General features: G+C 41.4%; 3 protein-coding genes and 4 long non-coding RNA genes across 17 annotated transcripts; 3 read left to right on the forward strand and 4 right to left on the reverse strand.

The window, feature by feature from the left end:
* Positions 1-230: 230 nt before the first annotated feature.
* On the reverse strand, positions 231-46,967 carry LOC120401570 (citron Rho-interacting kinase-like). The gene is made up of 11 exons (XM_039531684.1): positions 46,872-46,967; positions 40,872-40,962; positions 40,590-40,668; positions 28,998-29,112; positions 17,869-18,053; positions 15,764-15,918; positions 13,615-13,777; positions 8,739-8,897; positions 3,878-4,045; positions 1,557-1,639; positions 231-618 (listed from the first exon to the last, which is right to left on the reverse strand). Exons 2-11 carry the CDS (start codon positions 40,958-40,960, stop codon positions 462-464), a joined length of 1,353 nt encoding a protein of 450 aa, XP_039387618.1. The 5' UTR covers positions 40,961-40,962; positions 46,872-46,967; the 3' UTR covers positions 231-461.
* Positions 46,968-47,371: 404 nt separating this feature from the next.
* LOC120401573 lies at positions 47,372-66,112 on the forward strand. Of its 2 annotated transcripts, XR_005596558.1 has the most exons (4): positions 47,372-47,524; positions 54,298-54,415; positions 57,558-57,661; positions 65,711-66,112. It is a non-coding gene; the product is annotated as an uncharacterized LOC120401573 (long non-coding RNA). The 2 variants fall into 2 exon arrangements; XR_005596557.1 differs by lacking the exon at positions 57,558-57,661.
* Positions 51,092-145,806, reverse strand: RNF217 (ring finger protein 217). 5 transcript variants are annotated; one of them, XR_005596556.1, is made up of 8 exons: positions 145,094-145,806; positions 113,696-113,929; positions 105,773-105,937; positions 89,262-89,463; positions 68,119-68,190; positions 64,284-64,343; positions 55,894-55,998; positions 51,092-51,453 (listed from the first exon to the last, which is right to left on the reverse strand). XR_005596556.1 is itself a non-coding variant. In XM_039531683.1 (7 exons), exons 1-7 carry the CDS (start codon positions 145,688-145,690, stop codon positions 51,443-51,445), a joined length of 1,341 nt encoding a protein of 446 aa, XP_039387617.1. In that variant the 5' UTR covers positions 145,691-145,806; the 3' UTR covers positions 51,092-51,442. The 5 variants fall into 5 exon arrangements, 4 of the variants coding, with proteins under 4 accessions (XP_039387617.1, XP_039387616.1, XP_039387615.1 ...); XM_039531683.1 differs by lacking the exon at positions 55,894-55,998; XM_039531682.1 differs by lacking the exon at positions 55,894-55,998 and having other exon boundaries at positions 64,274-64,343; positions 145,094-145,805.
* Positions 145,807-168,987: 23,181 nt separating this feature from the next.
* Positions 168,988-187,968, reverse strand: LOC120402039. The gene is made up of 3 exons (XR_005596924.1): positions 187,687-187,968; positions 181,385-181,447; positions 168,988-169,471 (listed from the first exon to the last, which is right to left on the reverse strand). It is a non-coding gene; the product is annotated as an uncharacterized LOC120402039 (long non-coding RNA).
* Positions 187,969-227,358: 39,390 nt separating this feature from the next.
* Positions 227,359-973,710, reverse strand: NKAIN2 (sodium/potassium transporting ATPase interacting 2). 4 transcript variants are annotated; one of them, XM_039532696.1, is made up of 14 exons: positions 423,414-423,504; positions 418,651-418,758; positions 386,475-386,608; positions 380,784-380,894; positions 380,062-380,150; positions 374,754-374,811; positions 371,711-371,816; positions 371,435-371,606; positions 364,132-364,215; positions 343,321-343,521; positions 249,256-249,316; positions 235,331-235,412; positions 231,966-232,109; positions 227,359-227,501 (listed from the first exon to the last, which is right to left on the reverse strand). In XM_039532696.1, the coding sequence occupies exons 7-14, from the start codon at positions 371,743-371,745 to the stop codon at positions 227,492-227,494; spliced, it is 789 nt and encodes a 262-aa protein (XP_039388630.1). In that variant the 5' UTR covers positions 371,746-371,816; positions 374,754-374,811; positions 380,062-380,150; positions 380,784-380,894; positions 386,475-386,608; positions 418,651-418,758; positions 423,414-423,504; the 3' UTR covers positions 227,359-227,491. The 4 variants fall into 4 exon arrangements, with proteins under 4 accessions (XP_039388630.1, XP_039388631.1, XP_039388632.1 ...); XM_039532697.1 differs by lacking the exons at positions 386,475-386,608; positions 418,651-418,758 and having other exon boundaries at positions 423,414-423,501; XM_039532698.1 differs by lacking the exons at positions 380,062-380,150; positions 380,784-380,894; positions 386,475-386,608.
* Positions 300,583-305,618, forward strand: LOC120402230. Of its 3 annotated transcripts, none has more exons than XR_005597070.1 (4): positions 300,583-300,712; positions 303,603-303,705; positions 304,663-304,735; positions 305,323-305,618. It is a non-coding gene; the product is annotated as an uncharacterized LOC120402230 (long non-coding RNA). The 3 variants fall into 3 exon arrangements; XR_005597072.1 differs by having other exon boundaries at positions 305,466-305,618; XR_005597071.1 differs by lacking the exon at positions 304,663-304,735.
* On the forward strand, positions 500,574-531,407 carry LOC120402231. The gene is made up of 3 exons (XR_005597073.1): positions 500,574-500,905; positions 521,743-521,888; positions 531,277-531,407. It is a non-coding gene; the product is annotated as an uncharacterized LOC120402231 (long non-coding RNA).
* Positions 973,711-1,073,248: the final 99,538 nt, after the last annotated feature.

Here is a 1,073,248-nt window from a genome sequence, read left to right on the forward strand (position 1 = left end):
AGGCTGGACTTGTTGGAGGCTAAAATGAGAGAGTAAAGATAACAGGGCAATAAGGTAATATGAGGTAAAGAACGTTTTGGACCCTTATTTGTGGACCTAACAACAACATGTAACATGTTAGTTTTAAGAAAAAATAATGGAACTAAATGAAAAAGATTGTAGATAGTCTAAAATGAACATTTATAAGTAAGAAAAATGATTGTTTATTGGAAAATATTTTAGAACATTGCAAAGTACAGATTTCATATTACAGCTCAACTTTGTTTTTAAGACAAAACTTGAAAGTGCCAGATCTGCCCAAGGCAGCCTTAATTTATATACATTTGAAAAAAACGTTCCTTTTAATATGCATAGGCTGCTGCTTTTGAATTTGAATGATTGTAAAATATGAATAGATTTTTTCCGGCAAGCGTGCCCCATTTATGATTTGTACATCTCTTTTGACTGCACAGAAGAGTTTACTACTCATGCAACGGTGACAGCAGTATGCTGAATGTAAGAAAAATTGATTGCAGTGTTTCATATCTTTTCAAATAAGGAGACATTCTTCCATAAGTAGATCTCTGCACAGAAGTACTATTTAAGTCAATATGCAGTAGTGGTGTAGCTGTGTCGATCCTAGGATATTAGAGAGAAGGTGGGTGAGGTAATATCTCAGGACCTGAAGAGGAGCTCTGTGTAAGCTCGAAAGCTTGTCTCTCTTACCAACAGAAGTTGGTCCAATAAAAGCTATTACCTCACCCACCTTGTCTCTCTAATCTAAGTAAATAGATATTTTGGATTAAAAATTTCAAAACATACTAATGGCAGGATATAGTTAAAACTTTGTGAAACAGCAGAGCAACCTCTCTCTATATATAACTGTTTCACTGAATAGAGCACAATTAGTACATTTGCGTTTTAAAAAATATAAGATGAGATTTTCAAAGCTGTCTAAGAGATATGGATTAAATTTAATGGGAATTATGCATCTAAATCCATTAAATCTGCTGAAAAATAGGTTATTTTATTCATATTTTTATGAAGCCCTATTATGGATGAAATCTTTTTCACTCACATATCACTCATTTTTTCACACAAGAAAACATATTCATTACTGTATAAAGAGAAACTGAGTAACATTTTACTGACCAAAATTACAATATTTGGCAATCACCAAAGCTAGATCTACACTTACTAGATTTCAAATACATTTAAGAAACCAAATCTATACTGTTTATTGGCTTCATGAAGACAATCTCATGTCTATGTGGTAGAGTGAAAAAGAAACTGCTCCATTACAAGTATTTTCATAGCATTTTAAATCTCTGAAATCAATTTTGTTAAAAACAAAAGTGATCATAAAGATGAATAGCCCACTGAAATTAAAGTCATGGTGTACTTAAAGGATTAATTTTCCATCTACAGCATAGCATCTCTAACTGCGTCACCCAAGCTAATATTTCCCCATGCTATCAGCTACATCTGTCATTGATTTGGTAAGTTTCCTCATCGAGCTTGCCATTTTGGAGATTTCCTGCCATTTTTCTGTCTGAAGAGACTGACGTAGCACATACTTTGTTTTCAGTGCTGAAATATCCTGATCAAGCTGCAGCATCTTAGTAGATGTTTGCGAGAATTCATTGTCCCTCCCAACAAGCTGTAATGGGGAAAATATTGTCAGTTGAAAAAGAAGGCCAGACAGAACAAAACCAAAAGCAAGTGAATTAAGATTTTTAAAGTCTTATGAGTTATTGGATAGCTATGTACACAGTTGAGATTGCTCTGTTTTTAAAACACAGAGTAATCAAAGACAATAATTCAATTTTGTTGGCGATATTTAGTACATTTCACAGGCTATTTTTTTGCCACCTGATGACACATATACTAAAATGACACCATTCGGTTTAGTGAGAGCCTTAAGTGGTTCTCTGTTTGTCATTTGTGATCAACCTTAAATCCATTCTGCAGAGAGATTAAGGGCAAGATTCTACAGGATGCTGAGTACTCTTAAATCCCATTAAACTGCCCACAGTTAATACTGAGGGATTGCGATGCATGGTTCACAACACAGTCCTAAGGATGGCAATAAAATATCAGCACTGATTGTCAGTCCCCTGGGCTGAAAGATCACATACCAGGATGAAGCTGCAGCATAGGCATGAAGAGACTGCATGAGCAAAATGGCAGTCCACAATGAATTTAGATGAGCCTTAACTCCTGTTAGGATTGCCAAAAATTAGATCTACCACCAACAGGGGGACAAGAGACTCCAAGGGTATGTCTACACAGCAAAGAAAAGCCTGCGGCTGGCCTGTGCAAGTTGTTTCATTGCTGTCTAGGCCTCTGGGCTCAGGCTGGAGCCCAGGCTCTAAGACCCTGTAGGATGGGAGTGTCCGAGAGCTCAGGCTCCAACCTGAGCCAGAAGTCTATACAGCAATGAAACACCCCCACAGCCTGAGCCCGGGCCAGCTGTGATTTTTTTTTTTTTTTTTTTTTGCTGTGTAGACATATCTTTAGTCACATACTTTGGCTGGAAATGCCAAGGTCATGCTTTGATTACTTTTTTTCCCGAATAGGAGATTGGGAAAATATTAAGTTATTCTTTAGGGCACCACACTTATAATTTACTCCCTTTCATTCATATTCAGTGGAATATTCGAAATGAGAATAAAAAACTCAATGTAGTTTTCATTTTCACTTTTTCTAAGTTCTTTTGCTGTTTATTTTTGGATCCAAAGTATACCTGGTGTTTAGCACAGTTCTGAAAAATAAAGAAACACAGGTTCCTAGGAAATGTCTATGTTACAAATTACAACAGACAACAGTCACAGAGTAGTTGATGTAACAGATTCAATTATAATACTAAAGGATAGATTTACCATCTTCTGAACTTAGGGGGGATTTCCCCCAGGAAAAGGGAAAGTAGGGCTTTCAACTTCATCCTAATTTGAAGTTTTAGTCAGGGGGAAGTGTGAACCTCTGCCAGGGGCTTTCCAGAAGCCCTATGAGTAAGGTCCTACCAAATTCACGGTCCATTTTTATCGATTTCACTGGCATAGGATTTTAAAAATAGTAAATTTTATTATTTCAGCTATTAAAATCTGAAATTTCAGTGTTGTAATTTGTAGGGGTCCTGAGCCAAAAAGGAGTTGTGTGTTGGGGGGAGGGTCGCAAGGTTACTGTAGGTGGGGGTTGCAGTACTGCTACCCTTACTTCTGTGCTGCTGATGGCGGCAGTGCTGCCTTCAGTGCTGGGCAGCTGGAGAGCGGTGGCTGCTGGCCGGGAGCCCAGCTCTGAAGGCTGAGCCGCCACCAGCAGCAGTGCAGAAGTAAGGATGGCATGGTATGGCGTTGCCACCCTTCTGCACTGCCTCTGGAGCTGGGTCCTCAGCAGCCACCACTCTCCGGCCACCCAACTCTGAAGGCAGTGCAGAAGTAAGGATGGCATAGTATAGTACTGCCACGCTTACGTCTGCATTGCTGCTGCTGGTGGGGCGCTGCCTTTAGAGCTGGGCATCCGACCAACAGCTGCTGCTCTCCGGCCACCTAGGTCTGAGGGCAGCGCAGAAGTAAGGGTGGCAGTAGTGCAACCCCCCAAAAATAACCTTGTGACCTTCCTGCAACTCTCTTTTGGGTCAGGACCCCCAGTTTGAGAAACTCAGGTCATTCCTGTGACATCTGTATAATATAGGGTAAAAGCACACAAAATAACAGATTTCATGGTCCTTGATGCATTTTTCATGGCCACGAATTTGGTAGGGCCTACCTATCGGGGCAGTGGGAATGCACTGAATCAGTTCATCAGTCTACTACTCACTTCAGTGAAAGTTAGATTGGGCCCTATGTTTATTTTAAGGTTCCTGATTTCATCATATAGATTAGATAAAGCAATTTACCTGGTTTTGTAAACTAGATACAAGATCTACCAACAAAGCTTTATCTCTTTGTAGTTCAATATTATCCTGTTCCTCTTTGTCCAGCATACCCTTCATTTCAGCTATTCGACTAAATATTGTTGCTACATTTAAGTCAAGAGATGTGCTTCCTTGTTCCAAAATATGAATCTGTGAGAAGAACAAGCCAGGGTCAAGCTCATAAAAGACAAAAATGTATATGTATGCTAACTATGTACATGCACAAGCACACACAAGCTGGAATATTTTTCAATTTCAAATACAAGTGACTGCTTACAGAAATGCTTTCTGTTATGTAAGCTTTTGGAACACTTGGGATTACACCACTCCCATAGTTTGTTTATCTAAAAAAATTAATAATAATTCCAATTTAAGTAAAGGGTGATACTGATTTCTGAGTTTGGGATCGCTCTCTGGGATCAGCCATCTGCAATCAAAGTTTGGTCTTCCTCACTTCTGAGACCTAAAGACATTGTTTTTCTCATTATGCACCTACCAACATGCAGCCAGCATCAGCAAATGTTACTTTCAGTCTGTGACCACCTTAGCCTGGTCTACACTAGGCGTTTAAACCGTTTTTAGGAGCGTAAAACCGATTTAACGCCACAACCGTCCACACTAGGAGGCACCATATATCGATTTTAATGGCTCTTTAAACCGGTTTCTGTACTCCTGAGAATCGAGAAGTAAGTATCGGTATTAACATATCGGATTAGGGTTAGTGTGGACGCTGATCGACGGTATTGGCCTCCGGGAGCTATCCCACAGTGCAGCAGTGACCGCTCTGGACCGCAATCTGAACTCGGATGCAGTGGTCAGGTAGACAGGAAAAGCCCCGCGAACTTTTGAATATTTCCTGTTTGCCCAGCGTGGAGCTCCGATCAGCACGGGTGGCGATGCAGTCCGAAATCAAAATAAAAAAAGAGCTCCAGCACGGACCATGCGGATGTGATCGCTGTAAGGGCAGGCAAATCCGTTCTATCAGCGCTCCGTTACAGAAGATGAAATTCAGAATCCTTTTTTAAAAATCTCCAGACAGATACCATAGCAGGGACTCAGCACACTGCAGCGTGACAAGCGTAACGGAAAGCCAAAGAATCAAATGGACGCTCATGGACTGGAGGACTGAAGCTATCCCACAGTTCCTGCAGCCTCCGAAAAGTATTTGCATTCTTGGCTGAGCTCCAAATGCTTCTAGGGTCAAACACAGTGTCCGCGGTGGGTCAGGGCATAGCTTGGCAATCTACTCACACCCCCCCCCACCCCCAGAAGCGAAAGGGAAAACAATTCTCTGACTCTTTTACATGTCACCCTATCTTTACTGAATGCTGCAGATAGACACGATGCTGCAGCCGTCAACACCAACATCCTCACTCCCCCCCTGCCATGGGTGGCTGATGGTACAAAAGGACTGGTAACCATCCTCGTCATCAGCCTATTGGCACATGGGGCAGTAACCATGCTGACTAGCATCCGTCAGGTCGATCAAGGGCGCCTGGCCTAATTTTCTGGTGGATGGTGCAGTATGGCTGGTAACCATCGTCATCATAGCAGCAGGGGGCTGAGCTCCATCAGCCCCCACCCTTCATGTGTAAAGAACAGATTCAGTTGCCCCTGGACTAGCAGAGGGATGCTGGGCTTCTCTCCTACACACTGCTTAATGTCCTGTCTGGACTATCATAGCAGCTGGAGGCTGCCTTCCACTCATTTCTCACTAACAAGTCACCATGTCTTTTTATTCCTGCATTCTTTATTACTTCATCACACAAGTGGGGGGACAATGCTACAGTAGCCCAGAAAGGCTGGGGGAAGAACGGAATCAACAGGTGGGGTTGTTACAGGAGCACCCCCTGTGAATAGCATACAGATCATAGTTTCTGCAGGATCTGACACAGAGCAGCTGTGCTCTCTGGTTCTATGATACAGTGGTTATCTAGTACACTTGCCTATATTCTAGGCAGGACTGATTCTATTTTTAGATACCAAAAAGGAGGGATTGACTCAGGGAGTCATTCCCAATTTGTTTTGCGCCCTGGCTAAGGGCAGCCAGGGGCACTTATGACAGCAGCAAATGGTACAAAAGGACTGGTAGCCATGATCATCTTAGTTCCAATTTATGGAAGGGTTTGGATGGTGCAGTATGGCTGGTAACCATCTCTGCTGTCATGCAAAAGCAAAAGCATGCTTCTGTGTAGCGCTGCTGAATCACCTCTGTGAGCGGCATCTAGTACACATACGGTGAGAGTCACAAAAGGCAAAACAAGCTCCATGATTGCCATGCTATGGCATCTGCCAGGGCAATCCAGGGAAAAAGGCGAAATGCTTGTCTGCCGTTGCTTTCCCAGAGGAAGGAGTGACTAACGACATTTACCCAGAACCACCCGCGACAATGATTTTTGCCCCATCAGGCACTGGGATCTCAACCCGGAAGTTCCAAGGGGCGGGGGAGGCTGCGGGAACGATGGGATAGCTAGGGAATAGCTACCCACAGTGCAACGCTCCAGAAGCCGACGCTAGCCTCAGACCGCGGACGCACACCACCGAATTAATGGGCTTAGTGTGGCCGCGCGCAATCGATTTTATAAAATCTGTTTTACAAAACCGGTTTATGCAAATTCAGAATAGTCCCGTAGTGTAGACGTACCCTTAGGAGCACTGTTTATGGTGAACTACAAATTAAACAGAATGTTAAACTAACTACAGCTTACAACCTCTTTACCAAATAAACCCATCATCTCTGTGACAAGTCTGTGTTCTGCTGGACTGGGGCGTGAGAATCCAGAACTACTTGCCCATTCCAGCTTGGTTTTATACATGACAATTACTTTGCAGTAGTGGGTTTATTTGACAACTAATTACCAAACTCAGGGCCAGTTTAGCCAGTTATCAGAGCTCTATTTTTGTGCTCACACAGACTTGCTGCAGGGTATCCAACTGAGACACTTAGGGGCTTCCTACACAGCTGCTGGAAGCAAATCTTGCAGTCTGAGTCTACAGACTTGTGCTAGTGGGGCCACACTAGCATGCTAAAAACAGCAATGCAGATAGACATTCCAGCTCATGCTGGAGCACAGGCTCTGAAGCCTAGGGAGGGATGTGGGCTTCAGAGCCTGAGCTCCAGCTTGAATGTCAAAGCAATATCTATGCAGCTATTTTTAGCATGCTCGCTCGAGCCCCTCTAGCAAAAGACTGTCAACTAAGGCTGCAAGACTTGCTCCCAGCAACTGTGTAGACATACCCTTAGGATCCCCAGAGAGCTGCTATACCTCCTTTTTATTTTGTGTTTGTACAGTACCTAGCACAATGGGGACTTGGTCCATGACTAGGTACTATGATAATAAAATAAATAATAATAATAATATATCAAAAGGACTAAAGACTTGTTAAGTAATAGTCAAAGCTTCCTTAGAAGTGGTATTTGTTGTTACCCTCATTATAGCAGGGAGCAGTTCTCATAATGCCATTAGCTGCACCAATAATAAATCAACACTGATTTTCTTCAAGAACTATAACTGAGGCTGCGTCTGTCACGGAAGTCATGGATTCTGTGACCTCCGTCACTTCTTCAGCAGCCGGTGCTGGTCCAGGGGCTGCCCGAGCCGGCAGCTCCTGGGCCAGCAGCAGCAATTTGGGTATGTGGGAAGGGGCTCAGGGCTGGGGTTAGGGTACAGGGTAGCGCTTACTTGGGGGGGTCTCCCACCAGCATGTCCTTGCAGCTCCTAGGTGGAAGGGTCAGGGGGCTCCGTGCACTGCGCATGCCTGCAGGAGCCAGCCCTGCAGCTCCCATTGGCAATTCCCGGCCAATGGGAGCTGCGGAGCCGGCGCTTGTGGCAGAAGCAGCGCGTAGAGCCCCCTGGACGCCCCTCCCCCTAGGAGCTGCAGGGTCATGCCGGTTCGAGCCGAGTAGGGAGCCTGCCAGCCCCGCCAACCCTCCCTCCCCAGCACTGGCGGGGGTCCCAGGCTGTGCCCCCCCAGCCCGCCTCCCCAGAGCACCCTCAGCCTCCCGGCCCCAGGTTTAGTTAGGGGTATATAGTAAAAGTCATGGACAGGTCACAGGCTGTATATTTTTGTTTACTGAGCATGACCCGTCCATGACTTGTACTAAAAATACCCATGATTAAAATGTAGCCTTAGCTATAATCAATGAAAATTCAGAGCTAGAAAGAAGATTCAATGCAGGGACTTGGTTATTTTGTATTAATGACTTATTATGTGATCACATAAGAACACCAACGTCTGAGGGGAAAAAAAAGGGGGTGCTATTACTTCAAGGCAAACCCCCCAACTGGCCGAACAAAAAGCCAGTGACAGCGTCCCTGGAGATGTCTGCATAATCTGTCTTTCTGAAAAGTGGGAAAGTGTTGTGATGGTAGCTGCATATAGCAGGAGTCACAGGAAAACTGGGATAAAACACAGTGACTCCAGAATGGCAAAGTCAGCCATGAAGAAATTACTCAACTTCAGATCATGAGAGAGAGTCTGGAGTCATGGCTTCTGGAGGCCCGTGATGTCTGAATAATAAATAAAATGGCTCCAAACAGAACGAACCAGTACACTTTTGATTCATGGTGCTGGGTGAGCAGTACCATAAATGGAAAAAATAAATCTTACCACTAGGCCTTCCTTCAATTAGTAAGGCAGAGCACTATGCATCTGTTCCATTTCCCATTGAAATAAATTAAAAGACTCCTGTTGACTTCAATGGGAGCTGGATCATGTCCTGTGAGCACAAAGTGGAGTATACCTCTTCTTAACAAATGAATCTAATAGAAAAGAATATGATTCCTTATCTTTAGGCGAACAATGAAGATGCATTTAGAAAGTCAGTGTAGTCACAGACAACCTTTTCCGTAAGTTCCTGCAAGTTTTTTTTTTCCTGCTGCAAGAGATCTTGGTGCATCTTGATCTCATGTTTCAGATGCTCTTCTTGGTCTTTCACTTTGAGAAGTTGAGTAAAGCTGGAAGACTGAGATGTATAACTCTCTTCCCTGAGGGCTCTCTCCTGAAATACATCATAAAAGCACAACTGGATCAAAATATATTAAAATGAAGTAAGATTGTTGTGATGCTTCCCAGGAGCCCCCAGGGTTATGAAGGATTTCACTACCACCTGTTCTTAGCATGAGGAAGCCCTGCCTGTGCCTGCCATGCGTCAGCTCCCTGACTCCACTGGCCACAGGTAATGCAAGCACTCCCTTCTTAGCCTATGCAGGGTCCACTACAACCTCTGCAGGTTAGTGACAGGCACTCTCCAAAACCGGAGCCCTCTGAGCATTTCCCTGGACTGTCCAGCCCCATGTCCAATAGACACTCAGATAATTCAGAGATTTGCTGTTCCCAAAAGGAACAGTACCCACAGTTTACCAGTTACACCTTAGGTCACATCTCCTCTTAACACACAGCACTTAGATGTGTTTATAGTGAAAACAAATACGAGTATTTAACAAAAAATAGATTTGAGAAGGTCACAAGTAAAAGTATTGGAAACAACTGGTTACCTGTAAAAAAAAATAAAAAAAAATCATACCACACATTCTACAGCCTAGGATTAATTAACAAGATATTTTCCTGTCTAATGAAGTTTAGCTCACCCAAAGTCATCTCAGCGTTTTCCAGCCAGGTTGGCTATAACCCTCCTTTCATAAGACACAAGACACTGACAGTTCATTCCTCAGTGAAGAATCCAGGGTGTACCTCAGTCAGCCCCAGTTATTCCCCAAAAGTCTTTACTCATAAACAGGATACTCCTTTGTTGTTTCATTTTTTTTCACACAGATTTTCTCTCATGATTTCACAGACTCTTCATTAGCATCAGGCTCAACACAACTAGGCTTCCATTGTGAAGCAGACAATACACAGAAAGAAAAGTTACTATTACTCCTTGCCTGATGGAACCTGTCCAAGGCATGTCACCTCCTGGTGGCCTGGCTTACCTTAAGAACATATTTTTCAATATAGATACATAACTTTTTAATTACACTTACATACATTTTAGAAAAAAAGATTTTGAAGACTAACTAGCAAAAATCTCAAAAACCAACAGCATTTTTTTAAAAAAATACATCAGAAGCAGGAAGCCTGCCAAACAATCAGTGGAGCCACTGGACAATGAAGGTGCTAAAGGATCACTCAAGGAAGACAAGGATGTTGAGGGGAGAAACTAAATGAATTCTTTGCATTGGTCTTTACATACCTAAACCATTTTTTTAGGTGACAAATCTGAGGAACTGTCTGAAGATTGAGGTGTCAACAGAGGTGGTTTTGGAACAAATGGATAAATTAAACAGTAATAAGTTACAAGGACTAGATGATATTCACCCAAGAGTTCTGAAGGAACTCTAATATGAAATTGCAAAGCTACTAACTGTGGTATGTAATCCATCACTTAAATCAGCCTCTACCAGATGACTGGAGGGTAGCTAAGGTAATGCTGATTTTAAAAAAGGCTCCAGAGGTGATCCTGGCAATTACAGGTTGAGGGAAGAGGTTACTATAGCCTTGAGGAACCTCTGAGTGGTTGGGTGTGACAGCACGGAGTACCCTTCCACAGGTTGGTGGAAAGCTGTTATAGCCTCTAGGCGGACCCTAAGAGAGCTTAGAGATAGACCTGACTTTTTTTAGGGTCAAAGAGTAATGTGGAAGATTCGCAGAAGTTGGGGAGATTTATTGGGACATGCACCAAATCTGTAACCTGGAGCATTACTGCAGGTAAGTTACGTCACGTTGAGGACTTTCTACTGTGTAACAGAACCTCTTCTACCTCTTGAACAGGAGCTTTCTAGGTGTTGGAACCAAGCAGTAGCCCAGGGATCGACAACCTTTGGTACGCGGCCCGCCACGGTAAGCACCCTTCCCTGAGGCAGCAAATACACTGAGTGCTTCTCTGCACCTAGGATCGCCTCTTTACAAGTAAGGCATTTTTTGAAGCCTAGCGGACTGGGCATACCCTGTTGGGGAAAAGGGTCCCCAATGGGGAGAAAAAGTGGGAAAGAAATTAAAGGTTTGGGGTGGGGAGTTGTTTTTATTTCCAAGGGTAAAATAAGGAGAAGGAGAAGAATACTATGACTAGAACTATAACTAGGAGACTAACTATAGGTATGTAAAATTAAACAATAGTCTTAATGGACTGCTAATGCCTCTGTCTCTAGTTGGGGCAGTTGAGAAGGAACTGAGGGAGGTTAGCCCGCGTGCGCTGGCTAGCTTTGTGGTGCAGCACAAGGAGAGACTGCGCGTGTGTGGGTCTAATGGACACAGCTACCAAAGTTTTCCAATCAGCAGTGGAGGAACACAAACACACCTACAGTAGAGCACTCATAGGGACACTACTTGAGAAGAGCCGATTTTGTTTCTATAGAATGTAAAAATAAACTACACAACTGGATTTGGAGAAAATACTCTGAGTCCTTTTTAAGGGAGTCAGTCAAGTAAGTTTAGCCAAGATTTATCTTACATATCTGGAAATTTTTACTAACTTGCTGCAAATATTCTCAGATGCTAAAATATTTTTCTTTTAAAAACTAACACACTGGCAATGAAAATGTAAAAAAACTAATAATTATTTATCTAGTACCTTCACATCTGCTTAAGCAGCTGCCATCCCCTCAGTTACTAAGGAGTCCTAGCTACCACTACCTAAATTGTCATTTTAACAATACCCGTCCAAATCTGCCATCTGATTTTGTGGCCAAGTCAAGGAGATTATTCCTAGTGGCTGCCTTGCAGATCTCAGATATGGAGATTTCTGAGGCAGCCTGAGTTCTAGAGGAATGAGCTTTGATATTTGAAGGAACGAGTGTTATTAGCCATGTGATAAAATATTGAAATTTAAATATAATACATTTAAATATTCTCTGGGAAGAAATGGCTCATTGTTTAGAAGCACAATTTTTGGTTTTGGAAAGAAAATGAAGAGATAAATAGATTCATTTAAGTGAAAATCTGAAACAATGTTGTGAATAAACTTGGAATGAGGTCTCTGTTGTCTCTGTTGAAATTTGTGTAAGGAGTGTTGTACGCCTGGCTTGACATGAATATGCACAGCTGTTTGCCCTCCCCAGGTATTAATACATACTCTGAGTTAATAAGTAAAAAGTGATTTTATTAAATACAGAAAGTAGAATTTAAGTGGTTCCAAGTAGTGACAGACAGAACAAAGTGAATTACCAAGTAAAATAAAATAAAACCCGCAAGTCTATGTCTAATCAAACTGACTACAGATAAGATTCTCACCAGTTCCAGAATGCTTCCTTTTACAGACTAATCTCCTTTTAGTCTGGGTCCAGCAATCACTCACACCCCTTGCAGTCACTGTCCTTTGTTCCAGTTTCTTTCAGGTATCTCTGGGGGTGGAGAGGCCTTCTCTTTAGCCAGCGGAAGACAAAATGGAGGGGTCTCCCCTGGGCTTAAATAGACTTTCTCTTGTGGGTGGAGACCCCCTCCTCACCCCTATGCAAAGTCCAGCTACAAAATGGAGTTTTGGAGTCACCTGGGCAAGTCACATGTCCATGCATGACTGAGTTCCTTACCAGCCAAGCCACATGTCTGGGAAAGCCCAGACGTGGATGGGTGTCTCCAAGTTCATTGTTGGCTTAAGTGTTTCTTGATTGGGCACTTACTGAGAATAGTGTTTTCTCAGGAAGCTGACCAACTGCTTCACTACAGCCTACTTAGAATCAAACAAGTATGCAGCCAATATTCATAACTTTGAATTCAAAAATGATACATACATACAAATAGGATTAATAGATTTAGTAGATCATGACCTTTACAGAGATATGTTACATGGCATATGTAACATAAAACACATTCTAGTTATGTTTTTATATATATATACACATACACAAGCATATTTCCATAAAGCCTTATGGGTGGCACCGTCACACCCAGGAGCTGCTTGGTATGGAGTATTTAGGAACCCAGACACAGGCAGAAGAAACGAGAAGTAGGCTCAAAGACGCATCCATGAAACTTTTGATGAATCTGGCCCAAATGTCTCAGGGGTTGAAAAAGAATGCAATGCATCATTTGACAAAGTGCCTTCATCTTTCAGTTATGTTCTACAACCTCTTTCCAATTAATGACTTGAAACTCATTCTATATTTGAGGGCAGGTCAATTCAGCACTTCTTAATGATCTTTGTTTTTTCACACCTATCCCACATATGAAGGATTACTGTAGCATTTTTTGCTTAGGGTTCAGAAGTCACTGCCATCAAATGGAATTTAAAGGCAGAGGGGAGTCTTTAAGCAACATCTCAGGTGAAAATTAGGCCAAAGCATTACAGATCGAAATAGCAAGTGCAAGCTTCAGGAAACTGCTGATTTAATAAGAACATGCATATTTAAATAAAAATGCTAATTTCTGAGTTTGAATTGCATGTTGATGTGTTCATATTTAAAAACCACTAGGAGTTTACCACTCTAGAGAGAGAGGAAAAAAGAAAATTTAATTGCCTACTTTTATCATGTGCCTTCAGAAATTTAAAGATGTTCTCTAATTTGGATCAGATTTCCTTTGTAGTCTCAACTGTTTCTTTTACTAAGAAAAGTGAATTGAATATAGTCTGAACATTACTGAAGTGTAAAAATATAGAATCTTAGATGTTTTAATGAGGCAGTGGAAAAGGATCATCATGTTAATCTATGTTGTCTTAATTGAACTAACTTTGTTTAGTGGTTTTTTTTTATATGTTAATTGGTCATTCCCTATCCCATTCTTACTATGTTCAGTTGCTTGTTAAGTTCCAAGAGTTGGGAACGCAGCACAGCAGTCTCTGTGGTCAGGGATGCATAATCATCCATCATTTTGCTTCTTAAGAAACGATCCTGCTCTGCCAGTAGTTCTTTCTCTCTCAACTGCTGATGAAGAAAACTTATCTCACTTCTGATCAGAAAAAATGCACAGAGAAAATAATATTTATTAATTGTTAAAAATTGTTCCATCTGAAAATGACAAGCCATATTTTTAAAAGATATATATGACATTATTCAGAAAGTTGTATAAATTGTCCTAACATTAAGATCCAATTATAAGGTTTGTATAATAGGATCTTAATGTTAGGACATTTTATACAGCTTTCTGAATTATCTCATTAAAATCAGCCCTTTCCATAAACTTTGTATCCTAAATCTGTCAAAAAGCAACCTAACATTGTTAGTTATATTATACAATCTATCTAGCTCTGTTTATTAAAAATTAATTCTAAAAACAAGGATGAATCACTAGCAAGGCACATCTTGCTTGTAGGAGGGCATACTGTTGTAACAACGGAGAATTAATATAATGCTTGTGCACACACAGATATTCTCTTTTTCTCTCAAAACAAGTAAATCAAGGAAATTAGCACTAGTCAAGTAAAATATATTACACAATTTAAAAGCCCTCAGGACACTCATGTAAAAATGATAAAATCAGTTACAATTATTAAAAATTTCATACCTGAACACTAACAAGAATCCTCCCGAGAATGCTACCATGTGAAATTTCTAAAGATCTGAAAGTATGTATTACCAGCCTTAAATCATTTTTATGTTATATTTTGAGGTTAGATTTGATCTGACTGATTTTGGCCAACTCAAGCTCTGCATAGCAGCAAGAGAATAGTGGTCAATTAAGCTGGTTTACAGCTGTTTTGCATTGCCAGACCAGCACAAAATAGCTGGAATGCACACCCTAGTTTTCCCCTACCACATGTACTCCTCTTTCCCCTGCCCACACACATACCCCCTAGTTTCCCCCTCCCTCCTACACCTCACATTCCCCTGCACACACAGCTCCAGTCTCCCTCTTCCTCCTGTACCTGTTTCCCCACACACACAGAAGTTTCCCTCCCTCATGTTTCCCTGCTCTCTCACACCCCCGTTTCTACATCCTATCCCTCATTTTCCCCAGCTCACATGTACGCCCTTAGTTTACCACATCTCTATTGAGCCAATCAGGTGCAATGATTCATTTTTAGAATAATTATTTAGGATTAATGTTCATTTTTTCATTATTTTTCATAGCTGAGAAGGAAAAATAAAATACTGTCTTTTAGAGAAACTCAAGAAGAATTCCCCCAGCCTCCCCTCTGCTTCGCCTATTCCTGGGGCTCTTCATCCCACTCTCCCAAGCCAGAGGCAGAGGGCTAATGCAGTGTTCTCTTCTCCTTCCTGGCTGAGTGAGCTGGCAGACCCAGGAGTTCTTCATCCCCTCTGCCCTTTCCCAGGCCAGCTGTTAGAGGGAAGGGTGGAAGGTGTGCAGAGAAGAGCTGTCTCTTTGCTCACAGAAATGGAGAGGGGGAGATGGATTGAAGCTGCCCTGAGCTGCTGGGCTCTCTTTTTTCCCTCCTCCCTTCCTGTGAGAATCGTGTCTCCTGAGGGGAGAGGGCAAAAGCTTCACTTGCTTCCTGCAGTAGTTCCAATTGGCTGCTCTTCCCCAGAAGGAACCCTCTCTAATTTTAAAATTAAGCAAATTTTGGAAGGGTGCTAAATTGTTAACTACGGGGACTAAAACTAACCATTTATCCCTTAAAACGCCACAAGTGGAACTACTGTGCAATCTCTCTTACACTTTATGTTAGTCGATCCTGAACTGGAAGGACTACCTCTGTGGATGAGAGAGAGTACCTTTTGTTTCAACATGTCCATTTTCTCTGTTGTGTCTCTGCTGAAAAGTCAACAGAGTGTAACATCTTTTGGTTGATGGGGATGAACTGAAAGCCGTACATCATGACTCCCTGCAATGTGTCAGAAAATGGATGCCAGCTTAAAGTGACCCCGTCCGTAGTGAAGACAGAAACCAGTAAGCTAGAGTTTAATGGGTTAGTAAATCCCAAATCATCAATACCTGACCATCCCTCGAAAAACTGCCAAATACTTTGGCTAATACCTGATGTCATGTGTGATCTGGTCTTGCATCATTGCAGTTTTTTTAAATACTTTGTCTTCCATTTCATGCACAGCAAACTGCACTTTCATAAGTTCCTTTCTCTTTTCAGAAAGCTGCAACTCTATTGCCGTCCGCTGCTCTGACCGTTGCTTCAACTTGGTGTCCACATATATAAAAGGAGACAAAGATAGAGCAGAATGAAGACTGAGGCTCATTTTATGTTTATTTCTAAAATAACTGTAAAACATACATCACTCATTAAGTAGTTACAATAAATAATCTGGTTTTAGTTTAACTACTATAAAACTGTCCAGTAGTCTGATTCCTTGTTTGTCTTACCAGATGATGACTCTTGACCAGGTACATAAAGCTCAAGTGGTAGGGGCTTGTGCTTTTGGTGCTGAAAGTTCTAAATTCAATCCCAGCTGATGAATGTGGTGTCTGTATGTATGTGGTTAGGGTTTATTATATGGATGCTTGAGAAAATTTATTGACAGTGCGAAGATGGAATACATATTTTTACATGTCTATTATTTTAACATTTCCTGATCAACAAACACTTTTTTTTTCAATTCAGGTAAGTGTCTCCATCAAATTTCACCACACACACAAATATTTGATCAATGAACTACTGTTTATTTGAAGTAACCATTTACCAGAATACTGAAAAAACAGATGGGGGGAATGAAGATAAGAAAGGGGTTACTGGCATCCTGCAAACACTTACACATGCCACCAATTTTATGCACAAGTAATCCTATTGAACTCAAGTGGACTATTTGTGTGTGTACACATTTGCTGGACTGGGGTTTCTATAATAATTGTATAGTATATTTGAAATTGCCTTGGCATTATATATAAACTATTAGCAGTTCTTGAAGAAAAAATTGTGCTGGGTCATTCTTCATATTTTCTATACAGTCATTTACAATGTGCAAGTAGTGAACTTCAGACTAGCTGGAGAAATAAAATTTAGACAAAACATTAGTACCTTTTAAACTGCTAATACTACTTTGCATTTTTGTTGCTTTTTTCTTGTTTCTTTGACATCACAAAAGTATCCTAAAATATTTAAATTGTTTGTATTGCCTTATATAAATGCACAGATTGAATTCAAGAAATATATTCCTAGCCAAATATTGTCATTTATTATTATTTAGAATGTGGCAGCACCCAGAAACTTCAACCAAGACTAGTTCCCCATTGTGCTAAGAAATTTACAAACACGTAGGAAGTCTGAGACCCTACCTCAAGGAATTTATACGCTACAGGCTCTATCCTGCCAGCTGAAGTCAATGCAAAATTCCCACTATTTTCAGTGGTGCAGGATTAGGCCTTTAAGGCACCAGGTGGATGCAAAGGTCATTGCAGGATCAAGGTCTAAAACTCAATCCACTCATTTGAACCATATAGTAGTCACCATTACCTCTGCAGGTAATTCATGTTTCTGTGATATTCACAGTATCCCTTTGAATACTAAGTACAGGGAATACTATGGACATTGTGGTATAAATCTACTTGGAAAAGCCTCATAAAACACGTTGTACTGGAAATGTTGAGGGGGCAAGGTGTGGTAGGCTGGTAGGCTGGACTCTCTGCTGATTGTGGGATGACTGCTAATGAAATAAGAAGCAGGGTGTGAATTCATTTCAGGTGTGTGTGTGTGGGGGAAATGGCTGGATTCAGAGGTGATGTGCAAGGTGATACAAATAAATTACCCTGAGGCTCATCTAGACACCCTTGTTCATAGCCTCTGTACCATTTTCAGCAAAATGTCAGTGGAGTTTGAGGACACTCACTACAGTGCAGGATCAGACCCCTAGTCATAGTTAATAGTGATTCCACACAAAGCTCATTGCATGATTTTTCAGTGTATTATGAAAAGATTTTATTATAATAGCCGTAGATTTAACAATGAGAATCTAAACTGCAAATGGACAATAAAAAAAATGTTTTTCTGACCAACTGAATTCCATCTGATATATTAATAGTAATAAATATATCACTGATTCCTATTAAAAACCGCTCCCTTGACATAAAACACAAGAAATCAAAACCCATAAATGCTGCTGACTGATGTAATAAAACAATACCAGGCAGTGTACCTTTGACTGTATCACAAGGATTTTCTGTTCACAATTACTCAGATTGGTTTGTTGCTGTTCTAATTCCTGCCTGGCACGCAATATCTCCATTTCCTTTTCAGAGGCCTGTCTGTCTGTCTGTTCCTTCCTTCTCTTCAGTTGTATGATCTCCTCTACTAAAGCCTGCTTCTCTCTAGAATGAAGTTCTAAAGAAAGGAAAGAGTGATTTTAATGGTTTCAAGTTTTTTTTTCAGGATAGGTCAACATTTTTATTTGTAAGCAAACATTGCTCAAAATTACAAATATTTGCAGGTTAACTACATATTATTTTACCCAATGTGGGTCAATTATTTCTTTAATCAAGTTAACACAACATGCATCCAGATCAGTGCTAACTGAAATGATCATGATGACTGCATTTATTACTCTCCTCTAAATGAGGAATTGGAAATAAGGAGGAACAAAAAGGTATTTAAAAAAAAAATCACACAAATAAAATAGCTTTATATGTTCAGCAACATACTCTCTATTATATTTCTACTTTCCCAGGCTCCTCATAATTGTCTCTTTTGCAGTCTGCCTTCACCCTCAGTCATCCACTTTCAAACACTATTCCTGTGACCAACAGGGAAAAGCTTAGCATTGCCAACAATACAGATTACATCAGGTTCCCACTTTACAAGATGAAGATACTGTATACTTTTGAAGTGTCACATGAGAGGGAGAAGCAGTGAAAAATACCCAGTCTTTTTCAGTTGTTAGCATCTGTCTTCAAGTCTGAGTTACTAAAATGAATTACTTTTGTGATGTTCCTTTCTAAATAAACTAAACAATAAAGATTTTAGACTGATATATATGTATATTGAATTCTTTCATCAGGCCAGACAGATCAAAGATCCATCAGAGTTTGATAGAAAAGACATTAATAGGCAAGAATGTAAAATTTGTGGGTTTTCCAATAAAGCCACAATGTCAATATTGGATATGATTTTTGTTAAAATGGCTGCAAGAAGGTCTCAGGGCACAGAAATCTCCCTCTTTGCTGCGCAAAAAACACAACAAAAGGGAAATTATATTATTCTGTCTTCCATTAAATCTGTTTGTGAACAACAAAAAATTGTTACAAGCTACAGGCAGACCAAATGAGATATGACATGAAGATTAGCATAGAGAACTTGGGGAGGAAAGGAGAGATACGAGAGGACCGGACAAGGGCAAATATAGTACCTATCTATAAAATGGGGAATAAGGACAACCCACGGAATTATAGATAATTAATCTTAACTTTGGTACTCAGAAAGATAATGGAGCAAATAATCAATTTGTAAGCACCTAGAAGATAAGAAGTAACAGTCAACATGGATTTGTCAAGAACAAATCATGTCAAACCAATCTAATATCCTTCTTTGACAGGATAACAAGCCTTGTGGATGGGGGGAGAGGGAGGCAGTACATGTGCTGTATCTTAGATACTGTCTCACGTGACCTCATTAGCTAATTAGGGAAATATAGCATAGACAAACCTAGTATAAGGTGGGTTTACAACTAGTTGCAAAAATGCACTCAGAGAATAGTTATCAATGGTTCATAGTCAAAGTGAAAGGGCATATTGAGTGCGGTCCCACTGGGATCTGCCCTGGGTCCAGTTTTATTCAATATCTTCATAAATAATTTGGATAATGGCATAGAGCGTACACTTATAATGTCTGCTGACTATACCAAGCTAAGAGGGGTTGCAAGTGCTTTGGAGGAAGGGATTAAAATTCAAAACAATCTTAAACTGGATAAATGGTCTGAAATAAACAAGATGAAATTCAGTTAGGACAAATGCAAAGTACTAGTCATAGGAAGAAATAATCAAACAAATATAAAATGGGAAATGATTGCCTAGGTAGTACTGCAGAAAAGGATCTGGGGGTTATAGTGGATCACAAACTAAACATGAGTCAAAAAAACCCCAACCCAAACATCATTCTAGGACGTATTAACAAGAGTGTTGCAAGCAAGACCCAAGAAGTAATTCTATTTTACTCAGCACCGGCAAGACCTCAACTGGAGTACTGTATCCAGTTAAGGGCACCACATTTTGGGAAAGATGTGGACAAATTTGGGAAAGTCCAAAGGAAAGCAACAAAAATTATTAAAGGTCTAGAAAATATGACTTATGAGGAAAGATTGAAAAAATTGTGTTTGTTTAGTCTGGAGAAGAGAAGGCTGGAGGGGGGGGATGACACATAACCGTCTTCAAGTACGTAAAAGGTAGATATAAAGAGAACGGTGATAAATTGTTCTCCAGTCCTTATCAAATGAGGACAGGACAAGATGTAATGGACTTAAAGTGTAGCAAAGGAAATTTAGCTGTGAAATCTCTGTCATTGGCGGTTTTTAAGAAAAGGTTAGAAAAACAGCTCTCTGGGATGGTCTAGTTAATACTTAGTTCTGCCTCAGTGCAGGGGACTGGACTAGATGACCTGTAGAGGACCCTTCCAGTCCTAGATATGATTCTTTTATCTATTTTCTTGTTCAAAGAGAAGAGGGGAACTTGGGGGATATTAAATGCATGTAACAACATGTATAAGAATTACAAACTAATAATGACCAGAGACACTTGGGAATTGGTTACAAGTTTAATAAAATAAAACAATAGGAAAAAGGTATAATGTTTCCCTTTCTCCCACCTTTCAATATATTTATTTTGTCTTTTTAGAACATAAGCTCTTTGAGGCAGGGACAATGCATCTTCATAAGTGTGTCTATAGTGCCTACCACATTCCGGGCACTATTGCAATTCAAACACATTACGAATAATTTGAAAGATCTGGCTCAATTACAGCATGTAACTAAGGTCTTCAGAAGCTAACTGGGACCAGAGAACAGGTGGGGGTAGGGTCACAGGATCCTCAAGTGGTAAGGCCACAGGTTCTGCTTCATTCTCAAGGCTGTAACAGCTAGAACAGCCCATGGCCTGGGGAGAGGTAGAATATCATCCATAGGTGGAAAACTCAGTTGAAGCTGCAGGAAGGGGGGCAAACTCTATGAAAAAAAAGGTGGAAGGGAGTGCATACTGGAGGAACACAGGGGTAGACACTCCTACCTCATGAGCTCTCTGCTTCCCACTGACAGCCAGAGGGAGATGGGAGCTTATCAGCTTCCTCCTCTCCCTTCTCATTAATTTAAACCCTGGCCAACCGTTTTACCATTTTTGGAAACTCCCATTCCAATTTTAGCTTCTCCACCCTGCTCTCTGTTAGGATACTGTGGTTTTTACTGATCACCTGTTTTGGGGTTTCCATTTGAGCCAAACTGTCAGACACATGGTGGATTTTTCACTTTCCTCACAGCATCAAGAACAGCACAGTTAGATTAAATAGAAATAGGGCTTAGAATTTAATATCAGTACTTTGTGTGATTGCGTAACTTGTTGGAACTTGTACACTGTGTTCAGTGCAGATAAAAGGCCAAAATGGCCAGCTACCAGAAGTAAAACAGATCTGGAATTTGGCTAGTGGACCTTAAGAAAAGGCAAAAACAATGAGGAGTCCTTGTGGCACCTTAGAGACTAACAAATTTGGACATAAGCTTTTGTGGGCTAGAGCCCACTTCATCAGATTCATAGAGTGGAAAATACAGGAGCAGGTATAAATACATGAAAAGATGGGAGTTGCCTTGCCAAGTGTGAGGTCAGTCTAATGAGACAATTCAATTAACAGTAGGATACCAAGGGAGGAAAAATCACTTTTGTAGTGGTAATGAGAGTGGCTCATTTCAAACAGTTGACAAGAAGGTGTGAGTAACAGTAGGGGGAAATTAGTATGGGGGAAATTAGGTTTAGGTATCCCCTTAAGAAAAGGGGATACCTAAAGTCTTCACAGATCAAGGTCCCTCTTTTAGTACCCTCTGTCTTCCTTCTGAGGGGGGTGTATGAGATGATTCAGCAGAGTGAATTGAGTCTTAGGGGTAGAGAATTATGAGGCCACTTCCTGCAGCTCCCATTGGCTGGGAACGGCAAACTGTGGCAACTGGGAGCTGAGGGGTTCTGTGCCTGTGAATGTTCCAGGTAAACAAAACGTTCCAGCCTGCCAATGGCTTACCCTGACAGGCCAGGAGCCAAAGTTTTCCAACCCCTGAAATATAGGGTCAGCTTATGAAAGGGTCATACAGTTTTTGCTATTTTTACCTATCCATTTTGGGAGGTTGGCTTATAAACGAATGGGCTAATGAACGAGTATATACGTTACATTTTACATCAGGCAATTTTTCTGTTTGATTTAATAAGAAAATACAGCTGAACAAAACAAAAAGCCTCCATGTATCTATAGTTATGTTGCATATTACTATGAGTAGGGCCCTACCAAATTCATGGTCCATTTTGGTTAATTTCACGGTCATAGTATTTAAAAAAAAACACATAAATTTCATTTATGCTATTTAAATCTGAAATTCCATGGTGTTGTAATTGTAGGGGTCCTGACCCAAAAAGGACTTGGGGGAGGGTCACAAGGTTACTGTGGGGGTAACTACCCTTACTTCTGCACTGCTGCTGGCAGTGGCCCTGCCTTCAGAGCTGGGCAGCTGGAAAGCGGTAGCTGCTGGCCGGGACCCCAACTCTGAAGACAGAGCTGCTGCTGGCAGCAGTGCAAGAAGTAAGAATGGCATGATATGGTACTGCCACCCTTCTACGCTGCTACCTGCACAGCTGGGCACCTGGCCAACAGCTGCTGCTCTTCAGCTGCCCAGTGGCAATACTGCAACTCCCCTAAAATAACCTTGCGACCCCCCTGCAACTTCCTTTTGAGTCAGGACTCTCCATTTGAGAAACACCAGTCTCCTCTATGAAATCTGTATATTACTGTATAGGGTAAAAGCACACAAAAGACCAGATTTCACAGAGGGATACCAGATTTCACGGTCTGTGACATGTTTTTCATAGCCGTGAATTTGGTAGGGCCTATGAGGTTTGATCTGGCTTTTTCCCTGCTTACCACAATGAGCTGTTGATTTGAAGTGGCAATACACAATTTTACCACTTGATGGTGCCAAATATATTTTTTAAAAGCCTTTAAAAAAATAAATCACATTTTGCAATGCTGTTTAAGCTGCATGTGAACCTCTGTGGTTCTATGGAAAAAACAGAGTGTTATAGTTTAATATAACAGATATTTATAGATTAAACTTGCTTGAAATTCACCAACCCACTTTTTTTCTTTACATCTCTATGATCACCTTTCTTCCTTTTTCACATGACTAGAGTTGGATGCAACTAAGAATGCATTAAAACTGCAGTATTCACATCTGTTGTGCAAAACATATACATATTCACTAAAAGAAAAACTAAACGTAAATCTTTTCAACATCATCTTAGCGAGTAGTAAATTGCATACTGTATCTATTTTATTTGATTGCCCTCTTGATTATTACATGAAAGAAATTGTTCAACAATATTCTTGGAACACTTGAGATACAGAACCCACTTAAATACTTCATATATATAGTATAGAAAATTAAAATTATACTCTCGTGATCATGCACAGAAAAGTGACATTAACCTGTATGGTTTCTGCAATATTTACAAATGTTAATGTGCAAACCCAGTAACCTTCATACTTATATACTACCTTTTCATGTCTAAAATCTTTCACAGACATCTAATTAATCACATTACCATTAAGAATTAACACCATTGGCCTAGGGCCACTGCTTATTTCTTTGCATTTGGAATCATCATTCCTTTAAGCAGCCAGGGTTGAAAACATAAACCAAAAAACAAACAACAGCCCTGCCTGTCCCTTCCTCCCAGTGTTTGGGGCTGTTGCAGGTCGAAATTAAAGTCTCAAAATTTCTTTTATGGCTAAGAGACCTAACTAAAGACAGTGAATTATACTAGAGAGGTTCCCCTATCAGCAAGGTAGCCAATCAATTCTAGTCTTAAGTCTAGTTTTGAGCAGTGCTGACAGTTACCATATTGTACTTTATATGTAATTTTAATTGGGTTTATATACCCCATATATATACACAAAAAAGTCCATCCCCAGATGAACCAGGAAGGGGTCAAAGATGTATGTCTCAAAGGCCCTAAGTCTGGCCCTGTGAGCTGAATTTCTGCTTCTCCCTCAGAAGGGAAGGGGGGGAGGGAGGGAGGAGAAAGGAGTAGCTTGTAGTAAGAATCATAGAGAGAATCTCCTACCATTTCTGTCTTTTCACTGTCCTGAGCCTCCTGCCCATATCTGGATTTAGTGAGGGAGCTTTGAAGGGCAGTGAGGTCACTCAGTCCTGGCGGATGGCTGGACAGGGAAACCACAGAGCCACTGCTTGGCTGGACATTTCAGGTGTACCAGCCATCTGACAGACAGATTAAACTTGCTTGAAATTCACCAACCCACTTGAGGGAGTCAGAGTCTGCTTTTCTGAAATCTAGGGTCCGTATTCTGCTGCTTTCCTTTCTTCCTATCTCATGGTCACTGCCTCCCAGGTTCCCAACCACTTTTGCTTCCCCTACTAATTCTTCCCTGTTTGTGAGCAACAGGTCGAGAAGAGCTCTGTCCCTAGTTGGTTCCTCCAGCACTTGCACCAGGAAACTGTCCCCTACACTTCCCAAAAACTTCCTGGATTGTCTGTGCACCTCTGTATTGCTCTCCCAGCAGATATTGGGGTGATTGAAGTCCCCCATGAGAACAAGGGCCTGTGATCAAGTAACTTCTGTTAGTTGCCTGAAGAAAACCTCATCCCCCTGGTCTGGTGGTCTATAGCAGATTCCCACCACGACACCACCATTGTTGCTCACACTTCTAAACTTAATCCAGAGACTCTCAGGTTTTTCTACAGTTTCATACTGGAGCTCTGAGCAATCATACTGCTCTCTTACATACAATGCAACTTCCCCACCTTTTCTGCCCTGCCTGTCCTTCCTGAACAGTTTATATCCATCCATGACATCCACCAAGTCTCTGTTATTCCAATTACATCATAATTTCTTGACTGTTCCAGGACTTCCAGTTCTCTCTGCTTGTTTCCCAAGCTTCTTGAATTTGTGTATAGGCACTTAAGATAACTTGCTGATCATCCTGCTTTCTCAGTATGAGGCAGGAATCCTTGTGCTCTCCTGCTCGTGCTTCCTCCTGGTATCCCACTTCCCCACTTATCTCATGGCTTTGGTCTCCTTCCCCTGGTGAACCTAGTTTAAAGCCCTCCTCACTAGGTTAGCCAGCCTGCTTGTGAAGATGCTCCTCCCTCTCTTCGTTAGGTGGAGCCCGTCTCTGCCTAGCACTCCTTCTTCTTGGAACACCATCCCATGGTCAAAGAATCCAAAGCCTTCTCTCAGACACCACCTGCATAGCCATTCGTTGAGTTCCACGATTTGACGGTCTCTACCCGGGCCTTTTCCTTCCACAGGGAGGATGGACGAGAACACCACTTGCACCCAAACTCCTTTATCCTTCTTCCCAGAGCCATGCAGTCTGCAGTGATATGCTCAAGATCATTCTTGGCAGAATTATTAGTGCCCATGTGTAGAAGCAGGAAGGGGTAGCGATCCGAGGGCTTGATGAGTCTCGGCAGTCTCTCAGTCACATTGTGAATCCTAGCTCCTGGCAAGCAGACTATCACCAGTACTTAGCTACATGAATTAATATAAGGCAACTGCCTGTTTTTCCACCATTCACAGATGATTTGCTATGCATTTCAAAGAGATGAATACAGAGATATCCCATGTTTACAATTCATTTAAATGCTAGGATGTTCTTTTGATCTCTGAATTATCTGTTGATTACATTGTTGACTGCTACTCATATATATGTAAATACACAAAAACACAAACATTATCTCTCTATATGTCTTTAAGGGTTGAATTTCAGTTATTAATTTTGCAGGATGTTTAACCCTTTCTGGCCATGTGACACAGTGGGTTACAGATTGTTGTAATAAGTCATAAATCCAGTGTCTTTATTAAGACCATGATTTTCCCAGGCTCCACTTCTCTGGGAGAAAGTTACTCTCTACTACACTGGAAACGTCAGGTTTTATGGCTTTCCTGACCAGAAGATACAGCTGACAATTCCTCCTCTTAACAGCTTAGTGGGCCACAGGTATCAGCTCCTCTATCCAGGCCTGGCACCTCCAGTAGTCTTTCCCACTCAGCCCAGTCAATGGACCCAAAGAAGAGCTCTATATAGCTCAAAAGCTTGTCTCTCTCACCAAAAGAAGTTGGTCCAATAAAAAAAAATATTACCTCACCTACCTTGTCTTTCAAATATCCTGGGATCAGCACAGCTACAAAAACACTCTCATTGAATAAGCTGACAAATGGTTCATACTGAGAAATGATCTTTAGTTCACAGTTTCAAAGAATCATAGAAGACAGCACAGGCAGAACAGGGTACTGAGGGAGTTGGCTGATGTGATTGCAGAGCCATTGGCAATTATCTTTGAAAACTCCTGGTGACTGGGGGAGGTCCTGGACAATTAGAAAAAGGCAAATACAGTGCCCATCTTTGAAAAAGGGAAGAAGGAGAATCCAGGGAACTACAGGCTGGTCAGTCTCACTTCAGTCCCTGGAAAAATCATGCAGCAGGTCCTCAAGGAATCCATTTTGAAGCACTTGGAGGAGAGGAAGGCAATAAGGAACAGTCAACATGGATTCACCAAGGGCAAGACATGCCTGACCAACCTGACTGCCTTCTGTGATGAGATAACTGGCTCTGTGGATATGGGGAAAGTGATAGACGTGATATACCTTGACTTTAGCAAAACTTTTGATACGGTCTCCCACAGTATTCTTGCCAGCAAGTTAAAGAAGTATGGGCTGAACTAATGGACTGTAAGGTGGATAGAAAGCTAGCTAGATCGTTGGGCTCAATGGGTAGTGATCAATGGCTTCATGTCTAGTTGGCAGCCAGTATCAAGCGGAGTGCCCCAAGGGTTGTTCCTGGGGCCGGTTTCGTTCACTATCCTCATTAATGATCTGGAGAATGGCGTGGATGGCACCCTCAGCAAGTTTGCAGATGACACTAAACTGGGAGGAGTGGTAGATACACTGGAGCGTAGGGATAGGATAAAGAGAGACCTAGACAAATTAGAGGATTGGGCTAAAATAAATCTGATGAGGTTCAATAAGGACAAGTGCAGAGTCCTGCACTTAGGAAGGAAGAATCCCATGCACTGCTACAGACTAGCGACCGAGTGGCTAGTCAGCAGTTCTGCAGAAAAGGACCTAGGGGTTACACTGGGCGAGAAGCTGGATGAGTCAACAGTGTGCCCTTGTTGCCAAGAAGGCTAACGGCATTTTGGGCTGTATAAGCAGGAGCACTGCTAGCAGATCGAGGGACATGATCATTCTCCTCTATTCAGCATTGGTGAGGCCTCATCTGGAGTACTGTGTCCAGTTTTGGGATCCACACTACAAGAAGGATGTGGAAAAATTGGAAAGAGTCCAGTGGAAGGCGACAAAAATGATTAGGGGGCTGGAGCACATGATTTATAAGGAGAGGCTGAGGGAACTGGGATTATTTAGTCTGCAGAAGAGAAGAATGAGGGGGGATTTGATAGCTGCTTTCAATTACTTGAAAGGGGGTTCCAAAGAAGAGGGATCTAGACTGTTCTCAGCAGTACCAGATGATAGAACAAGGATTAATGGTCTCAAGTTACAGTGGGAGAGATTTAGGTTGGATATTAGGAAACTTTTTCACTAGGAGGGTAGTGAAGCACTGGAATGGGTTACCTAGGGAGGTGGTGGTATCTCCTTCCTTAGATGTTTTTAGGGTCAGGCTTGACAAAGCCATGGCTGGGATGATTTAGTTGGGGATTAGGTCCTGCTTTGCGCAGAGGGTTGGACTAGATGACCTCCTGAGGTCCCTTCCAACCCTGATGTTCTATGATTCTAATGGAGAAATTGCCTTATGTTAATCTGTGTGAATGATTAATAATGATACTTAGGAAATGAGGGTCTATTGTTCCCCAAGGGACTCCAACTTGTCAAAGGCCTGAAATTGTGTAAAGATCCTAGGGTCCCAGTCCTTTGTACCTCAGATCTGCTTAAGCTTCATCAGGGGAAGTTTGAATCACCAGATTGAGATCCCGGTTATGCTGGTACTCCCTGAATATGATATTGAACATTGGACTATAACCTATGGACTAGATTGTAAAAGAAGTCTTTGCAACTACAAAGCTCACCATCTCTGTTATGTATCTAAACCTTAAGAATTGAACTCATGTCTGTATGTATATTGATCTTTTAACCATATTCTCTCTCTTTTCTTTTTTAATAAATTTTAGTTTAGTTAATAAGAATTGGCTTTAGCGTGTATTTGGGTAAGATCTGGAATATTCGTTAACCAGGGAGGTAATATGTCCGATCTTTTGGGATTAGTAGAACTTTTTCTTTTATATGAGGAAATAAGATTTTCAGAAATCTTCATAATATTTGACTTGGTACCTGGATGGAGACCTGAGCCTGGGTTACTTTAAGGGAACTGTGTTGCTGGTTTCTCAGTAACCAGTAAAGTATAACAGATTTACAAAGCCAAAACTAAACAGCTTCTAAGTATTGACACATCCACCAGCTTTGGGATTTGTCTGCCCCATTATTTGCAGTTCACCCTAATTGAGGGACCTCAGCTGGCCCCCACTGGGATCCCAGTCACACCCACTGAGCCCCCTTTTTGTCCTGTGACTACAGGTGTGTTAAAAGGCCACTTCACCTCCACCCTCAGAATATGTACTAACTACTTATGCTAAACAATCTAATCAATCTTATATTTAGCTGTGACACTCTGAGTACCTTTTCCAGACGTGAAGAAGGAGTTTGTGTATTTCAAAGGCTTGTCTCTTTCACCAACAGAAGTTGGTCCAATAAAATATATTACCTCACACATCTTCTCTCTCTAATTATTCACTGAGAGACAGAAAGGAACTGGACAACCAGGATACAGAGTGCCTGTAAAGAGCAAGGGATTGGCACCAACTCTCGATTGATCCATTTCTACCTGACACCAAAGGAAAGGACTCACCCGTTGTCCACACTAGTGCCACAGCCACAGAACTTCGGCTACTTTTCTGGAACCTGAAACTCTGCAGTTTGTGCCACTCAAAGTATTAAGGTAAAAAAAAAAACCTACACACATTCAGATGTTGACATTTGATTCCTGAAAAACAATTACCAGCTGCAATATTGATCTGGTTATTAATTCGTTCTCTGTCTGTTTTCAGCATATTTAAACTGGCTTCCTTTCGCTTGAGTTCCAAATGGAGGCCATCAGCTTGGGACTGTAATTCCTGTAAAAATATAAATATTTTTGTGGTGAAAGTATGTTTAATTATTACTAAATATTTCCACAAGTGTCAAATGCTCATTTATTCTGGTCGGCTGCATCTCAATTCAAACCAATAAAATTTAAAAAGAGACTAAACACAGATAGATGCATTCAGATACAAATTGCATATTTACAGTGTCAGCATTCCACACCATCTGTTTCAAATGTCTATTATACTCACACTGAACGCAGTTAAGTTCAGACATGTTAAAATTTTGAATTATGAATGTAAAATGGTGGTTTCATTTGCTATAGTACTTGCAATAATATTGTTTCAATTTAAGCAGTTTTAACCATTTAAATGAATAATAAGCCTTAACATTAAATATAGATGTCCATTTACCAGTTTCATTAGTTTTTTGTTTTTTTTAAAAAACACCATTTTTAAACATAACATCTTAAGAGATCAGTTTAAAAAATACTGGAGAAACAGCCAATTGCTTACAATGTAAACAACCAAACAGTATGTGTTTTTCCTTCCATTTTAAAAACTTTGTGATTCACCATGGCTTAAAATTAAAATTTCTTTAAAAAGAAAATAATCTTTTTCCATGCACTATATTGAGCATGAGCAAGGCAATGAAGGCTTCTCAGAGTGGAAGATTTAGACTGTAACTCTCCTGCTAAGGGACAGATTCAAATGGGAGACCATAAGGGACATGGTCTTTATCAGAGCCAGAGCTATGAGGGCCTGATTCAGGAAGGGAGAAGCCCAGTGCCTTTGTGATGAGGCATCAGCACATCAAGGGCTCTGGATGGCATTGTTGCCTTGGCTCCTTAATGATGAGCCAACACCTTGGCACAGAAACATGGAATTCAGCCACTCTAGGCCCCCACCACTGCACACGATCCTCTTTCTAACAGAACACCCCACTTGCTGGCAAACCCCCCTTCTCATTGAAGGCCCACTCACTCTGTCTTCCTTCCCTCAACGTCTACCTCCAACCCTTTGACTGCGTAAATGGCTTCCTACTGACCAGGAGCATGCATTGAGTATGGCTGGCAATTCTGAGTGTCGGGCTGGCAGCACCAGAAAAAGGAAGCAACTCTCAGATCTGACCAGTCCCTTTGGCTAATCTTGGCATAGTTCAGTGCTTTTATTCTGAATAAATAGAGTAACAGTTTGTGTTTAATTTTTAAAATGCCTGGGTCTGGGATGTTATCAAAACACATGTAGGTGTGAAGTTTGGAATATATGGGAAATACTGAACTAGTTGAACAGTTAGAGGAACCCTAACAAATGCAAGAAAAACAAAGCAAAATTTAAAAAAGAGGAAACATTTTAAAATTTTACTCTGCCAAAATTATCAAATATTTAACTAAAATTATTATGTGGAAAATGTGACAATCCTCTGAAGTTACCATGTCACATTCGAAGGATTTTTGTCTGGCTTTGACTTCTTTGAGAGGTCTCAATGCATCTTTATGAAGTAATTACTGATGGTTTCATTGTATATCTTTATAATTGCACCACAAACCAGCATCCCCAATACACAAAAAGGCGCTTTTCCTCAGCAGGTCCAGCGCATATTAGTTAGTATTATGATGAGAAAACAAAAACTTAGGAACATTTTCAAATAGTCTACAGCGGAGAAATTTTTCAAACACACCTTAACTCAGATGTGGGCAAACTACGGCCCACATCCAGCCCGCGGGACCGTCCTGCCCGGCCCCCGAGCTCCCGGAGAGGGAGCCTAGTCCCCGGCCCCTCCCCCGTTATTCCCCTTTCCCTGCAGCCACACCGCGGCGCAGGCCACACTCTGGCCCACCGCTCCTACTGGCTAGCATGGCGAACACAGCTGGCTCTGGCCGGGTGTCGTGGCTGCGAGCTCCTGCTGCTGGTAAGGGGGCGGAGAGCAGGGGGGTGTAAGGGAGCAGGGGGTCCTGGGAGGCACTCAGGGAGGAGAGGGAGGTTGGATGGGGCGGAGGTTCTGTGGGGGGCGGTCCGGGGAGGGGGAACAGGGAGGGTTGGGAGTGGGAGTCCTGGGGGGCCTGTCGGGGGCAGGGATGTGAATACGGGTCGGGAGGGCAGTCAGGGGACAGGGAGCTGGGGGGCTGGATAAGGGGGTGGGATCCTGGAGGGTAATTAGGAGCGGGGGGTCTCAGGAGGGGGTGGTCAGAGGACAAGGAGCAGGGCGGTTGGATAGGGAGTGGGAGTCCCGGGGGGAAGCTGACAGGGGGCAGGGGTGTGGCTAGAGGGTGCGGCATTCAGGGGACAAGGAGCAGGGGGGTTGGATAGGGGGCAGGGGTCCTGGGAGGGGGCGTTGAATGAGTTGGGAGTTCTAAGGGGGACAGTCAGAGGGCAGGAAGTGGGAGGGGGCGGATAGGGGACAGGGGTCAGGCTGTTTGGGGAGGCACAGCCCTCCATACAGTTGTGCAACCCCCAAGTGGCCCTCGGGCCAAAAAGTTTGCCCACCACTGCCTTAACTCCTTTTCTGATTTTTTCCCCCAAAATTTCCCAGAAAATGTCTACTCTAAGATGAAATATGACATGAGAATTTAGGGAGATTATTTTCTTTTTTGATTATGGCTATGACATGGGCTTCAAGTTTTGGTAGGCCCTAAAGCAAAAAAAGTGGGAAGACCCTCAATAGCAAACATATGCAGAAGACCCCTGAGCCAGTATGACCTGTTTTAAAGAAACTGACATATCTTATATCATGTATACATATTTTATTATTTATTACCAATATGGTTGGTGATGCACAAGGTACAAAAACAGAGACACTCCCAGCCCCAAAGACCTTGCAGCTGATGTACAACAAGGGACATAGTATAGCTAAAATCAACTTCAAATATACCACTGATGAACCTTTATGGTCCACAGTTCTGGGAAAATCTTGAAAAGGATGTAAATTTATATGGCATTAGAAGACTTCACCTCTTTTAAAATGTGGTTTTAGGCTAGCGTTTTTAAAAAAAAAAAAAGCCTAAAATCAGGCTCCTAAATAGGTGGTCAGGTTTTCAAAAGTGCTTAGCATTCATTCCAGCTCCCATTGCAGACCCATGGAGGTCCCACTTCAATATATTTCTGAACTGAACTCTGTAGCTTATGTCTACTAGTGATTTTACTTTCCAATTCATAAGCAAAGAACACAATATCCTTATTCAGTCAAATGGTCGTATTTTTTCCTTTTGCTTATACACAGAATTGTCTCATAAAAATTCCTTAATTTGATTTATAACAACCTATATCTGATGTGCTGTTCCTTTACTAGTTTGTTATTAACTAAAATTAACTCCTCCACAGATTCACTAAGAGCATGATAACAAACCAGCATGTCATATAAAATTACTTAAACATGATGTAACCCACCAACACACAATCAATCAAATGTCAACTCCTTTAACCCACTTGATCATTTCCTTTTTCTGTCATGGTGGGCTATCAATAAAAGATTTATGCATGAACATGACAGATTTAGCAAAGTTGTGAAGCCCTAGGAGACAAAATACCTCCTTTTGCTGACATAAGCTAAGTGAACAAAAATGCTTTTTCCATATTTATTTACATAGAAATATACTGAAGCTTTTAAAAAATGATCTGTTTTGCTCACTAAATGTATTCCCTCACTTAGATTAGAACATGGATTTAGGTGGTGCATGGCTCCTTCCTGCGCCAAGACTTTTCTTAGGCCTGGTCTACACTAGGACTTTAATTCGAATTTAGCAGCGTTAATTCGAACTAACCGCTCAACCGTCCACACCAGGAAGCCATTTAATTCGAACTACAGGGCTCTTTAGTTCGAATTTGGTACTCCACCCCGGCAGGTGGAGTAACGCTAAATTCGACATGGCTAGCTCGAATTAGGCTTGGTGTGGATGCTAATCGAACTTAGTAGCTCCGGGAGCTATCCCACACTGCACCACTCTGTTGACGCTCTGGACAGCAGTCCGAGCTTGGATTCTCTGGCCAGCCACACAGGAAATGACCCGCGAAAATTTGAATTCATTTTCCTGTCTGGGCACTTTGAATCTGACGTCCTGGTTGCACATTGGGGCGAGCTCCGCAGCACCTGCAACGATGCAGAGCTCTCCAGCAGAGGAGTCCGGGCAATCCCAGAATAGAAAGAGGTTCCCAGCATGGACTGACCGGGAAGTCATGGATCTGATCGCTGTGTGGGGCGAGGAGTCTGTGCTCTCGGAGCTGCGCTCCAGCAAGCGGAACGCGAAGACCTTCGAGAAGGTCTCTAAAGCCATGAAAGACAAAGGATACAGCCGGGATGTGATGCAGTGCCGCGTGAAAGTCAAGGACCTAAGACAAGGGTATCAAAAAGTCAGAGCGGCAAACGGACGCTCCGGAGCACAGCCCCAGACATGCCGCTTCTACGAGGCACTGCATGCCATTCTAGGTGGGTCTGCCACCACTGCCCCACCAGTGACGGTGGACTCCGAGGACGGAATAGTGTACCGGGACAGTTCCTCCTCGATGTTCGCCGATGGGGAAGATGAGGAAGGGTCTTTTGAGGATGGCGCAGGCGACAGCGAACACACTCCCGCTTTCCCTGACAGCCAGGATCTCTTCATCACCCTCACAGAGATCCCTACCAACCTCCCCTGCCGTTAACCCGGACTCAGAATCAGGGGAAGGATCAGGCGGTAAGTGCTACACACGTATAAACATTTATTTTTTATAACATTGTTATAGAAAAAATAGAAACAGTATTTACAAAATTCTAAATATTAAACTATATGAAAAGAAGGTCCACACAAATGGGGATAGAATAATAATCCTCTATCGACAATTCCAAGAAGGTGTCATTCAGTTCCTCGCAAAGCCTCCGCAGGAGGTTCGTCGGAAGAGGTGCCTTGTTGGGCGCTCCGTGGAAGCAGACTCTTCCACGCCAGGACATCCGAATATAGAGAGGAATCATCGCCTCTACTAGCATTGCTGCATATGGTCCTGGTCTGTGCAGTGCGTCCCGTAACATCCTGTCTTTCTGGGCACGAGTGACCCGCCTCAGGGTGATCTCGTTCTGCAAATACTGCATCTAAGTAGGGCAATTAGTGTAGTGTTACTATTGTTAATGGTTTAAAATTAGGTTGCATAACAATGACCCTCGCCTAACAGCCACGTGCTACAGGCCACAGAGAACAAGCATCCATTGATCGTTCCTGTGCACTGGCGGGAGGGGTTGCAAAAGGCTCATCCTTTCTGCTTTGCACATTGCCTTTAGCAGGAGAGCACAGCTATCCACTAACTGATAAGCAGTATGTACTGTAAGGCTTACCAGGACTTTGTGCAAGAGGGATGCAGCTGTCTTTCCTCGCTTGTGCGCTCTCCAGTGCAATGGCGCCGCCAATGAGAGCGTATTCCGAAATCTCGAACTAGTTCTGAGATCTCCTGAGACTTGGTGCCCTGTATGGTCTTGTTCACTGAAACTGACTAGACTGTGTTCACTGTTGGCAAACATGTATGTGTTCAAGGAAATCACCTACTTTTTCGCATCACACAGCTTCGGCTCTTTCCCGGACTGCCCCGGCATCCCCCTCGCAGAGGCTGGCTCAGATTAGACGGCGAAAGAAAAAGACTAGGGACGACATGTTCCAGGAACTGATGGCCTGCTCCAGAGCGGAGGCGGCAGAGCAGAGACAGTGGAGGGAGACCCTGTGTCAGCAGCATCGCACACACATCGAACGGGAGGATAGGTGGCGGCAGGAAGACCAGCAGGCGACTCAAACGCTGCTTGGTCTAATGAGGGAGCAAACGGACACGCTCCGGCGCCTTGTAGATGTTCTGCAGGACCGCAGGCAGGAGGAGAGAGCCCCCCTGCACTGCATCTGCAACCGCCCTCCAACGCCAAGAAGTCCTGTCCCCCCCTCACCCAAAGTTACAAGAAGGAGGGGCGGTAGGGGCCGTGAGAACTGTCACTGCACCGCAGCAGAGCGCTAATGTTCAAGACACCTCTCGCGCTGTAAATTTGTACAAGTTCTTTCCTTACAGCATCACCCAGTCCCAACTCCAAGTTTCAACCCCCCACTGTGTACTACATTATTAAAAGCGGTTTGCTGTTACTCACTGTTTCCGTCACGTTTCTCATGTCAGAAGACTTTGTGTGTGGGGGGAATTGTAATTGCAGTGCATAGCCCACAGTACCATGGTACAGACTTGGGGGCAGGGTCAACTGCAGGGCACACACAGACTGCAGTCACTAGGCACCAGGGTCAGTCTGTGTGGTGTATGCTGCCCCGGGTCTTTCGTTGATGTGTATGCTTGTCCAGGGTCCTGGTGCCTGCCATCCCCGAATGTAAAGGCAGGCTTCCCTTAACATGCACTTCGACCGTAGCCACGATCCTCCCCGCTGCCCTGAGCCCCAAAAAGAGCCCTCATCCAGGGACAGATACTCACCCTTCCCCCACACCCCTCACCCCTTCCAACGCCCAAACCCACAGCCCACAGCCGTCATGCAAACCCCTATCCAAAGACGGCACCCCTCGCCCCTTCCTGCAAACCCACCCATTCCTGCAAACCCACCCCTACATGCACAACCACCGTAAACCGTCCCCCACCCCACAGACCTATGTAGGAGCAGGAGGCTGTCCGTCCTGTTTTGGACAAGCGGTCTGTACATCAGTGCACACCGAACCCAGCACAGTATGCTTCCATGTTTCAACCAAGAAACAGAAATGCAAAGTCAACGAAAGATTTATTATTAATTACTGTAACATTTCATTAGTTTTAAAACGTGCTTTGGAAGTGGGGGAAACTTGGAGAACCGGGTTTGTGAGCTCAGATCTAACTCGACACATACAGACACAGGCCCATGATCAGGCTCTCTTAAAATCAAGTGGACAGTCACAGGTTACCCTGCTCTGCGAGGAAACTAGCTTTCAAAGCCTCCCGGATGCACATCGCTTCCCGCTGGGATATTCTCTCGGCACGGGTGTCTGGCTGATCGTAAACAGCAGCCAGGCGATTTGCCTCAACCTCCCAAGCGGCCAAAAAGGTCTCGCCCTTGCTCTCACAGAGATTGTGGAGCACACAGCAAGCAGCAATAACTACGGGGATATTCTTTTCGCTGATGTCCGAGCGAGTCAGTAAGCTCCGCCATCTCCCCTTGAGATGTCCGAAAGCACACTCCACCACCATTCTGCACTTGCTCAGCGGGTAGTTGAAGAGTTCCTTCTCACTGTCCAAGGCGCCTGTATAGGGCTTCATGAGCCAGGGCATTAGCGGGTAGGCCAGGTCCCCGAGGATCACTGTAGGCATCTGCACATCCCCAACCGTTATTTTGTGGTCCGGGAAGAAAGTACCTGCCTGGAGGCGTTTGAACAGACCAGAGTTCCTGAACACACGCGCGTCATGAATCTTGCTCGCCCACCCGACGAAGATGTTGGTAAAACGTCCCCTATGGTCCACCAGAGCTTGCAGCACCATTGAAAAGTAGCCCTTTCGGTTAATGTACTCGCTGGCCTGGTGGGCTGGTGCCAGGATAGGGATGTGAGTCCCATCTATAGCCCCACCGCAGTTTGGGAATCCCATCGCGGCGAAGCCATCTATGATGACCTGGACATTTCCGAGAGTCACTACCTTTGAGAGCAGTTGCTCAACGATTGCGTGGGCTACTTGAATGACAGCAACCCCCACGGTAGATTTGCCCACGCCAAAGTGGTTCGCTACTGACCGGTAGCTGTCTGGCGTTGCTAGTTTCCAGAGAGCTATGGCCACTCGCTTATGCACACTCAGGGCTGCTCACATGCGTGTATCCTGGCGCTTCAGGGCAGGGGACAACAAGTCACAGAGTTCAAGGAAAGTGCCCTTACGCATCCTGAAGTTTCGCAGCCACTCTGTGTCATCCCAGACCTGCAGCACTATGCGGTCCCACCAGTCTGTGCTTGTTTCCCGGGCCCAGAATCGCCGTTCCACACCATGAACGTGACCCATTGCCACCATGATCTCCACTGCGCGGCGTACCCTGCTTTCTGAGAGGTCTGCGCCACTCTCCTCACCGCGCTGCCGGAGCCTCCTCGCCCGGTTTCTCAGCAGCTGACTGTGGAAGAGGTGGACGATAAGGTGTGAGGAGTTGACAACGGCCATAAGTGCAGCGATGATCGCAGCGGGCTCCATGCTCGCAGTGCTGTGGCGTCCGCGCTGTAACCGACCAGACAAGGGCGCGAACAGATTTCCCGCCGGCGCTTTCAGGGAGGGAGGGCGTGATTGACGGTTCAATGACGACAGTAACCCAAAACCACCCTCGACACATTTTTTCACCCAGCAGGCATTGCGAGCTCTACCCAGCATTCCAATGGGCAGCGGGGAGTGCGGGAACTGTGGGATAGCTTCCCACAGTGCACCGCTTCCAAAGTCGACGCCGGCTCCCTTAATGTGGGCTCAGAAGTTCGAATTAGTGTATTTAGTATGGATTTGGGACTGGCTGAGCCTATAAGGGAAGCACTTCTACAAATTTCTAACGTGAGAAGTGCGGGGTACACGGTCGCTCTGCTCTGGTTCAGTGACAGTTCTCACGGCCCCTACCGCCCCTCCGTCTTATACTTTTGGGTGAGGGGGGGCCAGGACCTCTTGGCGGGGGAGGGAGATTGCAGAGACACTGCAGGGGGGCCCTGTCCTCCAGCCTGCGGTCCTGCAGGACATCAACAAGGCGACGAAGCGTGTCCGTTTGTTCCTTCATGAGACCAAGCAGCGTTTGGGTGGTCTGCTGGTCTTCCTGCCGCCACCTATCCTCACGTTCCATGAGTGTGCGATGCTGCTCACATAGGGTCTCCCTCCAGTGTTTCTGCTCTGCAGCCTCTGCTCGGGAGCAGGCCATCAGTTCAGCGAACATCTCGTCCCTAGTCTTCTTCTTTCGCCGTCTAATCATTGCCAGTCTCTGCGAGGGGGATGCCGGGGCAGTCCAGGAAAGAGCCGAAGCTGTGTGATGGGGAAAGTTAGTGATTTCCTTGAACAGATACATTTTTGCGAACAGTGAACACCGTCTAGTCAATTTCTATGAACAAGACCGTACCGGGCAACAAGTCTCACGTGGTCTCAAGAGAAGCACGACATTTTGGGCTACGCTCTGATTGGCTGTGGCATTGCACAGGAGAGCGGAGAAGTCGGGAGAGATAGCTGAATCCGTCTAGCAGACAGTCCTGGTAAGCCTTACAGTACATTATGCTTATCAGTTAACGGATAGCTGTGCCCTCCTGCTAAAGGCAATCTGGAAATCAGATACTATGACCCTTTTCCAGCCACTCCCGACACTGCAGGGGAAAGATCAATGTATGGTTTTCCTCTGTGGCCTACAGCACGTGGCTGCTAAGCGAGGGGCTTTGTTATGCAAAGTATAAGTAAACCATTAAGAACAGTAACTATTCGCTAATTGCCCTAATTAGATGCAGCACTTCATGAACGAGATTACCCTGAGGCGGGTCTCTCAAGTACAGAAAGACAGGATGTTAAGGGAAGCACTTCACCGACCGGGACCCTACGCGGCCATGCTGGTTGAGGCGATGGTTCCCCTGTATCTACGGATGTCGTGGCGTGGAAGAGTGTGCTTCACCGGAGGACCAAATAAGGCACCTCTTCCTAGAAACCTCCTGCGGAGGGTATTTGAGGAACTTTTTAACGAATTTGTGGAATTGTCCATGGAGGACTATTGTTCCATCCCAATCTGTGTGGACCTACTGTTCGTATAGTTTCCCGTTAAAAACTTTTAGATATAGTATTTAGATATAGAATTTCTATTTTTTGTATACATGTTTTCGTACAAATAAATGTTTTCTTGTTTATACGACTTACCGCCTGATCCTTCCCCTGACTCTGAGTCCGGGTTCACGGCCGGGGAGGGTTGGTAGGGGATCTCTGTGAGGGTGAGGAAGAGATCCTGGCTGTCAGGGAAAGCGGCATTGTGTTCGCTGTCGCCTGCGCCGTCCTCAAAAGACCCTTCCTCATCTTCCCCATCGGCGAACATCGAGGAGGAACTGTCCTGGTTCACTATGCCATCCACTGAGTCCACGGTCACTGGTGGGACAGTGGTGGCAGACCCACCGAGAATGGCATGCAGTGCCTCGTAGAAGCGGCATGTCTGGGGCTGTGCTCCGGAGCGTCCGTTTGCCGCTCTGACTTTTTGATAGCCTTGCCTCAGGTCCTTGACTTTCACACGGCACTGCATTGCATCCTGGCTGTATCCTTTCTGTGTCATGGCTTGGGAGACCTTCTCGAAGGTCTTTGCATTACGCTTGTTGGAGCGCAGCTCCGACAGCACAGACTCCTCGCCCCACACAGCGATCAGATCCTGGACTTCCCGGTCTGTCCATGCTGGGGATCTCTTTCTATTCTTCAATTGGGCTGACTCCTCTGCTGGAGAGCTCTGCATCGTTGCAGGTGCCGCGGAGCTCGCCCCGATGTCAAAGCAAGAAATGAGATTCTAACTGTCCAGACAGGAAAAGGAATTCAAATTTTCCCGGGTCATTTCCTGTGTGGCTGCTCAGAAAATCCAAGCTCGGACTGCTGTCCAGAGCGTCAACAGAGTGGTGCAGTGTGGGATAGCTCCCGGAGCTACTAAGTTCGATTTGCATCCACACCTAGCCTAATTCGAGCTAGCAAGTGCGAATTTAGCGTTACTCCACCTGTCGGGGTGGAGTACCAAATTTGAACTAAGGAGCCCCCTAGTTCGAATTAAATGGCTTCCTGGTGTGGACGGTTGAGCGATTAGTTCGAATTAACGCTGCTAAATTCGATTTAAGGTCCTAGTGTAGACCAGGCCTTAAAGGACTTTTGGCAACTACAAGCTCATCTCTGCTGTGTATCTGAACCTCAAGAATTGAATTCAAGTCTGTCTGTAGATTAATCTTTTAACCAACACTCTCCCTCTTTTCTTTTTTAAATAAATTTTAGCTTAGTTGATAAGAATTGGCTATAGCGTGTATTTTGGGTAAGATCTAAGTTGTAATTGGACCTGGGTATGTGGCTGATCCTTTGGGATTGGAAGAACCTTTTCTTTTATATGATGAAGTAAGATTCTTAGGAATCATCATCATATCTGACAGGTGTGTCTGGACGGAGGCCTGAGGCTGGGCACTTTAAGGGAACTGCGTGGTTTGGACTTCTAACTGACCAGTGAGGTACTGTAGAAGCTGTTTTGTGCTGGTTGGTAAATCTAAGTATTGGAATAACCACCAGCATTTGGGGTTTGTCTGCCCCGTTTGGTTTGCAGTTCACCCTGATTGAGTGACCTCAGCTGGCTCCCACGGGCAGCACCGTCACAAAAATCATAACACTAGGCAGGAGGACTCAGAACATGTGCAGTAGCTGAAACTATTTTAACTCATTCTTTGATGCTATGTTTCAAGTTGACACAATATTTCACTTTAATTTACAAAAACACCCCAAAAGACAAAAAAACCCAAAGTGCAAAAAAGCTACAGTACTTGATAGAAACTGAATGGACCACAGAGTTATTCACATGAAAATAAAGTTGTATAACTGGAAAAACGTACCTGTAGCTTTTGAAGCAAGTGTTCAGTTTCAGAGGTAATGCGGGGTTGAAGATCAGTGGCTTTTTTAGTCTGTTCACGCGTAATAATGGAAAGTTAAGGTCAAAAAGTGATTTTAAATTAATTACATAAAGTGCAGAAAAAGTTTTTCTTTAATCAAAATCATAACACTAAACAGTTAAAATGTTTTACTCAGCTTGTGTGATCTTAATTTATTTCCAAGATAAGTTTTTCTTGAGTACGGTATATTTATCTCATTTTTTAGCAAGGTATATTGAAGGATATAGAAAATTGGCTTCCAGTTCAAGGAAGTAGATTTGTTGCTGGAGGTTCTTGATGTATTCAGATTCTATACTTGAAGTTGTATTCTCCATTGCTAGAAAAGATTAATTCAAAACTATATGTACATTGTAATTATCAAGCAACAAAATATTATTGTATTCATAATATATTCTCCCTATGTCTCTATTAAGCCTATATCTTCTACTCATCCTAGTATATTTTCACACTTACTGATGATAGTGGTGTGCAGTACACTGTAATGCACACTTTCCTAAAGGAGATTCAGTTACTACGGCTATGTAGTAATATCAGTGCTAGGAACAAGATGACTTCCAATTCAAATATCAGGAAAAACCTTATACAAGTTTACCCAAGGACCAAAACCTGTTTTTTTCTGAAGAACTTATGCCTAATTTGTAAAACTTATAAACAATGCAGACAGAATTATGAGATTCTGCTTCTCAACAATTAATGAAGCTGAGGTTTAAAGATGCTCACATCTCCTAACATGGTCAGTATTTAACATATATGAGTGTATGCCCCCTACAAAAGGTGCCAATGAAAAGGGCTCTCTTCCTTTCATCCTTCTCAAATCTGCTACTAGTTAAATTATTTTCCCAATGAGCTGAACTTTTCACCACTCTTCTGCCCTCGAATTAGAAGACTGGTAGGGACCTCAAAAGGTCTTCTAGTCCAGTCCGCTACATTCAAGGCAGGATTAAGCATTATCTACACTATTCCTGACAGGTTTTGTCTAACCTGCTCTTAAAAAACCCCAAAAACGGTGATTCCAAAACCTCCCTTGGCAATTTATTCTGGTGTTTAACTACCCGGACAGTTAGGATTTTTTCCCTAATGTCCAACCCAAACCTCCCTTGCTGCAATTTAAGACCATTGCTTCTTGTTCTATCCTCAGAGGTTAACAAGAACAATTTTTTCTCCTTCCTCCTTGTAACAACATCTTACATACTTGAAAACTGTTATCTTGTCCCCCCTCAGCCTTCTCTTCTCCAGACTAAACAAACCCAATTTTTTCAATCTTTCCTCATAGGTCGTTTTCTAGACCTTTAGTCATTTTTGTTGCTCTCCTCTGGATTTTTTCCAATTTGTCCACATCTTTTCTGAAATGTGACACACAAAACTGGACACACTATTCCAGTTGAGGCCTTATCAGCACAGACTAGAGCGGAAGAATTACTCCTTGTGTCTTGCTTATAACACTCCTGTTAATACATCCCAGAATGATTTTTGCTTTAAAAAAAGAAAACAAAAAAACACAAAACCCCACAGCATTACACTGTTGACATATCTAGCTTGTGATCCACTATGACCCCCAGCCTACTCCTTCCTAGCCAGTCATTTCCCATTTTGTATGTGATTTTACCATCCCAAGTTAATCACTTTGCATTTGTCCTTATTGAATTTCACCGTATTGACCCCCATTTGTCCAGTTTATCCAGATCATTTTGAATTTTAATCCTATTCTCCAAAGCACTTGCAACCTATTTCAATCCTTTCATTAATTCTTGTTTCATCCTAAAAACAAACAAACAAACCCCCACCCCAAAATTCCTTGTCCTCACCTTAAAGGCACTTATATAAATTTCACCCCGTACCTATAACTCTGCTCTTATTTATCCAACCTCCAAATCACTTCTATGTTCCTTCCAATCCTTTCTCCCTCTCCTTTCTTTCATACTGCTTTCTAAGAAAGCAAGTCTCCCTCTCAGTTTGCATTTCTCACTCACTCTGTCATATGCCTCCATAAAACACATACACATCAAGGAATGCTTTCTTACTTCTCCCCATATCCTCCCTTTCCTGAAATGCTATGCCATATTTAGTTGTCCATCCATCTTGCCTACCTAAAGGCTAAGACCACTGGGTCTTGGACCACATCTTATTCTGTTTGTAAAAGCACCATATAAACATACATTATTATATACATTGTTTTTACTAATAATAAATGCTCACACAGTATCTATTTCCAAAACAGGAAGAAAATAAAGAGGTATACAATATTTGAAAGTGCATTTCTTCATACAAAATATGTGCTTATGTTTATCAAATTTAATACAATGTTCAATTTCTAGCATTCAGATCAAATAATTATAGGTGTGTACAACTGAATATGCAATTATACTAAAAACTCACAGGTGCCTTTTGTTGGATTCATATTTAGTCACCTGTGGTCAGCTGGAAATGATTCAATGCTTATTTTTTCCATTTTTAACCATTCCTATAGTGCAATGCCTATCAGTATAAATAGATTCAGGAACCACGCAACAGAACCTTATTTTCAATGACATTAAAAATGGCAAATTCAAAACTGATAAAAAGAAACACTTCTCCAAACTATGTGCAATTAGACTGTGGAACCCCTTGCCCTATAATGTCACAGTGAACAAGACTTTGCAAGAATCAAAAAGTTACTGGACATTTATACTGATAACAAGATTACCCAGTTACATACTAAATGCTAACAAACATTTTAGAAAAGATATAAAACCTCATGCTTCAGGTTTTAAACTAATCTGTATTAGGGATTAAGATGAGACCTTTGGGGGTGGGGGGACAGATTACCTCATACCTGCCTATCGCAGGGAAGCATCGGGTGCTGGACACTGTTAAAGACACGATACTAGAAGAGATGGACCATGGAGCCGATCTAAATGATAATTCTTATGTTCCTACTGTTTTTAATGATTCCATACATTTACTCCTGGGAGAATGCTGCACCACTGCGCATGTGCAGAATTTATGTCCCCTATAGATTTCTTTGTTTCCCCGCAGAAAAATGACTCTGACGGGGAAGCAAAGGGAAGCCACAAGAGCAGTCATGTGACCCTCGCCAGCAGTATGTTTCAGGTGCCCAGGGCAGCTGGCAGAGCGGTAAATCACTGTGGGGCAGGGGGCGGGACTGAGGAAGACCTGGCTAGTGGCTCCTACCCTGTGCCGGCCTCGGCTGCTAGTCCTGGCTGGGCTAAGGAAGACAGGACTTCCTCTACCCCTGCACAGCACCCAGGGCTGGCTCAGACCCACCCCCAGATTTCTCCCCCAGCTTCAGGAAGCTCTGCAAGCCCCCCTACCCCACGCCCTGCTGCTTCTTGCACCCATCACTCCTCAGCTGCAGGGGGAGCAGATCCCTGTACAGGGATCTGCTCCCCTATCCGCCCAACCCCCATGCATCCAGATGCCCTCATACCCAGACCTTCCCACCGAGCCTCACACCCCTGCACTCAGAACTCCCCAATAAGCCCCACTGCACCTGGACCACCCTGACAAGCACCCACACCCAGACCACCCCCCGGCAAGCTCTATATTCCACACACCCAGACCCACCCTGCTGAGCCCCAACCACCTTCACCTAGACCCCCCTGCAGTGTCCCATTACTGTTGCACCCAGAACCCCTCAACAAGTCCCTGTGCATTGAGATCCACACATACACACAGATCCCCCACTGAGCTGCTCGCATCCAGATTGTCCCACACAGACCCCTCTCAATCCACATCTGGATCCCCCCACACTAAGTCCCTCCACCCTTGGATCCTGCCCTGCTGAGCCTTCCTGCCCACACCTAGTGCACCTGGCATGAAGGAGCAGGGCTCTGGGTGTTTCTGGGGCAGGCCCGGTCCTTGCACTGTGTCAGGGTTGGATGCAGTCTCACCACTGAGTCCGTGTCCCATGGGCTAGCTGCATAGTGATCTCCCATCTCTGTGCAGCCAGTGGCCTGTGCTCCCCAGTGCCATGCTGGAGCCTCCACTTTTATTTCAGAAATAAAATTTGCAGAATTTTGAAATAATGTTCACTGAACTTTTATTTTTTTGGTGTAGAATTTTTTCAGGAGTAATACATTGTAAAGTACATCTGCCATGGCTCCAAGAGATGGAGTAGTGCCGGTTTTATCATTAAAATATTAATTAAAGAAAAAAGGTACCAAAGTATTATATCATGATATAAGAATACCTTGGCCAAATTACTTCAACATAATTTCAAGTATCAGAGGGGTAGCCGTGTTAGTCTGGATCTGTAAAAGCAACAAAGAATCCTGTGGCACCTTATAGACTAACAGACGTTCTGCAGCATGAGCTTTCATGGGTGAATACCCACTTCTTCAGATGCAAGTTGTTTCACATCATAATATGAGATTGCTTTAGCTACAAGAGAACAGCAAAATAATTTTTAATGAAGAAACTTTTTGTGCAATATTCTGCTTATCCTACTCATATAAGCTAATAGGCTATGCATAAAATTTCATCTTCAGCAATCTGGTCTCAAGAGATCAACAGATGTTAGTATGAAGAAGTGTTTCTAAGACTCAATTTAAGGATACATTTGGTAACAGTGGATATGGGGTCTCTATCCTAGCACAGTCCTCGTGCAAATGAAGATTGCATACTGTGCTTTCTTGGATGCACCCCATACTGACACATAGCCTGATATGCCTTAATCTTGCACTATGATCATAAGTGCTAGAACTAGTGGTGCTGATGCACCTCCTGGCTTGAAGTATGGTTTCCATTATAGACAGGATTTACAGTTTGGTTCAATGGCTCTCAGCACCCACACTATACAAATTGTTCCAGTACCCTTGACTGTGATATACATTACATAGGGGATATGTGAAATCCAGCATAAGAGTTTTCAGTTCTAAAAACATGAGGATTGAGTCCTTATAGTGCAAGATCATAATGACAGAATTATTTCAACCTAGAAAGACTACTTTGTGACAAAAGGAAATCAGTTTTTTAGAACTCTATACCTTTTACCCTTCTGTTACAGCTAAAGAATAGATGGCATTGTTAGATTATACAAATGTTAAAAGACCATTTATAAATTCTAGAATTGCTAAACTGCTCATGAAACAGCTGAATTTTATGAGTCAATTCAGAATGAAGTAATAAGTAAGAGTTTAAAAAATGGTACAGCTTACCTACCCTTGATTTTCAGAAGCAAAATAACCAAGGCTGTCGTATTAGGTACTTGTAAACGTTATTAAGGAATTTGAGGGAAAGGCAACAGCAGATTTATTTGAAAATACAAAACAGCTGAAGGCCTTATTGGAAAGCTGTACTGAATTAATGCTTGTTTAGTCTGGCAAAGGGTTGCTACCTGGTTAGTTTATTACTAGCTCAGGCTGGTGCCTCACCTCATAAAAGCCAGATGAAATTAAGATGAAGCCAACTTTTTTAAAATGATGTTTAATAAATAAAAATAAAGCCACTGTATAGCAGAAAGTGTAAGATTCCCTTCCCTTGCTTTTCTGTTTGGAAAAAAACCCAGGCAAACCCCAAACATCTGAAGCAAGCAGTGATTTCCCTAGTCCCCTCCCCCATGGGGGGGTGAACCCCCCTGAATTTCCCCAACACCCTCCTCCAGCTACATGCAGTGTTGGAAACTTAGTCATTGGTTGGAAATTTGAATTGAAATTGAAACATTAATACACTCTTTAAAAGCATATACAGTATATGAGAAAATACCTGTACCTGAGAAAGCATAATGGTTTGAAAAGTATGAACTAAGAGTGGCTTCCTCATACAGCTGTTATTTATGACAATGTCAGCACATTTGTTTCAGCTATATTGGCCTACTTAATAATGTCAAATGATTATTTATAAGCAAGGTCTGAATGTGTGTGGGGGGGGTGTGGGTGTGTGTACAGAGCAGAAATCTGAAGCTGAGCAGAGACTGGCTCACTTCAGGCTCAGGCGGAGCCCGGTTTCCCTGCAGGTTCGGCTGTGACTCCTCGGCCCGACCGTCTCCCCTCAGGCCGGTTCCCAGAGCCCATCCGTGGCGTCTCCCGGGGAGGCTCAGGGCAGCGCTAGCGCCGTCTGGGCTCCGCGCCTCCCGCCCAGACCCGCAGCGCGCCGGGCTCAGGGACCCGCAGCCGGACCGCCGCGCGGGGCCCGGCTCCCCCCGCTAGCGCTGACGTCACGGCGGGAGCTGCTAACGATGGGAAGCGCCTGCGGCCAGCCGGAGCCGGGTCACGCGCTCTGTCTCACCTCGCTCGCGGCAGGTCCCTTCACGGGGGGCACCACGGCCGGCGGTGGCGGGGGAGACAGGCTGGGCGGCACTGGGCAAGCTGGAGGCGCCGCCGCACGCGGTGTTGGTTGCCAGGGTAACCAGCCCGGCCTATGGAGCCAGCCGTCCACAGACCGTTGCCCGGGGGTGCGGCCACGCGCCGCCCCCGCGCAAGGCGGGGCCGACGGGCCGCGCTGGTTCTGTCCCGCAGCTGCGGAACCGGCCGCTGTGAGTTCCCCGGCGCGGTCCCGCGAGCTGGGCTTGCTCGGTGACAGCGGAAGGCGCTGCCCGCTGGGCACAGGTGGCGGGGGAAGGCGGCAGCATCGGTGCAGGGGCAAACCGAGTGCACGAGGAGGCAGGGGCCGGAAAGGGTCCGAGGGCGACAGGTTAAGAAGACGGAGACGCGCTGCCGCCAGTGGCGGAGGGGAAACCCTGGGAGGGGGCGTAGCGGGGATGGACGCTAACCCACTCGGTGAGCTAGCTGCAGGGGTTGCAAAGACAGGGTGCGGGTGGCCGCGGTGCTCCCCCGCAGGGGGCTACAGCTCAGCACCTGCCGCGCCCCAGGGCTGTGTTCTGAAAGGCCCAGGTGCGGCCCCGTGCCCAGGGAAGGCTACACTTCTCCCTCTCAAAAGAGGTATTGAGCTGCTAAAGGAGACTGGAGTCTGTGAAATATTTTACATACCTACCCCTGAAACACTAGAATTGTCATATACGATTTTTGTGTTGTTAAGATTCCCTTACCCGTTAATGTCTGCCTAAAACTTCTGAGTGGTACACACATTTGCCTTAGGTGATGGTGTTTGCCTGAAGCACCCACTTGTATTTCTCCACTAAGTATAGTTTCACTCCTTTAAATTATTTACTTTTTAAAATGTTTTATTAGTTTTAGCACTGCATCATTTACCTTCATTATCCTTGTGCAGGTGGATGTCATTAATGTACATTTTAATAATCATTGAAAATATTAATAGTTGCTAGTAGCTTCAGCAATCACAGCTGCAGCATTTCTAGTAACATTTCCTCTGTTTTATGATTTTGTAATCTATAATTTTTATTCCTAAATTAGTGTTATTAAAAAATAAAGAAAATGAACAAGTCAGTTCTTCAGGCTCAGATGACTTCAAGGCTGCCTGAGTTCTTGGGTTGGTGCCAAAACTTCTTTGGTTTCCTTTGATCTATCATTGGCCCTTGGCAACTGTTATTTTGCATCTGTACCCAGCACTTGAGGGCATTTTACCACTTCTGTGTAGAACTCATCTCCCAAATATTCAGTGAAGGCCAGATTTTTAAAGGTTGAAAACACCCACCTGCTTCTGAAAAATCTCACTAGTGACGTAAATATCTGATCCTAGGGACACTATGCTATCTTGTATGAAATCTTTTTGAAAGGTAAATTTCTACTGTAATTTTTACTCAACATAAATACACAACTACAAGATTAGCAAACAAGAATTAAAAAATCAGGAGTTATGCACCCAAAAGTCAGATGCACAGAGGCAGGAAGCAGGGCCACTGTTACAGCAGAGCCCCCTACAGGAAGCAGGACAGAACAGCTGATGGCTGGTAGACGAAATGAAGGCTCTTATGGTCAAGTTGACCCATGGGGCTGCCCTCTGAAGAATACAGCTAGTGAGATTCCATTTTGATTTTAGCCTCTATCTGCTCATTAGACACTTGTGATTAAAATCTTATCTTTTACTTTGTGCTCCCAGGAAAATTTAACTTATAAACACCCCAAGTCCCCATCATCTTACACCTTCCTTACACTGATAGTAGCATTAATGAGTCCATGATTGCAGTATCAGCAACGGTGTGAGGGGAGTCTGGTAGACTGCAACAAAAATGTTTAAAGTTAGCTGAAAACATTGTGACGTTGTCTCAGCATACATGTATAGTGCATGCAGGACTCATTATCTGGCCCAGAAATAAGGTGTGGCAGCAACTAGATATACTTTGTATTTGTTTCTGAAGCAGTAGTATGTTTTCATTGTAGGCAAGCCATCTAGCTGGTTTACTTACCCACTGGTTGAGCCAATCAAGCCTCTCTGGGAGAAATGTTAGAAATATGTCTGTTAGGCCAGCTAAGTGTCTTCAGTGGCTCATCAGTGCAAGACCACGCAGGTCATCTCTGAGTAATGGATTTGTTGACAGCATTGGGAAGTGTTTTGAAAAGAAGGCTGATGCTGACATTCTTAAGTAGCCAGGTACATACACTATATATTATGGTCACATAATAGAGATTTATGGCTGGATTAACGAAGGTACCTAGGCAGCTAAATCAGGGGTTTAGGCTCCACAGCATTTCACAGAACTCTCCCTGAACCCTGTAGGTTCCTAAATACACTCACTTGGCACCTACATTTTCAGGAATAAAAGTTCCCTAGACATTGACGTTTTTACTCAAGAACACTCTTGGCCTGTGGATGCCTACTTCCTGCCCAAGACCCAGAGTAAGGAACCAGGGAAGATAGGCAAGCAAATACCTAAATTGCATGTGGGGCCTGATCCAGTACGTATACTCTGAGGCTGCCTACTGGAGCTGGTCTCATTCAAAATCTGCCCAGACAAGGTGGTGCTACTGCTCATCTTATAACTTTGAGCCCCATGGTTAGAGAACTCACCTAGGATGTGGGAAATCCCACATTTAGTTCCCTCCTCAGTAGAGGGGAAAATAGATTTGAACGGGGGTTTCCCACATCCCAACTGAGTGCTCTAATCACTGTGCAAAAAGTTGTAAGATGGACAGCACCACATCCTTCAGCCATTTTGTGTGGAGTGAGGCAGACATCTGCCTATCTCATTCTCCCAAGCAACAGTTTAGATACCTATGCTGCCTGACTTGAAGAGAGGGGTTCCTGGTTGTGAATCATCAGCACAGCTAGGAATCTCCCTGCAGCCCAGACTTAAACTCTGAGAGGGGCAGGGTTTAGAACCCATGCCTCTCCTCACCATCACCCGGCTTAGGGAACTCCCTATCTAGCATGCCATGTCTTACACATGACATTCTTGTTAAGACACCATAGAATGATATTAGCCTTTACTGTAACTACTCAATTTGTGATTCACGATCACCCTCAGATCCTTTTCAGCAATACTGCCATGTAGCCAGTTATTCCCCATTTTGTAGTTAGGAAGAAAAAAAAACAATCAAATTTACAAGTGAAGTACTTTGCACTTATCTTTATAGATTTTCATCTTGATTTCAGACCAATTCTCTAATTTGTCAAGGTTATTTTGAATTCTAATCCTGTCCTCCAAATCACCTCCAACTCCTCCATGCCTGATGTCATCTGCAAATTTTATAAACATACTCACCACTCCATTGTCCAGGTCATTAATGAAAATATTTAGTTTTTCAGATGCTGGAATGACCCCTGAAGGACCCACTTTTTTATGCCCTCCCAGTTTGACAGTGAAGTATTGATAACTGCTTTTTCCGTATGGGCTTTCAAGCAGCTGGACACTCACTTTATAGTAATTTCAGCTAGCCCACATTTTCCTAGTTTGCTTATGAGAATATCATGTAGGACAGCATAAAAAGCCATACTAAAAATAAACTGCTTTCCCCCTATTCATTAGGCCAGTAACCTGTCAAAGGAAGTTAGGTTGGTTTAGCATGATTTGGTCTTGACAAATCCATGCTGGCCCTGCCTTGTAACCCCATTATTAAAAAATTGTTCCAGTATCAAAGTTAGGGAATTATAGACCAATCAGCCTATCAATTATAATTAATTATACCAGTTATAATTAACTGAGAAATGGGCTTCAGCAACGATTATGGACCAAATATTTAGGCCCGAATACAGAGTTACCTTAATTATACAGTCACAAGAACTGTACAAATAAATAGCCATCTAGATGTCCTGCTAACTATTTGTACAAGAAACAGTGTGCACATTCATTAGAAAAGGAAGCCCTTTCAGTTAATCATAGAATTTTGGTCTCCAGGCTCACTTGTCTGTAATAATCACTGTTTAAATGTTGATTTTATTTAGTTAACTTTTCCCTTTTCCTGTCCCCACCAAAATATTTGGGATATTGTACAACATTCTTAAATGCAATAAAAAAAATAGAAATCACCCTTTAAAAAGTAAAGTAAATTGAAGTAGTATTAGATGGATAACTTAAGTCCAAAACTATTTAAGAAGTCAAAAGAAAGCAGGTGCTTTAAACTGCAACTAGTTTATTAGGTACACAGGAATTAGTACTATTCAGGTACAAACTGGCTTACAGACAGATACATCTCATCCAGCTCAAATCTTGGAGCTGAATGACAGGCAAGTTTTTCCTCCTGCTTCTTTTCATAGGGTCTGTCAGCTAGAAGCTCCATGCAATTTTTCTTATTTTCTGACACTAGCTTTCTGATGAAGAAACTGGCTCAATGAGAGAACATTTTGTCCATTAACTGAACTAGTGGCCTAGGACTTCATTATCTCAGTTTCTCTCTCAGCCTAGGATCAAGTTCTTAGATCTTCAGCTCACCCTCTGTGAGGTCCTTTCTGGCAAATCTAAAACAAAGCTATCTATATAAATGTTGTAGGAAGGTGGCAGCTCAGCATTTATCTGTGAAGAGCAATTGCACACATAACCATGATTACACTCATGCATTTAGACACTTTAGGGTCAATTATTAGAGATATACAACACTTTGCATTTAGATAGAGTTTCTGATCCATACAAGCCAATATGCTTTAGTGAGGTGAGTAGGCATTATTATTCCATTTTTACAGACAGAGGAAACTGAAGCACAAACAGATTAAGAAATGTGCCCAAAGTCACTCAGTGGCAAAACTGGGGCTAGAAGGCAAGTCTCCTGACTCCCCTCTGATAAAGTCTGATCCAATTAACAGACTATGCTTAGAGACACCCTAGCATGTGAATTAAAATCACTGAACCCTATTGATACATTTCATTTACAAAATGTAGACAGGCATAGTTCCTTTTTTAACCACAAGTTTCAGTCCCTGAGAAATAGGTATTCTCGATGATGGGCACACTACTGGCTAAGCCTTGTTAACACTTGAGAGCATCCTTACAGTGATTAGAAGAATGGTTCTGGAGAATACTTTTTATTTTCCTATTTCAAAAAGTTATCTAAAGTACTTGTAGACCTTTTGCAAATCAGACAAAAGCACCATTCTGTCAATACTATCAATTCAGTATTGTGAAAGCCAGTACCCCTTTCTCAGAGAAGGTGCCTTGTTTAATTAAAGGGCCAATATGTTTGCATTTGCAGTTACTGCTAATGTTTCAAGTGCAGTAGAGCAGACTTCTATGCAATTTGCTTTTAAAATTTCATCACTGCAAAGGAACAGATCTTTGGAAAGTTGTTCTACAAAAGAAATTAACATTTCAATGCATGTAAGATTTTAATCCTAATCATTTTACCATTCCACAGTAGGATATAGTTTAGCCTTATATGGAATGTGCTAATATTTTTTTAAATAAATAAAGAAGTTTTGAGATATTAACATGGGGAGAGATTAACTATTTAATGTTAAATATAGGGAAGTGAAAATTCAATTTAGTATAGCAAAGATGTTAAAAGTAACAGATTGAAGTGACGTATTTTCACAGAATACTTTTGTTAAAGAATTATAACATTTTAAATATCCTTCAAAGAGATTAAGTTGTATAATGATCAATCTAACATGACCACTGTTAGTCAGAGCTGTTTGCCTAATTTGTACAGCTACAGAAGTTTGGTCCTTTGCTTGCAAAAAAGGATTCAGAAACATCAGTAGTTTTTTCTTCTCCAAAACTTTATTAGGTAGACATTACTAGATGACACTGTACGACCCTCAGCATGCAAGTAAAGAAAAACTCCACTGTGTATACTTTCACACAATCCATATGTTAACACACTCAGAACACGGTTTCCCAAGATTAGGTCTAGAACAGGTGAAGTGCATTCAGATTCTTTTTATAACATCCTCCAATTTCATCATGAGGAAATTTCCTTTTAATTCCTCATAAATAAGGGATATTAGAATAGGATGAAAGTCAAAGGGATGCATTCAAAATCACTGAAGCGCCCTAAGCTTCTGATTTATGAACTTCACCCACAGGATATACACCAGATTCACTGGACACTCTTTACTGAAAATGCCTACAGTAAGTGTGATTGGATTTAGCAAAGTGGAACAGTACAATGACATACTTATACATGAATATTAGTGAGGTACCATTTTGAAAATAAACTGTTAAAAATTTCACTTAATTTCAAAAGGTCCTGTCCAGCAGGATGACGCTTTTCCTTGTTTCCATGTTTTTGTACATGTGCATATACAACCTGTGTTTAAATGTTTTTGAAGAACAGGATTCATTTTAATTATTAGTTATACATTCATTAGAACAATTTTAGTCAGACACTACTATGGCAGATTGTACAGAGGATGATAGAGGACAAACATTGTCTATAGGCCACCTAAAACAAAAGGCACTCAAAAGGAGAGCAAAAAAAATATTCGTTACAAAACATTGACACAAACTGAAGCAATCATGGAGGGAGCATATTCAGTAATAGCCATTGATATAATTCTAAAGTATCAGTTTGGAAGGTAGATTAGTAAAAAAAAAAATACTGCTTAAAATCATCTATTGAGTTTTTTTTGTCAAATTACTGTAGCATAGAGATGTTTAGATTAACATTCACAAATTTAGTATAGACACAATCACTCTTGCTAAAATGTTATCTTAAATAATTTTGCTGTATAATGTAATTTTCAAATAGAAACACAAGGGAAGAATTGTCCATTATCTTTCAGTATTTTGCATGGAAACAGAGAGGAATGTGCTTTTGAGGGAACAATTTGTTACACAAATACTGCATGTTTCTCTTATGATAGCTGAAGTCTTATGATACATGATCTCTCATTCAGTAGGCCGTAGAGTACTTAATTCTGATAAATTTAAGATAATACAAGAATAAAGCTATTGGTCTGAGAGGGTATCAACAAGGGTTATGGCAATTCAATAAGTCTCACTGAAATGAGACTCTCAGTCAAATTCCCTGTTCTTAGTAACTTCAGAATTGTAGTGTGTCTGACTGAATCCTAGTGAAGTACTTGTATGTTTCTTTATAAAAAAAGTCAAACTGCAGGTGGGAATAATAATTTCTTCAAATATTTTCCTTACTGTAATTTAAGCTAACTGCACTGGATGAAACATATTCCAGAATTCTATAATTCAGAAATTTCAGTAACAGGAACAAAATCCCAACAACCTTATTTTTGGTCAAACTAACAGAGTGTAGAAAACAGTTTATAAAGGAAGCCTATTTATGACCATAGTTTCATGAAGAAATAATTTTCCAAAACAAGCATCAGTTTTCATCTAAAAATCAGTTTGCCTACAGTAATTTTCTTTTGACAATTGACATTTTATTGGTCTAATTTTTTTTTTTAGATTTTCAACAGTTCAGAAGAATCTACAAAAATTCAGAAACAGAATATAATCCTTATTCTGACACCAGATTTGAGGAAAGAGACAAAAAAAGGGATCAGTAACTTTTTATGGTACATATGTAAGTACTTCACACGATCTAGAATATAGTGGGTAAATCCTGGCCTTCAATGAAGTCAGTAGGAGCTGGGACTTCACCCAATATTCTCACAGAAGGGAGGAATCACATCCTCCTTTTTGAGACAGAGAGAGGACTAATGCTGCTTACTCAGTATGGCCTGTATCTGTTTCAAATTAATTCAAGTCTCTTCACACAAAAATAAGTAGCAGAACTAATAGAGGGGTAGGGGGCAACTGCCCCTCCCTCCCCCATGGGTCTTTAGGTGTATGTGTGGTGTCTTTTCAAGCATATTATGTAACTGACAAAAGGAGGTGTATGACAACATTTTCAGAGGGAAAAGTTTCAGCCCATCATCATGGAGGGTCAAATATTAGCCAGGATGTCTCTTCAAGCATCCTTGGATGCCACAGACACTGCAAGCCCACCCCAAACTCACCCAGCAGCATCTGCTCCTGTCCCATGTGGCTGGGCCTGGTTGGTCATTTCAGGAATTGCAACATGGCACACAGGTTCAAGTGGTATAGCAATCCCGTGAGCCACATCACAATGACACTCATTCAAATTTGGCCTGGCTGCCCGTCTGTCGTGATGAAAAGGTGACCAGGCCAAACCTAAATGGTGCTCTGATGACCTGTGTGCTAGGTTGTAATACCCAGAGTAGAGAGCTAGGCTCAGCCCTGTGGGTCAGGAGCCACCACTGCTATGTGAGTGTCGGGCAGGCTTACTTTCCAGCCCTCCCCCGGCTCCATCCCCAAAGCCTCCTTCCTGCATTGCGCCAGGATTAGGGTTCTGGTGCCGGGATGGAGGGTGCAGCTGCAGGAAGTAGGTACTCCCTTGGCAGGGCAAAGAGGATGCAGCTACAGAGAAGGAGTACACCCATCGAACAGGGAGTCTCCACAAATGACCCAGTGCCCTCCAAGGTTGTAAAACCTGGCTCCACCACTCTCTCTCATCTAAAATTTGGCCTGAAAGGTTTTGTCAAAACCAACAGGTACTTTTATTAGAAGACAAAATGAACACTGACAACATATATTTAGATGCATTTCTGGAAGGGGTGTGTGTGTGAATAGTAGTTTAAAAAACAGAAAGACAGGATTAAGATCAAGCAAAATTAAACAGATGAGAGTACCTTTCTTGTTCCTAAAATGTATTACGTTGCAATATCCCTGTTTCAGAATAAAAGACTTTTGGCCTAAAGATGTCTATATATAGCAATCAACTTGTCAATACTTCCTATATGGCTTTTTTATAAAGGAAAACTCAACTGATTCAAGCAATAAGGCACCAACATAGGTTAATAAAAACATGCTGTCAATACACAATACACTAAACCAAAACTGAAAAGCAAGTGTTAATATTATACTCACTTTTCCAATTTGTAATGGCCTTTACGTTTCTCTGTTGACTAGCTAAGAGACATATTAGAGTCCTAGTCATGCGTGCATCTTTTCATTTTAAAATTTCTAGAAACTACTTACTTGATGAATCCAAATTCCCTCTTGCCCCAGCATTCCTATCTACTTCATATGAAGGGAGAAAGATTTGTCACTGATTTTGCTGGAAGTAGGATCAGCACCTGTGTTCTGAACCATGTTAGAAGCAGGAGTAATGTTTTTATTTTCTCACCATATATTGTACTTATCTATATCAGATAAAATAGGTTATTTTTTGCATTTCAATGATTTAATTGCCACTAAAGAGAAGAAATTTGGCCCTGAACAGTTCAAGATTGGACAAAAAAAGATTTTGGGCTGTCTAATTTTGGAATTTTTTTAGAAATTTAATTTAAAATGCCAAAGGAGACATTGGGAGTTTGTTTTTAAATTTTCCCAGAAAATATAAGAGGTCAGATCCTCAGCTTTTATAGATCTGCCTAGCTTCACTGAAGTCTATTGAGTTACATTCATTTATACTAGCCTAAGATCGTTCTCTTTTTAGGAGCCATTGCTATTAAACTGAACAATATTATATAATGATAAAATTCTTATACTATAATTCCAAATGTAATACTATTTACACATGCTAAACTGCATTAGCTAATAGTAATACTGTACCAATATTGTCTCAAGTGGTCAATTTTAAATGCAATTATTTCCTTCTTTAGCCACTTTAACAATCAGTTTGTGAGTTGGGAATATGATTAAATAAAATGTGTAACAACTGGCAATAAGGTAAACATTCTATTATGAGATGGCACAAACAGACAAATGTAAATTTACCTCCTTGTACTTGCAATTTCTGGATATGAAGCAGGAGAATGTAGATTGACATGAAAAATTCTTAACTGCAATTCCCATGTAAAAAAAAAAGGGGGAGGGGGGGAAAACATGGCTCAAGATTGAACCTGCTTGGCTTCCCCTGGAGCTTGAATCAGATATGAGCACATTTCTTGACTGCATCAGCAATTTACAAGCATCAGTGTTAGTATTTAACAGCTTGTTTTGACTGTATGTTTTTCATTTAACCTTTTTTCCTTTGTAAAATGAGGCAATCATGGGATCACATTAGTAACTTTATGCTGAGTTAACGACAATAAATAATTTAAAAAAACTGCTAACAAAGTATTATTTTTGTCTCATAGTTTTCCACAAATTTCCTAATTGCTCATGCCAGGTCTTCTGTAACATTATAGTTGGAAATGCACAGGGCTGGCATGCACTGATGTTTAAAAGGATCTTGCATGTACTTTTTGTTCAATTTTTTTTGTAGTGTAAAAGTGGGTCTCTCTCTAATAATTTACAAATAAACCTCTGCCATTTTGACTTTGATCCACACAAGAATTTCAGATTTACTGTTCAGTTTTTCAAATGAGCCAAACAGAAAATGAAAGGTTTTTTGCTGCACTGTATGCAGTACTTTTTTCCCCCTAATTACTATTGAGAACAGGGCCTTTAAATTTTATATAATAAAAGACTTGCAATATTTTTTAAGGGGAAAGATGAGCCGTATTTAGACATTCAGTTTTACTTTTCTAGGAAATAAGTAACTGTACCTTACTTACACACTCATATCTCAAATACATCATGCATTCTATGATCAAGTTCCTAATCTACCGTAGGTACTGGCAAGTATTTTACTGCCATATTAAAAAGAGCATTAATGATTAAATGCCTTTCACTGCTAATGTTTCCACTTTTTATAGGAAGAGACTATAGATCGCTCTAAAGCCTTTACTATCACTTGGAATGACATGGAAGAAGCTAGGCCAGGAAAATTACAGTCCTGCAAACAGAAAGTTATTTTGTTGTAAGTGCTGTTTTTAAGGAATCACAATGTGTTATGGGGACAATTTTGTCAAGTTCAACTCAATGGTATGAAAACTTACAAATACAGTCACACTTTAAACTCACATTCATTCTTTTTATGTATTTTGATTTTTCTTGCCTCGTAACAAGCCAATTACTCCTATGTAAGTGTAGTCAAAATGTTGAATCATGACATCACTGTTTTCCATGTCAGGCTGATTTCTGAATCACAAGACTACTTCACTGCAAAATATAACAAATGATGAAGCTGGGTTCTGAAAGAGTTTCCCTGATGTAAATATCTCTACTAACAATAGGTAAAATGCCAAAAAATATTAGCAACTCAAATTGCTAATTGTATATGAGTACTCTTTTTCAAGTTTGTCCCAGTGTGAAAGTCCCTCTTTAAAAACTCTGGATGTTTGCTGATTGCAGTTCCTAAAACTTACTGATGTGGGTCTGCTGAATAAGGCAGGCTTTAAAAAAAATGCCTAAATTAACACTATAAACTAAGTGGTTTACTAGTATCCCAAAGAGGAAAAATGGCTACATACTATTACAAGTCAACATTCCCTTAGCATGGGACCTTCCAGAGAAAGCAATTTGAGACCAGATCAACTGTTCTTCCACCAGAAAAAAGTTTAGTCTCACTTCCCCGCAAAAAAACAACCAAACAAAAACTGGTGCTATGAAGAAACTGCTCAGAGGTTTTGATAGAAAAAAGATGGGATGCCTTACAAGGATGTAGAGGACAGCACCTTTCTGAAAAATTCTGCTCTTACAGAAGATGTAAAATCCTTAAACATAACTTCATGTAACTTGGTCAAAACATTGTAGGCCAAAGTTACCATTGGCATAAAAATGATGCAACTTCAGTGACTCCAATGGAGTTGTGCCTGCAGCAAACACCAGCAGCAAATTTGGCCCACTGCAACTAAAAGGCTACTGATGAAGAAATCATGAAATTCTCTTCCAACAAAGTGCTCCTTTAGGATGCTTCCCATCAGCAAAATTCAAAGTGATCTAATTTAATATAGATTTAAGTTATGATGGCCCATGGTTCACATCCACAACTTAGAACTACACAGCCATAACCATGGCCAAGAATTATAAATGGTATAAGGTCCACTTCAGAAAGAAATGCCACAAGATTTAAAAGTTCAAAGTCTGGAAAAGTAATCCGTTTGGCCACTGAATTTGAACCAATTTCCCCAGATACACTTGGCAAAAGAAACTATTAAACTCTCTAAGAATCATTTCATCACTACAGATGTAAGCAGAGAATTATTAGTCCTCTACAATACAAAGATATATCTGTCCTGCACTTTTTTTTTTTTTTTTGATGTCACACTGACTGCTGTGACTCTTTGGAAAAACAGACAGCTCACTGACTAAACAAAATTCATAGTGGCAATGCAAATACTTTCAAGTATTATTGGCAATATTCACCTCACATTATAGAAAAATTAAAATGTCATGTTGTCCAACCTTCCAAAAGCAAGGTGAACAGATGCAATAAAAAAAATGCCATGTCATCAAGAGCTGTGCAATAAACAACTACTTATACAGTATCTCAAAAAATGAACGATGGATAGATCCTCAGCCCCTGCTGTCCTAAAGGGAGATCACAGAGGTGATTTGAAAGTGCATTTTTAATTATTTTAAAGATATGACTATACTGTGCTATAAATAAGTGATAAAAATTGGAAACACATTGTAAATATAATTTGTGATACTGAAAAGGAAATGTTATAGTCAACTGGAGGACAGGATTGCTGTGCATTTATTGACTCATAACTGTAGTCCCACCTTTCAGTTGCGTAATTCATTGCCCTCTTATTGGGTAAGGTAATAGGATTTGCACAATAACTAGTTATTTTCCAAACATACAATATGCAATTCCCTGCATAATCACTGCAGTTACACAAATACCTCCACTGTGAAAGGCTACCACACCTAGAACTCCATAACATGCCTGCCATAAATATGGTTGTCTCAGCTTCTGGTCTCCTTCCCACCCTGTAACCTCACCTAGTTGTATTAAACACAATTTAATTACACTTAGTGAAAAAAGGGAGGGGACTAAGCCTTCCCCCAAGGGGCAAAGAGCAGCACGGGAAAGAGAAATTATTGGGAAAACTAGAGTTAGATAGATTGGCAGGTAGCAGTGTTTGTTGTGAACATATGGATGGGAAGTTCCTAGGGCACTAGCCATTCAGAGTAGATATATTCAGAGTAGCCAGTCAGAGTGCAAGTTTAAGAGGATACTTTTCAGTACAATATTAATAATTTCAGGGGACTTTGATAGCCCAGTATATAGTTATTACAGAGTTAACAACTCCTGAGTTTTTGCCCTCAAATGTTATTTCACGCAGGAGCGCTACTACCTTGAAGATAAGTACCTTAAAGTTACAATTTAAGTACACAGGGCAAGATTTCCTCCTCTGATAGGACAATCTGAGAGGGGACAAAGAATGAGGAAGTCTTTGAGATGTCTTGTGGGTGGTAAGTTGTTCCTCTCCATGGAAGAGCAACAAAACTGGCATCCAAAAATCACAGATTCAAGAAGATCAACAGGAGGCCAGAGCCCTCTACACTGAAGTCCTGGACCTCTGCCCAACTTGGTTTTACCAGGTTACACAGTTGGAGCCACTATGATAGGGCTTATACAGCTGGCAGCAGATGTTGGGATCTACTTTTAAGGGAGGCTTCCAATTGCAGAAAGGTGGCTGTAGAAAATCCAAGCTAAGTCTGTATTATCTTTGTACAGGAATCTTTACAGTGGGCAGCAATCATGTCCTCAACTGGCCTGCCCCTCCCCAATTACCCTATGGAATCTCAATCTGAATGTGTCTTTTGGTGTGAAAATGCTTCTCAAATGAAAACCAACCTTTTACTGTCTACTGTAGCTACTTCCCAGTGCCTACTGGATCCATGGGTCCAGCATACAGCAACATGAAACCTGTCTTAAGAATCATTCAAATGGCAAACAACTTAGTGTTTTAATGAAAGTGGTTTACTGATAAAGGCAGAGCAGAACTGTTGTCTTGTAAAGAGTGGTGTAATATAGGTTTTATTCTAAATAATTTACAAATAAAAATATTTTGTAGGAGGATGAATGAAAAACAATTGATCAATTTCCAAATCATAGTAGCTAAATAAATTCTATTCCAGAAATTTTGGTATAGTTTCTGTGTATCAGAAATAATTTAGAAAATATTGACTTTTACTTTCAAATCAAATATTAAATTTATTTCCCAGGAAATTAAAAGACTGTTTAGAAGTCAAAATTTTATCAACAAAAAATAGTTAAAAACTTAAGGATTCACATTTGAATAGCTGTCAATTTACGTGTTTACATATTTAAACAACTGGAATATAAAATAGTCTTTTTTAATATAGTGTTCAAATTTTTAAGGTATTTTTTTATTTAAGAAAAGTGAAGAAAAGAACTACAAAGTAGGCAAGCAATCCAGGACTGAATCTCTCTCCTTTCATACAAGAAAGCACAATCAATTGTTCCTATCATTCTTTTGGAGAGAGAGCATACAAAAGATAAGCATACTCTCTCATCTTTATAAATTAATTAGGTCAAACTTGGCTAATTTTTTATATGTACAAACAAAATGGAAAATAATTTAATCAAAGTAGACAAAATCAAATGAAAATGAACACCCCGGATGACACAGTATTGTAGGAACTGAGAGATGTTATTTTGTATTTTTTTTTTTAAAACCTTAATGGCATGCTTTTTGTGTTAACAATTTTTTTTGATTATAATAAAAAGTGACTGGATCTAATACCCTACCCACACTGATGGCACTAATGTGGAAATGCATGCTATTCATTCCATTCTCTTATCTTAAGATCTTACTTGCATTCCCATAAGAAAATCTGAGGTTATTACCGCAAACCTCCCATAGTGAAAAAGCTACAAAAATAGGTTACACATTGTAAGAATATTTCAAACATTTATAAAGAACCAGGAAGAATAATTGAATCATTCCACTGTGTAACCAACTACAGAAAATCTCAAGTACTAAGATATTCTTAAATGAAATAGTTGATTTGACACTGTTTTACAGACTGCACTGTAAACACCAAAACTCTCTATACATCTCTAAGGTCTGAAACTTTTCTAAATAATACAAAAGTATCCCCAGAAAGTTATTTGACTTTTAAAAGAAAGGAATAAAAATCCCTGAGTAATCCAAAAACAACTGATATGTATGACCTTAGAAAATGGACTCTCTTAAAACAGATTAGTTTCAAGGCAGCTAACAACTTTCAGGTACAACCAAAATAAGGGACAGATGTATCATAGCAGATACGGTTTTAAAGCTACATAATCTATGTATTTTAACTGGAAATACTATACTTTGAAATTAGGTAACTGCCTCAGTTTTTAATATGAAACTCTTAGGACCTTTTCTATTTCCACAATTGCAAGGTCAGCATATCTTTAAACTGAAATGGAAGATGAACTGAGAGGTGCTGTTGCAACGATCTTGGCTACTATTATATACTTGTACACAGTGTTTTGGTAAGAAAAAAAAGCAAGCTGGCTAATGCCTGTAAATAAGCAAACACTAGCCATCTATGGTAAGCTGACATTTGTGTTGCCAGGTAAACAAAATCCACTACAATTTCTTCCACTGAGGCTTTGAAGTTGAAGTACACTCTACTGCTGGGGTAAACATGGATCACTAAATGGCTACTGTTATATTCAGGTTTCAGGGTGGGGTTTTTGTTTTGTTTTTTTTAAAAGGATATCAGTGCAAAATATATACTCTCAAAATTGTATGCTGTATTTGGATGCAATTTACAATACCTACAGGCTTTCAAGGAGACTAAATAAAACCACAGCATATACAAATACCAGTCCCGCCCCTATCCAACCGCTCCTGCTTCTTGCCCCCTGATGCGCCCCCCCCGGGACTCCTGCCCCATCCAACCCCCCCTGTTCCCTGACAGCCCCTGGAACTCCCGCCACCCCCATCCAACGCCCCCCTCTCATTCCTGACTGCCCCCCGCAGTACTCCTGCCCCCATTCCCCGCCCTCTGGCTGCCCCAACTCCTCTCCACATCATGCCCCCTGACCCCGAACTCCCCTGCCCGCTATCCAGCCCACCCTGCTCCCTGCCCCCTTACCGCACTGCCTGGAGCACCAGTGGTTGGCGGCGCTACAGCCATGCTGCCCGGAGCACCAGGACAGGCAGCCGCGCCACCTGGCTGGAGCCAGCCTCACCACCGCGCAGCACAGAGCACTGGGTCAGGCCGGGCTCTGCAGCTGCGCTGCCCCGGGAGCTCGCAGCCTCGCCGCCCAGAGCATTGCGCTAGAGCGAGCTGAGGCTGTGGGGGCGGGGGAATCACAGGGGAGGGACTGGGGGGCTAGCCTCCCCGGGGCAGGAGCTCAGGGGCCAGGCAGGAGGTGCCCACGGGCCGTAGTTTGCCCACCTCTGTCTTAAAACAAAGGTACTGTTGTCACGGTACATCACCAAAACCAAGGAAGAGAAAACAAAGTGTGGAATACTAGTAGGATCGTTTCTAACTCCTTGCCTCCACTCTGTGCCTGCCCCCACCCATGAGACATTGGGTCTTTTGGGAATTGAGCAGTCTACTTAACAACATAAACATGTGCTGTTTGGGTAAATAATATTTCATAGACTGAATCTTCAGAGTGTAGCTAGTTTGTAGTGTATGTGCCAAAATACAATTGAAGATACAAGTTAGTTCTAGCTCCACCATGAAAACAGACTCTCCTACCAATTTCCCCATCTCACTTTCAGTGAGTGCCTGAAGACAGAAAGGGCCAGTAATATTTGTTTGTCTTAGCTAATGAAACATTTCTTTTTTGCTGGGAGGGGCTGAAATGCTGTACTGTCCTACAGAATTAGTCTCCCCAAAATCATTGCTTATATTCCTAACATAATTTAAATACTACAACAAATATAGACTTGGTTCCAATAATTTTACTCCTTACTTCCCTTTGAGGCACTGATATTTTGGCAGTGGCAACCCCTGCCACATAAGTGATTAAACTCCCTAATCCGCTGGTAAAATCGGCAGACAATATAACCAGCCATCATCTTCCAGCATCTGATTTTAGATATTGGTATGTTAGACAGAACACTGTATGTGTGATGAAAAATATTTACAGAATTAGACTCTAAAACCAGACGAGGCTATTCAGTGTACAGTAAAAGTTCAAACACCTTTAGGCATTTCCTCTGAAAGGCCTATACAGAAGCTAAATGGAAAACATGTTGCCAATTAAATGCTTTCTTCACAGGACAATCAGTAGAGTTGTGGCTACAATGCAGACTTTGATTGTCTACGAAAGAAACTTAGACCTAAAACTTTAAAATTAAAATAAAAAACACATTTAAAAAGCAGCAGTTAGGGGGGCCATCTTGTTTGGAGTGCACCAGAGTAGGAGGCATTCTGGTCAGCAGTAGTGTACTGTGTGGAGGGAATATGGCAGAAAGTTCCCATTATTTTTCCAGGATTGTGGCTTCAAAGCTGCTAACCAGTACTATATTGCTCTGTCGCACATATTTTGTGTAGCCCTTACATGACCAGCTCAGTTCAGGTGAGTAAGGTCCATTCTTACCAGGGCATACCTGTCCGTGACCTTTTCCTCTGCTTTTTACAAAGGCAATAGATAGGAAACACAAATAAACCTGCCAAAAAAGAACACACAAAATTAAAAGAAAATAGTATATAGTTATAAATAGTAAATTGTAATTTCTCAATATGTGCACATCTACTCACACACACACCACCCAGTATCCAAATATTGCTCCACAAATTCCTGTGAAACTTAAATGGTTAAGACATTTAGACTAGCACAGAAAATACTGAACTGAAATAGTCTCTTTTTGGTAACTACACTAACATTTCTCTATCTTTCATTAATTTTGGGTTTAAAACTTATATTATACTTCGGAAATTGCATAGTTTAAACTCTCACAATACCTCAAAGGACACAAATAGTACAGAACTGTTGAGCCCTGGCAATCTTAACTCCACATTAAAGTTTTTTGCTGTGAAATTACAAATTATCAGGAAGGTTTCTAAAATACTTCCAGATTTATTCAAAGAAACCTTAACCCTCTGATTTTATCTGGCATAAAGATCCTGTGGGTATAAAAGAAGGATGCCATTCAATTTATGGTTTACTTTTAATTTACTTGCATAACTACTGGCTCGATCATAAAACACAGTGTTTATTTTGTAATTTTACATGATACAATTCCTGCTAATGCCCCTATCTTTCAGGAACAAAAATAAATGTCTATTCCATAGTGTTGATTATACAAGACATGAGAATTCCATCAGATTTAAAGAGAATATTTTAAAAACTTACACACTTTTAAATTCACAACTAAGTTAATAAATCAGTTTTCATACAAATGTAAATCTAAACCCCCCAACACTAAGTTACACTCATTGTTACTTACTTTCAGTTCAGTTTTCTTTTCTATTTGCTCACTTTCCAGAATCCCAATTTCTGACTATAGAAAACCTTACATAGGTGATATAACCTGAACTACCATGCAACATGAAAGTAATGTCTTGGGCCACAAGGATATTGTGATTTATATTATACTAAGTGGTTGTATGCAGTGTTCCTAGAGCCGTGTTGGTCCCAGGATATTAGAGAGACAAGTTGTGTGAGGTAATATCTTATTAGGCCAACTTCTGTTGGTGAGAGAGCAGTTTTCAAGCTCCACAGAGCTCTTCTTCAGGTCTAGGAAAGGTACTCCAAGCGTCACAGCTAAATACAAGCTGCTTTGCACAGATATTAGACTGTTTGTATTGGCTTAGTAAAAAAATCAATTAGTTTTTACCCTCTGCTTACAGCTGTTTTTCCCCCGGTCTCTGCCTTTTTTTGATGGAATGTAGATTTCAAGTATTACATGTCTTCCTCTATTAGTAACTTCACTTCCCTGAACATTTGGTGGAGGGGTATTTTAATGGAAAACTTTTGCTTCCTGGTTAGTTGAGTTTAATTAAGTTTAAAATACAATGTTTTCATTTTCCCTAGTGAAAAAGTATGGTCTCTGGATCACCAGCTGTCTGCATCAAGACACAATGAGTGTACGAAACATCTGCAGTTCACTGGCTTTCCAGTGACACCATTAATTTGAAAAGTGGAGGAGAAACAGCAACACCTTTCAGCTGAATGAGGGCAATAGCCCTTTCTTCTCTTCAAAGGGATGTAGTTCATTAATATTTATAAAGCACTTTGAGTTGGTCAGAGAGAAGGTGCTATGGAAATACAAATATTACTTGGAGTGCTTTTCATGCCTTGTCTAGACTAGGATTTAAAAGTGCAGTGTTTGCCTGTGTTATCCAACATGTTCCAACACATTGATATTTTGCCTTAAGACATGCTAAATTGGTCAGGTTGAAGACCAGGTTCCTCTCTAGGCTTTAAATCAACCAGTTTAGTCTTGCATCTGAAGAAGTGGGTATTCACCCACGAAAGCTCATGCTGCAAAACGTCTGTTAGTCTATAAGGTGCCACAGGATTCTTTGTTGCTTTTACAGTTTAGTATGTGTTGAAGGCAGCATGTCTTATCTTCACATCAGCAAATGTGTGCCAATATTACACTTTTGATCCTAGCCTAAGCAAGATTTGAGTTTATCTTAAAGCCTTTCTGTAAAAAGCAAGCTGTTTAATAAACCTGATTGTGTTTAAGTGAAAATGAACAGTTTGTTAGAAGAGGTACTTTTCAATCCAAATTGAAAGAATAGTCCGTACGGGCTAGTTAGAAAAAATGTGATTTTCAGAGGCCAGGGCCGGCTCTGGCTTTTTTGCTGCCCCAAGCAACAACAACAAAAAAAAACAACCCACAAACCTGCAGGGCAGCTGGAGTGGCGAAGCAAAAAAAAACAACCTGCGGGGCAGCCGGAGCCAGGGTGCAAACTTTTGGCTAGTGGGACTCCCTGCGCTGCAGACGTGCTCCATGGGCAGTGGAGTGCACGCCCCAGCTAGCAGGGGGGAGAGGGGGGGGCGGCCAGGGCCTCCTTCAGCCAGGGTGCTCACCACTTGGCCCCTCCCGCCATGCTGCCTGCCAGGAGGGCTCTATGCCGCTCTGGTTGATGGGGAGGGAAGGATGGGGGCTGCCAGGCTTGCTGCAGACCTGGTACCAGCTGGGGCAGACAGAGCGCGCAGCCGGCTCCCAGCAGGGCGCTCCCCTCGTCCGCACCGCCACCCCCTACAAGGCGGCCAGAGTGGCGAACAGAACAGAACAGAAAAGGGCTGCCGTGCCACCTTAGGATTGGGCGGAATGCCGCCCCTTAGAGTCTGCTGCCCCAAGCACGAGCTAGCTTGGCTGGTGCATGGAGCCTGCCCTGTCAGAGACTGTTGCTCTATCATACCATCAGGAAAGCCTACTGAAGTCATTACTCCAAGCTCAGTATTTAATAATGAACTGTGAAATACAGATGGTGAAATTACTGGTGTAGAGTGGTTTACAACTACCCTATTAAGATTACTTTTACAGCAGACATTGCTATAATTACTTCAATTTCAGAGATTAACTATATATAATCAACATGTCTCTTCTAAACCGCATACACATTACTCTGCAGGATCATCTCAGTGATCTGATCATAGCTAAGGCCTAGTTTTACACTTAGAAGTTTTGCCATTATACCTTGGTGAGCAAAATAAGCTTTACAGGCAAAAGCATTTTTATGTCAGTATTAATGCACTGACAATAGGGCTTCTGCAAGCATAGAAATGTCACAAAAAAGTCAAAACAAAAACACCAAGCACCAAAGCACTTCTCATGTAGGCATGGCCACAGTTATACCAGAATAAAGATGCCTTATATCAGTATATAGCTTATTTTGCTTTCCGACCCAGGATTAAGATGTATTGGTATACGCACTTTCATACTGGCATAACTACATCCATACTAACGGAGGCTTTGTTACTGTAACTATACTCATATAGTTCAGGTGGCAAAATGTTCTAGTGTAGACAAGCCCGAAGTATTGACTCATTGAAAATAATTTGTTCTTTTTAAATAGCTGGTTGGCATCAATCCTGTACAGGAAAAAATAATTATAATGCATTGATATTCTCATATAGAAAGCATTATTAAAATGCAAAGTGCTTTACAAACATCAGTCACAAAAAACACCCCTGTGAGGTAGGTAGGTAGGTATTTGTGCCTCCATTTATCCATCTCTAAAAATGGCATTACTGTGAGACTGAATGAATTGCTCAAGATGACGTGTCATGTCAGTGGCAAAAATCAGGATTAGAACCCAGATCTGCAGCTTCTGATTCCTAGTTTTGTGTTAACCCTTCGGTATGATCACTAAGCTTCAACTGAATTATACTATCAGATTCAAGATATGCTGACTACTTAGACTTAGAAATTCCTTTTTTTTTTTTTTTTAGCAGAATAGTCATTATTATACTGCATGAGTTCTTACCTATTACAACAGCTATAGCTCCCAGTGCCAGTCCCAATACCAGTATTAAGGGTGCAACGAGTAATTTTCCAGCTGAAAAACAAAAATCATTAAAAAAATTAAAACTATTTATTTCACTTCATCATCATCCTGGCTGCCCAAAACCACCTTGAAATAATCTAACCTCATAGGTACTTCTGAAATAAAATTGATTTTTGGAAGTTTTACTGGAGTTCCCCTTTGTAATGATATCCTTCAACTCCAGTGAGAAGCCATTAGTGATAAGCCAATCTGCTGCTCTTCCTGCACTCTAACCACTTTTACAATCTACCTTTGTGTATCTCAGCTTTCAAAGTGAGCTTGCATCTTTTACCAGTTCTCATTTTAAGACATATCAGGATTAGAGCAGAACAATGGGCATATATGCTCAGTACTTTTGGTATCTCCTGGAGAGGTTCTAGGAGTCCCTACTACATCCACCCCACTACCATCCCTAGGAAGATGCCCCACCAATGCATCTATAATTCTGGAGATCTATGGAGTTAGGCCCAGATTCAAAAATGGGATCTCAGTTAACAGTCCGTAGCAGCAGCTCAAAGAGACGTTACCAACTGATAGCTAGCTTATTTACGGTCTGATCCTTTGCCCTTTGAAGGCAATGGTAGTGCTCCCATTGACTTTCATGATGCAGGGCCAATCCCTAAGAGCACCTAAGCCTGTTTCCAATCAATACCTAAAAGAAATGGTGTGGTTCTCACAGGACTGGGTGAGAAGAGCTGTGCGGAGTAGAAGCCATAGGAGCATAGTTACCCTGTATGGGTTGTTCTTTTTAGGTTTGTATTTTTTAGTTTACAGCAGGGGTACGCAACCTGTGGCACACGTGCCAAAGGCAGCATGTGAGCTGATTTTCAGTGGCATTCACACTGCCCGGGTCCTGGCCACAGGTCCAAGGGGCTCTGCATTTTAATTTAATTTTAAATGAAGCTTCTTAAACATTTTAAAAACCTTATATACTTTTACATACAACAATAGTTTAGTTATATATTGTACACTTCTAGAAAGAGACCTTCTAAAAACGTTGAAATGTATTACTGGCATGTGAAACCTTAAATCAGAGTGAATAAATGAAGACTCAGCACACCACTTCTGAAAGGTTGCCGACCCCTGGTTTACAGCTTGTTGAACTGCATGGAAGGACTGAGCAGCCAAAAACTTGCCAAACTGATGCCAATTTGGATTAAACTATAACCCATGCAATACAACTACTTTGTCTTGCTGACACAGACTGAACTCTTGAAACAGGGATCGTTTCTCTCCATGTATTTGTATAGCATGTAGCACAAAAGGGGCTCTGGTCTCAGCTGTTTGAAAGTAAATGCCAAGTATTTTGTTGTTATTAATGGTCCAGTAGTTCAAATGGAGATGTGAATTTCAATAAATTAGGTTGTACCTTTAAAAAGGGAGGAAAATTAAAAATAGATACCCCAGAAATACAGACTTAGATTAGGTTTTAGGGAATGATTAGGTTTTAGGGAATGATTAGGTTTTAGGACCAGTACAGTTACTGTTGTAAATGTTTGTGAAACATCTTGTTTTCCCTTCAAACTGCTCAAATTAGTAGCTCTGGTTAAGCTTCTCCAGAACCAGAGCTACTAATTTGAGCAGTTTGAAGGGAAAACAAGATGTTTCACAAACATTTACAACAGTAACTGTACTGGTCCTTTTCACACTTCTGTGTAATTAAAAAAGCCTTAAAAACAGAGTGTGTTGAGTGGAAGAGAAGGGTTCTGAAATTATAATTAATTATTAAAATAAAAGACTTGGAAAAGTTTATTATTTGTATTACTATAAAACCTAGACGCCTACCCATGGATCAGGATGCCATTGTGCTAAGTGCTGTACAAAGAACAAGACAACAGTCTCTGCCCCAAATAGCTTACAATCTAACACAAGAGACAGCCGATGGATGCAATAGACAAGTAAGGACCACAAGGAAACAAGGCAATCAAGGATAAGCACATAGATAAAACCCATCAATTTTTGTTGTTTAAGTACATTTTTTAAAAAGTAAAAATATTTAAAACGTTTGAAGTTATGACAACCTATACTCAGTCCTAAACTTATGAAATCTATTAAAATAATTACATTAAAAAATACACAAGCAGTACATGTTTGCTATTGAAGTTTCAAAGAACATCAAACCACTGAACTGGTAGAACTTGGACATCACTGGCTAAGCACCTGGAATCAGAATTTGTTGTAGTGCTAAACCAGAAGTAGCCTCTTCTGCAGGTGCAGAGAGAATGTTTTCTTCATTTCAGTTCAATCAACCAGTTTGTTCAAAGATGAGAAACCAGTTGGGAGTTGAAAAAAGTAGGAAAGCTTTTTTTCCTCTTCCAATCTATGAATAAAAACTAGCTGTGAGAGGATGAAATGTAATAGTTCTAAAATCTTGAAGGATGGTGACCAGAAACAAATCAGTTCAATTCAGTGACTACATGTAATCATTTCTTTAATACATATTTTGATAAACTTTCTTATTCTGTAACCAGCATAGTTAGGGTAGTTTATTAAATAAAAACAATATTAAAATGCTGTCTGTGCATTTATAATTGAATTCCAATTACCATGCAAATATAGTTTAACACAAGTCACAAGTAAAAAAATCAATTTAGTAAAGAAATGTGTCATTCACCATTTTATAATAAAAAATGTAAAAATTAAGAATCTGAATAAATGTACGTTAATCTTTTGTGACGGACTGTACCCTTATGTTCACCACTTTTACAAGACTATGATAAATTTTGTATTAACTGTGCATTGTGAGGTACTGTTTGAAAACTCAAAATCTACTAAATATTATTGTTCTGGTAAAATGTGTGCAGCAACATCGTATGTAAAGTTATAAGATTTTACTGTATGACATTGCTGAGACATGCTCCAAGTTAGAAAAACAGCCCAAACCAGTTCCTCAGAGACAAAAGGTTAGCCAGCACCTCAGTCAGGTGTCAACATAATCAAGTGAACTATTACCAGGTTGAGTGGCCATTCTTTAACAGGAAGAAGACTGTGAGGAAGAAATTTATATTTCGGCAGTGGAACAGCTGGGGGTTTCCATGTAAACAGACTGGCTGTCACCTGAACCCCAGCTAGAGAGGATTTTCAAAGAGTAAAGATATAAAAACGAGGAACAGAGGACACAAATCACCTCTTTCCCCTCATCTCCACTCACAGCATTAACCATGTTTGAAAGACAAAGAACGCATCAGTGAACTAAGGGAGTAGTCCTAACTAAAGGAGTTCAGCCAGTGAAAGCATGTGGTGAAAAAAACCTTCGCTTTAAATTCATTTAGCTTCATAAATTAGGTATTCGTTTGCATTTACCTTTTATTTCTCTGTAACCAATTCTAAAATCTATCTTTCTGTAGTTAATAAAAAACTGTTACCTACTTTTTCGTAACTTGTTCTTTGAGATGTGTTGTTCACGTCCATTCCACATTAGGTCTGCGCATGCTGCGTGCACAAGCATCAAAAACTTTTCCCTTAGCGGCACCCATTGGGCCAGCGGGGCCCCCACCTGAGTGGTACCACTGCATTGTGCATATATATCCCTGCTGGCCCGACCCCTTCCAGTTCCTTCTTGCCGGCGACTCTGACAGAGGGGTAGGAGGGCGGGTGGGTGCGTGGAATGGATGTGAACAACACATCTCGAAGAACAACAGTTACGAAAAAGTAGGTAACTTTTCTTCTTCGAGTGCTTGTTCATGTCCATTCCACATTAGATGAATTACAAGCTTACCTTTGGAGGAGGGTAGGAGTCACGGAACAATTGATCAGAGGACCGCACCGCCGACCGCTGTGTCCTCTCAGGCCTGCTGGTTGACCGTGTAGTGGGTCGTGAAGGTATGCACCGACGACCAGGTGGCTGCTCTGCAGATCTCCTGGATCGGGACTTGTGCCAGGAAGGCCACTGAAGCTGCTTGCGCCCTGGTCGAGTGGGCCGTGACCACCAGGGCCGGAACACCTGCGAGGTCATAACACGCTCGAATGCAGTCTGTAATCCAGGAGGAGAGTCACTGCGCTGACACCAGGAGGCCTCATCCTCTCAGCCACGGCCACGAACAGCTGCGTGGATTTATGAAAGGGCTTGGTGCGCTCCAAGTAGAACGCCATCGCTCAACAGACATCCAGGGTGTGCAGGCTGCGGTGATTCAGGTCCGCGTAGGGTTTGGGGAAAAACACCAGACGACAAATGTCCTGGCCTAGATGGAATTGTGAGACCACCTTGGGGTGTGGATGGAGCTGCACTTTGTCTTTATGAAACACTGTATATGGTGGCTCTGAGGTGAGTGCCCTCAGCTCAGATATCCTTCTGGCCGAGGTGATGGCCACTAGGAAAGCCACCTTCCAGGAAAGGTGGAGGAGGGAGCAGGTAGCAAGGGGTTCGAACGGGGACCCCCATGAGCTTAGAAAGGACTAAGCTGAGATTCCATGGAGGGACTGGGGGGCGTGAGTAAGGGAGCACCTTCTCCAGTCCTTTAAGGAACCGCCCCACCATTGGGTCGGAGAACACCGAGCCCCCTGAAAACCCCGGGTGGAAGGCGGAAATGGCCACCACATGCACCCTGACAGAGGATGGGGCCAGCCCCTGCTGCTGCTTGAGGTGCAGTAGATACTCTAGAATGGTCGGCACCGGAGCCTGGCATGGCTGAACCTGCCAGGGCCCACACCGGCACGAGAACCTCTTCCACTTGGCCAGGTAAGTCGCCTCGGTAGAGGGTTTCCTACTACCAAGTAGAACCTGCTACACAGGAAGGGAGCACTGGGTCTCCAGAGCATTCAGCCACAGAGCTTCCATACTGTCAGATGCAGTGATTGCAGGTCAGGGTGGAGGAGCCGCCCTCTGTCCTGCGTGATGAGGTCCCGGTGTAGGGGCAGGGTTACCAGGGCTTCCACCAACAGCTCCAGGAGCATGGTGAACCAGTGCTGGCGGGGCCAGGCTGTGGCGATGAGGATGACCATCACCCAGTCCCTGCACACCTTGAGCAGGACTTTGTGCACCAGAGGAAGTGGGGGAAAGGCGTATTTCAATTCCCCTCCCCACGGGATCGCGAATGCGTCTGCTATTGAGCCCGGGCTGCGGCCCTGGAACGAGCAGAACTGCGGGCATTGGGCATTGCCCTTGGTGGCAAACAGGTCTACTCGGGGAAACCCCCACTTGCGGAAGGGCGAAAACATGACGTCGGCTCTGAGCATCCACTCGTGCATGTGATACGACCTGCTGAGGTGGTCCACCAGTTTGTTCCGCACCCCCGGGAGGTAGGACGCCTCGAGGTGGATGGTGTGGGCTATGCAAAAGTTCCAGAGGAGGAGAGCCTCGTGGCAAGGAACGGGCTCCACCCTGCTTGTTTATATAAACATAGCAGTCGTGTTGTCCGTCAGAACTGTCACACTGTGACAACTCAAAGTGGCGTGAAAGGTCTGGCAGGCTAAATGAACCACCCTGAGCTCCTTCACAGTGATATGGAGCGACCGCTCTGCTCCCGACCACAAGCCCTAAGTCCCCTAGTTGAGCACCCCATCCGAGGTCTGACGTGTCCGTCACAAGCGTCAGGTCCGGCTGTTGTGTGGCAAAGGGGATGCCTTCGCAAACCACTGTCTGGGACCGCCACCACTGCAAGGAGTCTAGCACGTCCCCCAGGGCTGTCACTACCACGTCCAGGGAGTCCCTGCCTGGGTGGTATACACGGGTAAGCCAAGCCTGCAGCGTCCTGAGTTTTAGTCCTGCGTGCTTGACCACATGCATGCATGCTACCATGTGGCCCAGCAGCCTCTGGCCATTGTAGTGGGAAACTGGCACAGGGAGTTCACTGCTTGCTGGATGGCCAGGAATCGTGATACTGGAAGACTCGCCTTTGCCTGTACTGCATCTAGGACCGCCCCTATGAATTCCACTCTCTGCATCGGAATGAGGTGGATTTGGGGACGTTGACCAGGAGCCCCAGCCTGGGGAATAGTCTCAGGGCCACCTGCACGTGGGACCGAACCTCCCCTTCGGACCGGCTTGTCATTGAGGTACAGGTAAACTCGAATTCTCTGCCTCTGTAAGATGACCACCACTACCGCCATGCATTTTGTGAACACTCGTGGGGCCACAGCTAGGCCAAACTGGAGAACCGTGAACTGGTAATGTTCCTGGTTCACGGTGAAACGCAGGAATAGGCGACGCGCTGGGTGGATGGCGATATGAAAATAGTGTCCTTCATGTTGAGGGCAGCGTACCAGTCCCCCGGATCCAGGGAAGGGATGATGGTGCCCAGAGAGACCATGCGGAACCAGGCCTTGACCAGGAACTTGTTGAGCCCGCGTAGGGGGTCTAGAATGGGTCAAAGGCCTCCTTTGGCCTTGGGAATGAGGAAGTATCGGGAGTAGAACCCTTTCCCCTTTAGGTCTTTCGGTACCATCTCTACCACCCCCACATCCAGGAGCGTGCAAACCTCCTTTCCCAGGAGATGCTTGTGAGAGGGGTCCCTGAAGAGGGATGGGGAAGGGGTGTGTGGGTTTGGCAGGGAGTACTGCAGCATGTATCCGTTTCGCACCATGCATAACACCCAACGGTCTGATGTAATGCTGGACCACGCACAGGAGAAACGGGACAGGCAGTTCAGGAAACAAGGGGATGGATCCGGTGGTTGGTCTGGTACGCTGTCCTCGAATGCACCTTCAAAAGCCTGGTTTAGGGCCCGGCTGGGACTTACGTTGGCCTTGGCTCTGTTATTATTACATCGCCTCCTGTTATCCCCGCTTCGCCTGCGGTAGGGCTCGTGCCTACGACGAGGCTGGTAGGGACACTGAGGAGGCGGCTGCGGCTTGAAAGGCTTCCTTTGAGTAGCCGGGGTGTGCATAGCCAGCAACTTGAGTGTAGCCCTTGAGTCCTTGAGGCTATGTAGCTTTGTGTCCGTCTGGCCCGAAAAGAGCCCAGACCCTTCGAAGGGGAGGTCCTAGACTGAGTTCTGGACCTCAGGTGGCAGACCTGACTCCTGAAGCCATGTCAAGCGTTGCATGACCACGCCAGACGCGACTGTCCTGGCCGCCGCATCCGCCGAATCCAAGGATGCCTGGAGAGAAGTCTTCGCTATGGCCTTGCCTTCGTCCACCAGTGCCATGAACTCCTGCGGGATGTTGTCCTTAAACTTCCCCATTGCCGCCCAGGAGTTGAAGTTATGCCTGTTGAGGATGGTCTGCTGGTTAGCAATCTTCAACTGGAGGCCCCCTGAGGAATATACCTTTCTGCCAAACAGGTCCAGGCACTTTGCTTCCTTGGCCTTGTGGGCCAGGGCCTGCTGCCCATGGCTCTCTCATTTACCACTGTGACTACAAAGGAACATGGGCTTGAGTGGCAAAACAAGAAGTCATACCCCTTTGATGGGGCGAAGTACTTGTGCTCCACACCCTTGGCTGTTGGAGCGCTGGAGGCTGGGGTCTGCCATATAGTCTTATAGTTTGACTGTAAGGGCTTAATGAGTGGAAGCACTATTCTGGATGGACCTTCTGAGCTCAGAATGTCCACCATGGGGTCCCCCTGCTCAACCGTCTACTCAGCCTGCAACCCCAAGTTATGAGCAACCTTATGCAATAGCTCTTGATGGGCTCTGTGGTCTATTGGCAGAGGCCCTGATACCTCTGTGCCTGCCACTGCTTCATCCGGGGATGATGAGGAGGTCAGCAGCTGCTCAGCTTCCTCCTGATGGTCCCCTTGGTCTTCCTCCCCCACAGGAGGGGCTTCTGGCTCGGGCCGGGACATCTGACCTTGGGGCAGCACCGGACTCAGTGCCAGTCTCTCGCTTGGTGAAGGTGCAGGTGGTCTGGACACCGTAGCTTCCCACATGGAGGAGCGTCGGCGCAGGGGCCAGGACCGGTGCACCGAGTAGCTGGCCCTGGAGGGAGTCCCTTGCCGCTGGTGGTAGGCCCAGAAGGGCCAGTGTCCTGGTGGTCCCCACTGGGTTTGCCACCCAGCCTGGTGTTCTCTGTTGTCCGGTGCCTGGTGCAGGTAACTGTATTGGCCCGAGTCGGCGCTGGACTCCGGCGACGCCGAATGTGAAGGCCACGGCAGTGCCATTGATCTGTGCCGGCGGGAGGTCAACGAGCGGCTTCTTGCCAATTGGGACCGGTACCGCTGCTCATGGGACCGGGACCGGTGCTCCCGAGATCTGGACCAGGACCGGTGACTTCTGGAAGCCTTCGGTGATGACCGGCTCGCCTTCTCCTGGTGCCGGTCTTTGGGGGGGTGCCGGAGGGCATTGGGTCCCTTGCACTAAACCCGTGCGCTGACTCACCTCCGGTACCAAGACTTCCCTCTGCGTCAGGGGTAACAGAGTCCACAGACTCAAAGCTCGACCAGGACCAACGCAGGAAGCGATGCCGGGACGGTGTCCTTGAACGGCGCACCATTGCTGGCTTTCCCCTCGACAGCACCCCAGGCCCGGGTGCTGGAGGCTTCTTCCTGGTCGGGAGGGGGCTCACCGCCGACAACCCAATGAGGTCCTTCGCTGCCTCAAAGGTGTCAGGCGTGGAGGGTTGATCTATTACTCCCTTGAGCCTGTCGTCCTCACTGAGTTCACTCGGGGCTAGACTCAGTGGGACTTGTGGTGCCGGCGCCACCGGTGCCGGTACAGCATCCATCATGCTCTTCCCGGTGCCCGAGCTCTTAGGTGGCACCAGTCTCCCTTGAGGGGAATGTCAGTGCCCTTCCTTTGGTTTAGCCTTAGGGAGGATGAGCGGTGCCGTGGGCTACTTCGCTCGAGGCCGACGGCTTGCGGTGCTTATCTGGTACCGGGTCTTTTGGAGGAGGCTGGAGCCGGTGTCAGGCGCTCCGACCCGATGGCTGAAGCACAGCCTCCATGAACAACTGCTTCAAATGAAAGTCTCTCTCTTTCTTTGTTCTAGGCTTAAACACCTTGCAAATCTTACACCTCTCTGTTTGGTGTGCTTCCCCTAGGCAATGTAGACAGGAGAAGTGGGGGTCACTAACCAGCATAGGCTTGTGGCACGTGGCGCAAGCCTTAAACCCATGTGTGACGTTGTAGTCTATATAATTTTATAAAAATATGCTAATGAGTGACTATAATGTAACTGGAATATGCTTCATGCAAAAGATCTCTTGTAAGGTATCATTACAAAGCTTATAATCTACTGAGTGTGATCATTCTATTTGTATAAATGTACCACTCTTGTATCCGAAACTAGAAATATGAAACATAACTCTGAGGGTCTATTGTAATTATGCAAAGTGTGGGCCATTAATGGTGGTCTGGAATCTTGATGACTCCCAGTAACCAGGACAATCGTCTGCAGATGGGTGTGTTTTACCTGTAAGTCTCCCTGTATACATGAGTGCTGGCAAGTGGGCAATGAAGTCTTACAGTGACATATGATCATGTCAGCTGAACTGGAATCCATCTTTAACCTGGTGTCTTTTCATTGAGAAGGAGGGGGCGGAAACCCAGAGCGGGACAAAGGATTCCCGCCTTATGCAAAAGATATATAAAGGAGTGGAACAGAACAGAGGGGGGAAGGAGCCATCATGAAGAATCCCCTAGCTACCACCTGAGCTGGAACAAGAGCTGTACCAGGGGAAAGAATTGTTCCCAGGCCTGGAAGGTGTCCAGTCTGAAGAAAAAAAACTTACTGAAGCATCTCTGAGGGTGAGATTATCTGTATTCAGTTTGATTAGACGTAGATTTGTGCATTTTATTTTATTTTGCTTGGTGACTTACTTTGTTCTGTTACTACTTGGAACCACTTAAGTCCTACTTTCTGTATTTAATAAAATCACTTTTTACTTATTAACTCAGAGTATGTATTAATACCTGGGGGAGCAAACAACTGTGCATATCTCTCTATCAGTGTTATAGCTTTATACAGGGTAAAATGGATTTATTGGGGTTTAGACCCATTGGGAGTTGGGCATCGGCGTGTTAAAGACAAGAACACTTCTGTTAGCTGCTTTCAGGTAAACCTGCAGCTTTGGGGCAAGTAATTCAGACCCTCAGTCTGTATTGGAGCAGATGAGAGTGTCTGGCTCAGCAAGACAGGGGGCTGGAGTCCTGAGTTGGCAGGGAAGGCAGGGGTAGAAGTAGTCTTGGCACATTGGGTGGCAGCTCCCAAGGGGGGTTCTGTGATCTAACCCGTCACTCCGTGGGCCTGCGGCATGCCCCGCTGCAGGTGCTGGAAGCCTCCAAGCACCTAATCTATTAAGTATCCACAGCAAGGGAATGCTAACGAACTGATAGCAGTTAAGTACTCTAAGGCTAAGGGATTGCTTCTCCTACGAGGGCAAGAGGTTGTTCCAATGCCGCCACGGAGGGTAAGAAGGAACTGGAGGGGGTTGGGCCAGCAGGGACATATATGCACGGCGCAGGGACATATATAAGGGGCCCCACTGGCTCGATGGGTGCCGCTAAGGGAAAAGTTTCCGACGCTCTTGCATGCGGCGCACACACACCTAATGTGGAATGGACGTGAACAAGCACTCGAAGAAGAACTTGTTTTATCTAAACCAGTGTGTGTTTGGATTGAAGTGTCTGGAACCTGAGATAACAGGGTTTGTGCATATCATTTTCTATTAATGAAACAATGGACTTTCTTTGAGCTTGTACTGCACGGAAAGAAAAAGAGTTGGGCAGTACAAGACACACATTTCTGGGGACAAGTCTGGGACTGAAAAAGTGCTGGTTTCACTCTGCAACATAATTCATAACACATATAATTCCACTAGGAGTGATTTTCCATGCTAGAGGCTGTATGTGAACAGGCAAGGAGTGGTTGTTCTCACAGCAAAGCAGTGTGAAAGGCACCCGAGATTCCGGGAGGGTTGAGAGGACATAGCTGTTCAACTATGCAGATAGTCACATCTATATAGTTACTTTAAATGTGCATAGATGGAATGTATTCTCCTGGTTAACAAAAAGTAGCAAAGGCTATATTTAGTTGCAAATTAAGATTTCACTGGTTACCAACCTATCAGTATCAACCATTCTTTAGGAAGTAACTAAAAGGTAGAAATGCAAAACAAGATTAAAATCAGTTATTTAAATCAGCAAATGGGAAACCTTGATTAAAATAAATTTTAATCAAGGTTTCCCATTTGCTGATTTAAATTATAATTAAATTCAGTGATTTAAATCAATCCACTCCAGATGATATTGGTCAACATGCTTGGCAGCAGTAAAAAAAAAACAAACAAAAAAACAGTTACCGCTTAACACATCACCATTCATGGGATTTAACTGAAGAAACTATTTGTATAAAAATGTATGAAATATCTAAATTAGAACACTAAAAAAAGTGAGGGAAAGCAACAGAACACCTCTGTTTATCAGAATGAACAGAACTCATTAGGGCAAGAAACTTGAGTGATGGGGGGAGGGCAGCAGGAGCATGCTCAGTTATAAACTTCTGAAAGAACAACCATTATGTTTTGTTCAATTACGAACAACCTCCATTCCCAAGGTGTTTATAACTGAACATGGATTTAATACAGCTTTAAAACTTTACTATGCAGAAGAAAAATGCTGTTTTTGACCATCTGAATTTAAATGAAATGAGCACAGAAACAGTTTCCTTGCCAAATCGTTTTTTTAAACTTTTTTTTTTTTTTAGTAATTTACATTTAACACAGTACTGTGCTGTACAGTATTTGGTTTTGGGGGGAGTTTTTGATCTCTGCTGCCTGATTGTGTACATCCAGTTTCAAATTAGGAGTGGCTGACTGGCAGTTCATAACTCTGGTGTTTGTAACACTGAGGTTCTACTGTACCTTTTCATGTTATTTTAGTATATTTCATGATATTTTTCTTCAGGGTGAGAACTCGTACTGCAAATCCACCTCAAAACACTGCAGATCCTCTGTTTACTCCCTCCAAGAAATCTTTTACTCTACATGTGTTATTAAAATTACACTAATTTTTTTTTTAAAAAGCTATTGTTCTGTTGAGTTATTTGGACATTGAATTCAACCACTTGTTTTTGTCCATTTATGCATGAATTCCAATACACTCCTTAACTATGGAGTCATTCCAGTATCTGTATTGATAATATACGTAAACACAAATACAGGCAGATCTAGCTAGTCCACAAACACTAGTCTCAGTTCCCATCTGGATTAAAAAAAATCAAATACATATATGAGGACTTATTATCAGGCCAGTAATCAATAAGCCTGGCATCTGCATGCAGATGTCTAACAAAGACTGGACACTGGGGACATATGCTGGTTTCTGCAGTGCATAAATTGTGTATATATCCTGCTGAATCAGGCACTCAGTCTTGAGAAGGAAGGGGGGAGTAGAAGATAGAATAAACAGGAGTAAAAACATACTATTTCTAAATCTTAGAACTAGAGCAAGTTTTTAAACAGTTATTTCTGATATAAAAGCTTCAGTTGTTATAATGGAATCTGTTTTATGGTTGTTGTTTTGCCCTGCTATGTAGCATGTAATCAGTAATGCAGCACATGATTTACCATTTAATGCACTTAATTGGAGTCAGATGATGCTTTTATAAATTTAAACGAGCTGTGTATTTTTTCCCCTGTTTTCAGTGACCAACAGGATTCATAATCCCTGCCATAATAAACTCTAGTTAGGCTACATCTATGCTACAAACACTACAGCTGCTGCTACATCACTGTAGCACAGCCATGTAGATGCTTGTTACAGCGATGGAAGGGCTCTTTCCATTGCTGTAGTAAATCCACCTCATTAAGAGGTGGAAGTTAGGTCAATGGAGAAATTCTTCCAGTGACCTAGCAATGTCTATCTATACTGTGGCTTAGGGTCAGCTTAACTACACCCCTAAATGACATAGCTAGGTCAAACTAAATTTTAGGTGTAGAGCAGGCCTTAATCTGATCATCCTGTTTTCTACAACTTAGCCGAATGAAGGCTACACAGAGTAGAGATGAAATTCTGCTCATTTTTTTGGACACCGGATGCTTAGTCTTACTGTTTTCCCTGGAAACAGTGGACAAAATCCCTTTTAAAAAATCTGCTGGTTGAAGGCAGGGTGAAAGATAAGGCTAAAGGGAGGAAGGGAACAATCACTTCAGCTGTATGTATTCCCCCTTTTCTCTGATTTCTTTTAATAATTTTTAAATAGATGGTCTGCCTATTATCAGAGACACGTGCAGTTTTTCCTACTGAAACATTTGCTTCTAAACAGCAAGTTTGTCAGCCTGCTGCAAAAAACTTTCCCTTTTTATATAAACACTAAAATTGAAATCAGGATCACATGGTAAAAACCAAATTCAAAACACTTTAAAGCACAGACTTAGTTGTTTCTAAAAACAGATTTTTGTTTAAGATAAGCATTTTCCTTCCAAAAGCGAAATTAAAATGCTGCTGGAGATATTTCACTTTGACCATATGGCATTCCACTTCCTCACTACATCCCCCCAATTCTTTCATGAATCCCAGATCTAAATGCCAATTCATTTTACTATAGGGCTGACAGTCAGGAAATCCCACTTCTCTACACTAAAGGGTTTTAATTTATACTATACTGCAGATATGCTATTTTCCTACAAGTTACATTATGTTGTCTCCCCTTTATAGCCTTCTTCAATCCTGCTCCAAGTAGCGATTGGCCAAGAACTAGCATTATAAGAATCTCTTCAAAATTTTCCATAGTATAATGAGTTCTGGATTCACAACTACAAGAAGCAAACAAACCCTTACAGTTTTAGTTCAAGGCCAGATCCAAAACTGGAATGAAAGTATTTTTTTAGTTCTGGTTCAGAGATACTTGAAAGTTCCCAAGAACAGACTCTCTCCACAAGATGGTGAAAATCTTACAGGTGTAGCTGATCTCACAAGATTTCCACCATTCCACCATATGGCAGAATTCACAAGCTGTGCTGAAATCTCATAAATATCAGCTCAATTTCAGCATCTTCCACCTTCCTAAATGAAGGAATTATCAGGAGACAAGCTCCTAAGAAACTGATGCCGTTTAATACATAATATTCCCCTGATTCAGACAACCAAATTAAACGCTAAATCTACTCTGCAGCCTAATGTTTTCTCCTCAGCAATCTTGAGTCCTAATTAGATTCAAACCATTCTAGTTTTATTTTTCAATTTTCTGCTCTGCGATTTGTTGGAATTCCATGGTATTTTGCTACCCATACATTTTTTGTTTCCACATCTTGTACTAGAGCAACATAAAAAAAGCCTGTTTCCCTTCTGTAACAGCATGGAAGATGTTAGGAACATGTATATCAATGCAGAATTCTCTGATTGAATCATCCTAGGTTCAAGTGCTAAAATCTTACATTAAAATTCAAGGTAATTACTACTCAATTATGCTGGCAGGTGGCTCCAATTAGGCTCCATATTTAGGAGGTCAGAGTGTCACAGGGAAGTAGTGAGCTAAAACAGAGGTTGCCCCAGAGAGAAATCCTACAGTAAAATTCAGTGAGTAAACATAGGCTGAGGTTTTGCATTGTACTACTCCTATCAACTTATCAAGAAAATCTAGCCACAAGAGCACTTACAAACAAGGAAATGAAGAGTTAAGGACATCAAATCTTATGCAGCCCAAACAGGGAGAAATGTATTGTCATCATAACACATCAAATTTAACTCTGATCCAAGGATTACTGTGGCTGTATGTATTTGTTACCTCCACATCAGTATTTAAACAGTATTTCTCAAAAAAAAAATAAAAAAAAAATTGTGGGTTTTTTTTTTTGCTGTAACAATAGAAATGTTGTTTCTTGCAGATACATAACAATACAATACAAGAAAGAGCAGGCCAACAAGAGCCCGCTCACAAATCAATGGATGCCAAAAGACTGGACCTTTTCAGAAGAAAAGTTTATTCTACTGGTGGTCTCTTGCTACGGATCGCAAACCAGCTGGCGATCCTCAGTAGATACAATTTTAATTCCTGGTCTGCAGTCCTTAAGTTCTAAGATCTTCTCCCAGCAGAGGGTCATACAGAACTGGGGGCCATTGCTGAGGAGGGAAAATTAGTAGCTCGAACCTCCCTTCAGGGTTCCCTCGATGCTGCGGACGCGGCTGCATGCACTCTGGCATCCGGCATTGCCATGCGGCAGAATGCCTGGCTCCAGTCTTCGGGACTTCCCCCTGAAGTGCAGCACACCATCCAAGATCTCCCCTTTGATGGTCAGGGCCTGTTTGCAGAGCAAACAGATTCCTGCCTACCTAGTTTATCAAACTAAGATTGCGATTTTACTTTTATATCTTGGGTAACCAACTTTGATCTGTACACTTACTACTTATAATCACTTAAAATCTATCTTTCTGTAGCTAATAAATCTGTTTCATATCTTATCTCAAATAGTGTGTTTTGCTTGAAGTGCTTGGGGAATCTGCCCAGTGTACAAAAGCTGGTGCACGTCCACTTTCCTTTGTGGAAGTAGAGGACTGGGTAATAAACTTACATTGGTCAGGCTTCTGACCAAGCAGGATGGTAAAGCCCTGGGATCCTAGGCTGAGGAGCAGGGGGAACTGGCTGGAGTCTCTCTATTGTTGGTTCATGAGTGGCTGGCAAAAGCGGCTGTGTGTGTCCCTGCCTGTGGATGTTTGTTATGTGCAGGACCTGGAGCATAACAGTGTGAGAGAGAGCCCAGGTTGGTGAGACAGAGGGCTCAGCGGTACCCCAGTTCCAGGTTTCACCCCTGGAAATCCATCACACACTGCCATCAGTTTTTAAACAGATGAAAATTAGACAAAAAGGCCAGGTTTCCAGAAATGTGCGAGCAGTCATGCTCGCAAAGTTTGTGCCCTCAACAAAACATTAATTAGAATAGGGCATTTGTCAGAAAAGTTATTTCTGTTTTGTATTACAATTGCTTTACTGTATTTTAGCACACACAGTATATACCTACACATTTGAAACCTAAAGTCTAGATTTTTCATGACTGCATGTTCTTAGACAGGTTCTTATCAATTGCTTACTTTTAGACCAAAGGACTGCTAGTGATGCTACCACAGAGTATATCTACAAAAGTATATGGGCAATTCTTGATTTAGTGCAAAGCGGAACAACAGGATCTGGTCCAAGAGGTGAGTATAGCTGAACCACTTGGTAATAGTAGCCATATGGAAATTAAATTTAACAGCCTTGTAGAGGAGTTAAAATACCAAAGAAACCCACCACAGTAGCATTTAACTTCAAAAAGGGGAACTACACAAAAATAAGAAATCTAATTAAATGGAAATTAAAAGGAACAGTCACAAGGGTGAAATGCCTGCAAAGTACATGGAGACTATTTAAAAACACCATAATAGAGGCTTAAACTAAATATATACACCACAAAAAACCAGTAAGAGGACCAAAAAATGCCACCATAACTGAACAGCAGAGTAAAAGAACCAGTTGGAGGTGAAAAGGCATCCTCTAAAAATTGGAAGTCAAATCCTACTGAGGAAAATAGGAAGGAGTATAGAAACTCTAGTAAGTCAAGTATAACGAGACAGAACAAGAAAGAATTTGAAAAGTAACTAGTTAAGGACATAAAAACTAACAGCAATTTTTTTTAAGTACATCAGAAGCTTATCAAACAGTCAGTGTGGGCCACTAGACAATCAAGGTGCTAAAGAAACATTTAAAGGAGACCAGGTTGTTGCCGAGTAGCTGAATGAATTCTATGCAGTGGTCTTCACTGCAAAGGATGTTAGGGAGATTCCCACACCTGAGCCATTCATTTTAGGTGAGGAATTGTCCCAGATTGAGATGTCAGTAGAAGAGGTTTTGGAACAAATTGATAAATTAAACAGTAATAAATCACCAAGACCAAATGGTATTCACCCAAGGGTTCTAAAGAAACCCAAATATGAAACTGCAGAACTTCTAACTGTGGTATGTAACTCCGTTAAATGAATGTTTACCAGATGACTGGAGGGTAGTTAAGGTAATGATGATTTTTTAAAAAGGCTTCAGAGGTGATCCTGGCAATTACAGGCCAGTAAGCCTAACTTCAATACCAGGCATTCGGTTGAAACTATAGTAAAGAACAAAATTACCAAACACATAGATGAACATGATATATTGGGGAAGAATCAAAATGGCTTCTGTAAAGAGCAATCATGCCTCACCAATCTATTAGAATTCTTTGAGAGTCAACAAGCATGTGGATAAGGATTATCCTGCTGATAAACTGTACTTGAACTTTCAGAAAACTTTTCACAAGGTGCCTCATCAAAAGGTCTTAAGTAAACTAAGCAGTCATGGGATAAGAGGGAAGGTGTTCTTGTGGATCAGTACTAGCTAAAAGATAGGAAACAAAGGGTAGGAATAAATGGTCAGTTTTCGCACTGGAGAGAAGTAAACAGCAGAGTCCCCAAAGGATCTGTACTGGGACCTATGCTATTCAACAAATTCATACATGATCTGGGAAAAGGGATGAACAGTGAGGTGGCAAAATTTGCAAACAATACAAAATTACTCAAGATAGTTAAGTCCAAAGATGACTGAGAAGAGTTGCAAAGAGATCTCCCTGAACTGGGTGGCTAGGCTACAAAATGGCAGATGAAATTCAATGCTGGTCAGTATAAGAACATAAGAACGGCCATACTGGGTCAGACCAAAGGTCCATCCAGCCCAGTATCCTGTCTACCGACAGTGACCAACGTCAGGTGTCCCAGAGGGAGTGAACCTAACAGGTAATGATCAAGTGATCTCTCTCCTGCCATCCATCTCCACCCTCTGACAAACAGAGGCTAGGGACACCATTCCTTACCCATCCTGGCTAATAGCCATTAATGGACTTATCCTCCATGAATTTATCTTGCTCTCTTTTAAACCCTGTTATAGTCCTAGCCTTCACAACCTCCTCCACAGGTTGACTGTGCCCTGTTTGAAGAAGAACATCCTTTTATTTGTTTTAATCCTGCTGCCCATCAATTTCATTTGATGGCCCCTAGTTCTTATATTCTGGTAACAAGTAAATAACTTTTCCTTATTCACTTTCTCCACATCACTCATGATTTTATATACCTCTATCATATTCCCCCTTAGTCTCCTCTTTTCCAAGATGAAAAGTCCTAGCCTCTTTAATTTCTCCTCATATGGGTCCCGTTCCAAATCCCTAATCATTTTAGTTGTCCCTCTCTGAACCTTTTCTAATGCCAGTATATCTTTTTTGAGATGAGGAGACAACATCTGTACACAGTATTCAAAATAAGCATAAAGTAATGCACATTAGAAAACATAATCCCAACTATACATGCAAAATGATGGGGTCTAAATTAGCTGTTACCACTCTGGAGAGAGATCTTGGATTGTGGATAGTTCCCTGAAAACTTCTGCTCATTGTGCAGAGGCAGTCAAAAAAGATCACAGAATGTTAGGAACCATTAGGAAAGGGATAGAAGATATAATAATGCCACTATATAAAACCATGTTATCTAAATCCATGCCTACACCTTGAATACTGCGTGCAGTTCTGCTTGCCTCATCTCAAAAAATATATATATATTAGAACTGGAAAAGGTGCAGAGAAGGGCAACAAACATGATTAGGGGGTATGGAACAGCTTCTAGAGGAGGAGAGATTAAAAAGACTGTTCATCTTAGAAAAAAGACAACTAAAGAGGGATGTAATAGAGGTGGAAGTGTTATTTACCCCTTCACATAACACAATAACTAGGGGTCACCCAAAGAAATTAATAGGAAACAGATTTAAAACAAACAAAAGGAAGCACTTCTTCATACAATGCATAGCTAACCTATGGAACTCAATGACATGGGATACTGTGAAGGCCAAAATTATAACTGGTTTCTAAAAAGAATTAGTTAAGTTAATGGAAGATAGGTCCATCAAAGACTATTATCCAAAATGGTAAGGGACACAATCCCATGCTCTGGGTGGCCATAAACTTCCCACTGCCAGAAGCTGGGACTGGAGAACAGGATCACTCAAAATTGCCCTGTTCTGTTCATTCCCTCTGAAGCATCTGGCACTGGCCTCTGTCAGAAGACAGGATACTAGGGTTAGATGGACCACTGGTCTGACCCAGTATGGCCACTCTTATGGCAAAAGCAAAGAGCACAACAGCTATCAGAAGACCCTAATATGGTTGCAGAGAGAAGGGGACAGAAAGGAAGAAGAGGCTAGAGCAAAGGGAAAATAAATGTGTGGCAGGGTAGGGTGGGGAGAAAGGGGGGGCAAAAGGAAGGATGATGAGCTAAGCAAAGGGGATCAGAAGCAAGCTGAAAAAGGAAGGGAGGACAACAGTTTTCCCCAAATAAAATCAAAATATATTTTATAGAGTTACAATAGGAGTTAACGATTCACCAGCATCACATGCTAGTTAAACTATGAGTAACAAACTAGAATAATAAGAAAAAAAATTAGCATTTACAAGAGCATCCTCAAACTGATGCAGAAACACTAAGTAAATAATTTACTCCACCCAACAAACCTACAAAATAAAGTAATATTATTCCCTTTTTACAGAATTGGCGAAACAGAGACATTAAAATAACTTGCCCAAGGCCACAAAGAAAGCAGTCAGAAGTCCCCAGACTGGAAGTTAGGAATTCCTCTCACCCAATCTCATAACTTCCTTCTAGTCCATGTTGACTCTCAAAGGTATTATACTGGTTTTGAAAGTTAAAGTTCAATGAGGTGGCTGGCCATGAATGTGATAGCACTGATGATCAAAAACCAAAATTTTTGTCCTGAGGTACATTTTTGATATTTTAACATTTGCTTTCTTCCTCCTTTGGGATGAGACGTTGTAATATCAGAAATTTACCCAGAATGGGAAGTTTACAAAAATGTAAATCCAGAAGTCTTGAAGTGTTTCATTTTGCTGTTTTCAATTGAAACTATTTTGATATTCCTGAATCAAAATGTTTCACTGCTGCTTGTTTGAACTGTGTTTGAAAAGCTGCCATAGAAACTCATGTTCCTCATGCCCCCATTCTCCTCTCTTGGGCAGACAACATCTTCCATGATGCACCACGGTGGTTCAACCAAAGAGGAGATTGTGATTTAGTATGGACTCTAGAATAGGACAGGACAAGCGATGTCAAAACTACAACTCCCATGAGGCTCCATAATAGGCACAGTTCAATGTCAAACTGACAAGAAATGAAATGTTTTAATTCAGGATGACCCAACTAAAATTATTTCATTTAGATAGCAGATCAAAAATAGACAATGCAAATTTGGAAAAAAAAATCAAATTTTTTTTGCAGAAACTGTTTTTTTCATGGAAAAACATTGACAGAAAATTCTCAGTCAGCTGTAGATGAGCATTGTTTTGTATTGGTGCTTCAGAGGGCTAAGTCTGGTAGTGAGACAAACAGAAGGGTAACATCACTGGGATGTCATGTGACTGATGAAGTGGGTATTCACCCACGAAAGCTTATGCTCCAATACATCTGTTGGTCTATAAGGTACCACAGGACTCTTTACTGCTTTTTGCAGATTCAAACTAACATGGCTACCCCTCTGATACTTATCACTGGGACAATGCCCTTGCTTACTAGATAAGACCACCAATGTGGTTTTCACTGCATTATCAAGAAAGCGCTTTCTGATTCTCCGACTAATCAAAACAGAGAGAGAGAGAGAGAGAGAGAGAGAGAAATAATATGGGACCGAATGCAAAAGAGAAATGTAGAATTTCAGTGTTTAAATCTGAGTGTTTCATAAAAGGATGTTTACCACAGCACCCTTGTTTCTTAGGATACAACACGGAACAAAGGATTCATTTAAATGCCCTAAGTCACAACAAAAGAATACTTAGAAAATGTACACACAGGACAACTATAAGTTTATCTTTCTGGAAGTATATGCTTCAGCTCCCCATTAAAATAGTTTTATGTTGGGATGCAAAGTTTTTTCAATTTGCTTGCTACAGTAACACTCTGATTATGAAAAAAGTTCCAATACAAGAGAAGTCCATTAGAAAAGTAAAAGTAAAAAAGAGCTTATTCACCCATAACCTATTGATTAAAAATTCCAAATGCTAAATTTGTTTATATTTTTAATGAAGCATCTTAAAACAACCCAACTTCTTTATAAAGAAGTCTATGATGCATTTTGGACCAATTGTTAATTAGTTAATACTTTTACCACTCATCACTTCATAATGCAGTTCTCTGCAAGGCACATCATCCACTCACCACAGACAGAGCCTCGCACTAATCTCCTTAAATGCGGTCTCTCAGGGAGGTAGCGATATTTGCATCCAAATATACTGAGGTTTGATGTGTGATCTCCAAAGAAACGGAGCTGGCGGTATCTCTCCCCACAGCGGTAACAGAAATTAGTGTTACATTGTGAACAGGTCATGTGGTCACACCCTTCTGTTCTCTGGATGTGGATCTTTATGAGCACAAGAGGAAGAAAAAGAAAATGTTAATTTAATCAAACAAAAAAAAAACATTAAAGCAGGTACTACCTAATAATTATCTGGAACAAAGATCAGATGAAGAGTCACGATGAGTTATTCCCAGAGTAACAGTCACTCTGGTACTGTCCCAGCCATTCCATCAGTAATATGATTGGCTTCAATAAGTGTACAATGACATTCACATTTGTTCATAGAGCAGCAAACCTGAATATTTCCCTTAAATTCACTTCTGGAATTCCACTTAAGGATTACCTCCCCATTTATCTCCCCTCCCCTTCTTTTTTTTTTTTTAAGAGTACAATCTTTTTTGCACCCCAGACAAGATCCCACAGGAGTTCTCCAAATAATCCAAACATTATTGCAGTTTTAAAGTGATAAGAACTCTGGTGATTATTCAGCTACATTATTCAGTACTACAACTATGGTTCAATTAAAAAAGTACTGAAAAACATAACTTAGGAAGGCACCTTTCCCTGCCTGCTGACCTGTCATGATACACTTCCACCTTGAAAATGGAAGTGAGCTCAAGCCCTCCTGGCCCCAAGCATGTTGATCCCTACTGCAACTGCTGAACTCCCCTTTTCTCCACCTTGCCATCCTAATGTACAAGTTACGGATGTCTGCCTGAGGATCCTGCACACTGAGCTTCATGCACAGGGCCCTGAAAAATGTCAAGCTCAGATCTGGTAAAAGTACTTGTAAATTCTTCATTTTAAAGAGTCAACTAACTGACAGACACTCAGAAGCAGCTGAATAGTGCTTTACATGTTCTACCCTTGATACCTTCTCTCTTACCATACATGTTTATGCCTCTGACTGTTGCCCCTTATACTTGGAGCAACCTTCTGAGAATGGTCCAGCCTCTACCTTTACATCACTCAAATCGCTACTGGAAACCCAACTCTGCACCACTGCCCAGTTCTTGCTTTCCCCACCCTCCGCCCCCGAAGTACAGCGAAAACAAGCAACAAAACCCCATGGAAACAACAAGATGTGTTCCTATCTTCACTCAAATTTTAAGTTGTATTTTGTCTCTCCCCCGCACACATTGCTCTCTTCCAATTATCAGCAGTTTAAGGGAGGGACTGTCTTCTTATGTCTGAGCAGAACCTAGCACAGTTCTCAAACTGTGGGTCAGGACCCCAAAGTGGGTCACAACTCCATTTTAATGGTATCACCAGGGCTGGCATTAGACTGGCTGGGGCCACCCAAGGCTCAGGCTTTGGCTTCAGCCCTGGGCAGCGGGGCTCAGGTTACAGGCCTCCTGCCCGAGGATGAAGCCCTTGGGCTTTGGGCCCCTCTGCCCAGAGCGGTGAGGCTCAGTCTTTGGCCCCCCTGCCCAGAGCAGTGGGGCTTCAGTCCCCCCTCTTGGGGTCGTGTAGTAATTTTTATTGTCAGAAGGGGGTCACAGTGCAATGAAGTTTGAGAACCCCCGACTTAGACACCACTATCACATGAACACTAAAAACAAACCCCAACACACTTTTTTTAAAATTGAAGAGTAAAGTATCTCTTCTACATCTCCTTCTCTGATACGAGTTCTCCCATATCATTTGTGGCCATTTTACGTCTCTCTTCATCCGCCAATTCAACTTTTTCTTTATCTCGACAAGCAGGTAGCCACTGGGGCACTTTTCCTCAGAAAAAGACATGGTATCAGCTCAGAAATCCTTGTCAGTGATACAACAACATCAGGGAGCAGAGGGTGCTCAAAATCATCATTAGCATCACATTTTTTCTACACCACCACTTTCAACCACTTACACATTAAAAGAGACCAAAGTATCACTTTTAAAGTGCACCACTTTGCAGAGCCTAGGGTCAAACACGTCTCGCACAACAGAATGATCGTTTCTATCACACTACCACCAGATATACCCCAATTTGTATGTAAAATTTAAAATTGTATAAAAAATACCTCACAAAAGACAAAACATTTCAAGTTCTGGATCCCAGTTCCTAGTGTCTGCAGTCAGAATAGGCCTCAACCTGAAAACTACTAAAGAGTATCCCAAAAAATCTTAGCATGCAAGACTTTGGGTACTATCCCTGAAGATTCATTCTCATATCTTTAAGATCTTTCATCAATATTAAACCCACCCTTAAATAAATCACTAAAACACACACCATGCACATACTTAAACTGAGTCACTGCATGATCTTATTGCTGTCCTTGTCCTTTTCCATCTTCCTCTTCCATAAATATGCATGGAGCAGCACAGCCCCACAGTCAGGAAGGCAGCCTGTCCTGGGCACCCCCAAAGCTCAGCCCCATCATCCTAGCTGTACTCCCGGTGGTAGCCATGAAGTAGCTGCCAGTATTAGCTAGCAAGTTCTGAAGGTGCATGCATCTTCAAATCGGAAATGTTTGCTACACACCACTGATGTGACTTTTTCTAAAGCAAATATATTTCAACCTTGATTATCCAAAGCATCTTTTATCAGCTATCATGACCCTGCTTTGGATGTCTAAACGCAGATAAATAGAGGAGCTCTTCGGTGTCATTCAGATGCTCAATGCTGAACTTACTATGGCCTCTGCAGATGAACAACTAAAATATCCTCACTGAGGGGATCACAGAATTAGAGGATTAGAAGGGACTGCAAGGGTCATCTAGGCTAACCATCTGCCAAGATGCACGATTTGGTGTATCTGAATCATCCAAGCAGATTGGCTATCCCATTGCCTCCTTTTGAAAACCTTGAGTGAAGGAGCTTCCACAACCTCCCAAGGCAGTCTGTTCCATTGTCCTACTGTTCTTAGAGTTAGGAAATTTTTCCTGAGTTTTATTCTAAATCTGCTGTTCTGTAGTTTGAACCCATTTCCTCTTGTCCTGCCCTCTGTGGTAGGAGAGAACAACTTTTCTCTATGTTTTATTGCAGCCTTTCAAGTATTTGAAGACTGCTATCATGATCCCCCCTTAATATCCGCTTTTCCAAACTAAACATACCCAGTTCCTTCAGCCTTTGCTCATATGATTGGCATTCCATCCCTTTGATCATCTTTGTGGCTCACCTCTCAATCCTTTCCAGTTTCTCTACATCCTTTCTACACAGTTACCAAAATTGGACATAGTACTCCAGCTGAGGCCTAACCACCACCATGTAGAGCGATACTATCACCTCCCATGACTTGCATGCTAGGCCTCTGTTAATGCAACCTAAAATTGCATTTGCTTTTTTTGCAACAGCATCATGTTGCTGACTCATGTTGAGGTTGTGCTCCACCACCACTCCCTGATTCTTTACAACAGTGCTGCTGCCAAGTGAGTTATCCCCCATTCTGTATTTGTGCATTTGGCTTTTCTTCCCTTACTGTAGCACTTTACATTTGTCTTTGTTGAATTTCATTTTGTTGTCTATAGCCCAGTTCTCCAATTTATTAATATCCCTCTGAATTTTAGCTCTATCCTCTAAAGCAGAGGTTGGCAAACTACGGCCCGTGGGACCGTCCTGCTCAGCCCCTGAGCTCCCATCCGGGGAGGCTGCCCCCGGCCCCTCCTCTGCTGTCCCGTCCCCCTGCAGTAACAAGCTTCTGCCGCTCTGAGCAGCATGGTGTGTGGGGGGTTGGATAAGGGGCAGAGGGTTGCGGGGGTCAGCTAGGGAACAGGGAGCAGGGGATGGTTGGATGGGGTGGAGGCTTAGGGGGGGCGGTCAGGGGATGAGAAATGGGGTGGATAGGGGTGGGAGTCCCGGGGGGCCTGTCGGGGGCAGAGGTGTGGATAGAGGTTGGGGCAATCAGGGAGCAGGGGGGGCTGAATAGGGGGTGGGGGTCCCAGGAGGGGGCAGTCAGGGGACAAGGAGCAGGGGGGTTTGGATGGGTCGGGGATTCTGAGGGCAGTAGTCAGGGGGCGGCAAGTGGGAGTGGGCGGTGCCAGGCTGTTTGGGGAGGCACAGCCTTCCCTACCTGGCCCTTCATACAGTTTTGCAACCCCAATGTAGCCCTCAGGCCAAAAAGTTTGCTCACCCCTGCTCTAAAGTGTTGGCAACCCCCCCATCCCCCCGCTCCCACTTTGTGGCATCTGCAAATTTGATCAGTATGCTCCCAATTCTTACATCCAGGCCATTAATAAAGATGTTAAACAACACCGGACCCAGAACAGATCCCTGTGGAACCCCACTTGAGACCTCCTTCCAATCTGACATCATTCAATTAATAGTTACACTCTTTCTTTGTGGTTGTTAAACCAATTATGTATTTACTAAATGGTAGTTCCACTGAGCCCACATTTCTCCAGCTCACTTTTCAGAATGTCACGTGGGGCTGTGTCAAAAGCCTTGCTGAAGTCCAGGTATATTATGTCCATTGCATTCCCCCTATCCACCAAACCAGGTACCCAGTCAAAGAAGAAAATCAAGCTGGTTTGGCATGATTTGTTCTTAATAAATCCATGCTGGCTGCTAGTGATTACCCCTTCAACTTGCAAGGTATTTGCAAACTGAATATTTTATACACTGCTTTGGTAGTTTCCCAAGGATTGAAGTCAGGCTGACTGGTCTATAGTTCCCTGGCTGCTCCTTTTTAAAGATAGGCATTACGTTAGCCCTGCTCCAGTCTTTCAGGACCTCTCCTGTCATCCAAAAATTTGCAAATATTATTGCTAGTGGTGCCAAGATTTCTTCAGCTAATTCCTTCAGTAACTGGGATGAACAGCATCAGGCCCTGCTGATTTGAATTAATTCAAATTGGTCAGAAGATCTCTAACATGTTCTTTATCCCAATCTGCATCCCTTCCCCTTTACTGTCTATGGTAACTTCCGGTAACTTGTTATTTTTTGTGAGAAGACTGAAGCAAAGTAGGCATTGAGCAGGTCTGCCTTCCTAACATCTTCTGTTCCCAGCTCATGTTTTCCATTGGGCAGTGGACCCCCACCATTCCTGATCTTCCTTTTTTGTCTGTAGGGATCTTACAACATAAGAAGGAAACTTTCATACTATAACTGTGAGATGTGTTTTCTTATTTCCAGATAAAAGCTAAATATCTCTACATGCAATATATATACACTTGTCCCTAATTTCCAAAGAAAACAGTCTCAGAAATGAACTGAGATTCCTCACTGGAGGCCAACATGGGATAAACCTGCAGAGGCTAGGGAGAACAACAACAAAAATTAAGCATTGACTGACTTCAGTTCCCCAAGTGATGGGATATTGTTCGACCACTCAAGCAACCCAGAGAACTCTTTTCTCCCGTGATTGTATTTTCAATTGTAAAACATTTTCTTCAAAATTTACCACTTTATTGTTATTCTGATTAGTTTCAAAAAATTGCCACACATCTTTAACATTGTTCCTGGTGCTTCATATCACATGCAGAGACTAAAAGTGCCAGATGACGTCTGTATAATTCAGTCAGGATGCTTAGAAATTCAGAAATGACATTTCATTTTATATGAATTCAAAGCTCTGGTTCAGATGGGTATTTCTCCCTCCATCCCTCTATAATCCTCCAGTGGACATGGATCATGCAGCTAAAGGTTGAGGAAAAATGACCGTTAATGGATCACGTCATTTGCATGTTTCTACCCTATTGGGCAAAACAGCAGGAGTATGACATGCAATAGACACCACAAGGAATGTGCAGCCCTAGAAATTCACTTTGCTATAATTAGCAAGGTACATTTCAGTTGCTTGATAAACTTCATTTCTTTGTTATAGAGGAGGACAACACAGAAATGGAAAAAGGAGAATAACCAAATAGAAGACAGTTTGAATCTCTGAAGAATCTATTATTGGCTTAACCCTGCATAGCAACGAGCACCATTAACTCCCACTGAAGTCAAAGAACATTCTTCATATTACAGGATTAGGCCTACATAGCACTTTTATCCAAGAATCCAACAATGCTTTACAAAAGGTGGGAAATTATACCCATTTTACAGATGGGCACATCGCACCATAGAGCTAAATGACTTGGCCAGGATGTCGCATTGAATCAGTGGCAGTGTCTGGAATAGATCTCTAAACTTCTCTAAACATCTATGTGTCTATTTTATAACTATGTAATAAACAAACGACTGCATATTTCTTTACAGTATGTATAAGCTGGCTAACAGGGCTGACTCTAGTTGTGGGGAGGAACTGCCCATCAAAAATGTTTTTGGCACTCTGAACCAGCCTGATCACCTGCTCTGCTGGTGAAATGAGAGTTTCTAGTGAACAATATTTTACAACAAGTTACTTAATGAGCTATCAGCTGGAAAGTTAAGCTTCTTCCCCACCTTTTGTACCACTATAGCTATCTTTCCATTCCAATAAAAATCCTCTCTAAAGAAAGAGCCCTTAAAAAAATCCTCCAGACAAACATTTTCTAGCAACTTTACTATATCATAAATGACTAGCTATTCTCTTAAGGAAACCTGCTGTACATTTAAATCCTTTCATATATCTGCACTAATTTGTTTCCCTCAATAAAAAGGAGCTCAGATAGTTCCTTAAAAGATTCAGCTGGAAATACCCAACAATCAACTTTCTGGATTATTTGATGGTACTCATGTTAATTTGGATATCTCATCCACAAAGAGTGTAAGTATGTCCTGATTTGTACCAGTTTTCTTGTTCACTTAACTTCCTTGGACTATTCAAAGTTCTACAACTGTAACTCACCGGCTTTTTTAAGTTTTCTTCTGTCATCCTAAAATGTGTTTTCTCCTGAAATCCCTGGCATGTTCACATTTTCTACATACGGCACTTCCTTGTTTTATTGTATAGCAACCACCATTTGAGGAAGAAGGGGAATTTTGTGGGGGAGTTTTTAAGCACACTATTTCAAGAATTTTCAAAAACTTTTGGTTGAGGAAACGGGTATACTAATTATATGCCTTTTCATCGGATATGTATACAGGAGATTTTATACTGCTCTAGACATCTCCGACCGAAATAAACCCAGGACTTTTCACCAAAAAGCTGAACTATTCAGAAAGTCACACTGCACTAGGTATCCCAAAACAGAACACACAGGATCTGTTAAAAAAAAGCTAACAAATTATTTAGTAATAAATCATGTAATAAAGAACCCAAAGAACCCCCAATCCTTCCATTTTAGTTATAATTTACAAATGTTAAAAGCAAAATATAACATTGTTGTGTTTTGACAGCACATGTTTTTGCTTGCTTGTGTAAGCATATCCTGTAGGCAGCAGCTACACCTAAATAAATGTTTCAGTCAGACACAGTAAGGTAGTATTCACTTTCAAAAAATTTAAGGGGAGATTAAAACTGTGGCCACACAATGGTGCCTTCTGCTCTGTGCACCCTTCTAGAACTTGGAATTCCAAAACACCTACCTCAAAATGTTGGAAAACAAGAAACACTCTTAGAGATCTCCCCAGATAGTCCCCAAAGGAACATTCTTGTAACACTAAAAACACCCACAAACTTAAGAAAAATCAGAAAAATGCATAAATAAGGTAACAGTTAATTGGTGATATGTTCACTTTACGAAAAGTTGCACCACAACTAACAAATCAGGTGTAATGTTCCACAAGGCTACTGAGGGTTATGAGGTTCCTCACCACCACCTGCCCTGAGCATGAGTAAATCTTGTCTGTGCCTGCTGTGGATCTGTTCCCTGAAACCAACAGCCTCTGGCAACACAAGCACTGCCTTCCAAGCTTCTATGCCTTTTTCTCTCTATACAGATAGTGACAGGCACACAGCAACCCCCAAATACTTGGAACATTGCTACAGTGTCCAGCCCTTTATTCACTGAACACACTCAGAATTATCAGACCCGCTGGTAAAGGAATGGTACACATCAGCTTGTAAAATTCAACTCAGTACCAGCACTTGTTGAAAACCACAGCACTCTGATATATTGAGAATGAAAACAAGAATAAGTTTGCTGCCAAAGAACAGAGATTCAAGTAATAGTGAGTAAGAATATTGGAAACAAATGGTTACATATAACCATATAAAGCAAAATCATAACACACTTCCTAAAAATTAAACCTTAACAAGCTACTCACTTGTCTAAAGTTTATCTTACCCGAAGTTCTCCTCAGTGTTTTCAACCAAGGCTGGCTGAGACCCCTTTTTCCTAAAGAAAAAATGCTGTCCTTTTACTTCCTCAGTGAAAGGCGCCCAGCTGTCTTCTCTGCCTCACAAATATAGCCAAGCAAACCTTTAGAGTGCATCTCTAGATAAAAGTTCTCTCCCCCCAACTCTTATCTTCTTGTTGTTAGCTTCGTTCTGAAATTCTGACAATCCCCATTTGCATTTAGTTCAGACTGGTGATAGGAAGATTATTGCGAATAAGACAACACTCAATTTACATATAAACTAATAGATGGATAAATCTCTCATCTGACAGAAATCCAGTTTTTCACCTTTGTCGGTGACCAGTACCTGGATACAGATTTTAAGAACATATTTTCAGTACGTACACAACTTCTTCCACAATATCTGTACATGCACTTCACAATGGAATTAATGAACAGTGATATACCAGTTTTCATTTGGGAACTTGCATGACCATTCTTTGGTGATCTAGAATGCACACACCAGTCATGACATTCCTGTATTCCCTCTACACCTCCTTTCACAGTTTGCATTAAGAGGTTCTTGGGTCATAGAATCATAGAACTTAAGATCAGAAGGGACCATTATGATCATCTAGTCTGACCTCCCGCAAGATGCAGGCCACAAAAGCTGACCCACCCACTCCTGAAATAATTCTCTCCCTTGACTCAGCTGTTGAAGTCCCCAAATCCTGATTTAAAGACTTCAAGTAGCAGATAATCCTCCAGCAAGCGACCCCTGCCCCATACTGCGGAGGAAGGCGAAAAACCTCCAGGGCCACTGCCAATCTACCCTGGAGGAAAATTCCTTCCCGACCCCAAATATGGCGATCAGCTGAACCCCGAGCATGCGGGCAAGACTCTCCAGCCAGACACTCAGGAAAAAGACTTTCAATATCCCAACATTGACCCTCGGTACTAATTACCAGTGGTTGCACGTTATTGACCTATTGACTAAATCACGTTATCCTATCAAACCATTCCCTCCATAAACTTATCAAGCTTAATCTTAAAGCCAGAGAGGTCCTTCGCCCCCACTGTTTCCCTCGGTAGGCTGTTCCAGAATTTCACTCCCCTGATGGTTAGAAACCTTCGTCTAATTTCAAGCCTAAACTTCCCGACTGCCAATTTATATCCATCAGCATTCCCCCAATACCTACCTGCTCATACAATGAGGCAGAACTTGTAAGATGGTACCCTTTGGAGGCAACCAATAATTTTACATTATGCCTTCCTGATGAGAATAACCAGCTTGTCTCTTCAGGTACATATACACTACACTCTTTACTGTGGCGTGTAGAGTACATACAATGAGAGCCTCCCTAGCACGGGTATAAATACCACTACAGATGGTGAGGCACTGCTTAGGCAAGTATAGACAGGCCTGAACCATGCGGTATGTACCCAACACGGCTCTCTACATGCCCAAGCAGTGCCTTCCCAGTCTACAAAGCTATTTTTAGTAGCATAGTGTCCCGCTGCCTCTGTTGCTAGAATCTCTCCTTGATGCAAGAAAAGGCTCCAGCAGCAGGAAAAGCCTCTGATAGTGGGGAGGCAGCAGGGAAGGGCTCTCTGCTGCTTCTCCTCAGGCCAGAGCCAAAGCTCCAGCAGCAGGGAGCTGCTGAAGCCTTTTCCCACTGCCTCTCCCCTGCCACAGCCTTTCACTGACACCCATACCTACCCCCCAAAGTGTGGATGCAGCCTGCTTTTTGCTAATGCACGTAGCGACATGATCCTTATGTGCTACCACCAGTAGTGTGTAGTTTATACAGAGCCTATGTTACATCAAAAGAAGTCAAACTTACTTCCCTGCTTTGCTACAGTTTTTAGTTTCTGAACAAATGACAAACTATACTTGAGCTTAAAGCTTTAGGCAAAAAATGTACTTTGGGTTTAAAATATATTGCCATAATGAAATACTGAAATTCAAATATTATTAATCAGAAATCCACTCAAATGTCATTCCAACATCACTTGCTGCAATAAGAAATTGTTTAGCTTTTCTTAGTCACAAAAGACCTAGTTCCCTCTCTTGAGAGAGAGAGAGAGAGAGAGAAAACTAAATTTAGTTTTGAAGAAGGTTGGCTCAGTCTCTTTGGTAAAGAGCAATTTTTTTAGACACTTCCTAAGGTATATAAAAAAAGAACTTCTACACGTATAACTATTTGCAAAGCTATACTAGGTAGGATTCATTTAAAGGATCATCTCTTAGAAGCTGTCACAGTTCAGGACAACTACATCTGTATTTCCCCCTCTGGTCCATCCAGGGCACCCACTCTAGCTGTCTAGTTCCCCAGCAGTTGTCTCTTGCGGGTGGAGTCTCGCATCTTTCTGATTAGGGTATTTCCAGGCTCCACAGGCCCCTGCCAATACTGTGACATCTCCAGCAAAAGACAAGCTGGCTAAGCAGGCTTCTTTTGCCTTCTCTTCAAAGATGACACACAATCTAATTGCCACAGTTATAAGTTACCACACAGCTTTTTCTAAGCAAGCACATTTTATTCTTCAAGTAAAAGCATTACAGAGAAAATATGTTAAAAACAATAAAAGACCTACACACATGCTAATAAATTTACCAGAGATCACCCCAACATGGACTCTGGCAGGTGAGCAGTCCAAAAACCCACAAGAACCCTCACATGACACTCAGAGTCACTCATTTATCCAGTTTGGGCCTTTGAAGAGACTGTGAATAAATCAGCCAGATAATGGTTTTCTGCTCAAGGCACAGCTTCAAAAGGATGGATTCGAACCCCAAGTGTTTCCTAGGAGATTCACTTCACACATATTGTCCCCAAAAGTCCTTTGACGCTCATACATAAATAGCACATTTGTATGTTTAATACGAGTTCCTAAAAACAATTAACCATGATTCAACAAGGTTTAACTTAATTAGTTTTGTCCTAGATATTGCAGGATACTGTCATATCTGTACTGAAGCTACTTGTATGCAATACAAGTAATACTGCATCCTCTTTTACATGCTCCTCTAACATTCTCCTAGGTAACAGAAGTTCTTGTGGGTTTGTTCAGGAAGGATCCATTTCTGAAAGTGAAGTTCCTTTCCTGTATCATCAGTTCCTGAAGCCTCAGTTTATCCTTAAACTGGAATTCAGATCTGTCTTCAGCTTCTTGGAATATGAAAATAAAGTTTGTGTTCCATCACATAACAGTATACAAACCATTTTACATTGCTTCTTTGGTCCTAATAGACTATTCAGTCAGCATCAACATGTTCATTGTCCTTCCATATAAAACAAACAAACAAAAAACAATCTAGTAAGTGATTCACAAAAAAGGCCACACTTTTTTGGGGGTGGGGTGGGGGAGCGGGAGAGACAGCATTTTGATTTTTTTGCTGGGAAAGGGAGTTGGTGGAAAACATGAAAACGCAAAACACAGCCATTCAAAAAAGATCCAATGGAAGTACAGAAAAGTATAGCTGTACTTAAAAATAAATCATAATATGTTCTCAGTTTAACGGATAATACTTCAATCTTGTTTGCTTAAAACAAACAGTAATACTCTGCTTCTTTTAATATTTAAGCTTCACTACTTTTTGTAGTATCCTGGTTTAATGGCTGATTTTGACCTTGTCACATTACAAATGCTACTGCTTAAGAGTATGCAAGAAAACTGTTTTAATGAAGTACTTCAAGTGAGAATTCACTGGACCTAGAACAAGTCAGGATAGATCAAATGGAAGCGTACATCAGTTGCAGATTCTTCTTCCCCTCTCCTTTTCTAATTTGCATATGGGATTTCCATCTGCTTCAAGATATCCCACTACTTCATATACAAAAAAAAAAAAAATGTTGTCAAAGTTACAACTGCTATTTCGTGGTGCAGCTCACCTTTCCTGAGATCTTTCTGTGTGCTTTAAGACCTACAAATGAAAAGTGGTAACACTAGGTGGTGGTGTACTTTGTGCTACAACTGTTGAGAAAAAGCAGAAACACAGCAACCTTGCAATCCTTCTAAGCAGTTATTTTGTTATTACTTGCCAGTTGCAGGGACTTGATCTTGCTTAAACAAATAATATTTTGATACAAACTGGTCAGTCTGCGTAAGCTTAGAGAACTCTCTTCTCCTCCAAAGATGAATGCTGAACAACCAGAATTCCCTCTCAGATACTAATGCCACTTTCGTTTAATATTATGTAGTTAGAGGAGAAAGTCACAACCAAAATGAATTAACAAGAGTGACCTACATGAAAGACAGTACAGCCTCAAGAATTCACTTTCAAATCAGAACACAAAATATTCAACTTTGAGACCTACCACATCTATCCTCTGGCACAGTGAACAAAAAATTTGTATAAACAGTCACACTTCCTCATACACAGATTACAACTCAATAGAAACACCAAATTTCTAAACAAACGTCATTGAACTGCTGAAGGTCTTTTATTAACAAAGGTACTTTTCCACACATTGGGCTTGTCTACGTTTCAAATGCTACAGCAGCACAGCTACACTTCAGTGTAGACGCTACTTATGACAACGGCAGGGGTTCTCCTGTTGGCATAGATAATCCACCTCCCTGAGAAGTGGTAGCTAGGACAATGGAATAACTCTTCTGTTGACCTAGAGCTGTCTGTGATGGGGGTTAGGTAGGCTTAACTACGTTACTCAGGGGTGAGGGTGGATTTTTCAAACCCAAGTGATGTAGTTAGGTCAACCTAACTTTTTAGCATGGACCAGGCCTTTTGTTTCATAGCCCAACCCACCAAATTCAGTAGACTGAGGAGTGCAAGATTATTATTTCCTAAACATGGATCCTGAACTCTTTGGCAAAGTTTTTCCATAAACAGGAGCCCTTACTTTAGGCTCCTAGATAAGTGGCCTGATTTTCAGAAGTTCTGAGCATCCAACACTTCCTATGAAAGTCAATGAGAGATGCTGGGTGCCCAGCACACTTGAAAATAAAGTTCTTTATTTAGATGCTGTGACAGACCCAGGCCAGTGGGGTACAGGAGTCTGGTAGAGGGCAAATATACTGGTCACTCGCTGAGTAGTTTTCTGTTTCCTGAGTGACCAGAGCAGGGGCTGCACTAGAGTAATCAGGAACCTGCTAGAACCAATTAAGGCAGACAGGCTGATTAGAACACCTGCAGCCAATCAAGGCAGGCTAATCAGGGCACCTGGGTTTAAAAAGGAGCTCACTCCAGTCAGGGAGGGGGGAGCCAGAGGAGAGGAAGTGTGTGTGAGGAGCTGGGAGCAAGAGGTGCAAGGAGCTGAGAGTGAGAGGGTGTGCTGCTGGAGGACTAAGGAGTACAAGCGTTATCAGACACCAGGAGGAACGTCCTGTAGTAAGGACAAAGGTGGTGTTTGGAGGAGGCCATGGGGAAGTAACCCAGGGAGTTGTAGCTGTCATGCAGCTGTTACAGGAGGCACTATAGACAGCTGCAATCCACAGGGCCCTGGGCTGGAACCCAGAGTAGAGGGTGGGCCAGGGTTCCCCCCAACCTCTCAACTCCTGATCAGACATAGGAGAAGTTGACCCGGACTGTGGGGAAGATCACTCAGGTGAGCAAATCTGCCAAATAAGCGCAGGACCCACCAAGGTAGAGGAGGAACTTTGTCACAATGCCTAGTATAGATTTAGGAAACTAACTTCAAGCTTCTATATTTCTAAAAAAAATCTTGGGCTTTACGTCCAGATGCTCAGATATTATGGTGATGTCGGCCACATAACTACCTAGCTATATTGAAAGATATCAATAAGCAGAGACTTGCAGCTCGTCAAAAACAAATATAAGAGCTTGCAAACAATGTTTTGAAATATTTTACTTTTTTTGGAAATATTTCAAAGTTTTGACCATCTCTGAGAGACTATCACATCACATACTTGGATTTAAGAAAACAAACAGAGAATTTAACAAGTTCACATGCTTTAACTTTTGTTAATGGCTCCCTTTACTACATACAAAAGATACCATGAAAATCAAAGAGAAAGCAGCAAAAGTTATGAGAAGTGGAATTGTCTTTCCCCACTACAAATGAACCCATCCACTGAAAAATGACATCATTAGCATTTCCTTTGCCATAATCAGAACAAACCAGAGTGTATACTGATAAACATCCTCCTCTTATTAAAATACTGTGCAGTTTTCTAGCCAAAGATCTGAATACTTGCCAAAAATGTGCTTTGTTGTACTGGAAGATTTACTTTAAAGTTGATGATCATTGCATAATATGACACTAATGGATGGTGATGTCGATATCATAGAGAGATTTTGGAAAACTTTACCAAAATCAATGTGAGAAGAGATTTTAAAAACCTTAAGGAGACCAAACTGGCACTACTGGCAAAAATCTGGGGTCTCAGACAGATTTAGGAAGGCTGGTAAATAAAGCTCAGTTTTCAGTTACTTTAAACACATTTCTGATTATTATCAATTCCACAACAAAAATGTCAAGGTGGAGTTACAGTTGAAACTACATTAGTCATTTAGAGCAACACACATTAGAGATGCTGTAATTATCCAAAACTAAGCACTATAAGCCCAGGAAATTCAGAGTTAAGATTAACTTTAAAATAAATCCAAACATGTTAAGGTATGGAGATACTCAGCTGGGGGATCCAAACCACCTTGACTCTGTGTTTGTAGTGACATCATGTAAGAAAATAGACAAAACAGTTGTGCTTTTAAACATAAAATTAAGCTAATCTGGGGCCCTGAACACTAAAATGCTTTCATTTTAATCATCCATGTTATTACTTGGTACCACTACAGGGCAGAGTTAAGGTTGTTAGGATGCCCTATCTATGCATTTTCCATTACTTTAAAAGAAACCCAAACATGTTAAAGTAAGGTTAAAGCTGAATTTCAAGCTTTATAAACCCAGAGTTTAGGGACAGTTACAATATCCATATGATGCATTTTACTTAAAGGAAGTGTACTTTGTGAATTGCCCTTTCTTAATTATTAAATTTCATACATGAACAGTAAACAAGAAACCCAATGAAAATGTTACCATAATATTTTTCTAATCATTTGAAAATATGGAGGTATCAACTTTAATTATTTTTTATTTCACACTTGTGGCGAGACTATACAGTATGCTGTATCTACTTTACCCAACCCTAGAACACCACAAAAAGGTACCACTATATTGGCTAGTTGAACTGGGTTTACGGTTGCTTCATGTTGCGGCTGGAGTGTATGTTATAATTTTACCCTCTCTCTCGCCCTGTCAAATCCCTGAGTGCACTTCTCGCCCTTGCCTTATCAGTATCCCCCTTCCTCCTGTCCCTAACATACCTGTACATTCCCGCACCAGATTTCCCCACTCCTTCCTACACACTTCCCCGTGCACAAGGTTTCCCCATCTTAGATTCCCTGGTGAGCAGATCTGGTGCCATGGGTATGCTTATTTTAAAAAGGAAATATTTAGGATAAGTGGTAATTATTGCTGTTATTTTTCTTAACTGAAAGTTATGATGACAGAGACTAGTGCATAAAATCTTTGGAGAAATTCAAAGAGCTGCCTACTTTCATAGTGCCAGCCATCGCCCCTACAAACAATCAAGGGCTGCCCTTCGGTACGATGTCCTCTTTCAGAATAACCCCCACTTTCCATTGTTTATAAATAGGAGTAAAATCACCCTTCCCTAAGGAAAGGTCATGGCATCCTATGCTACTGGAAGTAGGAGAAGCGCAATATATAAATCAAGTGAATAAAGCAGTAGTCATCTCTGCTAAGAACAGCCTGTGGCCTCAATCCCTTCTGAACAGTGGGAAAGGGTGTCCATTTTGAAAGAGGAAAATTAATGAAATTTGCTTAAGTAGAACATTCTTATTAACTGAAAGCTTCTTCTGCATCAGAGACTGAAAAGGATTATGAAAAAGTGACAATTAATCCTAAAAAAACTTCAACCACAAGAGAGAGAGTTTAACTACAAGGGAAATATGTAGAGGGGTACTAAATTTCTTAAAGGACCTATTAGAATAATTTTTAGTTCATATTTACATGTAAATTCCCAGAAATTTTATTCTCAACTCAGAGAATAAAGCAATATCATTTTGTAGAAAATACACTCTTTATACATAAATTAGGGATTCAACCTTTTTGTTAAATTCAAAGCTCAATCTTATTTATGCAGCTGGAGCCCAGCACCAGCTTAATATGCATCTATTCCATTATATATTTGCTGAAGTAACATTAAACAAACAGAAGCCTCAGTTTGGATAATTATTTAGATTATTCAAATGCAATTCTGAAAGCTTATGTTGTGCCCTAATAGAGGATAGCTTACCTTGCATTTTGGACATTTCTGGGCATTCCTTTGCCCATGTTCAATCTCACTGGCCCAGTGACGCAACAGCTTGTCTCCCTTTTTGTATTCTTTACAGTTAACACCTTCATGCCAGGGGGAGTGGCATTTAAAACACCAGACAAATTGGCAAGTTGGACACTGGATCTGCATAAACAAAAGTGAACCAAGAAAATACCAGACAAATTTACAAGTTGGGCATTGAATGTCTGTGGAAAAATCACCACCACCATTATAAACACCTTTATAATTAATTTTAATTGAGATCTCAATTTCGTATGATAGCTAAGGTCAAACAAACCTAAAAGACTGATAATCTTTAAAAAAGTATATAAGAAAGTACCAATTTAATTTATAATTCTATATGTAAGAACTATAGTAAGAAAACGTTAAAGCTTCACAATTAATTACTCAAGATCAGAAGATGTCAAAGGCCCCAAAATAAATTTGTTAGTCTCTAAGGTGCCACAAGTACTCCAATCCTTGAACAGGGGCTTAACTTTAAGCACATGACCAATCCCATTGAATTCACTGACTGGGGCTAAAGTTAGTGTTGAATGCACAATTCTTCACTCTGCCCTTTTGTGAATAAGCAGTTTGGTACAAACCTTCATTATTTGATAGACAATGTGTTTTCAGGTAATATCATAGCTTTTTCTACAAATTTTAATACAATTTAAATGCTTTTAATTAGATGTGTAACATTTAGTATTTTTCCTTCACTATTCTGATTTGCACAATGGTGCATTCACATCTTCAATGATATACAAGACCTCATTTTCACTGCCCTGTACCTAGTGTAATAATTTACATCTGCACAGAGCAAATAGTTTTTGTACTGCGGTAGTACCTAGAGGCCCCAGACCTATTGTGCTAGGCCCTGTACAAACACAAAGGTCTGGTCTGCACAAAGTTGCACCCATTTAATGAGAGCTATGATTCTAAATCAATTTAACTAAACCATTGCAACTTGGTGTTTGACATAGGTTTCCAGAGGCAAGTTCAACTAATTCAGTCAGATTTAAATGTATACAACAGTGTACACCCATGGAGTAACACAACCACTCTAAATGTGTGTGTAGACCAGCTCCCCTAAAAAGCCCTGAAGGGCTTACTCTGTCTTCCTACTGCTCTGATTTAATGGTTTTTTTCATCCACTTTGCACAGGTACAAATGACAACCACAAAGCAAGGAGGTAGAGAATCAGTGCCAGAATTCTGATGCAGGTTCTCCTCTGTAAACTGTGAATTTTAATATTTTAGGCTGCCATATATTACATATTCTCTCTAACAAGTACAGCCTTCCTTATGTGCAATTCAAAGGATGAGACAGTTAACTTTGCTGTCAAGTTACATGGCCTATATGATACCACAATATGAAATAACTTAAATTTTGCTTTCTGTAGTAGGTTGTGTAAATGTCATTTACGTAGTACTTTCAACATATAATTATTTTCCAGTCTTTGACCTCAGTAGTGCTACACAGTACTACAAGATGCTGCATATACACATACAACATTGTAAAAACAGAATATATTGCATTTGACAAGAAGTTGATCATGTAATTAAAGGACTATTGTAGTCTTCAAGGAAGGCAGCACAAAAGTTGTGAAAAAGTTAATATATTAATAGGAATGTTTTCATCACTATTTAGAGGAAAAAATGAAAGCTTGTTTGCATTTAAGTACTTCTCTGCAGCATTTGTAATCCAAATATTGCAGATTGTGACTGTGCATCAGAACATGAAAGTCAAACAGACTGATTTTCAATGTTCAAGATAAATACAAAAAGTAAACAAAGGCAGAAGAGTATATTTAAAAAAAATTCTGCTAGGAATTTGATGTGCTATAAGTAACTACATTTTTGTTTCTTTAATCTCCTGGCCCTAGGTAAAATTTCTAAAGTACTTACATGACAGAGGAGCTTAAGTCCCATTTTTCAAAGAGACTTTGGCACTTAGTTATGGTATCACTACACTTAAAACACTACAGTGACACAGCTGCAGCTTCACTGCTCTGATGCTTCAGTGTAGACTCACTACACAAACGGGAGGGGTTCTACCATCACTGTAGTTAAGTGACCTCCCATGGAGGTAGATTTCCATTGCGCTAGCTACTATCATCCTAGTGCTCTCTACAATGATGGTTAGGTTGGCATAGCTACGTCTCACAGGGGTGTGGATTTTTCACATCCCTCATAGATGTAACTATGCTGATGTAAGTTTTCATTGTAGACCAGACCTCGGTCTCACTGAAAGTCAATGGATCTTTGGCTCTTCTGTCACTTAGGCACTTTTGATGATGATGATGATGATAATAATGTAATGCTTATAATGGAGGTAGTAATGCCATAGTGATAAGATTAGAGCTGAATGTAAAATTGGGGGGTTTTTGGTTCAGTGAATGGTGGACTTTCCAACCTGGTACTTGTGTTTTATTTTGTAAAATAAATCTAGCTAAGTTTCTAAACAAAAACACACAACATTTTGTTTAGAAAAATATTTAAAAAAATGCGGTTACTAACCTTCCGTAACTGTTTTTCTTCAAGATGTGTTGCTCATGTCCATTTCATGCTAGGTGCACATAGGCTGGCCCCCCCAGAGGGAAAAGTCTCCAGCAACTGTGCACATGGTACACACACACCTATCATAGAACTGACATGAGCAAGCACTCAAAGAAGAACAGAATACCAAAAATCACATTTTTCAGCAAATAAACTATTTGAAAAATTTCACTGAGCTCTAAATAAGACCCCTTTAAAAATAACATTAAATATCCCTATTGGGAAAGTAATACCATATAAGACCGTTGCTGCAAGTACAGAAGCTGCTCCAAACAGTCACTTCCAACCCTGTCATTTCATGATTCATCTTTGACAAACATAAAATAACCCACTTAAAGAGCACTTCCTGCCCTAAAATATTACAAAATTTTAAGAGTCAGGTGAAACCCTATCATATTTATTTGAAAGCTTGTGAAATACATTCTCCCGAGTTACAATTTCATAGAATATCCAGATCGTGAACATAGATATGCAAGGATACAAATATGTCCTATTTTAAAAAAGGACGACAAAATTGACAGGCCCCTGTATCTCCCCTATGTTGAAAGTTGCATTTAAAGATTACATTAATCCTTCCCCTTCCAGCTGTGCTCATCTCTTCCCACTACAAACATTCCCCCGATAAAATTCTACAGAATTAAAAATATTGAAGCCTCTGCTGGGTTTCTTGTTGGAGTCAGTCTCATGGTGCCTGGTTTTTAAACAAGCATGCATACGTCCTATTACTCTGCCTGTCAGAAGCATTCCTGTCACCAGACTGCTTTTTAAAGATATGGAAATTTTCAGCTGTTCAAAGAGCTTGCAGAGTAGGATGCTCATTATTTGCAGTATCCTACCTTCTCAGAAGCCGGACATAGGTTTGCATACGTCCCTAGAGGTCAACACACAGAGCTCGTAGCTTTAATTACTGGTCTACCAGCCTAGACAGCGTCCTCCAAACTTGTTTTAAAGTCCTTAAAAACTTTCACTTATCACTGCTAATAGAAGAAGTTACATTACAGTAACCTATGCTGAGCTGGTATTCTACAGTAGATAATGACATTGTGCTGCGTTTGTGATCTCCACTTCAAAATGAATATGTAGCCATAGTTACCTCTTCTAAAAACTGAAAACCTTCAGCAGCTGTAATAGTTATAAAGCCTTCCAAGTTTGGCCAATGGCTGCCGAGTGTTTCTTAGTCTATCTGTAATGCAGTAACTTGTAAACCCTCTAACCAATCAATTCCAAAATTTAAAGGAAACATTCTAGGCACCAGCGGACAGAACTCTATTGATTCTGGGAAAAAATCAGTTAATCCTTTTTACTCCCAGCCCACTGCCTACCTGAATGGGTAATTAGACCCACACCACAAAATGAGTTTGAAACCCCTGAATTAAATTCTAAACTTCAGGGCAGGGACTGTTCCTTCACTCTATGTTCATAGAGTGCTTACTACAATGGGGCCCTGATCTTGATTGATGCCTCTAGTAATCATCACTAGAATACAATCAACAACTGATCTTTAGGCTTTAGTTTGTAGAAGACTCATCTGCAGCAAGGAAAACAAATAATGCCAAGATTAGTCTGAATTTAGGTTTTAGAAGGTATGTGAATAATTTGTAATAATTGTTTTCAAACTGTATTAATTATTTTGAGTATGTGAGTATGCTTTTTTTTTTAATATATCTAGTAAAAGTGTATTCTTACAAAAAATCCTCCCTCCCCCCGAATTACTATTCAGAGTAAAAATGCACTACTGATAGAGTATTTATAGACTTCAGTCCCACTGCTGATGTTCTGTAAGCCTCACATATGTAAGCTGGCTCTTCTGAAGGCAGTATATTTTCTGTTACTTATTCAATGGTGAATAGGAAGAATTTTCTCTGGTGTAATTTACAGATGAAGTGAGGAGCAGGGAAAAGAGGCATTCAGCACAGTAACAGCAGCCCAGGAGGATAATCTTTGTGGGCACAGCAGCAGTGACTGGAGAGCTCTATGTCACACGTTTTAGCAGTGATTGAGATAAATAATTCCAGAAAATCTGATGAGCAGTGATCACATTAACTGCAAACAAAGCAGCCACTATGATATGCACTGAGGCAGATGGCCAGATCTGCAACCAGCCATTTCTCTCAAGTGCAACTAGTAGAAACAAAAGCAGGTGACCTGAATAGCTCATGTGAGCAGGCTGTCCAAAGGCTGCCATTTTCAAGTATTTCCATCTGGAGGACTTTGTCACAGAAAGATTACTGCTTTTTAACAAATTACACAAATGTAGGATAGCCTCAAATGAGCTCGGTTCCACAAGGACAAGTGGACAGGCATTATCTTCAGTCACTCTGAGGGAACACAACCTGGCAAGTCCAGACTTATCAAATGGATCTTAGACCAAGTCTACAAAAAAGAGGAAGAACACTTATCATAAAGCTACAGTAGAACCTCAGAGTTACGGATACCTTGGGAATACCTGTAACTCTGAACAAGACATTATGGACTTCAACCATGGGGGGAGGGGGAGTGCCTTGCCTTGGGGCTGCAGCGGGGGGCAGGGAGGGAGTGGTGTCAGGGCTCTGGGCAGTGGGGGATCATGGCTTCTGACCCTCAGGAGCACCAGGGCTCAGGGCTTTAGATCTGGGTGGGGGAGCTCTGGGACTTGGGGTTTCTACCCTGCAGCTCTGTTCCCGGCCTCTGGCCTGGGGGCAAAGGGGAGTGCCGGGGCTCCCCATGGCTCCGCTCCTGGTTTCTGTATATGTGGGGTGGTGGGCAGCAGGGGGTGCATGCTGGGGCTTGGACCCAGTGCTCCATTTGTAGCTAAAACGCTGAGCCCTGGTGTCCCCTCACGCAGCTGAAACCCCGAGCCTCAGCGTGTCCCCCATCCCCATGTCTAAAGCCCTGGGCCTGATGCTCCCAAGGTAAAGAGAGAGAGAGAGAGAGAGAGAGAGAGTGTGTGTGTCTCTCTCTCTCTCTCTCCCCCCACACTGCTGCCTGATTACGTCTGGTTGCAGAGGTTGATTGGTTGACCAGTAAATCCCGAACTCTGGTGTTCATATCTTTGAGGTTCTACTGTAAATGCAGTGGTCTATCCACAAGGATAAATGGAACAAAAGAACTAATGTTACCATGAAGCTTTATTTCACACAGTCATATTTAATTCTACATTCCTTGGGCAAACACCTACAGTTTCAAAAAAATATATATTAGGCCTCATTCTCCAGTCTGCTCTGGCAGCCCTAGACTGAGCTTAATAGGCCACTTAGTGACTCTCCCTGTCTAGGACGAGACTAGAAGTGTAAGCACTGATCAGTGTGTCCTTCTACCTCAGCGATATTCAGCAGCTGAATCGTCCCTTGGGGATATGGACAGATAGCATAAAATACAACTGTTAGGCTGCTCTAATTTATGCTCTGAAGAGGCCTGATGGCTGGAGTGCCTGAGGATTTTGAGAGGGAGGTGTAAAGATGACATACCTTTACACTACTTCTAACTAAGCTGGTAAGCACAGCTTGGTCACAGCCCAGGAAGCTGTCATTGTGAATTCAGCTTCCCTTGAGCGTGTGTCTATACTGCAGCTGGGAGCGAGCTTCCCAGGCCAGGTGGACAGACCCATGCTAATGGAGCTCGAGCTATCATACTAAAAATAGCAGTATGGACATTGCAGCTCTGGCTGTAAAGCCCACCTGATCCCATAGGCTTGAGAGCCACAATGTCCATGCTGATATGTTTATGACTATAGCTAGTGCCCTGTTAGCATGAGCCTGTCCACTCCTGGCCGCAGTGTAGAACACACCCTGAGTGACCTGAAACCCAATGAGACACCAGCATATTCCACAGACTGGAAAATTTGTAACAATACTGTCATTAAAGCAAGAAGTAAAAACAGTAACTGTGATAGGCAAGTTACAGTATTCTTAATCATGAGCTGGTAGTTTTCTTCTATTTACTAACAAATGTTTCCTAAATTAACTGATAAAATGCAGAGAAGACAAAGGATGACATCTTGAGTGTCATGCCCAGAATCATGTCACCCTTTGAAATAACTCTGCCATTTGCCACCATAGAGGGCTTTCTGTCAGATGGTGGTGACTCAAGGCACAGAACATGCTACACATCTTTGCAGCTTATTTAGAAGTTACCAATAATATGTAAATAGCGGTAAGTAGGCACCAATAAAATAAACTAATAAAAATGTGTTTATATAGTTGAGCCAAGTGCTGTCATCTTTACTATTTTACCATAAAAAAGTAATGGAAAGGGAGAGTGAAGAAAGAGGAAATGAGTAAAATAGTTGTGGAAAATGTGTAATATAACTGCCACCCTACATGTTCCTTCCTCAAAATGGTAACAAAAAAATATCTGAAGCAACAAGGTTTAAATTAAGTAAAAAAAAATTAAAAAGGGAGGGGGCAGTGTTATAGACTAAACTAACACTATTTCTCAGATATGGATTTTTCTTCTCCTCAAAAATATTTAATGCTCAGTTGTAAACATGTTTAAAACTTAATCAATTATCATACATGTACACTTGTACTAGATTTTCGCAAAGTTACTTAACATTCTGAGAGCAAATGACTAAATAATATGACTCGACAGTAGTTACCTATTACTAGTCATTTTTGCATTATGCATGTGAGTTTTAGTCAAACTGTAGGCATAGTGGATTGTCCTTTGCTTTTTTGGCTATGAGCATACGTACCGTCATCATCTTAATATCCAGTATATTCTCTCTCAGAGTATTATGTTCTGGCATGACAGGAAGACAGATAAATATTTTATACATCTTTTTCACCTCTACCTTCCTTGACACTCCGGTATCATACCTCCCTCAATAGAGAATTCTAAGAAACTGATAATCAGATTACCTTTTGGGAATTTTAAAACACTTATCCATTAAAAAAATAAAAAGTTGCACCAATAAGCAACTGATCACAGAGCAACATAGCAGCCCTCAGGAAAAGTGCTTCCCCAACACATAGGGAACACTTTGTTAATTGTGATAATAAGATACTCTGGTTAATTATGAAAGTCAATCTTAGAGCCCCCACCTCTTTTCTGTCCAAACTGGCGTTCAGTTAGTGCAGAGGAAAGTGAAGGGATCAGTCACCTTTCAAGGTACCATGAAAATTTAATGGCCAAAACTGTCCTCCTACCACAAGAAATAAATAACAAGAAAGTTCAAATAGACTGAACTGTTACACAACTTGACCAGTTATTCAGATGTATCATACTATAGATTCATATTCTAAATCACAGCTTACATTAGGCTCCAGTAATGGAGGAAAGCCCATTTAATGCCCAACACATGCTGTCCTACTTTTGCTGCTTACAGCTGTGTCATCTAATCCATAGGTTTGGTGAGCATGCTCACTTTGTATTTGTTCTCCAATTTCGTAGGGGTTGGAATGTGACCTCTCCTCCTGAAAGTGGTAAAGTGTTTGCATTGAGGGCATGGCTTGGTGCTGGAGTCAATACGGCTGAGTTCCAGGAAGTATTTATACTTGATGATGTCATCATGTGGCAGGTTGTAGAGGACAGTTGTTTCATCCAGGTATTCACTGCACTCTGTGATTGGACATTTTATATCTGCCTGTCCCAGTTGCACCTGCACATAAATAGAAGGGTAAAAAATTACCAGGTAAAAGATCAGATAGCTGTAGAGCAAGTATTCCATGTCTACTATGCAAAAAGTAAAGCATTTCCAACACATCTTGTGAACTGCACAAGAAAATGCATTTGTTCTGAATTCTAGCTATCTGTACACTAACAAAACATGCCATTTTATTTTAAGTTTATTTTGAACACATTCTGGAAAATATTTTAAAATATTAAGTTTTGCTTTTCTGTCACATCACATGCCCAAAGCACATGCACGTGTGCCAGGGAGGCTATGTTCAAACATTTTATCTTTTATATTGGCTACTGAGAGAGACAGTCTAGCTGTTCCTCATTTTACATCTTACTAAGATATGCAATATAAACAAGCTAAGGAAGTATTTTTTATTTCATACAGAAAGGATAAAAACATGTACCCAAAGAGAGTGCCCAGTTTTTACCAGGGAAAATAGATTACACTTGCTCCAGAAGCCTTTGGCTGCCTTTGCTAGCTCAATGCTCTTGTGTGCTTCTTACTAGAAGTTGGCATGGGGAAAGCAAATTCTATCTGCTCCTTGAAGAGCACAGAATAAGCTGTTGCCTTCTTATTCTACATCACTCTCAATCAAATGGAAGATAGCCAGGATGGTCAGTAACACAACTGCTTGCTCTGGGTATCCCTAAACCTCTGACTGGCAGAAGCTGGGACTGGAGGACAGGATGGATCATTTGATAATTGCCCTCTTCTGTTCACTCCCCCTGAAGCATCTGGCACTGGCCACTGTCAGAAGACAGGATGCTGGGCTAGATGGACCACTGGTCTGACCCACTAAGGCCATTCTTATGTTCTTAAATACAAATACTTTGTTTAAAACAAAGAGTGCTTATAGTAGATAAATATATTTCATAGATAAAAATTCTACACACCACTTACATCATGCATTAACTGACTATGCAGTGCATAGAGTCTTGTGCAGACAACTCCACAGTGGGGAGAATTTCACTCACACTGAAAGAATAAGAGTACTATCACTACAAAAGATAGCGAGAGCTGCAAGGAATGGAAAGGCAGTATTTTAAAATCTAGAAAGGTTAAAGTTTTGAAGCCACTTCTTCTGTTTGGAGGTTTACCATATAATGGTGCTGCATCTCAGTATGCAACCTACTCTACTCTCATGAACTGAGTATATAAATGCAAACAGGAATTTCTATGGTATTCAATCACTGCAGTACCCTAGAACCACACAAACAGTGAATTAAATCTCACAATTCCCCATTTTACAGAGGAAAAAGGCAGAGAGGTTAAAGCCACAATTTTCAAAGAAGGGGACCTAGTGTTAAGAACCAAAATGGCCTCATATTCCACTCACTTAGATATATCAGTTTCAAAATCAGAGCCTGATTGATTTGCCTAAGGTGACCATATATGACTATGTAAAAATTACACCTTCTTACTGAGAAAGATTGCTGTGTATTCTGAGACTCATGTGCTAACTTTACTGACTAAAATAACCATTTACTGCCTTTTGCTACTATTAGGACTGCAGACAGACATGGAAAAGGGAGCAGGATTACATCTAGACCCCCGTTAGGGGAATAATTTAATTCCTACCACAGGGCCAAATTCTGTCCTCTGATACACGTGAATAAGCCATTTAAGGTGTTACTGAAGAAGTACTGTGGGATTGCACAAATGCAAGTGAAGGGAAAATTCTGGCCTGCAGAACTTTTAATACTGTTGAATATGGAGCTGGAAGAAATAAGTTACCTTCAAATTTCTTATTTTTTCTAGTGTCCCTCATGAACAAAACCCCTCTTAAATTGTGAATCCTCTGCTCACTATAATAATCCAAAACGAAAAGATTGAAGAAAAAAAAAAAGCCTTTATTTTCCATTATATATTTCCCACTATTGCCAACCTCCGGAGATCAAAAATCATTAGTCAGACCACCAGAAACATGAGGTTTTATTTTCTTTTAAAGACTATATATTGTGCTTTTTTGGTCTCTCTTGATTTTTTAATTCCCCCTGTCCATTGTGGGTGAAAGAGAAAAAGGAAGGTGACTTTGGCCCTGTTAAAAGAGTTCTCACCTGCACATATGCCTGTCCCCAGCCCAGTAGTTAATTCATCCCCCATCCAGCTCCCACCCCGTCAGCTCAGTCCACCAAGCTGCCCTCAGTTCTGCACTCAGTCATACAGCCTCACCTCTGCTTCTCCTGAGGTTCTTCATCCCAAACTGCCATGGCTTCCAGACTTTGGGGGGAGGGGAGGGGAGAAGACACTCCACAGGGTCTTTACTCCCCTCCCCCGCCCAGCCCCTGGCCAGGTGTTGCATAGTAGGGAGGGGCAGAGGAACCATCCTGTCCCCATGGCTCACAGAAGGGGAGGGTACAGAGCCACCTCCACTCTCTCCTCCTATCAGAATGGCTTTGGGTTGCTATGGAGTTGGAGGAGTAGGGAGAGACATCTGTCTGCAGCAGCTCTGATTAGTTATTCTGCCCCAAGAGGGAGGCAAGTGGAGCAGACAGCCAATTTGCAGGCTCAAATTCACTACACAGGCACAAGTCACAACCAAAATCACATCATTCCCCCCAAAATTGTGAGTTAGCACCACTAAAATTTCTTATATAACTTTTAGATTTATTTGGGAAGCTCTCAAAGGCCTCAGGATCCCACCACACCAGGTACTGTGCTAACACTATCCAAGTAGACATGAAGTAACAGGTGATAAACCAGAGGAGAAAGACAGAAGACAATGGTACTATAAGAGATTGTACAGTTATTTAAATTTTGTATGTGCAACTTGTGATTCAACAGTAGAAACAGTGATTTTTTATAGAATTTAGCCTCTGTTACAATTCCCCCTCACCACACATACTTGTACCTAAAATACTTGCCCTCTCCCATTTCTTTATACACTATATCCCTTTGTTACATTTCATTTTCACTTTTCCTTTATTCATTCTTTTCCATAGTAGATACATTAAGTTCCTTTCCCAATCTCTGCACCAGATTGTAGGATATTGTTGGTAGGAAAAAGCAGCCTTCTTACTAGAGTCATCATGCTCCTTCCTCTCAAGAGGAAAATCTGTCCCAAGAAAATATGGGTAATTCATCCCTGGCAGAGTTTCAGAAACTGAAGATTTCTCCACACACAAACTTGCATGGCAGTAACTAAATCAGTTCTAATTTACATCTTATTTTAAAATGTGTTCTATTTTGCTTACATATGTAAAAATTCAGTGTATGCTAAATCAGAACAGGACACTTATTCCTACCTAAGAGCATCCACAGAGACTTTCCCTGAAACCCCTTTCCTCCCCTCAGAAGATATCAACTAGAATAGGTTTAATTACTACAGTGCAAGTTTGTATGTAGATCAATCTTGAGAGAGTTCAAGTCATGCTGCTGCATCTCTATGAGCGAAGTCTCTCATTTCCCCTCCCAAGCTCAGACTATGCCTCTGGAAGGAATTCCAGCCCCATGTGATCCTGGAGCGGGGTGAAATAACCTAAGCCAAGAGCCTTTCTTGTTCCAGGCCTCCAGGGGTGGCATGCAGCCTTATAAGTACATAAATATGCAATATTCATTGTCCTCAGACACTTTTGTTGATAAAAATAAAAAGACAAATCTCACAAATTCTGTTGAGGCACTTTGAGAAGAGGATTCTTGAACATTTTAGTATATAGTCTGCTTACAGCAAGGAGTGGGGAGGCAAGTAAAGAAGAAAGTGCTACATATACACCTCTGATACAAAAGTTTGACCTTTTGGACCTAACAGCATGTTTTAAATATTTTATAATGCACATTTAAGTGCACTCATCAGTTTAAATTCCCAAACCTCATCTAGTTTTTATACCTTTATTTATAGTTTGAAATTTAAAATGTAAACCCAATATGCCTTACCTACCACTGGTTATAGCTCCCAAAGGAGAGTTGCAGGTACCGAGTTCAGTAGGACCAGGGAAAGCATTGTTAGTACACAGGGTACTGCAGCCTGAGACCAAGTCTAAGGGTACGTCTTCACTACCCGCCGCATCGGCGGGTAGCAATCGATTTCTCGGAGTTCGATATATCGCGTCTCATCTAGACGCGATATAGCGAACCCCGAACGCGCTCCCGTCGACTCCGGAATTCCACCGGAGTGAGTGGCGGTAGCGGAGTCGACGGGGGAGCCGCGGACATCGATCCCGCGCCGTGAGGACAGGTAAGTAATTCGAGCTAAGGTACTTCGACTTCAGCTACGCTATTCACGTAGCTGAAGTTGCGTACCTTAGATCGACCCCCGCCCCCCCCCACAGTGTAGACCAGGCCTAAGAGTGGTAAAAGGAGTTGTGCAGGTTTTATGGCCCATTACAACAATTTGCAACACATCCTGCTGCCTACTAACCCTCCACTGTCCTATGACTGCAAGGATGTTAACAGTCCACTTCTTTTTAAAATGGTCTCCTACAACATTGTGCTTGATCTGTCCCATCTTGTATTTAGCCTGGACACTCTGGTTACCTTCTCTAGACTTGACAAAGAGCTCTGTGAAGCTCGTAAGCTTGTCCCTTCCACCAAGAGAAGCTGGACCCATCGTGTCTCGTTCATATCCTGGGACCAACAAAGCTACAACACTGCAAACAAATGTATTGCTGGCATTTTTTCTGATGATCTCTTCACCTTTCTGCCTCGGTTTTTCTTTGCATTTGAGCCACAAAGCCACGATAAAGGAAGAAAAGGGGAATGGGTGCACTGATCATTTTACAAATTACTTTTCAAAATTTAATTTTTTAAAATGTTTGTGTGTATATATAGATCAAACTGCTGATGTGTAGGTTGTGGTTCATATTCTACATGCACAAAATTCAGACAGTTCAGTTATGATTTCCACAGAATCCCTAAACGGGACCCCTAAAAAGTGTGTGCTACAAAACTTTGCACTGATGCATCACAGGATTCAAGGTGGCTTGAATACTTGAGAATTTAGCTCTAGTTTGCTTCATAACACTTGGAGCCTGGAACTGAAATTGACAAGCTCCAGAGAAGGGTAGTAGAGAAACAATTAAAGAGGAGCATGGAGAGAGCCCCTGTTCTATGAACTATAAGCATCTCAGAGCAGGATTCCTAATGTGCTTTGGAGTAGAAGTCCCTACTACATGCCTCAAGTGTCTTTTGTTAATTAATCCCTCTATGCTCTAAAACACAGGAGTTTGCAGGGAGGGGGTTTCAAATCTCAAAGTGACTCTTTTCCACAGACTGTCAAATCCAAGTCCAAAACTACCACCAAAGCTGATATGTTCTTCACACTCCATTTAGAAATATGACTGGTTACTGGATCAACTCAGTCTTCTTGGAGGTTAGCCAGAATCAGGTCCCTGTTTAAATCTGAAAATGATAATCTCTTCATTTACAGGGCATTGTAACTCAGTTCAATTCTTTTTATACTATTTAATAGTTATAAGATAGTTCTTATATTTAAATGTTTAGGGGCAAGTGGCATGACATTCCTATTACGTGGCTCTTAACTCTGGAATTTACTTTCTCTTTTTGATCCAACATAAGCTAAATTTAACCCTCAAAGTATGGTTCAAGTTTAGGTTTTTACCTGCGATAACTTGGTGGGGCAGGGTGTTGATTTTGAATGTGCTCCTTATTGGGACAGTTATGCAATGGGGGAATATCTTTGGCTGCATAAAACATGAAATTTATTGTCTTTAAATGCAATTTTCTGAGTAAAGTAACTGTTAAAAGAATATGGGTTTTGGTGTGTATTGTCTCAGTGAATTGCTCTGTTAAAAAGCCACCACTTTGTTTCATTTGTAAACTGCCGCCCTTGTGAACTCAGCCTGGAATCTCGGAACTCAGGCTGTCTTCTTTCTGGTTCACACATAGTTGCCAGGAATAATAAAGATTCTTCAGGTCAAATTCTACTCTCAGTTGCACATATGCAACCCCACTGTCTTTGTATTGGGTTGCACAGGTATAAATGAGGGCAGAATATGTTCTTGATGTTGAAAATTAATAAATCTATTGGTGAATAAGAATATAATACAGCAAACTCTCAGCACTTCACACTTGTCAGACAACAGGACTAAACAGAAGTTGAAAAAAACGGTTACCTTTCGGAACTGTTGTTCTTCTGGATGTGTTGATGTTCATACTGTTGTAGGTGTTTGTGCTCGCCACATGCACAGACGCCAGAAGTTTTCCCTCAGTGGTATCCGTAGAGGACTAGCTCTGGCACCCTCTGGAGTGGCGCATGTATGTGCCGGTATAAGGGGTGCCACCGGATTCGCCCTCCCTCAGTTCCTTCTTGCCAGAACTCCAACAGAGGGGAAGGAGGGTGGGTCATGGACTAGACATGAGCAACACATCTCGAAGAACAACAGTTAAGAACGGTAACCATCTTTTCTTCGAGTGCTTGCTCGTGTCCATTCCATTGTAGGTGACTCCCAAGCAGTTTCATCGGCGGCAGGTGGTAGTTCATGGCTGTGTCGATTGTAACACAGCTTTGCCAAATACAGTATCATCTCTGGCTTGCTGGGTGATGGCGTAACGTGTCGTGAACGTGTGTACTGAAGACCAAGTCACGATCCTGCAGATGTCCTGGATAGAAACATGCACCAGGAGGGCTGCCAAAGATACCTGAGCCCTAGTCGAATGAGCCTTCTCTATCAGTGGAGGCACAGCCTGTGCCAACTCATAACAAGTGCGGATGCAGGTGGTGATCCAATTCGAAATCCTCTGAGAGGACACCAGAAGGCCCTTCATCCTGTCAACTGTCGCAATAAAGAGGTAGGTCAATCTGCGGAAGGGCTTGGTGCTCTCCAGGTAGAAAGCCAGGATGCACCTAACATCTACAATGTGCAGCCGCCACTCCTCATTGGTCATGTGAGGCCTTGGACAAAACACCCGGAGGAAGATATCCTGATTGACATGGAAGTGCAACAACACCTTTGGCAGGAAGGCAGGATGGGGCTGCAGCTAGACCTTGTCCTTGTAGAATACTGTGTATGGGGGCTCCAAAGTGAGGGCTTTAAACTCGGAGACACGTCTTGCTGAGGTAATAGCTACAAGGAATGAAACCTTCCACAACAAGTGGGAAAGGGAACAAGAAGTCACAGTCTCAAAGGGTGGACCCATGAGCCTGGAGAGGACCACGTTGAGGTCCCATTGAGGAACCGGGTCCCAAATCGGCAGAAAGACTCTTCCAGGAACCTGATCAACATCTAATGCGCGAACACCGATCCACATTGGATGCGAGGATGGAAGGCCGATATGGCCAGATGCACCTTGATTGAAGAAGTGGCGAGATCTTGGTGCTTTCAGTGAAGCAGGTAATCCAGGATGGACTGCAGAGATGACTGGGTCGATCAGCTATTCCGCTCAGACGCCCAACAGGAGAAATACTTCCACTTTGACAGGTAAGTTGCTCTGGCTTTCTGCTCTCCAAGAGAACCTGCTGTACCTGACTAGAGCAAGCTTGTTCCTCTGGATTCAGCCACGCAGCATTCAAGCTGTGAGGTGGAGAGAGGCATGGTTCGGTTCCGGAGCCGACCGTGATCCTGCAAGAGTAGGTCCAGGCAGCTAGGAAGTGGCCATAGCGCTGGTACGGCCAGGTCCATGAACATGCCAAACCAATGCTGGTGAAGCCATGCTGGGGTGATCATGATGACTTGTGCTTTGTGTCTCTTGATTTTTGAGAGGACTTTTCTGATGAGCAGAATTGGCGGAAAGGTGTACATCAGGTCTCCTGACCACAACAGGAGAAAGGCATCAGACATCTGCTGAAGCCTTGGAAAAACAAAACTAGTTCACTTTCTGTTCTGTCTGGTGGCAAACAGGTCCACTCGGGGAGCTCCCCTCTTCTGGAAGAGCATTTTGACTTGTGGTGAGAGAAGAACCACCTGCTGAGACGATCCGCCGGTGTGTTCCGGACGCTGGGGAGGTGCAAGGCTTCCAGGTGGTTTGCATGCTGAACGCAGAAGTCCCACAGACAGAAGGCCTCCTGGCACAGACAATCGAGCTGTTGACACAGAACATGGAGGCAGTGTTGTCTGTCAACACCTGCACCACCCAGCCGGACAGTTGGGGAAGGAAGACACCGCAAGCCAGATGAATGGCTCTGAGCTCCCTGATGTTTATATGCAAAAGGAGTGCCTTTCAAGACCATAATCTTGGAGTCCGCAGTGTACCAAGAAGCACTCCCCAACCAAGATCGGACACATCTGAAATCAGGGAGACCATGGGCTCTTGAACGGCACACCTTCCAACACCAGGATGGGGTTGGACCACCACTGCAAAGAGGTAAGTGCCTGCAGAGGGATTGTGATGACCTTGTCTAGGTGATGTCTGGCTGGGGAGTAAACCAACACCAGCCACATCTAGAGGGGACGCAGCCTGAGTCTCGCATGGTGGACAATGTGCATACATGCTGCCATGTGCCCCCATAGTCTGAGACAGATCCAGGCCGTGGTGAGCAGATGGGCAGTGATGCTGGCAACCAGATCTGACATTGCTCTGAACCTGGCCTTTGGCAGAAATTCTCTGGCTTGGGTAGTGTCGAGTACCACTCCAATAAACTATCGATTGGACTGGAATCAATGTTGATTTTTCTTTGTTTATCAACAGGCCCAGAGCTTGACAAGTGACTTGCAAATCTCAACACTGCGCTGGACCTGGACCGGCCCTTGACGAGCCAGTCGTCAAGGTATGGGTAAATCTAGATACCCTGACATCTGAGGGGGCAGTCACAACTATGAAACGTAGGAACTGTCTGTGTCCGTGAAATATCTATGTATAAAAGTAAGTGTCTTTCAGGTCGAGTGTGACATACCAATCTCCTGGATCCAGGGAAGGAATGATGCAGGCCAAGAAGACCATGTGGAACTTCAACTTCTTTAGATACTTGTTGAGGCTCCGCTGGTCAAGGAAGGGGCATGGGCTTTGGGGATCAAAAAATAGCAGGAGTAAAACCCTTTCCCCCTTAAGTGCAGAGGGACTTCCTCCATGGCTCCCACCCACAGAAGGCCCTGCACCTCCCGAGCGAGCAGATGCTTGTGAGAAGGGTCTCTGAAGAGGGACAGGGAAGGAGGGTGGGGACAGAAATAAACTGGAGGGTATTATCCCCCTGCTACTGTGTTGAGGACTCACTGGTCCGATGTTATAGAGGTGCAGGCAGAGAGGAAGGGGGACAAATGGTTGGAAAATAACAGGGGTGCTGGATCCAGGACACAGGCTCGAGAAAGCTTCAAGCACACCCTCAAAATGCCAGCTTGTTACCCGGTTTGTAATGGGTAGAGATCGAGTGAGCTGAGGGTGCCGGCTGATGGCCCTGCCGGCGCTTATAGCCCTTGCCCTTCTTGCGGAAGGGCTCTGATCAAATCTGTGTGGCTGTTGGGGCTTAAACTGCTTCCTTGCCGGTCCTGGCACATAAAGGGCCAGGTAGCCCCAGAGTCTTTCAGGCCATGTAATTTACTGTCTGTCTGTTCCAAAAACAGTGCCAGCCCATCAGATGGGAGGTCACACTTAGAGTGCAGTGCTGCTCCATAGATCAGGAATGGGAGCAAAAAGACCAACATCTCTGAGACCGTCAACGTGCCCGCACTGAGCTGTACTGGCTGTATTGGACGAGCACTGGCGAGGCATCGCCTGCTGCAAGGAGCAGTACTGCACTGATCGAGACCACTGGAAAGGTCCCAAGGCAGGCTTACCTCTCGAACAGGGCACCTCAGTGGCTGGCATGGGCGGCACCAGAAGCAACAGTAAATTGGCAATGACCCATCCACTCCCAATCTTTATTTAAGCCATTGGCCAAAGCGGACAGTCTCTACGCAAAAGAATAAGTGGACACAAATCAGACGTCAAGAATTATAACATTCAAAAGCCAGTCAGAGAACACTTCAACCTCCCTGATCACTCAGTTACAGACTTAAAAGTCATAATTTTTCAACAAAAAAACTTCAAAAATGGACTCCAACAAGAAACTGTAGAATTGGAATTAATTTGCAAACTTGACACCATTAAGTAAGGCTTGAATAAAGACTGGGAGCGGATGGGTCATTACAAAAAGTAAAATGTATTTCCCCATGCTAATTTTCCCCCCTACTGTTACTCACACCTTATTGTAAATTGTTGGAAATGGGACATCCTGATTATCACTACAAAAGTTTTTTTTCTCCTGCTGATAATAGCCCACCTTAACTGACTACTCTCGTTATAGTTAGTATGGCAACACCCATTTTTTCATATCCTCTGTGTGTGTGTATATATGTATATATATATATCTATCTTCCTACTGTATTTTCCACTGCATGCATTCGATGAAGTGGGTTTTAGCCCACAAAAGCTTATGCTCAAATAAATTTGTTAGTCTGTATCAGCAAAAAGAATGAGGAGTATTTGTGGCATTTTAGAGACTAACACAGCTACCACTCTGAAACCTGAAAGAAACAAAGATACCTTCAGGGCTCCATAGGATCAGATTATATGAAGGGGCCTGAACAGTCTCTGGCACACAAATTCACTTTCGCAGCAAAATCCTGATTTCTGTGATATAGGGCTAATTCTGAATCAGAATGAAATTTCTGCAGTAGATTCAGATAAATTCAAGATTTTATTAATGAGTTTTATTTAATATGAAAATAAAAAAAACAACAAAACCATGGATTTTTTCCCCCATATGTGCTGCCTCCAGATTTTCATTGTTTAGTATGCTGCAAGATTTTGAATAAATGCATAAAACCTGCAGGTTTCTGTCAAGATGGGACTTTTGGCAACTTGGAAAGGGCAATAGATGGCTTGGGTTTTTTTTACACTATGAGGATAGTTAAGATTTTTAGTACTTGGGAAAGTATGCATCTCCTCCTTCTGTTCCTCTTGTGAGCAGAGACCACACACACCTGATTTTTTTCCAGGGGAGATGAAGGAAAACCATGGGAAGTGGGCAAGATTTTTGACTCCTTTCCCTGCCCCAGCAATCCAGGTCAGCAGCCAGATGTCCTGTTGTGGCCCCCTCTATTTCTCCACCACTACAGCTAACAAGTGATGGATAAAAAAAAAACACGTTAGCTGGACAGCTTGCCAATACTACCATCAGTGAAATAAGTTAACAAGACCTTTAAAATTGCATGAGTGAATTTCAGACTAACATCTTATTAGGGTGAACAGGAACAAATCATACTACTCTAAAAGCTTTCCTTTCATGCTGTCTGCACAGTAAAGCACACTACATCAATTCACATTTAGGTAGTTATCTTCACAACCATAAAGGGCTAAAAATCAATGTTAAAAGAATAAATAAAAGCTTAGATGTGGCAGCCAAATCCTGCTTCGAGGGTGACATTCTATAGCCAATCCCATAATGTAGAGGAAATTGTGGGACCCTGAAAATAAATCTCTCTCTCTCACACATACACACACACAGTCTACTTCTGGGTTACTCAATTAGTAAATGACAAACATTACAAAGCCACAAGATTACTTTTTAAACCCACAAGCCATTCCCTGCCAAGCAACATTAAGCAGCACCAAGGGAAAATTTAAGAGTGTTTTATGGAATCATTTAGATTTAAATGGAACATTTTATTAAAACAAAATTGATCCTTTGTTGTATTCTCGTGCATGGTGTACCCTAATTATAAATCTGTTTTTAATAATAAAATCTCTGAAGTCTACTTTCCACCTCCACTGAAATCCATTTTATAGAAGTGTATTGAACATGCAAGTGTGCTAAATACTACCACAGACAGTTGTAGAGAAAGTATGAGCTGTATAATTCTACTCTAACTGGGGAAAAAAGTAGTCCTAGTAAGTCAACTGGAACCTCACAGACTTTCACATATATATTATATATAGCCTTTGTTTCAAGTTTTGCACATTGAACTATGGGATACATAAGGAAAAACTTAATCTAATTTTAAAAGATTATGTCTATAATAGCCACACCACTTCAACTAGCTTCCAGTCATATTACTTGCTTTGTACATTGAAGCCCAGATCCTGCAAACAACCAGTTACACCAATGCCTACCTTTACACATGAGAACAGTTCTACTTACTTGTCATTCGCAGGATTGGGGCCTTACTCAAAAAGCAGGTCACCAAACATGGATATCATTCTTAGTAATTTTGGTTAACTGCTACATGTACTCCTTAAAATCACGACAGATTACCATAGTTTATATGTACTTTTAAATTTTGGATAATAAAGTCTTAGATAACGCTCTAGTGTGTGTGTGTGTGTGGGGGGGGTGCTTTTAAAGAGTTACATACTACATGAGTTAAAGGCTACAGATTTTCTAGGATTCTACCCCATATAAGAGTATAAGGGCTTCCCCCCATCACTACACACTGCATTCACTTACATTTAAGTGTGTAAAAATAAATAATATTCTAGAGATGCTGGACCAGAGTCTCTGGTCCGGCAGAACTGAACTTTAAGCAATCTTTATACACTCTTCTTCCTTGGACCAGCCATCTGCGTAAGTTACAGCATTCTCCAAAAGTTGGCTCTTGTGTCCAGGAGCTCATGGTCCCATTCCAGAAGCTAAGGATCAGCCTGACGTGTTTGCGCCCAGGGGAAGGGAACAGAGGAGCTGACATCACCACCTGCACTGGAAAGGATGTAACAAAGACACTGCTACAGCAGACTTACACCCTGTGGTGATTCCCATACATAGGTGGAATCTTTAGGTAGTAAGTGAAGATGGCCCTCTGGCTGCTCAGGAAAACCAGAGCAGGAGACTACTTTGTGAGACATGACATACTACATAATCTATTACACACACACCCCCCTTGTTAGAATGCTAAAGTTACAAAGTCAAGCATTCAAAAATTAGAGAATGCTAGAATTAACATTGCTTGTGCAGACTTAATTTAGCTCTCTTGTGTGTACACAATGATGCAGTCTCTAATTATATCATCACATTTTTCCACAGGATCCCTGCCTCATTCAGTGCTCATGATGGACCTGCTTTTCGGATCACTCAGGGCTGTGTAATAAGAGAGACTTTTGTCTGTAGGATCCCTGCCTCATTTGCTGCACAATTGGGAAGATGTGCAATGAATAAGGCAGGCAACTCCCAGAAGAGAAAGAACAGTCTCATGGTCATGGCACCTGAAGGCTGACCTGGAAGATTGGGAACTCTGAAGTAGAAGCAGGAATAGAATCTGCGTGATGCTAGTCAATCACTTAAACCAAGTATTTCACAGGTGGTCACTGATTGAATGTTCTTCATTTTATGGATGCTCAACTTGAGCACTCACAGCTGCAACTGAAGTAACTGGGAGCTGTGCTATATGATGCTAAGTATTCTGAAAAACAGATCAGACCCTGGGACATCTCAAACTGGACACTCAAGATTAGCAGACAGTGTTGACCTCTCTCTTCCTCGGTTCCCTCATCCACACACCTAGAAAACCACCACCTCAGAGGAATGTTGTGAAAATAGATTCATTAATGTTCATTCCTATAGTGATTAGTGCCATGGAGGAAGTCAATTCTGTCTTCAGAGCTGAGTTTGAATAGAATGCAGTACTTAAAGTCATGGGGCCACGCAGTGAACAATGATGATAAAAATACCAAGCAGTGGCTTGTTCAGTGAGCACCATTCATCCATCCTGTAAACCGAATGAGGCAGCAGTTATGTGGAGAAAATGTGATCATGTAATTAAAGACTTATCATAATGTATACACACAAGCGGGATGAATCAGGGTTGCTAGGCAATCTCAATTTCTGGCATTTCCTAACTTTTCATGCTTCACTTTGCAACCTTAATGTTATTTTAACAGTTTTCCACATGTAAGATCCTTGCTTAAAACAAACAAACAAAAACACACGAAACCCAGAAATTTCATCACATAAAGAAATACTGATTCTCACATGCTTCATTGGCAGAGCTGTAACCTTTACATCCACAGCACAAAACTCTGTCACTTGAGCTAACGGAGTGACTAGAAACAGCAGTAAGTTGTCATCCTCTATGTGGACCAGCCATTAGAGGAGGCTGGAGACAGTAGAAGAATGGTGAGACTGGACTGAAATTGAATGTGGATAAATGTAAAGTAATGCACATTGGAAAAAATAACCCCTACTATACATACAATATGATGGGGGCTAATTTAGCTACAACTAATCAGGAAAGAGATCTTGGAGTCATCGTGGATAGCTCTCTGAAGTCGTCCACGCAGCGTGCAGCAGCAGTCAAAAAAGCAAACAGGATGTTAGGAATCATTAAAAAAGGGATAGAGAATAAGACGGAGAATATCTTATTGCCCTTATATAAATCCATGGTACACCCACATCTTGAATATTGCGTACAGATGTGGTCTCCTCATCTCAAAAAAGATATACTGGCATTAGAAAAGGTTTAGAGAAGGACAACTAAAAGGATTAGGGGTTTGGAACGGGTCCCATATGAGGAGAGATTAAAGAAGCTAAGACTTTTCAGCTTGGAAAAGAGGAAACTAAGGGGAGATATGATAGAGGTATATAGAATCATGAGTGGTGTGGAGAAAGTGGATAAGGAAAAGTTATTTACTTGCTCCCATAATATAAGGACTAGGGACCACCAAATGACATTAATGGTCTGTAGGCTTAAAACAAATAAAAGGAAGTTCTTCTTCACACAGCGCAGTCAACCTCTAGAACTCCTTGCCTGAGGAGGTTGTGAAGACTAGAACTATAACAGGGTTTAAAAGAGAACTAGATAAATTCATGGAGGTTCAGTCCATTAATGGCTAGTAGCCAGGATGGGTAAGGAATGGTGTCCCTAGCCTCTGTTTGTCAGAGGGTGAAGGTTCACTCCCTCTGGGGCACCTGGCATTGGCCACTGTCGGTAGACAGGATACTGCGCTGGATGGAGCTTTGGTCTGACCCAGTATGGCCGTTCTTATGGGTTTATTTGTAGGTTCTGGAGAGGAGTGGGCACAGACCTTTCTGCTCCTTCCCCCCCTCCCCCTACCAAACCCTCTGCACAAGCCTGATCTCTTCTGCCCATTTCACCTCCAGCCTCTCTCTGTGCCAGCCCTGTCCCTCCAGCCCCATCCCACCTCCTCTTCCTAGATTCCTCATCCTATTCCCAGCCTCCTTGTCCATCAAGTTCCCTATCCCCATTCAGTTTTTGTCCCCTCTACATTTCAGTCAGGCCACTCTTCTTCCTCCTCCTCACTACCTGGAAGCCAGCAGGGGAATTATTTAGAGCACAGGAAATCCATGTCTCTCTTATTCTCTGTTCCAGTACCAGATACCACAGCAGCCTAGATCAGCAATTGAAGTGAGTCCTGCTCTATCCCTGTAGCCCTGGGCTGAAGCATATTCCACGCAGACTGAATCTTTGGAGAATTTAGATGCCAAACTAACAAGTCTCTGAGGGTGTGCTAGTGCAATTTTCCAAAGGTTTATAAACTGTTCAAGTTTGGGTGGTTTTTCAAGAGGGAAGGTAAAAGGAACATCCCTGACACAAAGGCAACCCACTACCGAATTTCAAATCCCTGCTCCAAGGCAAGGAGGCACAAAGTGCTTCTCAACCAAATTATTAGAGTTGTTTAAAAAATAAATAAAAAAAAACACCAAAACATGGGCAAAAAAATCTGTTTCCCATAATCCTGTTATCAGAAATGGCTGATCCATTTTTTGCTAAAATTGCCCCCCAAAAATTCAGTCTAAAGCAGACACCCAGCATGGAAAATTTCAGCTCGAATGGTCAAGCTTGCAAAGCTATAAGCAACTGAAAAAAAGGTCTAATAATAGGAAGTGTCAAACAACCTTAAGCATAGGCTGTGCTGCGAGCGCAGACTACACTGAAGGATCTTTTGCCTACAATGAAGCAAATATGCTTCAATTTTCCTCTGACAACAGCTGATGGCTCCATTGACAGAAGGTGGCTGATTTTTGTCCTCTGTAACTTGAACGGCTAAGAGCAGATGTGTAGTGAACAATTAATACTACAGAGCAGCAACAGATTTAAAAAAAGACATCTGACATCAACCTGACTCTGTGGCTAAATATCCCTATAGGCAGCAAATGGAAGTGCAGTACAGTGAAGTCAATTTAACACTCTGCACTAGAAACCACTCTTTTCAGGGGATCTAAATGTAGAAGAGAATATAAGAAATACACTGAACATGAGTGAGAGAGTGAACATAAAACACAACTATACAGGTAGAAAGATTCACAGTTTTTACGTACTAAACTTCCACAGGAAAGGGAATCACAATTCATTTTTCATTAATCTATAGCTGCCCTAACTACAAAAAAAAATGAAGAGGGAAACTGTGAAACAGCTGTTTTAACAGAAGATATAAAAATGATTATGAGCAGGATGAATGAGATGTGCCCAAGATTTATATATTTTCCTCTTCAGGGAAAGTCCTGCAATACTATAATTTAGTTCTATTATAAAACTCTGCTCATGGTTCCACAAATTTTAGATTTGCACTTATATTCAGCCACTTTATACTTAAAGAATACAACATATCCTGCCCAAAATTACAGCATTTGCTTTTTGAGCACAGAATGAATTTTCTAAGATTTTAGAAATTTACAGTTGGCTACAGTTAAAATTTAAAAATTAGTCTTTAAGAAATTTTCCCTTCCTGGTGCTAGAAGAAAAACAAAAATTGAATGTCTTTAAGAGTCAATTTAATCTAATCTGCAGCCAAAACATTACCTTAATTGTAATTACATGATTTTTTTCATAGTGTCACTTTAGGACAGAGTTACGGTTGTTTGGGTGCCATAACCATATTTCCATAACTTAACATGTTTGAATTTCTTTTAAATTTAATCTTAACTCTGAATTTCTTGCTTTTTAACAGTTGGTATTGGTATAATTACAGCATCTCTGGGTTTTTGTTTTTAAACCCTTAATTATGTATGTGTTGTTTCATTCCATATTCTTTATGAAAATATTCTTGTAATATGAATATAACATAACAGATGTACTTTATGCAACATGGGTCTTGTAAGATATCATTGGAAATTTACTGAATGTGATTATGCAATGTGTATGCCTGTATGATTTCTGTATCTGAAGTTAGGACTATTGACTATGTATCTGTATTTCAACGATGCTACTTTGGATGACACCCACTGGTAACCCTTCAGATACAACAATGCAAAAGCCAGACAGGGCTGATGGCCAATCAGCGAGGACAATGGACTGTGAAAAGGCTTGGGGACACTCTGTACTGCCATTGACTCATAGATGCTGTGATACTACAGAGTCAGGAGGGTCTTGTCACCTGATACTAAACATTACCTGGGACTTCTTGTAACTTTCCACTGGATGGAAAGGGGGGTCAAGTTTAGGAAACAAAGGATTCTCACGTTATGTAAATGCTATTTAAGGGTGGGGAGGAAGGCAAACAAAACTCCTCCTCTCTATGGTCTGTCTGACCAAGAAGAAAGACTGCTAAAGCCACCTGAAGGGAAGGCGAGGGGGCTGAGCCAGGGGTCCAGTCTGAAAAGGAATATAACCAGAACTCTGAACCACAGAAACTTTGCAACCTGTCTAAAATGACATTTAGGGTAAGAAATTACATTGTGCAACCTGTTTCTTAAGTATATTGAGCTTAGCTTGCGTACTTTGGTTTTTTTGCTCAGTAATCTGCTTTGTTCTGTCTGTTCTCTCTTATATTCACTTAAAATTCACCTTTTTTAGTTAATAAAAACTTATTTCTTGTTTATAATATAACCTAGTTTATGTAATGTCCAGGGTGGATAAAAATCAATGATTTTTTTTTAATCAGATTTTTTTTATTTAAATCAGTTTTTTGATAGGTTTTTTTCCTCAAAAAACATTTTATCTAAAGATAGCTTTAATTAAGATTAATTATAGCTCAAATATATCTCATCGTGGAATAAGGATAATAAATTCTAATTCTATAGTATGAAACAATATATTAATGTAATGTTTAAGAGAAGTTTTGTAAATGAGTTCCAATAGTTTATGAATTAGGAATCCAATTTGATCAGGTTCCAGGGGCTTCTGTATAGATTTAGGTTAATCTTTCTAACTACCCAATGGGACTCAGTGCTCAGTCTAGAAGATACCATCAGAGATGCTTAGTTTTGCAGTTCTCAAACTATGGATTTGTATCTCCACAGATAACATGCTTCTTAACAGCAAAAATGTTTTTAAATAAATAAATAAAATATATAGGAGGTGAGAAATAACAGACCTCAATCCTACTGTCCCTCTGCAAATTTGTGTACACAGAGTCAATCTCTTACCTCTTTCATTCAAAAAGTTCAATGAATAGAAGGTAGCTGGGGGCGGAATAGATCTCGACAAAGAGAAGAAGTCTGGAGATAAATGTGAGAAGGGAGGGGCAGGCAGTAGAAACAAAAGTGAAACTGTTTGAGCAGCATATTCCAGAAGTCTTGAGGTCTTTCTGAGTGTAGCCTTCATTGATTTGAGATCTACCATACCTTTCTCTCACTAGAAGGGAAAACCTATAATGGCAGCAGGCTGTAAAAGAAACCCAGTTTGGGAATATTTTAATGAAGTTCCTCTACCTGTGGGAAGACAGGCATGCATGCAAAATGCAAACAGTGCAACAAAGAAATGCAAGGCCTGGTTGCTTGAATGAAACATCATGAGAAGTGTTCCTTCTCAGGAGGAAGCTGTGTTGAAGATGATGAAAGGAACATGTCTGAACATGCAGGAACATCAGGTTGGTAAACTTTTTTATTTCATATTTCTTTCTTAAGGACTGCCTGTCTTCCTTCTGGACTATTCTTGAATTCTCATGTTTGAGCAAAAAATATAGTTGTTACTCTACGGTACTATCATTTTAGATGCAGTTGTGATAAAAAATAATTAGCTGAAATAGGCAGATCTTCCTTTTACAATTTCACCTTTAAAGTAGTACTGAGTGTCAGTGAATGCAATGAGTACAGTATGGTGGTAATTGACTTTTGTTTAGGAGAATCCATCCTCAACATACAGGATTCTGAAGACTATCCACCTTCAAGATCACCATCATTTTCTATTGTTTCAGATTTATCTGCCAATGATAGTGTTTCAGTCACATCATGTATGTCACATAGCCATAGTATACCACCTGTAGCCAAAAGAAGAAAAACAAATCTCCATCATGAAGAAACAACCATAGAGAAGTTTGTGATAAGAACCATCAGATTACAAAAAGAGGTAATGGATGAAAAAATTGCCCAGTTTGTTTATGCAACAAACTCTCCTTTCTGTATGATTGAGAACCCACACTTCATTAACATGGTTCAGTCATTAAGACCAGGATAAGTCCACCCAACAGAGCAGATGTCGCAGGCAAATTGCTGGATAAAGTGTATGAAAGAGAAACTGAGCAGTGTGCTAAAGGTTTAGAGGGTAAAATTGTTAACCTGAGTCCTGATGGGTGGAGCAATGTCCACAATGATCTTGTTGTATGTGCCTGTGTGACAACAGAAGAAGGGAATGTAGAAACAATTGATACAAAAGGAAATGCACATACAGGAGAATACTTACAAGAAGTAGCAGTAAATGCTATAACAAACTGTGAAAAAAAAAATTTCAAATGTCTAGTATGCAGTTTGGTCACAGACAATGCTGCAATGTATCCAAGATGAGAAGAAATTTGAGAGAGAGTGAAGAGAGTCCAAAGCGAATAACGTACAGTTGCAGTGCTCATTTGATGCACCTCCTAGCCTAAGAGTTCAGTGTTCCAGAAATAAAGGCTAATGTTGTTGAAATTGCAAAATACTTCCGTAATAACCACTTTGCAGCACCTGCTCTGAAAAAAGTGGGAGGAACCAAGCTAACTCTCCCACAGACGTGCAATGGAACTCAGTAGTGGACTGTTTTGAGCACTATATCAAGAACTGACCTAACTGGATGACAATTTGTGAACAAAATAGTGAAAAAAATAGATGTTGGGCTTAAAAGAAATATTGAACACATGCTGAGTACCCTAAAGCCTATTTCTGTAGCCTTGAACAAAATGCAGGGAAATAGCTGTTTTATTGCTGACGCTGTTGAAATTTGGAAGGAACTGAGTGAGATCTCAAAAAGAGAAATATGCAATGACAGAATTAAATTACAAGCATTAAAAAAACAAATGGGACAAGCACTATCTCCAGCTCATTTTCTTGCAAATATTCTCAATACTTGGTACCAGGGTCAAACCTTAACTGCTGAAGAGGAGGAGTTGGCTCTGACAGACATCCAGCAATCATCCCACCATAATACCAACTATAATAAACTTCAGAGCTAAGGGTGAACAGTTCAAGAAATATATGTTTGCTGATGATGTTTTAAAGAAAGTCACACCAGTGAACTGGTGCAAGTCACTTAAGCACTTTTATTCAGACACTGTTGAAGTGATAATCTCATTTTTAACAACAGTAGCTTCTTCTGCCGGTTTAGAGAGAATATATTCTTCCTTTGGACTAATTCAGTCCAAATTGAAAAATTGTTTGAAACCTGAAAAAGCAGGAAAGCTTGTTTTTCTTTTCCAGATTATGAACAAACAGGAAAATGAAGGTGAAGACGACTGAGTTAGCTGCAGAAGCCAATATTTTAAGTTTCTCACATTGACCTGGCTGACATAGTCGATTTAATTTCTGGGTTTTTTTTTAATATTTAACTATTTTAGTTAAAAACAACTTTAACAAAAACAAACCTGATTTTAAAAAACCTGAATGTTTAACTAAATTCAAAAATTCTTATGCTTGTTTTGTTAAATTATTATGTTTGCTGCTGAAGAAAAAAGTCCAGAATACATAACATTGTTGTTTTAGTTAAATAAAACAAATTCAAATGTCTGTCTGGTGATGTTCTCCTCCTAATACAGCATGGCAAGAAAATCCTCCAAATATTTAATATTAACCTGTTGAATTGGAAATATTTATGTAGTCTTTGGGAGGTGAACTATCTACTTCAGTTACCTTTGGTAAATGAAATAACGGCACAATCATCCATTTTCTGATATAGCTGTAAAACTAATCTGAAAAGTTTTCAAAATAAATCACTTAAAAATTTATAGTGTGTACCTTCTAAAAATGAAACCTACATCGATCTCTGAGTTGTGAAGAATATGTATTAAGGTTATAACAACCAACAAGAATGCACTTTTATGTAGAAATCCATGATTAAATCAAGTCTTCCTGACTTGATTTAAATCGAATTGATTTAAATCAAATTCACCCTGGTGATTTCTAACGGGGGGGGGGGGGGAGAGAGTTGTGCATATCTCCCTCCACATTGAGGGAAGGGGCAAATTTAATAAAACCTTTGGGTTTGTACCCCTTAAAAGTAGGGGCACCAGAGTGTTGGGGCGAGCCCCTAAGGCTGAATTTTTCCAGAGCGGATGGATCTCTGTCTCTCTGTGCAGCTGGGTGTGGCCCTGCCTGCATGCTTGGCTGGAAGAGGCTTGTGAGCCTAGCCAAGCAAGGCCAGGTAAAGGGGACCCAGGCTGGCAGAACAGACTGACTCAGTGGCACCCCAGCACATCAGGTGACACCCCAAAGGGCCCAAACCCGTTACAATGTATTATCAATCTTAACTTCTATTTAATGTAGTTTTTGTCTGGAAATAAAAATAAGAGCATAGAACAGTGGTGTAATACACAACACAGTACTTCCTAGTATTATTTGGTATGTTCCCCCCATGCAGCTGTCAGTCTCAGCCTCACAGGATTGCTAGCCATTCATTTGCCCTGTCCTTCTCAAACTTTCCTCCTGCTTTGTCCTAAGTACACCCCCATCTGCCCTACCCCATTGGTCACTTAATACTTTGTAACCTAGATGATCTCCCTCCACCCCAAATCGAACTTTATCAACATCAGAATATACATTTATGAAACCTACAGCATTCTATCTGAGCATGCTTGCCAAAATTCCATGAGAATGTTGAGTATGAAACAGCATTCCACGTAGCATGGGCCAAATGATTTAAGGGAACTAGATTGCCAAGCCTGATTATAATTCAGACTCACCAATATTTTCTGTTAGTATTTATGGTAATTAATGCAATCATTAGGGCAATTACATACAGAGTTCTATTAATACCTTCTGTTTTTATATGCACATAACTTTCAGAAACATTCTCCTTTAGGGTCAACATTTTTCAAGCCTAATCCCAAACCAGTTATTTCTCCCTTTAAAAATAAATAAATGTGGAAAAATCTCTTTACATATCTGAGAGTGCTATAAAAATACTCAACATTTGGCTTTATTTTGCATATCATTTGACTTTCAAGTTCTTGGGTTTAATCCTCAACCATGTCCAATAAGTACTGGGAACATCTACATTAACAGATCTCTTTGCGGGTTCCCAATCTTGGGATCTATTCTAAGCCACCCCCAAACCCAACATAGTTTAGAGCCGTTTCAAGACTGCTAAAACAGCTCCTAACAGCCCCCAGGACTGTTATGCCAGCCAGCAACCACTGAAGCACAGCACAGTCTGGACACATACTCTCCGGCTCCATATACAGATGAGGGAGGGGCTGTATGGATTAGATCTGGATATGCCAGCTGTACACCTGCTGATGATTTTCCCACATCAGCGTAATTCTCAGCTGTTCATACTGGGTAGCTCTGCATCCACTTTATATCACCAGAGAAGCATAAAGAGGATTTAGCACATAAGGAGTCACGTCTAGCTCATGCAAGCACAACGGAGGCAGCTTTAAATCTAGTCAGTTTTAAAGATCAAGTTAGGCAATATGCCTACTCCCACCTCCCCACCAGCCCACATGGTTTTACAGTCATGTTTTCAGTTTTTTTCCTCCAGTTGTGTGAAAGACCCAGGCGACAGACTGACTCCTTAGAGGAAAAAATTAAACAAAAAGTATTTTTCCTCCATTTTCTTTCACTTACAGAATCTTTAAGGGGTCAACTTACTATATAAAAATATTCAGAATAGAGTATGCCACTTAAGTTGACCTGACAATGTTCCTTTAACATAGGAATGAATACCACAAGCAAACTCAAAGTAAAACACATCACTAACAAATGGGGGACCAAAATATAACTCTCAAAACTTGATGATCCACAAGTAAACAGAGCAATAAAAACAGCAAGGGTCTTGTACCACAAGATTTACTTGGTTCATTTATAAGGAAAATGATAGCATAGATTTAATTATAATACTTCACATATTTACTAGTGTACTGTACTACAATTTATAGAAATAATGAAATCTCACTAATCTCATTTTAATATTTGCTGAAAATTGGGCAATAAGACGACCAGTTTTGTGTGGTAGTCATCAAGTTTACAGATTAATGAGGTGAGAAAAAAGTTAGGTTATACTGTAAATGTAATTCTTCACCTCAGTTTCATTCAGTTCATCCATCCAGAACAAATTTAGCCAAGATTTTGTTTTATGAATGGCTGAACGTTATTCATAAATCTTTGTACCAAATGCTTTCACTGTGTCTGGTTTTGTTTTTAGAGGGAATTCTCAAACAAACAAACACCAAATATTCACTCTGACTCAGATTTACAAACCACTACTAGAGAGGAGGAAGTGAATCATTCATCTGTCAGGCTTGTGTGTATACACAGCTTCTAAAATAAAGAAAGCTGAATGCCATGTAAGAGAAGCAGAATGAATACAATATTGAGGTTGAGAAGTCAAGTACACTAATCTCTCCCTTTTCTTACACTACGCAGAACAAAATTTACAGCCCAAGGGAAGGGTTGTTAACCTAGCTTTCAGCCACCTTTTGCCTCCTGGTCCTGGGGAGCAGCCCTAGGGGTAATTTAATCAGCACTAAGAAGGCTACCCATAGATGGTGCTGCCCAGAAAGAGCACTGCAGTTCCACCCCCTCACTCTCCAGTCCCACCCCAACATGCTACCTATGCTGAGGTTTGCAAGTGGCTGTCTTCTTCAGCTCCCATGCCACGGAATTCCTATGGCCAGATCCATGTTTTCTAGGGTCACCCCCACCTGGCACACAGGCATTGGAATCTTACTCCAATCATCTCCTTCCCATAGCCCCAATGGCTCTGTTTAAAGGCAGTAAACATGATACAGGAAACAGAAGCATTCTCTCAGGCAACTAGTTTCTAATCAACCCTAAAGGATTCCCTGACAGGTCAGTTAAATACCATGCCCAAGTTTTGGATTGGTAAATTGAGGCAGAGAGAAGGTATGAGACTTACCAAAGGTCACATACAATAAGTCAATATCAGGACCATTATTAGAACTCTGGTCTCATCTGCTAAACTTCTAAAGACTAAATCAGTCCCCACCCCACTCCCAGTAAATTAATCTCATCTCATCTTCTGGTTTTTACATCTGTAAAACAGAATACTTTGCAGTTGCAGAGTAATTTTTCCACCTGCAGAAAGTGCTCTGCCACACTGCTTATGCATTAGGTGGCACGTTCCACAGACAGATTTAGGTGGAATTTGATGTATATGTGGTAGGGGGTGGCTGTGATTCTTAAGTCTTGTCCTATGTTAGCAAAATTAAACAAAGCAGAAAACAGTCATTGGCAATGAACCAGTGAACACCATTTAACTGCAATTGTAGGAGGAAAAAAACCCTGTTCAGCACCATTTCAAAAGCCATGATTAAAAACACTTCTGAAAATATGTCACTACAGGCCCCACGCTTGCTCAATAGGAAAATTATGCAGAAACTTTAATACAATTCTGAAGTCTTTAGGCCTTGATATTTCTGCTAATATGTTCTATCGCCTTACAACTTCAAAGACCAGGATTTTCCCACCCGTTGTCCAGGCAAGGACTTACTCAGAGGCAATCAGTATCTTCTGAAGAGAAGGGCAGATTTTATCATCAGAGACTGTCTGTCATTGCCAGTGGTTCAGCTCCTACAACAATTGGACCAAAACACTACATTTCACAGGTCTATTGTATTCTATTCTGTGTAGGTTCTTAAACTGCACTCCTCATGGTAGTGATGATGTCTGTTAAGAGGCTCAAACCAAACTTGATGGAAGACATTTTCCCTTCTTGCCAGCTGCCTTTCCTTTCCCCTTGCTACATGGGGAAGTTAGAAGGAGGTTACACTATTTGAACTGATTTCCAAGACCTATTTCCACTCCATCCTGCCTTCTCTTCTTTCCCAGGAATTCCTCTCACAAGAAAGTGCTATCGAAACAAAACTTTTTTCTATTCCAGATAGAGTCTTAGGAGAGGTCCTTTAACAGTACTTGGAAAAGGAGTACTACTTCTTGTTATTTCCTGAGTCCCAAAAGAGGGAACTGCATCTCACTATGTTTGAGACTTTTCAACAAATTTATCAAGCAGATGAAATTCTATATGGTGATATTAGCATTTGAGATAACATCCTTGTATCCAGAAGACTAGTCTAAGAGTCTTGATTTGAAGATAGCAAATACTTCAGGTTTTGTGTAGCAGAGCAACACAATTGGGGGAGAAGAGGTGTCTGCCATTTGGACTCTGTATAGCCATCCTCAAGACCCATCACAGAGCGTACAGCAGTAACAGCAGCCCTACGGAAGCTTGTGTATGTCCATTTCTTAATGACTAGTCAATACTAGACCTCACACCTCAAAGGGCTGCACACTAGATTCCTAAGATAATTAGCTGTTCTATTTCTTAGGCCTAAGAACCATCCCTCAAAAGCCCACCCTCCTGCAGATGGAGTAGTTAACAGGGACAGCTTCAGACTCCAGATAATGCACCTCCCACTAAACTAGTTACAGGCTATGTTCAAAGTTGCTTTAGCTCAGGACAAATCCTCAGACAACTGAGATTCTGCATCAGACTCCTCAGTTTGAAGGCTTCTTGCTCCTATAATCAAACTCTAGTTGAGATCAATGCAGGATTAGCTAAAAACAGTTCAACCACCTCAATTTGTAGTGTAGACAATCATGGCAAGCACTGAGCACCCTGCAACTTGAATCTCCATGGTTGTGGATAAAAGCACTGCATGGTTGCTGAGGAGTTCCCTTCAACCCAGCCCATCATCAACAGTATAAGTAATAGACACATCAGGGTTAGATTGCAGAGCTCAGCTGAACCATCTCATAATACAAGGTCTCTAGGTTTAGGAAGAGTCCAGCTGTCGTGTTCTTGGTAGCTTGTCATGCTGTCTAGCCTGCCTGGCATTTTTATCTTGCCTCAAAGTGTTCTTTTTCACAACTTTTAGTAACACTATTGCTGTGTGCCAAGTCAACTGTCAGGGTGGGGCTCAGCACCCTGAAGAACTGGAAATTTCCACATTAAAGGCAAAGATAACATCCTGACAGATGACCTCAGCTGTAAGTACAATATCCAGCACAAGTGGCCACTGAAGAGTGCATTGGCAAACCCATGCTCTCAGATAGGTCCACCTGAAGAAGTTTTCTATTTGCCGTAGAACTCAATGCAAAATGAAATCCGTTCTATTCTGAGGATAGGAAGTATCAAGGATCCTTACTGGATACATTTATCTTAGACTGGAAACAAACATACCTGTATGTGCCCCCTTCAAATTCTTCTCATTCTATCGGATGCAACGTGGAGTTTATTACCATCTGAACAAAACGACACTATTCCATGTTTGTCTTGATTTCAGGTTTTTTTTTCCAAATGTCATTTAGCTCTAGCACATTCCAACACTAGCACAGACAAAGCAAACTGTACTTTGGCACACACATTAGCTGGTCGAGTTAAAGCCTAGGAGGGAGCCTATGTTTCAACTCAACCAGCTGGAACATGAAAAAGTCTAAGTTGCCTTTTCTGTGTTAGTGTAAGAACATGCTAGTTAATAAGTTCTAAAACACAAAAACAAAACAAACAAAAACCAATGTCTCCGCTAGGGTAAATCTCTAGACTGTTAATAGCATGGAGGGATAGTTCTAGTTGTCAGTAAACTTCCACAAACTGATACGCTATATCAGGGGTCGGCAATCTTTCATAAGTGGTGTGCCGAGTCTTCATTTATTCACTCTAATTTAAGGTTTTGCATGCCAGTAATACATTTTAAAGTTTTTAGAAGGTCTCTTTCTAGAAGTCTATAATATATAACTAAACTATTGTTGTATGTAAAGTAAATAAGGTTTTTAAAATGTTTAAGAAGTTTCATTTAAATTAAAATGCAGAGTCCCCTGGACTGGTGGCCAAGACCCAGGCAGTGTGAGTGCCACTGAAAATCAGCTTGCGTGCCGCCTTCGGCACGCGTGCCATAGGTTGCCTACCCCTGTGCTATATGAACCAGAAAGGATTCCAGTACCAACAGGTGTTAAAAGTTCCTATTACAAATCTCAGATGTTCCCATTATAGAACTACATAAACCCAATAACCGGATTTTTATCCATACTTTTACACTGCATTACTCCCCGGATTTAGTGAGTGTCTGTACTGAGGTAGACTGCATCAGTGCATGTCACAGTTTACACCACTGTCTATACAAAGAGCCTGCGTTGGTGCAGCTACACCAAAGGCTAAAAACTGCATTGTAGACAAGATCTTAACCTCCAAATCAGATGCTCTCAGACTGATCGGAATAGCAGTGTCACTGTGAAATTGAGACACCTCAACATCTCCTGTGATTATTTTTTAATCACAGTGGGTATCCTAATTACTTGCTATTTACACCGGGCAAGAATTTTATGTTTTAAACAAGGGGAACATTTACTTACTACAGTAAATATTGTTCTTCACAATGACTGACTGCATGGACCCGCACTCCCTGCCTTCCTTATCAGCATTATTTTAGTCTTACAATTGGTTTTTTATTAGGGCTATCAAGCGATTAAACACATTAACTGTGCGATTAAACAATAATAGAATACCATTTATTTAAATGTTTTTGAGTGTTTTCAACATTTTCAAATATATTGATTTCAATTATAACAGAATACAAAGTGTACAGTGCTCAATTTACAGTGCAAATACTTGTAATAAAAAACAAAAGAAACTGTATTTTTCAATTCACCTCATAAAAGTCCTGTCGTGAATCTCTTTATCATGAAAGTTGAACTTACAAATGTAGAATTATGTACAAAAAACTGCATTCAAAAATACAATGATGTAAAATTTTAGAGCCTGCAAGTCCACTCACTCCTACTTCTTGTTCAGCCAATCGCTCGGTCAAACAAGTTTGCAGGAGATAATGCTGCCCACTTCTTGTTCACAATGTCACCTGAAAGTGAGAACAGGTGTCCACATGGCACTGTTGAAGCCGGTATTGCAAAATATTTACATGCCAGATGCGCTAAAGACTCACATATCCCTTCATGCTTCAACCACAGAGGACGTGCATCCATGCTGATGATGGGTTCTGCTCACTAACTATCCAAAGCAGTGCAGACCAATGCATGTTCGTTTTCATCACCTGAGTCAGATGCCACCAGTGGAAGGTTGATTCTCTTTTTTGGTGGTTTAGGTTCTGTAGTTTCTGCATCAGAGTGATGCTCTTTTAAGACTTCTGAAAGCATGCTCCACACCTCATCCCTGTCAGATTTTGGAAGACACTTCAGATTCTTAAATCTTGGGTTGAGTGCTGTAGCTATCTTTAGAAATGTTACATTGGTACCTTCTTTGCGTTTTGTCAAATCTGCAGCTAAAGTGTTCTTAAAATGAACAACATGTGCTGAGTCATCATCTGAGATTACTATAACATGAAATATATTGCAGAATGCAGGTAAAATAGAGCCAGAGACATACAATTCTCCCCTAATGAGTTCAGTCACAAATTTAATGAATGCATTATTTTTTAACAAGCGTCATTAGCATGGAAGCATATCCTCTGGAATGGTGGCCGAAGCATGAAGGGGCATACAAATGTTTAGCATAGCTAGCATGTAAATACCTTGCAATTAGGGATGGAAAATGTTAACTGGTTAACCAGTAAGCATTAGTCTTACTGGTTAATCTGCCTTAACCACTAACCTCATAGCTTGCTTGCCCACCGACTCCAATGGTGCTGTGCCGACCAGAGCAGCCCCAGTCACGCTGCCCAGCCGGAGCAATGCTGCTCGGCCAGTGCAGCCCCAGCCACGCCAGGAGGCCCTTTAATTGGTTCACCATTTAAACAAAATATTTTTTAATCATTTAAATGATTAACTTTTTAAATAGTATTTAAATCCTTACTTGCAATGCAGACTACTAAAATCTCATGCAAACACCTGTTCTCACTTTCTGGTGACATTGTAAATAAGAAGTGGGCAGCATTATCTCCCGTAAATGTAAGGAAACTTGTATGTCTTAGCGACTGGCTGAACGAAAAGTAGGACTGAGTGGACTTGTAGGCTCTAAAGTTTTGCATTGCGCTGTTTTTGAGTGCAGTTATGTAACAAAAAAAATCTACATTTGTAAGTTGCACTTTCACAATAGAGACTGCACTACAGTACTTGTATGAAGTGAATTGAAAAATACTGTTTCTTTTGTTTATCATTTTTACAGTGCAAATATTTGTAATAAAACATAATATAAAGTGAGCAGTGGACACTTTGTATTGTGTTGTAATTGAAATCAATAAATTTGAAAACATAGAAAAACATCCAAAAATATTTAATAAATTTCAATTAGTATTCTGTTGTTTAACAATGCAATTAAAACTGTGATTAATCACAATATTTTAATCACAATTAATTTGAGTTAATTGCGCAAGTTAACTATGATTAACTGACAGCCCTAATTTTTATTTAATAGAAGGAATTGTGCTGTAGTTTGTGTTATAAACACTTTTATATCCACTAATGGGAGTGCAGTGCTGTTGACTTTGCAAGTATGTAAGGGTCTGCAGGATGAGGACCAAAGTTCGGAACTCATGCCTCAACCAGAGTATGTCTATCAGGCAGTCATCTCAAAGAAAAAACCCTATAGTTACTAAGCTAGTTAGCAATTCTGTTAGTTTTAAGGGAAAGTGTTGGGAGAGATTAAGTCAATCATGTCACAGTAAGCAATTTAAATTATAAAGTAACATACTTTTTTTTAAAATTCAGACTGGGAGGCAACAATATGAACATGTAAAAACGGAGGAAGATGGTGTAAGCTCACTAAAATGTGAAGCATGATAAAGAATGTGGTTGTGCATGATACTTCAGCATTTAAGTAATAAACAGTTACTAAAATAAGCCAATAGCTCTCAGATATTAATAAAAAAATCATCAAATTTGGAAGCAGTTTGGTAAATACCTTTGTTTGAACAAGGTGGTACAAAGTGTTTCTATACTGGACTATAAGGCTTCACCTTAGTTTTACATAATTTACTGAAAAATCAACCCTGGTGTGCAATTCAACAGTTGTTTGCAGTATGCTGTATGAAATAAACCTAATAAATCCATTAGTATTGCTGATACATACAGACTAGTTTTAAATCCAGCTATGGAGATTCTTTTTGCCATTAGATTAGAGTAGGAAAACAGTTTTAAATTATATTTTGATCTAAGAATGTAAGAACATAAGAATGGCATACTGGGTCAGACGAAGGGTCCATCCAGCCCAGCATCCTGTCTGCCAGCAGTGGCCAATGCCACGTGCCCAAGAGGGAGTGAACCTAACAAGCAATGATCAAGTGATCTCTCTCTTGTCATCCATCTCCTTCTAAGTGAGATTGGCAGAGATGTTTCCTTTCCCATTTAAACCTAGCCCAGTTCCACTAGTCACTGAAAAGAGTCACAGGGTCCATACAAAATGCCTAATGTACTAGCCAGTGCGGAGAGGAAAGTTTTTATTGGCCTCTGGCAACAGCAGCAGAAGTGAACCTGTCTCTTTCATGTTTTACTGACCTGCTGATATCATCAGGCTGGGATAATTCAAGAGAAATTTAAAGAAAATGAGTTTAAACTTTAGAGCATCTTCAACCTACACACACAAATCCTTCAGCCACTGAGGGGGAAGAGTGTGCACACCTCCATAATGTCCAGCTCCAATGAACAGCAAGTCCTTCTGCTACACATGAAAGAGGGAGTAGCCCTGTAACCAGTCACTTCAGAGAAAAATACTAAGTTTTAACTATGTTTGGGGGTCTAAGAAATGGGATAGGAAAGGGGGCGTGAAGCTTGCCCTAATGGCAGGGCTCTCGCAACGAGGCTGACAGCTTGGATGCTCAGGAGGGCAAGGAAATGTACCTAGGAGCCAAGACGGGATGGGGTAGGGCCATCCATCGAAAGGGTGAGGAGAGCCGAGGTATCTACCTGGGTGCTGGGTGGGATGGGTCAGAGCTCTCCACAGAGGGGGTGAGGCGGGCCGGGGCATTTCTCGCCACAGAGGGGGTGAGGCGGGCCGGGGCATTTACCTGGGCGCCCAGGTAGCGCTTCAGGCACTCCTCGCACACCGCCTTCTTGCAGCAGGGCAGGGGCTTGATGGGCTTCTCCTCCAGGCACACCCGGCAGCAGAGCACCAGCAGGGGCCCGAAGTAGGGCTCGGGCAGCAGGTAAAAGTCCACCTCGATGCTGCCCCCCGAGGTCAAGGGGTCTCCGAGGGCGGCGCGGCGGGCGGGCAGGGCCCCGGGGGCTGTGGCGGGCGGGGGTCCCGGCCCGGCCCCAGCCCGGTCGTTCTCCACGCAGTACACGGTGCAATACACGTGCCGCCGCGGGGGGATGCGGTAGCGGCTGCTGCCCCAGTCCCGCCCCGGCCCCTCCTCGGGCGGCGCCCCGGGCTCCCCGCCAGCCCCCGGCTCCTCCGCAGGAGGCTCAGGGGGCGGCGGCGACTCCTCGCTGCGCTCCGGACTCCCCGGGGCCCCGGTGGGAAGCGGCTCCTGCTCCCCGCTCCGCCGCCTGCTACCGGGCTCCGGCTCCCCCGGCTCGGCCGCCTCCCGGGCCCCGCCGGCCGGGAACGGCGCCTCGGCGGCGGCCGCCCGCAGGGTGCTCAGCGAGCTCTGCTGCTCCCCCATCCCCGCCGCTTCCCATCCAGCCGCCTCCGGCCCCGCTTCTGCTTCCGGGTCCCAGGCCCCGCCGCCCCGCGACCCAGCGGGGAACCGCCGCCGCCGCCGCCTCCCCGGGGCCAGCGGCCGCCGCCGCTCGCCGCCACGCAGGTCAAGGCCGCCCGGGGACTCCGCCGGGCCCCGCTCCCATCCCGCAGCCCCGGTCGCCCCTGCGGCCCCCGGAGAGTCACAGAGCTGGGCTCGGACTGCCCGGCCCTGCCCAGCCTTAGCGCAGCCCCCCAGGAGCCGCACCGGCCCCTGCCCCCCTCTCACATGTAGCCGGGCCGGGCCACGCCACTCTCCGCCCCTTCCTGCCCACACGAGGGACCCACCCATCCACCCTCCGTCCTGCCCCTCACGTACACACACCCTCCTCCACCTCTGAACCCTGCCCCTTTCTCACCCTCCCCTCTGGGGCTTTGCCTGCGGCTCCCTTACACAACGCTGCCCTCCCACCTCTCAACGCTGCACCCACCTACCAACCAACCGCTCTTCCTCGCCTGCATTAATTAGGGTCACTAGACAGTAAGCGTGAAATATCAGAACTTTTTTTGGAGGGGGGACAGGGTATAGTTGCATATATAAGACAATGCCCCTAATATCAGGAAGGTCCCGATAATATTGGGATGTCAGGTCACCCTACTTTACACACACACCCCTATGTACTCACGCACCTTTCACCTTTGCCCCTCACAAACACCCCCCTTCTCTTTCACATCTATCTACTTACCCCTTTATCCTGCCACACACACAAACTCCTACCTACTGCTTAATCTTGCCTCTCTTTCACACACACACACACTGACCCCTTAACATTGCCTCTTTCTCATACCTACTCTTAATTCTGCCCCCCCCCAACACACGCACTCACACACCCATTAAAACTGCCCTTCTCATTCACTCACACATACAATCACACCAGCTTCCCTGGCTCCGCACCACATACTCAAAGTATAGCAGGAGCAGGCTATAAGGACTTTAAACAATCTTTGACATGAACATTGAGGTTTCTTCAGAGTAGTTTCAGCATTTAAATAAAAAGGAAGTGCTCCTTTTGTGTATTTACAGCTTTGTTCACTAAGTCTTCACAAGACAGAGAGTTTGTCATTAAGGTTCTTCACAAGATAGTATTTCCATATTCTTACTCCAGCATATCTGTGTAAATCTAATTTACAGAAAAATCAGATGACCACCTCCGCATCTTTCCATTAAAAAAGTCTCATTTTAGAAAGATGATCTGTCCTCACTCTAAAAAGCAATAGTCATCTATGCACTAGTACACCCCTCCACCCCCAGGTTAACGGATACATTGGTAGAGAAAGTTAGCACACTCATAGGAAGCAAGCACCCTTTTTAATTTCAATGTGATATAAAAATACTTTGAATGTGATATATTTTGAATAAAAATCCCACGTCCAATTAAAAATTACTCCCAAAGAAAACAAACAGTAAAAAATAGAATCATCATCTTTATCCTCTTAGTGTCATAGGTATTTAGGTTTATGGTTGGCACACCAAATCTGAACAATATTATGACATCTTCAAAAGTAATTTAAATAATTAAAATCAGACAAATTGATAAATACACATCCAGTGTGTCTGGTCATTTGCAAGTAAGAAGATTGAAGAAAAAATGCCTGTGCATGCTGTTTACAAAGGCTGTCGAAAAGGAAGGAAAAATATCTTTCAGAACTCAACATCAACACAGATACAGCAGATAACATAAAGCCCATTCTAGGACAGCTGCAGTGTTGGTAGTGGCAAGTACAGCAGGCATTTAATAAAAGGTGCTTATTCTTCCTCTTATATCTTGTCTATGCTAGCGGTTTTGGTCCATTGCCCCAGATGGCTCCTAACTTTCTATTGAAATCAATGGAAGTTAGGAGCCTAAATACCTTTGAGGATCTGGGCCACTGTAATTTCAATTAATTGATTTTGCAATCAACTCAAATTAACTAAGAGTGCTAATACAGTATTGCCATTTGATAATCTTTTAGAGATGTCTACACAAAAATTGGTAAAAGGGTGTGATGCAGGGGCAATGGATTCTTCCTAAAAGTGGGGGCGTCCACACTCCAAACCCTTTGGCCCCAGCCCAGAGTCCCTTCCTGCACCCCAAACCCTTCATCTCCAGCCCTCCACCCCAAAGCCTGCACCCCCAGTCAGAGCCCTCGCCCCCTCCCGCACCCCAACCTCCTGCCCCAGCCTGGTGTAAATGAGCGAGTGAGCAAGAGTTGGGGAGAGTGAGCAATGGAGGGAGGGGGCCTGGAGTAAGCAGAGCCGGGGCCTCAGAGAAGGGATAGGGCCATGGGGAGGGGGGTGGGGGCAAGGGGGTTTGGTTTTGTATGATTAGAAAGTTTGCAACCCTAGTGAAAGAGACACCTGGGCAGCTGTGTGGAACTGCAGACCCTCCACACCTCAGGCTGCTCTTACCTGGGCCAAGCTCCAGCTTCCAGGCTGGCCAGGAAGAGGAGGGACAGGGGGCCGGGCCCATGGCGAAAAGTGGACAGGCCTGGCCCATCCACTTTAAAAAATGGGAGGGCCATGGTGCTTTGGCCCTCCCTGTTCTGGGGTCTCTAATGTGACAGGATCCCTGGGGTACAACTTGGAACTGTGGGACCACTATGCCACCTTAATGCTCCACCCTGGGTTGTCTCACACAATGCTATGCCCTCTAGGTGCTATGATCACTCAGCCACCAGCATGTAGAGCCCCACACCCACCTAAATTGCATGAATGCTCCCAAAGCCACTCATGAATCATACAGAAAGAGGCACCAGCCAATCACCCCAACCCCCAGCTTTGCTCGCCAGAAATATACTGTCTTACACTGCTCAATACTCCCTTGGACAGTGCAAGTTCATCAATTAGATCACCACTTCTTCAAAGGAAAGTGGACATGCCCCAGCCTTTGTAATCTGAGATAAGATTCCCCAAGCACTTCAACCAAATATAAAACAGATTTATTAACTACAGAAAGATTTTAAGTGATTATTAGTAGCAGGTATAGAGATCAAAATTGGTTACTTAAGAAATAAAAATAGAAACACAGTTTAAATTCTAACTTTAACAGATTAAGCAGGATTTGAATGAAGCAGTCTCTCACCATAGTAGATGTTACTGGCAGTTCATAGTTCTCAGTACACTCACTGGACTCCCTTCCAGCTTGGACCAATCTCCCAGGTCAAAGTCTTTGTCTTCCAGGTGAGCTTCCAGGTGTTGAGATAGGGTGTGGAGGAGAGAGAGAGGCCAAGTGATAATGTCACTGTCCCTCTTTTTTATACTTTCTTCCAACTGCTAGAAAAATCCTTGATATGATGCGGGGGTCAGGCAGCCCCCACTGGTGCATGCCCTCTGTGGATAGTGGATTCTTCCTGATGTGCCATTAATACCTGTCTGGCCGGTGGTAGTTGCTCCTTTGTCCCTCCTGAAAGGGCAGATGTGAGCGCCTCCCAACCTCCCAACATATTTCAGTAGCACATATAGCAATACTTCATAACTTCACATACAATGATAGTCCATAGAATCCAACAGGATATTAAGGTTCAACAGACCAAGTCTTTTTAAATGATACTTCACAAGACATACTTTGTATAAAACATATAATAATCATATGAGAGTGGTGAATATGGGGGTTCCATGGTGCTACTTTGAGGTACAGATTGTCACAAAGGGGTATCCTGAATAGATCTGGTGCAACAGGTAGTTTTTAAATATATATATATATATATATATATATATATATATATATATACACATAAACTTCCAGCTATAACCTAAAAAACAGCAAAAAATGATCCTGAATCCTATTATATATATATATATATATATATATATATATATATATATATATATATATATATATAATAGAAAGTTTATGTGCTCTGCACATAAATTTCATTGATAGAAAATAGGTGCACTTAAATATGATTGCCAGATGGGGGCTGGACATAAAACCTTCTGTCAGGAGCTACACTTTTCTATCATATTTTATCCTACACAGAGTTCATGAGCAGCTGCTGGAACATGAGAGTTGATGCACAGCTGCTGACAAATAAGATAATCTCCCCATTAGCAGTTGCACCTTTAACTCTACAGTTCCACCCCTCCCCATTCTATGTTTTCCAATCTTTCTTGTGAAGCAGTTAGGCTTGCTATATGCACCATACCTCACAAATACACATAAGAAAGGAAATTAAAAGTAAAGGTAACTAACAGTATATGTAAAACATTTTGGGGACCACCCAGACCAATAAGGCGTTCTGTCACTGCCTGCCCTCTAGCCTTGGGGGCCTTTGTGTTGTGTAGCTGTGGTTCAGATCCCTGACACCAGTAGCCAGCCCACAAGCATAGGGTCTCATGCTGGCTCTCGTCAGCTCAGTTACTCTTTGTATGGTGACACCAATAGCCCTTCCAGTCCCAAGTCTCCCCAAACATGTCCTCCCCTAGTTCTAAACTATCAGACCCTCAGACCCTGCCTTTCTGGTTTGTCACTCCTGAAGGCATGAAACCAGACCCCCCAGTTATCAGCTCACTTTTCCATACACTCCACACAGTTTGTACACTAGAGACCTTCTTGGGATAAAAATAAACAAAAAACGTATTTCATAGAAAAAAAACAGGTTTAAAGAGGAAATAGTGAGGGAAAGCAAACAAATATAAGTTACACAGAAAATACACATAAAGATACCACCTCAGACTTTACACTTTCATATTACCAGTATATAAACATTGTGGCATTTAATTTCAAAAGGGGGAACTGTGTAAAAATGAGGGGGTTAGTTAAACAGAAGTTAAAAAGTACAGTGACTAAAGTGAAATCCCTGCAAGCTGCATGAGTGCTTTTTAACGACACCATAATAGAGACCCAACTTCAATGTATACCTCAAATTAAGAAACACAGTAAAAGAACTAAAAAAGAGCCACTGTGGCTTAACAACCATGTAAAAGAAGCAGTGAGAGATAAAAAGACTTCCTTTAAAATGTGGAAGTCAAATCCTAGTGAGGCAAATAGAAAGGGGCATAAACACTGCCAAATTAAGTGCAAGAGTGTAATAAGAAAAGCCAAAGAGGAGTTTGAAGAATGAGTAGCCAAAAACTCCAAAGGTAATAACAAAATGTTTTTTAAATACATCAGAAGCAGGAAGCCTGCTAAACAACCAGTGTGGCCCCTTGATGATCGAGATACAAAAGGAGCGCTTAAAGACGATAAAGTCATTGCGGAGAAACTAAATGGATTCTTTGCTTCAGTCTTCACGGCTGAGGATGTTAGGGAGATTCCCAAACCTGAGCTGGCTTTTGTAGGTGACAAATCTGAGGAACTGTCACAGATTGAAGTGTCACTAGAGGAGGTTTTGGAATTAATTGATAAACTCAACATTAACAAGTCACCGGGACCAGATGGCATTCACCCAAGAGTTCTGAAAGAACTCAAATGTGGAGTTGCGGAACTATTAACTAAGGTTTGTAACCTGTCCTTTAAACTGGCTTCTGTACCCAATGACTGGAAGTTAGCTAATGTAACACCAATATTTAAAAAGGGCTCTAGAGGTGATCCCGCCAATTACAGACCGGTAAGTCTAACGTCGGTACAGGGCAAATTAGTCGAAACAATAGTTAAGAATAAAATTGTCAGACACATAGAAAAACATAAACTGTTGAGCAATAGTCAACATGGTTTCTGTAAAGGGAAATCGTGTCTTACTAATCTATTAGAGTTCTTTGAAGGGGTCAACAAACATGTGGACAAGGGAGATCCGGTGGACATAGTGTACTTGGATTTCCAGAAAGCCTTTGACAAGGTCCCTCACCAAAGGCTCTTATGTAAATTAAGCTGTCATGGGATAAAAGGGAAGGTCCTTTCATGGATTGAGAACTGGTTAAAAGACAGGGAACAAAGGGTAGGAATTAATGGTAAATTCTCAGAATGGAGAGGGGTAACTAGTGGTGTTCCCCAAGGGTCAGTCCTCGAACCAATCCTATTCAACTTATTCATAAATGATCTAGAGAAAGGGGTAAACAGTGAGGTGGCAAAGTTTGCAGATGATACTAAACTACTCAAGATAGTTAAGACCAAAGCAGACTGTGAAGAACTTCAAAAAGATCTTAAAAAACTAAGTGATTGGGCAACAAAATGGCAAATGAAATTTAATGTGGATAAATGTAAAGTAATGCACATTGGAAAAAATAACCCCAACTATACATACAATATGATGGGGGCTAATTTAGCTACAACAAGTCAGGAAAAAGATCTTGGAGTCATCGTGGATAGTTGTCTGAAGACGCCCACGCAGTGTGCAAAGGCAGTCAAAAAAGCAAACAGGATGTTAGGAATCATTAAAAAGGGGATAGAGAATAAGACTGAGAATATATTATTGCCCTTATATAAATCCATGGTACGCCCACATCCTGAATAATGTGTACAGATGTGGTCTCCTCATCTCAAAAAAGATATACTGGCATTAGAAAAGGTTCAGAAAAGAGCAACTAAAATGATTAGAGGTTTGGAACGGGTCCCATATGAGGAAAGATTAAAGAGGCTAGGACTCTTCAGCTTGGAAAAGAGGAGACTAAGGGGGGATATGACAGAGGTATATAAAATCATGAGTGATGTGGAGAAAGTGGATAAGGAAAAGTTATTTACTTATTCCCATAATACAAGAACTAGGGGTCACCAAATGAAATTAATAGGAAGCAGGTTTAAAACAAATACAAGGAAGTTCTTCTTCACGCAGCGCACAGTCAACTTGTGGAACTCCTTGCCTGAGGAGGTTGTGAAGGCTAGGCTACAACAGGGTTTAAAAGAGAACTGGATAAATTCATGGTGGTTAAGTCCATTAATGGCTATTAGCCAGGATGGGTAAGGAATGGTGTCCCTAGCTTCTGTTTGTCAGAGGATGGAGATGGATGGCAGGAGAGAGATCACTTGATCACTGCCTGTTAGGTCCACTCCCTCTAGGGCACCTGGCATTGGCCACTGTCGGTAGACAGGATATTGGGCTAGATGGACCTTTGGTCTGACCTGGTACGACCATTCTTATGTTCTTATGATTGAATTAAGCTCTGTAGACATTCAGCTAATTGTAGGGTTCCATTTTGCCCAAAAGTGCTACCGTGTGCAATTCTATGGTTTTTGGAGTTTAAACTCAGAGTTGGGGATTAAAACTCAACTAAAGATAGTTGTGTTTAAACAGCTTGCCCAAACATATCCCTATCAGCTTCAAGGTTAAGTATTAAAGAGACGATCAAATATGCAACTCGATCCTGAGACTGAGACAAAAAATGCACTGAAGAAAACATACCATACTACCCTAAAATAAAATTTCTTTTATCTTTTCTAATAGAAACTCTAAGAATTAAATGTTTTTAGGCATTGATTTTGTTCTCTATAATTTCTGTTGGTCTCTGAGTTAGCCCTTTATTTTATAACTGCTAAATTGGAGATTCTCCAGTTGCTGAAAAGTATGGATTGCTTCTTTTAGTTTTTCTAACAGCTATTCAATTCAGTCACCCATTCATCTAAACAACTGATTTTAGTTGATAAAATAGATGCAATGTTTCCTAATGCAAAGCTGCCATAAGTGTTTGAATCTTCAGGGGATCACAGACCAGATTTTTAAAGATCAATTTTTAAATTTAAATCAATGAGTAGGTTAGTTTTGAAAATCGCCCTAGGCTCCTATCTGCATCTTTGGGCACATAAATACCTTTACAAATCTGGCCCCACAAGGCTAACCCCATCCATCACTACAACTTTATGCTGAGGGCACATGCATATTCCAAGCACAGGAATTACACAGATAACCTACTCCAAGGAGCACAGTTATTGTTATTTCAAGATCCTTTTGACAATCCATAATCCATAACAAAATCAAGGGATGTTTCCTGCATCCAAAAATGAGTAGTTTCCCATGTAATCATTCAAAAGGAAATGCATACCTATGTAATTTTGCTAATGAATGTTAATCATGAATGGAATGCCTATATCCACAACATGTTTTTTGGTAGATTTTCTTTTGGGAATCTGAAGTTATGATCCATTGAAAATAACTGTTATAGAAGTATGAGAACATTCTAAACCTTACCACTATTTCTAGATTCTCCCAAAGAGGGAATCCCTCATTTTTATATCATTGCTGGTAACATTGCTGCTCTTGAACTGATCTTTAAAATAAAAGCTCTCCATAGAATTACCTGACAAATAGCATGGTACAAATACATTGTGCTAAGGAGCAAATACATTTTTACAGAGATTATTACATTAATCAGCTATTCCTAGTAATACACAAAGAGAATGTTTTGTCAAAGTAAGACTAATCAGCTATATTTTCAAAAATATAACATGTAATTCTCTGATGTGTAAATACCTATTACTATCTTTCCACTGGAAACTTGAAAAGCAGCTGAACATTTGTTAAAACAATTGTCTACCCATATTACAGGATTATCAAATTATACTTTTATACTTTGGTGCTTGAGGGTTGTTACAATGTTAATAATTTAGAAGGATTTCAGAATATAATTAAATTATGTACTTAACTTGAGCAGACGATGGAAATACATAAAGCCACTCAAATTAGCTGCTTAATTATAGTTCTTTATTTCTTAAAGAAAAATTCCGGAATGATTTTGGAGACCTTCTTACGCTCATGTCTGTCACTGAACTAAATCTGCTGTCATGAACAAAAGCTAATTTTACTTGATGATTGACCCCATTGAGATTTATTATTTCCGCAAAGGGCCACGATATTACTTTAACAAATATATTAGACGTAGGTAGTGTAACCTACTGGTTAGGGCACTTGACTGGGAGTTGTGTGATCTAGTTCTCAGCCTAATGATGACTTACTCTGTGACCTTGGACAAGTCACTCTACCTCTCTGTGACTCTGTTTCCCCTCTCACTCTTTGCCTGTCTTCTTTATTTGTACTGTAAGCTATTTGGGGACAGAGATTGTTTATATACATACAGAACTTAGTACAATGAAGCCCTGATCTTGGCTGAGATCTCTAGATACTACTGGAATACAAATAATATATAACCACTATCACCTCAGGACATAGTGCTACTATGGTGTCTAAAAGAAATTAGATAATTTATAATGGTTAGGTTGAGGGAGAGATGGACATAGCCCTCTTTATAATTTTATATACATTTACTTTTATTATATATATGTTTCCACACACCCCACAACCTTACCTTGTTAATTTCACTGGGCATGGGACAGTCTGGAAAACCTCTCAGTTGGTCCCAGACCACTACTAAGTAATAATGGTGCATGTTGTAAGGAATTAAACCATACTCTTGGGTATCTAGCATAAAAACATGAAAGTCAACCCCTCCCCCCCCTCCGCCCAGTCCTCGTACAGAAGGAGGAAACACAACATTTTCACTTGCCTATGTAACACTTCTACTTGTCAGACTTCTAAGCAGTAGAATTTTTCACAGCCTGCTAAGAGCAGAATAGGGCCAATAAAATAATTTAATTGACAATTATATTGATGCTGCACAAGCCAGATTATAATCCAGATCACTTTCCCATAACTATGTTAGCTTTCCAGGGCTAACAAGTAAAATGTCATAATCCACCTCCCCCTCACCCCTCCCCACACACCTTATATCAGTCACTGAAGTAAAAACACATGACTGACTATACACAGGAAATCATTCTGCTGAGTAAGAGGATGTGAGAGACAAGGTGGATGAGGTAATATTTTTTATTGGACTAGCTTCTGTTGGGGAAAGAGACAAGTTTTTGAGCTACACAGTGCTCTTCTTCAGGGACCAACATGGCTATAACAACACTGTAAACAATGAGTAAGAGGATGACAGTTTTACATGGTCGCTTTTCAGAGAAGACCTTTGTAGTCTTTGGCACTGCAATGTGTGAGATGATTAGGACTCTTGTACAGTTCTGCAGTGTTTCTCAAACTGAGAGAGAGGTTTTACTGGAGAGGCGTGACACTTTTCAAAGAGAGTCTCAGAAAACCAATGGTAAATGAAGAAAAATGCAAACAAACAAACAGAAACAACCCCCCCCCAAAGGAATTTCTTTCTGTCTTAATAATTTGTGACTTGGCAAAAGCAGAACAACTGTTTATTGATTATAGATAGTTCTGCTTTTGATGCATCCTAGCAGAAATCAAGAAAAATTAGTAAGCAGGAACAGGAAGCAAATGGTCTGACCACATGTTTAACAGTTTGTCTGATGCATTACATGTCCAGCATATGATGCAAAATGCACACAATGACAGATGGTACATCTCTTGTAAGTGCTGCTAAGACTTTAAATAATGACAAACTCTGTCATTGCACATGACAATAACAATCAACAGGGAACAAAGTTAAAATAAATACCAAAAAGCAAATTTTTTCCTTAAGCAAGATGATGCAGTGTTTTGTCAGCAGTTGAAAGTCTGGTTCTCAAATGGTCAGGTGCTAAAGTCCAAACAAAAATCTATGTGCAAATTACCCCCAGTTTGTGTGTGTAGCTCCTGTAATTGCACATACAAATCAGACATTTGTGCATATGAAAATGGGGAGTTAAACAAGTGTCCATTTGTACTTGCAACAGCGATAATTATGCATGTAGCTGCACATGCATTTTTGCATACAGCGCTGGCCATCCTTTAAAAAAAATCATTCCAATAAAGTATTTTTCCAATACTTACTGAATGAAAATATCCTGTATTAATAGAGAACAAAAATCTTAAGTACTAAAAAGTGACCCAGACAGCCTGCAACATGTGGAATCCAAGCACAAGACTCAAAAGTTGGCTTTTGATTGTAGGGATAGTGAGCAAAGCGATTAATGTAAATGGGGAGAGATTGTACTGCAAGGACAGTAGTGATTTCTGTAGTCATTTTGACAGTAACATTAATGTAAAATGCCTCCAAAGAGACAGTTGCTCAGTTTCCACAATGTCGGGGCATTGATGGAATCTGAAGAGGAAAAATAAAAAAAGAACAAGAGATACTGAAGATATATTCTTGCACCTCTGAAAGTGCAGGATACCTTGCCCTAGGGAAAAATAGGGAGCAGTAGAACAAAGAAAGAATACAGAATATAGCAAATGAGAAACACACAATCATGTGTGTGTAATCAGATTTATCGTTTGTTTTAAATTCTTATTGTCTATGCACTTTTCACACCTAAAAAGATTTAATGGTGGGAATGTGCTAGCTAAGTATTTCAGTTGTGATACAACTGTATGCTGCTATGTGCTGATACTGCTAACCAGGCCATTAATTCACTGAGTAGCACTGGGAACCTTTTTTTTGTTTGTTTTTAAATTGGAGAGGGGGCATCCCAGAGCCACAAAAGTGATTCAGTGGCTGGAAAAAATATCTTACAGTAAGAGACTTACAGAACTCAATATGGTTAACTCACCCAAAAGACCACTGAGAGGTGACTTGTTTACAGTGTATAAGTACCTTCATGGGAGGAAAATATCAGATACTAGTAAATTAACGGCTCTTAATCTAGCAGAGGAAGGTGTAGCAAAAACCAGTGGCTGGGAGCTGAAGCCAAACAAATTCACATTAGAAATAAGGCACATATTTTTAACAGTGAGGATAATTAACCATTAGAACAAACTCCCAAGGGAAGTGGTGGATTCACTACCTGTTGGTGTCTTCATATCAAGACTGGATGCCTCCCTGGAAGATATGTTTTAGTCAGACACAAGTTATGCTTTAGTGAAACACATGTTATTGGGCTCAAGACAGGTGTAAATGGGTGGAATTTATTGGCTTATGATGTACAGGAGGTCAGATTAGAACAGTGGTCAGCAACCTTTCAGAAGTGGTGTGCGGAGTCTTCATTTATTCACTCTAATTTAAGGTTTTGCATGCCAGTAATACATTTTAACATTTTTAGAAGGTCTTTTTCTATAAGTCTATAATATATAACTAAACTATTGTTGTATGTAAAGTAAATAAGGTTTTGTAAATGTTTAAGAAGCTTCATTTAAAATTAAATTAAAATACAGAGCCCTCCGGACCGGTGGCCAGGACCTGGGCAGTGTGAAAATCAGAAAATCAGCTTGCGTACCACCTTTGGCACACATGCCATAGGTTGCCCACCCCTGGATTAGATGATCCAATAGTCCCTTTTTGCATTTAACTCTGTGAAATCACACCTTTAGTTAAATCAGTACAACTTGTATGTTTAGGCCAAGCCTAAGAAAAACAGTTAAGTTGGTTCAACTTTTATGTTTAGACAAGGTCCTAGTGAAAGGAAACTAGGCATTTTTTGAGAGTGTAATTAGAATGGGCAGTAGCCACAGCTCTCCCAATGCACTGAGTGACAAATTAAAGCTGTGGGGGAGAATCACAGGTACATCTGCAAGTAGCCCATTAACAGCTAGTCACAGAGAAATGATCAAATCGTGGTCTACATACAAATGTTGTACCAGCATAACTATTTTGGTTAGGGGAGTTTTTAACCAAACTCTTTATACCAGTACAATGCCTAATGTGGGATGTAATTATACCAGTAGAAAAGTGGTATATAGCCTGTTCCCCTCCCATACAGGAATAAGCTACACTGCTATAAGCATAAATAGTTAAAGCAAAAAATAAACAGGAGTACTTGTGGCACCTTAAAGACTAACAAATTTATTTAACAATCCTGCTTCATACCTCTGGAGGGACTTTGCCACAAACTGAAGCTCTGCACAAAGGGACTGACCGACCCATCCCAGCGGGGGATGTTCTCCAGAGACTTAATTTGAACCTGCAGTTTACTCCAGCACTGCTGCAAGCCTGAACTAAGAACTTTGCCATTACTGTATGTAATTGATTCCATTTAACCAATTCTACCTCTCATCTCTACCTTTTTCCCTTTGTAAATAAACCTTTAGATTTTAGATTCTAAAGGATTGGCAACAGCGTGATTTGTGGGTAAGATCTGATGTGTATATTGACCTGGGTCTGGGGCTTGGTCCTTTGGGATCGAGGGAACCTTTTTCTTTTATTGGGGTGTTGGTTTTCATAACCATTCATCCCCAGGACGAGTGCACTGGTGGTGATGCTGGGAGACTGGAGTGTCTAAGGAAATTGCTTGTGTGACTTGTGGTTAGCCAGTGGGGTGAGACCAAAGTCCTTTTTGTCTGGCTGGTTTGGTTTGCCTTAGAGGTGGAAAAACCCCAGCCTAGGGCTGTGACTGCCCAGTTTAAGCAATTGGTCCTGATTTGGCACTCTCAGTTGGGTCCCGCCAGAACCGCTCCGTCACAGTGGTGCCACAAGTACTCCTGTTTTTTTTGCAGATACAGACTAACACGGCTGCTACTCTGAAACCTATAGTTAAAGCAGTACAACTTGTGTGTATAGCCAAGGTTCAAGTCTCCGTAGACAGCTAAAAATGAAGAATACACTCAGCAGTGGGCTGAAAAGATGAAAGAGTCTCTGACAATAGTGAAGTTCAGAAAGATATAGTTGACCAAAACCTTGTCTACACACAAAAATTGCACTGCTTTAACTATACCACAATGTATGTATGTACCACTAACCCCTTAGTATGGAAGCACTTGTAGCAGCCTTATATTAGTATAGCTATTCTCATAGGAAAGAGGAATAAGCTTTAGAGTAATAAAATACCTTTATACTGGTATAACACTGTCTACTAAAGGGTTGTACCAATTTAGCTATTTTGATAGAAAAAAAACAACACCCCTAACTGAAGAAGTTAAATGATACAAGCACTGTGTGTAGACTAGGTCTGAAAGTTTGAAAAGTAATAAAAAATAGATTGGATTTCTAAAACTTTCTTTAAAAAAATTAACTTACCCCATGATGGCAGTAACTCCATGATTGCAGTGTGCAACTACATTGGAGGAGCCAATGGCAACAGGACATAGGAACCAGCCATGCTGTCAAGGGAAAGAACAGTTGGAGGGCAAATAAAAAGAAAACTTCTCCACAGCTTTGTATGGGATATGTATATAGTATGTGTGCAGGCCTATATTTCACGTGAACATCTAGTCTAAGCAGCCCTATCCGCTTCCCACTAGGCTACCATCCCCATTACTCACATTACTCAGTGTGTGAGAGTGGGCGTGTGAGAGAAAAAGATTTCTCACTTCATCTTCCTGCCAAGGTGGCTGCCATCTCAGATAGTGGGACTGAAGGAAGTATTTTTGGATGTGATGGTGGAAGAGTCTGTCTGGTTGGAGACTGATACAGAAGTTACTGTGCATGGCCTGGTGGATTCTGAAGTGCTGTCAGCTGAGCCCTATTCCTGTGGTACTGCTGGGGGTTGTGCCCTGTAACAGAGCAGGCTCCACTCCTGTCTTGAGATCCCACCCAAACAGCCTTGGATGCTTTCTGTTTGCTAGCACCTCCGTGTGTTTTATTTATATTACCTCCCCCAAACAACCATCAAAATGCCACGCAGCAATTCTATTTATAGTTTTCTCTAGTCCCCAGCTCTTTCTTGAGGAAGAGATCTTACCACCCTGAGATCTTATTTCCTCTAGACATCCTTCCAGTGCTATTTAACTACCCTCTCAGCTAATGGGATAATTAACTTCTTAGCTCATCAGCCTTCCCCCCAAGTCTCATTATTTAACTAAGTTCTCCACTCCTTCATCAGGCTTTTTTTTCTGGGGGAACCTATTAATGTTTACGTGATCAGAGCACTAGATCAGCCTGGGGGAGGAGCCTTCAGATGTGGGTGGGCTTGTGCCCCCTCACTTCCCAGAACTCAATAGGTACTGGCTCTCAGCGCTCTGTCATATGCCTCCTGGCTGAAAGTAGCTGTGGGAAAGTTGACTTGGGAACTGTGCTTGGGGGAGGATTTGGGGGAGAGGGCACAGAAAATCAGAGTACATATTGAAAAGGAAAAAGAGTTTGCTTTGTGGCCCCCTGCTGTTGGGGAGCAGCTGCCAGAAGGAGACCAGGGTATGGAGGGGGTGGAACTCAGAGACTTTAAAGGTCAGAAGGTACTATCATGATCATCTAGTCTGACCTCCTGCACATTGTGGGCCACAGAACCTTCCCCACCCACTCCTGAAATAGACCCCAACCTCTGGCTGAGTTACTGAAGTCTTCAAATAATGATTTAAAGACGTCAAGTTACAGAGAATTCATCATTTACACTAATTTAAACCTGCATGTGACCCATGCCCCTGGAAAACTGCGCATCAGATTGATAAAATTATTTTTTTCAGATGCTCTGGGGGCAATAAATGTAACATAGTGAAGAGAAGCATGGCCTACCTGCCAGTTAAAGAAGAGGCTTTGGGGATGGTATGTGCTGAAGCTTTCTAACTGGTGGGTTTTTGTTTTTGTTTTTAATTATCATAGGAGTCACATAACTGGGGGCAAGGGGTGGCCACTCATTTTCCAGTGTTACTGGGAAATGTCACAGGGGAAGACATGGAGTAACTAGTAGGAAAAAGCCCCTAAAAAGGATTTTTTCCTCCCCTGCAACAGCCAGGCAGGCTCCTTCTTACATACAAGTTGTTGTAAGATGGCAGATTCATGCAACAGCATCCCAGCACAGTGACTCACAGGTTAGGAGAATGCTATAGCAGAGGGTGCTTAAGGAATATTGTTTCAGAACACCATTTAGCCATACAGAAGATCATCTCAGGGGGGCTTTGTTGTACCTTTGAAATAATAGAGTTCCCTGTAAGTATAGTGCTATTTGGTGGTGGGTATTTCATAGTAAATTGCATGTTGGAACATAAGCTATGAGGGAAGCACACTGAAGATAAAGGCTGTCCTTGAGAAGCCTAGTCTGGATCAGAGGAGACAATGGAGCACTTTTTATTATTCTGCTCCCTTAATGTCTGCATTTGGGATTTGTTGGCTTCAAAACTGAGAGTCCCACTGTTCTATTGCCACACTTATGCAAGACAATTGGCTTCTAGACTCTTTTAGACACCAGAGGACTCAGCACCTGCCTTGATAAGGAAAGACAGACATTTTCTGCATATTTTCCTTGAGACTGGAAGTTGTTAACATAGTGGGTTTATATTGCCTATAGCAGAGTTGCTGTTTGGCCTGTCTTCAGGCATAGAATGATGTATCTGAAACTCTAACTATTTGTGCAGTCGGTAACCGGCAATGGTGGAGGAAAAAAAAGACTGAGGTCAGTGGAATGGGAGAAAGGGACAAAGAGTCTGGAGGGTGGGATGTTTTCTTTTTGTATCTGTGGTTCATCCAGATTTAGACTGTAATTTCTTGGTTTTGTTTTGAAGATTTTATTTCAAAAAACAAGAACAGAGAGGGAAATGGAGGATGGGGAACGCCTGTAGGACTGTGTTAGGGTACTTGTCCCTTTTTAAAAGACCTTTTTTCTTTTTCCGTGTTTTTGTTTTGTTTTGAGAGTGGGAACAATTGGGCCCATAATCTTTATACCTTGAATGGGCAAACTCAGAGAGGGAACTTTTAAAATCAAGCTACAGGTAGATACTGAATTTCTACTTACTAGCTTGGTACACGGACATCTTGAGATATGTTAATTTCTGCATTGTGCCTCAATGAGAAATGTAAAATAAAGGTGTTTTTTTAAATTTACAAATCCCTATGATTCAGGGGGGGGGGGGGGGAAAGTGTGTGTGTGATAGAAGAGAATTACAGAGCAGCAACAACATTTTCTCCATAATCTTTAGCCTTTTCCTGAGTCAGTGCTATCTGCTGATACAAATCCCCAAGATCCTGACCTCTCTTTTGGCTTCCCTTCCCTGTAAGCATTAGAAAGGAAATGATTCCTGCCACTGAGCCAAAGGGGCCATATTTACATGGCTCCACATGATGTGAGAAGGAAATCCTGTTGTAGAGAATGCAGAGGGAAAACAAGTACTGTATGTTGTCTATTCATTTATTTATTTTTTTAGACTCCCTGCCCTCACCCCTCAACATACCTACTTCCTGAATCACCATTTTTGTGGTGGGAGGTGTCAATACAAATGTCTTTGTCTCTAAATTTTCCTCTTCTGTTCTTGAAAGCAGAGATTCCGGGGACATTATTCTCATTCCTGACTCCATATAATATATTACTTAATTATGTTGTGGTCTGCTGCACATTCCTGCTTTGTAAATTTCACTTGTGGTGGCCACACTCTTCCTGCTCTCCAGCTGATTGTCTTTAAGCTCTGTATCAAAATAAAGAAGTGACATGAGCTTTTTGATCCCAGTTCAGGAGAGAAGGAGCAGGAAGCTTCACTGCAGAGAAGAGGGTACTGCCATTTCAGATCCTAAAGCAGCTTCAGCAGCTGCCTTAGGAAAACAAAACAAAGGGGAGTATGGGGATCCCTTTCAGGATACATCTATGCTACACACCACAGGCAGCAGTGTGTAGGGTATGTGCAAGCTGAATCAATGCTTCAGCGTGTAGCTAATGTCTCAGTGAAAGGCTCCGGCACAGGGGAGGCAGTGGGGAGAAAGGCTCTCTGTGCTGGGGAAAGAGTCTGTCAGTGGGAAGCTGATGGAGCCTTTCCCTGCTGCCTCCGCATTGCCAGGGCCTTTCCCTGCTTCAGGGAAAGGCTCTGGTGGCGAGTCACTTCACTGCTAAAAATAGCAGAGTAGACAGGAGAGGCACTGCTTGGGTGTGTAGAGCCATGTAGGATATATACCACAAGTTTCAGGCCTGTCTTTAGTCTACTCACCAAAGCAGCACCTCGCTATCTACACTGCTATATATACCCATGCTGGGGGGGTATGTAGTGTATGCACTCTACACATTGCCATAGGATTAGTGTGGTGATGCTGTACCTTTAGACTTGCTTGGTATGTATAGTACTGGGGTTGATCATTCCTAGATTATATTAGATACAATATATTAAAAGCCAGTTTTGAGTCTAACAGTGCCCTTTCCCAGGGCTGGCTCTAGGCACCAGCAAACCAAGCATGTGCTTGGGGCGGCACATTTTCAAGGGCAGCATTCTGGCCATCTTTTGTTTTTGCTTTGGGCGGTACAAGCCTAGAGCCGGCCCTGGCAGCAGCAGCGCATTGCACCCTCGGGCCACTGCGGTTCGTGCTGCAGGGGAGCAGTGCCCGCACCTTGTGGCTGGGCCGGGCAGGCTCCTGGGGGGGGACACTTGGGCTAATAATTGGAGATATACCAATCTCCTAGAACTGGAAGGGACCTCGAAAGGTCATCGAGTCCAGCCCCCTGCCTTCACTAGCAGGACCAATTTTTTGCCCCAGATCCCTAAGTGGCCTCCTCAAGGATTGAACTCACAACCCTGGGTTTAGCAGGCCAATGCTCAAACCACTGAGCTATCCCTCCCCCTCGGGGTGCATGGAGCCGTTTGCAGATGCCACAGGGTGGCTGCCCCCCAGCGCTGCAGCCGGGGCTGGGCGAAGCGGCCGGAGCCGCCCAGGGACTGTGGCAGGGTGGCCAGAAGCAGCAGCAGCAGCGGGGCCATAGAGGGCGGGGCGCTGCCATGCGGGGCCCGTGTCCCGCTCTCCGGGGCTCCGCTCCCTCTGCGGCTACTCTGCCCTGGCTCCTCAGCCCCATGTTGGGGCGGTCCCCTGGCTCTGCCCTCCCAGGTCCCAGCCGGTCCTGGAGGCGGGAGCCCTGGCTGGAGGGACCCTGGGCTGAGGCATGGCCCGGGAGCCCTGCTGCTTACCCCAACCCTGCCAGCACCGGACTGGCTAGAGGCGAGGGGGGAGTGGGCGGAGTCAGCACTGGTGGGGGGGAGCCCAGGGCTGGGGCGGTGCAGGTGGAGTGGGGGGAGAGCTCAGTGCTGGGGCGGCAGGCGGTGTGGGTGCGGGGGAGAGGCCAGGGCTGGGGGGGCAGCGGGTGCGGGTGGTGGAGGAGAGCCCAGTGCTGAGGCGGCAGGGGGTGCGGGTGGGGTGGGGTGGGGAGGAGAGCCCAGGGCTGGGGCGGCAGGGGGTGCGGATGGGGGAGGGCACTGGTTGGGGGGGAAGGGGAGAGAGCCCTGGGGTAGCAGGGCAGCCAAAAATTTTTTTGCTTGGGGCGGCAAAAAACCTAGAGCCGGCCCTGCCTTTTCCCCTTCCAACGAATCTTCCTACCTACAAGTCTCCACCCACCACATTTAATTCCCTTCCCCAGAGTTGATAACTTTGTCACTCCTGGCTGAGGTCTCAACTGAAAAGTGTGGTAGTGAACGTCAGTCAATTAGGGACCAAAATCTCACATATACAGCCACACAGAATTTTTCTTTCTGGTCTCTCACGTTGGACATTCAGAAAATGAAAACCGAACAATTAGTGACCACCAGTGAAAAGTTTGGTTTAAGTACCAGGAGGTTCCAGTCAGAAAGGGCCCAGCCAGCCTTTCTTCCCTTTCGTTCTGCTCCCAGTACAGCTGCTCTAGCAGCAACTGGGCTGTCTCATTTGGGTTTCCGGTTAAGTGTGTGGGTTGCAGACGTTGGCAATGTGGGCCTAGCTTAACATGAACTTTCTACAGTTATTATTTTGATACAATATCCAACATATGCTGTCAACACACTTGATGGATGGGAATGGCTATATCAACAGTTTATAACTCAGCTAAACCTGAACGGAACTGCATGGGATGAAGAAGCAGCACATCTCTGGGCTTTCTGAAATCAATGGAGATGTTAGAACACAAGAACATTTTTTGCAAGAATCTTTTATAATGAAAAGTGTTAAGTGACCGAAATGTAGCAGGTCTCTACCAGCTCTTTCTATAATTGTCAGCGTCTGTCCTGATTTATATTCTTCACACATGGTATCCTCTTTACTCCGTTACATCTTTTCTAGGCAATTACATCCCCTTGTGTAGGGTCAGACTAGTCCAGAGGGGTACAGGGAAATCTTTCAGGGAACCCCTCACTGCCAAGCAAGTGTAGCTTTAAAAACAAGCTAAAAATGTTGTGTGTGTGTATTGTTCATGAGAGGCCTAGATCTTTGAAAATGACAAAGCGATTTTTCTTTTTTTCCTTTCCCCCTGGACCCACCCAAGCTACCTATAGGTGCATATATTGAAAGCCAGAGGCCACCTCACTTTCATAGTGCTGGCACTGTAGAATACACCCCCCAGAATGCCCTGTGGATGCCAGAACCATCAAAAGGAAGCAAATGTCAGTGCATCCCCCTCGCTCTGTTCCAAAAGTAGCAGGGGTAGTCTCTTGGAAAGCATACCAATCCCTCTTCCATCCAGCACCGCAGGAAAGAGTAGGATCAGTTCTGTAGCACAACCAGAAATATGTTCAGTCCCCAGCACCCACCGTTCCCATCCAGCTGTTGTCCAGCTTATGTTTCCGTATAGCATATTAAACACTACAGTGATAACGTAGTGGTACCATATAAAATTAAGGCACACAAGCTTGAAAACAAAAGGTGTTTTTCCTTTGCAGAATCCTATAAGGCAGCATTTCTTAATCAGGGGGTTGCAACCCCGCTGCCCTGGAGGGGTGGGGAGTCACAAAAGACAATCATCTTTTCCAGGCATTGAAAATGTTATTACAATTTTAAAGCAAAGAAAATACAATTTCTATTTTAACTTTGGGGTGGCCCAAAGCTTCAAAGTTTGTGAGGTCAAATTCAGTAGTTGTGATATACACTTTTTACTCTTCCCTAAAGTAAGGACATCATGAAAGTGTTTGACTTTGAACAAAGGACTGCCCAGCTGAAAGGGTAGAAAAACACGTCTCTGAGGCCCAGTACACTGACTTTACACCTGGCAGTTCTTCGACATACTGCTGGATCATGGGAGCAATGGCTCCTCTGTCTGGAACATGAGCAGCAGCTGGGCCCCTGCCTGCCTGCCAACACCACTGGTCCTGCATTTAGCATTGCTGCAGCAGCAGGAGGAGGGTTCCCGGCTAGCTCAGAGCACACAGAGTTTAAGCCAGAAGGGACCATTAAATCATCTAGTTTGACCTCCCATATATCACAGGCCATTAACATCAGAGGAGCAAAGAATACTTTACATGCTTTCCAAAAGTTACATTTCTGTGTAGGAAATTGCTGCAGTTGGCACAGGGATGTTATGTAATGGTGAATGGTAAGCCATGTGGTCCAGGGAAAATGTTTGTATTAAAATGTGGTTCACACTGTGAAAAAGTTTGAAAGCCTCTATTATACAGCATTATAGTTTATATACACAGGCACACCCTCAGGTTTTAGATAAAGCTTTTAAATGATATATAACAGTTACAAGGTGTCAAGTATCAGAGGGGTAGCCGTGTTAGTCTGGATCTGTAAAAGCAGCAAAGAGTCCTGTGGCACCTTATAGACTAACAGACGTATTGGAGCATGAGCTTTCGTGGGTGAATGTATGCATCTGACGAAGTGGGTATTCACCCACAAAAGCTCATGCTCCAATATATCTGTTAGTCTATAAGGTGCCACAGGACTCTTAGTTACAAGCTGGGTGAGGTAATAGCTTTTATATAATATATAACAGAGTTGACTTTTTCTACATCAAACCGCTTTAGTGGTGAGCTGCACCATTGTAGTGCTTCAGTGTAGACACTACCTATGCTGACAGGAGGGGTGCTCCCATTGGCTTATGTAATCCACCTGCACTAGGTCAATGGAAGAATTCTTCTGTCAACCAAGAACTGTCTACACCGGGGTTAGGTTAGCATAGCTACATCTCTCAGGCGTGTGATTTTTTCCACAGTCTTGAGAGACATAGCTATGCTGCTGTAAGTTCCCAGTGTAGACCAGCCCTTAGAAACCACACACTTGTTTTTCTTGAATGGAAACTGTGAGAGTTTAGGATAAATCTTAGCCACAAGAATTGTAATGACAGAACTGATTACCAAACAGAAGGCTTCAACACACCTACATGAGGATGTGATTTTGGGACACACAGAGAACAGAAGGTGATGAGTCAATTTAAATTAGAAAAGTTTACAGAAATTCTTCCCTAAACAGTAGGTAACTATTACTGGATTAGCTTCCATTTGCAGGCTACAAAGTCTATATTTTAGAGTGAGAGAACTGGGAGCACCTAGGATTACAGGCTTAAAGTTACATAGGATTTTTCTTTTAAATATATACTCAGAGAAACTATTAAAATACAATTTTCACATCTTTTACTGCTTCTTTGTGGGACCATCAATTTTTTAAGAGAGTTTCATGCAGTCTTGATCCAGCAACCCCAGTTGTTAAATAATTACTATCTAGTATTAAGAGGGAAATAAAATAAAGTAGAAATAATGTAATAAGATAACAATAAAGAAATCCTTAAGGACATTGTGTCAGCCTAGTGAGGATTTTGGATTTCAATTTCTGCTGAAGGAAAGGAAGGGGGGGTCCTCTAAAATTCCAACATAGAACACCCTGGCCTCCATCACTCTTCACTGGCTTAAATTATTATGTTGTTTTGCCCAATATTATTGGAAATTATTCCTGCCTTGACTCTAGATACCATCAATGGGACAGTGAAATGGTTTAAGGTCCCTATGCAGGAAAGTGTTCAGATTTGTAAAAGCACTTCAGCATATGGTTACCTTTACACACATGCTTAAATCATATTCAAAGCAATGGGCTTTAAATACATGCTATTGAGTTCAATGGGCCGTATACATTTCTCTTGAATTCAGCATGTACTAAAGTGCTTTCCTGAAGTGGTTCTGTGCATAAGGCCCTTTGCAGGCTCAGGGTACAAAGGCTATAAGCTCTTGGCTAGAGACTCTTGTTATCCCAGTCCGACACGATTCCTATGGTACAGCAACAAGCACTGAACACAGTTCCTTAGGCTTTGTCTACACTACAGAGTTATGCCGACTTAAGTTACATTGACGTACAGCCACCGCTGTAATTAAACCACTGTTGCATGTCCACACTATGCTTCTTGTGTCGGCAGAGTATGTCCACAGTAGCAGCTCTTGCATCATCACGGAGAGCAGTGCATTCTGCATAGCTAGCCCACTGTGCAACTCGCCACCATCTACTGCAAGGTGTTTGGGGGAAGGTTTTGCATTGCCTCATGGGGGAAGGTTGAGCATCCCATATTGTAGTTTTCCCCATCACATCATTCAATGAGCATCCTAATACATTTTGTGCCACTTTTCAATAGCCCCCGTAACCTGCACTTCTGCCATCTCTGTCAACAAGCATGGATCCTGGGTTGCTCTCCACTATTGTGAAGAGTGTTATAAACACAGCGCACTTTGCTGCATGCCATGGAAAGAACCAAGTCAAGATTGATGTTGGTATTCACGGTCAGCTGCACATGGTGCATGTCTGTGAATGATATCAGTCACCATATTTTGGAGAATAAATAGATATTTATTCCACAGCCATGCAAACATACTTGCATAATGCTGAGGTAAACTTAATTCATACGTGATAAAGTATCTCTAAAGGGGAAGAAACAGGGAATTCACAAGCACAAACAACAAGGCTCTCACATCTGGGTGTATGTGGGGCTGTCAATATATTTAATCTCCCAGGTGGTGAAGTGGCTGGGGTACTGCTGCAGCCCTGGAAGATACAAGGAACGTGTATGTGTGTGTGTGGTGGGGTGGAGTGTAGGGAGGTCCTAGAATGCAGTAGGCTGTTAGGGGAGGGAAGCATGGATGTGTTCAGCCTGAAGTTGAATCAGAGACTGCAGCATGTCTGTTTGCTTCCTGAGCAGCATTATCTCCTGCTGCCTGTTTTTCCTGTCCTCGCTATCCCTCTGCATTTTGTCATTGATTGCTACCCTCCAAGCTCTCTGCTCGCAATCTGATGCGCCAGAGGCTTGCAGCATCTCCAGGAACATGTCTTCTTTATTCCTCTTCTTTGTCCTCCTTATTTGGGTGAGCTGCTCCACCAGTGTTCCGGATGAGATCCTCCAGGCCACATCTGCAGCTGCTAAAGAAACAATGGACAGAGGTTCCATTGTCAGGGCACTTACACTCCTTGAGCCAAATTACAAGCACAACTTTTTCACTTTCCCTTGGGAGACAGAGCAGGGTGGTAGCCCCAGTGAGTACAGCCCGCAGTGGAAGGGGGAAGATGGGACAATAAGAGGGAGTAGCCCTGGTGTATCAGTACAAGTGGATAGGACTATTGTACTGAATACTGGCACCATTTTCCACAGGTGGGAGTGACTGTAGCTGATATCTTACTGCATGGGTAACTGAGACTGCAAGGGAGCAGCTCTTGCCTGTGTCTGGCTGCAGACCAGGTCTGTATGCTGCTCGCCTGAATGGTGCCTGCTGAACATATTGCTGGCATGGGAAAGTCCTACTGCAGGGGAAGAAACAAGGCACTCCTCCCAAGAAACCTTTGGCAGAGGATTAAAGATTACCCCTAGGAAAGTTTCCTAGAGATCTCTATGGAGGATTCATGGGACATCCTGATGTGTCCCCTGTGCCTAGCTGTACAGAGGAATAAAGAGCAGATAGCAACTGTACCTGTATTAGTTATTTCACTACCTTTTCTAGCCTGATTAATAAAGTAATACATGAGCAGATATGTCCATGCAGTATTGAAGCAAAATGAGTACTTACCAGAGGTTCCGTCTTCTGCATCAGGCTCAGCACAACTGAACTGCTGGGAGTGGTTAGAAGCTCAGGAGTCAAAAAAGAGGTCCTAGCTCACCATGCCACTGGATCTCCCTGTTGCCTGTCCCCCATGTGCCTTCTCCTATACTTCTTCATCCAGCACATCATCCTCAGGATTCAGTCCGGTGCCCTGACACTCCATCTTGCCCCAAGTATCCACGGGGCACTTAACAGTGGAGGTGGGGCTGTTGCCGAGGATGGCATGGAGCTCCTTGTAGAAGTGGCATGTCTGCGGCTCTGCACCAGAGTGACTACTTGCCTCTCTTGCCTTCTGGTACACCTGCTGCAGCTCCTTGTTTTTACACAGCACTGCTGTGTGTCCCTGTTGTAGCCCTTCTCCACCATGCCCCCGCAGATGTCAAAGTTCCTGCTGCTGGAACAGAGCTGTATCTGCACAGTCTCCTCTCCCCATAGACCCAGGAGATCCACCCACCTCTGGTGCACTTCAGACAGGAGCACGTTTGCTGCGTGGAACTGGCACAGTTAACTGGGCAGTAGTTATGTTAGCTCTCCATGCTGAGCAAACAGGAAGAACAATTTCAAAACTTCCTGGGGCTTTAAAAGGGAAGGAGCACATACCTATGTAACTTGCTGCAGGGCAGTGAAATTCAAAACGGTGACCAGAGTGGTCACGGTGGGCATTGTGGGACACCGCCTGGAAGCCACTTAGTTAACGTAAGCAATTCAATGTCTACACTGGCACTGCATTGACCTAAGCGCCATGTCTCTCACCAAGGTGGTTTTATTACATTGGCATAGCAGGCAAGTTACAGAGACGGGAGGAGCATTGTAGTGTGTACACCTCTGTAGTTTAGATTGAAGGTGCCTTATGTCGACTTAGTACTGTAGACAAGTGTCTCCCTCTGCTAACGAAACATAAGTGACTTGTTTGCCTCTGGCTTTGCACTGGGCTGGTGGGTTCAATCATTTTTTTCCAGGTAGAGCATTTGTAATATAAATTTACTTCACAGTGTGTTTTTTAAAGGAGAATTCAGCAAGATGGAATTCTTGATAGTCTGATATTTTGATGGGCTTTAATTCTTCTTCAATATACCCTCACCCCATATCATTTTCCTGCACTCTTGATTTTTCATTTATATATTCAATTTAGTATCCTCAAGAGCATACCCAAGTGTAAATGACTCTTGCTGCAGTGGTTTTAAAAGATTTTTCTTTTTTGAAAGCAGCCGCTGCCTCCAGGGCTGAAGTAAACAGTTCCATTTGGTATAACTGGTTGAGTAACATTCCAAGTGTATTAACGTCATTGGGAGTCCCCAGTGACTTTAAAACTTCAAAAAGATTGGCTCCCTCTAAAGTTTATTCAATGACACAGAATGTAGAGATTGAGGAGGAAATAGCTGGTTTTGCCAAAACCATTAGCAGAGACTCTGATGAATGCAGTTTGAATTTTCTGCCATAAAGCATATATTTGATTTCTTGTTCAGTGTGAATGCTGTCTCTGGTACTAAAATAGTATGTACAGTGACACTGATCTGTATCTCATTTAAAAAGGAATTCTAAACAGAGAATAAGTGGAATAATCCAATTTGCAATGAAAATACCTGGATGTGTGCCAAGTATATGGTATACAGGGGAGAGAGTGCATTGCTGTTTACCTTTTATTTTTCATCATTGCCAGGTAAAAAATGTTCTAGTCTGATATCCATCAAGGAAGGAACATAACGTTCAGAATAGGAACATTTCAGAGAAACTTTTGTTTACCCACTACAATTGTGACAGTAAAATAATCTAGATTGATAATGGATTCCAAGATCTAAAATCATCCCAGATTAAAATTAGTAATGGAGTTATATCAGGGATGAATTTGGCCCCAGACATAAGAGTTTTTGGCTTAAATATATAGTATCAAATGTTGTAAAAATTGTTTTGTAATCCAAAAGTTGTAACAACTATTTGACTATACAGTAGAACCTCAGAGTTACGTACACCTCAGGAATGGAGGTTGTTCATAACTCTGAAATGTTCATAACTCTGAACAAAATGTTATGGTTGTTCTTTCAGAAGTTTACAACTGAACATTGACTTATACAGCTTTGAAAGTTTAGTATGCAGAAGAAAAATGCTGCTTTTAACTATCTGAATTTAAATGAAACAAGCACAGAAACAGTTTCCTTACCTTGTCTTTAGTTTTGCGACAAGGTATCCATCCCTCTCAGTATCTACCAAAAAACCTCACTGTGATGGTGAAAGCCTAAAAGACTTTTAGGAATGAATTTATATTTCTGCACAGCCCTCAACATCTTGCTACTATAGAAATCAAAGGAACATAAAACCATGAAGGGGCAGTATTAAAGCTACTGAGTAACATTTATGGACAAGACATTTTCACCTTTTTTCTGATTAAATATTAGTGGTATGTCAAAGAAATTCTATATACTAAAAATGAACATTGTCAGTTTTCCAAAAATAGATCTGGGTGCCATGGATCTAAGAGAAGTAAAGAAATCAAACTGGCTTAATGTAATAGAAATACAGCAATATTGTGGAGCATGGCACCCTGGACCAGAAACCTGGGACACCACCCATGAAACCTTAGAGTAGTTGAACAAACTGTACCTAAGTAAAACAGAGTACACGGCATAGGAAAAATAAAGTCCCACAAGGGTTACACTGTGCCACCACACATGACACTCCAGGCTTTCCAGAAAGACACCATAATTGTCACTATGAGAGGCTGCTGACAAGTTTAGTATTGGCAGTTGGAAGACAACCCGATCTTGTAATAAGAAGATGGTCACTGACTTTGCATAAAGGGCCTTATCCTGTTTCTACTGAAGTCAATGGCAAAATGTCTTATGATTTACATGGGAGTAGATCCTTTATTTTGTAAGGTTATCAGCACTGAAAATGTAGCTTTTCTCTAACACTTAGATGCCTCTGCCACTGAGCTGGCTACATTTCAGCCTCAGCGCGCTGCAGCTGCAGCGCGCAGCCGCTAAGTGTAGTCAAAGCCCAGCGCTGGGAAAAAACTCAAACTCTCCTCCCCGTCCCGTCTCCTCCTCGGGGAAGACAGACAGGACAGCGCAGGCGCGCTCTGGCGGGGGCTGACACACACTGGGCGCGGCGCGCCGCGCGTGCAGCGCTGCAGAGGGTGTGTTTTCACACCCTGCTGCAGCGCTGCAAATTTGCAAGTGTAGCCAAGCCCTGAGTGTTTGCATGTTTCTTCATGATAATGACCTAAACTGGTGAATTTGAAATGCAGTTAAGTGTGGGTCAGGTCTACACTAAAAAGTTAGGCTGAACCAACTATCCACACCCCTGAATGTGGTAGTTAAGCCAATCTAACCCCTGGTATAGACAGTGGAAAGAACTCTTCCATCAACCTAGCTACCACCTCTCAGGAATTAAGGTGGATTAACAACAGTGACAGGAAAACCCCTCCTATCAGCATAGGTAGTGTCTACACTGAAGTGCTAAAGTGCCACTGTAGCATTTTAAGTGTAGACATAGTCATTAGACAATTTAAATCAAATTTCCTGAGAGCGTCTCAGTTTACTGCCCAAGGCCCCAGACAAGCAATGCACCAGGCCAGAGATAAACACTTTACTTCAGTAGTTCTCAACCTATTTACCATTGTGGCTGCATACGCAACTCTGTGTATGTTACGTGGGCTGCATTCACACAATATATATACACACTACCTGTCTGCAGGGCTGGATTAACCTTTTGTGGGCCTGGCACCAAACATATTTGAGGATAATGAAATGATTTAATTCTGCTAAGAATTAAATGGGAATCAATAAAGGCCTAAAAATCTAGGACTATGACTACTAATTTTTAAATAGAATAGGCGACTATTTCTGATCTACTTGAAGCTGGGGTAAAGCGGATAGTTAGAAGAGGGGGCATTATCAAGGGCTTCCGAGGGCTGAAGGAGGCTGCAGCTGTAGTAGTTTTAGACCGAAGAAGCCGAGATGAGCAAGCAGGGGTAGCGAGGAGTGGAGATAGCAAGAGATGGCGGTTTTAAAAAGAATAGAAAAAGGTTTTTTAGCGAAAAGAAAGAAACTAAAAGCAAAGAAATGGGAAGGATAAAAAAAAAAAAATTTAAATGGAATAGATAAAGGGAAAGAAAACAAAAAAAAAGAAAAGATACTTTTTTAAAACTTTAAATGGGTTAAGGAGAAATAATAGAAAGGTGATAATGATAGGGATGAGGGGGAATGAGATGGAGGGCTAAGGAATAGAGAGGAATGATGTAGCTATGGGGATGGAACGAGGGAGGAAAGAGGAAGCGTGAAGTAACATATTAATTACGGTAGCTAAGAATTAGATAGAGAGGATATACAATAGAATATTAATCAAATTGGGATAATAATCGAGAAGGGATTATATTCGGGATTGATAATAATTCCTATTCGAGATTGTATAATATATTCAAAGGGAAAAGAATTGACCTCCTATATTCTATATGCAAAGTCATGTAAAATTATAAAAGATAGAAAAAGTCATGAAAAAAATAGAAAAAGAGGAGCATAACTGAGAAAGATGGCAGAGAGGAGAATGGAGAGCATGCAAATACGAAAAGAAGACAGAAACCAGATGCCAATAGATCTTGACAGAATGTAAGATTTAGATTTGAGATTAAAACCTTTTTTGGAAGATTGGGATTTATCTGGATTTCAGTTATCTGGATTTTCATAAACATTAATGATACGGGTTAAATAAGGAAAAATGGAGATTTTGAAAAAAAGAGAAAAATAAAGGTGCTGAAGAAGAGGGGAAAGAGGAGGGTGGGGGAGGGGAGTGAGGGTAGGGTGGAGGGGAGGGTAGGGGTCGTGGAGGGGGTGTCCGGTTATGGGTCAATTTTATTCAATTTATTCATTTTATTTTATTCAATCTAGAGTAGGAGGGCCTGGGACAAGAGATGGAGTGGGCTGAAAGTGTTTGGGGAGAGACACCAAGGAGGGGGTAATGAGGATGGGGAAGGATAGGAGGAGGAGGAGGGGATGATGTTGTACCAGGAGATTAGGAGTAGTAGATTGATAATTTAGGGTGAGAAGTGTAAAGTGTTAGTTTTAAAATTAAGGATGTCTTAGTTAGAAGTAAGCTGGGGCGGGAGGAGAAGGGGAGGAGGAGAAGGGAGGAGGAGGAGATGAGTCCTAATGCATGAGCAATGTATGGTAGGGAGTAGGCAAATAAAATAAAAAGCTAAAGGTATTCTTGGTAGGGTTTAGGAGGTGCTTTCTAGTAGGGATTAGGTATGCTGTGAGACGTTATTTGCAGTTATGAAGGCAGTTTTGGTCATTTTGATGTTTGTGTTTCTCCCATTAAACTAGAGATAAGCAAAAAAGAAGAGGACTAGAGAAGAGGTAAGAAAGGAATGGAAGGAGAATAGAAGAAGGAATTGAAGAAAAGAAGACTTGAGGAGAGAGGAAAAGAAAGGTTGAGAGGAGATGATTACATGAGGAGAAGATATTAGATATGAAAAATATCAGGGGGATAGAAAAGGAAGAAAGGAGAGAGATTATTTCAGCTCAGTGCTGCTAATGTGGGATATAAACTGTCAGTCAGAAAGTCAGTCAGGAAAGAAGGGAAATTTGAGGTAACCATCAGGGGAGTGCAGAGTGGAACATAGGAACACGGGAGAACAACAGGGCGTGGAAACAGGAGGACGACTTTAAGATTAACGAGATTAATTTAGTGGAGATTATATTATGGGATTATGATGGGGATGCACGGTCAGGGTCAATTATGGTATCAATAGGCTGTATATGTGCCTGGTATGATTTTGGCTTTGGCTTTGCATGCTGCTCAGAGTTCAGGCCAGCTGCCATATTTGGAATTGGATTCTCCTTCCTCCAGGGAAGAAGATGGCCCTGGAGGTTTTTTTTTTTTCGCCTCGCAGGGGGCAGGGGGCACTTGCTAAGGAGGAGGTGGTGGATATGGTATGGGCCTGCATCTTGCAGGAGGTCAGACTAGATGATCATAATGGTCCCTTCTGATCTTGAATTCTATGATTCTATGATTCTATGATATTTGTGGGCCCCCATGTAGTCATTATGAGCCCCTTCCTAGTGTAGGCCCGGTGCAATAGCACCTTTGGTGCCATAGTAAACCTGGTACTGCTGGGATGGGGATGAAAATATTTATTCAAAAACAAAATAAGATATTTGAAGCCACACTTGACTGAGACCTTCACTTAGCCCATAGAGAACAAACTGGGCTAGCACCAATATAGTCAGAATACTCTTGAATTTGGTTTACTTGTGTGGGAAGGGGTTGTTAGTTTTGTCTTTTTTGTTTAAACACTCAGGACCTGTACTTGGGGCATGTGCTTGAGGACCTGAACACAACTGCCTAACTGGCACATTTATGGGCCATGTTAAGCCCAGATGTGGCAATCAGTGGAGTTGCACCTGCATCTCCCCACCACCTCCTCCTCCACCCAAAGTTATGGTTTGTAAATACATTTTTTGAAAGCTGGATTTTCTACTTTTCTACATGTTTAAAAATCTTTTTTTTTTTAAATTAGTTTCTTTAGCCTATTTCTCCCTTTGCCTCACCACTGCTCATGACTTCAAGTGAAACCGAAAAGTTACTGGGGTGAAGTGTGGGGAGGAAAATTGTTGATGCCTGTCTTTTGCAGGGAGAAAGGGCCACTGAGACACACATGCACACACACCTTACCACTACAATCCAGCCTCAGACCCATCCCCCCACCTTCACATAAAGGCTCTCCTCAATTGCCCTGCTATTGCCCACCCTCCATTTTCACCCCAGGGCTGTCACCTCCCTCCCGTCTCGTCTACTGCCCCCCCGACAGAGCCAATCCCCCCCTTCTACCCAGACTCCCCTCCTTCCCTCTGCCCTCCTGCCCCCACATAACTCCCACCCCACCCAGCTTCTCCTACCTCTTCCCCCACCACAGAGTCACCGCTAGCTCCCCTGTTGCACCTGGACTTGCCCCACAACTGCCCCTTCTCCCCAAACCGCGCTCTATCCCTTCTGTGTGTGTGTGTGTGTGTGTGAGAGAGATAGTTAGTTAGTTTCTGGGCATTCCCACTGGCGGTGGGGGTGGCAGCCAGCCCCATTGTCATCACTTGTCCTGCCCTGGCCCTGAGGCCTACAGACAACCAGCCTCCCCTGTGCTGTCCCCGATGGCAGCTGAGGGGACGGGGACGGGGACACACATACACACACACACCCCCACCCACCCACCCCGGCGCAAAGCTACAGGGCCAGCATGGTGCCCAGGAGCCCGCAGCCAGGCATCAGGGTCGCCGGGAGGCCGCACATCGGGAGTCACAGCACTGCTGCTGCCCCAGGAGAGGAGGGGAGACTCGGGAGCAGAGGGGCACAAGCCAGGAGCCCCTACCCTGTGCCCCATGGGGAGGGCAGCATGGTGGGAACCCTCTCCTTGCACCATTTCCCTTTTTTTTTCGTCCACTCCACTGCTACCCACTTCAACTGGGGCAGCTCACAGCCTGATATGGGGCATTCTGGGACTAGTAGTGCAGCTGGCGGTGCAGGTCCAAGGGCCCTGGTGGAAGGCAGTGATGCATGAACTACAACTCCTAGCACACCTTGCATCACATTGCTTGGCTGTGGCCAGGGCTGGATTAACCCTTTGTAGGCCTCCAAGTAGTTATTATGGGCCCCTTCCAAATGTGGGACTGGCACTTGTAAACCCGGTACTGCCTGTCTGGCCCTGAGGATGTCATATAGGCCACAGCTTTGTGCTGATTGGGCCAGAGACAGCCCACATGCCATAGGTTGAGAACCACTGCTTTACTCATTCAAGCATCTCCAACACAGAAAAACAACAACAATACGTGTCTCTCTTATACCATCAGACATTATTTAATCCAGCAGGTTTATGAAACATGGTCCAGGAATATGCCAGGAGCACACTCTATTGCTACAACAGTAAACAAGTTGGTGTTACCAGATTTGCCCCTTACTTTGGGGTATGCTCATTTATTCGGGTTACTTTTCTGGGGAAGGGGATTCTGTAATTCTGTCAATGTACTGTTTGTGTCACGTTGTGTGTTGATATGGAGCTCTACTTCTCCCTTCTACAAGTCCCCTCCCAATGGAGCTATCCTGCAGGACCTAGGTTCCCTAGGGCTGGGTTTCTCCAGCCCAAGAACCGGATGAACACACACACACACCCACCCACACATACATTAACAGAGCAAGTCTGAGCGGACCGGGTCAATCTGCACCGTCAAGCTGACTCTCCTTATATGCCCCTGGGCTCCATGTACTGGGTCAAGCAGCACTTTCAAGCTGTTACCCTTATGTGTCCCAGATTCAGCCCGTCCCTATTCCCACCTTCACAACACAATTGTACTAGCAGTAACCTACTTGATGAGCAAACCCCACAGTATTTTGGGTACTGCAGGGATCTTTAGCTTAGGTAAAAGAAGCGTTGCTGCAGAGTAAATGGGGGAAGCTAAAAACACAAAAGAGTAAGGTTCAGCAAGAGAGAGAGAAGCAACCAGCTTAACCATACAAGTTATTTATTGAATACTGGTGATAACTACACAAGGAGGGCTAAACCAACATAACATACATTATTAAAGGTTAATACCTAAGGTAGACAGGGAGAGAGAGAGAGAGAAGGGGATCTCACCACTCCCTGAAGCTTGAACTGGTCGGGGTTCCCAGATGATGATGGTAGTTGAGGGTCCTAAGGGCAGGAGGCAGGCAGAGTCCCCAGCACGATCAGTAAGGAGAGTATGGAGTCCTAGTGGAACTGATGCAGAGTTTGGATCTAAGCATCAGAACCCTGACTGGAGGGTGAGTAAGGATTTTTGTAGAGAAAATACAATTGTTCAAGGGAGAACAATAGATTTGTTTATAGGTAAGGCTGATAACTCAAGGGTTTTCTTTAGACTAGACAAAAGGAGCTGATCACTCTTGGCTATGGGTGGTGTTTTCTTCCAGGGAGCTCACAATGCAACTAGGCGGCTTCACTATTTGGATATCAATTAAGGATTCATTACTAGAATTGGTCTGGTAACTGCTGAGCTGGGTGTGTGCAGGCGTAGGTTCATTAGCATCTGGAGCAGAGATTCCCATGATGCAGTGCTTCCCTGCTTTTTCTGGTCCCAGAATTCAGCGTGGTTCTTGGTTCTCCATTCTGTATGCGATTTGAGATGTCTTCCTGTCCCATCTTTCATGCAGATGAGGCTAGGGGAGTTGTCTCTGCTCTCCATTCTGTATGCTAATGGAGATGTGTTAATCTTGTCACCCTTGTCAGGAGGGGTCTAGGTGTGTCTCCCAATGCCCTTCACTGCTCTCTGCAAGTTTTTTCCTCTGATGGGTTTTGGTTTAAGCAGAGGCTGTGTGTGTGTGTGTGTGTGTGTGTGTGTGTGTGTGTGTGTGCGTGTGTGCGTGTGTCTTTCATGAGTCGGACTGGATACTGCACCCTGGTTCCCCAAGAACACAGAGGTGTCTGGTATCACTGGTCCGTCTCTTGCTTCAGGATGGTCCTTCAAGTAGTCCCAGATCATCATGGGAGTGAACAGTCAGTCAGACTTTGGCTTGTACAGGGAAAAGTAGGGCTAAGAATCTAAACATCAAGACAAAGAATAAAGTGTTTCAGCTGCATTGGATTCTTTTTAGTTCTTCCATGCTTGAAGTAGCAGCCTTTGATTTTCCTAGATAACCCAAACCTTCTTCCTGCTTCAAGTCCTGTGAAGTAGTATGCATCCCTTTTAGAAAAATACTCTGACATAAATTAGACTAATTTTTATTTCCTTTTTATAGCCATCTACAGCTAGAAGGGCTTCCCTCCAACATTTGTAGTTTGGGTAATTTGTTGTTTTAGATAGATTTTTCCCTCCTTGGTCCCAGTCTTTTAACCTGTTTGGTGTGGGATGTGTATGTCCTATCGCAGGAACAGTTCATTACAGCCAATTTTTATGAAGACCAAATGGATTCATAGAAGTGTTATATAGAATTGATAAATACTCACCTGTGACCCAAATTAGCTAGGAGTCTAATCAAGTAATCAAACCACAATAACCAGTTCAGTGATACCTATCCAAAAGTCATGGGGAGGAAATAACCTTTGCCGGTGCATGATTTACAAATTAAGTTAAAAATGTAAAAAGAGAAGCAACTTGTACAGGCCCACGTACACGTCAAAGTTATGGTAACAGAAGAACTAAGGGAGGGAAATTCTCTTACTTGTAAACTAAGTTTCAGTATTCAATGAGTTTAAGGTTCTACTGAATGCTCTCCAATTCCTATTCTTTCATTCTGACCTGTCCCATCTGTTCCTGGACCTTTATTCTCCACTGTCTTACCCCTTTGGTAGTTATTGACACCTGTGCAAAGATAGTGTGAAACAAAGCCATTCCGATCTGGCAACATTTGCATCCATTTTACAATGTTGCATCAATTTCACTGCAAGGTAATAGAGAATCTTAATATACTACTAAAAATATTAAAATTAAGTATTTCTGAAATTGTGATACATTGATAAACCAGAGAGTGCATTGACCAATATGACCCTACTTCCCTCTGTGTGATTTGTTTTCATTTATAGCAAACTGATGCTAGGTGAACAGTACATAAACCTGAAAGAGTATTGGCTGACACAAGATTTTTTTTTGTTCTGTTTGCCTTTGTTTATCCAAGTATTCCATTTTTCCAGATCTGGTCCATCAATAGAGTTTATTAATTGAAAAATCATGCTGGTCTTAGAGCTCCCTCTTCTGTTTATGTATTGTAAGCTCAAGAAATTGAAGAATCAGCTCAGCTCCATAATATTAGTTAATTGCAGTTGCTTACATGGCTATCACTGTTAGATCTGAGCATCTCATAGGCATGAATAAGTTTATCCTCATCACTATTTTGATTTACAGATATGGAGATGAGGCACAGGGGACCAATTTTTCAAAAGAATTTAGGCTCCTAAAGATGCAGATTGGTGCATAGTGGAGTTTCCAAAAGGGCTTAAGTAGGTTGGATGCCTAACTCCCAATGGTAGTTAGGTGCTTTTGGAAAAAAATAAAAAATAAAAATCACACTAGACAGCTATGTGCATCATTAAATACTTTTGAAAATCTGGCTCTGAGAGGCTACAGGGGAGAGCCAGGCTGTACTGAAGTCAATGGGAATTTGCTATTGACTTCAATAGGGCTAGGATTTCACTCTAAGGCCTGGGCTACTCTAGCAGAGGGGTTCGAACTAAGATATGCAACTATTCGCGTAGCTGAAGTCGAAGTATCTTAGTTTGACTTACATGGCCATCCTCACGGCGGCAAGTCGAGTGCCGTGGCTCCCCCGTCGACTCTGCTTACTCCTCCTGCCGAGGTGGAGTACAGGCATCGATTAGTGGATCGATTTATTGCGTCCAGACGAGATGCAATAAATCAATCCCTGATACATCGAACACTACCCGCCGATCCGGCAGGTAGTATAGACATACTCTAAGTATCTTGCCCAAGATCACACAGGAAGTGCATGGCAGAGCCAGGAATTGACAGACGTTCTCAAGATCCAGTCCTATGCCTTAACCACAAGACCATCCTTTCTTGGGTGGAAGTTGAAGATAACCTAGTGACTATATTTATGGTGACTAAAACTCTATGAAACATTCAGCTTGTTGTTGAGGGAAAAGATAGAATGTGAGCAAGTACCTGTATACACTGAGAATCTGAAGATAAGAAGAGCATGCTGGGCAACAGTAATGTTCAGGAAAAACATGAGAGTTAGAAAATATACTATCCTCTACAGGGTGTCCTAGCCAGCATGGAGTTTATTTCAAAGTTTCTCTCTTTTGACAGTTGTCAGATACAGAGTTATGTCACCATCTAGGGTAATAACATTTGAATCAGAGGTCAAATCAAAGGCTCAGTTACTCTGGGGATGTTTAGGTCCAGATGCGACTGTAGGGCAGGGGTAGGCAACCTAAGGCACACATGCCAAAGGCGGCACGTGAGCTGATTTTCAGTGGCACTCACACTGCCCAGGTCCTGGCCACTGGTCCGGGGGGCTCTGCATTTTAATTTCATTTTAAATGAAGCTTCTTAAACATTTTAAAAACTTTACATACAATAGTTTAGTTATATATTATAGACTTATAAAAAGAGACCTTCTAAAACGTTAAAATGTATTACTGGCACGCGAAACCTTAAATTAGAGTGAATAAATGAAGACTCGGCACACCACTTCTGAAAGGTTGCCGACCCCTGCTGTAGGGGGTCAGATTTCCAGAGGTACCAATGGCAGTTAGTTAACTGTCTCAATCCATAAGTGAACTGCTATTCAATATTTCTTTTGTCCTCCTCAGTCAATGTGTGGCCCCAGGCACAGCATTCAAAACCTGCTTTGAATACAGAATTATCAGTGTCCTCATTGGTTTTTCTATGGTGCTTTCACCATAGTATCTGAGTGCTTCACAAACAGTAATGAAATAATCTTCACACCTGAGAATAGGGGGTATTGTTATCCTCATTTTACAGCTAGGGGACAGAGGCAGGTGGAGATTAAGGCCAAAAGTATCCACTAATTTTCAGTGCTCCATTTGAGACACCCAGGGCTTATTTTCCCAGAGTACTGTAATTAGCATTTTATAGCAGTTTGTATGTTCAAAGCACAGCTGCAATCTGCTGTTGGGAGCACTCAGCACTTCTGCAAATCTGACCCCCATTGTCTCATGTTTGGTATCCAGAAAATGGCACCCACCATTAATAGTCATTTTGAACATTTTGGTTTAAGTGACTTGTCCAGCATCACACAGAAACTCTGGCGAAGGGAAGGATGAAAGCCAGTTCTCCAGGGCAGCCTTCAACTGCCTTAACCATGAGACAATTCTTCCTCTTCCTGCAATCTCCTGCCTCCTTCATTACACACCTTCCAACTTCCATGACAAATGTACACACTAGGGACTCCTAGGCTCAATTCCAGGTTCTGTAGGAGAGTGTGCTCTAAAGACTATAAACCTTTCTATCTCTGTATTCCTAATTTGTCTCTGTCCCCCTCTGTTCCTATTCACCCTCCACCAGCTCCTCTCCCCACTCCCTCTGTTCCTTTCCAACTGCTCATTCATCCCTGGCTCCTGCCCCACCTTCTCCTCTCAACCACCCACACAGCCTTCAGTCCTCATCCCCCTTTGCTCCCCCCACCCTTCTGGCACCTGCAGCTCTCTCTTCCCCTGTCCCTCTCCCACATTTCTCAGCCTCTGCATGCATAGAATCATAGAATATCAGGGTTGGAAGAGACCTCAGGAGGTCATCTAGTCTACCCCCTGCTCAAAGCAGGACCAACACCAACTAAATCATCCCAGCCAGGGCTTTGTCAAGCCCCACCTTAAAAACCTCTAAGGAAGGAGATTCCACCACCTCCCTAGGTAACCTACCCTCCTAGTGAAAAAGATTTTCCTAATATCCAACCTAACCCCCCCCCCCCACTGCAACTTGTTCTGTCATGCAGCTTGAGACCATTACTCCTTGTTATGCAAGTCAGCTGTTTCCTCCTTCTCTTCAATGCAGAGGCACCAGCAGGAGAAGAGGGGGACATTGAGAGCAGAGGAGAGAGTGAGTTTCCCTGCTCTCAGTCTGGTGCCTGGTGCCACAGTGGCCCCTCCAGCTATTGGGACAAGCAGTTGCAAAGGAAGTCCTGCTCAGCCGCTGGATAGAACATACTCAGTCACAAGTGGGGATGGTGCATGTGCAGTCTGGTCACATGTAGGAACTGGGAGTGGTGAGGGGAAGGGAAGGGGACAGCATGTCCAGTACAAAAATCTTCAGAAAAAGTAGCTGCCAAACTCCGAACACACTTGAGCATGTGAGAGCCAAGCTTTTTCAGAGGCTTAAAATTTAGTGAAATTTGAGCTAATTTCACAGGGACAACAAAAGGCCCAGTTTCAAATCCCTGATCCAAAGGCAGTGCTGGAGTTTCTCAGTGAAATGGTTGGAAGAATTTTTCTAACACCGACAAAACATATTTCCCTCTAATTTTGTTTGAGCCATTTTTGCTGAAACTTTAGACAATTTTTTTTTATATAATATGGTTCCAGGAATGTCACCTGTCTGTGTCACTCCGAAGCCTAGAATGTCTGTTGAGTCAGTGTGAAGTCCTGGAAACAGCTACAAGCATGGTTGAAAGCTCTATTTGTTCAGAAGATCACCAGGTTGATTTGTTACTGGGTTTTGCAATCTGTTAATGTCTAGTTTTCAAGTTCTTGACCATTTTGACTTTACAAGTCATACCAATATGATGCACAGTTACAGTAGGGCATATATCTATGCCACACCAAGATTCGTAGACCATTGTGATATCAGAGATAACTCAACCAATCACTACTCATATTCTACAGCATGGGTTTTCATCTACTAGTAAATAAATAAAATTCAGCCTGAGGCAGACACCCAGAATGGAAAATTTTGAGCCATAAAATTAAAGTTTGGCAAAGACATAAGCAATTGAAAACAGAATTTTTGTAATGGTGTGTGTTGGGCAATCTTAATACATTGTGCTACGAGCTCCACCTATGATACTTTACTAATCAACCAACAAACTGCATCAACTGAGCTGCAAACTTTTATTTATAGATTGCTGAATATAATGTATTTTCCAGAATGAACTGAAGACTGTTGATCAAGCTATATATGAGTGCTAACGCACGTACATACTTTTACTGCACATTTCCTCCAGAACATCATGTACTGAAGAGAGATTCTTGTATTAAAATACTAGATTTCCTCTTGTAGGTCAGATTACACACTTTGTAATTCAAGTAACCCAGACTTTCATGAGCAGCTCTGAGTAACACATTGAGACTGTATAACCACATTTGTACTAGAATTTAGAACAGGTGAACCATAAACTTGTTTATATACAATTCTTGCTAGAAATGTCTTTTTTTTTTAAACTGAAAAACTAGGCCTATATTAGCAATATTTTCTTCAGCTTTCTGATCATTGCACTAGCACCAGTGCAGCTGTGACCATGGGAGACCATCCATATTTTTACCGCTGAATCACATTGACCTGTACTGAGCAGGATTGGAGACAGTGGTACAAACACCAATGTCCAGTCTACAAAAGCGTTCCCAGTGTTGCTATTGCAGGGGAGTCTGCATCCGTGGTAGAGTGATAATAGATTATTCAGAAAAGTGCCAAGTTAGATAAAGGAAATAGCAGCATTTCAGTAGGCCACTGTCAGCAATTGGCTAGCTTCACTGGTATTGGCCATGATCTAGCTCAAAGTGTAGTCAAGGACAAATTGTGGTTAGCAATGGCACAGCTTGATGCTGGCAACCTGAAAGAGGGCCCCACAATCAGAAAGTCTGCCATGGAGAGATTGCAGTGGAAAATGACCCTAATCTTCACTCTCCCTAGAAGTCCACAGATGAAAAGTGTAGCCTAAAAGATGGGCAGCACTAGAAGGGAAGGGGGCATTGACAGAACTGCTTGGAGGGTGTAGATTGAGCACAAAACCACAACAGGCTTTACCAGCAGGCTCCTATGGAGTCCCAGACAAAAATCTAAAGCTGCTCCTTCTGGTGGAAAAAACAAGGGAGCATGGTTGCAGTATCACCATCTGCCATCTCTTTAGGGAAAGCCCACCAGTCTTGGGTCAGACAGAGGGCTAAGATGGCACAGAAGCATGGAATGTCTATCTGTCTTCCTATGTGAGTTTCAGCGAATCTGGCACTTCCTTCCTTAGAAGAGCAAACACATGACTATATCTTAAAAAGAGCAAGGGGGGGAAAACCCACTCAATTTTAAGAGAAAAATACTTTCATTTTTAAAAGGGCTGGCTTTAAAACTCTCCCTATCAGGCTGTCAGACCTGCTGTTACTGCTATTGCAGTACGGCCTAGAGGCTCCAACCAGGAATCAAGGCTCCACTATGGTAGGTGCTGTATAAGCACACAACAAATAGAAGGTCCTTGCCCTGGAGTGCTTACAATCTGGCTAAAGACCTGGCAGCCTCACCACCATACTCCAAAAGTGAAATATTTTACCAACTGGACTATTTTACCACCAATTGAAAATTATCTTTACAAGCACGAGGGCTAGAGACTTAATTCCTTTAATGAAAGCTATGATTCTGGAGCACTAGGTGCTGCCAACAGGGAAATAGCACCAGCTTGTTGAGCTGCCATTCCCAAGCCAAGTCAACTCCTGCTTTATTTTTAAAAATTATTTTCTTTATGAGTTTTCCTACGGGTGTCATCAGTGTACATACGACTCCTATTCAGATGTTGAATTTACCCTCATGACAGCCCTATGAGGTAGAAAAGTTTCCTGTTTTCAACTGGTGAGCTGAGGCACAGAGAGCTTAAACAGGTACTTTTCAAAAGGCACTAAGCACTTAAGGCTGTGGGAATGGTGGGTGCTCAGAACTTTGGAAAAATCAGGCGCAGGGTGACAAATGGAGTCTCTGGCAGAGCTCGTAATGCAACCCAGATTGCCTGTCCCAGGTCATTACTGGAATCAGACCATACTTCACCTTGGTTTAGAGCAGGGGTCGGCAACCTTTCAGAAGTGGTGTGCCAAGTCTTCATTTATTCGCTGTAATTTAAGGTTGTGTGTGCCAGTAATACATTTTACATTTACAGGGGCCGGCGGATGGGACCCCAGACTGGCAGCGGGCTGAGCGGGGCCAGCAGCTGGGACCCCGGCTTGCTTCCGGTCTGGGGTCCGTTCCTCAGGCCCTGCCAGCCAGGGTCCCGGCTGCCAGCCTAGGGTTCCATCCATCCAGGCCGACAGTGGTCGGTGTGGGCCGGTGGCCGGGACCCCAGGCTGAGCGGTCTGGGGTTCTGTCTGCTGGCCCCTGCCAGCCGGGATTCCGGCTGCTGGCCCTGCTCAGCCCGCTGCCAGCCCGGGTTTCTGTCCATCCAGGCCAGCACCAGGCTGAGCTGCCAGTCTGGGGTCCCGGCCATCAGCCCCGCTCAGCCACTGGAGCCCGGGATTCCATCCATCCAGGCTGGCAGTGGGATGAGCGGGGCCAGCAGCAGGGACTCCAGGCTGGCAGCAGCGTGCCACGGTAAATCAGCTTGCGTGCCACCTTTGGTTGCCAACCCCTGGTTCAGAGGCTGGGTAGTGGTTTTCTGGGGCACAGTCAAAGGTGTGGCTACTAGATCTGTGGCTGCATTCATTAACAGACTATAAACCCCCATGTAGGGTGTGTAACTCTTCTGCAAGGTGTAGGTGGCAGTGACAATGGCTGGCTTCAATATCTAGGGGTTCCTATTAACCATACAAAACAGAACCCGCTCAAGTCCCCACCCAGTAATTTGGGAAAATTAACCACCACCCTGGGAGCCTCAAAGAGACTATACTTTCTCTCTCACAAGGAGTGAGTCTGTGTATAGCAAAGAAAACTTGTAATAAAAAGGGAAAAGGAACCCAGCATTAATTTTGGAAAACACACAACCACAATTAAAAAGCATATGCCCATGAGCAAACACCTACCACAGAATATGTTGGGCAGTGTCCTTTGCCTCAGGTTCTCACCTTGCAGTGTGAAAGTCTGACAAACAAATGTTCCTTTAACACACCACTCCCCTCTCCCTCCACTGCATCCCACTCACAGTTGCTGTCCTTGGTCAATGAGGACCCAGAGTTCAGAGATATGTTCTCATGAGTTCACCTCCCATCCTGGGCGAAGAGGGTAAGGCATCAAACAATGCCTCAGTTGCTGCAGCTGAGTCACAATTGATGTTTTTCACTCTGCTACTGTTGCCTCCATTGCTCTGCTACCAGTGTCTCTCTGCTGTGACATGTTCTGAGGTTCCACCACTTAATCCAGCTCTCAGTGATTTTAGCAGGTAGTAGGAAACCTCACTGCCAATACAGGCTGTAGAGCCTTTCACTGCACACCAGGTTTAAGGTTCAGCAGCTAGTTATGAATGATTTCACTCTAATGATTACTGAACAAAACAAGAACATTCAATTGAGTCTAATCAACTCTGTCCTTAAAGAGAAGATAATCAAATGGTATCTATAACTCCTTAAAGAGAGCCTACACCCCCACATTAAGATGCCTCTCTCCCCTTCATGGGGATTTAGCATACCTATCCCCCACCCCAGGGAGTGAGGTTCAGTTTAGGGTGACCCCCCTCCTCAATCAGGGCAGGCTAAGTACAGGTCTGCTGCCCTTGACTAATATAATAAAGATAACATTTTATTACCCCTGCACTCAATATCAAGATGATTTGTAACCCAACCCCAGCCAAAATTGACCACTTTGGCAAAGCAGCTTTATCATGCTGCGCACCAGAGCAGAGTAGGTGTGTTTATGCAGATACAGTTTGTTCCTGAAGTCCTTCTCCCCCAGCTCACCACTAGATGTCAGGGGAGAGCTCAGTAAGACCCTTCTTACAGGTGCACAGGTGCTGTGATGACTATAGGAAACCAAAACATAGGTAGTGGCCAATGAGCAGCACTGCTAGTGATACATGACCTGATGGGGGTTTAGAATTCTGTTCCCTATGGAACTCCAATGCTAAGCCCATTTACACAGACATGTTGCTGGTCTGGATAGATTAGACAGGAGGAACACAAGAGAAGATTAGAATAGTGTAATAACTAGAATATGGAAATATTTTTGCAATTAAAAACATTTCCAAAGGCATTCTCATTTTGCGGGTTTCAAAAACCAGTAATTTGTCATTTATTCAACATTTTTCATGAAAATTTTTCAGTTTTGAAAATGTGTTTATTTCTATTTCCTCCTCTTTGTTTGTTTTCCTTCTCTCTTTTCCTTTCGCCCCCAGCTTTTTGCATTTTGTGACTGAAAAGGGGGAAGGAACAAGTGGGGAGAGGAAAGCAAAAATAATAAATCAAAGGACATTTTTTTCCCCAATTGCATTGAAAAACCTGAAATTTTTAAAAACAATTTTACACATACACACACATTGAAAAAAGATCCATTTCCCATATTTTCCCCCACTAAGTCTAATACTAACTCATGAGTATAAAGGATAATGCTTCTGTTTACACATAAATATCCTAGTTAATATTAATACAGAGGAAAAAAGTGCATAGCAATTAAATGAGGTTTTAGTAAAAATGTGTATTTTCCCCCTCATGTATGCGATGTTGCTGTAGCTGTAATGGTCCCAGGTTATTATACAGAAAAGGTGGGGGAGGTAATAACTTTATTGGATCAACTTCTGTTGGTGAGAGAGAGAAGTTTTCAAGCTCCACAGAGCTCTTCTTCACATCTTGGAAAGGTACTAAAAGCGTCACAACTAAGACTATGTCTCCACTGCACTTTTGTCGGTAAAACTTTTGTTGGTCAGGGTGTGGAAAAATAGCCTCCCAACTCAGGGCCGCCCAGAGGATTCCGGGGGCCCGGGGTCTTTGGCGGCGGGGGGCCCTTCCGTTCCGGGACCGCCACCGAAGTGCCCCGAAGACCTGCGGCGGGGCCCCCCCCCGCCGAATTACCGCCGAAGCGGGACCCGCCGCCGAAGCGCCGCGGGACTTCGGGGCACTTCGGCGGCGGGTCCCGGAAGGGAAGGACCCCCCGCCGCCGAAGACCGGGCTGCGCTTCGGCGGCGGGTCCCGCTCAGTCTTCGGCGGTAATTCGCCAGCGGGGGGTCCTTCCGCCCCGGAGCGGAAAGACCCCCCGCTGGCGAAGACCGGGAGCGGCAGAAGCTCCTGCGCCCGGCCGCGCAAGAGTTTGCCGGGCACCCCGGAGCGAGTGAGCGACCCCGCTCCAGGGGCCCCGAAAAACTCTGGTGGGGACCCCTGTGGGGCTCGGGGCCTGGGGCAAATTGCCCCTCTTGCCCCCCCCTCTGGGCGGCCCTGTCCCAACTGACAAAAGTTTTACTGACTAAAAGCACCGGTGTGGACAGTGCTTTGTTGGCAAGGAGATGCTCTCCCACCAACAAATCTACTGTCCCTCATTGCGGGTGGTTTTATTTTGTTGGCAGGAAAGCTCTCTCCCGCTGACAAAGAGCAGCTACACTGCGTACCTTACAACAACGTCTGTAGCGGCACAGCAGTGCTGCTGTAAGATAGGCAGTGCAGATATAGTTTAGCATAAGTAGTTAGCACATATCCTAAGGGATGATTCAAGGTGAAATGGCCTGTTAACACCCCTGTACTCATAGGACAAAAAGTGGTGAGTGGGTTACAGATTGTTGTAATAAATAGGGCCCTACCAAATTCACAGTCTATTTTTGTCAATTTCATGCTCATAGGATTTTTAAAATTGTAAATGTCACGATTTCAGCTATTTAAATCTGAAATTTCATAGTATTGTACTTGTAGGGAACCTGACCCAACAAGGAGTAGGGGGTTGTGGTATAGGGGGTTGTGGTATTGCTACTCAAAATTCTGTGCTGCTGGTAGTGGAGGTGCTGCCTTCAGAGCTGGGCAGCTGGAGAGTGGTGGCTGCTGTCTGGGAGCTCATCTCTGAAGGTAGAACCACCAGCAGCAGCAGCCCAGAAGTAAGGATGGCATGGTATGGTGTTTACTTTACTTCTGCTTGCAGAGCTGGGCCCTCAGTCAGCAGCCACTACTCTCTGGACGCCTAGCTCTGAAGGTAGCAGTGCAGAAGTAACAGTGGTATGGTAATGGTATTGCCTCTCTTACTTCAATGCTGCCTAAAGCTATTTGGAAGTATACATATTAGCAACATGGTTTGCATCCGAAGAAGTGGGTATTCACCCACGAAAGCTCATGCTGCAAAACATCTGTTAGTCTATAAGGTGCCACAGGATTCTTTGCTGCTTCTACAGAACCAGACTAACACGGCTACCCCTCTGATATTAGCAACAAGCACCTTCAATTTTACCCTTTCACCAACAGGTGGCACTAGCAATTTAACAAGAATTAAGGTCCATATTGCTTTTTTATTATTGTGTGGATCTATCATTTTTCAGTGTTCGGTACCATGTAGTTTGTACAGTATTAGATGATATTTAATGGATTCTACTACAAAATTCTAGGTTCCGTTGTTTGTAAAGAGCAACTAGAGCAGCAGCAAGCTCACCATGCTCATAAAGAACCTGATTAACCTTAGGCAGGTGGAACTGTGAAGTATGTTTGACTCGAGCTGCAAACACATTAAAATCAGACTTTGCTTGATTGGGGCAGCAGGTTTGTATAATTTTTGGTGGTGCCCAGAAGAGGTCCAAGTCCCTCCCTCCCCCACCACACACACACACACACATCTGCCTTGTAAGCGGATATATATTTTTTAAAATAATGTAAAAATGTACTGGAAACAGTCAGTGTTTAACAGTTTCCCTATTTTGCACAATGTGGGTGTGTGTGGGGGAGATGAGGGCTCTGGCTCGGGGTGAGGGTCTCTGGGGTGGGGCTGGGGATGAGGGGTTTCGGGTGTAGGAGGGGGCTCAGGGCTAGGGCAGAGGGTTGGGGTGTGGCGGCAAGGGCTGCGGAGTGGGACCGGGGATGAGGGGTTCACAGTGCAGGAGGCGGCTCAGGGCTAGGGCAGAAGGTTGGGGTTTGGAGAGGAGTGAGGGCTCTGGCCAGGAGTGCAGGCTCTGGGGTGGGGCGGGGTTGGGGATGAGGAGCTTAAGGGGCAGGCAAGCTGCCCCGGGACTGGGGCCAGAGAGGAGGACTCCATAGCCCCCCCAGCCCTCTTCCCCCCCCTGGCAGCACACTCATCTGGCACAGTCACTGCACATGCTCCTAGGGGCCGGGCCCTCTCAGGTCCAGGAAGCCCCCTCGCTTCCCCTGTGGTGGGTGCTGGGGTTGGGGGGCTGCCATCATGTGTGCACCTTCTTCCTCCACAGGCAGCGGCTCAGCCTGCTGCTGGCCCCGATCTCTTTTGTAGCCAGCAGCAGCAGCGGCCGGAGAGGGAGTGCAGTGCAGAGCAGCAGGGCAACCGCCCAGGGCGCAAGTAGGGATGCTCTGGGGGAGGTGCGCGGGGAAGGCAGGTGGGGCCGGAGAACACGCGAGGTGGTAGTCGGGGCCAGGGGAGAGACCTGGCTCCGAACATTGGTGGAGCTGGGCCCCCATGCCCTGAATTTGCTGGAGCACGGGCACCACAGTCCCCTATAACTTGCGACCTCTGCTTGAGTTGAAGTTGAATTCATGACCCAGACCTGGTTGTGAATTGTATTCATATCCAGAATTTGTACAAGCTCTTTTGCTCTATGTGGATAGCTAGGAACATTTGGAGGCTCCTGTTCACTGCTGCATTATGTATTTGAACTATGAAGTGTCCCATGAGGCAAGTCACACAGCGTTCCTCATGTGTTACTGCTGGGCTGAGCTTATTTCATGCCATCAGGAGGGTCTGCAGGAACTGTTTCACTTGGTTCCTGAGATGAGAATGCTATTAAAATTTTACCTCCAACTCTATAGCCTTTTACTGCAGGTTGAAGCAATTAATCCTTCAAGGTATTTGTAGCTCTTACACAAGCCATTTATGGAACAAGATTAAGATTTCTTGATGGGCTCAAGATAAACTATATCAAAAGACCAATAGAATGTACAGTAGTAACAATAGAAACAGATGCTTAGATGCTGCGTCCACAGGTTTGGACGATCGCGGATCCCACTGGCTGCAGTTCGCCGCTCCAGGCCAATGTGGGCTGTGGGAAGCGGCGCGGGCCGTGGGATGTGCTGGCCGCTGCTTCCTGCCTCCCGCATTGGCCTGGAGCGGCGAACCACGGCCAGTGGTAGCCACGATCAGCCGAACCTGTGGATGCGCAGGTAAACAAACTGGCCCAGCCCGCCAGGGGCTTTCCCTGAACAAGCGGCGGACCAGCTTTGAGAATCACTGTTGTACAGCACCTAGCACAATAGTTCCTGGTCCATGACTAGGACTCCTAGGTGCTAGTGCAAGACAACTAATAATACATAAACTATTGTATTCAAAGTGATTTACACCTATACAAATGAGTAAGCTAATCAGAGGGTAATCAGTAACTTCTTAAACTATTTTTGTGGCGATGCTGTATACAAATTGAAGAGTCTTAAACCTCTGAAATCCTTTGATTAGGCCTCTAAATACCAGGGTATTTTGGCACTCACCAGTATTTTGGGCCAGGATTTTGCCCCCTTATTCCACTGATTTTGGATGAACCACACATCTACACTGCCTTCTAACCTGGTTAACCTCCATAGCAGCACAGTTCCTGAAGGAATTTCTAGTCTGCTGAAGCCCCGCAAATTTCCCAAGAGGCAAGACATATTCACTGTGTAGTGGGGCAATCTGAGTTCACCTTCAGTCTGCCCTTTCTGCAGGGACTGGGGCCATTCCCAGTAGAGAGCACTTCTCCAGGGCCTGAGGATAAATTGGTGTAGTGTGCTCACAGCTCCTGGTTACAGAGATTCACTGGATCTGGGATTCCTGTCTTGCATCACCCTAGCATTTAAAGGAAGCATTAGCAATAAGCAGCTTGAGTTTATAGAGAATAAATTTTGCTAGACAAAATTTAATTGCTTTAATAGACTTATAGTATTAGTGAGTGAAGGGAAAGGAGTAGATGTCATATATTTGAATTTCAGTACAGCATTTATTACAATGTCTTACAGCATTTTAATTTAAAAACTAACTCAAATTGGCTTGGACAGGAAAACTGCCATATAGATTGAAAACTGACTGAAATACCATAAGTGATTGGTAATAGTCAGTGTAAATGTATCATGTTGGAAGAGGGTTTCTTGTTGGGTACCATGAGGACTGACACCATTTAACATCTTTGTTAATGGTTTGAAATAGAAGGCAAACAATACATTAACAACATTTATAGACACTGGGACTGGATGGCAACACCAGTGAAGGGAAAGAAGTAACACAAAAGGGACCAAGAATCTAATCCAAAATCTACTGAAGACATGGGCAGCAGGTATAATAGGCCAGAGGAGGCTAAACCTCCCATGGTACAGCTGCTACTGACCTGCTGCCAGATGCTTGGGCCGTGGTGGCCCCACTTGCACTCCTCCTCTTCCCCTCCCTGCTCCGCCCCTTCCCCGAGGCCCCCACTGCCTGCCCCTGCCTGGTGAATCCCTCCTCTCCTCCACTCCGCCTCCCGCTCCAGAAGTCCCAGCTGCTCTCCTCTCCTCCATCCCCCCTTCCCTGAGAGGCCCCACTGCCTGCCATTTGCCGGGTCCCTCCTGAGCCCTCCGCCCCCGATGGGGAGGAAGATGGAGGAGAGAAGGGATGAGGGGAGTGGTGGGGCCTCATGGGGGAGGAGAGGAGTGATGTGGCGAGTGGCAGTGGCCCATGGCGGGTAAAGCAGGGAGGGAGCAGAGTGGGGGGATGGAGTAGGGGTGGGGCCTGGGGCAGAGCGGGGTCGGAGTGTGGGCAGGGATGCAGGCAAAAGAGGCAGGACAGGGAGCTAGCCTCCCCCAGGGGAAGCTTCACTCGTCACCCATGACTGAAGACAAAAGAAAGGGTCATTGTTTCACTGGTAACTGCAGTGAAGCCTTTCAGGCTTGGGCTGCAGGTGGAACTCTGGGACTCTCCCACCTTGCAGGGTCCTAGAGCATGAGATCCAGTCAGAGCCCGAAAGGCTCACAATTAAATAGCCCCCCAGCCTGATCCCCACAAGCCCAAGTCAGCTGGCACGGAGGCGCAGGACCAGAGGACCCTCCACAGGCACGCCTGTGGGAGGTCCACTGGAGCCGCGGGACCGGCGAGCGGCAGAGCGCCCCCCGCGGCATGACGCCGTGCTTGGGGCAGCAAAATGTCTAGAGCCGCCCCTGGCCCTGCCACCCAGAACACTGTGCCGGTGCAGGAGCAAGCGAGCTGAGGCTGCGGAAGAGGGGGAACAGCAGGGAAGGGGCCAGGCTGGGCTGGGCCAGGGGCTAGTCTCCCGGGCCAGGAGCTCAGGGGCTGGGCAGGATGGTCCCGCGGGCCAGATGTGGCCCATGGGCCATAGTTTGCCCACCCCTGCACTAGGGACATCTTAGTTTCAGTCCTGCTCCTTCAGAGAGTCATCCTGCAGTGAGCAGGGATCTTCCCTTTTAAGGACCTGCCCAACTCCAGGCTTTGCAGACCTCACAGCTGCACCAATCTGGGGCACAGTATGCTCAGAGGAACCCTAATTCCTTCCTGACTAGGCTGGGGATTTGCCCACCACAGTGGGGTATAAACAGTGACAAAGAAGAGGATTATTTAGCGTGGTACAAGGGAAGTTTAACTAAGGGAGAGGAGATGAAATTAAGAGAGGGAAATGTTGGACTGAACAGAAGGAAAAAATCTGCTGATGATGGGACATATTAGGTTGTGGAATAGTCTCTAAGGGAAGTGGGAGAGGAACAGACGTTGCTGGTAAACAGAAGACTGGACAAAGCACAAGAAATACACATTTGGAAACCATCAAACAATCCTGCCTTTGCAGGCAGTGGTATTGGATGACCCAAAGAAATCTTTCTTTCTCTAATAGCAATAAATCTGCAATTCTAGGAAAGTTCTTCCTTTTTGAAGTCAGAGGCAGCACAAGCTGGCTCTGCATTAGTAGTGACAGTAAGGGACTTAGCGGCTCCAACTCTGAACTGGCCTCAGGCCTCCTTCTGTGGGAAGACCCAGTTAGAAAACTGAGGAGAAAAAAGGTTTGAATGAATTGTACATAAAATTGATTAGTAAGCATGGAAACAGCATTCTGTGCTGCTTCTACTAAATAAGTTTATAGATAAGGATCCAGAATTTATTTTGTGAATCAAGCTCCAGGAGACTAAATAATAAAAACATACTAAAAATATGAAGTAAGGTGACTGTACTGCGTCTTTTGGGAATTAACGGGGCATTTAGCAGTGATGTAGGTTTTAAAGTGGTAATTTACAGGGCTGGTAGTAAGAATGTGTAAGATTCATATGGCAAATAGCAACATAACAGAACTTCATACACACTCTGCATTCTAATTTACCTACTAGATTGCTTGGATTGAAGAAGAACATTTAGCTTTCTTCTGTAAATTCAATTTCAGCATTTTTAAAATGGAATACTTAAACTACAGCAAAGCAATTGCTGTTTACTTTTACACAGACTTTGCTAGTCAAGCAACAGCCTCACTCTCCTTTTTTCTTGCATTTCTGCCTGAAATTAGAAATTGTGTTCGTGGTTTTCTGTTTTTTATAACATTTTCAATTTTTCTGATGTGCATTGCAAAGCTTTAAAAAAATGTACATTGTTTAAAATGCTATTTCAACCACATTGAATGTAGAGTCTAGCAATTTTAATAGTAAGTATAAATAATCAATTTTTCCTCTACTTACTGTACTATATCTGCCAAGAACTAAATTCAGGATTCTGTATTTTCTGTATAGTAGCTGATGATACAGCAACCATCTAATACAGCATTCCCACCATGGTTCATGTATATGTGGCCAGGAAACTGCATATTGCTCCATACATTTAGGAGCTCTGCCTGTGTACAGGGTCAGTAGCCATTTTGGTTTTGAGTCACTGCAACCTGGACGAAAGAGACACACATACTGGGCTCTGATGTACGTACTATACTGTAGTCCTTTACCATGGTTTTTTTAAAAAAGTCATTTGGGCTGACAGTACATGGTTGCACTTTGTGTACAGGAAAACATAATCATGTTGTCATTGTTGCTGATGTTATCAGCTGCTGAAGAGAACGCTCAGTACCCTGAACTCAGAAAGTAGTAGGTAAATGAAGCAACTCATTTTCAAAGAGAGTTTCAGAATAAAAATTGTCATTATTTGTAGATTTTAAGTCTACAAATGTAGGGCCCAGTCCTGAACAGTACTGAGCATCTCCTGACAAGGGCTTAGCACCTGCTCAGTACCACTCAGGATCAGGCCCCTCACTTGGTGAAATCCCCATCTCCTATGTGAAGTCTGTGCAAATAAGTTTGGTTGGGTAATCCATGAAGGGTTGATGCAGGACACAATTCTCTCCCTGTGGGCTGGTGCCCCAGTTCATCAGCAGCTTCCCTTGGTCAGACAGGGTGTTGCACAGAGCCTGCTCAGATTAGTGGGGCAGTCAGTCCACCCTTCTTGTCTGAGTCTCTATTGTCCTATTTTGGAGCCAAGGACATGAATTTCTGTCCCACTGGGGTGTATTGGCTGAGGGGAGATATGATTGCTCTTTATAAATATATCAGAGGGATAAATATCAAGGAGGGAGAGGAATTAGTTAAGCTTAGTACCAATGTGGACACAAGAACAAATGGATATAAACTGGACACTAGCAAGTTTAGACTTGAAATTAGATAAAGGTTTCTAACCATCAGAGGAGTGAAGTTCTGGAACAGCCTTCCAAGGGGAGTAGTGGGGGCAAAAGACATATCTGGCTTCAAGACTAAGCTTGATAAGTTTATGGAGGGGATGGTATGATGGGATAGCCTAATTTTGGCAATTAATTGATCTTTGATTATTAGCAGGTAAATATGCCCAATGGTCTGTGATGAGATGTTAGATGGGGTGAGATCTGAGTTACTACAGAGAATTCTTTCCTGGGTGCTGGCTGGTGAGTCTTGCCCACAGGCTCAGGGTTTAGCTGATTGCCATATTTGGGGTCAGGAAGGAATTTTCCTCCAGGGAAGACTGGCAGAGGCCCTGGAGGTTTTTCACCTTCCTCTGCAGCATGGGGCACGGGTCACTTGCTGGATGATTCTCTGCACCTTGAGGTCTTTAAACCATGATTTGAGGACTTCAATAACTCAGACATAGGTTAGGGGGTTGTTACAGGAGTGGGTGAGTGAGATTCTGTGGCCTGCATTGTGCAGGAGGTCAGACTAGATGATCATAATGGTTCCTTCTGACCTTAAAGTCTATGAGTTTATGAGTCTGGTCCTTGTCCTTGTCCTCAAGGGCCATGGATTCCCTCCCCCCTAGTACGTAAATCTCTGTTAAGGGGTAGGTAGGAATGCCTCACACACTCCATCCCACCATCAACCTCAGCCTGGTCCAGTCTACACAAGAGATCCACTTCCTGGACATTACAGTGCTAATAAGCGATGGTCACAAAAACACCACCCTATACCGGAAACCTACTGACTGCTATACTTACCTACATGCCTCTAGCTTCCATCCAGGACACACCACACAATCAATTGTCTGCAGCCAGCTCTAAGATACAACCGCATTTGCTCCAATCCCTCAGACAGAGACAAACACCTACAAGATCTCTATCAAGCATTTGTAAAACTACAATACCCACCTGCTGAATTGAGGAAACAGATTGACAGAGCCAGAAGAATACCCAGAAGTCACCTACTACAGGACAGGCCCAACAAAGAAAATAACAGAACACCATTAGCCATCACCTTCAGCCAGGGCTGGTGCAACCATTTAGGTGACCTAGGCGGTCGCCTAGGGCACTGGGATTTGTGGGGCGCCATTTTCTTCGGCAGCGACCGTGGCGGCCAGATCTTCAGCCACCCCAGTTGCCACCGGCATTTAGGCAGAGGGAGCTGGGGCAGGGGAGCGCGGGGAGGCCCCCCCTGCAGCAAGTAAGGGAGGGGGCAGCACGCAGGGGAACTCCCTGCCCCAGCTCACCTCTGCCCCGCCTCCTCCCCGAGCACGCCGTGGCTGCTTCACTTCTCCCGTCTCCCAGACTTACGGCGCCTAAGCTGATTGGCGCCGCAAGCCTGGGCGGTGGGAGACGTGACGCAGCCATGGTGTGCTCGGGGAGGAGGCGGGGCAGGAGTGAGCTGCTTCACTTCTCCCGCCTCCCAGGCTGCGGCGCCAATCAGCTTAGGCGCCGCAAGCCTGGGAGGCGGGAGAAGTGAAGCAGCCACGGCGTGCTCAGGGTGCTTGTGCGCGGAGCAGGGGTGGGCTGGGGTGGGGGGGTGCCTCAGGGCGGAGGGTGGGGGTGGGGAGCTGCTGCAAGGGGGGGCGCCTCAGGGTGGAGGTGGGTAGCTGTAGCGGGGGGGTGCCTCAGGGCAGAGGGGCGGAGCCTCAGGGCAGAGGGGTGGGGGGGCGCAAAGAGGAAGTTTCGCCTAGGGTACGAAACATCCTTGCACCTGCCCTGCCTTCAGCCCCCATCCAGAACCTCTCCAGCGCATCATCAAGGCTCTACAACCTATCCTGAAGGACGATCCCTCACTCTCACAGATCTTGGGAGACAGGCCAGTCCTCGCTTACAGACAGCCTCCCCAACCTGAAGCAAATACTCACTAGCAACCACACAGCAAAAACACTAACCCAGGAACATATCCTTGTGACAAAGCCCGTTGCCAACTCTGTCCACATATCTATTCAAGGGACACCATCATAGGACCTAATCACATCAACGACACCATCAGGGGCTCATTCACCTGCACATCTACCAATGTGATATATGCCATCATGTGCCAGCAATACCCCTCTGCCATGTACATTGACAAAACCGGACAGTCTCTACACGAAAGAATAAATGGACATAAATCAGATATCAAGAATTATAACATTCAAAAACCAGTTGAAGAACACTTCAACCTCCCTGGACATTCAATTACAGACCTAAAAGTCACAATTCTTCCACAAAAACAACTTCAAAAACAGACTTCAATGAGAAACTGCAGAACCAGAATTAATTTGCAAACTAGACACCATTAAATTAGGCTTGAATAAAGACTGGGAGTGGATGAGTCATTACACAAAGTAAAAACTATTTCCCCATGCTAATTTTTCTCCTACTGTTACTCACACCTGCTTGTTAACTGTTTGAAATGTTTGAAATGGGCTATCCTGATTATCACTACAAAGGTTTTTTTTTATCCTGCTGATAATAGCCCATCTTAATTGATTAGTCTTGTTAGAGTTGGTATGGCAACCCCAATTTTTTCATGTTCTCTGTGTATCTCTCTCTCTCTCTCTCTCTCTCTCTCTCTCTTCCTACTGTGTTTTTCACTGCATGCATCTGATGAAGTGGGTTTTAGCCCACGAAAGCTTATGCCCAAATAAATTTGTTAGTCTAAGGGGCCACAAGTACTCCTCATTCTTTCCACTCCACTGAGTTTCAGCTTAGGGCCCTTAACCCAGGAAACCAGAATCAGTCCTCCACAATTCTCCTGCTGTACCCTGAGCTCCTTCCTACCTCCCTTAGTTCTGTAGGTTTTGCAGCCTGCAGCTCTTGTTGTCCCTTCCTTGGGTTGTTGTCACCCTGAGGCAGGTTCTCGCCAGCTTGTTGGCAGGTTTTAAAAATGTTTAAGAAGCTTCATTTAAAATGAAATTAAAATGCAGAGCCCCACCGGACTGGTGGCCAGGATCTGGGCAGTGTGTGCCCCACTGAAAATCAGCTTGTGTGCCGCCTTTGGCACGCGTGCCATAGGTTGCCTACTCCTGTTCTAAATAGTCCACCATGGTGGTAGGGAGGTGTGGGAGCAAGCAGGCAATGTGGTGGGAGATGTACGACTTGGTCTGCAATTACATGGATCCAGGGACCACAGATTCTCAGATAGAGGGTGTACAAGGTTTCGTGTCCCTTTTCCAGCCAGGGCTTACTGTAGAGGCCATAGAGTTGCCCTCTGTCATGTACTCTTTCCACAACTTTGGTGGTGGATTCACTCTCCATCACCCTTGCATGTGGTCTGTTTACTTTGGCTTTGTGTAGGGTACAGTTGGGGTTTAGCGTGCAAATTTATACCTTAGATGAACAGGGATCTACAATAATTAGAACAATTTCTTCCCCCAAAAGCACTGCAATTTTCTTTGCATAATAATGTTGTATAAATACCATACTTAATTGGCAGTCCTGCACTGAACTTCTCTAATCATCCATTTATGATTAAAATACCTTAACTGCACCACAAAAGGGTCTAAGTTTTGTTTTCAATTTTTAAAATGCAAATAACAGCTGATGTTTGTGTTTGTTTTAGTGAGTGTCTTTGACCTAGAGCTGGGCTTTTAGCACTCCAAAACATGCACAGTTAAAAACAAATTTAATTAGAATACTGTAGGTTATTCCTAAACTCAGAAGAATGGTACATTTACACAAAATACCTCATGTGAAATGTGTGATGCTTTGTTCTATTTAACACTCATAGTTTGGAGTTGTTCATACATCCATTTCCCACCCCCAGGGAGAGAATAATGGAAGTAGAGAGACAGTTTACAAATTGGTACATGAAACCATAAAGGAAATTCATTACTGAATTGTTTTTCTGCTATTGTAGTTCTATATTTTAGAGTAATAAAGAGTACTGGATTGGCTTCTCTTTCCTCCTTCTTTTTAATTAATTTAATTTATTTCCATGTTTTTCACTCTCTTCCCCCCACGTCCAATTGTTCTTTCCTTTTTGTAATGCTCTTGTTAAGCACTTCCAATCCGGCTGTAATCTGTTGCTGCAGCATTTGTAGAGCTGAAAAGAAAACATTACTGAGTTGTCAGCATGTTTTCAACTTCATTAAAAATGACAACCTAGTAATCAGCTGTACAGACTGCATTACAGCAGTTAAAGGGGAAATCTGTGTTATTTTCTTGCCATTAAATCTCTCTAACAGTAACCAGTGAATTTCAAAGATGAGTTTGCCAGCTAATGTTTTCAGAACAATTTACTAGAGATCATGACAGGACTTGGAATCTGGTTTCATAGGCCTACTCTCCGGTAGAGAATTGAACCACTGTTATTTGAACTGGTGGAGGAGCCTGTGTAAGTGCCATGTGTCTATAATAGCCGTTCTGGCCTGGTGTAGGAAATTGAAACTTGGTAGGGACAAAGTCCTCCTCGAGAAGAAGTGCCTTTGTGTGTTCTGGTGAATTTGGTTTTGATTTCACCAACTTATAGAATATCAGAGTTAGAAGAGACCTCAGGAGGTCATCTAGTCCAACCCCCTGCTCAAAGCAGGACCAATCCCCAGACCGATTTTTGCCCTAGCTCCCTAAAATGGCCTCCTCAAGGACTGAACTCACAAACCTAGGTTTAGAAGGCCAATGGCCCTTTGGAAGTCTTTTTGTCCACAAGAATAGTACATTTTTTTCTTCACTAGCATGGAGAATGAATTTCATCAACACAGAGCATGTTTTAAGCCTGAAAACCCAAGCAAAGGCACAATGCTGGCCCCAAAGAGTACACACTCTATATTTAACTTGACTCAGCAAGGAAGGGCCATAAACAGTCAAGTGGAGGGAGGAAAAGGAGAGGAAATACAAGAGTGACAACATTTGTAGCCAATTATTTTATCTTAGCATCCAGTTATTGCGTGCTGTGTGATGTTAGGATTATAGAAGTATAAGATTGATCAGTAGTCAGACGCAATAACTATACATTAGGTATCTAAAAAAGTGGGGCTGAAACGCAAAGCCTACAGGCTGAGGCCTGTAAGAAGTCAGCTTAGCCATACTAGGCCATAAACTTAAGAACTGCTTGACATAAGTGACCAAAGAATGCCCCGATGCCATGAAAATATGGGAAAAGCTGTGCCAATGGGTAGTATTACAAAAAATTAGCTGCAAGATTCATTTTTGATTACAAGATACCTGATAGTCACATTTTTCTAACACATTCCCTAACCGTAGGGTGCACTATGTGTGTAAAATGCTAATGAGCATAAAAGGAACTATAAACAACTTATGAGAAATGGGGCACCCCAATATTCTTGGGGGACACAATACAAATAAGTAGGGCCCTACCAAATTCACTACCATGAAAAATGCGTCATGGACCCTGAAATCTGGTCTCCCCCTGTGAAATCTTGTCTTTTGTGTGCTTTTACCCTATACTAACAGATTTCATAGGGGAGACCAGCATTTCTGAAATTGAGGGGGGCTGACCCAAAAGGAAGTTAAAGGGAGGTCACAAGGTTATTTTAGGGGGGGGTCATGGTATTGTCACTGTAATCGATCGCGCCGGGGCTCGACCCTCCTGAGGGCAGGAGGGGAGCCACACCGACTCACTCCACGTCTTCTGTGGAACCGGCTGAACAATAGTCAACAGTGTTAGGAAGCTCAGACCCTCTGGTGCGGGGCTGAGCAACAAGGCAGTACACTAAGCTCAGGCCCTTTGGGGCAGGGCTGAGCAGCAAACAGTACAATAAGCTCAGGCCCTTTGTGGCAGGGCTGAGCAGCAGACAAACAGTTTAAAGAGCTCAGGCCCTTTGTGGCAGGGGCTGAGCAGCAGACAGTACAGGAAGCTCAGGCCCTTGGTTGCAGGGGCTGAGCAGAAAACAATCCAGGAAGCTCAGGCTCTTGGTTGCAGGGGCTGAGCAGCAAACAAACAGTTTAAAGAGCTCAGGCCCTTTGTGGCAGGGGCTGAACAGTAAATAGTACAGGAGGCTCAGGCCCCTGGTTGCAGGGGCTGAGCAGCAAACCGTACAGAAAGCTCAGGTCCCTAGACTGGAGCGGTGGGTTGAGGGGGAAGACTGCCACCCATGAGTGGAGTGGCAGGGGGGACACAGGCCCACCCACTCCACTGTGTCCCAGCCCGGGGCCCTGGCAGCGGCGATCACAGCTGCTGGTCAGTGGGGTCCTGACTGCTGTAGGAATATTAAAGAAGGTTTATATTAAACATGGTTTATATGAGAAATGATTTATTAATTTATTGTTAATTAATACTTTATGACTTAAGATTTATGTTAAAAGTAAATTTGTGATTCCCAGCATTTAGCCTCTAACCTGCAAGCCACCAGCTGTGTCTGTGTAAAGCCTGCTCAAAGAGATACTTGGTATAAAACTTGTTAAGCTCAAAGAAATACTTTGTATAAAACTTGCTAAACATTAATTAACTCTAAGTAAGCCAAAACAGTAGCTGTTATAGTGTATAGATAGAGACCCCCACCCTCTGTAAGTTTTCATCTCACTTTATCTTTGCTTGTTAAAAGACAGGGAGTCTCACATAAATTGGTAACACCCCAAAAAGTAAAGAGACAGTGAAATAGATGTGATTAAGATAAAGAATGTATGTGAATGAATGGTTAGGGAGTCACCAGCCTGAAGAATTCAGTGTCAGCTGAAGAAGGTGTCAAGTGGGATCAACCAGATGACCCCCGGAGGGCAAACTGGAATCCACCCACCACACCTCAAAGGAAGGAAAAACAAAACATCTAATAACATGGAGCCAGCCACCTGCTGATTGATTTAGCTACAGCAAAATGAAGCAACTCTCATGAACTGACATAGGAATAAATTCCTATAAAACTGGACTCTAAAGACTGAGGACTTTGAGTCTATGGTTCTGCTGCCAGCCTCCAGGAGCATCAGATGCATCTGACACAGACTCGGCTCCATCCTCATGACCAAGATACCTGGCCAGTAACTTGGCATGAGCAACATCTAGGCTGGTAACTATAACATCTATACAGAACCTGAATGAATGATTGTGTGAATGAATGTGTGTGTGTGTGTGTGTGTGTGTATAAGGAATAAGTAGTAATAGAAACAAGTAGAAAAACATTGTTTTTTGTTTTGTTATGGTATTTACAATAAATGTGGCATCTTTGCCTTATCCCTCTTAATAAGATCCTGCTGGTTTTTATTATATTGGTATAACACCGCAACACACTGACATCGGCACTTCGGTGCCTGCAGCTTGACAGGGGTCGGCTACCCCTGGGCTACTTTCCATTTCCCCCTCAGGGCCTACCTTGTCAGTTGCACTGGGTCCAGGCCAGTCAATAAGCATAGGCTCCTCGGGACCAGGGCTTGGTGGCAGGTCCGGCAGCTCCTCGGGGAAGTCCGGCCAGGCCCGCTCAGGCGGCTCCTCCAGGTAACAGCAGGGGCGGGGAAGCTCTGGTGGCTCCTCTTCGTAGGAGGTGCGGGGGAGTTCCAGCGGCTGCCCCCAGTACCTGTCACGGGGAAGCTCCGGCGGCTCCTCGTTGTAGTGGGCGCGGGGAAGCTCCGGCCAGTCAGGACAGCTGCCTTGGGTCCTGGAGGGTTCCCAGTCAGGAGCTCCCACCGGCACGTCTGCTCCCGGCAGTGGCTGGGCTCTGACTGAGCTCTGGCGGCTGGCTTTTCTACTTCCTGTCCCGCCCCTTGACTTCCGGGGGGCGGGGACTGGTGGTGGTGGCTCCGCCCACTTGGGTGTCTGCAAGGGTGCTCCCTCCTCAGGGCAGGAGGGGAGCCACACCGACTCTCTACAGTCACCTTTACTTCTACGCTGCCTTCAGAGCTGGGTGGCCGGATAATGGTGACTGTTGGACAGGCACCCAGCTCTGAAGGCAGCATCCCTGCCAGCAGCAGCAGCAGCGCAGAAGTCAGGGTGGCAATCCCATCCCAACTTTACAACCCTTATAATTACAACACTATGAGATTTCAGATTTAAGTAGTTGAAATCATGAAATTTATGATTTTTAAAATCCTATGGCTGTGAAATCGACCAAAATGGATGGTGAATTTGGTAGGACCCTACAAATAAGGAAAAATAGGGTGGACACCTTCATGCACATGCGCAGAGTGTTAGGTATAGTCAGAATCACAAGATAAAAGAGGGCTCCCAGATTGGGTAAAATGAGTTCCCTATGGGAAAACTCTAGCAGCAACCATACCTCTATTGAGGATTCATTGGCAAGGTATCCATCAGACCCTCATAACGTTAAGGATGTGAGTACAGGGGCATGCATGAGGGGGGGGGGTAAGCAAGGGCACGGCCTTTCCAATAATCATCTCCACCCCCAACCACAGTTTCTGCCCTGGCTCTCCACCCTGGGATTCCCTCCCCTGAGCCTGTCCTTCCCGCTCTCTGCCAGGGTGGGAGTCTGGCTGAATGTGGCTGAAGGGATGTGCATGGGAAAGGCACTGCAGCTAGAGCTCCCACTGAGCACCACCAGATGGCACCCGGAGCAGGAAAGCTTGGCTGGCATCAGGGGTGCAGGGAAGCTGGCTGAATCCCGTCCCTTCCTCGCCTGGGGTGCACAGAAGGGAGCTCATGACAATGGAGGGTGGAGGCAGTGGCGCCCTGGGGCGCTGTGGGGAGTATGGGGAGGCAGCGGGGACCTGGTGGGTGAGGGAGGCAGTAGGGCCTGGGGGCACTGGATGGGGGAGCAATGTTTAAATTGCTCCTCCAAAAGTAGTCACATTTAAATCCCTGCACACGACCCTGTGCGAGTATATTTGTAACTTGTGCATAGGTCTTTATAGGATTTCAATACGCATGGATAATCATAACTTTAGTAAAACAGAGTAGACCTTGTACTTGTGAATGTGTATGTGTGGGCACTATTCTTGTTCTTTATGTGGTCCTAGAGATTCTAAATCTGAAGCAAGTAGCAGAACTGACTTTTACTCTGTAAAGCCTGAAACTGTAGCCACCAGAGCCGAATCCACAGTGGTGTAATTCAACATTGCTAAATTCTCTTTAAATAAAATAAAAGGCTACACATGATAGAATCGTATAATCAGAGAAATGTAGGTCTGGAAGGGACCTTTAAAAGTTATCAAGTCCAGCCCCTGTGCTGTGTCAGGGCCATGTAAACCTTGACCAGGTGTTTGCCCAACTTGTTTTTTAAGACCCTCCAGTAACAGGGATTGCACAACCTCGCTTGGAAGCCTATTCCAGAGCTTAGCCACCATTATAGATTTTCCTAATATCTAACCTAAATCTCCCTTGCTACAGATTAAGCTCATTATTTCCTGTCCTACCTTCAGTGGACATGGAGAACAACTGATCACCATCTTCTTTATAACAGCCCTTAACATATCTGAAGACTGTTATCAGGTCCCTCCTCAGTCTAAACATCCCAGGTTTTTAAATCTTTCCTCATAGGTCAGGTTTTCTAAACCTTTTATTATTTTTGTTGCTCTCCTCTGGACTCTTGCCAATTTATCCACATCTTTCCTAAAGTGTGGTGCCCAGAGTTGCACACAGTACTTGATCAGAAGCCTCACCAGTGCCAAGCAGAGTGGGACAATTATCTCCCATATCTGACATATGACATTCCTCTTCATACAACCCAGAATAATATTACCCTTTTTTTGGCAACTGTGTGTCACACTGATGTCTTATATTCTTTTTGTGCTCCATTGTAACCCCTCAATCTTTTTTTTTTTTTGGAGTACTACTTTCTAGCCAGTTATTCCTCATTTTGTATTTGTGCATTTGATTTTTTTCCTTCCTAAGTGTACTACTTTGCACTTGTTTTTAGTTAATTTATTCTAGTTGATTTCAGACCAGTTCTCCAATTTATCAAGTGCATTTTGATTTCTAATCCTGTCCTCCAAAGTGCTTGCAACCCCTCCCAACTTGATGCCATCTTCAAATTTTATAAGCATACTTTCTATTCCATTATCTGAGTCATTAATGCAAATATCGAATAGTACCAGACCCAGAACCTGACACCCTGCAGAACCGCACTAGATATATCCTCTCTGTTTCACAGCAAACCATTGATAAGTACACTTTGAGTACAGTCTTTCAACCAGTTGTGTGCCCACCTCATAGTAATTTCATCTAGCCCACATTTCCTTAGTTTTCTTATGAGAATGTCATGTGGGACTGTATCAAAAGCCTTGCTAAAATCAAGATATATCATGTCTATTACTTCCCCTTCCCCTGTCCTCTAGACCAGATAACCTGTCAAAAAAAGAAATTAGCTTGATTTGACATGATTTGTTCTTGACAATGCATGCTGGCCATTTTGTATAACCCTATTGTCCTCTAGGTGCTTACAAATTGATTATTTTATCATTTGTTTCAGTATCTATTTGCCCTTCTCCAGACCTCTGGGACTTCACCTGTCCTCCATGAGTTCTCAAAGATAATCATTAACATTCCCAAGATTGCTCCAGCTACTTCCTTAAGTATGCTAGGATGCATGTCATCAGGCCCTGTTGACTTGAATACATCTAAGGCCTGGTCTACACTGGGGCGGGGGGGGAGACAAACTAAGGTATGCAAGTTCAGCTACGCGAATAGCGTAGCTGAACTTGAACTACCTTAGTTCAAACTACTTACCCGTCCAGACGCCGCGGGATCGAAATCCGCAGCTCCCCCGTCGACTCCGCCACCGCCGTTCGCAGTGGTGGAGTTCCGGAGTTGACGGGAGCGTGTTCAGAGTTCGATATAGCGCGTCTAGATGAGACGCGCTATATCGAACTCCGAGAAGTTGATCGCTACCCGCCGACTCGGGCGGGTAGTATGGACGTACCCTAACTTATTTAAATATTCTTTAACCTGTTCTTTCCCTATTTTGACTTGTGTTCCTTTCTGCTTTTTGTTAACATTAATTGTGCTAAATATCTGCTCACCCTTGACCTTTTTAGAGAAGACTGAAGCAAAATAGGCATTAAACACCTCTGCTTTCTTGATGTGATCAATTATTAGCTCTCCTTCCCCACTAAGTAGAGGACCTACACGTTCCTTCATCTTTCTCTTGCTCCTAATGTATTTAAAGAATCTTTTCTTATTGCCTTTTATGTTTCTTGCTGAGCCTTTCTGATTTTGTCCATACATGCATTGGCTGGTAAATATTTAAATAGATTTTTGAGCTGGGAGGGTGGATTGGTCTTCTTACCATATGCACAATGTGCCTTAGGTGGCATGTGAACAGGATTCATCACTGAATTTGGTCTGCTGGTTGGCTCATTAGCTTCCTTGGCTTGGGCCAGGTACTGAGAGGGAGCATGACATGAATGCTGAGCCATGCCCCTCGGTGGATTGGTAACTCTCAGTTAAATATTCTGGGCCTGATTGTCATTTATGCTAGAGTCCCTTGACTCCCCTCTAGCAGTATAAAGGAGCCTTAAAGTGGGCATAAATTAACTATCAGACACTTGAAAGTCTCTTTAAGCTGCCAGAATGGTACAAAGAGGCCATAGTATAAATGAGACTCAAGCCCTGTTTATCTCATATAGAGAAGGCATATTTCTATTAAACATAAATGGGCTATGTTCCCAGTCTTCCAGTCTGTACACAGGCATGACACCCAGGGGAAGGCTTTGCCCTAAGTAATAACAGTTGTTCCAGTAGAAAGATTCCCATTCCATATCTCATATCCAAAGCATATGAAACAGGTGGGTGTATTGAGTCCCTGTGGAGTGTAACTGTGACAATTATAACACACTCCCTGCTGTATTTTAGGGGTTTGTTCTACAGTTAATTCCTCAAGCGAAGCAGACTGAGTGGCAGTTTCTGCGCCTATTGTCCAAACCTCTGGCATGCTAAATATGTCAAAAAACTGTCAGCAGTTGCATTGTTAGTCTGGTATCAGTGTGCTTGTTTTGAGAGAGCTGCTAGCTCATGTAATTTTTCCCATCTGGGCCCCCAGGTGTTTCCGAACTACTTCCATACATTCTAATACAAAACCATAAATGCTGTAAGCCTGCTCCAGATTTTAGAATAATAGAATATCTAGTCTGACCTCCTGCTCAAAGCAGGACCAATCCCCAGACAGATTTTTTCCCCTGCTCCCTAAATGACCCCCTTAAGGATTGAACTCACAGGGCTATCCCTCCCTCTTGAGAGTTCCTGGCCCATTACAGCCCCTCTGGGATTTGCTCCCTGGCCCAATCTTGGGCCTTATGGCAGCCGCTTCAGCCCCTCTGGATCCCTCTCTCCCTTTGACTCCCCCATGCCCTAGGGCATACGCAAGTTCAAGTGGACGCAGAGCCCCCACAATATTTCCATTATGGGGGCACTAGCCCATCCCTGGCTTTCCTGGTTTTTGTCATCTCATTCATTTTCCACATTGACATATAGGAGAAGTTTGCAGGTGGCTACCAAAGTCTTTTAAAGGCAGAGCTGTTAAATGACTCTTGAGAGAGCTATTTAAAAAAATGCATTTATCTGCCACTTAATAGTCATTAGGGCAAAAAAGCCTCTCACTCTTGTTAAGGACAGATGACTTAATACGCTTGGAATGCTAAAGCTTGCTGGGATTAATTAATTAATGTATATTGACTTGTACAATGTACCTGTCCTGAGGTTCTAGGAACAAAAGGTAAACATTTCAAAGGCATCTAAAAACACGTCTCCCCTGCAATAAAAGATCCGCAGCACAGCTGCGGCTGGCCTGGGTCAGCTGACTCAGGCTCACAGGGCTTGGGCTGTAGGGCTATAAAATTGCAGCGTAGACATTCAGGCTCAGGCTGGAGCCAGGGCTCTGATAACCCTGTAAGATGGGAGAGTCTTGGAGCCCAGGCTCCAGCTCGAGCCGGAATGTCTACACTGCTATTTTTAGCCGTGCAGCCTGAGCCCTTGCAGGCCTGAGTCAGCTGACCCAGGCTCTGAGACTTGGTGTTGCAGGTTTTTCATTGCAGCATAGACATACTCAAAGTGACTTAGGAGGCTGTAGTGGCCCCTCACTCTCAAGTGGGGAGGGAGGCCATGCCGCCTCGTTGTATCAGGCAACAGCATTTGGGCTTGGGTCTTGCTGGCGGGGCTGAGTCATAAGCAGTCTATAGCGAGGCAAACAAGCAGTAACAGTTTGAGGTGCTCACCAGGGGCGGCTCTACAAATCACGCTGCCCAAAGCAGGGCGGAGCGCTGCGCCGCCCTTCCCCGGTCCCGCGGCGGGTCCCGTCTTCCCGCGGCTCTGGTTGAGCTCCTGCCGGCATGCCTGCGGCAGGTCCACCGGAGCCCGGGACCAGCGGACCTGCCGCAGTCATGCCTGCGGGAGCTCAACCGGAGCCGCGGGAAGACGGGACCCGCCGCAGTCATGCCTCGTTCCGGGCTCCGGTGGACCTGCCGCAGGCACGACTGCGGGAGCTCAACCGGAGCCAAATGCCGCCCCCCCCCGGGAACGGCCGCCCCAAGCGCCTGCTTGGTGCGCTGGGGTCTAGAGCCGCCCCTGGTGCTCACCCTCCCTCAGGCTGGCGGAGCACTGAGCAGTCTTTAGCCTGCAACCCCTTGGCTGGGCTGGCAGTAATTAACAATCTAAGGCTCTGGCCCTGTGGGTGGGACAGAGCAGGGAGCAGGCTTTGGCCTAAGCCTTCGGGCTGAGGCAGCCAGCAAACACTCAGTCTGGCACTCTAGCCCTGTGGGCAGGGCAGAGCAGAGCTGGCTTTAGCCCACAGGCTTCTGCCTGGGGCTGACAACCAGTAAGCATCTAGCTCGCCCCCACCCTCAGACAGGGCGGAGCAACAAAAGATCTGACGTCTCAATTTGGGCAGACCACAGACAAAGGCGAGCCCCTTGGCCTACATTGGGGAGGCTGCCACCCCCGGATGGTAGGGGGATGCAGGCCCACCCAACTGCACCGCGTCCCAGCCCAGGGCCCTAACGGTGGTGGAGTGGTCTGCTACTGGGTCAGCGGGGAGGGTCCAACCGACTCTGGCAACAAAACTGGACTACAGTCTTGTTTCCCTGGGCTACTTCCTACCACAGTCTGGGCGGGACAGTGTGTAGTCCACAGGTCCTCTGGCTCCTCTGGGTACACAGCGGCAGACTGTCCCGGCAACTCCTCTCTGTTTGTCTCCTTCCCTGGCTCTTGCTCAACTGAGCAGCAAAGCCCTCCCTTTATACTGTCTGTCCCACCTTGGTACTTCTGGCGGGGAGGGGCAGGGCAAGTTTGGCTCCACCCACTAGGATGTGTGTAGTGGTCCCTCGCTCTCAAGTCTGGAGGTAGGACACTCCGCCTCACTACAGAGACCAAGTCCCATTTTCAAAAATAATTTAATCACTTAGGGCTAGATTTTTACAGTTATTTAGGCAACTGACAATGCAAATAGACACTGATTCAGATTTTCAAAAGCACCTAGATGCACCTAACTAATTTCGAAAGCACCTAGATGTACCAAAAACACCTAACTCATTTTGAAATCGACAGGATTTAGGTGTCTAGGTGCTTTTGAAAATCCCACTAGGTGTCTGTCTGCATCTTTACCTTAGCAGCATAAGGCCCACTGATTTGCAGTGAGGCTCCTACTCCCAGCTCCTCAAAGGTATTTAGGAACCTATCTCCCAATGATTTCAATGGAAGTTATGTGCTTAAATACCTTTGAGGACCTGTGCATTAAGGCCCAAGTAAAGTTACGTTGGTGTTGCTGTGCTCGGGTTTACAGTGCCTAACTGATTTAGGAGACTAGATCTCATTTTCAACAGAGATGTAGGCAGGTAGGAGCCAAAATCCCACTGCCAGTCAATGGGATTTAGGCCCCTAAATGTTGTAAATGAGATATAGGCTCCTAAATCAGTTATTTGCTGTAATGCTGAGTGCAGCAATGCATAAATACCTTTAAATATCTTGGCCTCAGTGTCCAAATGGGATCCATAAAAGTAAACCAACTGCAAGAACGTTTTAGCTCTTGACAAAATATATTTTAAGTTAACCAACTACAAATGATTTCAGATAGTATTTAAGGAGGAAGAGATGCGTACACAAATGAATACAAAACTATTGCTGTGAGGAGCATTATAGCCTTGTAATTTACAAAACATCACTAACCTTTATTCAGGTTCACATTTTTGGTCAGTAGATTCATGCACTGATGCCATGCACTGTATAAGATTAAGCCATGGGCACTGTAAACTAACTTCCCAGTGTCTCTGATGCATTGCAAAGTTTATTTTTTCAAATAAATTAATCTTGTTTTAAAAGCTGCATTGATTGTATTATAAATAACAATATATGGGCCAACAGCCATTACTAAGGCTGTAAGTCTGTCTTGGGGTTCTGATAACTTGAGTCTTACTGAGCTTTGCTTTTGCAGTTTATTATATTATCAGAACTGCTCAATTGAATTACAGCCTTGTAATGGCTGTCTGCCCATGCACTATCCTACATTTCAGTTATCTAATCATGTTCCTCCACTCAAATGAGGAGTAATAAAAACAGTAAGTAATTATGCAGGTGACTAGAGATGTGTTCAAATACCTATGGGAGGTTAGAATAAATTCATGAGTCCAGATCATCATTAAATTTCCCCTATCAAAAGATTTTTTTTAAGAGCCCTATCCAATGCTTTCCTAATATCAAAAGTTTGGAGCATGGTCCATGCTCCTTGAAATGTCCTACACTTGGAATGCTAGCTCCTCAGCTGCTGTATCTTGGGGTCATTTCACTGAGCTCCATGTTGGTCTGATCACATGTAGGATACTAGAATGTTACCTACGTAATCAAGGACATGGCAACCCTGGTTAGTTTCAAATGGCATAGAACATGCTTTTAAAAATTTCAGTTTAATTTATTTAAAAACCCATGAGATTGTCATGTAGCAAAAGTCTCACATGGCCTGGCATGGAAGACAAGTTTAGAAACATGGCTGTGTTCCTGACTCACTGGACGAGCTGGCATGTAAGAAACAGACCTGGATTATCGTGGGAAAATAAATGGCTGCTTTCTTCTCAAGCTCCATCTGTCACAGAGCTTTGGTGCACCATTAGTGTCTGTTCTAATCAAGACCGTTCAGACACTTTCTATCTATCTATTGAGGTTTTTATGGTGCACCCATCAAGAAAGGGGCTGATGCCCCCTCCCCCCCAAGGCACAACACTCACACAGATGGCAAAATAAGCTTTAAAGGGAAATTATATAGTGGGATCTCATCTAGAGCGCCCTGTGTGAAGATTGTTTTACATCACAAGGTTGTTTAATTAGCAGCGAGACACTTGTACACAGGAATAGCTCCACTGTAATTGGTGCTTTTGGTAAATATAGGACTTTGTTGGGCCACCCTCTGCTGTGGCACCTCATGTTGCCGTCTAGGTTTAAACATTTCCCTGCCTGTAACTTGCTCACTAGAAGACTTAGCAAGTCTTTAGCGCTTTAGTTAATTCAGCAGGAAGCCAGAATGATACAAAATATTTAGATTAGTAGTGTAAGACTAAAATTAATATTTAACTTTTATTTTAAAAAGGCAAATGTTGAGGAGGTTGTTCAAAGGCTTCAACCTATTATAGCATCCAACAAATAACCATGCAACCTTCATTCAAATGCTCCTTAAAACTCACTTTTTCTGCAGTCTTCACTGCTAATCCACCACTGAGAGATTTTAGTCATATGAAATGAAATACAGAAAGGAATGGGATGGTATAAATGTTTTATTGGCATGAGTCAAGGTCAGCAAGTCAGTCCAAATGACTGTTAATAAAATATAACACCACTCCATGTCTTCTGTATATACCAAACAGCACCCCCCCATATATTTCAGAAATGCTAGAGTTTTTTTAAAAATATTGGGGCTAATTTTTGTATTCCTGTACTTGTAAAACCGGGTTTTCAGGTGTGTTCAGTTACCAAGGCTGAAGTCCTGACCTCGTTGCAATTAGTGGCAAAACTCCCATTGATTTCAGTGAAGTCAGGATATCAGTCCCTGAGTCCAGTCGTGAAGGATTCAGAAAAGAGCAAAATGACAATACATTTTTAGAAATCTTGACAATATTAGCCAAAATAGCTTTTCTTTACACAGTAATGCTGTGATGAGAAGAGTCAATTCTTAGACTCATCCAGGATTAGAAGAAAGAGGTATGTGTGCTAATGAGAATTCAGGAATATTCCCTTTCCATGGGGATACAGCTGTTTCCAGCAATATATATTGTGAAATACCAGACTATAAACCTGTCATTGGTGTACGAGCTATTATTGTCTATCCTGGGCTTCAGGCCAGTATATGGTTAGTAAGAATTTCCAAATTTGAGGGGAAAAGCAAACATTTTAAGGGAGGTTGATTTAAAAACAAACAAACCCCAAACCAGCCACTGTTTGAATCTACTCAAAGGTTTGCAGTGTTAGAAGTAATCCCGAGAGAGAGAAATTTGTGGTCAGAGAACAAATGAGGTGCTCAGAGATGCATGGTAAAGGCAATATGTCACATGACTCTGCAAATTATCACAGAATCATAGAAATGTCTGGCTGGATGGGACCTCAAGAGGTCACCTAGACCAGTCTTCCATACTGAGGCACAACCAATTAAATGTAGACCATCCTTGATAGGTGTTTGTCTAACCTGTTCTTAAAAACCTCCAGTGAGGGGGCTTCTACAATCACCGTTGGAAGCCTATTCAAGTGCTTAATTATCCTTATAGTTAAAAAATTATTCCTAATATCAAATCTGCATCTCCCTTACTGCAGTTTAAGCTGATTACTCATTGTCCTTACCTTCAGTGGACATGGAGAACAACTGATCATCGACCTCTTTATAAAACCCTTTACCATACTTGAAGACCGTTATCAGGTTCCCCCTTCAGATCTTTGTTTTTCAAGACTAAACATACCTATTTTTTTAACTTTTCCACATAGGTCAAGCTTCCTAAACATTTTTTTATCATTTTTATTGCTCTCCTGTGGAAAAATTGAAGAGAATCCATATCTTTCTTAAAAGTATGGCACCCAAAGCTGGACACAGTACTCCAGCTGAGGCCTCATCGATACCAAATAGAGCAGAACAATTACTGTCCATGTCTTACATATGACACTCCAGTTAATACATCCCAGAATGATATTAGCCTTTCTTGCAACTGTATCACATTGTTAAATCATATTCAGTTTGTGATCCACTATAACTCCCAGATCCTTTTCAAGTTGTACTACCATCTAGCCAGTTATTTCCCATTTTGTAATTGTGCATTTAATTTTTCCTTCCTAAGTATATTACTTTACACTTTATCTTTAGTGAATTTAATCTTGTTGATTTCAGATCAGTTCTCCAATTTATCAAATCCTTTTGAATACTAATCCTGTCCTCCAAACAGCTTGCAATCCCTCCCAGCTTGGAGTTATTCACAAATTTTATAAGTGCAATTTGCACTCCATTATTCAGATCATTAATGAAAATATTGAATAGTATTGGACCCGGGACAGACTCCTAAGGGACCCCACTAGATACATCCTCCCAGTCTGACAGTGAACCACTACTCTTTGAATACAGTTTTTCAACCAGTTGTGTCTCCACTTTATAGTAATTACATTTAGACCACATTTCTCTAGTTTGCTTATGAGTATGTCATGTGGCACTGTGTATAAAGCCTTACTAAAATCAAGATATATCATGTCTCCTGCATTTTCCACATCCGCTAGGCCAGTAACCCTGTCAAAGAAGGAAATTAGATTGGTCTGACATGATTTATTCTTCACAAACTCATGTTGGTTATTACTTATCACCCTATCCTGTAAGTGATTGTTTAATAATTTGCTCCGGTATCTTTCCAAGTTTTAAAGTTAGGTTGACTGGTCTATAATTCCATGTGTCCACTTTGTTCCCTTTTTTAAAGATAGGCAATATGATTTCCCTTCTCCAGCATGCTAGGACCTCACCTGTCTTCCATGATGCTCTTCCTGTTTTTTATCAGGTAGATCCCATCTCTTCCTAGCAGTCCTCCTTCACAGAACAACATCCTGTGGATGAGGAAGCCAAAGCCCTCCTGTCAACACCACTTGCACAGCCAAGCTAGGGTGACCAGATGTCCTGATATTAGGGGCTTTGATTTATATATGCAACTATAGCCCCCCTTTAAAAGAAGTGTCCTGATTTTTCACATTTGCTGTCTGGTCACTCCACGCCAGGCCCTCATCTCCAGGATGCATGTATCCCTTCCGGAGCCCTTACCCTCAGCCAAGAGAATAGAAAAGAACACAACCTGCATCCCTGACTCCATCCTGGTTCCCAGTGGTCACTGCTGATCTTCTCAGGGTATCACTAGGGCTGACATGGATGAAGAGCATGAGATAGTGGTCAGAGGGCTGGATGATCATCAGCAACCTTTCCATAATGTCTTGGATTTAGGCTCCAAGCAAGCAGCACCCTACTGGGATATCAGGTCAGCTTGGCAGATGGGTCTCTCCATCCCCCTCAATAGGATGTCCTTGATTACTAGCACCCTCAGCCTCCTCCTCTTTGGTTTGGTGGCTGTGAGCCTCCCAGCCTTCAGGGTAGGTGGCTCCTCCTCCTCAGCCATTGGGGTCTGCTTTTTTCCTCCTGTTGCCAGTACAGCATGCCGGTTCTTGACCTGGATGGATAGGGGACCAGATGGTGGGTGGAGCACTGTCTACTGCTTAAGAAGGCCAGCGGCCAGTGTCCTCTTCACAGAGCAGATGGTTCTCCTTCCTCCTCCAGTCCCACTTAGGTTCTCTAGTTGGGTAGCATCCTCCATCCCAGCCATCTCCATGTGCATCCTGTTAATGAAGTCCTTGTGCTCCTGGATGCTGTGCAGATGAGCCTCTTCTTCCTGCAGTTCTCTTACTTGCTTCCTGAGGGACTCCATCAGCGGACACATCTCACATCGAGTTGTTCCCTGGCTTTTATCAGTGGTGACATGCAGGTCACATCCCCAGCAAGTCAAGACCAGGCCTGAGTGGAAGCCTCCAGGGTCAGGATATCTGTCTGTCCAGGGCCCCCACAAGAGCTAGCAGTGGTGTTGGCACACCACCATTTTCCTTTCATTGTGGGTTCTTCCTTGCAGAGTACCTGCAGGTTGAAGAAAATATACCTCACTTCTTTCCTCTGCTGGCAAACTCAGCTGGCTAATGCCCTTAGTGTCCCAGCTGCCTTCATAACACAGATGTTACCACCACATATAATGTATGTGTGTATAAATGTAACTAGGGTGGAGTTTTCAAAAACACTCCAGGGTAGATCCTCAGCTAGTATAAATTTTCATGGCTCCATTGAAGTCTATGGCCTAACTGTAACCCAGTGGACCTACTTCAGTGGAGTAAAGTTTGGCCAATGTGAGTACTTTTTATAATCTCATCCATAACTCAGATACATGAATAGTAGACACACTTAAAATGTTCATTCTGGTTTTAGAGGCACTACCAGTTCTAGTGATATTCCCTATATTTTAAATCAGAGCTACTGCTAGAACCAGCTACACCTCTAAAACCGGAATGAGCTTTTAAAGCATGTCCACTGTATATATATGTGTGCATATGTTTATTTACACACACATACAACTATTCCTTCTTTGTGTTTTTGATCTCATTTTACAGCATATGCCTTGTCACTGCAGGGATCATTTCCTTATATTTAAACCTTGAAATACCACAAACACCTAAACATCAGCATCTTTTTCCAGTGCCAAGGTTGGGTAGGGCCAAGTATGCACTCCTATAGCAGTATTTAAAATAGTAATAATGGTTGAGTCAGTATTTTGATCCAATTGTCCCCCTCAATCCAGCAAAGTGCTTAAATATGCATTTAACTTCAAGCCCAGGCATCGTCCCATTGGCTTCAACAGGATTATTCACATGCTTAAAATTAAGCACACACTTAAGTGCTTTGCTGGATCGGGGTCTAAATCTGTTGTATATGAATCAGACAGTAAAAACAAAGATTAAATAAAAAAGAAACTCTCATTTTGACAATACTTGCTTTGTGTTTCTCGCTGTTGGAAAGGCAATAAACAAAGATTGCAGGCTGTACTAGTGGAAGTGGTCAGTGCAAAGCTTTCAATTAGTAAATGTGTGTGTGGGCCGGGGGGGGGGGAGATTTACATGTGCAGCTTCCCACACATCATGATGAGAATATGCACCAAAAGTTGATGTATGAAACAGGAAGAATAATGAAGAAAAATGACAGCATTCATACCCTCCAGAGAAGAGAATAAACAGGGTATGGCTTTGGTAAATAATTCCCTGCAGAACTCTTAGAAATGACTTACTGATTAATTGAATCAATCCATCATCCTTTTTGTGACAGCATCAATTTGCAGTCTTTTGTTGTTGTTGTTCTTTCATAGCTGCTGCTTTAAACCCATATCAGGATAAAAGGTTGCATAGTATGTTAATATATATATATAAACATGTATTGTATAGGAATCTGTTAGTTTACTGAGATGTCATTAGCTGAAACTTTTGTTTTCTGTTCCCTCCAAGATCAGATTAAAGAACTGTAGGGCCCTGTGCACTATGGGAATTGGGGGCTCCCCCACCTTCCTTAAATGAGACAGTGCATGTGATAGACAGTGTATAAATATGATAACATCTCCATTTATTAGTTATTATTAGATTGGAGATGGCTTTTAAAAATCGAATCTGAAATATATTAATATTAATTGATCTAAAATATTTAATTTAAACACATGTGGTGATTTGAATTAAAAAAACAACAACAAACACCCACTCTCTCTCTCTCTCTCTCTCTCGCTCTTCTTTTGCTCTGTGAAGCATTTGCTAAGTAGGCTAATCACTTGAGTGTATTTATGAAATGAGACTTAGAACTGAACTCGACACTGCCTAGCTGGCTCTCCAGCTATAGGTGAAAAGTGACACTTGCTGGAGACCATACACACCAGAAAAGAGCAAAGTACATTAGTGTATTGGATACCAGATCCTCCTGAACGAGAAAGGCGCTGCCTGTTGAAAAATGGGTGAGGCGAAGGGAGTAACTTTACCAGCTCCTAAGGGTAAGAGGCACTGAGTCTCAGCTGGTTCTGGCCACAAAACTGATTGGAATCAATACAAAAAAAGACTGATTCCGAGACACTGATTGTGAGACTGGGCTTCAGCAGCTGAACGAGCAGGAAAGCTGGCTCTTTTTCCCCTGGGAAGAAAGGTGGACTTGGGTGGCATGATGGCTCACTACTGGGACACTGAAGAGGATGCTGTGGCTCTGATGGCTCGTGATAGTAACACTAATAATCAGGGGAGGCTCTAGGTATTTTGCCGCCCCAAGCACGGCAGGCAGGCTGCCTGCGGCGGCTTGCCTGCAGGAGGTCTTCAGTCCTGCGGATTTGGTGGCACGCCTGCGGGAGGTCTGCCGAAGCCGCGGGACCAGCGGACCCTCCGCAGGCATGCCCCCGAAGGCAACCTGCCTGCCGCCCTTGCGGCAACTGGCAGAGCGCCCCCCGTGGCTTGCCGCCCCAGGCACGCGCTTGGCGTGCTGGTGCCTGGAGCCACCCCTGCTAATAAGGAGGCAAAACATGCCAAAGACAAGCCGAACCCTGAAAAGGGACCCGAGGAGCACCCCCTGCTCTTATGTGACTCTGATTGCCATGGCCGTCTGGGAGAGTGCCAAGAAGCAGTCCAGCTCTAGGGCACTGAAACACAGCATACCAGGCTGCAATCCCACTCACTGAAGTTTGGCCTTCCTGCTCCCTCATCAGGAATGGCTGGATCAAACTAGGTTTTAACTGCTGAGGGGTAGAAAACCTAACAATGCCTGCGTCCACCAGCCTGAACCCCCCTTTTCCCCTCCCAGGTACTGCTCCCCCCACCAGCCTGACTCCCCTTCCCCTCCCAGGTGCTGCTCCCCCCGACCAGTCTGACCCCCCTTTCACCTCCCAGGTACTGCTCCCCGCACCAGCCTGACCCCCGTCCTCCCCTCCCAAGTATTGCTCCCCCCACCAGCCTGACCCCCGTCCTCCCCTCCCACGTATTGCTCCCCCCACCAGCTTGCCTCCCCTTCCCCTGGCAGGTGCTGCTCCCTCCAACCAGGCTGACTCCCCTTCCCCTCCCAGGTGCTGCTCCCCTCCACCAGCCTGAGCCCCATCCTCTCCTCCCAAGTACTGCTCCCCCTCCACTAGCCTGACCCCCGTCCTCCCCTCCCAAGTACTGTTCTCCCCACCAGCCTGACTCCCCTTCCCCTCCCAGGTACTGCTCCCCCACACCAGCCTGAACCCCCCTTTTCCCCTCCCAGGTACTTCTCCACCAGCCTGACCTCCCCTCTTCCCCTTCCAGTCACTGCCACCCACCACCAGCCTAACCTTCCTCTTTCCCTCTGAGGTGTTCCTCACCCTGCCCCATCACCACCATCCTCTTCCCCTCCAAGGCAACCCCCCCCCACCAGATTGCCCCTCCTCTTCCTCTCCGAGGCCTTTTCCCCTCAACATCAGCCTGACCCCTGCCTTTCCCTGGCTCATGACATCTAAAACCACGCCTTCCCAGGAACCTCAGTCCAGGGAGCCCCCCTACCATCCCCTCCCAAGCTCTCAGAAGCCCCTGTCTCCCTAATCCCAGTCCAGCTCCCTAGCCCTCCTTGCTGGCAAGCCTTGGGTCCATCCTGCTTTTTGGTGCTAAGTGGAGCAGGAGCTGCTACGTTGGACATTGAGGGCCAGCTCACAGAACAAGACCTGGGTATTGTGCCTACAGCACTCCCAGCAGCCATGGGACCTGCAGGCGGTAGTGGAAGCAGCTGCTGGTGGCCCCGTGCAGGAACGGTTGGAATGGGATGGGGATTCTTCCAACTTGTCACTTACATGTCACACGTGAACCTCCCCCCACAGTCACATTGCAACCAGCAGTGCAGAAGGAAAACTGGCGAGGCTGGTTAAAAACCAGCCAGCTGGTCGGGGGCCCTCCTGAGATCGGGGTCTTTGTACAAGTGTACCTAGTGCACTTTGATTAATCTGGGATGATTCACTACATCTAGGAAGTAAACTCTTAGGTTGAAATCACTCCTCAACAAAGGGCCAGCATGAACTATACTTGTATAGGCCTTCTGCTGTGGCAGGGTTGAAATTCACCCATAAGGCACAATAATGATCTCCCTTGACAATGAAATTCATATTACTGCAGTTTTAAAAAGTGACTTACAATACATAGACACATCTCTAAGGCAAACAGCTCTTTCATCTACCTACAGCAGGCTGAGTCCCTTATGACATCACATTTGGCCCAGTTTTCTGGTTGGTAATTATCTACACACTAGTGAAGATTTTCCAAAAATTATTTGTTTTCTGTAAAGCTTTGACCATTTCATTATTAATATATTTTGATTTAACTACCATACCCAAGTGCCTGTGCGGCTGACATGATAGTAAAAACACACCAATGCATGCAAAACTACTAAACTCCAATCTAATTAAACCAAATCCTGTGGCCTCATACCACAACATAGCTAATATGAAAATAAATAACCAGAACAAGCAAAAGTATTTTTGCCCCTAGTGAACCAATAACTATATTCAAAATATTAGTGAAATATCAAGGTGTGCACAGTTATACTAATTAACAATATAACTTTATGGCTATAATCTACTTTCTTGCACCCCAAAATTCTCTCCCTACTGTGTTACATCTACTTTTTGTATCACAGCTACAAACACAGCTATTGCATTTTGCTATTTCTACTGTGCCTAGATTACTTAGACTCTAAGCACTTTGGGACAGGAACAGTCTTTTTCTGTGTTTGTGCAGTGCCTATATAGTTCTGATCCATGTCTAGTCATTGAACTATAGCTTTTAGCAAATATTACACATTTGAAAATGATTTCTACAAGGATTTGGTTAAGAGAAAAAGAAAGTACTTGAATGCCATTGTGATTGCAGTGTTGTCAACTCTTGCAATTTTATTGTGAGTCTCATGATATTTGTTTTTTTAAAGGGGTTGACTTCTGTCTTCAATTGCTTGAAGCTTTGCCCTTATCCAAAATGGCTGCCACCCCCGACTCCATTCATGTCAGTGGGACGGAAGCTATAGACTTCCCTCAGCAAGATGGACGCTACTCCCATTGTTTCCCAAGCTAGGCTTCCTAGAGGAAGATGGTGGCCCATTAGGCACCATGTGAGGGCCAAGCAGGGGACAGGCAAATGTGGAAGTGCAGTGAATGAGGCCAGGGAGACAGCAGGGCTGAGCTATTTAATATGCAAAAAAAGTGGCATGTTTAGTAGGGCCTGATCCAAAGCCCACTGATGTCAGTGGAAAGACTCTATGACTTCAGTTAGCTTTGGACCAGGTCCATAAAGATGGACTTTACCATTGATATAGGAGCCAGATGCCTGCTAAAGGGCCTGCTAAAGAAAGAATGTATATTAAAAAAACACACTTCTGGGTTTCTGGAAAGGCAATTAGTGGCAAGCGATGTGTAAGGAACATATGTACTATGCTACATGTGGCTAATTGTTATCTAATCTGGCATTAATTGTGTGCCATTGTTCTCCAGGTTACAATACATGCTGATATGATCCATGCGCCACACTATGATGCAACCAAACAGCTGAGAGCACCTGACAGAAGAACAGGAACACTCTTTTGCCATGAACTGATGGCCTCAGTCCAGGTTCAGTCGCATTGGTGGTTTCAGTCCAGGGTCTAGTGGAAAGATGTATGTATCACAAATCCAGTTGGCGCTAATTGGTACTCTTATTGGAAGTCTGAGGATAAGGGTAGCCAGCAGTTAGTCAGTATGATGCCTGTTCTGTATATAAATAGATTATGTCAGTCTAAAGTGCATTTGTCACAAGAGCTGGATACATTTAAAAGCACATACTCTTTTCTGGAGTGTGTAGCCAGCATCCAATCTACATTATTCTCAAGTTGTAATGGAGCAATTGATACATTGCTGCCTGCAGCATATCTAACCAGTGGTGTTCTTTAATAAAATCTGGTTTAGGCTCAATGTCAATTCAGAGAAGTCCATAATCCATATACAATACTAGGGGGCTGTAATAGTAAGGGAATGACTAGAATACAAACCTGATGAATGCATGAGTTGCCTTCAGCCAGGTTTAAACTCACTACAAGTCTTCACAAGAACAAACTTGTTTTCTGATTAATAAACTTTAAGAAGAAAAATACAGACAATTCATTCTTACTGGAAAATAAAAATGGTCCAGGACTTCAGGTTTGATTTTACACTGAATTTTGTATAGCATTCTGAAGGTTGTGTGTGTGAGAGGGGGTGCTTCACTGTTTTTGCAGGGTGGCCGTCAGTATTTAAAAAGATTAAAAGTATCAGCTTCAGAGTTAATAGATAAAACCCATCTAGATACAACCAGGAAACACTGCGTATAACGTTTGTAGTTTATAGTCTGGGCCAACCCTTTCCAAAATGCTACACAATAGCTGAGTACCATAACTAGCATTCTTGGACACAGATCTTGTCCTCTCACATGTCTGAAATGTATCATGTACACAGTACCTATGAGGGTATTCACAGAACAATAATAATGAAAGGATTAAAATACCCATACAAAAGGCCACTCTTCCTAAGCAATCACCTACCTTAAGAAACCACCCTGAAGTATCCGTAAACATACTGAATAGAATTCTGGGCCACCTTTATTAAGCACGCAATCTAAAGTAACCAATTTTTGTGAGTCCCTTGAAGTGGTTGCTTAAGACACATTTTCATTTTATTGTGTTATTTCACTGTATGAGCAATGAAGCAGCATTTTAAAAAATGAACTGCAGTGGGAAAATCCATATTACATAGCTCCCTCTTAACAAGGATTACTTAATACAGTACTTAGCACTGTTGGTAACTGTAAACCTGTCATAGACTTAAAATTCCTGATGAGTAGACAAAATAAAAAGACATTTTCTAAATGACAATGCGTCTATTGCAGCCAGCCTTGTAAAAGAATCCTTTTAGTGTCAGGAGATAATGAAAATACGTGTTACCTATGACTCAGTTAAAATGATGTCATGACCTGGCAGTTTCTTTTCAGCACTGACACATCCATGTATTGCACAGATTAGGATGGGAATCTTGTAAATTTAAAAGGAGTCCTCATTCTGTACTGTTGCTCAGCAAGGAACTGTAATTCTAAGTTTCTTGCAAGTTGTGAATAGTAGCAGGGGGCCATGAACAGCTTGGAAACCTATTTTTTTTCATTTTTTTTAATGCAAATTACACTTGTAAGTAAAAAAAAATCACTTTTGTTAAAAATACATTCAGAATTAACAAACGCAAAAAAGAAAAAAAAGACACATTTGGATTGTAACTCTTGCCTTCTGAATATTTAGCTTTATAACAAAAACCCAGCCTAGAAAAATAACATTCTTTACTGGATTTTGAGGCGGATACAGCTGTACAAATCAAAAATGTCATTCCAGATATTCTCACACTACTGTGCTCCAAACTGCTTCCAAAACATCATCCTTTAGTGTAGTAGTCAACAGTCCTGAAATACTAGTGCTTTCACTGCAACTTAAGCAGGAATATGAATGCCTACTTTATATATGTGTATATATCTCTATATACTTGAGTGTATGTATACATATGTGTGTACATATGCAATATATAAATATACACACATTATTTATAATACTTAGCACTTACATAGTAATTCTAAGCACTGCACAAACATTAATTAATCCTCACAATCACTATGTGAGGTAGTTATTATTATTCACATTTTATAGTTGGGGGAACTGAAACAAAGAGATGTTAAGGACAAACTTTTCTAACTTGGATGCCTAAAGTTAGGCTCCTAAATCTATGCTGAGGCACCTAAATAAATTGCTTGACTTTCAAAGGTGCAGAGCACTAATAGCTCCCATTCAATGTGAATGGAAAGTCAATGCAAGACATGACTGCTCATTATCCTTGAAAATCAGGCCACTATTTTGGTGCCTAAATACTAGAGATGGTCAAAAAAAATGTAAATGAAAAATGCAGTTGTGTTAAAATCAAAATGCTTCATTGAAACAATATTTTTGAGAGGAAGAAGTGAAAATGAATTGTTTTGACTTTCTCGTTTTGTTTAGACATTTTGATTAATTTCATTTGGACTTTTATATTTAATTTATATACATATATAAATATTTAATTTTAAATCAAATATAAAAGTCTAAAGGAAATAAATCAATATGATCAAAATGAAATGATTCTACAGCAACATGTTTCAATGGCCTCAACTCAAAATTTGTCAGATATTTTGTTTTGCAAGAAATTTCAGCTTTTTTTTCTGATTCCGAATGAAAAAAGTTTGAACTGTCGGAATTTCCCATAGAATGGAAATTCCATTTCCAGCCAGGTCTTCTAAATATAGATTTAGGGGAGTCTAAATTTAGGCACCCACATAGGAATTTTTTTGAAGAAGACACCAATTCAGCCAAAGACATTAAGCATGTTTTTAAGAGGTTTGCTGGTCCAGGGCCTAAGTGACTTGTCTATGGTCATATAGCTTATCAGGAACTCAGGAATTCCTGGCTCTTAGCCCCAAGTTCAAGCCATAACATTATGCATCTTCCCTCAATATATGTAGGTGTGTATTATATATACATACATACATACATGCACACATACACACACACATATATAGAAAATCTTACAGAATTAATGTAAGTATAGTTTCTAAACCTGTCTTGTATCTTATTTTTAGTGGGGAATGCTTGTTCCTCTGTCATTGTCCAGATTTATTGTTTGTGACACATTACATTCACGCATACACAGCGAAGGGCGTCAATTTCTATAGCAATGGATAAGTAGAGTTAGTGCACAGGGCAATGGTACCTATAAGCCACAGAGACTGTGAAGGTTTGGCAAGCTAGGAAAAGAGTCACTTTGTGATGATCTTGCACCTTTCCAAGCACTGAACACTCATGCCCTCAAGGACACGTGGCTGGCAGGTGTGTGTGGCAGGTGTGTGCATTTGTCTGTGCAGTTTCTGAACAAAGAAAGAATGACAATTCAAGTTCCTGAAAAGCCTGAGCAAAATCTTTTTTTCTAATGAAAGCTGCCTAAGTGCTTGAAAATACAGATCAAATTCAGAACAAAACAAATGTTCCTATGAGTTCAGAATATGTCATAAACACATTGACCTACTAGTAAAATCCCCAAAGGCATCTTGTTGCCAACTACATAACAGCACAGTTTTTTTCAGCCACAATTTTACAGGAAGATAAAATACACATTCTAACACATAACGGATCCCCAAATATACCACAAAAAGATCTCCAATATTTCACCAATGCAGCTAGTCCCTCCCCACTCTACGCCAACCAAAACAAACAAAAGAAGTTAGATCCCTTCCGGTGCAATTAGAAAAAAGAATGCTCACTTACATAGGATTTTCAATTGAAATTAGATATAAAAGAGTAAATGTAGCTAATACATATTCAGTTGGCCTCTGTTGCTAGAAATCTGCAGATGTCTCTGTAGTTAGTAAAAGACATATTTAGAGTTAGTTATAAAAGCACCTACAGTGTGATAAATAAAAACAGTGGGGTTATGAAACACTGTTGTTTATTTCCAGTAGGTTCAGTTATTGGTTTAAAGAGGGATTCCCTTTACCCCTTTTCCCAATCCCAGAGATCAATTTCTCTTTTAAGCATTATAAATTGTTTGTTTTCTTGACCATTGTGGAGGCTCATTAGTAAAGCACTTCTCTGATGGCTGGCAGTTTTTGTATGTGGTCACTCTGGTGCTGCTGAGCAACAGAGCCTTATTCCCTGACACGAAAAAAAAAAGCTTTCAGAATTAACAGCAGCAGGTTGAATCTAAAGGAAGTCGCTTCAGTAAGCCTGCACTGAGTTTCTCTGATGTGCAACTTAGTTGGGTTAAGGCAAGTATGTACTTGTACAGCCTTTAGGGCAAACAACTTGCTGTCTATTGGCTTCTGTTACAAGGTCATCATGGTATTTTTTTAATATTATAATGACTAAGGAGACTTGGTGCAAGTGGTCTCAGAAAGAACTGAACTGGACGAAATCATTTAATAACTCAAATAAGTAGGAACGAAGGTAGTAAACACAGGTAATAGCCAGCAGATGGCACCAATGCTTCTCCTTTTGAACCTTCCAAAGGCCTGGCAGTTGTTTTTGTGTATTCAGAAAATCCAAGAAGGGGGTAATGTGCATCTCTGTCTGTACTTGTTGGAAAGAGAGGTCGAATGCACCTTTTGTTTCTCTGTCTCAGCGTATGCTCATTCTTTTTTTTTTTTTTAACCACAAAGGTTGTTTTTTGCTGTTTGTAGAACACAGAGGGCCATCCTGAAACAAGTTTTTTGAAAGGTCCTTCAGCCCCCACACAGAAGTCACCTTGTTCATTTTGACCTAAAAGAGAGACGGGGAAAAAAAGATATTTGTAATCAACTAACAGATGGATTGATGCATCACCTCCCTTCACTTCAGGCACCCACTAGACTGCAAACATGTGCAACTAGCCTTTCCAAAACAACCTCCTGGAAACAGAGATCACTTCTTCTGCCTTAATACCCTGTTTGTATGGTCAGACAGATTGTATACCTGTGTGCACAGAAAGAAAGGACAGGCAACTGATTTGCTCAAATAATTTCTTTAGCATCTTTTAAAATATTATCAAGGTATTTGATGCAGGTTCTCAAAACCTTGATTCTGGGTAGGAGTAGTATTTAATTATGTAATTAATCCAGCAAAATGCAGATGCCTTTAGGAAAAAAAAGACCTGGTTTGGTACATAGAACAGAATGGCTGAAAAGCAGCTGCATAGTTAAGTCACCTGTGGCTACCTCAGCAAAGTAATTGTGCAAGGTTTTAGCTGCACAGCTCCTGCTGACTTGAGTAAGAGTCCTATGGCTAAACTTGTATTGGTACCAGTTGCTATATAGGTGTTCAATGGTAGTTTACTTGAGTGAAACTTTGCTCGTATTGTTTAAATTACTCAAATATAAATCCTAATTAAGGTATTTCAGCTGAAAGAGACAATCACATCATATCATATTCATATCACTGTGATGAATTGGGCATTATGATGCCTGCTACATATCAGGGGCCCTATTCTGCTGATTAGACCTATGCCTTGCTAACATCTGCTCTTCAGACAATGTGAATGGCAAAAGGGCACAATGTACTTTAGTTCTTTGATCTAATGTATGTGAAATTAGTATTCAGTCATGTAGCTGCAGCATTAGGCTAGGAGACCAATACAGGCAGAGTGATTATGCAATTTCAGCAGGCGGAGGACATTGGAAACAGAGAAGGAGGCCAAACAAACAAACTGGAGATGGATTAAACCGGGTCACTGGATCCAAACCTCCTCATTCTTTGGGGACATTTGGATCCTGATCTGAATTTCATAGCTCAGGTCCCTCCATAAAGTAAACTGCATTTAACCAAAAAGCAAAGCCTACAAATATTTCTGTGTAGCATATACATGACAGATAACTCAAAGGCTCACAGACCTAATAGAATGACAAGGAAATCTTTACTCAAGAAACAATTTCTCCAGTGCATTAGGCTTCAGGGATTTTTTTTTTGTTTCATCTCTTCTTTTCTTGAACAAACATGTTTATTGTGAACAACATAGGGAAAATCTCTCTCTTTCTATTTGCATTGCCCACCCTCCGATGTTCTCCCAGGGCAATGATCACACAGTGCAGGACCGTGTTCCAAAACTCAAAGTATTTTTTTTAGGACTGTCAAGCGATTAAAAAAATTAATTGTGATTAATCACACTGTTAAACAATAACAGAAAACCATTTATTTAAATATTTTTGAGTGTTTTCTACATTTTCAAATATATTGATTTCAATTACAACACATAATACAACGTGTACAGTGCTCACTGTATATTTATTTTTGATTACAAGTATTTGCACTGTAAAAAAACAAAAGAAATAGTATTTTGCAATTCATCTAATACAAGTATTGGAGTGCAATCTCTTTATCATGAAAGTTGAATTTACAAATGTACAAAAATGTACAAAAAACTGCATTCAAAAATAAAACAATGTAAAATTTTAGAGCCTGCAGTCCACTCAGTCCTACTTCTTGTTCAGCTAATCGCTCAGACGAACAAGTTTGTTTACATTTGCAGGAGATAATGCTGCCTGCGTCTTGTTTACAAAGTCACTTGAAAGTGAGAACAGGTGTTCTCCTGGCACTGTTGTAGCTGGCATCTCAAGATATTTACACACCAGATGCACTAAAGATTCATATGTCCCTTCATGCTTCAACCACCATTCCAGGGGATATGCATCCATGCAGATGCTCAATAACAATCCAAAGCAGTGTGGACCAGCACATGTTCATTTTCATTATGAGTCAGATGCCACCAGGAGAAGGTTGATTTTCTTTTTTTGGTGGTTCGGTTTCTGTAGTTTCCGCATTGGAGTGATGCTCTTTTAAGACTTCTGAAAGCATGCTCCACACCTCATCCCTCTCAGATTTTGGAAGACACTTAGATTCTTAAACCTTGGGTCGAGTGCTGTAGCTATCTTTAGAAATCTAACATTGGTACCTTCTTTGCATTTTGTGAAGTCTGCAGTGAAAGTGTTCTAAAAATGAACAACATGTGCTGGGTCATCATTTGAGACTGCTATAACATGAAATATATGGCAGAATGCGGGTAAAACAGAGCAGAGGACATACAATTCTCCCCCCAGGAGTTCAGTCACAAATTTAATTAATGCATTATTTTTGTAACAAGCATCATCAGCATGGAAGCATGTCCTCTGGAATGGTGGCCGAAGCATGAAGGGGCCTATAAATGTTTAGCATATCTGATACGTAAATACCTTGCAGTACCAGCTATAAAAGCGCCATGCAAATGCCTGTTCTCACTTTCTGGTGACATTGTAAATAAGAAGAGGGTGGCATTGTAAATGTAAACAAACTTGTTTGTCTTAGCAATTGGCTGAATAAGAAGTAGGACTGAGTGGACTTGTAGGCTCTGAAGTTTTACATTGTTTTGTTTTTGAGTGCAGTTATGTAACAAAAAAAATCTACATTTGTAAGTTGCACTTTCATGACAGATATTGCACTACAGTACTTGTATGAGGTGAACTGAAAAATACTATTTCTTTGTAATAAAAAATAATATACACTTTGATTTCAATTTCAACACAATACGATATATATGAAAATGTAGAAAAACATCCAAAATATTTAATAAATTTCAATTGGTATTCCATTGTTTAACAGTGTGATTAAAACTGCAATTAATCGCAATTAATTTTTTTAATTACGATGAATTTCTTTGAGTTAATAGCGTGAGTTAACTGCGATTAATCAACAGCCCTAATTTTTTTGGATTTCACTGGCACTAATTCCAGTGCCACTGAGCAACTCCTAGTGTGCAGTTTGCCTTCTATGCCAGTTCTTCCATTTTTGGACTATTCATTTCCCTCGTCTTATCATGCAAAGCCTGTGAGCACACTCCTGTCCTATTGTCCGAAAGTGGGCATTGGCATCTTCAACACAGAATGCCATGAAGCTGCATTGTGGGGTATTAGCCGTGTTAGCCTGGGACAGATGTACACCTCTACCCTGATATAACATGACCTGATATAACACGAATTCGGCTGTAACGCGGTATAGCAGCGCCCCGGGGGGGGCGGGGGGCTGCACGCTCCGGTGGATCAAAGCAAGTTTGATATAACGCAGTTTCACCTATAACACAGTAAGATTTTTTGGCTTCCGAGGACAGCGTTATATCGGGGTAGAGGTGTGTATGGACACCAGCTCTGTTTGGTTCTATTTAGACTGCATGTTTTTGGGTGGCTTTTATAGCCTATTTCTATGGTCAGACAGTTTGTAAACGAGTATGACTAGGAAGGAAAGAAGGAAAATGATTTGTACACAACTGCCTGTGTTTTGAGTCTTGTGCAGCATGGAGCACATTGCTGGCACTTAAATAATAAACATAATACATATTTAGAATACAAATAAAAATTCAGGTTGATGGAATTCTCTCATCATAATCCACAAAATCAATCGGTTCCTGTGAACAACTTGCTGGTGAAGGCTAACAAATACCTTGGAACTGCACAGATGTAACTAAGACTTGTGAGGTTTCCTTATATGATCAAAAATGTTAAATATGTGGGGATGAATCTCTGCACTCATTATTGAAATCCATGCTGTAATCCGCAATTCAACAAACTTTATGGGCACCACACAGGAGCAGCCATACTCAGATTAGATCCCTGAACGTTTATATTGTCAGAGAAGAAAGTATGTCCTCCTTTGCTTTTGCACAGTGCCTAACAAAATTGTACCCCCACCCTGATTGGAGCCAATAGGTGCTACTACAACATAAATAACAGACAAATATCTGCCTCTGATACCTAGTACTACAGAGGAAGGCCACCTCTCTTCTCTCTCTGCATAGACACAATGGTGCATATCCTCAGGTTCAGCTGAGCTGCATTCAGTGCAAAAATGGAGAAAGGAGACTGCATAGGTGGCTTTAAGTCACCTTTATGCACCCTTTATGCCTGGCATAAACTAGAGCAGCCTTAAAGATGCTTTAATTTTGGTCAGGCTGTCCATAGCTCCAAGGGTTTATTTCAGCAGCCTGGGAGCACTGCATGTAGGAATGCCCAAACCATACTCCCTCTCTACTAGGCACCTTCCTTGCAACTGGAGGCCAGGAAGGTGGATGGTGTCGAAGTTTCTAAGGCAGCTCTGCACAACCTGAAGATTTCCTCAGAATGGATTAATCTAGTCCAATGTATTTAGCTAATTTCTGCAAGTGATGAAATTATACATACTTTGAAGAGTGGGATTTGATTAACCATATATGTCCAGAAAACATACCGCCTTGTGCTGTGATCCTGGAAGATTTCAGAAACTAAGCAGCACTGGGATGGATAGGGGACCTCCAAGGAAGTGCTCAATGCTGCTGGAAGTGGTGTTGCTGATTCAATAGGTGGTGCTCTTTCCTCTAGTTCAGTGCTGAGCCTAGAACCCAACATGGTGTTAAGGGGAACTGTGATGTTTTCATATAAGTTACAAAATTTAGGTCTTGATCACTTGTGGTCAATAATGAGCCCATGGTTTGTGCATGATTTCAGTTTAGGCAAGGGGAATGTAATTGCCCAAGTCAGAATTTGATCTGCATAGTAATCCTTGTTGGCAAACCACATTCTGAGTTGAGCAACTACTCCCCTGCAGTTTAAACTGAACTCACTATTCTTTTTCATGTTTCTTCCTGCACCGTTGTGTCGTGTTTCTGTGCACTGTTAAACAGCTGCTACATTCCAACCCAGAGATGGTTGTATTTCGCTGACAGCATATTTAGCAATATGTGCATATCCTTTACCTACTTCACAGGGGTCCTGAGCGGTGTTGATTGTTTATAAAACAAAGAAATCTTCTTGGCCACACACGGTAGTGTGAAGTCTAGCGATTTTAAAATTACTTTTCCTTTGAATCCTATGGGGTTAATATTTGGGTGACCAGATGTCCAGATTTTATAGGGACAGTCCCGATATTTAGGGCTTTTTCTTATATAGGCTCCTATTACCCCCCACCCCCGTCCCGATTTTTCACACTCGCTGTCTGGTCACCCTAGTTAATATTGCTGTTCTCCAGTAGACAAGAGCCATGGGAAAACTAAAGATACAAATAAAGCTTTAAAGCAGCCTAAAGTAGTCTTCTGTTATCATTTCAGGGATGCAATTTCCACTAAGTATTATCTTAAAAAGTGCTACAAGCTAGTCAAACTGCAATTTGATTAAACTGAAATTTGAATTTGTCACTCCACTATCTAATGATCTGCCCACGTTAACAGAGCTGAAGGCAAGGCATTGCTCCAGGATACACGTGTGTGTGCTCCTGGCCTGCCTCTGCAATATGCAGTATAAGGCTGTTGCCACACGCCATCAAAGATGGTTAAACATTGCGGGTAGAAATTCTATAGAACCTTGATCAAATACTGTACAGTGAGAGGGAAACATTACATGTCTTTGTTTGACTGTCAGTGGGACATGACAATATGCCTTCTCTGGGTTTATTGGAAACAACATCAACTTACATACTGATTTCTGTCTGTTAGTGCAAAGAAATTACCTACATTCTAGCAAGAAAGCAGTACTGCCATAAAACAGAATTCAGTTTTAAAGGTTCATCATATTTTTCTTTGTCTCAGCTACATGCTTTAAAATTTATATTGGCTTCTCTTTTCTATAGCTCCAGTGTTCCTTCCACTCAGTGTTAGCAGGCTCCGTAAATGCAATCAACTACTCTTGAAGAAGAAACACTGAGAGCATAAAGAGAATGGGATAATATCTCAGCCAGAGGGCTCCATATGTTGATGACAATGTATAGTACACTGAGAAAGAAATAGGATTAGAATTGTTCTAAGTACCTATGAGCCACAAAGAGTACAAGGAAGGAAATAACATTTTCTAAATCTACAACATGATGCCCAAAATGCAGGTGAAAAATCTTTATTTGAGCACATACAGATGGGAAGCTGAAGCTGGGCTGGAATGGGAGCTATGCACTACTGTAATTTAAATCTGTTAAAATCCCCCCAGAAACTAGCATGCTTCACAAAGGGACAAGTTCTGAGCATCCTCCCAGTATGAGGTCCACAACCAGTAAAGGAGTAAATACCAGACCCACATAAATAATAATGGCTGCTCGTTCATCAGCAGATTTCCTTTTAAAAAAGTAATTACAAGATTTAGTTAAATGTTTCCATTACAGTTTGAATGGGTACTAGGGTTGAACTGATGTTGCCTAGTTATGTTTAGTTCTCTCCTTCAGTACAAATGATTGGAAGAGAAAAGGGACAAAGGAAATGATGCCCTCTTGCAAGTCATCACATGCCATACTTTCACCTAATGAGCTTGTGATATTAAACAAAACCCCAGAGTTACACCTTTGCATTGCAGTGAGGCAAGATTCACCTGGGCAGTAATGAATCTGTGACTTGCTTTCTGCTTGGCACTAGTACAGGTGATGTTTGTAAATCACTGCCGTGTTGCAGTCTAAGGATGAGCAGGGACTTCAGCGTAAATCTGCTCCAGTCTTGTGCTTTTGCTGACATTTTCTTTTCCACTCAACCCCAAAATGTGTCAGCTTGTATTTCTAGCAGTGGAGGGAACTGTCACTCGCACAGTATAGTCAAAATATACCATCCTAGTTAAACTGATTTCAAAAGCAACATGCCAGTAAAATACAGAAAACAGAAGTGAGGAGTGAGCAAAGAAAGTAGAAGGACACCTCAAAGAATAGATGCTCTACTGAGAGAAATGCTAACTATGTTTGCTGCATAATATGTTTCTAAACCTTCGATAAACTTAGCTAAAATCACCAGGCCAAATCCTTAGTCAGATTTTACTCAGGACTTGTCTATACAAATAGCACTGCACTGGTGCACTGTAGCACTTAGTGAAGATGCTACCTACACCAACAGGAGAGCTTCTCCCATTGGTGTAGTTAATCCACCTCCCTGAGAGGTGGTCAGGGCTGGCTCCAGACCCCAGCGCGCCAAGCGCGCACTTGGGGCGGCATTTTGCCGACAGGGTGGCAGGCGGGTCCGGCGGACCTTCCGCAGTCATGCCTGCGGGAGGCATGACTGCGGACGGTTCGCTGATCCCACGGCTCGGGTGGACCTCCCGCAGGCATGACTGCGGATGCTCCACCGGAGCCGCGGGACCAGTGAACCTTCCGCAGCTGCGGGAGGTCCACTGGAGCCGTGGGACCAGCGGACCCTCCGCAGTCATGCCTGCGGGAGGTCCGCTGGTCCCGCGGCTCCGGTGCACCTCCTGCAGGCATGACTGCTTGGGGCGGCCAAATTCCTAGAGCTGCCCCTGGAGGTGGTAGCTATGTTGATGGGAGAAACCCTCCTGTCGACATAGCACTGTCTACACCAGGAGTTTGGTATAGACTGTAGCATAGACCAAGTCTCAGTCTGCCTGAGGGAGGGTTAGTAAAATCCATATCAGGACATCAGTCTTATTAAAACAAATATGACCCATGGTATCGCACCACAAGAAATCATTATGTTGCAAAAAAGGCTAATGTTAGTGGTTAAGTGCAGAACTTGAATTCAGTCTATCAAGAAAGGCTTCTGCCTAGCCTGAATTTTTAAGACACGTAATCTTTCAGTTTAATAATCCTTTAATATCTGCCTAGCACTCCATAGACTATCTCAGAAGTTAAGTACTTACATATACATAGGCTGTAGCTGTAAATGAGATGTCTTCTGTGGGCCTTGATAGCCGTAAGAGTCAAATCCACCTATGAAATCAACTGAAAGAGGGGAAAATTGCTTTCATTAGCAACATCTTTTCAGAAGAGATAGGCACTATCATTCAAGAACAAACTTCCACACAGATTACTTTGGACAGACCCCCTAATAATCTATCTACTAAAATTGGTGACTAATTGTATAGTGGGTGGGGTAAATGGGGGAGGAGAGGAAGTGTCTTTAGAGACAGAAAATGAGGGATTTATAAAATCCATCTACACCAGAGAGAATTATGCATCACTCTTTTCTCAAGCAGACCACCTTATTGGAGTATAAAATTACATTTTATCTGGATATTACAAATGCTGCAAACCATTTATTTATTGGCATGGATTCAATGCAACTGACTGTGATTATTGTGTCAAGCTCACTGACATACTCTGGTTCAGTGGTCAGCAGAGAAAGCATATCGATCCTATTCTGTTTGAGAGACAGAAGTTGCTCTGATTCCCTGCTTTGACATTTGGGTTGAAATGCAGAGACAGAGTCTTAGAACAATTTGTCTGAGCATTGGAGATGGGACTTCACAGATCTAAGGATACTCCAAATACAGTAGAGGTCTATGAGTAGGGGTTATTTTCTAATTCACACCACTGCCTACCCATGTTTATTTATTTTATATCATTTCTGGGACAATACAGTCACATCTGAGTCAGAGACTCCCAGTTTCCCATACTCAAGCGCTTTCTTTTAAATGGTGAAATATGAGGTCTTTGTATCTTCCTTAACTGTAGCCTTCATATATATTTGGATGCTATCTCCATGAAACCTACATATTGTATACTAGAGCAGTATGAATAACTGGATCTACTTCAACAGGAGAGATTGAGAGATACCCACCCCAGAATAGCTCATAGCCTGGTGGTTAGACCCTGCTCCAGAGTGGGGATTTGAACCTGTGTCTCCCACATCCCAGCGTGAGTGTCCTAACCATTGGGCTATTAGGTAAAAAGGGGTCTCTTCCCATCATCGTCATTTTGTTAATGGAGCCTAAATCCTCTTGTGACTCTAGCCTGCAATGTCAGAGAGATTTGACATTTAGATAAACTATTTTGGCACTTCCAATTTTTTTCATTTCAACTGAAACAATTCACCAAAATCTACATGAATTCATGAAATGGTTTGACCCAAATCTTCATTTTTCAGCAAAATAAATATCAGCCGAAAAATTTCACCTAGCTCTAGTGTACACCACTTTGATGTTACTTAGCAAGAGAGAAGGGAAAGCCGGAAAGTTCAGATCTCGAACTGTATTTTGAGGGAGTTTCTAGGTTCTTTCCCAGAAAGCTAAACCAAAATGTTCAGAAACAAATTCCCAGCAATGAAAGGAGTTTGTGTGGGCTCAGGAAAAAAAATGTGTGCCTATTATCTCTGCATGGCCATGTGTCCCTGTCTTTTGCTCTGTTGCACAAAGGAAACGCAGTGTGTAAACAGGCCAGATTACAAAGTGATATAAACAAGCTGGGCCTATAGAGACAGCTTTGTTTTAAGCAGACAGTACAGACTCCCCACTTGTATATCCAGATGACGGTAGGGGAGAGAATATGATTGTGACCTTGTTAAAGGAAACAATGGCTCCTTACGTACAACAACAGTGCTGCAAGTGAACTAGGAATGGTGGGTAATATGATATTAACTCTTATGCAGAGAATGCCTATAATTTCTTTGCAGCACATTTTCTTCATCATGGCAGCATCTCAGTTAGCTCTGCAAAGCCTGTGGTGCCCAGACTGTGCTAAAAGCTCCCTATGGATTTTGAGTTAGTTCCTCAAAGTATGCAAAATGCTGCCCTTTCTGCTGGGCATTTTATCCTGGCTGTGCCTGAAAGGTCACTAAAAGTGTCATACTACAGATACACTCCTGGCAGCCGTAACATGAGATGAATAAAATAAGCCTCATTAGCTGAATCATTACAGATGTTTCAATTCCTAACCTTATCCATCAAACACATTTTTGCCTACTATATTTTACTTTTATCTTGTATATCATCATTACCAAACTCAGGTCTTTAATCATGTTTTGCCTTCATAAACACACACACACACACATCCTACTCACATACCATATCAACAGATGAGATATACTGAGAGGCTTGCCTGAAATCTGGTAATGGAACATTTGACAATGAATAGCTCACTTTCATTTTGTGAGTCTGAGTCTCTTTCTTGCCTTGCTGATACTAACCTGCTCCTTGGTTATAAGGTCAGGTTTACAAAAGCACCATAAACTCTTTCTAGGATATAACTGGGGAAGTCATGTAATTAAAACTGGTTATTGCTCAAAATAATGGACATATTTTCTATTAATACACCCACTAAAGACCTGATCTTGTAATCCTGGCACATAGTCAAAACTCCCATTGAAGTCAATAGGAGCTTTGAATTAGTCTCAGTCTGTAGGATGGGATCGTAAGTCTGAATTCGGTATTCAACTTCAGTTGCTGGACATTTGTTGGTGTGCAAAGAGCCTATTAAGCTGGGATGTGTATATCTGAACAGAAGGGGCCCCGTCTATATAAAAGAGTGAGGAGTTTCTACCAAGACCAGCAGGGAGGAACAAAGACATAAGCAGATAGAGAAGTAGGCAGGAAATAATGTGGTATAATGTAGCAAAATGATGCTCATGCAGAAAAAAGGGAAGAATATTAAAAGAAAACTCAGGTGACCGGACGTCCCACTCCAGCAAATAATACAAATGGCTTCAGTAGAGCTATGGCAATTTATAACAGCTTAGGATCTGACCCAAGAAGTTTAACAAGCACAGTTAGGAGCATGAGCCTATAGAAATAACACTGACATTATGGCGTTCATCAAATTTAGTAGGCTGTAAAATTCAGTACAAATTAAATATGAAAGGATACAGACTCTTGAGAGGAGGAGCGGGGAGGAGTGGGTTGGGAAATAGCCATATATGTTAAAAAAATCATTCTTATCAAAACAAAATACCCCACTGTACACACAATTCTCCCTCTGGAGAGAAGATGCGAGAGAATGGACCATACATGACAAATGTCAGTCACATTACTCAATGCACTGTTGGAAGGCTCTAAGCTACCACAGTCATGAGGGTGGTATAAGAACCTATCTAGACTAGACTAGGATACCGGATGTAGTTGAGAGCTGTGCAAAAATGCTGAATTTTACAAACCTTGACACAATTTAGAAATGATTAATGGTGTGAAATTAGGACCAATTTTATTAAATTTGAAATTAAAGCAGAAAACCAGAAGTCTGGCTTAAAAAAAATAAAGAAAATCTATCAGCTAGGAGGAAGATTCTCATGCTCTTGCAGGCTACCATTGCCATCTGGCCTCCTGCTAAGCTGTCTTGTGCTGGCATGATACTCACTGCCTGCCAAACCTACCCTAGTCTTACCCTTTGTATACTGTGATCATGGGTGTTACACACTGTTCAGCAGATAGGCAGAGGTTTGCTCTAATACAAATCTTCAATAAAATTTTCTTACAATGATAATCGAATGCCATAGGCTTTGTCTTGTGGATATAGCAATTAAGACCCACAGAAGAGGATAGCAGAAAAGTGGCAGGGACAAAGAGCGTATCTGCCAGTTTGTGAAGCTGTGCCATTACCAGTGAGACATTATAGCAAAAGATTGAAACGACATAAGAGTTCCAAAGGGTTAGCAGAAGGAAATCCTCTAACCATATTTCTCTGCTCTGGTTTTGATGTGCTCTCATTATTGCAATTGCATTCCCTTTCACAGCAATGGAAACCGTTCTTTGGCAGTCCCTTCTGGTGGCTCATGAATTTCCAGGTTTTCCAGCAGATCCTTATACCACTTAATTTGTTCTTTGAGACAATTCCCTGCGGGGCCCTCTCTGAGCCCTGCTGATCCCTGGCCAGCTCTTCCCTCACTCCATCTGGTATAAGCTAAAATCAGCAAAATCAGATTGTCAGAATTTTGTGTCATCACATCCCAATCAAGCTCCTTCCTCCATTCTGTTAAATGTCTCCACTCCCACTAAAATAATTTAAAAAATATATTTTTTGTTTTCTCTTTAAGTATATCTCGGACAGGCCTGGGACTTCCAGAACAATTTCCATTTGCTCTCCAATTTTCGTGCATGCAAACATTTCCAAAGTGTCCCTGAGATATTTTTAAATTGATAAAATATTTCTAAATTAGCTAAGGATTCCCTAAGTTTTGTCCAGTGCCTTCTAGAGGTAATGCAGGTTAAATAGGATCATCAGGGCACTAATAAAAGGACTTCTTAGGAGGAATTTGCTATAGGCCATCTCATCACAAGGGCTAAGCTGGTGATAAGGAAAGAGCAGACTGGGGCCATGCTACCACAATTATTATTTATTATTTGTATTACTGTAGCACCTAGAGCCCCAGTCCTGGCCCAGGGCTCCATTGTGCTAGGCACTGTATAAACATGGAACAAAAAAAGACAGTCCCTGCCTCAAAGATCTTACAATCTAAATATACCGGTAAGCCAAGAGACAAGAGATGGATAAAGCCACACGGGAGAGTAACACTATTGGTCAGCATGATGGGCTGTGGTCTCTGCACATCAACAGCGTAACGGATGTCAAGTTTTTTGTAGGCCTAACCACAGAGGAGAGTTTTAAGGAAGATAACGAGTTAGTTTTGTGGATGTTTATGGGAAGCACTTCCCAAGTGTGAGAGGCAGCAGGCAGAAATCACAAAGGTGGAAGATGGAGGCTGGCATCATGGGACAATCGGAGGTAGGAACTGACATATCAGTGGCAAATGAGAAATGATACAATACAAATAAATAAGCATAATAAGAATTAATAAGTGTAACAAAGAGGAGAACTGGGCCCTGAATGTGTGAAGACTAACAAGGCAAGGTTAGTGAAGAGCCATCCAAAAATTTAAAAGGAAAAGGCAAAAGTAATACGAAATAAGGAAACTTTTAGGGGGTAAAATACTAATAGACTAGAGAAAACGTAGCACAAAGATATGTGTCAGATAGGGTCTAGGAACACCCAGGACACTACAAAAAATCCAGTTTGACTCCTACAATGGGGAAAACACCAAATTGGACAGAATACAAGAATGCCAGACAGTGCAAGTGAGCAGACACACCTTGAAAAGTACAGCTCAATAGCTTTGGACTCCCAAACAAGGGATTTTGGAGCTTAGCTGTTCATATCAAACCTGCTTTAAAGAGTGCCAGACAAATGAGTGACAATGCTTTTCAGCTGAACTTGTTTGGAGCAGTTGTGACAAACTATACATTGCATTGAGTTAATCATATATGCACATTCTCAGTAGGTAGTCTAGTCAATGTAGACACAACTCAAAGTCTCTTTAAACACAGCAGTTTGAATTAAGATTAGATGTCAAACTATCTGCTACTAGAGAAATACTGTACAGCATCCAGTATGATGTAAATCTGTATATGATGAATGGTTAACCTGAGTGTCTAGTCAGAACTGCAAAACTCCTTTGTTACTAACCCATTTCTGTTACGGACTTGATAAAGTTGCGCAGGGCATTGTTATCTTGCTCTCCTGTCTTGAGTTTCTCCTCCAAGGACAATTACATCTGAGAGTAGCAGAGTAAGATTTTTGAAAGGGTTTGGGTGTAAAATCCATCTCTCTTTATAGAAAGGAGATTAACTTTGCATGGTCCCTGCATCTTTTCCAGTGCAATTTGCTTCTAAGGTGGCTTTTTATACTAGTGGAATCAATATAATATTTTAAGCAGCCTTATTTAAAAACACTTTTCATTTAATAAGATTCAGCAATGGATGATGAATGAAAAAAATACAATAATGTAAGGCAGATACATCCCCTTGGCTACTGTGATTCATTGATTGTATTAAACAGTATTCCATCGTGATGAGCCACCAAAATGGAAATGTTACTTCCTTCAAGCACTAATGTTATGTTATTTAGATATTTTTGAAACTCGAGCTTGACAATCCCCATAGGAGGCAGTGAGGGATGTGTGGGGAGGGGCAGGCAAGACAGTGAGGAAGAAGGGAAATTAACATCTATGAAGCCAGAGACAGCACCATGTCCCCGTCCCCCCCATGATTTTATTTATTTATATATTTGGTTTCATACCACATCCCAGTCTCTTAGGGACTCCTTTAACATCAACTTCATTAGTTAGGAAGGCAGCAATCCATAGCCAATTTTCCTTTCATGTCAAGCTTGTTCATGTATAAACCCAGCCCTTTTGTTGGAAGCATTTGCAATTAATCCCGAAAACAAAGAAAATGCAAATCTTACAGTCTACCCTAACCAACCCTTCTGACTCAAGGCCCTGACCACCATCTATTATACACTAAAATGAATTGAAATTCCCACTTTGAACCTAACTTAATTTTCTAGTGATAATAGGCATGGATTCCCAGAAGCACTCTGTGCATCTTGATAGTAACATCCTAATTTCCTTTCCTGGTAAATGCTTTAAATAAGATTTTAGCACCAAAGGAAATTAACCTTTAAATTAATTGTAATTATAAAATGCCATCGCCGATTTTGTCTTCAGCCTAATTACTTGCTATTATTTAAACAAACTGCCCCTCCTCTGAGCTTTCACTTTGTTTCTCTCTCGGCAACACAGTTCCAGCTGATCATAGCGAAGGCAGCGTAACTGTCTGTGTAGGTCCTGTAAACACCTGGAGAGTGTAGTTCAATTTACATGTCAAACACAACTAGTTTTTCTTTTTCTATCTGCTATTTATATACTCCCCCTCTGGCAGTTAAGGCTGCTTCCGAGATGTTTCCAGTGTGTACTTTAGAACAAGTGGCCAAACCTTGTGGGATTCAGAGTGTTTACATCTCGCTGCTGGGGGAATGAGACAGTAAAAGCCAACCCTCTCTGTTTTTATTAGAGGCCACTTCTAAGGCTAGAACACAACTGAAAGTAATGAAGTGGGAATCAGCTATTGTTACTTTCAAAAGGCTGATGCTGTATAGACGCCCCAGTAAGTTTCCTACATGCTCATTGTTCATGGTGGTAGTTTGGTTTCCCAAGCCAGCTTGTTGTAGGATGAAATGTGTCAGACAGTGTCATGGGATTTCAGAAGCTCCATTCTGTGTGTGTTTGCATCAGCATCCTGACAGCTGAAAAACATCCCATTGTTTTCCCTCTCTCCCTCTTTGGCTTTGCTTGTTTGATGTAGCAGTCACAGCACTAAACGAAACAAGTACACAGAAAAGCTTCTAGCCAGTCAGTGGCTGTACATTTGGGAGTGCAGTTGGGCCAAAGCACTTCGACAAATTTCAAATATATCTTTAGCCTCTCAGCCTCAGTCTGCTCATACAAGGCACAAATAGCTTGTTGAACAGGTGAGAGAACAGGTGCCTGCATGTGGGGGGGTTCTCATATTTGTGTTTCAAGCATTGGCTTATAGCTGTATTTATTGAGAGTTTTTTTAATGCCTCAAAGAGCCATTCATGGGGCCAAAATAACGCAGGAGTCAGGCTTCCCAGGATATTTCAGTTCTTAGGTGGTAGATTTCTTTTGCATTACTCTGATCTGAGAAATGGCTTCCTGAGGCAAAAAATATAAGCACAAATATGAATACTGAGATAAACGGTCCTACTGGAGAGGGCACAGTTCTAGTGGAGACTTTTCCTATCCTCCTAGCCTCAAAACTCCCAATTCACACACATCAGAGAGAAGCAGGGAGGAAGAGTGACAGATTTGCAGTTTAACATTTATTACATGTTTCTTTGTGTTTGTACTGTACTTTCAGAGCTTTTTAAGCAGAGACTTAGGCACAGTACTAATTCTCAATAATGCCTCACTAATCATACTGTGGGAGGCATTTGGCACAGAAATAAAGTAATATACAATGACACCTTGGACTTCTATAGGCCCTTTCATCCAAAGAGCTCAAAGCTATGAAGGCCTGGCAACACACCTGAGACGTATGTTAGTATGATTATTGTTTTGTTTTTACTCACCTGGTCTGTAATTATGCTGGGGTATTCTTTTTATTAATGACTGGGAAACTATTTTCATGATGTTGCCAAAACCCCAAGCATTTATATATTATTATCTCTAATTTAAATATGCGAAACAGGTATGGACAGGTTAAATGACTTGCCCAAGGTCACAAAAAAGTCTATGTCAGAGCCAAAAATAAAACACGGGAGTCCTGGCTTCCAATCCTGTGCATTAGCCACATCTCTTAAAACTAACCAAATAAAATTCTCTTTTCCCACCTATGTGAAATCATCGTGGTACTTATCAGTCCATGGCTGGTACCCCAGAGCACCCCATTCTTTAACATTACAAATATCATTGATTTATGGGGGTTGTAGTATCTGTGACGTATTCTGGGATATCTTCAGTGAATCAGGAAGTACCAAGAGGTTTTCACAGAGGGGAGTAAAGAAATTAAAAAAGGTTACTTAGAACTTATTTCTGTGCCAAATATCCCTAAAAGCCTGGCTTGATGGATATTCAGCATGGAAAGCTGTCATTTTTGCCCTGCATTTCACCTTGAAATAACAAAAGATGGAACAAGTTCTTAAGAGGCAGTGATGTGGCACAGTAAGGTAAGAAGCCACAGTTGCCATAGTTTACATTCACCCCTGCTAGTACCGGGTGATGCAAAGCAGACCTGCCTGTGCTCCAGGAGTATTCACCCTGAACAGATAATAGTTCTACTGCTGCCTTCTTTGAGGGTGTATTACAAAGGGAGAGGTCAGCTTTAGTTTGTAGCTGCGGCTGCACTGGTGCCCCGGTGATGGATGGTGCTATGTGGGGATGCACTGCACTGGCACATCCCCATGCCATCTCAGCAGCACCTCCTCCCTAGTCAGTGCTGCCCACCTTTGGGCTCCCCTTACCACTCCTCGTCCACCAGCAGAGGAGAAGGTGAATCTGTTGAAAGTTGGTGCGGGTGCATTCCAGTTAAGCAGCCAGGTTCCTTGTTTAATTTCCTGCAGTATAAAAATCCCAGGAGGATATTGTTTTATTGATGCCATTCCTGTTTCTTTTCACTAAGTATCTGAATATTTAATAACATTTTTGAAAATATGTTGAATTTTCTTTACAGAAGGCAGCTAACAGCTTATAGCAGGGAGCCAAACTGCTAGTGAGCAAAAGCACATTAAATGAACATTTCAACGTATTAAAAATAGTTTGTAATCTTTTAAAAATGTAGCCCTAATAAGATTTCAGGAAACAAATGAGAAGCTCTGGTAAGTTTACAGCTGTTGAATGCAGCCAAGCAATGATAGCTGTCAACATTTTCATGGTTTATTTTTTTAATTGCTGCACTACTAATGCTAATGAAGTTAGAATGACAATCACTGAGTCATACCAATGGCAATAGGGCAAATGATGGAGAGAAGTAATGGGAGGCCCAGCTGGGGGACTCAGGCCCTCCCCTCTTCCCAGATCTAGACCTCCAGGGGAATCCCTCTCAGAAGCACCAGGCTTCCAAGTTTCAAGTCTCCCTCCCTACTTGGGCACATGAAACAGGAGGCAGAGCAGGTCCCACAGAAGCAACAGGGGCTTATTCAGCCACAGCCAAGAGCAGCATTAGGAAGACAGGGGGTGAGGCACCTTCCCAGCCCTGGGACATTGGGGATGGCAGCAGGATGTTTATTACCATTAGAATGCTGGCCATTCTTTTCTGTCTGCTGATTGGTTGTTTGTCCCCCATCGCCTTCTATCCTACTCTCCTACTGTCTCCCTGTTGTCCTGAATGTTTCTCCCCCTCAAATTCTCCTTCCCTTCCTTCCTTTTTCCCATGCTCTCAGCCTCTCCTAACACTTCGCCTCACCACAGCCTCCGTTCCCATCACACCACAAATAAAAAAGAACATGGAATTAACAAGAAGTGTGCCCATTATACTGGCCTGCATTAGGCAAGTTAAAAGCCAGAGCTTTTCCTTTTGGCTACAATGGCCACCTTATGCTCCACTTTTCCCCCACACCTAATTTCCTCCCCCCATTATTCCTTCCATTATTTCTCTGCTTTTATCTGGCACCGCTTTCATGCTTATGGCACTGATGGCAGGGGCCAACCAAAAGCCTGAGATTATGGACATAACTGTGAGGACCTGAGAAGCCTTGAAAAGACCTGAGCGTTAGGTGAAATGCTCTAGGTTAAGTAAATCAGGTGCTCATCATAAGCTTGATCACTTGGCTTTCATGTTGCTGTGACCCTAAGACCCCTTTTATGCTAACCAGCAAAGGACACACCCAACAGACTGTTGTCAGAATATTCAGCCAAACAGTGTCTTGTAAGGTATCACATAAAAACTGGTGACACGCTGCTCATTAATGTCACTGTGTGATGTATGTACAGCGTGTGTATAAAAAGTTATATATGGGTTCTGGAAATATGGTCTTAAAATATGTTGAGGAGGCAGCTGATAAAGAAGCCTGCCCCAGAAAAAGGATCGTGGATTTACCTGTCTGCACAGATCAGGTGAACAGGTGAAGAGAAAACCACTTGGGTAGATCACAAGCAAAGTACAATAGAAGTACATTTGCATTTAAGGTAAACAAAGTGATCAAGCCAATCGAGAAAGAAAATTGACCAGAGGGTGAAGAAGGCACCAATACTCCAGAGAGCAAGCAGAAGGGCAGAGGAACTTTGTCTGGACTTACTTTTCAAGGAATATATTTCAAAGGTTTTCTGGACTGCCAAAGGGGAAAAGGGGGACTCCCAAAGGGACCAGCGCTCTTGGAATCTGTGAAAAGGTGAATCCTCCCAAGCACGTGGGTTGAGGATCCTGAGAACTGACTGTAGGTGAGAAAGTTCCTGAAACCAAGGTTGTAATCTGTAAAATTTTACACACTAGAAAATATGTTGTATTTTGTTTTATTCGTAACCATTTTCTGTTTCTATTATCTCTGCTTAGTATCACTGAATTCTCTGTTCTTTATTATTAAACTTATTTCTGGCTTATAAATTCATCTCACTGCTGGTATACTAAAGTAAGGTGTGCAGCCTCAGCGGAGCCAACAGCCCGGTGTGTGTTCTGTCTCTTCAGAGACAGTGGACTTGGTAATTTCTGTAAGAGTCCAGCAAGAGGAATGGGACACTGCAGAGAGACATCTCTAGGGAACTCGGGAACTGGAGTTCACTGAATGTTAGCTGCAAGGCAAGCTAGGCTGGCAGAGTCTCGAGGAGTTTGCTGGTGAGGCAGGCAGACTGGTGTGCAAGGAAGCTGCCACAAAATTTAAGCTCCAGCAAAGCTCTCTCTTGCTGCGGCAGAGGGGCCTATGGTTCTGGGTGCCCCAAAAGACTGTCACGGTTGCATCTCATTTCCTTACCCTTTGTCTGTGGCTTGTTTTTTAAAAATCAGTTTGGTCTGTGAGTGTTTTGGGGCAAGGACAATGTTTGTACAAGAGCCAGCACAATAGGGCCTTGGTCTTGACTGTAGTCTTTAGGCACCACCTGAATATAATAAATAAATAAGAAACAGCCAACAGGAAGAAGATATAGATCTATATAATGATGCAATCCCTCCTCCCCCTTTTGGGCATGTAGGAACTGGCAGATATAGCAGAACCAAAATAGTTCTGATATATGGGGTAAGTAAGTATCAGGGAACCAGCACAGCTGGAGTCAGATTTATAATCCCTCAGATCAACAGTCTGAAACAACTGCATAAATGGGAGGTGCAGCTTTTGCAGGGGCTTAGGCTACAGTGGTGACCATGGAGTCCCCTTGGGGATAAAATTCCCTTCTCCTGAAAGCATTCCCTTTTCACTCTGACTTGCTGCACATGAGATGATCTGGCCCAGAATATTTTGAAGAAGTTACACACAGAATCTGTGTTTAGAATATAAACACCAGGAGATATGAAATCACAACAGCAGACACTTAACTGTCCTGACAGGGGGCCGTAAAAGATGTATGTGCAGGGAAAGGGAGGGGAATGACTAGAAAACACAGTTAACTGGTAATTCAGGAATCAGAAAATAAACCTGAATACAGGTGGATGTAGGAGGTCCAAATCCTTGCCCAGCTGAGGAGCACGTTACAAGTCAGAGTGCCGTGCAAAGGCAGAGAAAAACTCACTTTTGTACTCCCCTAAACCAGGGCCATAGTCTGTAGGACTGGTCCCATAGTATAAGGGAGCACTTTCCTCAAGTTGCTTTGCTTTATGATGTCTGTTAATAGAATGAAAAGACTAAAACCACAGCTGGGGATCACTGTACTCTAAGGGCATCTCAACCACACTCCCATTTCTCCAGCCTCGCTCCATAAACTGGCTCCAGGTGGAATGGTGGTGGAGAAGCCTCTGTGCTGGCGTTACATATCTGGGGCCATCCCTGCACTGTGATGATGCTCCCAGAACTGGATAAGCTGACTCTTTAGCCAGATTTCACTGCTGGTGTGGTGCAAAGCTGCTGCACCTACTTGGAGGATCAGGCCGATGGTAGATAGTACACTAGCAAAGTTATAAGAGAACCAAAATAGGCAAGAAATCTACAAGAAAATCTTCTGAAAAGCATGAAAATCTTTTTCTCTGGGTAGCTCTCACAACAGTGAATGGAAAATTGTATAATATTAGCTATACAAGATTTGAGACGGAAATACCATTTTACAAATCACAGGAGAAATCATTTGAGTTTTTAATTAATTCTTCACCTGTTCAGTGAGCCAAATTTTGATGTCTTTACTCAGTTTTTACTTCGATTTGGCCCAGTAGCATTACAGAAAACTGAAAATGAATGTAATCTCTTAGAAGAGAAGGCAGAATTGTTTTAAATATGATTCCATTTTGGGGTGGTCTAATTCTCCTCTAGCTCTGTTGCTACCCAACTTATTGAATTAGACAACAGGACAAAGAGCTTATGCCTACATCATTTCATGAAGTGGCACTACATTCATGGTGTAGGCCTTCACACCAAACATGCTCAGAGCCCTTTTTACTAATATTCCACTCCTACCTCCACAAAAACAAGAGAAGGCTGAAATGAATCTCTTCTCTAGGACGTTGGAAATGAGGTTTACTTAAATGCTAAATCTCCATGATGGCTCACAGTGGCACTGCAAAACCAATAGATTATAGGATTCCAGCTATTTTCCACACAGCAAAATATACAAAGGAAACCCCACCAGGTTTATTATCGCTCTCAATCAAGTAAAAGCCTGTAAGCTTCCTGTTGGAAAACTCTGTCTCTAGGATTCATGTATATTTTATCAAAGTTACATGCAGTCCGGATATTTGTTTCTGAAACATTTCAATCCCCAACTGCACTGAAATACTGCTGTGCCTCTTTTTTTTTTAAAATCAAAGTTAAAATAAATAATAAATGGGATTACTAGGATCCATAGCTTCTATTCACAGTAAATTCTCCTCAACAGGTTTTTATTGACACAAGTAAGTAAAAGAAACCTAAAGATATTTTTTTAAACATTTCCACTACTTTTAATTGTACACTGGAGCAGCAGGACCTAAACAGGAACACAGCTTCACCTCTCTTAAATGAAATTCCTGCAATGATCTAAAGCCAGCTCTTGCCAGAAGTGCTGTTACAATCCCTTGCAGTCAACATAGAAGAGATGTACCCCCATCAGTAGCCAATTATTTTCACAATAGTTAATAACAGTCTTTACAAAAAGGTTGTTTACAAATTCTAGGGGGCGGGGAGTTGATTTGGTTTGCTTTAACAACATGTTGCCGAGAAAAAAAAGCTGTAAGTCATGCTTTCAGAATACTAAAGAATTTTTTTAAAAGTTGCATTTAATCACTTCCTTGATTTGCTAGACATTTACTAATAGATCAAGTGTGTGGGACAGAAGGCATGCGCCTAACGACCCTATAACCAAGTATTTAGGATGAAGCTCAGAGAGTGTCAGGAGAGTGAAGAATATCACAAAGAATTCATCTAGTATTAATAGAGCTTTAGTACTTACAGCTGTCCTCTTCTTCAGTAATACATTTCACAACATAACAGGCATAGATGAACCCTGCCAGCTGAAACAAAATGTAATAGTATTAGATATAAAGCCAATACAAAAAATGGTTTAAAAACCAAAAACTTTCTAGACTCTTTGCTGAGGCATTGCCAATTCTTTATTATAGTTCTTTATGTTCTTTAGTGAGTGGATTTCTCTTATTTTCTGTGACTCTATTAGAACTAGTCAGGAAATTATTTTTCCCCCCTGCAAAACATTCCAAGAAAAATGAAAGCAAAATTGCTTTAGTCAAAAATTTCCCATACAAATATGTATTTTCGTTAAACAACTGAAAAACAAAAACTGATTTTTTTTGTTTTTTGGCAACTGATTTGGAATTTTTTTTGTCAGAAATACTATTTTTGAATGAAACCCTATGGGGGAGGGGGGAGTAACAATGAAACAAAGAAACAAACCAAAAAAACTTTTCAGTGAAAAAACTGAAGGCCTAGGATCTAGTCCAGTGAGCTTCAGAGTTGATCTCATTGAGTATTCCTTCATCTGCCACTTGGAAATGAGTCCTGTAGTTGTGACTGTGGAATGGGTTTCTGTGTCTGGACTGCCCTCTCAGATCCAAGAAATAGCTAGTCCTACATCTGAGGATAGATTTATGGATATGTTTATGTCAGTGTCTCTTACAGCAGTTGGCAAACACACATTTTGTTCCTTAGATCCCCCTTGTAAGAATGTGTACAGAATATCATCTTAAATGGAAACAATATCATTCAAAGAACACATATATTTGTGCTGGAAGACCAGGGTCACCAGTGGATTACTCCAGATAATATTTTGCAAAAATATTAAACATCACACATACCATATGCCAAATATAATGTAATTCCTCTATTAGTCCTTCTACTGGTTCAAGTCCAGTAGGCTGTCTCTGAGAAGTTAGATTCCATGTGAAAGCTCCTTGCAGCATCTTATGTGCTCTTCAAGGCTGTCCGTCACATATGATATTTGAGAAGTTTTCCTTTACATAGTGTTAACAGACTACTACCTCTTCTAGCTCATCACTAAGGTCTACACATAAAGATGATATGGAGTCAACTGAGTCTAGGTTCTTCAATTTTTTGTGTGCCGAAAAGTGATCGTTTGGTCTAACCCTTTTGCATAACATCATTGTCAGTTTTGAGAGTCTAGATTTGTGATGCAGAAGACTTAAAAAACAAACAAATGATAACAAAAAACTTTTTTTGGCCAGATCAAGTCTCCATTTGGAGATCACTTGCAACCAATGTAGAAGGTGTGCGTGGGATAGTTAAATCTCTATTGGGAGCACAAAAACATCAATAGAGGCTATATTTCTGTGTTACAACAGAGCTAAATGATCATTTCAGTCATTTATTTCATATCTGACCTATAGCTCTGCTGGGAGGATTTGACACCAGGGAGGCATGAAAATTCGCTGTTGGACACAAAGAACCTATTGTACCAAGAACAGTGGCATCTTCTGTTAACAGCAGCATTTCATCTCTACTTTATTGGTTCACTATTTCCTTTGGTAACTTGGCTTAAAGATAGAGGACTAAATTACTCCACTGATATAATCCTGTGCAACCCCGTTGACTTCAATGATATCACATGGAGTATAATTCAGCAAAGAATTAGGCCCAGAAACATTCATAATTGATTCCACTCTTGAAAGTGAGCCTCAGCTTAATAGTTTCTCTGGTCTCTTTTTACAGATCAGCAGATCCAAGTTAGCCTAAGAGTTGCGTCTCTGGTAGGCAGTCACAGTGGTAAAGACATTCTGACAATAGTTTGGTATTTCACTTCTTGCTAAAATGCCACAAGTTCATGTTATTAACTAAACTTCTCTTACAAAGTAAAGCAAACAAACTATCACAAATTGTGCTTACTACTGATCTTTCAATTGCACCCAGTTGCATCTCTTAAATATCAGGGGAACTCCTTTAATATATAAGTAAATCCTACAACATTTCTTCAGATGAGCTTGCTGATTAAAACAGTGCCTTTAAGCTAGAAATTGTTCTGTTCTGAACACAAATGGAAGTTTGTTTCCCGCAAAATAATCAGGATTCATAAAACAAGCCTCTCTTTCTCTCATGTTTCTCCAGTTCTTTTCTTGATGCACATATAGCAACCTTTGTTTTAATTTTAACTTCACAGCTATCTTTCACAATAATATATTGGACATTCCACTGCTGTTTTCAAAGGGAGATGCATTCTGTCAACAATAAAGGGTGTCCATGGAAAGCTGGGGCACTGAAGGTTCACAGAACACAGATGGACTGCACTGAATAAATATCATTTAGCAAAGTAGCCCTTAGTTGTTTTCACACAGTTATTGCATGGTGTCTCTAAACAAGTGAAGAGTTACCAATGCAATATACCTGGGCATGAAGCCACCACCCCTTAGGAAACTCCAACTAGTACAGAATGCTACAGCATGTCTCCTCAGCAGCACAGGTTACCGTGAACATCAGTGTCAAACCTGTCCTGTTCTCTCTACACTGGCTTCCCATAGACTAAGGAGTCAAATTCAAGGTCTTGGTTCATATCTTCAAGGTGCTAAATGGTCTGGGCCCAATATATCCAAGGGCACATCTACGCTTCTGACTGTACACAGTTACAAGTGCATTGTTGTGCCATAACCTCCCTCTTGTCCACATCTGAAACCTTGAAGCATGTTTCTGAAGTACAGTCCAGTGCACAAAAGCTAGCATGCATGAGGAGCGTGGGTATTTACACACCGCCAATGTCGCATAGCCCTGTACCCATTCGATTGTACAGTGTGAACAAGGGCAAGGGGCATATATACCAGGTCATGGGGATTGATAATCCTTGAGGGCTATTCCCACAATGAACTCATCCCTTTGCTGCCTGACCTTTGCCCAAAAGTATAAAGGTCCCTGCTCCTGCCCCCTTGCCAGCAGTAGTAGCAATCCGCACTGAGCACTTTAAAACAGTTTTCTGCTGAACTCCATTGATCTGTACTGGCAATCTTGGATCAAGCTGTGAGAGCAGTTGCCTAGTCTCTAGAGCACACCCTCATCCTGATCAGTGTGTGATCAGAGTACATCATCCTCCATGACTTTTTCCACATAGGCAGAAACATTCCTGTGTACTGGGAGATTTTGCAGAGGCTTGAGAAGGCAGGCATTCATCAGACTCCATCCCAGTGCCAGGAGCATACGAAGCACCTCAGGCTCCTGTACCGGAGGGTGAAGGACTCCACCAGTTACAGGGACCTAGCACATGCCTGTGCTATGATGAGCAAGACTGGGTGCTCTCCAGGGCTGCAAGCATGGACCCTGAAGTGCCTCACACCTCCCTCCTCAATCTCACCCAGTCTCATCATATGACGGGATGCCGCGGACGGCCTGCGTGAAGAGGAAGCAGGGACGTCGGAGGAAGTCCCAGGAGACACAGAGAAAGAGGAGCCTGTGATTTTGCACCTCTGCCAGGAGGCTCTGGCTGAGGAAGCCCACCCGAGGAGCCTGAGGACCCAGTGCTGTTGTAGGAACCAGAATCCGACACTGGTAAATTTTACAATGGACCCTGCAACCATCACCAGCAATATCCTTTCTTGCTCTGGTGGTAAACACTTCACCCTGGTCCTCATCCCCATCCCGATATGGTTCTAGAGCAACACACAACTGTAATTCAATGATTTCATTGAAATCCCATGAAACACTGTGAAACATTCAGCAGAAGCTACAAGAAGTTATTAACAAGCAGTCACTGAGTCCCTGTATCTGCACATTTCTCAGACAGCACTGACACCAATAGTCCCAAGGCTGTTTGACAGAGACGAAAAGGGCGGGAGGGAAGGTGAGGGGGAGAGGGCAGGTTTTAAAGGGTCTGTGTGGGAAAATAATAGTTTCATGACAGTTATGGTTGTGCAAAGACCCAACACCACCCCTCTCCACCCCCACCTCCATCTTTCCTTCCCCTTATGAATGGGAGCCATGCAGAAGTGGGTGGGGGTGGTTGGTAGCTTGTGTGTGGATGCCCCTAGGTCCAGGAAGGAAAAGAGAACTATTTGGCTGTCCAAAGAAAGTCAGAATGGTCCATTTTCCTGATGCCCATTTCAAATGTTTTGTACTGTCCCTGTCTCTGGTGTCTCTCTTCTTGCGCTAAGCCACTAGGCAGAAGCTAGGAGAAACTGGGGTGGGTAAAGCATCCACTCTGGTGGCTGCAACAACACAATGTCATCTTTCTTAGCAGTGGAGAGGCGCCTGGTTTGTGGTGTTAATCGAAAAGTTCAGGGAAGAACATACACTTCTAGAGTCACACTCTGGGTCTATTCCAGTACCTTCAAAACATCTATGTTCTCCAAGTGATGGCCAGCCTTCAAAGAAGAAAAAAGGTGACTGGTAACGTTACCTCTGAAGGAACCAAATCAGACCCAAACTGGTCCCCTTGATGCTCTGTAAATATTACAACTGTTTAATAAAAGTACTGCAGGTATCTTACCATTTTTATCCTCCATTCCTTCCTCATGGGCTGCAAAAGTAGTTTGAAGGAAGGAGGCTATAACAGTTGCATTCCTGGGATGCTAAAAAGTATTAAGATTGGGGCCTTTCACAGAACAGTTGCCTTATGTGGGGGGATGTAGGTACATTTAGGTAACTGCTACCCTTGTCTTTGACGTGGCAGGACATTCCGATGCTGGCAGGGAAATCATTCCAATGGTAAAGCAGGAGTTGCACCGCAAAGATAGCAGAGGTAGATGAAGGACCCTGCAAGATCTGCTTCTTGGCATAGACAGAAGGAGCCAGGAGCAGTTCAACTTTCTTAGGCAAAGGGAGGGGTGGGCTCTTAGGCAGGATAAGGCACTTCTGCAAATGGAGAGACAGCACAGATAATGGGAGTGTGCACATCAAGAATGGGACCATCACTCATGCAGCCCTAGTCCAGCTGGTGGAGGAATGCTTTCAGGACCCACCCACCACTGTACTTACTCCTGTCCAAGAACAAGCACCACCTCCTCCTCTACTCCTCCAGCTGCCACCAGGCTGCTGCTGAGGTGGTGAATCTCCCCTGCCCCCACCCCCCTCCCGGCTCCCAGCTGCACAAGATCCTCTGTAGGCACCTGAACCCCCTTGCTGGGGAACCCCCCCAGGGCATTCAGGAGGGGCGCCCAACCTAGCCCCTATAGCCCAGCCTGTGTTTGGCCCCCAAACCTCATGCAGGAGGCATCCCTGTTTGTTCTCCTGCACAGTATTTCACAGCTGTTCCTCCATTGTCAGGGTAAGGGGGATGGGAAGGGTGAGGAGACATGTCCACAGACATTAATGTTTGATCACTTCTCAAGGAATTTGACCTTTATTTTTTGTTTCATTTGTCCCTGTCACAAGCAGTTTCAGCTCCACTCGTGTGTGCACCTTGTTTTCAGAGTACCATCAATGTGATACTTCCCAGAGGTCTGGGGTGGGGTAGCAGAACTCACAGCACATGACTGTGATTTCTGAAAAGTCTGGTGCTATGGAAGTGCAAACAATTTCATCCCCCTGCCCTCCCCAACACACACACACACACACCGGCCATGAATTAATTATTTTTATTTATTTTTTAAAGTATTCATGACAATGAAGTAAGCTGTGAAATAGCTGTTGCTATCCAAAGCACCAGAATGAAAAACAGAACACACGTTAATTGAAACATCTTTAAGGCTTCGTTAACGATTTAAGTTACAATATGGCCAGGGGAAACAAAACTAAATTAACACTGAAGATCTCTGACACTGAGTGGTGCTTTCACAATCCCGCCACCCCCCATCCCCACCAAACAGTCACCACTGGAAATGATGGTCGTATGCATGCCATTGGAGTACAAATGCCATGGGAGTAATTGTACATAGAACCCAATAAGTGCTCTAAGCAACGGTGTCAGAAAACACTGTGAGGAAGGAATGTGTGAAGTCCCTCCCTACACCTTACAGAACGTTTTTTATATTACATTAACAATGCTCCCCGTAAAGCAGCCCGAAATACAGCAGTTAACACATAACAAAAACATTGCTTGATAATGCCCTTAAAGTGTGCTGAAACTCTCGTCAGCAAAAAACCAAAAGGGTTAACCTTGAGGGCCCTACCACTCAATTGTCTGCTTTCAGTTAGTATGTTAACATTGGCTGCAGGGAATTGAAACCCATGGAGGTATCTCACAACAGAAATATTTGGGAAAGCTGCATTTAGCTTTTCCAGTAGCACCATAGCATCACAGTAGTGTTCCTTGGCACAGCCTCAAGTTACTTTCTGGCTCCTCGCGGCTCCATGATGTACAAGCACACAGCATCATGAATTTCCCTGGCCTGCTGGGAACCAGGAGCTCTGCACATGAGTGTGATCTGGCTGCATGTACGGGCTTTGAGAAACAGATGTGTCCTGGGCCCACTCGCGGTATTCCCCTTTAGCCTCTCAGATGTTGTGCAAGGCACAACACACTACAATAATCTGAACTGCATTGGCCACACTGGTATCCAGATGGATCCAGAAGCATCACCAACAGGCTTTCAGTTGCCCAAAGGCTCACTCGGTCACCATTCTGCAGATAATCTTTATTTGATTTGTGTAGGCACTGTCAGGGTATGGCTTAATGAGCCAGGGTAGGAATGGGTATGCGGGATTCTCCAAAATAAATGTTGGCACAGAAAAACTGAACATAATCACATCATTTGTGGGGAAGAAAGTCCCTTCTTCCCCACTGCAGTACAACCCTGAACTCCCAAGCACCCTGGCATCTAGAATCTTTCCCATTTGTCCAACATTCATGTTCATGAACCGACCCTTGTAGTCCACTTAGCCTTGGAGAACCTATTAATACTAACCTTTTTGTTCACATATTCACTGGCCCCTTTTGGTGGGCAAAGTATAGGGATGTGTGTTCCATCAATGGCTGCCACACAGTTTAGAAACCCTATCCTCTGAAATTCCACAATAATTTCAGGGACTTGGATTATGGCAACCACCCTTGGGTACATCACAGAGTTGATACCCTGGAAAACCTGTACAAACACCACTTTGACAGTTGACTTCCCAATCCTGAACTGGTTTACAACTGACTGGTAGCTGTCAGGTATGGCCAGCTTTTAAAGGATGATAGCCACCTGCTTCTGCATTGACATGGGTTTCCAAAATCAAATGGTCTGGCACTGGTGGGCTGGTGAAAACTGCTCACACAACTCCATGAAGGTCTTCTTCATTCTGAAGTTCTGCAGCCGCTGGTCATCATCCCAGGTTTCCAAGATGATGCTGTCCCACCACACTGTGCTGGTTCTCCAGGACCAGAAGCAGTGGTCCATCCATGGGCATCCTGTTGCAATCCCTGCACTCAACACATCTGTTCCTTAGCACTACAGTGGATGTTCATTCCTCCTCTGGGTCAGTTGTCTTTAGTGTCTCAAATTTTTCTGGACTGATTCTGTCCAGGGTCCAATACTGCGCTGCATGAACATCTGTCCAGTGAGAGGTAGCAGGAGCAGAACCATATCATCACACACTTGCTGCATGTCTCCAACACAATTTGGAAGAAGGGAGAGATGACCGAGAGCTGCTATTACCAAATCTGTGAAGATGGTGTACAGTACCAGCAACACACAGCAAGGCAATTCCCAGTTGAGTTCTTTGATGCACAGGACTCTGCAATACTGCCCCTGAAATGGTAGCACTGTCATTGTGTACCAAAAAGGGGTAGTGTGGACGTGGGTATATGCCTGTGCACAGCATGTACCTGTGTCCAACTCAGCATATGTGGACACTTGGTGTGGGTACATGTGCTAGCAGTACACGGAGAAGTACAGGGAAGTGCACAAGTGTAGATGTAGCATAAAAGATCGTCTAAAGCTCCAGGATGAAGGCATGGTTGAAAACTTTGCTCCTCAGGCATAGTGGCACAGCACTTTCTACAATAAGGATAAAGGTTATCTGTATTTCTCAGAGGCCAGCCCAAGCCTGTGGAATGAACTCACTCAGGAACTAAAGACCATCACAAACCTCACCACCTTGTGTTCCAAGTGCAAGGCACATTTCTTTGACCTTGCCTTCTCTACCATAAAGATATAACAATGTGTGTATATATAATAAAATAAATTCCAAAACACTCCACTGCACACACTCCCCCCTGGAGAGAGTATCAGAGAACAAACATGTGACAGATGTTAGTCATGTCACCTAATGTACTACTGGAAGGTGTTCAGATGCTACTCTGATGAGTGTGGTATCAAAACCTATATAAAATAGAACTTTTCATTCAGATGGGAAAATTTTGTTATGAGAAGATAGTGAATGAGCCCATTGGTGCTGTGGAGAGAAGGACCCTGACTCAATTTTAGAGAAACACTTCACATCTAGGAAAGCTGCCATGGAAATATTTGTTACTTTGAGTGCATTCTGGTCACTGCTACTTCTGTTATAGACACTGTAAACATAAGAACATAAGAATGGCCATACTGGGTCAGACCAAAGGTGCATCCAGCCCAGTAACCTGTCTGCCAACGGTGGCCAATGCCAGGTGCCCCAGAGGGAGTGAACCTAAGAGGTAGTGATCAAGTGATCTCTCTCCTGCCATCCATCTCCACCCTCTGACAAACAGAGGCTAGGGATTAGAAGAAATGGGCCCAAAGCACCACAGATCAGCTCTGGATCCCAATTCCCCTGGTTATATGTTTGAATCTCTCCCATACTGACTGGAACCTACCCAGTGTTTGAGCCAGGGTTTGGCTTTATGCCCTTCTCTAATTCATTGTGGGTAGGGTCTCTAGAGGAGAAGTAATTCATCTAATTTAGATACATAGATGACTAAATGCTTGTTTTTGACACTGAATGCCATCACAGACACGATTTTCTGAAGCTCTTTACTGCTCTCACAGATATGCCTACAACAGACTATAATTAAAGACTACTGTTTCTGAAAGCTACTCTTCTCCTATCCCGATCCTCCCAAACCCAGTGTTAGTTTGTGATTGAAGGCTGTTTTCATATGATAAAATGGAAATTACATGATGGTTTGAACCAGCGTAGTAAAATACAGTAACTCCTCACTTAACGTTGTAGTTATGTTCCTGAAAAATGCGACTTCAAGCGAAACGATGTTAAGTGAATACAATTTCCCCATAAGAATTAATGTAAATGAGGGGGTTAGGTTCCAGGGAAATTTTTTTCACCAAACAAAAGACTATATTAGGGTTAAAATATAGACTATATAAAAAGACTATATAATATAGTCTTTTGTTTGGTGAAAAAAAATTTCCCTGCAACCTAACCCCCTCATTTACATTAACTCTTATGGGGAAATTATATAATATATACACACACAGTATAAGTTTTAAACAAACAATTTAATACCGGTACACAGTGATGATGATTGTGAAGCTTGGTTGAGGTGGAGGGGTCAGAGGGTACGATATATCCCTTACTGCTAAATGATGAACTAGCAATTGGCTGAGCCTTCAAGGGTTGACTCTCTCACTCTACAAGGCAGCAGGAATGGAGGGAGATATGCACATTTCTCCTTTAAATACACTGCCTTGTTAATTAGATCATCTTGCTGAGACTGCAGCTGCTGCAAGCTCCCTCCATCCTGAACCCTGGTGTGTCCCCCCTGCTCTGTGGAAGATGGGGTAAGCGGGTGCAGAAGCAGGGGGGAGGGGATACCCTAACATTAGCCCCCCCCTTCCTTTCTTTCCCCCTGCACAGCAAGCAGGAGGCTCAGGGAGCAGCTCCAAGTCAGGGGGCAGGAGAGCACATGGCAGTGGGGGGAGGGACAGCTGCAATTGCTAGCCTGTTGGGCAGCTGCTGCACATGGAACTTAGGGGAGCAGGGACTTGATGGGTGAGCTGATGGGGGGGCTGCTGGTCCACCTGGTTCTAAGCCCCGACCAGCTAGCTTCAACAGGCTGCTCTTCCTGCAAGCAGTAGACAAAGCAGGCGGCTGCCAAATGATGTTAGAAGGGAGCATTACGCAACTTTAAACCAGCATGTTCCTGAATTGATCAGCAACATAACAACGAAACAAGGTTAACCAGGACGACTTAAAGTGAGGAGTTACTGTACCCACTTCTCCTCCCCCAAACCTTAACCCAACAAAGAAAAACCCAACCCAGCAACACAACCCCAAGAGGAACTACAAGTTTTCAAAGATTACTTCAGATTGTTTATATTCTGTTTGATGGGTACAACTCTCTCATGTCTACACAAAGTTAAAAAAAATCTCTTTAAGAAAAACTGATAAATTATTTACCACTGTAACCCAGAATTATACTCTTAAGGTGTTTGTGAGGCTATAAGTTAACCCTGAGCTTGATCAGAGTGCACTTCTGAAGTTGCCAAGGTTGCCAAGTACTGTGATCACAGTAAATCTAAATCAACATTGATCAAAATCCTGTCTAGTTATTTTTCCTCAACCCCTTTGATTGAGACAAAATATTTTCATTCACTGCAAATGGCAGCAGGCTTGGGAAAAGGCTTTTTTGGAAAACTCATCATTCCTGTTCAATTTTTTTTTACTATAGCACCTATATTGATAATTGTAAAGAGGAATCTTTATTAAGCCAGTTAGCTGAACCAAAGAATGACACCAAGGAAAACAAAATTAGAAGAGGGTAAGTTGTGCACGCGGAGCTGAAGAAGACAACGTTACAAATATGAAGATGAATGACTTAAGGATTCTGGAACTAGCACAAGGTCCTATCCTCACTGAAAGTAAATAATTCTTATCTCCTTCTATAGCTGGTCTTTGTCAGAAGAAACGTCAATCTGACACAAATGCATTGTGTCTTGGGCTGAAAAACAGAGCAGCATCCACAGAGGCAGCTAAGTGCTAGTGCTTGTATTTTAACTTCTCATGCCAAGCCTAAGTTTTGTAGCACACAGGGGTTTGAAAGGATCACTCAGAAGTTGAAGATCTCTGAAGAGAAAACAAAAGGAGACTGGGTTAGGAACAGAGGGCTGGGTCCAATGCTGTAGGATCAGGCTTAGAGTGCCAGTGTTAATTCTGGATTTTATTGCTTTTATGAGAACCATGTAAGTCAAACCATTGTACCTAAATTTTCAGTCACCTGCCATTTAGCTATGTATCTTCCACTGACTTTACTGGGATCTTTGTGGCTAGATTCCACGTAACGTGATACAGTTAAGGGTCAGTGTTTCTTTGAAATAGATTTTTGGCAGTTTTATACAGTATATGTACATAATAAGATGAGGGTTGATAAATTACCATCAAGAAAACTTGCAGTATATTGATTTCTCAAGAAAATCATACCCATTACTTAGTAGAACAAAGGAGACAGAGACCTTTCTATCAATAGCTGTAGAATTAGATTAGTGTCATGGGGGTTTTGAAGCTACCCCATGTACTAACCCTTCCAAATTATGTTTTGGTTGCCTGAAGTGTTATGGTAATGTAGACAGCAGATCACTGCTAGAGTTTATTATGACACTGAAGTAACACAGTACAGAGACTATTCTCCAGAGATGCAGCTTTATTTATGTTTATATGTACAATTGTTATCCTGATTTTTTGAGAGTTCTCATCTGCTTACAAGTTGAACTACTCCTTATTGAAATAGTAGGCCGGTGCATTTTAAAAATATTAACTTACAGGGCCAAAACCCTTCTGGAGAATGCAGTCTGCACTAACACTAAACTCTTTGGCTGTGGAATTAACAAATGCTATGCTGTATAAAGCAGATATTTAGTTGATGTGATCAAGTCTCTTGGTCCTGACTGATAGTCAGAATAACTGATCTTGTAGAAGCTGTGTTAAACTACTGGAGAACTTAAGATCAGCCATACTGTGTCAGAGCAATGGTCCACCTAGCCCAGTATCCTGTCTTCAGACAGTGGCCAATGCCAGGTGCTTCAGAGGGAATGAATAGAGCAGGCAATAATATAATAATATTGCCCATTGCCAAATTCTGGCAAACAAAGGCTAGGGACACTTCAGAGCATGGTTTTACATCCCAGCCCATCCTGGCTAATAGCCATTGATGGACCTATTCTCCATGAATGTATCTAGTTCTTTTTTAAATTCTTTTTAAAGTCTTGGCCTTCACAACATCCTCTGGCAAAGAATTCCACAGGCTGACTGTGCGCTGTGTGAAGAAATACTTCCTTTTGCTTGTTTGAAATCTGCTGCCTATTAATTTCATTTGGTGACCCTTAGTTCTTGTGTTATGAGAAGGAGTAAATAACACTTCCTTATTTACTTTCTCCACACCAGTCATGATTTTATAGACCTATATCACATATGCCCTTTGTTGTCCCTTTTCCAAGCTGAAAAGTCCCATTTTATTAATCTCTCCTCATACAAAAGCTGTTCCATACTTCTAATTATTTTTGTTGCCCTTTTCTGTACTTTTCCAATTCCAATATATCTTTTTTGAGGGGGGCGACCAGATCTGCATGCAGAGGCAATGAGATATTTTATGTCTTCTTATCTATCCCTTTCCTAATGATTCCCAACATTCTGTTCGCTTTTTTGACTGACTGCTGCACATTGAGTGGATGTTTTCAGAGAACTATCCACAGTGACTCCAAGATCTCTTTCTTGAGTGGCAACAGCTAATTTAGACCCCATCATTTTTTATATATATATATGTATAGTTGGGATTATGTTTTCCAATGTGCATTACTTTGCATTTATCAACATTGAATTTCATCTACCATTTTGTTGCCCAGTCACTGGAGCCATCCAGTTTCCATTTTCCAAGCATGGCACTGAAAAATGTGAGAAAAGTTTGTATCTTAACCTACATAGTAAGCATCAGTTTGCTTTTTAATTAAAAAAAATCTTAGAGGTTGCTTTTTTCTCCTTATGGGACCAATATAACCTAAATGATAGCTACAGAAACCTGTACACACTGGGAAATAGAGAGGATACTATTAAGTTACATTCAGTTTTTATATTTTTTTTTGTCCAGTGCATCCTATCTCCTTTATAGCGGTAATTTAGAAGTTGCTTGGGGCAGGTCTGTCTTTATTTTCTGGCTGGTGTTTCTAATTTCTTCCTTGCATAAAAATCTCAAGATCAGCACCAAGAACAAACTAGAACATTTTTATTTGAAATGCTGCTGGGCTCTTCCAAATCTATATTGTTTAGGGCAGCTGTTCTCTTAGCTTCTTCCTTGGCAGAGATTGGGGGAGGGCAGGGAACGGGGGGTTAGACTGTGGGTGTTCCGGGGTCTGTCAGGACTCAGTGGGGGGTGGATAGGGGTCGGGGCAGTCAGGGGACAGGAAGCAGCGGTGGGGTCCAAGGGTGGTGCTGGGGGGTCTCTGGGGGACAGTGAGGGGGCAAGGAGCAGGATGGGTCAAGGATTCTGAGGGGGGCAGGCAGTTGGGGGGCAGGAAGTAGGTGGGGTCAGATAGGGGGCAGGGCCAGGCTGTTTGGGAGGCACAGCCTTCCCTACCCTAAAGCTCATTCAGCAGTTTGAGGCTTGCAGAAGAGCCAAGCTGTTAGCTTTTCCATTAGGGCTACCATCCCTTTCACTTCTCAAATGCCAAATTATAGTCTATATTTAATTTCAGTGCCATAGAGAGATTCATGTCAGGGGAGGGTAGCTTCATTTAAAATTAGCCACTGGGGGAGGGATCACATGAGAAGAGCAATATCCTGCACCTGATGTAAGCCCAAACAACAGAGTATTTTACTGCTATCAGGCTCAATCCTGAGTTCACTCTACTCCTTTTGCACAGTCTCTGCTGCACAAAGAGAGCATGTGGGAATTTTTCTTGGCAGGCGGGGGCATGGCCAGAATATGCTGACCTATCGCAATCCCTACCTGATAGATTACAGTACTGAAGAGCCAAAAACAGCTCCCTATCTGAGCTGCATTTGGTAGATACTGGGAGCATCTTAGGATCAAGGCCTTATTGTCACTTGAACAGAGAACAGAGACAGGAAGGATAGCTCAGTGGTTTGAGCACTGACCTGCACTAAACCCAGGGTTGTAAGCTCAATCCTTGAGGGGACCATTTAGGGATCTGGGGCAAAATCAATACTTGGTCCTGCTAGGGAAGGCAGGGGGCTGGACTCAATGTCCTTTCAGGGTCCCTTCCAGTTCTATGAGAGAGGTATATTTCTATTTATTTAACTACCTAAGTTAGCAAACCAATGTCCACTTTTTCTTTTTTTCCTTTTGAGAAACTAACTCCACTTGACCTTTTTTGTAAACACCTGCTTGACTGTTTAGGGCTCTAAGTGTCCCTAACCCTTTGACAGCTAGAAGCTGGAATTGGACAACAGTCCACTCGATAAATTGCCCAGATCTGTTCACTCCCTCTGAAGCACCTGGCACTGGCCACTGTCGGAAGACAGGATACTGGGCTAGGAGAAACATTGGTTTGCCCCAGAATGGCCATTCTTATGTTTTGCTCTGAAGGTTTTATAGCACTAGGCATTTACACATTCCCCCCCCAGCCCCGGTCTTCTGGGAATGCTACAGAATGGTTTAATCATCTGGCTTTGGTATCTGACTGCCTTGGGCAGCTGTAGCTTTTCTTATCGGTATGTCTTACTGTGTGTCACCTTTTCCAGACAGCTATAGGATTAGGAAAAGAAAAATTGGTTCTTTATGTTCCAGATCTAACAAACCCACAGACTGCTCACAGCCCACCAAATGAATGCCTAGCATTTAAAATCGACCTGAATGAGAGGAAACAATTGATTATAAATGCTAGGCATTCATTTAGGGGACCAGGGGAAAAATCTGCATAACTGAGGATTGTGCAGATTGTATAGGGGGAAATATTTTGATGATACAAGAGAACACTAAAAACCTTTGGCAAACAAATACATGCAAGTACCTTGGCTGAATGAAAACACCTTCATGTCCATGTGTCCTCATAGCCAGTGAGGCTGGGAGATCTGAATGTGAACAATGGGTTCTTAGAGCTGTACTTATACTCCCAAAGATGCAGCATTTGGAGGAAAAGAAATGCAGGATAAGAAGAAAAGTGCTGTGTTGGTTTGCCAGCTCGCAAAGATTTTGCAGGCTAATCTGAAAACAATGTGGAAGGAAAGGGTGTTGTAGAAGCAGAGGTAATTCACTGTTCTTCACAGTGACATATTGGATTAAATTAGAACAATACTATCACACCTACACCAAGAGACAGACCCTTTCAGAGGAGGTGAGAGAAGCTTTCCTGCAAAGATTGACTCCTTTCCCGTGGTGCTATTTATTTTCATTCTGATGAATTGCAGTGCATTTGAAGGCTCTGAGGGCAGTTACAGTCTTGGGAATGATGGCCTCAATATTGCACTAGCTTCACGGTGGGTGGTCAAGGTGTAACAGCCCAGTGTGGCTCTGATCAAAGTGCTGCTGTGATTGGCTGGCGATGGCTGTTGTGGCAAGGCAGATTGATGCACTGTATGTGAAGTGCACGGCTCAGCTGAAGCTGCTGTTCAGCAGTCTGAACGGCCAAGTTTTCCATCACAAAAAGAAAACCAAATACAGGATGTCTTTCCATCCACATTAAAGACTATTGATCATACTTTAAACCGTGCTTGTCAAATAAGGATTTAATTTATTCTTCAATGACTATCAATTGATTATTAAAAGACAAGAATGATAATTTGTGAAGGAAGCAGGAATCAGAGTAATAACCGAGGGCCATATTGATCAGAAATCTATAAGTGCATAAACAACAAAGTTAAAAAAGGGCAGGTGGTTAGCTCACAAAGGGGCTAATCTCATCTCCATGGCCACAGAGGCGCCACTGGCAGCAAAGCTTGTGCACAAAATGGGGAGGCAGGAATGGAGACAAGGAGCCCACTTGGCAAAGCACGTATGGCAGATGGGGATGGGGCAGGAAGAGGAGTGGGGCCAGAGAATCTGGCCCTGTACTAGGGTTGCCAACATTCTAATTGCAGAAAACCGAACATCCCTGCCTGCCCTTTCCCTGGGGCTGTGCTTCTTCTCTGAGGCCCTGCCCCCGCTCACTCCACCCCCCTTCCTCCGTTGCTCACTCTCCCCCATACTCACTCACTCATTTTCCCCGGGCTGGTGCAGGGGGTTGGAGTGCAGGGGTGTGAGGGCTTTGGCTGGGGGCATGGGCTCTGGGTTGGGGACAGAAATGAGGGGTGGAGGGCGTGGGAGGGGGCTCCAGGCTGGGGCTGAGGAGTTGGGGTGCTGGAGGGGGTGCAGGATTAGGGCTGGGGGGTTGGGCTCCAGGGTGGGGCCATAAATGAGGGGTTCAGGGTGTGGGATGGGGGTTGGAGTGCGGGACAGGGTGAGGGCTCTGTCAGGGAGTGTGGGCTCTGGGGTGGGGCCGGGGATGAGGGGCTTGAGGTGAAGGAGGGGGCTCTGGGCTGGGTGTGGGAGGGAGTGTGGACTCCAGGAGGGAGTTCCGGTGTGGGAGAGGACTCAGGCCTGGGGTTGGGCATGGGATGGGTTGAGGGGTGCGGGCTCCGGGCAGTGCTTACCTCAGGTGGCTCCCACAAAAAGTGGGAATGTGCTAATAAAGTTTGTGGATGACACAAAGCTGGGAGGTAATGCTAACACAGATAAGGACCGGGATATCATACAGGAAGATCTGGATGACCTTGTAAACTGGAGTAATAGTAATAGGATGAAATTTAATAGTGAAAAGTGCAAGGTCATGCATTTAGGGATTAATAACAAGAATTTTGGTTATAAATTGGGGACACATCAGTTGGAAGTAACAGAGAAGGAGAAGGACCTAGGAGTATTGGTTAATCACAGGATGAGTATGAGCTGCCAATGTGATATGGCCATTAAAAAAGCTAATGCGGTTTTAGGATGCATCAGGCGAGGTATTTCCAGCAAAGATAAGGAGGTGTTAGTACCGTTAGACAAGGCACTGGTGAGACCTCATCTGGAGTACTGTGTGCAGTTCTAGTCTCCCATGCTTAAGAAGGATGAATTCAAACTGGAACAGGTTCAGAGAAGAGCTACTAGGATGATCTGAGGAATGGAAAACCTGTCTTATGAAAGGAGACTCAAAGAGCTTGGCTTGTTTAGCCTAACCAAACAAAGGTTGAGGGGAGATACAATTGCTCTCTATAAATATATCAGAGGGATTAATATTAGGGAGGGAGAGGAATTATTAAGCTTAGTACCAATGTGGACACACAAACAAATGGATATAAACTGGACACTCGGAAGTTTAGACTTGAAATTAGACCAAGGTTTCTAACCATTAGAGGAGTGAAGTTCTGGAACAGCCTTCCAAGGGGAGTAGTGGGGGCAAAAGACACGTCTGGGTTCAAGACTAAGCTTGATAAGTTTATGGAGGTGGTGGTATGATGGGATAGCCTAATTTGGCAATTGATCTCTGATTATTAGCAGGTAAATATGCCAAGTAGTCTGTGATGGGATGTTAGGTGGGGTGGGATCTGAGTTACTACAGAGAGTTCTTTCAGGAGTGCTGGCTGGTGAGTCTTGCCCACATGCTCAGGGTTTAACTGATCGCCATATTTGGGGTTGGGAAGGAATTTTCCTCCAGCGAAGATTGGCAGAGACCCTGGAGGTTTTTCGCCTTCCTCTGCAGCACGGGTCACTTGCTGGAGGATTCTCTACACCTTGAGGTCTTCAAACCACAATTTGAGGACTTCAATAACTCAGACGTAGGTTAGGGGTTTGTTACAGGAGTGGGTGGGTGAGATTCTGTGGCCTGCATTGTGCAGGAGGTCAGACTAGATGATCATAATGGTCCCTTCTGACCTTAAAGTCTATGAGTCTATGAGTCTAAGTGGTGAAATGTCACTCCAGCTTGTAGGTGGAGGTGCGACCCAGTGGCGCCGCATACTGCTCCCACCCCAAGAGCCATCTCCGCAGCTCCCATTGGCCAGGAACCGCAGCCAATGGGAGCTGTGGAGCCGGTGCTCAGGGCAGGGGCAGCGTGCAGAGCACCCATGGCTGCCCCTATGCCTAGAAGCCAGAGGGACCTGTCACCGCTTCCTGGGAGCCATGTGGAGCTGGGTAGAGCCTGCCAGCCCTACACCAACCAAACTTTTAACAGCCCATTGAGCAGTGCTGATTGAAGCCACCAGGGTCTCTTTTCGACCAAGTGTTCCAATAAAAACCGGACACCTGGCAACCCTACCCTATACAGATACTGAAGTCTTTTGCTCTTTGGCAGGGACATGGGGGGCTACTTTAGGAAACAGACTGAAGCAACCTGCACAGAGCAACTCCACAGAATTCCTCCTTCCTATTACCTGTGCATCCGCCCAGTGCACATCCCAGACACTTGACCCGCCATGAGGATTTGGCCCTGTAAGCACAATATAAAATTACTCCAAGTCCCACAGGACTTCAAGGACATGGTCAGTAAAAGCCCTTTCTCTGGTACCTAACATTTACAACGACTGAACACAGCTCACGTTTCACTGCTTTTTTTCTAGCGTTAAGCTATTGCAGGGATCAGGCTTTTGCTACCTGTGTGATTTATATTGAAACAGACATAGCAATGCTACTGTTTCAGTTCAGCAAAATAGGCTAAGCAGGCTTAAAAAAGCCAACACTACAGCACCTTATGAAACTTCCGTGCAAAGAAAGCCACTAGAAATTTTAAAGGAATATCATATTGGGTGGTCTGGCTTGTGTGAAAAGAGATTACCCTGCAGGAGTTCCAAAGAAAAGGACAATTCAAAAAAACCCACAGACAGGGGTAACTTTCATTACACATGTCTTCTGTCATAAATGTATGTGTGTGTGTGTGCGGGGCGGGGGGGAGACGTAGAGGGGAACTCACGTTATGGTTTACTTTGTATGATGCATAGTCATTAGTAACGAACGGGATGAGTTTAAAGTTATGTATCCCCATCACAGCTTGGAGCAAAAGAGCACCCTAGCTATAAATCCTCAAAAAAGGATATAAACACCTCAGAAATATGTGTTATATAAAAAAACCCAAAACTTTAGTTGAAGCTTCCAGGAACTCCCTATACCTTAAATCATTTTGGGGGAATGACAAATGATAGAAAGACAATTCTCGGAAAGGCTGTGTCCTTAGAATCTATGCATCATTCTAGTGAGTTAAGTGAACGAGTTATATCTGACAGTTTATGAGCCTTGTTAATATAATGCAATATCTGGGACTGTGCCAGCCAGGATGATCCAGGGAAGTCACGACAGACATCAGAGACCAATTTAATGCTAAATGTTTCAACTGAGTGAGTCCCTTCTCTGCTGTCCATTAAATCAGTGATACTCATTCGGAAGCTCTCAAGCTGCATGTGGCTCTCAACAGCCCTGCATGCATTTCTGTTCTTAGCTTTGAGTAAGACATAGCTCAGCATGCTGCTGTAGCATTTGCCCTGAGGGGAAACATGAGTGACTAATGCCATGTCTACACTAGCACATATGTCAGCAAAACTTTTGTCGCTCAGGGGTGTGAAAAAACACCCCCTTGAGCAATGTTCCCTCTAATTTTTTACATCCATGTGCGGAATGAATTTTGTTATATGCGCCAATATGGAGGTGATGTGTGGTGGGGGTGGAGCCAAGGCATTTGGAATGTGGGAGGGGGCTCAGGGCTGGGGCAGGGGGCTAGGGTGCGGGGAGGTGAGGACTCCGGATAGAGGTGCAGGCTTTGGGGTGGGGCTGGGGATGTGGGGTTTGGGGTGCAGACTACCCTGGAGAGAGAGGGGGGAGGATTGCCTATAAGCTTATACATGTAGACATGGTCTAAAACACAAGGCACACGTTAGTCTTTATCACTCGTGACGGCTGACTGATGTCAGGGAGCTCCAGACAAGGCTGAGTTTAAAGCATAGCACAGAAAGTCAGAAGATTTGTGTTCTGTTCCCAGTTTTGCCACAGACTTTCTGAGACAACTTGTTTAGAGCCAGGCTGTGATGACTAGTCCCTGCATGTGCATGAGGGAAAGACTGTGAAGGCAACTTACCTGCCTTTGTGCACTGGTGTGGAAGGACAGTTTCAGTCCAGCTGCATTGCTGGCACCAGACTGCACAGAGATGGTTGGGAAGGGAAGGGAAGAAAGCCCATATCTCTGCTCCCTCTGCACTGGCCAACAGGACACACTGCACCCAGCTCCTCAGGGTGATATAGTGGCTGTGATATTGTGACATACAAATGCACAATGTCTCTGGGAGCTCTTGCTATGGTGATGCAGAACCACTCTATCTCCTACTGCAGACTTCCAAGCAGTAAGTAATTTAACTGTTAACTTCTCTATATCTTTTCTTGGACCAACTTCTGTTGGTGAGAGAGACAAGCTTTCGAGCTTACACAGAGCTCCTCTTCAGGTCTGGGAAATGTACTCCAAGTGTCACAGCTAAATATAAGGGGGAACAGATTCTTTAGCATAAGTAGTTAACACATATTTCAAGGGACCATTTTTCTGTGTGAGTTCATCTGAGAGTGTAATGATTGTCTCATTTCATCCACATAGTTGTTATTGGGGCATTTAATTCACTGGATGACGTATACCACATGTTGTGATAGGCATGTGGTTCCATGGTGCAATTGTTCAGAAATTCTTCTTCAAGGTGGCTCAAGAAGAGGTTAGCATATTGGGGAAGCCACCCTAGTACCCGTGGCTGTTCCCATGGTTTGGACAAAGTTTTTGTTGCTGAATGTAAAACTGTTATGGGAGAGGATGAAATGGATGAGTTTGGCAATGTGTTTGGGGTGGATATCTGAATATTGTCCATTATCTTGGAAATATTTGAGACAGGCAGCCATGTTGTTGTTGTGAGGGATGTTGGTTTATAGGGAAGTGACATCCATGGTGGCAAGGATGGTATTCTGAGAGAGATTGTTAATGTTGCAGAGTTTGTGGAGGAAGTCGTTATTGTCCTGGAGGAAGCTGGCACTTTGTGTGATGGGTGATTTGAGGATAGTTTCTAGGAGTCCCGATATTCCTTCAGTAAGAATACGATGGCAATGTATGATGGGTCTGCCTGGGCTCCCTTGTCTGTGTATCTGAGGAAAAATGTAGAAGGTCCCTGGAATAGGTTTGTGGGGGTTGAGATTCTAGAGTTTCTCTTGTAGTTGTTTGGGGAAGGATATTATGATAGCCTTTAACTACTCTGTAAATTGTGGTGCGGGGTCTTTTTGAGTCCTTTATAGTATGTGGTATTGGAGAGTTGTTGGTTGAACTCATCAACATAGTCATCTCATTTGAGGACTATGAACGCACCCCCTTTGCCAGATGGTTTGATCACTATCTGGTGTCTGGATTTCAGTGACTGTATAGCTACCTTTTTTGTGGATCTGATGTTTGTTAAGGATTTCACAGTCAGTTTTTTATGGCATCAGTGTCTGTACGAAATATTTACAAGACAATGGTCAACAGTCCAATATCCATCCCAAACTCATTGCCCAACTCATTCATTTCATCCTCACCTATAACAATTTTACATTCAACAACAAACACTTTGACCAAACCATGGGAACAGCCATGGGTACTAGGATGGCTCCCCAATATGCTAACCTCATCATGAGCCACCTTGAAGAAGAATTTCTGGACAATTGCACCACAAAACCAATGATACACATGCCTATCACAACATGTGGTGTACTTTATCCACTGCACTAAATGCCCCATTAACAAAAACTATGTAGGTGCAATGAGACAATCTTTATGGTCTCAGGTGAACTCACACACCAAAATGATTAAGGACAAAAACACCATATCACCTGTGAATGAACACTTTTCACAAAATAAGCACTCTATCTGACCTCTCAGTCCTCATCCTCAAAGGAAACCTTCATAACACCTTCAAAAGACCAGCCTGGGAGTTTAACTTCATAACTTTGCTAGACACTAAAAATAATGGACTGAATAGAGACACTGGATTTATAGCTTATTACAACCATATATAACCCACTAACCGTCTCCTTCGCTCCCACAGCCTTTTTTTCTCCTTTCCTCCCTATGATCTGAGAAGTGTTAACAGGCCACTTCACCTCAAATGGTCCCTTGAAATATGTGTTAACTACTTATGCTAAACAATCTGTTCCACCTTCTATTTAGCTATGACACTCAGAGTACACTTCCCAGACCTGAAGAATAGCTGTGTGTAAGCTCGAATGCTCTCTTACCAACAGAAGTTGGTCCAATAAAAGGTATTACTTCATCCAGCTTGTCTCTCTAATAACCGCGGACCAACAGGGCTAAAACAACAGCACATACCATTTTTCTGTGTCTCATTTCCACCACCGATACAATGGGGACAATATTCTTTATCTCATAGTGGTGGTGTAAAGTTTAATTAATCAAAGTATGCCAATTGCGTGAGATTTTGGATGGAAAGTGCTTTCTGAAAACTAAAACAACAAAAAAAATCAACTAATTATCCTATGTTGTTATACAGTTATTAATGAATAAATTTTAGTATTGTATGAATAGGAAATAGGAATTTATTAATGCTTGTTGTAACTTTGTTTCATGCATTTTTGTATTCCGAAAGATTCACACCTCATTCTTTTTTAATTCAGTGACAGACTCCATTCAGTGACAAAGCAGGTCTTTGACAGATAAAGTTTAGTGTCATTGACCTAAACACACAACCTGGATCTTTGAAGAATGAAAACTAGGGTTATGCCTTAATGACAGTGAGAGGAGAGATGGTTCTCACATGTTTTGATGTCCTGGATAAAAATTTCAACTCCAAAATTGGAAAGTGCGACCTTATTTCGCCTGGTTCTATTGTCTTGGCAGAATAAAAGGAAGAGAGGATAATTTAATTGGCAAGACATAAGAGGATGCAATATGGCACCATGCAATGAGGTCCAAGTCATATAACCATCTATGAAGACAGATGAGCTGTGCAGCTGCATGATCACACTAAACATTGAGTAAAGCCAAGACACAGCACAACTCATGAGATTTTCTCTTGGCATCTTATGTTTCCACCAAAAGTGGGAGAAAGATCTGTTAATATCTTTAAATATACCAAGGGGAGTGATACGGGTATAACAGATTAGGGAAATAGTTCATTATGACTGAATTAATTGTCTCTGAAATTGAGAGGAGCAGAATGCTCCATTGTTACAGGTCAGCCTTGATCACGTTTACAGTCTCAGATTTTGTACAAGTCACCTGAGATCTGTCTGGAAAAAATTTGGAATAGTATTTGGGTAACAAGGAGGCATAAAGAGCACAGCCTGTGCAGAGGAAAAAGAGACATATGTATAGATACCCAGACACTTTGGAGGTATAGCCGATAGGTATAGGTATTTGCTAGGTAAGTCATAGGCATAAGTTAACACAGTAAATCAATGAACCTACAGGAGTCAAGCCTGTAAGACAATAGCTTAGTTAAATAAGGCACAAGGCCCAAAAGCCTTAGTATATGCAGTTAACCAGAGCATAAAGGTATGCTGTAATGACTAAACTGCTAACGGGTAACCACAAGATTCTAGTTTATAATTACTACACAATCGATAGATCAGGCCACAGAGATGACAGATAAATAGATATAATGGTTTTCATCTTTCATGGATACTCTAAGTATGAGAGGAAGGATGGTCAGTGCTTAGGGAGCCAGATTAGGTTGTGGGAGATCTGGGATCAATTCCTGCAAACATCCTGTGTGACTCTGGGCAAGTCACTTTACCTCTTTGCTCCTCAGCTCCTTATCTGTAATATGGGGATATTAGAATTTCCCTACCTCACAGGGTAGTAGTGAGGATAAATACAATAAAGACTGTGAAGTGGTGATGAGGCCACATAAATACCTAGGAAAGATCATACTGTCTAACTTTGGCATTAAAGAATATTGAGGTTTAAGAGCTATGTAATGAATATTTATTTAGCCTGCTTGTTAAACCTCAATAAACACCTTTAATTATTAGTTAGTATATAATTAACATGTAAGAAGTACTAAAACTCTACCTCTCTTTATAGATACATATTCCTCCCAATTATTAGGACACTCAATTTCATCCAACCTAAATAGGGCAGAAGGCAGGGTGGTGGCTAGTCACACTGAATGCCAACAGTTAGTGAGTCACTAATGATTCCCAGCTATAATTATCTTCATCTCCAATATTACCATATACTTAAACATATACGTATATTAAGAGAACTACCAAGCTGTGCACATGCCTTGAAATGAAGAACTGAATTATCAGATCCATCCTCGTCTTTCCCTGCCCTCTCCTGTTTGTCACCCTGACTGTTGTGTCACCCTAACTGTCCTTTGGGGCAGGGACCAAATCTTTCCATGTGTTCTAAGAAGTGTTCAATGCACTGTAGGGGGTTCTAAAATAATACATAACATTATTCTGAAGTCTAAAACTCCCAATAAAGTGTCACTCTTCACAGACATCTTGGAAAGCATCAGATAACTAATACAGATGTGCCTTACTGATGCAGAGGTGAGAAGGGAATCTCTGAGATCAAAACTGAGAATCTCATGCTAAAAAAGTCCTCATGTTTATCCTCTGGGCTAGTTAGCATACCTTTCCAGTCACTTTGATGCTCTGCCTTCCTTTGTGACAAGGCACCAGAGATAACTGAGGCAACTATGTGGGCATTCTGCCTACAGGACTCACATTTATAGGTTAAGTATTTCTCAGGAACATAAAGAGCCATTGGACCAAATTCTGTTCTCACTTATTCAGATAGAAAATTGGAGTAGCTCCATGGATTTCAGTGGAATTCCTCCAGCTTTACACTAGAGTCAGAGCAGAATTAGGCACATTTCAAAAGTGGTTAAGTGACTTGGCAGCCTAAGTCCCATTTTCAAAAGTGGCTTTAGCAGTTAGGATCCTACCTCCAACTAACTTTTAATGAGACTTCGGTACCAAAGGCACTTCTTAAAAATGGGTCTAAGGTGCTTTTGAAAACTTTACCTTTTATAAACATCATACACAATAGTTGTTCCATTACATTTAGATTCTTTACGTCAGCAGATTCAAGGGCAATGAATTTAAAATGGTAGCCAAATCATACATCTATAAGGTAACTCAAGACAATCTTCATTAAATCATCACATTTCTGGATAATCCTATACAACCAGTTGTACAGCACCATAAAACTCTCAACTGCTAATGGGAAAGATCACCTCTTAATAACTCCATCCCCATTATGTTTTATTGCTTTGTTAAATGCCATCCATGTCTCTAGGAGGCATATTGTAATTCTGAAGATAACCATTAATATATACCTTGGTTTAAGATTTGAGATGAAACACCTTATCGTTCTCAAGGTTGTTCTTGTCACAGATGAACTACGCTTTCATAAACGAATGGATCTGGCTGGATTTCTGATCATGTTTAGTGGAGTAAAGAGCTAATTCTACCTTGTGAATGGTTAACAAGGTTCATGCTTCCTGGAAATTTACAACAAATAAGCATGAAGAGGACAATAAATTACTAATCTGAAATAATGTAAGTCTATAGCATGAATGCTAAAGCATAAAACATCAGGTATAATGGAGGATCAGAAGCATTACTGAAGGAACTTAAGGTTGCATAAAATATAAGAAAAATCAATTTAGAGTTTGCAAGGAAGATTGTATTAGAGGTTAAGATAAATAAGAGATGGTTCAAACACTTAAAAGAACACGGGATCAGTGAAAGAGACAGCAGGACTTTTAGAGGTAAAATGTGCAATTACTGACTTCAGAGATGAATCTGTCCCTCAAAATGAAATAGAATCTTTGGTTTCATGTTCACAAGGTACGCAGAAGGATAGGTTAAAGAAACAGGCTTAAATTTCCAAGAGAAAAAGAAGAAAATCAGGAATATATCAATAAAGGTATTGAAGAGATTAGGTTAAAATTAAAATTGAAAATCCTCCAACAGACTATAATCCCATAATTTCACTAGGCAGTGGCATAAAAGACACAGACAGAAGAATCTTCAGCTGATAAAATCACTCAGAAAACAGGGACCAGTGAGCCAGAAAAAAAAGTAACATCTGCATCATAGGTCAAAGAAGGGAAAACAAAATATACACAGGTGACAGGGAAGATCCAGGAAACTTTAAACCAGTAAGAGCAACATCAGTGATAGGGAAGATGACAGAGACAACACTGGCCAGAAAAAGAGGAAAAAAAATGCCTTGGAGAGTTAAGAGTCCGGCAGCTTATCCGCATTGATTCTCAAAGAGGAGATCATGGATAACATTTTCAAAAGCACACAAGTCCTGTTTTCAGAAGTGACTTAGACTCTTAGAAGCCTGTCTCATTGAAAGCCAGTTCAAACTACGGCTTGTCTATGCAGGTTTTGGGGTTTTTTTCATGCTAACTTTTGTTGTTGTTTTTTAATTAAAATTCCCTTCCTCCACACAAGACAATTCTCCTGAATTAACTTGACAGTTTTTGCAAACTCGATAATCCACTTTGGAAGCTGATTCAGGCTCTCGAGTCGTTTAGAAGCTTTTGGAATTTTTACCCCATGCCTAACAAATTTGCAAGAGCTGTTTTAAGAAAGCAAAAAAAGCAAATTCTTAAGGGGTAAGCCAATGGCATAATTTGCTAACTCCCAAATGCTTCCTCCCACTGAAATACCTATAGAAGCCAGAAACCTGCAGAAAGTTTCCCTGGTGGAGTTTCAGCCAACTTCTTCCATCACAGGAGGTGGAGCCTGACAGGATTTATTTCCCTGCAGTGATTCCCTGCAATCATGGGAGCCCAAAACTACCAGAAATGGCCAAAACACATGGTAATTTACATTAGCAGTTTTTGCATAGCATTAGTTATACCCTGTTGTACCTAAGCAACTCCTGTGCTTCTTTTTGGTATTTACACTCAAATTTCTTTAGAATCAAGTCAGTTACATTCCTAAGCTGCCAGGACTTCCAGGGTCCATAACTTCAGAACAACCTTGACATGCAGAATGCCCAAGCCAGGGACGCCAAGGCTTCCAGACTACCAGGCCAACTGGCTCCCTCGGCTACCTTAATTTTGGGGCAGCTGGCTCACCAAGCTGAGGAGTCAGGCAGCCAGGTGCCCTGGCAATCTGGAAACCCTGGTTGTGGGCTGGGGCAATCTGCATGGTGAGGCTGTCCAGAAGCTACAGACCCTAGAAACCCTGAGATCACCCAAGGTTTCCAGGCTTCAGGCTCTGCAGCAAGGATCCTGGAAGCTCTGGAGTCCCTGGGCCCATTCACATGGCAGGGCTGCTCAGAGCTTGGTATCCTGTGTTGTCAGACGCCACTGGTGTGGTGCTCTGCTCTAGTCAGTGATGATAGCAGTCGGCTGCGTGCGTGTTCCCTCTGTGTGCTGCCGCAGCTCTGCAGATCACTGGCACAGCAGACCTTGAGAGAACCCCCAATGACCACAGACTCCGATGAGGTACGAAGGCACACGGCCATAGGAACAACATAAGAACATAAGAATGGCCATACTGGGTCAGACCAAAGGTCCATCCAGCCCAGTATCCTGTCTACCGACAGTGGCCAATACCAGGTGCCCCAGAGGGAGTGAACCTAATACGTAATGATCAAGTGATCTCTCTCCTGCCATCCATCTCCACCCTCTGACAAACAGAGGCTAGGGACACCATTCCTTACACATCCTGGCTAATGGCCATTAATGGACTTAACCTCTATGAATTTATCTAGTTCTCTTTTAAACCCTGCTATAGTCCTTGCCTTCACAACCTCCTCAGGCAAGGAGTTCCACAGGTTGACTCTGCGCTGTGTGAAGAACTTCCTTTTATTTGTTTTAAACCTGCTGCCCATTAATTTCATTTGGTGGCCCCTAGTTCTTATATTATGGTAACAAGTAAATAACTTTTCCTTATTCACTTTCTCCACACCACTCATGATTTTATATACCTCTATCATATTCCCCCTTAGTCTCCTCTTTTCCAAGCTGAAAAGTCCTAGCCAGGTTTATTGTCAAACAAAGCACACTAATATTTTCCAGCAGACACTAAAGGACATACTACAAATATGTGCCCTCTGTCAATGGACACAGCTCAGTCAGTGGCCGGACACTCCACTGCCCCCTAGGCTGGACAGACACACCGTCCCAGGTACAAACAAGTTACACATCATTTTTGATGTATTGAGGTGCAACCCCTCTACGTAGCAAGGTGCTGCCTCACACCTTGTACATGTTGGTTCAAACAAAACAATTCTATCCATCATATTACCCTTTTGCACCTGTCTTTAGGATGGGTCAGCCTGTTCCTTGTTATGTGTGTGGAATGTGCAAGTATTGGAGTGTTCTGGTATCTCGAGTGTCCAGTACCTTTTAGGTATGTGTATTTTTGCAACCTCAGCTCTTTCTTTGCCAGCTTCTGTGAGCAGGGCCTGCCTCTGGCTCAGAGCTTAACTTTGCTTTATGTTAGCAAAGTCTTGGCCATTACTTTAGTTCAGGACTTAGGCCTTATACCGGGTCGCTGATACAAGGGTTTATGTTTCAGGGCCTGATCTTCCCACATTCCCCCACTTGCTGTCTTTTTATGGGGAGGATGTTTACCCATCATCCCAGAAAAGCATAATTCATGGACTAAAGATAACCCAGTGGGCTAAACACTGTTATGTGGTTACCTTATTTTGCCATCCATACGTTCATGCCCCATCCGTCCCTTAGTCTGCACATTCCCTCATACGACAGATAGACAGATTTTATCCAATTATTATTTTTTTAGTCCCTTATGGTGGGCCTGGGAATGTTAGGCCCAAGACCTTGACTGAGGTGTGGGGTCTGTGCTTGTGCATTGTTTACTTCACTGAATGGTATGAGACAGCCTTTTCTGATATTTGTTAGTCAATACTAAGGGCTTTGTTAAGAAAGACAGATATCTAAACTATCTAGATAACATGAATACATGAACATAAATGACTATCTATCATGATTGCTATATGGATGATAAATGATCCTATATGATATATGAAGGGGGCTTATATACTGAGCAATATATGCTTTACATCTTACTCCTTGAAATGATTATTTGGTTGAACCACAGCAGTACTGATTGCCATTTCCATCCCCTTCTTCACGCAACGCTGTAGCTTAGCTTTCTTGGTTTGATGTAACATATAGCAGCACATTCCCATGAGAACAACAATTGTTAGGGCCTGGATCCCCATTAGGATTATGCTAAGGGTTCGGACCACTGGAGATAAAGTCACATCCTCTGGAACTGCCCACCAGGGTGTTTCCACCTCTCTTTGGATATATTCTATTTCATTCACCTGTTGCTGGATCAACTGAGTTATTGGTATTAGGAATTCTTTAGTTCTCGCCACCCAATCATGTATATCCAATTGCAAGCGTTCCACGAGGGGAACAGTTCAATCAGTAAGTCTTGCAAGCATTCATGTGGGATGATCATTTCAGTGACGGTGCTGCCTTCACTTGTTGGCCAGAAGGCATGAGTTCCTGTGTGAATGGTACTGGTAACAGGCACGCAGAACCCAGCATCATTTGTAGGGCAAATGTTACCAACTATGGAAAAAATATGATAACCTATAGCACAGGCCACGTCGTGAATTCATACTACCTCAGTAATCAGTTCCTTTTGTACCAGTCGAGCCCAGCCCTTTCTTGTGTCATTAATATCAATTGTGGCATAGCATTCACACAGCCACCATCCATTATGTTTTCCGCAACATGCTTGATTAATTTCTGACCCAGTTTCAGTTACTAAGCGCACAGTGAGATAATGCTGTACATAGGTCTATGTTTCAGGGCCTCATCTTCCCACAGCCTGGAATCCTGGGCTCTCACAGCACCTGCCTGTGGTTCATGGAAAGTTCATTAAACCTCATGCTTCTATGAAACATTTTTGGTTTGACAAACTGACATTTTCAAATAAAACCCAGTTTCATCAGAAAATTTCCAATTAACATGATTTCAGAGCTGGGGATTTAAGAAATGCACCAAATATGAGAATTGGCAATATTGTATTTAGGGTCTGATTCACCCCTGTGTTATTGCATCAGAGGGGTAGCCATGTTAGTCTGGATCCGTAAAAGCAGCAAAGAGTCCTGTGGCACCTTATAGATTAACAGACATATTGGAGCATGAGCTTTCGTGGGTGAATACCCACTTCGTCGGATGCATGTAGTGGAAATTTCCAGAGGCAGGTATATATATGCAAGCAAGAATCGGGCTGGAGATAATGAGGTTAGTTCAATCAGGGAGGATGAGGCCCTCTTCTAGCAGTTGAGGTGTGAACACCAAGGGAGGAGAAACTCCTTTTGTAGTTGGCTAGCCATTCACAGTCTTTGTTTAATCCTGAGCTGATGGTGTCAAATTTGCAGATGAACTGATGCTCAGCAGTTTCTCTTTGAAGTCTGGTCCTGAAGTTTTATTGCAGTTTTCCACCTTTTCATTTCCATGGACTTAAGTGAAATTTACTGGTTGAAAACTGGACTAACACAGAGGGTAAATTGGGCCTTTACTTTTTCTACTTTTTTCTTCCAGCCACTCAATTTTTTTGGTGCTTCTCAGATTTCTTCAAAATTGTTGAGAACTTTGGCAGTTCCTGTACATTTTGAATCCACAGCACTCCACATCGCTGATCTCTAATCATAGAAGTAAGCATTTTACTCCAGGGTTCAGTTATTAATACAAGTATGAAAAACATCTCAACACTGAAATAGCCTGAAAAGCCAAACCGTCAGAAAGCACATCCTTGTTAGGGTTTTCATTGTGCTGAATACAATTTTGTTCTAAAAAGAGAATTTAATGAGGGTTGGTCTGTGGTCACATATCATAATAGCTGATCTGTCATCACACTGCTGTACATTTGGAAAAGCTGTATCCTTCACACAGTAATGGACTGTGCTGTAGAGACAAGAAGGCATAAAAAAGCCAGTCCCTCTAAAAGAGGATTTTTCCCCACATTACCAAGAACCTTTCCTTACCCAGACTAAAAGTGGAATGAGTCTGCAGATGCACCTTCAGGAAGATCTTTGAGAGATGTTCAGCCCCTTTAACTGATGATAGAACTAAGGTGTTGTAGGATATTTTACCCAGGTGCAGTCTGGCTTATTTTAGGTGGGAATTTTTTTCTTTTATAGCTAGGGGACCACTCCCGCAAAGGCTTGCTGTTGCTTTTGCAATGAAAGCTATGCATTTTCAAACGTAGGTGCCTATTTCGGTGCCTGGAAAGTCTGGGTGCTCACCTGTTGCTTGTGGAAACCTTCCATTATTGTGTCCAAGGGCATCATTTCATCCAATGGCTCCACTTCTCATGCTTTAACTGTGCATGATTTGCAGACACAACTCAGGTACCCACAGCTGAGTTTGAGCTTGAGTGTCAGCATGGAGTACTAGTTACTGTGGCGCGTTTAAACCTACCAGGCAGTGAACACAACATAAAGCCAGTGGAGACATGAAACTTAGTGTGGTTCTATTTGGGTCAGGCATGAATATATAGTAATATACAGATGGTGGGTGCCATGGCTAATATGGACCTAGTGTTAATACTGAACTCTTTTATATAGACAAGTGTTCTTTCTTGGTGTTACAGTCTTTGTTACCCATGTGCGTGGTTGTAATGAAAACCAAATCTTTGTTACCCTAGAATTTAATTTGCTCTGCATTGTTCTACCCACTTTTCTTGCCTCCTGAATTGTGAAGGTGAATGATGCCTGTCCAGATTCTCTTTTGTTTCTTCCTCGTTGCAACAACAGAAGCAAGGACAGAGGGAGGGAGGAGAAGATGGGGTAGAGTGCACATTTTAATTGCCAGTTCGACAGTCCATTATCACTATTGTTGGGGTCTAACTAGAGGCATCATTTACAGAGCGGATGTGGGCATTTGCTCTCTCCCAGACTTACAGCTATGTTTGATGCAACACATCCATTTTAATACTAAATAATGAATTTATTCAATTAAATTTTTGCATACTGTGACAACCTTCGCTTATATCTCATTTCTCTAGAGTCCTGGGGACAACAGAATTATTCTTCAGTAAAACACTTGCAGTATAATGTAGGGAACCAGATCTGAACTTTGGAGTCTTAGCATTCCCAGATTAGCCACTGACATTGATGTGAGATTGGGGTGTGAAAGGACTGTGGGATCTGGTGCTCATTCTCAGATGTTGGGTACCATGCTGAGCTGTCACAGTTTAATGTGTATCAATATTTGTCGAAAAATTGAGCCATCATATGTGAAAAATGGGGCAGTTTCCTTCAGCGAGGAACAGGTTGTGAAGCTGGTAGAACAGCTATGGTGGTTAAAGTCTTCTACTCACTCAGACTACAGCTGTGCACCATCTTCCCTCCCCCAGACTGACCTCTGATTCTTTTTGCTGGTTCCTGTGAGTGGAAGTTACTTTAATTTTGCAGAGCCAGTGAATGTTGGCAGTAGTGTAATATAATGAGCTATTACATGCATTTCACCCAATGCATAACTTATACCACCACTGTCTATGTTACTGCAGAGTTTGACCAGAGACTTGCAGGGGAGTTACATCAACATACACCACAGCTGAATTTCATCCTGTGTTTGGAAATAAGGAAATACAAGAGAGCTCTCTTTGTCTTCAGCCCATATAAAAATATATCAGGTTTGGAACTAGAGAAAAAGAAAAATACAGACGAGAAAGAAAATCGTAATGTATGTCTTCTATAATAAAACACACAGGATACAAGGAATGTAATATGGGAGGGGGAAAGGACAAGAGAAGAGCTTGAGGGAAAACCATTGTCTTATCCTTCCCGCACTTTCTTTTCATTTATTTTTGTAAGGGACATAATATGCCTTAGGTGTCTATAATATAAAGAGTTGGGAGTTGACATGAAGTGGACAGAGGCAAAAACTTTCAAAATTAGTATTTTAAAACTCTGCAGGAAGGTGCTTGAGGCAAATACAGCTACTCTCCACAGAACATCATATAACCACCCAGTTAGACATTTCTTTTAGAAATTAAGCATGCAAGAAATCTGAAGGCTGAACATCTGCCTGGGCTGCACCCATGGTTAGAGAACTCTCTTACCATCTAGTAGTATACAATGCATGAGACTTGCATTAAAAAGATAGGAAATTGTATACATTTTAAGAGCAGTAAATTTTATACATTTTGCCTCTGATGAAGTAGAGGTGGAGGAGATATACTGCCTGGGGAGGTGGAGGAGATATACTGCCTGAACAGCAGAGTCTGGAAGCCTTACAGCTTAGTAAGGTAAAATACCTTCAAGGAGCTGTGTAGTGCATGAGCTATAGCAGACACTCTCTCAGGACATCACTTTAAACCTTCCAACTACCAGGGAGTGGCATACACTATATAGTATATCAGGTATTGTCAGAGGGTCTAATTCTGTAAATCCTTGCCCACTTTCAAAGTAGTACTTACCTCACATGGGTCATCCCACTGAAATTAACGGGACTTCTGAATGTGACTACAACTCAATGTGAGTAATAGCTGCACATCTGGGCCCAGAGTCAGTCACATATAATAGCCGAATGTGTGTGTCTCTCACCACTGACTACATTTCAACCTTTGTCTAGGGCAGTGGTCAGCAACCTTTCAGAAGTGGTGTGCTGAGTCTTCATTTATTCACTCTGATTTAAGGTTTTGTGTGCCAGTAATACATTTTAACATTTTTAGAAGGTCTCTTTCTATAAGTCTATAATATATAACTGAACTATTGTTGTATGTAAAGTAAATAAGGTTTTTAAAATATTTAAGAAGCTTCATTTAAAATTAAATTAAAATGCAGAGCCCCCCGGACTGGTGGCCAGGACCCAGGCAGTGTGAATGCCACTGAAAATCAGCTTGCGAGCCGCCTTTGGCACGCGTGCCATAGGTTGCCTACCCCTGGTCTAGGGTCTCTTTGGGGATTTATCCCTTTTCTTATGTGTAATGTAATTTTCAAAAGTTCTTATTCAACTATGTGAAGCTAATGTGTACACAATGTGTTGCAGCTGGGGCACTGTACTGGCCAGCAGGACTTGGCACATCTTTGCCCTTTTCTTTGGGATCATTGGATTTAGTGCATAGACTGAATACTGGTTACACTTGTCTCACATGCTGTTACACTATTAGTGGTTTTTACTGCCTATAAATTCCTTCAGTTCTATAGGGAACTAGCTTTAACTCAGCACACACTAATCTACATTTGCCCTGACTGCCAAGATCTCTAATGATTTACATTAGAGCTACTTAAAACGTTGCCTCTCAAGCAGAGGAATCACAGAAGCTCTTTGGGGCAGGGACTATCTTTTTGTTCTGTGTTAATACAGCAGAGCCCCCCACATCTCCCATTCTCTGCCTATCAGACTGGGGAGGAAAGCTCCTGGCTTCTTCCCTGCAGTGGGGCTAGGGGCTTCGGCCCTTCAGGGAGGGGGATCTCGGGGCTTTAGCCCTGTGGGGGAAGGGGAGGAGGGGAGAGATTGGGGCAGAAACCCCACCCCCCAGCAGGTGTCACCCCACACTCGGCAGGTTGTGTGTGTCTTGAGGCTCTCAAATTTCTGAAGATTGTATGTGGCTTGGAGGGTCAGTAAGTTTGGCCATCCCTGCAATATATAATATTATGCTAACTAACATTTCTTCTACCACCTGTAGCTGCAGTACAATTCAGTCTTCAGATCTGACTTGCTTTTTAACTCACAATGTGCTCTACAATACAAGCTGTTTAAATCATCTTCGCTTTCTTTAGAAAATATTTCTGCCAGACATCCCCTCCCATTAATCTCTCCCACAGCTCCTCAGTTTATATATACAGAGAAAAAGCCACCCTCTTTCAGACTGTGGCAGCAGAGTTAGGACATTGCTTAGGTTGTTTATTCTCTCTTGTACAGCGCTACTTTCTGCTCCAACAAACTGTTGGGGCTCTTCATAGTACTGACATAGCACCTTTTCAAAGTGAATAAAGTCAACTGAATATATTTTAACTATTTCATTCATATAGCCCCCTTGTGGGGCAGGTAAATAAGCATTTTCGCTGTTTTACGCATGTGGAGACAGAAGTTCAGAGGTCCAGTGATTTGGCCAAGCTCACAAAGCAACTCAGATAACAGATAGAAACAGCATTAGAACAAAGGTCAAAAATTTCCTATTAAAGCTGGTTTTTGGCTGAAAAATTGGGTTTTTAACTAAACTGTTTTTTTGCTAAAGGTATCTGCTTCCTACAGAAATTTTTGTTTTTTCAGTGCAAAAGCAAACACCCCCAAACCAAAAAGGTTCCAGATGAAAACTGAAAAAAATCCATTTGGAAATGCAGCCATAGAGCCATCTGTGAGTAGTAATTTGAATACTTCATGCCCCCATTCTCCTCTATGGGTCATGTTCCGCAGGTGTACTACATCTCCCATGATACATCACACACAGGGATTGTCATGATGAACCATGGTTGCTTAACAAGGATGACCATAGTGGATCATGGGAAATGTAGACCAGAGAGGGAGGTTGGCCCATAGAGAAGAATGGGATCATGAGGCACCGAAACTACAACTCCCATGAGACACCGTGGCAGCATATCTAGATCAAAATTTTGAGTTTGCAGCTGAATTTTTCAATTTTCAGTTGAAAATTTTTGGTTTCCAATTTTTCACCAAAAAGTTGCAATTTACTGTGGAAAAAAATCCCCACTTTCTGATCACTCTAATAACCCAGGTCTCCTGTTTCCTAAGTCCATATCTTACTGAGTAATGAACAAGTCCCTGCCTGACTCATTTGCAAATCAGAAAAAAATACTGTCATTATTTCAAACAATTCTCTGATCAAATCGAAGAGCCAGCAAAACAATTCAGAGAAGAAAAATGTATGAAAAAAATCATGAATCCTAGACTGTGTCTCATTTTTCCCTTGAGAACCCTACACTACAGGGGTCAGCGAGAAACCAGTCAGCAGTAGCCACTCCCTGAGAGCCTCCACAGCTTGTGCAGCCTGTTCCATGCAGCATGTAATTTTTGGAAGCCACATATGCATAGTTTTGCTGGATGCTGCTGCAGTATTAACCCTTATTCTTCCTGTTTGGATTTCCTTCCATAAGTCTGGGTACTGGAGGTGATCACTAACGTAGTGTTAGTGGTCTGCATCCAAATGTTTGTAGAAAGTTAACTGTCTTTCCCACATACATCCTCAAGCCAACAAAAAGAGAAGGCCAATAAATCAAGTTCTAACTTCAACTCAACCAAGAAGGTGATAGTGTGGCTCTCTCGGTGAATCATTATCTCCTTTTTAAAGATGGAGAGGCTGAGATACAATAAAGTGAACTTGCTGGGAGGGCACTGAGGTCTATCAAAGTAGCCTTAGGACTGAAATTTAAGAGGACTAGGTTATAATCCTGGGTCAGAGACTGAGCTGCAGTGTAACCTCAGGTACAGGTGATGAATGAGCCCCTCTTCTCCATCAGCAAAACTGGAAGTCAGTACCACCTGGCCCCCAGTCCTGTCGTGCTTGCTCCATTTAGACCTTGTAGAGTCAGAGTTCTGTTTGCAAAACATTGGAGCATCCTTGAAATATTTTAGATTAGTCATTTCATTACTTATCTGAGGATACCTCTACACTGCAAAAAAAAAAAAAATCAAAAACCCATGGCAGTGTGTTGCAGTGCCCTCGTCAACTGACTGGGGCTCATGCTTCAGGGCCAAAACTAGCAGTGTAGATGTTTGGGCTTGGGCTGGGGCCTGGACTCTGAAACCTGGCAAGGGGGAAGGGGCTCAAAGGTCGGCTCCAGTCCAAGCTCAAATGTCTGCACTGCTGTTTTTAGCCCCATAGTGTGAGCCAGAGTCAGTTGACCTGGGCTCTGAGACTCACTGCCATCGGTCTTTTTTTTGCAGTGCAGACATACCTTGAGTGACTATGCTCATGTTCACATCATATCTATCATTAGCCCAGACAGAAAAGAATTTTCCATTGTGGAAGTGGAGATCCAAATATTCAAATGCTCTTTCTTATCCCACTTTTGGCATTCATGTGTTCATCATGGGCTGGCTTTCACTAGATTACATACAAGACTCCAAGTCACATAATACATTCAGATAAAGGTCATCTGGTATCCCATGATCTCCCTAACCTCTGGAATTCACAAGGAGATTTTCCAGCAGAAACCAAGCTTTTTCTCCAGACTATCAGAGCTCTCTGAGCATCTCCTTTTGGAAAACCTTTCTTCTTCACAGATTCTGATAATATTTCCAGATAAATCTTTTATACCAACACAGATTTCTTTTCTTCACTTATATGCTTATTTTTAAACTATGCTGCTGTCATGCACTAGAATGAAAACATTTAAAAAAATGCTTGAGTACTTTTTTAAAACACCCACACAGTAGTCTGTGCATGTGAGTTTTGATTTTCACCTTCTGTTAAAGCTTTGTTAGCTTTTCTGGCTGTCTTATATGTTTTGGGTTCTTTCTCCTTTTGCGCTAAGCTGTTCTTTGATAAGGTTCAGCTGGGGAAAGCCAACCCTCCCAGGACCCAATCAGCTTTTTACATCAATTAAGCTAATTGACAGAAAGCTTAACACATTTCTTAATTATGACTGCAAATGCTTTCTTGGAAGAAACCCCAAAGCATAGGAAAAAAAAATCTTTCCTAATAAAATAATTAAGAAAAAGTCTTCAAAGGTAAAACTCTGGGAAAGAAAGTTTAGTGATGGGCAACTACCACTTCAAGGCCTAAATCTACGTTGGGCCAGAATGACTGTAATGCAGCAATACTCAACATGTGTCTTGTAGTAAAATGGAAAATAATTAAAGGGTGGTGAAGAAGTTGAGTTACAAACACAACTAACAAGAATACAATTGCCCTTCAGGAGTGGAAAACTTTTGCTAATGTAGACAATGAACTGCAAAACAAGCATCTGCTGTCTTGAAAGTCCTTCCATTTCTATATACTTCTTTATAGACATATTACATGGATCATTGTTTTCCAAATAGGTTTAATTCCTTTGGTACACTGAGTCTCAGGTCAAGGTTGTACAGCACTGGGCAACAAGTCAGAACTAATACACACTGGCTTTTTGTCAGGTACTAGATTGGAAGGTCTGACATGATTTATACTGCATTCATATTGGTGGTATTAATCACTAAGACTGTATTTGCAAAACACCCTCATATTTCCATAAAGCACTGAGTAACATCAGAAGCAGTTTATAAATTTAATATAATATTGCATATTAAAATACAATTCTCCAGCTTCCATTTTGGAGTCAAATCAGTTACATTATCAGAAACGATAATGAAAATGACACGTCAGATTTTTCGATACCTGCCCTTGCTTGTTCTTCTGATTTCTTCGCTTGTTACTTTACCACTGTTTCCCTGTGCTTTGTGCTATGTGAAGACAATAGAAAATGGCAATTCAATATTTTTCACAATACCTGTAGGCGTGAAATATTTTCGGAGCAGTTTTTCCTGGTAGGTTTGAACATCTGGCCACCCTACTTGATAATCACACTAGCAGAGTTGGGATTTTTTTTTAAGTGTATAAGACACATAAAGAACAAACAGCAGTTTAGTGAGTTGAGCCCTTAGGGAGTAATGTTTAAAGCAGTGCAGGGCAGTTTTATACATAAATTCCTTGGACATATTTCCCATGTAGTACATTTAAACCCAACATTCTAGTGCTAAACACAGCTCTATCAGAGCTGGAATAAGTGTTGAACTACAGTAGTACCTTGAAATATGTGGCCCACATTCTAGCTGCTCGTGTGTGAGAACACAATGGAAGGAGAAGGCACAGGAAGCTCATTCTTCTCTCTAATCCTGTTTGCTGAACACTGAGGATGATGAAGTGCACCCCGGTAAGTCCAACATGGTGGTGGCTATTTCAGGCCAGAGTACAGTCATATAATTGGTTCCTGCATGATATCTAATTAAGAACATGCTTCACTATGCAAAATCTGGTGAATAACAACATATTGGTTCTGCAAGTCAAGGACTTCCATTGACTTCAACTGGCTTTAGATCAAGCCTAGATACCTTACTTTGTTTTTTCATCCCACTTCTCTTCATTTTCTAGAATTGGAATCAGGTCCTTACCAACCAAATAAATACTCAACGTTGCATACAACGGAAAGGTAACATTCTTCTTGACCCTGCTACATCATATGATATTCTTTCCACAGTGTTACACATAAGCAGGCTTCAACTCCCTTCTTAGAATGCACTTCTTCCAAAAGATCTATAAATTTAGTCCTTCGCTCTCTGTCTCTTTTCTACACCAATGCTAAATAATGCTAAAATATCCCAAACAAACCCAATGAAGAGAACAAAGGAATATACCATTCAGTAACACAATTTTTTGTCACATCCCAGCCTCTCCCTGGGTAGATTTTTAAAGTCCTTGGGGGCAAGGACCAAGTCTTATTACCTATCTGTAAAGAATCTAGACCTCTGCTGTTTCTATGCATATAATAATAATAATAAATAATAATAATAAACAGCCATGATAATACAAGTTCATGTTTCCTTTTCATGGGGTACAAAAATAATTTCTGTGTTTGCAAAATAGTTCTTAAGAGGAAATTGCCCCAAAACTTAATTGCTTCACTGATCGTTATAATTAGTTGGAGCATTTGATTAGGACACAGAAAACAGAACTGGTTGTTTTAATGGTTTTATAGACTAACTGAATTACTCCATCTCTTAAATATATTGTCCTCCAATAGAGATATACATTATATATGTATGGCAATAAATAATCTTAGATTTTCATCCAGGCCTGATTAAAATTTCTAATGTTGGAACACTGCCAAATCTGTTTGCTGTTAGGGAATATTTTGCAGTATATTGAACTGGATAAATGCATCTTTTTCTTTCTCCTATAGTATTAGGGATCCTGAGGACAATTACATCTCAGACAATTTAACCTGGAATCATTCAGATATGCTTCATCAGTTGTGAATTGGTTGGGGGCTCACATCAATGTTCAGGCCTTTGGCATTTTTCATTCATGTTGAAAACTTAGTTAATTGGGAGAGATACTCATCCTTTATCAGAAGGAGCAAAAGGCCTACTGTAGCCTTGAAGGATATTGAACCTAATTGAACTTTACTATCTTACAGTTGCTTCTCAGGAAAGATTTCAACTTCATGCTTTTTGACGGATCACATCTAGGCAGTTCTGAGATTAAAGACATAACATGAGATTGGCTGTCAGGCTCAACATTCCACTGTACTCACAAATGTATTCCCCTGTAACTTTTGTAAACCTAGGCGAGAGATCAATGATGCTTCAGCTTTATATTAGACCTATTATTGCTCTGAAATTATTTCAGGTAGTTCAGTGCTAAATAATCTCATGTCCCTCCATAAATGGATGATGTGGTTGCACAGGCACTGACTTTTATTTTTCCCCCAGGGTACTCCACCCCTGCTCCACCCTGAGGCCCTGCCCCTACTTTGCCCTTTCCCCAAGCCCCCGCCCTCACTCTGCCTTCTTCTCACTCCCATTCCGTCCCCTCCCCAAGGCCCCATCCATGCTCCAGCCCCTACCCCAAGGCCCCGCCCTCACTCTGTCTCTTCTCACTCCCACTGTGCCAGCTCCCCCAAAGCCACGCTTTTGCTCTGCTTCTTCCTGCTCCTGCTCCACCCCCCTCCCTCAGGCCCCTGTCCACCCTTTGCTTGCTGCTCTCCACTCTCCCCCAAGCCTCTCCCTCAGCTGCCGATCAACTGTTTGGAAGTGCCACCGATTAGGTGATTTGGGGTGCCGCTGAACAGCTATGGCTGGTGGGTGCTGAGCACCCACTATTTTTTCCCATGCTACTCCCGGAGCACCCACGGAATTGGCGCTCATGTCTGGTTATTCCTTTTAGTAGTGGTGAAGCTGCAAGTCATGTGGAAATTAAGATATTCTGGCAAGTACCATCTTAATCTTTCCCCTATTATCCTGTTATTAAATATTGAGCTCCTTGGGGCAAGGAAAGCATGTAGCCCATTGGTTGTGCTACCAAAACTAACTTAGTAAATAGTAATATTAATTACTACCAATGAGTGTGAATGTATATCAATAGTTGCATGATATTTGTGTATTTAGACTTTTATTTGGTAAAATTACCCTAGTTCTGATCAGTTTAAGAAACAAAATACATCACATAAAGTTGTTCCTCAACTATAGTGTTTGAATTTTTACAGCCAATATTGTTTGTGATTCAGTTAGCATTAGTTTCCCTATAATGTTTCAACATCATGGAGACATTTTAATGTTATCCCTCTTGTTTGACCAAAACAAAAAATAATTTCTCCCAATTCTCAATAACTTATGTCTTACCAAACCATTGGAAAAAATCCTCCATCTCTTTATCAGTGTATCAGTAATAGAATACTCATAGTTTCCTAAATCCTGTTAACTTCTTCTTTTTAAGAAAAATTTATAGTTAACTTGAACAGAGAAAAAAATGGAAGTATGTCCAAAGTCTGTGCAAAAAGATGAACCAAGTTCATACAGAAGACCTATACAGCATATCTTTGTTTTGACAGCCTATGCCCTTCTGTCACTGGCAACTGTAATGTCTCATCCTATTTTCATCTATTGTAAACCAGCTACCATTGATTTATGTGTTGATGTGATTATATGATTTGCTTCCTTGCTTGACAGATGTTCACAATCTGTTGTCCAGGATTATTACTTCCTCTGCATTTCTCCTAGAGAGAGGAATTGCATTATATTTAGACCTCTTCACTTGAAATTATAAAATTAATAATTTTATTGATATGATTCATATTCATATATGCCTTAGGTTTTGTAGTTCTAACACATAAGGAGAAGAGAAGAGAAGAGAAGAGAAGAGAAGAGATATTTATGTGGCAAATAAAGACTTTAGAAAAAATTATGAGAGATAGAAACCAGAACTGAATGCATGTTAAATAAAGTGAACAAAATAGTGGGGACCACATTATGAGTTACAGATGCACTGGACTTAAAAGTACAAAAGCTACAAACAATTATGTTAGAAATATGTGTAATTATTCTTCAGTTTGCTCTTGAGTTTTCTTTAGGATTAATGGAAACCAAAATAAGGCCCAGGAATATGAGGATTTGGGAATTCTGGATGATAAAGTAACGACACACCTATTTTCAGGGACTATCACACCAGAAAAGTTGGACTTTCATGTTAAAAACCCTATTCATATTGAAAGTGAGAAAAATTAGTACAGCCACTAGTCCAGGTTAAATTTCCTTGGAGTTGCTTAAACAGCACAAAGGGAATGTAAAGGGATAGCTCAGGGCGCCCCTTTGGTAGAAGAATTCCCCTGGTTTTATATCACCTACTCCCTTGTGAATATTCCAACTTGTAACATGGGCCAACTAAACTGAGAAGTAGTGCAACTGTCAAAGTTCCAGACTATATTTCATGATTTATGTTAGAAACATGACAAGAGCCTCTTCCAAAAAAGGACATCTTGTTTGAAGATCAAAGGTAGATCTGGACAAATTTTTTATATGAAATGTCTTCAGTGTTTTGGTCAAAAAAAAACCCTAATCAAATTTTTGAAAAAAACCAAAATATTTTGTTTCAACATTTTCAAAATTATATATTTTGAATTTGTTGGATTGAAGTGACTTTTTGTTTAAAGTTTCCTTTAATTTTGTTAAAAATAATAAAAAATATTTAAAATGGAAAAAATCAAAACAAAACATATTGATTTTGTAAAAATAAAGAGTTTTGTTCAATCCAATTTTTTCAACTTTTGTGCCAGAAGTTTCAAAAACATTTGTTGTTTGTTTGATCGAAAACATTTTTATTTTTATTTTTCAGAATTGCCAATGAACAAAAAAAATCCATTATTTGCCTGCTAATAATCAGAAGGTACTTTCCCTTTTTGACCTCAGCCTGGTTACAAAGACAAAGCGATTTCATTTGCTGAAACAGTATTTTTCAGTTTTGCATGCACTAAACTAAGAATACAATAGAAAAAACATTATTTTTGGGGAGACCAGGATTCTAATAGGAAACCCAAACAATATCTACTTGATTTAGTAGCTCAATGACTTGAAAGGTCAGAGCACTTGGAAGTGACTAAGAAACTTTGGATTGCTTTCTCTTTATTATCTGGTATGAAATGAACCAGTGAAACTGTCTATTGCTACTTATCTGGTGGAAGCCATTTGTTGCAGTTTTCTTTGCAATAAAAAAAAGATATAAAACACTAGTTTTCTTTAATGTCACTGAAAGCTGGCTTATTTACAAAGCTCATTAGCCACCATCCACCTCCTTGGGCAGATGCTAGCAATAGAAGAATCTCCCTGGTTATTTATTTCTGCTCTGAATAAAAGTACTGTCACAAAAAGTATATTTTGAATTTTTGGGGAGTGAATTTATTGTTCATCAAAGTTACAAATTTGCGAGGGCTGGAAAAATCTGTTTATGCTAAGGATAGGCACCAGTAGCAGAAACTTCCTTACACTGCACTGTGCCCAACATGGCTTATAAAGACCACCTTTAGGTGTCCCCAAGCCCATTCAGTCTTTGAAGAGATGGCCTACTAAGGTACCAGTTAGTGTCAGTTCTTGTGGTGGCTTGGAGATATGGACACATGACCACTGGACATTAGACTGAGACTAACAAAGGCATTCCATATATGTCATTGAACAGCCATCAGATGATAGCTTTCCGTCAGCAAGCAGGCTAGACTGAATGATTTGAAAGACTGTATATTCCTACCACCATGAGCTGGTGGTAAAACTATTTAGGCTCCAATCTTGCCATCGGATCTGTGTGAACACCCACGTGGAGCTGCTTTAATGTCAAGGTGTCTGTTTGCACAACCTGATTGAAGGACTGGGGCAGGGCCGGCGCTTCCATTAGGCGACCCTAGGTGGTCGTCTAGGGCGCCAGGATTCGGGGGGGCGGCATTTTGCGCTCCCCACGGGATATCTGAAGATTTGCAGGGCTCTGTTAATAAAGGCCCCAGTCCAGGAGCGGCGCCAGAGTTTCTGGCGCCCTAGGCAGAATTCGGGGGGCGGCATTTTGTGCGCTTCCCACGGGGCGCACAGGAGCTTCCGGTTCCGCTCCCGTCGCGCCGCCGAAGACAGACCTTCTGCTGACATGCCGCGGAAAACAGCGGCATTTCGGTGGAGGGTCCTTCTTCGGTGGCGTGATGGGAGTGGAACCGGAAGTTCCCGAGCGCCCTGTGGGGAGCACACAAAATGCCGCCCTCCCGAATTCTGCCTAGGGCGCCAGAAACTCAGGCACCGCTCCTGGACTGGGGCCTTTATTAACAGAGCCCTGCAAATCTTCAGATATCGGCTTTATATCCATGGACCATGTCTGAGGATCCCAGATGGATATGGATCCAAATTTTATATGTAAAGCCACGCAAATCTACTGATATCTGCTTTATATCCGAGGATCAAATTTGTGGATTGTGGATTGGATGTGGATAAAAATTTTGTATCCATGCAGGGCTCTATTTATTAATGTCATTTTACAATTGTTCCCCTTTACAGAAAACTAACAGTTTGCTAAGGTGGCAATCATATACTTGCCTTGCATTAGCTTTTGCTGAATTTTGCAGAAGACATATCCAAGTAGAAGTATGCCTACTGTGCTGCTGAATGTACCAGATTTGTCTTAACATTGTTTTGAGTCCAATGGAGAGTTAGTGAACAGTAATAACACATGGGTGTGGGAGGAGCAGCAGCAAATCAGTTCATTACCGTTATGTTGAAGTTCTGCTCTCTGCACCCTCACCCCACCCCTGGATTTAGATATGGAAAAATATGCTGGTGGTAATTTCTGCAAGTGATAATTACTTTTCTGGTTAAAGGCAGCATGATCTTGTTCTTCCCTCATCTGTTAATTGGTTATTTTCTGCATTGTAATATATATAATGAGGATGTTAAGCAGTGCAGTGTTCCCTGAAAAATATATAACAGCATTCTGATCTGTTTTCCGACTCAATCCTAAATTGTAGTACTCTGCCAGTGTTTCCTTTGATAGTCTTATATATTCAGATGTTTATAACTTAACATGAAAAAAAAATTCTGTATGCTGAATTACAAGGTAAGATGCCAGCACTGGGGTGATTTTTATTTTCAACAAATGTTAAAAATGACAAACTAACAAACAAATGTTATATCTATTTTAAGACACTTTGTAAAATAAAGTTTTTAGGCTCCTTGTTAATGAGGTGGACCAGACCCAATGACGATTTATAATAAACTTGTATCCTGTCCACAATTCTACATTAGGATCTGATCTTCTAGCTATCACCTCTTGATACAGATTGCTTTTATCTTGACTTCTCTTTTTCACATGTGAAATGTTTGGGACAAGAAATGCATTTACAGGATAGTTTATATATAGGGCTGTCAAGCGATTAAAAAATTAATCACAATTAATCACGCAATTAAAAAATGTATCATGATGAATCACGATTAATTGCACTGTTAAACAATAATACAGTACCATTTATTTAAATATTTTTGACGTTTTCTATGTTTTCAAATATATTGATTTCAATTACAACACAGAATACACAGGGTACAGTGCTCACTTTATATTTATTTTTGATTAGAAGCACTTGCACTGTAAAAAACCAAAAGAAATAGTATTTTTCATTTCACCTAATACAAATATTGTAATGCAATTGCTATCATGAAAGTTGAACTTAGTAATGTACAAAAAACTGCATTAAAAAATAAAACAAAGTAAAATTTTAGAGCCTGCAAGTCCACTCAGTCCTACTTCTTGTTCAGACAATCGCTTGGACAAACAAGTTTGGTTACATTTGCAGGAGATAATGCTGCCCGCTTCTTGTTTACAATGTCACCTGAAAGTGAGAACAGGCATTCACATGGAACTGTTGTAACTGGTATTGCAAGATATTTACGTGCCGGATGCGCTAAATATTCATATGTCCCTTCACGCTTGAACCACCATTCCAGGGGACATGCGTCCATGCTGATGATGGATTCTGCTCGATAACAATCCAAAGCAGTGCAGACAGATGCATGTTCATTTTCATTATCTGAGTCAGATACCATCAGCAGAAGATTGATTTTTTTTTGGTGGTTTGGGATCTGTAGTTTCTGCATTAGAGTATTGCTCCTTTAAGACATCTGAAAGCATTCTCCACGTGTCATCCCGCTCAGATTTTGGAAGACACTTAGATTCTTAAACCTTGGGTTGAGTGCTGTATCTATCCTTAGAAATCTCACTTTGGTACCTTCTTTGCATTTTGTCAAATTTGCTGTGAAAGTGTTCTTAAAGCAAACTTGTGCTAAGCCATCATCCGAGACTGCTATAACATGAAATATATGGCAGAATGCGGGTAAAACAGAGCAGGGGACATACAATTCTCCCCCGAGGAGTTCAGTCACAAATTTAATTAATGCATTATATTTTTAACAAGCGTCATCAGCATGGAAGCATGTCCTCTGGAATGGTGGCCGAAGCATGAAGGGGCATATGAATGTTTAGCATATCTGGCACAAAAATACCGTGCAATGCTGGCTACAAAAGTGCCATGCAAACGCCTGTTCTCACTTTCTGGTGACATTGTAAATAAGATGAGGGCAGCGTTATCTCCTGTAAATGTAAACAAATTTGTTTATCTTAGTGATTGGCTGAACACGAAGTAGGACTGAGTGGACTTGTAAGCTCTGAAGTTTTACATTGTTTTGTTTTTGAGTGCAGTTGTGTAACAAAAAAAATCTACATTTGTAAATTGCACTTTCACAACAAAGAGATTGCACTACAGTACTTGTATGAGGTGAATTGAAAAATACTATTTCATTTATTTATCATTTTTACAGTATGAGTATTTGTATTAAAAATAATATACACTTTGATTTCAATTACAGCATAGTATACAATATATGTGAAAATGTAGAAAAACATACAAAATATTTAATAAATGTCAATTGGCATTCTATTGTTAAACAGTGTGATTAAAATAGCGATTATGCGCGATAAATTTTTAAAATTATGATTAATTTTTTGAGTTAATTGCGTGAGTTAACCATGATTAATCAACAGCCCTATTTATATATCATCTCTGCATTTCCCTGAAAGCCTTTTGGGGGGGGGGTGCACCAGTGTTGCATGTGCTTTGGCCTCAGGTCTCACAAAGCACCTGAGGTACAAATTTAAAGTGGATTTTCTTTAAAACTCATAGAGACTAACCCCTCATTGGATCTACTCAAGGAGTAGGGGACTACTCACGGTGAGTAAGAGAACAGAATCAGTCACAGAGAGATTTAAAAATCATAAAAACACTTCCCAAATCTGAAAAATGCAGTTAATACAAGATCAACTATTGTGTGTTATGTGTCTCATTAAAAAACAAGAACTACAAAAAAAAGCAGTAAAACATCCCAGTTGTAAATCAAAAAAGTGGTACCATCCACCACATGTATTCAAACTGTTAAAAACCTCAAACAAAAAGGCTCATTTTGAATCTGTAATTTAATTTATATATCATAACAAATACAAAACTAGGAAAGCTTTGAACAAGGCTATGAACACAAGTGGATGTTGTGATGCCATTTTAAATGAGGTGAACGATACACTTGTGCTTTATTATAACACTGCCAGAATCCCCTGATGTATTTACAAGCTCGTAATTCAGATTATTTACCTATCATTTAAGTCTCTCTGTAATCCATGCTGTCATCTATTGTTACTTATTTTGTCACTGTGATACCCTGGGCATTTGATCAGTGGTTTGGCATCTTTAACTCAATTAAGTATACTTGACAAACTGTGTGATGCTCTCACTTTCACAGGATTATTTTGACCTGTGACAAGATGACACATCATTGTCTCTTGCCTGCTATCCTAGATTGGATGATACTGGATGACAGAAGAGACTATCATATCATTGGTTGATGTGTGCGTATAACTGTAACTGAGAATGCATCATGCTATTAAACCCCAACAATTGCTTTACTGCTGTTATAAATGTCAGCTCCAACCTATGATAAAAATGTTTTCACAGTTGGGCTCCTATTCACACTTTCTTGGACATTAAGACCTGTCTAGCAAGCTGGGGATTTTGAAATTTGTGTGGAATTGAAAGTCTGAATTCCCTGGGAATGAGTCTCACTTAGCCTGTTTGACCCTGCTATCCCAATTTAGACAAGCTATATAATGGTTGGGCTCAGTCTTAGTCCTTCCTTATGACAGTAGTTTCATTTACTCCCATGAGTAAGAACTGCAGAATCAGGCATTATGTTTGCAGCCTTATGTTACTTGAATAGAGGCTATATGCAGGACTGACTTGCATAACTCAGTCATTATGAATACACGTTCTTGAGAAATTAACTTGTTTTAAGTGTCACATAATTATTATTAGTGTTCTAGTTCTTCTTCCCAAGTCAGTGTAGTCATCTTAAAGGACCTTTTGCTTACAGGATCAGTCCTGCACTGTGTTTACAATTCCTATGTACACAAGAATTTACCTATTCAACAAGAAAGCCAGCCTGCAACTTCTCTGACTAGAATGGCTTAGTGAGTCTTTAAGAATATTGTCATACAACTGAAAGAGGTAAAATGATGCCTGTATATCATGGTATGGCTACAAGAGTTTCCCAGTCCTTTAGTAAGAGACAGAAACTTGCAATTGGCAGCTGTACTAATGAGATGTACACCACAGCCTTTATAAGAAAGCAAGGGCCAGCTCCTTTGCTGTTAATGGTACTACATACTATCGCTCTACAATACTAAACTGAACTTTTCATCAGCCAAAACAATGTTATGGGAGCCACAATCAACAGGAGTCATTAAATCTTCAACTGAACTGCAAATATTTTTCAAACAACAACTACTACTAACAATGATGTGGAGCTGGTAAAAGGCATCCCAGGGCTAGAGAGACCATTTGTGCTTCAACTATTAGAAGACCCCACATGTACAAAAATCCATTTTTCCTGCACAGTCACCAAGTTTCCTTAGCACGGCCACTTGACAAGAGAGGAAATAAATAAATCCTCCTGGTTAGCAAGGCACTGTTTCCAAGGAAGGATGTCACCAAAACTCAGGGCCTGATTTTCAGCAGGAGTTGTGGGTGCTTAGAACTCCTGAAACCAGACCTTCTTGTTCTGGTGGTCTCAGGTTCCCAGTGGATTGTAATTACAAAACTACATCTCAAAAACCACCATTACAATTGGCACTATAATTGGTAATCTTATTGGCAGTATCAGTAGAGATGCTAAAGGGACATGGTGACTAAATAGCTGGTTAATCCTAAAGGAGGTCCTGCTAGTCTAGGGTTGAGGTACATCGATAGGGCAATGTGGAAGCACTGCCGCTGACCTTACTATTGTAACCCCTTTGGGGTTTAGAGAGCATGGCCCCTTATATCTTTATTTTGAGGGGAGAAATACTGATTGTTCCAAAAGGAGGAAGTGCTTTTTGGTGGAAGGGGGAGCAGAGATGGAAAGGGACGAGCAAGAGGGTGTGTGTCTGGAGCTCCAGACAGAAGGGCTGCAGCAAACAGGCCCTCACAGAGTGAAGCAGAACAAAAACCTGCCTGAAGCCTGGGAGGGACAGAGCGGACGATTGGGGACACCTCAGGACAGGAGCCAGGAGGAGCCCTGTGCCAGGGAGGAATCGCCTGATGAGGACAGATTGGAGCTGGACCTAGTATTACTCTTGCCCAAAGCTTCATGGGGCTGTGAGTACTAGGGTTTGTGACTTTGCATTGGGAATAAGGGGGAAGGCTGTAGCTAGTTAAGAGGGGAGGTTGTCGCTCTGTGTGGCTTTGCAGAGAGCGGCAGAAGAGGGCACCATAGGGTTTGTTGGGGAAAGTTCACTGGTGCCGAAGATGAGCAGGAGCACCCAGACTTACTGCCAAATTGGAACTTTGCTCAGGACTCCTGAACTCTGTGTGCAGATACATTGCTCTGATTTATACCGGGAACTGGCTCAGCAACCAGACAGCCTAGGATTCTGCGTGTGTGTGTGTTCGTGCACACATAAGATACCTTTTGCTTTTCCTTTTTTAACTCAGCACCATTTGAGCACTCCTGAGAATCAACTGATGGTCTGGCCCTTTCTTTTTCCCTTACTCTTTGTCATTTCCCTTTGTCTTTGTTTTTCTTTTAGATCAGAAATTGTGAAAAGAGGTATCTTGTAAATAACTTTCTACCATCCTGATTGGAATCCCAGCTTCTTATCCTGCCGCCAGCAGCAGCCAATACTCAATACCTTAAGAGGTATACAAATAATGCCCTTCTGTATATAGAAAGAAAATTCATTCTTGACCCCCTGTGGTGATCATCTTATGCCCTGAAGCATGAAACTTGCTTACTCCTATTTTAGCATGCAAAACTATGTATGTTATTGGTCAGAAAATTAACAAGACATTTTAAAATCCAGTTATGGTATTTGCCGCTATGACCTCCTGCCACAGTGGAACATATCAGTGAGTGGAATCACATTAAACTAAAACAAAAGGAAGGCGCTCTTCTTGGCTGACTCTAATGGTGAGAGTTCACGGTCCAGCAATTCCCACCAGTGCAATACGAAACTTCATCACAAAGAGGTTTATCCCATTTCAAAGCTACAGATGAAAAGTAATTGAGTTCATGTGCTGCAGTGATGCAAATCAAAAGCCATAACATTTGTATTAATTGCTGAAAGCAGACAGTGCTTGGCAGTAGAAAAGAGGGTGGAAGTACAATAAATCTTCAAGTCCAAATCTGGAAATGTGCCAGTTCTCTGAAAGTAAGAGTCTGATCAGACACACTGTTAAAAGTGTAATTCCATTTAAAAAATTTAGACTGAGATGTATATTTTAGATCTTTTAAAAAAATTCTTGTTATTTTCTGAATCTTGTTAATTGAAGCTCCGACACGAAGTACTGTTTCAGATGCCCTCATATGCATGGAGAATTAAATTGGTTTTCATACAGCCAATGCCTTCACTCTCTTGCAGACTGGCATTTAAAGATACAATTATCACCATCTTTCTTAGGCTTTCACTGTCAATGAACTGGAAAAATATAAATAGATCTATTTAAGTCTGTTCCTTCTATAGTGGGCTATGTGAAATCAATAGTACCAGGAACACTAATTATTCTGAAAGATTTTGAAATAGTTATTAAATAAACAAAGGAATTAAAATGTAATCTTTCTTTTAAATTGCTTAATGGAAAAAGAGGAATACAGAATTATAATATGTTTCAATATGGTAGCATCCAGTGAATCAAAAGAGACCACTATCTTAATTATAAAATATATATTCAGTATATAGAGAGAAAGATACATACACACACATAATTAACAGTACATTGATTTGCTATTGTGCTCCTTCCTTCAATGTAGTGAAATACACTTACTTAACACAGTCAAGGGACACTATATTAATTTTCAGTTACTTTGTCCCAGGTCCATCATGATTATTATAATTTAAATAGAATAGTCAAAGAACAGGACAGCACATATGCCCGAGAAGACCAGCTATTATTATTACTGATATAATTTTTATTATGATATCATCCTATGACCACAGTGAGGATTAGGGCCCCATTGTGCAGGGTACTGCACAAGGCAGATAATGATACAGCATCTGACCCAGGGATCTGGCAGGTTGGGGGAAGGGACAGGGCCGGCTTTAAGCCGATTCCCCGGAATCGGGCCCCGAGCCTAAGGGAGCCCCGCTCCGGGGGTCTTCGCAGGGGCGGCTCCAGGCCCCAGCATACCAAGTGCATGCTTGGGGTGGCAATCCGTGAGGGGCGCTCTGCCGGCGCCGCGAGGGCGGCAGGCAGACTGCCTCCGGCGGCTTGCCTGCGGAGGGTCCGCTGGTCCCATGGCTTCGGTGGACCTCCCGCAGGCGTGCCTGTGGAGGGTCCGCTGGTCCCGCAGCTTCGGAGGACCTCCCGCAGGCACGCCGAAGCTGCGGGACCAGCGGACACTACCGTGCTTGGGGCGGCAAAATCCCTAGAGCCGCCCCCGAGTCTTTGGTGGCATTTCGGTGGTGGGGGGGTCTGCTCCGGGGGTCTTCGGTAGCATTTTGGTGGTGGGGGGTCCTATGGTGCCGAGGAAAATCCGGAGCGGATGCTCCGCCACTGAGTATTCTAATTGAGCCCCGCGGGTCATAAAGCTGGCCCTGGGAAGGGATATAACATGCAATCTAATGAATATGGTAATGGTTGGCCCAGTTTTGTTAGTTACAAGCTGTGGTGTTGTTTTTTTTGCTGTTTTTAATTGGCTAAAGAGGAGGGGAGAATTGACAGGAATATGGGGGTTAACCACATTAAGGAAGTAAGAAAAGAAGGAAGGGGAAGAGGGATGATCACTTATCTAGCCACAGTTAGCAGGGTCGTTTGAGTAGGCTTCACAGAACAGATGAGTCTTAAGGAGGGAGTCAAAATGGATACAATTATCTATAGTACCAAACACTGAGGCCTTGTCTACACCAGAGGGGGTTTGCCAGTATAGATATACTGGTAGGGCAACACCAGCAAATGCCCCTCGTGGAGGCACAGCTTCTAGAGTTCTTTTCCTGGTATAGCTCATACCAGTTCCCCAAATGACATAAACTTAGGGTGACCAGACATCCCGATAAAATCGGGACCATCGCGATATTTGGGTGGTTGTCCCGTGTCCCGACCGGATGGCAGCACTCTTTTTTTTGTTGTTGTTGCCCCGCCGGTGGATATCCTCCCAATGTTTCCCGATATTTTCTTCATCTCATCTGGTCACCCTACATAAACTACACAGTCTAAAGGACTTTTCTCCTAGTAGAACTGTGCCTGCACTCTGGCTTTTGCTGGCACTGCTCTGTCACTCAGGTAGGGTGACCACCTGATCTGAACTAGGTGGGACAGTCCTGAAATGGAAAGTTCAAGTCCCGGTCCCTGGCTCATGATGCCAGGACAGCATTTGTCCCGATTCCATGTGGTGCTTCTCTGCGGTTGCCTGAGGCTCAGGGGTGGCATCAGCCCATTCCTGGTGGGGAGGGCTGAGGTGGCCCATAGCCCTCTCTTGCTTCATGGCCCCGCCCCCTGCTTCTCCTCTCCCCTGAGGCCCCGCCCCCTGACCCAGTCAGAAGCCAGAGCCAGGCCCTGGCAAGAGCCACGGGCTCTGGCAAGAGCTGCCCAGGGAGCCCGGACTGCTGTGGGGAGCCTCAGACCCTCCACCTTCCCTGGGCAGCATACCCCAGGATGCGGGGACATGGGTTGGGGACTGCTCTCAGGCACCCTGACTTCCCACCCACGGTAGGTGGAGGGTCCAGGGCTCCCCACAGTGGCCCGGGCTCCCTGGGCAGCTCTTGCCAGAGCCCATCTCTGGCTTCCAGGCTTGCCGGGGCCAGGGCCTCAGGGGGAAGAGGAGGGGCAAGGGTGGGGCCATGGAGAGGGGTGGGACTCTTGCACGTGCCCCACTTTTGCCTTTTGAAAAGGTGGTCATCCTACATTCAGGGGTAAGGAAACATCACATAGCCATGCTGGAGCGTAGACCAGGTATCACAGTAGAGGAAGCAAAGCCAATGCATTGTAATAGAGCTTTCAGTCCTGTGCTGCACCATGATTACTTATTTAGGGACTGCTCCAATTGGTATTGCAGTCAGTGGGATTCTTTTTACCAACTCCAATATGATCTACTGTTAATCAGGCCACTCGGGCTGGATCTTGCAAGGTGCTGAGCACTGCTCTGAGGATTTGAGCACCATTGTGGGATGCCGAGCACCCCTCAGCAGCCACTGACTTCAGTAGTGCTCAGCACTTTGCAGGATCTGTGGGAACAAAAACAGTTAAAAAGCAGTCATATTTGGTTCTCTTACGCCAACAACACGTTAAAAAGTAAATTCCTACCAGTTTGCTGTTGTGTTTGTTCGTATGAGCTGGTGGATACTATGCAAGAGATGGAGAAAGGGGAAAAAAAGCATAATTTGGGATGAATCTAAACTGTTTAATGTTTTCAGCTGAACTGGGGATTTGTAATGTTAATGAAAGTCAGAGGCTGACACCATTAAGAGCTCAGGCCCAGATCTTCAAAGGTATTTAGGTGTCTAACTCCCATTGAGGATCTGGTTCTAAAAGTATGATAGGCATATACTGCAGAAGCTTCTTTCACACAACTCTCCTGAGGGGGATTTGCAAACTGGGCCACACAAGAAACTAGGCTGAGATTAATAAAATTTACTGGGCCAAATTAATCACTGGTGTAACGCCTCTGGAATCAATGGAATTATACCAGAGATTAACTGGGTCTATTAACTTCAATTTATAATCTGAGCCAGATTAAAAGCCATGTGGAGATTTATTAATGAAATGGCACGCCAAGCAACCCCTTTGAAAAGGTTCCATAGACATATACATAATTGAACAGTATGAGTTTTAAGATCCTTGTGTTCCATTTGTGTTTGCAAGAAAAGCTAACCTTCTCTTTGATTCCATTCAGGGCATGACACACATCTATTATTTGCTTACCAGGCTTTTGGAATCATATCTGACACAAAGCCTAGAAATCTGAGAGAAGCAACAATTCAAACATATCACGCCTTTAAACAGCCAACCTTCCAACATATTTAAATCATTCTAACAGACGATTTATATAGTCTCAGCCTAATTTACTTTTGTTATCTTGTTGTAGCTTAATTTGAATGGCTTTCTAGCCCTGGCAAGAAAGAAGAGGAAGACTGACTGGATGTCAGAACACATCAACGCAGATACTAACTTGTCAAATGTTAGATCAGGTAAGATCTCCCTGATGAGTCCACTACATCAAGATAAGAGAGAGAGAGAGAGAGAGAGAGAGAGAGAGAGAGAGAGAAGCACTCACTCTGGTGTTTTTATAGAGCTGCAGCTAAGATTTTCTTTTTTCTGTCGCTTTCTATGAAGGCATCTGACATATGGTTCTGGTGCTGCTCAATTACACATTTCTCTTCCACCTCACTTAGCATTTTTCATTTACTTGTCATTTCCAATCTTCTAACTGGAATTACACTTTATTCAGCCTTCCTCATAGCCTTGTGTTATTAATTTTTATCTTGGAAGGAAAAAAGCATTTATTCTATTATTTGTAAAGAGAACAAGTTTAATCAGTAAGAAACCTGAATGAGCATGATGTATAAGAGTTTTCTGTTCCTAATGGGCTGATTGGCCACCTGCATAGTCCGTACCAAGCACTGAAAATTTACTTAAGACTATGTCATTTGATTAACTTGTAAAGCCTGAGAGTAACTAGCAAATTCAATTATACATTCAAATTATGTTACTGAATTGGTCTAATTTTTAAAAGTGATGAATGAAGTGCATAAAAAGAAATTGATAGTAGATGTCTAAAGAATGATTCATTAAAACTTGATGTACACATGCATATCTTCCTTTGCCACGTGACTTGTGTGGGACGGCAGGACACACTGAATGCGAGTGTCCCAGAGTGTGCATCAGGAATCCATGTTCGCATACTGTTGTTTTGGCAGATTTTAATGTGTTGTTTACTTAAAGTTACTTTAAGCCACTTGGGTTTTGGTGGCAGAAGGTATTAGATATCTGAGCATATGTTACTGATATTACAGTAAATAATAATTGTACTTAGCCCTGGTGTGGTACAGTGCCTTTCACTGGAAGATCTCAAAGCTGTTTGTAGACAATTAATTTTCACAATACTCCTGTGAGATAGGTAAGTGATATTATATAATCTTTTACAGATGGGCATAAACTGGTTAAGTGACTCATCCAAGATCATATAGTCAGAAGCAAAGTCAGGAACAGAGACCAAGGGTGAGATCCTCATCCCTACATTGGCCCTTTACACTGGATTAAAGGGCCAGCTAGAGCAGCATAAAATGGCTCTAAAATCCCTCAAGCAAGCTGGGGTAGGGTTCCCTGATGCAGGCACTGCAGAAGGCAGCCATAAGGCTGCTTTCCAAGGACCCCCTTGCAAGCCCATGGGTATTCTGGCCATACCTGTAGTTGTACGGGTGTACCCAAGGTGGGGCTACCACCTGCTATGTTGCAGTAATTCTGGGAGTGCTGTGGCCCATATGGCAAACCCTGGGAGGCTGCCATAATTTACTTCTACAGCTGTCTAAGTTATATTGAGGGCTACTTCAGTCCCTGGTGCAGCCCAGGTAGGATACAAAGGCAGCTTAAAGCTTTTGTAAAAGGAACCTCTCAGTGCACAAGAAACACACTTTATGTACAGTACTGCAGCCTGGGAACATACTGCTTTATTCAACAACAGAGAAGGCACACTAACTAAACCAGAAATAAGAGAGGGTTGGAGCATGGCCCCAACCCATAATACTCTAAGTAATCCAGTTATCTCCTTGATGACCATTTTATTACATCCCTCTCCTTCTCCTAAGATGTAGTCTTCAAGATAACCAGAGGCTGCCTCCAGGGGTAGAGACCCATTTCCCCCAGTCTCCTGATCCAGCAGTTCTATAGATATTCCCACCTTAGGCATTCCTGGCAAAACGGAACCCTCTCCTGGCCTTGGCTCCTGCAGATGGTCATCATCCAAGGAGAAAGGCGCTGCTGCTGGTACATCACTCCACAAGCCGACATGATTCTGATGTCATCTTGTGACTCGACCATCACTTAAACAGACTTTAAAAGACAAGGGTGGAGATTGCTCTAGGATTGTGCATGGAATACACATTGGCTGGTGAGTACTGAAACTTTTAGGATACACTAAATCCCTCGGGCCTCTGTCTTAAGCATAATGTTCTTGGCTCTGTTTTTTAAAAGCTTGTTTCGGTAACACATTACGACTCTGTGCTGGGATAGATTAAGTCCAAATGTGTCCCTCACCTTCCTTCCTGTCAACAGCTGGGTTGGGGTCACGCACATTGTAGTTTAAAGAGTGCTTCTGTATTTCAAAATAAATTGAGACAACTTCTTTTCCAAGCTCCAATTAATCATCATCTTCATCCTCTCTTCAGAAATCCTCACAGCATTCTCTGCTAAGCCATTAAAAAGTTGATGATAGGAGAAAATTTGAATAAATTTAATCCTATTTTTTTCTCAGAAATACTTTAAACTGGATGCTTGTAAAATTTGGTCCACTGTCTGCAATAAATATTGCTGGCAGTCCATGCTGGACAAATGTCCATCAGAGCTTTTCACAGGTAGCAGTGGAGGTGGTAGAGTCATTACATGCACTTCTAACCATTTTGAATGTGCATCCACTCTGATTAGAAACATTTTTGCCATATATGGGCTGGCAAAGTCCATATGTATGAGGAATCATGGCCATTCCCATAGGTGAAGGGGTGCTTGTGCTGGGGTCTGCTGGTGTATCTGATGTTGGTGATATCCCTTCATCCTTTTTTTTAAGTCCATAGTGCTGAGCCAAAGTTTTCATGTGTGGAAACGCTGAGGCACACTGTTGACTCGTATCCAGCTTCTCGTCCACTGTAATCCCCGGGTCCTTTTCTGCAGAGCCGCTCTAGCCAGTCAGTCCCCAGGCTGTAGCAGTGCATGGGATTCTTCTATCCTAAGTGCAGGACTCTGCACTTGTCCTTGTTGAACCTCATCAGATTTCTTTTGGCCCAATCCTCCAAGTTGTGTAGGTCACTCTGGACCTTATCCCTACCCTCCAGCGTATCTAACTCTTCCCCCAGCTTAGTGTCACCCACGAACTTGCTGAGGGTGCAATCCATCCCATCATCCAGATCATTAATGAAGATGTTGAACAAAACCGGCCCCAGCACCGACCCGTGGGACCCTCCGCTTGATACCGGCTGCCAACTAGACATGGAGCCATTGATCACTATGTGTTGAGCCTGACGATCTAGCCAGCTTTTATCCATCTTATAGTCCATTCATCCAATCCATACTTTTTTAACTTGCTGGCAAGAATACTGTGGGAGACCATATCAAAAGCTTTGTTAAAGTCAAGATATATCATGTCCATCACTTTCCCCATATCTACAGAGCCAATTATCTCATCATAGAAGGCAATGAGGTTGGTCAGGCATCACTTGTTCTTGGTTGACTGTTCTTGATCACCTTCCTCTCCTCCAAGTGCTTCAAAATGGATTCCTTGAGGCCCTGTTCCATGATTTTTCCAGGGACTGAGGTGAGGCTGTAGTTCTCCAGATTCTCTTTCTTCCCTTTTAAAATCAGTTTGATTGTCCCTGCATTCTAAATGGAAATCTTGTAAGTTTTTCACTGCTGATTCCATTGCGGTTGCTAATTTCTACTGCTTTGGGCCAGGTTAAGTTCCCCTCTGACAGCAATAGTCTTTGAATCCTCTTATTATTAATACCACAAGCAAATCTGTCCCACAGCATGTCCTTTAGGACATTTCCAAATGAGCACTATTCTGTTAGTCGTTTTAGCTCTGCCACATACCCAGCTACAGTTCACCTTGCCTCCTCATTCTTGAAACATTCTACAATAGTGCTAAGCTTTGGTTTGTAGTGCTCTGTTATCTGCTTACCCATAATACCACTGTATATGAATGAGTTGTACATACAGTGCACACAAAAACCAGCTGTGCCTCTTCTTCCTTTTCACATGAGTATTTCCTTCCTCCCTGTACAAAATATTCTCCACACTGCTTAAAAGCATGCATGTGCCCTGCAGATGGTAAGGAGCAGTACATGCTTGTAAGCATCCCACCCCACACAATTATCACCTTGGGGTGGCCAAGAGAGATACAAATTGCACTGAGTTCCCACAGACATGGTGTGTGGCAGTTTGTGCACACTCAATTAGTTTTTCAAGATATGAGATTAGAATTTCAGAGGTAGCCATGAGCTGGGCCTTAACTACTTACATTTCAAGCATTTTGCAAACCTTATTTCTTTTTTAATAGTCTTCCAGTCCCTAGTTTTAAAGGGGTTGAAAGAAGCAGGAATGAGTGGGTAGATGCGAAGTTTGCAGTACCTTTCAGATGATACGTAAATGATAATATAATATGCTCTGGAGCTGACCAAAGGATATTTCTTTACACAACAAAGTCCTAGAGTTAGAGAACTGCAAAACCAAACCAACAACACAAAAAATTCTTCTCAGAATTAAATTGAGGTAACTGGTGTTGTATAGGGTTAATCACCGTCCTATAATAAACACAACAGTTGGTAGCATGTGAGTGAATGCTGCCTGCTGTCAGCAGAGTCCTTGACTCTCCCAGTTTAAAAGCAGGTGCCTTCTCAGTAGTCACTCAGGCATCCCTACTTCCTGCTTCAAAGACTCCATCTTCTGGAAAGAGCCTGTCAGGTCCCATCTGTTTTTTGTGACGTCTCTAGCCCCCTGAGAGAGGGTCGTCCATTCCTATCTCCTGTCTGATGTCGGAAAACCAAAGGGGAATAACCCCTTCAATCTGCCAGAAATTGGTTTTCTGATATCAAGGACTTTGCCTCCGGGAGCTGCAATCTACCATACTTAGATGAAAATTAGTTTTGTAAGTATGATATTTTCTTCTGTTGTCTGCTTGGAAAAACTTCCATGTTTGCCAGTGTTCTTTTCTCTGCAGTGTGGATTGAAGGAGCTTAAATTTAAATAAACTATTAATGAGCAAAATCCCCAACATAAACATTTCTTATTATTGCAGCTGATGGGCAGGGAGTGGAAAGAAAGTAAATAAACTGTCTTTGAAACTCCTTGCCATTGAAATGAAAGTAAAACTTGTGTTTCAGCTATATGCAGTAAGCAGGCTATGGCTAGTATAATTAATTGCTGTTATATTTGTCAGAACCTTGAAAACAATTAGCATGTGACCTAGATGATATGACAGAATCATTAATCATCGAAAGTATTTCTCCAAATTGATTTATCAATCAAATAACTGTACTCTCACTACTACCTAAAAACATTTACAAAGTGCAGTGAATTTATTCTGTGTTTTGCCACATAGATATAGGCACATCCACTGCCCCCAAGGGGTTATAGCCTAAATAAGATTGGACAAACACAAACTCTAGAGAAAGCACAGGACAACCATCCAGGAGAAGGAGGATTTATGATAAGAACAAGGGAAGAGTTGAGTTTTAAGGAGGGATTTGGAACACAGAAGGGGTGTTTAGTGGGTGAGGGAAAGGAGACAGTTCCATGGGTAGAGACAGCATAACAGATGTCATGAAACCTTTAGCAGGAAAAGGAGATGAAGAGGCACAAGGCAAAAGGATTGGGAAGAGCACAGGAAGCCAAAGGAAAGATAAGGAGTACAGAGAAGTAGATACAGTCAAGAGTCTGTAGGGCCTTTAGGGTCAGAATAGGAAATTTCTATGGGACGCAGCAAGAAATATGAAGCCAATGAAGGGATTCAAAGAGTAGGGTTTGAGAGGAATATGACTTTAGCAACTGCATTTTGGACTAGAGGGGTGAAAGGTAGACAGCCTGGTAATAAAGGCAAGAGATAATCCAGTGGTAGACCAGGGATTTAGCAGTGGGGGTGGTAGGGAACAAGAGGAAGATGCAACAGAACTTAAAGACAGAGTGGACATGGTGAAGAGGGGAGAACAAAAGAAAGGTGATATATTACACAAAGATTATGAACCTTGGAGATGGCAAGGAGTTTTAAAGTAAAGAAAGGATGTGGAGGAAACAACTGTATAAAAGACAAAGGAAATATTTTTAAATATAATATAAACCTGCAGGATATTAAATAATTTGATAAGTTTATCTAAAAGAATTATTCATTTGCATGAATAAGAGTAGCAACTGTAATTAAATTAGGTGGGACAAAATAACAAGAGCTACCTATTCTCATATTTCAAAGCATAAACTAATCCCCAGATGTGATCAGCAAAATGAAAGTATAATATTGCCCAATTAAGTGTATTATGGGGATTGGGTTATATTATGCCTTAATCTGAAACACTCTCAGAGGATAGAATACTAGAGTATATGGACCCCCCGACTGTTCTGATAGATCAATTCCTATATAAAGATGCATTTGTAGGATATCTGTGATTTAAGATACCTACTGCCAGGGGCGGCTCTAGGCACCAGCAAAACAAGCTGGTGCCTAGGGCGGCCAAATCTAGGGGGCGGCAGGCTGGGCCGGTGGACCTGCCGCAGTCATGCCTGCGGGAGGTCCACCGGAGCCGCGGAGCCGCAGGCATGACTGCGGCGGGTGCCGTTGTCCCGCGGCTCCGGTGGAGCTCCCGCAGTCATGCCTGCGGCAGGTCCGCTCGTCCCGGGGCTCCGGTGGACCTGCCGCGGGAGCTCAACCGGAGCCGCAGGAAGAGGGGACCCGCCGCGGGACCGAGGAAGGGCGGCGCAGCACACCGGGCTGCCTGGGGCAGCCTGATTTCTAGAGCCGCCCCTGCCTACTGCAAAAGTTGAATCTGAATTTAAATATACTCAATAGAATGGCACAAAGAATGGCCTTTTCTTTACATACTATATTTACTTTCTACAGCACATCAGCTCAAGATAATTTCTATTGAGACCTCAGAGGTTACATTTTAATTCATTTTTAAGTAAAACTGTTATTACGGGAGTGAGACAGTAAGCCAAATGAACCTTTATGGACCATATTATATATAGATTTAAAATTACTCGGTTTGGAAAATTGCACTCGCAATGTTGAAATACTTTGGCTTTTTTTCTGTATTGTGATTGCTTTGTTAATAATGAATGAGAATTAGGTTATCTTCAGGTTACAGGGATATAATGGCCAATGTAAGGGTTATTTGCACCATCAGTTTAATTCTGCAGAGAAGATCTACATAATGCTGCTTTCAAATAGCTAATTCAAAATGCCATCTTGTTTGGGGCAAGCAGAGCTCTGGTGAGTGGTCAGAGGAGAAAGAGGCTATTGGAAGGTGAGGACAAGAATCAAAGGGTCTGATCAATGCCCATTGATGTCAATGGATTCTTTCCACTGACTTCAACAGGTGATGGACAGAGCTCAAAGATCCGGGCCAAATTCAGCCCTGGTGAAAGAAGACCTACATTCATTTAACTTGATTAAGCTCAGGGATGAATTGTTTCCCTTTTCTTTATTTCTCATTTTGCTGCTTATATTTTGCCTTCTTCTGACTCTTCACTTATTCTCCACAATTTGTCTAAAGAGATAACCTGCTATGGAAGAGGGACTGGTGGTGAAGAACAGTGGTTATTAGACCAATGCTAAAAGTGATGTCAGGGACATGAACCATAGTCACTTCATCACTGCCTCCAAGTAGAGATAAGGGTGCTATCAGCCTTCAATGTGTAGGACAGACTGTCCACTCCCAAGGACAGAGGGGTACAGGAGGCTTCCACAACTCCCTGAGGGAAATTACCACTGAGCTGCAGGGCAAATATATTGATGGATTGGTATAACACTGCAACCATTTGTTGTCCACAGCCACAGACACTCTGGTACCCACAGGGACACTCAACTCCATGTGTCACTAAGACTTTCTGACAGCTCTTTGGGCCTATAATAGTCAGGAGGGCAGGGGAAAGGTGGTGGGTACCAAAGCTATTATTTTTACCCCTTCTGGATTTGAACTCGTAGCTTGGACATAAAAGTCTCATGTAGCCCTTTACCTCTCCTGAAGCAAAATAAACCTGCATGACAGTCTTTCTCTCTTAAAAATACTCTGGAGTTTTATTAGGAAAATGTATTAGTAAGATGGGTATGAGAGTGTGTGTGCTGAGGGGCGGGATGGTTAAAATCCTAACACATTAGGATGATTAGCACATGAGAATGGCATTCAAGGTAACAAGAGGCAGACCTGTTTTCTAGAGAGGAAAGCAATTACACTGAGCAAAATGTGACAGAAACTGTAAATGCAGAACTGCACATTGCTTGCCTATGTTTCATATATAACTAGTGTTATTATGTTACTTAATGACACCAATTATTTAAAAATTAAGCACACAGTATTATTGTATTCAGATAGAGTTGCTATCTGTAGCACTTGAGGGCCAGACCTCCTTTAATAAATTCTACACGTGCCTTCAGTATTTTCTCTAGGGCTGTATTTTTTTTATGCTAACTCTTTTAGTGGAGAATCTCAGCCATAAAAAATTAAAAAGGTCAATTTTATGATGAAACACATGAGCCTGAATATTCTAGATGGCACCCTAGACTAAAAAAGCTAATTGCTTTTTCACAGCAGAACTCTCCTAAGTGCTCACAATGCAAACGGGTTCATATAAAAATCAGAATGCGTCTCTCCCCCGTTTCCAGGCCCGCTGGGATTTACTGAGATGAGTGACGCTGTAAAAATAGAAATCACCTGGAGCCTGTTAAAATTATAATCAAGTAAAACTACAATTACAACAGTCCTAATCCATCTGTCTCTGTACATCCACTGCACTTCCAGTCACCTGCCTTGGTCACATATGTAATTATAATGGAGTCAGAGATGACAAAATATTACCACGACATTCCAAATTGCAAGACACTGACACACCTTAGCTTGCTTATCTCTATAGCTTTAGTGTAGTTATCAGTCAGTAAACAAAAAAAAATGTAGTACATCTCTAGAACTATTGCAGGCAGAGATTGTTCAAGGATATCCATGTTTACTTCTAGGACCTGTATTTTATAATAATTTTGCATTGTGTTCTGTGTTTTAAATCCAGGTAAGTAAACAACACATTGCTGTTGGCTAACTGGCTCACATGAAAAGCACAGTGCTGTTCAATAAATATTTGTGGAAACATTACAGTAAATACAGTCAACAAATTCTCTAGTGTATAATGATAATTTTACCAAGTCAAGTTTGCAGCTGGTGTATATCAGCAGAACTCTGGACCCTAATTTGTATGGTTGAAGTTAGTTTCATTTGTTTATAATTATGAAAAACTCAATGAAAATTAATATTGCAAGGGAAACCCCCACAAACTTGGTATAATTCAGCAGGTGTCTTCCCAATCAGAGCCCAAGGACTAGAATAGCAGGGGATTAGAATACACAGCAATTATCAAGCGGAAAGTCCCTATGGGGAAATTCATTTGATTCATGTTCTTGCCATTAAATCCCTCATTTTCATAAACACTAATTCACCCACAAATTTACTTAAATGTGCCCTAGAACCTTTTACATCAGGTGCTACATCACCACTTTTAAAGCAAAAACACTATATTATTCTTATTTACTATATTGTTTGATTATGTGCTGTATTATTACATGTCCATCAGGAGCTAAAATGGTCAGGAGGCAACCCCATGCTCTGGATGTCCCTAAACCTTCAACTGTCAGAAGCTGGGACTGGATGACTGGGGATGGATCACTCAATAATTGTCCTGTTCTGTCCAGTCCCTCTGAAGCATCTGGCCTTGAAGACAGGATACTGGGCTAGGTGGACCATTGGTCTGACCCAGTATGGTCATTCTGTTCAAGGGCTTTAGTTTGGGCTCATCTCCAGTTTTGGTGAGTTTCTATCAGAGCTAAGTGGTCTAGATAAAAATCTGAGGTGCTATGAGTAAATTACTGAGTTTATGGACAATGGATAGGCCTCATTTCATTAGTCTGGAATTGCAATCATCTGGGGAAATACTCAAGGTGATGATGTGGACATTTTGAAAATTCCAGCAGCCATCTCCAGCTTGCTCCTTCTAAGAGTGAGCATCTGTCACATACTTGTAAAGTGTCACTTTTTGAAAAGGATTAAGACAGTTTTAAGTGCATACCAGCAGAAGATCTGGCCCAGAGGGAGCATTTCAGGATGGAGACTGCAATATGCTGTAGTAGGATATTAGGTATTCCTCATATTTTAATATAGTAGAATTAAATAAAGGGAGTGGGGTGTGGGATGAGGGAGAGCACATGCATGCAGGTTGACCTGAGGTTCAGAATGACCACTAGAGGCCCTGTGGTTCCTGGGATTATGTGCTTCTGTGCTCGCCTCTTTTGGCAAGAGCAGTCAAATGGCAGTTATATCAGAATCCCTGTTCCCTTCCCCCTGTGATAGCAACTTGGGCCCCACTCTTGCTTGGAGCTTAACAAATCATAAAGTAAGTGTGTGTGTGTGTGTGTGTGTGCGCGCGCACGCGCGTGCACTCACTTGGTATCTGGCTAATAAGTGGAATTAGGATCTGCATCTTTAGAGAACAATAATACATGTTCATTTTACTCCATTTGAATCCATGCAAATTTTGCTGCAGCATTATATTCTGATCATTGCAGCAGGAAGTAATCATGGCAAGAAACAGCTAGCAACCAAGGAACAAATCCTTTTCTTATGGCACACAAAGATTTCAGGAACTTCTTTACAGAACACAGAGTCATTGGAACATAAAAGCCAAGTTCATACAAAGCATAAAACAATGATTTGAGAGATGAATGCTTCTGAAGACCAAATTGATTTGGGCTGTTTGTAACTGAAAATGTTTGCAAGAGTACAGTGCCATCTTTGAAATATATCTGGGAGCATGGGCGGTTCCGGGCCCCAGCATGCCAAGTGCGTGCTTAGGGCGGCATGCTGCGGAGGGCACTCTGCCGGTCGCCGGGAGGGCGGCAGGCAGCTCCGGAGAACCTCCCGCAGGCGTCCCTGCGAGGGTCCGCTGGTCCCGCGGGTTCGGTGGGGCATCCTCAGGCATGCCTGCGGGAGGTCCACCAGAACCGCGGGACCAGCGGACCCTCCGCAGGCACGTCTGCGGGAGGTCCACCGAAGCTGCGGGACCGGCGACCGGCAGAACCCCCCCCCCCCGTGGCATGCCGCCGTGCTTGGGGCGGCGAAATGGCTAGAGCTGCCCCTGTCTGGGAGATCTATTTTAGACAGTCAGCATCTGGCTACAGCAAAATTTCTGCACAGTTCTCTAAAGGAGAATCAGGGTGTGTCATCTGAAAATCGGGCAGACACCACCAGCTGATAGAGAAAATACCAAGTGGCTACTAAGCAGTGCCAGCTCAGACGAGACACACACCCATTTGTGTCTAAATCTTCTGGAGAATAAATCATTTCCGGAAGCAGGGACAGAGACTACAGTTTATTAATCCTTGAGAGACCAGAAGATATTGTCCACTCTGACACTCTGTTTTGTATGGGCAGGCTGCAGAAGCAGTAAATCCTATTAACCTGGTCAAAGTCAAATGAAGACATTTTAAAAATGGAACAGCTATTACATGCTCTGTTCAAAGAACACCTTATCAAAGAGAGGTTAAATGGATGTACTGCCTATTAGAATATGTACAGTTACACTGCAAAATAACAGAAACCTTCCTTCTACCTGTTCATGTCCTTCAGATTTTTTATTATTATTAATTATATCTACAAGCATAGTTAGCTGACCCTGCAAATATTATCTTCAGTTCTGCCAACAAGTATATATGCTAATTTTCTGGATAAAAAAATCAGTTTAATGCTAGCAGGAGTACTATGGAACATTCCTATATTAAACTATGCCTTCAGTATCGCACACTTCCTCAACCAAAAACATATGGCATTCTGTGCGCATGGGCCACTCTGGAGATTTACTGTAATTATATCATGATGTGCTTATTGTTATGGATTCAGCAGCCTTTCTTGCATCTCTACCTGCTTTGTTCAGGAGCAGCTGCTAGCTTCAAGCTGTTGCCTGCTTCCAGCAGCAAAAGCTGAATGAAGGAATGCTTTCTAGGGAAGACATGTTTTGAAGCAGACACACTGACAATACAACGGTTCACTGGGGGATTATAACGTTGACTGGATAAAAGTCTAGTAATCAGTCTATGATAATTTATTGATGCTGGGTCCAGTTTGCTTAAAAAATTCTCTCTTATTTGTAAGCGTTTGGAGGCCTTTAACTGCTAAAAGCATGCAATGGTCTTTTACAAAGTGACTGCTATTTGGAGATTCATTAAACCTAATGATTTCCTCTTATGCATAAATGACTATTAGGACAAACCCACTAGCTGTGCAGAGAGGGGAGTGCAGAATCACTTGAAACAAGAACATGACATCCTCCTCATATCCTCTCTGAGACATTAGAATATGTAGTACATGTATTTACTAGCAGCCTGAAACAGCTGGCAAAATGTTGAGTGCACAAGTTAAGACTGCATAGTATAAACTGAATTTCAGTATGTGGGGTTCCTGCAGGTATTACTCTATAATTACGGGGCCCAATTCAGCAGTCCTTATTTGAGCTAAACTCCCATTAGCTTCAATGGTAGTTTTGTCCGAGTGAGGACTGAGGGACAGTTACTATCACTTATCATATGAGCCTTTGATTTCTCAAATACAGAAAACCTTCCTGAAGAAATATGTGACAAGTACAAGGTGACAGACAGAGAAACCAATTTCCCTATTAATTCACATCTTATCCACAGGTTTTACTGTCCCTGATCTTCACGGGTGGGTAAGGAAGAAGGAAGCTGGTTAATTAATTAGGGAGCCCTATGGGTGCAGGGAATGTTGGAGACTCCTCCATTGTGCTACTGTCATATTGCCGTTGCTGGAAATGACCGCTATTAATATTTTATTGACTAGAACCTCTGGGGAAGAGTCCAGATGTGACCATTTCATTACTCTCTGTAAATGCATTTAAAGAAAAAAAAATTCTACTATGTCAATATAAGACTCCCATGTATAGCAACCCACACTGTCAATAGCTAAATGCCCCTAAGAATTGGCAAATATCATTTTCTGGCAGTGACAAATCACACAGGAATCATCTGCTCCAGAACCACATAAAGCCTGCACACAAAAAAAAAAAAAAAAAAAAAAAAAAAAAAAAGGCCAGGCACTCCATTATTAATCTGTGTTCATTAACATGTAACCATTTCCTTTTCCACATTTAGAACTGAGTGGAGGTTAAGTTAGCAGTGCTCAAGGTTGCAGATAAAAAAAAAATCCTGTCTGCTGGAAAAAGGAATCTGCCTTATTGGCTTTGGAAATATGAATCCCTTTGTGCCAATCAATTTACAGAGGTTGGGAATTGAAGAACAGTGATATCTAAATGGTTCTGCAGTTTAACTGAATGGTGCTGCTAAAGAGCACATCTTGAAAGCCCAAACAATATATCAGCAGCACACAAATGTGCTGTCTAGCCAAACCATTTCCAGTGGGCTTTGTAGGTATCATCTGCTGAGGAAATGATTGAAAGTAGGCTGACATCCTCTCAAAGTATGTGCTAAGAACAGATTACCTGTGCTTTTATGGAAAGGTCATTCTTTTTATTTGGGTGGAACAATGACATTTTCACTATTACCTGTCAGTTGAAATCTTGGCATCAGGTGAGAGTTCCAAAACACTCATGCCAAAAAATATCTCCGATTCCTCTCTAGTATAGAATAATAGAATTGAAGCATCATAGAAGCTAGAGAAGGAAAAGTCCTTAAATCATCGATTTCTCTGCAAATACAGGAGTATTTCCGACAGTGCCTAGATTGCGTTCTACACTACATATATGTAGAAATGGGATTTGTCTTCTATAGCTAACAGGTTTTTTTCATCTGATGCTTGTCTACAGCATGGCAGACTCACTCCTCCCTTCCCCTCATCCCCACTGCCTTCTATACAGTGGTGTCATCATTCTACATCACCCAACTTTCTTATTTAATCAATAGAAAAAACACCTTGGTTTGCATCAGCATTCTCCTGCAACTCATACTCAGGGGCGGCTCTAGACATTTCGCCGCCCCAAGCACGGCGGCATGCCGTGGGGGGCGCTCTGCCGGTCGCCAGGAGGGCGGCAGGAGGCTCCGGTGGACCTCCCGCAGGCGTGCCTGTGGAGGGTCCACTGGTTCCGCGATCCGTTGGTCCCGCGGCTTTGGTGGACCTTCCGCAGGCACGCCTGCGGGAGGTCCACTGGAGCTGCCTGCCGCCCTCCTGGCAACCGGCAGAGCGCCCTCCGCGGCATGCCGCCCCAAGCACGCGCTTGGCATGCTGGGGCCTGGAGCCGCCCCTGCTCATACTCATGTTCTCGGTGATCAGATGAGGGCTTTGCAGTGGGCGATCACTCAGATTTTTTGAGAGTGGAGATAGTCTCTGAATACCCAGATGTCTGCCCTGTCCCCCAGCACTAAAACTATATCTCAAGAAAAACACTGATTTTTTGCAGGCTTCTTCGGTTGGCCCTTCCTTTCAAGGAAGAATTTCTTAGCATGATAAGAAGGACCCTTCCAGGACCAAAATAACATGACCACTTTTCTCACTCCACCTCCTTGGCCTGCCTTAATAATTCATGAATAGTACATTTACAGTGTTTTAAAAGGCACTCTAGTTGAAATGCATATAGGATAAAATGAAGAAAAAAGCTAAAAATTCATAATGTGATGTTGAGTGATGTTTTACACACTCACAGAAGTCAGAATAATCAAAGTCATAGTTCTCAGCTTCCATTTTCTTATATGCAGATGTAGAATTTTCTATGCTCAAGTGCTTAGTTCCACTAAAATCAATAGACTTGTGAGTGTGGAAATCTACCTGATATGGTACCTTCAATAAGACCAAGTTGCAGCGGCTGAGAGAAAAAGCGTTTTTTGTGTGCCTTCTATTAATTCAGCAAGCCAGTTTTTAAAAATTGTGTGTGTACCATTTTGTGTTCATAATTACAGATACATAAGGGATAATTCAAAGCAAATACCCAGGTGTATGCCTAAGTGTCGTAATGTGTGCTCAGTTAAAGCTTTTGCAGAGAGATGTCACAGCAATGAAATGTAGGGTAGCACACAGAATCATAGAAGATTAGGGTTGGAAGAGACCTCAGGAGGTCATCCAGGCCAACCTCCTGCTCAAAGCAGGACCAACCCCAACTAAATCATCCCAACCAGGCCTTTGTCAAGCCAGACCTTAATAGCCTCTAAGGATGGAAATTCCACCACCTCCCTAGGTAACCCATTCCAGTGCTTTACCACCCTCCTAATGAAATAGATTTTTCCTAATCTCCAACCTAGACGTCCCCCACTGCAACTTGAGATCATTGCTCCTTGTTCTGTCATCTGCTACTACTGAGAACAACCTAGCTCCATCCTCTTTGGAACCCCTCTTCAGGTAGTTGAACGCTGCTATCAAATCCCCTCTCGCTCTTCTCTTCTGCAGATTAAATAATCCCAGTTCCCTCAGCCTCTCCTCATAAGTCATGTGCCCTAGCCCCCTAATCATTTTCATTGCCCTCTGCTGGACTCGCTCCAATTTGTCCACATCCTTTCTGTAGTAGGGGACCCAAAACTGGACACAATACTCCAGATGTGTCCTCACCAGTGCTGAATAGTGGGGAATAATCACTTCCCTCAGTCTGCTGGCAACACTCCTATTAATGCAACCCAATATGCTGTTAGCCTTCTTGGCAACAAGGGCACACTGTTGACTCATATCCAGCTTCTCGTCCACTGTAATCCCCAGGTCCTTTTCTGTAGAACTGCCGCTTAGCCAGTCGGTCCCCGGCACATGGTATTCTTCCATCCTAAGTGCAGGACCTTGCACTTGTCATTGTTGAACCTCATCAGATTTCTTTTGGCCCAATCCACCAATTTGTCTAGGTCACTCTGGACCCTATCCCTACCCTCCAGCATATCTACCACTCCCTTCAATTTAGTGTCATCCATGAATTTGCTGAGGGTGCAATTCATCCCATCATCCAGATCATTAATGAAGATGTTGAACAAAACTGGCCCCGGGACCGACCCCTGGGGCACTCTACTTGATACCAGTTGCCAACTAGACGTCAAGCCATTGATCACTACCCACGGCGTCAGATGATCTAGCCAGCTTTCTATCCACCTTATAGTCCATTAGTCCAATCCATACTTTTTTAATTTGCCGTGGGAGACGGTATCAAAAGCTTTGTTAAAGTTAAGATATATCATGTCCACCGCTTTTCCCCATGTCCACAGAGCTAGTTATCTCATCATAGAAGGCAATCAGGTTGCTCAGGCATGTCTTGCCCTTTGTTGACTGTTCCTGATCACCTTCCTCTCCTCCAAGTGCTTCAAAATAGATTCTTTGAGGCCCTGTTCCATGATTTTTCCAGGGACTGAGGTGAAGCTGACTGGTCTGTAGTTCCCCAGATTCTCCTTCTTCCCTTTTTAAAAGATGAGCACCATATTTGCCTTTTCCAATCATCCAGGACCGCCCCCGATCGCCACACGTTTTCAAACATAATGGTCAATGGCTCTGCAATCACATCAGCCAACTCAGTCAGCACTCTCGGATGCATTGCATCTGGTTCCATGGACTTGTGCATGTCCAGCTTTTTAAAATAGTCCTTCACCTGTTCTTTCACCACTCAGGGATGCGCACCTCCTCCCCATACTGTGCTACCCAGTGCAGCAGGCTGGGAGCTGACATTGTCTGTGAAGACCGGGGCAAAAAAAAGCATTGAGTACTTCAGCTTTTTCCACATCATCTGTCACTAGGTTGCCTCCCTCATTCAGTAAGTGTCCCACACTTTCCCTGACCTTCTTCTTGTTGCTAACTCACCTGTATAAACCCTTCTTGTTACCTTTCACATCCCTTGCTAGCTGTAACTCCAATTGTTCCACATACATGTTTGCACACAACTTTGAAAACGTGGTTTAAAACACCAGCCATAATAGTGTGTAATGTACTGGTGAATGTGTGTTACAGGTCTGCGCCCAATCCAGAGACGATGGGAATCTGTAACAGTCACAGCTCGAGCACGGGCTATTTAGTTCAAGCTAGAGCAGCTCATGCTTTTAGCTCTGGATATCACCAGTTCAATCCCTGACACGTTGGCCAACATGGGAGCCATAACAATAGCACACTGAAGTGAATGCACTACACTCTGGGCAGGTCTACACTACAAATTTACATCGGCACAGCTGCATCACTGTAGTGCGCCTGGTGAAGATGCTCTAAGCCAATGGATGAGAGTTCTCCAGTCAGTTTAATAACCCCACCTCTGTGAGAGGCGGTAGCTATGTCCCACCAACATAGTCCTGTCTCCACGGGCGGCTAAGGTCAGTATAACTATGTCACTCAGGATTGTACATTTTTCACACTCCTGAGCGATGTACTTATACCGAAGTAAGTATGTAGTATATACCAAGCCTCAGTCAGGTACTGACTAACAGGGGACTATGCTATATAAGTTAGTAAGAATACTGGGCACAATAAGATAGTTATGTACTGCAGGTATTTACATATCCGCTCCTCAGGATTTTCTTTCTAAATAGCAACTGGGGTGTGTTTTCTGTACCTTCAAAATAATCTCTGGGAAGAGTCTGGTGAACTGCGGTCTGGAATGTGTGTTTCCAATATGGGAAAAGGAATTACTTGTTGTTTGACCATATATTATAATGGAAGACCTTAGAGTATAAACAGCTTGCATTCCTTAGTAATCATTATTATTATTGTATGTATTTCTAAAGTACCCATCACTATATCATCTGGGTTCTCTTACATACATTTTCACATGTAAGGAATATCCAAAATGGGAGAATAGCCATCAAAGAGGTTCTCCCTCAGAATGTCTTACAAGGAGGGTCAGAATCCAAGTGAAGTTGGCTGGTCCCCACCCAACTGTTTGGAAAACACCTGCATGCCACAAAGAGATGAGTCTCACATTGAATTCTGACAGTATAAAGAGTTGGGGCCAACCTGATTCTCAGTGGGAACAAGTTCCACCATTTGCCTTCACTAGTATGAGAGAGCTAGTGAGTCCCAGCATGCTCCCAAGAACTGCCTGGTCGCGGTCTACTCATGCTGATGCACTTCTCATCCATGAAAGGCAGCTGTATCCTCAGACTACTCTACTGAAAGGCTAATTCATATGCTTCATGGGGAGGGGGAAAGGGGGGACAATTGATCCTGTCTGGATCACCATGTGCTAATATTAGGAAAATAAATCTGGTGCTGTAAATCCTGAACATGCAAATAACCCTAAAGCTGACTTGACTGCAGTTTTTTCATGCAGCTAGCATAGAACTCACTTAATGTGAATGAAATTTATTTAGAAGAGAATCCTTTATGTAAATGAATGAGTACAATTTTACATACAGAGCTCCCTGCTTTTTAAAAAGCAATTTATGCAAGTACTGTATACGCTTTGATATGTGCAACTGAGTTTCTGACAAAGACGGGCAAAAGAAAGCAGGTGGAATCTGATAAAGGGAGTCAACAGATAACATATGCAGGCATAGAGAAATCTCTCTCTCTCTATTTTACTCCTTGAAAACACTAATGACATGTGCCCTAACATTATTGTCAAATATAGAAACAGCAAGATACTGTGCTCTGAGGCAGGGTCAAAGAAACCTGAACCTGATGTCACTCCTCTGCTAACAGAGCATGACACTGTTATTAAATTAGCAATGGTTTATACCCTCCTTCCATTGCACTAATTGTACCCAGTTCTGCAGTAAAGACTAGTCTTTCTCAAGTACCAATCTATACTAGTTAGATTTTTTAAACAGATAACTGTATTGACCTAGAACAGAACTCCAGGCTAATCAAATAAGGTTATTCTTCACCATCAGGTTCAAAGAGTCAAAAGTTGATTATGAGAAGTTCTGGCTCATTTTCCTATAAAATTGATATCCCTATGACTACACAAGCACAACAAGAGGCATCAGGCACTTTGAAAGCACCTTGTGAGAAACTTCTTCAGATGTTCACTTTGTATATCTTTAGACTGGCACTCACAGTTTGTAACAGTCCTTCTACATAAGCACAAAATTACTCACAACATCCTGCCCTCAGCTCTGGACAGACTCTTCCTTCCTAACATATTCCCCCCTCATTTTTTACTCTTCCAAATTTCTTTCCTCCTCAGTTTCCTCTCTTCTGAGCTCACCCAAGTTTCCCAATTAGGCTATGGGTGGGTTCTTTGATCTTACTGAAAGTAAGCTCTGTCTTTGTAAGAGAAGTGTTATTTAAAAAGATTCAGTTTATATTTTATTCTAAAAATAGGAATTACATACTCATGTACTAGACTATTAAAAGTGTTCAAAACCTATGTCAAACAGTATTCTTTCCTTAGAGATTTTGATCTTTCATTTGAATTCAAAGCCCCTTTAATATACTATGAAGAGCCTAGAAGATGATGGCTAGCTCACAGCCTGGGTGGCTTGGATAAAATGGGACCCTGATTTGACCTGCTTATCATTTTGACTTAATAGATTCAACACCTCCTTATATTTTGTTCATTTCTACTAAGTAGCATATTGGGGACACACTAGTACCCAGGGCCACCCAGAGGATTCCGGGGGCCCGGGGTCTTCGGCGGCGGGGGGCCCCGCTTCGGCGGTAAGTCGGCAGTGGGGGGGTCCTTCCGTTCTGGGACCCGCCGCCAAAGTGCCCCAAAGATCCACGGCGGGGACCCCCCTCCACCGAATTACCGCCGAAGCCGGACCTGCTGCCGAAGTGCAGCCCCCGCCGCCGCCGAAGTGCAGCCCCCACCGCGGGTCTTCGGGGCACTTCGGCGTCGGGTCCCAGAACGGAAGGACCCCCCCCCCCGCCGCCGAATTACCGCCGAAGACCCGGCTGCACTCCGGCGGCAGGTCCCGCTTTGGCTGTAATTCAGCGGTGTGGGGGTCCTTCTATCCCAGAGAGGAAGAACCCCCCCGCCAGCGAAGACCGGGAGCTCTCATCAGGCTCTCATCATCTCAGATCTCAGTTACTGCAACATTCTTTTCTCTGGTCTTGAGAAATGTGATCTTGCCCCACTTATGTCCATTCAGAATGCTGCTGCAAAGATCCTTTTGCCAGCGCATCACTTTGACCATGTATCCCTTCTTTTTGTATCCCTCCACTGGCTCGCATCAAAGATACTTGTTTTCACTTTCAAGGCCGTTCATGGCCTATCCCACGCTATCCTATCCTTATTGCTAATTCACTGTCAAGATGTCAACTCCCACCTCTGATTGACTCATGATGCTAGCCTAAATCATCCATGTTGTGCTTTCTTTCATGCTGGCCCTCACACCTGGGAGAGGCTCTCTGTAAACATATACAAAACTACTTCCTTAAAATTCTCTTTTGCTGTGGTGCCTAAGAAAAAATCCAAACAAACCCAAATTAAAAAAACAAACAAACCCTGACAACATTTGGCTGCTGGTATGCTGAGATCACTGCCTATCCTGCTGACCAATATTGTTTCATTATGTCCTTGTGCTCCCCCTTGTGTCTGTCTGTATTCATATGTGGTCTCTTGTCTTATATTTGGATTGTAAGCTCTTTGGAGCAGAGACTGTCTTCTCTAGGTCAGATAGTACCTCGCAGAATAGGGTCCAGGGTCCATGACTAGGGTTCCTAGGTAATACAAATAATAATATTTAATAGCTGTATTTGAGTAAAATACATACCACATTTAGGATTCAATTTAAGGAACAAGGAAAAAAACTCTCCAGGAAATCAGAACTTTACATGAACACACTCTCTGTCTCCCTTTCCTCACTTAGTGCTATGGTTCCTGTTCTGTGCTGCATTGGGCAGAGTACAGGTAGCAACATAATGACAATTGCTGTTTTTTCTCAGCGTCAGAGGCTAGAACTTGAGTAAATTTAGCTTCTATCATACAGAAGGTGCCACAACAACATCGACGATTCATAGATTCTAAAACTAGAAGGGACCATTGTGATCACAACGCTGAGAACAATTATGAGACAAATCAGTGGGGAGGAACAATTTAATCAGAGAAGTGCAAATGATAATTGGGAATAATTTAAGAACGTTACTAGATGCCCTAAAAAGCCACAATTGAAGAAGGAGATACTGATTTTAAAAAGACCCAGTTTAGAGGGGAACTGAAGGCAACTGTAAAAAATAAAATATAACAAATGAAAGTTGACAGTAATAAATATAAATCAGAAGTTAGGGATTGTAGAAAATTGAGACAGGAAGCCAAGGGACACAAGGAGTAATCTATAGCCAGTAGAATTAAGGACAAAAAGAAGAAGTTTTAACAATATATTAGGAATAAAAAGAATCCTGACAATAGTATTGGTTCATTGATAGATGGAAAAGGTAGAATTATCAATAATGCAGAAAAGGCAGAAGTTTAAAAAAAATGTAAGTTCTGTATTTGGAAAAAAACCAGATGACACCATCTCATCAGATGATAACATTCTTTCCATTCCACTATTATCTTTGGAGGCTGTTAAACAGAAGCTGTTAAATCAGCAGGTCCAGATAACTTGCATCCAAGAGTTTTAAAAGACCTGGCTGGTGAGTTCACTGGAACTTTAGTGCTTATTTAGTTATTCAATAAGTCTTAGACTTCTGGATAAGTTCCAGAAGAAAGATAATGCTGTGCCAATTTTTAAAAAGGGTAAATGGGATGACCTGCGTAACTATAGGCCTGTCAGCCTGACTTTGATCCTAGGCAAGATAGTAGAACAGCTGATACATGACTCAATTAATAAAGAATTAAAGGAAAATAATGTAATTAATGCAAATCAAAATGGGATTATGGAAAACAGACCCCGTAAAACTATCTTTTTAAAATGAGATTACAAGTTTGGTTGATAAAGGAGATAATGTTGCTGTAAAATATTGAGACTGCTGTAAGACATTTGACTTGGTATCTCATGACATTTTGATTAAAAAACTATAATGATATAAAATCAACATGGCACATATTAAAATGGATTAAACACTGGCTAACTGTCTCAAACTGTGAATGTGAATTGGGAATTATCATTGTTTGGGTGTTTCCAGTGGGTCCCATATGAACACCACTGGAAACACACACAATGAGCTATTTTACATTTTTATCAATGACCTGGCACAAAACCTAAAATCATCACTAATAAATTTTGATGACACAAAAACTGGGGTGGTGGGGTGGGGTGGTGGAAAATAATGAATAGGACAGGTCACTGATTCAGAATGATCTGGATCACTTGGTAAACTGGATTGCAAGCAAACAATATGTGTTTTAATATGGCTAAATGTAAATGTATAGATCTAGGATCAAAGAATGTAGGCCTCACTTACAGGATGGGGAACTCTATCCTGGGAAGCAGTTACTCTGAAAAAGATTTGGGGGTCCTGGTGGATAATCAGCTGAACATGAGCTCCCAGTGAGATGCTGTGGGCAAAACAGCTAATGTGATCCTGAGATGCATAAACAGGGAAATTGCAAGTAAAAGTAGAGAGGGTATTTGGCATTGGTGTGACCATCGCTGGAATACTGCGTCCAGTTCTGGTGTTCTAACTTCAAGAAGGGTGTAGACAACTTGGAGAGGGTTCAGAAAAGAGCCACGAAAATGATTAGAGGATTGTAATGTTGCCTTATAGTGACAGACTCAAGGAGCTAAATCAATGTAGTTTAACACAGAAAAGGTTAAGGGATGGCTTCATTAGAATAGTGAGAATAATTAATCACTGGAACAATTTATCAGGGGTCACGGTGGATTCTCCATCACTGACAATTTTTAAATCAAGATTGTAAGTTTTTTCTAAAAGATCTGCTCTAGGAATTATTTTGGTAGAAGTTCTATGACCTGTGTTCTATGGGTGGTCAGACTAAATGATCACAGTGGTCGCTTCTGGCATTGGAATCTATGAATCTAGTCTGACCTCTCATAGAACACAGCCCATAAAACTTACCAGAATTAATTTCCGTTTGAACCAGAACAGATTTTGTAGAAAAAACATCCAATCGTGATTTTAAAATTGCCAGTGTTTCAATGATTAATGACCCTCAGTGTAAAAAATGTATGCCTTATTTCTAGTAGGAATTTGTTTTAACTTCCAGCCATTGTTTCACCTTCCTCTGCTAGATTGAAGAGATTAGTTCTTGTGCTGTTGGACAGCATAGAACAAGTTATGTGTCTCCACATTGTTTTGTTCTGTGCCAAATCTGGCACGTTATAGGGTATGTGAGGTACAAGTGTCTGTTGATGGCATCCAGTCATTGTGGCTTACGTCTTCTTTTCCATCTTGCTTTCATTGGGTCAAAGACAAAGAAGATTTACAGGAGATAATGCTGCCCTCTTCTTAGAATCATAGAAGATTAGGGTTGGAAGAGACCTCTGGAGGTCATCTAGTCCAGCCCCCTGCTCAAAGCAGGACTAACACCAACTAAATCATCCCAAGCAGGCCTTAAAAACTCTAAGGATGGAGAACAGTTTTTCCTAATATCCAACCTAAACCTCCCCCACTGCAACTTGAGACCATTGCTCCTTGTTCTGTCATCTGCCACCACTGAAAACAGCCTAGCTCCATCCTCTTTGGAACCCTGCTTCAGATAGTTGAAGGCTGCTATCAAATCCCCTCTCGCTCTTCTCTTCTGCAGACTAAATAACCCCAGTTCCCTCAGCCTCTCCTCATAAGTCATGTGCTCAGGCTCCCTAATCATTTTCATTGCCCTCTGCTGGACTCTCTCCAATTTTTCCATATCTTTCTGTAATGGGAAATCCAAAACTGGATGCAATACTCCAGATGTGATTTCACCAGTGCCAAATAGTGGGGAATAATCACTTCCCTTGATCTACTGGCAATGTTCCTACTTTCATAGCCGGCACTGCAAGGTATTTACGTGCAGATATGCTAAACATTCGTTCGCCTCTTTGTGCTTTGGCCACCATTCCAGAGGACATGTTTCCATGCTGATGACACTCCTTAAAAAAATAATGCATTAATTAAATTTGTGACTGAACTCCTTGGGGAGAATTGTATGTCCCCTGCTCTGTTTTACCTGCATTCTGCCATGTATTTCATGTAATAGCAGTCTCGGATGATGACCCAGCACATGTGGTTCCTTTTAAGAACACTTTCACTGCAGATTTGACAAAACTGAAAGAAAGTACCAATGTGAAATTTCTAAAGATAGCTACAGCACTCATCCGAATATTTAAGAATCTCAAGTGCCTTCCAAAATCTGATTGGGACAAGGTGTGGAGCATGTTTTCAGAAGTCTTAAAAGAGCAACACTCCGACGCAGAAACTACAGAACCCAAACCACCAAAAAAGAAAATCAACCTTCTGCTGGTGGCATCTGATTCAGATAATGATAATGAACATGCATCGGTCCACAGTGCTTTGGATTATTATCGAGTAGAACCCGTCATCAGCATGGATGCATGTGCCCTGGAATGGTGGTTGAAGCATTAAGGGACATATGAATCTTTATCGCATCTGGCACATAAATATCTTGCGACACCGGCTATGACAGTGCCATGAAAATGCCTGTTCTCACTTTCAGGTGACATTGTAAACAAGAAGTGGGCAGTATTATCTCCTGCAAATGTAAACAAACTTGTTTGTCTGAGCGATTGGCTGAAGTAGGGTTGAGTGGACTTGTAGGCTCTAAAACGTCACTTTTTTTTAATGCAGTTTATTGTGTACATAATTCTACATTTGTAAGTTCAACTTTCATGATAAAGATTGCACTACAGTACTTGTATTAGGTGAATTGAAAAATGCTATTTCTCTTGTTTTTTTATAGTGCAAATACTTGTGATCAAAAATAAATATACAGTGAGCATCGTACACTTTGTATTCTGTGTGGTAATTGAAATCAATATATTTGAAAATGTAGAAAACATCCAAAAATATGTAAAGAAATGGTATTCTATTGTTGTTTAACACTGCGATTAATCGCAATTAATTTTTTTAATTGCATGACAGCCCTAATCATTTGACATTTTCGATCATTCAGAGATGATTCATCTGAATGGTGTCCAACTTTTTTTCATCTTGACTAAGGCTACATCTGCACTACAAATTAGAGGTATGATTCCCATGCTCATGTACACATACTTGCGCTAGCTCTCATCAAGCTAGTGCGAATGTAAATAGCAGCATAGCTGTGGTAGCATGGGTAGTAGCAGTGGAGGGATTGCTGAGCCATGCTCAGTACAAACCCTCCTGAAACCAGCTTCCTCTGCTACCACTACCCATACTACACTGGCTACACTGCTATTTATATTCATGCTAACTTAATGAGGTCCTGCACAGGTATGAGTACATGAGCTCATAGTGTAGATGTAGCCAAAGAGGGGCCATGTTTCAGTCCCGTAAGTCAGAATACTGACCACTGAAGCATTTGTAGGAATAATACGACTATATTCTAACTTATTGAAATCTATAATGGGCTCAGGAATTTTATGGATTTTACCTTTCTCGCCTATGTAGGTTAATTTGTCTGCACTGAAGTTTTGGGAAATAGATCAGTGTGTCTTTTAGAAATGTATTATAAAGATTAAGCAGGCAGCTATATTTGTTTTATAAGTTTAAGCTAGGTGGCATAGTTCTCCTGACTTAATTTATAAGAGCATATTACATTGGTCAAAGTAATATTAAAATTGAAATACAGTCAACGTCAATGGTTGGAACTGGCTTACCAATTACTGCAATTAGTAATTAAATCGCACTGAACAAATTAAGAAAAAGAATCCTTCTTAAGGTTTTACAGAAAGGTTGATGGGAGAGTCCTTTTTCCTTTAATCTGATTAATTTAACTTAAAATCTGCTGAAAGTAACAGCTGTAACTTTGCCTTGATTTTAAGGATGTAAACCCCTTTAAATGATTTCCCAGTAGCTTCCCTTTTGGCTACCTCTCCCCCATTAAACTTTACTGTTCATAGATTATACTGAGCTTGGGTTTGTCTAATATATTTCCTACCCCACAATGCCTGTAATTTTCCGATAGTTTGGCACAAACACAAAATGATTTCTAAAACTCCAGAATTATAGCATCTTTAGAATGACACTGGTTTAATCAGGGATCCCTCACTGTTTCAATAATAGACTTGAGGGTTTAGTGTCTATTTTGTGGAAAAGTTAGTAATACACAAACACACACAAGAGCATTAGAGTGATTCAAATTGCTTTACAGAAGGATTTTCTATTCAAAGTTTCTAACTCACGTGATTGGTCTTAGCTTGAATTTAAGCTGATATTCACTGGTATCGTCATTGATCATAAGACATGAACTATGCTTTCACATGCAGTGGGGTTTGATCTTCACTCTCTCTCTTGGTTGCACCTCAGGCTTGGCTTAGTCTGTAGGCATTCTTCATTCCTTCTCCAGGTGACCAGTCCAGAGAATGGAGCAGGCTATACCTTCAGCTATCTTGCTGGTACTAGAGAGTTCCTTCCCTCCATTTTCTCTGCTTGGTTGGCATCTTTTGTAGGGATCAGTGATCTCTCTACTGCATCCTTAGGGACACTTTTGTCTATGTAGGGGTTCCAGCATGTTGGTTTAGGTCATTGGGTACATTGAAGGTTCCACGCTAGGTTGAACATGTTGTAACCCAATTCATTACTTACTGCAAACAGGCGTCTCTTGAAAACAGAATGCAAGAAGGTGCCTGTGATAAGGGACTGTCAGACAAGTTTCTGTTTTACCCCCACATTGAGATGTCTGGATTGTTTAAATATAATTCAGGACTTATTCAAGGTAATGTATTTGCTTATTTTCATACTTTATCATGACAACCAGTTAATTATGACACTGGGAACATATCCTAAGAAGCGGGATAGCGACTAGGACAAGTATATAACATTTTATCCTAATAACCCTTTGCCTACACACAAAAAGCTGTTTCAAGCATCTCTTTGCAATGCTAACTTTTATTAAACATTTTGGCCAACCAAAGTCACTCAGGGTTAAATCCAGATATGGCCTATTTTCCTTACACATTATATATCCTCAGCTTCATCTCTCTACGTATCAGAGTATTCAGTTTGCGAATGACATTCTTAATGAGGCGCCCCATAACTATTTTGCAGTGTGGACTTCAAGTTCTTTCTCAATGCCACGCATGTTATTGACAACAGAGCCAAGGTAGGTGAAATCACTGAGAATCTTAACTGGATGGTCACCCACTAGGGTGCGAGAGCCCGCAGGGTGTTCAAAATTGCCAACCAGAAGAATTTTAATTTGACCCCAACTAATTTTCAGTCTGACTTTTGCTGCTGAATTTTCTGGACATTGAATAATGTCTGCAGCCACTAAAGAAAAGCTGGTCCAGCATTTTTAGACTGAAGATCTCTTTATCAAATTTTTATTCCCCATGTAGGTGCTTACAGACTGTGATCAAGGTACCACTTAATGTTCTCTTTGTTAAGGTGAATAGACTGAACTCCATGAGTCTCTCACTGTAACGCATGTTTTTCAGTCCTTCATTCATTCTTGTGGCTCTTCTCTGAATCCTCTCCAATATATCAATGTCATTCTTGAATTGTAATACTAGAACTGGATTGTATAATCTACTAGCAGTCATACCTGTGCTGCATGCAGAGGTAATATAACCTTCCTAACTCCGCAAAGAATCCTGTGGCACCTTATAGACTAACAGATGTTTTGCAGCATGAGCTTTCGTGGGTGAATACCCACTTCTTCGGATGCAAGCAGTGGAAATTTCCAGGGGCAGGTGTGTATATATAAGCAAGCAAGAAGCAGGCTAGAGATAACGAGGTTAGATCAATCAGGGAGGATGGGGCCCTGTTCCAGCAGCTGAGGTGTGAAAACCAAGGGAGGAGAAACTGGTTCTGTAATTGGCAAGCCATTCACAGTCTTTGTTTAGTCCTAAACTGATGGTGTTAAATTTGCAAATGAATTGGAGCTCAGCAGTTTCTCTCTGGAGTCTGGTCCTAAAGTTTTTTTGCTGGAGGATGGCCACCTTAAAATCTGCTATTGTGTGGCCAGGGAGGTTGAAGTGTTCTCCTACAGGTTTTTGTATATTGCCATTCCTAATGTCTGATTTGTGTCCATTTATCCTTTTCCTTAGAGACTGTCCAGTTTGGCCGATGTACATAGCAGAGGGGCATTGCTGGCATATATTACATTGGTGGACGTGCAGGTGAATGAACCGGTGATGTTGTGGCTGATCTGGTTAGGTCCTGTGATGGTGTTGCTGGTGTAGATATGTGGGCAGAGTTGGCATCGAGGTTTGTTGCATGGGTTGGTTCCTGAGCTAGAGTTACTATGGTGCGGTGTGCAGTTGCTGGTGAGAATATGCTTCAGGTTGGCAGGTTGTCTGTGGGCGAGGACTGGCCTGCCACCCAAGGCCTGTGAAAGTGTGGGATCATTGTCCAGGATGGGTTGTAGATCCCTGATGATGCGGTGGAGGGGTTTGAGCTGGGGACTGTATGTGATGGCCAGTGGAGTCCTGTTGGTTTCTTTCTTGGGCTTGTCTTGCAGTAGGAGGCTTCTGGGTACACATCTGGCTCTGTTGATCTGTTTCCTTATTTCCTCATGTGGGTACTGTAGTCTTGAGAATGCTTGGTGGAGATTTTCTAAGTGTTGGTCTCTGTCTGCGGGGTTAGAGCAGATACGGTTGTACCTCAGTGCTTGGCTGTAGACAATGGATCTTGTGGTGTGCCCGGGATGGAAGCTGGAGGCATGAAGGTAGGTATAGCGGTCGGTAGGTTTTCGGTATAGGGTGGTGTTAATGTGACCACCACTTATTTGCACCGTGGTGTCTAGGAAGTGGACCTCCCGTGTAGATAGGTCCAGGCTGAGGTTGATGGAGGGGTGGAAGCTGTTGAAATCATGGTGGAATTTTTCTAGAGTCTCCTTCCCATGGGTCCAGATGATGAAGATGTCATCAATGTAGCGTAGGTAGAGAAGGGGCGTGAGTGGACAGGAGCTGAGGAAGCGTTGTTCCAGGTCAGCCATAAAAATATTGGCATATTGTGGGGCCATGCGGGTGCCCATAGCGGTGCCACTGATTTGGAGATATATATTGTTATTAAATTTGAAATAGTTGTGTGTGAGGATAAAGGCACAGAGCTCAGCAACCAGTTGTGCTGTGGCATCATCAGGGATACTGTTCCTGACAGCTTGTATTCCATCAGTGTGTGGGATGTTTGTGTAGAGAGCCTCTACATCCATGGTGGCTAGGATGGTGTTCTCTGGAAGGTCACCAATGCATTGTAGTTTCCTCAGGAAATCAGTGGTGTCACGGAGATAGCTGGGAGTGCTGGTAACATAGGGTCTGAGTAGGGAGTCCACATATCCAGACAGTCCTTCAGTGAGAGTTCCAATGCCAGAGATGATGGGGCGTCCAGGATTACCAGGTTTGTGGATCTTAGGTAGTAGATAGAATAACCCTGGTCGAGGTTCTAAGGGTATGTTGATTTGTTCCGGTGATAGTGTAGGGAGTGTCCTGAGTAGATGGTGCAGTTTCTTAGTGTATTCCTCAGTGGGATCTGAGGGAAGTAGCTTGTAAAATTTGGTATTGGAGAGTTGTCTGATGGCCTCCTTTTGGTAGTCAGACCTGTTCATGATGACAACAGCACCTCCTTTATCAGCCTCTTTGATTATAATGTCAGGATGGTTTCTGAGCTCCAATTCATTTGCAAATTTAACACCATCAGTTTAGGACTAAACAAAGACTGTGAATGGCTTGCCAATTACAGAACCAGTTTCTCCTCCCTTGGTTTTCACACCTCAGCTGCTGGAACAGGGCCCCATCCTCCCTGATTGATCTAACCTCGTTATCTCTAGCCTGCTTCTTGCTTGCTTATATATACACACCTGCCCCTGGAAATTTCCACTGCTTGCATCCGAAGAAGTGGGTATTCACCCACGAAAGCTCATGCTGCAAAACATCTGTTAGTCTATAAGGTGCCACAGGATTCTTTGCTGCTTCTACAGAACCAGACTAACACGGCTACCCCTCTGATACTTCCTAACTCCTACTCAAGATTCTTTGTTTATACATCTGGAGATTGCATTAGCCTTTTTGGCCACAGCACTGCACTGGGAATTTAGGTTAAGCTGATTACCTACCAGGACCTCCATTGTCTTTTTTTAGTCTCACTTCCAAGGATAGGGTCCATGATCCTGTAAATAAGGTTCATATATTTTGTTCCTAGATATATGACTTTAGACTTGGCTGTATTAAAATGCATATTGTTTGCTTGCACCCAGCTTACCAAGCAATCCAGATCACTCTGTATCAGTGACTTGTCCTCTTCATTATTTACCACTCCCCCAATCTTTGTGTTTTCTCCAAACTTTATCAGTGATGATTTTATGTTTTCTTCCAGGTCATTAATAAAAATATTAAACAACATAGGACCAAGAGCCAATCGCTGTGAGATCCCACTAGAAACACATCTGCTCAATTACAATTCCCCATTTACAGTTACATTTGAGATCTGTCAGTTATCCACTTGTTGATTCATTTTACACGTCTTGTTAATTTTGTATCATTCTAGATTTTTAATCAAAATGTTGCACAGTACCAAGTCAAATGCCTTGTAAGAGTTTAAATATATGACATCAACACTAGTACATTTATAACCAAACCTGCAATCTAATCAAAAAAGTTAGTTTTTCAAGATCTACTTTCCATAAACCCATGTTGATTGGCATTAATTATATTATCTTTCTTTAAGTCACACATCAGCTGGTTCATTGTTTTCTCAGGATTGATGTCAAGCTGACAGCCTGTAATTACTTGGATTATCCCATTTACACCTTTTAAATATTGCCACAACATTTGCTTCATCATTGTTCCAGGAGTTACTCAAAATCAATATAAATGGGCTAATGAGCTCCTCAGAAAGCTCTTTTAAACTCTTGGATGCATGTTATCTGGGCCCGCTGATTCAAGAATGTCTAACTTTAGTAGCTGCTCTTTAACATTGTCCAGAATTACTATAAAAATGGAAATGTTTCATAATCATGTATGACAGGACTCTATCATCTGTTTCCCGCACAAATACAGAAAAGAAATATTTATTGAACACTTGTGCCTTTTCTTTAGGATTATTGATAATTCTACCATTTCCATCTAGTAACAGACCAATACCATTGTTAGGATTCTTTTTGATCCAAATATACTTTAAAAAGTGCTTCTTATGGTCCATAACTCTGCTGGCCAGAGATTGAACCATATGTTCTTTTGCTTCTCTTATCCATTTTCTACAATATCTAGCTTCTGATTTATATTTATGACTATCAACTTCCCCTTTCTTTCATTTGTTATATGATTTTTTTATATTTTTATTTTTTACAACTGTTTTCCACTTCCTCTAAACCAGGTTGGTTATTAAATCAGCGTGGCCGTCATCCCCTGAGAGTAAATGCCACAATGCACCAAAACAGATTAATAACTCCAGAACATGGCATCAGATTATTCACATTTCTTATCTGATGTCATCAGCAAGATGTTTTGATTGCTAATCATTGAGGGGGGCATGTTGAAAATCCCCTCTTTCTATATTTTAGCAAACTATATGGCCCCCATCAACACTGTATCTGACTGCCTCACAATCTTTAATACATTCATCCTCTCAACAGCCCTATGAGGTAGGGAAGAGCTATTATCCCCATTTCATATATGGGGAACTGAGGCACATAGAGACTAAGGATATTTCGACACAGCAGCTGGGAAGTATGATTCCTAGCCTGGGCAGACAGAGGCAGTAGCTCTGCTCAGTGTACTAAAAATCACAGTATGGCTATGATGGTCACCTGAGTATGTAGCCAGAGGGTTAAGCAGGATTGTATTCAGGTGACTGGCCCAAGCCACCAGAGTCACACAGCTATTTTTAAGCACACTCTGAGTGGTAGGTATTTACTGTAAGCAACCTAGATTAGTAAGTATTGATTATAGTTTTCTAAACCATGAAATAATTTTTAATTATGGTCTAATGGTAGTTCTTGTAATGCACGTTTTCTTGTATTAATACAGGAAGGAATAAAATTTTTGCAAACAATATACAACATATAATATACTATTAACAAGATTATTATGGTATTGTTCAATATTTCCACACACTAATTTTCTTATGGTTTTATTTATTTGACCGTTGAGTTACCAGCAATAATGTATTTACAGTATATGAAGAAATGCCTACTCACTTGTTCTACTGGAGTAATATTACTGAATCATATTTAGTGGTACATGTTACACAGTTCATCTTTTCCAGGGCACCTGTATAAGTAAAAACCAAATTGCCTAAGGTGATACCTTCACATTAATCATATTCCCATAACTCAGGCACTTAATTCCACTAAAATCAATAGACTTGTGAGTGTGAAAGTGCAGAAGTAAATGACAAGCATAATAAATAGTCCAAATCCTGTGTTGGCAAATAGCTATGTAATTCTTTCACACTTATTTGCATGACTGATCTTTATTTTGCATATTTTCAAAGTTTTGATCTACACATGGATTTTAATTGCGTACTTTTGAAGGAACAGCCTTTTGGGAACGAAGGCAGGTAATGGCTAATCAGACAGTAAAATATAGACTGACAGAAGTTGTACATAGTGAGTCTGGACTCCACTGCTATGTGAAATGTAATTATTGTTACTATTCGTGTTACTTAAAGGTCCCCCTGTGCTAGATGCTGTAAAAACACAGAGATTGTCAGAGACATTCCCCACTCTGAAAAACTTCCAGTCTACTTACAAAACAGATAAGAGACACACAGAAAATATTTTCCTTCCTTTACAGATGGGGAACTGAGGCACAGAGAGATGAAGTGCCTTATCCAAGGACATGCAAAAAGTCTGCTTTAGCAAATCTTGAGGCAGAATCTCCATCCAGTGCCTTAACTACAAAAACATCCTTCCTCTTTAAACAATGAGGTCCAAATTCAGATGTGCTTTAAGGCTCTGGTTTAGCAAAACAATTATGCACATGCTTAACTTTAAGCACATGACTGAATTCTATTAACCTCAGTGGGACTTAAGCACATGCTTACCTGCTTTGCTGGATCAGGGCCTAAATGCATGCAATTCCCATTGAAGTCAAAAGTGGGAGTGCTAGTCTTCTCTAGATCTGAATTTGCCCCAATTTCTGGACAAGTTATATTTAATGCAAGAGATCTGATATTTGTATGCAGGTGTGCAGGTATAACGGATGCTGTTTGACTGAGGTCAGAGGCAAGCAGCTGGCTGATTAGCCTCCCCCATTGGGAAAAGACTTGTAATTTAACTGGCTGATCTGCATAAAAGGAGGAGCAGGAAAAGGAGAGGAGGAGCTGCAATACCTGCCAGAGGCTGAAGCGATTGCTGGGAGGAACTGCTTCCAGAAACAAAAAATGAACAGAAGGGAGACTGTGGGAAGTCCTATTATCAAAAGGCTCTGAGGTAGGAGCCACAAATTTTGGGTTGAGGAACTTCTGGGGTGGGTGGGTAGCTGAGTGACAGACTTGGGTAAGTTTTGCTCTTGTTTGTTCAGGAGACTTGAAATAAACAAAGAAACCACAGCAACTGACCCTGCTGGAAACTACCTTTCCTGAACTAGGTAAGAAGGTTCCAGGCAGAATTCCCACAGGGAGGGTGCTGGCTCAGCTAGAGCAAGCTGGAGGCCAGCCGGAAGAGGGCACTATCCAACAGGGCCCAGACTCTCACAGTAGGTGAAATACTCACACATCTTTAAACTTATATTTTAAATTCTGATTGGACTTTATTGTTCCACATGTCTCTTGGAGATAGTCAGAAACTCATGCTTTGCAGTCACTGACTTTATAGGAAAGAGAGGAGATAGCTCAGCTAATGAGTGATGCTGTATATATAACCTTTGATCTCCTCTTAAAATAAGTAAATTAGATGGTGGTATTGGTTCAATTAGAGTGGACAGCTGTCCACAACCTAAGAATCATCATCCATGTGGTCACTCTTGTTAGTATTAGCAGAGAGGCTTAAGACTTCAAATGGAATGAAGACTGAATTCGTTTCAGAATGTGAACCTTCCAGGTCAGGATTCGATCTATGACAAAGTCAATCCTGGCAGATCTGAGAGACTGGAGGAGGCAGACGTATCAGCCCTAGAATGGTGAAGGCCCTGTTCACTATGAGCTGAAAAAACGGTTACCTCAGGTTAACTGGAAATACCTGAGGCCATTTAAGTGCTGCCAGTGACCTTTAAAAAAAACCCTCTTCTGGTGAGAGTGAGAAAGAGAGCGAAGAGAGACAAGCTGCAGCAGGGGTAGTGGCAGCCGGAAGGAAAGGCTTCTCCGGGTGGAAGTCTGTCTTCCCTCACTATAGGGAAAGAAACTAAGTTAACACCTGCTTGGGGAAGTACTGGCAACTAGAAGCCAGCATAGCAAGGTAACGCCCCAGAGAGGGTCAGGGGAAAGTATTTCTGTTTTCATTGTGCGTGTGGGTTTGGGTTTTTTGTTTGTTTGTTTTGCTTGAGAACTTCTTGGACCCACCCTGGGGCCCACCATATAAGTAAGAAAAAATAAAACCAGAGATAAGAGAAAAACCCTCCAGAGTCAGACTGATTTACTACAGGCCCCCCACTGCCCAAGGGAGAAGTGCTGAGGTGAAGAAAACATCTTGCCACAGGTTATGCTGTTGCCCAAAGTGGGAAAGTAAGCTCAGCCACTGCCCATGGCAGTGGGTGAAACCCTGGCTCCACTGAAGTCAATGGCATAACTCCCATTGAAGTCAATGGGGCTAAGATTTCACCCAGTATCTCGTCCGTGGTTAATATCCACAGCAGTGATCTAATCCACAGACCAGTAGTAAACCAGACATCCTCACACTGTATTTCCACCAATGACCTCATCCTTTACCTGGGATAACCATCTCCAGAGATTAGTTTGTAATTTAATTATATTCACGCCCGATAACTCAGGACGTCTGAACATGAAATGATGACTTTGATGTACAGGGCCAAAATCAATAGCCATTAAGTGAATGAGGATATTTTATTTAAAGTATGGAGCACGCTGAGTGTCTAAGCTACTCCATCACCACAATGGCTCAGTCTGGTCATACAGAGGAGCCAGAGAAAGACTGAATCATTGATCATCCCACTACATGTTTGCTGACCATGAAACCAACACAGATGAATAGACAAATAGGAACCAAACCAAAGAGATGCTAAGGACCATTTGGTAAGTGGGAGGCGGCTGAAAGCTCTACAAGCAGAATTCTCCAGGAAGTTGCTCATATTTGTAGAAGCAGACAGATAATGGAATTGAGGAAGAACAAAAGAAAGAGAAATAATACAAAAATCTCTACCAAACAGAGTACTTGCATTTCAGAGAAAGTCAATGGAACCATATAAAAAGTAAATATTTCACAAGTAGAAGGTATTTTAAAAATATCAGGCTGAATCTTTCTGTATTTTACTCTGTTTTTACTTAGTGTTCTACTTAGTAGTTGGGCCAGACTCTCAAGTGGTGGAAATTGGCATAGCTTGTTGTGATGGGGTGGATAAACCATATACAGAGTTAAGAATGCAGGAAAACACTGGGGGAGACCCGCCCCGACAGCACTCACTGCTACAGAGGCATTAGGCCAAGAAGGCACTCCTAGGTGGAGGTTGGCTGCACAGAGTCGAGGCTCCCTACCTTGCTGAAATCCAGGGATCAGGTAGCCAGGAACAACCATCACCATGACATAACCAAAGCAAGGGGCAGAGCAGTATGAAGAGGCCCAGGGGAGAACATTAGCTGGATCTCAGGTAGTGGACTCCTGCATTACAGTGCTCCAGAGGGCCTCTGGGTCAGAACTCAGTGGAGTGGGAAGGTCTGGGTTCCCTAGCCCCATAACCACTAGATGGGGCTGCCACCATGGACCGCAACTGCCAGGCACGAAGGCTCACCCCCTCTCACACTTGTAAATAGAGTTTGTCTGAGCAAGTAGTGAGTAAAAGCTGAGTAACATACCAAAATACCTCACTGATATCAGTAAGTGGACACTCTACTCCAATAAAAACTCTGTTGCTTTGTGAGACATAATGAAGCTAAGGTTCCAAGTTAGCAGTTTCAACTGCAGTATTAACTGGGAACGTGTGGGATGGTTTTGTAGAAATTTCTCCCTCACATCTTTTCCCAAAGCTCAGGGCTTCATACTAAACAGAACAAATCACATCCTTAGCAGTTCTGCTCTGCTAAGTACAGCTGTATGCTGCAGGTGGTGCCTGAAAAATGTTTATTTTGCAGCGCTGCAGGCTGCAGAACTAAAAATGAAATAGATTCCTTTCTTTCTTTTCACGACTGGGTGTGGGGTTGGGAGTGGGAGTGAGCGTGTGGGGGAGGAGGAGAGGTGAGATGATGAACAGCACAGAAAGAAAGTGATAAAATTTAGGCCAAGCTTGGCTTGAAAAGAACCAAACCAGAAACACAGCTGACAATTGAGGCTTAGCTCCTGATTTCTTTTATTTTCAATGAAGCACTGAAGAAAAGCTGACAAGCACAATAGGTGTGGCATTGGGATCTTTGAGACTGCACAGTTTCAGAGAGGCAAGCCAAGCATAGCAAGTTCACATGAGACCTCCACAATATCCGGGTGAAATCACAAGCGCTCCTTTCAAGAGCAACATCTGTCAACATAAAATCAATCAACAGCTGAGCAAAAAAAGTAATTAAAAAAATCAACATGGCTATCAGGCAACTACAAATGGGCACAAAGTGACTATCTTAGGCATTTCTAACACCATGGTAGATAAGCACCCAATACAAAAATGTGGATAGCCCTTGTTCTGTGAAGGCATATCCTTGCATTTGGTACCTCTCTGACAACTGTTCCTAATTTGGAGGTTTTTACAAGGCTACTTGCTTTCAGTAGCTCAGAATATTGCAGACAACATTAATCAGAATAGTTCTGTTGCTTCTTCAAAGTTACCAGCTGTATGTTAGGAAATAGGCCTTGATGTTTATTTGTACTGAATGAAATCCTATCCTCTGTGGAAGCCAGCACAAGATCTGGGCATCACTTACGTCCCCCAATGCTATTCTTATGACCTATTTTGAAGGTATGTGGGATATAAGTAGTGCCCAGGCCTGGGGCTGGTCCTCTGCACAGGGGTGAATCTCTTGACTTTTAAGAGTGTAGGTCAGACTCTTTAATGTTCTCAAGGTATTTTAGATCTGAAAAGGAAAAAATGATCTATAAACACCACTCTTCAGAATGTATAATTACAGATGACTCGCATAATATTTGTAATAGCACATATAAATTCCATAATCTGGCACTATTTGGCTAAAGGCCACCAAAACACTTTGTCCAACACAGTTTAGTAAGTCCTCAGGAGAGATCTCTTCCCCTGGGAACCTTAAGTGCTATGGAGTTCTTGTAGTGCATCAGCAGAGCTTCCTTTTGTGAAAATACAACAGTTCCCTCTAAACCTCTCTATTTAATGTGTAAAAGGATGGGCCAAGTGCTCTCACTTCCACTTATGCATAATGTATCTTAAGTACTCTTTTCACTAAGTCGTACACATATGAACTGCACAACTTTCTTTAGCTGCACACTTTGCAAGCCTAGTAAAAAGTCATAGAAAATGCACTGAATATGTTATATATCAGAGGGGTAGCTGTGTTAGTCTGGATCTGTAAAAAGCGACAAAGAGTCCTGTGGCACCTTATAGATTAACAGAAGTATTGGAGCATGAGCTTTCGTGGGTGAATACCCACTTCGACAGACGTCACCCACGAAAGCTTATGCTCCAATACTTCTGTTAGTCTATAAGGTGCCACAGGACTCTGTCGCTGAATATGTTAGGTCACTTTCAAAGAATCATAAAAGTTAGCTCCAATAAGAGGTGAAAGTAAGCCAGTATGTTCCGGTATGCCGTGCTGGACTGGACCGGCTTCTCCAGCTGTGATTTAAAGGGCCCAGGGCTCCGGCCCCTGCGGGGAGCCCCGGGCCCTTTAAAGCACCACCCAAGCCCCGCTGCTGGAGCTCTGGCGGTGCTTTAAAGGGCCCAGGGCTCCCCGCAGTGGCCGGAGCTTCTGGCCCTTTAAATCGCTGCCGGAGCCCTGGGGCTCCTGCAGACAGGCTCGGGTGGGAATTTAAAGGGCCTGATGCTCCTGAAACTGCAGGGAGCCCTGGGCCCTTTAAATCACCGCCCGAGCCATGGTGCCGCTGCTCTGGGGTGATTTAAAGGCTCTGGGTCTCCCAGACACAGCCGGAGCCCCAGGGCCTTTCAATCATGAAAGGCCCTACCTCTTCCGGTTGAGGCCACGCCCCTGCTCAGGACTCTGGCATACCAGTAAATCCTTTAAGTTACTTTTCCCCCTGGCTCCAATCAGAATTATTTCCTTACTCCTTTTTGAGACATTTATCTGCCAGGAACCCCTTCAAGAGCTACCAGTGATGCTACTGTCCCTGAAAAAGCTAAGATCAACATTAACTTGATACTGGCCAGGAACACAGGGGGGAAAAAACAAAAAGAAATTTAAACAAGTAAACAATTTATAGGTTGCAATTTATGATTTTACAGTTAAAGTCCAAGATCCACTTAAGTGCCCATAAAAGAGAATTGGAAGGAAAGATTAAATTCTTTCCAGTAACCAGGGATAAATCTCGGCAGAGACTTAGAGATTAGTTTGTTGAAAAGAGAAGAAAACTCTGCTTGTCTAACTTTGTGTTGCATTCACCCAGGGGTTCTATTACTGAAACCATATTTACACGCAGAACAGTGGTTATTATTTATAAGAAAACATTTAAACTATGTATTATGCAACCCAGGATGATGGTTTGGAAAACTGACCCCAATTTTTGCTTTGTGAATGGTTACCTATAATAACTACAGCTCTGGTAACATAAGCAGTAATAAAAGGCCTAAGCATGGCTAAAGTATGCTGAGATTTCAACACATTGTCATTCTGTACTTTTTCTGTGGCATGAAAAGGGAGGCTTTATCTAGACATACAGCTGTGTTCAGACATTGCCACCCCTAAAAGATCTGACGTACAACATACCATGTTTTTCTGAATGGGAACAGAACCTACACTGAACTATATTTTTTCTTTGTTCTTTTGCTCATCACTCATTATCCACAAAATTGAGTTGAGATGAGCCTGAGCTACCGACACTGGGCCTGAACACTATCCTCTGATTATATATTTATGCAAATACACCTGTCTTTATTATTACTTTGTCCCCTCCACCTCAAGCCTATTTGTCTGTTAATCCACAAATTGCATCTTGTCATAATCCAAGACTGTGACCTTGCTTGAGCAGGTACTGTCTTTGTTTTACCCATTTGTACATGCTAAACTCAATGGGGACTCAATCATAGTCTCTAAATACTGCTGCAGTAGAAACAATCTATTATTATAGGCAGAGCTAGCAGCAGCATCTATAGTTAACGTTGTTGAACACTTTACATTATAAACCCATTTTCAGTTGCTTATAACTTTGTCACACTTTAAAGGTGAAAACCTGGCCCCGATGAATATCAGCATTGGAAAGGGCCTCAGGAAACCATTTAGTCCCACCTCCTGCTCAAAGCAGGACAAATCCCCAGGCAGTTTTTTTTTAACCCCAGTTCCCTAAATGGCCCCCTGAAGAATTGAACTCACAACCCTGGGCTTAGCAAGCTAATGATCAAACCACTGAGCTATTCATGGGAATTTTGCTTATTGATGTCAATAGAGTGAGAATTTCACAGCCTTTATGTCTTGGCAGAAATTTTCCATGCTTGCTCTCTACTTCAAGAGTATTTTTCACCCAAAAATTTCAGCAAGAACAGCCATTTTGGAGGATGAGTTTACAAAAATATAGGTAGCTAAAAATATTTTTTTTTCTGAGTGTTAGATGGACCATAAGAAGTCCCAGTTTTGGACTGGTGAGGCAGGTCAGCCTTCACTGTAAGATAAATTCTAGAAAAAGTGCTGGAAGAGAGGTTGATTGTGAACACTTACTGCAAGGAAGATCTGAAGGGAGCTGTGAGCCACTTCTATATACTGGTATTCAAGCAAACACCCTGAGACAGTGATGTAACGATGATCCTCTGGTGCCCATTCTGGGGCTGGAGTCACAGATGTCACTGTACAGCCTGGGCCATTCTCCATCCACCAAGAACGGTGCATTGAGATATTAAAGGTCAGAATAAGATCCGTTTCCTGCAAAAGAAAAAGTGAAGGCTATCATTCTGGAATGGTACTTTGATGGGTCTTGGGGTACCCAGGATTTTGAGTCACCTTATTACTTTCCTGGCCCGAGCAAGAAGCAGATTTGCTTGCACTTAACTGGGTGTCAGCTCTGTTAGCCACCCAAGCAGTCTTCTCTGGGCTATGCTAGTCCTTGCTTACCCTTGCAGGTGAACAATAGGTGTACCCTAGTCCCTGAGGGAGTATTCCCTTGTAAGCATTCCCCTGTAGTGTCCAGCCCTTTCTTCACTGAACACTCACAGAAATATCAGTTCTGTTGTCCCCAAGGGGACAGTGTACACACCAGCTTATTCGGTTCAGCTCAGACTCAGCACTTAATACCGCAGCACTGAGATATATTTCTAGTAAAAGCAATCATAAGTTTATTATCAGAGATCAAAATTTCAGAGGTAATGAGTAAGGATAAAACAAACAAAAAGCTACATATAAAACTAAAGTATAATAAGCTTAGTCTTTAGAAAGTGTAACATGTTAATGTTCTAGGTAAAGATGATTATTGCACTCCAAATGTCTTCTGCAGTGTTTCAAACAGGGCTGGTTGTGATCCTGTTTTCATGAATGTAATGGTATTGCCAGATTAGTTCCTAGGTGCAGGACAAGGGAGTGCCCTCTCTACCTCCCACATATGCCCCCCTGCAAATTCAGTCTTTTCACACAGCCAACTAAACCCCATGGCTTGTTTTTCCCTGTGTGCTCCTTTCCAGTTGAATCTCTATGTAACAGGGGCTTCCACTGCGTTGGCTTACAATGCTTAATTTATATTTTGATAGAGAAAGAAACAGCTTACCTACTGTATGGAAGAAACCTGTTTTTATCTTTGGTTGGTGACAGACTTAAAAACATATTTTCAGTACATACACACGACTCCTTAAACATCATTCATATGTACATTTTGCAGCTATTATTAGAATCAGTGTGACATAAGAGTCTATTAGAGACCTCACATGACTCTATTTGGTGAAGCAGAATGTACATGCCAGGATCAGGATATTTTTGTAACCTCCCTTGCAGCTGGCATTGAGGTGTTCCTGGGTATGTCAGTGCTAATATCACCCCAAGTGCTTCATCTAGACATCTCACAGTAGGCATAAAGAAGGCAAGAGCAGTAAAAGAACTTCATTTACTCCTGAAAATTGGAGAAAGCTTGTCCCCTGTAGCACACTCAAGTAATTGGGAGTTGGCATGAGGGTGTTGGTCATATGGGAAATGGAGAAAAGTCATCTTCCAACACAAGCTTTGCTCCAGGCTGTTACTGTAGCCCTGAGGATATAGTTTCTCCTAACACTACTGTTCCTATGCTGAAATGGAAGCCACAATGGCTGATGGACATGCACAATGGCAGATCCACAGCCCCATCCCAGCTCCTTCCAGTCCGTCCCTGTCCTGATCCTCCAAGACCTACAAGGTAGATCCCAGGAGCTGGTCTTCATGGAATTGAGGGAGTGCAGTCCCACTGCAAGTTCTCCCTATATCCTTTCCTACCCACCCGTGAAGCAGAACCACACCAGTTGCACTGCATCGGGGACCCTCTGCAGTCATGGAAGAAGGGGAAGACAGGATTTGCCTGTTATACGTAGCAATGGATTCCACCTCTGAATTCTTTTGTGATTTATAGTCTCAGCCCTCTAACTTTGTATCAATTTTCAAGGAAACGGCTATTATCCATTGCCCTGTCCAAAGGCAATGGGACATAGCTAGAGTCAGAAAGGCAGGCAGGAAGGCATCCTGTGAGTTCCTCACAGCTGGTGCACCCCAGATGGTGTAAAGGAATATTTAGTCAGTCACACTTTAAGGCTACGTTTATAAATAGTTTAAAATGGGTCAATAAATGATTATTAGATGTAATAAACATATCACAGCCAGGAATCGTATTGGTAAGGACATCAGTCAAAGGTGTTATAGATTATTATAAGCAACGTACTGGCTGCTGGACTTTATAACAATTGATTAACCATTTAGTAACCTTTATAAATGTAACCTTTGTGTAAAGTGTCAATCTGCACATGTGCTCAGTCATGCAAAGAAAAACTGCCGTTAGAAACATCTTTTCAGAACCAACCTCTCCTACAAGTCATCCAGAGTAATTTACATTTTTTTCAGCCTGTTGATAACATTAAATTTAAGACCCTCAAAGATTTCAAAGTAACTATTTAACCAGGTTTACCAACATGAATAGAATATAATCGCCCCATTCTGCAGATACTGTGTATATTTTCCCCTTCCCTCAAAAATACTCATTTTCCAATTACATTTAAGTTATAAGCTCCTTGTTTGTATTAACTCAACCAAAGGTAATTCAATCCAGAGAATTTTTGCATAATTTCATGATTGATAGATTAATCTGGGTTTGCATTTGCCACCATCGTGCTGCTGAATATATTTTTAAAAATTGCAGTCCTGCCCTAAGACACAGTGATGTTGCTGCTGAATATGTCTTAAAATCAATTATTAATCTGCATGTATCCACCCGACTACCAGATAGCAGGGCCAGTGTAAATATTTTTGCAATCAATAAATACCATGAAATCCCATTAAGGCCTTGCAGATATGGCTACTGCTATTAATGTGAATGGGGCTACTCAAAATAGTAACTTCGATGCCTAGTGGCAAGTGTTTGGATAATCAGGCCCCATGTGAACATTTGGGCAAATAGTCAAAGCTGCCAAGCCTAGATATATTCAGGTCCAATGAACTGAATACTGTGGATCAATCTGGCAGACATTTTAAGACAAACTTCGTAACACTAAGAACACTCACAGCAACGAAAGCTACCCATATTTTGCACATATGTTAAGCATGTATAATGAGGATGATGCACTGGAAATAAAGATGTACAAGACAAAGATTCTGGTTTTATATACTGTACATCTATATCGCACCTGGGAGCATGTTTCACAGCACTGGTAGATAGATGCACCAGCTCTGCTTGAACTAGTGCACTAAAAATAGTGCACTAGTGTAGCTGGGATAGCATGGACAGCAGCTCAGGCTCATTGCCCGAGTAGGTACCCAGGGAGTCTGGGCAGGTTTATATTTAGGAGGCTAGCCCAAACTACCACCCACACTACTCTGGCTACCCTGCTATTTTTAGTATGCTAACGGGAGCACAGTTAGCGTGCATCTGTCTACCCACACCAGGAAGTGCCTTCCCAGCTACAGTGTAGACATACCCACATGTTTCCACCCATAACCCATAGAGTTGAAAATCTAGTGTATTTTAGTGTAAATCTAGTGTATCAAAGTAGTAAATCTAGTGTATAAAAGTATTAAATAAAATCTAGTGTGGGGGGAATATTTGAATATAGAAACAACAGAGGCAAAAGTAATACACCTCTACCCCGTTATAATGCCACCCGATATAACATGAATTCGGATATAATGCAGTAAAGCAGCACTCCGGGGCGGTGGGGGGGAGGCTGCGCGCTCCGGTGGATGAAATCAAGTTAGATATAATGCAGTTTCACCTATAATACGGTAAGATTTTTTGGCTCCCGAGGACAGTGTTATATAGAGGTAGAGGTGTATAATGAAGTAAAAAATCCTAACACTTTATATCAAAATTACTCCAAAAGGAAACCAATTTTTCTCAATACCTCAGCTGTCCCAAGCGTTGTAAAACAACATCTGGCATGATGAATCGTCTTTATGTGCGCAGAACATCTGCCTGAGTAATAGTTTTTTGATTGCCTTTTCCTCACAAGAAAATTGGAAGTCCCCCCTACCTGGCATAAAGAGTCTGGAACAAGGGTGAAGATCTCACCCCACCAATATCTCTGCTGAAGTAACGTTAATGGATTTATACCGGTATGAGTGGAATCAAATTTCATCACATTTTGTCAGAAGAGTTTTTCCTCTTTAAGTCACTGTAGCTACCATGGGAAATTTTTAACCTTTCTACTCTCTTATCAGAGCAGCAGTAAGAATGAATAGGATTAATTGTTTTGTTCTATAGCTCACAGTGAATTCGGAAGTATCTTGATCAATCAAAATTTTTAAGAAAATAAAAATGAGAAGTGCAAAATGAACTCTGAAAAATAATACAAAAAAATCAAGAAACAGATATGGAATAATTTTTTACTGTGTGTAAAGCTGGAAGTTTAAAAAAAGAGTAAGAGGGGCTGGTCATAGAGGGGCAAAATTCAACTCTTGTGTAAGTGGACACAACTCCATTGACTTCAATGGAATTATGTTCACTTTCACCTTGCTGCATTGATCCGCAGACTTATAAATGAGAAGTGCAAGTAAAATTCCAAATGGCATAGATAATATAATTACACATTAAAATTTGCATAATTTCATATGCAAATAAAACATTGCACATTCCAACTTTCTTCCATTGCTAAACCTATTCCCTAAAGTTTCACAGGAATGATTCTCTATTACATTTAACATTTTTTTTCAAAATAATAGTTTTTGGCATTTTATTTGAAAGCTGTGATTAGTATGAAATAAAATTGCTTCAGACAAGGATAGACTTTTTGGGGCCATCAGTAAAAAAATAAAAAAGAAAGCTTGAGCAAGTGCAGAACACCACAGTGGGTGTGAGCAGAACTGGGTTTACCTTCTGGCTCTGCCAAAGACTTGCTTTGGGACCCTGAGCAAAACAGTGAACTTCTGCATTGTTTGTTTTCCTCATCTATAAAATGGGGGTGATACCTACCAGAGAGAAGTGTTGGAAGACTTCAGTAATTATAATTTGTTTCACAAAACCAAAACAGAACCCCAACTTTGATTGGAAGGTGCTAAAAGTGCTGAATATTAATAAGATTTTAAAACTGCAAAACTGAGTCAACAACTAAGATAAATTTATTTTAAGAAGTAAAAAGAGGTGATAAGCCAAATGGGATCCGGGGTTCAGAAAATACATCCACATGTCCCAACACAAATCTGTATACAATAGGCCTGATTTTGATCTCTAACTGTTGTAAGAGGAGTTACAGGAGTAACTCGATTGAATTCAAGGGAATTACCATATAAAACTGGCACAAGTGGGCTCAAAATCAGCCCCAGAATCCATTATGTCTCCCATAATACAAAGTGAACTAGTTAGTAAACCAGTGTACAAAGTAAGACTAAGGGGCAAATCTGCAGCTGATCATCATAGGCACATGGGCTTCAAGTACAATGAGCCTTTGACAATTTATGCCAGCTGAGGATCTGGCCCTTAAGTGTATGTCATTCGATCTACAGGCAGATGAGACTAGTATCCATAGTTGGTGGGTGGCGAAGGACCACTGTGTGTGTGAAAGGTTCTAATGACAAAACTGGTGAGCTCTGGAATTTCTTTGAAGAACTGTGTAAGTCAGTTTGAGGATGGACGCATCCATCACTAACATCCATTATGCAGGAACACTGAGAATTCTTCATGAAAATCTCCTCTTGCTATTTACACACATTACTATGCACACTGTTTGAATATAGTTTTAGTGGACATAGAAAAAGTCTACAGAAGCAGCAAGGGATTTTTTTATCCTCTTGTGTATTTCCTGTATGTGTTCTTTTCAACATCTGTGGTTCAGATGTTATTCAGAGAAATGCTGAGAAGTAGCCTGATAAGCCTTGAAGCTGTGGAACTTAACAGGAATGTTGATACATGCCGGGCATGCCAATATGGTATTGTTCACAGCCTGTATGTCAAGGAAGATTTTATTATCCTAATTCATCCAACAGTTGCTTCCTCTTATAGACATAAATACATCTGTACAAGCTTTATTGACGATAACTGTGAAGCTTTTGTAAATCCTGGTGATATTAACAAAACCTGTTAAGGAAAATTAAATTAGATTTTGTTTATGCACCAAGAAAGAGAAACTGGGAAAGAATATTTGGAAAGGTATCTTTGTTGTCATTCTTGAAATGACAAAAGATATTTGATGTGGACATGGGAGGATTACATAACAAAGCTATAGTCTGGAGATTCCAGAGAGGCATTATAAACTCAGATGTTTTTGAGATGAATCTGTCTATGAAATTATCATTTCAGTTTATCCTAGTTTTCTCTAAACCATACTGATCACTGACAGTTATGTGACTAGTTTAAGACATTGGGCTCTAGATTAACCCCTCAGTGCATAACAATTTATGCTGAAGATGACATTAGTGAAAGGTCCCTGCAGTAGACTGTCCACCAAAGGAGTACATTGCATTGTCAGAAAATGGTCACAACCGCTCTTGCACTAGGGGACAGTAAAAGGCCAACACGTGGACAGAAATGGTCAGGGGTTATAGTGAGTCAACTTTTTTATTACAATGGAGTTCTGGCACTGGTTAGAGCAGCTCATTCTAGAGAAAACCTCAAGAGAAGGCAGCAAGTAGTTTTATTTCAGGGCAGCTCCCTCATAGGGACCAACAAAGTTTGCTGGTACAGGGAGACATAATTTCTACCTCCCTGTATCAGCTTCAGTTAATCTGGTCAGCATGTCATGGGAAATCAGATGCTTTCATTGATCTAATTCGGAATTGCTGAAATCTGTGCAAGCCTGCAATGTTTCAATACAAGTTTTGTCAAATACAGCAGCGCAACCCCACTCGTTTCATTTTTCAAACACACACTATCAAGAGCAGGCTGCTTGGAGACTGAATTATCACATGCAGTTTCACTGATAAAAATCAACCTCTAAAAGCTTCTATAGTTCTGGGTGTTTTGGATGCACAGAGGCCTCTCCAGGCAGCTTTTTCTCCTGTTATCTCACTTTCCCACTTCTACTAGTTCTCATTGGACAGTATAATTTTCATCATGCAAGCAGATCTTTTTCTCTCGAAAGAAACATCTGCATTCACCAGTGGGGCAAAACAATGTAAAGCAGCCTGGCATCTGATCCCATAGGCAGACCTTTCTGTCGTCCTTGAGTGTCTCAAAATTAGTAATGTGCACAGAAATTCAAAAGGTTGTATTTTTTATGGAATATGACTGATTTAAATTTTTAAAATTGGAACTGTGAATGTTATTGATCAGAAATATATAAGAATGAAGTAATCACAGCAAAAAGTTTCACATTCATATATAGTAACTATATAATGACACTATTGCCTTACTCCTGTATAGACATCATGGATTTCTAATTGCACACTTTCGTTTCTCCTGTTGCATACTCATTGATCTCTGTCACTCCTTTCTCTTGCACATGGATCGTTGGGTCCCTTTCTTTGATTTGGTATTTATTATTAGTATATTTATATTGATTTCTTTGATATTTGGGGGTCAGATAACCATAACATACTGGCCCTGAATCTCCTCTCACACAACCAGTTTTACATCAGTATAAATGTGTTATTTTCAGTGGTATTATTCCTGATTTTCATTAGTGCAAGAGAGAAGAATCAGGACCATTGCATGGCCATCTAATTGCTAATTGATAAAGGGAGACAACAGAAGCATGTTCATCAGTATGTTTCACCAATGTGTTAAGAAGTTCCCCAAATTCATCTAAAGTGAGTTCTTGGGATGGAATTCTTCCAAGGAGCCCACTAAATCACATGAAAAGATATTAAGAAATATGGGGATGACTGAGCCCCTTTGAAATTGCTAAAGAAATTACAAAATCCTCCAAAATTTCAGAACACTGAATGTTTTTGTCACTTAGTACAGCAGAATACTTATGTTTTGGCCACTCCCATCCATGCTGTCCTGAAGTCTTTTGAGCTCTGATTAGTGCAATCTCAACTAACATCTTAGTTCTACCTTTTAATGGAACAAGTACATTCAACATGGCTAAGATTTCTGGTCTTTTCTAGGAAAACTCATAAAAAGATTTAACTCCAACATATTCAATGCCATCAGCCAAGAAGTACGACTATTACTGTGGGAGAATTCAGCTTCACTATAGGCTTAGCAATATGCTTGGCCGATGATCTGCATAATTCCCCACTAAAAATATCAAAAGGAAATACTGTAATATCTCACAATTTGTGCTATGGGAACCTAGAAGTTTTGTTGATGCAGCTGTACAGTGGGCCTGATTCTACTCACACCAGTTTTATCCTGGTATAACACCACTGATTTAAATGGAATTACTTATGATTGACACCCCGTACATGACTTCAGGATAGAACGTTCGTCTTTTGGTATTTCCTTAGCTCATCAGTAGCAAAATATAATATACTGTAAATTCTGTGGAGAAGTATTTTCAAACTTGGACACCTTACTTAAGGCACCAAGTTCTATATTTGGATGCTCAAATCAGCTACAAAGTGTCCAGATACCTATTTTAGGGAGCTATGTTCCTGTTTCAGTGTGAAAATGTAAAACCAAGTGACCTAATTTAGACTGATAATTGGGCTTTGTGCATTTCTTTTTTCTTAAATGAGAACAGCACTTAGAGAAAGAATCAGGACAACATCCAATGCTCCTAGTCTCCGCCATCGTTCTTCCCACATCAAAGTTTTACTACTAACAATGGATTTCAGAACCTTTCTACATTCAGTCTTCTCTTGCATCTCTTTCACATTTTTCTCTTCATTTTGGAAAGACATTCAGGGTGTTGGTTGTTTACTAATAATTAAAACTGCGTGAGTCCACTGGCTTATAGTAGTATTAATGTTTCTCATGTGCAGTATAGAAGGGCTTTTAAAACATTTTAGTTGTATTTTATTTTCAGGATAGTCACTATGTTTCTTGTCTTGGTTTATCCAAGCAAATATGTAGATCAATAGTGCTTAGAATTTGTCGAGACAAACAGAAATAACCTCCTAATTCTAAATAAAACACTAAGGATGTGGATTTATTACATTTGGACAACATCCAAAAGATTGGGACTAGCTTCCTCTACCAACTGGGACAAAGCTAGTTGGCTGCTGAGGCTGCTGATGGAAAAGTCTAAGCCCAGGAGAAAAAAAACATTGAGACCCAAAAGAAAATATTTTAAAATCTTCCCCTTCTAGAGAGTGATTGATTTGCTATATTGGCTAAAATATTATTTCTACACCATGCCAAAAGCACTCTGTTTGATCAGCTCTATCCAATCCAGAGTTCTAGTTTTAGCCCAACATAAAATCTTTCCTCCAACTATGCCTCCAGTACTGGTGGGCTGCAAAGGAGCGTCACAGAGCTGCTATTACAGCTCTCCACCACCTGGAAATTCTCCCCAGGTATGGGAATATATGGATATTTGGTGAGGTCTGCCTGCTTTATGGTCCCTTTGCACTGGTTGTAGTGGCACAAGGAGAACAGAGAAGTCCGGGTCTTTAGGGCTCCCAGCGGGGGTAAGGCAAAGTTTGAGACAGAGTACTAGACTGAAACTTGGACTACACATGAGCACAAAGGAGTAAGAAGGAGCAAGGACTCCCCTTAGGCCCTTACATAGCTTGCCTAGACCTTGGGTCTGAACAAGTAGAAGTAAAGAAGTTCTGTGCCCCGACTTACTCCCACTGCCCCAGGAGTGGGTGGGTAGAGGGGATGGAGAACCGGTGGAGCCTTTGGGCTTGTCTACACATGAAATATTAATCCAGAATAAAGTAGGGTGTTAATGTAAAGCAGATTAGCTATTTCTGATTAACTACATGTGGCTGCTGTTATTCCTTCCAGTGTGGATTAAGCTAATTTGGAATAAGTGACGATTTATTATGGAATAGGAGCATCCACACATGGAGTTAATCAGAAATAATGGAACAGGAATAGCTATTCCAGGATAACTCCTCGTGCAGGCAAGCCCATCTCCTACACTTGCTGACAACTCAGCTTAATCAGCAGAGAGTTGTTGTCACTTGCTGCCGTATCGGACAGTAGCAAATTACTACCCTTCAAAGCAAGGACCTACTTAGAGGCTCAGCCTCAACGCACAATCTAATCCTAATTCTTAAATTTGTTAGAGAGGAGTTAAGTTCAATAGTGAGCTGTCTGGGTTAACAAATAATATTCATGGAAAAAACCCAACTAATCAAGAGTTTTGTTATGGAACTCATTCTCTATCTGCTCAGCAGAGTGGAATACACGTTGGTTTTAAACCATCAGTTAAATATTATTAAAGGCTGTTAAAAATGTGTAATTGTAAACTGACGGATATTTGTTTTTTTTCTAATTTCCAATAACATTATAAGTGGGCATTGCCAGTCCTGCAGCACCCCTGTGCACCAGGTGTGGCTCTGCAGCACGCTGCCTCCATTTCCCCCTTCAAGGGGCTCCTTAAATAGGCTCTGTACAGGCTTGGAAGAGCCCCAGAGGTGAGAGAAAATGCCAGAGCTAACTATGGTCTTTGTCTTGTTGGAGGAGACTTTAGTTTGGGACTCTGGGTTGTTGTAGGGTGACCACCTGTCCCAAATTGTGTGGGACAGTCCCGAAATAAAGAGTTTAAGTCCTGGCCCCAGACTGAATGACTCTGGTACAGCATTTGTCCCGGATTCCCTAGAGCACCACTCCATGCCTGCCTGAGACTCAGGGGTGGCACCAGCCTCTTCCTAGTGGTGGTGGTGGTGGGGGGGCTGAGGTGGGCCTTAGTCCCACCTTGCAACAAGACCCCACAACCTGTACCTCCTCTCCCAGTCAAGGCCCCATCCCCTGGGGCAGAGCCAGGCAATAATAAAAGCCATCCAGCGAACTCGGACTCTCCTTTCCAACAAGGACACTGGCACCCCATCCCAACACCCCCAGGGCAGGTAGAGGGTCCGGTGCACTCCACAGCAGCCCGAGATCCCTGGGTAGCTCTTACCATGGCCCAGCTCTGGCTTCCAGCCTGACCGGGGGCGTGGCCTCAGGGGGAAGAGGAGTGGGGGGCAAAGAGGGGGGTAGCTTTTGTCTTTTGAAAAGATGGTCACCCTAGGTTGTTGTAAACTGGTTCTGGTATTAAACTACCCCAAGGCCGGGGTATTGTTAACCAGAGAAAGCCTGTTTCTTGAAGGTCCTGAACAAGAGGAAAATCAGAGGTGGGGAACTTGCAGGGACAACCCTGGCCAGGAGGGGCTGCTCAGTAAGCAGCAAGTCTGTTACAAATTGGCATAGTCAGAGGATCCCAAACCCCACTCCAACCAAGGAGGAGATTTGAGATAGAAGAGGTAACCATAAGACGAGATGGAGGAAATTATCTGTCTATTAGTAGAGCAGCAGCAAAAGGCTCAGATCTTTCTCCTGCTGCTTTTGCAAAGCCAACAAAAGCAGCAGGAGGTACAGCTGGTCACCCAGCAGCAGTGGCAGGAGTCCTAATGTCAGCAGCAGGAGCAGTTTCTGCAGCAACAGGACAGATGGGCCCAGAATCTCTGGGAGGATTGGGACAGGGCAGGCCGAGCCTGGCACTGGCAGAGTTGGGCCTGGAAGATGTTGCTGAGGCTTGTCTCTGCATCTTTGAGCAGGTTGCCTGGGCTGCTGGCTGGGAAGACTCCAGGGTGCCAGGGTGATACCATTTCTGACTAGAGAGGCTAAAACTGCTTATAGAAACTTGAGTGATGCAGTAAAGCTTGTACTGCACACGGAAAGCAGCTTAGATTGGCAGAGGTTCATGGCTGAAGCATACCAGCATCAATTCCACACAGAGCCATGTCCACGGGGAGCCTGACCTTATATAGCAACCCAGAGGTTGCGAGACCTAGCTGCTCTGTGTCTGAATCCAGAGTCAATCTTGTTGGGGCTAGTCATGGATCTAATTGTTTTAGAACAATTTCAACCACTCGTAAGTTTCAGCTGGAGTGGTGCTCTCCAATAGAACTTACACTGGTGTGGACAAGGTTCAAAAAGGGGAGGGTATGTAACAAGGTGGGATTCATAGTAAGAAGCAGTCCTGTTACAGGAGCTAATACTGTTTTTCATTCAGCCAGCCTCATCTACCTCTGCCAAGTATTCCCATTCCTTCCTTTGCACATACTTCTGACATATCCTGCCACCAAATCTATTTTATGAGCTGGGAATGAGCTGTAGGGGGGCAGGTCACACTGAGAAATCATTATAAGGATGGAGAAGTAGAATGGAACCCAGAACAGCTCTGATCAGGTTGTTGGCCATGAAGATGTGGATAGGAACATAAGATAAGAACATAAGAATGTAAGAACAGGCATACTGGGTCAGACCAAAGGTCCATCTAGCCCAGTTTCCTGTCTTCTGACAGTGGCCAATGTCAGGTGCCCCAGAGGGAATGAATAGAACAGGTAATCATCAAGTGATCCATCCCCTGTCGCCCATTCCCAGATTCTGACAAACAGAGGCTAGGGACACAGTTATACCTACTCTATAAATTCTGAAAAGTATAACTATGTTCTTCAGGTTGCTCTTTAAAAGGTTCATTTTATTTTTTAAATCAGCAAGGCAATAGTTGTTAGGATATGTTAAATGACTCTGACAAACTTTAGTCCATAAAAAGTTTATTCTTGTCCTTGGAGGTGTTGAAGTTTAGCACAGTGCTGAAGGCTATATTGAGACTTGATATATCAAACTCATTTCACTTTACATGCAGTAATTAATTTAACAGTAAGTGAAACTGATCTTTCTTTGTGTGGTGCTATACTACGTCACTTAGTAATGATCACAGCTTTAGTTTTATTAAAAGTAATTTGATTTATCTACTATCTGAGTCTTCGCTCTCATCTGACTACAGATTTAAGATATAAGCATATTTTAGACGGCAGTGTGAAATAAGAAGGACGTGTATTGGCTGCTTCCTACATTTGTGTGCTTTTCTGGTTAAATTTGGAAAAACATTTGAAATGTTTTCACGACAAATGAGATTCACAATTCTGACGTCACTGTCAGCACTGTTCACAAAGATTAAAGCATATGTTTGAAAAAAAAACCCAAAAGTTCATAGGAGACATAAATATGACCTCAAAGAAGCTGACATTAGCAAATTATAATAATCTTTTGAGTTGTGGCTAATGCATGACAACCCCAAACAAATATTTATGGTCACTTCAGTACTCTTTAACCTCCTGAGACTAAGATAATTTATGGTCAGCTTAAAGCATGTAACACATGATGTTGCATACAATGTGTGTACATTTTCCATTAATTTTCCAGTACCACATGGGTTAACTCTTCAGTGAAGGTATACCTGAAGACACCAGGATAACTGTGAATTGGTAGAATGGAGCTGAATTTCACCTCACCTCCTCTCAGCCCTGATACACCTCTGACATGTCCCCTACAATAGGATGGAAGAGGAGCTGGCTTCACTGGCTTTACTCCAGCTGAGAGGCTACAGAGAATATCAACTGTTCAGATGTGGCAAGGGGTTCCAGCTCCTTTCTGCCACTCAGGTGTCAAAAACAGGTCAGAAATGATGCAGAATCTGGCCCACAGTTTTGTCTTAAAATGTTTTGTTCCACTTGTATTCATTCAACTGTATAATCATACTGCGCAGCCAGTGTTTTCTGTCTGCCAAGTTTTCATCTATGCTAGCTAAAACTCCACCCACCAAAACCTCTCTTCATTTTCCATCTCTGAATCCAAAGATGCTCCAGTTTCCTGTCAACACTAAAGTCAAACACAGTGACGAACTTTAATAAGCATAGCTCAGCAGAGAGGCAGATAGAATGGAGCTCTCTCTCTCTCTGTGTAGACTGAATCAGTGATTGAAAACTTTATTTAAGAAACTGACAGACAGTAGATTTACCATTCTAACTGTAGGGTCTGGAATCAGGGTCTTAAATTAAGTTTTCAACAGCTGATTTGGCCCTGGGAAATGCAAAATCTTGTTGAACTGTCTCTGGGGGCTTCTTATACTGCATTTTTGTTTGTTTGTGTTGAGTGCTTTCGCAGAATTAGAGGAACTATGGTGTCAGAGAGTTAGAAGATCGATGCTTTTATTACTTTGAATTGCAATGCTGGTATACACAAAAAAATACCAGCTGGGGAAAAATCAAAGACATTTGACTTCATAGTGTTAAGAATATTGTAATACATTGGGACTTGTGAACTCTAGGATATACAGTTAATTTTCTTGTCAAGGAATAAATATTAAATATCTGATTTATTAAATATAGGCTTTGAAGAAAGATAAAAATAGATTTTATAGAAAGAATATATATATGTACCCAATAAATCAAATGTCACCTCTAGTAATTCATGACTATAGTATCTATATAACAACTTTATTATGAAGTACTAGCAATAAAACACTTAAGGCCTGTGTTGTGTAAAACTCTTACTAATAAATTACTTACTAGAGTGACATTTTGTTTACAGGGCACATATATTTTATACTGACCCCATCTATTTTTATCTTTCTTGTATGAAAGAATTAAAATAATTAAAACTTCCTTGAATTCCCAATACTGGACCAGCTCCTCTGATGGTATAAATCAGTGTAGCTCTATTGACTTCAAAGGGAGTTTAAAGTGCACAAGGAATGTAGCACTAAGCCCCTTTTGCACTCACAACACAAAGTACATACATTAATTCCGGCTAAAAAGTTGAACTATATTGTTTTTAAGCATACATATCCATTAATATTAATTGATGGCACAATCAGGCCCTATGTTAGAAGGAAATCAAAACAGCATGGTTCAGCACTCAAAAGTCAGGAAATGCCAAACTTATGCTTGCACACACCACCTTGTGCCTACCCTCTTGTGCCTACGCATTTCAACACTATCTTTAATTACATGGTCATATACTATTTAAAAAAATTATACTTTTTTACAACCTTAGCTGCACATGTAGCATCTTGTAATACTTTATCATTTATTTACATCCATGTAATTTTCACTGTTAAAGCAGTCCAATGTGTCTTTTATACACTATCAACTTGATCTTGCAAGGATTTTCAAACCTTATGCATTGGGAATAGTTCAAACTTAACACAGTGCATAAAGGTAAGTGTGTGCCTAAATCCTTGCAGGACTGAGGTGTTAGGCTTTTCATACAAGTTCTCTCTTTCTAAGGCCTGATCCTATGAACACATAATGTTTATTATCCCAAGTAAGACTAAGATTTTGTCACATATATTTTAGTAAAAGTCAGGGAAAGGTCATGGGTTTTATGAATTTTTCTTTATTGCCTGTGGCCTGTCTGTGACTTTTACTAAAAATATGCATGACAAAATGGGGAGCGGTAGGGTCCCCACACCACCCGCCGTGGCTGGGCAGCTGTGGGCGCCCTGGCTTGGAGCACATGGGGCCCCCATCACCCATGGGGGCTAGGAGCTCCAGGGAGTTGCAGGGTCTCCCCGCTGCCCACAGGGGCCAGGAGCTGCAGGGTCCCCCTGCTGCCTGTGGCAGCTCAGAGCTTGAGGGGATCCCCGCTGTTCCCAGCTGCCATGGGCTGAAGTCACGGAGGTCTGTGGAAGTCATGGATTCCATGACTTCTGTGACCTCTATGACAAAATTGTAGCCTTAATCATAAGTAGTTCCACTGAAGTTTGACGTATTTAATATAAAAAGTGGAAATACCCCTCCAAATATACGCCACATAAGAATAACTGAATGTAATACAAAATTTTTTTCAGAGTTTTCTGAGAAGAATCCATGATTTTAAGAGATGCTCATTTTAGGAGCAATTATAATGGAATGGCATCTTTTGAAAAAAGTTATTTCTCTCTCTTGTTTCTAACTTTTGGTAATTTACTCAGTCTACCCATGGGACCCTGAACACACAATATGAGTGGAGTGTATCTAGGAGATGGGACCAGAAGTGTACATAAAAAGAAGAAAGCATTATGCATATCTATACAGCAGTACAAATAATAACAAGGATGCTGGTCTGGAGGTGTTGGTTTACTGCAGATTCATGTAGCAGGAATGGCTTCTGATTAGAACTGGTCAGAAACTGGAATTCCCATTCCCATGAAAATTGGAATTTCAAAACTCAAAAAAATTCAGTTCTAAACCAGAACACAAAATGAAATTTCAAAATTTCATGAAAAATGGGAATTTCAAATTTTTATTTTGAAAATGACATTACTTTCAAAGCTCCCTGAGGTGCTCAGAGTTCCAGCAGTCTGCCAGGCAGGGAGCTGGGCAGCTTGGGCACACTGGAACCCCTCCACCTGGTGGGCTGATGGGAAGCCAAGGACCCTGGAAGCCTAGGCTTCCAAGGACCCATGACACTGGGAACTTGGCAGCTGGGGTCAAGGAGCTGGAAGCCTGGCTGCCAAGGGCCCAGAGCAGATTTCCAATATCAGGCAGGATTATGTTGTTAACCTGCCTGGTTTCCATTGGCATTTTGTCAAAATCACTCCTAGAGAATGTTTTGATTTCCATGAATTGACATTTTCTGACGGAAAAATGTTCCATCAGAAAACTTCTGACCAGCTCTACTGCTGACCTTTACTGTTTTGCTGTTTTCACAATCTCACTCAAACAACCACATGATTTTTATTGGACTTATGCGACAGGAAGACAAACAAGACATATTGTTACTAATAATGACAACTTACTGCAGGGACAAATTCATCATGACAGACTGGATTTAATTAACCATGGAAAAGTCAAGGAATCTAGTCTGACTTGCAGGTGACCATTTCTTACATAATTCTGAAAGGATGAATTTGCTTGTAGACTGAAAGCTACAGTTTGAGTAGAACTACTAGACAACATGGATATTGAAAATATGTGGGAATTTTTCAGACAGTAGGTTGAGTGTCAATGTCATCTTGCCCCAATCTAAAAGATCAAGGTGAAACAAATCATGGGTCCTGGATTATGTGTCAACTAATTCAGACCTTCAGTCAAACTAAGTTAGCTGAAAATTTTACTAGCATGAAAGCAAACAACATACTATGCAGGAAATAAAGCTTTCAGCTCTGAGACAAGGAGAGATGTTGAAAATAATGTAACAAAACTTGAAAGACCCATATGAATGCTTTTGTATGGACATAAAAATGAACTAGATAAGGGTTCAAGAATAGAGTGACAAAATATTTTTTTTTCACCAGATCATGAAGTCAGTGGAAGGTGTAGATGGTCAGATTCTCCCAGGATTTGCATTGGTCTTGAAGTCACTTGGTAAAATATAATAACACCAATTGAAACCTTTACTCTGGATTCAGAAATGTCTTTGGCCAGAAATTAAAGAAATGATATAATCTTGGAAAGTGTATGTTTGGTGTACCTTTTATTCAAAAGGTTAAAAAGACCCTCTCAGAGGTTGAAGGAATATTTTAATGTAATATTATTACCTCTATTTTAGAATCTTAAAACTAAAATCTGTCTGCAAATGGAAGTGGCTGCATTTATATCTCTTGCTTTTTTGGTTGTCAATTACTGTTGTGAACATAGCTGCCATTTATATTGTAGTTTGTGAGAAAGGTAATGGTGTGCTCATCCTTTTACTTTCGCTGGCTGAACCAAAGTAGAATAATAGAATCATAGCCTTTAAGGTCAGAAGAGACCATTATGATAATCTAGTCTGACCTCCTGCACAATGCAGGCCACAGAATCTCACCCACCCACTCCTGTATCAAACCTGTGTCTGAGCCATTGAAGTCCTCAAATCATGGTTTAAAGACTTCAAGATGCAGAGAATCTTCTAGCAAGTGACCCGTGCCTCACGCTGCAGAGAAAGGTAAAAAAACCCCAAGGCTTCTGCCAATCTGCCCTGGAGGAATATTCCTTCCCGACCCCAAATATGCGATCAGCTAAACCCTGAGCATGTGGGCAAGACTCACCAGCCAGCACCCAGGAAAGAATTCTCTGTAGTAACTCAGATCCCACCCCATCTAACATCTCATCACAAGCCATTGGGCATATTTACTGCTAGTAGTCAAAGATGAATTAATTGCCAAAATTAGGCTATCCCATAATACCATCCCCTCCATAAACTTATCATGCTTAGTCTTGAAGCCAGATATGTCTTTTGCCCCCACTACTCCCCTTGGAAGGCTGTTCCAGAACTTCACTCCTCTGATGGTTAGAAACCTTCATCTAATTTCAAGTCTAAACTTCCTGATAGCTAAGTGCAGGGTCACGCATTTAGGGATTAATAACAAGAATTTTTGTTATAAACTGGGGAAGCATCAGTTGGAAGTAACAGAGGCGGACAACGACCTTGGAGTATTGGTTGATCACAGGATGACTATGAGCCGCCAATCTGATATGGCTGTGAAAAAAGCTAATGTGGTCTTGGGATGCATCAGGTGAGGTATTTCCAGTAGAGATAAGGAGGTGTTAGTACCATTATACGAGGCACTGGTGAAACCTCATCTGGAATAGTGTGTGCAGTTCTGGTCTCGCATGTTTAAGAAGGATGAATTCAACCTGGAGCAGGTTCAGAGAAGGGCTACTAGGACAATCTGAGGAATGGAAAACCTGTCTTATGAAAGGAGACTGAAAGAGCTTGGCTTGTTTAGCCTAACCAGAGGAAGGCTGAGGGGAGATATGATTGCTCTCTATAAATATATCAGAGGAATAAATACCAGGGAGGGAGAGGAATTATTTAAGCTCAGTACCAATGTGGAAAGTCTCTCACTTTCCTACTTTCCCAGTCTCAGCTGATGTTCTTCATTCTTGCCTGGTTCTAATTTCCAATTCAGACTGAACCCACATCTTAGTTTCCTGGTTCTTGCGCCATTCTACTTGTCGGTACACTCTCCAAGCCAAACTCAAGTCTCTGCTTTACAGCCTCTACTCCCAGCAGTAACTGTAAATACTTGCTCATGTTACATGCACACCTATACATAAATGCTACATCTCCATTCCTTTCATAGTCAAAATACTTTAGAAATATCAACAATAAAGCCTCATAACATTTCTTTATTGGGTTATATATCTTTTATATTAAATACTGAACTAAAATAGGGCATATCTTCCTGATTTTGAGCAGATCATTGTTCATGACCTTTGTTTTATATGCAAGAGCTGTACTGAGGAGATTCTTTATAACAGTCTAAACCATTCATTACTTACAGTGTTTGTTGGTACTAATAAACATTTTCATTGGCTCTCTAGTTATAAATTCAGTGAAACTGAGATTGTGATATTACTAATAAATGTTGAACCAAAGTGAATATCCATACTTCACATTTCCTATTAAAATCCAGTTATTACTTTCAGAGAGGATTATTATTCTGCTGATCCAGAAGAGACAGTTTGAATAAATATGGAAATGATCTGTAATAAGATAGACCTAAATCTGTGATAAATCCCAAACTAAAGATTGTAAACCCCTCACTCAGATGAGATGGGGCCTTTTATGAGTGAGTGATATTCAGTGGACACCTTTTGTGGAGTTAGGTATGAAGATTAATTTGCGAAACTCTGAATTTTTTCACTATTCACAGCAAAACTGTGGAATATGTGACTGTATGTAAATAGGCAGGCTTCTCTTGTTATAATCTGGCATGTTATAATCTGGTTCTGTAAATTACCGTGCTTGATCTATTTACCATATATATAACATGACTGCAAATTGTGTGTGGTATCTCCCATGTAATTAAGAATAAAAATCTCCGAGAGAAAGATATAAGGGTGGAATGCCAAAAGACAGGATGAGCTACCAACAAAGTCAATGGAGACTCATTTGTCAAGGCTATTAACCTCTTGGAACACTGATCCATATCAGATGGTCACATCCAATAAATAAAACTCAGACTATTACCAGTGCTGTTATGTGTCACACAATTATAATATCTGTTTCTAGAAGGGATTCCAATTAGCAGAATTTATGTTATAAAATTTAGTTCTAGAAATGGTCTTAAATTAGGAAGAAAATATAACTGAAGTGAATGCAAACATTCCATGATACAACTGTCAGGAAAAGAAGATTGTGGATGTAGTTCATTCAACAGAACTTAGCAAAAACAAGTCTGCAATAGGTTACCACTGAGTAGCCAAATACCACTAATGCCAGCTTAGGGTTTCCAGCAGCAAAAACTGAAACTCAGCTTTCACTCCTTATCAGACTGTTAATGTCTAAACTAATATTCATGAGTGAGACCTGATCAAAAAACCTACATCAGTTGAAAGACTCCTGTTGACTTCATAGCCCATCAGATACACACACCTTTGTAAATTTCAAATTTCATATGTGATACCTGGTAGTAGTAACAGCCACTACAGTTATGTTGCACTTAGTTATAAATTAAGGTTAGGTTGGAACTCTCATCATACTTCTCTTTTCACTTGCTTATGATTTTCTGAAATAAAATGCTTTATCTAGAACTGTATAAATCAGATATTTTTCTTTAAAGTTTAATTCAAGCTATTCACAAATAAACACCATCTCCACATAACCCTCAAATCTCCATGCCCTGTTCTTAATCTGCCTGTAGCAAGAAAAGACAAGAACATATTCATTTTCCTTAAGTGAAAACAAAAGGATTCTTCCAAATGCATGCATGCAACATTTTCATTTGCTGTGTCAGGGTTTTTACTAAAATAGATAAAAAAGGGTGAGTGGCAGGGAATCATGTAAAATTTAATCTTTTTACATGTTATTTATATATTTTTTAAAAATCCCAGACAAAAATCGCTCTATAGAATTGATTAATTTCTTAGATTAGAAACACATTTCCATTTCTCAGTGAAGATAATGAACTCCCTCTCCTTAGTTTAGTATTCCAGAAGAGTATAGACTTATCCAAAATGCTCATTAACAAACTCCCAGATGTTAATATAATGTTCAAGGCATCACAATTAGATCAATAAAAACAGGAATATATTAATACTTGATAATGTCAAATTTTAAGGAGTAGAACCTTCTTTTCTTACCTTGGTTAATTTATTAATGTCCGAGGACATTAATAAATGCTTTGGATACAAAATTTCTCCTATTTGTATAAATGACATTCCAGCCTGATTTAAAAAAGAAAGCTTTATTAAAGTATGAGCATATCCCACTGACTATCCTAATGTACACATATCATTGATAACAGCAGAAGTACAAGAACCAGACATCTCAAAGTCTAAATCATTGACAAAGATAAATTAAACTTGTTCAAATATATCTGATAGTCACAATGGGGTCTTTGCCCTCCAACCCTTATTTCAACAGCAATATATAAATACTGCACATACAAGATTTATTGAGGCCAGTTCGTCTTGTAAATTTCTCTCTACCCAGAAAACTGCATTTTCTTTTTAATTTTCTGCTATTATTTCTAATTAATCCAGACTCTTGAGTTTTCTTTGATAACCATTCTGCAGTTGGTCTAACGAACCTTTTAATTTTCTAATCTCTTGCCAAATCCCATTGATCTTCTATTCATTCTCATAACTAAATGACAACTAGGCCTTACGGTAATATCAGTAAAGGCTAGCTTATGCTGTAGGAAGCAGCCTTGTGTAAGGTGGGTGCATGACTGAACCACCCAAGGAAGAAACTGTGACTCATCTGTAGCAGATTACTACCCTTTCTAAAATGGCTCAATTGCCTGTCCCAGTGTTGGAAGGTGAGGATCAGAGCCAAATCTGTGCCCATTTCTCACCTTCCCCACCCATCTATAGAAGTGGAAGTAATGGGCATGCAGCTCCTGCTTTCCTCTCCCCACACCTGCAGTGGAAATGTGGGAGCCACAGAGGGAAACAAAGGGGTCTTATTCTTTCAAAAACCTCCTGTGCAGCCACAGTGGTTTGGCCACCATCGGGCCTTAAATTAGTAAACTCCGTCCTTCCCTGGCCTGACCTGAGGAAGAGGGCCCGATCTCAGAATACAAACTCATATCCTGGGAATCCTCATTCACTGTCCAAAATTGTAGATGGAATAATTGATCCAGCACCTTTTGCCAATGGGGTCACTCTAGGGATTGTGTGTTTCAATGAGCCACAATGGAGAGAGAGACAATCATAGAAGGGTAGGACTGGAAGAGTCCTCAAGAGGTCATCTAGTTCAGTTCCCTGCACTCAAGGCTAGACTAAGTAATAACTAGACTGTTCCTGATAGGTTTGTCTAATGTGTTCTTAAAAACCTCCAAGGACAGAGATTTTACAACTTCCCTAGCCAATTTGTTTCAGTGTTTAACTACCCTTACAGTTTTCTTAATGTTCAATCTAAACCTCCCTTGCTGCAATTTTAGCCGATTGCTTCTTGTTCTATCCTCAGAGGTTAACAAGAACATTTTTTCACCCGCCTCCTTGTAACAACCTTTTATGTACTTGAAAATTGTTATCATGTCTCCCCTCAGTCTTCTCTTCTCCAGACTAAACAAACCATTTTTTTTCAATCTTTCCTCATAGGTCATGTTTTCTAGACCTTAAATCATTTTTGTTGCTCTCCTCTGGACTTTCTCCAGTTTCTCCACATCTTTCCTAAAATATGGCACCCAGAAGTGGACACAGTTCTCTAGCTGATGACTTATCAGCATGGAGTACAGTGGAAGAATTACTCATGTCTTGCTTACAACAGTCCTGCTAAAAGCATTTGCTTTTTTTGCAACAGTGTTACTTGATTCATATGTGATCTACTATAATCCCAGATCTCTTTCTGCAGTACTCTTTCCTAGGCAGTCATTTCCCATTTTGTATGTGTGCAATTAATGGTTCCCTCCTAAGTGGAGTACTTTGCATTTGTCCTTACTGAATTTCATTCTGTTTATGTCAGACCATTTCTCCAGTTTGTCCAGATCATTTTGAATTTTAATCTTATCCTCAAAAGCACTTAAAACCCCACCCACCTTGGTATCATCTGCAAACATTATGATGGTAATCTCTTAAAGTATGATCATATCCTACTGACAACAGCAGCAATACAAGAACAAGACATCTCAAAGTCAAAAATTAAACTCAGACACACACGGAGATGAACCTGTAGCTCAGTGAAGATACGAAAAGAATGCTGGCATTCTGGAAGTGTTGCTAAATCTATGTAAGCTTTGCTGCTGCTTTGCCTGTTTTTATTCATCCTTGCTAAACCAACAGCATATAGATATTACTGGACCAAATACTGAAATAACAGCATATACGCATATAGGCATTACTGGACCAAATACTGGTGTGGAGAAAGTAAATAAGAAAGTGTTATTTACTCCTCATAACACAAGAATTAGGGGTCCCAAATGAAATTAATAGGCAGCAGGTTTAAAACAAACAAAAGGAAGTATTTCTTCACATAACACATAGTCAACCTGTGGAATTCCTTGCCAGAGGATGTTGTGAAGGTTAATACTATAACAGGGTTCAAAAAAGAACTAGATAAGTTCATGGAGGATAGGTCTTTCAATGGCTATTAGCCAGGATGGGTAGGGATGGTGTCCCTAGGCTCTGTTTGCCAGAAGCTAGGAATGGGCAACAGGGGATGGATCACTTGATGATTACCTGTTCTGTTCATTCCCTCTGGGGCACCTGGCATTGGCCACTGTTGGACCTTTCGTCTGACCCAGCATGGCTGTTCTTATGTTAAGTCTGTGTCCAATCATTTCTCTCCAAACAAGGAAATTACCCACTCTTCCAGTCCACATCTTTCTTGACTGATAGAAAACCAGTATTATGGGCTGGTAGCACTGCCTGTTATCAAGGTTGCCTGACATCCTGTTTTCAAGTGCTTAGACCTTTGCCAAACTTCAACCATTCAGATTGAAATTTTCCACATGGAGGGTCTGCCTCACACTGAACATTTTTGGAAAATTTCAGCTAAAATGGTTCAGCTGTTTTCAAAAATAAAGCCAGGAAACTATATGCTTTGCAGTGTCGTTGTAGCCATGTTGGTCCCAAGACATTAGAGAGCGAGACAAGGTAACGTCTGAGGTAATGTTGGTTGGTGAAAGAGACAAGCCTGCACAGGAAACTATACTGTTTCGCCCATGTTAAAAATTCTAATGGCCCTTTCTTTCAGAAGTTCTCTTACCTCCTTCTTTGGAACAGGGACTTGACATTTGGCAGAGTGGTGGCCCTTGTGTCACAAATGGAACCTTTGACATCCCTATGAAAATGCTCCCAAATTTGGTCAAATTATAAACCTTTGAAAAATCAGTTCACACTTTCTTAGAAGAGACTTTCTAGGGAGTCAAAGCTTAATTCCTCCAAGACTCCATCTGTACTGGTTAAGGTCCAGCCCAGTGTCAAGCAGAACATTTCCTGTAATTATTTCCATGGACTCCTCTGGACTATATTGGGGCTGGGCACTGGAAGAGTAGGAAGCCTGTTTCTCTTGTGCTTTCAATGCACCTTCCCCATGGCACACAGACAACAAAGAGGAGGAAGAAACTGATTTGAAAGCAGAAGGGACAAACACTGAACCAGTAGGCAGTGAGAACAGATGGGCTCAAGGAGCCTGGGAGAGAGGAACTGGGCCTGGAAGCTAGTAAGGATGTGGAAGAATGGGACTGAGCATTGCAGTGGGTGGGTGAGTGGGACTGGCTGGGCACTGGGAGCCAGGGAAGGCAGAGGAGACTGGGACTGATTGAACATGAAGACTGGGACTGGGAAACAGCTGAGGGGAGACTGGAACCGGAAGTGGGGAAAAAAAGGAAGAATTGGTAGTCAGTGGGTGGGGGTTTGAGATCAGATGAGGAGCCAAAGAGAGACTGGAACTGGCTGGGCAAGATGGCTGGGAAGCAATGGAGCAAGAAGAAGGGGAGACAGATCTAAAGGGGAACCAGAGTGAAGAGGAGAACCGGCACTGGTAAGGCAAAGACTGGCACAAGCAGCCAGGGAGAGGACGGTGTTGGGGTGGGAGATTGAGATTGGATGAGGACCCTGCAGAGGAAGATTGGGATTGGGAGCCAGTAAGGACAGGCAACATGGGTGGGAGAAACAGATGGATGAGGAATGGGAGACAGAAATTAGGAATTCCTGGGCAAGGAGACTGGGTTGTGGGGAGGCTACGACTGGGATGGAGACTCCAGAGGGAGAGGCTAGGACTGGTTTGGCAAGGAGAGTGGGACTGGGATGAGAAGCCCGAGGACTGGAGACTGTGTAATTGGTTAGGTGAGGAGAATGGGACTAAGATGATGAGCCTAGGGTGGGGCAGAAAAAGGACTGGCACAAGGAGGGGTTGAAGGGAAAAGGGCATGACCCTGATAGTTACAAGCTGGTTGGCATATAATCAATCCTGGGGAAAATAACAGAAAAAGTGACACTGTATTCAATCAACAAAGAACGATGATAGAATTTGCCGGTGACGCGTAAATGGTGGAATGGTAAATAATAAGGCACATAGAGCAGTCATACAAAGTATTTTGAATTGCATGGTAAGCTGGGCTTTTTCCAACAAAATGTGTTTGAATATTGACAAATACAAGGCCATATATTTACGAACAAAGAATAGCCATACCTACAGAATGGGGGCTGTGTCCTGGAAAGCAGTGACTCTAAAAAGGGGATTTAGAGATGATAGTGGACAAACAACTGAACATGACCTCCCAGTGCAATGCTGTGGCAAAAAGGGCTAATGTGATTCTCAGATGTACAAACAGGGGAGTAGTGAGTAGGTGTTGGAATGTGTTTTCACCTCTGTATATGGCACTGGGGAGATCGATACTGGAATACCGTGTACAGTTCTGGTGTCCACATTTTAAAAATGTTGAAAAATTGGAAAGGGTGCAGAAAAGAGCCACAAAAATGATTCAAAGGCTGGGGAAAATGCCTTACAGTGAGAGACATAAAGAGCTCAATCTGTTTAGTTTACCAAAAAGAAGACTGAGAGGTAACTTGGTTAAAATGTATAAATACCTTCATGAGGAGAAAAGACACTTATTGAAGGGCTCTTTAATCTAGTGGAGAAAAGCATAAGAAGAACCAATGGCTGGAAGCTGAAGCCAGACAAATTCAAATTATAAATTTGAATTTAGTAGTGAGGGAGTGAGAGGGATTAACCTTTGAAACAAACTCCCAAGGGAACTTCATATCAAGACTGGATATCTTTCTGAATCATATGCTTTAGATGAACACAAGTTATTCATCAACACAAGAGTTACTGAGTTCAATACAGGGGTGAATGACAAACATAATGGCCTCTAATATACAGGAGGTTAGACTAGATGATCCAATTGTCCCAAAACTCTATGAAAAAAACAATACTTAAATCAAACCTTTCACAGGTGATCACTAACTGTGTATTCCTCATTTTCTGGGTGCCCAATCTGAGACCCTGGGTTCTGATTTGCAGAAGTGCTGAACACTCACAGCTGCAACAAAAGTCTTGGGATCTGTGCCCTGAAAATCAGGTGCAAGGTGTCTCATATTGGGCATCCAAAATTACTGGATACTTTTGACCTTAATTATTCTATGCCTATCTGTAAAATGGGGATAGCAACACCCACTCACCTTGCAGGATTGTTGCGAAAATAAATCTTTTGTGACACACACAGATACTGGAGTGATGAGTGCCATAGAAAAGCCCACGAGGAAATTAATAGTTTCAACCTTTACAATGTTCTTTTAATGCATCTGTTTGCGTTTAATATAATGTTTGCATACTCTGTATAGGCTTCGTTGATTGGCTACCCACAACTGATGCATATTTGTGGTGATAATACTCACACTACACATATTCTCACAGCAAACATATTCATATAGATGAATTAAATTTTTCTCATCTCTTAAAATGCAACAACTCCAAACTTGCCTTCTCTGGTGCGTCAAGATCATAAAGTTCATTGTTACTGTGGCTATAACTCCCAAGCATCTTTTGATCCCTCTAGCAGGTTATTTCTAATTTTCTTTCACAGGGTTTAAACTAGATCTTTCTGGCTTTAAGAGGCTGTGCTCATTTATTTTTATTCAGTAAAAACCCCTCCAAGCTTTTGAGCCAGTTATTTCATTAGAAACTAATACATTTGACTTGACCATACACAGTGCTAAAAGGCTTAGAGTGCTATGACCCAGCCTCGCTTGCCATGTCATCTAAACCCTTAGCTTTATTTGTAAAGGCTGTTAATGCCACATCAATATTCAGCTCAGAATTTAATGTAATAGTTATTTCTTGGAGCACAATTCTATGAAACATGCAAAATTAATCAGCGATCATGTAACTCACAGCAGAAATGGGGAAGAGCTTTTTCTTGTTGTTGAACATTATTCAGAAAACAGGAGGTGGCAAGTAAGGCACAAAATCAATTATTTTAATTCTGTACATCCTTTCAAATTTCTCAAGAGTTTATGCTTTTTAGAGAGAATGATTCAGTGCAAAAGGGCTGAGATGGTATGAGCTAAAGAAGCTTCGTTATGCAATTAGTTAATGCTTTTGGTGATTCACTCATATAGCATTAGTGTGTTTGATGTCATTGTGCTTCTTTCAGTTGTAATGCACTTTGTCCTAATGCTGTTCAGAGGCTGTGTTAGCTCAAAAGCTTGTCTCTTTCACAAACAGAATTCGGTCCAATAAAGATATTATCTCCCCCATCTAGTCTTTCGAATACAATACTATGGAAGTTCAACTTTTTTTGTTTAAAAAATCTTTCTTAGAGCACTAGCCTTTAAGCATTTCATTTACTTATAGAAGTTCATAGTAGTCATAATGCTGCAAACACTTATGCACAGGCTTAATTTTAAACATGTGAATAGCCTCACTGAAGTCATCGGGAATCCTCATATGTTTAAAGTTAAGTGTAACCCAGTCCACAGAGGATGTGAATCTGTTACAGCTCTCAGCTAGAGAGCTTTAGCTCCAGTTGCAGCATCTTATGCTTTTAGCTCTGAAGGGCCCCAGTTCAAGCTTTGGTGTGTTGACCAACACATAAGCAGGGCCTGTTCTGGGATTTGAGCTTCCATGGGTTTTAGATTCTTGGGACAAGTTTCCTTTGATCAGAGAAAGTATGTAATCCACTGGTGAGTGTGTTATAAGTCCCCTTCTGTGCCTGATCTGCAGAGGATACAAGTCTGGTACAGTCCCACCTAAAGAATTGAAGGTTGAAGGTCCAAAAACAGAACAAAAAACTAAATTAGCACAAACCAAAAGGACTTGTAAGTAATACAAGGACTGTGTTATGACCATGCTGGTAAACAAGAACAGTGTAGAATCATAAATAAATGAATAAAAACTGGTGTGTTAGAAATTAGGCCTAATTAATAAACAAAATAATAAAGAAAGGGGCTATTTTAGCCAACTCTCCCTTTTGGGCTTCTTAAAAACACCCACCTTAAACAAATTAGCAGTGGGGAAAAGCTGACTCCTGCAATGCTGGCTGGCTGAAAGAGGAGAGAAGGGGAAGGAGAAAGCTTCACCATCATAGCTGCTCACAACTACACCGGAGCACCCACACTGTCTACAGGGATTCTGGTCCTTCATCATCCAAATCCTGTAAGATGTCCTGATCAGACAGTGCCAAAGAGAGGGAGCCCGATTACATCACTACCTTCACCAGTTCCGATTAAACCCTGAATACCACCTCAGATGTGAGAGTTTGTCACGCACCTCTCCTCCTGTGTTCTTTTCCTTCCCAATCTCATTTCTTCCTTTCCTATCCTTCTTCCTTCTGTCAAATAAGAGTCTCACTTAGCCAGCCAAGACTGCAGTAAGCCTGTGACCAGAAGACCAGAAAAAGGCAGCTAAACGTAATGCCCTAAAAGCCCGAAGCTCATACAGATTTGCCAGGTTTTGAAGTGGCTGATAAGTCTGTGTGCTGGAACTGTGTTTTTCCATCAGAGGGGTTGCAAGTGAAATTAAACACCAGTGACAGAAGCTGCATTTTCTATCTTTGCTATTCTTTTATCTCCCCTTGTGTGTATTTGTCTTCTAGGAAACAGGATTGGACTTTAACAACAATAGCAACAAAAAACAGCTCCAGCCCATTTCAACTAACTTCTCTTTCCCGCAAAGGACAGGTATTGCCATCTTTATTACCATCTAAAATACTGTCAGACAAGGACTTTTTTTTCCTTTCTAAAGATTTTCTCCAGCAAAAGGACACATAGGATATGGTTTAAAATGAAAGCCTTATTTAAAACTTTACATATCAAATGCTTTAACCATTTTTGTTCCCCCTTCTTTTCTGTATCTTTTATAAAAGCTTAAAGTATTGATGATGATGTGTTTGCCATGGTACTAAGCAGGCCGAGGTTTCTGTATACCAAACACTTGTTTTAAACTGTTTAATGTTGGACAATGACTGGGTTATGTTTGACTCTTTGGGCCTATATGCTCCATCTAAATCAGGGATCGGCAACCTTTGGCATGCGGCCCATCAGGGAAATCCGCTGACGAGCCAGACCGGTCTCTTTACCTGCAGCGTCCACAGGTTTGGCCGATCGCACATCCCTCGGCCTGCACTGCTTCCCACAGCCCCCGTTGGCCTGGAACCGCGAACCACAATGGGAGCTGAAATCAACTGAACCTGCAGACGCTGCAGGTAAACAAACCATCCCTGCTTGCCACCGGATTTCCCTGATGAACCGTGTGCCAAAGGTTGCTGATCCCTGATCTAAATTAATATAACAGGCCCTAATGGATAATGCCCTGTCATCCATTCTCTTTCTCTTATATCAACGAAGCTTCATCTCAGGCATGTAGTGAAGTGGACTGGCCCTCCCCAGACACACTTGTGGGTGGAGCCCTACCCTGTAGCTCCACCCCCCAGAAGCTAATGGGCAGGACTAGGAGTATAAAGGCAGGACCCAGAAGCTCAGTGGGTGGCCAGCCAGTGGAGGGGACAGACGCTGTCCCTGAGCTCTCACACTGGGAGACAGCAGCAGGCCTGCAGAGTGCAGACAACTGGTCCAGACTGCCTAGACCCTGGACTGACCTGACCCCAGGGGAAACAGATGACTGGCCCAGGCCACCCAGAATCCTAGATGACCCGGCCCCACAGGAAGCAGACGACTGGGCTGGACCACCCGGACGACCCGACTACGCAGAAGACAGACGGCTGGCCCAGACCACGGTCTGGCCCAACCCTGGAAGAGCTTCCACTGGCTACTGAGGCCCCAGCAGATCACCTTACCTCACTGGACCACCAGGTACCCTTGGAGGGGAAGTGTGGAAGTGGCCCGGGGTAGTAGCTGCAGACCCTGTCTGGCTGCAACGCTGGCAGAGGGTGAGTCAGAGTGTTGCGGCTTGGATTCCCGCTGACGTGGTTGCAGACCCCTCCGCCACCCTGAGGGCCCTGGGCTGGGATGCAGTGGAGTGGGAGAGCCTGTCCCCCCACTGCCACCCAAGCAGTGGGTGGCAGTCTTCCCCTCCCTCAGGCTAGCTGCAAGAAAACCTGAGGTAAATGACTTTGGGTACAGGCCCAAGCTGAGAGACTTTGCTTCCTGCCCTGCTCTGAACCAGAGCCTGGGCTTGTTAACTTTTTGCAGCCCCACCTGAGTACATGCAGAGCTGAGAGACTTTTTTTACTGCCCCTCTCTGAACCAGAACCTAGCCTAATTGACTATTTGCAGCACCTGGGTGCAGGCTTGAGCCAAAGTACTGCAGCTCACCCTGAGTGAGGGGCTAGACTACGGGCTCTAGCTCGCCACTGCGGCAAGAAGCTGGACAAAAGAGTGGACTGCCGGTTCCCCTGGAATGTGGGGAGACAATGGAGTTGGGGCACAGCTGGAGGGCCATGCCCTGAAGAGGACGCTGTGGTCTGGGAGCGACATGGGGACCCACAGACAAAGGAAACAGCAGAGCAGACAATGGGTGAGACACCACCTGCAGAGGGTGCTCCAGAGCTAGACAGAGCTAATTCCCGGCGCAACCAGCAGGAGGTGCCATAGGGGGGGGGAGCACAACCTGTTAGAAAGCACCTCTGCTTGGCAGTATGTCAGAGTACAAGGCAAAGGAAAATCAAGCCCTGAGCACTCAAGGGTGAGTGAAGGAAACACATAGACATTGCAATGGTTGGTAGGTGGAGGTCCAGATTTTCAACTCTGCCATAACTGGCAACCTTGGGGGATGTTAACAGACAAAGTATGTAAAAGCAGAAGTTAAATGTTATGTTTTTATGTCACTAATGTCTAAAGTAACTGGCAGACATATCAAGGTTTAGGCTACAAATGAATATTTATAGATAACAAGGTTTTTGTTATTTATGTGTTTAAAACATTAAAAGTATTGAAAAATTTGTGTATTAAGAGGTTTATAAATCATTACAAATTGTGCTAACATAAATATTCTTTATATCTTTCATGGGACTCCCTACAGCTGCTCAACTAAAATTCTCATCTACCTTTTTTAAACATCATGGATACATTTTTCCAAAGCATCTGAATCACTTTTGAAAATTAGACTTAGCTCCCTAAGTCACAAAAGCTTTTTTTGAAAAATTTACCCTAGATCTTTCAGGAGAGTCCCTTCTTGTCACTCCCTTGAATGGTTGCCTCATACAGGCTTCACTATGCTACTTTTTTTGTTTAAGGGCTCTAAGGTTTTATTTTTGTTTTGTAGCATTTTTAATGCAATGATAATGAGCAGGTCAACTGACTGAAGATTTTTTGATTAGAGACCTGCCAGATCTGAAAACATGTAGGGCACATACCTAATTGCTCAGCTTCCACTCTCCTCAATGACTCATTTTCTGACTTCAGGATCGGCTTCTGCGTGATCAGTAATCACCAAATCCATGGAAAGAAACATTGTTTCTGTTACTCGTTTGGTTTTTTTTTACATTTCTAATGATGACACAACAAGTGGAAAAGTCTTTTAAAACATTCATTGCAAACTGGATAACTCCTCTGCAGTTCCTAATTCTTGATGAGAGTTCAGCAGATTGGTGTCTGCATAAAGCAGGTCATTTGAATTTTCCACAGACAATTTGAATATGGAGACAATACAGTACCGCTACATCTTTATTAATAATCTAACCTGTCAATACACCGCTCCCCCTTATGTATACAGTTTGAGACATACTCATATATTTATTCAGTGAAGGGTATCAGAGTATGAAACTCTTACAATGCAGTTAATTCACATATATGGCCAAATCCTGCAAGTAGTTTATCTGAGGTACTTATATGGCCCCCAGTAACATAGCATTTGGTAGCTTTATGATGATTTATAAATTAGTGTATTTATCCTAACAATACATGTATGAGGTGGGGACATAATCTTATCCCCATGTGATGATTAAGTGAATCTATGTACAATTTATGAATTTCATTTTGATTTTATGAACTGTCTGGATCATAATGACAGTCTTTATTGTGTCCTAGTGTCATACTCATTGTGCTAAGAAGACAGGGAAAGCACACCTGCATATCTGGATTAGATGAATAAACTATTAGGACTCACTGACATTTGAATAGGTCTACCTGGGCAATACAATGGATATGCTAAAGAAGGTGACCAAATCAAGAAAACTGGTTCTGCCCAGGTGGGCTGGTAACTAAGAAACAGATCACCTGGTGAGGGTCTTTGATTACCTAACAAAAGGAACTGTAAATGTATAGATATAGATATCTATCTATATCTTTATTTGGCACACTTCCTGAGCATAGCTTCTATCTATTACCTCTTAATAGACATTGGACCTTGTGGTCCAGGTGCCTTGACCCCTCAAGACAACCAAGTTGCTTAAACACACCAGAGCTGCACTGTTCTGTATTTCATTGGTCATGAAGGGCACAGGGGTGGGAAGAGCAGGAGAAGACAAACAAAGATAGCACAGACAGACACAAATACTCACTCTCTCTCCCCAGAGTTTGGAAGACAATCTATGTGCAGGAGGGACACCCTAGAGGACTCTGACCAAATCTCAAAGAACATTCAAGACTGGTAACAAAACTGAGGCAAGGAATGGTACATAGATGTTTTACTGTTTTTACCTAGATCTGTATATCTGTTGTGCTATCTAAAGCTAAGATTAATTGTGTTGAAAACCTTAGAAAAGCCTGTGTGTTATGTTCTTCAACCATCATAAGTCCCTGGAGAGGTAAACCATAACCCAGAACGCACTCCAGGGTGCTGCTCTGGGAGAGGGTGTGTTTAAGCTACTGGGTTGTCTCGAGGAGTAAGCATTGGTCCTGAGGGTCTAGGGCACCGGGACCACAAGAAGCTATGCTCAGGAAGTGTGCCAGCAAGGCAAAAAAAAAAAAGAGACAGTGATGGAGCATACTCTGACTCAAGAAACTCAGCATACATGGTCCTGTGTATCGGGGACCCAAACACAGCACCTTGATGAGTGTCCAGATAAGGAAGCTCAGTTATGGTTGTGAATTTTACACATCAGAAATGAGGCCGGAAATGTTAAGTGATGTGCCAAAGGTCACACAAGGAAGTTTGTGTCAGAGTAAGGACCTCACTGAAATGTATAGGTCCTGATTCTGCAAACACTCACAATATGCATGACTTTACACACTATGAGTAGTCTCATTGACTTCAGTGGGACTACTAAAGCATAAAGTTAAGCATGTACATAAGTATTTGGAGAATCAAGCCTATATTTTGCCCTTGAAGGGATCAGTTGTCATCATTTTAAAGGAGGAAGAATTAATTGAGCTAGATGCTATTTTTTGTTGCAGGACACATTTCCCCTGATTTTCTTCTTTTGACAACCCCCCCCCTTGCAATGTATTTAATAGAAAATTGCCATAATTAGCTATAAAACCTTAGCAAAATACATATATCTGAAATAAGGGTAAAAAATTCTGCTCTCTAATACATAGACATAATTCTGATTTGACTTCCAATGAGATGTGAACACACATCTACGGGGAGCATTTGGCTCAACGAATACAGATTAAAGATTATTTTTTAAAATCTGTAACTGTTTTATTGTCTCCATAACTGTGAATGGTGGCAGTTGACTCACTACCAAGGCTGCCATTTTAGGGATATTTTGTAGCAGGAGCATCTTTCTGATCTTGTAGAGTAAGATGGAGAGAATACAAAGCTCATTTGATAACACAGGAAAGAAAGGACTTTTACCACCATCAATTCTATCATTTAATACGAATAAATGGTTAATTTAAAAATATTTTAGTCACCTTTTCATGAATGGAGAGTTACAGTTTGAACAGAACTTTGTAATAGTTTTCACTGTTCCTGCTTTCCTTTGAATTCAAATGGGTTCTGCCTTCTCAAAGTCCTACTCCCATCACTCCCACACTGTAGATAACAGCATCCTGTTTAATTACTAATTATTCTTCTTAATTCTATTTAGACAATTTAATTATTTTGTTTAGTGATTTAATAACAAAGGCATTCACCTCTTTTTTTTCCAAAGCACATTAGAATTAATAGCTAGAGTGAGGTAAGTAGTGGCAGTAGTAAGTATTATTACCCCTTGTTATAGATGGGGAAACAGAGAAGTTAATGTGATTTGACATTGGCCACACAGAGGAACTGAGAAGTTCCTCTTTTCAGCATTGTGCTTAGTCCAGTAGACCAAACTGCCTCGTATTAGTGTATAGGCTTGTTTGTTAGCCTGAGACAGAATTTTGTGTTTGACCTTTTGATACTCTTATATCTTATACTAATACGTGTGAACAAAGAACAAAGACACTGTGTGTGTTGCTTCTCCCTAGCTAGATGGGTTTGTTAGTATAATGGGAACAGATAAAAGCAGTTAAAGTGCTACTGGAGATTGCCTCAACCCCTATCTCAAGGCAAGGTCAAGCAACCAGTTGGGAGGGGCAAAGGGGGATTGGGGTGAAGGTATAAAACACTGATAGGCCAAATAAATGCCCGTCCCTGACTGTAGCACAACCTCACTCCTCACCCCTCCCATGGGATACAAAAGAGGTGGGATGAAGATCTTAGACTCATGACCCGTAAAATGAAACATGACCATAAATTGTAAGGGGTAGGACTGTGGGTGTGCATTGCAGGTATATTTGGGCCTGCTAAGAAGGAGGAGATAGAAATGGGGAAGGGGGACACGGGGCAAGGCTCTGCAGCATCAAAGCTGGGAAGGGGGACACGGGGTAAACGCTCTGCGGCATCAGAGCTGGGAAGGGGGACACGGGGTAAACACTCTGCGGCGTCAGAGCTGGGAATGGAACACTGGGAAACAGACTCTGCCAGCGTGAGAGCTATGGATATGCTTGCTTGGAACTAACCTGCATTATGGACTTCTGGTCTTCTGCTTTCTGTCTGTGTGACAAGAACCAGGGGAGAGGATGAAGGGAAAGCCCTCTAATACCTCCCTGCTTTATTCTATTTAAGTAAGATGCAAAGATTACAATTTGTTTTATATAACTAGAGATTTCCTTTAAAAAGAACAAAGGAAAGCATAAATCTGCATTCCCTATATTACAAAAAAAACAAAAAAACCCACAAAAAAACTGCACAAGGACTTGATGCAAAACACACTGAAGTCAACAGGAGTCTTTCCATGCATTTGAATGGATTTTGGATTAAGCCCTTGTGCATTTCCTTTATCATTTAGCATGAATGCAATGATTTTTAAATTTATAGTCTGTGCAAGAAGCATTATCCTACATTTGAATGTACAGTGAAGAATGAGTTGATAGCAGTAAGTATAACTATAAGGCAACATTTCAAGTAGAATCATGGCCATTAACACAGTTCTGATATTTTCTGAAACTTTATCACATCAAACCTACACAAAGGATCCTAAACCCATCGTCCTTAAAATCTACAGTATGACTACTGTACTTTCTCTAAGCTTTTATGAGTTATCCTTTCTACTACAGCTGTTGACATGTTTGCCAACCCACTTTGTATTGTACCATGTTACCTTCAGAAAAAAATATTATTCCTTTTAAACACTGTTGCCATAAATGTCTTCATACAGTATGTTTGAGACATCTTTTAACATCATTTCATTGGAAGTTAAAAAAAAGGAATGTTCACTATACCCAGACTATTCTGTTTACATTCCATACCACCAGGAAAATTACAGATGGCATTTCAGTTTAATACATTATCAAACTGCACTACATTATGAGTGTCAGATGTAAACACACAAGCATTTGGCCCAGAAGTTCATCTTCCAACTAGATAAACCACAAAGACTAATAATGCAGAGGAGCAAATTTACAGAGCAGTAAATTCTCAGAGTTTATGCCTGATAAATTATTGTATGTGAACAGTTGCTTGGAACATGTGCTAATTCATACAGTTCAATGAAAATTTACCTCTAAGTGTTATGACTCAATTAATCACATATGTGTAATTTTAAGCACAGGCTTTAGTATATTGTTGAACCATGGCCTAAATACGTGCATAAGCGATGCAGGCAAAACACACACTAATTCCTGAAAAGGCCAATTGCCAATTTGCTGTTCCCGGGTTTTGCAACTGTAGGTGCAAAATGATTAACTGGTCATGCAAAGGAAACACTAAGAAACTGCACACAAAATTACTCGTTTTACATTTTATATATACATACAGTTTTGAAATCTTATTAGTCTCTGCAGTACCCCAGGATCACGAATGTTCATGCTCACCAAATGGTTGGTTAATCTGCCCCATTTGACGAATAATTCTGCATGGAGACCTACCTATATGCCAAGCCTTAATTTTTCTTCCTGTCCTGTACATGGAATTCCATGTAAATTAAAGCATTAGAGGGAATCTGATTATCTGTTACTTTATTATTTCTGAAGCTCTAGTGGAATACAAGACTAGACTTGGGGGTCTGAAAATATTTACTTAGTAAAAATATCTCCATATTTGATGTGATTTATAGATGTTAGGGCCGGAAGGGGCATTTATGATAATCTAATTTAAATTCCTGCATCTAGCCCTATAACTTGTGGTTGAACTGGAGCAGCTCCTTGGGAAAGCTATCCAGTCTTGATTTAAAGATTCCAAGTGACCACATCCCTTGTTAATCTGCTGCTATGGTTTATTACCATCACTGTTAAATGCTTATGTCTTACTTTCAGTTTTATCTTTGTTCACTTCAACTTCCAGGCCTTGGTTCTCCTCAGGCCAGACTAAAAGCCTTCTAGTATCAGACATCTTCTCCCTGTGTAGGTATTCAAATTCCACCCTTTAGTTCCTGATGGTGGCATGTGGAACTCTGTCCGACACTATACACTGCATCAGTAAACCTGCCTCGCATGAGCGACTAATGGGAGGGACACAAAGGGGGCACCATCTAAAGGGGGGCATGTGACCTCCCCACAGTGACCTCCACGTGACTTGTCCCCACCCCCCCATGTGACCCCCTCACGTGACTCGTCCCTGCCCCACCCCCAGCCTGGAAGACCCCAGGTTCTCCCCATCTCTTCCCTATCCCACATTACCAGATGTGTGGGGGGGCTCTGCTCCAGGCCCCCTGGCATGTGGAGCCACTAATGCTCTCTCCCAGGCAGCCTCTGGCCACGCTGCCTGCCTAGGATGCTGCAAGCAGTGTGGGCAGAGGCTGCCTGGGAGAGTGCAGCCGCTGCGTGCCACACCAGGCAGCGTGGCCAGAGGCGGGGGCCGGAAGAAGAGAGGCTCTGGCCCTGCCCCATTCACCTCCCCGGCTGCCGGCCTTTGCCCCCCCTCCAGCATTTTGGAGAGGGTCATGTGACCCTTGCCCACCCCACGGGTCATCATTGCCTGCTCTTGTGGTATCTTTCTGTTGATGACTTGAGCAGGATATTCCACCACCCACCTCATTAACTGATCTCTTCACAACACACTTTCTGGATCCATAGACAGTCTAGGAGAGAGTTGAGCAGATCTGTACCTGACCCTTGCTTCAAGAGGTGCAATATTGCCGTTCCTATCAAATGAGATTGAATGGGTTTGAGGCTCCCAACGTTCTGCCTCTGCAACTGGTGGTGAAAAGCTGTTGGTATCGTTTGCCAAGCCTGCACTGAATGTTCTTAGCCAAAAGAGGGGAGAGTCAAAACGCGGTGGTCCACAACGCTAATCTCAGCGTATTTCACACCTTTCCCTCGTTTCATTAGAAGGCTATGTGATGACTGCCTTTGGAGTTGGAGACAAAGACAAAGGTCCACTGGGTCTGACCCTATGTCCCCATTATTATTATTTTCTCACTTATGCAAGAGAGTTTTTAATACAGAAAGAGAAGCAAGCCAAGTGGAGTGTTATTCAGGAACGTGATGCAAAATTATATGATTGAGATTCCCAGCTCAACTGGTGGTGCCAAAAATAAAATTTTCAATGCAGACAACCTTGCTATGCCAAGGTCTTTTTAATTACTGACCTACTACAACAGTCTAAAGTTCTTTAATGGACACAAAAACAGAGTAAGCTTCACTTATTTAGATAACTGCCTAATAAAACCTGTATTTAAAATAATGCTAAATAGATATTGCTGAGGATTTATCATAAATATATTTTTAGTCCACTGTTTATAACCACCCCTTGAAAGTGTGACACTAAAATATACTTCCTCACAACTCTTTGTTTGCATGCATATTTGTTACTGTGCATTTGCTCATGAATCCTGTGCTACTAAAATATTGAATTTTTCAGGAGTAATATGGATTTTGCAAGGAAATAAAAAGGTAAGTGAAATTTGGCCTCCAACAGCCTTGATGGTGTCTCTAAATTTGGTACGTACCATACAGAATAAAAATAAGAATATTTAGACTGACTCTGTAAACTCACTGTGCTGGGAACTTTTGTCCAATATTTTGCAGCACACTTTCCATAGCACACAAAATATACTTCTTTTCAAACAGCCCTGCCATGTTTTAATTTACAGTCCCATATAGGTAGATATCCTTTTCTGTCTTCTGATTCAACTTAACTTTAATGGTCAGTGGACTGGGCCCTTAAAAGGTTATACAGGTACATTCACAGAAGGGAGTTACTGTGGTACTGTATGTGAATATTTGTTCAGATTTCCAAAAACATAAATCTGATAGTTGAAATTAATGGAAATTGTGCATCAATTCCACACAGGCAGTTTGAAAATCTCAGCCGAAAGGCTTTTCCAAATGGCAGTGACTAAAATCACAGCACTCCTGCCAGGGGCGGCTCTACAAATCACGCTGCCCCAAGCAGCGCGGAGTGCTGCGCCGCCCTTCCCCGGTCCCGCGGCGGGTCCCCTCTTCCCGCGGCTCCGGTTGAGCTCCTGCCGGCATGCCTGCGGCAGGTCCACCGGAGCCCGGGACAAGCGGACCTGCCGCAGTCATGCCTGCGGGAGCTCAACCGGAGTCGCGGGAAGACGGGACCCGCCGCAGTCATGCCTGCGGCAGGTCCGCTCCTCCCGGGCTCCGGTGGACCTGCCGCAGGCATGCCGGCGGGAGCTCAACCGGAGCCAAATGCCGCCCCCCGGGAAACGGCCGCCCCAAGCGCCTGCTTGGTGCGCTGGGGTCTAGAGCCGCCCCTGACTCCTGCACTATCACGGCTCACACTGGAGAAGCGGGAACAAGGAGCCCCAGAGCATTGACGTATGGAGCACAGGGTTACCAGATTTTCAAAGTGAAAAATAAGGAGATGTGTGATAGAGTTGGGGAGCAGGGGAATGGTCTCACCTGAGGTTAGGATAGTTTTGGCGAGAAGAGAAAAGAGTGACCACCTTTCAGGGATGAAAGTAAGGCGGTACGGGCCAGTATGGCATACCGGTAAAAAGTAGCCGCCAGTATAAGCCCATACCACTGACTTTAAAGTGCACATGTTACATTGCCTTATGGGAGTTGTAGTTCTGCCCAGGATCAGGAAGGACTACTTTTCCCATAATGTGTGTTATCTGTGTGGTGTAGCACAGGAGTCACACCGCTCTGGGTATATTTTGGGAGATATAGTTCAGCCAGGTAGCCTGGCCACTAGGAGAGACGGTTGCCGAATGACAACTCCGGATAGGCTGTACGGAAATACAGTTTAATGTTGCCATGATTCAAAAGGAAGCCTTCTGGGTCATTTCAAGAAACATTTCTATTTTGGGAATGCCTAAATGTTTCATTTTGAACCAAAATGTTAAAATGAAACATTTCCATATTTCTGAATTGAAATTTTTCAGGATTTGTGTTCTGTGGAAAATTTCAAAAATACAACTTTTTGTCCAGTTTTGGGATGAAAACAAATATTGAAATGTCAGAATTTACCCTCAGGGGCAGAAATTCAGAATTTCACTCAGCTCTAATCCCCAGTCTTCAATACAGCCCCTCTCCTTCTTTTCTCCCCCAAACCTCAGCCAAACCTCTTCATACATGGTCCCCCAAACACACACTCACTCTGTCTCTCTGGCAAGTCCATTCTCCCTTCACTCACTAATTCACACTCAGTCCTTAACTTCTCTATTCCTCAGACTTAGGATATCTTTGTGCCCATATTTACCTACAACCAGTGCTTATTATTGGTGCAGGGGAGGAGACATTAAGCATTGCTGCTGGCCAGCTTTGGTAACTAGTCATTTTCATATGGCAGTGTGGCTGAACTGTCTGTAATTTCATCTGCTTCAGCACTATCCAGACACAGAAGACGTATTTGACTTAACATGCCAAGAAGAGCTAATTTAAAATCTTATGAACACAGGGAACCTTGGGGACGGACAGCAGGATGGCAATATATGTCAAGCATATTAAACAGCATCTACTAGAGATAAATATTTTTATGTTACCAGGCCCAGAAAACTTGCACCCAAGAATCCTAAAAAGTCCACTGAGGAGATCACTGGCTTTCTGATGTCAATTTGTAATAAATATTGGAAAACCAGGGAAATTCCACAAGACTAGAAGAATAATAATGTTGTGTCAAGATCCAAAAAGGACAAATGGGATGACTCAGGTAATTATAGGCCAGGTAGCCTGACATCAATCCTGGGCAAAGTAATGGGAAAACTGATACTGTATTCAATTAACAAGAATCACTGACAAAAGAATTTGCAGATGACACACAGAATGGTGTAATAGTAAATAATAAGGAGGACAGGGCAGTCATACTGAGTATTCTGGATTGCGTGGTAAGCTGAGCCCATTACAACAAAATATGTTTTAATAGAGACAAATACAAGGCCATATATCTATGAAGAAAGAATGCAGCCTATATGTACAGGATGTGGGACTGTATCCTGGAAACCAGTGACACTGAAAAGGGTTTAGGGATCATAGTGGACAAACAATTGAACATGAGCTTCCAAGGTGATGCTATGCAATGCTTGGATGTATAAACATGGGAGTAGCAAGTAGGGAGGTAATTTTACCTCTGTATACAGCTTTGGTGAGATCAATCTAGGTCTGGTGTTCACATTCTCTAAAGGATATTGAAAAACTGGAGAAGGGGCAACAAAAATGATTCAAGGGCTGGAGAAAATGTCTTACAATGACAGACTTAAAGAGCTCAATGTGTTTAGCTTATCAAAAAGAAGACTGAGAGGTGACTTGACCTTTAAGAACCTTTAATGAACAGAAAATAACCATCAGAAATGGGGACTGAAATGTCCCACATACAAATGACAGCAAGTTAAATTTTCAAAAGTTCTGTTATTTAGGAACCTCAGTCCCCTTTTGAAAAAAGTAAATTACATGCATAAGGATCAGATTTTTAAAGGTTATTAGATGCATAAAGATGCAGATACAGGCCTAATGGGATTTTCAAAAGCAACCTGGAACCTAGCTGCATCTTTAGATACCTAAATACCTTTAAAAATCTGGCCCTAAATCACTTAGGAGTGTTTAAAATTTTATCCTGCAGCCCTAAGCCTCAGTGCTGTGCTACTCCTCCTTCTCTCATAGCAAATGTAACATGGAAGGGCAGGGACTACCCCATGAAACCAGTGTTCATTTCTAGTATAAGGCAGAAATGAGGAGCAGCTTCCCAATGCAGGGAATGGTAACATGCTGCTGCTGAGACTAATGCTGCTGCATTCTGAAAGATGGCAGCATTTGCAAATTACTGACATGAAAGTGCACTACCAGGACAAAACCTGCTGTAGTGGTACATACTATACAAACCTCTCAATCAGTACTACCATGTGGGGTGCAATAAAATGCTTCATGGAACATTTGTATTTCAAGTGTGATGTAGCAATTATGTTTATGTGATCCAATGTTCCCTAAGTTCTCAGTTTTAAAGTTTTGCCTTTTTCTTGCTCTGTTGTTTCAATGAGGTTGAATACGTTCAGAGAATAAAGTGACTCTTTCCACACTACTTGCTGAGAAGACACTCAAGATGCTAAAACAGTGGTTCTCAACCAGGGGTACGTGTACCCCCTGGGGGTACTCAGGGGTCTTCCAGGAGTTATATCAACTCATCTAGATATTTGCCTAGTTTTACAACAGGCTGCAGAAAAAGCACTAGCAAAGTCAATACAAACTAAAGATGACTTGTTTATATTGCTCTATGTACTATACACTGAAATGTAAGTACAATATTTATATTCCAATTGAATTATTTTATAATTCTATGGCAATGGTGAGAAAGTAAACAATTTTTCAGTAATAATGTGCTGGCACACTTTTGTATTTTTATATCTGATTTTGTAAGTAAGTAGTTTTTAAGTGAGATGAAACTTGGGGGTACGCAAGACAAATCAGACTCCTGAAAGCCACACAGTAATCTGGAAAGGTTTAGAGCCACTGCCCTAGAACACAGTTTCCTTAGTCAGTATCTTTCAGGGATCATGATAAAACCAACAAGATTTTCCTCTTCACAACCTAGCTGTAAAATATGTTGGTACTGGTATGTCAGAAACAGTTGAAAAGAGAAACAGAAATAAACTATTGTAATTATTAATATATTTTTGCTTATCCTCGACAGGTCTGAAATTTTCTGCTATCCTCACTACCAATAGCAATTCAGTGCTGTGTTTTATGAAAAACTTCTTTAGTACAGATGCCTTTATAAATGTAACACTATAATTTCATTCTATGACAGTATTTTAGTAAGGGGAAAATAAATTATGAAAATCAAATAATTATTTGCAAAATATAAAGATGAAAGAAAAAAGCCTGCAGTAACAAAATAAAAGAATTACACCTGATAATTTTATATCTCAGAAAAAGGGAACTGTGCACATTAAGGATCTCCCCTTACTTGTGAGAGATTTTCAGTAACAATAGAATAAGAATGAAGTTAATACTCTGACTACCACAGAAAATCTAAAAAAAGCTTTAATACTGGGGAAACATTACGTATATCAGTGTTTCTCAAACACTTTCCCTACACAAGCGGCTACCCCAGTTTGAGAGACACTGATCTAGGTTCAAAGTGTTTGGGAATACTACAGTCTTCACCAACAAAACCATCACTGTTTACATGGCTATTGCAATGCTTTTTTTTTCTCCCTATCCTACTGCATAAAGAATGAATAAGTCTCTACTTTGTGCAAGGTTACCAAGTGTTTTCTATTTTCATGTAATAAATCACCATATTAATTAGTATTTCCCACCTCTTTTCTAATAGGACTGTATTCCATCCCCACTCTGATTTTTCCGGCTTTGGAAGACACAGGAAAGCCAAAGTTCAAAAACGCTGCTTTGCACCTCAGTCCCTATTCTGGTGATTTGGGAGTGTTGAGTAGACCTGTGTGAATGACAGATTTTTCAGTTTGCTGGCAGTTAAAAAAAAAATCAGTTCAGGTCAAACCAAATTTGAAAATTCCAACAAATGTTGGCAAATAAAATCAGTTTCAGGTCCAACATAATGTTTTGTGCAACCAAGACATTTTGTTTCTGGCATTTTTAAATGCCTAGAGTCACAAAATGTCAGCAGAGGAGTAGGCTTTTAGAAGTTTTAGCCCAGTGGCAAAGGTTCTCTGTTGGGATACGGGAGACCCATGCCCTAGTCACTGAACTGTGGGATATTCTGATGTGTGTTTTTTTCTTAGTCACTCCTGTTCAAGCTGGTCCACTGTGTATAAACAATCAATGGATCAAAGCTAGAGCGAGAATGACTCTATTGCTTAGAAATAAGAGTATCTAGGTGGGAGCTGAGAGACCCAAGTTCATGTCTCTGCTTCAATGACTTCTTTAGCCATTTGTGAATGGTACCTCAGTACCAAGAAAAAAAAAGTTGGGGCTGAAACTATTCAGAAAATTCATAAATAGTTTCAGTGTGCTGAAACATGCACTTTGGGCAAATTTACTATTCACTGAAAAAAAATGTCCCACCTCTAGTGTTGACAGCAGTGGTTAAAATGAGACTGATCTTTCAGACTATACAGTGGGAAAAGTCCTTCTGCCTTCAATGGGAATTTTACTTGACTAAGCAGCTTAGTATCATACCCAGTAGGGGCAGACAAGAATCACAGTTAATATAATAATGCAACAAAGTACATTGAGACCCAGCACAATATTAAATAAACCTGGTTTTGTGGCCACAAGAAAATGGTCTCTGATGAGATTCCACTTGGTATTAGCAGTATCCCTGTTGCATTGGTGTGCATTTGCAGGATGAAAAGCAAGAACTCATTTAACCTGTGCATGCAGGTTTGCCCTTATTAGAGGAAAAGCAAGTACCGTGTTATCCCATGGCAACTAATATAAAAATGTCTGACCTAAATCCTACTATATGGCTGCCCATCTTAGCCACTTACAGGGAAGAATATACACTTTAATTTGAAAGTTGTGCAGGAAAAATGTGATGTACATTAACTTACTGGAAAACATGGGAGTTCGTGTTCAGTAATTACTACCTGTCAGGGTTTCCACTGACTTCGCAATATGTGCATAGCTTGAGTGGGGCTCATTCATTTGAAATGTATTCCTCCTGCTCCCATCCAGGACTAATTGTACATGTCCTATCCTATCATCAGAGAAATTGTTTCAAAATGTCTCATAGTCTGAATGAAATCCTTTAAATTTATAGAGAGAGACCAAAAATCATATCAGCAAGCAGAAAATCAATGCACTAAAGCGGTTTGTATTAATATATGGAATCAGATCATGCACACGGGTACATTCACATTTAATCATCTGAAGGATACATGATGCTCACAGCATCTTGATTGCTGATCAGACTGGTAGTGGTCTCTTTCTGGGATAAAAGAAGAAAGATTGCAAGCCTTCCCAATTTAAACTATCCTCACCTATTATTGATTATTTACAAATAACTGTCTCACATTTTACCATAACTCATTTACAGGCCAAGCATCTGGCAGAAAACTTCTTCAAAGCAGGTTAATAGAATTTTGTGGTTCTTATAAAACATGACATTTTGTTGCAAAGGTAACTCATTTATTTGGCAGATTACAAAAGAATATTTTCAGGTGTTGAACTTAGTGGATTCTATCCCAGTGACATCTAAATGTGAAAAATAATTTTAAATTAAGCTATTTTCAGACAGATACAACAACAAAAAGTGTAGCAGCCCTTTTTGATTACACGATCATATAAAAGCTTTTGAAACCATAAAATCCAAAATCGTCTTTTTAATGCTTTTGTACTCTTACTATAACAGAGGTCAAAATTGTTTAACCCAGCCCTTGAAATTAATTATTATTTTTAACCAAATTGAGCTTCTCTCATTTTTACCATTTTTGCATTACAGAGGCACAATAATATTAAAATAAATAGTTTGGCAGTTCCAGATGATTTTACATGCTCCTATAATTTGAAGAAGTTGCTTCACTTTGAAATAAAACATTGACAATAACACTACATTTCTGTAGCACTTTACATGCAAAGATAACGCACATAGCAAACATTAATACTAGAGCTGGTGGGAGAAACTTAGAACCATATTCCACTGGAATATGCAGTTCTCTTAAAATTGAATGTTTCACAAAATCAGATCAATTTTACTGGAATTTGGTCTCAGAGAAAAAAATGGGAGAAAAAAGTTTTGATAATGGAATGTTTCAATTCAATTTTTCATTTTGAAATGATTCTATTTTGAATTTTTTTATTTTGTATGATAGTATATCTTATAACAAAAAATTTAAAGTCAAAACCAAAACAAAACATTTCATTTGACCAGAAACCAATTTTGCAGGTGAATTTTCCACTGGAAAGTTTTGAAATTTGGGGGTTTTGTTTTCATTTGGAATGAAGTGAAATTTCAAAATACTTTGTGAAATGCAACTTCCATCCTTCACAGAGCTGCAATTAACACATTGATCTTAAGATCATCCCCCCATCTTCCGAGACTTGTAAATATTATTAACATCCCTATTATACAGATTTAGTTATTCAGGGCCAAAGAGATTAGGCACATTGATATCATGGGGATGGTTGGCAGTGTAAGAACCTGAAGAGAACAGAAGTGGCTCACCCAGGATCACACAAAGAAACTTGTGGCAGTGTCAGAAATGTCTGAGGTATCCTGATTCTCAGTCATGTGCTTCAGCCATAAAATCTCCTTTAATCTAAACTTAAATTTTACAGGCTGTTGAATGTTCATGTGAACTGGTTTTTAGAGATACTTGGTCACATCAGATACTAAACCCACAAGCTTATTTTTGGGAACTCACAAGTAGAAAGCTGGTGACATTTTTTGGATGAATAGTTTATTTGACAAAAAAATGCAGTTTCAGTCTATCTGAAATTATTCATGAATTTAACACATCTACTTTTGGCCATTTACAAAACAGCTCAAGAAAGAGATGGTAGTGATGCTGCCTTTCCTTTACAGCCTTTAGCCCGGTGGTTTGGGAACTTACTGGGGATATAGGAGACCCCAGTTCAAATCCTTGCTCTTAAACAAATTTGAAATGGACTTTTTCAATTCAGAAAAAAATCAAATTCAGTTTGACCTGAACTGAAATTTGTTTTTGATTTTTCAGAAGTGCCACCCAACTGAAAAAAATCAGTTTTTCACCACAGAATTGTGCTTTGCAGGGGCGAAATCTGTCCTGGTACAGAGCCTAGCTTTAGGCATGGTCGATGGATCCATAAATATGTGGTAAGTTTCAGAGTGGTAGCTGTGTTAGTCTGTATCAGCAAAAACAATGAGGAATCCTTATGGCACCTTAGAAACTACATGCATCTGATGAAGTGGGTTTTAGCCCACAAAAGCTTATGCCCAAATAAATTTGTTAGTCTTTAAGGTGCCACAGGGACTCCTCATTGTTTTTAATAAATATGTGGCTTCATTGACCAAACCCACTCCGCTCAGATGGGAATTGGGCACAATTTCCATGAAAGCTGTTACAACCCTGAGGTTGAAGAGGCATCTGCAGAGCAGTTGCAATGTCACTTCATGATTTGGTAGCTGGGGGTATTATGTTACTCTTCCCTCAACAGCTGTAGAACCCTGAGGCAAAGTTCATTTTCCAGGGCTTTGTATATTACCCTAAATGACTAATCCTGAAGTCCTTTCTCAGGCAAAACTCCCACTTATTGAATTACACCCATATAGCTGAGTAGAATTAGACTGAGTATTTTCAGCCTGTGTACTGTAGATGGGGTGTCAGTACATAGTCTAGTCTATATAATTTCTTTCACTACCCTCTGTAGTATCTGATTGCCTTCTAATAGTGCATTAAGTAATCTGATTAACACCTGTCACACGTAGTTTGTTCACTTCCTAGCGGGACAACTGTGTGCACTGTAGTGTTTTGACTTGGTAGGATTTTGTTTTTGTTTTTAAATATATGTATTGCTATATGTTAACCATGTCTTGAGATGTCTCATTGCAACTGTAAAATGGCTTTGAATTTGCCTTTTACAGTTTACTATATTCTTTTTCAAACTAAGTGTTATTGTAAAATTCAGCAACTCTGATGCCTTTGGAAATTACCAGACTTTTACTGTATGCAGTGATGTCATGTACACTGATACACAATTAATACCAAACAAACCCTGTTAAAGAATCATTTGAAAATGAAATGGCAAAACCACAGGAATCTGCACACAGCTCTTGTGGAGTGAGTCTCTGCTGATGGTTTTAAAATAATAAACACATCAGTTTTGACAGCACATTTGAACATACCTGCATCATGTTGGTGTGCTGCCATACCCTGGATAGGTGACTTTGCTGAAAATTTTGAAAGTTGTGTGTTAACTCAAACTGACTGAATTCAAAATGGAGTCTGCAACTGAGTGCATATAGCAGCTTTCTTAAAAGATTAGATTATGCTTTAAAGAGCCAATTTGAATGCTGCCTGCACTCAGATGAAATTTGCCTTTAAAATAAAAAATAAAACTGCTAAATTCACAAGCAGATGGTGTGGCTTGTTTTCATTCACCAATTTGGATTCTCTTCTCTTCTCTGAAGACAGTGTCTTCATGGCCCCTTTTGAATCTCACAAAGACATGTTTGTTTGAATAAAAAGAATAGGGAAATCTCACAAATAACTGTGAGAAGTCAATCCAAAATGGCAGTCACTAGTGATCATTATTACTCTTTATCACATGTATTGCTGTAATGCCCAAAGTCTTCAGTCATAACTTGGCCCCATTTTGATCGATGTAAAACATGCAGGAAAATATGGTGCAGTTTTATTTCATATCTACTGTGATGTAAGATCCTAGTGGAACAGCATACCTGCCACATTATGAAACTGACAGTTTTGAGTAGCGTGTGGGGGGGAATCAAAAATGTATTATTTTGATTTTCAAGCTTCCAGACATGAGAACTAGTGAGCCTGATTCTGCTCTGACTTGTAGGGTATTCATCAGGAGTAACTCAGCTGAAGTCTAGCATAAAATTGGTGAGAGCAGAATCCAGGCTATTCCCTGGTGACATCACAATTTGAAAATGCACTGTGACGAATTGGACTCTTGATCTTTCTAATCTAATTTTATTACTTAATGTTTAGGAATTTATTATTTTTTCATATGGTATACTGTATTCTGCAATATCTATTGTAATACACTGTAGGCCATCTTGTGACGGCAGAACCTCAAAAGATGAGGGTAGAAATCAGTAAAAAGTAGAAGTAGAAGTGCTGTGACAAGAACATTTTAACTCACATTCTAAAAAACGTGTTAATGTAAATATCACCAACGTCAGGGGTGAAAGTAAAATAAAGCTCTTACTGGTACGGGTCCTACTCTGCGTGCCCCTACCCCCTGGAAGGGCCAGGGCCTCAGACAGAAGGGGTGGGAGCAGGGTGGAAGTAAGTTACATTTCTTACCCTACAGTCCAAACACAAGCAACCCACCTCTCCTACATACTTCATGGATCCTCCCACTGCATGACTTAGATATAGAAAATAAAGCTACTATTACTACTACCAGTACTGTCTGTAATAAAACTTTACTCTTGGAATAAGCCTGAAAAACTGAAAACTCACTGTCACATTTTTCTCCTTGTCCACCCTTCTCCTCCAGCCAGGCTGGCTGACGCTGCTAGGCTCCACGTTCCCTTGACCCCCACACTCAGCAGGGGCTGCAGCGGCTCCCCTCTAGCTTGCAGCAGGGAGCAGGGGGACTGGCTGAGGGAGAAGCCTCCCCAGGTAGCCTGCTGCCTGCATAAGAACAGTTTAAACGTAGCTGTTCACTTCGTGGTCTGAACCGCAAAATTCGGGGCTATTTCTGGCATCCTTGTTAATTTCACTCTCGGTTGTTGGGGGTGTGTGGGTGGGTGGGTGACCAAAGCCAGGGCAGTTCTTTAGGCGATCTATATTATTAAGGATCACCTCATCCAGAGGGCAGAAAAGAACTGCTCCAGCTTTGGTCACTTTTTGTTATGCAGCCAAAAGAGGTGAAAGTAAGCCAGTACTGAATGCTCCACTTATTTGCCAGTACACTACTGCACCTTTTTTTATCGGTACTCCGTACTGGGCCGTACCAGCTTACTTTCACCTCTGACCAACTTCCACCTCATCTTGCATCAGAGGAATGAATTAAATACCTACTTGACATTGAGCTCACTGAATGATTTTGCACTACTGTAACCCTCCACCCCTTTGTTTCCATTTGTTTATTTTCAACTGTTGTCATATCAAGAGGGGGTTCTCAAAAACTGCTAATTTCATGATGTAATGAAATATTAGTTAACCTGAAATAGATAATCTGTTACATGATCTCAATAGTAGGAGCCAAGTTATTTTTAATCATACAAGGGAATAGAAACTAGAAAGGAGTACTGCAGATATGGAGGTCTCTATTTTAGGCAAAACTGATGAGTTTTTTAGAACTGCTTGTTTGTCTAAACCAAGTAGAAAACTTAGCAGGGGAGGGATCTACCGTTTTGTTAGTCTGTGGAGCACCTTGGCACATCTGCAGTGTGGCATAAATAACAATCACATTCAAAAACACTGTGTTAAAAAGAACATTGAGGTTGCAAAGTAAAGCACTCGACTGTTAGGAAATCCTAACAGGTTGCCTGTGCAGCTTGGCTCACTTGACTGTATGCAACAGGATAATCTTGCCCAAGATCATATGAGATGTCTATGGCAGAGCCAGGAATAGAGTTCTGTTACTGTTAATCCTGTGCAATGAGCGAGACACAGATCATATAGAGCAAATAGCATGGGATCATGTAATTAAATACTATGTCATACTGCATATGTGCTGTGGCCTTGGCTGAGCTCCCCATTGTGGTCAGACTGCTGTATTGGACCCAAACCTTTGGATCCCACACGCTCTTAAGTCTTAGTCCAACCACTTTGGCACACTTCCTGGGCATAAACCCCCTGTGTAATACCCCCTAAGGTACAGGTATTCTAGGCCCAAAGACCAGTACTGATGCCCCAAGCCTCCCCAAAAGCCTACCTTCCCCAGTACCTATGTTCATGAGTAGTCTGGTTTACCACTCGACACTTTGAGGATATTGTGACAGTTAAACCAAAGGATTCTGCAAAGGAACTTCTACATTAGACACTTTACTCGTAGACCAAGCAGAAGAGTTACCGATCTAGGCAAAAATTGCAAATGCCAGCCTGCAAAACCCTCTCCTCTAGTGCTGTCAACTGTAGGTGATCACAGGCCTTGAACCTGGGCCCTCAGGTCTTCAGGCAGTGCGCAGCAGCTTACCTGAACCAGTGACGAATGGGACAAGTAAAACTCTAGCTCATAGAGGCCTCCACCCACAAAGCTCCTGACTGGGGGAGACATCCAGCCCCATCAATGAGTTGGAATGCTCTATTTAAACAAGAAAGAGGCACAGGAAATTGTCTGAGGAATTTGGTGAATCCCTGGATGACTGTTGCTATGTACCCTGCCTACTTGTCTCATTCCTCAGCCCTGCTATCTGCCTGTTCCTGTCCTCTTTATCTCGGACCACTGTCTGTTCTTGGTCACTGCTTTCCTGCCTTGCTCCAGGTCCCTGATCCTATGCCATACTACTGACACTGACTCCAGACGCTGAATCTGACTCTGCTGCCAGACTCCTGACTCTAACCATTAGGCATGACCACCCATGCCCTCGTTCCTACACCACGTTTCAAAGACCTCTTGGGTTTTGGTTAGTAAACTTTCAGGGTCTTAGAGGGTCCCAGGGCCCTCTTGCACCCTACTCCTCCTGCTGAGTCATCTTATCAGATGATGGATAGTTGGTGAGAGAACTCTGACTGAAGAAGATCTGGCCCTTAAATAGAGTTCTGGCCTCTTCTATCAGGTGCCCCCTGAGCAGCTTCAAAACCACCACTAGGTGTTCAGTTGCTTAATACCTCTTTCCCACGGTATAAACTGTGAAAAGAGGATCCCCCTGGACTGTAGACAGCCTATTGCCCTTTGTGGACCCATTTGGAATGGGGGACCATAAAGATTCTTAACGGCATTCTCATTGTTAGTGTCTCTGCAAGCTGAAAGGATTCTGACATCTCCATGGGGTCCCAGCTTAAGATGGAGGCTACGGTGCAAAAGTAAAGGGGACAGGAGAGTAAAAAGGCAACATAGCATTCACAAAACAAAATGGAGTTTGCAGATTGATATAGACAAACACTAATCTGTCGCAATATGCAAAAGTGGGCTGAATTAAGGTTGCTGAGACACATTAATTCTGGCATTTCCTAACTTTTGAGAGCTTGACTTTACAGACAATGTTCTTTTCTATGTTTAAAAAACAAAAACAAAAAAACCCCTGAACAAACAAATTCAATAATGTATAACCCACGTAATGTGTAACCCATGGGTAATTAGCAGGGCTGAAACCAAGGGCTTTTAGACTGACAGCACAGGCCTCCACCACTTGAGCTAAAGGAGTAGTTCATAGCAGTATTAAGCTGTTTTCCTCTATGTGGACCAACCACCAGTGCATGCAAGACATACTTTGCAAGTGGCTTGCATGACTATTTACTAGATAGAAGAAGAGTATTGAAGATCAGAAATTCTGGGTTTTATTCCTAGCTCTGGAGGGGAGAGTAGTCTAGCGATTACAGAAACTGTAGTTAAGCACACACATTTTTCACATTTGTCTTGAATAGTACTGTGGCTATGTGCATGAAACTTGCCATTTTAGATTCCATTCCCAACTCGGACAGAAGTGACCTTGTGTATCCTCTCAGTTATTGTAAAATAGATAAATAATCCTTGCCTTCCTCCTAAGTAGGGGGCATGATCCTGGCCTCAATAATAAGGGCTGTGAAAGGCACAAAATTAACACCCATTAGTGGATGAGCTAGACAAGCATGCAACGAGGTCTCCCAACCCAGTATGCCTTCTTCTAGGCCAAAGGTCTGTGTGTGGCTGCTGCTGTTACATCCTGCTCACAACTTTTTCAGAACTCTATCTTTGCACTCATCTTGTAGTTAGCTCATGGTGCTATGAGTGAACTCAGTGAAGTTGGCAAACAGTGAACTTTGTGGGCCTGGAGCATGATCAGTGCATAGGGAATGCTCAGAAAATTTAGCAACAAGCTTCTAACATACTCTACTTAGCGGGTGCCAATAGTGATTTTTAGTTTGGCTAAATTCCAGTGGATTTTCATGGAGACAGCAAAATGCACATTTCTTATTCTAAGATCATCTTCCTGCCCAATTTCAAATCCTTGTTCCAAAGCAGGGACATGTTAGAACTCAAAGAAATGGCTACAGACATTTGTTAACATTGGCAAAAATACCCTTTCCCCCCCATCCTTGTTCTTGAAAATTGTTAAATTGTTTTCACATAAACTTTTTTTTTTTCAGTCAGCCTGGAGCAGAGAGGAAGCATAAACAATTTTAGCCTGAACACTTAAACTTTGGCAAAGTTATAAGCAACTGAAAGCAGGGGTTTATAATGGATAATGTTAGGTAACTTTAACCTGACTTCTTGTTTCCAATGCTATATATAACAATAACCAATTAAAGAAGGAAATAACTTTTGCTGATCCCATATATTCATAATTTTATAAATGATAACATGGGGCAGGTTTCATCTTTGAGTTACCATCTGGATTAGTAATACAGAAAGAGATCCTTTCAATTACAAATCCCAGTTACAAGATAAAAGATGCTGCTTATCTATTTATTTATTTTTTGGACTATTAGATCAACAAAATATTGTAGCACGACTAATTCTTGGGAGCAATGGACCAGAACCTGGGGTAAGTCTGTCCTCCAAGGAAGTAAACTGACCTAGCTAAAATGAGCTAAACTGAGATACCCATATTAACACAAGGTGGAATTTGTTTTCAAGTGAGAAATTTCTAAAATAGGATTTTTTTTTCTCTGTATTTTGTTGAAACTTCCATTAGGAAAGAAGGTTAGAAAGCTTCAAAGTTCGACACTTTGAGAAGGAAAAGGAATGACTACTTGACAGGTTTAAGAAGTCAAGCTTGACAGAGTAGTTATAGCTGTTTGATAGAAAGACTTAAATGTGCCGCTTTATTGGATGACAGGGCTGCAGAATTGAAAGATTATCAGAATAACACTTTTTTTTTTAACACTAGAAATTTTTTCATTTAATAGTCCCAGGGCAACTATGCATTATAATCAAACAATCTCAAATTTTTTGTGCCTACTAATTTTCAGTGTTCTTATCAATGCATTGGGCAGTCTATGTGTGGAAAGCACATTAGAATTATGTTAGCAGATGCATGGAATTTTTTTAGGAAACATCTATAAATACATTAACTGTACTTAAACACAAATCATCCTTTTGGTTGGGAATTTTATATTTACTAAAAATAATTATGAATGAACCAGGTACATTAATTCTGCCATCATCTTAACACTTTTTACATTAATATGTGTGCTTATTGGTGTTTGGGGACTGCATTGCTGAAATCTGAAGCCCTCTTTTTTGATACATTGTCTATATGCACTCAATGAAACCACAAAATACTTCTCAGCACACTGTTTTCAACATGCTCAACTCTTTGTAGAGTGGCTAGGGGCTTCAGTTCCTATGGTATGTAAATGAAATTCTCAGTCTCTCTTGATCACACCGGACAATTGTATCAAATTACATGTGATTCTTTTCAAAAGCAAGGCACTGCTGGCACTAAACATTAAAAAGGTTGTAGAGCAGTTTTTAAACTAGGAGATGGGGGAAAGCCGACTGCTGCAGAGGAGCATGTGGATCATAGACTCATAGACTCATAGACTTTAAGGTCAGAAGGGACCATTATGATCATCTAGTCTGACCTCCTGCACAATGCAGGCCACAGAATCCCACCCATCCACTTCTATAACAAACCCCTAACCTATGTCTGAGTTATCGAAGTCCCCAAATTGCGGTTTGAAGACCTCAAGCTGCAGAGAATCCTCCAGAAAGTGACCCGTGCCCCATGCTGCAGAGGAAGGCGAAAAACCTCCAGGGCCTCTGCCAATCTGCCCTGGAGGAAAATTCCTTCCCGACCCCAAATATGGCGATCAGTTAAACCCTGAGCATGTGGGCAAGACTCACCAGCCAGCACCCAGGAAAGAATTCTCTGTAGTAACTCAGATCCCACCCCATCTAACATCCCATCACAGACCACTGGGCATACTTACCTGCTGATAATCAAAGATCAATTGCCAAATTAATTGCCAAAATTAGGCAATCCCATCATACCGTCCCCTCCATAAATTTATCAAGCTTAGTCTTAAAGCCAGATATGTCTTTTGCCCCCACTACTCCCCTTGGAAGGCTGTTCCAGAACTTCACTCCTCTAATGGTTAGAAACCTTCATCTAATTTCAAATCTAAACTTCCTAGTGTCCAGTTTATATCCATTTGTTCTTGTGTCCACATTGTTACTAAGCTTAAATAATTCCTCTCCCTCCCTAATATTAATCCCTCTGATATATTTATAAAGAGCAATCATATCCCCCCTCAACCTTCTTTTGGTTAGGCTAAACAAGCCAAGCTCTTTCAGTCTCCTTTCATAAGACAGGTTTTCCATTTCTCGGATCATCCTTGTAGCCCGTCTCTGAACCTGTTCCAGTTTGAATTCATCCTTCTTAAACATGGGAGACCAGAACTGCACACAGTATTCCAGATGAGGTCTCACCAGTGCCTTGTATAACGGTACTAACACCTCCTTATCTTTGCTGGAAATACCTTGCCTGATGCATCCTAAAACCGCATTAGCTTTTTTTACAGCCATATCACATTGGCAGCTCATAGTCATCCTGTGATCAACCAATACTCCGAGGTCCTTCTCCTCCTCTGTTACTTCCAACTGATGCATCCCTAATTTATAACTAAAATTCTTGTTATTAATCCCTAAATGCATGACCTTGCACTTTTCACTATTAAATTTCATTCTATTACTATTACTCCAGTTTACAAGGACATCCAGATCTTCCTGTATGATATCCCGGTTCTTCTCTGTGTTAGCAATACCTCCCAGCTTTGTGTCAGCCGCAAACTTTATTAGCACATTCCCGCTTTTTGTGCCAAGGTCAGTAATAAAAAGGTTAAATAAAATTGGTCCCCAAACTGATCCCTGAGGAACTCCACTAGTAACCTCCTTCCAGCCTGACAGTTCACCTTTCAGTATGACCCGTTGTAGTCTCGCCTTTAACCAGTTCCTTATCCACCTTTCACTTTTCATATTTATCCCCATCTTTTCCAATTTAACTAATAATTCCCCATGTGGAACCGTGTCAAATGTCTTACTGAAATCGAGGTAAATTAGATCCACTGCATTTCCTTTGTCTAAAAAATCTGTTACTTTCTCAAAGGAGGAGATCAGGTTGGTTTGGCACAATCTACCTTTTGTGAAACCATGTTGTATTTTGTCTCAATTACCATTGACCTCAATGTCCTTAACTACCCTCTCCTTCAAAATTTTTTCCAAGACCTTACATACTACAGATGTCAAACTAACAGGCCTATAGTTACTCGGATCACTTTTTTTCCCTTTCTTAAAAATAGGAACTATGTTAGCAATTCTCCAGTTGTACGGTACAACCCCTGAGTTTACCGATTCATTAAAAATTCTTGCTAATGGGCTTGCAATTTCATGTGCCAGTTCCTTTAATATTATTGGATGAAGATTATCTGGGCCCTCCGATTTCATCCCATTAAGCTGATCGGACACAGACTTCTCTTAGGGGAGAGTCTAATGATAGAGAATCTCCAGGTTATAGTCAGGAGCAGAGGATGGAAGAGGATAATGTAAGGGCCAGATCAGATGATAAAGATTCACATAAAGAATCTGACACATCAGAAAAGGGCAGACAAATAAACAGGGATAAGTTTTTAAAGTGCTTGTACACAAATGCTAGAAGCCTAATTAATAAGATGGGTGAACTAGAGTGCCTTGTGATAAAGGAAGATATTGATATAATAGGCATCACAGAAATCTGGTGGACTGAGAGCAATGAATGGGACACAATCATTCCAAGGTACAAAATATATCAGAAGGACAGAACAGGTCACTGGGGGGTGTGGTGTGGGGGAGTGGCACTATATGTGAAAGAAAATGTAGAATCAAATGAAGTAAAAATCTTAAGTGAATCCACATGTTCCATAGAATCTCTATGGATAGAAATGTCATGCTCTAATAAGAATATAACATTAGGGATCTTTTATCGACCATCTGACCAGGACAGTAATAGTGATGATGAAATGCTAAGGGAAATTAGAGAGGCTATCAAATTAAGAACTGAATAATAGTGGGGGATTTCAATTATCCCCATATTGACTGGGAACATTTCACTTCAGGACGAAATCCAGAGATAAAATTTATCGATACTTTAAATGACTGCTTCATGGAGCAGCTGGTACGGGAACCCACAGGAGGCAACTCTAGATTTAATCCTGAGTGGAGCACAGGAGCTGGCCCAAGAGGTAACTATAACAGGACTGCTTGGAAATAGTGACCATAATACAATGGCATTCAAAATCCCTGTGGTGGGAAGAACATCTCAACAGCCCAACACTGTGGCATTTAATTTCAAAAGGGGGAACTATGCAAAAATGAGGGGGTTAGTTAAACAGAAGTTAAAAGGTACAGTGACTAAAGTGAAATCTCTGCAAGCTGCATGGGTGCTTTTTAAAGACACCATAATAGAGGCCCAACTTCAATGTATACCCCAAATTAAGAAACACAGTAAAAGAACTAAAAAAGTGCCACTGTGGCTTAACAACCATGTCAAACAAGCAGTGAGAGATAAAAAGACTTCCTTTAAAAAGTGGAAGTCAAATCCTAGTGAGGCAAATAGAAAGGAGCATAAACGCTGCCAAATTAAGTGCAAGAGTGTAATAAGAAAAGCCAAAGAGGAATTTGAAGAATGGCTGGCGAAAAATTCCAAAGGTAATAACAATATGTTTTTTAAATACATCAGAAGCAAGAAGCCTGCTAAACAACCAGTGGGGCCCCTTGATGATCAAGATACAAAAGGAGCGCTTAAAGACAATAGATTCATTGCGGAGAAACTAAATGGATTCTTTGCTTCAGTCTTCACGGCTGAGGATGTTAGGGAGATTCCCAAACCTGAGCCGGCTTTTGTAGGTGACAAATCTGAGGAACTGTCACAGATTGAAGTATCACTAGAGGAGGTTTTGGAATTAATTGATAAACTCAACATTAACAAGTCACCGGGACCAGATGGCATTCACCCAAGAGTTCTGAAAGAACTCAAATGTGAAGTTGCGGAACTATTAACTAAGGTTTGTAACCTGTCCTTTAAATCGGCTTCGATACCCAATGACTGGAAGTTAACTAATGTAACACCAATATTTAAAAAGGGCTCGAGAGGTGATTCCGGCAATTACAGACTTGTAAGTCTAACGTCGGTCCCGGGCAAATTAGTCGAAATAATAGTTAAGAATAAAATTGTCAGACACATAGAAAAACAAACTGTTGAGCAATAGTCAACATGGTTTCTGTAAAGGGAAATCGTGTCTTACTAATCTATTAGAGTTCTTTGAAGGGGTCAACAAACATGTGGACAACAGGGATCCAGTGGACATAGTGTACTTAGATTTCCAGAAAGCCTTTGACAAGGTCCCTCACCAAAGGCTCTTATGTAAATTAAGCTGTCATGGGATAATAGGGAAGGTCCTTTCATGGATTGAGAACTGGTTAAAAGACAGGGAACAAAGGGTAGGAATTAATGGTAAATTCTCAGAATGGAGAGGGGTAACTAGTGGTGTTCCCCAAGGGTCAGTCCTCGGACCAATCCTATTCAACTTATTTGTAAATGATCTGGAGAAAGGGGTAAACAGTGAGGTGGCAAAGTTTGCAGATGATACTAAACTGCTCAAGATAGTTAAGACCAAAGCAGACTGTGAAGAACTTCAAAAAGATCTCACAAAATTAAGTGATTGGGCAACAAAATGGCAAATGAAATTTAATGTAGATAAATGTAAAGTAATGCATACTGGAAAAAATAACCCCAACTATACATACAATATGATGGGGGCTAATTTAGCTGCACCGAGTCAGGAAAAAGATCTTGGAGTCATCGTGGATAGTTGTCTGAAGATATCCACGCAGTGTGCAGAGGTGGTCAAAAAAGCAAACAGGATGTTAGGAATCATTAAAAAGGGGATAGAGAATAAGACTGAGAATATATTATTGCCCTTACATAAATCAATGGTACGCTCACATCTCGAATACTGCGTACAGATGTGGTCTCCTCATCTCAAAAAAGATATACTGGCACTAGAAAAGGTTCAGAAAATGGCAACTAAAATGATTAGGGGTTTGGAGAGGGTCCCATATGAGGAAAGATTAAAGAGGCTAGGACTCTTCAGCTTGGAAAAGAGGAGACTAAGGGGGGATATGACAGAAGTATATAAAATCATGAGTGATGTTGAGAAAGTGGATAAGGAAAAGTTATTTACTTATTCCCATAATACAAGAACTAGGGGTCACCAAATGAAATTAATAGGCAGCAGGTTTAAAACAAATAAAAGGAAGTTCTTCAAACAGCGCAGAGTCAACCTGTGGAACTCCTTGCCTGAGGAGGTTGTGAAGGCAAGGACTATAGCAGGGTTTAAAAGAGAACTGGATAAATTCATGGTGGTTAAGTCCATAAATGGCTATTAGCCAGGATGGGTAAGGAATGGTGTCCCTAGCCTCTGTTCATCAGAGAATGGAGATGGATGGCAGGAGAGAGATCACTTGATCATTGCCTGTTAGATTCACTCCCTCTGGGGCACCTGGCATTGGCCACTGTCGGTAGACAGATACTGGGCTAGATGGACCTTTGGTCTGACCCGGTACAACCGTTCTTATGTTCATTGTTCAGTAGGAACTAAGGACATCAAACTCAACTCACTGACAGTTACATGTTATTTTCAAAGCAGGTTTCTAGAGTTTTAAGCTTTTGCTACAGGCCTCTTATACCAATCAATAAATATAGCAGGTTTCTTGAATTGCACTTTAATGCTGCAAAAGAAAAGCACTTACTGTATGACTGGTATGGAGTTTACATTTTCTTATCATTAGTATTAGCATAATTACTGTACCTCTACATCTTGGCATCTAGATTTTATCTTTTGGCCTTCAGCAGCAATACACTGAAGTTTAATTTAATTTTCAGAAATATATCAGGTAAATAGTCATTTTATTTTTCACCTTCTCCCATTTTGGCTATTTTGGGATATTTTTGTCAGCTATAATATCTTAACTTTACTGTTTCTTCCTATATATTGATTAGGAATCATTTTTCACATAAATGAAGGATATATTTATTTTAAATGAAAAAGCAAATGATTTTTTAATTTTATTCAAAATGTATCTTTAATGGAAACATATCTAACAAAAAACCCACCAACTTTAAATTCCCATCCTCGTTTATAAAGCCTCTGTGGACTGGCATCAAGCCTACCACTCAGACTTCCTCAGCTTCCTCTTCTGCTCACTCCACTTACCTCATTGCGATTTCACTTCCACTTATTGTGGTGCAAGATCCTTTTCCTTTGCAGCTCCTGCTCCTGGAATAGCTTTCCTTTCTCTCTCCATCAAGGCCCCAGTTCAGGAAAGCATTTGCTTAAGCCCCATTAACTTCAAAATTTAACTTTAAATATGTGCTTAAGTGCTTTCCAGAATCTGAGTCCAATTTGGTTTTCTTTTCAAACTTCAAATGAGAATGTATTTTTATTACAACAAAATCCATTGCCAGCAGCTATTGTTAAATGCTTTGTACTACTAATGGTCTAAACATGATGTTTAGAAAATCTAAAACTCTGAACCCCACAGACTAAAATCAGAGAGTCCACTAAGCTCTTCACCCTTCCACAATAGATACACTGAATTGTATACATAATTATGGACTGAGGTATTCCCTTGAGCTAGAATAATTAACTAACTACTCCATTTATGGTTTAAGAGAAATAACCTTTTAAGAACAAACGTAGTTTTTCTCATGGTTGCATCCCATTTACGACTTGTAAGTGAAGAGATGCAGTAATTATTATTTGCATTGCTGTCAGTTACAGTTATGTCTGCTTGTTAACCTAATAGGAATATTAATTAAAAGTTGAGTTCCATGCAAATTTAAGTGTGTGTGTGTATATGCATCTGTACATTATCCATGTAAAAAGAATGTTTCACAAACATTGTTACTATAGAAACAGAGATTCATGATGCTAGATTTTAATTTAAAATTTCTGAACATTTTGCCTGGAGAGCCAAAGGAACTGTCTTCATTAGAGACAATAGGATTAGGTGGACACCAAAGCAACAAAAAAATTTGCTGATAATTCAAACATTTAAGGAAATCCTTCCAGCAATGGTACTGGCAACCCCTTTAATTAAAAATCACTTCAATATCAGGGGACACAGGAATGTTAGTATGCAGATATGAATACAAAATGCTGGGACCACTTAAATTAGTAACTATTCTTTGAAGCCAAATAAAATGATATTTGTATTTCTAAACAGTCTGCTTTACATAGAGGCCCTAAATCTGCAAGTTACTTAAGACCATACCTAACTAAGCATATGCGTAATTCTGTTGAATTCAGTGGGGTTGCTCAGGCTTAAAGTTAGTCATGTGCTCAAGTACTTTGCTGAACTGGGCACAGAGATGGTAGAAATATGAAATATTGTAGTACATTGTAAAACACATTGGGAGATACTGTGAAAGGGGTTCCTATATGGATAGGTACTGTGGTGGAAAACCAGACAAAAGCTGGTCTGGATAGATTCTAGGCAAAATTTCTGCAGTGAAGTAGAGAGGCAGAATCACCCCAAGGATAATACCGTTTTCCTTATTCTAATGAAGTGCCTTCTTCAGTTTAGTGTTTTTTGTGTTTGTTTCAAAGGACTTGTTCTGTCTTTACATTTATCACAGGACAATTTCTCAAGTTTCTCTTATGAGTAGATTCAAAGAGGGCAAAACTCTGTGCAACTAGACAAATAACTATTTCTCTCTCCTTACTTAAAATGAATCAATATTTTGCCATCTCCTCATTTTGAGTGCAAAATGTATTGTACACCGTACAGAAAAAGAAGATACTGCTAACTATGATAATATTTGCCATGAAGACTTTGGAAGACAGTGGGTTTGCAGTGCTCTATTTAATATAATAGCAAATTATTTAATAAACGGCCCATATGTTAGAGCAAAATAAAGTATTTTTGAGGTTGAGAAGACATGTTGGACAGCGAACAATGCTTTTGTCAGCAGTTGAACAAACAGAATAAACCAGAGAAATAACATTATTTCAGATAAATGATCAATCCGTTCATGGTCCTTGAGGCTTGTTTCAGAGATTTCTGCTGGAATACACCAGGAAGTCTGTGATTCATATACTAGAATCGAAGAGCTCTATTACAATCCCAGATCGGTAGGACCTCCATTTATCTCTGAACTCCCTTTATCTAACACCAAGTATAGGCCCAAAATCTTCACTATATTACTAAAACCTATCCAACTGGTTTTACATACTATTGACAGAAGATTTCATCCAGTAACCTCTCTCATACTACAAGTGGTCTTTCACTTTGGGAAATTGATAGAAACTTGCAAATGATGAAATTACATTAGATATAATGATTCTTAAAATTAAATCAGCATTGACTTTTCCTTTTGCAATATTTTCCCCATTACAGAGGTCAAAGAAAAGATGTAAGAGAATTGCAGAGCACTGTAAAATAAAATGTCTTATTTTGTAGTTAAACAATTGTTCTGGATATCTCTGAAGGAGATGAACAAGGTTACTCTAGATCCAGGAATGGATACACATAAAGATCTTTATTTCTTTAAGCAAATTAAAATTTTAAAGGCACTTATCTAGTGCCCTAGGCTCTTTTCACAAAATACGCAAGTGCACATCATAAGACACAAGCTCCTCACTAAAGAGTTGTCCATTATACCTTAGTTTTTCTTCTTTTTGACTGCTAGTGCTGTCCAATATCCCAACAATAACCAACATATGAGTGAAGCAACAATCATAGTGCTCCCCCAAAATCAAGCCCTTAAGCCTTAGCTGCTACTGCAAATTCTGAAGCACTGTGTATTGTGTGCTCTGCATAGTGCACCATGTAACAAGTAGGCAGCCATATCCGCACCAGTGTTAGTTTCTGATTAATATCAACAAGTAGACTCATGTATGTGCGTTACAGTAATCTACTCTTCATTGGCAAAGGCATGGGTAACTAGAACAAGGTCTGCATTTGAAAAAGAAAGTTACACACACCTTGCATATCAGAAATGGAAAAACACAGCCTTTATCTGAACAAATAGCAGAAGATCATGATCTACTAAGACACCAAGATTTTAAGCATGAGATGTGAATGGCAGATTCATTACCCAATCAGAGATGTCAAACTAATATCCACCAACTTCTCTGGCTGCTATCTCCAGCTTAGTAACTAAAGCTGGTAAAAATAAATTAATACATACAAAAAATTTTGAATGGAAAAATTGCTTTCCCCCCCGTAAAAGACATTTTTGTGGGAAAATTTTAATTTGATGCAAAAATTGTCATTTCTTTTTACAAAAATACTAAAAAATGTGTGCACGCATGTGTGGAGGGGTACTGAATAGAATGGCTCCTCAGCACTAATTGGAAGCTAACCAGCTCCACAAGTTTCTTTGAGCTGGTCATGAAAATAGGTCCTTTGAGACAGGAGCATCTCAACAGGAGACAATGAGTGGTCCATAAAATCATATAATCATAAGACTGGAAGGGACCTGCACTCACAGCAGTATTAAGTAGTATCTAGACCATCCCTAAGAGACAGGCATTTGTCTAATCTACTCTTAAAAATCTCCAATGATGGAGATTCTGCAACCTCCCCAGGAAATTTATTCCAGTGCTTAACCACCATGACAGTTAGGATGTTTTACCTAATGTCCAACCTAAACCACCTTTGCTGCAGCTTAAGCCCATTGCTTCTTGTCCTATCCTCAGAGGTTAGCAAGAATATTTTTTCTCCTTCCTCCTTGTAACAACCTTTTATATACTTGATAAACTGTTATCATGCTCAATCTTCTCTTCTCCAGCCTCAACAAACCCATTTTTTCCATCTTCCCTCATAGATCATGTTTTCTAGACCTTTAATCATTTCTTTGCTCTTCTTTTGACTTTCTCCAATTTGTCCACATCTTTCCTGAAATGTGGTACCGAGAACTGGACACAATACTCCAGCTGAGGCCTTATCAGCACGGAGTAGAGCGGAAGAATTACTTCTTGTGTCTTGCATACAACACTCCTGCTAATACATCCCAGAATGATGTTTTTGTTGTTGTTGTTGGTAACAGTGTTACACAGTTGACTCATATTTAGCTTGTGATCCACTATGACACCCAGATCCCTTTCCGTAGTACTCCTTCCTAGGCAGGAGTTTCCCATTTTGTATGCATTCAACTGATTACTCCTTCCTAAGTGGAATACTTTGCATTTGTCCTTATTGCTTTTCATCCAGTTTAGTTTCAGACCATTTCTCCAGTTTGTCCAGATCATGGCAGTAGTATAATCTCTATTTCTCTATCATTTAATCAAATCCTAAATATCATGCTCAGTCCTATGGGCTGAGCTAATAAACAACTAGAAAAAGTCCCATGGTTGGCATGGCAGCCATGAAATTCTGAGCTGATTCAGATGAATCATCATGAAGTCACTGAGCACTATCAGTCTTAACAGCTCCAGTGCCACGACAGAGAGGAACCTGATTAGTACAGTGAAGACTTCTGCAGTTCAGTGGGGTTTTTCTATACACCATTTACAATCCTAATTTACCCCAGGAACTCAGCACTCTTCGCAGAAGTTCATATTCTGTCCTGAGCAATGACTTTAAAGTTAAAGTTGTTCATATGTTGAAAACTGAATACAAATTCAACTCCCCCATCAAAAAATGACAGCAGCAGGATCAGCCATAGACCCTTGGAGAAGTCTGAGTTCAATGGTGTTGTGGAGGGACTATTTCATTCCATATTTGAATGAGATAGTGACCTGAAAGTAACAAAGTGGGAAGTTGACTTACTCAGTCAACAGAGGCGAATCCATATTTTCCCATATTTTAGCAGGCACAACACAGACTCAGTGTCAAAGACTGATTTTCCTTAGACAGAATTTATCATTTATAAGAATTAAAATGCCATCATTTTAGGTTGCAAAACTTGGAGAAATATCTATAATGATATAAAATGTATTTTAATGGCTATAATTATGTTAGGATAGCTGCACTGCAGCATGCAGATAGGACTATCAATATGAGGAAGCGGTTCAGAAAAGCATTCAAACTAAACATTGCATCCATTGCAAAGGTGGCATGTAAGAACTGAAAAGGAGGTGTACGATAGGAATTTTCACATGGTGCTGGAGAGACATTCCACTCTGCATGCATCCGGCAGCTGCAGCTCCTATCCTGTGGTGTTGTTCCTGGCTACCCACTCCAGGAATTGCAACAGAACACATGGAGTTGTGAGGCATTGAAGCCCTATGAACCAGGTCACAATGCTACTCACTCAAATTTGGTCTGGCCACCCCTCTGTCATGATGACGGGGTGCCCAGGATGTACCTGAATAGTGCTGTGATCCTGTGAGCCAGGTTGGAATGCCCAGAGTGGGGAGCCAGGTCCAGCATGACTGGACAGGAACTGCCACTGCCAGGTGAGCATGGGGCAGACTTGCTCTCCAGTCCCCCTTTGAAAAAACAGCCTCTGGCACTGGGTATATCTACAGTGCATTCAGAGGTGTGGCTGAAGCATGTGTAGACATACCTGAGCTAACTTTGATCTAACTCACTTGAATAACTAACAGCATGGGTAGCAGCACGGTGCATCTAAAGCTATCCGGGACCCTGGGTATGTACATGATTGGCTAGCCTGTGCTGCAGTTTCATTGCTAATTGTAATGCAAGCTAGCTGGATCAAAGCTAGCTCAGGTACATGTGCTGCAGTCGCTCCTCTGATGGCTGTGTAGACATACCGTAAGGGACATATCACATAGTGATTAAAGTCTGAATGAAAAATGTTTCAGTTTCAGGTACATGGCCTTCCTGGGTTATATGAAATGTGTCATTTGCTACAGAGGGCTATAAACAGTCACAAACAGGGTACAAGAAATGAAGGCAAATATTTATATTTCAAAACCACAAACTTGTTGGCTAAACAGGACCATGTAGTTTTGGATGAAAATTATTTATTTCTTATCCAGAGGATAAGGATATAGGATGATTTTGTTGGCTATTAGGATTGATTCAGGAAACATGGACTCTATACTCAACTCTGCCACAGCCTTCTTATGTAACCACTAAAGCCACTTAGGGTAACCAAATAGCAAGTGTGAAAAATTGGGATGCTGGGGTAATAGTGTCCTATAAAGACGATAGTATCAGGACATCTGGTCACTGTTAAGTCATTCAATATGTGTCTCAGTTTCCCAATATGTAAAAGAGATGGCAATAATTTACTACTTCAAAGTGATGAAAACCAAATTAATTAATGCTCGGAAATTGCTGGATAGAAGCTGCGACAAAAGTGCAAAGTGCAAATGTGCAAATGATAATTATTAATTATCATTATTATTATATTGTTAAGAGCTGGGTTAAACCTGGTTATGGATTGAGTTAAAACCTTGTGAAACTGATATGAATGTAAGATTGTTGTAAGGTACAGTTAAGGGCCCATGCATTAAAAAAAAGGTATAATGGAGTCTGCCACTGGGTACTGTTCCAAAGAGAGATTGGTTGGTGGGTGGAGGTGGGTGCGGGTGTGGAAGGAGCAGACAAGAAACTGAGAGAGACTCGGAGGGAGAGCAAGAAAGCCAGGTGGCGTGACCTTGAGTGCAGGTTCTGGGTCAGAGATGCTTCCTGAAAGTAGTCTGAAAGTAAGCAAAGAAGCTATCCCCTGCTTTTGGATACTGCTGCATTCAAAGAAGCAGGACTTTGTACATTTCTTGTAAATAAACAAGATTGCATCAAAGAAAGTACCAGACTCCATCACTGATTTTTTACTCCCCACTGGAACTTCCCAAGGGTCCTGAATTTGTTGGGCTGCTCAGGTCAAAAGCAGGTTATATCTTCTTTATGAGATTAGTCCCTATTCTGTTCAGTAAAAAAGGTGTAGGAAGCCCATTCCAGGCTAGAGAGTCAGAATGTGGAACGAGTTTAGAAACCCATATTTGGCAGAGGCCTGTGTTAAACATGAACTATGCTTGATAGGAGAGCCAATCTGAAAACCGTATTCAGTTCAAACACTAAGGGTAATACATCTTGTACACTATGATGCCCTTAAAGGACTTGATCCAAGACTCTCTGAAGACAACAGAAATATTTTAATTGATTTCAGTGGCATTGGAAGGAGTTCATAATGCACAGAGATACTTATTTTTTCTTGCTTACTCTTTTCAAACAGAAGTCAGAATGAGCCCCTGAATTAAGACCAAGAATTCACCAAGGGCTATAGATTCAAAATAAATAACAGGGGGTTCCAGAAAATCCATTCCAACTCCAGCTCCACACCTCAGGCCAGCATTGTACATATGGACATATCTGCCAATCCCAGCTCTATAACAACCACTTATTTCTAGTAGTAAGAAAAGGGATAACAGAACAAAGATGAAAAAGTACCTTTTTGCTTGAATTAAAAGGATAATTGTCTACCTCCTGAGTGTCCTTCATTTACAGATGGAGATGAATAGCCACAGCTGCCATTTAAAGACCCACCTTCCTTTTTGCTAAATTAAGGGTGCATCGCTTTGTTTCTCAACAGAATCATCCACTTTCACAATCTGATTGCATTATTAAGCTTACAAGTATACCAAACATTCAACAAGATATGAAAATTGGAGAAAGTATCAGGAGTAATTCAGTCTTTTATGCAGGTAATCATCAATTAAAAGAGTTTCTTTAAGAATGCAAAGAAGACTGACCCCAGATTTCTGATCTGCTTCAAATTGTCTAGGCTTATAGATCTACCTTTTTTCACTCTTTGGTGGAAGTGTGGGGAGGGAAGGGGGAAATGGGCAGGAATCTCCATAGGAACAAACAAAAGATAGAATCATCAAAAGTTAGGGATGGAAAGGACCTCGAGAGGCCATCTAGTCCATGCCACTGTGCTGAGACAGTACCAAGTATACCCAGGCCATCCCTGACAGATGTTTGACTAACCTGTTCTTAAAAATTTCCAATGTCAGGGATTCCACAACCTTTCTTGAAAGTCAATTCCAGTACTTAACTATCCTTATAGTTAGAAAGATTTTCCTAATATCTAACTGAAATCTCCCTTGCTGCAAATTAAGCCCATTACTTCTTGTCCTACCTTCAGTGGACATGAAGAAACTTCCTCTTTAGAACAGCCCTTAACACATAGGAAAAGTGTATCAGGTCACCCCTCAGCCTTCTTTTCTCAGATTAAACAATTTTTAAACCTTTCCTCATAGGTCAGGTTTTCTAATTTTTTTTCATCATATTTGTAACCTTCCTCTGGACAGTCTCCAATTTGTCCACATCTTTCCTAAATTTGGCACCCAGAACAGGACACAATACTCCAGCTGAGGCCTCACCAGTGTCAAATAGAGTGGAAAAAATACCTCCTGGTTCTTGCAAATGATACTCCTATTAATACATCCCAGAATAATATTAGCCCTTTTCACAACTGCATCACATTATTGGCTCATATTCAATTTGTGATTCACTATAACCCCCACATCCATTTCAGCAGTGCAACTGCCTAGCTAGTTATTGCCCATTTTGTAATTGAGCATTTGATTTTTACTTCTTGAGTGCAGTACTTTGCATTTCTCTTTACTGTATTTCATCCTGTTGATTTTAGACCAATTCTCCAGTTTGTCAAGGTCATTTTGAATTCTAATCCTGTCCTCCAAAGTACTTGTGACCCCTCCCAGATTGGTGTCATCTGCAAATTTTATAAGCATACTCTCCTCTCCATTATCCACGTCATTAATGAAAATGTGAATAGTACTAGATCCAGGAGGTGAAGTCAAAATCAAGTTAAGATCAAAGCCAGGAGTTGGAATGAACATGGAAACTACAGGAGAGCCACACTGTTGCCTGGACACTTCCTGGAATGCCCAATGGGCTTTTATAGGGTGAGGAGCCAATCAGGAGTCGTGACAGAACCATAGAACCTCTAATCAAGGGGGTCCCAGAGGAACATACCAGTGGCCCTTGATGTAGAGCCAGCCATCCTGGACCTTGTGTTTCCCCTAACTTGGGGATGCCCTAAGTTTATTGGGAGGAGGATCCATCACTGCAGCTTAGCAGATCAGTAACATGAGGTCTTGGGGAATTGTGGCACCAGGACTTAAGAACACATAGGCACTCAGTGTCAGGGTGGATCCTGGGTGGCAAGATATTCCCCTTTTTGGACAAGGCATCAGTGGTCTTGTTCTGGGCTCCCAGGTGGTACATAATGATGACACTGAAGCACGTTACAAGCAGAATCCAACAAGGCAGCCTCTGGTTCAGTGCCTTGGCTCGGTGAATGTATTCTAAGTTTTATGATCCATGTAAACCTGTACTAGGTACCAAGCACCTTCTACTTTTCAAAGGCTGCTTTGGGGACTAGAAGCTCCTTATGTAGAATTTAATAATTCTGTTCAGCTGGAGTGAGCCTCTGTGAATAGTAGGCACAAGGGAGGTGGTACTGTCGGGGACCATGTCTTTGGGAGAGTAGGGCACTCACCTGGGATATAGAAGACCAGGTTCAAATCCTTGCTCTGAAACAAGAATTTGAATCCAGCTGCCCTAAGTACCAGGCTTCAAACTACTTTGGGCTAGGTCTCTCCCCCCAGTCTCTCCTAGTGCAGCTGTTCCAACTTGTACCAGTAATTAGAGCAGGAAGTTGAGTCTCCTCCTCCCAGGTGAGTGTTCCTAACCACCAGGCTATCAACTATCCTGCAGTGTCTCTCTTTTAATCTCTCCCGTTGCACATTGTATAAAATTCATGAATAGTCGGGTCAGAAAGCAAGAGCAAGAGACAATCACTCTGCTGCCTTTCTGCTGGTTAGGGCACTTGGTTGGGGGGACAGTCAAGTTTGAATCCCTGCTCCAACAACTATGTATGCAAAGTGGAATGGCTTTAACAAAAGAGATTGAGGGAAACCCACTTCACAGTAGGGTACAGTCCTAGCACTCACCTACACAGAGGAAGACCTAGGTTCAACTTCCTATTTCAGGAAATTTGAATTTAGGTTTCCCACATCCCAGATTAGTGCCCTACCCACTGGTCTAAAGGTTATACAGGCACCACTTTCATCCATTTTGTGAATGGCACCTAAGTCCCCTTGTGAATCTGGCCTGTCATTATTTTGGGGACTGAATCTATTTAGCAATTTTATGTCAAATTCACAAAGAGTTTTGGGTTGACAGAAATGGCATTTTTTGGCAAATAAACTATTACTTTGAAAAATATCACCCAGCTCTAGTTACTAATTGCTTTTCTGTCTCATCTCAGTGATGCTATTTTCTCGAGAGACTGCTGCTGGCCTGTTAAAACGCATAGCTATCTCTCTCTGTCTATTCCCTGTCGTGTTTCTTACCCAAACTAATTTGTCTCACCTGAAATTTGGGCCGTTTCACCTCACAGTTTCTTAATTAGAAAAACAGAAATATTTTTGAAAATGGAAGTGCCATATTAGAGTTAACAGGAAAGTTTTAATTCAGCTTTATATTAAGGGATAAGATCTTCCTTTGTGCCTTTAAATCATAGATTATTAGGGTTGGAAGGGACCTCAGGAGGTCATCTAGTCCAACCCCCTGCTTAAAGCAAGACCAATCCCCAAATGGCCCCCTCAAGGATTGAGCTCACCACTGTGGGTTTAACAGGCCAGTGTGCAAACCACTGAGCTATGCCTCCCCCCATCCTGTCTTTCCTTGTTCTCATGTGGATATAAGATATCAAACTAAATAAAATTGCCATAAACAAATATCCTTCCTTACAACTTCTTTAAGACACATTTGTGTGGAGTGGCATTGACTTTGTGCTCTCATTTCAAACAGAGCTGTCTTCACAATGGATGTCCAAACAACTGATTTCTTTTCTAAAGTGCTACTCTGATGGGGGGGTCAGACATCAATTACATTCCTTACAGTCGCTTATGCACCTTATTCAGCATGTTTCTTGGTGGTTTTCTAGAGTGTCTATTCTGCGGCAATATACATTATGACTTCATGCTGGAACTCAATATTGCTCATCAAAAGCCAATAAATTGTCCAGATGTATATTTGATATCAATGAGCGTAAGGGGAAATAGGATGGAGGAAAGTAGGAAAGGGATGGGGGTGAAACTGACATTTTTATTACTATAATCATGTGAAAATTCTCTGTTCACCTGGACTGGGGATTCAAAATCAGTTTACTGACCAGTTAGTGCTTTGTTTTACTAGAATGCAACCCAAGCATATTAAACTGTCAGATCTCTCTTGTCCAACAATAAAGATTACCTTTACTTTCAAAAAGGCTTATTTTCACTCTTCACCTTTAAACTGACTCTGTGCAAGATAATATTATTGAGGATTTGTGATAGAGTAAACAGCATCTTGTAATTTTACAGATGTCCTAAAAATGCCATTGATATTTTGGGAATTACATTTCCTCCCAATTGCATTCTCCCCTTAACTATCTGAAAATGTTTTAACATTTACTTCTGTCTGTGTTCATGTGCAAACACACACACAGACACACGAGGAACAAAGGAATAGTTATACTGGATCACACCCAGGGTCCATCTAGTTCAGTATCCTGAATCCAACAGCTTCAGAGGAAAATGGGGGGGAAAGCATGCAGTAGATTGTTATGGGATACCTTCCCAGGGGGCAGGTTTTCTTCTAACCCAGAGGCGAGCAATAATTTTTGAAGGGGGGGGGGGGCGCCAGGAATTTTAGTAAGTCATCACGGGCCGCACATTTCTACTATATTAATGGAGGGCGTGCGGGGTCTGGGAGGGAGTTTGGGTGCAGGAGGGAGCTCCGGGCTGGTGCAGAGTGTTGGAGTGCAGGAGAAGGTGAGGGGTGTGGGCTCTGGGAGGGAGTGTGGTGCAGGAGGGGGCTCCGGGCTGGTGCAGGGGATTGGAGTGCAGGAGGGGCTGCAGGGTCTGTGAGGGAGTTTGGGTATAGGAGGAGGTTCTGACCTGGGGCAGGGGGTTGGGGTGCAGGAGGGGGTATGAGGTGCAGGCGGCTCTTGGCTGCAGCGCAGCAGGGCACAGGCAGGCCCCACGCCACTCCCAGAAGTGGCAGCGGCTGGCTGCTGCTGGCATGTCTCTGCGTGCTCCTTGTGGGGAGGGGGACAGTGGGTCTCTGTGTACTGCCCGTGCCTGCAAGCACCACCCCTGCAGCTCCCATTGGCTGGAAACTGGCCAATGGGAGCTCTGAGGACGGTGCTGAGGGCAGGGGCAGTGTACGGAGCCGCCTCTCCCCCTCACCGGGGCATGCAGAGATGTGCCAGCAGCAGCCGGCCACTTCCAAGAGTGGAGTGGGGCCATGGCAGGCAGGCAGCCTGCCTGAGCACCCTGCTGTGCTGCAGGACTTTTAGCAGCCTGGACTCGGAGATCGCGAAGGGGGCAGAGGAGACTGGATAGAAATGTTAGTCATGGCACGTTGGACAGAAATGTTAGATGGGCTGGATGTGGCCCACAGGCCATATTTTGCCCACCCATGTTCTAACCCCAAGTAGTTAGAGGTACGATGAGGCCCTGAGGCATTTTGATTTATATCCCTTCCAAAACTCTTGGATTATTTACTATAACAAGTCGGTATATTCTTGTAATCTATATACATGTCTAAACCCCTTTGAAATTCTGCTAAACTCTTGGCCTCCAGGATATCTTGTGGCAATGAGTTCCACAGTTTAATTATCCACTATGTGACAAGATATTTCCTTTTATTTATTTTGAATGTGAAATCTTTCAATTTTACTAAATGCCAGATGTAACTTTTGTTATTTTGGCTTTTCAGTCCACAGTTATATGCAAGAGAAACATTAGCATCCAAACTATGAGTGGCGGAATGACATTTTAAAAAATATTTTTAAGAAGGATATAATATAAAAATTGTACACATTTGATGGTATCTCTCTCTTCCTCCCCCTATATGTCACTTGTCTTTTATTAGATTGTAAGTTTCTTAGGGGTGGACCATGTCTTCTTCCTTGCTTATAGAGCAACACAGGTCCCTGATCCTGATTGGGGCCTTTCAGAATTACTGCAATAACATTAGTAAACAAAGCACATTTTTCTCAGGTCAGGTCAAACAACATTTTAGGTAAAAAAATTCCTACCTCATAACCACAGATCGTTATGAGATGGTAGTGAGCTGAATGGCTATATGCCCAAAACCTGAGAACCCAACAACTTTTTATTTTCTCCTCTTTATAGAAGCAGAACCTGATAATTCAAAAGGTTTCTGGATATATCTTGCTAGAACAGGGGTGGGAAAACTTTTTGGCTCAAGGGCCACATCTGGGCATGGAAATTGTATGGCAGGTCATGAATGCTCACAAAATTGGGGGCTGGGGTGCGGGAGGGGGTGAGGGCTCCAGCTGTGGGTGCAGGCTCTGGGGTGGGGAGAGAAATGAGGAGGTCAGGGTGCAGGAGGAGGCTTCAGGCAGGGGCAGGGGTTTGGGGAGTGTGTGTGTGGGGGGGTGAGGGCTCTGGCTGGGGATGCAGGCTCTGGGCTGGGGCTGGGGACGAGGGGCTGGGGGTGCAAGACACTGCTCTGGGCTGGGACCGAGGGGTTCAGAGGGTGGGAGGGAGATCAGAGCTGGGGCAGGGGGTTGGCATCAGAGGTGCAGGCTCTGGCCAGGCAGTTCTGCGGGCTGCCCTTTCCACAGGCACCACCTCTGCAGCTCCCATTGGCTGTGTTTCCCAGCCAATGGGAACTGTGCGGGTGGCGCCTGGGGCGGGAGCACCATGTGGAGCCCCCCGGCTGCCTCTACGTGTAGGAGCCGGAGTGGGGACATGCCTCTGCTTCTGGGAGCCATGGCACACACAGAGTGGGGCAAGCCCCCAACCCCGCTCCCTGGTGGGAGTATGAGGGCTGGATGAAAACGTCTGATGGGCCAGATACAGCTTGCTACATGAAATGAAACATGCAAATGACAAGCATAGATCCGGGCATCAGGCACTGGTCCAAAGATGAAGTCAGAATCAGGGTTGAGGGGACAAACCAAATGTCAGAACCAGAAGCAGATGCCAAAGCCTGAGCTAAAAGGGTAAGCCGGACTTGTAATCAGACATATAGCCAGGGGTCAGAGCTGGGAGTCAGAAGCCAAAGCCTAAGCTGAAGGGTAAGTCAGGAAAGTAGCCAGGAGTCAGAAATCAGAACAAGCAAGTACAGACTGGGGCTGGAGCAGGAACAGAGTTGTGACCAAGGCAGGGCTTGGAGCAAGGACTGGAAGCAGGCTGGAGTAAGGGTTCGAGCAAGAAGCAGAAGTGAGAACCGGGTAAGTGCAGCCGTGGGCATGGTGCACATTGAGCAGCCACTGAGCTGCTGCTGTTGCAGCTGGAAGGCTCAGGCAGCAAACCTCTGTCTCCCCTGCCCAATCAAAAAGCTCTTCCATTTGAAGAAGGCTCATTGGGTCCTGCTGAACTTGCTGGGTGTCCTAGTGACCAAGCTGGGAGCCAACTGTGCCCCTGACAACAACCAGTGGAAGTGGAATTGATGGTACCGATGTTTCCCTCATACTGAGACTATTGCAGAGATTTCCATTAATTTTCATAAGGTTTGATTAGAAGTGAGATCCACAATCCAAGAGGGCTGAAATGAAAACCACGTTTTCAGAAAATGTCAGCAGTTGGAGCTGAACTCTGGATGAACAATACCACAAAGCTGATGCGGTGGACCACAGGAGGGAGTCAAAAGCCTGTAGTATAGTGTATAGTATATATTTCCCTGGGGATGCATTTTATGAAAAGGAAAAACATTTTCTTCTATTTTTGGCTTGAATTTTTGTGAAAATCGAAAGATGTCTATGGAGGAGAATACCTGAAAATCAAAAAGTACTTGTTTGTTACCGCTCTGTTCTGGAGAAGCAGAGCGAGGATTCAATTTTAGAAATTGTAAGGTTGCCTGAAAGTGCAGAGGAACCCAATATTAATCCAATTTCAGGCATAGGCTTTCATCTTTAACAATGTCATCTCACTGCTCATCAAGTGAGTAGTCAGCTGACAACAGCAGCAGGAACAAAACAGATTTGAGAGGTGAGGGGCTGTGGCTTTCACATGCAACTGCAGGATTCTGTACACTTGTGCATTATCAGTATTTTCAGCTTAATTCATTACTTTAATTTCTATATCTGTGGCTAATGCTGCACAACAAAAGGAAATATTGAAAAATGGTCAAAGGATGAGTGTTCCTCATCCAATAGTACAAGTCTGTATTAAGAAGAAAAAAAAAACCATAACAAAATAGATTGTTTAAGACTTATCAGAGAACAACTCTGGTCTTTTCCTTACTATGACAGCTAGTGTGAAGGCAGGGGCGCACGCTACAATCACCGCTGCCCCCGCTGCGCCGCGCCTGCGCCCGCGCGGTCGTCGCTCTTGGCGGCGCCGCGGGCTTCAGCTGAGCTGAGCTCCCGCTGCGGCGGCAGGTCCACCCGCCGGGCCGGCGCAGACAGACCCGCCGCATCTGCGGGAGCTCAACCGGCGGAGGGAAGCGGGACCGACCCGCGCCAGTCATGCCTGCGGCAGGTCGCCGCTGCCCGGCTCTGGTGTGGACAGGCCCGCGCATGCGCGCGGAGCTCCACCGGCCCAAATGCCGCCCGAACGGCCGCCGCCGCGCCTGCTTGCTTGCGCTGGGGTCTAGAGCCGCCCCTATGTGAAGGTACATGTTTTTCCTGCTAATTACAAAGACAAAACTGTTGTAAAATTCACATCTCACTTCACATATATTGAAACTCTTTGCATGACTTTAGCTGGTGCGACATGAAACAAAATTACACACCAAAAATAAAGTGTATGTTACCTCAATAGCTACAACAGCAACTGACAATTTTTTCAGTATGGTCTCTTTGAAAACTTTCTGGAGCACCTGAAGTGACTGGAATTTTCATACCAAAGTCAAACTCTATAACTGGGAAAAACAATAACAATAACAATCAAATAGTTGGCTTGGTAATTCAAGAAATAAGAATCCCAGTAAGCTCTTGTAGAAAATAATGGAAGAAAAGGACAATTTTTAATTGGAATTTCCAGGGAAGTTTTAACTAACCTGTTTAAAGATAAAGATATATATAAATGTTTTTTAAAAGAATCTCTATCTTTTCCAAATGCAGGATGGCTGTTTTTTCCCAAAATTTCTTATTGTTCGAATCTGGCTACAGTAATGCCAATTTTAGTCAATCCATGTTAGATGGGTTTAATTGGAGACATGAAAAGAAAGGAAGGATTGACTATTTTGGTTGACTAAGATTTTATACCTTATTACTAGAGCTGTCAAGCAATTAAAAAAATTAATCGCGATTAATCACACGATTAATTGCATTGTTAAACAATAACAGAATACCATTTATTTAAATATTTTTGTATGTTTTCTACATTTTCAAATATATTGATTTCAATTACAACACAGAATACAAAGTGTACAGTGCCCACTTTATATTATTATTTTTTATTACAAATATTTGCACTGTAAAAAAGAAACAAAAGAAATAGTATTTTTCAATTCTCCTAATACAAGTACTGTAGTGCAATCTCTTTATCATGTAAGTGCAACTTACAAATATAGATTTTTTTGTTACATAACTGCATTCAAAAACAAAACAGTGTAAAACTTTAGAACCTACAAGTCCTACTTCTTCTTCAGCCAATCGCTCAGACAAACAAGTTTGTTTACATTTACAGGAGATAATGCTGCCAGCTTCTTATTTACAATATCACCTGAAAGTGAGAACAGGCATTCACATGGCACTGTTGTAGCCAGCGTTGCAAGGTATTTATGTGCCAGATGCACTAAAGAGTCATATGTCCCTTCATGCTTCAACCACCATTCCAGAGGACATGCATCCATGCTGATAACAGGTTCTGCTCAATAACCATACAAAGTCGTGCTGACCGAAGCAAGTTCGTTTTCATCATCCGAGTCAGATGCTACCAGCAGAAGACTGATTTCCTTTTTTGGTGGTTCGGGTTCTGTAGTTTCCATATCGGAGTGTTGCTGTTTTAAGACTTCTGAAAGCATGCTCTACACCTAGTCCCTCTCAGATTTTTGGAAGGCATTTCAAATTCTTAAACCTTGGGTTGAGTGCTGTAGCTATCGCTAGAAATCTCACATTGGTACCTTCTTTGTGTTTTGTCAAATCTGCAGTGAAAGTGTTCTTAAAATGAACAACATGTGCTGTGTCATGATCTGACACTGCAATAACATGAAATATATGGCAGAATGGGGGTAAAAGAGTAGGGGACACACGGTTCTCCCCCAAGGAGATCAGTCACATATTTAATTAATGCATGATTTTTTTAATGACCATCATCAGCATGGAAGCATATCCTCTTGAATTGTGGGTGAAGCATGAAGGGGCATACGAATGTTTAGCAAAACTGGCACATAAATACCTTGCAATGCTGGCTACAAAAGTGCCATGCCAACACCTCCTCTCATTTTCATGTGACAAATATTTATAATAAAAAATAACATAAAGTGAGCACTGTCAACTGTGTTGCAATTTAAAGCAATATATTTGAAAATGTAGAAAAAAATTCCAAAAATATTTAATAAATTTCAATTGGTATTCTATTGTTTAACAGTCGATTTAAACTGCTATTAATCGTGATTAATTTTTTTCAATTAATTGTTTAACTGAGATTAATCGAAAGCCTTACTTATTACTATTTCATAGGAACAATTCTATATCTGCTTCCTTGGAGTCAGTAATCATTCAGTCACCACTGAATGTCTGGCACAGATCAAACAAAAAAATAATGTGCGGACTTTTTCTATTTTTAAGAATATTTTAGTCCTTCATGATGGATCCTCACCAATACATGTATTATTTTTCAAGGCCTGAATTATGCAGGTCAGACTAGGTGATCACAATAGACCCTTCTGGCCTTAAAATCTATGAAGTATGATAAGGCTGGTTTGATTTTATATTTTTGACAAGGTATATAAGTAAAACATCCATTCAAATCATTGAATTGTCATCAGGATTATTATTGTCAGGACAGTATCTTGTCACATTAGCACAGTAACCCACCGTAATGGGTAATCAGTCATCATCATTTCTCTCTTGCCTCTGAAGGGTCAAACTCTGAACACACCCACATTGGTATTATTCAGGAGTTAGTCATTTTACCGTGCTTATGAGAACAAAAATCAAACCTTCCAAATCCAAAGTCCAAGTTCTGCTCTCAGATGCATTCTCCTCCTTTAGACAGAATGCCTCTTAGTGCTCCTCTTGGGTGTGATTTAACTCTGCTTCTTACTACAGCCGATGCCAAAAGTTATACTGGTACTAAAACTGTGTGTAGACCTGGCCTTAATGATGTTTGAACATGCATCTGGCAACTTGGTATGTGTAAAAAATAGTAAACAGGCTTTTAAGAGACAAGAGACTAGATAAGACATTAAAAGGAAAGCATAAACCAAATATAAATTTAATAGCAAAATATGTAAAAGGGTTGATCTTCTCTTTTACTACATTATGTTAACTACTCCTTGCATGTATTATAAATGTCACTTCCAGGCTTCCAGCCGTTCTGGAATGGATTTGTTTTTAAGACACTTGCTGAATAAATTCATAGGCTAATTGTTTTGTAATGTTCAACAGTATAGGTTGTTTTTTGGAGGTTTTTTTTTCCTTTTGAATGCATGTAATTGAATAATCAAATCCTGTTTGTGCAACAAGTATCCAAACTGTGACAGTAAAACACAATCTAGATATTATGAAGACTTCATACTTCTTTAATTGGTTTGTCTGTGTTGTATATTTTTATTGTGCAGGCAACAGAATATTATCTCTCTGATTTACTTGAACTATTTATTATTATTCAAGGCTCATACAACTTTTAGGTCTAGTTTAGAAATTGAATTTCTATTGCCATAAAGAAAAGTTCAATTTTTATCATTATGTACTATGCTGCGGTCTACAGTATCATATTCTCTAGTCCACATTCCTAATTAGCACAACACCCTTATTCTTGGCTGTATAGAAATTTTTTTTTGCCTCTCCTTGCTTATGGCATCCATACATTCCTGTTCTCTTTTTAGTCTGTTACTCTTCATGTAAGTCAGGCAGTATGAGGGCCTGATTCTTCTGCCATTCTGGTTTTACACAACTGAGTAAATCCACAGACTTCAGGAAAGTTACTCCTGATTTATACCAGCATGAGACAAAAATCAGAGTCTAAGTAATAAAGGGATAGGAGTATTTTCTAGTCACAAATATAAAGAAATCAAGTGTGAAAGAATGGAATTTCTAGGCTACTTATTCCATGCACTAGTCAGTTTCAAAAAACAACTTAAAAGTAGTTTCCAGCACTACAACTGCCTCTGAGTCCTCTTGCTAAATTCTGTGGATTTTATTAGAAGACCCATTATGTCACTCAGTGCAGCTCCATGACAATGCAGGACTGTTCACTATTTTTTAGTGTTTTGTCCAGACTGGTTTTAATTGCCCAAAGCAATTGAGCTGCTAACATTTCCTTTCAAAGATTCAGCTCACTGTCAAGATAACCACAGCAAATCTGTCATTAAAAAAAATCTGTCATTAATCTGTCATTAAAAAAAACCCTTTTTAAAATTAGATTGTAAACTGTTCCATGTATTTAGACAATGCATGTTTGGACAGCATCTAGAACAATGTGGCCCCAGTTTTGATTGGGACCTTATTGTACTACTGTAATATTACGAACAACAACAATAGTAATTGGATTTTCAGCAAGCAGTTGTCTAGTAGAAGTGGTCTTTATTTAAAGGGCAAACAAAGCTTACTAGAAACATATGAGATACATTAGAACAGTCACTATGGCTTATTGTGCATATTTCAATGTATATTTCTTAACTTTCTGTTCTAAAATGTTCATTCCGATGACAGAGAAAACCCGGTCTCTCCCTGATTTAAGCCTTTAGCGTAATCGTTTATTGGCAATAGTTCAAAATGAAAATGTAATGAATAAGAGACTAAATCTCTTAGAAAAGCTATGACTTCTGTCTGGGCAACTGTATGTGTGGAAGACATATGGGAAACCTCACCTCACACTTGGGATTACTGCTGTTACTTTCAATTTTACTTGCATTTTTATTTTTGATGACAAATGTCCAATTTTAAGAAGCCTGTTACGGCTAATGTCTGGTGTGGCACAGTCTCCTCAGTGAAACATGATTCCCAGGGTCTTTTCCCATTCAGATATGTAGCTTATCTCTTCTGGTCTGAGTATTGGTTTGGGGTTGGTTGGTTGGAAACTTTCCAATGTTATTTTGCTATAACTATTGTAGAATTAGATTCGGTTGTAGAGTTTTTACCACAGTTTATGTTACTGAACATATTTGTTCGATATCTCTATAAACTAGCCTGGCTCCCTAGGACACAGCCCATAGGTGCTGCACCACCCCAGGAGCATCTCAGGGAAAGAATTGTGGCTCAGAGAGGCACAATCTCTTTCCTGCTTTCCCCTTAGCTCCAAAGGGTTAGTAATTGACTGCTGACCAAATTACAGCTCCACCCCTTCCACAAGCACTACTGGGGGAAGAGCCAAGGCTTTACCTATTTTCCACTGTGCTCTACTCACCTGCTAGACAGTGTAAGTGTGCCTAGACCCAAGGTTTGAGTAGACTGCCCATGGGCACAAAAGGGGGTCTCTCCAGTTTCTGTTAAAGCCCTGTACGGGTGCACATCCTGAGTCATAGAATCATAGAATCATAGAATTCAAGATCAGAAGGGACCATTATGATCATCTAGTCTGACCTCCTGCAAGATGCAGGCCACATAAGCCGATCCACCCACTCCTGAACTAATTCTCTCCCTTGACTCTGCTGTTGAATGCTCCAAATCATGATTTAAAGACTTCAAGAAGCAGATAATCCACCAGCAAGCGACCCCTGCCCCATGCTTCGGAGGAAGGCGAAAAACCTCCAGGGCCACTGCCAATCTACCCTGGAGGAAAATTCCTTCCCGACCCCAAATATGGCGATCAGCTGAACCCCGAGCATGTGGGCAAGATTCTCCAGCCAGACCCTCTGGAAAAGGCTAACAATATCCCAACATTGACCCTTTGTACTAATTACCAGTGTGGCACGTTATTGACCTATTGACTAAACCCGTTATCCTATCATACCATCCCCTCCATAAACTTATCCAGCTTAATCTTAAAGTCGTGGAAGTCCTTCGCCCCCACTGTGTCCCTCGGTAAGCTGTTCCAGAATTGCACTCCTCTGATGGTTAGAAACCTTCATCTAATTTCAAGCCTAAATTTCCTGACTGACAATTTATATCCATTTGTCCTCGTGTCCACATTAGCACTGAGCTGAAATAATTCCTCTCCTTTCCTGGTATTTATCCCTCTGATATATTTAAAGAGTGCAATCATATCTCCTCTTATCCTTCTTTTGGTTAAGGAAAACAAACCGAGCTCCTCAAGTCTCCTTTCATACGACAGGCTTTCCATTCCTCGGATCATTCTAGTGGCCCTTCTTTGTACCCGTTCCAGTTTGAATTCATCAAGCTTTGTTTGTTTGTTTTACTGGTCTTTTTTCTTATCTAAAATTAAGAATGAATAGATTTTAAAAACCCTGGTTGCTCTAAATTGCTGTTTGGGGGTTCTTTTGTGCAAAGGAATTTGATTTCTTGGAAGTTTTCTTCTATTTGTCACTTTGCAGTAATCTTGCCTTACAGAAGCTATCTGGTCCACTGACAGATAAGAGCATTTCCACCGTGTCCATCAAAAATCTGGAAAGTTATCAGTGCATTTTTCATACTGTTATACCATAATCTTTCTGCAGAATGGTTTGCACTGGCAGTTCTGCCAATTTATTGATCTCAGTTGTCCTGTGTAGCCACACAATACATGTGATAGCAGTATAAAGGCACAGCTCCTTCAAGAGGTACAGTACTGGTGAGAAGGTGCTCCCTGTCTCTGAAAAGCATCCCAAAGTGCAGTACTCTGGAAGTGGTTATTGATTCTTCAAAAGGAAAAACAGAACTCCAATATCATTTTTGAGTAGGGATATATAGCTTAATAAGAACTTCTATAGACCTTATCTATGGATGGAGGAAAAAAGAGGCAGGGTTTTTGTTTGTTTTTATTCATTTTACTGCTTTAATCTTGACAGCATCTTTGCAGTCCTATAGTGATATAGGGCCAAATTCTCTGCTAACATAACTAAGTTGGCTTCAGTGGAATGAGATCAGTGAGAATTTGGCTATGAACTTATTTCTTTTAGGTTTAGGAATTTCCGGTAGAGGACACTTATCCTTGTTTAATGAAGGCAAATGTGCTCAAGGAATGCTGTGCTTTAAACCTGGGCTTTAATCATTGTGAAAGATGAAAATAAAAAGAAGTAAAAGGAATAAGCAGTAATAGTGTTCCAGATCAACGTATTTTACCCTAGGATACACCATCTCTTATGCAGATATCATCATTTATCCTGACTGACACACATCCGTTCTCTGAGTTTCAGGAAAGCATTAACTCAACTCCCTGATGCCAAATTAGGACACAACTAGAGATAAATTCAAGATGCCAAATTTGGATCTAGATGCAGAGTTCAAGTACCCCAAAGTTCACAAGCGCTGAGATCCAGAATTTTAAATTTGTCCTATTATAATGAAGAGACATTTGCAAAGATCAGTCTAGGAACTGGGTTTGTATTTCAGATACCTTCTGCCTTCAAAATTTGGGAGGGATTAAACCTGTGATTTTAATTTGGGCCAATCTCTAGACAAAACCCAGCCTGGACAATTTGATTTTCAGTTAAAGAGTTTACTGAGTTTTCTTCAAAGTCTCAGTCTGTGCATCATTTGGTTTCTGAATCCTGCAGTTCCTCTCAGTCTCAATCCCTGGATGCTTCTTATCTTCTGTATTCCAATAATGGGACACTCAGCAGGTGATTCTAACTGTTGAACAGATTGCTTTCATGTCATCTCAGTTTATGCTGTGATCTTTCAGCGTCAGGTTGCACATAACTATTCTTCAGTTCACTACACTTACAGTTTGCAAAAACTTACTCAGCAAGAGAAATGAAAAGTGAAACCATGGAGCTAATTAAATTTATGTCGTTTGCTACATTTTCATCAACACATAGCAAAACTACTCTATAGTAGTGGCCATCTAATAACATTGGGCCAGACTGTGAAACCATTATTTTTGTGCAATAAGGTATTATTCAATGCGAGTATGGGTATAGCCATCTGACCACTGAGAGATTCACATTTAAAATTCAAATGCCAGAACTTACATAGTCATTCTGTTTAACACAGAGTTTATTTTCTTTTGTGTGTGTCGGGGGGCGGGGGGAGAGAATTCAACATCACCCTCATTACTGAATACTCTAGCAAGAGAAAGGCAAGATTCTTATGTTCTCTAAAAATGATGTTTAATATTAGATCTTTAAAATGTTTTATTACTTATTTTGAGGGTGTTTGTTGAAATCTCTTTTTGTGATATAGTTACAGGTATGTCTGAATGTTGCATTCCATACACAGAAATAAATGTAATTACTAAAGACTAATATGCTGGTCCTTCCATAGCATGACTATATTTTGTAAAGAATATCCCTCTCCTAGGGCTCTACATTCCAATCTTCCCCAACTCCACTGAAGTAAAATAAAAAATGCAATGTACTATTATAGAACAGACACTTACCTGGACAGATTACTAGCGTACTTCTTCATATTTACTCCTGGTTATCAAGGAGGACCCAAGTTGTGGAAAACAGGGAAATACCTCTATTTTTTAATAATGTGTACCTGTCTGTTTATGAGAGGTTACTTGTGATGGAATTAGATTAAAAGGGGTTGTTAGTTAGAGGCACTAAGCAGGACAGGCAAAACAATGGCACATCTAAGATTACTGGAGGAAACCATGGGGAAGGTGTTAATTGGGGAATACCCACTATCTGGCTCCATCCCAGCTAGAATGGTTGACTTTTCCCAAGGCAAAGCCTAAGATCAAAGGAAGATACTAAAAGACTGCCCACAGAGCATCAGTGAAAACTGACAGGGAGATGCTGCCACAAGCAGTGTGTAGCTTGGTCCACAAGAGAACAGGGAGCACCAACTCTAGGTCATGTCTACCTAAAGTCTTGAGGGGAATGGCAAGCTTCAGTCTGACAGTATGCATATTGGTCTCATTACTGTTTTTAATCCATTTCTGAGAGTGCTGTGCACCTTTGGAAAAATAAATCATTCTGTTTTGAAGAAGATGCTTCTTTGTTATTGTGTACTGTTACTGCCCACAGACTCCCAAAGGAAAATTCTTGCAGGTGCCAAGCTCACTGGACCTGCAAGGTAATATGGCTGGCAACTGGGATGGGAGTTGTCTGTAACCTGGAGATCCAGTTAGAGAGTGGTTGTATTGTGGGGTCACACCCCAAACAGAAGTAGAGGAATTGTCTTGTCACTTGAAAGTGATACACTTAGGGGACTGGAACAGGGTAACGGCAGCCAACCCAAGGGCCTGTGACACAGGTATCTCAAAACAAATCAGAATGGCGAATGAATTTCTGATCTGCGGTGACACAAATTTCTGATCTGCTGAAAATCAAACTAAACCTAAAAATCTAACCAGAGGCAGGCACAAAAGAGGAAAAAACAAAAATCACAGAGGCTATTCTGTTAACAAAGGTATTTTAATTGTGTTTTTCTGTTGCTGGATTAGATTAAAGAACAGAATTGAAATTTATTGTACTGAAGAGCTGCTCCATTCTCCTTTAAAGTGCAGAACACTTTGTATTGTTATTAGCAGTGAATCAAAGTCAGATTTCAAGCCTCAATTTATGTGACTGTACTTTTACTATTCTATTTTATAATCATATGCTTTGAAACTTGAAGCCAGCATGTTTAATTATATTACCATCATTTTGTACATCTCACATAAGCAATAGCATTAGTGCCATCAAGCAGAATTAACACACAATGCATGTGTGAACTCATACCAAGCTTGCTTTAGATAGGGATTCCCCTTTTATGACCATTGTACAGCACAGAGACAAATTGCATTATTTGAGCCAAATTCATCATTGACTTCAGTGGAATTACACCAGGGATAAATGCAGTCCTCTTTCTATGAAAGACTAAAAGCCATTGGACAATTCCTGAAGTCTTTCTTTAGTCCTTACACACATACTACGGTAAGGTTGAGATTTAAGAACACAAAATCCAAAAGGTTTAGAATCAAGGTTCTTATGGGAATTTTATCTTTAATGCATTCAGCATTAAAGGTCCAATCCTGGAACCAGGGAATGCAGCAGTAAGGAAAGCAATGTCCCTTTACCGAAGCCTAAATCTGCTCTGCACTAAACTGAAGTTCAAGGACAAGGGATTGCAGAGGAGACCTACTCTTGCTATGTGCTTAGGAGCCATAGGATTGTTCATGGTGGTGGTGGTAACAGGAAGTTCTTCTAAACGTACCACCTACTGCTTTAGCAGCTTTCCATAGATTCTAATCCTTCTGCATCAGTTGGAGCGGTCAGTGCATTTCACTGAAAGCCTAAAGTAACCCTGCAGAATTCCTGCAGGAGAAAGGGAAGGTCATAGATTCTCTCCAGCTGTCTCTCTGTAGGGGGTTGATGTGAGGGTAGCTCTGTGTCTTTCGTGATTGCAAATGGATCTTTGAGAATCTTTCACCTATCGGCCAATAAGGGATTCTCTCTCTTATGTCTGTATGGCCCACTCAATTTTCCCAACAGCACTAGGTTAGGAAGAACTTTGCTTGTACCCTGCTGGGACATTGGGCAGGCAACATCTCCTTGGGGGAAGAGGTTTTCACAGTTACAGGTTCTGCTCCTGGAAAGGGGTTGTTGTTGAACAGCTGTGAAGGTGCAGAGTGGCTACCACTGGAAGCATGTGGAGGCACAGGATCTGCATTAGCATTGACTGTTGTGGAGCTCACAGAAAGGGGCTTTCATTACAAAAATACACACAACTGTACAAAGCACTATTCAGCAAATAAATATTTTACAAATTAACTATGTGGAGGTTGTGATGAATATGCAGTGCTTGTAATAATGTATTAATACTATATGTTGGCTTAGTTATTGGGATAGTGTTTCTATATCTTGCTTTAATTATTTGCCATTAGTAATCTGTCAGGCAGAAAAGGAGATGGTGGCTCAAGATGGACACTTATCAGCTGGCTCTTAAAAATCCTTAAAGGATAATGCCAGAACTATTAATTCAGACTTGGCTTGGTCCCTGCTGGAGACACAGGAAGAACCCACGGGGTGGTGGTGGTGGCAGTATCTGGAGAAACTAGGCTTGCCTAGGTCACCATCATGGGATGATAACACTTTAGGTCAGACAGACACATGTGTAGGTTGTTTGCTGTTCTAGAAACTGTTGTTCTCTAAAGCTTTGTTCCATTGGCTAATAAACATATTTGTTTTAAGAAAGCTGCTTGTTACTATATCACTGGTCACAAGCACCTGAAAGGAAGAAACACTGGTAGCCAGTCAAACCTGCAGGGTGACAATGGTTGGAGAGGGTAGTGTCACCAGGTCCTAGTCTTAGAATGAATAATCACCCAGAGACAGATAAGTGTGAGAAGACTAATACTTGAGGGGGTGAACTCAGAGACAAGAAAGGGGACAAAGGTAATGCTAGCCCTATAACCATGACAGAATTAAACACATAGATCATAGTTTGGATGATGTGCTGTGAAGAATGATTCTAGCCATGAAGTGAAGTTGAACAAATGCAATATTGAACTTGCAAAAATGTAATAATAAGCTTAAATTGTACAATGCGAACATTCTTATGAAATGCAAAGTTATTTTTAAATGATAAAGGTTTTATGATGGGTTTTCAAAGTAGTAATTATTTGCCTCTCTGTATGGAGAAAAAGATTAACTGTAATAGGGTCTAAAGACTGCTGAAATTTCTTAAGAATATATAAAATGGAAATATTTACCAGGATAACAAATACAGCAACTTTAATTTCCTCTTGTGAGGACAACTGGTGTTGTTTTATATAGAGTTCTCTTAAGTGTTCCACATAAAGATGTTTCAAATAAAAATAAAATGTAGCTTAGAAAGTAATTTTAAATATTTATTGATATAATTAAATTTTATTCATGTTCTTTATTATTTGTATTAAACATTCACAAGGATTCACATCCCTTTTCATCTTTATTAGATGTGTCATAATTTGTTACGTATTTTCATGAACTGATGAATATGAAATGCTTAAAAGCATTCTTTTCTTTTAGTTATAATGACTTTGTGGGGCACTATTAATATTTAAATAAGCATTTACAGTTGCTGGTTGAAATCTTTTCTACCATTTTGCCTAGCATACAGTACAAAGGCCATTCTTTATATAAGGGAAATAGTTTAATCTTCAGGTTCTTTAGGATGATCTGTTAAATAATATTATTCCAAGCAGTATGTCCAGTGTCCTAGGAACCTCTCACACAAATTCATCTGTATGTTCTGATAATATACGATATTGTAGTCAATGTATATCCTATATCCATGCCTCCACTGGATTAATCTGTATGTATCAAACACTACTATTTATTATGGATGGATGAATTGTGACTCCAAAAGTTAAAGTTAAGTTGAGTTTTTGTACTTAAAGAAGGGATTGAACCTCTTTGTTACGTATGAAAAATACAGCATCATTCTTCCCCAAATTACAACATTTGTTCTTTGACTACAGAATGAACTTTCTGAGAAATTACAATTAAATCTAGGGTTGCCAACCTCCAGGATTGTCCTGGAATCTGCAGGAATTAAAGCTCCATCTTTAATCAAACTTTGTCATATGATGAAACCTCCAGGAATATGTCAAATCAAAATTGGGAACTCTAAGTAAACCTCAATAGTGATGGCAGGAGGGAGGAAGAAAGCGGAAAGTGTACATGCATGGAGGTGTGAAAGAGGCAGGGAAGAGGAATTTGGGGTGCAAGGCAGGCTGTATGTAAATTATGATTTAAAATAAACAAAACATTGATTTTTATCATTTAAATCAGATTTTACATTTTCATGTTCTAGTTGTTCACTTCCAATTTTATTGTCTTAACTTGCTAATTGTAGATGTTATTTGCAACTGATACCACCTTCTTTATTCATTATACATTTTCATATAAAGCTGCAATAAGCAAAATTGTAAAAATTGTAAAAATTGACTTGGAATATACCTTGTTAAGGGTGGGGCATAACCGTCACCTCTAAGTCAGGATGAATGAAAAGAAGTGACTGAAATAATAGTCTCCAAACCCAAAACACAGGCATTTTTCTCTGCCCCAAACAAAAGCAAATGTAAAACTGCCAAGAAATTTCAATGACCTGAGTGGAGGGCTTCACTGTGTATTGTTTTGACATGGGGGTGGGGAGGGTGTGTGCTATGTGGCCCTTAGAGAAGCTGAGAGAAGATTGCATCAAAGAAAATAAACTATCATCAGTTTCTCCTCCAAACTGGAACAATCTGCAACACTCTGACTTTGACTAGCTGCTGGAGTCCAAAGGGGTAACAATACATAAATAATTTAGGATAAATTACATAACAGGGATATTGTAATGATCCCCAACCAAACATTAGAAACTCAGGAAATTCAGAGTTAAAGGTAACCTTAAAAGAAAGGCAGATATGTTAATATATGAATGCACAGTTAGGGCACTCATACAACCTTAGTTCTGCCCTATAGCAACACCCAAAAAAGAGAAAAGTCTAATGTGGCTTTAAATATCAGTTTAATCTGGAACCACAAACACTAAAAAGCCTTAATCATAATAATATGGTTATTGCTTGGTGGAGATAAGTTTCTTTAGGCCCCCGCGCAATTCAGAAGTAGCAGAGGGCAAACCTCAACCTCAAATGATATACTAATAGTTTTATGTATGTAATATCTTTGGCATGGTCTACACTTAAAACTTATACTGGCATACTTATGTAGGTAGGGGTGTCAAAAACCACACCTCCTATTGGCATAGTTCTGCTGACAAAACCCCAGTGTAGGCACAGCTATGCCAACAGAAAAGTGTTACTGTCAGCACAGCTAACTTTGCTTGGGATGGTGTTCCCACACCTGCAGAGAAACTCCTTCCGTTGGCGTATGCTTTGAGGAGGGGGTTGGACTAGATGACCTCCTGAGGTCCCTTCCAACCCTGATATTCTATGATTTTCTATGCTGCATCTATGCTGGTGGAGATGCTGGCATAGCTATACCAACATAGGCTCAGTAGCAGACTATGTAGACAAAGCCTTTATCTCCTAAAATAGTGAGGGTAAACTGAAAAAAAGTGGGCTGTTTTGATGCAGAGGGTTTGGCTTCCACAGCAGAATGAACTTGCCTTGAACACACCAACCTCCTGCAAAGTGATTATTCGTGCATTTCCTGAATATATTCAGCTTGGATAGCCACAAACAATTTTTGCTGTCACAGGCCAAGCTTGCCTTGTTTTCCAACCAAAGCAAAAGTCTTTGGCTATTTATACATTACTAAATGAGTTCAAACTTAAGCCTCCAATTAAAAGAGAGATACGTAAGTGTATCTTGGCAATAACACACTTACTCAAGAACATCAAGGGTGTTGTATTTTGGGATTTAGAGTCTTAATACTATGTCCTAGTTCTGCTCCCACTGGACGCAATAAGAATTTTGCCATTGATTACAATGAAAGTAGAAGTTGTCCGCTAGTACATTAAAGTAAAATGAAGACTTAAGCTAAGTAATATGACAAAGTGACTGGAATATAAAATCTAGTTGGCTGCCACTCCAGTTATATTAAGATGAGCTCTAAATACTCCTTTAACCACACTACAGTATAAATGTCTTAATTTTTCTGAATAGATTTGCCTATATATTTCAGGAATATGAAAGCATTTCCTGTACCAAATGAAAAACTGCAACTCCCTCCTATTCCATCTCAGCCTATATAATCACTTATGTACTCAGAATTAGAGAACAGCTCTCTTAGTCCTTCAAGTCAGAAAAAACAGGAACTAATTCTCTTCTTTGGTCCAGAAATTACTCCATAGTATAGTAGATATTGTTAAATATAATGCTCACATAGGAACAAATGCAACATGCTATAGCTGATCCTCCTGATTCAGAAAGTAAAGGTGTTTCTATGGGTATTTTTTGTTCAAATAATAATAATAATAAATGTACAGATCTCAGAAGACACTATTTACAAACAGAAAAACTTAAGTACATCATCAAAATCAAAAGTACATCCAAAGCAAATAGTATCCAGTTTGTCATGGCAACCCATCAGCAGCCTAATTGCATGACACATACATTCAGAGGAAACTTGAGAGATGCTAACACAAGTGTCTGACTGAGGTCTCTTAGGAGACAGGTGTTACTGTTGAAAAAATAGCCTTTATGGGTAGAAACTGGAGTCACTGTGATTGCTGTCCAAAGGGAAGATGGCAGAAAATATTGCTGGGGATTGCACAATAAAACCCAATTTCTTCAATACTGAAGGTAGTAGTTTAACATTATATTGATAGTACAAATATTATGACAGTATAAATTCCCTAAAATACTTTATGAGAAAGAACCATAAAAGAATTACAGCAGGTCTCTTCATTTTTAGACTAACTATGAAGCAGTTTTTGCCTATTTCCATAAAGACAACAAAGCAACTATTTACTTTGGTATGGGCTACATGACAGGTACAGATGCACTATTATTATTACTAATAAATACTATAGTTTGTTATTTAATAAAACATTAGTACATAATTTTAATAATCATAGATCATTTGCTGTGGCTTTTATTAAATATGTAATAAGCTGAAGCATTTGATAAGCTTGTTAGTTGACTATCATGGCTCTTTCATGACATCATCTTCATCATTCATAGCTATCCCCACAAATGAGTCATCAGCATTGTCAGAGAGCTGATCAGTCAGTATTCAGGAATATGCTCCTTTTAGAGGCAGAAGTACCATGCACATTTGTGTTTAAAGAAATGCCCTTAGCTTTTCAAATATCAGAGGGTAGTTGTGTTAGTCTGTATCCACAAAAACAACGAGGAGTCCTGTGGCACCTTAAAGACTAACACATTTATTTGGGCATAAGCTTTCATGGGTAAAAAACCCACTTCTTCAGATGCATGGAGTGAAAATTACAGATACAGGCATAAATATATATTGGCACATGAAAAGAAGGGAGTTACAAGTGGAGAACTAATGTTGAAGGCCAATTCAGTCAGGGTGAATGTGGTCCACTCCCAATAATTGAGGAGGAGGTGTCAATACCAACAAAGGGAAAATTGCCTTTGTAGTGAGCCAGTCACTCTCAGTCCCCATTCAAGCCCAAACTGATGGTGTTAAATTTGCAAATGAATTGTAGCTCTGCAGTTTCTCTTTGAAGTCTGTTTTTGAAGTTTTTTTTGGTTGAAATATTGCTACTTTTAAATCTATTATAGAATTAATAGATTTAGGGAGACTGAAGTGTTCTCCTACTGGCTTTTGTATGTTACCATTCCTGATATCTGGTTTGTGTCCATTTATCCTTTTACATAGAGACTGTCCGGTTTGGCCAATGTACATGGCAGAGGGGCATTGCTGGCACATGATGGCATTTATCACATTAGTAGATGTGCAGGTGAATGAGCCCCGATGCTGTGGCTGGTGTGGTTGGGCCCTGTGATGGTGTCTCTAGAGTAGATATGGGGACAGAGAAGGCAACAGGGTTTGTTACAGGGATTGGTTCCTGGGTTAGTGTTTCTGTGGTGTGGTGTGTAGTTGCAGGTGAGTATTTGCTTCAGGTTGGGGGGCTGTCTGTAAGTAAGACTGGCCTGGCTCCCAAGGTCTGTGAGAGTGGGATCATTTTCCAGGATAGGTTGTAGACCACTGATGCGCTGGAGAGGTTTTAGCTGGGGGCTGTACATGATGGCCAGTGGTGTTTGCAATCAGGAAGAAAATGAAAAATCCCATTTACTTGAATCTGAGAGAGAAGGTTTTTGCCTGTTCTTTTAAGAAGTAGCTGTGCTTGTCAGAGAGAATTTATTTGCAATCCAATTCACAAAACTTTTAAGCACCGGCATAAATTGTTTAAATTGGTTTCCGCAGAGCCCACTGTATCCTGCTACAGTACGCTTTCTGACAGCAGGCTTAATTTGCTTGGAAATCAAAAGTACAATCCACATCCTTTCTGCAATGCAAAACATTGTGCATATTTAATGAGCTAACATTTTAAACCCTTACTGTGTAAACAGCACCCTTAAGGTTGATTGGGATATGATTTAAATGTAAATCTTTTTCCCCCACTGTTAGTATCTTTCAAAATACCATTAAATACATTTTATGGCAATTCAGCTTAATACATTCGCTAGAAGAGGCAAGATAATTAAATATGTTTTTCTTGTAAAATTGCATAAGACTATCTAATTTTATGAACACAGGTTGCAGTGCATATTTATGTGCATTGGAAATTATCCATTTTGTCAAAATGTAACATAAAAACATCTATATAACATCTGATAATACAGGGCTTGATCGGCGTCAGCTTCCAGATGTCCTGTTTCTAATTTTGGAGTGCAAAACAAATGGAAAACAAAACAAAACAAACAAGTCAAGGTTTCAGAACAAGTTTGCTCAGTGAGAGGTATATTTCAGGGTAGTCTACTCTCGAAGCCCTCTTCATGGGAGGTATCAGACCACGTTTATTTTTCTCTGTTGAAGTTCATGCCTCATCTTTACACTTGCCAAAAGATTCATTCATTAAACCATGGTCATTTTAAGAAAATAGACAATTTAGATACAAAGAACCAAACTCACCCCCATGCACTACTTAGTGTCTATATTTGAGAGCTTAAGTTGGACTTAAATGATGCATGAGGTTTGTGTTAGCCCTCTGCACTATGGATTCAACCAATGTTTTTCTCTGACTTCCAGGTAGCTCCCTCTATGACAGATGAACCATCAGAAATGGCTTCTTAGATCCAAATACTGGGATGCAAAAGCCTAAATTGTTCCTGAAAATATCTGTTTTTTAATCTAGTGTCTGATCTAGTAGGATGGTGCTCTGCTAGGTGCAGAGCCTCTCCCCAACAGGAAATCAAACAGGCATTTTATATGCATAAGAGTTGTGGGATTGAGGCCTGTGCCTTTAAGGGCTGAGCTCCCCAGACAGAGTCTGGGCAGGGTCTGTGAAGCTCTTGTTGTTGTGCACAGCTAGCTGAAACCAGGAACAGGATAAAGGAGATCTCTCAAAAGCTCCTTAAGCACTGAGTACTCACTAAACACCATATGGTACCAAGTATAAAAAGGAACTGAGAAAAGACCCTGAGTGGAAGAACAGAGCAAGCAGAGGTGAAAGTAAGCCGGTCCGGTCCGGTCCGGTGTACCGGCAAGAGCCAGTACGCTGTGCCAAACTGGAGTGGCTTCCGCGGTGGTGATTTAAAGGGCCCAGGACTCCAGCCACTGCGGGGACCCCCGGGCTCTTTAAAGGGCCGCTGGAGCTCCGGCAGCCAGGCTCGGGTGGGGATTTAAAGGGCCCAGTGCTCTGGCCACTGCGGGGAGCCCCGGCCCTTTAAATCACCGCCAGAGCTCCGGCAGCCGGACTCGGGTGGGGATTTAAAGGGCCAGGTGCTCCGCGGTGGCCGGAGCCCCGGGCCCTTTAATTCGCCCCTGAATCCCGGGGCTCCCAGCCGCCTCTGCAGCTGGGTGCTCCGGGGTGATTTAAAGGCCCCACCTCTTCTGGTTGAGGCCACGCCCCTGCTCAGGACTCCAGCGTACCAGTAAGTCCTTTAAGTTACTTTCACCCCTGAGGACAAGTTAAAAGCCCCACAAGAACCAGCACTCAGGAAATGTGGAAAACAACTGGAGAAAGTTTAAATGGCACTTCACTCTGTATCTGTAAGCAAGGTTGCCTTATATCTGACAATAGCTTGTTTTGAAGCACTTGATGTGTTTAATAGTTTCAGTTAACTCTGGCAGAGGCGGTTTACAAACTACATTGCAAAAATTTGAGCAGTAGTGCACCCCATGTAAAAATAAACAATCAGAGAGATGTTTTTAAACAGAGTATAGGAAGAAGAGGAAATCATAGAAGAGTTTGTGACTGATCTGAGTCCCTGATAAGAGACTGATTGGGATCTGGAACAAAAAACTAAAAGAGAGATTACTAAGAGACCAGAATTAACCCTTGACAAAGTAATTAGAATTTGCCAAGCAAAAAGAAGTCACCCAGTCCTGAATGAAGCTTATGGAGTGTGAAGAGTTCTCTGACACTGTAGACCTGAGAGAGGATCCAAAATGCCACAAGAAAAGGTACCTGAGGCAGAAAGGCATCTAGAACTCAAAGCTGGAGTCCACTAAAAACAGAACATGGAACTGCACACATTGCAGCAACCAGCACAAGTCATGACAATGCCCCACATATCAGAAAAGATGCAAGAAATTAAATGGATGACATCTCCTTGCAAGAGTTTGCAAACACCGGCAGCCTGTGCACAGTATAGACCAGGGGTAGGCAACCTATCGCACGGGTGCTGAAGGCGGCACGTGAGCTGATTTTCAGCGACACTCACACTGCCTGGGTCCTGGACACCAGTCCGGGGGGCTCTGCATTTTAATTTAATTTTAAATGAAGCTTCTTAAACATTTTTAAAGCCTTATTTACTTTACATACAACAATAGTTTAATTATATATTATAGACTTATAGAAAGAGACCTTCTAAAAACGTTAAAATGTATTACTGGCACGCATAACCTTAAATTAGAGTGAATAAATGAAGATTCAGCACACCACCTTTGAAATGTTGCCGATCCCTGGTATAGACAAAAAGGATGATGACTACACCAGTAGCACAGAGGAATTATTCATAGGAGCCATGGACAACATTGTAGCAGATGATGATTTAACTATCACCCTGAGAGCAAATGGGACATTTAATAAATTTTAAGTTGGACACTGGGCACAAGTGTGTGAAGCCCTTTGTCTTATCGGGGCGGGGGGTACTCTTTGGATGGGTAGGGGACCAAACGAGAGAGGAAGAGATTGGGGATGTCTTCCATAGGAAAGCTCTTAGTAGAATCCCACAATTCCCACCCCTAGGAAAATTGCCCTCAGAGGAGTTGGATAGGCTCATTATTTTGGGAATCAGAGTGAGTAGGAACTCCAATAGAAGGGGTATTCTCAGTCATTGTAGGAAAACAAAGATGGAACCCCTTCACTTATGTATGGACCCAAAATAACAGAATAAGGATGTAAAAAGGGAACACTTCCCACTACCTACAAGGGAACAATTTGGCTGATACCAAATATTTTTCTACACTTGATGTGTCACAGCAGGGTTCTGAGAGATCCCTTAGAAAAACAGAGTACATGTTTCTGCACATTCCACACCTCTTTTGGGAGACACTGTTTCCACAGACTAAAACCTGTTTGCTAGTTTCAAAGTAGATTTTGTAGATTTAACAGGTGCACCCAAAGATATTCCATCTTAGATCCCATGTACACAAGACTGGCCTTGAAAATTTTCTCAAGGGAAGAGAGATTTATGGTGGGATAAATACATACTACAAAATAATGTACTATATATTTTACTGCTATAAAATTCTTAATAAAATGTAAAGTTAAAAATAAAATGGTGTCCTAACTTCCAGCAGGAGAAATATAACTCCTAACAAGAGTTTTAGTTGTTTTCTCTGATTCTATGAACTTTAATGAATTCTTTATCTCATTTAAAGAACAGGAGTACTTGTGGCACCTCAAAGACTAACAAATTTATTTTAGCATGAGCTTTCGTGAGCTACAGCTCACTTCTTCGGATGCATAGAATAGAACATACAGACAGGAGATATTTATACATACAGAGAACATGAAAAGGTGGAAGTATGCATAACAACAGGAAAAATTTAATCAATTGATGAGCTATCATCAGCAGGAGGAAAAAAAACTTTTTGAAGTGATAATTAAGATGGCCCATAGAAGGTGTGAGGAGACCTTAACATAGGGAAATAGATTCAATTAGTGTAATGACCCAACCATTCCCAGTCTCTGTTTAGGCCAGTGTTAATTGTATCTAATTTGCATATTAATTCGAGTTCAGCAGTTTCTCTTTGGAGTCTGTTTTTGAAGTTTTTTGTTGCAAAACTGCCACCTTTAATTTAGTATATGTATTTATAAAATTCTCATTTAGTATATGTATTTATAAAATCTCTCATCACTTTTGGGCCCAGCACAGTAGACAAAATATCCATGAACTTCTGAGATGGGTTTGGTGAGATGATGGCACACAGTTTAAGAAGGTGAATAGAACAGAAATCAAAGCAGATGCTAGCTCTGCAAAATCAACTTTGATGCAGAAGTCAAGAGTCACACATGTGGTGTGAATTTGTGTGAAAAAATTATACCAACAATAAATAACTTTAAAACATTTGGTTATGTAAAGATTTCATTCTCTCTGTTGTTTAGATTTATTTATAATTAACAACTTCTTTCCTCTCCCCCTTCCTCATTTGCCTGGCCTCACCTTCTCAGATTTTCCTGACCATTCTGAAGTTGTGCCCACAAGCCTCTTTCCCATCTCTCCTATCGTCAGGCAAGAGCCTTTTGGTATCGATTATGTCTGCTCAACCACTCTTTCCATCAATCAGCTCTGAAGATAGACTGATTCACTCTTACTTAATATCTCTCATCTAACATAAAATGAAGTAGTACAAAATTGTACCAGTTATACTAGAGCTGATGGACATTCTACACTTTTTGCAGATGTCATGCAAAGGACTTGATTAAAACAATGTGGCATGACCATAATGCAAGAACGTATTAAAATAAGACCGTAAATCTCAAACTGTACATACATAAGACTATCTAAGAGCCTAGAAAATGGGAAGATATAGTTGTTGTTGCTGAACTTTTGTATTGTAAGAGAGCCTAAATGTCACAAGCAGGGTGGGGCGCGTTGTGCTAGGCACTGAACAAGGATATGAAAAATGACAGTCCCTGCCTCAAAGAACTTAAAATCTAAAAGACAAGATGTGAGGTGGAAGAGATAGACATGCAGATTAGTGAGGAAATCACAAGAAAATCACAATGTGCCCAATTCTCTTTGTACTGAAGTCAATAAGAGTTTTGCCACTGACTTCAGTGGGAGAAGGCTCAGACCCAAAGTTATCAACAGGGCCTCTTGCTCCTTCTGATTCACAGTCATAGCCAGATGTAAAGAGAAATTTATTCTCAGCTGCAAGGTGCTCTCTGAAATGTTGAATTTGGATCCACAACTTGCAAACGCCAAGACATCTTTTGTGTGTCTTGGGATATTATTTGGACAAAACAATGATTGTTCTCCTCCTTTTTACCCTTTTCCTGAATAAACACCCTTCTTCCAGAGGCTGTATAATATGGGTATTTGTGCATTTTAAAGGAAAACTTTAGAGAAAGCTTCTTCAAATAAAAATGTCTTAATAGCAGGAGTGTAATGAATGCATATTCGTTCTCAGAGATACTATTTTATCATAACATATGCATGGTCAGTTATGGCAAAACAGACATCTACTTGAGCTACTGACTGCAGAATTAATTCATGGTTCCCTGAGAAACGTATCTATGCGTGCTCATGCTAACACTGCTGCACACATTTTTTCTTGTCTGACAAGAATGAATTAAATGATCTTGTATTATTTGGAAACCAAAATATCAATTATATTTAGGGTGCCTTCCTGAATAGACCACATACAATCTTAATAATCTAATATATTGGATTTGTATATTTGATATTTTAAGGGATCACTGTTCTTATTGACAAATCAGGGATTTATACAGATAGCTAACCATTAATTGTGTTATATGCATAAATCTCCTTCATAGTACAGTACTCCATAATGTATACAGGTTTGAGATCATCTTTATTTACTAAATAAAGGATTAAAAAAAACCTCTTTTCTCCAGCAAATAGAGGGTAGTAGGTTTGCTTTAAATAAACCTGCCTTTCAAATAAACTCCTGTAGCTTGCAATCCTGTCCACATTATTTCATAGGATGCTCTGGGTAGAGCCATATCTTAGAAGAAGTGTTGAACAAATCATTTGTTGCTGAGTGATTTTGAACTCACTGGGCTCCATTCCATTTGGAAAGTCAGTGTTTCAGACCGGTGTTGCGCAGCGGTCCACTGCAGATCAGGTCTCCTGAGGCCTGATCTTTGACACAGCAGGGAGCCATAAATAGGATCCAACCATCCCAGCTTAACAGGTTGCTAGCTAGGCAGTGTTCCTTTTCATATCACGCACAAAAAATAATTCATTTCTTCCTTCTAGCTGGAGCTGTTGATTCATGCCTTGGGCAAGGAAAGAGAAGGTAGACAGAGGGGAGGGAATTCACAGATCTGTCATTTTGCACCTGCTCCTGGTCCTTCCTCTATTCCAAACAAAGAAAAAAGTTTGAGGCTGCTGTCACTGCAACAATATGAGCTCCAGGCATCTATCAGCAATAAAATGAACTTTCATCCAAAGTGTACTTAAATGGCAATTATTTCAGGTCACTGGTGTTATCACTGTACTGTTCACTGTAAACAGACAAATGCAAGTGACAGCTGGTCTGCAGAAACTCTCTGTTGTTATGCATGCAATCAGTGTAGAAATCATAGATTTCTTTGGGCATTTTGTTAATTCATTTAGTACACATTTACTACTACCCAGGGGCGGCTCTAGGCACCAGCAAAACAAGCTGGTGCCTAGGGCGGCAAAATCTAGGGGGCGGTAGGCTCGGCCGGCGGACCTGCCGCAGTCATGCCTGCGGGAGGTGCACTGGCCCCGGGACGAGCGGACCTGCCGCAGGCATGACTGCGGAGGGGGCGCTCGTCCCGCGGCTCGGCTGGACCTCCCGCAGGAACGACTGCGGCAGGGGCGGCTCCGGGGCGCCTCCCGCGCATCACTGCTTGGGGCGGCCAAAAAGCTAGAGTCGCCCCTGGTACTACCTACCCTCCTAATTAAAACAATGCATTGCTTATTACAGCAAGCCTGCTAAGTACCAATATCCCATTCAAAAAGACAACCGCTTGTTGCTTTTGGTAAATTAAACCCTAGCTTTGTCAAACAGCAGAAAACCCATGTTGGGTAGCACATTCTCTTTCTTTACTTGCATATTTTCTATCTTCTACACTCTGCTCTCCTTTTTCCTACAGTCAGGCTTCTTCACAGAATGCCTAATCCAAAGCCCATTGAGGGCAATGGCAGTCTTTCCATATTTTATGGGTCAAGCCCCAAATGATGCATATAGTAAGCAACACATGGACAATCTGCGTGTTGTTTTGTATCTTTACTATTTTCCCAAGCAAGTCATTAATAGTCTCTCCAGCCAGACACTAAACCCCAGACCATATCCCTTGAAGTACAATGTGCAATATCTTGTTCATAGGACAATGTGCATCATTTCTGATCCCTGAAAGATAGAGAACTAAACAAAATCTCAAAGGAATGTTCTTAAGTTTAAATAATGTTCTAGTATAATTTCATCCCTGGCTATAAAAAGATTTTTGGACAGGAAAGTTAACATCACTTCCCCATCCACTACACTACCAATGGCTAAGGCTATCAAAACTATTGAGCCAATAAATTATGAGTGTGTACTGGCCATCATACATGACTGAAGGTAAAAAAACAAGAGGCCTCTCACATTAGTCAATACTCAATGGTTTTGTAGCCTACAGATGAAGTGTCTACTCCATATTACAAAAGTGTATTGTCAAATCCTCTGGTGGACTGTGCAAATGAAATAGTGGAATGCCCAGTCCTTGTATTTGATTCAAACTACATTATACAAAGAACTGGAGAAAACAGAGCAGGGAACAATCATGTGCCAGTAGGAGTGTGGATAAGGTAATTTACTAGGTCTCTTCCATCTCTAAGACTCTATATTTGGCACAATTGACACATAACCCTTAACTGAAACACCTTGTTATTGCAATTGGAATTTGCACAAATCTTTTATTTTTAATTACCCACAATCATGGTTCTCTTTATTTTAAGGCATAATTAAATACCTCCTCTGAGAGAGAGAGAGAGAGAGAGGAGATATTTGAAATATATCAGTGTATTATATATTTTAGGCCAGACTGTGCCTGCTACAGCAGCTGCACAAGATAGTAAAGGAGCATAAGGCACCTATTTATTACCTTTCGACAGCTAACACCACTCAACATGGGAGGGGAATCAGGCTCCAGAGAGCCATTACATTCCCTTCATGCACAGCTGTGGGCAGAATATATGAGAAGGGGCTGTGAAGAGGCAGAGTTTTGGCTCTGCCCTGTTCACCCAACATGACAGGCAAACATAACTGCATCAGCATGTCAGCAGACATATGCTGTGCTGCATATAGACACAGAACAGTTTATTTCCTTCCAGGAGCAGCTGGGAGAGTAGGAGGAATATGATCACTAAGTTACACTCTCGCTCCCAGGCTGCTTCAGGGGCAGAGCAGCAATGCACTGCTCAGGTGAATCATAAACTCATGATCTAGCTCTTTATTAGCATTTTCCTGTTTGATTTGCTGGGAAAGACACTGAAATGTATTCTTTCAGTGGCCTAATGGCCTCTGAAAATATCCAAGCAGTTACAGTATCTTACGCATTTTAGGCAGTTGTCATGTACTAGCTTGGATTTTACAAGAATTTGCTTTCTTATCTGTCTTCTTCAAAGAATGCAAGATGGAAACTGTATTTCTAACATAAGCAACTCTCAGAAATGCCAAGTATTATGATACTGCAGTGCCAAAAATGTGGTAGGCACTGTACAGATAAATAGGAAGACAGTACTTGCCCCAAGCTTACATTATAAGAAGATGCACAAACACAAGGATGGAGGAAAGGAACACAACATATACATCCTGAGCTCAGAGTAATGACTACATTCATCTTGTCTTTTTTTATATACATCTCAGAGTAATGACTATGTTCATCTTGTCTTTTTTTATATACATCAGTGCTTAATTTGTAATGAAAGAGGCGCCAGGGCTCAAATAATTAGGTCCGGGGCTCAAGCCATGTTTTAACGTTCATAAGTGATGCATCAGGCCCAGAGGTGCCAGGGCTATGAACTGCCACGCCTAGAGGTGCTGGAGCTCAGCTCTGGCAAGCCCTGGCTCAATTTAAGCACTGATAGGCCTGGTCTACACTACGCGTTTAAACCGATTTTAGCAGCGTTAAACTGATTTAACGCTGCACCCGTCCATACTACGAGGCCCTTTATATCGATATAAAGGGCTCTTTAAACCGGTTTCTGTACTCCTCCCCAACGAGAGGAGTAGCGCTAATATCGGTATTACCATATCGGATTAGGGTTAGTGTGGCCGCAAATCGACGGTATTGGCCTCTGGGCGGTATCCCACAGTGCACCACTGTGACCGCTCTGGACAGCAATCTGAACTCGGATGCACTGGCCAGGTACACAGGAAAAGCCCCGCAAACTTTTGAAATTCATTTCCTGCTTGCCCAGCGTGGAGAGCTCATCAGCACAGGTGACCACGCAGAGCTCATCTGCACAGGTAACAATGCAGTCTCCTGAGAATCGAAAAAGAGCTCCAGCATGGACTACACGGGAGTACTGGATCTGATCGCTATATGGGGAGAGGATTCAGTGCTAACAGAACTGAGTTCCAAAAGACGAAATGAAAAAGTATTTGAAAGAATTTCCAAGGCTATGATGGAAAAAGGCCACAGCAGGGACTCAGTGCAGTGCAAAGTGAAAGTTAAGGAGCTCAGACAAGCCCACCAGAAAACCAAAGAAGCAAACGGAAGGTCCGGTGCAGGGCCAAAAACATGCCGCTTCTACGCTGAGCTGCATGCAATTTTAGGGGGCTGCGCCACAACTACCCCACCGCTGTCCGTGGAGTCCAAGGTGGGGGTTGTAATCTCTGCCATGGCTGAGGATTATGCGGATGGGGAAGATGAGGAGGAGGAAGAGGAGGACGAGCTTGCAGAGAGCACACAGCACTCCGTTAGCCCCAACAGCCAGGAGCTTTTTCTGACCCAGATGGAATTACCCTCCCAAGCCACTATCCCAGACAATGAAGCCATGGAAGGGACCTCTGGTGAGTGTACCTTTATAAATATAAAACATTGTTTTTTAAGCAAGCGTTTTTTAATGATTGATTTGCCCTGAGGACTTGGGATGCATTCGCAGCCAGTAAAGTTACTTAGAAAAGTTTGTTAACATGTCTGGGGATTGAGCAGAAATCCTCCAGGGACATCTCCATGAAGCGCTCCTGGAGGTACTCCAAAAGCCTTTGTGGAAGGTTTCTGGGCAAGGCAGCCTTATTCCGTCCACCATGGTAGGACACTTTACCATGCCATGCATGTAGCAAGTAATCGGGTATCATTGCATGACAAAGCATAGCTGTAATCGAAGGGGGAGGGTGGGTTGCTTACGGGGAATGAGTCAATCAAGGGGTGTGGCAGTTCATCAAGGGGAAACAAACACAGCAGTCACACTCTACCCTGGCCAGTGATGAAGCTCGTTTTCAAAGCTTCTCTGATGCGCACCGCTTCCTGGTGTGCTCTTCTAATCTCCCTGGTGTCTGGCTGCGCGTAATCAGCGGCCAGGTGATTTGCCTCAGCCTCCCACCCCGCCATAAAGGTCTCCCCCTTACTCTCACAGAGATTGTGGAGAACACAGCAAGCAGCAATAACAAAGGGGACATTGGTTTGGCTGAGGTCTGAGCGAGTCAGTAATGTGCGCCAGCGCGCCTTTAAACGGCCAAATGCACATTCCACCACCATTCTGCACTTGCTCAGCCTGTAGTTGAACAGCTCCTGACCACTGTCCAGACTGCCTGTGTATGGCTTCATGAGCCATGGCATCAAGGGGTAGGCTGGGTCCCCCAGGATAGTGACAGGCATTTCAACATCCCCAACTGTTATTTTCTGGTCTGGGAAGTAAGTCCCTTGCTGCAGCCGTTTAAACAGAGCAGTGCTTTTGAAGACGCGAGCGTCATGAACCCTTCCCGGCCATCCCACGTGGATGTTGGTGAAACGTCCCTTGTGATCCACCAGTGCTTGCAGCACCATTGAAAAGTACCCCTTGCGGTTTACGTACTGGGTGCCCTGGTGCTCCAGTGCCAAGATAGGGATACGGGTTCCATCTATTGCCCCACCACAGTTAGGGAATCCCATTGCAGCAAAGCCATCCACTATGGCCTGCACGTTTCCCAGAGTCACAACTTTTCGTAGCAGCAGCTTAATGATTGCTTTGGCTACGTGCATCACAGCAGCCCCCCCAGTAGATTTTTCATGTTCAAATTGATTCCCGACTGACCGGTAGCTGTCTGGCATTGCAAGCTTCCAGAGGGCTATTGCCACTTGCTTCTCCACTGTGAAGGCTGCTCTCATCTTGGTATTATGGTGTTTCAGGGCGGGGAAAGTAAGTCACAAAGTTCCATGAAAGTGCCCTTCTGCATGCAAAAGTTTCGCAGCCACTGTGAATCGTTCCACACCTGCAAAACTATGCGGTCCCACCAGTCTGTGCTTGTTTCCCGGGCCCCAAATCGGCGTTCAATGGCTAGAACCTGCCCCATTACCATCAGGATCTCCAAAGCGCAGGGCCCCGCGGTTTGAGAGAATTCAGTGTCCATGTCCTCATCACTCTCATCGCCGCGCTGCCGTAGGTGCCTCCTCCTCGCCTGGCTTTGCAGGTCCTGGTTCAGCATAGACTGTACGAGAATGCGCGAGGTGTTTAAAACGTCCACGATTGCGGTATTGAGCTGAGCAGGGTCCATGTTTGCTGTGCTATGGCGTCTGCACAGTTCATCCAGGAAAAAAGGCGCGAAATGGTTGTCTGCTGCTTTCATGGAAGGAGGGGTGAGGCTGTACCCAGAACCACCCGCGACAATGATTTTTGCCCCATTAGGCACTGGTACCTCAACCCAGAATTCCAAGGGGTGGGGGAGACTGCAGGAACTATGGGATAGCTATGGGATAGCTACCCACAGTGCAACACTCCGGAAATCGACGCTAGCCTCGGACCATGGACGCACACCGCCAAATTAATGTGCGTTGTGTGGCCGCGTGCACTCGACTTTATACAATCTGTTTTACAAAACCGGTTTCTGTAAAATCGGAATAATCCTGTAGCGTAGACGTACCCATATACAGTATTCCCAACTTCTCCTCTATCTGCCTCTCAACCTAGCCATATTTACAGCAGTTGGTTAATTCCTGGTAGATCTTGTGTAGAAGTGGACATTTAGGAGGAGATTGAATGAGGAGAGGTTGGTGGCACCACCACTGATATTATCAGGGATCATTATATCTTTTGAAAATAAATTTATCCAAAGTTGTGGGGATTTTTATAAAATAATATTTCTTTATATAAACAAAAATAACTTTTCCTTGGTTTGAAGGATACAGGCTTTAGTATGTATCCACCAAACTAGGGGAAAAGTTATTTGTCTTTGATGTAACTGCTGAACTTAATGAGTTACACAAGGGATGAATCTGGCCCATTATTAATTATTATTGTTACATAATGCCAACAGATTTTAAAGACTGGGGAAATGATTGAATGACATTCATATATATTTGACAAGCTGTTCTTTGATAGAAAATTCTAACTAATGTGTATGACCACAGAATCAGACTTGAGTGAAACATTTGTGTAAAACTTTAAAAGATAAAATATTTAATTTCATAATTTTCTCTTGGCGCAATAAATTAAAAAATATTTTTATTCTATAATAAGAAACTCTGGATGACTGAGGCGAAAAAGAACACATCCCAGTGTTCTTGAAGGAGAAAATAATTTCAAAAAATCTTATTATTTTGCTTTCTTTACAGTAAAATACATAAATTGCAGCAGAATCAGACTATGAGCCTGTGAGAGATGTTTGCCTGCTGCCCACTTGTTGTCACTCCCCCACTCTAAGGAAGTGCAACTACGGGAGCCAAAGAGATGGCACAATTTTGTGCAATAATGAAACACCCACAGCAACATATAGCATTTAGAGAAGGTCAGGAAAGGAATACCATGTCCCCGAAAGCACAGCAAGAGATACACCAGAAGGACCTATCTTAGAATAGCTATGCTAAACTGTGCTCAGAGTAAGGATTTACCTCATGCCTGCAAAGTAGAATGGCAAGGAGAAAGTTATGTTTTCCTGGCATTTCTCAAAGGTCAGGTGTTGCTTTTTTGGCTGGAAATAACATGAAAGAAAGGAGTAATGATCAAAGAAAAAATAAGCCTGCTTCACAGATTGTCCTTATTACTCATAGAAAAGAACCATATTGACTATGTATCAGGCTAGCTTGTAAATACAAGAACTTGTATCGATTTCACTGTTCAGTCTAATCACAAGTACAGATTATATAATAGTTACAGGAAGGGCGTAGTTCCCTTTTAGGGCCAGATTTCAGAGCTGGTATCAACTGGAGCTCATAGATGCAATGGACTATCACCATTTACACCAACTGGGGATCTGGCCCTTCTGTATTTTTAGGGAACCTCTATATACAGTTCTCAGGGATAGCATCTTTATGGGACAAATTAAATTATGATTAATAATATTTGTATGCCTTATACAGAAAAAAACCAAAACCCTTTACTAACCTGTTTTGTAGCTGTTGTTCTTCGAGATGTCTTGAGCATGTCCATTCCACTCTTGGTACATGCACATCCCAAACACAGTTGGCAGAAAGTTTTCCCTCAGTGGAACCCATCGGGGCAGCTCAAGCTCCCTCTGCTGCCACATGCCACTGCATGCAGGTATAAAGGGTGGAGCTTCTCCAAACTCCGTTCTGTTCTTTCTTGCCAGAAAAACTCTGATACAGAGGATTAGGAGGGCAGATCACGCAATGGACATGTGCAACACACCTCAAAGAACAACAGTTATGGAACAGGTTAGTAACTGTTTTTCCTTAGAGTGATTGCACATGCGCATTCTTGATGACTCACAATCCATGAAAATTTGTGGTGGGATTAGAGCCTATCTGAACAAGGACTGAAGGAAAGCACAACCAAATCTGACATCATCTCTAGCTTGCTGAGTGATGGCATAATGGGAAGAAAACATGCACCGAAGACCCAGTTGCCACCTTACAAATGTCTAGAATAGGACTTTTAGTCAGGAAAGCAGCAGAAGCCGCTATTGAATGGACTGTTATTCTGCTCGGCTGGATAACACTAACCAAATTAAAAAGAACAGGAGTACTTGTCGCACTTTAGAGATTAACAAATTTATTTGAGCATAAGCTTTCATGGGCTACAGCCCACTTCTTCAGATGCATAGAATGGGACATATAGTAAGGAGATATATATACATACAGAACATGAAAAGGTGAAAGTAGCCATATCAACTCTAAGAGGCTAATTAATTAATTAATTATCAGCAGGAGAAAAAAAAACTTTTGTAGTGATAATCAAGATGGCCCATTTCAGACAGTTGACAAGAGGTGTGAGGATACTTAACATGGGGAAATAGATTCAATGTGTGTAATGACTCAGCCATTCCCAGTCTCTATTCAAGCTTAAATTAATGGTATTTAGATCCAATGGGGGAACAGGATCTTGTACCTCAGGTACAATCTTTCCAAAAATCTTACTGATATTCTATCAGAAAAGATAGAGTGATTACCTACCAGAGGGCAGGCCAAGATAGCCGCCAGGTGGACCCTGATGGAACTAACAGCCAAACTTTGCAGTTTTAGTACCAAAAAATATACTGACAGCTGCACTTGGGATGCGCACGTACAGAGTAGAATGCACTTGTACAATCACATGAAGAAGAAACCTAACTTCAGCCAATGCAAAATAGGGTTTGTCTGTATTTAGTGTCTTGGACAGCTTCAGGCACCCTGTTGACTCTTAATATATGCAAACATCTCCTTTAGGGGTTCGCTGGTATTTGGATCACGAGATCATAGTGCATGAAACATGCTTATTGCATTTTCTCAGAAGAATGACCATCCATTTCCTACCGTGTTATATAGGCTTGAAGATAGATTGTGATTGGACTACATGCCTATGTAAGGGAATTCAAGGAATTAAAATAACTATATAACCATACATGAGCTACCTACAACTTGGGCCCAGAGCTAGGTAGAAAGGATCATCTAGTGGATAGGGGCACTGGCCTGAGACTGAAGAAACATGGCTTTAATTCCAGACTTAGACACAGACTTCCCATGTGACCTTAGGTAAATCACTTATCTACTCTGTCTCAGTTCCCCATCTGTAAAAGGGGAGATATTGCTTCCTTACCTTGCAGCTGTGTTGTGAAGAAAATCCTTTAATGATTATGAGGCATTCTGGTGATGAAAGCTGTATAAGTATATAGATAAAGAAGTAAGCAGAGCTATGCAGTGCCTTACTCTTTCCCTGGAGAGATGGGTGGTAAGTGGACAACCAGGGATGAGGAATATGAGGAATAGCTGAGAGGGAGGCAGGAAATAGCAATGTTATGCTGGTATAGGCTAGCAGTAAATTTCTACCCGCTTGAAGGAAGCAAAATGCTGTCCCCAGAAATGATTCTTCTTACAACAATATCTAACTATAAATGTTCTCACCGAGGCTATATCCACCTCTTAATGTACACTGTCAGAGAGCCCCAAGAACAAAGTCCAGTGGAGATGGAGGGAGACACAGAAATAGAAAATGGTTATAGATTCTCCTTTGTTGGGGGATCTAGTAAGGGACATCACAGCTCACAATGTGGCAGGTATGGGTGGGGTGGGTTGGGAATGTGCTGATTTGGCACATCCTGTCAAGCGGTGGGGAGTGGAGAAGGGATGCTACCTCTCCTGTGCCACCTTCGGTGAATTTGGTGCTTGTATTATACCCATTCCCACAGCAGATTGTAGGGCGTGATCCACTGAAGAAATAAACTCATTAGATAGTGAACAAGAGTTTTCTGGTATCAGCTTGGTGGCCTGTGAGACATGAACTAGTCATACTGCAGGTCTAAGAGAATAGGTGTTCTCATCAAAAAAAGCCATTATTAACTGTTACCCTGGATAGCAGACATGGCAATTATATGGCAGAAGAGGCTTTCTGGAGACCCTTGCTAATATTTTGTTATCAAATGGAAAGGAAGGCTAAAATGACGTCCTGCCTCTGATAAAGTTCAACCCCCTTTTTGGATGCTGGTAAATCATTCCTGACAGAGATGTTGCATCCCCATAACTCATACAAATATTTCTGTATAGCAAAACATTTGCCTTTTTATATATGGACCAGATTACACAGAAAGTAAATATTTCCCACAGGCAGATATCCAGACTTCGCTAAAATATGCCTTAGCCCCCTTTCCTTGCCCTCTTCCCTCCCTAGTACCTACCCCAGACCTAACCTTTTAAATTACCACCTACTGAACACTGTGGTGGACTGTTCAAATACAGGATTCTGTATATGTTTCACAAATAGAGCAGAACATTTTCAGCCACGTGCCTTTAAGATGTTTGTCTATTGCTCTGCCTCAATTCTTGCTTTTACTTACAAGAATGTGGTAAGCAAATTACTATTTTCTTCAGTCCCTCATCCAGTTTCTCCACTAGCACATGCAGCCCTAGTTCATGGGATATATCACAGGAGGAGGAGGAGGAGGAGTTTTGTGGGAGTCCCCTTGTGGAAGTCTTTGGGAAAGGCCAAGGAGTAGATCAGCATAAAATATGAATGGCCCTCTCACCATCTGGAGGTTGTATGTTCGTATAATTAATGAGATACATTTGGTAGGGTAGTGTGTGGATACCACCTTTGCCATATTTATTCTGTAGATTAAAAAACACAATTTCTAGTGCTCATAGCCTGGACTTGTTCTGAACTCTAAACTCATTTTAAAATTATTAAAGTAAAAAGCAAACCTAAATTATAAAATGGTGATGATTCTGCAGAAGACAGCCATAAATTAAATTTTATTTCATTATTTTTGCATTGCGTAGCAAGATATTACCTACTAAATGCAAAAACTAGAATTAATTCTATGTTAAGTTTCTGAGGCTAAAGACTCAAAGCTTTGGCAACATATTTTATGGTATGCATTAGTACCACAGAGTAATATGTTGAGGTCTGTTAACAAGAGGAGAGAAATAGAAAATATTTCATCTGTACAATGTACCCAAGTTAACATTGTCCCAGACATCACAGGAAGATAAGACCACAGGAATGTGGTTTAACTAATCCACAATTTTATTAAATAATACATCTGGGGAACTATCTGCCAATATCTCATCCAGTGCAGGCAATCTCTCTGTACTATCTGGGAGAGGGCTGCCCTCAGGCCCCTACCCATCTTTAACCTGGTCCCAGCACCACTGCTGAGACCCCAGTGCCCTCCCTCATATGAGGGTTAAGTGGGTGGGGAAGAGTGAGTTTTCTCCTTGCTATATTAGACATTATGATCCCCAACTCTGTTCCCAACCTTCTGTAGGAGATGCCGTCTCCTAATTTGCTTTCTGTTCTGGTTTATCAGGGAACTAGACACCTCTATTGAATTTACCTGTACTGGGTACCTGCCAAGTTGTGACAAAATGAATTTTCCAACATCCCATACCCACTATGTCCCTGCGCTGCTGGGGAGGGAAGGCAAATTTCACACCCCATCCACCAAGATAAATCAGGCAATAAGAGAAAATTCCTTCCGATCCCCCAAAAGGCAACTTGTGTGATGACCACAGAAAGGTCCCAAACTCTGGTTGTATGCTTATCCCAAGTGGCAGATAGCAGTGTTTGCTCCTGGTCTCAGAGTGGCAGTGGGAAAGGCTTAAAACCCCTCTTCTTGGCTGTGCAGGAACCAATAGGCTTAAGCTACATCCTTCTGTTCAGCTAGCTAACCAAAAAGCTCCCCTCCTTCCCTTCTTAAACCCATCAGAAATCTGAGTAGCCTTGAGGAAGGAAAAATACAGATAAGCAATCCTTAAAGAGGTATTCTGTCCCCTGATGGTTCAGGCAAAGCTTCTTGAACACTGAAAAAGCCAGGGAGGGCAGTACTGGGATGTAATGTCATTCAAATAGTAGATCACCCTGTAACTTTAGGGGTTGATTGTGCCCAGTCATAAACTAGTTTGCAAAGGAGAAGGAATAAGTGGACTCCCCTTATTCCTCTCCCCTCACCCATTTATAGTCCTTATATTCATTTATAGTCCACTCCCCTAACTATATTGAACACTTCAGTCTAGGTCCACTGCCAGAACCAAATTCCCTAGGCACGGCAAAGAGGGAAGGGAGCGAGCAACATGGCCACATGGCCTTACACAGAGGGTTGGGATTTGCTCCTTCTGCACCTTGACATCGTCCCCTATGTAGAGGCACAATTTAACTTAACATTGCATTAACACTAGATTTTGCATTCAATTTTCTAATATTTTTATGGTTTTTGCTATTAAATAATCTGAGTGGTAATTGGCCTGTGCATTTTACTAACCTTTCTGTCCTGGTATGATTCATAGAAGATTAGGGTTGGAAGGGACCTCAGAAGGTCATCTGGTCCAACCCCCTGCTCAAAGCAGGACCAATCCCCAGACAGATTTTTACCCCAGTTCCCTAAATGATTAAACTCACAACCCTGGGTTTAGCAGGCCAATGCTCAAATCACTGAGCTATCTCTCCCCACAAAAACTAGGCTGAGACAGTCAATATGTACAGCAGTTAGTATCAGTATTCAACTCTTGTTTTTTGCTGTTCAACTAAAACATTGATTTGTGTTGACCTGGCTGCTTAACTTTTACATTTTAGTTATTGAATTTTAAGTCATTTTGCATTAAAAATAACCACATGACTAAAGCAGAATATGGATTGTGTTATTTTGTTCGTTTGTAAAACATGACTTCTAGCCTCACTTTGTTAACACACATTCATCTGATCTATTATGATCCTTTTGCTGAGTTATATCATTGCTAGTGTAATTTCCTTCAGAAACCATTTAATTGATAGACAAGAAGAGAGAGGCAGAAGAGTGTAAATGCCACTAACGAATACATTCTGATGAACTTTCTTTCCAACCATGGAATCCTTGTAATATATATTCTTTGGATGAAAACAGCTAGTCATCTGACTAAAGGGAATTCATCTAATAATTGTATTCTGCCATGATGAACACACATGAATTTTACTGGAAATGAGCCCTTTTCATATAGCTACATCATATGATAAAACAACAGACTCCAGAAGTTTATAAATAGATTAACACAATATCTCTGTCTAGGTTTTTATATCATGCCCATCAGCATTGTGTATGAATGCTTCCAAAAATATCAACACATTGAAAATAAGTTGTGATTCAGAGCTATGGAACATCTCAATAACTTCTAAAGAAAGGTTCTTTTTCCACTCCAACCTCCTCTTTATCCTTCCAGTTTCTTTATGGGTGAGCAGTTGTCTTATCAGCCCCTATCAATTCTTGACTAGCCCTCAACAAAGCAAAATGCCCTTGAAAAGGACTTATTTCCTTATATTCAATCAATAGTTACCTCAGCATATTTTCCACTATACTGGGCCTGAAGGCTTGAGCCTACACCTGCATATAATGCTATGTGGGGATGTTACTTTGTGCCAATTATTTTCTCTCTCATGGAGTTTATATCTATTTTTCTTTCCTCAATATAAAACTTCTTAGCAGATTGCAAGGTAGTCCAAAGCAAGAGTTTACAGAATAATACCAGTACAAACCCAGCTTTCAACATGGACATAAGCTGTCACTTCTTTAGTTCAAAATGCACATGATGTGCCGATGCAAATATCAGAACAGCCTGTAGCATAAGCGACAATAAGAAGCAATATATGTTCACTATACCTGAACACAGAGATAAGCTGGAAAAAGACAAAAAAAATTATTTTTTAAAATCAGCGAGGTCACCGAGTCATTTATGCTGAAAGAGAAGAAGAGAAAGACTTGCTAATACATACACACGTATACAATTTTTTATGATAAATTGTGGCGAAGTACAACAGATTCTTAATTTAAAAGAGAAAACTCATAGCAGCAATGCTTCTATAGAAACCACTTAATCATGGTCTGCAATCAATAAATGAAATTTATAACATTAGAAAAGGACTATCTTTTTCTGCAAATGAACAATATGCCATGACATGCGAACAATTTTTCAAACCACCATGTGAAATAATGGTTATTTGCCAGCAGGATAACTCCTAATTTATTTTTCTAATAACCCAGTCACTGAGTAGCTATAATACTTATTGATTGTGATTCTTCCAGATCAATAGCACATTGTCAAAGCAACCTTTCAGTTGTTCCATCAAAAAAAGAAATCTGATAAAGTAGTACTGCTTGTGTGGCATAAGCAGCAAGCACTTCTTAATAAGTGGTCATTATGTAACATTACCAACAAAGTGAACACTCCCTGTGCTATTAATCTATACTTTCTAGAGTACTTTCTGGACAGAGTATGGGAAGGCTTATTTATAGAGTTGAAAAGGCTTTCACTAACAAGAACCTGTCACAGGATGATCACTGTATATCCACACACACTGCAAAGACACCAAGAGGAGCTGTGACTATCTTTCTCCTTTCTCTTTGTTCTGTAGATCAGGATGCCTAAAAGTCATTGTGCAATAGTGGCATAGTTTGCACATCTTAATTCTGGGGCTGCAATGAGCAGGATCAGATTCCTGGCTAAGTTGGAGCAATGCCAGTATTGCCAATCTCAAACATACAAAAATCATGAGTCCGGTGTTCAGGAAGCCTGAGATTTAAAAAAAATAATAAAAAGTTTATATTACGTTTCATTAGCTTCCAGTTTCTGAGCCTTTAGGGTACAGTCATTGCATGTTTTCAAGCTTTTCTAGGCAACCAGAAATTTGCTTTTTTTTTAAATGAAAACTGAGATTTTCACATATTCACATGACTCCAGGAGATTCTCCTGCTGTGTCTTGATTCCAGCAGCTAATGTTTTAAAAAGACATCAAATATCATGAGACCTATGATAAAATTGAGAGAGTTGGCAACACTGACACACCTGATGCTAACAGCTTCCAGAGGCTGAAACTGTTGCTAGGGAAAGGCACAGAATAGGTCTTTCAATGGGAGCCGGGCACCTAAGTCCTTTAAGCTTATTTGAAAATCCCAGCCCTTAGAGACTGAATTAAAGCAAGTCTCTCCATTCCACTTCAGTGGGTTTTGGATCAGGCCCTTAAATTCTGAAAACTTCTTTAGAATTGTTAGAATGAAAAGTAATAAAACAGGACAAAACATTTAGGGTAAGTCTACACTTTTGGCGGTGTGTAGCGTACAGATACGGCACATCCAGCTAGCACTGGTATAAATAGCAGGATGCATAGTGAGGCATGGCTTAGGCAAGTAGAGTAGAGTGCCCTACATGCTTGAACCCTTAGGGTATATAATACTCTACAGTGCTCTCTACATATCCAATCAGTGTCTCCCATGTGTACACTGGTACTTTTATCAATGTAGTGCCCTGCTTCTGGAACCTTTCCCTGCTGCAGTGAAAGACTCCAGCAGTGGGGAAAGGCTCTGGCAGAAGGGAGTCAGTGGGGAAAGGATCTGGTAGTTCCCCTTTGTAGGAGCCTTTCCCCAGCACTTCCCTCCACCAGAGCCTTTCACTGTGGCATGGAGCTACACGTGTACCCTACATGCCAGCGCCAGTGTAGACCAGGTACAGTGAAGTGTAAATCAATCCACACAGATTAGCATTTTGAACTTTTCAAATCTTTTTCCATAGGTTACACAGCAAACAAGTAGAAAAAGACTACACACTTTTTGTCAATGAATTAACGGCAGGAGTGTTCTTTAATCAGTAATAATGATTCTGAGTTACAGAGCAGTGTCTATTTATGACTCTAAATAATCCTAAACTGACAGGAAAACACTCCTGGTAAGTGGGTCAATAATAAACAGAGTGTTTCTGTTTAAAATTCATAATTGTTTGTTTGTTTTAAGGCCTTGGATTATTGAGTGCTTTATGCACTCTTTGCTTTCTGTTTGTGAAAGACAGGAAATAAAGCAAAACCACAGGTTTTCTGTCACCTACGTAAGTGTCATTGCAAAGTAATAAAAGAAACTGCAGTCCCCATCAGAAAACAAACACCAAAGTTTTACTCTGTTTAGTGAGTCATTTTACAGCCTTTTCACATTTTGCCCTTTATGTAAGTCTCTCTGTATTGAAGGTAGCTCACTTTACAGATATTTACAGCCTTATTGCCAGCTCAAGTGAACATTGCCACCAGCAACATTTGTTTTTACACAAATACAAATTCCTTGCTATCCAAGGGTAACCTTTTAGACAGACAGAAGTAGTCACACAACCTATTTATAAGAATAGTAACATACTACATTGATATGTATGCGCTTGCATATGTAGATATAAACAAACACATACATCTTAGTTACAACAGAATTAAGGGTTTATAAAATTATATTCTGCATTTTCAAGGCTGCAACAACCTGTGCTTAAACTATTGTGTGCTGCTAATTGCCAGGGTGAAATAAATATGATAACCTAAAAACAAATTTAGGGCAAGGAGTGTTCTTTCAGTCTCTTCTTGTGGAAAGAATAGTACATTTATAATAATATACAAATCTACAAGAATATTTTGAGAAGACAACACAGTTTGATACTGAAAACAAATCGTATTACATAGTCGAATTACATTATAAATTTACATTATTCTTTTTAGAGATGGCTGATGTTATGGAAGTGTTTGTTCAATATATCATGATGCCTTAAATGAGTTTCAAATAAGTTGTGCGGTTTTGTTTGTTGGTTTTGTTTTCTGTTTTTATCCAATTGAAAACCTGTTTTAAAACTAGATTTAGGAAAGGAAGATAAATATTTGAACCACCCTGTCCCTCCTATCTCTTGGAATTTAAAAATGTGAAAACTGATAAAGTGACATTAATTACCATTGTTTTCTGTGCAAAGGAAATGCTGTTTTTATATTGTTTTCACTGAATTTTTTCTTCAAGATAAAAAATAAAAAAAAGTCTGATCAACAATGCAAGAATTTCACATTTAGATGGATATGATAATAAAGTACATTCTATCAATTTTACAGTTGGGATGGTACAACTTTTATGAGCACACGTCTGAGCACAAATTGTTTAGGTACCTCCTCAGCCAGTTTTGATGTATGAACATAGCTTGTGTGCAGAACTATGTTTGCATGTGTAATTGAAAGACTGGGGGAAATGCTCACTGCTCCTGCCAAGGCACAGAACAGACAGCAGACTGGAGAAGGAGAGGAAAGCAACTATAGCAGGAGTCAATCAAACCAGAATGTGGGGGAGACAGCATCTGGCATAGACTAGGGAAGCATGGGAGAGGGGCAGCATCCCAGAGAGGATGAAGGGGTTAATACAGCATTGGAAGAGTAAGGAGGGAAGTGTATCCTGTGTAGGGCCTGGAGCTGGTCCTCAGAACCATGTATTATAGCGAACAAACAGGTAACTGAATTATGAAGCTATCATTCTAACTTGGGCTTGTGATGACTACAGAAATCACTCCTGCTTTGCTCTTATGGTTTATGATCTAACCAGAGCCCCTTGATGGAAATATTGCCCCATAAGTCAGTTAACTGCTGTGTATTTTATACTGTTTGTATGTAGCCAAAAGACATTTGTTCACCTTTCATGCAACTCATATCAAGTCACATTTAAATTCAAGGGCCTCCTGAGGTGAAAAGCTTAAGCAATAATCCATAGTACTGCGAAGCCTCCCAAAATATTTTATTTATTTTAAGGGTCTAGGTTATTCATGTGGGAAGCAATGCAAATACATTTTCAAAAGACTTGCAGCCACACAACTCCCATTAAAATCAGTGGGAGATGTCTGGCTAAATTCCATGCAACACTTTGGAATTTGAGGGGGAAGTCTCTAGCCATTAACTGTGATGTAATTTAGTTTGAAAGCTTAATGAGAAAGGGAAAATAACATTTGGGGGCAAGGCATTTACATAGCCCACTTCTACTGCAGGTGTCTAATTGGTAGTGCTACAGGTTTCATTAGAATACGCAGCAGGTTGTGGAGCTATCTAAAATGCCACAGAAGATAAATGCATTTCGTTATCACCAAATGTAACGGCTTGAACTGGGAACCTACAGTTGTAATGTACTGTATAGTACCCACCTCATATCCTTAATTTCATACTGTTCTGTGGAAAAAGTGAATATAAAAAGAATTATTAACACCATATCCTTTGGAAGGAAACTAGTTTAAAAGGGAAAAATATGGAAATCTAAAATAAGGGCGGGGGATGAAAGCAGTCCATTGCCTTTATTTAGCAGTTCTCTAGGTAACATTAAGATAGAGGGGGAGGTGGGTGGCATGAAAAAAACATGCACTCTGAAGTTTATGTGGCCTCCTTACTTTCAAACACAGTGTGAGAGTAGATTTTATACCAAAATCTTCATGTGAGAAGTGAATTCCCAACTACTCTGTCCTTTCACCCACATGAATGTATGTGGTAAGTTTTTGCACGGCAGATACCTAAGATTCCAGTCTGAGAGACAATCATCCATAGTTGGCACCAGTTAAGACCTAATGGCCTGAAACCATAAGGGAGGGGAAAAAAACCCATAAGATGGAGTTGTGGTTGTAGGTACATACTCATGCAGTTACAGTTATAAATATGTACCCATAAACAAAGCGAAATAAAACAGTAGAATATCATAGTTTTAAATGTCTGAAAGCCAAGAAGTTCAGCGTTAAGGCTACAATTTAAGACACAAATTGAAACATAACGAAGTATGGAGATGCAGAGTTAATGTCCCCAAACAGTGCATAACATTGCCCTCAGATTTCCACCAGCTTGTGCATCCGCAAAGAAAGTAGGTATCTATCTATGGCAAGAATTACAATATCTCATGTTGTTTCATGTTGCATTCTGGATAACTTGGCTGTTTGGCCAGGGACCCACTATACATGGCTTAAGATCCCTACAGTCACAGTGAGTCTAGGCAGAGTGGATAGGAAGGTTTAAAACATCTGTATACTTTGTAATGATCGCCATGAGGTGACAATGCTGGATGGAAGTGCGGCAAGCCCTGCAACTGCCCTCTGTCTCGGGAGAGGGGGAGAGAGGAAGAAGGAGGGAAGTGAAGAGGAGACCAAGAGAGAGAGAAAGAACCGGGAAAACCAGGTTGGACTCCCACCTGCAAGGGCTGCCATGTGGTAGATCAGCTGCACTGACTTCTAGTCTCCAACTAGGTCAAACTGCCTGTGAGACCTACCTTAGCAGCCTGCAGGGGTCTTTCCCTTGATGCTGTGTCACCATGCATGGGCAGAATTCAGTGACTAGCAACTATATCCTATAGCTGAGGTAGTGCTCCCTGGAAACAGACTTTAAATAGTGCCAGTCCTAAACCAAGGGGATTACACTGAAGCATCATAGCAGCTTACCTTCTAGTCAGTGGTCACTACTATCTCAAAAGACACTTTGTTCACTAAGATAAAAGGAAAAGAAAAACAAAGGACAAGAAAAACGTAGCTATTGCAGCTGGTACAGGTTATTTCTACCTGGAGACAGGAACAGGAGCCAGGCAGCCAATCATTAAAAGGATAAAAGAAAAAAGACTGTGCACTTATATAGCAAATTCTGTCTGATTATCTTGATATGTTTTACAACATGGAGCGGGGAGGCTGACCAAACCCTCTGGGATAAGAGATGATGCATCATGGTGAGCATAGGATGGGCACAGCCCCCACAAAGAGTATTTTCACCAGGCAATTTTCTAGTGAAGGGGCTTGCTAAAATCATCCCCCTTTCCCACAGATGGTTAAGTAGTAAGAATAGAGGTAAGTATCCTATTATTCAAAATGGATCAATTTTTTCCCTCCAGATTAACAGGAAGAAACTTATAAAAACTTTGAACAAGAGGTTCAAAACTCCTTTGAGCTCTCTATGTATTTTATGCAACTTCTGGCAGACGTCTTCATTTGTCAGGAAGTGATTTTTCCATATCACATAACACTTTACTTACATTTCCAGGGCCACCCAGAGGATTCAGAGGGCCTGGGGTCTTTGGTGGCGGGGGGGGCCCGCTTCGGCGGTATTTTGGTGGCGGGGGGTCCTTCCGCTCCGGGACCTGCCGCCGAAGTGCCCCAAAGACCCGCAGCGGGGACCCCCCGCCACCGAATTACCGCCGAAGCGGGACCCACCGCCGAAGTGCCGGGTCTTCGGCGGTAATTTGGTGCTGGTGGGTCTTGGAGCAGAAGAACCCCCTGCCACTGAATTGCCGACGATGACCCAGAGCGGAAGAAGCTTCGGGGGCCCGGGCCCCGTGAGAGTTTTCCGGGGCCCCTGGAGCGAGTGAAGGATCCCGCTCCAGGGGCCCTGAAAAACTCCCGTGGGGGCCCCTGCAGGGCCTGGGGCAAATTGCCCCACTTGCCTCCCCCCTCGGTGGCCCTGTACATTTCCAATAAGCTAGTATATTGTATTCTTTGCAGGAAATGGCCAGTCATTTATGATGAAAAGATGGGCAAGTACCTCAGTAACCACTTGAGAGAACACTAGAGCACTGAGATGGAGAAACTTACAGCATAGGTGCTGGAATGAGGGGTCCTGGGAGTGCTGCAGCTGGCTTAAAGTAGCAATAACAACTCAAATACATGGTTTCCGCCTTCAGCACTCCCACTATAAAAATTGTTCCAGCACCACTGACTAACAGACCTATTGTGTCCAAACTCACTTCCAATAAGAACGATTGTTCTGATTTCTTTCAGGTTTACTAGCTGCCAAACAGAGAAAAACCACCAAAATCAATGTATCACCCACTCTTTGGGGTCTCTGTTCCCACCAGTCCCAAGAAAAAATGAGAGATTTTTAGCCTACTGCTAGCATTTCTTTTTTGCTTCTCATACTTCATATTAACCAGTTAGTGAGTGGTGCCACAGATCCTGCATGAAATCATTATTCTTTGGAATGTTATTATTTTCAATCTAGGCACAACTAGTGTTTGATGTAGACTTATATGTATTCTGCATCCCATATCTTGCATATTAATCAGCAGTTCTTGTAATATTTCAGGAACTATGTATATTGTCTTTTCTATTTATTCTCCCTATATCTTAGGGTATGCACTTTTTATACAGTTTGACTGATTTAGTGTCTATTCTACTTTCACTTCCGCTTTAATGACCTTCTCCATCTGCCCCTTGCATTTTTCACTCATCTTTAACAGAAACTTCTTTAAAACAAAAATCACATTTGTTATTTGAAATTTTTGTATACTACCCTGCTTCACCTCCCATTTTAATCTTTTTTTTGCCTTAGCACAAGTTTTGCACCTTATTAAATTATCCCATTATTCACATACCCTATTTTCATTGTTTAGTAATGGTTTTTTAAAGCATTTTATAAATAGTAAATTAGCTAGAAATGCTGCAGTGACAATGCATATTACATGTGATGATAACTCTCATGCAGTCTTCAGATCTAGTTTCAAAGAGAGAAGTCTGGCCAGATAACTTAGGTGACCTTTTCTAAAGAAGAGGCATGACATTTTAAATTTCTACCTGGGCAGCTACCAGAGCTGGACAGAAGAAACCAAGTTTTAAAATCTAATTGAATGATGGCATCTCTAAGAATGCACTGCTATACTGTAGCATCAGCAGCTGGTATGAGCTCAAGTTCTGCTGTGGTACCTCAAACTGTTTTGAACTCACATGCATCAACACTGAACCATCAAGTTGACTATTTTATATAGCTGGAGCTATGACTTGAGTTGAGTGAAATTTTTCAGCCTAAACCTTTTTTGGTGAAAAAATGCAGATTTGGCAAAATGAAAACGTTTTGCAAATTCATGTTGGTTTTCTTGAAATGCTGTTGTCAATAAATAATAAAATAAAATAAAATAAAGAGCAAAAAACAAGCGTCACCAGAAAAGATAAAACATTTCAATTGGATATTTAGAAACAAAATGTTTTGATGTTTTGGCTTGAACATACTTTCTTTTGTTTCAAATATTTATTTTATTTTTAATTCAGGAATGTTACAAAAATGCTTTGATCCAAAACATTTTTTTTTACTTTTTGATTTTCCAAAACTTTCAAATTTTTTTGTTTCATAAAGTGAAGCAGGCTTCCCCCACGTCTACCCCCATTATTGCCAGGAAAACAAACAATCCATTATTTGCACAGATATAGTCATGGTCATTTCTACCCCCATTATTCAAATACTCGTTTTAATGAACTGTCAGCATGTTGCCTAGTCTTACTGACTCTCTGTCTATTGATTCCTGATTAGTTAAAAATATTTACTGCGTCCAAATAGTACAACTCATATTTTTTTAAAAAATCCAACCATTTATTCTGTCTTTACAAACTATGGGACAGTTTATTCAATAAATTTAGCCCTTTTGCAAATTATTCATAAACAGGCTGTGATTTTCATGAATTTGTATGCTATTTGCAATCATTTGTGTGATTAGTTTATTCATAAACTGGTCAATATAAGTATTTGCAATTTATTATTCATATTGTATGATTAGTCACCTGTTGTGTATTTGGTTGTCATGGTTTTTGTTCCTATGGCAACTGAGTTAGATTATTAGGGGATAGCCCAGCCAGCTTCGGCCAGTTGGGTGAGCTCTGTGTCTGTAAATAAAATTTTAGTTTTGTTAGCTGTCTGCTGTCTGGCCTCAAGTGATTTCTTTCTAAACCGGCTGCCCCCAAGGATATAACATCACCTAAATCACTTAGTATTGTTTCTGTTCCCAGACTGGATGACCTAAGCCTTATAAAAAGGAAGAGTGCCTTCTCTGTTCATGAATTATCCATGAATATTCACAATTATTTGATTAATCTATTGTGTGAATGATGAATAAAGTCTTTTAAAATGACCAGGAGCTCCCTTCCACTGCAAGCACTATAGTAAACATTTATTCTTTCTAGTATTCATGATAATTTTGCTTTGCATGAACGTTCTTGTGAATAAAATTTCACTCGCTCTAACGTTTGTGAATAAAAGGGGTTGTGAGTGCCAATGAAGTGTATCAGTAGATAAAGTCACAGGAATAGCTGCAAATACTTTTTTTTCCTGTATTCACGCAGCTCCAAATTAAACAGTGTGTATACAGTAAATATCACACAAAGCCACACCCTTGCAGAGACATACCTGCCCTTATCCCACTACACATATGTGAAGAGACACACCCAAGTTGTGGGGTGACTTCTCCCAAGTGTACTTGTATTAAATTATGACAGACATAAATTGTTTCAAGGTATTAAATAGGACTGCTTTGGAAAAAAAGGGCTGTTTACAATTCACTTAAATTGCATGTTTTATGAGACACAAAGAGCAGCAATATTAAGAGGGAAAGATATAAAATACAACAGAAATATTTTAATCGGCATGCATGCAGCTGAAGAGACAGAGGACACAAATATCCATGCTCTTTAAAATGTCAAGTTGAACACCTTGCTGTGAACCAGATTGCTTACTGTATGGGCCTTTCAGCTCTAAAAAAATATCAAATGCAAAAAGGACAGCATGACTAATTATTATAAGTTTATAAAGATAACATGAAAATGGTACCATTTCCTTATAATTAAATCATTTACTAACATTTATGATGAAATACACTTTTGAAGTTTTATACTTGAGTCTCTTTTATCAATTAAATGCAAGTCAAAATGTCATATACCAGAGACCACTGCTGTGCTAAAGGTTAAAGATTCAAAATCAGATTTCTTTATGCTAAATGTGAAAAAAATGATATCAAATAAGTCCTATTAATTTGTTTGCTATGTTATCTTGTTTTTCCTTCCCCCCCCCCAACTTCTAAATTCCTGGAAAATCTGATAAAAAGAGTACTTTTTTGCCCCAAATTCTGGTCTCCACAGCAGATTTGTTCTTCCCATTAAAATCAAAGGGAGTGTTGCTCATGCAACCGAGGACAGAAGTTATCCCATTGTGGGCCAAATCTAATTTGCCTTACTGAGTTGTCCCATTTTTTTTATTGCTTCTGTTCTTAATTGCTATCTAAAGGAACAATTCTGCCTCTGTTACTCAAGTTCAGTAATGGCTAACTCCACAAGCAGTACCACTGAAATTAATGGGAACAATCTGGGTCTGGCTCAAGAACCACCGATGCAAAACACCCTGGAACTTTGTGGCTTCCATCTCTAATTTTAGAGCTGTTTTGGTGGCTATGAAAGCCCATATAAGTCTGTCCTCTCATTTGTTCTAAGGATAGTTAGATAAAAGTAATCAGTTTAATACGGTGACCTTGCATCTTAGTCCTAGGATACTGAATATGATTGGGTTTGCATATGTAAATGTAATTATTTCTTGTCTGAGTGGCAGATGGTCACAAACCAGACCTAATAGTGCACAATGAACTCTGATTCAGGGGTTTAGGTGGGACTGAGGGAACATTCACATTTCCATAAATATCACTAAAGCCACCGAAAAACACCACTATTGGTCCAGATAATCAAGGCTTCTTTCATGGAAGAAAATTCTTTCATTTATTACTTTGTTCAGCAGCCTATAAAGAACAAGAGGGAGCCTGCAAGGTGCTGAATGCATCTGTTGATGTCAGGGGAATGGAGGGTATACAGCACCTCAAATAAATAAATAAATAAATAAATAAAGCAGCCCAGGTTTACATATTGGACCTTCATAGATGTTAAAGCCAGAAGGGATTATTATGATTATCTAGCCCAGGGTTGGGCAAACTTTTTGGCCTGAGGGCCACATTGGGGTTCCAAAACTGTATGGAGGGCTGGGTAGAGAAGGCTGTGCCTCCCCAAACAGCCTGGCCCCCGCCTCCTATCCACCCCTCCCACTTCCCGCCCCCTGACTGCCCCCCTCAGAGCCCCCAACCCATCCAACCCACCCTGCTTCTTGTCCCCTGACTGCCCCCTCCTGGGACCCCCGCCCCCTATCCGGCCCCTCCCACTTCCCACCCCCTAACTGCTCCCCTCAGAACTCGTGACCTGTCCAACACCCCTGATCCTTTTCCTCTGACCGCCCCCTCCTGGGACCCCCTGCCCCTAACCGCCCCCCCCGGGACCCCACCCCCTATCCAACCCCCTGGCTCCTGTCCCCTGACTGCCCGAACCCCTAGCCATGCCCCCTGACAGGCCCCCCGGGACTCCCACACCTATCCAACCACTCCCTGTCCCCTGACTGCTCCCTGGATCCTGCCCCTTATCTAACCCCCCCACTCCCGCTCCCCACCAGCCATGGCACAGCCATGCTGCTGTGCAGTCTAGAGCACCAGGACAGGCCGGCGGCTCTCACAGCCACACTGCCTGACAGGAGCTCGCATCCCCGTAGCCCACACATAACACAGGGCAGAGAATTACTGCATCAAGCCCATTACTTCTATCTGAACTACAGCATCTCTCTCTTAGAAAATATCCAGTCTTGATTTAAAGATTGCAAGTGAAGCAGAATCCACCCGATTTCTAGGTAAGTTGGTTAATTACTCTCACTGTTATAAATATGCACCTTCAATTTGTCTAGTTTCCACTTCTGACCACTGGATCTCAGTATGCCTTTTTCTACTAGATAAAAGAACCATATACCATCAGAAATCTTTTTTAACGGTGGGTACTCACAGACCATGAACAGGTCATCTGTTAAGCTTCTCCTGGACAAACTAGGTTGAACTTCTTAAGTTTCCCACTATACAGCTAGTTCACCAGATCTTGGATCATTGTTGTAGATCTTTTCTGAACCCTTTCAGTTTTTCAAAATACTTTAAAGTATGGACAACAGAACTGGACATAATATCCAGTAATAGTCTCAGTAATTCCATGTATCTAAGTAATGCCACCTCCCTACTCCTACTTGATATTCCTTTATTTATACATCGAAGGACCCTGGTTGCCCTCTTAGCTACAGTATCCCACTGGAAGTTCACATCCCATTGGTTATCTAACATGATCCCAGGGTCTTTTCCACTATCACTGCATCCCAGGACACTGTAAGTATGACCTACATTCTTTGTTCCTTGGTTATGAGCTTTCATTTGGCTATGTTCAAACACCTGCTGTTCAATAAGTTCATTTTACCAAGCAATCCAGATTGATGTGTAGAGCTGACCTATCCCCGTCATTATTTAAAAGTGCATCAATTTTTCTGTCATCTGCAAGTTTTAGCAGCAATGCTTTTATATTTTCTTCGAGATCACTGAAGAGAATTTGGCCAAGAACAGATTCCTGAAGTACTCCACTAGAAATGATCACAAACTATTATTTACATACTTTTTAAAATACATTAGGAGAAAGACAAAGACAAAGGAAACTGTAGATCCTCTGCTTAGTGAAGAAGGAGAGCTAATAATTGATGACATCAAGGAGGCTGAAGTGTTTAATGGCTATTTTGCTTTGGTCTTCACTAAAAAGGTTAATGGTGTCCAGACATGCAACACAATTAATATAACAGCAAAGGGGAAGGAACACAAGCCAAAGAACAGGTTAAAAACTATTTAGATAAGTTAGATGTATTCAAGTCAGCAGGGCCTGATGACATTCATTCTAGGGTACTTAAGGAAGTGGGTGAAACAATCTTGGAACCTTTAGCAATTATCTTTGACAATTAATGGAAGACGGGTAATGACTGGTGAAGGGCAAACATAGTACGCACCCTTAAAAAGGGAAACAAAGGGGACCCAGAGAATTATAAACAGTCAGCCTAACTCTGATACCTGGAAAGATACTGGGACAAATTATTAAGCAATTTGTAAGCATCTAAAACAGGGGTCGGCAACCTTTCAGAAGTGGTGTGCCAAGTCTTCATTTATTAACTGTAATTTAAGGTTTCACATGCCAGAAATAAATTGTACATTTACAGGAGCCGGCAGACAGAACCCCAGACTGGCAGCGGGCTTAGTGGGGCCAGCGGCCTGGATCCCAGCTGGCAGGGGCCGGCGGACGGAATCCTAGACTGGCAGCAGGCTGAGCCGCTCAGCCCCCTGCCGGTCTGGGGTTCCATCCGCCGGCCCCTGCCAACTGGGGTCCCCCCCGCCAGTCCCACTCAGCCTGCTGCCCACCCGAGGTTCCATCCATCCAGGCTGGCAGTGGGCTGAGTGGGGCCAGCAGCCAGGACCCCAGGCCAGCAGCAGAGTGCCACTGAAAATCAGCTTGCATGCCATAGGTTGCCTAACCCGATCTAAAAGATTGGGTTTGGTTATGAGGGTTGGTTATAAGTGTTAAATCTGAATCCAACAGAGAAGGAGATATACCCAGATATAGGGAGCTAATGGAAACAAAGCAGTCTCTTGCGGAGATTTTATTGTTCTCACTGAAAAACTGAAACAAAAGTGAGGCTCTTTCTCTGAGTGAGCAGATTCCAAATATTTAAAGAGATAGGACTTCACAAAAAGGAATATCCAGCACGGATTTCTGAAGAATGAATCCTGTCAAACCAACCTAACTTACTCTTTTGACAGGATTATTGGCCTAATGGATGTGGTAAAGCAGCGGATGTGATCGATCTTGATTTTAGCAAGGCTTTTGACATAGTCCCACATGACATTCTCATAAGCAAACTAGGGAAATGTGGCCTGGATGAAATTATTATAAAGTGGATGCACAACTGACTGAAAGACCATACTCAAACCGTAGTTATCAATGGTTCTCTGTCAAACTGGGAGGGCATATCTAGTGGGATCCCGCAGGAGTCAGTCCTGCATCGGGTACTATTCAATATTTTCTTTAAGAACTTGAATAATGGAGTGAAGAGAACGCTTATCAAATTTGCAGATGACACCAAGGGGTTGCAATCACTTTCGAGGATAGAATTAGAATTCAAAATGACCTTGACAAACTGGAGAACTGATCTGAATTCAACAGATGAAATTCAATAAAGACAAGTGCAAAGTATTTCACTTAGGAAGGAAAAATCAAATGCATAACTACAAAATGGGGAATAACTGGCTATGTGGTAGTAGTGCTTAAAAGGATCTGGAGATTATAGTGGATCACAAATTGAATACGAGTCAACAATGTGATGCAGTTGTGATAAAGGGTAATATCATTCTGGGGTGTATTAACAGGAGTGTCATATATAAGACATGGGAGGTATTTGGTCCCCTGTTCTTGGCATTGGTGAGGTCTCAGCTGGAGTGATGTGTCTAGTTCTGGGCACCACACTTTAGGAAAAATGTGGATAAATTGGAGAGAGTTCAGAGGAAAGCAACAGAAACAATAAAAGGTTTAGGAAACCTGACCTATTAGGAAAGATTAAGAAAACTGGGCACATTTAGTTTTGAGAGAAGAAGACTCAGGGGAGACCTGATAACAGTCTTCAAATATGTTAAGGGCTGTTATAAAGAGGAAGGAGTTCAATTGTTCTTCATGTCCACTGAAGGTAGGAAAAGAAGTAGTGAGCTTAAGCAGCAGCAAGGAAGATTTAGGTTAGATATTAGGAAAAGCTTTCTAACTATAAGGGTAGTTGAACTCTAGAATAATTTTCCAGGGTGGTTGTGGAAACCCCATCATAGAGGTTATTAAGAACAGGTTAAACAAACACCTGTCAGAGATGGTCTAGGCTTACTAGGTTCTGCCTCAGCACGGGGGCTAGATGTAATATCTTCTCGAAGTCCCTTCCAGCCCTACTTTTCTGTGATTCTGTTATTCACAACTATAAAAAATAGGCATGCCATTTATTTATTAAAATTAGAGAAGGGCAGATGCAGTCATGTTTGGCTTGGGAGTTGGATCCAGATGCCAAAGTCAAAATTTCCCCGAATTGGTTTATATCTAATTATGCATCTGCCACCCAAACCCAAATGGCACAAAATGCTCAGAAATAACTGTTCACCACTTTTCTACTCCTCCTACACATTACAATATGGGTCTTCAGAGAGCATGTGCAGAAGAAGTAGGCTTCTCTCCACCCCCAACCAGGAACAGTGTGGAACAACATAGTCTAGTCCCCATTGCTAGCACTACCCATTGGAGCTACAAATACGTAGAAGAACTTGCAGAGTTGCTAGGGAACCACAGAGGTGCTTTGGGGATTTGTAGTCTCAGCAGGTAGCACTAGCAAGATGGAGCAGAGTTATTGCACTCTGTGTGGGAGGGAGGTGTTAAGGCCAATTATCACATTTCTCTACTCCACTCCCAGAAGACTGCTGCTGGACTGGATTGGAATGGAATGCTGGCCTGACCTAGACCTCTGTGGGAAGAACAACTGTATTGCCAACCCATCACATTCAAGGGCAAGCCTCAAAAATCACGAGATTGGCTTTAAAATTGTGAAATTTAAAACATTTGGGGTCTGACTTGCCTTCTGGTATTAGAACCTTTAAGAGTTATGATGAGCATTTTCCAGCTGCTCTCTGCAACTGAGAGGGTTGGAAACTTTCTTTCTTTTAAATGAAACTGGGATTCAAACATAATTACATGCCTCCCAGAAATGGGACTTTAAGAAAAAAATAAAATATTGTGAGACTTGTGATAAAGTAGCAAGAGTTGGCAACACTGAAACGTGTTTCATTTGCATGTACAGTATACTCCTGGTTATTTGCATCACATGGGGGACATGGATTTTATCTGGCTAATCGGGAGTTCAGATAGATTGAGAGGGCAGGAGCCATTCAGCAGCAGGGTGGTTTTCTTCACAGCTGGGAGCTCCTCCTCCTCTCAGTCCTGGCCGAGGGAGACCCCGGCCACAACTCTGCTCTGCCCTGCCAGGACTGCAGCATTCCCTCTACCTTGCATGAGACACAAAGGGGACAAGGAAGGGATTTGGATAATGCGGAGGTTCGGATAATAGGGTTTGGGATAAATGGGAGTATACTATATATTACACCATACAATCCTACATATTGGATTGTCATATATATCAAAGGGTCACTTTCATATTAATTCATAGATGAGTCAATATATGAACTAAGTCCAATGTGTAAATCAGACATTACTTCTATAGAGCTCACGTGTGGGTTACATAAACTCATTTTTCATATGGGCAGAAGAATGGGATGTAAGCGGGAAAGCAATAAGCCATCATCTCTCTGAAGAACCCAGGTGGGCTATTCACCCTTTTGAATAGCACTTTGGTGAAAAATGTTCAGAAGTTTAAATATACTTAGATACTTTTCCTGAATCGGTTCTGTGATAGATACATTTTCATACCAATACATTGTGTGTGTTTGTATTGTTTTTTTTAAATAGATGAACTGCAAAAATTTCCATATCAAAGAAAGCTAAATGCTAGTAGAACACTAAGAAAACATCAGGAAAATGAGATGTCATAATTTGTGATAGTACAGCACTATCTCTGGGTATGAAATTTAGATTAACAAAGACTTTTGTTGTAGTTCAAATAGTAGGCACAACTCTATATTAAAAATCTATTATCAATTTTTGGTGTAATACCATATGCCAACATTTGTGCAGTGGCTCAGTCATATGGTGCTCATTTATATAATTTATTCTGCTTTGTAAATTAATGGATTTTAAGCAAGGAACTTAAGTTGTTCCTTTCTGGGCAAAAATAGTGAACATACAATAACTGGCTGGAGGAAGTACTGCATATTGATCTCTGCTTGTCCATTGCTTAGACAGCTTCATCCAAGCTACATAAAACCAGTCCCACTTCCACTGAAGTCAAGGGCCTTATGTGCAGAAGTTTGCAAACAGGGACACAGATAGCTCATTTAGGTCTGACAGTGGACAACAAGCTGATTGTTTTGCTGCTGCTTCCTGAGTTAAGACAAAACTAGAATGTTTCCAACTGTTTAGGATTAAATAAGTTAAGTAGAAATACTTGTATCTACATTCTGCACTGTGTTTGGGATGCTGTGGCATTAAATGAGGTTGTGAATTATATGGGCCACAAGAGAGTCATAGACATATTCTGTGGAGGGTTTTGTTCTATAGTTACATGTCTTTTATTTTACCCTATCCAGCAGCTGACAGAAGCTTGTTAACTTAAAAGAAGGAGATGCTGCATCTCACTGAATCCAGCTGTATAAATATTGTATCAACATCATGGATGTTTTGCCTGAATACTGCAGCACATGGTGCATAAGTATCTAAGCACAGAAGTATAATTCTTATTTGAGCTAAGGGAGAGAGTAAATGTGTCCAACGGGGGAGGGAGAGTCGGGTGCGACTCAGTCAAACAAGTAAGTAAATGATAATTATTTAACAAATGATCAGCTCAGTACTTCAGCTAATTTTGAATTCTCTTGCTTTATTCCCTCAAGGGTGTGCTTTGTGATTCAGTCTTAAGCAGCATTAGCAAAGCCTATTATTATTACTGTCTGCAAGGATGCCTAGTCCAGAGTCATTTATGTAATCAATGTCAATTTATATTGGAGAGACTTTGTGCAAGCCTAAGAATCAGTTACGGAACTTGCTTTCAAAGTAAGAAATTACCAGTAGATGCACTTCATTTCAAACAGGTGTTTAATCCATCCTTTACTTACAAAACAGAAATTGTTTTTGTAATAGAGGAAGAGAAGGTGTGGCCTTGTGGAGGCTATTAGCAACTGAAGTGTAGGCTGCTCTGAGGCAGGCACATTACTGGGTATTCAGAAGTGAAGATAGCATAGGAAAAATGCTCTTTCTGACCCAGATCCATTTATAGGAGAATTTAAAAGGATGCTTCTGAGAGTACTAGGCTACAAAATAGAACCAACTTAACAGTAGCCCCAAAATAAATTCTCCAGCAGTCCATCCTTGTACAATATTTTATTTCAAAACCAATAGTTCCAGACTCTGAAAGGTAAATGAATAAACATTGTGGGCCAATTACTCCCCTCATTTGGTCAATAAAGGGTTCCCAGTGACTTGAGCAGGAGCTTCTGATACATCCAAGTGGAATATTTGGCTAGATGTACAAATTAACATTTGTACAAAAGTAGAAGCTTCCTGATACACTTCACTAATTCACATCAAACAAAAACAAACAATGGCCTTTCCTCAATTTTCAGCTGATTTTGGATCATTTTGTGGTACTGAAGTCTCATAGAATTGGAACTTCTTGATTTCTATAGTATATACTATAGAACATTTACTAGCATACCATGAACTCTTATAAATATAATTAAACTAAAACAACACTTTAAGTAAAGGCCTGATTCAGCAAGTTGTTGAACACTTTTTGCATGATGTTAAAGCACCCATTGTGTGTATGCAAGTGCATATATGTAACCAACTGAAGAGTGTGTTATAGGTCCCTAGGGTTGCCAACTTTCTACTCACACAAAACCGAACACCCTTGCCCCGCCCCCTGCCCTGCCCTCCTCTGAGGCCCTGCCCCCCACTCACTCCACACACACACACCCTGTCACTCGCTCTCCCCACCCACACTCGCTTATTTTCACTGGACAGGCTCAGAGGGCTGGGGTGCAGGAGGCAATGAGGCTCTGGCTGGGGCCAGAAATGAGGAGTTCAGAGTGTGGGATTGGGCTCCAGGATGGTCAGTGGATTGGGATGTGAGAGGGGGTGAGGGCTCTGGCTGGAGGTGGAAGAGAGGGCTCCAGGCTAGGGTGCAAGAGAGGACTGTGGGCTTGGGCTGAGGGGTTCAGAGTTGGGGGGGCACTCTGGGATAAGGCAGGAGGTTGGAGTGCAGGGGGGTGGTTAAGGGCTCTGGCTGAGGGTCCCCACTCTGGGGTGGGGCTAGGGATGAGGGGGTGTAGGAGGGTGCTCCGGGCTGGGACTCAGGGGTTCGGAGACTGGGAGGGAGATCAGGACTTGGGCAAGGGATTGGGAACGAGGGCTCCGGCTGGGGGTGCGGACTCTGGGGTGGGGCTGGGGATGAGGGGCTTGGGGTGCAGGAGGGTGCTCTGGGCTGGGATCGAGGTGTTCGGAGGACGGGAGGGGGATGAGCGGTCCAGGCTCCAGGCAGTGCTTACCTCAAGCAGCTTCCAGAAGCAGCGGCATGCCCTCTCCCCCCCGGCTCCTACGCGGAGGCACGGCCAGGCGGCTCCGCACACTGCCCCCACCCCAAGTGCTGCCCATGCAGCTCCCATTGGATGGGAACCACAGCCAATGGGAGCTGTGGGGGTGGTGCATGCAGATGGGGTAGCACACAGAGCTGCCTGGCCGTGTCTCAGCGTAGGAGCCGGAGGGGGGACATGCTGGCTGATTCCCGGGAGCTGCGCAGCGTGGAAGCTTGTAGGGAACCTGCCAGCCCTGCTGTGCAGCGCTGCTAACCAGACAGTCAACAGCTTGGTCAGCGGTGCTGACTGGAGCCACCAGGATCTCTTTTTGACTGGGTGAAAACTGGACACCTGGTCACCCTATAGGTCCCCCTCTGTGCCAGTTCACAAAGGATATGAGTTATTATAGTGCCTAGCTACAGAGGCCTGGCTTTTTAGCTCAAGCTGTAGCAGTTCATGCTTTAAGCTCTGGCAGTTACCAATTCAATTTCTGAAGTATTAGCCAACATGGTGGCCTTCACATATACAAAAACCAACCAGCCAAACACTTTTAAGTCAAGATTCCTGAATTAATTACTATAATTTTCATGCAAAACACATAAATGAAGCATTATCTGTGGAAGACTGGGGAGGTACCAGCCCTATTGACTCTTTTAGAAGACTACGAGAATGACTGAGGAAACCACGACTGAAGTCTGTTGGGGGGTGCTGAGCTAATGCAGGAAGGCATACAGGCCAGATACTGTCTGTCTGAGGGGAAGGCAAAGCGGTGCTATGTGAAGTGAACACTATCTGATTTCAAGTCAAAGTATTTTGGAGTCCCAGATTTTTCCTGGTGCCCAGCTGTGACAGGAAAAAAAAAAGAAAAAAAAAAAGGAGAGAGAGATTGACCTAGAGGCTAGCAGCATCCACTAGGAATAGTGGCTAGGCTACCAGCACAGAATTTCCCTCAGACTAGTGTTAGGAGGTGAGCCTCTGAGGAAGATGCCTATGCTGAACTGCTTCAACAGTCAGAGGGAACATAGCAGGAACTCTGCTTCTGCTGGGCTTCAAGCTCCACTGATCAGGTACTTTCTTCCCTTCCTCGAAGAGCTTAATTTAAACTCTAGACTTTCAATGTGTCTCAATATGTCACAATTTTAGATATAAGCATCAGGAGAATCATTTTATTTTTTCTCCATTGGCTATTTTGTCATAAATATAAATCTGTTATAACAAATAACAGGAACAATTATTCTTTATTTGTATAATTTCTTCATTAGCCAGTGCAGGAGATGACATCACCCATGTGCTGTATTTGGAAAGCTTGAACTCTGTCATTGTCTCTGTTCTGAAGCAACTGGGCTCTGAATAAAAAAGTAAACAGCAGCCATTCAACTGCAGAAAAGGGTCATTATTAACTGCTTCAAACACTTATAATAAAGAAGACTTTTACTTCAAACTTTCCAGAAAGTTATATCAGTATCCTGAGATTAAGTGACATAATTTTGGAGATAATCAACATTTACATGATTAATTTAAGGAATTTGGTTGTCTATTGATGTATATTTCTAGTAAACATGAAAATGTGCCTATGCAAATATTTTAGGTATCTTTGAAATAAATTAAAAATAGAAAGTAATTTAAACAATGAAGCAAAAACCAGCAATTTCCTCATTCAACTCTGTTCACAGTACACACATTGCCGCCCCCACTTCCCCCCTTCTCCAAAAAGCAGGGGAAAGAAGAAAACTTGCTTTTACTGAAAAACTCAAGTTTTGGCTCACAATAGCAGCATGAGCTTTCATGGGTGAATACCCACTTCTTCGGATGCAAGAAATACAGCTCATGCTGCAAAATGTCTGTTAGTCTATGATCCAGACTAACACGGCTACCCCTCTGATACTTAATAAGTTACATATCCTCTTTATATTTATATTCCAAAATATGTTTGTTGAAACAAGAAATTATACAGCATTCTTTTGAAGACAAAGGTTTACAATTGGGATTACTACCAAAGCTGGTCAGATCTGAAGGCTAATAATGAAATTCTAGCCCCACTGAAATCAATGGCTAAACTCCTCCTGACTTCAGTGGGGTCAGATTTCACCTTATAAACTTCAACACTTCTTTAAGGTGACCTGACATTTCTTTAAGCAGTTCACTATTTATTTATTATTTAACTACAGAATGAAAACTAGAGCAAACAGAAGAGTGGCCATCCCAAGTATTGGTTATCCCTTGCAAACTTTTAGAAATAAACAGAATTCAGAAATTACACTCAGATAGCGTGAATGTAATCAACCCCACTAACAGAATTACCACCAGATTCCCCATCCAGCCACTCCCCAGCCAATCTCATTGCAGGCCAGGGAGAAGTGGTGGGATTTGCTGCCATCCCTGGAGGTTAGTAAATTCAAGCTGCTATGGACCAAAATCAGAAATGGGTTCCAAAGGTAAGAGGCCTTGTAACCCTTAAAGCTAGCTTTTGCATTTTATTTTACTGAGCAGTAATGCAATGAACCTACCGGCCTATATCCTGTAAGACTGGCTTACACAGTTAGCATAAGACTTTGAGACCATGAACTTTGACATTGAATGACTAGAACCCTACAATCCCCCAGCTATTTAATCAGTAATTAACTTTGGAAATCAATAATCGCTAAAGAATTGGGCACTAAAGAATAGACAACACTTTACCAGAAGCCCCACTCTTTTACACCAATGGGGTTTAAGTTCAGTTGTCTCCACTGAGTGCAACTGTGGCAGACTATCAGTCTTGTAGGCCTATATCCTGCAAACACTTAAGCAAGTTAGTTCCTGGGTAAGGAATGGTGTCCCTAGCCTCTGTTTGTCAGAGGAGATGGATGGCAGGAGAGAGATCACTTGATCATTACCTGTTAGGTTCACTCCCTCTGGGACACCTGACATTGGTCACTGTCGGTAGACAGGATACTGGGCCAGATGGACCTTTGGTCTGACCTGGTACGGCCGTTCTTATGTTCTTATGTAAGTTCTTAACTTTATTCATGTGAGCAGTCGATCAAAGTTAATGGAACTATTCACACACACAAAGTTAAGCATGTACAACAGGTTTGCAGGACTGGGGCCTTAGATGGGTAGATCACAAGGTATTTAGGGTTTTATACCAACATCTTAAAATCCACCAAGCATGTAGATACAAATAGGCTGCTACTGCAGATTATAGAGCACAAGTTAAATGCCATCTCAAAATATGCTGTTTCACAAGCTGACCATTGCATTCTGCTCCAATTGCAGTGTCTAGATAGATCTGAAATATAGCTCCATGTAGCCACCATTCTTACACGTATACAAAATGGTGTTGCAAAGAAGTGACACCTCAAGCTAACTCATAATATGTCTTGTACTCAGGTCCACTGTTTCCTTCACTACACCCACCTCACAAATAAAGATTCACCATCACGTGCACCTTTTGAGGTAAGCTAGAATATTACACAGTAAGGAGGACTTCCGTTCTACTTAACTGAGAATACCATGTAAAAATCTTTTTAGATCACAAGGAGCTTTAAATCTACTGTAAGAAAGGCTTTAAAGCAGTTCCATTGTTCTTTCCAATGACCTTCTTATATATTTAGTATAGCATAGCACATTTAACTCTCCAGCTCTTTCTTCTCTGTCTTAGTTATTGAATGGTATAGAAAAAAAGTGCTAGATATGAATATCTCAGCTAGAAAAAACAAGACTGCATAATATTGAGTTTTCTTATTAAAAGTGGCATTTTCATTAACATCCCTTTCTTCCTCATGAAAAATCATGATGGTATGTTATCTGTTCTGATAAAAACGTGTTGTAGCAAGCAGGAGGTAATAAGACAGTTTAAGAAAAACATTATATATGATGTCTGGCCAAATGCAATTTACACATTTGTTTTCTTGTTGACGTGTTATTTTTAGCAACAAGTACTGCACCTGAGGCATCACTGTAATGCTTTCACTGCAACACAAAGGAAGGAAAGGAAAGCTCTGTGTAATCCCATGAAGGAGGATAGGTTAGAGAGTCTGTCAAGAGCTACTGTGATTAGGTGCCAGTGGTAAACTCAGTGCATTATCCTACTAGTGGAAAAACACTTTAGCTATAATGAGCATGGAATATGCAGAATAAATGTAATGACAAACCATAAATCCTGGTTAGCATCAGCCTAGTGCAGAATTAAGAGAGGCTATCTACTTAAAAATCCTATTTCTGTCTGATTTTTTTTTACCTTCTGGACTGGGTATTTTAGTTTGGAAAAGAGGAGATTAAAGGGGGACATGATAAAGGTCTTCAAATACTTGAAAGACTGCCATAAAAAAGATGGAGAAAAGTTGATCTCTCTTGCCACAGGGGACAGGACAAAAGGCCATGGGTTTAAACTACACCATAGCAGATATAGATCAAATCTCAGGAAAAACTGCTTAACTGTAAGAACTTCACTAGGGGTTTTCAAAAGGAGGTTGGATAGCCATCTGTCTTGAATGGTTTAGACACACCTAATCCTGCCTCTTGGCAGGGGGTTAAACTAGATGACTCTTGCTGTCCCTTCTAACTATATGGTTCTGTCATTAATGCCTACAACTGAAAAGGAGTTATATCCTTCCCCCCCCCCGACACACATACACACCCAGTTTGTGAACTTTGTACATTTGATAATGGTTTTTAATAGTCACTTTCATTGGGTTTTTTTTCATAATAACTAGGGTACATATATTGTAGCAGAGAGAATTCAAAATGGATGCAAAAATGATATTAATAAACTATATATTTTTAATATTAGGTCATTAAGCTTGTTTGAGCCCTTACTGAGGCTTACAAATATATTTCTCATTACTTTCATGCGTAAGGGACTTGGAGAGAAGTACCTCACATGCATATATTTTTATTTGTGTAATTATGTGAAATATTCAACCTAACCAAAGGAATCCCAGGAGACTTCTACATTATCCCCCAGGATAAGCAAATGTCACGAAGGTAAACATCGTTTTGTGGCTAAAGAGATGTTTATTACCTCCAAATGTGTTTATACAGACTCTAAAATGCAGCTTTATAAGCTCTATTTCTCTTTAATGTTCTATACTATTTTCTTTTATACTATGTTTTGAAAGATGTATATGTGTTAGTTACTGTGAGTGGCACTTTGTATAAAATATTTCATAAGAATATGTAATTACAAAATGTAAGCAAATGGTAGGGTGTAATTCTAGAAACCATTTGATCAAAACGCAAACAAACCTATCTGTGTTGAGAAAGAATTACAACATTAATGCATATGTGCAGTAACTAACATCATATTAGACTCATAAAGACTTATAGACTTTAAGGTCAGAAGGGACCATCATGATCAACTAGTCTAACCTCCAGCACATTGCAAGCCTAAGAACCTCACCCACCCACTCCTGTAATTGACCCATAACCTCTGCACAAATTACTAAAGTCCTCAAATCAAAATTTAAAGACTTCAAGTTACCGAGACTCCACCATTTACACTAATTTATACCTGCAAGTGACCTGTGCCCAATCTGCAGAGGAAGGCAAATAAAACCTAGGGTCTCTGGCAATCTAACCCAGAGGAAAATTCCTTCCCAATACGACAATCAGTTTAACCATGAACATTTTGGCAAGACTCAACCCCAGACACCTGGGAAAGAATTTTCTGTAGTAACTCAAAGCCCTCCCCATCTAGTGGTCTATCGTCGGCCGTTGTCAATATTTGCTACTAACAGTTGCAGATTGCCAACATGACATTGTAGGCAGTTTCATCACACCATCCCATTCATAAAGTTATCAAGCTCAGTCTTGAAGCCTTAGGTTTTTTTGCCCCCACTGCTTCCCTTGGAAGGCTGTTCCAGAGCTTCACTCCTCTGACAGTTAGAAACCTTCATCTAATCTCAGGTCTAAACTTCTTGATTGCCATTTTATATCTATTTGTTCTTGCGTCAACTTTGGTGCTTAATTTAAACAACTTTTCTCCCTCCCTGATATTTATCCCTCTGATGTATTTAGAGAGAGTAATCACATCTCCCCTCAGCCTTTATTTGGTTAGGCTAAACAAGCCAAGCTTTTTGAGTCTCCTCTCATAAAGTAGGTTTTCCATTCCTCTGATCATCCTAGTAACCCTTCTCTGCAACCAGGGCCGGCTCCAGCTTTTTTGCCGCCCCAAGTGGTGAAAAAAAAAAGAGAGAAAAAAGAAAAACCGATTGAGCTGCCGCCAAAGCGCCACTGAAGAAGAAGACAGGGAGTGAAGGACTTGCCGCCGAATTGCCGCTGAAGACTGAAGCGGAGCAATTGAGCTGCCGCGGAAGTGGGAGGTTTGTATCCATCACAGCTTAAGTCCATCCCTCTTCAATAAATCTCTTTAATGCAGGAGGGATAGCTCAGTGGATTGAGCATTGGCTTGCTGAATCTAGGGTTGTGAGTTTAATCCTTGAGGCATCTGGGGGATTGGTCCTGGTTGGAGCAGGGGGTTGGACTAGATGACCTCTTGAGGTCCCTTCCAACCCTGACATTCTAAATGCTTTGATGAGAGGGATGGTTTGTAGCATTGGAGTATAGTACACAAAATGTATTATTAGCTATGTCTGAATGACATTTCTTCCATCTCAATTATAGTCAAAGTATTTTTCAACAAAGAACTGTGTTTTTCTTTCACATAACATCTGCTAAGTGCAAAATTGGTTTTCTAATGCCTCAAAATGATATTACATTGGAAAAGAAACCTTTTCAGTCAAATTATTCTACATCTTATTACTATTACTAAGAATATAAGAAATCATGCATGTGTTTTATATATAAATTTCAACACTAACATTTTTCTACTTTGCATCTGAAGACTGTGCTAAACAAGACTAACTAAAAGAAAACATTTACATATATCTGGCTAGTAATACCATAAAGTTGGTAACTTGGATTTATAAACATATTTGTTTCTCAAATAGAAAAAAAAAAGTATACAACCTAAATTAAAAGCTTTCCATTCTGCAAGTAAAACAGACGAACAAAATAATTGACCCCCATTCTGACAAGCTAGGTTAGGGCTGCCACTCTGTTTCTACCCCTTAGATACGGATAGACTTTTGCCAAATTATTTGCCTTTTCAGAACCTAGTCTATTATGACCAAACTAATCTAAATATGCCTACTGAGTTGATGGCTGGCCAGGTCTTCAGGTGAACAATATTGACAAAATTCTGAATTCAATTGTCCTTTCTTCTGTGATTTCTAATTTCCCAATATTCCGTCATGTTTACAAACAAAGCAACAAAGCTTCTGTTACATGGTTGCTGGCCCCTTTAAGGAGATACCACACCCAGATTACTCATGAGCTAATTTAAAGGAACAAATCCATCTAGGCAGTTAATTGAATAATGAGCATATGGGCTAGAAAAAAAAAGCCATCAGGGCAGAGTTGCAGGTAGATGCTCCCTAGACAGAGAAGCTGTCTGAGATCCTAGCAAGAGGAGGACTGTGGCCTGTGAACTTTTCCAAGCTGACAGATGAAAGTAGTGAGTAAAAAGGGGCTCTCTGGGAAAGGACAGACTGAGGGCTATGATTGGCCTGAAGTATAACCTTGTTTCAGGAAGATATCTAGAGGACTCCTGGCTTAAGAAGAGTGAGACACTTCAAATGATAACCCAACCTGGGGAGGAGGGCTGGGCACTCCTGAGCTTGGGAGCGGATGCTTGTCAGCATTGACCCAGATCCAAAGGGAGGGTTGACTTGAGAGGTTAATGAAGAAAGGTTTTCTTTGGAAAAGGAGCTAAATAAGGAGACCCCATAAAGGTGGGTTCTTGTTCACAACTCCTGGGTCTAAGTAAATCATGGCATGAACACAAGTAGGTTCTGAAAAGGCAAATAATTTGGCAAAAGTCTATCCGTATCTAAGGGGTAGAAACAGAGTGGCAGCCCTAACCTAGCTTGTCAGAATTATTTGGGGGAAGCTCTATGGCCTTTGTTATACAGCAGGTCAGTGGTAGGGCCGCCCAGATGGGGCGGGGAGGGAAGGAGCAAGTGGGGCAATTTGCCCCAGGCCCCGCAGGGGCCCCCACGAGAATGCTCTGGCCCCGGCCCTGCCTCCGCCTTCCCTCATCCCCCACGCCATGCCCAGGAGCGGCCCTGGACAGAGCTAAAGTGGTGTGGCTCCAGTGGGGCCTGAGCTCCTCCCCGCTCAGAGCAGCATGGTAATGGGGCAGGGCTGCGAGCTCTGGTCTTGCTGGAGCCAGGCTGCTGCAGCGCTCTCCAGGGGCCATGGCAGCTCCTGGATGTGGCACACTGAGGCTCCGAGAGAGGGGAGAGGCAGGGGTAACCCAGGAGCGGCCCTGGACAGAGCTAAAGCGGCGTGGCTCGGGCGGGGCCTGAGCTCCTCCCCGCTTGGAGCCTCATGGTAAGGTGGTGAGGCTGCAAGCTGCGGGCTGAGTGGCAGGAGCTCAGGCCCTGCTGGAGCCACGGCACTGCAGTGCTGTCCAGAGCCGCTCCTGGACACGGCACACTGAGGCTCTGGGAGAGGGGGGAGGCAGGGGTAAGCTGCATGGTAGGGGGATGGGGCGGGGGCAGGAGTCCCAGGGACAGTCAGGGGACAGGAAGGGGGCAGAGGTTATGGGGGTGGTCAGGGGACGGGAATGGGGGGTTGGATCGTGGGCATTCCCAAGGTCTGTCAGGACTCGGCGGGGGGGTGGGGGTGGATAGGGGTCGGAGCAGTCAGGGGACAGGTGGGGTTGGTGGGGGGTGAGGTCCTGGGGTGGTGGTTGGGGAGGGAGTCTCAGGGGGGCAGTGAGGGGACAAGGAGAAGGATGGGTCAGGGATTCTGAGTGGGGCAGGTGGGGGGCAGGAAGTGGATGGGGGTCAGATAGGGGGCAGGGCCAGGCTGTTTGGAGAGGCACAGCCTTCCCTACCCTAAAGCTCATTCAGCAGTTTGAGGCTTGCAGACAGCTATTTAATACAAAGAGCCAAGCTGTTATCTTTTCCATTAGGGCTACCATCCCTTTCACTTCTCAAATGCCAAATTATAGACTACATTTAATTTCAGTGCCATAGGGAGATTCATGTCAGGGGAGGGTAGCTTCATTTAAAATTAGCCACTTTAGGCCTGGTCTACACTACGGGGGGTGGGTCAAACTAAGGTACGCGACTTCAGCTACGCGAATAGCGTAGCTGAAGTCGAACTACCTTAGTTCGAATTTCCTACCTGTCCAGACGCCGCGGGATCGAACTCCGCGGCTCCCCCGTCGACTCCGCCACTGCCGTTCGCGGTGGTGGAGTTCCGGAGTCGACGGGAGCGCGTTCGGAGTTCGAACTATCGCGTCTAGATTAGACGCGATAGTTCGAACTCCGAGAAGTTGAACTCTCCGCGTCGACCCGGTGGGTAAGTATGGACCTACCCTTAGATTAACAGTGATACAGCCAAGAGAGCCATGGGGGAGGGATCACATGAGAAGAGCAATATCCTACACCACCTACCTCCTTCCCAACCCTGCCAAGGGAGACACCCCCCCCACTCCGCATTCCCCAAGGCTCCAGAGGGGTTAATTCAGTGGTTCTCAAATGTTTGTACTGGTGACCCCTTTCACATAGCAAACCTCTGAGTGTGACCCCCCCTTATAAATTAAAAACACTTTTATATATTTAACACTATTATAAATGCTGGAGGCAAAGCGGGGTTTGAAGTGGAGGCTGACAGATTGCGACCCCCAGTAATAATTTCGTGACACCCTGAGGGGTCCCGACCCCCAGTTTTAGAACTCCTGGGTTAATTTAATTTTAGCACCCTGTGTCCATTCACATGCATGTGCTATTTTGAGCATGTCAGTTTTCACAACATAGGCTCATCCCAGATTCTGGAACAAGCTCAAATGCTCAGTTCGTGGAGTATGTACATAAGCTATACTAAAGACAAACCCACAGTAACCGTCTCCAGTTTGTGAGAGACCCCATGGAGCCAGTCTCTAGGAAACAGATACATTCATGGAGGTTAAGTCCATTAATGGCTATTAGCCAGGATGGGTAAGGAATGGTGTCCCTAGTCTCTGTTTGTCAGAGGGTTGAGATAGATGGCAGGAGAGAGATCACTTGATCATTACCTGTTAGGTTCACTCCCTCTGGGGCACTTGGCATTGGCCATTGTCAGTAGACAGGATACTGGGCTGGATGGACCTTTGGTTTGACCCAGTATGGCTGGTCTTATGTTCTAAGATAAATGAACCCAAAGTTATGGAGACAGATATGAGTCAAGGAAGCCAGCAGAGTATCAGAAATCTGGAAAAATCTCTGACTGGACGGGCGCAGGCATTTGGTCACAAGCTGAGGTGGTTCAAAAGTTTTGGATTTTTTTAAGCAGAATTTTTTTATTGTTTCTTTAAACAAACACAGCAAGCAGCAAATATTTGGCCACACACTTCTGAAACCCCAAACCATGTTCAGGTTTTGGCAGACTAATTTCGGCTTTTCAATTTAAAAACCCACAACAAATTTTGAAGGAAAGTAGACATTGTCCGTGATTTTTTTTCTGCTTTTTAAAAACCCCTAGTTTTCGATCCAAAAAAAGGTTTGATGGAAAATATTTGTCCAACCCTTTTAATGAGCTTTAGTGCCTTTTAGCACTAGCTGATGCTGAGAACCAGTGATACCTTGTAAAGGTGACTTGAAAAGAAATTTTCTCAAAACTGGGTTTGTGCCGAGATGCAGAAGGTTTTTAAATGTTTATTTTTCCCAGGGCTGCCCGGGGGGCGTGTTGTGGGGCACAACTGGGGCAATTTGCCTCAGACCCCACAGGGCTCCCCCACGAGAATATAGAATTCTATAGTATTGCAACTTTTTTTTATGGCAGGGGCCCCTGAAATTGCTTTGCTCCAGGGCCCCATAATCCTCTGGGCAGCCCTGGTCAGCGGAAATCAGTGGTCCGCAAACTATGAGGTGTGCCCCCCCTAGTGAGGTGTGGAGGAATGATCGGTGTTTGGGGCATGGGGGGCCTGCTCTGCCCCCAGCCCAGCTCCAGCCCCAACCACAGCTCCACTCCATCCTCTGCTCTGCTGCATCCGACGAAGTGGGTATTCACCCACGAAAGCTCATGCTCCAATACATCTGTTAGTCTATAAGGAGCCACAGGACTCTTTGCTGCTTGTGCTGTAATGGGGGGAGAGGGGGAACCATCAGATTCTATTACTGGTAAGGGGAGGGCATGACAGGAAAACTTTGGGCGTCACTGTACTAGATGGTCACAATGGTTCCTTCTGGCTTTGGTATTTATGCATCTAATAAAGTAGACAACTGGCAGCAAAGCCACACCATGCCACAAGGAGGTGTGCTCAAGGGTGTTGCCCTGCAAACTTCTTTCACAAACAGATTTTGTTTAGAAATTGTATCTTAACCATCTTGGATACAGCATTCTACAGCTCCCCTCCACCACCCAGAAAAAATTAAATGGGAACTCATTCTTCTCTGTACACATGATGGCAGTCATTTTTGGATCATTACTCTAGGAATTATTGAGAAAGATCTGCTCTTATTATTTTAGGGAAGTTCTATGGTCTGTACAGGAGGTCAGACCAGATAATCACAATTGCCCCTTCTGGCCTCAAAATTTACAAATAGAACTTTTGATACTTTTACTGCTTCCTTTAATTTCCCCCCTATTTCTCCACTTGCAGCATTTAATAGCAGGCCTATGAGATTAAATCGGTCTGGACTAGTAAGTACATCCATGGAGAAGGGCTTCAGTCCATTTTGTACTATCTTCTAGGTGATAGGGTTAGTATAACTTGACCAAAATGTTAAAACCTTCTTGTTAAGCTTTTGCCTTTTAGTGTTTTTTATGGCATAAACACAGGTTGATCTTTGTCATTTTTGGGGGTTTGAAAATGAACAAAGGCTGCTCTTGAAAGTAGCAGATATGGAAATGCTGTTGAAGGTCGGGAAGAGGAACATAAATTATCATTGTGACGATGTTTCAGAGATGATGATGATGATGACATAAAATGTCTCATTTGCAGGGATCATCGGACTCATCAAATTTTCTGTGCTTTCAGTAGACACATTTCAATCAATGGCACATTTGAACTTGAAGGAGTCAAAGGAACCAATTTTTTGTATTTTGAAATGGCACAAATCCTTTCTGTCTCCTTACTTAACAACTCTTGACAATATTTATATTTAACTTTAAATGACTGATCAATTTTCATTATTTCAGACCACTCAATCACTTGTTTCCTTTCACTTCCTTCAGCTCTAGGCACATTGGGCTGGATACATCCATACACTGGTGTTGTGCAGCTAGAACGACAAGGACATTCCTGAATTCACTGTGAAGACTGAATAACAACATGGCTTAGCATACATTACATAGACCCATGGTATCAAATGCCCTGCTCACCCTCTGAAGTTATTGGATTTTAACAAACCATGTCTCCCCTAAGAGTTCATAACTTCACACAATCCCATTTCTTTGACTTCTAATGACTGTTGGTTGCACCCACCAGCCACACCCAGGTCTCTGATCACCAATGGCTGCATCCATTTTCCTAGACACTTAGCCAGCTCTGTACTTCTCTTATTGTTTCCTAATAGGCAAAGCACAAAGAGGAAGTTATTCACCTTGTGCAGTAACAATGGTTCTTTTAGATGTGTGTCCCTATGGGTGTTCCACTCTAGGTGCATCTGCGTCCCTGTGCTTCTGATAGGAGATATTTGGTAGCAGTGTCTGGTGGGCCTGCACATGTGTTGTCCCCCCACTCGTGCTCTGCCTCAAGTGCTCCTAACTAGTGCTTCTCTACTGCAGAGCCCCCATTGAAAACTCCAAAGAAGAGGGAAGGAGGGTGGGTTGTGGAACACCCATAGGGACACATATCCTGAAGAACCATCATTATTTCATAAGGTGTGTAACTTCCTCTTCTTCTTTGAGTAGTGTCCCTATGAGTGCTCCACTGTAGGTGACCCCCCAAGCAGTATCCCCAATGGGAGGCTGGGGCTTCGGTCGAGTCTATTATGGATGACAATACTGCTGAGTTGAAGATGGCATCGGAAACAGAGTCTCCAGTAATCACATAGTGTTCTATGAACGTATGAACAGAAACCCAAGTGGCTACCCTACAGATTTCCGAGATAGGAACACTCTTGAAAAAGGTGACAGAGGTGGAAATAGCTGTGCTGATTCTGGATGGAGGTAACACCTTGCAAACATGACAGCAGTGGTTGATATAGTTTTAGACCCATTTGGAGAGTCTCTGGGCTGATTTTGCTGCACCTTTTGACCTTTCCTCAATGGAGAGGAAAAACTTCCTAAAGGCCTTTGTCTTGTCCAGATAAAAGGCTAGGGGTCTCTTAACATCTAACATATGCAATATGGCCTTCCTGTTATCATGATGAGGCTTAGGGTAAAATGTTGTGAGATGAATTAGTTGGTTTATGTGAAAAGATGAGGTCACCTTGGGGATGAACTTCAGGTGTGGCCTAAGAGTAATCTTGTCCTTAAAGATTAATGTGAAGAGGGGGTGTGCCATTAGTGCCACTATCTCCCCTATTCTCCTCACTGAGGTGATGGCCACCAGGAATGCCACCTTCATTTACAGGTACGTGAGCGAACAAGTGGCCATAGGTGCAAAGGGTGGTCTAGTTAGGCTTTTTAAAACTAGATTTAGATCCCAAGTTGGAGTGGGGTAGGGATAGAGGTTCACTATGCACTTGAAGAATCTCTTTGTAGTTGGGTGGGTGAAAATTGAGTATCCCTCTACTTGCTGACGGAAAGCCGTTATGGCCGCAAGGTGCACTTTGAGCAAACAGAGGGATAGCCCTGACCTCTTGAGATGAAGCAGGTAGTCCAACATCATGGGAAGGGTGGAAGATCCTGGGGTATAGTGTCTGGAATTGCACCAAACCTGAAACCCTAGTCCACTTTTGCAGGTAAATGCATCAGGTAGCTGATTTTCTACTGCAGGGATCTACTCTACTGCAGCTTTGGCACACAGCCCGTCAGGGAAATCCGCTGGCGGGCCAGGACGGTTTGTTTATCTGCATTGTCCGCAGGTTCGGTCGATCACAGCTCCCACTGGCCGCGGTTCACCGGTCCAGGTCAATGGGGGCTGCGGGAAGCGGCACGGGCTGAGGGATGTGCTGGCTGCCACTTCCCTCAGCCTCCATTGGCCTGGACTGGTGAACCGCGGCCAGTGGGAGCTGCACTCGGCCAAACCTGTGGATGCTGCAGGTAAACAAACCATCCCGGCCCATCAGTGGATTTCCCTGACAGGCTGCATGCCAAAGGCTGCTGATCCCTGCTCTACTACGTAGTAACACTTCCTGCACTTCCTCAAAGTAGCAGCTCCCTAGGTGTTGCAACCATGAATAAGCCAAGCCTTGAATCAGATGATCTGTAGGTTGGGATGGAGAGTGTATCCTTCATTCTGTGAGAGGAGGCAAGGGGTGGGTTGAAGAGGGATTGGTGGACGTGTCACCAGCGGTATCAGGGATAGGTACCACATCTGTCTTGGATAGGTGGGAGCAAACAGTATGATATTTGCTTTTTCTCTTTCTATTTTTATCAAGACCAGCAGCAACAGAGGGAATGGGGGAAAGGTGTATAGGAGGCCTTTGTTCCATGGAAGAAAGAGAATGTCCCCTGATGAGCGTTTCTCAAGACTGGCTCTGGAGCAATAGAGTGGGGATTTTCTGATAGAATATGCTGTGGAGCACTGTTGGGTTCATTTCCCACTTGTGGTTGTGTGAGAACTTGTGACTGAGACTGTCTGATGCTACCAGGGCCGGCTCCAGACCCTAGCGCACCAAGCGCGTGGTTGGGGCGGCGTTCCGTGGGAGGGCGGCAGGCGGCTCTGGTGGACCTCCCGCAGATGTGCCTGCGGAGGGTCCGCTGGTCCCGCGGCTCTGGTGGAGCATCCGCAGGTGTGCCTGCGGGAGGTCCACTGGAGCCACGGGACCAGCGGACCCTCCGCAGGCACATCTGCAGGAGATCCACCGGAGCCACGGGACCGGCGACCGCCAGAGCGCCCCCCACGGCGTGCCACCCTGCTTGGGGCAGCACAAATTCTAGAACCGCCCCTGGATGCTATTCTGCACTCCCGGTAGGTAGGCTGCTGATATTAAGACATTGTGGCGAATGCACCTTTAGTGCTTCCATGCACAGGGAGGATGATCTGGGGCCCACTTGATAATTTATATAATACATGCACACAATGTTGTCTGTCATAATTTTTCATGTGCCTATTTCTGATCAATGGAAGAAAGTGAGTACAAGAATTTCTGATTGGTCTGAGTTCGAGGAGATTGTTGTGGAGAGTAGTCTCTGTGGGCAACCACTTCCCCTCAGAATGAGGTTGTTGAGATGCACTCCCCAGACAATTAGGGATGCATTCATAGTTAAAAGCAATGTCGGGCAGGTGGTTGTGTGAACGGGACGCCCATACAGATGTTTGTTGAGTCTTTCCACCAATCCAGGGAGCATTTGACCCTGGAGAGCACCAAGAGAGGTTTGTCTAACCTGTGTTTGTTTGGTCTGTAAACAGATCGGAACCATGCCTGTGGACACCTCATGAGTAGTCTGGCATGAGATATTACAAACGTGCCTGCTGCCACGTATCCCAGAAGCTGGAGGCAATGTGTGGCTGACGTTTGTGGGCTGGCTTGAATTGTCTCTATGAGCATGGTCAGGCTGTGAAATCTATGTAACAGGAGGAATGCTTTCACTTGCAGTGAGTCCAGATTGGCCCCTATAAACTCCAAGCGCTATACCAGAGTTAAGGTCAATTTTTGGACACTAATTTGTAGCCCCAGCTTCGTGAACATGTCCATAGTTCCGTAGGTGGCATGTAGGGTGTCTTCAAGAGAGTGGGTCCTGAGGAGACAATCGTCCAAGAATGAATACATCGTGATCTCCAGGGTGCGTAAGTGAGTCGCTACTACAGAGAGGACCTTGGAGAATACTCTGTGAGCCGACAAGAGGCCAAAGGGGAGTACTCTGTACTGGTAATGGTCATCTGTGGGATGATAGAGTGGATATGTGGAAATATGCATCCTGGAGGTTGAGAGCTGAGAACCAGTCTCCTTGTTCCAGAGATGAGATAATCACTGCTAGTGTGACAGTCTTGAATTTTTGAGCCTTCACGTATTTGTTCAGGTGTCTGAGGTCCAGTATGGGTCTACAACCTCTCTTTTTCTTGGGGATCAGGACATAATGGGGAATAAAAACCTTTGCCTCTGAGATGTATGGGAATGGGCTCTTTGGCTCCCAGGCGTATGAGGTGATCTTTACCCTGTCTTAACAGCCTCTCCTGAGAAGAGTATCTGAAGACAGACAGGGAGGATGGGTAGGAGGGGAGGAAGGTGAAATGGATAGAATATCAATGGAGATAATCTTTAGGACTCATCTGTTGGTTATGTGTTCCCAATTTTGAAAGAACAGAGCAAGGCGATGGATATGAACAGAGCAAGGCAAAGGGATGCAAGAGGTTGGAAAGTTGCAGCTGATGTCACAATGGTTTCTTGGGCCTTGACCAAGGCACCAATACTGTTGTTTTGAAGTGGAAGGTTGTGATGTTGAGAATTGAGGTCCTGATGGTTTATGAAATGTGGACTTTTTCTGCTGTGGCTCATTGCAGCACTGTCAGAATCAGAAGTGCAGGGATGCAGACATACCTACCGTGGAGCACTTAGAGGGACACTACTCGAAGAAGAATCGTAATGTTCTCATCACTTCCCTTTTAACTGTTCAAGTTTTCATTTACAGGTTAAACTAGTATAGACACCTCCAAGCGTTTACTGATGAAGTAGATCCTTCTCCCATTCCACTCTGACAGATTATATACAGGAATAATCTGTCTAGAAAGAATGTGCATGGAGCCACTGTTGGCCAGAAGATGGGCTTGGCATTAGTGTGTACCCAGAAGAGACAGGAAGAACACAGCTGACTTTCAGATTCTATATGGAATTTTCAGGGCAGCTAGAAAAATCAGTCTGACTGGTAAACTGAGTAATTTTGATCGAAGTCTAGGAGAGGAATAAAAATGGAACCCTTCAATACCATATGTACAGTCACTTTCCCACCTAAAAAGATACTTAAACTCAAACATGAAATCTGCCATCAGACTCAGAAACCCTATTTGGTATCCTGAATGTCTGTGATTTTAGATACTGGCTGTGAAGATTCTAGTAATAGACTGAAAACCATGAGACTTGCTTTCATTTTCTTCACTTTACCTTGTTATTTTAAACTTATAGCAGTATTATTTTGTCAGCAAGAAATGGAAATAAATCACTCCACGGAAGAGCATCAAGCCTCCACTCTTGATTCCTTATATATGATCTGAACAATGGTAAAGTGCCTTCTCAGTGCAGTGATAGGCTTCATTTCTCACTGTTGCCAAAGAAAATCCGCTCGCAGTGATCAGTGTACTAGGAAATGGAAAGAATGCTAGTAAAGACAGCACAGAAACTTTAACACACTATTATAAAGTAAGGTTTTAATTTTCAAATGAATCTACACACCCCTGGAAAAAATAGTGTTAATAATAGAAAGATAGGGTTGCCAAGCCTCCAGGATTGTCCTGGAGTCTCCATGAATTAAAAGATTAATCTTTAATTGAAGATTATGTCATGTGATGATACCTCCAGGAAACCATCCAGCCAAAAATGGCAACCCTATAGAACAGGGATTGGCAACCTTTGGCACGCAGCTTTCCAGGGTAAGCACAATGGTGGGCCAGGCCAGTTTGTTTACCTGCCGTGTCCGCAGGTTCAGCCGACCACGGCTCCCACTGGCCGTGGTTCGCCGCTCCAGACCAATGGGGGCTGCGGGAAGCAGTGCAGGCCGAGGGATGTGCTGACTGCTGCTTCCCACAACCCCCATTGGCCTGGAGCAGTGAACCGCGGCCAGTGGGAGCCGCGATCAGCCAAACCTGTGGATGCAACAGGTAAACAAACCGGCCCAGCCCGCCTGGGTGCTTACCCTGGCGAGCCACGTTCCAAAGGTTGCCGATCCCTGCTATAGAAAGAACAAAATTGTAGGTAAATGTGGTTGTGCTGCCATGATTATACTGAGGATAGAACACTTGTGGAAAGTTTCTATCAAATGTACAATGGATAAAACAAATAAGGTTCTATTAAAATTTAGTATGTTTCTATAGAAATTATTTTTACAACCTATATAGTGAGATTACCACCCTTGCTATGGCTCCTTTACAGCACAAAAGAGACCAAAGCACCACAAAGAGGCTCTAAAAACCCTAGCCAAGGGAGAATTCCCCCAGTGCAGGAACTGTGGTAGACAGCCAGGGTACGCAGAGGACTGTCATCCAAGCCCTGGTGTAGGGGTGGTGTCAAAGCTGGAGCAGGGGAGCTCATAGCACTTAGCATCAAAAACATTCTCGCCAGCCAAGGAAGGATCCTGTCATTTAGCATTCAGGGCTGTCTAATCACTACCAAGGGCTGCTCAGGCTCCCAGAGCAGCTCATAATCAGGAGTGCATAAGGGTAGCTTGAAGCCATTTTAGCCTCCTCTTCTCACTATGCTGTGTGCATCCAAGAAGTGCAGCACAGAAGGACACCCATAGAATTTAACAGACAATGATTTTTTTTCCCTATAGGTTTTAAGCCTAGGACAGGGATATTATCCTTTTTTTTTTTTTAAATTGCAGTGATATCATATTTATAGGGTGAGGTGCTGTCATATACTGTTTGCAAAGTTCTGTGCTAGAGAAGGACACAAGTAGTAACATTTGGATCTGGATTTCAAAGACTGCAAAGTACTGGGGTTGCTTCAGTCAGCTGGTTTGGGTTCAGCCCATCATAAAGATACAGACCATTTGAAAAATTTGGAACCAGATTCTATTCCAGACTGTGAACCCTTCCTACCAACATTAAGGGATGGTCACATTTTGGATTTATTTTGGGTCCATCTCTATCTTCCATCATGTCAGAACACATGAAAATATTTATATGCGGAGATTATCCCAGAATATGCACTAGTCTAATTATTGCAACCAAGAAATATTCTTGCTCCTAAAGAAATAAAGCTTTTGGCACACATATCATTGAGAAACAGAAGAAATGCCTGTGTTACCCTTTGTTAAACTCAAGTAAGTTCCCTAGCAACCCAAGCATTATCTTTGTGGTGGATAAAAACACATGGGCATAATTCAGAAGCTGAGCGGCTTTGACAGCAATCATGGTTTTTGACCACTGAAATTAATTACCCAAGATCCTGGCTACAGTCCAAGTATTTTCCGTAAAGGATATAAGCATCAGTAGGGTATTTTGCCTAATGCTAATGCACTTCATTTTCTGTTACAAGATAAAAATCAGTCTCTGTGTATCTGATGTACAAAACAAAGTGCAGAGGATACCACTTTAATCGTCACATTAAACTTTGGTATGTCCATTGACAAGAACACAACCACACTATCAAGGTGACGTTTTTAGATTCATGTGAGGGTATAATTAATGGCCTAACTAAAAATACTTTCAGAAAACCACCTTCTTTAAGAAAAATACAAGTTTTTTTTCCCACTGCTACATTTCAGATAATGGCTGTTAATGTAAGCTGGCTGAAGCAAAACTGAATCTAGGGACAAGAGTGGTAAAGAAGGCAGTCTGCAATTGGAATTCTAGGACAATTAATTTATATTGTCCTCTGTGTATAGTGAAGTCATTAACAGACAAATGAGATGTTAAAAAAAATGCACCCACATACTTGATTAAAAAAGCTACATATTTGATTAAAAAAAATCAAAGATCACTGAGGAAAATTATATGATGGAATATCCATCTTTCTTCCTGCTGGGGCAAAGCACCATTGCTTAAAGACTTCTCATGCTATCCTATAATCCTCCAGTTTATGGAGGATAAAGGAATAACCCTCATTAGCCAGCCTGATTTAAGAAACCTGTTTCCTTTACAGTGGATTCTATGTGGTCCACTGAAACTTGACTGCTTTCCAGACCTGTATTTTTCTCCACTTTAAATCTCAGGATTAAACAACACCACTATCTAGTGGTATCCCACAGGGCCGGGTTTACTCCAGTATATGCCTTGTTCTAAAATGGCAGAATTCATGCTGAGGAGATACCATTACCATCTAATAAAGAAAAAAATATGTTCCCTCAATTTCTTGGCTCTCCCTTGTTTTGTTTTGTTTTAAAGAAATGATTATTCAAATACAAAGAGGTAAAACAAATGCTGCTAGTTTAAGGTATGCACCTTTCAGCAGGTACAATAGCCAGATCCATGGAAAGATTAAAACAAATCAAGCCATGTGTTTATAACCTGCTCTTTTATTTATGTGAGTAGAACCAATCTCCCATTCTCCATATAAGCATATCCCAAGAATTTTTACATAGATACTTGGAATTGGATTGGCCTTGTACACAGCATCTTCAATGCTATTCACCAAGTTCATTGTTTTAAAGTTCCCTATAACACACACACACACACACACACACACACACACACACACAGAGTATATGTTGGAGTTGTCTCACTTGTTTTCTTTCACCACTATCATTCCTGTATTATGCAGACAATATTATTATGGAAACAAAGGTGCAAATACTTCATATTACCTAGTTAAGGTTATGGTCTAAATTTAATTATGGCAATTGATAGCCCCATTGAACATGGTTGTTAAAAAAAGAAAGAAATTAAAACAAGCAAACATTGCATTGGCTTGTAGGTTGACACAAACAGGCAGTATACTTTTTAACTAAACTACCTCATTACGTTTTAGGAGTCTATTATTTCTTGTCTTATTATTATTCTAAATACAATAATATGGCTTCTATGACTCATGCATAGTAACTCAGGACAGATTTCTTTCTGATGTGCACTGTATTAGTCATACTTTTCTCGAACACAAATGATATAAAGTGCAGCCTCTGTACTTGCTATTGTATCCTAGAAAAATACTACTATATTAATTGGTGCTGCAATTAACAATGGAATATAAACAAACATCACTCAAAAATAGCTTCTGAAATTCAGGAAGATGGGGGGGATCATTCTCTTTTGCATTCTTTTATTGATACTACTGCAGAGAGTTCATTGCTACATAATAATTCTTCCGTGGTTTGTCAGAAATATGAGCTAAAAGAGAAAAGTATAAAGGCCATAGAACATGAAGTTAAGAACCACAAAGGGAAGATTTATGATAAATCTTTTGTCCTAAGAAACAAAGGACTGCAAGATGCCAGGACCATTTGAAAAGTACTGGAATTCAAAACAAGCAAAAATATATGGTTCCTGGTCCATTAACATGGGCCAGATCTTGCCGGTCCCTAGTTCAGTGGTTCTCAACCTTTCCAGACTACTATACCCCTTTCAAGAGTCTAATTTGTCTTGCATACCCCCAAGTTTCACTTCACTTAAAAACTACTTGCTTACAAAATCAGACAGAAAAATACAAATGATTACCATTACTGAAAAATTGCTTACTTTCTCATTTTGTCTGTATGAAATTTTAGTTTGTACTGACTTCATTAGTGCTTTTTAGGTAGCTTGTTGTAAACCAGCCAAATATCTAGATGAGTTGACGTAACCACTGGAAGATCTCTGCGTAACCCCAGGGGTACGCGTACCCTTAGTTGAGAACCACTGCCCTCATTAATCTGTGGCACGATTTGGTTAGCCTATGTTAACCACCCAATGGACTCATCCTCTTTGGCAACGTTGAATACGTTCAGGCAAGTCTCATCCTTTAGTTGTTCATCTCTAATTTGCTGAAGTCAGCTGGTAGATGCTGGAATTGCTGCCAGGACAAGGTCAATGTAGACTTTGACATATATCTCTACAGACTTTTCTTCTGTTGGTGGCTGCTTAATTGGGGCTCTGGGCAGACTTTCTGTAGCTATGAGTGCTTTCCCTGGTATGTGTTCAATAGACCATCACAAGAGAAAGCTAGGACTCTGGTGGATAGAGTAAACATGCAAATGAAATGGTGGCTGCCTAGAGAAGGAGTGATAGTGATGGGAGCATGTCTCTTCCTCCTTTAAGTTTGGAACCCCTTCATCCTGATCCCATTAGGGGTTGCATGACCTCTTCCTCACCTCCTGATTGCAGCTTGTGCAGCTCAACCTGGGCCAGGTTTGGTGAGACTGAGCAGGCTAATGGGCAAATGAGGCACGTGATTGATGGAGTGGGGGAAATACACTATACGAAATCCATGAACATCCATACATGTAGCCATGTAAATGAGATCACCTGGGAGAATAGCTTCAATGTGATACCAAAGTAACTTTCCTCTCCCGTCTCTGAATTTACCCTTCTCAGATATTTGGGAGCTTGCCTTCCTGTACCAGTTTTATTAATGCATCACATTCCAGGTTGTCAAGCTTAATGGGTGACATGGGCTTTAGAGTGAATGACACTTAGTGTTTGTTCGGTTGACCAGTTGGTTGTCAACCAAATGTCCATATCCAAATAATACTGACCTGCCCAAAAAGTGTCACATAATTTATGTATTGAATGTAAAGCGCTTTTATATGCAGAAAAACAGTTATTGTGGCACAGGTGGGCCATGGAGTTTTTATATCATGTTGAGTGGGCCCTCAGAAAGAAAAAAGGTTGAGAACCCCTACCTTAGGATATAATGGTGATGTGCTTTATCCAGTCAATTTTAAATAGCTCAAGTTACTGAGGTTCTATCACTTCCTTTGGGAGATTATTTCTTATTGTAAGATTTTAGTATTAGGAAAAGTATGATATTCAGCTTCAATCTTCCTTTGCTTGTTTACATCCAAATCACTCCTAGTTATTTTTGTTTGAACTACCCCTAAGCCATTCTGATCTCTCCTTGGTGTTTGCACTCTTAAAATACTTATGATGTGTTGCATATCCTTCATTAGTCATAATTTAGACAAGCACCATGCATTTAGCTCTTTTAGTTTTTCCTCATAAATCAGTCCTTCAAGCCCAGTCATCATTTTTATTGCTCTTCTTCTAACCGCTGATAGTGTTCAAAACTACATTGTCCACAACTGCAATAAGCAAGAGAAGAAAGGAAACAAAGACTGGAGTTAAATAAACAAAACACACATACATATACACTTGATCTTATATATTTGTCTACAAATGTGCCTATATATCTTACCCCAATGTACTGAAGACTGATTAATGGAAACATTTACAGTATTTAAGATCTGTCATGCTTCAAAAATAGTTAACACTTTTGTTCAAGATTAGTCCACGGCTTGACAGGCAAATAACACATTTTTGACAGTCAAATATTTACAATATCCTATCCTAATGGTTTCAGGTTAAAACAAGGACACTTCTTTTCCCCCATAAGGATAATGAATACTGGAAGCCCGACATCTGAGGCTTTATGGCTGAGGTGTAAGTTTTAATGAAACTATTTATAAAATGGGATCTGTATTCCTGATGAGAGCAAAGACCTACTCTACTAGCTTTCTCTTACAGACAGCTTTATAACATAGACCATTCTGAAAAATTTACTATACGAGAGGAAGACAATCCCATGGGAGTTAAGGGCAAACACCTTGTCTTGTAGTTCGCTAAGCAGAGCTAATATACACAGAGCAATCAGCTAGGCTTATGAATACAGGTCCTGTATTATGCGTGTGTATTGTGTGTGTGTGTATTGTGTGTGTGTGTGTGTGTGTGTGTGTATAAGAGAAATACACATACACATACCTATATACACATACAAAAAATGGAGGCTGCAAAAATGAATAAATGAACTTCAGATATTTTGAAGCCATGTTGTTGTGCATTTGTTTCAATTTTAGAAATAAAGAGAATTAGAAAATTGGATTTTTTTTCTCTAAAGGAATACACCCAGTAAAATAAGATATAAATAACCAGTTTTAATTTACCAAAAGTTATAATGGCTCAGCTCATACTAGCTCTACTCCTTTTATTAAGGGTCTGTCAGTGATCTCATCACAAATCTAATTTTTTGAGGGGTTTATAACTCCGCCACTTTAAATTTGCTTCAGTATGAAACCTGCCTAAAAGGGTTACTAGCCTGGATTAATTGTTTTAATTTAATTTTACTGCTATGTTTAGTGTATTAAGTTACCGTGGTTATTTTGAGATTACAGGTGCATAGGAAAATGCAGAATTCTCAAGCCTTTAAATGTGTAAAAAAGAAAAAAAGCAACAAATGTAAGGATTTTTTCCCCCTACTTGAAAAACTGGTCTCTGTGAGCTCCTCTATATCAAACCAGGTAAGCTGGGTTTACTCATTTGTCAGCAGGAGGATAGATTACAAATGAACACTATATGCATTTTTCAAGCAGTAGAACCTCATATAATTATAAAAAAAGGATGAAAACATTTGACAAAAGTTAGGTAATTAGAGAAGATATAGTTACTCAGATATATTTAGAGATATAGCTCTACAATTGTGGTCTCATTGAACATGCCACTGCCCCTCAGAGAAGTCTGCCTTTTTCATAAAGTATTCATGTAATATACATACACTTTACTCTTTACATCACTTCAAAGATTTGAACAAAGGTGTAATTCTAAGCTTATCTTGGAAGTGAATAGCAGAATCTTCATCCCCACCTTGTCCTCATGAAAAGTGTCTTGAGAGAACAAGACCTAGAATTTGCTTCCTGATCTGACTGACTAAATGATAACCATAAGGATGTTTTGTGATGCAAAAGAAGCCCTCTGAGTTTCAGTGGACAGTTGCATCAGAGATTTTGCAACCACAATGGGTTCCCATTCTATTTTTAAAAGAGCAGATCCATGCAAAGAAGCCTCTGAAAAATGGGGGATCTGTTTAAGGGCATGTCTACACAGGGACACACAGGTAAGTTAAGGCAAATCAACTTAAGGTGTGAAGTCAATGCTCCTCAGTTCAATATGTTAAATCCCATGTGGATGGTTTCATCCAGAAGTGAAGTGATCGTGGTTTGCTGTAAGTGAGCTAAGACCATTTTACTCCTAAATGAGAGCATGCTTTAACTTATGTGCACTGACTTCACAACTTTAATTGATTCTCCTTAAATTTCTTGAGTGTCCCCATGTAGACAAACCTGGGAGTAAGGTTAATAAGGGCATGTCTACACTACAAACTTGTACTAATGCAAATTACATTGGCATAAAGTCTCTGAAGTCAGTATATCACGGGTGCATGTGCATACTTGGCTCCTTGTGTTACTGCTGTGCATACTCGCCAGAAGTGCTTGTTTTGATGCACACTGTGGTGCACCATGGGTAGGTATCCGAGTGTGCAACTCGCCATCATCCATCTCACTGTCTTTTGAGAAGTTTTGGCAATTCATGGTGGGGCAGAAGCAAGTCGCACAGGAATGACTGGAATTGTGTGGGCAAGTTTCCATCATACAACTTTCTCCATTCCATAATGCTATGTCTATTCCATAATTTTTGTTCCTATATTTAAAATTCCACAAATCTGCATGGGACTTGCTGTTGTCCTATATCTCTGACAGAAGCATGGAACATACACAGCTATACATTACTGTGATGAGCGTTGCAACCACAGGATGGACAATCCTCTGATATTTGCAGAGAAGAGCCCCCAGGAACACAATTTCCTGAGGGACAGATTGCTGTCAGACATAGCAGAACCAATTAATGATTGTTGGTGGTTTTCACGGAGTAGCTACAAATGGTTACCAGAGTTACTTATGGGGGAGGGCTCAGTCCTTCTCCAGCGGTGCCTCCCCTCCCCCCCAGCACATTTGGCCATTCTCCCTGGCAGCAGGGCCTGGATGGGGAGTGAGAGGGAGCCGCTTCTCACACTGGCTGAAGATGGTCGCTCCAGGTCACTGCTCTGTACAGTGCAGCAGCTGCCTGAGAGAGAGCCCGGCTGGGGAGGTAGCGGCAGCAGGCTGCCTGGGTCCAGCTGCCAGGGACAGGGGCCGAGCGAGCTGGAGCCGCCTCTCCCCTTCCTGGCATGTTTCCAGCTCACTTGTGAGGGAGGTTTTAAAAGAGGAGGGAAGATTCTGGTCTCCGTGACCCCTGGGCAGTGGAGTTCACAACTGTGGCCAGTGCAATCCATGTCAGGCATTGTGGGTCAGCTGCTGCAGGACTTTCAGGGTCAACAGAAGTAATGCAGTGTCTACATTCACACTGTGTTGACATCAGTACATGGGGCCATGGTCAATGCCACTTAGGGAGGTGGTCTATTACTCTTACTTACTTACAAAACACTACTAATGTTTTAAGCCAAAATAAGTGGAAGAAATGAGCCCAAATACTATGATATGTAGAAATAACGGAAGTTTTGAGACGTTGGCAGCAAAAGCCACTCCTGGCTTTTTATTCATCAGTCACCCCTTTTCAGTCAGTCAGTCATTCATTATCTCTCAAAAGTGATGAAGAAAGAACCAATATCTGAGGATTGGGGTGAAATATGGGAATATGATGAAGATGGTACAGACTGCATAGTAGAAGAGACAGTTTTCAGAGGAAAACCTCTGAGAACCAGCTGTGCTTCAAACAAGGAAGTAACTAGGATAAGGACAGGTTACTCAAGTTCTTCGAGATGTGCATCCCTGTGGGCCCGCCACTTCAGGTGTGCATGCGCCCTGTGCCTTTGATTGGAGATTTTTAGTAGCATGCCTGTTCAGCCCATGCATGCGCTCTGTATAGGGCTGTATGGGCAAATTGCCCTCAGTTCCTTCTTCTCTTCAAAGTCCCTCAGAGGAAATTCTAAGTCAGAGGGGAGGAAGATGGATAGTGAAGCACCCACAGGGAAACACATCTTGAAGAACTCCAGCTACTGCACAAGGTGAGTAACCTCCCCTTCTTCTTCGAGTAGTGTCCCTGTCAGTGCTCCACTTCAGGTGACTCTCTAGCAGTAACCCCTTTAGGAGTTGGGAGTTTCGGAACAAAGTCCTTCACAGAAGAAAGAACTGTGTGGCTTACTGCAGCATCTGATGTGGCAGTCTGAACCAAAGCATAATGAGTGGAAAATATATGCACCAAGGCCCATGTTGCAGCCTTGCAGATTTCAGCAACTGAGCGTTCTAGAGTAGGGCTATGGATGTAGATTGTGATCTAGTAGAATGTGAAACCATAGCAGAACCATAACAGGCAATAATGCATACAGAAAGCCATTTAGAAAGTCTCTGAGTGGAGGCAGACCTATCTGCAATTGAAACAAAGAGTCTAAGGGGTCTTCATGAATGACCCGATTCTGTCAAGTAAAGGCTAATGCTCTCTAATGCTGTGTAAACTGATGCGGCTTAGGAAAGAAAACTGGAAGGTGAATAGTTTGATTAATATGAAACTTGGAAGAAACCTTAGGTAAAATTTTTCGAGAGGCTTGTAATGATACCTGCGCCTTGGAGAAGAACAGAGTCAATTGAGGGACTGCCATTACAGGCCCCATCTCTCCAACCCATCGACTTCCATGGGGTCAAGATCATAACCCAGATGCTTCAGAGGAAGGTATAATATCCCCATAATGGAAAATTAGTCAGTAATATTTCCAAGGAGGAAGTTTCTTCTAAAAGCCTGTAAGCCATGCCTTGAACATGAGGATTTATATCTCGTATAAATGTTTATCCCAGACAGAGTTACTATGTTTTTTTCTTATTTGGATAGTTCTAATGAGAGGTGCTGAGTCTATGAGAGCTGAAGGTGTTTTGCAACTTTGAAATGTAAGCTATTTCTATTTAGGCACATTAATATGGATTTAAGAACCTAACCTTTGGGAACCAGGTTTGAAAAAAAATGGCTGAAAACTACAGAAATGAGCAATCAGAAGGATGAGAACGAAGATGGCCAAAAGTCTTGAAATGTTAAAAGATCTTTTGTTGTCTAATTTCCTAAAAATGTTCAATGCTCTTGAAATCTTATTCTTTCTCCAATTTGCAATTTTGCTTGTATTTATTTTTATAAATGCAATATTTTAAGTCCATCCTTAACATATCTATACAGCAGAGCCTACATTCTAATCTTAATTAAAACTGTAAATCTAGAATAAAGCCTTTGGCTTCTATGGAGTTACTCCAGATTAACAGTGGTTAAAATGAGAGTAGGATTTAGCTTGCAATTATATTTACACACTGTATTATACTGGGCAGTAAGAGGCTGTTACTGAACTGGTTGGATATTTTTTCCTCTTAAAAGCGCACATGTGATAATTTGTATTTGGCAGTTAGCCATCTGGTCACTTAAAATTTTAAATTTCTCAAATGAAATGCTTCTCATTAAACTACATACCAATAGCATGAAAGTACCTCACTTATACTTGATTGACATACAACAAGGTATGAACAATGTCTGTTGTAATGAAGTGAAGCAAGTGACCTCAGAAGCTAGAAGATGCTGCCAAACATTTGAATTGTATCCAAAAGAAGTGTCTGTTTTCCCCTACAATCTACTTAATGCAAAATGTATTAGTATCTTGGTACTGCACAGCTGTGCTTCTCTACCAAAGGAGGATAATGCCTGCTTTCAGATTTGGAAAAAAAAGTCCCTCTTAACTGGATTTGGTATCTTTATCTGCATTCAAGTTGCTACTTATTTATTTTTAAATAACTGCATTCTGGCAACATTTTATATGCACTAGTGGAACAAATACTGTTATAGGAGGTCAAGTTTGATGTCAACATCCAGCTGGGTTTCAAGAAAAAACATTCAAGAAACAAAATGACTATGCAAGAAAACTTGCCACTTGACTTTTTTTGCATTTAGTTGGAACATCAAACAAAATTACTTCATGATCTTAAAACTGATGGCCCCATTCCCAATTGAAATGATTACAGACCTGTTTGCATTGGCTGAAATAGCTTTTATAATCTGTTATTTTCCTCCCCAAAATTTGCATAGTGGAACCTCTGCCCTAAGCCCCATCATTAGCCCATTCACCCTGGTCCCTGCCTCTACTCACCACATGCTGAAGCACAAGAGGCCCTGGGGAATTGAACTATGCACTGTCTAAGCAATCTGCACCCCATGCAGAGTCTACTGGAATTCTGTCCCCCGAGTGTGCAGGAGAATTGCACTGGTTTTGCTGGCTGTGGAGCCGCTTCATCCACAGAGGATGAAATTTTTGGGAACCTCAATCTCCACCTACAGACAGGGCTCGGGTACCTGGTAGTTTGAATTTATAAATTCCAATTTCCTTTTAATTTATACCACTATAAATCAAGACAACTCCACTGAAGTTAGTAGAGTTATAATGGTGCAATGGAGAAAAGCACTTATGCACATGATTAAATCCATCCCTATTCAGGAATTAATTGAGACTGAAATATGTGCTTAAAGGTAAGCATCTGCTTAAGTACTTTTCTAAAAAAGAATGTTGTCCTGATTTGAGGCCTATGTGAGAAGAGAATCAGATTTACAGTTCTAAACTCCCCTCGGACTAGATCCTCAGCTGGAGTAAATTGAGATACCTCCAGTGGTTTCAATGGAGCTCTGTTGATTTATACATGCTGAGGATCTGGCCCATGTAAAACCAAAAGGTGGTCATATCCAGTTTGTCCTTGTGTTTCTCCCTCTAATATATCTGCTTACTTTTCAGAGAGCTGTACATGAGACCTCTTTACATTCTCTAACAAATGATTTATTTACAGTGCTAACACCTGCAGCTCTATTCTCTTTAATTCAGGATTTTATGCCCCACCTTCAGCTTGGTTTTTGGTTTCCAGCAATACATAAGGTTATGTGAACAAGCATCCGTCATGTGTGGCTCCTTTTCCATTCTTCTGCCAAGAGTGTATACTATTCATGTTGTTTCAACTGCCTTTTATCAGTTTAGGCTCTAAGGACTTCAGTTATGTCTTTTGTGCTTTGTCTACACCAGGAATTTGCACTGGTTTAATTTAAGTAATTTCTGAACCTCATTTAGTTAAAATGGTGCAAACTCTTTTATGGCACTTATGTCAATTTAAGAGTGGCTTATTTCAGTTTAGCTTACACAGAGTCTTAAATGACAAACTAAACTTAAAAAACTCTGGTTTAAAGTCTTGTTCACTGCTTTACCTAAATTGGTTTAATAACACTTCTTTCGTTGAAGTGGTGTAACAATCTCATGTAGACAAGGCCTGTTATTTGATGCATCAATTTATAATACTGTACAGGAGTTACCTTAAAAATACAGCAATTAATTCTGAAGAAGAGCTGTACTTTAACAATGTGCTCTTTTGACGGAAAACTGGTTTGTGAGTAAACATTTTCAGGAACATTTCACCGTCTGCTTGATTATGTTCACTTTGCGAAGGGCAAACATTTCAGCCTCTCCAGGCCTAGCCTAAAGACCTGGCCACACTTCTTCTATAACCGAGTCAAGGAACCTAGTTATAACACTGTTACAAGCCAGTCCATAAACAGAAACTGTGTCCCCATCGCTGAATTAAAGCTTTGTATAAGTTCAAGGTTTAACGTGGTGATAGCCCATGGTTGGGTCTTGTTTAAACTACAGCTTTTAATCATAGTTTAAGCAGGCTAGTTAATTAGGGTGTAGTTTAATTGCAAATGGCACCTAAGTCCTGCATTTATTAATATAAACTTCTCTTCAGGACTTGTTCCATAGATTGTTCTGTAGTCCATCAAATCTTTTATGTTATATTAGTAAAAAAAACAACCCTTGAAAATGTATCTGCTGTCAACTAAAAATACAATCAACAGAAAAGACATTTTACATGCATGCCCACATACATGGGGGGAAAAAAAGGATGAGGCAAAAGCAAACTGAATGCATGTATGGTGGCCTGGTGGGAGTGTAGTTTGATAGGTGAATCAGGAAGTACAGTAACACTGAAATGAGAAATCATGTGACTTTTTCTCCTTGCAGCCATTATTTAAGAAATAATAGTGTACTCTGTCAACCACAAATTCATAATTATAAGGCCTGAATTGAACTAGTTGCTGTGTTCTAATGTTGGTCACTTAGGAGAATATAGTACTTCAAAGTCTTGAGAGAGTATTAACTATTCATTACCACAAATATTGCTTACATTACACAGTGCTGTTATACATAGTCTTCCAAGTTATTTTTCTTTGTGTTCAAGCAAGTGTTCAGAAGACATGTTTCGAAGATATGTTGGATTGTTCTTAGTTTTGGTAATGTGAGATTCTATGTAGAGGCAGTGGCCCTTGTTGAGGGAGCTGCCTTGGTCTCTGATTAGAGTCCATTCTTGAGGCCGAGTTACTCCCTGGGAAGTGGGCATGGTATTGAGCTGAGATTCCTAGAAAATTGCCTGTATGGTTTTTGACCATCTCTGTTCCAAGACTTTTTATGTCTCTAAATGTAACAAGTTACACTTAATACCAGACTCTTCATCACCGATTTCTGCTTCACTGAGAAGCCAACCTGCAGTGCCACAGACATTTACTACTGCTCAGATGAGGAGTGATGCTGATGTCAGAACAGGACACTGGTGTCAGAAAAGGGGGCAATATATATATATATATAATGCCTCTATAAATGTTCATATAGTTGTATAGAGTGTAAACTGAACAAAGTACAAAACTAACACTACAGTGAATAGTAGTCCAATTAAACCTTGAGCATAAGTAAAAAAAAAAAAAAAACTTGGCTCATGTTATTATTCAGTGGTGATGGGTTGAAGACCATTAATTAATGACTAACCATTTAAGCCTTCTCTACTTTTTCTTTTAAACATTCAACATCATTGACAATGTCCCTTGATATCAACTACTTAAAAAAACTGAACACCTTGATAACTTTTTAAAATTGGAAAAATAATTGCTCATGTCTCGAGTCATGTCACTGCTCCCGTCAAAACTGCAGTCAGTGCTGCCAACAACTGCCTTTGACTCCACATCCCGGGCCTGCTACATCTCCTTTCTTTCTTCCCTGATCCACCCTGCTTCTTTTTATGGACTCCATCCCACCACCTCCTACCAGCCACACAGACTCGTAGCTCCTTCACCCATGCCTACTTTTGATCCCTGCGGCGTATCCCTCTCTTCAGCTCCCTGCACAGCCTTTCCCTATCTAATCCTATTCATCATAACTTCTCACACCATCCAATCCTCCCAGGACTACACATTTTCCTCTCCATTGGAATTCCCCTTCTTCCTCTCAATATCAACTGTACTCAACCTCTCATCTGGTATTGAGGCAGCTACTCCACTTGAACCCACTTCCCTCAGACTCCAGCTGATGTCCTGGATAACACTACCCCTAACAAAATCACCCGATATGATACTGCAGCCCCTCTTTCTTTGACTCTCACTTCAAATTTTTCTCTCTCTCCTGGCTCTGGACTACTACTATAATCCCTCCACCATTACCCTTGAACAGTAACCTCCCTCAGTACAATCAGGACCAAGATGGAATTCCATACACGATGCCACAGTGAGGTTAATTAATTCAGGAACAAAGAGCTTAAAGTGTGGCTTTGAAGAGGTTCAGCGGGATTATTAACTGTTTGTAAAATGGAATCAAGTTTGGGGCTGAGAGACGAGAACTAGAGGATATGATGAGTGACCAGTAGTTTCAGGGAACAAACTAGGAATGAAATGGAGCAAGTAAATTAACTTATCAGCTTCACTTTTCCCACCTGTAACATAGGGGTAATTTGGAGATTAGTTAGTTAACATTTGCAAAATTCTTTGAAGAGAAAAAGTATTATATTTGTGGGAAGTTTTATTATAAACATTCATAATAGTGGATTTTTTTAAAATGGGAATTATTTACTCAGTATTCCATAAATTGCTAGAGAGAACTGTTAAATATATAATTATAATCTCTCTAATAAAAAAAATATTTTACTCAACTGTCTGTAATGGCTACCAGGGAGAAGTTACAATTTATATACTAAATCCATATTTAGAAACAAACCTAAGAAAAAGTCTTAACATTTATTGGTAAAAGTCATTATATGTGTATGTTATTTAAATTTTAAAATTCAGTATCTATTTAATTTTGTATTCAAAACAATGAACCTGGTTAGACTATTTTTGAACTACTTTACCAAATTCCATAGTTTTTAACAAAATCTACATTTCTGAGTCACAGTATAGGACTACCAAATCATATCTAAACCCATTAGCTTCTATATTTTTTACATACTGTGATGGGTCTGGTACCCCAGCACCCCCTGGTGGCAGGGGCGAGCTGGAGCCTAGCGCCGCGCCACTCCCTTGTTCTTCGGCCCACCCCTGGTAACCGACGTATTACGGCCTACTGGCCAGAGTTCACATAAACACCCCCTCTCGGAGCGGGGTAGCACGGCCTAGCGGCCGGAGTCCAACAACCCCCCTCTTCGGAGCGGGGTAGCACGGCCTAGCGGCCGGAGTCCAACAACCCCCCTCTTCGGAGCGGGGTAGCACGGCCTAGCGGCCGGAGTCCAACAACCCCCCTCTTCGGAGCGGGGTAGCACAGCCTAGCGGCCAGAGTCCATAGACACCCCTTCGGAGCGGGGTAGCACGGCCTAGCGGCCGGAGTCCAACAACCCCCTCTTCGGAGCGGGGTAGCACGGCCTAGCAGCCAGAGTCCCTAGACACCCCTTTGGAGCGGAGTAGCACGGCCTAGCGGCCGGAGTCCAACAACCCCCTCTTCGGAGCGGGGTAGCACGGCCTAGCGGCCCGAGTCCATAGACACCCCTTCGGAGTGGGGTAGCACGGCCTAGCGGCCGGAGTCCAACAAACCCCCGCTCGGCGGGGATCCGCCCGCAACACGCCGAGCGGTACTGCAGCTTTAAGGCTGTCAGTCTCGACAGTCCCCTGGGTCACTTCCTACCCTGTCTAGCCGGACGTCGGCATTGTGGGAGCGGTTCCCCCGTAGGTCCCTCCCAGCAGGCGCCCCCCCCGGGGTCTCCGGTACGGCCTCTGCTCGGCTGACGCCCCGGTCCAGGCGCACTGGTTCTCTTTCTGCAGGAGCTGACGGTCTGCGTCCTTCTCCCCTGGTGGTCAGCCCCGACTGAGCAGACCTGCAGGCTTTTATACCGGTCTGCCAGTTGGAGCACGCCCAGCAGAGCTTCCTGGGCGTGGCTTCCTCTGCTATCAAAGAAGGGTTAACCCCCGCTGTACCAGTGCGGGGCTGCCCTGCCCCGTCACACATACTATAATTTAATAAAAATAATTCCACATTTTTAAGGGAGAAAAATGAGCTTCCAAGCTAAATTTGTGTGTCATATTTTAATTTGGAGAAAATTCTTATGGCTGAGTTGGAAGAATAGTGTGGTATAATTTAACACTGAGACTGAAGAGGGCGATGGGGCATAAAAATATTTTTGCTTTACAAGCAGTTGGGATACTATAGACTCCAGGACTGGATTATTTCCTTGATAAGAAACAAAGAAATTCACACATACACAGAGCACATTATAGTCATACGCTAATGTATTTGCACTTATGTACACTTTTAAACGGAGATATTAGTTGACAAAAACAAAGTGCAGCTTTAATACTCAGACACAGAAAACAAACACTAGCAGACAATACTATACTGAAACCAAATGTCCAACCAGACACCTGTCCTATTAGTATTTCTAACACTGCTCCTTTGATATGCTCATGTCATTCAAAATCATCACTCTCAGCTACCTAATCCAGATGTCAATCAATATTATTCTATGGGTGGAGTCACTATGTTCATTGCTCTGATTCACATCTCTAATTTCCTGCATTTCAAAACTGCCTCTGCTTTTGGAACGATCAGTGCTGTTAAACCTCCCAACACTGAAACAAGGTGATACCAATTGTCAAAATTCCTGATTTAGTATTCCAGTAAAACCTATTCAAAATGAGCTGGATAGAGCTTCTTCTTCTTAAACGCTTAGCCAGACAGTCGGCCGTAACGATCGTTCACCATTTGGATGGAGCTGATAATAAATAAATAATTTGTGATGATAAATGATGTCTTAGAGAGTACACTTATAAAGTGTGGATGAGACCAAGCTGAGAGGGGATACAAGCACTCGGGAGGACAGGATTCGAATTCAAAATGATCTTGACAAACAGAAGAAAAGGGCTAAAATAAAAATGATCAAATTTAATAAGGACAAATGTAAAAGTACTACACTTAGGAAGGAATAATCAATTACACAAATACAAAATGGGAAATGACTGCCTAGGATGGAGTACTACAGAAAAGAATCTTGGGGTTATCGTGGACTACAAACTAAATATGAGTCAACAATGAAATACTGTTGCAAAAAAAACCCCAAAACATTCTGGGACTTATTAACAGAAATGTTGTAAGTGAGATACAAGAAGTAATTCGTCCATTCTAGCAAGCACTGATAAAGCCTCAACTGGAGTACTGTGTACAGTTCTGGGCATCATACTTCAGGAGAACATGTGGACAAATTGGAGAAAGTCCAGAGGAGAGCAATAAAACTAATTAAAAGGTCTAGAAAACATGACCTAGAAGGAAATATTGAAAAAAATTGGTTTGTTTAGTCTGGAGAAGAGAAAACTAAGGGGGGACACGAGAAAAGTCAAGTACATAAAAGGTTGGTATAAAGAAAAGGGTGGTAATTGTTCTCCTTAACCAACGAAGACAGGACAAGAAGTAATGGGTTTATATTACAGAAAGAGAGATTTAGGTTAGACATTAGGAAAAACTTCTTAACTGTAAGATCAGTTAAGCACTGGAATAAATTACCCAGGGAGACTGTGGAATCTCCGTCATTGGAGGTTTTTAAGAATGGATTAGACAAACACCTGTCAGGGATGGTCTCTAGATAATACTTCTGCTTCAGTGCCAGATGAGCTATCAAAGACCCTTCCAGTCCTACATTTCTATGATTCTATGAGGTGGCTGTTAACCATTTTTTAGAGACTCCCTTTTCTGTCTAAATTATAATTTATAGTATAAATGGTATGTTTAATAGTTTTCCCACTTTTGTTACAATACAGCTATTATAGTAAATGGGCAGACACATGATCAAGCACGCACACACTTGCACAAATCTGCATGCATGTGTTCATATGCGCACACACACACACAAAACACTGAAACTCTGAAAGAAAAGGATCTGGGAAACTCAAACCTTGCTCAAGAGTAAGCTTTGAAGAAAGCCTTACAAACCTCAGCACTAGGCAGTGCGGTAAGCTGAGTACTGTAAGTTCTTTGCTTCTTAAAAGAAATACTACCTTGCAATTAGCAGTCCCTGTTCATTTGCAAGGTCTAAAAGTAGCACCGATTCTTTTTGTTCCTCATTTAGTTTGTACTCACTTTTTGGGGGGAGGGAGAAATCTGCAAATTGGAAATTCCATTTACAAACATTTTTATATCAAAATATGTATCTTCACATGAAAGTCAAAGATACCTTTTTGAAATATGTGCTTTTTAAGTTTTTCAAAGAATTATTTTCAAAAAGGCAAGCACCTCATCAGTTCTCATACGCATAAATCTTCAAATACTTTTTTTTTGAAGAATTGCATTTAAAAGTGTGTTTAGTCATATACTAAGCAAGAGAGCTGCAAAAAAAAGTCTTTGAATCTGAACTACAGCTCATCGTAATCTGGTTAAAATTATCTTCAGAACCACCTGTCATTATTAATGCAGAGAGAGAGGTGGAAAAATACCTTCAGCCCTGCTACGTTATTGCAAATATGGTCCATCAGTTTCTCACTCTTCTGTCATATAGTAACAGCAGTTAGATTTTTGATGGATTTAGGATTTTGCTGCAGTAGCTGAATGTGTAACTGCTTTTATTGAAACTGTTTCTCTGGGAGTGTCCTATCATTTTTACAGCATTTACATTAATTTCAAATATGAAATGACTCAACTTTTAACATACCAGTGTTAGGTTAAAAAAAATCCTCAACTTTGCCAGCCCATTGGGCCTTTTGTGTTAAAATGTATAGATTGGTTTAAGCAAAGTTTAAGTAAAATACATCAACCAATCTGTATATTAACAAAATGCTTAAGAAATGTCAGGAAATGTTAACTGTTTTTATACATAAAGGGCTTAAACCTACAAGGGTGCTCAGGCCCTCAACTCCCAATGAATTTATTGAGAGTTGAAGGCGCTCAGTATCACACATGACTGAGCCCACAGTTGCTTAGTGCAAGATATGGAAAATACTCTTCTATTAAGATCTTTTCTCACTCGCTGTACCAGTACTGTCCACACCCGGCATGGTGCTATCTCCATTCATGTGTAGGCATACTACCCTCTGCCAAGTTAAGGTTCTTTTGGTTATGACAGTGGGAGGAATAGGCTTGAGCACTGACTTCAAGGTCCAATGCCAAGTGTTTCAGTTCACACTAAAGACTGGATCATCTGCTAAACAGGACAGGAAACTCTCAGAATTGTCACTGTTTTGTTCAGTCAGTGTGTCGTTCCTTTCCCCGCCGCAGGTTTCACCAGAGGGAACCAGGCTGTGCCTCTGCATTACCTTCTGTCTCCAGCTCATTATTTTGGTTATTTCTTACTATTATGCATTTATAAGACTCATCACCATGGCTTCTATGAGTACATTATAGGATTTAAATCTGGAATAAAGTGACATTTTCCCTAAAATTGGGATCAGACATTGTCCTGTGTGATCACTTACAGCAAGACAACCAACTCTTTGGAAGGACCTAAGGATTGGAAATAGGGAACTAGTTTAAATGCCAGGGATGCCAAAGCCTACAGATAGTAGAAAGCCTGATCAAAACTGTGGTGTATATCATGCTCTAGAAGTAGACAGACCTCACACATATTTCCAGCAGGACTAAAGTCCAGAAGTACAAGCCTACCACTATAAATACGCTCTGCTTCTGACTTCTTTCTACATTACCATAAGCACAGGTGTCTGGACACAAAGTGAAAAGCAGTCTCTCAGATAATTAGGACCTAGACCATTTAGGGCTCTATACCAGCACCCTAAATTTCTCCTAGAAGTTAACTGGCAGCCATTGGAAAGTACAGAGCACAACTGTATTATGCTTGATACTCTAACCTGTTCACAGGGCAGGCAGCCATATTCTGTGTTAGCTGAAGCTTCTGAGAGCTCTTGCTTCAAGGAAGATCCTCAGGAAGCCTGTATTTCCAAAATTTAGCCTTGAGTTGATAAAGTATGATTAGCTTATGTGGCAGGAACAGAAAAGGACTCAAATGCTTTTTACTTTTGGTGGCCATTTCCCATGTATGAGACACTGCAAAATTACAGGGCTAGAATAATTACTTTGAAGGAATAGTACTGACTTCAGTATTTTGTTTTGCTTTTCAAACTAGTAGGCTAATCACTTGCATTTCATTACATTAATGTGCACCCAATATAAACTGCAAATGTGCAACAATAATAGTTCTGCTTTGCCAAGAAGCCTGATATCTGAATTTTCGTAAGTTTTTTTGACATACCTTTGTTCCATGTTAAAGGATTGGTAAATTCAGCTGGAATTATATGATCATTTCTAAATAATAAAGGAAAACAATTTCAAATGGTTACTGGACTACATTATTTAACCCTGTTATTTAATGATTTAGCTTCATTTATCATTATAGTAACATTTACCTTCTCTTCTCCAGTAAACACAGAAATTCCTGTTTTCTTTCCCCAAAACTGAAAAGAGTGAACATTCAACCAACTTGAGATCAGAAGCCATACAGTGCTCTCAGTCATGCTGGCATAGATCCTTTAATTCAATGCAGTTAGTCTGCATTTACACCAGAGTAACAGAGTATCTGCCTGAGGTGCTTTCAACTCATCCTCTGAATGAAGAAAGACCTCAAACACCTATCAAAATTATATAATTATACTTTTGCTGGTTGACCTCATTTGAAGCAACCATGCCTCCATTTGCAACACTAGACAATAAGTCGCTTTTGCCATTCCAGGCTCAAAATGGCAGGCTTTCAGGCTTTATCAAATGTCTTCTGTGTGTTCATCTTTACTAAGATTATTTTTTTCCCAAACTTCATTGATTCTAAATTTTAACTATACACTTCAATGTGAACAGTGTGGAGGTTTATATATAAAGAAAATCCATTGAGTCTATTTCTTGAATTTATATTTGCGGTTTGATGTTGCTGTTTCCAGCCATTTCTTATTTTTAACGGTAACATTTAACGGTAACAACACAGAAACTTTTAATATTAGATATCCTAGTGTATTGTGATAAGGTAGATCTTCAGACCCATGTAAAAAAGAAAACCAAAAACCAGGCAGATTAAATTCTTTTTCTGGCAAATCCATAAAAACACCCAGCCAGGCCAGTCAAATACCAGCCAGGTGGAAACCCTAGTGAAGCCAGGATTTCATTCCATATGTTTGTGTGTGATTGTACAGCACCAACACAATAAAGTCCAGAGACTGATGGGGGCATCCATATCTCTTCTGTATTTTCCCCTGTTCTATTAGTTGATGTGGTACACGTTCAACGTGTATTGATGTCCATTACAAACATACCTATTATAATCCAAATTTCATGGTAGTTTCCCCTATGTCTTAATCATGTTTTTTTGTTTCATGATCATGATTTTTGAGGGATGAAGAACACTAACAAGAGAACTCAGTTTCATTCCAGACAGAGACAAAGAGGATGATGAATTAATTTCCCCCATTAATTTAAAATAAAGGCAAGCTCAAGTAACTGCTGAATCAAGAAAGCACTATTGAATTTTAACTTCATGTTGGGGCACACACTATTTTTCTACCTCCATGCAAGACAGGTGCTAGAATAGAGGTTTTCTTTTGGTATGGTTCCAGTTGCACAGCCATCAGCGAGGTGTTGCTTTATAGCAACCTGAAGAGTGCAAGAAATGCTCCTCTAAATTTCTTCTATGCCTGATAGGATCTTAATTATCATCTAATTACAGATAATTATTTCAGTAAAGCTATCAGGATAATTAATCACATACAGAATTTTCTTTGTCTAATTTCTCTTTATCAAATAGACTTACTCATGCTTTTTAATAATTACTTATTATAGTGTACAGCTGATTATGTCATCATAAGAAAATAGGAACGGCCATAGTGGATCAGACCTATCTAGTCCAAAGTTTTTCTTTAGAACAAACAGTGCCAGATGCATCAAGGGAGATTGAAAAAAAAATCCAGTAATAGAAAATTATGGAGTAACTTGTCTATAGTAGAAGATTTTTCCAAACCTCAGGCATCTAGCGATTGCCTTATACTCAAAAGCATGACAGTTTATTATACCCCTTATATAGTTTTATCCAGTTGAATATAACTGGATGTGCCATTATCCATTACCCATAAAAATGTTTATTCCTTTGCTGAATCTCACCTAATCTAATGTCAAAGTCCTAGTGAATTTTGACCTTAGTGCCTCTTAAAACATCTTTTCAGGCCATTTGTACATTTATTTCACACCTTGTGTATATAAGTTGCAGTTTGTCATTTACAATATACTCAATGACATTAAGGCCTGGTCTACACTAAGAAGGGGGGTCGAACTAGGGTACGCAAATTCAGCTACGTGAATAGCGTAGCTGAATTTGAAGTACCCTAGTTCGACCTACTCACCCGTCCAGACGCAGCGGGGTCGAACTCCGCGGCTCCCCCGTCGACTCCGCAACCGCCGTTTGCAGTGGTGGAGTACCGGAGTCGACCGCAGTGCTTCCGGAGTTCGAACTATCGCGTCTAGATCAGACGCGATAGTTCGAACTCCGAGAAGTCGAACTCACCGCGTCGACCCGGAAGGTAAGTGTAAACCTACCCTAAGAGGGAACCTTTCATGGTAAGGAACTAAAACTATTAATGCTTCAACAGAGACCACAAATTGTCTTACAAATTATTATTTTCTGATACATTCAAGAAATCAGCTCATCTTTTTGTTTAAAATTAACTCCACAATTGAGAAGATAGTGAAAGTCAAATAACCAGATAGAAAGCTACATTACTTCTTAAACAGAAGAGAAGACTGCCACACAAACACTAACTGCATGCAATAATAGTTAAAGCAGGGAATATACCTGTTGCTCAAATTACATTTAAGCATGGATTGCCCCAAATTCAAAGCAACTAGAGTGTAAATAATTTTGTGTAACTGAATAGTTCATATTTGACTGAAGAGCGGGTAGTAAGATTCTGAAATCTGTCAGAGTGGTATTTAGAGTGTGACTCAAATCCAAGTGCAGCCCAAGTGAAATAGGCTAGGTAGACATTCTCATGCTTAATATACAGATAACATGTATAGAATCACTCAACTTTGATCAAGTATGAACACAGCATGTTGGGAACTGCAGATTCTACAGGGCTGCAAATTAATATTAACTATGAGGACAGCTACAACACACTCAATTTTATGCAAAATAGGTGCGCTCTTCAAGTTGATAGACAACATGGTGCTATGATGGGCAAAGTTTATGAGCCATTTGTGGTAATGCATGAGAGAAGGTGATGCCAGACACAGTCAGTTTCACGCAGCCATGTATCTCTAATAATTAATAACAAATCATAAGCACCATGTAAAAGAAGAAAGAGGAGGAGAAGTTAGAAGAATAACACCCCCACATAAAACAGGCAATGAGGACTGAGCCTAGAATTATGACATTATGGTCATGCGCAATGCTGTCTTTAATTCTGGTGCTTAGATACTACGCTGATAATTACCTTAGAAATACCAAGAGTAGAGTAGATCATATTAGAGACATACAAATCTTTCATTCTAAGATCTAAAAGTATTTTGAGGATGAAACCCTGGCCCTACTGAAGTCAATGGCAATACTCCCATTGATGTCAATGAGGCCAGGAGTTCACCCTCCAAACTGATCGCTCCTTAACAGGTTGTTAACATCTACTAAATACCTAAATATGCAGCAACTTAAAACACACACCTAACGACAATTCTTCATAAGCCATTTTACATTACTAGGTTGAATTATAATGGAAGAAATTAGTTCCTTGGTTCAGAATCCTCCATAGTTGCTAATGGCCAGCCATTTTTTATTGTGCTCATCTCTACCATGGTTTTCATCCAGCAGAATGGTAATACTCTTTAATCAGTGCAGTGAAGATAGCAGATTCAATTTTGACATCCGTGGCTCTATATCATCGCTTTGCTGGCTGTTTTTCTTTTCTAACTGGCTTCAGTCACCTCATTTTCTCATATTTCTGGCTCAATAGGTTCAGCATGAAGCTATGCATGATGATGCTGAAGAATTGTTCAAGGTTTTTCCATAAATTTTTCACTTATACTGAACATACTTCATCTTTATAGTAGCAATGTTTTCTGCTTTACTGAAATTATACTATACACAAACACCCACCCACCAGATTTTCCTTTTGATACTTCAAGGTAACTACAGTTAAAAGTAACTGCCCACAGACAAATCTAAAAAGTCAGTTTTACCCTGGGAAAAACTGTTGTATTTTTCACGTGTTTATAGTTTAAGCTAGTAGGAAGGTCCCTTTAAGAAAATTGACAATTCTTCACTGCAATTCAAATTGCCTTAGCACTCTGTTAAAAATACTGTGTTTCAATGTCACATCAAAGTCACACGGGTAATTTTTACTTACCATAACAGGAGTAAAAATTGACATTTTGGCCATTCTGCCTTCCTCTGAGGTTACTCTAAGGAACTAAACTGAATGGCCAAATCATCCTGTTCTACTCATAAATCAAAGTTACGTTTGGCCTTCATGTGGCAACGAAGCATGGTATTTTTAAACAATGTGCTTTGAGGATTCAAAGCACTAGCAGCTTTTGTTGTCTTGTCATGTTTTATTACAGATTTACTAATTACATTTCAAATCAGCAAAACAAACTGCAAGGTGAAGCATTGATCAAGCAGCATATCCCTCATGCAGAAGCCAGCATGTAGATTTAAAAACCACAAATTCTGCTCTATGTAAATATCCACAATCCCACTGGCTAAATTCATATAGCTAAACCCAATTATACTCTAAACAAAATTTTACAATCTGCATCTTTAGTTCTATGTACAGGAATTACATTATTTGCCTCATATTACGTCCCCATCCCTCATCCAAGGTGGTGATAGCCATGTGACAAACTGCAGAGATATCTAATAAATTCTGCATTTCTTAGCATTTACTTATTGATTTTTATAGGACCCATCACCAGTGTGTCTAAATACAAATTATATATGCAGCTTTGAAGACTTCACTTGCACTCTGCCTACTGATCGGTTTCCTCCATGAATAATCGTAACATATAGTAACAATATCACACCTCTGAGTAGTGTCAAATGGTTACCATTTTTATTTTTGAGAACTGCCTCCCAAGGAAGCATTTCCTTCTTTCCCCTCTTCAAAGCTAAGAGTTCAAGAGCCAGTAAGGACAACACTGAGTCCTGAAGCAGGGAGAGGTTTATACCTTTTGTAACCCTTCTGCCAGTTGTCCTCGGCAGCAAAGAGGACCAGTTTGATTTTTCTAAGGACTTCCTTGAAGTCTTAACTATGTCTCGAGCCCCCACCCAGAAACAATAAACACCACCCTGGCAATTCTTCCCCACTTGCAAGCTCTGAGTCCAGGGTTTGCAACAAAGAAATTCACTGGGGATGGGGCGGGGAGAAGGAACACAACAGAATTAATTTGGAAAACCAGCAATTAACAAATTATATGATGTAAGACTCCCACCCGTGGGGTGTCTTAACAGAGGTACAAATATCAGTGTTCTTTTGGATATTGTGAGTGGCTGATGTGTCCTGGCTATTTCCCTCCTTGCCAGCACCCACGCACTGTCCTGGCTTGGAGCAGGCCAATGATTCTAGCCGGTCAGTACTGCCTGGGCTGTTCTTGGGGATAATTGCTGGGTAGGGAGGCCTGCACCTTAGGTAGGCTGCTGCTCTCTCTTTGGTTTCAGACAAAGCTCCCTAGCTCTACTGGCACTTTGCACCATCCATCCCCTCAAAGGTGCCACTGCTGCTCTGAGCTGTCCTTCACCTGGGAGAAGCTGCTGTCAACTCCCTGCATCATCAGTTACCTCAGAGCTGCGGCCACTGCTGCTCTGTGCCATCTGTTATCACCAAGGTGCTGCTACTACCTCTGCTCTGCACTGTACAATGTTGACTGTTCAGCATTCTCAGCTCAGCTCTTAGGAAGGAATCAATGGCATCTAGGAGTCCTGACAGAGTTCTCACCACCAGAGACATATTCCCAGCAGTTGGCACTTCCCCTCTTTCCCGCTGCTTTAGCTCTGTCCAGGATCCCTTCCCACCCAATCGCACCTGACAGCGGATGTAGTCAGCGTAGCCCAAGTCAACAGGAATGTTTTATCCTTGTATTTCCAAACAAGGTCAATTACATTTTATTGCCCTCAAACTGAATCTTAAGCAAATGCCCCAAACCGTCAAAATAATGAAATGCAAACAAGGCCTGCTCAACTCAGTTAACTTCTCTTGCTTTGCAACAGAAACTGGCAGAGAGTTCCCTCGCCAGTGGAGCCCCTGCTCATCGTAAGCAGCTCTGGGCCACTCTTCACCCATTTCACCAACAGGATGACAATAATGAGCTCCCTTTTCTCTAAGGCTTCAGGCTACAGGGCTTACACTTGTGACCCTTCATGGTAGGAAATGGAAGAGATCTCATTATAAAGGGGAGATTTGAATGGGCAGCATTTTCATCTATTCTTGAAGAGTCTCGATATATGGGATCTTAAAATCATTGTACCATAAAATTATTATTCTTTAATATTCACATAGCGGGGGCATCTGGATGCCCCTGTCAGTACCTGGACTCTATTGTGCTGGTGCTATAAAATCACACACAAACATATGGAGTGAAATCTTGGCTCCACTAGGGCTACCACTTGGCCGGTATTTGACTGGCCTGGCTGGGTGTTTTAATGGATTTGCCAGTTGCCATAAAAATAATTTAATCTCCCAGGTTTTTTTTTTAATCTAATGTTAAAAGTTTCTGTGTCCAGCTAAAGATGCTACAATATTGCTGTTAAAAATAAGAAATTGCTGGAAACATCAAAATCAAACTGCAAATATAAATTCAAGAAATAGACTGAATGGATTTTATGTATAAAGCTCCAAAATGTTCACATTCAACTATATAGTTAAAATATAAAATCAATGCAGTTTGGGAAAAAATAATCTCAATGAAGATGGACACAAACAAAGCAGCTTAGAGGAAACATGACCAAGGTAAGACAATGATGTTATTAATCTTATCTATAGGTGAAATCTCTCTAGATACTATAACTGGCTGTTGAAGGGGAAGTGGGGGTTGTGGAGTTGCCGGTGGTTGGGGCTGTGGTGAACTTGCGTGGGTGGAAGGGAAAACATTTGCATTTCAAAGGTGGAAGAACTTTACTATTGATTTCAGTGGAGCCAGATTTTCACTCATTGTCCTTGCCCCAAAAAGTTTACAATTTAAGAAATCACATTATTATTCTATAAAGGAAAATAAACTTTTTTTTTGTTATTCTTTTAGATGTCCAAAACTTTATAATTTTCCTGTCACTATGAAGCTTGTTAAATTGGACTTATAGTAATGAAGAGTTCAGAGGTGAAGGGATAAAAATTAGTGCCAAATATCTGTCTGTATATTAATAAAACCTTTCAAACATTTTACAAATATTTTCTGACCTATATGTATCTGAATGATCTCAGACATACAAATATTGGAACTACAAAATGGCACCTGGAGGCTTAGCTAGGAGATCCTTATATCTGTTTTCTACTCACATACTAGTTGACAAAATGTTCTATTGTAATTTAACAAACCTGCATAATTATTTATATATTCAAGGACAGTATTAAAAGTAAGTTCATCTCATTTTCTTTCTTAAGGCATAGTTTGTAGTTTATGTATTCTTAAAATCAGTCTTTTCAGATTCTGGTCGTGGTGATTATGGCATCTCTTAAAAACAGTGAATTTAACAAGAAGAAAATTGTACATTCATTTTGCATACTGTGAAAAAAACTAATACTTTCTAAAGACAAACTGTATGGCTGAAAGTACTTTTTCTAGTTGTTTTGGCCCACACTTTTTAGTTTTCATAGCAAACAAAAAAATTCTTTTTGTGTTACTTTAGCATGGTTTAATGTAGGATAATTAGTCAGAGCCTCCTGTGGCAATTCCACTGGCATGTTTAAACAATTTGTACAAAAAGTTTACTGCTTTTGACTCTAATGGCATTGAAAAATTAACTACATTTATTATAAGTGAGAGAATTTCAGCTGGCTTTTTCCCTTTCCCCCACTCAGTCGGAAAAAGAATAAGTTAAATTCGGCCTACTTAATTGGAATTTCAGCTTTTCAGTTACAGTTGGAAATCAATCCATTTGGTTAAGTTAATCCATCTGGCGCTATTCAGCTCAGCTCCTACAAAACAACACTTTTATCATCTATGCCACAAATTAAATTGAGGTTGTTTCATAATCATAGTTTTAAGGATCACATCAGCAGTACATAGAACTGCACTACTGATTTAAATTATTTGTGGGTTACTTCCTGTGGAGAATATTCTCAATCTATCCCTTGTTGTGGAAATTTTAACTAATCTGTATTACTACAATACCTGACCTGGCCATGGGTGGCTACCAGAAGTCTATTGGAAAAGTTAATCCACAATAACTCAGGATTCAGTAATAACTTGGTTTTAAAAGGATGGAAATCAATTCTTTGGAAATCTTTTTTAAAATGTCTGTATTAAAGGAATACTACTATTTGGTGGGTTAAAATAGGTATTCCTCTACAATGTAAATAGAAATTACACATATCAAACAGCACTGTAACTTTCTTGCAAAAGCAATTAAATAAAATGAACAGAATCAACTGTTGGGTAGTTGAGGGAGAATATGTGTAATCCAGGCATTTATTCCCCCCCCCCAAAATGGCATTCTAAAAATGAAAATATTTATTCTTGATATAATTGATGTGAATATGAACAACACTGGAGCCTAAGGGTTTCTTTTTAACTCATCTGAAGTAGCATAACTAGACAATGCCAGTTTTTCATGTTCATTTCATGCCCAAATTGGGTTTAAAATTTGAGTCAGCATATACCTAGCAGTATATTTTTATAATAGGATGCCTTCTGTGTATTTCATTTTGGCCTTCACCACACTAGAATTAGCCATAACAGTTTGTTTGATATGCTGAAAGATCACAGATCAGCTTTGGGGAAAGGTGATGTATAAATGTATGCTGTTAGTGCAGTGAAGAGACTGCTGTTTAAATTTTCCATTGATTGCAGGTCACAACGAGCACATTCAAAGACATGGATCTTATTTCTCAAGTGAATGGGTAAAATATTGATTCTTCAAAAATACATGTCCCCCAATATTGTATTACTTTATATTCACGTGCTCTGAAACAGATGCTTTCCCTTCAGTTTATGAAACGGTATATTTTGGAACAAAATCTTTTGTGTCTAGCACAGCATGTGGCTAAGATCCTTACATCTGCATCTATTTTTAGTGTTCTCAAAGGCTCAGGTATGTTCTTTCAAACTGGCTTAATGTCTTATTGAACAAATGGACATACCGTAACTGAAATAAGCAATGTTGGAAACGTACTAGAAGAAAAAGTTATATGGAGTAGGAGATTTTATATTTAAAGCCTAAAACAAACTAACCACACGAATGATTTATTTCAGATTAATGATTGGTGAAGAGACTGGAACACCAGCAGTAACACCAACATTTTGGACACTGTAAACAGAAATTACTCTGATTTGAAATAGTATTGGGGTCTTTGCAATTTAGATACAGTAGAACCTCAGAGTTATGAACACCAGAGTTACGAACTGATTGGTCAACCACACACCTCATTTGGAACCAGAAGTATGCAATCAGGCAGCATCAGAGATTCCCCCCCGCCCCCCAAAAGGTGCAAATATAATACAATACTGTGTTAAATGTAAACTACTAAAAAAATAAGGGAGAAGTTTTAAAAAGATTTAACAAGGGAAGAAAACTGTTTCTGTGCTTGTTTCATTTAAATTAAGATGGTTAAAAGCAGCATTTTTCTTCTGCATAGTAAAGTTTCAAAGCTGTTGTAAGTCCATCTTCAGTTGTAAACTGTTGAAAGAACAACCATAAAGTTTTATTCAGAGTTAAAAAAATTTCAGAGTTACAACCAACCTCCATTTCCAAGATGTTCATAACTCCAAGTTTCTATGGTACTACTTATCATGGATAAAGAGCAGCAAGATGTTATAGTCTTTGAATTTAGATACCATTAGTACAAAATACAACTGAGGTGACAGAGGGGGAGGTTATGCAACAGTGAAGTCACCCCATGTTAAAATTACTATATCATCATGAAACAGCCAATAGCTGCCTTTTGGCAGTTCTGCAGCCTTGCTATACATCGATTATGAAATAATTGTTCTTTCCCAGGTGACCACCATTATAACTGTGACCTGACAAGGGCATTCTAAGCTAAGCCATATGTTCACCACATTTCCCATTCTACTGCAGGATTCCTTCTGGCTAGAACAGCCGCATGTATCAGCTTATGAAATGTAGAAGATAGGATTCTACCCAGGAGAGGGATCAAATTGAAGTTTGCTTCTCTACCTGTCTTTTCTTCCCTCCCTAAAGGGACAACCTCAGTTTTGACAAAGGTATTTCACATTGTGTAGGATACCTTAAATACTATAGACTAATGCAGTGTCACACTTCATAGCATCATAACACAATGACATTTTCCCAGAAGGCAAAAGCACCAAGGTGGCAAGCATACAAACCATAGCCACGTGCTAACAGTGCTTGTCTTCACGTTAGTACTCTGAATGCTCCCAAAGCTATCTCACAGTGGTTAGCAAAGCTGAGCTTTGGCTACAATAGCTACCGGTGAAAACGAAACACAACTTTTTGGAAAAGATGCTCTCTGTTACATACAACTATTTTGACGTCAATGGTATTGCATTTGCATTACCTACAGCACTTGAACACCTTCAGCAATGTTGCAGGACAGGATTTCAAACATTCCAAAAGAAAAAACAAACAAACCTAACCTTGAATGGTGTTACAGCCTTTCCAAAATATATTCTGAATGGTGGAAAGACTTTCTCGCAATATTCAAGATACTGTGTAGCTTTTCTTTCTCTTTTCTTACTGTGCAAGGGTTTGCCATTCTGGCATTCAACAGCATACTTCAATATCAGTTTATTTATGTATGTGAATAATGTACAGCATATTACACTTACTGATGCTCATCAGATAGTTGCTTACATTGAGACACATTCTGACAGGAGTTACCTCACTGCTATCTGAAATTGCTTGCAACATATATTTTGAGGAGAAATGTGGTGAGGTATATGAAAGGTACTGGTGCAGAATTCAACCGTTTATTCATAGACTTAGTATTTTTAAGTGAAATTCTCTCAATAGCTATCAATGAACTTGGCGGTGACTTGAAGGAAATCACCTTTTAGGATGTTGAAAAGGGAGTCATGTCCGTGCTGTAGTCTCATTTCTGGGCTTCTGCTGAACAGAAGCTGAGAATGACCAATTAAGCCTAATTGTGATAAATTATATGCTTTTTATTAATTCTAATGGGAGGGGAGGTCTGCTGCCCAACAGGTAATAACACTAAACTAATTGTGGTGAAACCTCAGGTTACATTTAAAGTGACCCTAGCCATGAGAGGATAGTTCTTCATCTACTATGCCATTATTACAGGCTTCACATTTATATACACAATTAATTTTGTGACAGTGTATGAAGTTATGAGCCTTAATATGGTTAAAAAGGCCTGTCTTTCCATTGCATTATTAGTTTTCATTGTAGAATAGCTATTTTGTCACTATATCATTGAAGAGACCCAGTCAAGGGTTCAGTTAGCCTACAAACTAGCTGATTTCTTTTCTATTTGTGTGTACACATGTGCATGTCATACCATCCCTTCCTGTCTTCCTCTCTGTTCTTGTGAGGAGGCAGCATACTGCAATTTGCAAGAACTTGGAAAGCATAAAAAACAAAATAGTCTGTCATTAATTTTGATACTACATGCATGTTCTCTATGAATGCACACACTCACAACAGCTAACAAACCTAACCAGTAAAGCTACCGATTGCGCAGCATTAGGGTAGGATGCAAATTTTTAGGTGAATAATTTATTCACAAAAAATGCAGTTTTAGGCCAAAAAAAAATTTGGAAAAAGTAAAAATGTTTTCTTTCAACATTTTCAAATTAAACATGTCAACCTTTCCTTTCAAACTGACAAATAATTTAGAAATTGTACTAGATTTAATTATTTTTAAAAAGACAAAACACACTAAAAAACTAACCAAATGTTTCATATTGGTTTGAACAAGAGATTTTTGTTAACCGATTTCTCAGTTCAGCCACTGAATTGAAAAATGTATTATCTGTTCTGCTTCAGTAGGCTTTGAAGCTGATCAAAAAGTTTGTCAAAAGTTTATTTCTAGGTAAAATTGGGTTTTCAAGTAAATGAAAATTCTCCCAGAAAGGGCTTTGTTTTCACAAAAAGTCTTTGTTCAAAAACGTAAACTCAAATATTTTCAGCTGGCAACAGATTGCTGAAAACCAAAACATTTTCAGTTTTTCAGTGAAAAGTCAAAATTTTCCACTGAAAATTTCAGTGAAAAATAAATTGTTCCATGGGGGGAGAAAAAAATTCTGACCAGTTCCACTCAGCTCTTTTGAAAATCATGTCATTAAAGTGACTAAATGTGGATTTAAGGACTTAAGTTTAGATATTCATTTTGAATATCATAGAATCACAGAAATGTAGGGCTGAAAGGGACCTCAAGAGGTCGTCAAGTCCAGTCCCCTGTGCTGAGGCAGAACCAAGTATAACTAGTCCATGCTGCACAGGTGCTTGTCTAACCTGTTAAAAACCTTCAGAGTTGGGGATTCTACTAACTCACTTGGAATTCTATTCCAAGGTTTAACTACCCTTATAATTAGAAAGTTTGTCTTAATACCTAATCTAAATCTCCGTTGCTGCAGATTAAGCCCATTACTTTTTGTCCTAATTCCAGTGGCCATGGAGAACAACTGATCACAGCCCTCTTTATAACAGCCCTTACCATATTTGAACACTATTATCAGGTCCCCCTCAGTCCTCTTCCCTCAAAACTAAACAAGCCCATTTTTTTAAACCTTTCCTTATAGGTCACGTTTTCTAAACCTTTTCTCATTTCTGTTGCTCGCCTCTGGACTCTCTCCAATTTGTCCACATCTTTCCTCAAGTGTGATGACCAGAATTGGACACAGTACTGCAGCTGAGGCCTCACTAGTGCCAAGTTGAGTGGGAAAATTACCTCCCATGCCCTATATACAACTCTTGTGTTAATAGCCCTTTTTTACAACTGCATCACATTGTTGGCTCATATTCAATTTGTTATTCACTATAATCCCCAGATCTTTTTCAGCAGCACTACCACCTAGCCAGTTATTTCCCATTTTGTAGTTCTGCATTTGATTTTTTCCTTCTTAAGTGAAATACTTTGCACTTGTCTTTACTGAATTTCATGTTCTTGATTCAGATCAATTCTCTAATTTATCAAGGTCATTTTGAATTCAAATCTTGTCCTCCAAAGTGCTTGTAATTCCCTCCCAGCTTTGTGTCATCCACAAATATTAGAAGTGTACTCTCCATGGATTACCCAAGTCATTAATGAAAATATTGACTTGTACCTGATCCAGGACTGACTCCTGTGGAACCCTACTAGATACACCCTCCAGTTACACAGTGAACCATTCCTAACTATTCTCTGAGTACGGTCTTTCAACCAGCTGTACTCCCACATAGTAATTTCATCTAGACCACATTTCCCTACTTTGCTTATGAGAATGTAATGTAGGACTGTGTCAAAAGCCTTACTAAAATCAAGATATACCACAACTATTGTTTCGCCCCATCCACTAGACCAGTAATCCCATCAAAGAAGGAAATTAGGTTGATTTGGCATGGTTTGTTCTTGACAATTCCACACTGGCTTTTCCTTATGATCCAATTATTCTCCAGAGGCTTACACATTAATTGAAAAATATTGGAAAAAATTATTCAACAGGTATTGAAGTTAGGGAATTATAGACTACTCAGCCTGGGTCCTTTTTGTTCCCCTTTTTAAAATAGGCTATATGTTTGCCCTTCTCTAGCCATCTGGGACCTGACCCATTCTCAATGAGTTTTCAAAAATAATTGCTAATGGTTCTGAGATTGTTCAGCTAGTTCCTTAAGTACTCTATGATGAATTTCATCAAGCTCTGATTACATGAATACATTTACTTTATTTAAACATTCTTTAACTTGTTCTTTCCGTATTTTGGCTTTCCCCTTGTTAATATTAATTGTGTTGAGTATCTGGTCACCATTAACCTTTTTAATGAAGACTAAAGCTAAATATGCATTAAACTCTTCAGCCTTTGTGATGTCATCAGTTATTAGCTTGCCTTCCCCACTAGGTAGAGGGCCTACACTTTTTGCTCCTAATGTATTTAAAGAACCTCTTCTTATTGTCTTAATATGTCCCTTGATAGGTGTAATTCATTTTGTGCCTTAGCCTTTCTGATTTTGTCTCTACATGCTTGTGCTATTCTTTTCTATTCTTCCTTAGCAATTTGTTTATGGTTCCACTCTTTGTAGGATTTCTCTTTGAATTTCAGGTAATTAAGCACTCTTGATGAAGCTATATTTTGGCTCCTTACTGTTCTTCCTATCTTTCCTTTGTATCTAGATAGTTTGTGGTTGTGCCTTTAGTATTGTCTCCTTGAGAAACTTACAACTCTCCTGAACTCCTTTATTTTCTTTCCATGGTACCTTACCTACCAGTTCTCTGAGTTTGTTAAAGTGTGATTTTTTGTAGCTTGGCAAAGCTCACAAATCAAATCCATGGAAGAACTGGAAATAGATCTTAAGTTTCCTAAGACCTTTGAGTTATCACAAAGTGCTTCTGCTCTAATACTTTAAAAAAAAACCCTAAAAGGAAAAAAAAACAAACCATTTAAGGTCCTACTTATGTGCAGATGGATCTCTTTGCAACGAATATAGATAAGTGATTTCATGTAGAGGGACCTTGCACAATCATGTTAAATTGCGACATAGGGAAGTTGAGTTTGCATTGAGAGATACCGTTGATTTTTCCACTTCTGCTGTTGCTGATGCATATTTTAGCCATCTCCTGTATAGCTTCACAGCTGGTTTAAGTCTATTTTTTATGCATCATTACTGACTCTTACATTGTCTTCCTAGGTGGCAGATTTACAAGCCTTAAGTAATCTGAAGTATATACATCTAAAGTTCTCATACTCCCTCAGGCAGGAGAGCAATTTAATTCAAGCAGAAAGGGTCATTGGGGAAAGTACAGTGCTTTTGATTAAAGCTACAGATGAAGTGATTTAAAATATATGTTCTTATCATATAGCTTTAAATTATATAAAATATTAAATACAAAATTTAGGAACTGACTGATTTTACACTGAAAGCGCTCACATTACAAGTGCAAATGTATTAGATCTGTTTAGCAATCTCTTCTAAAAATAACTTGCAAAAACCTTTAAAACAATTACATCCTTTTCCTATTTGGTTAAAAATAGTCTTCCTTGCTGTTAATGAACAAATATTTACAACATAAAAAATGATGTTCTGCATCAGTAATTATATTTCTCTCATCCTTTGCTATCATGTAGATGAATAATAGTTTTTGATTACCCTAAATATACATCTGAGTATTCAGCATTTCAAGCACTGGAGTTCTTGATGCAAGAGAAATAGATATATCTATGCAGTCTCTGGAATAAAATCTCCCCTCAGCGCATGTGTGTAACTCCCTGTAAGAACGTGTGTGTGCACTGAATGGAGAATATTAGCACAGAGTCAGAAAACACTTTGTCACAATTTTGTGTATTTGTAATGGAGATAGCTTTCCAACTCAGGGTGAACAAAAAACAATTTCAGTCAACACAGAATGGTCTCAGAGAGTCAGCTCTTAAGACTATGTACCACCACACATTAAGTTTTAGGTCTCTTCCTTCCTTCCTTCTGCCCCTTTGTTCTAGATAGTTTGTATTTTCTACTGTAGCTTGCTCTAAGAAGAAATTCCAGTGCCTCAAACACACTTTTCTGGAAGCAGTTTCAGGATATTTTGGAGTTAAAATCTGAAAGCGAATGCAGGGTAAATGAACTAACAGCTGGTTTAGACTAAAAAAAGTGCAGGAAGAAACTATACTGCTCTGCTAACATATATCACTCCTAACTCACAACAATTGCTCTTCCAGTAATGGTTATCACCTGCCCAGGTTTTAGAGAGGAGGACCCAGTTTTTTGTCCTCTATGTCTGATCTATAAAGTCTCTCTCTCTCTCACTCTCTTTTTTTTTTAAAAAACCTCAAAAGGTTGATGCTTTAACAATTGCTGCTCATATTCTCACCTGGATCATACACTGCTGGGTCTACTAGTGAAGCATGTCTGATTAGTAGCTCCTCTTAGCAGTAAGGAGCGTTCAACTCAACAAGAAGTCAAGAAGGAATAGAGGGAAATAAAAAGCCAGATTCTGAGCTCTTTTGCACTTGAGAAAATCTTGGAACTTGAAATCCACAAACTTAACTGGAGTTAGTCCTGATTCACAAGAGTGCAACAGAGAAGAAAATCTGGCCTCAAATCTCTCCCTGGATAAAGGAGGAGACTTTATCATGATGCCATCAGGAAGAAAGGAGTGTGGACTAATAGAAGAAGTGAGGACACAAGCATTATTTGGTCTTTGTTTGAATGTAAAGTGGAAACCATATTTCAAGTCCTGGATCTCTCTTGTGCAGAGACTTGCCAATTGTATCAGTTTGTACGGTCTCTTGTGTCATATGGTCAGATAGGTACTAGGATAAAATCACAAATCTCATTTTCACTTGTGACCAGAGATAGGTGTTGAACACAGGCCTTGAGAAATGAAAGGTTAGTAGACTATGCCACTGGACCACACCATACACTAGCTTAAACTCTATTGTTATCTCTTTTGATCAAACAGCTAGCCAAAAATTCCAGGTCTTGTGGATAGTTCCAGTTAGGAAGAGAAATTGAAGGTGGAGTTTGGGCTCTCTCATGCAATCTTGTTTACTTACAAAGAATGTACAAAATCCCATATTCTTGGTTTCAGGAGGAACTGAAATATTAGGAGACAGTGTCCTATCTCACAGGCCCAAACTTCTCTCTGTCAGAAACCCTGACCTAAAGGTTTGTAACCTGTTCTTTAAATCTGTTTCGGTACCCAATGACTGGAAGTTAGCTAATGTGACGCCAATATTTAAAAAGGGCTCTAGGGCTGATCCCGGCAATTACAGACCGGTAAGTCTAACGTCGGTACCGGGCAAATTAGTTGAAACAATAGTAAAGAATAAAATTGTCAGACACATAGAAAAACAAACTCTTGAGCAATAGTCAACATGGTTTCTGTAAAGGGAAATCGTGTCTTACTAATCTATTAGAGTTCTTTGAAGGGGTCAACAAACATGAGGACAAGGGGGATCTGGTGGACATAGTGTACTTAGATTTCCAGAAAGCCTTTGACAAGGTCCCTTACCAAAGCCTCTTACATAAATTAAGCTGTCATGGGATAAAAGGGAAGGTCCTTTCATGGATTGAGAACTGGTTAAAGGACAGGGAACAAAGGGTAGGAATTAATGGTAAATTCTCAGAATGGAGAGGGGTAACTAGTGGTGTTCCCCAAGGGTCAGTCCTCGGACCAATCCTATTCAATTTATTCATAAATGATCTGGAGAAAGGGGTAAACAGTGAGGTGGCAAAGTTTTCAGATGACACTAAACTACTCAAGATAGTTAAGACCAAAGCAGATTGTGAAGAACTTCAAAAAGATCTCACAAAACTAAATGATTGGGCAACAAAATGGCAAATGAAATTTAATGTGGATAAATGTAAAGTAATGCACATTGGAAAAAATAACCCCAACTATACATACAACATGATGGGGGCTAATTTAGCTACAACGAGTCAGGAAAAAGATCTTGGTGTCATCGTGGATAGTTCTCTGAAGATGTCCACACAGTGTGCAGAGGCGGTCAAAAAAGCAAACAGGATGTTAGGAATCATTAAAAAGGGGATAGAGAATAAGACTGAGACTATATTATTGCCCTTATATAAATCCCTGGTACGCCCACATCTCGAATACTGTGTACAGATGTGGTCTCCTCACCTCAAAAAAGATATTCTAGCACTAGAAAAGGTTCAGAAAAGGGCAACTAAAATAATTAAGGGTATAGAGAGGGTCCCATACGAGGAAAGATTAAAGAGGCTAGGACTCTTCAGCTTAGAAAAGAGAAGACTAAGGGGGGACATGATAGAGGTATATAAAATCATGAGTGATGTTGAGAAAGTGGATAAGGAAAAGTTATTTACTTATTCCCATAATACAAGAACTAGGGGTCACCAAATGAAATTAATAGGCAGCAGGTTTAAAACAAATAAAAGGAAGTTCTTCTTCACGCAGCACACAGTCAGCTTGTGGAACTCCTTACCTGAGGAGGTTGTGAAGGCTAGGACTATAACAATGTTTAAAAGTATCAGAGGGGTAGCCGTGTTAGTCTGGATCTGTAAAAGCAACAAAGAATCCTGTGGCACCTTATAGACTAACAGACGTTTTGCAGCATGAGCTTTCGTGGGTGAATACCCACTTCTTCGGATGCAATAAGATGCCACAGGATTCTTTGTTGCTTTTAATGTTTAAAAGGGGACTGGATAAATTAATGGTGGCTAAGTCCATAAATGGCTATTAGCCAGGATGGGTAAGAATGGTGTCCCTAGCCTCTGTTCGTCAGAGGATGGAGATGGATGGCAGGAGAGATATCACTTGATCATTGCCTGTTAGGTTCACTCTCTCTTGGGCACCTGGCATTGGCCACTGTCGGTAGACAGATACTGGGCTAGATGGACCTTTGGTCTGACCCGGTACGGCCTTTCTTATGTTCTTATGTCTCTTTTTTGACTTCTCACAGGGCCATACCATACTTTCGGGATGTTGCTTAGCCTTCTTTCTCTGCTTCTGTCTCTCTGCCCCAGTCTCTCTCATTGTGTTTTCTCAGGTTTTGACTGCACTTCAGCTCATCTTACACACACACACACCCTGGTCAAATGATACCCACTGTACACCCCACCCACAGGTTGCTAGTTTCCAGGCAGACTCCATTGTGCCTTGTTTTAAATGAGTCTCCTTAAATGTCTCTCACAGATATCTTAAACGAAAGACATATTCATACCCAGCAGTTTCAACTAGGTTTTAATCCAACCCATAATCATAATTTAATTAAAAGAAATCTAAGCTGCTCAGAATACAAACTCTAGGACCAATTTACCATTGTGTTACTCCAATTTCACACCACAGTGAATCCATTGAATCTACTAGAGTAAAGCTGTGGTGAATCAGGCCTTCTGATTGCTCCTGGGAAACTAATGCAAATATAACCAAATGAATTATATTCCAATCTTAACTATTAGAAATCAAGCATTTCAAACAGTCATACTATATCTTCCTAATATTGTTGCACTAATAGCACATCAACTGCTAGTAGTGAAGTTTTATCCCTTATCGAGAAAAGTGCCAGGAATAAAATTATATATATATATTATTAAAAAGTAAAGTTATTAGGTAAATGTTAATTACCCATCAGAGAAAATATCAAAGACCATAAAGGAAAAGGAAATAAATAAATAATCGGTGATGAGAGATGAATACAACATTAAGAAAGTATGATAATACTGTGATAGAGAAGCAAAGCTAGAGGACAAAGAAAAAAGAAGTGGATAGAAGAAGATCATAGACACAGCAAAGCCAACATGAAAATCTTTAGAAAAAACAAACACATCACAAAGAAACTACACAAGTTCAGTACAAGGACCCTGATCATGAGCTACAAAGTTAGGTAAATCCAGCTGGAATACACCAACAGAAAGTGTGCATAATTAGATAGTGGGTAGAAAGACACTGTGTAAGAAATTCATTACAAATGTCTGTATTCTCTTCCCTCTCTGTAGTCTCTTCAAAGCCTTAGCTGGCAAGATGCAAACAGAATAGGAAGAACTCAGAAGAACTCAGGAGACCACTATAAAGTTCTATAACATCCCATGATATTGTCAGATATGCACAAAGTTAAGACGGAGAGCTGGTCAAAAGTTTTCTGATGGAACGTTTTATCCATCAGGAAAATGCCAATTTGTCAACATTGAAATGTTCCACAGGATTTTAATGAAATTTTGTACTGAGATCATTTTAAATATTTTTTAAAAATTGAAATAAAATTTCAATAAAACTTTTCAATTTTTGTTTATCTAAATGACTTTTCACTACAAAATAAATTTTGTATTACAAGTAATATAAAATAATGTCAAAATCAAAATGAAATATTTGTATTTTGTTGAAAGAAAACATTTCAACAGACAATTTTCTTTTACTTTCATTTAACAAGAATTTTCAAAATTCTTTGTTTTCATCCCAATTCAGAGTGAAAACAAATGTCAAAACCAAAGAATTTCCTGCAAAGTGGAATATCTGGTTCCTGCACAGCTCTAGTATTGCATATTTTAAACTTTGTTAGAGTGAACAATAAATGCCATATGAGAATCCACAGCTTTGCAGGCAAATAGCGAAACCTAGTCTGTGTTCTGTATTTAAGGGCCACAAGCGTGCTTTAGATGAGTTCTCTGAAGAGCCTGATGATAGGACAGTTACTACAGTATATATCAATATAAGCCAAGATGTTTGGAAGATGGAGAAACACTTGAATGATGACAACAACTATTTTACACAAGGATGTCTAAAAAATAGGAGCTGGAAGAATACCTCAAATTAAAGTTAACAGATTACTCCTAGATGCAAGTAAGAAGAAGGCAAGTCATTCAAGATTTGATGTGCAATTAATTTAGCAGAAAGAGAGGTTTCCTACATCTTTTTTTTTTAAACTGTAAATGCCTGCATATTTATGCAGATGAAGAAAGTATTATAGAATACAGATTTTTTCCAGCTCACTGAGATTGGATTGTTGCAATTTTTGTGTGACAATCAACAATTATCAGACATTGCTGCCATTGAAACTGACAGATTTCCACTCAGAAAGGGTATTTGACAGGGATGTGGTTTCTCATCACATTTTAAAAAAACATCTTGCCATGATGCAGAACTGGTCGAAAATTTTCCAACAGAAAAGTTTTCTGTTGGAACACACAGATTTGACAGAACATGTCAACTGTGTCTAAACTTTCAACAGAGACCAGGCAAGTTCCCTGGCTCCCGGCCTGACTGCCTGGTGGGTTGCTGGGGAATGAGGGATCCCCAGGTGACCAGATCCCTGGCTATCAGAAGCTCTGACTCCCTGAGCTACTGGCTCCCCCGCTGGTAGCAACCTTGGATTCCTGGATAGCTGTTATGTTGCTGAGATACCCTGGCTCCGCAGGTGGCAGTCTCCCTGGCTTGTGGGATACCTGGCCTCCTCTTAGCCTAGAAGGCTGTAGCACAGTGCTCTAACTCCATGGGTGCCCCATAATGTAAAGGGAAATCCCATGGGTTGGCTGGGGCATTCATACAGATGTCCAGTGATGTCAACACTCTCTAGGCATCAATCTCTTCTCCCGGCTTACCACATATCCCGTGGATTCCTGTGGCCAGGGGCTTCTTAGTAACACTTCCCTGCCCCACAAAAAGCAGGAAGCATGATAGTGTTTACTGGGAGTCCCCACAGGATAATGCTGGCAGAGTAAGCACTTTCTTATACACAGCAGTCCCCAAGGATGCACAGAGAATTGCTCCACCACCTAGTAGACAACTCCAATATGTAACATTTGGACAGAGGGGCTACTGTAAGCACAGAAGGGATGCTGCTGTGTTGGCTTCAATTCCTTTGCTTTCAACAGTCTTGTGGCTAAAAAGAAGCATGTTTTATGATCATTTTATCTCCTCCAGAACAAAAAGCAGAGAGAAGGATATGACCTTTGGAGAACAGAATGCTAATAAAAAATGAAGAACTGGTGCAGAAAGCGTGGGCAAGCAGGCTGTGGAAGCTGTTCAGCATTGAAGTTGTACATTTATTCTGTCTTGTTATTCCAGTCCTGGTCTTTTCCTACGGTTACTCGTGCCAAACTACAGAGTGACTCTGTGACGTGAACAGATTTCAAATATGAGCTATGGACTGAAACTGCAAATTCATTTTCACTTGTAACTTAACCCATATTTGAACCCGCAGCCTCAGAAGAAAAAAAGGTTGAGTTCATTTAAGCATCATGCTACTGAGCCCCTACTCCTCTCATACTTCTGAAACATGAGATGTGTCAAGTATAAAATTAGAGCTTTTTTGAAACTTCTGCACAAATTATAGGTTTCTCAACAATGACTGTGAAAGATAGATAGAGAGGGAAGACATAAGGAAAATAATCAGGTAGCATAGAGGCGAACTGATGATGAACTTACATCACAGAGCAGACTGGCCTTTTTGTAAGGATGGGTGAACTAGTCTGGATAAAATTAGAAATGGACTTGAATCGAATTACAGATCCAAACAATCCCAAATACTGGGAAACATCTGGATTCAAAAATTGTGGCTCAGATCTAGAGCAAATAAAAAGCAACTTGAACTTTCATTAAAACTGAAATGGATCCCTTTTTTGTGGTTCAGAAAAGTTTGGTTAACTGTGATTCCAACCAGGATAAATAGCAGAGGTGTTGAATAGCAGTTTGCTGCAATGTACCCAGCCAATTTACTCCAGCAGACTCCCCCAAGACAGGGATTCTCCAGTGGCAATCTCAGGATGCTTTCAGTTCACTCTGTTGTGTAAGACCATCTGGCTCATGAGACATTGTAGAGGACATGGAGAGCTGGGAGTAATGAGGGCCATGAAGACCCTATACAGGTTAATTTGTAATCTGTCTATCATGCTCGGTTATCAGAGTACATAGCAAACTCTAATTTATGTAGGAAATTCTAATGTACCCATTATGGTTATGCTTTTTGAGGTTCAGCCATCACCGCTGCTGAGCAAGTCTAAGAAAGAAAGGGCTAAGCACTTGGCATCTACATAATCTGGTATTTGTAGTGCACAACTCTGCACATTCCACTAAATGAGAAAAAATGGGAGTCACTAAATTACAGCCATGTATTTATTATATTTAAATGAAAAAATGTCCATGAAATGACAAACCTGATAATCTGATTTGACTTTGAAAGGTTTTTTTCTGTTTTTAAAAGTATATTTATTGAGATTCTCAAAGTTTATGAGAGAAAAAAAGATTAAAGACAGAGCTAGCACACAGCTTTCCATCATTAGAGCAAATGAAAGCATTTTTTCTCTTTGAAAATACTGTTACCTATTAGTAATAATGGGGAAAGGCTCAACCATATGGGGAAAAATAAAACCTTTTAAAGAATTTCTCTCTAGATAAAAACATTTAGCATTGACTTTAAAAGCCTGCTAATAAAACCTTACTTAACATACATACTGGCTGCCATTTTCTTTAATTGGAATCATGCTTTGTTTCTTCTTCCTTTTTTTTTTTTTTGGGTTGCAAGATGAAATAAATCCTTTTCAAATAAATCAGGTTTCACATTGATAGCATCTCTAGTACAATGTTTTACTTCAAACCTGTTGCATGGTGTTTACTAAAGCTAAAATATTCTCAATAAAACAAAATTCCTTCTAGTGGTTTAACACTGAGTCTCATATGACTGAGGCCCATATGTTGCTTTTGGGACATTATAATTATATTTTAATATAAGGCTGGAACCACAAACTCTGGAAAGAATGATTTCAAAACTAGAACAGAACAGCTCATTAATAGGTGATCTGGGATTACAAAATATTTGGATTATGAGAAACTATCAAAGTGCTATTGCATGTTGGTGATTTTCCTTCTTCCCTGAAGCCAGCACTGATGATAATTTGAAATCAACTTTTTATGATCCCTTAAATTGTATTGGGGTGAGGAAGGTGTGACTGTGCAGTTTTTACTTTTTCTTTTTAACATTTATTAGGAGCTAATGAATTTCTAAATTGTTTGCCCAATATTCCAGAAAATATTCAAAGTCAACAGGCAATTTTGAGCCAAATTGTGATATGCTTACTCACACTGAATAGGGCGTTATACCCACAGCTTCAATGGGATTACACATGGAGTGAGGCACATCACTCCATGTGTGACTCAGAGTATCTGGTCCTTAATTGTCCATGGATAATATGGTTTGTCTGTCTTTTATCATTTTTCTGTACAACTTCATTCAAGAGCATAGTGATTGACCATTTCCTCCAGCTTGTTTTAGTTGGGACACCTGATGCACTGGATGAGGTACATTACATCTTGTGATAGGCATGTGTAGGACCCATGAATCTTGAAGTGTCTATTGTGGGGGGTGTTGATCATCACAACAGCAGAAATATGTCTGCAGGTTTTGCATATGTTCTGGAGAAGAGCTCTGTGAAGATCAAAAGCTTGTCTCTCTTCCACAAACAGAAATTGGTCCAATAAAAGAAAGTACCTTCTCTCTCATATCCTGGGACGAACACAGCTACAACAACAACACCACTGCAAACAACATCACTAGAAGTCAAGTGATAAAATGGCAAAAGTAATAATAAAATAATCCTTTTGAAGCAAATTAGGATACAAGGATGCAGTGCAGTTTAAAAAAACAGTATTGGGTTTCATTTTTGATATTCTCTTTGGTCCAGATTGTGAGTCCTCCTGCATGCCCATGCAGAGGCATCAGGGATGTATGAAGTCCCTTTATGACACAGCATGGTCTATCTGCATCACCAAAGCCTGTGTATGTGGGAAGGAGACAGTAGCTGACACCAGGCTGCTGCTATCCTTCCCATGCAGGTGGATGATGTGTGAGTCAGGGGCAGGAGAAAGATGGAGTCTCCTTCCCAAATGCACCAGCCTGTGTACAGGAGCTGACATAGGGGATGGGGGAGGGGAAGCCAGAATCAGTTTATAAGAACTTGGAGTCCCACGCTGGTTTCTGCCCTGCATGTGGAGCAATGCAGCTATTTGCTGCTCCCTACTTAGGCTGAATTTTAGGATTTCAATCTACGCCTTAAGGGCCATTATTCTGCCCATCTACACATACATTTCCATTATCTTCAAACCTCAGTTCTCAGAAAGAAGGGACACTAAGGGAAGGAAAGGTTCCCACAGCATTCCCTAAACCTAACAACATATAGAAATTAAAGACATACAGTACCAAAACACAACTGACAATTTTCAACTCAAACGAAATTTCAGTGCCAACATATGGCTTCAAGAGCTGGAGAGCTATTAACATGCTAAACTGAAAGCTAGATGCCTTTGAAAGTAAATGCCTACAAAAGATTCTGGACACTGGATGGAGAGATCTGAGCAATTACCAACCAGCAGCTTGTCTCCACCAAAATCAGAAGAAAATGTTCAATATATTTGGGTCATGTACTCTGGATGCCAAAACACAGACTCCAACATGAAGCTGTCAAGTGGAAACCAACTGGTGTGAGGAAATAAGGGTGCCCAAGAGAAACCTTAACAAGAACCCTTAACAAGGAGGGCAGAACAGTTGACCTCAAAACCAGAGAGCAGATGGAAGCAGCAGCTAAAGACAGACGGATGGAAGAGACTGGTTTCCAGCCTGTGTGTCAACATTGGTGAGAAAAGGATGTAATACAAGTAAAGAGGAATCAACTTTAGGTTTCAAGGAAAGAATAGACCTCTACACCCAGCCTCAGAGAATTTTTAAAGCTGAAATCTTCATAAGAAAACCCCACCATTAGGATTTATTTTTTAAATATACTTTAACAGATGAGTATCACAGAGGCAATTTGGATTTCAGTTACATCATCGCATGCAAGCATCCTTGAAAAATGCAGGCATCATATTCAGTCTCTCTTTGAACAGAAACCAAAGATTGCCAGAAAAGTTCTGAATAACTGAAAGCTGGGATAATGTAGAAGCCAGTTATGTTGATTTGCTTTAATGAGAAGATGCAGAGAATAAGTACTTCAGTCATGACCTAAGCCTTTTTCTGCCTGAAAGTGTAACATACACATTTCCAACAATTTGTAAGCATAGCAGATCAAAGTCTATTTCCTCTGGGCACACAGGTGGCTCTGTGAATATTGCTATTCTGTTAGATGGATAATGACAAATGTATTGTATATGAAATCCCAGCAGATTGAGGATTCTTTTGTTTCATTCTGAAAGGGCTATAAATAAGTAGTGTGGCACAAACAGACTGCTGAATGAAACACACACACACAATCAGAGAAACCTTTGTGGTTTACAAATGGCCAATTTCAAAGGGATCCAAGCAGACAGAGTGGGAGCATTTCTCAGCAAATAGAAGGACTTTACTGCATTCCACAAGCATTTCTGGGAAGAAGCTTCTATCAAATATTCATGGTAGCCTCTTGTCTATACAAGTCTGGTTGATAGAGTAATAGAGTTGACTGACTGGGTACCAAAATGCAGCCATTTTCCTTTTCCCTGTCTAGTAAATCTGTGACTGTCAGTGACGGGAGCTGATGGGAAATGATAGCCTTATTGAGCTGCCTCGTGAACTGTAACTCATTTGTTCTGAAGACCCAGAATGACAACCCCTGCATTTCTCCCTTGCAGCAAAATTGAGTATAAATCACTTTATCATTTTTCTCCATGACAGTTTATCAGAATTCTGGAATGTTATATGAAGTCATAGGAGCTGGTGATAGGAAATAAGACTTATACTCAATCTTGTTGTTGAAGAGCACTGCCCCTCACAAGGGCTAAGCATTCCCATAAAAACGGCAATCTGAGTTCCACTATACATACATATACACAGACACACACTATATATGTGTGTCTTGATGACAGAAAGAAAACACTGACAGGGTAGCTTTTACTAGGCTTTAGACAGGAATATTCTAGGCCATGACCCCTGTGAACATACCACTGATGTGTATTCAGCTCTTTGTAAGCTCATCTTTCATTTGTGATTTTGAATGTTAATTTTTCTGTTATTGCCAATTTAAGTTTCATGACAAAAATGTATTAATGTTCGGCATAACCTTATCAGGAAAAGAAACGGCACTAATTGTTGCTGTTCTTGTTATTAAATTGGGAAGTGTTGAGATACTATGGTGATGATGGCCATATAACTTCATGTATAGATAGATCTTTAATCTTTATCTATCTTAGTGTTACACTAAGCTGAAATTATGTAAACTAGGCAATTTTACTTTTGTCTCCACAAAAGGCTTTCTACACATCACCTCAGTCTTGTGTGAATTTCTCTGAGCATTTACAGGCACTATGTAAGCTTGCCACACATCTCTGCCACTATTCCTTCTATTCTAGGCCTTGGCCCCTCCGATAAGGCTGACAACTGTATAAAAATTGAGTAGTTCTATGATATAGAAACAATATCTAGTAGAGACTATGAATTGGATACCACAGTTTTTCTTCTCACACTGAATGCTCTATTAAGTATGGTGATAAAACAAACACAGATAATAAATGGGCCTGAAATTCAAATATGTAAAGAGAATATTAAAATGATTGAACACATTAAGGAGCGAAGATGGAGGGGAGACATGTCAATTGCCTATACTTAGAGGTGTGTTCAGGTTCAAGTTTGTTACCCAAGTTCAACAATGTTGACCCCAAACTCCTCTGTCTCTGCTCCCAGAGTTAGGTCATAGAAGGTGGGCTAGGCTGATCAGATGGGGAAGTGATCAGCCTATGTTTTATCCAGTGCTCCCGGGATGAGTTTCTAGGATTCCCCCCACAAGTGGCTACATAAAAAGACAGCTGAGCAATATCTTCCTGGTCCTCTATGGATGGATGGCCTGCAGTGCAGGTGACATGGCATGGAATGTTGAGATGAGGAAATGATATCTACATAGTGATGCCCCCTCATAATACTGTGATGCCATATCTACCCAATCAATTTTGCTATTGTCTGGGTTCCTTTTTCAAGACTATAAATGCAATACTGTTGACATGGATTACACTTCTGCTTACATAAGTAGATGTGAAAGCTCAGTTCTCATTAGTCCAGGAGACTACAGCATGTATCTTAAACTACAGTAGGAAAAAAATTAGATAAAATACTAGGAAAAATGTTAAAAGTCTAACTAGATACTGCAGCAAAGCTACAAAAGAAAGTTCAAAGGAGATAACTGTAGATCAAATTTAACTCCTGTGACTCATCTATTTAGAAATAATTAAACCCACTATGATACAGAAAGATGGATTAAATGATCTATCAACAACCACAATAATTTGGCTTATCACCTGAAACTAGATTTAAACCAGATCTCCAGAGGCAAAAGCCTGATTCAGTAGGCCACCATTCTAACCTCTCATTAATACATACTATCACATGAAAGACACAGGTTAAAGTGTACTGTACATTTAATGCTCATAACCCGGCGGATGAGCATGTGTCTTGCTTAATCATCCTCAAATGGCTGAATATTGGCACCACCGGCCTGTCCTCCTGGAAGGAATCAGGCTTTTACCCTGGAGTCAGACTTTGGACCCACTGCTACAAACACTAAACACTGACCTGAGAAGCTGAAGTCCCCCCTCCCCACCACTACCCTTTTTTAAACACCATTTAAATTTTATTCCATCCATATTTTTTTTAAAGTATGGTCCATATCATTAGACAATTGATCTTACCTATCCCGTTGACTCTGGTGATGGCATAGACCATGGGGCTAATTTTGCACAGGTTATATATCAGAGAATGGGAAGAATGTGCACATGCTATGAAGAAAAATTTTGCTGATACAAACCTGGGAACGATGCAATTAAAAGAAAAACAGCAATAAATTAAGAATGACTTGGAGATTCCAAAAGCATGGTCCTAAATGGCAACCCCACGAAAATACAGAAAAACTTGATATTAAGACTAGTGATAAACACATGAAAAGGCAATCAACACTTCAGGATAATACACTACAAAACCCTAAATCAGTGTGTCCCAAACTTGGGACGCCGTTTGTGTAGGGAAAGCCCCTGGCAGGCTGGGCCAGTTTGAGTGCCTGCCATGTCCGCAGGTTCGGCCGATCATGGCTCCCACTGGACGCGGTTCGCTGATCCAGGCTAATGGGGACTGCTGGAAGCGGTGCGGGCCGAGGGATGTGCTGGCTTCCGCTTCCCGCCTCCCCCATTGGCCTGGAGCAGCGAACTGAGGCCAGTGGGAGCTGCGATCAGTCGGACCTGTGGATGGGGCAGGTAAACTAACCGGCCCGCCAGGGGCTTTCCCTACACAAGTGGCATCCCAAGTTTGGGAAACACTGCCCTAAATCCAGGAAGGATATTGGAAAGTGGTGGATAAAACTCTTTTTGGTCTACAGGCCAGTCCTTAACAGCACAAGTGTATGGGAAACAAATCAAATCCTAGCAAGAATAAAAACAGAGGCATCAATTATGTTAAAGGGAATTTTTCTAAAACTGTAAGGGACTAATAAAGGTTATAGTTAAAATGCAGTGCGCCGTTCTGATCAATCAGTTATAAAATAATCTATTAGAGACAAGGTGGGCAAGGTAATATCTTTTATTGGACCAACTTTTCTCCAGCAGACATTGGTCCAATAAAAGATATTACCTCACCCACCTTGTTTCTCTAATAACCCGGGATCAACACAGCTACAACACTGCAAACATAAAAAAAGTATGTTATCTTATTATAAAAGTTCTGGAGGGTAAAGGAGTCTAGGTGGCTAGGTGGAATTTCTCCACATAGATAATTGTTACTATATGCAATAAAATGACCAAGTTTAGACTTAGCAGCAATGAAACTAAGCAGTTTAAAAAAAAAAGGTGTGAAATAATATAGTAGGGGACAAGTGTTATCCAAAAGGAACAGATACAAGCTGAAATGGATTTCTCCCATCCTAGCATGATCTGCATTTGTAAAAGATGAAGATGTCTATAGAAAATAATATACCCATGCTAATTTTATATATGAGCATATATACAGTCCTCCAGCATTGGAAAGGTTTGATTTTTATTGAGAGAATATTATTATATTTCCAAAGAGTTCTTCTGCCTTTAACTTATTCCAAATGTGCTGACACTATATATTACCCGTAGGCGTCTTCTTTTTTTTTTAAAGCAAAGAGCAAACATCCAGAAAATATTCAGCCTGAAATTGTCATAAGGTTGCTGCAGTTTTCATGTGGAGAGTTTTAAGGGGTGTTGAAAGGGAAAGGGATTATAGCCAAGTCACTTAAGTGGCATGAATTTTCCATCATGGTTCAGCCATGTTTTAGAAGCTTGTGGGTCTTACTAATACCCTGAGCTTCATGGATTCTTAAGATGGAATATTTTATACAATAACTCTAATTTATACAATTTCCAAACAGTAAGTTCTGAGCTGGCTATGTTTAGAGATGCTAATTGCAGTGCTTTTGTAGAGTAAAATGGTATCAAAATTGCAGGGGGACTGAGATGATGGCTATGACACAGCTGCAAGCAAAAATGTCTGTCTTGAGAAACTTGTGACCATTTTATCTGAAGGTTTTGTTCCTTAGGATGACTAATCATCCCGCCTTGTATTTATTTATGGATTACCACACACACTGGAGGCAGAGGAAGTCTCTCTCTGTCTCTTATACTTTTCCCAACCCCCATCCCTAAAATGAGTCGGAGGAATAATGTTTCTAGTCATAACTTAGCCAGGCTGAATTTGTTCTGATCCCTTCATCTGTATGCTTGATAGAAATATGAACAGTTAGCACAAGTTCACGGCAAGTGAAAAGACACCCATAAGGTCCAACAAAGATATCAGGGTGGGGGAAAAAGGACAGGTGAATGATATCAATGCAGAGTCACCTTTGCAGCTGTAGGTAAACTGTAGGTGCTTTGTGAGCATCACAGGTTGTGATAAATGAAACTGACAATGAAATAACTGAGCCAATGTACTATAATTCTGCGGCAAACAAAAGGCAGGAAGTGTAGGGAAAAATTACAAAATGACCTATGCAAAGAGAAAATGAAATATGTGAAGCAAAGGAAAATCTAAGGAGATTTTGGAAAGCCTAAGATGGGGATGGTGGAATAGGTGGTACCAAAACAACTGTTAGAAAGGAAGGGAAATTTAGTGCAACAGATAGAGACAATGAAAGTGCACAGAAACAGGAACTGGAGCAGCCTGGCACCTAAAAAGGATAAGAGAGCATGTTCAAGTCCTCAAATGCTCTACTGTCCTAATGCGAGAGAAAGAGTATGTATGTTTATACACGCACACACGCGCACACACACAAAATTACCTGTCACCGCACTGTAATTTTTTACCAAGACTCCAAAGTCATAAGTAAATTAGGATATATTGTCAATACATATTTGCTGTGGATTCATATTCACCTTACATATTTATATCTGCATGAAATACCAATTTCATATAGTTTTCTTGAGAGCAGATATGAAATGAGAATTGTACATTTGTCTGTGGATGCTTGTATTAATGGGAATGCCTTACTATCTGTACCTCTTCAGACTGTGATCTTGTCAGATCTGATACGCTAAGCAGGCTCTTGCCTGAATAACAATTGGCTTGGAGGTCTCCAAGGAAAATCTCAGGTGCTACAGAAAGTAGCATTGGTGATTCAGCAATTGGCACTCTTCCTTCTAATTCAGTAGTAAACCAACGCCATAGCATGGCATCAGGGAACTGATATGTTGCTGGGTATGCCAGCTTCTAGAGGACACATACAATCAACACTCTCAACACTTGTTATTGAAGTATCAATGGCACTTCTTGCAATGCAGTGGCAAAATTCCAATTTTGGTTATAACAGTCTAGCAACCCAAATTTTGCCTGCCATTTCAAACAGAGGAAAGTAATTCTCAAAATCCCATCCTAAAAATGGCTGGTTGGAAACAGCTCACACATGCCACTCCAAAGTCAGTGCTTTCCAGTGGTGAGTGAAAGAGCATTCTCTGTTGCTCTCTCATGCACAAAATCTGTAAAGTGCTTTGGGATAATTCTCAATGAAAAGTACTACACAATAGCACAGCAAGCTACTGAAATCTTATTGGGAAGATAATGCAGTGATATTAGATGAAATATAATTGGGATGATTAGGTGCCTTTATAATATGTCATTTAGACAAATGGGAAAGATCCAGAAAGCTCAAATGATACCTGTGAAGTCAGAGGGCCTGATTCTCCATTGTGCTACATAAAAGTGTATATTAATGCATCAGTTTTATGTAAGTATAATTCCATAGACTTCAACAGATTTACTCCAAGGTAAAACCGGTGTAAATGCATTGGCGAATTCAGTCCCAGATATGTTATTTGTTTTGCTATCTGAAGCTAAATTCCAAAAGCCTTAATTATAGCTCTGGCTTTTTAAAGAACTTCTATAAAATATCTTCCCTTTTGAGAAGCTGACAGATAGGTGGGGAAGGATGGAAATTTATGGCATATGAATTATCACTATGAATAGGATGTTTAAACCCGCCATTCCAAACTTCTTATTCTGAACAGCAGATTTTTATGTTCATGTTATGTTTTAAAAATAAACTCTGAAAGCAGAAAATCAAACTCAGCATTATGAGTTACAAGTGACTACCAACTTTAGAAATCAAGAAGTTTCTATTTTTTCCACTTTGCAAAAATGACAATTTACAATAACACATACCAGAAATTACTCTTATTTCATAAGAATATTCTGTTCTCTAAATAAAAGAGGCACTTATTACAAAATAAAACAATTTGCAAGTGCCTTTAATCAACTAAGCATTTGGCAGGTTTTTAACAAAATTACTACTTTTGGTACACAAAATTCTTAAATTAATTCTGGAACTTTAACAATCTTAAAACAGTAAATTGTCTCACTATCGCAGATATATATTTAATCAAGTCAACACTGGAGTAATTTCAACTCAAAAGTTGCTTGCCAAGCATTGAGCACTGCCCTGCAGACAGCAGCACTTCTAGTTTTATTGTTCTTTCCCTTTGTCTCTCCTGCCTGCCCCAGAACAGAGCTGAAAGTGGAAGCAGATAAATACATTGTTGCTCTCTGCCCTACCCTGCAAGAGTTGGGAGAAGAAGCCTCTCCCCTTCTGCACTCCTCATAAATAATCTACTGAAGTCAAGTTGCAGAAAAGGCCAACATGATACAGCTCTTTTCTGACTAGGGACTCTGAGCACTATCAGAATATAAATATATTGGATAAGTTAGAGGAGAGAAATCATTCTGCTATATACTAGGCTTGTCAGGTATCTGGTTTTCAGTCAGAACACTTGGTCGACAAGGGACCCTGGCAGCTCTGGTCAGCACCGCTGATTGGGCCATGAAAAGTCCGGCTGGCGCAGGGCTGGCAGGCTCCCTACCTGGCTCTGCCCAGCTGCCCAGCTCCTGCATGTCCCTCTGGCTCCTAGGCATAAGGGCAGTCATGGGGGTGCCACGCATTGCCCCCATCCCAAGCACTGGCTCCGCAGCTCCCATTGGCTGGGAGCCATGGCCAATGGGAGCTGCGGGGGCAGTGCCTGCGGATGGGGGCAGTGCACAGAGCCCTCTGGCTGCGTGCTTCCGCCTAGGAGCCAGAGGGACATGCTGGCCGCTTCCCTGGAACCACCTGAGGTAAGCACCATTCGGAGCCCACACCCCAAGCCTCCTCCTGCACCCAAACTCCTTCCTGGGGACTGTACTTCACACCCCCTGGCCCACCCAGACCCCTGCCCCAGCTCTGAGCCCCCTCCCACACTCAAAACCCCTTGGCTCCAGCCCAGAGCCCCCTCCTGTATCCCAAAACCCTCATCCCTGGCCCCACCCCAGAGTCAGGGGCGGCTCTACCTTTTTGGCCACCCCAAGCAGTCATGCGCGGGAGGCGCCCCGGAGCCGCGGGAGCAGCGGACCTCCCGCGGGCATGACTGCAGAGGGACCGCTGGTCCCGCGTGGCTCGGCTGGACCTCCCGCGGCTGCGGACGGTTCGCGGGTCCGGCAGCTCCGCTTGAGCTGCCGCAGTCATGCCTGCGGGAGGGCCAGCCGAGCCGCGGGACAAGCGCCCCCTCCGCAGTCATGCCTGCGGCAGGTCCAGTCGTCCCGGGGCTCCGGTGGACCTCTCGCAGGCATGACTGCGGCAGGTCCGCCGGCCCAGCCTGCCGCCCCCCCCCCCCGGCTGCAGGGGCCGGGCCGCTCCTCGGCTCGCAGCGGCAGGATGAGCTGGGGCCCCAGCCTTTTGCCGCCCCCTAGATTTTGCCGCCCTAGGCACCAGCTTGTTTTGCTGGTGCCTAGAGCCGCCCCTGCCCAGAGTCCACATCCCCGGCCAGAGCCCTCACTCCCCTGCACCCCAACCCCCTGCCCCAGCCCTGAGCCACCTGCCACACCTTGAATCCCTCATTTCTGGACCTACCCTGAAGCCCGCACCCCCAGCTGGAGTCCTCACCCCTCCCACACTCCCTGCCCAGTGAAAATCAGTGACTGAGTGAGGGTGGGGTAGAGCGAGCGACAGAGTGAGAAGCGGGCCTTGGAGAAGAGGTAGGGCCTTGGGGCAAGGGTGGGGCAGGGATTGGGGCAAGGGTGTTCGGTTTTTTGTGATTATAAAATTGGCAACCCTACTCTGTACTGGAATACTGACTCCAGTTCTCATATCCACATTTTGAAAAGGACACTGAAAAATTGGAAAGAGTTCAGAAAAGAGCTGCAAGAATGATTTGAGGTCTGGAAAACATGATTTACAGTGAGAGGCTAAAGAAACTCAATCTAGTTAATCCAAGAGAAAGATAAGAGGTGACTTGATTATGGTCTACAACTATCTACATGGGGAAGAGACTTCTGATAGTAGAAGGCTCTTTGTTCTAGCAGAAAAGAGGCAAATGGAGATCCAAATTTAGACTAAAAATAAACTTTTTTCTTTGAAAACAGTGAGGCTAATAGAACACTGAAATGATTAACCAAAGGTTATGACGAATTCTGTATCACTTAAAAATCAAGGTTGGATATCTTTCTAAAAGGTATACTCCATCTCAACCAGAAGTTGGGAGCCTGGTGCCCAAGGCAAGCGGAAAAGAGGCCGCCCAAGAAATACCTGGCGACGCGACCTTCAGGTTGATAGCAAAAAAATGGGCTATACCTGGAACCAGCTAGAGCGAATGGCCCAGGATAGAAGACTCTGGAGATCTGTGGTTGGCGGCCCATACCCCGGTTGGGGTGACGGGCATGAATGAATGAATGAATGTGTTATGTAGGAGGCCAGACTAGATCATCATAATAGTTCCTTCTAGCCTTAAGAATATATGAATCTATAAGGATGTGCTATGTAGAAAAAACACCATATTAGGAAAGGGTAAGTAATTTAAACAGTCAGTTAGGGATAACCTGGTCCCCTTTCTTAAGGTTCATAAACCCACATTTTGGAACTATGAATTGAACAAAGAAGAATAAATTAGACCTATTTGTGTCACATTTAGTATGGTTGTAAGTGGTTAACACTTTTAAATTTTTTTTTAAATTGTTACATTTTTATAAGTCTGAGCCTACCATTTCTCTAATTTAGATTATTTCAAATGTGAAATGTTTGTATCGGAACTATTTTTTCCCTTTAGAAAATTGGTAAGAATTCATGTATAATTGCACTAATGAAAAATCCAGCAGGATTTGAATTTAATAGCTTTGGAGTACAAAAGACCTTATCCACTAGTCTACACAGTCACTTTAGGTAATTTCGGTGGGAATTTACAGACATCATACTGGTCTCTAGAGGAAGCCCATATTCTTCCATGATTGCAGTAGAAACTTATTGAGAATTATGAGGACAAGTTAATTAAAAAATTGGATGGAACTATTATGATGTTCAAATTTAAGTGTCATGAACTGGGGAATAATATACCTAAAAAAAGCAAGCCATACTTTGTACAAATTGAAGACTATAAAATAGCATTTTCCTAATTTAAATATACCCATGAATGAGGCAACTTTGGATCTCAGCATATAATTAAAGGAATTTATTCTTATTATATGATATTGGTTTGATTCAGTCTCTAAAAGTCACACACATCTGTTCCAGTCCTTAATACTGTCAGACCACTAACCCAGATTTTTTTTCCAAGTTTGGGCCTATAGAAATAGTAGCTGTAATGCTCTTTATTTACCTGGATTTACTTTGAGACTCAACAGGAAATCTGGAAAAATACTACACAGAAGAAGCAGAACCATCACAAAAACAATCTTCTTTCCCTATTTATGTTATGGGGTAAAGAATACTTCCCAAATAAAATCCTTTTATTAAAATATTCAATTAATAAAATGCCCCAGCTTTCAGTGGCTGAAGAAAAGTTTGAGCTTTCTGGTAAGGGTTGTTTATTAACTGTTCATTAATTAACTGATTATTAAGGCTCAGATTTAGGAAAGTTTCCCTACTGAGGACATCACTTAATACATGCTTTAAAGGAAAGCCAGTGCCTAAGTGCCTTCCTGAATATGGATGGCTGTCAGCATGTACTTAAATGTTTTGCTGACTTGGGGTCTGAGAGAGAAACTGAGTGATTCGGAGGCTCAGGATAGTCTCTCTCAGATGTTTTACTCACAGTACATACAGTACAGAGATTGTCTTCACCTTGAACAAAGATGGCAAAAGTAACAGCAAAAAAACTTATAACGGCAATACCCCTTTCAAGGCACCAGCTAAACTCATACCATTTTCAAGAACACTTGGTCTCAAATATGGTTTTCTTCTACTGTATAGAACCCAAAACCTACCCTTTGGCCCGAGCCTTGCAAGGAGCTCTGCAAAGTCAATGGAGCTCTGTGTAGGACTGGAACCTAAAACAGCCTTTTGTTTTTGTTATTAAAAATGCTTTTCAAAAACACTTCTTGCCAGAGCTAAGCTCCAAATGAAGTCTTCCTGCGTGTGATCCTCCATTCACACAAAAGAAAGAACTAACACCCTCCTGTCTTATAGGAAAAGAACAACTGTCTTTAACCCAACAGTATAAAGGTTAAAAGGGGGGGCGGGAATGGTGTGTGCCCTTTTTTTTGTTCTCACTGAGGCATAAACAAAGCTTGAAGGTTGTTGGCTTTTGTTTTGTGTGTACACATTTTGTTGGTGGTGGTTTATTGGTGTGCGTGTATACACATTTTTATCCCAATTGCTTTATATTTTAAATATCAGGAATGCCAGTTCAGGCCTTCCTTCAGAACTGCCTGTTGTGAGTTCTGTTATCCCGCAAAAGAAGGGCCAAAAGTGGCCATTCTTTATCTTTCATCTTTTCTTTCAATTGCAGCTAGTGCACTTGAGTTAACAAAGCATTAACAAAGCCCAGACTGACAAAAAACACACTCCCTCTCGCATTTAACTAGACATCAACTCCTCAGAATATGTGATATCATAATAAACTGTATGTTATGAATAAGGTGTACCTGATTATAAAACTCCTTAATTTCTAGGATAATAAAAACAAATAGGAAAAAAATATATATATAACCATACCAAGTGCATATAACAAAAATAAGTAAAATTAGAGCACAGAAGACTTTTTTCTTTGCAGGTCCCTTTGACAATATAACTATGAATATATGTAAAACATAATATTGTACTGTTAAACTGGGTGCAGTTGCAATTTCTAAGACATCCTGAGCACAGATCAGATTATTGAAGTTCTACTGCTATGATCCCTTATGCTTAACTCTTTCCTGGAGAGTTTCTACTTATGTATGCATTTTGTTAATGCATTTCTTCACCACCTTTGCTGTAATGCTATTATTAATGGCTCAAAAACTATACTGGAGTTAAATGAAACTTGTCTTGCATTCAGAGGAGTTCGCTACTTCCTTTCTGTACCGACACTGAATATTTAATCCAAGATGAATTTCTCTTTTCTTTGTATTTGCTCTAAATCCCAGCTATTTATTACAATGCCAAAGCCTTTAACTGTAGGATCTAAATGTGGGTTTTTGCTATAATGGTAGAATTTGGGTTTGTTTCTCTTTTGGGGAGGAGGAATGTTTGTTGCAAAATACTTTGCTATGGTCTGTATTTGACACACATGGCAGGCAGGGTGCTGGAACAATTTTTATTGTGGAGGTGCTGAAGGTGGAAACTAGGTATTTGGGTTACTACTACTTCAAGCCAGGGGGCATGGCAGCATCCCCAGCACCTATGATGGCAGATGTTCATTATCTTGCGTGCAATCAAATAGTTGCTGGGAGTAGAGCTGGTCAGAAATTTTTCACCTAAGTATTCTTCTGATAAGAGTGCTGTTATCATCAAAATCAACACTTTCAAAAATATTTGATTTTGACAAAAATGACATTTTATAAAAAAAAATGAAAAATTTCTGACCAGCTTTGCTCCCAGCATCTGTGTTAGAATGCACACAATTATACTAGATACTGCATTTTGATCAATTAAACATTGTTTTGAAAAAAAAACCAAAAAACCCAAGATGTTTTGATATTATGTTCAGTTTTGCCATTTTTGTTTCAAAATGATTTTTCAAATTCAATATACACCTCTACCCCAATATAACGTGACCCAATATAACACAAATTTGGATATAACGGGGTAAAGCAGCGCTCCAAGGGGGTGGGGCTGCGCACTCCGGCAGATCAAAGCAAGTTCTATATAACATGGTTTTACCTACAATGCGGTAAGATTTTTTGGCTCAGGACAGTGTTATATCGGGGTAGAGGTGTATATAGGATGAACATTTGACTGATGTTGGATCAACCCATTTTATTTTTTATTTAATTTCACTGGAAATTTTTGAAATATTTTGATTTTGCTCTGTTTTGGAATTATTTATTTTTCAAAATAGCAGATTTTCCCATTAAATGGAAAATTGGGTTTCTGGTTGTTAGATACACATAAATAATGCACATTTTGTTTAACCTGCCACCAAACTAACATTTCCTAAATAATTGCTCATAAATATGTTGACTGCAATTACACTTTGATTAACAGAGGTCTCAAGGAGACTATATATCTGGCCCATAATTCTGATATGGTATCCATAGGGGAAGACAAAGTTAATTGCTCATTCCATTTGTCGGTCCATGAGAAATATCTTAAAAATGTATAGTTTTAGTGTTTACAAAACCAAAGGAGTACCTGAGTTAATTTAAATATTGTCAGCAAATAAAGAACTTTTAAACAACTTTTTAAAAATTATTTATATATTGTACAATGGATTTCTCTCTTTGGTTTGTCTCACCACAGCCCCAGATTCCAAAGAGAGTGTATCTAGGTATTAAACAAGTGACAAATAGCCTCAATAATATTTTCTAGTTTCACCAGGAAATGCATTCTGGCCTGTTATGCCTGTTTCCATCTTCATATCCTATTCCCCTCTTTTTCTGCCAAGTGAGACTGGCTGACACTGCACTAGTAGAATATGGAAGTGTGTTGAATATTTGTGTTGCTAATATAAATTGTATTGCTACTGCAAGGCGCTACTATATAGAAGTGGTGCAATGAGATTTTCAAAAGTGGTCTCTAAATTTGGTGGCCCAATTTAAGACCCACAGAGGGTGATTTTCAGATATATCATGGTAATTGGAACTCTAGAAATACATAGGTAAAACTCTGGCAGAAATATTATGCACAAGTGAGACTTACCATGGGTTAGAGTTACACTTGTCTTCTAAGTAATATCCTATTACGCTCCACACACTAGTTGAAATTTTAGTTGAAGTTCACAATTTTGGAACCAGTGCTTTGGCTTTGCATTTCAATGCACTTTGTTTATACAAGATCAGCTTTGAGGTCTCTCTCCTCCCACCAAATCTATAGCATAGTTCAATGACACAGTGGCAAGTGAAGCTAAGCGGCAATATAAAACCACAACAAAAATGATCATCATCATCTGATCATATGTCTCTGTTTAGAGGTTGTTTGCTATTAAACTTTATCCTCCTAACTTTGATAGTTAAATACTACCTTAAAAATAAGGGCCGGGGCATCTTTGGATCACTCAGACACACAGCACTTACACAGCCAGTTCTTAATGGCACTTACAGTGAAAATTTATATTAAGTACAGAACAGGGACTTCCAGATGAGAGGAGCTCATACTGTTCCTATTGTCTTCACCAAGAGGAGACTATCTTTGACTCACCTAATAAAGAAGTGACCTTTGAACATGCAACTGTCAATTTGGGTCTCTGCTGCATTAATGTGCAGATCACACACTCACCAAGGCCAGACACTAGATAGGACTCAGCTACTTCCAAGAGTCCATTCCAGTTTCTGTCCACAAGAAAACTGGCAGCAACTGGTGAAGAAGGATAGGATCAGGACCTCATAATCAATTCCTTCCAGCTGAGACCCACTTAACAGGGGAACTCTACTAATTGATTAGCATCTATCTAGTGATAGGCTACTAGAGGTCAAACACAATAAATGACATTGTTGATAATTCTTATTTTAAAAAGTTGAGAATCAGTGACTTAGGCATTTCATAATTATTTAGCCAAAACTTCTTCTGTATGTTGCACAGTATGTTGATTACTACTAGGCTAACAAACCTTTTGCATCCAGAGGTAGCTGCTGTGGCACTTGGATTGATTAGCACAAATTACCAAATATTTGAAGGTAGTAACCAACCCATCCTGTACAATTTGTGCCAAGTTATGCAATATATCGTAACTTTGAAAATTTATCAGTCTAAATCGGATTTCAAAATACTCAAAGCCCAGGACCAGATGATTTCTGGACATTTGTGGGGAGAGAAATGACTAGAAATTGCATTTATTAAACAAAAGCAGTATTCTTGGACTAAACATTCCCTTGTTGTAAGGGATATACAAACCAATTCCCATGACATAAAAAACATCCTCCACCTTTGCCAGAAAGTGGAACCAACCACAAATACTTTTCTTTGTTCAAAAGAGGCATTTGTTTTTTTGCATCCTGATTTCATCAAATCTGGAAGAAGAAACAGCCCAAGGGAAAAAACAAAACTCTCCTCTTATTTTCTGAAGCAAATACCCACTGAAAATTTCCTGAAATGATCTCAGGAGACTCAAGACCAAAGAAGCTTTGTAAAATATCCTGTGGTGTAAAGGGTGCTATATGAAAATCTAAGATATTACCATATTGTTTTTACACAAGTCCAAATGCCAACAAAGAAGTCTCAACTGGTTCTTTTTCAAAAGATAAAAAACAAAACTTTATGAATCAATATGTGCATGCACAAGCAGTTACTGCAGGTGCCACATACCAGACTTCTGTTTTCTTGCAAAAGCCACGTAATTTAATTTTAACATTTTACTGAAAGATATGCCTTCCCCCCAGGCCAGAACTGTAGCATGGTCATTGGTTTGCTTTTGTTCACAGTATAGCTAGTGTGCGACACAGAGACCTACAGTGACACATAAGGCCAATTTAAGCATTATTTAAGTACCACCATCACATTTTTATCCATATATACACTTGAGGGGATATGAGAGAAACAAAACATCCTTTGAACATCTCCCTAGTGAATACAGTCACAGCTAAATATTGAGTGGGGGAAAAGGAGAAAGATGCACAATAGAGAGGTTGCTAAGAACTACAGAATGGTGATAATAAATACAGTGAAGAGAAAGAGAAGGTAAAGTGTGTTGAGAGGGAGAAAAATATAAGTAGTATGGGCAATATTTCATATATCCCCTTCTATCTTTACACAAGAATAAAAAATAATTTTGTAGGCTGAGGTGGAAGAATCTCAGATCAGCTCACAAAGAAGAATGGGTTATTCCTTCCTTTTGTATCTGCAGCTAGCAAACCAGAATTTATTTACAGTTCAGATCACACTTAACACACGCAAAAATCTGTTTACCCCGTCCCTATACAATTATTTTGTGTTTACTTGTTATAAATGTAGATTCTGTTTCCACCTCATCCTTTCAGCATGGAAATCAGAGTTCCTGTACAATACTATCAGTCCATGTCTGCAGAGGGCACTACACTCTTCAGTGAACTTCAGTGACACTTCACAATTAAAACATCAGTTTAATATTCCTGCCACCACTTTGCAAGAACACTTTTTCCTTCAGTTTGTTGTTGAGATTGAGATGGCATCTAAGTACATCTGGAATTTTATCAAGATATTTCCATTTCATACTGGCTGGAGTAACAACAATAAGAACCATAGTTAATCCCTGTAGTTTTGCCTGCCACACTTATTGCACAAGAGAAGGCTGGATTTGCAAATTGGAGAAATTAAGCTTTGTTTCCTGAAGGTGTGCCACTGAGTGGGCAATAGCAGGCATGAAAACATTAGACATGATTTCTGAAGCACTTTTGTTCTGATTGTACTTGCTTTTCTGTGTTTTACCATCAGTGAGATTATACAGGGCACCTCTTGATGCATTCAGCTGTCACAAAGTGGAAACACTCCAGATGAATAGAGAACACTTACCTTTAAAGACTTCCGAAATGTTGTGGGTAATGCCATATAATTATTAAATCTTTCATTATATTAAAAGCACAATACTATGTTAATGCAATTTTGAAACTGAAAGCCAGATTCTCAGGAGGTATAAATCAGTGAAGTGCCACTGAATTCAATAAGGTTATATTGAGTAACTCCAGCTGAGGATCTGGCCCAGAAAATGTAACTGTCCAACGACAGTCAGGAGGCTGAGGCTATGTCCACTCTTGGAGCTAGGGGTGTAATTCCCAGCTCATGTAGACATACTTGGGCTAGCTCTGAAAGAGCTAGTGCACTAAAAATGTAGTGTAGCTGTGAAAGCATGGGCAGCGGTGAGCGGCAGCATGAGCTACTTGCCTGAGTATGGACCTCTGGACCCAGGTGGTTTTGTACTAAGGGGAGCTAGCTTGTGCCACCACCACCACTTGCCACTGCCCATGCTGCCATGGCTACAGCTCTATTTTTAGTGCATTAGCTCACTGAGACCTGGGAGTCACAATCCTACCTCCACGTGTAGATGTAGCCTTAAGGTTAAAGCTCCAACATCAGCCTTTAATATGCCACCTTGTACATGTACATACCTGTTAATAAAGTCCCTCATTATATGTCCACAAACCATCTATGCACCAATACAAATGCTATACAACATGGATTCCATTCCTCCTCCCTGACACAACAGGGCACAATTTGCACACTAAGAACATAAGAAAGGCCGTACCGGGTCAGACCAAAGGTCCATCTAGCCCAGTATCTGTCTACCGACAGTGGCCAATGCCAGGTGCCCCAGAGGGAGTGAATCTAACAGGCAACGATCAAGTGATCTCTCTCCTGCCATCCATCTCCATCCTCTGACGAACAGAGGCTAGGGACACCATTCTTACCCATTCTGGCTAATAGCCATTTATGGACTTAGCCACCATGAATTTATACAGTCCCCTTTTAAACATTGTTATAGTCCTAGCCTTCACAACCTCCTCAGGTAAGGAGTTCCACAAGTTGACTGTGCGCTGCGTGAAGAAGAACTTCCTTTTATTTGTTTTAAACCTGCTGCCTATTAATTTCATTTGGTGACCTCTAGTTCTTGTATTATGGGAATAAGTAAATAACTTTTCCTTATCCACTTCCTCAACATCACTCATGATTTTATATACCTCTATCATGTCCCCCCTTAGTCTTCTCTTTTCCAAGCTGAAGAGTCCTAGCCTCTTTAATCTTTCTTCGTATGGGACCCTCTCTAAACCCCTAATCATTTTAGTTGCCCTTTTCTGAACCTTTTCTAGTGCTAGAATATCTTTTTTGAGGTGAGGAGACCACATCTGTACACAGTATTCGAGATGTGGGCGTACCATGGATTTATATAAGGGCAATAATATATTCTCAGTCTTATTCTCTATCCCCTTTTTAATGATTCCTAACATCCTGTTTGCTTTTTTGACTGCCTCTGCACACTGCGTGGACATCTTCAGACAACTATCCACGATGACGCCAAGATCTTTTTCCTGACTCGTTGTAGCTAAATTAGCCCCCATCATGTTGTATGTATAGTTGGGGTTATTTTTTCCAACGTGCATTACTTTACATTTATCCACATTAAATTTCATTTGCCATTTTATTGCCCAATCACTTAGTTTTGTGAGATCTTTTTGAAGTTCTTCACAATCTGCTTTGGTCTTAACTATCTTGAGAAGTTTAGTATCATCTGCAAACTTGGCCACCTCACTGTTTACCCCTTTCTCCAGATCATTTATGAATAAATTGAATAGGATTGGTCCGAGGACTGACCCTTGGGGAACACCACTAGTTACCCCTCTCCATTCTGAGAATTTACCATTAATTCCTACCCTTTGTTCCCTGTCCTTTAACTAGTTCTCAATCCATGAAAGGACCTTCCCTTTTATCCCATGACAGCTTAATTTACGTAAGAGCCTTTGGTGAGGGACCTTGTCAAAGGCTTTCTGGAAATCCAAGTACACTATGTCCACTGGATCCCCTTGTCCACATGTTTGTTGACCCCTTCAAAGAATTCTAATAGATTAGTAAGACACGATTTCCCTTTACAGAAACCATGTTGACTATTGCTCAAGAGTTTATGTTTTTCTATGTGTCTGACAATTTTATTCTTTACTATTGTTTCAACTAATTTGCCCGGTACCGATGTTAGACTTACCGGTCTGTAATTGCTGGGATCACCCCTAGAGCCCTTTTTAAATATTGGCGTTACATTAGCTAACTTCCAGTCATTGGGTACCGAAGCCGATTTAAAGGACAGGTTACAAACCTTAGTTAATAGTTCCGCAACTTCACATTTGAGTTCTTTCAGAACTCTTGGGTGAATGCCATCTGGTCCCGGTGACTTGTTAATGTTGAGTTTATCAATTAATTCCAAAACCTCCTCTAGTGACACTTCAATCTGTGACAGTTCCTCAGATTTGTCACCTACAAAAGCCAGCTCAGGTTTGGGAATCTCCCTAACATCCTCAGCCGTGAAGACTGAAGCAAAGAATCCATTTAGTTTCTCCGCAATGACTTTATCGTCTTTAAGCGCTCCTTTTGTATTTTGATCATCAAGGGGCCACACTGTTTTCCCTTAACGGTTGTACAGGGACAGCAGCCTTGAATTGTGACTGGAGCTCCATGGGACTAGGGCTGCTGGAGTACAAGATATAAACGTGGTATTAACTGTCCATGAATAAACTTAGGCTAGAAATTGGAAGAAGTCTTAAGAGTGAGGTTCTGGAACAGCATTTCAGTAGGAGTAGAGGGGGCAAATAATAAAACTAGTTTTAAGATGGATTTTCATGAATTTATGAATGGGATTATAAGATGGAGATGCCTGCAATAGCAGACAACTGGACTGGATGTCCCAGGAGGTCCCTTCCAGTCCTACATTCCTTAGAATTCCATTTCACAAAAATTCAGATTTCATCATTTTCCCCCATTCCAATGCAGAACTAAATCTGTACCTTCAGAAAACTTTCATTTAAAAAAAGACCCACCATAGAATAGCCAATAGCCCAGCTTGGATAGGCACAGCAAGTAGCCCAGCTAGGACACTCAGCTGGATGTAGGCAACCACATTCAAGTTCCTGTGCAGAATCAGACAGGTGAGTGCCCTAACCACCAGGCTAGTCTCTCTCTCAGTTCGCCCTGTTGGAGATGTTCCACTTTGTGAAATTAAATATTCATCAGGCTAGAGAGACTGACTCTATGACTTGGTGGTTAGTTAGGGCATTCACCTGGGATGTGGGATACTCCACTTTGAATCAGGCAAAGTGGGGACTTGAATATGGGTCTCCCCACACCCCTGGTGAGCACCCTAACCAATGGGCCTATTGGCTATTCTTGTGGGGGCGGGTGGTGGTGTCTGTCTGTCCAACTCTCTCGCACTCTCTTGTGTTTTTTTTTTTTTTTACCAAAAATTCCATTCTGGAACTAAGAAACCAACTGGACAACAATTTTGTTTAAACTGATATGTTTCTTTGAAAAGTTTTGTTTTTGACAAATCAGCGTTTTCTAATGAAAACCATTTTAGTCAAAAAATTCCCAACCAGCTTGAACAGAGACTTCCTTAGAGACTCATAGATTTAGTTCATTTTACAGCCTCCCGGTACTAACTGGCTTTCAAGGTTGGACATTTAGCTCTGCATATGTAACTAAAGTTATGGTAAAAAGTGTAGCTTAATGGAAATCACCAGTGATTATTCATTGTGCCAATATTTTTAAAAAGGTAAATGGATAACACAGGTAACTATAGGCCAGTTAGGTTGAGACCGTTCCCAGGCAAAGCAATAGAAAATGCTGATTGGATTCAAATCAGTGAAGAATTAAAGGATGCTAGCAAAATTAATGCCAATTTTATGGAAAGTAGGTTCTGTCAAACAAACCTGATATCGTTCTTTAATTAGCTTAAAAGTTTGGTTCACAAAGGTAACTGTACTGATATAATATATTTAGACTTCAGTAAGGTATTTGACCACACATTTTTATTATAAAATTAGCAGTAAACAAAGAACATAGTACATATTAAATTGCATTAAAACCCGGTTAAATGATAGATCTCAAAAAGCTGTAGTATGAGGAATTGTGATCTAATGGAGATGTTTCTAGGGGGATCTTGCTGGGGTCTTTTCTTGGCCCAATATCTTTGTGATTTATCTGAACTAAATTATAAAATTGTTACTGGAAAAATTTGCACATGCCACAAAAATTGATGGAGTGGTAAATAATGATAAGTACCAGGCAGTTCTACAGAGTAATGTGGATCATGTGGTAATCCAGGCTTACATGAACAACATGTATTTTATTACAGCTATATTTAAGGTCTTGCACCTAAGAATCAAGAACACAGATTCCATTTATAGGATGGAGAACTATATTTTGGAAAACAGCTACTCAAAATTTTGTGGTCCATAGTGAACAAATCAACTGGATCTTTTAGTGCAATGTGGTGGCTAAAAGAGCAAATACAACCTTTCAATATATAAGCAGGGAATACAGAATGAGAGTGGTATACCACTGTATACAACATTAGTGAGACGGTTACTGGAATTCTATATCTAGTGTTGAAAATGGGAAAAGGGTTCTAAAGAGAATCGTATGAATTATGTGATATCTAGAAAACCTGCCATACGAGGAAAGACTTAAGAACATCCATTTTTTTAGTTTATAAAAAAATATGAAGGGGGAAGTTGATGATGGTCTGTAAGAATGGGCAGAAGACTTCTGGTAGTAGAAGTTTTTTCAATCTATCAGAAAAAGGCATAACAAGAGCCAGTGACTAGAATCTGAAGCTAGACAAATTCAAAAGAGAAGAAAGGTGCGAATTCAGTGAAGATACTTAACCATTGGAATAATAAATGTAGGATATGATGGATTCTCTAGCTTTTGAAATCTTTAAATCAAGAATTTCTGTCTTTCCAAAAGATATGCTATGCCATGCTGTAGCTCTACCAGAAGATATAGACTTGATGCAGGAATTACTTAGTGAAAGTAAAAAACCTGGAATATGCAGTATATCAGACTAGATAACAACAAAAATTCTTGTAGCCTTAAAATACAGGAATCTGTATGTCAGACAACTAAATATGTAATTATCTACATAAGAATATACCACAAGTATAAGGGAGAAATTGTCACAGCAGAAATCCCTTTGGCTGTTTTATCTCCATACAGTGCAGAGGAGTGTTTTCTCCCTCAATGGGATCTGTCATTTTAAAGATACTGTCCAGCAGAGGCCCTACTTGAAGATGCAAAATTGTCTTGAAAGAAGTGACTTTCCCATTAGAAAACCCTGGAAATCAGTGAAGGTGCATGCAACATTATTTTTAAAAACTGGGTTATTTAAATTTATGGTTTAACAACTGTTATTTGCAAAGTTAAAAAAAACATAGAATTTTAAAATAAATTATATATCTTATTTTGTAACATCCTTCTAATTTCCAATACTTGCTACTTTCTTCTTTCAATACTGTCGCAACCCTATGCTCAAACATGGTGTCTGTATGGCCAATTGTCGGTCAAAAGGTCACATTGGTGTCGTGTGCAACACCGTGGTGCCATGTGCTACCCTAAGGTGTGGTGTGCAACATTATAGTGCCGGGTGCCTATTCTCGAACCTTCTGTCTGGTTAATTGTAGGTCACATTAGTACCGTGTGCTACAATACCAGCGTGTTGTGTGCATAAACTTAGTGTGCCAGGTGCAGTACCTGTTGACGTAGAGGGCACCAGCTCAGAACCCAGTTGGTGTAGGAGCTGGGGACCAATCAGATGCTGACACGAGTGAGAGTCTTCGAATAAAACTATGTCCCGCGCCAAAAACTGCAGGAGTATCCGCGTGTTAGCTGAAAGGCCTGATCACCCTTTCATCCAGGGTCTCCTCCAGATTTTGCCGGCTCGTGTCATGTCGTTTTTGGATTACTCCCCCCCCCCAATTCGTCATGCACTTGGTATCTGTACTGCTGGTCAGCTGCGCCTGGAGTGTGGTATGTGCATTTTAATTTCTGTAAATATTCTGTTGGTTTAGCTTCTTTCCCTTTTTCCCTTTCCTTATTTGATGCAAGGTTGTGTACATAGTATATGAGAACCATATTGCTGTATTAATTGCCATTGTAGTTAGTTGGTGTATTTTACAATATTCGGTTAATACGTGTACAGTTTACTCAGTTTGCATGTCCATTCTGGATTTTAGTGAGCGGTTAATCACAGATTCTTTAGTTTCTTGTTGTTGGACTGTTTCAAGTTGTGTATATTGCTGCTCTGGTGATATTTTTTGATTGGTGACTTGTTTTTCTCTTGATTTGAGTTGTGTGTGTATTCCTCTTCTGATACTATTGTTGGTTGGTAAAATCGCTCCTCCCCAGCCCAAGTTGCAATTTACCCTTGTTAATAAATGGCCACGTGGTTTGAAATTTCAATTTGTCACGTCTTGATTTTCCTCTCACTCAAATATTTCACTCGAACCTGCATTGGTCTTGGTCAAATACAACTCTACATGTCAAAATTGTCAAGATGACAGCTTCCTGTGATTACTCTTATTTTATTTCTTCTTTCAATACTTCCCTGCAATCACACTAAATAAATATAAATATTTATATAAGTTTTTCATAACTATTGAATCTATCCTCACTTTAAACTTATTTTGACATGCTGACATATAAAGTCTATAAATGAAAAAAAAGACTAATTAGCATGTTTAAATCTCTAGTAATCTAATATTTTATCCTGAGGTTCAACATTTTCTACTGAAAACCATACTGGCTTCTGAGATTTCCAAATAAAGATTATGTTAATATGAAATAAGTGATTGAGATATAATCTTCCTTTTTATTTCATTAACATCTGATAATTCCAAAACTAATGTGGCCAAATCAGCGCCTTCCATGAAAAAAAAAATGCGTGAAAGGTGAAAAATTAAGGCCATTCCCTCAAACTCTCAAGTGAATAATTTTGTATTATTATTATTATTATTATTAAGTAGTAGTAGTAATAGTAGTAGCACTAGTAGTAGTACAGTAACTCCTCACTCCTCGTTGTAGTTATGTTCCTGAAAAATGCTATTTTAAGTGAAATGATGCTAAGTGAATTCAATTTCCCCATAAGAATTAATGTAAATAGGGGGGGTTAGATTCCAGGGGAATTTTTTTTGCCAGACAAAAGACTATATTTTATATATGTATACACACACATATACACAGTATAAGTTTTAAACAAACAATTTAATACAGTACACAGCAATGATGATTGCAAAGCTTGGTTGAGGTGGTGAAGTCAGAGGGTGGGATATTTCCCAGTGAATGCCTTACTGCTAAATGATGAACTAGCACTCAGCTGAGCCCTCAAGGGTTAACACACTATTGTTAATGTAGCTTCACACTCTACAAGGCAGCAGGAATGGAGGGAGGTGAGAGAGCATCGCAGACAGAGACCAAGACACACAGTGTGTGTGTGAGAGAGATGTGCATTGCCCCTTTAAGTACGTTGAGCCCTCTCTAAGTACATTGCCTTTTTAAGTAGATTAGCAAGTTGAGACAGCAGCTGCTGCCAGCAAGCTCCCTCCATCCTGAGCCCTGTTGTGTCCCCCTGTCCCCCTCACTTTGTGGAGATGGGGTACAGGAGTAGAGAGGAGAGGAACACCCTGACATTAGCCCCCTTCTTCCCCACCCCCTTGCACAGCAAGAAGGAGGCGCTGGAGAGCAGGTCCAAGGCAGAGGGCAGGAGCAGCACACGGCAGTGGCAGGAGGGACAGCTGAACTGCTAGCAATTGAAAGCCTGCTGGGCGGCTGCCACACAGGGAGCTTAGGGAAACAGGGAGCTGATAGGGGGGCTGCCAGTCCACCCTGGTTCCAAGTCCCCACCAGCTAGCTCCAACAGGCTGCTCTTTCTGCAAGCAGTGGACAAAGCCATAGGCTGTGAAACAACATTACAAGGGAACATTGCACAATTAAACGAGCATGTTCTCTAATTGATCAGCAATGTAACAAGGAAACAACATTAACCAGGATGACTTTAAATAAGGAGTTAGTGTAACTTAGCACTCTGGAGCCCTAGTCATGGGCCAGGACCCCATTGTGCTAGGCACTGAACAAACAGAACAAAAATACAGTCCCTGCTCCAAGGAGTTTACAATCCAATAATATGACAAGAGATAAGCAAAGCTTTTGATACGGTCTCCCACAGTATTCTTGCCAGCAAGTTAAAGAAGTATGTGCTGGATGAATTGACTATAAGGTGGATAGAAAGCTGGCTAGATCATTGGGCTCAATGGGTCGTGATCAATGGCTCCATGTCTGGTTGGCAGCTGGTATCAAGCGGAGTGCCCCAAGGGTCGGTCCTGGGACCGGTTTTGGTCAATATCTTCATTAATGATCTGAAGGATGGCGTGGATTGCACCCTCAGCAGTTTTGCAGATGACACTAAACTGGGAGGTGTGGTAGATACACTGGAGGGTAGGGATAGGATACAGAGGACCTAGACAAATTAGAGGATTGGGCCAAAAATAATCTGATGAGGTTCAAAAAGGACAAATGCAGAGTTCTGCAGTTAGGACAGAAGAATCCCATGCACTGCTACAGACTAGGGACCGAATGGCTAGGCAGCAGTTCTGCAGAAAAGTACCTGGGGGTTACAGTGGACGAGAAGCTGGATATCAGTCAATCTTGCTAAGAAGGCTAACGGCATTATGGGCTTTATAAGTAAGAGCACTGCCAGCAGATCGAGGGACATGATCATTCCCCTCTACTCGGCATTGGTGAGGTCTCATCTGGAGTACTGTGTCCAGTTTTGGGCCCCAAACTACAAGAAGGATGTGGAAAATGGAAAGAGTCCAGCAGAGGGCAACCAAAATGATTGGGGGCTGACTTATGAGGCGCCCCCAATGACTTATGAGGAGAGGCTGAGGGAACTGGGATTGTTTAGTCTGCAGAAGAAAAGAATGAGGGGGGATTTGATAGCTGCTTTCAACTGAAAGGGGGTTCCAAAGAGGATGGATGTAGACTGTTCTCAGTGGTAGCTGATGACAGAATAAGGAGTAAAGGTCTCAAGTTGCAGTGTGGGATGTTTAGGTTGGATATTAGGAAAAACATTTTCACTAGGAGGATGGTGAAACACTGGAATGGGTTATTTAGGGAGGTGGTGGAATCTCCTTCCTTAGAGTGTTTAAAGGTCAGGCTTGACAAAGCCCTGGCTGGGATGATTTAGTGGGGATTGGTCCTGCTTTGAGCAGGGGGTTGGACTAGATGACCTCCTGAGGTCCCTTCCAACCCTGATATTCTATGATTCTATAAGGGTGGACACAGATATGTAGGGGAATAAAGTAAACAATGACAACAAAGGTCCACATGATAGGCAGTGGTCTCAACACACCAGCAGCCTAACCACTGAGAAGTTTTTTGTAAGCATCATGGCAACACAATTTTGAGAAGGGAGCATGAGGCGGCTTTGTGGATCTTTATGGAAAGGGCTTCCCACATATGTAGGGCCGCACGGGAGAAAGTACAAAGAGGCTGCCTTGAATATTTATTACAAAATGGGTAACTGAGGCTAACACCAAGAGTTGATTAGGGAAGAACACCAACAGCTTAATAGCAGCTTGGAGACTATAGACAGGGTGGAGAACTGGAAAGAGCCTTTCAGATGAATACAAGCAGTTTATGTTTGATGCAGTAGAGAAGGGAGAGCCAGTGGAGGGATGCAAAAAGAGAGGGAACATGGTCAAAACTATTGGCTAGAATAATGTTCAGGTCCTATTCCTTACAGATCTGCCTCCTTGTAGAGAGCCACAAGGAAAGGTCAGAGAGACAGGTCAAGTTTTTAGTTTAGACACAAGGAGGCAGGTAGCTCAGAGTTGTCGGGCATAGAAATAGTAGTGTAATTTGTATTTGCAGATGAGATAAGTTACAGAGAGAGACAAGAGAAAGGGACCAAGGGCGGAGCACTGTGGAACCCCACCAGAAAGTTGGAGGGCTGATTAGGAGGATCCTCCAAAGGACATGTTGAAGGAGCAATTAGAGAGGTTGGAGGAGATCCAGGAGAGGACAGAATCACTGAAGCTAAGGGAGGAAAAGATTTCAGGAAGAATAGTAAGGTTGATTGAATTGAAGATGAATAATACATCAAGGAGGATGAGAATGGAGTACTGATTCTGAGCTCTGTTAGGAAGAGGTAATTAGAGACTTTGGCAAGAGTGTTTTTTTGGGTACAAGTAGTCCAATTTAACCCAGTGGGACTACTCACGTGCAGCTTCAGGAGTTTCAGCTCAGAATTCCTAACACAAGGAGGATTTCAATCATAATAAATGAATCCAGTGAGGCTAGCGGAGTAGTTAGTAGCATCTGAAAAGTGGAGAAATCTACTGCAAGTACAGGTCTTGAAGTGTCGTTCTACTGTGAAAAGGGACACTAAAATAGCAAAGCAAGGTTCCATTTGTATTGTCTCAATCAGGGGCGGCTCCAGACCCCAGCACGCCAAGCGCGTGCTTGGGGTGGCATGCCATGGGGGGGCACTCTGCCGGTCACCGGGAGGGCGGCAGGCGGCTCCGGTGGACCTCCCGCAGGCATGCCTGTGGAGGGTGCGCTGGTCCCGTGGCTCTGGTGGACTTCCCGCAGGTGTGCCTGCGGAGGGTCCGCTGTGGCCATGCGGGACCAGCGCACCCTCCGCAGGCATGCCTGAGGGAGGTCCACCGGAGCCGCGGGACCAGCGACCAGCAGAGCGCTTCCCACGGCATGCCGCCCTGCTCGGGGCGGCGACATATCTAGAGCCGCCCCTGGTCTCAATTATTTCTAGATTAGAAGCTATCAGTTTGCAAGTTAAAAAAAAAAAAGAGCCTCCCATGAAAATTCAACCTTCGATCTGAAGGTCTGCCTGGGCTCTCCTTCACTATCATCGCTGGTAACAATGGTTTTGAGGGACAAATCATGTCCACCATTGCAATGTCTGACTCCCAATATCTTCAGATTATGTCTTCAGTGACATCTTTGAATTGCCTTAAAAGGTTTGCACAAGTGTAATTTAGTAAATAAATCTCTTGATGAGATGCAAGAAATACTAGAGAGAGTCATGTTCATTCGTTCACATTTATGTTGCCTTTGAAATACAAAGGCAGTAAAAAGAAATACAAACTCATTTTTGTCGGAAAAGTCTACAGAGGTCTCTCTATTTGCACAAAGGGAGCAGATCTGTTGACTTAGTGCATTTCTTTTTATATAGCTGCTATGCAGAGTAGAACCACTCTGAGCTGTTCCTGTTTTCTTGGAGCAGCAAGGTTTTACCTAGCCCCTGGAGAGAGAACACTACACTTTCCTTAGGAAAAGCAAGAAAGTAGCTTCCTGAGCTTTCCTTCCTGTAGAGTTGCCAAGCCTCCAGGATTGTCCTGGACTGTCCAGGAATTAAAAGATTAATCTTGAATTAAAGGTTATATCATGTGATGAAACCTCCAGGAATATGCCCACTCAAAACTGGCAACCCTACTGAGATGAAGGAAATATTGGTCTGTAAAAAAAAAATAGGTGGACTAGGTAGGAGATTTTAAGTTGGGTTACTCTAAGCCTCCAGCACCACCACCACCGAGCATGACTCATTAAGACTACTTTCTTAAGTAATCTGAAAAAAAAACAACCAATAAAACCTGAGTTACTGAGAAACCTGTCTTATGCAACCAATTAAGAAATACGCAAGAATTGTCACCTAGTAGAGAGCTTCTTAAAGAAGAGATTGAATAATAATATACTGGATACTCTGGGGCTTTTTTGAAATTGGTGATTAAGACCTAGAGTTGTCTATAGGATATCATCCTTCGTAAAAAAAAAAAAAAAAATTACGGCACTTTTAGGAGCACTAATCTGTGAGTGCAAAGTCACATAATATTTCATCTACATGGAAATGTATTCATGAATTGAACTGCAAAGGACTTTGCAATACTGTGCATTTTTATCACCACATGCATTATTTTTTGACTAAGGTCCTAAATCCTTACATCCCATGCAAAGTAGATTTGTTGATATTAAATATCAAATCAGACCTCTAACAATATTTAGAGGGTTTTTTATTATTGCAGTATTAATCTGCAAATGTTTTACTCTTCTTATTTTTGCATATGTCAAGAAGATTTCTAGCATTTCAACAAATGATTAACAATTATAGCTAAGATGTAGGCAGTTCTTCCAAACACGGCAGCTTTTAAATGTTATAGCCTAAATCAGCAGAGGATGAGTCGTTTTATCTTCTGCTATCATAAATACATTTTGTACTGCATAGCTGCAACAAAGCCATGAGGTAATCTATTCTAAGCCAAGTGTTGTAAATGTACTTTTTAATGGCTTTACATGTGATGGCTAAATAAAGGTATGACAATATTATAGTGTTAAATTCCTTATCTAATTAGTCATCATTTTGTCTTCTCTTTTCAAATAATGAAAAATGACATGTGCATGAGTAAAACTATTGTCATTTGTTAGGATTCTCCCCTTATAGCTTTATATATATTTTAAATGTGTTACCTACCATTTTAGCTGTGCATTTACAGTCAAGGCAAAACATATTCTAAACTTCAGCGTTTTGTGAATTCTGCCTTTGATAATTATACTTTTCTGCATTACAGATGGAGATGATAATAATCAGAGATTTCTCTTACATTCAGTTATAGGAACTGTTTGGAGCGCTATATTCTGAGGGCCACCAGAAATATTTTTTTTTTAAAAAGGACTTGTTAGAGGAAGGCATCTTTTATACATTTCAACAATCATTCTGCATGTGGGCTGACCAAGTTATCATTCTAAGCCCTTCTCTCCTAGGCTGCACCAGACATCAACAGGTTTCATGCAACTGGCTGCATTTCTTTGTCCATAATGACATATCGCTAAAGAAAGAAAGGCAGCAACTACAAAATGGGACATAATGGATAATCATATAAGCTCCCCCTTCCCCGCAAAAAAAAACAACAAAAAACGGATGCAGTATTGTGACTAATTACTGAAATTTAATGAAACCAGGCTGGGTCTAGCTATCAAAATAATTACTATAAGGCCATATTCTCTGCCAGTGTAAGCAAGCACAACCTATTCAATGACATCAGCCCATTGGCCATTCTTTTACAAATTATGTACAATTGTATTTCAAACTATGTACAATTGTGTTAAATGAAAGTCTCTCAACCATCTTAAAAATAAAGTAGCCCATCTCTTGCAGAGCAATGAATGGACAGTATTTCTATAGAGGGTAACTGTCTTGGTGAGGAGGGAAAAGGAAATCCTAACAAACCTCATTAATTTAGAGTCTCAGATTCATGGAGCTGTCCAACACTCAGGGATATTTAGTCATGGATATGGGGTTTTGTTTGTATTTATTTCAATTTGGTCTCCTGGTTGGGCATTAGCGATTTCATTTATAAATGAAAAAAGGTGGGGAAAATAAATAAAATATAAATTGCCCATAAATTATTTTTTTCCAGTAGCTTTCTGGTTAGTTGAGTGCTATATGTCAAAAACAAGACAAGAACTGCACTTTCCTCTTTCCACATTGTTCTTTAAATCATGTATTGATTAGATAAAGTATTACAGTAAGATATTTACCTTTTTATTCCTATGTGGGTTGCAGGAGAGCTAGGCAACTGCATTACTTAGATCATAAACTGGCAAGATGGGGGTGGGGAGAGAATAAACTTAAGTAAATAAACCACACTGATCATCAATTTTCATTTATAATTTCAAGCATAACCTTTTAATCACATTGCATTCAATAAAGTAAATAAAGAGGTAGAATGCCTAAAGTATTAGAAAAAGTGATCACCATTTTCACTGCAATAAATTTGGACAGTAAACACAAGATGCTCCCTTAGTTTTCTTTCTTACTCAAAGATTTTGTAAGCAAGTTTTCATGAACTGGACTAATGGCATTGAAATGATTAAAATGAATAAGTGACTGGGGTTGGTTCAAACACTGAAATCTTCTGAGCAGTGATTTCTCCCCTACAATAATATACCCTTTCCATTTACTTGAATTTATATATGTTACTGCCTTATGGTGATTGTAATGATGATTAGCACAAATCTTCATCTGGAGGAAATAGTCCATTGAAACTACTTGAAGCTTCCTCTCTCCCATATATACCATATGATAAATCTTTATATAGTAAACTCAGTTTGCTCTTATCTACACACCAAAGTTCAGACAAGGCAGTGTAAGCCAGTGGTAAACTGAATTAATGGTGCACACAGAAGGGTTTGCACTAGAATAATAAAATTGGTTTAAAAACAGATATTGATTAAACCAATACAACTATTGTTCATTGAGCTTTTACAGTGACACTACACTGAGAGTGCAGTAGATCAAATGAAGCCCTGAATTCTTTCCATGCACATATAGAACATTCACTCTTTCAGTGAAGTTTCACTGTGCTAATCCCCTTGAAATGCAGCATTTAACACCCACCACCAAAGTGTACAACATTTCAATCAAGAGGATTATCATATCTGTTGTCTTCTCTGCTCTAATGGACCAGAAGAAAGGAGTTATGGGTTGTCAGAGTGATTCACCAGTTAGAAAAGCAAAGCAAAAACAAGCAAATAAAAATACCCCAAAATAATTTTGCAGGCCAGCTGTATTTGTCCTTGAGGTTTTTTTATTCCTCAGGGTTTTCAGAAAACAACTTTACAATAAGTAAGTTTTCATGGACTGGACTTCAAAGAGGCATTATTAAGGGCACAAAAGCAAACTAGCCCAATGAGTAGGAAAGATAGGAAGCATGGCTTACCCAAGAGTGGAAACTAGGCAATATCTGAGTTATTAGTGATTATCTTTGAAAAGTCATGGAAGATGGGAGAGATTCCAGAGGAAAAGGGCAAATATAATGCCAATCTATAAAAAAGGAAATAAAAAAATGCCAGGGAATTATAGACCAGTCAGTTTAACTTCAGTACCCAGAAAGATAATGGAGAAAATAATTAAGCAATCAATTTGTAAACACTTACAAGATAATAGGGTGATAAGCAACAATCAGTATGGATCTGTCAAGAGCAAATTGTATCAAACCAAAGTAATAGCTTTCTTTGACAAAATAACAAGCCTTGTGGATGGGGGAAAGTGCTAGATGTGGTATATCTTGACTTTAGTAAGGCTTTTGATACTGTCTTGCATGACCTTCCCATAAACAAACTAGGGAAATAGAGCCTAGATGGAGCTACTATAAGGTGGGTGCATAACTGGTTGGAAAACTCTTCTCAGAGGGTAGTTATCAGTGGTTCACAGTCAAGCTGAAAGGGCATATTGAGAGAGTCCTGCAGGGATCAGTTCTGGGTTTGGTTCTGTTCAATATCTTCATCAATGACTTAGATAATGGCATGAGAGTACACTTATAAAGTTTGCTAATGATACCAAGCTGGGAGGGGTTGCAAGTACTTTGGAGGTTAGGTTTAAAATTCAAAATGATCTGGACAAATTGGAGAAATGATCTGAAGTAAATGGGATGCAATTCAATAAGTACTCCACTTTGGAAGGAACAATCACTTGCACACATATAAAATAGGAAATTACTGCATAGGCAGGAGTACTGCAGAAAGGGAGGTAGGGTCACAGTAGATCACAAGCTAAATATTAGTCAACAGTGTAACACTTGGGGAAAAAAAGGAAAAAAATCATTCTGGAATATATTAGCAGGAGTGTTGTAAACAAAACACAAGTAGTAATTCCTCTCTATGCCATGCTGATTAGTCTGAGTTGGAGTACTGTGTCCAGTTCTGGGCACCAGATTTATGGAAAGATGTGTACAAACTGAAGAAAGTCAAAGAGCAACAAAAATAATTAAAGGTCTAGAAAACATGTCCTATGAGAGAAGGTTGAAAAAACTGGGGTTGTTTAGTCTGGAGAAGAGACGCCTGAGAGGGTATATGATAACAGTTTTGAAGTACATAAATGGTTGTTACAAGGAGGAGGGAGAAAAATTATTTTCCTTAACCTCTGAGGATAGGATAAGAAGCAATGGGCTTAAATTGCAACAAGGGTGGTTTAGGACGTTTTTCCTAATGTCCAACCTACCTGTCAGGATGGTTAAGCACTGGAATAAATTGCCTAAGGAGGTTATGGAATATCCATCATTGGAGATTTTTAAGAGCAGGTTGGACAAACATCTGTCAGGGATGATCTAATTTAGTTCTGCCATGAGTACAGGAGACTGGACTAGATGACCTCCTGAGGTCCCTTGCAGTCTTACAATTCTAAGTAACCAATCAAAACATGACATATTGATTGAAAACAAAACAGAGAAACCAAAGTCTTGGCTACCACCACAGCCCTGACACTCTGTGTGGATGGACAGATGGATGGAAAGAGTCTTCCTTATGCCAAGACAGCTGGTGGCCTTTCTCACTGGCAGCCACTCAGAGTTCCTTGTTCTTTCCTGTTGGGAAATCTGATTGACCTGCACTCTCCAGCTGCTCTTCATTATTTTCCCCTGGATACCTCTAGAAGGGGAAAGGGAAGCCAATCGGGAGTTAACCCCTTGTTTGCTGGTTATTGGATTGTGCCTTTGCAGATCACAAGAGAGGAATAAAGGACATTGGCACAATCTCATGGAGGGAAATGGTGAAAAGAAATCCCTGTCTCCCTGTCTTGCTGCATCTGCACCAAATAGAAAGTGAAGAGTAGTATCGGTCTTGCTACATAGCTATTTCCCATTAAGAAGATATATGGCCTTCCATGGCTGCTGGATTTTGCCAATATCCCCAAGATGAAGACGAAGGGTTATTTTGACAGGTAGATTCCCTTCTGCTGAAGTGAAGAACTGCTTACAATTAAATATTTTCTGTAAAAAAGCACTTTGCTATAAAAAAATGTCACATTAGAGAGTTTCTTAGAACCTGTCTTTCAGACGAGACATATATCCAAAGTCTGAGTACTTGTGGTTGTTAAAGGTCCCCTGGTACCCTTCGTTAGACTGGAGGTGTTAACCCTGGTATCCTGGCTAAATTCCAAAATGAATTAATTACATTTTGTCTACCTAAATTCCTCCTACTGAATAATATATTCTTCTTCACTTCCTGTACTGTATTATTATGTAATTTTGTGGTGCAGTCTTAACCAACTGCTAAATTTCAGTGATGGGTGAAGTGATTCCTGTATATATAGTTTGTACAGTGCTTTGCGATCCTTCCAAATGAAAAGAGGTATCTAAATACAAATCATACACTTCTTCTCAAGAACCTTAAAAGTACCAGGCTATGCCTCATTTTATGTTGTAGAAATGAACTTTCGAGTTTCCTCACTCATAAATTTAGTCAGAATGAAACTCCCAGGAGCTTTTGTCTGGGACACTTAACTTTCATAAGGTAAAATCTGACTCTGTAATATGTGTCAAACATAAACTTTCAGTACATAAATAGTCTTTTAATCCCATTGGAGTAAAGTTTGCAGTTAATCTCCATAATTTATGCCAGTACATTTGGTTTTAGGAATCCCTGGAATAATTATACCAGTTTTAAATCAGCGATAGACAGCTCATCCAGGCCCCCAAATAAATATATATTAAGAGAGACATGAATAACATTTAAACAGTAGCCACTGAAGTCCTAAATGGCATATTTTTCAAAAGAAACAATGGTTCAGAATTACCATCATTTCATCAGGGGGCATGAAGAATAAAACACAGAGATGCATTTACAGCTACAGGCTGCAACTTGATTAACTTTGATCTTTAATTGGGTGGATAGGGCATTAAACCAACCCTCCCAAAACCCCACAGACATTTACTTAGATCCACTGTGGTGATAAATGACTTCACGCCTGTGGTGAGTCGGTGTGGCTCCCCTCCTGCCCAGCAGAGGGAGCTCCCTCCCAGACACCCAAGTGGGCGGAGCCACCACCACCAGTCCCCGCCCTCTGGAAGTCAAGGGGCGGGACAGGAAGTAGAAAAGCCAGCAGCCAGAGCTCAGTCAGAGCCCAGCCACCGCCGAGAGCAGATGTGCCGGCGGGAGCTCCTGACTGGGAACCCTTCAGGGCCCGAGGCAGCTGTCCTGACTGGCCGGAGCTTCCTCGCACCCGGTACGACGAAGAGCCACCGGAGCTTCCCCGTGACTGGTACCCGGAGGAGCCGCTGGAACTCCCCCGCACCCGGTACGAAGAGGAGCCGCCGGGGCTTCCCCGTCCCTGCTGTTACCCGGAGGAGCCATCTGAGCACGCCTGGCCGGACTTCCTGGAAGAGCTACCGGACCTGCCACCAAGCCCTGGTCCCGAGGAGCCTATGCAGCTTGACTGGCCTGGATCCGGTGCAACCGATGAGGTAGGCCCTGAGGGGGAAATGGAAAGTAGCCCGGGGGTAGCCGACCCCTGTCAGGCTACAGATGCAGAGGTCCCGATGTCAGTGTGTTGCGGTCAGGATCCCACTGACCAGCGGCAGTGATAGCCACTGTTAGGGCCCCGGGCTGGGACACAGTGGAGTGGGCGGGCCTGTGTCTCCCCTGCCACCCCACTCACGGGTGGCAGTTTTCCCCCTCACCCAGGTGTAAGGACCTGGGCCTATATGCCTACTGTTAGTTTACTGCTCAGCCCTGCTCCAAAGGGCCTGAGCTCACTGTACTGATTGCTGCTCAGCCCCTGCAACCAAGGGCCTGAGCCTATTGTGCTGTTTACTGCTCAGCCCTGCTCCAAAGGGCCTGAGATCACTGTACTGTTTACTGCTCGGCCCCTGCAACCAAGGGCCTGAGCCTATTGTACTGTTTACTGCTCGGCCCCTGCCACCAAGGGCCTGAGCCTATTGTACTGTTTACTGCTCGGCCCCTGCCACCAAGGGCCTGAGCCTATTGTACTGTTTACCGCCCAGCCCTGCACCAGAGGGCCTGAGCTGATTGTATTGTATTGCGGCTCAGCCCTGCACCAGAGGGCCTGAACCTTCTAACCCTGTTTACTGTCGTTCAGCCGGTTCAACAGGGGACGAGGAGTGAGTCGGTGTGGCTCCCCTCCTGCTGAGGGGAGGGTCGAGCCCCAGCTCAACCGATTACAACACCGTATGACCAATATTCAGGGTTGTTTCCCTTCAGTCCAACCCTAAGTATTTGGCTCACCTCTGAATCAAGGAAGAATGAGGGTGTTTATGAGGATTATCAGAGTCTGCAAAGGTCAACCTTTCTCCATACAGCATAACAGGGTTCATCAACTATATTCCAGGTCTTCTGCTCATATTTTCTTTGAAGCTGGTTCCTTTCAGTCTCTTCCCTGTACTTGTCAACTGCCATAGAGCAATGAAATTACATACCTCAGTTAAACATACAACGTTTAAATTCCTTCCCCTAGTTGTTATAAATCCTAAAACCAACCCTCGAGAAAGGTGACTCCAAGACATGGGTCTTTAAGGAAAACACCAACTATCACAAGACTTGCCATAACACAAGAGCTGGCAATACTGCCAGGGCCGTTCCAGGCACCAGCGGAGGAAGCACATGCTTGGGGTGGCACATGCTAAGGGGCGGCATTCTGTCCATTCTTGGGGTGGTACAGTCTGAGCAGCTTTTTTTTTGGTTTGTTTTTTTTGCTTGGAGCAGCAAAAATGGTAGAGCCCTGAATACTGCCCATTGCTCCATCTTGTTCCCTGCATCTGCAGCTGATGAGTAAATCATAAATACTACTGATAAGCAAGTAAAAAGCAGTTACAAATAAAACATTCCTTAATACAAAAGGGACTTAATTATGGCTCTCTTCTCCAAATCCCTGGCCAGGGGTCTGATACAGAGATCACTTCAAGGACCCAATTGCATTCTTTCTAATTATGGATACACACATCCAATTGGTATTTGTCAGTGGCCATTGTGAATGGATGACAAGAGACCTATACAATCTTCTAGTATATTACACATACACAGTGATAGGAAATGAAATCTGTCCCATCCTACGATATTATATTGCTGATCGAAAAACATTGCTGTTTCTGGCAAGTCCTAACTCAAGTGACACAAAGGGTACGTCTATACTTACCGTCCGGGTCGGCGGCTAGCGTTTGACTTCTTGGAGTTCGATATATCGTGTCTAATCTAGACGCGATATATCGAACTCCGAATGCGCTCCCATCGACTCCGGAACTCCACCACCACGAACGGCGGTGGCGGAGTCGACGGGGGAGCGGCGGACATCGATCCCGCGGCATCTGGACGGGTGAGTACTTCGAACTAAGGTAGTTCGAGTTTAGCTACGCTATTTGCGTAGCTGAACTTGCGTACCTTAGTTCGACCCACCCCCCACCCTTAGTGTAGACCAGGCCAAAGAGAAAGATTAAAATCAAATGTCCTTATTTTATTATCCTGGCTCCTTCTAATGCCGCAAACTGCTCCCACGATCTCTCTGAAAGAACCAAATGCCTATTCCTTTGGTCACCTCTCCCTTTTATTGCAGTTACACTCACCCAGAATGGAAAAAATACCATGGGACTAAAGTGACCAACATTCACACAGTGTACGGAAATAAAGAACTTCAAATGAACACTATTTGTGAGCAACCCATCAGCTCTAATTTGTCCTTATGAAATACAGATAATTTTGAATATCCAATTATGATCACCACAGTCAGTTTACAAACAATTTATGGCAAGAAAAAATAAATAACAGGTTGAATTTACTAAACACATTTCTTGCTACAAAAAGATTCTGTAAGGTCTTTTTGTTCTGTGTTTGTACAGCACCTCACACAATGAGGTCTTGGTCCATGACTGAGGCTCGTTGGTGTAACTGTAATACAAATAGTAACAACAGAGACATGCTCGGTGAATTCTCTTATTAAGGTCCTTATTTCTACGTGAAAGGGGGTTTCAAAGAGGATGGATCTAGACTGTTCTCAGTGGTGGCAGATGACAGAACAAGGAGTAATGGCCTCAGGTTGCAGTGTGGGAGGTCTAGGTTGGATATTAGGAAACACTATTTCACTAGGAGGGTGGTGAAGCACTGAAATGGGTTACCTAGGGAGGTGGTGGAATCTCCTTCCTTAGAGGTTTTAAAGGTCAGGCTTGACAAAGCCCTGGCTGGGATGATTTAGTTGGGGATTGGTCCTGCTTTGAGCAGGGGGTTGGCCTAGATGACTTCCTGAGGTCCCTTCCAACCCTGATATTCTATGATTCTATGATTTCATATTAGCGGAGCACCTTGCGAATATAAATGGATATAGCCTTAACATCCCTGTGATGCAGGGAACCACTTGTCTTCATTTTTCAGAAATGGAAACAGAGACACAGAGATTAAGTGGCTTGCCCCAGGACACAGATAAAGTCTGTGACAGAGCTGGAAATTGAACCCAGATCTCCTGAGTTCTAGTCCAGTGACACAATCATCTCTCTTTTCTGCAGATAAATAAATGGCTAATCTCTGTGAAGCCAGTTTTTAAAGTATTAAAAAAGTCTCAGTGAGGATTTTGGTCCACTAAACATTGACACACCTGTTATATTCAAAGCCTGCTACATTATGAAGGCCAGAAATAAGCAATTTATCAAAACCTGAATTCATTCTATACTATCACTCATACCAAGTAGGTATTTTTTCTAAATCTAGTTTAACAACATTTTGGCAGGAAAGGAAATTAGGTGTGCATGCCTTACGGGGATGTTGGTTTAGTCACCAACTGTTTGTATGAGGCATGCTCCATAACATGATTTCCACATCAATGAAACTTAAGTATTTTCTTCTAAAAAAAAGTTGATTTTTATATGCAGTGTTTTGAGGCATATTCATGCTGTGAGGGAAAAGAGATGACACTTCGAGGAGCCCTTAAAAGACTCTAGTTCAAATCCTGGCCCTATTTAAGTCAACAGCAAAACTAATTTATTTTCAGTATACAAGGATTTTACCCTAGGTTTCCATTTACCTTCACCATGAAAGGCAGCATGAATTTAAGAAAAACAAAACAAAACAAAAAAAATCAGAAAGACAAATAGACTGTTTTTACTGCAAGTAGGTTTATTATCATCCTAATACAGGTGCAAAATCTGCAAGGCAATTTAAGCTATTAGCTATAGCTCTCATTATTTGACAATGACATGAATATGTAATTTGATCATAAACAATTTTTAGCTCTAATTAATAACTCAAATCATCTTCCCAAAGTGCTTAAACTAAAAATAGTGCATGTGGCTTTACATGTAGAAGCCTAGAAAGCACACATTTCTACAATATATAATTTAAAAAATATTAAATAAAACATTTGCTGAAATGCTTAAATATTTAACAGTTTGCTGCTTCTTTTTTTTAAACAGTGTATTATAACTATCACCAGAAAATGCAACAGAATAGTGATAGCTATAAAGACACATTATCTTGTAGATTGTGTAAATGCACTGTTCAGTATGAAGAATCTCCAAACCACATTTTTTCTGTTTTGAATGTTTTACGTAGTCCTTTACATATTTCTCACTATGAGAGCCTTACATAGCACAAAAAATTTACAGTTACAGTATTCAACACTGCTCTTTGTTTCCAAGCATGCACTTATTTTTATGCAGCTTTTTAAAATCTCCATACTTCTTGAAATTCAATCACTCCATGATCAGAAAAGTGAAAATATTGGTGCTTGCTATTCATTTGCATTTTAGCATGACTTTCTGTATAACGTTTTTCAAACCTGGGCTCTATTTTTTCATGGCTATACTAGGAAAATTTTCAGGGTATTTGATGTTCAGCACCACTGAACTACTCTGAAATAAAAGCCTGTAAATAATAAAGGATGTGTGGGGGGTAGTATCTTACATACTATACAACCTGTGATTGAAAACATGCAGCATTTTTTCTGCAACTTTATAAAAAGCTATCACTGCCACATTTTCTTTACTTCACTGTTGAATCTATTATAAATGAAGATGTCCCTTTTTCACAATTGAAGCACATTAGTTCAAGGGCCACTTCTCATCATATGTGGGCTGCAAACACATTTTTTCAAGAAATTATATGAAATTATGCTCCCTGTATTTACAACACTTTGCATTATGCCCTCTTCCTGTATGCAGGAATCACTATTTGATATTTACAAGCATAAAAGCTGATGCTTTTTACAATGTCAGTGGACAACAGGGAATTATCTTATACAGCACATAATGATGTCTATGTTAAAATACCAGTGCATTGGAAAAAACAGTTCGCGGTAAGGCTTTATATAAATTCTTTTTACTGGATGAATCTTAGTGCTTGTAAAAAGGACTGACAGCACTGACTAAAGCAGGGGTGCAGGGAATAGAGCAAATTTCCCACGTAAATTCTGCTAGTGAACTTCAGTCCTGAGTGACTATTTCAATAGGGAGATAATATCTGCTCAGCAGAGTCATGCTGTCCCCTATGGATAAGCTGGAGACCACCCCATTCATTCCCACTTTGAGACCTAAATTGGGATATGAACTGCAGTCTCTTCAAGGTGCCTTGCAAAAGTGTAATATTACAATTAAATCTCAATAACCTGTTATGAGTGCTTGATTCCACTCTATGGAAAGGAAATGTTACTTGAAACAAGTCCCAATTACTTCACACTCATCCTTTACACTACCTCTGTGTGTGAAAACCCAAGGGTCATGCAATTCTCATTATATTCTCATTCCTATAGCAGGTTACATGTGCTAATGAACACAAATTATATAGTATCATAGTCAGTTAGTGAGCACTCCCCTAACCTTTGTTGTAAACAGCTGCCTGATTATATCAAATCTCATAAAAATTTCCTTTATTAAAAATTAAAACTCAAGAAGGCAGACAGCATAACTAAAATTGTAATTTTATATACAAGCTAGTGCTTTGATTCCCTTTAACCACCTTAGCCATAAAAATGTACAGTATAACTCCCTCCCACCCCCCAAAAAAGCGGCTAATATCATATGAATAGATATACATCGTATGTTCTTACTTTGGGTTGAAATCAGTGATGTAATACTAACATTTTCTAGCATGACACTCCAAAGAAAGAAAGAAAGAAAGAAAGAAAGAAAGAAAAACTCAATCAGCTTTTGGTTAATAAAGAATACCAGTGAGCATAACAGGGACTGTTTAGTTTGGAGATAACAGAAATAAGCAGGGACATGATATAGATACACAGAATAACGAATTATAGCATAAGGACAGTAATGTATAATACAAGAACAAGGGCATACCTAATGAAATTGAAGGACAACAAATGTATAATTGATAAAAAAGATTTTTTTTTATTCTTACAATATTTTTATGATATAGAACTCATAACTACAAGATGTTACAGAGGCTAAAAAGTTAACGTTAAAGAAAAAGGATTAGCCATTTACAAGGATGCAGTTATATTAGTTCAAATGAAAAATGTTGATAGGATATAAACTCTCATACTACCAAAGGAATTTAAGCACCTAATTGCCACTTTGGGCACCTAAATCTAAAATGTATATCTTGGAAACTTCTGCTTAGCTGCCACCTAATACTGTAGGTGGCAAAGCTTCCTCTGATGATGTCCACTAGATGCCTAAAAATCCACCAGTGGGCAGCACTGCCCTTATACTCTATAGTCCAGTGTTCAAAACACCACTCAGCCTGAAAGAGGGAGGGACTGGAATTTGGTTCTTCCATGTCCACAAGCATGCCCACTACTGGGCTATTGAGTTACTCTCACTCTCTCTCTCTGGCCCAGTGAATGGCTGGGAATCCCAAGCTGTGATAGAAACCTCCCTCGGACCTGGAATTAGGCCCCCTACACCACGGCACATGTGGCTACAATGAATAATGGCAGTTAAGATGAACAACATGAAAAAAACCATGTACATTGTTATGTTTTCTATTCCATCAAATGCAATATATATTTGTCATTTTAAACTATTTATTTCAAAGCAAGTAAAACAGAGAAACTACATATTTAAAGTTCCTTTCACAGAGAGGACTGAACTGACAAACAAAACGGCATCCTCTGAATGAGGCAGGGAGATGCCTCTAAATTTAATGATGCAGTACACTGAGAACAAATGGAACTCACTTTCTAGCTACAAACACCACTAAAGACATTAAAGTATGGAGTATGTGAAAAAGAGGGCACTCCTTCAGAAATACTGGATTGGCTGAACATCTATCAACCCTCTAATATATAAATAGGAGTTTTTCTAGTCTTTTCTTTAAAATGGCCTCATTGGTCATTCGAAAGTATCACTGAGACTGTCAGACCAAGCAGGTTACATTTTGCTTAATTAGCCAACTATTCTAGAGTAAAAGAAAGTAGTGTTTTCAAAAGAAAAAATAGCCCGAGTTATGCTATTGCCTGCTGAAGACTAGGCATTTAGAATGAAACCCACAATAAACCACACTGTTGTTCAATTCATAAGGTTACTTAATCAAGCCGGTCCAACCCTTCAAATACAGAAGCCAATTTCTTTCCAAACAAGTGTTTGTGGTAGTCTGATAAGTGGGATATAATGCCATAGTACTGCAGTCTACTCCAAAATAGATAGGATGCCCCTTAAAATTAAGATAATTGAAATAGCAGCAGCAGGTTTTGAAGCACTAGCGCTAGGCTTAGCCTGGACTGAGGAAATAAATCCACAAAGGTAATTGTGGGGTTTAGTGGATTTTTAGAAAAAGAGTTCACATATAGTCCTTTCAACAGTGTTTCATCATATGTATGTGGGAACCCAGCACAAAACACTGAGTGCACCAGATTCAATTTGGCATAATACTGAAGTCGATGGAGATAAATTAGGGATGAAATTTGCCTTGTTTATCAGAAACACTTAATAAAAATGCATCACCAAGTTTCTCAGGAATCCTACATGCTAAAGTGAATTAATTCACATAGTAATATACCATAGACTGCTGTCTTTTAATAGTAGCGTTAGAAACTAATACAGTGCTCTTATTGACAAGCTACAAGAAAATAACCTATATTAATATTTGTATTGTATTAAGCAGTCTAGTAGTAGTAGTTATGGGTGATGAACCTAAAATTCTTATGCCATGCAGCTGCTTTGCATGACACTGCCAGTGTAATTTGGCCTTACTGCCCGTATAACTGGTCCCAAGGAGGTTCATCCCAGTGTAAAGCATTGCAAAACTCTTGTGGCGTAGAGCAGACATAAGAACTCTTACACTACAATGCCTCTCTACTGCCACTGTGTAGCAGGAGAGAAAAGCATGGTCAGGATGAGGCTGTATTGATCCTTGGCTGCATTTTTGGCCCCTCAAGCTGCTTGAACTATTTTGAGGGACTGACTTGCACTGGGCAACACCAAGGTAAGAGCAGTGAAAAAGTAAGCCTGAATACTCACTTTATCTCCACCCTGGAGAATCCCAGTGCTAAGTAGATTGGATTTTTTTATAACTGAAATGGTGTTTCTGGCAAAATACTCCACAGAATAGGTGTAATTTTGATCTCACATCAGCTTCATGTTGTAGTAACTCCTGGATTATTTAGTATATGGGAGCTCAGAATCTGTTTCCTTCGGGCAATCCTCTCAGTATCAACTTCCTAAGAATGTATATTGGCTCAATGTTGTTTAAAAGTCTCTCCCCATCCTCAACTCCACATGCATTATAAAGTGATTTCTTTGGTATGTTGTAATTGGAAGCATAATTCTTCATTTACATTCAAAGAAAAGGGAAATGTGAAAAAAAGTGTATTACAGTAATTTCATCCATCGCTAGAAAGAACAGTAAATCACTAAGGCCAATATGAAAGCATCTTAAATGTAAGCAAAAAGACTAATCAAACAAGAAGAGGCCATCACGACAGTCTGATGACTTGCATTTGAGACAAGAGAAATACAACTCATTTGCAGTGGAAAAGTGGAATGTATTTTCATCACTGTTGTGAGGTAACAAAATGTTCTTTAAAATATAATTATATAAAATCAATAATAGAACTTTCCCCTATTGAAACTTTGAACTGCATTTTCTGTCTTATCAGATTGGATTTCTCGCTGGTAAGCAGGGAGATAAATGGCAGTTCATTAAAAGACATCATCGTTCTGAAGATGTTTTCAGAGTCATCTTCCTGCCCCGTCCTCCTTCCTCTCCTGCATTTCCCATTTGTTTGTTCCCTCCTCCTTTTCTGTCTCGTCATATGCTAAGATTGTGAACTGTTTGGGGCAAGGAGTATTTTTGTTATTGTGTGTTCATAGAGCACTAGCCCAACAGAGCCCCGATACCTGATTGGGACCTTCATGTGATAGTGTAATATAATAAATAAATAATGTGACATCTAAAAACTGCTCTTTTGCTGCAGTGTCTAGAGTGGAGTGTTTGAAAAAACCTGCAGAAATCTCCATTACGATGCATTGTTTATATATACATATTATCAAATGTACATGCATACATATTATATAGTGTGCTGCTGTGAGGTATAGCTTGAAAAATGAGAGACATAGTAGGCTGCTCCCTATGGCAGAAGCGCACAACTCAACCCATCTTGCTCCACTTTGCGGAGACTCCACAGAGGACCCAGAGAACATGCCTTTCCTCAGAACTCCCTAACCTGCGAGCAGGATCAGGAAACCCCTTACAATTTAGAGTGATAGCTTGTAATTGTAACACAGTTGTAACAGTTTCCAATACACCACAAACTGGATCATTTTTAAACATGACCCTAGATTAATATACATATTAGATGGTAATTACCACTTTGTTATTACAATTAATCACCGCAATTTCCCCTTAAAATGCTATTTATGTGTTTTCCTGCACTTAGAACTATAATTATTATAGTAAAGGGATTAATGGGGAGAGTGTGTGTTTTACACACACGCATGTTTACATTAAATCTTAGCATAAAATATAAACTATGATTACAATAATGTGGCCACATTCTATGCCGGTCAGAGTTTGTACAATCATATTTTGTATTTTTTGCACCTTTGAATCACTTCCTATTGCCATGTGCATTACCAGTCTTATGAAGAAGAAAAAATGCAAGTTTTTATAAATGCTTTCAACCATATACTGAATCTACAGAAAAACAGTTATATTTTGTAATCAGTTCCCTTCTCACTGGTTGAGATCTTGAGGTTAAAAAATTGCTGCAAACTAATTTAACTGGAACCATAAGCATGCTTAATAGTATCGACCCATGAAACTACCCTCAAAATAACCTAACACTGCTGGTTGCCAGCATATTTTCAATTTTCATCTGTTAGATAAATGATCAAGCATGTCAAATCTGCTCTAAGTAATAGAAGTGAAAAAGTAAAGTCATTTACTTAAAACATTCTGATAGCTATTTATCCAAAAACCCTGGTCAGATTTAGTGCTGAAAGGCATTTACCTACAAAGTTAACCAGATGCTTTGAATGGAAAACTAATTTAATTTCTCTGTTATCGTAACGGGACATCTGTTAAAACAACATCCAAAGAAGGTAATATGTTCAAAATTAAACATCCTGCAGGTTGTCTCATTAGAGTATGTGCATCAGTGACATTCAACTGATAACCACCACTCCCTTATGAAAATAATTAGTAAATGTGAAACTAAAACAATATAGTTATTACTGTCACAGACAGGAAATATAGGGTCAGTTTGTCCCTGGTGCAAATGCAGCCCTCAGGCCAAATTCATTCTTTTGCTACTACAGAATTATACTAGCGATGAACTTAAATTCTTGTTTCTTATATTTTTTTCTTCTCCTCTTCCCTCTTCCACATCTTTTTTCCGTGCTTTCAACTGAATTGAGTTTATTTTATTTTAAGTGTCATTACTGAATTCCAGCATATTAACTGCTTAAGATTTAGGAACACATTTTGAAAAGTGCTCAGCTGCTGAGTTTTGTTGAGCTCCATGTCTGACAGTCTATATAAGTTATATATTGAGCTAATTGGCATATTTGCCAATAATTTGCATATGCCCATAAACTTCAGCTAGTGGCTTGACACACCCTGTCCCCAAGCAGGTTTAAGGGCAGGATATGGAGCTGTAGAAACTTGGCAGGTTCAGCTAGAAAAGGTGGAAAACTATTACGTTACACAAGTGGGTGAGTACCAGAGGGTGTCTGAGCTGTGCAGATGAGTGGGTGATGCACAGTGTTAGCATGTTTGGGAGGTAGGTAGGTGGGCAAATGCTGGAAGGTATCCGGGGCACTGGCTAGATGTGAGGATGATGGAGGGACTCTGGAATTTCTGACAGGTGTCATGGGGATTCTGGCTTAGGTGGGTTCTGGGTGGGAAGCAGGGGCCTGGATGGGGAAGTAGGAGGAAAATTGGGCATGTATAGCTGGAGGGCTGTTTGGGGAGAAAGGTGAGGGCTGGGTATTTGGTGGGTAAACTGAGGAAAGAAAGGCTTTTGGGGAAGCTAGAGGAATAAAACTACAGGGCTGGAGAGAGCTGGTGGGAAAATCTTGTGTTGTGGAGGGATGGGTGGCCAAAGGGAAGCAAAGTGAGCCAGGCACCAATACTGGACCCCTTCCTTATCTCTTTCCCCTTTGGCTGCTGCCGCCTCCACCTCCTCTCTGCTGATCCTTCCACAGGGATCCAGTAGGAGGAGCAACAAGAAGAAATTAGATGCTACTGTGCTCCAGTAGCCAGAAGCAGCAATTCGTGTAGCCCAGTTGAAGAGAGACATCTCAGTAGGGCAGAGAGTATGTGAGTGCCATAGTAGATGCATGACACATGGCAAGTCTGCGTACCCACAATTGTGGCTGGGTTTCCAATGAGCTCAGTTCCTACTTAGGAATATAAATGAAGTAGTTTGATTTGCACAACTGCTCAGCACACAGCAGCTCTCGCTGCTCTCAACTGATGCATGTTTATTCTAAATTCAGAACAATATCAATACATGTGGTTTCAAGGTTTCCATTTCAGAGGTGGAATATCTATGTTCCTTTTCCATTCAACATTGATCCCGATTGCATCTGCCATTGTATTCCTTGACCAGAAAGGATGTGCAGCAGCCAAGGAAGCTAAGGAATTACATAGTATAAGCTTATTTTCTCAAAAACATAGAACACAAAATAATGGAAGCTGCTGACAAAATTTTACCCTCTCTAGCCATCTTTTGGATTGATGGATTGATAAACAAAAATGACAAAATGATTTGATCCAGGGTCCAAGAAAGGCAGAAAGAAAGAAAAGCCTTCAGTTCCACTGGCCTTGAAACCTTCCTGTGCTATCATAATTTACAGTCCTGGGGCCAAGGCATTTCACACCTCGCAAACTGTATGTCCCTTGTGACTAGCCAAGGCAAACAGGGTTTGATTTTCTTTAACACACTGCTTACTTTTCCACACTTTATTGGTAGCTGGTTAAATAGCTGTCGATTCTACCACAAATGATAGGCAACACAGGCAGAACCACATGAAGTAAAGTTGCCCAACCCCCTTCATTATAAGACCCTGGTTTTGGTTGTTTATTGTTTTGCCAAAATAAAGTATTTGTTGTGAAATTTTACATACTGGAGCTCTCTCTCAGGCTGATCGTTTTTGGATACATTATAAAAATTTCAGCCGTTTCCAAGAATGAGACCGGGGGGGGGGAGGGCAGGGGAAAACGCTATTTCCCCTATTAAAAAATTCTTACAACCATTTAGGCCTGGTCTACACTAAGGGGGTGGGGGTCGAACTAGGGTATGCAAGTTCATTACGCGAATAGCGTAGCTGAACTCGAAGTACCCTAGTTCGACTGACTTACCCGTCCAGACGCGGCGGGGTCGAATTCCGCGGCTCCAAGGTCGACTCCGCCACCGCCGTTCGCAGTGGTGGAGTACCGGAGTCGACCGGAGCGTGCGGGGAGTTCGAACTATCGCGTCTAGATTAGATGCGATAGTTCAAACTCCGAGAAGTCGAACTCACCGCATCGACCCGGATGGTGAGTATAGACCTACCCTTAGTTCATAAGCTGTAGTGCCCACCTGCTTTGAAGCAGGAACTTGTAATCTGGCAGGAAGTCACTCTGGTAACAGGGACGTCCTACTAAAAGATACCAAAATTGGGCGAATTTGAACAAAAATCAGTATACACATGCTCAGAAGAGACTTGTTAGAGTTTGTAAGTAAATTTTCTGAAGATTTGATCTGAATTGGACGTTTCTTTGCTCCTCACTGCTATGGCCCTGGGCAGCAGAACACCCCCCCCACACACACACAGATATTTTCTCTCCTTTTCTCTCATGCTCCTCCTGAATGCACCCAGACGACCTGGAGGAGGAAGCACCCTGATCTGAATGTAGAGGGGCAAGAAACTGGTGTGGGAAGAGGACAGAAAGAAGAGGCAGGAGACTGGAATGAGGAGCCAAGGGGGAGGGAAGAGTCAGAGAAAGACTAGGAATGACATGGAGAGCTCCAAGGCAAAGAAAGACTGGAACTGAGCTCCAAGGCAAAGACTGGAACTGAGCTTCAAGGCAAAGACTAGGCACGGAGATTGGGACAGGGTTGAAGAGCCAGGATAGTATGTGGGGTGGGATAGTATGTGGGGAAGACTGGAACAGCAACAGCCTAGAGGGGACAGGGACAAAGGGTCTATGCCATCTACAGAACAATCCCATACAGAATGTGAAATACAACCTCCTGGTTAAGGCACTTGAATGCTGACCCTGGAGAACCCAAGTCTATCCTTGCCTCTGCTACTGAATTCCTATGTGATCCTGGGCAAGTCACTTAAAGCAAACTTCACAAGCGGCCATTAACTGTGTGTTCCTCACTTTCAGAGATCCTGGGGTTTGATTTGTAGGCATGCTGAGCACTCACAGCTACAACTGAAGTCAGTGGGAACAGTGCTTTGAACGTATAAAGTGCTAAGTACTCTGAAAATCAGCCCCTAGGCTTCTCAAATTGGAAATCCAAAGTTAGCGGACACTTTTGATCACTTCAATTCCCCATCTGTACAATGGGATTTGTAATACCACCTCACTTCCCAGAGGTGTTCTCAAAATAAATGCATTAAAGTTTGTGAATCACACAGATATTATAGGGGAGAGCACCATAGCCATGACTAGAGCTCCTAGCTGCTAGGGTAATAATAATCATCATTCAGTATTCTGAGCAGAGTGCAAATAGTGTGAAGTAAATATGGCTTGGAGCCACACAGTGAACAATGAGAAGAAAATAAGTTACTGACTAGCACCAGCCATTCATTTATTTCATGCTTCATTCATTACACACATTCCAAATTCTGCAACAAATGAGGCAGATGTCTTACAGACAATAGCCTGCTTTACTATACATCTCTCTGATTCAGCCACAGAGCAGATCCATCCTGTGCACTGAATGAGGTAAGTGTCTTCTGGAAAATAATAGTATGTGATCATGTAACTAAAGACCATATCATAATTCATATGCACGAGGGAGCTGAATTCAGTTTGCACAGGCAACCTAAATTCTGGAATTTTCTACACTTTTTAGGGCTTGGCTTTGCAAATATAACATTCTTTTAATGTATGTATGTGTGTAATGTTAGAAAGAGAGAGAGAGAAAGAAAGCAAACCTACAGTTCATTAATGCAATATTACAGTTGCTAAGTTAAAAAAAGGAAGATGTCCGAAATGCAACATAAAAGCAAAAGTGTTAACCTACACAGTAACAACCAACAAAGATCAACAAGTAGAACATCAGCAGAACTCAGCCAGCTTCATACAATTCTGGAGAAACTCCACTGAAGTCAGTGCAGTCATACTCCACAATTACCCTGAGGTGACTAAATAGACTTTTGCCTTATTTGTGCAACATGTCTAAATTAAGGCTGCTGTTGTGATTTTAATTGTACAGTTAAATAGTGCATCAACGTTTTTTTGTTGTTGTTGTTTTTTTCCAGTCAAACATTTGGAGGCCTTTGGCTTGTAAACCTCTTATTCCTCAGCTATCCATCTTATGGAATTTACAAAATCTGCAGATGTCTTTAGTGGAAGCTTTCATGTTCCTGGAACCAACTGTGTGATATAAGCATTTGCAGCACTTCTTTATTGAGGGGTTTTATTTAGCAGCCATTGTTTAGGCAAAACTCCCATAGAAACCTCAGGTGATACCTGGAAATATTTCTTGACCTTTTTAAAGTGGTAAATGCAAAATTAAAATGCAATGGAAACTCATCCTACTTTTGTCTTGTAAAGGATAAATACATTTTCTTTGATTTTTGACAATGTGCTCATTACAAGGGCACAACATATGCCTATATTAACCCAAGGGAGTTTATACCTTCTGTATGCTGTGGGTTGTCTCCATCCTTGGGACCAAAAATAGATACATTTTAAGTAGTAATCTTGTCTGTTTCTCTTAAAGAAGCCTACAAACTCCCACTTACATTGGGTATGGTGCCTTATTAAGAGGATCTTCATATGGCGAAGGAGAAAACATGAAGACCAGTGACATATTACTTTAAAGGGTTACTGTGTAACAGAAGTGGGCATTCCAGATGTCAATCCATAAACCCATACAACAACTAAGTAGCTTTGAAAAACATCCCCACCACCACCAAACTTGCTTCTTTTTGGAAATGAACAAATAAATCATAATTATTCTGGATAGTTATGGAAGCTATGTTGTCAGCAAAGCCATTTACAAAAAATGCACCAGGACAGAAAATACTCAAAGTGCAATACCATTCTCCGCTGTATGGACAGACATTCCTCATATTGGCATAGAATGTGAACAGCTCCACATGGCTGTTCACTGGTAATCCTTTAGCTCCTTCACCCTGTTAAGCAGGGGATAATCTCATAGTTTTAACAATGTCAGTGTCTTTACAGGGCCCTTTTGCTGTAATAAGGCACAGTTATAAAAATACCATGACCTTGAAAACTAATTTAGAAAGAAAGAAGCTAGTAAACCATTAGTATGATATATGAACAGCTTGAAATATGTTGCTTCCTTTAAATTACTAGGTGATAACAAACTGGATGTCCAAAGAGCAGAGGCAAGTTTCAAAACTTTCCAAAAAAGCTTTCATTTGATTTGATTTGGTAGAAAGCTATACATCATACATATAAAATAAACTATCCCCAGATGGACTATTATTAAGCTGTAATTTTAATTTAGTAATTCCTAAAACTATACTGTGCAAGTTCCTCTCTCATTGTTTATGACCTCAGCAGAGTCCCTAGTGGAAGATATAGGCTAATACTGTGCTCCCCTAAAGGTTACTTTTTATACTCTGTTTAGAGCCAGTTCAGTGCTATATCTTTAAGATTCCACGTGCCTTTCCTAACAGGAGACATTACTCCTGAGTATCATTAAAACTTCAATGTCATATTTATTCTCAGTTAAAAAATACATGTGATGAAGTGAATTCAATACAAGACGTACGAGGATAGCTAGATGTATGAGGCACAGTGCTAGCCGTGATCCACTGTTTAACCCCTCTGCTGGCCTGAAGATGTACACAATGTGTTACAACAAGGATGAATTTGCTCCAGCATGTCCTAGACTGTTTTTCTAAAGTTGTGTCAAAGTATGTGCCTAGTTTTTGTAAATAGTGGTGTTTTAGGTACCATATTTCTTTAGGGTTAAATGGAACCATCCTCTCCAAAGCCTTGCAACATTCCATCCTGGGGCCAGATCCATGAATGTTTCTTTACCTTCTCTCTCCACTAAAACCATTCAGTGTGAAGGAATTTCTGAATGCTTAGGAATTTCTGAATGCCTAAATGTGAGGTAATGCCCCCGTGCCCAGCCCCAGGAGATGAGACAAATAGCTTGAAACCTAATTTAGGTGATGGGAATACACTGGGTTTTTCCCCATTCTAAGTACAGAGCATATCATTGGAACCAAAATTAACTTTTCAGATGCATCCGCTGTATAGGCCTGAACAAGACACCCAGTTCTGGGGGAAAAAAAAACAACCTTGAGGTGAACACCCCCAAATTTGGGGGGTGGGGAGGAAATCTCAACTCTGGCCCATACGCAGCTCTGGCCCATCTCTACTCAGAACAGCACATTCCTGTTCTTAAATGATTTTTAGCCATTAAAATGCAATGATAAAACAGATCAATTCCTTCTCAAATCAGCCTACAACAAGCATTCCACATTTTCATTCATACCCAGAGACTAGCCAATGTATGCAGCAGGTCTAAGGGGGATGAGTTTAAAATAAATAAAATACTAGTTTATATATGATGCCAGAAGCATAACTAGCTTGTTATAACATCTGTTATAGTTCACTTGGCAATATACAAAGCACTTGTAATGTAACAAAAAATATTGTCTGGAAGGTCATTGTATTTATTACATCATTGCCCAGCTCCTTAATAGAGTTGGTCTATCTAAAGCTACAAAGGCAGAAAGCATGACATATCTTCTCCTCTTAAAAATAAGTTAAGTATCTCAGAGAGTGAACTTTGGTACTATTGAAGTCAAAGTGAATTTTACCATTGACTTCAACAGGACGAGGGGCTGGTTTAAACTGAAAACTTACAACACTGAAGCGATACAATGGCGCACAGTCGCAGTGCTACAATTGTGCCACTGCAGCGTCTTACGTGTAGACATAGCCTAGGATTTAATCCAGTCTTTTGCAGGAGCAGCGCACATGGGAATACAAGATATGGTTGAACAGTACATTGAACTTGTATTCTGGGGAGTGCTTTGAGAGGCAGCACTTACACAGTGAAATAAGAGTGAAAAATTCCTTCTTTTCTGTGAATTTTTTCTTGGGTCATCTAGGATTCTGAGTAACAAACTGAGGTCGATTCCACAATCCAGTCTATCCTGACATCTCAGTTTACATTTTAATTTAACCAGTGATACCTTGTTTTACCATTATTACATTGCAGTATAGGCCCCTGGAAAGAATTCAGCAAAGCAATAAGCAACTTAAATGATACAGAAAGAACATGTTTACCCTTGAGACAGCAATTGTGAAAATCTCCCTTTGTATTTATAAAATCTGATTAGTATCTCTCCCAAAGGTGGCATTTGCACTGAATTGCTACCAGAAGAAAGTGAGTTTTCCTTTAAAAGTATAGTTGATATAAAAAACACAAATACCTCAGTTGTCTGGGATGTGGAATGGTAATATATATGGCATATGCGAAATTTCCATCATGCAAACTCATTTAAATGATGCCAAGAGGATAAGTAGCAAAAGACTTAGCCTCTGAATGGGAGCATGTTAATAATGTACTGATGGCTTAGACATATCAGATGGTAAATTACCTTTGAAAGATCCCCAGCCTCCAAGTAGAAGCAGATAACAAACACATTCCATGTGACCCAGAAGACTAGCCAGACAGCATACTGCAGGAGAAGAAGAGAGAAATAATACATTATTAATTCTGCAATCAGATGAGTTAAACTTAAATAAAGCTTAAACTGTTTGTCCAAGTCTCAGACAGACACAAAAGAGAGAGACTATAAATACAGTGGAGCTGAGTGAAAACATTTTGCAAATAAAAGCAAGAAGAAATGTTTCCTTTTCCCTAGCCACAAACTGGTGAGAGCTGCTTAGTGCTTATTCACATTAGAAATTCTGCATCCCAGGAGAGGCGATGGTCCTGAAATTTAATGTTCAAATTCATTATGATTTTGTTGTATTCCTAGTTATGGAAGAATCTTAGTATCAAAGCAATGAGACACATTTTGGCATTACCTAAGTGTGGTTTAGTGCCTGCATCTGCACTATATGCTTATTCAAATGGCACTCACTAAATTCCCAAATCCTATCCCAGCATGTACTTGACTCTGTACCACACCTGAGATGGAATATCTGGAAGATGTTTCTTCTTTAGTTGTGTTATCATGTTGGTGAGGAATCCAGAGGGACTTCTAGCTGCCTCACTGTAAATATATTTTATGGCATTTCAAACCATTACACAAAACTATTTGGCATCCTGTTCACAATGTTCATTTTAATACAACATTGAAAATGTTCATTTTCATCTGAGTTTGAATTATACTGGACAGTGAAGGTAGAAAAGCTTAAGCAAAACCTGTTCAATGATTTGTGTTATCTATTTTCTAAAATGCATATTTTGTGAGAGTAAAGGAGGTACACTTCCTTTCTGCCTTTCTATCCACATTTATATATATGGTGACATTTTTGCATTAATGGAGACATCATACATTCTAGGTTTGAGTATGCCACCTCCCTACCATACTGAAGATCTTCTACGCTAATTTCTGACCTGTTGTCTCGTCATGCCTAGTGTTAGTGCCTCAAAATATTCCCTTGATAAATTATTCCAATGTCTAATAAACCTTAACATCTGCAAACGATTTTCTAATGACTTATTCCTATTTGCTAGTTACTCCTGATTTAATTCTGTGTTTGGTATTTTTATTCTATGGGCCCATGATATTACGTATGTGAGAGTTGTTTCATAAACCAATATAATATAAACTATCCCCTCTTCCCCGCCCAGTTTTCGTTCAAGGCCATTTCCCCTTGTTATGCCATCCATGTCCTCTGCCTCTCAAGAGTTCACAAAATTATTACATTCCCCTTTGTTCTCCTTTTCCTCAAGCCATACACATTATATTCCTTTAATCCTGTGGTGTGTTGCTTGTACTTCTCAATGTGATAGTTCATCATTTGCATATGGTCTGTCATACCACTTTCTACTTGAAGCATCGACCTCCATAATCTTGTTCTAACTTTATTTGAAAATTCTTGCATGTGACCATATCAAGACATTTACATATAGCTATTAATTTGTACATTACCGATAATTAAATCATTGTCAGCCTGCCAGCCAGCCAGACTACTGGATAGGCAACCTTTGCTTAAAATGATAACAAATAAAGCTTTAGTCTAGCAGACTAAATAAATGTTTAGATTTAAGGTTTAGATTACTCTTTATGAGCAAGCTGATTTCTGATTTATAGATAATACAAGTCCATTCTCTAAGGATGGGATTTTCAAAAGCACCTTCGTGACTTAGCACAATACCTACTGGAAGTCAACGGGACTAAGTCATGTCAGTGTTTTTAAAAATCCAACCTTAAGCCAATAAGAAGGCACCTGTTCAGTAATGGTATACTGAGCTATTCAGTCTATTGCAGGCTGCTTCACAATACAGCACTGTTACTATCCAATGCCAAAGGTCAGATATGCCAAAGCAAGAAGAGGGCAAAATTAAGGCTTCACAAACATAACCTTCTTATTTTATTTTTTATATTATTTACACATGCACTCTGGTGGAGGTAGTCTGAGTTGAAGATTCTAAATTCTGTTTCCATGTTGTATTCATACAGTAGCTGATTTAAAAGATACCTTGTAAAGTAAGCATACAGTGATGGATCAGTACAATGCAGCAAGCCACTTTGGATTTATTTGTGGTAGCAGAGCGTCTTATGCTTAAAATAAAAACATAACTTCTTTTTCTCAACTGTCTAGTCACAATCATTCAAATTGCCAACATCTGAATTTTAGAACTTTTAAAAACAAACATCTGCTATTAATGGACAACCACAACAAAAAGCTTTCAAATTATTTTAAAGACCCCCTACTTGTGAAAATGTCATGTTAAGTGTTTGCTACCTGAATATTTGGAGATGAGTATTGAGCATAATTATCTCGAAAAACAAGGACGCTCCCATTCCCCACTGGCAGTTATTTCAACTGCTTCAGATCTGGCACATCTCTTATCTCTGGATCACATGCAATCATAAATGCCGCTTTTTGTCTCATGAGCTTCAGCTAATCATTTTGGAAATTCGACACTGAAGGTCTGCAACAAGGAACAAATCCCTCTGGTGCTGTCTATTATATGTAGCTAATTAGAAACATTTTATAAGAAATCTTCAAGGAGCCAGAGTTGTCTGTCTTTTTCCCCTGTCTGGGAGTTCTAAGGAGCTGCACTATCTGACAGCGACCACCACGAAGATACAACAGCCAGAAATCAACAAGCCAACAACCTCAATGAGCACACCTTTGACTACTACCAGACAGAAGATGTCACCAGGGGGCAATACCTACAACCAGGAGAGAATTGCCATCTTGCTATTGTGAAATTCTATACTGAAAAGAAATATAGCTGGAAGGCTAAAATGGAAGATTTACATGCTGATTACAGTTATTCCTAATTTGTGAGGAACATCGGCACTGATCCATGAAGCCAATCAAAATTCTTTCCTTCAGTGAAAAGAGTTGCATAAAGATGGCATAAGCTGTAATGGAATCATCAATATGCCACTCTTCAATGCCCCAGAGAACTTCATCTTTGACAAACCTTCACAATGGACAGACTGGAAGCAGTATTTTTGCAAGATTTCAAATTGCAAAAAAGCTGCATAAAGAAACTGGAGATGTACAGGTATCTTCTTTAATTTATGCTATGGGAAAGCAGTCAGAGCATATCTTTAAACCCTTTGACTTTATTGAAGACAATCACGGAGATGACTATGGAAGGGTTCTGGCTAAGTTTGATGCATCTCTTTATACTCCAGAGAAATATGGCTTATGAAAGAGCATGCTTTCACCAGAGAATTCAAGAATCAGAGGAAAAATGTTGAATGTTTTATAAGAGTTCTGCATATACTGGCTGAAAACTGATTTTTGGAATTAAAAACATATCAGTATCAGAGATAGGCTGGGTTCACAGAAAAAAAAATGTTTCACATCAGGTACAACTGAAGTGAGCTTTAACCCTAGCCACAGCTATACAGGAAGTAAAGCATTCTGAGCTGGTGAGACAGCAAAACCTAGAGCAACTTGATAAACTTGAAAAATCTGAAACTAGCTTTAGGAATAATAAACAGGCATTTGAGTGTTAAAAGTCATTATCATAAAAAGTTTTGAGTATGTTCCATTTTTACAATGCCAGAGCAGGCCAAGAACGGAATTTCTTCCACAATGGACAGTGCTTGAAACTCAAATCCCACCCAATCTAAGAGAAATCCTAGATCTCTCACATATCTTAACCACCTGAAGAAATCTGTGGCTAAGGTGAAGGTCCTTCTAAGCAAATTGGCCGGCCCTTCATGGGGATAAAATGCTCCAGTTCTCCAATCACCTGGTTTAGCCCTCTGTTACTCTACAGCAGAATACCAGGCTGCAGTCTAGCTCCATTCATCTTATGTCAAGCTAGGTTGACACACACTACACTCAACATGTGCATCATAACTGTATGATTCGCCCACATCAGTACTGTAGCTCTTGTGTTAACATCATTCCTCCACACGTCTATCGCGTTGATGTTACAGACAGAATGGTTGAGATGATCAGGGCATACCCAAGCCTACCACTATACATGGACCTCTTTGACTACCCAAGGGTGCACTTGTGGGCTCACTTGCCCTGCTCAGATTTCTCTGACACATCAATGTGGCATGAATAATGGTCTGCAATCTGTTATAATTGACCCAAACATAGGTATATCTGACTTAGATTTACCATGTGCTCATGGGCCCTTCTGAATTGATTTCAAATGGGCCAGGGTCAATATATAGCCAGCTTTCACATCTGGAGCCATTGAGAGGATCCCACATGCAGCTGTGGCCAAAAACAGACAATGTCACATCACTGACAACTGCTCTCTGACCAGATCTGATGCCCTCTGACCAGATTTGGTCAGTGAGCTCTGCACTTCACTGATGAGACTGCGACATATCGGCTTGATGAGCTCTGCATCTGATAAGAAGAAAATGACTTACATTTTTCAGACCAGGAAAGTTAAGCATAGAGAGATTAAATGACTCGTTTTAGTTCCATACTCAGTGGCAAAGTTATCAATAGAAGCCCGGTCTCTGGACTCCCTGCGTCCAATGTCCTTGCCATGTTACCTCCCCATATGGAAAGAAACTCCCATATACCTTTTAAGTAAAAACAGATTTGGAGACTGATCCTTTGAATATCATTTTGAAAATCCTCAGACAAAGAGCATGTGTTCCTCAGAAATCGTTATGATGCCTTGAATAATGCAAGCAGATGTGGTCTCCCCATCTCAAAAAAGATATATTGGAATTGGAAAAGGTTCAGAAAAGGCCAACGAAAATGATTAGGGGTATAGAACGGCTTCCATATGAGGAGAGATTAATAAGACTGGGACTTTTCAGCTTGGAAAAGAGGCGACTAAGATGGGATATGATAGAGCTCTATAAAATCATGAGTGGTATAGAGAAAGTAAATAAGGAAGTGTTATTTACTCCTTCGCATAATACAAGAACAAGGGGCCACCAAATGAAATTAATAGGTAGCAGGTTTAAAACAAACACAAGAAAGTATTTTTCATGCAACATACCGTCAACCTCTGGAACTCCTTGCCAGAGAATGCTGTGAAGGGATTCAAAAGGGAGCTAGATAGATTCATGGAGGATAGGTTCATCAATGGCTATTAGCCAGGATGGGCAGGAATGGTGTCCCAAGCCTCTGTTTGACAGAAGCTGGGATTGGGTGACAGGGCATGGATCACTTGATGATAACCTGTCTGTTCATTCCCTTTGGGGCACCTGCCATTGGCCACTGTCAGAGGACAGGATATTGGGCTTGATGGACCTTTGGTCTGACCCAGTATGGCCGTTCTTATGTTCTTATGCCTCTATAACTGAAAAAGCAACATTAAATTCTGATGCTCTGTGTGTTCAAAGGATTGGTTTGTTATATTTTTACATATTTAAAATGGCAAACCATAACAACCATAACAGTAAAAGACTCTCTGCCCTCCCCCCACCCCCCACAAAAAAAATGAAATGAAATCTGGGATTCTGGAAAATTAAATCTTCAGAGGAGTGCTGGTACAGCATCTGGTTCATACCAGATGTCTGACTCCTGCATACATTTTCTAGTCCTTCATCTCTGCTCTCAGCTTACCACTGCAGCTCTGCAAGAGTCTATCAAACACTTAGAACTATCACCCAGAAACCTATTTGCCAAACCTACCTATGGTTAGTAGGGCTTCCTTGAAACCTTGAGAGACATTGATCAATACAATTCACTCTGCCTTCATAGTTAAGAGACAATATTTATGTTCATATATGACTCTCTAGATGGACTAGGTCAGCACTATGCAGTGTTATTATAGCCATGTTGGTCCCAGGATATTAGAGAAACAAGGTGGGTGAGGTAATATCTTTTATTGGACCAATGTCTGAGAGTGAGAGAGACAGGATTTCAAGTCTCCACAGAGCTCTTCAGATCTGGGATATGTACTCAGTGCCACAGCTAAATACAAGGTGGAATAGATTGTTTAGCATAACTGGTTAACACATTTCAAGGTGAAGTGGCATGTCAATACTTCTCCAGTCACAGCGGGGAAAGGAAAGCAGGGGAGGCAGCTGGAGGGGATGCTGTTAGTGGATTACAGATTGTTGCAATAAGCCATAAATCCAGCATCTCTGTTCAGTCCATGATTTTTAGCATCTAGCAATGTTATGAATTTAAGCTCCCAGACTTCTTTTTTGAAGGTGTTGGTGCACATTTCCTTTGAGAATGAGGACTGAAAGGTCAGTGATCATTTTGTGAAAAAAAGTTTGCCCACTGCTGATAAGTGATAAAAGACATCCTTTCTGTGACAGTTCATTCGAGTGTGTAGTGACTGTCTAGTTCAGGGATCGGCAACCTTTGGCATGCAGCCCATCAGGGAAATCTGCTGGCGGCTTGGGACGGTTTGTTTACCTGCAGCGTCCTCAGGTTTGGCCGATAGCAGCTCCCACTGGCTGCAGTTCGCAGTTCCAGGGAACTTTCAGGGAAGTTAAAATTCCCCATTAATACTAGCTCATGTGTATTAGCTAATCTTGTTACCTCCTTTTAGAATGGCTCATCCATTTCCTTTGCTGATTTGGTGGCCTATAATAGACCCTACTATAACATCACTACTGTTCTTTTCCCTTATTATCCTCACCCAAAGACTCTCAGGAGGCCTGTTGCTCACTTCCCCTTGGACCAAGTGTATACATTCTTGGCATGTAGCACAACACCTCCTTCTTTTTTCCCCATATCTATACTTTCAGAACAGGCTATATCCCTCAATTCTGGTACTACAATCATGGGAGTTGTCCTACATGAAGATGACTAGTGTAGATATTATATTGTATAAAGTGTACTTGTCACAGGAATATTTGAAAAAGTATTTCAGAAAATGTTGTACATCACTTCCATAAAATGTGCAGTCTATGATAGGAGGGGAAAGGGAGTTTTTATGCAAGTTGAGTAGGTAAAGTTAAGTTAAGATTGGTGTGTTCTTCACTATTGGGGTGGTCACAATTTTTTTTGTCAAAATGCTGATTTGACCAAAACTAAAACTGGTTACAAAACAGGGTCAGGCTGGACAACTTTCCCAACTTGAAAAAAATGTCATGTTAAAAGTTTAAGATTTATTGAAATGTTTCATTTTGACATTTTCTCCATGAAAAATTCGTTTCCTGGTTCAAAATTACTTTTTGTTTAAAAAATTTAAGCTAATGAGCCTGAGAAAGGTTAATGAAAAAGAAAATCTGAATTCAAATTAAATTCAAATTATCACAACAAAATATTTTGACTTACCCAAAATATTTTATTTATTATTCAGTTTGTGAATAGTTTTAACATTTTAACTTTTTATCCCAATTCAAAATGGGACAATTTTGAATTCTTGCAAATATCTGCAGGACAATGTGGAAATCAAGATAAGGTGAATAAGCAACAATTATTGACTGCTAGTAAGTCACCATACTAAAAGAAAAGATTGTGTAATGTAGAAACTAAGGTCCCAAAAATCATGAGTTCTGACTATTAAGAATTGCTCAAGCATCAAAACCTTTTAGAAAACACAGAACTGAGGGTTGAGAGAACAAAAACCCACAGTCTAACAGATAGATTTGTTTAATAATCAGAGGAAACTCAGAATGTTACAACCTTTCACAAGAGTGTAATACTGGTGTAGCTAGGGAGACTTCCCATTTTTTCCTGGTCTATGAATGAAAAAAAAAATCAATAAATACCAAACTTTGATATATGACATGCCAGATAAAGTAGTAAAATCGGGAACTTGAAGAATTCTAATATGATAATTAAAATATCTATAAAAGGGAAGTTAAATCCAAGAGATGGAACTTTTGGCAAGATATTGCAAACTTTAGTGAAAGTATTTACTTCATGGGCAGTGCTGTAGAAAAGAAAAGTTGCATTCATATAGATTTTTTTTAGTTTAAGTAATAGTGAAGAAGTCAGTATAATATTTGCAATCTCCTATCAAATTAGTAAAAAACACCTGTGCTGAAGGAGGCAGTAAACCAAGTAATATGTTTATAAGGATACTTGACCACAGAGTGGAATAATCAGAAATGTAACTGGTTAATAATGCATGGACTCAGCCCCATCATACATAGGCCCTACCATTGTTGTTAAAACAAGGAGAACAGAAATGGAAGATTTATACAGCTGTTCCAGCCTGCTGGAGAACAACAGGTTTTGAAGTGACTTTTGTGATACAGCATGGCCAAAGGGCAGCAGGAGAGGGTTAGAAGGGAGCCTTATTCCCTGTAAGGGGAAGAAAGTTTGCTATAGATTAACTAGAGCACCTGAAGCCAATTAGAGCACCTGCAGCCAGTCACATGATAAAAACCCCCTGCTTCAATCAGAGAGGGGAGGAGTTGGAGCAGAAAGGATTGGTGTTGGAGCAGAGAACAGTCTGGAGCAAAAAGGATTGGTATTGGAGCAGAGAACAGTTTGAAGGAGTTGGAGCAGAGAGGATTGGTGTTGGAGCAGAGAACAGTTTGAAGGGAAGCGGAGGACAGTTTGGAGAAGTGCTGCGGTGGGCTAAGAAGTCCTAGACCCTAGGTAAGCGGCACCTGGATTGTACAGAGGGAGGGCAGGAAGCCCCCACAAGCTGAAGGGCAGGAGAGGGAAGTAGCCCAAGGGAAGGAACCGTCAGTTCAAGTGGTTTACCACTATCCTCAGGGCCCCTGGGCTGGGACCTGGAGTAGAGGGTGGGCCCAGGTCCCTCCCTCTCCACTACCCTCCTCTAGGACACTAGTGGGGCAGTTAATATTCCAATTCAGGGGCAAGAAATGGCACCCCGAACCCCCCCCCCAAAGAAGAGAAAGCGCGTGACCCATCATAATAGTGCCGGCAATTTGCCACACTTTGCATTGTATAATGGATTGTTAAAACAAGTTTAAAGAGCATCAAGAATATGGAGGGCCTTTATAAATTATATGAACTTTAAAATGGACATTTCAGCAGCTAGAAAAGTATTGTTGGAGAAACTGCAACTTGAGCAAGCATAACTGCAAAATTGGCCAAGTGTTATACCACAAAAGGGCCCAGGGAAAGCAACTTGTGGAGGTAAATTGCTGACTGGAGTAAACCAACTAGTGTTCAACATATGTACCAAGATGGTAGTACCAACAGCTTTGGCCTAACATGTCTTATGTCTTGTCACACCAGCTTGTGTGTTACACAGAGACTGGAAAACTCCAGCCTCACTTGTAAGAATTCAAAACCTCATGTCTCATTTCCTGATTGGATAGTCAGAGAGGACGACTCTCATTTTGGTGGAACACATGAATCTTTGGAAGAAGTGTGTCATCATCATCTGATTGCTCTATGCCAGCACCTCCCCAAGGAGAGGAATCAAACAGGGGGGAGGGATAGCTCAGTGGTTTGAGCATTGGCCTGCTAAACCCAGGGTGGGGAGTTTAATCCTTGAGGGGGCCATTTAGGGAACTGGGGTAAAAATCTGTCTAGGTATTGGTCCTGCTTTGAGCAGGGGGTTGGACTAGATGATCTTCTGAGGTCCCTTTCAATTCTATGAAACAGAAATAAGATAAAGTGGCCTGTCTCCTTCAGCACATTGATTCTCAAAAACTAAACTTAGAAGGTAGAAGACAGGTCCTAAATCAGCCAACCACAAGTCTTCTTGGTTACGTCAAGTACCTTTTTTGGATAGGCATCTTTAACCATCTTTCTATTTTCCACCACTTTGGGTCACCCACTATTGTATTGGGAAAAGCCTATAGTCATGTCCATCCTTCAATCCTTCTGTGTTTGCAGTGTCATCTCTTACTGTGAGCAGAAACTCAGCTGAAAGCTGCAGCTGAATTGTTGTGTGGTAAGTAACACAGTGACTTTCTTTTGGGTGACGAACCAGATCAGCCAGTTGACCACTTCTTGAAATGGAGTGCCCAATAAATAAGGAAGTTTACACGCTTGTGTATGTTCTGTAAAGGTTGTCTCCGAGTTACCGTGTGCCTTTGTTTTGGAACAAGTTCCAATCAAGAGTACTACAAGTAACCGTTAACTAAGATTGTAGAATTGTACGTGTGTCTACCATAATAGTTTCATACTGTCTTTCAAGTTCATTTTATGTCCTTATACAGACAAAAAATGAGACCAAGTATGCAAGTTTCTTGTACTGCACTCAGTCTCAGGGGCGGCTCCAGGCCCCAGCACGCCAAGCGCATGCTTGGGGTGGCATGCTGCGGGGGGCGCTCTGCCGGTCGCTGAGAGGGTGGCAGGTGGCTCCGGTGGACCTCCCGCAGCCGTTCCTGCGGAGGGTCTGCTGGTCCCGCGGCTTCGGTGGAGCATCCGCAGGTACGCCTGCGGGAGGTTCACCAGAGCTGTGGGACCAGCGGACCCTCCGCAGGCATGTCTGCGGGAGGTCCCCCGGAGCCGCTGGACCGGCGACCGGCAGAGCGCCCCGCATGGCGTGCCGCCGTGCTTGGGGTGGCGAAATGCTAGAGCCGCCCCTGCCCAGTCTACATAGGCTTCATGAATGTAGGAGCTTATTTTAGGCAGTTAGACATATTAATTAGATGCTGGGCTAATATTCACTGCCAAATAGGTTAAAAGGGCTGACTACCACAGATCTATTGGGAAGGAGACCTTGGTGAATTGGAATGCAAGTAATTTAACAAAATGTTTTGTAATCTAGCTTTGGAGTGTTTTTTCTCCATTATGTTAGCAGCAACACCAGAACGGATAACTAATTGGCACAAGCCAGGCCCTATTCTGAGGGTCATTTAGTCAAAAATGTAAACAAAGTCACCTTCCCAAGACAGTAATTGAGTACATATATTATTTTCTATTGTGTCTGTGTAATTTGTTTCTAAAAATTTTAATGGTTATATAGCCACCATTTTTTTAAAATTTATGTAGCCAAATCATAGCCCAATACCATTTTTGCCTTCTTATATCCTATACTATTAGCTGCTGTCATTAAGGCTTAATGTTTTGTTCTATACCCATCTTTCTTACAATAACCATCCCTGTATAGAATAGGTGTCTGAATAATTGTTTTGCCAGTTTTTTAGCATATCAATATGGCAGGTAACATGTATCTTTAGATATCATGATACAGGTCATGTGAGTGGCTATGTTAATAAATTGTATAAGCCTCCAACACATCCAGATAGATATTTCCAGAAAGCTAACTTCCTCTGAGTTGGGTGCACATTATGTTAAAAAGAGTGCAGTGCCTATTTCTTCAGTGCTTACTAAACTTTGCAAAACATACAGAAGAATAATCTTCATAGAAACAGCTGAAGGGATTGGTTTTCAATGAAATCCCAATGCTTGAAAAGGTATACAGATTTAATGGAATTGAAATCATGACATCCTAATTTTTTTCCAATGTGTTTTTTTCCATGTAAGAGCTTTTAAATGCAGGAAGAAACATAGAACATGGACGATTTTTTTTATTTTGTTTTGCAGCTAGATCTAGGAGTATTACAAGGGAGAAAAATAGACCACATTTCTAGTGCCTAGGGCTTGTTTCAAAGAAATTTAGAAACAAGAATCATGATTATGATTCAGTCATGGAGTTTTATATGAATAGAGCTTTTAGCAGCTGTACGAATTTAAACTTTCTGATAAAATATACAAGTAATGAGATCCAAAAATCTTCCAGTATTAATTTTTAACAGAAAGAAAGAGATACAATCAGTAGAATCTTAGCTAGGAATAGAGCTCTACTAACATTTATCTAGATTCTTATATTGATGCCTATCATAATAGTGTCTGAGTGCCACTTAGGATTGTTGGATATTTGAGTAAATCGTTGAGTAATGATTTAGGGAATCATTCTCCTCCACTGTATACATGAATAAATTATTCTTTTTTTTTCTAAGACCTTATGCACTGTCTTTGCCGATTCAGTTGTGATATTTTTGGGTTCACCCAGGCCAGTAAGGAGTTTGATTGCTGTCTGCCTTATAATCCTGGCTGTCTTGTGGCTCAGCCACTTTGGTCCAGGGCTCTGGCCCCAACAGCCTGTCAGCAGCCTGCAAGCTTCATCCTGGCTTTGCCCAATCTGGTTACTCCTTGCAGGCTGACCTTAGTATGCTTCCAGCCCTGAATTCATCCTACTTCTGGAACCAGTCCCTCCCTCTGGACCCTCACAGAGAAAGGGTTAAGATCACTGCCTGTAGAGAGACAGTAAAATAATCCAGCTTGTCAGCTTGCTAGAAGCACACACATTACTGAATGTACACAGCACTGATGGTTTATATGAAAGCAAAACAAGTCTATTAAGAAAAGAATCATGGATAAAGTGATAACAAGTAATAGGGATATAGGTAGATCTGGTTACAAGCAAACCATGCAACTAAAAGACTAAAACTTAATCTAGCAAGATACAGTTTTTCTTCAAGATAGCTCCTCACCAACTCATTTCCAGCTTTTGCTAGCCAGCACCCATCACGGAGATCAAATTGCTTGGTTTCTTTGTCTCCTAAAATTAAGGATACAGTTGGATGTTTTTGTCTTACAAGTCAGGAAGGTCTCTCTTGAGGTCAGATGCAGGAAAATCCCTTCCAGTTTAGCTCAATGGCTTGTTTACTGCTCATTTGTAAGATGAGGTAAACCCACATTCCTTTGTCTAGGACAGATCTGTTTATCACCTTTACCTAGGCTAGGCTGTCTGATCTTAAAAACACGTTCTAATAACTTCATATAGAAGGAATTCTCTTCAACATTTTTATCTTGGGGTGCTGAAGGTGGAAAGCATGTATCTGGGTTGTTATTACTGTGATGGGTTGGATCACAAACCCCCTTGGGAGCTGCCACCCGATGTGCCAAGACTACTTCTATCCCTGCTTTCCCTGCCAGCTCAGGACTCCAGCACCCTGTCTTGCTGAGCCAGACAGCTTCAACACAGACCCAGAGTCTGAATTACTTGCCCCAAAGCTGCAGGTTTACCTGAAAGCAGCTCAGAGAAGTGTGCTTGTCTTTAACACTCAGATGCCCAACTCCGAATGGGGTCTAAACCCAAATAAATCCGTTTTACCCTGGATAAAGCTTATGCAGGGTAAACTCATAAATTGTTCACCCTCTATAACACTGATAGAGATATGCACGGCTGTTTGCTCCCCCAGGTATTAATACATACTCTGGGTCAATTAATAAGTAAAAAGTGATTTTATTAAATACAGAAAGTAGGATTTAAGTGATTCCAAGTAGTAACAGACAGAACAAAGTAAGTCTCCAAGCAAAATAAAATAAAATGCGCAGATCTATGTTTAATCAAACTGACTACAGATAAGATCCTCATCAGTTCCAGAATGCTCCCTTTTACAGACCAATCTCCTTTTAGCCTGGGCCCAGCAATCACTCACACCCCTTGCAGTTACTGCTCTTTGTTCCAGTTTCTTCCAAGTAACCTGAGGGGTGGAGATGCTCTCTCTTTAGCCAGCTGAAGGCCAAATGGAAGGTTCTCTTGTGGATGGAGACCCCCTCCTCACTCCTATGCAAAGTCCAGCTCCAAGATGGAATTCTGGAGTCACCTGGGCAAGTCACATGTCCATGCATGACTCACAGTCTTTACAGGCAGAAGCCATTGTCCACATCGTATCTTGTATGTCTTCAGGAAGACTTCTTATGTGGATTGGAGCATTCCAAGATGCATTGTTCCCCAAGTGCTTCCTGATCGGGTACTTAACCTTGCGAATTCCTTCCTAAGGAAGCTGACCAAATGCCTCACAAAGCTTACTTAGAAATCAAGCAAGTATACAGCCAATATTCTTTACCTCCAGTACAAAATGATATATGTGTACAAATAGGATGAATAGATAGTGTAGACCATAACCTTTACAGAGATATGTTATATGGCACAGCCAGCACAAAACCTATTCCAGTTATGTCATATTCCCATAAAGCACTATGGGGTACAGCATCACAATTACTACTTCAAGCGAGGGGGAGGGCAGCAACCACAGCATCCCTAGTTCCAGCACTTGTGGGTGGGTGGGGGGTGCGCAGGAAGAGGAAGTACAGAGTCTTTCCTCATTCTATACCAGGGATCGGCAACCTCTGGCACGTGGCCCACCAGGGTAAGTACCCTGGCGGGCTGGTTTGTTTACCTGCTGCGTCCGCAGGTTCAGCCGATTGTGGCTCCCACTGGCCGCGGTTCACAGCTCCAGGCCAATGAGGGCTGCGGGAAGTGGCTTGGGCCAAGGGATGTGCTGGCTGCCACTTCCCACAGCCCCCATTGGCCTGGAGCGGTGAATCGCGGCCAGTGGGAGCCACGATTGGCCAAACCTGTGGAGTGGCAGGTAAACAAACTGGCCTGGCCCTGGCGGGCCATGGGCCAAAGGTTGCCGATCCCTGTTCTATACACAGTTCTGTACAACAGCAGTTTTCTTAAGTTATCAAGGCCACTCAAAAAGTTTGGAAAATCCAGGTTGTGTAAGTCAGTGAGAGCGAGCTAAGATACTCTGAAAAGTTTACATTCCAGGGGTGGGGGACAGCGCACAAAGAGCTCCAAAGCCTGCTGGCTGGCAGTCCTGACTTGAGAGATGTTGGCTGTGTTGAGAAGGATCAGACAGCTACAAATGCTGCACTTCATCCGCCAGGGAACAGCAAAGAGAACGATTACTGGTGACTTTGCAAACTGTCCAGCTGTAAAGGGGCTTCACAAAGCACAACTGTTTAAGGCCGTGGTGGGCAACCCGCGGCCACTGGGCGCTGCAGGCAGCTGTGCAAATGGAAAGAAACGGTCTGACGGCCCGACAGCGGATTTCCCAGACGGGTCGCAGCTTGCCCACCACTGGTTTAAAGCCATCTGTCTGCAGAGCTGGCCAGAATTCTCTTCATTGCCCTAGAAGGCTGAGACTACAGGAGCGTAGTGCAGTTCTCAAGGGATACAAGTGAACTTCAGTAAACGAGGGGTTTGACAAATCAATGTGGGTCAGTATAGCATTAGAGTTTCTTTAAAAATCTGCAAAATCATTGGATGAACTATTAACGACAGCTGTGACACCAATAAAATAAAAAGAATTCCTTCATTCAATAGCCCTAAAAGGTACAAAACAAAAAAACAAAATAGGCATAACTAAATTCTTGAAGCAAACAATGTAGCATTTGAAAATGTACATTTTGCACTGAAATCAGAAAATCTATATGTATCATTAATAAAAACGGATTGCACATATTTAAAGAATGCAATGTACTACAAGTATTTTCTTTATTAATCAATATTTGACTGTGCACACGTATAGCAAGAGTAAATACCTACAACCATACTTCTTCTGAACAAATCTGTCAAGGTTTCATTACACCAGAATAGTGCTTATGCACCATCTCCCATGATTTAGCCATGGTTCTGCAGTATTCAGGATGCAGTAAAAGAGCTGGCATTAGCACATTCTAGTCCTCAGAGAAGTTAGGAGGTAGAAACTCCATTATGTTTTGTCTCTACCTTCACTTCTTGTCTAATGTGACCAATTCAATAGTTCTTTACAACTTTTTATTTTTACTCTTTGAAAGTTAATCCCAAGTAACGCTGGCATCCCTTTAACTAGAGATGTAAGAACTCAGGACATTTAGTTGTTAAGACATCACTGGCTGGGAAGCCTGCCATCAACATCCACACTTGATGCACATACATTCTCTTTTGGCTCTGTACATTCAAGCACATCTGCTCAGATGGCATGGTGCCCACTCATCAGTTAGTTGGATTGTTGCACTAGGGCATAGGTGCCAAATAATGGTTTTATGTGGTCAGCCTGCATTACCCTTATCTCTTTTGCAGGAAGTTGGTGTTTCAGCACTGCCGCAGAGAACCAATACACCATCTCTCCCAACATACTATCACACCTGCTGAAATAAACCTATGTGCCAAAACAATTTCTAAAACTCCTTTAGAGAAAAAAAGATACATTGCTTATGGTCATGGATACTCAGAGAAATGCTGCATTGCAGAAAACCGCATAATGCTAGTGAGTCAAAGGATACAAAGAGAGCAAGAGAGATGCATTGCCAACAGGTAAGACTACATGAACAATGGCACTAAAGAACAAACTATAGTATAAAAAACAACAACTTAAATTAAAATAGAGTTAAGGCTGAGAGTACATACCATTAACATAAGGGTAAACCTATTTTAGAAACGTTGCAATTATCCCAAACCAAGCATTACAAAGTCAGGAAAGAGTTACTCTTAAAGGAAATCCAAACATGATAAGGTATTCAAACACACAAATAGGACATTCAAACAACCTTAACTCTGCCCTTTTGGGACACCATGCAATCACCATATGATTATGACAATCACTTTAGTGTTTGTGGTCCAAAGTTAGAAGAAACTTTTCAATAATAATTTTCCCTTCATGGCATGACTATATTTCATGGGCCAGATTCATCAGTGAGTTATTCCAGTTTTATGCAGCTCTAACGTCAATGAAATCTATAATAATTAGCATAAAACTGGAGTAAAGACATTGATTAATCAAGTCCTACATTTTAAGGTCTTTAAAAATAATTAAATTATGAGACACATTTCTGAGATAAATATTATTAGACATGTTTTAAGTGGTTAAATTGAGTCACAGGGAAGTTAAAAGGGACACGCTTAAGGTCACAGACTGATTCAGTATTAGAATTGGGAAGAAAACTCTTCCCAATCCCCTTTTCTATTTACACAAGCTGTATAAAAAAAGAAAAAAAAATCCTTAAAGTCACCAACAGTTCTACTCAAGATAGAAGTTAATACAAGTTGGTCCTGCTTTGAGCAGGGGGTTGGACTAGATGACCTCCTGAGGTCCCTTCCAACCCTGAGATTCTATGATTCTATGAAACTACTCTAGGTACTTGTAACACAAGTTACACAAGTGCCCTGTTTTCTCTGGCTGATATATCTGCAATCACTGTCTTTTTTGGGGGCAGCAACCACCTCTCACGGACAGCCCCGTTTGGTCGGTTGAGTATGAGCCTGCTTTTGGTTTTAGTTCTTACACCGCGGTGGCACCCGCCTCTCACAAGCACCCACTCCCGGCTGATGGGTCTCTTGGCAGATCTTCAGCAACTCAGCCCTCCAGTTGAGCCACATACACTGTCTCCACTTCTGGGGTATGCAGAACCAACTTCTTATCTCAGCACTGGTGTGGGGCCATAGCTCTAGGGCTTCTAGAGGCACTGCCTTCTTCAACCAACCAGCCCAGGATCATCTCAGTACCCGCAGCTGATGGTATTTCATCAGGCTCCCATGGCTCAGTCTTCAACCAGACCAGTAGTGCCCATCTCGGTACCCTCACTGGCCTGGACAGGTTCTGTGCTCAGTCCCCCTGGGCTTCAGCCTGCCTGCACTGACCTGCTGCTGGTCGTGCTGCTCTTCCTGCCAGACAGGCATCCGGTCTTCACTCCTCAAACCCCACATAGCAATTGAACTTCGCTGCTCTGCTGCTTGTCTTATATAGGGCCCTTCAGGCCCTGTATTGGCTGCTCCATCAGTCCCTCTGATTGGCTGCTCATCTCAGCCACTCTAGGCTGCCTGGAGGAATTCTCTCTGCTCTATTCTGGGGCAGGGGGCCTCTGGACCTGGTCCCCCCACCGTCACAGAACTGTCATCAAAATAGTAGTATCTCATCAAGTTGGAGTCCAGAAAGATCATATCATCTCTCAAAAACAGGACTCAAAAAGAAGTTGTTGAAATTCATAAGTAGGGCCTTAAACTTAAGAAATTGTTTACAAGACATCTGATATATATATATAATACACACACACACACACACACATTGAAATTGGCCAAGTACCCTGAATAAAATCATTTTTAGCCTAGTTTCTGATATATAGAGGATCATTAGAGGCTATAACAAATACAGCTGAAATATTTAAATATATGAATAGCAAGACCTAAACCAGGCCTGCAACAAAAGATTATTATGGGCTTTAACAAGGGTCTTTCTTAATATTATGACCCTATGTATAGCACGAATGGAAAAATCAGACATTTATATTGATAAACCCTCAAAATGACACCCACCCTTTCCTAACATTTTTTAGAAAAATAGCAGATTGTAGAAAGGATGAGAGCGCAACAAATTATAAGGAAATAGGAAAGGTCAACTGAGTGAGGAAATAAACAGCTGACACTTTAAATGGAATGGGAATATATCCATATGTCAAGATAATATTTGATTATATTAATAATGAAAGGAGCAGTAGCTTTCACACATTGACAAGAGAGCTAAGTTCAGTTTTGCCTCAACGAGCCCAGATTGCCACACAAATTCAGAGTACAACTGAGCCAGACAGATTTGTCACTGCACCCAGAAGTGCCACACCAGAGAGATTGTGATGGCAGGTTTATGACAAGCAATTGTACTGTCTGATACCTTTGATTAGAAAGGGGATGAGTTTTTTTGAGGGGGCCTTTCTGAGTTATTCAAAATTATATATCTAAAATAAAAACTTAGCAGGTCTCTCTTTTATACTCTGTCCTATACTGCAAAAACAAGGAGACATCCCATGAAATAATGGGCAATGAAGTTAGAATCTCTAAAAGGAGTTACTCCTCTTTGCGGTGTGGCGATCAGCTCTGCAGGAGGTCCACCAGGAAAATACTGTTAGATTTTTAAAACAGCTGGCTAATTTTGTGACCATTCAAAACATTTGTTGCTATGCAAGATGAAATTCATGCTTACGTTAAATTGAAACTCATGCTTCAGGGTGAGTTGGAGTCAAGGAGGACTCCCTCACACCACCGCATACCATATACAAAAAACTGTTAAATGAAAGTTAGGGTAGCAAAGACATGGCATTAACAGTTAGGAAATATCAATACCTCTCCAGTTTTTAATGACACAATCAGATACAGTACTATATGCTGCTCAACGAACAGATAGCTATTCACTGTCTCTTTATTGTCATAATTCAATGTGGCCCTAGGGGCTTATGTATTGAATGCCATCCAAACTCTGTATTGAATACAGAATAATTAATTCTCTCATGGGCTTTTCTACAGTGTTCATCACTGTAGTATCGGAGAGCTTCATAAACATTAATGAATTTATCTTCACAACACCTTGGTAAGGTAAGGGGATTTACCAGATCTTGTTCTACGTCCTGCAAGACTGTTTTTCAATGGTCAGCCCTTTGCAACACTTAATAGTTTGCAAATGCCTCTGCCAGCCTACAGAAGCAGCTGTACTCAGGTTAGATAGGTTCATTTGTAAAACAGAAAAAAGAGAATAAGAAATAATATAGAATTGATTTAAGAGAAAAATATTAAAGAAAAGTAAAGAGTGAAAGGAAAATTATACAAAAGGCTAAATAAATAAAAAAAGGCCAGATACATAAACTACAAGAGGTCATTGAAGGATATAGTAATGCCTTTAAGAGCTGGAAAGGTTAATTTATTGACAGAAGAGATAAAATTTAGATGTCACAAAGACATACGGGGACAGATGCCAGAAACAGAAAATCCCAAGATGAAAGAGAAAAAAAAACCTAAAGGACATCAGTGTCTGGCCAGAACTGGTCAGCAAAAAATTAGAAAGTTTAAAAATTAAGAAAACTTCAAGTCCAGATAGATTTCTATCAAAGAACACTAATGAAAATGGCAAGTGAGATAAAGGAACCACTGGCATATATTTACAGCCTCTCAGATACAGGATGATATTTCTGTAGAAAAGTGCTGTAATGTGTATTTTGAAATGGACATATGGAAAATACAGAAAAAACTATAGCTTTGTTGCATAAGGTAGGGTCTGGGAGTAGAAAAACATTAACTAGTGATAGGATGGGACAGAATTGGAAAGCTTGACTTTAGGAGTATCAGCACTCATCTCAGTACTTAAACAAATGCTCACTTTGCTAGCCAGGTTGAGGATTCAATTGAGCCAGGTATCTGGAGAGGTTGCTGCTGGGGCCAGGAGCTTAGAGCTCTCCCCTAGGTCCCTTCACATGGCCCCAAACTGTCCCATACTTGCTGGGGTTCTGGGGAGATGATGCTACTGCTGTTCTGGGGTGCAACACCACGCATCCCCTTTTGGCCAGGGATGCATTTGCAGTGCCCTGCCTCTATTCCCCTCTTCTTCAGGGCTCCATAAACAAAACTCCACATGGTCGTGGTCAGCTAGTCACAGCCCATTCAAAAAGTAACCACAAAAACAAATTTTCCACCCAGCCTTAAGGTGGGCACAACCCCTTATCCATGAGGTACTGTCCCTTCCTGCTGCCTGAGCAGCCAGAGAAGATGCAAAGCCTTGCCTGCCTTCTCCAAAAAGACAAAACTTTCAGCTGGGTCTTCTTACTCAGCCCCAACTCCTCTCCTTGCAACTTCACTCTGTCCTCACTGAACTCCCTCTGACTCGTTATAGCCCAGATGCAGCCCAACCCTCTTATCTGGCTCAGCTAAGAGCACCTGCTCTGGCAAAGAGGTGCTGCACTTACTTCAATCACTGGGAGCCAGCAGCACCTCAGTGATGGGCAGGGCAGCGATGTGTGGTGGTAACTTTGGCCACCTCAGACTCCCAAGGTGCCATTAACTGCCTTGGAATTATGTGGCTCCCAGACTTTAAGTGGGAGCTTGTAATAGGAACCTCCTCCCTATACCTGGGCACATTCAGTCTGGCACCCATTTTGCTGCCGCAAGTATGTTGGGAAGGAAAAGGTAGAGTAGCAGATGAAATTATGCCTGCTGAGGCACCCACAGCTGCAAATGCTGCAAAGTAGGATGGCCAACCTGCATTCCTGTCTACCCTGCTGCTGCTGTTCTGGATGCACAGAGGTCTGTGAATGATCTATAAGTACTGCCACCAAGAAGTAAGGGATGCATTGGTTCAGCTTTATCTGCCCAACAAGGTGTGATAGCTAATTACTGGCCTCCCCCATAGCGGGAATCAAGTGCAGATTGCAGATGTGGACCTCTAACTGCAGCTGGGGGCTCTTTCTGGGACTAGTCCTGAGAACTAGTTTGGTTTAGTGAAAGCTCTAGTCTCAATGTCTTGCACAGCTTCAGGCGCCTTCATATTTACACCTTTCCCTGGGTGTGGAGTGGGGGCCAGGGACTCTGGCCATCCTGATGAGCTTCCCAGCTGGTGGTTTAAAGGGATGAGATCACACTCCTACCTTATGGTTTCTGTTATATCTTTGACCATTGAAATCTGCTCTAGAAATTCCCTGTTGTATGGTTGTTGGGGTGCTATCCACCCTTTGTTGATTTAATAGCTATATCTCTACCCCAATATAACTCAGCTGTGGGGAGCCAAAAATCCCTACCGTGTTATCGGTGAAATGCTGTTATATCGGGGTAGCGGTGACAGGGCTGCAGCAGTGATTTAAAGAGCCTGGGGCTCTGGCCACGGGGAGCCCCAGGCCCTTTAAATCGCCAGCGTAGCCCCGCTGCCGCAGCCCCGGGGTAGCAGTGGCAGAGCTCCAGCAGTGATTTAAAGGGCCCAGGCTCCCTGCAGCGGCCGGAGCCCAGAGCCAGGGTAGCAGCAGCAGGGCTCCGTCGGTGATTTAAAGAGCTCCGGGCTCTGGCTGCTGCAGGGAGCCTGGGCCCTTTAAATCGCCAGTGGAGTCCCACTGCTGCAACCCCAGGGTAGCGATGGCAGTGGGGCTCCCCACAGCAGCTGGAGCCCTGGACCCTTTAAAGCGTTGCTGGAGCTCCACTGCTACTGCGTTATACACAAACCCATGTTATATCGGGTCGCATTATAGTGGGGTAGAGGTGTACTTAATAAAAATTGAGTCTCTGCATTTAACCTATTATAGAACTCTTTGTGTCTCACTTTATCCTTGTTCAAATCAACTAGAGAAGTAATCAAACAATTAACATGATAAACATATGGAAATAATTTGCTTAGATTTTAGGAAATAGCTTCTGGCCTTTAATATGACACTATCAGCTGAGAGGCATCCTACAGGTTACTAGCAGGAAAGGTACTTGAGGGAATCTAGGGCTAAATCCTTCCCCCACATGGATAAACCTGCAAGAAGTGAGTGTCTGAGTGTCATTGACTGGAACATTCGCAGTTGTGCCTAGTGGTTAGAGGCCAGATGCCAGAATCAAAGTCAGGAATTGGAGCCAAGGGTCAGAAGAGGATTTAGTAGATTGAGGCACAGCAAGAGCTGGGCTGGGTAAAAGCAGGTGCAGGGGCTATCACGGCTATGGGCAAATGCTTTGAGCAGTCACTGAACTGCTGCTGCTGCTGCTGCTGGGCTTAAGAGCTGGCCTGCTGACATTTCCAGCCAATCCGGCAGTGTAACCAATTAGGCAGCCTATGACAAGCCAGCTACACACATTAGGTTGTCCAGAGACTGGCTCCACTGCAGGTCATGATTCCAGACAATGAGGATCCTCCAGAGTGAATCCCCAGCTAGATTCTCCCCTTGAAGGGAAGGGACCATGGATGTCTGAGCTGTAGGTTAGGTCCCATTATGCATCACTCTTGCAGACCTATGTTGCCACTAGCTTCACCCCAGAATCCCTTCCCAATAAACTTGCCCGTAGATATCCATAATTTTAGAGGAAAGTGTGCTGCATAAGGTGGCTGCTCTTCAACTCCTTCCTCTCCACTTCCAGTATGCCCCATGAAACCGCACCTATCTCAACCATGTGGAATTAGCATGGAGGCTCAGGCTCATATGGACTCAAAGAAAGGGGGGTAATATGCCACACATTAGCACTATTCCCCACTTTCATGAATGTACGGGCCCTTTACACTATTAGTCTGAATCTTTTACTCCCCTTCATGCTGTAGGGCGAAAAGAGAGCACAGGGACCCTAATGTGGATATATAAAATACAAAATGTTACTATGCTAAAAGCATGGGACACAGGGACGTAATTAACAGGATGCCACAAGCATAACAATTGTGATTAAATTGTACTTTATAGAGAATCCCAAAAATTAGTAGAAAGAAAAAAACGTATTGATTATTCAGTCCATCTCTCTGCTGCAGCAAGATTATCACATAAGTAAATGTTTAATTTAGGCAAATTCCAATATATCACAAGGGATGGAGGTGTCTGTCAGTTTTCTTGGCATACTCATGCAAACAGCCTCATTATTAAGACTACTTTTTGATCTGGTAATGACCAGGAAGGCCACCACATTAGTTAACACTACAAAACATGGAAGGGTTTTCAATAAGGGAGAGCTAGTTCAATAATCTTCACATTTGAAACAATGCAGACCAGAACTAGATCTTCTGCAACATTTTTAGAACTCATACTACTCTGAGACCAACGAACAATCATCTCATGTTCTTGAAATTCATCCCTCATAAAAGCCACGTGCCAAAGTGATGCAACTATCCTCTCACTGACAAAGGCTGTCCTTATGGTAGCACAAGCACTAAGAGAAAAAACAACGTTTAAAGGGATGACTCTTTGTCAGAGCCAATACAATTCAGAAAACTTCAATTCAGAGCTTAAAAGCCCTAGATAAAGCAAAGAAAACCCCCATGATGCAGATAGAGAGGTAATGAGTATTGAACAATGTGGTGATTTGATCCCCATGTAGTCAATCCGTGCTCATCCACCTCCCCAAGCCAGCAGAGACCGGGGAGCTGCAGAGTCAGCAAATAAGGCTCCACTGGAGAAGCCTTTTGTTTAACTCAAGAAGCCCTACAAGGCCGATGTTCTCAGGTATGTTCAGCCCACCCTGCCTGAAAGAGAAGTCATCACAATAGTAATAAACCAAAAGTGTGCACTGACAGTAGTGAGATAATAATGGGATAAAAACCATGGAGGGTTTACATACTAACATACAAACCATTGAAGGTTTGATACTAAACTGATCAAGATAGTTAAGACCAAAGCAGACTGTGAAGAACTTCAAAAAGATCTCACAAAACTAAGTGATTGGGCACCAAATTGCAAATGAAATTTAATGTGGATAAATGTAAAGTAATGCACATTGGGAAAAATAACCCCAACTATACATACTATATGATGGGGGCTAATTTAGCTACAATGAATCAGGAAAACGAGTCATCGTGGATAGCTCTCTGAAGATGTCCACGCAATGTGCAGAGGCAGTCAAAAAAGCAAACAGGATGTTAGGAATCATTAAAAAGGGGATAAAGAATAAGACGGAGAATATATTATTGCCCTTATATAAATCGATGGTACACCCACATCTTGAATACTGCATACAGATGCGGTCTCCTCATCTCAAAAAAGCTATACTGGCACTAGAAAAGGTTCAGAGAAGGTCAACTAAAATGATTAGGGGTTTGGAACAGGTCCCATATGAGGAGAGATTAAAGAGGCTAGGACTCTTCAGCTTGGAGAAGAGGAGACTAAGGGGGATATGATAGAGGTATATAAAATCATGAGTGATGTGGAGAAAGTAGATAAGGAAAAGTTATTTACTTATTCCCATAATACAAGAACTAGGGTCCACCAAATGAAATTAATGGGCAGCAGGTTTAAAACAAATAAAAGGAAGTTCTTCTTCACACAGTGCACAGTCAACTTGTGGAACTCCTTGCCTGAGGAGGTTATGAAGGCTGGGACTATAACAGCATTTAAAAGAGAACTGGATAAATTCATGGAGGTTAAGTCCATTAATGGCTATTAGCCAGAATAGGTAAGGAATGGTGTCCCTAGCCTCTGTAGTCAGAGGGTGGTGATGGATGGAAAGAGAAAGATTACTTGATCATTATCTGTTAGGTTCACTCCCTCTGGGGCACCTGGCATTGGCCACTGTTGGTAAACAGGATACTGGGCTAGACGGACCTTTGGTCTGACCCAGTATGGCTGTTCTTATGTTCTTATACAATTTACATGACTGCGCTAGCTGCATTATGAAACACAGAGTACATTTTTAGTTTTAATGCTAAGTTTTACCTTAGAGTTGAGAAAAGGGGAGAAACACCTATTTTTTTTCCTGTGATCGTTATTTCATCAGTAGGATTCGTTATTCCAAATCCTACTGCATCAATGTGTTTCCTCCTGCTCTAATCTATTTGGGAAAAAAAAGTTATCCAAACCTCTTCAAATGTCAGATCCTCTCTTATTTATAGGGATATCTCGGTAAGAAATCAGTTCCTCATTAAATCAGGTATTGAAAATGGTACAAATACATATAGCACGTGTAGTCATCCCAACCCAACATCATCTGAAGATCCAGTAAACTGAAATATGAATCTATCACCACTTCTGTCCAAGAGCTGAGGCTTTACAACTGAAATCATGTCTTTGATTCTGGTTTCAGACGTACCACAGAAATAGTTTTTAGTCTGTTCTCGCCTGCTTCTGCTGTGCTCCAAGAATACCTTTACATATGTCAGTTGCTTCTGGCATAATAAGAGTTTCCCCAGTACTATAAGATTTTCTGCCTTATGTTGCTCTCCAGAGACAAATCAGATAAGGAGCCTTCAATTCTTTCTCTGGCATTGTAACCTACTACTTTTTCCATAAATGATATCTGCTTATTTTCTTTTTGCAATTTCCTTTTGAAAAAAAAATGTACATCTATAGCCTTATCTTTAAACTCCTGTAGCCTTGTGGCCAACTGTCTGGGAGGCTTTGATGGCTTTATTGATTCATTTGTGAGCACAGGAGTCAGAAAAGGTGGTTTATGATTTTTCTACCAATCCTCACAAATTTGAATCACCAAATTAGTATTGCTTTGTCATAGCTCCTGACAGAAAGTTTAAAGCTTTCTCTGCAGAAGAGCTCAAAAGTCCTCCTGGTCTGGGTTGCTTTCTGAAGAACATTACAATCTGTTCTTCAATTCCAGCTGGAACAATTGTTGCACACTTCCAAAAGATAACTCAAGGCAAAGAGTTTCAAGACACGGTGTCCTTTCTAGCCCAAAAGTACAGTATGCAGACCAAAACCCAGACCTCTTGTTCAGTGTATTTATTCTCTCAAAGAATCTTAGGAATTATAGACAGACTTGAGGAGTTATTCCATCTCTGTGCGAGTGCTGGACTGTTTCCAACCAGAGTCTTCAATATAGCTGGTCAGGAATTTTTCAATGAATTTTTTTTTATAGTCAGAAGATGAGGATTTGTCAAAACCAGAACTTCCTCCAGGAACATGTCCGTTTCACAAATTTTTCAGTTTGGAAAAGTTTGATAAAATATTTTAATAATATTGAAATGTTCCGTTTAATAATAATGAAATGTTCCATCTAATAATATTGAAATGTTCCAGTTTCAGAATGAAATGTTTTAATTTTGCAGTTCAGAATGACTTCTCATTGGGGAACGTATGTTAGTTTACATTAAAAATGAGAAAGAAAAATATTTTTCTATGTATTCAATCAAAACATTTTGATTGAACTAAAACAAACTATTTATTTATTTATTTATTTATTTAAAAATCAGTTCGCAAAAATTGAGACTTTGGCTTTGCAGTCCAGTTCTGGATAGGACAAAATTCTATTTTTTTTCTTATTTTTTTGAGGGATGGAAAAATCCATTTATGGACCTGCACTTGTCTCCATCCATTGTTTTGTCCACACACTTAGCTTCTTCCTTTGCAGTTTAAACTACTGTTTTGAAGAATTCACTTCTTGTAATAGTACTAAACACAGGTGACCTTCTATGAGCATCTTAGCTGATTTTAGACCTAGCTTACTCTGTATCTATGATGGCAGTGCCTACTTCCACAGCAGAAACTCTGCTGCTTCTGCTTTTCACAACCTAGCCAGCCAGTCACTTTTGTTTCCTTTATTTTTTCTCTCTTTGGCACACAAATGTGTTAATAATTAATTCTGCCGCACATTTCAACTATTACTTTTTTAAAAAAAACCAGAGACATAACATTAGAATATTAGAGGGTTGCTCTATGAAGTCCTCGTTTATTAATGGTCTGTTCATGGAGTTGCCGCTGAATAATGTAATTCCTTATGAATATGATTATACTGTGCGCGAGCGCACCACATTATTTCTGGGTGTGACTATGATGGCATTTAAGAAGCTCCAGCTGAAGTGAAGCGTGACATCCCACATGCTAAGTGAGAAGGCAATGGAAAAATCAACCTGGTGCTGCAGACTTTTAATAGGTTTGCCACTAAATTCCAGATTAAACTCTAAATCCTGGTCTTGAAACTATGACCTTCAAAGCATTCAGGAGACTGGGCCTGTGATATTTTAAGAGCCGCTATGATCAGGACTTTACTGCATCAACTGCAGTTAACAGGAATAATGGAGCAGTCATCAACAATGGCTTTCTTGGAAGTCAGTTTTAGCTAGGCTCAATGACAAAATGATCACACTTCAAGATTGAGACCTCAGTTCAGCAAAGCACATACACATGCTTATTCAGCAAAATACTTAAATACATGCTAAACTTTAAGCATGAATTTAAATATAATTGAAATCAATGGAATTTAAGAACACATGCCTAAAGATTAGTTGCTTCACTGAACAGAATGGACTAGTGAAGAACAATCCCTTTGCTACGTTTTCCCAACAAAAACAAACCATCACCTAGGGAAGGAAAAGTGAAGAGAAGATTGCTCCATTAAATCCACTATGGACTTAATTGAAATCACCTAGCAAATATGAACTACCTGTGCTGTGCTTAGATGTGATAGTGATGGGGGCTACAAAAGCTCCCTCTAAAATATGTATAGAACAAGAAGAAGGGGGAAAAATAGAAAAAAGTACAACTGCTAATACAATAAATGATATTGGAAGAAAGAGGACAAAGAAAGATGTTACTATTTTCTCAGTGTACTTTCAGATTATTAATTACTTAACAAATATTTGTTAAGCACTACGACACTACAGTAATGAGTGCTGTAAAATACCCACTTTGATTAGATTAGATTTGGCAGATGGGCCAAAGATTGAAATACTTGGTCATGGAGAATTTACATACATAAATAGTGTGCCTGGAGTCTAAAACTACTCTCTCACCTGTGGGCCAGAGTTGAGGTACATTGGCAGGAGGGTATGGCGGCGCCTGCAGTACTGATGATTAAGGTAAGTTGGTAGCTGATCAGTGGATAAATACATGACTTTATTTTCTAATGCCATCAAGCTGCCATCTTTCATGAGGATTAATTTTACTTGAAATAAACAGCAAACAGGGTAACCTATTAGTTCTACACCTGAAATGTCAGAATTTGAAGAAGCAAGTAATCAGGTGTTGGATAAGCAAGTGCTAAATATATCTGACATCCTCTAATCCTACAGATCATATATAATTCCTATTAGTACTGCTTATTTTCAGGCTGTGATGCATTTGCCTTTTTTTTTTTTAAACTTCTCTACAGTGGGAAAACACATCCTGCTGTAACAGGTTAACTAACATTATGTTTGACTGGGCAGTCTCAGATTCTCAGCTGGTATATTTCAGCATAGTTCCCGTGAAGACAATAGAGTTAAAGTAGATTTGACACCAGCTGAGAATTGCCAACAAGGACTCTTGTATTTAAAATCATATTGCCTGGTACTCGGGGTAACTGTAAGTGATGGCTGCATATGACATAGTTTGAAAGTTTGTCTAAACAGCAAGTTACTGCATAACAAACCAAGGTGTGAATCTACGGTCTATCAGCTTGCTATTACTAGTAGTAAGCCAAATGGCACTTGGGGACTTTCAGAGTACTATAGATCAGAACCCATATCGGCCATTAATGTGGGGCAAGCTGGTGTGCTGTTGATTCACACCCTGGTGTTGCATAGTAACTTGCTGTATAGACAAGCCTCAGGAACTCATGTGGTATCTAATGTTTCATATTGTTGGAAAGGGAAACAAAGAAGTGTCTCTAGGGCCAATTCTGCATAATACATCAATTTTCCTTGCTGAGGATTTCCCCAATAACTTTCCAATCTATGCACGATTATCTGGGAGATACGTCAATTTTCAGGATTCTGCCAACGAGCCTTATACACAGCAAAAATATATGAAAGTCTGCTATTTTCCAAATGGTGTTTGCAGGTGATAGTACTCAAAAATGTATAGGCAAAACTACATTTGTGCAGACCCCAAATTTTGAAAACAAGACCGTAATACTTTACAGTGATGACAGAATCCCTATTTTACACTAAATGGGGATTGAAGAGTTCATAAAAAAAATTGAAAAGTTCATAAAATGTAATATTTCAAAATACACTATACTGCGTATGTTGTAGTATGGTGCACTGCATTAATTTTCTTCTTGTCTTTCAAATCACTGCAAAGCGATTTCCAATGAACTGAAGGCATCAGTATATGAAGGGAGATGTTGACTTGTTCTTCTTTGATATTACTTTTGTTAGGGGCTTTTTTTATTCAGTTGGGAAAAATAGTTCATATAACTGATCGCTCATATGATCTGTGTTTGTAAAAATCAAGTTTCTACTCTAATAAACATCTTACATGGTTTAAAGACATCTCTTTGGATGTATTATAAAAAAAAGTTAGGATCTAAACCCACACACAATTCAGCTTATATTTTAGGTTTTAATTTGAAACAAGTTTTTAGAATGTATTAGGAAAATGAGAGAAGAGGTGAAAGCAATAGAGAGCTACAATATTTTTGGGGTAGAGCTGGCCAAGACATCTATATTAAGTAGTTTACAGGACTATTTTCCTGTCTTTTTTCTTCATAAATTATCAGCAAAGAGCAAATGCATTTGAGAAAATTACTATTTGAAATTAGACACAACAGTGAATACTGAAGACTTGTAGGTTCTTTGTACTGTATATATGAAATTAAATATTTGTACTGTTCTGGCTAGTTCCATAAATCATATTGGATTGTTTATGTACCTGGTTGTGTCGCTTATATAACTAACAGACACAGGGAATTGTGACTATTACAATTGCATATACAATTTGAATTTACTTTTGGGAAATATTCAAGCATGCAAGATTAGAGTTTTTCACTTGACCCCACTTCTGAGCATTCATGCTTGTAAAGCTCATTTGTGCAAATACTCTCTGGAAGTGAATACACAAGGAGCAAAGGAATTTTATGAAAATTTTGTATGACTATTTGTATATTTTTCTAAGGTTGCCCAGTTATATTTATTTGATGGGTCTTCTTCAAAATGTTTTCCATCAATGAACACAGGGCTGTATTCAAATCTAAATTAAGATCTCCATAATTCTTTATCTGAACTAAAGCTGTTACCACTTTAAAGGGTTTCGGTCATAGGATAAATCATTTGGTCATCTTAGGCCGGGATCAAGATTTCCATTGATTCACTTTCAATTTGGATCAGCATCTTTGGCTTCAATTCGGCAAACACGCATGTGCTTAACTTGATGGTCATAAGTAGTCCTATTGACTTTAGTGGAAACACAGATATGCACAAAGTCAAAGCACATATAAAAGTATCTTAAGGATTGGGGCTTTACTAGCAATACATTTTTTCTGCTTCAAAAAACCTCTCATAACTCACCACAATTGTCAATCTAAAGGTGCATAAGGGGATTTGTAGAATAAACACTTTTTTTTTTGTACATCTACCATAGCCCAAACTTCTTAAGTGTGGTGAGATCCCAATCTACAACAGAATATTTTCGTTCTGTAATAAATATTGCTCTGAACTGAGCCCTTAAACTTTTGATTAACAGTTGGCCAAAGTTTATGCCTTGATTTATATGTGCTAAGAGAGAATAAATCTTGGTAATTTATTACTAAAATCTAACAGAGTATACATAATTTAGCTTCAACAAAAATCTTCTAATTTGTTAAAAGCTGATATAAAGCTTTAGACAAATGCCTATTCTGGAAGGTAATATGGTATCACACAAATTGGCAGGATAAAACTTACAACTGGAAGAACATTTTAAACTAAATGATAAGCCAAAATATAGCTGTTTACTCAAATATGTTTTTAAAGTATAGTTTATTCATTAGGTTACTGAAAGGAGGAAAAGCATTTCAGTTACAATTGTCAGCCTTTATGGATTTTAAAAGACTTCCACTTCCAACAGTGTTACCACAGGATATGCACAACTATTGATTGTGAGCCATTTATGGGAGATGGATTAATAGCTTTCTTTCCTCCATAAATATAAATAATTTGTCTATAACTCATCAAAATGTCAAACAGTGAAACTCTTAACGGTATCCATCTCCATTTTCGTACCATTCCCCCCAGGAATCCTATAGGAAGAGAGACTCACGTGTAGTGTGTCCTGTGATCCATGCCATTTTTTTTAGAGTCTCAGGTATATCAGCCAGGTCATATAAATAGAAACTCTTACATTTGCTATAGAAAATTAATATGGAAGTCCTATCTTGGAATACACCATTCATCAGTTGGCTTGGCAGAAGCAGCTCAATCCCAATGAATAGCTTGCAGAGAGCACTTTTAGTATTTTTAGTTCATTTCATGTTTCAAGTTTTTACTGGAGAGTCCAGTTAGCTATGGTGAAGAACCTACATGCTGTGTTCTCTGAGCTGCAGGATTAAACAAGTGGTCTATGGAATGTTAATTAAAACTGTATACTGCATATATATTCTTTCCAGAAACTCCTACTCAGTCAGGAAACAACACTGGCAATGAGGACCAATAACAAAAACAAACAAAAAAAGTATGAGCTTTGTAGCTGTTGAATTTTTAGGTTGTACACTGCTGCCCTCAGAAAAAAAGTCTCCCTACCTGCAGTTGCAGAAGACACACTCGTGCCATGCTGTAACTGGCACTTTGTAGCAACTGTAGTTTGCTCTATCAGATTGGAAGTGTAGGGTGTATCTTCTGGAGAGGATCAGAAAACCTGAACATGTCCATCTTAAGTTAAATAACAAAAAGAATAAACATTGCTAACCAAGGTTTTATGACAAATCTATCAAGGGTCTACCTCATATTCCACGCCCACACAGTATGCTTTGCAGTACTGTAGTCTTAACTTGGAAAAAAAAAAGTTCTTGAACTTCCCTCAGCTTTCTGTCCATGAATCTTATTCCACTCTGGGACCCAGATGGGAACTTTGGCTTAAAAGGTTAGAAAATATATTTCTTGTGATGGAGGAAGATGACTCTACCTACACTCGCAAAGTACTTTAAATCACAAGCACTGACTATGATCAATATATGTTTCAGCAAGCACATCAGTGAGAGAGGAAAAACATGCATGAGTATCATGCCTACCTACATCAACTTTAGATTTCATGTGAGTTAACAAAAGTGGATCACAAGATAAGAGGGCAGATACAAAAAGTATGTTTGTCAGCTCATTGAGAAAAAAAATTCTCCGAGACCCCCAAATGACTCATCAGGAAACTGGATGGACACTGTTTGAGCAAACAAGATGTCGGAAACACACACTCAACAAATAGAGCAAGACAACCTGGCAACAAATATAGAGACAGCACATGTACTCCACACTAGGAACTCAATCAGGAATTGAGTGTGTAGTTATCAAGATGGAAACCAACTCTGGAAAACTCAGGGCCCAGCCACAAAGATGACAAATGTAAAATGCTACAAATGTGGAGCTTAACTGATGACATGGTCCTTTTCATGTCAGAAAGCTGGTGGAAGAAGAATGAGCACACCTGGAAGAGCTTGAAGTCACTCAGCAAGTGGAAGGCCCCACACCATTGGCAAGTGGAAGGCCCCACACCCTATAGTAGTGGCCCAGAAACCAAAGCAATCAGGCAAGATCAAAATCTGCATGGATATGTGTTTACCCAATGGGGCTATCAAATGTAAGAGACACATTCATCCCACTATAGATCAGATTATCGCAGATCTGAATGTAGCTAAATTCTTCTCCAAGTTTGACCTCACAGAAGGATACCACCAACTTGAGCTTTACCTGAAGTCAAGGTACAGAATAACCTTCATGACACACGTGGGTTTATGCACTATAAACAACTCAGATTTGGTATTTCTTCAGCCACAGAAATATTGCAAAAGACCATACGTGAGCTACCAGCTGGAATCTCTGGAGTTCTTAACATGAATTATAATAAAGAATAGGAGATATAGCTATCTCCTAGAATTGGAAGGTACCTTGACAGGTCATTGAGTCTAGCCCCCTACCTTCACTAACAGGACCAAGATCCCTAAATGGCCCCCCTCAAGGATTAAACTCACAACCCTGGGTTTAGCAGGCCAATGCTCAAACCACTGAGCTATCTCTCCCCTCCTTATGAGAGATTAGTATTTGGCACTGTCATAAATAAACAGATAGTTAAGGGTTAAGGTCTCTTTTTACCTGTAAAGGGTTAACATGCAGTACCTGATGACCACCTGACCAGAGGACCAATCAGAGACGAAATAATTTCAAATCTCTGTGGAGGGAAGCCTTTGTCTGTGTTCTTTGTTAGAGCTCTCTTTGGATCTAAGAGAGGTCAGTCATGTCTCCAAGTTCTCCTGGAGTAGTTTCTACTATTTAATAGTGAGTATTAATTAGAAAGGCGGATTAGTCTTTTGAGTTGCTTTCTATATTTGCAATTGTGTGTTTGCTAAAGGAAAATTTTTATTCCTGTTTGCTGTTACTTTGCTTTCACTGAGAAAGAAAGGGGGAGGGGGGAATTCTCTCCAGAGATTGATAAATTTAGACCCTGTATTGTTCTATCTTGGATTACAGAGACAAGTTACTTTCTTTTTATTCTTTAATAAATTCTTTTCTATTAAGGACTTGGTTAATTCCTTCTCTTGTGGAGATTCAAGGGAAGGGGAAGGGGAGGGGGAGGTGAGTCCCTCTTTGTGTTGAGTCAAGGATTTGACTCGGGGTAATCTCTCCAGAGCAGGCTGGAGAGAGGGAAGGGGGGAGGGGAACTGGCTGTTTCTCTCTCTCTGGTGAGATTCAAGGGGTTTGAATCTGGGTTCCCCAGGGGAAGCTTGGGGGACAGGCAGTGTGTCAGACACTTTAACCTGACTGGTGGCAGCGAAAACCAGATCTAAACTAGGATTTTAGTTTAGAGAGAAACCAAGGCAGGTCCTCACATTGGAACCCAACAGCTCCAAGTGGGGGTGAGACCCATGACAGGCACCATATCTGAAGAACATGACACTCGACTAGTAGCTGGTTTTGAATGAGTGTAGGAACAGAACCTCACATTACATGCAGACAAATGTAAAATAAACCCATGTTAGAATTTTTTCGAGACACATTCTCCAGAGATGGCATCTCAGAAAGATCCTAAAAAAGTGAAGGACATTCATTATGCCACCATGCCCATGAAACCCACTGAAGTTCATAGCCTGCTATGGCTTGCAAATTACTGTGGTAGATTCACCCTGAGGCTAACCACTATCACACAGCCTCTGGAATCTTAATTTAAATCTATATACAGCATCTGTGTGATTCTTTCCAGAAGCTCCTACTCAGTTAGGACACAACGCTGTGCAGATGGGAAATAATCTCTAACTAAAGCCAGGTACGCCCATAAAATTTTGTGCACAGTCAAATATGTAAATGATTATTTTTTCATGTATCCTTTTCTTGGTGACAGTGCAACTAAGTAGCAGTATAGCTGAAAGTTAACTCTAGTTCCGGACGGATTTAGTGTGCTTTTAATATTTAGATTTTAACTTTTACTGCTACAAAAATGTAACCCTAAAGCTGTGGCTGTTTCCCCCTTGACCCCATAATTGGTACAAATCTTTTGTCCATCTGGGGAAGCCAGCCAATAGAGGATGAGAGCATGAGGCACCTGAACTACAACTTTCAGAAAGCATCCCGGTGACATATCCAAATCAAAACTTCTGTTTTTTAGTTTTGGGATTGTGTTTTGACATATGCACACACACAAATTAATAATCCATGGAATGCGGGCACTCCCTCAAGAAAACTTTTGACATATTCATGGCTATTCAGCTATGAAGCAGCCCTTCAAAGTAATATAAACTAAAAAGAAAGAACAAGAAATTACAGACCTGGACACCTTTCCCCCCTGCCCTGCCTCAGATGTTATTTCCCTTTTCTTGCCTTTCAATGCCAGATGTTCCTGCAGTATTGTGCTGGCGTCTCAGATACATAAAGGACATGCATGTGCAGCTGGAGAAGTGAGGAAGAGGGAGAAGTGAAGGTGAGAGGGAAGGGTTGCCAGTTTCTTCAGCTTGCTCCTCCATCCCCACAACGAAGTTCCTACCCATTATACGAAGGAAGCTCCACCCTTCTATTTTTTAAATTAAAGAAGGAACACTTACTAAATTGCAGCCAGTTGTAGCCCTAGCACTTGAGGTAGCAGAAGGGGAGCCATGGGCATAAGTGTGCCACAAGTAGCCACATACTTCACTGATGCTTAGCATCAGCTCTGCCTCAGCATGAAGCCTCCACTTCACTACCCATCAAATGGGCAAAAGACTCGTATCTCAGCTATTCCCACAACAGGGCTGGGTATTCTCCCACACTCCACAATGACTTTTTCTCTTTTAATTTCTTTAGAAACTTTCTGGTTTTTCAATGAAAAAAAAAGAAACAAAGATTTTCTGTTTTCAGAACCCAAGCTGTAGTTTTCCTGTGAGTTAAGCTAGGCAATGTCAACTAAAGGCTGAGGTTTATTGTTGACCTCATCTAGTTTCCTCCTGGTAAAATCCACAAGGATTTTACATCAGGATACCTAACACACATTAGTTATCTCACAATAATAAAATAAACATAAATAAATAATAATACCCTTTTTTTTTCAATGAAGACAAAGCCTAAAATAGTCTGGATTAAAATTTGATAGTTGCTGGAAGTATAAAGATATAAAATGTAATATTGGGCATATGATTTAGTGTTTTGCAGACATAGACACATAGTGCATTTCAAGTAATACGAACATCCAGATGTAGTGATATGCAGCTCATTGAAATGTAAGGTCTGATCCAGCAAGGTGCGGTTCACTCCGAAGGCTCACTTAAATTCATGGGAGTCCTTGAGTGGATTGCTCAGGATCACTCATCATCAGGACTTTATTTTGCAGCATAAAGTCACTATCTTGCCTCTGAAGGTTTAGGGAAACTGTTTATGAATGACTTATGAATTCTGATTGATTTTATGACCTCTATATACAATTCCAACCTTCAGCATGTAGTGAGTCAGCTGTTTGCTGACAGGGACCATGCCATGCATCACACACCCAGTGATACAAGTCAAATGAAGTGATTCAAAGAGAATGGTGTTGTCCTGGTAGAACAATGAGTATACGAAAGAGATTGGTTATCCAAGGTTGTCTGCAGGGGGAGGTTGGAGCAATGAAAATTCCCCTGAAGAAAAAGGAGGAGAGGGGGAGAGACATTACCTTGCTGTTAAAGCTACATGCTTCCTGAGCTAGAGGGACCCTTTGCCCACCGGAACTGAACAAGCTACAGATAATTTGTTGCAGGGGCAGGGAGAGAGGACCTGAAGGCTGGGCAGGGGGAGAGGAGGGTCAACCCTGAAAGGACTGACCAAAACCCAAAGGATTCTAGGAGCAATGAGGACACTTGAAGGAGGATTTTTGCAGGCAGGTTTTGTTATTTGCATGGATCTGTAAGTCTCCATGTTTTCTCTCATGGATGTATGTGTGTTTAAGAAGTTACTTTGCCAGGCCCTGGAGACTAAACTGTAAACTGGAGTACCCACAAGGGTAGAGCTCTGGGGAGGGCGTACTTAAAATTGGGAGATTGGGCTCCAGCACAGGTTTTGGTGTCTTGGGCAGCTGGAGCACAGAGTCCCATTTCCAAGAAGGGATACCAGGTGTGAGCCTGAGAGGCCAGAGCTGGTGTCTGGCTGCTGCTCAGACTCAGTGGGCTTAGAAGCACACAGGATCTAGCGTTTGGATCCAAACTCAGTAGGTTTGTGACAATGGCAAATGTTAATACCCCTAAGAAATAAAAGGATACCAATACTAATATTAAGTGCACATTATATTTTGCTTTGTAGATGGAGAAATTCATTGCACCAGCACTACAGTGCTGCTTATGTATGTTTCAGAGATTCATAGATTCCAAGGTCAGAAGGGACCACTGTGATCTGCTAGTTTGACCTACAGGAGAACTTCTTCTAAATAATTCCTTGCACTTATCTTTTAGAAAAACATTTAGTTTTGATTTTAAAATTGCCAGTGATGGAGAATCCTGACTAAATTGTTCCAATATCAGGGGCTGTCTCTCTTTTGAAAGGGTGACACACTGCACCTATATTACTGAGCTACTCAACTTTTTTGGTACATTAACTGCTGTAAGATATGTATTTCACACACCATCTGGGCCTCTTATTTTAAAAGATCATTTGAGTGCCTCCTCAAACTGCTGAATTATTCATCTTTCTCATAATTATTTGGTGTTTGTGGCCATTTCTGATGTTTGACTTTGTATTTTCTTGTTACTTAAAAAAAAATAAAAGTCTGAGATCATTATATAGAAGCACATTTTAAATATGAAATATCAGTCACTGTGTACCTGTGCTAAAATGAAGAGAAAACTGTAGGAAATGCTCCAAACATGTTTGGCATTTTTATACATGCATCTGTCTGATCTGTGTTCAGATTACCACTGTCTGATCTAATGGACCAAATTAAACACTTACGTGGATGCCTTTATTGTAGATGACTGATAATTCTATTTCTGCTTATATATCCAAAGGATGACATTTGAAAAGGCATAATTCTTAAGGAAAGAAACAATTGGCTTCTCTTTATATGTATATCATTGTCTGGCTGATCCACTTATCTATATGAGTTCACTCTATACTTCAGAGAACTGACATAATATTATCCTGCCACGTGAAGTTCACGTAGGGCATGTTATTAGAGCTGTAAATCTAAAGGACAACTTGTATGGTGGCTGGTTCTCCTTGAGTAATTCTACAGTAAGTTCACATTGTGTTCAATAAGCTTCTTGCCTGAAAGCTTATATATTGCATAATGGGATTTTTCCCCCCTTCTTCTAGTGAAAGCAAAGGGCCAGATTCTGGCTACCCTTGTACGAGAAAGATTGGAGTGCAAGAAACTGTACCCCCAGGTTGAGCAAGTGGCAGCACAATCCAAGTGTTTACCATCTTGAGTGCAAGGGATGTGTTGTGGGGTGAGGAGGGGAAAAACAATCAGAGTCACCAGTGTAGCTTAGCTCCATTGAAGCCAATTGCAAAACTCCCAGATATCAATGGACTCAGGATTTCACCCACTGAAGGGTGAATGCTTGTATAGTTTGAGGCCAAGGCTCAGTCCCCCTGATTCCATACTAGTTGGCAGAAGCAGGGCCAATGCTGCAGAGAATGCATGCTGTACCCCTTTCAAGAACATAGTAGCTGTCACTGCTGCAGGAGATGCCCCAGTGTCATCCTGCCTTCCTCAGACCTCTGGAGGCAGAATATTTATATTACATCTAGAAACTGTCATAAGTATAGTGTCTATACTATAGGTACCCCACATTAAGCTGCTGTGGCTTTTTAAAGGATAATAGAATTCAAACTATAGACTGTGTACTAAGATGTCTTCCTACCATTTCATGACATCATTATTGGCTTTGACACATCTCTGCAAGATACTTTTTCCTCAAGGTCCAAAAAGGATTTCAGTGGTGGCACTTAATTAAATAAAGTAATTTGAATATTTTAAAATAAAATGTCCAGTTAGCTAACCTCAATATTTGCATAATTTAAGGTATTTATCACAACAAGTACAAGGCTAAATATAGCTATTTAAAGTTAGTAACATTGGCAGGTTTTTCTGTGCCCTACTGTAAGTGTTGTAGTTTTAGTGGGAAATTTCCCACTATGTGATCTCGCCTCGAGAGAGAGCATGCTCTCTGCCAATTCAGCCCCACGGAGGCATTTTAAGGCATTGTGTGAATCAAGTCATTCCTCGGTAGCTTTACAACTTTTTAGAGAAGTACATTTTTCTTATTTGTAAGCTTCTGTTAGTCTAGTTAGACTGCAACTGCACTTTGGGTTTTCACTGAAGATTTAAATTTGTACACTTAGATTTATAGTGGCACTCACTCTCCAGCCATTTTTAAATGCAAGGATTTGAAACTAGGATTTTTGAATATGCCTAGAACATCTAAATTCCTACACAGAAGCTTAAAAATACAAATATGCACCTAAATATAATTTGTAGGCCTGAGCAGTATATACAAGGTTTTGACTATGTGTGACCTTTACTGTCTGTGTTTCAGCTTAAATTTATAGATCTGTACACTATAATACTGTTTCTATATTCTGAGAGGATATTAAACTGTATATTTTAAAAAGAGCAATCAGGAAAGGATTAGAACGCCTAACTGAATAGAGTCAGAACAAATAGCATGACCATGAAAGAGCCTTCTAACACAAAAGAAAACAGCATTAAAATGTGCATCATAAAGGATTATGTGTCAAAACATCCATGTGAACTGGGTAAATCATTAGCCTCTCTGACTCTTTTCCCCCCCCCATCTGTGAAATAGGGATAGTCAGGGGCGGCTCTAGACATTTCACCGCCCCAAGCACAGCGGCATGCCGCGGGGGGTCTGCCGGTCGCCGGTCCCGTGGCTTCGGTGGACCTCACGCAGGCGTGCCTGCGGAGGGTCCTTTGGTCCCACGGCTCCAGCGGACCCTCCACAGGCATGCCGCCAAAGGCAGCCTGCTTGCTGCCCTCCCGGCGACTGGCAGAGCGCCCCCCGCAGCATGCCGCCCCAAGCACGCGCTTGGCGTGCTGGGGCCTGGAGCCGCCCCTGGGGATAGTAATGCTGACTCAACAGTTGAGAATGACAGATGAAAACACAATATAAGTGGCTCCATATTAATTATTATATTTGTAAGCCCTTTGGGATGAGGAATTGAGTCTGTACACAGTTTAGCACACTGGGATCCCACTCTTGTTTTGGACTTTTGGGCACTGTCACTATAAAAATAAAAAACAGGTTAAAATTTTCAAAATTGGGTGACTACAATTAGGCTACTGAATCCATATTCAGGTATCCAAAGAAAAGTGGCTTGATTTATAGGGATGCTGAGCAAACACAGCTTCCAATGAAGGGGAAAAAATAGGTTTGAAAATCTTGGTCACAAATACCAAGAATAACACTGTATTAGTAGCTGGTGTAGAGAAAGGAACCCTGTAGTTCAGAAAGTATATATAACATAATAAACCTAACTAGTATGTTCAAGAGCTATTGTTCTAAATAATATTCATATGTGATGTTCGCGAGTACTGCAAAGAGAAGGGGGTTAGAAAGCTCATACTGGCACATTTCTGAAATGCTGTACATATATCTTAGGGACAATGAAGATCATAATAAAAACACCTTGCTTTTACAGAGCTCTTTAACTTTAGATCGCAAAGATTTTAATGACTTAATGGAGTGTTTAGGAAGCTATTATATTATCTTTACTATAGAAACTTTCACACTGTCTTATGACCCAGCTTCAAATAATGACAACCCCAATTATGATGAAAATACTGTGTGAATTTAGGTTAGAGTATGACTATTAAGCCCATTCAGTTTGTGTCCACTGGCACATAGCAGCGTGAAGAAACAAGACAGCACTAGACAGGGTGTTCATTACTGGGTGAACACTCAATAGGATTCAGTGTTTCTCTTAGAAACAGACCAATAATTCCCACTGAATGCAATAAGAATTGTAGGCAAGTACCCAAGTACAAAATTTGGCTCCATGTATCTAAAGTAGTGTGGATCTGGAAGCCCCTCCCATGGCCAGAGGAACACAATATGCAGTGAAGGCTACCGAACAATTTCTGCTCTTCTACTTCTGCTTGTATATCAGACAACATTTTAAATCTATGCACAGCTATTTCCTGTAATTTAATTTAAAATAAGAGGAAGGTTTCTTATTCTTGTTGCATTAAATTAAATCTGGAGAATGGGGAAAAGCAGGATCTAAACAGCATATACCGACACACGTGCTGAACAGGCACTTGCTCTTTAAGAAGATGCACTATTAATATTACACAACACATCTAATGTTCCCAGTGCTACCACCTAGAATCAGCCTCTCTTTCCTTATTACTTATATGGTTTTTTTTAAAGATGTGATCACTGTAAGACTGTGCTAGAAATGCCCATGTTATCTGACAGCAAATGATAAATATTAGCATAAGCGAAGCTACCTTCAAACTCATGATTTTCTTTTTTTAAATTTATTTCCATACTGAAACATTTATGGAAAGAAAACATGGTTGCTTACTAAACAATAATTGTCCTTGCTTATGCATGAGTTAGAGGGTGCTATGCTTTTAATGAAAGCATAATGCCTAAATCAAGGTTGATCAGTATGCTTAGCAGCAGATGACAGGAGCAGGGAAAATGTGATATGAATAAGCAACAGCTAAAGGACAGGATGACTCAAAAGACCATTTGAGGTGCATATGCCCCAAATACTTGTATTATATTCCATGTTATCTTTTCGGCCTCTCCTATTCTTGTAATTCTTCCAGTGAGTGATGATCAGTCCATTCCCAAGGTTTTAGTATAAGTAACTAAATGAGCTCTGTAGCCATTTCTAACAAGCACTGCATTTTTCTGGATGGGTAGTCAACCCATCACAGTAGACTCCTAGTATAACTGAATGCTAATCCCTGTTTGATCCTGTGAGGGAGGGCGTGCAAACAAAGTTTCCCTTGGTCTCAGAGCAGAAACATCTGAGAAGCCTTAAGTGGGCTTATTGGGTGAATTCAGCAGCAGAGATCCATTGAGTTGATTATCTCTGTACTCACAGGAAGGTGACTCTGCAATCAGAGAGAACTGCTGTTGAGAGTTTAATGGAACAAGAATAGAGGATTCTAGCCAAAAACAGTATTGAACATAGCAAAGAGAATGCAGTCAGAGACCAAACACAGCAGCAATGCCTTTAGTATCCCAGGCTGACATAGTGGGAACTGTAACATTTACTTGTGAAACAACAAAAAGTATTGTACTCAAGTTTTTTAGAAACAAAATTTATGTTGATAAAGAAAGTGTAAAGTGACATTCTGTACTTGTAGATATTTATAATTCACACTATATCTGCTGAGTTCACAGACATAAGATGTTGCTTCACTGTGATCTTTATTATTTTAAATATAAGATTATTCCTTATTTATGGTTCAGTTTATCCCACATGAATGTGCGTGGCATTATCATCAATGCCTGAGCATAGATAATAACCCATAAAACAATCTCCAAATAAATAGCGCAGTTGACAGCTAAATGATTGAAACAGTGAACAATGGACATTTTGGAACATCTTTAATGCTGCATTTTACTATCATACATGTTATTTATCTTTCTTTTCAGTGTAATCTGGAAAATGTTTCTTCCTTGGCAACAGCACTCACGAAGACAGGCAAAGCTTGAAAAAAAATAGCGTCCCTTTTTCTGCTGAGCTTTAGGAGTTGAAAATTATAATGAAAATATTTAAAATGAAAAAGATTAGTACAGAGGGCGAGCGAGAAACAGCTCTAAAGTTCTGAAATAGAGCTTTGTGACAAGATGATTTACAGGAAAGGTGTTCACATAAGGTTCTGGTTGGAAGGCAGCAGAGCCAGATTTAGATTATGACTAAAAACCATCTCCAGCATCTCTCACTACCAAAAGTAGTGACTTGTAAATGAATGGGATAGTGCTGTTATGTGATTTTCAATGCATCTTTCCTGAAGCATGACCTCAGTGACATTGAAACTCACAAAAGAAAGGAAGCAGTCACATTACAGAGAAGAACAACTTATACATTATTTTCACAAAAAGGATAGAAAGGTTACCCTACAGACAGATATAAAGCAATTCCATGACATAGCCATCCTTACTTGAATAACTGATCATGCAATTGGAATACTAGAGCTAGTCAAAGAAGTTAAAAACTCAGTTGCCAAGTTGAAAACTGGGTTTTGATGTATTGAGATATATATCAGGTTGACAGTGGAATAACCAGGTCTAAAGCCACACTAAGTATCCATTTGCCATAAAGTGCATCATTAATTTGAGACGTTAACACTGAAGCAAAGACTTCCTAAGGAACGTCAACAGTGTAATACAACTTTATCACGCTGTTTAAGCAGTCAGAATAACAACCTTCTTCCTCTCATCATATATGACATTGGTATGCCAAAAGGTCTGTAACAGCCTACGCAGCCTTAGTACAATACTCTTACCTGTCTTCAGGGGTTGTCTTGCGAAGACTATCGCTTATGGACCGTGTTCCAGATCTCTTCTTGCATGAAGGCAGGTAGTGGACAATTGAGGGACATCTTGAAATGATCTCCCTACCGATGCAATGAATCTCAAATATGCCGACGACATTATCTTGGTGACTCAGTTTGGTGAATTGCTGCAGCTGATGGACAGTCTGGTCGGACAAGAAGCAGCACACATTGTTCTGGTTATTAATTCTGGTAAAAGACAGTCCCTAGCCATGACCATCAAGCAGTCTCCATCTACAGTACTACAATAAGCTCAGCATTAGTCGGTCTGAAAGGACATCAAACAGGTGGCAACTATCAAATATTTGGGCAGTGCTGGAGGGCAATCAAAAGACATGGACACTTGGGTAGCAACAACTGCCATCATGTTGTGACATCAAGCTGCTCACAAAGCTGTGGCTCTATAGAATCACAGTTATACCAACTCTACCATATGGAAGTGAAATGTGGGTGCTGAGGAAAGCTGAAGAATATGTGATTGATGTTTTTGATTCACATCAACTTCAGCAGCTGCTCCATATTAAGTGGTAGGACAAGATCAGAAATAAGGATACTCAAAGTCAAACTGAGCAACTGCCTCTGTCATCACTGGATCAACTATATTGGTATGGACATATTAGAATGGAAGACCAAGAAATTCCAAAGTGTGTGTACTAAGGAATACTACTACATGGACGGTAATCATGTGGGTGCGAAAAAGCTTTGGTGGCATGAGAAGATTGCCACTGATGGACATAAACTGAATATCCCGCCAGACCACCTTAAGGACCTAGGCAGATGTAGCTATAGGTGGTGCTCAATCTGCAAATATGTCACATCCCTTTGGGATTTGCCATGACGATGATGAAACTGTTTTGATCTGGCTTCTTTGTCTCCTTTTGTTAATTGTTGGTCATGATAAGAATTCAAATTAATTTAAATCAAGAAAAAAGTGATCAAACAAATTTTGTTTCAACCAGAAGTGGATGCAATGTAGTGGTCATTTTAGACATTTGTGATGTTAGTGGATATGGGGCAGTGGCAGAGAGTAGAAGAGAATGAATATAAGAACATAAGAACAACCATACTGTGTCATACCAAAGGTCCATCTAGTCCAGTATCCTGTCTTCTGTCAGTGGCCAATACCAGAGGGAATGAATAGAACAGGTAATCAGCAAGTGATCCATCCCCTGTTGCCCATTCCCAGCTTCTGGCAAACAGAGGCTAAGGACGCAATCCCTACCCATCCTGGGTAATAGCCATTGATGGACCTATCCTCCCTGAATTTATCTAGTTCTTTTCTGAATCCTGTTATAGTCTTGGCCTTCACAACATCCTCTCAGAAAGAGTTCCACAGGTTGACTGTGCATTGTGTGTAGAAATACTTCCTTTTGTTTGTTTTAAACATGCTGCCTATTAATTTCATTTGGTGACCCCTAGTTCTTGTGTTATGAGAAGAAGTAAATACCAGTAACACTTCCTTATTTCCTTTCTCCACACCAGTTATAATTTTATAGACATCTATCATATCTCTTCTTTTCCAAGCAGCAAAGTCCCAATCTTGTTAATCTCTCCTCATACAGAAGCTGTTCCATACCCCCTAATAATTTTGTTGCCCTTTTCTGAACCTTTTCCAATTCCAATATATATATTTTTTTAAGATGGGGCGACCACATCTGCATGCAGTATTCAAGATATAGTCGTACAATGGATTTATATAGAGGCAATATGATATTTTCTGTCTTCTTATCTATCCCTTTCCTAATGATTCTAACACTGTTAGCTTTTTAGACTGCTGCTGCATATTCAGTGGATGTTTTCAGAGAACTATCCACAATGACTCCAAGATCTCTTTCTTGAATAACAGCTAATTTACACCCCATCATTTTATATGTATAGTTGGGATTATGTTTTCCAATGCACATTACTTTGCATTTATCAACACTAAATTTCATCTGCCATTTTGTTGCCTAGTCACCCAGTTTTATGAGATCCCTTTGTAGGTCTTCACAGTCTGCTTTGGACTTAAATATCCTGAGTAGTTTTGTATCATCTGCAAATTTTGCCACCTCACTGTTTACCCCTTTTTCCAGATCATTTATGAATATGTTGAGTAGGACTGGTCCTAGTACAGACCCCACTATTTACCTCTCTCCATTCTAAAAATTGACCAGTTATTCTTACCCTTTTCCCCTATCTTTCAACTAGTTCCTGATCCATGAGAGGACCTTCCCTCTTATCCCATGAAAGCTTACTTTGCATAAGAGCCTTTGGTGAGGGACTTTGTCAAAAGCTGTCATAAATAAACAGATCAGGGTTAAGGTCTCTTTTCCCTGGAAAGGGTTAACAAGCTCAGTAACCTGAGAAACACCTGACCAGAGGACCAATCAAGGGACAGGATAATTTCAAATCTCTGTGGAGGGAAGCCTTTGTCTGTGTTCCTTGTTGGCTCTGTGCTCTCTTTGGATCTAAGAGAGGCCAGTCATGTCTCCAAGTTCTCCTGGAGTAGTTCCTACTATCCAATAGTGAGTATTAATTAGAAAGGCGGATTAGTCTTATAATTTGATTTCTACATTTGCAATTGTGTGTTTGCTATAGAATTTCTTTAATTCTGTACTGTTATTGCTTTTACTGAGAAAGAAAGGAGGGGGGATTCTGTCCAGAGATTGATAAGTTTAGACTCTGTGTATTGTTCCATCTGGGTATTACAGAGACAGTTACTTTCTTTTTATTCTTTAATAAATCTTTTCTATTAAGGACTTGGTTGATCTTTCCTTGGGTAAATTCTCAGGGAAAGGGGAGGAGGGAAAAGGAAGCCATCCCTCTGTAGTTGGATCCCAGTATCTCTCCTAGGAAAAGGGAGGGGGGAGGAAGCAGGGGGGAATGGTTTATTTCTCCTAGGTGTAAGAACTCCATGGATTTGGGGCTCTTGGGATCCCCAAGGATTTTGGGGAAGGACTGTGTCCCAATACACGTACATTATTGGGTGGTGGCAGCTTTTACCAGATCTAAACTAGGATTTTAGTTTAGGGGAGTCTATGCAGGTCCCCATTTTGGAACCCAACAGCTCTAAGTGGGGGTGAGACCTATGACAAAAGCTTTCTGAAAATCGAAGTACACTATATCCACTGGATCCCTCTTGTTCACATGCTTGTTGACCCCTCGAAGAATTTGAATAGATTAGTGAGGCATGATTTCCCTTTGCAAAAACCATGTTGACTCTTCCCCAATAAATTATGTCCATCTATGTGTCTGACAAGTCTGTTCTTTACTATAGTTCCAACCAGTTTGCCCGGTACTGAAGCCAGGCTTACCGACCTGTAATTGCCAGGATCACCTCTGGAACCCTTTTTAAAAATTGGCATCACATTAGCTATCCTCCAGTCATTTGGTACAGAGACTGATTTAAATGATAGGTTACAGACTACAGTTAATAGTCCTGCAATTTCACATTTGAGTTCCTTCAGAACTCTTGGGTAAATACCACCTGGTCCTGGTGACCTATTACTCTTTAATTTATCAATTTGTTCCAAAACCTCCTCTAGTGACACCTCAATCTGGGACAGTTCCTCGGATCTGTCACATAAAAAGAATGGTTCAGGTTTGGGAATCTCCCTCACATCCTCAGCTGTAAAAACGGATGAAAAAATTCATTTAGTTTCTTCACAATGGTGTTATCATCCTTGAGTGCTCCTTGAGCATCTCAATCATCCTGTGGCCCCACTGGTTGCTTAGCAAGCTTCCTGCTTCTGATGTACTTAAAAAAAATTATGCTATTACTTTTTTGAGTCTTTGGCTAGCTGTTCTTCAAATTCCTTTTTGGCCTTCCTAATTATATTTTTAGACTTCATTTTCCAGAGTTTATGCTCCTTTCTATTTTCCTCACTAGGATTTAAGGATGCCTTTTTTGCCTCTCACTGCGTCTCTTACTTTCTTGTTTAGCCATGATTGCACTTTTTTGATTATCTTACAATGTTTTTTAATTTGGGGTATACATTTAAGTCAAGCCTCTATTATGGTGTCTTTAAAAATTTTCCATGCAGCTTGCAGGGATTTCACTTCTGGCACTGTACTTTTTAATTTCTGTTTAACTAATTTCCTCATTTTTGTGTAGTTCCCCTTTCTAAAATGTAATGCTACTGTGTTGGGATGCTGCGGTGTTTTCGCCGCCACAGGGATGTTGCATTTAATTATATTATGGTCACTATTACAAAGCGGTACAGCTATATTCATCTCTTGGACCAGATCCTGTGCTCAAGTTAGGACTAAATGAAGAATTGCCTCTCCTCTTGTGGATTCCAGGACTAGCTGCTCCAAGAAGCAGTCATTTAAAGTGTCAAGAAATTTTTTCTTTGCATCCCGTCCTGAGGTGACATGTACCCAGTCAATATGCGGATAGTTCATAGAATCATAGAATATTAGGGTTGGAAGAGACCTCAGGAGGTCATCTAATCCAATCCCCTGCTCAAGGAAGGACCAACACCAACTAAATCATCACAGCCAGGGCTTTGTCAAGCTGGGCCTTAAAAACATCTAAAGATAGAGATTCCACCACCTCCCTAGGTAACCCATTCCAGTGCTTCACCACCCTCCTAGTGAAACAGTGTTTCCTAATATCCAACCTAGAACTCCCCCACTGCAACTTGAGACCACTGCTTCTTGTTCTGTCATCTGCCACCACTGAGAACAGCCGAGCTCCATCCTCTTTGGAACTCCCCTTAAGGTAGTTGAAGGCGGCTATCAAATCCCCCCCCCCTCCAACACACACACACTCTTCTCTTTTGCAGACTAAATAACCCCTGTTCCCTCAGCCTTTCCTTGTAAATCATGTGCCCCAACCCCTAATCATTTTCATTGCCTCTGCTGGACTCTCTCCAATTTGTCCACACCCCTTCCGTAGTGGACAGACCAACACTGGACACAATACTCCAGGTGTGGCCTCACCAGTTGAAATCCCCCATTAATATTGAGTTTTTGTATTTTTATAGCCTCTCTAATCTCCTTGAGTATGGAGGAGTACAAAGTCAGGGAGTAGAAAAAGATAAGAAGAAAAAGCAGTAGAAAAGATGGATTATTATGGGTATGTGTTACAGAGCAGTCTGTGAATCTGCAGTCTGCCACACTGCAACTTCTATAAGAGGAAATTAAGCAGGAGCTGGGTTATGTAGTCATGTTTGCTGGTCGTATTGCAGAGTTCACACACATTTCTTTGCCCCTTAGTATCATAATATTTTTCAGTTCAGCCTAGGCCATTACAAGAATTTACCCATCCTAGAGAGCACATGGCTTCTGCTGCAGGTCAGCACAAGAGTCAGTTATTATCTGAGGAGTATCTGAAATAAATGGTCTGACAAAAGTACAGCACTAGGTTTTCCTGTATAATACTGTTTTTGGCATACAATTCTGTTTGTAGCCACAGGCGTCAGTCATCTTCCTGATTATTTACTGCGTCTGAGCAGTTATCAAAGAGTGTGCTTGAGAAACTCAACAAGCTCATCCCTTGTGGAAGACACATAGAAGTGCATAGCCTTTGGGTTTTTAAGAATTTCAATACACTGTCAAGTAGCTGTGATTCAGAGTTTCTCCTCTGGACAGTGTCTAGGGTATCCTATACATAACCCAAGCCTGAGAGGAAAGGCTGAGTCATGACTTGGCCAGTCACTGGCACAGCTTTAGGTCATTTTGTAAAACAACCACCCATAACCAATATATACTATTTTCCCTCTGGATTTGTGGGGCATTTGGGCACTTTTACCATGACACAAATCCATAAGCGTAGTAACAAGGATTGAAGCTATTTCTGTAGGTAATCCTTTGATTACATAGGTTACAGGTGAACACCTAGTTCTTAATATTAGAGGCCATCCCAGGGCAGTAGAAACATAACTTAAATCCTTGCATAACTTTTAATTATCCCCAGATGGCCAGAGCTATGGCCATTATGAGAAAATTTCAATACTTCCTGCAAAAGTGTAGCGTGCAGAACCAAAAGACATAGATCCTCACCCTGATCTCTTACATTGTATGTCTGAGAACCACATAATTCATTGCTCTATGCTTCTGATAGAGTTTAAGCTACAGAGTGACAATCTGACATTATTTCAACATAAAAGGTTTGTTAAAAATATTTAGAGTAGAACCCTTTTGTCATTTACAGCAATGTGTCAGAAGATGTAATCTAGAGGAAGAGAAGGAGAATCTGGAGGAACATCATATTTTGTCATCTTTCCAGCTGTTAGGGAACTCTCCAGCTTGAATTAGAATAAATATTCATATTCACTATATACTACTAGCAGTTCTAAACTGGAACTGTACTCAGTGAAGACTCCATAGAAAGCCGTCTATCTTTTTGTGAAGAGGATGAGGGACAGACATTCTCAATGGCTTTTTTTATTTGCATACCCTTCACTGAAATGAGATAAAACCATTTAGAAAGGATGAATGTAGCTGAATTTTGCACTAATTAAACCTGTTACAAATATCTCATAATTAAAGCTGTGAAAATAACAGAAAGCTTCAAGTACTGAACAGGTGATGCATAAAATTTACTGGAAATCAATGCTGCACTTCATTAGATGATGCAAATCATAATTTGTCATCTTCCAATACCCTTTTTTTATTTATACCCATGTAAAATATTAACTAAGTGTCTTTAAGGGGATTTATTGTAATGGAAAGTTAAAATACGCTCAGAAAATGAGGCTGAAATGAATTTTCAATAAATGCAAATAAGCTCCGAACATAACTATTGTTGAAGAAGAGGCTTGAACATATATCTGTCTATTTTAGGGTTTTCTAGAGGGCCCATCACCATAATCGCTGAGTGAATGCCAATTAGATTAAGTTTTCAAGACCCAGTGACCCAGAGAGCCTGGAGCCTCTTTTTAACTACCTGATTAGAGCTTTTCCAATCTTTAAATTGTGGGTTCTCTTGGGAAGTATCTGTGTCATAAGACCCAAGGTGAGAGTAAGAAGGTAGGACAGGTCTTTAGATTAAAGAGAAAAGAGTTGTCACAATTTTCCTTAAACTGATTTTATCCCCTTGTGCTTTAGAGCAGAACTGTACAAATAAGTGAGGTTTTGGTTTTCTGGACATGCTGATTTTTTTAAATTGTTTCCCAAAAATGAAAATTTTTGGCATACTGAAAAAATTTCAAAATTTGGTTCAGGTTGAATGAAATATTTAATTTGACCCAAATAAAAACATTTTGGTTCTTGTGAGTTAACATTTTAAAAATAAAATTGAAGTAAATTTTGAAGTAAGAAGTTGTTTCAAATCAAACAAAATTGAAACATTTCAATTTTTTCTGAGGGTTTTTTTGGGGGGAGGGTCCAACAGAAAAATTCAGCAAATTTGACAAGTGTGGAATGTTTTGGTCAACCTGAATCTGCATTTTTTCAGTGAAAAAAATGTTTGAGACAAAAGGTGATCACTTCAGAGGGATCTAGCTGTGTGAGGAAGGGCCTTAGGCTGTGTTCATTTTTAAATACATCCCTTCTATCACTCCTTAGCCAAACAATTTTGCAAGTAGGAAATTTTTTTTTGCTCTTAGGCTTTGTTCAAAACAGTATTAAAATCAGGCTCTACTGCACAGGCAAGCAGAGAGAACTGAAGATACTCAGTTCACATTACCTCTTTTTTTCTGTTTCTCTGCACGCAATACAGTCACATTCTGCAATAATATACAGCAAGTAACTCCTTCAATCGGGGTCTTTTTTGCCAGGGGCTTAGCTCAGGCCCCATGCTGGCAAAATTTGAGACTCTGCTAGGGTTTCCTGCAAGGTACAGAGAAAAGTCACCAGAAAGAGAAGCCAAAATCAAAGGCTCCATATAATCTAAATATGGATTAGCTCTGTGGCTTTTTTGTCAGATGAAAGGACCAGCTCATGAGTTCTAAATTGATGTAAGAGTATGTAGTATATTTTTTTCTACCATTAGAGGATTTGTGCACTTCTCTCTCTTATTGGTCTCTCTATAATCCCAGAAGTTTTATGAGAGGGCATGTATGCATTCATTCATCAGTTCTTGTACTCATAACTTGGATTAATTACATCTGTACAGCTATGACAATAGGCCTTACTAGCTAATTTGCACAAACTCTTTTTCTCTGCTTAAAATTTTTTAAATTGGAGCTACTGTAAAAGTAAACTATTAACACTGTTCCTTTAAATGAAAACTGAAGAACATTTAAATCTGTAGTACACTAAAATGTAACATATTTATGCAACAATAAAATAATACTATATTACAAAGTGTATTTTTAGGGCCAGAGTAACTGTGCTGAGAAGTAAAATTTCTTTCACCACAATTGTTTCAATTCCAAAGGATATTGTCACACATGCACATACTAATTTTTCCCTGCATGTATCAAAAGAAAATATTACTCTCAAAATAAAAAAATGAACACAGCAAACTTTACAGTTGTCATTTAGTGATGTAGTGTCCAGCAGTCAAAGGACAAAATATGCAAAGAAAATAAATGAAAAAAACACCCTGCCCCATTTGGATGTAGTGGATTACTGATAAGAATTTAAACAAGAAATCATTCAGCTCTAGAGCAGTGATAACATGCTCTGGTGCCAGGGATTATGAATACGCAGGTATTTCACAAATCATTGATGAGACCTGCAGGCACGATTAAGTCAAAAATAACCAGAACAAAGAATCTCTTTAACAAGGAGACAGCTGGGCAATCAACAGGCCTCCTCAACCAAAACTACTCCATAGGAATTCTTTTAAATAAGGAATGCTGATGATCATGAAGACATAGAACAACTGATGCCAAGGAGAATGCATGCTGATATTCATGACAAAGAAGGAGTTACATGAAAGTGCTCCTGTGCAGTAATTACTCTACCATAAAAGACCAGTGCTTCACTTAGGCCCTGTCTACACTGGTAAGTTTCTGCACAGTAAACCAGCTTTCTGTTCTGTAACTCCCAAGATGTACACACTGCCAAGCCACTTAATGCACAGAAATTGGGCAATAGTAGCGCTTTAAAAAAACGACCCCAACAAGAGGCATAGGATACAGCGCTGTGGTGCCAGTATAGACATGTGGTGATTACAGCATTGCAATTGGCCTCCGGGAGGTGTGCCACAATGCCTGTTCTCACCTCTCTGGTCATCCGTTTGAACTCTACTGCCCTGCCCTCAGGTGACCAACTATCATCCCCACCCCGTAAATTCCTTTACAAATTTGAAAGTCCCCTTCCTGTTTGGTTGGTGATGTGTGCAGTGGTCTCAGTGCATCTTTCCAGGTGGCCATGCCTGCTCCACTTACCAGATGATCCCCTGCTTGGAGCAATGCCAAGCTGCTGGACCTCGTCTGCATTTGAGGAGAGGAGGCTGTCCAGTCCCAGCTGCGCTCTACCCATAGGAATTATGATACCTATGAACAGATTTCATGATGCATGACAGAAAGGGACCATGACCAGGACACACGGCAGTGCAGGATCAAAGTGAAGGAGCTGCGGAACACTCACTACAAGGCACGGGAGGCAAACTGCCACTCCAGTGCTGTGCCCATGAGCTGCCAGTTCTACAAAGAGCTGGACAGCCCCTGTGGATACTTCAGTAGCTCGCATGCCAGTCAAGAGTGGATGAGGATGTGGAGGGAGAGGGGGACCCAGAGACAGAGGAGGACTCTGAGGCCAGAGATGCATGCAGCCAGGAGCTCTTTTCTACCCTGGAGGAGCCTACCCAGTCACAGCTGTCAGATCTTGGCAAAGTGCAAACAGGACAGGAGGCCCTTGGTAAGTGGATCTGATTTTGGGAATTGCTGAAGTGAGTTGTTGGGGGCAGTAGGGTTGCAGAAAGCAGGCTTGTAGTCTGAGCAGTGGAACAGGCTGTTGATTGAGTCCCTCACTTCTAAGGAATCACCCTCAGAGATCTCCAGGAAACTCTCGTGGAGATACTGGGCAATCCACTGCTGCAGGTTCTTCAGCAGAGTTGGTTTGTTTCTTCCCCATTAACAGTAACTTTCCTGTACCACTCTGCCGTCACTGTGTGTGTGGGGGGGGACCATTGCTGCACACAGGCGAGCTGCATAGGCGCTAGGGCCGGAAGTCGCAGGCTTGGAAAAGACCCTCCCTTGATTCCCTGCTCACTAGCAGCAGTGAGGTATCTTCCATTATGATCACATCCTGTGGAAAGTGTGGGGACAGGAATGATTATCAGCCCCCCCTACACTGCTGGATTTCCTGAAGAGCCACATGCATTTGGCCTATTTGCTCTTTAAATTCCCTTTCAGCTGACACAAATTCCATCTTATGTGAATTGCCACAGTTTCTGCTCCTGTTTAATGGCTTCACAACTTTGAATTTCCATACGGATACATGTTTGGCTCCAGTACCTTGCCATCTCACCTGAGGCACCGATTGGGGTCTAAAGCAGGCATATCAGGGTGATGTTTAAAAAAATTTAAAAAATTTACCAAATGTTTCCCAAAATTTTATCAAATAGAATCAAGTGGTAGATGGAGGAGATTGATGTAGACACCCAGGAGAAGGGTGCAGGGAGGGGATAGGCCCTTCCAGATTTGATCCTGAGCCATGAAGTTGAATTGCTGGGTGGGGTTGGTGCTTTTCTGTGCCATCCTCCATTTTGTGCTAATGTGCTCTGCAGCCAGGCTGGCCCTTCACTCCGGCCAGACACCTTGTACTGAGCCAGCCTCACATCACCCCACACCACCTCAGGTGTAACTGGGAGACAGCAACAGAGCTCAGGCTCCTGGGTAAGGCCTGCACAGTAAAAAAAGCTTGGCAGTGGCAATACTATTTCTCAGGCTACCGCTCCCTGCCCCCACAGCACCAGCACCTCCAGAGCCAGCTCCTCAGCATCTCCCCTCCCACCATGGATAGCACTTGGGGAGCTCCGGAGCGGTAGCACCGCCCCCACTGGCTGGTCCAAACTCCTCCACCACTGACATTCTCCATGCGGAGAGGGAGGAGACCTGTGGGCTCAGCAATGCACTGCCTCTGAGGCTGCAGAAGCACTACCAGTCAGGAGATAACATTTTACCAAATGTGTTAGGGGGGAGTCACTTCATCCCTCTGAATCCACCACCCCTTGTGGCACCCCTGCATGTAATCATGCTGTTTCCCTCTGTCTCCTTTTCCATTTAGCAATATGCATGCTTTCTGGGACTCTATTGTGCTATGATTAAGTTGCCCTATGCTTATTCCTCACTTTTGACTTTAGGGTCATTTTAACTAGATTCCTCATTAGTTTTTTAAAAATCCCTACTTCTGAAGTTTAGTGTCAGTGACAGTATTTGGTAAGATCTCACTCCACAGGGTGGTGAACATAATCATTCAGTAGTCACTATTAGTTCTTTACTCAGTACAGTTACTTTTTTAACCAACTCCTGTGCATTACTTTGAACTAAGTTGAAAGTAGCTTCTGCTCTTGTTTGATTTTGAACTAACTGTTCCAAGAAGCAATTTCTTAAAATATTGAAAATTTGCTTCTCTAAACCTTGCCATGACATGACATTTGATCAGCCAGCAGGTAGTTAAAGTCGCCCATTATTACAGATTTGTTGCCTCTGATCTTGTTCTCCATTGCACACTCAATATCATCTTTCCGGTGAAAAAGTTAGCAGTATAAATCTACTAGTATATTTGTATTCTTACAATCTGGGATTTGTAGCTATATACATTCTATTGTATGGGACTCTCCACTCAGATAATCCCTCTCATTAGATTTTATGACATCTGTTAGATACAATGCTGCTCCCGAACTTCTACACCCAAATGGGTCTTCCTTGTATAATGTACACACCAGTGACACAGTATTCCACTGACTTTTGGCATTCCACCATGATTCAGAACTTCTTTTACATCAAAATTCTCTTCTATTGCCAGGCATCCAAGAACCCCTAGTTTAGCCTTTTCAGCTTCTTGTGTTGGTATATAAATATTTACAGCACTCTTGATTGTGCACCTATTTCACTTTTTATCTGACACCCTATTATTTCTCTCTAATGTACATCCGTGATCATGTACTTCTTGGTTTCTTCCTTCCAGGACAGTAAGTACAAGTATAAAAACACAAACTAAAAGGCTAGTCTCATAATATTTCCAATCTGACTACAGCCAATCACACAGCAAGAACTGTGTGAATACTGCAAAATGTTTCCTACAACTACTTATTCAAAATTTTAAATGGGTTCACTTCAGTTGTGCTCACCTCCCTTGTGTTTTAATTTCAACAGATCTTTTAGCAAATGAAGACATTGGCAGGATGTTTAAAGAAACAGCCAATTTGATACAGATATTGGATAATATTTGCAGAAAGGGGATTTTGTATTTTTAAAATGTTTTTGTACCTGAAGCCTATATCTGAGAATTATGATCTTCTAATTAGGGTGTGTGTGGAGGGGGAGGAGGACATGGGGGGGAGAACATATAACTTATGTTTCCAGTCAAGACTAACGAATCAAATAGCAAGTGTCAGAAGACATTGCTCCTCTACAAAGCAAACAGTCACAAATATTTATGGGAAATAATTTCAAAGAATGAGAAGTTCAAGAAAATCATTAGCTGTTCTTAGGCAATATGTTTAAAAAGTGTTCAGGTCCCACACTTCCATAACTGTTACCAACAGCAACAGGGGCTTCGAATTGTGTGTGCAAAAGCCTATTTGCAAACACAAATTAGCATTTGTGCTTTCAAACTGGTAAACTATGTGAGCAAGTGCTTCTTTATACATACAATTTGTTTACCTGTACTTGCAATATATGAACCAGATGATTCTCTGAGGCTGTAATGCCCTTAACTCATGTTATGATTTGGTGCTGCAGCATACCATAAATAGTAAAATGAACTGCTGAAAGTTTTGCCTTAAAGTATCGTAATCTAGACAAGAACTTCTCAAGGAGCCACCACTTAAGTGAGTGCCTCTGGCTAGGGTACGAGGTTCCTGAACCTCAAGAATATCAAGCTCCACAGTCTGGTCAGAACATGTAAGGGACTTCATTCCCTTGCAGCCTTCTCTTAGTTACACTGATCATAAAGGAGTATCCTTCCCCAAAAGTATACAGAATGTAAGAGTGGAAATATCTTTCTTGGATAATTCCTCTGCAGGGCTTGAAGACATGTACTGCCTTATTTTAAAGAAAACAAATCTCTGGAAAGCAAATTGGATGGGGTCAATAAGGGAAGACTTAACCTCACAAAAAATGTTACTAGAAAATGCTGAAAATATGAAGCTTTTCTCATACTGTGAGTAAATAGCTTTTCTTGGGAAAAGCACTGGCAGTCAATTGTGTCATCTTCTGTTACAAGATATTTGGAAGTAAAAAAAAAAATCACTGAAATTCTTTTACCAAAACCAATACTGACGGAATCCTAACTCACTGAATACACAGAACCTAAATTTCAAAGTGAAAAAGGTAGCAGAGAACAGGGTAATCCAGAACTCTTGAGATTCACTATTATTCCTATTTGTTACTGGCTTACGTTTAAGCATTTCTCTGGTACAGCTGATTTGTAGCTGAACTATTTGACAATATCCTGATAGATGCATGTTATAGATGAGCTTCTGCACATTTTTATGCATCACCATGAACATTTTTTAAAGTACAGTGGGTACTAAGTTGCCATGTGTAGTTCAACATATTATTGAAATATTTCCTGAAATCTTGGCAGATTCCGGGATAAATTCACTGTATGGCATTGAATTGGTCTACCTGCAAGGCAATGGGCAATTGGCAATTCTTTGCTTTAAAGGAGGCATGGATTAGCTCAGCTATACTCTCTGGGGCCTAATGGTCTGGCAGACTGATGATGCTGCAAGAAGCTCAGACATAAGGTAATTGCCTCTCTCTCGCTCTTTTAATATATATCAGCAATTACATGTTAAGTAATGTACCAATGATAATTTGTCCTTTTCTCCAAGACTTAATGCGGCCAAGTATTAAACTATATAAGATTCGTCTTCCTTTAACTGACTGCAAATTTGTGTTTGTGGTAAATTGAGATCTTTGCTCTTTTTCTCCAGCATATTATGTTCTTTAGTACTTTCAGAGGTCTATATGAGTCTCCATTAATGTTTACTATTATTATTTTTTCTTATTGTTATCCCTAATAGAGGGATATAATAGAATACATTAAACTATGGCAACATTACATTGTTTCTTATCCTCTTTGTATGTTTGTATCACATACAATCTATATCTATTATTAATTTTAAAATTCGGTAAGATGTAATTTTTAAAATCTGCTTAGTTACATTATAGTTCCCTACTACTGCAGGCTTAAAAAACAAAATCCCTCTTCTGGTTAAAAAGGTCTTCTTGTCTCATGTCTCTTATATCAGATCTTTTCTTCACTCCCAAGATCAGCAATCTTATTCAAACCTTTAATCCAGAGAGTCTCAAACTGTGGTCCGCAGAAAGTTCCTTGTAAGGTGCACACCTGGGCGGCTGCACACAAGAGAATGAATGGAGCTGCGCAGGCGTGGTTCCACTCATTAGGTGCCTTGGCCATGGAGAAGATTCACATGTAAGGTGAGGTGGTGGCCTTGGGAGGAATAAGGGGTAGGTGGGGTGAAAAGAGAGGGTGGGGGGAATTTGGGATGTTCAGGGCTGCGGAGGACAGAGAAAGAGACGACTTTCCCCAGCTCCAGGGCTGCAGCTTCCAGGGAGAGACCCCCCCACTCCTTCCCAGCCTCAGCTCTGTGGCTGCTGTGGCAGGGGAGACACCCTCCTCCCTTCCCAGCCCCAGCTTGAGGGCACATCCATCACATTAGAAAGGTAAGACTACTGATATTAAAATATAAGTTGTGTGCTTTTATTTGTAGATAAAAAAATATTAATTATTATTAAGTTTTTTTATAAAGCGCTTTTATCCAAAGTGTTTTACAATAGTTAGCTAACGGTACAAACAATATATGGAAAGATCATTAAGTGGACCGCCGAGACCCTCAGCAAATTTCAAGTGGTCCACAAAAAAAAAGTTTGAGAACCACTGCTTTAATCCATTTCCCTGCCCTCCCCCTGCAAATCCTCCCCCTCCCTCGTCTGAAAGGCTGCCAATTACCACCTCCAAAATGCTGCCAAAATTCTCCTTTATCTTGGTCTTTTCTATCAGGCACACATCCAGGATTTACATACCTTGGAACAAGCTCTAGTCTAGAAAAACTGAGTTCACCAACACCAACAGGACAAAAGCTCCAAAGTGGCAGCTGACATCTGTTTCTACCCGAGACTGACACCCAGTGGCCTCTCTCCTCAAATTCCCCTATATGCATTTCCCATCCCCAAATTCTCCTTCACATCACTCCATTTTACCTTCCTTGTACCTTCTTCCCATGGCAAAAAAGAGCAACACAGAGTTCAATTTTACCTCCCCATCATCCCTACAGACTGGGGGTCTCCCTAAATGTTTTCACCTTCTTTGTCAGGAGACAGGAATAGAACCTAGTGCAAATATTTACATCCCCTGCCCCTCATATTCAGAACTCCTGGAACTTAAGGGGAGGAAAAAGGATGAATACAGATGCTGAACTTTTCTGCAGAGCAGGAGCCAGACAGCATCAATGTGTTCAGCAGCTTTCTCCTACTTCTTGCATTTCAAACCAGCAGTAGAGCAGGAAATGTGACTGCACACATCAGTGCATTCTGAATCTGCTTTGCAGGAAGTATCCTAAGTGGAGTGGAAGAGATTGAGCCTATGTGTGTGGCCCACACCAGGATGAGGAAGAGATTGATAAGCTCTTTCCCAGGTCCCTTGGTTAGGCAAAGCCCCAGACATCAATACTGCCTGTCCCCACTGACGGCTCTGTTAAAAACACATTCACATCTCCATCATGTCACTTCTGAACGCTGACAGACCTCTAATATCTGCTCTCTAAACTTCAGTCATACTATTCTTTCCTGCAATAGTACCTTAATCATCTTCTCTGTCTGCCTCTACCATCTCCCATTTCAATTAAAATATCACCCAAGATCTCTGACAGTATATTCACCTGTCCCCCAGTGTGCCAGTTTTGGCCTCCTATCGCTCTCTCTCTGCTTCTTGTGATTCAGTCCCCAGGCCCAGAAGACTGTGCTTTCCTGGAACTGAGCACCCATCTTCTGATTCTTCAGATGGAAATTCCCTCCATCTCCTAGCTTCACTGGAATACATGGTATGGACCCCTGAAAACCACGATGGGCAGGAATCAGTCTACTCCCATCCTCAGACACACTCACTCTAGACAAAGCAGCAACTGAAGTGAAACACACATTATACCACTACATTCAGCGGACAGGCTGACTGGAGGGTAATAGATGCCTCATGAGTTTGTGGTCTCCTAGGAACTTTGTGATAGCTGGGGCAACTTCTAATTCCTAGTGTGATTCCTTGTAACAGCACTATGGGTAGGTTTACACTTACCTTCCGGGTCGACGCGGTGAGTTTGACTTCTCGGAGTTCGAACTATCGCGTCTGATCTAGACACGATAGTTCGAACTCCGGAAGCGGTGCGGTCGACTCCGGTACTCCACCACTGCAAATGGCGGTGGCAGAGTCGACGGGGGAGCCGCGGAGTTCGACCCCGCCGCGTCTGGACGGTTGAGTAGGTCGAACTAGGGTACTTCGAATTCAGCTACGCTATTCACGTAGCTGAATTTGCGTACCCTAGTTCGACCCCCCTTCTTAGCGTAGACCAGGCCTAAGAGGAAAGTGGTCTCGATGCAGCTGCTGCAGTAACAGAGGGAGCGTTTCCCTTTGTTAGATGTCCTTTGGGATGATCAGGCTACTTGCTGCCCACCACTGTCCAACTGCAGGGGTGCAGCAGCATCAGGCACCTGCTGTATGTGTGGAACTATGGATGCCAGGTCACAAGGCCCTTTACTCTTTGTCTTAAAGTCAGGGGCAGCTTTAAGAAAGGGCATATGAGACAATGAGCAGGAAAGTGGCAGGAATGGCATCAGCCCAGGAGTTTAAAGTCTACTTTATGACTAGAATTTGAATTCATTCTGATTTCAGGTATAGTCATGGTTCTAGCAGAAAACTGTGCCTTTCCCTGTTGGAGTGGCCCTTTTAAGAATACGCCCCTATTTTCTGGTATTTTCAGGAAAAAAATTGTGCTTAAATTTCTTAGAGTGGTTTTGAACCCAAAGGTAATATTTTTTTAAAAGCAAACATTTCCCCTTTTAATGTTTCCAGGTGTGAAAGTGGGTGTTTTCTTTTCTTCAGAGCTGACTGAAAATGTAAATCATAAGAATTTTAAAAAATCAGTGTTGTGTTCTTTCTATTTGCCTTATGGTTTCTTAGGGTTTAAGGTGCACTTGGGTCCTGTTTTCAAGCTTTTTTCCCCCCATAACCATAAGGACTAGAAACTGACTTTGCAGAAAAGGAAAGCTGTGATTCTCACATAATCACAGGCTTGCAGAAGGTGAGACTTGATGAAAAACTCCAAATATGAAACCTGTGATAAAATCATGAGAGTTGGCAACACTGTTAAATATGTGCATGTGTATATTATTTACACACACACTTTCCATATATATTTGATGTTTGCAGTGTTGTTGCAGCTGTTTAGATCTCAGGATAGAAATACAAGGTGTGGGAGATAACATTTTTTGGACCAACTTCTGTTGGTGAAAGAGACAAGCTTTCAAGCTTACACAGCTCTTCTTCAGACCCAAAGCTTCACTCTCTCACCAACAAAAGTGGGTCCAATAAAAAAGGATTATCTCTCCCACCTTGTTCCTCTAATATCCTGGGACCGACATGGCTACAACACCACTGCATATATACAGAAGCACATTTTCACTCCTACACATACTAATATTCATTCATTAACATTAATACCATAGGACTAACCTGTGGCTCAGGGACTACAAGGACATAAGGAGAACATCATGACCCCTTATCTCATGGACCAGTTACCCACATCCTGTGTAACAGGGGATGCCAGCTCTTCAGAGCCAGGTACAGACCCAACACAACTTACTCCTTTCCCTCCCTGGAGCAGCAGGGAGAATTACAATCTCACTCTTGGACTGATCCAGGAGCGTCTCAACAATGCACTAACTCCAAAACAGGCTTATGGCAAAGCCACAGTTCATCCCATAGTGACCAATACAAATCAGACAAACAAGCATATGCCTGAAGGCTGAATTACTGTTGATGATGAAACAGCAGCTTCGGGATTTCCTGATTTGCATTTGTGTTGGTGAAAAATCTACACTGTACTGTTGAATTAGTATTGTTTTTATTATGGAATTATTTTGAGATAAAGTCATTCTGAGCAACATTTTTGAGATTTAAACTTTTTATATCTTTCTTTTTAAAAAACAAAATGCTAAAAATGTAAATCTAAAATCTAGTTAAAATTGTAACGTGTTTGAGAGTACAACCAAGCCCAGTTTGTTTGTGTGTGTGCAGATAGGTTAAAAGGAGGATGGATGAAGGGAAAAAAATCAGGTCAACTCCTGATATTCACATACAATCTTTTTTTACTCTTGTCTTGTCACTTCCTCACACACCCACAATACTGTCTTATTTGTAAGAAGCGGGCATATTTTTGGCATTCTAAACAACATAGGTTAATAAGAAACAGTCAATACAAATTACAGTAATGCAATGATCAACAGGTAAAATCCAGTGTGTATAATAGTTTGTGCTTCTATATCATCTCTTCTTTGGGGATTCCAAAGTACTTTACAAATGTGAACTTATTAAGTCTTATGCTATATTCATATTTTCATATATTTTGTGAGATTATTGATTTTCAGCTGCTGTTGCACGGTGCTATTTAATTATGGTAGGTGAACCATAACAATGTTACAGTTGTAAAATAAATACATATGCAGGTTAAACAAGGGTGAGATGTATATGTAATTCCTAAGGAAAAGGGTAAAGTTTGCACATCCATCTCTCCCATTTTTATGATGCTCAGAAAATAAAAACATCAATGATACTCACTCCTGTTATGTAGCGAGGTCTATACTGGATGGTTCCAAATAAGCCAAGTATGACTATAATAATGTGCACAAAATTTGCCAGGATTGGTGCCCACTGATAACCAAGGAAGTCAAATATCTGCCTCTCCAGCACACAAACCTAGGATTTAAAAGCATCAGAATGCATAGATTAGAACAGGTCAGAAAAAACAGATCTGAAGACATGTTCCCTCCCCAAAACAAGAAAATTGTCCTGAGTTTGAAACTATTTCACTCAGCAGTATAATGAAATGAGTTTGTGATGCTTCACCCTTTGATTTTAGTGAAAGCAGCATTTCTCACTGACAGTCCACTGAGTTATATGCAGTTAGCTAAAATATTCATATGGGTGATTCTGCTGAGATACCAGACCCTGTTCACAGGGATGTTTTGTTTGCAGCAGAAACAGCACAAATCATTTTGTCATATACACTAGTAAATGCTGTACTTCTTCGGTGGTGCTGAAAGTCAGTGGTGGGTTTAATACTTGAGCTCAGCGAAATATTTTCAGCTGAAACTTTTTCAATGAAAAAAATGCATATTGGATCAACTGATTTGGTTAACTGATTTCCACAGCTGTGATGATTTTGGCAAATTGTTTTAGTCAAAACATAAATAAATAATTATTTTTCCCCTCGAAATGTTGAAGTGGTTCATTCAGACACTATCACAATGAAACATTTAGATTTTTCAGGGTAGATTCACAAGGGATAGGCACCATTCACAAAAACGGAGGAGTTTGTTGTTTGCCAGACCTCTGTTGCCTCACCCCACCCCACCCCTCCCCAGTATCCAGTTGTCTGGTGGTTCAGGCACTCACCCTTGATGTGGGAATCCCACGTCTGAATCCCTGCTTTGGAGTGGGAACAGAAACCCAGGTCTCCCCCTTCCCAGGTCACTGACCTAACCACAAACCTATTAGATATTCTAGGATGGGACCCAGTCAGTCTCTCCTGCTGAAGCTATTCCCATTTGGTATAAATAAATATTAATTGGAGTATGGATCAGAACCTGTGAGTGCTCTAACCACCAAGCTATAGAGCCTCTCTCTCTCTGAAACACTTGAATAGTAATTGGCCCAAAGTGGAACTGCTTCAACAGGAGACACTGAGGGAAACCCACCCCAAAATAACTTAGAGCCCAAGGGTTAGCCTAAAGATGGGATTTGAACCACATCCCAGGTGAACACCCTAACCACTTGGCTATGAGATAAAGGAGGACACCACTGCCTGTTTTATGAATCTAGCTCTTCATTCCCTTTGCTTTTATTAACAGAAGGTTAAAAATGCCCCAAATCTAAACAAAATAATAATTTGACTCAAAACAAAGTTCTTATTTTTTTCTATTTCCCCCCCAACTTCCAGCAAACCGATCAGTTATTTGCGCAGCTCTAGTTACAATATCTCTCCTCAACATCTTTTCTCCCATCAGTAAGCCTCATCCTGCAATCTCCTTCCATCCCTCTTTCTCCTTCACAGCAGAACTGATTCATTCTGTTTTCCCCCTAATCTATCCCTAATCTATCTGTCACTGTAGTTCTCCCTACTCCCAAATACTTACCGCCTTCTATTTGACTTGGCTATAGAGACACACACCCTAGCTTACCTTTTCCCTCCCTCCGTATCTCCCCCCACCCCACACTTCTGCCCTCCTTTTTATGTGATCATGTCATAGATGACTGTATCCTAATGCATATGCACAAAGGCATTGAACTAAGGTGAGCAGTCAACCTTTATTCTGGCATTTCCTAACTTTTGAGTGCTTGAGTTTGCAAACCTGACATTCTTTTAAAGTAGTTTGATGTTTTGGGTTTTTTATTTTTATATTATACACAGATACAAACTTTAAAAAAAAACTTTACCTATAGGCAAATCAAATATAAAACATATCATAGTCAGGGAATAGCCCCACCAAACCTTAATAATGTCACCACTGCTGTAAGTTACACAGCAAATACCAATAGCTACACAATTCTCAAGATAGCTTCTTTTTTAGAAATATTTACATAATGTTAATCTCCAGACAAGTTAGGGCAGTTGGTGACCCTTGCCAGACAAGAACACTTGAAGTAGCTAGACCAGAGTAAGAAGTTTGGTTTAAATAGGAATACCTTTCAGAATTGAGCAGAATGTGTTAACTTGTGTAGTTACATTTCATTAACATGTAGCCTGTACACTGATGCATGTTCAGAACTGCATATCCAAAAAACACTGATAACATTAAATGCATCCTTTAGAGAAAAATTCCCTGACCAAACCTATTTTACTAGACAATTATTCTAGTAAGAATTCTGAACAGACAGAAACCTTATTGAACTAGGATTTTTTCTTTTAAATCAGCTGCTTCTATATGAATTTTGCAACTCCCCCCTACCCCAAAATCTGTTGGTGAATATTTACTCAGTTTATAAGACACAGTGGATCAATTGAATTAGGTGTTTGTCCTGAACACTTTTAGTTAATTTAAAAGTTAATATGTGTCTGAAATTAAATGCTAGCTGAATAATTAATTTTAGTTCACTGCAAATTTTTAGGTGGTACAATTTATTGGAGGTATTTCCCTGTCCACAAAGGCATTCAAGAACCAAAATACAACAAGACCTTGCTAAAAAAGTTACCAAATACATACATCACCATTAAAAGGACGGCATTTGCCAATCACTGCCACACAGTGATAACAGATACCACATTTTCCCCCAATTTATATCAGGAAAGTGCAACTATATGTTGTCTATTGACAAATGCTGACTTCTTAGCCTGGAATTTTTAAAGGAATCTAAGGGAGTTTGGCATCCCAATCCCACTGAGTTTCATGTTGCTTTTAAAATTCCAGATTTAATGATGACCACAGTAATTTCTCCTCTCTGGAGACAGGTTAGCACTGTACGGTATATCAGATTGATAGCCCATTCTGATTTTTGCTTAGAATTTTGCTTAAGAGAGCCATGGACCAAGCTAGACAATCACAGTTCTTAAGTTACCCAGGATTCTGCAAGCCTGGTTCACAATATTATATACCACATTTTCAGCAACACTGCATGTCAGAAGAATTCCCAAAGAAACAAGGCGTAAGGTGCTAATTGTAATTGCAATGATGTGACTAAAAGACCAAGCTGTCTTGCAAGTTTCACAAAATCCCAGTCCCGCTAAACCTCCAAATGAATCATTATAAAATTACTTTAACTATTAATTTATATAAATGAGATCCATCTGTGACATTGTGCAGGTCTTTTGTGAAATCCAGTAACAGTATCAACAAAATACCTGTTATTATTAACTGTCTAACAATGGGAAAATGTTCATTCATAACAGAGAGCTCTTATTTTCATCAGCTGAAAAAACAGTAAAATGAGAATGGCAAAGCAGTTGTAAAAAGAAAATAAACTGTGCAGACTTCTAGTAGAATAACTATGGGGGGTCAGTCAGTTACAAAATAGAGGGGATGAGGCAAATCATTCAAACAGTAGGAAATCACACAGATAAGTGTACCAATTATGGAAGAAAATAGCAGCACTGTAGTTAATTATAAAAAAGTAGGGAACTTAATATTCCCACTGTAACTGTAAGGCTAAAGAAATTGCATCAATATATATCAAAGTGGTTTTTTTTTGTGACAGATCTAATAGTTCTGTCAAAAATGGCTTACAAGGCTATACAAACTGAGTAAGAGGATATTCTATAGTAAATCTTCACTTAACATATTTTCATTCATTTCTCTTTCCATTATTAACCCTGTCATTTTTCTAAGGTTATTATATGACTGTTTTCTTTAAACTGGAAACCTATGGATGACGAGGTTCAGAGATAGACAGACTCATGCCATTATAGTTGTGTGTGTCAGGGTGCCATGAAGAAATTTTTGTTGTTGAATTCAGTTATGAAGATGGAGTCCTGAAATCATACATCATTCAAAATTAAATCTAACAATTCAAAGAGCAGAGCTCAAAAGTTCCTCAGCCAGCCCAGCAATTAGAAATTTGTTTCAGAGTCTGGTAGTGCTACCATCTACTTAGGTTTTTATACATGTAGCCATCTGAGACCCTGCAGTCAGTTTTTCATAAATGCCCCGCCATCTACTTAAATAGATCTGAGCTTAGTATTTCAGATTCATCCAGCTAAGGGCTGGAGTAATGCACCTTTTGGGCCACTAACAGCTGGCACAGATGAGATTGAGAGGAGTCTTTAGAGTACTCTAAGCAGCACCAAGGGACTGGAATGTCACAGATGATCATAATGGTTCCTTCTGGCCTTGAAGTCCCTGAGTCTATGAGATCAGCCCCAGGGACCAGGGGAGGTCAAAAAGGAGCACTTTTGTGAACCCACCTCAGCTACACAGAGCGATACTTGCTTTCAGCTGATGGTCTTATCCAAAGTCACCAGAAAGGGGACTTTACATAATTTGCTATAACAGCTCTACTGCCTGAGTACCAAACAGCAGACCGTGTTAGTCATCCTTAGAAAGTAAGGCCAAAGCGTTCCAATGTGGGTGCCTAAACTTGGGCCCCTCAATTAACATTTAGACATCTAAATAAAAGTTACGTATTTTGGAGAGGTACTGAGCACGTCATGGGTGTGACTAGTGACAGCGCTCACCACCTCTGAAAATTAGCCCTCCTTTATTTAGGTGCCTAAAGATGGATTTTAGTTGTCCAAGTTGTGGCTGATGTGCTAAATAAATAAAAATCTGACTGCTTTCATCTACTGTAAGCTTTTTAAAAAGTTTTTGCTTTCGACAAATAATTAAGATTACCTGATGAGATGAAACTTTACTCACACACTTTTCTAGACACCCCAGATGAGTGTGCAGAACAGAACTTTACACAAAAATAAATTAAAATGCAAAGTTCATTGCTTTGTTGAAAAGACATTAATTGTTGTAAACTTAGAGCAAACATTTTCAAAGTTAGGTGCCTAAAGTTAGACACACCTTCGTTACAGGAGCTGCAAGAGCATTGTGTTAACAGGCATTCAATTTTGAAACTGTTGGCCTTAATTTCTTCCCTTTGCGGTTTGCAAAGTAAAACACACTTTTTAAACAATTCTGGATTGTAAATGCAAATATAGGGCCTGATTTTCCAGTGTAACTCCATTGATTTCAGTGTAGTTACCCCAGTGAAAGAACTAAAATAACAGAGAGAATCAAGTCCATACATATGGGGAAAAAAGAAGAGCTGCCGAAAGGAAGAGACTAGATTAAAAATAATAATTACTGGTATAAAAGCAACAGAAGTTATGAACATAGCTGGGCTTTTTTCTCCCCTAGTCTGTTCAGTCAAATTTTTAAATGAATTCCCTTGAGCCATGCTCATTCACTTTGTACTGACGTTCAAGGGAGTAATTTTTAATAGCACAAACATCCATCTGAAGCTAATTTAAAGGGACATAGAGTAGAATTTGCAGAACTCAAAATTTTAGCTGGTCTGAGTTTTTGAGATAAAATGATTATACACTCACCCAGTCAGAAAACAGAAACAATACCAATATCTGACTCACCCAGTCAGGAAACAGAAACAATACTCATAAAAATTAATCCACACCAAATACTCTAAAGAAAGGCTTGAGATCAATCCACAGAATTAAAAATCACACTTAAAAAAGTTAAATCACTTCAAGTTATTTATAAAAATTAGAAAATTGTGAGCTATTGCAGATGTTTGATGAGCAGCACAAAAGGTTAAATTTGATATAAATTTTTCATTGTGAACTATATGCACAGTTCTAAAAACAAAGACTCCTGAGGAAATATGGACACAAAGGTAGTCATAAAATATTCTTGGGCTGGGTCCAAGTTTTGAAGAAGCTGGTTACAGATACAGTTGATTCTAGAAATCTTTTTTTCTTTGCTAGCAGACTGCTTTGTAGGAAGCACGGCATAGGGATCTCTCAAGGAGATTACAGACACCCTTACAGTGACCAGATCTCCTGATTTTTTAGGGAGAGTCATGATTTTGGGGTCTTTTTCTTATATAGGCTCCTATTACCCCCCCCACCCCCATCCTGATTTTTCACATTTGCTGTCTGGTCACCCTAGACACCCTAGCACTGCAACTATTCCCTTTGACTTCATTGGGAGTAGGACTGGGTCCTTACTATAATTATGGTTAGAAAAATTACTGTGTATGGCCCCATTCCTGCATTCTGAAGCCAATGGGGCTTTCTGTTGGCACAGCAGGCCACTCGCCTGCAATAACTTGGAGGATATGCACCTACAAATAGAACCCTGTCATTCAACATATCTGCTCCTTGTGTTCAGAATGTTAGTTGCCAACTCTCCTGAACAAATAATTAAAAAATACCTTTTAAACACTAGTTTTGCCCTACAAAAGAGAGACTGCAAAGAGAGAATGAGCTGGATTATTTTTAGGTTCACTTATATAATGAATGGAATTGTTAGATAAATTGCAATTGTCATCATTATTCCTGGGAATATAAAATTAAATCTCTAGCTGGACTTCCAAACCCCAGGCTGAATTTGAGAGGATAGCAGTTGGTCAAAACATCTTTTGTAAACTGAGCAAGTTTCGTATGTGATTTTTATAGTTGCTTTTCATAGCATTACTCATAATTTAAAAACACTTAAGGTTCTAATCCTGTAGAGGACTGTGTGCAGACACATTTATCCACATGTGGAACATTTTCAAATATATTAATTGCAGTTACAACACAGAATACAAAGTTTCCACATCAGAGTGTTGCTCTTTTAAGACTTCTAAAACCATGCTCCACACTTCATCCCTCTCAGATTTTGGATGGCACTTCGGATTTTTAAACCTTGGCTTGAGTGCTGCAGCTATTTTTAGAAATCTCAAATCGGTACCTTCTTTGCATTTTGTCAAATCTGCTGTGAAAGTGTTCTTAAAACGAACATGGGCTGGATCATCATCCATGACTGCTATAACATGAAATATATGCAGAATACAGGTAAAACAGAGCAAGAGACATACAGTTCTCCCCCCAAGGAGTCCAGTCACAAATTTAATTGACACTTTTTTTTATCATCATCAGCAGCAGCATGGAAGCATGTCCTCTGGAATGGTGGCCGAAACATGAAGAGGCATATGAATGGTTAGCATATCTGGCATGTAAATACCTTGCAACGCGGGCTACATAAGTGCCATGCGAACACCTGTTCTCACTTTTTCAGGTGACATTGTAAATAAGAAGCAGGCAGCAGTATCTCCCGTCAATGTAAACAAACTTCTTTGTCTTAGCGATTGGCAGAATAAGAAATAGGACTGAGTAGATTTGTAGGATCTAAAGTTTTGGTTTTGTGTGTAGTTATGTAACCAAAAAATATCTGCATTTGTAAGTTACACTTTCTTGATGAAGAGATTGCACTCCAGTACTTGTACAAGGTGAATTGAAAAATACTTTCTTTTATCTATCATTTTTATAGTGCAAATAAAAAATAATAAAATAATATAAAGTGAGCACTGTGTGCTTTGTAATCTGTGTTGTAATTGAAATCAATATTGAAAATATAGAAAAAAATCCAAACATATTTAATAAATTTCAATTGGTATTCTATTGTTATAAGTGTGATTAATCACGATTAATTTTTTTTAATTGCATGAGTTAACTGTGATTAATTGACAGCCCTAGTAATTAGATACACTTGATATTATCAAACCTAGTGCAAATATCAATATGTCCTCTGCTTAGATAGACAGAGGGTGTGGAGCTACTAATGTCTCATTGATTTAATTTTTATACAAAAATTGTGTGCCCACCTTCACTGGGTAACCTTAAATGAAGGAAATCTCAACTGACACACATTTGATTTTATTAACAATGGGGAAAAATTCCTGAACATAGTCATTTTGCTGTTTTAGAGTCCCAATTCAGCAAAACACTTCAATGCATGCTTAAAATTTTAACTTAATGCACAGGTCACACTGGGTTAAAATGGAATGGATTTAAGCACATGCTATAGAGGAATTTAGATTAGAAAAAGGATCTTGAAGCAATATTCTCTGTGAGATGGCTTATTTGAAGGGTTAAAGTAGCTATGTTTTTCTGGCCGACATACAGTAAAACAGACCCAGGGAAGTATCACAAACACTCCATTTTGGATCTCTGCAAGAAAATTTGAAGAGTCAACTTTGGAAATCATGTTCTACCCAAGTTAACTATTGCATTGCTACAACTTGTAAGCTACAGGCTTATTATACACAATATTAACTTAGAAGTGCTATTCTAAAGAGAACTAGTCACTATATAGTATTTGATTTCCTGTTCATAAACAGTTGCAATAGCAAGCTATGCATGATTTCAGTAAGACATGCTTGTATTCTGTAAATTCTAGGAGATATAGGTTACATCAGCAAAGATACTATAAGTGGCTCAGACAAACTGATAAGTCATCTCAAGATAGGAAATTCATTTTATTCCTTAAAAATGAAACCACGTTATGAGGCAAAAAATCCTGCTTTTTTGCCCAGAGCTGGATTCAATCACTCAACAATTGATAAAGGAGGTTTTTTTAGGGGGCGGAAGAATTATTTAAAGGCAGACAAATGGAAAAAAATATCTTGTTAAAACATATTAGACAAAAAGGACAGAATACATCAAAATTACCTAAAATATTTGCTTAGATGCACACATTAATATTTTTCACCACATATTTCAACACAACAAAACACTGACTGCAGAATAGTGTCTTTCCATCTGTGCTACTGATTTCCATTTTTAAGGACCATGAGGATAGATTTATAAATGCATTTGGGCACTTTAAGAGGGAGATAGATACCTAGTGGGATTTTCAAAAGCATCTGAGTTAGGCACCTAACTCTCATCAACTTCCATGTATAGTAACTCCTCACTTAAAATCATCCTGGTTAACGTTGTTTCTTTGTTACATTGGTGATCAATTAGAGAACATGCTTGTTTAAAGTTGTGCAATGCTTCCTTATAACGTTGTTTGGCAGCCACTGCTTGCAGAAAGAGCAGCCCGTTGGAGCTAGCTGGTGGGGGCTTGGAACCAGGGTGGACAGGCAGCTCCGCTATCAGCTCCCCCATCAGCTCCCCGCTCCCCTAAGTTCTCTGTGCTGCAGCTACCCAGCAGGGTGGCTATTGTCAGGGTGTCCCCCTCCCCCATGCTCCTGTCTCCCCGCTGACCCCATCTCCATAGAGCAGTGAGGGGACACAACAGGGCTCAGAATGGAGAGAGCTTGCTGGCAGCAGCTGCTGTCTCAACTTAAAAAGGTAATGTACTTAGAGTGCGGTCAGCATACTTAAAGGGGCAATGCACATCTCTCTCTCTCACACATAGGGTGTGTGTCTCTGTCTGCCATGCTGTCTCACCTCCCTCCATTTGTGCTGCCTTGTAGAGTGTGAGGCTACATTAACAACAATGTGTTAACCCTAGAGGGCTCAGCCGAGTGCTAGTTCATCATTTAGCAGTAAGGCATTCCCTGGGAAATATCCCACCCTCTTCTACCCTCTGACTTCACCACCTCAACCAAGCTTCACAATCATAATTGCTGTATACAGTATTAAATTGTTTAAAATTTATACTGTGTATATATAGTCTTCTGTCTGGTGAAAAACATTTCCCTAGAACCTACCCCTCCCCCCCATTTACATTAATTCTTATGGGGAAATTGGATTAGCTTAACATTGTTTTGCTTAAAGTCGCATTTTTCAGGAACATACCTACAACATTAAGCGAGGAGTTACTGTAACTAGTAGTTGAAAGGAAGGCGTGCTGAAACAGGCCTCTAATATTTTTTTTTAAATCAGAAAGGAAAAATGGCAGTGCACAAAAGTATGAACGCAGGCAGAACTATGCATTCAGGTAGGTGCAGGCACATATCAAGAATATCAAAATTGTTACCATGTTATTAAAATATTTGATAATACAGAAACTCTCTAATGCACAAAGATGTGCACATGTTACACATAGAGGGCCAGATTATGTTCTCATTTTCACATCATAAACCTACAGTACATTTATAACCTAGCATTTACCCCAAGGTATATCCAGATTAACTCCTCTGAAGATAATTGAATTATCCTACATTTATACTGGTGTAGTTGAAAGCAGATTTTAGCCTATTGTCTGCACAAAATTACCTACCTACAATGAAAACAAAACAAAAAAAATCACCTTACCCTCTAAGGCTTTTTGGAAGAAAAGGTGGCTTGAAGAGGGTTAGAAACAAATGCTCTGTAAGAATCCTTAGCCAATCAGTTTTGAGATGCATTAGAAGAGAGTGCTCACAACTCATCAGGAGTGAGAGATATGAAGGTAAAAATCAATGTGGAATGGTATCAAAGGAATATATCAGGTGAAAATAGCCAGTCTCTAGACATGAAGGTGGTTTTACCTGTGTTCCCATACCAAGCTTACTGAAAGCTAAGCCATGCTGGCACTGATAAGCACAGACCACTTACTGCTTTATAGTCACTCACTCCACATCAAATTTGAATATGCAGAAGCCTGACTTCATCTGACCTTATAAAATTATTTTTAATATACTCCTGCTAGAATATTCATTATCATTACACAGTGTGAAGTTTTTCCTAGATTTCAAGCCTTGGCATTATCTATAAACAGATCTTTCAACTTTGATGATCACTTTACTAGTGTAGAAGAGAGATGGGATATCGGTTATCTCCTGAAAAGTTTGCAACTGCTAAACTTTGCCTACTACCTGGCCATGAAGCCATCAGCCCTTAGGGAACTCCAAGTAGTACAGAACACTGCAGTACATCTCAGCAACCTGGGCTACAGTGAACAGACCTGTCCTTTGCTTCCTTCACTGGCTCTCCACAGAACAATGAGTCAAGCACAAGATCTCAGGCTTTATCTTCAGTGCATTCAATGGGCTGAGCCCAGCATATTAAAAAAGATCACTTAAAGAACCAGGATGAATGCCATAGTCAACAACTCTGCTCCTCTGGCACAATGGAAATTTGGACCATAAAGATAAAACTCATCTGTGCAGGGTTCAGAGCTTCCTCAGAGGCCAGTCAGTGTAGAATGAACTCCTACGGGAACTGTGGTCTAGAGCTGATCAGATGATGACAATTCTGTTTTGCAGCAACTTTTGTGATTTCAAAATTTGTTTTCATTCTGCACTGGAAAAAAACCCAAAACCTAATGGATGGTTTTGCAAATGTCACACACTCCATAAACTGGTAATTATGGTACTAGCCTGGGATGAGGGAGACCCAGGTTTAAGTCCCTTCTCTGCCTCAAATGAGATTTTTTTCATCCCAGATCACTCCAAATCAGGCAGGGCAGGGACTTAAAGCTGAGTTTCCCACATCCCAAACCAGTACTCCACCACAGAGTGAGTCTGACTTTCCTGGCCAATGTCTCTCTGAAGGTTTTTGGGTCAGAAAGTTTTGAGGAAACTGATGTGTTTCAGAAAAAAACATTTTCACTTCAAAGCAACAGCCTATTTTGCCAAAATGAAATTTTGGTAAAAATATTCTGACCAACCAGAAGGTGATGAGGTTTATGACGGTCTGTAGTACAGCTGTAGTGCAAGGTGAACTTCTTCAATCTGACTTCTCTAATATAAACAGATAGCAACACATACATTAAAAAAAGAAGCAAAGAGTCCTGTGGCACCTTATAGATTAACAGATGTATTGGAGCATGAGCTTTAAGACACCCTAAACCAGGGGTCCCCAACGCGGTGCCCACGGCCGCTGGTGGTTGAGCATCCGCCAAAATGCTGCCGAATTTCTGCGGCGTTTCAGCGGTGATGCCTCTCGATGACGCCACTTGCCACCGACAAGCAACGTCAGCGAGCGGCGTCGCTGCCGAAATGCCGCAGAAATTCAGCGGCATTTCGGCAGATGCTCCACCGCCACCATGGTCCTTTGTCTGGTGCCCGCCAGATGAAAAAGTTGGGGACCACTGCAAACAAAACAAGATCCTGCACACACGCAATTCTCCTGCCCTCCCATCGGCATAATTATTCCACCTCCCCAAGTGGTGGTAGCTATATCAGCAAGAGTGCTTCTTCCACTGACACAGCGCCATCCACACCAGTACTTAGGTCGGCGTAACTTATGTCACTCAGGGGGCTGACTTTTTCACATCCCTGAGTGACTTATGTTATACTGAAGTAAGTGCTAGTGTGTAGAAGCCCTACACTCGTGTTACTCCATTAGGGTCAGTGATGTTACTGTGATTTACACCAAGATAAATGAGAGGAGAATAAGGCCCAATGTTCCACTAACTTAGGGCCTGATTCTGATGGTTGCTGAGCACACACAACACCCACTAGTGCTAAGCACACAACTGTGGATCAACCCATCACTGTTTACACACACATTCACTCAAGCACTGTGACAGACTCCAGCTGTCTTTTTAAAAAGCCAGCTACGGCAACATGTATTTATCACTTTGGTTTTGCTGCTACACTTCATATAATAAAATATACTAAGTAGTAATGTGTCATATAGGAACAAGAATGGCACCTGTTTACTGAAATGTGCTATGGACGAAATAAGGGACTGTTTAATATAGCTGCTTAGTTTATGCCACATTGTTGATTGTGTACATTTGTTGCTTCATAAAAGAATCAAGTGTATACGATGAAGTAAACATTGTAATGTCACAATTCATAGTTTCCCTATTGCATCTGCCTTCTAATCTCCACTTTCCTTGCCCTCCAATTTGGTTTATTTGCTTCGGTGCCCATCGCAATTCCACTTGGAAGCAGCAAAAGCTATAATCTAGTCCTGCTGCAAGCTCTCCTCCAACAGAACCGTCCCCTGCCAATAGCTGCCATCATTCAAGTGGCACTTGCTGGCATGATAGCACAGAGTTGCAGCAATTTCTTTTCACTTTCCCATACCTCATATCCCCAGCTGTTCCAGGGGGGTGATCGCCTTGCTGGTTTGATGAAATCTAGAAACTCGGCAATAATTATTGTGCTGGAAGAAGTGCTTAAGGCAGCCAGCAGTGGCATGGCAGGAATTGGAATGCAGCCTGACCAAAACAGCACACTCTAATTTGTTGCACTGGATATTTTATTGTAAGAAATAATCATGACAGACTATGAAAGGCAAATTAAACGGTCTGAATCCAACTCTTCTAAAGTGCCTCCCACAAAATGAGCTGACAATTTTAGGTTAGCTGCTTAAATCTATTCATTCAGAGTGCTTTGACTTGTTAGTGAGTGACCTCTTAGAGCTATACAAAATGTGATCATCTATCCAATCATGATCTGTAGAAAGAGAGTTGTTTACAATTGTTTTTGACCCATTTAACAAGGATTAGACTAGAAGACTATGGCTAAACTAAAGACTAGAAGACTATGGCTACACTAACGAGCTTAAAGCGGTGCAGACAAAGCAGAGTCAGCCTTCTCCATCCCTGCTGTTCTAAGACAGGATCAATGCCCATTGAACTTACAGTGCTACTGACAGTTCGACACCAGGAATATTGTGACAAAGCACTAGAGGAAGCCTAAGCAGAAGTAAAAACAAACACACAAAAGAACAATAAAGAGCGAGCAGGGGGTGTTACAAGTTTCCTTCATTTATGTCAGTGTGCTTAGTAAGCTGCTCAAATAATCATGTAAACCACAGCTTCATACTGCTGACTAATACACAAACTGCTAAAGCTGGGACTAAGAGGACCAATTTCAAGGTTTCGTACTGTGAATAGCTGTCATTCTCCGACACGCTATTTCAGTAATGTTAACATTAACTTCATACTGGTCACCTCAGGAATGGTAAGAATGCCTGTTGCTGCCGGGCCTCTTGCTTGGTCCCACCCTCTAAGGTGAGAACCTCCCACACTGAGAGCATTACTTCTGATCCACTGCCAACCTTCCTGCTCAGGTCCCAACCCCAAAGCCAGACATCGCTGAGCAAGAAAATGTAAACCCTCATGTGCTGAGGGAACAACCACTACATTCCTTTAAGGAGTTATTTCATTTAAAAGCATTGTTCACATCTGATGCTAGTGCCTGCTTGTGGAATTACAGATTAGTTTGTGAGGTGGCATTAACTTTCCTATCATCAGTGTATCTTCTGTCTAAGAAGTATATGCTCCTCTTACATCTGAGAAGGATGTCGCTAGTAACCATATAACTGATAGGGTAGAAGGTCTATGCTTTAAATACTGCACTGGGTTCTGTTCCAAGCTCTACACCAGCCTCTGAATTTAGGCAAATCACAATCTCTCTCAGTAAAAATTTTGAAAGTTACACCAGTTTTCATCTGAAAAGTAGAGAAAAAAATAATTACAGGATCCAACGTTCAATATTATCCTGGCCTTTTCTCCCGCTTCCCTGCAAAAAACAGTTGGGAGGGAGGGAAGTGGGCTAAGGTCACACCAATAATCACTGTGGTGGGATATAAAATTGATCAGATTCCTTTCCTGTCAACTGGTTTCAACTTGTTCTGTGGGGGGAGACAGCATGCATAATTCATCATCATTTTTTGGTAAGAAAACATTCAGTGCAAGGACTAAATCAATTATTATGGAAATCAAGGAGAAAGCTTATTAACCAAACATAAGGAAGAGATGTATGAATTCCAGTGAGTACTAACAGTTAGTTACTATGGAAGAGAGAAGGCAGAGTTTTGTACATGTTACTTTGAAATTTCTTTTCTTAACTCCTACACCATATGTTTTTACCTACTAAAAGTTGATCTACAGACTGTAAATTCCTTGGCAGTTGGTTACCTTACAGACAGCCTCTTTCCCTAGACCATATTTTGAGACCAGCTGAGGCACTTGAGCTGGAATCTCTGTAGTATAGAGGCTGCCCTGCTGTTCTCCCTGTGGATCCTCATCTTGGGAATCTGATTCCTGATCTTGTGTAGGCTGTGTGTCCAAAGTAGGGTAACCAGACAGCAAGTGTGAAAAATCGGGATGAGGGTGGGAAGTAATAGGAGCGTATATAAGAAAAAGCCCCAAATATCAGGACTGTCCCTATAAAATTGGAACATCTGGTCACCCAAGTCCAAAGTCCAGATTTCATTAAAGTATGCTACAAATTGCAGTGTCTCTCAGATATTTGGAGGAAAAGGAGATTATAGGAAAGGGAGGAGAGTGAGGGTTGGGCAGGCTTTGTTGTTGCTGTGTAAGGATTTATCTTCTGGTACATATTTCTTTTACACTAAGAATAACAGTTTGTATACTTTACTGTGAAATTAAATTATGGCAGGACAAGATGGGTATCTACTTTTGCTTTTATAAAACTGAATATACATACAGTGGATCCTTCTGATATTGAGTTTTAGTGCAGAGAATAATTTCAGAATGTAAACAGAGAGTTCACCATCAGGGCTATGTGGAGAGACCCCATCCACATAGCCCTTATGCAGACAAAACTAGCGAAGTCCATGGGAATTTTCCCTTTGTGAGGCCTATAGGTTTGGTCCTCATATGTACATTCTATTTACCTATTAAAAAAAGCTTAAAACTTTTTTCCCATTCAAGGATCAGTGAAATGACTCCAATCTCACAATGGGTACCATATAAAGCTGTGGTTTTCAACATGTGGTCTGCAGACCCTTGGGGTTCCCAGACTATGTCTAGGGCTTCCAAAGGGGTCTGCACCTCCATTTGAAATTATTTAGGGGTCCACAATTAAAAAAAGGTTACAAACCACAGATACAAACAAACTGTGCATACTAACAGCCCATATGTAATTAGTACAGAATATATGGTATACTTGCATCCAAGTCACAGGACATGACGCAAAAGAAGTACTGTACTCTCCCTGATGTGCAGCATAGGAATTTAGTAGGTTGGGTTCTATTTAAACATAAAGTAACCTTAAATTAGAGAGGCTAAACTCATTTATAAAATACCACATCAATATGATAATTTCAATAATTATGTTCCTTTAAATTCCTTTAAGGTAACAATCAGAAAATATTCTCCTGCTGGGAGATGCTGCCTAATGGCTAAAGGGAAGGACTAAGAATTAAGAGACTTCTCCCTGAAAATTAGGGGTTCATTCACTTACTCATTTTGTACTTCTTGAAAGTCCTTATACACTTTCTGTTTCAATTGGTTCATACTTGCATATGTGGTATAAGCTCATGTTTAATGATAAATCAAGTTAAAAAACTATTTATAAAAATAATATATTGCCCAGAGTTGTTGAATAGTTTAAGAGATTGACTAGATGAGATTAAGACATGGACAGATATCAAAGAGGTGGGCAACATGAAATAGACAGTCAATAGTTTAGAAATAAAAATAAGCCTAATCAAAAACCTTGGATCAAAAGACCCCATAACTCTGGATATGACTTTAGTTCAAGCCCTTCTTCTGGGTCACTGTGCTGGGATGGGTGTCTTTATGTTGGAGCTAACGAACTCCCCATCCTTGATTGCTTTGCTTCTCTGATTTCTCTAAGGACATGGTACAACCTAAATCTCACATTGCACAATACAAGCAAGCACCTAATGAGAATATTTTAAAAAATAGCAGGAGATACACTAATTAAAAAGAGAAAGATGCCAGGAACTGGCAACACCATGACCACCACTTAGATCTTCTATAGTGCTGTTCATGCATAGATCTCAGTGCCTTACAAAAGGAGCGTATCATTATCCCCACTTTACAGATGGGGAAACTGAGGAAGTGAAAGGTGAAGAAATGTCATCCAATAGGCCAGCAGCCATGCCAGAAATAGAACTGAGATCTACTAAGGTCCAGCTGAGTGCTTTATCTGCTGAGCCATGCTGTCTCCCAAATACTCAGTGCTTCCAAAGAAGATTGTTAAATAACTTTCCCCACATTTGCAATAATTTGAAGCAGGCAGCCATCTATTTATCACTAATTAATATATCAGTTAACTATATTACCAAGCTTTTATAATGTATGCCATGAAAAATGTAAGTCTATGAGATACATTAATAACAACAAAGTGATGGCGTTTCTGATGCCTTAAAAGCATCCTAAATATACTTTAATTTTTAATTAGCCTTTTTAGAAGATGAACACTAGTTGGCAGAGCACCAGAAGGTGACACATCTGTTACTGCTGCAGGGTATACACCCAGAATCCAGCAATACAGTATAAATAAATCACTACATGTACCTTATAATGAAGAAAAAAAACCCACTAAAACCTGTCAGATTAGTGCAGCATCATACAAGTTGAGGCGCAAGAAAGACATTCTTTTCATAATTCGAAGTGCACTGTTAAGGAGAAGATATATGCCCTGAAAGCCCTGGATAGAAGAAGAAAATGGAACACAGATGGAAAACTCCACTGAATATTTATCAGCCACCTGTCATCCACTGAATGGTGGCCAACACAGCTACACCTTATTAAGTGACACGATGGAAGACAAAGTTGCACTGGTGAAGAAGTACAGTACTACAGGGTAATGATGTGTAGCTTATGCTAAGCATAAGAAACTCAAGTTGCACTTTAAAGGAACAGGGCAGTCCAGAAGCAGAGATAATGATTAGCTATGAGTAAGTGTCAGAAGGTTTATGCCTAGCTGAACTTTTTAAAACTCTCCACTCATCACCACCCTCTCAGTGTCTTCCAATAACCCCCTGGCTCCACCCAGTAGCATCTCATTGGTTCCACCAATATTAACCCACAGCCCTCCAACAGACCCCTCTCCTTCTCCTTCAGGTTCTCTTTACCCAGCCCAGAGGCTCCAGTAATCTCTTTATGGGCTCCAAGCATTATATATTTTGTACACTCTGAGACAACGTGTTTTGGAGAGTTCTCTGCTGTCTTAAAAGTGTGCAGGCTCTGAATTTATCAGTAGTCAACACGTAGCAGAGAGGCTGCCAGAACCTCACAATGGGATCATAAGTAGACTGGATGTGAAGAAAGAGAGAGCTGTGGATAGAGAAGGCCTATTTGCTCTGGGCCATTTGAAGGTTAACCAGTGGAAAGATTGCTGGGATCTACTGGAGGATTAATAGTGGAAAAGGATGAAAGGGACAAGAGTCATATGGGTGAATTGTTTAGAGAGAAGTGGGAAGGAGAACTTATCAGAATTTTTAAAAAATACATGTTGGTTTGGGGGAGGTTCAAGTGTTCATTTATTTGGATAATTGTAGTAGCAGTGTTGAAGGCTTTCTTCCCATCTTCTTCTTGCTAGGACTTGCAAACATTTCTGTTAGATGCAGATAGCAATGATAATCCATTACTTTTTACTCCTTTTCAGATTAGACTATTGCAATGTGCTCTACATAGTACTACACCTTAAAATAGAAAAAATCTACCCTAGGATTGAAGCTGCTGGACCACATGGCAGCTGTTTAGTAAGGGGTATATGTATCTAGGTAGTAGACCGGTGCCATAGAATCTGAACTGGCTATACACTGGTTTCCAGGTGGAGTTTGAGGTGCTGGTTTTCAACTATAGAGTCCTAACTGGCTTGGGAACTACTCATTTGAGAGAAAATTTCTCTCTCCCTACCATGCTGCTACTGGTGTGGTCACCAGAGGCACTAGAGTTGCAATCCCTTCAGTATAAAAGAAACAATGGGGGTGAGGGTCTCTCTGTTGGCAGGACATTGTTCATGAAAAAGTGCATCTCAGCTTTGAAAATCTCTCCCCATTTAGTTCAAAGTAGACTAAATCTTTCAGTGTACACTGCAAGCTATATCCCAATGCCTTTTCATGGGGTACGGTGCATGATATGGGTTCTTCTTTGTGACTGTGGTGTCACTGGAATGTTCATTTGATTAATATATCTGGCTGGCTATTTACTTATTTTGCAGAGGCTGCCTTTTTTGTGTCACTATATTTTAAGATTGTCACAGACCTCAAGCCCAGGATACAAGTTTTTTAACTTGATTTGTAACAAAAAGAATGAAATGCCTACAGAAAATAAATCTGGCAAAAAGTGCACGGCCATTTGCTATCAGAAAAATATATAGTTAAACTACACATTATGACAAATGTCACTGCTATGGATTGATTTAATTTCTTTGGGAAGAATGAATGATACTAATAGAAAACAAGCAAAGACTTCAGAAGACAGGGATCTTAATCAAAAAAATAAAAATATGACAAATAGTTCCTAGTTTTTATTTTATGTAAATCCAGCCAAAAGTTTAGCATTTTGAAGTGGCTGGGTACTAAACACCTCAAAAAAGAGGCCACTTATTTACGTGCCTAAATTTAGACTTAGCAACCTAACTTTAGGCACTCATTTTTAAAAACCTTAATCTTTTTATGTCAGCATCAGGCCAGAGAGCAGTATTTACTTCTAAATATTAGGGCTCAGAAAAAAGTGAGAATGACATCATGATACAGCCTAAGGGATACTGGCTTTAGCCATTTTTGAAATTATATGAAATAAAACAAATTGTATCAAAATATGTTTGCATTGATTCCATTCAAACATTTACAATGACCTTAAAAAGGCTCTGAGTTCCAAGTATTATTACCATGGTGCCTAGGAACCCCAGTCACAGCACCCATTGTGCTAGCTCCTGTACAAAACAGAACAAAACGACCCATAGACAAGGCAGGTTTGGGGGGAAGACACAAAAGCAGAGTGAACAATGTGATAAAAGCAAATTCCCACTTTTTTGAGGTGGGGGAAGTACATTTACTTAGGAGTGGGATCAACTAAATGGAAAAAAAAAGAGGAGGGGAACAGGGCAGGGGATAAGAGGGGGAGATGTGGAGTGAGAGAGGGGAAGGTTGGAGCAAACAGCAAATCAGCACAGGCCAGTTATGCTGAAGGTGAAAAAGGTCCCTGGTTCGCTGCTCCTGTTCCTAGCAGCTGGAGTCTCTAGCTGACTCCTCTAAGCAATTTTTCTCCCAGGCCACATGGTAGGCAGGAGGGAAGGCACTACCTAGAACCTTGTGCCCCCAGAGTTGGGGAGAGTCTCCATGCACAGTTCTGGGTCCAGCAGGCTGCTGGGGGAAGCGGGGACAGGCCTCTCTACTTCCCCAGTCTCATCAAAAGTCCCAATGTGTCCTTAATTCCTCCTACATCCATGGGATCCTCCACAACTTAACCTCTGGGCTTTTATCAGCCCCCTTCAGCCTTCTTAGGACTCCCCCTCCTCATTTTCATGGTCCTGGGTTTGTGCTTAAAGCACATCTTGCACATTCTTCGGAGACACAATACACTCTGGGACACAGTTTGAGCATTCACTAAATGCAAATTAAACAGCAGTGGTTCCCAACCTAGGATTATCAGAAGTCCTGGGCCCTGTTTCTAGTGTTTAGTAGCACAAAAAGTAGGATAGGATACGTTATATGCAAAAGAATGGCCATACTGGGTCAGATCAAAGGTCCATCCAGCCCAGTATCCTGTCTGCCAACAGTGACCCATGCCAGGGGTCCCAGAGGGAGTGAACCTAACAGGTAATAATCAAGTGATCTCTCTCCTGCCATCCATCTCCATCCTCTGACAAACAGAGGCTAGGGACACCATTCCTTACCCATCCTGGCTAATAGCTATTAACGGACTTAACCTTCATGAATTTATCTAGTTCTCTTTTAAACCCTGTTATAGTCCTAGCCTTCACAACCTCCTCAGGCAAGGAGTTTCACAGGTTTACTGTGCGCTGTGTGAAGGAGAACATCCTTTTATTTGTTTTAAGTCTGCTGACCATTAATTTCATTCGGTGGCCTCTAGTTCTTATATTATGGGAACAAGTAAATAACTTTTCCTTATTCACTTTCTCCACACCACTCATGATTTTATATACCTCTACCATATCCCCCCTTAGTCTCCTCTTTTCCAAGCTGAAAAGTGCTAGCCTCTTTAATCTCACTTCATGTGGGACCCTTTCAAACCCCTAATCATTATAGTTGCCCTTCTTTGAACCTTTTCTAATGCCGGTATATCTTTTTTGTGTACCATGGATTTATAGAAGGACAATAAGACAGAGAATAAGACGAAGACTATCCCTTTTTAAATGATGCCTAACATCCTGTTTGCTTTTTTGACTGCTGCTGCACACTGCCTGGATGTCTTCAGAGAACTATCCAGGATGACTCAAAGATCTTTTTCCTGATTAGTTGTAGCTAAATTAGTGCCCAACACATTGTATGTATAGTTGGGGTTATTTTTTTCAATGTGCATTACTTTACATTTATCCATATTAAATTTCATTTGCCATTTTGTTGCCTGTAGTGAGGCAGCCTGGCTCCCAGCCGCCCCAGAGAGGGACGAGTCCCTCTGGATGCCAAAGTGAGCGGAGCCACTGGAGCCTGCGCCCGCCCTCCAGAGGTCAATGCGCAGGACAGGAAGTATAAAAGCCCAACCCCAGAGCTCAGCAGCGGCCTGGACGCCGGAGAAGCCAGACACTAGTGGCCTAGCTCCCGTTGGGGAGACTCCTACAGCCTGTGACCGGCCTGAGGACTGGCCATACCAGTCAAGGCCGGATGCCGACCAGGCCCCGGAGAAGCTGGTAAGCCTACCTGTGAGAAGTGACCCAGAGGAGCTGCCAAGTGTACCGCTCGCGGAGTACCCCGAGGAGCCCATGGTGCTCGATGCCGTGGAGGACGCCGACCAGACGCAGGTACTGCTAGAGCGGGGAGGTCAGAAGTAGCCCGGGGGCAGCCGACTCTAGTCTGGCTGTGGCACACCCAGAGCTGATGTCAGTGTGTTGCGGCCTGGATCCCCACTGACACAGCAGCAGGTCGCCTGCCTCTGTTAGGGCCCCAGGCTGGGACGCAGTGGAGTGGGTAGACCTGCGTCCCCCCTGCCATCCCACTCACGGGTGGCAGTCTCCCCCTTCACCCAGACGCTCAGAATCAGGAACCTGGGTTTTGTTCTTGAAACATTTGCTCAGCCCCTGAGCGCCAGACTGTTTCCTGCCCCACCAGGCTAACTCCCCAACTCCCCGGACCTCTGAAGTGAGGTGACCTGGCTCCCAGCCGCCCTAGAGAGTGGCGACCCCCAACCAAATCCGTCTACATTGCCCAATCACTTAGTTTTGTGACATCTTTTTGAAGTTCTTCACAGTCTGCTTTGGTCTTTATCTTCAGCAGTTTAGTATTGTCTGCAAACTTTGCCACCTCACTTTTTACCCCTTTCTCCAGTTCATTTATGAATAAGTTGAATAGGATTGGTGCGAGGACTGACCCTTGGGGAATACCACTAGTTACTCCTCTCCATTCTGAAAATTTACCATTTATTCCTATGCTTTGTTCCCTGTCTTTTAATCAGTTCTCAATCCATGAAAGGATCTTCCCTCTTATCCCACGACAACTTAATTTACGTAAGAGCCTTTGGTGAGGGATCTTGTCAAAGGCTTTCTGGAAATCTAGAGTACACTATGTCCACTGGATCCCCCTTGTCCATGTGTTTGTTGACCCCTTCAAAGAACTCTAATAGATTAGTAAGACATGATTTCCCTTTACAGAAACCATGTTGACTCTTGCCCAACAATTTATGTTTTTTTATGTGTTTGGCAATTATATATTTTACTATTGTTTCAACTAATTTGCTCGGTACTGAAGTTAGACTTACCGGTCTGTAATTGCCAGGTTCACCTCTAGAGCCCTTTTTAAATATTGGCGTAATGTTAGCTATCTTCCAGTCATTGGGTACAGAAGCTGACTTAAAGGACAGGTTACAAACCATAGTTAATAGTTCCGCAATTTCACATTTGAGTTCTTTCAGAACTCTTGGGTGAATGCCACCTGGTCCCGGTGACTTGTTACTGTTGAGTTTATCAATTAATTCCAAAACCTCCTATAGTGACACTTCAGTCTGTGACAATTCCTCAGATTTGTCACCTACAAAGGACGTCTCAGGTTTGGGAATCTCCCTAACATCCTCAGCTGTGAAGACTGAAGCAGAGAATTCATTCAGTTTCTCTGTAATGACTTTATCGTCTTTAAGTGCTCCTTTTGTATCTCGATCGTCCCACTGGTTGTTTAGCAGGCTTCCTGCTTCTCACTTACTTATAAAACATTTGGTTATTACCTTTTGAGTTTTTATCTAGCTGTTCTTCAAACGCCTTTTTGGCTTTTATTATATTTTTAAACTTAATTTGGCAGTGTTTATGCTCCTTTCTATTTACCTCACTAGGATTTGACTTCCACTTTTTAAAAGTTATATAAACTAAGATATTCTATCCACATTTCTAGATGGTTCTAGGATGGCAATTTCTGTAACTGGACCTTACCCTTTTGAGGTTCCATTCATCACTACTCATCACAGTAATATAACCCTCCCCAAAAAAAAAACTTGTGCAGCAACAAACACAACTCAGACAAGACTGATCATCTATAACTGCTAAACTGAATGGTTTGCTATTGAACAAATCTAAAATATTCCAAAAATCAACAATAGAATTACTAGGCACATTATACCTAACCCACCACTAACAAAAATAATTTATCAGAGTGAAATGTTGTCAGTGTTTCTTATTTTGCTCTCAGGCTCTTGGGTCTAATTGTAACAAGTACTGAGCATTCACTATGCCAGCTGAAGTCAATGGAAGCTGCAGCTGGGTGCTCAGCAGCACCTCTGAAAAATCAGATCATTTCCTTTTAAATAACTGTTGTGCTCACAACTTACCAAGGTTTAGCTTTTATCCTCAGCATGACAACCTCTGTGAATGTAAGTTAGTTTACTCATGACAACCTCATTAAAAATAAAACCCACTACTTTTTTTTCAAATCTTCAGCTAGTTTGATAGCCTACCTACAGAAAACACAAATGTAAAAAAGGTTATTAAAATACTTTGCTTTGTTAGCAACTATACCAGTCTTGGAATTGAGTAAATCTGCTCTCTCCTGATACCTGACTTATTCTAGGATGCCTTCAATTATTTCGGTTGAGCTCTCCATGTCTTTCTGGCCTTTATAGAAAACAGAAGGCACAAAAGATAACTGATGTTTCCCCATCTGTTTCCTTAATAAATGCCCTCTGCTCCAAAGGACCGGTGTGCAGACAGCAAAATAAGACCCACTTATCAAACCATACACTCAGTGCCACCAGAGAACCAAGCTGTGTTTTGATAAGGATTTCCTGGATGATGTGACAAAATTCTGCCTGCATCTCAGAGGTATCTTGGGCATCTGGACTACAATGCTTCAACCAGATAATGAAAACAAATCACTTTTAATTAGTTAAGTCTTGCTTTCCACCTCCCCAAATCCAGTTTTAAAAAAATCTCTGGCTCTGACATTTGAAAACGTGATGCAGTGTTATTTCCTAAAGGCCCCAAATGACAAGATTAAGTAGTGGCTAACTCTCCCCCCAAAACCTGCTATAACACAACTTTCAGCATGCAATCAGAAAATCCATACACGATACTGTGGTGCAATTCTTAGGAATTATAGGTCTCTTTTTGCAATTTTTTTTAAAAGCAACTGCAGCCATATGAAATCACGAAATGTTTCCCTATACAAAGAGGTAAACCGATCCATAGCTAACAGCATATTTGTTCTAGTGAGATTAGGAAAGATGTTTAGTTACAGATAAAGTCTGATATTTCTAACTGTTTTCCAAAGAAAGTTGAAACTGGACATTTTCTTCTCTTTAATGACACCTTCATAGAAGGAATTTAAATGCTATGTGCTGTTGATATTTAGGAAATCAGTGGATAACATTTCCCCTTGCACTGGGACTGCAGTTGTGATGTGCCCTTACATGGACTGTGCAAGGTGGGAAGTGGGGACTCCTTGTATGGCTTCTTCCACACTCATGCTGAGGTCAGTTATAATCTAGCACTAAGTAATACATTTGGCTCTCCCCAAAACATTCCTCATAGCTTGGAGCCAAATCTCTGTCTTCTCTATTTCCAACTATGGGACACACTGCTGAGGGACAGTATTGACTCTGAGGCATATAGGTTACAGAGATTAAAAAGGGAAAAAAAGGGACACATGAATAAGTATAGCTATTGTCACGATTTCCCCCTTGACTCCGAGCTCCCACTTGCAGGTGGGTGTAATAATGTTAGGGTTACTACTCTCAGTTTCTCCTCTCAGGTTCCTTAAAGTTCATAAGTTCTCCTGGGTCTGATAATAGTCCTGCATGGGGCGAGTTCATTATTCCACCTTGTGCAAATAGTCCTTGAAAGTCCATTTATCTCAGATACAGTGCATATAGTAATAATAGTCATAAAAAACAGTCCAACAAATCACCTCACGCCCCAGCTCCAGTGTCTTCTGACACACTGGGCTTCCTTCACTCCAGACTCCTTTATATCACAACAGAGATCCCAGCCATCTTCCTCGCTTCCAAGCCTCTGCCTGGGAAAGGTCAGTAAGCTAGACCCTCCACTACTCTCCTGCCCTCAGCTTTCTCCAGAGAACTCCCTCCGGGCACCTCTTTCCAATTACATTGTCTTCATATCATTTATTATCCCCAGCTGCTGCCCTGCTTTTAAATCAGGTCAACATGAGCTGCGTGTATGCTGGCACAAGGGGAGCTGGACCCACTTCACTTAAAGGGGCCAGCCACCTTTTGATACAATTGCAGCTACACTAGCTAAAAAAAATATTCACAAGAATTAAACTTGTGTGATCAAGCACCTAATCTTCCCATCTGATTCAATATTACACAGTTATTCAGATGCATTATGGGTAAACTTTGTCTTCTTTGGCCATATCTAGTATAGCACTGCTGGAGACAGAATACTGGACAAGATGAACCAATGATCATACCTATGATTCAATTAGTAAAAAGTGAAGCTGAGTGCAGATTAAGTTGAAAAAGTGGAACTTTAATAAACCCTGTCCATGCACTGCTCTGTTTATGTAGCTGCATTGCTTCCAGATGAATTCTTCACATTCCCCATTTTCCTGGAGACCTCTCCATAACAGTCCCTCCAGGGATCATGGGCCTTCTGACTCCAGTTCCACTTATCATAATATGCCTATGTTCTAAATCAAGAAACTGCCAATGATGTAAATCATATTTCAGTAAGAATACCTGGGGCAGCCTCAGTCAGTCCTATTGCGGAGGTGGGCTCAGTGACATCAGCTAGGGAGCAATGAATATCCTAGATAGGCACCACTATATAGCTCTACATTCAAGAGAGAGAAAGAAAGGGAAAGAAAAAAAGATTGAGAATATGCAGCTCTCCGTGACAAAGGTCAAGTCTCAGATGAGTTAGTCAAGAAGAGTTTTAAAGTGGCAATGCAGTGGTTCTCAAACTTTTTTACTCAGCAAGCCTCTGAGTGTCTGAGTGTGACCCCCCCTTATAAATTAATTATTATTATATTTATATATATTTAACACCTTTATAAATGCTGGAGGCAAAGCGGGGTTTGCAGTGGAGGCTAACAGCTCACGACTCCCCGTGTAATAGCCTTGTGACACCTGAAGGGTTCCTACTCCCAGTTTGAGAACCCCTGTGTTAATGTAACGGGGAAAAAAACAGAGCAGCCATCGAGGTCATGAAGTCTATGGCATATCAATTAGGTAATTAGGGTTTTTTTTCTTTATAAATGAGGCTTTTGGATTTGCAATTGGTCCTTTGAAGTAACATTTTCTGAATAAGTTATATGTTGTATTTCTATAGGAATATTGTTCACTAATTAGTAGAACTGCAAGAATGACCATACTAGTAATTCTCTCACTTGGATGTTCACTCTTTGCTCTTCCTGCAATCCGCAACAAAATTAACCTATCTTCTGAAAAGGGGCCAACAGAGACACTGTTCTGTTGAAGAGAACAGAAAGCTCTCTTCTTAGTGATCTACAAAATACTACACAGTGAAAAGAGGGATTAATGATTTGTAGTTATATCACATGGAATCAATTCTCAGCTCTGAATTCCTATACCAGTCTAGAGATATATGATGACCAAAACCTCAGGAAAATAGGAATTGTGTTTTTTCCCATGGTGTTTTCTTGCTAATGTTTCAACAGGTTACAAATCACATACCTTTCATTACGATATATTTAACCAGCAGTCCATTATTGATTTGGGCTTTATCACTCAATAGTAGATCACGGTAAGAATCTCATGGAGCTTGTAACTAGACATCAGCCAATACATTTAAAAAACGGCCACTGACTGGGTGGTATATAGCTTGAGTCATTTTAGGAGCATCAAAGCTGGGTAGCCCAAAACCGAGGCACTCAGAATCTGTGTCCGCTTTTGAAAATGTTGACCTAAGTCACTGTTCTAGCAAGCATCACAGAGGAACAAATATACAGTTGGAACACAGTCCTGTATTGTGATCTGAACAGGTAGGCTGCTGCACATATCTGGAGCCCACTGAAGCCAAAGGGGCTCCATACAGGTCCTCCCATACGAATCACAATGCAGAATTAAGCTTTGGACATTAAACGTGAAAGACAGCCGCAATATGCGAATAAGCTGCTAAACCGTTATAAGCTATTTTTAAACACCAGGTGTTTTAAATTTCTATTAAAAACACTAATAAAAAGCTACATCAAAATTACGTAATCAACATTATACTCTGCATTTTAGAGACTGTCATTTAATTTAAAAGTGGTACAGTCCAGGAACCTAGGAAGGTGCATATCAACACAGGTCATAGATGATATCCTGGCCACAATGAAGTCAGTGGCAAAACTGTCATTAACTTCAGTGAGCCCAGGATTTCACCCCAAAAACCCAACCTACTCTGGTATTCTATATCTCAGGGTCAATGCTGGATTTTTCATAAGAGATGTGTAACCCTGCCCCCTGCAATGCCCTGGTTAGTGCAGAACAACATTGTGGGCACATTTTGTTCCTTATCCCAGACTGTAATCACATGCAAGATAAGAGAAAAATGCATTACAGAATAATAGGGAATGTCAGCAGGCCTTTTGAGGCTGTCATGCCAGGGCAAGAATCTCTTGCAAACAGTGTCTTGAACAGACTGGTATTTTGCCAGGCTGTACCTAGGTATTTTGCCAGGGTGTACCTAGGTATGTTTTTTGTGACCAATCCAGTGTAAAAAAATTCTTATATCAAACATGTTCTCTAGCCTCTGAGCAAGAATATATTTTCCTATAGAGTTTTTGATGTTGTACAAGATTGGCTTTTTAAAAAATATTATCTTTATTAAATTTTCAAGGACACATTACAAAGATGAGTTTGGTACAGAGGGATACAGCTGGCAGATCAAGACAAGGTTTGCATCTCAGGCACAATTCAAAATTTCATGTACAATGCTAATCTGTATCCATTAAGTGTTGCTATATCATTTGTATGAGCTAGTACTAAGCCATTAGGATTATTAAATTGATTTTGCACTGCTTGGCTTGCTGGTTCACTTTCTTGCCCTCCTCCATAACAACATGGGAGAGCTGGCTCTGTTGAACAACATTACCAGGCTTCATTTACTTACACTTTAGGATGACATTAGAATCAGTAAGGAGTTTACACCCAAGAATCCTGTTGTGAATATTAGACATTTGTATGCTGTTCTTGTTGGTGGATGTGCACTTGACTATGTAAATTCATCAGTATAAAACTAACATGTTAGTAAAGTAATAAAATACATGTACTTTTTTTTTTAATGGACACTGGGTGAAATTTCTCCTCGTGCAGATGACTGGCACAATGCCGATGTCCTAATTAAAACCCACTTATGTTCAAGGACCATTCTGTCAGTCAGGGATCCGCAGTACATAGAGATGTCCTGGCTATACATGGCATAAGTACCACTACACTAAGAAGAACCCTTTATTTGCCAATCAAGCTGGATTTCAAGCTGCTTGTGAGGCCAAAGAAGCTCAGAGAAGTCTTAGCTGAGCTAAGGATCTTGCCGCAGGTCTATTTACTCCTGGATCATTTTTCATAATACAGTTCAACAGAATTCCATCCGTTTCTCTACAGAGCATGGGAGACCTCTGCACAGCAGACATAACAGATGAGGTAGGATGGGAAGGCAGAGAAACAGGGGGATGTTGCTGCAGTACCTATCAACTAGGGAAAGCATTGCAGGGAGCAGCAGATCTGGGAGGAAGATAGTTCGTTTGGGTGCTGCCTACTTACTTCACCAAGACCACAGAGTTTGTATCGTTGAGCACCTGCTCCAAGTATATCCAGTCTAGTAAAGAAATAGGGGTCGATATAGTATCCAGCCAGCTACAGTAAATATGAGTTTGCAGTGTGATGACATTTTTTCACAATGTTATTCTTGAATATGTACACATAGGGGAATCACATAAAAAACAGGAAAGATACAAGGTCACTCTACATAGCTTGGATTTGACCATTCTTGGAGCATCATGTGTAGTTTTAGTCCTTAGATAAGGAGGATGTGGAGAAACATGGCGGGGAGGGGTGGGGAAAGATCAGCAAAAAGTCTTACTAAGTGTGGAGAAAACAAATGAGGCAAGAATGAGGGAATTTAAATGTACAGTCTAGAAAAGGGAAAAAATCAGGATGGCAGTCTATAAATACATTCAAGATAATATAAGAGAAAGAAAAAGGATAGTACTGAGAAAGGAAGGAGCAATGGCCTGAAGCTCAGAAAGGAAAAAAATTAGGCTGGGTATGAAAGGAAACATTCTCAACAGTAAGAATAATTGGCCAGGGAAACCGATGCCTAAGGGAAAAGGGGCAAGACAATCACAGCAGATATTCAAAAACAGGTTAGCTAGAATCTTACTGGGAATGATGTAGTGAGTGGGACTGCAAGCGGGGGAGGAAGGGGGTCAGCCTGAATAATGTAAGTGACCTTTATGCCCCAGATATGATTAATAGATATATGATTAAAAAGGCTAATATTAATGTGGCGCTAAGGTTAAAAAAAATCAAGCACTCATCCATCAGAAAATAACCCAAGAATTATTCCACACTCAAGTCAGATACATTTCACAACCTACATATTTTGTGATCTGAGAAAAATAATTTAAGATTTTTGTTAAAAACAATAGAAATTTAAAATACTAGATATGCACAAGATAAAAAATGTAAGAAATCAATATGCATCTTGTAACAATTACATTCATGCAGAAGGGCAAGAGTCCTAAATATTTTCTCCAAACAGATGACAGTAAAGCTTTAATGCACTATTTAACAGTGTACCATTATTATTATTTAATTTGGGTTTTGTTTTTACTTTTCCTGGGGTGCTGGAGGTAGGGGTGCTGGGGGTTGCGACAGCACCCTCTGGTTTGAAGTGGTTTCCATTATATACAGTAGGGGTGGGGAACCTACCAGATCCAGCCTGCTGCTTCATTTCTTCTGGCCCATGGCAAGTCTCCATGCTCCTGGCTGGAAGCTCCGAGCCTTGGCATCCCCCTACCCCCCCACAGGGCTGGAGCCGTGAGTGCTAGCTTGCCCTGCTGAAGAGGGAAGCTGGGGTTGCCAGGCTGTTAAAAGTTCGGTTGGCTCTGCGAAGCTCCCAGAAGTGACCAGCATGTCCCTGTGGCCTCTAGGTGGAGAGGTGATCAAGGAAGCTCTGCGCACTGCCCCTGCCCCCAGTACCAGCTTCGCAGCTCCCATTGGCCAGGAACCATGGCCAAAGGAAGGTGCGGGGGTGGCACCTGCAGGCACAGGAAGCACACACTGCGCAGAGACCCCTGGCCTCTTCGTCTGGGGGCGAGACATGTCATCCATTTCTCGGAGCAGTGTGGAGTCCCAACAGGCAGGGCACCTGCCTTAGCCCTGCTGTACCACCTGGCTGAAGTCTGCACCCCAACCCCCCTGCCCCAGGTCAGAACCCCCTTCCACAGCCTAACTCCCTCCCAGACCATGCACCTCCACCCCAACCCCCTGCTGCAGGTCGGAACACCCTCCCAGAGCTCACACCCCAACCCCCTGGCTCAGCCCTGAGCCCCCTCCTGCACCCAAACTCCCTCCTGGAGCCCGCATACTGAACCTCCTCCTGCACCCCAACCCCCTCTTCCAGCCCTGAGCCCACTCCCACACTCCAGACCCCTTGGCCCCAGCCTGGAGCCCCCTCCTGAACCCTGAACTACTCATTTCTGGCCCCACCCTGGAGCCTAGGGGAAGCCTCAAGCCTCCACGCCCCCCTCCCACTGGACTGGATCTGGGAGCGCCAGCTCACCCCTCTAGAGTGGGGGAAGCCCCGAGCCTCTGTGCTGCCCCCTCCCTCCCCCCCGCAGGGCTGTGTGGACCACAACTGATTTTTTCTGTGAGTCAGTGGCCCCAATAGAAAAAAAGGTCCCCATCCTGATATACAGGATGTGCAGTTTTGTTCAATGGCTTCCGGCACCCACAAAAGTTGTTTCAATGCCACTGTATATTGCACAAAATTTTAGACTTACTCTTTGCTATCAATCTGCACAATTTAACAATAAAAACAAATCAGTAACTGTGCTACTTAAGAAAGCAAAGGAAAGTTAATCAGGATACATGTTGCTTACTAAGTATGTACAGTTACCTTTATGAAAATGAATGAAATTTAAATCTATGCTGAAAAGTGGAAGATGAAATCCTAGATTCAAAAAAATGTTTGGGTTCTGAATTTTATTAAATCAGTGGCTAAAAACACTTATTAGGTTATTCAATGAAGCGGATTATATATATCTTTTAGTGGCAAAACTGTAGCCAGAAATGCTAATGTGATTTGTCTGAATCTCAATCATGAATTTTTTCCCCAGATTTTAATAACTGGGTAAGTCTCAACTTGGAACTGAACTATCACCCTGAGCATCAGACCTGTATTTAATTCACAAATGACTTATTTTTTTCATTTTGCAGAAATGTATTTTGAAAGATAAACAATATTTCAGACATACTGTATGTGAACAAGCTCCATGTTCTGTACCATTTATCTTTTAAGCTCTAAAATGATAATTACATTTAAATTACTCTTCAGCTCTACTGCATTAACATAATTGTGTGTCAACTAACAAGATGTACTTATTAAATGGGGTATTTTTAGACTTACCACACGTTAATAATGAATTGCTACATTTACAATATATCTTGTCACACTTTGTCTAATAAGTTGCTCCTGCAGGAAGTGGTGCCATTAAAGCTAACAAATGTACTATTTCCTGTTGACCACTGTGAATTCAATATTGCCTTATAAAAAACATGGGATAGCACACTGCAGTGTTGCAGAGCTTAACTTTTTTTTTTTACTGAATTATTGTTTTTAAAAATGGATAGAAGTGTTCCCAGTGAAAGGGCACAAAACTATCATAAAACAGTATGTGACAATTTACAATACAGGCAGGATAAATAGCACCTTCAAATCAGCTACAGTGGGGTCAGGAAGATCCCTATGATATACCACCAATTAAGGATTGTTCCTATTTTATGCCGGGCTAGCAGAATCTCAATAAATGGACAAAAAAATCTGGAGAATGAAGTTGGCCTATTATAGCGTTTCAGTTCTTGCACCCAGAGAATGAAAGTTTCTTCCTCCTATCACCATAATATTGTCCAAGAGACTTTTCCGACAAAGCTGAGAAGTAAAATCATGTCTCAAAAGCAGACCTTCAAAACGGAGACTTCAAATCAATTTTACCTACCTAATATACCAGCTTTATTTGTCACCTTCATTCAAGTATATAACATTCTATCACAAAATCCTGGGGCAAAATTGGCAAAAAGTTACAGACAAAAACCAAATCAATGGGTCATAGCTAAAGTCTTGTGATTTTTTCATGATTTTTCATTTTCTTTATGAAAAATTGTGTTACATCATTTTATCCACATGGTTGGCATGGCAGACCCTGCCCCCTAGAGGTGGGAGGCCCTGGGGAGAGGTGTGTTGTAGATCGAGCCTGACTTGTAATCACTCTGCAGCGGCAGCTCCTGTCCCACAGGGCTGGGCACGGCTCTCCATGGTGGGCACTATTACCTGGCATACGGGGTCATGGTGCTGCTAATGTTTGGCCCAGCCACACCCCCATCATTATGACGGAGAAGCGACCAGGCCAATTTTGAGTAAGTGGCACATGCACCAGGTTGCAACTCCAAATTTGGTCCGGCCTCTCCCCCGTTATGATGACCCGCAGCTTAGTTCTCGTCTAAATGTGTCTAGTTTCAAACTTCCAGACATTGGATTTTGCTGTTTGTTTGTCAGATTGAAAAGCCCTCTATTATCAACATTTGTTCCCCAGGTAGGTACTTACAAATCGTGATTAAGTCACCCAATAAACTTCTCTTTGTTAAGAAAACAGATTGAGTTCCTTGAGTTTATCACTATCAGACATGTTTTCTAACCCTTTAATCATCCTCTTCCCTGAGCCCTCTCCAATTATCAGCATCCTTCTTGTTTTGTGGACACCAGATCTTGCCACAGTGTTCCTTCAGTGGTCATACCAGTGCCAAATACAGAAGTAACATATCAAATTTTCCCCTGTTTATTCATATAAGGATTGCAGTAGTCCTTTTGGCCACACTTAGAGCTCAAGCTCAGCTGATTATCACCGTAAGCCTTTTCAGAGTCACTGCTTCACAAGATAAAGGATGGAAGACTCATAACCTACATTCTTTTTTCCTAGAATGTATAACTTTACATTTGGTCATATTAAAACACAACTTGCATTTGTTAGTAGCTCTTCTAGCACATAATTGAGCCTATTTGTTTTCCACAGTCAAGTTGGTCTCTTGTATTGTGTCTTAGAAAAAATGCTTTTGTAGTTCTAGTCTCTACCCTCATAATTCTTGGGTCTTCTCTATTAGTTTCCAGGATTAGCTATTTTCTTTGAGTCAAATACTCAATCAAAATGAATATTCAACAGAATATTCAACCAGAAAATTAAATCCAACTTCAAGAATCCAAGGGCACTTGTAATTTATGGACCATTGAGTTTTCTAATTAAAAATAAAAAAAAGTGAATTAGAAAATTACTTACCTCTGAAAATAGCAACTGAACATTTGCGCTAGCTACTTTTGTTATCTACTGGATTAAGAATGTCAACAACATCATGGATGGACTGCAGACCCAATACAATATACAAAAATGTCACAATTATTGGAGCCACAGACGGAAAAGACTTATTAGATCATCCAAGCCATCTCCCTTACAGTGTAGAACTGTTCCCTACAGTATATTTTATTAATATTTTGTCTAGTCTAGTTTTAAAAGTCCGAAGAGATGAGGCTTCCACTACTTTCCTTGAAAGGCTATTGCAGAGCCTAGCCTATCTCACTGTCAGGAAGCTTTTTGTTAAATATACTGTCTCTCGTACTCCCACAGTAATTATATCACTAAACGGGTCCTCTCCATCTTTGTGTTTTAAAATTTTTCATGTCTTTAATATATAACGTTCCTGATAGTTATCACTTCACTAAATAGGTATAGCTTGACTCTTTTAAATCTTCTCTTATAAACTAATTCCTCCAACCTTTGGATTACTTCTCTCCTTATAACTGGCATTTGCATCACCTACACATTTTTATCATCTGTAAATTTCATTAACAAACTGTTTACTCCTTCTTCCAGATCACTAATGAAGATGTTAAGAAAAGCATCAGTCCTGCAAATATCTATGCACATATTTAACATTAAGCAACTGAATAGTTCCACTGCCTGACTTTACCTTGAAGTCATGCATGTAAGTCTTTGTATGACTAGAGCCTAAAGACTAGACCCGAGAGTAGGGCCCACTTCTAGGATGAACAGATATCCAGATTTTGTAGGGACAGTCCTGATATTTGGGGCTTGGTCTTATATAGGCGCCTTTTACACCCCACCTCCTGTCCCAATTTTTCACACTTGCTGTCTGGCCACCCTATCCACATCAATACATTTATTGTGATCATATGTTCGAAAACCAAAAGATTATAATCTACATAACTGTATTCCTAAACAAGCTAATATGATTTACTTCCCCCAACCCACAAGTATGATTTGATGAAACACAGTAACAAGTTCTTTACTATTATCCAAATTTGAATCTGTGAATACTATCGATAGCATGGGATTTAGCATGTGATTCTTACAGTGCAAATAGCAAACACTGGAAATGATCACAGGAAAAGATCCTAAATGACCCTGAGGATGAAATCTATCTGCCCAAAACAAAGATGGTACTCAGATACTATGGTGGCACTATAAAACTCTAAAACAGATTTGTTGAATACTTTTCAATCACTAACCGTCATAAATATTCATGAACATACTTCATTAATTTGCCAACCAAAAACGGGGCTAAAATCACTGAGTAAATTGTTCACTACGAATGGTTTGCCCAGCTCATACTGTGAAGGATGGTGGTTTCACTGACACATACTGCATGTGATGAATGAATGCAATCTCACAGAAAGATCTTGCACCAGTGAAATGTGTAGATCAAAAGATTAATTAATATTGATTACTGGGATTTAAGAGCTACTGAACAAATGTCAATAGGAATATTAAAAATATTGGGGGTTTTCTATATATTTAATTATATTAATTTAAGCAAATATGCATATAAATGTAACATTAAACATACTGTTTTAAATATGCAAATATCAAGAAATGTAAATATAAAGGTTATTTTTTATAATAATCCTAATTCACTCCACATTATGCATGATTTGGATTACTACTGTTATGTTCTTAATTAGGTATCTTAATACCAAACGCATCTGTTTAATTCCCACAAAAGTCAACTGAAGTTGTCTATGCATATCTACAGGCAGAATTAAGCTCAGAAAGTGTATATTTAAAACCAAAATGATTAATCCAAGCATCCATGGACCAAATTCAATGAAGTGATGGCATTATACAAGCAATGAACTCTTCCACATGTAGATTCCCTCCTTTTGTGGAAAGCCCCAAAAGATTTTCCCAGATACCCTGAAAGGCTTCCCTACTGTAAATTCACCTAGAATCATCTTTAAAAGGGTTACCACTACCACATGGAAAGGCTTAGCAAACAAGGTATAGGATAATGTGAGGGAATGCTGCTGTACTATTGTAATGTAGACATATCCTTACCCACCTGTGGAACTGTACAGAGCAATCACAATACAAAAAACATCATGCAGCAAACGCCTAAATAATTTAGCATATTATATTATATTGTTACCTCAATTTGTAGTCCCGTAATTAATACTGTTGGAGGGTTTATTGCCTTTTTTTACTGCAAATGTACAAACCTGAATTTCATTTCCTATGTGAGTGTGTGCACACATAGTTAGTCAGGAGACAAGTCCTAATGGAGGACTAACAAATTGGCACTCAATTTTACCATTTCTTCCTCTCCTATTATTTCTCTTCCTTATGGTCCCCTACCCCCTGACACACTTTGAAGGATAAGTAATTTTCCAAGTAAGTAACTTATATCCTCTAGGGAGAAAATAAGACCCCTGGAAATTCTAAACTTGCAAAATAATTTTCTGAGGGCAAGGACATAAAACCCTTATCCAGCACATAACTTTTCCCTCATCTTTTTCATAACTGAAGTGTGTTGGGTTCACATTGCTCAGACTCCCCACAAAATTTTACCATTGGGCTGAGAGAAAAATCACAGAAAATTTCAGCCCAAAAGATTTTTCAATAAGATATGAGCATGCAAAAAGAAGAATGGCAAATAAATTAAATCAACATCACTACCATGGTGACATCTACTTATTTTTAATTCTACATTTATTTTTCTTTAACTTATTCAAACGAAGAAAATTAAAGTAAAAATGAATAATGAACAAATAAACAGTTTACCTTCGTGACTTTAAATCACCTTACTGACCTTCAGGATTGAACACATAGTTCTGAGACAACTGCAATACATAGGTACAGTTATGTGACTAAAGGTTGAAATGGTAAACTTACACTCCAATTTCACTTGGCTTTTATTGGTTTAAGATGTCCCTTCATATTATTTTAACATTGATTTTTGGTATTTAAACAGACAGTCTTTTTTCCCTCCCTCTATCCACAGGGATTGTGGCTGTTTCAAGATTGATTATATTTTGTATTCTTGAGGTTCTCTGAGTCTTACAGCTATCAAAAGTTGCTCTAGGAAGGCTGGTGCTGCTTCCTGGATACAGAATGAACAGATTTATTAAGGGGTGGGGGAGCAAGGAGAGAGAAGACACATAAGGATACACAGGGGCGGCTCTACCTTTTTGGCCGCCCCAAGCAGTCATGCGCGGGAGGCGCCCCGGAGCCGCGGGAGCAGCGGACCTCCCGCGGGCATGACTGCAGAGGGACCGCTGGTCCCGCGTGGCTCGGCTGGACCTCCCGCGGCTGCGGGTCCGGCGGCTCCGCTTGAGCTGCCGCAGTCATGCCTGCGGGAGGTCCAGCCGAGCCGCGGGACGAGCGCCCCCTCCGCAGGCATGACTGCGGCAGGTCCGCCGGCCCAGCCTGCCGCCCCCTCCGGCGACAAGGGACGGGCCGCTCCTCGGCTCGCAGCGGCAGGATGAGCTGGGGCCCCAGATTTTGCCGCCCCCTAGATTTTGCCGCCCTAGGCACCAGCTTGTTTTGCTGGTGCCTAGAGCCGCCCCTGAGGATACATGTTGCGGGCAAGTGATGGGTGAGTGTGTGGTAGAAAGTTTTGGTGAAAAGACAGGACTGTGGGAAGCATTTGGTAGCTAGTAGCAGGGAAAAGAATGCCAACTCATCTCTCCCACTTCCGCAGCAGTGTAAAAGCGCTAGGAGTAGCTCAGAAGCTGTTTTACAAAAAGAAGTTTTGTAAACTAGACAGGAAGGATGCAACCATTCTGAAAAACTGCCCAGTTTTCTAGGGGTGCCCTTCTGCTCAACTGGCTGGTGACTCCTTCAGATGACCAATCTGCAGGGGTTGCAACAAACTGGGACAAGATGCTAAGTTCTGTCAAACCAACAGACACCTGGATAGACCTGTAAAATATGGAGATCGGTGGTTGTCAGGGTAAAATGGACACCCACCTGGCTAAACGGTTGGAATGCAAGCCTTCAGCAGCTACCATGAACTTTGTTTCGAAAAACTTCTACATACTGTGATTAAAAAAAAATCACAATACAAAGCTTTCACTAGAATAGAAGTCTTCATTTTTCTGGGCACGGACCTATTAAACTGAAACAAACTCAGCGAGTAGCCTTGCATCCTGAAGAGAGGTATTTAAATTCTCCTTCCTGGTACCTTGCTAGCATTACAAATATGTGACTGTTTTAGTGAGTCATCAAGTGCTGGTAGTTTTTCCCGACTAGTGAATTAGAGTAAATCAGTGCTTACAGGAGCTACTGGAGAGCTGATAGAACTACTAAGCCCCACTCCTGCATGCTGGCCCAGAGCCCTGCTAGCACAAAACCCAACTGTTGGATCTCATTATGTCTTTTTCTGATAAATTAAAGAGCCTTCTCCTAGCAGAAATCTCTTCCTCACATATGGACTTGTAGACAATCAACTCCATCAGATGTGAAGAATAAGTACTTTTGCACAACATTTCACTTTCATTATTCTGTTTCATTTTTGGTCTCATTTTTCTTCACGAGCCAGTGTGGACTAAAACCATTAACAACTATGAAGTTGAAATGTCTGTGAATTAAAATGTCTACTTCTAAAAATTCAGATGACAAAGGTTTTTTTAAAAAATATTGCATAAAAATGACTCAACCAGTGTTGAATTTCCCTCAAACATTCATTTTGTCTTAAAGTATCATAATAAAACAGGATATATTTCAGGAAACTTAAGTAGAGATGGGGAGGAAAGGGTTTCCCCATTCTAAATATATACATATACATATACATATATCTCAAGATCTCAAAACATTGCCCAATGAGATGAAACCAAGACCTTTCACATTTTTTAATTGGAGACAGTTGAGGAGGTGAGGTGAGGAGAGAGAAAGAGAGATCTATCCTAGAATAGTCTGATGTTTGGGACACTTGCATGGGATGTGTGAGACCCAGATTCAAATCCTGGCTCTGCCTGATTCAGACCAGGAATTTGAACCCATGTCTCCCACATCCCGTGGAAGTGTCATAAATATCTGGCTTTTCTGGGGTGGGTCTCAAACTCTCCTGTTGGTGCCATTTCACTTTCTATAAATAAATATTCACTGGGACAGAGACTGACTTTATACCCCTGGGGTTATAGTACTCATGAGATGCAAGAGACCTTGATTGAAGTCCCTGGTCTGACTCAGACAGAGCAGGGATGTGAACCTAGGTCTTGCACAGCCGAGGCAAGTGCTGTAACTACTAGGCTATTGGCTATTCTGGGGTGGGCTGGTCTGTCTCTCTCTCCAGAAACCCATCCTGAACCTGAGAAGCCTTCTTAATGGATGTTTTGAAAACCAACCCTTTCTGGTGAAAGGTTTCAGTTTTGATGAATCAGCATTTTCTATTAAAAATTAGTTTTGTCAAAACATTCCAGATCAGCTCTACTTTTGAGACAGTTATGAGACAGCAGAAATGCAATGGAATAATTATTTCAACTTATGTTTTTTTATTTTAATTTCTGTTCCATTGAGCAAACTATTAAAGGTGATATCTCTACGTCTAGGGAGACAGTGGTTCAGGGACCACAAGCGGCAGTGGAAGATTCTGTTCTAATAGAATGCAAGACAGTGCTAATTACATTTTTAAACAACTATATGCTTTTTGCTCTTTGGGAAGGTTACAAACAAGTGGAAGGTTACAAACAGATTCTCAGCAGAAGTCAATATGTGTAGCTCCATTAAAGTTAATGGATCTAGCCTAAGCTTCTCCCCTCCCCAGTAAAGCTTTTGCAATATACTTTTAACCTCTTAAGTAATGCAGATGAATTTAACTAGATGGCTAGTCTGTTTATGAGAATATATATTAAACTGCCAAATTAAAGGAGCACAAGCTATAAAAATGGTTCATAAGATAACATGCATAATCATAAAAGAAGAGGTCCATCTGCTCTGGTTCTGCATAGCTCATTTGCTAAGTTCAGTAATGGGGGACTCTGCAGTTGGTTGATGAGTTCTGGCCACACCAGCAAGTGTTTTAGCAGGGCATGTAAATTGCTGTAGATGGGTGTTAGGTGCATAGTTCTGCTGGGCTCAGTGCATCAAAAACAATTTAAAAAGTAAATGTGTTCAAGACAATATATTTAATGGCACTTGTTTATTGTCTGGAAAGTATTCAGTTATCAAGTAATTTAAATAAATTGCCCACACAACAGCGAGCAGTAAATAGAAAGTTCATGGGTCAAGCAAGTGTTGCCACTAAGCAACAGATAAGGTTAGAATTTAAACTGCAGATATAGTGTGGTGACTTGTCTCAGCTCATGCAATTGTAATTTGCATGAAATTTCCACTAAATTGTGTTGCTATAAAAAAAGTAAAGATTTACAATGATGACAAAACAAGCTTTTGTCTCTACATTTAGTGCCAGAGATGTTTCTTTTTTTTTCCAGAAAAGAATTATGCAATACAAATATCAAAAAATATTAATTGTGAAAGGAGGAAAGTTACGCCATTAACTCAAGTTTGCAAATTTCTGGGAAACAAGGTATTTTGGAGGAATTTCCTGATGAATCTGGAGAGGCTTCTCCAAAATTGGGAAGGAGAAATGCCTAATGGCTTGTTGTTTGCTTATGGTTGCCTGACCACGTGGGATCACAAAGGATGCTTTGGAGCATATATACAAACCACATGCACTGACTTGTAACTTGCTCAAACTATTGCCTGTGCCTCACCCATAAAATTGCTCTGAGCTTGGCTTGTTCCACTAAGGGCCTATTCAAAGCCTACAAGTAAACAGAAGCCTTGCCATCAGCATTTTTGTATGAAGAACTAAGTGTTTAATTTCTTAAAGGCACAATACCCTTATTTCAGGAAAAACAGCCACAACCAGCCCCGCCTAATCAATGCTAATCAACAGCCTGGGTGGAGGAGAGACTCAATTAAACATTATTTGACCACATGTATTCCATATGTAGCGGTGCCTTCTCCGGGCCCCTCCACAAACACAGTCAGAGATCAACTGAAGTGCAGCACCTGTGTCCTTTTATTGTTTGTGTCCGTTCCCACCACCTATTATTTACAGCTATTTACACAGACCAACACTCTGGGAGACTGCTAACTTCCCAGCCAGCAAGGATCTAGAACCCACGCGTCTCCCTTTCCTCTCTCCCCCTGCTTCCTGTCTCTTAGCCAGCTTTATAGGGCAGGCTGGCTACCCAGGCCTGCAGGTGGATCCAGTCTGGTAATTAGGGCATGGCCCCTCAGCCAGCCCAGCTACTACCCTTCTTCCCCTGGAACAGGGCTAACAGGGGCCTGGCTTGTTTCTCCTAGCCAGCACCCTGTTACACCATACCATAAATCCAAGAGCACCTTTCAGTCACACACACAAAATAAACCAAGAGGCATGATCATTCACACTGAAACTGCTAATGTCAGGGAAAAATAAGATAGACCCCCACGAGTCAAAAACCCTCGGCTGGAGATGATATTGTGACTTATGCTAGGATGGCAAGAGTTCCAGAGGATTTCGGCCCACCACAGATCCTGACAGTTTATTTGATCCCATCTCTCATGACTACTTCTATGACAATAATATACAGACAGAGCAAGACAGAACCATCAAGCAGAGCAGAAGTGAATCGGTTTTGGAGCATAAAATCTCAAAGGCCTGTGATAAATGGAGAAGAAGAGGAACAAAAAACTGAATGAAAGGAGAAAAAGGAGTGACTGCAAATGAAATGAGAAAGTAGCATGTGTGATGTGTCTTGCCAATTGTGACCCTTTTACTCCCTGAAGAATTTATCTAATTGTTTAGCAGAACACTACACCCAGGGGCGGCTCTAGACCCCAGCGCGCCAAGCAGGCGCGTGGGGCGGCCCTTTCCCGGGGAGGCGGCATTTGGCTCCCGTGGAGCTCCCGCCGGCATGCCTGCGGCAGGTCCACCGGAGCCCGGGACGAGTGGACCTGCCGCAGGCATGACTGCGGCGGGTCCCCTCTTCCCGCGGCTCCGGTTGAGCTCCCGCAGGCATGACTGCGGCAGGTCCGCTCGTCCCGGGCTCCGGTGGACCTGCCGCAGGCATGCCGGCAGGAGCTCAACCGGAGCCGCGGGAAGAGGGGACCGGGGAAGGGCGGCGCAGCGCTCCGCGCTGCTTGGGGCAGCCTGATTTCTAGAGCCGCCCCTGACTACACCCAGCACAAGCAAAGACAAAAGCCTTAGAGCCAGATGATGCCTAGCATTGAGTGGCTGCTGAAGTGGGAGGAATGAGATGGCATAAGCAGGAGCAGCGCCAGAGTTTCTGGTGCCCTAGGCAGAATTCGGGGGGTGGCATTGTGTGTGCTCCCCAGGGGGCGCACGGGAGCTTCCGGTTCCACACCCATCGTGCCGCCGAAGAAGGACCCTCTGCCAAAATGCCGCAGGCAACAGTGGCAGTCATTGAGCTGCTCAATTGCCTGCCACTGTTTTCCGCGGCACGTCGGCAGAAGGTCCTTCTTCGGGCAGCGCGATGGGAGTGGAACCGGAAGCTCCCGTACGCCCCGTGGGGAGCGCACAAAATGCCGCCCCCCGAATCCTGGCGCACTAGGCTACCGCCTAGGGTCGCCTAATGGAAGCACCAACCCTGGGTATAAGGAGTCTTCTACACAGCTCAAGTGTACTGGATCTTTAGCCAAAATCTGCTGTCTCTGTTCCACTGCCCTACCCAGTGAGGAAAATGTCAATATCATGCAGATGTGTATGTTAGTGAGAATTGCAAATACCATATTAGCCTAGGGGAAAGTACACTGAGCTCAAAGCCAGAATAGCGAGGTCTGGTCCCATCTTTAATGACTATTTATATTTCTGTACAAGATCTGAGCCCTACCTTAGAAAGCAAGCAGATATAATCCGCCCATTTAACTAGGTTAACTGAGAAGCTGTACAAGATCACACCCTGCAGTGATGGGAACAAAACCCGCGTCTCTAATATAGTCTTATCCACTGAGGAGGGCTGCTACCTTTCTAATGGCTGGAAACCAGACCCCAGAGGCCCCACCCCACCTCTTCCTCTCAAGACCCTGCTCCTTTCCTCTAAGGCCATGCCCCTGCTCTGCTTCTTTCCCCCGATAAAAACCCCCCAGACATCAGGGCTTGTCAAATGGCACCCGGACACACAAGCCAAAACTAGGACCATCTGGGTGACAACCCTACCACTAAGCCACGCTGTCTCTTAGAATGGATTACAAGTTTATGAATGTGGCTATCCAGTCTTTTAACCACTAGATCACACTCTCCTCCCAGATCCAAGAATAGAGCTAACGGAGTAACAGTTATCAAGTGGTAGAGCTCTGTGCTGGGGATCTGAAATTCCAGGGTTTTAAATCGTCTGGGCAATCAATGTGGAGAGTCCTTACAGTTGCACATAATGGAATTTGGTTTTACAGTGTTTGTTGGTTTGTTTTAAAAAACCACCACCACCACAATTCTCACACTGAGAACATCCTTAAAATAGGTTATAGTGGTTTTAACTATAAAGTAATTGGGTTTAGCCCAACACAATAAAACACACGTGTTCCCTATTTCAGTTATTTAACATACCCTTCAATTGCTTTGTGTCACTTAGTAGTAGCAGGGTTGAGGATTAATAATAGGGATGCTAGGCACAGTCTCAGGCATGTTTTTTGTTATAACTATCTGTATCTTCCCGGGTGGGGACAGTCCAGGGCAAGGACAGGACCACAGCCCCACAACACTCTATGCAGTAACCAGGACAGCTCTCTGAAGATCTCCTTTCTGGCTTAAATTTGCCATAATGGGCACAGATCAGGGTGAAATTGTGTGCATGTGTTCATAAAATCAGAACAAAATCTGTTCATATCATAAGAATTATCTAGTAGTGGAACTCTGTTAGGTCTTACTTCATTCACCATCTGCCTGAACAAAGCCATACTCTGATCATCAGTTCCCATTCACTACTTTCTCTACCTTTCTTCCACCAGCCTCAGTCCATTTAACTACAGCCTCTTCCTGAACAATGTACAGCCTTAACTCTGACCATACATATAATATACCAAATACACACAACTGAAGATTTCAAATATATAATTCTATAAAATATGACTAATGACTAATATAGGTCACACATTCCCATGATTTCTTTACATTACAGAAAAACAACCCACACAGACCCAGGGCCACCCGTGGAGGGTTGGGGGGGAGACAAGTGGGCCAATTTGCCCCAGGCCCCGCAGGGGCCCCCACGAGAGGTTTTTCAGGGCCCCTGGAGCGGGGTCCTTCACTCACTCCGGGGGACCCGGAAAACTGTTGCGGGGCCCAGGCCCCCAGAGCTTCTTCTGCTCTGGGTCTTCGCCGGCGGGGGGTCCTTCCGCTCCGGGGCGGAAGGACCCTTCGCCACCAAATTACCGCCGAAGTGGGACCCGCTGCTGAAGTGCAGCCGGGTCTTCAGCAGTAATTTGGCGGCGGGGGGCCCTTCCGTTCCGGGACCCACCGCCGAAGTGCCCCGAAGACCCGCAGCAGGGCCCTCCCGCCGCCGAATTACTGCCAAAGACCCGGCGGCACTTCGGTGGCAGGTCCCACTTCGGCGGTAATTCGGCGGCAGGGGGGCCCCGCCATGGGTCTTCAGGAAACTTCGGCAGCAGGTCCCAGAGTGGAAGGACCCCCCCCCAACCGCTGAATTACCCTCGAAGCAGGGGCCCCCCCGCTGCCGAAAACCCCACACCCCGAGTCCTCTGGGCGGCCCTGCACAGACCATTTGCAATCTAATACCAGATCACAATTACTTACCCATACCAGTACAGAACTGTTTACTAAGTAAATATTGAAAACCATGACAATCAGTATACATGCTCAGAGTTCAGAGGTGATGGACTATAGTGCAGATATATGGGTTAGGAGTGGTGTGAGGTAGTGGAAAACGAAAGTAGGAATGCTAGTATGGCATATATATGGCTATTGAATTACTTACATGCTTATTTACTTGCTAGTTACAAGTCCATTGGTGGACCATGCAATCTAGTAATCTTAACCCAAAGTTAATAATGTTTTTGTGGGAATATATTAATGTTTATGATATTAAATGTCTACCATAAATTATAGAGAATATAATGGCTGAGTTAGGTTTATGTGCAAAACTTGGTATTTGCATTTCCAAACTGAGTGTTTAAATAAGTAAACCTTTATTTTCATGTTAGTCTTTGTAGTTTTAACAGAGTGGTGAGAGCACATAATTAGAAACAACAAGGAGTCTGGTGGCACCTTAAAGACTAACAGATTTATTTGGGCATAAGCTTTTGTGGGCAAAAAACCCACTTCTTCAGATTCATGGAGTGAAAATTACAGATGCAGGCATTATTGTACTGATACATGAAGAGAAGGGAGTTACCTCATAAGTGGAGAACCAGTGTTGACAGGGCCAATTCAATCAGGGTGGATATAGTCCACTCCCAATAATTGAGGAGGAGGTGTGAATTCAAGGAAAGGTAAAGTTACTTTTGTAGTGAGCCAGCCACTCCCAGTCCGTATTCAAGCCAAAATTAATGGTGTTAAATTTGCAAATGAATTTTAGTTCTGGAGTTTCTCTTTGAAGTGATGGTCACATAAACACCACCGTATACCAGAAACCTACTGACCACTATACTTACCTACATGCCTCCAGCTTCTATCCAGGACACATCACATGACCCATTGTCTACAGCCAAGACCTAAGATACAACCGAATTTGCTCAAAACCCTCAGACAGACAAACATCTACAAGATCTTTAGCAAGCATTCTTAAAAACTACAATACCTGGGGAAGTGAGGAAACAGACTGACAGAGCAAGATGGGTACCCAGGACTCACGTACTACAGGACAGGCCACAAAAAAGGAAAAACAACAGAACTCCACTGCCCATCACATACAGCCCCCAGCTAAAACCTCTCCAGCACATCATCAACGATCTACAACCTATCCTTGAAAATGATCCCTCACTCACAGACTTTGGGAGGCAGGCCAGTCCTCGCTTACAGACAGCCCCCCAACCTGAAGCAAATATTCACCAGCAACTACACACCACACCACAGAAACACTAACCCAGGAACCAATCCCCGTAACAAACTTCCTTGCCTTCTCTGTCCCATATCTACTCTAGCAACACCATAATCCGACCCAACCACATCAGCTACACCATCAGGGACTCATTCACCTGTGATATATGCCATCATGTGCCAGCAATGCCCCTCTGCCATGTACATTGGCCAAACCAGACAATCTCTATGTAAAAGAATAAATGGACGCAAATCAGACAGCAGGAATGGTAACATACAAAAGTCAGTAGGAGAACCCTTCAATCTTCCTGGACATTCTATAATAGATTTAAAAGTAGCCATACTTCAATGAAAAACTTCAGAAACAGACTTCAAAGAGAAAGTGCAGAACTAAAATTTGAAAAATTTAACACTATTAATTTGGGTTTGAATAGGGACAGGGAAAGGCTGGCTCACTACGAAAGCAACTTTACCTCTCCTGGAATTGACTCCTCCTCCTCAATTATTGGGAGTGGACTACATCCACCCTGATTGAATTGGCCCTGTCAACACTGGTTCTCCACTTGTGAGGAAACTCCCTTCTCTTCATGTGTCAGTATAATAATGCCTGCATCTGTAATTTTCACTCCATGCATCTGAAGAAGTGGGTTTTTTACCCATGAAAGCTTATCCCCAAATAAATCTGTTAGTCTTTAAGGTGCCACTGGACTCCTTGTTGTTTTAGTGGATACAGATTAACATGGCTATCCCCGATCCATAATTAGAAAGTAATTTGGTGTGATATTTTCTTAAAATCATATCTAAAAGATTCAGCATATTTATTAAGAGCAAAGAAAGTTTTTTTTGACACCTCTGTGCTTCCTTCTACTGAGACCACGTGAACATGTTTTTTGTTAGGCAAGGTGGTTGAGATAATATATTTTATTGGACCAACTTCTGTTCATGAGAGAGGCGACTTTTTAAGCTTACTCAGAGCTCTTCTTCAGGTTAGGTTTTTGATTTTCAGTCCAAAATCCTGATTAGCTTGAAATGAGTACCAAAGGTTTAATCCACTGAAGGTAACGGCATGAATGTTCGTATTTCATTCATTCTATTCAGTGCAGTTTAGTGAGCAGCTTACTCTGCAGAAGTGCATCTTGCAGGAGCTGTGAGCCGTTTTTACACTTCATTTACATAATGGAGATGTGATTTGAGGTCATGATACATTCCATACAAAAAGCTACAATACGAAGGATTTGAGCTGGGATCTGAGCTAAGGAACCTTAGTTCCAATGCTAAGGATCAAAAAGCAAGGACATTAAAGGATAAAGGACACATGATGCAGCCTTAGAAGAAGGGCTCTTACTCTTGCTTTAGACTCAACTGCAGTTTCTAGTAGTCAGTCAGTCACTGTGTTACACTGTAATAGCTTTGTGCACTTAATTTCACTGTTTTGTTTTGAAATTAGAATATTGTATCCTCTAGGGAATATTTCCATGAAAAGAATACTATTCTTGTATTTTTATCAGATAAGATCTTGCACAAGCCATGTTATTGTTACACAGTGGAATGCTAACAAATAATCTGTAATAATTTTAAATATTATTTTCCCTGAATAAGTCCCATTCATTTCTCTGGGGCTTTTCTGTCAAAATAATACAATACCTACTGCCCAAGCAGCTGACACAGTGATCATTCAATTGTATCAGACAGCAGCTTGTTTTGGTATACACTATGCATCTTGTATTTACAAGTTATTTGGGCCATACAATCAGAAGCATTAGTATCAGTTTCTGAATGTATATCAATTTATTTGAAGATTTTCAAATAAAATATCTGCTAATAACTTTTTTCCATTATTTCATACAACTCTACTTATTGCAATAAGCCACGCCAGGATATGTATTAGTAGGCTATTGATAAATGTGGTTCATTGATAATGCAAATGAGGTATGCATCAATATCCTACTATTACTGCACAACCTATTGGGGCATACTGCTATGTTAGTAGAGCCCTTTATGCTTACGGTACAACACCCTGAAGAACAGGACCAGCTATATATTAGAGGTAAAATAGGTGGTTGCCTATAATCACCAAATATTGATCCAGCAAAATGTTTCCTGGCATCACAAAGTGACTGAGACCTGGATGCAATATAATTTTCAGAATATATTGGGCCTACACTCATCAAGCCAGTACTGTTGAAAATAACTCATCATAATGGCAATATACACAGATGTTTAAATAGCTACTGTCAAATATTTCTTCAGATCTAGCAACAGATTCTGCATAGTACAGGTAGCCATCCAAGTGCTGCCTGTTTCAGGATCAGAGCCTTAAATTGCATCCTTCCACATCACAGCTATGAAGATTCATGTTTTGAGTATTCCGTTCAGAAAATAAAACTTTGTCTTTTAGAACTAAAACTGGTAGTCTTGCATTTCTTAAGGGAGGGTTGTTTTTGTTTTTAAACTGAGCTTGTGTATGCTGGCAGTCTTTCCTTCCAAACCTCAGGGGATTCCTGTGGAGGGAGGTTAAATAATAGGTACAGACAGTTTCACAACAGAAATGGGGAAAATAATTTCATTTTAAATGAACCAAACCTGAGGTGGAAATAAGAATAGAATAAAAACAAAGGAAGGTGGGAAAAGAAACAAAGTATTTCATTAGAAAGGAGACTAGGAAGATTTCTCCCTCTCTCTCTCTCTCTTTTTTTTTTTAAGAGCTATGTTCCAGGAAAAATCATTATTAATGCAAAGTAAGTTAGGAATGCAAAAGTTAAGGCTGATCTTTCAAAGTTTTCACTCCCATGCATATGTTTTTCCATACACTGTTTTAATTCAATATCATATACCACCACTAGTTCCAGGTCTCCAGCCTTAAGCTTAGACCTTCTGGAAATTTGAGCTCTCTCAAGATTATAACTTCCATAGGAGAAAGTCTCTTCCCTAAGAAGAGTATAACCTCAGGAACAAGATGACCAAAAAGCCAGGAAGGAGCAAGACAATTTATTGAATATAAGAGAAAAAGTATACCTGCAGAAAATGGCCATTTTAGAGCCACAGGTGATTTGTTCTTGCCAATTTAAAGTGATGATTACCAGAAAAGCATGTTGGGAAACAGTCCTATAATAGGGTGAACCCAAACTAGAAAAATCCATTAGTGATCAGAAAATCATTACTGAAGTAGTTCCTAAGGAAAGGGCTGAATTCTGAGCAGAAGGAATGAATTCTATGGGTGGAAGATACTCCGAGAAGTCAAAATTAGAACCTAATCCTATCTATTTGTTCTCTTTTGTTTTTTAATAAAAATCTAGCTGCTTTTTAGACATGTGAGCCTCCCGGTGCTTAAAAGTGATGAGGATTGTATCACACTTTACATTTGTATGGGCACTCCTTTCACAAAACATAAGCTGTATAGGAGAGAACTTCTCTTTTAGGGTATGTCTACACTGCAATTAGACACCCGCAGCTGGTCCATGCTAGCTAACTCAGGCTCCTGGGGCTCAAGCTAATAGGCTGTTTAACTGCTGTGTAGGCATTCGGGGCTGCAGCCCAAGTTCTGTATGAGGGGCAGCCATGTTACTATGTACCCATAAAAACAATGAGGGGTCCAGTGGCACCTTAAAGACTAACAGATTTATTTGGGCATAAGCTTTTGTGGGTAAAAAAACTCGCTTCTTCAGATGCATCAGCCCGAGTTCTGGGACCCTCCCACCCCACAAGGTCCTAGACCAATGTTCCAGCCTGAGCCACAACGACTACATAGCAATTAAACAGCCCCTTAGCCCAAATTGGGCCAACCGTGAGTACTTAATTTCAGTGTAGACATACCCCTAGGGTCATTACAGATATTTCAGAAGTTGATAGATTTTAACATAACACCCGTTTCCATACTGAGATCTTGCTACCAATATTAGCTGTGATACTTAGGGCTGACGTGAGTATTGAAGCTCCCAAAGCTATTAAGTTATTGATGTGGATGTAAGGAAAACTTCTTAAATTAACATGGAGTCTGTTTCCTATTAAGGATTACTTACTTGTAAAAGGTACTATTAGAGTTCTCTGCCTGTGGCACATAATAGTTTCATCTTCTGTGGGCTGTAATGTTTTGGTGTTATTTAGGTTGTTGGGTTTAGTGTGCAGATGCTGGGTGGTGGGCAGTGATATATGGGAGGTCAGACCAGAGGATCTAGTGGTCCCTTCTGACCTTAAATGCTGACTCTAGCTTTATATTGTGTGCTGAGACTAAAATATGAATGGGGAGTACTTGGGGCTCCATCTCACCACCACAATCAATCAATGGGACATCACACAAGAAGGATTTTAATAAAGTGGGTGGTGGTCTATCCAACAAGGTTTAACAATAAATGATATCCCTGCCCATGGCGCATTGCCCAATTCACAAATGGTCTTTATTACAGGGAGACGCAACATAGTCCCAGGTTCTGTAGGAAATATGGAACAAAACCAGTCCTCCACTTCCCAAACAAAATTCTTGCCATCTTCAGAGATGAAGGAAACAAAACAAAAACCCAGTCCTTGCTTCAGGGAATCCATTTTATTTCTTAGGGGCTAGCTACCTGGGCCCTTTTGTCCCTATTTTAGTGAAATCACAGACTAGGAAGGTTGCTTCAAGGTTTACCAAACTCAAGCACACTTAGAAGGAGGCTACTCTCCTTCCGACCTGAGGAGAGTTAGCTTAAGAGTGCTACTTCCTTGAGTTTCCTTGCTCCCAAAATGCCTCATTTGGAGGAATCACCCTTCCCAATCAGCAGTTCAGATTGTGTCTTGGGCAAAGGGGCTGCTTTAAGCGCTTGCTTTTAATTTTCACCCTTTGTTAGCTCAGCTGGAAGTGGCATATGTGCACCCCATCATGCCAACCATGAGAAATACCCTGCCCAAGGAATATTTATTTAGAAAATTATCACTCAGTGGAAAGTTATTAGTGCAGTTTTGGCATGCAGAGGGGGAAAAGAGTACATCTACAACGAAGATTACAAATTTAACTTAAGATCATACAGTGCCCAAACCCCACACATTCTGGTCCTCTTTATGAACTGGAAGACCAAGAGATCTTTGATCTAACTTAATTCCACAGACCAACCTGACAAAACTTTAACCTCACTGCAAAGTGAAAGCAGAAACATGTTTAAATATCCCAGATAAATCAAATAATTTCCCCCAAAATATATTTGTGCATTTGAGGCACTGAATAGAAGCACACTGTTTAAGTATAGATTCCCCTATCAGCAGGGTGGCCTCCCCTGCAGCTGAGGGCTCATTGTCCTCCTCCTTGCAGTCCTGGCAAGGAGTTTCTGCTCCGCCCTGCTCACTCCCCTGACAGCAGTGCTGCAGAGAGCTCGCTGCACTGCCAAAGGGTTGGTGACACCCAGTCCCTGCAGAAGCCACGTACAGACGGGGAGGCTTCAGTTCTGGCAGGGCAGAGCCAAGACCCCCGCTCTGCCGTGCCAGGACCACAGCCTCCTTCCACCTGCTGGAATCGGTTGTCACTGGCCCGATAGCCATGGGAACCCTCTGCAGTGCTGCTGTCAGAGCCCTGCTTGCTCCTCCCCCATGACAGCAAAGGGGTTGCTATGCTGCTGCGGAAGCCATTCAGCAGCAGGGCAGCCTCCCCCATGGCCAGGAGCTTGTCCTCCTTCTCCTCATGGTGAGAGGGGTGTCTTTGCTCTATTAGCCAAACCTCCATATCTTCCGAATCCCTTCCATGTCCACCAGCATGAGATGCTGTGGAGGGCATGTATCTCATGCAGGGGAACAAGGAAGGAGTTTATATGATGCGGAGGTTTGGCTAATAGGATTTCAGAAAAATGGGAGTATACTGTATGAGTTCAAAAAACGGGGCCTTATACAACTGAAAGAATTACACAGCCCAAGTTTATAACATTATTAAACCACATGAAACTGTAAGTAACAAGGATGTTGGCTGTATAATTCCTTCAGTTGTATGAGGCTGCAGTTTTGAAGCCATACGCTCTGCTGGTATGAATTGGCATAACTCCACTGAAGTCAGAACTGTTGGGATTCAATGAAGCTACATGGATTTGCCTTTTCAATAAGAGGACCAAAACGTACTGCCACTATAACTAGGTGCAATTACATTGAAGTCAATGGAGTCAGGCAGGCTTAGGCAATCAGTGAATTTGAACCAATGCCTGGAAGACATTGTTTCATTTTACTTAACTAATATTACTAGCTAATTCACTTACCTCAATTTGACTTCCTAACGTGTTATGCTTGCCACAAAAATGGGGAAATAAAGTTGAAGTAGAACGCAAAAGCTTGCAGTGACTTGAAATGAATTGACATGAAGGGAGAAACATGAAACTCTCTACTAGGTTCACAAGAAATGTGGGTTTGGTGCATATATAAAGAATGTTTTATGTGTACTACTGACTAAGAATCAATATTTAAAATGTCTCCTATCCCCTCCTTTTTAAAACTGCCCCTTAGCCATCTGTAATCCTAACATCTACTTCATTTGCTCTCACCAGCAGAGTCCTGCAACCAATATTGAGCATTCTTCATGTCACACGGTTATTGCAGATTGCTGCATATGATATTTTTCTAAAAACTAGGACTTACTACTTTTACTAATAGTTTCTTCTTTTCACCAAGTCTTTACTTACCAGTAGATAATATTCAGCCTCAAGTATCAGACCTCCTTGCAAACATAAAAAGAATTTTTTAAAAGTTAAAAACCCAGCTATTTAGTCTGCTGTTTAAAGCATACATTCATCATTTGTGAAAGGTGTCAGATCACCAGTTCTGAAGTCTCTTGTTATTTACATAGAAGGCATAGCGTGGACAGAAGAGTGCAAGCTTCACCTCACCACCCAGCTAGTTTGCTTCAACCCTGTTCAGGAGGAGAAATTCCTATGTGGGGGAAGGGTGGTTCAGATGCTTTTCCTATTTAATTCTAAACTCCTCTGCAGAGACTACCAACCAAAGCAAGTGCCAGTTTTAGTGGTGGGTTTTGTGATTGTGGACACCTGTTCATTAGGAACTGGATTGAGACCACTGAATCAATCCAATTAGGCTCCTGAATAGTCTTCTAGACAACAACATAAAGTTACCACAAGCCCGTGTTTGCTTTGAAAAAGAGACAAAATGATCTCTCTCTCTCATACCTACCCAAGGGCAATCTAGTCAGCCCTCCTACATATAAAGGCCAAATTCAGGAACAGTGTGAAACTGGTATAAATAAATGGATGGGTGTTGGTGTATGTTCCACTCTAGACTGGAATGAAAAAAGCAGGGTTGGAGCAGAAAAATATAAAACCAACCCAATGGATAACTGTACATAAGTGTAAGATAGAAGACTTGTCTACACTACAAATGCTTTGTAATTTATACAAGAGCCCTCTAGTGTAGATGCAGCATAGGCCAATTGGATTTTTCTGTCAGCATAGTAACACCAACTCTCTTCATGACATTGCTTCCAACAGGATAGCAATTCTTCTGTTGGCACAGTTGCATCCACACTGGGGGTTTTGCTAGCATAGCTCTATCAGCTAAGCGGTGTATTTCCCCCCTCCGCCCCCCCACACACACACACCGCGACCAAGAGCTATGCCAACAAAACTCTGTAGTGTAGACCTGATCAAAATATGTTCTTCCCCAATAGATATTCAACAAACTCTTACTGGTTATTTCCCCTTGATTTCCAGGCTTGTCATCAGGAAAGATACACAGTTCATATAAATGAACACCCATTTACATCACTTCTGAATTTGGCCCAACATGTCTATTTTAGCTCTGAAAAATTATACCAAATAACAGTTAACAATGAAGAAATTTTGGTTATATATCATAACAGAATGATGTAATTACAATGTGATTACCCTGGGGTTACTTTATTATTAATGACCCTTAATTGCCATAAATATACATATTTTTAAAGAATTCAGGTACTTTAGCTACATGGTAGCTGCACCTGATTAATCTAAATCATGCAGTTAACCTTCCAGTTATGTCAATTTGGTAGTAATGAGACATATCAAACTATAGTGTAATTGCAATGTAATTAAGGTCACTGTATTATAAAGTGTAATAGAGATTTTAAAATGTTCAACATCTGGGGAGCACCTATTAGTAGTTGTATTCTGATCCATTCATCAAGGAAACAGGAGCCCTCTAAATGTCTTTTGTTTTGAGTTTTCCCTTAATTTCCAATTCAAGAATAGTTGTGGGCATTGTTGGATTTTTTTGCTTTATTTTGAGGGTTCTTTTCTCCTCCCATAAGTTTATTGTTTTCAAAGTCTTCATGAAGGAAACAAAATATTAACCAATATATGTTCAGTTGAGATTTGATCCATAATGAAGCTTACTAAATCCAGACATATCAAAATAATAAAAATACATTAATACAGTTCCTTGCAATACAAAGTTTCTCAATAACTTTACAAAATTTGAAGTTATAAACTATATAAAGGAAAACTACAGGCACCACTAAAAATGTAGTCTCCAGTGGAGTGAAATGCGGCAGCTATTTAATAATAAAAACCAACACTACTCCACAGTTGCAGTTTGCAACGGAAATGCAAAGAGATCATCATGTTCAATTGCTTCTGCAAAGGAAAAGTTGATAGGAAGCATCTCCTCCATTAGAATTTGTCCAAGATTAATGACTAACATTCCAAATGCCAAAACAGGTCCTAGACATCTTTAATGATCAGAAGTGATCAGGATCTTGGTTCTGTCTCTCTTCTGCAACAGCACTTCTAGCACCACCGTGATTGGAAATCTCCCCCAGTAGGTATGCCTCAGAGGCAAAATAGTTAGGCAACTATCTGCCATTTGTTCCTTTGAAAATCTCTCCGATTAGGTATTTAAGAAGTTGTTTTTTAGTGACATATGAAAAGGGAAAACTGATATTAACAAGTCCTATATAAAATTAAAGCAATTGAATCTAGATCCTGCAAATGATTGCATGAAGGCACACCTTTATATCAGCACAAATCCATTGAAGTCAACAGGGCTTCACATGGGCACAGAGGTGCTCTATGGTCAATTTTGACCTTAAGTCTGCACATTCCCACTGAAGGAAGCATCAGCCAAGATAGCTCAGGTGCTTCAGTTGGCAGTCCTTGGATCAATCTTGTTCCTGTCTCACACTGTAAGTGATAGCGGTCTAACTCAGAGCAACAAGAGGGAAATCAGTGGGAGAATCAGCTCAACTTCTCAGATGTCTATACACAAATGCAAGGAGTATGTGGAACAAACAGAATAAATGGAAGCATTAATACATAATCTAAATGATGATTAATTGGCATCAGAGACTTGATAGGATAAGTCTTGTGACCAGAATATTGGTATAGAGGGATAGAGCTTCTTCAGAACAAACAGGGTAGAAAGGGTAGAAAGGGAGGTGGTGTTGTATTATACATAAAGAATATAAACAAAAACTTGTTCTGCAGTCCACAAGGATGTGGAAGGCAGACCACTTGAGCGTCTCTGAGTAAAAATAAAAGGGGAAAGATATGGGTGATGTCATTGTTGCAGTCAAATCAGGAGGAAGATGTGGATGAGGTATTTCTAGAATACATAACAGAAATAGCCAAAACACGAGACTTGTTATTAATGGAGAACTTTAACTACCCGGATTTCTGTTGGAGAAGTAATGACAAAACAAAAAATTTCCAGTAAGCTATTTGAATGTAGTGGGGACAACCTTTTGTTCCAAAGCAGAGGAAGTAACCGGAGCAATGGCCATTTTAGACATGATTCTTACCAACAGGGAGGAATTGGTTGTGAATCTGAAGCTGGAACACAGTTTGGATTAAAATGATCATGAAATCCAAGAAAGAGTGAAAGCAGCAGAATAAGGACAATGGACTTCAACAAAGCAGAGTTTAACAAACTCAGAAGTGGTAGGTAAGATACCATGGGAAGAAAATCTAAGGGAAAAAGGAGTTCAGGAGAGCTGGCAATAGACAATATTAAAAGCACAGCGGCAAACTATCCTGATACAAAGGAAAGGTAGGAAAAACAGTAAGAGATCAACATGGTTCCATCAGCAGCTCTCTAACGACCTGAAACGCAAAAAGGAATTTTACCAGAAATGGAAATAGAGAAGCTGCTAAGGAGGAGTACAAAAGAATAGCACAAGCATGTAGGCACAAAATCATAAAGACTAAGGCACAGAACGAGTTATATGTAGCAAGAGGTTCTTTAAGTATATTAAGAGCAAGAGAAAGAAGGAACGTGCATGTCCTCTACTTAGCAGGGAAGGAGCAGTAATGACATCAAGAAGGCTGAGGGTATTTAATGCCTATTTTGTGTCAGTCTTCATTATAAATGTTAATGGTGACCAGATACTTCACAATTAATATTAGCAAGGGGGAAGGAATGCAACCCAAAACAGGGAAAGAACCAGTTAAAGAATATTTAGATAAGTTAGATGTATTCAAGTCAGCAAGGCCTGATGAAATTCAGGCTAGGGCACTTAAACTTGCTAATGGTTCTGAGATTGCTTCAGCTATTATTATCTTTGAGAACTCATGGAGGTGAGGTCCCAGATGACTGGAAAGGGACAAACATAGCACCTATCTTTAAAAAGGGAAACAAAGAGACCAGCCTAACTTTGATACCTGGAAAGATACTAAACTAATTATTAAATAATCCATTTTTAAACACCTGGAGGATAATAGGGTTATAAAGAATTTCATGCATGAATTTGTCAAGGACAAACCATTCCAGACCAACCTAATTTTCTTCTTTGACAGGGTTACTAGCCTAGTGGAAGGGGGTGGGGAATAGCAATTAGGATAATCTTAATTTTAGTAAGATTTTTGACATAATCCCACATGACATTCTTGTAAAAAAATGTAGTCTAGATGAAATTACTATAACGTGGGTGCACAATTGGTTAAAAGACTGTATTCAAAGAGTAGTTATCAATGGTTCTTTGTCAAGCTAGGAGAACGTATATAGTGGGGTCCTGAGGGGGGGGGGCTCAATCCTGAGTCCAGTACTAGTCAATATTTTCATTAATGAGTTGGATAATGGAGTGAAGAGGATGCTTGTCAAATTTGCAAATGACACCAAGCTGGGAGGGGTTGTAAACACTTTGGAGAACAGGATTAGAATTTTAAAAACCTGACAAATTGGAGAATCGATTACAATTCAAGAAGCTGAAATTCATTTAAGATAAATGCAAAGTACTACACATAAGAAGGAAAAATATCAAATGCACAATTACAAAATGGGAAATAATTGGCTAGGTGGGAGTGCTGCTGAAAATAATCTGAGGTTGCAATGGATCACAAGTTGAATGAGAGTCAACAATGTTAAGCAGCTGCAAAAAAAGGCTAATCATTCTAGGGGTATATTAACAGGAACGTCATATGTAAGACCTGGGAGGTAACTGTTCCACTCTGCTTGGCACTGGTGAGGTCTCCACTGGAGTTGTGTCCAAATCTGGGCACTTCAGGAGAGATGTGGACAAACTGGAATCCAGACAAGAGCAACAAAAATGAGAAGAGGTTAAGAAAACCTGACCTATGAGGAAAGGTGTTAAAAAAATGAGCATGATTAGTCTTGAGAAAAGAAGACTGAAGGAAAACCTGAGAACAGTCTTTAAATATATTAAGGGCTGTTATAATGAAGACAGTGGTCAATTGTTCTCCATGTCCACTGGAGGTAGGAGAAGTAGTAATGGACTTAATCTGCAGCAAGGGAGATTTAGGTTAGATGTTAGGAAAAAACTTTAATTATAGGTTTGCTGGCTTATGATGAGAAAACTGGCTCTGTGGATATGGGAAAAGTAGTGGACGTGATATACCTTGACTTTAGCGAGGTCTCCCACAGTACCCTTGCCAGCAAGTTAAAAAAGTATGGATTGGATGAATGGACTATAAGGTGGATAGAAAGCTGGCTAGATTGTCAGGCTCAATGGGTAGTGATAAATGGCTTGATGTCTAGTTGGCTGCTGGTATCAAGTGGAGTACCGCAAGGTTTGGTCCTGGGGCCAGTTTTGTTCAACATCTTTATTAATGATCTGGATGATGGGATGGATTGCACCCTCAGCAAGTTTGCAGATGACACTAAGCTCGAGGGGGAGAGGTAGATAGGCTGGAGGGTAGGGATAGGTTCAGAGTGACCTAGACAAATTGGAGGATTGGGCCAAAAGAAATCTGATTAGGTTTAACAAGGATAAGTGCATAGTCCTGCACTTAGAACGGAAGAATCTCATGCACCGCTACAGGCTGGGGACTGACTGGCAGTTCTTCAGAAAAGGACCTGGGGATTACAGTGCATAAGAAGCTGGATATGAGTCAGCAGCGTGCCCTTGTTGCCAAGAAGGCCAACGGCATATTGGGCTGCATTAGTAGGAGCATTGCCGGCAGATTAAGGGGAGTGATTATTCCCCTCTATTCAGCACTGCTGAGGCCACATCTGGAATATTGTGTCCAGTTTTGGGGCCCCACAACAGAAAGGATGTGGACAAATTGGAGAGAGTCCAGTGGAGCGCAGTGAAAATGATCAGGGGATGGGGCACATGACTTACAAGGAGAGGTTGAGGGAACTGGGCTTGTTTAGTTCGCAGAAGAGAAGAGTGAGGGGGGATTTGGTAGCACCTTCAACTACCTGAAGGGGGGTTCCAAACAGCATGGAGCTTGGCTGTTCTCAGTGGTGGTAGATGACAGAATAAGGAGCAATGGTCTCAACTTTCAGTGGGAGAGGTCTAGGTTGGATATTAAGACAAACTTTTTCACTAGGAGGGTGGTGAAGCACTGGAATGGGTTACCTAGGAAGGTGATGGAATCTCCTTCCTTACACGTTTTTAAAGTCAAGCTTGACAAAGCCCTGGCTGGGATGATTAGTTGGGGATTGGTCCTGATTTGAACATGGGGTTGGACTAGATGACCTCCTGACATCCCGTCCAAACCCAATCTTCTATGATTCTATAATGAGGAAAGTTAAACTCTGGAATAGGCTTCCAAGGGAAATTGTGGAATCCCATTCAACTGAGGTTTTTTAAAAACAGATTGGACAAACACCTGTCAGTGAGGTCTAAGTTTACTTGGTCCTGGCGCAGCTCCGGGGTCTGGACTTGAGACTCTGAGGTCCCTCCAAGCCCTACATTTCTATGATTCTTAAATTCATTATAGTAGGGGCACTCATGCAAGCAGAGCAGGTGGCATCCCTAAGTTGTAAAACATTAGAAGGCAGCAAAATGCTCACTTGCTGTTTGTGTGGGCAGGCAAGTGTGAACATTTGATGGTTTGCCTAAGGCAGAAGACCTAGAAGACCTTTGTGATATACCCAGAGATTACTGCTGTAATCTGTGCACCCAAAGAGGAAAAGTGAACAAAGTTACCAGTCCAGAATACTACTAAACAAAAACCAAAAATGAAATGCAGCTAGTAATACTATGACCAAGAAATTTGTTTTCTTTCTTCTCTGTACAATGTGGAAATAAGCAGATATTTTGGACCAGTTTATTTGTATGAGAAATACCTGAGTAGTAGGGACTGACAATCATTTGAGAATAATTATTTATAACTGGGTAATTGTGAAACTATTGTATTATTTCCTTTTCAATTATTTAAGGTGCTTCATCTAGCTGGAACTGATGGAACTGCTACACTCCTACCACCAACACAATCACCACCAACAATAATAGATGGCTAATTTCCCTTAACTGCTATGACTTCTATTAAAAGTTATTATACTAGGTGGTTTGGTTTTGAATGTCTAAACTTGTCTCACAATACACTTTCAGTATCAGTCCTCAGTAACACTGTTTTGCAAAATACCAGACCAGCAGCTTCAATTATGTGTTAAAAACTGAAGTTTGTGCAAAACGTGTGAGCCCCAGTACAAAACTGGCTAGAGAATTACAGTGTATTTATTCAATTTTTAGCTAGAGTGTTTCAAATGAAAGACAATAGAAAAATCAAGATTTATGGTAAAGTACTTATCTTTTAACAAACCCTTAACTTTCTTCCACCAGTGAATATAAATATATTTTTTTCAAAAGAGCAGAAGTAAAAAATCTTGAAAGTGTTATAAGCATTAAACAAGATGTTAGCAGAAAATTGATTATATAGAATCAAATTAATGGACCTTGGCAGTACTGACTGCTTATGTTCTTTTCTTCTTTTTCACTTTATCATTGTTCATTCAGGTTAGAGCTACTTGTACAGATCTTTAAATCTACTGTTGTCAGAGATCCCAGACTCCTAATGCAATATGAAACATCCAACAGTTTTTTTGTGAACACGATGCATTCATTTTTCTTGTAGTGGTATCTAATGCCAGACTGCTTTTTTTCCTGAGTCTTTTGGTTTAAACAGCAAAATAATTTGCTCTCCCATCCTCATGGACAGGATTATTGTCTCATGACAAGACTATTCAGTGTTGGCTAATTAGTAAGCACAGGGTAGCAGAGCTATCCATCCTACCCTCTACCACACACACCAATCATTTATATGCAGCACACACTGTGGACTGAAATATTAGGACAAGTTTTGCAGTAGTAATCAAGTTCTCAAATTTGAACTGTAGCAATACAGACGCCCTCCTGTGGCGCCTCCTATGGGTTGTCCTCAGGAATTAGCTCTTCTAGCATCCAGAATGCCCTCTACAGGCCAGTGATCTGCCTTACCACTGGGCTGTGTCCCTCCCAGGACCCAGTGTCCCTTTTACCTGGGGTGCTGCCCCTCTGGCAGTAATCCCTCACAGCCCCAGGGTCTCCCCCTCCCGGGGGAGCCCCCAGCCACTATCCCCACTTCACCTCAGTGTTAGGCTACTCATAGACTCATAGACTTTAAGGTCAAAAGGGACCATTATGATCATCTAGTCTGACCTTCTGCACAATGCAGGCCACAGAATCTCACCCACCCACTCCTGTAACAAACCCCTAACCTATGTCTGAGTTACTGAAGTCCTCAAATTGTGGTTTGAAGACCTCAAGCTGCAGAGAATCCTCCAGCAAGTGACCCATGCCCCATGCTGCAGAGGAAGGCAAAAAACCTCCAGGGCCTCTGCCAATCTGCCCTGGAGGAAAATTCCTTCCCGACCCCAAATATGGTGATCAGTTAAACCCTGAGCATGTGGGCAAGACTCACCAGCCAGCACCCAGGAAAGAATTCTCTGTAGTAACTCAGATCCCACCCCATCTAACATCCCATCACAGACCACTGGGCATACTTACCTGCTGACAATCAAAGATCAGTTGCCAAATTAATTGCCAAAATTAGGCTATCCCATCATACCATCCCCTCCATAAACTTATCAAGCTTAGTCTTAAAGCCAGATATGTCTTTTTTCCCCCACTACTCCCCTTGGAAGGCTGTTCCAGAATTTCACTCCTCTAATGGTTAGAAACCTTCATCTAATTTAAAGTCTAAACTTCCTGGGGTGGCACTGACCAGAGACAGAGAGTTTTGGGTTGTTGGACTTTGGGGTGATTGGACTTAAGACCCTAAGGGGGAAAGGACAGTGCCAAATGTACTTGGAGGTGGGTTTTTTGCTTATGGTTTGTGTATAGTCCTGTTTGTGGAGTCTCTCCAACGGGATGCCACATTGGTTCCCTCCTTTATTAAAAGGATTTTGCTACACTTGGACTCTGTGCTTGCGAGTGGGGAAGTATTGCCTCCTAGAGTCGCCCAGGGGGGTGGGGGGTGGTAGGTAATTGTCCCAGGTCACTGGGTAGGGGCTCGAGCCAGTTTTGCATTGTGTTATTGAAACGGAACCCCTGGATACTGAACCCGGCCCTTGTTGCTGCCAACTTAGAGGGGCAGAAGGGTTACATTAAATAATTCCTCTTCCTCCCTAATATTAATCCCTCTGATATATTTATAAAGAGCAATCATATTTCCCCTCAGCCTTCTTTTGGTTAGGCTAAACAAGCCAAGCTCTTTGAGTCTCCTTTTATAAGACAGGATTTCCATTCCTCAGATCATCCTAGTAGCCCTTCTCTGTACCTGTTCCAGTTTGAATTCATCCTTCTTAAACATAGGAGACAAGAACTGCACACAGTATTCCAGATGAGGTCTCACCAGTGCCTTGTATAACGGTACTAACACCTCCTTATCTTTGCTGGAAATACTTCGCCTGATGTATCCTAAAACCACATTCGCTTTTTTAACGGCCATATCACATTGGCGGCTCATAGTCATCCTGTGATCAACCAATACTCTGAGGTCCTTCTCCTCCTCTATTACTTCCAACTGATGTGTCCCCAATTTATAAATAAAATTATTGTTATTACTCCCTAAATGCATGACCTTGCACTTTTCACTATTAAATTTCATCCTATTACTATTACTCCAGTTTACAAGGTCATCCAGATCTTCCTGTATGATATCTTGTCTAGCCCCCGCTCACTCGGGAGGACTGAAGTGTAAGCCACTCATCATAGGCAAAGGGGGGGATTCGGACCTGCTGCCTCTGCTTACCCATGGGCTGCCCCCTGCAACCCAGTGACTAATGGGCCTTACCAGGCCTACAGCCTGGGGCTTTCCTAGGCCAGAGCTCCCTGGCTCCCTTGACCTTTCCCCAGCCCTGCTCCAATCTAGGTTCCCTGCTTAGCACCTTGTAGCCAGGCCCTTCTCCCACTACAGGGAGAGGGAGACTACCTGGGCCTCTGGCTCACAGCCTTTTACAGGGGTCAGCTGGGCCTGACTGGGGTATGGCCCCAACTGAGCCTACTTTCCCCCAATCAGCCCAGGCTTCTTGCCCCAGCCACAGCCCTCTCCTGGGCTGTTTCAAGTCCCGCGGGGTAGGGGCAGGTAACCACCCCACTACATGAACATTCTTTAAAAAAATATTGTAATAATGTTTTGTGACATTCCTAATATCTACTCATGAAATGACCAAGTTTCAGAGGCACAGGAGAAGAGTAATTTGTTGTGGTATTTGTTTGTAATTTAATTCTAAATTCTGGAATATAAAAAACCCTATTAAATAAAGTAAATCATTCCCATGTCCGTTAGGCCTCTCTTCTTTACAACTTTTGAAATCCATACTGTATCTTAATGTAAAATTAGCAACTTCCTCAGATATCTTTCTAGCAAGACCTATAATTGTAGAGATTTTTTTTTGGTAGCCTAGGTCAATTATAGCTTTTCTGAAGTGCCAAATGAGTGATGTAGGAGCTTTGGTAGAGTATCTACTGATGTTTAGATGAAACAATAATATAAAAGATATAGAAGACAACCTCCATTTTTGAGGAGGTTGGATGCCACATCCAGACAGGCATCACTACACCTACTACAGACCCTTTTGTGAGAGTGCCACCTAAAGGCAGAAGCCTGCAACATCAACCTTCCTGTACTGGGGTCCTGTAATGCAGGACATTTTGCAAGATTTGGAGACACCATAGGAAAAAGATAGGATTGAGTCAAAATTAAGTATTTTAGTCAACCAGCGGAAAAACAAATATGAAGATTGTGTTATATAAACACATTTGGAGACATTATCTAAGTTCTACCTACTGTGCTGAAAAATTATTTCTATACATTTATTTCATAAAGTAGATAAATGTTATATTTCAAGTATGCATGTCAAAAAATGAATTGTGTGTTTCTCATGTTGCATATATATTAATTTATTGGATACTGGCTATTTTCCAAATTTGAAGTATGTATAGTATTGCTAGCCACAGCATATTTTATCATCTATCTGAAGACGTGAAAATGTAGACCATTGCAAAATGGGCTCATTTTATTATACTTAATTATATAGTAATCCCACACAGATTTAAAATATGCCATCATAACTGATATAATGGAATCCTTTCAATCAGTCTGGTCTATAGCCAGCATCTTGAACCTGCTAACAGGATTTCCTGATTAACAAGATCTGGGGAGCTTCACAACCAGATTGGGTAGTTTTACTGAACAAGCCCCTAGAGTTGAGAGGTGCCATAATGGGCCTAACCCAAAGCCTACTGAAGTCAACAGAAAGACTCTCACAGGAGGGACTGGATGGGATATATATTGTCCCTCCTTGGGCCTGGAGGAAATTCTGAACAAAAGACACAGTAATACAGCCTAGGCCTGTATTCTCTTTATTGTAGTCCTGCCTCTTTGGTAGAGGGGTGCGTAACAGGAGGCAATCACCTCTTGAGTGCCTCCCTGCATGTGGTACTGCAGGCTTGTTCCTGCTCCTATCACCCCCTGTAGGTTGTTGACCTCACTTGGCAGGTCTTCAGTGTCTCAGCCCTCAGCTGGGTCACATAATCAAAAATGAACCTCTTCTGAGTTAGCAAAGAGTTCAACAAGCTGCCTACCCTCACCACAGTGTTCAGCCCTGGCTCTGGGCCCTTTAAATTCATCCTTTGCTCAGGCTTCTGAAAAATCCTTGTCCCCTTCTTGAAGTTTACACTACTTTGCTGATGGAGTAACCCGGGCCTGCTCACTACTCTGGGTTCAAGAGCAGCCATGTACTGCTCACTTCAATTCATTGGTGCTACCTCCCTGGGCCTCTGCCCACCTGGCCTCTTTAACTCCGAGATGAGGGGTGAAGATAAAGTTCTCAGATCCACTCTCTCCCCCCACTTTAAGCAAATGCAGCCACAACCAAACTAGTTATCTGCTGAGGTCCTTTGGTCAGAGAGACACTTCCTGTCTTGCCCCTCTGGTTTTAGTCAGGAACTGACCTGCTGAGGCCCTACAATTCCTTTTATCTGATCTTGCTGGGCTCTAATGGGCCGCTTCCATGCTGCCTCTCTAGGCAGTCCTGGATGACTCAACTTCACTACTCCTTTCCTGAGACAGGGTGCAGTAGGACTGCAGGGCCACAAAGGCCAGATCCTGTGAGACACTGATGAGGTGTGACAGCTGACCAGCAGGCTGGAGGACACACTAGGGCACAGAGGTGCAGTGGAGATGGCCTCTGCCTCCCATGAATGCACAGGGTTTTGTGGCACAGCCCCATTGTCCATTCCACAAAAAGAGCACAAACTTTGCCTCCTAATGGAACACAGAAGGAACTTAATGAGGAGGCTCACAAAAGATTCCTCCCCCATCTCCAGTCACATGGATTTAACCACAGAGGGCTCTTGGTCAGGCCCAAAGTGTGAAAAGTGAGGGGAAAAAACCCAAAATAAACTGTTCTAAACATAAATTAAACCGAGTTGTACTGTAGAGGAAAATTTTGTTGGTAAAACCTCACCTTCAAATGAGCCCACCAGAGGATCTTCCTCAACTTCTTGCTCTCAGGACAGAACATTTGGTACTGGCTAGTACTGCAATGAATGACACAGTACTCTTTGTAGAGTAGATGTTTAGATATATTTGATCTGCTTACTTACTGATACAACCACAGTCATGCTTTACTAGATCTTCAAAAATATACTACCCCTTCACCTCCGCTACCCAAAATATTTGCTTCCTCCAGGAGGTAGTAATATTAAGGCACTATTAGCCAGATCGTGTATATAACAAGCTGAGATACTTGCACTTTTAGTGCTCAACATGAAAAAACAGTGACAAAGTGTGAGCTATGGGAGTACTTTCCACTATCCAAAAGGCCACTGATGTAGAGTACTGGAGGGAAAGACAATATTATCAGCATAAATTTCAGTCTGGTGAACTGTGATGCAAACTGCTTTAGCATCAATGTAGTGATACACAGCAAACTGGGGATTAATGGTGCCACCTGTTTTCTAGTTGCCTGAGAAATGTTATGGCATTCTTGTATGTACTTCTTTATTTTATCATTATATTAAGGGGTCAGTGATGACTTGCAGAGCATGTTCCAGGTCTCAAGACTTCCTGTCAGAATCTGCTTTCATAGGAATTTATTTTTTTTGCCTCCCCTCCTGGACCCAGCTCTTTAGTCCGCTAAAGATTCTGCCCCAAATTCAGTTTGGACACTCCCAAGCAACTTCCATTGACTTTGGTGAGAAAAGTGCCTGCTCGCACCAGGGAAAAGCTTGGTTCTCTATCTTCTGATAGAAGTGATATGCTAGTGGTCTCCCAGCTTTGAGCTCCCATTAATATGTCCCTCAATCCACAAAAGTCTGGGCAAAAGGGCTGGTAGTTGTTGGGAAGGGAGCACTGGTTGGGTTTTGATTTAATTTTTGATTAATTATTGTCTGATTTAGAGGTGATGAGTTTAATCTTTTTAAGAGATGGTATTTTTCATTTATGTCAAAAGAGCCTGGAGCCCAGAATAGGCTCTATTTATGTATTATAAATCAAAGTAAGTAATAAATGATAAATAGCAGCAGCTAATGATGCAGACACAGCACTCCCTATCCCCACTAAATGCAGCAGTATAGATGGGTGATTTTAGAAGGTTGCATCCTTGCAGACAGCACAAAGAGGATGTCGTTATACACAACAGATTATATAGCAACCCCAAAATATATATAGTGCAGTTGTCAGACCTAAATGCACGTGTCAATGAATAATTGATGGGTAGATATTGCACCATGAACAGGGGGTTTTAGCATAATAATTAGTAAGTGTGTGGGCTACATGTGAGAAATGGGACTCTGACATAATTGTGCCAATTTCTATATCATGAACAAAACTCAGAAGATTCACATTCTCACTAGTTCTATAAAAACAGATTGGGCTTCTTGACAGATTTTCTTAAACATGTTTCATGTTAGAGAAAGTAGTTTCTGTAATCAAAATTACAGTGGTTTCCCCCCATATACTTTTAGACTTTTGGCCACTATATCACATATAGTGGGAAATAAAAACATTAGATTATGAAGTGCTCAGCAACTATGGTAATAAGTACCTAAGTGCATGTCTACACTGCAGCTGGGAGCATGCCTTTCTGAGAATAGCAGAATGGGTGGCCACTCAGGCTGTCAAGCTTGTCCAACCCCAGGGGTCCAAGCTCAGGTGGCTAGCCCAATCCTCTGCTGGTGCCTCACAAAAACTTTTGTACTGTTGTTTTCAGTGCGTTAACTCAGCTTGAACTAGTGCAAGTCTGTCTTCCCTGCTCCCAGCTGCAGTGTAGACGTACCCTAAGACGGGTAAAGAGAATTTCTATAATATTTTATTCCTGCATTCAACTACAGACTTGCCCAAAATCTAGGCTGTATACCATGTGATAGTTCTTATTATTGAGCTTTCACTAAAGAGCACAGACTAGGACCAACCTCAAAATTAGGGAACCTCAACCATTAGGCCCTTTCCAATGCTGTGCCTTGCAGAGAATCTGTCCCATATTATGTAGTAATTTAGGCTCAAAATATGACATACCATCATATTTTTATTTGGTGAGGTAATATTTGTGTTTTCTAAATACCCATTTGGTGGAAGTAAAAAATACTTCTCTTGGTGAGAATTAAAATAAACCACCACCACCCTCTAAAATTTCCACTCCTGATATAGAACATGCACTAAAACACTGAAGCTATTCAGTCTGGGTCTGCAGCAGTGGTTAAATAAAAAAAGGGATTTTGGATATAGTGTAACATCTGCATTGCTGCTGATGTACTAACAAGAAAGTTAGGGGAGAAAAACATAATCTTCAAGCACCATAAGTAACAGAAGTGAGTAATGAGACAGACATGGAAAGGAATCGAAATGGTAAAAGAGATATTTGACTAGTTTTGCAAAAGGTTGTAACAAGCAATGCAAGATAAAAAAAATATTGATGGCTAGATTCTGTACTACTCCTCGCACAAGCAGGGCCAGCGCAACCCATTAGGCGACCTAGGGTGCTAACATTTGGTGGGTGGCGACCGCGGCAGCCGGACCTTCCGCCACCTCTGTCGGGGGCAGCATTTCGGGGGCAGGACCTTCTGCCACCTAGGGCTGCAAAAAAGCTGGTGATGCTCCTGCTCACAAGACACAGTACAGAGGTCCCAATTCAGCAGTCCATGCTTATTTAGCAGGCACCAAAGTACATGCTTAATTTTAAAGCACATCTTTAAGTGCTTTGTTGATTAGGAAAGGTCTTAAGGAAGACTCCTAAAGCAAATGCTAACTTGAGTTAGAAGGCGCAACCCAGGAGAGGTGGGGGCACGTCTGGCTGTAAAATACCTTTGTACCTCTGGGATTGTGAGCTTCACCAGGAGCGGCGCCAGAGTTTCTGGCACCCTAGGCAGAATTCGGGGGGGCGGCATTTTGTGCGTTCCCCACGGGGCACGCGGGAGCTTCCGGTTCCACTCCCATCGCACCACCGAAGAAGGACCCTCCACCGAAATGCCGCAGAGCTGCTCAATTGCCTGCCGATGCTTTCCGCAGCATGTCAGCAGAAGGTCCTTCTTCGGCAGCGCGACAGGAGCGGAACCGGAAGCTCCCGTGCGCCACGTGGGGAGTGCACAAAATGCTGCCCCCGAATCCTGGCGTCCTAGGCGACTGCCTAGGGTCGCCTAATGTAAGCGCCAGCCCTGGGCTTCACTATGCATTACAGCACCCTTGGGGAATGATCTAAATTATTGAGGCCTCTGTATGGCTGCTAACAAATTGCTCTGCAACCCAGAATCTATAGTGCAAATTGCAGTTCATGTCTCCCACTCCATATCCACCCACTTCTGTCCCCATCACCCTCCTATCCCAGCTCTGCAAGAGGAGGTTGCATAAGGTCACATATGTTGGCCCTACATTCAGGGCCACCCAGAGGATTCAGGGGACCTGGGGCAAAGCGGGGGAGCTGCGGTGCTTGTACTCACCCAGTGGCTGTCCAGGTCTTTGGCAGCATTGAAGGGCCCCCCCGCCACTGAAATGCTGCTGGAGACCCAGACCGCCGCCGGGCCAGGGCTCGTGGGGCCCAGGGCAAATTGCCCCACTTGCCACCCCACCCAGCGGCCCTGCCTACATTGCTCCTCTGACTGAGGGATTTCTCTGGGGAATACTGAAGGTCCATTAGGGCTCCTGCGGGTCATAAGCATAGTAGTATACAAGGTCCAGAATATGTCCACCAAAATCCGCAATAAACAAAGTACTGGACAGAGTCCTCTATTCATCCAGAAAAAAATATTCTAAATAATGTACCCTACCTTAGAATCCTGTCAAAATATGAGTGCTTATGAAGCAGGTTAAAAGACTGCAAATGTTTTTTGTCCCTAGGTCTGCTGCTATCACTCAGGATCACTTACTGACATGATGTAACTGAAAAAAAGTTGTTCAGTTTTAAATGAATATCTTTCACTTAAGTTTTAGATAGAAAATTAAGACAAATATTGAGGGGGGGAAAGACTGACAAATATTTGGCAACAGAAAAGGATTTTAATATCCTGTTTATTAAAGCATGACAAAGGCACTGATCCTGCAAAGATTTATGCATGTGCTTAAAGTCAAACATGAATGGAAGTGTTTGCAGGATCAGGGCCATAGCTTCCAAGTCATGGATTATGCAAATATTTTTTTAAAAATCCTGCTTACAGTTAGAGAAGTCAGTATGAAGATCACACATCTCTGTTTGAAATGGGAACCATTTTTATGGTGTCCTTTTTGTGACTCTATTCTGAACTATTAATCTAGGTTGCACCACATATGGTACATTTTCAGAGCAACACACCAGCACTGACTTTAATCATTTGTAAAGTGTTCATCACTGTTGGAAGTTTCATGGAGATGCAGAATAGGTTATTTAGGGCAGGGAAAATTTTCCTAGCCTATTAAGGACTTTGCATATCAGAAGTGGACATGTGAAGTCTTCATCTGTAAGAAAGAAAGTCAGAGATGGAACTGAGATCAAAGATGGATGGTCAGTCACAGATGCATTTGTGGCCATATTCGTTTTTTGGCTAAAGCCCCAGATTTCATTTTGAAATCCACACATTAGCTAAGAGGTCTTTGTTTTTGGAGGAGGCTTGGATTATAGGGCTAAGAATGATACATCTCTGGAGGCTGGAGCATGAGTACATCTTCTTGAAGGACACTCAGCTGCAGAACAAAAACACCTGACAGATTAGGATGAGCCATGTCTCACTGCATTTGAGGCTTCATCCCGCACCCAATGAAATAAATGGGAGTCTTAAATAACTTCAGTGAGCTTCTGACCCAGGGAGAAAAATGCACGGCATAGTTTATAGATAGGCATTCACATAGTAAAGGAAGTGTTAATGTGGCAAGCAAGACTTTCCTTTCCCAAGATAGAAACTCTCAAAGCAATGACCTTCTCTGACCATGTGAGGAGAGGAGGAAGCTAATCATTTACCAGCAAAGATCTAAGGTTTTAATTACAGTTAGGGTACTTAAATACCATGGTGATATGTTCTATTGAGATACACTGAAGTAGATGGCACATATCAAAGTAGTAATTAGAAATATATATGAAGATCTCTGGAATAAAACTTGTCCCTTACAATTTGGAATCCCCATTTGGAAGGATGTAGAAGATTTCCCTTTCCCCACTGAGTAGCACAAATTATGTAATCTGAGTTATAATGACAGATAAGGAAAGATTCCCATGCAGATTCATTAAAGGGAATAAGTTCTGATAGGTCACAAGCAGTAAATCTTAAACTAGAGTTTCCAGTTGTGTCTACAACTTTGAAGGAAACCTCTGCTTACTATCATGTTCTTCTTCAAAAAAATAAAATAAAATAAAGTCTCAGGAACAGATTAAACAAAACATTCAGTCATAGAAAGTCACTGGTGTTTTCTACTCATTTCCCCCATAGCACCTTGGCCAGTCAGAGAAATACTTACAGTGAGTGCTGGACACATATTGAAGATGTCATTGTGAAGGATTTGTGATAAGTTTCTGTTTAACTAAAAATCAAAATTCACTAGATCATTGATTGTGCATAAGTCTGCTTCATTGTTGCTGACATCTTAGGTATGTGTGTTCTTATTGAACTTGCAGGGCTGTTCAATAATTCTGCCTTGATCTGCCAAAATACTTAAATATACAACAAGGCACAATTGGTTTCTTATTTATTGTTATGGCAGCAAAAAAAGTGACTAATAGGAAAAGTAGTAATTTTTTAGCAGACTGTGCTCAATCTCTGCAAGGGTTGTAGTATAGGTTTACTAGTCTGCAAAGTAAGAATAATTCACTAATTGTCTGTGTTTGTAACACTCCTGTCATATGCAAAAAGAAAGCATACAAGAAAATCTCCTGTGCAGGACAGATATTGCTCTAGCTTAGGTATATATTTCTATAAATGCTTAAGTAGACAATGGTAATAACAGGGCTACAAGAGAAACAAAATAGATGTTAAACTGGCCTGGGACAGATAATGTTAGTGGGTTTCCACCATTCAACATCTTTCTCTTAACTGGTTATTAGTCTTTATGCACATTAACGCGGAGGAGAAAAAGCTTTCTTTGTTCTGCTACCATAGATCTGGTCATACACAGTGTAAAAAGCACAGCAGACCTTCGCATGATGTACATCTGGTTCAGTACAGAGTACAGCTTCTTCCTGTGTTTATTCCTGTATAAAGTATGAAAGAGAAGAGAGTGTTCTCCTGGCAATCTCAGATTTAGTGGTGCTAGGTCTGTAAACTGTATATTTCATTTCAAAGTTTTTTTCCTCTCTGCCTTGCAGTGTCACATGGAGAATCTCACACAAACAAATGCAACACACTGACAAGGGTATCTAAATACAATATAGTGTGAAACTGTGACCCCCAAATGTGAATGTGGTAAACCAAGGCAAACACTAGGGGTCGGCAACCTTTCAGAAGTGCTGTGCCGAGTCTTCATTTATTCACTCTGATTTAAGGTTTCGAGTGCCAGCAATACATTTTAACGTTTTTAAAAGGTCTTTCTATAAGTCTATAATATATAACTAAACTATTGTTGTATATAAAGTAAATAAAGTTTTTTAAATGTTTAAGAAGCTTCATTTAAAATTAAATTAAAATGCAGAGCCCCCAGACCAGTGTCCAGGACCCAGGCAGTGTGAGTGCCACTGAAAATCAGCTCGTTTGCTGCAGATTGCCTACCCCTGCACTAGACCATTGCCTGATGCTGTGTCCACTGTCAACATACTGTACCCCTAGGGAACTATTCAAGGTGAGTGATAATGCTGGGTTTGGCTGTGGTTTTGGAGCAACAATCTACAGGCAATTAGTAAAGCCTCTAAAACTGTCATTAACGAGGGCCTAAAGATTAACCTGTTTGTACTGTGTTTATGCTCAATTTTCACAAAAGAAAGAAATGGACCTTGAAATCAATCGGAGTCTTTCGATTAAGCCCTTAAGTCTGTTTCATATAAATGCATCTGTGTGCTGGTCACATAGGTTTTGATTCACATATTCATTTTTCAAGTTTTATGCTGCCATCATTCCATTGAAAAACAAACAATGGAGTTACACCAGTATAAAACTAGAGTAACAGTGGTGTAACAAGCTCATGGCCTCTGCAGCTCTGTAATCAACAAGATGACATGGTGTAGTTTAGAGCAGCCTCAGAGTTGCTCTTAACTATGGTAGTTGCTTCTTGGAGACCACCTTTTAGCATACTCCCTCCCTCCCAGCTATGAACAGGGCTGAAAACTGATATTGCTATGCTAGCTCTGAGCCAGCTGAGGAACCCCCTGCACTAGGAATAATTCTCATGAGGGAGGAGCACTGCAAAGGGGCAGCACTGAGAAAGCAAATGTGGCTCAATCCTATTAGTCAATAAGTATTTACCAAAATAAATATTGTTTCCTAACAAATGATGCCTAACAAAATCCTTATCCTTAACAGTCCTTATTTCAAACACTACTAATTTGATTTGCACCGTTAAATCATCTAAATGGCAGCAAAATTAAAAGGAAGACTTTGTTCTTTTGACAATTACAAACTGCCCTATCATATTCTGTGATGTTTTTAATATAAGGCATGAAAAGCTTACTACTTTTTTTAAAAAATAGCTTCACACGTGAAAATACAGTATAAAGGAAAATACACTTATTTGAATAATTAGACAAAATCCATTGTTGAGTTATAATAGTTAGGGCAGGCAGCATAAGCAGAAAAACCACATTTTATTGTTCATTATATAAAGTGTGTCTTTCAAGAAGCATGTTAACAAAAACATTGACTCATCACTTGCTTTTGTGGATTTGCAAGGGCTGAATTCTGTATCATTCCCAAGGGTTTTGTTTTGTTGTGTTTTCCTGGCACACAGTGCTTCTGGACCTTTTTTATTTACACATACCACATTTCTTTCAGGTAGAACTAGGTTTTAATAAATTTTAACTCAAATTGAGCTATAAAAAGGTTTAAGTTGTAAAGAAGTTATTTTTTAAAGGACAGAAGTCCAACATGTTTAGAACACTGTTAAACAAGACCACCAATTATTTGAGAAACTCATACAAAGCCTGTTAATCTGATATTGCAGTTTGCAACAGCCTTTATGGCCTGCCTTTACATCCTAGTTATCTCTGACAGGCCAGCTATCATTCAATAAGCATTCAATTCTCTAAGCACTTAAAAGCTCATGGCTAGTTCAGGTTTATGAAGAGTATCATTGAAGTCAATAAGATTACTCACGTGCTTAAAGTTAGGCACATTTTAAGCACTGGAGCTGAGCGAGTTTTTCAGTTCAGTGGCCAACCCCCCCAAATTGGTTTGTTTTGAACAGAAACTTAATTTTTTTTAATGTAAAACAAGAAACTAAAAAATATTTGGATTGAAACAACGTTTCAAATGTTATTTCAAATTGAAATGTTATTTTGAGAATGTCATTTCAAATAAAAAAGTGTCAAAATGGTTTGGCGTTTTCAAAATTGCTGTTTCTGGCTACTCACTTAATTTGATCAGATTTTCTGAATCATTTTGGTGCCCCAAAAATGCATTTCTCAGAAATGTATTATTTGATGAAAATTTTTGCTAAATTCTACTACGCACGTTGATGAACTGAGGCTTGACCTAATATCCATTAAAGTCAAGAGGAAGACTCCCATGGACTTCAGTGTGAGTTACATTGTGTCCTAAGGACTACATTGTATGATGAGGTATATGTGAAGATTAGGGAAAATATGCCCTGCCATTTCATCCAAGTGCTATCCAATTTTAGAAACAACTTCCGGGTGCTTGTTTTACAATTTTAACCCTTTAAATTCATATTCTCATACAACCAAGGAGACATGGGGGATGTTTCTTTGTAACCTAGGCAGTCAGCATTTGGCTTATGCCTTTAGCCAAGAGGATACGTTACTTACAATATAAAGAGGATGTTGTCCATTTAAATGTCTACTCTTTTTTATAATTGCATTGAGCTCTTGGCCTCAGCTATATCTTGTGGAACTGAGTGCCACAGGTGAATTTGACTGTGTGTGAAAAAAGTATTTCTCTTTAATAATTTTAAGTTTGGTCTTTAGTTCTCATGCAATTAACTCTTGTTCTTGTATTATGGTGAAGTGTAAATAGGCACACATGCTTTACTTTTTCCATAAGTTTTTGTCTTCTTGTATATGTTTATTTATGCCCTTCTTCATCTCCTTTCTAAAATAAACATTCTGAGGAAGTTTTCGTATGGAATGCTTTCTGTGCCTCTATTTCTCTTTTATAATTTTTGAGAACTGACTATAGTATTCCAGACTAGTGCTTATTTATATATAATTACTAATATTTTCAGTATTATTTTCTATTCCACTATAACCATTCCAACATTGTTTGCTTTTTTGACTGCTGCCACAGTCACTGAGCTGTTCACAACAATGTCAGGTCTTTACTGACAATGTAGAACCCAGCAAAGTGTATGTTTAGCTTAAATTATTCCTGTCAAGAGCCATTAACTTGCTTTTGTCAACAAAAAATGTTATCCAACATTGTGCTGCACAGGCTCCTAGCTTTGTTAGGTCCCTCTGAAGGTCTTCTCAGTTTCCTGTGAGGATCCAGCCGTTAGAGACACACCAGAAGGAGAGGACTAAAGGAGTCATGAGGGGAGCAATAGTACCCAGGACATAGGATGTGACTACAGAAGAGGGATAAGTGATCCAAAGGAACAGGAGACACTATGAGTCAGCAGATACAACACCAGAGAGACCCTATAAAGATCATCACAGAACTGAGAGACAGGGAACCTCTGGAGGCCAACCCCACCGGGATAAAAGAGACTCCACAGAAAGATAGTTGACTTTTGTCAACTTTTGTCAGAGACAAGTGAGAGGGAGACAGACTGGGCCGGCTCCAGACCCCAGCGCGGCAAGCACGCGCGTGGGGCGGCCCTTTCCCGGGGGGGCGGCAGATTGGGCCGGCGGACCTGCCGCAGTCATGCCTGCGGGAGGTCCACCGGAGCCCCGGGAGGACCAAACCTGCCGCAGGCATGATGCGGACGGTTCGCTGGTCCTCCCGCAGGCAGGCCTGCGGCAGCTCAAGCAGAGCCACCGGACCTGCGAACCGTCCGCAGCTGCGGGAGGTCCAGCCGAGCGACCAGCGGACCCTCTGCAGTCATGCCCGCGGGAGGTCTGCGGCTCCGGTGCGCCTCCCGCGCATGACTGCTTGGGGCGGCCAAAAAGGTAGAGACGCCCCTGGAGACAGAGATAGATCTCCTCCACTATGGTCACCAGTTGAAGAGACCAAATTATCTCAAAGACTATGTAACCAGCCAAGGCTGTGGTAAACACTCCAACTCAGTTGTTATTTGCTGTGCGTATAAAGAGTCCAGCACAATAGGGAACAAGCCTGGTTAATGCTCCAGATACTACTGCAAAATAAAGTTAATAGGAATATTTTATTAAATCAAATTATCATATAATTAATAGCTGTATTATAAGTGACAATATATAGACGTCTCTGTATATGTACGTTATATTCAAACACAAAACTGTTTTAAAAAAGATTAAAATTGTAAAGTCAAGGACTCAAAAATTAGGAAATGCCAAAAATAAGGTTGCCTGTACAACCTTAATTTGCCCCCCCTGGTGTATATATATTATGACAGACTTCCATTACATGAGCACATACTATTTTTTCCTTATCCCAGCCCCACCTGCCTCAATGTTCTCATCCCAGGGACAGTTTTCTTGCCTAGCCAGACCTTCCCCCACAGCCCTACTCCTGTCCCAGTCTTTTCTTGCCTAGCCAATCCCAGTTTCCACTCCCCTGGGCCATCTGCTCCCAGTTCTGCCCTCATGGCTCCTTACCTAATGTGTTTCTTATCCCTGCTCCAAAGCATGGCAGCACTAGAGCATCTCAGAAAAAGTTTAACAGAATTGAACATGGGCAAAACAATTGTTTTCCCCAGCCTTGGAAACAGCTAAATCATTTTGGCTGTGGGGGAGGGCGGTGAGAAACGCCCAGCATGGAAAATTTCAGCCTGAACAGTTAAAGTTTGGCAAAAATGTAAGCAACTCAGAATACGGTTTTATAACGGGAAGTGTTGTGCAACCTTAATAGTTGTTCGACCAGCCCAGTCTAGAATACAGTTGAATATTGTACATATACAAGTAATACAAAAATCACAAAACATAAGGGGTGTGGTACCATTTTCTTCTAAAAGATCTAACCACGTTTCATAATAAGATAAATGAATCTGTAAATGAGATGATGCACCACATTCTACACCTTGCAAGCCAGACACCATTCAATAACCTGTCACAATATTAAAGGATTTCCTCAAGAGAGCTGAAATCTCTGGTGAAAAATAAGAAGCGCAAATGCAATCCTGTGCAATTGTCAGAGCAGCCAGCCCCACTTACCTTTTATAACTGTGGATAAAAGATGTAAATGTTTAGGGAGTGGGCAGGACAGTAGCCTAATAAAGGAGGTTACTATAAATGTCTCTTTTTGCAGTATACCTATCCAACTTACACAGCTGAGAGAGAAAGCTAACCCCCAGTTCCAAATATATCAGACTCTTACATTGATCAAATAATAAAACTCTACTTTAAGCATAAGGTACTGACTTTTATTATACAGAAAAATATCCTAGTATTCCAAAAAACTCTTCAAGGGTGATAAAGCAAGAAACAGAACATGGAGGTTACTTTAACCTGCACCAGAAAATAAAGGATTACCTATACAATTGTGGAGTGATAGCTGCCGCTCACTGGTTAAGGCTGCAGCTGTATTTTTATCATAGGAAAAGTTTAGGACTTTTCTTTAAATTACACACACAAGCCATACTGGCATCAAAACTATGATGTTAGATCTGGGGCCAAAGCAGAATTTTTTTCTAGACAGTGCGAACTAAATTAAATAAGGGGTACCTAATTATAACATACTAAATATAGACCTGTTCTACTCTTTGTGCTATTTGCAAGCAGAAAAACAGAACAAGAGAGGAATAAAACTGAACTTTCCTAGAAGAGATTAATGCACAGCACCAAACTTGATGAACCACTCATTTCAAAAAATAATAATTTTAAAATCAGGAATGCCATTGGGGATTGCCGGCTATGTGATTGCAGGTCAAATGACTGCAGAGTCCTAAACTTTCATTTGAGTTATAATTACTTCCAAAAAGCTATGTTGTAAGAACATTAAGGTTGCAAAAAATCAAGCACTTAAAATGTTTAGTATCAGAGGGGTAGCCGTGTTAGTCTGGTTCTGTAGAAGCAGCAAAGAATCCTGTTGCACCTTATAGACTAACAGACTTTTGCAGCATGAGCTTTCGTGGGTGAATACCCACTTCTTTGGATGCAAGAAGATGCATCCGAAGAAGTGGATATTCACCCATGAAAGCTCATGCTGCAAAACGTCTGTTAGTCTATAAGGTGCCACAGGATTCTTTGCTGCTTCTTAAAAATGTTTGGCATTGACCAGAAGTAATGGTGGAACCTACAGACCCACACCGCACAGAATTTCCACTGGAGTAACTGAGAGTATGGAGTTATCTTTTATGCAGGCCAGTGACTAGAGTGGGATGAAACACACCTTGCCAGTGAGTTTTGCAGTTATTTAATGAGAGCTGAGGAATGATGAGACTCTGAAAGCTTGGGTTCTATTCCAGATTTTGAAAGGGAGTGTGTTCTACTATACACAAACACTCCCAGTCTCCCGCTTTGGGTTCCTTGTCTGAGTCCTAGTCTTCCCCTAACTTCAGCTCCCAGTCCCAAACTCCCCATACCAGTCTCCCCTTAAGGTTCGTTGCTCGTCTCCTTCCCCAGATAGTCCCAATTGCTCCCCACTCCATCTCCCCTAGGGCTGTGTCCCAATCTACTCCCTCCACCACTTCCCCACTCAGGTTCAGATCTGAGCCCCTCTGCATTTGAGTCAGGTTTTTCCTCCTCCAGACTGCTGGGAAGCTGATGGTGGGGGGTGGAGGGGAGCATTTTTAGAACAGAAGGGGATTGTCTTCTTCCTCTCAGTTCTTGTGTCTGGCACCACAGTGGCCCACAACAGACAGAAGTAACTGTGGGAAAAGTACTACTCAGCTCCTACAGTCCTGCTAAAGATGACATATTTGGAAAATGTAGCTGCCAAACGCAAACAAGTCTGAGCATTTGTGAATTCAGATTTTTCCAAGTCTTATAATTTATCATTTGGGTATCTCCACTCTCCCCTCCCCCAAAAGGCACATCCCCAACTTAAAAGGCACATCTCTGCCAAAATTTCAAGCTTTTGCTCCAAAGAATGGAGGTGTTAAGAGTTTTTCATTTCTCATTTCATTTCCATTTTTCAACATGGCAAAACAATGCCTTTTCCCCCTACCCTCATTCTGAGAAGTGGTGGAACTGTTTTTGCTCAAGTTTTCTAGACAACAACCTCTTGAGTTGCTCCTGATCACTGTTACCATTTCGACTCCTGGGCTAATGGAAGCTCCCTTCCCTCACGTGTCCTTAGTGAACTCCCACCATTATACTCTCATAGCCCTTTGCATAGACCTCTTCTCATGTCTCCATGCCCATTCCCACCAGATGATTGTGGGGGAGGTCCTAAGGAGCAACTCGGGGGTACAAAAGGAGAAAGCCGGGGGGAGGGGAGAGGCAGGAAGCACCAGAGCTTCTCTTTCTTCTCCACCCAAAATACTCCTGTGGCTCGCAATACTGAGACTTGCCCTCTGAGAAACCATGGGAGGTTTGTCTGGTGGACAAGGCAGGGAAACACTAAGTCTTCTGTCCATGATTTCTCCACCTGCACCCTCTAGTCCTGACAGCCCCACACCCAGTCATTGGGTCACTGGTGGGGAACCATGGAACTGCTGGGGGTGGGGAGGCATGAAGACATCTGGGCCATCTGGTATCTTTTGAGGGAACTGCCAGGAGCAGAGGGGTCCAGCTTGGGGACACTTTGGAGGAGCTCAAGGATGCAGAAGGAAGTGCTAATAGTCCTTCGTTGTCTAATGTCTGAGACTGTCTTTGACCTCTACTCCTGCAGCATTAGCTTCACCCTAATGAAGTTTATGTGGGAGCATGTATTACATATGATATGTGTAGGTGCACTCACGTATGTCACACACACCATCTACCCTTTACTGGAAGTACGTGACATAGGGAGTTAATGTAATTCAAGTACTGACATTACTTCCCTACTATTCATGGGAAAATATCAGAAATACAAAGAATGGTTTATCAAGGTTATTTTTTCAAATTATTCATCTCAAACCATCCTAGTGCACTCTAACCTCTTGCTTATTCTAGATCCTACGTGACAATGTGATTTTAAACACTGATCTTCCTCCTCTGCCTATCTGCCAGGTGGAGTGACACCAGCATTTTCAGCTGTTTTATTCTGATTGAGAAGTGGATCTCATTATTAAAATCCCTAGAAGTTTCTCAAGGCATCCCTGCCTTGACACTTCCAATAGTGTGGACAGCCATAATTCCCTATCTGCATTTCTTAAAAGCAGATAAAGGTCATGAATAAATTACTGAGCACTAGAGTATGGAAAGAAAATGGACTGGTGCTAAAATGAAACCATAAAGATGTATTAAAACCCTCCTTCCACAGAAAACATTTTGATACCAGGGAGGCCGAGGTTGCAGTGCCATTAGCAAGTGGTGACCTTTATTTGCCTCTATAGACAATAAATAAGTAGGCAAAATGCAATAAACCATTTCCTATATTTACCAATGAATTATCCACCTCATTAGCTAGGGTTTTATTCCTATCCCCTTGATGTACTTGTGCTTCCTCACATCTGTACAGTATAAATTTACTGAAGCTTTGGAATCTAAATGAAAAAGTCTAATAATCCATCACTAGGCAGCAAATAAGAGGACAAAAGTTCTGTTATTTTAAAAAAACTCCCCATCCCAGAGAAAGGGTCAGCAACAAGTTAACATTCTGCTACCATTTTTTTTTCATTATAACATTTTCACTTGTTTTCTTCTCTTCCACCATGAAACCTCCTTAATGCCCCATAACTACTATTTGGTTTCCTCCTGCGGATTACATGTCACTGTAGCCCTCAGTCCTAGACTAATCTAAGCAAGAATAAAATCCAGCTCTAAACCACCAGGATTTATAAGGCTTTACCTCATGGCTCAATGACAAGCTACATCTTCTTTACAAAATAAAAATTATATTCAGGTATTATAGTGCATTTTGTATTTGTTTTGTTTTTTAATTTAATTTATTTTTCTTGTAATCTAATTTAGGCCTGGCAAAATGTGTTGGATTGAAGGATCTAGAGATTGAAATCTCAAATCAGATACTACAATGATGAGTGAACATTAGGAAAACCTGGATAGGTACAGATATACAAAGAGCAAGTTGGGTAGTAGAAAGAAAGATCTCCATGAAAGGAAAGAACACATATCCTGTCTTTACAATCTGCATGTAATGGTGTCGCACCCGCCTCTCAAGAGCATCCCTTCTGGTTGGGTGTGTCTGCAGTCTTTAAAGAGTCCCAGCCCTGGTATTGGGCTGGACCCTCAGGGCTTCCTCCCTGGTGGCAATGGTTTCACACTCTCTTGATCCTTCTGGCCTCAACTGGGCCACTAAATAGTTCAGATCCCCTTCTGGGAATTTATCACTGTCCAACTGTTAGCCACTTTGCCAGTGACCTATGAGGGGACCCAGGCCTGCCCACTACTCTGGGTCCCAGCCAAAGAACCCTAAGAATAGCAGTCATGTGCCACCTTGTCCCTTTAACAAAATTGCTTTCAGTTTCCTGGGCCATGTCCCCACAGCCCCAGCCTTCACCAAACCTTCACTCTTACCCCAGGGCTCTTCTATGTTCAGGCCCAACAGCCAGCCAGGAGCTCTTCCTCACTCCCCACCAGCACTGAACTGCCCCCTGGTGCTTCAGGTCCCTTTCACCAGCCAGGAGCATCATGTGTACTCCTCTGGCTCCAGCAAGGCACTGACTCTGGTCTGCACTGCAGCTCCTTTTATACTAGCCTGCAACCCTATGATTGGCTAACTCCTTGCAACCTCCCGATTGGCTGCTTTCCTGTACAGTCTCTCTAGGCTGCTTGGAGGACTTAGCTCCACTGCTCCTATCCCAGGACAGGTGTGGCAGGACCTTGAGGCCTCCAACAGGGGAGACCTCTGGGCCTAGTCCACCCAATCACACCACACTAGAAGTTGAGAATCAAAAATGGATGCTCAATTCTGCACTCTCCTTGTGCTCAAAGACTTTAATACATACAAAGTACTTACTTTGATACCTATTTCTGCACCCCTCTGCCTCCCATCTTCTGTACGTTGTATGTCTGTAAGGTGCTTGCCCATCCTGCAAACATGTAAGCATGTGAGCAACTGTACTCACTGTAAATTCAAGTAGTTCTACTGAGAATTCAAAAACAAATCTGACATAAAGAATTACCTAAATTTATACTAATTCCCATTTGTCTGCCCTGTATGAAAACAATTCTCTGAATTGCATTAATACATTATTATTTTAAGAGAAATTAGTTAATATTCATATATTTAATTATGTAAATTGTTACATAAATGCCAGGTGTTATTTATTATTTCTGGTATTTGTCATCTAGTCAACATACAATTCCATGACAACAACAACTGTTAACTAAAACAGTTCTGCAAACACTTAGGGTATGTCTACACTGCAGTTAGACACCCAGGGTTGGCCCGTGCCAGCCTGAGCCTGGAAGTCTACAGAGCAATGAAACAGCTCTGCAGCCTGAGCCCCGCAAACTGGAATCTGCTAGCATGGGCCAGATGTGAGTTTTTATTTGCAGTCTAGACATACCTTTAGGCATGCGAGCAACTTAATTTGTATAAGTAGTCTCAAACTCAGGGAACTGCATATGAAAGAGGGGAGTCTTGCATTAAGAACTCAGCATTGCCTAACTACCTTTTAAAAAAAAAAGATAATTTGTACAACTGAGTTTTAACTTGTGTCATGCTGTATGTAGGAACCTGTACTGTAGGATATCTTGAAATCCAGCAGCCTCGTTTTAGGTACATGCATGATGATAAAGTTTTTAAGGTATGCATACACTGACACCCAGAGACCTGAGATTTGGGATAAACAATGAAACCTCAGTCCCACTGAAGTAAGTGGCAAAATTCCCATCAAATTAATTCCCACTGACCTCCGGGAGGCGGGGGGGGGGGGGAGAGATCAGAATCAGGATTTCACCCCAACTCCCTAAATTTTATATTTTTTGTGTGCTTCCTTTCATAAACATTGTACTGTTATCAGAAACAATGATGAAAGATATCTTATAAATGTAAACTATTGTTCTTTAAGAGGTATTTAAAGTTACAATGAATAAAATAAAGTCTTCTGGAAGAGGTCTTCACTCAGAATCTAAAGTATGCATATTATCCATGCCCAGTTCCATGTTCAGTCACAATGAAGACACATATTAAAGGAGCACCACATGATACTTGCTATTTAACTGAAATCACAGTGCACGGGAGGTCAACAGTCTGAATACCATCCAGCGCCCACGCTGCAGTAAACCGGTGTACTGTGACACTGCTAAAAACACTTTCTATTGATTGTTTCTACTGAGAAAAGGCTATGAAAGTAATAAGACAGATTTGGGCAGCAGAAAGCTGAGAGAAGTAACACCACCAAAGGCTGTAATTCCAACAAAAACAAAAACATCATGTGTGTTACAGATCAATGGCCTGGAAATAAGCAAAAAAGCTTTGTGCCACTTTTTAAAAAGTGTTCGAGGCCACAATTAACTTCTGAAAAATAAACCATAACTCTTTATGAAATAACCTAAGTAATAACAAAAATGAAGCAGTACCTTGTGCTTACTTTATCAACAGTGAATTTAGGGCTTGAAAGCTAAGAGAGGGCATAAATTTTAAGTGGAACTATTCCTGAGTAGCTTCGTGTGAGGACAGTTATTCTAGGATACAAGTGCCTCGTTCTGAATTAGTTTGATCCGCTTTGAAAATGGATCCAAAAGTGGATTATGCTAATTCAGAAGAGAGCACTCTTATCCTGGAATAAGAGTGCCCACCAGGGCCAGCTCCAGCCACCAGCGAAGGAAGCAGGTGCTTGGGGCGGCCAATAGAAAGGGGCGGCACTCGTCTGGTATTGAGGCAGCACGTCCGGGTCTTCGGTGGCACTTCAGCAGCGGGTCCTTCACTCTGTCTCTTCTTCTTTGGTGGCACTTTGGTGGGAGCTCAACCGTTTGTTTTGTTTTGTTTTTCCTCCACTTGGGGCGAGAAAAAAGCTGGAGCCAGCCCTGGTGCCCACACAGGAAGTTAATCAGGAATAGCTATTCTGGAATAAGGACGGAGGGAGGCATAGCTCAGTGGTTTGAGCATTGGCCTGCTAAACCCAGGGTTGTGAGTTCAATCCTTGAGGTGGGCCACTTAGGGATCTAGGGCAAAAATTGGACCTGCTAGTGAAGGCAGGGGGCTGGACTTAATGACCTTTCAAGGTCCCTTCCTGTTAATTTTTTTCTTATTCTTTTAAGGGGGAGAGATAGCTCAGTGGTTTGAGCATTGGCCTACTAAACCCAGGGTTGTGAGTTCAATCCTTGAGGGGACCACCTAGGGATCTGGGGCAAAATCAGTACTTGGTCCTGCTAGTGAAGGCAGGGGGCTGGACTCAATGACCTTTCAAGGTCCCTTCCAGTTCTAGGAGATTGGTATATCTCCTATTATTTATTATTTTCCCATGTAGATATACCCTTAGAGTGCATGCATGTAACTCCTTCAGTGGGTGATGTACAGATATCTATCTGAAGTCAGCATTTGGCTCTTACTGCTCATAAAAGGTACCAGACTGACAACACTCTGGAATCAATTCAATTCATAGAACAGGTACAACCCATTAACAGGCCTTCAAATCTGACATGAATAAAACACTTACATTGGTTCAGATTCACCGCTGTGCCAATTCAATCCAGAGCCTCTCTGCTAACAAGGATGTGGATTGTTGCTAAGTGTACTGGTGGTGGGGGTTCCTAAAGTTAATTTTATGCCAGGGAATGGTGCTGGATTTATGGCCCTGGAGAATGAAATCTTCTATAAGTAAATAAATAATTGCCTTTCATCCTGAACGTTTGCTGCAAAGTGATTATCAAACTATACACATACAGCAGCACTGAAATGCAGCCAGCTGGTGTGCAGCCCATTAAACAACAATGCCGGGTGAGAGGGGAGGCATTTAACTAAGTGCACCAGACAAAACTCTTTACTTATGAAATCTGTCATGGGATATTTGGTGTCCACATAGAGCATAGAGAATTGCAGTTTTCAAGGTCTTGTCTGTAAGAGTCACACAAAGAATAAGTGACTGCTGGGCAATTTTCTATCTCAGGATGAGATCTCTATGGATCCAAAGAGTTTGCATTTTGGACCACTAAGCTATTCCCTTCAGCATTTATCTATCTTTTATTTCCTTAGAAAACAGTACAGCACAAGCCATGGCAGCGCCAACTTTCCCACACGTCACTGACTTCAAGTTACCTTCTCCAATGGGTAAGGGCGGTTCATCCTCCATAGCCCACTCAGCCCCCAGTTTCTCTGCTGAGTCTACCAACAACAGTGCCAGAAACTGGTAGTGACGTTTGTGGCAATGATACCAGTTTACTTGGATTAAAAGAACCTACCAGCTATTAGATAGTAATTTTTGGTTACCACCAGCCTGGGTTGTAGTTGAACCAGTGACCTTGAAATGAAAAGCTCTGTAGCCTATTACCAAGTTCCGGGGCTATTCAACCCCTAAAGGACTGTTTTTTCTAATAAGAAACAAGACTCCCTCTTTGACTTTTGTAATCTCTCATGCAATTCAGCACTACTGAGCAAGAACACCATCGTGTGTCCAGATTCTCTCCGAAAGGAAAAAAAAAAAAGGCTCAAACTGCTACAATTCTGAAGATCAAATATTTTTATTTCCGTACTAAATACATTGACTTAAACTTCATTTAATTCACTGGGCTATTTCTCACCACTTTGATATTAACAAGATTTTTTCCCCTCACATTTGTCTCTATTTTTCTCATTTTATATATATATTTAATATTTGGTTACACACACAGTGCTTTCAAGAAGCTGGGAGAACACATAAAAAGCATCACACAGACGCAGATCACACGCTGCTTTGAACACAGCTTCAAACCTGCATAAACATATGATCTAAATGGGACAGAGGATAGATTATCTGGTGATTTGAGCATGTGACTAAGATCTAATGAATTCTGGTCCTAATAGACTTGTACCCTGAATTCCTCTGGAGCCTCAGACCAGACAATTAAATATTGTTCCCAATCTGGCACAGAACGATCTTCCTGCCTCTTACTGTGAGACTAAATTGCCACCATGGTCCTTTCTGGCCTTTTTAAATCCACAGGTTTGGCTGTGACCAAGCAATGGAAGAGATGCAGTGGTTGGGGGTGCTCTTCGTGACATCCAACCCTAGTGTTAAAGCTACAACAGGGCAGCTTTAATTTGCACTACTGGAGAACAGTATATAGTGGACCATCACTCTGCCTGTCATGCCTTCTCCTTCCCCTTTATGCTAGGCTGGGGGTGGGGGTTCCAGAATAAGGAATGGCAGAGCTGGGTGGCAAAGCTGTGCCAGTGGAGCTACTTTTGCTGGGTTTGTAACAGCAGGGATGCCCTTTACAGAGCAGGAAACCTCCAGGGGCAAACTGTTTGCTTTAGCAGTGGAAAGTGAACTTGGCTGACCAGAGATTCTGTCCTGTGAATTTTCAGGTGCAAAACAAGGTGCCAGTGCACTCTACAATTGTACAATAAATGCCTGTTCTCTACCCACTGAAGTTAGTGGGAGTCTTTTCATTAACTACAATAGGCTTGGATCAAGCTGAGACATCAAGAACATTTCTGTGGTCAGGAGAAGGGTGCAAGGTTTTATTTTCAGGGGCATAGAAGTTGTCCTCCTGGAAGCCAATAGGTCATTTTATTTTTATAAGGAGAATTGCAAAGATGGAATAACTGGCTAAGAAAAAAAAATCCTATAAAATCATTACAAGGTACAATCTGAATATGCTAGCTAATGCATTAGCACTGTCCTGCAATAATAATGCCAGAGACAAATTCTGAGTGCCTATATAACCATTTTAAGGCAGGCTCTTTTCCTAAACAGGACAGTGCATGAGTGACATTAATTACTGGATCTTGTGTATAATTTTTTAATGATTGTACAGGCAACAAAGGGACTGGTGTGGTGGGCTGTATAAATCAAAACAAAGCAATAGTGTTTATAGCCTTCAATCTCTGCTAAATAGAAGTTTCCACTGGTTATATCCTGGGCTGGTGTGTATCTTTACACTACTTTTTGTAGGGGAGATGTGAAGAGGCTTTGCATGGAGGTAGCTCCTGGAGGAAGTCTCCATGTATTAGTGAGTGACCCTTTAGCAGGATGTAGATGGCTATCTCCGACCCACATCATTCTGGGCAGGTGTACCATGACCCTCTCCTTGTTCTGTCCCCTTTCAGGTATTTAGCACTCCTGGTGATGCTGGAGTCTCTCAGTCCTTGCTCCATGGACCACATGGATCAAGGTTGTACCTGGACCGTGTGCTGGGGTGCAAGTTAGAAGAATAGCTCCCTGCACTCTTCCTTCCACTCTGTGTACCCATGTGGGGCTAGGGATCATCTAGCCCCATACCAACCTATGCCAATATAAATGAAATGACACTGGATATGGCTAAGTAACCAAGTGAACACAGAATAGAGATTTCCCCAACACATTGACTTACACCCTCCATTTAGAGGTTCTCAGGGGGCACTGAGGAATTTCCATTCAGGGATAGCTCCCCATTGAAGAATGCAAACCTCTTGTGTGTGATTTTTTTACATCTCTATCTTTGATTAAATAACCCAGGTTTGGGGACTTAGATTCTTACAATTTATTAATAGCAATTAGATTAGCCACTGAGGCTTCAGAGACAGTACATTGCCTTCCTTACTCCAATAAACTTCCCATTTATTAAAATTAATACACATAAAGGATTCCATTTAAATTACAAAGTTAAATTTGAGATGTTAAGAATCAATCCAATCACGTTTAATTTACATGTAAGAACTATTAACATAGCTTTCAGGAGAGCAAGCAAGGCAAAACCTTTCTCCTGCTACCAAGACAAAACTTTCTGTTTTGACATACAATCTTATTTAGGTGTTTCAGACTTGAGGTATTTCAAGAGTGTCATCACTTGGCAGTTGAGTATTTAATGTTCATGTAAAATAGGTCCAATTTAAAAATTCTTTGAGATACTTGCTTAGTTTAGTCCCAGTCATATTCCTCTCAAGAGATGTGTAATCCTAACACACACATACAGGGTACCTGAGCTACCTGTCACTCATGAAGTTGCTACTGAGAAGATCTGTGAATGCATCATATACCACAATACTTCTCTCCACTAAATACAGATAAGAAACCGTACAAGTGAAAAATCACACAGGAACTGAACACCACCTGGAAACTCCAGATCATATAGAATGCTGTTCACTTACTTATAACGAATTCCCTGCAGGAAACATTCTTGACCAGGATATTCAGAAAAGCTAAGCTCCCACAGTTGGGGACATATTTTCCAAAGAACTCAGCATGTTGGCTGTTGACCTCTTTTGAAATTCCAGCCATAAGTGTCGCAATGGGAGCTACTAAGCACTTTTGAAAATCTGGTCCTTATTCAAGTGCTACAACCGTAGGGGAGCTCTGTTCAGTGCTGCGCCCTGACTCTGGACCCTGAGCTCCTTTGGAAATTTGACCCTCTATTAAGTACAGCTAGTCTGCAATACTTTCCGATTCATTTCTGGGCACCAAGTGAAGTGCTAGTTTTGGCTAAGACTGAGCTAATAATGGGAAACATTTCCACAAATGTTTGCTGGAATTTGATACTAAAATTTGATTTGATCATGTTCACAACCCTTTTGTGCCAGCTTGCCACAAACATATATGTGCTCAAGTATTACCAGTCAATACTACCAAACAGGGCATTTTTAGTTTGAATTTCATGTTATATGTTCAATTATTACATTTACAATTTGCACTGTTGATTAGTTACATCGCACGTGCATCTATGGGACTGGAGTCATCTAAACATGCAAAAACTGAGGATAAACAGGGAATTCAGGCCTCAACTCCACAGATATTTATCTATATACACAAACATTAACTGTGAATTAAATATATAATGGAAGTAGCAAAGAATCCTGTGGCACCTTATAGACTAACAGACGTTTTGCAGCATGAGCTTTCGTGGGTGAATACCCACTTCTTCGGATGCTTCGGATGCAAGCTTGTATTCACCCACGAAAGCTCATGCTGCAAAACGTCTGTTAGTCTCTAAGGTGCCACAGGATTCTTTGCTACTTCTACAGAACCAGACTAACACGGCTACCCCTCTGAAATATATAATGGAGCACCTTATTAAACTTCCCCTCTTCAAGAGAACCTTTAAAACACTGTTCAATTCCAGTGATTTCAAACTGGAATATACTAAAGACAGTAGTACACATAATGTACAACACTCTTCTCAATGATTTCGCATGTGATAATTTTGACCACACTTTTACTGGTTAGCTTGTATGCAATCAATTTGAAGTAATTAGTTCCCTAGTTGCTCTGCACAGGAGTTTATGGCCAACACTGATGGCAATAATAACTTTCATTGACAGAAATGTACAACTTGGATTTTCTGCATTGTTATATAAAACTGTAAATATTCAAATTGTACAACAAATACAAGCAACAATGAATAATTAGATTTTTCCTCAAACTGTTCACCTTTTATTTAAATGTAATGACAACTGGTTTGGAATCAAGGCAGCAGAAATGCTTTCCTTTTTGGAGAGAGCACCATATGGATTTTGTATTCTCAAAAGAGAAAGGAACGGCTAGGAGTATGTCCCCAAGGTTACGTGCACTTCCAAAAACATTACACTAAAGTGTTTCAGGGGAATGAGTACAAGAGCCCAGCTAAGTACATAAAAACAAATGAAATTATAATGAAACATTAAGTGCATAAAAGTGAATTGACTTTGCCAGTGCTGAATGATTTTCCTCAAGAACATCAGCTGCAAACATCAGATCAGTTTGCAAGTGGCTTCTAAACCCAGAATATCTAGCAAACTGAAAATGTTTTTTTTCCATTCATAGTTTATTTAATATACTCTTAATTGCTATCAGAAATGATCCCATCTTTACTTTCATTATTATTTAATAGAACTGTATGACTGGGGACCTATCCAAAGCCCAGTGAAGTCAAAGAAAAGACTCTCACTAACTGCACTGGGCTTTGAATCAGACCTATAGCAAGTGTCCTGGTAACTATGCTAGGTCTGGTACAGCAACTTTGTTTAGAGTTCTAAGAGACTGATAAATTTCTAGGCCCAATGGGACCATCAGATCATCTAGTCTGACCTGCATAACACAAGCCAAAGAGAAGAGAAGAATGAGGGGGGATTTGATAACATCCTTCAACTACACCTCTACCCCGATATAACGTGACCTGATATAACACAAATTCGGATATAACGTGGTAAAGCAGCGCTCCAGGGGTACCAGGCTGCGCGCTCCAGCGAATCAAAGCAAGTTCAATATAACGCGGTTTCACCTATAACTTTTTGGCTCCCGAGGACAGTGTTATATTGGGGTAGAGAAATGGTCTCAAGTTGCAGTGGGGGAGGTCTAGATTGGATATTTGGAAAAACTATTTCACTAGGAGGGTGGTGAAGCTCTGGAACGGGTTATCTAGAGAGGTGGCGGAATCTCCATCCTTAGAAATTCTTAAGGCCTGGCTTGACAAAGCCCTGGCTGGGATGTTTTAGTTGGGGTTGGTCCTGCTTTGAGCAGGGGGTTGGACTAGATGACCTTGTGAGGTCTCTTCCAACCCTAATCTTCTATGATTCTGTATGATTGCTCAATGAAATTAATAGGTGGCAGGTTTAAAACAACCAAGGGGAACAACAACTTCACACAACGCACAGTCAACCTGTGGAACTCATTGCCAGGGGATGCTCTGAAGGCTAAAAGTATAACTGGGTTAAAAAAAGAATTGGAGTTCACAGGTGATAGGTCCATCAATGGCTATTAGCCAAGATGGTCAGAGATGCAACCTCATGCTCTGGGTGTCCCTAAACCTGTGACTGCCAGAAGCTGGGACTGATGACAGGGTATGGATCACTCCACACTTGCCCTGTTCTGTTTATTGCCTCTGAAGCACCTGACACCGGCTGCTTTCAGAAGACAGGATTCTTGGCTAGATTGACCATTGGTCTGATCCAATATGCCCATTCTTATGTTATGTTCTTAAGGGGCAGTTTTGCATTAAACATTTAAATGTTGATACTTTGTATTTTGAAATGAAAACTGATGTTTGTCAGAATAAAATTTAGAAAATGGAAGTGCCAGAGTTTTACCACTTCCTGAGGAAAACAGGCTCATTTCCATTCAAACATTGTATTAGTTTTTGAAGCAAAAAGCCCCACAAACATCACAAAATTTCACTGTGCTTTGATTAATTTGAACATTTTTTCTGAAATTGAAAAGAAACACATATAACAAGGGGGGAGGGATAGCTCAGCGGTTTGAGCATTGGCCTGCTAAACCCAGGCTTGTGAGTTCAATCCTTGAGGGGGCCACTTAGGTATCTGGGGCAAAAATTGGTCCTGCTAGTGAAGGCAGGGGGCTGGACTCAACAACCTTTCAAGGTCCCTTCCAGTTCTAGGAGATTGGTATATCTCCAATTATTACCTATTGGTTTTGCTGTAAATATTTCACACAGCCTTCAAAGGAAAACAGAGCAGAGGAAGAAAGGCCAAGTAGGTAGAACACCAGAGAGAAAGTGATTTGATTATTATGGATGAGCGAGTCCAGAACACAAAGGCACACAGGTGATGTAGCAAAAATGCCAAATAAGCAATCAGTTACATCTCCACAAGATGCAGGTTATGAAATAATCAGCTATAGACCTGGGCCTTAAAATGCCACCGGTTATGCAGATGTCCTGCCATGCAGGGTTAATAATACTGGAAGACACTGAATTCCTGTCCCTTTATAAAAAAAAGACATGCCCTTTCCACAGAGCAGGTGGAGTTTTAGGGCTTCATCATCAGAGTGGCAGGAGCTGATTTTACAAGAGCCTTAGCAACTTACCTCTGCAGAGATTCTGAGAGCAGGCCTATGCCTTACGTGAACTGTGGGTTTGACATGTTTTAGATGATGTTTTTAATATTGGTAGTTTACAGGAGAAAGGTTTTGTATCTAGATTGACAAAGATCTTGCTGGAAACTGAACAGAAGTGATGCAGATCAAGTATTTGTTCTCTTTGTACTGAGCCTTTATTTTGCTTTTTGGTGGTATATTTAAAGGAGAAAGAATGAATGGAGCATTAGGAACAGTTTCGCATCCAGAAACACACTAATTTTCAACAGTTATCAATGGCACTGGATTTTTTTGTTTGTTTGTTTTTTTAAACAAATTTGCTTAAATCACAAACAGCCCACCCATCAACAGGCTTCTCACATATGGTACTTGTGGCTAATAATTAACAAAACAGTGTTGCCAACTCTCACAATTTTATCACAAGTCTCACAATATTTGGTGTTTTAATTAAAGTCCCAGCTCTTGGAGACAAGTGATTACATGAGAATCTCAGCTGTCAAAAAAAAAAAAAAAAAAAGGAGTAAGCCTCTAGCTATCCTGGCTGTGGAGAAAAGCTTGATATCACAACTTGAGCACCCTTTGAAGTACCAGAAAACAGAAGACACCCCACCCCTCCAAAAAATTAAAATTATTATTTTTAAGCCAGTCTCAGACTTTGGGGGGAATGGGGGTAGATTCAAGATTTGAGTGTTAGTAACTGGAAGTACTGGACTACTGCATACACAACAGTTTTGACTAGGATTTTTACTCAACTCCTTTCAGCAACTTTTAATATTCCAGCCTTTATTTTTAGACCTGGCTGGTTAAACCAATACTATAGGACCTAATCCAGGAAACACTTATGGATGCACATAACTTTATTCACTAGTGGGACTATTCAGGTAGGTAGAGTTGCACGTAACCTTAACAGTGCAGGATGAGAGCCAGATTTTACAGAGCTAGGTAAACTTTGGGAGGTTTTAGGTTTGTAAATATCATGTATCGTTGTGTCCATTCAAAAGGTATTAAATATTCAAGGTATTGAGTACTCATTACCTCCTGTAATTGAACTACACCCCACCCCACTCCAGGGGGATAAAAGTAAATCAAATTAAAACAAAACAAAAACTGATCTTGAGTAACCTTTGTTATATATTAGGGATGAAAGAAGCCAAATACCCCAACTAAAATTTGCACTGACACAAGTAAGCAGTCAGTATTGTACTATAACTATTATTACTATCTAGGCATCATCAGGTGGTGCTGTTACCTAGTCTTCCATATTCTTTTTCTTAGCAGGCAAGCAAGTTTTTAATCATGGAAGAAATCTTGTGGTGATATACAACGTTCTGGATTGAAGGAGCTGCATGAGCCGCAGGAGAGTTTGCTCTGACTTGATTCAATTCTTGAGACAGAGTTACTGCCTGGGAACCTAGCACTGGTGTTGTGTTGAGATTCCTGTGGGGGAAAAGGTTGCCCTGTATGCTGTTTGACCACCTATGTTCCAGGAGTGGAGTGTGTGAGTAAATAAAACAAGTTACAGGCTGTGTCACTGATGTCTCCTCTGCTGGGAAACCAATCTGCAAGGCCCCAAACATCTTCTACCACTCAGAAGAGGTTATACTAGTGTCAAGAAAAAAGACAACACTATTGTATTAGATAGTATCGTTCTCCCTCCTCCTCTTTTTCACAACAGCTCTACATTTGTTTTCTTACTCGGTCCCATTGATTTTTTCCCTGCTTGCCTCCTCTGCTCCTGTTTTGACAGTCTCTCCTAAATAGAATGTAAACCCAACATTTAGTGCAGCAGAACTTTTCCACACATGATATTTGAATAGGTTTGAAACTAGGCAAAAGCTAGCAAAAAGAAACAGTCATACAGATTCTTGTTGAGGGACTTCATTGCCCAATGTTTTTTGTCTTTTTATGCTAGCTTGCAACACCGGTCTCATATCTGCCAAATGCTGTATGTATTTTTCAGAAGTGCTTAATTTCTGCAAAGATACATAAACCATTTTCCAGTTCAAAGTGTTCCTGAGCTGGTCCTGGAAGATGCAGTCTCAACAGGAGACATAATGTGTTTACTGGCTGAACTATAGCTCTGTTCTTTGTGGTATTTCTTCTGCTCACTTAATGGTTTGCAATAGGAGAGAGCTCCAGGGAACTGTATGACCCCTATGTGTGTCTGAGTGTTCTGGTCGGAATGTGCTGCAGCTATTAGTGCTCAGCGTGTGGGAGGAGAAGCAGTTGTACATGCCAGTAAAATGTGGAGTTACTTTTGGGCTTTTCTCTCTCTCTCTCTCTGAAGCTAATACTAATTTCCCCCATCTCTAATTCAATTGCTATTCAGTGAATTCTACCTTACTATTTTTCTGAGCATGTGGGAGTCTGTGTATCTATCTTACCTTGTCTCTCCTCCCACAAACAGGGTGATTATTTTTAGCCATCAGCTCCTAATTAAAATGAAGTGAGGGTAATATCCTCTTCCAGGGTTGCACTGATGACAGAAACACTATTATAAATGACTCACTACTGGCCAACTAAAAGGTAGGTTTTGTTGGCTTTTGTGCCAGTTCCAGTTGCTTTTCCTAGAGCCTGCCCTGGGGGCCGTAAAGCCCAAGGCCAGGAACCCTGTTTTTGTGGGAAACAGAAATAGAAAAGAGACTCTCAGCTTTTGTTCTAAAGAAAGAGTAGGTTCCTAGCACTCTTCCTTGCTGAAACAGTTTTGAAAGCTGACCTCCATCCCGATGAAGGAAGGTGATGGGAGTGTGGAAAGTAGTACTACCAACCCCAACGTTTAAAAAAAAAATCATGAGTCAGGCCCCGGGAATCATGAAATTGGCTTTAAAAAAGGACAAGATTTAAAAATAATAAATGTTGTGAGGTTTTTTATATGGTACTGGAGTTCTTGGGGTTTATGTTTTCAAGCTTTTCTTCACAACCAGGAGGGTCAGAAACTGATTTTTTAATTAATAAAAGCTGAGATTCTCAGTTAATAAACTGATTGCAGCAGGTGGGACTTTGGGGGGGAACACCAAATATTGCAAAGACACGACCAAGTCATGAGAATTGGCAAAACCAGATCAAGACACCCCCATATAAAACTAGGCAGTTAAATTTGGGTATATATATTCTACAGAATCATTTCATTAGCACCTCCTCAAAATCCTTAGGCCAGCCCTTTGCACATGAGCAACCAAAAATGCTAAGATCCGCTCTGGCACTTCCTCCTTAATTTCCCCCTCCCGCCAAGGCATTGCTGAGTAAGCTTCCAACAGGATTTTAGAAAACGTGTCCTGGTGAAATGTGTGCAGTTGTGTGGGGTTTCTGTTTTCAGGTGGTGCGCCCCGGTATTAAAGATGTCCTGCCTAAAGCCACCTTTAACTTTCTTCCATGTGCCCAACTTCTTACAGAAGCCATAATACACGGAAATTTCAAACAGAGCATTTTTCTATTTAAAACTCTTGTTTAGAGAGATTCTAATTTAGTGTGTTTTCTCGATCCCACCACTCTCCATGTAGAGTTTAAAGTAAGTCTTTCCTACCTACTATTCAACACAAACCCTACATTCACCAAGCACCAGTAAAATTAACCAATACTTTTCCCCTCCTCCTCTCATTAACCAGAATTGGAAGGGTGAGAGAAGTACTGATCAGCAAGAATTTCCTCTGCGCTCTCAAAAACCAACCATGCTGCACAAAAAAATAAAGAGTTTGTCTGACATTCCCTAGAAATTGTGCTGGGTGGTTTGACTTATCTTTGCCCTTATCTTTAATTTAGTATTTTTTTTACTTTGTTTTATCTCTAATTTTCGTAATATGCCGAAAGCTGGATTTTAATTCATAAAAATAATAGAGTAAAAATAATTACTCCAATTACAGTATTTCGGAAATGAGGTGAAATGGTTTAGATCTAAATATACCCACAGGAGATGAATATGGTACTACACTGACTTTAATTATGGGATTAGCACTGCTCTGTTAACAGTGGCATAGAAGTACCATAATAACTAACGTGGACTTTATTAGTTCAATATATTGTAATTCAAAAGTGCTTTCTACACAGAACTCATTTAAAGGAGTTGCTCAAGAGCGTGATGTTGCTGCAGAACCAGAAGTGTATAATTTGCTTGCTTTGGAAAAAGCGCTCTTGTTCTTTTAGGTCAAGGAGGTGTAATACCAATTAAAGCACTAAAAGACAGCAGCATAGACATAGTCTATTAGAGATATTCGGCTTTGAAAAGCAAGATCCGAAAAAACAAAAGAAATTCTGAGTAACAAAGGAAAGATGCTGGGGTTTATTTTTAGTTGTTTGTGCCTAAGCCCCTTTAACAGTGGGAAATACACAAACACAGAGAACAGGGGACATGAATACTTAGAGATGGAAACACAGGAAACAGAAAAAGGCAAGGTGTGGGGAAGGGGGAGAAGAGAGAATGCCTATTTTCCCAAAGAGGATGAGTCACTAATAGCCAAATGTTAAAAGGCTGATGCAGTGATGTGGCAGCAACACATGGTTCTTTATACTTTATCTCAGTTACAAGGATAATTTGGGTTCCAATTTGAGCAATGAAGACGGAGCTAAATGTGAAGGTGACATATGTTGTCTCTAGATGAGATGGCAGTTCTACAGTTATTAAATCAGCCACTTCCTCTAGTCACTGGAATGTAAATGGAAATAAACCCAGCCCAGATTATGCCATTTTTCTACTTCTCTCAAAGAAGCAAGGTTGCTAAAACAGAGACCTATTGTGGGAGAAGAGGGATGTTGGAACAAAAATCCTTGCAGTATTAAAGGTAACTCCTCTTACTCACCCCCAACATCTCAAGGGGAAAAAACAGACCCTTCAGAAAGAAGGAAACCAGAGAGCTGACAGCTCCTAGGCCAGACTTCAGAATAGATCTGGGCCTTTGTGTCTTCAGGAAGGTTCACTAAAGTCAGTAGGATTCCACATAGTCTAGAAAAGAGATGTCTGAGAGTATGTTGACACTTATCAGAGGGGTAGCCGTGTTAGTCTGGTTCTGTAGAAGCAGCAAAGAATCCTGTGGCACCTTATAGACTGTCCATGTTACAGCATGGCCGTGGCAGTGCTGTGACGTGGGCAGTGTAGTCATGCTTTATCGCCGGGGGAGAGCTCTTTCAGCGATACTCCCCCCCCCCCCAAACGAGGGGTGGTAGCTTTGTCGCTGGAAGCGTGGCTCCCGGCAATAAAGCACTGTCTATGCTGGCGCTTTTCAGTGCTAAAATGTTTGTCGCTCAGGGGGGTGTTTTTTCACACCCCTGAATGACTAAAGTTTCAGCGTTGAAGGTGGCAGAGTAGAGACAGCCTGAGAGGGGACATAACAGTTTTCAAGTAAAGGTTGTTACAAGGAGGAGGGAGAAAAACTGTTTCTCTTAACCTCTGAGGATAGGACAAGAAGCAATGAGCTTAAATTACAGCAAAGGAGGTTTAGGTTGGACATTAGGAAAAACTTCCTAACTGTCAGGCTGGTTAAGCACTGGAATAAATTGCCTAGGGAGGTTGTGGAATCTCCTTCATTGGAGATTTTTAAGAGCAGGTTAGACAAACACCTGTCAGGAATGGTCTAGCTAATACTTAGTCCTGCCATGAGTGCAGGGGACTGGAGTAGATGACCTCTCGAGGTCCCTTCCAGTTCTATGATTCTATAAGCACAGAGGTCTGCCTGTGTGAGTCTGATTGTAGGACTGGGCATTAGGCCTCAACAGTTATTGAGCTTGTAAAAAGTTAGATGTTTAAAAGCACAGATTTTCTATTTTGTTCTATTTGCTCAAAGCTTCTCACTGCGCATTTCTTGACTTCCAAACAAAAAATGTAAAACATATTAAAATACAAAACTTACATGAATATAAGGGCACACTTCTAAACACTCCAGAATCAGAAAATGCAAAAATTAAGATACTCATAGTAACTTGAACTCACCAGCGTTACATATACATGACTGACTAGGCTGTCAATAGTGTCAGAGAAGGGGGAGAGTGGGGTAAACCCTACAACAACATTATATACTTTGTTCTTCAAGTACGTATTATGAGATCTATACAGTATAAGCCAGTTACTATTTTTCATTTACAAAGTCTATTATTAGCCTCAAGATTTCACCAGCTGAAGACTCAAACAAGCAGTCTGATCTGCTTAGTACCTGTTTTGTTATTCCAAGAAAGGTTCATTAAATCAGCTCAATTTCAATCTCCTTCTAACTTGACTTCCCAGCAGCTGTGAAGGTGAACACTGTCTTATCACTTTAGTCATAAGATCTCTCTCACTCTCTATTTTGGACAGATTCAGACTTGTCGGTAAGTAAAAGAAAATAGCTAGCAAGTTGCTAATAAGGGTTAAGTTTATTGCTTGTTCTATTGCCCCAGACTTTGTTGCTCCCAGGACTGACTTGAAAGAAAGATGATTGCATCTCAAGGGGTTTCCCTCCCTTATTAAACAATTTATAAACAAATAAAAATCCTTTTGTCAGTTGAGGGAGGAAGCAATTACTGCTTTCCTGAAGCGGGAACCTATTATATTACTGCCTCATCTCTTACTGTTTTTGACAAAAGTGTTCACATGGATGACAGAGCAGCTATAAGAGGCCTACTTCCTTTATGTAAGTATTACAAAAAAGATTCAATCAGCCTTTAGGTTTGGGAGTAGCAGAAGCATGCACTGGGGAGATGTGGCCTGCAATAGTGAAGCCTGCAAACCTCTTTCTCCGCAGGTTGATATTAGCATGGTCTCAAAGTTAGTCTTATTGGTGGCTTTTTATAGAACTGTTCCCTAGGTACTTCAACACAGTAGTTGTCCATCACTGACATGCATATCAGGCTTGGCACTTCAGGCTTTTGTGATTAGTATTCTATTCTCTCATACTCTCTATCCTAATTACGAGTAATCTATGCTGGGCCTTAGTGCAATGTCCCTGATGTCTCTCATTCATCTGTGTGCACTTTAACTCATAGTGCAGCTTTAATCTATAGGGTTTTTTTTCCCAGAAGGCTATGGTTTGGAGCAGCTAAATTGTTCGCATGTACATACTTTGGGCTAGGTTGTGACTTTAATTTTTATGCAGGGGGCAGTGCAGAACAGCACTGGAAAGATTGTCTTTCTGCAATATGGGAGGGTGTCATTGTTGCTCCTGGCATGATGGCTCCACAGCCCTGTCTGCTACCAGCACCTTTTCTGGCATCCTGCTCCTTAGCAAAGGGCAGGAACAAGCAGTCACGCTGCTGCCCAGAGCATAAGGACTAGTGGACATGAGCTAGGGCAATCATGTAAAGGGGAGTAAGTTTCTTGCCTTGCCCTTCAAGTCTGCACAGAGGCTAACCCTATATGAATACAGGTTGAATTGTATTATACAACTCTGTTAGTGTGTGAGGTTAACAAGTGACTGGGATGCAGGGTACAGTGGCTGGTATACTAAGGGCTTAATCTGGTAACTCCTGCCCAAAAGATTTGGGAACTGTTTCTTTTTATTTAGCTCAGTCACTTGGGGCCCAGCCACTGTCAGCATTGCATGGGCAATTGATGGGATGATCAGAGCACAGGTGAGTATCTGGGGCAGCGTATTGACTTGAGTTCCATCACTATCAGAATGTTTTTAAAAAAGGAATGTTTTAATAAGTGTTCGTCTGACAGTAGCAAAGCAGAAAGCAACGTGACTTAAGTTACCTCCAGGACTGCATCTCTCACACCACTCTTTGGAGAATACTTCCACCAAGAGGAACGATTCAGCTGACAGGGCTTCTGCCTTTTTTCTCACCCCCTCCCTTTAATGGCCATGTGGAAGAATGGACTCACCTCTAGCACACTCCCTTGTCGCTGAGAATGAAATAGCAGGTCTTTCCACTCATCACTCCCACCAACAGTTGCTCCCCTGTGGTGGATCCCTTCACACTACTTGGCCCTCTCGTCAGATCACAGTTTAATCCTTCCTCTTCTGGGGTAAGAAAAGGATATCTAGAAGTCCAAAAGTGCCCCAACACAAGAGATCCTTCTGCCCATGCTTAAGGCTCATAGTTCTTACATCAAACTTGTACATCCATTTCTCAGGGCTGAGAGAGAAATTCACTCCCATCCTCTCCTCTCCATTCCAACACAGGGCTCTTACTCCTGGCTGCACTGCTGTTTCCCTATTGCCACGCCCCATGTGCTCAATGCAGCCTCTCTCTCCTCAGGTTCTCAGACTTCTGGCTTCTCCATATATCCTCCCAGCTCTTTCCCTCTCTGCTGGAACACTACTCCCTCAGGACTGCCTCTCTGTGCCTTGCCCCCTTGCCCAGGCTCACCACAGAAATTCATTCCATCTCTGTGGCCTTCTTCACTCTGCCTTCCCCAGGCCCATCTCAATGAGCAGGGACTGACTGACTGACTGACTGACTGACTCCCTCTTCTCTTCTCTTCTCTTCTGGGTTTCTCTGTCTTGAGTCCCTCTCATAGACCTCCCCCATAGCTTTCACTTCCTTCTTTTATGAAGAAGATGCAGCTGTGTCTAATAATAAATGAAACCTGATATACCCTCCAGGTGCTGCAAAGTGGATTAACTGAGCTTGCAGACACTTGTTAACCCTTCGTTCACCTGTGGGGGGTAGACACCCAATCACAGGCCTTTCTACCTTCCTTGTCTCTCTTTTCAGATAATCCCCTCACAGCATTTTGCTGACATTTCAGAGGTTCCATCAACTATGGACCTAGCTATGAAAACCTCTCATGCCTTTGCAATCTTCCTTTGCCATTCAGCAAATACAGTATGCTACTTTTGTTTCACTCTGCCTAAATAGTACCTATTCTCCTTCCACCAGTGAGTGGCGTGCATTTCATACTTCTCTGCATAGAAGAGCTGGGCACTGTATGTACAGTACAGTTAATCTAAGTATTTATTCAATGACACTGTATTTCTTACCAGATTATCAAACATAAGGCAAACACATTGTTTAATGTCACATTTTTCTCACACACACTTTCTATATACACAAGCTCACACAAATTCCTACTATATGCTGCAAGGGAGGGTAAGTGAGATGTTCCAGTCAGTGGTGCTGGAACAATATTTATAGTGCGGGTGCTGAAGGTAAAACCCTGTAATTGGGTTGTTATTACTATTTCAAGCAAGGGGGTGTGGCAGCACCCTTAGTCCCAGCACCTATGTTTCAAGCTGGAGATTTTCTCTTAGGAATTCATGCTTCCCATTATTCTTTCATTAGTTATTTGAGGTATGATCCACAAAACAATTTAGGCATTCCAGAGTTAGGCACCCAAGTCCCTGTGTGCTGCACCACTGTGATCCACAAAACTCCTGCTTAGGCACTGCCTAAAACTAAAGGCATCTGAACTCACTCAGCACCTAAAGTTCCCCAGCAGCCTAAGGTTTAGACCTTGGGAAATGCACACTGCTGCTCTCTTTCAGACACCCTGGCACCTATCTCCCACCTAAACCCCAGAGTAATTCACAAACCAGGAGAAGACAGGTGCTCATTTTGCCTCAGTTACATGCAGGATAGGACCAAGTAGCCAGCCATGGAGCATGCCCCATTCAAAATCCATGCTGAAGAGGCAATAAAAGCCACCTCATGGCTTTTAGCCCAGTGGTTAGAACACACATCCAGGATGTGGAAGTCCCAGGTTCAATTCCTCCTTCTCTGACAGAGAGGGAGAAAGGATTTGAATAAGGGGTTTCCCAACTCTCAGAAGAATGCTCTAATCCCTGAGGCTATGAATATTCTGATGTGAGGGCTCCTTTAGCCTCTCCATTGAAGCTGTTCCACTGTGGATAAATAATGAAAGAGTAATTGGCTGAAGGGGACTGGACTCAGGATCTCTCACCTTCCAGGTGGATGTCCTAATTACTATTCTACTGCATCATTTTCTTGTTCTCCCTGGGCCAATGTCTGTTCCACTGTGGATGAACACTTAAATAGTCCTTGGGCCAGAGAGAGAAAATGACTGTGGTCCAGTGGTGAAGGCACCCACCTGGGAGGCAGGAGACCCTGGGCCCAGTCCTTCTGCTCCACTACCTCCTCCTCTGCAGGCCATTTGGGTGAAACAAAGCAGGTGCCAAATTTTTCTCACAAAAATTGCTTTAAGCATCTAAGCTGCCTAACTCCAAGTGGATGGTTCCCATTTGTGGATTGCTAGCAGAGATAGATGTCCCTGTAAAGCCCAGACGTAGGCATCTAATTCTGAGAGAGGCTTAGGACACACCCCTCTAGTTGGCATCTACCATTGGCTCATTTAGACACCTCCCTGCGTAGTGTGCCAGCTTTTGTGCATCACATTTTTAGGCGCCTCTCTCTCTCTGTTCATTGTGTTGGAAGCCTGAGTGCCTAAGTCAGGCTTTGCAAATCTGTATTGTTTCTGGTTGCTTTAAAACTAGATACTGTGACACTCAACACCTGCCAGGGCCCATATGTGGGCAATTTCACATAATGTTCAAAACCCAGAGCAAAGTTAAGGGCATGATCAGGAGTCATGCCAACGAGTCAGAGATAGAAGCAACACCAAGAGTCAAACTGGAATCAGAGGTAGAAGCTGCTCCAGGAGTCAAAGGCAAAGTCAATAACTAGTGTCAGGATGAGGGAGCAGAAACAAACAGTAGGAACCAGACAAGGTGGCAGGAACAGGGGGCGGGGGTGTCTAGTCAGCAGCAGGTTTGAAGCCTGACAGTGTCTACATTCCTTTTGGATCCCATCTTTGGAGTCTATGTTAACCTCTGTAAAGTAAGATAATAAATACTGATAGTTCATAATCATGCTTTAAAATTGGAGATTTATATAAGTGAGACCAGAGTAAAACAAGAACCAGGTACAGTAGCACAGGGATACTACACATGCACACCCACAAATATAAACAGAGTGCTGACAGACCGACCATTAGTTAGTCCTTCCCGGTAAGCTGCTGAGGGCAAAGTGCAACATCCAAAGACAGAGAGACGCCTTTGGTGCATAAGAGAACCATTATAAAGGAAACAACATGTTGTTGTTTTTAACCAGAGAGAAAATAAATTACATACTGTGTCTGATGTTTAGACATATTTAAAATTGTCAAAGCATTAAGCAAAACACAATTATGGTTAAAGAGGATGACACGAGTAGGTACAACTTCTTCAGATTTTAATTACCTACCAGTCAAATCCTTCAGTCTTTACTTCAAGAAATTCTCATTTAAAAAAAAAAAGGAGTTTTAATTGAGTTTAGGCTGCAAGATCTGGCCCTTTATAAATTAAACTAAGATTTAATTTGTAATTATGGGATCACGGGGGATTTCTACATGACACCATCCACTGTCATGTAGAGCAGGACTCAACCTCAGATGGTTCTAGGTTTGTGGGGCACTTCATCAAGCCAGACATGCAGGACCTCAGGCAGATACCTCTGACCTGTATAGCCAATCAAGTGGTGCAAGTGTTTGGCAAGTGTGTGTGCCTGGAATGCATCAAGAGAAGGCTGGAGGGTTTTACCATAAACATATTGTATGCAGCTTTAACTGTAAAATAATATTTTATTTTTACTTATGTGGACTTGTTATAATTACACCTATCTAGACATGTGAATGCATGTGCAAACTCGAAAGCCTGACAGCAACAAAAAGAACCAGAGTTTCTTTATCAGGGCTTACCTTGGGTAATTAAGTAGGGCAATGGGACTATTCACAATGTGTAAAGTCAACAAGGAGTCTTGTAGCACCTTAACGTCTAACACATTTATTAGAGCATAAGCTTTCGTGGGCTATGACCCACTTCTTCAGATGTATGGATGTGTCTGCAAGTCAGGGCCTAAGGCTGTAATATTGTACAAAATCCTATATGTATAAAGTATGTGTACAGGTTCAATTAAATTAAATATAAAACAAAATTAAGATATACTGGTTAAATAATTAGGTAGTAGTATTATAGTTGAATAAGTCTGTTGCATCATTGAGACATGCATTCCAGTACTTAAATATGCTATTTACTGTGTTGTTATTATTAAAGAAATATACAAAAATAATTTGTTCTCAGACTTCCATAAATAAAATTGGAGCACACTGAATAGCGCTCAAGCAGAAATATCAGTTATTCCAATAAATAGCACCCCCTACATCCACATGAACAATTTAATTCCCAGAAACCCGCCCTACTAAAACAATGATGTGATTGGCACACACTAGTAGTTTGCCTATAACAAAATCTGTCTTCAATACCTATCCATTCACATGCAGAACAGAAATTTAAGCACAACTACAACTATGAAGTTCTTCTGATTGCACAATTACAATCTATTTTCCTAACTTTTTTTGTAAAATGATGGCCTAGAAATGAGTAAAAACAACTCTATAGTATGACACAATGTATTCAGCAGCTTTTGCTTTCCCCGGCTTATTATGGGTCAGAGCTGCAGAAAGATGTTCTTCATGGGGATTTCTTGTGAAAGTCTCATGATAGCCCAGACACCTAAAAATAACTTGGCTAGCTTATTTTTCATTTGCAGTCCTGTGGGGAAACATGCTCTGTAGGATAGCTACTTTATCTGCCCCTCCTAAAACAGAAAGGTCTGATTTTATCATAACACCCAGGAAGAAAATATACTGAAAGCAGGGGCGGCTCTAGGAATTCCGCCGCCCCAAGCAGGGCGGCGCGCCGCGGGGCGCGCTCTGGCGGTCGCCAGTCCCGCGGCTCCGGGGGACCTCTTGGAGACGTGCCTGCGGAGGGTCCGCTGGTCCCGCGGCTCTGGTGGACCTCCCGCAGGCATGCCTGCGGATGGTCCACCGGAGCTGCGGGACCAGCGGACCCTCCGCAGGCATTTCTGCGGGAGGTCCACCGGGGCTGCAGGACCAGCGGACCCTCCGCAGTCATGCCTGTGGGAGGTCCGCCGGAGCCGCCTGCCGCCCTGCCGGCAAAATGCCACCCCAAGCGCGCGCTTGGCGCGCTGGGGTCTGGAGCCGGCCCTGACTGAAAGGTATTATAAATAGAAAATTCTTGACAGTGTACACCTCAGTAGTGTTTTACTTTTTCCTCATATGTTTTTAACTGTCTTTTACAAAGCTCCACAGAATACATTAGGATACTAGTTCAAAACTCCACTACTTCCAATAAATTCTTCCATTGATGAGATGAAATCTCGGAAAGTACTTCACTTACAGGGTCTCTGTGATGCAACCCACCCACCGATTTATGCTTTCCATTAAGTCTAATTCTGTTAGTCCTACTTTATGTTTAGCACTGGATCCTCCATTAACATCTATTTTTGATCCATGTGATCCCTGTGATGCTTCCCTGGGGTACCCAGAGCTATGAGGCACCTCACTACCACCTGCCCTTAGCATGAGGAAGCCTAATCTGGGCCGCCATGGATCAGCTTCCCAACTCTACCAGCCATTGGCAACACAAGCACTTCCCTCTCAGCCTATGCAGATCCTGCTCGCTCCCTTCAGATTAGCAATTGACACACTTCAAACCTCCAATCCCTGAGCCCTCTGAGCATCTCCCTGCAATGTCCAGCCCCTGTTTCACTGGACACTCACAATATTCACAGATTGGCTGCTTCCAAAGAAGCAGTATGCTCCAGCTTACCAGTTCCACCTCAAATCACCCCTCCACTTAACACACAACACTTAGATGTGTTTGTAGTGAAAACTAGTAGAAGTTTATTTAACAAAGTATAGAGATTGAAGTGATACCTGTCAGAAGTACTGGTAACAAATGGTTACATATAAAATAAAACCATAACTCACATTCTAGAACCTAGACTTACTTAACTAGATACTATCATGTCTGATAGAGCAATGCCCTAATCCCCACTCTTTGAGAACATTACTTTCAGTACAGATACATAACCTCGTAAATGTTATCGCTACATACATTTCACGGTGAATATGATGACCAGTGGGCTAATGGCTCTTGGTAAAGACCTTATATGCCACCCTTTGGGGAACGATTATACATATCTGAACCCTAAGCACCCCCTGTGCCCACTGCCAGTAGGCACCTAGAGTTCCCTGGGTCACAATCCTCCATTAATTTCAGTGAAATCTATCAGGGATTCTATGCAAACCTCAAAACAACACTGAATGGCAGATGGAACTACTGTGGCATATTCTGCTTGGATTCAATAGCTTTGAAATTAGAGTTATTATTCCTACAAAAGAGCAGAGATTTTTTGAAAATGCATCCTACTATATTGCATTTTTCATGTTGGGTTTAACTGTATAAAACATTTTGCATTTTAAAATACATCCACGTAGTTCTGTAAAATTACTCCCTAAAGTTAGTCATTTCCCACCCTGCTCCACTGAAAGGTCACAACATCAAGGCAGAGAGCATTCTGGGAAACATGGCTGAGGGAAATGGGCTGAGGAAGTTATATTCAGATGTGGATCTGGATTACATTTAGTTTCATGTTCAGGGTTTCTACTGAAGGAAGAATAAGGATAAGGGTTTGATTCAGATTTGATTTTATCCAATCTCAAAAACTCTTCTCAAAAGATTATAATTGTATATGAAATAAACCTGGAAAATAGATCTCCTGACTTTGGATCTGACCTATACTCAAAGCCACAGAGGCAGACTCAGGTAAAGAGATGCAAGCCCTCATTAACCCACCAAATTTGAAGGGATTCAGCTTTGATGTTCCCATTTGATCCAGTGCCTAGTATTTACCTGAAATGCTAGTCGCCTCTTTCGGGGGGAGGCAAGTGATGCAATACATTCCTCAACCGGAGACAAGAGTTCAAATCCAAGCTTCAGTTAAAGTCAATATGAGTTCACTTTTCTTAGTCCCCATGTGTGCACATCAGTAAACCATAATACAGTTTGGCACAACTTTCTTCCTAGATTAGTGTATGAGGCAATAGTTTTCACATATGCTAACCTTGCAAAACAAAGCCACTTATAGTGAGTTTACTCTACCCTTGAATAATATTCCTGTTATTGGATAGGGCAAACTGAAAAAAAAAAAGTTGGACAATTTTCAATTGTTGATAGTCCTTCTTGGATATTCATGGATACCGTCAGAGTGGAGGCGTGAGTTAGGCAGGAAATGGCACTGGCAATGATGTGCTGGGTGGACTGCTCACTAGTTCCCTTGTTAAAATTCCATAATCAAATTGAAGGGAAGGGAATATCTCCAGACACTGCTAAAATCCCTGTCAGAAAGGACTTCTTCCTGAGGTTCACAAAAATACTTACAAAATGCAATTATTTTGTCACTTTCTCAATGTTCCCATTGTCAAGGCTTTTAAAAAAAATTCCCTGGGGACAAGATCAACCTACAAGGTATTTTACTACTACCCCTCCATCCCTATTTAAAATCATACAAACTGTACACTATATGCACTGTGCTATACAATCAATTTACTCATTTTATTTTTTCAGGAACAAAGTATATTTCCAGTAACTGCACTAAAGAGAAGTTAGTTTGCCAAATGGTGTATTGAGGAAAAAAACTGTACACAAAAGCTCTCTTGTCACCACAGTTTTTTCTCCCCTGGTATATGGTGTGCATTATAGGTGGGGAGGGGGGAAGGGGTTGAAGGAGTGATAGGTCTATACAATTAGGCCAAATGCAGATCTTCAATAAGCAAGCACTATTCCACTGACTTCAATGGAGTTCAGCCAGGGCTTCATTGAGCGTATGAGTGGGGAAGCTTGAAGAGAGAATGCTTGCACTATACTCAAGTCAATGCTGTTAGTCTTTTATTTTCATGAATACTAAATTCACACATAGATTACTAGCAATGCTTTTAACTTTCTGTAATATACCAGCACCAAAACACACCAAACCGAGCAGATTGGTTCAAAACTTCAGGCTGTGACTTAACTTCCACTTTCTTTTGTGAAAGTGCAATAAAGTTTGTGACGTCTCAAGCAGCTAGAGCAGAGGTTCTCAAACTGGGGGTCGGGACCCCTCAGGGGGTTGCGAGGTTATTACATGGGGGGTCATGAGCTGTCATCCTCCACCTCAAACCCTGATTTGCCTCCAGCATTTATAATAGTGTTAAATTTATAAAAAAGTGTTTTTAATTTATAAGGGGGGGGTCACACTCAGAGGCTTGCTTTGTGAAAGGGGTCACTAGTACAAAAGTTTGAGAACCACTGAGCTAGAGCTTGCAATCCATCTATTGGTTTGATGGGGACTAACTTTAAATTAATATACACCTCCACCCCGATATTATGCGACCCGATATAACACAAATTCGGAAATAATGCGGTAAAGCAGTGCTCCGCGGCACGAGGCTGCGCACTCCGGAGGATCAAAGCAAGTTTGATATAACGCAGTTTCACCTATAACGCAGTAAGATTTTTTGGCTCCCAAGGACAGCGTTATATCGGGGGTAGAGGTGTATATGCTTACATTAAATTCCCCTTTGCATATACTCCAGAGAATGAAACTGCTAAATAAAACCATTCACCTCTTCCGTAGTTAATATCAATCATACTTTTTGCATTGCCAACACACTGTACAACGCCTCAGTTCAGCAACTAAGTATTATCCCCATTTTACATGTGAGAAAGCAAAACACAGAAGGCCTGATTCTCCACTGCCTTGTACCTTTCGCTGTCATTTAGACCTCTGCTAAGAGGGTATGATTACACAAAATGTAGGGAAATGGGGAATCAGGCCAAGACAAGGTAGAAGACTTCCTCAAGCAACACAGTGGCTCTGATTCTCTCTTCATTTATAGTGATTTTACACCAGTCTGACTTTCACCATTGGCCTCACTGGGGCTAAGATGCTACCCATTGACATCAACAGAATTCCTCCTGGTTTACACTGTTGTAAATTAGTCTGGAATTCAATCCATAGAGTCAGATGACAAAACCGAGATTATAAATCAGGAGTTCCAGGTTCTTAGACCTGTGAACACCACACCGCTTCTCTGTAATCCTTTAAGGACAAGGGAGGAAAGTTGATTTCGAGTACAAAACCATTTCAAAGGAGCACTAACAGAAACACTTAACTGTGTCTTTTCTCTTGTAAAATGTGCCATCAATTACATGACTAAAGCAAATTAGTATTTGAAACCTCTTTAAGATTAAAGGGAACTTTTGTGCCTCAAAACTTTATCAAAACTTACTCTTAGTACCAGTGTTTATCACATATTGACTATTTTTGAAGACCTATATAGCTATAAAACTCTTTGGCTCACATTTATATGGCATATGTATGGTCTTACAACTGTGCTCCCGTACATCACAGTTAGTGTACATTCCAAGTGGTGTGAAGGCTGGGATGATCGATATACTGTATATTATTTATTAAATTGAGTTAACAAGCATATAAAATGTCAAAATATATTGATGCGGAATGTTTCAATGAAGTCCATTTATTGGATTTTTGTACCTCATTTTTTACTCACTACTGACTCATGTTTAATAGAAAATGTTTAGCTTATATAACTCTTGAAACAATAACAAAACTGCTGCCAATTTTAGGGCTAGATCCTCAGCAAGTATAAATCAATGTAGTTTAATGAAGTCAATAGAGCTACACTGATTTAACCATCTAAGGATGTCCTTTAATTTGTATCCATTCATGCTTTTTTTTACAAAACCTGTAGATTCACTGTTTTACATTCCTATGTAGTGTCAATATTTATGGCTTATTAGACTGCTGGATACCTGACCAAGATTTGCTGATAACACGGTTTTAAAAGTATGAAATTTCAGGCAGCAACTAGACTCTTCATAGAAATAGAATGTACATTTTTAGAAATGTACTTCTGAACATATGTTTGTCTCTGTCAAGCATGCCTCACCTCTGTTCTCTCATCAGATTATAACCTGGCATGTTAATAATGACACAGTGATGTCAATGGGAGCTCTGAGTGGGCATGCCATATAGCAGCAGGCACACAGTGAGTAAATACTATTCAATTGCATCCACAGCTATCAGATGAAATGATTACATCTGAATCAATCCGTTTCATAGAAATAAAATCATGGTAATGGACCGTTATCACAGGATCAATGCCACCTGTTTTGAAATGTCTCCTGCTTCACCCTAAGACCTTAGCATTTATGTGACAGCAAAAGACCGTTATCTATTCTGTTCCAGTGACATTTACCCTTTCTCCTCATTTATATAGTTATCCATGGTGTCTCTAATATATCATGTTTTTCATACTCCAGCAGTTATGTGCTGTACTACTTTTATCCATTCGGACCCTTTGGGGAAGGGAGTTTTTCCTTTCTCAAAGTATTTTCACAGCTAAAACTCTGTTGCTGTTATTACCTGAGAATCCCACTCCCAGCTCTCTCTGTCCTCCTTGTAGAATTTCACATCCCACAGATGTATCCACTACAGGCATGAAATTACTACTTATTTTAATTTATTTCCCTTTTTCCCTTTCAGAGTTCTCTAGGCACAGTACCAGGGTTTTGGGAGGCTTATTTTATGTAAAGTTCTTTGAGGTCCTCAGATAATATCCGCAATTATGTAATAACAGGAAGAAATAATTTTCTTTACCTAGAAGAATTACTTTATGCTTCATGTTAAAGTAAATATTTGCATTTTTCATGGTCAGCATTTTTAATGTCCTTTCCTGGCTGTTTTACCATTTGTTGTACTAAACCAAAGAGTGAGGTATAAGAGGTCTTTGGTCAGACCAGATATAACAAAATTTTTACAATGGTCCCCATTAAAACACTATCAGTTGCCAACAGTTAACACCTGAGATACTACAGTCTTCCCCTATATTTAGAATGGTAATTAAATTATTAGCAAATACTGTCTTTTACTAGAGACTACTGTTTTTACAGTAGTATCAGAATGACCGCCCTGCATCTTTAAGCAGGGGGGTATTTGGCTGGTTGGCCGAATGAAGGGAACAGTGCTTTATGGCTGGAGGGAGTAGGAGGATGAAAACTGCTGCAAAAGGGTCAGCGTGGTCACTGACTCATCCCCTAGAAATGCAGTGTTTAAAAGGGGCAGCTCTGCACCTGAAGCCTCCCTTTTACACGGAGCAGGACACACCCTCCCTCCCCTTTAGGTGGTAAAATATCAAGTTTGGTCAAAGCCTGCTGTGGGCATTATGCTAGCTGCCCCTTTTTTAGTGGGGGGCGGGAAGGAATTTTTCCCTTATCTCCAGATTGGCTTGAGGGCTCTGTTCATGCATGGCATGAAGGGCAGTAGACTGTATGTTGCAACTCATTATTTAAGTGTAGGGCGGATGTCCAGTGCAGGTACTCCACAGGGAAGGGATACATTGTCTGGATAAATGGCTTGGGAAAAGACTTAAAAAGAGGTGTTTGTTTAAGAAATGAACGGGGGGTAGTTGGGGACCTCTATGATTGGTACGGCATGGAGCCAACCCCCCTATTCTTATAGCTCACCTTAGCCCTCCTATGAGGGGGGGTGGATGGTAAGATCCCAGCACTGGATTTGCTGGAGGGACCTGGATGGAAAAAAGGGGGAGCTGGTAAAAGCCCCCGGGGTAATTACGGAATAAACATGGAATTACCTTCATTGTACACTTTTATCTGTTGGGTAGTCCCAGACATCTCATAATAAAGTTACGGCCTAATTAAACCCATGTTAAATGTCTCCCGTCTTTCTTTCGGTATAGCCAGACAGCAATGACTACCAGTAACATGATTTTTAATTTAAGTGATTAATTGGCATGGTTGTTTTCTAATGGATATATACACTTTTTAGACTCTGCAAATTGTTTCCTGAGACTGGCAAGTTGGTTCCAGTTTGACTATTTAAACTAAAAGGCTAAGCTTTTATGAAAAGTAGAGGAAAAATCTGTAGGGGGGGGGGAAACAGGTTGCAATTTACTCAGTGAAATCTAAAACACCAGGTGCAAAAAGCAGACAAACAGATCTTCCAGATTTTCACTGCATCTTTCTTGCTAAAATAAGGCTTCAGTCAGCACAAAAACCTGCCCCTTCAAAGAAGATGACAGCATCTACATAGTTTCTGCTCCAGGGAAGGAAATTGAGCAAGGCAGGCTGTCAATGCCTGTTTTACCAGCTCCAGCTGCCAGAATACACCCCCAAATTAATCCTTCTTGTGCATAGTGAAAATTTCCCTAAATTATACAATACTTTTATAAATTTGAATTCATTTTACAAATTATATCAGACAGACCACTGCTAGGCAGACAAATGAGACAGACAAAGATGCACATTATCAAAGAACTTATTGCCAAACAAACAAACAAACAAACAAACAAACAAACAAACAAAATAAAACACAGACTTAAGCCACCAGTGGTAACACATACACTATTATTATAAGCAAAGGTGATAGTGCCGCCTATGGCTAAGGTTGCCCGGCACTTGCCTGCTTTCAATTTCACTATATGTGAAAGAAAATGTAGAATCAAATGAAGTAAAAATCTTAAATGAATCCACATGTTCCATAGAATCTCTATGGATAGTAATTCCATGCTCTAATAAGAATATAACAGTAGGGATCTATTATCGACCACCTAACGAGGACAGTGATAGTGACTATGAAATGCTAAGGGAGATTAGAGAGGCTATCAAAATAAAGAACTCAATAATAGTGGGGGATTTCAATTATCCCCATATTGACTAGGTACATGTCACCTCAGGACAAAATTCAGAGACAAAATTTTTTGATACTTTAAATGACTGCTTCTTGAAGCAGCTGGTACAAGAACCCACAAGGGGAGAGGCAATTCTCGATTTAGTCCTGAGTGGAGGGCAGGATCTGGTACAAGAGGTAACTATAACAGGTCCACTTGGAAATAGTGACCATAATATAATAACATTTAACATTCCTTTAGTGGGAAGAATATCTCAGCAGCCCAACACTGTGGCATTTAATTTCAGAAAGGAGGACTATGCAAAAATGAGGAGGTTAGTTAAACAGAAATTAAAAGGTACAGTGACTAGAGTGAAATCCCTGCAAGCTGCATGGACACTTTTCAAAGACACCATAATAGAGGCCCAACTTAAATGTATACTCCAAATTAAAAAACACAGTAAAAGAACTAAAAAAGAGCCACCATGGCTTAACAACCATGTAAAAGAAGTAGTGAGAGATAAAAAGGCATCTTTTAAAAAGTGGAAGTCAAATCCTAGTGAGGTAAATAGAAAGGAGCATAAACACTACCAAATTAAATGTAAAAATATAATAACAAAAGCCAAAAAGGAGTTTGAAGAACAGCTAGCCAAAAACTCCAAAGGTAATAACAAAATGTTTTTTAAGTACATCAGAAGCAGGAAGCCTGCTAAACAACCAGTGTGGCCACTGGACGATCGAGATAAAAAAGGAGCACTTAAAGACGATAGAGTCATTGCGGAGAAACTAAATGAATTCTTTGCTTCAGTCTTCATGGCTGAGGATGTTAGGGAGATTCCCAAACCTTAGCAGTCATTGTAGGTGACAAATCTGAGGGAGGGATTGTCCCAGATTGATGTGTCATTAGAGGAGGTTTTGGAATTAATTGATAAACTTAACAGTAACAAGTCACTGGGACCAGATGGCATTCTCCCAAGAGTTCTTAAAAAACTCAAATGTGAAATTGCGGAACTATTAACTATGGTTTGTAACCTGTCCTTTAAATCAGCTTCTGTACTCAATGACTGGAAGATAGCTAATGTAACACTAATATTTAAAAAGGGCTCTAGAGGTGATCCCGACAATTACAGACTGTTAAGTGTAACGTCAGTACCAGGCAAATTAGTTGAAATAATAATAAAAAATAAAATGATGAGACACATAGAAGAACATAATTTGTTGGGCAAAAGTCAACATGGTTTCTGTAAAAGGGAAATTGCCAAGAAGGCTAACAGCATTTTGGGCTGCATAAGTATGGGCATTGCCAGCAGATCGAGGGATGTGATAATTCCCCTATATTCAACATGAGTGAGGCCTCATCTGGAGTACTGTGTCCAGTTTTGGGTCCCACACTACAAGAAGGATGTGGAAAAATTGGAAACAGTCCAGGGGAGGGCAACAAAAATGATTAGGGGGCTGCAGCACATGACTTATGAGGAGAGGCTGAGGGAACTGGGATTGTTTAGTCTGCAGAAGAGAAGAATGAGAGGAGATTTGATAGCTGCTTTCAACTACCTGTAAGGGGGTTCCAAGGAGAATGGAGTTTAGACTGTTCTCAGTGGTAGCAGATGATAGAACAAGGTGTAATGGTCTCAACTTGCAGTGGGGGAGGTTTAGGTTGGATATTAGGAAAATCTTTTTCACTAAGAGGGTGGTGAAGCACTGGAGTGGGTTACCTAGGGAGGTGGTGGAATCTACTTCTCTAGAGGTTTTTAAGGTCAGGCTTGACAAAGCCCTGGCTGGGATGATTTAGTTGGGAATTGGTCCTGCTTTGAGCAGGGGGTTGGACTAGATGTCCTCCTGAGGTCCCTTCCAACCCTGATATTCTATGATTCTATGAAATCATGTCTTACTAATCTATTAGAGTTCTTTGAAGGGGTCAACAGAGGGACAAGGGGGATCCAGTGGACATAGTGTACTTAGATTTCCAGAAAGCCTTTGACAAGGTCTCTCACCAAAGGCTCTTACGTAAGTTAAGTTGTCGTGGGATAAGAGGGAAGATCCTTTCATGGATTGAGAACTGGTGAAAAGACAGGGAATAAAGGGTAGGAATAAATGGTAAATTTTCAGAATGGAGAGGGGAAACTAGTGGTGTCCCCAAGGGTCAGTCCTAGGTCCAATCCTATTCAACTTATTCATAAATGATCTGGAAAAAGGGGTAAAAAGTGAGGTGGCAAAGTTTGCAGACGATACTAAATTGCTCAAGATAGTTAAGACCAAAGCAGACTGTGAAGAACTTCAAAAAGATCTCACAAAACTAAGTGATTGGGCAACAAAATGGCAAATGAAATTTAACATGGATAAATGTAAAGTAATGCACATTGAAAAAAAAATAACCCCAAGTATACATACAATATGATCGGGGCTAATTTAGCTACAACTAATCAGGAAAGAGATCTTGGAGTCATCATGGCTAGGTCTCTGAAGACATCCACACAGTGTGCAGCAGCAGCCAAACAAGGAAACAGGATGTTAGGAATCATTAAAAAAGGGATAGAGAATAAGACAGAGAATATCTTATTGCCCTTATATAAATCCATGGTACGCCCACATCTTGAATACTGCATACAGATGTGGTCTCCTCATCGCAAAAAAGATATACTGCATTAGAAAAGGTTCAGAGAAGGGCAACTAAAATGATTAGGGGTTTGGAACGGGTCCCATATGATGATGAGAGATTAAAGAGGCTAGCACTTTTCAGCTTGGAAAAGAGGATACTAAGGGGGGGATATGATAGAGGTATATAAAATCATGAGTGGTGTGGAGAAAGGGAATAAGGAAAAGTTATTTATTTGTTCCCATAATATAAGAACTAGGGGCCACCAAATGAAATTAATGGCCTGCAGGTTTAAAACAAATAAAAGGACGTTCTTCTTCAAACAGGGCACAGTCAACCTTGGAACTCCTTGCCTGAGGAGGTTGTGAAGGCTAGGACTATAACAGGGTTTAAAAGAGAACGAGATAAATTCATGGAGGTTAAGTCCATTAATGGCTATGAGCCAGGATGGGTAAGGAATGGTGTCCCTAGCCTCTGTTTATCAAAGGGTGGAGATGGATGGCAGGAGAGAGATCACTTGATCATTACCTGTTAGGTTCACTCCCTCTGGGGCACCTGGCATTGGCCACTGTCGGCAGACAGGATACTGGGCTGGATGAACCTTTGGTCTGACCCAGTATGGCCATTCTTATGCTTATAACTTTCCCAAAGTTCAACTTCTGGGGCTCAAATTTTCCATATTGAGTGTCTGCCTCAGATTGATTTTTTTAAGTTTCCACTAAAACAATTTAGGCATTTCTGAGAACATGAATAATATGTTTCACCTTGGTGAAACATGGTGATTTGTGGAGAGGCTGTAGCTCTTTTGTGCTTGGATTAGAGACTTGAAATTAGTTAGGGGGCTTTGACTGATGTCAAGATGTGCCTTTTACTGCATAGACTGCGTAGACTGTTGGTTCTTCATCAGTTAAGACTGAGCCGATCAGAACATGTCTTCCAATCTTCTCTCTCTCTGGCCATCCTTGGCCATGCTTGTTAGGAAATCATCCCACCTCTTTGGAGGCCGACCGCGTGGCCATTTCAGTTCTTGCAGATACCACTCAGATATAGTTGCAGTCCATCTGTTGTCACTGAGTCGGGTCACGTGTCCTGTCCACTGCATTTTGCTGAACCTGCTTTCAACAACAACATCTTCTGCTCCAGACTGCTGCTTGATTATTTCACTGGGGATGTGATCATGGAGCGAAACGCCCAGAAATGTTTGTTCCATCGCCCTCTGTGTGACAGACAGTTGATGTTCTTCAGTCTTCGTCAGCAACCATGCTTCGCTGCCATATAGCATCACTGGAAGCACGGTTGATTTAAAAAAATTTGCATGAGTTGTTTTGCTGATCTTTCCTTGGAGGATGTTCCTGATGTCATTGAATGCGTACCATCCAGTTTTTTTTCTGTGCGACAGTTCACCTTTCTGATCGTGGCGCATGTTGATATTTGTCGACCTCTTGGGTCTGCTCTACTCCAAGAGTTATTTGGGTTCTTGGCAGAACATCTGATCTCATATATTTCGTTTTTGACTGGTTCATTTTTAATCCAACTTGACTACTTTTCGTGTTCAGTTCTTTAGGCATTCTCTCAAGCTGGACTGTATTTTTGGCTATCAGCACTATATCATCTGCTAACCTGAGACGGTTTAGCTGCTCGCCATTGATCTTAATGCCGCCTTTCAGGTCTGCTCATCAAAAGAAAATCTGCAGAAGTTATAAGCCTCTGAAAAATCTCAGTTTGCACATGGTCAGTTGGGACTTGGTAGAGTTTGGCTGCTAAATTCTCTGTAGAATAGCACTGTGCATGAGACATTCCCTACAGATCAGACTGTGCATGCAACATCCCCGCAGAATGACTGAGCATGCTGCATGCGTCTCAGGGCTACAGGGTCTGAGTGGGACTTTCCCTGCAGTTGTTCTTTCTATCTGTCAGAAAATGCTGTGGTTCCAAGCACTGGACCTGAGAGCAACAGAGACTGTCTTCTCCATTCTCTCAGAATCGTCAGCAGACAGCTGTGAAATCCCCTGGCAAAGTGTATGTCTCATCCCTCCTCTAATAACTGGTCCATGTAGAGGATAACAGTCTTCAGCTGCTATCATTTACTGTTAGTTCAAGCGGTAGAGGTCTGTGGATCTAAAGGGCTGAACCCTGCTGATGATCCATGTTGGAGGGGTTAATATGGTTCCATGTGATAGAATTTCTGCTTTTTCCACTTTGATATTTTTTCATTAGGAAACTATTATATATATATTGCAAATTCAAGCACTCAAAAGTTAGGAAATTCTAGAATTATGCCTTTCCATGCAGCATTAATTTGCCCCCCTTTCTTGTATGCACTATGATACAATCTCTATTTACACGATTACATACTATTTTTGAAAAAAGAACAGGAGTACTTGTGGCACCTTAGAGACTAACAAATTCATCTGAGCATAAGCTTTCGTGGGCTACAGCCCACTTCATCGGATTCATAAAATGGAACATATAGTAAGTGTGTGTATATATATATATATATATATATATATATATATATATATACATACATACATACAGAGAACATGAAAAGGTGGGAGTTGCCCTACCAACTCTAAGAGGCTAATTAATTAAGATGAGCAATTATCAGCAGGAGATGCTGTTAATTTTGCCAGCACTGATTAATTCAGAGGACAGTGTAAGAACACCACCGTAGGCAGAAGGGGGATAATCTGCTCCTCCCCCACCACATACATTAGGTCTAATCCTTATGTCTAGTTTTTAGGGATTGTCTTAAGACCTGAAGCATGAGGCTTATATCCCTTCTGAAACTACTGAAAAAAATGGTTACTTCCCTTTTGTAACTGTTGTTCTTTGAGACATGTTGCTCATGTCCATTCCAATTAGGTGTGCATGCACCGTGTGCACAGTAGCCAGAAGGTTTTTTCACTAGCAGTGTCATTCGGGTTGGTTCCTTCTTGCCGGCATTGCTCCGACAGAGGGGAGGTGGGTGGGTCTTGGAATGGACATGAGCAACACATCTCAAAGAACAACAGTTACAAAAGGTAGGTAACCGTTTTTCTTCTTCAAGGGCTTGCTCAGGTCGATTCTAATTAGGTGACTCCCAAGCAGGAACTTGTAGGCAGGGTTGGAGCTCATGGGTTTGCTGATTGAAGCACTGCTCTGCCAAAGGCTGCATCATCCCTAGCCTGCTGGGTAATGGCGTAGTGAGAGGTAAAAGGAACTGAAGTGGCGGTGGGTCAGCAGGACTTTATATACGGCACCATGGAGGCGTGACTCCAAGGGGTGCCTGAACCGACCCAATGGACACCGTTAGGGGAAAAACCTTCTGGTTACTGTGCACACACACCTAAATGGAATCAAGCACTCAAATAATTAATTAATAATTATAGTAACTCTGAATATTATGGATATCCAGATAAATGTCCTCAGATATTTTTTTAAAAAATACATAGTTAATGTCTTCAGGTAATGATAATAATAGATAATACTTTTCATTTTTATAGTGCTTTTAGCCAAAGATCCCAGAGTACTTTTAAAAAGTATTATTGCTCATGGGGAAACTAAAGTAAGTAGAGGTTAGGTGACTTATCCAAGGTTACTCAGAAAAGCAGCAGGAAGGTGGGAAATGGAACACAGTGACTGGCTCCAAAAGCCCTGCACTAACTGCTAGACTGTATTGTCTCAGGGGAATGATGTGAGTTATGAACGAAGAGGGTATTCCCACCACAAAGTGAAGCTAGGTCCTCTTAATTTCATACAATTTAAATATTTCTCTATCTCAAGCATTCTCAACAACATAGCCAAGGAAGGTACTGAAAGAGAATTCACACTTTTCAGTATCATTATCAGGCACAAAAGATATGTGATATTAATTGCCAATACATGAGTACAATAGTGTGCATACACACACACACACACACACAGAGAAAGAAAGAAAGAAAAAAGAAACATATAGGTTTGGGTACCTAGACCAAACCACTCCAAATTTGTCCAATAGAAACTGTAAAATCACAATTCTAAAAGCAACCCTTAAAAGATCCCTGGGAATCAGTGCACCTAGTATAATGATGGAGGAATATCCATCCACAACAAAAGTTCATGGATCATATAAGATACATTAAACCATCTTTTTCTGGCCCCTCCCCATCATAGGTGATATGCTGGGGGTGTCCTACTGCCAGAGGGAGGTGTGGCTGGAATTGACGTAGCTCCAATCATATCCTAGTGGAGTGGTACCTAGGATCCATTCTAATTGGTACAAGTTAAAACAGCTTTAAGATTTCTCTATCCCATGACAGTGGCGAAACCAGCCACCAGCTGGCATCAGGACAGGAAGATCTGAAACGTGGTAGAAAGCCATCTATGCTCTTTCCCTTCCCTTTCCCTTTCTTCCCTTCCTTCCAAATACAGCTTTGGATCACCTGAAGGTCAAAATTGAAAGGTTTGCCAGCATAATATCTGTATTGTATCATTAATGATGGAAGTGCCATTTGTGGTTCCATACTTACGTTTAGTTGACTTTTGCACTTAAAATAGGAATTCACAATCTCTTTGTTTTTAATGACTACTATAGTGTATTCTCTCCAAAATTACAGCACTTATTCTTTAAGTATAGGCTGAATTTTATGAGAATTTATAAGTAACTCTGTTATTTATTTTAGGAGCTCACTTAATTTAAAAATGAAACCTTTCAGAAATGTAGCACTTGGTGTCAGAGTCCTTTATGGTACCTAACAATCATAACAGAATGATGCAGGCTTTTCACACTTCTTATATCTTTAAAACCCACTGAAAGCTCTTCAATATGCCACACTTAAATATTTTGTTTAGGCTTAATGGTAATTTCTCCCCATTGTACTTCATTATAAAGTTTCTCTTTCAACATAGGCTGAAAAATAAATGGTCTACTACAGACAATGCCACACAGAATTGCCCTCTTTCAAAATGGCTGCCAACTCTTATTGTTCTCAATGGGACTGAGGCCATATGGCATAATTAATTGGCCATTTTAGGAAGGGCAATCATCTACCCTTGAGTGTTCCTCTCTGCATCCTGATAGCATAGGGGTCTACCCTCTTCCCTGACGATAGTTTATTGCCACAATCTCACTGAGAACAATGGAAGATGGTGGTAATTGTGAAAGAGGGAATTTCTTTTGAGTTTATTTGAAAAAGATTTTACACACCAATCTCTGCTGAAACAAAATTTCAGGTATGAAAAATAACAGCATAGATCTGTCTTGTACTGATAGTTTCAGAGTGAAAAAAGAAAAAAAATGTTGTGTATCTTTAGCAATAAATTTAATTTAATCCAAGACCTAAAACATTAAAATGCCTTACTCATAATCATATGCAGGATTATTGCACAGCAAAGTTAAGGTTATTTGGTGCTCTAAATATGCATTTCTATATCTTAAAATGTTTGGATTTCTTTTAAATTTAACCTTAACTCTGAATTTCCTGTGTTTGTAAAAGTTGTTTTTGGGATAAGTACATCCCTGTAATGTATTTTACCTTTAATTACTGATATGTGGTCTTGTCTTTGCTTCCATTTTAATATAGGTTTTGTCTGGGAATATTTCATCATATACAGATAAAATCCAAGAATATCCTGAAATCCTAGAAAAAATTGCCTTTACATAAGACCTGACATCAAACATAATTGCCTAGGAGGAGTTCTTGTCTGTCCACACATTCAATATGCCCAAACACTTATTATAATGTTGTACATGTAAAAACATTTACATCTTTTTAAATCCATACCAATTAGGTTTTGAAATGTATGTTCCTTCATGATGCATAGTGAATGTATACCCATTAAAAAATGTCACATATTTTTCATTCAGTGATAGGAATAAAAAATACCATAGCAAATAGGAATGTTTGGGATTTCAAACTTTAAACTCTCCATGTTCCAGGTCAATGGATCTTGGCTTTATGTCTGCATTTTCAGCTCATTTAGCACCACTCCCCAATGAAATCTCTAAAGATAAATGTTTAACTTTCTGACCATATCTAAAAGTATCCACACTACCTGTCTATCAGTATTTTCCTTGATCGAAAAGATAAGTCAGTTTCTTCCCCAATGATGAGAGAAAATTCTGAATACAGATATTATTGATAGAATGTGCTTTCTGATTCAGGGGCACAGTGATAAATGACAAGCAAAGCATATGGTTAAAAACATAACATAGACACAGAATGTCTTAATGTGAAATGGGTAATGTGCCTGACCTCTCTTATGCTAGTTAAGACTATCAACATAAACCAAAATTCCATGAAAAGACTGCCTGTAAATTAAGGACATCATAAAATGTGTTCCTAATCACAGACTTTTTTAATCTAATAAAAACAGATGGGCGGAGCCCCTGGTCATCTATCGCTTTTTGTATGCAAATTTGTCCAACTAAGTAATGACAATAGCTCACACAGATTTCCAGAAGAATATATTAAAAGGAATGAAATATAAGAATAGTATGTCAAACCTTCATGATCTGTTATGAAGGGGATTACTACATGACATTGAAGGCAATGAGAATGCTGCAGCATTGATAGATCTCCTTGGTTTCCTGCTGTCAAGCTGATTAAACAAGTAGACAGAATAATAACCTATTCATGCAAACAAAGTTATTTACTTCATTAGATAAATGCTTGATTTGTTTCAGGGTTTTATTTTCTTTTGATTTTCTGCAGCAAGCCATCCTGATTCTTTAAGTAATGACCTTTCCAAGTTCATAAACTCTCTCGTGGAAGTAGTCATATTAAAGAAACACCAGAGATCTGAAAAACACTCATGCATACATATATGTGCACACACCATTGCATAGGCACTGTAATTTCACCAACTGATTTTTCAAACACTCAGCCAGCCATTATGGCAATATACAGTATTTAACAGTACCCAGGAGGACAACAGAACTTGATGTTTAATACAAAGTAGCTTGTTGAAAAATATGATTGCTTCCTATTATTTTCCAAAGGAAGAAAATAAAAATGGAGCCTTCAGAGAGCTATTTACTATATATTGATGAACTTTTTGAAATAGACTGAGTGCTTAATAAAGGATGTGGTATGCTTTTAAAAAAACCCTAAACTGCATTCTCAATAAAATGATATCTATAATCACATAATGTTCTATATAATTATGCGCACACTCAAATGCACTATATATCCAGAGGTAATATCCAAATAGTACATTGACTGATATGTGAAAAATAAATTAACCATGTGCCTGTCTAATTTTAACCCATACCTATCACCAAATCAACTGCCTACAAATCTATCTCCCTTTGATTTATTCTAACATTCCAATCATTTGTGTTTGCACATTTTGGGGAATTCTATTGTTTATCCTTGCACATAGTTACTTTGACATCATGACATCACATTTAGATATGATTGTTTCAGCATACTGGTTTGCTTATTATTCTGTGCTCTATAAGCTCCCTTAACTCATAGGTTTAAAAAAATACTTCAAGGTTGCTAAGATATCTATCCCTAGAAGCCTTTTGTTTTTTCAAGAGAGATATATAGCCTTCTAATAAAAAGTCAAACAAACAAACAAATTCCTTCACAATACCTATTTAGATCTATATTAGTGGTAGGAGCATTAATTAGTACAATTTGCCCTTCAGCATGTCTTAAAAATGACAAGTCCAGGTTTATTTCCTTTCTGCGTTCTACAAATTATAGTTCTGAAACCTTAAAATAATAAAAAGAAAGAAAGCTTCCTTAGAAATAGCTCATGACCAGCAAATGTATGGATTTTCAATTCAAAGGCAGCATTAAAAATAATCCCCATAGTAACCCAATTGCGAATGCTAATTGCATTTCAGTAAATTACTTTACATTCATCAAACAACATAATCAATGAAAGACATTGCTAGCTTCTTTTATTATAATGATCCTGTTTGCAACTGCAGAGATACGGTCGTGTCAGGCTGTTACAATCCTCTCCCTTATATTCAGGGGTTTATAACTCTGCGATAAAAATTTATGCTGAAATTTACCAACCCTGCCCAAGAGTCATTCTTTTTAATTGAAAAATAGGTTGCAATATATTCGGTGGGAAAAAAAGAAGTCTAGGCCAAATTTTCCTGCTGAGGTACCTGAATAAAACATCTAAAGCAATAAATTAGCTACAATAAATTACTTCAATTTCAAAGGTGCTGAGGTTCCAGCTCCCTTGGAAATTTTAGCCTTTTATTTTGAATAAACTTCTCTCTGCACTTTTTTTTCTACACTTTTATTTTTTGTCTTTGGAGCTGCAAATTTCACCAACCAATGGGAAGCCATGATGGTTTAGTATATATCTGTATCTATATCAAACTATATTTTGTTTTCTGGGCACCATTTGGGTTGTAAGACTGTACTATCCCTTCCCTGTTTACTCTTTACCTGTATCATAGACTGAAATTTCAAGAGATGTTGACAAAGGACTGTGTCAGATATCTCCTAGACAGAACGATGGAAAGTCATTAACCTATACTGCCTCCCAGTGGGAGCACCTTAGAAAAATGGGATAGCTCCAGCTTAGGGCAAACCAGTGCATCCCGATTGTAGACAGAGTTGGGGCAGTGAAAAGTCACCAGAAGTACACAGGAACAGAAACCAGATGTTATAAAGGACATTTTTAAAAGAAACAGACTCTGGGAGGTTCCAGGAACTCAAAGGGATATGTTTTCTGTGCTAGGTGGAATATTTTGACTGCTAGACCTAGGCAAGCTAAACAGAACACCTTGCAGGTGCAGAAAGGGAGAACCTAAAGGCTAATCATGAGAACTCAAGGGTCTGGGGACGTGAAAGGGCTGATGAAAAACCCTCAGTGTTCTAGGAGTGGTGAAGGCTACGGTTGCCAACTTGCTACTCTCACAAAACCGAACACCCTTTCCCCTCCCCCGTCCCACCCCTCCTCCTCCTCTGAGGCCCCGCCCCTGCTCACTTCATCCCCTCCTCTCTCTATTGCTTGCTCTCCCCACCCTCACTCACTCGCTCATTTTCACCGGACTGGCTCAGGTTTGAGGTGTAGGAGGGGGTGTGGGCTCTGGGGTGAGGCCAGAAATGAGGAGTTCAGGGTGCAGCTCCAAGCTCATGCAGTGGGTTGGGATGTGAGAGGAGGTGAGGGCTCTGGCTGGGGGTGCGGGCTCTGGGGTGGGGCCAGGGATGAGGGGTTGGGGGGTGGGAGGGGATCCGGGCTGGAGTGGGGGGTTGGGGTGCGGGTTCCTGGCCAGTGGGAGCTGCGTGAGCAGCACTTGAGGCTGGGGCAGCGTGTGGAGCCCCATGAATGCCCCTACGCATAGGAGCTGGAGAGGGGATATGCTGCTGTTTCCAGGCTTTGCATGGTATGGAGGCTAGCAGAGAGCCTGCCAACCCCATTATGTGGTGCTGCCAACTGGACAGTCAATGGCCCGGTCAGCGGAGTTGACTATAGCCACCAAGATCCCTTTTTGGCTGAGTGTTCTGGTCAAAAACCGGACACCTGGTCACCCTAGTGAGGACACAGGCTTTTGCATTTAGGTATGGTTATTTTCCTGTGCATCGGTCAGTCTCTTATGCTTTCTCTATGAAGTATGTGTGTGTTTAAAAAGTTACTTTGCCAATCTCTGAGTACCCACAAGGGTGGAGCTCTATGGAACGTGTATTTAAGTTACTGGTGAGTTTTGGGGGGTTCAGCACTGGTCTCGGGGTCTATGGCAGCTGGACCACAGGGTCCCACCTCTGAGAGCCAGTGAGTCTGTACCCTGGAGTGAACTGAGAAGCCACAGGCAGTATCTGGACTCTGCTCAGGCTCAGTGGGCTTAGAATCATGCATGGTCCAAGCACAACAGCTGGTCAGTGTCCAGCGGGGGGGGGGGGGGTTGGACTGAGTCGGTGACAGGGAGGACATGCTGATCTCACTACATTACTTCAGATTTTGAAAGGCTCTTGCACAGCAAAACATTTTGGGACAGGCAGCAGGCTGTAAGCAGTTACTATCAACTTTTTGCTGCTGTTGCTTCTCACATTTGTTTTCTGAAAGGTGGCTTTTATTAGCTACACAAGATTTGAAGAATGGAATCTTGCAATATTTAAGCCATTTTTTTAAAAAAAGCAGCTTCTAAAAGTGCAGGCACAATTTTCTGTATTCATGGTTTTTGCATATGTACATTTTTTTGCATGCAGTTTCTACATATGATTTTAAGTTTGTGAGCCAATATCAATTAATTCAGTTACCCAATACACTCAGCAAAGCCCAGTCTTGCAAAGAATTTAAGCATGTGCATAATTTTGTTCACAGGATTAGACCCTTCAGTTCAACAGGGCCCTTCAATTAAGGTAGATTGCTTGATGTCAGAGAACAGAGAATCTTCCTGTTGATCTAAATCACTGATTTTCAACCTTTTTTCATTTGCCAACCCCTTTTGGAAATCTTAGACATAGTCTACAGACTCCCAGCAGTCCACAGAGCACAGGTTGAAAACCACTGATCTAGATTAACTGGTTAAAAGAAAACTAGTACTTAATGCCAGATGCGATGAGCAAGAGGGTGACCTCACCATTGTCTGATGGACTTTACCCGTTATTAGCAAGTTCCATACAAAGGCTGTCATCTGAAGGAAAGAGACTCTTAGTACTGCTGTTATTACTGGTGACACCACAATATCAGCCTTAGTTTAAACTACAAAATAAGGAGCTACACAGAACAAATTCAGATTCAAGACCCAAAGCTTGTAGAAATTCAGACTTTGTGTGTTGAGAGTGTGCAGCTGCATATATGCTACGTCTCTGCATGTGTGCAATGGAAATCCTTATTTTAGTTATGACATAAAAGTATCCTTGCTTTTTCACTCATTTATTTGCATGTTTATAAATGGTTCCCCTGGTACCTCATCACTTGCATGCCTTACATTAAGAATACAAAATTCACAAACGACGGGTCTTTAAAACTCCACAGGCAAACCTGCACATCCTGCCAATAAAACAGTCTGGAGCTCAACTCAAAACTTGATTGAACGGAGGCATTTTAATAACCTTGAAACTCACCAAGCACTTGACCTGCTAGATGCTGAACACTCTGGCCCCCATCTAGCAAAATATTTAAGCATGTGCTTAACTTTAAGCATGTGAGTGGTTCTACCAAAGTTAAAGTTAAGTGCATGCTTAAGTGTTTTGAGGGATTGGGGGCCATAGTGCTAAGCACCAGGAAGAATCAAGCTCCAATTACATGATGTGGCAGACAAGATGTCACAGTTGCATTGGTTTTGTGCTGCAAAAATCATGCTATACATCCCACATCCCCCCCCATATTATGGGGGCACATTTACCAAGTATTATGCATTGTTTCAGTTGCAAAATTCCCATTGTCTTTAATGGGAGTTGTGAGTTTAAACCCCCACACAATCCACTGAATATATATATATTTTTAAAAAAAATTCTCTCTCATTTGTAGAAACAGAGGGAAAGAATTCCAGAAATACAGCTATAAAAGATGCTATTGTCATGAGCTGTGGAAATTTGCTTTTGCAGTGTCAGATTCAATCAGGGCAACACCAGTAGCTTAACGTAGCATTTGTTAATTAGCCCCAGTTCATATTCCTTTTCTTGAGAGTTTCAATGTTGTAATGTTTCCAAATGCGGTATCAATTCAGGCGGGATAAATCTATAGGTGGTGGGAAGGCTGTTTGTTCTTGAAATCTGGACAGTTATAAATTTACAAGCTGGAAATATGCAGCTAAGAAAATCCCTTATTTACAAAATTACGTGTTTTCAACTAGTGAATTTGGAAAGATGAATGAAACTGTAGATAAACTTAGACTCAAATGAATCAGCTACAGAGTCTAATAATGTTGCTATGGTACAAAACCGGGGAATTTCCTCTAGGCAGAGATAAAGACAGACAAACAGAATGTGAGCCTAGTTACCTCAATCCAGAATCTTGCTACTGGCTACATAGCATAGTCCCAGTTCTCCCCTTTGCATCAGTACGATTTCATGAATTAAAAGGTTAATTCAAACTAACGCTGAATTTGAAGCATACAATTGTCCCCCCTAAAACTGTGTGAATGGCCTGTGCACAGCCAGTTACGGGAAGAGCTCACCAGTCCTCCACCTTTCCCCTGCCCAGATAAGGACACTGTTGCTGAAGAAGCCATCACAAAAGCAAAGACGACTGCTCAGAGTGGCAGCCTCAGCAGCTCAAGTGATTACAGTGATAACTGGTACTGGTTCTGACAAGGCCCTAAGGGAGAGAGAGAGAAAGTCACAGTGGTTGCTAGCCTGAGAAGTGCAAGAGCCGTTATAATGTGTGATCTGACTTCACGGTGTATGCCTGATGCATGTTCTTGTGCTGTCACAGAAATGTGGGGCTGGCTGACGAATCGCTGCCATCTGCTGTTACGATAACACGATTCTAGAATATGTTAGCTGCCATCAGGGTTGATGTCTTTACAGGGATTGGCCATACCGGATTTCAAGCCTCTGTTATGGAGAATTCACTTTGTATAAAGCACAAGCTGACTGTATCCCTTGCCAAGCCCTGTCCTATGTCTTTGGATAGAAGCATGCTGTAAGGACCAGCACTGATGAACACTGATTGCACACCTTCTTCGGGTGACCTGATGTGTGATGGGGTTGTATAGGGCCATCTGGATACAAGCTGTACCCTTGAGCCACCTGTGCACTAACACCTGGGGTGTCTTATTTTGTGATTCAGCTTCCATCATTTTTCTTCTGGTGGCTATATGCTGTGTATCTATATACCTACAGATTGACCCTTGTGAGTCCCTCCCTGCTATAGAGCTCTCCTTATCTGGCCATTAAAAAACATTCTCCCTGGCCACCCCTAGCAAATAGCATCAATGGCCATCAGTAGTATAGATTTAGCATGCTTGGTTCAGCTACACTTACACTGAACATGCATCTTATGGAGAGACTTTGGGCACACCTTCCTCGCACCATGACATGTCACCTTTTACACTATGCCTTGCCTGTGCACCCCTCCCTGCTATGACCATCACCTTCTCTAGACACAACAGAGGGATGAAAGAACTTAGCGTAGCTGTACGTAAGCCATGAGCTCCAACTTTTTCAATGCACTGTAGTTCTTTCATCTATGCTGCGTGGTTCATAACTAGAAAATGACCTTAAACTACCTATTAGATTTGTGGTCTGTAGGTTGATTTGCTTTAAAGGCTTCATCCCCAGGCTTCTCTAGTCACAGACGTGCTACACAGCATATGGTGACTGGGTGTCGGCATTCTCAGTGGGAAGGCCAAGAACTATGTGTGGCTGGAGACTGTATTCCTTTCTTGTCTTGCAGGAAGGCTGGATGACCCAGTGTTTAGATGATAGTCTAAGACTTGGGAAATGTTGGTTCAAGTCTCTGCACTGCCAGGCTTTCTGTGTGGTGTTGAGAAAGTCCCTTAGCTTTTAAAAACGATTGTGAGGCATTCAGGTACTACATCGATGGGTGCCATATAAGCACCTTAGGTAGTTAGCACAGGGCTGGGGGATGACATAATAGTTTGCACTGCTTCTAATTGTGCTATAACTGTTCAGTGGATGGATCAAACACTCCAGAGCACTCAATATGCTACACAATACATGCATTTAAAATGTGCATACTTTTAAATTAAAAAAACGCACAATGTAAATAATAGCAGCTTCTGACTTTGTGTGTCTGTGATGTTTGCTGAGTCAGAGATGGAGTAAAGCTAAAGAGTAAGTACCATCCTGGAGGAATGCAGGCCAAGTGGATGATCATAACAGCAAAATGGAGCGAATACAACATGGGGACTAATGATTTGGAGGAGAAATGATTCAAGGCAGGGCTTCTAAAGAAAAAAGGAAGGGAAGGGCTGTCATTTGCCCTCAGAGGTGGGTGCAGGGATGTGGGAAGAGAACAAATGACTTCCGTACATTCTGTTTCTGTGTCACACACTCTGCTCACCTATCTCACTGATCTCATTCCTGCCCTAAAGCACTCATCTCTGATTCCAGACACAGGGGATCTGGGGGCAGCCCAGAAAGGAGCAGGGGCACTAACAAAGAAATAGAACAAATTGAGAAAACAGTCAGAAATCTGTCATATGGAAAGTGCCCAGTGCAAGATGACTGACTTAGCTGTCATATCATCTGAAGAGTCTGCATAGCCTGCTATATTGAGGAAGCTGCTCTGGGAAGTTATTTGGGAAGCATTTATTTCTCAATGGGGGGAAAATACCATTTTCCTCACCTGTAAGTCATCTCATTTCCAATTTATAATGAAAATGAATGTCAAATATTTCTGGTATTTAAATCTTTTAAGAAAAAATACACTTTCACATTATATTCAGCTATACTATTTTTGTTCTGAAATGTGCACATGGGCTTTATATAATACGGCTAATCATTTGGGAACATAATTGCAACAGCAAAGTCAAGCAGAACCTCTGCATTTTAACACAAAATTTTTGATGAATGTGATTAACCTGTACATTGTAATTTTCTATAATCAAATTTTGTGATTAACTTGTGAACATTTAATATATTTATTATAATTTGGTAAGGCCTTTGGATAAACACTTAGTACTAAAGTAATTTATCATGTGCCTGCATAACCCAGATTATAATCAACACCTAATTATCTATTTTCCTGGCATAGCTAGCACCCTTGCAGTACAATTCAAAAATATAATCCTGCCATTTTGATGTGGTCACACCAAAATACAAGCTATGAGACCCTTCAGCCTCAGTTCAGCAGAAATTAATTAAAAAGCAGTCCCAAAAGCTGCACACATTCATGCGGTTAGCAACTGTGATAAACAGGCAGAAAAAGAGAAGAATTAAAATAATCTGGTTTTGATGGGAAAGCAAAATAAAGAGCCTGATTCTCTGTTGGCTTTCCCCATGTACCATCATTGGTACCGGTGAAAAATAAGTGCCAAGAAGCTGTAAAATGCTACCCGATCAAAATCTTAGTGCTTTACACCATGTCTCCGCTATGCTGTGATGTACTATGATAACACAATGTGCAGGCCGGCTGAGTCCAGCTAAAGGGCACCTGATACAAGACACAAAGGGATGTGGGGTTGTGCATCTTTGCAGTCCTGATCAGGGGCTAAGGTGTGCTCTGGAGCATAGCAGCCTTTTGGCCAAGCCTTCTATGCTGGGTAGTGTAAACGTGCTATTCCAGCTTTGGGCTTTTTCAAGAGTCACCCATGACAGATGTCAGATGAAGCCCCAGATCCTCAGTTAGGGCAGCTTTATTCCTGGGGCAGCACAAAGGGTTGTGTTATCAGGGGCCAGGATCTCAGCAAAAATATTTACCCAGTGCAAAAAGACAAAAATTGACAAAATACTCGATTCCTAGGAAACCACTGACAATGCAAGACAAAAAAGAACATAGAAATTAGTGAAAGCAAATTGTGAAAATATATTTGAGGAAGAGACAGGCTGCTGCTTGGCCAGGAGTTTCATGAATGTTTAAAAGCCTGTGCTTTGTCTGTGCAAAAGGTAGTCTGCAATAATTCTCTATGAGTAGAAAAAAGGTTGTTTAGCAGAACCTCAGTTCCAATCCCCAAATTAATAACATCAATCTGAAGAATAATTCTAATAATGAAAATGTCTTGTTGCTTTCTTAGAATTACTAGTTGTAGGGAGTTATCAAAGATTAACTGAAAACTGGTGCCACTAGATGGCCATTAGAATAAAATAGGTGACAAGCTGTACCAAAACTTTGTCCATGATTTGTTTTACAAAATTGTCCAGCTCCTCATTTGCCTAGTAAAAACAACTTCTTCATTGAATTGGAAGCAAAGTTAGACAGATTTGCCATGAAAGAGTTGCCAGGGGAGTTCTGTCTTCTCAGCAGGGTTTAGAACAGATGGAAAAATGTTAACAATTAGTGAAAAACTCTATGTTTAGGCTTGGCGGAATTCCCTTTTATATATATATTTTGACAGATAATATCTATGAATATTTTTTTAAAAAATTCCATTTTTATTGTTTTAAATTTTCACAGTTGTGGATAAATTATGAGGGATCAGACAATAATTAATGTCACAGATTCAAAAAGTTAAAGTTTTATAACTGTTAAAACTAGGGCTGTCAAGTGATTAAAAATTAATCATGATTAAACATGCAATTAAAAAAATTAATCGCGATTAATCATGCTGTTAAACAATAATAACATACTATTTATATAAACATTTTTGGATGTTTTCCACATTTTCAAATATATTGATTTCAATTACAACACAGAATACAAAGTGTACAATACTCACTTCATGTTTATTTTTTATTATAAATATTTGCCCTGTAAAAATAAAATAGTATTTTTCAATTCACTTACCAAAAGTACTGTAGTGCAATCTCTTTATCATGAAAGTTGAACTTAAAAATGTAGACTTATGTACAAAAAATAACTGCATTCAAAAATAAAGCAATGTAAAACTTTAGAGCCGACAAGTCTATTCAGTCCTACTTCTTGTTCAGCCAATCGCTCAGACAAATAAGTTTGCTTACATTTACAGGAAATAATGCTGCCCACTTTTGGTTTACAATGTCACCTGAAAGTCAGAACAGGCATTCGTATGGCACTGTTGTAGCTGGTGTTGCAAGATATTTATGTGCCAAAGGCGCTAAAGATTCATATGTCCCTTTATGCTTCAACCACTATTCCAGAGGACATGTTTCCATGCTGGGGATGGGTTCTGCTTGATTATGATCCAAAACAGTATAGACTGATGCATGTTCATTTTCATCATCTGAGTCAGATGCCACCAGTAGAAGGTTGATTTTCTTTTTTTTGGTGGTTCAGGTTCTGTAGTTTCCACATTGGAGTGTTGCTCTTTTAAGACTTCTGAAAGCATGCTCCACACCCTGTCCCAATCAGATTTTGGAAGGCACTTCAGATTCTTAAATCTTGGGTTGAGTGCTGTCGCTATCTTCAGAAATCTCACATTGGTACCTTCTTTGCGTTTTGTCAAATCTGCAGTGAAAGTGTTCTTTAAAATGAACAACATGCTGGATTATCATCTGAGACTGCTGTAACATGAAATATATGGCAGAATGCAGGTAAAACACCAAGCAGGAGACCTACAATTCTCCCCCAAGAAGTTCCCTCACAAATTTAATTAATGCATTGTTTTTTTAATGAGCGTCATCAGTATGGAAGCATGTGCTCTGGAATGGTGGCCAAAGCATGAAGGGGCATGTTTAACATATCTCGCATATAAATACCTTGCAATGCCAACTACAAAAGTGCCATGTGAATATCTGTTCTCACTTTAAGGTGACACTGTAAATAAGAAGCGGGCAGCATTATCTCCCATAAATGTAAACAAACTTGTTTCTCTTAGTGATTGGCTGAACAAGAAGTAGGACTGTGTGGACTTGTAGGCTCTAAAGTTTTACATTGTTTTGTTTTTGAGTGCAGATATATAACAAAAAAAATCTACATTTGTAAGCTGTGCTTTCACGATAAAGAAACTGCACTACGGTACTTATCTGACGTGAACTGAAAAATACTATTTATTTTGTTGATCATTTTTACAGTGCAAACATTTATAATAAAAATAATATAAAGTGAGTACTGCACACTTTGTATTCTGTGTTGTAATTGAAATCAGTATATTTGAAAATGTAGAGTAATATCCAAAATATTTAATAAATTTCAATTGGTATTCTATTGTTTAACAGTGCAATTAAAACAGTGATTAATTGTGATTCATTTTTTTAATTGTGATTAATTTTTTTGAGTTAATCACGTAAGTTAACGACAATTAATTGACAGCCTTAGTTAAAACACAAATGTCAACATCACATGTTGAAATATACAACGTAAATATCCTTAAATCAAACGCTAAGTTCTCAACAAGGATTTTTCTCATTTTGCCTCTGTAAATGTTGACTATTATCGATGGAAATGTTTTTTCATTGGTTTGTGTGTGTACAGTGAAATCAACATTTATCAATAAAAATATAATATTTCCAAGCCTAACTATGTTGGAGATTTACAAAGTAATAAGCCTTCATTCCTATTTCTATTACCCAAGCATAAAACAGAATGAGCTTATGCAAATTATTTGTCACACAAAGGACCACATTTATCTTTGAACATCATTCCTAAACTCATCCCTGATATGAATTTTGCCCAAAGATTTTCTAATTTGGTTTCTGTACAACCTGTAATGTCTATGTAGAGACACTCTTCTTTGTTATAATAAAGGGAACTATGGTTTATAACTGCACTTCTCTATCATAGAAAAACCCATTAATCAAAAAGGTGTTTCTGTGAGTTCTGAGAGTGAAGGGAGATGCAGTTATGCTGATTATGGCTAAAGTGCATGAAAGTATGTGTAGAGAGCAGCTGGAATGGAACAGTGTTCATTTGCACCACCTGTAATCATAATCAGAAACCTGGGATGAAAATCTGATGTGTGTTAGTTACTTCAAGTATAGTATTTCATTTCTCAATACACTATAGTATGATAATCACTATGAAAATGTTGGAGCTCTTTCACATCTGCAAGGTTCTGCGACATGGGTTTTAGATAGTTCCACCTGCTCAGTACAGAAAAAAGTACATCTCAAAGACAACAGGGTGACTTCAAAACCATGGTCAGTAGTATTTCTTTTCAAATAACCACTGGTTCCTATGTATCATATCTTTTTAACAGAGAAAGACAAACCCTTTGGGTAAAATCCAGCCCTCCCAACCCCTGCAAATGCAGAACGTTTGACAGTGGAAGCAGCATGGTTCCCAGTACAGGATGGGATTGGATTAATGCTCTGGGCTTCCCACATCCTAGGATGTACAATGGTTTCGGGGTGAGCTGGGTATTTGATCACTGGATCTCAACAGGGGTGTTGTGAGGATAAATTCACTAATATGTCTAAGGTGCTTAAATATTAACATGATGTCCCTTAAATACTTTGCGAGACAGATAGCAGCAGCCTGAATCCTGATATGAATAGCTTGAGCACTGGCTTCTGTTAACTAAAGCAGCAAAGTTGAGAGCTCTACAGAATGCATTTGATTTCTGGATTCCCTTAAGAATTTTTTTTTAATTAAAGTTAATAATAGAGAAGTAATTTTGATTGTAACATCTCTACATTTAATTCAGAATCTAGGCCTGAACTACAGCAGAGGAATTGTGTTTGGGGCAATTTAACTACAAAAAAGTATTACTCTGGCCCCTCTCTGCTATAAATTACAACAAATATTGATTTCACTTGCTTTAATACTTTTCTTTACTCTTTTTTGTCCCCAGTACTGAAGTTCCAGTGCAGCATAGGTAAATATGCTTCCCTTCAATTACACTGAGCCATACCAGTTATGTAAAGCAAAGTTTTAGATCTGCATATGAAAGTACTACTGTCTGAATCTGGAGACTTGAGGATTTTTAATTTATCTATTTGTTCCAACATCTTCTCTTTTTGATACCTCAATCTCTGTTAGTACCTCAGCTTTATTAGCTGAAAAGAGACTCGACTCCAAGAAGGTCTTTCTATAACATTTGCTGTGGTAGAGACTGATGCAAATTGGAAATTTAGCTTCTCTGCAATATTCTTATCTTTCTTAATTGCTCCCCTTACTCCCTGGTTGTCTGCTGGCTCCTCAAATTCTCTTGTAGGCTTCGTGTTTAATATATTTAAAGAATCTCTTGTATTTGTTTTGTGTCTTTCAATATTTGTTTTTCCAATTCTAATTTAGTCCTCCAAATTTCCATTTTATCTGCCATAGTTTATATTTTCTTCACTTTGGGTTTGATTTCAAATTTCTGAAGGAAACCCTTAAATATTGTCTTGAACCTTGCCATTTGTGCTTCCTTTTTTGTTACGAGTATGCTTGACTTTATTATGGTACCCTTATTTAGGTACACCTCTACACTGATATAACGCCACCTGATATAACACGAATTTGAATATAACATGGTAAAGCAGTGCTCCGGGGAGGCAGGGCTACGTGCTCTGGTGGATCAAAGCAAGTTCAATATAACGTGGTTTCACCTATAACACGGTAAGATATTTTGGCTCCCGAGGACAGCGTTATATCGAGGTAGAGGTGTATCAGTATTCCATACTGAGTCTGGGGATTTTAATTTCTTCACCTGCAGGTCACTTTTCACTAGCTTACTCATTTTATTAATTCCCTCATTCTAAATGTGTAACATGACAGAAGCATTATTTGGTACAATCACAAGAATGTTGATTTTCAGTTATATCATGGTCACTTTAACTAAGGGCTCGACTTTAGCTACTTCTTGAGCCTACTCCTGAGTGTTACTTTGAACTAATTTGAAAATAATCTCTCCTCTTGTGTACTCTAGAACAGTGGTTCTCAAAGCTGGTCCACCACTTGTTCCGGGAAAGCCCCTGGCAGGCCGGGCTGGTTTGTTTACCTGCTGCGTCCGCAGATTCGGCCAGTCGCGGCTCCCACTGGCTGCAGTTCGCTGCTCCAGGCCAATGGGGGTTGCGGGAAGTGGTGTGGGCTGAGGGATGTGCGGGCTGCCCTTCCCGCAGCTCCCATTGGCCTGAAGCGGCGAACTGCAGCCAGTGGGAGCCGAACCTATAGATGTGTCAGGTAAATGTAGCAGTAAACCACTGCTCTAGAACTAGCTGTTCCAAAAGTAATTGCTTAATTTATCAAGAGATTGCAGCTATAAAACTTGTCCCCTGGTGACATTGGACAATTTCATATGGGGGTAGTTGTATTAGGGCTTGTCTACGTGAGAATGTTGCCTCAGTTAAAGGGAAGGTTTGAATTTGAATCTATTTACTTAAACCAGTACAAATCCCTTTGTGGTCACTCTTATTCTGGTGTAATTCTTATTCTTTTGGTCTTGGTTAAGCTGACTGGAAACAGGTTTCAGCCACACCAGATAAACTACTCTATATACAAGAATGTTCACATAGGGGTTTGCGCCAGCTTAACTAAATCAGTTGAAAAAACAAATTATTTTAAACTGATGCAACTTTCTCACATAGACAAAGTCATAGTCTTAGTTGCCTCTTTGATCTCAACATTGTGCACTTAATATACACACACACACACACACACACACACACACACATTATATCTTATTAAACCAGAATACCTCACAGGGATGAGAGCATGGAAACGTATGACATGTATACAAATAAAGCATGATTTTAATGTAATTTTCTCCTACATGTCTGGTGTTTTCTCATGAACCTATATGTTTGTGCCATCTCTTCTGCTTCATCTGGTTCCCATTTTCCCCGTACTAGTATTTTCTCATGCTCTATTCCCTCTCACACACTGGAAAACTTTTCCTCCTACTAAAACTTTTCATCTGATTCTTTGGTTTTTTGTTGGTCTTTCCCTCCACTTGGCTACAACCTTCTGTCAGGCTTCTGGCTATCCAACATTTCTTTATGGACCCTACTTTAGTGGCGCCCATGTGAATGAGATCAGAATCAGGCCCCATCTTTATAAAACTTTGTCACTGATTATTATTCCTCTATCATATTAAGATTTTGTTTCTAAGAAATAAATTTAAAGTAAAGGAAAGACAGTGAGTCAAGTAAAGGCTGAAGCTCCAAAATCTTAGTACACCATACCATTATCTGAAGGGGATATGAATACTCATGATTAGTGATTTGTTCTTTTCTATTTTTAGTCTTAATCTTCAGAGGCTGGCTGTTGAGACAATTCACAGTCCATCTTATATTGGATGCCACATGTAATCTTATGGTTTAGAAGCTTATTACTATTATTCAACAGTGGATAGATAGTGCATGAAAATCATTTACTTTAAAGTACCCCTCTAGAACTACTAAGCAAGATCACACAAGGATCAAACTAAAACAACAGGAAAGGATAAGAGAATTAGATGTGGGTACTTTCTTTTTAAATTTCAGATACATCTCCCTACCAACACTACCATGAAATAAAGCTTTCTGCTACAATGTTCCAAGAAAATTTCTACCTGATCCATGAGACAACAAAATTATAGAAAAATATGGAGTTTGTGTACGTGAGATGCACAAAATGTGGAGGAGTTTGTTTCCTAAAGGCACAATACTATATTTTAATGCCATATATGGGTTTCAATCCAGTGAAGCAATTCAAGCACGTGTAACTTCAAGTACCCAAGTAATCCCACTGATAAAAGTGAGTTGACAGCCAAAATGTGGGATGATGGGAGTCCTCAAGTGCCTAAAGTGAGGTATTTGCTTCAGTTCTTTATTGGATTAGTGCAAGGCTGTATGTCTCTTTTGGAGCTTGAAGGATGTTTACTCTGCTTGAAGTACAGTCTTCTAAACACCTAAAATGTGCAGCAGTTTGTGAGCTATGATTGTCCATCAAAGAAGTATATATTTAAAACACTTTTTAAAAATCTGCTTTATTTACAATACCCGGGAGACTGAATTGTTCCAGTCTGTCATGTAAATCCTATTTGGAATATGTGTTATGCATTACAAATTTTGGCAAAGCCTATCTCATAATTCACTAGTAGGGCCTAATCCTACAGTTCTTACTCAGACAAAAATCACTGAAGTAATCCCCCCCCCCTTAAAAATCCAACTACTCAATGTGCCAGGGGGCAGGGCAGTGGGGGCAGAGGTAGAGGGTAGGGAGCACCATTACTGTTTCTGCATTGCTGTCTGGAATGCAGATTTTACTGCATTTCTCTCTGGAGTTAACATTTTTTCTTTTAATTTGATGATTTCCCTCATTTAAAAAAAAATACAGCTACAACAAATATACACCAGCACCAATTGCTTTTTAAGTGCTAAGCATGTAGATAATCTGAATGGTACTGTATCTCATTAGCATACAGTGCAGCTGACTAATGTAGGCAAGTTCTGTCTGCCTCTCTAATGGTACATGTATATTTCCATGAGTAAAGCTTCAGAGATATCCAATAAAACCCTTTAGTGTATTGGAAACTGAGAAGTCAGCTGTGTCTAGCTCAGGCAAAACCTGCTTTTTCTCTATCTGACTGCATATCACGGGTGTGGGAACTAGGGATGCGATAGCACCACCCAGGCTTGAAGTGGTTTCCATCCTATACAGCAGGGTTTCCCAAAGTGTGGTACACATATCCCTGGTGGTACATGAAAGAGTTTCAGGGGGTACGCAGCAGAATTTTTTATTTTACTTTATCATAGTTTTTTTTTTAGCAGCAGAAAACAATTCAGTAAAATTTAATATATAAGAATGGTGCACACTTGTACAGTAGAAATACACACAGGTTTACATTGTAACTAATATGATAACGCATTCAGTAACATCTAATTGCACAGCAGAGCTGACGCAAACCATGTGTGTGCATTACCGCAGCTCGGGCAATACACTTTCCTTTGTGGCATGCGCACAGGGCTAGCTCCAGGCACCAACTAAAGAAGCAGGTGCTTGGGGCGGCCAATACAAAGGGGTGGCACTCCATCTGCTATTGGGGAGGCCCATCTGGGTCTTCGGCGGGAATTCGGCGGTGGGTCCCTCAGTCCCTCTTTTCCTCTTTGAGCTGCTGCCGAAGTTCTGCTGAAGAGGAAGAGAGGGAGTGAAGGACCTGCCGCCGAAGTGCCACCGAAGAATGGAGCGGCATGATTGAGCTGCTGCCGAAGTGCTGCCGATTTTTTTTTCACCACTTGGGGCGGCAGAAAACCTGGAGTCAGCCCTGCATGCGCAGAAGTCATACTGACGGATAAAAGATAAAAGTGAATAACTACTCGTAGTAATCTAAAGATCGTAGCAAGTACATACTTGATGTGTATTAATATACAAAATTTCTCTCTTTCTGTTTTTGTTAAATCCATTTACAATGCATCACTGGCTAAAAACGGGAAGTTTGAAACATACAAAAAAAATTATGAAGGAAATACGAATGTTAGTGATAATTATGCCGAAAAATGCAGCGATATAGCTACATCAGACAATTGTGATGACAAAATTAGTGAATCATGTGAACCATCTGTAAGTTTATTGAATGTATCAGCTGCAAAGACAACGAAAAAAGCCCGCAAATATGTTGAAGAATATCTTAAACTGGGATTTCCGTGGACTGGTGATGATGTGGAGCCTGTTCTACTATGTGTGATCTGTTAGGAGACTCTCACAAATGAAAGTATGAAATCATCCAACCTAAAACATCATTTCGATAGCAAACATAAAGAATACGAGGGAAAACCTGTAGAATTCTTTGAAAATAGGCACAAAGATCTCCAAAAGTCCCAGAAAACAATTTGTAATGTGATGGGAGGTGAAAATATGAAAGCTTTGGAAGCTTCATATAGTGTGGCATACTTAATTGCAAACTCTGGAGATGCTGAAGTGATTGGCGAGACATTAGTAAAACATGCAGCCAAAGTAATGGTGCAAGTGATGATTGGAGATAAGACTAGCAAAGCTATAGATTGTGTTCCCCTCTCAAATAACACTGTTTATCATAGAATCACAGATATGGCCGAAAACGTAAAGCAGCAATTATTGTCAAGAGTACAAAAGAGTCACTAGTATGCACTGCAAGTGGATGAATCCACTGATATTGTGAATTTAAATCTTTTGTTGTTTGTCAGATATGAGCTGAATAATGAAGTCCACGATGATATTTTGTTCTGCCAACCTATGTCAACACATAAAACTGGAGAAGCTATTTTTAAAGTAATTGATGACTTTATCAAAAACAATGACTTGGATTGGAGTTGTTGTGTTGGAATAAGCACGGATGGCGCCAGAGCCATGATTGGTTCGAAGAAAGGAGTTGTCACACGTATTGAAGCTGTTGCGCCAGAAGCAAAATTGACTCATTGTTGCATTCACAGGGAAGCACTCGCCACCCAGAACATGCAGGCAGATCTAAAGCAAGTACTGGATGAAGCTGTGAAAATAACCAATTTTGTGAAAGGCTGCCCTCTGAACGCCTGGCTGTTTTCTCAGCTTTGTGATGAGATGGGCAGTGATTACACACAACTCCTATTTCACACTGAAGTGCGTTGGCTTTCAGTACTGAATCGCCTGTTTGAGCTGCAAGAAGAACTGCAAGGTTTTTTAGATGAAACCTTTAACCTGCGAGACCGTATACACGACTGGAAATAGCTATGCAAACTAGCATATATTTCAGATATCTTTGCTGATTTAAACAACCTCAATCTATCCTTGCAAGGGAAACTCATATCCATATTCCAAGTTCAAGACAAAGTGAGCGCCATGGTAGCAAAATTGAAATTGTGGCATAAACGTTTTAGGCATCGTGAACTGGATTCCTTTCCATCTCTTCATGACTTAGTAATAAATTCGCCTAATGAACTTGATAGTGATGTGTTGCAAACCATGAAGCAGCATTTGGAAACTTGCAGAAAGATCTTTGTAAGTATTTCCCTGAACTGCACGGCACCTTTGAATGGATAAGGAACTCTTTTATCATCAATGTTCAAACATTTTCAAATAACCTCTCTGCTTCAGAAGAACAGCTCTTGGAGCTGGCTTCAGATAGCTTCCTGAAAACAACATTTGAGCAAAATACACTGACGTCATTTTGGATGGGGGTTAGCTCTGAATATCCAGCTCCATCGGACAAAGCTGTCAAGTATCTTCTGCCTTTTCCCACCTTGTATTTGCGCAAGATCGGATTCTCTGCGCTGGTTGGCATCAAAACAAAAAACGAAATTGTCTTATTGACGTGGAGCCCCATCTTCATCTTAAGATCACAAACATCGAGCCAGATATCCCCGCAATAGTGTCTGGTCAAAAGCAGTTCCATCCCTCGCACTGAATAGTTTTGTTTGTACTGAAAATTTTTCAATACCAAAATAGTAAGTATTAAAACTAGTGCTTTCCTCACTAACATAACCAAACCAGCATATTTTAATTTCAGAATGATCCGAATTCACCATATATATATATATATATATATATATATATATATATATATATATATATATATATACAGGCTGTTCTGCCAGACTGTTGATTTGCTTCTATTATTTTAATTATTTCTAGTAGTATTTCTATATGTAACTATTATTTCTATTAAAAGTTTTCTTTCAACTGTATGTAATATAATTTTGTATTTATTTCTAATAAACTTTTAATCCACAATGAAACGAATTAGGAGTGTATCATAAAAATGTGGCTACCCCCCAACCTCCAAATTATCTTCACTGGAGAAGGGGTACGACGGTAAGACAAATGTCTCAAAAGGGGTATGCAACTGTTGTAAGTTTGGGAAACACTGCTATACAGGGTTTGTGGTTTCATGTAGTGGCTTTCAGCACCCCCACTATACAAATGGTTCCAACACCGCTGTTGCATATCATCCAGCGTTCATTCAGAATAGCAAATGAGAGAAACAGCCTGCTAGCCACTTTGGTGTCAGGGTTTCCTGGCTATTACTAAGCAGTTTGGTTTTACAGAAATCTCTTTATTCCATGTTTTCACATTTCAATACGCTGAGACCCTGAGTCTTTAAAAATTAAAGGCCAGATTCTCATCTGGTGTAAACTGATATAGCTTCCACTGAATTCAATGAAGCGCCTCTAAATTATTCCCAGCTGAGAATCTAATCCTAAAATACAAAAGTGTATACATGTCCCTTATGCTTCTCAATCTGCTCATCTAACTCAGTTTTGGTCCCTCAAGCCTTCAAATGACGTCACACCAACACCTTTGTGTACTCCATTTTATCAGAATACTGTATCCACTGCATAGGCCTATTTTTTTTTTCAAACTTGGTCACCTCCAAATACCCCTCCTAAATGGTGATTTGACATCCAAAGAGTAGGATTTAGACATCATGTTAAGGTGCCCATATTTGGGAACTGGGTTCTCCAGGTATGCCAATATATCTAAATACACACATATCTATATCTATGTACACACACACACACAGGCCTTTCTGGGTATAATGGTTGCCATTAAAATCTTTATCATTTTGCCCTTTGTCCAATTAGCATACTTAACATGGGGATTCTGTGAATATTAAAATAATATTAATTATTGTAAATGGCAATTTAATTTTTTTTAACGTAACCACTGTACATATAAATGCCTAATAATCAGCCAACACCTGCAATCCTAACTCCAACTGAGATCAATGCATTTTTCTGCTTTAGGACTTAGTATGGACTTAGGACTTAGCCCACAGTTTGCTGAAATTCAGAACAAATAAATTGCATGGTGCATTTTTATGGCTGTACATAATTATTGCTGTTGCTGGAAAGGATTTGAGTAGAGGCATCAGTCCGATGGGGGTGAACAGAAGGAGAGACAGCTAGCCAGAAACCAGTATGATATAACTGGACAATGGTAAAAGCCAAGGAACATTCTCTTATTAAAGATTTTTTTTTAAATCAAGTAAAAGCTTTATAACTAACACATATACAATACTGGACCAGATCAGCAGCTGAACATTTGCCCGAAAAAAGCTACGACAACTTACATCAGATGTGAATCTGGCCCACTGTATATTATAAAGACATCAATAATAAAATTGAAGCAACAAAATAAATCCTCCATTCATATTTAAAGGCTTGTAACTCCCAAGGCTGAGCCCTGCATATATATTGAACCAATAAAACATTTGAACCTTTAGTGAAGTTTGTTCATACCTGAACTCCTAGGACATCTTCAATATTACCACTAATTGTTGTATTACTGTAGACAGCAGGATCTTATTTAATGTAGCCAACATTGCACAGATCAGTTGTTTAAAAAAATAAATCTGGAAGTCATCCCAGATTGTACATCTGCCCTTCTGACTCACATTTATTCAAAATGAATGGACATGTCCCTCTGATGCATTCGTGGGTGAGCTCCCAAAAAAGTATTTGGCTACACAGTGGCTTGCTAACAAATAGGAGCTAAAACACCTACTGCAGATTAGATATTGTATATAGAACAGAAACTGTGCAAACTGTCAATTCATGTGCATAAAATCTCATCTACCTGTTAAGTATGAGAGGGGTAGCCGTTTTAGTCTGGATCTGTAAAAAGCAACAAAGAGTCCTGTGGCACCTTACAGACTAACAGAAGTATTGGCGCATAAGCTTTCGTGGGTGAACACCCACTTCGTCAGATGGGACGAAGTGGGTATTCACCCACAAAAGCTCATGCTCCAATACTTCTGTTAGTCTATAAGGTGCCACAGGACTCTTCATCTACCTGTTGTTTTATTAAGGGGCAGTTGGAATTAGATCCAATAAAAAAGAGAAAATCCATCGGAGGTAATTTTCTTTTTCTTTTTGGTTGTCTTGTATTTCCTTGACCTTCTCCTACCCACCATATTTTGATGCTGTTTTCTTCATTCTACAGTCTTGAAACCTTTTAATTCTTCCTGTTATCATAGGAATTTCTTGTGTTCTTGGTGTGAACTACACTGAGTTAGATGAGCAGATTGAATAGTACATGGGACAAAAGAAGGGACATGTATACACTTATATTTTAGGACTCGGGGTGAACTAGCTTCAGGTGTAAAATAGTCAGCCATCCAAATGCCAAGATTATGGATGCAAAAAATATAGGTAAAAATTGTGCCCACAAAAATAGAGGTTACCCTATCAAAATAAAGGGTGACATTCTGTCTACACCTCTACTGACATGATCACATCAACCACAATAGGATAGTATGGCTCTTCAGATAGTATAGGACACTGTTTTTGAAAAGTCATAAATTTAAAGGACATTTAAATTTCCTTAGGAAAGCATCAAAAACTAAAAGTGGATAAAGCAGAGCTGTGGCCAACAGGCTAATTATAGATCAGGAATAGAACTTCCCCAAAATTTAGAGAGGGAAGGATAGCATTAGAACTTGCGGTATTGTCTCAAATCATCTTTAGAAGGTGTTTATCTACCGGTACAAACACAAGAACACCCTAATGGTGCATATTCTGCCACTCATACTCATGTTGAGGGGTATCTTACTCCAAGGATAGTTTTGGTAAAACAAAGGTACAGGCCATTGCAAGGGTGGTCGAACTGGGCCTTATGTTTGGATGGTATTATTTCAAAGGTTTCACCAAACACTATATGCTGTTAGGTTTCAGGCTCTCCAAAGGGATTGATTTTTGCAAGTCCCTCATTTAGCTGGAGGGCATTCAACTATACTTTGCTAGCAAAAGAGTTAATAGATTTAACCTTTTGAAAAATGTACTTCTTTACATGCATATGATATGATGGATAGTTAACTGAATGCACAGTGGTAAACAGAGGTGAAAAACAAATTAATTGGAAGGTATAGAGTTTATTGTTTGTTCTCTATTTGATAGATGGATCTCATTATTTTCCTTAGGCAGACAAAGCCATAACAGTTTCCAGAGAAAGGAGAAGTGGCAGCTCCAGGAAACTGCTTACAGATGGACAGCCAGCAGGCTAAAAATATTACTTCTGTCCACCTCATCAATAAACTGACTCCATGCAGAATGGCAATTATTCTTTTCCTGCTTGTGCTGCCCTTTGTGAGGCATGAGGACTGTTATTGATAACAGGGTATATAATGCAAAATATATACAGTAACACAAACTCATTTACTATAGTAAATCTATATTCGGTAGCAGTGCTGCTTTTATGCCATTATTTAAAGTGGCAGTACGCACTCGTCAATGTCCAAGAGGATTATGCTGATCCTGTGCTTTGCTACTACCCCATTAATGATTAATGATACAGATTTATTATTTGCCTATATTTAGATACCATGTATTCTACACTGCAAAAAAGAGCACTACTGGGTTATCTTTAAAAGATTTAAATGTCACAAGGAAAAGCCTTTAGAGTCTTTGATACAGACAGGACTTGATCATAATAAGAGCTAAGCAACTTCTACAGTTGCTGAGTTCCCTCAATTGACATCAATGGGTCTACTTGTGTGCTCAAAATTAAGCGGGTGCTTAAGGCACATTTGCTAGATCTGGGCCACAGTGCTCAGCACTAATCGAGCCATGAGTGTACCCCACTTATACACATAGTAATATTGGAATATCAGCCGTGACAACCGATTGCCACGTTTGCAATACATTAGAAAAAGAAATACACATAAAGAAAAATTTAAAGCTGCAACATTGAACTGGACAATCTATAATCAGCAAAATACAGCATAAGATTAAGGATTGTTGATGAAGCCATACGGCATTTGTGATATGTTTATGAAGATTTAGTTCAAAGGCTTGCCTATTTAGATAATAAGCTTTTGAGGAAAGGACCTTTCATTACCTACTTGTACCATGCCTAGCATGAGGCCCTGATCTTCACTGGGACCTTTGGGCACTAGTGCAACACAAATATAAAAATTAGTTAATAATCTTAAAGCTGAGTGAGACAGGCAGGACTAGGGCCAGAGGCCCTCTGCTGGAAGCCTCAGGGCCCTGTTATACCACCTCCCCTCCAGGAAAAGAGCAGTAGAGGAGTCCTCCAAGCAGCCTAGAGTGGCTGCAGGAGAGGCATCCCCCAGGCACTACCAGCCCCATATCCACCAGACACTTATAGAAGTACCAGACCTGCTGTTCCCAAAGGAACCACAGCTTACTAGTTCACCTTAGAACACTGCTCTGCTTAACACACTGCGCTTAGATTTGTTTATAGAGAAAGCAAGTATAGGTTTATTTAACAAAGAATAGAGATTCCTATGATAGCAAACAGAAATAATGAAAACGGGTTGCATATAAAACAAAAGCATAACACACCTTCTAGAGCCTAAACTTAGCTAACAAAATTCCTGCTTGTCTAATAAGGTACTGCTTACTCCAAAGTTCTTCTCACAGCATTTTTTAACCTGGAGTGTTGCAACTTTTGTTTTGTGAGGCAAAGCCCACTAGCAAGTTGCCCCCCCCCACCCTTGATGAAGGATGCGAGGGCACCTCTCTGCATCCCCAGGTATACCAGACCAGGCCTTCGATATTCTCCTGAAAATAGGGATCTCCTGCTGATGTTTATCTCTTCCTGTTAATTTCCTTCTGATGTCCCCTCAGGCTCTTCATTAGCATTTAATTCAATTTGCTAATAGACTTCTATTGTAAGACACACAATTCACAGTGGTTAGCTAGAGAGATAAGTGTCCAAGGCGCGCTACCTTTGAGTGATCTGCCTTCAACCTCAAGCCCTAAGAACATTATTCCTGTATATCTAAATATATTTTCATATTATCTGCACATACATCTCACACTGATTATGATGGCAAATGTGACTGACTTTCATTAAAGACCCTTATATTTTGGTGGACTTTGTATGTAGACATTGGACCCATGGGAATCCCTATAACCCTTATGTACCCCTGTGCCTTCTGCCATTTGGCACAAAGAGGTCCCTGGGTCACAATCACTTAAGCCCTTTTCCAGCAAACTCATATCCAGGGGTATATCCAGAGATTCTGTCCATGATCTTTTTGGTATCCATAATTAAGGCTGCGAGTCTGTCATGGAGGTCACGGAAGTCACAGATTCAGCAGTTTGGGTATGTGGGAGGGGGCTGGGGCAGTGGGTTGCAAGGTGCGGGGTGGGGAAAAACCTGGCTCCCACTGGTATGGCCTCGCAGCTCCTCGGCAGACGAGGGGCCAGGGAGCTCCATGCTCTGCCCATGCCTGCAGGCCCCGCCCCTGCAATCCTCATTGGTGGCGGTTCCCGGCCAATGGGAGCTGCGCAGCCGGAGCTTGTGGCGGGAGCAGTGCATGGAGCCCCACTGCCTAGGAGCTGCAGGGACATGTGGCGCCAGGTAGGGAGCCACTTCCAGCCCTGCCAACCCTTCCCCCCTCCAGCACCAGTGGGGGTCCCGCGCCCCGCGCCACCCTCCCCCAGCTCCAGAGGGATTCCTGTCCCATATGCCATGGCCCGCCCCCACCCCCCGCACCAGTGGGGGTCCTGGGCTGCCTCCTCCAGCAACCACAGTTCCCCCGGACTGCCCCCCTGTCTCCCACTGAGCACCCACAGCCCCCCACCCAAGTCTTAGTTAGTAGTATATATTAAAAGTCATGGACAGGTCACAGGCCATGAACTTTTGTTTACTGCCGTGACCTGTCCATGACTTTTACTAAAAGTGCCCGTGACTAAAACATAACCTTATCCATAATCATTTTCATAGTATAAAATGAAAAATTCTAAAGACTGACACTAGCTGTTGATGCTCATACCATTAACAGCATAACACCCATTAGTGCTATTGTGAGTCTCAAAAGATTTAAAAGGGCATTTCCCCAGAAAAGGCAGGGCAGAATATTTTTGTATATTGGCTATACTCTTACTGTACTTTACATATACTTGAGAGTACTTTAGTATATTTAATTACTGTTTTTATTTTATAAAATATAAATAGAATTGTTAGCACTCCAAGAGAGGGTGTTGGATACAGAAGTTAAAACCTTGATCCTGCAAACTGATCCATGTAGCTAGGCCTTTGCATATGTACTGAGTTCAGCTAGAAATCAATGGGGCTCTGAATGGTTGCAGGGATCTTCCCATACAGATCAGCTTGCAAGTTAAGGGGCTAAAAGAGTACAGTGGAGACAGGCCAATGAGGGTTGTGGATTGCAGTAAGTTTAATGTTGTAAAACTATATACATTATTTATATTAATCGGTTCATCCCACCTGCTGTAGGTTTCTTCAAACAGATGAACTTTAGCCTGTAACAAGCAGTACCTCCTTCCATTTCTCTTAGTTTTTTTATTCCTATAACTATATAACAAGCCATCTAAAGTCTTTTACACAATTATATAATACACAATATATCAGAAAAACAGCATATTTGTATCTTCAGGTTTCTATTATTTACAAAATTATAATTCCGAGACACAGTTTACCTGGAAAAAAAAGTTTTGAAATAATCAGGTTGCCTGTAAAAAAACAAATCAAAAGCCTAATAGATATATTGAATACCCATTTTTCTAAAGAAATGCAGGGCAATATTGATAACATGAGGTTAAGTTGGGAAAAAAGTAAGCCAACAAATCTCTCCAAAGGATGTGGAAAAATATAACGCTAACCTTTATAAACAGTACAAAGGCTCTTGCATGCTAAAAGTACAAATGGAAAATTATGATATAATATTTTGCATATACCAGATTTACAAGAACAGATGCAAAATTCAGATAAAAGTATAGACAAAACACTGCAGCATAGGGACCCCCTATTCATATGATACAGGACTTTCCCAAATTGAAAGAATTCTGGTGTGATGTTAGAAAATGTATGTGAGACTTAACTCAAGAACATCCCCAGACAAATTCCTCTGATTGTGATATTAGATAAATGTCCTTCTCCAATTAAATTAAACAAAGAGATATTTGTTTAAAATCCTTGTGACTGCAGCCAATAAGTTTACGTCAACCGCCTCTTAAGAGAGTGACTGATATGCTAGTTAATCTATGTCCATTAGACATAGATTAACACAATGAATGATGCTATTGGATAATACTCAGTGCAAAAGTGTTGAGGAATCTCTATGAACTGAGTACTATGTACAGTAATTTTGTCCATAAGACTGTTTTCAAAATCGTTTAGAGCCTGATCTAATAGCCACTGAAAGCAATGGCAGTCTTTCTATTTACTCCAATAGGCACTGCATCAGGACCTTAGTTAACCCAGCTCTGATGTCAAGAGGCTAGATTTAATTTCAACCTAGTTACATACAATACTTACCTTTAGATCAATTTTTTTAAAGTTCCCCAGTTGATCCATTTGAAAGTTACATTTAGATAAGAGGCAAAAGCCATATACTTTACAGCTTCCTTAAGCCCCAATGGCATCATCTCCTTTGAACTGCATTCAAATACTGCTGGAAAAAAATTCTCAGTGCTTCCGTGACAGGAATAACTTGCTCTATGGTTCTGATTTGTAACAAGGGATAATTTAAATATTTATTAAGCTCATCATGTTAAAAAAGGAAAAATTCCCATACAGTCACAAGATGCTCCTACAAAGAACCACTTTTAATTAATCTGGTTTTGGGAGACGAGGGCAAAGACACATTCAAGCACTGCGATTACTGATGTGTTTCTAGGAAAAACTAATTTCACAATATTTGCCTAATGCAGCATGAACAACAAAAACACACCTACTGTACGACACACATTTCTTTATGCACTGCAAGATTAAATAACCCATATAATTACTTCAGCAAAGATGCAGTCTAAGATTTAGATGAATATCTGTCTCCTGTAGCTGAAAAGGACATAAAATGTTTCCAGTATTGGAACATCCAAGTGAGCAGTTCCTGAAGCTGACTCCTCTAAAGGCAACAAGGAATTATCAAACTTTTTGTAAGCAATGTTTGTTTACACAAAATGCTAACTGGCCACATGTGACATGACATTTCTTACCTTCTATAATTTTAACAGTAAAAAAAACTGATATAAAATCTAATTGCATAATGGTAAGGTACCAATTGTGACAGTCAGTTTTATGACATGTACATGTACCAGCTACAAAGCAGAGGGAGGCCATCAACTCATTTCATGCAAACTCACCAACAGCTATCATATGCTAACCACTTTCAGTCACTACTGACTGCGCAATATTCAAACCAGTGACCCAGAAGTGAAATGTTTTGTATCTATTATTCATCGTCATTTGTAGCAACCACATGCTGGACCAGAGGGATCCTTCTTCCCTGCCTGGCTGAAAACATTTATCTAGTTTGCTGGGTTTTGAATTGAGACTATGTTATCAAATGCATTCAGCTCAGAAGTTTCATATTAAGAAGTCTGGAATGAGCACTGACATTTAGAACATTAGGATTAACTCAAAAACTAAGACAAAAAGTTAAGTCATCTTTTCCATGGAAACATATTAGCATTATCTAAGTCTTAGAAGATTAATTTATATAGTAACTCTCTTGTAAGACAACCTTTTAATCATAATTTCCTTCCTTCAGTGATTTGTGGTAGCACCTTCCAGCTTTAGGATGACCTTGCCAAAATATTGTTTCATCTAGATCTCACAATCCCACTCTTGCATGAGAAAAGTGCAAATGCATCCTTAAGAATTTGTACTCTCCATAAATGAAAGGCCACCCTGGTTTAATCTGAATACTTCTCATGCCCCTCCTTGTTCTTATGCTCTGCTAGGTTTTATGAGAGTACTTGTCTCACAAGCTAAATCAGGTTAGTGGTCTTAGCATTTCTACTGGTCTCTACATATGGTTTGTCTTCTTTTTCTTTACCACCTAAGGTAGATAAATTACTTGTGTTCACTATCTTAAATATGTTAGTGAACAACCATATTTAATTTTATATGCTCCCTCAGCAGCTTCTATTATTCTTTTCAGCTTAAAGTGAATTATTTAGGCATGAGCAAAGACTCCTTTCTGCAAATTTATCTACATACATGGGGAAAAGAATTAGTGTTTTGTCCCCGCTGCAAAGTTTTCTTGGAGATCTCTACTCACCCTTAGAATTATACTCTAATGAAAATCTATTAATCTTCTAGCTTTTCCAACACTGAAAATGTAATACTACTTACCTAAGAAACACACTTCAGTAATAAAACCCCTCAACATTTCTAAATAAGATAGGTACTGCAGGAGTGGCCAAAGTGTCTTATAAAAATAGATTAACTTCAATTTATGAACCAACTATTCTGTTTATCTGTAAGGAACAACAACTCATTATTTTTACTTATAGGTCTTCACTCAAATAAAATAGGTGAAGACTCAGAAGCAAAAATAATGAGTTGTTATACTTTAACAGATTAATCCTGTTATTTAGACTATTACTTCTTCATTTGGATTATGTTAAATCATTTAGTTTTAACGGTAACATAGAAGAGAGAAACATTTGTCTTAAAAAAAATCAGATAACCAGTGGGCAACCAGCAAAATGAAAAAGCTATAATCTTTGTCTGAGAGTTTTCATTCTCCTACTCCCAGTCTAGTAACTTTCCCAAATCCCAGACATGGTACAACAAAATAAGGTAAGGAGTAAATTCAGTTGCAGGTTTCAGGTTCCTAATCCCTTCCTGTTTCCTTGGAAACTATGACTAGCTCAGGAAAAACAGGGTGAGGATTAAAAAAATAATAATTTCTGTAAAAATGTATCCTTGTCCTGCTCTATGACTTCGTTTCCAGGAGCAGGAAATCTTCAGCAGGCAACAAGTAGCCAGGAGTTGTGAGTGAAAACTCCATGGCAAATTTCCCAAAACTAGCTTACAGAAAAGAAAGTGTGAAGCATTTCAAGGGCCTCTTCCAATTCCCACTGAAATCAACTGAAGTTATCCTGTTGAAATTCTGGGAAATATCTTATTAAAGTGATTATCTGAGAGAAGACCAGCAAGTTTCATTCACGCTATCTGAATGTACTAGATATCTGTACAAACTGGAACATTCACTGGCCGGATTCTCCCATCCATACTGCTTGCAGTCAGATGAATATATTAAATATAAAAAAAACTGTATGTGCACACTGTATTATCACAACACTTTTAATATGTTAATTCATATATATTGCATATTTACTAAAAGGGCCTGGGAGGAAAGGGCATAGCAGTAGTAACCCTGAATTAGGTTCAGTTCTTTAAAAAACTGCATGATATTAACTTTGATTTTTTTAAAGTGAGTTAAATGTAATTTAGAAAAAATGAGATGAAACACTATAATCACGATTGCCATGAAAGAACCACTTAGCCTCATTTTTAAGCCTCTGAAGTAACAAAGGTTACTAGGTTACCATCCCTATTCTCTATCAGTTAAGTATTAAGCTCTTATGCCTGAGGTTTGCAGTGATCATTCAGACAAGGGCAAACATGAATGTGTCAGTGTTCTAACAGACTCAGCCCACAGAATGAATTTTGTTACCAATATTAATCTTTCAGCCAAGCTTGTGATAAACCATTAGGATCCCAATATATTTTCTTTGATTTCATATCTCATTCTTCATAGCCTGTATCATGGAATTTAGTTTAGCTCTCTATGGACTAAAACAGTGGTTCTCAACCAGGTGTACGTGCACCCCAGGGGGGTACTCAGAGGTCTTCCAGAGGGTAAATTAACTCATCTAGATATTTGCCTAGTTTTATAACAGGCCGCACAAAAAGCACTAGCAAAATGAATACAAACTAAAATTTCATACAGATGACTTGTTTATACTGCTCTATATACTATATACTGAAATGTAAGTACAATATTTATATTCCAATTGATTTATTTTATTATTATATGGCAAATAGGAGAACGTAAGCAATTTTTCAGTAATAGTGTGCTGTGATACTTTTGTATTTTTATGTCTGATTTGTAAGCAAGTAGTTTTTAAATGAGGTGAAACTTGGGGATACGCAGGACAAACTGGACTCCTGAAATGGGTACAGTAGTCTGAAAAGAATGAGAACCACTGGACTAAAAGAAACACAGGTGCCTGTTCCTGTCATTTAATTTGTGAAGCCAAGTAATTCGGTTATAAAATGATATGTGCATTTTACTTCTCATGGTTATGTGGGCATAGTGGAACAATCTTTTTACTCTTTTGTGCCTAGTTGTATCATTATTTAGCTAATTACATATATTCAGCATCCTGTAGAATACCCTCAGGCATCTGTTGTGCAAAAAGTAGGTCTGAAGGAATCACATCTATCATGCCTTTGCTATTATTGAAAAGTTTGTCTTTTATTTTGTGTGGCAATACTCTCACTTCCAAATCCTAAAGTGGTGGGGCATGTACACAATGGGTACAATCCAAGCCTACTGAAGCCAGTGGGAGTCAGAGAAGCACAAAGATTGTATCCATAAGGACAAAATCTAATTTTATGTTAAAGCGAAGAGAACTTCTAATGGGAAAGGTCATCAACTTCTGTGCAACACTCACAGAACTTTGCGGAGGTGACAAAGCAAGGGAGACACATGAGGAACCAGATTCTCACTGCTATCAGGGCCACCCAGGGCGGGGCAAGTGGGGCAATTTGCCCCGGTTCCCACAGGGGCCCCGTGAGCCACTCTGGGTTTTCAGCGGCACTTTGGTGGCGAGCGCCGCCCGGTGAGTACAAGCGCCGCAAGCGGCTGGAAAAAAAAGAAGCCACGATTGGCAGCAATTAGGCTGCTCTACTGCCGCCACTTCATTCTTTGGCGGCAATTCGGCGGCAGGTCCTTCCCTCCGAGAGGGACCCGCTGCCAAAGATCTTGCCCTGCCCCAGGCCCTCTGAATCCTCTGGGCGGCCCTGACTGCTATCACTCATTTGGCTGCCTAAATAAAAACAAAAGTGTTTTGGAGAACTCTAATAGAAATGGGAAGTCCTTCAAAAAGAATACCATGGTGGCTACGCTCAAAAACATCAAAGGGATGCTTTACCCTCTGATCCATGCTCTCTCCCAGCTAAGCAAATGGTGCAGAAATCCTGACCTCAGTAGTAATGCCAAGGATCAAGGGAATATGGATTGCTATTTGGAATGCCTACTAACTGTATGAAAATATCAACTAAAGATAATATATTATTAATACACCATAATGTATACTTTTGAAGGATTATAAAATGGAGAAAATGGAGTAACACCTCCTTCTCAGCTACACAGATTAATGATAAATGTCCATTTTTCCATAATTATTCTTTCCTGCATAAAACTGAAATAAGTGAGCATTGTCACTTTGCTAATTAGTCGTAAGAAAAAAGATGTTAAGTGTATCAAGTGTGAATATTTTGCAGCACTATGCACCTAAAATTAATTACTGTAGATGATATAACTACATCATTATTGAGTTAAATTTATAAATATGTAAATTATAACTCAGAAAACTGTTAAAACTCCTATATCTCTATTTTGGAGCTCTGGCACAAAAAAAGAAATAAGTGTTTTAATGGTTTTTACATACACATGGCACATCTCTGTCACCCTTTTCAGCAGTCACACAAAGCAATGCACCAGTAGCCGCTATAAATCAATAATCACCTCCATTACATATGCCAAATACTTCTGGATTCCAGACTCCACTTCCTTCCCATATTTAACTGGCTCTGGTTCACTCAGCCTCAATCTTGGAACTTCCTAAATACATTGGTGCATTTCTTAAAATTTGCCCATTCTATGAAAATTGGTTTAAATATAGGCACTAATGTGTTTAATTGAATGTTCAATCATAAGTACCATAGGTAAGGGGGCAGAAAGTTAGTGGATCACTGGTTAAACTCAGATACTTACCTGAAAAAGTTGGGAATCTATAGGGAACGTCACAGTGGCCAGCCTGCAGCAGAGCAAGTCTTTGGGCAACCCACTGACTGCAGCTGGCCCCAATAGAAGCTGTCTGATTGATCGTACCACTTGATTGGCTGCAGGAGTCTGCAGGCTGATGCTTAAGCTCAGTAGCAGAAGCAGTCCACTGGCTGCTCAATGCGCTCCTAGCCTAGCAATCCAAAGTAAGTATGACTACAAAAGAAAAGGTTTGTGTCTTCTGATTGCAAGTATGACTACAAAAGAAAAGGTTCCCTTCACATCGAGACACAGCCTGAGCTCTTACTACATCTGTCTCAGCTCAAGTCCAGACACCTTTCAGGAAAAAATCATGTCTGCCATCTACAATGAGGTTGTTCTGGTTGGAAGTCTATGGAAAGCCTAGCATATGGACTTGAAAAAAAACCCTAATGACTAGAGATGGTTAAAATATTCATTGTAAAATTTTTTGATTGAAGTGCACGAGTTTTTAAGTGTGATATGGAAGCAATTTTAGGATTTAACAATTATCGGTGACATAAATGTCAGTAAAACGAAACCTATTTTGAGGATAACTCAGAAAAATATGAAGGCTGCTCTATATTGGCTCCAGATTGCATAGTATTTTTCTACTGTGATAATGCTAACTTAGGTTAATGTGGACCTTCTTAAGTTTTTTATGTCCCAATACCACATCTTTAGTGTTGGAACAGCAGGTGTTACACAAAGATTCAGAATCATTTCCCCACCCACCCACCATCAGTAACACTGTACTCTAAGCTTCCTATAGGACAGATGTTCTTATATGTCTTCCCATAAAATGTACAGTATGGAGACTTGGTCTGAATGGATGACAAGCTTGGTTTTCTCCTACATGTTGAATAATAAGGCACAAAATTGCCAGCAAGAAACTCATAATACTGGTTGCAGGGTAATAAAGCCTTTAATACACAGGAATAGCCTCAACAATCCTTGGTGGCCAGCAATCAGTGAAGCTGTAACATTCTATGAGTGCAGATAATGGCAAACTGGGATTTGCACCATTGAGTTAATTAAAATTCACCTCTTCTCATTATCAGTATAAACCCTGATTGTCTCAGTGGTTGCAAACCCAACTGAACCTCGCTTACATGGGTCAACACCCGTGCAGCTACAGCTTGCTAGCCACCAATGAGTGAATTGGGGCTATTCCTGAATGTAGACAAGGCTTCAGGATAAGGGATCCTCAATGTAAAGCCATGCTCCTTTTATCAAATCACCTTCCAAATTAACAACCACTCCCTTCACAAATGCCCATGAAAATAAGTGAGCAAATCTCCTCTGGGATGAACTTGGCATGGAGAAAGGTTGGAGGGTGCTACAGCCAAGTACCGCTTTTCATGGCCCCTTCCACATACCACAGGCTGTTGTCCTCTGTGCCTTTATTGGTGTGAGAGTCTTCCCCTCTGCAGCTCCTGTGATCTAGAACTGTCTTCCTAGCTCTCCAGCTCACAGATTCTCAGTTCCTTCTCATTTCTCAGATGAACATACATCTTTTCTCTTGCCTATGCCTCTTACCTTCCCTTTCATAGGATTGTTTTATCTAGCTCGAAGGGGCCAGAGCCTCAGCTTTTGTAAGTGTATGTAGCTGCCCTGAATGTATTAACTCTATAGGGTTTGTGGATATAATTTGTATGAGCGAAGCCATCTAAAATGAAGTGTTATGCTGAAACAGTTTCATTTGCACCCATTTGAATGTTGACTGTGTTTCTACACCTGGAACGCAAGTATTGTCATCAGCACAGCACCACTTAATTGCTTGCATTATCATCAAAATATCTAGAAATCTTGACATTTGGGAGCGTTTGATTAGTATAATATTTAATAGTATGAAAAAAAGGCAAAAATAAGTTTCATGCAAACTAAAATAGAAATGCCACATATTATGAGTGCATATTTAGACAGCTGTCTGTATTAAACCAAAAGCATGTTACATTTTTTCCATTGCAGCTAGTCTGCAAATCCAGCTCAGCTATTAGCAACCAAAAATATGAAAGATGAAACCGTTTTACAACAAATCTAAGCATTCAGTTACATTATTCCTGTTTCCCTGACAACCAACCAGCATTCATGATCCAACAAAATTCCCAGCTGAGTTGCTGATCAGATGTTTAATAATTCAGAGGTCTCTCTATTTCTCTCTTTGTGTGGGATGGCATTTGTCACTAATGACAGAGCCACCAGCAAACCCCTCTTTGTCCATTTCCCTAATGTGCCAAGTGTGATGTAATGTCAGCTTTGTTAAGCTAAGCAAATCTGCTCAAATGCCTTTGCACTGAACAACAGTGAAAACAAAAGGATAAGAACACAACTCTGATCAAGAATGATGCCCTCAACAGAACAATGGCTATCATTAGTTGCTATCTTTCTTTCAAAGGAGGCACTAGAGTGTGCATGAAAATACTTGTTGTAGAGTTATCAGCTAATTGCTATTATTGGTGGGATATTTCTAACTTGAAAAACTCACTTCATTGATATCAGAGTCATTACAAACAGGGCAATGCCTTTCTTTTTTATGTAATCTCCATTCCAGAAAAGAAAAACAACCCAAACACACAAAGCTACATTGTGTGTTTAGACACAGTCCTGAGCAAGGGGTGGTAAGTAAGGTACATCACCCTGGGAGTAACCCCAGGAGGCATTGTGCCTCAAAGACACCCCTTTAAGGGATAATTTGTTCCTTACTTTCCCATTGTACTAGAGAGCTAGTGGTTGGCGGCTGAACAAGGCTCTGCCGAGGCCTCATCCATCTGCTCTGGATAGAGGGGAGGAAGTTGGTATACAGTGCCATTTTATTCCTGCATGCCTGGACCCAATTCCCAGGTGCCCTCACAGGTGTGTGGGGGGAGGATGTGTAGTTCCAGATACAATCTAACCCTTAATAATGTCATATACTCAAAATAATTCATTTAATCTCAACAGGATTTATAGAATTTAATAACATAAGAACATAAGAACATAAGAAAGGCCGTACCGGGTCAGACCAAAGGTCCATCTAGTCCAGTATCTGTCTACCGACAGTGGCCAATGCCAGGTGCCCCAGAGAGAGTGAACCTAACAGGCAATGATCAAGTGATCTCTCTCCTGCCATCCATCTCCATCCTCTGACGAACAGAGGCTAGGGACACCATTCTTACCCATCCTGGCTAATAGCCATTTATGGACTTATCCACCATAAATTTATCCAGTCCCCTTTTAAACATTGTTATAGTCCTAGCCTTCACAACCTCCTCAGGTAAGGAGTTCCACAAGTTGACTGTGCGCTGCGTGAAGAAGAACTTCATTTGGTGACCCCTAGTTCTTGTATTATGGGAATAAGTAAATAACTTTTCCTTATCCACTTTCTCAACATCACTCATGATTTTATATACCTCTATCTTGTCCCCCCTTAGTCTTCTCTATTTCAAGTCGAAGAGTCCTAGCCTCTTTAATCTTTCCTTGTATGGGACCCTCTCTAAACCCTTAATAATTTTAGTTGCCCTTTTCCGAACCTTTTCTAGTGCTAGAATATCTTTTTTGAGGTGAGGAGACCACATCTGTACACAGCATTCAAGATGTGGGCGTACCATGGATTTATATAAGGGCAATAATATATTCTCAGTCCTACTCTCTATCCCCTTTTAACATGTTTCTCTAGAATGTAGTTAAACGGCAATTTACTGGGCCCTCTTTTTGAATTCTGCCGCTATTTCAGAATCAGGTCCTTCATTAGCTTCTACTTATCACCTTGTGTGCATTCATTTCCTTTTACAACCTCACCTCCCCAGTAAAAGAAAAAAATCACATATTAGTTTTCTCTTTGTTCCCTACATTATCAAAACATTTGCATTATATAAATTTTATTTAGGCTCAAAATTTAAATATTCTGTTTCTCAAGTTTCAAGACGTTTCTCAAACCCTAATTTAAAAAGAAATGCTTTCATGATTTCTCTCTCCCCTTCCCTCCAATTTCAATTTATTATTATTTATTATTATTTAAACATTAATATTCCCCTGGATTATCAGGATCCTAAATAGTACCGCCCAGTACTAATATGTATGAAAAGCAGAAAATGAAATTGTCTAGGAGTTGATCAGTCTAGTTTTACTGTCTAAGCTAAGTGAAATGTAAACAGTAAACAAAATCACATACATGATTTAAAGTGAGTCACATTTCTTAAAATTTGCTCAGATTTTTAGTAACACAACACGGATAAAAATATTTTCTTTTTGAACACTGGGCCCCAGTACTGACATGATGTTAGTGCAGAGATCTTAATAGCTATAAGGGTTGGACGCCGATCCCATGATGCATTACACGTACGCTTAATGTTATACACTGTGAGGATTAGCAGCAGCACAGCAACCGTGCACAGCAATGGAACTACTCAGAGTGTGTAAAGTTAAATGTGCACATAAATCTTCACAGGATTGGGCCCTTAGTAATTAATGGCCTCATCTAATTTACTGACTGCCGTGGGAGTTGGTTCCAGTCCTATGTTTTAACTGAGAGCATGGCTATACTTGCAGATGTAGAGTGCCGGAAGTTAAACTAGCCCTCCGAGACCACAGCAGGGAAAATGCTGCAGTGTGTTCACACTGTTAGGTGCAAGCGCAGTGACGTGGCCACATTAGCAGCTCTTGCAATGCCACAGAGAGCAGTGCATTGTGGTAGCTATCCCAGTGTGCAAGTGGCTGCAGCATGCTTTTCAAATCGGGGGTGGGTGGAGTGTGACAGGGAGTGTGTTGTGTGTATGTGGAGGGAGAGATTGTGTTTTGGGGGCAGAGAGTGTGTCAGCATGCTATCTTGTAAGTTCAGACGGCTGCAGAGGAAAGGGGGAAACCTCAACATCAGCCCCCACCCCCGCCTCTCTCTCTCTCTCTCTCTCTCACACACACACACACATGCCTTGGCAGCAGCAGCATTCCACAGTAATGGTTCGCTTTGTCCCGGAGCAGATAAGCATGCCGGATGTCAGAAATGGAGCTTTGAAAGAGGATATCTGCACGCCTGCGGCCAAGTTCAAAACAATGAGAAGAGTGGCCCCTTGACTTCAAGGGATTATGTGACATATCCAGAGGTCAGTAATGCAACACATTCTCCACACTGACACCCAGGTGTTTCAGCTGGGGCCAGGGCCGGCTCCAGGGGTTTTGCCGCCCCAAGCAGCCAAAAAAAAAAAAAAAGCCATGATCACGATCTGCGGCAATTCAGTGGGAGGTCCTTCGCTCCAAGCGGGAGTGAGGGACCCTCCGCCGAATTGCCGCCGAATACCTGGACATGCCGCCCCTCTCCAGAGTGGCCGCCCCAAGCACCTGCTTGCTAAGCTGGTGCCTGGAGCCGGCCCTGGCTGGGGTGGAGCAAGCTTTATGCTTCTCGTGGAGGTGGATTACCAGGAGCGCTCTAGCTGCAGAGTCCAGGCGCTCTACGTGCCTTGCCAGTGTGGACACATCAGGAGTTAGGGCACATGGGGCTGATTTAATGCGCTCTAACTTGCAAGTGTAGCCAAGGCCTGAGTTTCTAGATTTCAGGTGTTATATTGCTACAGCACTGAGCTCTAGTGCTGCAAACATATATATATCCTTAATTTTAAGTAAGTGAGTAGATTATGAAACTACTCGTGTTTAAATATGTGTTTGCAGGATTGCGGTCTTGGTTTCTATCACTAACAATTCTCAAGATAGTTTTGGAAAGGAGGTAAGAATAAAAGCAAGATAGTAATCACAAAGACCTGATTGTAATATTTGAAATGGTATCTCACAGTTCGTTAGGGCTAAAAACAATTGCTCAGTTGCTGTTTAGGATTGAAAGCAAAGATTAGCAGCTTCCCAACACCCATTAGCACCTCTAATGGTTCATGATACATCTAGCTTTAAAACGTTCACAAGGCCAAGATCTCAAACTAGTGCAATTTTCATTCTTACATAGGTCAGAACATTTTTTTTTTGAAAGCTCATATACTGCCACTATAAATCTCGTGTATCAAGCTGAATAAAGTCAGACTAGCAGTATTGTTGTAGCTGTGTTGATACCAGGATATTAGAGGGACAAGGTGGGTGAGTTAATATCTTTTATTGGACCAACTTCTGTTAGTGAAAAAGACAAACTTCTTCATGTATGGGAAAGGTACTCAAAGCATCATAGCTAAATACAAGGTGGAACTGATTGTTTAGCATATTTTAAGGGCTCATTCAAGGTGAAGTAGCCAGTTAAACCCCTGTAGTCAAAGGAAAAAAGAGGGGGTGGGGGTTAGCAGGTTGATTGTTGTAGTAAGCCATAAATCTAGGGTCTTTATAAAGATGATGATTTTTAGTGTCTAGCAAAGTTATGAATTTAAGCACTCAGGCTCGTTTTTTAAAAGTGTTGTGCATTTTTCCTTTGAGGACAAGGGCTGAGGGGTCAGAAATTGAGTGATCATTTTGTGAAAAGTGTCCACCCTCTGGTAATATGGTGTTTTTGTCTTTTATCATTTTCTGTGAGAGTTCATTTGAAAGTGTAATGATTGTCAGGTTTCAGCTACTCAGGTGTTATTAGGGCAGTTAGTGCACTGGATGAGGTACCACATGTTGTGCTAGGCATGTTTAGGACCCACGAATCTTGAAAGCTGTGTTGTAGAGGATATTAATCATCCCAGCGATGTAGATACGTCTGCAGGTTTTGCATCTGTTGTTTCGGCAGGATCTGGTGCTACTTTCAGTTGGTGTGCCCTGGTCTGTGGGGAGCTTGCTTTTGATGATGAGTTTGGTGAGGCTGGGCGGTTGTTTCAAGGCCAGACAGCTGGCACATTCTGAGTACCTTTCTCAGGCTGAAGAAGAGTTCTGTGTACCTTGAAAGCTTGTCTCTTTCACCAACAGAAGTTGGTCCAATAAAAGATATTACCTCACCCACTTTGTCCTCTAAAGTTGGACTTGTCAGACTATAAGGAAAGCTCTATTTTTCAGGATATTTAGATTTTCAGGGGATATTTATTTTAATGGATTTTTTAAAATTGGAGTCCAAATGAATAGATTATTATTTAATATTTGAGAAATGGTTTACTTAAAATCATATAAATGCAGGCTGGAAGGCACCTCAAGAGTTTATGAAGTCCATCCATCCACACTGAGGATATGTCTTCACTAGCAACATTTAAGCACTGTTGCGGCAGCGGTTTAATGTGGCTGTATAGTCGCGGCACCAGCGCTGGGAGAGAGCTCTCCCAGCACTATAAAAAACCCACCCCCACAAAGGGAGTAGCTCCCAGTGCTGGTGCACTGTCTACACTGCCACTTTACAGCGCTGAAACTTGTTTTTTTTAACACCCCTGAGCGAGAAGGTTGCAGCACTATAAAGTGCAGTGTAGACAAGGCCTGAGGCATGATCAAGTCTATCTACACCAGGGGTAGGCAACCTATGGCACACGTGCTAATGGCGGCATGCGAGCTGATTTTCAGTGGCACTCACACTGCCCGAGTCCTGGCCACCGGTCCGGGGGGCTCTGCATTTTAATTTAATTTTAAATTACTCTTCTTAAACATTTAAAAAACCTTATTTACTTTACATACAACAATAGTTTAGTTATATATTATAGATTTATAGAAAGAGACCTTCTAAAAACGTTAAAATGTATTACTGGCACGCGAAACCTTATATTAGAGTGAATAAATGAAGACTCGGCACAGCACTTCTGAAAGGTTGCCGACCCCTGATCTACACCATCCCTAATAGGTGTTTGTAAAAGCCTTTGAGGATGGGGATTCTACAAATCCCCTAGGCAACCTGTTCCATTGCTTAACTATCTTTACAGTTAGAAAGTTTCTCCTAATATGTAACCTAAATCTCCCTTCCTGCAAATTAAGCCTATTACTTCTTCTCTTACCCTTGGTGGACATGGTGAACAATTGATCACCATCCTCTTTATAACAACCTTTCACATATTTGAAGACTGTTATCATGTATCCCCTCAGTCTTCTCTTCTCTAGACCAGTGTTTCCCAAACTTGGGACACCGCTTGTTTAGGGAAAGCCCCTGGCAGGCTGGGCCGGTTTGTTTACCTGCCGCATCCGCAGGTCTGGCCGATCGCAGCTCCCACTGGCCGCAGTTCGCTGCTCCAGGCCAATGGGAGCTGCGGGAAGCAGCAGCCAGTACGTCCCTCGGCCTGTGCTGCTTCCCGCAGCCTCCACTGGCCTGGAGCAGGGAACCGCGGCCACTGGGAGCCGCAATTGGCCGGACCTTCAGACATGGCAGGTAAACAAACTGGCCCAGCCCACCAGGGGCTTTCCCTAAACAAGTTTGGGAAACCCTGCTCTAGGCTAAGGGTATGTCTACACTTACAGAGTTTTTGCGCTGTAAGTTTCACTAGTGATAGGGAACCGGTGAAAGTAAAGCACTGGTTTGTGTACTCAATTCCTCAGGCATCAGAGAGTGTTTACACTAGCAGCACTTCCATCACTGATGAGAGCAGCGCTGTAGGGCAGCTATCCCACAGTGCAGCTCTCTCAATAGGTCTGATGGGTTGGGGGGGCTGAGCGGAAGGCATTCTGGGTCCCTGCTCAGTACCCCCTGCTGCCCTGCTTCATGACTCAGGAGCCCCATTACTTTCTTGTTTCTTCCATGGCATTTTTTTAAAAAACCTCCTGCTGTCTGGCTGCGCTCCCCGCCACATCTACAAACAAAGGGAAAGGGTGTTTCAAATTTCCCAGAGCTTACAGGGGGAGGGGTGGACGTCCATGTGTCAGAGCAGCGAAGATGCTGGCCAGAGTGGTCGCTTTTGGAACTGTGGATATCCTCCGGAGGCCAAAAGGTGTTTACACTGCTAGAACATGTCTTCACTTTCACAGCAGTGCAAAAAGAACAGCGGTAAGAGCTGTACACTTCTCATGAAGGTGGTTTTCTTTTTGCGGTGAAACTTCTGAGTTTCACCGCAAAAAGTAATTAACAAGTGTAGACGCTCCTGTGGTTTTAGCGCAAAAAAGGGATTTTTTGCACTTTATATGGTAAGTGTAGACATACCCTAAATATGCCCAATTTTTTCAATCCTTCCTCCTGGCATGCTCTAAAAGTTCCATAGTATGCATCAATGTAGCCCTGTTTCAAACAGTACTACATTAATATGCACCGGGCAACTTTTAGTGTGTACCAGCAAGGCTCACACAGGTTAGTTAGTGTCCAGCACGCACTAACATTCACACCCCTCTAGTGCGGACTAATGTACCTTGTAGACAAGCCCCAAGGAAAAATGTTCATATGCATCTTAACTGAATAAATGTTTTTTTTTGTAGTGGGTGCTTTATACAATTGCAATTACAATTTATTTTACAGCAGTTTGGCATGACTGTACAAAACACTAGACAGCTAGGCCTGATGCTCTGCAAAGCCGCAATGTGATTTTCATAGTCACTGCTCAGTTTAAGAAACACGAAAAGGCAGCCAAAATTGGTTCCAGTAATTTAGTATATTAGGTAAGGAGGGGATTCATTCAGGAAGGGAGAACACAGTCTTAGTGATGAATGGGAATCAACTTAAATCGCTGAACCAGAATATGCAGCCAAAGCAGAAATGAAGTGTGAAAATGCCTATTGCAGCTGAGGCAGCAGCACTAGAAACCGAGTTAATAAGAAAAATTGTGATATGGAAAAATATTAGAAAAAATTAAGTTTAAAAAAATGCTAAGAAATGAATTCTGGCCATGGTCTATGAGAAGCTGACTTTGAGCCTAAGGAGATGCACTTCATCTCTTAAGCAGGTGTACCCCTTGCTAAATGACCCATGGAGCTAGCTCTAGAAGAAAAACTCCTAAGCACAGATAAGTTATTGTAAGAACAGACATACAATAAAACAGTAGAATAACCCCAGTAACAATTTAAGTAGTTTCTATGTATTGATAATGAGTGCCATGATATTGTTTAATGAATCAGTGTTGTGCCATAACACCATCTTTAATGTCCTATATTCACGGATCCCGTGTACAGTTATCTTGGAGCAGACCACAGCAGATGAAGAGGAATGAGCACATGAAGAGGAATCCTTGGAGTTTTCTTTAAGTTAAACAACTGTTTGTCAAAAAGTTTGTGAACCATTACAAAAGCAACCCACAAGTAGACTGGTTTAAACAGAAAAATGAATTTTTAAATATAAGAATAAAAAATGTAATCTTAAAAAAAGTTATAAATTGTTAGATTTGACTGCTTTTATAAATCATTTTTTGAGTTTATTCTCTTGGGTCCTGATCCAGCACAAACTGAAGCCAATGGGAGCTGTATCAGGTACTTGGAGTCTATGAAATAATGTCATTTGAAACCTTTATGTATTATGGCAGAATCCAAATTTCAACACTCAAGATTTAAGAGACAGATCTGATCTGAAAAATATGGCTCCTAATCCAGATTCTGAATCCTCCTGACAGTGGTGTTCAGCTGTTTAGGTTGGGCCCATCTATTTAATGGATTATAAATCAGAACCTGACAAAATCAAGTTAAAAGCATATTCTAACTGAACTATTTTTTTCCTAAAACCCTGGGGAACAAAATAATATGCCTTTATAAATCCAGAAAACAGCCCATTTCCTAATATTTAAACCCACAAATCTAACTGATGGCTGTGGCTTGACTTTTTCTTGTTGAAATTTTTTTGAATTGATTTGTGCCACCAGCTTCTGTTGTTGCCATAGTAAGAGAAATTCTGCCACCACCAAAGTCAGTGGGAATTTTGCCAATGATTTCAATAGGGCCAAAATTGCATCCAGAAAGTTTATTTCATATTTCAGCTACCTTTGCTGTAAAAAAATATTGATTAACTTAGTTTATGCTTTAGGCCATTGTTCATCTTTGGGCCTTGACTTTTTGTTTTTAGTTGAGTTATTGTCCAAAACAGCATACTTGCATCATAAAGACGTAGGGCTGGAAGAGACCTCGAGAGGTCATCCAGTCCAGGCCCTTGTGCTGAGGCAGGACCAAGTAAACCTAGACCAGGGGTAGGCAACCTATGGCACACGTGCCGAAGGCAGCATGCGAGCTGATTTTCAGTGGCACTCACACTGCCCGGATCCTGGCCACCGGTCCAGGGGACTCTGCATTTTAATTTAATTTTAAATTAAGCTTCTTAAACATTTTAAAAACCTTATTTACTTTACATACAGCAATAGTTTAGTTATATATTATAGATTTATAGAAAGAGACATTCTAAAAACGTTAAAATGTATTACTGGCACGCGAAACCTTAAATTAGAGTGAATAAATGAAGACTCGGCACAGCACTTCTGAAAGGTTGCCGACCCCTGACCTAGACCATCCCTGATGAGCGTTTGTCCAACCTGTTCTTAAAAACCTCCAGGTATGGGGATCTCGCAACCTCCCTTGAAAGCCTATTCAAGAACTTACCCATATAGTTAGAATGTTTTTCTTAATATATAAACTAAATGTACCTTCCTGCAGATTAAGTCCATTACTTCTTGTCCTACCTTCAGTGAACATAGAGGACAAACGATCACCTCAAGACTAAACATTCCCAGTTCTTTTAACCTTTCCACATAAGTCAGGTTTTCTAAACCCTTTTTCATTTGCATTGCTCTCTGCTGGACTCTCTCCAATTTGTCTACATCTTTCCTAAAGTGTGGTGCCCAGAATTGGACATGGTACTGAGGCCTCACCAGGGCCAAGTACAGCCTGACAATAACCTCCTGCATCTTAGGCTACATCTACAGTGTAGCCAGTTTAGCAAGCCACATCGAGCAGTATAGCCGCAATAGCACTGGTAGCAGGAGTAGAGGCACAGGCAGGTTTGTACTCAGCATGACTCAGCCGTGTCTCCGCTGCTGCTAATGGCATTACTGCAGTTACACTGCTATTTATATTCACACTAGCTTGATGAGAGCTAGTGGGAGCATGTGTACACAAGCAGGGGAATCACACCTCTAACTCATAGTGTAGGCACAACCTTACATACAATACTCCTTTTAATACACCCCATAATATCATGTTGTTAGTCTTTTTTGCAACTTGTTTCAAGAATCATTTCTACTTCTATAAAATCCCCATTGGTCTCCTTTTCTGTCTTGAGAACTAGAAGCCATGTCTGGTTTATTATTCTCCTTATTTTATGGCCCTATAACCTCCTAAATCAATTGTGGTTGTCTTCTGTCACACATTTTTCATCTCAGCAATATACTGTGGTCTTGGTATGCTGAGCAATGTGTTTTTTTTTTTACATTGCTAGAATAATCCTACTGCTTCATTCTCCAAAACTCTGCATATTGTCACACATAATCCCCCTAACATTATATATCGTTTTTTAAAATGTTAGCAATGGACATGGATTTAAGCAACTTCTAATATAATTTACATTATACTAGTATAATAATATAGTGCATACTTGCATTTCCTTTTTGCTGTACCACCTTGTGAATAATAGTTAAAAGATGTTTAAAAAATAGGGTCTATCTTAAAATCACAAAAGGAAGGGAATTCAACTCCACTCTATCTTTAACAGACGTTGCATAAGTCTGTGATTAGCATGAAACAGGATGAGTAAATAATGGGATGCCATGACTGTGAATACTCTGTCAAATAAAATGCCTAAAGTTACTATAGTAACTATAATATAAAGGAAACTAAGCTCAATACTCTTTCCTTATGACAATCTACATGTTACAGTACGTCTCTCCACCTTTATCATGTTCCTTATCAAATACACTCCAATTTCTGCCCTACACCAATTTTTAATCTATTTAGAATTTACTTCATTGGTGGTGTAGCGGGGTGGTCACCCGCTCCTGCCGTAAAAGGCTTAAATCAGCCCTGGGAGAGGGCTGAGGCTGCGAACCAAAGGCTCGCTGATTGGGGAAGCAGTCACAGCTGGGCCACGCCCCAATCAGCTGGCCCTATAAAAGCCAGTGAAGCCCAGAGTTTAAAGGATTCTCACTCTAGCTCTTGAGGGAGAAGGGCCTGGCTGCCTGGGAAAGAGTACCTAAAGTGGAGATGGGCTGGGGGAGCTCCAGCCTAGAAACCCCACAGGCTGCAGGCCTTGTTAAAGGCCGGAAAGGGAACTGGAATTGCAGAGGGCAGCCCAAGGGTAGGCAGAGGCAGCAGGTCCAAACCCCCGTTGCTGGTAATGAGTGGCACTTACACTGCAGTCTGCCCCAGGGAACAGGGGCTAGGTGATGACTGGCCATGGCCATAGGCTGAGGCGAGGTGAGGATAGAGGGTGGGGGTTCTCTGGGGAGGGGAAACCCAGATCTGTGGGGTACTGCCAGGGGGCAGCACCCCAGCCTGAAAAGGGCACTGGGGTCCAGGAGGGACTTGGTCCCAGCGGCAAGTGGGACACTGGCCTGCAGAGGGTGCTCCAGAGGCTGGAAGAGTTAGTTCCCTGGACAACCAGCAGGAGGTGCCTTTTACTGGTAAACAGGTAAGGTATAGAAAAATGTTGCCTATTTATATGTGTGGGTCTACACACAAATTTGTCCAGTGTGCAGCCAGTCCATCATGACAGGTTCTGGAGAGCAGTGGTGTACCAAGGCGCTCCAAAGCTAAAGTGCCAATAAGTATTTCTTATTAAAAGTACTTATGAGAACATGGGACGGGAGATTTAAAACTTTAAAACTTTCCCTTTCCCTTTTGACTGAAAGCTAATGGTACATGTCTGTTTTTATGAACAGCTTCTGGCATGATGGCCTTGAGGGGTGCCCTCTCCATGCCCACAAAATGCCTGACCTTGATAAGTAGGAGAAAGACGAGGACCTGTTCTATAAGATCCTAGAAGCCAGTGCTGCATCAGACCATTAACAAAGCACTTGGACAGCTAATATGACCAACAGCATGGCGAAAGAGAGAGGTAGGAAAAAGGCCCAGGAGTCCCAGCAGGACAGAGCAGGAAATGCACAGGGCCGCCCGGGGGGGGGGGGGGAGAGGCAAGAGGGGCAATTTGCCCCAGGCCCCGGGCCCAGCAAGGGCCCCCATGAGAGTTTTTCGGGACCCCTGGAGCAGGGTCCTTCACTTGCTCCAGGGGCCCCGGAAAACTCACGGGGCCCGGCCCAGGCCCCCGGAGCTTCTTCGCTGGCGGGGGGTCCTTCCTCTCTGGGACAGAAGGACCCCCCCGCCACCAAATTACCGCCGAAGCGGGACCCGCCGCCGGAGTGCAGCCGGATCTTCGGCGGTAATTCGGCGGTGGGGGAGGGGGTCCTTCCATTCCAGGACCCGCCGCCGAAGTGCCCCGAAGACCCACGGTGGGGGCTGCACTTCGGCAGCGGGTCCTGCTCGGCAGTAATTCGGCGGCAGGGGGTCCCTGCCGTGGGTCTTTGGGGCACTTTGGCGGCGGGTCCCGGAACGGAAGGACCCCCCGCCGCCGACTTACCGCCGAAGCGGGGCCCCCCGCTGCCCAAGACCCCAGGCCCCTGGAATCCTCTGGGCGGCCCTGGAAATGCACCAGGACATAATGGGTCTTCTCAGGTAGAAACCCAAATGTTGCAGACCCTGGTTAACCCACAGGTCCAAATATGACTTTGCAGTCCTTGGAGGACTCCATGATTGGTGCTCCCAACACCCTACCCTCTCTCAATGTACCATGTGGTATCACAGGCTGCATTCTTACCCCTACCACTGCACACTGGGTTACAGCAAGGAAAACTACAGTTTCACATACACTGACCTGTGAGAGCCACAGTTGGTGTACGTGTAGCCACAACACATTTGTTTACATTGTGGACATAAATGTTAACTTCCTTTTAATTTTAGATTCCTCCTACCCCATTAAATGTGTATAACATTATGTGGTTTTGGCACTTGGATTTTCTGCACTGTTTTTTTTCCTCTCAGTAAAGTTATTTTTGGAGACTCAAATGATTTTTATTAGTTCACAACAAATATTATAGAATGCATAGCAGTACTCAGGAAAGCAAACAGTGCTTATAAATGCACACCAAGCACCACCGAATTCATAGGTTCAGTAAAACACCCACTCATATTTATTAATGTACAGCCAGCTCCACACAATTCGTAGCAGCACCCAAAGCTCTGGCCCAACAGAATAGATACCAGTAGGCAAAGACTTACCAACACATAATATAGATTACACAAGACAGACATGATACCATGAAAGCAGCAAAGAACACTACTGTGGATGACTGTATAAAATGTTCTTTCAAAACCTCCCTCATCCACACAGCTCCACATTGGGCTCTTCTAATATCCCTTGTATCTGGCTGTCCAAAGTCTGCAGACACCCACTCCACCACCCCCTTTGGTGACAGCTTTTCCCCCCTTTACCTCAAAGATATTATGCAGAACGCAACAGGCAGCTATAATCATTGGGATATTTTTCTCATTGAGATCCAATCTCATGAGTAAACAGCGCCAGCACCCCTTCGGTCTACAAAAAGCACATTCAATTGTCATTCTGCACCTGCTGAGCTGGTATTGAATCTTTCCTTGTTGCTGTGCATGGGGTCAGTGTAAGGGTACATGAGCCAGGAGTTCAAGGATCACTATTGGCATCTCAATATTGCCAGTGGTAATCCACCAGTCAGGAAAGAATGTCCCTGCTTGCAGTTTTTTGAAAAGTCCTGTATTCTTAAAGATGTGAGTGTCATGTGCTTTTCTTGAACAGCCCACAATGATATTGGTGAAAAGTTCCAAGTAATCCACGAACACCTGCATAACCATAGAAAACTAGCCCTTTCTGTTGATGGACTCTGTGGCAAGGTGGGCGGGTGCCAAAATAGGGATGTGTGTGCCATTTATCATCCCATCACAGTTTAGGAACCCCATTTCTGCAAATCCATCTACTATTTTTTGTACATTGCAAAGCACGAGATTAATGGCCTTACCCTCTTGTAACTCCAAAATTATACTCTTTTCTAACTCCAAAATTATTTCCCACTAACAGGTAGCAATCTGGTATTGCAAGCTTCCATTTTGTATTCACCACTTGTTTCTCTTCTGTCAATGCAGCTCTCATTCCACTGTCCCTGTGCTGGAGGTCTGGGGCAAGCTTGGCACACAGATCCAGGAATGTGGCCTTTCACATCCAAAATTTCTGAAGCCACTGCTCATCATCCCACACCTGCAATCCAATGTGATTCTACCAGTTAATGGTTTTTGCTTGGGCCCAGAAGCAGTGTCCACCATCTGCTGCTGCTCCATGAATGCCACCAACAACCTTGAATTTTTCCCCATCTATCAGCAAACTGTCCTCAAAGATATCCTCACGTCCCTGGTTGGTGTGGTACTTCCTGGGGGGTCTGCAAATACATAAGAATCGTGTGTCCTATATTTCCAACATTCATGACAATAGTGCAATAACTCTGTGTGCTACATACTTCCGTCAGAGATGCCAGACACAAAAAAGCCTTGCACGAGTTTGTGGTATCTTTAAAAAGTGGAGTGAAAATTATGGGATATGGACAGTATTATGAGATGGGGAAAGTTGCATGATGGGAACTTGACTCCTGACACCCAGAGATTCCTGGGTGAGTCATTACTATCTCACAAAACATTGCAAAAATGTCCCAGGAGGCTTTGCACCAGTTGGTGGTAGATAGCACACTGGGATACCTACATGTGATGCACCGCACTTTACATTGACTCAAGCACTCCAGATGAGTATGTGCAGTGCCAACACAAGCAGCCAAGTATGCATGCACAGAAGCGATATACAAACTGCAGCAAATTGTATGCCAACATAATTTGCATCAGCTGTGGTCTGTACTGTAGACGTGGCCTGACTACCAAATGAAGAATTGTTTTAGTCTTTCCAAACTTTGCATATTTTTATTGCAGATCATTTAAAACATATTAAAGAACTTCTATAGGAAGGTAGCAAGGAATATATGTATTTGCTTGTAAGATGTTTTGATGGGTTCCAATGAGTACTAAAGGCTGAATTCTGCTATCCTTACTCAAACCGTAGTACATTACTCTTCAAGAGGTCCTACTGAAATCAATGAGACTGCCTACAGGGTAAAGTACTACTGAGAATGTGGAAATGCCATAATGTTCTGGCTTAGAGTCTCATGGAACTTCCAGGCTGGAATCACTGAAAGGCTCCAATCATTTAACCCCAACCCAAACCCCCCAGTTCTCTTTTTTTGTGCTGGGTAGATTACCTCAGGAATATGAACAAATAGTAGGTTCTCTTTGGTCCACTTAGTTACAGAAGGTGAAAATCGGGCAGAGTAAGCCATGTACGTTTCATACTCTAGCTGCAAGCGCTGATAAGTACTGGTCTTACCAAGGGTGTGGCAAGGGGTACTGACTTCCTGCAGGTAAAAGATTCATAGCATCATTGAACCATAGGATTAAGAGGGACCTCAAGGGTCATCTAGTCTGTCGCCCTGCCAAGATGAAGGATTTGTTGTGTCTAAACCATCCAAGACAGATGGCTATCCAGCCTCTTTTTTAAAACCTCCAGTGAAGGAACTTCCATGACCTCCCTAGGCAGTCTGTTCCATTATCCCCCTGTTCTTACAGTTGGGAAGTTTTTCCTGAGATTTAATCTAAATCTGCTGTGCTGTAGTTTAAACCCATTGCCTCTTGTCCTGCCCTTGGGGCAAGAGAGAACAACTTTTCTCCATCTTTTAATGGCAGCTTTTCAAGTATTTGAAGAATGCTATCATGTCCCCCCTTAATCTCCTCTTTTCCAAACTAAACATACCCAGTTCCTTTAGGCTTTGGTCATATGGCCTGCATTCCCCATTCTTTGATCATCTTTGTCACTCGCCTCTGTATCCTTTCTAGTTTCTCTACATCCTTTCTATACATTAGTGACTAAAATTGGACACAGTGCTCCAGCTGAGGCCTAACCAGCGCTGAGTAGAGTGCTGCTATCACAGAGAGCACAGCATGACCCAACTAGTGAGTACAAAGTAAAAACAGGGAAAGGTCTCATCAGATTCTGCAAGTAGCTTCAGCTAGCTTCGTGGAACTAGTGCATAAAGCAATGCTAGGAAGCAGAATTATACCCTAAAGAATACAATGAGTTCCTTTGGAGAGTCGCCCAGTATGACCTTTTCTACACTAGGGACATTTTCTAAACAGTCCCTACTGCTGCTAGAAAAGGTTCAGCTCCACTGATTTTAGGAAGCTGGGAGAACGGATGTAGACACCCTTACAACCAGTTGCTGTTTTACAACATGTCATGTAACCCTGCTGCGGGTCTTAATAAACATAGTGTTTAAAATGGCTGCAGCAGCTAGCTAACAATCTACCCTAAAGTGCTGAAGGCTGCTAACACCTGTGCAGCTAAACTCATGTTAACAGTGTGAAACTTTTAGAATATTTCCCAAGTGCAGATATGGCTATACAGAAGGAAGACTGGATTAGGTAGGGACTCCTATAGATTATATAAATTGGGAAGGGAAAGCTTAGTCGATAGCCCATGGCCTGTAAGAAAAAAGGGTGCACAAGTTGGGTGAAAAAAATACCTGTAGGAATTGCATTCCTCAATAATTCAACCCAAATTCTGTCACTCACCCACAAGATAATAAATCAGCAATCCTGGAAGACAGAATTAAAAGAAAATCTATTCTTTTCTTATTAGTTGACTTTTTCTTCTTGTTACAATCTGATCTATAGCCCAAAGTTTCACATATTATGAATATACATATACAGAAAGGCAATTGAAGTCCTCTGAGCTAACCGATATGTATATGCAATGAATGAGATGTTATAATTCATAATTATGAAGTTACAGTTAATGATTTTATTGCTTACCAAAGGCATAGCCAGTTAGGTTAGAAGTACTGGGTAATATAGTTTTCTATAGCCCAATGATGTTTTCATCTGTAGCCTAACTGTGTGAAAATGCAGCTCTTTTAGTGAACTATGAAATCAACCCATACAATATTTTAGCTCATGGACCAGGCTGAACAGTAGCATGGTGATATATCATCTATGCAAGAAGTTGTTCACTGCATTATGGCACACTGAGCTCAGGTTGCTACCTGAAGTATCAGTCAGAAGATTACCAAAAAATGCATTGTGAAGCAAATGAGGAGATTGGAAGGTGGATTTAAAGTGTGGTTGTGCTCTAAAAAGTGACCTGGCAGAAAACATTGGGGGGGATGGTCCATGTTTATTATCTTTCAGAGACTCTATAGGAACTTTGGTTGGTTTCCAGGTAAAAAGAATGGTTTGGTTTATTTATTATTTTATAACTTTCAGGCCTACCAATACAAACTTGGAATCTGAAAGTCAAGTTGTGTTCTTTCTCGCATCAGCAACAGTATCTCTGAACCAACTGAAATATAAGTGCAGTTAAGGTGTTTTTCTAATTACAATGCATGCTAGACTTTCTGCAGCTGGAATTCAGAGATCAATGCACTAATATGCAAGCCATTGATGTGATTTCATCTCCTCTCCTAGCTGGCATTGGCAGTACAATGTTAGGAAGAGTAAATAGTTGTAAAAACTCAGTTTTCTCCGGAAATATTTGTGGGCAGTTTTGTCCCCTAAAGATCTGTACTGAGACCTGTGCCATTCAACATCATAACTTATCTGGAAAAAGGGGTGGACAGTGAACTGGCAAAATTTGCAGATAATAAAAAATTAGTCAAGATAGTTAAGTCCAAAACTGGCTGCAAAGAGTTACAAAGGTTCTCGCAAAACTGGGTGACCGGGCAACAAAATGGCCCAGGAAATTCAGTGTTGATCAGTCCAAAGTAATGCACATTTGAAAAATAATCGTAACTATACATACAAAATGATGAGTTATAAATTAGCTGTTATCACTCAAAAAAGAGATTTTGGAGTCATCGTATAAAGTTATCTGAAAACATCCACTTAATGTATAGCAGCAGTCAAAAAAGGGTAACAGAATGTTAGGAACCATTAGAAAAGGGATAGAAAATAAGACAGGAAATATCATAATGCCACTTTATCAATCCATGGTACGCCCACACCTTGAATACTGTGTGCAGTTCTGGTGGCCTCCTCTCAAAAAAGTTATTAGAATTGGGAAAGGTGAAGAGCAGGGCAACAAAAATGATTACGGGTACGGAACAGCTTCCATACGAGGAGAGGTTAAAAAGGCTGGGATTATTCATGATAGAAAAGACAGATGACTAAGGGGGGGAATACGATTGAGGTCTATAAAATCATGACTGGTGTGGAGAAAGTGAAGTGTTATCTACCCCTTCACATAACACAAGAACCAGGGGTCACCCATTGAAATTAATAGGCAGTGGGTTTAAAACAAACATAAAGAAGTTCTTCTTCAGACAATGCACAATCAACCTGTAGAACATGTTGCCATGGGATTTTGTGAAGGCCAAAAGCATAACTGGGATCAGAAAACAATTAGGTAAATCCCTGGATGATAGTACCATGAATGGCTATTAGCCAAGATGGTCAAGGATGCAACCTCCAACTGCCTGAATCTAGGATTTGACAACAGGGGATGGAACACTTGAAATTGCCCTGTTCTGTTAATTCCTTCTGAAACATCTGGCACTGATCATTGATAGAAGATAGAAGGCTAGAATGACTATTGGTCTGACTCAATATGGCTGTTCTTGTGTAATTCCCATTTCTGTAATGGAGTAGATTTGAGGAATTAGATTACACAGGCCCATTTAGGTCATCTCTCCCTACATATTAAGATGTATTTTTTCTTGTATAAGAAACAGCAAATTCTGAAACAAATTGACAATCCCGAGTATATAATTATATCATTGCTAAAAAAGGAGTGGATGAGCTTGTTTCTCAGCACTTTAGTGCATGAACAGCATCCTTGAGAGTCACAGAGTCATAGACTTTAAGATCAGAAGAGACCATCATGATCATCTAGTCTGACCTCCTGCACAATGCAGGCCACAGAATCTCACTCACCCACTCCTGTAATAAACCCCTAACTTATGTCTGAGCTATTGACATCCTCAAATCATGGTTTAAAGCCTTCAAGGTGCAGAGAATCCTCCAGCAAGTGATCTGTGCCCCATGCTGCAGAGGAAGGCAAAAAAACCCCAGGGTCTCTGCCAATCTGCCCTGGAGGAAAATTCCTTCCCGATCCCAAATATGGTGATCAGCTAAACCCTGAGCATGTGGGCAAGACTCAACAGCCAGACACCCAGGAAAGAATTCTCTGTAGTAACTCAGATCCCACCCCATGTAACATCCCATCACAAGCCATTGGGCATGTTTACCACTAATAATCAAAGATCAATTAATTGCCAAAATTAGGCTATCCCATCAATCCATCTCCTCCATAAACTTATCAAGCTCAGTCTTGAAGCCAGATATGTCTTTTGCCCCCACTGCTCCCCTTGGGAGGCTGTTCCTGAACTTCATTCCTCTGATGGTTAGAAACCTTCATCTAATTTCAAGTCTAAACTTCCTGATGGCCAGTTTATATCCATTTGTTCTTGGAGTGGCTCAGCAAGAATAAAAATATGACAATGACGAGATGTTATTTACTTACATTAAATTAACATAAGTATCATGATCATAGGAACAGATGCTCCTTTACCCCTTAAGCAATAGGGAAGGATGAAAGTGCGTGAATGGTGAGTCAGAGGCCAATGAGAAAGAGCATGGTGATTACATGACATATTGTCCCATGCCTCCAAGCCAGCAGTACATAAGCTCCATGCATTGGGGATCAGCTGGACCATCGTTAGAGACATCATTCTCCCCTGGGCAGTGGGTGTAAAGTCCATGGTAAAAAGTTGTGAAGGTCAATGCTGCTCAGACCATCTCACAGATGGGATAGGAATGCAATGACAGCTACCAGAAGAAACAAGTATGCTGTGTGGGTTTTTTTTCTGCTCTGCCTGTCTGCTCAGGGATGTATGGATACAGGCCTGTATTTCTTCCAAACCCCATCTTGTATGACCACTCAGCTGACATGCCATCCCCAATTCCTTGCAGTAAGCTGCCACACCTGACTTTTTAACAGGATAATGCCACAGAAAAACAGCTGTGAAAAAGATGCAGCAATTTTGAAGTAAGTTATCTCTCTTTTGTGTTTTATTTTTTCCTCCCACAGGTGAGGAATTATCTGGGCCATAGATATTAGAACTGAGAAGGACTTCTTAGATCATATAGTTTACTTCCCAGGAACAAATGCAGAATTAGTCCGCACTATATTTTTAAATGCTTTTGAATACAAAATGATAACTCTTGTTGATTTTTTTCTACTGATTTTTGTATATTAAATTAAAAACAAAAAAACTCCCCAATTTTTAACACTGATTGATAATTAGGATATTTGTTAATAATGAGTAATGATTACAACTAGTAACAAACATAGGTGAAATCAATATAATAATCTTTAAATAAGAGTAAGTTGTTCCTATTCATCTTGAATGACATACTCAACCTAGCTGTACAAGATTTAGAGTCATGAAATGATGCTCTGCGATGAACTCTACAGTACCTAGAAACTTAACTGCAGGCTTATGTTAGGTTCCCACTCCTTTAATGCTTTTAGCCTGTACTGTGCAGGCAAACAACACCTCTTATATACTCAAGGAACATAATTAATGACTCTGCTAATAAAGACCCTGACCCTGCAAACCTTTATACATGTACTTAACTTTAAGCACATGAGTAGTTCCACTTACATCATCGTAATGACATATATGGTTAAAGTTAAGAACGTGCATACGTTTTCAGGACTGGAGCCTAAAACTGTGTGGATGCTGCAAGAGAGGGGTGGGATTATCTAGGACATAGACTGCCAATAAGGAAAGTGACTAGTGTGCTGAGTGGAGTGAAAAGCATCTGGGGGCACTTTGAATGGAACACATGAGGACAGGGTTGTCGAGTGGTTATGGTACTGGTCTAGGACTCAAGAGTCCCAGGTTCCATGCCCTGCTCCACCAAAGACTTTCTGTGTGGCCTTGGTTAAGTCATATAGTTTCTCTCTGCCTCCTAACGCCAACTGTAAAAAGGGGATAATAGTTCTTCACAGGGGTATTGTGAGGATAAATACATTAAAGATTATGAGACGCTCACATTCTACAGTAATGGGGGCCATATAAGTACCTTAGATAAGACAGAAATGTAGGTTATCTTGCAAAGATTGCAAGATGTTCCAACACTTTGCAAATCCACCATTATCAGCTGGTAAAGAGAGTGGCCCCCTTATGGGCCCTACAGAAGAAAAAGAGAAATACTTTGTAAGCAAAGAAATCTTTATTTTCTTTCAGTTTTAAATGAAAAGATTTTCTAGGATGGACTCCACAGGAATCTAAATCAAAACTCAAATGTATTTTACATTAAGCAAAGACACAGTATCTTTATTTTATCTACTTTATTCCATCCCTCTGGAATTCTGACTTTGCTCTTTCTAAACTGTCTTAAATCCACTTGTTCCCTGCTTAGAAACTGATGAGCATTTGCTCTAACTTGTTTTCTTGCACTGGACTCCATCCTGAGGAAGTTTTTCTAGACATGTGAAAGCAGGGTTTTTATGATGGCTAGAAAATCCCATTGCAAGATACTGGTGCCAGGTTATGCATTAACCTCTAATATGACCTTCATTTTCTAGAGACAAAAATAATGGAGGGAAAAATTGAGGAAAATAAAACAAAATAATATCACTTATTTGACACATATTGAGAGCAGAAATATTGCTCTTAAGTGAAGCAATAGTTGTCTTTTTGTAACATCTGATATTGTAGAGATTTTGGTGGGACTGTTTCAGAATGGATATAATCACCAGTTACTTTTGAAAATTTAGGCTTAGATTTTCAACAGCTAAGAAAACTCACTTGTGAAGGATCAAATTCTGACCTCCTTGACATGCTACCCCATCAAAATCAAGATGTTTGGGTGGCAGCTTACAATTTAGTTCTGTGCACTAACCATTACAATCTACACATCAGGAGCTTTTTGACCCCTACTGGAATTAATTATTGTAAAAGATGGAAAAAAATGAAAGCCTCACTCCTTGTGTGCAGAACAGCTATTATTTCTGTTCTGTAGAGTAAGATTCTTTGCTTCCTGATTAGAAAAGTTTGCATGTGACAGTATGGAAGGGCTAAAGTGTATTCTCAGCATTAGAACAAAGTGCTCAAAGAGATGAAGTGTCCTATACTCTGAAATGTGACTGTAAAAATGGAATTATGGTGCTCTGTTTTTATGGTCTCTTAGTGACTTCTAGATCAAATGTGTTCACTTTACATATAAAAAGATAATTTTCCTAACTTCCAGCACTGAAAACTCAACCAGGGAGTCTATTCTATAGAAAGTCAGCAGAGATGACTCTGAATAGTCTTAGGGAGCAGAGCTATTAAGATGGTGCTATATTTACATGGTCACTTTACTGACTATAAACACACTTTAAATGTTGCTATTTTGCAAATGGGTAAGGTGGACTCTCAGCTTAAAGATAAGGTAACATGATCTCATTTATGGGGTGGCAGAGCAGTTGCAGCTACTGTATGTTTAGACTCTCTTTTGATTGATTTGTGAGGAGAAAACTAACAGCAATAGGATCAGACATTAGGGGTCTCAAGAACTGGAATCTGCCTCACCAAACAGCTAATCAGTTATGAGGACTGCCACTGTGTTATGCACTTTTATGAACTCAGGGTCTAAGAATCAGTTCTGAATATGACACAGCCAGAAACAAACATTATGATAAAGACTGATAAATAACTACAATGGTCAGAGACCTTGATATCAGAGAAAAAACAAGATTTACTAAAACTCAGAAATGGGGGGAACAGTGAAAGAACTAAGATGATTATTGCTGCCTTGTTTTGGTTGGGCATTAGATTAGTAATGTTTAATGTTCTTTTGCTTATAATTTGGCTAATAATTGGATCCACCTATTGATACCTGGAGAACTGCAAATTTTACAGTTTGTTTTGGACAAAAAGAAAAGGCAAAGTAGCTTATAAGAGTGCAAAAAGCAATTTGATGTTTGAAAATTGTATTCCAATTGCATCATAATGATTTTAGTCACTTATCTCCCTGGGACCTGCCCTTTCAGTTGCCCTCTGATTTTATTTTTCTAAGAAATCTTTTTGAGGGATGCAGAACATCACATAGGAGCACTGACCCAATTGTTTCTGCAGCTGTGTATGTGAGGCTAGTCATCGTTATCATTTATTAGTGACTCTGGCACAGCAATTTTTCACCCTTCAAGCATTCTTCCTGCCCTATTATATACCTGCACTGCATAATGACTGTACCTGATTTGGCCAATACTATGTCATTTTTAACCTGCCTGAACTAGACCATAATTTATTTAGTTTCCAACGCACTTATCATTGGTTTAAAAGCCTGACTTATTTCCTCTCTCCTAATTGGATGTCTCCATCAGATTCAAGGGAAACCTCTACAGGGTTTAAAATCAGTCAGCTTTGATGGGGCGTATGTACCCTGCATGAAGCCCAGCAGCCAAGCCGAGCTCCGTAGTGCCTTAACTGCCAAGGCAGACTGGTAATCAGCCTCCCAGCAGAGTAGAAAGAAGCTGAAAGTAATGACTGACCACATATTAAATACTAAAGCTAACACTGATGCAACTTTGTGTGAGAGAAGTCCAGCAATAACAAGTCGTGACATACAAAAGTTAAAGTTTTAGCCACTTTGCTACAAGTCACAATCTGTGTATTTTATAGTATAGATTAGGTAACAAAGTAATTGATGAAGGTTCATATGAAGAGGAAATTAATTTTGGAACTGCTCTGTGCCTCAGTTTCCCCATCTGTAAAATGGGGATAATAATGCATGCCCACCTTTGTGAAGCTCTTTGAGATTTATGGATAAAACATTCAATTGTTATTACTCTATATGCAACATAGCTAAAGTTAACATTGTTGCAGAAGACATATAAGGCCAGAATTTCTCTAGCACTAATTCTCCATCCTAGGACCTGGATGCATGTGAGCTGCTATCCCAGTCTGAGGATGAGAGCAGTGGTCACAATCCCTCTGTGGTAATTGAGTGCGATACTGTGGTTACCGCATCTGCATACACACAGTTCCACAGCCCTCTCCCATGTCCATCCCCAGACCATTCTGTTGGGAAACAATTAAATACAAATAAATATCCTGGACTAAACTAAAATAAAAGCACTCCTTAAAATGCAAAATGATTGACAAGACTTCTGATAATTTATAAACATGATATTAGGCCTTTGAGTAAAAAGTCCCCTTAAAATGCAGGTTTGAAGAAGACCCCCCCCCCAAATACTGACATTGAAGGTGTCTGTATTTGCCATAACTTCCCCCATTCAAATAAAAATTAAAGGCTGTGATGATACACACATGCTGAATTACGAGATTGAAATATAAAGATGAAGAATTGTAGATTGGTAAAAAGAAGAGTGTTGTTAGTTATATTTTACTAGTTTATAATTATAGATAGTGAATGAGTTTGGATGGGACTATATCTAAGGCCTGGTCTACACTATGGGGGAGGGTGTCAATGTAAGATATGCAACTTCAACTACGGGAATACCATAGCTGAAGTCGAAGTATCTTATTCCGACTTACCTCCCGTCCTCACGGCGCGGGATCAATGTCTGCAGCTCCCCCGTCGACTCCACTACCGCCGCTCGCTCCAGTGGAGTTCCGGAGTCGACAGGGAGCGCGTTCGGGGATTGATATAGCGTGCCTAGATGAGAGGCGATATATCGATCCCCGATAAATCAATCGCTACCCACCGATACGGCGGGTAGTCTGGATGTACCCTAAGTTTCTGCCTGGCATGTCTCTTGCCAATTTTTCTTTTACAAGGGCTTGTTTAGATAATGCTTGTTGCTGACAGGACAAAAGTGACATTTTGTTATTGCATTAGAAAATTTAGATAAAAGGAAGTTAATTAGTAAATAAATACACAAATGTAATGCTAAGTGCCCCTGTGCTGGGAAAAACAAGAGCAAGGTGAGATGGAAACATAATGACAGAAAATAGTATAAACAGCAAAATTGTATAAATTGCAGCTTGCACACGCATATTGTACAGGTTATGTAAGACACAATGCTTAACATTGATTGGAGGAAAGCTAATGACTATGTAATGTGGAAAGATATGTGGAAACTAAGTGAACAAGGCCCATATTGGGAAAAAAATGAATCAGAAACTGAAGGAACAAGACTGAAGGACAAGACTAGGAATCAGAGGCTAAGATGACCATCACAAAGTGCAAGCAGACTTCCTGATACTCAGGAACTTGATCTGTTCCATCTTATCTGTCTGGCTTAAATATATGTCCGGAAACTATAAGTAACAATTATTCTGTCTGAAAATTTACAAATGAAGGTGAAAATAGCTTAAACCTAATTTGAGTTGATTTGTGACTCAGTTTCCCACCTTACACTCCCAACCATTCCCTGCTTTCCCACAATGCTTTCTTCCATGTTGGCCTCTTTGAGGCCTACTCAAAGATTATTTCTACAAGGTGCAGTACACATATGTGGCTACTCAACCTATGGAACATTATTATAGCTCCTATGCAGATGTTAGGCAGTGCAGAGGGCCTTGTTGCAGACCTCTTCACTCAGGGCAAATGTTACCTTATTTGTATTTCCTTTCACTCATAGGGCAACAGGAACTGTTTATGTGCTGGTTCACCCTGAGTTTAGAGGAAATTACCATTGTCAACCCTTTTTCTGAGGGTCTGTCAACCAAAGACTATTTACAGCCCTTTTCTGATGAGTGCCATCTGAGTTCTGGGGACAAGGTATGTACCTAAAGACTTGTTCATATCCCTTTGCTTGTTGATTCTAAATGCCTGTATTCTGGCTGAAACATGAAGTTGCCTGGAGGACCCGCGGGACTCGGCTCTGATTTTGTTTTGTAGTGAAGCATGCATATCTTTTGTCACCCATGGGTTTCTTTCTGTCAGGTGAGGGGAGTGCATTGTTTCTGTTGTATTCAAATAAAAGAAGAGCAAAAGTCTGCAGCCTCACATCAACAGCTGCATGGAGCTCAAGCCAACAATGTGCTTGACCTCTGTATCAGAAGAATGTGTTGTCCTGCAATTCATTAAAAAAGGAAAAAGGATGAGGAAATATGGATAGAGAGTAGCCTTCCACCTCTCTATCTTGACTGGGTAAGTGCCCTTAAAAGGTTCGGTTCTACTTGTATGTCTCCTGTAACGGGGAGATCCAGAAGGAATTGCTTCCTGCTGTGGAGAGTAGTGTGACTGTTACTGTCACATCGGGTGGTACAGCATATTGCCACCGCTATACCTAGTCAGCTCTGCTGAGCATTGCATGTGGCCATGGTGGGCCAGGGCATGTTCTGGGGTGTTGTGCACCTCAAAGGCCACATGGAAAGAGTGGAAGGACTGCTACTGTACCTGCTACATGCAGGGACACATGGAAGGAAAGACTTTTTTAACCTCCTTTGCTCCCCAATACACAGGGCACGTTTCCAAATAAGGACTTTAGTTCTGAGACCCGAAAGTTTTCTATACCTCCTACACAGTTAGAAGAAAACACAAAGTGAGGATTTCTTTTTCTTCCATGGCTGTCAGAAGGTTCAAACCAGAACCTCTGTCACTTTCTTCATAGCCAGCTTTAGAGCTCTCAGTGGAGCTGCATATCAGTAAAGCTTTACTGGAAGCTCAGAGTAAAATAGAGGCAGTTCAAAGCTAACTATGGTATATTTATAATCCAGTTGAATATACCTTCTCAGCTATGATGGGCTTGTGAATTCATATTCAGCATTGCTCTGCAGGGCCCGTCAGCTCTTTCTGACAGAGATTCTTGAGATGATTCCTCTCTGTTTCCTAACTAATTATTTTGGTAGTAAAATTAAAGTAAAGAAATAGCAAAGTTTCACCCCTAATGGGCCAGCTCAACATATCTGAAGATGCTTTACATTATGGAGGCACTGGTCACGACTTCATAGCTAATGTTCAGTGCAACTTATTTGTTATGTGTAAAATATATAGGAAGATATTATGTGTGTGTACGTCAGAGCATGAATAATTATAATTACACAGATTCACATGCACATACTTTATGGTGCTCTAGAAGTAACAAGAGAAAGTAGCTTTCCACCTAAAACCTCTGCTACAAAACCTAGCTAGCTCATCTCCTATTTTTAGAAATCTCATAGTTTTCAAACTCATGATTTATTAATAAACTCATGATTTATTAATATTTCAACCAATATTTCAAGCTGGAAGTGTTTGCACCCTTTTTGTTTCCACCTAAGTAACTCTGGAGTTTGAGTAAATACACAGTTATCCCTATATATCTAGGTTTCACCAGTTCAAAGTATTTTAAAACCAGCATTCACTTCACTGAAAAATAAAACAGGAGGCTGATATAAATCAGCTGGCATTTTACGTGTGAATCTCTATTCTTTCTTACATAAATTTATTTTTTATTTTATAATTGAACTCAAGTGTTGTGCATTATACAGGAGTGGTGGTGGTGGGGGGTGTCCTAAGGTAAAACTGGCAAACTGTTGTACTGTTCCTGTGGGAGCAGAGGATCTGGGATTTCTGTGGGTATCAAGAGATCAGGGGCCGGATACCACAGGGGGACATTTTGAAGGGTTATGCAGGGACAAGGATGCATCTGTTGTCAAACTGCAGGGGAAAAACAGGGCTGGTATAGCCCAGAGAAGAGTGCTTAAATAGCTGACGGGCTGGTTGTGTTAGGGAGCTAACATCCAGCTACTATAGGCAGTACTCCCTCACACTGGAGGCAGGTGCTAACATGGTAACTCACCCCCAGATGCCCCAGGAAAGGGCACAGGCAGCAAAAATATTTTTCTTTGTATCCTTGTGATGAAATATTCCAGCAATAATTCTACTACATTTTCTTTTTTTAAAATTACTGTACAATTGCCACAAATTATCAATGTATCTTATGGTCAAGACTATCCTCTGATTCATTAGTTTCCAGAATTGTTCAGTCATGCATTCCAGTTCTCTCACCCTAACCATGAGACAATACTTTTAGGACCCACAAAAGGGCCCAGATTTTCAAAATAGTTCAACTCACATTGAGACACCAAAATTGGTGGCAAGATTTTCCTATTAGCTGCTTTGAGATTTTTTGAAAATCTGGCCCTAATAACAAGTGAAATCCTCAGCAATATCTATTAAGCTTTATAAAAGACACCACCACACACAGGCTACTCTGGGATGGTCCTCTTTCATTTATATAATGATACATGTACTTGAAATAAAGCTCTTTGGGGCAGGAAACATTCTTAACTTATTCTGATGCAGCATTGTGTAAACATACAGTAGTAATGACTGACAATTAGGGGTGAAATCCTGGCCCTAACATACTCATTTGCAAAACTTTAATTGATTTCCATAGGGCCAGGATTTCACCATGCAACTACAGTCATATTCTGAAATTGCCAGTTTTCTCATTTCCGAAGGTGTGCCGAGATGGTAATTTTCTTCACAGATGCAAATGATATTGAAATAACATTGTATCGGTGACAGACAACCAATACAAAAACACAGCACACAAAGTTATTTCCTTTTGGGATTTGCAAGGTCAGCTGCACACTCCCTGAAGTCACTAGTTTGGATTCCCTCCAAAACTTGCAACTACTTAAGAAATGTTAAGAATTTATTGGCTTGAAAAAGCCTCTGTACATGTGCAATGACCAGAAAGTCTTCCTTAAAAAAAAAAAAAGAAGTTTTAAAAAAGATCTTTAAGTTGTTGAGGGAAATATAAATCAATGGTGGGCAACCTGCGGCCTGCGGGTGGCCCGTGGCCCATCAGGGTAATCTGCTGGCAAGCCATGAGACAGTTTGTTTATATCAGGGGTTCTCAAACTGGGGGTTGGGACCCCTCAGGGGGTCACGAGGTTATTACATGGGGGGTCGCCCTCCACCCCAAGCCCCGCTTTGCCTCCAGCATTTATAATGGTGTTAAATATATAAAAAAGTGTTCTTAATTTATAAGGGGGGGAGGTCGCACTCAGAGGCTTGCTGTGTGAAAGGGGTCACCAGCAAAAAAGTTTGAGAGCCACTGGTTTACATTGACCGTCCAGAGGCATGGCTGCCCACAGCTCCCAGTAGCTGCAGTTCGCTGTCCCTGGCCAATGGGAGCTGCAGGAAGCAGCGGCCAGCACGTCTCTATGGATGGTCAATGTAAACAAACTGTCTTGCGTACCGCCAGCGGATTTTGACGGGCCGCAGGTTGCTCACCACTGGTATAAAGGGTAACCATCAAGTGAAAGGTCCCAGCTTGGGGCATTAAACATTAATAGTCTGTCCTTTTCAGTTGATGGCACCCTAATATGTGGGCACAATAAATTACCCTGTGAAAAACTGTTGTAGCTATTGTAGCGTGGGGAATCTTACATTTCCATTTCAGTTATGGAATTCTTGGTTTTTGTGGCCTGTCTCACAACTTTAATGTCATTTAGAAATGGTTTATTTCTATATTTCCTTGATTGTTGTTACATGGGGTTCTGATTGTCTTCTTGAAACACAGAATCATAGAAGTGTAGGACTGGAAGAGATCTCAACAGGTCATCTAGTCCAGTCTCCTGGAGGACTAAATAGTATCTAGATCATCCTAACAGGTGTTTGTCTAACATTTCTTAAAACCGCCAATGATGGAGATTCCACAACCTCCTCAGGTAATTTGTTCAAGTGTTTAACTACCCTGACCTTTAGGAAGTTTTTCCTAGTGTCTAAGCTAAATCTGCCTTGCTGAAATTTAAGCCCATTACTTCTTGTCCTGTCCTAAATGGCTAATGAGAACAAATTATCACCCTCTTTTTTATAATATCCTTTTATGTACTTCAAGCCTGTTATCATATCCCCCCTCATTCTTTTCTTCACCTGACTAAACAAACCAATTTTTTTTCAATCTTTCCTCATAGGTCATGTTTTCTAGACCTTTAATCATTTTTGTTGCTCTCCTCTGGACTTTCTCCAATTTGTTCACATCTTTCCTGAAGTGTAATACCCAGAACTGGACACAATACTCCAGCTGAGGCCCTATCAGTGCTGAGTAGAGAGGAAGAATTACTTCTTGTGTCTTGCTTACAAGACTCCTGCTAATACATTCCAGAATTATTATTTTTTTGGAACATTATTACATTGTTGACTCATATTTAGTCTGTGATTCACCATAACCCCCAGATCCTTTTCTGCAGTACTCCTTCCTAGGCAGTCATTTCCCATTGTATTTGTGCAATTATTTCTTCCAAAGTACAGTACTTTGCATTTGTCCTTGTTGAATTTCATCTTATTTAATTCAGAGCATTTTTCCAGTTTGTCAAGATCATTCTGAATTTTAATTGTGTTTTCCGAAGCACTTGCACCTCTCCCAGCTTGGTATTGTCCACAAACTTTATAAGTGTGCTATCTATGCCATTACCTAAATAATTTATGAAGATATTGAATAGAATTAGACCCAGAATAGATCCTTGCAGGACCACACTTGATATGCCTTTCCAGCTCGATTTTGAGCTGTTGATAGCTGCTCTTTGAATACAGTTTTCTAGGCAGTTGTGCACCTTTTCTACTGACTTTCATTAGATCTAGTCACCGCTAACATAGCTGGATGGACAAGCAGAAACCAGTTCTAATCTTGGTGCTTTTCTCTGTGACGACAAGATTTAAAAAAAAAAATTGTAAGCACATTTTGAATTCTATCCAACCACTGCTAAAAGAACTATCCAGATAATTGGAAACCCTGAGGTAGTAATGTTTTACCAGTGAATTACACAGTCATTAGAGAAAGTAATTTTTGGTTTATGCCCGCTAAAATTCAGAGACAGCTCTAAATTTTTTCACAGATTTATTCTACAGTTTGCATAGGTTTTAGACCTGGTCACTGCTAATGAATCAGACTAACGGTTTAGCTGATGCTGTGCATGTTCAGTTGTCATATGGTAATTAAATGTTGATGTCTCACTTTTTAAAATAGCAAAATAAGCAAATTTTAACAGACCACACTAGTCAAGATGAAGAAAAAGCAATGATGCACCATATTCTCAGCGTGTATAAAACAGCATAGCTCCAATTAAGTCAATGACAATTTACATCACCTGACAATCTGGCCCAATGTGTCTAGACAATTCCACAATTGTTTTCTGTCTTAAAGAGTGTAGAGGCCAAACGCTTTATTGACATAACCTATTGACTTCCGTGGAGTTGCAGCAGCAGATAAACTGGCTTTGATTTTTCAACATCAACAAAACAAAAAATAAAAATCTGAACTCATTTGAAATCCATATGCCAAATTTCATACTAAATGCAGTTTTTATTGCTCAATCGTGAATCCTTTTAGATAGCAAGTTTGAAAGTGCTAACATTATTCATGTCTTCGAAACTAGTTTTCTGAACCTCATTCAGAGCTCTAAAATATCTGATTAACATAGGTTTCACTGCAGAGAAACATATATAAGAAACCGCTCTGATTATGCAACTTCCTGTCCGAAGAAATTACACCATCATATTCCCAAAAATATTAAGTGCAATTCTTCTTATTAAAAGAACTAGTACTGTTAGGCAACTGATTGTTGTCAGTTTCTTGGAGGGTCAGTCGAGACAGGTTTCATGATATATGGATACAGAAGTCTGTATAATGTATGTATTTACCTGGTAACATCATATAGCATGCCACATGAGCTGAACTATACATAAAAGAACCATATTTGTTACAGAATTATTTCAATATATGTATGCTAAACCTATGTTGCATACAGATGTTCTCTTGTGTAAACTGGCATGTGACTTCCTGGAAGCGATAGACTCTATAGGTTTTACCTCAAGGGCCAAGGAGAAATCCCTCAGGGCTGGCCATATGTTCTGCTTCATCTTTTGGACTAGTTTAAAATACATAAGATAATTGGATCACCCCACAGAATACTCCAACTATCATCATATATATTTAAATGCAAGGGGTAATTCACATTAATGCTAGAGCCAATTAAATTCCTTATGCCTTAGAGACTAATGAATCCTATGACTTTTTGTACTCTTCTTACTGGTGCTGACACACAGCTGGCTACCCTCTTTAAATCATGGTTTTTATACTAATTCTTCCCTCCCTTAACTAGGTTGTCTGTCCCCTTAGCAAAGAAGCTGCTGCAACATAATGGTGATCTGTGTGAGTTGAAGTAGGCTGGGTGCAGACTGGAGAGAAGATAACTGAGAAGCCACATGGAGAAGGATCTTGTACACCCACACTTTACACAGGTATGTGTATCTCCTTTTCTTGCTTTCAGAGAGGAATCTATTACATCTTTCACAGATGAGATAGTCTGCAGCCTGATCTCTCTTGGCCTTTGGACTGCAATAGATTACCTTTCTCTAGCTTGATTTGACTTATTTTAAAATCAGAGTATCTATGGTTTTATGGATGCCCTGAGACAGGGTTACAAGATAGCAACTGTGAAAAAAATGGCACAGTGGGTGGGGGGTAATAGGCGCGTATATAAGAAAAAGTCCCCAAAAACGGGACTGTCCCTTTGAAAATGGGACATCTGGTCAACCTACCCTGAGATCCATTTTCTCTGGATTTGACCCCTTTCCATCCTGTTTGTCTGAAGCAGGTACTATGACTGTTGTACTATAATTTACAAACATTATTAACCCCTCATTTGGCAGGGGAAGGTGATGATTTTCCTCAGATATGCACAGATCTGCCCCCTTGTCAAGAAACATTTATTGATTCTGAAGCAATTGCTATTTGAGACCCACTTTCAAGCCTTCCAATTTTTGAAAAAGGAGATTGAAAAGATGTCCTGTACAGTCCCAGATGCATTTGCATGCCAATGACATTCCACTTTGATTCCAGGGTTTAGGCTTTCCACTGAAGTCAAGATCATGTTTCTTAGGCTATGTCTACACTCGAACTGCTGCAGGTGCGCGGCTGTAGCGTTTCAGTGTAGACATTCACTATAGTGATAGGAAGGGTTCTCCCATTGCTGGGGTTAATCCACTTCCCCAGAAGGCGGTAGCTAGGTCAATGGAAGAGACATGAATGATCTGCTGCTTTCAGATAGGGATTAGTTGTTCATTACTATAAATTCATATCCACTGTGTGTCTCAGCAGCTTTTGATATCATTGATAAATTTTGCTGGTGTGTGTGGAACAGTTATTAAATAGTTCAAGTCAAACAAAGAAGAAAAGAGTGACTTGGTGATGATGAACAGTTGTTCCACCACCCATGTAGTTCACACATGAACACAGGCCCTTTCCAAAATAGCTTTATACCTGATGTTACTGAAATTAATAGTTTGGGGGCTAGTGAATCAGGTAAATAATTCTGATATCACTTTTAAGCACACCCTTTCTAAGGAAAAACAAATGTTGGCTGTAGCACAAAGATGTGTTTTTCCTCAGTTGCACGATTTATGTTTTTATTATTACTATTAATTATTTATATTACAGTGGCATCCAGAGGTCACAATAAGGTTCAGGACTCCATTGTGCAAAGAGTTGTACAAACATACGAGACAACTGCTGTCCTGAAGATCTTACTGTCCAAGACCACAAGCAATATTGGAATGGTGGGGGAAAAGAATACAATCAAATTCTGTATAATTTTTATAATCTTATATACATTTTAAAAGTTAAATAAATTCCCTTTAACCTCACCCAGCTGCCCCTAAGCCTATTTGGTTCTAAATACACAGAAATGAGGCATGACCAGAGGATTACAAGACTTAATTATTGTAGTTCCTCTTTGCAGGACTTCCAGCAGTGCTTCTCTATTGCTTGTAACTTATTTAGAATGCAGTAGCACTTTTGCTCACTGGCTTCAGCAACCAGGATGTCACACACACCTTGTGTAGCTGTGCGTAAATGAGAAGATTGACATTAAGGTGGCACAGTTGATTTTTCAATCTCTTAGCAATGTGCACCTTGGCTAAATTAGGGAGTTCTCCATGAGATTCAACCTGATGGGGGATGAGATGCCATGTATCTTTTACATATTCCACTGTTGCACCGTAAGTCATCAGGAGATCACACCATTGCTCTGGTAGATGTTAGAGGACTCCCTTTAATATCCATCTCAGTTATTCTCTTCCTATTGAAAAAAAAACATCTTTTCCAAGGGTGTTTTTAGTACGACTACTGATGGCCAGATATTTATTGCTTTTCACTCCTCCATGCAATCGATTTAGAACTACCATGTCATCTTAACCCTGATCTACAAGTGGCTTCTTTAAGTAACCAAATTAAAGCTCTCCTCCAGTTTCTTAGGATTTAGTAAGATCGCTTATTTTTGTCCCTTCATAAACTGTTATAAATTTAAACAGGACCCACCTCCCTTTCAATAGTCAGAAGCCATCCATTCCCATTGGCTCAAATTATCTTCTCTTTCAGCTTGCCAGGGCCGGCTCCAGGCACCAGCTTAGCAAGCAGGTGCTTTGGGTGGCCACTCCGGAGAGGGGTGGCAGATCCAGCTATTCAGCGGCAATTCGGCGGAGGGTCCCTCACTCCCGCTCAGAGCGAAGGACCTCCCGCTGAAATGCCGCAGATCCAGATCGCAATCGTGATCGCGGCTTTTGTTTTTTGGGTTTTTTTTTGACTGCTTTGGGTGGCAAAACCCCTGGAGCCAGCCCTGCAGCTTGCATAGAGAAAGGTTTTACCTACAGGAGGCACACCATGTGCCTCACACTTGCACTTGGTGCAATCTTACTTGGAATCTCTCCATGAGAGAGACATAGAAGAAGAGGTTGTAAATCAACTAGCACACTGTGGTTTATGGAATATTTTTATGAATTAAAAAGATACATAGATACCGATACATTTGATTTCTCTTGCTCGTCTAATTTATGGCACCCTACTAAGGCATGAAAGGAACCTTCATGTAACCAATAGTTGGCTCATACCCATGAATTTATATCACAGAAATAAAATAATTAAGCATTCATCCTCCCTGGATCTTTGGTTTCCAGATCACCATTTTTAGTAATTTTGGGGTAATATTACATGCACCCACATAATGAAGGGCAGGCATGCTGAAAATCCAGATCTATGAAAGGATACATTACAGAAGAAAATGTTTTCCAGACATTAAGGTTGCAATTCAGGAAAGCATTCTAGCATATGTTTAAGTCCCAATAAAGTTAAGCATGACTTTCCTATATAGTGACTGATTCACGTTGAAATAGTTCCTGAATCAGGACACAACATGCACTGATGTAACATTTTTCTACAGTTATCTATTTGTACATTTTTGTAAGCTAGCAATATAGCATGTAAATTAACTCTTATGACTCTGGCGGATAGTAATCTTGGAAATTAAAAATGTTCAAATTTATCAAGGTTGCATATTAATTGGATGAATTACACAGATAGGGTAATTTGTGGGTGCTGTTGATTTCAGAAGTAAACATAATGTACTCTTTTGGAAATAAAAGAGTTGATGAAAACATGCACAAACAAAAAGGAAGACAAAACCTAAGCAGTCCATATTTAGTCATTTATCTGATAGGCATGTTTAATGGCCTGCAAAGCAACAACACAAAATAAACCCCAGGAGAGAATTCTGAAACTGTTTCTGATCCCAATCCTGTGAGATGCTGAATGTCCTCAACTCCCACTTAAAGTAAGGGAAGTTCAGTGCTCAGCACATTGCAAGATCAGATCCTCTCCAAACTCATAAAAGAATAACCAATTCAAAAGGTACATTATTGAACAATGCCTATTATTTTATTACGAGAGATATAAGTGCATGCTAACTTTAAGGTTACATGATTTATCTTTTCATTAAAACTTGATAAAAGGAGTCACATGCTACTCATGAGGAAGATGGCTGCCTAGTCCTGGACCGCCTCATTCCACACATATCAATTAATCTCTAATAATTACTTTCCTAGCAAATTAGCAATAAGATTGTCATAACTGTTTAAATTAATTCCCTGGATAAACTTCAAACTTTTGAATATGGATTCCAATGAAAAAATGAGAGGCCAAAAGACCTAAGCCTGACTCACCTGAGCAACTGAAGGAGAAGACTGCAAGGCCACAGCAGAACGTAGCCCAAGATACCGTGCCACTGAAAGAGCTCCTCACAGACCAATTGGATTCAGTCTTAAAATATATTAATGGCCTCTCTAAAGACGTACATGATGTAAAAAAATCCCAAATGGCTCACTTGGAAAATGAGCTACAAGACAGTGCCATTGAAAGCAGTGAAATTAAAAAAGAAATCACCTCCTTAAAGCTTAGACTAGACAAACTGGGAGGAAAAAAAAATACAACTTAGAAAACAGATCTTGAAGAAACAGCCTTTGCCTCTTGGGCATTGCTGAGGGTCTAGAGGAGAAGAATATTATCAGCAATGCATGTAGTGTAAGAGTTTAACACTAAATTGGGGTTTATAACATCATCTAATGACTGAAATATTATCTTCACTAATCATCACAACTTGCACTGCTAGACAGAATCTCTCCACTAGCTCTGCCTTTGATGGATTGTGTTAAGGTAACCACAAGTTCCTTGGAATAGTCAATACTCCTGACATGTAAAGTAGACCATAATCCAAACCTTAAATAGCGCTAGTTATTCAATTTGTGCAGGACATTTGACAACTGACAGCATATATTCATTCAGGGCTAACAAGTCTCTAATACAGATAAATACATATTATATCGTAGAGACGTGGTTTTACAATATCAACAGGGAAATATGTGCCTTCAGAATAAGGTTATATATATCAATATATCATTTGAAACTTTGCCATGAATTTTCTTAGTGTGCACCTAGAATTTCAGGGAACTTAATCAACCTTCCAAAAAAATTAAAATCCTGAAACATCTCAGATCAAAAAAGTGTCAAGTAACTTGACGGCAGGAAAATCATCTTGCAAAATTAGATGGCTATAGAATCCAGAAGATGTGGGTAGGTGTTGAGTATCATTCATCACTGAATTCTAAGAGCAGAGGCACATCCATCTTAATTTATAAAAATATAACTTTTAAATGTATACAGTCTTGGTCTGATCCAGAAGGAAGATACATTCTTCTTGAAGGCTGTTTCAACTCAAAAAAGTTAATTCTAGGAAGCATTTACAATCCAAGTGGAGGTAATTCTGAATTTTTCAAAGACACCACAGACATTATTTCTAATAAAAAAGACATTCCTGTATTACTGGGAGACAATTGGAATACTACGCTAGATAGATATCCAATTACATGAGACCCAGCTCTCAAAACACAATACACCAACCCTCATTATTAATGAATGAACTTGATTTAAAAGATATAAGGAGACTGAGATGTCTCAAGGAGTATGATTATCCATATTTCTTTACAGTACATTCCTCTTACAAGAAAAAAGTCAGTTCTGAAGCAGCTATCGATAAAATATTAGTTTCAGATCATTCTCCCATTATATTTACCATAGACACTGGTTACACATCATTAAGATCTTCTAGGTGGAAACTGAACAGTCTCCTACTAAAAGGTGCAAAGTTTTGTTCCAGATTCAATTTTCAATCTATCAATTATCTCTAACTTCATAGAAGAAAATAAGTCTCAGATACCATATTCTGGAAAGCTCTGAAAACTACTGTAGGGGGCAAATGCATCAAGTAAGCCTCCCAAAAGAAGAGAAAAAGACTCAAGTTAATAGAATCTCTGAACAAGGAAAGATGAGTTGGAGAGAATGCACAGGACAGTCTCTAATCATTGCCAAATATATAGTGAATGCTGATCCAGCTAAGTTAAATTTACATTCAACAGGGTCAAACAAAGATATTATGAATGGGGAGATAAAGTAGGTAAACTGCTTGCCAGAAGACTTAAGATGGAACTAGCCAACAACAATATATCTTCCTTATTACAAGAAGACAGGAGTGCCATCCTTGAACCGATAGATATAAATAATCAAATTAAGCAATTCTATCAAAGTTTATATAAATCAGACAACCCATTTCACTCTAATAAATCTGATCATTCCATTGATGGCGTACCTTTTAATACCCTAACTTCAGAACAAATGTTGTTTATGGAAAAGCTATCACAACATAAGTGATCGAATGGGCTATAAAAAATATTAATTCTGGCAAGGCCCCTGGGGTGGATAGCTTTCCAACAGATGTCTACAAAACATTTTCTAATCAGCTATCTTCTATTCTTTCAAAAGTTTTCACTGAAACATTCCAAAAAGAAGCCATGGCTCATGACATGAGAACAGATTTAATTACTTTGAAAGAAGAAAAAGAGAGGGTTGCAACTTTGTCAACTTCTACCCCATATCTCTTTGAACACAAATTGCAAAATCATTGCAAAAAATTTAGCAACACAACTGAACACCATCATCCTATCAATGATACATACAGATCAGGTTGGTTTCATTAAAGGAAGATTGAGTATGATATGAGAAATATGATTAGATATAATGTAATATATGAAAAAAATTGCTCACTTGATCCAGGAAGCTCAGACGTTCCCTCCATAGCCTTATCTCTAGATGCAGAAAAAGCCTTTGATAGGGTTGAATGGCCTTATCTAATGGCTGTCCTATTAAAATTCAGCTTTGAACCAATATTCCTGAATTGGGTCAGTGTATTATAAAACTCTCCCCTCACTTCACTATCAATTAATGGAATTGTTTCTCCCACACTTCAACTAGAAAGAGGGACATGACAGGGCTATCCCCTTTTATCCCACCTTTTTACTTTTTAATAGCTCTCTTGAACCACTGGCAACATATGTACATCAGCACTCAGTCACTGAAGGTGTGACAATAGACAGGAAAGACAGTTTAGATGCTGATGACATTTTTGTACTACTGAAGAATCCATCCTCATCGATCCCATCATTATTTAATGTACAGACCCTCCCCGGGTTATGCAAGACCCGACTTATGCAAATTCGCACTTACGAAAAAAATTCTGTAAGCCAGAAATAGGATTTTCGAGTTGCAGACATTTTTGCATAACGTACAGGTATACGTTTCTGATTCATGCAAAATTTGACTTATGCAAGGCTTTCCAGAATGGAACGATTGTGTAAATCAGGGGGCATCTGTAGTTGATATTTTTTAAAAGATCTTGATTTTCACGTTAACTGGAAAAAACCAAAAACAATGGATATATTCAAGAAACCAGATCTTTCTCACTTGCAGCATTTTCTATTTCAAATATGCAAGGAAATAAATAATTTAGATGTTAAAATTTATCCTAACTTTCCCCCCCAAAATTCTATAAATATAGACTATATATTAAAAGAAATTTCCAAGGATGTAGAGAGGTGGCATCTCCTCCCTCTATCCTTACTGGGGAGACTAGAAATAGCCAAAATGAATATCTACCCAAGAGTGACTTATATCATTAGCCTATTGCCTTTCAAGTTCTCTCCCTTGCTCTTTGCGCAAATAAATAGGCTTATTATGCAATTTTATGTGGGATAAAAACCTCCCTTGTCACGTCAAATCCTTTCAAAGTCCTGGGCAAATAAGGGTTGCCAGATTTGTATCTATATTATCAAGTCTTCCAAATGTGTCCAATTGCAAAATGGTTCCCCTCCAGTAGCTCTGCATATACACCAGCCCAGTTTGATATATAAAAAAAACTGCTATACCATTTGGTTCCCTCTCTCCTTTTATATACCCTAAGAGGTTACCACAATCTTGAGGAAAAATCCAGTATTTGCATCTACCTGGGGCATCCTACAATGCGTTAAGATAATTACAGCATCTGAATTTACTAATTATTTTCTCTTACAGGACAACCCACGCCTCAGGATTATGGCCAACTCCATGCATAAAACAATTTGGATAGAAAAAGGCTTAACAAAAATTAAAGCTATAATACAAGATGATAGACTGGCCTCCTTTGATTACTTGTGTAACAAATATCAGTTACTGCTGTCTCATAGTTCCTTCTTTCACCAACAACAGTTGTTCTTTTTCAACTTGCTCACATATAGAAGAATATATTAAGAAATATGGAAACAAAAGTCGCTTTGTAGGAATTACTGTACTTAAATATGGCTTATGCTTTGCATTATCCTCTCAATCTCAGTCTCAAAGAAAAATGGGAAAAGCAATTTAGCTTTACCATCACAACTGAAACCTGGGAGGATATATGGTTTAATGTGAAAGATACTTCAAATTCCTTAGCCTTGCAATTCTTCCAAAACAAGACATTAAACAGGTACTACTAGACTCCAGAAAATTTGTTTAAGGCTAGAGTTTAAGAGTTTAAGGCAACACACAGTGAATGCTGGGCATGCAAATAGCCACATACCAACATTTCACACAGCCTCTATACCTGTCAAAAAAAATGTGTGTTCTGGAACACCATATTCAGTGCTCTCTAAAAAACTTTGTGTTGCTATCTTTCCTTCTCCATGCTTGTCTATATTAGGGCCGTGGTATTACCAGTTAACATTAAGGGATTTCAGCAACTAATTTCAGTGCCCAAAAGAGTTATTCTGAGAAAATGGAAATCTACAATTCTTCCCCCATACACAGACTGACTTAGTGAGCTCTCTACTACTGCATTAATGGAAAAAAAATGGCACTCTCTAATAGAAACATTTAGAAAAAATATGTCAGCTCACACACAAAACTATTGCATACTTTTGTAGTTTGGCATATATTAGTCCCTGATACTCATAGGTTATGTTCTCACTTATTTATCTAGATAATCACTTTAATAATTGCTGCCCTTCATGACCTCTAAGGGTTCAGGGTTTGGGTTTTTTCTGAGGGGAAGATGGAGGGGTTAATTTTGTTTTGTTTTGTTGCCAGGTTTTACAAATAATGAACATCAAATTTTGTTATTTATATGCTATTTCCATTTTGTGCATGTATTTATATATGTTTTGTTTTGTTACGTGTTTATATTTATATAAACACAAATAAAAATAAAGTTTTAAAAAACTTGAAAACATCTGCAAATTAAGAATGACTCAGTTTCTTGGCAAATAGCCATGGGTGTCCTAAATGTAGCAGAGATTGAACAGACTCTTATGATGCTAATCGTTTTCACAAACCTCATCTGAGGCCACATTTAGTTTGTTGCTTGAGGGTGTAACAGAAAGTGCCACACAGCATCAGACCAGAAGTCCACATATCCAGTATCCCACAGCAGCCATCACCAGAGACTTCAAAGAAAGGTGTAAGAACTCCTTTGTAGGAAGATGTCGGATAATCTGCCTCCCATATAGATTTCATCCCAACCTCTAATAATTAGAGATTGGTTTAAACCCTGCAGAACGCGATTTAATATCCCTTAAAAAAATTAGTTAGTATTAATTATGATAACTCTGCCTATTTTTTAATATCGATATAAGTGTCCAATAGCTTTTTGAATCTTCCTAATCCTAAATCCAAAACTCATTAAAATCTGGAAAGACTCCACATTCATAGTCATATGTTTCCCCCCACACACTTGTTTTATTTCCAGAAGATTAGGTAATATCTATTTCTGAATGTAACTGTATCCCACAAATACAACCAATTTCTCCAATTGAGCAAATAATCAGTCCAAAGAGCCAAATACAGGACTGCCAGCCATGCTCTCCCATCCTCTTCCATTACAGGATAAAGTCAAGAATGACTATGTGTAGGTTGCTAATGAACTCAAAAGAGCAAGCGGAATTAATTTGCTAAGGAAAGATGAACACAAGCAAATATTGATGTTGTGAAGCCCAAGACTTTAACTGGGTTCAAAAAAGAACTAGACAATTTTATGGAGGACAGGTCCATCAATGGCTATTAGCCAGGATGGGCAGGGATGGTGTCCCTAGCCTCTGTTTGCCAGAAGCTAGGAATGGGCGACGGGATGGATCACTTGATCGTTACCTATTCCGTAAATTCCTTCTGAAGCACCTCGCATTAGCCACTGTCAGAAGACAGGACACTGGGCTAGATGGACCTTTGGTCTGACCCAGTAAGGCCATTCTTATTAATTGCGTGCATCCATCTTTTATTGATGAAAAACTCTTTTCAGACTTATATGCAAGTTTGGTCCAGCCCTGAGGCTCCTTAATGAGTGCTAAGTGACCAGCAATAAAAAACCTTCATTTGTTCTCCTTATTGTTTGGCTCAAAGGATGATGCTGACCAGAGGGCACAGTCTCAGGTTGAATATGACCTTTTGGTCTTTTTTCTCACCAGTAAACCCCTCAATTCAGCAGAGAGGATGGTCTCCTTGCCTTTATGTTTGCATTGTTCATGATTTGTGAATTTTCTTCTACGCGCTCAGTCCTTCACTAGTGTTTTCATCAAAGCTATCCGTTAAAGCCAAATTAACAGATTTACTTTAGAGTTCAAATGCTTTAAAATTGGTTTTGCAGCTTTAATGTTTTGTACATAATTAACATGTACTGAAGCAGCTACTTGTTTCTATGTTATGTAAATATTTGATATATTGTATTTTATCTATCAGACATTTAATAGCACCAGCATAAATTAAATTGTTAAATATATTCCGTCAACCTGAAAATCATATGATATCTGAGCATGTTGTCCCAACTGTTGTTACAAGTAGCACCTAAGATTGCTTGCCTGTAGATAATAAAAGAAAATATTATTTGATGTATGATAGCACAGTGGTCCCGATTCAGCAAAACACTTAAGCATATACTTAACTTTAAGCACATACAAGAAGTTCCACTGAAGTCAATGGGATATAAACATCTGGTTAAAGTTAAGTATGTAACTAAGTACTTCTCTAAACTGGGGCCATAAGGAATGAATCTTACTAGAGAACCTTGGCTGCTTTTTTTTTAAAACAGAATTACAAAATTAGGGAAGGGAACAGAGTACCATGGTGCTTTTACAAAGGAATGTGACGTAGTGTCTCGCAAAATTTAAATGGGCCTGGAATGTGAATTCTGAAACTGAATAAAAGAGTAAATGGAGGATAACAATAAACAGCAACATTCTGAGCTGCGGGGAGGTGGCTAGTGGCACATGGCAATGAATCCCTGATCCTGCAATTGACTTCAGTAGGGCTGTGCATAAGAGCAAGAAAGGAGATTCCATATCAATCATTGTAGCACCAGGGCCTGAATTAACAGCTTAATTATTGTTGTAAAGTAACCAGCACACTGTGGACAGAATAAAGTGCTCATCTACATATATTATTGTATTGAGTAGCAGGTAGATTTATATCAAAAGTACAAAAATACAATTTAGAGTATTAAAAGCTACTGTACATTAAAGCAAACTAACAAGTATTTGTTTCTTTTGTGACTTAGCTGAGAGAATTTACGAAGATGTGGGTTCATTAGCATTTAGTTATGCCTTTAAATTAAATGCAGCTAATGAATTGTAATTAATGTTATTCTACAGAAAGCACTGAAGTGAAAACCTCAATAAAAGAAAATCATCAGTTCTGTGAAAATAAAGAGAAGACTTCAAGTAGCTAATAAATGAACACAATGTCCAGATCACTTGCAATTCTCTATCTCTGCACAGTGTATACAGTGCTCTTTAAACAGAACACCACATCTTTTTATTTGGAAGAAAAAAGAGCCTCTCTCCCTGTAGAGATCACATTTTGTTGGACATGTGAAAACAGGAAGCCTTTGTATTGGTGGTATATCCTTCACATGTGGCTTTTCATTTTTAAATGTAACTGAGGCCATAAGAGATGTTGGATATCAACACATCTAACTTCCCGTAAAGGACTCTTGGTTATTTTATCCAATAGACGTCTCTTAACACCAGAAATGTCACTAGAGGACATTCAAATCACTGAGAGAACATTACACTCATCTCCCTTACATTAGAATCCTGGGCCTGATTCTCATTTACATTTAGGCCACTTCACACTGGTCTGGCAGGATAAAAGGGATCTTAGTGTGGTTTTAGACTACCAGCGTGGTATAAGTGGCCTTAGGGCTTGTGCCACTTTAACTATACTGGCATAGTTAAAGTAATACAAATCCCCTGGTATGGATCCAGATATATCACATGAAGGTACTTTATATCAGAATAAGCAGCAAAGAATCCTGTGGCATCTTATAGACTAACAGATGTATTGGAGCATGAGCTTTCATGGGTGAATACCCACTTCGTTGGATGCATGCCATCCGATGAAGTGGGTATTCACCCATGAAAGCTCATGCTCCAATACGTCTGTTAGTCTGTAAGGTGCCACAGGACTCTTTGCTGATTTTACAGATCCAGACTAACACGGCTACCCCTCTTATATATATCAGAATAGCTATTCCCAGAGGGGAAAGGTAATAAGCTATACTTGAATAAGGCACTTTTATATCAGTATAATTGCATCCACTCTAGGAGTTGTACTGCTCTAATTAGATGGGGTAAAAAAAGGAAAATAGTGATACTGGTACAAAATCTGGGTGTAGGCTGGGCCTTAGTTATAAATGAGCATCAGGATCCTGATCAGTTCTTTGTGAGAAACTCCTAAGGGCAGTACTGGACTATTACTGCTCTTCTGCCCCAAGGGCTCTCCTCATGCAGGGTTCTACAAAATTCTATCGTGTTAACCCTCTATTTCAACATTGATGTAATGTTGCTCAAGGAGTTCAGGAGATAGTTTTGACACTTCGTATGGGAATCAGCCTCATTTTAAAAGTGCTGTAGAGCAGTGTGCCCAGTGTCTGACTAAGACTGTGTCTTAAATGCACATTAGCTGCCTGAGACTCATTCTAGGTCAAGACCAACATAAGGGTAATAGGTTTGGGGAAGCAACTGAAAGAAATAGCAAAAACATACATATACCCCTTGATTAAGGGACAGCTGAGGACTGGGTGTTGCCCATTGTTTGCTGCCCACATATACAACTTGGGTGGCCTATTGGATTCCCAACAGATTCTGAAATCCAGGTGCCAACAGGCCCCAAGATGCCTTTTTTTTAATGGCAAGGCTGCAGCCTTTCCTTCTGAATATAGACATTGCCATACTGATCCCTGCCTTTCATAGGCACCAACTTTTCCTGGCGCTGGTGGGTGCTCGGCCCCATCCCCACCCCAACTCCACCCCGCCCCCGCCCCCATTCTAACCCCTTCCCCAAAGTCCCCTCCCCAATTCTGCCTCCTTCCTGCCCCTATTGGATCCCTTCCCCAAATCCCCACCCCAGCCTCGCCTCTTCCCAGAGCGCACCCTGTTCCCCCTTCTCCCCCCTCCCTCCCAGTGCTTGAGTCAAGCTCTGGGAGCTAGGGGGAAGGAAGGGGAATGGGGCGCTATGGGGAGGAGGTGGAGCAGAGGTGAGCTGAGGCAAGGGGGCGGGGAGCTGCCGGTGGGTGTAGAGCACCCACCAATTTTTCCCCATGGGTGCTCCAGCCCCGGAGCACCTACAGAGTCGGCGCCTATGATGCCTCTGCAGTAATGCATTCTTGAGGTGATAAAATGCTCTACCTGGGACTACACTCCCCACCTAAGAACTTCAGCAAGTCCAAAATTTGATGACACACTCACAGGGAGTGTTGAACATCAGTGTTAGTAAAACTGCACCAAAACATAATTGGTTTCCATGTCCAATATAAGGTGTGGGTTTTTACTTTTAAATCCCTAAATCTGAACCCTGGTAACCTAAGAAATTACATCTCTAATTATATGTAGGCCATGTAGCACCACAAATTATTAAGGTTGTATGACACTTCCCATTGTAAGACCCAGTTTTCAGTGCTTTATAACTTTGGCAAAATTTAACTCTTTGGGCTACAATTTCCAAGGCTGTGTGTTTGCCTCTGAGTGAATTTTTTAGGGGGAAATTTCAGTCAAAGTGGTACAACTATTTCTGAGAATGAGGTGAGGTAAAATATATTGTTTTGTCCATGTTAAAAAGTTCTAGCAACATTTTCTTTGAGAAACACTAGTGCTCCAAAGCTTTGGAGCAGCAACTTGCAGTTTGGTTGGCAGGAGGTCAAGGAAGTCAGAGGGGGAATGTAAACGGGTCGGGACTCACCCCTGTGGCGCCTCCTGCTGGTGACTCTGGGAATTAGCTCTTTCCAGTGGAGCGCCTCCTCCTGGTGGTGTCCCGTCCGTCGTTCTGTCCTCTGTTGTTGTCTCTGGACCTGCGTTGCTGCGCGCTCGGCGGCGTCCTCTTCGAGGCCACTGCCCTCCGGCAGTGCCCCTTAGTCCATCTGCGCCCCCTTCTGGGGGGTCGGTGATCAGCAGTCCCACACCCCAGTCACTATGTCCAACCGCCCTCTGAGTCCAATCCCTCTTGTCAGGGATCTGGCGTAGCAATATGGCTGCTCCCTACGGCCAATGGCTGGGTGCACTGCAAGGAGTGAAGGGGGAGACCCAGGCCCGCCCTCTACTCTGGGTCCCGGCCCAGGGACCCTCTGGCATCAGTCTCGCTGTCCTTCTCTCCCCTTCTGCTGTCTGTTTCCCTGGGCCGCTTCCCCTATGGCCCCTTGCACCCGCTAGGCCCTTCCCTTCAGGGCCTGCAGCCTGGCAGGCTACGGGTTCAAGCTCCCTTAGCCTCCCCGAGCCTGGCCAGCACTGCGCTGTCCGTGGTGCTAGTCTCCTCCCTTAGAGATTGACCTTCCCCTGTCGAAGGCCTGGGACAGACTCCCTGCTCCTGCTCTGGGCAGGCTTTATATACCTCTGAGCCTGGCCCTGATTGGCTGTCTCTAAACTGGGCCCTGATTGGCTCACAATAAGCCCCGTCTGCACAGGCGCCCTGGCCTGCTGCAGCCCATTCTGACAGGTAGTGGGGCAGTCCGCCCCACTACAAGGAACTAATACTGTCTGAGCAAGGAGACTGTGGACAAATAGCTGGATTGTGGAGAACGGGGAATGGTTGGGCAAGGAGACCAGAACAGGGAGCATAAGGGGAAGACTGGGACTCTGGATTGGGAGACTAGGGATGGCTGGACAAGGAGACTGGGTCATTGATGAGGAGCCAGGGGTGGGTAAGAGTCAGGAGTGGGGCAGGGACAGGTTGGAGGGGTCAGAATAGAAGGTGTCAAGCTTGTGGAGCAACAGGCAGAAGGGTCTGTGTGATACTTCCCTCCAGAGCTCGGAATGTAACCCAAGGTTCCAGAGTCTCAACATTCTTCTGCTGACTGAAAATATCTGTGAAAACTTATAATGTTGATCCACTCAGAGGATGACAACCTACTGTCAGTTACAGGACAGTGCTCACTTAATGAGCAGCTATTCAATATTTTGTTTTATTCTCATTGTTCAATGTGTGGCCCTGGCCTTATGTACTGCACACTATTCAAATACTGCTCTGAATACAGAATTATTCATTTCCTCATGGACTTTTCTATAGTGCTCATTGCTGTAGTATCTGAATGCTTCACAAATATTCATTTATTTTCACAACATCAATGTGAGTTGAGTGGTTGTTATCATCCCCATTCTACAGATGGGGATTGAAGCACAGAGAGATTAAGGTCAAAAGTATCCACTAATTTTGAGTGCTAAACTTGAGATACCTAGGACTGGATTTTTCAGAATACTTAGCTTTATATAACACTTTATAAGATCAAAGAATACCTCCCATTGACTTCAGTTGCACCTGAGAATGCTCAGACCTTCTGTAAATCAGATCTCAGGGTCTCATATCAGGAACCCAGAAAATGAGGAGCGCACAATTAGTGGCCATCTGTGAAAAATTTGGTTTAAGTGACTTGCCTAGTATCACACTGAAACTCTGGCAGAGGCAGAAATAGAATCCAATTCTCCAGGGACAGCATTCAAGTCCCTTACCCATGAGACTCTCCTTTCTCTTCTTGCAAACCCATTTCATTCACAACCCACCTTCTGCAACAAATGAAGCAGGAGTCCTACAGACAACAGCCTCATTCGCTACATAGCTCTGATTCATCCCCAACGTATGATCCCTCCTATACACTGTACGGGGCAGGGGTCCTGTGGAAAAATTGTATGTTATCATGTAATTAGATTATATTATAATGCACATGCACATGGGACCTGAATTAAGGTTCACAGGCAACCACAATTCTGGCATTTCGTAACTTTTGCATGCTAGATTTGCAACCTTAATAATGTTCCTTTAACACAGATTTTTGTGTGTAATATAGTATTATAATTAGTTGAGTTACTGGAACCTACAGCCCTCTGCTTTATCCTGTATTGGGATGATGGCACTTTCAGGGAAAAGAAGGGAACTATTTTGCATCTTCGGTCCATCAAAGCATAGATTGTTTTGTATCATCCGTGTATATGTAATATATTCTATATTATAAAAATATGGGGCCAGAGCCTCAGCTAGGGTGAATCGGTACAGCTGCCTTGACTTCAGTGGAGCTATGCCAATCTACTCTGGATGAGGGGATGTGTTAATATAATTTGCTATTTACTTGGTTTGCAGTCAAGTGAAGAATCCAGGTACTATCAGCTTCTTACTCTGCAGTGGTTAATAAAACTTGCATTCAATTTTCTTTTTAAAGGCCCTTTTTTATTGGGAAGCCTATTGTAATGGTTCTCAGTTGAGTCTCTACAAACACTTCCACATTGCTGTAGTTTAAGAAAATGCCTGGTGCCTCATCGAAACAATATTTAAAATAGAGATATTTCCATGTATTTGCAATTAGTGCTTATGTCTCTATTTCTAATCACTCCATTTTAAATAGCACTTGAGAATGTTTATCCCCTTTGTCCCCATCGTAGAACTATATTGCCACATTTATCACATCAGAGCACAAATTGTAATGTCATGGCAATGCAATACTATGGAGAGCTTCCAGGACCAAAGAACAGAACGATGGCTAACATTCTAAAATACTCATTTTAAAGATGTTGCTTACGCTGTAAACAAACATATTCTATGCAATATTATTTCCACAGATAGAACAGTTGCTATGATATACATATATATATACATATTATATATATATACACACACATACATATACATACATACATGTATGTGTGCATATACATACATCTCCATACACACACAATACCACCATTGGAGAGTATCTGCTGCATATTACAACATTGTAGCGTTTTAAGCAAAATATGATTTAAACCTTCAAAGGCTTCTATTTCTTCAGAATTTATATCCAGCTGTGGTTCTTTTGGCAACAATAAAAAATTACAAGATTAAATCCATGACCAGACACTTCTGATTAGCCACTGCTGTATGTCGGTTCTTAGATATGTGACTGATGACAAAGAAGCAATACATTTCCTATCTTTCAAAGATTCCTTTCTAGGTTTGTGCTTTGCATTCAAAAACCTTTATGTCATATTGTATGGTTATACACTGCGCCAGGGTCTCTAGCTACCTTTGGACTCCTTGAGGACACATCCACAGTGTAAAAGGGCTGTAATCTAGTCACAGATGTCCAGTTGCATTCCCCTACTGGGCAGTAGTTGGAGGCAACTGGGGTCAAAGGGTTTTTTGTTGTTATTTTTGTTGTTGTTTGAGGGGGGTTGAGATGGGAGAAACTAAATCATGTTTGTATTGTGATGGGAAAGAACCAGAAGTGGGTTTTTTACCCGCAAAAGCTTATGTCCAAATAAATCTGTTAGTCTTGGGCTTTGGCCCCAGACCCCAGCAAATCTAAGCTAGCCCTGGTGACCCCATTAAAATGGGGTCATGACCCACTTTGGGCTCCCAAACCACAGTTTGAGAACCACTGAATTAGGGTAGAGAAGTAGAGTCGCTTAGCTAGGAAGATAGCAGAATTGAAGGAAAGAACAGATCTGTAGCGGAGGAAGTCAACCTGTCATGGGATTTCCACCAGAGATGCTCTGCGGTGCTAGAGGAGGAGCAGAGGAAGTGCATAATGGGGGCTGAGCCAGGGCTGGGGGTTGGTAGGGCAGACCTTGCAGGAAAACATCTAGCAGTGGGGATTGCCTCTTCTTGAAATGGATTGTTGGGCTGGCTGCTAAAACATACAGATCTCAGGAGACCAGTGGGAGGCCTGTGCATTAACGCTGGCTGTGTCCCACAGCATGGGAAGTTAATATAGGCTGGGAGGGACTGTATTAAGGTGTCGGGGGCTTCTCTGTGGGTCTAATGGGGAGAGATGCACAATTGTCTCCTGGTTAGATGCACTCCTAGCCTGCCCATTCCCCTGTTCCCAAATGGATCCCTAGGACAGCAGAATGTCTTCTACAGAGTTTGGGCAAGCAGGAGGCACTGTTATGGAGGCTACTGACTGCTCCACCCCCTTTCCATTTTGGAGTGAGATGTTCAGGTACAGCAGTTCTTCTCTGTGGAGGAACATATGCACAGCTCATGGAGGCACAATCAGTCTCACTGTTATTTTGTATGTGATAAATGCACTTAAGAACTAATACATTTTAATGTTATTAACCATCAAAGGCAATATTCATACATGCCCCTACATTGTTATTCACAAATGCACTGGCACTGCCCTATCCCTGACTCTTTTCGGCTACACATCTGTTCAACTCTGGTTTCACTGCACCTTCAACCAGTATTCTGTAAGATGGATTACAAGGAGTCAAGAATACCTAGATTCTATTGTACTTCAAGAAAGAGCTTAGATAGGGAGAAAAGGAGTAAAATCAGAAGAAACCTGCCAGTTCTCACTCAAGCGAATCGGGGGGTAGGGGAGGATATCAGCAAGGTTAGAATAAAAATGAAAGAAAGCACACAATCTTTCCTCAGCAATGAAAAGAATGAATGCAGCAAGCTTGCCAAACAATTTGTAAAAGCAACCGTTTCCCATGTAACTCTTTATCAACATTTCCTGCCATCAGAAAGCATGATCATGACTTCAATCCAGCTATTACAGCAATAAACCATTTACAAATAATGAACCAAATATATTTTCCTCTCATTTTCCTCTTCCCCCACCTCCCAAGGAATTAAAAAAAAAAGATTTATTTTTCTCTCTGTTCTCATGCTATGACACACGACTTTCTTTGTACAGACTAAAGCATACACAGACCAATATTGCCATTAGAGCAACAGAGCTATGACCAGTAGTAAGGGAAATTCCTGTGCAACTTAAGGTCCTTGCTTATTTTTCTGTATTGACAAGCTTCCATATAAAACTGGAGTGCCAAAATAGCACATCTGTATGTGGGAAGAATCTTGAAAATTTTGGGGAAGTCACACTCATCCCAACACGAATGTTCCTTTATGTGCCCCAAAATGTGGGGCTGGATATTTGTTAGGGAGATGGTTGTGGGCTTTTTTTTTTTTTAGATGATGTAGTATTAACTTTCACCTTTGGTGAAAACAGTTTTGCCAGCTGCTCCAAGATAATCACAGGTATATACATTGACATATACATGAGACAAGCCACAAAATGGTAAAACTGTCAAAAGAAAGAAAGAAAGAAAGAAAGAAACAAACAAACAAAAGGCAACTCTAGCAATCCAAGGAAATGTAATGAGAGTCTGTTTATACTGTACACATATATCTGCTGCTTGAAAGCTTCAATTGCTAACATGTAAACTACTGTAAATATCACACTTCGAGGAGTGGGGAATTATTAGATATGTGGCTAGAGCCACAGTTGGCTGCTCTGGCCCCTGGGCAGGGCAAAGCAAGGATCAACCTTTAGCCCCACCATCTGGCTAGGGCAGATAGCAAACGCAGTCTGGCTCAGCTCTCTGGCTAGGGCAGAGAGCAAACATAGTCAGGCTCAGCCCTTTGGACAGGGCAGAGCAGCAACAGTCTATAGCCTGGCTGGGCAGGCGGCAGACAAACACGTCATTCAACCTAAGGTGGGTAGGCTGCCACCCCAGGGGTGGGGTTGGCAGCAAAGGGTAGCACAGGCTCACCCTACTCCACCGGGTCCCAGCCCAAGGCCCTAACAGTGGCAGAGGGATCTGCCACTGAGACAGTGGGGAGCCCATCTAAACATGCTGACTCATGCTCTGACAGCCAAATCAGACTAAAGTCTGATTTTCCTGGGCTACTTCCTACCACACTCCAGGGACAGGGCACTGGAGTCCAAGCATCCATCATCTCCTCAGAGCACTCCGCAGCCAGCAGTCTCAGCAGCTCCTCAGAGTCCTCTTGTGGGGCCAGGGATTGGTCCAATTCAGTACAGGGGCCAGTGGCAAGGCAGAAGTATCTGACTCATTTCCTGGCTCTGGCCCAACTGAGCTGGAGGCCCCTCCTCTTATACTCACTGTTCAACCTCTCTACTTCTCGCTCGGGGGGGCGAGCCTGACCTGGCTCCATCCCCTGGAAGGCGGAGAGTGGTCCCTCCCCCTCAGGCTCGGAGGGAGGCCACTCAGCCTCACTACACTGTGTAACTAGGTAACTCACCGAACAGGCAAGAAGCATTAATTAATGTAAAGTGCTGGTCCTGTACACAAGGAGGTCCATTGAAACCAAATGAATCATTGTGAAACATCAAAGGACTAAGACTTTGTTGATTCCCCCTCCCCGCACACATACCCATGAAAAGAAGGCAGAAGAAAACACTTGTCCCATCACTTTGAACTCTGGGGAAAGGGAATAAAATCCAGGACGAATTGTATCACTATGCTGTCTGGAATTTGGAAAGGGCAATATTTCTTAGCATAAGCAAGGGATTTCCAAGCTGTTTGGTTTGCATATCACAGCAGTTTCTATCACCTTTTAGAACCTAAGACTGTAACTCATTTGTATGTGTATATTTATCTGTTTTAACCCAATTACAAACTCTCTCATTTATTTTTCTTAGTTAATATATCTTTTGTTTATTATAGGATTGGCTACAGGCATTGTCCTTGGTGTGAGGTCTAAGGTGTAATTGACCTTGGCTAAGTGACTGATCCTTTGGGACTGGGAGTAACCTGAATAATATTGTGATTTTTGGTGTAAGGGACCACCCATCATAATGGCAAGTTTGCCTGAGTGGCAAGATAGACTGGAGTACTCCAGGGGGCTGTGACTCCATGGTTAGGCTGCTATAGTGCTTGAGGAGTTAACACTCATTACTTGGTTGGTGAAATCTAAGTATAAAACTCAGAATCAGTTTGGAGTTTATGCCCTGCTTCTTGGCAGTCTGTACTGAGGATGATACACACACTCATGAGCTACTCCAGGGAGCTTGACAGATACTATGTGACTTTAGGTGATGAAATCAGACAGCCTGAAAGGAATAACTGAACAGCTTGCAAACACCATATAGGCTGAAATTTGTTCACACAAATTATTTAGTGAATATGTGTAGATAATAAATACATTTGTAGAAAACAGGAATAGTTTGTGAATGATTCATGAATAGAGTACACTTCCTTTGTCTTTTTAGATTGTAAACTTGTTTGGGGCAGGGATTATGTCTTCTCACTTGTCAGTACAGTGCCTAGCACATTTGGGGCACTTCTGGAATATAAATAAAGCAGCTCAAGCTGCTCCATATGTGGATCAGAGATGGCCTTACCATGAGGCAAACTGAAGCGGCCGCCTCAGGTGCCAGACTATGGGGGGGCACCACGAGGAGCCAGAGTGTAGAAAATTGTGTCTGCCGCTGGTGCATATGTATTCTCTCTGCTCTAGATGCACAGAGATGATAGAGTGCTGTGCTGGAGGAAGGAGGGCAAAAGAGACATAACAGGCAGGCAGGAGAAAAGGTGAGAGGGAATAACAGAAGGCAGCAGGAGCTGCAAGGAGCGAGACGAAGAGAAGGAGACTCTTACGTACCTTTCTAACACCCCTAGGAACCTGGACTGATTAACACCAGCTTCTCAGGTAGCTTCCTGTTTCCTGCTGCTTCCCTGAACCCACTTGAGGAGGAGAACAGGCTGTCAATTGAAGTAGTAGGACCCAGTTAGGTCCTTAAGATGCTGATATCTTCCCTCACTCAGGCCCTGCTACCAGCCTGCTTATTTGTCCCCTTCAACTGAGTGTTGAGAGCCACTATAGCTGGCACAGAACAGCAGTCATGAGTGAAGAAGAAAACATCCCTCTGGGGCAGCATTCAGAAAAAGAAAGAAAGCAAAGGAAGCTTTTCTCTCTAAGCAGGAAGGAGCTCTCCGGATATACATAGACACAAATGTTCATGGTGACCCTTCTGGCCCCAGTGAGGATGTGAGTGGTGAGGCGATGCCTGATCTTCCAGTTAGTTAGGGTGCAGGTGACATGGCAGCTACTGCAGCATCCATATCTCCATCTCAAATGGATGTAACCCTGCACATTCCTGAAGAAAAGTGTAGATCAGAGAAGATTGTGGTGGAGGTGTAAGAAACAGCTGCTGCTGAGTTTAGTTCCTTAAGTCTAGATGATCCAGGACTGTGGACCCACTTGAGCAGTAGCCTGAGGGACTTCCTTGTACTGCATGGGCCACAGCAAGTGAAAAACGTTATGTTCCACCAAAGACAATGAAAATAGAATGCTGTATACTGTTTTTGTTGCAAACTCTTCCAGTCTAATGTTCCAGCCACATTGGGTTCTACAGGAACACAGGACTGAAAAAATCGGGCTAGAAATCTGGCATGCCATGAGAGGGAAGCAAATCACCAGAGAGCATTCCATAGGTGGAAAGAGCTTGAGATGAGACTAAGGTTAAAGGCCACCACAGATGATCAGCATCAAGAGAAGATTGCATCAGAGTCTCTTTACTGGCAAAATATTCTGAAAAGGCTTATTGCCATTGTGAGAATGCTTGCTACCCAAAACCTAGCACTGTGTGGCACTTCAGATCAGCTGTATGTGCCAAACAATGGAAACGTCCTTAAAATTGTGGAGCCGATGGCTGAGTTTGATGCTGTACTCCAGGCGCATCTAAGAAGAGTCACCACTCAAGAAGTGAACACACACTACTACCTTGGAAAAACAATTGAAAATGAGATCATACAGTTACTGGCAACAAAAGTCAAACAGAAGATTGTGGCAGATCTGAAGTCAGCAAGATATTACTCTGTTATTCTGGACTGCACACCTTACATCAGCTATATGGAACAAATGACTTTAATGGTGTGTTTTGTAACAACAACAGAACTTAGTGAAAATGTCCCTGCAATGGTGACTGTCAGAGAGCATGTTCTATAATTTATTGACATTGATGATACTACAGGAGCTGGTATGACAAATGTGCTTCTTAAAAAGCTGGAAGATATGGGAATTGCGATAGCTGACATGAGAGGTCAGGGCTACGATAATGGTGCCAAGGTGAGAGGAAAGAACAGAAGAGTGCAGACACTGATCTGAGAGTTAAACCCTCGAGCTTTTTTTGTCCCATGCAGTTCTCATTCATTGAACTTGGTTGTCAGTGATGCAGCATCAGCTGCTAGTGAGGCTGCTGAATTTTTTTATGTAATTCAAAGCATCTACGTATTTTTCTCTGCATCAACTCATCAATGACAAATTTTGAAGCAAAATCTGGGAACATCCTCTCTGACACTGAAACCACTAAGTGCCACACGATGGGAAAGTCAAGTGGAGGCAATAAAGCCTATCAAACACCATATTGGGAAGATAGATGATGCCATAGTTGCCATTATGAAGGATAACAATATGACAGGAATTGTTCATGGGATAACAGTGGCAGAGGGAAATGGAATCACTAGAAACATATATAAATTCAAATTTCCAAGTGGCTTAGTGTTGTGGCATGACATACTGTTTGAAATAAATGTTGTAAGGAAGAGCAATGGAACAACTGGACAAAGCAAAGTCACACCTACAGTCTTACCGGTCAGATGAGGGATTTCAAAACATTCTGAAGAGTGCACAGAAGTTGGCAGAGGAACTTCACACTGAATCTATTTTCCTACCAAGAATACAAGAGTCACCAAAGAAGACATTTTGATTATGAGGCACGGGATAATCCCATGAGACCCCAAACAACAATTCAAAGTTAAATTCTTTAACCAGGTGCTAGATTGTGCAATACAGTCAGTTGAAGAACATTTCATGCAGCTCAAGGAACACAGCAGTATATTTGGGATGTTGTATGATATTCCAAAACTCCTCACTATACCTGAAGAAGACCTATACCAACAATGCAGGGCACTAGAGATAGAGTTGATACATGATGACATGTGCGATATTGATGCGAGTGTTTTAGGTGATGAACTGAAAGCCCTTTCAAGATACATTTCAGCAGGATCTACTCCAAAGGCTGTTCTGGAATATATGTGCACAAATAAGATGACCGCCCTCTTTCCAAATGCTTTTGTTGCTCTGCGCATACTTCTAACACTTCCTGTAACAGTTGCCAGTGGAGAACGCAGCTTCTCCAAGCTGAAGTTAATAAAAACACGTCTATGCTCCACAATGACACAGGAGAGGCTGGTCGGCCTTGCAACCATCTCAATAGAGTATGAGCTGGCCCAGACTGTGGACCTTCAGGAAGCAGTTCAAATCTTTGCAGCCAAGAAGGCATGGAAAGCACCACTTTGATTATTCAAAGAGCCAAAAATGCCAGTGTTTACTATGCAGACAAAAAAAGTTACATTTGCTGTTCAGGCATTTGAAAGTTAAGTGTTACTTAAAATTTTTGAACAAGGCTTTTTAAGTTGTTAGTTCTCCTTTATTGGGGTAGATAGCAGAGCAGTACCATGAGAGGAGTGGAACAGGAAGAAGGCAGAATTCAGACCTTTCAAAGTTTTGGCCCAAGCGAGGGGGCATGGGGGCATCATTTGAGCTCCCCACCTCAGGTGCCAAAATGTTATGGGCCGCCCCTGTGTGGGATGTGCATCCATGAATTTGTGTTGAGAGTTTTCTGTGGTGTGCCTGATAACTATTAGCCACAGAAGACTACGCTGCTTGAACCTTTTGGAGATGAAGAGGGTGTTCTTAGCATTCATGCATGAGTTAGAATCTAGCTGTGCTCCTCTGATCCCTGAGCTATTTTGTGTTGTAAATTTAACACTTGCATGATTCTAGGGCTTCAGTGACATACATTGGCTGCTTGTATTTAAATACTATTTAACAGTGATGCCAATAAATCAAAAACAGAGGTTCAGCGAAGCTGAATACAGATACATCCACATCCTCAGACATGTCTTAACTATGAGTAATGTACATTGAAATCTTAATTCTCACAGACGGAGATAGAGTCAAGCTAACACAGAAAACAATAACGCTATCTGACATGCATGACCTTTTTGATTAAAACAACTTGTCTTTCTTACAAGAGGCAGTTACTACGTCTCATTAAGAGTCTCATTCTTTAAAATACTGCACCAGCCAATTCATATTCTTTCTTTCTGATGGCATCTGGAACTGTCTTCACTTCCCTTTGAAATTAATGAGCTACAAATATTCTATTGTAAATAATCAGTGGTGTGTTTTTCCTTGTTAATGACATAGACATTTTCAGTCAATTTTCTAGATCTCAGAAGAAGTTTGTACTTAGTCTTTATTCAGGAAATCAAGAAAGGACCTAAGGATCTTATCCTTCATTTGTAAAAAAGCCAGCCTACAAATGACATCAGTTCATATGATATATACAAAAACAGACATGTTAAAAAAAGAACTATTACAGTTATGGGCATGATAGAGAGAAGTTTAAAAAAAACATTATTAGGGCTCACTGAGCAGTCTTTCCTCAATTCTGTGCTTGTACCCCTACCCACCAAAGCAAATAGGATGCTTGATTGGGACCTATGATTTACCGCAGAAAGACAAATCATACATTGGCCTTGTGTGTCCTATTTAAGTTGATAATTTTGAAGGGCTACCCTTTTCTTAACATGGCTGCATACACTGATGTACTATAATTTCTTACCTGTTTTTTATGCCATGTTATGTTTACCTTTAGATCACTTTTCTTGCACTAGGAATATGCCAAGAATTAAACTGTAATTGCATTGATGGAAAAGAGTGAAAGCACCATCCTATTAGGATTTGAATTCACAACATTTTAAATATGATGCAGTCATTCTCTCTATCAATTAACAGTCATGGGGATTTAGAAATATTGTTTAAGCCACTGAAAGGCTTCCATGTTTTTGAAAATTGAATATGACGTCTATAAAGTTTAAACAAAAAGAATGCTTTGTAGTTCATAAAAAGGTCTAGATAAATACAAACTTCCATGAAAATTAGACATAACAATGTATCATATATTATCTTTTCCTTTTGCACAGAATAGTTTAAATTGATTTTTTCAGCCTGCACATTGAAAACGTAGTGATCTCTTTGACACTGCTAAAATACATATGAAGACATTCTAAGAAAATTATTGCTCAGAATTTGCAGTTTTTGTTATCTAAAATGGACAGTTTTTTCATTGTGAAGTCCTTGGTTAATATCCGTGGTTATTTAGTTTTTATTTTGCAATATAGTAATGTTAAAATGATTATGAAATATAAAGAGTAAATATAAACTCAGTATCACATATGGTTTCCTGAGTGCATAGCATGTCTATTCCTTAGTACATGAAATACACTCTATGTGTATGCGAAACTCTATATATTAAACTTTAGACCAGATTCACTAAAGCTGGTACAAGATGAGCATGCAATTTTGAAAGGCTTACAATTTAGTCAAGTCAAAGTCACCAGGACATTGAAAGGAACTTCTCAATAGGGGCGATTTTCATAGCCAATTTCAACTTTTCACCTCCAGCTATTTTGCATACAGAGCTGTTCAAATACAGATCAAAAGAATTTGGGGAGGATAATGTATTTTTTCACTTTTTTAAGTGCTCAAAAATGGCAAAATCTCAGACTTTCATCAACAACACAAAAATTCACCATCAGGCAGAAAACAAACCTGGAAAACACAGCAAGAAAGGTAAAAACTTTGAATGGTAGAAATCAGGGGTTTGGAATGGATATACAGAATTGAGACAACTTTGACTATAGCTATTGCACGTGATCCTGCTTATAATATATTAATATATTATTTGTATTAGCATAGTGCCTAGGAGCCCAGTCGTGGACCAGGACCGCATTGTGCTAAGCATCGTACAAACACAGAACAAAAAGACAGTCCCTTCCCCAAAAAGCTTACAATCTAAGTATAAGACAAGCAGCACCCGATGGATACAGTCAGATGGGGAATACAAGGAAACAGGGAGACATTATTGGTCAGCATGATAGGCAGTGATCTCAGCACACCAGTCTAACTGTTGTGAATTATTTTGTAGGCATCATGGCAAAGGAGAGTTTTAAGGAGGGTTTTGAAGGAGGATAATGAGTTAGTTTTGCAGATGTTACCAGGGAGCTTCTACCAAGCATGAGGGGCAGCATGGGGGAAAGCACAAAGGTGCTTCTTTGAAAATCGAACAAGTGGGTGATGCAGGAGGATATTATGGGCTGATCGGAGTTGGGAGTTGACCTTTTGATTCTGAATGAGATATTATAGGTAAGGTGGGGATGGGCCATGAAAGGCCTTGAAGTGAAGACATACAAATCATATATTTATATTAGAGAGCATATTAGAATTACCTCTTAAAGTCACTCTTCCTAGGAAAATACAGTGTAAAAAGTTTCATTGACCAATAACAGATTCTATTTTAGCAAATGAAAATGTTTGTGCAGGCAAAGGACATGCTTCACCTACAGAATTCCACACATATCTGTGAAGAAAGTATCAGTAGATTGGACAACTAATTATGATTTGCACAATTCCACTACCCTAAATTTAGGATTTAAAGAATTTTCCTCCATCGAACATTGCGGGATGAATCTTAAGATATTACAGTACAGACCATTGCTTAAAGTGAACTCATCATTCAAAGTCAATTTAGTCATTGTGACAAGCATAGAGCTGCCCAGTACTAATTTATGAATACTATATATTGATGTTGCTATTGGGTGTTTACAATATGGCTGTTTTAGGTTAAATATTGGGATGTTTACTGTATGACTATACTGGGTTAAATGAACAGGATTGTTTTTAAACAAGCAGGAAGGCAAAACAATGTCTCTGAGGGGAAGACACCCCTTAGCAAACACATGCTTATAATACTTGTAAAGCAGACTGAAGTACTGGGATAAAAATGTCATTATTTATTTCTTGTAGTTCCCATAATGTACTAAGCTCTGTGTAAACATAACAGTAGACAGAGTCCTTGCCCCAGTGAGTTTATAATGTAAGTGCCAAGTCACATTGTTATCTGACAAATATTATACTAAGTTCTGTACGACAGCAATAATGCTAGCTGCTGAAGCACAATTTCAATGTATTTGTGTTAGTGTTGACTCGTTTCCCACTGCATTAGCACACTTGTACATGTTATTGTGCAAAAGAAACATGATTTGATAGAACTGCAAATTGTGTATTTCCACACACAAACATCTGCTGAAGAAAAACACAGTTGTAATACTTAGAGACTGGCAGCAACGTTATTATGTGAATCCCAGAATAAAACAATTTCCTCAAATGGATCAGTACATATTATGGATGGAAGAGTACCATTGTGTAAGTAAAATAGTATGAAGATTCAACCAGAAAAACAAGCTGGTAAAAGGAGCTTTGCTAACCAGAGCAAGCAAAATGTACACAAATCCAGTTGGTTGGGTCTATTAAGATGAAAGATGGCTTTGTTAAGGCACTGGCTTAGGACGCAAAAGATTTGGGTTCAATTCCCAGTTCTACTATAGGCTTGTTGTGTGACCGTGGGCATGTCACTTAATCTCTGTGTCTCAGTCCTGCTTTTGTAAAATCAGGATAAGAGTGCTCACTTGGTCGTGCCTGCTCAGGTTCTGTGCCTGCAAACACTGATGTATGCACATACTTAACTTCAAACATGGGAGTAGTCCAAAATGTATAAGTATTTGCAGGACCAGGTCCTTACATTGCAAGCTCTTAGAGGCAGGAACTTTCTCGTAATATGCAGATACACATCACCTAGCATGTGGGGCTCTGATTCTCGGCACTAGTGCAATAAAAATAATGAAGAATAGGAAGAAGGATGTGCAGTCTAACAATCAGAGCACGAGCCACTAAACTCTTACCACATTGCCAGAGAGTTGCATGAGGTTTTAACTGCACAACTCCCATTAAAGGCAGTGGGAGTCTATGGCTAAAAGTCCATGGAATGTACTGAAAGTATAATACAAATGATAAAGATTATCCTTTTTATATCATTTTATATCAGTGGTGGGCAACCTGCAGCCCACCACTGCTTCATATAGTCAAAGCACTGTACAAAAAGTCACTAATTAATCCCCCAGTGAGAGGCAGGCTGGTAAGTATTATCCCCATGTTCCAAGAGGGGAACCTGACAGACGGAAATGACCTGTCTGAGGCCACTAAGTAAGGAAATGGTAAAGTCCAGATTAGATAAGAACTCAAGAATTGCTCAAATCTAAAACTCAGGTCCTGGATCCCATTAGCTCTCTCCTGTAGTGAAAGAGTTTTGTCTTAAGAGTGGTATGGGGAAAGACTCATGAGGCTTGCAATTAACCGAAAAGATATATTCTATTTGTCAAGCTGTATGAGACAACATCTACAGATTCAAATTGTGGGCTAATGTGAATAAAACAATGTACAGTATACATTAAATGCTGCAGGTCTCTCAGGTTTGAAGTTTTTATCAAAGGGAATCCAGGGAGAGCAATTCCTGAAGCTGAAGAGAAATGAAACTTGCATAGGGAAGACAAGAGTATGAATGACATGGCAAAAAATTAAAATACAGAAATCCTATTATTATAGCTTTAATGTTTCTCTGCAAGGAAGGTTTTCACCAGAGAATCATGGGGAATTTTGTGTAATTTAAGCAGAATCCAGAGGGAAATTTTAGGATAAATAACACCCAGAGCTGTCAAGAAAAATGAGAATGTGGGTTTGTTTACTATTTCAAAGCCCTGTAAATGATTACATATGTTTGGTGTGAATGCTCACACTGTTGAAAATGTGAAAACTTCTTTACTAGAATGTCTATATTAGATTACCCACCAGCAATGCATATATACATTTTATTAACTATATTTTCTAGTTTGTCGTACTTGATCAAAACTCATTATTATTTAACTTTGTATAATCACATTATTATTTATAATACAAATAGAGATCTCAATTAAGATCAGGGCCCCATTATGCTATGCACTGTACAAACCTACTCAGAGACGGTCCTTGCTCCAAAGAGCAGAGGGTTTAAATAAAAAAAAATGGTAGCAGGGGAGAGGAGTAATTAATATTATCTCGATTTTACAAGTGAAGAAACTAAGGGCTTGGCTACACTGGAGAGTTGCAGCGCTGGTGGTGGCTTTACCGCGCTGCAACTCACTCACTGTCCACACTTGCAAGGCACATACAGCGTTGTATCTCCCTGGCTACAGCGCTGGCTGTACTCCACGTCTGCCTGGGGAATAACGACTGCAGCGCTGGTGCTGCAGCGCTGAAGTGCCAGTGTAAACAGTGATTAATCTTACTATGCTGTAACTGACCTCCGGAACCGTCCCATAATGCTTTTAACTAAAGAACTCTCTGTGTTTTGTTATGATGCCTCTCTTTGTTTTGTTGTGAACTCGGGGCTCCCGGAGCTGCTTATCTAAAAACCAAACACAGCTCCTGTTTGCTGTGAATGAGGCAGGCAGGGGGATGAATGTCCACAGCTAGTGTTTGCTTGAGGAGAGAAACAGCACAGCGGGGGAGGGGAGGCGTGGTGGGAAGGGAGTCCGTCGGAGCAGCTGCTTATCTGGTCTGAAGGCTCTTTGCATTTAAGAGTGTGGGGGAAGTGGTAGGAATTTGCAAGGCAGGGAGCTGACACAGTGTCGGCTCCAAAAATCCACTCTCTCTCTCTCCCCCACACTCCCTGTCACACTCCACCCCACTCCCGTCTTTTGAAAAGCACGTTGCAGCCACTTGAACGCTGGGATAGCTGCCCATAATGCACCACTCCCAACACCACTGCAAATGCTGCAAATGTGGCCACACTGCAGCGCTGGTAGCTGTCAGTGTGGCCACACTCCAGCGCTTTCCCTACACAGCTGTACGAAGACAGCTGTAACTCCCAGCGCTGCACACCTGCAAGTGTAGCCAAACCCTAAGGCACAAAGGCCTAGATTCAGAAAAGTACTTACGTGCCTAAATCCCAGTTTTAGGCTCCACTGCAATTCCCAAAACTCCCATTGAACCTGTAGGCACTGAAATTTGGTGCTCAAATTTATGCAGTAAAAAGTTGCCTAGGCGCTTATATTTCAGCCTCTGGGTATGCGCACTGCTGCCTGCCTCCAGATGCCTATCGCCTACCTAAGGCCCAGAGCAATTCACAAACTGGGAAAAGACAGTCATTCAGCCATTCAACGGTCTCAGGTGGGTTTGCACAAATGAATGCCTTCCCTCATAACCTTTAACCCAATGGGAGATTGGATGGGATGTGGAGATCCCCTGGTTCAAGTCTGTCCTCCCTGATGAGGGAATGGGATCTGAACAGCAATCTGCCACCTCTCAGGGATAAGCTTTAACCTCTGGGCTATGGGATATTATGATGGGGAAGGGGAGATTTCCCTCAGTCTCCTGAGCACGGGGACAAGATCCTGTGTCTCCCACCTCCTGGGTGAGTGATCTAACCACCAAGCTACAGAGTCATACCCATGCTTGTGCTCTCCTTCTCTAGCCCAAATGACTCTAATTATTTATTCACAGTGGAACAGCTTCAACAGGAGACACTGAGGGTGACTCACATCAGAATATTCCATATTCTCACCTGATAAGTAGTAGAGCCCTGTTCGAACCCCTTCTTTCCCTGAGGTGGAGGGGGGACTTGAACTAGTAGTCTCCCACATCTCAGCTGAGTACCCTCATCACAGAGCTAAAAGTCAGGAGGGAGACCTTCTTCCTCAGTTTCCTGCAAAAATGCCTTAGGCACTTAACTCCAAAGAGGGTTCACAACTGAGAATCACTTACAGAGCTGGATGCCTCTCCACAGCCTGGACTTTGGTGCCTATCTCCATGGGAGGGCCAAGGCTTAGCACATACTCCTGTGGTCAGCATCTCCCATTGACTAAATTACTCAGCTCCCCACCTAATGTGCTGGCTTTTGTGAATCACAGTCTAACACGCCTCTCTCTTTCTCCAGTCATTGTATAGGGAGCCTAGGCAACTAACTCCAGCTTTGTGAATCGCAGTGTTCCTGTGATTTTCTAGGTTCCTAAAAGTTAGGTGTTGCAATGCTGAGCATCACTACGGCTTTGTGAATCTACCCCAAAGAGATTATTTGACCTGTCCAAGGTCACACAGAAAATATGTAACTAAGCTAGGAACTAAACCCAGATCTTCTGAATTGTAGACTAGTGCATTAATCAGATGCCAATGCTTTCACTTTTAGCCTATAGCAATAAATATAGTGCCTTATGTACAAAAGCATTCTAAAATGCTTCATTTTCTGACCCTAGCCTGCATATAAGCCAATATCTTCTGTCTTCACTCTCCATTTGACATTCTCTTGCACCCATCTCAACAATGATCTCCATGACACGGGCTTCAAGAATATCCACCAGCTGAGTACCAATAATTCTGGACATCATCCAAACCATGCAACATACATTTTATAACTTTCTTCTTCTCACCCTGCCTATTATCTGTTTCCTCTCCAGCCTCTTCTTTGTATTTTGTTAAAGTGGAGGGAAGGGGAAATCTACCTTACTATTCTTCTTTTCCTACTCATCCCACTGTTTCTTTCAGAACTACATCTGTCAGGTTTTTTTCCATGGCTGCTACATTCAAAAGATGGTGTTTTATGTGATGTCAGTAACTGTGATCACTTTACCAGTACAGAGCCTTTGAGTTGCGGAGCTTATGTGGCAAAGGTCAAAACTGGTCAGTAAGAAGACTTTTGGAACTGGGACTGACCCCAGGGCAGCCGCTGTAACTAGGAGGCTCCCTTGTTTTACTATTCCTTCTTATTCAGTTAATGTTACTTAGTTTACTGAAGGTGCATGGTGACTCTTATGTTATCTTGGGACACAGGGTGAAATCCTGGCCCCGCTGAGTTATGATTTTGACTTCAATGAGGCCAGGATTTCATCCACAATATAGATGTCCTTGTCCATGTTACTTTGTTTGCAAGCCCACTGAAACGTAGGGGAATTCAAGAATTCCTGCCTGAAACCTAAGAACATAAGAACAGCCATAGTGGGTCAGATCAAAGGTCCATCTAGCCCAGTATCCTGTCTTCTGACAGTGGCCAATGCCCGAGAGGGAATGAACAGAACAGTAATCATCAAGTGATCTATCCCGTCTCTCTTTTTTGACTGCTACTACACATTGAGTGGATGTCTTCAGAGAACTATCCACAATGATGCCACGATCTCTTTTTTGAGTGATAACAGCTAATTTAGACCCCATCATTTTATACATATAGTTGGGATTATGTTTTCCAATGTGCATTTACTTTGCATTTATCAACATTGAGTTTCATCTGCCATTTTCTTGCCCAGTCACCCAGTTTTGAGAGATTCTTTTGTAGCTCTTCACAGTTTGCCTGGAACTTAACTATCTTGAATAGTTTTGTATCATCTGCAATGTTGCCACGTCACTGTTTACCCCTTTTTCCAGATCATTTATGAATATGTTGAATAGGACTAGTTCCAGTACAGACTCCTGGGGGACACCACTATTTTTCTCTCTCCATTCTGAAAACTGACCATTTATTCCTACCCTTTCCCAACTTATCTTTTAACCAGTTACTGATCCATGAGAGGACCTTCCCTGTTATCTCATAACAGCTTACTTTGCTAAAGAGCCTTTGGTGAGGGACCATGTCAGAAGCTTTCTGAAAATCTAAGTACACTATATCCACTGGTTCCCCTTTATCCACATGCTTGTTGACCCCCCTCAGAGAATTCTAATAGATTGGTGATGCATGATTTCCCTTTACAAAAACCATGTTGACTCTTCCCCAACAAATTATGTTCATCTATGTGTCTGACAATTTTGTTCTTTACTATAGTTTCAACCAGTTTGCCTGGTACTGAAGTCAGGTCTACAGGCCTGTAATAGCCGGGATCACCTCTGGAGCCGTTTTTAAAAATTGGCATTACATTAGCTATCCTCCAGTCATCTGGCACAGAAGCTGATTTAAATGATAGGTTACAGACTACAGTTAGTAATTCTGCAATTTCACATTTGAGTTCCTGCAGAACTCTCAGGTGAATATCATCTGGTCCTGGTGACTTATTGCTGTTTAGTTTATCAATTTGTTCCAAAACCTCCTCGAATGACACTTCAATCTGGGACAATTCCTCAGATATGTCACCTAAAAAGAATGGTTCAGGTTTGGGAATCACCCTCGCATCCTCAGCCGTGAAGACCGATGCAAATAATTAATGTAGTTTCTCCGCAATGGCCTTACCATCCTTGAGTGTTCTTTAGCATCTCGATCGTCCAGTGGCCCCACTGGTTGTTTAGCAGGCTTCCTGCTTCTGATGTACTTAAAAAAATTGCTATTACTTTTTTGAGTCTTGGCTAGCTGTTCTTCAAATTCTTTTTTGGCCTTCCTAATTATATTTTTACACTTCATTTGACAGAGTTTATGCTCCTTTCTATTTTCCTTACTAGGACTTAACATCCACTTTTTAAAGGATGCCTTTTGGTTCTCACTGTTTCTTTTACTTTGTTGTTTAGCCACAGTGGCACTATTTTGGTTCTCTTACTATGTTTTTTAATTTGGGGTATACATTTAAGTTGAGCCTCTATTATAGTATCATTAAAAAGTTTCCATGCAGGTTGCAGGGATTTCACTTTTGCCACTGTACCTTTTAATTTCTGTTTTTACTAATCTCATTTTTGTGTAGTCCCCCTTTCTGAAATTAAATGCTACAATGTTGGGCTGCTGTGGTGTTTTCCCTGCCACAGGGGATGTTAAATGTAATTATATTATGGTCACTATGACCAAGCGGTCCAGCTATATTCACCTCTTGGACCAGATCCTGTGCTCCACTTCCAACTAAATCAAAAATTGCTTCTCCTCTTGTAGGTTCCAGGACTAGCTGCTCCAAGAAGCAGTCATTTAAGGTATCAAGAAACTCTTTCTACATCCCGTCCTGAGATGACATGTATCCAGTCAATATGGGGATAGTTGAATCCCCCATTATTATTGAGTTTTTTTATTTTAATAAAAAGCAACAGAGTCCTGTGGCACCCTTAAGACTAACAGATGTATTGGAGCATAAGCTTTCATGGGTGAATACCCACTTCGTCAGACGCATGTAATGGAAATTTCCAGAGGCAGGTATAAATATGCAGGCAAGAATCAGTCTGGAGATAACGAGGTTAGTTCAATCAGGGAGGGTGAGGTCTTCTGCTAGCAGTTGAGGTGTGAACACCAAGGGAGGAGAAACTGCTTTTGTAGTTGGCTAGCCATTCACAGTCTTTGTTTAATCCTGATCTGATGGTGTCAAATTTGCAAATGAACTGAAGCTCAGCAGTTTCTCTTTGGAGTCTGGTCCTGAAGTTTTTTTTGCTGCAAGATGGCTACCTTTACATCTGCTATTCTGTGGCCAGGGAGGTTGAAGTGTTCTCCTACAGGTTTTTGTATATTGCCATTCCTGATATCTGACTTGTGCCCATTTATCCTTTTACGTAGTGACTGTCCAGTTTGGCCAATGTACAGAGCAGAGGGGCATTGCTGGCACATGATGGCCTATATAACATTGGTGGACATGCAGGTGAATGAATCGGTGATGTTGTAGCTGATCTGGTTAGGTCCTGTGATGGTGTTGCTGGTGTAGATATATGGGCAGAGTTGGCATCGAGGTTTGTTGCATGGATTGGTTCCTAAGTTAGAGTTGTTATGGTGTGGTGTGTGGTTGCTGGTGAGAATATGCTTAAGGTTGGCAGGTTGTCTGTGGGCGAGCACTGGCCTGCCTTCCAAGGTCTGTGAAAGCAAGGAATCATTGTCCAGGATGGGTTGTAGATCACTGATGATGCGTTGGAAGGGTTTTAGCTGAGGACTGTAGGTGATGGCCAGTGGAGTTCTGTTGGTTTCTTTCTTGGGCTTGTCTTGTAGCAGGAGGCTTCTGGGTACACATCTGGCTCTGTTGATTTGTTTCCTTATTTCCTTGTGCAGATATCGTAGCTATCTAACCTCATTATCTCCAGACTGATTCTTGCCTGCATATTTATACCTGCCTCTGGAAATTTCTATTACATGCGTCTGACGAAGTGGGTATTCACCCACGAAAGCTTATGCTCCAATACATCTAATAATAATAATAGGAGATATACCAATCTCCTAGAACTGGAAGGGACTTTGAAAGGTCATCAAGTCCAGCCCCCTGCCTACACTAGCAGGACCAATTTTTTTTTTGCCCCAGATCCCTAACTGGCCCCCTCAAGGATTGAATTCACAACGCTGGGTTTAGCCAGCCAATGCTCAAACCACTGAGCTATCCCTCCCCTTTAGTCTTAAAGGTGTCACAGGACTCTCTGTTGCTTTTCACAGATCCAGACTAACACGGCTACCCCTCTGATATTTTATTTTAATAGTCTCTCTAATCTCTCTGAGCATTTCACAGTCACTATCACCATCCTGGTCAGGTGGTCGGTAATATATCCCTACTGCTATATTATTATTACAGCATTGAATTGCTATCCGTAGAGATTCTATGGTACAGTTTGGTTCATTTATGATTTTTACTTCACTTGATTCTATGCTTTCTTTCACACATTCCACTCCCCCACCAGCACAACCTGTTCTATCCTTCTGATATATTTTGTACCCTGGTATTACTGTGTCCCATTGATTATCTTCAAGTTTCTGTGATGCCTATTGTATCAATATCCTCGTTTAGTACGAGGCACTCTAGTTCCCCTGTTTTATTATTTAGACTTCTAGCATTGGTATATACACACTTTAAAAACCTTTCACTTTTTAGCTGTCTTGCATTACACGATGTAATTGAATGGGACTTTTTTTCATTTGACTGTTTCTCATCAGATCCTACCTGTATTTTATCATCTTCCATCCTCTCCTCCTTACTAGGACATAAAGAATCTCTATTAATAGATCCTCCCCTAAGGGATGTCTCTGTCTGAAACACGTGCTCCTCCGCACCTGTCGGCTTTCACCCAGCCCTTAATTTAATCTTTCCTAGAGCATAGCATTCTCATATAACTGCAACCACCCAATTGTCTGTAATTGTCACTGTCCCTATTGACTTCAAGAAAGGCAGTCTTTCAACTGCTGGAAAGTCTCTCTCAATTGAAGAGTACATGTGCAGACCATATAAATAGCCTATTCACCGAGGAAATGATTATCTGGATTTCTCTTGCTGTTTTGCTCCCTAGGGCTAATACCTGCCTGACATGTAGCTGTAATCTTCCCGTGAGTGATTGGACTGATAGGGAAAAATGAAGATCACTTTCTAAACCCCCTCATATTTGCCTTACTTTGTTTTCTACATGTTCTGCAGCAGCTTTATCTGTCCATGGGTGTTAGCTTTCCACAAAGGCAGTCGCTGCTGCCTCCTGAAAGTGGCATTTGATACCGCAGCCCTAGATGAGATCTTAATTCTGACTAGAGAAGAATATGAAATGGAGAGTTGCTGCTAGGAAAATCTAGCACAATACTGATAAACTGCTTATCTTTTGATTTATCCTTTAATGGGTTAGGTTTTAAGAGCAATGCTTGAAAGAAAGCAATGAACGGGCCTATACTGCCACTGCTGATGTTTTAAAGTTTCTTCTCAAGGCCCTCTGAATTCATCTACAAGTCTTGTCCTCCAGGGCAAGTATCAGACTCCTTTTTTACTATCTGTATTTCCCCTTTGGCTTTTTCCTTTTGTCCTGTTTCAGCTAAAGCTCTAAAGTTTTTATGACTCTTTTGACCACAGTATCAAAGAAATCCTTTGGGAACAATCTGTCCTGAGTTTTTTCCTATAAGCGCTCTAGGTCAGACTCCAATACCTCTTCTGTAAAGACTGAGCTCTTTGAGGAAGAAGGTGAATACCTAAGCCTTGGTTTGTTTCTTAGTAACTTTTTCCTTTTTTATTTCTTAGATATATTCTATTTCTAGTTCTGGAGAGGTGGAGGGGAAGGAAAAGCTATCCCTTTGCATCAATCACTTCTTTAACTGCATTTATAAAGACTTGACTAGATTCTTTATTGTTGGTTAGGCACATTCTGCCCAGAAGCTTGAGAATCCATTAGTTATCTCCTTGTTCCAAGAAGGAACCCTGTATTATTCCTCAGGTCATAAAGATCTACCGTAACATCTTAGGTGGAAACCATTTAAAAGCCTCTGAGTATTTGTTAACTGTGAGGCATGTGCTGAGTAAATGAGGCTATGAGGGTTCCTTGGCATTTTGTAGATCTGTCTCCTGGGCTACATCGTCTATATCTGGTTCTAAGGAATAAGGAGGGGATTATAAATTTCACTCCTCTCTGTATGTTGCCATTCACCATAGGTGATCTTCCTTCACTCCCAGTCCAGCTCCTTCTCTTTATATCAGAGTCCTGTATGCAGAGCTCACTGTCTAGACAAGACATCAAGTTGCACCCTACTAAGTGAGGGTTTGCTTTAAGTCATTCTGGCCATCAGTGTTTTGTCCATCTGCTCATCTGCAATTTTACAACAGCCCAGGGGAGGAGGGGGCAGGGTTCCTTGTTGAAGCCAAAGGCTGGGAAATAATTTTGCTGTACATGAAAGACATTTTCTTGCTTTCATCTGCCAACAAGGTATTTATTTTAGTGAAAGACAACAATTAAAAATTGATGCCAGAGCTGAGAAGAATATGTCCAGATTTGTTGCTGAAATGTTTTCCACTTTTTGCTAACTCCATTTGATGCACTCATTCTCAGCCTCATCCAAAACAAGGCGATAAGAACTCCTGAATATCAGATAACAGACAGGTTACATTGTTTAGGATAATACCAGCATAATACCAGTAAAAGAAACAAAGGGAACTTCAAAACAACAAGGAATCTGGTGGCACCTTAAAGACTAACAGATGTATTTGGGCATAAGCTTTTGTGGGTAAAAAACCCACTTCTTCAGATGCTTGGAGTGAAAATTACAGATGTTTTTGTGGATACAGACTAACATGGCTACCCCTCTGATACTTGACACCAAAGGGAACTTCACATTTTTAACTTGTGGGTGGGAATCAGAAAAAAAACTTCTTCTAATGATCCAACAGAGCACTTAAGCATATGTATGAGGTCAACAGATGTGAATGGCACTCCTCATGTGCTCAAAGTTACACGTGCTTTACTGAATCAGGACAACACACATAAAATGTTTTATCTTCTTTAAAATATTGTACATTCTAAGCATGCAATTGTCTCCCCTCCCTCCCTCACTGGTAATACTATACTTTATCCATTCCTATGACAAAGCTAGCAGATCCTACTCTGTTTCACTCTTCTACCTGCATTAATATAGGGGAACACTACAGGTTATGTACACAACAGAGACAGCACTGATTTCACTGATGGAAAAATGGCTTGTACAATTTTTGGGGAGGAAAAACTTAATCTTTTCCCCCTCCCCAAGCTCATGATACCCATGACTGCACTCCAAGCAACTAAGAAGAATATTGCTGGAAAGGTTTCTGGCCCTTAACATATTTCTTAAATGAACAATGACAGTGTCCTATCCATCCTCTTGCCCTTCCCACCCTCCCCCAAGTAAACACATCACAAAATTTTTTTGGAAATTCAGGGTGATTGTGGTGCTTTTGGATGCTCTGTTTTCCTGTGCTCTTTCACTAAATCCAGTTAATCATTTTGCACTTTTATTGTGTTCTAATCTTGTATTATTTTTTCTCCATAGTCATTAACTGTAGCAAGCATTTCAAGCCAAAAGGAGTGCAGAATTCAGACAGGTTTAATTACTGTCAAGCATTGCAGCAAGTGGTATTGCTTTCCTCCTTCCTCCACCTGCTGACCGCCTGCTGTCACCTTCCTAATGTTGTGTCCATCTGTTGAAAAATGACTTCTGAAATTTGCCATTTTTTTTTTCTTGGAGACTCATGGAGGCCTTCTGCTGCTTAAAATATGGGACCACTCAACTTACCACCACACACACACAGTACTTTGCTCAGTGATCCAAATTCAGAAACGTGCTCTATTAATGTCAAGATATAACTACCATATGTTTAGATCAAGGCCAACTGAATTATGAACTCCTCTTTCGATCATGAGGAAGATACACTTTTCTGGGCCTTTCTGCACTCCTCACACACACACAATGGAATATAAGATAAGGAACAGGTCTTCTAAACCAGCGCCTAGCACAATGCAGCTATCACTGGGAATCCTAAGTGTTACAGTAATATAATAATACATAATAAATCACGCAGTTGCTTTTGAAAATCCCACTTGGTCTTAAGTAATTCATCAACTAAGAATTTTCACATTTTAGCCACCAGAGGGAGCTCATATAGTCCCATTATATAACATAGTGGATCACAAACTGAATATGAGCCAATAATGTAATGTAGTTGTGGAAAAGGCTAATATCATTCATGGGGTATATGAACAGGAGTGTTGTAGGTAAGATATGGCAGGTAACTACCCTGCTTTACTCAGCGCTGGTGAGGCTTCAGCTGGAGTATTGTGTCTGGGTGCCACACTTTAAGAAAGATGTGGACAAATTGGAGAAAGTCCAGAGGAGAGGAACAAAAATTATAAAAGGTTTAGGAAACCTGACCTATGAGGAAAGTTTGAAAAGAACTGGGCATGTTTAGTGTTGAGAAAAGAAGACTGAGGAGGACCTGATGACAGTCTTTGTATATGTTAAGCATGGTTATAAAGAGGTTGGTGGTGAATTGTTCTCACATTGACTGATGGTAGAACAAGTAGTAATGGGCTTAATCTGCAGCAAGGGAGATTTAGGTTAAATATTAGGAAAAAAAATTCTGACTATAAAGATAGTTAAGCACAGGAATAGGCTTCCAATGGAGGAATCTTCCATCACTGAATGTTTTTAAGAAGGAGTTGGACAAACACCTCTCAGGGATGATCTATGTATTCTTGTCCTGTCACAGCACAGGAGGCTGAACTAGATGATTTCTCAAGGTCCCTTCCAGCCCTACACGTCTATGATTCTATAGACATACAGACGAACATACATATACACAAACGTGAATTTAGTTAATCACCCTAATTTTCCAAAGCATTCTGTTCCTGCCTCATATACTTATTCTTTAGTTGAAATATTAATTTGGAGAGAGTTCTCTCTCTCCTGCTAGGAATTTAGCTGAAAAAGTAAAATTTTATCTCAGATTATGCATCATTATGACACCATTCAAATCTTTGCTCTTCAATATTCTAAAATAAAGGTTTTTCTTTTATATTGTAAACACAGTTGCAATTTTAAACCACACAATAGCAATTTACTTCTTCAAAAGAACCTTATTTTTAAAAATGCCTCTTGGGTGCAATAATCTTTTAAATTGAAGACGTTAGTTCCAAAGCCATGCAAAGGGGTATAAAGCTGCAGCTATAGCATTCTAAACAAATAATGCAACATTTCAATGACATGGAAACAGAAAACACAGTAATCTAATCTTGCAAGTAAACATATAGGGCCTGAGCCCTGGTCTACACTAGGCGTTTAAATCGGTTTTAGGAGCTTAAAACCGATTTAACGCCAAAACCGTCCACACTAGGAGGCACCTTATATCGATTTTAATGGCTCTTTAAACCGGTTTCTGTACTCCTCCCTAACGAGAGGAGTAACGCCAGTATCGGTATTAACATATCGGATTAGGGTTAGTGTGGACGCTGATCGACGGTATTGGCCTCCGGGAGCTATCCCACAGTGCACCACTGACCGCTCTGGACCGCAATCTGAACTCGGATGCAGTGGTCAGGTAAACAGGAAAAGCCCCGCGAACTTTTGAATATGTCCTGTTTGCCCAGCGTGGAGCTCCGATCAGCACGGGTGGCGATGCAGTCCGAATCAAACTAAAAGAGCTCCCGCATGGACCATGCGGATGTGATCGCTGTAAGGGCAGGCAAATCCGTTCTATCAGCGCCCGTTACAGAAGATGAAATTCAGAATCCTTTTTAAAAATCTCCAGACAGACGCCATAGCAGGGACTCAGCGCACTGCAGCGTGACAAGTGTAACGGAAAGCCAAAGAATCAAATGGACGCCATGGACTGGAGGACTGAAGCTATCCCACAGTTCCTGCAGCCTCTGAAAATTATTTGCATTCTTGGCTGAGCTCCAAATGCTTCTAGGGTCAAACACAGTGCCCGCGGGTCAGGGCCTAGCTTGGCACTCTACTCACCCACCCCACCCACCCCCAGAAGCGAACGGTAAAACAATCCTCTGACTCTTTTACATGTCACCCTATCTTTACTGAATGCTGCAGAGAGACGCGATAGTGCAGCAGTCAACACCAACATCCTTGCTCGCCATGGGCGGTTGATGGTACAATATGATGGAAATCCATCCTCATCATCAGCATCAGCTGATCATGCAAAAGCTGGAAATCCATCCTCATGATCAGCTTCAGCTGATGGGACAAAAGGACTGGTAACCGCCTCGCCATCAGCCTATTGGCCCTAATTTTTTCTGGTGGATGGATGGTGCAATATGGCTGGTAACCATCCTCATTATAGCAACAGGGGGCTGAGCTCCATCAGCCCCCACCCTTCATGTGTAAAGAAAAGATTCAGTTGCCCCTGGACTAGCAGTGGGATGCTGGGCTTCTCTCCTACACACTGCTTAATGTCCTGTCTGGACTATCATAGCAGCTGGAGGCTGCCTTCCACTCATTTCTCACTAACAAGTCAGTGTGTCTTATTCCTGCATTCTTTATTAATTCATCACACAAGTGGGGGGACAATGCTACGGTAGCCAAGAAAGGCTGGGGGAAGAACGGAATCAACAGGTGGGGTTGTTACAGGAGCACCCCCTGTGAATAGCATACAGATAATTTCTGCAGGCTCTGACACAGAGCAGCTGTGCTCTCTGGTTCTATGATACGGTGGTTCTCTAGCACACTTGCCTATATTAGGCAGCACTGATTCTATTTTTAGATACCAAAAAGGTATCTAAAAGGTATCCGTTCTATCCGTTCTATCAGCGCTCCGTTAGAATCCTTTTTTAAAAATCTCCAGACAGACGCCATAGCAGGGACTCAGCGCACTGCAGCGTGACAAGCGTAACGGAAAGCCAAAGAATCAAATGGACGCGCATGGACTGGAGGACTGAAGCTATCCCACAGTTCCTGCAGCCTCCTAAAATTATTTGCATTCTTGGCTGAGCTCCAAATGCTTCTAGGGTCAAACACAGTGCCCGCGGGTCAGGGCATAGCTTGGCAATCTACTCACCCACCCCCCACCCACCCCCAGAAGCGAAAGGTAAAACAATCCTCTGACTCTTTTACATGTCACCCTATCTTTACTGAATGCTGCAGATAGACGCGATAGTGCAGCAGTCAACACCAACATCCTTGCTTCCCCCCCCCGTCATGGGCGGCTGATGGTACAAAAAGATGGAAATCCATCCTCATCATCAGCATAAGCTGATCGTGCAAAATGATGGAAATCCATCCTCATGATCAGCTTCAGCTGATGGGACAAAAGGACTGGTAACCGTCCTCGTCATCAGCCTATTAGCCCTAATTTTTTCTGGTGGATGGATGGTGCAATATGGTAACCATCCTCATCATAGCAACAGGGGGCTGAGCTCCATCAGCCCCCACCCTTCATGTGTAAAGAAAAGATTCAGTTGCCCCTGGACTAGCAGTGGGATGCTGGGCTTCTCTCCTACACACTGCTTAATGTCCTGTCTGGACTATCATAGCAGCTGGAGGCTGCCTTCCACTCATTTCTCACTAACAAGTCAGTGTGTCTTATTCCTGCATTCTTTATTAATTCATCACACAAGTGGGGGACAATGCTACGGTAGCCAAGAAAGGCTGGGGAAGAACGGAATCAACAGGTGGGGTTGTTACAGGAGCACCCCTGTGAATAGCATACAGATAATTTCTGGCTCTGACACAGAGCAGGTGGTTCTCTAGCACACTTGCCTATATTAGGCAGCACAGATTCTATTTTTAGATACTAAAAGGAGGGATTGACTCAGGAGTCATTCCCAATTTTTGCGCCCTGGCTGATCGGCCAGCACTTATGACAGCAGCCAATGGTACAAAACGATGGAAGGTGCAATATGGCTAGCAACCACTCTTGGCTTTGCACCCTGGCTGATTGACCAGGGGCACTAGCAGCAAATGGTACAAAGGACTGGTAGCCATGATCATCCTCAGTTCCAATTTATGGAAGGGTTTGGATGGTGCAATATGGCTAGTAACCATCTCTGCTGTCATGCAAAAGCAAAAGCATGCTTCTGTGTAGCGCTGCTGAATCGCCTCTGTGAGCGGCATCTAGTACACATACGGTGAGAGTCACAAACGGCAAAACAAGCTCCATGGTTGCCATGCTATGGCATCTGCCAGGGCAATCCAGGGAAAAAAGGCGTCTGCCGTTGCTTTCCCAGACGAAGGAGTGACTGACGACATTTACCCAGAACCACCAGCGACAATGATTTTTGCCCCATCAGGCACTGGGATCTCAACCCGGAAGTTCCAAGGGGCGGGGGAGGCTGCGGGAACTATGGGATAGCTAGGGAATAGCTACCCACAGTGCAACGCTCCAGAAATCGACGCTAGCCTCGGACCATGGACGCACACCACCGATTTAATGTGTTTAGTGTGGCCGCGCGCACTCGATTTTATAAAATCTGTTTTACAAAACCGGTTTATGCAAATTCGGAATAGTCCCGTAGTGTAGACGTACCCTGAGTCATCACTGCATTACTCCGATTGTCAGTGCAGCTCAGCTGAAATCAGCAAAGTCAAAATACTGTGAAACTAGAGTAACTGAGTTTGGAATCAGGCCCCATATATTATATATTTGCTGCATGTGACTTTTGTTTTTCATTTTTCAGAGATAAACATGTATGATCCTACCCAAAATTCCCCCCTTTTATTCTGCAGCTTTATAAATGGGATTCAAGTGACAAAGCTCTGTGGCAGGACTATATTTACAAATAGCTCAGCGAGGACCCTTGCCCAAATGTCCTCCCAAGTTGGCCTATTCCAAGGGCTTCTCCTTGGGTCAATTACTGCCCCTTTCTCTTTCTAATGCTCTCCTGCCTCAGGACACCAATCCTACTATTTATCTAGCTGACTTGGTTGTAATTAAACCCTCCTGGTCTGGTAAATAGAGAAAATCAGCAAAATAATTCTGCATCCTCCATTAGAACTGGTTGAAATTCTTTGGTTGACTTATTCTTTCAAATGAAAAATTGCCTTTTTATTTAAATGAACATTTCCATGGAAAAAATGTTCATTTCTTCTTTTTAAAAAAATCTGTTTTTTATCATAAAATTGGAAAATTCCCCACAAAAGTCTTGAAAAAATGTTTTTTCTTCTGAAATTTCTCATATAACATTTTCCAATCAGCTCTGCCCTCCACATGGGTTCCTAAAGGTGGATGCTCTGTTATGTCACAATGATTCTGTGACCTGAGCATAATTTAAGTGCTGAGTTCCAAATTCTTCCCTTTCTATGCAAAAAACATGCAGAAGAGACAGTCTTACCTGCAAAGCCCTATGCCCTTTAGTAACCCTACATTCCACCAGAGCTCCTACCAGAGTGGTATGACCAGGAAATGTGTGACAACAAGCTCCTGTGGAACCCCAGGACACCCAGATACTGCAGATACATCTCACTCCTCTCAGACATTCTGTGCTGCTCCCAGGCCCATTCAGCACAGGCAACATGATTATGTTCTCTGCTACTCTGACACTACCTGGCCTCATGGCTGCAGTGTGCACATTGCAACCCTGTGGAGTGTAAAGTGAATTTGCAGCACAACCTTACAGCTGGAGATTATTAAACATATGTCCGTTCCTCAGTTCCAGCCTGCCCTATCTCTGAGGTCATTAATCTGTAACCTTGCAATTTTGATTGCTCAGGGGCTAGAGACCCTACCTACAAGGTGTGTAGAAGTGGAAGAAAATTACATGCATTGTACTTGACTTTCCCTCCTCATAGCCTCCTATCCTGCGTTATGTGGGGATTTCCATAACTTGAATCCCTGACACGACATACAGTGGAGGGAAGCAGATGGCCTGTGGTCATTTAAGACATGTTCTATTCTGACTAAATCACAGAGACAAATCTTGTTTTACATTATGATTAATACAATATGACTGTGTACAAGTGCTTGACCTCTGAACACTCAACAGAACCTTAGCAGCCTGAACCCAAGAGAGAGAGAACTTGATTTTGTAGATTTAAGAGATTATTATGATCATCTAGTACAGGGGTGAGCAAACTTTTTGGCTCGAGGGCCACATCAGGGAATAGAAATTGTATGGTGGGCCATGAACGTTCACAAAATTGGGGTTGGGGTGCAGGCTCTGGAATGGGACTGGGTACGATGAGTTTAGGGTGTAGGAGGATGCTCTGGGCTGGGACCAAGGGGTTTGGAGGGTGGGAGAGGGATCAGGGCTGGGGCACGGGTGCGGGAAGGGGTGCAGGTTCTGGCTGGGGGTGCGGGCTCTGGGGTTGGGCTGGGGATGAGAGGTTTGGGATGCAAGAGGGTGCTCTGGGCTGGGATCAAGCGGTTTGGGGAGCAGGAGGGGGATCAGGGCTGGGGCAGGGGGTTGAGGCATGGGGAGAGGCTCAGGCGGTGCAGGCTCCAAGCGGTGCTTACCTCAAGTGGCTCCTGGAAGCAGTGGCATGTCCCTTCTCCAGCTCCTATGCAGAGGCATGGCCAGGCAGCTCTGCAAGCTGCCCCATCCGCAGGCACTGCCCCTGCAGCTCCCATTGGAGCACTTAGGAGCTTGAGCAGGCCATTCCATGGCTTCTGGGAGCCACGTGGTGTGGCCCCAACCCAACGCCCCAACTGGAGTGCCAGAGCGGATCCGAGTCGCTGGTGTGGCCCCGACCCAGTGCCCCGGCCAGAGCAGCGCCAAGCCGCATAGTCCAGCCCCCAAGCCAGTGCCCCGGCTGGAGCGGGACCAAGCTGCGTGGTGCAGCTCGCGGGTCGGCTTGAAGCGCTCACCGGCCGGATCCAGCCCGCAGGCCATAGTTTGCCCACCCCGATCTAATATGACCTCCTGAGTAACATAGACCAAAAAATGTCACCCCGTAATAGAAGCTGTTCTCTTTACCATGGCATTCCATCATGTCTTCAGTTGTGGTTCTTAAGATGAAAAAAATTACACCATCATCTTCAAATAATTGCCATTGGGGTCATGTCTTCCAAAGACTAGAACTCCTTAGCTGGAATTTCTCTCCCTAACTTGAATTCTTCAGTGATCCTGCTCAAGTCTGATTGTTCCTAAGTGAAGTCCCTATGGACCAGTTATACATTTCCCCCCTCCCCTGCCACCTAAAACTGCTCCAAGGTTCAGTCAGACACGAAGACACGGTATAAAATTACCTCAAAGGCATCTGAAATCCGGTCCCCTCCCACTGGATCACTTACAGTGAAGAGAGCATGAGGGGGAATTTTATAAGTTTATATTAAAAAAGCTGAGGGAGATTTATAGTAAACTGTCTGCAAATGCAAATATTTTTTTAAAAGCACATCAAAAGCTGGGGAGGTTAAAACAGTTGGGATATTTGTTAAAATATTTTATATTTACACTTTTAAAGGCTTTTTATGGGCAGAAATTGCTTGAGCCAGCAAAACGCATCTGGTTTATTTTTTATGAGAGATCCACAGCACATTATGACATGACTCATAACAGAGACAATCTTGCCATCAGAGTCATGCATCGCTTGGAAGACTAAATCATATACTTGTGGCTTGACAACATTATGCCATCCAAACGATACACCTAACTGTTTGGGAACAAACCTTCTCTTCAGATCTTGTTTTCACATCTACACTAAAATCCCATATGACAATTTCTGTATGGAGAATGTGAAGGTTGCCCATTTAAGCACTCAAAATTCAGGAAATACTGAGTGAAATCCTAGCTCCATTGAAATCAATAAAAACTATGAGGAGGCTTTAGGGTGTTAGTCTTTAAGGTGCCACTGGACTCTTGTTGTTTTTGTGGATACAGACTAACAGGGCTACCCTCTGATAATTGAAGTCAATGACAGTTTTGTCACTGACTAAAATGGGGCCAGGATTGCACCCCACTATACTAAGTTGTGCATGTGATCATAACACTTTCCCTGGTGTGCCTGCCCTACAACACAATATTTAATCACATCCCCACATTCTGTTCACAATAAAAATCTACAATTGTGGATACACCCGTAACATAGTCGTTTTTTTCATCTTTTCATACTAACTACATATTGATCAAGCATCAAACACCTACATTCAGGTTCACTCCTTGTATGATATTTCTCCCTGCCTGCTACCACAGGGATGGAAGGCTCAAGACTTTGTAATTCAAACTGCTAATATCATGATCTATCATATGTCATGCAGTAGTATCCAGCCAAGAATCAGGGCCCCATTGTTCTAGGCACTATACAGACATACTATCTCCAGGGTCCCCAAACCCCCAGTCCATAGGAATATTGTTCCATCTAGTTGCCACCCTAAAGTTGCCATCAAAAAGATGCAGCTCCCACCGTGGACACTCAAACAGGGATCTTCAGGGCAGGCTGCAAAGTCTGTTCTAATAACATACCCTCCACCTTCCAACCAAGATCTTTTTTATTCCTCCACACCCCACTCTCTTCAGCCAATTACAATACACTTTGCACAACCCCCCTTGTCAAATTAGCCCATTATACAAAAACCTTGGGGAAAGGGAGTAGGAAAATATCAACAAGAGAAATTCTTAACCCTGTACTCCCCTCCTTAGGGCTCACTACCCCATCCCTTTCTGACACACTTCAAATCCCACCCCTCCAAAATAACATAAACACCATGCCCTTCTGTCAGCCCCCCCCCCCCCCATACAGAAAAATCCAAAGAGTCTGTAGAAGAGAAGACTGAGCAGGTACATGATAACAGTTTTCAAGTACATAAAAGGTTGTTACAAGAAGGAGGGAGAAAAAATGTTCTTGTTAACCTCTGAGGACTGGACAAGAAGCATGGTCTTAAACTGCAGCAAGGGAGGTTTAGGTTGGACATCAGGAAAAACTTCCTCTCAGGGTAGTTAAGTTCTGAAATAAATTGCCCAGGGAGGTTGTGGAATCTCCGTCACTGGAGATTTTAAAGAGCATGTTAGAAAAACACCTGCCAGGAATGGTCTAGATAATACTTAGTCCTGCCTTGAGTGCAGGGGACTGGATTAGATGACCTCTCAACGTCCCTTCCAGTCCTATGATTCTATTAGGAGCTCCCAAACCAATCAAGGAACTCAAATCAAGTCAACATATCACCCTCTCAAGCTTCTCACTCTCTTCAACTTTGCCCACCACATGGTCTCACTGCCACAAAGACTGTACAAAAAGAGCACAAGGTTATAACCCACACCTACAGAGCAATACTTCAGGTATCAGAGGGGTCGCCGTGTTAGTCTGGATCTGTAAAAGCAGCAAAGAGTCCTGTGGCACCTTATAGACTAACAGACGTATTGGAGCATGAGCTTTCGTGGGTGAATACCCACTTCGTCAGAGCAATACTTGTCAATCATAAAAAAAAAACCCAAACAATCCCCTGGCATCCTATCAAACCATTATCCAAATCACCCAAACGTATCTGGTGTGCTTCCCAGCCCCCAAGGAGTCACTTTCTGTGCTGGGTGGGAACAGTGTTCCTTTTATGTGATTAACTCCCACTTCTGCTGCTGCCCCTGAGGCTTAGGGCTGGTGCGGCAGTGACCTGGTGGCTTCTTGGTTGGGGGCTGGGGAGAGGATGTAGTTTCCCTAAAGAGATTCCCTGCTCCTGTACTGATGCTCCCACTACTGGGGCTTGAACTACAGTTGCCTCATGACTATTGGCCCCTGAAAAATCTCTTACTGCCAGAGAGGTTCAGGCCTCTGAGTGTGGTGGCCTGTTGATTCTTGAACCTTGGAGGAATCTCTTGCTGCCAAGCCACCAAAGACCTGTCCCTTTACCCCCACCACAGTACCACCATTCTGTAATTGCCCACAAGGGTACACCTTGATTCCTTTATTGTATATTCTGTCTGCAAACCTTTAAGCAGAACAGTGAGTTCTTATGAATGTGTAAAATGTACTGCAGACACACTGCACTACTGTGGAAATCCCATGATGCTGAGTAATAGCAATAATAATTCACAAGCAATTGTGCTTTCATTTTTCACATTTGTTCTATGGCTATTTTCCCACAAGTTTGATTATAGGAGTGAAAGTGTTTAATGGATCAGGAATAATAGCAATATAAGACAAGAAAAACTTTATGTACAGTTTTAAGAAATATTTCCCTTTGTTGAAGAAAATGGGACATTGGAGGGAAGTCAGTACATTTATGGCGCTATGTTTGTACTGCATTGTCTTTCCTTACTAGAATGTATCTTACAGATTTACAACTGCCAATGTGAATTTTCAATTGCTGATAGTGACAACTGCAGTCTGGGCTATAGAACTGTGAAGAGGAGAAACTCGCATATATCTAGCTTCACACTTCTAAAGACATCAGTCCCTGTGCATTTAATACAATTGTATTGCTTTGAAAAGATGCTCCAGCAAGGTTACAGCCTTCCACATAGCCTCTTTTCTTTTTGAAATATGAACCTCACTTGAAAGCTGATTCATTTCTGACTCCATTCCAAATGATCTTGACTTTACTTCCCTGTGGAAGCAGGTATTTTATCTCAATTGTCTTGGATGGTCAGTTCCTGATCTACAGCTGCTGGATGAGATTCTCCGCTGTACAGTCATCTCTCATGAGGAAAGCCTTGGAACAAGCTGTCCTGTTCTCAGATACTGCTTCTGATCAGCTGTATTCCCACTTAGAGTTTTTAAGCTAGAAAGAACTCTCTGTTTTGGCCTTCTTAGAATGACAACGTTAACCACTGAAAAGTGCAGCAGGATGAGATGTGAAAACAATGCAATTAACCAGTAACTTGATAATTTATGGATGTATCACTTTTCATTCATGTATTTTAAGGAGTCTGATTTTTTTCCAAACTAATATTCAATTTGCATAAAATACAAAGTATATTCCTGGTTTATTTAAACCACCAGGCAATACAAATTCCAGTCTGAAGGTGACTAACAGTTATTATCTTGTTTTTACCTGGTATTTTATATTGGAGTTTAATAGAAACATACAATTTTAAAAATCTCAGCTAGTTTTCTCAAGCATAAATTCATGTCAAGAACCTTTTTGATAGTGACAGGGTTACTGCCAAACTGGACTGTTAGATGATTGTACATTATGTAAAATAACACGCTAAAAATTGTCAGCTCTTTGAAACACTCCTTTAATCAAGAAATAACTTTAAAAGGATGGTTGGCAGGCCTAAAAATTGACCGACCATTTTCACATTATGGGCCAAATACTTTGGGGCATTCTGGCCCCTTTTCTGTCACTCTTGCGGTGCACAGACTGGAAGGCAGCCAAATCTGGCCAGCTGAGAATCCACTCAGTATGAGGGGTAAGCTTTCAGCTGGCACATATCTAGCATTCCCGGCTCCTGCACTATCCACCAATCAGCCACAGCATAGGGAGCACTTTAGAGGAACAGCTGGAACCTGCTACATTCCAGCTATGTCCAGTTGGTGACAGCCCCCTTGCTGCTCTAGCCTGTGCTGGGGTAGGGACTAGTGCATATCATCACAGGTTCCCTGATGGCCTCCACTCTCTGCCACATTGAGCAGAAATTTGGCACAGGTGAATATGTGGGGTTCTATCTCTTCAAACATGTTGTAATCACTTACATTTCTATGAAGCTGTTACTGATAATGAGAAATGTAGTTTTAAAAATGAGTAAAACCTTGGTCATTTTAACAACATGCATGAGCTACTGCCAACCAGCTTGTACAGGTGTTTTATACAGAGTCACATTGCACTGGAGTGTTATAAAAGAATAGCTGCAGAGGTTTTTCAGAAATCCCCGGTGGCCTGGGTTTGGACTTCTCCTGTAGCTACCCAGTATTTGATTCACCTGCTCAGCCAGTGTATTACACTCAACAACCTAAAATTCTCAGGATGTGCATATATTAACTAATCAAAACTCCCTTTTTTTTCCAATGTCATTGCTAGAGTGATAAGCCATAAAATGTTAATTCTTCGCCCAGAGCTTCCAACGGGCACTGAAGATTATACAATTTAACTTCCCCCACTCGTGCGCCACAGCACTAGGCGGTACATTCACACTTCACTTAGAATTCATCTTCGTCTAGAGTCTGTTTCTTTGGGGCAAGACAAACAATTAATTTACATATTGCTGGCTCTGCCTGCTCCTCTGTATGTAAAACAACAAACAGTTCCCAGGGATGAAAAAACAATATTTTTACTCATCGTACTGTGAAGCAAGGTGTATACACATTCAAAACAATGACAGAAATAAGAGAGCCAGAAACCACCTCAAAACCACCAAGGATTGAGATCAGAATGGAAAATCAAAGTGGTAACACAAATGCCATAATACCCATTTCTCCTCTACATGAGGTTTTTCTGCCTCATAAACACTGGGCTATTTTTAGAGACTCTGTACTCTCAGCTCTGATGAGGTGAATTCTTACATTCATATTATTTATTCAATCAGTGTTTACGAAAGCAGAATTCCAGACTAGACACACTTCTCAATGATACAATTGGATAATATGCGAGGCAGGTATAATATGCTGTTGCTCTAACAGGTCATATATACAGCACTGTATAAATATTATCTGCCTCCATTCTTAATTTGTATAAAATGTCCTCCACATGAAAAAAAAACCCAAATGTTAAATGTAAACACTTGACAGTTCAAGCATTAGGCAGGTTCTTAGGCTGAATTCATTTTTGTTTGGCCCACAGGTCGACCCTCTGCTATAGTTACTTGCACTTTTGAATGCATCACCAATAAGTGTCACAGCAGATCTGAAACATATCTGCTTATCTCTGCTGTTTAAGCATCTAACTTTAAAGGGACTATAAGTCTTTCAGTTACTACAAAATATGAAGAGGGAGAAAGTGGCAGAAGGAATGGTTCACAAGTGATCTGAACTTTGGAAACCAGTTCAAAGTTTGGTTCTGGTTTGAAAGTAGGTGAAGGACAAGGGCTTTTCTTATTTTACCTGAACAATATCACTCATCCTTTATTATTATGGATGCAATCAGGCACTATTTATTCCCACAAAACTCCCATTAGTTTAAGTGGAGGCCTACCTGAGTTAGGAATGCAGGAATGGACTTTAACCAAACCTATAACATATTTTATTATATTTATATACAATAACAGCTGAGTTGGTCTTTTCACATTTTGGAATGCATTTGAATTAATGTTGGACCAAATGATTGCAGTATAAAACTGGCACAAAAATTCCAGGATAATGGAACCATCTTCGAAGCAATGTATTTGGTGAGCAACCTTCTGGAAAACACCTTTGAAAATCAAAAACTACCAAAGTAACTAAGAAAAAGAAATCTGATGAGGGAGGGTGAATAAGGATGCATAAACCATAAAAGACAACTAGAATCTGCAAAGCTAGCTGCAATAGTGTCTTCATTTATATTCAAATCCAGCTATCCTTTTGGAATATCTGTTATATTACAACTACTGAAGTCTGAATTAAAGGAAACTTATTATAAACTCTATTGATACAACTTATACAATGCACATAAAGAGAACAATACACAATAAATAGTATGTCTTAAAAGAAAATAGTAGCCAGAATAGCTGCTGAAATCTAATAATGATTTAGTAACAGAAACTTACTCATTTATTACATAAATCTGTATTGGTAGAGCACAGAGCTCAGCTATGGTTACCATGTACTCTTGAACAAAAAAGAAATGTTTTGAGGTCCTGATTAAAAACACAGTAAAGTCAAAGGAAAGATTCTCATTGACTCTAATGGGATTTGGATTAGGCTCTGTAAGAGTAAGGTCTGATTGCTTTGAAGATATTGAGAAGACTTTATTTCTGTAATTAGTACTAGATAGCACCAGTATTTAACAGACCAGTCTTCCTCCTAAATGACAAATCACACCTCAAAATTGCTTTCACAGTAGTGACACCCTAGAGCTATGCAAGACCCTGAATTGTCCTTCAGTTTTTGCCACCAGAAACATTGCCAATAAGTACTGTTCTGTTTCCACCTGCAGCATAGTCTAAATGAAGGTATATAAGGCATTCATGCAAGAAATTAACACATGGCACAAAATAATACTAAGCTTCAGGGTGAAAGCTAGCCTTGTAGTCCAAGTGAAAATCAAAAATCTATGTGTGCAATCCCAAAACTGCAACTCATTAATACTGCTAAAAGCCCTAATAAATGGATTGGCTGGACAGGCAGACAATCCCAAGCTAATAGTCACGGTCTTAAAATTGCATGGCAGATATTTTCCCAAATTTATGCTCCTCTGGTTTTTTTTTATATTACCACATCTTCCAAATGATGCATTTTTGAGTTGTTTACATCCTGTGTAAAACTGCCATGTCCAAGATACTGACTAGAGATATCTAAATATAATCTTCACCATCCATTATAAGTACTATAATGCAGATCTTAGTTTTTGCAAAATGCATAGCTATATATAACTTTTCTTCTTCACAGAGAATGACACCAATGCTATTCATAGGAGCCTAAGGGAGTGCCCAGCTATGAAATTTCATAAATGATGTAGAAGACACTATGTAAAAGGTTAAACTCTGGGTAAAATTCTGTGCTGCACCTCTGGCTGGCACAACAAAGAACTCACAGCCCAGGGGAAAGAGAGGCAATGGTCACTTTATGCCACCTTTGAACCCTGCAGGCTGTTCCCGGAACTGAAACAGTCCACAACTTAGGTATCTCAGGTGGTTGCTCTAAATTACTGCATCCTGTTTTAGGCTGGCTATGTGTGGCATCGCCACACAGAATACTTATAACACTATGTGCTATAGGCCCCCTCCCTAAATCTATCCCCAGCACTTCCCCTACACTCACACTGGGACTTGCAAGGAGGCCTGTGCAGACAGCCTTGAGCTGTCTTAAATGGTGCTGGTGGCAGTGGAAATTTGTCACACCTAGTTGAGGGATTCCTACAGTACCTATACATCACTACAATAGCACACAGGGACTGTAAAAGAGTGAGGCTCAGTGCCTCGGGTTCTTGGATCGCCCCTCAATTTATGTGCATAACTAAGGATAACCCTGTAGAAAGTTATCCAGGAAACTAGACCCTTTAACTCAGCCAGGAAACTAGATCTAAACTAGACAATAGCTCCATGTATACAGTTCACTTTTTTTGCATAGCATCATTCATATACTAGTATCACAAATTATTTCAGAGCTAATTAGAGTCACAATGGACATACAACTATAGTAGAGGAAGTAGATTAAAAACATACTACAGGTGCTGTAGCCTCTATTGATGTTGGTGGGTAGATGGCAAAGCACAAAGGAAACATTTCAGGAGAAATGGCTAGGCATGGAAAACTAGGATCCTCAATTAGCAGGATTTGATTGTTATACTAGAAAGAAGGTTAGGAGTCAAAGGCCAGGGTGAATGGCCTCACTCAGCAGAAGAGACAGGATAGGTGTTTCAGATGATGGAAATATCTTGAAACAATCATCTACTGCTCAGTGTAGGAAGGGAGGAAGAAGACACACAGATTCTGCTAATATTGGTGCACTAGGGCCAAAAGCAATAGAATATTTTTGCTGCACATGTAAGAAAACCTTTAATTAAAGGAGACTAGGAAGAAACTTTTTCTTGTGGGAAGGTTATTGCACAAATGCCTATTTCAAGGTGTCTTGCACCTTTGTCTGAAGTATCTGGTATTGGCCACTATTGGAGATGGGATGGTGGAGTCGCTGGATCACAGGGCCAGTCTGGTACAGCTATTCCTGTGTTCTTATGGAAGCAAATTCTGAATGAATAAATGTGAGTTTTCTCACTTGAAAGCTGATTTGAAGAGTTCTGTTCATCCAATGGAGAACTGTTGTTTCCTTTTTGCTATATATTATACCCTTTTTCTTTACAATTTGTAAAGGTACTTCTAGAACCCTACAAAATTACTAAGGTCACCATTTGTGCTGAAGCTGTGCAGTGGGGGGAGGGATAGCTCACTGGTTTGAGCATTGGCCTACTAAATCCAGTGTTGTGAGTTCAATCCTTCAGGGGGGCCAGCCACCTAGGGAACTGGGATAAAAATCTGTCCAGGGGGTTGGACTAGATGATCTCCTGAGGTCCTTTCCAACCCTGATATTCTATGTAACAAAGATTCAAGTACTATATCTCTAACCACATCCATCAGTTCCTGAAATATAGTACTCCCTGCCCAAATTAATTGTAAACAAAAATAATTATATTTAAATATATTTTCCCTGTACTGAGCATCTGACAAGAGAGGCTCTCCAAGTGCTTTACAAAGATGGGTATCAAATGTTCCACATGAATAATTTTTAAGATAGTGAGGTATTTCTCTTCAAGTCATTTCTCATTGTACCAATTTTAAAAACCACAGTGTATTTGAAAGGCTTGCTCCTTTGATAGGTTCTATGATCTCACCCAGTCACTTGTTCAGTCAAAATAGGAACACATCAGTAATGTTGTGTAACATTTTCTCACTGGGTTTCAGTCACAACAGAAGGGCCATTCCTTGCAAAGTGCACCTTCAGGAGAAAGCTAGGAAGAGTAAAGAAATAGTGTAGCTGGAAATGAAGCCAACATAAAATCATGTTTAGAATGTGTTTATTATACACACCATTAGGTAACAGCAAATCTCTATTTAAGAACATTGCAAATTTCTCCCAGGTGCATCACACCTTTGCATAGGTTCTCACATTCAGAGCCTGACTCCAACATAAACACTCATATCAGGCACAGAGCTCTCCCTCTCCCTCTGCTTTGGTCCCTCACTATAATGTTTATAAATGGCAGCATAAGAAGATATTTTTAATGATGTTTCCCAAAACTCTGGGTATATTTTTAATTCATTTACATGAGTATATTAAATATTCATATTGATGGAGCAACTCGATTCATTTTTTTAAAAAGTGCCTCCTTTTTGCCCAGTGCAGCTTTTCATCGCCTGCAACAGTAATTTTAGATTTTAAATGCAAATGTTTTTTCCCGTCCCCCCTTCCTTGGCTCTATTCCCAAGATGTTTTTCTTCTTTCATCTTATCCCACATCTCAATATATAAAAGCAATAATAGGAGTAATTAATGTTTAGCTGTTTAACTTCCATTTTATGCAGAGTAGACATCTGATTATCAAATCCACCCAATGTCTGCAATTAGACCACATTCTACAGCTGCGCTTCCTCTCGCTTGCTATAGTGCTCATCTCTTTTTGATCTGAACGGCTTGCTTTGTGATACATGTGATATACAACCCTCTGTGTATAGCTTCGAAGTAAATGTGGGATATTATTCTATCTTCAAAGCCAAAATAGAGATGGGCTGTACCAAGGTTTTTTTGGAGGGTCTGGAGGGGGGTGGAAAGGGGAGGCAATGATTGCAGATGCCCAGGCTGTATGCAACAAAACTAGTCAGCATCACTGTCAGCTTGGCTGTCACTGTCACACTAAACTTCCCAGATGTTCTATCTGGAAATGTCACGAAATGTCATGGCATAAGTTGCTATATTTTGTTTTCTGCAGAAAGGGTGAACAGCCTCAGGAGCGTACGGCCTAGCCACCAGCAGCTTGTAAAGGTCTCATTAAAAAAAAAGTGTGTGTGTGTGTGTGTGTGTGTGTGTGTTCTGGAAAAGAAGCAAACATCAGCAGTTTATTTTTTTTTAAATTAATAGCAGTGCTCGTGCTGATAGACGTTTAACATTTGAATAAGAACAGAAAGAAAGGGCCTTTAGTCATCTTGTCTGATTATCAAAGCTCCTTTTGTCTATGAACTACAGCTCTAGAGTCAGATTAGTTATTGACGAGCCAGTACAAATTTGTTCCTTGTTAATTTATCTTCTGGAATTTGATGTAATGCCCTAGAATTAACAGCCAGCCTTCTGTGATATAAGCTCTTCATTGGTGACATCCACCTGGAACAAGGTTTTACATTTTAAAACAAGTCCTTTAAAAGCAGGGATTTTGACTTCTCCATAAAATTATGAAGTTTCTTGTTCTTGAGCTGAAGTACAGCTTGGGCTATCTGATTGGGTGCCTTGTTCTCTCTCACATTATTTTTGTTTGTTTTTTAGAAAGCAATGTAGCAGCACAAACAACCATCATAGAGGCATATGCTCAACAAGATGCCCATCACTTAGCCATTATTAGAAAGTGCTTTATGTTAAACATTGCCATCTATATATCTAAAGCAAACTTCAGACAATTTGTTTGTAAAGAAGTCAAATAAGAATATAGCAAAAGGAAATCAATCATTTCTCATTCCATCTTTTTCTCATTACTGTAAGGCTCAATGCATGTATAGAGGGCACAGTTAAAATCATCAAAATTTTGCCTTTGCAATAATTAACTTTACTGTGGAATGTTAATGTTTCAATAATATTATCTACTTGCAATGCCCAAACTGTCAAGTGTTTTAAAAATGACCAGTGGATTCAAATATTGGTTCTGATTGTTACTTGTTATTTAGTGGAAACACATTTTTGGACTGTAAAATTATTGTGATATACATGATTTTTTCCACAATGTATTATTCAGCTGGTATTGTAGCTATATTCAGAGCTGAAGACAAGGTACTGAGCAAAAATAAATGCTGAGGCAAAGACACAACCATTTGTTTTCAAAGAAAGAGATATTGACCCTGTGACAATGATTTATTCCAATGACTATTTCATTCATGTCAAATGATTCAGATGCCATAATTTAATATTGTGGATTTTGCTACATTTAAATACAGTATTATTTTTGAACAGATGTATTATTGTTTAGAGGACAAACTGCACTTATGCTTCAGCCATTGGAAGCCAGTTCACTCAGAATTCCTTTACATTTGCCCTCACAAAGACAAATTTTTCCTCTGTGTAAACTTACAAAATCATCATCAGCAGATTCCGGGGAAGAACAGTTCTTATAAACTATATCTTATATTGATTTACCTTTCTCATCATATTCTTAGTCAATTCAAGTCACGCAAAGACAGTCAATGAGTGGACATTATGACACCGTTTTTCCTACAGTGGCTTGCCATCATTATTCATGATTATCATATGATAGTTTATTTCTCAATTTTCATATTGCTGTAGAAAAATCACAAATACCCAAATGAATGAATGGGAAAAAAAAGTTTAAAAACCTGCATTAGAGCTTGGATTACACAGTTTGTCTCTCTGGGCCACAAATGCAGACTGATGAGTGTGCTACTCGCTTGGAGCTAACAAGACAGGATCTTTTAGCTAAGGCAGTAGAGGCTGATGCTTTTAGATCCAGAGGTCCTTGTTGTGCTCCTCAGTGCCGATGACCCACCTAGAAGCGTTGCATAGCATAACGATGTAATGGGGCTCGTTGTTTGGACCATCTGTTCAAAAACCATGAATCAAATTCTGCTGACAATTATACTTGTCTATTCCCACTGAAGTCAATGGGCGTTGTGCAGACATACAGTGATCATACTCTAAACGTTTCTTACCCTTTGAAAGAGCCTACCAGTTTGAAAAACACTTCCCATACTTCAAATGTGGAACACCAGTAGAACCAGTAATATCTCTCAGTGTGGTAGAACCTTTTAAAGTGAATGCACTGTATCTTTGTTGCAAAGAGTCCTGTGGCACCTTATAGACTAACAGACGTAGTGGAGCATGAGCTTTTGTGGGTGAATACCCACTTCATCGGATGCATGTGACATACGTCTGTTAGTCTATAAGGTGCCACAGGACTCTTTGCTGCTTTTACAGATCCAGACTAACACAGCTACCCCACTGATACTTGTATCTTTGTTAAAATTTTAAAATCTTATATTCCATTAAGTAAAGACTTACAATAAAAATTTTGAATTATATATCAATGCAGTATTGAGTTCCAGAGGATGTCCAATGAATCAATACATGCAAGAAATATAAAGGTAATAAAACCACTATAGGCAAAAATCATTAATAAGAAGAGAAGCTAGCAAGCTAGCTTATATAAATTATCGGCATTTTCCATGTACCTAATAAAGAGTTACCCTGCAGGCAGAAATAGTCTCATGTTATCCCATAGAGAGTACTTAAAATAAAAGTGGGGATCATTAGATGACAACTAAGAAAATAATTCTCTCTTAAAGTGATATTTGATTATGCTTAGAGTCATAATATATTGTGCCTATAGGTATATTTTCAAAGAAACTTCTTGCAGAGGAAAAATGTGCAATATGATAGCAGTACAAAAAGTAATTCACTCCTCTTTCTCATACAGATAACTTAAGTCTAATCTGCCCTTGCTATGCACATGTAACTTCTGTTGGCATCAATGGGGATTACACAGCAGTGTTTGAGGGAGAATTTAGTTAGTTTACTGTAGGTGGGAAAATTAGGTGACACAGGTCGTGAGCACAAGGAATCTTAAAAATAGGATGTGCTAACCAAAGGGAAAATGAAATAGGTTCATTCCACAGGCTAGTAGACTGAATATACTGAGCTGACAGTTTGGAGCGTCAGATATGAGACTTTTAGGGTGAGAATTTTAAGACCACCTAGGGGATTTGGGTGCCTAATTCTCATTAATTTCGAATGTCTTCATGGTGCTGTTCACTTCTCCCTCATTGGGATCTAACTTTTTAGACAACCATAATCAACCATAGAAAATTAACTGCTGTGTCCTTCAAGTAAGAGGCTATGTATTATACAAGGACAATACTAGCTACAGGCGCAAGGTGAACTAGATAAAGAAGAGGAGTGGAACATTGGCCATGGTATCCCTCTGGTTTCATTTGAGATCCCAGATTCACCAGCCTGGGAGCAGAAGTCCTTAGCCATACTACTGGCTGGAAACACGGAATGACAACACTAATTCTAAATGCAAATGACAGTTTAAAAAGAGTTGAGGGAAAGTGATCACTTGTCATATAGGGAGAGTTTAGGAGCGGGTCACCAATGATTAAAGCTAATTCTTAATATAGGAGTAGTCCCTGTAGAACCAGTCTGATCTTAGGGCTTGTCTACATGGTATGGTGATGCACACTATGGGAGTGTGATTTCTAAAGCACAATGATATGTTGTACATTAATTTGCCAATGTAGACCCTGCTGGTACGTGCTAAATGTCTGAAACAGCACTACATTGAAGCACATTTAGTACACAGCAGAAGAGTCTACAAGGACCAACTACTGCGCAACACATTAATACACTTTAGAAACCGCACCCCCATAGTGCGCACTACCTCACTGTGTAGAGGACCCCTTACTCTGAATATCAGAAGCCAAGAAATTTAGTTAAGGTTTTAACTCTAAAGAGACTGCCCAGTTGCACTTAAGTACCACAGATCATACAAAGACACTATTGTCAGAGCTGAGAGAGAGTCGCCTTAATTTGAGTTTCCTTGTTTTTATCAATGTATTTTAATTTTTAACAAATACATTGGTTCCTTTTGACAGCAGCACACAAAAAATATAAATATAAGTAACATTTTACATTTAAATTATGCCAAATGTGCCTGATGTGAATAGAATCATTATTGTTCTTCAGTGCATGTTTTACTAAGTCTTTGATAGAGCACATTTGCCAGGATTTGTGGATGTTAAGGGCACAGTATTATAACTGCATTGTATTGAATTTCTGTTTACATTATACCGGTACCAAAGAGACTAGCCTATTACAGTTCTGTCATTGCTCTTTCTCTGGTGGCTTTATGATGTGAACTAATGATGTTGACCAGAAAGATTTCTACATGCTACATATATAGGGTTGCCAACTGTCTAAGCCAGGGGTCGGCAACCTTTCAGAAGTGGTGTGCCGAGTCTTCATTTATTCACTCTAATTTAAGGTTTCGCGTGCCAGTAATACATTTTAATGTTTTTAGAAGGTCTCTTTCTATAAGTCTATAATATGTAACTAAACTATTGTTGTATGTAAGGTAAATAAGGTTTTTTAAATGTTTAAGAAGCTTAATTTAAAATCAAATTAAAATACAGAGTCCTCCAGACCGGTGACCAGGACCCGGGCAGTGCGAGTGCCACTGAAAATCATAGGTTGCCTACCCCTGGTCTAAGCCCTGCCGCTGCCCCAGAGGCCCCACCCCTTCTCTGCCTCTTCCCCAAGGCCTTATCCCCTTCTCTGCTTCCTTCCCCAAGGCCCTCCCCCATTGCTCACTCTTCTCCCCTCCGCCCCCTTTCACTTGCTAGATAATGTCAAGGAGCCTGCCTGCAGGTATGATATATACCTGTATGTATATATATATCTATTTGAAAATTGCATCCTTTGCCTCAGCACCTGTGGTCCTTATGTAATTAAAACTAAATATGAAATTCACAAAATATAGGTCTAAAGTGACTTAATAGCCGTGCATTCTGGATTTAATGGTCTGAAGGTCATTCAAAAGCTTGAACATACCTAGAAGCTTGTCAAGCTTATGGTCTAACAGACTTCCAGAGAGAGTAGGTGCCAGATGTGTTGGCTCCAATGGTCTGGCTACACTGCAATCAGAGGTGTGATGGCAGCATGAGCTAGCAATGCGAGTATGTACCCAAGGGGACCAGGTGGGCTAGCACATCTCACGCCGAAGCCAGTGTCACTACTTCTTCACTATTATTTTAATTGGGCTAGCTAAATTAAAGCTAGCATGATTATGCCTTCCCCGGCTGCAATCACAGCTCCAATTGCAGTGTAGACATACCCAAGAACACCTTGTTAGTTCTGCAGAGTTAAACCCACTCCAAGGAAGAGTGACTCAGGACACACAGTTCATAGAGAGAGCAACAATCTTTCAGTTAGATTGATCTTTCACCATATTAGCCTTTGCAGATTAACTAGGCATTAACACAAACAAAACAACAAAAGACTAGAGGAGAAACCACTAGTGACTGCAAAGTGAGCAATGAAGGGCTGTCCTGGATTAAAATCAATTAAGAGACAGGAATAGGGTAACCAGATACCCTGATAAGCTTGGGACTGTCCCGATACTTAACCTTTGTCCCACATCCCGATCAATGTATGATTGGGATGCCATTTGTCCAGATATTTAGGTAAGGAGGCAAGTGGGAGGGAGGCACTGACCCCGTGGGTGCTCTGGGGCTGGAGCACCCATGTGGAAAAATTACAGCCAAGTTCCCCCATCCTTACCTCCTTCTCCCCCCCTTCCCCCAGCGCACTGCGTCCCCACTCCTCCCCCCCTCCAATGCTTCCCGCCACCTAACAGCTGTTTAGCGGCGCTGAGCACTTTCCATGAGGGAGGGGCGAGGAGCGGATACTCAGCATGCTCAGGGGAGGAGGCGGAGAAGAGGCAGGGCAGGGGCAGGGAGTAGGGGGAAGGAGGTGGAATGGGGGCGGAGAGAGGGCAGTGCAGGGACGGGAAGAGGTGGGGGGTGGACTAGCACCCACCCAGCAGAGGGGAAGTCAGTGCTGTAGGGGTGAATGGTGGGCGGGGGGGTGAAGAGGCGAGCGGCAGGCAGGCGAGCGAGTGGGCAGGGAGGGAGGTGAGCAGTAGGTGGGGGACTGGGGAAGGACGCAGCAAGCCAGCAGCAGGCTGGGGGATGAAGAAGGGCGCAGTGGGGGGCCCTAGCAGAGAGGAGGCAGGACCTGGGGCAGAGTGGGGGTGGAGCCTGGGAGGAGCGGGGTGGACTGTGGGCGGGGCTGATGGCACCCCAATGTGTCCCGATATTTTACTGTGTTGATCTGGTCACCCTAGACAGGAAGCAAAGGATGGCAATCAGTGGCCAATTCTCGGCATGTAAAGGTTAACATGCTCTACTAGGCAGACATCAAAGGCTGCACAGAGTAATAGGCTGGTTTTGAATTTGGATTGGTGACTCCTAGGTATCATAGGAAATGGTGTTAAATAGGTAGCTAGTACGATTCTTCCAAGATAGTATTGAATCAAATGTCCCAGCCTGGTTCAAGGTTCAATCATTGTGATTCTGGAGGTGCTATCTTCCATAGGAGATGTAAAACTGAGGTGTTGTGCTGACCATTTTGTGGTCATTAAGGAGCCAGTAGCATATTTTGCAAGAATAGCGGTGTTGACCTCAGTGTCTTGGTCAAATTCAGTTTGGATAATTACATTCTGGTTACCTATATCCACTCCGCCCACCCCCAAAAAACGCCTGTTCCCTAGTGTTGCTGAACACTGTTTAATCAGGTTCTGCATTTCTCCCCGACTCTGCCAAGGACCTACTGCATGATCTTAGACACTGACTTTAACCTATTTGGCCTTCGGTTTACTAATCTATAAAGTGGCAACTACTCCCAACAGGATGTGATGAGATCTAATTAATAGATATAAAATGATCTGAGATCTAAGGCATTGTATTAATAAATATTATTTTAATTTCAGTGGATAGATTTAAATAATGTTGAGCTACAGATTTCTATATTTATAGCAAATTAACATATGCATTGACTAAAAATATTTATAATCCTCAAATGCAGTAATTGTCAATATAAATATTAAAGTTCAAGAGCTACTACATATAGTGTTTATCATCATTTCATCTTTAAAAAGAATATCTCTCTTTTTTAACTTGACCTTTAAACTACTGTATATGAAGCAAATGAACAAACTACGGAACTGAATTGCAAGTGAGAATGTGTGGTATCCTGGTAATTTTATGTTCACATGAGCTGGTGGGTTTCATTTGAGAAGCACATGATGTTATTCTCTTTGGACCAGTGTCGTGAAAATCAGCTCAACTCTACTGAACTCAATGAAGCTACAGTAAGAGGACACACACACAAAAATGCTACCATGGCTAAACAATAGCATAAGAGAGGCAGTTAGAGACAAAAATGCAATCTTTAAAAATTGGAAGTCAAACAGAAAGGAGCATAAACCCTGACAAGTCAAGTGTAAAAGTGTAATTAATAAGGCCAGAAAAGAATTTGAAGAACAACTAGCAAAGGACACATAAATTAACAGCAACAATTTTTTTTAAGTACATCAGAAGAAGGAAGCCTGCCAAAATATCAGTGGAGCCACTGGAAAACTGAAGTGCTACAAGAGCATTCAGGGAAGACAGGGCCGTTCCATAGAAGCTAAATTAATTCTTTACATTGATCTTCATGGCAGAGGATGTGAAGGAGATTCCCACACCTGACCCATTCTTTTTAGGTGACAAATTTGAGGAACTGTCTCAGATTGAGGTGTTTAAGGTCAGGCTTGATAAAGCCCTGGCTGGGATGATTTTAGTTGGGAATTGGTCCTGCTTTGAGCAGAGGGTTGGACTAGATGACGTCCTGAAGTCCCTTCCAACCCTGATATTCTATGATTCTATGGACTATTGGTCTAACCCAGTATGGCCATTCTTATTTTCTTACTAGCTAAGGAGCTATCCCTTTGTATTTTGTCTATTTAATGTAAGACATTTATATTACTACAGTTTTGTGTCAATTAAAATAAAATTGCAATATAAAAGAAAAAAAGTTGGTGTTCCCTTGACCTAGACTGCATTTATAAATTCCATTGGCAAACAGTAGAGCTAATGACCAGTTTATTTGATACAGCTCATAACAACAACTTGCTGGTTAAAATACTAGGAAGTTTTTTGCAGGAGATTTTGAAAATGTTTTCTGCAGGCACACTGAATTGCTAACTAATTGCATTCACATTATTTGCCATACCATCAATGGGGAGCTTTTTATGGTTGGATGCAGCTAGATTAAAATCAATTAAAAAGATGAGTTGGTTTTATCATGTATTTTTATTTTGTCTGACAGCTGTTTTCTGAATGCCACAGAAGAGTGCATAGGCAGCAGATATTTCCCCTCTGAATAAACCGATTGTTATACACTAACTCTTTTATAGTAGAAGCATTACATAAAAATGAGGCACTTTAAAATGACATCTGAAATTCCCTCTATCTTCCTGCCTCAAGTCATCTCCAACTACTGCACAATCTGCTGTCTGTGCTACAATACTAAGACAGACCAGGGCACAACAAGAATAGAGTTTGGGGGCTAAATTAAGGGGTGATTTAGGGTAAGTTACACATAAGAGCAGCCCATCTGGGTCAGACCAAAGGTCCATCTAGCCCAGTATCCTGTCTTCTGACAGTGGCCAGTGCCAGGTGCCCCGGAGGGAATGAACAGAACAGGTAATCAAATGATCCATCCCCTGTCACTCATTCCCAGCTTCTGGCACACAGAGACTAGGGACACCATTCCTGCCCATCCTGGATAATAGCCTTTGATGGACCTATCTTCCATTAATTTATCTAGTTCTTTTTTGAACCCTGTTATGGTCTTGGCCTTCACAACATCCTCTGGCTAGGAGTTCCGCAGATTGACTGTGCATTGTATGAAGAAATACTTCCTTTTATTTGTTTTAAACCTGCTGCCTATTAATTTCATTTGGTGAACCCTAGTTCTTGTGTTATGAGAAGTAGTAAACATTTCCTTATCTACTTTCTCTACACCAGTCACATACATCACAATGGTAAAACATGAGCTACCAAACAAGAGACAGTCCCACCCTGTCAGAAAATTTCAATTCAACGTGTATCAGTTTTCATGCGCAGCTCCTTTGTATGTCTCTACCTGTTTACTTTGCTACCCAGACATTTTTTTTGAATCCAGTTACTTTGGTGTAAATTCAACCAAGATCAGAATTGATGATGACACCAAAATTCAGCGCAAGGGAGGACAAACACATGGGAGGACAAAACCAGATTGCAAAGCATCCCAAGAAAATAGAGCAGCATGGCTATGGACAATGAGGGGAGACTTGGAACTGATTAGGTCTCGTTAAAAATTTTCCATGGTAACTGGTTTATGAGAGGACTTAGGTTTTCAACTCAATGTGTTTTTATTTTTATTTTTTTGTGAAAAGTGACTGCTTTCTTGGAAAATTTCAACTCATCCCACACTGAAAACTTTAGTTTCTTGCCAGAAACTTTAAAAAAAAAGGTCAGCTTTTGATTTTATTGACAAAAAGTCAAAAAATTTCCACAGCAAATTTCCACGGAGGTGGAAAAACTCACACATTTTCTGACCATCTCTAGGACTAATAAACGTGAATCCCTACGTCATAGAAGAGAAATAAGCATCGCAGATGCGCAGTGTGTTGGTGTATGTGTAGTGAGGGACAGAAATGTAATCATTCCATCTCATCCTTCACATAAAGCATATGTATTTTCATCTTGTCTCATTTATGGAGATCTAATAACACTTTACCAAGGTCTATAGTTGCCACAGGGAAGGTGTGCATTTAGGATTGGGAGAGCAAGTGGTCCATGAGAAGACCTAGTTAACTTTAAAAATGGTGTATTATGTAAAAATTTGAGAATCATTCCTTGGTTATAGAAGCATAGGACTATAGAGTTAAGGGACTGCAAGTGTCATTTAGACCATGCTAAGATGCAGGATTTGTTGTGTCTAAATCAGGGGTCTCAAACTCAAAATGACCACGAGGGCCACATGAGGTCTAGTTCATTGACCTGAGGGCCACATCACTGACACCCTCCCTATGCTACCCCCGGCCCAGGTCCCACTCCACCCCTTCCATGAGGCCCCGCCTCTTCCCACCCCTTCCCTGACCCCATTCCAACCTCTTCCCTGAAGTCCTCACCCCAACTCCAACCCCTCCCTGCCCCCAGAGGGAGCATGAGGGGTGTGGTGGAGGCTCAGTGTTGGGAGTTGAGGTGCAGCAGGGGGCTGAGGTTCAGGCAGGGGGCTCAGGGCAGGAAGTTGGGGTGCAGCAGATGGTTGGGGCACAGGCAGGGGGCTCAGGGCAGGGGACTGGGGTGCAGAAGGGGTGTGGGGTGCAGCAGGAGACTCAGGGCAGGGGGTTGGGGTGTGGGGTGCAGCAGGGGGCTCAGGGCAGGGATTTGGGGTGTGGGGTGCAGCAGGGGGCTCAGGGCAGGGAGTTGGGGTGTAGGAGGGGTGTGGGATGTGGCAGGGACTCAGGGCAGGTGGTGGGGTGCAGCAGGGGGTTGAGGTGCAGGCAGGGGGCTCAGGGCAGGGAGTTGGGGGGCGGGGTACAGGAGGGCTTCGGGCTCTGGGGTGGCAGCAATGCACACCGGGGCCAGGGCAGGCTGCCGTCCCCAGCCCTGCTCCGCTCCGCTCCGCTCTGGGAAGTAGCTGGAACCATGTCCTTGTGGCCCCTGGGGGAGGATGGATGCAGGGCTCTGCACGCTGCTTGCCGCACCTCCAGGTACCTCCCCCGAAGCTCCCATTTGCTGCGGTTCCCTGTTTCCAGCCAATAGGAGCTGCGAGGGGGGGATGCCTAGAAGCCAGGGCAACACATGGACGGAGCCCTCTGCTTCTCCCCCACCTTCCCCTCCCGCTGGCCGCAGGGACGTGATGCCAGCCGCTTCAGGGAGCAGCGTGGGGCTGGAGGGGGGCAATCCTGTAGTTTGCCCACCCCTGGCCTGGAGGTAGGCCGGGGGGGGGCGCTTGGCGGGCCGCAGGAAATAGCCCCACGGGTCGCGTGTTTGAGACCCCTGGTCTAATCATCCAAGACAGATGGCTACCCAGCCTCCTTTTGAAAACCTCTAGTGAAGGAGCTTCCACAACCTCCCAAGTTAGTCTGTTCCATTGTCCTTCTCTTCTTACAGTTAGGTATTTTTTTCCCTGAGTTTTATTCTAAATCTGCTGTGCTGTAGTTTGAACCCATTCCCTCTCGTCCTGCCCTCTGTGGCAAGAGAGAACAATTTTTCCTCTCTTTTTGTTTAATGGCAGCTTTACAAGTCATGTCCCACCTAATCTCCTCTTTTCCAAACTAAACATACCCAGTTCTTTCAGTCTTTGTTCATATGGCCTGCATTCCCAATTCCTTTGATCATCTTTGTTGCTCACTTCTTTATAGGGTGACCAGTCAGCAAGTGTGAAAAATCAGGTCAGAGGGTGGGGGGTAATAGGAGCCTATATAAGAAAAAGACCCAAAAATCGGGACTGTCCCTATAAAATCAGGACATCTGGTCACCCTACGTCTTTACATCCTTTCTATACAGTGGTGACCAAAATTGGACACAGTACTCCAGCTGAGGCCTAACCAGCACCGAGTAGAGCGGTACTATCACCACCCATTCTAGACCTCTGTTAATGCAACCTAAAAATGCATTTGCTTATTTTGTAACAGCATCACACTATTGACTCATGTTGAGGTTGTGATCCACCACAACTCCCACATCCTTCTGAGCAATGCTGCTGCCAAGCCAGTTATTCCCCATTCTATATTTGCACATTTGGTTTCTCCTCCTGAAGCGTAGCGCCTTACATTTGTCTGTGTTGAATTTTATTTTGTTGTCTATAGCCGAGTTCTCCAATTTATCACGATCCCTTTGAATTTTAGCTCTATCCTATTATTTCTGTGAGTTGGTTGAAAACTGCCTTTCTGAAGTCCAGTGTCCTTGTTTTGTTGTTCCCGTGTCTTCCTTTCTTTAGGATCTTGTATTCTATCAGATCATGATCACTTCCTCCATATTTCTTGACCACCTTAACATTCGCAACTAATTCATCCCTGTTGGTCAAAACCAGATCCAAAATGGATGACCTCCTGGTTGTTTCCTTATCTTTCTGGATCAGAAAGTTGCCACCTACTCATGCTAGGAATTTGCAGGACATATTATGCTTTGTTGAAATAGTCTTCCAGCAGATATCAGGGAAGTTAAAACCCCCCATTAATATTAGCTAGTGTGTTAGTTAATCTTGTTACCTGCTTGTAGAATGCCTCATCCACCTCCTTTCCCTGATTTGGTGGTCTATAATAGACCCCCACCCTAACATTGCTACTATTCTTTTCCCTTTTTAGCCTCACCCAGAGACTCTCAGTAGATCTGTCACTTCCTCTTGAACCTTGGAGCAAGTGTATACATTCTTGATGTACAGTGCAACACCTCCTCCTTTTTTAGGTAATAGGTAATAATTGGAGATATACCAATCTCCTAGAACTGGAAGGGACCTTGAAAGGTCATTGAGTCCAGCCCCCTGCCTTCACTAGCAGGACCAATTTTTGCCCCAGATCCCTAAGTGGCTGCTTCAAGGATTGAACTTACAATGCTGGGTTTAGCAGGCCAATGCTCAAACCACTGAGCTATCCCTCCCCTGATATTTATCCTTCCAGACCAAGCTATAGTCCTAGTGCTAGTACACCAACCATGGGCATTGTCCCACCAAGTCTCAGTAAAGCCAATTAAGTCATAATTTTCTTCATATACCATGACTTCCAGTTCATCCATACTCTTTGCATCGGTGTACAGACACTGAAGATATTTAGCAGACTGCCCTGTTGCTTTTCTTCTTGCCTCTTTAATGCAGTCATAGTTTCTAGTCCCTTCTCCAGGATTTAGCCCTTTTTCCTTGTCTTTATTACTTCAGCTTAGATGCATTCAGTTACACTTCTAGCCTTCTATGTTAGTCTTTAAGGTGCCACCAGACTCCTCGTTTTTGTGGATACAGACTAACACGGCTACCCCTTTGATACTTAGAAAAAATATATATGGAAAGTCATTTTTACAGTCAACTTTCCAACTATAACCAAATTTCTAATGCTGGTTTTTTTTCTATAGAGTACATGCCAGAATCTGCTATGTAAGCTTAGTTATCTAACAATATGCAGACTTACTTTATGAGTCTGAAGTAGCAGGGTATCTTAAGCCTGAGTAGAGAAAAAATAAATACGCTGGCATTCTCTGGATCCAGTAATTTTAACTGTCAAAATCCATTAGTAAAGGTATTCAAGGTCTCTGTAGTTCTCCTGTCTTATCTTTTCCCAAATATGTACAAGTGTAGTGGAGATACTAAGCGGCATAATTCCTTCTTAATACAGACTTCCTCTTTATAAGGCAGCTTCAGCACCTGTCTTATCAGTTGATAAATTGTGTCCTTCACTCTGTTAATTACAAACATCCCTTTTAGAACTGAAGGCCATCACTGGAGCTGAACTTCTGCTGAGAACAAAACCATTTTGTAAAGGTTCTTATCGCCACAGGCTTTGCCACTTAACACTCTAAACAAAAAGAGCAATGAATTCTAAACAAACTCTCTACCAGAATCTTTTATTGGAGTGCTATTAATAAGTTAGATAAACCACTCTCCTGTGACCACACTGACTTATTGTTATTGTGGGGTCTTCCAAATTGTGCAGGCTCGCTCTCCGTCCCCCCGCCCCCCTCCCCCACTCCATTCTACTCTTTCAGATTTAGTTCTGGGCCAAAAGCATTCTGGGGCCATCCTTCTATTAATATTTTCTTCCTGCAGCAAAATGGTACAGCTGGCACAAGGGAAGTGTGGCTACGTAAGCTTACCACTCTCAGTCTCCTGTAACATAATCGCACATTACCCCAAATGAAGGATACACTCAAATACCTAGAGGGGAAGAGCTCCGATGCCAGGTTCATTGATTTTTAAACTTTTCATATATATAATAGAGAAGTTTTAACAGGGTTCGAAATCTTTGCCCTGTAAAGATCAGAGACAACACAATAATCAGTAAAACAGTTCCATGATTCACTACCTCAGAAAGAAAGAAATTTCGGTGATTATCTGTGAGAGAAAACCAGCAGCCAGAGAATGCCTAAGGAAGCCAACATAACTTCAATAGGTAGGGATGAGATACAGTAAATTTGGTTCTAAAATGAGGACCCATCCCTCACAATAGTCTAGCACTTTCAAGACTAGATTTTGCAATAAATATTTTGATTGTGGAATTGACTTTATATCTTATCCTGTGCAACTCAAGCTTGGTTTTTTTTATGCACCAGAGACTTACGGAACACAAGTCCCTAATGCAGTTTGTTCTATTGGCACTCACAATCATGATGTACATGAACTTCACATTGAATAATCCCTAGTATCCTGTAATTCAGACTGATTACTTCATTGACTTCTCTTGCCAATTAACTCTCTTCCTTGTTCTTTGCCTGAATTTAACCATAATCCAAAGCCACCACTGGGTAATTAAAAATGTATTCGTAATTAGCCAAATAGGCCAATGTCAAATAAAGTTATGGCTCATTCAGTCTTCAAACCCTGAAAAGAACAGTGTTTATTTTTGGCGTGATGCTGTAGTTTGCTTAAAATCCAACATTTGGTGTAGCTACTGATCTACTTCTTGTAGCCAAGATCTAAAAAATCCTGCAGCAGAGGATTTTGAATAATGTCAGGAAAGAAAATGATTATGAAATAAACAGGGAGCAGTTTCAACTTCTGCCATAGCATTACAAAGAGAAGTCAAAATTATGAACGCCCATTGCAAAAAGTCTCAGTTTCTGCCATCCTAACATTTCCAGGAACTGGAATATTCTCATTGGATAAAATCCTCAGCAGGTGTAAACTGGCATAACTCCAGTGAGGTCAATAAATCTACACCAGTGTACAACAGCTGAGATTCTGGCCTGCTATTTTTAGGTCTTCAATTTGTGTTTGTTTCCTGTAGCCCTGAACCATATTTTTCAAACGTCCTTATAGCCAATGTTCAATAACCTGTATTGAAACCAACAATTTATCAATATCAAATGGCTGACAGGCCTATCCCCTGCCCTGAGAAAAATTCGGAAATCAGCAAGTTGGATCAGATCCCCAGATTGGTATAAATCTACAGAGCTCCAGTTGAGGATCTGGTCCAATATATGAATCCAGCTAGGCCATTTTTATGGCATTTTACAGTACAGAATGCTTATCTTTCCAGTAATTAATATAACGAAAACTCCCAAGCCAGCAATAACGAATTTTAAAATTACAAAAGAACTGAAAGTAACTTGCCACTAAAAGCTGTGGGCTGGCTGGACCTGCCTGTAGAAAGTTTCATACTTGTCTTGCTGTTGTTGCAAAAAACATGTGTGGCAGCCTGCACAACATAAGGTAGCAATCTCAGCCCTGCTCTCAATGGACAAGTTGCCATAGCAGAAAAGAGATAATGCCACCTCCACAATTGGCACCTTTGACGTCTCAGCAGAGATGCCAAGATGGAATGTACCAATGGGATTGATGATTACTGTGGTCCAGTCCAGATCCAGTTTGAGCATATTAATGGAGTGGTGTGAGGGAAATTATTAATGCCAATGCCCATGTTACACAGAGGAGCTCAGTCTCCAGGGCTGCTAAGCTGACACCTTTCACCAGAGCTAAACTTCCCCCAGGGCTAAATTCAGCAACAAATAGTAGTATGTACATACAGTACATTAACTATGGAAAACTGCTCCAAAATGGTAAACCAGCCGAAAAATAAATCTCAGTGCACTCCTCCACTTCAGCTGGAAAGCCGTTCAGGGAAAGAAATGGTAAAATAATATTTTAAAGCTAGTTCTACTGTGAAACAAAAACGGACAGATCTGATATGATACTGAGGGGAAACAAACACAGTGAGTGCATTTTCTTTGAAAAGTGAAGAAAATCTACGGTAGTTCTCAGCCTCTGAGCTGTGAACCTCGAAGGTATCACCCACAGCTTCATGATCTCATTCCCATTCCCTAGCCCCAGTTCTTTTACTCAATTCTTGCACTAGATGCAAAAACAGTGTGAGGAAAGTGATTCTAAACCATCTTTGCTTTGCACCGCTAGTATTCTGGGATAGCCAGTGGCTTGCCTGGCCCGCAGGGCAAATTAGAGCAGCCTCAGGCTGCTGTCCTTCCCCTGACCCACCACATCCCTCTACTCACTCATTCCCCACACCCACACTGCAATTGTCATGTCTTCTACTCCAGGGGCTGCAAGCAGGGTGGGTGTAAAACCCTAATGTTAGGTCTACACTGACTGGGAAAGCTTTTTGTCCAGCAGGTATTTGCAGTGGTCTGATTCCAAGTTCTTAAAGGTCCCAGAGCAACATAAAGAGACCTAGGGTAACTGAAACAGGCCCATTGTCTTTGGCCTTCTACAGAGGTAGATTTACTCAGTCATTTGTCCTCAGACACCAAGAGTAACTCATAAACCAATGTGCAAGTTCCCATAGTACCTCCTTAGAATCATGATGGGAGCAGGGAGCCATTATTCTGGGACTCCACTGAGGTCCAGCTGTGAGTGGCTCAATGTGAGTACATGGTACTAAAATGGTAATAAACCTCTATTCTGCATGATTTTGGCAGCTCAGCTTAACTCACAGAATTTTACTATCACATTTGATGGTTTGAAATGTCACAGGCGATCATTTGAAAGGATAAGTCTAGCATCCTCTTCTATAGTCTGTGTGTATATGGCTGTGTGTAGTGGCTTTTCCTATTTCCGGTGCAGTTGTCTCCAATGAGGGCAGGGGCTAAAGTGTCTGTGAAAGGTAAAACTGATAAAGTTATAGCATTTTAAAAAGGCAACAATGAGGAATTTTCTCAAAGCCTTGGTAACTACAGGGAACCATGACATGTAAGATTTAAATTTAGATCTTGGGAAAGTGTAACTTACTTCCACCAGAGATAACGTCTCTTAATCTTTGAAAAGAACAACAAGAATAATATCCTTCTTTACAACCAATATAAAGGCACTGCACCGCACAGCACTGCATGATCTTTCTTTTTTCTTTCTTCCTAAACTGTCCACCGATGATATAGCAAACAGTGTGGATACAATTAGTTAATAATTTATTAAACCTTCAGAAAGTCTGGAAACCTGCTAATCACCTTCTGATTTCAAGTTTTTGGTAAGAGAGGCATCCCACCAGCTACCCTGCTTCTCACCACTGTAACTCAAAGAGATTTACTACCAGTGCTCACCTGGAGGAAACTCCAGTTTCACACAGAAATTGGCAGCAAATCAATATAATCTGCATTACAATCCATGGTCTTATGGAAGAGACAGGATACTTTTTAATGATCTCCCACTGTGTATGGCTTTTCTGTTTCATTGCTGAAATGTTATTTCAGGGCCAGTAATTTCTCCCAGAGAAAGTTGCTTTTATTTCTGCCAGCTCAAGCTCTTCTACCTTAGCACAGGCTGGCTTACTTGACATTTTCACCCAGCTCTGCCTTCTCCACATAGGCAAAGGTGTGTGAGGAGACAGGCAGCGGAACTTGTTTTAAGGGATGACATTTAGGGTAAACAAGCCTCCCTGAAAAAATGGAAAATCTTCAGAAATAGACAGAGGACCACAAAGAGCAAAGACCAAGACCAATAGATACTTTGCACTGATTAATACAAGTTTAATTTGCAGCATTTCTGAGGCTTCCACAGAACACCAGAGTGTAAGGGTGCAGCTAAAATGAGATACAATCTGCTACAGGTTAAAAATAATACATTAAAAGAAAGTTACTTAGCTTTCTTAGCTTAGTCCAAACAATCCAAACCTCTTTCCTGGTGTGAAATCAAAATACTTTTTCCAGTAAGGGCTAACAGGGAAATAAAGGCATAACATATTGACCAGAATTAAAGGGAGTATCCTCTTTCATTTCTTACAAAAATGTATCCATAATTTTCCACTAGAATATTAATAATCGCAGACCATGTGCGTGGCTCCGTTGCAGCTTTCTTATTTGAACACAGTAAATACATCACCTTTGATAACTCACAATCCTTAACTACTGTATAGTATTTATGTTGATGACATAAGCACCAGCGGAGGCAGACAAATGAACAGCTTAACAGAACAAAACAAAAACAGTACAACTGCATAACAAGTATCTTGGACCCTCTGGCTTATTTTTATAGTTATTGCTAAACTCAAGGATTAGGGAAATAGTTATTTTAGAGAGGACTTTAGAAAAAAAAATATTTATTGTGCAGGCACTTGGAAATCAGTCATAACTATAATGCCAAGTTCTTAGCCAGCACTTCTAATCCATACAGCTCAAAGCATTTTACAAATAAGGACAAGTATCAATACCCACATGTTAAAGATGCAGAAACTGAGCTCTAGAGAGGTAAAATGACTTGCCTGAGATCATCAAGCAGGCCAGTGGCACAGATGGGACTAGAACCTCAGTCTCTTGAGTCTCAGTTCTGTGCCCTATTGACACTGCTTCTAAGAGAGAACTAGGGGCAACCGTGGAAATCAAATTAGATATGAATTAATAACACCGTACAGTGAGGAAGAAGGAGAGAGAGGAGGAACCAGCATGATTTTGGGCTACCTAATAAAACATTATGTGATCCAGGATCCAAAGATTTCTTTCTCTACAGATGTTGATAAATCCAGAATACTGTGTTCAGTTCTGGCATACCGTATATACTCATTCATAAGCCGAGTATTTTTGGTAAAAAAGTGCTGCGTCAAAGAGCAGGGGTCGGTTTATAAATGGGTCTACACCAAATTTGATGATTTTAAACTCTATGGAATCATTGAATTGAATATCCAATACAGGGATCGGCAACCTTTGGCATGCGGCCCAACAGGGTAAACACCCTGGCAGGCTGGGACGGTTTTGTTTACCTGCCATGTCCACAGGTTTGGCCGATCGCGGCTCCCACTGGCCGCGGTTTGCCGCTTCAGGCCAATGGGGGCGGCAGGAAGCGGCAGCCAGCACATCCCTAGGCTTGCGCCATTTCCCACCGCCCCCATTGGCCTGGAGCAGTGAACCACAGCCAGTGGGAGCTGGAATCGGCTGAACCTGCGGATGCAGCAGGTAAACAAACTGTCCCGGCCCACCAGGGTAAGCACCCTGGCAGACCACAGGCCAAAGGTTGCCGATCCCTGATCTAATACATTGTAGTTTTGTTTACCTGGAGCGTCTGCAGGCCACTTCCTGCAGCTCCCATTGGCTGGGAACGGTGAACCGCAGCCACGGGGAGCTGAGCGGCTCCATGCCTGCAGACACTCCAAGTAAACAAAACATCCCAACACGTCAGCAGCTTACCCTGACAGGCCGGGAGCCAAAGTTTTCCAACCCCTGAAATATAGGATTGGCTGATGAAAGGGTCATACAGTTTTTGCTATTTTTACCTATCCATTTTGGGGGGGTTGGCTTATAAACGAATGGGCTAATGAATGAGTATATATGGTATATTTTGAGTAGAGAATATTGCAATATATTAATAAGAATAAAGAGAAAAAAACAGACAGTACATAAGAGGTTGAAGAGAAGATTTAAATAACTAAATATCTATACTTCAAGGTACACAACTAAGGGTAATATGAAAACCACCTCCGTGGGTATTGTGTGAGCTTGTCTGAGGACAAATTTGTTCCCCAGAAGGAGGATGACGATATAGGGTAGTACCAGGATATTTAAATAGGAACAATGTGATGAAATTACACAAAGAAAAATATTATAAAAAATCTTAGTAATTAGAACTATTACACTATAGAATAGTCTAAGGCAGAAGTTTTCTATCTGTGGTCTGTGGACCACTTTCTGGTGGTCCATGAAGAGCTGGTTGGTCACATGGTGCTGATTTTCCTTCTTACTTCTTGATACCAAATGACATTAAAAGACAGCAACAATGCATAAATTGCCTCATGTTACTGTTTCATGTAAGCAATTGTTCCAGTGTGACTATGAATGGGATGGAAGATGATCCATTTGCAAAGTAATAAAGAGAAGGAGAGGTGGACCTCATCTATCCTTTAGGTTATTATATTGATGCCTACAACCATCGTATCTGAAAAATGACACAATAGAAAAGAAAAGGTTCAAAACCCCCACTGAAAAGTTGGAGAATCCCTGGCCTATGGAAATGACTGAAGACCCATTGCTTGGATCCTCTAAAACTTCACAAATCACCTGAAAATGTATTACAGGGAACAATCCTACACTGACAGAGGGTTGGAATAGAGGGATGGACTTGGTGACTGAATAGTATTTTTTCCCATCTCTAATTTCCATGATCGTATGAGAACTCATTTTGGAATTAAATGGAGAAACCTGTGCATAGTCCTGTAGGAAAATAGCATGAGTAGTTTTTCCAGTCCTGTTATTTTAATGGCCAGGCTTATTTTAGTACTATTTTCCAGCTGGCTGACCACAAAGATAAACAGATCAGGAAAGCACTCATCTCTCTCAATTTCTGCTTCCCTCCCTTTCACAAGCAAATCATTTACCCATCCTTGAGTCTACAAAGGGTACTAATGGAAAGCCATTTTTGGTGAAACAAATGATTAAGGCTAATGGATTCCTAATGTGTGTTATGAGCAAAATTATATCAGAGTCAACCCCTTAATTTCACATGACATGGTTAAAACAGGTGAAAGCTGAAACGGAGAGAAAAATTAACATTGGAGATGGATTTCTGTGCATCTGTGTGAAGTTATTACCTTTCCGTATGATCACCAAAAGGTAGCGCAATTCACAGCCCACAAAAACAAAGTCAATCAGTCACACTGGGCACTGCAAAAAAGCTGCTTCTGCTATATCTTTTATATATTATTACATAAGGGTTCTCATTTAAAAGAGTGTATTTACCAACAGTTACCGTGCAACAGTATCAAAAACACTACTTATATCCTGGGCTAAGTGTCAGGAAACTTTGAGACGACATCAGGTTCTAGGAATCTGCATTAAGATACAGGGCTATTCTACTCACTCAGCTTGGTAGGCAGAACCAATGAGTCCTACGAGCACCAGTTCTGTAGGATGAAAGCTGGAGAATCTCTAGGGTATAAGATAAAATATCTCACAATGAAAACACCAAGAGACAGCCAGCTCAGTAAGATTCTCAGACTAAGGATTTAGATGATTTTTTTAAAGATTAGACTACATGAAAACCAAAAGCAAGGAAGTGAATTTAGGGAATTTACATAGTGTGTATGTTCTGTGTTCAGACTGGTGTGAGGACTCTGCCCATCCAGAAATGTTATGGTAATTATAGGTAAAAGGCTGACTTTTTAAATGGTGACTAAAATGTTTCTGATTAGAGGATGGTAACTCTACTGATGGGCTCTAGAGAGAGTGACTATCAGACTCTTTTTTTAAAATATCTACCTTTCTGTCACTTAAAAAATATAGCTATTATAAAATAGTCTTTCTGTAAGAAGCACGTAAATGTTTTATGCTCTTGAGTTTCATTTGCCCATTTTAAAGCACCAATTAACCAATATACCTAATCCAGGTGCTGCATTAATATCACTAACATTGTGACTGCACAAAAAGCAAACCAAACAAAAAAGCCTTGCTATGTACAGGCTTCACAGAGAAAATGTAATGCTTAAATGTGCAGTAAATGTCTTACAAAAGATTTTTTGCAGGAACATTTAGCAAATATAGTGAAGCATGCTAAAGCTGAGATTTTCTAAGGGTATGTCTACACTGCAATTATAAACCCATGTCTGGCCCATACCATCTGACTCGGGCTCCTGGGGCTCGGGCTAAGGGACTGTTTAATTGTAGTGTAGACATTTGGGCTCATACTGTCGTCCAAGCTCTGGGACCCTCCCACCTTGCAGGGTTCTAGAGTCCAGCCCGAGCCTGAACATCAACACTACAATTAAACATCCCTTAGCCCAAGTTCCATGAGTCGAGTCAGCAGGTATGGGCCAGCCATGGGATTTTAACTGCAGTGTTGACATACTCTAAGAAGCCTACCAGAGTTGGCTGCACAATTCCTAATGAAATTCCCTGGGAATCCCAATGGGAATTGGCTATCCCTTAACTCCCTTTGAAATCACATTTTAATTGCCTGCAAGCTAGAAAAAAATGTTGATGGATGTTTTCCGTCTATCCAATGGCATGCCTTTAAAAATTTATACGTTATATACTGTAAGTAATATGGAATCTAATGAAAGTATTCTTGGAAGGAGTTTGAGATTAACATACATCTCTACTTTACCTCCCAACCCTATGCCTTGTTTAGTCAGTTGGATGAGAGCTATTTTTCACTGCAGATTTCCTATTTTTTATTGTTTTGTGTCACAGATTTCATGTTACTTAGATGTAGTTTTTTGTATTTAATTTATTGAGCTCTCAAAAAAATCCATTACAGGCAATTACTTCAAGTTCGTGAAGAGGAAAGGAAATGTAGCCTTAATCAATAGAATTGCTTTTTTGTTTTCTTTATATGGATCACGGATTCAATTCTATCTTAGTCCCTTGCATGGCACAAAAATAGCCCTGTGGGTGAAGGAGGAATTGCCTCTTAAAAAAAGGAGAACTCTCTGGCATGTGAAACATCTTGATGTCTATGCACTAAAGCTTTACACAGCATTTCTTTAATCCATTTTACTTGGATGGGGATGGTTAACTGTATGCATAATTGTATCAAGTGTCATCTTTCTGATTGTCCTGAGCTAGGTAAGATTTGAGGTTTTTTTAAAACATCCTTATTCTGGCTGCAGAACCTCCCAGTAATTATAGTTATCACTTACTCTTTCAGCACTTTACAACTTCAGTGCAATGCCCAATGTTAACTAATGTTTATCGCCTTGCCTCTCAGGTGCAACTTTCCTCTAAATTGCATTGCAGAGTTTTTGGTCACCACCTGGGTTTGGTCCAAGTACAGAAGTGTATTTTGATAAAGGTAACAGGATAGTCCTTTCCTTCCTCCACAATTGTGGAGAATTGTGTTTGTAAACTGTATCCAAATACTTGGGTGATGGGCGGCTTATACATATGTGTAATAAGAGTTAATAGATATAACAAATGAGATTTTATGAAATTGTATTCAAATATTACATATATTATTTTTTAGCTTTGAGTTGACATTGCAGTTTAAAGTACCTTCTGCTATTGCTCACATACCAGTCCAATATTTTCTAATAGTGTGTTTAAGTCTAAGTAAAATAAAACCTTTTAAATAACAACAGCAATTCAGCTATGTGTTGGCCTTAGAATAACACCATCTTGAAGTAGGCTGTTGGAACACATGATCCTGGCGAATCAGATGCAGATATGCACAGGATGACGGCAACTTGTGTTTGAAATGTTAATTTTTGTACAAAACCATGCTGGAGATTTCTGTTCTAGAGTAAGGTAGCCATAAATGAAAATAAATCTCTTCTAAAATGAGTACCAACCACTTGTTCATGAAACATTACCATTTCCTCAGAAAGTGCACTCGTGTTACCAGTGAAGTAAATTTCTCTAAGGACTGTGCTATCTACAGCCACTAAGGTATCCACTTAGGAAGGAACAATCAGCTGCACTCATACAAAATGGGAAATGACTGGCTAGGAAGGAGTACTGCGGAAAGGGATCTGGGGGTCATAATGGATCACAGTGAGTGTTGCAAAAAAAGGCAAACATCATTCTCAGATGTATTAGCAGGAGTGTTGTAAGCAAGATACAAGAAGTAATTCTTCTGCTCTACTCGGTGCTGATTGGGCCTTAACTGAAGTATTGTTTTCAGTTCTGGGTGCAACATTTCAGTAAAGATGTGGACAAATTGGAGAAAGTCCAGAGCAACAAAAATGATTAAAGCTCTAGAAAATATGACCTATGAGGGAAGATTGAAAACATTAGGTTTGTTTAGTCTGGATAAGAGAAGACTGAGGGGGGACATGATAACAGTTTACAAGTACATAAAAAGTTGTTACAAGGATGAGGGAGGTAAATTGTTCTAATTAACGCCTGAGGATAGGACAAGAAGCAACAGGCTTAAATTCCAGCAAGGGTTAAGCCTAGGTTGGACATTAGGAAAAACTTACTGTCAAAGTAGTTAAGCTCTAGAATAATTTGCCTAGGGAGGTTGTGGAATCTCCATCACTAGAATTTTTAAGAGCAGGTAAGACAAACACATGTCAGGAATGGTCTAGATAATACTTAGTCCTGCCATTAGTGAAGGGGACTGGACTAGATGTCCTCTCCAGGTCCCTTTCAGTCCTACAATTCTATGGCAGTAGAGACTTGAACCATACTATCCAGGATTATGGATTGTTCTGGCACTTTGCTGCCTTAATTTCCATCCCAGCGGAAAGCTCAGAAATCACAAAGCCATTTTATATTGCTCAAGAACTTCTCTGAAATCTCATACAAAGTGACTTAACCAGTGCTTCCGTTGGCTGTGAACTCTGCTATTAGTACAGATGAGGCTTAATGGCAAGTGTAGGATTATTACATTTTATTCCTTCTGTTTTAATTGAACCCCAGATTTAATGTGAGTGCCGCAGACAATAATTTAGCTTTCAACCCAGTCCTAATCACACAGATGTAAATTTATGAAAGAGGGCAAAACTCCTCTCTGATTACTGACAGTTTGTTTAGACTGAAAGATTAAAACTGTGACCCTTTCTTCAACAGAAAATACCTAATGACTGGTGCAATAACCTCACTAAAAGCAGAATATTGTATTTCTGGACACGGCATGCTAATGTCTTTCAGATAGGATTGGTCAACTGAAGTCTATTAAAGAATGAGCACCTTCCCGTTAAGTTTTATGGCACAGAAAGTAGTTTAAGTGTATTCTTCCCTACCCCTAGGTAAATGTTTCCATGGTCAAACTCCAAAAGATGTGAAAGGGCCAAGATCTTACACCTGAAAGGAGCAAAAACTTGTAAATTACAGAAAACAGTGAAAATTACAATCTGCCACTGGAATTAGGAGCTGTCTTGAGGTTTAGTGTTTTGCTTTTTTAATTGGCTTGGCCTTCAGAGTTTTATGTTTGATGTTAGAATGCCCAGATAAAACAGGGGATGGACTTCCTCACACATTTTATTTTTGTGTACTTTAGAGTGAAGAGAGAGCAAACGCTCATCCCATCTTGGTTAGCCATCTGTTCTTTTTATAGTGACTACACAAGCAAACCCTCCTCAACAGGAGTAGCCATATCCTTTCAGCAATGATCCTCATCTGCGCCAGCCTGAGCAGCAGGAATTCAAGAGGCAGGACTGAGTGGCACTGCCATGTGCTACTAGCTGTGTCATCAGACTACTAATTTATGCCTTTTCTTTCCTACACTTAAAGTGAAATTCACCCCATGTATCGGGCCAGGTCAAGGCCTATGCACTACATAAATCCCACTTGAGCCCCTTGAAAAAGGGAAAATAACCCACCCCATTTTATTGCCATAGAAAGCAGCTAAGCCCACTATGAAGTGATAACTGTTGGTAAATGCTCATCTTTTATAGTGACCATTACATTTTAGATAACCATCATATGGCTGCTTTGTCATTGTTTGGCCAAGCAGTACACAAAGGCAAGAGTCTCAGCTGGTATAAATCAGTGTAGCTCCATTGACTTCAAGGGAGCTACATCTATTTACACCAGCTCAGAATCTTTAACTCTGTCCTCAGACAACAATTCCTCCAGCCCGTTAACCTTTTCTTAAAATTTGCTCTTCTCTGAATTCTTTCCAGTATGTTGACAAATTTCCCCTTCCATGGCATGACAACACTTCTATGTACACAGCTCAAAAAACACATTGCATTTTTCCTACTACACTGAATTGCAATCCCATAGTTTATTTGCTGTCCACCATCACCCTTAGGTATATTTTGGTCTTGCTGCTTTCTTTGGAGTGCCCTCCCACTGGATAGCTATTTCAGCTTATTATTCCTCTTATTACCATTATTGCTTAGCTTTTCCCAGATTGATTCTCATTTCTTTTGCATATTGCTAACCTTGTTGTTTGTATTATTTTTCCCTCCTCGCTGGTGTTCACAACACCTTCCAGTCTCATATAGTCTGAAAATGTAATTAACAAGCTGCTTACCCATTCTAGGTCATTAATAAAGATGCTGGCTCACACAATCTTACTGCCTAAGTTTCTGCTTGTTGCAGCAGAGAGGGAGGGCTGTCAGTGAGCCTGTAAGGGTATGTCTACGCAGCATTTTGCAGCCCAGGTCTACAGACTCAGGTTAGTGGGGCTCGCACTAGTACTCTAAAACTAGCTGTAGAGACAGTGCTTTGAAGTTGCAGCTCAGCTGAAGCTCAGGGTCTAAAGCCCACCCCATCCCTCCTCCAGCCGTGTTTCCAAGTGACAGTCTACCAACTATGCTCTTGTCACACTCTCAAAATACTCCCTACTCTGGGCGTGTGTTGGGAGTAGCACTGAAGGTCAGGTACATCGTGGGAATTCATAGTAGGCCCGATTCTGCTGCTTTCCAGCCCCTTTGTGCCACCAGAGAACGCATCAGAGAAACTGGCCCATTAAATTAAAACTTGGGTTGACATGAATCCCTGTGGCAACCCACTGGCAACCCGCCTCCTGTGATCTTTATGTAATCTGAGGCACACATTTTCCAGTCTTTATGATGCTCACGTAGGTGGCCCATGTTTAAAAATAGTCATATTTGCAAATCTGACACTTTTTATTCCAGCTTCTGTACTCTGACAATTTCATTTCACAACAGCGATAACACATCATACAACGCCTTATTCATCATTTTTTTCCAGTGCAGCAAAAACTTCGTTGTTAGTTCTGCAGCTGATCAAGAAACCCATCAATGCAAAACTGCCAGTTGAGCAGGATGTGATTGGGAGGCCAATATTTTAAAAATGTGTTTAAAAAATGATTCTATACTCTTAATCTCTGAAGATTCATATTATCAACTACACAGAGAAATGGTTAGGAAGGTTGGCCACAATTTGCTATTATCTACTTGGCCGTGGAGTTAATTCCCTTATCCTACGCACAAGTCCAGATTCTTTGATTTGTGATTAATAAGTGCAAGGAAGCCAGTAAATAAGTATATCTCCCCTGCTGAGAATTCCCCAAGTTTAGGAAAGCTGTCAGGTACTATAGAGCTGGCATTGCCAGCCCCTGTACCATCCCCAAACCCATTACCTGCATAGGGGATGGTCAGGAGCAACAGAGAATGTATTTGGGGGTGGCTGGAGCACACTGTGCTCCTGTAATTTTCAGAATTGCCAGGGATGGTGCAGATGTACTATGAGAATCATAGAGCCATAACTCGCTCCCTTTACTGAGGAGCAACTCCGGAGAATAGTCTGACTAAACAGTCTTTGTGCAGGGAAGTCTGAAAGTCTGGGCGTGAGGAAGGAAAGAAGACAGACTCCTCACTTGAAACTTTAGGCAGACTGCAAGAAAGCTCAGTCTCTTCTCCATAGCTATTACTCCAGCCCATTAGTTGGAACATTGCCTGCACCCAGGTTTTAGGCCACTCAGTCTATGTAATGGTGAACTGACTGGCCATGTGTTCACATCCTTCCCTGGTCCATCCTCTAAACACAACTCTGCAGTATAAGTAGAACTGGAGAAACAGGGCTGGGTTTCAGGAGGGAACTAGTTTGGAATGGCCTCAGGGGCATGGGAATGCAAGAGGAGTCCAAACTGCGAACTGTCAAGACACTGGAGCCCACCATGTAACACTGACCATTAAGCATACAAATGTAGGGCTGGAAGGGATCTTGAGAAGCCATCAAATCTAGCCTCCTGTGCTGTAACAGGACAAAGTCAACCTAGACTATCCCTGAGAGGTGTTTGTGCAACCTGTTCTTAAAAACCTCCAATGATGGGGATTCCACAACCTCCTTGTAAGCCTATTCCAGAGCTTAACTATCCTTATAATGAGAAAGTTTTTGCTAATATTCAACCTAAATCTTCCTTGCTGCAGATTAAGCCCATTACTTCTTGTCCTACCTTCAGTGCACAGAGAGAACAATTGATCACCGTTCTCTTTATAGCCATTAACATATTTGAAGACCATTATTAGGTCCCTGCTTAGTCTTCTTTTCTCAAGACTAAACATGCCCAGTTTTTTTAACCTTTCCTCATAGGTCAGGTTTTCTAAATCTTTTATCATTTCTGTTGCTCTCCTCTAGATATTCTTCAATTTTTCCATATATTTTCTAAAGTGTGATGCTCAGAACTGGACACAGTACTCCAGCTGAGGCCTCACCAGTGCTGAGTAAAGTGCTGAGTAAAGCACAACAATTACCTCCCATGTTTAATGATATCACAACGGCATCACGTTATTGACTCCTATTCAATTTGTAATCCACTATAAATCCCAGATCCTTTTCAGCAGTACTACCACCTAACCTATTTTGTAGTTGTGGATTTCATGTTTCCTTCCTAAGTGAAGTACTTTGCATTTGTCTTTATTGAATTTTATCTTGTTGAATTCAGACCAATTCTCAAATTTGTCAAGGCCATTTTGAATTCTAATTCTAGTCTCTAAAGCACTTGCAACCCCTCCCAGCTTGGTGTCATCTGCAAATTTTGTAAGTATACTCCCCACTCCATTATCCAGATCATTAATGAAAATACTGAATAGTACTTACTCAGGACTGACCCCTGCGGGATGCCATTAGATACACCCTCCCAATTTGACAGCCAACCATTGATAACAACCCTTTGAGTATGGTCTTTCAACTAGTTGTGCATCCACTCTATAGTCATTTCAACTAGACCACATTTCCCTAATTTGCTTATGAGAATGCCATGTGGGACTGTATCAAAAGCCTTACTAAAATCAAGATATAGCACATCTATTGCTCCCCCTGATCCACGAGGCCAGTAACCCTGTCAAAGAAGGAAATTAGGTTGGCTTGGCATGATTTGTTCTTGATAAGTCCACGATAGCTATTCCTTATAATCATATTATCCTCCAAGGGCTTACAAATTGGTTGTTCAATCTTTTCTTCCAGTATCTTTCCAAGTATCGAAGTTAGGATGACTTGTCTATAATTCCACGGGTCCCTTTACTTCCCTTTTTAAAGACAGGTACTATGTTTGACCTTCTTCAGTCTTCTAGACCTCATCTGTCCTCCATGAGTTCTCAAAAATAATGGCTAACAGTTCCAAGATTGCTTCAGCTAGTTCCTTAAGTACCTTAGGGTAAATTTCATCAGGCCCCGCCAACTTGAATACATCTAACTTGTCTAAATAGTCCTTAAACTGTTTCACTATTTTGGCTTGCATTCCTTCCCCCGGTTGTTAATATTACTTGCGTTGAGTGTCTGGTCACCATTAGCCTTTTTAGTGAAGAGTGAAGCAAAACATGGATTACACACCTCAGCTTTCTTGTTGTCTTCAGTTATTAGCTCTCCTTCCCCACTAAACAGAGGGCCTACACTTTCCTTCATCTTTCTCCTAATGTATTTAAAGAACTTCGTCCTATTGCTTTTTACGTCCCTTGCTAGGTGTAACACATTTTGTGCTTTAGCCTTTCTGATCATACTTAATAACATCTAGTTTTTATATAGCTTAATAAATAATATAACAAAGATCTTCTTCCAACAACTCTGTCTGCCTTTGCATCACTTATAGTTAATGAAACACCTTCTACAACTCATTGGTGGCTTTCTGTGGCTCATTACTATGATGTGTGAATTTCACTCTTGGTGAGAATTTTATCATCTTGCTACTGTACAAAGTAATTAATCTCTCTGTGCCAGAGGAATTTGCATGTTATGCTAAGCTTTTCTTTATAAACTAGAGCTTTCTCATAATTTCTGTACTTTTCCATTCCATCAAATATTTTATTACAATGTTTGTTTCAAAAGCTTTTTTACCTGTCATTATGTGCAGGCTGATACGGAGAAAATGCAAATTGTATGCCTAAAGGAATTCTATCCATTAATGGCAACATACTACAAAAAGGAAAATTTTAAAACCAACAACTGCTTGAGAAGTTTTAGTGTAATCTTACTGTAGATGATTTCACAGAGTCCCTAAACAGCAGTGTTCAGCACAGACTGACACAAATGACATCTGAAATGGAACTATATCTCTTTTATTGGCTCTGTTTCCAAAAAATGGGGATGGGGATTAAATGAGTTTGTAGAGAGGAAGGGGTCTGATTTTATCCATATAGTTCAGTGAAGACTCAGGAACTGGAAATAAACAGCAGATTAGCAAAATGTTAGTTGCTAGGATAAAAGGTTTTACCTATAATTTCAACTGTAGTGTATTTTGGAAAGCCATTTTGAATTCTGGTATTAAATACAGCTTTATGTTGAACATACAATGGTTTTCTTTGTCTATAAACCGTTACATTATTCATGACTAAAAAAGAGTTGTACATGAGATTACCAAGATTTCTGAGGCTTGTGTTTAATAAATGATGAGTTGGGAGAAGTCTCCTTCCATTGACTACAGTGGGCCCAAGTTTGCAGATCCTATGCTGGCAAAATTCTTATTATCTTCAATGGTACTGTGCACAGGCAATTTCCCTGCCCCGCTCCAAACACAGTGAACATATGCTATAGCGAGTACAAAAAATTAACCTCTTCCTAAGATTTGGTTTTATTCACATAAGGAACTCAAGTTGAAACAACAAAAAATACAGCCCAATGGCTGTTACATAGATCCAAGAGTTAAACCTTGCATATAGGGACACACATGGGTACTCATAGAGGCAGTGGATTAGCTACACGTCCACTGTACACCAAGCTGCTAGGCTGTGGGAAAGGGCACATCCAAAGTCTGTGTACTAGAGCTCTGAAAAGACACAACATTTAGTCTCAAGAGGTATGAAATCCTCCATTCATCTCAATGAGATATAGACTTTGAGGCCGAATTATGGCAATTTAAATATCAACATTATTAACTACTTCACTGCTGATCTCTTTTACAGAAACAAGCATCCAGCTCCTCTGGGATGGCAGGCAGGGACTGAGTTGATGGCCTGCCCTTTTATTCCCTCCCTATCTACCCCATGCGCATTGTTATGAGCTGGGTAAAACCTTGTTATGGGTCAAGTTACCTCACTAAGATTGATGGGTGTGCACTTATTAACATAAATGTAGTGATAAATTAGCCACTCGCCCTATGGAACACAAAAGAGAGTTGTGAACTCACCCAAGAGTTTGGAGTGAGTGAGTGGAGTGCTTTTGATGAGTGGTGTTTTTGGGGTCGGGGATGTCTGTATGAGAAACTGGGAACACACAAATCACAGAGAGGGGGAGGGGGAGATTGGAGAGAGAAAGACAAGCAGAAGTGAAAATCAAGCAATAGCTAGTGAGCATAGACTGCCCCTGGAAAAAGCTAGAGAGAGCGCTTTTGGATTTGTTGGCTACAGGCTTTAGGATGCATTCTAAGAAACTACTCCTTTTGTTCTTGGTACCTCCCGTGTTTGGAGAAGCAGGACTTTGTACACACCTGTAAATAAACAAGATTGCATCAAAGAAAATACCAGATTCCATCTATTTCTATTTCCAACTGGAACATCCCCAGGGCCCTGAATACTGACTAGCCACTCAGGTCAGGAAGGGGCGACACTGCTGTAAGGGATGGGATCCAGTTTCCAAGGAGAGATATTATGAGCTGGTATACCTGTTGAACCAATATGGAACAAATAATGAAAGTGCTTGCAGAATTCAAGACTGGCTAGAAGGATCTAAAACAAGACCTAAAACAGGAGCTAGAGACTTGGCAAAAGGAATTAAGACAAAACCCTAAACAAGAACTGGAGCTTTCCCAGAAAGGGCTCAGAGATGATGTGAGGGCTGAGATGAGATCCTTCAGAGCAGCAACTACGAAGAACCCATACAGATTGGGAAACACAGTTGCAATATACCCAGACTGGAATGGTAAAACAGACTGATGAGGTGATCAACAAACCACAGAGACCCAGAGGGGAGAGGTAGGGCTGTCCCAGCTCAAATGATTCAAAAGCCCACTGGGATGCTTACTCGGCTCAATTCAGCATTATAGCTCAAATTAATGGCTGGCAGGATGGACAGAAAGGGGGTGTTACTGCAGTGAATTTGGGTGGCCCAGCTGTGATGCTGCTGAAGAACTTACCCCCATGAAAGAGACTGAGTTATCCAGACCTGGTTCAACTGTTTTGGATCTAGCCATCAATCTGAACTGGTCAAGGCACAGCTAAGAGCTAGAGGGAGACAGAATGAAGAAATGCCATCTGCAGTGGCAGAGACCTGTGGAGATGTGTTCCTGCCATACCCAGATATCACTAAGGCCTTCCAGGATAGACTGGCAATGGACTAATTTATAGGTGTTTAGCTGACTTGAATTTGCAGATCAAAATCAGCAAATGGAGCCAAAGACAGTCAGAGGCTGTGAAACCTGCATCTTCCATTGCAGCATGCACCAGAAGAGGAAGCAGCCACGAGTAAGGAAGACGGCAGTTGATCACCGTGAGTTCTGTAAGTACAGCACTGTGTCTAATATGTATAAAAGAGGATTCTAATCTGGTTCATGAGCTTACTGATTAGAAAAACTGATATAATTGGAAGGGAAATTGGCAAAAATGCTAAAATTAAAGCAAAGGAAACTGTTCAGTTAAATGCTGGTACTGCAACAAAATTGGCCACAGAAAAGGAGTTAGTGTAATGCAGGCCAAGACAGCATCTCAGAAATGTCTAGTAAATGCCCCTCACCCAGTTCACGAAACAGGGGAACATCAAGCTGAGGGGGGAAAGTACAAGGATGGTGGAGGTACAAGGATCAGCCCCACAGTTTTTGTTTACATCTGGGCAATTTAACAACAATAATGGGGGTTTGGGTATTGAGTTTGTAATAGGATCTGTAAAAAGTACAGCTGCGATTAACACAGGCTCCAACATAATAGTTATTAGACCAGAGACAATAAAAAGGCTAGGGAATAGGGAATCCAAAACTAAACCACCTAACTGGTCTCAAATGGAGATAGTGATTGGGGAAAGGGCACCCATTCAAAAACTGGGAAAATTGGGCTTGAGGAGTGGACCTCTGGAATTAGAACAAGAAGTCTGGGTGGCTAAAATAGTGAAAGAGCTACTAATTGGCTTGGATTTCATTATGGCTAATAACTGTGTATCATAGAATATCAGGGTTGAAAGGGACCTCAGGAGGTCATCTATCCCCAGAGTTTTACTTCAGCTCCCTAAATGCGCCCCTCAAGGATTGAACTTATAACCCTGGGTTTAGCAGGCCAACGCTCAAACCTCTAAGTGAGCAATGTCAAGAAAGTAAATGTCTTTACAAATTCAGTTTGTGGAAATTCCCTTTAAGATAAGGCCAAGGTGAGACAACTGGTTTGTAGACAACTGGTTTGCAATGAACATGTTGTCAGAAACCATTATAACTGCTACATGCTGTGGTAGCTTTCCAGCAAGGGAAAGATGGGGAGTTGTTGACACCTGTTTTAAGATCCAGGGTCTCTGGGGGATCTTAGCTGCTAAAGCTCTTGTGGATCTGATACAAGAACTGATCCCTGTTCATTGTTGAATGTTTCTGAGAAGCAGCAAATAATCAAGAAAGGAAACCATTTCAGTGGTCAGGAGGCTGTGATTTAGCATTTTCACAGTTGAAAGGGGCTCTTGGGACTGCTCCTGTTGTATCCATGTTTCAAAACTCTTTTCATATTGGACACAGATGCTAATGCTAGATGCTAGTGCTTACCGTCTGAGGGACAGAACTTCAGCTTGGCTGCCCCCTCCCCCCTCAAATCTGAGAACGTAGCTGTGGAATTTGAAACTGGAAAAGTTGAGGTGAATCCCCGTTCTAACAGAATGGGCAGGGTCTGCCTCAGCTAGGAAATTCCACAGAAACACGAGGCATTCCTGTGGGGCTGACTGAAAGGGCCACTTGCTGCTGGTTGAAAGAAAGTCCATCAGGGAGCGAAAATCCCACAGGGGTATGGGTGGCAATAAAAATCAATTTGGGTTGGTGATGGGAAAACATTTTGACAGGAAGACGTACAAAATAGTTAATCTTGTATCATTTGTAAATTGTTGAACTGTTTAGTCTCTTTCTGTTTGGGATGGGCTACTGGGTTTCACCATTTTAGGCCTCATTGGGACAATGGCCAGAACTGAGTTGCTGATTATTGCTATGAGCTAGGTGAAAACTTTGTTATGAGTCAGGTTAAAACCTCACTGAGACTGATGGTGTGAACTCACCCTTCAATTAACATAACTGTAAAAATAAATTAATAACAAGTCCGTACCTAAGACAAAAGAGTTATATGGATCCACCCAGGAGTTTTGGACTGAGTGGGAGGAGGGCTTTTGCTGAGGTGTATGTGTATGTCTCACTCTGTGTGTAGGCAGAACACACAGAAACTGAGAACACGACTGGAACAGAGAGAGAGAGGCAGAGGCAAAAAGCAAGACAGCCAAGCAGTAGCTGCTGAGCACAGTGTAACCCTGGAAAAAGCTCTAGAGAGTGCTTTTGGGTCTGATGGCTAAAGAGGCTTGCCGCTGTAAGCTGTTGGCTAAGCAGTTTGGACTCCATGTCCATTCAGTGGAGAGGACATTATATCTCTACTGAGACTGCCAACTAGTGCCTTTGGTAATGGTATTTTTCATTACCTACTAGTAACTGGTTCAAAGCCCAATCCATTTCACGATGTTACATTTCATAAGTGCTTCTGTGAATAACAGACAGGAAATGTTTTATGTTAGGTGTTTCTAATGGCCTCTTTGTACACAGTATCACACCAACAAATTAGTCAGATAATGACACACTATTACACTACATCATAAAATCAAAACTGAAGACATACTTAAGATTTGATAGTGTTAGCTATTTCTAATTTATGGTGTTGTATCCAACTTCAACATACATGTTGACGTTACAGTCAACTCCTCATTCCGATTAGACCCTTGTCTCAGATATGCTAACAGACTGCTGCAGTTTAAGTTATCTTAATTAAACTCTCCGTCTTGAATGCTAATATTTATTCTTAATCACAACTATTTTTCAAATTCATTCTTGACTAGTTTAAGGTGATTTCTTTTTCTTCCTGTTTGTGAACATAATTAGAGTATTTAGTTGCATTACACTTGTTGAAGAGACCTGTGCCCTTCCCCTGCATAAAATGAATAGTTGTTGAGCAATGGGGAGGGAGATAATTTGTTTTTTTTTTTAACAGCTGAATAGACTCTGGCTTACATGAAAAAAGAAACAGAAATATATCCTCTTCTCAGTCATCAGTTAAATATGACGCATCTGCTTTTACCTAGTTAGCTTTTCATGCCCACAATCTCTGTCACTTTCACTCTTCACATACAATTGCTCCGACATATGGGTACAGCTGACTACATTTTAGAGAGGTTCAATGACATTATGAAAATGAAAGCTTTAATCTCCTGGCCCTAAAATACTGCACAGGAATACAACATATGTCTTCACAATTTTGTATTCTCCCCCCTCCCTTTTACTGTGGAAGTGGTTAGTTTAAAAAATTGATATTTACCCTCAGCTCAGAGCAAGAAGTATAAAGAGAGTTCCTCTGAGAACTGATTAATTTCTTCTCCAATCCCCATCCCCATCCAACATGACTAGAACCCTTATGCCTTAACCATTCCTTGTTTCCTACATGCAGCTGCAGTCCTGAGACTAACGTAGATAAAATCATAGTATTCACATTCTTCTAGTACAGTACAGCTCCTTTGAGAGCACAGGCAAGTGTCTGGAGAACTTAGACAGCACCTGGATTTTTTTCAGCCTCCAGTGGCTCTGAAAATGTATATAACTCCAAATGACCCATCACATAATGAAACCAAGAGGGTTTTATGTTGTTGTTTTTTTAACTTGTAGTTTTTATTTCTTCTCTGGACTATCTATTTGTTTAAAGTAATGGACCATCTCGTGTAGCCTTAATGGCTGGAAGACTCTTGTTTGAATGCATCTTTTGATGTGTGTTGTTCCGCTGTTTATTTTTACTGGTAGAAAAGTACAATATACTGGACAAAGAGACTGTATTTCATGCTGAAGACTTAACATAAATTATTGTTTGTATAACCTTAATCTTGGCTGTCTTTTGTGTAGAACTACTACACGATTTTCATGTAGCGTAAAATGAACACAAGCTGTAAAATCAGATTTTAAGCTTTTAAAAAAAAAAAACAATAAAAGCGATCAGACCACCACCCAGTAGCTGATTTTTCATTTACTTCTCCCTCAACAGACTCAAACCTCTCCCATAATTCAAGATTCCTGCCATCTTCCTATTCTGGAAAGTATCCCAAATTTGATCTGTCTTTGTGAAGATGATTTCTTGCCCCTCCAGCCCATTCTATCTCCACATCAGTTCCCTCCCTCACCTGCCTCTGCCTGCTGGCTTCCGGCCTAGGGCACGAACCAAAGTCTATTGAAGTCCACAGGTGTCTTTCCATTGACTTCTGTGGGCTATGGATCAGGTACATAATGATTAGGTCTAGGACAGAACTTGTTAAATTGGTCATGAGGGGAAACACATCACTGAAGATTTCCAGCAGTGGGAAGGTGGGGTGGGAAGAAATATACTTCAGGCAAAACTCTTGCCCTGCTCCTGGAAATCTCCCTGAAACCTAGCATGGTAGGCCCTGCTTAGCACTTGAAAAGCTCTTAACAGCAGGTTGTTTAAAGTATGATTGTTACTAGTGTTATTAGCCTAACCTTAAAACATATCAGTATTTCCATTATAAGGTTCTATAGGAAGATCTCTATATCTAGAGATTTCTAACTGAGATGCAACAAAAAATAAATCTGAATCAATTCTTAGCATGCACAATCTTAGCCCTGAAACAAATAAAAGTTACTTGCTTAACAAAATAATCATAAAATTAAAATAAAAAACATCTTAAATCTCTAACAGTCCCAAAGAACTTTTGTTTAACATTTTTACGCTTCCCATAATAAGGAACAACTGCTTTGCTATTATGAACAAAAGATAATTCTACCATTCTCTTTTAAAAATGGAATTCTAGGCATTTAGATTTCTGCACAGCACCCACATTAAATAGCACACATTGGCTTCAAAGGAGCTATTATACAGTCTATAGGTTCAATGATCTGCAAAGTAATAAAGAACTCCTTCTGGAGCTCTCACGGCCTATTGAGTAAATAGTAACTGTTTAGAAAAACTCCATAATTACATGTTTACACATTGCAGCCATTATGGGCTATCTAAAAAAATTACATGTATTTTTTAAAAAATTCTATAATTACATTTTTTACATGATTACAGCTCCTTTGGAGCCATTATAGACTATTAACTAAAGAACGCACAGGCAGAAAAGCCCATAGTTATGGAACGCATTTATTTGCAGTGAAAACAAAATGAGAATTACACCCAAAATATGTTACATTAATAGTAAGGGTCAGAATGATCTTCCAGCAGAAAGGAAACTGAGAGGTAAGTCACACCAGAGCTCAGGCTCATACCAAATGCTGATACTTCACTTTAGACCCCAGTTAAGCAGCATATTAGGTATATGCTAAAATGCTTTGCTGAACTGAAGCCTTAGTGCTTAAGTGGGGGAATCCAATCGCTGCATTCTAAGAGGTACATGTTTAAGTTAGAAAAGAAAGAGGCTGAACCCTGATGTCCTAATATCATTCTCTCTTACAATTGCCAACTCTGACTAGCTCTTCCGGGAGATTTTTTTTTTCCAACATGACGTAATATCATTTTCTTAAAATATCCTATTAAAATCTCCCAGATTGCTTTCAGCAGTCAACAGGAGATTGGTGCCGATTCCAGGAGACTCCCGGCCAATCCTGGAGGGTTGGCAAACCTATTCTCTCTTAGCAAAATATACTCCAATGCCCAAAACTGTGGGTGACCAATCCTGAGCACATAACAGATGCCGCCTTTGGCTTTATAAAGCTCTTTAGATTACCTCAAGTATGGATGGCAATACAGTACGACAAATTAAAACACTGAATACTACTTAGACATAACTATGTCTGTTTATATGTGTAGTAACACAACAGCTACCATGGTGAATGAGGAAACTTGTGTATTTTTCACTCACAAAAGACTGATCCTCAGCTGGTGTAAATCATCATAGCTCCACCGAAGGCAATGTGTACTAAACACAATCAAATCCCTTACAAGTAGAAGAATATTCTGAGCTAGGAATCATCCTAAGCAAGTGGAAAAATATGATTTATTTCAGTTCTCTTCACCATCATTTATATTCAGTTTAGACCATGTTAGGGTTGTGATTTGTTCATGTTCTTAAAATAATAAGCAACAACAACAACACCTTGCTTCACATACTACTTAAAGCTTTATTTACTATTAATTTTTCTAGGAATATGTCAAAAAACCTCAGGAAGAAATCATGGGAATATTTTGGGTGGTACAGGAAGGGCAGTTGTGGCTTAGTGATCAAAAAGGTTTTCTTGTACAGTATGGGAATAACATGCAGTCCTTACGCTTTTGGTCCTGCTGTCACATTCTGAATGTGGGGAAAAAATCACTTCAGGGTTTGGCTCAATACTTATACGACAGAAATTTGACAACTCATTAAAAAAATCTGTCAAACTAGCTAAGTTAAAGAAATTGAAGACTCATTCAGAATGTCTCAACGTGAAGTTGTAATGGTTATATCTTTTCTGATTTGGTGAGTTTAAGTTACAGGTCACTTGGCACTTTTATATTATAGTAAAATCTCAAGATATATGAGGGAGCACAATATACTTATATCTAAACTTCCAGAACTATATATCTTTTGTAATTTCTTAAACATACATTTACACTCTTCAGGGTACAAGTAATAAATTAATCTTACTGCTTCTCTAAAACATTACAGTAATTGTAATAGTTTTGTCATAACTCTATGCAGAGCAATTAATTTTATGGCATTTATATGAACCTCTACTTAGGGTAGGTTCACATGAATTTGGATATTGTCATATAACATTTACATGTTAGATACACAAATAGCTAAATTGTCAGGCTGTAGCAGCTTTTAATGCAGAAACACAAATGCATATGTCTAAATTCAGTCAGATCAGACATGTCATATATAGCACATGCCACTCAGTGACAGAAACACTATAGGAACCATGGATAATCTATAATAGTCTGACAACAAAGATGGATGGTAAAGTTGAATTCTAACCAATATGTCGATGCTGAACAATAGAATTATCCAATGTTGAACAGTACTGTTAGTCATACATCACTGCTGGGTAAAAATATAGAATAGGAGGAAACAAATTACACTGGTATCAAAATGCAATTCAACTATATTTGCTGTTTAAATCAGTGTCTAGCATGGATGTAACAGGTCTTGTTACCTTGGCAGCATTATTTTTTTATATAACACCCATTTTCCAAATGTCACTTTTATAATAAAGGAGAATATTTTCCTTTACTGTGTCTTTATTTGCACAGCCTTTCTTACCAATTAAATGCCTGTGCATATAGTACCATACACAAGAAGAAAGCCGAAGTGCAGTTTTCATTACTCTCCACGTTAGCAGAGTTGCTGTCCTCTTGAAAAGAGAATTATTCCACTCACATAAAGAATTTACTTTTTCTTTCTGGAACACCAAGCTAAAGGAAACATGAATATGGATTTATATATATAGAGAAAGTGACAGAACAAAACTGAAGAATAAGTAACTCCCAAGATAGCAAGTAATTATGCCTTACACCTTGTCCTAAGTTTCTTATTTTGTAAGATATATGGCTATCGCCTGTTCAAAATTAGCTTTAAACAAACAAGGCTTCATTAAAATAGCATGGAGTGAAGTTATCCTTATAGATGTTTTGAACAGCTAATAACAACATTACTGAAATTAGGTATGAATAGGTGGTTTTAGGTCAACTGATTTGCTTTCCTTACATACTTGCCGGGAGCATATATTGGACAAGAAAGCACCATACATACATTTATTTAAATAAGAGAGAAAACAATTATCTGCCTTAGTGACAGAGAATGGATGACCAAGATTAATGTTAAGTAAAAAAAAACCAAAACAACAACCGTAAACTTAAAACTATAAAATTTAATATATGATTCTCATGACTTTTGTTTCCATTTACCTTGTAAAGTGCATTGGGATAACTGGAGTAGGAAAAATACTGTATGAAAACAAGTTTAGTTCAAAAACACTATCAGGAGAAGAGTAACCATTTAAGTTAATAGAAGCTTTCCCACTGACATCAACAGCAGTTAGGCCAATACCAAGTGCTTTTAAAACTTTACCTTTAATATGTGACACCGACCTCATAAATGTGTAACCAAGGACCGAAATTGAAAGCAATAATTTTCATATGTACCAGAAATATAAAAAATGCACATGAAACAGAACATGCCAATATTCAAAACAAACTATCATAGAATCATAGAATCTCAGGGTTGGAAGGGACCTCAGGAGGTCATCTAGTCCAACCCCTTGCTCAAAGCAGGACCAATTCCCAACTAAATCATCCCAGCCAGGGCTTTGTCAATCCTGACCTTAAAAACCTCTAAGGAAGGAGATTCCACCACCTCCCTAGGTAACCCATTCCAGTGCTTCACCACCCTCTTAGTGAAAAAGTTTGTCCTAATATCCAACCTAAACCTCCCCCACTGCAACTTGAAACCATTACTCTTTGTTCTGTCATCTGGTACCACTGAGAACAGTCTAGATCCATCCTCTTTGGAACCCCCTTTCAGGTAGTTGAAAGCAGCTATCAAATCCCCACTCATTCTTCTCTTCTGTAGACTATACAATCCCAGTTCCCTCAGCTTCTCCTCATAAGTCATGTGCTCCAGCCCCCTAATCATTTTTGTTGCCCTTTGCTGGACTGTTTCCAATTTTCCACATCCTTCTTCTAGTGTGGGGCCCAAAACTGGACACTGTACTCCAGATGAGGCCTCACCAATGTCGAATAGAGGGGAATGATCACATCCCTCCATCTACTGGCAATGGCCCTACTTATACAGCCTAAAATGCCGTTAGCCTTCTTGGCAACAAGGGCACACTCTCGACTCATATCCAGTTTCTCCTCCACTGTAACCCCTAGGTCCTTTTCTGCAGAACCATTTGGTTCCTAGTCTGTAGCAGTGCATGGGATTCTTCCATCCTAAGTGCAGGACTCTGCACTTGTCCTTGTTGAACCTCATAAGATTTCTTTTGGCCTAATCCTCTAATTTGTCTAGGACCCTCTGTGTGCTATCCCTACCCTCCAGCATATCTATCTCTCCTCCCAGTTTAGTGTCATCTGCAAACTTGCTGAGAGTGCAGTCCACGCCATCCTCCAGATCATCAATGAAGATACTGAACAAAACCGGCCCCAGGACCGACCCTTGGAGCACTCCGCTTGATACTGGCTGCCAACTAGACATGGAGCCATTGATCACTACCTATTGAGCCCAACAATCTAGCCAGCTTTCTATCCATTTTATAGTCCATTCATCCAGCCCATACTTCTTTAACTTGCTGGCAATGCTATGTTCTTTCTGATGACTCCTGAAAAGTGCCCAGTCTCCCGAGAGATTTATCTAGCTTCCATTGAAAGTCCATGGCAAAACTTTTACTGGCTTCAGTAGTGAAAGACTGAGCTCTTAATCAGCCCTAACCAACAAAACACTCCATTTTCATCACCACACACCTTCTCTCTCCTCCCCACTCTTATTTTATCCTTCCTGTATACAGTCTCTCTCGATGATACCATGATTTTCATTCTTAGCTTCTTTCGATATTCTCTCTAATGAACTTCTCCAGTTCATTCTTTCTACCATCAGCTCTGTGTCATTCAGTTTCCTTTAATACGTATCACTCATGTAATAATCCTGCTTTTCAATAGGGAGGAGATAAGGGAATGTCCGTTTGGAGCTTGCATGGATAAACAGCCTATTATTGGTATCAGGGATGTGCCTTTTGCTGTCCCTGTGAAAATCCATCCAACTTTGGTCAAGTTATAAGACTATGAAAAATCTCAGTTTGTGCATGCTCAGTAGAGATATGTTAGAGTTTATCAGATAAATTATTAGAAGGTTTTATCTATACTGAGAATGCTTCAGCCCAGAGCTGCAGGGGCTGAGCAGGATTTTTCCTTGAATTGCTGCTCCCAGTTGCTGCAGGCCACTGTGACACTCTGGCTCTGGAACAAAGAATGAGGAAACTGTCTCTTCTGTGCTGTCAATGCTTCCCCTGCTGGCATCAAGGCAGTGGGAAGAAAAAGCATTCATGGATTTTAAGGCCACAATGGACCATTATGATCATCTAGTCTGACCTCCTGCATATCACAGGCCATAGGTCTTCCTTGAAATAATATCTGCTTCAAATCCAATAGCTTCATGACAAGCTGAAGGGGCAAGGGGCAGAAGGATCTGTAACCACTAGACCCACTCCCCTCAGAACCTGAAAGAGCACCTAGGATTCCTGAGACCCTATGTTCTACATTCTAAAACTGTAAAACCTGCTAGCAAAGTGTGTGCCTCTAATGGCTGGCCCACATACAGGATTAAAACCTGTTACAGCTATCAGTTACTCCATCAGCTCAAGTGGCAGAGGTCTGTGCTGTACAGATACCATTTTCAAATCTACTCATAACCCATGGGGGTGTCAATATGGTTTCACATTATAGAATATTTTGGTTTTTTTGTTTGCTTTTTTAAAAGCCTAGGAAACTACACACAAAAAAACTCTGTTAAAAGAACATTAAGTCCAGAACTCAAAAGTTAGGAAATGCCTTTGAAACCTTAATTTGGCCCTCTTGTGCATATGCATTATGATACAGTCTTTAACTACATGACCATGTTATTTTGTTCATAGGAGCCCTGCCTTATTCAGTGGACAGTATGGTGTCCGCGGGGACATCTAAATGGCCGGCGGTGGAGCATCCGCCGAAATGCCGCCAAATTTCTGCGGCTTTTCGGTGACGACGCCTCTCGATGACGTCACTTGTCGGCGGCAAGTGGCATCACCCAGAGGCGTCGCCGCTGAAATGCCGCACAAATTCGGGGGCGATGCCTCTTACAAGCGGCGTCATCAAGAGGCATCGCCCCCGAATTTCTGCGGCATTTCGGCGGCGACGCCTCTCGATGACGCCACTTGCCACCGACAAGTGACGTCATCGAGAGGCGTCGTCACCGAAAAGCCACAGAAATTCAGCAGCATTTCGGCGGATGCTCCACCACCGCCATGGTCCTTCGTCTGGCGCCCGCCAGATGAAAAGGTTGGGGACCACTGGTATAAACGGTGCCCATTCATGCTTTTAGTATTTAGCAATCTTTATTTGAGATCTGTAATCCAGGTAGCTCACTTGTACACTGAAAGTGTTGCTGTACTTGCACTGTTGATTTATAAATTAAGTAGAAAACAGAGATAAAACTTTATTGAACCTTACACATAAATATGCATATGAATAGGAGCAAAACATTATGAGTCAATGAAACATTTCACAGTGAAATCATTACATTAATTGTGCATTTTAGCTATAACTATTCAGTTTGTTCATAGAGTGGGCAGAGTGGCCCAGTGAGCTATCAAAGGTCAGCAATATGTGGCCGACCACTGTGATAGTATACTTCTCAGCAAATAAACTGACTTTCAGATAAAATAGATTCCTTTCTGGGTCATTTGGCTGAAAATTGGCTGTGCTGCATATTTCAGGATCTATGATAAGTTCAGAATAGTGTAAAGCTGACAGCCTAATAACAGTATGTCTCCAGCTACTTATCTCTTTTTTTGTTCTTGCAGTATGATTTTACATTGTTTATTCTGCATTTGAAATGAATACATATGATATAATAAAGTGAGCAGGCTATTTAAAAACACTTAACTGAATCCATAATTGCTAAAGATATAATAATACAGCTGTGAAAGGGATGACACTAAGGGCCCAATTGTCCCTTCCACTTCCCTCTATCTCTGCTTCTGGATTCTACGCAATGAGGCACAGAGGAGAAGGGTGCTGAAGCTACCATTGTCACCCCTTAAATCCTGTGAAAACCCATCTTCTAGAGCTCTATGAAGACAGGACTCCATAGATTTTGACGGTCAGAGAGGGAGGGAGGGAAAAGGGAACACACTGCTTTGTAGCATTCTCCTTTTTAGTGGAGTGGATAACTTCACGCTAAGTACATGCATGAATGCTAGAAGAGAGGTACTTTTGCACAACTGAGAGATGCCGGGCCAATGGCAGAATTCCATAAGCCTCCACAAAGAGACAGAAAAGGTATTGAACCACAGAATTATTACCAAATCTTTGCCAGATTCATGGATGCTGCCATACGTGTCCAGTGTAAGCTGGTCTTCTGAGAGCAGCAGCAAAACCTACTCCCCAACAATAAAGAAAAAAACATAGATCAGATCCTCAGCCAGTGTAAATCAATGTAGCTCCAGGATCTGGCCCCTTATTTGATCTATTTATCTGTCAAATACGTAACAGGTGGAAAGATAATACCCAAGAACAGCCGTTCTTTTAATTGCTATTCAAATGTTTTCCAGCTGATATGTTAAGGCACAGTTCTACATGGACTTTTTTGTATTTTTAACTCTTTTGTTCAACACATCTTGTGCCACCCATTGTTTTGATTTTATTCCTGCTGTAAGAGAAAAGGTTGAGTTAGCCATAGGCTTTCAGTTAAGAGTGAATTTTTACCCTGTTTATAATAATTCACCAATTATTCTTGTTGAAAACTGCAGAGCTGTAATTCTTTTCCCACTTCCTAAACCAGAGGTTCTCAAACTGTGGTCCATGAGCTCCAGTCAGGTGATCCGCGGAAAGTTCCTTGTAAGGCGCGCGCCTGGGCGGCTGCACGCAAGACAATGAAGGGCCGCCCACCTAATTAGTGGAGCTGAGCAGGCGTGGCTCCACTAATTAGGTGCCTGGACCCTGGAGAAGATGCACATGTAAGCTGAGGTGGTGGCCATCAGGGGGACTAGGGGGTAGGTGGGAGGGGGCAGTCGGGTGAGAAGAAGGGTTGGATGAAACCCCCCTCCTTCCCAGCCCCAGCTCAGGGGCTGCTGCAGCGGTGGACAGAGGGCACATCCATCGCATTAGAAAGGTAAGACCACTGATATTAAAATATGAGTTGTGTGCTTTTATTTGTAGATCAAAAAAAGTTAATTATTAAGGGCTTTTTTTATATAGCGCTTTTATCCAAAGCACTTTACAATAGTTAGCTAACGGTCCAAACAACATTTGGAAAAATCATTAAGTGGTCTGCTGAGACCCTCAGCAATTTTCAAGTGCTCTGCGGAAAAAAAAGTTTGAGAACCACTTTCGTAGACTATATGAAGTATATGTGTGTACACACACACACCACAGACTCAGAATCTTGCTACAAACTGATGTAGTAAACTACTATGCTACCAATACTGCTACTATTTTTTTTTATTTAATACATGATAAGTTCTGGATGGCTTGTGGTGAAAGCACTGGGACTGAAATCTAGAGATTTAGCTTTTTCCCCCCATCTGTGCCACAATGGCATTATGCAAGTCTCTTAGTAGTGGCCATTGATTCTGAGGGTCTAATTTGAAATAAACTTGTAGCTGATTTTCACCCAAAATTCCAAGTGCAGCCCATGGAAACTGTGCATGCTTAGCCAAAGCTTTCCCCCATTATAACACAACACACACACACACCATTCTTATTTCTTTTCTTTCTTTCAGGGGCAAGGTGCTCCATGTATCCTCCCTTTCCTCCTTCTAAGTTTCATCATCAAAATCAACAGGGTTCTGCCCATTGACGCATAGAACACTCCTTGAAATTTTGGAATTGATTGGAAGCAGGGTTAAAAAAACACCACTTATGTTACAGACAGACAAACAAAAATACCAGTGAGTTCAGTGTAAGACTTTGCTTCACTCAGTCAATCAGCTCTGCAGTGGTTCAACATACTAGCAAATGAAGACTCTTCTCAGAACTGAACTTTGGCTCAGTGTAAACGTCTAATTGACAAAGAAGCACCCATATGTCAGGTATGATCTAACAAAACAAATTGTGTGATAGAAGTGTGAAAGTTGTGTTTTCTTCTGTGATGGGCAAGAAATGCTGCTTTTGGCCAATACATTAGTGATTCATTTGCCAGTAAATTATAGTCAGTTATGATATATTGTGGCCACAGGTTTCATGGTTGTTAATTGAATTTAAACTCATGATCTTTCTTTCCCAAAGCATAGGGCCTGATGACTCAGCAAGTAGACTCAAGTATCAATGAAACCCTCTATTGGCCACAGTAGTATTAAGGCATTTATCTTGTGAGACCGATACTGCAGGGCAACAATTACAAATATTCAGTAGGTCTGACATTCCAGTCCACTAAAAGGCAGTGGCACATGGGCATAATGACAACGGATGCTGCCATGACCACTAATAGCCAGGAAAAATTGATAATGTAGAGTAAATTATAAAGCCTTATTTTCAATTTGAATAAGAATAGCACATTTACGAAAAACTATGTTACCCAAGTTAAAGCAGTACTATGTAAAAATAACATACAGTGAATTCACTAACACTGCCAGTATAATGGATACAGAAACTACCAAAAAAGTATGGTATCAGATTTTTCCAATTTTATATTTAATTTGTTTGGAAAGTGAAAGAAGAGCCTTAATTTCAAAATGTGGGATTTAAAGATTTCTTAACATCATATAAAGTCAGATAAAAGTATATGCCAGCATTTTTATTTTGTCCACATGCTAGGCATGCAGTACAGTATGTTCACAGCTGAAATTTATGTGTGTGATTACTGTTATAAAGCAGCACAGTTGTACTTGTCAGAGAAAGAAAGAGTGTTACCGAAGACCACTGTGCCACAGTAGAAACTATTTCTCTCTTCTCAGCCAGTGCCTCACCAACATGAGAAGATTAGGTTTCTTAAACATAACATAGGGCTTGTCACCCCCTTTAGTGACTGGTCCATACAATGGAGGATAACAGCCAACTACTGCTACCAGTTACTCAGTTAGGACTAATAGTAGAGGCCTGTGCTGTGGACCTAAAGGTCCAAATGCCAATGATGAACCAAGCTGGGGGTTAACATGGGTCCACATAAAGGACATTCTGGGTTTTTTTTCATTTTTTAATTACGAAATCACATCTAGAAACACTACATTAAAACAACATTAAGGCTGCAAAATCAAGCTCTCAAAAGTCAGAAAATAACAGAAATAATATTGCCTGTTCAGCCTTAATTCATCCCCTTGTGTGCATGAAGTAGAAGATTGGACAAATGACCAGGGAGGAGTATAAAAATATTGCTCAGGCATGCAGGAGTGAAATCAGGAAGGCTAAATCACACTTGGAGTTCCAGTTAGCAAGACATGTTAAGAGTAACAAGAAGGGTTTCTTCAGGCATGTTAGCAAGAAGAAGAAAGTCAAGGAAAGTGTGGGCCCCTTACTGAATGAGGGAGGCAACCTAGTGACAGAGTGTGGAAAAAGCTAATGTACTCAATGCTTTTTTTGCCTCTGTCTTCACGAACAAGGTCATTTCCCGGACTGCTGCACTGGGCAGCACAGTATGGGGAGGAGGTGACCAGCCCTCTGTGGAGAAAGAAGTGGTTCGGGACTATTTAGAAAAGCTGGACGAGCACAAGTCCATGGGGCCAGATGCACTGCATCCGAGGGTGCTAAAGGAGTTGGTGGATGTGATTGCAGAGCCATTGGCCATTATCTTTGAAAATTAATGGTGATCGGGGGAGGTCCCGGATGACTGGAAAAAGGCTAATGTAGTTCCCATCTTTAACAAAGGGAAGAAGGAGGATCCGGGGAACTACAGGCCAGTCAGCCTCACCTCAGTCCCTGGAAAAATCATGGAGCAGGTCCTCAAGGAATCAATTCTGAAGCATTAGAGGAGAAGAAAGTGAACAGAAACAGTCAGCATGGATTCACAAACGGCAAGCCTGACTAACCTATGTATTAGGACAGTCTTTAATTATATGATCAAATAGTATTTTGCTATATATTTCAAAAGGCATAAACAATGCAGAGATGTAAAAACTGTGCACCCACAAAATTAAAAGCAGAAACAATTGCCTTACTTGTGGGCACTTGTGTTTTCTTTACACCATTCTAAACAAATTACAAAAGTCCATATCATCTAGAATTGTGCACTTTACTTATGTACTCTGTATTGCAGACAGCATGTATACCTTGTGATGGAGGGAGGATTCTGCACCACTGCTTCAGAATGCCATGGGACCCATTATTACTGCATTCTGAAATGCCAAAGGCTCTGGCTACTTTTAGTCAAAATCTTATTAGAAAAAATATGTCTTTGCATGACAAATGTAACTTAGAACTCATTGGATTTAAGTCTGTAGAACCTTGCATTTAACTGGTACATTTAAAGCAGAGTAGTGCTTTGATCCTGCACTGAGAACTGCATCCATGGGCAGTACCACTGAAGCCAGTGGGTGAGTGCAGGGTACGCTTGCAGGGTTTCAGTACAGGACAGGGGCCTTTATGCTAATAATAAAACTAAAAGGTAAGGAGTCTTTTCTCTGAATTGTATCTTTGTTTTATCTTTCACTTCTGCTGATGTGGAACACAGGTCACCAATGTAGAGCAGAGAATAATACAGAATAATACCTAATAATAGGACTTGATTGATTTCAAATATATGAATAAAGTGATCAGAACCTATCAAAAGCAATTTTCAATGTAGTGTTCACAAAATTCTAAGGGAACCTCACCTTCTGGAACATAGGTGGGCTCATTTTTTCCAACAGCATGCGGAACAAACATATATTTTGAATCTGAAATGCGGAACATTTCTGATGATGTGAAACACTTGAGAGGTATGCTTGCAATAGCAATTTTGTAAGCTTCCAAAACTGGCTCTGATTGCATGGCAAATCTGGGGATTTGGGTTTGGGTTGTTTTTTGCTGTGTGTTCTGCAATTTTTTGAAGCAAGAGATGTAATTTATATGTAAATTTTTACTAAATACAACTCTTACAGTTCAAAAAGTAAATATTTTAAGAACAGTATATAATCATATGGTAAGAATACCAATACGTTTCTAAGTAGTATTTAAAGAATAACTGTAATTAAAAAAACACAACATTAGTCAATTACAATTCTTGCAGTATGTTATTAAATCTTCTAGGATAAATTGAAGAAAGAATGAAAATATTAAGGAAAAACATTCAAAAATATACACATACATTTGATCGAACAAGATAAAGTATCTAATAAAATTCACTCTACCTACTGTAAACTTTCAATTTTAATTAAAACCCAGGAAAAACCCAATATTCTACATACTGGCAATTTCATCTTTATATTCTTTTAGACAACAAGCGCTCTTCAAAAAGATGGATTGAGTACAGTTCTAAATAAAGTTGTTATTCCAAAATGCTATTCCAGCTCCTCAGTTTGATTCCTATGACTGATTGTCAAATGTGTGTGCTGCTGGTATAAAATTCTGTTTGCAAAAATTTAACATACTCGGCCAAAGTCATAGGGATTTCATCAGAGTTTCCAGATTTCTTTTTAAAATTGTGGGCATATAGTTCTTCACTTTGCCTCTGTTAATAGTATCAATATTTGAAGACTGCATACGAAATCAAATTAAACATGAATCAACAAGTAAACTGTTTTCTCAGTGGAAACCTGTTGGATGCTGAAATCAATGAACTTACAAACATGTAACTGAAGGCAGAATTCGGCAGATTTATTACTATTTTATCAATGGCAGAGTAGCAATCTCAGTTTTTTTATTGCAAAGATCAGAGATGATATCTACCTCGCAAGGTTGCAGAGAAATTCAGTTAATGTTTGTAAAGCAGTTTGAAGATGCACCACACTATTTTCTATTAGGACACTGAACGCGGAAAACTGATATAATGCTTCCTTAACCAATAGAGGAAGAGACAGGTGAGCAGTTGAAATCTTTAATTTTCCTAATCAGCCATGGGAGGTCACTGTTAAACACCACAAGTCAGCAGAAATATTACATATGCAGTAATAAATCAAAAACATTTAAAATTAACTCTAAGATTAGAGATAATAAGCTGGGACCTTCCACACATTTCTAGAGAAAAATATCCATGTAGAAGGACTGGCAGGATGACTGGTTGTGCACAGGTGCTTTATTTCAGAGGATCACAGTTTTAAATCCCAGTCACCTTCTTAACTTTAATTTCAATATGTTTAATGCTAGGATCTGCTCCAGGCCAATGGGAGCTGCTGGAAGCGGCGTGGGCCGAGGGACATATTGGCCGCCACTTCCAGCAGCTCCCATTGGCCTGCAGCAGTGAACCGTGGCCAGCTGCGATCAGCCGGACCTGCGGACGGGGCAGGTAAACAAACCGGCCCGGCCCGCCAGGGACTTTCCCTACACAAGCGGTGACCCCAGTTTGAGAAACACTGACTTAAATGGTTCAATTGATTTTGCTCAGACATTCCTAAAACATTCATCTCAAGCCTTAGGTGAAACAGCCCAAAAGAAGACATCAGTTTGAGAAAGCTATGAAGGTGGGAAAGAACTTGCTATACTGTGATACTCTTCCTCAAAGCAGCACCCTAAAACTCCCATATTCACCACTGTTGTAGAATTATATGTTTTGTACAAAGTATGCTTTGCAAGGTATCATTTTAAAAGTCTTGATCTGTTGAACATTAATGTCCTGCTAGATTGTATGTGCTATCAGTGTGTGTGAAGTTATGAAGTTTTGGTGTGTGTGTTATTGAAATATATTGGGAGGCTAGGAACACTCACAACCAGCCTTTCAGGTACAATGTAATAGCCTATACAGCAGTTAATGGCTCATCAACACCCATCAAGGAAAGAATCCACTATCCCAGAAACTGTATACAATGGAGACTTCTCAGAGAGAACACGTAGACAATGGAGACTGCTTGATCACTGGGGACTGCCTGATCCCCAAGTCACTGCAAAAGATCTTTCCAGCAAGCTGGAAGAAACTATAAAAGAGGGGAAGTGACATCACCACTTGGCCTTTCTGCCGCCACCCCATCCCAACTCAACATCTGGAGGAACATCTGAAGAACAAAGACTTTGAGCTGAGGAAGGTTGGTCCTGGGCTGGAAAGCAGTTCCATCCTGTGTACTGAGGATTTGTGACTGTCTGGGTGAGACACTGCTTGATTCAAATCCTGTTTAAATTTGTAGAACTCAGACTGATCTCTACACTTGCTACTTATAATCACTTAAAATCTGGTTTATATTTTACCTAAAATAGTGTGTTTTGGCTGAAGTGCTTGGGAAATCTCAGCTCAGTTTACAAAGGATAGTGACCTGACACTGGCCAGGCTTCTGACCAGTGCAAGACGGTGCAGTCTGGGGAGCTGGGAGGAATTGGATGGAGCCTTCCTATTGATGGTTCATGAGTGGCTGGGAGATCATTCATGCAACTCAGTTTGTTCTGTCCTGACCATGGATGTCTGTCTAGGTGCAGTACCCGTCAGAGGTTTACGGCTTGACAACAGCATCACAGTGTGAGAGGAAACCCAGGTTGGTGGGTTTGGGGGACTTAGCAGCCCCACAGTCAGGTTGCACCCTGTGGACCCCATCACAAATACATACATACAGTACAGTGTCTGCAGTCTTTTATGCAAGACCACTATACATTTGAAGTCTATAAGCAGATGAAGGTCCTACCATGCGTTCAACGGTGTCTCCATATGCCATACATAGTCCAAATTTACCCCCTTCCTGGTGTTATTGGTGCTTCAGATAACAAAACAAAGCTCAGCATAAGTTTTCTCTCCCAGTTTCACTCTTTCCCATTTCCCTACAGGCCTCCCTCTGGCCAAGGGAGACATTCTAATCCCTCTTATAGCATGGCTGGAGCCAACAAGGTACATTTACAATCAAGAGTCAGCAATGAATGCTCTCCATTTGTATTCAGTGTTCTGGCACCTGTGTTTATAGTGACTCAAGAAAGGAGTCTTGCATTCATACCCAGAGTCCTGGAACCCTGCTACATACCACTTACACTAACGTTTATTTTTTTAATTAATGGTCTAATTGTACCATTGCAAAGTGGTAATGTGACATTATCGCTGTTCTTTTAATTTGATTGAGCAGAAAAAAGTATGAAACATTTATCACTTATTCTGTCCATAATAGACTGCTAATGACGAGTTCACTAACAACACATGCTTTAAAGTAAACTCAGATCTGTTCCTAAAGGTTACAGCAATATACTGTACTTTCATCAAAAACAGATTTACTGTTCTTTCTCTTAAAGCTTTGAGCACCACCTACACTCTGTGGGAGAACCTGATTCTAACTAGAAATACACTAATAAATCCATAACAGATGTGAACTCATTCAAGCACAATCTCTGACCTCAGTTTCCACTTTGACTGTTACAATATTTTGCCTAAAATGCATCTGTAACCTACCATTCAGTGTGTTACATGTCTTCAACTGTGCTTGATTCACAGAGGACATGGCTCTGTTACAGCTTTCAGCTTGAAAAAATGGCTCTTTAGCTCAGACTGTAGAGATTCACATGGTTTAGCTCTGGAGGTCCCTATCCAATCCTTAGAATGTCAGCAAAGATGATGGTTGTCACATATGCTCTTTGATACAACATTAATGGTACTGACAACCTCAAGAGATCACACATCATGAGATTTAAAAAAAAAAGAAAAAAAAGATTATATTGTATTTTTTTGGCCTGTCTTGATTTTTGAACTTCCCTTTCCCATCCCTAGTACATGTGTGTGACTATTAATGTTACCAGTGCTCCCAAATGTATTGGGTAAGGTGATTTTGTCTCCTGCTGAAGGAGCTGCCACCCTCAAAGCTGTCTGTCCTCTGCCCAGCAGCTAATCCTGTCCCCCAGTTTCCCATCAGTACAGCCCTTTAAATCCGCCGGTATCCGCTTTATATCTGTTGACCATTTCCATGGATACCAGCATGGATGCGGATACAAATTTTGTATCCGCACAGGGCTCTGACAGTAAGAGCAGGTGGGCAGCTGTGAAGAACCATGGCACAGATCCTCCACCCGCCCTGGCTGGGAGTCTGGGGTGTAGGGACAGGGGCTGATCGGCCTCCCACCCAGGGCAGGCGGAGGGTCCCCCTTGGCACCGCACAGCTGCCCGCCCAGCTCTTACCATGACCGGACTGCAGCTCTGAGCTGCCCCCTGGCTGAGGAGAGCCGCACTGGCAGCTGTGGGGAGCTTGGGTCCCTCCACCTGCCCTGGGTGGGGGCCTGGGACACCGGATGGGGGGCTGCTCGCCCCCCCCACCCAGAGCAGGTGGAGGGTCTGCTGTGGCTCCCCACAGCTGCCAGTGCAGCTCTTCCCGACTGGGCTCCGGAGGGAAGGGTGCCTTGGAGACTCAGTCCAGCCCCAGTGTAGAGCCCTGCAAATCCACAGAATCCGCAGATAATTTTTGTGGATTGTGGATCGGATGTGGATACACATTTGTGTATCTGTGCAGGGCTCTACCCGTTAGTTGTGTCCCCATCCAGCCCTCTCCATCAGTTCAATCCCTCCCCATCACCCACCTCAGTTCAGTCCCTCCAACCTCTCACATCTGCTCCTCCTGAGGTTCTTCAGGTGTAGGGGGATGGGTTGCAGGGGGTCCACTGTCTCCCGTCCAAGCTGAGGGGGGTGCATCTCCAGGGGCTCTTCATCCCTCTCTGCCCCTTTCCAGACCAGGTTCTGCAGGGGGGAGGACCAGATGTCCCATCCCTGTTGCTCACAGCAGAGGGAGGAGGAGGCAGAGCTGTGTTGAGTGCTGGGCTCTTTGCTTGCTTCTTCCTTCTCCCCTCATGTGAAAACAGCAAGCAGAGGGCAGCGAAATCTGCTAGCTTCTAGCAAGGTTGAACTTTCACCACCAAATGAGCTCCGGCCCCCTGTGAAACCCCATCTCTCGCAAAAAAGTCACAAGAGTTGGCAGCACTGCAGTAGTATGTGTGCTGTGTATTCTCTACTTACAGAAAGCCCCTTTGACTCCATTATTCATTTTGCATTGTTGGCTTTCAAAACAACAGGATGGAGGAAAAAAGGTGAGGTACAAGGAAAAAAAAATCCTTTGTGATGTCAAAGTTCCATAAACTCAAGATCAGTTCCATTCTCGTCTGCACTCCCCTGCCAAAAAAATCCTATTATAATGCTCTCTTAACATTTCAGCAATCCAGCTCTTCTTTCCACAACTGCACTTCTTCAAATTAATAATCTCTACTGTAATTCTAGCCACTTAAATCAATAGCTAGATTTAAATTTTCCCCTAAAGTGTGCAAAATTACATTTTATTTCTCTGCTACTTTTTGTTCTGTTCTGCTGCAGCAGGGTCCAGTGTGTCTGTGTCATTATATGACATTCCCTTGTATTTTTAACTCTCGTCTTGAAGGAGAAATAAAAACATTGGCCACTGCAATGTCTAAAATATGAGAGGTTATTTGGGAAGAGAGTACAAATGATCTCATAACTAGATGGGTTACTGATTTAAGGAATCTTAATGAATTTCAATAACACTTCATGACAAAGACTTGACCAGAGATATAATTTTTCTCTAGGTTGTAACTACAAAGGCCTTACATATATTTTCAGCTAGCTGAGGCACCTGTTATAAGTGGATGCAATCCCCAAAACAGATGGCTATTTAAGTTTGGCCCCTTACTTCAACTACAGGAGACAATCTGTTACCATATATGTAGCCAATGAGATAGATTCTAAGCAACGGCTCAATCTACCTTTTTGTTCCTACTACATAAGCCCTAAGTAGTTAAAAAATATGGAGGGTGGCAGAAGTGAGGCTATGAAAGAAAAACACTGGCACATACTCCATCACTGCCTGTCAGCTCTTGAAAAGCAGGAACTCAGTCACCATTATGAGCATAAATAATCCTTGTAAGGATGCATTTTATTAACTATATTTCACAGCTTTCCTATTTACAATTATATCCATCTTCTTTAATAAGTGAACCTGGAGAAACAGTTTATCTTATTTTGTTTTTTTCAATACATTCTCCTGCATGTATTTTTGGTTTTTGTTGTTTGGTTTGTAAGTTGTATTTATTTTTTTGTGGATGACATAAGAATGGCGATACTAGGTCACACCAATCGTCCATCTAGCCCAATATTCTGCCTTCCAGCAGTGGCCAGTGCTAGATGCTTCAGGGAATGAACAGAACAGGGCAATTTATCAAGTGATCCGTTCCCTGGCATCCAGTCCCAGCTTCTAAAAGTCAGACGTTTTGGGAAACCCAGAGCATGGGGTTGCATCCCTGACCATCTTAGCTAATAGCCATTGATGGACCTATCCTCCATGAAGTTACCTATAGTAGAACCTCAAAGTTATGAACACCAGAGTTACAAACTGACCCATCAACCACATGTCTCATTTGGAACCAGAAGTATACAATCAGGCAGCAGAGACAAAAAAAGCAAATACTCTACCGTACAATACTGTGTTAAATGTAAACTACTAAAAACAAAGGGAACGTTTAAAAAAATGGACAAGGTAAGGAAACTGTTTCTGTGCTTGTTTTATTTAAATTAAGATGGTTAAAAGCAGCATTTTTCTTTTGCATAGGAAAGTTTCAAAGCTGTATTAAGTCAATGTTCAGTTATAAACTTTTGAAAGAACAACAATACTGTTTTCTTCATATTTTGATCAGAGTTACAAACATTTCAGAGTTACAAACAACCTCCATTCCTGAGATGTTCATAACACTGAGATTCTACTGTAATTCTTTTTTTAACCCAGTTATACTTTTGACCTTCACAAGATTCCCACAGCAATGAGTTCCACAGGTTCACTGTGTTGTGTGAAGAAGTACTTCCTCATGTTTGTTTTAAACCTGTTGTCTATTAATTTCATTGGGTGACTCCTGGTTTCTATGTTGCATGAAGGGGTAAATAACACTTCCTTATTCACTTTCTCCACACCATTCATGATTGTATACACCTCTATCTTAGTTGTCACTTTTCTAAGATGAACAGTCCAAGTCTTTCTAATCTTTCTTCATATGGAAGCTGTTCCATGCCCCTAATCAGTTTTGTTCGTAGAAGAATCATAGAATCATAGAAGATTAGGGTTGGAAGAGACCTCTGGAGGTCATCTAGTCCAATCCCCTGCTCAAAGCCGGACCAACACCAACTAAATCATCCCAGCCAGGGTTTTGTCAAGCCGGGCCTTAAAAACCTCTAAGGGTATGTCTACACTACAAAATTAGGTCGAATTTATAGAAGTTGGTTTTTTAGAAATCGTTTTTATACAGTCAATTGTGTGTGTCCCCACACAAAATGCTCTAAGTGCATTAACTCAGCAGACTGCGTCCACAGTACCGAGGCTAGTGTCGCCTTCTGGAGCGTTGCACTGTGGGTAGCTGTGGGTAGCTATCCCACAGTTCCCGCAGTCTCTGCTGCCCATTGGAATTCTGGGTTGAGATCCCAATGCCCGATAGGGCAAAAACAGTGTTGCGGGTGGTTCTGGGTACATGTCATCAGGCCCTCCCCCCACTTCCTCCCTGCGTGAAAGCAATGGCAGACAATCGTTTCGCACCTTTTTTCCTGGGTTACCTGTGCAGACGCCATACCACAGCAAGCATGGAGCCCGCTCAGCTCACCGTCACTGTACATCTCCTGGGTGCTGGCAAACGTGGAACTGCATTGCTACACAGCAGCAGCTCATTGCCCTTTTGGCAGCAGATGGTGCATTACGACTGGTAGCTGTCGTTGTCGTACTCCTGGGTGCTCTTTTAGCCAACCTCGGTGAGGTCGGTTAGGGGCACCTGGGCAGACGTGGGAGTGACTCAGCCAGGTCATTCCCATCTTCTGGCGAGCAGCCAGGAAATGAGGATGGCTAGCAGTCGTACTGCACAGTTTGCTGCCAGCATACGATATATAAGATAGATGGAGTGGATCAAAACAAAAAATAGACCCAATTTGTTTTGTATTCATTTGCTCCCTGCTCCCTCCCTCTGTGAAATCAATGGCCTGCTAAACCCAGGGTTTTGAGTTCAATCCTTGAGGGGGGTCATTCTGTGTGACAGTTGTTTGTGTTTCTTCTTGGTGCAAAGCCACCCCCTTTGTTGATTTTAATTCCCTGTAAGCCATGTCGTCAGTCACCCCTCTCTCCATCAGAGCAACGGCAGACAATCGTCTCGCACCTTTTTTCAGCGCAGACACCATAGCACTGGGAACATGGAGCCCGCTCAGATCACCGCGGCAATTATGAGCACTGTAAACACCATGTGCATTATCCTGCTGGCAAGAATACTGTGGGAGACCGTATCAAAAGCTTTGCTAAAGTCAAGATATATCACATCCACTGCTTTCCCCATATCCACAGAGCTAGTTATCTCATCATAGAAGGAAATCAGGTTGGTCAGGCATGACTTGCCCTTAGCATGGATTCACCGACTGTTCCTGATCACCTTCCTCTCTTCCACGTGCTTCAAAATGGTTTCTTTGAGGACCTGCTCCATGATTTTTCCAGGGACTGAGGTGACGCTGATTGGTCTGTTGTTCCCTGGGTTCTCCTTCTTCCCTTTTTTAAAGATGGGAAGATTGTTGTTCTTCTCTGTCCTTTTTCCAATTCTAATATATCCTTTTTGAGACGAGGTGACCAGAACTGCATGCAGTACTCAAAATGTGGGTGTACCAATGATTTATATAGTGGCAACATGATATTTTCTGTCTTATTATCTATCACTTTCCTAATGGTTCTAATAGTCTGTTAGCTTTTTTGACTGCTACTGCACATTGACCAGATGTTCTCAAATCCACAATGACTCCAAGATCTCTTTCTTGAGTGACAACAGCTTATTTAAACCCCATCATGTTGTATGTATGGCTGGGATTATGTTTTCCAATATGCATTTATCAACACTGAATTTCATCTGCCATTTTGTTACTCAATCATCCCAGTTTTGTAACTCTTCGCAGTCAGCTTTGTACTTAACTAACTTGTGTAATTTGGTACCATCTGCAAATTTTGCCATCTCACTGTTTATCCTTTTTTCCAGATCATTAATGAACATGTTGAATAGCACAGGTACCAGTACAGATCCTTGGTAATCCAGTACAGATTACCTCTCTCCACTGTGAAAACTGGTCATTTATTCCTACCCTTTATTTCCTGTCTTTTATCCAGTTACTGATCCATGAGGGGACCTTCCCTCTTATCACATGACTGCTTAGTTTGCTTAAGAGCCTTTTGTGAGAGATCTTGTCAAAGGTTTTCTGATAGTCCAAGTACACTATATCCACTTGATCATCCTTGTTCACAAGTTTGTTGACCTCCACAATGAATTCTAATAGATAGGTGAGGCATGATTGCCCTTTACAAAAGCTGTGTTCCCTCTTTCCGAGTAAATTATGTTCATCTATGTGTCTGATAATTCTGTTCTTTACTATAGTTTCAACCAATTTCTATAATAAAGCCACTTTATTATTAATTATTATTTTTATTCTATCAGGGGTCATAGTACTAATATTATTTATTTATTTGTGAACCAGTGGTGACAGGACTGCTTCAGGGCTCAAGCAGGGCCGCCCAGAGGGGGGGCAAGTGGGGCAATTTGCCCCAGGCCCCGCAGGGGCCCCCCAAGAGAACGGGTGAGGCTCCCACCCCATCCCTAGCCGGACCCCGCCTCCGCCCCTCTCCCGGATCCTCAGCGCATCCAGGAGCGTCCCTGAACAGCTGTGCAGCGTGCCTCCGGCACGGCCTGAGCTCCGCCCCACTCAGAGCTCCGTGGTAAGGGGGCGGGGCTGCGAGCTCAGGCCCCGCTGGAGCTTGCAGCCCCGCTCCCTTAGCACGCGGCTCTGAGCTGGGAGCCGGAGCCACGCTGCACAGCTGTTCAGGGACGCTCCTGGATACAACGCGCTGAGGCTCCGGGTGAGGGGGGAGCCAGGGGTAAGGGGCTGGGGCAGGGGGGGGTTGAATAAGGGCAGGGAGTCCTGGGGACAGTCAGGGAACAGAGAGGGGGCAGAGGTTGGGGGGGAGCAGTCAGGGGACAGCGAACGGGGTGGGGGGTTGGATCGTGGGCGTTCCAGGGTCTGTCAGGATTCAGTGGGGGGTGGATAGGGGTTGGGGCAGGCAGGGGACAGGGAGCAGGGGTGCGGCCCTGGGGTGGTGGGGATGGGGTCTCTGGGGGACGGTGAGGGGGCAAGGAGCAGGATGGGTCGGAGATTCTGAGGGGGGCAGGCAGTTGGGGGTCAGGAAGTAGGTGGGGTCAGATAGGGGGCAGGGCCAGGCTGTTTGGGAGGCACAGCCTTCCCTACCCTAAAGCTCATTCAGCAGTTTGAGGCTTGCAGAAGAGCCAAGCTGTTAGCTTTTCCATTAGGGCTACCATCCCTTTCACTTCTCAAATGCCAAATTATAATCTATATTTAATTTCAGTGCCATAGGGAGATTCATGTCAGGGGAGGGTAGCTTCATTTAAAAATAGCCACTGGGGGGAAGGATCACACGAGAAGAGCAATATCCTGCAGCACCTACCTCCTTCCCAACCCTACCAAGGGAGATCCCGCCCCCCTGCATTCCCTGAGGCTTCAGAGGGGTTAATTCAGTGGTTCTCAAACTTTTGTCCTGGTGACCCCTTTCACATAGTAAACCTCTGAGTGCGACCCCCCCCCCCATAATTGAAAACACTTTTTTATATATTTAACACTATTATAAATGCTGGAGGCAAAGCGGGGTTTGAGGTGGAGGCTGACAGCTCATGACCCCCAGTAATAACGTTGTGACCCCGAGGGGTCCTGACCCACAGTTTGAGAACCCGTGGGTTAATTTAATTTTAGCACCCTGTGTCCATTCACATGCATGTGCTATTTTGAGCATGTCAGTTTTCACAACATAGGCTCATCCCAGATTCTGGAACAAGCTCAAATGCTCAGTTCGTGGAGTATGTACATAAGCTATACTAAAGACAAACCCACAGTAACCGTCTCCAGTTTGTGAGAGACCCCATGGAGCCAGTCTCTAGGAAACAGATAAATGCATGGAGGTTAAGTCCATTAATGGCTATTAGCCAGAATGGGTAAGGAATGGTGTCCCTAGCCTCTGTTTGTCGGAGGGTGGAGATGGATGGTAGGAGAGAGATCACTTGATCATTACCTGTTAGGTTCACTCCCTCTGGGGCACTTGGCACTGGCCATTGTCGGTAGACAGGATACTGGGCTGGATGGACCTTTGGTTTGACCCAGTATGGCTGTTCTTATGTTCTAACCTAAATGAACCCAAAGTTATGGAGACATATGAGTCAAGGAAGCCAGAAGAGTATCAGAAATCTGGAAAAATCTCTGCCTGGATGGGCTCAGGTGTTTGGTCACAAGCTGAGGTGGTTCAAAAGTTTTGGATTTTTTTTAAGCAGAATTTTTTATTGTTTCTTTAAACAGTCAAACACAGCAAGCAGCAAATACTTGGCCACACACTTCTGAAACCCCAAACCATATTCAGGTTTTGGCAGACTATTTTCAGCTTTTCAATTTAAAAAAACCACAACAAATTTTGAAGGAAAGCAGACATTGTCCGTGATTTCTTTCTGCTTTTTAAAAACCCCTAGTTTTCGATCCAAAAAAAGTTTTGATGGAAAATATTTGTCCAACCCTTTTAATGAGCTTTAGTGCCTTTTAGCACTAGCTGATTCTGAGAACCAATGATACCTTGTAAAGAAGTTTTCTCAAAACTGGGTTTGTGCCAAGATGTGGAAGGTTTATTTTTCCCAGGGCCGCCCACGGGGGGGGAGGGGGGGAGCAAGTGGGGTAATTTGCCCGGGCCCCACAGGGGCCCCCACGAAAATATAGTATTGCAAATTTTTTTTATGGAAGGGGCCCCTGAAATTGCTTTGCCCCAGGCCCCCTGAATCCTCTGGGCAGCCCTGGGCTCAAGAGAGTACGAGGACCTTTGAGGAAAAACTTTTTTGTTTTTGCTAAATTTATCTTAAAATATACATTTAAAAGTTTGCCTATTAGATGCAAAATTCACTATAACTAAGGGGTCATTAGGGAATGTAATTTCAACTGTAGCACAAAATGCAAGCAAATTATCACAGAAATTAGGATCTGAAGAAATGAAGTTGCTCTAGTTAAGACAGTGAAGAGCAAGTGTGGCGAGAAAAGCAGGCTCTAGTGGATAAAGTAAGGGATACAGGTAAGTAATGTAGGACTCCAGTAGTAAAAGTTCTGACTAACTCCATGAGAAAAAAATATTATAAGATTATACTAGCTGGGTAGTCAAAGGATTTGTAGTGCTTCTGAAAGAGTGGAGAGATTGTATAACGACCTCTCTCCTGTTAGTCTTATAAGACAAAGTAAGAAAATACACAATACTACTGAATGATCCTTCACCATATCCCAGGTGTGAAGATTTTGTGTTGTTTGGCACTAAGTAAATAACTTTGTAGACATATGTCTTTGGGAAGCTCTTTCTGAGTAATCTTAATGACACGTTGAATGAAATTACAGTATTTCAAAACAACTTTGTGGGGGTATATCTCAAAGATATTTAATCCCAATGGGAAAAGATTCTACCTTCAAAATTCACCATGCTATTTCCTCCTTATGATGTTTGTCAAATAAACAGCATGCAGAATATTTTCTTTCTAACATTGTGGGAACACAAATTAAGTTGGTTAGAAAATTATCTATGAAAAAAGTAAGACTTTCAATGTTCCTGGAACACTAATTCAATGCCAAATGCAAAAACTGTGTCTTGCGCACATCATTATTTTGAAATGAACTACTATCCAAAAATGTTTATGTAGACTTGGACAATATTCACAAACATCTGGGGCTAACACAATTGTTGATCTAAACATATAAATAGCTCTCATGTTTTAATTCCTTTCCCTTCATCCTAACCCTTGACCCAGTGAATTTCAATTGAAATAAATAAATCATCTTCACTTCTTGACCTTTTAAAAATACAATTCATGAACCATGCTTTATCTTGATCAGTTTTGACATTCCTGAGGATTCAGATGGCTGCATGTTAATAAACTGACCTTATACTTGTCTCCATTTGGGTTTTAGTATAGCTTTGGTGACAGATAGAACAGTTTTATTAGAAATCAAACTAATATTCATCCCTATCACTGAGGACTAGATTGATCCTTTAAATAAGGGGTCAAATCTATGGATGACCACTCCAGGAAAGAAGTCACAATTCTTACCTTCTTCTCCTTCTTGCCCCGGGGCAAAGAGGAAACAGGTTACTTCACTTTTTCAGGCTATAGCTAATTCCCCTCCATTGGGTCAGGCCCATTGCAAGAAGTAAGGGTAGTGCAGTCCTGGCTCCACCCTCGTTCCCTCCTGCCATCCACATGCCCAAAAGGGAGAATATTGGGTGTGTAGCCCTGGTCTACCCCAAGCCCCAGCCAAAATCTGTGTTGTCCTACTGTGAGCACAGACGGGGCTGGGGCTTCACTCTCTTGTCCTGCCATCATATGACTAGTCAAAATTGAGTCCTAAATTGTAGGAATGGGCCTGGATGCAAAGTTTGGCATCAAACTTTCCCAAAGTTTGGCAATACTAAGATCCAGGATGTGGGGTTTGGGCCATGTCACCTAAGCTAAAGTAATGCATGTCTGTTCAAAGGCAGATGCAGCAATGTGATGACAGCGTTCTACACTCAAGCTCTAGGTACATTAGTACAAGTCTTTGAGGCAGGTTGCATGGCCTCTGCCTGATTCTTGCCAGCATTATCAATTCTTATTTTGCGAGGCACTGATTTCTTTTAAAAGTGACTTTTCTTTGGAGTTTTTCATTGGCTGTATTTTTATCTCCCAATTCCCACCTCATCACCTTAGCTGTCTTACTGAGAGAGCGGGCAAGTGTTCCCTTTCCCTAGACTCATTGCTATTGAATCTGTTAATAGTGGTGTTGACTGATCAATGCTGCTGCGGCCTTCAATTCTTCCATCCATTCTTCCTCCAGAGGCCAAAAAACTTATGGTAATAGGATCTCTATCCTAAACCCAGGCTCTTCGATGTGCTGTTGCACTCTATATGATTTTATGAAACAATGTTAATGTAACTGGAATAAGCTTCATGCAAAAGGTCTCTTGTAACATATCAATACAAAACTTATAATCTACTGAGTGTGATCATCCTATTTGTATAAATGTACCACTCTTGTATCCGAAACTAGAAATAGGAAATATAACTCTGAGGGCCTATTTTAATTATGCAAAGTGTGGGCCATTAATGGTGGTTTGGAATCTTGATGACTCCCATTACCCAGGACAATTGACTGCAGATGGCTGTCTTACCTGTAAGTCTTCCTGTATACCTGTGTGCTCGCAAATGGGTAATGAAGTCTTACAGTGACATGTGATCATGTCACCTGAACTGGAATCCAGAGAAGGGTTGGGGGGGAGGTGGGAACCCAGAGGGACAAAGGATTCCCGCCTTATGCAACAGATATATAAGTGGGTGGAACAGAGAAAAGGAGAAACCATCATGAAGAATCCCCTAGCTACCACCTGAGCTGGAACAAGAGCTGTACCAGGGGAAAGGATTGTGCCCAGACTAGGAAGGCATCCAGTCTGTGAAAGAGACTTGTTGAAACATCTTTCACAGTGAGATTTTATCTGTACTCAGTTGTATTACTGTATTAGGCTTAGATTTGCGTGTTTTATTTTATTTTGCTTGGTAATTCACTTTGTTCTGTCTGTTACTACTTGAAACCACTTAAATCCTACTTTCTGTATTTAATAAAATCACTTGTTACTTATTAATTAACTCAGAGTATGTGTTAATACCGGGGGGGGGGGGAACAGCTGTGCATATCTTTAGCTTTATACAGGGTAACATGGATTTATTTGGGTTTAGCCCCCATTGGGAGTTGGGCATCTGAGTGTTAAAAACAGGAACACGTCTGTTAGCTGCTTTCAGTTAAGTCTGCAGTTTTGGGGCAAGTAATTCAGACCTTGGGTCTGTGTTGGAGCAGACGGGAGTGTCTGGCTCAGCAAGCCAGGGTGCTGGAGTCCCAAACTGGCAGGGAAAGCTGGGGCAGAAGTAGTCTTGGCACATCAGTTGGCAGTTCCCAAGGGGGTTTCTGTGACCCAACCCATCACATCCAGTTCAAATAAAAAGATGCTAACAGGGTGTCAAAAGCCAACAAAACATCCCTTTTTAAATGGCAAAATTCTCAAATAATGCAATACAAAAGAGTATCCATTCAATCAGTCCATTCAATCCATTCAGCACAGAAGTTTTAGATCACTTTAGACCACTTAAATCCTCAACAAGATTGTCTGGATTAGTGGTCACCGTCTTAGTAATAATTGTTTCTGCTCTCAATAAAGTGTTTAAAAACATACACCTTATTCCAAGTATGATATACAATCTTTTAATTGGTTTGAGGGTTTTAAATAAAAAATAGGAAACACTTCCATAAACATGGGACTACATGTGGCTAAGTGCTCTAGTCTGACTGAGCTTCACTCTGGGCAGAATTAGGGGGGCACATTTTTAAGAGAGAGCTCTGTGTCTGCATGTGTAAACAGTTATTAATAGATACAGTGTCAGTAGATGGCTCTCAAGAATATGTTCCTAGGCACCTCCTCCTGGCTGGTCTGGGGATTAGCTCCAGCCAGGTCCGATGCCCCTGGCAGCTTCGGATCTCTAGAACATAGGAATGCCCCAGCCACACTTCCCTTATCCCAGGAATGCCCCTTATGGTAAGAGTCAGTGTAGAGCTGCTATGCTGGCTCTATACAACTCAGATTTCCCTTACACAAGGAGAATCCTCAGGGAGCCAGTTAAACCAGCTTCCCAGCTGCTTTGTGCTGATGGAGCACCTAAGAATCTGACCCTTCTCTTCTAGTGAAGGCAATTAATATGATTTCAATGTCCACATATATACTCTATTTTCCAGCACATGCTTTCTATAAGGGTTCCCTGTATTAAAGCCAAGATCAAGGAGTCTTATCCAGCGTATGTTACCACTGGCCTTTTATTCTCTAACATCAGCACTGGAAACACACTCTAACTTTACAAATAAGGGTCTAGTCTCCACTGAATAATATGCATTAATCTGATTCAGAATTGTACTACTCCTGTTTTATATCAGTGTTTAATTGAAACCAATAGAGTTATACGAGCATAAATTAGAGTAATGCTGTGGTGAATTACACTCAGAACTTTATTATCTGTGGGAGTTATATACAAATTTTGTATGGAGAGGAATATCTGACCCTTAACAGGGAGCTAGTCATAGCAGATATAATACTGACATGGGACCCACATGATGATATTTTTATGCATACTACAAAATAAGAATAATTGCACATATCAGCAACCACAAAAAACATTTTTATTCAAATTAATGAGAACAGCACATTTGTGCAGCAAATAGGGCTCACTAAACTAGCTGCCTTTTGGTACTGTTCATATGCCTATCTGATTTTATACAACAAATACCACTTTATCAGTGTGCATAAATAACTTTCTTACTCTGAATCTGGAAAGGAACAATTGAGCATTATACAGCACAATGTCTCTTTCAGAAGTAGAGACCAACAACTTCTTCTTTACCTACTATTACAGCCCCAACTATGGGTTAGAGCGTTCATTACAAGTAAATGCACTGCACTAGATGGCAGAGCCCCTAACTATTCTTAGAGGCTGCCAAAAATTGAAATAAAACATTACTAGGTGTGTTCCTGGATGCTACATCCAGCTGCAGTTTGTTGTGGTTTCTTTTTGCAAGTCTCACTTTTACTGCCAGTTATCATGAAAGCTTTGTTTAGCATGGAAAACACAAGACAATGAACTCTCTTTTCAGTATACAGTAAATTTGAGCCAGAGTCTTACAATCAACACTACTACTGCCATCACCTGGCTTATCACGAGTGGCTGTCATGACAAGTAACTGCTAATGTCAAAGAAACTAAAAATATGATTGGCCAAAAATACACGGGATGGAAGTGGTTGTGTACCTTGTTTTTAAAAGCTTTACAACATCATTTACCAAGAAATACACCATCTGTATTTAAAATTATTTTCCAGATCAGCCTCTTTAGCATTCCCTTAACTCCTAATGTTTTATTTTTTTTCCACTGCCAACTTGAATAATGATGCAATGACACATGACTGGCCAGTAACTAGTGTTATTCATAAAAAAACATGTCATTGGTGGTTCTAATGAACATTGAACAGTGTCTTCTTAGGCATAATACATTTGTGGTTTTATTTGTGAAAGCAACAATAATATACAACAGGCTTTTCCCTCTCCTTTGTTTCAATGCTTTCTGATCGTTTCTTTGATAGTCTGTTCAATCTGTGACCAGAGAATAAAGGAAAACTCAGGGCCATTGTTGGTCATGGCCAACATCTGTAAGCTTCACATTTTGTTATGAATTATTGGATAACCACTTTTCATACCCCCATGCATTGTTCTAAAGAGACATCATAGCATCTATCTTCCTTTTTTGCACTACAGCTTTTTATCTTAAAGTTAAAAGGAAAATAATTGTTGAGAGCCAATTAGTAGGCCCTTCTGTGGAGAATTCTAAAAGAATTTTTAATTAGTAAAGTGAACCATAGTATGAGTCACCTGAGAAAGAATTACTTTAGTTCAGAAAGCAGTTAAGATTTCAGATACAAATATAAGCCAACATTTGTCTCTAAGCCAGATTCACTATCCTTCCTCTGAGTGAATAGTATCTTATTCTATAAACTGTTTTCTGTGTGAGAATTTGGGAAGGTGTAACATACTACTCCAGAATCTGGCCCTTTTGTTAGGTCTGCAACATTACTTAAATATAGGACAGATGAAATTGCATGTACCATTTATGCTTATGTCAGCTAAATTCCAATTAACAGTTCTATATTCTGTTCTGTCTCAATTTAGCATTGTAGTTTAATAAGAGAAATTATTGTTCACTTCTGTCCTATTCAGCTGTGCTGTTAAGAAGCAGCTATGACAATGCTACCACCAGAAGTGACTGGATTTAAGTAGAAAGTGATGTGATCCTTATAGAAGCAGAGTCTGCCAAGGATTTTGTAGTAATGTTTTCTGAAAGAAGATGAAAACCTATCTCTTTTATAGCATTTTCATCAGTAGATCTGAAAGTGATTTACCAAGGAAGTATGTATCATCAAATCCCCATTTTACAGATATGGAAACTGAAGCAGAGAGAGGTGAAATGAATTGCCTAAGGTCATTGCAGAAGGCCACGGACAGAACTGGGGATAGAATCCTTCTCTTCTGAGTTCCAGTTCAGGGCATTGTTTACTAGGCTGCAGTGACACACACACGCCCCCTTCCCAGTAGAGCATTGTAACTCTGTAAAGGGGATACAAAATATAAAGGTGGTAGGTATTGTTATATTGGAAGAAACACTGAGTTTCCCTTAGAAGTGATATCATTAACTTCACATTGGTGTCTTCTCCACTAAACTCTACCATCAAGACCTTTGTGATGTGCAGGGGGAAAAAAAAAACCCTGAACCTTAACCTACTCAGGCACAAATAAGGGATATGATGAATCCAATCCTTCTCCCACTGTCGTCATTGGTAATTTATTCAGTTCCTTCAATAAAAGCAGAATCAAACCATATGTAGGTAAAATGGCCTAAAAAGAGGAGCACTAGAAAGCTATCAGTGTAAGAAACATAAAACAATGTAAGAGTCATTTTTTTTCAACATCAGTAACGTTCTTCTGACTTTAGTGTCCCACGCCAGTATTTCTCACTTAACGTACAATTACATATATAGGAGAGCAGCAGGTTTGTGCATTAAAGGTAAAATATGAGTTTAAAATGAAGGACACTTATGAGGTATAGTATAGTATATGATGTGCAAATTTTAGTAGGAATCAACAAATAGTCAAACTGATACACATTTCTCATAAGGAATTTATGATATCAAAGCAATATTTGAAATTAAAAATGCATAAGTATGATGAACAGAACTATTAGATATGCATGTTTACTTTTGAGTGAACACAGAGATCAGTAGTTTCCCCCTTTAGATGTCATTTCCAGAGAGTTATAGAATGTGAAATATTTTCAGACTCTATCAAGACAATGGTATATTGCATATTTTTTTAATAAATTGGGTAGTGGTTTGGGACCTACTCGTTGGCTCTGGCAAGGAGGTGTTATTCAAGCAACTTTATATCTTTATCACTTTACAAGTTAGAAGGAACTAGATCTTCCATCCTCTGACTCATCAGATATTGAAAGCAATATTATTTACCTCTAGAAGAGCAATGTTAGTCTATCCATATTTAAAACCAACAATAACAAAACTTCATTAGAACAAGAATAAAACATCTTTGATGGTTAAAAACGTTTATATTTTCACTGAATTTCTCTACATACTCACTACTACATGAAACCAGTGAATAGAAAATGGTCTAAACACAAGGCATATAAAAACAATCCCTGGATGGTTTTTGTCTGTTTTTTAGCAGTGAAGCGGTAGAAGAGACAGCAATGGCTGTTGTCACACCGTAAATGTCAAACTAATCACACTATTTTCATCTCAGTAAAACACCATTAAACCAGGAAAACACGTAAACAACTTCAGGAAAAATCCATCAACACATATTTTATCAAACAAGATTTCATTAGGATAGGTGTCTATGTTTAGCACTGCTCCATCTTGAAAAACCCGCTCCTGCTCAGGGCTATTATGTGGTCCAAAAGGCAGTTTTGGGTATTCTACCTCCCACCTATCATCACAGTGTCTGAACATTTGAACTTAGGGCCATAATCAATGTCCGCTGAACTCAATGGGAGACTTTCTATCAACATTGGATTTGATTTTTAATAGCCATTTGAAGTTTTCTCAACCCTGTAATTAAAAAAAATCCATTTGTACTGTACATCTGAGCATATATAATTTAATCACCTTTCTATAAAAAATAACATTGCATCATTCATATTACATAACGTCTCTTACTTCTAGTAATACTGAAGTTCTGTACCTGTTACCATGCATAACCCGAAAAACCTTAAGAAATAAAGATCTTTGTTATCAATTTGGAGTATTTTATCTGAATAACAGCACAGAAATATCCTGTGTATCCCCCACCCCCTCAAGCTTTTACTCACCTAAAAGGTTTGCTATACATTTTCTTCATTGCAACAAAAAATGTTAGTTCTTTGAATTCTAGCTCAAGTCCTTGACTTATATAATCCTGACAACTCCTCAAATGCAGTCTGCAGCATTACACAGCAGCTTTCAAAAATATACATCTGTTGAATGTCTGCTGCAGTTAAATCTGTGTTTACTTCCTTTGTACAGTTAGTGGCATCAGAAAATTTTGGGACAGAAAGAGGCTAGGGTGCTCATCTACATCCATTCAATTTTTCCCAACAAAATTAAAACAAAACTACAAATAATTTTGAAGAAGAAACAACCTGTTTTTAACCCATACACAATTTTGAAGGCATCCAGAGACCTAGTTCCAGAAGCAAAAAGAATCTTTGTTCTTGTAAAAAGCCTATGGATCTGGGAACAAAGGACCACACAAACCTTCCGCTCTAAGTGCAAGGCACATTTCTCTGACATGGCCTCCTCTAACATAAAAATATAGCAACATACGTGTCATTATCAAAATATTTAAAAAACAAAAAAACCACAAAAAACCACTCCCCTGTACGCATTTCCCAGCTGGGGAGAGGATGAAAGAACAAACGCAAACATGATGTCAGTTACTTAATCACTTCATGCACTGCTGGAAGGCAGTCAGATAATATGGTGAAGAGCATGGTGTAAGAACATATCTAGAATGTAAAATTACCAGGTAAATATTGCTTAGGCACAACCCTGTGAGTTTTCTGATACAGCTCTGTAAGTGACCTCAGCTCTAACCTGGATAGCTATAGCTTCCTGGAGGACTGCAGATAATTCAGTTTGCAAGCTATTCAGAAACTACTTCTCTTAAAATAAGGATACTAATGATACAAAACTGTGCCAAATCAAGTGGGGTAAAATTGTGATATAAACTGCTATGGACCTGAAATCACCATTCTCATTTCAGACATTAAGCTTGCATTCAACCTCAGTTTCTGACATGAAAAGCCTATACCCACAAAGCATGAGAGAATCTACAAGTTTCCCAGTAATGATGATTTAAAATATTCTGTTCATGACAGATAAAAATGAGGATAAAGATTGCTTGCTGTTCAAGCCAAAAGTTGGTATGTTATATTTCTTACTTGTTACAAAAAATGATCATTAAGGCACACTTGTTCTCCAAAGAATAAAGCTCTGTTCTGAGTGGTTAAATATATCACTGTTTTACAGTTTATGCAATAATTGGAAGAGAAAATACTGTAAGTATGAAGGCTAGCACGGTGTGTACTGTAGATTGTACCTCGGACCATGAAAGGCATACTGCAGATATTACTTTCTGATTCTATGGAATTCATTTCCTCCATTTGAAAGTTTACAGGGCTTTATTTCCAGCAGAACAAATATGTGCATACAGGTGCCACAGTGTAACTAAGGATGGGTTCACATACAGTTCATCAATATCACAGATAAGTATAGAAATTACCCCAATTAGTGTTGCTTCTGAAATAAATTGTTTGAGTTTTCTTTACACCCATGTTAATAATTTGTGCAAGGGCATGAAACTCAAGTGAGTTTTTGAAGCAAGCTGTCAGAATCCATTAAGTATCTGATCACTACTTTAAACAGCATAAAGCACAGGTAAGAATTAAAGCCTACATCAGGGATGGGGAACCTGCAGCCCAGAGGCCGGATCTGGCCCCTTGCTCATCTTCATCCGGCCCATGGGCCGCACACATTCAACTCACCTTCCCAGGGGTGTGTGGAGACTCAGCGCTTCCTTCCGCAGCAGGACAAGCCAGCACTTGCAGCTCTAGCCCTGCACGGGATGAGCCAGCACTTGTGGTTCCAACCCTGGGGAGGGGGGCGCCGAGGCTCGGGATTCCTGCCCTCAGTGGGGCGAGCCAGTGCTTGTGGTATCCCCTACCATGGGGCTGGAGATGCAAGTGCCGGCTTGTCCCGCTGCAGGAGGAAAAGCCGAACCTCCACGACCACCCCCCCAGGCACGTGAGCTGAACGTGTATGGCCCGCCATTGATTTTTTCGGTGGGTCAATGGCCCCTGATACAAAAAAGGTTCCCCATGCCTGGCCTACATTTTCAAAAATGACTAGTGATTTTGGCTGTTTCAATTTTTTGGGGTGTCTTAACTTTCAGAAAGTCCTGAGTATATACCCTGTGAAAATCAGACTCCTTTAAAGCAACTGAAGTTGAGCATCCAAAAATTGAGGTACCCACAAATCACTATGACATTTCAAAAACTTGATGCCTATTTGTAAAGTGTATCTGTAAATTTTCTGCAAATTAAATGATGGGGCTATGCCTTTTTAAAAAAAAAAAAAAAAATTCATGAGCAAAATTTATTATAACCAATCAGGTATATGTGACGGGGTGGCCACCCCACACAAGGGAGAGCAGGTTAAATTAGGTTAATTAATCTAAGATGCTGCATCTAGTGGAGAAAGGCTGATGGAGAATGGAGTCCAGCTGGGAAGGCACAGGTGGGGTTGGTATAAAGCCAGGAATTTGGCAGCAGAAAAGAGCTACAGGGGAAGTAGTTTGCAATCACTCCTTGGGAGAAGGAAGGTGTGTTTAAGACTACAGATTTAGGAAGTCTGCAGAGCACTTGGGTTGATAAATCCAGAGTGGGGGAGAGTGCATGTGCGCAGAAGATAAGAGCACAGAAGTAGGAAGCAGTCCAATGGAAATAGCAACAGGCTCTGGATGCAAGCAGATCACAGTTGCTAGACACAGGGGCCCTGGACTGGAACTTGGAGTAGAGGGTGGGGCTGGGTTCCTCTACCAACTGCTGAAGACTGCCTGGGATTGTCATCCAAGGACTTTGCTACCCTAGAAGGGGAGGACCTAGTGACCTGGCTGGAGGGCTGAGTCTCTAAGAAGGGGTATCTGAGTCCCAGATTGAGAGAGGCACCACAAAGTGAAGAAAGGGGCACTGGACTTGAAAGGAGATAATCCCCAAACCAGCCAGGAGGAGGTGCCCTAGCAGTGACTGGACCCCATGACAGTATAGAACACAAAGAAAAATGTAAATGGTGACATATAGAAATAGTATGAAATACTGCGCGAGATGGAAAATACCATTCATCTACTTGCCTCTGGGAAGTGAGACCTTTCCCCAATGAACAGAAGCGGAGTGATAAGCTATTAATTTCTGAAGAATTTTAAGTTTTACTTTAAAATTTCTAGCCTTTGCTTATGACGATAACTTCCAAGTTTGACAAAATGAAGTACCGTCTTCCTGAATTTCTTGTTGACCAGCTCAATGCTTCTGCCATTGTTCATAGTTTTCCCTCACAGTAACAGAAGGAAAATGAAAAGGCTCTGGCCAGTTTCATTACGGCTCTTCAGAACTTTATGGACAGCATTGAAACTGACAATAAGGCTGTTAGTTTCATTTTTCTGCTGGTTGAGAAGACTGTAAGCAACAACATAGGCTGCCACTAGAGCTATTAATGGGAAAGGAGATCCAAAAGAAAAAAAGGCCGAGAAGCTGGGGAAGACGTAGAATAGTGGAGACTTCCTCTCAAAACAACATGGAATCTGGGTGAGAAGTGAAAGAAACAGAGACCCCAACTCACATACATCCATGCTTGGTGGCCTCTTGTGGAGGAGGAGAGAAATTTACAAAAAATCAGTTTAATATCTTTGAAGGATTGAGATGTATACTGAGGTTATTTTCATATACTAAATTAATTAAGAGCATGGACCTGACATGAGCAAAATTAACTCTTACCTGCCATAGATTCACAGATTCTAAGGCCATAAGGATACACTGTGATCATCTAGTCTGACCTCCTGTATAATACAGGTCATAGAACTTCCCCAAAGTAAATTCCTGGAGCAGATACTCTGAAAAAACATCCAATGTTGATTTTAAAATGGTCAGTGATGGAGAATCCATCACAACTCTTTGTACATTGTTCCAGTGATTAATGACTCTCACTGTTAAAACTTTGCCTTTTTCCAATCTGAATTTGTCTAGCTTCAACTTCCAGCCATTAGATCATCTTGTATCTTTCTCTGCTGGACTGAAAAGACCATTATTAAATATTTGTTCCTCCCTCATGCAGGTACTTATAGACTGCAATCAAGTCACCCCTTAATTTTCTCTTTGTTAAACTAAATGGACTCAAGGAGCTCAATCTATAACTATTTGGGAACCAGAACTGGACACAGCATTCCAGCAGCAGTCACAGCAGCATTAATTTTTCGTATTGGTTAACAAATGCAGAAGAAAATGAACTGTCAGAAGCTGCTTTGCATAATACAAGTGAGAGCACAAATAGGTGGAACTATGTATGTTAGGTAAGGGAGCACTGATCAGTGTGCAGTTGGAAGCAAACTATTCCTTGAGTATTCTGATAATTGATGATACAGTACATTGCACAAGCAGCAGGTGTTTAAATTGCATTTATGAAAATAATTCTGTGTTTGAGCAGGTGCTCTCAAGTGCATCTAACTGCATTCCTGATGCATTCTTTGAAAATTTAGCCTTTATGGTCCATTTCGGAGATTGGCCATACACTGTACAGATAAGCCTGCAGCAACTTTTCTAATGTTCAACAGTATACCATTGTATTACATATTTTGCCAATCCTGCCAAGACTAACTAAATCACCACATCTATACTAAGGAAATACGCAAAAATTCTTCTAACAGAAACACAAGTGCAAAACCCCTTTCCTTCCTTAAAATCTGAAACTTTTTTCCTTAGAAGTGTATTTTCTATGTTTTATAATTGTTTTGGAGCTATACCTCTCTCATAGAGCAGGAAGGGACCCTGAAAGGTCATTGAGTCCAGTCCCTGCCTTCACTAGCAGAACCAAGTACTGATTTTGCCCCAGATTCCTCAGTGGCCCCCTCAAGGACTAAACTCACAACCCTGGGTTTAGCAGGCCAATGCTCAAACCACCAAGCTATCCCTCCCCCTCTCTTTTTTTTTTTTTAATTAAACCATTGTTATTTCAATAAAAAAAACGCTCTCTGTTAAAAATGATGTGGATTAAAACAAATTACTAACAGTCAAGTAATGCTGTTCACAATATCATACCAGTTGACTTTTCTTCATTTTTTTTAAATCATCTTCATCTGCATTAACATGGCTGCTAATTATGGGCTGAATCCTGAAAATTTAGGCCATTCTACTCTATGGAGATTACAGTGGCATGGCTCTGGAGCCATAACTATGCCAGCACAGTCGTGTATATAGATGCAGACTACAGCAACGGAAGAAGTTTTTCCATCACTGTAGGAACACCATCTCCCCGAGCGATGGTAGCTAGGGACTTGTCTACACTCGAAATGCTACAGTGGCACAGATACTCCCCTGCACCGGTCTAGCTCTTCAGTGCAGTTTTCCCATTGGCGTAGGTAATCCACCTACCTGAGAGGCAGTAGATAGGTCAACAGAAGCAGTCTTCCATCAACCTAGCACGGTCTACACTAGTGTTTCTCAAACTGGGGTTGCCGCTTGTGTAGGGAAAGCCCCTGGCGGGCTGGGCCGGTTTGTTTACCTGCCCCGTCCGCAGGTCCCTCTGATCGCAGCTCCCACTGGCCTCGGTTCGCTGCTCCAGGCCAATGGGAGCTGCTGGAAGCGGTGCGGGCTGAGGGACATACTGGCTGCCTCTTCCAGCAGCTCTCATTGGCCTGAGCCTGAGAAGGAGCCACAATTTACCAATGTACATTGCCAAAGAGCCACAGTAATATGTCAACAGCCCCCCATCAGTTTCCCCCAGCCCCTCCCTCCCACCCACCGGCAGCCCCGCCCATCAGCGCCTCCCCCTCCCTCCCCACACTTCCCGATCAGCAGTTTTCAGGCTCTGGGGGGTGGGGGGAGGGAGGAGGAGCGAGGGCATGGCAGGCTGAGGGGAGGAGGTGGGAAGGGGTGGAGTGGGGACAGGGCCTGTGGCAGAGCCAGGGGTTGAGCAGTGAGCACCGCTCGGCACATTGGAAAGTTGGCACTAGTTGCAGCCCCGGAGTCGGTGCCTATACAAGGAACCAGAAGTTAATATGCAAAGAGCCGCATGTGGCTCTGGAGCCACAGGTTGGCCATCCCTGGTCTACACAAATGTTAGGTTGGATTAACTATGCAGCTCAGAGGTGTGGATTTTTCACATCCCTAAGCAATGCAGTTAAACCAAATTAATTTTCTAGTGTAGACCAGGGCTGATATATAAGCAGTCCTTATGCAGTCACACCAATCAATCAGTGGAAGTACTCATATGAGAAAGGGTTTGAAGGCTCATGACCTACATCAATGCATCGCACATAAAGTGGGGGGGAACACGATTTTTATAAAGTGAGAAGAGTATTCTTGTATGGCCAACTATATTTTTCACCTACTGAAATGTCACTATGCAGATGCAGTATGATTCAGGGGTTTTGTTTTATTAGTAATGTGCCCCCTCTTGTGCAGTAAAGAAATTAAAGCTTTCAGGTTTGTCAGGATACTGTGTACTGGTATGAGCTAACTGAAACCTTGTTATGGGTTAAGTTAAAAACCCCATGGAGATTGACCGGTCTGAATGCACCTTTCAATTAGCATAATTGTAAATATAAGCTCCCACTTAAGACAAGGAGTACGTGAACTTACCGAAGAGCTTTTCTTGAATATTGTTTTAGATAGGGTTGGGGGTAGGGAGAAGGCAGAACAAAAGAAAAAACTGAGATAGGGACGGGAGATAGAGAGAGTGCCTGAAGAAACAGCTGACAGAGGTTGACCCTGGAAGATATACAAGGAGATGTTTTGGGATCACGGGTGCAGGCTAAAAGTACTCTCGGTGCTGTGAGCAAAAGAAGCTGTTTTCTGCTATTTGATTCCTTCTGCATTCAGAGACACAGGACTTTGTACAATCCTTGTAAATAAATTAAACTGCATCAGAGAAGTACCTGACTATTACCACTTTCTCCTCCTAACTGAACAACTAACTAAACGCTGATTTTTTGGGTAGCTGCTCAGGTCAAAAAGGGGAACAGTAGTGCCTTGCAGTCTACTTGAAATATATTGATTCTCAAAGGTTTTATAAGCAATAGTGGAATACAGTACTTAGATTATATTCTACTTATTCTAGAGCCCTACCAAGTTAAGATAAAAGAGAAAAATAATATGAAACAAGATCCTACATTATTTCACCTACTCACTCATTCATATATCCCTGTGGGGTGTTTTTATTTGTTGTGTGTGTACACACACACACACACACACACACACACACACACAGCAAATGTACAGACCCAAAGAACAGTAAAGTTTTTACATCTCTGCACCTTCACAAGCTAATTCACTCAAGTTAGTATTTGTTCAAAATGATCTTTTGTCCATATAAGTACATTTTAAACATTTTGTTGCCTTTTCAGAGAAAATGAAAAGCATGGGTGTGAAACTTAAATAGATCTGGAAAACTTCAATGATGTATTTTATGTTTCCAAATTGCTGGGAAAAGGTTACATTCCTCATGTACTACACACTTCTATTCAAGTTTTTCTTTTTAGACTGCATATGAATAAATCAAATCTATTAAGATACACCAAATGCAAAGGATCAGATAACTTCTGAGGAGAACACCATTTGTACAAATAGAAGGCTTCCCACAACACAGAAGGATGAAGAATTAATCACAACATATATAAAGACCACAGACATTTGTGCTTCAGTTCTACTGATAAATCTACTTTTTATGTACTGATTTAGGTCTCTGAAATCCAGTTTTCCTCTTCTTCTGCAGTCTTCTTAGTACCTGGAAGAATTGGTGGTAATACTGGTTGCCATTGATACCAGCTCAGGCTTTTCCAGCAAGACTATACAATGAGAGAGAGAGGGGAGTGGGTAATGTGAATGATTTCATTCCTGATCAAGGTTAACTGCTTAAAGAAGTCCTCTACCACATGTTCCACACTTGGTCCATTTAAATTCAGAGAGGTGGCATTTTTTGTGGTTGGGTCCTTAGTGATGTGTACTTGCATCACATTTAATCTGAATTCTACAAATTCCACCATCCTCTCAAATCAGACAATAATCCAGCTGGAAATACTCATATATAATACAGAAAAATCCATTTCCTTTCTTTAGCATGTTAGCAGTTAATTAAAAGTTAATTAAAAGCCTTTTCTAAGTTATTGTACTTCTCTTGCATACTTTCTAAACTCAATACAATTTCTATGTCTGATGGCTATGAATACAATATCTGCAATGCATTCTTGCATATTTTTTTCATTCTGTAACAATGCAATGCAGTTAAACATCAGCCACTAATCCTGAAAGAAGAAACATATCTGCAGAAAAAGTCAGATGTAAATTCACTCACACCTGTGTGGCAAGCTGTTCATGACTAATAACAACAATGGCATCCTCAAACTAAGTGCTAACTAAATATCAATTTGCTGAAAGAAACCAGACACCAAGTTTAGCCAATGCCTGTCAAAACTGTCCTGAGGTTGTTGGGTTTTTTTATTAACTTTACTGTATGTACAAAACTCTATAGCTGTCTAAGCAACACCTGTAACGGACCCTTTTTTCCAGTGAATATCAAAGGTACCACCAGATCTCTCCCATTTCAGGGAGTCTTCCTCGTTTGGGGGGTTTATTTTAAGACAGCAGGGACAGTAGCGCATGTGATGAATGATACCTTGTGTTAATGATCCACTGAAAAGTCTTTTTTTTTAACCTTCCACCTCCCCCTTGCAGCCCATGTGTCAGCCTCTGCCCTGCACTTCTTTGCCACTATTGCCGAGGCACCGCACACAGCGCCGTGTCACTTACCAGTTGCATGCCACAGACAAAGATCAGCGTGCACCTGCCGCTGCAATAACCCATGGTTTCCAAGAGCCCTCGCCACGTAGAGCCCGACTTGATCCAATCAGATTGCGAGAGAGGCCAGGCAAACCTGCGCGGGGCTCCGGGGGCTTTCGCCTGCTGCCGCCAGCGCGTCCCGGGAAGTGACAGGCATTAGGACCCGCTGCGCCGGGTTAGCAGCCGCCGCCGCCGCCACCTTCGCTCTCCCAGTGCACCACGGCGCGAGCCTCCAGCGAGCGCGTCGGCGGCAGCGCGGGGGGCAATGTTGCGCCAGGTGCCAGCAGGAGCAGCCGCGCTGTGCTGGGAAGCCCCAGCGGCATCTGGGCTTCAGAGCCTGCTCCCCAGCTCGGCTCGCAAAGCCTCCGGGGCGGCGGCGCTGCTGCGCGGGGAGGCGGCGGAGCCGAGCTCAGTTCATGCTGGGCGAGGGGCTTCGCGAGGCAGCAGCGCGCCCCCTTCCTCCTCCTCTTCCCCTGCCGGGTCTCGGGCAACGCCAGCAGCGGCCGCCCCTCTGCCGGGAGGCTTAGCCGGGTCTCCCCAGTCCCCTGGGCGAAGGCTTCAGCTGCTCCATGCGGCGCCGGCCGGGCTCCCAGCGCAGCAGCGGGAGGAGAGCGGGGCCCGGAGCTGGCGGCGGCTGCTCAGCGGCATGGCACGGGGCTGGCTCGCAACGTGGGGGCTGCTGCTGCTCTGCCTGCTCCAGCGCAGCCCGGCTGAGGCGCGGAGAGGGGAGGAGGGGTTCCCACTCCTGGGGCTCGCGCTCTGCCACAGGCTTTGCTGCCCCCCCCACAGACCTCCTCCCCTGGGGGGTCCCCCCCACCAGCGGGGGAAGCTTCACTTCCCCGAGCTCCCTCCCCGCCCCTCTTCCCGGGCGGCCTTGGCGATGGGCGGCGGCGGGAGCTGCTGTGGCTGCCACACGCTCCGGCGGCAGATGCTCGCACGGAGCTTGCTCGGGGGGACGCTCTTTGGGTCAGGTAGCGGGGCGGGCGGAGGTGGCGGCTGCGGCGGGGACACGGCTCCTCTTCGGGAGCCGCGGGGGCATTTGAGGCTGCGAGGTCCCCGCCCGGCCAGGCCCCCGCCCCCGCTCCCATTTTTGGAAAGGGAGGCGGTGGCGGCTGCTCTGAGAGGGACGGGGCGCGGGCGGAGCTCTCTGCTGCCGCCTGCCGGGGCACCGCGGGAGGAACGGCGCGAAACGCGGGCAGTGCCACTGGGGGACCTGCCTGGGACTGTGTCCCCAGCGCCTCCGCCCCACGCCAGCCTGAGCGGCAGCTCCCGGGAGTGCGTCCCAGGTCCCCGCATGTGGCTGTTAGGAAAGAGAAGCTGCTGGCCATGGGCCCCCCAGCTCTCCTTGCTCAACAGCGATAGAAGGGCAAACGGGGGTGGACAGGATGAGCCGTGGGAAGCCCAGGGGCATGGAGAGGCAGGATGGCTGGAAGGGCTCAGAGACTTGGAGGGGGGGGGAGTTGGAAAGAGGAGAGGGGCTTAGGAAATTGGAAGTGGGTTGGGGCAGATCTGGTGGAGGGAGCAAAAGGATGGGAACAGGAGGGAGGCATAGCTCAGTGGTTTGAGCATTGGCCTGATAAACCTAGGGTTGTGCGCTCAATCCTTGAGGGGGCCATTTAGGGATTTGGGGCAAAAGTCTGGGGGTTGCACTAGATAACCTCCTGAGGTCCCTTCCAATGCTTATATTCTATGAAATCTTTTGTGAACCTTCCTCTCACGCACTTCAAACAGACCCCTCACCAAGCTCATCATCAGAAGCAAGCTTCCCACAGACCAGGGGACATCAACTGAAAGCAGCACCAGATCCTGCCAGAACAGATGTAGAATCTACAGACATATCTCCACTGTTGCAATGATTGACACCTCCCCACACAACAGACCTTTCAAGTTCCATGGGTTCCTACACATGCCTATCACAACATGTGATGTAGCCCAGTAGCAACTGTGTGGGTGACAATCCAGACAATCACTATGCTCTCAAATGAACTCACAGGAAAATGATAAAAACCAAAAACACCCTGTCCCCTAGTGAACACTTTTCACAAAGCAATCATTCCATATCTGACCTGCCAGTCCTCATCCTCAAAGGAAATCTGCACAACACTTTCAAAAGATGAGACTGGGACTTTAAATTCATAACTTTGCTAGACACTAAAAGTCATCTTAATAAAGACACTGGATTTATTGCTTATTACAACACTCCAACTAACCCCCTTTTTGTCCTATGACCAGAGGGGTGTTAACAAGCCACTTCACCTTGAATGGTCCCTTAGAATATGTGCTTATGGTAAAGAATCTGTTCAATCTTGTATTTAACTATGACACTCTGAGTACCTTTCCCAGACCTGGAGAAGAGCTCAGTATAGCTCAAAGGTTTGTCTTTTTCACCAACAGAAGTTGGTCTAATAAGAGATACTACGTCACCCACCTTGTCTCTCCAGTATCCTGGAACTGATACAGCTATAACAACACCGCATACAACTTCTGATGTCACTCAAAATTGCTTCAAGAATGTTGGAAGAGATAAATTCAGTGTCTTGTAAAGCACTATGGAAAATATTTGCATTGGCTGGTGTGTTGCACTCTTTTTGATTCAAAGGTTTCCAAAATATGTGGATAAAGTTTGTGGGGGAAATTACAGCATTATGTCATTTAAACCATCCAGTATCTATAAGCGTGCAAAGGCATTTACCTGCTGTGTGATCAGAAGCACTTGACACAGAGTTGCAGGGAGGTCACTCTTTTGGCTGAGTTACTGATTAATGCTGTTGTTTTAGCAATTATATCAACAATTATGAATTGCAGGAATCTCACTAGATTTACTAATCAAATTTAGACAAATGACTTACACAATGGATATGCAGTGCCACTGGATACTTACTGTGAATGAATGCCTCACTCCAGAAAACCAACCACTCAGTGCATGAGCACTATCAAAGCCTAAACCCACAAGCCTGCTGAGATCATGTGTGTCTATAATAGTAAGCCTGAATGAGTCCTGACACCTCATTCAGTCATAGAGCTTAAGGCCAGAGGGGATCACTAGATCATCTAGTCTGACCTCCTGTATATTCTAGGCCACCACCCAACAGGTGCACACTAAACCCAACAATAGAAATGAGACCAAAGTAAATGAGACCCACAAGAGTTTCTAGACTGTTATGTGCCATAAACAGAATAGGAAGGACCAAGGTGTGCCAGTGCTCAAGGCCCCTGCAATGGCGGGGAAATTATTAAGTGAGATATATCCAGATAATCCTGACAAGTAACCCTGTCACAGGGTTCACTCCACTCACCACTGTGGCACTTCCTTGTGGCTCATCTGGGGATGAGCTCACCAGTGGTTTTACGTCTCCTCTTGCAGTTCTACAGACCCCTTGTCCCAATCTCTCACTCGGCAGCCTCTCTTACTCTCTGTGAGCTGCAGCGCTTACTCTTCATGGCTTGGCCTTCCAGCCAGGTCAATGGACCACATCCTCACTTCTGGGGTATCAAAGTCTCTCCAAACCAACTGCCTCAGGCAGTCTTCAAAGTCCACTGCCCTGTCCATGCCACTCCCAGTGGCTGGTAGGGGAACCCATGGCCGCCCTGTACAATGGGTTTCAGTCTAGGGACCCTAAAATCAGGTCCTCTCAGAGGTCCAGAGAGGCCTGGGCCACTTCCAGCTTTTGAGGCCCCTATCCATAATAAAAATAAAAAATGACAACATATGAAAACAAAATAAAGCTCAAAAAAAAGAGCGAGACACAATTTGATTTTTTTTATTTAACAAATGCTTTTCTAGTCTTTCTCTGTGCAAAAAAATTGTCCTTTACCAAATTACATCTCTTCTTTGCCAAAAAATGAACAAGTGTCTAAATTTGAGGCCCCCTTTAAGCTTGAGGCCCAGGCTAAATGGCCCTCCTCTGATTGGCCCTGCCTACAATCAGCAGCTAAGGCCCCTGTTGTCTCACCCATGCTGCAGTTCTCCCTAGACTTTTTCCTGCTTCTTTCTCTCAATCTCAAGAGTGACTGCTAACTCATTCCCCCTGCAGCCTCTTTCTGCTCTCTGGCTTTGTACAAGTCTAGCCTTTTCCTGCCCAGCTGGGCTTCAGGTTCAGTTAGGGCTTATATCCAGCCTATACTTCATCCATTTGAAGCTCATCCTGTCAAGTAGCCCCCTTCTGAGCCATTTTAACTTCTTCAGGGGTGCTGTCATGTGAACTCCCCCATCACAGACCTGTACTCGCACACTGCAGAGGAAGGCAACCCCCCCCCCCCAAGGTCACTGCCAATCTGATGTGTGTGTGTGGGGGGAATTCCTTCTCAACCTCACTTTTGACAATCAGTTGGACCCTGAGCATATGAGCAAGACCCAGACAGCCAAGCACCCGAGAAAGGGAATGCCCAGAGCTCTGGCCAGCCCTACCCAGTGTTCCATGTCCAGTCACCTGTCATGTAACAGGGCTCATAACCTTTTTAACCCCAAACCTAGTCAACAGAAGCACTATAGGGCAAGAAACTAAAACAGAAGAAACATTTCAACAAGAAGCTCAAATTGTTACTCCCATTGCAAGTAATAGACCCTGTCCAATTCAGAACACAAAATTGCTGGCAGCCTGCCAAAGTAACAACTATACCATCCACAATGTCATATGGCGTAACTGCCACTGAGAATCAGCCATGGAGGGGAGGAGGAGGAACAGAAGACAAAACCAGAAAGTCAGACTGGTTCTTGAGGACACCCAGCATGCTATTGATGGTGCTGATGGAAGTAACACATGCTTGCCCAGACACTGATAAAAGACACGGAGAACAGTAAACACAGGCTCCATGTTGTAAATCCACCTCCGCAGCTGAGGAAGTCACTGCAGAAAGAGCTATTTGGAGAACAAGAAGAGGCCATGTGATCAGAAAGCCATGGAGATTCAGAGACAGTTGTTACAAATGCCCAGCAAGAAGCAGAATAGTTCTCATCTACCAGAGAACTCTGGTTGTCTACCTTGAATACCACCCTTGACATCTCCATGTGTGTGTTTTATTAACTGATGTCATTGATTTGTATTTGTTACTTTGGTTCACATTATGTTTGATTTTAATTTGATTTTCTTTTTAATAGAGACAATGCAACAGTAGCTCCTGGAACTGCTGGAGACTGACCACTGTCATGTGACGGGGTAGTAACCTTTGTGATCCTAGCCCAAGACAGTTGACTGGGGAGCAGTTACCTCTTATTAGCACTCCTGTGTGTTACACATTTATTACACTGTAAACTTTTTACAATGAAAATGATAACTGAGCCCAGACACAGTACAGTCCTTCATGGAGCTCTGTACCTTCCACTTCCCCTCCTTTATTACAGTTCCCTCCTTCCCCTGGTTCTTCTGTTTCCATCTGTCTCCCTTGCTCTGTTTTCTCACTTCCCCTTTTCTCCCACCTCTTCTTCCTCACCCCCTTTGCCCTTAACTTGTTCTATCCCTTCCATGTTAATCCTTTGTGTTTCTTTCCATGCTGGATCATTCTCCCTCCTGCCTTCTCCACATCCCCCTGCAGCCTGCTTCTTCCGCAGGAGCTCTGTAGCTCCCTGCCCCACAATGCTAGATCCTGCTCTCTACCTCTGCAACCATTCCCCTCCATTCTCGCCCCAGCTGCTCTCCACCAGCAGTTGCACTGAGGAGAAAAGAAAATCAGCTAGCAGAGCAGAAAAAAGGAATATAAACATGCCAGTTCAACTATATGTCTTAGCTTTGGATGACTTGCTTGAAATCCTTATGTCTGTCTCCTCTTGTGAATATTCTTGAATCCTTAGGGCACTGCTATGCAGTCAGATGAGAAGTTAAGGTCAGGAGAAGTTCACATGACCTATGTATTTATTACAGAATCTCTCTAGTTTTCTGCAAACAGCATGGGGATTCCTGTTCAAATCCCAGCTTGCATGAGAAGAGCTAGGCACATGTCCCTCCCTCCTAACCAATGCCAGTCAAATATTGTTAACAATGTTGACCTTTAACTTGTCCTCCAGAGGGAGTTTGTTAACCCTCACTGAGATGGTTGTGAAGAGTTCACACTTCTCATTTAGCTATATGGTCTGTAACAGACTCGCCAGCACAGCATAGGTTTGCTGTTGTTTCATCTCTGGAAGGTTTTCTTTACAATCATAAAATATTATTTCAAAAAATAAAGAAGCTTATGCTCTGATGAACTTCATGGAGTGAGGGCGGATTATACTCTTGCCCCCATCCCCATATCCACCAATGTGAGGCTTACTTCTGTGCACTTTACATCAGCCAGGGCGGAGCTAGTCTGAAAGAGCTGTAGGACAGACACTCTGGTCTTTCCCCAGGCCAGTAAGGATCCATTCTGTGGCCCAGGTAGTTCAGTGTGCAAAAAGTCAGCTGTGCACATATGTACAGTGTATTTGTTTCTTTGGTTCAAACATAATTAACTTAGGATCTGTTGTGTGTGTTCAGCAAGCAGTTTTCAAATGCTCAGATCAAAACTGATTTTCCTTGGAAACTAGGCTGGAGACTTCTTCTCACTGAAGATTATACTACACAAAGTGTTAACTTTCAGACATCAGTGATTCCACCAAAAGGTTAATAACCTTTTGGTGGATCACAAGGAGGAGGGAGGAGTGTATTCTTTCCACACTCTCCTTGCTCTAAGAAATAGCTTACCTGATTATACTCAAGATTCCCAAAAATCATCTTTGGTCATGGGCAAAGACTAGGGCTGTCAATTAATCACAGTTAACTCATGCGATTAACTCAAAAAATTAACAATAGAATACCAATTGAAATTTATTAAATATTTTGGATGTTTTTCTACATTTTCAATATTGATTTCAATTACAACCCAGAATACAAAGTGCACAGTGCTCACTTTATATCATTATTTTGATTACAAATATATGCACTGTAAAATGATAAGCAAAAGAAATAGTATTTTTCAATTCATCTCATACAGGTACTGAAGTGCTTTATCATGAAAGTGTAACTTACAAATGCAGATTTATTTTTTTTGGTTACATAACTGCACTCAAAAACAAAACAGTGTAAAACGTTAGCGCCTACAAGTCCACTCAGTCCTATTGCTAAGACAAACAAGTTTGTTGACATTGACGGGAGATACTGCTGCCTGCTTCTTATTTACAATGTCATCTGAAAGTGAGAACAGGGGTTCGCATGGCACTTTTGTAGCAAGGCATTTACATGACAGATATGCTAAATATTCATATGCCCCTTCATGCTTTGTCCATCATTCTGTAGGACATGCTTCCATGCTGATGATGCTTGTTAAAAAACAAAAACAAACAAACAAAAAAGTGTCAATTACATTTGTGACTGGACTCATTGTGGCAAGAATTGTATGTCTCCTGCTCTGTTTTGCCTGCATTCTGCCATATATTTCATGTTATGGCAGTCTCAGATGATGACCCAGCGCATGTTTGTTTTAGGAACACTTTCACAGCAGATTTGACAAAATGCAAAGGAGGTACCAATATGAGATTTCTAAAAATAGCTACAGCACTCGATCCAAGGTTTAAGAATCAGAAGTGCTGTCCAAAATCTGAGAGGGATGAGGTGTGCTTTTAGAAGTCTTAAAAAAGCAACACTCTGATGCAGAAACTACAGAACACCAAAAAAGAAAATCAACCTTCTGCTGGTGGCATCTGATTCAGATGATGAAAATGAACATGCATCAGTCCACACTGCTTTGGATTGTTATCAAATAGAACCCATCACCAGCATGGAAACATGTCCTCTGGAATGTCCTCCGGTTGAAGCATGAAGGGACATATGAATCTTTAGTGTATCTTGCATGTAAATATCTTGCAATGCCAGCTACAACAGTGCAAGGTGCACGCCTGCTCTCACTTTCAGGTGACATTGTAAACAGGAAGCAGGCAGCATTATCTCTTGCAAATTGTAACCAACCTTGTTTGTCTGAGTGATTGGCTGACCAAGAAGTAGGACTGAATGGACTTGTAGGCTCTAAAGTTTTATATTGTTTTATTTCTGAATGCAGGTTTTGTTTTTTGTTTTTGGTACATAATTTTACATTTGTAAGTTCAACTTTCATGATAAAGAGATTGCACTATAGAACTTGTATGAGGTAAATTGAAATTTTTTCTTTTGTTTTTTAAAGTGCAAATATTTGTAATAAAAATAAATATAAAGTGAGCACTGTACACTTTGTATTCTGTGTTGTAATTGAAATTATTTTAAAATGAGTAACCATCCAAAAATATTTGAAATAAATGGTATTCTGTTGTTGTTTAACAGTTCGACTAATCGTGATTTTTTAAATTGTGTGATTAATCGCGATTAATCGCTTGACAGCCCTAGCAAAGACCAAGCTGGGGAGATGTCAGTCCAAATGGTGAAGTTTCCAGGTGAATGAGCAGAAACAGTATTTTGCTACCTTACATAGTTTACTATTTTCCTTAGTAATATGCCCGTACATGTATATCACAAGCAATTTTGCATATGTGTTCATCAATTAACATCATGTCAATACAATCAGACACAAATCTAGGCAAATCAGTATAAATACCTGTCCACTATACCGGTCCTAGTTTCAAACTAGTTTTGGCAATATGTAAAATGCAGTGGTGGTGGTGGTGGTGGGAGAAGGAAATGTCATTTCAGTTGAACTAACACTTGTTAAAATCATAGACCTTTCATGTATTACTAGGGGATGGGGAAAAAATCAATGAGGCAAAAAAACAAATGTTATACATAACAGAAAATTATTGTAAGCTTAAATACCTTTCACCAAGAACTCTATTGAAACCTGAAAGGCTGTAGTAATCTTAAACTATTTTTTGAACCTCATCCCTACCATGAAGATTGAATGTCAAGTACTTTTTTTTCCTCCTGCAGGATTTCAAGACTTGATTGCCCAAATGACAGTTTACTTATTTTACTGTCACATACTTTTTTGAAATGCCATAACAAGTTGATTACAGGTTTCACATTTTGCATAGTGACAAAATCATCTGTCATATAACAGTCTGATGCCTGAAATCCATTTCACTAAGAAGCAGTTTCTATTGAAATTAATGATATTCAGAGTATTGAAATGGATTTAAATATGTAAGTTTCTTAAGCAAGGCTCTGTTTTAGCTAAATGGCAAGAACTATATTATCAACTTATGCATGGAATCAAGGCTTGTAAAAGTCATCAAACTAACTAGCCAGAGGCTGATCCAAAGTATGAGTGGGATCATTCCATCAGTGAAACAAAGAGGCAGTGCTCTGTTGCAGAAAGGAAGGTGTTTGCTGCCTGTCACTATATCTTCTTTGGGGAATCCCATCAGCATATGACAGAGAATTTAAAATCTCCTCATACCACACTCTGGCTGCTGGGAGGAAAAATGAGCTTTTTCTTTCCTGTGCCACCTAGTACCATTTGCCTGTTGGGAGTAGGGTTCCACTACTCTGGCCTTACACCTACCTTCTGGCTAATGTAATGGAGATTTTCTATTAAACCACCTCTCGCCCAACCTGCAGTTTTTGATGAATATATCAAGTTTTTTACAGTAGTAAGAATAGTGTGTTTAACATGTGACATCCTTACCTATTCACTTTCTTGATTTTGAGCAATCAGGCTTTTGTAAGTGATGTGATAGGTAAACTACATTGTTGTTACTTAGCAATCTTAACTGGTTTCTGAAATAATTTTTTTGTTGTGGGAATTTCCCAAGTCTAGGGTGGGGTGGAGGGTGGATTTAAACACACATTTTTCTTCTATGCGGTAACTGATAACACTGCTCTACAGCCAAAATGCTTCTGAAATAAATGTAGTCAAACTTTACTAATTCTGGGTCACTGAGAACGAAAATGATGCTTAAAATTGTTGATTGGCTCTAGTTTTCAAGATATGCTATTGGGTCAGCATATACGACCCTTGACTTGGGAATAGCGGAGGATAAGTGAGTTATAAAGGGAAGGGATCTCAATTTAAACCAGAAATGACTAAAATACATCTTTGACTGGATCTATGAATAAATCTATGACTGGGTTTGGACAGTACTTGCTTTTTAGGCAAAACAATGAATGATGCAATCTGAAGCTGGTATTGCATCATACATGATATGAATTGCATCATGTTATTCCTAGAAGTCATGGATGATGCAATCATAACGAAGCTTACATCACTCTGCTGAACAAATTGCCCTATATCAGCTCTAGAAATCATACAGTGTCGGGCTCTCTTATTTGTCAGTGTTTGATTTTGCAAAGGGACACATTTCTGTTTAGCCAAAGTGAGCAGAGATGCCTCGTACTTGTGTGAACAGTGCAGATAACTTCTGCTATGTTTGTGGTGAAGTGACTTTTGCATCACAAAAGCGCAGTATAACCACTATGGTTAAGAAAGCCTATCACCTTTATTTTGGCTGCAAAATTGGAGATCGGATAAAAGGTGGGCCCCACACATATGCTGCAACACTTGTGCAACAAATCTTCGCCAGTGGTTGAACAGGAAAAGGAAATCTATGCCTTTTGCAGTGCCAATGATTTGGAGAGAGCCAACAGATCATACCAGCAATTGTTACTTCTTGAAGGATGACTCCAGTTGGGAAAGGTGTGTCAAAGAAGAAAAAGTGGACCGTGCATTATCCAAACATTCCATCAGCTATACGCCCAGTACCCCACGGAGAAGGACTGCCGGTTCCTGATGCACCAGAATCATTCTCACTTGAGTCAGACGAGGAAGAGGAAGAGGATAAAACTTCTGGTCCTGAACCATCAATGTCACAGGACCCACATTTTCTCCCATCCTCATCCTCTGAACCACACCTCATAACACAAGGTGAACTGAATGACCTTGTCAGGGATTTGGAACTACCCAAGAGTAAGGCAGAGCTGTTGGGCTCCAGACTACAGCAGTGGAATCTCCTGGCAGGTGATGTTAGGGTTTCCATGTTCCATGACCGTCAAAAGGATCTTGTCCCATTCTTCTTCATGGAAGGTGATCTTGTAGCCTGCAACAACATCGATGGTGTGATGGCAGCCCTCAACATCGTTCACGATCCAGATGAGTGGAGACTGTTCATTGATTCATCGAAGACGAGTCTTAAAGCTGTTTTACTGCATAATGGCAATGTTTTGCCACCAATTCCAGTTGGTCATGCAGTCCATATGAAGGAAACCTATGACAACATGAAACAACTTTTGAGGTGCATAAACTATGACCAACATCAGTGGCAGCTTTGTGGCGATTTGAAGGTTGTTGCTCTCTTGCTTGGTCTGCAGACTGGATACACAAAATACTGCTGTTTTCTCTGCGAATGGGATAGTCGTGCAAGAGATTCCCACTACATCAAGAAAGATTGGCCACTCCGACAGTCATTGGCGCCTGGGAGGAAAAGTGTTCAGCATCCACCACTTGTTGAATCAAGGAAGATTTTGTTACCACCCTTACACATCAAGCTGGGTCTGATGAAGAACTTTGTCAAGGCCATTGACAAAACACAAGCAGCTTTCAAGTACCTCCGTGGAAAATTTCCAAGGTTAAGTGAAGCTAAGATAAAGGAAGGTGTCTTTGTTGGTCCTCAGATTCGTGAACTTCTTCAAGATGATGCATTTGACCATGCACTGCGTGGCAAGGAAAAGACGGCATGGAAAGCCTTCCAGTTAGTGGCAATAAATTTTCTCGGAAACAACAAGGCAGAGACAACTACAGGTTGTTGGTGGAAAACCTCCTCGAGGCATACAAAAGCCTTGGTTGCAACACGTCACTAAAGATACATTTTTTGCACTCTCATCTAGATTTTTTTCCACCAAACTGCGGAGCAGTGAGCGACGAGCACGGCAAGCGATTTCACCAGGACATCGCAACAATGGAGAAGCGCTATCAGGGTAAATGGAGCCCATCAATGCTTGCAGACTATTGCTGAACAGTGACAAGAGATGCTCCATTTAATGAATACAAGAGACAAGCCAAGAAGCGCCGAGTAGACACTGAATAGGACTAAACTATGTACATAATAGTTTTTTGCCTTTTGTTTCATAATAAATTTTAGTTATATAACCCTTTTGCTGATTTTTAAAGTGTTACATAAACAGGACAGGTGAAATATTATCATGTAAAGCAACCATAAACACATGAAAAGACCTAGGTTTACAATTTATGATTAAAACTCTACTATCTACACAATATACATAGACATAAAATGTAAAAACTTAAATATCTTAGAAACAGTAGCCAATCAGTTGTTTTAATTGTCATATTTGAATTCAGCACATCAAAATACATAATAAATAGCACATTTTATCTCTGAAGCAGACGACTTCTCAAAAATTGTAGACCAGTGTAATGCAAGTTTCAAAATGGTAAGGAAATGGAATGGGATAGAGCACCAGATTATTAGATTATATTGAAGGAGTGAGTGGTGCTGCCCAAGAAGTTAATGGCTCCTATGGAGACCTCAATGCACACCTGACAACCTACATATGTTTACTAGGTAGGTAACTCGGCCATGTATGCCTGCACCACACAGCCTACCAACGTTCAGAATGCCAGCAGAGTCATAATAAGTTAACTACTAGACCCACATCTAGAGCCTTGTCTGTTTGGTATTTCCATTGGAGTCAATGGAAAAACTCCTGCTAAGTTCAGTGGGCTTTGGAGCAAGCCCCTTAATGCATACATTATTAGACCGCTGTGCCTCAAAGCGAGTCACTAAACCTGTCTGTGCCTTAGTTAGCACATTTGAAAGATATGGCGAATAATAATGCTTTCCATTAAAATAGGTCTTTTCCATTTGTAGCTCTTAAAGCATTATAGAAAGATGGGTGAGCATTATTGGTCCCCTGTTTCACCTCGTCTAAGTGCAGAGACTTGAAGCAATTTGTATGACAGACACTTTGGTCTAGTGAGTAAAATAGGAGTCATTTAAAGGGTTCAAGACGAGGTTTGTTCAAACTTCCTCTATAGCCTTTTGCAAGTCATCTAAACATTCTGGTTCTCAGTTACCTCATAAAAAAGATAGCAGGTTAGTATGACATGATCTGTTTTCCATAAAAAAATGTGGCATGAATAGATTGATACCTTTTCCGATCAGATTACAAGTTTGGTTGATAAAGTTAACAGTGTTGCTGTAATATACTTAAACTTCTGTAAGGTATTTTACTTGGTACCATATAACATTTTGATTAAGAAACTAGAATAATACAAAATTAACATTGCACACATTAAATACATTAAAAAACTGGCTAACTGATAGGTCTGAAAATGTAATTGTGAACAGGGAACCATTACTGAGCAGATATGCATCTGGAGGAGTTCCACAGGGACTGTTTTTTGGCTCTACGCTAATTATTTTTTCTTCCATTTAATTGATAAAAATGTGAATTAATGATAAAATTTGTAGATAACTAAAAGATTGAGGTAAATAAGGAAGTCATTGACACAGAGCAATCCAGGGCCACCCAGAGGATTCCGAGGGCCTGGGGTCTTCAGCGGCGGGGGGCCCTTCCATTCTGGGACCCGCTGCCGAAGTACCCCGAAGACCCGCGGGGGGAGGGGGGAGGACTCCACTGCCGAATTACCACCGAAGCAGGACCTGCCGCCGAAGTGCAGCCCGGTCTTCGGCAGTAATTCGGCGGCAGGGGGCCCCCGCCGTGGGTCTTTGGGGCACTTCAGTGACGGGTCCCGGAATGGAAGGGCCCCCCGCCGCGAATTACCGCCGAAGACCAGGCTGCACTTCGGCAGCAGGTCCTGCTTCGGCAGTAATTCGCTGGCGGGGGGTCCTTCTGCCCCGGAGCGGAAGGACCCCCGGCCGGCAAAGACTGGGAGCGGAAGAATCTCCGGGGCCCAGCCCCACAAGAGTTTTCTGGGGCCCCCGGAGCGAGTAAAGGACCTCGCTCAAGGGGCCCCGAAAAACTCTCGTGGAGGCCCCTACGGGGCCCGGGGCCTGGGACAAATTGCCCCTCTTGGCCCCCCCTCTGGCCAGCCCTGGAGCAATCTAGATCACTTCTTCATGTAGACACAAGCAAACAATATGTGTTTCAGTATGGCCAAATGTAAAGTCATACATCTAGGAACAAAGAATGCAGGCCATAATTACTGGATGGGGAACTGTAGTCTGGGAAGCAGTGACTCTGAATAGGACTTGGAGGTTGTGGCAGATAATCAGCTGAACATGAGCTCCCAGTGCAACACTGTGGCCAAAAGGGCTAATGTGATCCTTGGTTGTATAAACAGGGGAATCTTGAGAAGGAGTGGGGAGGTTATCTTACCCCTGTATTTGATAATATTTCCTCTGTATCTAATGAGACTGCAACTGGCTTACTGTAATCTGCTTCCACAATTCAAGAATATTGATAAATCAGAGAGCATTGAGAGAAAAGCCACAAGAATAATTAAAAGATTGGAAAAAAATGCCTTATGAGAAGATCTCAATCTGTTTATCTTAACAAAGAGAAGGTTAAAGGGTAACCTGATTACAGTCTATAAATACCTGTATGTGGAATAACCTCCCTCCCCCCCAGTAATAAAGGACTCTTCATCTGGCAGGCAAAGGTCTCACAAGATCCAAAGGCTAGAATTTGAAGCTAGACAAGTTCAGACTGGAAATAAGCCACACTTTTTGAACAGTCACTTAACCATTGGAACACCAGACCTAGGATTGTGGTGGATTCTCCATCACTGGAAAATTTTAAATCAATATTGGATGTTTTCTAAAATATATATAACCATCATCATGGAAAAATCCCAAAGGGATGTGGCCTCCTTGCAGATCGAGTGCCACCTGGATTTCAAGGTGGACTGGCTGGATTTTCAGTTTATGCCCATCGCTAGCAATCTTATGCCACCAAAGCATTTGGCACTCAAGTGATTGCCAGCCATATACTGATCCAGTTTTAGCAGCTTTCTTGGTAAGGGCTATTATCAGAATGGAAGACCAATGAATTCTAAAATATATGATCTAGTTCAAACACCAGCTAGTTCAGGGAAGTCCTATCGTCTGTCCCTTCCACAGAAGGCCAGACTAGATGGTCACAATCATCCCTTCTGGATTCATAATCTATGAATTATATTATACTGTTTTAATTCTTTATCAATTAAATCTTGTACCAGCTGTTCCATTATTTAGCTCAGGATCGATGTCAGGCTGCCAGGTCTATAATTACCTGGTTTATCCCATTTAAATGTTGGCACAACATTCACTTTCTTCCAGTCCCCTGGAACTTCCCCAGAGTTCAAAAACTTACTGAAAAAAATCAACATTAATGGTCCAGATAGCTCTTTGGCCAGTTCTTTTAAAACTCTTGGATGCAAGTTGGACATGCTGCTTTGAAAATGTCTGACTTTGGTAGATTCTGTTCAACATCCTCCTGAGTTACTATTGGAATGGAAAGAATTTCTTCATCATCAGATGACTGACTATACCATCTGGCTTTTTCCCAAACGTAAAACAGAAATATTTATTAATCACTTCTACCTTTTCTGCATTATTATTGTAAATTCCACCATTTCTGTGTAGCAGTGGACAAATGCCATTGTTACAATTCCTTTTGTTCCTAGTATATTTAATAAACTCTATTGTTCTTCATTCTACTGGCTATAGATTTCTCCTTGTGCCCTTTTGCTTCCATTAACAATTTTCTATAATTCCTAGCCTCTACTTTATATTAATTGGTATCAACCTCCCTCGCCCCATCATTTGTTATATATCTTTAAAAAGTTTTCATAACTACTTTCACTTCCCCTCTAAGCCAAACATTTTAAAACCAGTGTGGCCTTTCTAACTGTGGTTATTTGGGCATCCAGTACAATGTCCCTAAACAGTTTTCAATTTTCATTCACATTTCTGTTTAAATTCTTTGTCCCATATGATTTAGTTCATAATTGTTTTCAGCTTTGCAAAGATGATCATTTTAAAGCCCAAGTATACATATTACAGATTTGGACCTTATTCAATTTGCACATAACAGATGTGTCATATTCACTTGCACCTAAGCAACCACTACGTTTTAGTTCTGTGATCAATTCCTTTTTGTCTGTCAAGATCCAGTCTATTACAGAACTGGATGCAACACTTCTCGAGTTAGAAATTTGTCATTTATAATTGTTAGGAATGCTGAGGATATTTTAGTAATAGCAGCTCGAGACGTCTAGTATATGTCACTCAGATTGAAGTCCACCATGATAACCTTCCCCCCATAGTTAGGTGCTTAAGGAGATGGTCATCCTGTTCTCTGGGTATGATTTGGTGGTCTGTAGCAGACACCTGTCTGTGTTTTATATGTTAGGACATTGATCCATAAGCATTCAAAATCAATTGCTGAGTCAGAGTTGTCAGTGGCTTGGAAATCGGTAATGTCATTGTTGACCTAGTGTGCCACTCCCCCTCCCCTTTTGACCAATCAAACCTTCTTCCTAAATAGGTTGAGACCACTGATTTTAACATTCCAGTCATGCAATACTTCCCACCAAGTTTCAGTATCACCAAATAGGTTGAATTTATGCTCATAAATGAACAATTCCAATTACTCTTTCATTACCTAGGCTCCTAGCATTGGTGTACAGGCAATTAAAGAATTTCATCCTTTGGCGCTTTGATTAATTTTGTTCTGAGCTTCTTGTTTTTTGTGCTAACCAAGTGCTCACTAGTTCCCCCTTTTCACCCTCCCCATTCGTTGTTAGTTTAACAGAAGGTTGCCACTGAGACACAGAAAGAGTGAGACACTGCCCCTCCCCCCCCCGCCTGACCATCTTCTTCCCCTCTCAGGTGCCCCCACACTAGCAGACTGAAACCCCCTCTGCACCCCTCATGAAGGCAGCAGTGCAGGTGGAGGCTGGGCACAAATGGTGGTTCAAGTCTTCTTTGCTCTTACCTTCCTATGACCCACCTATACCCACCCCTTCCCAGGAGCCTCAGCCCTTGAGGAAGCCCTTGCTACCATCCCTTCTAGAAGCTCTTGACTCCCCCATCTTGGTCCTCACTACTTACCCCTCCCTGCTGGTGAGCCTTGGGTCCATCCCGCTCCCTGTGCCAAGAGATGCTGCCACAGCTGCAGCAGATTGAGGGCCCGGCACATGCAATGGGACTGGGGTGCTGCTCTGGCCATGCTTCCCTCTCAGCCACGTGACATGAACGTGCTGTAGTTACAAGATTGCTGGGCGGCCGCTGCCATGCATGCACATAGCTCAAGAGGGAATGTTGGTGCTGTGGGGAAAAGACAAGCACATTTTCACCAGAAACTTGCAACCAGCAAAGCACTATAAAAACTGGCCAGGCCAGTTAAAATCCAGCCAGCTGGCAGGACTAGATTAAACACTCTGACTAGTTTAGCCAGCCTGTCCCCTAGAAGACTGGTTTCTCTTCTGCTGAGATGCAGGTCATCTGAACTGCACAGCCCTGTCTCATAATTCCACGTTTGGTACCAAGTTGTCATCCGGTCCCTCCCCAGAGTGAAGGGACTTTGAAGAGGCCAGTTGCGAGAAGGCAGCTTGGGTCCTGACTAGTTGCAACTGGACCTGGATACCCCAGCCAGGGATTGAACTTTCAAGTGGCATGGCTGGAGGGCAAGGCCAAAGAAGACCCAGACAGAGGTAACCAACAGGAGGAGGTGACTGGGGGAAGACCCTGTACCCAGCCACAAAGGGGTGTGAGCCAGTGAGTTGCTTCTGTGCATGTCCCGTGAAGCAGCATCATTAGGGCCATTATGCACCATCACCAGTGGATTCTTGTCCACTGATTTCAGAAACCATTTTAGTCACATCTTGTGTGTTAGCTTCAGGAAGACAGCACACCATATTGTTGTCCACTTACCCCTTGCAGCATGTCCTTTCTATTCTTCTTAGTATAGAATCCCCAAAAATGATTATCTGTCTTCCTTGGATTTTGATTTTCTTCATAGGTATCATAGAATCATAAAATCTCAGGGTTGGAAGGGACCTCAGGAGGTCATCTAGTCCAACCCCTTGCTCAAAGCAGGACCAACCCCCAACTAAATCATCCCAGCCAGGGCTTTGTCAAGCCTGACCTTAAAAACCTCTAAGGAAGGAGATTCCACCACCTCCCTAGGTAACTCATTCCAGTTCTTCACCACCCTACTAGTGAAAAAGTTTTTCCTAATGTCCAACCTAAACCTCCCCCTCTGCAACTTGAGACCATTACTCCTTGTTCTGTCATCTTCTACCACTGAGAACAATCTAGATCCATCCTCTTTGGAACCCCCTTTCAGGTAGTTGAAAGCAGCTATCAAATCCCCCCTCATTCTTCTCTTCTGCAGGCTAAACAATCTCAGTTCCCTCAGCCTCTCCTCATAAGTCATGTGCTCCAGCCCCCTAATCATTTTTGTTGCCCTCCGCTGGACTCTCTCCAATTTATCCACATCCTTCTTGTAGTGTGGGGCCCAAAACTGGATACAGTACTCCAAATGAGGCCTCACCAGTGCTGAATAGAGGGGAATGATCACATCCCTCGATCTGCTGGAAATGCCCCTACTTATACAAACCAAAATGCCATTAGCCTTCTTGGCAACAAGGGCACACTGTTGACTCATATTCAGCTTTTCGTCCACCGTAACCCCTAGGTCCTTTTCTGCAGAACTGCTGCCCAGCCATTCGGTCCCTAGTCTGTAGCAGTGCATGGGATTCTTCCGTCCTAAGTGCAGGACTCTGCACTTGTCCTTGTTGAACCTCATCATATTTCTTTTGGCCCAATCCTCTAATTTGTCTAGGTCCCTCTGTATCCTATCCCTACTCTCCAGCGTATCAACCACTCCTCCCAGTTTAGTGTCATCTGCAAACTTGCTAAGGGTGCAGTCCACACCATCCTCCAGATCATTAATGAAGATATTGAACAATACGGTCCCCAGCAGCGACCCTTGGGGCACTCCACTTGATACCGACTGCCAACTAGACGTGGAACCATTGATCACTACCTGTTGAGCCCGACCATCTAGCCAGTTTTCTATCCACCTTACTGTCCATTCATCCAGCCCATACTTCTTTAACTTGCTGGCAAGAATACTGTGGGAGACTGTATCAAAAGCTTTGCTAAAGTCCAGAAATAGCACATCCACTGCTTTCCCCTCATCCACAGAGCCGGTTATCTCATCATAGAAGGCAATTAGGTTAGTCAGGCATGACTTGCCCTTGGTGAATCCATGCTGACTGTTTCTGATCACTTTCCCCTCCTTTAAGTGGTTCAGAATTGATTCCTTGAGGACCTGTTCCATGATTTTTCCAGGGACTGAGGTGAGACTGACTGGCCTGTAGTTCCCTGGATCTTCCTTCTTCCCTTTTTTAAAGATGGGCACTACATTAACTTTTTTCCAGTCGCCCGGAACTTCCCCGATCGCCATGATTTTTCAAAGATAATGGCCAATGGCTCTGCAATCTCATTGGCCAACTCCTTTAGCACCCTCGGATGCAGTGCATTCGGCCCCATGGACTTGTGCTTGTCCAGCTTTTCTAAATAGTCCCGAACTACTTCTTTCTCCACAGAGAGCTGGTCACCTCCTCCCCATACCGTATTGCAGAGTGCAGCTGTCTGGGAGCTGACCTTGTCTGTGAAGACAGAGGCAGAAAAAGCATTGAGTACACTAGCTTTCTCCACATCCTCTGTCACTAGGTTCCCTCCCTCTTTCAGCAAGGGGCCCACACTTTCCTTGACTTTCTTCTTGTTGCTAACATACCTGAAGAAACCCTTCTTGTTACTCCTAACATCTTCGGCTAGCTGCAACTCCAAGTGTGATTTAGCCTTCCTAATTTCACTCCTGCATGCCTGAGCAATACTTTTATACTCCTCCCTGCTTATTTGTCCAATCTTCCACTTCTTGTAAGCTGTTTTTTTGTGTTTAAGATGAGCAAGGATTTCACTGTTAAGCCAAGCTGGTCGCCTGCCATATTTACTTTTCTTCCTACACATCGGGATGGTTTGTTCCTGCAACCTCAATAAGGATTCTTTAAAATACAGCCAGCTTTCCTCGACCCCTTTCCCATCATGTTATTCTCCCAGGGGACCTTGCCCATCAGTTCCCTGAGGGAGTCGAAGTCTGCTTTTCTGAAGTCCAGGGTCTCTGTTCTACTGCTCTCCTTTCTTCCTTGTGTCAGGATCCTGAACTCAACCATCTCATGGTCACTGCCTCCCAGGTTCCCATCCACTATTGCTTCCTCTACTATTTCTTCCCTGTTTGTGAGCAGCAGGTCAAGAAGAGCTTTTCCCCTAGTTGGTTCCTCCAGCACTTGCACCAGGAAATTGTCCCCTACACGTTCCAGAAACTTCCTGGATTGTCTGTGCACTGCTGTATTGCTCTCCCAGCAGATATCGGGGTGATTAAAGTCACCCATGAGAACCAAGGCCTGTGACCTAGCAACTTCTGTTAGTTGCTGGAAGAAAGCCTCGTCCACCTCATCCCCCTGGTCTGGTGGTCTGTAGCAGACTCCCACCATGACATTATCCTTGTTGTTCATACTTCTAAATTTAATCCAGAGACTCTCAGGTTTTTCTGCAGTTTCATACTGGAGCTCTGAGCAGTCATACTGCTCTCTTACATACAACACAACTCCCCCACCTTTTCTGCCCTGCCTATCCTTCCTGAACAGTTTATATCCATCCATGACAGTACTCCAATCATGTGAGTCATCCCACCAAATCTCTGTTATTCCAATTACATCATAATTCCTTGACTGTGCCAGGACTTCTAGTTCTCCCTGCTTGTTCCCCAGGCTTCTTGCATTTGTGTATAGGCATGTAAGATAACTCACTGATCGTCCTGGTGTCCCAGTATGGGGCAGGAGCCCTCCCCTCTTGCACTCACCTACTTGTGCTTTCTCCCGATATCCCACTTCCCCACTTACCTTGGGGCTTTAGTCTCCTTCCCCCGGTGAACCTAGTTTAAAGCCCTCCTGGCATACAGGATTTGAAAGGTGATTTAAATATAGATATAGTAGTAAGAAGCCATTTGTGAGCTAGAGACAGACAAAAATGTTAGAGAAAGAAATTTCAGATCAGTAATTTTTAGTGACCTATAACTCGAAAAACGGTTTGATGAATTTTCTTCAGTCTTTGCAGAACCATTCTCCTTTTCTTTAAAAGTAAAATACAGGAATGTTCAAGTCAAACAATTTATCAGGTCAAAATTTCAGGGGAGAGGCACAAATAAGTTCTTATAATAGAAGCTGGTTGCAATCATAACTTTGGAGAGGCTACCACCTTCTCATAATACTTGTGAAGTAAACTTCTGTACTGGGTAACACTAACTCCCCAGTGAGCCTTGAAATCACAGTAAGCTTTGATCCCTCATCACGAGTCTTTTGTCTTTATAAGAATAGACTCCTCTAATGTCAGAATGATCAGATCTGTTGAGACCAGCTATCTTGACTTTAGAGACTCATGGAATATTTGAACTGTTGCATGAATCTTCTCATATCCCCATTCCCCTCTCCATCCATGGGATACCTGCTTTAACCTCTTAATTTTAGTCACTCCTCATTCAAATCACTCCTCAAAACTTATTTCTGACATTCTCTTTAGAAGATGCAAGTATAACTCCCTCCCCTTGAACCATTAAGGTGTACACAAGCCTACACTGAATAAACACTTGATACTGCCTTTGCCTTTTTTCCATCCTTCATTAACATTTATTACAGGTTTTTTGGTTACTTTTTTATATTCACAGATTCTTTCAAAGTGATTTTATGTGCATTTTTCTTCAGCGGTGGCAGGTGTTGGCACTGTCTGATCTGCTGCAATTAATACTCTTTCCAATTTTTCATGTTCTGTCGTAAGGTTAGATTTGAACTAGCAAGGTTTGTCAATTCCTGCAGCCACCATAGCAGAACCTTTATCAGAGTAGTTTCTATCTAGTTATCAATAATTGCATGGGATTTTGACACAATTTCTTTAAGATTCTTTAGCACTTCCTTTATGGCTCCTTCCCTTCTCTTGGTACAAATTCTACTGAAGTTCCAGTGTATGCATCCCCAATTGCTATCCTCTCTAGAGACAGCCATCCTCAGGTGAGGATGTCTCATTTTTAATAGCCTCAGAATCCATTTTCTCCATTTTCCATACTATATCAAGATGCATGAGTGCATAGCAGAGTAGCCCCTATTAGCGGGGGAGAGACTTTAAAGACTCTAGCCAGACTTTCCCATCCCAGGAGTCAGAGAGCTAGCTATATCATATTCTTCACACATATACTGTATGGAATATTATTATATTAGTGCCTCAGTATGCTAGGTGCTCTACAAACAAAGGCAGACACCGTCACTGCCTTGAAGAGACTTCAGATGAATTTAGCCAGGAAGGGATTATATCAGTAATTTTAATTTCACCAGTATTTGCCATTATAATACCCATGAAATATTTAAGATAGCCTTAGCCTTTAAATGAACTTTAAAGGCCTGTTGAGGTAACTGATGTTAATGGCAAAGGCTAGAGAACAGATTATTGATTGGTAAGGATGAAAGGCACAATACTATTTTTAATATCTTCTTTGTCCACCAAGACATGTAAGAAAGGGTCTGTCTCTGAGCAGCCTACACCCCTTGCTTGGTGGAACTTTCTCTTCTCTCATTCTATTCGTTTCATTTGGTTTATTTTTTTGCTTTTTCTTTCTTCAGATTTTTCCCTTTCCTGACACACCTGTTTCCTTTAATGCTCACTACCTGTAGAACCTGCTGCTGTTGTTGGACGTCCTTCACTTTGCTTCTCCCCACTTGCTAAAATCCATTCTATTCCCCAAACTTTTTGGGAATTCTCCAGCTCACTCTCAGCTAACTCCTGCAGTCCTTATTCTCTTAATTTCAATTACAGTTATTTATTTTCCTAGCCCACAGGCATAATTCAAAAGATTCTGGTTGCTGTTCAAACACAGCTGTGAGAAAAGATTCACTCCAGTGTATCCTGCACATGTTTAGGGGATAAAGCATAGGGTTAAGAGTCAAGAACCCAGGGTTCTAGTCTCATTTTGACTATTTGCCCACTATGTGACTTTGGGTAACTACTCAGGATCTGATCGAATTACCACTGAAGACTATTGAGGATTTGGCTCCATAAAAGCTGACTATTATTAAAATCTTTACTTACAATGTCATAATATTAAGACCATAATTATAACCAACAAGAAATATCTTACATTATTTTCCTTTCAACCCTCTGGACTAAATGTTGCCCAGTTTCCCTGATCTAAGCACTTAGAAGCTTTTAAGGGTTTTCTTTTTCATGATTTTGCTGTCATTTTAAAATTGTGATGATCTATCTTGACCCTTCAGGGGAAGTCAGCTGTCTTAAGAGGATGCCAATAGATATATTATAAGCACTCTTCTGAATTTAAAAGGTTGGTTATCTATTCCTGCCATTTATCTATAAAACATATGATACAGGAAAGTACAATCATGAAATGAGGATGCTCTGACCATGCAGTTTTTTACATTGCCAAAATCTCCAACCCTAAGTGCTTCATAGATCATGTTAGTGGATTTTATTTGTATATTTTAAAAAGGGAATTTAAAAATCATATGGGAAGTGAAATTTAAATACAATAAATTAAATATAAGAAATTTGTAAAATCTTCATTTTCTCCATTTGTAGCAGGGAAGATTTCTTATAAATATTCCATGAGTAATAAGGTTATATTTAAGAACAAACACACTTGTTCTCTATGCCCTCCATAAACTGTAACATTAAACCTATGACATCAAGCAAGAGTCTAGGAATGGACACATCTGATTATTATAATGTAAATCATACTAGATAAAGGAATACGATAACACCTACTTGAATGGAATTGATTGTATGCATTCCTCTTTATCTTTATCTCCATCCACAATTTAGGTCCTTCCTAATGTCTTCCGCTCCCCCGCCCCCCAGCAGATGCACAAGGGGGTTTTTAGGGCCCACAAACAAAAGTCCTTCCCTTACAGGAGAGGGGATCCCATAGGAAAATAAAGAGAAGGAAGGGTGAGCTGGATCTCAGACAGTCTTGCTGGGTCAGCCCTTTGGGCTTAGTCTAAAATGGGGTCTATCTCCAGCCCCTCCATGTTGAGCATACTGCTCTGAGGCTGAATTTTTCAGTTTGGGGAGCAGTGAGACTTATTGCAGTCTCCCTCTCAGCAAGTCTCCCTCCCACTATTTTAGTCACAGGAGTTGTTTACAAACCTGAGGAGACACCATAATTAAAAGCAAGCAAAATAATCACAATTATTAACCAGAGATATTTTATTAAAGAAAGAAAAAGAAAACATTAAACAAAACAATAGAAATGACAGAATACAACTGATAAACAGGTTATTTTCATTACAATCTCATCTGTATGTCTCTGTGGTGAGCTTTCACCAGAGATTACACCTCTGAGAGTGGATTTCCTTTGGGGGCGTTCTTTCATTTGGTAAGTTAAGACCAGAGTATAGTGTTTCCAAATCTACTGAGAGTCAATTTAGTATATCATAGATACTGAAACCAATTATAATTGGGCAAAAGAATTCATTGAAAGAACAGGTAGGTTCTGTTTGTTATATCATTGATAACCTAAACAGTTCATAATTGGGCAAAATACCAATCTTAATTAAGTCCTATGAAATTGAAGAAAACATTTAAATCATTTACTTAAAAGAAGCCATTTAAGGAGCTGCCTTGAGACAGGCCAGTTGTAAATATTAAGAAACTTAAATTCAATTAAAGCTCACTATTTCTGTTTGCCAATGTTTAGCCCCTGTCTCCTCTCTAGGAGTACATAGTCTACTCATTTGGTGATTAACAGGAGAAACTGTTAGTATCTTAGTTTACAACAGTATTTCCATATGCCAATAAAATCATTACAAGAGTTTTAAAACTAATCCCTTGGCAGTGTCTTAGGGTATGTCTACACTACAAGAGTAGTGCGATTTAACTTAGGTCGAATTTGTGGATTCGACCTTATGAATTCGAATTTGTGTATCCACACTAAGGACACTAATTCGACTTTGTGAGTCCACACTAACGGGGCAAGCGTCGACATTGGAAGTGGTGCATTCTGGGCAGCTATCCCACAGTTCCCGCAGTCCCCGCTTCCCACTGGAATGCTGGGTAGAGCCCCCAATGCCTGCTGGGGGAAAAATGTGTCGAGGGTGGTTTTGGGTAACTGTCATCATTCAACCGTCACTCCCGCCCTCTCTCCCTGAAAGCGCCGGCAGGAACTCTGTTCGCGCACTTTTCTGGTCAGTGACAGCGCGGACGCCACAGCACTGCGAGCATGGAGCCCGCTGCGATCATCGCTGCACTTATGGCCGTTGTCAACTCCTCGCACCTTATCGTCCACCTCTACCACAGTCAGCTGCTGAGAAATCGGGCGAGGAGGCTCCGTCAGCGTGGTGAGGACAGGAAGTCACAGAGTGGTGCAGACCTCTCACAAAGCAGGGTACGCAGCGCAGTGGAGATCATGGTGGCAATGGGTCAAGTTCATGGTGTGGAACGGCGATTCTGGGCCCGGGAAACAAGCACGGACTGGTGGGACCGCATAGTGCTGCAGGTCTGGGATGAATCACAGTGGCTGCGAAACTTCAGGATGCGTAAGGGCACTTTCCTTGAACTGTGTGACTTGCTGGCCCCTGCCCTGAAGCGCCAGAACACACGGATGCGAGCAGCCCTGAGTGTGCAGAAGCGAGTGGCCATAGCCCTCTGGAAACTTGCCACGCCAGACAGCTACCGGTCAGTAGCGAACCACTTTGGCGTGGGCAAATCTACCGTGGGAGTTGCTGTGATGCAAGTAGCCCACGCAATCGTTGACCTATTGCTCTCAAAGGTAGTGACCCTGGGAAATGTCCAGGTCGTCATAGATGGCTTCACCGCGATGGGATTCCCAAACTGCGGTGGGGCTATAGATGGCACGTACATCCCTATCCTGGGACCGGCCCACCAGGCCAGCCAGTATATTAACCGAAAGGGCTACTTTTCAATGGTGCTGCAAGCACTGGTGGACCATAGGGGACGTTTTACCAACATCTACGTCGGGTGGCCGGGCAAGGTTCATGACACGCGTGTTTTCAGGAACTCTGGTCTGTTTAGACGCCTGCAGGAAGGTAGTTTCTTCCCGGACCACCATATAAGTGTTGGGGATGTGGAGATGCCTACAGTGATCCTCGGGGACCCAGCCTACCCGCTAATGCCCTGGCTCATGAAGCCCTATACAGGCACCCTGGACAGTGACAAGGAGCTCTTCAACTACCGGCTGAGCAAGTGCAGAATGGTGGTGGAGTGTGCTTTCGGACGTCTCAAGGGGAGATGGAGGAGCTTACTGACTCGCTCGGATCTCAGCGAAACCAATATCCCCATTGTTATTGCAGCTTGCTGTGTGCTCCACAATCTCTGTGAGAGCAAGGGGGAGACCTTCATGGCGGGATGGGAGGTTGAGGCAAATCGCCTGGCTGCTGATTACGCTCAGCCAGACACCCGTGCGATTAGAAGAGCCCAGCGGGAAGCGCTGTGCATCCAGGAGGCTTTGAAAGCTAGGTTCCTCAGAGAGCAGGGTAACCTATGACTGTCCAGTCTCTTTACAGAGAAGCTGAACCTGCCCCTGTTTCACTTACTATTCACTTTTTTCAGCGGTTACATAGCCCGTTCCCCAGGTTTCCCCCCTTCCAAAAGACAATTAAAAATAAATTTATTGGAACATTTTTAATTCACAAAGTTTTCTTTACTAACGAATTCGCGTTAAAGGGTTCAAACAGGGACGCAGACTGTGGTGGGTACGGTGTGCAATGATGTACAGACCGCTTCTACACTCGAGGACTGACAGGCTCCTGCTCCTACAGTGGTCTCTGGGGGGAGGACGGTTACAGGAGGGTGTGCAGGAAGGGGTGGGTTTGCAGGAAGGGGTGAGGGGTGTGTGGGAAGGGTGAGTAGGTGTAGGGGGTGATGGCTCTGGCTGGGGCTCAGGGCATCGGAGAGGTTCATGGCTAGGGTGGAAGGGCATGGTACGGGCAGCCTGCCTTGCCATTTGTGGATGCCAGGCGCTCAGACCCTGGGGCAGCATACACCTCCCAGACTTACCTGGGGCAGCAGACACCTCCCACAGTGACCCGGGTGCCTAGTGACTGCACTCTGTGTGTGACCTGCTGTTGATCCTGCCCCCATGTCTGTACCCTGTTAATGGTGGCTGTCCTATGCAATTAACAAACCCCTATCTCCCCTTCACACAAAGTCTTCTGCAAAGAAACATGACGGAAACAGTAATGAACAGCAAACTATTTTTAATACTCAACTACACAGTTGGGGGATGAAACTGGGATTTGGGATTGGGTGAGCCAGGAAGGGAAGCAATTCTCATACTTTAGGGAATGAGAGCTGTTTGGTACATGAGCACTCTGCTGGGGTGGAGTGACAGTTTTCACGGCCCCTAGCACCCCTCCTTCTTGTGATTTTGGGTGAGGGGGGGACAGGACTTTGTGGCGGGGGAGGGCGGTTGCAGATACAGTTCAGGGGGGCTCTCTGCTCCTGCCTGTGGTCCTGCAGAACATCCACAAGGCGCCGGAGCGTGTCCGTTTGCTCCCTCATTAGTCCAAGCAGCGTTTGAGTCGCCTGCTGGTCTTCTTGCCGCCACCTGTCCTCCCGTTCGCTGTGTGAGTGCTGCTGCTGAGAGAGGGTCTCCCTCCACTGGCTTTGCTGGGCCGCCTCGGCTCTGGAGCAGGCCATCAGTTCAGCGAACATCTCGTCCCGAGTCTTTTTCTTTCACCGCCTAATCTGCGCCAGCCTCTGTGAGGGGGATGCCGGGGCAGTTCGGGAAAGAGCCGCAGCTGTGTGATGGGAAAAAGGAAGTGATTTCCTTGCAAAGATACATGTTTGCGAACACTGAACACAGTCTACTCAGTTTCTGTGAACAAGACCATACAGGGCACCTAATCTCATGTGCTCTCAGGACAAGTTCGAATTTTCGGCATTCGCTTTCATTGCCTGGGGTCTTGCACTGGAGATAGGACAAGCGGGGCAGGACAGCAGAATCCGTGTAGCAGCCAGGCCTGGTAAGCCGTAAACTTTAGGCTGCTTAACAGTTAATGGATAGCAGTGCCCTCCTGCTGAAGGCAATCTGGAAAGCATAAAGTTTGACCCTGTTCCAGCCCCTCGCGGCTGTCCCCGGGAAAGATCCCTGTATGCTTTTCCTCTGCAGCCTCCACCACATGGGTGTTAAACGACGGTCATTGTTATGCAAAGGAAAAGTCAAGCATTCACGATAGTAACATTAAAGTAATTCCCCTAATTAGATGCAGCAGTCGCCGAGCGAGATCACCCTGAGGCGGGTCACCAGGAGAAACAGAGAGCGCATGCTGCGTGAATCCCTGCACAGACCAGGGCCCTATGCTGCCATGCTGGTCGAGGCAATGCTCCCACTATACCTCAGGATGGCCTGGCGCGGAAGAGTGTGCTTCCACGGAGCACCCAATAAGGCAGCTCTCCCCAGGAACCTCCTGTGGAGGCTTTTCGAGTACCTCTACGAGAGCTTCGTGGAACTGTCCCAAGGGGATTTCTGTTCGATCCCTATATGCAGTGACCTTCTTTTCATATAATTTTTATTCCTGTTTTTTAAAAAATAAATGTTTACATGTTTATAGCACTTACCGACTGATCCTTCCCCTGATTCAGAGTCTGGGTTAACGGCCGGGGAGGGTTGGTAGGGGATCTCTGTGAGGGTGATGAAGAGATACTGGCTGTCGGGGAAAGCAGTATTGTAAGCGCTGTCGCCTGCCTCATCCTCCACAAACCCTTCCTCATCTTCCCCATCGGCGAACATCGCCGAGGAACTGCCCATCGACACTATCCCATCCTCAGAGTCCACGGTCACTGGTGGGGCAGTGGTGGCAGACCCACCGAGAATGGCATGCAGTGCCTCGTAGAAGCGGCATGTCTGGAGCTGGGCTCCGGAGCGTCCGTTTGCCGCTTTGATTTTTTGGTAGCCTTGTCTCAGGTCCTTGATTTTCACGCGGCACTGCGTTGCATCCCGGCTATATCCTCTGAGTGCCATGGCTTTGGAGACCTTCTCGTAGGTCTTTGCATTCCGTTTTTTGTAGCGCAGCTCCGAAAGCATAGACTCATCGCCCCACACAGCGATCAGATCCAAGACTTCCCGGTCAGTCCATGCTGGGGCCCTCTTTCTACTCTGAGATTGCATGGACTCCTCTGCTGGAGAGCTCTGCATCGCTGCCAGTGCTGCTGAGCTCGCCACGATATCCAACCAGGAATTGAGATTCAAACTGGCCAGACAGGAAAAGGAATTCAAATTTTCCCGGGGCTTTTCCTGTATGGCTGATCAGAACATCTGAGCTCGGACTGCTGTCCAGAGTGTCAACAGAGTGGTGCAGTGTGGGATAGCTCCCGGAGCTACTAAGTTCGATTTGCATCCACACCTAGCCTAATTTGACATAGCCATGTCGAATTTAGCGCTACTCCCCTCGTCGGGGTGGAGTACCGAATTCGAACTAAAGAGCCCTCTAGGTCGAATTAAATGGCTTCCTGGTGTGGACGGGTGCGCAGTTAATTCGAATTAATGCTGCTAAATTCAATTTAAAGTCCTAGTGTAGACCAGGCCTTAGTTAATTTCCTTTTACCAATCCATGTTGAAGGATTGGGAAAGTTTTCCTTGGGTTGGTTTCTTCTTGAGTTTTCTCTGTTTTTCTTAACTGTTTGTGTTAGCTTGCTTATAGAGATGGACAGGATGAGTTTTGGCGTGCTTGCTGTTTAGTCAAGTTAGCAGGGAGAGTGCGAGAGTGAGAGGGCTGCTCACATAAGAGTTTTATATTCTTCTCCTTCCTATTTTCATGAAATCAGGAATCTCTTTCAAGCTTGTTTAGATTCAGAGATGTTTGCTGTCATCCTTCATTGGCTCCAAGCTGTTGTGGATTGTCTTAGGGTAACACCTTCAGCTTCTGAATATGCAGTCTGTTTAATGAATATACAGCATTTCTAACTGGCTTTGTTCTTGTGTCAGGAAAATCCCAGAAAACATTCTAAAGTTAGTGAATAACATCTTCTTTTTATTGAATTCCTTCAATTTTATTAGAATTCAATGGGAAAATTAATTCTATTTTCATAGAATCATAGGACTGGATGGGACCTCAAGACATCATCTAGTCCAGTCCCCTGCACTCATGGCAGGAGTAAGTATTATTGAGACCATCCCTGACAGGTATTCATCTAACTTGCTCTTAAAAATCTCCAATTATGGAAATTCTACAACATCCCTAGACAATTTATTCCAGTGCTTAACCACCCTGACAGTTAGGAACTTTTTCGTAATGTGCAACCTAAACCGCCCTGTCTGAAATTGCTTGTTCTTCTAGCTTCAGAGATTAAGGAGAACAATTTGTCTCCCTCCTTCTTGTAACAACCTTTTATGTGCTTGAAAACTGTTATCATGTCCCCTCTCAGTCTTCTCTTCTCCAGCCTAAACAAACCCAATTTTTTTTCAATCCTCCCTTAGAGATCATGTTTTCTAGACCTTTAATCATTTTTATTGCTCTTCTCTGGACTTTCTCCAATTTGTTCACTTCTTTCCTGAAATGTGGGCCCCCAGAACTGAACACAGTACTCCAGTTGAGTCTTAATCAGTGCAGAGTAGAGAGGAAGAATTACTTCTTGTGTCTTGCTTACAACACTCCTGCTAATACATCCCAGAATGATGTTTGCTTATTTTACAACAGTGTTATGCCATTGTCTCATATTTATCTTGTGATCCACTATGACCTCCAGATCCCTTTCTGCAGTGCTCCTTCCTAGGCAGTCATTTCCCATTTTGTATGTGTGCAACTGATTGTTCCTTCCTAAGTGGAGTATTTTGCATTTGTCTTTATTGAATTTCATCTTATTTTCTTCAGACCATTTCTCCAGTTTGTCCATCTGAATTTTAATCCTACCGTCCAAAGCACTTGCAACCCCTCCCAGCTTGGTATCATCCGCAAATGTTATAAGTGTACTCTCTCTGCCATAATCTAAATCATTGATGAAGATACTGAACAGAACTTGACCCAGAACTGACTCCTGCGGGGCCCCTCTCAATATGCCCTTCCAGCTTGACTGTGAACCACTGATAACTACTCAAAAATTTCAAAAGTACAAATGCTCCTGTTCTTTTATATAAAAGTTGTTAGTTCTCAGAAGTCTCTTTCAATTAAATAACTCTTAAGCTTAAAGAATTATTAAAGAAGTTGTTGATTCTTTATACTAATTTTTGGAGACATGATGAATCTTGTCTTTCTGAGTTGGGTGTGGGAGTTGCTTGAGCACTACCTGTACTGAATTAACCCCAGTAATATAAATATTCTACACTTAAATGTTTTCTTACCTTAGGCATTAGTTTAGCAAGATCATTAAATTCCATATTGTTGCATATAACATTTTCCTATTTACATAGAAATGACATTAGGAAATTATGTTAGGTGCTTACCACTGATGTGTTACAAAGGACTGGTCACTTAGAGACAATATATTAAGAAAGAAGGCTGAAGTGGTATGTTGTATGGATGTCAAAAATTCATATTCCTGGACAAGCTCTTGACAGGATACCACCCGGTGGAAGATGGAATAGCAGATGACATATTAGAAAACTACTGAGAAGATGCCGCTATCATGGAAACAGACTCCGATTAATCAAGAAAAGTGATGCTAGACAGACTGAGGTGGAAACACTGTGTTGCCTCATGTGTCACAAGGTACAAGAGCATCAAATCTTATCTAATTTGCATTTAAACAATACTTGCAACTATGCCAGTAGAAATAATTTGTATTTTTAAGAAATAAACAAAAGTTTAAAACATTTCCAACTACACATTTTCCCCAGAGGCTTTTCTCAAGGAAGTTTTTAGAGTAATTAGAAAATTCATTTCAACAAGGATATTCTAGAATTGTTTGTGTAGGTTTACTTAAAAGTTTTTCTCAGGACGGTGAAAAACCCACTTAACACATAGATTTATTGCTCTGATAATACAACTGTACATTCTTTTTCACAGTTGGGTCTTTTTCTCAAACATAAATGTTTTACATGCTTTGTTTTCTTGAGATAAGGATTACATTTGTACCAAACTGGTATTTTATACATAAGGAGATGTCCTGGTCTAGATAAGACACTATTACGGGTGATAAACATGGTTTCATGGCTAAGAAGGGTCTTCCTAATATTTGGCTTGTCTTTGCATGATGCAAAACAGAAGCCTCCTGCAATTTTCAAAACCTTCCTGAATCTTTTATATCATAACTAACTATAACATACATAGATATTGTTATACTTCAAGCAGTCTGGCTAAAACATACTTGTAGCTATATCTTAATATTTAGTAAAGGTGCAAACAAGTTTGTAATGGCATAATATTAAAATAGTAATGCACGCATCTGACAAAGTGTGTATTCATCCACAAAAGCTTATGTTCCAATATGTCTGTTAGTCTATAAGGTGCCACAGGATTCTTATTTTATCAAGGAACAAGGAAAGATTGTGTAGAAATTTATTGGCCAGAAATAAATGTCTAACCCATTTCTCCTGGTGGAAAGATGAAGCAGGGAAGGAATTTTGACTCAGAAGGGTGTCTCTGAGGTACAATATTTCCTGGGGCTGTTGCTGGTTTACTGTAGTTTATCTTGGTCAAGTCTGTGCCAATAATCATAATCTCACTTCTACATGCTAGTTTTCAGCCTAGTTTTGAGTATGTTCTTCCCATTTTTGTTAACACCAATACAGTATGCAGATACAACCTGGAGTATAGAAACAAACAGGCTTTTATTTATGTAGCTTTTAATAATGTCACTGAGTTAATTTAGATTGCGGCATTTAGAGTCATAGACATTCCATATACAGACGCTTCTCAATTTACGCAAGCGTTCCATTCCGGAACGCCTTGCTTAACTCGAATTTTGCGAAACTCGGAAACGTATACCCGACACTTATGTGCCAACCCTCCCCCCCGCATTTCTAACTTATGGAACTTTTTCTGTAAGTGCAGATTTGCGTAAGTCGGGTTTGCGTAATCCGGGGGGCGTCTGTAACTGACCTTTGCATTATCAGACATCCAACTGACATTGTTCTAAAATGTAAATGGTCAATAATACATAAAGACATTGGGCCTGCACTTCCAGGCAGCCAGTACACCTATCAGAAACAAGAGTATCAGTAAATGTGAATACAACTTTTACAATTTACTCTTTGATGTAAGAGCTTGTCATCTATCTGCAAAATGACAGTTTTAAAAAATGTGTACATATTCACTTGAAGTGTGTTTACATTTGCAATATGTTCTTTTATGTGGAAGAAGAGAGACTGAATGAAAGGAGAATCCTTCTTTAGTAATGACTATTTCAATGTGTCTGTCCAAAGCTTTGTAAATATGCAGTGCTATAAAATTTAGTTATAAGAAGTAATCATTATTTAAAAAAAAACAGAATATTTTTTCCATTTCACCTGCCATTTAAATGCCTGTAGCCATTAATTTTTTCTTGAAGACCAGTTTTTCTATTTGTAGCCTAATAACAGTAATGCAACAATTCAGAACCTCTCAGAAAATTATGCTTTAATGTCTCTTTTCCATCAGTGGTTACGCAGCCTTTTTGCTATGGAACAGGCTTTTTTACCATTCCAAAGTATTCAATCAAAAGTCAGAAAACACATGGGTAGCACAAGCTTGTTTTGACATGCATCCGACGAAGTGGGTATTCACCCACGAAAGCTTATGCTGCAAAACGTCTGTTAGTCTCTAAGGTGCCACAAGACTCTTCGAAGCTTGTTTTGGTTACTTCTGTGTAGTTGCTGAGGGAAATTTCAGTAAAATACCCTATGTAGTATTGTACCTGATTCAGATAGGCCAAAAGCTTTTGTGAAAGATTCAGGGTTTGTTTGTTTGTTTTTTGTTGTTGTTGTTGTTGTTTATTTGTTTTATATTTTAATTCAGGCCAGTTGGGCAAAAGACATATTTAAAAGACTCTTTGAGAGGACTTCTGTGTTCAGGAGTTCTTTCTGGTAAGGAATGTGAAAACAAACATGCAGCTGATTATAAAATGAATGTTATATTATGCAAACCTGAGAGTGATAGGATGTCGTTAATGACTTATGTATTGTTGGGGTACTTTATCTTGTGGTTAATATGTTGTGTATTTTCCCAGGCAGTTATATGGCCATTGGAATGTGAAGATGCTACTTACCTTATGTGTCTTCCCTCAAAGTGTGATGCTCATTGAAATGGAGATGTGACCACTGGCTTCTTAGATCTGGGAGTCTAATATGAAATTTGCCTTTAGACTGTGTATGCCTTTTGGGAAATGTAGTTTAGTAACTTGGTAGCCATTTTTGCCAGCATTGTTGGTTGTGTTTAGTTACATTAAATAAATACTATAGGATTTCTTGTATTAATGAGGGCAAAGGTTTACCTGATTCGTTTTCATCATGTGGAGTTAACTGGTTTTTTGGAGGGGAAGGAAGGAAGGTTCTTTGGGAGTGGAAAGAAGAGGTTGTTTGGGATTTAATTGTTTTTGGTGGTATAAAGACCCAAAGAAGACTACAAAGGTAACATGGGATCAGATAGATGTCTGAATCTGGTTGTAATCTCAAGGGCAGAAGAATTTAGTCTTTTTAGTGTTTTAAATTAGGACATAAGGCCAGATTTTTAAAGATATTTAGGTGTTGCTGCGCTCTGTGCTACAATGCCTAACTCTTTTATGAACCTAAATCACATCAACTGTGAATGGCAGTTTGGCTCTTAAGTATCTAAATCCCTTTTTACCTTATATTTGTGTTTGGCTATTGGGTTCTTTTTTTTTAATTTTTAAAATAGAATCTTTTATATACATATTCCTTGTTCTTCAAAGAGTTTATACTCTCACAGCTTCACTACTGGTTGCTTCCACTGGCTGGAAAACAGTTTGTCTCTTCCACCAATTGTAAGAAGGGGGTGAAAAGTTGGGAATTGAGAGTTGTAACTCACTGAGTGTCCTGTGTGCTGTTTTTGCTTCTCTGATAATTTTTTTTCCAAATGAGGCCATGTTCTAACAATGAGAAACAAATACAATGGGTTTATAATTCATTCCAGACAAAGTTGATTGCTTTTATGATAGAATTATAAAATTAGTGGAGGAACTGGTCCATGAGAAAAAAATTAAAGGTGCCTGTATACTATGCCTATGGGAATAGGGCATCCACATTCCTCAGGCAAGTTTGAAAATCCTATCCTGAATACGATTAGCATGGCTAACTGAGGACCAAGAGAGGAAACCTAACCTGGTCCTGATCCAAAGCCTACTGAAATCAGTGTGGGTTTTTCCACTGACTTCAGTGGGCTTTGCGTCAGGATGGAGAGGAATAATGTAGAAACAGAAAAAATGCTAAATTTAGGTTGAATATTAGAAAAGAAATCCCAATAGTAAAACATACTAGGCTGTGGAAGCTTGAAACATTTAAAATAGCACAGGTCAAACGTTTAAAATAGCACAAATATATTGGCCAGATCCTCAGTAGTGTAAATTAGCATAGCTTCATGACTTCAATGAAGCTACTTGGATTTAGACCATCTTAGGCCTGGTCTACACTACGCGTTTATACCGAATTTAGCAGCGTTAAACCGAATTGACCCTGCACCCGTCCACACACTGAAGCCCTTTATATCGATATAAAGGGCTCTTAATACTGGTATATGTAATCCTCCCTGACGAGGGGAGTAGCTCTGAAATCGGTATTGCCATGTCAGATTAGGGTTAGTGTGGCCGCAAATCAACGGTATTGGCCTCCGGGCGCTATCCCACAGTGCACCATTGTGACCGCTCTGGACAGCTATCTGAACTCGGATGCACTGGCCAGGTAGACAGGAAAAGACCCGCGAACTTTTGAATATTATATCCTGTTTGCCCAGTGTGGAGTGCCGATCAGCATGGGTGACCATACAGTCCCAGAATCCAAAAAGAGCTCCAGCATGGACCGTACAGGAGATAATGGATCTGATCGCTGTATGGGGAGACAAATCTGTTCTATCAGAGCTCCGTTCCAAAAGACGAAATGCCAAAGCATTTGAAAAAATCTCCAAGGCTATGATAGACAGAGGCCACAGCAGAGACTCAGCACAGTGCTGCGTGAGAAGCGTAACGGAAAGCCAAAGAATCAAATGGACGCTCATGGAGGGAGGGGGGACTAGGACTCGAACTATCTCACAGTTCCCGCAGTCTCCAAAAAGCATTTGCATTCTTGGCTGAGCTCCCAATGCCTGAAGGGTCAAAAACATTGTCACGGGTGGTTCAGGGTATATGTCGTCAATTTTCCCCCACCCCCCCATGAAAGAAAAGGGAAAAAATCGTTTCTCGACTTTTTTCAATGTCACTGTATGTCTACTGGATGCTGCTGGTAGACGCGGTGCTGCAGCGCTGAACAGCAGCATCCCCTCCCCTCCTCTCCCTGATGGCAGACGGTGCAATAGGCTTGGTAACCGTCCTCATCATCCCGTGAGTGCTCCTGGCTGGTCTCAGTGAGGTCGGCTAGGGGTGCCTGGGCAAAAACGGGAATGACTTCTTGTCATTCCCTTCTTTAAGCTTTTTCTCCTGGAGATTCAGTCCTGGCTGGAACATCATAGCAGCTGGAGGCTGCGCTCATCCCCCACCCACTTTAATGTCTAATGGAGATTCTGTCCTGCCTGGACTATCATAGCAGCTAGAGGCTGCGTCCCCCTCATTTTATCTCACTAAAAAGTCAGTGTTTCTTATTCATGCATTCGTTATTCCTTCATCACACAAATGGGGGGATAACTGCCATAGTAGCCCAGGAGGGGTGGGCAAGGAGGGAAGCAATGGTTGGGGTTGTTGCAGGGGCACCCCATAGAATGGCATGCAGCTCATCATTTCTGCAGGATGTCTGGGGCTCTGACCCGGAGCGGCTGTCCTCTCTGGTTCTTTAGTAGGCTTGAGACAGGCTAAGAGACCAGTTGTGTAATTGCTCTAGAGAGTTGACAGCCAAGTTAAGAGGCTGAACCTGAGAGGACAGTAGCAGTATGTGTTAGGGATAGAGAAAGAAAAGCAGACTTTATTCATGTTCTCTGTTTGAGAGCTAGGCAAAAGGAAAAGTCAAGGGAAACAATTATGAATGAGAGTATTTAAATGCCTGTCAGTCAGTAGAGCAATAGAACCGATATATAGAACCTTGGATGCTTTCCTTTCAGGTCAATTGGCTGCAATCTGGCTTCACTCAACCTCTCACCATTGAGAAAAGTTATTCTTTCTAAATATTTTCAGACAGTCTTGTTTCAGTGTTATATGCGAGGGGATGTTAACACATGTGATTCTTTGCACTGTACTATTTAGGGCTAATGAACAGAGTACAAATGCCTAAACAGAATTACATTATTTTAGATAGATGCATTGCCAAACACTGAAGTGTTAGCTCCACTGGAATAATCCAGAAAAACGTCTGGTTCTTGAATCAGGATTAGGCTCAACAGCAGCCAAATTGTAAAAGCCCTGTGGGGCGTCTGTGTCCAAAACTGCAGAAATTGAATTTAAGCTTGAGCAGATAACTACAGAAGTAAATAAGTTATGCCATAATGGGCCATTAGAATATAACAATATGTTGCCTTTTAGATAACTTTCAGTTTGCTAATTTGAAAATTGCTACCACATGAAAGCTTTCAGAATGACAGCACATACATTTGTTTATATTCTGTTATTTGAATACGCCTAATATTGGTTCTATTAAGCCATTATAATGCTACAGCAACTACATCATGCACATTTTCTTTTTGTATGAATACAAAAGTATAATGCGCCAAGATTTGCTGAAAACTGCATGTTTAAGTACATTTGTTTTCAACTTACAACAGAAAGCTGTGCTCTTGAAAACCTATTTAAGAATACTGAAACTTTTTCACTCAGGGATGTTTCTCCCTGTCTAATGACCAAAGACAGACAGCTATATAATTCTTGGATAAAAAGAGCAGTATATGTCAGTAATCAAGTGTCTCTAGAGACCCCAATTTTTACAGCCTCATTAGCAGTGTCTAAATTAGATGTCAACCAGGTTAGCACTGACTTGTTAAAATGATACAAAATATAGTGAAGGGCAACTGATGTGCTCTCAAAATGTCACGTAGAGTGTCCATCTCATAATATGATACTTTTGTTAGAAAAGGTTGAAATAAGTGTGTGTGTGTGTATGTGTGTGTGTGTGTGTGAGAGAGGGGGCTTTTTGTTTAAAGTACCTTCAACTCTTTCAGTAAACCTAATTGGCTTTCTTTTTATAGATGGGGGGGGAGGGCGGGGGAGAAGGCGAATACCATGGTTTTGAAAAAAGAATGCTGTAAGACTATCGAATTGGATAAAAGCAATTTCTTTGTTCCTAAATCGTTTTTATCACTATTGATTATATATCCCAACAAAATATATAAGAAGATATCAGGGGAAACATTTATGTTTGAATAAGAACTGAAAGGCCAGTTTGTAGAATTTACTTAATAGTAAATTATCATATTATTTAGATGCCATAATTTATGTCCATTCAGATTTGTATATTTGGTTGTAACTTGTACTGATAATTGAAATGATTCAAGAGAATGTTTCTTGATCAGGAATGAAAATATGTCTTCATAATCCAGAGAATTGTCCTTATTGTACACACAACAATACATTCATTTATTGACATGCACAATTTAAAGACCAACATTTATTATTATTATTATTTTATTAAATTCCTATGCCTAATGACCACTAAATGCCTTAAAATATGGACTCAACACCCATTCAAATCAGTGTGTATCTTTCTACCGAGTTTAATGGGGGGTTGAATCTGGCCATAAAAGGAAAATTGTCATCACATAGGTTGAAAGTTCTGTAAAGAATCCAAAAGCCAGTGAACAAAAATCCCACGTGCCCATCCTATATTCCCTTACCATAACCCAAGTCATCAAAAATGGAAACTAAAAAGTTCTGAGCCTTGCCCTGAATGACACCACAGATGTAATGGATCCAAGGGGAAAGCAATCCAGAGTTTTGGCACCGTGAAAAAGAAGGATCTTACTTTTGTCCTAACTGGATAACTGTGAGAATTTCTAACTCCATCGATTTTTAACCTCCCTGCACATAGAATCACGAGTGCTTCAAATAGACCACTCCTGAAAATTTTAAAGGTTTAACTACTACTGATAAAATTAACTCTGAGATTGAAGCACTGTGATTAAATCAGACAGCAGTATAGATCTGGTCATCACACAGGTGATACAAAAGATCATGTTGACTTATCAGGTCTCCAAGTCGTTTCTCATGCACATTGAACAACATTGAGAGACGCCTGTGGGATTCCATGAAGAAAGGTAAGAAGTAATTAGACATTGCCACTGATTTAAAGTTACCTGAAGACATTAATGAACTCCCCTCCAGCAATTTCAACCACGTCTAGCTGGTTGATACACTTGGGCAGCAATGCCCAGTGACCACAGGTATCAAAAACATTTTATTGGGTTGCTGATCTCATAGAATAGTAGTGGCTGGCTCCAATAAGGCACATTTTCTCAGTAAAGAGGATGGAAACCACTCCCAGGGCTGCAGTAATGTGCTGCCAAGATAAGGGGATTCAAAAAAAATTTTTCTTCCTTACCTTACAATAAACTTTTTGTACCAGAGGTGCTTGTTCTTTCAACAAAGAAAGGTAAGAGACTGGGGGAGGAGGGAACAGTTTGTTTTCTCACTTAGACAGAAATATTTTCTTACAAGAATAACAAAAGAAAGAGGCAACACTACTTCATAAACAAACATATTAAGCTATACTAAACTGAAAATATTTGCCATAAGGTTTGATCCAGAAAATATACCTAATATATTGATTTAATACCATTGTGTTCATCTTGTATAATTTGAAAGGGCAAGGTATGCAGTGAAAACACTGTAGAGAAGTCTGGAGTTATCCTTCATGGAGACTTTTTTATTTTTAAAATACAAGTCATTGGGTGCAATCTGGTCCATTCCAAAGATTAAATATTTTGCTTTTTTAAAGTATTTTTATGAGCTCTCTGGCAGGAATGACTTAGTATCCAGAGAGGGAATGACTCGATATGAGGTAGGGCAATCATCCAAATCTTCCCTTCAAATTGGTGGAGACATTTTAACATGGATCTTCTGGAATTGCCCTCCAGCACAGGACTACCATGCATCAATGCAATGTTCAAAGGAAACAAGTCTGCGTCAGGGGTCAGGAAGTCTGGATCAGTCCACACCCTTCAGCGACCTAAGGAGCTCTTCCACACAGGTATTTTTTTGTCTTGAAGTATGACAAAATGCTGCTGTTAAAGCACAGTATTGAAAGCAGTAGATTTGAGTTTTATTCCTGGCTTTGTTGTACACTTCTTGTGGAACCTTGAGCAAGCCACATAATCTCTTTGTGCATCAGTATCCTCCACTGTAACAACTGGAGAACAAATAAGTATCTACCTCAGAAGGGTGTTGAGAGGATCAAGGCCCTGATCCAGCAAAGCACTCAAACCAAGCTTAACCTTACATTCATGAGTGGTCTCCTTAAAGTCCCTTTCCCTTGGAGTAATGTTAAGCCTATGTTTAAGGCCCAGATTTTTAAAGGTATTTAGGCATTGCTACCCTCAGTGTTGCAATGCTCAGCTGATTTAGAAGCTTAAATATTTTCAAATGGGATTTAAGCACTGAGGAGCCAAAATCCCATTGACACACATGGAATATAGGCTCCTAAGTGCCTAAATCCCATTGGAAAATGAAACTTAGGCATTGAATGCAGCAATACCTACATACTTTGAAAAATCTGGGCCCATGTGTTTTAAGATAGCTTAATTCATTAACATCTATAAAGAGCTGCAAAATACTCACATGGAAAGAGTATGTTAGATAATTTAAGTCTGTAATGCTTTGGTTTTCTTCCACTAAGAGCAAAAAATATACTTTCTGTCTCGGCCCCAAACCTGCAATCAGTTAAAGATGTTCATAATTTCCCTCAGGTGAGTAGTCCCATCAAGTCTATGGGACCATTCATGTGAGTAAAGTTACATAGGTGCTTAAGTATTTGCAGGATCAAGGGCATATATTTTCTTGTCTTATTTTAAGAAAGGAAGAAGGAAAGAAACCAAACCTCAGTGAGAAAGTAAACTGTTTCTCCTTCAAGATCCATCATCTTGACTTCCCTCACAGTCACAAACTAAACTGAAAAATATGGCATGTTCTTTACACTGCCATTCAAACGTTAGTGTGGTCTACCTATATGAGTATAGTTAATTGTATTACATAGTAATGTTTATCGTAACAGAACACTGAGGCACAGTGAGAACAGTAAGATATACTATAGAATTATAGCTCATGGTTATGTAATTATGGAAATAGTACATTTTATGTAATTCTTCTCTAAGCCAATATACTATAGATGGAAATTGACAATGCTGTCCCCTGTTAACCTACTATTTACCCATTTTATTATACTGCATCTGTGCTATGTCCTTTAAGTTTTATTATTGTATTGTGTATATTTCGTATCAGTGATGTATGTTTTATTTTTGTTTACCTTCTGACATTAGTGCACAGTGCTCCACTGTCCCACATATTAGTCTAAACTTGATTAAATAATTGTCATCTGAAAAATATTATACTGTATTCTAAATAAGAATGTATTTCAATGCTTATGTCTGGAGTAGAGTTAAGGATACATGCATGACTTTTATAATCCTGTAAAACACTTTGAGGTTTATATACATAAATAAATTATGTTATGAAATATGCTGTAAAATTAATTTATTTTGTATACACTGACTGGTTATTTTAGGAATGGTGCAAATCATGTTTTGTGTTTAAATGTGCATTGATGAACACAACTACTTTAAGCAATTTTTCTTGTAATAATGTAATAATGAATTTGATTCCGTGTTGGAAGTGAAGATTTTAATCATATAAATAAATCATATACATTCTAGATATTCAGAGTTGAGATTCTCAGTTGCCAAGTTAATTCTGTCCTCTTGAGTGCATCATTACAATAAGGTCTTTCATTACATGACCATACAACAATGAACACTGTGAAATATTATTCTCTAATTAATACAATATAATGGAAAGTAAATGCACTTTTTCTGTAATGTCAGGTGCACTCATAATGCACTTTGTATTACTGCATATATACTGCCTGGTATTTTAATGAAAGATCTCAGTCTAATGCACATAAATAAGAGAAAAAATTCTTGACTTTTGTACAATTCACTTATCAATATTACATGAAGGCAGTTTTTTGTGTAAGAGAGGAGCCAATCACATAAATTATATCAGCCTAATAGAGAAAAGGTAGAATTTTTTTCATAAGAGTCTAAGGAAAAGAGTCCAATAAGTAGATGTACAGTCAGGCTGCTTTCACATCACAGTCATCAAATCAGTGCATAGGATCCAGTAGTACAGTCTGTGATAATCTTTCCTCTGATGCCAGACCCACTTACCATGAACACAGCTTTTGGGGGAGTGGGAGAAGAAATGCTGCATTGTGGAATGTCATACCTCTCCAGACATGGAACTTTAAATACAAAACCAAAAAACCTGTCTTATGAAAAACACAAGGTAATCACAGAGAATATAAGGCTATAATTCATTCTCAGGGCTCTGCTGGTATTCATGTGCCAACACAGCCCATCAATTAAAATATAACTCAGACATTCGTGGTAATAGTCCCAAAGTGAATGTAACAATACGTTTCATAATGTCATTAGTTTTTTGGCCAATATAAAAAACTTTTCAGATCATTTTTAAAACCTTAACTAAAGAATTGATAATATTCTTATATTTCAGAGTTAAAGTTTTTATTTAAAATAAAAATCACTAGTGCCTGTTAATTCTTGAGGTATATTTTTTATCAGTGCATAGTGCATAGCACTTTTGCTTTTTCTCGGTCTCACATCTTGGCATCAGTCAACTCAAACCATCAAGGTTTAAATTTATAATTCATGTATGAACAACAGTGACCTCATGTGGCTATTGCTTCAGGGATGCACATTTATCAAAGAACAAAAGAATGAAGTGTTTCTTCATGACAGGATTATAGAAGAGTTCAGAGGAAGCCCATTGTGATGTATTACAGCTTTTGTCTTCAGACAACATTTGCTACAGTATTGCTTTTAAAGAACTCAGTTCAAGAAGAAATGCCTTGAACTGGCCAACAAGCACTCCTGGACTGTAAAACTTATCTATCATCTAATTTTAATAACACTTCCCATAATGTCTGAGAGTTCTCCAGACAAATTAGGTTTGTATAGCATTGTATTTCCTAGATTCCAGAGCCAGAAGGGACCGCTATGATCACCTAGTCTGACTAGGGTGACCAAACTTCCCATTTTCGCCAGGACAGTCCCCTTTTTAAGCCCTGTCCCAGACATCCTGACTTTTTTGGTAAAAATGGGTATTTGTCCCGTTTGCTCTTGCCAATTGATCATTATTTGGCAAAAGCAAATGGAACAAATGCCCAGTTTTGCCAAAAAAGTGTGGTGCACCCCCTAAGTGGTACGTGGAGGAACATTGGATGGGCAGTGGTGATGTAAGGTGCCAGGCAGTGGGGCTCTGACGAGTGGTAGCACCAGGTAGCTTGGGCCAGCCCCACGCAGTGTCCTGTTTTTACTTAGGGAAATTTTTACTTTGGGTCACTCTAAATCTGACCTCCTGTACATCACAGGCCATAGAACCTCCTCAAAATAATTCCTAGAGCAGATCTTTTAGAAAAACATGCAATCTTGACAAAAATTGTCAGTGATGGAGACTCTACCACAAATGTTGGTAAAATGTTCCAATGGCCAATTTAGGCTGTGTTTTGGCAGGCAGTTTTGGGCTACTGAATTCCTACTGCAGGGAAAACTTTTAAGTTGCTGTATGCATTTGCTTTTCTGTGTAGCCAAACACATAGTAAATTTGCCGAACACACCACCTTGTCTTTGTTTGCCTATTTCTGCTTTTGGGGCTAGCACTTTTAAACAGGAGGTCACACTAGATCAGGGTTTCTCAAACAGGGGTTGACGCTTGTGTAGGGAAAGCCCCTGGTGGGCTGGGCCCATGTGTTTACCTACCCCGTCTGCAGGTCCTGCTGATCACGGCTGTCACTGGCCGTGGATGGCTGCTCCAGGCCAATGGGAGATGCTGGAAGTGATGGCCAGTAAGTCCCTCAGCCCGCACCGCTTTCAGCAGCTCTCATTGGCCCGGAGCAACGATCCACAGCCAGTGGGAACCGCGATTGGCTGGACCTGTGGACAGGTCAGGTAAACACACTGGCCTGACCCGCCAGGGGCTTTCCCTACACAAGCGTCAACCCCTGTTTGAGAAACCCTGCACTAGATGATCACAGAGATCCCTACTGGTTTTATAATCTATGAATCTTGGTAGGAAAGATATAATGTGACTTATCACAAAAAGAAGGAAGACTCACACATTCCTCATTCTTCCACATTTACACAACCAATCTGTTAAATCCTTCAAACCTTATTTAATCCTTCAACTGAATAATGGGAGTTTTGCCCAAGTAAGGACCAAATTAGGACTGCAGAATTTGATCTCACTTAGGCCCTAATCTAGCAAAGCACATGATTAACTTTAAGCTTGTGAGTAGTCCCATGTGCCTAAATTCTTTGGTGGGCTGGGACATTATACAGGTGAGTTTTCAGCATGTTTTATTTCCAAAATCAAATACATTCTTATATTTCACCTAACCTGTATCAACAAGGGAAATGTTAAAACTCCAAGGAAGTCAATATCATTATGTCCCTGTTCTTCAATATATCCTTGTTCTTGTAAGCTGTGAAGCCTTCCTATTTCCCATCCGTCCCTTCCATAATTAGCAGCCAAGTTGTCTCATCATAAGGATTTTTAACTGATGATTAAGGTAAATAAGAGCCTTACCCACCTGTCTTGCAAAACTCCCTTCTCAGAGTTTTTACATTCTGGTACAAGCTGCTACATTACACCTTAAAGGATAAGAAATAAGTCTCAGCAATACATGTATATAAATATATTTATCTGCAAGGATGTTACTGCTATTCTCATAATCATCCATTCTCTACAAAGGATCCAGTTCTTTACCAGACTTCATTCCACTCTTTTTTTTCAATACACAAACATACAATATATGTAACAATATTGGCAGAACAGAACTTTTTTGTTTATTCCTAAAAAGCTAGGACCCGAGTCTTCTCAAATTGAAGTCAATGGCAAAACTCCCATTGACTTTAATGGGAGTAGGACATAGCCTTTAGTTATAAAAGATACATTTCTGAACATCAGTGGAATGTAAATTTAGGTAATGATTTGGAACTTTTCCAATTGCAGCTTAAGCCTTGGAAACAACTGATTCCCTCTGAAAGTCATTGTAGCTGAACATGAAAATTCTTGTTGTACTATAGCAAATTGACATCACACAAACATCAGTAATAACTTGTGCACCAAAGAAACAAACACCTGTACTTACATTCTAAGAACAAGGAAAAATAAAAATAAAAGGCTTGGAGTAACTGAATTATGAATTAGAAGTTTGTAAGTGTGTTTTATTATATTTTTTTCATTTTTATTTGCAGCTAATTCAATGACACATAAAATTACCAAAAGAAAAAATGGCTCTGCTCTTTTACAATGGTATACGAACGGAATCATTAAAGATATCCTGATGATAGGAAAATTTTTATTTGTGTGAAAATCATGGCTACATAAAGCTCGAATACAGATGTATCCTTCTCTCTCCCTTTTCTTTCCAATTTCATGATGAGAGGGAAAAGAAATAATTAAGCAGTGTAGACATGAATGAATTATCCCATCCATCCTCACAAGTGAAGATAAATATCATAGCATCAGCCTGCATTTGTCAGAAGTAGGAGCACAGAATTTAGCATACTGAATCAGCTCACTTGTCCATCAAATCCAAAATCCCATGTCTGCTGTGGCCAATACCTGAAATCTTATACAGATAGACACAAAAGACTTAGTACATCATGTTGTTCATAATGCTGCTTATGCAGATTTTATTTTACATCATTTTTACTTTCTCATACATGTAGATTGCTACCTAATATATTACAATAATCAGACGCTCAAGAAGCTAGCTGCTTTTACAACCAGCAGCCATGGCAACCAATCCCTTGCTGGGTTGGCAGCCTACTCCACAATTTACACGCAAGCCTATTCTTTTCTACTATATTTTTCAAAGATGGTTTGGCATTCTGCAAAATCTTTAAGCCTCCTGGAAACACATCAGGATAAATTATACCAGTTTACAGAAAGATAGATAATCACCCATCTTCATTATTCCTAAAGTGCCTAACTCCTTGGTATTTAGCTACTGACAAACCCTTCCCCAACATGAGTATAAAAGTTTATAGTGAATAATGCTTCTTATAGGGTATAGGTGGATATGAATCTCAAAATTTGATTCCAGATCCAAACTTGCCCAAAATTTGAGGGTGGGTTTTGGGTCAACCTTTATAATAAGGCTACCTGTGAAGTTCATGTCTAGGATGTTCTGGTGTAAGGTTTTGGTTCTGGCCCATCTCTAAGTTAGAGGAAAAGACTAAGGTCCAGATTCTCAAAGGTATGTAGGTACCTAACTCTCACTTAAGTCAATGGTAGTTAGGTGCATAAATACCTTTGAGGATCTGGACCTAAATTAACTGAAGGAATTTTGATGCAGTTGCCAGGGAAATTAGAAACAGCAAAGTCTACTCGTGAATCCATCTGACTCTCATTCACTTCAGTAGGAGCAGAATGTATTCATTCAAAAGGCAAAATTGGCTCATAATTAATATACACTGTAGATTCTTCAGGTAATGCACAAGGCCAAAAACAATTGATCTCTTAAGTAAAATATAACTTGGCAGGGTTTTACAGTTAAAAACCTTGTACCAGGTATGAGACTTATTACAGTTAATATCAAGTAATACATGAAAACTGTTGGGGGAAAATACCCCTAATATATGAAGAAACAAGTTTGTTTCTCTAAATTTCTTAGTAGAACTAATATAAACATAAACGCTAAAAACCATAAAATGCCCAGCTGTATATTGGGACAATTGAAAGAATAAAGGGGCCATTTCCCAGACAAAAAGGGCAGATGGGTGCCCAACTTCCTGTCCTTCATGCCTTCAGAAAACTTCTCCTCGAGAGTAATTTGCCAAATGAAGTCACACCAGTGTAAGCACCACTCTACACCAGGTTAGATTAGGTGGTTGGATCACTGTAACTCCATTAATACAGTTACGCAGATGCAAATTTTCGTAATGTTAGACAAACTCTTACATTCCAGGGCTTGATTCTCCACTGTGTTCTGCCATTTTACGCTGGGGAAATTCCACTGAAGTCAATGGAACTAACCTGATATAAAGGTGGTATAATGGCATGGAGAGTTAGGCCCAATACAGTCTAAAATTATAATCCTGTATTATACTATTAATATTATAATATTAATATATATTAATTCTAATACTATATATTAATATTATAATATTAATATATATTAATTCTAATATAACTGAATTTAAACCAAGTCCAGATTTTCACTCTAGCAAGCCATTAACAATGATCTCTGATTCATAAGGAAACAGTGACTGGAATGTTTATATTTATTATATCCCTGCTTTATGCAAGCGATTAGTTTAATAAGTGTCTGCAATACAGCATACTTTAATTTAATTAAGAGATAATATGAATTGAAGAGGACATTGTCACAGGATAATGGTCTCTTTCTTCTACATGAATGCTAAGACATTTATGAAAAATAAATACTGAAGGCGCACACACACACACATTTTTCAAGGAAGATACCTTTCCTGTAATATAGTTTTATGTAAGTGCATTTATTTCTATTATGCCTAATGATTTATGTAGATCTAGAGCTTGATTCCTTGCTGACTTACATCTAATGTAGTCATTTACAATGCATCAGTGCAAAGTGGCTTACTAGACGGTTTTTACACAAATCTGCACTGTTGTAAGTAACTTCATGAGCTGAAAGGGAATAAAATTATTTTCAGCAACTTCACTCCCACCCTTTCAAAAGATTACTCCACCTTCTTTTTCTCTCTGCTCAGAGACCATTTGCTCCAACAGACTTGATTCTAGCCTGGCCATGTTTCTCCTACACTTACACAACCCCACCAGATGTGAATAAAAGTTATGTTTGGAAGAGAGTGCCATGTTTTAGCCTTTTCCCTAAAAATACTCTTCCTCCACATCTAATCTTATTTATTATGCTTTGTATCCAGTAGCTGTGTTTGGATTGGGGCCTCACTGGGCTATGTACTGTACACACATATATAATCAAGACAGTCACTGTCCCAAAGAGATTAAAGTCTAAGTATATGATGAGATAAAACAGGACAAGGTAACAGTGAGATGATTATTATTAGTGCAATAAACAGCAGAGAGGCTGACGATGCTTCATGAGCATCATGAAAGAGGAGAACTTTAAGGAGGGATTTGAAGGAAAATAATGTGGTGACTGTGGATTTTTACAAGGAGCAAAGGTGTGGGAGGGAAAACTTGACTAACAAGCAATAAAGGCTTTCATGATTGGCATAATAAAAACTGGGGACTATGCATGTGCTAAAAGTTAAGCACACATATAAGGACTTTGCAGGATCAAGGTCAATATGCAGGCCACATTATTCTGCAACCACTTCAGCTTCCAAGTGTTCTCCAGATGTATCCCTATGTAGAATGCATTGCAGCCTATTTTCTTTTGGTGGATTTTCAAAGGCACAAATAGATGTCCCAATTCCTTTGAGTTTTACTGAGAGTGTGACAGCTATGGCAAGTTCCTGCAATATCTAGGACAAACCTTATTGATTAAGTTAAATGATATTGATTTAAGATTGATCATTTAAGCATTTTAGGAGCTTACTGTATTAACAATGCAAATGTTTATGTGTTGTTGTGGGATTATATGTAATTTGGGAAGGAGACGTGACCAATGTAAACCTTGGGAAGTGTTATGAGTGTTGTCAGAGTTGTACAGGTATGGTGCTCTGCTTTCTCCTTGTTGATATCACTCGGCTGCGTGCGTGAGTTCCCTCTGTGTGCTGCCCCAGCTCTGCAGATAGCTGACACAGCAGTCCCGACGAGAACCCCCAATAACCACAGAGTCCAGTAAGATGCAAAGTCACGTCGGCTAGGTTTATTGCGACCTCGGACACAATTGCAGTTCCCTGTAGGTTTCTTAGCCTAACTCAGGGCATACTACGAGAAAGTGCCTCTTGGCAATGGACCCGGCTCAGTGGCGGGACTTTCCACTCCCCCTTTGGCCGGACAAAGACACCGCCCCAAGGATGCATTCTTATACACAGATACAAACAAGTTACACATCACACCTGACGTATTGAGGTGCAACCCCTCTACGTAGCAAGGTACAATCCCTCTACGTATTAAGGTGCCGCCTTCTACCTTGTACATGTTGGTTCGATCAAAACAACTCTATCCATCATTTTACCCTTTTGCCCCTGTCATTGGGATTGGCCAGCCTGTTCTTTGTTATCTGTGTGGAATGTGCAAGTATGTGAATGTTCTGATATCTAGTGTTCAGTACCTTTTAGGTACGTATCTTCTTGCAGCATCAGCCCTTTCCTTGCCAGCTTTTGTGAGCAGGGCCTGCCTCTGGCTCACAGCTTAACTTTGCTTTATGTTAGCAGTCTTGATCATTACTTTAGTTTAGGCCTCAGGCCTCATACCAGGCCTCTGATACCAAGGTTTATATCTTAGGGCCTCCTCTTACTACAATGAGCTTCAACTCTTTTAAACAATGGGACAAGAATGATTTGTTAGTTTCCTAGGAAATATGTGGGTGGAGGGGATGCAAATATCCACCTCTGGATCTGATCTTTAGAAGCTTCACTTTGGGAAGGGTACCGTTGTCTATGCATTACCTATTCCCAGGATCAAAAGGCCCAAATGGCACAAAGGAGTATCTCAGAGATTCCTAGGATTTATTGTTGTGTGCCAAAGGAGTTATGAATTTGTAACCACAAGAAACCTCCAGAGTGTGGTTTGAAGGACTGTTCAACAGCCAGAGCCCTTGTTGGAGTTGGGGTGATCTCTGGTAAGCTTATTAGTGTGAGTGTGTAGGTTCTTTTAATGGTTTCAATAGATTTCCCCTGTAATGCTTTACCTTAAGAATAAATGGGTTTGCTTAGAACTAGGTGCGTGGTAATTTAAACTGCGGGGAATTGCACTGTTAACCATTGCTCAGGAGAAAAGTAAAGAAGGCCTGCTGAGGCAGTCTGATTTTGCTAGGGAAATTCATAGCAAAGACAGGGAGCTCTGCAGCCTGGAAATAACCTAGTCAGGATGGAGAGAGACACGGCTGGGGAGCCAGAAGCCTAAGAGCGGGTGTCCTTGCTGGACCATAGAGATGGGGGATACAGGTGCAGCTGCCCTGAACTCTGACAGGAGATTGGGCACTTAACTCTCTTAAATTCTGAAAAACCCACCCAAGCTGATAAAGACATGATCCACACTTGAAAGAATCTTTCTTCAGAGCCAAAGTCTTTATGAACAGAATTTCTGTCACCATTCCCTTGTCTACTTGTGATTATTCTTCCATATCCTAGTAGATTTGTGTTAATATTTGATTTAATTATGTGAAATCCATAGCTTACATTTATTTTTTTTAAGTTTTCATTGTTCTTATTCTGAGAAAAGCATCTTATTCCATGTTGCCTTTATGTTGCCTTAAAATATGGAATCCTCTAAAAGTCACTTAATGGAGCTACAATAGTTTCTGAATCCAAGCTGCCGGCCAAATGGCAGATCCGTGTGATTCTGAATAGCTGAGATCTGAAACCTAAATTTATATTGAATCTGGAATTTATAATGAAAATACCAACTCAAGAATAATTTTAGCAGGATTACTGGCCTGATACAATAAGGAATATAATAAACCCCAAAAGCTACATTTTATAAATTAAGAAGAGAAGAACAAAATAGTCTGCTATTCCACTGGTTATAATCCTGGAAGACACAGGGTAATTAAAGTACTACTATCCTTTTTTAACTATAGAAGATCATCTCCTGACATTGCACCAAATCTCCTTTGCATGGCTTATCAGCCACTGCTGAATTGATTCTCTTTGGTATAAGCAGCAAAGAATCCTGTGAAATTTCATACCTCAACTGCTAGAACAGGGCCTCAGCCTCCCTGATTGATCTAACCTCGTTATCTCTAGCTTGCTTCTTGCTTGCTTATATTTACCTGCCCCTGGAAATTTCCACTCTTGCATCCGACAAAGTGGGCATTTACCCACGAAAGCTCATGCTGCAAAACGTCTGTTAGTCTATAAGGTGCCACAGGATTCTTTGCTGCTTTTACAGAACCAGACTAACACAGCTACCTCTCTGATCTTTGGTATAAGTGTTCTCTGTCCAGTGAATAGAGAACCATGCTGTAGTATAATGAGGAAGGGGTGAGGCCATGACCCTCCCTGCTCCTTGTCTTTCCTCATTCCTTTAGTAGCTTCCTGCTCCCCAGGGGCTCAGAGGGTTGGGGGAGGGAATGAGCAGCCCCTGATCTCAAATACAATGGTGTAAAACTAGAGTAACTCCACTTTAATCTACAGAGTTACACTGGATTTACACCACCATGACTGAGATCAGAATCCAGCCCCATGTTACTAGTTTACCCTTGCCACAGAATTCTCTGTTACTTTCCTTGTAGCAGAAATCAATCCTGAAATGCTGCCAGAATCTCATGGGTTTTGCTTATAACTTAAGCTCCTCAGTGTGTCAAGAATTCAGAAGTAAATAAAATAGGTTAGATGAGGTAAGGAATAGAATAAGAAAATCTACCCTCCTCCTTCCCCACATGTGCTTTCCCTTGACTAGATTATAAAACAAAGATTTTGGATTAATGTCAACTCCTTCAAGCGTTTGTGTTATGCAATTAAAATGCACTGAGCAATAAAAAACGCATGGCATATCCCACAAAAATAGCTAAAAAGGCTAATTGGGAACCTGGCTGTTACAATGACAAATTGCTCCATCTTTTGCTTTTGAGTCATATATCATTATATATCAATAAGGACTAATCTGTAAAATGCCTCACAAGCTTTGATTGACACTAACTGACTGGCTAGCTGTTGCTTCACTAATGATAAGACAATCACCACAGTCTCAAGGGTAGAGGAGTCAACATTATGCAACCTTTGATACCATTCCCTTTGGATCTGTGAAGAATAATGATTTTGAGCCATAGAATTTAAATTGAATTACCAGCCCTGCTGCCCATCTCACATGCCATTAGAACTATTTACTTTTACAAAAAAGAAAAGAAAAAAACCCCAAAACTCACTAGAAATAAAAGCATTCACTTACTTATTATCCCTAAACACAAGTTCTCATATTAGTGGTTTTGGCTGCCACTGTAACTATCCCAATTAGTTTACTATGCAAACACTGTGACATTATGAACATTCATTAAACAGATATTGTTACACCACTACCATATAGACAATTGTCAAGCTGATTTTATCAAGCGGTTTGGAGAGGCTTTTTAAAAAAAATTTAAGCACCAGGGTTTCTATCTATCTAGCCTCCTACATTGGCACCCACCACTGTAGTGTCTGAGCTCCTAAAAGTTCTTTGTAAGAAAAAAGTGACATTGAATAACTTTAATGTGCAGTATATGAATTAATCTTATAAATGTGTATATAAAGGTTTTCAAACTGCAATACCTCACTGTCTTAATAATCCTACTGATATGTGTTTTCTCTTATCTGTTCCTTGCGAAGTTTTTAATTACATTTGCTTTTTTAAGTATATCAGAATTATAACACCTCTTTTTACAGGCCTCTCTCCACCAGAGCGGGAAAAGGTTTTAGTATATCTAGATGCAGCATAAGTATTCCACATGCCATCATTTTAATCTATAAAATTGTAAAATGCTGATTTTCAGTAAAGTTTCAGGATTTGGAGGAAGCAGTTGCTTAGTCTAAGGCCTGGTCTACACTATGAGTTTATGTCGAATTTAGCGGCATTAAATCGAATGAACCCTGCACCTGTCCACACAACAAAGCCATTTTTGTCGACATAAAGGACTCTTAAAATCGATTTCTGTACTCCTCCCAGACGAGAGGAGTAGCGCTGAAATCGACATTGCCATTTCGAATTAGGGTTAGTGTGGCTGTAATTCGACACTATTGGCCACCGGGAGCTATCCCACAGTGCACCACTGTGACCGCTCTGGACAGCAATCTGAACTCAGATGCATTGGCAAGGTAGATAGGAAAAGCCCCGTGAATTTTTGAATTTTATTTCCTGTTTGCCCAGCGTGGAGTGCTGATCAGCACAGGTGACCATGCGGTCCCAGAATCAAAAAAGAGCTCCAGCATGGACCGTACGGGAGATACTGAATCTGATCTCTGTATGGGGAGATGAATCTGTTCTATCAGAACTCCGTTACAAAAGACGAAATGCCAAAACATTTGAAAAAATCTCCAAGGCCATGTTGGACAGAGGCCACAACAGGGACTCAACACAGTGCTGCGTGAAACTTAAGGAGCTGAGACAAGCGTACCAAAAAGCCAAAGAATCAAATGGATGCTCATGGATGACTGTAGCTATCCCACAGTTCCCGCACTCTCCGAAAACCATTTGAATTCTGGGTTGAGCTCCCAGTGCCTGAAGGGTCTGGGTGGTTCAGGGTATATGTCATCAGTTCCCCTTACCCTCACTCCATGAAAGCAAAGGGAAAAAAATTGTTTCTCGCCTTTTTTCACTGTCACTGTATGTCTACTGGATGCTGCTGGGAGACGTGGTGCTGCAGCGCAATACAGCAGCATCCCCTTACCTTGCCTTGCGGATAGCAGACGGTGCAGTATGACTGGTATCCGTCATTGTCGTCCCGTGGGTGCTCCTGGCTGGCCTCGGTTAGGTTGGTAGGAGGTGCCTGGGCAGACATGGGTGCTCCTGGCTGGCCTTGGTGAGGTCGGTCAGGGGCGCCTGGACAAAAATGGGAAAGACTCCAGGTCATTCTCTTCTTTAAGTTTTGTGTAATGGAGATTCAGCCCTGCCTGGAATATCATGCTAGCTGGAGGCTTCTGCCTCAGGCTGCTCTCCCAGTCGGCAGCACTGCACGGTCGCACCTACCCCTTGCTCCCATGGTCAGCCTACCCCTTGCTGCCATGGCTCACAATCAGATACTTAGACCTCTACATTTTGCTGCAAATAAAAAAATTAAGCTCCCATTTAGAACTGTCCCCCAACATACCTATCCTGGGACATTTTGTATTTCACCAGTGTCAACCAAAGGCCCACACACAAATGGAGATTCAGTCCTGCCTGTGCTTCTATCCTAGTGCTTATCACAGATTCCCATTTTCAGCTATAGGCTGAGCAAGTGCAGAATGGTGGTTCACTCTACTTCACTGTAAGCCAACCACCCTCCCCTCCCCCCTTTGATCTCTGCTTGCAGAGGCAATAAAGTCAGTGTTGTTTCAAATTCATGCATTCTTTATTATTTCATTACACAAATGAGGGGATAACTGCCACGGTAGCCCGGGAGGGGTTGGGGAGGAGGAAAGCAATGGGTGGGGTTGTTGCAGGGGCACCTCCTAGAACGGCATGCAGCTCATCATTTCTGCGGGATGTCTGGGGCTCTGACCTGGAGCAGCCGTTTGCCTCTCAGGTAGGCTTGCCTGATATTCTAGGCAGGACTTAAAGAAGAGAATGACCTGGGGAGTCATTCTCATTTTTGTCCAGGTGCACCCGACCGATCTTACCGAGGCTGGCCAGGAGCACCCATGACAGCAGCAGACGGTACAGTATGACTGGTAACCGTCTGTGCTAACTTGCAAAGGCAAGGAGATGCTGCTGTTTAGCGCTGCAGTACCGCGTCTGTCAGCAGCATCCAGTAGACATATGGTGACAGTGAAAAAAGGCTGAACGGGCTCGATGATTGCTGTGCTATGGCGTCTGCCCGGGCAATCCAGGGAAAAAGGAGCGAAATGATTGTCTGCCATTGCTTTCACAGAGGGAGGATTGACTGACAACATTTACCCATAATCATCCATGACAAATTTTTGGCCCCATCAGGCATTGGAATCTTAACCCAGAATTCCAATGGCGGGGGGGGGACTGCGGGAACTATGGGATAGCTCTGGGAGGGCTACCCACAGTGCAACGCTCCAGAAGTCGATGCTAGCCTCGGTACATGGACGGACACCGCCGAATTAATGTGCTTAGTGTGGCCACATGCACTCGACTTTATAAATCGGTTGCCAAAAATCGAAATCTGTAAATTTGGAGTAATCCCATAGTGTAGACATACCTTAAGTCAAATAATTACCAAACTCAGGTAAGCACAATGATTATGGTATTAATTATACATTATATACATAACTATCAGGTGAACAATAAGATTTCTAACAAGAAATGCTTGGTAATATCACTTTAAGACTTTCTGGAGTTTCATGCATGTGAGTGGATGTCAGATAATTAGAATCTAAAACATCTACTGACTGGGTTCATAGATGTACAATTGGGTATATTTTCCTTTTGTAAAGCAACCAGAAAAGGCCACTACATGCATTTCTGAAGTAAGGACTTTAAGGGAAATAAAGTGACTATCTTTAGGGAAACAAAGAAGCTGGGGAATAGTGATAACACTTAGGATCTACTGGTATCAACTCTATCAAGCACAACTAAATGTAAGACTAAGCCAAAACTTTTAAGGTCTACCAAATGTTTGCATGAAAGAAGTAGAATTGGGTTATTGAGTCATTCTATTTATTTTTCTTGCCCAATTAATATTTAATTCAAATATTTAATTAAGGGGAACAACTTCAATTGGAGAGATTGAAGAGGCCCACCTCAGAATATCCCATAGCTTAGTGGTTAGAACACTCAAGTGAGAGGTGGCAGATCCCTGTTCAAATCACTCCTCCTCATGAGGCAAATGGGGAACTTGAACCAGTGGTTTCCCACATCCTAGATGAGAGCTCTAATGACAGGCAAAAGGTTATAAGGGATGTTCTCATCCTGGCTGTTTTATGAGGATCTAGGCAGCCTCTGAGCACGCCTACCATAACAGTCTCCACAGGTGAGTTAGACGGAGGATCTTCCTCTGGTTTATGGACCACAAACAAAGATATGTGTCTCCCTGAAGCCTGGACCTGGGTGCCTATCTGTATGATAGGGGCAGGACTTAGGACACACTCCTCTCATCCAAAGCTCCCTTGCCAACTTTCTGATAGAACAAAACAGAACACTCTTGGCCCGCCCCTTCTCCTTGCTGGGGAGGGTCCCTTTTCGATTGGGTGTTGCGTTGAAAACTGGACACCTGGCAACTGTAGCCTCCCATTGGCTAGCTTAGATTTCTCCCTTTCTAGCATGCTGGCTTTCTGAATCGCATTGTAAGGTGCCCATCTCACCTCATTCATCGCAGGGAGCCTAGGCAAGTAATTTGGGCTTTGTGGATTGCAGTGTTGTTCCTATGATTATCTAGGTGCCCAAAAGTTAGGTGTTGCATTGCTGAGCATTGCAACACCTAAGTCCCTATGTGGATCCGGGCCTAAGAGTGTACTCAGAGGCACATACCATAGTCAGCTATACTGATATTCTGAGCAGAGATGTTTTGCAAGTATGGTTCCTAACATCTGCAAATTCTATTAAAGTTAATGCAAAAGATTTATAAAAGGCCTATATTCCTTTAAAGTTTATACTAGCTGACTGGAATGGTTGGTAGCATACAACTGCATTGCTACAAGGTCAGATAGGAAAGAATAGGAACAAGTGAAGTAGCTTAGCTACTTGAGATAACATCCAGTGTAAAACTAGAGACTAAAATCCATGCCACAAATAACTAGGCAACAATGAAATTCTCTGAGACCAGCAGTTAACAAAGTAAACACAAGAATACACTCAGCAAGAGATAAGTGAAAAATATAGAAGGCAGAGGTGGAAAGATCTACAAAACAGAGGAAAGGTTTAAAATCCAGAGCCCTGCAGCACCATCCTGCCTGCTGATGGGAATGGTTATTTATTTGGTGTATGCAATCTGGTCAAGCCAAGCCATAGCATTATTATCAACAGTGAAGGTGTACACACTACAGTGCTCCTCCCGCAGATTTAATTCTCCTGCTACACCAACAAAATAAAACCACCTTAATGAGAGGCATAGAGCTTTTTTTAAAAAAAAAGTTAGATTGATGAATGTCAGTGTAGACACTGCACTTGCTTATGCCACTCAAATTGGCATCCAGGAGGTATACCGGAATGCCCATCATGACTGTTCTGGTCAGCAATTTGAACTCCATTGCCCTGAAGGTACACAGGCACGTACCCCTCTGCCGTTTAAAGGTCCAGGAATTTTTGAAATTCCTCTTCCTGTTTGCTTGGTGTGGACAGTTCACACAGCATCTTCCCAGCTGACCGTGCTGGCTTTCTGCAGTAGATGTGCTCCTGCGTGGAGTACACTGGAACTGTTGAAATACTGAAGGACTAGCTGCGTTGTGTACATAATGCTCATCACCAGACTGGTCAGCAGTTCAGTATCCATGTTTTCAGGAGGAGATGGTGGGCGCAGTTAAGAAGAGCTGTTGAAAAACGGCACGAAACAAAATCAGAATCCCATTGAATGATGGGATGGAAAGAACTGCTACATGGCATGGTGGGTATGCCTCCGTCATGCATCATGATCCATACCAAGAGCTCCCAGTGGCAGAGGGTGGCAGAGAGTGGTGAGTTGAACACTGGGATAGCTACCCACAATGCAAAGTTCTTTCTGTTGATGCAAGAGTACCAACTGTGGACATGCTTTGCTGACACAAGAAGCATTGTGTGGATGTGCACAACCTATGTAATTAAAATGGCTTATGATTGTCAACATAACTTAAGTTAACTTAACTCTGTAGTGTAGACATGGCCTAAGATACCACATTGCTTCTTTACAGTTACAACTGTGTGATAACTAAATGGCAAATGTTGGCAGATGTTGACTTTTTATGGCTATTACTGTATTATATGTTTACATGCACTAGGAAGGGACTGTGCACACTTTAATAGTGCTGTGTGCTTTTGTAATCATGTAGTTGGTGGATGCTATCAAGCATTTCTTGCTAAGTCTTTATTGTTAATAGAGAGGATAAGCATAGTGTGCCTTCACATGAACACTACTTTCAAGCTTTTGTGTTCCCTTCCTGCTTTGCTTAATAAATGTTGATTTGTCCAGCCCGCAGTGTTCTGCAGAAGAATTTTTCCATTCCCTGAAGACTGGTTTCATTGAAATAAACTTATTTTGATGTAGTGCTTCCCACAGTATGAATGTACAAGCGTTAGTTGTGTATGAGTTCTTGTCTTAACAAAAGGGAAACAAACTGCATGATAACAAGTGAGTGTTCGTTCTGGTTTTTCCTAATACGTATATTGGGCCCAAATCTACTTTCAATTACAAGGATGCAACTCTCATTACACACAATGATTTGAGAACAGAATGTAGTCCATTATGTGGTCCATAGGAGCAGCTCAGAGGTGAACCTGGTGAACAACCTGGTCTGGAAAATCAATCAGAGTTAGAGCTGGTTGGGAGTTTTCAATGCAACAGGTATTTGTCAGGAAATATGCATTCATCAAAACCCAAAGTGTTTTGTAAAAATGTAACAGCCTGGGATTCCAGGGTCCACAGCTCCAGGGCAACCCCACCATGTGGCCTGCCCCACAGCCAGGGATCCCCGGCTTCTAGGGTCCAGGGCTACAGGGCAGACGACTATGTGAACTTCCCAGGACCCGAGACCCCAGGATTTCCAGGCTCCCTGCCATGGAGGCAGGACCATGGAAGCCCTGGGAACCCTAGCACCAGGAAACCCTGACCACCCTAGTGTAAGCTGGAGCTCTTAGGGCTTCCAGGCTCCCTGCTATGGAGTTGAGAGCCTGGAAGCCCTCGGTTGAGACAGGCATCTCAGGGCTTCTATGCTCTCTGCTCTGCTGCAGGAAGTCTGGAAGCCCTGAGCTTTAGCCTGAGCTGGGAGCCTGAAAGCCCTGGGATCCCAAATCTAGTCAGAGTTTTTTTCAGTAAGAACAATTCTTAGCTGAAACTATAAACTCTAATTTTAAAAAGGTGGAGAGAATTACTCACTACAGTCTTAATGAAATCCAGGAAACTTAAATGATGAGCCTAAAAAAGAGAAAGCAGTCACCAAAGAATCTTTAGTTAAAAGTCTACCACTGAAAGGATCTATTGCTAGATACAGTCATGCTAAAAACTAGCTAAAAATCTCCCACGTGTCTGATTAATTTAGGCTTTGGGATCCTTTTGTGTTTGTATCTTTTGAGTCATAGGTCATATATATGATGTACATAGGATGTTGGTGAGATCTGCAAGTGCTCAACATTTTTTGAAATCTGGCCAATTATTTAGGAAAGTGGAGGTGAAATGGATAATAGAAAATAAGGCATAAAGAGGAACTGGGCTAACAAAATGACTTGACTTTCTGAGCACACACAGCTCCCACTAATGTCAGTGGAAGCTACAGGTGTTCAGCACCTCTGAATATAAGGCTACTTGTTTAGGTGCCTATATATGGCTTAAGCGGTGTGATTTTTCTTCTACTTGATTTAGGAGCACAAGTCCCAGTGAAAGGCAATGGGACTTGTGTTCTTAAGTCACTTTAGATACTTTTAAAAATCCTACCATAGATGTTTAAGTCTGAAAATTTCGGGCTAATTCATGAAAAGAATTGGATAAATGTATAATGGTGTGGGCTCTTGAAGGCATCAAGTGTGTGTATAATATCCAGAGTTATAGATATAAACGCACACAGTATTAAATAACATTATCTGGCACTATGTACTTACAGAATCTTGTTCTGTACTACTTTTATACACACTCATTATATATACACACAGGGTTAAATGAAGGGATAGATATAGATATATAGGTTCATTGATTTTAAGGCTAGGAGAGCCCACTGTGTTCTATGTTAATCTAATCTGACCTTCTGCATAACACAGACCACTGCATTTTGCTCAGTAACTCCGAGGAGGGAATTATTCTTTCCTACTATGTAATGAACACTATGCAGCCCAATAGTTTGTGGTTGAAATAGATCATATCTCATAAATATATAAAATGTTGTAGGTCCATGACACTGAACACTACGCTACCAGCACTCCCAGCTATCTTCGAGACACCACTGACTTCCTGAGGAAACTACAATCCATCGGTGATCTTCCAGAAAACACCATCCTGGCCACTATGGATGTAGAAGCTCTCTACACCAACATTCCACACAAAGATGGACTACAAGCCATCAGGAACAGCATCCCTGATAATGTCACAGCAAACCTGGTGGCTGAACTTTGCGACTTTGTCCTCACCCACAACTATTTCATATTTGGGGACAATATATACCTTCAAGTCAGCGGCATTGCTATGGGTACCCTCATGGTCCCACAGTATGCCAACATCTTTATGGCTGACTTAGAACAACGCTTCCTTAGCTCTCGTCCCTTAACACCCGTACTCTACTTGCACTACATTGATGACATCTTCATCATCTGGACCCATGGAAAAGAAGCCCTTGAGGAATTCCACTATGATTTCAACAATTGCCATCCCACCATCAACCTCACCCTAGACCAATCCACACAATCTGTCCATTTCCTGGACACTACTGTGCTAATAAGCGATGGTCACATAAATACCACCCTATGCCGGAAACCTACTGACCGCTTTACTTACCTACATGCCTCCAGCTTCCATCCAGGACACACCACACAATCTATTGTCTACAGCCAAGGCCTAAGATACAACCGCATTTGCTCCAATCCCTCAGACAGAGACAAGTACCTACAAGATCTCTATCAAGCATTCTTAAAACTACAATACCCACCTGCTGAAGTGAAAAAACAGATTAACAGAGCCAGAAGAGTATCCAGAAGTCACCTACTACAAGACAGGCCTGTAACAGGCGGGTCCGGGGCTCAACCCTCTGAGGGGAGGAGGGGAGCCACACCGGCCTGAGTAAACAGTACAGGAGCTCAGGCCTCTTGTAGCAGGCTGAGCAGTAAACAGTACAGGAGCTCAGGCCTCTTGTAGCAGGCTGAGCAGTCTGGTGAGGGGGATAACTGCCACCCGTGAGTGGGGTGGCAGGGGGGACACAGGCCCACCCACTCCACTGTGTCCCGGCCCGGGGCCCTAGGCAACGGTCGTTACTGCTGACGGTCAGTGGGGATCCTGACCGCAACACACTGACATGGGAATTGTCTGATCAGTAGCCTGACTGAGGTCGGCTGCCCCCGGGCCACTTCCAATATCCCCCTCTTGTCCTACCTGGTCCACGGCGTCTGGTCCCGGGAAGTCCCACTGCATGGGTTCCTCACAACCCGGGCTGGGGGGTAGATCGGGTAGTTCCCCGGGGAAGTCTGGCCAATCCTGCTCCGGGGGTTCCTCGGGGTAACAGCATGGTAGCGGGGAAGTTCCTACTAGCTCCTCGTCATAGGTGGCGCGGGGAAGCTCCAGCAGGTCTTCCCAGTAGCGAGGTGGGGTGCTCTCCGGCCAGTTCAGGCAGCTGCCCGGGGCTCCAGCGGTTCCTCCGTTAGGAGCTCCCTCAGACAGGTCTGCTCTCCCCGGTGGCTGGGCACTGACTGGGCTGGAAGGGCCAGCTTTTATCCTTCCGGGTTGCCGTCTGACCCTCTGAGGGGCGGGCTCACCACTATGTAGCCCCGCCCCTTCCTGTGTCCGGGGCTCAACCCTCTGAGGGGAGGAGGGGAGCCACACCGGCCCGCTACAAGGCCCAACAAAGAAAATAACAGAACGCCACTAGCCATCACCTTCAGCCCCCAAATAAAACCTCTCCAGCGCATCATCAAGGATCTACAACCTATCCTGAAGGATGATCCCTCACTCTCACAGATCTTGGAAGACAGGCCAGTCCTCGCTTACAGACAGCCCCTCAACCTGAAGCAAATACTCACCAGCAACCATACACCACTGAACAAAAACACTAACCCAGGAACCTATCCTTGCAACAAACCCCGACGCCATCTCTGTCCACATATCTATTCAAGTGACATCGTCATAGGACCTAATTACATCAGCCACGCCATCAGGGGCTTGTTCACCTGCACATCTACCAATGTGATATATGCCATCGTGTGCCAGCAATGCCCCTCTGCCATGTACATTGGCCAAACTGGACAGTCTCTATGCAAAAGAATAAATGGACACAAATCTGACATCAGGAATCATAACATTCAAAAACCAGTAGGAGAACACTTCAGCCTCTCTGGCCACTCAGTAACAGACCTAAAGGTGGCAATTTTGTAACAGAAAAGCTTCAAAAACAGACTCCAATGAGAAACTGCTGAACTTGAATTAATATGTAAATTAGATAATATCAATTTAGGCTTGAATAGAGACTGGGAATGGCTGAGCCATTACACACATTGAATCTATTTCCCCATGTTAAGTATTATCACACCTCTTGTCAAACTGTCTGTAATGGACTATCTTGATTATCACTTTATCACAAAAGTTTTTTCTTTTAATTAATTAGCCTCTTAGAGTTGGTAGGACAACTTCCACCTTTTCATATTCTCTGTATGTGTATATATATCTCCTCACTATATGTTCCATTCTATGCATCCGATGAAGTGGGCTGTAGCCCACAAAAGCTTATGCTCAAATAAATTTGTTAATCTCTAAGGTGCCACAAGTACTCCTGTTCTTTTTATTATACAGAATGTGGAGGAACTTCCTCCTGTTTTCAGGAGGAGAATATACTATATGCATAATGTTTTGTGTCTGAAGGCAATTTAATATGTTTTTTTAAAAAAAGGAAATATCCAGACAATCAATTGTTAACTTTAAGTCAAACCTGCTAGATAACAATCAATACTGCCTCCTCTCATAGTGAGTGAGTGAGTGTGTGTGTTAGCATGCCAATGGCCTGATCCAGCAATCCTTATTCTGGCAAAACTCCCACTGAAGTGTGAATAAAGACTGCAAGATGAGGTCTTGAGTGTAATTAGAGTATATTTTTGCAAAGATTATTGTCAAAAAATCCCCACCATGCTGTATGGTCACATCCTGAAAATAATAGTATGATTGCTCAAATAAGAAATTATTCAGTCCTAAACCTAAAATGTTTTCAAAGTCTGCAATGTTTCCAATTAGAATCCAATGAATGCAGGTTTCCATGGTGATTTGCTAAAATGTGGAATGAACTTCATTTCATGATAATTGCTACATATTTGCAGCTGAAGTGCATCTTTCAGTTTCAGCCCAAGACTTTGAGACCCTAATCACAGCTCTGGATCTGAATCTACTGATGAAACCTATAATAAAATGCAGTCTATCTCCATATTTGTTGGGGAGGGAGGAGGAGTTATACAACCAATGTAATTTTTTTAATGCGTCTCATTATTTTGGCTTTTGTGCAGTTATTTGTGTAATCTATAAGGCAGCAGAACATACTTATTCCAGTTCATTAAAAAAGAAGCTTTAATAAAAAATCTCCTTTTATGACATTGGTGAAAGCAGAACAAGCTTTGATTACCTGTAAATTACACAGTGCCACATGGTCCTATTATTTTTGCAAAGCTAGGATGTATGCTACAGTAATTTAATTTTACTATAGTTATTTCATACTCTATATTTTGTACATCAGAGTTTCTCAAACAGGGGTCGCTGCTTGTGTAGGGAAAGCCTCTGGCAGACCGGAACCATGTGTTTACCTGCCCCGTCCACAGGTCCTGCCGATCGCGGCTCCCACTGGCCGCGGATAGCTGCTCCGGGCCATGGGAGCTGCTGGAAGCGGCGGCCAGTAAGTCCCTCAGCCTGTGCCACTTCCAGCATCTCTCATTGGCCCAGAGCAGCGATCCACGGCCAGTGGGAGCTGCGATCGGCTGGACCTGCGGACGGGGCAGGTAAACACACTGGCCTGGCCCACCAGGGGCTTTCCCTAGACAAGTGGCAATCCCTGTTTGAGAAACCCTGCTGTACATCTTACATCACAATGAATTTGCCAGCAGAACTTAACGGCATGCCCTTTAGGTCACTGAGAATGTTTGTAACAATTAGACTGTAACAATAAGATGTCAAATGCTACTTGAAATCAATTCTTTTTTTTAAGGAGACTAACTATCTTATAAATTCTGGGACCAGTCCAGCAGAAATGTTGGCCTGAGAGAGAAGCTCCTCCCACCAGAAAAAAATAAAAAGGCCACCCCCTCCAGGGAAGGGAGTTGCAGAACTCCTCAGAATAGGTTATATGGAGTATGTGGAAATCGCAGTTGACGTACTTTCTCGTTGTAGCAAGCTGAGCTCTGAAACAGCCATAAAGAACCCTCTCTGAGCTCCTAAAACTCTTCTTTGGACAACTGGGTGAGAATCTATTTCCTCCAACATCAGGATGTCAGAGAATTCATGTTTATTCACTCAGTATCATTCTTATAACCCTAGTTGCCATAGATAAAAATTAGGTGGAACACAGGCATGAAATCTGACCCTAGGACACGAGAGATGGAATCTGGTAAGGCCTCTTGAAAAGGTTACTCCCTCCCTTGGAACAGAAAGTGACCTCTCTCACTGCTGAGTGCCAGAGCCAGGCTCAATATAGCCAAAAAACTTCATGAGCGAAATTACATGTGGACATCTAAATAACTATTCCATCATTTGTAGTTTATATTGATATTTTCTGAAACTAAAAAGTGTCCTAAGAAAATAAATAATATTTTATAGTATTCTATCTATGATACCTTGGTACATCTTGGTATCTGCTGGAGGATATGATCTTATTGGAAGCTTTATATTTTCCCCATCATTTTATAAAAAAGGAGGATAGAGATCCATGGTTAATATACACATTCTGTCCATAAATATATTAAGAAAATGAATTGCTGTCAACAATAGGTTCCCATAGATTGAGCATCACCTCAGTCCCTGGAAAAATCATGGAGTAAATCCTCAAGGAATTAATTCTGAAGCACTTAGAGGAGAGGAAAGTGATCAGGAACAGTCAGCATGGATTCACCAAAGGCAAGTCATGCCTGACTCACCTAATTGCCTTGATGAGGAGATAAATGGGTCTGTGGATGAGGGGAAAGCAGTGGATGTGCTATTCCTTGACTTTAGCAAAGCTTTTGATACGGTATACCACAGTATTCTTGCCAGCAAATTAAAGAAGTTTGGATGAATGGACCATACGGTGGATAGAAAGCTGGCTAGACTGTTGGGGTCAACGGGTAGTGATCAATGGCTCCGTGTCTAGTTGGCAGCTGGTATCAAGCAGAGTGCCCCAAGGGTTGGTCCTGGGGCCAGTTTTGTTTAATATCTTCATTAATGATCTGGAGGATGGCGTGGACTGCACTCTCAGCAAGTTTGCAGATGACACTAAACTAGGAGGAGTGATAGATATACTGGAGGGTAGGGATAGCACACAGAGGGACCTAGACAAATTAGAGGACTGGGCCAAAAGAAACCTGATGAGGTTAAACGAGGACAAGTGCAGAGTCCTGCACTTAGGATGGAAGAATCCCATGCACTGCTACAGACTAAGGACCGAGTGGCTAGGCAGCAGTTCTGCAGAAAAGGACCTAGAGGTTACAGTGGACGAGAAGCTGGATATCAGTCAACAGTGTGCCCTTGTTGTCAAGAAGGCTAACAGCATTTTGGGCTGTATAAGTAGGGCCATTGCCAGCAGATCGAGGGACGTGATCATTCCCCTCTATTCAACATTGGTGAGGCCTCATCTGGAGTACTGTGTCCAGTTTTGGGCCTCAGACTACAAGAAGGATGTTGAAAAATTGGAAAGAGTCCAGCAGAGGGAAACAAAAATGATCAGGGGCTGGAGCACATGACTTATGAGGAGAGGTTGAGGGAACTGGGATTGTTTGGTCTGCAGAAGAGAAGAATGAGGGGGGATTTGATAGCTGCTTTCAGCTACCTGAAAGCGGGTTCCAAAGAGGATGGATCTAGGCTGTTCTCAGTGGTAGCTGATGACAGAACAAGGAGTAATGGTCTCAAGTTGTAGTGGGGGAAGTTTAGGTTGGATATTAGGAAAAAACTTTTTCATTAGGAGGGTGGTGAAGCACTGGAATGGGTTACCTAGGGGGGTGGTGGAATCTCCTTCCTTAGAGGTTTTTAAGGTCAGGCTTGACAAAGCCCTGGCTGGGATGATTTAGTTGGGGGTTGGTCCTGCTTTGAGCAAGGGGTTGGACTAGAAGCCCTCCTGAGGTCCCTTCCAACCCTGATATTCTATGATTCTATGACTTAGCATTGGTGGAGTTAAACTGTTTTCAGCACTCACTACAGAAAATATACTACATAGCATATTCCATCAGCAGAGAGTCTAGCACACGTCTATAAAACAGTGATTCTCAACCAGGGGTACGCGTACCCCTGAGGCAGGTATGCAGAGGTCTTCCAGGGGGTACATCAACTCATCTAGATATTTGCCTAGTTTTACAACAGGCTACATAAAAAAGCACTAGCAAAGTCAGTACAAACTAAAATTTAATACAGACAGTGACTTATTTATACTGCTCTGTACACTATATGCTGAAATGTAAATACAATATTTATATTCAAATTGATTTGTTTTATAATTATATGGTACAACTGAGAAAGGAAGCAACTTTTCAGTAATACTGTGCTGTGACACTTTTGTATTTTTATGTCTGATTTTGTAAGAAAGTAGTTCTTAAGTGAGATGAAACTTGGGGGCACACAAGACAAATCAGACTCCCAAAAAGGGTACAGTAGTCTGGAAAGGTTGAGAGCCACTGCTATAGAGGACACTGAAAATGGAGCAGTGCTTCCTTGCAGTCAAATCAGTTTCAATACCACTTATAGAGGAGCCAGGTTGGACAAATTATCAACAACAGGTCAGTTTCCTAGGCCTGGTCCACACTAGGACTTTAATTCGAATTTAGCAGCGTTAATTCGAATTAACCGTGCACCCGTCCACACCACGAAGCTATTTAATTCGACATAGAGGGCTCTTTAGTTCGACTTCTGTACTCCTCCCCGACGAGGGGAGTAGCGCTAAATTTGACATGGCTATGTCGAATTAGGCTAGGTGTGGATGCAAATCGACCTTAGTAGCTCCGGGAGCTATCCCACAGAGCACCACTCTGTTGACGCTCTGGACAGCAGTCCGAGCTTGGATGCTCTGACCAGCCACACAGGAAAAGCCCCGGGGAAATTTGAATTCCTTTTCCTGTCTGGCCAGTTTGAATCTCATTTCCTGTGTGGACGTCGTGGCGAGCTCAGCAGCACTGGCAACGATGCAGAGCTCTCCAGCAGAGGAGTCCAGGGAATCTCAGACTAGAAAGAGGGCCCCAGCATGGACTGACCAGGAAGTCTTGGATCTCATTGCTGTGTGGGGCGATGAGTCTGTGCTTTCGGAGCTGCGCTCCAACAAACGGAATGCAAAGACCTATGAGAAGGTCTCCAAAGCCATGGCACTCAGAGGATACAGCCGGGATACAACGCAGTGTCGCGTGAAAGTCAAGGAGCTGAGACAAGGCTACCAAAAAATCAGAGCGGCAAACAGACGCTCCAGAGCCCAGCCCCAGACATGCCGGTTCTACGAGGCACTGCATGCTATTCTCGGTGGGTCTGCCACCACTGCCCCACCAGTGTGCGTGGACTCTGAGGATGGGATACTGTCGACGGACTGTTCCTCGGAGATGTTCGCGGACGGGGAAGATGAGGAGGATGAGGCAGTCGACAGCGCTTACAACGCTGATTTCCCCGACAGCCAGGATCTATTCATCACCCTCACTGAGATCCCCTACCAACCCTTCTCAGCCGTTATCCCGGACCCTGAATCAGGGGAAGGATCAGTCTGTAAGTGCTTTAAACATGTTAATATTTATTTTTAATGTAGCAGGAATAGTTACTAGTTGAAAAGAAGGTCAATATATATGGGGATGGAACAGAAATCCTCTTGGGAGATTTCCGAGAAGCTCTCCTGCAGGTAATCGAAAAGCCTCCGCATGAGGTTCCTGGGGAGAGCTGCCTTATTGGGTGCTCCGTGGTAGCACACTTTTCCGCGCCAGGCTATCATCAGGTACTCCGGGAGCATTGCCTCCACGAGCATGGCAGCATAGGCCCCTGGTTTGTGCTGGCTTTCACGCAGCATGCGCTCTCTATCTGCCTCAGTGACCCTCCTCAGGGTGATCTCGCTCGGAGACTCCTGCATTTAATTACAGTAATTTGTGTACTATTAGTATTGGGAGTGCTTCACTGTTCCTTTGCATAACAATGAGCATCACTTTACAGCCACATGGTGGAGGCTGCAGAGTGGCAGCATACAGGGATCTTTCCCAGGGAACAGATGTGAGGGGGTGCAACAAGGGCAGAGTTTATGCTTTCAGGATTGCCTGTAGCAAGAGGACAGTGGTATACATTGACTTTTAAGCAGCCAAAAGTTTTTGGCTTACCATGCCTGGCTGCTCCATGGATTCTGCTGTCCTGCCCCGCTTGTCTGATCTGCAGTGCAATCCCCCAGGCAATGAAAGTGAATTCCGAAAATTCGAACTTTCCCTGAGTGAGTGCTGTTCACAGAGACTGACTAGACTATGTTTCTTCTTTGCAAAACTGTATCTTTATAAGGAAGTCACTCCCTTTTTCCCATCACACAGCTGCAACTGTATCCCGACCTGCTCCAGCATGCCCCTCACAGAGGCTGGCGCAGATTAGGCGGCGCAAGAAAAAGACACGGGACGAGATGTTCGCAGAACTTATGGGCTGCTCCCGAGCTGAGGCGGCCCAGCAGAGCCAGTGGAGGGAGAACCTCTCTCAGCAGCAGCGCTCACACAGCGAATGGGAGGACAGATGGCGTCTGGAGGACCAGCAGGTGACTCAAACGCTGCTTGGACTAATGAGGGAGCAAACGGACACGCTCAGGCGCCTTGTGGATGTTCTGCAGAACCGCAGGCAGGAGGACAGAGCCCCTCTGCACTGTATCTGCAACCGCCCTCCCCCGCCACAAAGTCCAATACCCCCCTCACCCAAAATAACAAGAAGGAGGTGCGCCAGGGGTTGTGAAAACTGTCACTCCACCCCAGCAGAGTGCTCAAGTACCAAAAAGCTCTCATTTGCTAAATTTTGAGAAGTCCTTGCCTTCCTGGATCACCCAAGCCCAAATCCCAGTTTTGTCCCCTCAGCTGTGTAGTTGATTATTAAAAATAGTTTGCTGTTCATTACTGTTTCCGTCATGTTTCTTTACAGAAGACTTTGGTCACCATTACCTGGGTACAGACACGGGGCAGGATCTACAGCAGGTCACACACACGTGCAGTCACTAGGCAGGCCTAGTCAGTCTGGGAGGTGTTTTTCATGTTTCCTATATTTGGAGCTGGTCTCTCCCCGCCCTGCCCCTGATCGGGCCCCTGGCCCCACGGGTTGCCCTTCCCCCCATAGCCTGAGCCTCTCCAATGCCCCAAGCCCTCAGCCCCAGCCAGAGCCCTCATCCCCTACACCTAAGCCCAGAGCCTGCACCCCTCACCCCCTTTTCACACCCACCTGTAAACGTCCTCCCCAGTCCCACACACAGAGTCCTGAAAGGGGGGATGGCAGTCTCGAAAAAACAACCAGCAGTGCAGTGTGGCTGCTGCTCAGGCAGGCCTGTCATCATTACTAGTGTAGAAGCGGTCTGCATCATCACACACCCTACCCACCACAGTCTGCATCCCTATTTCATTAGTAAAAAAACGTTGTTAATTAACAATATTCCATTAACTTTATTTAACAAAAAAAAAAGTCAACAGTAACTGAAAGAGGGGAGGGTTCAGCTTCTCTGTAAAAAACCTGAACAGTCACAGGTTACCCTGCAACCTGAGGAATCTATCTTTCAAAGCCTCCTGGATGCACAGCACTTCCCGCTGGGCTCTTCTAATTGCACAGCTGTCTGGCTGAGCGTAATCAGCAGCCAGGCAATTTGCCTCAACCTCCCATCCCGCCATAAAGGTCTCCCCCTTGCTCTCACAGAGATTGTGAAGCACACAGCAAGCAGCAATAACAATGGGGATATTGGTTTCGCTGAGATCCGAGCAAGTCAGTAAGCTTCGCCATCTCCCCTTGAGACGTCCGAAAGCACACTCCACCACCATTCTGCACTTGCTCAGCCAGTAGTTGAAGAGTTCCTTGTCACTGTTCAAGGTGCCTGTATAGGGCTTCATGAGCCAGGGCATTAGCGGGTAGGCTGGGTCCCCGAGGATCACTATAGGCATCTTCACATCCCCAACAGTTATTTTGTGGTCCGGGAAGAAACTACCTCCCTGCAGGCGTCTAAACAGAGCAGAGTTCCTGAAAACACGCGCATCATGAACCTTGCCCGGCCACCTGACGTTGATGTTGGTAAAGCGTCCCCTATGGTCCACCAGTGCTTGCAGCACCATTGAAAAGTAGCCCTTTCAGTTAATATACTGGCTGGCCTGGTGGGCTGGTCCAAGGATAGGGATGTGAGTCCCATCTATAGCCCCACCGCAGTTTGGGAATCCCATCGCGGCGAATCCATCTATGACGACCTGGACGTTTTCCAGGGTCACTACCTTCGAGAGCAGTAGCTCAACGATTGCGTTGGCTACTTGCATCACAGCAACCCCCATGGTAGATTTGCCCACGCCAAAGTGGTTTGCTACTGACCGGTAGCTGTCTGGCATGGCAAGTTTCCAGAGGGCTATGGCCACTCACTTCTGCACACTCAGGGCTGCTCGCATGCGGGTGTCCTTGCGCTTCAGGGCAGGGGACAGCAAGTCACACAGTTCAAGGAAAGTGCCCTTGCACATCCTGAAGTTTCGCAGCCACTGTGATTCATCCCAGACCTGCAGCACTATGCGGTCCCACCAGTCCGTGCTTGTTTCCTGGGCCCAGAATCGCCATCCCATAGCATGAACATGACCCATTGCCACCATGATCTCCATGGCGCGGCATACCGTGCTTTCTGAGAGGTCTGTGCCACTCTGAGACTTCATGTCCTCACCGCGCTGCCGGAGCCTCCTCGCCCGATTTCTCAGCATCTGACTGTTGAAGAGGTGTACGATAAGGTGCGAGGAGTTGACAACGGCCATAAGTGCAGCGATGATCGCAGCGGGCTCCATGATCGCAGTGGAGTGCTGTGGCATCCGCGCTGTCACTAACAGGAAAAGTGCGCGAACTGATTTCCCGCTGGCGGGAGTGACGGTGGAATGCTGACAGTTACCCAAGACCACCCTCGACACAGTTTTCCCCCCAGCATACATTGGGGGGAAATCCCAGCATTCCAATGGGCAGCGGGGAGTGCGGGAACTGTGGGATAGCTTCCCACAGTGCACCGCTTCCAATGTCGACGCTTGCCCCGTTAGTGTGGACTCACAAAGTCAAATTAGTGTCCTTACTGTGGACACACAAATTCGACTTTGTAAGGTCGATTCTACAAATTCGACTTAAGTTGATTCGAACTACTCTTGTAGTGTAGACATACCCCTAGTGTCAACAAGCCTCTAAGGATAAAAGGAAAATATCTCACTGCCAGGAGATCATCTCTTCTAACTTTTTTTTAAACATATTTTTGGTAACAGGAGGAAGCTAAAAGGAAATTTGTTGTTCTATGGTGAAAATGATGAATGACCCTTTCTGTGGAAGTGGAAAAGAACTGCTAAGCTATTTTATTAAGTCTACTGGCATTCTTGCAGGTTGAAGGGCAGCAAGTGTGATGCCTGAGCTGGAACCACTTTGCTCAATTTTTGTAGAAAACCACTGGTGCCCATATTACAAACTACCAATGTGTGTAGCTACAGCTTAGTAAAATGGTCCACTAATGAGATAATGGCTCTCTTAATCATTTAATTCAAGCAGCAATGGGACTGCCTGATGGGTTTTCAACAAATTAATTTTTGGGGTGGTGCAAAACAATGAAACACTGATTGAAGTTAAGTGGGTGTGTTTGTGACAGGTAATTATGTTCAACCCCTAACATCCTGTGATTATTTAATTTTTTTTCAGATTATTATTTAATTGTTTTCCTTTGCAAATTAGAAGATCAACTGAATATGTGCATTAAAGAAAGTATAAATGGAAATCACCTGAATGTGGATTTGGCCCTGTAAGCTGCTAAACAACCTCAATTTCCATTGGCATCAGTGAGAATTGAGCAGGTGAAGGGGCTTAACACCATAAAGGAGAAAACCCTGTATGAGTTTCTTCAAAATATTTAATAAAAATTGAGAAGACAGTTGCGAAAAGAAGTGTGGATTACTGGAGAGAGCTCTGGACTAGGACTCAGGAGTCTGGTTTTTATTCCCATCTCTGCCACAGGTTGTCCTTTGGCAAATCACGTAACCTGTCTGTGCCTCAGTTTCCATATCTGTAAAATGGAGATGGTGATGCTGACCTCCTTTGTAAAATGCTTTGAGATCTACTGATCTATATAAGAGCTAGGCATTATCCTTGTTATGTTTATTTTCTGTTACTTGAAATAAAATAAGAGGCTGCTCACACATTTTTTGCAGCTGATCACTTTTTCTTAACCAAGTATCCTAAGTATCCCAGGTTTCTTCATAATAATTGCTATGTGAGTTCTGTGGCCTGAAGCCTCAGAGAGAAAGGCACACATTGTCACTGTTCATGAAATGGGAGAATGTGACCCAAGAACCTCTTAATGCCAACTGAAAAGGGGATGCAGAGGTACTACAGGAATCTCCCGATTCTAGTATGTACATTCTGGTTCATGAAAGAATGCCATGTGAGGTCTCGGATAAAAGCTGGTGTCACACTGGTCATCAATATCATTGTGAAATGTATGTACTGATAGTATGTAAGGAGTTGTATATACATCTATCTCTCTCACTCTCTCTCTACCTCTCTCTCTCTCTCTACCTACCTACCTATCTCTCCCTCTGTCCCTCTCTATGTCTCTCTGTGCCTATCTGCCTACCTATCTCTCTCTCTGTGTCTACCTGCCTACCTCTCTCTCTCTCTCCCCCCTACCTATTTCTCTCTCTCTCTCTATCCACCTCTCTCCATATATACCTCTCTGTCTCTCTTTCTCTCCCTACCTTCCTACCCCCACTCTTTCTCTTCATCTCTCATTACCCATCTCTCTCTCTCTCTCTCTGTATCTGTATGAAACAAAAAAACCTATCTGAAGGTAAACATGAAAGGTTTGCTCCACTATATTTTGAAGGCAAAGAAAACACCCTGGCATCCTTCCATGAGGAAGAAAAGGGACATCGCTTTTGCTTCATGAAATGTGGCCTCAGCTATGCGTGGCTGAAAGTGCTGAAGAGAACTTTGGGTAAGATAAACTTATTTAGGGAGGAGGTTAACCTGTTAGTTAAGTTTAGTAACTAGAAAGGGTGTTATGACTTTGTTTTACATGTAACCATTTGTTTCCAATAGTCTTATTCACTATCACTTGAATCTCTATTCTTTGATAATAAGGTCATTCCTGTTTTCACTACAAATATATGTAAGTGCTGTGATGATAAGTGAATTGAAGGTCCTGAGGTGAATCTTACAAGCTGGTGCATACTGTTCCTTTGGGAATAACAGGCCTGATAATTCTGTGAGTGTTCAGTGGATAAGGGGCTGGAAGCTCTGGGGAATACTCTGAGGACTTGGGGGTTGGTGTGTGCCTGTCGCTATCTGTTCAGAGAGGGCGAGGCCTGGAAGATAGTAGTAGTAGTGGTAGCAGCTCCAAGGTGACAGACAGTGTGGAATGGTGGCAGTAGCAGCAGTAGCTTCTCCCAGGTAATGGACAATGCAGAGTGGCAGCAGCATCTTCAAGGAAATGGATGGTGCAGAGCAATGGCAGAACTAGGCAGCTTGGGTAGAAACCTCATAGAGAGGAGCAACCTACCCAAGAGACTCTGGTCTGGCCTATCTAACCCAGCAATTAAGGCTAAAATCACTCCAGCTGGGTTAGGTAGTAGAGCACCCAGAGATCCAGGTAGCACTGACCTGCTAGACTCATTGGACTGCTCCAATGCATGACAGCTAACTGTGAGTGGGGAGCTGGTGAGGAAGGAAGTGTCCAGAACACATCAGCCACTCTCAGTGGCTGAAGAAGTATTGAGGTTGGGACTACCGATAAGCCACTTTGGAAGGTGGGGTGGGAGTCTTACATCATAGAATTTGATAATTGCTGGTTTTCCAAATTCATTATGTTGTCTTCCTTCTTCCCCACAACAAAGTTATCTTTGTTGTAACCCCACACTCAGTGCTTGCAAGAGCCGCCGAGGGTGGTGTATCTAGTTTTCCAGGTGTCTGGTTGGGGGCTGGAGCTGATGCTACTTAAGTCTTTAAAGAATCTCCTAAAAATGGAACCTGGCCCTTTTTGGTGCTGACAAAACCTGGCAGAAGGGTAAAGTTACATTGCAGCCAGACTTGAAACAATATGTGAAAGATAGTTTTGGGATGGCCTTCTCTTCTGCAACCAAAGTGGAACATTAGAATAGGGAGAAGTATCACAACTCTCCTCACGAATGAGCTCGCTGTAATTTGTTTGAGGGGGAACTTTCCAGAAGGTAAGTGGGACTACCTATTTCATGTCACTGCATGCAACAAATCTAAGTAGGAAGATAACTCCAGGATTACTGAACCCTGTCATAGTAGTATGGTGTCTTGAGGAAATGAAGACTGTCCCTGATAATATGCATTAGATATATGTAAAGCAAGACCATATGTAAACCACATGCTTTATATTGCAACATTTGACTTTGTTTGGCCCAAAGAAAGGGAGACAAGCAGAGGGAAGGAGAAGGAGATTGGGGTTTTAGTTGGAATACTCTGTGTCTCTGCATGGCCTTTGTACAAAATGGTTTCACTTTTTCTAGCAGCATTCATTAACATTACTTTATCATTGAACTTCAGCAGCTTGGAGATGATGGGTCTGGGCTTGTCAGACTCCCACTTTTTAGTACCAGGCATTCAATGAGCCCTTTCAATATCTAACGGGGGCAGATATGGGATCCAATTTAAATATGTCAGGGAGCAGCTTATGAACAAAGCTCATAATATCTTTTTCCTCTAGACCCTCAGTAACGCCCAGGAGGTGAAGGTTGTTCCTCCGAGATCTGTTTAAATGTCAGTTTGTCTAGTCTAAGCTTTAAGAAGGCAGTTTCTTCTTTAATTTCACTGGTTTCAAGGGCAGTCTTTTGCAGCTCATTTTCCAAGTGAGCCATTCGGGATTTGACATCATGTACATTTTTAGAGAGGCCAGGAATATCTTTTGAGATGGAATCCAATTGGTCTGTGAGAAGTTCTTTCCGTGCCGCAATACCCTGGGCTAGGTTCTGCTGTGGCCTTGTAGTTTCCTTCAGCTGTTTGGGTGATTCAGGCTTAGGTCTTTTGTTGCCTCTCATTTTTTAATTGGAATCCGTATTCAACAGTTTGAAGTTTATCCAGGGGATTAATTTAAATTTTGATGACAGGAACTTATTGCCATTTTGCTAGGAAAGTAACTATAGAGATGAATTAATATGTGTGGAGCTAGGAGGTTCAGGACTAAGCAGCCATCTTCCCCACAGGGACCATGTAACTGATACTGCCTTTCTTAAGCTCTGAAGAATCCAGGTAGCATGGACAACAGACTATGGCCACACTAATAAAGACAGGGAAATCATCTCTGAGAGAAGATCAGAGGGGAATGAATTATTTAGATGTCCACATATAGTTAATATAGCTAAAAAACTTCACAAGCATAATGAGCCTGGCTGAAAAGGCTGACAAACCAAGCTCTCCTGTTCCAAGGGGGAACTATCCTTTTCTAGAGGTCTTACCAGATTTGGTCTCTCATGTCCTAGGGTCAGAATCCATGCCTGTGTGTGTGCTAAAGTATCCAAGTATAGAATGTTATGTTGCAACCTTATATTTGAATGTATGTTACAGTTACAATGAGGGGGAATCTGCATGAAGAACAGCAGTAGATTACTAAGGGTATGTCCATACTACCCGCCCGGATCGGCGGGTAGCAATCGACTTCTCGGAGTTCGATATATCGTGTCTCATCTAGACGCGATATATCAAACTCCGAACGCGCTCCCATCGACTCCGGAACACCACCACCACGAACGGCGTTGGTGGAGTCGACGGGGGAGCCGTGGACGTCGATCCCGCGCCGTGAGGACGGGTAAGTAGTTCGAACTAAGGTAGTTCGACTTCAGCTACGCTATTTGCGTAGCTGAAGTTGCGTACCTTAGTTCGACTCCCCCCCCCCATTGTAGACCAGACCTAAGAACTTTTGTTTAAGAGTCATCCATAATATTCCAAATACAGCTTACAGAGATTTTTTTTTTACTGTTGACAATGTGTTTTGGGAGCATTATGTGTTTGTTTTATTAAGAAACTATATGGCACTCTGTCTTTTAAATTGACTGGTAACTATTAACACTTATTTATTAGGGTCTTATGTACAATAGGCCTGAAGTTGAGTCCTGAAAAGACATCGGTCTGGTCTGTGCTTCAGCAAAGAGTTAAGCGAAGCGAGAGGAAGAAGGGAAATGCAATGAAGTTGTACATGACGTTGCCTCATCATGCCCGTGCCCCCTTACACAGAGCACCATACTGATGAGGGGTCCCATTTTGTCATCACCTCCTCCCAACTTGTCTGTATGGTCTCCTTACCCTAAAAGTTGAGTTTGGCAGTCCAAACATACATCGGCAACAAGCACCATGAACCTGCAGTGCTAGCAACAACCCCTCCCCCCTACATCTCTCTAATGACAAGCACCTCCAACATATCCAGTTGCTAAACTCCTTTACCTACCCCACCGCATTGTCCAAATCAGTTGAAATCTCACACATCTTACTTAGCAGCCCTATGCATTGTTCCTATAATAATAACAACACATCTCATAGCTAGCACTTTTTAGCAGTAGATCCCATTTGTTTTACAAAGCTGGTAAGCATCATTATCTCTATTTTGCAGACAGATAAATATTGTGAGGCACAGAGTAGTGAAGTGACTTACCAGAGGTCATTTAGCAGCCAAGTGGTAGAGCCAGGAATAGAACTGAGGTTTCCTGAGTCCCAAGCTAGTGTGCTCTCCACTAGCTGTTCTGATAAACCTAACTAAGAGAAAAGGCATTTCTTCCACTTTGCGTATGAAGAAATTGATATGATTTTCTGCAAGACCAATTCTAAAAACCTATTTCAAGACTGGTTAAAAAAATGGATTTTCTCAGTCATTCTCTGTAAAATCTATTGTTCAGTCCTTGTGTCTGTAATCCTGCTCATTTTGCAGAAGGGCATCATGGACATTATCAGGATTGCATCCCTTAAGAACTGCTCAGTGATAACACTGAAAATGAATGTGAAATCAGTCTTTAGCACTTACTATTATGCTATTTATAGCCTGGATTAAAGACCATTTGGAAAAGCCTAAGGGAATTATTATCATGTGATAATTGCACTCCCTGTTGTGTTTTATTGCTTAATTATTTTTCGCTTTTTGATATTTAAAGTGAATGTATTTCTCCAAGGGTTTTTTGCATTCTCATTTTCTTGTCTTTTTTTTTTACATCCAAACTTCAGATATTTCCCCTAGCCTTCCAGATTTCCCTACATTTGAATGTTTATTTAAGAGTTAATATTAATGGTGCCAGACAATGTGTGGGTCAATACATAAATATATGTGATATCGTGCCACAGCAAAGCTAGGCTACTTAATTACTATGAAAGCCAGTTTTTGGGTGTATATTTCAATGCTATGAACAGTACTTCTTTCATGCAACAAGAGAAAATAAAATTCAGCCAAGCAAAACAGACAGGAAAAAAATAGATGTTTAGACATTTGGGGTGAATTTCACACCTCCCCTCTTCCTTTATTCAGGGCACTGGGGCTGCAGCAGTATAAAATGGTTCTAAAAGCCTCAGATCCTGCATGGGAAGAATTTCTGTGGTGCAGTAACTGACGAAGACAGAGATATTTCAAGGACTCCCATGCAAGTCCCAGTGTAAATGGGAGGGGCATGAGGTGTGTATTGGGCATGTTGGGGCAATGGCATTACATGCTTTGGGGATTGGCTGCCATAATTTAGGCCACCTTCCAGGGCTGCCTAAGTTATACCAGTGCCTATTTCAGGTCCCATCACAACCCCGAATTTCCCAGGTGCAAAGGTAGCCTCCCCAGAATCTGGGCCACGGCAGCAACAAGCATTTCAATAGCTTTTGTAATATTAACAGGTGACTGAATTAGACATAAAACAGTATTTCAGAACATTTACTATTAGCACTGTTTATTTATTTATTTATTTATTTTATAATAAGAGCTCTGTGCAGCTCAACTTACTCTCCGCTAAACAGCTTGCAGCATCTTCATGAACATGGATGTTGTGGGAGGGGATCTGAGCCAGGAACTGACTCAAATCACCTGTCACTCAAATCCCCACCAATATAGGTTAATTTGAACCTAAACAGAGACTCAACTAACAAGCAGAGCCTCAGCTGAATGTGTAATTAGTGAGGGGAAGCAACCCCAGCTGCTGGGAGCTGATAAATGCAGATGAGGGCGGCAGGAAAGAGGGAATAAAGAGCCCCAGGGAAGGCAGACCTGGCTGCTGCTAATACCATTCCCTTTCTCCCCAGAAGTAAAAGGAGGAACTGACTGGAACTTGTAAATATATGAATAGTACTACAGGCAGTGATCTGATAGAATGCTATAATAAAGCACGGTGGTGGAGGTGGCCTGGATGTGGTCTGTACTTGAAGTGAGAAAATATGCTCAGGAGACCACCCTGTGACAGATGCTGATACCTATTCCAAATGGGACGGAGTAATTATCTCTCCAAAAGGGTTGTATAATTCTATTATTACATAGCTCCAAATCCCCCAGTCATGGGGCTCACCAAGTGGTGTTCTAAATTATGCCAACAGAAGTGGTTCCCTAGGGACCACTCTGTTGGTTGGGAACCACCAGAGCCCAATACATTGTAGCTACATCCTCAGCTGGGAGTAGAGAGAGCAGGTGGCATAGAGCTACCTCTGCTGGATTTACACCACCCACCCAGGGATTCCCATACAACAGAGGAATCTGCATATGACCATCAAGGGTTATTTAGTTAGGAGGCATAAAGCAGCCCCTGGTCCCTTAAGTGGTTTACCTGCATTGCTAGACTGTGTGCAGGAGGGGACAGCTGCTGAGGCCTAATAGTCTCCATCCCATACTCCCTTTCCTACTACTTTGTGATGATCAGTCACTGCTTCTTCTCTGTGACAGCTCAGCAGCATTGGTTGGCATATTGAAGGGATTTAGCCAAAGCCTTCCCCACTCCTCGCCTACCTTTGCAGTTGAACTTGCACAGCGGGAAAGCAGTGACTGAGTGTCAGAGTCATAATTTGGTCCTTGGTCTGGTCCTGGGGCAGCATAACTATATACTGATCCTTACTCAGAGCTCTTGGGAACTCTTCTGTTCTAACTCTGAATGAAACCTTCAGAAGATAGATGTTTCGCATTAGATTTAAGTTAGTACATATAATACTGAAATATGTTTAGAATTCAGAGCTCTGAAATCATCAGCAAGAAAGAGGTCATATATACAGAATATTGTTTTATATTCTTCACTTTTTACCTTTTCTTTTAGTCACCTGATTTCTTAGGACTAGACTTTGTATCTGAGGGCAGAATCAGGCCTTTAATTACATGATTCTTGCATACAGGATTTTAATGGCCAAGCATTTTGTAGCTAGAATTAGCAAAGGAAGATAGTGCTGACAAGTTATTTAATAAAATTAAAAAAGGATAATAGGAATTCTGTGTTTTTCAATAGAAAATGGGATTTCAGTATCCAGATATAGTTCTATTGCACCCTTACATATGCTTTATAAAATGTTTTTTATTTTTGTTGTCTAAGAAATAGAATGGTCAAAGAAATATTGATCTTCATGCAAAGCAACAAAATCAAGGGTGTTAAGGATTTGTGTACATTTTTTAACTCATGTCATTGTATCATCTTGTTTCTTCAGTTACATCAGAAAATCTGGTAGCCACTAGTAAATGAGAAATTAATTTCTCATTACACAAACTGTAAACATTTTTTACTTGAAAATCAAAAACTATCACCAAAATGCCTGGTGAAAGAACATAATTTGTAATATAATTCATGATGTAAAAGGATTCACTTTGGAAACACCTGGAACCTCAAAACATATGTGATTAGCAGTAAAATCTTCCCCTTAGATCCACCCTAACAAGTGTCTGAACATTCTGCTCCAGTATATATTTTCAAAATTTGCAGGCATGAATTATTCTTGGTAAACAATCTTAAAATGGGCTTCCTCTACTGGAAGTACAGATGGAGGATACAGCACCTTTCTTCCAAATTGAACTCTCATTGCTTTCTAATTGTTGCATTTCCCATTGATACTCCCCACTGTTTTCTAAATGTACACTTTCTGTGTGTGATGTCAGCTGTGTAATTACTGATATGAAATAATGAAATAATTTATGTTGCCCCACTTTGCCCCAGTACTGTTTTTAAACACATAACTGTCCACTTTTAAAATACTTGAGAATCATATAACTGTTATTTTAAAATATTCATAGAGGTTCAGGGGAAGTGTATTTTCCTTTTGATATGTACCTAATTCTGTTAGTGCTAATTTGAGATAAATCTGAGCAGTTAGTAGTGAATTGACCTCCTGACAACTAGTGGCCAGATTATCCCCTGCCACGGTAACACCCATGAGAGGACATTTCCATTATAGCCTCACAGAGTTCCCTGCAGTCATTCCACTGGGGATATGAGGAGTGTTGTGGTTTTCCCTCACTAGGCCCCAAATCTAGGAGCAGAAAGATACCATGGCCTTCTGTGAGGAAATACGATATCCTTGCACCAGTTCTGTACCCCCAATGGCAACTCCATGCCAGCCTGGCTGCAGTGTAACCCAGCTTCCTGGGAGTGCCCCTGCCCAGGGACCTCATCCTCAAATGGGATTTCCACCATGGACAGTGATCCTGAGGAAAGGAAATACAGCCCCCAGGATGTATATTTTCTGGGTAATCTTAGTACAGACACATGGAGGATGATGTATATTTCTCTAGCCTCTTTTCCACCAATTGTGAGACCTCCCATTCTCTCCCTCACCCAATTTAGCTTCTGTTCCCTCCCTCTACATGATTCTCAAACCCTCTGTGGGGTCTTAAGTGGGGGTGTGGGAACTGTGTTACAGAGGTAACTGCACCCTAATTTCTTCATAGGAGGAGTGGGATCTGTGCACAGTTGTCCCTCTATACATGGGTCAGGAGGATCCTATGATCTGGCCCTATGAATTGTGCCAGTGAGAATTAAGAAAATATTTGTAATTAGATTCTGAAATATCTCAAGTTATTTTGGTCAAATGATCTTTGTGAGAGTTTAAGAGGGAAAATAGAGAGGAGCCATAAATTTTTGTTTTAGAAAGATGCTGTCAAAGTCAATTTGGCTTACAAAAGCATTCCAAATCAGTGGAAATGAATGCTTGTCAGGTCAGAAACACCTATTCATTCAGCAATGATAGGGAAAAGCTACCAGAATATCTAATAAAATACTATAAGCATTGTGACGGTACCTCCCAAAGGACTCTATGGAAATATGCTTAGAATGTGTTTTATGCTACATATGCCATGTAACATATCTCCATAAAGGTTATGATCTACTGACTGTATTAATCCTATTTGCATTCATGTATCATTTTTGTATTCGATGTTATGAATGTTGGCTGTGTACTGGCTTGATTTCTAAATAACCTTAGTAGAGCATTCCTGGAGAAAGGAATGTTGAAATTAAGTACCTAATCAAGAAACACTTAAAGGACAATGGATCTTGGAATGCTCTAATCCACATAAGAAGTCTACTTGAGGACGTTCAAGGTATCATGTAAACAATGGATGCTACTGGTAAAAACTGCGAGTCATGCATGGACATGTGACTTGCCCAGATGACTCCTAAACTCCATCTTGGAGCTGACTTTGCATAGGGGTGAAGAAGGGGTTTCCACCCACAAGAGAAAGTCTATTTAAACTACTGGGAGAACCCTCCATTTTGTCTTCAGCTGGCTAAAGAGGGAGCCTCTCCACCTCCCAGGACACTTGAAAGAAACTGGAACGAAGGACAGTAACTACAGGGGGTGTGAGTGATTGCTGGGCCCAGGCTAAAAGGAGATTGGTCTGTAAAAGGGAGCATTCTGGAACTAGTGAGGATCTTATCTGTATTCAGTTTGATTAGACATAGATTTGCACATTTTATTTTATTTTGCTTGGTGACTTACTTTGTTCTGTCTGTTACTACTTGGAACCACTTAGATCCTACTTTCTGTATTTAATAAAATCATTAGGGTAAAACGGATTTATTTGGGTTTAGACCCCATTGGGAGTTGGGCATCTGAGTGTTAAAGACAGGAACGCTTCTGTTAGCTGCTTTCAGGTAAACCTGCAGCTTTGGGGCAAGTAATTCAGACCCTGGGTCTTTGTTGGAGCAGACAGGAGTGTCTGGCTCAGCAAGACAGGGTGCTGGAGTCCTGAGCTGGCAGGGAAAGCAGGGGTAGAAGTAGTCTTGGCACATCAGGTGACAGCTCCAAAGGAGGTTTCTGTGATCCAACCCGTCACAAGCATTCAAATAGGCACCTTGTCAAGATTAGATTTTTCAGTATTTTCCATTAATTGTCATAATCTGAGTAATTGGTAAACAGTGATGAAGCAAGTAACTCAGAGAAGAAGATTTTACATGAAGAGGGACAAACTCATGAAAATAATTTGAAGGAAATCTTTCCATCAACAAAATTCCTCATGAAAACTTGTTTTATTCCGTCTAATCAAATGACTGACTGCACTACAAGAGTGGTAAAGGTAAACTATTGACATTATTCATCCACAATAACGGGTAGAGTTCAAAGAATTATTTTTAGCACTCCAAATCAAGAACAGCAGCAGGTTAATAGGTCCCTTTGGGGAAGTGCAGTTAAATGAGCATGCAAAGTGTTGTACATAGCAAAGAATAAAATGCAGTCAGATAATGAAATGGAGGAATTAGTATAGCTTTGCACAGTTGGCTATCGTTATTACAAGGAGTGCAGAGATCACCTTCCTCTGTAGTAATATATGTTGGCCACTACCTCAGGTACATGTCAGATCTTTAATCTTAAAGTAATTTTTGTTTATTCTGAAAGGTTTTGTTTGTTTCTTTATTTTTCCATTTTAGACTCAATTTTGAAACATGAGGCTGTACAAATCTTTCATTTTTGTGTTTAGATCAGCAATGAGGTGAATAAATGTGCTTTCTTTAAAGATAATTTTTGACCAGAAAGGACTGAGGTGTGCTGAATCAGCAAAGTAAAAAGTACAGAAATACCGAGGCTACTGCCTCCTAAATTAGGCAACCTACTAAACTGACTGGAAATGGGTTAATGTGGGAAGATAAACTCCTAAAGGACTACTAATTTTTTATTATCATCAATGGTATAGAGGTAAAGAAAGAAACTAACCTAAACTAAACTTTATATTTTCCATATAAGAAGTGGGTAAGAGTTTACCCTTGCCTACACTACTGATTGTGACACCAGGCACTCCTTTTTCAACAGCCTGGAAGGCTGAGGGAATGGTATTTATCTGCAGCCTCGCTCATGTTCTATGCCACTGCTGTTCTCTCAGGGCCAAAATTCATAAGAGGTGTGGTTGAAAAGGAAAAGAAAGTGCTGTATTGCCCACAGTTCAAGGGAGGTTGGCTCAAGAGAGAGCTGAAGGCTGCAATGCACGTGAGCAGCAAAGTTAGGTTGGAGGCAGCAATGGAGGAGCTGGCTGTGGAGAGAAGGCCAGGGGCTAGCAGTAGCTATGGCAAGTAAATAGCCAGGAGTATCCTGCAGTCACAGGGGCTGTGTAGATAAGTTTGACTGAGACTGCAGGTGCTGAGCAAAAAGACTGGTATATCTGCAGGGCAATGCACGATTGCCTCAGGGAGATGACTAGCCTAGAATGCGTATCCCTGGCAGTAGGGCTGAGGAGCCCAACATTCATACCCACCAAGTGAGCTGTCTTTGAAGGTTGGATTGGGATCCATTGTGTGCTGTTTGTCCTCTTTTGTTTAAGCAATCATGCCTAGGGTAAATGCACTGTTTATTTCTGGCAGCCCTAGGAAAACAACCCTTTGCTGTTCATTAGCATCTGTGAGTGTTTGTGGGAGCCCAGCAAGGGGCAGAGCCTGAAGGGAACACTCACAGCACTTGCCTCCGAGAGTGTGGTGCATAATACGAGATTTCAAGGGTGTGCCACAGCATTTGCAGCGACTTATGGGGTCAGTTACAGTACCTCCAGAGAAGCAGAGTTACAGGTAAGTAATTTTCCCTTTCCAGCAAACTTAAATGTTGAATTGAGTTTTCAGATGTCCTAATTAGACACTTACGTTGGAAAACTGGGTTTCCCATCTTTACATTGAAGAAGCTCCTTGGTTACTGCTAATAAAAAAAAAATGAATTAGCACTCAGTAATATTTATAGTTAGACTAGGCAGAGTTTGATTTTTATTTTTGTAAAATTTCAGTGATAAAGTCAATGTATATTTTTAAACAACTTTTTTAATTTTATCAGTTTAATTTTTCACAGTTGTGGTAAATTATGAGGGAGGGGGTCAGGCAACGAAGGGCTCAGACAATAAATATCTAGTAACAATAAACGTTGAGATTTAAAAGTTATTGCTTTATAAGTGTTAAAATACAAATTGTCAGCATCAGATGTCAAAATATACAAAGTAAATAACCTTAAATCAAACACTAATAAGCTCTTAAGCAGCACTTTTCTTGCTTTGACTATTTGTAAATTTCTATTATCTCTGGAAATATTTTTTTGTCAATTTGGGTGTGTTTGATGCCATTGACTTTTATTAGCATATAATCCTATAGTGTTTTCTCTGGCTCCTGGGTCCAAGATATCTTTTCAGCTCTGACTAGGACCAGAAGCTTGGTCTGGTATACTTGGTATACTGGATTTCTAAGAGAAAATTTCTGAGGTGGAGTATTGACATGGGAACATTGAGGCGACAAAGTACTGCTCAAACACAAATGAATAGAAATGAATGTGACAGTATAACGATTCAGGAGACGTATGAAGATCTGGAAGACTTAGCAGGACTAAATTTGAGAATGGTGAGTCTTCCTAAGGAGCAGTATAGGTCAGGTCATCACAGCCCCTGCTGGAGGCATCACCACTCTGCCTGCCCCTGCTTGAGGAAAACCAGCTTAGGGTTTAGTCTTGGAAGGGCCAGGAGGTGACACAGACCAATAGAAGGCCAATTAAGAAGGTTTTTAAGGTAGGATGACCTGACAGATGTTAAAAAGACAAGGTGGGAGTGATAATATCTTTTATTGAACCAACTTCTGTTGGCAAAAGAGTTCTTCTGCTGTGTAGCTGGAAACTTGTCTCTTTCACCAACAGAAGTTGGCCCAGTAAAAGATATTTTCACCCACCTTGTCACTCTAATATCCTGGGACGAACACAGCTACAACAACACTGGCAGCTGTTAGACAGGCAGGCACTGTGTGGTTGTTGGTCAGTGACCATGTGGCAGAGGTGGGTGTCTGAAGTTGGTGGCTCATCTGACCTCTCATGTGCTGTTTGAAAATGGAGACTCCATCAGTGAAATACCAGGGCTGGCAGCCTCTCTGCACCCCTTCTCCATACATCAGGAAGGTGAGGGGCCTATCTTGGTGCTGGGCAGAGTGTGGGGGCTGCCTGGGCATACTGTGCTGAGGGCCACTGACTAGTTGCAGTCCCAAGGAACACAATTTCATATGTCACCCTTGCCCTACACCCACTGTCCATGTCCCATATATGATCCCCTGCCCTCAGTTTCCCATATATGGCCTCATACACCCAATTTCCCCATGTCCCATATATGTCCCCTCCTCCCTGCTATGAGATGAGACATGTCAAAGCTTGTGTTTTAAACATAATTATGTTGTGCTTCTCTGCTGCTTGTTTTGGGCTTGCTTCAAGAACCAGCCCAATATACGAAAGGAAGTACCTCTTCACACAATGCATAGTCAACCTGTGGAACTCCTTGCCAGAGGATGTTGTAAAGGCCAAAAGTAAATCTGGGTTTAAAAAAGAATTAAATAATTTCATGGAGGACAAGTCTATCAATGGCTATTAGCCTAGATCATCAGGGACACAACTCCATGCTTTGGGTATCCCTAAGCCTCTGACTGCCAGAAGCTGGAACAGGATGACAGAGGATTGATCACTCAATAAGTCACACTGTTCTATTTATTTCCTCTGAAGCATCTGGCACCAGCTACTGTCAGAAGACAATATATTGGGCTAGATGTACCATTGGTTTGGCCCAGTATGGGCATTCTCAAGCTTTGGCATAGTCATTAAACAGTTAAGTAATAACCAACTCAGAATCCAGAAGTCTGTGCCTTTAGACAAACAATCAAATGTAAAAGCAGGCAATTGATTACAGCATTTTAAACCCAGACCCAACCTGGCTTTAGGATTCTAGATTAACACCGGGAGCACCTCTTCTGTCCCAGTTTCACCCACCACCACTCCTCTCAGAAGAGGCAAGCTGACAGTGTTGACAGGTTTTTCAAGAACGACAAGACCTACAGTCTGCTGATGGACGTCTGACTGTATTACTTTTACTCTTGCATGGTTTTTTGTTTGTTCTTTGTTTTTGAGGGGGTGGATGGGGTTCATTAGTCTAAGTTTGGAGAATGTTTGTTAGGTTTATCTGGCTCTCATACTTCCTCAGTAAATTTCCTTGCAAAACTATCCTGTTCGCTAGCTCCTCTGGTTGCTTAGAAGCTGGCTTTTTAAAGCCCTATTCTTCTGAAGTTAGCCCTGCCTCCTTATCGAGGGATCCTAAAGAGATTAGGGAGCTCACCTGGGCTGTGTTCCTCCAGACTGGCTGCCTCCCATGTAAACAGAAGCAGGGAGAGCATGCAATGCGATATCCTGATGCAAGGGGGCACAACGGTCAGAAGAAAAACTTACAGGGAGAAAGGAGATGTGCTGTCATTTATAAGTAACTTAGCAATAAAGGACTTCTGAGCCTGTCTTTGAATTAAAAGGAGCTTGTTACCAATATCTCCTGCTGACAAATCACTAGGACTAGTTGTAATAGAATTATTGCTATTTTGAGAAAAAGTTTTAAATTTAGCCAAATCTATGGGACAGATTTTAAGATGCCATGAATCCACTTTGTACTGATAGAATCTGGCTATACAGCTGGTGTATCTTGCCCTGGAAAGATCACCTCAATGTAGAGGAAACTGTAGTGATTTTTTGCTACCTTCCTTTCTCCGCTGACATGGCCAGAGGAAACAGGGCATAGCCAGCACTCCCCTGTGTTGTGCTGATCCGATTCTGCAGCTTTGCCTCTTGGGCCTATTAGCATTTTAAGTAAATCCTTAAGGCTGTTCTCACTTATGCTGAGGCACCAGCTCTGCATGCAGCAGCCCTACAACTGAAGGAGTGCAAAGGTAGGCTTTACATTGCCTTATATATACACACACCTTGCACTTTATGCTTCTCGGCTGGGGCCAAAGTACTAGCGCTACAACATATAAAGGGAAAAAGATAATGTTCTTCCCCAGGTTCTATGCCATTACTGAGAGACAAAGATTCAGGGTCAGTATTGAGAAGGAAGAAATAAAAGGGTTCCCTATGCAACACTGTCATTTTCTGGTTTTTTAATCCAATTTTATGTTAAAGCCTTTGCACTTTCTAAATAGCTGAATGCAGTGCACAAACAATATGTCCTAAACTAAGTTGATGATAATCATGGTTCAAGTCCTGTGAAGGTTCTGCCTCCCATGGTCTCATGAGTCTTCCTCTGTGGGTTGATGGTTATATTTTTCCAGTGGAACACAGCTGTTGTGACAGGTCATGGTCACAGGAAAGCCACCTCCAACAACATTCTGTATTCAGTGGGGAGCCAGTGCAGAGAGCGGTGTTGGGGTGATTTGATCTTATTTCATGAGCTGCTGGGCCGCTGCAATCTGAATAAGCTGGAACTTGCTGAGGGCTTTCTTCCTAGCTATAGAGAACTGCAGTTTTCCAGACTACACATACATGGATTACTATGGCCATATCTTTGTTCATTAGGATCAGGCCAGCCACAGAGTTTTTCTGGCAACTGTAACTATTTGAGTGTCCAAGTATATTGCAGAGTACAAGGGATTGTGCATATGGGGAAATTAACCAGAATAGTTATTGCAGAATAGCTCCCTGTGTTTCCTTATTCCAGAATAAGAGTGTCCACATGGAGAGCTGTTCTGGAGTAGCTCTTGTACTTTAAATTCACACCATACTTTAATCAAAATTAACTTTCAAGTATAGACAAGCCTGAAGAGGATATCAAAGAGTGTTAACCAATTTGACATTATAGACATTTACATTTGAGGGTAAATGTCGATAATGAATTGAATAGATAAGAAAGAGAAGTCCCCAAGGCTGTTTTTCCCTTCTTCCTACTATCATCACCTAAGTCTTGTCCAATTTCAGTTTCAGTCATCTGCTCTTCATTCAAGTGCTGATCTCAAAAAGGCAGTCAGAAAGCTTGGAGTAGGTGTTGTTTTCAGTTGACATAAAGGAGATGTAGAATTGGTTGGTGTCTGTGTACTGATGAGAGTTCAGCCCATCCTGTCTCGTTAGCTCTCTCAGTGGATTCATGCAGATTTTGAAAAGGAAGCGGGAGAGAACAGAGAGCCTTGCATATAATGGGTTGGAGGAAAGGGAGCAGTTTCACATGGTGACCTTTTGGGTTTGGTCTGAAAATCAGACCATTTCTGTTAACTACTGCTTCCTCTTGGAATTGGTGCAGGAGAGCTAGGAGATCCATTGTATCACTTGAAAAGTCCAGCAGGATTAGTATGAATATATTTTCCCTGTCAGTGGACAGAGGGAAGTCATGCACCAGAGTGATCAGTGCTGTCCCAGTCTTTGCCTGAAGCCAGCTCCAGGATGGTGGCTGCAGAAATGTGGTTTTGAAAATTATATTTAGCTAACTTTGTGATTAGCTTGCTTAGAAATGGAAGGTTGAAAAAGTGAGGGGTGGTTTGCAAGGTTGCTGGCATGAAGTGATGGCTTCTTTGGTAATGGATAGAATCAGTTATTTCATCACTGGAGGTTAGGCAACCTGCTTAAAATATCTATTAGCACTGGTCCTGGGTGTTCCCAAATCTCTTTCCTTCAGACAGAAAGGGCAAGGATCAGATTTGTAGGTGACAGAAAAACTGACAAAATCCAGGATTATCACATCATGTCTGAATGGACAGGAAAGATAGCACGATGTCCCCAGTCCTGGGCTTTGTTTGCGTGTGGAAATCTGTGAGGTGGTCTTGAATGCAGATAAGAAAACAGGAGGGTTTATATTCTGGGATTGAGTGGAGGCCTTCTGAGTTTACAGAGTGGTTTACCATTCAGAAGAGCTCTGAAGGGCAAGCCATTTCTGCCTATCTGGCTGATGAGACATAAGCTATTTTAGCTTCTAGTAGAACAGGAGCATAAATTTGGAGGGAGATATCTTTGTGTCTGGATTTTTCAGTGTCAGACTGCAGTTTTTTTCCAGTTCTCTTCCTTCCTGCTTATTTTGTCACAGCTGGTCAGAGAGCCAAGGGGATGTGTGTGGGCATGTGGTAGAAGGGAGTGCTTTGATGCCAAAGTATCTATTGCATGTGATTGTTTTGCTTCTTTAATTCTCCCTGGGGGTGAGAAGAGCATTCCACTAGTCAGTTGTGAAATTTGGCAGGGTCTGGGAGACTCTGGGGTGAATCATGATGATAGCTTCCCCTTGTCTAGTGATTGGGGTGTGTCACAGACTGGCTCGCCCTTTAAGGCAAGCTGGGCTACACCTTGCCTGTAACCTAGAAGTTGCCCCTCAGTCTTGCCCATGATCCAGCCGTTTAGGTGCAATTAGTGGACCCAGCTGGATGAGATTGTGTATGTTGGTCCAAGTTGTGGAGGATGACTTAAGCTCAGTCAGAGGGAAGCAACCCAGAAGATAGAAACAAGGAGGTGTCTCTCTCTGGGAAAGGTTTGGGAAAGTCAGTCTGGAAGAGACTAGGTTAGCTGGGGAGGAGGGGTCCTGAGATAGGGCTTGTAAAGGGCAGGGAGATCCCTGAGGTAAATTTCCTTGGGGAAGGGAGGTGGCATGGGATATCCTGCTGCAGAAGAGGCAGCTGAGGAGGAACTCTGTATGGCCCAGGAGCAGAGGACTTCAGCGTGGTCTGAGAGGGCAGAAAAAGTTGAGATTTATTTTGGACTTACAATGGGATCTTTTGTTACCACAGAAGGGGATTGAACTTTTAAGTGGCCATGGAAGACCCAGACACAGACAGGCCATTGCAGGGCCAAGGAAGCATGCACTAACAGGTGCCATTGATGATGACCCCCTGCAATGCTGCCTCTTGGCCCCAAGGGGTGCCCACAAGGTGAAGACCCACCATAAAAAGGTGGCAAAGTGGATTACTGACATAAAAGGAAACTTCATAGATGCAATAAAAATTTCCTAGAGGGACTCTTCACACACTCACTACACCTGCCATCCTTCCCTTACTATGTTAGTTCTCAGTCAGCCTACAAGAGGTTTAGCTAAACTAAAACTAGGAACAGCTAAATACTAAGTTTACTTCTGAATCATTATGTGCTAATGGTCAGCAGCAATGCTAACAGCCAGTAACATTGCAGTTACCTGGAGAGTTCATCCATCTCAATTGCATTACAGTATACAGCTGTCTAATACCTAGAAAAGTAGTCTCACCAGTGGCTACTATTAACAGGGGTCTGTAAATGCACTCTTACTCCCTGCATATAATAAATACGGACAGTACAAAAGAACAATCTATATATACACCTGTTTAATCTTGTTCTGTGGGGCATAGAGTAAAAATAGTAGCTTGATTTGAAAGGAAAACCTTTTTAAAAAAAACACTTTTGGGACCAAAGTGTTCATACAAATCACTGGGTTATTTATACATTCCAAAAATTATGCAAATAATCACTTTAGTGGTGAATTAATCAACATTAATCACTTGAAAAATAGCTTTTAAGTGTTTTTATAAAAATGTATGAAAGTATTTAAAATGATCATAGTGAGCTTCCTTTCTAATAATCCTGTTTTTTTTAATACTGACAGATGAATACTCTCTATGTTATTTTAGTGTTGAGCAACAGACACAGTGGGTAATCACAGGTGTAAAATTCTGAAATTGGGTCCCAGATTCTTCCCAAGGTTTACAAGACGATAGTGTGAATTTCAGTTCTTGAGGAGTTACATTTCAGCCATAGATTTCGGGTGCCTCTTGTTCCAGTGGGAGACTCCAATTTCAGTGCTGTAGTGTTTAGAGAGGTACATTAAATGAAAGATATATTTAAAAACTGAATGGCTTGAAGGCTTTGGACACACATTGCTTGAAGAGATGACTATTGCCATTGGATACACAAGCAACACGGCTATGTCTAAAAGATAAATGATGAGGTGCACCCAAATATATCTGAGTATTGAAGAAATCATGGCCAAGGTTTCTAAAAATCTATAGATGCCTATAGTTAGATTCTTAAGACCACATTAGGCACCTAAATAAGAGGCCTGATTTTCAAAAGTGCTGAATACTGAGCAGCTCCCATTTGCTTCAGCTGAGGAGGTGGATTTTCAGCCTCTCTGACAATTTGGCTCTAACTGGTTGTGCTTTATGATCAAGACTTAACCAATTAAAATGCCAAATCCTGTCCTCTGGTGTATGGGGCCACTAAGTAGATAATGGGTAATAAGGAGCCTCTTCCATCCATGTAGTGGAAGAGCAGGGATCATATCCTCTGTAAGATCATTTGGTGTCACTACACTTGGAGTTGTGGGGTGTGACCTGCAGCTTGGAGACATACTTGTGCTAGCTCTAATCAAGCTAGCCTGCTAAAAATAGTGTGTGGCCATGGCAACAAGAATGATGGCACGGGATAGCTGCCCTGAATATGTGCGTAGGGTCTCTGGTAGCTATGTACTCAGGACTGCTAGCCTGTCCTGCTGCTCACATTGCCATGGCTACACTCTGTTTTTAGCACACTAGCTGGATGACAGCTGGCATTAGGGTGTCTTCTTGAGCTTGGAATTACATCCCCAGCTCCAAGTGCAGACATGCCCTAAGTCAGGCTATTTCATGTACTTTCACGCATTTTGTTTAATTGGGTGCAAAGATTGTCAGAATTCGAAAGGAATGCTGTGTTGGCAGTGTGGTGTTGGAGGCTGTGACATCTCCTTTGTGAATTGTTTCTTGAAGACCAAGGAATGATTGCCACTCATAAAACACTGATAATTCCCATTGATGGGTACTCTACATGAAGCAAAAATATGATAGGGTTAGTCGCTATTGTTCCCTCTGAAAACCAGGTAGATGTTGCCAGAACTAAAATAAATAGGAATTAGATTTTCATAAATTCTTTATAGTGTCCTTTTCTCAGACATCATGGCTACTGATTTACTGTTTGTGTGCTAATAACACGTAACATCCATTAGTACCTGGCAACATTCAGAGCTAAATTACAACTGCCATCAATTGAAGTTCTCCAATATAACCTATGAAAGGTCTTTTCTGCAGCTGGTGCCTTCCAGGAATGAATTCATCTCAGTTCTCTGAGATATTGCATCGGCTATTACTTGTCTTGGGCCCTCAGTTGAACATTTTGTAGGATCAATTTCTGCCTTCTTAAGAGGAGATTTAAACCATGACCTTATGATCTCTAACTTAAGTGGGCCGTACTCTTTGGGAGTGGAAATGAATAGTTTATTAGACATTTTTCTGAAATGTTTTTGAACTTATGAGTTTCCAAACAGGAAAGAACCTTTGTCTGAGTCATCGCAGATCAAAAAGAGTAAAGTGAAAGTATCTACAAGTTGGGTTTTACATCTGGAGATGAAGAACCCATAACCTGATGGAATCCTTTTCATCCATGGTTCAGAAACACTGATAAATTGTAGCTCTGCTGAACAAGGACACAGATGTTATTTTTGCAGATAACGGTCTTATGGTACATGAAACATTAGTCATATCTCTTAAATAATTCAAGAGACTATTAATATCCCATAAATTCCTTGTACTTAGGAGTGACAGTTGTATTTAAATTAATCTTCTTGAAACACAGACTATTCCAGTCATGATTTGACTTCAGGAAAAACAATTTTTAAGTACCTGATCCTTCAAGTTGCTGAGCATCCTTAGTTCTCTTTGACTCAAATTGAAGTTGATGGCTGCTCAGCACCTTGCAAGATTGGGTCCTGCATTGTCAAAGGTAAAAGCCTTAATTTTCTCCTATGCAGTGGTACAAAACAATCATAAATCCAACTTAACTGGCCCAGTTTCAAATGGAAATATACTTGATTATTAATAAGAGGTTTCTGGGTCAATATACACTTTCTCCCACCATGTGCAGTACACCGTGAGGACAAAGAAGCAGCTGTCCCTCTGCTCTACATTTTTACCCAGAAAAGGAAACAATCCTCAATTTTAGTATGCATTTGGTCATGTGTGAAAAGTGCACGTATGGCTGGGTGTGCTGCTAGTCTTGGGTTTGTGTAGTCTTGATGCTGCATTGCTGCTGCTATTAATGCAGCTGACCCCAAGGGTAGATCTTTCGTTGGCATGCACTGTTTCTTATTTGCACTCTAGAGAGATAAGTTTTGTTCTCTTTGTTTCTATTTTGACACTTACATTGTTGGGTTTATGACTGTGTATCACACCTGAATTCCATAGATCCCAATTCAAAATTTGAATATCCCCCTCATTCCATTTATAAAACTTTCCACATCAACCACCTGTCCATTCAGAAAATGAATAAACATGGCTTTTAATGTGTTCAGAAAGTCACCCAAAAGTGACTCTGTTGGACCTTGTGGAAAACAAATACTAGAGGTTAAGGGCTTTCACTGAGAATGCCCTGCCCTCAGACATATGTCAGCTTGAGTGGTCCAGCTTATCTAAACTGTTACCCTAAACACGAAGAGCGGGGCAGTCTCTACGGCACCTGGGATCCAAAAAGAAATTTACAGATCAAAATCTGCACTTTGAATAGGTTCCAGGAATTTAAAACAAGTGCAGTTTATGGAGCGCAGATGCAATTCATGGAGAGACCCCCATATGTGATACCAAACCAAAACACCCAGATCTGTACACCTGCAAACATAGTGAAAGTTCATATCCAGATCTGGATTTTGTGGCTCTGGCCTGTCATAAATTTGAGTACATTCTTGGTCAGAGCTTTCTGTGCAGTGTGGATGCCTTGCACCACACAGTTGGCTGGTTCTGGCTGTGTGTCTGTCATACCTAGGCCCAGAAGGATCACCCCCCACCCAGGGCAAGGGGGGTGTTGTTGGGGTGTCTGCACCACTATCTGTCCAACTGCTGGTGTAGTGGGTCTGGTTGTGACACCCTAACATTGTGTTGATCCCTCTACCATTTCTGTCCCATTATTATTTGTATTGCAGTAGTACAGTACCTATAGGTCCTAACCAAGGTCAGGTCCCCATTGTGCTAAGTAGTTTGCAAACACATAGTAAGAAACATTACCTGGACTTTTAGAGCTTAAAATCTAAATAGAGAAAAAGTGAGAGGGGAAGGGGAGAGACAGACTTGCCCAAGGTGACACAGAGGTCAGTGGAAGTGGCGAAAATAGAACTGAGGTCTTCTAATCACCGGTCCAGTGACCTGTTCACTAGACCTCACTGCCTTAGGGCCATAAGTACTCAGCATCTTTTGCAGCTGTCGTTTGTACCAGTGTACCAATCACCGAGTATTCTCAGAACCTGGAGAGTGCAAAGATGAACTTTGTACCACTTTTGCACTCTCCCCCTATCTCCCTGCTTTGCACGCTGTGTGATCCTCGAGCACAGCTGAGGATTTGGCTGTGTTCTCCTGGCTGCTCATTTTGTTGGTTTATTTAAATTGTTAATTAAAAAGTGAAAATGTTGAGATTTGCCCTTTAGGGTCATTGCATTCCATGGCACCCATTTTTAGGGAGGTGGAGAGGAGAGCGCGGAAAGGGCAGGGAGTCTGTGTAATTGCTGCATATACAGCAGCATACCTTTTGGGTTTGCATTAGAAAGTTGACTTTGTCTGGACATATGTTGGAGCATGGATAGGAATTTAATGTGATTGACACAGACAAGTTGTGACATACCATTCAGGGAAAACTAATGTATCAACTGTGCTGAGTGGCAAAGCCATTAATGCTCCAACCTTTTTTCTTTAAAAAAAAATCTTTTATTTTTTATTCTTTCTTTTTCAGAGCAGTTGCAGCTGTCATCTCTGGCTCTCAATTTACTAATTCATATCTTCCATTCATACTCTATGAAGAAACTAGATTGTCTAATGAAAAAGCTATCCATTTAGATTTTTCAGTAAGAAAACTGAAAATGGAGAAGTATTGTTGGCTCTGACAGCTACAATTCTAACCTTGATTGGTTCAGGAGTGTTGCTTGCATTCAGACCAGGAAAAATAATAATTATAATGGGGGACAATACTATTGTCTTGTTTTTAAAATGTACCTTTTCAGGAATTCTGTTGCTATCAAAATTGTTTAAAAAGTGACTTTCTTCCCTAATTAATAACCACTGAAATTATTTACATGCTTTATATCTTTTTCTTTTTCTGTTTAATTTTTCTCTGTGCATGATGTTGTAGTTTGACAAGCGAAGGTTCATTTACTTCAATACCATGGGCCAAAAACTTTCCTTATTGAATTGAATGCATGTAGCACAGGTACATAAGCAATGGCAGAATGTTAGCATCTGCCATTATAGAAAATGATAGATACTGTATATTTTATCTCTAACAATACATATGTTTCTTCGATATGTGTAAATGGCATGATTATATGAAAGTTATTACTCATATGAGAAATGTGCAAATATGAAATATCACATATACTGATTGTAACTTCCTCTCAAATTAGTGAGCAGTTCTGCTTAAGTTAATGGGACTATTAGTGCGTGCAGTTATTTGCTAAATGTAATGTGGGAATCACAACCTGGCCCTGTGTTTGTATATGCAGAGAGTCTGAACTAAGAAGGATAAACTATACATTACATATAAAATATCTCATCAAGAGAATGAATCAGAGAGTGGAAAAAGGCTAGGCCTGCCCTGGGTTATGGTCAGACTCATCAGATAGTTTCCATGGTGTCATAAAGAGAGTTTTCATTAGTGATGGCATTGTGAGTGTTGGTTTGAACCTATATTTTTTCAAAAGCATTTGGCATGAGAATATATTTGTCAGTGTGCTATTTGATACTTTCAGCTTTGGTAAGACAGGTACAGACAGATTTCTTTTAATACAAAAGGTTGGTTTTGAAACACTACTTTTTGGTGGGTTTTTTGAGCAACATATTCTGTTATGGAGTATGGGCCAGAGTTTTAAAGGTATTTAGGTACCTAATGGGATTTTTTAGGAAATCAGTGGGAGTTAGGCTGATAGGGATTTTCACAAGTACCTATCTGCAGCTTTAGGCACCTAAATAACTTTAAAAATCTGGTCCTATGCTCCTAGTATCTTACATGGGCAGAGATTTTCTACCACTATTTTTTTTTAAAGAGATAAGCCCAAAGTTGAACTTTGAATTCATTTGGGGAAAGTTGGAACCAGATCTGAACTTTGCAGCACAGGATCAACTCTTAATCATTTTGCTACTAAATGTTAAGGTGAAATATTTCAGAAGCTTGTGCTTTGAGCATAGAATTTGGTTTTAAACAGTACTTTTTTTACTCAAACTCACCCAAAGCACTTCAAAAAGCCATGAGCTTTTTGGCAGTGCTATTCCCATGTAGGCAAATGTAGTAGAAAAGGTCTGTTCAGGAAAAATCTTGTCAGGAATGAGACCCTGCAGCTGCACCTGCTCATTTTCCTGACAGCCTAATGAGCACAGCTGGGTCACATCAGCCAGGCCACCTGACTATCTGAGGAAGCTAGCAGGCCTGTTCTTAAACCCAGCAGCAGCAACAGCTTGTGTCTTCTCAATGAACATGCCTGCAGATTCTCTGCTTTCCTGTGTTTGCCTCCTTCCAGGTCCTGCTTTGGTTTTGCTTTTTGCTCTAGCCTAGACCCTGCATTGAATCAAGCCTTGTTCCAGTCCTGTCTCAGCCTTGCTCCTGCCTTCCCTGATGCTAGGTTCTTGCCATCGGCCTTGGTTCTGACTCAGACTTGGCTCTGGCATTTGGACTCTGACTATGGGTGCTGACCCTTGCTCTGACCAGGAGACCAGACTGCCTTCAACCTGATTCCCTGACACATGTACATAGTCTTGGATATTAGAACTTGCTCTATTGAGAGAGAGAGAGAGAGAGAGAGAGAATGTTGGCTAGCATACCAATATTATCACCAAATCTTGACTCATATATTTCTAATCTTTGGCAGAGACAATTTGGGCCAGTATGTCACCTCAGACCCTTTAAACTCAATTCTCTTCCTTGGTCATATGGCATTTCCTGTACATCATTAGAATTGCAGCCTTGCAGACAAGTGACTTTAGGGGAGAGGACTCTTTAGTCTGCACTTTTGTTTCAGAATCCCAAGACAGGTAGGTTCCAGATACCTCTCTTCTATCTTTCAGAAGCTGAAGGTTGTTTCACATCTTCAGGACAGTCTGTGTCAAATAGTCTAAAACCACAGGAGCTGTAATAAACAATTTATTTTAAATAGAGTAAATCAGATTAAAGCAGTGGTTCTCAATCTTTCCAGACTACTGTACCCCTTTACGAATCTGATTTGTGTTGCGTATCCCCAAGTTTCACCTCACTTAAAAACTACTAGCTTACAAAATCAGACATAAAAATACACAAGTGTCACAGCACACTATAGCTGAAAAATTGCTTGCTTTCTCATTTTTACCATTTAATTATACAATAAATTAATTTGAATATAAATATTGTACTTACATTTCAGTGTATAGTATATAGAGCAGTATAAACAAGTCATTGTATGAAATTTTAGTTTGTACTGACTTCGCTAGTGCTTTTTATATAGCCTGTTGTGTAGGCAAATATCTAGATGAGCTGGAAGACCTCTGTGAACCACCAGATTAAAGGATAGGAATTGTGTCCAATACAGATTTAGTTTTAAACTCTGCAAAAGTCATCCATATATAGGGCCAGATTCTCAGCTAGTATAAATTGATGAAGTCTGACTGATCACAATGGAACTACTCTGCTCTGTGCCCTCTGAGAAATGGCTCTTAGCAGGAACTGTTTGGGTTAGTTACAAGAAAATAAGCAAATATACACACAACTAGAGAATACATCCACTCTGCTTCAGCTTGTTTCTTTCATTATTTTGATCTTTTATGCAGTCAGTCCATCAGGAATATGGATTCAGATGTCTCATAACATCATCCTTCCTCCTTTTCCCTGGGATTCCAATCCTTGATAATGTGACCCTTTTTGATGTAAAAAATGCAACAGGATTCCTTGTCGTATTAGGCATGTGGGTTTAGGTTATATCAGCAGTTCTGCAATGTACAGTCTAATTAGCTGTACCATCTAGGGGGAAGTGGAATAGTCTACTGTCTGTACAGTAGATATTTTCCTCTACATCTACTAACATCCCACCATCAAGCTGTGGAGTAATTTCCTCTCTTAAAACCTAGCAGATCAAATGTCCCTTAATTATTTTAAAGTGTCAAGGTGACAGGACCCAGGTGTGCATGTCAGCGATCCTTGGCTGGAGGGGTTGATCTGAATCCAGCTCAGTCTGCCTCTAGAGAGACAGGATTTATATTTTCATATAGTTCGTTCTTAATTTTATTCTATACCCAATAAGAATTGCTGACAGAGTAATGCTGATCTTTCATACAGTGTGACTGGTTCTCTCCTTTTAAAGAAAAAATAATGGGTTTATGAGAGAGACTGAGATTGAAACATCAAATCTAAGTGTATGAAGATGTCTCTAGGAGTCCTAAGTGATGCCCATCTAGATCAGAGGCTGTGTTTGGATCTAGTTTCAGGCTTGGGTTCACATCCAAAGCAAGGTTAATGTTTGGATATGAGATTCCAAAATCTCAGAAGCTTTATTCACAATATTTCAGCCCAGAATGAAGGATAAACTTTTGAGTACCATGTAAAGGATCTGTGACACAAGGACTACAACAGGATCACAAAAAACCTAATTGTGACCAATCATGGGTATAAGCAGGGACAGAATTCTGATCCTATAGCTGAAAAGCCCAGGACCTGGAGCTAAAGGAAAATCGTCTCTATTTGTAGCAGTGCTTCTAGCAAAAAAAACAAAACAAAACCTCACACACATACACACTAGGTTTTTGAGGTTGAAAGCAGGGGCAGCTCTGTGTATTTTGCCGCCCCAAGCACGGCAGTCAGGCGGCTTTCAGCGGCTTGCCAGCGTGAGGTCCACTGGTCCGGCGCCTTCGGGGCACCCGCCACTGAATTGCCACCAAAACCGCGGGACCAGCGGACCTCCCCAAGGTGCGCCGCCGAAAGCCGCCTGCCTGCTGCCCTCCCAGTGACCAGCAGGCTGGTCCCCGTGGCTTGCTGCCCCAGGCATGCGCTTAGTGCGCTGGTGCCTGGAGCCGCCCCGGTTGAAAGCCTATATCACTGAAATCCAGCTAATTCTTCAAATCAGAATTTTTTTTCTTTACAATTTTTTTCCTAGACCACCTAGAAAACCAAATGTTAGAAAGTCAGGAAATGAGGAGTTAAGGCATCTAATCAGTTTCTTACTACTGTATATGCATTTACCACTTACTAGTGTCCCTCCCAATGTGCACCACCCACCTAACCCTAGTTTTACTTCCCTTTTGTGTTCAGAGTGAACATATACTGTTTTTGTATACATCCTTGACCAAGGGTGCAGTAAGACTTTGATAATATAGTCCCAGGGTCCATCCAGTTACATCAGTTCTGCAAGTTTTCCCATAGTGCAATGTTGGGAAGCATGAGCTGGGGCTAAGGCTTCTGTCTCTGACCCTGCTGCGTTTCTGTGCATTTACTGCATCACAACACGCTTTGCTTGACCTTAGCTTCATTTTGTAGGATTGAGTTTTAAGAATTCATCAGCTCCTGTTGCTTGTTTACAGAAAGGCCTAATCCTGTGTGACATCACAATAAAATACTGTGGAAATTGTGATATCATAAATACAGGATTATAACTTGAGGAAGAGAATGAAGTGGGGAAAAACTCGGGAAAATCTCCAAATGTGTAATTTGTTAGCAGACAATCTAAAACCCTATTCTGTTAACAAAAACTGAC

Source organism: Mauremys reevesii, linkage group 3, assembly GCF_016161935.1.
Source record: "Mauremys reevesii isolate NIE-2019 linkage group 3, ASM1616193v1, whole genome shotgun sequence".
Lineage (NCBI taxonomy): Eukaryota > Metazoa > Chordata > Testudines > Geoemydidae > Mauremys > Mauremys reevesii.

Coding starts and splice junctions, on each gene's coding strand:
- LOC120401570 (XM_039531684.1), bottom strand. CDS start 40,960: ATGGAGAATACAACTTCAAGTATAGAATCTGAATACATCAAGAACCTC. Junction 40,669..40,871: donor GAACTGGAAGCCAATTTTCT/ATATCCTTCAAT, acceptor TTCCATTATTAC/GCGTGAACAGACTAAAAAAG. Junction 8,898..13,614: donor TTAACAAGCAACTGAACATA/GTAAGAATGGGA, acceptor GATGTATTTCAG/GAGAGAGCCCTCAGGGAAGA.
- RNF217 (XM_039531681.1), bottom strand. CDS start 145,690: ATGGGGGAGCAGCAGAGCTCGCTGAGCACCCTGCGGGCGGCCGCCGCC. Junction 89,464..105,772: donor AGAAATGTCCAAAATGCAAG/GTAAGCTATCCT, acceptor GTGCTCATAAAG/ATCCACATCCAGAGAACAGA. Junction 68,191..89,261: donor AGTGCGAGGCTCTGTCTGTG/GTGAGTGGATGA, acceptor TTTGTTTTTCAG/CTGGAAAATTACTCGTTGCA.
- NKAIN2 (XM_039532698.1), bottom strand. CDS start 371,745: ATGAGATTGGGAAGGAAAAGAACACAGGAGGAGAG. Junction 364,216..371,434: donor CCACTGCTAATTTGTTTAAG/GTGGGTGTTTTT, acceptor TTTTTAAATCAG/GCTGGAATGTCATTTATACA. Junction 232,110..235,330: donor CAGCTACAGCCTATGTATAT/GTAAGTACTTAA, acceptor GTTGGGTTCTAG/GCTCAGCACTGAACTAGAGG.